This window comes from Triturus cristatus, chromosome 8 (assembly GCF_964204655.1).
Source record: "Triturus cristatus chromosome 8, aTriCri1.1, whole genome shotgun sequence".
NCBI lineage: Eukaryota > Metazoa > Chordata > Amphibia > Caudata > Salamandridae > Triturus > Triturus cristatus.
Window position 1 is genome coordinate 1,054,332,533 of NC_140591.1, and position 862,349 is coordinate 1,055,194,881.

Genomic DNA, 862,349 nt, shown 5'->3' on the forward strand with positions numbered 1-862,349 from the left:
GACACATGACATGTAGCTGGGTACACCTGAATAGATGGTCAGACTTGTTGACCGTCATTTTTGATGGGATAGTGGATTGTGATGATGGCATCAATGTGTGTAACACTGCCCTCGGACACATACGGTTTGCATTGGCTTGACATGGTGTGGGACTTCCACATCAGAGGATCAATGGTGTATGGCAGCCTCTCCGTGAGCAGCAGGGGGTGTTTAGCTGTTAGCCGACACTTGTGTGCCAGTTCCATGGCTATCATGCATTTGTGTTGCAGAAGGGGGGTTCCAGTGTTGGACCCACATGTTACTCCACATGACCTGTGTATGTGTACTCCGAGTTGCCTCTGCATTCCCGAATACATGAATAATAAAGGTGTCCCTATGCCTCCAAGGTGCCTATTCTCAGTCAATGCTGGTGTGTTGCCACGGTGCATACGGCATGTCTGGCATGGTTTTCCCTGATAGTGGCTATGTGTCTATGTGTCAAGTAGCAAGATGCAAGCTGCTTGTGTGGGATTAGACTGTGTATTGTGTATGATGTCCATGACTTGTGGGACACCCCCGCGCCGCACGGCCACCAGCTGCTGCGTGTGCCCCCTGCCTGCCCTCTGCCTCGCTGCTGCCTCGTTTGCCGGCTGCCGCCGCTGCGAGTGTTTTTTGCCTTGTTTTGGCGGTATATTGTGCTTGCTTAGTTTAACCTTCTTTTTCCCCTGTTGTAACGTTTATTTGTGCCTGTTTTATTGTATTCTCCGTGTTTGCTCTCCTTCCTTGTTGTCCGCCTACCTCGTCGCCCCCCGCCCTCCCTTCCCGCCACCGCCGCTTGTCCCCGCCCCTTTTTGACTTCTGTAACCCTCCCCGCTCCCGCCTCCCAGCTGCCCCGCCCACCCGCGCACTTGGCCTTAAATGGCGACCGTGCGACGCAGGTGAGTGTGACCCACTTGTGGGACACCCCCGCGCCGCACGGCCACCAGCTGCTGCGTGTGCCCCCTGCCTGCCCTCTGCCTCGCTGCTGCCTCGTTTGCCGGCTGCCGCCGCTGCGAGTGTTTTTTGCCTTGTTTTGACAGTATATTGTGCTTGCTTAGTTTAACCTTCTTTTTCCCCTGTTGTAACGTTTATTTGTGCCTGTTTTATTGTATTCTCCGTGTTTGCTCTCCTTCCTTGTTGTCCGCCTACCTCGTCGCCCCCCGCCCTCCCTTCCCGCCACCGCCGCTTGTCCCCGCCCCTTTTTGACTTCTGTAACCCTCCCCGCTCCCGCCTCCCAGCTGCCCCGCCCACCCGCGCACTTCGCCTTAAATGGCGACCGTGCGAACGCGCAGCGGTAACGCGCAGCGGGCGCGCCGATTGTGCGCCGAAGGCGCGCCAAAGGTAAGCCCGTCTGCGCCCGTCCGCGACCGAACCGCGCCCAGCGCCAGGACCCCTGGACCTCGACCTCGAAGACCCCGACCGACCCGCCTGACGTACTCTGCCGCCACCCTCTTCGCTCTCAACACCGGCTGACTCCCAGAATGCCACCAAGCCACCCCAAGACGCACCCACGGACCCTTCAGCTGCCACGCCTGCAAGTTCACCTGCATCCGGACCTGCCTCGCACCAGCACCCGCCAAGCCGAACACCAGCAGCACCCACCTCAAGTGCATCCTGATCAACACCCGCTCCGTCCACAGACATGCCATCGAACTCTGGAACCTCCTTGACACCACAGCTCCAGACGTTGCCTTCCTCACGGAGACGTGGATGAACGCCTCTTCAGCTCCCGACATCGCCATCGCCATCCCAGAGGGCTACAAGATCGTCCGGAGGGACCGAAACGCCAACCAGATGGGAGGAGGCATCGCCATCATCCACAGGAGCACCATCCGTCTCACGACCAGCACCGACAACACCCTGACCAGCGCCGAACACCTACATTTCCAGATCCACACCAACCCGAACACCACCCTCAGAGGCACCCTGATCTACCGACCCCCTGGACCACGCACGCAATTCAGCGAGGACATCGCCGACTTTATCAGCCCGCATGCCCTCCCCTCCGCCGACTACATCCTCCTGGGAGACCTCAACTTCCATCTGGAGAACAACAACGACCACAACACCAGCACCCTGCTCGACAACCTCGCCAACCTGGGACTCAAGCAACTGGTGTCCACCCCCACCCACCTCGCCGGACACACACTCGACGCCGTCTTCTCATCCAGCACAGACATCGACTTCAGCCACGCCACAGAGCTTCAATGGACGGACCACAGCTGCGTCCACTTCACCTTCAAGAGAACGACGTCCCACCATCACCAGCAACAGACCGCCCGCAGAAGCTGGAACAAGATCACAGCAGACCAGCTCGCCACCTCCCTGAGCCAGCACCCTCCTGCCAGCTCAGCGAACCCCAGCCAGGCCGCCGACAACCTCACGAAGTGGATCAGCAACTGCGCGGACGAACTCGCCCCGCTGAGGACCCCGCCTAGCAGACCCGGCAGCAAGAAGGCCCCATGGTTCACCGACGAACTCAAGAGCTCCAAGAAGAACTGCCGAGCCCTCGAGAAAGTCTGGAAAAGGGAACCGACACCGGACAACAGGACCTCCTACAAACTTGCCACCCGGAAACACCACCAGCTGATCTGCGCCGCCAAGAAAACAGCATTCAAGGACCGGTTGGACAACAACGCACACAACTGCAAGGAACTCTTCAACATCGTGAAAGAGCTTTCCAACCCCAGCGCAGGAAACAACGACATCACCCCATCGCAAGACCTCTGCAACTCCCTCGCCTCATACTTCCACAACAAGATCACGGACATACACAGCAGTTTCAACAACCAACCAACGCACACCATGACCGACCAACCACCCCCCCCCACCACCACCCTCCACGCCTGGACCCCGATCAGCACCGAAGACACCATCCGCACGATGAACTCCATCCACTCCGGATCACCGACCGACCCCTGCCCTCACCACGTCTTCAACAGGGCCGACGCTGTCATCGCACCCCACCTGCAAGACATCATCAACACCTCCTTCGACACCGCCATCTTCCCTGAGAGCTGGAAACACGCCGAACTCAGCGCTCTACTCAAGAAACCAACAGCGGACCCCACCGACCTCAAGAATTACCGCCCCATCTCGCTTCTCCCGTTTCCAGCCAAAGTCATCGAGAAGACCGTCAACAAGCAGATGGCCGCCTTCCTCGAGACGAACGGATCCCTCGACCCCTCACAGTCCGGCTTCCGAGCCAAACACAGCACCGAGACCGCCCTCATCGCCGCCACCGATGACATCCGAGCCCTGATGGACAATGGAGAAACAGCGGCCCTCATCCTCCTAGACCTCTCCGCGGCTTTCGACACGGTCTGCCACCGCACCCTAGTACGGCGCCTCAGCAACATCGGAATCCAGGACAAGGCGCTGGAATGGATCATCTCCTTCCTCGACGGAAGAACACAGAGAGTCCGCCTACCACCGTACAAGTCAGAGGCCTCCGAAGTCATCTGCGGCGTCCCCCAAGGATCATCCCTGAGCCCCACCCTCTTCAACGTCTACATGAGCCCCCTCGCGGCCATCGTATGCAAACACCACCTCAGCATAATCTCCTACGCCGACGACACCCAGCTGATCCTCTCCCTGACCAACGACCCCACCGCCGCCAGAGCCAACCTGCACGAAGGGATGAAAGAGGTAGCTGAGTGGATGATGACCAGCCGCCTGAAACTGAACTCGGACAAGACGGAGGTCCTCATCCTGGGCTCCTCACCCTCCGCCTGGGACGACTCCTGGTGGCCTCCCGCCCTGGGCACCGCACCCAAACCGACAGACCATGCACGAAACCTGGGCTTCATCCTGGACTCCTCCCTCTCCATGACCAGGCAAGTCAACACCGTCTCCTCGGCGTGCTTCAACATCCTACGCATGCTACGGAAGATCTTCTGGTGGATCCCCACAGAGACCAGGAAGACCGTCACCCAGGCCCTCGTCACCAGCCGACTGGACTACGGTAACGCCCTCTACGCCGGTACCACCGCCAAGCTCCAGAAGAGACTCCAGCGGATCCAAAACGCCTCAGCCAGACTCATCCTCGACATCCCACGATCCAGCCACATCTCCGGACATCTGAGAGACCTTCACTGGCTCCCCGTCAACAAGAGAATCACCTTCCGCCTCCTCACCCACGCACACAAAGCCCTGCACGACCAAGGCCCGAGCTACCTCAACAGCCGAGTCAACTTCTACGCTCCCAGACGCCACCTCCGATCAGCCAACCACGCCCTCGCCGCCGTCCCCCGCATCCGAAGAGCGACTACAGGAGGAAGGTCCTTCTCCTACCTGGCCGCCAAGACCTGGAACTCCCTCCCGTCCGACCTGCGCCTGACCCAAGACCACCTCTCCTTCAGAAAGAAGCTGAAGACCTGGCTGTTCGAGCAGTAGCGGCACCCCCCCCCCAGCGCCTTGAGACCCTACGGGTAGGTAGCACGCTTTATAAGTGTCACTGATTGATTGATTGACTGTGTGGGTATTGTGACATGTGCCATCCCCATGCATCCAACGTTGGCCAGGCCACCATTCTCTGCATCCACCTGACTCAAGCTTGCAGGACATGGTTCTGCCACCTGTCCACACATACCTGGGTGCCCCCCAGGACACTCCACATGATCCCTGACCTCTGCTCATGGCTGTCGCTGTACTCAATATGTCTGTCGGCACGGTTGTGCGGCCACCCCCTCAGCTGGTTGGGCCCATCACGGGTGTGTATGGTGCTCTATGTCTGTCTTGCCTAATACATTGTGACCCATGTGTGTCCTGTGCCAGACTCAGGCCCCAGGGTGTGGATGGTTGAAGTCAAATGAGTACTCAGGCATGGTTAGACTTTACAAGAACATGTAAGGTAATAATGCAAAATGTAGGCATCATCTCTTTATCGTGTAACTTTTTATTTTTGTTGGGGTACGTGGGGGGGGGGGGTATGACATGAGGGGCTTTCTGGGTGTGTGGAATCCAAAGTTCACTAGGGGAGTTGGTGTCCTTGCCATTGGAAATCCTCAGAGTCCATGCCACAGTCTTTGTCAACATTGGTCAGACAGTGACCAGCAAGTCCATGTGGCAGAGAATGTCTTTTGCTGCTGTGCTGCTGTTGGTCCAGTGGGCCAGGTGCCAGGCCATGTGTCCTGGGAGATGGTGCTGTTGCGCTGACCCTCATGGTCTTTTCCGTGGACGACCCGCCCTCCTGCGGGGACCCTCAGAAGCAGGCCGTGACGATGTTTGGGATGCTCCGTCGGATGTCTCCTCCTGATCCCTCCCTGTGGGTGGGGATGTTCTATGCCTGGTGGCACAGGGAGGGTTGCCCATGTTGTCGGCTATCCGACGGAGTGTACTGTGAATTCCCGTGAACACCGTCACGAGCTCAGCCTGTCTGTCCTCCATCCGCCCTTGGTGTCGCAGTAGACAGGCATTTTGCTCCGCATGTTGCTGGGCCTGCTGGGTCTTGATATCCTCGAGGATGGACACAACCTGGGCCATGCCCGTGGTGTCCTGCCGGTATGTCTCCAGGATGTTTCTGACATGGGAATATACCGGTTCCGCAGCCAACTGGTCAGGCTCGCGCCTCCGCCGTCCTCCACTCCCACCACCCCTGCCCACTTGCACCTGGGCTGCCCTTGTGGGCACATCGGGTCTCCGGGACCCCTGAGGGGTGGCATTGGCGTTGTCGCCTGCCTCCTCCTGGGTGCCCGGTACACCGTGTCCCTCCTGGCCAGCCTGGCTGCATTGTGGTGGTGGGGCAGGGATCCTGGGTGTCTCCTGGGATGTGGCAGGAGTGGGGGTGGTGGTTGGCCCAGTTGTACCTGACGCAGGTGCTGCAGGTGGTTAGATACCAGAGGGGCCAGGTTGGTCGGGGTCGGGTTTGTCCACAGAGTGGTGAGAGTCGTCGCTGCCGGTGGGTCCGTCATCCCGCCGAGCCGGGTCCTGTGAGTCTTCCCCCCCAGTGTTGGAGGGTGATCCACGACGTTGACCTGTGTGTGAGAGAGACAATGTTAATTTTGTTCCATGCAACATCCATGTTTCATTCGTTTCTAAGTTGGCACATTTCCTCTGGGAATTTGGATATGTCTTGCATTCCACTCACAGTGCACTTGTGCATGGGTATGTCCCTTGGCCACAGCTTTTGCGACTTTACCTATGTGTGGCACAGTCTTACTTGCTGCGTCAATTGTGACTGCAGTCAGCAGTGGAGTGAGCAGGTGTGGCGAGCCATGCATTGGCGCCTTCCGTGTTGCACTGTGCGTGGGCACATGGAGTTGTTCCACACACTTATGTAATGCAGGTAGCTGGCGTTGTGCTCGTGCACAGGTTGAGACATGGCCCAGTGTTTTGCCATGGAGAAGAGAGGGGGATTCAGGCACTGGCCACCCTTGTCTACATGCACGCAGTCCACCTGCTGACGAGCAGACATTCCCACACCCCCCAAGGCTGAATTGGTCTCCCTGTGTGTCCCTTTCTCCCTCCCTCTCTGTCCCCCTCTCCCTCCCTCTGTGTGTCACCCTCTGTCACCTCAGCCCAGCTTCCTAGACACACACTTTTTCCAGTCCTTTGAATGGCCCTTGGCTTGTTGATGTGAGTTTGTTTCTGATCTCCAGGCACCCATTGGGTGTAGTGTCTGTGTCTGCGCTGCTGCTGTGGTGGTGTGTGCTGCCACTCTTTCACAGTGTTGGCTGTTCATTAGCTGCTGTCATGTGCAAATACGTGCCGTCACCCCCATGTCTTAATGCAAGGCGTCTGCCATTTGCTGGCAAGTCTTTCCTGTGTGGGGACACACTGTTTGTCTGGCTGTGACCTAGGCCATATGGGCAGAGGGCATTGTTGTCTGCTTCTGAGTTGCACTATGTGATTTTTGGGGCCCACACTCCCGCCATCTGACTTACCGTGTCTTGTGTTGGTGTTTTCTCTGGCCTGTGACTTTGCATTGTCCAGCTGGGTGCATGGGGCATGGTGGCGCCAGTGGCATGTGCGTGTTCATGGAGTGTGGTTGAGTCATGCGATAGCTTGGGGTGGTTGCGTGCCTGATTGTGAGTTTGGTTGTGGATGACGTTCCCCCCATGTGAGGTGAGTTGTTTGTGTACTCACCCGGGTCTCGGAGTCCTTCTAATCCGTCCACTGACACCACCGGCAGTATGGCCATCACCCTCTCCTCCCAGGGATGGTAGTGTACGGGTCTGCGGGGCGGCCCTCCTCCAGTGACGTTGGCCTGGTTGTGGTCGTCGGTCATTTTGGCTCGGACCCTCCTCTGCAGATCGTACCACCTGGCTTGGCATTCATGCCTGGTCCTTCTGGTGGCCGCAACAGCATTCACAGCATCGACAATCCTCTACCACATGGCTGTTTTTTCGGACATGCAGGTCTGTCTGACCAATGTTCCAAAGAGGTGTGGCTCGCCTCTGAGGATTTCGTCGACAAGGACCTCCAACTCTCGGCTAGTGAACTTTGGATTCTTGTTAGTGGGCATGGTGAGGGGTGTGGATGGTTGTGGGGGGTGTGGGTGTGGATGGTTGTGGGTGTGTGGGTGTGGTTGTGCAGGTGTGTGTGTGAATGTGATGAGGGGGTGTTTGTGAAGGTGTGTGTGTGAAGGTGTGCAAGTGTAAGGTGTAGTAAAGGTTCAAGTATGGTGCTGTAGGTTGTCTGTGGGGTCTGGCAGCAGTGAGTCTGTTGCAAAGGCTCATGGTTTGTGTCTGTGGGCCCTTTTTATTGGGCCATTGGTGGGTGTGGCTGTGTTTGAACTTTGGGTGGGTGTGTTTTAAGGAGTGGTTGTGTTTTGGGCCTCTGTTTGGGATTTTGGCAGTTGCAGGTCAGTGAATGTGTTGTTTTTGTGCTTGTTGGACATGTTTTGTGGCTTTGTGCCATTCGAATGGTGTATTCTTGTGTTGTTTTGCTTTGTCCTGGTTGTGTACGTGCTTTTTTAGCGTGTGTACGGTGTGTACTTCGGGAATTTTGTTGTACAGTGCTGTCCTTGTGTCTGGCTTGGTACGACTCGTACATGCGCGATGTTGGGTGAAGGTGCTGGTGTTGGGGCCTGGGGTGCGCTCCGTACTTAGAATGTTGGGGTGGGGGTACGCTACATACATACGGGGGTGAGGGTACGGGTCGTTCATACACGGTTGGGGTGGGGGTACGGTCTGTACATACACGGTTGGGGTGGGGGTACGCTCCATACGTACGCGGGTGAGGGTACGGTCCGTACATACACTGTTGGGGTGGGGGTACGCTCCATACATACGCGGGTGAGGGTACGGGTCGTACATACACTGTTGGGGTGGGGGTACACTCCATACGTACGCGGGTGAGGGTACGGGTCGTATATACACTGTTGGGGTGGGGTACGCTCCATACATACGCAGGTGAGGATACGGGTCGTACATACAGGGTTGGGGTGGGGGTACGGGTCGTACATACACGGTTGGGGTGGGGGTACGCTCCATACGTATGCGGGTGAGGGTACGGGTCGTACATACACTGTTGGGGTGGGGGTACGCTCCATACGTACGCAGGTGAGGGTACGGGTCATACATACACGGTTGGGTTGGGGGTACGGTCCGTACATACACGGTTGGGGTGGGGGTACGCTCCATACGTACGCGGGTGAGGGTACAGGTCGTACATACACGGTTTGGGTGGGGGTACGCTCCATGCATACGCGGGTGAGGGTACGTGTCGTACATACACGGTTGGGGTGGGGGTACGGTCCGTACATACACGGTTGGGGTGGGGGTACGCTCCATACGTACGCGGGTGGGGGTACGGTCCGTATATACACGGTTGGGGTGGGGGTACGCTCCATGCATATGCGGGTGAGGGTACGTGTCGTACATACACGGTTGGGGTGGGGGTATGGTCCGTACATACACGGTTGGGGTGGGGGTACACTCCATACGTACGCGGGTGAGAGTACGTGTCGTACATACACGGTTGGGGTGGGGGTACGCTCCATACGTACGCGGGTGAGGGTACGGGTCGTACATACACGGTTGGGGTGGGGGTACGCTCCATGCATATGCGGGTGAGGGTACGGTCCGTACATACACGGTTGGGGTGGGGGTACGCTCCATACATACGCGGGTGAGGGTACGGTCCGTACATACACGGTTGGGGTGGGGGTACGCTCCATACATTCACGGGTGGGGGTACGTCTCGTACATACACGGGTGTACATACACGGGTGGGGATTCGACTCGTACATAGGAGGGCTGGGGGGAGTGTTGGGCGCGTATGCGGGCACATGTCTCCATGGTTGCTATGGGAGTTCGGTGCGGACGGTGTTTTGTCCATATGGTTGTAACATTGGACGCACGGGATGGATCGTACTTGCGCGGTCGGACTTCACTTTTCACATTTGTACGGTAAATCGTCCGGGGACGTGTCGGACAAATTTTCCGACCCGAGGACGTGTGGGGAATTATTCCCTATGCGATTCGTATGGACTTTTTCCCATGCAAATCGTACTTGGCAGTTTGTACGGCACTTGTACGATTCGTACGGTAAAAAGACCGGATACGAGTCGTACGGGGAAATTTTTTACAGGATCGTAATCGGCACCTATGTGTCTTTTTGCTGGCCTTACAAATGGTTCTGCCGCACACATATCTTCACTGGTAAATGACCAAAATATAGCATCTAAAATATAGACAGGAAAGAATATTGACTCTAAAATATAGATAGCACAGAATATCGAATTACCAAAATATAGATAAGACAGAATATCGAAATTGGGGTATGAAATATCGATTTTCATAATATCGAATTTAAAAATATAGATTATCAAAACATCAATTTTTTTTAGTGTTATATATGGTAGTATATGTGTTATTATTTTTGTAATGTATGTTTAATTTTTTTTAAGTAATGAATGTTATGTAATTACATTTTTGTGTAATTTAATTCCGTAGCGGGTTGTGGGTTTATAGGGGAAAAGGGTGGGAAGTAATGTAGTTATAGTAAATTAAATATGAATTTTTATTTATATGTATTGATAATAAATTGATTGATAATTAATTATTAATTGGTAAGTAATTTTTATTAATTGGTAATTCATTTTTATTAATTGGTAATTAATTTGTATTAATTGATTATTTGCTAATTATGTTAATTTTAGTTTTTTATTATTAGGAGCGGGTTGTGGGGTTATAGGGGAATTGGGTGGGAAGTAATTTAATTGTAATAAAGTAAATATTAATTTGTATTTATGTGTATTGATAATGAATTGATAATTAATTATTAATTGGTAATTAATTTTTATTAATTGCTCATTAATTTTTATTAATTGCTAATTAATTTTTATTAATTGATTAATTGATAATAATGTTAATTGTATTTTTTATTATTGGGAGTGGGTTGTGGGTTTATAGGGGAATTGGGTGGGAAGTAAGTTAAATGTTTTATTTATATGTATTGATAATTAATTGGTACTACATTTTTATTAATTGGTAATTAATTTTTTTTCAATGGTAATTCATTTTTATTAATTCGTAATTATTTTTAATTAACTTATTTATTGGTATTGACAGTTAATATATTCTTATTTTAATATTAAATCATTACTTTCCTTACTGTTGCACTCTCAGGAGTGGGAATAGTAATTTTTACCCTCCTGCTATCCAACGCTTTCCCTACTGTTGCACTCACTGGAGTGGGAATAGTAATTTTTACCTTCCCGTTATCCAACGCTTTCCCTACTGTTGCACTCACTGGAGTGGGAATAGTCATTTTTACCCCTACGCTATCCAACGTTTTCCCTACTGTTGCACTCACTGGAGTGGGAATAGTCATTTTTACCCCTACGCTATCCAATGCTTTTCCTACTGTTGCACTCACTGGAGTGGGAATAGTAATTTTACCTTCCCGCTATCCAACGCTTTCCCTACTGTTGCACTCTCTGGAGTGGGAATAGTAATTTTTACCCTCCCGCTATCCAACGCTTTCCCTACTGTTGAACTCACTGGAGTGGGAATAGTAAAATTTTTACCCTCCTGCTATCCAACACTTTCCCTACTGATGCACTCTTTGGAGTGGGAATAGTAATTTTTACCCCTGCGCTATCCAAAGTTTTCCCTACTGTTGCACTCGCTGGAGTGGGAATAGTAATTTTTACCCCTACGCTATCCAACGCTTTCCCTAGTGTTGCAATCACTGGAGTGGAAATAGTAATTTTTCCCTTCCCGCTATCCAACTCTTTCCCTACTGTTGCACTCTCTGGAGTGGGAATAGTAATTTTTACCCTCCCGCTATCCAACGCTTTCTCTACTGTTGCACTCTTTGGAGTGGGAATAGTAATTTGGGTGGGAAGTAAATTAATTTTTTTATTTATATGTATTGATAATTAATTGGTAATTAATTTTTATTAATTGGCAATTAATTTTTTTTCAATAGTAATTCATTTTTATTAATTCATAATTATTTTTAATTAACTTTTTTATTGGTATTGATAATTAATATAATCTTATTTTAATATTAAATCATTACTTTCCCTACTGTTGCACTCTCAGGAGTGGGAATAGTAATTTTTACCCTCCTGCTATCCAACGCTTTCCCTACTGTTGCACTCACTGGAGTGGGAATAGTAATTTTTACCTTCCCATTATCCAACGCTTTCCCTACTGTTGCACTCACTGGAGTGGGTATAGTATTTTTTACCCCTACGCTATCCAACGTTTTCCCTACTGTTGCACTCACAGGAGTGGGAATAGTAATTTTTACCCCTACGCTATCCAATGCTTTGCCTACTGTTGCACTCACTGGAGTGGGAATAGTAATTTTACCTTCCCGCTATCCAACGCTTTCCCTACTGTTGCACTCTCTGGAGTGGGAATAGTAATTTTTACCCTCCTGCTATCCAACGCTTTCCCTACTGTTGCACTCACTGGAGTGGGAATAGTAATTTTTACCCTCCCGCTATCCAACTCTTTCCCTACTGTTGCACTCTCTGGAGTGGGAATAGTAATTTTTACCCTCCCGCTATCCAACGCTCTCTCTACTGTTGCACTCTTTGGAGTGAGAATAGTAATTTTTAACCCTACGCTATCCAACACTTTCCCTACTGTTGCACTCACTGGAGTGGGAATAGTAATTCTACCTTCCCGCTATCCAACGTTTTCCCTACTGTTGCACTCACTGGAGTGGGAATAGTAATTTTTACGCTCTCAGTATCCAACAAAATCTCAACTTTTTTTTACATTACATTTCAAAAAAGGCATTGTTCGTTTACACTGGTTTGATATTTTTGCTGCTGAACTTGTTGTTTCACCAGTCAGTTAAAAAAGTTTGCACCTTCAAAAAGGGAATTGTTTTCTTGAACTGATTTTTTTTGCTGCTCAACTTGCTGCTGTTTCATTAGTCACTTTGAAATATGTGTGCCTTCAAAAAGGGAATTTATTTGCTTAAAGTGGTTTGATTTTTATGCTGCTGATCTTGCTATTGTTTCAACAGTTACTTTGAAATATTTGTCCCTTCAACAAGGGAATCGTTTATGCAAGGGTTTGATTTTTATTCTGCTGAACATATCACTGTGTTGCTAGTCACTGTGAAGTATTTGCACCTTCATGCACAAATTAAAGGGGCATAGGTTGACTAAACTGGATTGATGTTTGTATGCTGCTGCCTGCTGTACTTGTTATTGTTTTAACAGTCACTTTGAAATATTTGCACTTTTATGTACAAACCAAAGGGCCATAGTTTGATTAAACTGGCTTGATTTTTGTAAGCTCTTGCATCTGTTTTTGTTTGATAAGTCACATTGAAATGTTTGCACCTTCATCACAAACAAAAGGGGCAATTGTTTGACTAACCTTGCTTCATTTTTGCATACTGCTGGACTTGTTTTTATCATGCACTATGAAAGTATTTTTACCTTGATGCAAGAAGTAAAAAGGGGATTGTTTTACAAAACACACTTGATATTTGTATATTGCTGGACTGGTAATTGTTTTATATGCACTTCGAAACTATCAGCTATAATTGCTTCCTCGGTTCATTTTAAATACTATAGAGTAGTTATTATCATGCACAACCCCTGACAGACGCAAGTGTGTAGCATGCAGATAATTCACACCAGTTTATTTCTCTTAGAGCTGACAGGATACTGAGTTATATCTTATGTACTCATTGTGTATGTTGTTATTCGAGTCTGTGAAATTGCAGGTTTGGGTTTGTCTTTCAAATTTTCAAGTTATTTCCATCAATGTCAAGTCTAATTCAGACCCTATGTAGTTGTTCTTTCTTCTTCATTGATAGGCAGTTCCTGAGACAATAGGACCGCTCCTTGGCATTGTTTTGATTGCTGTCTCAATTAAATAATTTGCTCTTGACAATACTGTTACAAGTGGCATAGCTTATATATTAAGAGTGTTTCTCACTTTCTTATTAGAACTTTTGGCAAGACAAAATAGTGGCATTTCATTAAATGTTAAAGGTTTCAATTAAAAATATACCAGATTTTTGGGTGGTATGACAAAGTGACAGGTGGTGGGCCGGGGGGGGGGGGGCTCTTGTACTTCGCAGAGGGACCCCCTCAAGTTTTGTTATGCCACTGTAATAGTCCACTATCTGAAGCACACTGTATTTACAACAGAATATTTTTCAAGGTGCAGCAGAGGCACTTTCACAATATCCAGGGTACCTTTAAAAAAACAACGCTACTCTCACAAGTGAATGGATTTATAATAATCTGTGCCACTGCATCTGCTGCACAACCAATAACTATGGTGGAGGGAGGATTATAGAGTGTTAACACCAGCCTTTTAACAAAAGGAGGTATCTGAATGCATTTCAAATTTGTCCACTTCAATATCCTTCAGGACAGTAATCTTCATTGTTTCTCATCCGCATGTCCTCACACTTCAAAAAGAAAACCTAAAGGGAGATGTTCACTCCTAGACCTTAATTTTAAAAAACATTGGATGGGAGCATAATGCTAGGGTCAGTCCTGGGGATGCAGCATTGTTTGCTGCTCTTATCTGCTGCAGAGCAGCCTCTGTGCTGGGTGGTTGGGTTCAGCTTCTAATTACACAACACACAAAAACAACTCTCCTACAGTGATAAATTAAAGTGCAGGCAGTGTTTGCGTAATCTGCCTGCTTCTGCTCTGAAATGCTTTCTCCCACACTACTCGGTGATCTTTCACAGTTCAATTAGTACTGGTGTGCATCAGGAGAAATTTTCATGTGCTCATTTTAAATGAGCACTTTGAGAAGTCTCTCTTTCTGCATGTTTGGCATTCACGCTTTAAAAAATAAACTGGGTGCTTTTAAAAGGAATGGTGCACATCCACACCTTAGAGGGAATATAGCTCCTAAGTGAATAAAACATTTATGTACCATGGTTTAAAACAATTTTCATTAACCTTATCAGACAGCGAAATCCTCATAGACTGTAGAGCAAAATATCTGTGTGCCATAACCGGTAGCTCCTAAAATAGAAGTTTGATTACTACATTTCTTATTTGAAATTTGAAATAATATAAATATTTTTATTCAAAATTGATTTTACAGTTTATTCATGTATATGCAGCTTGTCTTAATTCATGTACTCATCTTTGTGCATACTATTGTACATGTGCATGTGCACTTACTTTCAATTGCTTTGCACAAGCTGCATCCCCATTACAAGATGGCCATCACCGTACTATTGCCCTGAGTGCCTTTTTTTGTACATGGCCAGCTAAATAAAGACCTCCATTATGCTGTTCTTCTTGCGTCTGTTCAAATACTACTTCATGCAGGTGGTGCAGAATGCAGCAGCCAGACTGCTCTGCCAGGTTCCAAGAGCTGCCTCTATCTCAGGCTTTCTGCGTGATCTTCATTGGCTCAAGGTAGAGAATCGTATTAAATTCAAAGCCTTGAGCTACATGTTCAAGATTAAAACCAGCACAGCCCCTCAATACCTCCAATCCTTAGTTCATCCTTACATATCTGCACGCTCTCTTCGTTCTATGACTCAAGTAACATGTTCTGTTCCTAGAATCAGACTGTCGTGCATGGGTGGTCGATCTTTCGTTTACCTGGGTCCCTCCCTGTGGAACTCCCTTCCCTTGTCATTACGAAACAAAACAGTTTATGGGAACTTTCGCAGATGTCTAAAAATGTAGTTGTTTAATCACTAATCCACTGATTTGTTTCTTTTCCATTCAGGATGGCGCCGGGAAACCCTTTGGGGTAGCTGCGCGCCATATAAATTCAATTAACATTGCACAACATAACATTTTGCTGGCCACTGGGTAAATAGATAGCTTATTTACTATTTGAATAGTGGTCAGGCAAACAGTCACTTCCTTTCTGTTATTGTCTAATCACTTACATCATGAAGAACCAATGCAATTAAGTTTTATTTTTATTATCATCAGCTCCATTATTTTTCACTACATTTTTAAAGTCTTCCATTCTTCACTCAACAAAGCTTATAGCATCTCTTTAATGGCTTGCGTTATTAGTTTGAGGGGTGGAAGCCATGCTCAGGCAACAACCACAATACCTGTCAGGGTGAACCACAGACTCATTAAATTACCTGGGCTTAACTCTTTGGTAGCTTGGCACAAAGCAGTCAGGTTTAACTTGGAGGTACAGTGTGAAGTATTTATGCAACACACTAAACAGTAATAAAGTTAAAATCCAACACATTAGAAATACCAAACCAATTTAGGAAAATAGAGCAAAAATGTAATACATAAAATGAGAATAAAACAACAAAAATCCAATCCGTAGAACTGGAGATATGCAATTTTAAGGTTTTAGGTAAGTATGCTTGCTAAAAGCACAAAGCAACTATTTCAGTTAACTGGTCATGCTAAACTGGGGAAAGTCACAAGTTCGTGAGTGCTGGCCGAATACGGGGACCATATTTGTCCAGTTAAAAAACGTACCTTCTAAAAGTCCAGTGCAAACATTTCCATTTACGGTGAAGGAGGCAACAAAGAGCTGGGAGACCAATGCCTATGGTCCTCTCTGTAGCGCATGGAGCAGGATTGGGATTAAGGATATTCATCTTTGTAGCACAAAGATCCGGACGGGTGTCATGGATGGTCATTGCTGGAGCTTCGCATTGGTGGACGTCACTGGAGACTGAGTCTCTGCCATAACCTACCCGTTTGCATTTGCAAAAAGCCCAAACCTTCAGAATTTCATCTTTTCTTGTAGAGGAGCGCTCTCTGATGTCAGCCAAGGGTCAAGGATCTGAGTAGGTACATCTTGGGAATCAGACTCAGTCTAGCAGGTCCACTTGCAGATCCAACCAGGTCAGATTGCAGCGGGTCAGCTGGGCAGTTACAGAGTGGCCTCTGGAGAGTGTTATTTCTATGTAACTCAGAACGGGAGGACAGCCAACTGACCTTGGAATCACTCTGGTTAGCCTGGGATAATGGCAGCAGGTCCAGTCTTCATTCTCAGGGAGCAAGGCAGGCCCCATAAAGCAGAGGAGTCAGAGACAGCAATACGTCGAGGGAGCAGTGCTCATGTATTCTCTAGAAAAATGCTGGATTTGGAACAATTGGGTCCATGAGGACTGTTCCAGGAGGGTCAGAAATAACTGAAATAATCTGCATGGACCTCCTTGAAGCAGAGGTAGCTATTTAGTAGCCTTCTTTCCGATGTCGAACAGATAATTTTTAATAGATTTAACTACAATTTGAAATCGCTCATGTAATTTTTTAAGGGTCATTCAACATTCAAATCTACCGCCCTGAAGATGGTCTAACAGATGTCTTCACTGTATAGACCAAAACATTGACAACTACATCTATTTTCTTTGTGAATTACTTTCTTAAGAATTTGTTTTCTGTTTGATCAGTTAAATCTTCCTGCTATACATATTCTTTGGAATAGGTGTCCACATTAGTGACAATGAGGTGTGTGTAACAACAAATCATTTGTAAACCTCAGTTGCTGTGTGTTGTTTTATATTGACATATGTATCAGTTTTTTTGTACCCTCTGAAAAGTTTTTTCATTATAAATTTACATTTTGAAATATTTACACCTGTGTAAAATCATTTGTAGCAGATTTGTACAAATTGAAATAATTTATTCAATCTTTAAATAATTCAATGTGAGCTACTAGATAGAGCTTGCAACCATTATTTGCATATTGAATGTCAAAATGTGTGTAAGTAAGGAAATCCCTTGTATGCACATTTACCTGATAATACATTGATTACCCTAGCCTCCAAGGGTGTATTGGGTCTTCCACTTTTTCTTGTACTCTTAGGAACAAGGCAGATCTCAAGCAGCAGGACAGTCCTCTGGTTGCAGCAGGGCAGTCCTCTGAGGACAAGGCAACCCTTAAGCAGCAAGACAGCCCTCAGGGGAACAAGGCAGGCCTTCTTCTGTAATATCCACAGTTTCAAGAGGGTCCAATATTATTACCTGGTGCCAGCTTTTGAAGTGGGAGGATTCCCTATACTTTCCCCACATCTGGTTCTAAAAAGTTCTTCTTTCCTGTGTAAATGCTCCAAGAAGTCTGAGGTGACAAATGGCTGCTGTCAGGGTCCCTTGTGTGTGCTGTATGCATCCCTTTGAAGTGTAATTGAGGCAGGACACAGCTTTGCCTCCGGCCATTCTGGCAGGATGCCACATTCTGCCTACACCCAGTCCCCTTTGTCTCACTGTCTAGAAGGAATAGCCGAACTCTAATAGCAAAGCGATTTACAGTCATGTGACCCAGGACACTGGCAGAAGGCACAGATGGTTAGGACAAGAAATGCCAACTTTCTAACAGTTATATAGGGGGTAAGAACGGTTCCTGTGGACTCATAAAAAATGATTCAAGCAATATAATTTGCACAATCGCAATAAAAAGGGTAGAATAATGTCAGAAGGCAAGGAACCACCAACACATTTATACAATTATGACTTGTTTTATAAACACAACAGACTTATTATATACATTGTTTAAATTTACAATAGAACAGATATTTATGCACTGTGTCCCAAAGTGAAAAATGGAACCTAATCGTAAGTGACAGGGTGTATATTTAAATCCAAGGTTTCCATAAATCTTAAAAGTCGACCATTCTTGTATAATTTCTTTGTAAACAGCAACTGTATATAATAATACGCGCTTATACTCCTACATATGATCCCGGCAAATTCTTCTCCTTCCCCTATCAAGGCTTCAATTTGTGTATAGGTGACAAAAGGCAGACAGGTCAGGTGTCAGATTTGTTTACATATGCAGGAGACAAAGCAGAAAAGCCCTTTGAAGTGTAAGTGGGGCTTGGTATAGATCCTCTCCACGCCATCCTGTCAGAGTGGCCCATCCTGTCCATACCTAAGCCCCATTTGTGTCACTGTTTGGAAGCAATACACAATCCCTAACAGCAGGGCCATGGCAACAGCACAGATTGTTGGGGCAAGAAAATGTCAACTAAAAGTGGAATTTTCAGAAATGTGACTTAAAATCCAACATTATCATTAAAGAGGATTTTAGATTACAATTCATTTGAGCGTAAACAGCATAGCCCCATCTGCTTTCAATTCAAGGTTAGCACTTATTAAATGTAGTAAGGTAAACCTGTGTTTGTCAATGGGAGAGAAAGGCATTTCAACAGTGAAAAATGACTGTAAGAGTTTTTCACTGTCAGGATATGTAAAACTTAAATACACATGTCTAAACTTTTAAATAAAATGCACCCTGCCCTATGAGCCTTTAGGGTCTACCTTATGGGTAACTTATGAGGATTGAAAAGAAAGGTTTAGGCCTGGTGAAAGGTTTACTTTGCCAGGTCAAAATGGCATTGTAAATCTGCACTGCATGCTGCATAATGAGTGCTGCAGGCCCACTAGTAGCATCTAATTGAGGGCCATTAGTACAGGTAGTACCACTATATTAGGGCCCTAGAAGTAAATTTAGTGTGCCAATTAGATGTAGTTCATTTTTACTAATGTTGAAGGAGACGACGCAAGCACTTTAGCACTGGTTAGCAGTGGTAAAGTGCACATAGTTCTAATACCAATAAAAACGAATTTGGCAAAAAAGGAAGGGTGATGGGAAAATGTTTGGAGGAATACCACTCAACAGATGTCAGATCTAACTGGTGGCATGCTTCATCACTGGGCCCCTCCTCGCACCGGTCAAGTTGATTTAGGTGCAAGCTACTACCTCTAATAGGGAGCTCCAGGGTTATGTTTTAGGCTGTCAGGATAGAATCAGGTGCCTTCCTAGAAGAGCCATTGGTGGTGTGGGGCTTGGGATGCAGAGGGGTAGGGGATAATATTAAAATTACCTTAACTAGATGTTTAAATACTTTATAATTTAAAAAAAATCTGTACTATTTTTGTATATTTTTTTTAATTAATTAATTAATTATTTTTATTTTTAGTTGTTGTAAATAATTTAAATAAACATTATTTCCTAATGGTTTTCTTTTTATCCCCCTACCTCTTTTATTTACGATGGAAGGGTGTTGCAGTATCAGTGATTGCCTTGTGTAGTGCTGGACTTACAACAAAAGTGTAGTTACTACAAAATTGCAGTTTGTGAATACTGAATAGAAGTAAACGTACTCAAAAGTGTAAACATACTCAAAAGTGCAGTTTGTGAAGCAGACCCTACGTGTTTTACATCTATGTTACTTTCTAAATAATTCTTGCAGAAAAGTGAAAGCTTGCTCATCCATCTCCTTCCTGTAATATCCAAACATGCCCTTGTAGTTGAAGCTGCTGCTCACCCGTCGCCTGCATGATACTTGTAATTTGTCTGTGTCCATCCAGACCATCACTAACTCATGCAAACACTCTTTATTGCACCATTCACCCATCTGTCCCTGGCCTGCCTCACCCGTTAATGAGCCTTGCATTCAGTTACTTACTGATGCATCCACCATTGACTCCTTTCTCACATTCACCCATTTCACCAATAGCGCACCTAAACTCATCACTCACTCCCAAGCCACTTTTACTTCAAAATAAATAACCAGAACAATTGGCTGTGCCAGTGCTCACATTTTTTTTGTTCCTGCTACTCAAGTCTTAAGCAAGACTTTTCCAGAACTGAACACTCAGCAAAAGATTATCTTTCTTTAGAAGTTGAAAGGAAATGCGTAGGTGTTTCTGACTTTGATTAGAAGCCAACGATTTTTTACAATCATGTGTCAAACACCAAAGTAATCTTTAAAAAAACAAGAAGACCCATATGTCCATGCAAACTAGGTATTCAATTACAGCTTATAGCAAGTCTTTGCCTGGAACTTATTTTAGAATTTCTTTTATATTTTCACACAATATTATTCTGTGTCAGTTTAAAAAGGAAATTAAAAATAAAAGACAAATGTTCATCAAAAACATAACTTAAATTCAGTAGCCCAGTTGTTATCTTTTGTTAAATTCAGTTCAATCAAACTGAGTATTATTTTAATTTATTTAATGTGACAAGGTGAAAAATGTGCAAACATTTTTTTAGACTTTATACAAGTGGTTTTATCGCCCAAATAAGATATATTTATATATATATATATATTTTTAGAAAGAATAAAGAGCCGCAAGAAGGGTAACCATAACTAGAAATATAGAGAAAATGTGACAATGAAGTGACATACAAATTAAACAGTTTATCAGTAGATATAAGAATGTTGTAGTGTTAATTTTCTTAATCCACAAAAGTGCAGCCAGCACTTTTTCTGGCACTTTTGCTGTTAGACTATCCTTTTAAGCCAAAGCAAAGCAAGAAGGACATAGGCATGATTATGCAGAGGTATTTCGTGTGAGCAATGTTAACATCTGTAGCATTTTGGGAATTAAGCAGATGCGTTTACTTTCTCAAGAGCACCTCTGCCGTATATTTTCAGAGGAGTCCGGCTTGTAGTATATCATAACTGTTAACTATGATGATTTATAGACAGTGACTTCTACATTGGAAGCAGATAAAACTATCCATAACAACCTTTTAGCCATCCCATACAAACATGACCTAAGCATGCACACCACCTCTTAGGGTCTCACTCTCATCGACCCATTAGTACTGATTTGGATGTCAGCTTGTGTTTGGGCCTAAACTGAGATTACAAATTGTGCGGTAATCCTGCACTTTTTTAGGGCAGCAAAAAGGCTGGCAGCTTACACCTGGTGGATGTTGTTTGGAAAAAGTACTGTATATTTCATGTTTTGCTGCTTGGTATGGGGAAATCATGCCTTATGACCACATTTAGTCCCCATTTCGAGGTGCAGTACTCTAAGGCCTCGCATAAGTGTTTGGTGGTAAATACCACTAATATTGCTCATAGGGTAAATACTGATACTACAGGGTTTGGTAAATAACATTTTTAATTAACATTGATTATGAGATTTTACTGTGCACCATAGAATTGTTATTTAGCGCATGTGTTAAAAACCAAATGTGTGCTATTTAGCGCATGTTGTAAATACTGAATGTGTTATTTAGTGCATGTGCTAAATACCTCACCCGATGAATAGTACAACCATGAAACATCAGGAAGTGGCCATTTTCAAACATTGGAAGTTGCTGGAGTGTGGAAATGAATCCCTAAAGAACAAGAACATTCAGAGCAACAATTAAAAGAACGTTAGGACACTCCAAAAGTCCACTAACAGCTCCGGCCTGTGTGGGAGTGTTAAGCCATTCATTTTGTATGGACAAAGCACCTTGAAACAAGACAAACAGAATCCACTGCCATCCTCTGATATCACTCAGTTATCACAAGTAAAAACCTGCCAAATGTATCCATCATGGATTAAGGCAGAGAAAAGAAGTACAAGTTTATGGATCCTGAGTAGGAAGTCCTGGCAAAAGAGGTGGAAACACACCATGCCTGTCTAATGTGTCTCCTCATGTTGAAGATGCAACCAAAAGCAAATAAAAGCATCCTTGTTGAAGGAGATAATGGACAGAAACAATACTAAATCAACATATCCATATGATGTTGAGAACATTTAAAATAGGTTCTAAACCTTGGAATTCTAGGTACTTGAGAGTGTTGCCAACCACAAGTAGTAAAGCATGGCAACTGGTAGAAGTTCTCCACTGCAGCTCCACCTCAAGCTGTGGAAAGAACCAATTATGACCATCCTCAATACGTCTGGAAGAAGTTCTTGAGGTCGGAGGAATCCAAGTCAACTGTCATGAGTTAAATTGGAAGTATATGTAGTTGTTAAAAAATTTACATGGCAGAGAATCATCATTTTTGTGAAGAGTGGCTGATGTGTAATTTGTTACACATATTCACGTTGATCCATGTACATGTTATAGGGACTAACAACTGTCTAATGGTACTGCTGACATGTATAGAGATTGGGCTACAGCAATTATAATGCACTGAAATCATGATGATGAAGGGTTGATATGTCTGCCCAGTACCATAAGGGTGATGTGTTACCACAGTTTGATTAATGATGCTTCTCATCAGCATCATAACATTGTGGTTCTGTACAGAGCACCTAACACACCAGTTCAGTATTCACAGATTGACATCACACACAGCATTTGCACATTAATAGTGTGTTCCATTTTACATTTTCAGCACACTTGTTCCTATTAACTTGAGGTCACCACATATAAGATATATATGAGTCCAGCCAATCGACCCTAAGATATCACAAAATCCTACTGTAGCAGAGATGTTTGCTGAGCTGGCATTGGTTGTGTGGGTTTCCAGGGGATAAATGTATATGCTGCTCACTCAATCTCTGTAAAGTATTTATCACTTATCATACTAGTTTGCTTAAGGTTGACTGAGAAATGCCACACACCTATCCTACTGTCTGCTTTGTGGTGCCTGTTGCAAAGAATTCTGGTGCTTCTAGCATTTTCTGGAAGAGGGGGTGGCCGTGGAACTCTATGTTGGGCTCCAGGGTATCAGAAATGGTGAAAATAGGCTTTGTATGGTGTCCATTTTGAGCTTGTTTATCTTCTGAATCTCAAGCTGACTATTGTTAATGGATTCCAGCCTTACTCTGTCAATACAGGCTCTTATCCTTTGTTGCTGCTCCATTTGAGGTAATTGGGCCCAATTCAGAAAGGTAAACTGAGATGAAAGTCTAACTTTATGACTATTGGAATTCACAAAGAACATTTTGGAGTAGCAAAGTTAGACTTTTGACTGAGTTAAATTTAAGTCCTTGTCTTAAGTTTCACTCAGACCAAAACTAAGACAAAATTCTAACTTTAATTCTTATAAATGCCCTTTGTGAATACCGAAAGTCGTAAAGTTATACTTTCATCCCAATTTACCTTTGTGAATCGGGTCCCTAGATTGATGGCCTGATTTCCATGCTCATGCTGCATGGTTTGTTGCAGCAGAACATGTATCTGGCATAGCATGACATAGTGGCTTAACAGTGCTGCACCCTTTTTTGTGGACTGAAGAATGGAAGTGTGTGCTGCTGTAATCAACACGTGAGGTTCACCTGTCCCTGGCTGTTAATGTAAGTCTGGCCTTGTGTGCATATGTGTGTGATATTTTATTATTTAAACTCAAACAGTGCAAGTACTGAGTTTTTGCATTATTGTGTTGGTCTTTGACTTTTTCTATTGTTTTACAGCTTTTCTTTTCTTCCCTATACTTTCATAAATTTTTACCACCTGCTTTTGACTGGTGGTATTTTTTTTTGTTTAAAAGGTTTTTATTAGGTTTTGACTGGTGGTATTTTAAGGTGTTATTTTTCACTGGTTTTCAATGGCCGCTCATACTTGTATTTGGGTGCTATTTATCACTTGTGTTGCTTTTCACTTGTGGTAAATAGCACATACGTTATGTTATCAAATTTATATAGCGCCTTAATCACCCCCAAAGTGGTATCTCTGCGCTCGTGGACAGACGTGGGAGTACTGGCACTGTGTTAAGCATCTAAAACAAAAATGTTTTCAGGAACTTTCTCAACTGAAGATGGTCCGGACACTGCTTCAGTGTAATGGGAAGCAAATTCCATTGCCGGGGAGCGAGATACGAGAAAGCTTTCCCCCCTGTCCTAGACTTGTTAATCCGGGGAACTTTGAGGTGGGATTTAGAGCTAGATCAAAGGTCTCTAAGGGGAGTATATTGGTAGACTTTCTCACCGAGATATGCTGGACCATTACCAAACACTTATGAACGATGCAACAAACCTTGAATTTTATTTGTTTGCGCACCGGAAGCCAATGAAGCTGCGGCAGCATCGGACTCGAAGATGATCTATAAGGGGCGTTCAGCAGCAGCCGTGCCGCTGTGTTTTGGATTACCTGTAAGCGATCTAAAGAGGCCTCGTTAGCCGAGACCAATAGAGCATTACAGTAGTCGAGTTGACTCAGAACTAGCGTCTGTATAAGAGTCTTCCGTGTATAGTCTGGTGATGGAGCGCGGGCTACCAGCTCTGGTCACACATACATCTAATACTCACCTAGGCCCAAACACATTCACACAATACGCTAGTTAAACCCCGCTGACATCAATTTTGTGTATTACCTGTTTTCCAATATTCACCTTTACTAAGTTTTACCAACTTGATAACAGTAATTTCCTTTCCTCAATGAATCAGGTTGCTGAGTTAGTTTAAGGTAGAATGACATTAACCTTTACTTTGAATAACCACAGACTCAAGAAGTTTTGAAAACCTTTATCTAAATTAATAATTTGTGAGTTAAGAATCAATTACAGTAACCACCTTCACCTCAAGAGGCAAAGTAAAGTCAATTATAGCAAAGTTACAAATGATCAATGAAAACTGTACCTGAAAAAGGTAGGAAAAAAGAGAGCAGGCATAAAGACAGATTTGCAGGTTTATATTTACCTATGGTCAAAGATGAACCCAACTCCTTAAAGATGGGGCCAGATAGAATCTCCAGGACAGGACACAGATAGAAGAACAGGCAGATTCAAATCTGGGAAGGTGACCTCTTCTAATGTGCAATGCCAGCGTCGCACCCCTCTCTGGTACTACTCTCCTTGGATGTCCCTCTTCTGCAATCCCTTCTAGATGGTCAGATTATCAATCAGTATCTAAAACTCTCGAGCAGAGTTTCCGGCAGCAGCAGGCTCTGAGACAGAATCTGGAGCATCATACGTGTTGGGTCAGTGACGAGTCGGAATAACAGATCTGACAAGTCGGACAAGTTCTCTAACTAACTTACCTCTTTTATATTATTCTTTATTCATGTACCACCCCCAAACTATCAAAGTTTGTGTTTTCCCTTATTCTAATTGGTCAGGGCGAGGAGGTGAGTTCATCACACCACACTAAAGTAATGTTTTTCTCTTAGGGCAATTGTTCTATGCACCCGCCCCTTAATTTCCTTTCCCATAGCTTTATTCCCACCCGCATTTCACATTATGCTCAATAAGAATTTGCAACAATTATTTTGTTTACAGCTATAGGTCCACAAGTTCAGTTTCCCAGGTGACTTCAGCTTGAGGTGGCCTTGGATGTGATTCAAGTGGTGCTGTCACAGGGTTTTCAGCAGGTTCTTGTGCACCTGTGTGAACATCAGTGGGTAGGGATTTTCAGTCACCCTCCGAGGCCCAAATAAGAACTAATAATATATTCAGAAAAAGACACGTTAGAACACGGAAACAAATAATTTCACGGTATACCACTTATTTCTACTCTATCCCCATTTACTTATTTAAATCTTTGGCAATAGTGTTTAATTGAACTTACGAGGTTTAGTTTAGCAGTAGCATATGCGTTAATGTGTGAGTCTAAAGCGGTCATTTTTAATGCCATTGCACAGCTGCAAAATTTTCCCACCAAATGTGATAGTGTCATACTATGTAGATGCAGTAGACGCATGTGCAATAGAAATCCTGCGTTTTATCGGCCATTTTAAGCCACTCGGATTACTTGTTAGCAATACACATAGAAAAGCTTCCCCTGGATACAATATAATATGTGTTTTTCAATATTAGAAGTCACAAAACTGGTTGATTAAGTAGTTACGTGTTATTTTAGGGAATTGCATCCGAGCAAGTCTCTTTTACGAATCCTTGCTCCATCACTGGGAGGAAAGGAAATACTTGTCTCAACAGACTCAGCACATGAAAACATGAGCTCACCGTATGGGCCACCTGCTCCATCATGTTCAGGCTTTGCTCAATGTGAACCCCTAGATTTTTTACTGATGTCTTTGGTGCTGGAGAGATACCCAGCTCTCCTGGCCACCACTCGGGTGTCCACAGCAATACGGCCTCTCCGAAAGAGCATAATCTCTGTCTTCCCGGCATTTAATTGTAGAAAGTTGTTACACATCCACTGAGATATTGCCAACATGCCGAAAGAGAAGGTGGTCTGGGCCGTCATGGAGGATTTGTCAAAAGAAAAGATAAGCTGGGTATCATCCGCATATGATATTGGCATGAATCCATATGTCCTCAGGAGATCGGCCAATGGAGCAACATAGATATTAAATAGGGTAGGGCTTAGACAAGAGCCCTGAGGTACTCTTTTGGTTAGCTTCTTGGTCTTGGACCTATAAGTTCCCAGATTAACTGTCTGGGAGCGATCAGAAAAAAAGCTAGTCATCCACCGCAAGACATCTCCTTTTATCTCAGATTTCTTTAGTCTCTTGAGCAAAACCTGGTGATCGACCGTGTCGAATGCCGCAGAGAGATCTAACAACACCAGTAGAGAAGATTCCCTCTATCTAGTGCTAGCCTGATGTTGTCTGTGACAGCCACCTGGGCCGTCTCCATGCTATGTTTAGGCCTAAAGTCTGATTGCAAAACATCCAGGCAACCTGATGCTTTGACATGCGCTGACAGATGTTTATTAATGTGCTTTTCCAAGATTTTGCTCAGGAGCGGTAGGAGGGATACGGATCTTTCATAGAGGCCTTGGTGTTTTTGCGGAATGGGATGACCTGTGCTACCTTCCATTCTGGTGGTAAGTGACATTCCTTTAATGATGCATTCAACAGGGAGCAAATGGTACCAGAGTGTTGTTTAGCAAAACCCGCAGAGATTTTTGCTGGTATAACATCAAGTGGGGAACCTGATTTTACAGTATGTAATAAGGTTTCTACTTCTTCACAAGTCAAGGGGGGAAAGCTCATCAAGGACTTCCCCCTCTTGCAGGGAAGGTGGTCAGGAGTAATGACCAACTTTGTGTTACCAGCTATAATGATCCTATTATAAATAAGATCAAATTTTTTTCTCAAAATATTCTGCTAAGTGTTGCATAGAGCTTGAGATGGAGGTTCTTCCAGCTCACACGCTTTGGGGTTCGTGAAAGATTTAAGGATCTGGAATAAGGCTTTTGGGGCATTCCCTGCCTGGGTTAGCTGCTGAGCAATATAAGCTTTCCTGGCTATTTTTATGTTTTTATCATACTGGGCAAGTGATGTCCTGTATTTTTCTTTGTCCCTTGTATTATGGGTCCATCTCCACCGCCTTTCAAGATTTTTGCAATGGCCTTTCCCAATACGTAGTTCAGTGGTAAACCAAACTGCTTGGGCCTGCCTTGGCTTTCCAGTGGAGGTTTTGAAAGGCGCAAGATGGTCAATTGTACCTTTAGTCAAGGCATTGAAGTGGGCTAACCCTAGGGGTGAGCGGAATTTGGAAAGCGAGTTTCGTAAATTATCGCGAAAATGTTTAAAATCTCCGCAAACACGCAGAAATATCGCGAAGATGCGGAAGTTTTTTTCCCGCCCGTTCGCGGTATTTTCTGCGTGTTCGCGCCTCGCCAACTTACCCATGCGGTTGCTTGCGGGCGCGGCCATCTTGTTTTCACTCTTCTCGCGGTGCATGATCGCGAGAAGAAAGACGTGATCGCGCGACGCATGACGTTACTGCGGGCGCAAACTGTCGCGAGACAGCTCAAATGGCTACCAACAATCCAACATCTTGTGGAGAACGCGACCGGATCGGGAAAACTTGTCGGCGAACGCGGGGATTCAGGTAAGGTGATCGCGCGTGCGCGAGAATGTATTATTTTACAGCGCGAGCAAGAACCAAATTATCGCTAAACTGCGGAATGCGGAAATTTTGACATTTTCGCGCTCTCCGCGGAACTCGAAAAATGTCAAATTATCGCAATTTCCGCGAGCGGAACGGAAATTTAGCCCAGGCCTAGCTAACCCCTCCTCTACAATTTCATGTTCTCCATCCCATGACACTGGAAAGGTGGATGCAAAAGCCTCAGGAGTGATTTTATGCCACTGTCTAAACAAATGTTTGGAATCAAGGCCAGTCTTTTCCTGACCTCTGGGTCCCTGAATCTGAAAGTGAACGAATGCATGGTCTGACCAACTAACAGGTTGTGGAATTTTACAAATGATATAGGGCGAGTTAGTGAAAATAATATCTAAAGTGTGGCCAGCTATATGAGTTGGACATTCATTGAGCTTAATTATGTCTAATGCTGCGCGGTCGGCCAGGAGAGCCGTTGCCTCCGCATTCTCCACTTGCTATGCACATTAAAATCTCTAAGTAGGAGAACATTTTTGGTAGAAATTACATGTGGTGCTATCAATTCCACCAGCTGCATCGAAAAATCAGCCATGGGGCCCGGGGGATGGTAAACTAAAGCTCCTTTCCAGCTATGCTGTGGAGATAGATTTATCCGGAAAAATAGAATTTTGATTTTTTTCGTTACACCGTTGTTCTAAAATGGTAACTGTGGCCTGGTCTCTGTAGACTTTAGCTGTCTCTCCCCCCACTTTGTGCTGTCTATCCAGTCTTTGAATCTTGTTAAAAAGTGCACGCTTTAACCCCTTCAGTGCCCATGACGAGATAGTCTATGCCTACTTTATAATCAGGGCCTAGGGGCGTGGTCTGGCTGCGGCTGAAGATGGATGCCTAACTTATGAGCTACGCTGCGAGCTGGAGCCTCTAAAGGATTCGGCGCCCATTAAATGCGAGACCTTCGACATAATTTCAGCATTACGGAGATCATAAAGTCCATGAGGAGCAGATGTGCTGGTTTTCTTCAGCGTGAGTGACTCGGATCCTGAGGAATGGAAACTGCGCATTCTTGATACCAGAGCTCTGTGCTGAGAGGGGCCCCGGACGACACTCGGCAGCCTTTCTATTCATATACTGAAGCTTATTTCTGCCAACCACACAGATTAGATAACTGCGCTCACTGAGGTGAGACCTACAGGACACTACATGAATCCTTTCAGAGGATATGTGGCTGTTTTTACTTTCGGCGCCAACACTTCAGCCTCTGACAGGAGCCAGCTGTCCCTGCTCGCGCCCTGTGGAATGTGAAATGCGATTCTGAAAGAAGATAAGCTGACTGGATTTGTGCCTCTTGAAATACAGAGTCTGAGAGAGAAGCACCAGAGCCTTTCATTATGACTCTCGACTCTAGCTGACTTCATTTAAGGTGTGTAAAGTTAATTTGGAGTTCATCTGCTTGCTCTCTAAAATAATTGCCTCAAGAAGCGTGGGAGGGGCTCCAGCTGTAGTCACTCATGTGAAGTCTGCATTCTTCTGAGGAATTACAGGTGGCTGTTTTGTGGTTACGTAATTAAACTGAACAAAGGCTTTACCCTCTTGTGAGGAAAAGTTGAGTAATATGCGCACAGTCTGCAACATTGTATACCAGGGCCTGCCCTTTTGTGCTGTGAAGAGCCTGGTATGTCGACAGGAATTCCTCGCTGAGAGAGATGGTGGCGTCTTTCATCAAAATGAACAATCCCAGCTGAAATATAATTGACATTGGAGAAGTTTATGCACTGTTTTGGAAAAGTTCCCTCTTAAGCCTTATCTAAATTCCAAGAAGGATTTGTGAAGTTTATCTGTCACTGGGAAGTCTGCCGTATGAAATTGAGCTGTAGAGTTGTTCAGCACACAGTTTAACTGAATAAATACCCCGATTGTCTTTAAGATAATTTTGTGGATATATGTGCAGTACGCAACTTCATATAATAAGCCTTGCTTTTTAACTTATGTGCTGAGAGACTCTGGTCCAATCAGCCTGCCTACAAACTTGAGCCTGGAGTTCCACAACTTCCCGCTTGCAACGTTCCACTGGTCACACCTCATGCGCCTTGGTCTGCCAACTACACACACGCTTATTCGCTGACAGCTGTGGGGTGCTTTGAGGACACAATTTAATCCGAAATTTTGAAAAACAACAGCTTTACAGCGGGTGATTGCTTTGTTTGATATTAACTTTAGCACCCTGCTATTTCGCTCTGGCTAATGCGAAGCACTGTTTCAGAGGCAATCTTTTTTTTGACGCATTTGGGCCTGCACGTTACACAATTTTGCTCATTGGCACATGAGATTTGTTTTCTTGACCCAGTGTGGTCTGAATTTAAAAGCACGGCAGCTTTGAAGCAGATGAGGTCTTTGTTTGCTGCTAGCTCTGATATCCTGCTTAGGTTTTTTTTAACTACTGTGAAGCGATACTTCTGAGAGACTCTGAGTGACTTTAGGCTTGTGAGCCTACCTGCAATGCCGAGTTCGGAGTTTCAAGGTCTTCTACTTGCAGTGCTCAATTTTTCACAATTCAGCTTCCCGACCTCTCCGTAATATACCTGGGCTACGCGCCACATAATTTTGTTCATTGGCAATTGTGTCGTGCTTTGTTGACCCAGTATAGTCTGAGTCTTGCAAACTAGCAACTTAAAAGCGGAGCTTGTTTTTACCGGATGGAGAGGAACCAATCCTTGATCGTCTACTTCATTTTATGAGTCTGAGAGAAATTGAAGATCTTCTCTAGTATCTTTACATTATATTGAAACAGCTTGCAACTTTAATTCGAACTCTCTCCAATGTGTTATAAAGAAGATACTTTAGTAAACCCTGGACATTGAGAAACTGATAATTCAAGGAAATAAGACACATATAATCCTTTTCTGCTTAGTGTTTCTACACTGTTATACTGACTCAACACATTACTTTGCCATCTTTCTATAAAGCAGAAATCAAAATGTCTACTGCCAAACATGGAAATAAATCCGCGAAACAGCCTCTTTTCGTGGATGTACTTAAGCAGTCACAAAATACAGATGCCAACAGCTCTTTCTCTACAATAGACAATTCTATGCAAACTAACCTCACCATGCAAGGGCAAACCTTGGACCACATCCTACAAGAAATATCAGCGGTCAGTCGCAGACTTAAAGGCATGGATTCAAATATTTCCTTATAAACAGCAGAAACTAAAACAATACGAGCAGACATTGCAGGATCTCACGCCAAGACAGAGGAGCTTGATCACAGGCCAATAAATGTAGAAACTCGTCTAGACTCAATACAAAACCGAGATCAAGAGCTTTTATTTCTATGAAGTAAGATGATAGATTTGGAAGATCGAAGCAGGAGGGATGAAGTACACTTTTTCGGTTTTTCGGAAAGGATCGAAGGTTCAAACGCTAGAACATTTCTACAAAATATCCTTCCAAAAATTATGGACATTGCTTTTGACCCTCCACTGGAGATACAGCGCGCACATCGCATTTGTCCATTATGCAAGGAATCTGCAAAAAACTCAAGTCCCCTCATCGCTTGTTTTTTAAGGCACGAGCAGACAAGGCAAATATTAATATCAGCACGTACTCATGGTCCATTCTCATACAATGGGTATGAAATTCGTATTGTAGCTGATTTTTCCAGAGACCTTAACGAGAGACTCAAGGCCTTCCTTTAATTTAGACCTCAATTACGTCAACCAGACATTAAATAAGGTCTATTTGATCCTGTTTGTCTCCGGATTTCTAAGGATGGAATATCTAAAGACTTCTATGACCCTTAGGACCTCCATCTAGTTTTAAACAATTGGAAATGGCAACAAATGGATATAAATGCAATCCACTCCAGAACTATCACATCACAGTTCTTTTCCTCAAGCATCAAGCAATCCACAACTTAATGTCAGCAGTCCTCGACAGAGAGGCAGGGCTTTTGAAAGGACTATTCGTAGTCATGAGGACAAAAATGCTGCTCTTCAAACTGTCTCTACCTTCACTAAGGAACAGCACAGGGATAAATCACGATCACCATTAAAATCTACTTTGGATGCAGTATGTGGATGATTCAGTACCTCTCTATAATTTTGATCAAAATTAACCTATGCTCACACTTGTATCATTTTAAATGACTAACCATCCTTAATGAACTCATAACATACAAGAAATGAAGAAGATATCTCGCCTGCGGACAGATGAGTATTAAAATCTACTTCAGATGTGGAATGTGGATGATATAATGTTAAAATATACTTTTGTTCAGATTTAGCTCTTTCTTCACACCCATTTTCTTTTAGGTGTTAGATCAAATGTAATGAACTCATGATATAAATGGGGAAAAGAAGTTATATCATCATCAGTTTGTTTGGTAATACAGTTATTGTACTGTTCTTTATTGTTCTTCCTTTCTTTTCTCTGTTTCATCACATTTATTATACTAATTATATTGCCTTGAAACACTGGATCTATCCCTCTCACTGTTTTACGCATATCTGATTGATATTCTTGGTACTTATTTATTCACTTTAGTATTGTGGTTATTACAGCTCTTCATGCTCATAATCCCAGTCTTTTAATTCTTCACATGTTACCTAATTATCTACAGGGTTACAACTCCCTCTCTCCATATTTTATCTTTACTTAATTTTTATTTTCAATTCAATACTCTAATGGTGTAATAATATGTTTCGCAATTATACTATAATGTCATGTTCTTTAAAATTTCTATGATACGTCTTCATATGAATTATAATCATTCTCCTGCTTCTACATTTATCATTTGAATCATGAGCCTTATGATTAATTATAGGTCTATACTGTTTTGCTCTTTTCTTTTATTGATTGCGTAATGTTAGTAATACTGTTTTTTAATACCAAATTGACTGTTTTACCTTTTCCCATACATATGGTAAATATTCTCGGTACCTATTAATGTATTTTAAGATTGTTAATACTCCACTTTTGTATCAAATAGTTACTCTTATTGTTAATGTTGTTACCTTTTTTTCCTATTAACCTCTATGTACTATTTATTTATTTATAAGCATATTAATCCTCTTTAATTCAAGAGATCATTCTTAGGTTTTAATGTTACAATATTACAATATATTGTTATATTTCTTATTAATAATAAGAATACCTGTTATTATATACATTGTAAAGACATCTTTGGATTCATATTTGTCAACCGTTGTTTCACTCTCCTGGAGGAGCCCCTCCTCGTGGCGGGGGTCCATTAGTGTTTAAACCCGTGGTTAAAAGTCCTGAGATCCATTGTGCCATTTTATATTTGGCACTCTTTCCTCCCTACTTTTCCCTTTGTCATTTACACTACATACTATTCCTTCTGTTGAACACTCCTCTAGTTATCTCTATACATATATTCTTCCATCATCAAATAGCATTACCCATTTGGTTAATTCATTATTTACCTGATCTATGTTACGGTCCAAGGTCCTTTTTTATCCTCTTACTTCTCTTTTCCTTTTCTTTTTTCTTTTCCTCTCTTTTCCTTTTCTCTCTCTTCTTTGTCGTATCCTATTTCTCTCCTGTCAGATATACAGCAACATTATATCAATCTTTTAATTTACTACATCACCTTTTGGCATCCTTATTAAATTTGTATCGCTAGTCCTTCTTTTTTCTTTTCTTTTCTTTCCTATTCTTTTCTGACATGGCCACTTCACACGATCTTCAATCAATCAATCAATCAATCAGTGACACTTGTAAAGCGCGCTACATACCCGTAGGGTCTCAAGGCGCTGGGGGGGGGGGAGGGGGGGGTGCCGCTACTGCTCGAACAGCCAGGTCTTCAGCTTCTTCCTGAAGGAGAGGTGGTCTTGGGTCAGGCGCAGGTCGGTAGGGAGGGAGTTCCAGGTCTTGGCGGCCAGGTAGGAGAAGGACCTTCCTCCTGTAGTCGCTCTTCGGATGCGGGGGACGGCGGCGAGGGCGTGGTTGGCTGATCGGAGGTGGCGTTTGGGAGCGTGGAAGTTGACTCGGCTGTTGAGGTAGCTCGGGCCTTGGTCGTGTAGGGCTTTGTGTGCGTGGGTGAGGAGGCGGAAGGTGATTCTTTTGTTGACGGGGAGCCAGTGAAGGTCTCTCAGATGTCCGGAGATGTGGCTGGTTCGTGGGATGTCGAGGATGAGTCTGGCTGAGGCGTTCTGGATCCGCTGGAGTCTCTTCTGGAGCTTGGCGGTGGTACCGGCGTAGAGGGCGTTGCCGTAGTCCAGTCGGCTGGTGACGAGGGCCTGGGTGACGGTCTTCCTGGTCTCGGTGGGGATCCACCAGAAGATCTTCCGTAGCATGCGTAGGATGTTGAAGCACGCCGAGGAGACGTTGTTGACTTGCCTGGTCATGGAGAGGGAGGAGTCCAGGAGGAAGCCCAGGTTGCGTGCATGGTCTGTCGGTTTGGGTGCGGTGCCCAGGGCGGGAGGCCACCAGGAGTCGTCCGAGGCGGAGGGTGAGGAGCCCAGGATGAGGACCTCCGTCTTGTCCGAGTTCAGTTTCAGGCGGCTGGTCGTCATCCACTCGGCTACCTCTTTCATCCCTTCGTGCAGGTTGGATCTGGCGGCGGCGGGGTCGTTGGTCAGGGAGAGGATCAGTTGGGTGTCGTCGGCGTAGGAGATTATGCTGAGGTTGTGTTTGCGTACGATGGCCGCGAGGGGGCTCATGTAGACGTTGAAGAGGGTGGGGCTCAGAGATGATCCTTGAGGGACGCCGCAGGTGACTTCGGAGGCCTCTGACTTGTACAGTGGTAGGCGGACTCTCTGTGTTCTTCCGTCGAGGAAGGAGATGATCCAGTCCAGCGCCTTGTCCTGGATTCCGATGTTGCTGAGGCGCCGTACTAGGGTGCGGTGGCAGACCGTGTCGAATGCCGCAGAGAGGTCTAGGAGGATGAGGGCCGCTGTTTCTCCATTGTCCATCAGGGCTCGGATGTCATCGGTGGCGGCGATGAGGGCGGTCTCGGTGCTGTGATTGGCTCGGAAGCCGGACTGTGAGGGGTCGAGGGATCCGTTTGTCTCGAGGAAGGCGGCCATCTGCTTGTTGACGGTCTTCTCGATGACTTTGGCTGGAAACGGGAGGAGCGAGATGGGGCGGTAATTCTTGAGGTCGGTGGGGTCCGCTGTAGGTTTCTTTAGTAGGGCGCTGAGTTTGGTGTGCTTCCAGCTCTCAGGGAAGATGGTGGTGTCGAAGGAAGTGTTGATGATGTCTCGCAGGTGGGGTGCGATGACAGCGTCGGCCTTGTTGAAGACGTGGTGAGGGCAGGGGTCGGTCGGTGATCCGGAGTGGATGGAGTTCATCGTGCGGATGGTGTCTTCGGTGCTGATCGGGGTCCAGGCGTGGAGGGTGGTGGTGGGGGGTGGTTGTTCGGTCATGGTGTGCGTTGGTTGGTTGTTGAAGCTGTTATGTATGTCCGCGATCTTGTTGTGGAAGTATGAAGCGAGGGAGTTGCAGAGGTCTTGCGATGGGGTGATGTCGTTGTTTCCTGCGCTGGGGTTGGAAAGCTCTTTCACGATGTTGAAGAGTTCCTTGCAGTTGTGTGCGTTGTTGTCCAACCGGTCTTTGAATGCTGTTTTCTTGGCGGCGCGGATCAGCTGGTGGTGTTTCCGGGTGGCAAGTTTGAAGGAGGTCCTGTTGTCTGGTGTCGGTTCCCTTCTCCAGACTTTCTCGAGGGCTCGGCAGTTCTTCTTGGAGCTCTTGAGTTCGTCGGTGAACCATGGGGCCTTCTTGCTGCCGGGTCTGCTAGGCGGGGTCCTCAGTGGGGCGAGTTCGTCCGCGCAGTTGCTGATCCACTTCGTGAGGTTGTCGGCGGCTTGGCTGGGGTTCGCTGAGCTGGCAGGAGGGTGCTGGTTCAGGGAGGTGGCGAGCTGGTCTGCTGTGATCTTGTTCCAGCTTCTGCGGGCTGCCTGTTGCTGGTGTTGGTGGGTCGTCGTTCTCTTGAAGGTGAAGTGGACGCAGCTGTGGTCCGTCCATTGAAGCTCTGTGGCGTGGCTGAAGTCTATGTCTGTGCTGGATGAGAAGACTGCGTCGAGTGTGTGTCCGGCGAGGTGGGTGGGGGTGGACACCAGTTGCTTGAGTCCCAGGTTGGCGAGGTTGTCGAGCAGGGTGCTGGTGTTGCGGTCGTTGTTGTTCTCCAGATGGAAGTTGAGGTCTCCCAGGAGGATGTAGTCGGCGGAGGGGAGGGCATGCGGGCTGACGAAGTCGGCGATGTCCTCGCTGAATTGTGTGCGTGGTCCAGGGGGTCGGTAGATCAGGGTGCCTCTGAGGGTGGTGTTCGGGTTGGTGTGGATCTGGAAATGCAGGTGTTCGGCGCTGGTCAGGGTGTTGTCGGTGCTGGTCGTGAGACGGATGGTGTTCCTGTGGATGATGGCGATGCCTCCTCCCATCTGGTTGGCGTTTCGGTCCCTCCGGACGACCTTGTAGCCCTCTGGGATAGCGATGGCGATGTCGGGAGCTGAAGAGGCGTTCATCCAGGTCTCCGTGAGGAAGGCGACGTCAGGGGCTGTGGCGTCTAGAAGGTTCCAGAGTTCGATGGCGTGTCTGTGGACGGAGCGGGTGTTGAGCAGGATGCACTTGAGGTGGGTGCTGCTGGTGTTCGACTTGGTGGGTGCTGGTGCGAGGCTGGTCCGGATGCAGGTGAACTTGCAGGCGTGGCAGCTGAAAGGTCCGTGGGTACGTCGTGGAGTGGCTTGATGGCATTCTGGGAGTCGGCCGGTGTTGAGTGCGGTGAGGGTGGCGGCGGAGTACGTCAGGCGGGTCGGTCGGGATCTTCGTTGGCCAGGGGTCCTGGCGCTGGGCGCGGTCTGGTCGCGGACGGGCGCAGACGGGCTTACCTTTGGCGCACCTTCGGCGCACAATCGGCGCGCCCGCTGCGCGTGACCGCTGCGCGTTCGCACGGTCGCCATATAAGGCGAAGTGCGCGGGTGGGCGGGGCAGCTGGGAGGCGGGAGCGGGGAGGGAACAGAAAGGAAAAAGGGGCGTGGTCAGCGGTGGTGGCGGGAAGCGGGGAGCGGGGAGGGAAGGCGGAGGGCGGCGAGGTAGGCGGGCAGACAGGCAGGAGAACGCAAAGGGCTGAAACTGACTAGAAAAAAATACAGGCACAAAAGTCAGACAAAAGCTGCTAACACGGGAGGAAAATGCAGTTCAAACAAGCACAAATGCTAGACAAAACAAGCACAAAAGTCAGACAAAAGCTGCTAACACGGGAGGAGAATGCAGAAACTGACTAGAAAAAATACAGGCACAAAAGTCAGACAAAAGCTGCTAACACGGGAGGAAAATGCAGTTCAAACAAGCACAAATGCTAGACAAAACAAGCAAAAACAGACGCCAGCGGCGTCAGCCGGCAGCGAGGCAGGCAGCGAGGCAGAGGGCAAGGCGAGGGGGCACACACAGCAGCTGGTGGCCGTGCGGCGAGGGGGTGTCCCACAAGTGGGTCACACTCACCTGCGTCGCACTGTCGCCATATAAGGCCAAGTGCGCGGGTGGGCGGGGCAGCTGGGAGGCGGGAGCGGGGAGGGAACAGAAAGGAAAAAGGGGCGTGGTCAGCGGTGGTGGCGGGAAGCGGGGAGCGGGGAGGGAAGGCGGAGGGCGGCGAGGTAGGCGGGCAGACAGGCAGGAGAACGCAAAGGGCTGAAACTGACTAGAAAAAAATACAGGCACAAAAGTCAGACAAAAGCTGCTAACACGGGAGGAAAATGCAGTTCAAACAAGCACAAATGCTAGACAAAACAAGCACAAAAGTCAGACAAAAGCTGCTACCACGGGAGGAGAATGCAGAAACTGACTAGAAAAAATACAGGCACAAAAGTCAGACAAAAGCTGCTAACACGGGAGGAAAATGCAGTTCAAACAAGCACAAATGCTAGACAAAACAAGCAAAAACAGACGCCAGCGGCGTCAGCCGGCAGCGAGGCAGGCAGCGAGGCAGAGGGCAAGGCGAGGGGGCACACACAGCAGCTGGTGGCCGTGCGGCGCGGGGGTGTCTTCGAGTGATAACATGGAATGTTCATGGATTGACGCATTATATTAAAAGAAAAAAGACACTCTCTTATTTACAGTCCAAGCATGTGGATATAGCTCTCCTTCAAGAAACCCACCTTGATGCTAAAGGGTCTGAAAAAGTATGTAGAGACTGGGTGGGACGGGTTATACACAGCAGTATACAGAAGAGAACAGATCCAGATGCGACACCTACCCGCAAATGTGGAGTTGCGATTCTTATCCGTAAATCCTTACCAGTGACTGTCCTGGATAGATCCGAATGGACAATATGTCTTTGCCAAACTTTGCATTGGTGAAACACACATATGCGTTGGCTCAATTTACGCTCCCACGGGGCAAAATGATAATTTCTCCGTCAACTAAACTACCTTTTAACTGAAATAGGTACTTCCCAGTTTCTTATTGATGGAGATTGGAACCTAGTGCGTGATCCAGTCCTAGACAAAACAGGCCCTCTAGATAAGGCAAATGCAGCAGATAGAGCTCTAAGGGAGGATGTGGTGGCAGATAATGGTTTGGTAGACCATTGGCGACTTTCTCACCCGATGGATAAGGACTATACCTTCACTTCCCCTATGCATGGCATGCTCTCTCATTTGGACTACTTCTTAATTTCCCAAAATTTAGTTCAAATAACACAGGACTCTCAGATACTGGAGACAGGGATCTCTGACCATTCTCCAGTTCTACTTTCCTTACAAACTTGTTTATCTAAGCCAGGTCGCAAGCTCTGGCATCTAAACATTCAACGTCATAGGATACCCAAAAACAAAATGTTATTACAATCCCATTTTCAAGACTTTATGTCAGTCAATCAAGGGTCCCTTGACTCCAACAGAACTCTTTGAGCGGCGGGAAAAGCCACTATCCGCGGGCAGTGTATGAGAGATGCAGCACAGTTTAATAAACAAAATACTAAGAGGCAAAAAGAACTGGAGCAAGATATTGTGTCTTACACTCGATTATATACACTTAATCCAATGATACCACATCGTAAGTTATTGGAAAAAGCTTGTATGGCTTTAAATTACCTTTTTACCTCTAAGGAAGAATACACCCTGCATAGAATTAAAGGGAGACATTATGAGCAGGGGAAAAAAGCGGGACGAATGTTAGCAGCCCAGCCACGTCAGCAGCAAGCAGCTATGGCTATACCAGCCATTAAGTCAATGAACGGAGTTACGCTAACTAAACCCCAAGATATTGTTAACAAATTTGCCCAGTATTATCAGTCTCTTTACATTGCTGAAACTCAACTTGATACTGACAAATTGGATTCTTTCCTTACAAATGTAAACTTACCCTGTTTGTCAGATGAAGGTAGAATCTTATTGGAAGGTGAAATTACCAGGGAAGAAATATCGCGTGCAATTGCTGGCTTGCCATATCATAAGGCCCCAGGAGAAGATGGCTTTCCTGCAGAGTTTTATCGTTGGGCAGGAGTGGATGTGCTTGACTCTCTTTTACTTGCATTCCAAGAAGCAGAGCGTGAGGCCTCCTTGGGCCTTATATCTAATAAAGCTATTATTGCTGTGTTACATAAACCTGGTAAAAACCCTTTATTATGTAGCAGCTATTGTCCCATATCTTTATTGAATTGCGTCATCAAAATTTTAGCTAGGATTCTGGCCTCTCGCTTGCGTAAGGTTATCCCATCTCTCATACACTGTACCCAAGTAGGATTTGTTCTGGAGCGTTCCTCTAGGAACCATCTTCGCACTCTTGGACACACACTATGGTATGCCAAGAATCTTCCAGAGGACACTTTGGCCTTGTTGCGGAAAAGGCGTTTGATTGGATTGAATGGGATTATCTTTTTAGGGTGTTACAAAAATTCGGCCTGGTGGATCAATTCATAAACTAAATACGCTTGTTGTACAAAAATCCTTCGACACAGGTAAATTGTGGGGGCTTTATCTCAGATCCATTCTCTATCAATCGAGGTACTCATCAGGGTTGCCCCCTCGCCCCATTACTCTTTCTTCTAGCAATGGAACGGTTAGCTGCCTCCTTAAGACAATCTACTTATATTAAGGGCATTTCTCTTCTGACAGGAGAATCCAAAATGTATCTCTACGCAGATGATATTCTTCTTACACTCACAGATCTCTCCACCTCTTTACCATCTGTGTTAAAAATAATAGATGACTTCTCCTCCCTTTCTGGGTACAAAATTAATTGGAACAAATGCGAAGCACTGCCCATCTCGAACGGGACCACAATAGCGACCATTCAAGGTTTTCCCTTTCAATGGAAATCTTCTCATCTGAAATATTTGGGCATACTAGTGAACAAAGGTCTAGAGGGTATGGTTACGGATATTCTCAATCCCCTCATTGCTCAAATGGAACGTGATTTTGAAAAATGGAAGGCATTGGGTCTCTCAATGTGGGACAGGGTTCAAGCCGTGAAAATGGTTACTCTCTCTCGTTTTCTTTATGTCCTCGGCATGCTCCCTATTCAGGTCCCTTTAACAACGTTACATTCATTTGATTCTAAGATAAAATCTTTTATATGGAATTCTGCCAAACCCTGCCTCTCAGCTTCAAAACTAAAGGCTCATCACTCCTATGGAGGAATAGGTCTACCCTCAGTGGAACATTATGCTTTGGCATTACAGCTTTCTCAAATGTCATATATGTTTTCACATTCATCGGATGCGCCACAGTGGGTACATCTTGAACACTACCTTTCACTAACAAAAGCTGGTCTTTCTGTTTTATACAGCTCTGAATTTCGTCCCCGAGACTCCACTAATCCTATTTAGTCGGCTATGCGTGCTGCCTGGCAAAGGGCACACTACTTTCTGGGCTCACATTCTCGTCTCCTTAGGAAAGGACCGTTATGGAATAATTCTGCATTTCATATTAATAAAAAATCAATATTTTGGCCTATTTGGGAAAAAGTAGGTGTTTGGACACTAGATCAACGTTTTTCAAACAGTGATATTAAATCATTTGTCCAACTGCAGGAAGAATTTCATTTGCCTGATTTACAACTTTCAAAACACAACCAGTTTCAACAATCCTTACAGAGAAGTCTATGACCTCTACCATGGCTCTAGCCCCACTCACGAATTGTAACATATCTCCACACTTGGGTTAAGATGAGAGGAGCTACATCTGGCTTCTACCAAACTCTCACTTTGCATCTTTTTTTCTCAACCCTTATCGCAAACTTTACGTACTAAATGGCAAACCTTATTATCAGTCTCTTATACCGATGATGAATGGACTGACATACTTAGCAATCTCAATAAGGGTGCACGTGAAGCACGATTTAAATTTTGCTTATTCAAGATTATACATCATTGGCACTGGTCACCAACAAAACTGACTAAAGCTGGCTTGCTTCCCCATTCTAACTGCTGGAGATGTGATAGTACGTCTTGTAACATTTCTCATATCATCTGTGGATGTCCAGTGACCCAACCCTTTTGGAATTATATAGGTAAAACCTTACATTCCACAATCCCACTTTTGCATGCTACCGTTCTTCTGCATGAGGCACATCAATCACAATCCCTTTCTAAACCACAAGCCCGACTCTTACACACAGCTTTAGCTACAGCCAAAATGTGTATATTACGGCAATGGAAATCGCCTCAGCCGCCATCACAAAAAACATGGATGGTGGCCATGATCCGAACAGTTTCCTACGAACGTATTATATACAACATACAGGATCACTTTCTTTGAATATGGTCACCTTTTCTAGCTTCAAATACCGATGCTAACATTAATGACCTATCTACGCAGTAATTTAATTTCTATCTCCTCTTATTCTCACTAATTTTTCATTATTGGTGGTTAATAAATCTTAATAAATATTGTATTTATCTACTACTTGTTGCTCACCAGAGCATTTGCATGTAATTCTATATCTTTTAATATATATATTTATACATGTGTGTTTCTCTGTCTACACTTTCATCCTGCACAATATACCTATTGTTTTCATTTATTGTTTACACATTTTTCTATATTATACATTTCATTATCTTTTTCTATTCTTATCTTGTAATTCCTTTTCCTATTTCATCTCCCTTAGCTCAGTAACAATATATTCATATACCTGTAGTATAATGTAATTTATTTAATTTTATTTATATCAAAGAATATTACTTTTTCTCTTTCTTTGAATCAGCATAATTACTTTATGTTATAGTAAGTATTTATCGTATCTTATCTTACCTTATCTTATCTATCACTTAGAATGTCCTCTCTTACATTTATATTTATGTACATCAAGTGAAATTACTTAACCCTCATATTCATCTTTGATCTATTTGCATTGTTTCTCTAGAGTGTATTCTTTTCCTTGGAACATATTCATATTGCATTATGCTTCATATTTGTACATGTTTCACTTATCTCTTTCTTGTGTGATCCCTTCTTTCCTTCCCTTTCTCCTTCCCCCTTCCCTTAATTCCATATTTTATGGCCTTAATATAAAGCCAAATATTTGACTTTGCATTTATATGTTTATGTATTTATTAAATTATATAATACGATTAGTTATTCAGAAAAGTTTTACTATATGGTTATATATAAGAATTTTCTTATATATTTATTGTATGACAACGCATACAGTTATTATAATATATGTATTCTTTTTTTATAAATTTCAATAAAAATTGAAACACAAAAAATAATCTGGGCCTAAATGGGGAGATAATACAACAGTGGGTAAATACCCCATTTAGGAGTATGTGGTATTACATCCCAAAAGAATCAACTTTAAATGAGGCTCTCTGTCCACATTCCTCATACTTCGACATCATTACTCAATTTTTCTAATCAAAGCAACATTATTAGGCAAGGTTTAACACCATTAAATCAGCCTTCCATATAGTTTGCTTATGTTCCTCTCTTTTCTTTACTTTCTTATTCTGACACCATGTTTTTCATCAGCAATTCTAGCAGCCCAAATCTATAATTCATTGTCTCTCGACTGGTTCTGTGTATGAGGTCAATTTCTCCATCACCATCAGCTCTACTTTTAACCTCCTTTAGGGTCCCATGGTATTCGGATTACCTCAGATTTGTCCTGTTCCTATAATTGAGATTAATAAGGCATGATTGCATTGCTGAAAGGATTCCAGATGCCCTTAATCAAAGAATAACCGTGACGGGTACTATAAGCATATGACTGATGGCAACTAGGCAGCATATAAATCCTGAAACTAGTCTTAAATGTATTACCACTAGTTATACCTACTTATGGATTAAAAAGATTACATGAGGGATGAAACTGTGCCTATGAAAGCAGTAAGGTATTTTTTATATTGGTGAGTTATCTCTGATTTTGCAATGATCCACCAATAAATGGGCATCTGGTTGGATTTCAAATAATTCTGGAGTTTCGAAGCACACATTGCTTGGCCGCCAAGATCCCACTTTATATTCCTTTTGAGATACCCCAATAATTTTAAAAGTAGCTCAGACCACATAATCTAATGCCCAGTGGAATAGAACTTATCTTCGATACTATCTATTAATGTATTGCAATGGTTAGTGTCGCCTGCGACCACTCCAGTGCGCATATTTTGTCACTGCCTACATTGTCCTTTCTCAGGATCATAAATCATAATCTTGCATGGTGTCAAAGAGTGCCAACACTCTTCTTACATTGTATACATTTCAGACCTGAGTTTCTCAGCCTTTCATTAGGAAATAACATAATTCATATTCCATATCATATGAGCACTGCTGGAAATCACTGCTGATGGGAATTTCCAGGAGCACCCTGGGGATTCTTTGTGAATCACTTGAAAGTCAACAATGTGCTTTGCTCATAGGAGTAGTGCTATGAGAGTATGTTTTATACTTCTCATTTTAAAACCAGCCCCATAAATCTGATCGGAAATTGTAATTCATTAAACACTTTTTGTCTGATCTGCAATTGTAATTCATGAAACACATTTTATCTGATCGGCAATTGGAATTCACGAAACACTTTTTATTAACTACATAACTTTGTGCCTTTTCTCTTGTTCGCTGTGCCTTTTTTCCTGACTGTGATTTTTCGTGCCTTTTCACTCGTTCTTTGTGCCTTTTCTCTAACTCCTTCTGTGACATTTTCATGCATTTCTCGCTCGTAGTACCATTTATCTTGCTCCTTTTCTGACCTTTGTCATCTCTCCATCTTCTCTGCATGCCCCCTTCCTATGTCCCTTTCCCTCCCGCTCTGCTACCTCAATTCTCATCTCCTCACTCCTTACCTTTTCCTAGCTCCTCTTTGTGCCTCTTCTCTCACTCTCTCTGGTATTCTTTTGGTGCTGTTTCTCTTGCTATTCTTGTCTTTACTCTCACTCCTTCTGCTTCTTTTTTGTGCCCTTTCTCTCACTCTTTCTACAACATTTTGTGCCTTTTTTCTTGCTCTTTGTGCCTTTTCTTTCACTCATTCTGTCACTTTTCTGTGCCGTTTCTCTTTTTGTGCCTTTTTCACTCGCTCTTTCTGTGACATTTCTGTGACATTTATTTTGCTCTTCTTGCCTTTTTTCTCTACTCTTCTCTGACCTTCACCTCGGCTGGACTGATCTCATGTGGAGCAGGGTCAAGCCTGATTTGCATATAGCTGGGTCAAACCTGGAATGGCATGGTGAACAAAAAAACTATGGATTTAGGCCCATATCTTTGTACGGGGGTGAATGTTTGACATGGTTCACATTCCATTAATCAATTGTTCTTTTTGCATATGTCATCGCAGTGGGATGGGTATGCCCAGACATGGGTCCCGTGCTCATCATGCCATTAGAGTCAGGGTAGCCTGACTGATGAGGGGTGATACCCCGAAGCTAGTCCTAGGACGCTTGTTCCAGTCCGGGGAGGCAGTTCGAGCTGGAGTGTTCCCATGGGGAGTGGGGTCAAGACTGATTTGCATATGGCTGGGTCGAAACTGGAATGGCATGGTGAGCAAAACAATGTATTTAGGGCCAAATCTCTGTACTGGGGGTGAATGTTTGACATTGTTCAGCATTCTGTCCATCAATTGTTCTTCGAGTGGGACGGGTATGCCCAGACGTGGATCCCATATTCTCCATGCCACTGGTGTTAGGTGATACCTCAAAAACTGTCCCAGAATGCTTGCTTTCGGTCCAAGAAGGACTGACCTGGTAGTTTGGGGTGGACTGTTCCCATGGGGATCAGGTTCAGGACTAATTTGATGAAGGCTGGGTCCAAATTGGAATGGCATGGTGAGCGAAAAAAACAATGGATTTATGCCCAGATCTCTGTACTGGGGCATTCCCTTCATCAATTGTTCTTTTTGCTTTTTTCTGACCTTGGAAATTTCTCCATCTTCTCAGCGTGTCCTTTTCCCACTGCCTTTTCCAACCCTCTGTTCCCCCTCTCTCCTCTCCCCGCTGCATACCTATTCCTAGAGCCTCTCCCCTTCCCCACCATCTCTCTCCTCCTCAGCCCTCAATCACTGCTCCTGAGTTCCTCCCACTCCCAGGACTTAATTATTGATGGATTCAGCATTCCCGTCTGTGCTCATATGCTCCTGAAATCGCCCATTGCCAGAAATCCTGGTCCTCACCCACCACTTTCCATTGCACCACTCTCTGCTGGTGTGCCATACCACACAACATGGAAGGAACTCTCACCTGCTCCCTCTGCCGCTTCACCTGCACCACCGCTCCCGCTACTCCAACCCACAACATATACCAAAGACCCATCTTAATACACACTTGAATGCCTATCAACAAACACACACCTCTAACAACAATATCATGCATGCTTCTCAACAACCACTCACTCAGAAAGGCCACCACGGAGATCTGGGACCTGCTGTACGGCGACCCCGAGGACCTCTTGTTCCTCACCGAAACATGGCTGACCACAGATTTAACACTAGACATTGCTACTGCCAGCTCCATGGGATGCAAGATCACCAGGCAAGACCACCTAAACAGGCTTGGAGGAGGAATCCCCATCATCTACAAAGGCACCTTCATCAGCACCGCCTCCGCTGAATTCGGAACAAACTGCATGGAACCCCTCAACTTTAAATTTGAATTCACAGAAAACTTCACCCTGGGTGGAACCCTAGTCTACCGCCCCCAGACCCCTGAGAGAGCTTTGCAAGCAACATTACTCTCCCCCCAGTTCCGCAACTTCAGGTTTTCATCCTTCTAGGAGATCTCAATTTTCATCTTAATGACTGGACCAACTCCAACTCAGCCACCCTTCTTGACTACCTTGGAAACCTGTGACTAATCCAATGAATCATGAAGCCCATCCAGTCCACTGGACACATCCTAGACCCCTTCTTCACATCCTTCTAAAACATAGCGATAAACCCACCAAGGCCCATCACCTGGACAGACCATGTCATAGTCAGTTTCACAATCAACATCCATTAGCACAGAAGAATGCCCACAGAGGGCCCAGCATGCTGAAACTGGTTGAACCTAACAAAGGCAGATTGGACGACTGCCCTCCACGAGAACAAACGAGGCCCACAGGTCTCCAGGCATGTGACATTTCAAACCTCAACAAGGGGATCACCATCTATGTTGATCTGCTGGCCTCTATGAGATAAAGTAACACAGCAAAAACTAGAACACATGCCAGCAGGTACACATAAGACCTAAGACCCAGCAAACAACTGGAATGGAAATGAAGAACCAGCAAAGGGGAAGTGGAAAAAGACGCTTTCAAACCTACTCAGAGAAGGTATCACCAGCTAATTTGAGAAACTAAGAGGTAGACCCTAGTTGAACAAATAAATACCAACTCCAACAGCAACATAAAAAGATTTGCAATTGTCAAATATTTCACCACACCCCCAGCTGCCACCAACAACATTTGCCCATCATAAGACCGCTTTAACGGTTTCAAACTTCTTTTTCAGCAAGATCACAACCAGGCACAGCAATTTTGCCTTGAAACAGGACCCCCGACCCCTTCCAGAAGCTTTGCAGTGATAAATGAAGACAACAAAATCACAACATGGTTCACCATTAGCACAGAGGAAACCACAACAATCCTGAAGACCGTTCACTCTGGGGTCCCGATGGACCCCGACCACACCTTTGGTGAATAAGTGATTCCTATCAGTAAATCAGCATTCTGTCCATCATTTGTTGTTGCAGCATTTTTCACCCTAAGCGGGATGGGTATGCCCAGACATGGGTCCCTTGTTTGCTGTGCCACTGGATTCAAGCTAGCCTCGCTTAGAAGAAGTGATACCCCAAAACCGGTCCCAGGATGCTTGTTTGCGATCAAGGGAGGACTTGGCCTGGCAGGTCCAACTGGACTGTTCCCATGAGGAGCAGGATCAAGGCTGATTTACATATGGCCGGGTCCAAACTGGGGTGTCATAGTATGCGAAAGAGCAATATATTTAATCCAGATCGTTTGACTTGATGTAAATGTTTGATTTATTTGACATTCCATCCATCATTTTTTGCCACAGCATTTTTTGCCTTAAGAGGGATGGGTATGCTCAGACATGGGTCCCTAACTTGCTCTGCAACTGGATTCAAGCTAGCCTGGCTGATGAGTCGGATTATTCACGGAAACCGGTCCAGGGAGAACCCACTTTGGCAGTTTCGACTGGACTGTGCCCATGAGGAGCAGGGTCAAGACTGATTTGCATATGGTTGGGTCCAAAAGTGGATGGCGTAGTGCGCAAAAAAACAATGGATTTAACCCAGATCTCTTGATTGGGGTGAATGTTTGATTTATTCAGCATTCCGTCCATCATTTGTTGCCGCACCATTTTCTTTCCTTAAGTGGGATGAGTATTCCCAGACGTGGGTCTCTTGCTCGCTGTACCTCTGGGTTCAAGTTTGCCTGGCTGATGAGGGTTGACACACTGAAACTGGTCCCAGAATGCTTGCTTCCGGTCCAGGGAGGACCTGCCTTGGCAGTTCAGGCTGAACTGTTCCCATGAGGAGTAGGGTCAACACTGATTTGCATATGGCAAGGTCCAAACTGGGGTGGCGTAGTGAGCAAAAGAACAATGGATTTAACCCAGATCTCTTGACTGGGGTGAATGTTAGATTTATTCAGCATTTCTTCCATTATCTGTTGCAACAGCATTTTTTCACCTAAGTGGGATGGGCAGTTCATGCTGGACTAAGTGGGATGGTAGTTCAGGCTATTCTGTTCCCGTGAGGAGTAGGGTCAAAACTGATTTACATATGGCTGGGTCCAAACTGGGATGAAGTAGTGAGTAAAAGAGCAATGGATTTAACCCAGATCACTTGACTGGGGGTGAATGTTTGATTTATTCAGCATTCCATCCAACATTTGTTGCCACAGCATTTTCTGTCCTAAGTGGGATGGGTATGGCCGGATGTGGGTCCCTTGCTCACTCTGCCACTGGATTCAAGCTAGCCTGACTGATGAGTGTTGATACCCCAAAACCAGTCCAGGGAGGACCCTGCTTGGCAGTTCCGTCTGGACTTTTCCCATGAGGAGCTGGGTCAATACTGATTTACATATGGCTGGGTGGTATAGTGAGAAAAAGAATGATGGATTTAAAACAGATCTCTCAACTAGGGGTAAATGTTTGATTTATTCAGCATTCTTTCCGTCATTCGTTGCTGCAACATTTTTCGCCCTAAGAGGGATGGATATGCACAGACGTGGGTCTCTTGCTCGCTGTACCACTGGATTCAAGCTAGCCTAGTTAGACTAGTCTCAAAATGGTTCCCGTGCCGATCACAGCACCAAGTCCGCCCTTATTGCTGCCACTGATCACTTCCGCATGCAGGTAGATCAGGGTTGATCGGCGGTGCCGATTATGTTTGATCTGTCAGCTGCTTTCGATACCGTTTCTGCTATACGAATGGTTCAACGATTGCAGGAGGTGGGAGTTTTGGGAAAGGCCTTGTAGCTTCTCCACTCCTTTTTCACAGGGAGAATGAGCATCGTCAGCTGCATAGGTTTTAGAGCTACGGCTTTTAGCCTACCTTGTGGGGGTCCCCAGGGCTCATTGCTGAGCCCCACTCTCTTTAATGTGTACATCACCCCTCTGACTGAGTAGGTGAGATCTTTTGGGTTCCAGGTGATTTCCTATGTGGATGACATGCAAATCATTGTTTTCATCTCTAATATTTTGCAACTGGTTACAGAAAAATGTAACCACTGCATGGCAAGCACTATCAACTGGATGAAGAACAATTCTCTCAAGATTAATGCTGATAAAACTGAGATTCTAGTTTTGAGTCTGCAGAATTTAAATGGTCGAACGCTTGGTGGCCGTCAGACCATTGTCCTCTCCCCATCCCGGCTAGGACACTTAAAAACCTGGGGGTCACTTTGACGAGGGCCTGACCTTTGATGCTCAGGTCAGCCGCACTGTTAGCACCTGTTTCTATATCTTGAAAACCCTCAGAAAGGTGCTTCCGTACACTCCATCTGAACTGCACCGGCTCACCATCATTGCACTAGTCACTTTCCGGCTTGACCCCTGCAATGCTTTGTACCTCAACATAAGTATGGCCTCCCTGAACAGGCTTCAGGGTGTCCAGAACGCGGCAGCCAGGCTGATCTTTAATATTCCTAAGCATCAATCTGAGAGGGAGGGGATCCGCGCTCTGTATTGGCTCCCCATTAGGAAGCGCATCTCCTTCAAAGTCCTTAGTACGGTCTATAAGGCCTTGCCTAGCAAAGGCTCACAGCAGCTGAAAACCATGTTCCGATGGTACACCTCCCCGGGAGGACCCTGAGATCCTCTTCCCAGAGAAAACTGATCTCTCCTAACTTCCGCAGGATCGGATGGGGTGGACGCTCCTCTGTGACAGCCGCAAAACTCTGGAATATCCTGCCCCCCTCTAGCTCTCATGCCAAAACATTTTGCATAGAGCATAACAACGTACCTTTACGTACAGCATTGAGTAAACTGTTGTTGTTAGATTGCTAATGAAGCTTCCTGTTTTGAACAAGTTTTATAATGATGTATCCTTGTATTTATAGATGCCCCTGATGAAGGGAAATGATTTTCCGAAATGCATTGGGCTATTTTATTAAAATCATGGCAAGTGGAACCCTACATGGAACTCTGTGCTTTTTTGGAACAACTACACTCACAAGATTGAGTAAAATGTATTGATAATGAACGAAGAGTAAAAGGGTTAAAAAGTATGATGAAACAAGGAGTAAATATGTTAATTCAAGAAATTGATACATTGGACTCAAACCACGTGCGTGGCAGTGCAGCCTGGTGGAATCAGAAAAGGGGTTCCTTGTGGTAATATAGTTCAAGTCACAGCGCATAGAGACGAAGCGCGAAGCAGGTTTTTGCACGCCGATAAAACATTACGGTTGAAGAACATCGATTAAACTAAGGATAAAGAGGAGTGCATCTCTTTTCTCATGAACTTATCAGTTTGATTCTTTCGTCTTGCCATGAGATTGCACCCAGAATTAAATAATGAAGACACATGGATTACCACGGATGAACTAGTTCGAAGTTCTAACAGCGTTAAGGCACAGATCTTGGGCTCCCTTCCATGGTGGAGTATGAGGGAGTGAGAAGCACCTAATCAAGGGACAGTTCTTTTTATAAAGACAGAAGCGGATTAATATACATATGTTAAAAAAGATACAATAGATAGAAATGGTTTTATTTACAGCAATGAAACAGCAACCCATATACATAGTGATTACGGCACAAAAGAAAAACAATGGGTATGATTGCAAAGCATTGTGGGAATTGTAGGAATACATCTGTGGGAATAACTACATTTCCTGAATAGTCCTTCATTAATGTCAGTGATAGAATTTGTCAGGTACACACCGGTTGCGAATTAGAGGTTGAAGTATGGGCGTGAACATAAAAGTGAAGGTTTGTTCAATACAACAAGGTTCTATAACGTGTTAACATTGCTCCGGTAGACGGAGAATGAAGGAAGGAAGTTTTTAATAAACGCGGGACCCACACGCCATGGTAAGACTACAATGATTCACGTTTGTCGTTACGTCTTTGTTACAAATTGTCACATTGAGCAGTATAAATAGGGGTAAACGGATTGAGAAATCTGTGAGCTTAGTGTTAAGGATGTAATGAAATAGAGCATAACAACGTACCCTTACGTACAGCATTGAGTAAACTGTTGTTGTTAGATTGCTAATGAAGCTTCCTGTTTTGAACAAGTTTTATAATGATGTATCCTTGTATTTATAGATGCCCCTGATGAAGGGAAATGATTTTCCGAAATGCATTGGGCTATTTTATTAAAATCATGGCAAGTGGAACCCTACATGGAACTCTGTGCTTTTTTGGAACAACTACACTCACAAGATTGAGTAAAATTTATTGATAATGAACGAAGAGTAAAAGGGTTAAAAAGTATGATGAAACAAGGAGTAAATATGTAAATTCAAGAAATTGATACATTGGACTCAAACCACGTGCGTGGCAGTGCAGCCTGGTGGAATCAGAAAAGGGGTTCCTTGTGGTAATATAGTTCAAGTCACAGCGCATAGAGACGAAGCGCAAAGCAGGTTTTTGCACGCCGATAAAACATTACGGTTGAAGAACATCGATTAAACTAAGGATAAAGAGGAGTGCATCTCTTTTCTCGTGAACTTATCAGTTTGATTCTTTCGTCTCGCCATGAGATTGCACCCAGAATTAAATAATGAAGACACATGGATTACCACGGATGAACTAGTTCGAAGTTCTAACAGCGTTAAGGCACAGATCTTGGGCTCCCTTCCATGGTGGAGTATGAGGGAGTGAGAAGCACCTAATCAAGGGACAGTTCTTTTTATAAAGACAGAAGCGGATTTATATACATATGTTAAAAAAGATAAAATAGGTAGAAATGGTTTTATTTACAGCAATGAAACAGCAACCCATATACATAGTGACTACGGCACAAAAGAAAAACAATGGGTATGATTGCAAAGCATTGTGGGAATTGTAGGAATGCATCTGTGGGAATAACTACATTTCCTGAATAGTCCTTCGTTAATGTCAGTGATAGAATTTGTCAGGTACACACCGTTGCGAATTAGAGGTTGAAGTATGGGCGTGAACATAAAAGTGAAGGTTTGTTCAATACAACAAGGTTCTATAACGTGTTAACATTGCTCCGGTAGACGGAGAATGAAGGAAGGAAGTTTTTAATAAACGCGGGACCCACACGCCATGGTAAGCCTACAATGATTCACGTTTGTCGTTACGTCTTTGTTACAAATTGTCACATTGAGCAGTATAAATAGGGGTAAACGGATTGAGAAATCTGTGAGCTTAGTGTTAAGGATGTAATGAAATAGAGCATAACAACGTACCTTTACGTACATCATTGAGTAAACTGTTGTTGTTAGATTGCTAATGAAGCTTCCTGTTTTGAACAAGTTTTATAATGATGTATCCTTGTATTTATAGATGCCCCTGATGAAGGGAAATGATTTTCCGAAATGCATTGGGCTATTTTATTAAAATCATGGCAAGTGGAACCCTACATGGAACTCTGTGCTTTTTTGGAACAACTACACTCACAAGATTGAGTAAAATTTATTGATAATGAACGAAGAGTAAAAGGGTTAAAAAGTATGATGAAACAAGGAGTAAATATGTAAATTCAAGAAATTGATACATTGGACTCAAACCACGTGCGTGGCAGTGCAGCCTGGTGGAATCAGAAAAGGGGTTCCTTGTGGTAATATAAAACATTTTGCCTCCCCAGAGCAGGCACAACAAGGAGAAATGTTTTCATTTTTCCTTGTTTTTTCCTCTTTCCATATGTGCTGTATTCTGCATCACATATAGAATGAGGAAAACACCTCCATGGCTTGTTCCTGCACAAAATCAATCCTGCCAACAACACAGCCACCCCTCCGTTGGCGCTACACCCAATTGTGCACCGGCATGGGCAGAAAGGACAGGAATGCACTGTATCTCCTAAATATGCTGCATTCCTGCCCTTTGAAATTGGGTGAAGGGCAGCGCAGCAAAAAGACTTGCAGCTCTGCCACACACCAATTTTTTGTAAATGAGGCCCTTTGTATGTAGGGTATAAAAAGCTCCCTCACAATAATACTGCAGACTGCCCAAAATGAAGCAGATAAACTACTACGCAACCTGGCACACCAAGGTTACAGCACACCATACCTTAGGGACCTCCAATGCCGCCCGATACACAAGTATGAACACTTCAAACGCCTCACTATCACCTGCAAAGCACTCGACAGCAAAGGCCACACTCACTTTCATCAACCTTCCACACATCTCTGCTCTGCTGGTCTCTCTTACACCCAATGCATGCACAAAAGCAGAGCAGGGGCCGCTCCTTTTCGTACCTGACCCCCACAGACCTGGAATGATCTCAACAACACATGAGAGTCTCCTCCTCTCTTCCTGAATTTCACAACAAGCTGAATACCTGGCTTTTCGAGTTAGCCCTCTAGGGCTAGCCTTACACACCTCCTACAGAGTGCCTGGATTCCCTCATGGATGATTAACGTGCAAAAAAACACCGATAACATAACATATTACATTTACTTGAGTGTACATGTTGTGTTTGTTGTGTACAGTGATGCCTAGATATTTAGTATTGGTTATGGTTTGCCATGCAATGCCTGATTTTGATTTTAACAGCGTTTCCTGCCATTTGATAGTTATACTACTTCTAGGAAGACATTTCTAGATGGACTCCAACTCTTAAAACCACTGAAGCCTCAGCTGATGACCTGAAGGCTGAAATCACGGAGTAGGAAATTTCAAAAGTGATTAAGTCCTGCCAACGAACAAGGCTCTGGGAAAGAAAACAGACTGCTGATTCAGCTCTGTAAGATAAATTCACCGGCTGTGGTTCCCCTCCTCAGTAAAGCCTTTGCTGTAGCAACAGTGTCCAATGGACTATGACCTACATTTAATAAAGTGCTTATCTCCTTAACCCCTTTGCTGGTCGCCCTTTTCCTCCCTTTTTTTTGGCTATTTGGGGTAGCTTGTGCGTAGGCCCCTGTACCTTTTTATTCACATAAGGTATGCACACCAAATTTGTGTCCTTACCTTCCAACATCCTGAGGATTCTAAAGGTACCCTAGGTTTGTATATTCCCTTGGAGTAGACTGAGAAATTAGCTAAAATATAGCAGAATGTTTTTTTTTTAAATGGGAAAAAGTGCTGCAGAAGAAAGTGCCTGCAAATGGTATCAACATAGGGTTTGTGGTGCTGAAATCACCATCTTTACAGCTTTCAGGAATAGGCAGACTTTTGTCAGAAACTAAGATTCTCTACACAGTTTAGTCATTTTACTTGGACATATCCTATTTCATGTGCTTTCAACGTCTTTCCAGTTATTGTTAGAAATAGGTGTGAAAGCAATATTGGATCCCAGAAAGATATACATTTCTGAAAAGTAGACACAAATTTGAATACAGCAAGGGGTGTAGCTCCGTCAAGGGTTTCCTATAGAAACTAACAGTTGAAATTAAAAAATATTGAAATTGAGTTGACAAGACAGCCATTTGTGCCAACATTTTCACCTGTAACTTCTTCTAAGTATGGCAGACTTTTAAAATCAATACACCGTTACATCCAGTGGACCCCTCTGGTTGCAGTGATATATAGGACTTGTAGGTTCAAGAAGACCCCAAGATATCCAGAGCCAATAACTAAGCTGCGCCTTGCAATGGTTTTTCATTGTGTACAGGGTATCTAGCAATTCATGTGGTAAAATGTAGAGTGAAAAATAGGTATCCAGGAAACCTACGCATTTCTGAAAGGGGAACAAAATATAGAATTTAGGAGCAGAGGTTATTTGCACATCTCTGAAATTGTGGTTACCCATACATGCATGTGAATTAGAGGCCATTTTTCAAAATGACTTCTTTTGTACACATTGTCTTATATTTGGAAGGCAGAAATGCATAGAAAGTCAATTAGTAATAACACTTGTTCTATGATTCTGTTTTCCCCTAAGTCTCCCAATAAAAATGCAACCTCCAATGTGTGGGTAGGCCTAGTGCCTGCGACAGGAAATGGCCCAAAATGCAATATGGACACATCCCATTTTTCCAGTGAAAACTGACCCTTTTTTCACAATGTGCCTAGCTGTGCATTTTGGACCCCAGCTCAGTCGGCACCTAGGGAAAATTAGCAAACCTTTATATTTCTAAAAACTAGACATCCTGGGGAATCCAGGATGGGGTGACTCGTGTGGCTCCAGCAGGTTCTGTTACCCAGAATCCCTTGCAAACCTCAAACTTTGTTAAAAAACACATATTTCTCACATTTCTGTGCTGGAAAGTTCATGAATTTGGAGGGAGACACAAACCTCCATCCACCCAGCATTTCCCCAAGTCTAACAATGGTATCTCATTTGTGTGGGTAGGCCTAGTGCCCATGACAGGAAACGGACTAAAGCGCAACATGGACACACCACATTTTTCCAGTGAAAATTGACCCTTTTTTTTTGCAATGTGCCTTGCTGTGGAATTTGGACCCTAGGTCTACCGGCACCTTTGGAAACCTAGCCTAGCAAATCTGCACATTTTTTAAAACTAGACACCAAGTGAAATCCAGGATGGGGTTACTTGTATGACTTTCACCAGGTTCTGTTACCCAGAATCCCTTGCATACCTCAAACATTGTAAAAACAAAAACACATTTTCCTCACATTTTTGCGATGGAAAGTTCTGGAATCTGTAGGGACTGTTTGGAATGTCATTTTTGGTGAGGGCATGGTCTTGCCCATTGTGGGTAGCCCCCACCCATCTTTTATGAAAAAACAAATACCTGTTGTCTAGTTGTCTTTCTGGTGGAGATCAGGGGTAATAACCCCCACTTGCCCCCCAGGGGGGCAGTAAGACTGTCCAGTTTTTTGGGGGGGGGATTGGCATACACATTTTGGGAAGCCCTACCCCTAACTTACATTGAAAAAATCCCTTGTACCTAGTGTGCTTTTTGCTCCCCCCTCCCCCCCAAGGGAAGGCAGATCAGGGCTATTGCCCCCAGGTGAGGCAGAAAGACTGAATATGGCCAAAAACTTTGGGGGAGCCTATGCCCCTGCCCAAGGGGACACTCCCCCCTCCCTGGTGTCTAGTGGTGGATCCCTGCTTGTGGATCGCCCTCCTGCAGCGATCCCCAAGCAGGATCTACTAGGTAAAATCTCTCCTTTCCAATGAGACTTCTCCCATCTTGCCTACGTGTTTGGGGGGCTGAGATAGCTCCACAAGCGCGTATGCAGTGAAAGTAAAAACAAGCCCATCGACTCATTTCACTTTCATTTTCAGTGAAATTACATTGGCGCACCGTGCAAGCTAATCAGCATTTCATTGAAAACCCAGAACTGCCTCAGGAGCTATTCCCCAGCTCCCAAGGCTGTTTAGGAATAAAGGAAATCCCTATTGTGCCCACACCAAAGGGATTTCTAGGGCCATGTGCGCAGACGAGCGGGAGCCATCCGACGCACACAAGCACTGTTGCGTCGGACAGCTGTCCCACATGGAAGGGGTTATTACTAAAACCTGAAAAAAACTCTCAGCTTTGCGTTAATTACCAACTATTCTTCTTGCTTATAAACACTGACCTGAAGATTCTGCCAAAAGTGTTCACCACAAGGCTGCACAGTACATAATGCTGTTTAACCATAGGAACCAAGTGGGTTTTGTATCAAGGAGCTCTTTGACAAACCATCCTCACACACTCATGCATTGCTATGGCAGACAAAATACAAGCAACAAGATGCCTTGGTGGTCTCACTTGATGCTGAGAATGCCTTAGACCATGTAAAATGGGCGTAAATGTTTAGTATATTGCCAAAAAGCTGAACTGAGCCATAAAGTTATCCAAAAGATAGACTGGCTACCTCAAATCCGAGCAGCAGTGTTTAACGGTGATCGATTTATGTCAGACACCTTTCAAATACAAAAAATGACCAGGCATTACTACTCCCTGCCCCCCTTCCTTTTTTTCTGGTTTTAAGAATCTTTTACAGCCACAAACCGAAAACTCTACAGATTAAACTCTACTCAAGGCATTGGGTGAAATAAAAACGTTCCTGTATGCAGAAGATGCATTTCTGGTACTCACTGAACCAGAGATATTTCTAGAACACTAGATATCATTTCACTGTTCTCAACGTTTTCTAGACATTAAATAAATTGTGATAAAAGTACAATTTTGCCACAAACACTTCTTCAACAAAAACAGCAATCCAGTTTATCTCTTCAAATGGGTGCCACACAAGCTGAAAATCTTGGGAACATGTGTTAGCCGAAACACCTCCATGATGATAACAGGTAATGTGCTCTCCCTTCTGGAAATATCAAAACTAAACTTTGCAAAGTGGAAACAACTTCAATTATGATTGTGATAGTGCCCTCACTTCAACTTCATATTTAGCATGTTAAATTTTCAAATACTTCAAAAATAATTACAAAACATAGAAAAGGTCATTAAACAATGCATATTAGACTACCAAAACCAGAGATTGAAAATGGATACATTGTGCATGCCTTCAACCTCTGGAGACCTGAGACTTCTGAACATAGGAATATACTATGCAGCCTATCACTTTGCCCATCTGGTATGTATCTTCCCTTCAACTACAGAGACTCAGTACCGAGGCCACATTGATGCTCAAATTGACTACAGACTTGCGTTATCCTTACATGACTTGTCGTCACAAGAAAGTGCAAGTCCTTATCTGGGATTAATAGAGCCATACTTCCTTTTTCTATGCATTCCATGTCACACATAGAGGCAGCAAAATGAATTTAAGGATTGTTTTTGTGCAGGTATGTGTCCCAGTATTATAAGAACATGAACTGCCAGGATTGGCTCACACAAACTGCCTCATAAAGATGCAAATAGAGTGATACAGGTAGAATCAAATCAGAGATCTGATATGCGATCTGGAAAATAGTACTAGGGTACAGTGTCCTTAGTGGACAAAGTGTTATTTGGCTTCCATTCTGTAAAAAACTTCCATAATCCTCAGACACATACATACTGCAACTCCCACATTCATGCAAGGCAGATTACCCTAATATACCACTTAGATCAGACTCCGCTATTACAGGTAGGTTACTGTCAAGCCACAAGTCCGCCTAATTTCACATGTTACTATGCTGAAGATGGGGTTGATGGAAACCTTGATTATGAGCTGCAGGCCCTGCAGAGTATTGTTCTGACAGAGAAAAAAACTTAGAAGAAGGGATAGATGCAGGTCAACACATATGCTTGACCTTTCCAGATCCTTGTCTCCTCTCCTTATTAGCTATATGTGATAATTTCCTGAGTCATCCCTTATTGAGATGATTTTGAAGTACCCAGCTCAGCCAAGTTAATTACTCTGCTTATCAGCAGCTATCACACTGGATCCACATTTTGAGGGGATTAGCCTTCTTCTGGTAAAGCATGAGGATGGGGAAGAAACCTACAAAGGCAGAACAAATCTCATCTCTCTGACAATCGTAGGCATGCCCTGCTCCCACAGACAAAGGACAGCAGCACTCTGTCAGCACTTACACAAGAGGATCCCTTTTAAGGTTTTGGTGGGAAGGAAACAATTTGCAGTTGCAAATAGGGATGGTGTTACAGGCCTAGTGCAAACCAAAAGTTGATTCTCTCAGTTTTGAAAATCCGATGATGATATTTGAGGTAGTGGATCAGCCAGTAAAAAGCTCCTGGAAAGTGTCTGTCAGGGTGGAGGGAAATGTGGCGTCTCTGGATTGTGCATTGACGCAAACCTTCCAGAACTCTCCACTTCCACTTTTGATCCCTGCATAAGGTGGAAACTCTTAAAAGGAGATGGGACTACAGAAGAAGAAGAAGGCTTGATCTCATGTGGACTAACCCCTGTCTGGAGTGGAGGGATACTCTGGCTTTTTGTACTCTCATTGATGTCTATCTCCAAGGCCTGTGGGCCTGGCCTCACCAATTCCTGTTAGGGACATCAGAGGTCGGGCATGCTGGTAATCTGGAGGAGGGTATCTTCTTGAACTTCTGTTGACAAGTTCAAGCTGGAGGTGCCCTGGGAAGGGGTGCCCTAGGTTCCTGTCTGACACAGGTGCCTGCCAGTGGACAGGAGGTCATGGTATTAGTGGAGTGAAGCCGGGTACTGTAGTTTGTCCTAAAGTCCAGGGTGCTGTTGTTGAGAGACCAGACTTTCAGTATCTGGGGAAGGAATGGTATGTCCCTGTGCTCTATCTGATTGGACGGGGAGCCACCTAAATAAAACAATTTAACATTTTAGTGGCCAAAAGGGGTTACAAATGTAGACTTGCGGTAGGTAGTTTTCACACAGCCATGCAACAGTTTTCATAAATGAGGCCCTAAGTTTTTACAATTGCACAATCTGTTACGAATTTTGAAACTCTCATAAATCAGTATTCACTTCGGTGTCAGGCTACTTGAAGAAAAAGTAGTTCTACCTTAATGTTATAACTTTGACATCATATTGTTGATAAGGCACAAATAAGCTAAAAAAATAATTTTAGCAATGCTTGCTTTATTGTATAGCTTTTAACGGAACAACTAAAGCAAAGAAAGTGTAATATATAAACAGGTTTTTTTCGATAATCAACTGCTCATTTTCATTACAATTACTAATTTCTTAGCAATGCATTGATTAACAGATGTAATAAAAATGCAGAGAGTTTGAGACTCGGGTAGCGCTGTTTCAGTTATTTGCATTCGAGTTCTGGCTTAACATAAGTTCCATCAATGTTCACAACATTGTGACATGTTCTTATCTCCCTTCCACTTTTTAGCTGACACAATTTACTGCATCTGTCGCTGACACGTTTTACCTCGGAAATAACCCAGTAGTGAGTTAAGATAGGGCTAAACGCTTGCTTATCTAGATCTGACAATTTCACCGAATGGCCTTTATTACTGAACTCTGTTGACAAGCGCATCTCCAGGAAATTTCAAACCCATGAATACTTTTCATCGGTATGTATATATTTTCCATCTTGCAAACTGTTCAGAAATGAAACTTGTCTGAGTAGTGTATTATTATTATTTTTCATTTATATATAAATGTTACTACTTTTAAAACATCTATTCAAACATACATTAGGATCTGTCAATATTTGCCATTTGCCTCCACAGATTACAACTGAGCTCTGTTAGGTGTGCTCAAAATTACCAGTTGCTGAGATGAACTCAAATATTCTGAAAATCACGCACTTGTTCTCAGAATATGTTTCATAGTTCGTTATTTTGCATATTTACTTTTAGAATATTTTGACTTTTTTGCACTGTAAAATTCACTATTACATCCTAGTTTGCTTGCAAAATATATATGTTTCAGTTGGAAGGGAAAACTGATATTGCTCTGTGGTGAGCTTGATAGCGTTTCAATTGAATAGACTTTCTTTCATTTATAGCCTGAGACGCAATTTTTCTCGGATACTCCCCTTTTCTGCGCCGTCTGCCCCCAGGCGTATCTCCTTCCATGTCTTATGTTCTCCGTTTACTTTTCTATGATCTTGCTTTCTTTTTTTGTCCTCATTCACCTCACGCCCATACCCCGAAATTGCACCCTTGTCTTTCAGGGTAGCCATACCTGAGGGTAGTTTGCGTTCTCTTTTAGCGTACATCGGCATGTTACCAAGTACAGAGACAAAGATGGGTGGAATCATAGGACAAATTTTGCATTCCAAGAAAGAGAAAGAAAAACAAAAAACAAACGTCGTGCTAAGCACCCACTAACATCACTTGGCTCCAGTCAAATAATTAGTGGTAGCCAAATCTTATATTTTTTAGCTGGCAAATCTATGGCATCCATTTTCAGTATATACTTTAGCGAGATTAGCCATTCAGTATACTTTGGTGAAATCCCCATTATCCATTTCTTACAGATTCCTCTATATGCCAAAAGTATTAAATAAAATAACAGCTTTTTCCATTCAATTTTTACTCAATTTTACTGGGCCCTCTGATATCCAAAATAGAACGAGGGAGAGGTGCACCTTAATATTTATTTCAAGAATGCTCTTCAAAGCCTTTCCCACATTTCCCCAGAAGCTGAAAATCCCAGGACATTCCACAAACGACATCATTGGTTTTATCTAGTCCACATTACATGCATTTAACTACTGTCCCTTTTCCCATCTTCCTTATCCTGTAGGGCATCCGGTATGCTCTGTGAAGGGAAAAAAATGGTTCCTCCTTAAACTAGCAGGATTAACATTACAGTATAAAGTGCTCATTGATACTTGCCATAATTCTTTTAACTGCATCTTCTGCAGGTATCTTCTCCACAGTTTATCTTGTGGTGTAAACTCTCCATCAGTCATACCCTTCAGTATCCAGCACCAACCTGCAACTTCCTTCTTCCTTAGTGTTCCTTACATTAGTCTTTTCTCCTACTCATTTGTTTCCCCAAACACCCAGAATCAAGCTCTAAGACCAGAACTTTAATTGTAAATATTTAAATTGTGGTATGTTCCCTTCCGCCATCACATAAAGTTCATCTCATAGTAAAAAATTGCCATTTTATGTGAGTTGGACCCATTTCTGCCTGGCACTGACTTCAAGCTAGCCTGGCTTATGAGCGGTGTTATGTATCTGGTCTAGGGAACCCCTGGCTTGGCAGTTCGGGCTGTACTGTTCCCATAAGAAACAGGGTCAAGATTGATTTGCATATGGCTGGGTCTGAACTTGGGCGGCGAAGTGAGCTAAAGAACGATGATTGATTAATCCCAGATCTGTGACTGGGGGTGAGTGTCTGAAAAGTTTCAGTGCTCCGTCCATCATCTCCTTGTGTTTGCCTCCCATCTCTGGATACCGACCGGTAAGTCCCAAATGGGTGCAAATTTACTATATTATGTAAGTTTAGTTGCTTTCCTGATTTGGTACCACATTTCCACCATTGCTTGTAATACCTTAAATCTCACCTTCTCGTTTTCTTACTTAGCCTATAATCTAGCTGCTGTTTTCAACCCTTTTCTCTCTTTCTCTGAGCAGATTTCTTGTTGCTCATGTTTGCTGTTTTCAATGATGAGGGTTCCGATTTATATAGCCATTTACAGCAGCAAAGCTTACTTTTACTGTTACATTTTTGCTGCACTTGTGCCTGTCAAGAATTCGTAAAATAATATTGATTTGTCGTTTGAGTGCTACCACTGCATAATTGTATGCCACGACCGTAGTTGTGCAGTAGTAAATATCAAGGAAGGGGTGTTTAGTGGGCAGATCAAGGGATAGTAGCTTTAACCGTTTTTTAATGTCCACATTTGTGAGTTTGTTAGTTTTTATAAACTACTCTCTGGTCGTTTGCCAACTTAGAAATGGCCATAAACGTACTGCCTCGGATGTCAACAGCAACTGCAGTTCAAGGGTGGAATGAGAACATATCACTCAAAATTTCACTGGAAAGCAGGAGAAAGGGTTTCTCCAAAACGAAACATTTTTAATGTTTTCCTCGTGGAGCACAAAAAAAGGAAAAAGAAAATAAATATGCATTTGCTCAGCGGACTGCCGTTCCTCAATGTAGAAGCGGAATCCTTGCACTGAAATCCATCAAGAGAAGCAGGTGAGACAGAATCTTTTCAGTAAGAATCTGGCGTGAAGGAGGGTTTTTCCCCCAGGAAAGATTTCGACTAATCATGGTATTAAAAGTGCATTTTAAAGCACAGTTTTCACCAAAACATGCTTAAAGTGTAGGTTGTGGAAGGGCAGTCACTATATATTCAAGTATGTTCAAGGTGTGGCATGCTAATGAAGCTTGATGCACACGTGAGTCGATTTCGTTTTTTGCAAATAGTGCCTTAAGTGCCCCCTTAACTCAATCATCACTTCCTTTGTGCCAGGACCATCCTTTTGTCATGGGCGCCCCATATGCCATGGATGCCCCCAATGGCAAGAATTATCTAAAATATAGCAGTGCCCAATCTTGATAATGATGTCATTTACCTATCATGGGTGACTGTTATGTCAACAATTACTTCCTGTATGCGAAGATCAACATTCTGTCATGGCTGACTCACCGTACACCATGGTTGTCCTTCCTTATGCCAATATTTATGTCCAATATGCCAGCACCAGCATTTTGCCAAAGGTGCCCCATATGCCAAGAATGATCTCAATGTGACAATACTGCCATTGTGTCATGGGTACCACATATGCCAAGTATTGCCTCCAGTATTCTAGGACAAATAACAAACTTGCAAGCATAACACACATACACATTCTTTCTCTCTCATGCTCAGTTCCATTCACCCACTCTCAGTGATTGCGACTCATTTATTCTCACTGACTCACTCCCTCACTGACTCACTCTAACGCCTTATTTATACTCACTCTTACTCATGCATTCTAATTCACTCAGGCACACTTACACTCACTCTTACTTTCACTCACTTATTATTATCACTGTCACTCACTCTCAGTTGCATTCATTCTGATGTTCACTCACTTAAACTCAATCAGACTCCCTTTTTCTCACTCACTCACATATGCTCACTCACAAATAAACTCACAGTCACTCACACTCATTCTCAATTACTCACATTCCCTCTTTCTCACACCCTCACACTAATATTCATTCACTGTCTCTGTGTCACACACTAAATTGCACTCAGTCTTACTCTCATTCACTCTCACTCAGTTATTCTTACTCAGTCTCCCTCTAGCTCACTCAAACTGACTTACTGTCACACAATATCACAAATGATCACCTACTCCCTCTTACTCCATCACTCATGTTCACAGAAATACACACTCAAAGCTTTTTCTTGTATTCCTCAGCTGCTTTTTTCAGCATCTAGTGTTATACTTACTATTAGGACAAAGACACAGATCTCTCCTGCCTTCACCTCACCCTTTCTTAACTCTGAGATGAGTTTGGAGAGGGTCTGAGGACAGGTTGATCTGGGCTTTAGCCCTGGGAATTGTAGTGTTTAAGTCCATCGTTATTAGAACTGCATTAAGACATGCCACTGTATCAACACTGTAGTGTGTTACAAATGGAGAGGCCTTAAGATGTGGCATGTCCCACAGGCCAGCACTGGGACTTCTCCAGCCCTGGACAATCTGTCTGATGGTTGATGCACGTAAAAGAAGATAGACACTTTTTACTCTACTAATAACAAATAACAGCCTATTAGTAACAATTTGTACAATAAAAAAGGGGCCAACATCAAGGAGTTCGGGGTCCCAATGCCCATAAGCATGAGTCGACGCTGGTAATATTCTTCCAGCTCCACATAGCAGAAGTAGCGAATGTCACACAACACTGTTAGTAACACGCCTGGAAAGTCTTACATTTTCACTTATTGTCTAGGAGTATGTATATGGATGTGATTATGCAACCTTTAATGTGAATCATATTCATACTGTTCCAGTTCACAGTAACAAAACTGTAACCATTTCCCAAACCCACTGGGCCTCATTCACAAAGACTGTTGCTATGAGCATGTGTGTTTTACTGCAATAGACTTACTCGCTTGCTCATGGAATTCATAAATATGCAAAGAGTTCTACAAGAGTCAGTTTAAATACACTCTTTCTAAACCAGGCCTTCGCTCCCCCAGACTACAGTGCTTTCTTGTTTAATAGCCTCCTTGACCACTTCCTCCCATTCCACCTTTAACTCTGCAACTCTGCGTTTTAATTTCCTTGACAGCTCACATATCTCCTGTGCATATATCCATGGATCCAGGTTTAACAGAAACGGCATGCCTTCCTTTAGCTTTTGTTATAACATGGCAAGGTATTTTTTTTTTAACTCCAATTCACCTAAAACCACTTAAGCTAAGTTACATTACAAATTAAAACCGAAAAAACAATGACAATTTCTAGTTATGCTTCGCAGCACCGAACCATCAATAACACCTAACATTCATCTAAACAATTAATTTCAGACCAAATGTGATGCACATAGGTGGATTTCTCCGTTTTTTGACACCTAATTTCAGGTGATATAACGAAATCTAACCATAACTTAATTTCAATATTTGTTTTCTTAAGCGCAATTTTTGTGACTTTTTGATCACATACCACATTTAAGAGTTCCCTGCACCCAAACCTATGAGGGCAGCCAAACCCAGTTGCATATGCCCTTCAGCCATTGGCAAGGGAGGGTTGGCCTCAAGGCTGAGGAACTCTGTGTAGTTCCTTAAGTTAGGTGGAGAGCTGCTCCTTCTAATGTAGCACATCTAAAAATAAGCCAAACTCTAAATTTGCCCTAGCACAGTGCATGAGCATGTGATTAGCACAGTACTTTCCATTCAATTTATATAAAAGCCACGGCATATCAAACAGCACATCCAAGTCGGTCACAAATAGTAAGCAGGTGTATTCTCTGACCAGTATCCAGCTGCTAACGATGATGCTACTGAAACAGCATTAAGTCAGGAGGCACTCAAATTCGAATCATTTTTAACAATTTCAAATTGGCTACCATAGTGTGTTCATTCTCTTAAATCTTCTTTATTCAACATTTCCTTAAAATCAATACAGCCCCAGCCAACAGATTTCACTCAGAAACGTCTTCAGGGCAAGTTCCCTCTTATTGGCATCGTAGGGCCATTGTAGTAATTGACATCTTGGTAGAGAATTTAGAGAATTTCGAGGAGAGGTTTCTCTGAAAATTCCAAGCAGTGTCAAAGTCAAAACATTAAATGAGCATTTTTTTTAAAAAACATAAGAGAGAAAAAAAGGCCATAGAGTCGTGACCACAGTTAAAAAGCTGGCAAGTAGAACGATGCATTTAAAAAAAAAAAAAAAAATGTCAGCCAGCAGGTTATTTGTTAGCTGCTTGGCTTGAATCAATTTTTTCCAGTTCCTTTGCTGCTATTTTCCAGAATTTTATGGCGCTACAGGAGAGAGGAATCGAAAGCCCTCCAAGACACCTGATGACCGCAGCTCTTCATGTTCTAATCTGTTCATTCCTTAAAATCTCCCGAAGAATGGATTTGTGTATTTTCAGTAAAAAAGGGCATTTATATAATAAATGTAGTAGTGACTCCCCCCCTAGACAACAGAGGCCTATCAGAGGCTAAAGCCACAACAGTATTTGATTGAACACCTTTCCTACCACAAAAAGCATTACCTGATGTTGCTACGATTGGGATCATTCCCCTCAAAGGATTTGACCCCTAAATGGAAATTCACATGGCCATCGAAGGAATGCAGCCCAGGTGCGATGTTTTTTGCAAAAATCATTTTATCAGTTAACAATGAGATCCGCTTGACTGCGGTGTTCACCACGCTTATGAGTCCAGAACACGTTACTGGTATTGAACAGACCTCCTCTAGCTATAATGGTGACAAAAATTCCTGTAGGATTGTCGTGGTCGAGTTAGCTTGTCTTGCTTGACTTTCAAGCTCAACCCAACAATGGTGGGCTAGAGTGTTATCTTCTGCCTCCCTCATCCTCCAGTAATACTTTACAAAGGCACCTTGTCTGGCCATGATCTGATTTTTTAGTCCGAATTCTAAACGGATTTGTTTTTGTAATATGTGTAACGGTATTGAGAACAGTCTTTTGAAGAATGTATATTGTGCTGTATTTAATGTTGTGGTACAAAAGGGGGTGGTGATGGACGGAGCATCAGAACCAATCAAACACTCACACCCAGTCAACAGATCTGGGTTTGATCCATCACCGTTCTTTAGCCCACTCTGCCACCCCAGTTCAGACATGGCCATATGCAAATCAGTCTGACCCTGTGCCTCATGGGAACAGTCCAGCCCGAACTGCCAAGCCATGCCTTCCCTGGACCGGAAACAAGCTTCCTAGGACCGGTTTCTGGCATTTCAGCCGTCTTCAGCCAGGCTTGCTTGAATCCAGTGGCAAAGTGAGCAAGGGACTCACGTCTGAGCATACCCTGCCAACTTATGGCGAACAAAGCGGTACAAAAGGGGGTGGTGATGGACGGAGCATCAGAACCAATCAAACACTCACACCCAGTCAACAGATCTGGGTTTGATCCATCACCGTTCTTTAGCCCACTCTGCCACCCCAGTTCAGACATGGCCATATGCAAATCAGTCTGACCCTGTGCCTCATGGGAACAGTCCAGCCCGAACTGCCAAGCCATGCCTTCCCTGGACCGGAAACAAGCTTCCTGGGACCGGTTTCTGGCATTTCAGCCGTCTTCAGCCAGGCTTGCTTGAATCCAGTGGCAAAGTGAGCAAGGGACTCACGTCTGAGCATACCCTACCAACTTATGGCGAACAAAGCGGTACAAAAGGGGGTGGTGATGGACGGAGCATCAGAACCAATCAAACACTCACACCCAGTCAACAGATCTGGGTTTGATCCATCACCGTTCTTTAGCCCACTCTGCCACCCCAGTTCAGACATGGCCATATGCAAATCAGTCTGACCCTGTGCCTCATGGGAACAGTCCAGCCCAAACTGCCAAGCCATGCCTTCCCTGGACCGGAAACAAGCTTCCTAGGACCGGTTTCTGGCATTTCAGCCGTCTTCAGCCAGGCTTGCTTGAATCCAGTGGCAAAGTGAGCAAGGGACTCACGTCTGAGCATACCCTGCCAACTTATGGCGAACAAAGCGGTACAAAAGGGGGTGGTGATGGACGGAGCATAAGAACCAATCAAACACTCACACCCAGTCAACAGATCTGGGTTTGATCCATCACCGTTCTTTAGCCCACTCTGCCACCCCAGTTCAGACATGGCCATATGCAAATCAGTCTGACCCTGAGCCTCATGGGAACAGTCCAGCCCGAACTGCCAAGCCATGCCTTCCCTGGACCGGAAACAAGCTTCCTAGGACCGGTTTCTGGCATTTCAGCCGTCTTCAGCCAGGCTTGCTTGAATCCAGTGGCAAAGTGAGCAAGGGACTCACGTCTGAGCATACCCTGCCAACTTATGGCGAACAAAGCGGTACAAAAGGGGGTGGTGATGGACAGAGCATCAGAAACAATCAAACACTCACACCCAGTCAACAGATCTGGGTTTGATCCATCACCGTTCTTTAGCCCACTCTGCCACCCCAGTTCAGACATGGCCATATGCAAATCAGTCTGACCCTGTGCCTCATGGGAACAGTCCAGCCCGAACTGCCAAGCCATGCCTTCCCTGGACCGGAAACAAGCTTCCTAGGACCGGTTTCTGGCATTTCAGCCGTCTTCAGCCAGGCTTGCTTGAATCCAGTGGCAAAGTGAGCAAGGGACTCACGTCTGAGCATACCCTGCCAACTTATGGCGAACAAAGCGGTACAAAAGGGGGTGGTGATGGACGGAGCATCAGAACCAATCAAACACTCACACCCAGTCAACAGATCTGGGTTTGATCCATCACCGTTCTTTAGCCCACTCTGCCACCCCAGTTCAGACATGGCCATATGCAAATCAGTCTGACCCTGTGCCTCATGGGAACAGTCCAGCCCGAACTGCCAAGCCATGCCTTCCCTGGACCGGAAACAAGCTTCCTAGGACCGGTTTGTGGCATTTCAGCCGTCTTCAGCCAGGCTTGCTTGAATCCAGTGGCAAAGTGAGCAAGGGACTCACGTCTGAGCATACCCTGCCGGTGATGGATCAAACCCAGATCTGTTGACTGGGTGTGAGTGTTTGATTGGTTCTGATGCTCCGTCCATCACCACCCCCTTTTGTACCGCTTTGATCGCCATAAGTTGGCAGGGTATGCTCAGACGTGAGTCCCTTGCTCACTTTGCCACTGGATTCAAGCACGCCTGGCTGAAGACGGCTGAAATGCCAGAAACCGGTCCTAGGAAGCTTGTTTCCGGTCCAGGGAAGGCATGGCTTGGCAGTTCGGGCTGGACTGTTCCCATGAGGCACAGGGTCAGACTGATTTGCATATGGCCATGTCTGAACTGGGGTGGCAGAGTGGGCTAAAGAACGGTGATGGATCAAACCCAGATCTGTTGACTGGGTGTGAGTGTTTGATTGGTTCTGATGCTCCGTCCATCACCACCCCCTTTTGTACCGCTTTGATCGCCATAAGTTGGCAGGGTATGCTCAGACGTGAGTCCCTTGCTCACTTTGCCACTGGATTCAAGCACGCCTGGCTGAAGACGGCTGAAATGCCAGAAACCGGTCCTAGGAAGCTTGTTTCCGGTCCAGGGAAGGCATGGCTTGGCAGTTCGGGCTGGACTGTTCCCATGAGGCACAGGGTCAGACTGATTTGCATATGGCCATGTCTGAACTGGGGTGGCAGAGTGGGCAAAAGAACGGTGATGGATCAAACCCAGATCTGTTGACTGGGTGTGAGTGTTTGATTGGTTCTGATGCTCCGTCCATCACCACCCCCTTTTGTACCGCTTTGATCGCCATAAGTTGGCAGGGTATGCTCAGACGTGAGTCCCTTGCTCACTTTGCCACTGGATTCAAGCACGCCTGGCTGAAGACAGCTGAAATGCCAGAAACCGGTCCTAGGAAGCTTGTTTCCGGTCCAGGGAAGGCATGGCTTGGCAGTTCGGGCTGGACTGTTCCCATGAGGCACAGGGTCAGACTGATTTGCATATGGCCATGTCTGAACTGGGGTGGCAGAGTGGGCTAAAGAACGGTGATGGATCAAACCCAGATCTGTTGACTGGGTGTGAGTGTTTGATTGGTTCTGATGCTCCGTCCATCACCACCCCCTTTTGTACCGCTTTGATCGCCATAAGTTGGCAGGGTATGCTCAGACGTGAGTCCCTTGCTCACTTTGCCACTGGATTCAAGCACGCCTGGCTGAAGACGGCTGAAATGCCAGAAACCGGTCCTAGGAAGCTTGTTTCCGGTCCAGGGATGGCATGGCTTGGCAGTTCGGGCTGGACTGTTCCCATGAGGCACAGGGTCAGACTGATTTGCATATGGCCATGTCTGAACTGGGGTGGCAGAGTGGGCTAAAGAACGGTGATGGATCAAACCCAGATCTGTTGACTGGGTGTGAGTGTTTGATTGGTTCTGATGCTCCGTCCATCACCACCCCCTTTTGTACCGCTTTGATCGCCATAAGTTGGCAGGGTATGCTCAGACGTGAGTCCCTTGCTCACTTTGCCACTGGATTCAAGCACGCCTGGCTGAAGACGGCTGAAATGCCAGAAACCGGTCCTAGGAAGCTTGTTTCCGGTCCAGGGAAGGCATGGCTTGGCAGTTCGGGCTGGACTGTTCCCATAAGGCACAGGGTCAGACTGATTTGCATATGGCCATGTCTGAACTGGGGTGGCAGAGTGGGTTAAAGAACGGTGATGGATCAAACCCAGATCTGTTGACTGGGTGTGAGTGTTTGATTGGTTCTGATGCTCCGTCCATCACCACCCCCTTTTGTACCGCTTTGATCGCCATAAGTTGGCAGGGTATGCTCAGACGTGAGTCCCTTGCTCACTTTGCCACTGGATTGAAGCACGCCTGGCTGAAGACGGCTGAAATGCCAGAAACCGGTCCTAGGAAGCTTGTTTCCGGTCCAGGGAAGGCATGGCTTGGCAGTTCGGGCTGGACTGTTCCCATGAGGCACAGGGTCAGACTGATTTGCATATGGCCATGTCTGAACTGGGGTGGCAGAGTGGGCTAAAGAACGGTGATGGATCAAACCCAGATCTGTTGACTGGGTGTGAGTGTTTGATTGGTTCTGATGCTCCGTCCATCACCACCCCCTTTTGTACCGCTTTGATCGCCATAAGTTGGCAGGGTATGCTCAGACGTGAGTCCCTTGCTCACTTTGCCACTGGATTCAAGCACGCCTGGCTGAAGACGGCTGAAATGCCAGAAACCGGTCCTAGGAAGCTTGTTTCCGGTCCAGGGAAGGCATGGCTTGGCAGTTCGGGCTGGACTGTTCCCATGAGGCACAGGGTCAGACTGATTTGCATATGGCCATGTCTGAACTGGGGTGGCAGAGTGGGCTAAAGAACGGTGATGGATCAAACCCAGATCTGTTGACTGGGTGTGAGTGTTTGATTGGTTCTGATGCTCCGTCCATCACCACCCCCTTTTGTACCGCTTTGATCGCCATAAGTTGGCAGGGTATGCCCAGACGTGAGTCCCTTGCTCACTTTGCCACTGGATTCAAGCACGCCTGGCTGAAGACGGCTGAAATGCCAGAAACCGGTCCTAGGAAGCTTGTTTCCGGTCCAGGGAAGGCATGGCTTGGCAGTTCGGGCTGGACTGTTCCCAAGAGGCACAGGGTCAGACTGATTTGCATATGGCCATGTCTGAACTGGGGTGGCAGAGTGGGCTAAAGAACGGTGATGGATCAAACCCAGATCTGTTGACTGGGTGTGAGTGTTTGATTGGTTCTGATGCTCCGTCCATCACCACCCCCTTTTGTACCGTATTTAATGTTGTAGCATCTTTAGTATTCAGGATTTCTGAGACATACGAGATGGAGGGTAGGAATTTTGCAGTGATCACTTGTAGCAGAAGACTGGTGGAGCAACCTATGAGCTTTTTCTTCAGGATTTTGAAGGCGAATAACAATTGTTTTGCTTTTGTGCATCCTTGTTCCACGTGTTGCTTATAGTTGAGCTTGCAGTCTAGCAAGAAGCCTAGATATTTGTAGGAGGCAACACGGGCCAATGGTTGTTCACCCAATTTCCAGGAGAAGGTGTGCCTGTACAATGTTTTATTATGTTTAGAAAAACGCATGACTTTTGTCTTTTGATGGTTAATCGTGAGTTGGTTTAAGGTGGTATAGGCTCCTAGTCCTGTGATCAGTTTCTGCAGGCCAGCTGGTGTTTGTGCTAGCAACACAATGTCATCTGCATATTGAAGGCATGGTGTCGGTGTTTTGCCCAGTTTTGGGGGGTCAGCTGGAATTGAATGAAGGCACTTGTCAAGATCTGACGTGTAAATGTTAAACAGACAAGGTGCTAATACGCAGCCTTGTTTTAGCCCATTTGATGTTGGAATCTTACCGATTACGCTGGACCCGTCTCCTTTCTTGATTTGCACCCTCGTATGAGAATACAGATTGATATTGGCATCCAGGAGTCTGGGCGGGACCCCCCAGGCTTTCATTTTAACCCATAGAGAAGCTTTTGAAACTTTGTTGAAAGCCGCTTTGAGGTCTACGAAGCAGGCATACAGGGGCCTTGATTTCGCAAAGGCTTGATTGGCTAAAATAGTGACCGCAGAGATGTTCGTTAGGGTGCCCACCCCCCCCCCCCGAAATCCAGTTTGCGTAGGAGGTATTATGTTTATTTGACTGACCCAAGCCTCTAACGCTACCAGGAGATTAGATGCGTACATTTTCGCCTCTACGTCTATCAGCGCAATCAATCTGTAGTTGGAGGGATCCGAACGTGAACCCGACTTATAGATTGGATTAAGGATGCTTCCTCTCCAGGACTCAGGGATCAAACTGTCAGCTGTAACTTTGGAAGAGGGGTCAGAACTTGGGACCAGAATGCGGGGTCATGCCGAAACAGGGCATTTGGTAGTCCGTTCGGAACTGGGTCTCCCTCGTATTTAATTTTTTTTAGAGTTTTTAGCACTTGAGTTTCTGAAAACAACACTAGCTCCTCAAGGGGTTTGTGGTTCTTGGTGTCATTGACTTTATCTCGACCTCCAGCCTCCTTCCCAGTTGATGATTCATAGTTTGGGGCCGATAGCGGTGTAGTTTCATTATATTGGAGTTCGATGTGAGCTCTCCATGTGGCCTCCAGTATATCCGAATAATGATGTCGATTCTAGCCATTGGTTAGTTGGTTGATTTGTTCCCAAAAGAGCCTGGAGTCCCCCAATTTGCAAACATAATGGAGTTTTGCCCAAATGTGTTCTTGATACTCTTTTTTGGTGAGTTTTATGTCCTTTTTTAACTATTTTCTTGTTTTAGAAATTAGAAGCAGAAGTCTCTGGTGGCATTCTTGTCCCCGAGATCTTAGTTGTCTGAGGTATTTATTTAGTTGTTGTTTTTGTTTCCTCAGGTTATTGTTGAACCAGGCGGCCCCTTTTACATTTTCCGCTTTGCGGACATGGGCGTTTTTTGAGAATTTCTTATTAATTTCATAAATAAAGGACTCCCAAGCTTTTATGGTCAATGTTTCAGAGTTGGATCTTTCCAAAAGACTTGTATAGGTACTTGTGATGTCCTCAATGTTATCCTTATTCCAGCGGAGGCGTTTTAGGTTATAGCATTGTGTCAAAGATGATAGCGCCTTTGCTTTCTCTGAGGTTGTGAAAGATTTTAATAAAGTAAAAGATTGCAGCTGGTGGTCACTTTCCGCCCTGTCTTTTATCTGGAAGTGCGCAATGTATGGGAGAAGGTCGTGATCCATGAAGGTGTAATCAATAGTAGAGCCTGTTTTTTGTGTAACCCTGGTGTATGCTGTGGCCCGATCGGTCGAGCCTTGACCATTAAGTATGCACATTGAGAGGTCTTTCAAGCGGGCTGCACATTTCTTACCAGAAGTGCCCTGTCGGTTAAGGGCTAGTGTGGGCTTCGTTTTACCCTTACACCTGGCGTGTTGTAGATTCATGTTAAAATCGCCCGACAGGATGGTTTTGAGATCTGGATAGCTGAGTTTTAATTTTTTTAATGAGGTGATTAATTGTTCAATTCTTGACTTCTTTAGTTTGGATGCGGGGTGAATGTCGATGTTGAGTTTGAGCAGGGTGTAGGACTCTGGGACATCTATTTTGACCCACAACATCCACGAGCAATCTAAGTCTATGGTGGAAGCGGGCCATGGAATTTCTGTTGAAATAAAGATAGAGAGACCCCTTTTGCTCTTCCATATTTTGTGGCTCTCTTGGCTGGGTTCAGGAATTCTTTTAAACCGATTATTGGGGATGAGGTTGTCTGCCGGGATTCTTGAAAAAGGAGAATGTTGTTTTGTGTGATAAAGTCCATGAAATCGGGGTCTTCTAATTTTGAGTGGAGGCCTTGCACGTTCCATGAACAGATGTTACATCCTTGGAGTAAGTGTGGAACTATTGGTGAGGTTATTCATGCCATTCCCAAGTATGTGCCTTCTGTGTTTAAGTCCCAAGGGGTCAAAAACTTACCAGCTTCAGGGTAGTCAAAAGTGATAGTAATTTTCCTGTCCGGGTACTCTTTATGCCTTTTTTGACTGAGGTGATCCGGGCCTTTTGCCCCTTTTAGAAGACTTGTGGTGTAAGAAGGTGGTTGTAGTGGGCTGGGGTAATGAGGGGGGATTATCTTTTTTAACTCGATTTCCCATTGGGCAAACGTGTCCTTCTGCTGCCAAATCTGGTCGATGTGCATTTTATTGGTAAATGTGGCTATTGTAGCTTCTTGACCGGTGAGACTCAGATTTTGATTAAATTCATTACTTTCAATATCATTGGTGTTTATGTGGCTTAGAGATGGAAGAGCTTGAAATAATATAAGCAAGGCATTTCTATTTAGTATGTCATGCGTTCCCCTTGAAACATATTGTGGATTAAAAACCACTTTGTTGTTAACTGGGGGATCGTACTCCAATTCATTATCTAAGGTCCTTTCCGTGTTTTTCACCACCATTGGCTCTCAGAGGGTCCGGGATGAATCTCGGGGTTCCGGAGTGTTTTTTTGTGGGTGGTTTATGCCTCCCCTATTTATTTCCACAGGTCGCCTTACGTCTGTACCGATTTCTTTAGCCGAGGTAGACGCACCCTGGTTTGTTTTCCTTGCTGCCGACTTGGAGCATCTCGCTGATAATTGTGTAGCCTGAGTTTTTGAATTATGTTTTTCCTTCCCAGCTCCGGGTTTGAATAAGCTGTATATTTTTTCTGGCGGAGGCAACTCCATTGTATTGTGGTTTGAAGTGTTGGACATGACGGGCGGATTAGGGGTATGAATTGATTGCTCCTGGAGGGTTACTACTTCCATGCTGCTGTGGATTACGTTGTCTTCTTGAAGTGTTTTGTTTTGAGTTGATGTTGCCAGGGATGTGTCTTGTACCTGGCTTGTTTGTTTGAGCTTTCTGGACTTTCTCAGTCGTTTACGCTCCCGCTTTGATAAAATCTTGGGAACTTTTAGCTGTCTTTCAAACAACTTGTTGCATAGATTTTGGAATGGGGGATCCTGGGTGCCTAGGTTGTCGGGAACACTTGATGGCATGAGTGTAGGTGATATTGGCTTGTTAAGTTTAATCGATGTGGGTGCTGACTCTGTTTCGCTACTTTTTTGTCCCACAGAGGCATTGGAACATTCCAAATCGATATCCTTTGAGGCTGCGTTTTCTTTCTCTAATATTATTGCTTTTTCTTTCTTGGTTAATGTTGCGGGCTTGATTGCGACTTCCCTTGTTGTACTCAGTAGTTCGGTAAGTATAGTAGGAACAGAGGCTAGTTTATCGATTGTTCGGGTACAATGACAGTGGCAAATTTGAAAAGCAGTTTCCCGGTCTCACTGTACCTTCAGGATCATCTCATTGAAGCTATGCAGCTTTTGTTCGACCCCCTGAACATGAATTGCAAGGATATTTAGGTGGTCTACTTGAGTGTCCAGTTTATCTGCGTGAAGGATCATTGCTTTGCCGATTGTATCCATTGCACTTAGCAGGTGAGGCCAAACGGTAGGTGTTAATGAAACTGAGTTGGCACAGTGGTCCGAGTGGGGCAGTTGACCTGGGAGTGGTTTGCTCAAACTACCTGAGGACCTGATGGGTGATGCCATGTTTTGATTAAATAATGTCTTGGAGACTGATCCTGGATGTTTAGATGGCGGATCAGTGCATCGTTTTGTTTATCCTGCCAAAGGTGTTCTACTATTTCCAGCATGTGGAAAGGTGAATAGGAGTGAGCTTGGGTTTTGAAACTTGAGTTGGCTATTCCCTTGACTGGTGGGTTGGTGGCCCTCCTTCAGTGGATCGAGCGTGCCCACCAGTGGTCGAAGTGGGGGAGAAAAAGTAGGGGAACTGTGGGCGGAGAATCGGAGGGCGGGAATAACCCAAGGATTGGATCAGTGGGTGGAGCCACAGGTGTGGCCAGAATGCGCACACATCCCAATTTTTTGTATTTGTTTGGCATTTCACTGCCCAATTTAATCAACCAATGGATACACATGATTATTTAAGGTTATAATGAGTTATTGACATTAAAACACATTCACAAAGTGGGATATGCTTCTAATCACAGAATGTCCCAAATACGATGAAATGTGGAAGCACAAGCCATTTGTCGCCGAGCCATGGAGTTTGTCATCAGCACTTTTCCACAACAGCAATTCAAACATGAATAGCAAAATATCCTAGTTTGCAAATGTTTTCTATATAATTATGCTTCTGCCATATTTGCCTCATAATGCAAGATCTGCTGCATGATCTGACCATTTAAACTAATAAATCATTTATAGCTCAAATGTATCAAAAGTTAATAAAAATGTGACTTGTTTTGCTGCGGAGTGGATGGCTTATTGCAAAGGTTGACTGGTCACCTTTCTCACTGATGCATTTGTATGTTACATTCGTACTAATAAGGCAAAATATTTCAATAGACTCTTAGCATGTGTACACATGTCAAAATATTAAGATATCAGAAAATATACTGCATTATGCTGCAGCCATTGTTTTTGGGGATAACCAATTTTTATTGATTTTCGGTCACAGCACCATTTAGGAATACATCTTAAAAGGCAAGACCAAGACACAAACATATCACATTGGCATAAGAGATAGACGTCCTGCAGCCATTTTTTAATGCATAATTTAGTCAACACTGCGGCATAATTAATTCCAGTGGCCCCACAGCAAGCAATACATGGTAAAAGTGCTTGTGAATGAAGCAGAGAGATTGTGAAGTTTGTGAACTTAGTTTGGTGTGCGTGCAAATTCTGCATTGCCAATCCCTGGTGAGTTGCAGCTACTGCTTATGAAACAAGGCCAATGGAGGTACCTATGGGCGAGGCAGACTGGCCTCAAGGGCAGGGCCGGCCTTAGCACTGGTGGTGCCCTGTGCAATAATGTTTGTTATTGCCCCCAATGACCACCTCTGCCATGGATTCCCTCACAACCACCCTTTAACAGTGCCCCTCAAGTCTCCATAACCACACTCAGATGCATTTAATTTGATTTATAGCACCACTCATACCAGTGTAGGGTGTCAGAGCACTTTACATCACACACATTACTCAAAGACAATATGTGTGTAAATCACTGTATAGAAAATGTTACATAAGACTAAGTACTACAAGGTGTAGGAGTCACATGACAATCATACTAGTAGGCTGTATAGTTTAATAGTGATTGGTCTGGAGAAACACTAATTCAGAATTTAAAACGTAATACCATGGTTGGGGGTTCTCTTTAATAATCAGAATTGATTTCTGTCCAAAAGAACACTTTTTGTAACATTAGTATAATCAAAGACTGGGGGAAAAAACATAACGCTCTAATTTATACCTTGCAGTTTGTATGCAGCTCTTTGATGAAAGTTAATAGCTCACTGTTCTATGTCAGGATTTTAACTTATAAACTGCAAGTAACAAAAGGATCTCCCTGACAAAAGCAGTATCCAACTGACCTATTTGCATTATGTGCACTTTGTGAACTGCATGGTACATGTTCTTTGCAGCAGGCACATTAACCCTCTGAACTACCTTTCCATGAATCAAAACACCCACTAGACAAAATTATTTCTCTCTGGGAAGAACATTAAACACCGGAGTCATCATGACATTTTTAATGTTGCTGAAAATTGCTGGAGGCCAGGAAGGAGGCAGCAAGCGCTTTTAAAACCTTAATATACTTGCAAACATAATGCCTCCACCCAAAGTCAGCACCCGGTGCAGTTACACCGGTTGCACTGCCCTAGAGCTGGCTCTTCTCAAGCGTACTGAGACCGCAGTGACAGTGACCACAGAGTCACTGTTGTTCTAGGCTGTGCTCCTTCATAGGCCTGCCCGCAAGACCGGAGGTGAACTTCAGTATGGATTGTGGTGGACAAACCTTGAAGGTTAACCCACACTTCCCACTGCTAGGGTACACCTGCTGGTGTTAAGACACTAGGCCTTCTAAGTTCTTGCGAAGCCTTCTAGCATGGGATTGTGCTTTCTCATGAGAGTGGTCTGATGGACTGGTTATTAAGGCTGAACCTGGTTCCCCAGTTCCAAATTCAGCAGCTCTGGCCAAAGTGCCACATCCTCTCCCCCACTGAGAAAAACTCACACTGCCTTCATCTACAAACCAATTGCTGCCGGCTATAAACACCTGGATGTGGCTCAATTTAAATGACACACTAGACAAGAGCAATATGCGGCCTACAAAAAAACAGGAACAACATCCTGGAAAAAGCAAACACTCATAGGGAATGAAACATTTAGCAAACCATTTGAAATGTAAGCAGGAACAACATGGTTACCTTAATGCTTTTATACTCACTATTCAGAAATCAGTGAGTGCTTTTGCCTGAAAAGTTAAGGACATGACTACAGGGCCCTGAATGGTCCCATTTCAATGTACGTTGCTTATATCCTTACAAAACGTAAGCAGTATGGTAAAAAGACCACATCCCTGGACGCAGAGCCCCAGTACACATTTTGTTTTCCAATCCACTTTTTGCAGTACCTCCAGGATTAGTGCACTAGTTGCAAGCCCAAGGAAAACAAAGACAAGAAAACAAAATAGCGCTTCATTGGCAAACTCTGTAAAAGTGGCGCTAATGTGTTTGGGTGTGAATAAAATCAATCTAGCCAGTTTGCTACCACCCTGTCTTACTTTATTTAGTTGTTTTTCATAGTTTTAACCTTTTATTCCAGATGCTGCTCTTTGGAATTAAAATATGACATTTCCAGCAAAAATGGTTTTCTTTTTTGGGACCATTTCACAGGGGAGCAAATAAAAGAAAGGAGAGGAAACAGAGTGAGAACCTCGTCTTGAAGTCACGGTTTTCAGTAAGAGAAGAACTGCTAGACAGAAAGAGAGGGAAGAAGGAAAGAGTGGGGGGTTGAGGTGGGCAGCTGAAGCGGCAGAGCAGAAGTGGACACTGTATTTTTCTTCTCTGGGCAAGAAGGAAAGGCTTTATTTATAGGCAATGGTGATTGCTAGCGTCCTGGGACGCATTTTCAAAATAAAAGAGTAGGGGAACGGAATCCTTGGAATTAAAGAAGTAGGGGCCTGCCGTGCCCTGCCGATCCCGCCCACTTTGACCACTGGTGCCCACGGAACTAGAAGTGATTTTATTATACTGATATGCTCGGTTACTTACAGTGTGATAAACTTGAGCACTATGGCCATTATGACCAGTGTGTCTGGGTGGAGATTGGTTTTCTTGAGACTGGTAAGGCAAATCCAGGTGAGACTGATCGTGATGGATTAGAACCTCAGTTACCTGGCGATTTTTCCTTGGATCTCCAGGGGGTAGAATGTTTTTTGGAGATATCAGTTGGAGGCTCTGATTTTCTTGATTTTCGTCGGCTGAGATACCCAATCCCACGTACCGGAGGTCTTTCTTTTGTTTCAATTCTATCTCACTGTTCGTTGTGTTTCTGTCCCCTGGTGGGGTGGGGTTTAAATCTTTTTGTATTTTGGAAGGCTTTGTCATTGTTGATTAAATTAGTAGGGTTGGTTGCTTTCGTGACATGGCGACTCCGGATTTCCTCCGTTGTTTTAGTAGCAACCTTTAAGAAATCCGTTATAAATGCCCATTTGCTGCTATTCGGGAAGGAATTATTCCTATTAAGGGTCATGTGGTTTACCTTCTTACTATCGACACACTTAGCTTGTGGGACTGCCTCTGTGGATGTTGTTTCTGGTGTTTCTGTTGTTTCCATGACTTTTGCCATGGAATATGGTACATCTATTATTGGTCCGCACTCATGCCTTGTTTCTCTTGCTCCTCCTGCTTCTATTGCTTCTGTTACTTCTATGCCCTCTATGTTTCGCGTGCCAAGATTTACCGAGGACATATCAGAAGGGTTACGCTTTTGGGCTGTGATATCAGTCAGGGCTCCTTCCTTGTCCTCATCTTTTCCATTTTTGTCTGGGGCTAGGGCTTGCAAGTGTTCATCTTTCTTGTCCCCTCCTCTTATTTTCCCTGACCGCATTTCTGGTTTTACCGAGTTTATTGGGGCCAACGCTCTAAACGGACTGTAGCATCTAACCAGCAACGTTAAACAGTTAAGCAGGTCGATGAGTCTGGGCCGGGACTCTGAGCACTAGACACTGAACAATTGTGTATCTGCGCGACGAGCTGAGCTGATTTTGCTTAACGATGATTGAAAAATGGGGTCCCTAATGTAGTTGAATTTACTGGGATGAGGCCTTCAGAGGAAGGCACGGTTGTTGGTCACTCCCTGGGGTGTGAGGTTAGTTTATTTTCTTTTTCTCTCTTCCCTCCTTTCTTCCACAGCCATGTGACGTAGCAAGAGAGCAGCTGAGGGGCAACTGAAGGGCGAGTTTTGGGCAGGCAAGCAGGGTGGGCAAGCAAGGAAAGCGGGCGGAGCCGGCCGCACCTGTTCTTAATCTGGTATTAGCCGAGTCTTTCCCACGCGCTGCAGCTTTCCACTTGCTGCCTGCCACTTTTATTGCTGTCACAACGATGCCTGCCTGCTGCAGGGGTCTCGCTCCTGGCTCCTGGCTGTATTCTCCCACTGCCCCCAGAGCAGTTCTGGGCAGTTCTGGCTCCACACGGACTTCACACACTTTGCACGGACTCCGCACCGCCGCAGGGAGGGGCGGCCACTCTGCCCCTCACCTGCTTCTGTGGACCTGAAGCGAGCCTCCCCGTTGTGTGTAAAATACGGGGAGGGGGCCACAAACCGGGAGCACAGTGTGGGAAGTTTGAGTCAAGTATTGTCGACCGACGCGAAAACACGGACCGGATGCAGCAATCTCCACAACAGCTGATACAGTAAGGGCTCAGCAGTGTTTTCTTAATATTTGTAGTATAGCACATGTTGACAACGTAATCTGTGATCTCCAACACATTTGGCGAGTAGGTATTTCGCCATACTAAAAGACATTGCTGTGCCTTTTTAGAAACAAACATAAAGACATTTGTTCTTTGCACAAACAATAATTGCACGACAATTCATCAACCCATTATAGACACATTTTCTTCAATTGCATACTCATTGCATAAAACTCAATTTTCTGAGCTGCATTTCCCCGTGTCTGATATTTCGATATTTCCAGACCAACCTAATTTCTGTTGACCCCTGTACATAAGGAAAGAGTAAAGAGTCTCCTAGTGATGTAAATAATCTTCATACTGCATCATTGATATAAGAAATTCCATTGTTTTTGTTGCGCCCCTCTTTTTCTCTCTGGTTTTGCAGTCTTTAGGACTGTGCATTAAGGCACTGCTCGACATTGTCATAGTGCGAGTGCATTGGTTTCACCTAACTGGTTTATTTTGCTTTCCAGAAATGCTAAAGTTCATGGCACAAAAAAACACCACTGTTGGAAGATAAATATTATATGTAGGCTACAGGGTGGATTTTCACCACCCACACAAATGACAGCAATAAAGTACCACTGCGTTCTGACTGGCTTGCAGTTTAGGAGTACTGCAGTGAATCTTCAATATTATCTAATTCACACCTAGACTGTGCTTTGTTAGCCCCCACGGGTGGGCGTATAATATATAAATGTGTGACATGCTAGAAAATGGGAAAAGTATGCCAGTGACCAGGTACAAAAAGTTTATGACCTTGTAGGTAAACTGGTCTACATCACAATCATACTCCAGTGTCTGAGTGAATACACATCCCTGATTATGACTCTCTTCTAGGAGGACAATGGTTTGGCCTCCGGCAGCAGCCAGACAGTCTGTTGTTAATTGTGGCCTCTTAGCATTGATTGGCTACCCGGAAGGATATGAGGACTGGTCGCACACATAGAGCAGCTTTCGTAGGTCTTCCTTTGAACTAGAGATCTCAAATGGGGCTGTCAGGAACGTCTCACGGAGTCCCCCAGAGCCACCCTACACCTTCTTCCTGTGTCCACAGCAGGAAGGCTCCGTAGGGTAGTTGGTAAGAGGAGGGACAAGTCTGTTGTGTTTACTTAGATTCTGCACTCTTAAGTGATGGAAAGGTGTGGCATTTGTCGCCTCTGTCATTGTGCCGGGGAGATGGTACCTTTCCCCCACAGTACTCTGATCCAGGGTGGAGGAGTGTCGGCACCTCTTCTAGATATGATTGGATTCTTGACGACGACATCCACCAGGGATATTCCCATGTTGGTAGTGAGGTTCCTCCCTTAAACGATCCTGAGGAGGGCACCAGTGGTGGTCCTGTCTTGAAGGAGAATTCCACCAGTCTCAGTAACTCTAGTGCCATTTCCAAAGATCAACCTTTTCCTGAGAGTTCCGCTGGGGACACCATTGTTCGCACGTCATATGACTCCACTACTCGCAGTGCAGACGATACTCCCCAAGTTGGAATTTCTGACATGTCTCAAGATGGTTCCCCCCCTCATGAGCTCGACCTTGGTGCTTCCAATGTCAAAGAGTCCACCATTAATAGACATGGGAGAGAAAGAATTCCTCCAAAAAAGTTACAAGATTTTGTATGTGATTAATTATATTTTGTTTTGTATCCTTTGCACTTATGGCATTCCTGTATTCATATTGTCTTTACAGTTGCTCACTCTACTTTGTGTTTACTGCTCCTCTTGTTTTTATTTTTCTGTAAATGAGGAGATGTGTTGTGTTTACTTAGATCTGTCCTCGCAACTCGCCTCGCGCCACCTTCTGCCACAAGCCCTCACCCAGGGTTCAATGACGTCTCCCCGTTCTATTCTGGAACCTTGGGCGAGGGTGACGGTTGAGAGGGACAGTTGACTACTTCATGGTAGATTGCCAGACGCCTCTTGGTGTCAGGGCTTATCTGGATTAAACTTAATTTATTCAACTATTACCTGCTTCCGGAATATCATCTCTACAAAGTCTCCTGCAACCGGTAGAAGCTGTGGACCTCTTGATTGAAGGATTTTGGGAAGGTTTGCAGTAAACGGAGAAAGATAGGGTCAGATGTGCTATCATACTAATCACCAAAAGTGGTTGCAAAGTACACAGTGACTCTTGTGACCAGTATTTGATTTTGTGAAATGAACTACATACTATTAAAATTCTTGACTAATGAATATTAATAAGACAGATTGCATTTTGTAACCCCCTGTGGTAGGCTACAAACACAGGGATGGGGGTGTACAAGAGGCAGCAGACCATCATCTCCGTGTGTACATCCTAAAAAAACAAACTTTTAAAAAATAGCCTGTGTTTCTTAAAATAACCAGTGATGCTTGAACCAAAAAAGCTTTCTATTTGATAAAACATAAAGGGAGCAGGCAGTGATCATGTGATCCGCTGCCTACCCCCCCTATGGCCGCCAACATGATTCCCATAGGGTAAGTGGGGACCATTGGGACCCCTTCTCCTTTGTGAATCAGTTACTACCTCCTTTGAGGTGTCAGAAACTGTTCAATGGTTTGTGACTAGAATTACAGGAGCAAACCATTGAAACATTAGGGCATATTTACAAGGGGCCTGTGACGCCGTTCATCAATATTTTTGACGCACCGTTGGTGCAGTAACTACTCCATATTTACAATGCGACACATTTAGGCCAATGTTTCATTTTTGTATGCATGTACCCGAAAATACTTGTGCCTCAACTGGCTGTGCCAGGTACATTTGAAAATTTTCAAGGTAGGCATTCCCACGTAAATACTAATGTAAAACAGACACAGTGATATTTACACGTTTTTGGAAAAATGACGCATCATTGGCAAGCGGTGCGTAGACCATGAAATGCATCAAAATGTTTGCCCATTGGCAACCCAGGCATTAGAAATGACACATTGGCTCTGGTACATAAACAGAACATACAAAGCACATTGTCAAGCTCAGCTGTGCCATTGAGGTGCTAATTTTTCAGCTTGGAGTAGGGAGGAGACCACCACCACCATCCCCCAATACCCCCAACACCCCCACCACCACGTTGGCAGTGCAAATGAATTGAGCTTGTCAGCCGCCAGAGGATTACTCTCATTGACCTCAAGGAGGATGAGATTATCACCTATTATCAACTTAGGTGGGAGTCCATTATATACCTGCTGAACCAGATTGCACCAAGGCTGCAGCCAATATCCCTCTGCAGGTCAAGCTGATAACAGTTCTCCACATACTGGCATCTTGTTCATTCCAGACAACAACCACCCGAGTGGCTAGAATACCACAGCCATATTTCTCTGCATTCTTACCCACTGTCCTGGATGCGATCTCACACCCCAGTACCTCCTGTTCCCCAAGACACAGCAACTACAGCTGGACACTAAGCAAGGCTTTTATGCCATTCCTGGGTTTCCACATGTCTTGGTGGCTATGGACTGGACACTTGTTCAACTGGTCCGCCCTGCTGAAACTTCACATCAACCTTCAAATCTGTGCAGGATCCAAAAGCACACATACTCAATCAATGTGCAGGCCATCGGAGCCCATCGGGGGATCTTCACAAATGTGCTGGCAAGATATCCATGGAGTTCAAAAGATGCTTGCATCTTCAGGCACTCCATCATAAATGACCAGTTCCAGATTGGGCAATATGTGAATGGCCTACTTATTGGTAAGCAAAACTGAAGTTCATTACAGAGCAGATAACAGGAACACATGTGTGACATAATAGTCATCTCTGTGTTCACAAACATAGGGACATATGTCTGAGGGTGCGCCTCATACATACACCATGCAGGATGGTACATATGTAATACAAACCCAAAAGGCACACAGGTTAAGAAATGCAAAGCTACTTTTTGTGCCTTTGAATGGCATCAAGGTACATAGCGTACATGCTTACATGGCTGTTCTGTGGAAAACTCCCATGGTTCATGAGGCATGTCTTGTATCCCAACACCAGGTTAACTTTGGAATGTGACGAATCAATTGGGTCCCTCAGTTGATGTGGAACAAGGAAACTGAACTGAAGTCTACCAAGTCATTAACACTTCCTATGCGTGCTGTAGCCAGCAGCAAACATAGATAGATGATCATGGCTCCGATGGTACGTCACATGCAGGAAGGTGCCCCCTTCAAACAGACAAATTTACATGCAATGCAGGCACGCAAGTACTGTGGTGCAAGTGTGTCTGTGTCAGTGATAGGTAGCACATTGTTCCATATGTATGGGGTATTGGCGTAGGGCAGTGAAGCAAGTCAGATGTTGTTCTTGCCTCTGTCTCATGACACCAGCGATGTCAGCCAGGGACTGTTCCAATCTCTGGAGCAGAGGATAGGTGCCTCTTATTGCCTCAGAGTCACCCTTATTGGGACTGAGTCACCTATGGACGCTCTCTGGGGGCCCGTGATGGTCCCCATCCCTGCCTGCACCTCATCTACCAGCTGATGCTGGATTCTTACCGCCTGCTGTTGAAAGAGAACTTGGGGGTCCTCAGAGTCCAGAGCTGGGTTTAGGCTCACATATGGGGTAGTTTCTTTTGTAGGCGTTTCCTCTGAAGACCCATCAATGCTGTCAGACCCTCCTGCAACCCCAGAAGGTGATATGATATAGTCCAGGATTTGCTGAAATGTGTCCTCGTCGATGGAGGGCAGGATGTAATTGCCAGCAGGTTGGGCAACCAGGACAGGCAGCTGGTCAGGAGGAGTAGCTTATCCCTCTGCAATACAATGGAGATATGTCAATGGTGAGCTTTGCTAGATGTTGACATGATTAATCTGGCTAAATACAGTATTTATCCTCATTCAATTTCATTTCAACATTGGTGTGTAGTACCTCCGTGACTTGCATGTATTCAGGCTCTGTGGCACTGTAGTTGCCTTTCAGATGGCCGTATCTGTGCATTGTTCACACACCACTGTGTGACAAGGGCGATTGTTTATGTCATACCACACATTGCTGTTCCAGTACTGATGGACTTTTTTACTCCACTTTCTTATGTGGGAACATTTTGAAGGAAAACAAAATGAACGGGGGACCTTTTGTTTAGTCGATTTAATCAATCTGTTTATGCGTTTTGTTTTCAATTTAACAAAAACTTTTTTTGTGTATTTCCACAATTAACATTAAACTGATAACACAAAATGTTTACTGTACATAAATAGACACATTCAACCGCAGTCATATCAACATTCACTCCCATACCACACTGGACAGTCCAGAACCAAACATACTGTAAAAAAGCAATCTAAATTCCCTTTAAAGACACAAATTACAACTTGGCCAAAGAAAAGTGGTATACTCTGTAGGGAACAATGTTGAGAGTTCCAAGTAATTCTTTAAGTTCATTAGGCCAAAAGATAAAGGTCGACGCGTTTCAAGCCCCTTCTAGTACTGGGGCTCTCATCAGGACCTGGGAGCTGAAAGGAGAACACAAGAGGAGTCTTACTAAACTGTCACCTCCTTTTACATGCAACAGCGTATTTCTTAATGCAAGTTGTACCTGTGATTGATGTGTCCACCAGACCTCTTGCCGTGTAAAATCTAAGTGATAAATTAGACCAAAATTCAATCCAACTGTACCGTATTCAAAACTACAAAGATTAGAAGACCACCAAACATCCAAGTGACATTTATGCTGTTCAACTTACGTGTAGAGGTGTTAGGACAGAATTAGTCTAAAAGGAGAAAAGAGGAAACGATGTCAGGTCGTTGTCTTATCAAGAACGGGTTGCTAGATTCAAGTATCTGCAGTGTGTCAAATGCGCCTTGCGCGCTGCTCAGGGGCAGTTAGCCTACCTTGAATCTCCGGGCTGTAGACGAACAAAATCTCTTCCGTTGCGTTTGTCATTAATTGTTTTTCGTCGTGATCGAATCACTGAAAGAACCAATAAAAGGGAGTTTGTCAACGGGGTTGGAGACCGCCAAAGGAACGGATGCGCTTTGACGAATTTGAATCGTCTTCATACCTGTGTTCGTTGCTTCTCACTCTTCAAACTCGGAGGGAATGAGCTTCCGTGTTTGTTCTCCAAGTCTCGTGTGAATATAATCTTGTCAAACGCACTAAGTGTGTTCTGGGTAATGTAGTTTATACCATGGTTGTCGTTCAATCTATGACGTGACATGTAGATACACTTTTCTTCACTCAGCGGATGTCCATTCATGTGAGGGACAGTTTAAAAAGTGCAGCTGGTAAACTGGCTTATTCAGAAAAAGTAAACTTTAATCGAAGATGAGCATTTGAGTGCGCTGTTTTGTTTACTCAAATGGGTCAGTATGGACAGACTAGTGAGCTGACTTGTGATTGCTTGTCAGGATGAAAGTCTTGAGCAATGAGTGGCAGACTCTTAAAAGGATACTGCGAAGGGAAAACAGGGGGGTTCCACTATCCTCCACTATGTTTTATGAAAATTCAATCCTGGTGGTATTTGGTCAAAGATTATAGATTTCGGATAATTCATTAAGACCGTTAATGGCTGAGTTGAACTTCACAATGAGCATTGCTTCGCGCCGCGAGAGTTGTCGTTCAAGGTCACCACCTCTTGAATCAGGATCCACCTTGGAAATGACAGTCCATTTTAAATCGGTTATTAGATGGTTGTACGTTTTCCAATGTTGGACAAGCGGGGCATTTTGGACATTTTTATTGATCCGTGATTTGTGTTGTGATATTCTCACTCTGATTTCCTGGCTCGTTTTACCTATATACAGTAGTCCACACGGGCAACGGATCGCATAGATCACATTTTTACTTTTGCAATTCGTAAAACAGTCATGTTTCCAGTATATTGAATTGTGTGCAAATAAATCCCCTTCTTCTGTTGACGGACAACAGGCACATGTACCGCATTTATGATGGCCAGTTATTGGAGGGAGGCCTACATATTCTCTTAGGGATTTTTTGGTTGTTGTTGGCATAGACGCTCGCACTATTTGATTGGAAATGCTGCGATCTTTTTTGAATGCAAAAAGAGGATAGTCACTTAAAGAGGGGTCAAGATTCTTGACTAAGTGCCAATTTTGTCGAATGATCCTTTTTAATGGGTTAGAGTTTGGACAGAATGTTGAGACACATACGATCTTCTGGAGAGGAGATTTTTCTTTCTGTGTTAAGAGCTCTTCACGTGGTGTCCACCACGCTCTTTTCATGGCTCTTTTCAATAATCTCTTCGGATAACCTCGCATTTTTAAGTTATCAAGCAGATTACTTGCATGAAGAAAATATTCATCCTTAAAGGAACAATTTCTTCTGATCCTGAGAAACTGCCCGTAGGGCAAGTTCTCTCTTAAATTCCTCGGATGACTGCTGGTGAAGTGTAGTGCTTTATTCCGATCTGTTGGTTTTTTATACAGAGTTGTCACTAGTCCATTGTTTGCTGGATATACCTCTACATCCAAAAAAGGTATCTTGGTCTTAGAATGGTTCAGACTGAATTTGATGTCCTCCGTGCGATTGTTGAGCCAGTCGTGGAAAAGGACCAGGTCCTGTTCATTACTTGTCCAGATCATAAAAACATCATCTATATAGCGTACCCATTTTTCGATGTAGTGGGAGAATGGGTTGCCATTATAGATGAATTTCTCTTCGTACTTGGCCATGAAGAGGACTGCCAGTTCAGGAGCAAATGGACAACCCATTGCTACTCCTCTTATTTGATAATAAAAGTCTCCTTTGAACTTGAAATAGTTCTTCTTCAGGGCGAAGCTAGCTAGGTCCATAATGAATTCTGTGGGAACTCTCGTTGGTTTTGGTCTACTCTCCAAGTACAATTTAATCACTGCCAAGCCTTCATCTTGGGGTATTTGGGTATACAGTGAAACGACATCTAGTGTGACTAGATGGTGTTCGTTTTGGTCGAAGACTGATTCTTCCAGATGATTAATGAAATCGGTCGTGTCACGTATGTATGATGGTACTTCTTGAATAAATGGTTTGAGGAAAAAGTCAACAAATTTGGATATCGGTTCTAAAAGAGATTCGCAGCCGGAGACTATCGGTCTTCCAGGTGGTTTTGAGGCATTTTTATGTACTTTAGGAAGTACATAAAAGAGAGGAATCCTTGGATTCTTATTCTTTAAGAACTCGAATTCTTTTTTGTTAAGGAATCCTTGTTGGAAGCCTTCTTCAATTATCGGAAAAAGTAGATTTTGGAGCTCAGTTGTCGGATCGTTCTTAATTTTCCTATAACAATTAATATCTTGAAGTTGTCTAAGCACTTCGTCTGTGTAGTCTAAGATGTCCCAAACTACAATTGACCCGCCTTTGTCAGCCTGCTTTATTATAATGGACGAATCTTTCTGAAGATTTAAAAGTGCTTGTGTCTGAGGTTTCGAAGTGTTGAATTTCACCCATCTTTGACCAAAGAAGAGCAAAGCATTTTGGAAAAAGGGCTAACATTCGTACCCGCCAAGAACACAAATTTTGTACGACTAAAAATGGAAGTCATTGAATTTTGTCGCAAAATCAGGTTGAAAACCTTCTTTGCCCTGAACCCATGTATCGAACTGACGGAGAACACGGGTCTAAAAAGAAAATCCTCCTTTTGTCCTCCCACAAGTAAGATTCCAAAAGAAGTGGTGACGTTCGAGAAAACAATTTTATCAGCAATCACTGAAATGGAAAAGAAAAAAAGATGGGTGAAATTCAACACTTCGAAACCTCAGACACAAGCACTTTTAAATCTTCAGAAAGATTCGTCCATTATAATAAAGCAGGCTGACAAAGGCGGGTCAATTGTAGTTTGGGACATCTTAGACTACACAGACGAAGTGCTTAGACAACTTCAAGATATTAATTGTTATAGGAAAATTAAGAACGATCCGACAACTGAGCTCCAAAATCTACTTTTTCCGATAATTGAAGAAGGCTTCCAACAAGGATTCCTTAACAAAAAATAATTCGAGTTCTTAAAGAATAAGAATCCAAGGATTCCTCTCTTTTATGTACTTCCTAAAGTACATAAAAATGCCTCAAAACCACCTGGAAGACCGATAGTCTCCGGCTGCGAATCTCTTTTAGAACCGATATCCAAATTTGTTGACTTTTTCCTCAAACCATTTATTCAAGAAGTACCATCATACATACGTGACACGACCGATTTCATTAATCATCTGGAAGAATCAGTCTTCGACCAAAACGAACACCATCTAGTCACACTAGATGTCGTTTCACTGTATACCCAAATACCCCAAGATGAAGGCTTGGCAGTGATTAAATTGTACTTGGAGAGTAGACCAAAACCAACGAGAGTTCCCACAGAATTCATTATGGACCTAGCTAGCTTCGCCCTGAAGAAGAACTATTTCAAGTTCAAAGGAGACTTTTATTATCAAATAAGAGGAGTAGCAATGGGTTGTCCATTTGCTCCTGAACTGGCAGTCCTCTTCATGGCCAAGTACGAAGAGAAATTCATCTATAATGGCAACCCATTCTCCCACTACATCGGAAAATGGGTACGCTATATAGATGATGTTTTTATGATCTGGACAAGTAATGAACAGGACCTGGTCCTTTTCCACGACTGGCTCAACAATCGCACGGAGGACATCAAATTCAGTCTGAACCATTCTAAGACCAAGATACCTTTTTTGGATGTAGAGGTATATCCAGCAAACAATGGACTAGTGACAACTCTGTATAAAAAACCAACAGATCGGAATAAAGCACTACACTTCACCAGCAGTCATCCGAGGAATTTAAGAGAGAACTTGCCCTACGGGCAGTTTCTCAGGATCAGAAGAAATTGTTCCTTTAAGGATGAATATTTTCTTCAGGCAAGTAATCTGCTTGATAACTTAAAAATGCGAGGTTATCCGAAGAGATTATTGAAAAGAGCCATGAAAAGAGCGTGGTGGACACCACGTGAAGAGCTCTTAACACAGAAAGAAAAATCTCCTCTCCAGAAGATCGTATGTGTCTCAACATTCTGTCCAAACTCTAACCCATTAAAAAGGATCATTCGACAAAATTGGCACTTAGTCAAGAATCTTGACCCCTCTTTAAGTGACTATCCTCTTTTTGCATTCAAAAAAGATCGCAGCATTTCCAATCAAATAGTGCGAGCGTCTATGCCAACAACAACCAAAAAATCCCTAAGAGAATATGTAGGCCTCCCTCCAATAACTGGCCATCATAAATGCGGTACATGTGCCTGTTATCCGTCAACAGAAGAAGGGGATTTATTTGCACACAATTCAATATACTGGAAACATGACTGTTTTACGAATTGCAAAAGTAAAAATGTGATCTATGTGATCCGTTGCCCGTGTGGACTACTGTATATAGGTAAAACGAGCCAGGAAATCAGAGTGAGAATATCACAACACAAATCACGGATCAATAAAAATGTCCAAAATGCCCCACTTGTCCAACATTGGAAAACGTACAACCATCTAATAACCGATTTAAAATGGACTGTCATTTCCAAGGTGGATCCTGATTCAAGAGGTGGTGACCTTGAACGACAACTCTCGCGGCGCGAAGCAATGCTCATTGTGAAGTTCAACTCAGCCATTAACGGTCTTAATGAATTATCCGAAATCTATAATCTTTGACCAAATACCACCAGGATTGAATTTTCATAAAACATAGTGGAGGATAGTGGAACCCCCCTGTTTTCCCTTCGCAGTATCCTTTTAAGAGTCTGCCACTCATTGCTCAAGACTTTCATCCTGACAAGCAATCACAAGTCAGCTCACTAGTCTGTCCATACTGACCCATTTGAGTAAACAAAACAGCGCACTCAAATGCTCATCTTCGATTAAAGTTTACTTTTTCTGAATAAGCCAGTTTACCAGCTGCACTTTTTAAACTGTCCCTCACATGAATGGACATCCGCTGAGTGAAGAAAAGTGTATCTACATGTCACGTCATAGATTGAACGACAACCATGGTATAAACTACATTACCCAGAACACACTTAGTGCGTTTGACAAGATTATATTCACACGAGACTTGGAGAACAAACACGGAAGCTCATTCCCTCCGAGTTTGAAGAGTGAGAAGCAACGAACACAGGTATGAAGACGATTCAAATTCGTCAAAGCGCATCCGTTCCTTTGGCGGTCTCCAACCCCGTTGACAAACTCCCTTTTATTGGTTCTTTCAGTGATTCGATCACGACGAAAAACAATTAATGACAAACGCAACGGAAGAGATTTTGTTCGTCTACAGCCCGGAGATTCAAGGTAGGCTAACTGCCCCTGAGCAGCGCGCAAGGCGCATTTGACACACTGCAGATACTTGAATCTAGCAACCCGTTCTTGATAAGACAACGACCTGACATCGTTTCCTCTTTTTTCCTTTTAGACTAATTCTGTCCTAACACCTCTACACGTAAGTTGAACAGCATAAATGTCACTTGGATGTTTGGTGGTCTTCTAATCTTTGTAGTTTTGAATACGGTACAGTTGGATTGAATTTTGGTCTAATTTATCACTTAGATTTTACACGGCAAGAGGTCTGGTGGACACATCAATCACAGGTACAACTTGCATTAAGAAATACGCTGTTGCATGTAAAAGGAGGTGACAGTTTAGTAAGACTCCTCTTGTGTTCTCCTTTCAGCTCCCAGGTCCTGATGAGAGCCCCAGTACTAGAAGGGGCTTGAAACGCGTCGACCTTTATCTTTTGGCCTAATGAACTTAAAGAATTACTTGGAACTCTCAACATTGTTCCCTACAGAGTATACCACTTTTCTATGGCCAAGTTGTAATTTGTGTCTTTAAAGGGAATTTAGATTGCTTTTTTACAGTATGTTTGGTTCTGGACTGTCCAGTGTGGTATGGGAGTGAATGTTGATATGACTGCGGTTGAATGTGTCTATTTATGTACAGTAAACATTTTGTGTTATCAGTTTAATGTTAATTGTGGAAATACACAAAAAAAGTTTTTGTTAAATTGAAAACAAAACGCATAAACAGATTGATTAAATCGACTAAACAAAAGGTCCCCCGTTCATTTTGTTTTCCTTCAAAATGTTCCCACATAAGAAAGTGGAGTAAAAAAGTCCATCAGTACTGGAACTGTTATTGTTACTTATGATATGAGGCACGGCCTTACTGATTATGGCCTAAACCCTGTTTCTGTTCAACATACCACACATTGCAACACAGTTGCACAGCTGCTTGCCTGCCAGTACGGATAAATTGAGGTAAGGTTCACAACTGCCTTGGATATTAGCTTTCTTTATCATAATGGATATAATGAACGTGTTTTCTGGTATAGACAGCACTACTGTGCACATTGAACAAAGCCACAAAGATGCCATGCATTCCCTCTGGCCACTACTCAGGTCACTGCTCATGTAAAAGTGATGTGTGTTTGGCAATGTATTTAATTGTATCCTGCAGTCTCCCTTACACACAGTATACTATGGCAGTCTGGCTTGTTGTGCTGTCTTACATGCACATTGTGCATTCATGTGGGCAGGGGCTCATATTGGTCACCCATCCACACTATTCCATACAGTTGGCAACCTTGCTACAAGGGCATGTACTTAGCATGGTTGTGCTATTTGGTTATACTCTTGGGATTTCATTACACACAGTTGGATCCATAAGTGAAAACAGTGGTCAGTGTGAGCTAACTCGTAGGGGATAGGCCCAGTGCAACAAAATAGATTGCTGGCACTGACTCTCACCCCATTTCATCATTGCCAGAGCTGGTTATAGGCACAGTATTGTCCATTGTTTGACTCAGCCCCACTCACTTCTACATGTACATGGCTCCTCTGGCAATTCTCATTTTGGCCCGGGGACTCCACTTACTGTCACACACTGACCCTACCCAGATCATACATTGACTGTCATGTGACGGCAAGCCCAACAATATGAGCCACAATGTCCAAGTGCCCAACATGGCTGCCTGTATTTGAGGCCTATATATCAAGCTGTACCCCCACATGCCAGTAGTTGTGATAATCATTGACATGTACCTACCCTGGTTTGGCATACAACAAGACCCATTCTCAGCATCCAACCTTCACTGAATCATGCACATATTTGTGGAAACCTAGCTCAACCTGTCACTGCAAAATTTACAGATTGACATCCTCCTTTTTTGACATATGTGGCCTGGTAATAGATTTCTTCTCTGTTTCCCTCCTGACATGTGCTACATCTTGACCCAGGGCCACATCACATGTAGGATGTAGTACAACTATGCCCTCTTCCCAGCAACAGAAGTGTGACACTATCGGACACAACAGTGCATGTGTCTTGATAAGGTTACCTTGCCCTACAGACGTCACTTCTCACCTCCTTGCTATGCAATGTAGCCCCATTTAGACACAGTGCCTGTTCGATGCACTCAGCCATACCTACTTTGCACCGCACTACCAGTGGGCCACCAGGCTCCCACACCATCTACTGTTTTAATAAACACACATTTCCCTCTGGTGTGCATCACTTGCATCACCCCTAAGAATTTGTACATAACAGAATTTAAGGTGGTGTCTACCATGGCAGGCTACACCTGTGTGCTCTCACCACTCACTTCGGGACATCGGTGTGTAATGTCATTTCATGCTAGTGACTATAGACATGGCTCTTCACATATTCCTATGTGATGATACTTCACATGTCCAACACCTCACCCACCTCTCAGTTGAGGAGTTTATCTACTGAGAATCCCATTCCGTTCCATAGCTTTGCAGTCCAGATTTGGCTGCATGGCCCAAAGACAAACACAATACCCTCATGGTGCAAGGGGGTATGCATTGTCCAAGTGAGGGTGGGCAGGCTTCAAGTGTCCTGGCATGTTGTGGTATTCCATCCAGATGTTTATGCTTGGTATTGTGTGACTTGTAGTCCTGATCACTAATGTTATACATTCACAGCAAGTGACAGTATACAATGTTAACTTGGGGTGGTGTTGCACATTACACCTGGACTGGGCAATCTTGACAGAGCTGTACTGGACTGTGCAACATGTGACTGGTCATTTTGACTTACATTTCTATGATGTGTGACAGGACATATGACTATTTCCATCCCTTTCCCTTACATACAGCACAGTTCAGTGCAGGAATATAGCACGCTGCACTTCAGAGCATGACATATTTGTTGATATTGTCCCTTGTTGCCACTTATCCTTTAGGTCTTGTTGGTCCTCATAGGCTGCACTGTCAGTTCCTTCCACTCCTGCCACCGACTCTGATGGGATGACTACTGCCTCCTGCTCCTCCAAGGACGTCAGCTCCCTGTAACCAAAGTTCCTCTTTTTCCTGTCCGCATGGCTGACCTCAGGTTGCTGGCCAGTTTCTCCTCGATCCTGTGCATGTAATTTTGTCAGTGCTTCTTGCACTCTGGCACTGCCCTTTTAACATGCCCTACACTGGTGATCTTGCCCACTCTGGACTGCGAAATGACGTCTTTCTTCCCGAATGGCAATTTTGATGTGACAAAAAGTTGATGTTAATACTTTGACACCTCTGTTATGAGTATTTGATTCTCCTCCTCACTAAAATTACTCTGCCTCTTCTCCGGGGGGGGGTCTGTCTGGACATCCTGGCTGGCACTGGGGTTGTTGGGGTTGTTGAGATGGCTGCTGCTGCCTCCTCCATCTCTCCCTTTAGATGTATGGGGAAATGTTTTTTTTCCTTTCAAATGTCTCACTTTTTGAAGGATTATTGATGCATTATGCATTCAAATGTGAAGCAAGACTGATTTGCGTTGCTTTATGTGCCGCAAAGAAGCCTAGCGTCACTTTTGCTGCACAAGCGTCAGTTTTTGCTACCACATCCCTCCCACAGATGCGTAATTTTTTGGGTGCGCTCTGGGACATTAGACCATGGTACGCCGTATCATAAATATGATGTATCCAAGCCATCTAGAACTGTTTTACCGCAACACAAGTATTTTGAATGCATCTCTGCCTTACCGAGGCGATGCGTCAGTTCTTGTGAACACGCCCCATTGTACACGGAATCACAATTTGGAATGAACCCACTTTTATCCCCCTCCCAAATTATGATTCAGTTGGATCGCAAAACCAATGTTTGTGTGGGAAAAATGTTTCTGGTTATAAAATGAGTTTTATATATAAGAAACATCAACTTTGCATTTCAAACACTGTGATGTTGTGAATTGCAGGGTTTGCAATGGTAAAATTGCTTTTTACATTGCTTTTTTAATCAAACAATTCTACATGGTCAAGTCTTACTGACCTGGAAAGGCTCCTACATTCAACTAATATATAAAACTGGACCAAAATCAGAACCCAATTGCTGTTTGCTTATTGCCTTGTTAGATGCTGACTGCAAGATATTTGCTAAATATCTTCAGTCATTTCTATTAGCCTGGACCGAGGGAGGGAAACATATCCCAGAGAATCAAACTGGCTTTAGGCCTGACTGTTCTACCACAGATCAAATACTTGTTTTAACTACTTTAGTCTACTGTACAATTAAATTAAAAATAACTAATAATTGTATCTGTTTTTAGGAATTTCCTACAGCTTTTAATAGGTTTTTATGATACAAGCCCTAGCAAAAGTTATCTCAATGAGGCATCAACCGTGCACTTTTACATTTACTAATAGAACTTCGTACAGACACTTTGATACAAGTCAAGTTAAATAAGGCTTAAGCATTAACATAAAAAATCAACACCTATAATGTCCACAAACAGGGCTGTATTTTGACACCTCTACTTTTTGCACTTTACATTGCTGGTTTAACCCCCATACTTAATCAGGATGGTGGGGATGCATCAAAATTTGGTAATAAGAATATTTTGCATTTAATATATGCTAATGATCTTGTCTTAATCTTGACAACCCAGATTGGCCTTCAAAGACAGTTAAAACACCTGGGAGAATGCATCATCAAGAATGGTCTAGTTTATCAATTACAATAAAACAAAAATAACCTAATTTGGTAAATCAAAGTCTAGATTCTCTTGGCAACTGGATAAGCAAATGGAGCAAGTCACAGAATATACTTATTACAAGTTACTTTTGACTTAAAACTAATGTGGTTGTCATATTTGGAACGGATTAGGAACAGACTGACATCAACAGCTTGTGCTATTGCACGCTTTGCACATCTATAGGGGGAGTAGCTATGGTCCCCACATTAATAATGTCTAACAATGCAAATGTATCCAATTCTTTAATCTGGGACAAATAATATTTAGCAGACAAATGATGGAGGCTTTAAACACCATTTCAAAAAAAGTTGTACAACAAATCAGGGGTGTTGCTTGGAGTGTAATGGCAACTCCTCTCTGAGATCTGTCTAACCTGCAGCTTCTTATCACATTAGGAGCCTCATTCTAGAATCTTACATTGGGTCACATACTGGCAAAAGGGATAACGGGGTTTTAATCCAACGATAGGCCAGTTACCGTCCCTTTCAGAGTAGGGAGCACACTAGGTGGATGAGCATGACAGCCTTTCTGACTCCATCACGGTGGCACTGCTCCCTAGTTTCCATCAGTCCACTCTAATGTAAGCCAGTGCTTCACATCAGATGCAGCACCCACCACATCCATGATGGTGATGAGGTAACCTGACAATATCAGCTGAGGCATGGGATCACACGCAGCAACAGGATGCAACGCCCTGCCTGACTTTGACACGGTGGTGCCGCTTTCCTAGGATTCACCACTGTGCCCAAACATGAGGCCAGTGTTTCCATCCACCAATCTCCAAAATGGTCACAGCACCCTTATGGAGGTTCACTCCCTTAGCACCCTGCTTGACATTGCAGGAGAGTGCAGGCATGTTTGAACTCTTAACCAGATCACTTCATGTATGGTAGCCCCACTTTATTAGACACTCGAGACATAGGACTTACAGTCTACCACACCCACCTAAGCGCTGACCCTACAAGAAGCTGACTTTAAAACAATAATTCCCTAACCACCTCTTAGGGCGCTACTTGAAGTGATATATTGCTTTGTACCCAGAACCATATTAAATTTGAATCTCTCTGCTAAGTATTTGGGCTGCTGTGGTAGTAGCCATCTTAATACTGCTGCAATACTGCTGCATTTGGTAAGAATGAGATGCAAATGAGGCAACCCATGGGAAGACTGTATGATTACACATTGGTCTCTACTCCAAGACGATATTGAGGCTCTCTACCCACACACACACTGTTTATTGTTTTTTGCTGAACACATGCAGTGAGGTACATTAGCACACACTTACTAATCACTGGTGTGATAAAGAGTGAACGGTCCTCTTTGAATCGCTTGGCAGCATATGCTTATGTAAACCTTCCCTAATCAGTGATATAGTCACAAGCTTTGTGCTCTATCTGGGATCCACATCCACTGCACCATTATTTTCACCATATCTAACTTGTCTTTGACCACCCTCAATTTTAAGATCCTCTACTCTATTCATAGAGTGATGACTGTGGCCTTACAGAGGAATAATGGCAGAAGTTAGATAGTACAAAGATTTGTAGGACCAGAAATAAAACAAAGAGAAGACAATGAAAGTCAATCTCAAGAGACCAAAATAAATCCCTCCTATTCCGGACTCTCAGTTGAAGAAAAAGTCTGATAACTCATCTACTTTAGACACCATTCTGAAGAAATTGAACTCGATTCATAACATTGCCCAAAGTACAAAAATCAACACAGACTAGCTTCAAGTCGTGGTCTTCGCAATAAGGAAAGATTTGAAGGACCTCACAGTATGGATCTCTATTGCTGAGAGAAGAATCATTTCCTTAAAAGACTATGATAATTTGCAATCAAAATGCCTACACAAATTCAACTCCTTGCTGGCTAGTCTAAAGAGGGACATAACTGACTTAGAGGACAGACATAGAAGGAGATATCTCAGGATCTTTGGTTTCCCAGAGGATGTTGAAAATTAGTCACCTTCCACAATTGACTTTCTTTCCACATGGATTCCCTCAATTTTGGGCATCTCCTTCACTAAAGATTTTAAAATAGAGAATGCACACAGGGTTCCACCCTTTACACCAAAAAACGCTACCTCACCAAGATCCTTAATATTCAAACCTCAGAGACATCAACATTCTGAACAGATCTTAGCTCACATGCATAAGATCAAATCTGTGTCATGGAGGGGAGCCAAGTTAACCATTGCTCAAGACTATGCAAGAGATACTGTAATTTGAAGGAAAGGTTTTCTAGTGTTGTGGAAGAGGTTTCTTGATAATTTGATCCACAACTTCTTTATTGATCTATCCAAATTTAAAATCACATTTAAAGGAAAAACAATGATCTTTTTGGATCTCTCTGCTTTGGAAACCTTCCTTGATAACAAAGCTAAGATGCCGATGGACGAAGATCTATCCTCCTTATACTACACCATTGCACTTTACATCTTGAACTCCGAAGGGGTTTGTTAGAAATGGGGTTTCTGGTTGGCTAGGGTGTGCACCTAAGCTAGGCTTAACCCACATACTCTACACAGGGCAAGCCAGTTACACACCAAAGAAAAACTGTGCTCACCCTCTGGTAGCTTGGCGCAAAGCAGGCAGCCTTATTATCAGAGGCAATATGTAAAGCATTTGCGCAGCACACTCACACCAGTAACACAAAAATACACCACAAAAGAGACTCTACACGTGATTATATAAAAATATAGAATATATATTGCACATAAGACATAGAACAAAACAACATGAATCATAAATACTGTGCACTATGCCAATCCTGAATAGTAAATGTTTCTCCTGACAATGCCAGAATCATACATTTGAACATCAGTAGTTAGGTCAGAGGCATACTACATAAATCACCAATATGTTATGTTATGTTATGTTAGGGTTACTTCTAAAGCGCACGACTCACCCTGGGGCATCTCGGCCCTGAACCTGGTAGCAGACTGAGGGAAATAAGAAAAACAACAAGGCAACGGAAAATGATCACAAGTGATCAGAACAAAAAGGTTTTCAGTTGTTTTCTGAAAGTGGTGAGGGAGGGGCATGAGAGTATGGTAATGGGAAGCATATTCCAATAGCGCGGAGCAAGATATGAGAAGGCCCTTCCCCCAGAGCGGGCGAGGCGGATTCGAGTGGTCTTCAGGAACCCAAGCGAATTAGACCTAAGTTTGCGAACTGAAATCTGTTTAGTGAGTCTGCTTGACAGATATTGAGGACCTTTACCGTTTAAGGCCTTGTAAGTAAGACAGCAGGTCTTGAAGTATGCTCGTTTTGCGATCGGAGGCCAATGAAGGTCTAGCAGTAGAGGAGCTGAAGGTGAGCCCGCCGGGCGGTTTAAAATCATTCGCGCGGCGGTATTTTGGATGACCTGCAGTTTCCTAAGCAGCGTCGGGCCTAATTCTGCCAGTAGAGCGTTGCCGTAATCGAGGTGACAGACCACCAAGTCCTGGACTAGGGTTCTGCGATGCTTGGTAGGCAAATAGGGAAGGATCTTCCGTAGAAGCTGCAGGCTGAAATAGCAAGAGCTGGAAATTGCTGCTATATGTTCCTTCATGGAGAGTGCCTGATCAAGTTTAAATCCCAAGTTTTTCACCACTTGTTTAGTGGAGGGGGCGGCACCCAGCTCTTTAGGCCACCAGACATGGGACCAGAACAGAGAAGCTTTCCCAATTAACATAATTTCAGTTTTGCTTGGATTCAATTGGAGATAATTCTCAGTCATCCAATCGGAGATGGCGAGCATTCCAGCTGCGAAGCGTAGATGTTCTGATTTTGCTTGCGTGTTAATTTTAAAAATAAGCTGGGTGTCGTCCGCGTATGAAATTATCTCAAATCCACATGATTCTGCTATTTTTGCTAAAGGGGACATGTACAAATTAAACAAAGTGGGACTGAGGCAGGAGCCCTGGGGAACACCTTTGTCCAAATAGTACTTATCTGAATGATAAGATCCCAGCATGATTGTCTGGTTTCTGTCAGACAGAAAATTCTGTAGCCATTTTAGGGCTTGGTCTTGGATACCACAGGACAGCAGTCTCACCGACAGCTTGGTGTGTTCAATAGTGTCGAATGCTGCGGAGAGATCGAGGAGGACCAGAATAGCTGATCCTCCGGCATCCATTTCTTGCCTCAGTGAATCTGTCACTGCTAGGATTGCAGTTTTGGTGCTGAATCCTGGACGGAACCCTGATTGTGAAGGATCCAAAAGATTGTTAGATTCTAGATAGTGACTCAGCTGTCTGTTTATGGCCGATTCAAGTAGTTTGCCCAGCAAGGGTAACACAGATATGGGGCGGTACTTACCAAGTATGTGAGGGTCCGCAGCCGGTTTCTTCAGGATAGGTCAGACAAAAGCTTCCTTCCAGGTGGGGGGAATTATACCCGAACTGATGGAACAGTTGAAAATTTCTTGAATTTCCGGAGCTCAACATGGGGCTAGAAGGGCCATAATTCTGAGGGGGGCACATGTCACTGGGTGAGCCAGATTTAGCCGAAGATAGCAGCTTGTTGACTTCCGTTATAGAAAGTGGTTCAAATTGTTTGAGATTACCTGAAGTCTGCTGATTGATTTCTGCGGGGCTCCTGGAAGGGGTTGCGTTCTGGGCTAGTGGGGAAGGGAAGTTAGCATAAATCAAGGTGATTTTTTCCTGGAAGTGAGTCACAAGGGAGTTGCAGAGATCCTGTGACTCCATTTGAGGTAATCTGCAGGCTTGGGGTGAGACAAAGTCTTTAACTATGTTAAATAGTGTTTTTGAAGAGTTGGTAGCCTGGTCAATTTGTTTTAAGATAAACGATTTTCTTGCTATTTTTATATTTTGATGGTATTTTGATAGGGACAATTTGTAAGTATATCTGTCCGAGAGCATTTTGCTGGTTCTCCAGCGTCTCTCCAGGGCTTTACACCTAGTTTTCTCAGCGCTAAGCTCCACTGTAAACCAGGGGGCTGATAGTCGCTGTTTGGAGGGAGAGAAATTTTTCTCAGGGATTAGAAAATCAAAAGCCGATGTTAATCTGGAGTTAAAGTTCTTCAGCAGCCTCGAGACATTTAGGTCTGCCGATGTATCTGCCTGTGGCTGTACATGATAGGCAGCCTTGAATGCCTCTAGGGATAGGTTGTTCCAAGGTCTGCGGCGTTGATTTGGACGTGCTCCGGATCCTGGTTGCACATTTGTATGCTGCTGTTGAGTGGAGAAAGGGACCATGAAGTGGTCAGACCATGTTAAGGGAAGGGGAGGAAGACAGAATAGATTCCCAATATTGGTAAAAATTAGGTCTAAAGCGTGGCTTGCCTTGTGCGTGGGGGCCGTTGCAAGTAAGGAGAGCCCGATTTGATTTAGACTGTTTAAGAGGTAATTCCCATCTGGGTTCAATAGATCTTCGCCGTGAAAATTAAAGTCTCCAAGCAACATAAAGTTGCTGGATGCTAGAGCCTGCAGGGCGATCAGCTCGACTAATTCATTTGAGAAGTGGGTCCTGGGCCCTGGTGGCCGATAAATCAGGGCCTCATTCCAGCTGTCCGAGGGAGATCTAGTAATTTTAAAGCAGCCTAGTTCCAGACTGTCCGTGCTATGTGTGGCAGTCCATTGGACATTTAGATATTTTTCAAAAGCAATTGCGATCCCACCCCCCTGTTTTCCCTGTCTATCCAAATGGATAAATTTGTACCCATCAGGTATTGCGAGATTAATCTGAGGGTGGTTAGTGGGGTTTAACCAGGTTTCAGTAAAAAAACATAGTTACTGATCATGTCCCAGATTTCAATAGGGTGTTTCGCTAGGGATCTAACATTGCAAAGAATAAATTTAGGGCTGGGATGGCCTGGCTCGGCCTGGTCTACCCCTGACTGCAAGTTCAGGATGTTTAGCTTGCAGCAGAAGGGACAGGTTTTGCATGCTACTGGCCCTTCAAGATTAAAAGGGAGAACATTGGGGCTGCTATGCATAGGGATAAGCTGGGAGACTTTCCTATTTCTAATATCTAATAAGGCTTTGGAAGAGTAAGTTATCCGAGTCAGAAGGCGGGTGGTAGTCCTGATTTGGGCAGCCGTTCCTGGCTTAGGGCTTGTAAGAGAGCGGACGGGCGCAAACGGGCTTGCCTTGGGCGCGGCCTCGGTGCGCCCGCAGTGCACCCGCTGCGCACGTCCGCAGGCATGTGCGCTTAGGCTCGGGCATTTATGAGGATGTGGACTTGACAGCTAGCCCGCAACCTGCTTTTACCACCAAGATGGCGGCCGTCCCATGCAGGGAGATGGGTTTTCAGCCCCCGATTACCGAGCGTGGTCCTTGAGAAGGCAAGATCACAGGATTTAAAAGTAAGTGCAAATTCAGCAAGTTAAAAGGATTTTAGCAGTGACAAACAGTTAAAAAAGCATAAATGCCACCACTGGCGCGCGTTTCCCGGCTTCCGCCTCAGGAAACTACTAGGTGCTTGCGCGTGCGCTCAGGCTCGGGCATTTATGAGGATGTGAACTTGACAGCTAGCCCGCGACCTGCTTGTACCACCAAGATGGTGGCCGTCACCAAGCAGGGAGACGGGTTTTCAGCCCCCGATTACCGAGCGTGGTCCTCGAGAAGGCAAGATCACAGGATTTAAAAGTAAGTGCAAATTCAGCAAGTTAAAAGGATTTTAGCAGCGACAAACAGTTAAAAGAGCATAAATACCACCACTGGCGCGCGTTTCCCGGCTTCCGCCTCAGGAAACTACTACTATCACCATAAGCATAACATATTGAGAGTAATGCGGTCTTGTATAGAGGCCACCACATTAGATCCCCCTATAACCACAAAGACGGAGGCCCAGCACACCTGCGCTCCTATTAGTAAGGTTACAGTAGATTTATATGGGCTCAATTGGACCAAGTGCATTAGAGTAACATTTAGTGCACAGGAGTACCTGCGCCCCTGCTAGAAGGGATTTCTGTAGTTTCCCTGAGTGCATCCGGTTTCTGATGGGGGAGCTCGATCTAGGACTCTCCCATAAGGCCACTATTCAGGACAAAGTGCCCCACAATATGTAAAAAAAAAAAGGGGAGGCACACCTTGTAGGTTTTTCATTTGGAGACCTCACTGGGTCCCCTGCTTGTAGAGCGGTAAAGGTAGCTGTTGCAAACAAAAAGTGTAGTCCCTACAACCTAGGGAGGCTCAGATCCTAGTGAGGCAATAACATAGGCCAATTAAATGCCCCAAGCTCCCACAACAATGGAGCTGCTTGTTTACCACTCCTCATGAAACGGGACCGCCTGTGAAGGAGCACGGGATGGCCTCACACCTCCTCTAGGCCCCACAAACCTCACAATACCTTTGCCCCTGGGGACTGTGGGGTAAAGACCCAGGCTCTTCAAGGGGTCCGCAGTGGAGCAAGCAGTGCGGTGACGGTCTTGTATGGAGAGCTCTACTTGAGAGTGAGCTCCTCAGGGCAGTCTCTTCTATGTTGCGGCTCTCCCGCCAGGAGGGGGGCCTCACAGGGGAGGGGGTTCTTGTGGTCCAACAATGTTGGGGTAAACAGGATGTGCCTCTGAACAATTGCATGTCGTGGTCTCCTTTCTCAGGGAGGGGATCGCACTGAGAGGTTGCAAACCATGAAGTGGAAAAGCAGGAATCGCTCACCACACACTGGCTAAGCTGAAAAAGGAAATACTGAAGCGCTCATCCAGCGCAAGTCTTTGGCCAACAATCAAATGAAAAGGGAAGCACTCACCACGCGCTAAGTAAACAGATTTCCATGGTGGATTTCAGGGTGCCATCAATGGAGTCCAGCAGCAGGAAGGTTCCCCAACACCCGCTGGGTATAAACGTATGGCAGAAACAGGAAGGGAGCCACCCCGTCTCTGTAGAACAACCGAGGAGCACTCAGGAAGCAGTAGTCAGGCAGACCGAGATGCTGAGTTACTTGGCAGATTGGCATTCCCTTCAGCAACCTAGCCGGTCGCACAGCAAAGCAAATAGTCCAAATGGTGGTTTCTTCCTGGCAGCACATCAGTCCTTTCTGGTGCAGTGTGTAAAGCAAGCAGGGTCTGGTTACAATTCCCACGCAGTGTCGAAAATCATGGCATCAGAGCCCCTGTACTTATACACCAAATGTATTTGATGCACAACACCCCCTTTCAACCCCTGCCCTGGCTCCAGACATCAGTAGGGGTTAAATCAGCCCATGGTGTCCGGGAAGGACACAGCTTATACAAATGTAAGTGTGCCCCACCTCCCTCTCACCCAGCCCAGGAGACTATCAGTATGTTGATGGATGCAGATGCCTCTCCTGTAATACCCAGCCCTTCCTGTGTGGTGGATGTCTGAAAAGTGTGCACAAAGTGTAGCTGTCACTTTGTCCTAGATGTGTATTTGAGTCAGGCTGCAAAACATTAAACGTTAAAGCACATAGAATTGCCCACTTCCTAAAAGTGGCATTTCTAAAATAGTAATGGACCTTAGGAGTGACCTATATGTAGTAAAAAGGGAGGTTAAGGCTTGGCAAGTAATTTTAAATGGCAAGTCAATGTTGCAGTAAACTTTTCACGCAGGCTCTGCAGTAGCGGGCCTAAGACAGGTTTGAAAGGCTACTTCTGTAGGTGGTGAATGCAGCGTTGCATGCCCACTAAGAGCATTTAATTTACAGGACCTGGATATATGGGATGCCACTGTACAAGGGACACACAAGTAAATTAAATATGCCTAAGAGGTGTAAAACAATCATACCATATTTAACGGAGAGAGCACCTGCAAATTAGCAGAGGTAAAGTGCCCAGAGTCCTAAAGCCAACAAAACGAGGGTCGGAAACATAGGAGGAAGAAGGCAAACAGTTTTGGGATAACTCTTTAAAAAGGGCCTGGTTCAACAGTGTTCCATCACTATACACCATTGTGAGGATTAAGGGCCTCATGTACAAATTGTACAAAAAAATGACTCGGAGCCACAAGAAAATTTTCTGCGCTGAGCCGTGTCATTTTGAAAGGGTAGGGATGCGTCGTATTAACAACAATATGATGCATCTTTGTGCTTTCACCTGTGCTGGTGCCCAATTGGCTGCCATGCTCCAGAGCAGGCACCCTTCTGTCATGTTGCAAGGGTGCCTGCATTGAGGTGATGATGGTGATTGATGTGCAGAAAGGGATACCTTCCTGCACAAAAACAATCTTTGATAATAAAAGTATTTCTCCTCATTGCACCACTCCTACACTTCCCTTGGGAAAGCGTAGGATTCTGACGCATTATCAGCTTTACAAAACTTTGTAAATCTGGGAATGTGCCAGGTTCCATGGATGTCACATGGGAACAACCATGGAATGCCCCTTTCATGCAGAGTAATGCGTGAAAGGGGCCCATATTTACAAGACCATGAAAAGTCATGCACGGTGACTTTACTTGGCCGTGCAAATATGGGAAGGCTGACTGCGCCGCAAGTGCATCAAAAAAAGTGATGCACCGGTAGCCCAATGGCCTTGTAAATGAGGCCCTAAGTTTTAAGGCTATGCCATTCAGTGTTAATAACAATCTTCTGTTGCATGTTACTATCCTGTTCTTCCATGTACAATCACCGCATTTATGGAGGTGTCTTCCTGGTGACAAATGCTACATCAATTCTTGATAATTTCAAATGCGGTTTTCGCTCTATGTTAAACTATTACAAATTAGATTGAATCTTACTCTAACCTTTTGTTTTGTAGGCTGTTATCCATCAACGGTCTTGTTCGTATCAACATTTGAACACTCCATTACAACTGCTGACTGTTTTCTAACTAGTATTTGTAACAGCCGTGGCTCATGCAGGTAAGAGCAGTGAGCCGAGTTGGGGGGGGGGGGGGGGGTTCAACAGACGACGATGAGGGAATATTTTTAATTTATTTAATCTCCCATCGTCGTCGTCTGTAAAAATCCTTCCCACCCGGCCCCACTGCCCCACCGCTCTTACCTGCACTGGCCACGGCTGATTTGTAATACTGTTTAGCCCTCTCTCTGATGTCATCTTATGACTCCTGTTGAGTGACCATTTAAAAACCTTGAGGGTTTAACATGTTCTCTCGATTACTTCATCCAGGTTATTTAGAGTTCTCATAATAGTAGGTATGATGTAATACCGCAGAGGGTTCCTAAGGTCTTCCTATAGCCAATGTACCCTAACTTTCAGAGGATGTCAATCTTTGACGCTTATTGTAATTTTGGATTTTGACTTTTTTATTTTTTCTCCTAATCAGTTTAAATACTCTACTTGTTACATGCTTCTTATTCGCAAAATGCTGAATGTACGCTCTCTGCACATATTCTAACCTGTGGCCTCATGGCTCCTGCTTCAACGGTAATATATTTCTCCCTGCGGGTTCCTTCTGCCTGATGTCTGCTCACAGCCCTGCATCTCTTTGTCTCCCTGGGACATCTACTCTTTTTCTTAAAAATGTACTCCCTTGGTTGTGTTTCTTTTCTTTGCCCATTTCTTTGCATGTCACCTTAGACATATATAGTTTCTTTAGTGTGACTCCTTCAATATTCATGCTCTTCTCACAGAATCCCCCTTGTTGACTCCAGATAATTTATGCTAATATCTCTAGCAGTCTCAGCAGCTGCTTTGGGCCCTTTGAATTTTGGAACTAATGCTCTCTCATTCTTACATTCACTATGTCTATATAATTTACCGGCTCATCCCTCCCATGTGCTCCCTATTTATGAATGGTCTCCATTAAATGTATCTCCTTAAACACCAAAGACCTCAACAACCCAGTGAAACATCATAAAATCTCTGAATATTGTCATGAGCTATTCGGTGACAAAGTATTTCTCCAAGAAACTAAAATAGGGTATAAACATGCTGTCTCAATGATCTGGGTGGGTGGGTCAATGACTTGGCGTACACAGAAGCCATCTCCAAGAAAAATGGTGTTATTACACTCTTCTTGAGAAATAAGTGTCTGACTATAATATCTGCTGAACAGGATAACAAGGGTAGGTGGCTAATTACTAGACTCTAATGTGGAAATTCTGAGAGTCATGCAGTCAATATAGATGTTTCTTATGGTGACATATCTTGTTATTCTGATTATCACTTACTTCTAAATTAGCAGCCCTCCCATCTTCAGCTCATATCATCTACGGTGGCGATTTCGATTTGCCAATGAATCCACTAATCAACAGCAATTCTATGTTTAAGTTCTGACCCTCAAAAGCGCATAAAGCCATGCCCGAGTCCTGCTCTGCCATATGTCTGAAGGCTTCACAAAAATTCATGTAGAGGCTACACTTTTTTTGAACATCCGTACCAGAGCATTCCACAAATTGATTACCTCTTAAGTGACTCCTCTTTCTTTCAGCACCTATAATCTTCATCATTTGAACCTATTTGTACTTCGACTATGCTGCCATTACTCTCTCTCTTTTGCTTCACTTCGGCTCAAAAATAAATCCTGATGATTGAAAAATGACATAATTAATGACCGGATTGTGTGCCAGAAATTAGCTCAGGTAAAAGACCTGATCTTTTGAGAAAATGATGGCTCGGTCTCCTCCCCAGTCATTCTATGGGATGCTCCCACTCTGTTGGGTCCCTCTCTAAAGAAATCAAAAATCTTTTTAGGAACTCCGAAAACCCATTGAGACTTGACCACCCTAGGAAATTTAAATATGGATACAACTGAATTTTGAGCAAAAGAGAGCATCTCTTTATTGCATTATATTAAATTTCTAATGTAAATTATGCGATAAACAATAACCTAACTATCCTTCATTGTACTTCTGGACCCAAATCCTAAAAAAGTATGTGAAAATTTTGCAAGAATGTAGCCTGGACTGGGTGGATAGAATTCTAAAATATCTGGCTGGTGTGCAGGCTTAGACAGGCATTTCGCAATGACCTCCTCAGAACATTCCTGGGCCTGGGAAGAAATAGCTGAAGAAACATTTGAAAAAAAAAAGGCATAAGAACTTCCTACTCCTGTTCACACTGAGTGATTCAAAGAACTCTCCAAGGGCTGTGTGCTTGGCCTCTTTTTACCTTCTACAAAGACATAAAATGCAGAGAAACTCCTGACTCCAAATTAGACAAGCTGATCAATGGGAACTGGACCCAGCAGGAACCCTTGCTGGAAAAAGGCCTGGTTCCTCAAATCCTTCCCTGAGGAACATGGCTAGGAAATCCTGATTTGTCCTACTTGGCGATTTTGGTACAGAAGTGAGGACTTCAGCCGGAGCTTGACAATGGCTCATCTGAGTTGGAAGGATCCCCGTCAGTTTCTTGTTCTTGCCTTGCTCCATTGGAAGACAAGGAGCTCCAGAAAATATTCAAAGTGAAAAGGTAAACATTTTATTCAATCTTAACCATGTAGCCTTCTCAACCTGTCTTCCATTGCGATCGTTCTGAAATCACACAAAGATCCCAGTCAACCATGAACAGTGCCTTCTGTGTCAAATGTTTAAAGATTCATGCCTCTGTTTCTCTTCAGGTGTCTAATTGCAAATTCAATTTTTCTTGGGTATTCTAAATTGTTTTGGGAACTGTTTTTTTCTTTTAAATTATTTGAAACTGATTGTACGTAACATGCATTTATCTTCGTAACTGCCTGCCGTTAGTGCCATTGCTAGTAGGGTTTGAGGTAAGAATCTCTTAAAACTAAAATGTGGCTGAAGCAAGTTGTGTTTTTTAAATTGGTAGAGGCTGTTTAGTAGTGGAATATAACACTTTGCCCAGTAGATATCATTCAGATTTTCAGCTGAGAATCAAAAATCCCATTCCAGTTTAGAGTTGATACTTGTTTTTTATTTTTAATTGTCAAGAATAATTTATTTTTACTAGAAATCTTTTTATTCACGATTTCCACAAATCAAAGTAACATACAGCACAGGACACTGATAGCATATAAAGGCATCCACCACTTTGCCATATAGTGCAGTATCACAGTTGTAAGTACAACTGTATGTAGTAATTATATGGCACTCAGACCTGCACAAGCATGGAGTGCTCAGAGAGGGAGCATGTCAGGTTTGATAACTGTGCATGTGCCTTCAGTTAAGTAAAGAGTTAATTCAAGTGAACAAATGAACGTTAAAGGTCGGAAGACTACATCTCAAAACCTCAGGAGGCCTTGAGGCCTTGTGGGGATGAAAAAGAACATAAGGAGTGAGAAAGGGGTAAATGGGTAGGTTGTAGGGAGCAAGCAGGCCAGCACCACTATGGCTGCTTCGCTATATCTGGAAAATGCCAAATCAAAGAGTTGGATTGCTCCGAGCCTGGGAGGTGTAATGCAGGAGTATTCCAGGTGAGTGAAGTGGTCATTTTAGGTTTGCAGATGTGGGAACATGTAGAGTCTAATGCGGCAGGAGTTCCATGACCATGACACTACAGAGGCACGTTAGCCATTGGGCAATAGGAGGAGCAGAATATTTCTTCCAATGGAGGCCAGTGAGTTGTTTGGCAGCACCCAGCATGTGACTTATAAGGTGCCAATCAGTGTGAGTCATGGCTTCCAGTTCTATAGGGCAGATGCCCAGGAAAACCCTCTTATAGGAATTGAGAAGGGGGAAACCCACCGTGCCTCTGAAATGGTCAAGGACTTCCTTCCAGTAAGTAGTGATAAGAGAGCATGACTACCATATATGATCCAGCATATAGTACCACCAGGACATCCGTTTTTATGCTGCCTCACACTGTGACATGCTTCTTTATGTCTTGGGAATGTCCAGCCCGATTGTTTCCAATTGCTCAGGGAGATGCCTTCAGTAGTATCATCATGCCATTGCGATTGGTATGTGTGAGCCCACGCTTGCACAGTGTTGGAGTTCCTGATAGTTGTGCAATATCAAGCCCCTTGTGCCATCGTATGCCCTGACCAGCATCTCAAGGAGGTGTAGTGGCGCGTTGCTCCCTGGACGTTAGAAGGATGAAGCACCCAATGGCGTAGCTGACAATATTGCAGTCGGGCTGTTGCGGGTACCTGGAATTTTGTTTTGCATTGCTCAAATGTTTTAATGGTTGCGACCCCAAATACGTTGCGTAAAGTACAGCAGTTCCCACCCCCCAGCTGGGAAATGAGTGAGCCTCTGTTAGAACCGGCGGTCTCTAGTTGGCAGAGGTATACACTTCTGACAAATAGGGACCAACCAACTCTAGTCAGGGCAAGGGGATTACACACTCAGATAACCCCTGCTACCCCCTTGGTAGCTTGGCAGAGCAGACAGGCTTATCTCAGAGGCAGTGTGTTAAGCATTTATGACCACATACAGTAATAAAGTGAATACACTACAGATGGACACGACACCGAAGTTATTATAAAAATAGGATCTTTATATAAGGTTTAGCACAAGACCAAATAACGACAAAAATATACCACAGTCTTAATAAATACTCTTTGGAAGGAAAAATAATAGTTCAAATAAGGTTTCTTCTTGGCAAATAGTTCTTTAGCAAAGTATTCTTCTGAGCACAGTTCTTTGGCAACAATGTAACCCCCACAGGAGTCACACGACGTCGAGTCTACAAGATTCCCAAGGTTCAGCGTCGACCGCGAGGAGCGCTACGTCGAGCCTGGAGTTGCAACAGACCCCACAAGTACAGTACCTTGAGAAACGAAGAAAACGATGATCCACGGCGTCGAGATGTCGGCGTCGGGGTTGGCGTCGATCGTGCCTCGGAGTCGGGTCAATCCGCAGCGGCGTCGAGGGATGTCGGGCCGGAGCAGCGCTCACGGCGTCGAGAAGGGTGTCGAGTCGATGCGATCAGCAGCGGCGTCGGGACGGGGTCGCTTGGAGGTAGAGCCGATACTCACTCCTCACTGACGTCGATACCGGCGTCGAGACGGGGTCACTTGGAGCCGGGGCTGATACCCACTGCTCACTGGCGTTGCTGCTGGCGTCGAGACTGCAGATTTTCCCCTTGTGTACTGGAAACAACACTTTCCAGCAATTCAGCAGATGGTGAAGTCCTTTGGCCCTGTGACTTCAACAGGAGACTGGCACTCTTCCAGCCCTTGGAGATTTCCTAGCAAGTGTTCAGAGAGTACACACCAAGTTCCTCTCTCCTTGTTCCTTGGCAAAAATAAAGAAGCAGCTTTCAAGTTCCTCCACAGCAAAACAGCACTCTGGCAGAAAGGGGAGGCACGTCCTTAGATCAGCAGGCTTCTTGTCCTTGGTACAGGTTTCCTTGTCAGAAGTGATCTGAGTTCTTGGGGCAGGGGTCCTTCTCTTATACCCCTTTTTCCCTTTGTTCCCTTTGTCCAAGCAGGGCGATTCCCACCATCTCAGGTTTGTTGTGGGTGTTGCCAGGCAGAGGCACCTGGCCTATTCACTGAGCAGGGCAGAGTCCTCAGCCGCCCAGCAGGAGGCGGAGCCAGTATTGTCACTGGCAGGAGCAGGGCTATCAGTCGCCCAGCAGGAGGCGGAGCCAGTATTGTGTCAGGCAGGGCAGGCTACTCTTCCCTCACTCTATGTGTAAACGCCCCATTCACCCCACACTGACTCACTCAGACCTCTGGAGCCCCCCAGCCCCTGACACACACACCAAACCAGCAGAGACCGGTAGATAGTTGGACAAGAAAATAGCCACTTTCTAAAAGTGCTATTTTCAAACATAGAATTTAAAAACCATCCATCCTAATGGGTGTGTTATTAAATTCTGAGTTCAGGGATACTAAACTCGACTTGCTACCATGCTCCCTGAGTCAGATAGATTATAATGGAGTTAATAATCAGTCTGCCCAGTCTGGCCTATTGGAGGCAGGTAGCCCTTCAATAGTGAAAAACGAAAATGGCTGTAATTCACTATTAGGTCATGCCACACACATCAGGGCATGACCTACCTTTTACCAACAATGCACCCTGCCCTAGGGCCTACCATAGAGGTGTCTGAAATGTGGCAAAGTGAAGGTTCAGAGACTGGTAAGTAGGTTTCCTTACCAAGTCGACATGGCAGTCAGGGACTGCACGCAGGCGCCGCGGTGGCAGGCCTGAGACACATTTTGTACGCTGCTTCCGTGGGTGGCACAACCAGTGCTGCAAGCCCACCAGCAGCAGTTAACTTACACGCCCTTGGCACACGCAGTGCGCTAGACTAGGGTCTGAACAGTAAGTCAACCAAGCCAATCATGGTAACACCAATCAATGTAACAATTTAACATAGGGAGCACTTGCACTGTGGCACTGATCAGCAGTGGCACAGTGCCCAAAGCAATAAACCAGCAAAAACATCGTAAACAGAGGAGGCAAACAGAAAAAAATGGAGGAAAGACTCATGCCAATGATGCCAGGTCTAACACGTGTCCCCTCCAGCTGAAATGTGGGGAGAACTACCCTTCACCCAGGGAGTCCTCATCACTAAGGCGGAAAAATCTGGACAGACCATCAGCATTGGCGTGATCTGTACCAGGGCGGTGTTCCACCGTAAAGTCCATCCCCTGTAGGGAAATGGACCACCTCAACAGCTTTGGGTTCTCACCCCTCATCTGCATTAACCATCTGAGGGGCCTGTGGTCTGTCTGAACCCGGAAGTGAGTCCCAAACAGGTAGGGTCTTAGCTTCTTCAGCGCCCAGACCACAGCAAATGCCTCATGCTCTATCGCACTCCACCTTTGTTCCCTGGGAAGTAACCTCCGGCTGATGAAGGCTACAGGTAAGTCTCGGCCCTCCTCATTCATCTGTGCTAGAACAGCCCCCACACCATGCTCTGAAGCGTCTGTCTGGACAATGAACTCTTTTGAAAAATCGGGTGCCTGGAGGACCGGTGCTGTACACATTGCAGTTTTCAGGGTGTCAAAGGCGTTCTGACAGGCGTCAGTCCAGATCACAAGTCTCGGCTGCTTCCTGGAAGTCAGCGAGGTCAAGGGGTGCACAATGTTGCCATACCCCTTGACAAACCTCCTGTAGTAACCCGTGAGACCCAAGAAGGCTCTCACCTGAGTCTGGGTTTTGGGCGGTTCCCAAGCCAGGATGGTATCTATCTTGGGTTGCAGGGGGGCCACCTTGCCACTCCCTACTTGGTGCCCCAAGTACACCACTGAACCCTGCCCAATCTGGCACTTACTAGCCTTGATTGTGAGGCCTGCTCTGCGCAGGGCCAACAACACTTCCTGGAGGTGGCGCAAGTGTTCCTCCCAGCTGGCGCTGAACACTGCTATATCGTCCAGGTAGGCGGCGCTGAAATCTTCCAGCCCGGCCAATACCTGGTTAACCAACCTCTGGAATGTGGCAGGGGCATTCTTCATCCCAAAGGGCATCACACGGAACTGGTAGTGCCCATCTGGGGTGGAGAATGCAGACCTCTCTTTTGCCCCATCAGTCAAGGCGATCTGCCAGTACCCAGACGTTAGATCAAACGTACTAAGGTACCGGGCAGCCCCCAACCGATCGAGGAGCTCATCAGCTCTGGGGATGGGGTGCGCGTCAGTCTTGGTGACCGAATTGAGTCCTCGGTAATCCACACAGAACCGAAGTTCTGGTGAAGCACCAGGCGCTGCAGCCTTTGGGACCAAGACCACTGGGCTGGCCCAAGGACTGCTAGAGGACTCAACCACCCCTAAGGCAAACATCTTGGAGACCTCCTCCTTGATATATGCTCTGACCTTTTCAGTCACCCTGTAGGCCTTGTGCCTCACAGGAGTGCTGTCCCCAGTGTCCACATCATGGACACACCACTGAGTGACACCAGGGATTAAGGAGAACAGATCAGGGAATTGTACCAACAGATGGCGACAATCTTGCTGCTGCTCAGGGGTCAGTGTGTCAGAGAGGACAACACCATCCACTGACCCATCTTTTTCTTTTGCACACAGGAGGTTAGGAAGAGGCTCACTCTCCTCCTCCATCCCAGCATCTGTGGCAAGGAGCATGCCCACTTCGGACCTTTCTAAGTGGGGCTTTAACCGGTTGACATGCAGGACCCTTAAGGGGTTCCTGGGAGACTTCAAGTCCACCAAGTAGGTGACATCGCTCTTTTTCTCCACAACCTCAAATGGTCCAGTCCACCTGTCCTTGAGCGCACAAGGTTCCGCAGGGGCCATGACCCAAACTTTCTGACCAGGTTGAAGCTCAACCAGAGTGGCATTCTGATCGTACCACCGCTTCATCTCTTCCTGGCTGGCCTCCAGATTTGCCTGAGCAAGATCTCTGAAGCGCCGAGTCTGGTTCCTAAAGGCCAGCATGTAACTATATACATCCTGGGGAGGTTTCCTGGGAGATTGCTCCCAGCCTTCTTTGACCAGACTCAAAGGTCCTCTTACCGGGTGACCATACAAAAGCTCAAAGGGGCTGAACCCTAGAGACTTCTGTGGCACCTCACGGTAAGCAAACAGCAGGCATGGCAAGAGGACGTCCCATTTACGCCTCATTGGTTCTTCAAGACCCATGATCATGCCTTTTAGGGTCCGGTTGAATCTCTCAACCAGCCCATTACCTTGAGGGTGGTAAGGAGTGGTAAACTTATAGGTTACCCCACACTCCTTCCACAGAGACTTCATATAATTCGAAATGAAGTTGGTGCCCCGGTCTGACACCACCTCTCTGGGGAACCCCATGCGGGAGAAAACACCCATCAGTGCCCGTCCCACCACGGGGGCCGTCACTGTTCGGAGAGGGATGGCTTCCGGGTACCGGGTGGCATGGTCCACCAAGACCAGGATAAACCTGTTGCCCATGGCTGTCTTGGGGTCCAGTGGCCCCACAATGTCAATTCCCACTCGCTCAAAGGGGGTACTGACGACGGGAAAAGGTTGGAGGGGAGCCTTCTGCTTCCGCCCACTTTTCCCACTTGCCTGGCAAGTTTGACATGTCCTACAATGGATATCTGAATCCCTTCTCATCTGGGGCCAATAAAAATGGGTGACAAGCCTGTCATAGGTCTTGTCCTGCCCCAGATGTCCAGCTAACGGAACGTCATGAGCCAACCCCAGTAGGAAGGCTCTGAAGCGCTGGGGTACCACCAGCACACGGGCTGACCCAGGTTCAGCAGCCTTAGGCTCGCTATACAGGAGGTCGTTCTCCCAGTAGACCCAATGTGATCCTGACTGATCACCTGTCGTTTGGGCTGAGGCCTGCTGCCTCATACCCACAAGAGAAGGGCACACTTTCTGTTCAGCACAAAATTCCTCCCTGGAGGGACCACCATCCTGCTGCCAATGGGTCAGCTCGGGCAGGTCTCCCAGTTCGGCCACTTGTTCTCCTGTCGGTTCCAGGGCATCCCCCTCAGGGTCTGCTCCCTCCTGGACCACGGGAATGATGGGGGACGGTTTCCCGCGCCCCCTGCCTCTTCTCTTCACGGTTGGGACCTGGGCCATACTTTCAGGCTCCAGGGCCCCATCAACACCCTTACTGACTGACATGGACCGGGTGGTCGCACACACCCACTCAGGCAGACCCAACATTTCCAGATGCGATTTTCTCTCCACCTTAGCCCAAGGGGAGTCCTCCAAATCATTGCCCAAGAGACAATCAACAGGCATGGTGGGCCTCACAGCAACCTGAAGAGTACCTGAGACCCCCCCCCCACTCAAAAGGAACTTGAGCTACCTCACACTGACTCTGTGAGTTGTCAGCAGCTACAACGGGGTAGAATGCATGCGGGACCACCTGCTCTCTGGACACCAAGTGACACTTGACAGCTGTCACACTCGCTCCGGTGTCTCTGAGAGCTTCCACCCTATGGCCATTAATGGTCACCCACTGCCTATATTTCTTAGTGTTACTAGGCAGAGGGGTTGGAGGGACCATTTCCACGTCTCCTAAAGAGACCAGGGACATTTCTGCGGGACCCCACCTACCGGGGGCACCCATATCCTCCCCTCCCAGGGCTACACTCGCTACCTGACGAGGGGGTGCACGCGGCGGTGCATTCGAATCCTTCATGGGACACTGGGGATCATAATAACGGTGTCCCACCTGCTTACAGGCATAGCAGGTCATGGGGCCCCTGTGAACAGGTTTACCTGTCGGGGCCTCTGGCTTCTTTACAGGGGGAGGCTGGGAACCCTTCCCTTGGTTCCCTTGGGGACTACTTTGGGGCCCTTTCTGAAACTCCCTCTGTTTACCCCTGTCCCCCCCATTCTTCTGCTGGGGACCCTGCCCACCTTTGGCTGAGTCTCCCACTGGACCCTTGTGGACCCTGGTACTGACCCAGCGGTCCGCCTCCTCAGCAAGTTTTCTAGGGTTAGATAGCTTGCTATCAACAAGGTGCTGGCGTAGCTCTGGAAAACAGTTATTAGACAAGTGCTCCCAAGCAAACAAATCATAAAGAGCATCATAACTATCAACCTTGCTACCCTTTATCCAACCATCCATGGTTCTGCAGAAAAAAGACACATATTCAACCCACGTAGTACCAGGCAACTTCTTACATTCTCTAAAGGTTTGTCTGTACTTTTCTGGAGTTAAGCCATATCTCAGCATTAAAGCATCTTTCATATGAGTATAAGACATCCTATCCTCAGCAGGAAGGCTCAACAAGGTATCTCTCCCCTCGTTTGTAAAGCGGCTCCACAACCCCGTTCCCCAATCCTTCTCAGGGACCCGGTGGGCCAACAATGCTAACTCATACGCTTTAAACCATTGGCTAATATCTTCATTCTTACTGTAATCCTTGATCACATCTTTAGGAAAATAAAACCTACTTTCTGCAGGCATAGATGGAGTGCTGCCACCAGAGGGATTCAACTCTAAACTCTTAGTTTTAAGCTCCATCTCCCTCACCATCTTCTCACGTTCAAACGCTAATTTCTCTCTCTCAAAATCTAATCTTTTGCTCTCCATTTCAGCTTCTCTCTTGCTTCTTGCATTCTCTAATTCCAACTGCCCTCCTAATTTAAGTTTTGCCATTTCTAACTTGTACCCCCTCTCCTTCTCCCTGTCTTCTAATTCTTCGGGGGAAAGGCTCCTAGAGGACGCACTACTGCCTGGAGATGACACTGGCCCACCTGTGGGCTCTTCCTCTTCCTCTTCTTCTTCCTCTTCCGGTACCACCACCGGATCAGAGGGATTTCTGGCCTCTAACCAGGCCTTCAGCGCTTTGAGGAAGCCCTCTTTCTTTGAGACACCTGTGGTAGGAACTTTAAACTGCTTGCAAAATCCTTTTAGATCTTTTAGCGTGTAGGAATCTATCTTCTCCTTATCGAATTCCCCCACAACATTCTCCACAGGTGTAGCAGCTCCGGCATTCTCCATGGTCAAAACTGGCAGTGTTTAGAAAAATCAGATCCAGGAAAGCGGAGAACAAAAATAGAATATCCTACCAAAACAGATTGTGGCTGCGTTATGGTCTGCTTTCACTATGTAGCGTACACTAATCACTGCACATGAGTCATAAATGCAAAGTTCAAATCCCACCGCTGACCACCAATGTTAGAACCGGCGGTCTCTAGTTGGCAGAGGTATACACTTCTGACAAATAGGGACCAACCAACTCTAGTCAGGGCAAGGGGATTACACACTCAGATAACCCCTGCTACCCCCTTGGTAGCTTGGCAGAGCAGACAGGCTTATCTCAGAGGCAGTGTGTTAAGCATTTATGACCACATACAGTAATAAAGTGAATACACTACAGATGGACACGACACCGAAGTTATTATAAAAATAGGATCTTTATATAAGGTTTAGCACAAGACCAAATAACGACAAAAATATACCACAGTCTTAATAAATACTCTTTGGAAGGAAAAATAATAGTTCAAATAAGGTTTCTTCTTGGCAAATAGTTCTTTAGCAAAGTATTCTTCTGAGCACAGTTCTTTGGCAACAATGTAACCCCCACAGGAGTCACACGACGTCGAGTCTACAAGACTCCCAAGGTTCGGCGTCGACCGCGAGGAGCGCTATGTCGAGCCTGGAGTTGCAACAGACCCCACAAGTACAGTACCTTGAGAAACGAAGAAAACGATGATCCACGGCGTCGAGATGTCGGCGTCGGGGTCGGCGTCGATCGTGCCTCGGAGTCGGGTCAATCCGCAGCGGCGTCGAGGGATGTCGGGCCGGAGCAGCGCTCACGGCGTCGAGAAGGGCGTCGAGTCGATGCGATCAGCAGCGGCGTCGGGACGGGGTCGCTTGGAGGTAGAGCCGATACTCACTCCTCACTGACGTCGATACCGGCGTCGAGACGGGGTCACTTGGAGCCGGGGCCGATACCCACTGCTCACTGGCGTTGCTGCTGGCGTCGAGACTGCAGATTTTCCCCTTGTGTACTGGAAACAACACTTTCCAGCAATTCAGCAGATGGTGAAGTCCTTTGGCCCTGTGACTTCAACAGGAGACTGGCACTCTTCCAGCCCTTGGAGATTTCCTAGCAAGTGTTCAGAGAGTACACACCAAGTTCCTCTCTCCTTGTTCCTTGGCAAAAATAAAGAAGCAGCTTTCAGGTTCCTCCACAGCAAAACAGCACTCTGGCAGAAAGGGGAGGCACGTCCTTAGATCAGCAGGCTTCTTGTCCTTGGTACAGGTTTCCTTGTCAGAAGTGATCTGAGTTCTTGGGGCAGGGGTCCTTCTCTTATACCCCTTTTTCCCTTTGTTCCCTTTGTCCAAGCAGGGCGATTCCCACCATCTCAGGTTTGTTGTGGGTGTTGCCAGGCAGAGGCACCTGGCCTATTCACTGAGCAGGGCAGAGTCCTCAGCCGCCCAGCAGGAGGCGGAGCCAGTATTGTCACTGGCAGGAGCAGGGCTATCAGTCGCCCAGCAGGAGGCGGAGCCAGTATTGTGTCAGGCAGGGCAGGCTACTCTTCCCTCACTCTATGTGTAAACGCCCCATTCACCCCACACTGACTCACTCAGACCTCTGGAGCCCCCCAGCCCCTGACACACACACCAAACCAGCAGAGACCGGTAGATAGTTGGACAAGAAAATAGCCACTTTCTAAAAGTGCTATTTTCAAACATAGAATTTAAAAACCATCCATCCTAAAGGGTGTGTTATTAAATTCTGAGTTCAGGGATACTAAACTCGACTTGCTACCATGCTCCCTGAGTCAGATAGATTATAATGGAGTTAATAATCAGTCTGCCCAGTCTGGCCTATTGGAGGCAGGTAGCCCTTCAATAGTGAAAAACGAAAATGGCTGTAATTCACTATTAGGTCATGCCACACACATCAGGGCATGACCTACCTTTTACCAACAATGCACCCTGCCCTAGGGCCTACCATAGAGGTGTCTGAAATGTGGCAAAGTGAAGGTTCAGAGACTGGTAAGTAGGTTTCCTTACCAAGTCGACATGGCAGTCAGGGACTGCACGCAGGCGCCGCGGTGGCAGGCCTGAGACACATTTTGTACGCTGCTTCCGTGGGTGGCACAACCAGTGCTGCAAGCCCACCAGCAGCAGTTAACTTACACGCCCTTGGCACACGCAGTGCGCTAGACTAGGGTCTGAACAGTAAGTCAACCAAGCCAATCATGGTAACACCAATCAATGTAACAATTTAACATAGGGAGCACTTGCACTGTGGCACTGATCAGCAGTGGCACAGTGCCCAAAGCAATAAACCAGCAAAAACATCGTAAACAGAGGAGGCAAACAGAAAAAAATGGAGGAAAGACTCATGCCAATGATGCCAGGTCTAACAGCCTCGAAGGCAGTTGTAAAGTCCAGGTTGCAAGCAAGTGCAGTATTTGGAGGGGGAAATGTGGTGAGGCTCCCTTCAAGTGCAATCCTATTGCAGATCTTAAAGACAGTCTTGGTAGGGGTTGCTATGTAGGCGCTTTGTGATGTTGCATATTTAGGGAGCCAAGCAATATCCCAGATCCATGGGGAACCAATGCTTTTTGCTTGCACAGGCTAACCATTTGGAGATGTAGTGGAGGTGTGCTGCCCAGTAGTATTCAAGGAGGAGCAGGCTAATCCCTCCTGGTCCATTGGGGGCATCAGCCCAGCGTTAGAGAACCTGAACATTTCTCCACACAGATGAAGGTGTGTATATCTCGCTGGTGAAATACTATGTCATGGAGTGGGCAAGGTCTGGAATAGATAAAGGACATTTGGGAGGATAGGCATTTTTACGTCTTTAAGCCAACCCTGCCATGACACATGCAGTGGTCTCCACCGATGGAAGTTCTCCACGATGGATGTTTGGTATCCCAGCAAGTTAGCTTGTGTCCATGTCATCAAGTTGGGAGTCAGGTTAAGACCTAGGTTTCATATGACTCGTTGGGCCCATTGGAAAGGGGCAAGCGATTGCAGGGCAGGATGTCTGGCTTGGGTATCAGGAGGTTCAGGGCATGGGATGTGGACATGATAACCCTAAAACTGGAGATATGCTTGAAATCTGTAAGGGCGTGCATCACCGCAGGGAGGAAGATGGCAGGTGGAGTGAGAGTTAGCAAGGGGTCATTCACAAAAAGACTGAGTTTGTGGAGGCATCCACTGAAAGGAATGCCCATGATGGACTCCATCTGTTGGACGGTGATGGCCAGAGGTTCTACTTCCAAGGCAAACAGCAGGGGTGAAAGTGGACACCCCTTCCCGATTGCTGGTCCTGGAGGAGGGGAAGTTTTGCTCGGTAAAAAGTGACCAGAAGCCCATCCAGGCCTGGTGTCTTGCCTATAGGAGGCTCCCTCAAAGCACTTTTCTACTCAGCAAGGATAATAGGGACTTTCAAGAGTTCAGAATGTTGTTGGTTGAGAGGTACCCAGGGACAGGTGCTGTTAGGAGTCTATGAGAGTTATATAGAGCTTGGTGGGATCCAGTGAAATGCCTGTTGTATTGCCTGTTGCTGGTGGCCCAAGTCAAGTCCCCTGTCCTGATATTGGCTATGTGAGCTCAAGCATGTAGTTTGCGAGAAAGGACTGCACCCACCTTATAGCCCACCTGTAAAGCAATTCCTTCAGGGCGATTAGCGATCGTTTGACCTTATCAGCCCTGTGAGCCCTCAGCTGGCCCTGTTGCATGGCCAGCTGTCTCTTGTTGCGTCTGGAGGGGGCGGACTGATCAAGGCGCTCAAGAGTATAGATCTCGGCAGTCAGACCTGTCTGCACTAACTAGGATTCCTGTGCCCGGGCAATGGCAATAAAGGATCTAACTCCCCTAATGGTGACTTTGAAAAGTACCAGAGTGTATGCTCCAAAATGCCTGGTACATTGTTTAGGTTGAAGTAGTCGAGTGTGATCTCAGCAACATTGTCTGGGTCTCTAAGCAAGTGTGGGGGATATCGTCAGCGCAGCGGGGACTGTCCCGGGCACCCACCCCAGGTCCATACAAGTTCTACATGGCCATGGTCTCAGATGGAAATGTCTGAGATGGTGATGGTTTCAAGATCCTGAAGCAGAGAGTGAATGAGAAATAGATAGTTTATTCAGGAGAATGAAGTGTGGACATGTGAGTAAAAGGAGTATTCTAGTATATCAGGTTGTCTACAATACCATGTGTCCACTCATCCTTGATCAGTAGGTCATGCTTAAGTGCGGTAGACATCTCCCCAGGGCACTGAAAGGAGGCAGCACTACGATCAAGCTCAGGGTCACACATCAAATTTAGATCGGCAGCCACCACAAGGTCACCAATCTCATCTACCAACTGCTCTCGCAAAAGGTCTCTAAGGTAGATACCATTAAGGAGAGTGAAGGGTTAGTTTCAATCAATAGCCATGTACGCCTCTTACCATTTTCAGTACCTTGATGCAAAAACCCGCCTTGCATAGTGTATACTAGCCACCCTGCCACCTTGGTAGAGGCAGGAGCCCAGAAGCAGGTTGGGTATTTTGGATGCAGCATGCGGTGGGATTCAACCCAATGGAGGTGAGTCACTTGAAAGAAAATAACATCGGGGTCCTGCAAGAGGAGATAGCATCAACCGCGCCATAATTTATTGGGCAAGTTCAGGCGTAGTTTAGTGGGTTGTATAGTGGTCCTGGTGCGATGGAGTACGCGTAATAGCTGTGTTGCTGGATGGGCACGTGGATATGTTCCTGGCAGCAGTACACAGGTAACATAGCAGGGTGGTACCCCTATCACAAGTGAGGGTTGTTGGCCAGGATGGGAACGTGGGTGGGGCAGAGCTAAAAGCTTGAACAAATGGAGAGGCCTGAGTGGTGGCATCTAAGCTGTAAGTGACTGGTAGTGTGCCACATATGCCAGGGGTCAGCGAAAAAGGTCCCCCCGGAGGCGCATCTGACCTAGAAAAATTAAAAAGCAGAAAAAAACACAAACATCAGGAGGCCAACAGGGTCTAATAGCTCCATTCAAGTCCTGAGATGTCCAGCGTCCTGTTGCGCCGGTCCCAACAGAGGAGCCACTCTCCTGAGGTATGAATCGAGAGGGATTGTCTGTAGAGAGTGTTGATCTCTGTCTAGTGCGTGGGGGGAAGCATCGTCATCACCGCAAATCGTCTGCAGAAGCTCAGCGGTGAAGGCCATGATGTCACTGCCCTCCACACCCCTGAGTGCATGCCTGATAGGAATATTGGTCAGACTGCTTCTGTTCTCTAAGTCAACCTTCTTTATTTGTAGTTTGATCTGCTGTCCTTCCAGTGTTGTCACTTTTTGCCAGAGTATTTCTTGATCCTCTGATCGGGCATCCACTGTGCATTCCAAGTCGCCAACATGCTCCCCCATTTCATTAAATTCCGTTGAATGTCTTTGATGCAGGACCTAACATTTGTTATGAGGTAGATTATTTAAGAGCAGATTTCCTGCAGGAATTGGTCCATGTAGGCTTGAAATATGGTTACTAGCGCTATAGCCCCAGCTACATTGGCGAACGGGGGTCTGACAATTCCATATCCACGGTGGGTGATTTATTCCAAAGTGAGGTGTCTGTATTGTCCTCAGTTTATCCAATTGGCGTGTCTTTTGTAGATTTGTAATGAGGCATGATAGTTACCTATAGAAGTTGTGGGAGAGTAGTGTTTTAGTCAGCTTAAGGTAGCGCCCGCGGTCTTTAGGTTAGATGCTGTCACAGTGTTGGTGGAGTGTTTTATCGGTGTCGTACAAACCACCCAAGAGGGCCGTGGGTGGAAGTGGGCCAAGAACTCCCAAGGGAGGCAGAGGGGGCCACCTCAGTCAGTCCAGATGAAGGTCATGTTGGGGCCACAGGCCCACAGGTTGAGCCCGGAATCATCTAGAGGAGCAGAGCAACAGATTAGTGACTTCTCTGGATACAGCCCTGAGCAGGAAATCATGCCTTGGAGGTGTTTTGGAGAGTATGTATATACAGTATGCCACCCAGCCGTCTCCTAAGGAATGCAGTAGCACCGAGAGCTCACTCTGTGAGGCATGTCTGGACCATATGGACACCCCGGCCGAGTCCAAGAGAGTTTTCACTTGGAGCACCCTGGTGCCCAGTGGGTCAGAAGCAGCGCATGCGTTTGTTATGAGGGCAGTGACAGCTCTTGGGCCATGGACAGGCCCTTGGGGCTACAACACTTCCCCCACTGGCTTGTTTTATGCAGGGGCTCCTACTCCACTGATGGCCTGATGCAAGCCCTCTCTCTGGTGGTGCGGCAGGAGAGAGGTGAGGAAGGTCTCAGAGCAATCATATGGGGCACCGCTGCCACAAAGGGAGCAGATCAAGGGGGTTGAGAAGGTCACCACTCCCCCTGCATCATGCTCCTCCCTTCAGTCGCAGGGTAGGGCTGGAGGCCCTACAGCTTCTAGATCAGAGTCAAGTCCAGGCCATTGGGCCCCTCGGCGCAGCCACAGTTTCCCCCAATGTAGGGTCATGGGGTAGGTCACAGAGGGCCCATAGCACTTTCTCTCAGAGTGTAAATGTAGTCTCAGTAGAGCCCTTGATGGATCCGAAAAGGAACAGGAGGGTCACTGGGACCGCCTAGAGCGACCTACTCCAATTGCTGGTCATGGTCAGGAGATGAAGGGAGCACAAAGCAGAGGTGTGTGCAGGCACCCTCGTATGAGTTCCTGGCCCCGGGCACAGGCAAGATGCAGGGTCCCAGCCCCATGTAACGCCACCCTCCGTCAGTCGGGTGGGTAGTGTAAGCAATTAGTCTAGGCCTGTGGATCTGGCCACCCCCAGCACCCAGCTAGAATGCAGGATGCTGTGGGCACTGGTGGGGCTTCTGCCGCCCCAGGGATGAAGCAGAAAGGGAGGTTGAGACCCACGCCGAATCACAGCCTGCTCTGCTCTCAAGCGCTCGGCACAGTTACTACACGTGCTTGTTAGCAGTCCACAAAAGGCAGGAAGAGAGTGCGTGCAGATGCCTCCGCCCAGCTGTTCTCCTCCAAAACAGGCCACATTCATTGAAAAATCGAAGCCTCTGGGCTGTGGGATGCTCGGGCCGCAGCTGCGACGAATGCACCTGGCAGGGTTGACGAGTCCCTCTCCCTCTCATAGTTGATGCAGGAGGGTAGGCAGAGGTCCGCTGCTGATCTGCTGCCCTTTCTCCCTCCCGCCACTGGCAACTAACCATGCTGCACACCCACCAGAAAGTCTGCAGTGGCCCAGCAGGGTGGGGGCACTCCAGCCCAGCCATCGCTAACCTCCAGGTTTTCCCACTAGACAGTTTCCAGATGTGGGCCACAATGTCACAGAGTTAGGGTCCTGAAGTCGCAAGGCCTCCCTCACCTCAATGGCCACTCATTTGGCAGCACTGTCTCCCTACAGGAGCTTGCCAGCAGCCTTCAATGGGACAGATCAGGGAGAATGGGGCTGGCTTCTGATGTGATGCCCCTACGCCCTCTGCACCATCAGATGGTTCATCATCACAGAGGGGGGCACTGTAAGGCATGCACTGACGTGTCACTGCGGTTACCCTAAGATGACGGCTCCTCAGTGATTGCCCATATCTCGGGCTCAGGAGCTCACAGACAGGGCTCCCATTGCAGGAAGGGGGCCGGTATACCAAGGCAGGCCTGTTGCAGCTGGTCAGACCACCGCTCTTTGGTGCATGCAGGTCCCTGACTGGCCTACTTAACTTCCCCACTGACAGTTCGGCCGGTCGCAGTCCCTCCAGATAAGATGTCGGGTCATACAGGTCAGAGCAGGCTGTGGGCAGGAGCCTGGATTCCTGTTGCTGGGACCGTTTCTATGGGGCACAATAGCCACCCCCATGTGCAGGGAGAGCAGAACAAGCACCGCCACTGGATTTGTGCTGCTTGAGCACAGTCCCAGTGCCTCGGATGGTGCTGGAAGGTGGAGGTCCAAAGCTAAGACGAGATGCTCCTTACTATATGCTCTGCTCGGCCACGCCCCATCTCAAGAAGTATTTTTGATATAGTGGTGATGAAATCATATTTGAATTGTGTTTATTCTTATGACATTTTTGCATTGTGATTTTTGGGAAACCTGGAGAAGGATATGTCTAACCTGTCTGGTCTTATTGGGGTGGATACCAGGGCTATGTGCATGAGAGGAGACTGATGTGGAGTGAAAGACACAAGAAGTAGGATCAAGAAGGGTTTTAGGGACTAGGAATAGGGCTGCCATATCAGATTACTTCTGAGGAAAATTTGCATCAGGATGTTCAGGACAGAAGATATCAGTTCAAAAAGAAGGAATGGATGGCCCGACTAAAGCAACATACTCACTTGTCTTGTCCAGGTGTGGGAGCAATATTTCTACTTGCAGTTCATCCTTGTCTGAGCTGGTCGCCAACAAGCTGAAGCTGGAGGACAAGAAGTCTGAGAGGGTCTTGAATGAGAAGATTGCTACCCAGGTCTTATTTGAGAAGAAGGCAGTCTGTGCCCTTCATTAAAAAAAGACTAGGAAATGGGCCTTTTTGCAGGGTTATCTCCAAACTTTTGCTTCGTCCTCCTATTTTTTCCTGACCTGTGTTTGTTGGCTATAGGACTCTGGGCCCATTACCACTGCTGATCAGTACATATGCTCTCTGTGTAAATTGATATTATAATTGGATATCCATGATTGGCGTATTTGATTTACCAGTAGGTCCCTAGTAAAGTGCACTGAGTGTGCCAGGGCTGGTAAATCAAATGCTACTAGTGGGCCTGCAGCACTGATTGTGCTACCCACATGAGTAGCCCTGAAAAGATGTCTCAGGCCTGCCACCGCGGTGCCTGTGCGCAGTTTGTTAAGTGCCATGTCGACTTAGCAAGTGCACCCACATGCCAGGCCCTATTCTTCCCTTTTCTTTCATATTGGACACCCCTATGGTAGTCCCAAGGTACCCCCCTAGGCAGGGTGCAGTGTATGTGTAAGGTAGGACATGTGCTGGTGTGTGTAACATGTTCTGATAGTGAAATACTGCCAATTTCGTTTTTCACTAGGCTATCTTGCCCCATAGGACAGAATGGGGAAAGCTTTGTAACGTTTTACAAGCATATTTTCCCATAGGGATAAGATGGAAAAATGGAGTTTTGTATCCCTGAACTCAGGATTTAATAAAACATCTTTTCGTAAAGATTGATTTTAAATTGTGTGTTTGAAAATACCACTTTTAAGAAAGTGGCTATTTTCTTGTTCAACCTTCCTGTATGCCTCTGCCTGTTTGTGGATTTACTGTTTGGCTTTGGAGTGACAGGGGCTGGGGAGGTACAGTGGCTCCAGGCGTCTGGATGAGTCAGCACTAGGCTGAATAGGCCTGATTTGCATTTGGAGTAGTGGGAGTGTGTCCAGAGTCAGGGCTCACACTGACAATGGATGTTGTTGTGCACTTGCGGAGTGCCCCCCAGAACTGGTTTAAACTGGGCTCAGAGCCCCTTGTACAAAGAGAACAAAGACATTTTGGGGTATCAGACCAAAAACCCCAGACTTTAGATCATTCCTAAAATTCAAGAGGAACCTTTGCCAAGGAGAAGAGCTGGAGAGACTGAGGAGAAGTACTGCCATTGCTGTGTGTCTAGAGTTGGCCTGCAGCTGCTGTTTCTGCCAAGGAAAGGAGAAGGACTTTGCTGTGTGCTATGTCCCCTGCTTGAAGGAGATCTCCAAGGGCCTGAAGTGAGCTGGCCTCCTGTTCTGTAGTCTCAGGGACACAAAGACGTCACCCCAAGATCCCCTGAACTCTGCTGCTATGAGTTCTAGCTCACCAAGAGTGTCTGTGGCAGTATTGGGCCTCTGGAGGTTGTTGCTGTCGTTTGGGAGCTGGAAGAGAGAAGAAAACTGAAAGAGCTAAAGAAATCGATGCATTGCTCTTCTAGCGGCTATTTTCACGACGCATCTTCACGGTGCGGAAAGAATTTCTCTGCGTCGCTGTGCGGCTGTGGAAACCACTGCAGGGCCTGTCACTGCTGCAAGAATCGCCGTATCGAGGGATCGCGGCTGAAGAGGACCGACGCAGCGCCGCTAGACGTCGCCACATCGATGGCCAACGCATCCTGGATTTCCACGCATCGTACCTGTGCAGCAAGTTTCTGCCAATGCATCACCCGCTGACCGGAACCGTCATGAAGAATCGACGCATCACTCCCCATACAGACCGGATTCGATGCATCCCTTCCTCTGCATGCACCGGGACTGTCGCATCGCCTCCCCAAGGTCTCAGGAGTGTCGCATCTCTTTGTTTTCCGACACTGTGGCTGTTTGGCTTTTGGAACTTTGAGGCATCTAAAGGTACTTTGGTGAATAGTCACGCATCCATAGTTTTCTATTGTACAAGTTCTTAAAACCTTTTTAAAGTCATATTTTTAACGGTGTATTTTGGATTTTTGCAGTTTTGGTCTTGTTAGGTTTAGATAAAGATACTCTATTTTTCTAAACTGGTGTGGTGTCCTTTTGTGGTGTTTTCACTGTGTCACTGTGAGTGTTGGTACAAATATTTTCCACATTGCCTTTGGGATAAGCCTGTCTGCTTGTGACAAGCTACTAAAGGGGTGAGCAGGGGTTATTTAAAGTGTGTATCCCCCTTACCCTGACTAGAAGTAAGGGTCCCTATTTGGACAAAGGTACCTACCTCTGCCAACTAGAGAAACCCATTTCTGACAAAGACATATAGGTCTTGCTGACTGCTAGGGAAGAAAGACAGCCCATGCATGTATGGAAAAAGGCTACAGCTCAAGGTTAGTTGGTGATCTTTGACACTGGTGCAGCATAATACTTGCCAGGAACACCAGCGAATAAGCCCATTTTTTTCTAGCAGGCTTCAGGGCAGGGGGATTCTCCCACCAAGGAAATGTTTTTAAAAAAGGGGTCAAAGCACAGTTGTTGCACACATTTGCTCAAAATATATAAGCTCTGAAAGGACTCAATAAATATTAAAGCACTTTCATGCTGTGCCAAGCCAGCAAAGCCGGACACTCCCCATGAGTTGACCTCATTTCTTTTTCTCTCCAAAGTGTGTTGTGGGTACCACATTATGTCAATAATTACCTCCAAAGCTCCATTATGCAAGGGCCAGCATTTTGTATCTGTTGCCCCCATATTGTGCAGTTGCCTCCTAATGCCAAGTATCACATACAATATGTCAGTGCAAGAATTTCCCCACTGACAGGATCCATATATCATGGGTGAACTATGTGTCAAAAATACCTCAGGTATATCAGGACCAGCAGTATTTTAAGGCTGCCAACTTGATGCCATGGTTGTCCCATATGCTAAGAATTTTCACCAGTGTACCACCTCCAGCATTTGGCTATGGGGGGCACTTATGCGATACATTATATCAGGTATGCAAACATTTTGCCATGAGTGCCTCTGTGCATCAAGAATGACCTCCAGTGTAGCAAGACCAGCAGCAGACTCCCAAGCAAAAAAACACTCATATGCACACTCTCAGTCAATTATGCTCACTTACACTTACACTCACTCATTCTTTTTCTTCTTCACTCACTCATACACTCACACTCATTCATCCTCACTCACTCCCTTACTCTCACTTCTTTATACTGCCGTACACTCGTTCTCAGTCACTCACACTCACTGTTACTCACTCTCACAATCTCATTCAATCAGTCTCACTTATTCTCACTGACAGTTACTTCCCTGTCACTCACTCCACTTATGCACTCTCACACACTCTCCTCACATATAAATACAGGATTTTATTTTATTTGCATCTGTCATCTGCTGTGTATACCTCTTTCACACTTTCACATAAAAGGGCAACTTAAATTGGTACATGTGTGACCATTGGCCTGTGTACTCGGCAGAGAGTTCAGGGGTTGGATGAGCATATGGTGTACACACCACACCTTTAAAACCAAGTGACTGGGACTGTGAGAAGATCACATTGAATTCCTCCTCAATTTCAGAACTACCTAATGGAAACTCAGTTGATATTATGCACTATGCAAGAGTTGTATGTTGTATGAAAAAGACTACAGTCAGTCAAAGATCTTTATTCGGTTCAATCTCAACCATAAAAAAATAGTTCAAATGAGTAAAATATACACATCTTATACTAATTCCATGACAATAGCAAAATATTTTTCCAGGGTATCATCATCAATAAATCTTTATTCGATTCACAGAATCATAAAAGCATTACACAGACAAAGAAGAGATTATGTCAAGCTATTTACATTGCTAAAAGCTATTCCTCTAGAAGTGCTCCTACCAGCATTTAAAACCCCAAGATAATACAAGGAGCAACAAGTTTGGTCCCCTTAAAAACACCTAAAAAATGCTTGTTGCTTGTTACATGTAAATAAAATTAATTTTCATAGGGGAGGTAGTGCAATATAAGCAAGATAGGCGGTACAAGGTGCAAAGTGCAGGGTGCCTTATCATAAAGTACTATTGGTTAAGATAGTGTGAACATATCTTCGCTAAAAATGATTACATTCAGTCATAAAATTTGGATACACTCTAAGTACAAGATTAAAAAGTTATAAAATTTTCCCATATTTCTCAATAAAATGATTTTAGAATCTAAGTCCTTTTTTAATCCTAATAAAGTAAACTGACAATAAGAATCTACTGGTACCGAATACAATGAGTCTTGTTGAATCCGTTTTTAGGATGCGTAGCATTTCGAGGTATTTTCTAACACATAACTTCCTGGCCAAAGGTTTTATCCATTTAATTCTCGGTACTCTGTACACAGGACAAAAAAATAAAACATGTGCATCGTCCTCTTTGGTTCCTGTAGTGCACTGGGAGCACCTATCATCGGCTTCTCCTCTCTCTCTCTGGGCAGGCCCCCATTTAGATGTAAAGGACTTGGTTTGAAGAATGCCATACCGGAATTTAAGATATAAAACCTTAGCAAGCTGAGGCTCAATTTCGTCCAAGAATTGTTCGTAGCAAGGTAATGTTTTAAACATTGTAAATTGAGAGGTGAGGGCGCCAGCTTCACAATTCAGGACGACATTATGCGTTATAAAATTCCAGTAAATACTTTTTATTTCTTGTTTTGAGTCGGCATTGAGCAGGTTCGGGTTGACCCAGAATCTGCTCAAACCCAAGTCCAGGAACCACTTACGAATATGTGCCAACCAAGGGAATCTAAGGTTGGTGTCTAAGGCCAGAAGTTCGATTAAAGCTTGTCTGTACACGTGGAGTTCCTCTGTCGTCCAGATTCTTATCCAGTAAGACAGAGAGAACCACACGGCTCTATGGCCCAATCGTTTTATGCCTAGGTCCATCATGAGGGGGGTTAATGGCGTGTTTTGTGGAAGTGTAACAAAACTCCTTAGTATCTTGTTCTCCCTCTTGGTTAAAACACCAAGTGAGCCCCCCCCCATAACTCTGAACCGTATAGGGCAGCAGATTGGGCCCTTGCCTTGTAGACCTCAAGTGCTGGAGTGATTGCCCTAGACGTGGTTGCATGCAGTTTTTTTAGGATTGGGACTGAGTTTTGCATTAAAATTGTACTTGATTTAATAATCTGTGGATTCCAAGAAAGTTTGGAATCAATGTTCACACCAAGGTAAATAAAATTAGGGACACACTCTAGGCTTGTTCCATTCAATTTGAGATTATGCTTGAAACATTTGTGGGGTCTAATTGACATATATTTAGTCTTTGAGGGGTTAATTTCCAGCCCCTTTAAAGTGCAATAGTCATTTAGTGCGTTCAGAAGGTTTTGCAGGCCCTTGGGTGTTTGCGATAGTAGTATTGTATCATCTGCAAATGTGAGAGCACAAACATGGTTCCCCCCCAACTTCGGGGAATCATGGTTGGATCTTAGGAGGAACTCGACCATATCATTAACATAGAGGAGAAAGAGTGTTGGCGCCAGGACACATCCCTGGCGCACGCCTCTGTTAACTGGTATTTCTTCGGTGAGTTCACCCGCCTGGCCCCAGCGTACTCTAGCGTAATTATTCTCGTGGAGCCTGATCAGCTGGCATAAGATATTTTTAGGCACTCCCTGTTGGAGCAAGTTTGGCCACAAGAGCTCTCTTGGGATTGAGTCAAAAGCGGCCTTTAGATCTATGAAGGCCACATATAAATGGCCATCTCTTAGCCTGGTGTATTTCCAGGCTATTACTATCAGGCGGAACACCTGGTCTATAGTGCTGGTCCTTTCCCTAAAGCCTGCTTGGTATGGGGAAATGATGTTATTTGTGAATGTCCAAGCTTTTAACTTTCCCAGGATTTGTTTTGCATAAAGTTTTTGCAGTGTGTCCAACAAGCTAATAGGCCTGTAATTAGCCGGATAAATTGGAACGATCTCTGCCCCCTTCCAGGAATCGGGGATTGGCTGGCCTCCTGCAATTGCATTGCTTAACAAGTTGATGTATGGAACCCAAACCTCTGGTAAGTGTTTAAAAAGGTCACCTGGAATTTTGTCGGGACCCGGGGCTTTTGAAGGTTTTATTGAATCCAAAGCCAATCTAGTTTCTTCAATAGTGAAACACAATGGAGCAATTATGGTTGGTGTTGTTGGGCTAGCAGTATCGCTGCTATAACTGCCCATCTTGGGCGCTTGAGAGGCGTATAACTGGGCAAAGTGTTTGTGCCAAGTGACTGGGTCCAGGTTAAGGTCAAGGGCCGGAATACCTGGATTCTTACCTTTAGCGATAACTCGCCAAAATGAAAATTGGTCGCCCAGTTTTGCTGCTTTTAGTAGTTCTCCCCAGCTCGAGTCTTCCCAACTCCTGCGTGCTACATTGAGGATTTTATGATAGGTTGACCTTGCTTCTCTGATAAGCAAAGGGTCCTTTTTATGGAGTGCCTTCATTAAGAGTTTTTTTTTTTCTGCACAGTCATTATTAAACCAGGGGTTAAGTTTCACCACCTTGACAGGATTTTTTATCTTAGCAGACCCTGGTTTTGTCAGGTCGGGTTCGATACTCTTTACCAGTTTTAGGTGGATCTGAGTTATCAAGGTAGACCCTAAAGGTTCGTTTAAGTACATCGACATGTGGTCGCTAAAGCTATTATAGATGTGGGTGAGTGATTCTATATTCCCAATTATAGACGGCCATTTCACCGCCCTTCTATTATTACTCACAATGGGCTGGATTACTTTTTGGCCAGAACCCAGTTGGGATGTTGGGTGTTTTTGAAACGATTCTTTTTCAAGGTCTAAACAAAGAGGAAAGTGGTCACTTTCTCTTCTGGCATCTATTTTAAAGTATTTGACATAGGCCCAATAAGTTGCACTTAACATAATATAATCGATCCTAGATGTTGCGGACCCCCTTGAGAAGGTGTTTGATCCAAGGGGGTCCGAGGGTGTCCTACCATTACATGATCTCAGGGCGTTTGCTATGGTAAGATTCAATATCTGTAAAGCAGATTGGGAGGTTCTAGGGAATTTAGATATTCCCAGGATAGGTATGCCCAAAGCAGTATCTTCTTCTTCAAAAATTTCTGTGAGGCCTGACAGGGGTTCGTAGCAACAGTTGACATCGCCACCGATTATGATAGGACCTGAGGCGAGTAGGGGGGCTAAAAGATCTTCCAGTAACTGTACTATCGGTGATTCTTTTGAGTTATCTCTGGGCCTGATGTATACATTAAATAAGAATAGCCTCGTATTGTTTTTAAATTTAAAGCTTAATGCCAAAATGTCCTCTATATCTGAGCGTATAATCTCTATTGAGGCATTGATACTGTTTGCGACCCAAATGAGGAGGCCTCCTGATGGTCTGCCCCTAGCTGATTTCCGCGCCTCTATACTAAATGTTCTGTATCCCACCTTATACAAAGGCTCCCTGGCCCATGTTTCTTGAAATAAACAGAGGTCAAAGGAATCTATGTATTCATTCCAGTCGGGTTCCTGCAATTTCCTTGTGAGGCCGGCTATGTTCCAACAGACCATCCTCACAGAATTTGGGGTGGTATGGGGGGTAGGATTACAGTCTACTACAGGTTGATTTAACTGGGTATGATCTAAAAATAACTTAGAGGTATTGGCCAAATTGGCCGCATCCTCTACAAAAGAGCCTGATCCTCCCTCTGGGTAAGATTGTTCACTGAGTGGGTCATTCTCAGGTATGGAGTGCAATGCGGTTAGAATTTGTTGTGCCGGGGCTATAGGAGGTTTTTCCCTTGTTTGCAAGACACCGATCCACTGCTTAATCAGTCAGTCCGGGTCTTCTAGGTTCGAGAGTCCCCCTATGTTATGGGGTACTATGGCCCTACCAGCTAGACAGGTTCTTTTCTGTCTGATACCAATGCTGGAATTGAAAAAAGAATGGGATCTCAGGTTCATTGTTATTAAGTTGTCTGCGATGTTTTTAGAATAAAAAGTTAACTTAATATCATCCAGGTCACCCTTGTCTTGCTGGATCCTTTCGACATTTTTTAGATCAGATCTTATTATAGATAGGCACTGCCTTTCCTTTCTGATCCAGTGAATTGCTTTATTTAATAGGGAATCCTTGTCTTCCCTATTACCCGCCTTCAGTCTTGGGACATTAGTGAGGAATACGCAACATAGCTCTGGATCCTCCCTTACTGCAGAATAGTTGACCTGGTCTGAATATCGATTATGTTCTAGCACGCTATCCATTGTCCCCCTCTCATCAGTAAGACGTGGAGGTCTGTCTATGGGGTGGATACTCAGATTTGCCTGAATATGTCTGGGGTATTCGTTGTTGTTAGACTGTGTTCTACCCTCGTTGATCTGGGGAAATGTTTGTGTGCATAGGTTTTTTCGCTGTGTAAGTTTCTGGTGCTCTAGGTGGCTATTGGGAGCTCGAAGCAGGGATTTTGGCGTTTGACTACCCATGGTCATAGCTGTTGGTTTGGGTTCGGGTTCAGGTGCAACTGTTGCTCCTGTATTAGAAGGTGGGACCCCTTTAAAATACGGTAAGTGGGCTGTTAAAGTATTCAACATTTTTTTAATTATCCTAACCTCCTCTTGTAGAACATCAAGTTTAGTGTTTAGAGTAGCCACTAAGCTGTTAGTATCCAGTATTACTGGATTGGTTGGTGGCTGTACCTGAGGATGAACCCCCGTCCCATCTAGATGTTTAGAAATAGTTTCAGCGCTATTGCTGGTGGAGGTTCCAGTGACGAGCGCTAGGTTATCACATAAGGGTGCAAACCTGTTGGAGCACACGATAGTGGGGACCACTCTATGTGTGGGACTATCTGACTGCCTAGTTGCTACCTCCGTGTTATCAGTAACTTCTATGTCAGCAGGGGGTTTTGTATTAGGCCCCCTTCTTTGTGTTAGGGAGGGGTGAGTTAAGGGTTGAGGTTGTAGCTGTGAGGGGGAGTGGGGTTAGTGTACTATGACAATGGCCCCTAGGGACTTTGCCCTTGTCGCCTTCTCTTTTTTGCCGTAGTAGGAAGAAATTTTGTTACCCTTGTTGTTAGCCCCCTTATCACTGGATAGCATAGACTCTACTTCTTCGATCAAATTGTCGATCTCCGCCAATGTACAATTGTTTACAACATTTTTGGCTTGTTTTGCGTTTTGGCTACTTTCCTCTTCCCAGTCATGGGTTCGGTGGCTTTCCGCTTTCCCATCACAACCCCCGTTGCTCGAGCAACACTGTTAGCCCCAGAATCAAACTGTACTTTTTACCAATTATCAACGAGTAAGTGAAGCCAAAGAATGTAAAGGAAAGTCAGGTTATCAATATAACTTATGTAGCAGTCTAAGGTAAGAGGGTCCCAAAAATATGTTATGTTGGGAGCCCCGTCAGAGTATCTACGCTCGAGGTTGCGTGGGCCCACTTATCCAAGGGTAACAACCTTGGTTGCGCAGACAAATTACTACTACTGGAAAGATCGCATGCAGGGTTATGGCTAGACCCGTAACAATTACATTCTTCTCTATAGATTCTTACTTGCAATGTAAAGGGGGGTGGCCCAGTCCAGTCTTTTCCGGACTTTGACGGGCAAGGACGGGCCCGCCCTTGGCCCGGGCTTCGCCCGGGCGCTGCCCGCGCGTGTCCCGTGCTGCGGGAGGCGCTCGGGGTTGAAGTAGGCAGGTGACGCCTGCCACTGACGTCACCTGCATGCGCCTCTCGGGTGAGCCTGGGAGATGTAGTTCTCGTTCTCGTTGGCGAGGCCGTTTCCCTTGCGGCGAGTCTGGAAGTTGTCCTGTGTGCTCGGTGAGTGCTCCCACTGTAGAGGCCCCCTCAAGAAGAGTGTGCCGATCTCACGTTGGTCCCGTTCCACAAGGAGGGCGATTTGGATCTATTCCCCTGTCAAGCGCGTCCCCAGGGTATCAATATCATGAATAAGTGTATCTACAAAGGATCCTCTTTCAAAACTCAACACAGGATACAAATAATTTAAAAAGAGAAATCATTTTCCGACAATATCCCACAGCCGCACAGCTGTAGAAATAAATCAGTAAATCATTAAACAGGTAAATTCATCATTTAAAAGCTGGAGATGATATAATGCAAGCCAACATTTTCTTATGTTTAAAAATTTAAAAAGCGGCATTAAAAAGGCACGCCTGGGTTCAATGTAAAGTTTACAAAAGAACATGACGTATGAAGTACTCGAACCGACTCTGAGTCACAAGGACATGGGTCCAATTTATCATCACAGTAAACTTTACGTAGATATGAAACAAGAAAGTGCGAAATACCAAACCTAAATCTTATGAGATAAAACAGTTTAGGATGGCTAAAATAGAAAGAAAGATAAGGTTCAATGTCTGGCGTGCAGACTAGCATTGAGTGTTCAACTACCCTTTTTTTACCTATCACTTGGGATCTTCTGGTGACATAAATGTGTGATGAAAAGTCCTTTTTCAACTTTGCTTTTTAAACCTTGACAATGATTTCTGGCTTACGTAAAGAATCTACGAGGCCCACAGTCTCTAATTGATTCTTTATTTAATTGACCCAAGGTATTTTCGTAGAGCACTCTAGTTTTAAACAATCCAAAATAATGGCACAATTTCAGTCTGTTTCTTCCTTAGCCCAGATTGAATGCCACAGGAGTATCGGTGATAATTGTAGTCGAAAGATCAGAGGGATCAAACCCAGTTCACTGTGACAGATGGTGGCAGGGGTACTTTTGGGAACTGTCAGCAAACGCCTCAAAAACATATTCTCTGCTCTTTGAAGACCCTCTGCCTTGCAAGATCCCCAAACTACAGCACCGTACAAAGAAACAGCACATTTGCAGGCTTTATAAATGTTAATAATCACATTCATAGGTTTAGAGCCCAACTTTTTGGTGAATCTAAAAATTGCCTCTAAATGTTTATTAAAACCACACATCCTAGATTCTATTAAATGATTCCAGTTACTTTTTTTGGTCAAATAAAATACCCAGGTAAGAAAAAGTAGACACATAAGAAATTTTTCATTATTAATAAAACAAGTTTTTTAAATCGGGGGGCATTTTCCCACTATCATTGTGTAAGATTTCCCAATGTTGGTTTTCAAACCGAGGTCAGTCATAAAAGTGTTGAACCTGGTTAAAAGCCGCTGCAGCCCAACACCCGTTCTTTACATTAAGACACAATCAGCTGTGCATAGCAAGGCAGGTAACAACCTGCTACCTATCTTTGGGACATCTAAGTTCCCATGTTTAATATGTTTTTCTAAGTAAATTATGTATAGGCAGAACAAAAAAGGTGCCAGAAGGCAGCCCTGGTGCACCCCACGCAAGCAAAAAGACTACAGAAAAACAGCATTTTGGAACAGCAAATACTCATAACAAATGTAAGATGAAGTACAGCATGTAAAATGCATTAAAATGTAAACAGTGACTGCATCACTGGCTTGTGGCTTTTTATGATCATTGTACAGAAATCATTCTGTTTTCACTGAAGAATTGAGAAGACAAAACTGAGCCTGAAAGGGACCTATTTCAAAGTCAGTTTTTAAATGTGGTCCATTCAATTCCAGCCCTGGAGGCAGTTTATTAGGTCTGAAATAGTACTGAACTGGACAACCTGGGGACTGAGGAAGATGGGCCGCAGGAGCTGCTGGAGAGCATATAAGAGCAGGAGCCCTGGTATTCCCAATTTGCCTATGATGCCAAACACTGGAAGTATTCTACACCACAAGTACTCCAATACAGTGATCTGTTTTCCCAAAACAACAATAAATATTGGGGAAAGTGCAGCCAATGAGGAGGTCAGAGTTACTATTCTAACTTCTGTCTAAAAACCTGAGTGGAAAGAAAAGTGCGTAGATTCTCTGGGTGGGCCATCCGATTTAATTTTTTAGCTCCAGCCTAAATACATTAGGAAAAGTGAGTACATTGTAATAAGGAGTGGATCAGATTCACAATTCCAACTTCAGTCCCACAAAAATTGCTGCAAGAGTATATTTAAGGAGGGAAATGTATTAATCCTACTTAAGGCCAATGAAAAATATGGAAAGCGTGTACATTAGGGGAGGGAGGTTGCATTTAATATTCTATCTCTAGCCTTAGAAACATTTGGGAATTTGTATGCATGGGGAGGAAGACTTAGGGCCAGCTGTACTAACATTGAGAATACTGATTTTCTAATTGCGTTTTTCTCCGAATCACAATACGGAAATCGGTAATCCTACCATATGGAACTCTTTTGAGTTTCATTAGCGATTCCTAGTGAGTCGCAAATAGAATATTAGGAATTACAGCCATCACAATGATGGTGCGCCGCAGAAGTCAGGAGATCACCATGTCTGTGACTGCTTTTTAATAAAGCAATATGTTTTTTTTTAAATGCAGCCAAAAACAAAAACAAAAATTAGCAATTTGCATTTTTTAAGAGTAGGAAGTGGTCCGTGGGACCACGGCTTGCTCTTAAAAAAACATTTTTTTTCCATTCTGAAAGGGGAAAGGGTCCCCTGGGTCCCCTTCCTATTTGCAATTGGGTTACCACCTTCTTCAAGGAGGCAGTAAAAGCTGAATGTTTTGCAACCGTAATTCAGTCGCAAAACATTCATACATCCCATTTAGATTCAGTATTTGGAAGGGACGTCCTAAGCACACCCCTTTCAAATACCGAATTTCAAACACAAATTGCAATTTGGTAACGAGCTACCCAATTGCAATTTGTGTTTTGTACATATGTAAAAGCATTTTTGAAGTTGGAAACAGCCTGATCAGGCTTTTATGACTAAAAAATGCTCCGCACATGTTGCCCCTAGTATGCTTGTTCCAGCAAATGAACATTCAGGAAAGAGCATATATTTGGGAGGCCAGATTTGCTACACCTTTACACCCACAACCAAATAAGCCCAAAAAATTATTTCATTATTCAAAAAACATTTTTTAAAACTGAATTACAATTAAATGTCTTAAAAATTGAAAAAAAGACGCCAAAATAACTTTAAAATGAACAATGTATGAAATTACAAAAAAACTATTCATATTGTTCATTAACCCCTTAACTGTTGGGTCTTTCCCACGCCAGTGCTGAGCCCTTTTTGGGATATTTGGGACACTTCGCAATTAGGCCTCTAAAACTTTTTGGCTCATAAGGTATCCAAGCCAAATTTGCGTCCTTTTCTTCCAACATCATGGGGATTCTAAAAGTACCCAGGGTTTGTGGATTCCCCTGAAGGGGACCCAGAAATTAGCCAAAATACAGGTAAATTTCTTTTGGGGGGAGGAATGGGAAAAAGGGCTACAGATGAAAGCATCTGGTTTTTTACCTGCAAATGGTATCAAAAAAAGGGTTGTGGTGCTGATATCACCATCTTCCCAGCTTTCAGGGACAAGCAGAACTTTAGTCAGAAAACCAACATTTTTTACACGGTTTTGGCAGTTTTCTGGGACGTAGCCCATTTTTGCTATTTTTTGTGCTTTTAAACTCTTTCCAGTTAATGGTAGAAATGGGTGTACAAGCAATAATGGATCCTATCCTGGAAAGCTATACATTTTAGAAAAGTAGACAGAATTCTGAATTCATCAAGGGGTCATTTATGTAGATCCTTGAAGGTTTCTTTATAAAAACTAACCATTGAATATAGGAAAAATTGAACATTAGTTGAAAAAAACAGACATTTGTGTCAATGTTTTTACCTGTAACTTCTTCTAATTATGACAGCTGTTTAAAAGCAATATACCGTTACATCCACTGGACCTTTCTGGTTGTGGGGAAATATAGGACTTATAGGTTCAACAAGAACCCGACGAATCCAGAGCCAATAACTGAGCAATGTCTTGCAATGGTTTTTTATTATGTACCGGGTATATAACAATTAATTTGGGTAAATATATACATGGAAAAACCTGTATGAAAGACACCTATGTATTTCTGAAATTGGAACAAAATATAGAGTTTAGAAACAGTAGATATTTGCACATTTCCAAAATTCTGAGTACCCATACTAGCGTGAGAATTATAGGTCCTTTTTTAAAATGACTTCTTTTTTTTTACATTGTCTTTCATTTGCAAGGCAAAAATGCATCGAACGTCAATAGGTAATAACAGTTGCTCTACTATTCTGTGTTACCCTAAGTCTTCCGATAACAATGGTACCTAACTTGTGTGGGTAGACCTAGTGCCCGCGAAAGGAAATGGCACAAAACGCAACGTGGACACACTTTATTTTTACAGTGAAAACTGATCCATTTTTTGTAAAGTGCCTAGCTTAAGATTTTGAACCCTTGCTCTGCCGGCACACATTTTCCTCACATTTCTGTGGTGGAAAGTCTGGAATCTGCATGGATCCACACATTTCCACCCACCCTGCGTTCCCCAAAGTCTTCAGAAAAAAATTGTACCTCACTTGTGTGGGAGGCCCAAGTACCCGCGACAGGAAACAGTCCAAAACGCAACGTGGACACACCACATCTACGCAGTGAAAACGGACCCTTTTTTTGCTAAGTGCCTAGCTATAGATTTTGAAACCTAGCAAACCTATACATTTTTGAAAACTAGACACCCAGGGGAATCCAGGATGGGGTGACTTGGCTGGTGCTCTCACCAGGGACTGTTACCCAGAATCCCTTGCATACATAAATAATTGTCAAAAAATTGTCCAAAAAAACACATTTTCATCACTTTTTGTGTGGGAAAGTTGTGGTATCACCGGACTGACACAAACCTTTTGTGATAGCCTCCTCAATACTTTTTGGGCCCTTGTCCATCGCGGGTACTTGGGCCTCCCAATAAAAGTGAGGCACCATTTTTATCAGGAGACCAGGGGGAACACTGGGTGGTAGGAAATTTGTGTCAGCCTGGTGATGCCACAACTTTCCCACAAAAAAGTGTGTGGAAAAAGTGATTTTTTCAGCTCAATTTGTGGTTTGCAAGGGATTCTGGGTAAGAAAACGTTGGGGAACCACGCATTCCATACCTCCCAGGAACCCCACGGGTGTCTAGTTTTCAGAAATGTGTGGGTTTGGTAGGTTTCCCTAGCTGGCCGCAGAGCACGGGGCCAAAAACCAGGTGACTCCACTTGCAAAACCAGGTTGTTTTGTGATAGGAAATTTTGATGTCTCCTCAATAAGTTTAGAGCCCTTGCCTGTTGCGGGTAATTTGGCCTCCCACACGAGTGAGGCACCATTTTTATCGGGAGACCTGCAGGAACGCTGGGTGGTAGGAAATTCATGTCAGCCCGGTGATGTCACAATTTTCCCACACAAAAATTTGTGGAAAAAGTGATTTTTTCAGCGAAATATGAGGTTTACAGGAGATTCTGGGTAATAAAACGTTGGGTGATCCACGCAAGCCATACCTCCTTGGAACGCCACGGTTGTCTAGTTTTCAGAAATGTGTGAGTTTGGTAGGATTCCCTAGCTGGCCGCCGAGCACGGGGCCAAAAACCCAGGTGACCCCCCTCGCAAAACCTGGTTGTTTTGTGACAGGAAATTTTGATTTCTCAATATGTTTTTGGCCCTTGGCTGTTGCGGGCACTTGGGCATCCCACACGAGTGAGGCACCATTTTTTTTGGGAGACCTGGGGGAATGCTGGGTGGTAGGAAATTCGTGTCAGCCCGGTGATGCCACAACTTTCCCACTCAAAAATGTGTGGAAAAAGTGATTTTTTCAGCTAAATTTGAGGTTTGCAGGGGATTCTGGGTAAGAAAACATTGGGGGATCCACACAAGCCATACCTCCTTGGAACCCCACGGTTTTCTAATTTTCAGAAATGTGTGAGTTTGGTAGGTGTCCCTAGCTGGCCGCGGAGCACGGGGCCAAAAACCCAGGCGACCCCCTCGCAAAACCAGGTTGTTTTGCGATAGGCAATTTTGATGTCTCCTCAATACGTTTTGGGCCCTTGCCTGTCACGGGTACTTGGGCCTCCCACAGGAGTGAGGCACCATTTTTATCGAGAGAACTGGGGGAACGCTGGGTGATAGGAAATTTGTGTCAGCTGGTGATCCCACAACTTTCCCACACAAAAATGTATGGAAAAAGTGATTTTTTCAGGTAAATATGAAGTTTTAAGGGGATTCTGGGTACAAAAACCACCATTTTGTCTCTCGCACTGAGAGGGGGGTGAAACACATAGGAGAAAAACATGTAAAGGGTGCACGCTGGACAGTTCCTGACCCCCTATCAGGGGTCAAGGGGTCCCAAGAGGTCCCCCAAGGGCAATTAAAAAAATGTATTTTTTTTCGGTAATTCGCCGAGTGCGCGAAGCGTGCGCGCACTATAGAAATGAAAAAATTCCCGCGAGGTTCGCGCAGCGTGTGCGCACGGTGTAAATGCTTAAAAATAAACTTCCAATGTCAGTCCCCCCGTGTGCGCACGCTGGGCGCAGCGCAGTGTGCGTGCATGGCTTATGTAGAAACAAGCATTTTATGCCAAAACCTTTAACAACAAAGCGTATCATGTGTCCTCCTTGTGCGGACGGTGCGCGTAGCGCACCGTGCGTACATGGCCCATTAAGCATAACGTGGGCGTGCGGTGCGCGTGGCGTGCGGTGCGCGTAGCGCACTGCGTGCCCACCGTGCGTGCACGGTGCGCAAAGTGCACCGTGCGTGCACGGCACTAACTGCGTAAAGTGGGCGTGCGGTGCCCACCGTGCGCGCACGCCACGAACGGCGTAAAGTAACTTAGCATTTAAAAAACCGTACAAATTCACTGAAAAAACCATAGGTTTCACACACGTTATAGTTAGGAATTAGCATTTAAAAAACCTTGCAAATTCACTTAAAAAACCATAGGTTTCACACATGTTATAGTTAGCTGGGCATTTTCCTCGTGAAAAACCAATGAAATTCCCCCGTTATAGTTAGTGCAGGCAACTATAACTCACGCGACCGTAATCCGCTGCTGATGACGTCAGATATTACATCACTGATGACATATGTGTCTTTCTGAAAAAAAATAAATAAATATATGTATAGCTAAAAAAAAAAGGAAGAAGACATGGGTATATAAATGTGTAAATACAGTGATGTAATATCTGACGTCATCAGCAGCGGATTACGGTCGCGTGAGTTATAGTTGCCTGCACTAACTATAACGGGGGAATTTCATTGGTTTTTCACGAGGAAAATGCCCAGCTAACTATAACATGTGTGAAACCTATGGTTTTTTAAGTGAAATTGCAAGGTTTTTTAAATGCTAATTCCTAACTATAACGTGTGTGAAACCTATGGTTTTTTCAGTGAATATATATATATATATATATATATATATATATATATATATATATATATATATATATATATATATATATATATATATATCCAATAACAACCTCCAGCGAACAGAAGGAAGGGGCCACGCAGGGAATACAGGAACAGGCCTTTAATTGGACAGCAGTATAGGCATAATATATTTTGGCATAATTGCCTTCCTCAGACGCCGCTGCTAACACTGTGAACATCACCAGGCCTCTGCTTTTATATAGTTCTGCAGTCCTCCTGTGATTGAAAAGGACACACCTCCCCAGTCATGTGATTGCTCACCTGCTGTAGGTCAGTTAATCCTACAGCTCCCAGAATACATCATCCCTGGTCAGGTGGTGCGCGGGGAAACTTCTGTATAGCATTGGTGTGCTGCAGAGCATGGCGCGCTGTGTCCAGTGTCTTTGTAAGTCCTCAAACCTCCCTGGGTCCCCGCATACACTCTAACCTCCAGGCTGCAAGTCTGCCGGGTCGTGGGCTGATTTAAGTAAACCAGCAACCCTCGTGAAGTCACGAGCTGCCAGCTGGCAGCGTCCCTTGCCTGACCCGCACTTAGGAGGTGGGCTGGAGTAATCCGATCCCCCGAGCACAAACTGCAAAGTAGAGCGCCAGTGATGTCTCCAGCCAACTTAACAGAGTGGGGCCCCTTAACGCATCTCTGGCTGACGCGATAATATCCAATAACAAGCTCCAGCGAACAGAAGGAAGGGGCCATGCAGGAAATACAGGAACAGGCCTTTAATTGGACAGCAGTATAGGCATAATATATTTCGGCATCATTGCCTTCCTCAGACGCCGCAGCTAACACTGTGAACAGCACCACGCCTCCGCTTTTATATAGTTCTGCAGTCCTCCTGTGATTGAAAAGGACACACCCCCCCAGTCATGTGATCGCTCACCTGCTGTAGGTCAGTTAATCCTACAGCTCCCAGAATCCATCATCCCTGGTCAGGTGGTGCGTGGGGAAACTTCTGTATGGCATTGGTGTGCTGCAGAGCATGGCGCACTGTGTCCAGTGTCTTTGTAAGTCCTCAAACCTCCCTGGGTCCCCGCATACACTCTAACCTCCAGGCTGCAAGTCTGCCGGGCCGTGGGCTGATTTAAGTAAACCAGCAACCCTCATGAAGTCACGAGCTGCCAGCTGGCAGCATCCATTGCCTGACCCGCACTTAGGAGGTGGGATGGAGTAATCCGATCCCTCGGGCACAAAATGCGAAGCAGAGCGCCAGTGATGTCTCCAGCCAACTTAACAGAGTGGGGCCCCTTAACGCGTCTCTGGCTGACGCGATAATATCCAATAACAACCTCCAGCGAACAGAAGGAAGGGGCCACGCAGGGAATACAGGAACAGGCCTTTAATTGGACAGCAGTATAGGCATAATATATTTCGGCATAATTGCCTTCCTCAGACGCCGCTGCTAACACTGTGAACAGCACCACGCCTCTGCTTTTATATAGTTCTGCAGTCGTCCTGTGATTGAAAAGGACACACCTCCCCAGTCATGTGATCGCTCACCTGCTGTAGGTCAGTTAATCCTACAGCTCCCAGAATCCATCATCCCTGGTCAGGTGGTGTGTGGGGAAACTTCTGTATGGCATTGGTGTGCTGCAGAGCATGGCGCGCTGTGTCCAGTGTCTTTGTAAGTCCTCAAACCTCCCTAGGTCCCCGCATACACTCTAACCTCCAGGCTGCAAGTCCACCGGGTCGTGGGCTGATTTAAGTAAACATATATATATATATTTTTAAAATGTGAATACATTTTAGTAAGGAAAACTATATTCATTCTTTTTTATTTTTATATTATACAGAAGTCGCGCACTCTTCGTGCACCCAACACGATGGCTGCGTGCATTCTGGTAGCCATTTTGAAAAGTTGCGCTGGGGTCGCGACTTTGGCGTAATTTGTAAAGTATGAAATATCTTTAAATTAATTATAAATAAAAGTTTTCCTTTAAGTGTTTATCTAAATTTATTAATACAAGTATTTTTAAAGTGTAATTTTCAATATAATTTCAACTAAAAATGATTCGATTATTATTGGATTCGGAGGGTTAGGAGGGATGGCCATTTTTCTCGATCTGTTTTGCAAGATTTTTTAGTCTAGTCAGGTGGACACCCTCCTCCTAGTGAGGTACGGCTAGAGGATTCTATTCGAAAGGTGAGGAATCAACAGGCAGACGTATCCATCGGAAGAGCAAGTTACTTAACTTCGGGAACACTTTTTCTGGTGGATACATTATCTGCCTGTGGATTCCTCACTGTCCCACCTGCCTCCCCGTTGTCCACCTGTTTCTACCAAAAAGTTGCTTTTACTGTTTGGCATGAATGTTTTTAATATGTCTTAGTCATGCTTATGTTTTAATAGTGAAAAAGGCTTGATCTGTTACAATTTTTTTATGCCTTTATTGGCTATGCATTTGTATATATATACATATATGACCGACTGGTGGTCGCCAGTAGGTAGTTATAGTTAGGACCTATTATCCATAGGAAAATCGTAACATTCTTTTCCCAATAACTTTGGCATCGGTTGACGAATCTTCGCGAAATTTTCAAAACTCATAGGGCTCTCTGGTCTGCTCCGATATTAAAAGTTTCGAGGTGAATTGGCAAGCGGGGGCCGAGAAAAAAGGGAGGTCCCTAAACATGTTTTTGCCATGTTAATTCCCATTGGAAATTTTAGACACGGCTACAGCCCGAACTGCTGAACGGAATTACACCAAATTTGATGAAAAGGTAGCCCTTGGTTCAGAAAGATCACTTTTTGTTAAATGGTGTAAATCCATTCAGTAGTTCATGAGATGATGATACCATACTAGTTTCAGGAATTGTGGTGTGTTCTAAGGTGATTTTACCTTGTGAAAAACCTTCTGCTGGGATTTCATGTTTGAGAGAAAACTGAAGCTAAAATGAGAGCATATTTTCCGTAAATTCACATTATCTTGCTCAGTCATGTGAGAAAGAAGTAAATCGTGTACATCCAACAAGGGCAGAGACTGTCAGTTGATTCCTTTGTGTTCTACTGCAGCTTCCCAGAGTGTTCTAAAGAACAACTAGAGCGCTAACAGCCTTACTTATGACAAAAGTATGGCACTCCTGAAGCTATCTTGATTGGAATAAACTGGTTCAACAAAACATTTAATTTAAAAAGGAACGAAATGATGGGGTTCATTTTGTCATAGAAATTATGGCTAGTGCTGTAAAAAGAAAAATTAGGACATGTTTCAAGTGTGATCTCAAATAGCTTCCTGTTATATTTCAACAGGAGCAGCCTGTCAGTTGATGCCTTTGTGTTCTACTGCAGCTTCCCAGAGTGTTCTAAAGAACAACTGGAGCGCTAACAGTCTTACTTATGACAAAATTATGGCGCACCTGAAGCCATCTTGATTGGAATAAACTGGTAACTATTAAAAAATTTAATTTAAAAAGGAACACAATGGGGGGTTCATTTTGTCATAGAAATTATGGTTAGTGCTGTAGAAAGAAAAATTAGGACATATTTCAAGTGTGATCTCAAATATCTTCCTGTTATATTTCAACAGGAACAGCCTGTCAGTTGATGTCTTTGTGTTCTACTGAAGCTTCCCAGAGTGTTCTAAAGAACAACTAGAGCTCTAACAGTCTTGCTTATGACAAAATTATGGCACACCTTAAGCCATCTTGATTGGAATAAACTGGTAACTCTTAAAACATTTAATTTAAAAAGGAACAAAATGAGGGGGTTCATTTTGTCATAGAAATTATGGTTAGTGCGGTAGAAAGAAAAATTAGGACATGTTTCAAGTGTGATCTCAAATATCTTCATGTTATATTTGACCAGGAGGAGCCTGTCAGTTGATGCCTTTGTGTTCTACTGCAGCTTCCCAGAGTGTTCTAAAGAACAACTAGAGCGCTAACAGTCTTACTTATGACAAAATCATGGCACACCTGAAGCCATCTTGATTGGAATAAACTGGTAACTCTTAAAACATTTAATTTAAAAAGGAGCAAAATGAGGGGGTTCATTTTGTCATAGAAATTATGGTTAGTGCTTTAGAAAGAAAAAATAAGACATGTTTTAAGTGAGATCTCAAATATCTTCCTGTTATATTTCAACAGGAGCAGCCTGTCAGTTGATGCCTTTGTGTTCTACTGCAGCTACCCAGAGTGTTCTAAAGAACAACTAGAGCGCTAACAGTCTTACTTATGACAAAATTATGGCACACCTGAAGCCATCTTGATTGGAATAAACTGGTAACTCTTAAAACATTTAATTTAAAAAGGAACAAAATGAGGGGGTTCATTTTGTCATAGACATTTTGGTTAGTGCGGTAGAAAGAAAAATTAGGACATGTTTCAAGTGTGATCTCAAATATCTTCCTGTTATATTTCAACAGGAGCAGCCTGTCTGCTGATGCCTTTGTGTTCTACTGCTGCTTCCCAGAGTGTTCTAAAGAACAACTAGAGTGCTAACAGCCTTACTTATGACAAAAGTATGGCAGACCTGATGCCATCTTGATTGAAATAAACTGGTAACACTTAAAACATTTAATTTAAAAAGGAACAAAATGACGGGGTTCATTTTGTCATAGAAATTATGGTTGCTGCTGTAGAAAGAAAAATTAGGACATGTTTCAAGTGTGATCTCAAATATCTTCCTGTGATATTTCAACAGGAGCAGCCTGTCAGTTGATGCCTTTGTGTCCTACTGCAGCTTCCCAGAGTGTTCTAAAGAACAACTAGGTCGCTAACAGTCTTATTTATGACAAAATTATGGCACACCTGAAGCCATCTTAATTGGAATAAACTGGTAACTCTTAAAACATTTAATTTAAAAAGGAACAAAATGAGGGGGTTCATTTTGTCATAGAAATTATGGTTAGTGCGGTAGAAAGAAAAATTAGGACATGTTTCAAGTGTGATCTCAAATATCTTCATGTTATATTTCAACAGGAGGAGCCTGTCAGTTGATGCCTTTGTGTTCTACTGCAGCTTCCCAGAGTGTTCTAAAGAACAACTAGAGCGCTAACAGTCTTACTTATGACAAAATCATGGCATACCTGAAGCCATCTTGATTGGAATAAACTGGTAACTCTTAAAACATTTAATTTAAAAAGGAGCAAAATGAGGGGGTTCATTTTGTCATAGAAATTATGGTTAGTGCTGTAGAAAGAAAAAATAGGACATGTTTTAAGTGATATCTCAAATATCTTCCTGTTATATTTCAACAGGAGCAGCCTGTCAGTTAATGACTTTGTGTTCTACTGCAGCTTCACAGAGTGTTCTAAAGCACAACTAGAGAGCTAGCAGTCTTACATATGACAACATTATGGCACACCACAAGCCATCTTGATTGCAATAAACTGGCAACACTTAAAACATTTAATATAAAAAGGAACAAAATGAGGGGGTTCATTTTGTCATAGAAATTATGGTTAGTGCGGTAGAAAGAAAAATTAGGACATGTTTCAAGTGTGATCTCAAATATCTTACTGTTATATTTCAACAGGAGCAGCCTGTCAGCTGATGCCTTTGTGTTCTACTGCTGCTTCCCAGAGTGTTCTAAAGAACAACTAGAGTGCTAACAGCCTTACTTATGACAAAAGTATGGCAGACCTGATGCCATCTTGATTGAAATAAACTGGTAACACTTAAAACATTTAATTTAAAAAGGAACAAAATGACGGGGTTTATTTTGTCATAGAAATTATGGTTGCTGCTGTAGAAAGAAAAATTAGGACATGTTTCAAGTGTGATCTCAAATATCCTCCTGTGATATTTCAACAGGAGCAGCCTGTCAGTTGATGCCTTTGTGTTCTACTGCAGCTTCCCAGAGTGTTCTAAAGAACAACTAGAGCGCTAACAGTCTTATTTATGACAAAATTATGGCACACCTGAAGCCATCTTAATTGGAATAAACTGGTAACTCTTAAAACATTTAATTTAAAATGGAACAAAATGAGGGGGTTCATTGTGTCATAGAAATTATGGTTAGTGCGGTAGAAAGAAAAATTAGGACATGTTTCAAGTGTGATCTCAAATATCTTCATGTTATATTTCAACAGGAGGAGCCTGTCAGTTGATGCCTTTGTGTTCTACTGCAGCTACCCAGAGTGTTCTAAAGAACAACTAGAGCGCTAACAGTCTTACTTATGACAAAATCATGGCATACCTGAAGCCATCTTGAAAGGAATAAACTGGTAACTCTTAAAACATTTAATTTAAAAAGGAGCAAAATGAGGGGGTTCATTTTGTCATAGAAATTATGGTTAGTGCTGTAGAAAGAAAAAATAGGACATGTTTTAAGTGATATCTCAAATATCTTCCTGTTATATTTCAACAGGAGCAGCCTGTCAGTTAATGACTTTGTGTTCTACTGCAGCTTCACAGAGTGTTCTAAAGCACAACTAGATTGCTAGCAGTCTTACATATGACAACATTATGGCACACCACAAGCCATCTTGATTGCAATAAACTGGCAACACTTAAAACATTTAATATAAAAAGGAACAAAATGAGGGGGTTCATTTTGCCATAGAAATTATGGTTAGTGCTGTAGAAAGAAAAATTAGAACATGTTTTAAGCGAGATCTCAAATATCTTCCTGTTATATTTCAACAGGAGCAGCCTGTCAGTTGATGCCTTTGTGTTCTACTGCAGCATCCCAGAGTGTTCTAAATAACAACTAGAGAGCTAACAGTCTTCCTTATGACAAAATTATGGCACACCTGAAGCCATCTTGATTGGAATAGACTGGTAACACTTAAAACATTTAATTTAAAAAGTAACAAAATAAGGGGGCTCATTTTGCCATATAACTTATGGTTTGTGCTGGAGAAAGAAAATTTAGGGCATGTTTTAAGTAAGTTCTCAAATCCTCTTCTACTTCATTAGAAAATTCTGACATGCAGATGGAAACAATCACTTTCAATACCGGCAGTAGACTTCCAGTGATCTAATGAACAACTAAAGTGCTAACATTCTGAATTTATGGCAAATGTGTGACACATCTGAATGCCTTCTTGAAGGAATTAAAGTAAAAAACTTAAAGCATTCACTACTGAGGAGACTGCAGTCAATTAGGAAATTAGGAAACTTCATAACAAATAAGTCTCCCAAGATGGCCACCAGAGAAAAAAGAGCCCAAATGTAGCACAAATATCACCCAGATGAAGCCCACATATAGCCCAATGACAGAAGTGTGCAAAACACTTTTTATTTTTAGTTTTTCTGCAGTTTTATATAGTGCAGACTGGTCAGGTATTGGAGCGTTACATCTTACTTGGACTCCTTATTGCGTATTTTGCCAGAAGTACATGAGATTGATCTTGCGAAACATTGAACTTTATGATTCAGTTAACCTAAAGTTGCTCTGAACCGGGCTTTGTAACACCCCTTTTTACCTACTGGTTTTAATTAATTCTCACTGTATTGTATTAGGAAAGAGGATTTATTGTTTTTAAGTACACTTTTATGATCTATGTTTCTAAATCAGATCGAATAAAGTTTAATGAATTCTATGTCAGGACAGAGGCGAGGATTATGCATATCTTTTCTCACTTCATTGACATAGCAGTTCAAAGAAAACGTAACACAACAATCATTAAACAAAAGACTACACAACCCATGAACCATTAGGGGGGTAGTCTCCAAGGCATCTCTAGTCCAATCATATCACAGTCCATCGTATATAATATTGTGACGTCCCTTCCACTTCCTCTTTCTTCACTGCTCGTCAGTTAAGGGCATTCCTTAGATTCTTGGCTTAATCTGACGTTGTTGCTCTTTGTATAGCGGTTTCTTCTGCATGTTATTTGCATTATTGCCTTGGTATTGTATCTTATTCCCTGCGCAGCAGGCTCTTGCCCGAGAGCATTCTCCCCCTCGCAGTTTCTCCCGCTATGCGCTCTGCGTGCGGTGATTTCCTGTCAGGCGCGTCGAGTCTGAGTGAGGCAGATCCATTGAGCGCTCCCGCTGGTCTTTACGCGTGTTTGGGAATCCGGTCACTCCTTTAGTGTCCACTTGATTCCTGACCAACCCTCGCCTAATTTTGACACCGCTACATGGTAATTTCCCCACACGGCCACGTTAGTGACCAGTGCCACCTGGTGGTGGTAATTGGTATTGCGCCTCAGTCTATTCTTATAACAGCTTCGGGGAAAGCCCAGCTGTTGGAGCACCGGCGAGGGGAGTGCTAACATTCTGAATTCATGGCAAATGTGTGACACATCTGAATGCCTTCTTGACGGAATCAAAGTAAAAAACTGAAAGCATTTCCTACTGAGGAGACTGCAGTAAATGAGAAAATTAGGAAACTTCATAACAAATAAGTTTCCCAAGATTGCCACCAGAGAATAAAGAGCCCAAATGTAGCACAAACATCACCCAGATGTATCCCACATATAGCCCAAATGACAGAAGTGTGCAAAACTCTTTTCATTTTTTAGTTTTTCTGCAGTTTTATATAGTGCAGACTGGACAGGTATTGGAGCGTTACATCTTACTTGGACCCCTTACTGCGTATTTTGCACGAAGTACATGAGATTGATCTTGTGAAACATTGAACTTTACGATTCTGTTAACCTGAAGTTGCTCTGAACCGGGCTTTGTAACACCCATTTTTACCTACTGGTTTTAATTCATTCTCACTGTATTGTATTAGGAAATAGGATTTACTATTTTTATGTACACTTTTATGATCTATGTTTCTAAATCAGATCGAATAAAGTTTAATGAATTCTATGGCAGGCTGGAGACGAGGATTATACATATCATTCCTCACTTTATTTGCATAGCAGTTCAAAGAAAAAGTAACACAACAATCATTAAACAAAAGACTACACAACCCATGAACCATTAGGGGGTTAATCTCCAAGGCAACTATAGTCCAATCATATCACAGTCCATCGTATATAATATTGTGACGTTCCTTCCGCTTCCTCTTTCTTCAATGCTCATCAGTTAAGTGCATTCCTTACAATCTTGGCTTAATCTGACGTTGTTTCTGTATGTATAGCGGTTTCTTGAGAACGTTATTTGCATTATTGCCTTTTTTATTGTTTTATATTCCCTGCACAGCAGGCTCTTGCCTGAGAGCATTCTCCCCCTCGCCGTTTCTCCCGCTGTGCGCTCTGCAAGCGGTCGGATCCTGTGAGGCGCGTCTGGTCCGAGCGAGGCAGCTCCGTCGAGCGCTCCTGCTGGTCTTTACGCGAGTTTGGGAATCCGGTCACTCCTTTAGTGTCCGCTTGATTCCCGGGCAACCCTCATCTAATTTTGACACTGCTATGCGGTGATTTCCCCACACGGCCACGTTAGTGACCAGCACCACCTGGTGGTGGTAATTGGTATTGCACCTTAGTCTATTCTTATAACAGCTTCGGGGAAAACCCAGCTGTTGGAGCACTGGCGAGGGGGCTGCCTTAAGGGTTTTAAGGGCATTTGTTCTGTGCTCACACCCTCTGCTACCATGTCTTCTCCAGAAGACCATTTTTACTCATCCTACGCGGAAGTGGAGGAGGAATGGCCCCCCAAATTCTCTCCCCAGCAGTGGACCAAGCCCTCTCTCTGGCTATTTCTAGGGCGCTGGCTCCTCTTAGGGATCAGGTTGATAAGCTGGCAAAAAGCATCCCAGGGATGTTCAGTGACCTAGATCTGGTGGTGACGGGTCCCAGTTGCTCCCAGATGGGTAATAAAAGGGCCGTTAAGCATAACACGGGACACTTGGAAAGATTTGATAAACTTACGGAGACCTTCCTCAAGAATGTGCAAATGCTAAAACATGCACCCTGCCGGGAGGAGTAGGAGTCCGGAGAAAATTGCTATGCTGTCACCACTATTGTAGACCCCGATGGTGGGTTTCCCTTAGAGGGAGAGGGTGTATCGGAGGACGATTTCTCCTCAGATGTGGATAAGGACTCAGGGCATCGCTAGCATCCAGAGTCCCACTCCTTTCAGTCCCGGGTTGGGGATGGGGTCCACTTGGACATGTTCGAGCCTACCCAAATTTACCATCCTAGGTCGGTGGAGTGGACCCCTGACACCAAAGTGGCAGAGTATGTGGTGGGGAAAATCCATCAACCCCTTGAAAGGGAGGTCAGGAATAGGATGAGGGGAGAATGCCCCAGGCCCTCACTGAAGGGGAAGGTGGCACACACGCCTGAAATTGATGAGAAACTCTGTACCTTTTTCTCCAAGTATTTGAGGGATCCCAAGAAAGGAACTGATCAGTCTTGGACGTGGTAGGGCCCTTGACCCAAATTATTAAATTAGCGGACCGTTCAAAGAGTCAGGATTCCCTTTTTCCACGGATATTGTGGCTGGTTGGGCACGCTACCCTAAACCCTTAAACACTACCCCCTCCACTACCCAAACACCACTTCACTGCCCTAAACCCTAAAACACTACCCCAACATGACACCCTACACTATTCAAACATAACTGCTTTACCCTAAACCCTAAAACACTACCACCAGCACGACTCCCTACACTACCCAAACACCACTGCACTACCCTAAACCCTAAACCTACCCCCAGCACTACCCCCTACACTACCCAAACACCACTGCCCTACAATAAACCCTAAAACACTACCCCCAGCACAACCCCCTACACTACATAAACACCACTGCACTGCCCTACACCCTAAAACACTACCCCCAGCATGACCCCCTACACTAACCAAACACCACTGCACTACCCTAAACCCTAAATCTACCCCCAGCAAGACCCCCTACACTACCCAAACACCACCTCACTACCCTAAACTATAAAACACTACCCCCAGCACAACCCCCTACACTACCCATACACCACTGCACTACCCTAAACCCTAAAACACAACCCCCAGCACGAACCCCTACACTGCTGCACTAACTTAAACTATCAAACACTATCCCCAGCACAACCCCCTACATTACACAAACACCACTGCCTACCCTAAACCCTAAAACACTACCACCAGCATGACCCCCTACACTACTCAAACACCACTGCACTACCCTAAACCCTAAAACACTACCCCAGCATGACCCCCTACACTACCCATACACCACTGTACTACCCTAAACCCTAAACACTACCCCCAGCATGACCCCCTACACTACTGCACTACCCTAAACCCTAAAACACTACCCCAGCACAATCCCCTGCACTACCCAAACACCACTGTCCTACCCTAAACCATTAAACACTACCCCCAGCACAACCCCCTACACTACCCAAACACCACTGCACTAGTCTAAACGTTAGTCATTTACCATACATACCTCTACAACAAAATTTGTTGTAAAGGCATGCGTGGGAAATGACCATGCGTTCTAAAAAAATGTGTAGTAATAACTTTGCGATGTACAATGCATGCGTGATAATGCATGTGTTGTAATGGTATCGCAAAGTAAAAAAGTCATTGTAACGGCTGTTTATCGATTGAAGCTGGCCCCTGTTCTTCAGTGAGATGTTTATTTGATTAATTAGGAATAAGGAATGTGGTTTTTTACCGAAAACTGCATTCCCAGTTGTTGCATAGGGAAAGTGTCCGCGTGGCCTGGTTTCCCTTCCGGTGAGAAAGTGGAAGAGTCTGTTTGGCTCTAAAGGAGTTCTGTTGTTGGACGGGGCCGACTCGACATGTCATCAGAAAACATAGCTAATGGAAAGCGTCCTCCCTGAAGTGGTAGCAGTGCCATGAGAGGTCAACGTATGTGCGTCCCACCGCAGTTTGACCGTACCGTGTGACCCATGTGCCACCTCCAGGGTACGGGAGGCAAAAGCAGAACCGCAGGTCCTCTTGAAGACCTTTGTAGCACTAATGCTACATTTTGGTACTAGGGCATTTTAACTTTGTTGTTCCTGCCAGATACAAAGAGAAGATCCTGTGTTATTCAGTGCCCTCATTACCTTTTTTTTGAGTTGTGGTGATTGTCACGTCGCTGCCCCGCCGGTGCACACGACTGGGCACCCCACCTTGTGTGCCATCTGCAAGGCCTATGCCCTCGGATCACTGGATTCGGATTCTGGAGTGGCAACATAAACAGTTGTTCTCAAAGGACTAGCCGGAACACTTACGTGAATATCCCCTGCACCAGCATTCCATGGAAATTCATTCCTAGCTCTACCACGTCGACAAGGACGTCATAATAGCACAGCTCCGCTCGCGACACAATATGACGTCATCGTAGCAATAAGAGGACCTCGTTGGCGTGCTGACATCAGTTCCACCAATTTTTCTGTGCCACCGAGGCAAGCAGGTGGACTGAGACATTTTCACATGTATACATAGTATAATAAATAAATATATTATCTACTGGCGGTCGCCAGTAGATAGTTATAGTTAGGACCGAGTTCCCATAGGAAATCTGAAAATTCTATTTTGAATAACTTTGGCGCCGGTTGACTTATCTTCGTAAAATTTTCAAAACTAATGGGTCGCTCCGCTCAGCTCCTACCCTGAAAGTCTCGCGGTGATTTGTCAAGCGGGGGCCGAGAAAAAAGGGGGGTCCCAAAACACGTTTTCCCCATGCATTTTCCCATAGGACCTTTAGTCGAAGGTACAGCCCGAACGGCTGAACAGAATTACTTGAAATTTGGCAAAGAGTTAGTCCTCAGGTCAGGCATGTGCCTTTTGCATATATGGTGTAAATCTGTTCAGTAGTTCCTGAGAAAATCAAAAGTAAAATCACATATATATCTGGGCGGAGCCTAACCACACATCTCATCGTGAGATCTGATTGGCTGTCAGCACTTCATCCAAGAAGTGTTGGCAGCCATCTTGGGACCAATATACATGATAGCACCTCATTAAAAAGCATTGCAGTTAATAGAAGGTTTTAAGACTTTAGTTACATTATAAATCATTTGTTGATTGTACCATACTCATTTTAGGAATTGTGGTGTGTTCTAAGGTGATTTTACCATGTGAAAAAGCCTTCTGCTGTGATATCATGAATCATGTTTGAGAGAAAACTATTTTCACATGCTTTTCCCACAGAGGTTTGGAAGGTGATCTATAAGCTAAACTGAGAGCATATTTTCTGTAAATTCACATTATCTTTCTCAGTGATGTGAGAATGAAGTCTGACATTCTCAGTAAAACATGTACATCCAACAAGGGCAGAGACTGTCAGTTGATTCCTTTGTGTTCTACTGCAGCTTCCCAGAGTGTTCTAAAGAACAACTAGAGCGCTAACAGTCCTACTTATGACAAACGTATAGCACACCTGAAGCCAGCTTGGTTGGCATAAAGTGGTAACTCTTAAAACATTTAATTTAAAAAGGAACAAAATGAGGGGGTTCATTTTGCCATAGAAATTATGATTAGTGCTGCAGAAAGAAAAATTAGGGCACATTTTGAGTGACTGCTCAAATCCTCTTCTATTTCATTAAAAAGTTCTGACATGCAGACTGAAACATGCACTTTGAATACCAGCAGCAGACTTCCCTGGTGAGCAGTAGCTTTACTACAGTGATCTAATAAGAAACTAGAGTGCTAACATTCTGAATTCATGGCAAATGTGTGACACATCTGAATGCCTTCTTGATGGAATCAAAGTAAAAAACTGAAAGTATTTCCTCCTGAGGAGACTGCAGGATATGAGGAAATTAGGAAACTTCATAACAAATAAATCTCCCAAGATGGCCACCAGAGACAAAAGAGCCCAAATATAGCCCAAATATCACCCAGATGTAGCCCACGTATAGCCCAATGACAGACTGTCCCAGAGAGTTCTGACGAACAACTAGAGCGCTAACAGTCTTACTTATGACAAAAGTATGGCACACCTGAAGCCATCATGATTGGAATAAAGTGGTAACACTTAAAACATTTAATTTACAAAGGAACAACATGAGGGGGTTCATTTTGCCATAGAAATCATGATTAGTTCTGCAGAAAGAAAAATTAGGGCACATTTTGAGTGACTTCTCAAATCCTCTTCTATTTCATAAAAAAATTCTGACATGCAGACTGAAACATGCACTTTGAATACCAGCAGCAGACTTCCCTGGTGAGCAGTAGTTTTACTACAGTGATCTAATGAGCAACTAGAGTGCTAACATTCAGAATTTATAGCAAATGTGTGACACATCTGAATGCCTTCTTGATTGAACCTAAATAAAAAACTGAAAGTATTCCCACTGAGGAGACTGCAGTAAATGAGGAAATTAGGAAACTTCATAACAAAGAAATCTCCCAAGATGGCCACCAGAGACAAAAGAGCCCAAATGTAGCCCAAATATCACCCAGATGTAGCCCAAGTATAGCCCAATGACAGAATGTCCCAGAGTGTTCTTAAGAACAACTAGAGCGTTTACTGTATTGCTTATGACAAAAGTATGGCACACCTGAAGCCATCTTGATTGGAAAAAACTGGTAACACTTAAAACATTTAATTTAAAAAGGAACACAATGAGGTGGTTCATTTTGCCATAGAAAGTATGATTAGTGCTGAAGTAAGAAAAATTAGGGCACATTTTGAGTGACTTCTCAAATCCTCTTCTATTTCATTAAAAACTTCTGATATGGAGACTGAAACATGCACTTTTAATACCAGCAGCAGACTTCCGTGGTGAGCAGTAGCTTTACTACAGTGATCTAATGAGCAACTAGAGTGCTAACATTCAGAATTTATGGCAAATGTGTGACATATCTGAATACCTTCTTTATGGAATCAAAGTAAAAAACTGAAAGCATTTCCTACTGAGGAGACTGCAGTAAATGAGGAAATTAGGAAACTTCATAACAAATAAATCTCCTAAGATCGCCACCAGAGACAAAAGAGCCCAAATGCAGCACAAATATCACCCAGATGTAGCCCACGTGTAGCCCAATGACAGAAGTGTGCAAAACACTTATTTTTTTGAGTATTTGCAGTTTTAAATAGTGCAGACTTGTCAGGTATTGGAGTGCTTTACATGAGCATTGGTTACATCACACAAGACCAAATTCATTTTGGTTGTAGACATGGGGAGATTAAGTGATCAGACCAGAATCACAGAATGTTGAGCTGAAGCAGAAACTCCAACCTGGTTCCACAGTTGCAAAGTCTGCAGCTCTGGAAGTAACACCACATCCTCTACCCTAGGTGCAACATTAACAAATAATGTAAAAGTTCTTTGTCGCTATTTGAAAACTCAGAAAATATGTCCTCATTTTAGTTTTTTAGAGCACTAACCATAATTTTGATGCAAATAAGACCCTCTCATATATGTAATTTCTAATGGAAATACTCTAGGTATTACAGTTTTGATTACATCAAGATGACGTCAGCCGTTCCACACTTTTGTAATAAATATAGAATGTTAGCAATCTAGTTGTTCATTGGGATACTGTTGAGAGGCAGAGGCCAGGGGTGCCGACTCTGAAAATTGAAGGCAGGTAGGAGAGTGCAGATGCAACACATTGACCACACTGGGCAGGCAGGAAGGGCAGTGGCAGCACAACAGACTATGGAGGGCAGTGGAAAGGGGGGCAGGGGCAACAAACCAACAATACAGCACTGGCAAGAGAGGCTGTGGCAATATAATACACCATTATGGGCAGAAGGAAGAGGCAGTGATAGTACAACCATACATGCCAACAGACCCGTTTCAGCCAGGAAACGTCCAATGTTTTTAAGCTCAAATGGGCTTTATTTGATCTCTCTCCTGTCTACAATCTCCTCTTTTTCAATGTAACTCAAAGGGGAAATTCAATACCCCAGTTTTTTTCAAAATCTCTCTCTTACCAAGTTCAAAATGTTCGCAAGTATGGTACATTGGATGATGGTAGGCAGGAGGAAATGGGGTAGGGACATGAACTCGGATAACAGAGGACCGGAGGGACATGGAGAGGTGCACCAAAATGACCCTACAGGGCAGTTATCAGGGTTTGCAGCAGCACAATACACCACACAGCGCATGCGGGACAGGAGTGCAGCACAACAATCCATAGAAAGCAATAGTGAGGGGACAGGACCATGCACATGGACAACAGAGAACAGAGGGGAAAGAGGCAATGGTAGCTAGCTGACCATAATGGGCAGACAGGAAAGAAAGCTGCAGCATAACAGACCATAAAGGGCAGGAGGGACAGATCAGGGGCATTACAATGGAACAGACAAGCCAGGAGGGAGGGAATAGGGGTCTGCACATGGAAACAGAGGGCTGGGGTCAAGGGGGCAAGGCCGGAGCAGCAAGATGACCATGGAGGTCAGGCAGGTTGGGCACTAGAAACAAAACACACCATGGAGAGCAACAATGAGACTATGATGGCATACACACAGACCATGGAGGGAAGGTGGGAGGGGGTCAGGGGCAGCTAGCTGACCACACAGGGAAGGTGGGAGGGGCCATGGCAGCACAGAAGAGCATGCATGGCAAGTGGGAGGGTTAGTGGCAGCACAATGGCTATGATGGGCAAGAAGGAGGGTGCAGGGGCATGCACAAAGGACCATGGAGGATAGAAGGGAGGGTCAGGACCTGGGCACAGACAAGAGAGTTCAGGGGAAGGGGCCTCACAACAGACTGAGTGGGCAGGCAGGAGGAGCAGTTGCAGTACAACAGACCAGGGTGGGCAGAAGGGTGTGGCAGTAAAATGGACCATGGAGGACAGGAGGAAGGGAATAGGGGCATGGCATGTGGACAGGCAGGGTGGAGGTGGCAGGGACAGGTTACAGTCATCTGACAATGCTAGGCAGGTGGGAGGGGAGTGGCAGCTCAACAGAACACTCAGAGTAGATAGGAGTGGCAGGTCCATGGAACATGGTGGGCAAAAAGGATGGAGCAGGGGCATGCACAAAGACATCGGAGGGCAGGGGGAAGGAGAATAGGGGCAGCAAGCTAAACACAGAGGCTAATCAGGAGGTCAATGATGGGCCATAGAATTGGGCAATGGAGGGCAGGAGGAGTGGACTGGTACATCATGCTAAATGGAGGGCAGTGGCAGTGCTCCAGCGCGGAGTGCAAAATCCCTCCCTACCATTGCGGACCAAAAGATCTCACACACGCACACTATCCATACATTCGCTGGTGGGCCCCATAACACCAACACACACTCACCATCAGTCAGTACGAGAGGCGATTATCCTTCCAAGTGCTGGATAATGAGGGAGGAAGATACCAATTTACCCTAATGAGCAACAAACCCTTCTTATACTCATTAGGCCCTAGATTCTACATTTGGTATTCCCCTCATGACCGGGATGGATCTGTTAGTTGTAGATTTAAGTGAATTTCTAATACTCTAATTAACCTTTTCATTTACACATTTCAATGAATAAACAACCCAACTCATTTCTGTAGATGTTCAAATCCAAATTTATATTAATATTGCAGATTAAATCATTCATTTGATCAAGTTGCCATTCATATTTACCTATTCTGGCTAAGGTCGTCCTCTATGTCAAATCTGGCAATCTCGCAAATCTATGCCCATCAATTTAGCAGGTTAAGTTCATCAGGATTTTGGGCATTAATTCAGTCCGTCAAAGATTCAGGCTAACAGCTGTCCTGCAGTGTCACCGTCCTCTTCATCAGCATATCATCAGGAAATCGAAGGAGCGACCCTCCAACCTCTCTATTCTATGGGTTTTATAATAATTTCAATAGCAAAATGTAACAATATTGAGTTTTAAACTGTTCTGATGGGCGGATCAGGGGTCAACCTCTCCGTTCCCATAAGGTTTAGTCCATGTTGTCAGAATACTTGCTGGTTCTGGTTGTTTAATAAAGCCTTTTGTCTGTAGCGCTGGCACCTTTCCCAGTGGCCTCGAGAAGTACAGCTTGCCTGGGGTCAAGACAGGGCCATTGCTGCTCATCTTTTAGCGCAGGCGCACTTCACCCAAGCCTGGTTCAGCGTCGGCAGTTGGGTTAGGCACCAAAAGCAGCCATCATTTGATAGGCCAGAATAGTCAACTTAAGCAAAGAAACACAAAAACGTAAATAATACATGGAAATGACTAATTAAATGTTATTCCCTCGCTAATACCCATATGTGTGTGTATTTATCTAGCCAAAAGCAACACTCAATGCGGTTTATACTTACTAAATAAAGCACGAATCACAATTTCATCACCAAAGCGACATATATCACGCAATATTCTAATTCTCAATCATTAATATGCGTACGAAATTTAGTTCACGTCATTAATTAGGCCATGCAGATGCAAATCCCACGTGTATTTTGGTCATTAATAAGGTTGATTAGTTATTTCCACATCACTCCAAACCATTAGTACGATTATGATTAATTAATTAATCTAATTAATAAAACGACATGCAAAATGGGATGGGTATACCAAAATTTTGCATAACCCGCTCCAGCAGCAGCACATCAGACCATGCATGGCAGGAGGGAGGAGGCTAGTCCATGGATTCAGACAACAGAGGATAGGGAGGAGGTGGATGGGGCAGCACGCTAACTGTTCAGAGAAGGTGGGTATTAGGAACTTTATTGTTTTTAAAATGTGTGTCTGTGCAAACTACTTAAAATATGAACAAGTATGCAGCATAATCTCACTTTTATTCAGGAAGAAGAAGACGTTAGTGACTGTGACTCCGGGCTCACTTGGCAGAAACACCCGCTGACCCTCCACCCCCCATCGCAAAATGTAATGCCCGTGAAAAGGGTAGGTGGACGCAGTGTTATATAGAACATAGTCCTGAGAGCACGATTGAAAATGAAAACTAGATATAGTATATGTAGGCTGTCCGGTTTTAGGTTTAAACCTATAATAACTGATTAAACCCCACCAGAAGGGAAATAGCCCTCACCAGTGTAAACATATAAACACTGAAAAAAACCCTGCACAACCACAAACTAAATGCCATTCAAAGAAAGAAAAAGGAGAGTGAAAGAGTCATTTTGATTTCTTCCTGAATGGGCCAATACAATGTAACCTTGTTATATAAGGTAGCAGTAAGAAAGACTGGACTAACATTATTCTGCTTGAGTTTTGTTGTTTAGGGATGTCACTAAAATATCTTCATCCTTTTTTCAGTTTTGTGGTCTTTGGTCTAAAGATACAGGCGTTAGAAGCATGTTTTTGGTGTTTATTTAATTTATAAACTGTAGAGAATCAAGGAAGATCTAAATCATATTTGATTTTTTGACTACGTTTGAGTCTTTCACTGATAGGAAAAATGTAAGTTTCATAAGAATCTTTCCCAATATGTACCATCACGTTTACTCACCGAGAATGAGTAAAAACCCTTGATACATCAGGCCCCTTTTCTAGTCAGTCAGTATTGCTAGTAGGTGAATTGCCAAACAGCCCAGGCTTTAAACATTCAAGGCAAGGTATAGTGAAAGGTATATGTGAAAAGAGTGCAGTCACAAAGCATCTGGGATACTGGTGAAAACATGACACCAGACTTTTGGAAAACATGGAATGCAGTGTCACTTGGAATGCTGCTGCAAAAAGTTCTTACCAAGTTCAAGAAAGATTGGAGTGGTGTTGATTGTATTTATAGTGATTCAGCTACGTATATGAAAAAGTTGTGTGATGACCTGCCAAATATGGTATATGGTATAAACTATGCACCAAAAAGTGTGATATAAGATGAACCGGGGCGTGAAATATAATATGCAAAACATTGTGCGCAATGACAGATTCATTGGAGAGCGCGAGATAGCACAGGCACTAGCGCGTGCTATGCGATATGCGCCTTGGAGTGTAATATGCACAGGGCAGTGTTGTGTAACCTAACTAGTCTCTAAAGTTGTAATATAAAATATGTGCTGGGGAGTGTAACGTTGCATATGCACTGTGACAAAGATATGGATCCCAGATTGTAATATGTATGGCATAGCGCTGTGCGTTATAACATAGGCATCGAGGAAGGCACGTTAGATGGGGCAATATAACCCGTGCGAAGGCAAGGGTGGCATACCATATTCACGGGGTGGTGTTACAGTGCACATGGGCTAGAGAGTGTCATAGCATACGCACTAGCTGGTGGAATACAACACAGAGGTGTGAGGCACTCGGCGGGCACTGGTGGGTGTAACATAGCATTGGGCTCAGCCAGGAGCACGCTGTGACTCTCAAGTGAGGTTCATCTCCTTTCCAGAGAGTAAAATAAAAAGTATTACACATCCGGTGGTGGATGTGTGTTTTATTAACCGTGAGGGGGATTTCTTGCATAGTTTGGTCGAATTTTTGTCGATTCCCCTTTGAATGGCTTGGTGTGCGTGTATATTAAATGTGCCTGTCAATAGCTACCCATGTTTGTATAAATAAACGACAAGGGTGTCTACTTGGAGAGTACCCACCGGTGGGGGTGCCGAGATTAGGCACGGTAGGGCGTCAGACACGTCAGAGCTTCACTAGCGGTGTAAATACATTCCATGTGGATTCATTCTATGCATAGTCGCCTTTTAATGAATATCACGCAAATCGTCATGGTGATAGGTACATACGGTTTGTCCAGCATGTCCTAGGTGTTTCTATAAATATATATTTTTTTAAAATAATAAAAAACAAAGGCCGGCCCTGGGGGATGGGGTCGCCGGGGCCATAAGTGGCCTGAGGAGGGGGGCAACGCAGCCCCCTCCTAAAGCATTTTTTTAAAAAAAGGTCATGACCCGGGCGTTGGGGTCCCCGGGGCTGATTAAGGCCTTGAGAGGGCCAAATTTATTTTTTTCAACAAAATAAATTAGGGTGCAGGCCCTGGGGGATGGGGTCCCCAGGGCCAGTAAATTAGAAAAAGAAGGGGGGCCACACAGCCCTCCTTCTTAAAAAAATAAAATAAATAAAAGACCGGCATCGCGCCGGAGGCCACGCCCCCTCCTTGCAGCACTCTGCAAACGTGCCCCCTGGCCAGTTGTAAGTTGGGGAATTAATTCCCCTTCAATACTGGGGGTCCCTGAGGGCCAAATAGCCCAACAGGTGTCTCGAGTATGTGCCAGGGAGCTGCGTTGCAGACAGGTGTTCTGAGGCCATGCCCCTTTTTACACCTCTATGCAACGCAGCTCTGTGGCGCTTACTGGAGGTACCTAGTGGGCTAGTTTGACCCTAGGGACCCTTAGGATTCAAGGGGACTTAATCTCTCAACTTAGAACGGCCACAGGGCACATTTACACTAGGCCTGGGCGGCAAATTCCGTTACGCTCGCGGAATTTGTGGAATTTTTTACCGTTTCGCGGAGATTTGCGTAACGCGATTCAGCAAATTCCACCCACCCCTAATTTACACAATGGTAAAGGGAGGGGATGGGGCCTGAGGTGACGTGTGCAAACACGCCCTGTGGCGCGTTTTAAGTTGGGGAAATAATTCCCTTTCAATCCTGAGGGACACTGGGGGCCAACTAGCCCACCAGGTGCTTCCAGTAAGCGCCACTGCTCTGCGTTGCAGAGAGGTGTTGCAGGCCGTGCCCCTTTTTACACCTCTCTGCAATGGAGCTTACTGGACGTACCTAGTGGGCTATTTTGCCCCTAGGGATCCTCAGGATTCAAGGGGACTTAATCTCCCAACTTAAAAAACGGCCACAGGGCGTGTTTACACAGTGGGGAAGGGAGGGGACGGGGCCTGAGGTGACGTGTGCAAACACGCCCTATGGCGCGTTTTAAGTTGGAGAAATAATTCCCCTTCAATCCTGAGGGCCCCTGGGGGCTAACTAGCCCACCAGGTGCTTCCAGTAAGCGCCACTGAGCTGCGTTGCAGAGAGGTGGTCCAGGCCGTGCCACTTTTTACACCTCTCTGCAACGCAGCTCTGTGGCGCTTACTGGAGGTACCTAGTGGGCTAGTTGGACCCTAGGGACCCTCAGGATTCAACTGAACTTAATCTCCCAACTAAAAACTGCCACAGGGCGTGTTTACACAGTGGTGAAGGGAGGGGACGGGGCCTGAGTTAACATGTGCAAACAAGCCCTATGGCGCGTTTTAAGTTGGGGAAATAATTCCCCTTCAATCCTGAGGGCCCCTGGGGGCTAACTAGCCCACCAGGTGCTTCCAGTAAGCGCCACTGAGCTGCGTTGCAGAGAGGTGGTCTAGGCCGTGCCCCTTTTTACATCTCTCTGCAATGCAGCTCTGTGGCGCTTACTGGAGGAACCTAGTGGTCTAGTTGGACCCTAGGGACCCTCAGGATTCAAGGGAACCTAATCTCCCAACTTAAAACGGCCACAGGGCGTGTTTACACAGTGGGGAAGTGAGGGGACGGGGCCTGAGGTGACGTGTGCAAACACGTTCTGTGGCGCGTTTTAAGAGGTTGTTTTAATCCACTGCCCTATTATATACTAGGGGCTTACAGAGGAGGTCATGCTGATCACAGGGGTACCCCAACGCATAATGTTCCCTAGTGCATGTAGGTGTTTTCACTGTATTCTGAGTGTCTTTTAACATAGCACTGGCTGTAGGACTGGTTAGTCAGACTCAGTTACCACCAGTATCCATCTGAAAAAGTTGAGGGTACAGGATGATTTTGCAACAAGGCTTCTTTCTGTTCTTCTGTTTGTTCTTTCTGCACGTTATCCTTCTTCCTGCACTTTTCTTCGTCTTTGAGGACTTCTGTTGCTTCTTTCTGAATTTCTTTTTTTTCTTTCTGTGCGTTTTTTCTTCTTTCTTCACATGTCCTATCTCTGTAGGCATAGTTAGGAATTCGCATTTAAAAAACCTTAGAAATTCACTGAAAAAAACATAGGTTTCAGGGGCGTTATAGTTAGCTGGACTTTTCACTCGTACAAAACCATCGAAATTCCCCCGTTATAGTTAGTTCAGCTAACTATAACTCGCGCGCCTGCAATGCACTGCTGATGACGTCACATATTACATCACTCATGACATGATCAGTGACATCACTCATGACATCACTAATGACATCTCAAATGACATCACTGATGACATCATCTTTGTGATAGAGTGGCAGACCTCCTCTCCCCCCAATATAACCTTTGATACACACATTCAAAAATAGAAACTAAAATTTTCAAAACAATGGACGTACCAATATCAGTTACAATAACCTATTCAGTAATTCTAAGATCCACATACACATCCACTCATTCACCAACAGTCCTATACAGTCACTCATACATGTACTCACTTATCATATGTACTCATACACCTATAAATCCTGTTACACAACACCACTCATCCATAGAGTTACTCACACACATAGTCACCCATGCTAATAAAGAATCAAACATCCATTTACTTGCATATACAGTTATACACACACCACCACACTTACTTCTACAGAAACTTACACATACTTAGTCTTTTAAACAATCACTTATAGAAACACATACTTATTCGTACAGGAACTCTTTCAATCTCTCACTCTCACATATACTCACTTATATGCACCAATAGTCACATATACTAGTTTAACAAGGCATTTGCAATGCCGAAACGTGTAGGAATGTTTACCGTCTGGCAACAAGCAACTATAATGAAAGAATAAACTGAGATTAACGGATACAACCTGTGAGGAGTGTGGCCCGTTTTTTCCTGGGACACTGGGAGATGTGCACAATTGATAGCGGTATTGGTTTCTACCGCAGGAGCAACGCACCGCAGTTGAGCGCCACGAAACTGATGTCGGGAAACCGTTGTTGGGGAATATATATATATATATATATATATATATATATATATATATATATATATATATATATATATATATATATATTATCTACTGGCGGTCGCCAGTAGATAGTTATAGTTAGGACCCTGTTTCCATAGGAAATCCGCAACATTCTATTTGGAATAACTTTGGCGCCGGTCGATGAATCCTCGCGAAATTTTCAAAATAGGTGGGGCACTACGCTCCGCTCCTACCCTGAAAGTCTCGGGGGGATTCGTCAAGCGGGGGCTGAGAAAAAAGGGGGGTCCCAAAACGCGTTTTTCCCATGCATTTTTCCATAGGACCTTTAGACACAGCTACAGCCCGAACGGCTGAACAGAGTTACTTGAAATTTGGCAGAGAGGTAGTCCTCAGGTCAAGGAAGTGCCTTTTGTAGGTCTGGTGTAAATCTGTTCAGTAGTTCCTGAGAAAATAGCATTTAAATCAATATATATATGTGGGCGGAGCCTAACCACACATCTCATCCTGAGATCTGATTGGCTGTAAGCACTTCATCCAAGAAGTGTTGGCAGCCATCTTGGGACCAATATACATGATAGCACCTCATTAAAAAGCATTGCAGTTAATAGAAGGTTTTAAGACTTTAGTTACATTATAAATCATTTGTTGATGGTACCATACTCATTTTAGGAATTGTGGTATGTTCTAAGGTGATTTCACCATGTGAAAAAGCCTTCTGCTGGGATATCATGATTGAGAGAAAAATATTTTCTCATGCTTTTACCACAGAGGTTTGGAAGGTGATCTATAAGCTAAACTGAGAGCTTATTTTCTGTAAATTCACATTATCTTTCTCAGTCATGTGAGAATGAAGTCTGACATTCTCAGTAAAACATGTACATCCAACAAGGGCAGAGACTGTCAGTTGATTCCTTTGTGTTCTACTGCAGCTTTCCAGAGTGTTCCAAAGAACTACTAGAGCGCTAACCGTCCTACTTATGATAAATGTATGGCACACCTGAAGCCATCTTGCTTGGATTAAAGTGGTAACTCTTAAAACATTTAATTTAAAAAGGAACAAAATGAGGGGGTTCATTTTTCCATAAAAAGTATGATTAGTGCTGCAGAAAGAAAAATTAGGGCACATTTTGAGTGACTTCTCAAATCCTCTTCTATTTCATTAAAAAATTCTGACATGCAGACTGAAACATGCACTTTCAATACCAGCAGCAGTTTTCCCTGGTGAGCAGTAGCTTTACTACAGTGATCTAATGAGCAAAAAGAGTGCTAACATTCTGATTTTATGGCAAATGTGTGACACATTTGAATGCCTTCTTGATGGAATCAAAGTAAAAAACTGAAAGTATTTCCTACTGAGGAGACTGCAGTAAATGAGGAAATTAGGAAACTTCATAACAAATAAGTCTCCCAAGATGGCCACCAGAGACAAAAGAGCCCAAATGTAGCCCAAATATCACCCAGATGTAGCCCAAGTATAGCCCAATGACAGAATGTCCAAGAATATTCTTAAAAACAACTAGAGCACTTACTGTCTTCATTATGACAAAAGTATGGCACACCTGAAACCATCTTGATTGGAATAAACTGGTAACACTTAAAACATTTAATTTAAAAAGGAACACAATGAGGGGGTTCATTTTGACATAGAAATTATGATTAATGCTGAAGAAAGAAAATGAGGGCACATTTTGAGTGACTTCTCAAATCCTCTTCTATTTCATTAAAAAATTCTGACATGCAGACTGAAACATGCACTTTTAATACCAGGAGCAGACTTCCATGGTGAACAGTAGTTTTACTACAGTGATCTAATGAGCAACTAGAGTGCTAACATTCAGAATTTATGGCAAATGTGTGACATATCTGAATACCTTCATGATGGAATCAAAGTAAAAAACTGAAAGCATTTCCGACTGAGGAGACTGCAGTACATGAGGAAATTAGGAAACTTCATAACAAATAAATCTCCCAAGATGGCCACCGGAGACAAAAGAGCCCAAATGTAGCCCAAAATCACCCAGATATAGCCCAAATATAGCCCAATGACAGAAGTGTGCAAAACACTTATTATTTTGTGTTTTTGCAGTGTTATATAGTGCAGACTTGTCAGGTATTGGAGTGCTTTACATGAGCATTGGTTACATCACACAAGAACAAATTCATTTTGGTTGTAGACATGGGGAGACTAAGTGATTTGACCAGAATCACAGAATGTCGAGCTGAAGCAGAAACTTCAACCTGGTTCCCCAGTTGCAAAGTCTGCAGTTCTGGAAGTAACACCACATCCTCTCCCCTAAGTGCAACATTTAATCAAGTTGTCAACTAGATAAAAAAACATAAAGATAACAAATAATTTAAAAGTGCTTTGTCGCTATTTGAAAACTCAGAAAATATGTCCTTATTTTAGTCTTTTAGAGCACTAACCATAATTTTGATGCCAATAAGACCCTCTCATATATGTAATTTCTAAAGGAATGCTCTAGGTATTACAGTTTTGATTACATCAAGATGATGTCAGGCGTTCCACACTTTTGTAATAAATATAGAATGTTAGCAATCTAGTTGTTCATTAGGATACTGTTGAGAGGCAGAGGCCAGGGGCACGGACTCTGAAAATTGAAGCCAGGTAGGAGGGTGCAAAGGCAACAATTTAACCACACTGAGCAGGCAGGAAGGGCCGTGGAAGCACAACAGACTATGGAGGGCAGTGGAAAGGGGGGCAGGGGCAACAAACCAACAATACAGGACTTGCAAGAGAGGCTGTTGGAGGGAAGATCTATTACGGGTCAAGGAAGCTAGGGGCGGTCCCCAGAGCCCCGGGAGCCACCACAGAACTGAGCAGGAGAGTGAGTCAGGGACAAAAGGGGCACCTTAATTTGAGCCGGGGTGCCTAGGAACGCTTGCTCCAAAAATGAAGAAAACAGACATATGAGACATGGAATTGGAGGCAGAATACAATGGCAGTTTAATGAGAAGATGCAACTTCAAAGAAACCGCAGAATAGAGACATAAAGTACAAAATACAGAATCCAGATAATCATACAGCTGTCATGATATTCTCTGTATCTCAATTAACGGACTGACAGAGAGAGAGAGAAAACACATCTATAAATGCATCATGAGAAACAAGTTACACCAAGGAAAATGTTACCTAGGAACACTCACATTTACTCTTAGAGCAAGCATTCCTGCAATTACAATACAACATCTTTTAAATGCAAAAGTAAAGAGAACAATGGTTAAACATAACATGACATTTCATATAGGTAAAATAGAATAAGATACTTCAAGCAAAGCAGAGCAAGACATTTTAAGCAAAGGAAGACAAGAGCTCCCAGTTCTTGGGGAAAACCTGCACAGCCTGTTAACCTACAGACAGACGGCGAGGTTGTCCGTTGATATCTGTGGGTGATCCCTTTTTATATCATTTTGTGGGCTCCTTTGCACGCTACATCTACCTACGTATGCTACCCAAAAGCTTCGTCTGCAGATTTTACCAGACATTTCGTCATTTACCCACTTAATGCTGACAATGGACTGGGTGAAAAGGTCAGTCTCTCAGGCCAATCGCTTATCGTAAGTTCCATAGAGCAAGCAGAAAATAATGGGTATTGTACAGGAATTCAATATATTCATGTATAAAATCTCCTCAGTTCTCCTAACTTGATGCTCTGCGGTTGCCACTTCCTTAAAAGCGGGAAACCTGCCCAGGAAGCAAGTACCAGTCCAGGATGCAGCCTACTGTATGTCGACAGCTTCAGGGGGATGTTGAACTTTGATACCGAGCACGGAGCACTCAGGTAGGGTGGGGGCTACTAGTTTGGAGCAGAAGGCCTCGCAGACCTGCCTTCAGACTGCTATACACTAAAATTGCAGAGCTATGGTCAATTTAACAAAGAGGCCTACATATTGAACAGAAGGGCCTACACAGGGGTTTTATGCTGGCTGAGTGGTAAGGATGTCTCAGGATAATTATATAGCAACACAGGACCCGCTGGTCAATTTAATACGGCCTACAAATGCGGCTGGCAGGGCAAGGACAAGGGTCTCATACTTCAGGTGTGGACAGAACGGGCCAGGGGCCCCCTGTGATACAAAATCTACCCTCCTTCAAGGCTGTGGCAATGTAATAGACCATTGTGGGCAGAAGGAAGAGGCAATGGTAGTACAACCATACATGCCAACAGACCCGATTCAGCCAGGAAACGTCCAATGTTTTTAAGCTCAAATGGGCTTTATTTGATCTGTCTCCTGTCTACAATATCCTCTTTTTCAATGTAACTCAAAGGGGAAAATCAATACCCCAGTTTTTTTTCAAAATCTCCCGCTTACCAAGTTCAAAATGTTCGCAAGTATGGTACATTGGATCATGGAAGGAAATGGGATAGGGACATGGACTTGGATAACAGAGGACAGGAGAGACATGGAGAGGTGCACCAAACTGACCCTGCAGGGCAGGCATCAGGGTTTGCAGCAGCACAATACACCACACAGGGCATGCAGGTCGGGAGTGCAGCACAACAATCCATAGAAAGCAAGAGGGAGGGGACAGGACCATGCACATGGACAACAGAGAACAGAGGGGCAAGAGGCAATGGTAGCTAGCTGACCATAATGGACAGACAGGAGAGAAGGCTGCAGCATAACAGACCATAAAGGGCAGGAGGGACGGATCAGGGGCATTACAATGGAACAGACAAGCCAGGAGGGAGGGAGTAGGGGTCTGCACATGTAAACAGAGGGCTGGGGGCAAGGGGGCAGGGCAGGAGCAGCAAGATAGCCATGGAGGTCAGGCAGGATGGGCACTAGAAGCAAGACACAACATGAAGAGCAACAGTGAGACTGTGATGGCATACACACAGACCATGGAGGGAAGGTGGGAGGGGGTCAGGGGCAGCTAACTGACCACACAGGGAAGGTGGGAGGGGCCATGGCAGCACAGAAGACCATGCATGGCAAGTGGGAGGGTTAGTGGCAGCACAATGGCTATGATGGGCAAGGAGGAGGGTGCAGGGGCATGCACAAAGGACGATGGAGGATAGAAGGGAGGGTTAGGACCTGTGCACAGACAAGAAAGTTCAGGGGAAGGGGCCTCACAACAGACCACACGGGGCAGGCAGGAGGAGCAGTTGCAGCACAACAGACCAGGGAGGGCAGAAGGGTGTGGCAGTACAATGGACCATGTAGGACAGGAGGAAGAGGATAGAGGCATGGCATGTGGACAGGCAGGGTGGAGGTGGCAGGGACAGGTTACAGTCATCTGACAATGCTAGGCAGGTGGGAGGGGAGTGGCAGCTCAACAGAACACTGAGTAGATAGGAGTGGCAGGTCCATGGGACATGGTGGGCAAAAAGGATGGAGCAGGGGCATGCACAAAGACATCGGAGGGCAGGGGGAAGGAGAATAGGGGCAGCAAGCTAAGCACAGAGTTTAAGCAGGAGGTCAATGATGGGGCATAGAATTGGGCAATGGAGGGCAGGAGGAGTGGACTGGTACATCATACTAAATTGAGGGCAGTGGCAGCACATCAGACCATGCATGGCAGGAGGGAGGAGGCTAGTCCATGGATTCACACAACAGAGGATAGGGAGGAGGGGGATGGGGCAGCAAGCTAACTGTTCAGAGAAGGCGGGTATTAGAAACGTTATTGTTTTTAAAACATTTTGTCTGTGCAAACTACTTAAAATATGAACAAGTATGCAGCATAATCTCACTTTTATTCAGGAAGAAGAAGACGTTAGTGACTGTGACTCCGGGCTCACTTGGCAAAAACACCCCCTGACCCTCCACCCCCTATCGCAAAATGTAATGCCCGTGAAAAGGGTAGGTGAACACAGTGTTATATAGAACATAGTCCTGAGAGCACGGTTGAAAATGAAAACTAGATATAGTGTATGGTATAAACTACGCACCAAAAAGTGTGATATAAGATGAACCAGGCGTGAAATATAATATGCAATACATTGTGCGCAATGACAGATTCATTGGAGAGCGCGAGATAGCACAGGCACTAGCGCGTGCTATGCGATATGCGCCTTGGAGTGTAATATGCACAGGGCAGTGTTGTGTAACCTAACTAGTCTCTAAAGTTGTAATATAAAATATGTGCTGGGGAGTGTAACGTTGCATATGCACTGTGACAAAGATATGGATCCCAAATTGTAATATGTATGGCATAGCACTGTGCGTTATAACATAGGTATCGAGGAAGGCACGTTTGATGGGGCAATATAACCCGTGCGAAGACAAGTGTGGCATGACATATTCACGGGGTGGTGTTACAGTGCACATGGGCTAGAGAGTGTCATAGCATATGCACTAGCTAGTGGAATACAACACAGAGGTGTGTGGCACTCGGCAGGCAATGGTGGGTGTAACACAGCATTGGGCTCTGTCAGGAGCGCGCTGTGACTCGCAAGTGATGTTCGTCCCCTTTCCAGAGAGTAAAATAAAAAGTATTACACATCCGGCAGTGGATGTGTGTTTTATTAACCGTGAGAGGGGTTTCTTGCATAGTTTTGGTCGAATTTTTGTCGAATCCCCTTTGAATGGCTTGGTGTGCATGTGTATTAAATGTGCCCGTCAATAGCTACCCATGTTTGTATAAATAAACGACAAGGGTGTCTACCGGGATTAGGCACGGTAGAGCATCAGACATGTCAGAGCTTCACTAGTGGTGTAAATACATTCCACGTGGATTAATTGCATGCATAGTCGCCTTTTAATGAATATCACGCAAATCGTCATGGTGATAGGTACGTACGGTTTGTCCAGCATGTCCTAGGTGTGTCTATAAATATATATTTTTTAAAAATAATAAAAAACAGTGGCCGGCCCTGGGGATTGGGGTCAAAAAAATATAATTAGGAGACAGGCCCTGGGGGATGGGGTCATCAGGGCCAATAAATTAGAATAAGAAGGGGAACCACACAGCCCCCCTTCTTAAAAAAATAAAATAAATAAAAGACTGGCATCGTGCCGGAGGCCATGCCCCCTCCGTGCAGCACTCTGCAAACGCGCCCCCAACAGGCATCTCCAGTATGCGCCAGGGAGCTGCGCTGCAGACAGGTGTTCTGAGGCCAAGCCCCTTTTTACACCTCTCTGCAACGCAGCTCTGTGGCACTTACTGGAGGTACCTAGTGGTCTAGTGTGACCCTAGGGACCCTTAGGATTCAAGGGGACTTAATCTCTCAACTTAGAACAGCCACAGGGCGCGTTTACACAGTGGTGAAGGGAGGGGACGGGGCCTGAGGTGACGTGTGCAAACACGCACCATGGCACGTTTTAAATTGGGGATATAATTTCCCTTCAATACTGAGGGCCCCTGGGGGCTAACTAGCCCACCAAGTGCTTCCAGTAAGCGCCACTGAGCTGCATTGCAGAGAGGTGGTCCAGGCTGTGCCACTTTTTACACCTCTCTGCAACGCAGCTCTGTGGCACTTACTGGAGGTACCTAGTGGGCTAGTTGGACCCTAGGGACCCTCAGGATTCAAATGAACTTAATCTCCCAACTAAAAACGGACACAGGGCGTGTTTACACAATGGTGAAAGGAGGGGACGGGGCCTGAGTTAACGTGTGCAAAAACGCCCCGTGGCCTGTTTTAAGAGGTAGTTTTAATCCCCATGCCCTATTATATACTAGGGGCTTATAGAGGAGGTAAGGCTAATCACAGGGGGACCCCAACGCATAATGTTCCCTAGTGTATGTAGGTGTTTTCGCTGTATTCTAAGTGTCTTTTAACATAGCACTGGCTCTAGGACTGGTTAGTCAGACTCAGTTACCACCAGTATCCGTCTGAAAAAGTTGAGGGTACAGGATGATTTTGCAACAAGGCTTCTTTCTGCTCTTCTTTTTGTTCTTTCTGCACGTTATCCTTCTTCCTGCACTTATCTTCGTATTTGAGGACTTCTGTTGCTTCTTTCTGCACTTCTTTTGTTTCTTTCTGTGCATTTTTTCTTCTTTCTTCACATGTCCTATCTCTGTAGGCATAGTTAGAAATTAGCATTTAAAAAACCTTTGAAATTAACAGAAAAAAACATAGGTTTCAGGCACGTTATAGTTAGGAATTAGCATTTAAAAAACCTCAGAAATTCACTGAAAAAACCATAGGTTTCAGGGGTGTTATAGTTAGCTGGACTTTTCACTTGTACAAAACCATTGAAATTCCCCCGTTATAGTTAGTTCAGCTAACTATAACTCGCGCGCCCGCAATGCACTGCTGATGACGTCACATATTACATCACTCATGACATGGTCAGTGACATCACTCATGACATCACTGATGACATCTCAAATGACATCACTGATGACATCACTGATGACATCATCCTTGTGATAGAGTGGCAGACCTCCTCTCACCCTAATATAACCTTTGATACACACATTCAAAAATAGAGACTAAAATTTTCAAAACAATGGACATACCAATACCAGTTACAACAACCTCTTCAGTAATTCTAAGATCCACATACACATCCACTCATTCACCAACAGTCCAATACAGTCACTCATACATGTACTCACTCATCATATGTACTCATACACCTATACATCCTGTTACACAATGCCACTCATCCATAGAGTTACTCACACACATAGTCACTCATGCTAATAAAGAATCAAACATACATTTACTTGCATATACAGTTATACACACACCACCACACTTACTTCTACGGAAACTTACACATACTTAGTCTTTTAAACAATCACTTATAGAAACACATACTTATTCATACAGGAACTCTTTCAATCTCTCACTCTCACATATACTCACATATATACACCAATAGTCACATATACTAGTTTAAAACATATGTAGTTACTCATAAAGACACTATTGAGACAGTCATTCACTCACTAACACACCCATACACACACTCATCCACCCATACAGTCCTGCACACATACTGTGTTCAACACATACAAACAGTGAGTCACTCATTCAGGCACCTATGCACTACGTAATACCCCCCACCGAACCATGCAGACACTCAGACTGATACTCAAAAAACCAACTAATAACCTATATAGACACCCATGTAGCTACTCACCAACCCATGCAGCCACTTATACACAAAGTGAGAGACTGATACAGATATTTACATATTTAAACATTACTCACTAAGCCATGTATTCACTATGATACACTTAATCAGTCAGTTACACAATCAATTTTTCAAAAACAAATCATCCATTTAGACACTTATATACCCATTTATTCTTCCATCGACCTTGAGATATACATATATAAAACATATTTAATTTTCAGAATAACACACATTCACTGGATGATGTCATCAGTGATGTCATTTGAGATGTCATCAGTGATGTCATGAGTGATGTCACTGACCATGTCATGAGTGATGTAATATGTGACGTCATCAGCAGTGCATTGCGGGCGCGCGAGTTATAGTTAGCTGAACTAACTATAACGGGGGAATTTCAATGGTTTTGTACAAGTGAAAAGTCCAGCTAACTATAACACCCCTGAAACCTATGGTTTTTTCAGTGAATATATATATATATATATATATATATTATCTACTGGCGGTCGCCAGTAGATAGTTATAGTTAGGACTGTGTTTCCATAGGAAATCTGAAAATTCTATTTTGAATAACTTTGGCGCCGGTTGACGGATCCTCGCGAAATTTTCAAAACTAATGGGGCGCTCCGCGCAGCTCCTTCCCTGGAAGTCTCGGGGTGATTCGTCAAGCGGGGGCTGAGAAAAAAGGGGGGTCCCAAAACACATTTTCCCCATGCATTTTCCCATAGGACCTTTAGTCGAAGGTACAGCCCGAACGGCTGAACAGAATTACTTGAAATTTGGCAAAGAGGTAGTCCTCAGGTCAAGGATGTGCATTTTGCATATATGGTGTCAATCTGTTCAGTAGTTCCTGAGAAAATTGCAGTTAAAAGTACATAAATATCTATAAGCGCGCACCGTGTGCGCACCGTGCGCGCACCTTAATGTGCGCGAGCGTAATTGTGATTGGTGGTTACATGTCAGTCAACATTCGAATCGGTCGAAATCAGGAAGTGTTGTCTGCCATTTTGTGTGTGACAGTGAAAAAGAAAGGTGGAGAACGTGAAAAGGGGGCAGGGTACAGAGTTCCTGACCCCCTAGCTTTTGTCAGGGGGTCCCTGAAGGACCCCGAAGGGTAAAAAAAACATTTTTTTAAAAATCACGAGGTGCGCGCACCATGCACGCACCGTCGCGAGGTGCGCATGGTGCGTGCACGGTGGAAAAAAATCATTACAAAAATTGAATTAAAAATCAAATTTAAGTGTTTAGATGTTAGGTAGCTCTAAAAAGAGCCGTTGTGTTAATTAAGGAACAGAGGAACAAAAAAATGAAAAAAATTATGGGGTGCCGCATGTGTGCTGCTGTATCTTGCTCTCTATTAGGGGAATGCTGGTGTCACCATAAGAGAGAATAGCATTGCACGCATTGCACCGTATATGCACCCTCTTGAACAGAGGGTGTATATTCAGAGGAACAGAAGCAGGTGAAGCTGCCGCCGCAGATGAAGTGCTCGGCTGAGCTGCTGCGGATGTGCTCGGCTGAGCTGCTGGAGGGTTGTCTCTAGCAGCTCGAGCAAAAGCCACAGGATGTACTCATTTAACGTGCCTGATCATAGTGAAAATACTAAAAGAGTATTTCTTTTTAGGATCTCCTCTTGATAAGACAACACCACAAATAGTGCAGGTGACTTTTGGAGCATTCACCTTCTTCTGCCCCTCTGGAAATGTAAAAAATTGCCATATAAAAGAGTCTTTCTGTTTCCTCTGTCTCACAAGGGTCTCCTGCTCACTCCCAGAAGATGACTGCTGCTTTGCCATTCTCAAGTACTGGAGTACTGGAAAAGCTGCTCAGCTCCTTCTCCCAGGGAATCAGAAGAAATAATGAGGGGAGTGGGTGTGGTGTTGGAAGTTTCTGGAACTGAAACTACTATAAACCAATAAAAAGTGTTGTTTCTTAATCACATGACCTGAAACCACTATAAACCAATGAAAAGTGTTGTTTCTAAATCACATGACTTGCCGTGCGCGCACGGTGCGCGCACGGAGCACGTACGCATGTGCGCACAGAGCACGCACGCATGCGAGTATGGAGCACGCGCGCATGCGCGTACGGAGCACGCACGACATACGCATGCGCACGTGGAGCACGTACGCATGCGCACACGGAGCATGTACGCATGCGTGCACCGTGCGCGCACGGTCAAAAACCTGTTGATACGTTTATAGAAGATATTAACTATGCTGTTCAACATTATCCAAATTTTAAAAAATAAAAAGAGCTGAGTCATTCCATATTACAGGATAGTCAATCTATAACTATATACATAGGTAGCTTATTGTAAAATAAATATTTAAAAAATATAATAATACATTCATAAATTAGCATTTAAAAAACCTTGCAAATTCACTTAAAAACCATAGGTTTCACACACGTTATAGTTAGGAATTAGCATTTAAAAAACCTTGCAAATTCACTGAAAAAACCATAGGTTTCACACACATTATAGTTAGGAATTAGCATTTAAAAAACCTTGCAAATTCACTGAAAAAACCATAGGTTTCACACACGTTATAGATAGGAATTAGCATTTAAAAAACCTTGCAAATTCACTGAAAAAACCATAGGTTTCACACATGTTATAGTTAGCTGGACATTTCACTCGCACAAAACCATTGAAATTCCCCCGTTATAGTTAGTTCAGCTAACTATAACTCGCGCGCCCGCAATCCACTGCTGATAACGTCACATATTACATCACTCATGACATGGTCAGTGACATCACTCATGACATCACTGATGACATCTCAAATGACATCACTGATGACATCACGGATGACGTCATCCATGTGATAAATTACCACATCTTCTCACACCCTAATATAACCTTTGATACACCGACTCAACATTTCAGAGTTCCATTCTCAAAACAATACATACTCCAATACCAATAACTACATACCCACTTATTAACTCTTAGGTCTACATACACCTTCACTCATTCACCTGTACAGTCACTCATACTTACAGTTACTCCATACAAGACTATCATATGCATTTATACACCTATATAGACACTCACACACCACGAATCATCCATAGAGGTACTCTCACACCTAGTCAGTCATGCAAATAATCAAACTCCCATTTACTCACCTATGCGGTTATACACACTCAAGTTCACTTACTCATAAAAATAGTACCACATTCTTACGCTCTTATAGAATCATTGATACAAGCACACACTCATCCATACAGTCACTCTCACAATCACACACTCTCACATCTACCCACTTATATACTCTTACATGCATTTATACTGCCTTTCACATATGTAGTTAGTCACAAATGTACCACTGAGATATACATTCAATCCCTAACACAGCCATACATACACTCACTCAACCATACAGTCCATCACAGATGCACTCTTAAAACCATGCACCCATAGAATCACCCACTCACACATTTATGCATAGAGTCACACACACCCTACCCACACAAACACTCAGGAACCCATACAGATACTGAGACAAGCAATCAATAACTCATATAGACACTCATATAGCTATTCACAAAACCATGCAGCCACTTATACACCAACATACAGACACATACAGACATTTACACAGTTTAGTCACTAGTCTGCAGTAAGATACATTTAATGACTCACTTATCGAGTCAGTTATGCACCACAGAAAATCATCCATTTACACACTTGTACACCCACTTATTCTTCAACAGGCCTTTCCCTATATATATTAAACATATTAAAATTGTTCAGAAACACATACTCAATGGATGATGTCATCAGTCATGTCATCAGTGATGTCATTTGAGATGTCATCAGTGATGTCATGAGTGATGTCACTGACCATGTCATGAGTGATGTAATATGTGACGTCATCAGCAGTGGACTGCGGGCGCGCGAGTTATAGTTAGCTGAACTAACTATAACGGGGGAATTTCAATGGTTTTGTACGAGTGAAATGTCCAATATTGAACACTCACGCAGTGTCGGCATTAAGCAAATCACTGACTTATTTTTAGCAATTTCCACGTACACTTTTGCAGCAACTGCATTTTCATTTGGAAAGACATTGCAAAGTAATCGACTCTCCAAAGCTTCTTTCCCTTTTTTTTAAAGAATTCCAATTCTTATATCTTGAAAAATACTTTCATATTCAGCATCATTTGCCTGTCGCCTATTTGTTGTCAGTTCTTTGTATTCAAAATTACTCCAAATGTTCACATTACCAACACTGCCAAGAGACTTTCTGGTATCTTCATGGGCAAGTGTTTTAAATACCGGTTGTCCTTGTACTGGTGTCAGTTGCAGTAGATCTCCAAAAACTATGACGTGTTTTCCTCCAAATAACACGTCATACTCTGTTTTAAGAATTTGCTGCATTCTTAAATGCACAAAGGCAAGCATCAAGTTTGAAACCATGCTCACCTCATCAATAATGAGAAGTTTCATTTTCTTCAGCACTCTTGAAACTTCACAACAAGCTTCTCCAGATAGCTTGTGGAATTCCAATTTGTTCTCATGCTCTACTGGCAGCATTAATAAACAATGTAAAGTAATTCCTTTAATGTTATGTGCTGCCAACCCAGTTGGAGCAGTGACAACACAAGACAAATGCGACTCAGTTGTTTTTTGCAGATAACTTGTAATTACTTTAATTAAGAAACTCTTTCCTGTTCCAGCTTGACCACTCACATACATTCGGATAGGTAGAAATGATGTACATGAGCACACTCTCTTTTCATGAAGTAATCCATGGTCAATCTGCTCTTTCACTTGCTGATATATTGGTTTCTGTTCAACATTTAGTTGCTCTTTCAAGTTTCCTAGCTGTATTGCATCTTCTTGTGCTTGATACATTGCTGTTTCCACCTCATTCATTGCAATCGCTGCTTCATTTTCAACAATTGGTTGTCCTAGTGGATTTTGACTCAGTGCAGCAGAACTTTGACTGTCTTGAGAACTGTCTCTAGCAATCTCAGCTGCAATTGTAGCTTCTTGATCAATTTCATCATTCAACATTTTCACATAATTTGCGAAAGCACTGCATTGTATCCTATCTTTACAAGCATTAAATGAATCTTCATAGCTGGGAAAATCTCCAAGTAATTCCAGTTCAGAACGCCATGGTTTGAACATTTGCAAAAGGGCTAAATAGTAAAATTCTCTTTTATCAGCAGTGTCGCAACTCAGTTTTCTGTGATTAATTACATTTCCTTTCCTTTGTTTCACCAGACATCCTTCAGAACCAATCACTCCATATTTTCCATCATCGTTGTTCTCTGTAATATTCCGTTTAAAAGTGTAGTTTTGCAGCACTTCATAGAGACACATGTTCTCAAGATGATGACTTCTCTTTGGATAGTATGTGTTCAATATATTGGTTTTCAAAATATCTGTACTTTCAGGGTCATTTTCTGCTAAATATTCAATTTCTTGAACAGGTTTCAGTACCCGATTTCGCATTCCTGCAAGACCTAGATTCACCCAAATGATTCTTCTACTTTTGGAATATAGACTTGCAGATGATAACGGATCTGAACATTCATATGCTCCAATTTCACAATGCAATAACATCTTCAAACTGAAACTGAATAATTTCTTGCTTAGAGTCTTCTCATGAGAAATCTCTTCCCACATTTCTTTCAATTCAGTCTTTTCTGATTTAGTAATGTAAGACGTTACATATCGAGCAACAGAAATGGAATTGTCCGCAACATACTGAATATCCATGTTAGCGTTCCACATGGATAAAATAACTGAATTGTAGTCATTTATGTATTTTGATTCTTCGCTTCTTCTTAAGTTGTAGGTGTTTTTCGGACACTTTCTTGTGATGGTATGTCGTACAGCTGACATAAAACTGTTCACTCTTCCTTTGGCTAATACAGGACGTGGAAATCCAAAACGACATTTGGTATAGAACTTATCCTTTGACTTGTACTTTCGTCGACAGTATTTTCCACACCTATGGCTTTGAAATCGTAAGACTTGTTGTTTTAAGTTTTTCTCTTCTCTGCTATTTGGAAGAGCACATGTAGCATAATCTTCAATGAAAGACAAAACAGTTTTATCTGAATCTGTTCCAAATTTGGAGGCGTCCTTGACCCATAACAACATATGTATGTGAGGAGCACCTCTTGCTTGATACTCCTTTCTCCAAAAGAAATCCACAACTTCTCCAAGAGGAGGATTCTTTTTATTGCAGATGAAAGACATCATAGCTTCAAATCTATGATTGAAATATCGGCATACATTGACAGGATCCAAAGAGCACAATTCTCCAGGTGTCTTGTATTCAATATTTTTTATATTGGAATTTGCCTCTCGAAGAAATTCAAGTAAATCATCCCAAGCATACTCAGCACAGCTTAGTGTAACAAACCATGTAGGAGTTCCCAAGTTCCGTAGCATGCATTTCAGTTCTCCATGTCGACGGTACCAATATTCATTAGTCCCACGCTGACATGCCATCAGATTAATCAACTGAGATTCTAAATGATCATCTCTCTGATGCACTTTATCCATAAAATCCTTTGCAGTTACATTTTGAAGATGCATTCCAGTTTTTAAAATGTGATTTACTGCATATGAAAGTCCAGAGAAGTCACTTTCAAACAGAAGATGAAACATATAAGGGATACATTGTCGAAATCTTGGATCTTCTGCATATAATCTTGTTGTCCGATATTCAGATGCAGGAATCTGCACAGGACGTTCATCATATCGTCCACCTTTTCCTGTTGGAAACAACTGCGGGAAACGACGAGCTTCCAAGCTCTCTTCCCATACACTCATGGGACTTCCTGTTGCTTTATTCATTTGAAACAACTCAATTGTATTCCCCATCACCTCTTTGGAATGAAGTGGATGTATACTGTAATGTTCATAGATCTCTTCACATCTGGACATGTCCACTTTTTCAATTTGTCCATTTAATGTTTCACTATCCTCTGCTAAATCTATTTCTTCTTCTCCAACAAACACATTTCTATAGTACTCATTATTTTTTAACAGATACAATGATGCCTTTTGCACTTTTCTAACATCCACTAACTCTTGCCAGATTTTCTTATTCTTAGTAGGAACACCATTAACTAGAATGACTAGTGGCTCATTTTCTGCATGATCTACACCAATAGTTTCAAAATTGTTCCTTAAATCTAATGGCAAATACACAACTCTTCCTTTCAATCCTCTTTGCAACTCTGATGGAGGTAATTTACTTGTTTTGGGCTCCACACGAACAATTGCCTGAAACGGGTGAACACATTGTATCAGAATAGACTCATACGTATTTAAATCAATCAGCTCTGGAGGATAGCAACCAACTCTAGATTATTATGAACAGCTCTAGCAGGCATTTTATTCTCATCTAATTTATTATAACAATATTTGCAAATACGCTGCTCACATCGCAAATTAAAACAATCCTCTACCAACAAATAAGTTGCAAATTCCATCCACTTATCATTATCTTCTATTTCACTTTTTAAATACAGATTGACACCCCTAGTCTGATTTTTATAGTGACTTCGCCGACAACAAATACAAGAAACATTTGGTCTTTCGCCTGAAATTACCTTAAACTTTGTGATTTAATCCTCAAATTTTTCTGTAATTACAGGTTCTACATTGTCTTCAACATTTTGTTCTACTAATGTGTCAGTTTCTTCACTCTCTTGCTGAGGCCCAAAGTAACAAAACTCAATATCCTCACAGACCTGCTTCACATCTGAAACTGACCCACGTAAAAGAGCACTGTTCAACTCACTTAACTTTAGTGCTGGACTTTTTGCATAATACAACCTTCTCACTAACTTCCGGATTTGAGTATGATGTACTGCCAGCATTCTGAAATGGTGAAAAACACTTTCACAAACTTTCCTAGAAAGACAAGCCAGAGAATGACCTTGCAAACCAGTATGTTTTCTCACTCTGCAAGGGTCTAGTCCTTGCAACAGCTTAATCTTTTGTTTTACACTTTTTTTAGTATAGACTCGTAAAAAACTACATATTTTTTCAATAGATTCCTGTCGTACACTACAAACACTACTGCAATCCCAAGTGTTCACAGGGTTTTTAGCACGTCTCCCTAAAACTTAATCAGCTATCACTTCTTCTGCATTTCTTTCAACTATTTTCTCTTTCTCCATTAGACAACCATCACTAACCTCATAACCTCTACCACTGGTGTCAACTGCATACAATAACTTTTCACTTAGTGAACAGCTCTCTTCATTAAAAAAAGGCTCTGAACTAGAACTGTGTTTCCATTCTCCCAAAAAAACATCACAATTTTTTTTTTATTAATAACTCTTTTCCTCCTACTTTTGGCCTTCATTACATATATTGGTTTATCTAGTGATCAAATTCTGTTTAACAGTAAAATAAACAGTTTCCTTTTTTACTTCAAAAGCCTTTTCCACAATGCTTTCAATACGCTTCTTCTTTTTATAAAATAAAGCTCTCTTTTTATATTTCTTCACATCTTTCAGCAAATTATGCACTACTCTCTTGTAAAATATTTTTTTGCGTAATTCCTTATACTGATTTTGTCTTCTTTTACCATACTTTATCTCCTTTGACTGAACATTTGCTTTTTTACTTTTCCTCTTATTTTGATTTTTTTTCTTACTTAAAATTTGTTCTGAAGTTGCAGTATTCTCTACATTCTGTTTGCTCTTACAAACATTTTTAATAAATTGCTTCGTGTTATTACCAGAATTTGTTTTCCTTTTAGCCACATTATCTTGTTCATTCAATACTTGCGGTTGATGATGAGTACAGGCCCCAGCTAGGCCCGCAGAATACAAGGGTTTGCTCTCCTGTAACAAAAGCTAGAAGGAAGTTGGCACGGAAACTGCAAATACAAAGACAGAGTTTATTAACCCTTAAGGGTGGTCCTACAACCTACACAACACTCTTCAGTATTGCATAGAGTAGCACAAAGAACTTGCGTACGTGGTCCCCTTTTATACACAACAGAGGGGCTCATGAGTGGGTGGATACAACATAGAGCAAAATTCATTACCATTTATGGACATTCTCGATACAGGATCAATATGTGGGCGGAGTTAACAATTTCCTGAGCCCGCGAAAACATGGTCAAACAAGGACTAACTGATAACAGATGTGGTCAAGTCTGGGCATGCGCCAGACGGACAAAGGAGCTATTTATAGACTGTTACTAGGCAGATTACAAGAGCAACTAGCAAAAAGGTAGGACTCTTCTCGTGCAAAGCACGTGGAGACATGACAATACAAAATGGAGTCCGGACATTAGTCAACATAAGACAAGAAACATGTTTTAACTAGAGAGAATGCATGTCTTTAGTGAATGCTTAATCATATCGCTGTTTTAGTTTTCAACAGACGACCCTTTCAGCATTTACTGAAGACATTCGACTTGTTAGGATAATCATCATATATGTCAATTTTCATCATCTCTTCCACCTCTCTGTTTAAATGTTTCTGATAGGTGACATTGGCAATAGTTTTCTTATCAGGAATACAGAATGACACACATAAAGAACAGAGTAAAGGACCACACTGAACACAGATGCAACAGGAAAACAGAACTGCTACAATAATACAGAGACCAGTTAAAACTTTCCATCCCCATGTAGTGATCAATGCCCAAAACCATCCAGAAAAGGTCCAAGTGCCATTTTCTGTATGAATCTCAGCCGCGATTTTATGCAATTTATTAATGGCGTTATAGACTGATGGCGTGTGGTCAGGAATGAATACACAACAGCTACTTCCAATAATCCTACATGCTCCACCTCTGTCTGCTAACATAACATCTAATACCATACGATTCTGTAACGCAACAATTCTAGTGATTTGCAATTCTTCCGTAAGATTCCCAAGAGCAGCAGCGGCTTGATTCGTTACAGCCTCTACTACTCTTGTTAATCGTCGAACCTTCCTACTATTTAGGGCAGCTCCAACAAAGAAAAACAATCCTAAGTTAAAATCAACATACTGCTGTAAGCTAGTGTCAGTTTGGTCAACATCATCAATAGATAGAGTACGTTTATACCTATTTACAGTTACATTGTTCAATAACTTCAAATCTTTATGATAGGATGCAGGCGCTAAGAATACAGGGGGCAATAAAAACGCTACATAACATACTCCGGACCAGCCGGCTGGTAAGCGATAATAACCCTTGTTTCCACATACAAAATACGTATTATGGGAAGCTAAGAAAGTACTATTATTTAATCCATCTATATTCAAAACAATAATACAGTCACTAACACCAACAGGAATATGACCCACACTCTGAACACACAGGTCCGCTTGAGCTTGTGCCACTTGAATCACAAATTGTTCATTCCCAGCAGTGTATCTGGTGTTCGTGAAGATGTAGGGGATCGATTCATTATCTGGTCGATATTCTTCCCACTCCCATATTGTCCCATTCGCTTGTGGATAGCCGTCTTTATCTTGATGACATTCTCTGTTAAGTCTAAAAAGCAGTCGTCCCACTGTAGGTTTCCGTGTGGCAAAAAGCAAGGTGTACCATGCTCTACAAGAGCCATTATAAGAGAAAGGAAGAGGTATGAACGGCGTTCCTCCTTTCTTCTGATGAGCTGGCATCATACCACATATCCAACAGTTCGTGGCATTTGTAGCAACATGGGTATGATGCAACATCTGGATAAAAGTATTATTCAAATAAGACTGACGATGCTTCAATTCTTGATACGGAAGGGTGTAAAAGTAGTGCTCCTCAGGCACTGGAGTAGTCAAAACAAGCAACTCACAGGCAGGAGTCACATCCTCAACAAACCACGTGGTTATACCAACAATAGCTACAATGATAATAAAGCTTGTCGCACAAAAAATCTTCTTCTTCTCCATTTTATAGTAAAAGTCACTATCTTCCTGAAACTAAAAGGTTGTCAGAACTCTTCCCCTTAGGCAGCCGTTGATTTCTTCACCAGCGGGCTAAGACAGGTGTCACTACACTAATGCAGGGCTGATCCCCCCCCCCTTGCCTCATTGGCTCTCCGTTTCACTAACCTAAGGGCCGTTCTGACAACGTGTCCTGCTACAGAAAGAAATCACTTCCTTGGTCTGAGATGATATCTTCTTACTCCAGGGGTTGCTTGGTCCGGGAAGAGCTCCTCAGTGTCGTCCGGTTCCACAGCACGGCCTTTCTCTGCAGTCAGGATTTCTCGATGGTCGGTCAATACAGCAGGCTCCACTAATCCAGGCGGCACTTTGTGACAGTGCAAGGAGTGGATCCAGTTCTTCCGATTGGAGACTCGCACAGCTGTCCTCGTTGCGAGCAAGACTTGCTCAGGACCAACCCATCTCGGCTCCAAACTGTTTGTCCTTTCAAACACCTTGATCCTAACATGGTCTCCAGGCCGGAGATTATGTCCTTCACCTGTGGACCGATCAGGGAGCGCTTCTCGAACCTGTTGATGAATAGAAACCAAATTATCCGTTAACTGTGCCAGATAATCATTCATCATTACACAAGGTACATCATACACTGACTTCGGTTTCGGTGGACCCCAAATATTCATTTGGCGTCCAAACACGATCTCGTAGGGTGTGAGACCGGTCCGAGAATGCGGCATCGATCTAATTGACAATAATGCCAGCGGTAAAGCGTCTGGCCAAGTCAAAGAAGTCGAAGCTTGGATCTTAGCGATCTTAAGCTTCAAAGTACCGTTATATTTCTCAACTAATCCCGCAGACTGAGGGTGAAACACTGCATGAAATTTTTGGGTAATTCCCAGTCCTTTCAGGACATACTTGATAACGTCTGCTATAAAATGAGGTCCGTTATCACTCCACAACAATCTACAAACACCATATCGAGGGAAGAACTCCTTCAATAGCATCTTGGCTGTAGTCATTGCAGTATTGTCTTTCGTAGGGTACGCCTCAACCCATTTGCTGAAGGCACAAACCACTACTAGAACATACTTCAAATTATTACAGCGCTCAAGCTGAATGTAATCCATTTGCAAAACCTCAAAGGGTGCAGTAGGTGTTGCAAATCCTCCTGCTGGAGCTTGTGTACCCTTTCCGGGGTTGTACCTCAGGCAAATCATGCAGGTCTGCCTTACCCTCTTTGCCGTACTAGCGATCTCCGGATGCTCCCAAACTTGTGTGAGTAATTTTACAATTGCGGAAGCTCCGACATGCGCTAGTCCATGTACCATCTGAGCCATAGGTTGTACAAAAGCTGTGGGTAACTTCCATTTATCCATCTGCTTACTTCTCCAACACCCTTCATCATCTAATTCTCCATCATTGGACCATTGCTCCCGTTCCTTATCGGAAGCGGTCCTCTGTATCTCCAGCACTTCTCTCCTAGCATCGTGCCATCTTTCTGCCTGTGACTTCACAACATACATTGCAGCAGAGTCAGGCTGCATCGCCGTCTCTCGTGCCACCCGGTCTGCCAAAGCATTCCCTTCTCCAACTTTATCAACCACCTTTTTATGGGCACTACATTTAACTATAGCAATCTTCTTTGGATAGGTTAATGCAGTCAAAAGGTTGTGAACTAACTCCCCATACATTATCTGTGCTCCATGTGACGTTAGAAACCCTCTCTCCTTCCAGAGTAGGCCGAAATCGTGCGCTACTCCGAAGGCATAGCGGCTATCTGTATAAACATTCACACACAATCCTGTACTGAGCTCACATGCTCATGTTAATGCTATCAGTTCCGCTGCCTGAGCTGATTTCTGCGGTATGCGTGCTGTCTCCACTATTGTTTGTAATGTGGTAATTGCATACGCTGCTGAAGTCATACCATCTGGTAGCTTCAGGCATGATCCGTCCACCCACAGTTCTCCATCTACATCTGTAAAGGGCGTATCCTGGAGATCAATACGACCCTTTGTCTGTTCCTCAGACACAAGAATACAGTCATGTGCTTTTCGTGCTTCAGACTGAGTTTCCGGGAACGGCAACAATGTGGCTGGATTTAACGTTGCAGACCTCTTTAACGTAATATGAGGAGCCAAAAGCGTCAACTCATATCCCGTTAAACGAGCACTGGTCAAATGCTGCGTCTTTGTCTGATTAAGCAGGGCATCAACAGCATGGGGGACTAATACCAACAACTTATGAGATAACACAATTCCTTCACTTTGGCGTATTGACACAGCTGTCGCCGCAACCGAGCGAAAACAACCAGGCAATGCTCGGGCAACAGGATCAAGTACAGCCGAAAAATATGCACAAGGGCGCTGCTTGTCGCCGTGCATCTGCACTAAAACTGATAATGCACATCCATCTTTCTCATGCACATACAGTGTAAAAGGCCTCGTATAATCAGGGGTACCTAACACTGGTGCTGAACAAAGGGCTTGTCGCAATTGCTGAAAGGCAATGTCACACTCATTTGACCAGGGAAGAGGAATTGGGGTATCTTTTGTCAAAAGTGCTAACAATGGCTTAGCTATGTGTGAGAACCCCAATATCCATTGCCTACAGAAAGAAGCAAGACCCAAAAATGCACGCACGTCCTTCTGTGTGGAAGGTACTGGCGTGTCCAAAATTGCTTGAATGCGATCTGGTGTGAGTGCATGCCCCTCCTTAGACAAAAGGTGACCCAAATAAGTCACCTTTGGTCTACAGACTTGCAATTTCTTCTTCGACACTTTGTGATTGTGGGACGCCAAAAAGGAAAGCAAGGATAACGTACACTTCTCACACAGCTCAGGAGTGTCGGCCGCCAACAAGATATCGTCGACATATTGTATAAGGGCGACACCATCAGGCAGAACAAAGGAATCCAATTGTCTTTTCAATGTTTGACTGTAAATACTAGGACTCTCTGTATAACCCTGAGGGACTCTTCAAAATCTATAAGACCTATTATTCAAAGTAAAGCCGAAGAGGTACCGGCTATCAGGATGAATACGAATCGAGAAGAAAGCATTTTTCAAATCGATAACTGAAAATGTGGTCGCCGTTGGTGGGACCAGAGTAAGTAACGTCGTGATATCAGAAACCACTGGATACTGAGGTATCACTATCTTATTCACCTCCCTTAAGTCAATAATAAAACGATAAACCCTAGTATCGGTAACTTTCTTCAAAATGGGTAAAATAGGACTGTTGCAGACGTTGTAGGGAACTTCCTCCACTACTCCCACCTTAATCAAATCCTGCACAATCTGTATGAGTGCCTCCTCCCCCTCCTGGGAAATATGATACTGAGGGAGGCGCGGTAACACCGCACCCTCCTGGACACTAATGTGGACAGGCGGGATCACCATCTGTCCCACATCCGTATCCGAAGTGGCCCACAAAGTACGAGGGAGAGAAGCTAATACAGCATCCTCTGCAACCACACACATCCGTTCTGTCATAGGGTGATTATCGTTTAATATCACACGTACTCCAGTAGGGGAGCAGCGGATCGTAGCTCGGAAGTGCTTAAGCATATCAAGACCCATAATGTTGTCAGGCGTGTTCGGGGCAAGCAAAAACGGGCAAGGTGCAGAAAGGTGTTCAACACGAAATGCAAGGGGCTGGGATAGACGGCTTCGAGAGAGTGTACCATCAAACCCTACCAATGTAACCATTAAGCCAGATGGGGGAGCCCTCTGAACCAATTGTTTGGACAGCGCACTGCGAGTAGCTCCTGTATCAACTAGGAACTGATCAGTAGAACCCAGAACATTTGCTGAAACATAAGGACCCTTCTGATCAACTGGCACTTCAACTGATTCAAACCCCCATCCAACGCAATCCTACGCATGCTGCGAATCATGGTACCCAGAACGGTCATTCCCAGACATTTGATACTGATTTTGCCGATCAAACACATTAGGTCTATCTCGTTGCTGCACGTTAGGCTCAAAGCGAGCACGATCATTGGAATTCCCTCTGAAATTCGAAAAACCTCCTCCACCTCTCGACGGTCCCTGACCACGTCCCTGACGGGGTGCATATAGCACCGGACAATCCCTGGCCCAATGACCCAGCTGTTTACAATATGCACATTGATTTCTATTAACATCTGACTGACCCGAAGGGGGACCATAGAATCCTCCTCTACCTCTTTCGACACCCCAACGAGGCGGACCATACACTTGTGCTAGCATCACCTTAGTTTTCAAATCTTTCGATTTCTTCTCCTCATTCCCCTTCGCTTCTTGTTCCTGACGCTCATAATACTGAGACATAGTCAGGAGGGATGCCAGAGACGAGGTGGACCAAGAACTTTCACTCGCCTTCAATCGAGCTGCTATTCCCGGTAATAAATTCGCCACATATTTATCAACAAAAAGCTGTCGACCCGTATCATCCGTAAGCGACTGACCACTGAAATCATGAAATGTTTCCTCAAAGCGCGAAAAGAAGTCTGAAACTGATTCATCAACCTTCTGTTTACACGAGGCTAACATATTCCAGTCAATCTTTTTAGGGGGAATAATCGTTTTCAACTTAGTCAAGATAGCAGCAGGAAGATCTAAAATAAGCGGGGGCGGTTTTTGCGCGGGTTTTCTCTCCCTATCCTCATCCTCAATCTCAGACCACTTAGCCTTAAAAGCGGCTTGATCATCCACCTTCCGCACAGATCGCCACATATCCGGTGGTAAAATGAGCCCAAAGAACAAATCTATATCTGCTAAAGTCATAGTACAAGAATTCAAGGCCCCTTCGACCTCTTCGTAAAAGGCCGCTGGATTCTTGCGGGGGTCAGGTAATGCATTCTTTAATGCCATAACATCAGTCCTATGCCAGGGAGTATAAACCTAATTATACACAAAATATCCCCTAGCATCGGGGGAAGACATGTCTAGACTAGTTCCTGCTCCTTTAGGAGGAACATACAAAGGTGCCGCCTCTCGCATCGGTTTAGCATGCACTAGTTCACTCTTATCTGAATGGGAGGTAGACGATTGTTTCCCGCCGGCGTGTGAATCCGATTGCTCCTTCTCCCCTGTCTTTTGGCGCGCTTTCTCTTTAAGTTCAAGCATCGCGTCCCGCAATGTAAACAGCCGTCGAACCGCATCGGGTACCTTGGAGGGAGAAAAAACACCGTTACGTAATGCTTTAGAATCTGATAATACATCATCAGGCTCAAAAACATCAGAATATTTCTGAAAGGCAGTAATCACTTCCTCAGAAAAAGTTCCAACAAAATACAACTTCTCTCTATCCTGCCAACTTTCCAAAAATTCCAATAATTCAGTAAGAGATAGCTTGCCTTTAAGCGCACGAAAATAAATTTTCCGAAGCTCACCCATACGATCAGTTGATAACATGGACCGCGTGTCTACCTTATCCGAAACCGATCCAGAATCCTGTGACCTCGGGGCAGACGCACCAACATAAGGGGGCGGAGAGCGATCTAATAAATGAAAATCATCTTCGAGATTAGTAAGGACAGGATAAAGTGGCTGGCGGACAGCATATTGACCCGAGACTTGCAACCTACGCTCTTTCTCTTGTCTCTCCGCCAGTTCTCTTTCCTCCCGACGCTTCGCTTCCTGTGCTCTCACATGATCATTTTTCCGTTGCTCTTTATCAATCAGCGCTTTCTCACGTTTCTCTCGCTCACGCACTTCCTTCACCCATAACCGTACACATTCAAACATGTCTTGCCGAGCACGCCGTTTACACATACACTGTTCCACATACTCAACCTTACGCATATCAAATGATCCATACAAAGGCCATCGTAACTCAGGATCCTTTTTGGTGTATTTCCTCCACACTGTGCTGTACATTATAGAGGAAAGACCATGCTTCACATACATATCCCTATTAGGAGTCCCCTCTGGGGGGGATGGAGCAGATTCCTCAAGATTTAACCGGTTTCCAAAGCAGCAGCACCACTTACGGAGTGCGCTAAAAGCAGGCATGCTCAAAAATAATGCAAAATATGCAGTATTATCAAAAATGGCACTTAAACGTTGCGCCGTTCAAATTTAAACAACTCCGGAGAAATATCTCCACATTGCCTGCCTATATGTGTTGCAACGCATATATTCTCACAGTAATCAATACAAAATATGACCGGTCATCACAAATCAAACTCAAATAGCCAACCCAGGCTTCAAAACTCGGAGCAAGTACCGTACAACGGTTCTTACCAATCAAGAGTGTCCAGATTCCAACTGCCAAGTTCCAAAATTCGCCCAAACGGCTATCACACGGCAAACCGACAGAAGAGGTCTCAGTCGAGGACCGGCGCCACCCAGATGGTCAGCTCGGAAGGGAAGGAAGAAACCTCGGGATGCCAGGACTAAAAGACGCCACTGGCAGTGATCACATCCCCGGCCAAATTCCTCACCTTCGTCACGACCAGTCCTTCGAGCATCCGAGTCGCCGATGAGCCCCACGTGACGGGCGCCAATTGATGAGTACAGGCCCCAGCTAGGCCCGCAGAATACAAGGGTTCGCTCTCCTGTAACAAAAGCTAGAAGGAAGTTGGCACGGAAACTGCAAATACAAAGACAGAGTTTATTAACCCTTAAGGGTGGTCCTACAACCTACACAACACTCTTCAGTATTGCATAGAGTAGCACAAAGAACTTGTGTACGTGGTCCCCTTTTATACACAACAGAGGGGCTCATGAGTGGGTGGATAAAACACAGAGCAAAATTCATTACCATTTATGGACATTCTTGATACAGGATCAATATGTGGGCGGAGTTAACAATTTCCTGAGCCCGCGAAAACATGGTCAAACAAGGACTAACTGATAACAGATGTGGTCAAGTCTGGGCATGCGCCAGACGGACAAAGGAGCTATTTATAGACTGTTACTAGGCAGATTACAAGAGCAACTAGCAAAAAGGTAGGACTCTTCTCGTGCAAAGCACGTGGAGACATGACAATACAAAATGGAGTCCGGACATTAGTCAACATAAGACAAGAAACATGTTTTAACTAGAGAGAATTCATGTCTTTAGTGAATGCTTAATCATATCGCTGTTTTAGTTTTCAACATTGATGTTTCTTCAAATAATCCTCCTGTCTCTGTTCTTTTCTTTTTCTTTTTTTTTCTGGCATAATTTCTCGATTTTAACGTTGAAAAACAGTATCTGCAAAAAAGAATCACAAATATATGTATATTAATAACTTTCAAATTTGCAGTATTCCATTACTGTACAAACACATTTTATATAAAAACAGACTAAGAAACTATAGCCCTGAACGACAAGTGTGACGATGATTAAAACACTACATACATAGTGCATAATACTTTGAAGCAGTTCATGCCCTAAAGCCTACCTCACTAAAAGACTACATGCTAAGTGACTGAATGATTACACTACTAAAAGGAGACACACTGGGTGAGTACCAGGGTATTTGCTAGAAGTATATGAATACTAACTGGGGAATTGAAGGTGCAAAAGACAACTGTGTAGCTGATTAGAGAACTGAATGCATACTGGATAGGCATTTAAAGCAGTCCATGTGTTAAGGCCCGGCTCACTGCATTAGTACTTGGGTACTGACTGAATGATTAGACTACAGCAAGGAGACTGACTGGATGAATTTATAAGTGGTAGGCTTTTCGCACAGGGAATGGATTAGTACTGAATGGGTCACTAGAAGAGTGCAAAGGGAGTGACAGGATGTTTGCTGGACTATATGGATACTGACTAGGGAATTGAAAGTGTAAAAGACAAGTCTGTAGGTGGTTAGAAGACTGCATGCATAGTGCATAGGGGTTTGAAGCAGTCCATGTGCTAAGGCCTGGCTCATTGCATGAATACTTATACAGTGACTGAATCATTAGAATACTGTAAAGAGAGTGTCTTAGTGAATTTATAAGTGTTTGGGTTTTGGCACAGTGAATGGATTACTACATGGTGCTGAATGGTTCACTAGAAAACTGCAAAGGAACTGACAGGATGTTTCCTAGAAGTGTATGGATACTGACTAGGGAATTGAAGGTGTGAAAACAAATGTGTAGGTGGTTAGAGAACTACATGCATACTGCATAGACATTTGAAGCAGTTTATTTGGTAATGAATGGTTCACAATATAAGTACTTAGAAACTGACTAAATCATCAGACTACTTCTAGGAAAGTGCCTGGGTAAAAATTTTAAATTTTCAGCTCTGGTGCAGTGAAGACAATACTACATGGTACTGCACTTTAGTGTCAAATCATGACTCATTTTACCAATGCATAAGCAAACACTGGCTTCTAATGCTACTAAAACTTGACAACATGACAGGTTTTATAACAGTTATCTGTCAGCAAGTACACAATGTTACCAAACGCTTCTCTCACAGTGGTTCCCAAATGCACACAGACTCACAGTGTGATTCTAGACAAGCAGCACTAGCCCTAGGAGTTTACCAAAACTCATTCACTACACTGGAAGTGGTAAGGGAAATGCACACAATCTACATATTTCACGACTACACTTTACTGTCAATACCTAACTCATTTAATGGAAGCATAAGTCATAACTGTCTTCTAATGCTACTAAAACTTCACAACATGACATGTTTTAAAACAGTTATCTGTCAGCAAATACACAATGTTACCAAACACTTCTCTCACAGTGGTTCCCAAATGCACACAGACTCACAGTGTGATTCTAGACAAACAACACTATCCCTAGGAGTTTACCAAAACTCATTCACTACTGTGGAAAGCGGCAAGGGGACTGCACACAATCTACATATTTAAGTACAGCACATCAGTGTCAAAGCATGACTCATTTAATCGACATATAAGCAAAGACTGGATTCTAATGCTACTAAAACTTCACAAAATGACAGGTTTTAAAAAAGTTATCTGTGAGCAAATACATGATATCACCAAATGCTTCTCTCACACTGATCCCAAATACACATTAACTCACAGTGTGATTCTAGACATGCACCACTATCCCTAGGAATTTTCCCAAACTCATTCACTACAGTGCAACTGGTAAGGGAACTGCACACAATCTACATATTTCAGGACTGCACTTTTGTATCAAAGCCTAACTCATTTAACCAACGCATAAGCAAAGACTGGCTTCTAATGCTACTAAAACTTGACAACATCACAGGTTTTAAAAGAGTTATCTATCAGCAAATACAAGATATTACTAAATGCTTCTCTCACAGTGGTTCCCAAATGCAGACAGACTCACTGTGTGATTCTAGACAAACAACACTATCCCTTGCACTATACCAAAACACATTTCTTCATCTAGAAGTAGTACTACATTTTAGTATAGAAACGTAACATAACTCATTTCACAAATTCATAAACAATGACTGGTTTCTAATTCTACCAAAATATAAAAACAGCACAGTTATCTATTTACAAACACATGAAAAACACAAATGCTTATCACAGAATGGTTTCTACATGCACACACATTGTAGAGAAAAAAAGTACTCCCTACACTTTAGCAGGAAAAATACATTAGTCTGATTAAAATCTAAATAGTCTACATACATCCCCTCACAATTAAATAACTAATCTTTCAAGTTCTTTTGTAGATTAAGAAGTATATCAATCACTCACCATATTTTCTTTTACAGAATCTCTGCACTGTGCACCTCTCAGCAAAAGCAAAGAATGGAATAGTTTCCCTTTCATTTTCCACACATATACATGCAAACATCAAATCACAATCCTTCACACATAAACTCAAAAGCAATCACACATTTCTATTGGTTAAACATTTCAACCCTTTCCAACTGAAATACATTTTAACCCTTCCCCCAATCTGCCTTCTGCCTGTTACCATAGAAACAGGTCATGGAACACTGCTCTGAGCTCACAGGTCACAAGTTCAGCACACAATGTTCCTACACAAGACTTGACTTTTCAACATATCAGCTTATCATATATAATGTTCCTTACAATCTGTTTTTGTTAACCAATAACAATCATATCTTTAAAAAACAGAAATATACACCCTACCTTTCAGTGTAGAAAGTTGTCATACAACCAATGTCTTGTCGTTTTTCAAAAAATGTTGCCGTGGATCTGCGGACCCACCGCGAGAGAATCCGTGCATCCAACGCACACCGTGCGCGCATTTCGCAGTTTTTTTTAAAAAAAAGAAAGGGGGCCCCAGGGGGTCCTTCTGGGACCCCCTAAGCACCTCTAGAGGGTCAGAGTATTTCCACTCTACCCCCTTTATATGTTTTACACACTTATTCCCCTTGCATCTTCAGCCTCGCTTCTACCGAGGCAGAAAATGGCCGCCAACAGTTCCTGGTTTCGAATGTAGAGAGACACTCGACAGCCAATTAGCATTCAGCGCGTGATCTGGAGGGTGCGCACTCGGTTCGGGGAGGGTGCGCTTACGGTGCGGGTACGGTCTGCGGATCTTCCGCGGCCATAGATATCACTAACTATTTTACCCTCATTTTCTCAGGAACTACTGAACAGATTCACACCATAAGGGCAAAAGGCACGAGTCCGAACCGAGGACTACCTCTTTGCCAAATTTGGTGCCATTCCGTTCAGCGGTTCGGGCTGTAGCTGCGACAACAGATCCTATGGGAAATTGCATGGGGAAAACGCGTTTTGGGACCCCCTTTTTTCTCGGCCCCCGCTTGACGGATCACCGCAAAACTTTCAGGGTAGGAGCAGAGTGGAGCTGGCCAAAAGTTTGGAAAATTTCGCGAGGATTCGTCAACCGACGCCAGACTTATTGGGAATAGAATGTTGCGGATTTCCTATGGAAAATAGGTCCTAACTATAACTACCCACTGGCGACCGCCAGTAGGTAATATATATATATATATATATATATATCCAACACATTCAAAGTTGCCCTCGGTGGGAAAGCCCTCACGATCACGTATCCCCATACAGCCTGGCCACGCAGCAGTCAACAGCTTTCCAAACAAACACTGTAGCAAGCTCAACGCGTTTCGGAGGTGAATCCTTCTTCTTGGAGCCGTTCACAAAGAAAGCAGAGACAGCGTGATTTGGAACACCTGCTATTTATTGAAACAGAGTCCCGCCTTTCATTGCAGATTCTCTGTGCCGCTAGGCTCTCTGGTTAATGCAGTCCAAACCAATAGATGAAACCCCAGTGGGTGCTGCCAATGACAAAATGTGAAAAAATAAAATCCCAAGTGGGTCAGTGTCTATGGGAGCGCCGTGCCTGCTGCTATCAGACAATGGGCCAACTGTTGAGCGTTCTCGTCCCTTGTGCGAGCCGGGTCCTCCCAACATCGCAGGTCCGCACTGATGCGGCGGGGCAATCCCGCGACTTGGGCCAAGCCGCAAAAAATCCAACACATTCAAAGTTGCCCTCGGTGGGAAAGCCCTCACGATCACGTATCCCCATACAGCCTGGCCACGCAGCAGTCAACAGCTTTCCAAACAAACACTGTAGCAAGCTCAACGCGTTTCGGAGGTGAATCCTTCTTCTTGGAGCCGTTCACAAAGAAAGCAGAGACAGCGTGATTTGGAACACCTGCTATTTATTGAAACAGAGTCCCGCCTTTCATTGCAGATTCTCTGTGCCGCTAGGCTCTCTGGTTAATGCAGTCCAAACCAATAGATGAAACCCCAGTTGTTTGGAAAGCTGTTGACTGCTGCGTGGCCAGGCTGTATGGGGATACGTGATCGTGAGGGCTTTCCCACCGAGGGCAACTTTGAATGTGTTGGATTTTTTGCGGCTTGGCCCAAGTCGCGGGATTGCCCCGCCGCATCAGTGCGGACCTGCGATGTTGGGAGGACCCGGCTCGCACAAGGGACGAGAACGCTCAACAGTTGGCCCATTGTCTGATAGCAGCAGGCACGGCGCTCCCATAGACACTGACCCACTTGGGATTTTATTTTTTCACATTTTGTCATTGGCAGCACCCACTGGGGTTTCATCTATTGGTTTGGACTGCATTAACCAGAGAGCCTAGCGGCACAGAGAATCTGCAATGAAAGGCGGGACTCTGTTTCAATAAATAGCAGGTGTTCCAAATCACGCTGTCTCTGCTTTCTTTGTGAACGGCTCCAAGAAGAAGGATTCACCTCCGAAACGCGTTGAGCTTGCTACAGTGTTTGTTTGGAAAGCTGTTGACTGCTGCGTGGCCAGGCTGTATGGGGATACGTGATCGTGAGGGCTTTCCCACCGAGGGCAACTTTGAATGTGTTGGATTTTTTGCGGCTTGGCCCAAGTCGCGGGATTGCCCCGCCGCATCAGTGCGGACCTGCGATGTTGGGAGGACCCGGCTCGCACAAGGGACGAGAACGCTCAACAGTTGGCCCATTGTCTGATAGCAGCAGGCACGGCGCTCCCATAGACACTGACCCACTTGGGATTTTATTTTTTCACATTTTGTCATTGGCAGCACCCACTGGGGTTTCATCTATTGGTTTGGACTGCATTAACCAGAGAGCCTAGCGGCACAGAGAATCTGCAATGAAAGGCGGGACTCTGTTTCAATAAATAGCAGGTGTTCCAAATCACGCTGTCTCTGCTTTCTTTGTGAACGGCTCCAAGAAGAAGGATTCACCTCCGAAACGCGTTGAGCTTGCTACAGTGTTTGTTTGGAAAGCTGTTGACTGCTGCGTGGCCAGGCTGTATGGGGATACGTGATCGTGAGGGCTTTCCCACCGAGGGCAACTTTGAATGTGTTGGATTTTTTGTGGCTTGGCCCAAGTCGCGGGATTGCCCCGCCGCATCAGTGCGGACCTGCGATGTTGGGAGGACCCGGCTCGCACAAGGGACGAGAACGCTCAACAGTTGGCCCATTGTCTGATAGCAGCAGGCACGGCGCTCCCATAGACACTGACCCACTTGGGATTTTATTTTTTCACATTTTGTCATTGGCAGCACCCACTGGGGTTTCATCTATTGGTTTGGACTGCATTAACCAGAGAGCCTAGCGGCACAGAGAATCTGCAATGAAAGGCGGGACTCTGTTTCAATAAATAGCAGGTGTTCCAAATCACGCTGTCTCTGCTTTCTTTGTGAACGGCTCCAAGAAGAAGGATTCACCTCCGAAACGCGTTGAGCTTGCTACAGTGTTTGTTTGGAAAGCTGTTGACTGCTGCGTGGCCAGGCTGTATGGGGATACGTGATCGTGAGGGCTTTCCCACCGAGGGCAACTTTGAATGTGTTGGATTTTTTGCGGCTTGGCCCAAGTCGCGGGATTGCCCCGCCGCATCAGTGCGGACCTGCGATGTTGGGAGGACCCGGCTCGCACAAGGGACGAGAACGCTCAACAGTTGGCCCATTGTCTGATAGCAGCAGGCACGGCGCTCCCATAGACACTGACCCACTTGGGATTTTATTTTTTCACATTTTGTCATTGGCAGCACCCACTGGGGTTTCATCTATTGGTTTGGACTGCATTAACCAGAGAGCCTAGCGGCACAGAGAATCTGCAATGAAAGGCGGGACTCTGTTTCAATAAATAGCAGGTGTTCCAAATCACGCTGTCTCTGCTTTCTTTGTGAACGGCTCCAAGAAGAAGGATTCACCTCCGAAACGCGTTGAGCTTGCTACAGTGTTTGTTTGGAAAGCTGTTGACTGCTGCGTGGCCAGGCTGTATGGGGATACGTGATCGTGAGGGCTTTCCCACCGAGGGCAACTTTGAATGTGTTGGATTTTTTGCGGCTTGGCCCAAGTCGCGGGATTGCCCCGCCGCATCAGTGCGGACCTGCGATGTTGGGAGGACCCGGCTCGCACAAGGGACGAGAACGCTCAACAGTTGGCCCATTGTCTGATAGCAGCAGGCACGGCGCTCCCATAGACACTGACCCACTTGGGATTTTATTTTTTCACATTTTGTCATTGGCAGCACCCACTGGGGTTTCATCTATTGGTTTGGACTGCATTAACCAGAGAGCCTAGCGGCACAGAGAATCTGCAATGAAAGGCGGGACTCTGTTTCAATAAATAGCAGGTGTTCCAAATCACGCTGTCTCTGCTTTCTTTGTGAACGGCTCCAAGAAGAAGGATTCACCTCCGAAACGCGTTGAGCTTGCTACAGTGTTTGTTTGGAAAGCTGTTGACTGCTGCGTGGCCAGGCTGTATGGGGATACGTGATCGTGAGGGCTTTCCCACCGAGGGCAACTTTGAATGTGTTGGATATATATATATATATATATATATATATATATATATATATATATATATATATATTTATATATATACTCACTGAAAAAACCATAGGTTTCTGGCACGTTATAGTTAGGAATTAGCGTTATGACTCATGACATCACTGATGACATCTCAAATGACATCACTGATGACATCATCCAGTGAATGTGTGTTTTTCTGAAAATTAAATATGTTTTATATATGTATATCTCAAGGTCGATGGAAGAATAAATGGGTATATAAGTGTCTAAATGGATGATTTTTGGGGGAAAGTTGATTGTGTAACTGACTGATTAAGTGTATCTTCGTGAATACATGGCTTAGTGAGTAATGTTTAAATATGTAAATATCTGTATCAGTCTCTCACTTTGTGTATAAGTGGCTGCATGGGTTGGTGAGTAGCTACATCAGTGTCTATATGGGTTATTAGTTGGTTTTTTGAGTATCAGTATGAGTGTCTGTATGGTTCGGTGGGGGTATTACATAGTGCATAGATGCTTGAATGAGTGACTCACTGTTTGTATGTGTTGAAGACAGCATGTGTGCAGGACTGTATAGGTGGATGAGTGTGTGTATGGGTGTGTTAGTGAGTGAATGACTGTCTCAATAGTGTATTTATGAGTAACTATATATGTTTTTAACTAGTATATGTGAGTATTGGTGTATATAAGTGAGTATATGTGAGAGTGAGAGATTGGAAGTTCCTGTACAAATAAGTAGGTGTTTCTATAAGTGATTGTTTAAGAGAGTAAGTGTGTGTAAGTTTCTGTAGAAGTAAGTGTGTGTATAACTGTATATGCAAGTAAATGGATGTCTGATACTTTGTTTGCATGTGTGACTATGTGTGTGAGTAAATCTATGGATGACTGGCATTGTGTAACAGGATGTATAGGTGTATGAGTACATATGATGAGTGTGTACATGTATGAGTGACTGTATAGGGACTGTTGGTGAATCAGTGGATGTGTGTGTAGATCTTGGAATTACTGAATAGGTGTCTTGTAACTGGTATTGGTATGTCCATCGTTTTCAAAATATTAGTCTGTATTTTTGAGTGTGTGTATCAAAGGTTATATTAGGGTGAGAGGAGGTCTGGCACTCTATCAGTAGGATGATGTAATCAGTGATGTCATGAGTGATGTCACTGACCATGTCATGAGTGATGTAATATGTGACGTCACCAGCAGTGCATTGCGGGCACTCGAGTTATAGTGAGCTGAACTAACTATAATGGGGAATTTCAATGGTTTTGTACGAGTGAAATTCCAACTAACTATAACGTCCCTGAAACATATGGTTTTTTCAGTGGAAAAAACTCCCAAATATATATATATATATATATATATATATATATATATATATATATATATATATATATATATATATATATATTACCTACTGGCGGTCGCCAGTAGGTAGTTATAGTTAGGACCCTGTTTCCATAGGAAAACCGCAACATTCTATTTTGAATAACTTTGGCGCCGGTCGACGAATCCTCGCGAAATTTTCAAAACTAATGGGGCGCTACGCTCCGCTCCTACCCTGAAAGTCTCGGGGGGATTCGTCAAGCGGGGGCTGAGAAAAAAGGGGGGTCCCAAAACGCATTTTCCCCATGCATTTTTCCATAGGACCTTTAGACACAGCTACAGCTCGAACGGCTGAACAGAGTTACTTGAAATTTGGCAGAGAGGTAGTCTACAGGTCAAGGAAGTGCCTTTTGTAGGTCTGGTGTAAATCTGTTCAGTAGTTCCTGAGAAAATAGCATTTAAATCAATATATATATCTGTGGCAGCTTACCGTGCGCTTACCGTGCGCTTACGGTAAGCTTACCGTACGCGTACGGTGCCGTGCGCGATCTCAAATCTGATTGGTTGTCACATGACTGTAAACATTCGAATCGGACGAAATCAGGAAGTGTCGGCCGCCATTTCGTGTGTTTCACACAGAAAAAAAAGGGAGATAACTTGAAAAGGGGGCAAGGAAGAGAGTTACAGACCTCCTAACATTTGAAAGTGGGTCAAAGAAGGACAGAAAAGTACAAAAAAAACATTTATTAATTTTAAAAAGAAATCGCGGGTACGCGTACGGTAAGCTTACCGTACGCGTACGGTAGAAAAAAAATAAAAAAAGAAATAAAATTCAGATTTAAGTGTTTAGATATTAGGGGGCTCTAAAAAGAGCCGTTGTGTTTATGAAGTGATTTTTTAGTGGTACCTACAAGTAAGTGCCGATGCAGAGTCTAAGGTTCAAGAGGAAGACTCTGTTCCCTTCATCAGTGAAGTGTACACCATCTCCTCTATAAATGTCTTGCATGTCGTAACGCAAGTTGTTGTGGTAAATGGAACCCATACCATAGTCTCGGAGGAAAGCAAAAACAGATTTGTTGACGTGCTTTCTTGCTTTGTCAATCTGCTGACAAAAATGATTGTACCAGTTCCATTTTTGCCTTTGGCATATGTTAGAATACGCAAAGGCAGTTTTAGGGAAAAGTGAAAACAGTTGTGCAAAGGTCTCCTTCATAAGCATTTCCAGACCTACCCCAGTCAAAGTGCCTAGGTCATTGCCACCACAGTGCACTATTATGAGGTCAGGGTGTTGGATTTGCATGAAGGATTTCACCAATGGCATCAATTGGTGCCACTTTAACCCTCTCTGACCAATCCATTTAATGTCTACATTTGGCAAAGCAAGGTCTCTCACCATACCTGTTTTCTCTGCATACTTTTCACTCCAGAAGACATAGCTGTGCCCTACAATCCACACTGTGAACATCTTCAAAGGAGATCTGGATGCACTCAGGAGGTGTATTTCAGTAGAATGGGAAAAAGAAATGAAACACAGTTTGGAAATGGAGGCATACATATTTTTTTAAAATAAAAAGAACTCATTGGCTGTTTCATACCATTCTACACTAAAAACTAGGCTGTATGTGTCAATTTATAGAAGCATGTTTTGTGTTGGTACAGAAAAATGTGTTACCAAAGAACAGTACTATGGATTTGCTGTTAGGTTTGAAAAGTCAAGCACTCTTGCTCTTTGGAAATGAAACATTGTGTGGTGAACTTCTGACCTAACTCCACACAGCAGTGTTCCATGAGCTGTTGCTATGGTAGCAGGCAGAAGTCAAGTTGGGGGAAGGGTACTAGGCAGAAGTCAAGTTGGGGGAAGGGTACTTTTGGAAAAGGGTTGGTTTTCAACCAATAGAAATGTGTGATTACATTTGAAAAAAAGGGGGAAGCACTGAGATTTGAAATTAACATGTATATGTGTGGAAAAAGAGAGTGAAACATTGCCATAATCTAGTTCTGCTGAGAGGAGAGAGGTGTACAGAACAGAGATCCTGGCTCTGATAATCTGCTGTTTGAGTGCCACATTTCTTTCACAACTAACTAATTTTAAAGGTGAGTTATGAGTTTGAGAGGGGATGTATATGGTAAATTAAGAAATGAATAAAAGAATTGGAATTCCTTTTGTTGAAGTTGTGTTTATCATTTTGTGTTTTGGGAGAAATTTAAATGTAAGGAACATGTAAAATAATATGGACTATGTTTTCACCATAAATTAAGGTGTACTGGTATAAATGAGGAATACTTTTAGGGTTTGAGGTTGCAGTCAGTAATGCAAATACATTCAGCATCACTAAGGCTGGTTGCCCTTGCTGGAGTGTAGTCAGTCACACAGGTTACACATGTTGCTGGTCTCAAAAAGCTGTTTGGACATGTGCTGTTTTCAGAATCTGAAAAGTGGATTCAAAATGTGTCAGACTGTAAAAGTACTTATCACTTGCCAAAAAAAGAGTAGTAAGTGTGCTTTGAAATTGGCAAAGAAATTTCATTTTCTGACTAATATCAAACCATGACTCTGTGTGCAAAGAGGAATTATAGACAGAGATTTATTGTGTATTACTCTGGTAATTTTACATTTGCATTAGTAGGAAAGGGGGAGCTATTTTTCTGCAGAAGCAGACTTTTAGCACACACCCAGCTGCGTATCCTGTAGAATCATGCATAGTATTCACAACCGAGTGGGGTTTGAGGTTGCAGTCAGTAATGCAAATACATTCAGCATCACTAAGGCTGGTTGCCCTTGCTGGAGTGTAGTCAGTCACCCAGGTTACACATGTTGCTGGTCTCAAAAAGCTGTTTGGACATGTGCTGTTTTCAGAATCTGAAAAGTGGATTCAAAATGTGTCAGACTGTAAAAGTACTTATCACTTGCCAAAAAAAGAGTAGTAAGTGTGCTTTCCAATTGGCAAAGAAATTTCGTTTTCTGCCTAATTTCAAACCATGACTCTGTGTGCAAAGAGGAATTATAGACAGAGATTTATTGCGTATTACTCTGGTAATTTTACATTTGCATTAGTAGGAAAGGGGGAGCTATTTTTTCTGCAGAAGCAGACTCTTAGCACACACCCAGCTGCTTATCCTGTAGAATCATGCATAGTATTCACAACCGAGTGGGGTTTGAGGTTGCAATCAGTAATGCAAATACATTCAGCATCACTAAGGCTGGTTGCCCTTGCTGGAGTGTAGTCAGTCACCCAGGTTACACATGTTGCTGGTCTCAAAAAGCTGTTTGGACATGGGCTGTTTTCAGAATCTAAAAAGTGGATTCAAAATGTGTCAGACTGTAAAAGTACTTATCACTTGCCAAAAAAAGAGTAGTAAGTGTGCTTTCCAATTGGTAAAGACATTTTGTTTTCTGACTAATATCAAACCATGACTCTGTGTGCAAAGAGGAATTATAGACAGAGATTTATTGCGTATTACTCTGGTAATTTTACATTTGCATTAGTAGGAAAGGGGGAGCTATTTTTTCTGCGGAAGCAGACTCTTAGCACACACCCAGCTGCTTATCCTGTAGAATCATGCATAGTATTCACAACCGAGTGGGGTTTGAGGTTGCAGTCAGTAATGCAAATACATTCAGCATCACTAAGGCTGGTTGCCCTTGCTGGAGTGTAGTCAGTCACCCAGGTTACACATGTTGCTGGTCTAAAAAAGCTGTTTGGACATGTGCTGTTTTCAGAATCTAAAAAGTGGATTCAAAATGTGTCAGACTGTAAAAGTACTTATCACTTGCCAAAAAAAGAGTAGTAAGTGTGCTTTCAAATTGGTAAAGAAATTTTGTTTTCTGACTAATATCAAACCATGACTCTGTGTGCACACAGGAATTGTTTTTAGATATTTAATTTGTGATGGTGTTATTGTGATTTTCACTTGTAGGAAAGGGGTACATAGTATTTTAAGATTTGAAAAGATCATAAAAAATGTAGTAATATATTTAAATAAAATAAAGGAATTTTTTTTTAGTTTTTTTCAGATATTGCTGAAGAGCAGTGAACAAAATTTAAGATGCCTACAAAATCCAGACTAAGGAAAAACCACAAAAAAAATCTATATTTGAAGCCAACTGGAGGACCTAAGTTAGTTGGAGATGCTCATGTTGGGAAAAAGAGAAAGTCTTCTGGTAAGCAGACAAAAGATTTTTTAAACAATATCTTCAAAAAAAGGAAAAATGTACAAAATGTCTGTACTGGAAAGAATGTTTTAAATAGAAAACAACAGGAAAAAATTGAGCATTTAGTTAATGCAAATATACCTTTAGAAACAATAAAGATTAACTTAAAACGAAAAACAGCGGTTAAAGAGATTCGTAGAAAAATGTTTCAGAGAAGAGTTATGTCCAATTTGATAAAGGATGTGAAGAAATATAAGAAAAAAGCAAAATTTTATAAGAGAAAAAAAGAAATTGAAGCCATTGCAGCAAAGGCTTTAGAATTAAAAAGGAAACTATTCATTTTAATTTTGAACAGGATGCGTACATTAGATAAAATGGTCAATGTACTGAAATCACAAAGCAAAAGGAAAAGACTAGTGAAAAAAACAAACTTTTGTAAAGTGTTTTTAGGAGAATGGATGCATAGTTCAAGTAGTGAACCTTTTTTTAATGAAGAGAGTTAAAGTAATAGTTTGCTGCATGCAGTTGACACCAGAGGTCGTGCTTATGAAGTGAAAAATGGTTGTATAATGGAGAAGGAGAAAATGGTTCCAAGAGATGAGGAACAAGTGATGGCGGATGAGGCTATGGGGAGACGTCCTAAAGCCCCAGTGTACACTTGGAATTGTAGTAGTATTTGCACTGTGCGTCAGGAATCTATTGATAAATTTCGTGAGTTTCTAAGAGAATATAGTAAAAAAAGTGTTAAACAGAAGATTAAGGTGCTTCAAAGTCTAGATCCATGCAGAGTGAGAGAGAATACTGGTTTGCAGGGACATTCTCTGGCTTGCCTATCTAGAAAAGTGTGTAAAAGTGTTTTTCATCATTTTAGGATGCTGGCTGTTCATCATACTGAAATGAGAAAGTTTGTGAGACGATTGTATTTTGCTAAAAGTCCCGCAATAAAGTTAGATGAATTGAATAGGGCTCTGTTCCGTGGATCGGTATCAGATGTAGAGAAGGTTACTGATGAAATTCAGTTTTGTTACTTTGGTCCGGAACAAGAAAGTGCAGAAAAGGACACAGTAAATGAGGAAGAAGTGGAAGAGAATGTAGAACCCTCTGTAATTAAGAAATTTAATGATCACATAACAAAATTTGCAATAATCTCTAATGAAAGACCAAATATTACTTGTATTTGTTGCCGCAGAACTCATTATAGAAAACAAACCAGGAATGTTGATCTCTACAGAAAAAGTGAAAATGAAGATAATTATAAGTGGAAGGATTTTGCCACATATATATTTCTTGAAAATTGTTGAAAATTGTTTTGAATTGGGTGAAGATCAGCGTATTTGTAAATACTGTTACAACAAGTTAGAAGAAAATAGAATGCCGACCAGAGCTGTACATAATAATTTAGAATTGGATGCTATTCCTGCTGAACTTTCTGAATTAAATACATATTAAATACATATGAGTCTATACTTATTCAATGTGTTCATCCGTTCCAGACCATAGTACGTATGGAACCCAAAACTGGTAAATTACCTCCTTCAGATTTACTGAGAGGTTTAAAAGGTAGAGTGGTGTATTTGCCCTTGGATTTGAAAAAAAATATGGAAACTATTGATGCAGACACTTTGGAAACTGAACCATTAGTTATTCTGGTTAATGGTGTACCTACAAAGAATAAGAAGATTTGGCAGGAGCTGGTAGATGTACGGAAAGTACAAAGAGCAAATTTGTATTTGAAAAGGAATAACAAATGGTATGAATCAATTTATATAGAAGAAGAAGAAGAAGATTTACAAGAAGACACAGAAACACCAACTGGACAAATTGAAAAAGTGGACAAGTCAAAGGAAGAAGAAATTTATGAACATTTTAGCATACATCCTCTTCATTCAAAAGAAGTTATGGGAGACAATATTGATCTGTTTCAGATGAAGAAAGCAAAAGGAACTCCTGTGAGTGTATGGGAGGAGAGCTTGGAAGCTCGATGTTTTCCCCAGCTGTTTCCTACAGGAAAAGGAGGACGATACGATGAACGTCCAGAACAGATTCCAGCTTCTGAGTATCGTACTACAAGACTATATGCAGAAGATCCAAGATTTCGACAAAGTATTCCTTATTTGTTCCATCTTTTATTTGAAAGCGACTTGTCTGCATTATCATATGCAGTAAATCACATTTTAAAAAGTGGAGTACATTTACAAAATGTGTCTGCTAAGGATTTTATGGAGAAAGTGCAGCACCGAGATGATCATTTGGAAACACAACTGATCAATCTGATGGCTTGTCAGCGTGGGACAAATGAATATTGGTACCGACGCCATGGTGAATTAAAATGCATGTTACGGAATTTAGGAACACCAACATGGTTCCTTACCCTAAGCTGTGCTGAGTACGCTTGGGATGATTTACTGGATTTTCTACGAGAGGCAAATTCAAACATTAAAAACATCGAATACAAGACAGCAGGAGAACTGTGCTCATTGGATCCGGTTAATGTTTGCAGATATTTCAATCATAGATTTGAGGCTATGATGTCCTTCATCTGCAATAAAATAAATCCACCTCTTGGAGAAGTAGTGGATTTCTTTTGGAGAAAAGAGTACCAGGCAAGAGGTGCTCCTCATATTCATATGCTGTTGTGGATCAAGGATGCCCCAAAGTTTGGAACAGATACTGATGAAGCAGTGTTATCTTTCATTGAAGAATATGCAACATGTGCTATACCAAAAAGCACAGAAGAGAAAAAGTTAAAGGAGCAAGTTTTACGTTTCCAAAGTCATCGGTGTGGAAAATACTGTCGACGGAAATACAAGAGCAAAGATAAATACTACACTAAATGTCGATTTGGATTTCCTAGACCTGTTCTTTCAAATGGAAGAGTAAACAGTTTTATGTCATCTGTGAGACATACTATTACAAGAAAATCACCTAAGAATACCTACAACCTTAAAAGAAAAGAAGAATCAAAAAATATAAATGACTACAACCCAGTCATTTTATCCATGTGGAATGCTAACATGGATATACAGTATGTAGCTGACAATTCCATTGCTGTTGCTCGATATGTAACGTCTTACATTACTAAATCAGAAAAAACTGAATTGAAAGAAATGTGGGAAGAGATTTCTCACGAGAAGACTGTCAGTAAGAAGCTGTACAGTTTCAGTTTAAAGATGTTATCGCATCGAGAAATTGGATCCTACGAATGTTCAGATAGGTTATCTTCTGCAAGTCTCTACTCGAAATCAAGAAGAATAATTTGGGCAAGTTTAGGCCTTGCAGCAATGAGAAATCGGGTACTGAAATCTGTTGGAGAAATTGAATATTTGGCCGAGAATGACCCAGAAAGTACAGATATTTTGAAATCAAACATGTTGGACACATATTATCCCAAGAGAAGTCTTCATCTAGAGAACATGTGTCTCTATGAAGTGCTGCAGAACTACATTTATTCACGGAAAGCCACAGAAGACATCAACAATGGAAAATATAAAGTCATTGGTGAGGAAGGATGTTTGGTGAAGCAAACAAAAGGAAGTTTGATAAATCACAGGAAGCTGAGTTGCGACACTACTGACAAAAAGGAATTTTACTACTTGGCTCTTTTACAGCTGTTTAAACCATGGCGTACAGAGGACGAACTACTGGGAGAATTTCAAAGCTATGAAGATTCCTTTAATGCTTGCAAAGACAGCATAGAATGCAGTACTTTCACAAATTATGTGCAAATGTTAAATGAAGAAATTGAACAGGAAACTACAATTGGAGCTGAAGTAGCTAGAGACAGTTCTCAAGACAGCCAAAGTTCAGGAACACTCAGTCAAGATCCCCTAGGACAACCAATCGTTGAAAATGAAGCTGCAATAGCTATGACTGAAGTGGAAACGGCTATGAATCAAGCTCAAGAAGAATTTATAGACTTACCAAATTTGGAAAGACAACTGAATGAAGAGCAGCAACAAATTTATGAAGAGATCAGAAACAAAATTGATCACGGATTACTACATGAAAAAAAAGAGTGCTCATGCACACCATTTCAACCAATCAGGATGTATGTAAGCGGACAAGCTGGAACTGGAAAAAGTTTCTTAATAAAAGTCATCAGAAGCTACCTACAGCAAAAAACGGATTCAACTTTGTCTTGTGTGGTTACTGCTCCAACTGGGTTAGCAGCATATAACATAAAAGGAATCACCTTACATCGTTTGCTAATGTTACCAGTGGAGCATGAGAACAAAATACAATACCACAAGCTAACTGGAGAAGCATGCTTGGAAGTTTCAAGAGTATTGAAGAAGATGCAAGTTCTCATTATTGATGAGGTGAGCATGGTATCAAACTTAATGCTTGCCTTTGTGCATTTAAGAATGCAGCAAATTCTAAGGACAGACTATGACGTGTTATTTGGTGGAAAACATGTCATAGTTTTTGGGGATCTTCTACAGCTTACTCCAGTTAAAGGACAACCAGTGTTTAATACTGTGACACATGAAGACACAAAGAAGTCATTGGGAAGCATTGGTAATGCAAATATTTGGTCCATCTTTGAGTACAAGGAACTTACTACTAATATGAGGCAAGCAAATGATGAAGAATATGGAAGTATTCTGAAAGATATCAGAATTGGACTACTCACTGAAGCTGGCACAAAAGCATTACAGAGTCGGTTGCTACATAATTTATTTCCAAAGGAATAAATAGTTGCAGAGAAGATATACAAGAACATTGCAGAAAAGAAAAGTGTCATCTGCTTAATGCCAACTCTACGTGAATGCTCAATATTCAATGAGGAGCTTTTGAAATTGGAAAAGGAAGAGATTAGGAAATTGGAAGCAGTGGACAAAATTCAGCATGAAAGAATTACTATTACATTAACAGGCAAACTGAAAAATAAATTGGATTCACTAGAGAAGAACATTTCAAAAACTGCTGGATTAGAAAAAAATCTATATGTTTGCATGAACTGTAGAGTATTTTTAAGGAGAAATTTGGATGTTGAAAAAGGTTTAGTAAATGGAGCTATGGGAAGAGTTGTGGGTTTTATTAATTATCAGAAAAAAGATGGAATTGAATGTTTAAAAATAAAATTTGATCAGATAGAAGAAGTTATAGACATTTGTCGTTGTACAGTTCGTTTCATGCTTGTGAAAGACTTATATGTACGTAGGAAACAGTTTCCGTTTTCTCTAGCATATGCTGTAACTATTCACAAGTCTCAAGGGTTGACTGTAGATTGTGCATTTGTAAACATTGGTTCAACTGTGTTCAAAGAAGGTATGGCTTATGTAGCTTTGTCACGAGTGAAAACATTATCTGGTTTATTCATGATAGACTTTGATGATTCAAAAGTTAGTGCTGATACAAACTGTGTAAAGGAGTATAATAGATTAAGAAGAACCTATGCTCCTCATTTAGGTCAGTATCCTGTGTTGGAGAAACGTGTAGTTTCTCGAAAAAGGAGAATTGAGAATATCTGTAATGAGGATGTAGAGGGGAGAAAAAAAAGAGGAGTGATGTAATTGCAAGCAAAAAGAAAAAGGAAAATGTTGAAGAGGTTGTAGGTTGTCATTTTGAAAATAGCTCTGGTGTCAACTGCTACGCTAATGTAGTGCTGAATGTTGCATTTTATCTGGAAAGTTTGCAAGAGCAGATAATAGTAAATCAGAGAAAAAGATTCTGTTCTGAGTTGAGTCTCCTTTTTCAAAAGCTGAGTAATGATAAAACTCAAATAGAAAGTGCTACTGAAATTAGAAAACTTTTAGATGTATGTTCAGGGCGAACACAGTTTTCTCAAAATGTACAGCAAGACGCACAGGAATTCTTGATGTATTCTCTTCAGGTACTGGAAGAAGAAGGGGTACAAATTGAAAATATGTTTGGTGTCTCTTATAAATGGGAACATAGTTGTGAAAACTGTTTCAATACATGTGGCTCTAATGTTGATTCTGAAAGGTTTATTTATTTAACATTGCCAGACAGTAAAACAGTCACTTTTGCTAAATTAGTTAAAGATGCTAATCATAGCATGGAATGCGGTGAGTGTAAATCTGACATGTTTTCAACGTTAATTTTAAAGGAATACGGACAGTATGTAATTTTAATGAGGCAACGATGTAGAGCTGATGGTTCAAAATTGGATACTTTAATAAAGAAGTTTATAGGACAGCAATTATCAATTTCAGGAAAAACTTTTGTAACAGTTGCAATAATTTTCCATGAAGGACCTACTGTTACTTCTGGACATTACACAGTTTATCTTAAATGTGAAAAAGGCTGGACACTGTGTAATGATTCCCAATTGATTTTCAAGCAACGTTTGCCTTTTGATTTAGCAAATTCCTATCTAATCTTCCTGAAACCTAAATTTTAGAGAGAATTGGCAAGATCTGTACAAAACAATTTTACCATTTTATTGGATTACCATTGGAATTTTCAAATAAAAAGATTTTTCAAATTACCATTTGGCCTAAAGGAAAGGTAACCAATTGTATTGTGGACTTATTTAATTCCTAATGAATCTTTCAGAAACCAAAAATTTGGAGAGCATCGGTAACATCTGTACAATTTAAATTTTGGAATTTTATTGGATTACCATTGGAAATTTAATCAAAAAAGATTTTTAAAATTACCATTTGGCCATAAGGAAAGGTAACCAATTGTATTGTGGACTTATTTAATTACTAATTATTCTTTCGGAAACCAAAATTTTAGAGAGAATCGGTAACATCTGTACAATTTAAATTTTGGAATTTTATTAGATTACCATTGGAAATTTAATCAAAAAAGAATTTTAAAATTACCATTTGGCCTAAAGGAAATGTAACCAGATGTATTGTGGAGTTATTTGAGATATATTATTTTTGTGATTATGCTTCTGTAACAAAATTGTCAGACGGTATTTTAAAGAAATAGTTATTGTTATTAGATGATATTTGTTTTGAATATTTTGCATTTCTATAATGTTATGTTTAAGTGAAAGGAGATTCTGGGCTTTTTTAAAACAATCTTTGAGATTGTAATTTTTTTTTTGCCCGCTGTTAAGTGATGAATGCAATTGCTTTCACGATTTATAGTGAGATGCAATATGTTCTGAAAACAGCAAAAAAATGGCAAAAAATTGTTTTTGGAAAATATGTAAATACGTGTTCTGTATTATATAATGATTTATTAAATATTAATACTTTTTTCTTTTTTTTCAGATTGTGAAAGAAAATTTTCGGAAAAAAAACACATTTTTACAAGTAATTTCAATTAAATTTTAATTAAAAATTAAATTGTTGGGTGGGTCAGGTAAGTCAGAAATTAGATGGTCCCTTTCTTCCACTTCTCCTCAAACAGATTTTCAGTATTTAGTTATTAATCCCTCAAGGACCTTGTAATGTGGTAATTGTTTTTTAGTGGGTTTTAAAAAAAAAAAAAAAATACGCTTACCGTACGCGTACGGTAAAAAAAAAAAAAGTTTTTAAGAAAAAATTAAAAAAAGTTGAGAGGTAAGGTTGCCTCTTAAAAGAGCCGTTGTGTTCATGCAGGGACAGAGGAAAGGAAGAATGGGAACATTAGCTGGTAGGATAAATGTGCTGGTCTATTTTGTTGTTAATGAGGGGAAGACTGGTCTCCCTATGAACAATTAGACCATGGCAAAATGAGCACCGCATTGTAACCCTCGCAAACCGATGGTTAGTTTCCACAGGACCAGAAAAAGGTGAATCTGCCCCCACAGATGAAGGGCTCAGCTGAGCTTCCGAAGATGGACTCGGCTGAGCTGCTGTGGATGTGCTTGCTCGACTTACTGAAGGGTTTCCTCTAGTATGTCGTGCATGTGTCCTAGGGTGTACATCCTCAAGGTGTCGTAACATAGTGTGATTCCCGAAGGAATACTTCTTGTTAGGATTACCTCTAGAAAGTACACGCTGGCACAGCTTACAAGTCACCAAAGCAGCATTGACTTTTTTCTCGCCCTCAGGAAAAGTAAAATTCTCCCATATAAAAGAGCTCTTCTGTTTCCTCTTTCTCTGCCTGATGGTGGTGCTGCTAGCCTCACTCTCAGCAGAGGAGTACTGGTCTGCCATCGTATCCCAAAGATAACTCAGCTCCTTCTCCTAAGGGATCACAAGCAGAAATGAGGGGAATGGGTGTGGTGTAGGAGAGTTCTAGAACTGAAACTACTTTGAACCAATCAAAAGTTTTGTTTCTTGATCACATGACCCACCGTGCGCGTACGTTACGCTTACGGTGCGCTTACGGAGCGCTTACGGTAAAAGTACGCATGCGAGTAAAAAAGACACGCGCTCGCGCGCATGCGCATAACAGGCACGCCCCAACACTTCCGCGTAACGTGCGCGTGTAGCGTACACGCTTACGCGCCGCGTACGCAGTACGCACGGCTACGTAAATTGCGTAACCATACGCAAAAAGAGTAGAAATATTACGAACATTACGCAAACTGTACGCTTCCCGTAAGCTTACCGTACGCGCACGTAAAAAAAAAAAAAAAAAAAAAAAGGAAAAAAAAAATTACTATGTTATACTAATATATCTTACCTGTTTGGTAAAAAAAAAATGATAACAAATAATATATTGCAGAATTTTTAAAAATTAAGCATAGTGTTTTAAGAGAATATAAAGTAAAAAAAAAAAAAAAGTAAAAAAGCTTGCAAATAAAAAAAAAAAACACGTTTAATATAAGAATTTGTATTAAAAAAACCATACAAAATCAATGAAAAAACCATGGGAATCACACATGTTATAGGTAAGAATTAGCATTTAAAAAACCATACAAATTCACTGAAAAAACCATGGGTTTCACACACGTTATAGTTAGGAATTAGCATTTAAAAAACCTTGCAAATTCAGTGAAAAAACCATGGGTTTCACACACGTTATAGTTAGGAATTAGCATTTAAAAAACCTTGCAAATTCAGTGAAAAAACCATAGGTTTCACACACGTTATAGTTAGCGGACATTTCACTCATAAAAAACCAATGAAATTCCCCCCTTATAGTTAATTAAGCTAACTATAACTCGCGCACCCGCAATCCACTGCTGATGACGTAACATATTACATCACTCATGACATGGTCAGTGACATCACTCATGATATCACTGATGACATCTCAAATGACATCACTGATGACATCATCCTTGTGACAGAGTGGTAGACCTCCTCTCACCCTAATATAACCTTTGATACAAACATTCAAAAATAGAGACTGAAATTTTCAAAAAAATGGACATACCAATACCAGTTACAACAACCTCTTCAGTAATTCTAAGATCCACATACACATCCACTCATTCACCAACAGTCCTGTACAGTCACTCATACATGTACTCACTCATCATATGTACTCATACACCTATGCATCCTGTTACACAATGCCACTCATCCATAGAGTTACTCACACACATAGTCACTCATGCTAATAAAGAATCAAACATACATTTACTTGCATATACAGTTATACACAAACCACCACACTTACTTCTACGGAAACTTACACATACTTACTCTTTTAAATAATCACTTATAAAAACACATACTTATTCATACAGGAACTGTTTCAATCTGTCACTCTCACATATACTCACTTATATACACCAATAGTCAAATATACTTCTTTAAAACATATGTAGTTAATCATAAAGACACTATTGAGACAGTCATTCACTCACTAACACACCCATACACAAACTCATCCAACCATACAGTCATGCACACATGCTGTCTTCAACACATACAACCAGAGAGTCAATCATTCATGCACCTATGCACTACGTAATACCCCCCACCGAACCATGCAGACACTCAGACTGATACTCAAAAAACAACCTATTATCCTATATAAACACCCATGTAGCTACTCACCAACCCATGCAGACACTTAAACACAAAGTGAGAGACTGATACAGATAATTACATATTTAAACATTACTCACTAAGCCATGTATTCACTAAGATACACTTAATCAGTCAGTTACACAATCAATTTTTCAAAAACAAATCATCCTTTTAGACACTTATATACCCATTTATTCTTCCATCGACCTTGAGATATACATATATAAAACATATTTAATTTTCAGAAAAACACACATTCACGGGATGATGTCATCAGTGATGTCATTTGAGATGTCATCAGTGATGTCATGAGTGATGTCACTGACCATGTCATGAGTGATGTAATATGTTACGTCATCAGCAGTGGATTGCGGGTGCACGAGTTATAGTTAGCTTAACTAACTATAACGGGGGAATTTCATTGGTTTTTTATGAGTGAAATGTCCGCTAACTATAACGTGTGTGAAACCTATGGTTTTTTCACTGAATATATATATATATATATATATATATATATATATATATATTACCTACTGGTGGTTGCCAGTAGGTAGTTACAGATAGGACCTAGTTACCATAGGAAAATCGTAACATTCTTTTCCCAATAACTTTGGCACCGGATGACAATTCTTCGTGAAATTTTAAAAACTGGTGGGAAGCTCCAGTCAGCTCCTATCCTGAAAGTTTTGGGGTGATTCATCAAGCGGGGGCCCGGAAAAAGGGGGGTCCCATAACGCGTTTTCTGCATGGTATTTCCCTTAGGAAATTTTGGAACAGGCTACAGCCCAAACTGCTGAACAGAATTACACCAAATTCTGCAAAACGGTAGCCCTTTTTTTAAATGTTGTTAATCCGGTCAGTAGTTCCTGAGAAATTAAAAAAATAGAGATCAAAAAAGCTATTTCCCATAGGAAACTTTAGACACGGTTATAGCAAAAACTGCTAAACGGAATTGCACTAAATTAGGCAAAAAGGTACTGCTTGGCTCAGAAAGTGATCTCTTAAAAAATTGTGTAAATCCGTTCAGTTGTTTTTGAGAAATAAAGATAGTGATATCTATGGCCACAGAGGATCCGCGCACCCTCCTGATTACGAGCTTCATGCTAATTGGCTGTCAACACTCCAAACCAGGAAATGTTGGCAGCCATCTTGTGCCTCGGTAGAACCGAGGCACAAGAAAACAGAAAAAGAAACACAAAAAAACAAGAAAAGGAGGCAGGGTAGAAACATCCTGACCCCCTAGGCCTGCTCAGGGGGTCCCAAAAGGACCCACAGGGCCAAAAAAAGTGCACCCTCACTTTGTTAATATTTAGCCCCCGGGTGGGCCAGGTCCCGGGGCAGTGAAAAAAAAGTGTGGGGTGCCCCAATCCCCCCTCACTACCCCGGGGACCGCCACCTCCCCGGGGCTTGGTTAATGATTTGTGGGGGCATGCGGCCCCCCCGCAGCCCAGGGTACTGCCACCCCTCTGGTCAAATTTTTAAATGTGTGGGGGGCCTCTAAGGCCCCCCCCGCAGCCCTGGGGACTGCCAACCCCGGGGCTTTAAAAAAAAAAACCTGTGTGGGGGCTTGAGCCCCCCCACATGCCCAAGGGACCGCCACCTCCCCGGGGCACTAATTAATCAAATTAGAGGGTCCGTTATGGACCCCCGAGCCCTGGGGACCACCACCCCCAGGACTTTGCATTAAGTGGGAGGGAGGCCGCGCAGCCCCCCTCCGGGAGCCAGTGATGGCCCTGGGGACCGTCACCCTCCAGGGCCAGCTCCTGCAGTGTCCCGGGGTGCCCACCCCGGGACACTGCTGTTTGCAATGACAGGCAGGAGCCTTGCAGTTCCCGCACTGTCATTGCAAGCTGCTTTGCTTCATTTAAGCGAGAGCAGGGACACCTTCTCTAGCTTCAGTGAAGTAAAGTAGATTGCTTTTCCACACGGGGACCTGCATGTTAGCAGCTCTCCATGTGGAAAAACAATGCTGGCTCCTGCAGGATGCGGGGAGCCAGCAGGGACCGTGGGGGCATTGGGGCTCTCTCTATGGTCCCCAACGAGGTGGACAGGCCCCAAGAGATTGGGTCCCCGGGGCAGAAGTGTCCAGGGAGGGGGGCCACGCAGCTCCCCTCCCCAATAATAATTTTGAAAAAAACAAAACGCACAAAGGTCAGCCCCTTGGGATGGTGTCCCCGGGGCTATAAATGGCCTGAGGAGGGGGTCAAGCAACCCCCCTCCATAAAAATATAAAAAAAATGGCCATGCCCCGGGCGAGGGGGTCCCGGTGCCCAGAATTGGCCATTGGAGGGGGGCCCACGCGGCCCCTTCCCATTAATAAATTATTATTTTTTAATTTAGGGGTCAGGGAATGGGGTCCCCAGGGCCCCAAAAAAGTAAAAGGAAAGGGGCCACACAGCCCCCCTTTCAAATAAAAAAAAAAAAAGACACGCGATCGTGCCTAGGCCCCCTCACAAAACGCCCTGTGACGCATTGTAAATTGGGGAATTAATTCCCCTTCAATTCCGGGGGTCCTGGGGGCCAACTAGTCCACCAGGCACCTCCAGTAAGCGCCACAGTGCTGCGTTGCAGAGAGGTGGTCCAGGCATCGCCCCTTTTTACACCTCTCTGGAAAGCAGCCCTGTGGCACTTACTAGAGGTACCTCGTGGGCTAGTTGGACCTCAGGGACCCTCAGGATTGAAGAAGAATTAATTCCCCAACTTAAAACACACCACAAGGCGTGTTTGCACACATGTCATCTCAGGCCCCGCCCCCTTCCTTCGCCACTGTGCATATGCGCCCCCTGGTGAGTTGTAAGTTGGAGAACAAATTCCCCTTGAATACTGAGGGTCCCTGGGGCCAACTAGGCCACTAGGTACCTCCAGTATGTGCCAGGGAGCTGCGTTTCAGAGAGGTGTTCAGAGGCCACGCCCCTTTTTACACATCTCTGCAATGCAGCTCTGTGGCGCTTACTGGAGGTACCTGGTGAGCTAGTTGGACCCCAGGGACCCTCAGGATTCAAGGGGGCTTTATCCCCTAACTTAAAACGCAGCACGGGGTGCGTTTGCACAGTGGTGAAGGGAGGGGGTGGGGCCAAAGGTGACATGTGTGCAAACATGCCCTGTAGCACGTTTTAAGTTATGGAATTAATTCCTATTCAATTCTGAGGGTTCCTGGGGGCCAACTAGCCCACCACTTAGCTCCAGTAAGCGCCACTGCACTGCTTTGGAGAGAGGTGGCCCAGGCCATGCCCCTTTTTACACCATTCTGCAACGCAGCTCTGTGGTGCTTACTGGAGGTAAGTGGTGGGCTAGTTGGCCCCCAAGGACCCTCAAGACTCAAGGGGACTTAATCCCCCAATTTACAATGCACCAGGGGGTGTGTTTGCGCAGTGGTGCAGGGAGGGGGCGTGGCCTGATGTCACAAGTGTGCAAACGTGCCCTGTGGCGCATTTTAAGTTGGGGAATTAAGTCCTGTTGAGTCTTGAGGGTTCCTGGGGGCCAACTAGTCCACCACTTAGCTCCAGTAAGCGCCACTGCACTGCGTTGCAGAGAGGTGGCCCAGGCCATGCCCCTTTTTACACCACTCTGGAACGCAGCTCTGTGGTGCTTACTGGAGGTACATGGTGGGCTATTTGGACCCAGGGACTCTCAGGATTCAAGGGGACTTAATTTCCCAACTTAAAACAGCATAGGGCGTGTTTGCACACGTAACCTCAGGACCCTCCTCCCCTAATCACTGTGCAAAAGCACCCCGTGGCGCGAGGTAGTTTTAATCCCCCTGCCCTATTATCTACTAGGGACTTACAGAGGAGGTCATGCTAATCACAGGGGTACCCCAACGCATAGTGTTCCCTAGTGTATGTAGGTGTTTTCACTGTATTCTAAGTGGCTTTTAGCATAGCATTGGCTCTAGGCCTGGTTAGTCACAGTCAGTTACCACCAGTACCTGTCTGTGAGAAGTTGGCCTGGCATATGCTGGTCACTAGTTATAGTGGCCACCTTGCACCAGTCCAAGTCGACTCTTATGGTAGATAGGTTTAAGACAACCTTTTAAAGAAAGCTATCCTAGTGGTAGCTGTGGAGAGCAGCCTTCAGGCTAAGTCTCTGAGGAATGTAAAGCAGCTTGATTTACCTTATAATCTCTTGAATTACCAAATGAAAGGACACCACACAGATATATATATCAAATATATATGTATTTATTTCTAGACACACTCTACTAATCCCTTTATGAGATTAGAAGTCAGGAACACATTCAAATATCAACGTTTCACAATAAGTTAAGCACAAATATGTCTGGGGCCCTATGGGCGTACCAGACCATATACTAAAAAAGAGGTTTAGGAAAGTCGACTTACAAGGGGACAAGGCCTAGGGCCTGTAGAATCGCTGGGGCTTCACTAATGCAGCAGAAGCAGGTAAGTAAAGGACCCACGGGAGACGCGTGCAGTTCCCTATTGATTTCAATGGAGCAAGTCGTGGTTGGATTTTTAAAGTTTAAGGGTACTTCGAGGAAGTCTACAAGCAAGCCACTTACAAGGTAAGTAATTCAAGGGCCAACAAACACTATGGCACCGGAGTGCACGAGTTACCTCACCCAGGGAAGCGGGGTGCATAGGTGTCTTTTGGTGTCTAGTAGCGTCGCTGTTTTCTATGGAAGCCAAAGAAGATTTGCAGCTTGCGAAGACTGAAGAAGCGCCCGGTGGAATTCAAGGCTGGATTCAAGATGAAGAAGACCTGAAAGCAGGAGGGACAGTGTTCACAGTCACATGCCAGTGACCCGGGGCCCGGAAGAAGGATGCCCATGGAAGTCGGGTGATTTCAGGTGATCAAGGGTGTTTTGACTCTTTGCTCACAAGGACCAGGAGGCATTGACGATGACCAGCAGCAGGATTCGGAGTGTCCCACAATGTCTGCAGCTTACTGACGTGTCAGCAACCAGATTGGAGCCAACAAGCCTTGGCAACAGCAAGTCTCGTGGAAAGTGAATAAAGTCAGCGGTACAGACCAGCAAGACCTGAGGGACTCACCCAGCAAGGGTGAGTGAGGGCAGACCTGGAGCAACCAGAAGAGCCCTTTGGTTTGATAAGAAAGTCTTCGGGGGACCCACAAGCAAACGGGCAAGGGATTGCGAAGATGCCTCGTGAGGAAATGCTTCACCGGAGCCCACAGTAACTCTGGATTGGGTAGGCCTCTGATTTTTGCTGCAAAACCTGCTGGAGGCTTAGGTCACAAAAGGTCCAATGCACAAGTTCATAGAACATCGTGAAGGGGTTGCACTTGACAATAGTGCACAGTACACGGGTATTGCTGTTCCGCGTCACTCGTGGCGTCCACTCGTCACAGCCTTGCTGGGGACTCACAATGGCTGTCGAGAAGTCAGGAAATCCACTTCTGGGGCTGCAGGGACTTTGAACTCCAGTGTGAGCGGGAACGTTTTCGACTGTTGATTAGAGTTTTTGGTGCCTGCCTAGCAGGGGAGTCACTCCTTGACTCCAAGGGAGATTCTTCTGTCTTCCAAAGGTAGTGGAGCATGAAAGCGCCAGGATTCTTCTTGTAAAGCGTTGTCCAGGGTTATATAGTTTGCAATGGCAAGGGTTCCCTATCTTATACTTAAAGAAAGGGAGGGACTAACTTTATGACCACTCCACTGGGTTGGTCAGGGTAGGGGGTGGTTGCACTCACTTCCCTTTGTCCAGTTTCATGCCAGAGCAGGGACATTTAGCCCCTGAACCGGTTTGAGCTGGCATTTGCACAGAGGAGCCTACTGCTCCCACGGTGCAGGACTTCAAAGCACTCTAGGAGTGCACCCACTCAGCCACAATACAATAAATCCTTTCTGGAAGGTGGTGACACCTCCCTGTGACAGGATGCCTATTGTTGGGCCTCCTCCACTGCGAGTTTCAGTCAGAAGCAGGAGGGCAGCCCAGTGTCTGTGCTGGTGGCATCCATTTTGTGATGCCAAGGCTCTTTCAGATTTCTACCGTGTTTCCACAGTGGGTACATGTCGTCCCTTCTAGAAGGGTGGGATCATACTCCCACACCAGTTACTGGTGTGGGGGTATGATTCCAAGTTGTTTGACACTAAACACAACATGTTTCGATGCAGTCGTTCCAAAGTTAGCATTTACCGTTGGGTTATAATGCACTTAAGAGTATATGGTTTAACCGTATCCACAAACAGCCACAGAGAATCGACTCTGCCAGCTGCAGAGGGGTCCTACATAAAGAACAATCTGCGGACAAGGAGCTAGCTTGCTGCTAAATTTGGTGTAATTCAGTTCAGCAGTTTTTGCTGTAGCCCTGTGTAAAGAATTCTATGGAAAATGCATGCCGATTTTGTGTTTTGTCCTCCCTTTTTTCTCGGCCCCCGCTTGATGGATCACCACAAAATAATGCACACACAAACTAGGCAAAAAAGAGCACTTTTTTGGAGAGTTTCGTGAAGATATTTCAAATGGTGCTATTGTTTTTGGCAACACAAAAAAGGCATTTCCAATCAAATGTAGATATATAAATTAAAAACACTACCCATCAATTCTTAGAGTGTACCCTGCAACTCCTAATATCTATATGTTTTTAATTTAAACAATAATTACATATTTCAATACATTTGGAAAAAACAACCCTATTCAATTAACATTTCAGTTACACATTATTATAATTATTAAAGTAATCAATTCAAACAAATTAATATATGTATTTCAATTAAATGGCTGGCCACCCAACCACCCAATAAACCTCCAGATGCCAACAATACAACTAAATAATTGTAAAACATATAACAATGTTAAATTTTACGAAATTAAAATATTAAACAATTGTCAATGCTTAAAGTACACTTTAAAAATAGCACTAACCACTCAAAACACATTACATCACTCAACTCATAAAAACTTGAGTAAATAATTAAAAGCTACACACATATACATTTGTAATTTCAATTTAAATATGAAAAAGAATATTCAGTTACAAAAATTGCATAATTGATACATTAATTAATTAATAGCAATGTATATGTATTTAACTTAAAACACCACATATTCAATCCACCAATGAACTCCATAACCTGAAATTTTAATTTCCTGCATTAAAAACATATTAACCTTTTAAGTGCGGCTGTCGGCCAGTAGCCGACGGCAGCACTACCTCTTCATTGCAGGCGTTGGTCATTGGCCAACACTGGGAGGCACATAAAAACATTTCTTTATTATATTTTCAACTTGTGATGCTAGGGCAGACACTCCCGAGCAGCCTGAGACTTTTATTATTTTTTTTAGTTTAATGACAATCAGTGTGTAGGTCATGCTGACTTCATTACACTATAATGAAAGTAAATTGAACTGATGGGCTTGTTTTACTTTCAATGCATCAGTGCTTGGGGACATATCTCAGCCCCCCTCTGAGCACTGATTGGGATGAGAGAGGTATAGCTGGAAAGGGTAGACTCTTCCCCTTTACAATGATATCCCTCCAGTGCATCCCTGCTTGAGGATCGCCATAGGAGAGCGATAAGAGCAGGGATCCACTCCCTCGAAACCAAGGATTTTGGGGAGTACCCCCTTGGGCAATGGCTTATGCTACCCCGACTCCATACCTGATCAGTATTTATTTACTGATAGTTACCCCCAATCTATCCTCTGGGGAGGCAGAAAGCCCACTAGACACCATTGTCAATTTTTTAAATAATTATAGGGATGGAGGCTACCCATGCCTCCACCCCCAAAAAAACAATAGGTGGGGTGATTACCCGCAGTCTGCCCACCTGGTGGGGCAGAAATCCCACTATACACCATGGAATTATTTACTTTTTTTTTAAATATAGGGGTGTGGGCTGTCTACCATGGGCATAGCCATGTCACCACCCCAACAAAAGAGCCAGATAGGGTACACTCATCCACTGGAATCCCGCATGGATTTTTATTTAAACATAAGGGTAGGGCCTGCCCACTATAGGCATGGCCATGCCCCCACCCCAGCTAAGGGCCTAATTACGAAGTCGGTCAGAAAGGCTCCAAATGGCATTTGGTTTGACCAAACCTGTACTGGAAGGCAAGTTTCCGATCGACTCGGAAACATTTCTGACCGACTGACTATGATACAGGGTAGTCAGTCGGTCATTCCAAATTGGTTCTGCCCGGCATTCAGAGAGTCTGAGTCAGTCCAAGCCAAATCGGAGAGCTCTACGGGCCGCATTTACGACCAACCGATTACGATGTCGGAATCCGACAGCCGATCCGACTTGGTCAGCCCAGAAGCTGAATTTGAAGGCCGGTAGGAGGCCCCCCTTCATCTGGAGGCCTCCGGTTGAGGTCTGTGGGGGTACCCATGCATCCCCTCTTTCCACTGATGTACAGTGTGGCAGACACCATGGGGTGCCCGCATCCGGGTGCAAGGTTTTCCGCACCCACTACTTTGTCAATGGGAGCCTGTGTTGTCGGTCGGAACACAGGCTCCCATTGAAGTCAACGGTGTTCGGAAACATTGTAATGGGTAAGTCGGACTCCCCGAACCCGAGTAGGTCAGAAACCATTCTGACAAGGAGTTGGTTGGAATGCTTTCTGACCGACATCATAATAAGGCCTTAAATGGGGAAACAGTCTTATTGCCTTTGGGGGCAGTTTGGGGTAATTACCCTGCTCTGCCCCCTGTAGGGGCAGAACGCCTACTAGAAGCCAGGGAATGTTTTTTTTATTTAAATATAGGTATGGGGACTGCCAGAATGGGTTGTTATGTCCCCATCCTAAGTAACAGGGGCCACAGCCGTTCTGCCTTCAGGGGCTGATAGGGGCAATTACCCCTAATCTGCCCCTTAGACTCCAGAGAATGTTTTTTGTTTTGAATATAAGGGTGGGGGCTGCTCACCATGGGCATGATTATGCTCCCACACCAACGTAAGGGGCAAACAGTCTTTCTGCCTCACCTGGGGACAGATTGGCATAATTACTCCAGACCTGTCCCTCTGGGAGGCAGAAAGCCCACTAGATGCTAGGGATTTTAAATATAGGGGTGAGGTCTGTCTAGCATGAGCATGGCCATGCCCCAACCCCAGTAAATAGGACGAGTCTTCCTCCCCCCCTAGGGGGCAGATGGGGGTAATTACTCCCATCTGCCTCCCACAGAGCAGAAAGACCACTAGACACCAGGGAAAGTTTTTGTGAAAACATTATAGGTGCGGGGGCCTGGCCACCATGAGCATGGCTATGCCCCCACCCCAACTAAATCAGGCGACAGTCTGTCTGCCCCTGCTAGGAGAGTAGCTTGGGGTAATTACCCCCAATCTGCCACCCAGGGTGCAGAGAGCCCACTAGAGGTCGAGTTTTTTTTTTTTTTAATATAGGGTTTGTGGCTGCCCAGCATGGCCATGGTCATGCCCCTCAAGTAAATGGTGTTACAGTAAACAAATGATGGACAGAATGCTGACAATGCAAACATTCTCCCCAGTCAAAAGATCTGGGTTAAATCCATCGTTCTTTTGCCTACTACACCACCCCAGTTTGGACGCAGCCATATGCAAATCAGTCTTGACCCTGTGCCCCATGGGAACAGTCCAGACCGAACTGCCAGGCCAGGCCCTCCCTGGACCGGAAACAAGCATCCAGGGACCGGTTTCAGTGAGCAAGGGACCCACATCTGGGCATACCCATTCCACTTAGGCGAAAAGTGTTACAGCAAACAAATAATGGACAGAATGCTGACAATGCAAACATTCTCCCCCAGTCAAAAGATCTGGGTTAAATCCATCGTTCTTTTGCCCAATACGGCACAGGGTCAAGACAGATTTGCATATAGCTGGGTTCAAACTGGAACAGCATGGTAAGCAAAACAATGATGGATTTAGGCCTAGAGGCCTAGATCTCTGTACTGGGGTGAATGTATGACATTGTTCTGCTTTCTGTCCATCAACTGTTGTTTTTGCATTTGTCTCCCCGATTGGGAAGGGTGCCCAGACGTGGGTCCCGTGCTCTCCATGCCACTGGAATCAAGGTATCCTAGGATGCTTGTTTCCAGTCCAGGGAAGACCTGGCTTGGCAGTTCAGGCTGGACTGTTCCCATGAGGCACAGGGTCAAGACTTATTTGCATATAGCTGGGTTCAAACTGGAACAGCATGGTGAACAAACAAACAATGGATTTAGGCCCAGATCTCTGTACTGGGGTGAATGTATGACATTGTTCTGCATTCTGTCCATCAACTGTTGTTTTTGCATTCCCCAAGTAAATGGGGCAACAGTCTCTCTGCCATTGGGGTAATTACCCCCGATCTGCCCCACTGAGGGGGCAGAAATCCCATCGTATAGCTGCATATATAATCTTAATAAAATAATGGGGTGGGTCCTTCCCAAGCTAACATCAGGCCCCACAATCACCCCATAAAACCTCAACAGTCTCCCTGTTCCCTGACGGACTAAAGTATCCCATCACAATGGCAAGCGCAAGGACATTTGATTCTTTTGGGTCTTGTTTTTAGATTTGGGCAAGGAGAGTGTGGCTAGCTCCCAATAACATCCCACTTGCAATTGTGAACGGTTCTCTTTTTAGACTTGGGTAGGCTGGCACCTGGAAAAACCTACCAGACTCAGACAGTTGTGAATAATAGACATCTAGGGGAGTCCAGGCTGGCATGCTTTGAATGTATACCACATAATTATCTCATCCAATATGCCCTGCAAACCTCTAATATCGACTAAAAGCACACATTTCCCTCACATTTCCGTGCGGAAAACTTCTGTAATATGTGAGGAGCCACAATTCCTATCTCACAGCATTCTCCCAAATCTCCTGATAAAAAAGGTACCTCACTTGTGAGGGTGGGCCAAGAGACATTGACTCAAAAGGCCCTGGAGAAATCAGCGATAGGGGTATCTGTAGGATTTGGACCCGTGCTTGGCTGCCACCCATGGAAACCTACTAACCACAAACATTTTTTGAAAAGTAGACAAAAAGGGGATTCCAGGGTGGTGTGCCTTGTGTGAATCCCACAAAACTTCTGGAGGTTTCCATTCAAGAAATGTAAGGAAAATGTGTGATTTCAGGCAAAGTTTGATATTTGAATGGCATTTTGGGTTAAAAAAAACTCATGGGATCCACACAAGACACACCACTCTGGTCTCCGCTTCTTGTCTAGATTAACAAAAATGTGCAGGTTTGCTAGGTTTGCCTAGGAGCCGCCTGAGTTAGGGCCCAAAATCCACCAGCTATTCACTTTGCAAAAAGCAAGTTAACTTTTGGTGGAAAAATGTTCTGTATCCATGTTGCGTTTTCGTCTGTTTCCTTTTTGTGAGCACCTGGTCTACCCGCACAAGTTAATATAAGCACAAAGATGAGGGTAGAGGCTAATTGAATCCGCACCCAGCAAACAACAGTGGTTCTTGTAATCAAGTGAGTAGTGGTGCACGAAACCAGAGAGTACTCCCCTCTTTACTCCCAAAAATATAGGATGAAATCCTACATAAACATATATACACACAAGTGGTTCAGCACTAAACACTATACACTTCTCATATAATCAGAGCATGTGACACCAATTGTAGAGTTTTTCTTCTTTATTTATCTTGATCGCAGATATCTTGTCATTCGTATATTCACATAACCGTAGCCAACGCGTTTCGTCTCACACGAGACTTCTTCAGGGCTACCAAAAAAACATATATAAAAAATATATATATAAAAACAATCTCCGACCTATAATAATCTTTCCAAGCATATTATAAAAATATATAGACTACTTCATTAAAAATGCCAAATGCAAAACACCACTAAAGATCCAATTCATTCACTGACAAAACGACAAGAAGGCCTGAATATAGTACAATAGAAACATTTTTCTCAATGCATCATATATATCCTGCATCATATATTCGTCATGCTATTCACTCCACAATTGTATGTATGGCTTTCCACGTATATCTGCACATTGCATCATTCAATTAAAGTTCAGCACAAGCGTTTTGTTATCCTCAATGAGCCATCAAAGGATATAAACATATGAGGCATACATTTAGTTTCAATTGTGACAGGACTGTTCTAATTTGTCTCATAATATCAAGATAGCTTACAGAGAGAAACCCATTGTGTACTGACACTGTCAGTTAAACATTTCCTATTATAGCCAGGTCTTATTATTACACTTTACAAACCACACGAGTCATCATTATATTTTAGTTCATGTGAGTAACATGTATGTGACTTGCATACCTTATGTATATACTGAGTAATCTCCTTTTGTGATGGCGAATTCCTATGATATGGAGTTCTGCAATGAACACTTCTCAAGGTCACATGATATTCTAGAAAAGGAAAGTTTTTTTACATGTATGGGCATCCAGACATGATATGTGCCATGATATTTTCACTAACTAAACACCATAACTGAACTAAAGTATAAACGAGCAATTACTGCTGTTCATTCAATTATTCGAGATTATGTTGTCATTTTCACTTTATATTTCATATATTGTATTACGCATTATTATTTACGTTATTACCGCTCTATACATTTCTTGCGAATTCTAACGTCCTAACATAAACGGATACGTTATGAGTTGTAGTCTGAATCAGTTGCTTAGTGCAAATTCATTATATTTGTCTTTACGAGAATTATTTGATACTAACTAAGTCCATAAGTATTAAATGTGCGTGGATCTGACTATGATAATTGGAAATAGCGGTATATTAGGCTCATAAACCCGCCCTCTATCCATTTACGGACCGTTAATGTATATACATGGGTTGCCGTTCGCAATTTGGTTATGTTACAAGCCCATGAAGTATCGTCAATGTTTTTAAATTGCTGGACTTGACATCAACATTATCTTCCTACTCTGTAACCGTCCCGAGCCCATCGTGAGCATGGTTCTGCATGTCAGCGTCTTCCGAACGCTCGCACCATGAGACATTCGTGATATATAGATTCCTACAGCTAGTCTTCTGAATCACTTACTTGTAGTACTCTTAACCAGCGTGATCACTTCATGGTAACGGCGAAACCGTAAGAACGTATTTCGCGGTTTCTTATAGTGACGCCCCCGGAAGTGTCAAGACCAAGCGTCCAATTAGCTATGCTGGTATAGTTAGTCGACGGTCTGGCGGGATAACGTGGCGGCCATCTTAAAGTGGCCAAGTATTCTTACATTTCACTATCTATCCATGTCATATTTTATGCGTGACGAAATACGATGACATTGTATCAGATGTTTATCACAATATTTGGCCAATAGTTATTGTGTACAGATATATGTCTGTATCATATTTTAAAAGATAACGATAAGGTGATAACGTAGTGATGTCATAATGATGCCAAATGCATAACAAGTTCATTCGTAATCGGGTTGTTGGCAAACATGGTTATTCATGTATTATCCCATGATTTGTTATTTACGTGCCCTATAAGTGTGTAATACACAGGCTCGTCATGTTTTACAGTTCGAGGTAGCTGCACACCTCGAAAAAGCAAATATATTTTTCGTTATTCTATTTCATCAATGTTGTGCAGAGTTGTGTCCATCAATTAAGACACATTGAATATTATCACAGCATTATATCAGTTATACGGCCATCTTAGAGTGGCCAAAAAAGGAGAAAAAAAGAAAAATAAGTGTATAGTTCGCAAATATCTATTAATAGTGATTCACGGTGTGAAAATGACAACAGTGCAATATTTGTCCGAAATTACCATCTGCAGTTCATAATGTATTTCACATGATGACATCCATAAAATGCACTCGTGTATTTACCAAGCATTGTGCATGTGCCAAACCAAAATTAAACAAATATGTCGACCACAATTGAGTGGCCCATCAACTTTTTATAACATTGTCAATACTGTAATGATTGCACAAAAGTTACAATTACGTAACAACTGACCTAACCAATCAGGTGGTTAAAGGAAATAATGCATTTCATCATTGACATTGAGACCAAACTGTACGGTCCTGAGACGGCATATCCATGATGCCTCTCGCTGTCTCAATATCAGCTCTCTATTGCCCCCCCGTTCTGGCATTCTGACATGATCGATGCCATAGAATTTGAAATTCTTTTCATCAGGATGTTCACTTTGAATGTGCACAGAGACCGGGTAGTTATCGTTCCCATTTTTTATGGCTCTGGCATGTTCTTGTATGCGCAGTTTTAAACTGCGTATGCTGCTACCAATGTATTTCTTTTGACATGCACACACAATCATGTATATCGTGAATTCCGTGTTACAATTAATAAAGCAATTTGTGGTATATTCCCTCGGACCATTGCTGAATATTTTATTCTTATTGATACCGAATTGGCATATACAGCAGTTACCACAGGTATAAAATCCTGGTGGTTTGTCAGGTAGCCATGTGGGCCTCAAAACAGGAGAGTCCCTGATGTAGCTCGGGCTAAGTACCTCCTTAAATGTCTTGCTTCTACGGTATATTACTTCGGGTTTATTTGATGTTAACATACTTATTGAACCATCCTTTGAGAGATGATGCCAATTCTTCTTTAAGATGTTATATACATGATTATTTAGGGCATTGTACTCTGTAATGAAGTACAACCCAAAATCCCCGCTTTCTTTGTCTGGTTTTTTCTTTCTTTTGGTAGTTAGTAGCTCCTTTCTCTTGAGGGACATTGCTCTTTTCTCGGCCTTGTTCAGACATGCTTGATTGTAGCCTCTCTGTGTGAATCTACTTTTGATTTTCTCGATGTTAGTTTTGAAGTCAGATTCTAGACTGCAGTTTCGTCTGGCGCGAACCATTTCTCCAAATGGAATCGCTTCTATGGTAGAACGTGGGTGTGCACTCGTGGCATGCAAATAACTGTTGCAGGCAGTTTTTTTCCTAAACATATCACTATGTATGTTACCATTTAGGGCAAACAATCTCAGGTCTAGGAACTCTATGGTGGTTTTACCCGCACAAGTTAGGTACCATTTTTATTGGTACACTTAGTGGAAATCTCGGTGGAAGAAAGTTTGGGGCTCTCTCAGATTCCAGAACTTACAATCACAGGAATGTGATAAAATGCACTTTTTTGTCATAGTTTGAGGTTTGAAAGGGATGCTGGGTTAAACTACCTGGGGAGAGCCATGCAAGTCACCCTCTCCTGAATTACCCTAGGTGTCTTGTGTTAAACAACGTACAGGTTTGCTGTGTTTTCTGTTGGAAATGGCCCTGTCTGCAGGGTCATCCCAAACCTTTTACCTTCCTCCTCTCCTTTTTACTGAATTAGCTTTTGTTGGCTTTAGGACTCTGGGCACTTTACCACTGCTAATCAGTGCTAAAGTGCACGTGCTCTCTGCTTAAAACATGGTTTGATTGGACTATGCACAATTGGCATATTTAATTTACCTATAATCCCCTAGTACAGTGCACTACATGTGCACAGGGACTGTAAATTAAATGCTACTAGAGGGCCTGTAGCACTGATTATGCCACTCACGTAAGTAGCCCTTTAAACTTCTCTTAGGCCTGCCACTGCCGATCCTGTGTGTGCAGTTATACGGCCATGTTGACTTGCCATTTAAAACCGCTTGCCAATCCTTAAACTCCCCTTTTATGGTTGCTACCACTCATGTTCAGAAACTTTTGTTGAGGAACCTGCTGCTTGAGTGGAACATCAACTCAAGGGGCAGAAAGAAGCAGCACCCTCTTGTGTTGTACAAGGGGCAGGCAGTGGTTCCAGGGACCACTACCTATCCTTAAAAAATTAAACAAAAACGTTTCATTTTTTTGTTTTAAGTGCATCCTATTTTCTTTTAAGGAAAACGGGCTGCATTTTTTAAAAAAACTGCTTCATTTAAAAGCAGTCCCAGACATGGAGGTCTGCTGAACCCAGCAGGCCACCATTCCTGGGAGGGCCAGCCATTCCCAATGGGGGTCGCAAATTGTGAGTAGCTCATTAATATTCATACTCAGTGGGTCAGACTCCCCCTTTTCCTCTTGGACCCTACACTTACCACCTGCAGAGTCCCCCAGGGGTCCTCCCTCAGCCCTACACTCTTCAACATCTACATGGCTCCACTCGCCCCTATCGGCAGAACCTAGGTACTCAACATTGTGTCATGCGTAGACAACACCCAACTCACCCTCTCCCTATCCAACGAACCCTACACCGCCAGACACAACTTTCAAGAAGGCATGGAAGCCATCGCCAAATGGATGAAAAACAGCTGCCTACAACTAAACACCAACAAAACAGAAGTACTCATCATGTGCCCAAACCCAGATGCCTGGAATGACACCTGGTGCCCCCCCTGCTCTCGGAAGCCCACCCACCCACACCGACCACGCTCGCAACCTGGGAATCATCCTGGACTCAGAGCTCAAAATGGACTTTCAGATCAACTCTGTCTCGTCCTCTTGCTTCCACACCCTCCGCCTCCTACGTAAGACCTTCAAATGGATCCCCCTCAATCACAGAAAGACCATCACTCACGCCCTGGTCACCAGCAGGCTCGACTACGGCAATACACTCTATGCCAGAATAAACAAAAACCTCACCCGCAAGCTATAGAACATCCAAAACGCTGCTGCAAGACTGGCCCTCAACCTGTCAAGACACTGCCACATCTCCCAGGACCTGCGCACACTCCACTGGCTCCCCATAGAAGCTAGAGTCACCTTTAAGATGCTAACCCATGCTCACAAGGCCCTCCACGACACTGGACCAGCATACCTGAATAGCCGTCTCAAATTCCACACACTCCAAAGGACCCTACGATCAGCCCAGCTCCCCTACGCCATGGTCCCCCGCTCCAGAAAGACCAGATTGGGAGGCCGCTCCTTCTCCTTCCGTGCGGCCAGAGCCTGGAAAGACCTTCCGCTCCACCTCAGACATCTTTGCAAGAAACCTCAAAACCTGGCTCTTCGCCAGACCTCCTCCTTGATGGACTGTAACCTGTGAACCCCCCCTCACACCACCCAGCGCCTTGAGACCCTTGCGGGTGAGTAGTCGCACTTAACAAACACCTGATTTTATTTGATTCATAAGCATCGCATTTTGCGATCCCATTGGAAATCGCTAACAGTGTCTCTGACACGATTCTACATTGTCTTTTGCGAATCGCAATTTGCGAGTCGCAAAAGCCAATGGTCATACATCTGGCCCATGTTCTTCTACATTAGCTCTACCTGCAAGGGAACATCACAACAACCTTATTTGAAATGAAAAAAATATTTGGAATGGATCATGAGGTGTGACCAGTATTTTCTTAACAAGACTGAATCTGCTCCCCCTAAGAGGTATAAGTGTTGCATTGAAGAATGAAAAAAATAGGAACATTACTTATGTGAGTTGCGCAGAGGGGTTATTCAAGATCTAAACCAAGTCCTCTTTATATGCCCAGCCTTGCTAGACTTTTTAAAAAAATTAAAAGCTTTTTAGATATATGTTAAGATTTGTATTTCAAGTGTAAATCTCCCAAGATCTGCCCAACAGTGCTAATTATACAAAGTTATTGTTTGTATTTCCTCCTTCATGAATTTGATAAAGTTACGCCTGATGATGAACGATTATCTCCTACTCCCCGTCAAAGTGGAATGATATGTTTGACATGTTTTTTTTTACATTTTTAGAGGTTTTTTAGATGTATATTTAGATTTATATTTTAAGGTTATGATCATGGAAATCTCTTATGAAATCTGTACCTTCTTATTGTGACTTATATATGGTCCTGTCTGACGCTGTGTATTTTTTAAATAGTTTTTTAAAATAAAATTCACCTATGAACTGTGTTAGGCTCATATCTTGTATAATAAAACAAATACTAAACTATTGTTTTTCTACAAGATGTTCCACTTATTGGGGTTTGCTTTATCCTCTTCAATCTATTGTTTAGCTTTTTTTCAGAAATTTGATTAAGCACTTGGTATGGGCTACCCCAACTAAATTATTAAACACAATCTGGTTACACTAAAACATAGCTTTCCGCTCAATTTCTGGTAGCTGTGTCACAAGCTGCAGGCAATTCCCCAGAGAAATTTGTGTTAAATTCAAACAGTACCAACAATTTTAAATTCAAGGCAATACACAATAACATTCGCAACCCAATTTAGATAGACAGAGGAACATCTAAAGAGCAAAATTACATCAAAACTATTAAAATTGGCTAAAATAAACTGTCAAAGTCATAGTAGACGCACTGTATGACAAATTATAAGTGCATAAAAGTCTCTCAAACTCTAAAAATGCTGTAGAGGACATGTGCCATCATGGCATTTCTGCAAACTCCAAAATAAGGGTATAAATGTTTTTTTTGTTGCTTTTTTTATTGCACAAACTTGGACTGAATGCATCCTACTGCTTTATAAGAGCCCCTGATATTTCAGATTTTTAGGCACAAGGAGATTAGGAGATTTGCCCAGAATCACAGGATGTTGAGCTGATGCCAGAGCTCAAACATGGTTCTGCAGTTACAAGGTTGGCAGATCCAGCTACTTAGCCACATCTCTTCATCAGTAGGGAAAAACATTCACCAGGGTGTCCCTCTTGTCCTTTCCGATCTCTGTTCCACCACAGTCGGCCTAAAATCAATCCTAGATACCAGTCAACCACAAACCGTAGCTTTCCTTTGGTGCTAAATTTCCCACTTTTATAACTTAATTTTGCACATTACTCATGAACCTTACTGATTTAAGTAATGAGGGATTCATTTTGAGTTTATCTGACAAGGTACTTCATCACAAATTTGACAGAGTGCCCATTCTGCTAAAACCTTGGTCGGCTGGCTCACTTATGAGTCAGGAGGATTGTCAGTTTTCTGGTGGGAATCTCCACGCAGGTGCTACTATTGGAAACTTACTCAGATAGCCTGATGGAGGCCATTGGGGTAAGGGGCATCAGACTGCCTAGTCTATTTAGAGTGAATGGTTTGTTGTCATTTATTCAGCTCATCGCTGTTAGGTTTAACAAAAAATTATATAATGACCTCATACACTGGAATAAAACTCCCAAGGCACCGAGCCATTAGTTTTGTGTTTCTCAGAAACATACTCCCACTTCGGTGTGCCGCAGTCAGAATGAAGAGCAGGTGGTGACCTCTAAATATGGCGGTCGTAGTCTTGCCAGATTGACTGTCATACCTTAAGTCAGGACCGCTTTTTGTTATTGGCAATACAGTTGTCAGTCCCAGATAATACAAACAAAAACACCAAGTCCAATCAACCCATCTGATCATGTTTTACTTTGGTGAACTAGCTGGTCCCTTTTAGGATATCATACCAGTATTATCTGCATTCATCTTCAGGGAAATATAAATCTTAAAAGGCAACTATGGGCCATCACCAACTATCAAACAAGCCCTAGCTAAATCTGTACAGATTGAAGAATGTAATTCAATTTACCAGAATATATTGTAAACGCTTCAGACATTTTCAATGTACAGGTCAAGTAACTAAACCTGAATAAAGGGCTATTAACATTACTATACAGAGATAGGCTTTCAATGTAGGGAACAGTGACACATCCCCATACTGAGTATCAGACTTAACTATGTCACTTGATATGAACAATGCTCAGACTTTTATCCTACTGAAGAGGTGTGTTAAGTTCAATGGTCTCTTAGACAAAACCTCAAAATAGTTATGTAGTTTACATTTTCAATTTTAGAGTCCAATATCCTCCTGCTCAAATTTGCCAAGTTAAATATTTAGAGGCATATTATCAAGACAGGCAATAAAATTATCGCCGCTTTAGCGGCAGAAAATTGCAGCTAAAACGGCGATAATGGGCTTGATAATATGCTCTATGGAATTCCAATTGAAGCCCATGTTAGACGTCCTTCACATTTAACATCGCTTCAATTGGAATTCCATAGAGCATATTATCAAGCCCATTATCGCCGTTTAGCGGCAGTATTTTTCCGCTAAAGCGGTGAAACTTTTATCGCCTGGCTTGATAATATGCCCCTTAGTTTTTCTCCTTTTTAACAGCTTCCTATTTGGAATACTGTAAGCGCAGAGGCTCTCCCACCTGCAATAGAGTAATCAGTTATTCTTAAGGCACCTGCCAGCAGCAAACAATCTGACTAACTTTAGGAAAAAAAGAGTGATTATTCTGCTGGAAATTTTAACACTTTCTAAACAGAACTTGCAAAAGCACTGAGCTCAGTTTTAAGCCATTCTTTGAGGCATGCCTAATCATCTCTATGCAAACACTTAAGAATTGATAAAAAAAAAACCTGATGGTATTTTCATTGTAACAAATTTACTCAGAAGAATCATACCTTCCCCCAGATAAAAAGCTACCTGAAACTTAATCAACCAGCAACAAAGGTGTCATTGTAATTCCATTGATATTTAAACGCTGGCTCAAAGGATAAAAGAGTGATCCAATGTTGAATGGCCCTGACAAAACCCTCTCTTTTCATGAGCCACTAAATTATTAATCTCTATCCATTAACTTGGCTGAACCAGGAACATTTGCAAAATTTCAGAACAGGAATAAATTAACAAAGTAAACAATATTTTGCTGGTTCCCTTGATTTGCCCCACTTATAGAAAAATTAGAGAGCCTATTTGTTTGTTCATACCATTAAATAAAATGGTGTACTTTGAGCTATCCATTTAAGGGCATCATGACAGTCCACTGTCTCTTGCAGATGATCAGATTCTGCTGTTCTACTCAGCTTCATGGATATAATTTCTCTCTTTATATTTGAAGGGGTATAACAAGCAAGCGATTCTACATCTACTGTATAACTTGAATCTAATGAAGGAGACATGACATTAATACAATTTATATAAAAAGTAAATCCTGGGGCTCTCGGGAACAACATAATCCAGGCGTTCTGGGACCTGTGTGGAATATTAGTTTATCATTCACCTAAATAGTGTTTGAATCCCCAGTCAGGATTTCCTCATTCGTCTTTTGCCAATTTTTACTCATATATCATGTTTTGTTTGTCATTGACAACTCAATTATTTAAACTTTGATTTTTGTGCTCTTTTAAAGAGCATTCATAACTCTTTTCCATGAAGACAAGGAACTTAGCATGCACTTTCTTTTTTAACAGGAAGCAATCCTTATCAAACTATTCCTTATAAGTTAAGCGTTAGTGCTTCTTAAAAAAATTTTGTTTAATCTTTTGGTATGCTAAATCAAGCGACCTCTCTGATCCTCAAAGCATACATATTGAAGCCATCCTCCTCTTCATCATAATTGATTTGAAATGAAGTAGTAACTGGAAAGTCCACCAGTTTACTCAATCAATCTGGATTGAAACAAGTACCCCTTCTCCGCGGGTATGATGTTGAAATAGAAAGAACTCTTTCATGCATGGTGGAGTTCAAACCTAACATGCTCTACAATAAGACCTTCTTTTCACTGCCTTTAAAATCTTTAGTACTGAAAATTCTCTGCCAAAATGAACACTTGAGCCCTCATCAAAAACGGCCCACTTATTTTAATGAACCCAGTAATGAGACTTACTGGGCTATCAGAATATTGAATTTAGCAGGCTCACCGCTGGTCATCTTTGTTGTATCTGCACACTTCTCCTGTTGGCAGCAGATTAAGTCTCTGCATGGAATAACAGCGAATAACATGCAGAAACAGGCATGGTAAATCCAATTTCAGCATTGTATTCCACAAATACTCGGAATCCCCATTATTCCCAACACCCCAAACCTATTCCCCCGGGAAATTACTAGTACTCCAGTAACAGTGAACCTTGGGATGCAAATAAGTGGCGTCTTTTACGGGCCTCTCATCATGAGGGCATTATTCAATTAGATGACTACCAGTGTCAAATTTAAAAATGTCCTAAAATTGATAGACCAAAGAGGTAAGGCAACTCAAACACACTAGTTTCATTGATCATTCATTTGGGCTGGAAAGTAGGCTACTTTTTAGGTTTCTTTTAAGATTCTTCTTTGGGATTTCAGGGAGAATATTGACAGGTGGATAGGGGATTTCATCAATATGTGCTCTGAAATGTGCAGAGACTTTCTCTTAAGGTACATACAAGGTCACCTGAAGCGCACTATTAATATAGGTGACAATTTTCCAATTTCAGCAAAGAAGCTGCTGTACGCTTTGAAAGAGCGTGAACATTTCCTACAGAATTAAGCGCTGCAAATGACAGATCTGCCTTGGGCTTCCAAAATAAAAATGCTTTTTAGAATGTGACACGCAGACGTTTTGCGCTGGCAAATGAAAACATGAAGCCTTTGAACCTAATAAATCATGTAAAACATACACAATTAATACCTTGTTTGATTGAAATGTGACTAGTTTAGATACTTTCCTCACTGTAGAACGTGGTGTTAACTTCATATAGTTGCACTAAATCAACACAACATTTTAAAATGTAGAAACAGCTCATGATTTAGCTTGCTTTCGGAGCTCCAGCTTGACCTTCGTGGTAATGATAGGAATGTTTCCTCTCATGTGAAAGAAGGACACCTCACATAATATATAGCATGTTATCATATTTAATTGCTGGAAATGTTTCAAAGTCTAATTTGTTTGTTTGCTTTAGAGAGAATAGAAAATCACACGCTATTTGAATATATTACCATGTTATGCTTTAACGATTCTTGCTTAAATAATAAATTCTTTTTGCAGCTAATGTTATGTGTTTATTTAAAATAAAATGTTTCTTTAAAAGAAGGTTAGGAGATGAACCGATATTAAATAGGATTCTGAATGTGTCGTGGGAAGAATTTCACCTGCCTGATGGATGACTTGTGCAGACAGCAGAGAGGTGGAGATGTACTTTTGGAGCATGCTGTATTTCAATTGGTTGAAGAACAAGGATCATGCCACATGCTTTGCAGCATTTTTAGTTTTATAAACACGTTCCTAGTTTAGGAGTTGCAGACTCAGACAGATTTCGGGACGGAGACCTTTGCAGACTTTTCAGACACAGCATTAGAGACCTGCAGAGGAGGAGATGGCAGACTTTGATGGTGAGCAGAACAGATGCCGATGAAGGCAGATTAGATCCATGTTTTATTCCATTCTGACTTTTATTAAACACCCAAAGCTTTTTTCTTTGACTAACTGGCTTTGCCAAGGCTTATTTGCTATATGCTTCATCTCTCTTTATGGGACATTCTGCAATTTTTAATTATTGATTTAGCTTCATGATAATCTCACTCTTGCTTTATTTTGAATTCCTCATGAGTTTTGACTGACATCATTTACTACACATTTTCTTAGAATAGGGATTCTTTTCTTCATGGAACGGGCTGAATGCAAATTATAATAAGCTCTGCACTAACTTTATTTTTCTATTATTAATTCTGTAACCTTATTGATACCCTACTAATGAATGAAGAGTCAGAGAATCTTAAACTTTAGTTAGAAAATAAATCCCTTTGAAACAGATGTCTGACATTACCATGCATTACTCTACCATTTATGTTTTTACAACGCAGATTTTCAGATGTATACCACTACCACATATTTAAATTCACTCATATCTGACATACCTTTACCATGCAATCCACTAACACGCACACTTTTACCACACTTACAGTTACATAAAACTCCTGACACAGTCTAACACTACCACGAACGGTTAAAAAACTATATACATCTTAAAACAATACTGTAAATGAAATTACCTACTGTCGGTGGCCAGTAGATAGCTATAGTTAGGATCTATTTTCCATAGGAAATCCGCAACATTCTATTTGGAATAACTTTGGCGCCCCTGGACAAATCTTCGTGAAATTTTTAAAACTTAAAGCCAACTCCGGTCCGCTCCTATCCTGAAAGTCTCGGAATGATTAGTGTAGCGGGAGCTGAGAAAAAAGGGGGGTCCCAAAACATGTTTTCCTCATGCAATTTTCCATAGGACCTTTAGCCGCAGCTACAGCCCGAACTGCTGAATGGAATTACACCAAATGTGGCAGAAAGGTAGACCTTGGTTCACAGTTGTGCCTTTTGCTTAAATCAAAAGTAAAATCACATATATATCTGGGCGGAGCCTAATCACACATCTCATCGTGAGATCTGATTGGCTGTCAGCACTTCATCCAAGAAGCGTTGGCAGCCATCTTGGGACCAATATACATGATAGCACCTCATTAAAAAGCATTGCAGTTAATAGAAGGTTTTAAGACTTTAGTTACATTATAAATCATTTGTTGATGGTACCATACTCATGTTAGGAATTATGGTATGTTCTAAGGTGATTTTACCATGTGAAAAAGCCTTCTGCTGGGATATCATGAATCATGATTGAGAAAAAAATATTTTCTCATGCTTTTCCCACAGAGGGTTGGAAGGTGATCTATAAGCTAAACTGAGAGCATATTTTCTGTAAACTCACATTATCTTTCTCAGTCATGTGAGAATGAAGTCTGACATTCTCAGTAAAACATGTAAATCCAACAAGGGCAGACACTGTCAGTTGATTCCTTTGTGTTCTACTGCAGCTTCACTGAGTGTTCCAAGTAGCAACTAGAGCACTAACAGTCCTACTTATGATAAACGTATGGCACACCTGAAGCCATCTTGATTGGAATAAAGTGGTAACTCTTAAAACATTTAATTTAAAAAGGAACAAAATGAGGGGGTTCATTTTGCCATAGAATGTATGAATAATGCTGCAGAAAGAAAAATTAGGGCACATTTTGAGTGACTTCTCAAATCCTCTTCTATTTCATTAAAAGATTCTGACATGCAGACTGAAACATGCACTTTCAATACCAGCAGCAAACTTCCCTGGTGAGCAGTAGCTTTACTACAGTGATCTAACGAGCAACTAGAGTGCTAACATTCTGAATTTATGGCAAATGTGTGACACTTCTGAATGCCTTCTTGATGGAATCAAAGTAAAAAACTGAAAGTATGCCTGCTGAGGAGACTGTAGTAAATGAGGAAATTAGGAAACTTCATAACAAAAAAGTCTCCCAAGATGGCCACCAGAGACAAAAGAGCCCAAATGTAGCCCAGATATCACCCAGATGTAGCACAAGCATAGCCCAATGACAGAATGTCCCAGAGTGTTTTAAAGAACAACTAGAGCGCAAACAGTCTTACTTATGACAAAAGTATGGCACACCTGAAGCCATCTTGATTGGAATAAAGTGGTAAGACTTAAAACATTTAATTTGCAAAAGAACAAAATGAGGGGGTTCATTTTGCCATAGAAATTATGATTAGTGCTGCAGAAAGAAAAATTAGGGCACATTTTGACTTCTCAAATCCTCTTCTATTTCAGTAAAAGATTCTGACATGCAGACTGAAACATGCACTTTGAATACCAGCAGCAGACTTCCCTGGTGACCAGTAGCTTTACTACAGTGATCTAATGAGGAACTAGAGTGCTACCATTCAGAATGAATGGCAAATGTGTGACACATCTGAATGCCTTCTTGATGGAACCAAAGTAAAAAACTATTTCCTACTGAGGAGACTGCAGTAAATAAGGAAATTAGGAAACTTCATAACAAATAAGTCTCCCAAGATGGCCACCAGAGACAAAAGAGCCCAAATGTAGCCCAAATATCACCCAGATGCAGCCCAAGTGTAACCCATTTACAGAATGTCCCAGAGTGTTCTTAAGAACAACTAGAGTGCTTACTGTCTTACTTATGACAAAAGTATGGCACACCTGAAGCCATCTTGATTGGAATAAACCAGTAACACTTAAAACATTTAATTTAAAAAGGAACACAATGAGGGGATTCATTTTGCCATAGAAATTATGATTAGTGCGGAAGAAAGAAAAATTAGGGCACATTTTGAGTGACTTCTCAAATCCTCTTCTATTTCATTAAAAAATTCTAACATGCAGACTGAAACATGCACTTTTAATACCAGCAGCAGACTTCCGTGGTGAGCAGTAGCTTTACTACAGTGATCTAATGAGCAACTAGAGTGCTACCATTCAGAATTTAAGGCAAATGTGTGACACATCTGAATGCCTTCTTGATGGAACCAAAGTAAAAAACTGAAAGTATTTCCTACTGAGGAGACTGCAGTAAATAAGGAAATTAGGAAACTTCATAACAAAAAAGTCTCCTAAGACGGCCACCAGAGACAAAAGAGCCCAAATGTACCTAAATATCACCCAGATGTAGCCCAAGTACAGTCCACTGACAGAATGTCCCAGAGTGTTTTACAAAAACAACTAGAGTGCTAACAGTCTTACTTATGACAAAAGAATGGCACACCTGAAGCCATCTTGATTGGAATAAAGTGATAACACTTAAAACATTTAATTTGGAAAGGAACAAAATGATGGGATTCATTTTGCCATGGAAATTATGATTAGTGCTGCAGAAAGAAAAATTAGGGCACATTTTGACTTCTCAAATCCTCTTCTATTTCATTAAAAAATTCTGACATACAGACTGAAACATGCACTTTGAATACCAGCAGCAGACTTCCCTGGTGACCAGTAGCTTTACTACAGTGATCTAATGAGGAACTAGAGTCCTACCATTCAGAATTTATGGCAACTGTGTGACACATCTGAATGCCTTCTTGATGGAAGCAAAGTAAAAAACTGAAAGTATTTCCTACTGAGGAGGCTGCGGTAAATAAGGAAATTAGGAAACTTCATAACAAATAAGTCTCCCAAGATGGCCACCAGAGACATAAGAGCCCAAATGTAGCCCAAATATCACCCAGATGTAGCCCAAGCATAGCCCAATGACAGAATGTCCAAGAGTGTTCTTAAGAACAACTAGAGCGCTTACTGTCTTACTTATTACAAAAGTATGGCACACCTGAAGCCATCTTGATTGGAATAAACTGGTAACACTTAAAACATTTAATTTAAAAAGGAACACAATGAGGGGGTTCATTTTGCCATAGAAACTATGATTAGTGCTGAAGAAAGAAAAATTAGGTCACATTTTGAGTGACTTCTCAAATCCTCTTCTATTTCATTAAAACATTCTGACATGCAGACTGAAACATGCACTTTTAAGACCTGCAGCAGACTTCCGTGGTAAACAATAGCTTTACTACAGTGATCTAATGAGCAACTAGAGTGCTAACATTCAGAATTTATGGCAAATGTGTGGCATATCTGAATACCTTCTTGATGGAATCAAAGTAAAAAACTGAAAGCATTTCCTACTGAGGAGACTGCAGTAAATGAGGAAATTAGGAAACTTCATAACAAATAAATCTCCCAAAATGGCCACCAGAGACAAAAGAGCCCAAATATCACCCAGATGTAGCCCAAGTATAGCACAATGACAGAAGTGTGCAAAGCACTTATTTTTTGTGTGTTTGCAGTTTTATATAGTGCAGACTTGTCAGGTATTGGAGTGCTTTACATGAGCATTGGTTACATCACACAAGAATAAATTCATTTTGGTTGTAGACATTGGGAGATTAAGTGAGTTGACCAGAATCACAGAATGTCGAGCTGAAGCAGAAACTCCAACCTGGTTTCCCAGTTGCAAAGTCTGCAGCTCTGGAAGTAACACCACATCCTCTCCCCTAAGTGCAACATTTAATCAAGTGGTCAACTGGATAAGAAAACATAAAGATAACAAATAATTTAAAAGTGCTTTGTCGCTATTTGAAATCTCAGAAAATATGTCCTCATTTTAGTTTTTTAGACCACTAACCATAATTTTGATGCAAATAAGACCCTCTCATATATGTAATTTCTAAAGGAAATGCTCTAGGTATTACAGTTTTGATTACATCAAGATGACGTCAGGCGTTCCACACATTTGTAATAAATATAGAATGTTAGCAATCTAGTTGTTCATTAGGATACTGTTGAGAGGCAGAGGCCAGGGGCATGGAGTCTGAAAATTTAAGGCAGGTAGGAGGGTGCAGAGGCAACAATTTGACCACGCTCGGCAGGCAGGAAGGGCCGTGGCAGCACAACAGACTATGGAGGGCAGTGGAAAGGGGGGCAGGGGCAACAAACCAACAATACAGGACTGGCAAGAGAGGCTGAGGCAATATAATAGACCATTGTGGGCAGAAGGAAGAGGCAGTGGTAGTACAACCATACATGCCAACAGACCCGTTTCAGCCAGGAATCGTCCAATGTTTTTAAGCTCAAATGGGCTTTATTTGATCTGTCTCCTGTCTACAATCTCCTCTTTTTCAATGTAACTCAAAGGGGAAAATCAATACCCCAGTTTCTTTTCAAAATCTCCCTTTTACCAAGTTGAAAATGTTCGCAAGTATGGTACATTGGATCATGAAAGGCAGGAGGAATTGGGGTAGGGACATGGACTTGGATTACAGAGGACAGGAGGGACATGGAGAGGTGCACCAAACTGACCCTGCAAGGCAGGCATCAGGGTTTGCAGCAGCACAATACACCACACAGGGCCTGCGGGACGGGAGTGCAGCACAACAATCCATAGAAAGCAATAGGGAGGGGACAGGACCATGCACATGGACAACAGAGAACAGAGGGGAAAGAGGCAAAAGTAGCTAGCTGACCATAATGGACAGACAGGAGAGAAAGCTGCAGCATAACAGACCATAAAGGGCAGGAGGGACGGATCAGGGGCATTACAATGGAACAGACAAGCCAGGAGGGAGGGAATAGTGGCCTGCACATGGAAACAGAGGGCTGGGGGCAAGGGGGCAGGGCAGGAGCAACAAGATGACCATGGAGGTCAGGCAGGATGGGAACTAGAAGCAAGACACACCTTGGAGAGCAACAGTGAGACTATGATGGCATACAAACAGACCATGGAGGGAAGGTGGGAGGGGGTATGGGGAAGCTAGCTGACCACACAGGGAAGGTGGGAGGGGCCATGGCAGCACAAAAGTCCATGCATGGCAAGCGGGAGGGTTAGTGGCAGCACAATGGCTATGATGGGCAAGAAGGAGGGTGCAGGGGCATGCACAAAGGACCATGGAGGATAGAAGGGAGGGTCAGGACCTGGGCACAGACAAGAGAGTTCAGGGGCAGGGGCCTCACAACAGACCGCGCGGGGCAGGCAGGAGGAGCAGTTGCAGCACAACAGACCAGGGAGGGCAGAATGGTGTGGCAGTAAAATGGACCATGGAGGACAGGAGGAAGGCGATAGGGGCATGGCATGTGGACAGGCAAGGTGGAGGTTGCAGGGACAGGTTACAGTCATCTGACAATGCTAGGCAGGTGGGAGGGGAGTGGCAGTTCAACAGAACACTCAGAGTAGATAGGAGTGGCAGGTCCATGGAACATGGTGGGCAAAAAGGATGGAGCAGGGGCATGCACAAAGACATCGGAGGGCAGGGGGAAGGAGAATAGGGGCAGCAAGCTAAGCACAGAGGCTAAACAGGAGGTCAATGATGGGGCATAGAATTGGGCAATGGAGGGCAGGAGGAGTGGACTGGTATATCATGCTAAATGGAGGGCAGTGGCAGCACATCAGACCATGCATGGCAGGAGGGAGGAGGCTAGTCCATGGATTCAGACAACAAAGGATAGGGAGGAGGGGGATGGGGCAGCAAGCTAACTGTTCAGAGAAGGTGGGTATTAGGAACTTTATTGTTTTTAAAATGTGTGTCTGTGTGAACTACTTAAAGTATGCAGCATAATCTCACTTTTATTCAAGAAGAAGAGGACGTTTGTGACTGTGACTCCGGGCTCACGTGGCAGAAACACCCCCTCACAAAATGTAATGCCCGCGAAAAGGGTAGGTGAATGCAGTGTTATATAGAATATAGTCCTGAGAGCACGATTGAAAATGAAAACTAGATATAGTGTATGGTATAAACTATGCACCAAAAAGTGTGATATAAGATCAACCGGGTGTGCAATATAATATGCAATACATTTTGCACAATGACAGCTTCATTGGAATGCGTGAGATAGCACAGGCGCTAGCGCGTGCTATGCGATATGCGCATTGGAGTGTAATATACACAGGGCAGTGTTGTGTAACCTAACTAGTCTCTAAAGTTGTAATTTAAAATATGTGCTGGGGAGTGTAACGTTGCATATGCACTGTGACAAAGATATGGATCCCAGATTGTAATATGTATGGCATAGCGCTGTGCGTTATAACATAGGCATGAAGGAAGGCACGTTAGATGAGGCAATATAACCCGTGCAAAGGAAAGTGTGGCATGACATATTCAGGGGGTGGTGTTACAGTGCAAATGGGCTAGAGAGTGTCATAGCATATGCACTAGCTGGTGGTATACAACACAGAGGTGTGTGGCACTCGGCGGACACTGGTGGGTGTAACACAGCATTCGGCTCAGCCAGGAGCGCACTGTGACTCTCAAGTGAGGTTCGTCCCCTTTCCAGAGAGTAAAAGAAAAGTATTACACCGCCAGCGGTGGATGTGTGTTTTATGAACCGTGAGGGGGGTTTCTTGTATAGTTTTGATCGAATTGTTGTTGAATCCCCTTTGAATGGCTTGGAGTGCGTGTGTATTAAATGTGCCCGTCAATAGCTACCCATGTTTGTATAAATAAAAAACAAGGGTGTCTACTTGGAGAGTACCCACCGGCGGGGGCGCCGGGATTAGGCATGGTAGGGCATCAGACACATCAAAGCTTCACTAGCGGTGTAAATACATTCCACGTGGATTCATTGTATCCATAGTCGCCTTTTAATTAATATCACACAAATCGTCATGGTGATAGGTACGTACGGTTTGTCCAGCATGTCCTAGGTGTTTCTATAAATATATATTTTTTAAAATAATAAAAAACAATGGCCGGCCCGGGGGATGGGGTCCCCGGGGCCATAAGTGGCCTGAGGAGGGGGGCAATGCAGCCCCCCTTCTAAAGATTTTTTTTTTTTTAAAAGGCCATGCCCTGGGGGTTGGGGTCCTTGGGGCCGATTAAGGCCTTGGGAGGAGGGCCACGGGCCCCCTTCCAAATTTTTTTTTTCAATGGGGGGATGGGGTCCCCAGGGCCAATACATTAGAATAAAAAGGGAAGCCACACAGCCCCCCTTCTTAAAAAAATAAAATAAATAAAAGACCAGCATCATGCCAGAGGCCACGTCCCCTCATTGCAGCACTCTGCAAACGCGCCCCCTGGCAAGTTGTAAGTTGGGGAATTAATTCCCATTCAATACTGAGGGTCCCTGAGGGCCTACTAGGCCAACAGGTATCTCCAGTATGCACCAGGGAGCTGCGTTGCAGACAGGTGTTCTGAGGCCACGCCCCTTTTTACACCTCTCTGCAACGCAGCTCTGTGGCGCTTACTGGAGGTACCTAGTGGGCTAGTTTGACCCTAGGGACCCTTAGGATTCAAGGGGACTTAATCTCTCAACTTAGAATGGCCACAGGGCACGTTTACACTGTGGTGAAGGGAGGGGACAGGGCCTGAGGTGACGTGTGCAAACACGCCCTTTGGTGCATTTTAAGTTGGGGAAATAATTCCCTTTCAATCCTGAGGGACCCTGGGGGCCAACTAGCCAACCAGGTGCTTCCAGTAAGCGCCACTGCTCTGCATTGCAGAGAGGTGGTGCAGGCCGTGCCCCTTTTTACACCTCTCTGCAATAGCGTTTACTGGACTTACCTAGTGGGCTATTTTGCCCCTAGGGACCCTCAAGATTCAAGGGGACTTAATGTCCCAACTTAAAAAACTACCACAGGGCGTGTTTACACAGTGGGGAAGGAGGGGGACGGGGCCTGAGGTGACATGTGCAAACACGCCCTATGGCGCGTTTTAAGTTGGGGAAATAATTCCCCTTCAAACCTGAGGGCCCCTGGGGGCAAACTAACCCACCAGGTGCTTCCAGTAAGCGCCACTGAGCTGCGTTGCAGAGAGGTGGTCCAGGCCGTGCCACATTTTACACCTCTCTGCAACACAGCTCTGTGGCACTTACTGGAGGTACCTAGTGGGCTAGTTGGACCCTAGGGACCCTCAGGATTCAAATGAACTTAATCTCCCAACTAAAAATGGCCACAAGGTGTGTTTACACAGTGGTGAAGGGAGGGGACGGGGCCTGAGTTAACGTGTGCAAACACGCCCTGTGGTGCGTTTTAAGTTGGGAAAATAATTCCCCTTCAATCCTGTCACTATTGACGGGCACATTTAATACACACGCACACCAAGCCATTCAAAGGGGATTCGACAAAAATTTGACCAAACGATGCAAGAAACCCCCCTCACGGTTAATAAAACACACATCCACCGCTGGATGTGTAATTCTTTTTATTTTACTCTCGGGAAAGGAGACGAACCTCACTTGAGAGTCACAGCGTGCTCCGGGCTGAGCCCAATGCTATGTTACACCCACCATTGCCCGCTGAGTGCCACACACCTCTATGTTGTATTCCACAAGCTAGTGCGTATGCTTTGACACTCTCTAGCCCATGTGCACTGTAACACCACCCCGTGAATATGTCATGCCACACTTGCCTTCGCACGGGCTATATTGCCTCATCTAACGTGCCTTCCTCGATGCCTATGTTATAACGCACAGCGCTATGCCATGCATATTACAATCTGGGATCCATATCTTTGTCACAGTGCATATGCAACGTTACACTCCCCAGCAGATATTTTATATTACAACTTTAGAGACTAGTTAGGTTACAAAACACTGCCCTGTGCATATTACACTCCAAGGCGCATATCGCATAGCACGCGCTAGTGCCTGTGCTATCTCGCGCTCTCCAATGAATCTGTCATTGCGCACAATGTATTGCATATTATATTTCACGCCCCGGTTCATCTTATATCACACTTTTTGGTGCATAGTTTATACCATATACTATATCTAGTTTTCATTTTCAATCGTGTTCTCAGGACTATATTCTATATAACACTGCATCCACCTACCCTTTTCACGGGCATTACATTTTGCGATGGGGGTTGAGGGTCAGGGGGTGTTTCTGCCAAGTGAGCCCGGAGTCACAGTCACAAGCGTCTTCTTCTTCCTGAATAAAAGTGAGATTATGCTGCATACTTGTTCATATTTTAAGTAGTTCGCACAGACACACATTTTAAAAACAATAACGTTCCTAATTCCCACTTTCTCTGAACAGTTAGCTTGCTGCCCCATCCACCTCCTCCCTATCCTCTGTTGTCTGAATCCATGGACTAGCTTCCTCCCTGCTGTCATGCATGGGCTGATGTTCTGGCATTACATTTTGCGATGGGGGTTGAGGGTCAGGGGGTGTTTCTGCCAAGTGAGCCCGGAGTCACAGTCACAAGCGTCTTCTTCTTCCTGAATAAAAGTGAGATTATGCTGCATACTTGTTCATATTTTAAGTAGTTCGCACAGACACACATTTTAAAAACAATAACGTTCCTAATTCCCACTTTCTCTGAACAGTTAGCTTGCTGCCCCATCCACCTCCTCCCTATCCTCTGTTGTCTGAATCCATGGACTAGCTTCCTCCCTGCTGTCATGCATGGGCTGATGTTCTGCCACTACCCTCCATTTAGCATGATGTACCAGTCCACTCCTCCTGCCCTCCATTGCCCAATTCTATGGCCCATCATTGACCTCCTGCTTAGCCTCTGTGCTTAGCTTGCTGCCCCTATTCTCCTTCCCCCTGCCCTCCGATGTCTTTGTGCATGCCCCTGCTCCATCCTTTTTGCCAACTATGTTCCATGGACCTGCCACTCCTATCTACTCTGAGTGTTCTGTTGAGCTGCCACTCCCCTCCCACCTGCCTAGCATTGTCAGATGACTGTAACCTGTCCCTGCTACCTCCACCCTGCCTGTCCACATGCCATGCCCCTATCCCTTTCCTCCTGTCCTCCTTGGTCCATTTTACTGCCACACCCTTCTGCCCTCCCTGGTCTGTTGTGCTGCAACTGCTCCTCCTGCCTGCCCCGCGCGGTCTGTTGTGAGGCCCCTTCCCCTGAACTCTCTTGTCTGTGCCCAGGTCGTGAAACTCCCTTCTATCCTCCATGGTCCTTTGTGCATGCCCCTGCACCTTCCTTCTTGCCCATCATAGCCATTGTGCTGCCACTAACCCTCCCTCTTGCCATGCATGGTCTTCTGTGCTGCCATGGCCCCTCCCACCTTCCCTGTGTGGTCAGCTAGCTGCCCCTGACCCCCTCCCACCTTCCCTCCATGGTCTGTGTGTATGCCATCATAGTCTCACTGTTGCTCTCCATGGTGTGTCTTATTTCTAGTGCCAATCCTGCCTGACCTCCATGGTCATCTTGCTGCTCCTGCCCTGCCCCCTTGCCCCCAGCCCTCTGTTTCCATGTGCAGACCCCTATTCCCTCCCTCCTGGCTTGTCTGTTCCATTGTAATGCCCCTGATCCGCCCCTCCTGCCCTTTATGGTCTGTTATGCTGCAGCTTTCTCTCCTGTCTGTCCATTATGGTCAGCTAGCTACTATTGCCTCTTTCCCCTCTGTTCCCTGTTGTCCATGTGCATGGTCCTGTTCCCTCCCTATTGCTTTCTATGGATTATTGTGCTGCACTCCCATCCCACATGCACTGTATGGTGTATTGTGCTGCTGCAAACCCTGATGCCTGCCCTGTAGGGTCAGTTTGCTGCACCTCTCCATGTCCCTCCTGTCCTCTGTTATCCGAGTCCATGTCCCTACCCCAATTCCTCCTGCCTACCATGATCCAATGTACCATACTTGCGAACATTTTGAACTTGGTAAGAGGGAGATTTTGAAAAAAAACTGGGGTATTGATTTTCCCCTTTGAGTTACATTGAAAAAGAGGAGGTGGTAGACAGGAGACAGATCAAATAAAGCCCATTTGAGTTTAAAAACATTGGATGTTTCCTGGCTGAAATGGGTCTGTTGGCATGTGTGGTTGTACTACCACTGCCTCTTCCTTCTGCCCACAATGGTATATTATATTGCCACAGCCTCTCTTGCCAGTCCTGTGTTGTTGGTTTGTTGCCCCTGCCCCCCTTTCCACTGCCCTCCATAGTCTGCTGTGCTGCCCCTGCCCTTCCTGCCAGCCCATTGTAGTCAAATTGTTGCCTCTGCACTCTCCTACCTGCCTTCAATTTCCAGATTCCATGCCCCTGGCCTCTGCTTCTCAACAGTATCCCAATGAACAACTAGATTGCTAACATTCTATATCTATTACAAAAGTGTGGAACGCCTGACTTCATCTTGATGTAATCAAAACTGTAATACCTTGAGCATTTCATTTAGAAATTACATATATGATAGGGTCTTATTTGCATCGAAATTATGGTTAGTGCTCTAAAAAACTAAAATGAGGACATATTTTCTGAGTTTTCAAATAGCGACAAAGAACTTTTAAATTATTTGTAATCTTTATGTTTTTTTATCCAGTTGACCACTTGATTACATGTTGCACCTAGGGGAGAAGATGTGGTGTTACTTCCAGAGCTGCAGACTTTGCAACTGGGGAACCAGGTTGGAGTTTCTGCTTCAGCTCAACATTCTGTGATTCTGGTCAAATCACTTAATCTCCCCATGTCTACAACCAAAATGAATTTGATCTTGTGTGATGTAACCAATGATCGAGTGAAGCACTCCAATACCTGACAAGTCTGCACTATATAAAACTGCAAATACACAAAAATAAGTGTTTTGCACACTTCTGTCATTGGGCTACATGTGGGCTACATCTGGGTGATATTTGTGCTGCATTTGGGCTCTTTTGTCTCTGGTTGCCATCTTGGGAGATTTATTTGTTATGAAGTTTCCTAATTTCCTCATTTACTGCAGCCTCCTCAGTAGGAAATACTTTCAGTTTTTTACTTTGGTTCCATCAAGAAGGCATTCAGATGTGTCACACATTTGCCATAAATTCTGAATGTTAACACTCTAGTTGCTCATTAGATCACTGTAGTAAAGCTACTGCTCACCAGGGAAGTCTGCTGCTGGTATTCAAAGTGCATGTTTCAGTCTGCATGTCAGAATTTGTTTATGAAATAGAAGAGAATCTGAGAAGTCAAAATGTGCCCTCATTTTATCTTTCTGCAGCACTAATCATAATTTCTATGGCAAAATGAACCCCCTCATTTTGTTCCTTTGTAAATTAAATGTTTTAAGTGTTACCACTTTATTCCAATCAAGATGGCTTCAGGTGTGCCATACTTTTGTCATAAGTAAGACTGTTAGCGCTCTAGTTGTTCGTTAGAACATTCTTGGACATTCTGTCATTGGGCTATACTTGGGCTACATCTGGGTGGTATTTGTGCTACATGTGGGCTCTTTTGTCTCTGGTGGCCATTTTGGGAGACTTATTTGTTTTGACGTTTCCTAATTTCCTCATTTACTACAGTCTCCTCAGTAGGAAATACTTATGTTTTTTACTTTGATTCCATCAAGAAGGCATTCAGATGTGTCACACATTTGCCATAAATTCAGAATGTTAGCATTCTAGTGGCTTATTAGATCACTGTAGTAAAGCTACTGCTCACCAGGGAAGTCTGCTGCTGGTATTGAAAGTGCATGTTTCAGTCTGCATGTCACAATTTTTTATGAAATAGAAGAGGATTTGAAAAGTCACTCAAACTGTGCCCTCATTTTTCTTACTGCAGCACTAATCATACTTTCTATGGCAAAATGAACCCCCTCATTTTGTTCCTTTTTAAAATAAATGTTTGAAGAGTTACCACTTTATTCCAATCAAGATGGCTTCAGGTGTGCCATACGTTTGTCATAAGTAGGACTGTTAGCGCTCTAGTTGTTCTTTACAACACTCTGGGAAGCTTCAGTAGAACACAAAGGAATCAACTGACAGTCTCTGCCCTTGTTGGATGTATATGTTTTACTGAGAATGTCAGACTTCATTCTCACATGACTGAGAAAGATAACGTGAATTTACAGAAAATATGCTCTCAGTTTAGCTTATAAATCACCTACCAAACCTCTGTGGGAAAAGCATGAGAAAATAGTTTTCTCTCAAACATGATTCATGATATCACAGCAGAAGGCTTTTTCACATGGTAAAATCACTTTAGAACACACCACAATTCCAAAAATGAGTATGGTACCATCAACAAATGATTTATAATGTAACTAAATTCTTAAAACCTTCTATTAACTGCAATTCTTTTTAATGAGGTGCTATCATGTATATTGGTCCCAAGATGGCTGCCAACACTTCTTGGATGAAGTACTGACAGCCAATCAGATCTCACGATGAGATGTGTGGTTAGGCTCCGCCCAGATATATCTATCTTTTTAACTGTAATTTTTTCCCGAACTACTGAACGGATTTACACCATTTAAGCAAAAGGCACAAGTCTGAACTGAGGACTACCTCTTTGCCAAATTTGGTGTAATTCCGTTCAGCAGTTCGGGCTGTAGCTGCGTCAACAGGTCCTATGGGAAAATGCATGGGGAAAACGTGTTTTGGGACCCCTCTTTTTTCCTGGCTCCCGCTTGACGAATCACCGTGAAATTTTTAGGATAGGAGCAGACCGGAGCTGGCCAAAAGTTTGGAAAATGTCGCGAAGATTCGTCAATCGGTGCCAACGTTATTCCAAATAGAATGTTGCGGATTTCCTATTGAAAATAGGTCCTAACTATAACTACCTACTGGCGACTGCCAGTAGGTAATAAATAAATAAATATATATATATATATATATATATATATATATATAAACTGTCCACATCCTCAGTCCTCCGGGACACAAATGCGGCGGTGCACAAACAGGGTCCGAGGAAATCCTGAATTTATAAACGTCTCACCATGTGTAAATCATACACGAAGGCACTCCTTCCCAAAAACAACACAGCATATCCAAAGTTCCTTCACGAAAGTTTTAATGTGCTTTAAGCCAAAAGGTTTACCCAACGCGTTTCGACGAACATATCGTCTTGGTCACGGATAAGTATCTGTTTCCTTTCAACAGTTAAATACATTCACCACAAAAGAAAAGAGGCATCGGCACTACGCGCCAGTCTGGCGTGCAATAACATAAAAAGAGGACTACAGTTTGTATGTGTGCCTGGTTGATAGTATGGCGGCCATCTTAGAACGGTAACACACTTTTTGTAATGTTTACCTTAAAAATTCAATCTCAATAAAGTTATATAGTTAACAGTGAACAGAGGCGAGAACAAAAAAATTGTTAATACACATTTCTGCAAACATAGCAGTGAAAGCGGTGTGCCAGTGACAAACGAGTTTACTTAATCCTCTATAATACACGCATTATTCTCAAAATGCCTCAACATCGTATTGTAGTTCTCAAGCCTAAAAGTTCGCATAATCTCCACATCCTCCCCAAGTGGGTGAAAATTATAAAAAAAAAAAAAAAATGAAAAATGAAAAAATGATGATGTAATGATGAAAAGGTATCCTATCCAAGTGGATGGCAAGACCAGATACCTGAAAGGGAAATATCCATGTAATAATAAATTTTCTACATTGCATAATGTGGTTATATTTCCAATTTACACAGTCAATTTGCATACTCGCTCTTGATTTCATTGACAAGAGTCTGAGAACTATCCTGAAATAAATCAACTTCAATATAGCAACATCTGTAAAAGCATTCAAGCCCAAGTGGGCCAGCAATTGATTCTATGCTTCTTGTTCTGACTCTTGTAATTATGCTTCTTATTGTCACTTTCAATCTTGATCGTTGCCTCTTTCATCCTTTATTCTACATCTGGGATCACCTAAATATAGCAAGTGGAGATAGCAAACAAAACAACCGTCAATCATACTAGTCCTCTTATATCAAAATTGTAGCGTCGATGCTCTACATCTAGAAAGGATAATACAGATTAAATGGAAGAAAACATCAGAGCTAGATTACTGGTACAAAATTATGTGTTAAAATTTCGGCAGCCTAACTGGAGATAGTACAATGAGGTTCAGAACATACGCTTAGAAATCAGAAAATAGAGACCTGATTATTTAGAATATAAAGCAGCAAAGTCTCACTTACACCCATAAGGTTTCACAGGGGAATAATGGTGATCAAGACATTCATCCCAGTTCTGAAATATAAGCTTACAAATGTATTGCCAAATTATGTTCAAGCTTAGTTACCCAAATGCCAAGATAATTCTTCTTCCGAATTTAAACCTGCTGGAATCTTAGTATCGAGTTCCATAATGTACCTAGACTCAAGTTGACGTAATTTGCGAATTCAATGGTTTCAAATATGATACTCTGTATTTTACAGTGAGTGATGAAAGGTTATACTAGTCTATGATGATGTGTATCAGATTGTCACATGGATGATGTCATCAGTGATGTCATCAGTGATGTCATTTGAGATGTCATCAGTGATGTCAATGACCATGTCACTGACCATGACATGAATGCTGTACAATGTGACATTATCAGCAGTGCATTGCGGGCGTGCGTGTTATAGTTAGCAGAACTAACTATAACGGAGGAATTTCTATGGTTTTGAACGAGTGAAATGTCCAGCTAACTATAACACCCCTGAAACCTATGGTTTTTTCTGTGAAATTCTAAGGTTTTTTAAATGCTAATTTCTAACTATAACATCTCTGAAACCTATGTTTTTTTCAGTGAATTTCAAAGCTTTTTAAATGCTAATTTCTAACTATAACGTCTCTGAAACCTATGTTTTTTCAGTGAATTTCAAAGGTTTTTTAAATGCTAATTTTTAAGTGTAATAGTAGTTATACCTATTTTTTGTACTGATTTTCTACAGTTTTTAACTGTTTAATTATAAATATTTTATTCATTAAATAGCATTATATATTTTTCTGAAAATTGCAAAACAAAATTAAAAAAATTAAAACTGAAACATTGTTTAATTTTTTGTTTTATTTTTTTATTTTAACATATTTATATTATTTTCTTTTTCCAATTTTTTTTCGGAGTCGCGCACCCAAAGCGTACAAATCACGGTGGGTGCGTGGATTCTAGCCGCCATTTTAGAAATGCCGTGAAGGATCCACGTATGGTGTGCGACGGCTGCGTGTTTTTCAGTTACATCATATACATTTAATATTACGTGATGTGCGCAATTGGTATGCGACCAGTCTGCGTCTCCTTCCCCCGCACATTCTCGACACATGCGCATTATGGTACGCAGCACTTGCATGGTGGCATGACGTCATATACGTGCTGGGGCAAGCTGGTTGCACGACTCCTGCGATAAAAATGTATGTTCTAAAATTATATGTATGTGTGTTTAATATACATATTAGGGCAAGAGACTATCTAAGATATTCATAAAAAAATATATTCGTACTTATAATAAACTTATATTATTTTCAAAAATATTTACGCGAAGTCGCGTCGGGTGCGTGCTTTGTGAGCGCAGAGTGCGCGGATCCCATGTGACCTCCAAAAAAAAAGATATAATTGGTTCATAACATTTCCCACTGTAACTATTGAAGGACCCCACCCAATGTAATCATTCTTGTTGAAACATCTTTAGAGAGACATCTCTTTTCCTGCAAGAACCCTTTTTGCTTGTTTTTTTGGTGTTTTTCTGAAGAAGAATTCTTGCAGGAGGCACCACGTCCACAGAGGCTGGAATCTGTTGTGTGGAAATTCTTCACTTTTCCACCTGGAGAGATGAAAGTAAATGCGAGAAAGGTGACATGCAAAATTTGTGACAGAGTCCTGTCAAGAGGCAGTGAAAAAAAATACTCTCGTGGCACTGCTTCTATGTACAAGCATCTCCGGACCACACATCCTCTCAATCTAGCTCTTGAGGAAATGAGGCGAGCTGCTTTGAACCCCTCACCTGCTGTGGTGAGTACATCTGGAGCGTCTTCAGGAACACCTGCAATGGACATTAGGCCAGAATTCGCCTTTCTTGAGCAACACTGCATGAAGTGTAAGAAACTTATATGCTTCGGTGAGCAGTCGATGGATGAAGTTTGTGCTGTACGCAACCATCGTTGTAAATTTTTTTTGTTTTTTTGTTTTTGGAATGATAAGTAATTCCAAATGTTTCCTGTTTTATTCATTCTTTTTTTTGTTCATTTTTTGAAAAAAAACAAAAAAAATACAAAATTGTTAAAAAAAAAAAAATACAAAAGAAAAAAGAAGAAAAAAAAAAAGAAAGAAAAAAATCAGAACTACTATAATTGCAATGTAATGTGTGAAAGTTTGGTTGAATATATGTATACTGCATGATTGACTGAAAGAATGCATTAGTAGTGTAGGGTGAATTTATAGGTGAAGATTTATGAGGAAGTACTGCACCGTGACACTGCAAGCTCTTTAGCTGCACTGCACTGTGGCACTTCCAAAGCACAGGGATGTGACATATGTACATGAATATGTTGTAACTCTGTGCTTCCCTCTGCACTGCTGCACAAACTGCAGCCATGCGGCCAAACAGGCACCCTTGCACCATGGTGCAAGGATGTCTGGGTCGTGTGGAGATTGTTTTGTTGCAGGAAGGGCCACCTTCATACACAAAAACAATCAGTAAAGGAATTTTCCTATTTCAATGTATGCTGTGGAATGCAGCATGCATTGAAAGAGGAAAAAATGAGGAGAAATGAAAACAATTCTCCTCGTTGCGCCTTGCTACACCAACTCTAGGATGGCGCAGCATTCACACATCTCCAGATATACGATTTCTCATAAATCTGGAGCTGTGTATTGTTCTATGGGTGTTGCGTGGGAACACCCACAGCAAAACCTATGGGATGCCCCTTCAACGCAAAGTTCTGTGTATGAAGGGGTCGTATTTACAAGGAGAGGAAGAACCACGCTGGGTGGCTTTTCCTCTCCTTGTAAATATGAAGGAGTGCCTGGCGCCATCACAAAGTGACGTACTGGTGGCACGGGGTGCTTGTAAATCTGCCTCATAAGTGCTTAGGTATTGGCAGACTGATACAATAAGAACAGAGTGCTGGATGGGCGATTGTCGAATTGCATGAGACTGACAGGAGGCATCCTATGCTGCATGGGTACTACTTCAGTATTTAATGGAGTGGACCAATAGTATGTATCTGCTTAGAGATTTGTAGGGATTATGCACAGAATATTTTATGAGTACTTGTGATGGTGCCTAGGTCATTTTATAAGAATACCACTAGTAACTAGAATGATGACAGTGCTGCAAACCGAGAGAACACTTAATTAATAAGTGCTTACGTATTGGTGGAGTGATAGGATAAGTAGATAGTGGTAGATAAGGGATTAAAGAAGTGCATGGGACAGACTGGACAATTCCTACACTGCATGAGTACTAACTGGGTATTTAGAAGAGTGTATCAGTAGTATGTAGCTAGTTAGAGGTCTGCTTGGATAGTGCACAAAATATTATAGATATACTTGTGTTAGTAGCTAGGCCATTCCATAAGTTCATGACTAGTAACTAGAATAATTACAGTATTACAAACAGAGTGTATAGTGAATTTATACGTGCTTAGGTATTGGTGGAGTAATAGGATAAGTAGATAGTGCAGGATGGGTGATTGGAGAAATGCATGGGACAGACAGGAGGATTCCTACACTGCATAGGTACTAACTGGGTATTTAGAAGAGCGTATCAATAGTTTGTAGCTGGTTAGAGGTGTGCATGCATAGTGTACAAAATATTGTACCTGCACTTGTGTGTTTGACTACGTCATTCCTTAAGTATATGACTAATAACTGGAGTAATTTCAGTAGTGCAAAGAAAGTGCGTGCTGAATTTATAATTGCTTTGGTATTGGTGGAGTGATAGGATACATATATAGTGCTGGCTGGGTGAATGGAGAAGTGCATGGGACAGACAGATTGATTCCTAGACTGCATAGGTACTAACTGGGTATTTAGAAGAGCATATCAATAGTATGTAGCAGGTTAGAGGTCTGCATGCATAGTGTACAAAATATTGTACCTGCACTTGTGTTAGTGGCTAGGCCATTCCTTAAGTATATGACTAATAACTGGAGTAATTTCAGTGCTGGAAAGAGAGTGCATGCTACATTTATTATTGCTTAGGTATTGGCAGATTGATAGGATACGTAGATAGTGCTGGATGGTTGAATGGAGAATTGCATGGGACAGACAGAAGGATTCCTAGACTGCATAGGCACTAACTGAGTATTTAAAAGACTGTATCAAAGCTATGTAGCTGATTTGAGGTCTGCATGCATAGTGCATAGAATATTGTAGCTGTACTAATATTGGTGTGTCTATGGTTTTGAGAATGGTAGTCTGTATTTTAGGGTGTGAGGAGGTGCATCAGATGATCACGTGGATGAAATCATCAGTGATGTCATTTGAGATGTCATCAGTCATGTCATCAGTAATGTCACTAACCATGTCATGAGTGATGTAATAAGTGATGTCATCAGCAGTGTATTACTTTAATCCAAAAAGCTGGCGGCCATATTGGCCTGGTCACGATGTGAAATTCCAGGAATTGATGCAATAAAGAAAAGAAAATAAGTGTTGATATGCACACAATGTCATTTCAGCATATCTTCCCCCGTGACCGCCATACCTGTGTGTTCGTCAATGTGACTTATTCATAATAAACATATTTAGAATTGCAAACATCAACATAAACAATGGACTACACATTACTTTAAAGTGAACGGCTATCGGCCATATTAATCTGGGCACGTTGCGTATTATAATGCTTTTACACAAAAGAAAAGGAAAAAAGGGATGTTAATATGCACACACTATCCCTACAGTTCTAGCGATTATAGTTCCATTCCATTCACAGCTCATTAGAGATGTCATGAGTGATGTCATGAGTGATGTAACTGACCATGTCATGAATGATGTAATGTCTGAGGTCATCAGCAGTACATTGCGGGGGAATAAGTAATAGTTAGCTCAGTTAACTATAACTGCTGAATTTCACTGGTTGTGTATAAGTGAAATCTGAGTCTAACTATACCGTCCCAGTAATCATTGTTTTTTCAGCTCATTTTTTTAACGTTAAGTAAGATGCATATCACAATGGATGGTGGGAGGTTGGAAGCAGGGCCTGGCATTGTGCTGCCCCCACTCAAGCTTGCTGCTCCTGGCTTCCCTACTCCTAGCCATCCATTGTCCAAGTCCATGTCCCTGATCCCTTATTACAGCCCTGTGTGGCCGTTGTTCTGCCACTGGCCTTCCCGCCTTCTCATAACAGTTAGCTTTCTGCCCCATCCACCTCCTCCCTATCCTCTGTTGTCTCATCCCTCCTGCCATGCATGGTCTGATGTGCTGCCACTGCCCTCCATTTAGCATGATGTACCAGTCCACTCCTCCTACCCTCTATTGCCCAATTCTATGCCCCATCATTGACCTCCTGCTTAGCCTCTGTGGTTAGCTTGCTATCCCTATTCTCCTTCCCCTGCCCTCCGATGTCTTTGTGCATGCCCCTGCTCCATCCGTTTTTCCCACCATGTTCCATGAACCTGCCACTCCTATCTACTCTGAGTGTTCTGTTGAGCTGCCACTCCCCTCCCACCTGCCTAGCATTGTCAGATGACTGTAACCTGTCCCTGCCACCTCCACCCTGCCTGTCCACATCCCATGCCCATATCCCCTTCCTCCTGTCCTCCATGGTCCATTTTACTGCCACACCCTTCTGCCCTCCCTGGTCTGCTGTGCTGCAACTGCTTCTCCTGCTTGTCCCGCATGGTCTCTTGTGAGGCCCTTTTAGATCTGGGGGTCTCTAGTTGGCAGGGTAGGTACCACTGTCCAAGTAGGGACCCTTGCTTCTAGTCAGGGAAAGGGGGATACACTGTTAAGATAACCCCTGCTCACCCTCTAGGTAGCTTGGACTGAGCAGTCTAGGCTATCAAAGGCAATGTGTAAAGTATTTCTACCCACACTCACAGTAACACAGTGAAACCACCACAGATTTACTCCACACCAGTTTTAGAAAAATAAGTTATCTTTACTAAAAACTTCACCAGACCAAATACTACAGAAAAACCAACATACAATTAAAAAGGTTACTTTAAAGATAGTTCAAGAGTTTGCAGGAAGTACTCCAGGATGTAAAAATCAGTGTCCTGCACAATGCGACTTTCAATGCACAAAATGCGACACTCTCGTGGCCACCAGTACCTGTAGTTGCGCTAAGATTCCCAAAAGCTATAACAATGAAGATGGCAAAGGCGATGCTATACTCCTGAGACCTTGGGGAGGCTTTGCAGCAGCCCTGCTTCACGCAGCAGAGGTGGATGCGCCGGCTCCGATCTGTAGGGGGAGGATGCAATGACTTTGGCTTTCGTTGCGTAGGTTTCTTAGGGGGAAGCTTCACGCACAGGTACGATGCGACGATCTTCGATGCGGCACGATGTGCGGCGCAGCGCTGACTTCTGGTGCCGCAACCCTCGATGCGTCATGGGATGGGACTCTGCGTCGACACACACAGCGACTGGATACTTTCACGCACCGGCAGTGGTGCGGCCCGCAAACTGGTTCTGCGACGACCCTCGCAGCGTCAGGAATCTTCACGCACCGGGACGATGCTCGACGCACTCGGCGATGCGGGGACTCAAAGCAAAAGCAAAACAGCAAGCAGGCAGTCTTTTCCTCTTCAGTTCCTTCCAGCTTTCTCCTTGGCAGAGGTTCCTTCTTAGTTCCACAGTGATCTAAAGTTTAGGTGTTTGGGGTCCTCTTCTTATACCCCTCCAAGTCTTTGTCTCTCTTTGTTTCAGTGGGGGGATTCCCCTGCTCAAACTGGTTCCTGGGTGTGCTCTGACCTGGAGCACCTGGTTCCTTACAGAGTGAGGGGCAGGTTCGTTAGACGCTCAGCAGGAGGTGGAGCCTTCTTTGTGCTGGCAGAGGCAGAGTCCTCAGCCTGGCCAGCAGGGGGTGGAGACGGCATTGTGCTGGCAGAGGCAGCCCTACTCAAACCCAGGGGCTACTCCTCCCACCCATTTAGAGAAGATCTCCCTATTCACCCTGCTGCTGACTCATCCAGACTCCTGGAGCCACCTAGCCCATCACATGTCACCAGTCAGCCAATCTGCACACAGGCACACAGGAAGGTTAAACAGGAGAATAGCTACTTTATAAAAAGTGCTATTCTCACACAGTGAATTTAAAAACCATCTTGCTAAAAAGATGTATAATTAAATTCTGAACACAAAGATACCAAACTTGGATTTTCTATCTTGCCTTTAGGGGAAGATAGGCATGTAAACAGCCTCCCCCATTCTGTCCTATGGGCAAGTTAGCCTCTCAGCAGTGAAAAACGAAAATGGCTGTAATTCACTACCAGGGCATGTTACACACCTCAGTACATGCCCTACCTTTCAGATACACTGCACCCAGCCCAGGGGGGTACCTAGGGCCACCATAGGGATGCCTGACATGTACAGAAAGGGAAGGATAAGGCCTGGTCAGTGGTTGCACTGGCCAGGTCGACATGGCAGTCCTGGACTGCACATAGGCACTGCAAGCAGGCCTAAGACATAATTTTAGCGCTACTCCTGTGGGTGGCACAATCCGTGCTGCAGCCCACTAGTAGCATTTGTACTACCAGCCCTGGCACTCTCAGTGCACTTTACTAGGGCCTTGCAGGTAGAACAAATATGTCAAACATGTATAGCCAATTACATCACAATTTTCCTAGGGAGCACTTGCACCTTGACACTGATCAGCAGTAGCAAAGTGCCCAAAGCATCTATACCAGTAAAAACGACATCCAGCATTGCATCAAAAATACAGGAGGTAGAGGCCAAAAGTCAGGGGTCACCACGCCAAAAGATGCCAGGTCTAACAGGCCCCTTCCCCTGAACTCTCATGTTTGTGCCCAGGTCCTGACCCTCCCTTCTATCGTCTATGGTCCTTTGTGCATGCCCTTGCACCCTCCTTCTTGCCCATCATAGCCATTGTGCTGCCACTAACCCTCCCGCTTGCCATGCATGGTCTTCTGTGCTGCCACAGCCCCTCCCACCTTCCCTGTGTGGTCATCTAGCTGCCCCTGACCCCCTCCCACCTTCCCTCCATGGTCTGTGTGTATGCCATCATAGTCTCACTGTTGCTCTCCATGGTGTGTCTTGCTTCTAGTACCCATCCTGCCTGACCTCCATGGTCATATTGCTGCTCCTACCCTGTCCCCTTGCCCCAGCCCTCTGTTTCCATGTGCAGACACCTATTCCATCCCTACTGGCTTGTCTGTTCCATTGTAATGCCCCTGATTCATCCCTCCTGCCCTTTATGGTCTGTTATGCTGCAGCTTTCTCTCCAGTCTGCCACTATGGTCAGCTAGCTACCATTGCCTCTTTGCCCTCTGTTCTCTGTTGTCCATGTGCATGGTCTTGTCCCCTCCCTATTGCTTAATATGGATTGTTGTGCTGCACTCCCGTCCTGCATGCCCTGTGTGGTGTATTGTGCTGCTGCAAACCCTGATGCCTGCCATGTAAGGTCAGTTTGGTGCACCTCTCCATGTCCCTCCTGTCCTCTGTTATCCGAGTCCATGTCCCTACCCCATTTCCTCCTGCCTTCCATGATCCAATGTACCATACTTGCGAACATTTTGAACTTGGTAAGAGGGAGATTTTGAAAAAAACTGTGCTATTGAATTTTCCCTTTGAGTTACATTGAGAAAGAGGAGATTGTAGACAGGAGACAGATCAAATAAAGCCTATTTGAGCTTAAAAACATTGGACGTTTCCTGGCTGAAACGGGTCTGTTGGCATGTATGGTTGTACTACCACTGCCTCTTCCTTCTGAACACAATGATCTATTATATTTTTCTAATTTCCTGGCACTGGAGACCCTATCCCCCAGGGCCTGCACCCTAATCTTTTTTGTTGAAAAAAATTAATTTGGCCCTCCCAAGGCCTTAATCGGCCCCGGGGACCCCAACCCCCGGGTCCTGGCCTTTTTTTTTTATTATTCTTTAGGAGGGGAGCTGTGTTGCCCCCCTCCTCAGGCCACTTATGGCCTCGGGGACCCTATCCCCCGGGCCGGCCTTTGTTTTTTATTATTTAAAAAATATGTATATTGATAGAAACACCTAGGACATGCTGGACAAACCGTATTTACCTATCACCATGACGATTTGCGTGATATTCATTAAAAGGCGACTATGCATAGTATGAATCCACATGGAATGTATTTACACCGCTAGTGAAGCTCTGACGTGTCTGACGCCCTACTGTGCCTACTCCCGGCACCCCCGCCGGTGGGTACTCTCCAAGTAGACACCCTTGTTGTTTATTTATACAAACATGGGTAGCTATTGACGGGCACATTTAATATACACGCACACCAAGCCATTCAAAGGGGATTCGACAAAAATTTGACCAAACTATGCAAGAAACCCGCTCACGGTTAAAAAAACACACATCCACCGCCGGATGTGTAATACTTTTTATTTTACTCTCTGGAAAGGAGACGAACCTCACTTGAGACTCACAGCGTGCTCCTGGCTGAGCCCAATGCTGTGTTACACCCACCAGTGCCCGCCGAGTGCCTCACACCTCTGTGTTGTATTCCACCAGCTAGTGCGTATGCTATGACACTCTCTAGCCCATGTGCACTGTAACACCACCCCGTGAATATGTCATGCCACACTTGCCTTCGCACGGATTATATTGCCCCATCTCACGTGCCTTCCTCGATGCCTATGATATAACGCACAGTGCTGTGCCATACATAATACAATCTGGGATCCCTATCTTTGTCACAGTGCATATGCAACGTTACACTCCCCAGCACATATTTTATATTACAACTTTAGAGACTAGATAGGTTACACAACACTGCCCTGTGCATATTACACTCCAAGGCGCATATCGCATAGTACGCGCTGGTGCCTGTGCTATCTCGCGCTCTCCAATGAATCTGTCATTGCGCACAATGTATTGCATATTATATTTCACGCCCCGGTTCATCTTATATTACACTTTTTGCTGCATAGTTTATACCATATACTATATCTAGTTTTCATTTTCAATCGTGCTCTCAGGACTATGTTCTATATAACACTGCGTCCACCTACCCTTTTCACAGGCATTACATTTTGCGATGGGGGTGGAGGGTCAGGGGGTGTTTCTGCCAAGTGAGCCCGGAGTCACAGTCACAAACGTCCTCTTCTTCCTGAATAAAAGTGAGATTATGCTGCATACTTGTTTATATTTTAAGTAGTTTGCATAGACACACATTTTAAAAACAATAAAGTTCCTAATACCCACCTTCTCTTAACAGTTAGCTTGCTGCCCCATCCACCTCCTCCCTATCCTCTGTTGTCTGAATCCATGGACTAGCCTCCTCCCTCCTGCAATGCATGGTCTGATGTGCTGCCACTGCCCTCCATTTAGCATAATGTACCAGTCCACTCCTCCTGCCCTCCATTGCCCAATTCTATGGCCCATCATTGACCTCCTGCTTAGCCTCTGTGCTTAGCTTGCTGCCCCTATTCTCCTTCCCCCTGCCCTCCGATGTCTTTGTGCATGCCCCTGCTCCATCCTTTTTGCTCACCATGTTCCATGGACCTGCCACTCTTATCTACTCTGAGTGTTCTGTTGAGCTGCCACTCCCCTCCCACCTTCCTAGCATTGTCAGATGACTGTAACCTGTCCCTGCCACCTCCACCCTGCCTGTCCACATGCCATGCCCCTATCCCCTTCCTCCTGTCCTCCATGGTCTATTTTACTGCCACACCCTTCTGCCCTCCCTGGTCTGTTGTGCTGCAACTGCTCCTCTTGCCTGCCCCGCGCGGTCTGTTGTGAGGCCTCTTCCCCTGAACTCTCTTGTCTGTGCCCAGGTCCTGACCCTCCCTTCCATCCTCCATGGTCCTTTGTGCATGCCCCTGCACCTTCCTTCTTCCCCATCATAGCAATGGTCTATTATATTGCCACAGCCTCTCTTGCCAGTCCTGTATTGTTGGTTTGTTGCCCCTGCCCCCCTTTCCACTGCCCTCCATAGTTTGTTGTGCTGCCACTGCCCTTCCTGCCTGCCCAGTATGGTCAAATTGTTGCATCTGCACTCTCCTACCTGCCTTCAATTTTCATAGTCCGTGCCCCTGGCCTCTGCCTCTCAACAGTATCCCAATGAACCACTAGATTGCTAACATTCTATATTTATTACAAAAGTGTGGAACGCCTGACGTCATCTTGATGTAATCAAAACTGTAATACCTAGAGTATTTCCTTTAGAAATTACATCTATGAGAGGGTCTTATTTGCATCAAATTTATGGTTAGTGCTCTAAAAAACTAAAATGAGGATATATTTCCTGAGTTTTCAAATAGCGACAAAGAACTTTTAAATTATTTTTAATCTTCACGTTTTTTTTCCCAGTTGACCACTTGATTAAATGTTGTATCTAGGGGAGAGGATGTGGTGTTACTTCCAGAGCTGCAGACTTTGCAACTGGGGAACCAGGTTGGAGTTTCTGCTTCAGATCAACATTCTGTGATTCTGGTCAAATCACTTAATCTCCCCATGTCTACAACCAAAATGAATTTGATCTTGTGTGATGTAACCAATGCTCATTTAAAGCACTCCAATACCTGACAAGTCTGCACTATATACAACTGCAAATACACAAAAAATAAGTGTTTTGCACACTTCTGTCAGTGGGCTACATGTGGGCTACATCTGGGTGATATTTGTGCTGCATTTGGGCTCTTTTGTCTTTGGTGACCATCTTGGGAAATTTATTTGTTATGAAGTTTCCTAATTTCCTCATTTACTGCAGTCTCCTCAGTAGGAAATGCTTTCAGTTTTTTACTTTGATTCCATCAAGAAGGTATTCAGATAAGTCACACATTTGCCATAAATTCTGAATGTTAGCACTCTAGTTGCTCATTAGATCACTGTAGTAAAGCTACTGCTCACCACGGAAGTCTGCTGCTGGTATGGTGTTTCAGTCTGCATGTCAGAACTGTTTAATGAAATGGAAGAGGATTTGAGAAGTCACTCAAAATGTGCCCTAATTTTTCTTTCTGCAGCACTAATCATACTTTCTATGGCAAAATGAACCCCCTCATATTGTTCCTTTTTAAATTAAATGTTTTAAGAGTTACCACTTTATTCCAAACAAGATGGCTTCAGGTGTGCCGTACGTTTGTCATAAGTAGGACTGTTAGCGCTCTAGTTGTTCTTTAGAACACTCTGGGACGCTGCAGTAGTACACAAAGGAATCAACTGACAGTCTCTGCCCTTGTTGGATGTACATGTTTTACTGAGAATGTCAGACTTCATTCTCACAAGACTGAGAAAGACAATGTGAATTTACAGAAAATATGCTCTCAGTTTAGCTTATAGATCACCTTCCAAACCTCTGTGGGAAAAGCATGAGAAAATAGTTTTCTCTCAAGCATGATTCATGATATCACAGCAGAAGGCTTTTTCACATGGTAAAATCACCTTAGAACACACCACAATTCCTAAAATGAGTATGGTACCATCAACAAATGATTTATAATGTAACTAAAGTCTTAAAACCTTCTATTAACTGCAATGCTTTTTAATGAGGTGCTATCATGTAAATTGGTCCAAAGATGGCTGCCAACACTTCTTGGATGAAGTGCTGACAGACAATCAGATCCCACGATAAGATGTGTGGTTAGGCTCCGCCCAGATATATATGTGATTTTACTTTTGATTTTCTCAGGAACTACTGAACAGATTGACACCATTTAAGCAAAAGGCACATGCCTGACCTGAGGACTACGTCTTTTCCAAATTTCAAGTAATTCTGTTCAGCCGTTCGGGCTCTACCTTCGACTAAAGGTCCTATGGGAAAATGCATGGGGAAAACGTGTTTTGGGACCTCCCTTATTTCTCAGCCCCCGCTTGACGAATCACCCCGAGACTTTCAGGGTAGGAGCTGAGCGGAGCGCCCCATTAGTTATGAAAATTTCACGAAGATAAGTCAACCGGCGCCAAAGTTATTCAAAATAGAATTTTCTGATTTCCTATGGCTAGATAATATATATATATATATTCACAGAAAAAACCATAGGTTTCAGGGGTGTTATAGTTAGCTGCCCATTTCACTCGTACAAAACCATAGAAATTCCTCCATTATAGTTAGTTCTGCAAACTATGACTCACGCGCCCGCAATGCACTGCTGATGATGTCACATATTGCATCATTCATGACATGGTCAGTGACATCACTGATGACATCTCAAATGACATCACTGATGACATCATCCACTGAATGTGGTTTAGTTTGAAATTTAAATATGTATTATATATATACCAATCTGTATTGAAGATTGAGTGGATATATAACTGTCTGGATGGAGGATTTAGTAGCTGTCTGACTGTCTTTTTAAGTGAGCAATTAAAAGTGTCTCACTTAATACATGGATTAGTAACAAAACTATGTGAATGTGTGCAGCACTGTCTCTGTTGTTGTATAACATGCTGCCTCAGTTGGTCACTAACTACATGAGTGTGTATATTAGTTATTGATTAGTTGGGTGAGTATTTGTATGGGACACTGAGTTTGTGTGTGGTTGGATGGGGTGTGTGTAACTCTATGCATAGATGTGTGAATGGTTGATTGACTAGGTGTATGGGTTTAAGAGTGCATGTGGAAACAGTTGTTTTGGTGACTGAGTGTATTTATTTGTGTGTTGGTGAGCAAATATATGTTTAGTTGTACATCTTCAGCAAAGTAAAAAAATAAAAGGCATTGTATGTGAGAGTTGGTGTATATAAATAAGTTTGTGTAAGAGTCAGTGATTGTGAGAGTAAATATATGAATGAGTGTATAATTGTAATGGTGCTTTTTTAACATATTAACAATGAGTTACTATGTGTTTGAATAAATGAGGTGTCGTTGGATAATTGAGTAAGTGAGTAAATTTAAGTGCGATACATTTTTTTCATGAGTGAGTAGGATGACTGCATAACCGACTAAGATGACTGCTGATGTGTCAATGTCTATATATGTGTATCAGTGCATTTGATAGTGTTCTATTAATTAATGACTGCATGTATAGATGATTCTGTTGTTGAATGAGTAGTTGTGTGTGTAGACTTAGGAATCAGTGAGTGGGTATGTAGTAACTGGTATTGGTGTGTCAATGGTTTCAAATATGGTACTCTGTATTTTACAGTGAGTGATGAAAGGTTATTATAGTGTATGATGTGGTGTATCGGATTTTCAAGTGGATGATGTCATCAGTGATGTCATTTAAGATGTCATCAGTGATGTCATCAGTGATGTCACTGACCATGTCATGAATGATGCAATATGTGACATCATCAGCAGTGCATTGCGGGCGCGTGAGTTATAGTTAGCAGAACTAACTATAACGGAGGAATTTCTATGGTTTTGTACGAGTGAAATGGGCAGCTAACTATAACACCGCTGAAACCTATGTTTTTTTCTGTGAATTTCTAAGGTTTTTTAAATGCTAATTTCTAACTATAACGTCTCTGAAACCTATGTTTTTTTTCAGTGAATTTCAAAGGTTTTTTAAATGCTAACTTTTAAGTGTGATAGTAGTTATATCTATTTTTTGTACTGATTTTCTACAGTTTTTTAACTGTTTATTTATAAATATTTTATTCATTAAATAACATATTTTTCAGAAAATTGCAAAAAAACCATTTTTTAATTAAAACTGAAATATTGATCAATTTTTTTTCACAGTCGCGCACTCAAAGTGTACACATCACGGTGGGTGCGTGCATTCTAGCCGCCATTTTAGTAAAGTCATGAAGGATCCGCGTATGGTGTGCGACGGCTGCGTGTTTTTCAGTTACATCATATACATTTATTATCACGTGATATTCGCGATTGGTATGCGACCAGTCTGCGACTCCTGCTCCCGCGCATTCGCGACACATTCGCATTACGGTACAAGATGTTTGCGCACTTGCGGGTCCCGCGTGACATCATATACGTGCTGGGGCGCGCTGGGTGCGCGACTCCCGCAAAAAAAATGTATGTTCCAAAATGATATGTATGTGTCTTTAATATACATATTAAGGCAAGAGATTATGTAAGATATTCATCAAAATAATATATTTGTACTTATAAGAAACTTATATTATTTTTAAAAATATTTTCGCAAAGTCGGGTGCGTGTGTCGTGAGTGCAGAAAACCAGGTCAGCAGAGCTGCTGTAGAGCCAGAGGACCAGGTCAGCAGAGCTGCTCTAGAGCCTAAGAACTTGGTCAGCAGAGCTGCTCTAGAGTCAGAGAACCAGGTCAGCAGTGCTGCTGTAGAGCCAGAGAAACCAGGTCAGCAGAGCTGCTTTAGAGCCAGAGAACCAGGCCAGCAGAGCTGCTTTAGAGTCAGAGAACCAGGTTAGCAGAGCTGCTTTAGAGCCAGAGAACCAGGTCAGCAGAGCTGCTTTAGAGCCAGAGAACCAGGTCAGTAGAGCTGCTCTAGAGCCTAAGAACCAGGTCAACAGAGCTGCTCTAGAGCCAGAGAACCAGGTCAGCAGAGCTGCTTTAGAGGGAGAGAACCAGGTCAGCAGAGCTTCTATAGAGCCAGAGAACCATGTCAGTAGAACTGCTTCAGAGCCATAGAACTGGGTCAACGGAGCTGCTTTAGAGCCAGAGAACCAGGTCTGCAGAGCTGTTGTAGAGCCAGAGAACTAGATCAGCAGAGCAAATGTAAATTGATACTTGTATAGCGCACTACTCACCCGCAAGGGTCTCAAGGCGCTTGTACGAATACCGCTGTGGAACCCATCCTGGCTTTCCCTGTGAGGCGTCCACTCCTGGGCACCCCCAAGGTGGAGGCCAGGCATCCTTAGCGTTGTGGGGGCCGTTGTGGAGATTAAGCAAGCTATTGCCCAGAGTTGCAGAGTGGGACTCCATGATTGGAATAGGCACCGAGGCAAGAATTATCAGGTCCGTGGAATTTTTGAGCCCAAGACCCACCGAGGCGGGGAATTGAACCCTGGTCCCGGGCTAGACCTCTGCCTCAGGGTCTGCCGCTCTAATCATTGAGCCACACTTCTCCACAAGCTGCTCTGTAGCATAAGAACTAGGTCAGCAGAGCTGCTCTAGAGCCAGAGAACCAGGTCAGCAGACCTGCTGTAGAGCCAGAGAAACCAGGTCAGCAGAGCTGCTTTAGAGAGAGAGAACCAGGTCAGCAGAGCTGCTTTAGAACCAGAGAACCAGGTCAGCAGAGCTGCTCTAGCTGACACTGACTGACTGACACTGACTGACTGACACTGACTGACACTGGTTGACACTGACTGACACTGATTGACTGACACTGACTGACTGACACTGATTGACTGACACTGACTGACTGACACTGAATGACTGACACTGACTGACACTGATTGACTGACACTGACATACTGACTGACACTGACTGACTGACATTGACTGACATTGACTGACACTGACACTGACTGACTACTCTCTACTACTCTACTACTGACTCTCTACTACTCTCTACTACTCTCTCTCTACTACTCACTCTCTACTACTCACTCTCTACTACTCTCTACTACTCACTCTCTACTACTCACTCTCAACTACTCACTCTCTACTACTCTACTACTCACTCTCTACTACTCACTCGCTACTACTCTCTACTACTCACTCTCTACTACTCACTCTCTACTACTCACGCTCTACTACTCTCTACTACTCACTCTCTACTACTCTCTACTATTCACTCTCTACTACTCACTCTCTACTACTCACTCTACTACTTTCTACAACTCTCTACCACTCACTCTCTACTACTCTACTACTCACTCTCTACCACTCTCTACTACTCACTCGCTACTACTCTCTACTACTCACTCTCTACTACACTCTCTACTACACTCTCTACTACTCTCTCTCTCTACTACTCTCTACTACTACTCTCTACTATTCACTCTCTACTACTCACTCTCAACTACTCTATACTAGTCACTCTACTACTCTCTGCTGCTCTCTAGCACTCACTCTCTACTACTCTACTACTCTCTCTCTACTAGGGATGGGCGAAATTTGCGTTATCGCGTTAAGCAAATCTCCGCGAAACGGTAAAAAATCTCCGCGAACATGCAGAAATTCCACGAACACGCGGAATTGCTTGTTCGCGATGCTTTTTTCCTGTTCACAGTTGCTGTTTGCGTGCTCGGGGAGAAATATCTCGCGAACACGCATTTTGAGAACGCGAACAAGAAAAAATTTCGCGAAGTCGCGGAAAGCAGAATTTTGGGCATTTTCGCGCTCTCCGCGGAACGCGAAATTACCGAAATTCCGCGAGCTGAACGGAATTTGCCACCCAGGCCTACTCTCTACTACTCACTCTCTACTACTCTCTCTCTACTACTCTCTACTACTCACTCTCTACTACTCACTCTACTACTCTCTACTACTCACTCTCTACTACTCTCTCTCTACTACTCACTCTCTACTATTCACTCTCTACTACTCACTCTCTACTACTCACTCTCCACTACTCACTCTCTACTACTCGCTCTCTACTACTCTCTACTACTCACTCTCTACTACTCACTCTCTACTACTCTCTCTGCTACTCACTCTCTACTACTCACTCTCTACTACTCTACTACTCTCTACTACTCGCTCTACTACTCACTCTCTACTATTCTCTACTACTCACTCTACTACTCTCTCCTACTCTCTACCACTCACTCTCTACTACTCTACTACTCACTCTCTACTACTCTCTCTCTACTACTCACTCTCTACTACTCACTCTCTACTACTCTATACTACTCACTCTGTACTACTCTCTACTACTCACTCTCTACCACTCACTCTCTACTACTCACTCTCTACTACTCTCTACTGCTCACTCTCCACTACTGATTGTCTACTACTCACTCTCAACTACTCTCTACTACTCACTCTACTACTCACTCTCTACTACTCTACCACTCTCTCTACTTCTTACTCTCTACTACTCTCTCTACTACTCACTCTCTACTACTCACTCTCTACTACACACTCTCTACTACTTGCTCTCTGCTACTCGCTCTCTACTACTCTCTAGTACTCACTCTAATACTCACTCTCTACTACTCACTCTCTACTACTCTACTACTCTCTACTACTCGCTCTACTACTCACTCTCTACTATTCTCTACTACTCACTCTACTACTCTCTCCTACTCTCTACCACTCACTCTCTACTACTCTACTACTCACTCTCTACTACTCTCTCTCTACTACTCACTCTCTACTACTCACTCTCTACTACTCTATACTACTCACTCTGTACTACTCTCTACTACTCACTCTCTACCACTCACTCTCTACTACTCACTCTCTACTACTCTCTACTGCTTACTCTCCACTACTGATTGTCTACTACTCACTCTCAACTACTCTCTACTACTCACTCTACTACTCACTCTCTACTACTCTACCACTCTCTCTACTTCTTACTCTCTACTACTCTCTCTACTACTCACTCTCTACTACTCACTCTCTACTACACACTCTCTACTACTTGCTCTCTGCTACTCGCTCTCTACTACTCTCTAGTACTCACTCTAATACTCACTCTCTACTACTCTCTACTACTCATTCTCTACTACTCCACTACTCTCTACTACTCACTCTCTACTACTCACGCTCTACTACTCTACTGCTCTCTACTACTGTCTCTCTACTACTCACTCTCTACTACTCACTCTCTACTACTCTCTACTACTCACTCTCTACTACTCTCTACTACTCACTCTCTACTACTCTCTACTACTCACTCTCTACTACTCTCTCTACCACTCACTACTACTCACTCTCTACTACTCTCTACTACTCACTCTCTACTACTCTCTCTCTACTACTCTCTACTACTCACTCTGCTACTCACTCTCTACTACTCTCTACTACTCACTCTCTACTACTCTCTACTACTCACTCTCTACTACACTCTACTACTTTCTACTACTCACTCTAATACTCACTCTCTACTACTCTCTACTACTCACTCTCTAATACTCACTCTCTACTACTCACTCTCTACTACTCACTCTACTACTCTCTACTACTCACTCTCTGATACTTTCTCTACTACTCTCTACTACTCTCTACTACTCACTCTCTACTCTCTATTACTCGCTCTCTACTCTCTACCTCTCTACCTCTCTCTCTACTACTCTCTACCTCTCTACCTCTACCTCTCTACCTCTACACCTCTACCTTTACACCTCTACCTCTCTACCTCTCTGTACATGCACACATATGCACATATATATGCATATAAATGCATATGCATTTATATATGTATGTGTATATATATATATACATATAAAAACATATAATCTGCATATCTATATAAATATAAATTCATGCAAACATATACATATACATATGTATATGAAATTTTGAAAAACACTTATAAAAGCAAAGCTAAAAAGCCACCTAATTATAAACAGAATTGCTTTAACTTAAACTAGGGCGAGACCTATTGCATTTTCAATGCTTGTTTACTTTGGTTCCATCAAGAAGGCATTCAGATGTGACACATTTGCCATAAATTCTGAATGGTAGCACTCTAGTTCCTCATTAGATCACTGCAGCAAAGCTACTGCTCACCATGGAAGTCTGCTGCTGGTATTCAAAGTGCATGTTTCAGTCTGCATGTCAGAACTTTTTAATGAAATAGAAGAGGATTTGAGAAGTCAAAATGTGCCCTAAGTTTTCTTTCTGCATCACTAATCATAATCTCTATGGCAAAATGAACCCCCTCATTTTGTTCCTTTGCAAATTAAATGTTTTAAATGTTACCACTTTATTCCAATCAAGATGGCTTCAGGTGTGCCATACCTTTGTCATAAGTAAGACTGTTAGCGCTCTAGTTGTTCTTTAATACACTCTGGGATTTCTGTCATTGGGCTATACTTGGGCTACATCTCGGTGATATTTGTGCTACATTTGGGCTCTTTTGTCTCTGGTGGCCATCTTGGGAACCTTGTTATGAAGATTCCTAATTTCCTCATTTACTGCAGTCTCCTCAGTAGGCATACTGTCAGTTTTTTACTTTGATTCAATGAAGAAGGCATTCAGATGTGTCACACATTTGCCATAAATTCAGAATGTTAGCACTCTAGTCGCTCATTAGATCACTGTAGTAAAGCTACTGCTCACCAGGGAAGTCTGCTGCTGGTATTGAAAGTGCATGTTTCAGTCTGCATGTCAGAATTCTTTAATGAAATAGAAGAGGATTTGAGAAGTCACTCAAAATGTGCCCTAATTTTTCTTTCTGCAGCACTAATCATACATTCTATGGCAAAATGAACCCTCTCATTTTGTTCCTTTGTAAATTAAATGTTTCAAATGTTACCAATCAAGATGGCTTCAGGTGTGCCATACCTTTGTCATAAGTAAGACTGTTAGCACTCTAGTTGTTCTTTGGAACACTCTGGGAAGCTGCAGTAGAACACAAAGGAATCAACTGACAGTCTCTGCCCTTGTTGGATGTACATGTTTTACTGAGAATGTCAGACTTCATTCTCACATGACTGAGAAAGATAATGTGAATTTACAGAAAATATGCTCTCAGTTTAGCTTATAGATCACCTTCCAAACCTCTGTGGGAAAAGCATGTGAAAATAGTTTTCTCTCAAACATGTTTCATGATATTCCAGCAGAAGGCTTTTTCACATGGTAAAATCACCTTAGAACATAGCACAATTCCTAAAATGAGTATGGTACCATCAACAAATGATTTATAATGTAACTAAAGTCTTAAAACCTTCTATTAACTGCAATGCTTTTTAATGAGGTGTTATCATGTATATTGGTCCCAAGATGGCTGCCAACACTTCTTGGATGAAGTGCTGACAGCCAATCAGATCTCACAATGAGATGTGTGGTTAGGCTCCGCCCAGATATGTATATGATTTTACTTTTGATTTTCACAGGAACTACTGAGCGGATTTACACCATATATGCAAAAGGCACATGCCTGACCTGAGGACTACCTCTTTGCCAAATTTCACGTAATTCTGTTCAGCCGTTCGGGCTGTACCTTCGACTAAAGGTCCTATGGGAAAATGCATGGGGAAAATGCGTTTTGGGCCCCCCCCTTTTTCTCGGCCCCCGCTTGACGAATCACCCCGAGACTTTCAGGGTAGGAGCTGAACGGAGCGCCCCATTTGTTTTAAAAATTTCGCGAGGATTCGTCAACCGGCGCCAAAGTTATTCAAAATAGAGTTTTGAGATTTCCTATGGAAACTAGGTTGTAACTATAACTATCTACTGGCGACCGCCAGTAGATAATATATATATATATATATATATATATATATATATATATATATATATATATATATATATATATATTACCTACTGGCGGTCGCCAGTAGGTAGTTATAGTTAGGACCACGTTTCCATAGGAAAACCTCAACATTCTATTTTGAATAACTTTGGCGCCGGTCGACGAATCCTCGTGAATTTTTCAAAATCGGTGGGGCGCTACGCTCCGCTCCTACCCTGAAAGTCTCGGGGGGATTCGTCAAGCGGGGGCTGAGAAAAAAGGGGGGCCCCAAAACGCGTTTTCCCCATGCATTTTTCCATAGGACCTTTAGACAGGGCTACAGCCCGAACGGCTGAACAGAATTACTAGAAATTTGGCAGAGAGGTAGTCCCCAGGTCAAGGAAGTGCCTTTTGTAGGTTTGGTGTAAATCTGTTCAGTAGATTATGAGAAAATAGCCTTTAAATCAATATATATATATCTAAGCGCGCTCCGTGCGCGCTGGGTGCGCGCACCTCGCCGTGCGCGAGCGCAATTCTGATTGGTTGTTAGATCTTAGTAAACATTCGAATCGGTGGAAATCAGGAAGCGGCGGCCGCCATTTTGTCTATCGCATAAAGAGGGGGTGATAAACAAAGGGGGAGAACTTGAAAAGGGGGCAGAGTGGGTAGAATCAAAGTAGGACCTTGTAGGGCAAAAAAAAAGATTAATATTTTGTTAAAAAATATCGCCGAGTGCGCGCACCCAGCGCGCACCCGAAAAAAAACTTAATAAAACAAATAAAAAAAAAATCGCATTTAAGTGTTTAGATATAAGGTGGCTCTAAAAAGAGCCTTGTGTTTATTGTTTGTTTTTTGGTACCTACAAGTAAGTACATGGCCCATCTAGCGTATCGTGGGCACGCGGTGCGCGTAGCGCACCGCGTGCCCACCGTGCGTGCACGCCACTAACTGCGTAAAGTGAGCGCGCGGTGCGCGAAGCGCACCGCGTGCTCACTGTGCGCGCACGGTGCGCGAAGCGCACCGTGCGCGCACGGAACAAACTGCGTTAAGTGGGCGCGCACGCCACGAATGGCGTAAAGTAACTTAGCATTTAAAAAACCGCACAAATTCACTGAAAAAACCATAGGTTTCACACACGTTATAGTTAGGAATTAGCATTTAAAAAACCTTGCAAATTCACTGAAAAAACCATAGGTTTCACACATGTTATAGTTAGCGGAAATTTTACTGATAAAAAACCAATGAAATTCCCCCGTTATAGTTAGTGCAGGCAACTATAACTCACGCGACCGCAATCTTCTGATGATGACATATGTGTCTTTATGAAAAAAAAATATTTGTAATATATGTATAGCTAAAAATGTATGGAAGAAGACATGGGCAAATAAGTGTCTAAATACAGTATTAGCATCAGCAGAGGATTGCGGTCGCGTGAGTTATAGTTGCCTGCACTAACTATAACGGGGGAATTTCATTGGTTTTTTATCAGTAAAATTTCCGCTAACTATAACATGTGTGAAACCTATGGTTTTTTCAGTGAATATATATATATGTATATATATGTATATATATGTATATATATATTCAGTGAAAAAACCATAGGTTTCACACACGTTATAGTTAGGAATTAGCATTTAAAAAACCATAGAAATTCAGTGAAAAAACCATAGGTTTCACACATGTTATAGTTAGCTGGACATTTTACTCGTAAAAAACCAATGAAATTCCCCCGTTATAGTTAGTTCAGCTAACTATAACTCGCGCGCCCGCAATGCACTGCTGATGACGTCACATATTACATCACTCATGACATGGTCAGTGACATCACTCATGACATCACTGATGACATCTCAAATGACATCACTGATGACATCATCCAGTGAATGTGTGTTTTTCTGAAAATTAAATATGTTTTATATATGTATATCTCAAGGTCGATGGAAGAATAAATGGGTATATTACTGTCTAAATGGATGATTTCTTTTTGAAAAATTGATTGTGTAACTGACTGATTAAGTGTATCATAGTGAATACATGGCTTAGTGAGTAATGTTTAAATATATAAATATCTGTATCAGTCTCTCACTTTGTGTATAAGTGGCTGCATGGGTTGGAGAGTAGCTACATGGGTGTCTATATAGGTTATTAGTTGGTTTTTTGAGTATCAGTATGAGTGTCTGCATGGTTCGGTGGGGGGTATGACGTAGTGCATAGGTGCATGAATGAGTGACTCACTGTTTGTATGTGTTGAACAGAGCATGTGTGCAGGACTGCATGGGTGGATGAGTGTGTCTATGGGTGTGTTAGTGAGTGAATGACTGTCTCAATAGTGTCTTTATGAGTAACTACATATGTTTAAAACTAGTATATGTGACTATTGGTTTATATATGTGAGTATATGTGAGAGTGAGAGATTGAAAGAGTTCCTGTATGAATAAGTATGTATTTCTATAAGTAATTGTTTAAAAGACTAAGTATGTGTAAGTTTCCGTAGAAGTAAGTGTGGTGGTGTGTGTATAACTGTATATGCAAGTAAATGTATGTTTGATTCTTTATTAGCATGAGTGACTATGTGTGTGAGTAGCTCTATGGATGAGTGGCATTGTGTAACAGGATGTATAGGTGTATGAGTACATATGATAAGTGAGTACATGTATGAGTGACTGTATTGGACTGTTGGTGAATGAGTGGATGTGTATGTGGATCTTAGAATTACTGAAGAGGTTGTTGTAACTGTTATTGGTATGTCCATTGTTTTGTAAATTTTAGCCTCTATTTTTGAATGTGTGTATCAAAGGTTTTATTAGGGTAAGAGGAGGTCTGCCACTCTATCACAAGGATGATGTCATCAGTGAGGTCATCAGTGATGTCATTTGAGATGTCATCAGTGATGTCATGAGTGATGTCACTGACCATGTCATGAGTGATGTAATATGTGACGTCATCAGCAGTGCATTGCGGGCGCGCGAGTTATAGTTAGCTGAACTAACTATAACGGGGGAATTTCATTGGTTTTTTACGAGTAAAATGTCCAGCTAACTATAACATGTGTGAAACCTATGGTTTTTTCACTGAATTTCTATGGTTTTTTAAATGCTAATTCCTAACTATAACGTGTGTGAAACCTATGGTTTTTTCACTGAATTTCTAAGGTTTTTTAAATGCTAATTCCTAACTATAACGTGTGTGAAACCCATGTTTTTTTCAGTGAATTTGCAAGGTTTTTTAAATGCTAATTCCTAACTATAACGTGTGTGAAACCCATGGTTTTTTCAGTGAATTTGCAAGGTTTTTTAAATGCTAATTTTTTTTTTTCTTCTATTTTTTCTAACATATTTTTATTTTAATTTTCTTACCTTTTATAAAGACTATGATTACATTTTTAAAATTCTTTAATATGTTTTTTTATATATATTTTTTAAAATAAACATGTAAAATTTATTTGCAGTACTTTTTTTCTATTTTTTTTTGTATTTTTTTAGTACGCGTACCGTAAGCTCACGGTAAGCGTACGCTTTACGCAACGTCCGTAATTTTCCTACGCTGCTTGCGTATAGTTACGCAATTTGCGTAGCCGCGCGTACTCCGCGTGGGATGCGTACGCGTGTACGCTACACGCGCACGTTACGCGGAAGTGCCGGGAGTGACTGTTATGCGCATGCGCGCAAGCGCGTGTCTTTTTTACGCGCATGCGCACTTTTGCCGTAAGCGTACCGTAAGCGTACGGTAGGTCATGTGATCATGAAACACAACTTTTGATTGGTTGAAACTACTTTCAGTTCTAGAACTCTCCTACACCACACCCATTCCCCTCATTTCTGCTTGTGATCCCTTGGGAGAAGGAGCTGGTTTGTCTTTGGGATACGATGGCAGAACAGCAGAGCTCTTCTGAGAGTGAGGCTAGCACTAGCAGCACTGTCTTGAGGCAGAGATCGAGGAAACAAAAGCCCTCTTATGTATGGGATTATTTTACTTTTCCTGAAGGCCAGCAAAAGGTAAATGCACCCTTAGTGACTTGTAAGCTGTGTAAGCGTGTACTTTCTAGAGGTAATCCTAACAGGAAGTATTCCTTTGGGAATCACACCATGAAGAGACACCTCCAGGATGTACACAGAAGGACACATGGTCATCTTTTTGGAGGTAACTCTTCAGAAAGACAAGCCAGTACATCCACAGCAGCTCAGCCTGGACCATCATCTGCAGGGCTGACTCCTTCTTCTGCAGGTCAGGTGAGCCCTTCATCTGTGGGGGGCGAATCTCCTTTTGCTGGCCCTCTGGAAATCAACCCTCGATTTCGGAAGGTTGATATTCGATGCACATTTTGTCAAGATCTAATTTGCTATAGGGAGACCAGTGTTTCCCTAGTGAACAACAAAATAGATCAGCACATTTGTCGCTTTGAATAATTTTCCCATGCTTCCTTTCCTCTGTCCCTGCATGAACACAACGGTTCTTTTAAGAGCCAACCTTATCTTTCATCTTTTTTTTACATATGTTTTTAAAAACTTTTTTTTATTTTTTTTTACCGTAAAACACTAAAAATCAATAAACACATTACAAGGTCCTTGAGAGACTACAATTATTATTATTGACTTACCATACTCACTCAAAAAAATATTTATTCATTTGTTTTTAAAAAAAATAGTTTTAAAAATGGTTCTAGTTTTCGAAAATTTTCTATATCAATCTGAAAAAAAAGAAAAAAGTATTAATATTTTAAAAACAATTTATAATACAGTACACATATTTACATTTTTTTCCAAAAAATATTTTTGCCTTATTTTTGCTGTTTTCAGAATATATTGCATTTCACTATAAATTGTGAAAGCAATTGCATTTGAAAGCACACTTACTGCTCTTTTTTTTTCGGGGCAAGTGAAAATCACTTTTACAGACTGACACATTATGAAACCACTTTTTTTGATGTATTTAAATGCACATGTCCAAACTGTTTTTTCAGACCACCACCATGTGTATTCTCGGTGACTGCCTACACTCCAGCAAGGGCAACCAGCCTTAGTGATGCTGAATGTATTTGCATTACAGACTGAAACCTGAAAACCCCACTCGCTTGTAAATACTGTGCATGATTATACATGGCAAGCACATGGGTGTGTGCTAAGAGTCTGCTTCCCCCAAAAATTCGCTCCCCCTTTCCATCTAATGCAACTGTGAAATCACCAGAGCAATACGCAATAAATCTCTGCCTATAATTCCTCTCTGCACACAGAGTCATGTTTTCACATTAGTCCCAAAACGAAATTTCTTTGCCAATTTGAAAGCACACTTACTGCTCTTTTTTTTTCGGGGCAAGAGAAAATCACTTTTACAGACTGACACATTATGAAACCACTTTTTTTGATTTATTTAAATGCACATGTCCAAACTGTTTTTTCAGACCACCACCATGTGTATTCTCGGTGACTGCCTACACTCCAGCAAGGGCAACCAGCCTTAGTGATGCTGAATGTATTTGCATTACTGAGTCCAACCTCAAACCCTTAAACTATTCTTTTTTTTTCCAGTACACCTTAATTTATTGTGAAAACATACTCCATATTATTTTACATGTTCCTCACATTTAAATTTCTCCCAAAACAGAAAATGATAAACGCAACTACAACAAAAACAATTTCCATTTCTATTATTCATTTCTTAAGTTACCACATACATCCCCTCTCAAACTGTAAACTCACCTTTAAAATTAGTTAGTTGTGAAAGAAATGTGACACTCAAACAGCAGATTATCAGAGCCAGGATCTCTGTTGTGTTCACCTCTCTCCTCTCAGCAGTACCAGATAATGGCAAACTTTCCCTCTATTTTTCCACACATATACATGTAAGTTTCAAATCTCAGTGCTTCCCCCTTTTTTTCAAATGTAATCACACATTTCTATTGGTTGAAAACCAACCCTTTTCCAAAAGTACCCTTCCCCCAACTTGACTTCTGCCTAGTACCCTTCCCCCAACTTGACTTCTGCCTGCTACCATAGCAACAGCTCATGGAACACTGCTGTGTGGAGTTAGGTCAGAAGTTCGCCACACAATGTTTCAATTCCACAGAGCAAGAGTGCTTGACTTTTCAAACCTAACAGCAAATCCATAGTACTGTTCTTTGGTAACACATTTTTTTGTACCAATACAAAACATGCTTCTATTAATTTACACATACAGCCTAGTTTTTATTCTAGAATGGTATGAAACAGCCAATCAGTTCTTTTTGTTTTGAAAAAAATATGTATGCCTCCATTTCCAAACTGTCTTTCTTTTCATATTGCCATTCTACTGAAAGACACCTCCTGAGTGCATCCAGATTTCCTTTGAAGATGTTCACAGTGTGGATTGTAGGGCACAGCTATGTCTTCTGGAGTGAAAAGTTTGCAGAGAAAACAGATATGGTGAGAGACCTTGCTTTGCCAAATGTAGACATTAAATGGATTGGTCAGAGAGGGTTAAAGTGGCACCAATTGATGCCATTGGTGAAATCCTTCATGCAAATCCAACACCCTGACCTCATAATAGTGCACTGTGGTGGCAATGACCTAGGCACTTTGACTGGGGTAGGTCTGGAAATGCTTATGAAGGACACCTTTGCACAACTGTTTTCACTTTTCCCTAAAACTGCCTTTGTGTTTTCCAACATATGCCAAAGGCAAAAATGGAACTGGTCCAATCATTTCTGTCCACAGATTGACAAAGCAAGAAAGCACGTCCACAAATCTGTTTCTGCTTTCCTCCGTGACTATGGTATGGGTGCCATTTACCACAACAACTTGCGTTATGACATGCAAGACATTTATAGAGGAGATGGTGTGCACTTCAATGATGAAGGGAACAGAGTCTTCCTTTTGAACCTTAGACTCTGCATCGGTACTTACTTGTAGGTACCACTAAAAAAATGACTTCATAAACACAACAGCTCTTTTGAGAGCTCCCTAATATCTAAACTCTTAAATCTGCTTTTCATTTATTTATTTTTATTTTTTTTACCGTACGCTTACCGTAAGCTTACCGTACGCGTACCCCGCGATTTTTTTTAAAATCAATAAATGTTTTTTTTGTACTTTTCTGTCCTTCTTTGACCCCCTTACAAATGTTAGGGTGTCTGTAACTCTCCTCATTGCCCCCTTTTCTTGTTTTCACTCTTTTTTTTCAGAGTGAAATACACAAAATGGCGGCCGCCGCTTCCTGGTTTCGGCCGATTCGAATGTTTACTAAGATCTAAGAGCCAATCAGAATCGCGCTCGCGCACGCCACCGTACGCTTACGGTAAGCGTACGGTAAGCGTACCGTAAGCGGGCTCAGATATATATATTGATTTAAAGGCTATTTTCTCAGAATCTACTGAACAGATTTACACCAAACCTACAAAAGGCACTTCCTTGACCTAGGGACTACCTCTCTGCCAAATTTCGAGTAATTCTGTTCAGCCGTTCAGGCTGTAGCTCGTTCTAAAGGTCCTATGGAAAAATGCATGGGAAAAACGCGTTTTGGGACCCCCCTTTTATCTCAGCCCCCGCTTGACGGATCCCCCCGAGACTTTCAGGGTAGGAGCGGAGCGTAGCGCCCCACCTATTTTGAGAAATTCGCGAGGATTCATCGACCGGCGCCAAAGTTATTCAAAATAGAATGTTGAGGTTTTCCTATGGAAAAGGGGTCCTAACTATAACTACCTACTGGCGACCGCCAGTAGGTAATATATGTATATATATATATATATACGATTCTCTTTTCCTCGGTACAGCCGCCGCTCACCAAATCAACGGGTGCGTCGTCGCAAAGGACCACCCAGGAAAGGTCCGTAATATTTTCTCTTTCTTTCGCTCAACGACAAAGATTGACAACGCTCTGTTCTGGCCAAATATTTTATTGGGACAGCTTGGAAGGACGCGTTTCGCCTGCCCAGCAGGCTTGTTCACCAGGCGAAACGCGTCCTTCCAAGCTGTCCCAATAAATTATTTGGCCAGAACAGAGCGTCGTCAATCTTTGTCGTTGGGCGAAAGAAAGAGAAAATATATATATATATATATATATGAAGGTCCACAAGTGTCCAAGAACAGAGCACACTCCTCATCGGGTAACCAGAGTTAGGTAAGTCTGGTGCAAACTGTCATAATCTCAAATGTAATGCCCAACGCGTTTCAAGCTGTAATAGCCCTTGGTCACGGGCAAGCAGCAGCAGAAATAAAGAGTGCAGGTTTGCTCGTCAGCCTTATATTCACATTTTAATTCCCCACAGGTGAGTTGAAAGTTCAAAAAATTGCACCATGGGACTGGTAGTCCAATCGTAACACTCATGATATCATGCCACTTCAAATAACTGCAGTCTTGCCTAAAACTGTGATGTCATCAGTGATGTCATTTCAGATGTCATCAGTGATGTCATCATTGATGTCACTGACCACGTCATGAGTGATGTAATATGTGACGTCATCAGCAGTGCATTGCGGGGGCGCGAGTTGTACGAGGGAAATGTCCAGCTAACTATAACGCCCCTGAAACCTATGGTTTTTTCAGTGAATTTCTAAGGTTTTTTAAATGCCAATTCCTAACTATAACGCCCCTGAAACCTATGGTTTTTTCAGTGAATTTCAAAGGTTTTTTGAATGCTAATTCCTAACTATCTCAGGCCTGAAACCTATGTTTTTTTCAGTGAATTTCAAAGGTTTTCTAAATGACAATTTTGAATGTATTAATTGTTATACTGATTTTTTTGATATTGATTTACTACATTTTTTTAACTATTTATTTTTAGATATATCTTTTTTTAATTACATTATAATTACAAATTATTTTAATTACAATACAAAATATACATTCTCAGAATGAATTACTTTAGTTTAAATACTTGGCAAATAGGCAACAGACTTTTAAGTACAGTAGTTACAGTTGTTGCAATGGGCAACACAATTTCAAACACAAAGCAACATTGAGCTCAATGTGAATTTCTAGTTAAATGCAATTATTTACTTTATGGATTACTTTTCTAACCAAAAGACTGGATCCTAGATTCAGTCCTTGGACATCTCCTGTAAACATTTGAGTAAAAGCACTTTGGTTACAGTAGTGATTTTTAAGGAATACTATTGTATTTTAAAAGTTGACACTTAGAAACTTTTTCCCATTGAATCACCAATGTTATCTTATGACAGAAAATTCTAGCCCACCAGGTACCTCCAGTATGCGCCAGGGAGATGCCTTGCTGAGAGGTGTTCAGAGGCCACACCCCTTTTTACAACAATCTGTAACGCAGCTTCGTGGCGCTTAGTGGAGGTACCTGATAGGCTAATTGTCCCCTAGGGGACCTCTGGATTGAAGAGGAATGAATAGCCCAACTTAAAACGCGCCACAGGGTATATTTGCACAGTATCACCACAGGCCCCGCCCCCTACCTTCACCACTGTGCAAATGCGCCCCGTGGCGCGTTTTAAGTTGGGAGATTAAGTCCCCTTGAATCCTGAGGTACCCTGGCGGCCAACTAGCCCACCAGGTACCTCCAGTAAGCGCCAGGGAGCTGCGTTGCAGAGAGGTGTAAAAAGGGGCGTGGCCTCATTACACCTCTCTGCAACGCAGCCCCCTGGCACATACTGGAGGTTCCTGGTGGGCTAGTTGGCCCCCAGGGATCCCCAGTATTGAAGGGGAATTCGTTCCCCCTCTGCAAATGCGCCAAGGGGCGCGTTTGCAGAGTGATGAAAGGAGGGGGCGTGGCCTCCTCCCGATCCCGTTTTTTAAATATTTCTCCTTTTTAAGAAGGATGGCTGTGTAGCCCCCCTTCTTTTTTCTTATTTTTTGGCTCTGGGGACCCCATCCCCCAGGGCCTGCCCCCAATTTGTTTTTTTATTTAAAAAAAAAAAAAAAAAATCGGGAAGGGGGCCGCGTGGCACCCCTGCTGAGGCCATAATTTTCCCCGGGGACCCCATCCCCCGGGGCATGGCCCTTTTTATTTATTTTTTATTTATGGAGGGGGGCTGCGTAGACCCCCCCCCACGGCCCCGCCGGCTCCCTGCGTCCTGCGGGAGCCGGCATTGCTTTTCCACATGGGGAGCAGCTAACATGCTGCTCCCCTTGTGGAAAAGCAATTGTCTTTGGTATTTGGAAGAGAGAGCAGGTTTCCTACTCTCTCTTCCAAATACCAAAGCAGTTTGCTATGGCAGGGCGGGAGCAGCGAGGCTCCCACCCTGCCATAGCAAACAGTAGTGTCCCGGGGGTGGGCACCCCGGGACACTCCAGGAGCCGGCCCTGTGGGGTGGCGGTCCCCAGGGCCATCTTTGGCTCCAGGAGGGGGCCCCCTCCCACTGAATTTTAAGCCCCGGGGGGTGGTGGTCCCCGGGGCTTGGGGGTCCATAACGTAACCCCCTATTTAAATATTTAGTGCCCCGGGGAGGTGGCGGTCCCTGGGGCATGTGGGGGGGGCTCGAGCCCCCCCACACTGGTATTTTTTTTTTAAAACAAGCCCCGGGGTGTGGTGGTCCCCGGGGCTGGGGGGGGGCCAAGAGCCCCCCTGCATACATTCAGTTAAGCCCAGGGGGTGGCAGTCCCCAGGGCTGGGGGGCCCCTCTGGGCCCCCCATTATGATAAAAACATTGCCCCCGGGACTTGGCCCCCCCGGGGGCTAAATAAAAACAAAGCGCGGGAGCCCACGCTTCGTTTTTTTTTTCATTCGCGGGATGCGCGGAACCTACGCGCATCCCACGATTTAAAAAAAATAATATATATTTTTTAGGGCCTTGGGGGTCCTTGTGGGACCCCCTGAGCAGGCCTAGGGGGTCAGGGTGTTTCTACCCTGCCCCCTTGTCGCGTTTTACATCTTTGTTTTTGTGCTTTCTTGTGCCACAAGATGGCTACCAACACTTCCTGATTCAGAGTGTTGGCAGCCAATTATCATTCAGCTCGTGCTCGGGAGGTTTCGAAGGAGGGTGCGGGAAGGATCCGCGGATCCCCCCCGGCCATAGATATCACTAACTTTTAACTCTAATTTTCTCAGGAACTACTGAACGGATTTACACCATTTAAGCAAAAGGCACGAGTCCGAACTGAGGACTACCTCTTTGCCAAATTTGGTATCTAGAAAAAACTCTAGAAAAGGTGAGAAAGATCCCAAGAAATACACTGCTTAGGGATAAAACTGTACAGGATGATATTCAAGAAAAGGGTAAATTCCGGATGGTTACCCCTTATTCTTCAGAAGCCAATTATTTAAAACGGATGTTAAGAAAGAATTGGCACATCCTTAAAACAGATAGTGTCATCAGTAAGGATATTCCGCCCTTCCCTCTAGTGACCTTTAAAAAGGCTAGGTCACTACGAGACATGTTGGTAAAAAGCCATCTTGAAAAAATCCCTGAACGGAGAGGCACTTTAAAAGATATGAAAGGATTTTTTCCTTGCAATAGGTGTAAAGCCTGTTCGAACAGTAGAAGAGTCCTATCATACAATATACCTGATACCAAAAGAACAAGAACGATAACTAAATTCTTAACCTGCAGCACTCCCTTTGCAGTTTACTGCCTAGTGTGTCCTTGCGGATTACACTATATAGGCAGTACAATACATCAGTTAAAAATCAGGATTTTGGAACACTTAAGGGCCATAGACAAAGTGGATATGGCCTATCCTGTGGCACGCCACTTTGCAGATTGTCACCAAAGCAACAGAAATCTATTGCAGTATTTTGGACTTGACTATGTTCCTGTAAATATTAGGGGTGGCAATAGAACACGCAGTTTAAGAAGACTTGAGTCAAGATACATTATTGACTTACAGACTAAGTATCCTAGAGGACTTAACAGTGGAGAGGAGCTTGTAGTTCACTTAGGCTCATAGATGAAGGTAGTCTTGTAGATACATTTAGTTCATGAATTTTCTTGCTGTTTCCGTATAAATTCAGATAATATTTGTGTTAATGTAATGGTTTTGATTTAATTATGTTGATTCCAGCGTGATATGATTAGTGACAAGAAGGGACGCAAGCCGATACACGGCGAAATTAATAATTAAATGCCGATACACAGCGATCTTTTGGAGATTTGGTGGTAAGTCCAACTAACGGTGCGGATATAAATGTGAACATATATGTTCAAGAGACATGGCACCATTTCATAATGGCCCCCATGTTTGATAAGTGGAAATTGGTCCCTCCTTGACTTTGGAGCTGCATGATGAACTCAGGGTGTCAAACACGCCGATACACGGCGATATTTCAGTGTTTACTTTATTCCAAGTTAATTAATCATGTGGATAGGATTCGCAATGTTATGCATAAATGAATTGAATGTATCACTTCAAAATGGCCCATATGTTAGACAAATGTATATTGTCCTTTCTTGATTTTGCAGCTCCATGACCACGCTTTTTAAACATGCCCTCTTTTGATGTGTAATGAACACCGAAGAAGGCTTTCGCCGAAACGCGTTTGTTTTGTTTGCTGTCTGCTGTTTGGTCATTGAATAAAGAAGCAACGTTCAATGCCCCCCTGAGTGCGGTAATTCTTCGTTGAGGAAGGAGAATTTGAGCTTTAATTTAAAGCGGCGTCCACTACCGCTAACAGCACCCACCCGTGAGTGCTTCGGATGTAGTAAAGTGGAGACCGAGCTGGGATATATATATATATATATATATATATATATATATATATATATATATATATATTCAGTGAAAAAACCATAGGTTTCACACACGTTATAGTTAGGAATTAGCATTTAAAAAACCTTAGAAATTCAGTGAAAAAACCATAGGTTTCACACATGTTATAGTTAGCTGGACATTTTACTCGTAAAAAACCAATGAAATTCCCCCGTTATAGTTAGTTCAGCTAACTATAACTCGCGCGCCCGCAATGCACTGCTGATGACGTCACATATTACATCACTCATGACATGGTCAGTGACATCACTCATGACATCACTGATGACATCTCAAATGACATCACTGATGACCTCACTGATGACATCATCCAGTGAATGTGTGTTTTTCTGAAAATTAAATATGTTTTATATATGTATATCTCAAGGTCGATGGAAGAATAAATGGGTATATTACTGTCTAAATGGATGATTTCTTTTTGAAAAATTGATTGTGTAACTGACTGATTAAGTGTATCATAGTGAATACATGGCTTAGTGAGTAATGTTTAAATATATAAATATCTGTATCAGTCTCTCACTTTGTGTATAAGTGGCTGCATGGGTTGGAGAGTAGCTACATGGGTGTCTATATAGGTTATTAGTTGGTTTTTTGAGTATCAGTATGAGTGTCTGCATGGTTCGGTGGGGGGTATGACGTAGTGCATAGGTGCATGAATGAGTGACTCACTGTTTGTATGTGTTGAACAGAGCATGTGTGCAGGACTGCATGGGTGGATGAGTGTGTGTATGGGTGTGTTAGTGAGTGAATGACTGTCTCAATAGTGTCTTTATGAGTAACTACATATGTTTAAAACTAGTATATGTGACTATTGGTTTATATATGTGAGTATATGTGAGAGTGAGAGATTGAAAGAGTTCCTGTATGAATAAGTATGTATTTCTATAAGTAATTGTTTAAAAGACTAAGTATGTGTAAGTTTCCGTAGAAGTAAGTGTGGTGGTGTGTGTATAACTGTATATGCAAGTAAATGTATGTTTGATTCTTTATTAGCATGAGTGACTATGTGTGCGAGTAGCTATATGGATGAGTGGCATTGTGTAACAGGATGTATAGGTGTATGAGTACATATGATAAGTGAGTACATGTATGAGTGACTGTATTGGACTGTTGGTGAATGAGTGGATGTGTATGTGGATCTTAGAATTACTGAAGAGGTTGTTGTAACTGTTATTGGTATGTCCATTGTTTTGTAAATTTTAGTCTCTATTTTTGAATGTGTGTATCAAAGGTTTTATTAGGGGAAGAGGAGGTCTGCCACTCTATCACAAGGATGATGTCATCAGTGAGGTCATCAGTGATGTCATTTGAGATGTCATCAGTGATGTCATGAGTGATGTCACTGACCATGTCATGAGTGATGTAATATGTGACGTCATCAGCAGTGCATTGTGGGCGCGCGAGTTATAGTTAGCTGAACTAACTATAACGGGGGAATTTCATTGGTTTTTTACGAGTAAAATGTCCAGCTAACTATAACATGTGTGAAACCTATGGTTTTTTCACTGAATTTCTAAGGTTTTTTAAATGCTAATTCCTAACTATAACGTGTGTGAAACCTATGGTTTTTTCACTGAATTTCTAAGGTTTTTTAAATGCTAATTCCTAACTATAACGTGTGTGAAACCCATGGTTTTTTCAGTGAATTTGCAAGGTTTTTTAAATGCTAATTCCTAACTATAACGTGTGTGAAACCCATGGTTTTTTCAGTGAATTTGCAAGGTTTTTTAAATGCTAATTTTTTTTTTTTCTTCTATTTTTTTATATGTTTTTTTTTATATATTTTTTAAAATAAACATGTAAAATTTATTTGCAGTACTTTTTTTCTATTTTTTTTTTTATTTTTTTAGTACGCGTACCGTAAGCTCACGGTAAGCGTACGCTTTACGCAACGTCCGTAATTTTCCTACGCTGCTTGCGTATAGTTACGCAATTTGCGTAGCCGCGCGTACTCCGCGTGGGACGCGTACGCGTGTACGCTACACGCGCACGTTACGCGGAAGTGCCGGGAGTGACTGTTATGCGCATGCGCGCAAGCGCGTGTCTTTTTTACGCGCATGCGCACTTTTGCCGTAAGCGTACCGTAAGCGTACCGTAAGCGCACGGTAGGTCATGTGATCATGAAACACAACTTTTGATTGGTTGAAACTACTTTCAGTTCTAGAACTCTCCTACACCACACCCATTCCCCTCATTTCTGCTTGTGATCCCTTGGGAGAAGGAGCTGGTTTGTCTTTGGGATACGATGGCAGAACAGCAGAGCTCTTCTGAGAGTGAGGCTAGCACTAGCAGCACTGTCTTGAGGCAGAGATCGAGGAAACAAAAGCCCTCTTATGTATGGGATTATTTTACTTTTCCTGAAGGCCAGCAAAAGGTAAATGCACCCTTAGTGACTTGTAAGCTGTGTAAGCGTGTACTTTCTAGAGGTAATCCTAACAGGAAGTATTCCTTTGGGAATCACACCATGAAGAGACACCTCCAGGATGTACACAGAAGGACACATGGTCATCTTTTTGGAGGTAACTCTTCAGAAAGACAAGCCAGTACATCCACAGCAGCTCAGCCTGGACCATCATCTGCAGGGCTGACTCCTTCTTCTGCAGGTCAGGTGAGCCCTTCATCTGTGGGGGGAGAATCTCCTTTTGCTGGCCCTCTGGAAATTAACCCTCGGTTTGCGAGGGTTGAAGTACGGTGCGCCACTTGTCACGATCTAATTACTTATAGGGAGACCAGTGTTTCCCTAGTGAACAGTAAAATAGATCAGCACACTTGTCATACCGTCTAATATTCCCAATCTTTCTTTCCTCTGTCCCTGCATGAACACAACGGCTCTTTTAAGAGCCAACCTTACCTTTCATCTATTTTTTATATATGTTTTTAAAAACTTTTTTTTTTTTTTTACCGTACGCGTACGGTACGCGTAATTTTTTTTTTTTTTTTTTAAAAACACTAAAAATCAATTATCACATTACAAGGTCCTTGAGAGACTACAATTATTATTATTGACTTACCATACTCACTCAAAAAAATATTTATTCATTTGTTTTTTTTAAAAATAGCTTTAAAAATGGTTCTAGTTTTCGAAAATTTTCTATATGAATCTGAAAAAAAAGAAAAAAGTATTAATATTTTTAAAACATTTTATAATACAGTACACATATTTACATTTTTTTCCCAAAAATATTTTTGCCTTATTTTTGCTGTTTTCAGAATATCTTGCATTTCACTATAAATTGTGAAAGCAATTGCATTCATCATTTTACAGCGGGCAAAAAAAAAGAACAATCACAAAGATTGTAATAAAAAAGCCCAGAATCTCTTTTTACTTAAACTTAACATTATAGAAATGCATAATATTCTAAAAAAATATCATCTAATACCAATACTTATTTCTTTAAAATACTGTCTGATATGTTTGTTTCAGAAGTATAATCACAATATTATATCTCAAATAACTCCAAAATACATCTGATTTCATTTCCTTTAGACCAAATAGTAATTTTAAATTTTTTTTTGGAATAAATTTCCAACGGTAATCCAATAAAATTCGAAAGTTTAATTTGTCCAGATCTCACCGATTCTCTGTAACATTTTGGTTCACGAAAATTTTTTGAATAATTTATTAAGTCCACAATAGAATTGGTTACTTTTCCGCATGGCCAAATAGTAATTTTTTAAATCATTTTTGAAAAAATTTCCAATGGCAGTCCAATAACATTCCAAAATTTAAAATGTGCAGAAGTTACCGATAATCTCTAAATTATTGGTTTTTCAAAGTTTCATTAAAAATTTAAAAAGTCCACATTACAATTGGTTATCTTTCCATTAGGCCAAATGATAATTTAAAAAATCTTTTTTCTACAAAATTGTAATGGTAATCCAGTAAAATGGTAAAATTATTTTGTCGAGATCTTGCCAAATCTGTCTAAAATTTAGGTTTCAGGAAGATTAGATAGGAATTTGCTAAATCAAAAGGCAAACGTTGTTTGAAAATCAATTGGGAATCATTACACAGTGTCCAGCCTTTTTCACATTTAAGATAAACTGTGTAATGTCCAGAAGTAACAGTAGGTCCATCATGGAAAATTATTGCAACAGTTACAAAAGTTTTTCCTGAAATTGATAATTGCTGTCCTGTAAACTTCTTTATTAAAGTATCCAATTTTGAACCATCAGCTCTACATCGTTGCATCATTAAAATTACATACTGTCCGTATTCCTTTAAAATTAATGTTGAAAACATGTCAGAATTACACTCACTACATTTCATGCTATGATTAGCATCTTTAACTAATTTTGCAAAAGTGACTGTTTTACTCTCTGGCAATGTCAAATAAATAAATCTTTCATTATCAACAATAGAGCCACATATATTATAACAATTATCACAACTATGTTCCCATTTATAAGAGAGACCAAAAAAAATGTCAATGGGAACTCCTTCTTCTTCCACTACCTGAAGAAAATACATCAAAAATTCATGTGCATCTTGCTGTTCATTTTGAGAAAACTGTGTTCGTCCTGAACATACATCTAAAAGTTTTCTAATTTCAGTAGCACTTTCTATTTGAGTTTTATCTTTACTCAGCTTTTGAAAAAGGAGACTCAGCTCTGAACAGAATCTTTTTCCCTGATTTACTATTATCTGCTCTTGCAAACTTTTCAGATAAAATGCAACATTCAGCACTACATTTGCGTAGCAGTTGACACCAGAGCTATTTTCAAAATGACATCCTACAACCTGTTCTTCATTTTCCTTTTTCTTTTTGCTTGCAATTACATCACTCCTCTTTTTTTTCCTCTTCTCTACATCTTCATTACAGATATTCTCATTTTTTCTTTTACGAGAAACTACACGTTTCTCCAACACAGGATACTGACCTAAATGAGGAGCATAGCTTCTTCTTAATCTATTATACTCCTTTACACAGTTTGTATCAGCACTAACTTTTGAGTCATCAAAGTCTATCATGAATAAACCTGATAATGTTTTCACTCGTGACAAAGCTACATATGCCATACCTTCTTTGAACACAGTTGAACCAATGTTCACAAATGCACAATCTACAGTCAATCCTTGAGACTTGTGAATAGTTACAGCATATGCTAGAGAAAACGGAAACTGCTTCCTACGTACATATAAGTCTTTCACAAGCATAAAACGTACTGTACAACGACAAATATCTTTAACTTCTTCTATCTGATCAAATTTAATTTTTAAACATTCAACTCCTTCTTTTTTCTGGTGATTAATAAAACCCACAACTCTTCCCATCGCTCCATTAACTAAACCTTTTTCAACATCCAAATTTCTCCTTAAAAATACTCTACAGTTCATGCAAACATATAGATTTTTTTCTAATCCAGCTGTTTTGGAGATGTTCTTCTCTAGTGAGTCCAATTTATTTTTCAGTTTGCCTGTTACTGTGACACTAATTCTTCCATCCTCAATTTTGTCCACTGCTTCCAATTTCCTGATCTCTTCCTTTTCCAATTTCAAAAGCTCCTCATTGAATATTGAGCATTCACGTAGAGTTGGCATTAAGCAGATGACACTTTTGTTTTCTGCAATGTTCTTGTATATCTTCTCTGCAACTATTTCTTCCTTTGGAAATAAATTATGTAGCAGCCGACTCTGTAATGTTTTTTTGCCAACTTCTGTGAGTAGTCCAATCCTGATATCTTTCAGAATACTTCCATATTCTTCATCGTTTGCTTGCCTCATATTAGTAGTAAGTTCCTTGTACTCAAAGAAGGACCAAATATTTGTATTTCCGATGCTTCCCAATGACTTCTTCGTGTCTTCATGTGTGACAGTATTAAACACTGGTTGTCCTTTAACTGGAGTAAGTTGCAAAAGATCTCCAAAAACTATGACGTGTTTTCCACCAAATAACATGTCATAGTCTGTCTTCAAAATTTGCTGCATTCTTAAATGCACAAAGGCAAGCATTAAGTTTGATACCATGCTCACCTCATCAATAATGAGAACTTGCATCTTCTTCAATACTCTTGAAACTTCCAAGGATGCTTCTCCAGTTAGCTTGTTGAATTGTATTTTGTTCTCATGCTCCACTGGTAACATTAGCAAACGATGTAAAGTGATTCCTTTTATGTTATATGCTGCTAACCCAGTTGGAGCAGTAACCACACAAGACAAAGTAGAATCCGTTTTTTGCTTTAGGTAGCTTCTGATGACTTTTATTAGGAAACTTTTTCCAGTTCCAGCTTGTCCGCTTACATACATCCTGATTGGATGAAATGATGTGCATGAGCACTCTTTTTTTTCATGTAGAAATCCGTGATCAATTTTGTTTTTGATCTCTTCATAAATTTGTTGCTGCTCTTGATTCAGTTGTCTTTCCAAATTTTCTAAGTCTATAAATTCTTCTTGAGCTTGATTCATAGCCGTTTCCACTTCATTCATGGCTATTGATGCTTCATGATTGGTTGTCCTAGGGGATCTTGACTGAGTGTTCCTGAACTTTGGCTGTCCTGAGAACTATCTCTAGCGATTTCTGCTGCAATTGTAGTTTCCTGATCAATTTCTTCATTTAACATTTGCAGATAAGTTGAGAATGTACTGCATTGTATGCTGTCTTTGCAAGCATTAAAAGAATCTTCATAGCTCTGGAATTCTCCCAGTAGTTCATCCTCTGTACGCCATGGTTTAAACAACTGTAAGAGAGCCAAGTAGTAAAATTCCTTCTTGTCAGTAGTGTCGCAACTCAGCTTCCGGTGATTTATCAAACTTCCTTTTGTTTGCTTCACCAAACATCCTTCTTCACCAACGACTTTATATTTTCCATTATTGATGTCTTCTGTGGCTTTCCGTGAATAAATGTAGTTCTGCAGCACTTCATAGAGACACATGTTCTCCAGATGTTGACTTCTCTTGGGATAATATGTGTCCAACATGTTTGTTTTCAAAATATCTGTACTTTCTGGGTCATTCTCGGCCAAATATTCAATTTCTCCTACAGATTTCAGTACCCGATTTCTCATTGCTGCAAGGCCTAAACTTGCCCAAATTATTCTTCTTGACTTCGAGTAGAGACTTGCAGAAGATAACCTATCTGAACATTCGTAGGATCCAATTTCTCGATGCGATAACATCTTCAAACTGAAACTGTACAGCTTCTTACTGACAGTCTTCTCGTGAGAAATCTCTTCCCACATTTCCTTCAATTCTGTTTTTTCTGATTTCGTAATGTAAGACGTTACATATCGAGCAACAGCAATGGAATTGTCAGCTACATACTGTATATCCATGTTAGCGTTCCACATGGATAAAATGACTGGGTTGTAGTCATTTATATTTTTTGATTCTTCTTTTCTTTTTAGGTTGTAGGTATTCTTAGGTGATTTTCTTGTGATAGTATGTCTCACAGCTGACATAAAACTGTTGACTCTTCCATTTGAAAGAACAGGTCTAGGAAATCCAAATCGACATTTAGTGTAGTATTTTTCTTTGCTCTTGTATTTCCGTCGACAGTATTTTCCACACCGATGACTTTGGAAACGTAAAACTTGCTCCTTTAACTTGTTCTCTTCTGTGCTTTTTGGTATAGCACATGTTGCATATTCTTCAATGTAAGATAACACTGCTTCATCAGCATCTGTTCCAAACTTTGGGGCATCCTTGATCCACAACAGCATATGAATATGAGGAGCACCTCTTGCCTGGTACTCTTTTCTCCAAAAGAAATCCACTACTTCTCCAAGGGGTGGATTTTTTTTATTGCAGATGAAGGACATCATAGCCTCAAATCTATGATTGAAATATCTGCAAACATTAACCGGATCCAATGAGCACAGTTCTCCTGCTGTCTTGTATTCGATGTTTTTAATGTTTGAATTGGCCTCTCGTAGAAAATCCAGTAAATCATCCCAAGCGTACTCGGCACAGCTTAGGGTAAGGAACCATGTTGGTGTTCCTAAATTCCGTAACATGCATTTTAGTTCACCATGGCGTCGGTACCAATATTCATTTGTCCCACGCTGACAAGCCATCAGATTGATCAGTTGTGTTTCCAAATGATCATCTCGGTGCTGCACTTTCTCCATAAAATCCTTAGCAGACACATTTTGTAAATGTACTCCACTTTTTAAAATGTGATTTACTGCATAAGACAGTGCAGACAAGTCGCTTTCAAATAAAAGATGGAACAAATAAGGAATACTTTGTCGAAATCTGGGATCTTCAGCATATAGTCTTGTAGTCCGATACTCAGAAGCTGGAATCTGTTCTGGACGTTCATCGTATCGTCCTCCTTTTCCTTTAGGAAACAGCTGGGGAAAACATCGAGCTTCCAAGCTCTCCTCCCATACACTCACGGGAGTTCCTTTTGCTTTCTTCATCTGAAAGAGATCAATATTGTCTCCCATAACTTCTTTCGAATGAAGAGGATGTATGCTAAAATGTTCATAAATTTCTTCTTCCTTTGACTTGTCCACTTTTTCAATTTGTCCAGTTGGTATTTCTGTGTCTTCTTGTAAATCTTCTTCTTCTTCTTCTTCTTCTATATAAATTGATTCATACCATTTGTTATTTTTTTTCAAATACAAATTTGCTCTTTGTACTTTCCGCACATCTACCAGCTCCTGCCAAATCTTCTTATTCTTTGTAGGTACACCATTAACCAGAATAATTAATGGTTCAGTTTCCAAAGTATCCGCATCAATAGTTTCCATATTTTTTTTCAAATCCAAGGGCAAATACACCACTCTACCTTTTAAACCTCTCAGTAAATCTGAAGGAGGTAATTTACCAGTTTTGGGCTCCATACGTACTATGGTCTGGAACGGATGAACACATTGAATGAGTATAGACTCATATGTATTTAATTCAGAAAGTTCAGCAGGAATAGCATCCAATTCTAAATTATTATGTACAGCTCTGGTCGGCATTCTATTTTCCTCTAACTTGTTGTAACAGTATTTACAAATACGCTGATCTTCACCCAATTCAAAACAATTTTCTAGAAATATATATGTGACAAAATCCTTCCACTTATAATTATCTTCATTTTCACTCTTTCTGTAGAGATCAACATTCCTAGTTTGTTTTCTATAATGAGTTCTGCGGCAACAAATACAAGTAAAATTTGGTCTTTCATTAGAGACTATTGCAAATTTTGTTATGTGATCATTAAATGTGTTACTTACAGAGGGTTCTACATTCTCTTCCACTTCTTCCTCATTTACTGTGTCCTTCTCTGCACTGTTTTGTTCAGGACCAAAGTAACAAAACTGAATTTCATCAACAACCTTCTCTACATCTGATACTGTTCCTCGGAACAGAGCCCTATTCAATTCATTTAACTTTATTGCTGGACTTTTGGCAAAATACAACCGTCTCACAAACTTTCTCATTTCAGTATGATGAACAGCCAGCATCCTAAAATGATGGAAAACACTATTGCACACTTTTCTAGATAGACAAGCCAGAGAATGACCCTGCAAACCAGTATTCTCTCTCACTCTGCATGGATCCAGACTTTGAAGCACCTTAATCTTCTGTTTTACACTTTTTTTACTATATTCTCTTAGAAACTCTCGAAATTTGTCAATAGATTCCTGACGCACAGTGCAAATACTACTACAATTCCAAGTGTACACTGGGGCTTTAGGACGTCTCCCCATTGCCTCATCTGCCATCACTTGTACCTCATCTCTTGGAACCATTATCTCCTTCTCCATTATGCAACCATTTGTTACTTCGTATGAACGACCTCTGGTGTCAACTGCATGCAGCAAACTATTACTTTGAAAATAGCTCTCTTCATTAAAAAAAGGTTCACTACTTGAACTATGCATCCACTTTCCTAAAAACACTTTACAAAAGTTTGGTCTGTTCACTACTCTTTTCCTTTTGCTATGTGATTTCAGTACATTAACCATTTTGTCTAATGTACGCATCCTATTCAAAATTAATATGAATAGTTTCCTTTTTAATTCTAATGCCTTTGCTGCAATGGCTTCAATTTCTTTTTTTCTCTTGTAATATTTTGCCTTTTGCTTATATTTCTTCACATCCTTTATCAAATTGGACATAACTCTTCTCTGAAACATTTTTCTACGTATCTCTTTAAACGCTGTTTTTCTGTTTATGTAAATCTTTTCAGTTGCAGAAGGTATATTTGCATTAACTAAATTCTCAATTTTTTCCTGTTCTGTTCGTTTCGTAACATTCTTTCCAGTACAGACATTTTGTACATTTTTCCTTGTTTTGAATATATTTTTAAGAAATTGTTTTTTCTGCTTACCAGAAGATTTTTTCTTTTTCCCAACATGAGCATCTTCTACTAACTTTGGTCCTCCAGTTGTCTTCAAATATAGTTTTTTTTTTAGCGTTTTTTGAACTCTGGATTTTGTAGGCATCTTAAATTTTGTTCACTGCTCTTCAGCAATACCTGAAAAAAACTAAAAAAAAATTCCTTTATTGTATTTAAATATATTACTACATTTCTTTTCACAATAGTCACAAAACGAAATTTCTATGCCAATTTGAATGCACACTAACTGCTCTTTTTTTTGGGCAAGTGAAAATCACTTTTACAAACTGTCACATTATGAAACCACTTTTCAGATTTTTTAAAAAGCCCATGTCCAGACTGCTACACTACAGCAAGGGCAACCAGCCTTAGTGATACTGAATGTATTTGCATTACAGACTGAAACCTGAAAACCCCACTCGCTTGTAAATACTGTGCATGATTATACATGGCAAGCACATGGGTGTGTGCTAAGAGTCTGCTTCTTCCCCCAAAAATTCGCTCCCCCTTTCCATCTAATGCAACTGTGAAATCACCAGAGCAATACGCAATAAATCTCTGCCTATAATTCCTCTCTGCACACAGAGTCATGTTTTCACATTAGTCCCAAAACGAAATTTCTTTGCCAATTTGAAAGCACACTTACTGCTCTTTTTTTTTTCGGGGCAAGTGAAAATCACTTTTACAGACTGACACATTATGAAACCACTTTTTTTGATTTATTTAAATGCACATGTCCAAACTGTTTTTTCAGACCACCACCATGTGTATTCTCAGTGACTGCCTACACTCCAGCAAGGGCAACCAGCCTTAGTGATGCTGAATGTATTTGCATTACAGACTGAAACCTGAAAACCCCACTTGCTTGTAAATACTGTGCATGATTATACATGGCAAGCACATGGGTGTGTGCTAAGAGTCTGCTTCTTCCCCCAAAAATTCGCTCCCCCTTTCCATCTAATGCAACTGTGAAATCACCAGAGCAATACGCAATAAATCTCTGCCTATAATTCCTCTCTGCACACAGAGTCATGTTTTCACATTAGTCCCAAAACGAAATTTCTTTGCCAATTTGAAAGCACACTTACTGCTCTTTTTTTTTTCGGGGCAAGTGAAAATCACTTTTACAGACTGACACATTATGAAACCACTTTTTTTGATTTATTTAAATGCACATGTCCAAACTGTTTTTTCAGACCACCACCATGTGTATTCTCGGTGACTGCCTACACTCCAGCAAGGGCAACCAGCCTTAGTGATGCTGAATGTATTTGCATTACAGACTGAAACCTGAAAACCCCACTCACTTGTAAATACTGTGCATGATTATACATGGCAAGCACATGGGTGTGTGCTAAGAGTCTGCCTCTTCCCCCAAAAATTCGCTCCCCCTTTCCATCTAATGCAACTGTGAAATCACCAGAGCAATACGCAATAAATCTCTGCGCACATGGGTGTGTGCTAAGAGTCTGCTTCTTCCCCCAAAAATTCGCTCCCCCTTTCCATCTAATGCAACTGTGAAATCACCAGAGCAATACGCAATAAATCTCTGTTTTTTCAGACCACCACCATGTGTATTCTCGGTGACTGCCTACACTCCAGCAAGGGCAACCAGCCTTAGTGATGCTGAATGTATTTGCATTACAGACTGAAACCTGAAAACCCCACTCGCTTGTAAATACTGTGCATGATTATACATCTCAAGCACATGGGTGTGTGCTAAGAGTCTGCTTCTTCCCCCAAAAATTCGCTCCCCCTTTCCATCTAATGCAACTGTGAAATCACCAGAGCAATACGCAATAAATCTCTGCCTATAATTCCTCTCTGCACACAGAGTCATGTTTTCACATTAGTCCCAAAACGAAATTTCTTTGCCAATTTGAAAGCACACTTACTGCTCTTTTTTTTTTCGGGGCAAGTGAAAATCACTTTTACAGACTGACACATTATGAAACCACTTTTTTTGATTTATTTAAATGCACATGTCCAAACTGTTTTTTCAGACCACCACCATGTGTATTCTCGGTGACTGCCTACACTCCAGCAAGGGCAACCAGCCTTAGTGATGCTGAATGTATTTGCATTACAGACTGAAACCTGAAAACCCCACTCGCTTGTAAATACTGTGCATGATTATACATGGCAAGCACATGGGTGTGTGCTAAGAGTCTGCTTCTTCCCCCAAAAATTCGCTCCCCCTTTCCATCTAATGCAACTGTGAAATCACCAGAGCAATACGCAATAAATCTCTGCCTATAATTCCTCTCTGCACACAGAGTCATGTTTTCACATTAGTCCCAAAACGAAATTTCTTTGCCAATTTGAAAGCACACTTACTGCTCTTTTTTTTTTCGGGGCAAGTGAAAATCACTTTTACAGACTGACACATTATGAAACCACTTTTTTTGATTTATTTAAATGCACATGTCCAAACTGTTTTTTCAGACCACCACCATGTGTATTATCGGTGACTGCCTACACTCCAGCAAGGGCAACCAGCCTTAGTGATGCTGAATGTATTTGCATTACAGACTGAAACCTGAAAACCCCACTCGCTTGTAAATACTGTGCATGATTATACATGGCAAGCACATGGGTGTGTGCTAAGAGTCTGCTTCTTCCCCCAAAAATTCGCTCCCCCTTTCCATCTAATGCAACTGTGAAATCACCAGAGCAATCCGCAATAAATCTCTGCCTATAATTCCTCTCTGCACACAGAGTCATGTTTTCACATTAGTCCCAAAACGAAATTTCTTTGCCAATTTGAAAGCACACTTACTGCTCTTTTTTTTTCGGGGCAAGTGAAAATCACTTTTACAGACTGACACATTATGAAACCACTTTTTTTGATTTATTTAAATGCACATGTCCAAACTGTTTTTTCAGACCACCACCATGTGTATTCTCGGTGACTGCCTACACTCCAGCAAGGGCAACCAGCCTTAGTGATGCTGAATGTATTTGCATTACTGAGTCCAACCTCAAACCCTTAAACTATTCTTTTTTTTTCCAGTACACCTTAATTTATTGTGAAAACATACTCCATATTATTTTACATGTTCCTCACATTTAAATTTCTCCCAAAACAGAAAATGATAAACGCAACTACAACAAAAACAATTTGCATTTCTATTATTCATTTCTTAAGTTACCACATACATCCCCTCTCAAACTGTAAACTCACCTTTAAAATTAGTTAGTTGTGAAAGAAATGTGACACTCAAACAGCAGATTATCAGAGCCAGGATCTCTGTTGTGTTCACCTCTCTCCTCTCAGCAGAACCAGATAATGGCAAACTTTCCCTCTATTTTTCCACACATATACATGTAAGTTTCAAATCTCAGTGCTTCCCCCTTTTTTTCAAATGTAATCACACATTTCTATTGGTTGAAAACCAACCCTTTTCCAAAAGTACCCTTCCCCCAACTTGACTTCTGCCTAGTACCCTTCCCCCAACTTGACTTCTGCCTGCTACCATAGCAACAGCTCATGGAACACTGCTGTGTTGAGTTAGGTCAGAAGTTCGCCAAACAATGTTTCAATTCCACAGAGCAAGAGTGCTTGACTTTTCAAACCTAACAGCAAATCCATAGTACTGTTCTTTGGTTACACATTTTTTTGTACCAATACAAATCATGCTTCTATTAATTTACACATACAGCCTAGTTTTTATTCTAGAATGGTATGAAACAGCCAATCAGTTCTTTTTGTTTTGAAAAAAATATGTATGCCTCCATTTCCAAACTGTCTTTCTTTTCATATTGCCATTCTACTGAAAGACACCTCCTGAGTGCATCCAGATCTCCTTTGAAGATGTTCACAGTGTGGATTGTAGGGCACAGCTATGTCTTCTGGAGTGAAAAGTTTGCAGAGAAAACAGATATGGTGAGAGACCTTGCTTTGCCAAATGTAGACATTAAATGGATTGGTCAGAGAGGGTTAAAGTGGCACCAATTGATGCCATTGGTGAAATCCTTCATGCAAATCCAACACCCTGACCTCATAATAGTGCACTGTGGTGGCAATGACCTAGGCACTTTGACTGGGGTAGGTCTGGAAATGCTTATGAAGGACACCTTTGCACAACTGTTTTCACTTTTCCCTAAAACTGCCTTTGTGTTTTCCAACATATGCCAAAGGCAAAAATGGAACTGGTCCAATCATTTCTGTCCACAGATTGACAAAGCAAGAAAGCACGTCAACAAATCTGTTTCTGCTTTCCTCCGTGACTATGGTATGGGTGCCATTTACCACAACAACTTGCGTTATGACATGCAAGACATTTATAGAGGAGATGGTGTGCACTTCAATGATGAAGGGAACAGAGTCTTCCTTTTGAACCTTAGACTCTGCATCGGTACTTACTTGTAGGTACCACTAAAAAAATGACTTCATAAACACAACAGCTCTTTTTAGAGCTCCCTAATATCTAAACTCTTAAATCTGCTTTTCATTTATTTATTTTTATTTTTTTTACCGTACGCTTACCGTAAGCTTACCGTACGCGTACCCCGTGATTTTTTAAAAAATCAATAAATGTTTTTTTTGTACTTTTCTGTCCTTCTTTGACCCCCTTACAAATGTTAGGGGGTCTGTAACTCTCCTCATTGCCCCCTTTTCTTGTTTTCACTCTTTTTTTTCAGAGTGAAATACACAAAATGGCGGCCGCCGCTTCCTGGTTTCGGCCGATTCGAATGTTTACTAAGATCTAAGAGCCAATCAGAATCGCGCTCGCGCACGCCACCGTACGCTTACGGTAAGCGTACGGTAAGCGTACCGTAAGCGGGCTCAGATATATATATTGATTTAAAGGCTATTTTCTCAGAATCTACTGAACAGATTTACACCAAACCTACAAAAGGCACTTCCTTGACCTAGGGACTACCTCTCTGCCAAATTTCGAGTAATTCTGTTCAGCCGTTCGGGCTGTAGCTCGTTCTAAAGGTCCTATGGAAAAATGCATGGGAAAAACGCGTTTTGGGAGCCCCCTTTTATCTCAGCCCCCGCTTGACGGATCCCCCCGAGACTTTCAGGGTAGGAGCGGAGCGTAGCGCCCCATCTATTTTGAGAAATTCGCGAGGATTCATCGACCGGCGCCAAAGTTATTCAAAATAGAATGTTGCGGATTTCCTATGGAAAAGGGGTGCTAACTATAACTACCTACTGGCGACCGCCAGTAGGTAATATATATATATATATATATATATATATATACACCTTTTTAGCATGAGATTTTAGCTATTTATGAAGTCCGGCAGTTTTTATTGTTGCACTGATATTGTGGAAATTTCTTGGTTTAGATTTTACCTTGACACCAATTGCTTTATTTATCGTCTTTTTTACTTTTTTGATGATTTTTAATTGGTGACATTATTAGCTTTTTAGTCTATTGTATATATACATTTTAGTCGGGTCCTAAAATAACTTTGGGATCTGTTGTGTCTTATGTTTAGTTATATCTAGCTACCTCTCATTGGTATTTTGCCCCTTAGTTGATTTCTGGTCTCATTCTTTTAGTGTCCGTAAATAGATATATAAATTGATATGATTTGTCAGATGTATGTTATGAATTTGTGGTGGGCATTTTTCAATGGACACTTGTCCTTGTTTCATCAAATTCTTGTACATTCAGGTACTCTTTGAAGCGGTCCAAATGCACTATGTATTAATTTTGATTACCGCCTTCTTGTAACCTGTTTGAATTTTCTGATATTATTATTATACACATCACCACTACGTTTTTACTCATTCAACTCGTTTAACATCTGGCAAATTCACTATTCTGTGTTTTCTTCGGATGCTTTTGAGACCCTATTTACTGATATTTATAGTCTGTTTTCCATTTTCACTTAATTTTGGTGTTGCTCCTCTATTTATTTCGTCAACATACTGCATTGCATCATGTGATCAAGCTCCCTGCGTGGAGTGAAACGCGTAGTGGAGGACACTGGTCCTATGATTTATTGACATTGAATTCTTTGGGAGAAATAAATACCTGCTTCATCCAATTGTTGCTGATTTTTTACGGAGGAAAGAGGCCCGTACCTTCACGTTTCTGCTAGAGCAAAGAGCAGAGAAGGACTGTTTCTATCTATCTATCTATATATATATATATATATATATATATATATATATATATATATATATATATATATATATATATATATATATATATATATATATATATATATATATATATATATATATATATATACATTTTGAACTCAAACTCCTTCCTCTTCAGAAAAGACCAGAGCCCACGCGGCATCACAGGTAAACTCCCTTTATTTCAGCATATTGGTTGACATGATGCGTTTTGGATTGAATTCCTTTTTCAAATGCCTCGACCATTACTGTACTTCACATCACTGTACACTGAAACTACTCACAACGCTCATTATTGATAAAAATATTTATTTGCATTTGATTACTTGCCAGTGATAATGAAGGAGCTCTTTTGGTCAAAATACAGTGGCAAAGATTCATCCCCTTTAGAATAGATAATGGCATGGAAAAAGGTTAATGGTAATTAAAGGTTAATTGTGCCACATTTACAAACTTTTCCAACAAGAGAATACTGTGAGATTTCCGTGCTATCAACTTCATAGATCATCTAAGTAACTGTGAAAGTGCTGCATAATCTTAGGGAGACGAGGGTGCAGGGCTGGCTTTAGCACTGGTGGCGCCTAGTACAACATCTATTTTTTGGCACCCCCCAATATGACCTCCTCTTTGGATTCCTTCACTACCATCCAGCAAAAGTCCTCCTCATCTCTCCATAGCCCTTCTCCCAAATATATTTCATTTCTTTAAAAGTGCTGGTAAAGGCTGGCTTTACTAATCCATTTAACCGTCAACAAAAAATACAGATCTATTCTTTGCAGCAGGCATAGAAACCCTCTGCGCTGCATTATGGCAGGTTAAAACTGCCACTAGACAAAACTCGAATCCCTCTCTTTAGCAGGATCATTTATCATGACATTTTAATTGCTGCCTGAAAGCTGGTCACTCAAGGAACCCTAAAGCAGGTGTTTTTAAATTGTATGTTATTGCTATACTCAGTGCCCCAGAGGTCAATGCTCCTCCACCAGGTTAGCGCTCAGAATCGCCGCACTGGTTGCACCACCCCGGAGCCAGCCATGGGAGGGTGGACCTACTGTTTCATCACTCTGTGCTGCAGGCCTCACCTATCCTTGAAAATAGCACCTGAGTATGAGGTTCTGCATAGCACCCGCACATGGGAAGTCATACCCTTGGTTAAAAGAACTGGGAGTGCAGGGTTCATGTGCATGTATTGTTATCATTTCAAACTGCACAGATGATACAGACACATCTGCAACACCGGAGAGCTTTCAGATGGGGGCAAAACTTTCTGATCAATATGGGCTATGGTGTGTGCCTGCACTTAATAGGTGGTAGATGCCTTACATGATCCCAAGACCCCTCCCTGTCTCTGCTAACGCTCACCCTTCCTGCTGTGTATTAACTGATTGCCACCTTATTAGTGGTCACGTATTGAATATTACACAAGAGATGCTGTGGGCACTTCAATACGAAATTACAGTTGTAGTGTTATTTACAAAGGGACCATAATTTTGTTAATATGGCTTCAGGACTAAATGTCGATAGCTTTAGCTTAATTGGTAATATATACGTACGTTTATTTTATATTGTTGGAGATTCTAATGCACTCATCCTTTCCTACCAGATTCACCTATAAAATGACCCTATTGATATGGCTCCTTTCATCTACTTTTGCAGAACTTGCAACAGCACAGCTGCCATCATGTAAGTGTCCTTATATTTGAGTTAATATAATATGCTTCTGTAAAGTATACATTGTGTTCTTGTGCTTTTTAGGCCTCGGCTACAGACAGCTTTAGGCAGACCTTTTGTTTCCAAAACATAATATATGTTTAGAGTGGGCTATGGGTCAACCCCATGTTCATGAATAGATAGTTGTTTTGGCTGCCTCCGCTTCCTGATCCTAATTCAATTACTTTCCTCCGTACTCTTTTGTTGGTCCTGCCTAGGAGCATTTCGGTCTCACATAATTTTCATTGAACTGCATGCCCTTCCACTACTAATGACCGTGCGAGAAGTGCATTGGATGTACTACTACTCTTCCTCCCTCCTTGCACCTCCTTCATCCTGCTAGCCCTTTCTACCTCCCCCATTCTAACCATCACACAGCATCCTCATACCCCATCCTTCTGTTTTAATTTATTTAATCCGCAGTTACATCATCAGCAATAGACCATGTTAAAACGATTTTTCACCATTTCAAGATGGTCTCCTGCATGCGCACTTGTGCACAAATGTGCTATGGACATCTAGAATTTTTTTTTTCTTAACAAATACCATTTGAAGATGTCTGCCACAGAGGCATGAGCATTAGGGTGACCATCTTTGAATGGCATTTGTTAAAACATCACAAAGTGCATTCAAAGATGGCTGCTGTGAATGCACATGCATCTACGGCTGTCATCTTTAAATGTATTGTGTCATGTTTAAACTCTTTAAAAGATAACCATTGCAGGTGTACCGACATTCATGTTGGCTCTCTAAGACAAAAAAGGATTGGCAAAGACAATCGGTTTCATGGTGGAGACCTATTGGCTTTGCCAATCCTTGTTGCAATTATGGGTCTATTCAAAGAAACCTAAAAGGCCACATTGCCTCATCTAAAAACACAACACAATAAATCTATTTCTACATTTATGTTTGTATGTATAGATGTAGGTATAATTTCCATAGCCTAACTGCAGTGGAACGCTTTAGATGTTCAGCGACAAGCATAAAAAAACGAGATAGAGAAGATGGTCCTGGATTAAAGGTGGTTAATGCATTGCGATGTCATTTTCTTTAAAGAGGTGAGACTTCAACTCTTTCCTAGATTGGAGCAGTAATGTGGTGGTTTGGTGATATGGATATATTATTACATGTCCTGGGTTTATAGATGGAAAGGCCTGCTGTCTTTTTTTTCTTTTTTGGACCACTTAGTCTGCAGTCTGATGGTGTCCTATCTGTGGGTGTGCAGAGGTCAACCAAATATGGTGAATTTGTGTTCAAGATAAGCAGGTGTACTTTGTTAATGATGTAGCTCATTTGAAGACAGTGTGGGCTGATAAGGACAGACAATGAAGTTCCAACAGGATAAGAGTGATGTGATCATAATTCTTCAGGCTCTGAATGAGACATGCAGCAGCATGTAGGATGCCCCTAAAAGGCACCAGTGTGGCATCTGTGAGGCCATGGAGAAGGGCATTACCACCATCCATATGCAAGAGTACAAGAGCTTTTACATCTGTTGAGAAATTTGTTTCTGGAAAAATGGTTTGACTTTCTTTAGAAAAGTGAGCTGGAACCAGGCTATCTCAGTATTTTTGCCAATTTGTGTTCTTTTACTGTGAGGTTGGTGACAAGGGTGAATCCAAGTGGCTTGGCATTTGGTTAAAGTTGAGATTCAAAGATGTCAAGGTTCATGTCATTGAGTCAGGCTGTCTGTATTTTGTTTATTGTTCTTGGCAAATGGCAAGACTTCTGTCTTGGTTGGATTGAACTTCAGGTAGATGATGGACATTCAGGTCTGGATGATGTGCAAGCAGTGTTTGAAACATTGTATGTCTGAAGCAGAGAACAATTTTAAGTATAGTTGTGCATATTGGTGAATGTTAACACTGTTATCCATGAGTAGAGCACCATGGCTCTTCATGTATAGTTTGAAGATGACAGGAGACAGTATGGTGCCCTGGTGGACTTCAGAGGTGATAGGGGCCTTTTGTGACTTGAATGTGCAAATTGTTGTCCTTGGAAAGAAGTAGAAGCAGTGAAGGAAATTACTGGTGAATTTGAGACTCCGGGGGGCACATGAGGCTGGGATGGCTGACTGTGTCTGAGACAGCTGAAATGTCCAGCAATATCAACAGGCAGGTGTCTTTTTTATCTGGTGTCAAAAGGGCATTGTCTATAATGTGTATGGTAGTGGTTTCCGTGCTGCGGTGGGATCTAAAGCCAGATTAGTAGTCATGCAGGAGATGGCTAGCATTGATGTGGTCTTAGAGCTAAACATAAACTGCTTTTCAGTGATCTTTCCAATGATTGGTAGATGAGTGATTGGCCAGTAGATGGCTGGATCATCAAGGTCTACAGTAGTTTCTTTAGGAGTGGAGGGAACTGGCCTGTCTTGAGAGCTTCTGGGAAGATGTCTTGAGTGAGTGAGTTAGGCATTTAAAATGGTATATAGTGGTAAGAGAGCATTGCCAGAGAAAGCTTTAATGAAGAACAATCGTAAGGTATTGTCTTCCTAAAAAGTGGCTTTTAGGGAGTTGCTTATGTCAGAAGGATCTGGGAGGGATAGGGCTTTGAAGGCTGACCATTGCAGAATTCTATGGGAAGGGGTGGGTTTAAGAATTAAAGCATATTTGGTGTTGTTGATGTGCTATTGGATCTTCTGTATTTTTTCCCTAAAGAAGAGGCTGATGGCAATTCACTTTTCTGTGCAATGAGGAAGGAAGGGTCCGGCAGGGGTTTGATGCAGTGCTTCATTGTCTTGAACAGCATTCTGCGTCTGTCAGTGACTTTACTGATGGTGTTAGTCTATTGCTCTAGTTTGGCTGATGTTCATGAGTGTGTTTGTGGAGGTACTTCAGCTTCTACAGGTCATCAGGAGTACTTTTTTTCTCACATTTTGTTTTCTGTCTGTTGATGGATTGTTTATTGTTAGCAAGTCTTTGGAGGACCATGGTGCTAAAGACTTTGGCTTGTACTTGCATGTTGTAACTGAGGTTTGGATGTTCATATAGCTTTCCAAAAATGTTTAAAGTTATTTATGAGGGTTATGCATTGTATGTGAGTTTGATAGGGTGCAATATTAGTTCAAGCATTAAGGTGTTTATGGAAAAGTAATTAAAGGATCTGAAGATGTGACCTTTTCTATTGTGTTGACCATGGTTTGTTGGCAGGATGCTAAGCATGGATATAGAGATGGCAAAGTGGTTGGTCCTGTCCAGGGGTATGAGTTGTGTGCATTGGATTGTTGGTGGTGGTGAGAAGACAAGCTTAGGGATGTGGCCTTTGGGGTGTGTTAGTTGTGTGACGTTCTGTACCAGAATCAGTGTATCACTGAGGTTGAAGAGGGTGTTTCTTGTTTTTTTTTTTTACGTTGCATTGTTGCGTTGTTTGACAGGTGGAAGTCAGCCAAGAGGCATATCAAATAGATGAGGCTCTGAGGAGATTAAACCGATCTCTCAATTATCATCAGTATATGTCCGCTTCAAATTTGCAGCACTACTCATTAATCAGAAATACATGTACCGATTTGCAGCATCACTTAGTAATCCCTAGAGCATGTTCTTATGTGATCTTATGTGCTGCACCACTTAGTAATACTGAGTACATGATCAGATTTACAACATCATCTAGTGATTTACAGTGCATCTTCAAATTTGCATCACAAAGGTTATTGCATGCCTATGTTATATCATCATTCAATAATTCTTAGTGCATGTCAGATTTGCCACTTCACTCAGGAATCTCTATTGCACACTCAGATGTTTCCTATAATTCAGTACTGCTTAGTGCCTAGTCAGATTTGCACCATCCTACATTAATCCTTGGTGCATATACAGGTTGCTCAATCACTCTGTTATCCTTTGTGCATTTCTTTATATTTGCACCATCACTCTGGCCTCCATATTGCATCTTCATATATTTCTCATCACTCAGAAATAGTTGTCACTTGTTCAGATTAGCAACATCATTGACTAGTATTCAGTGGATACCAGGATTTGAACCAGTACTCAGTGATAATAAGGGCCTGATTACTTGTTCGGCGGTCTAAAGCCCGAACGCAGTGGCCTCCAGAAGACCGCAGCTCCAATGGTCTTCCGATCACCATAGTTGACCGATATGGCTGCGGTGTGCCTGTTGTAAACTTATGGCAGTGGTTGATAGTTTTCCAAATTTATCAATGCCTGTGTATACATTTCGAATGCACATGTGTCGAATATACACATATGCATGATACATGTAGAAAAAAGCCACTTATCCATTGCTGGAGTCTGGCCCATATGTGGCCAGTCCAGTCAATGGGTATATGGTATAAAATGGACTTTCCTGTATTTCACCGCAAACAGGGTCATATTCGTTGGTATGAAGATGCTGCTGTGAAGGTGGGACCTAGAGAAAGGAATCTAGAACTCTAATGGGAAGAACAGGAGAGAGGTAAATATGCATCCCAAATCCTCCGATTCTGCCAACCAAAAGCTGACTGTCCTACCATCACGGTCGGCTCGTCGGACAGCCAGCTCGTAATAAGGATAGCAGTGAAACTTCTCAGCGCCCCCCTATGGCAGTCTTTCCAACAGCAATATGACAATCTCAAAATACGGCAGCTGGACTTCAACCGTGGGTGTGGCGGGTTATGGATACCTGAAATCATAATAAGGCCCTAATTACCAAATTGACAGCCATCAATCAAAAACTATGTGTGTCTGTCAACATTTGTACCAAACTTCCTTTCTGCTTTTCCTCACTATCACATATCACTAATTAAGCCCTTCATGCATATTCAAATTTGCACCATCACTCAGTAGCCCCAAGTGCATGTTAACATTTGTCATCTCTCACCAGGGGCAGACAGACATTTGCTGTCCCAAGAACTCGCTGAATATCAGGAACAGCATCGGCTCTTTCTAGAATTCTCCTCACCCCCACATTCTGTGTGATACTTACAGCTCCCTGTTGGATAAAAAATTAATTATATTGTTCATTCACATTTGGCTACATTTCAATCATTATAGTAAAACACCTGACCCAGTGGAGAGAAATGCATTGTGCTTCCCACAATATGTCTGCAGTGCTCCAATGCTCCATTGAATAGGAGAATCCAGGGTTCTGGTCTATCTTGTTGTGTAAATAGCTAGTGATGCAAATAACATCAATTTGTTAGAAGCATGTTTCTGACATGTAACCTCTCTTTTGCACTAATTAAAGCTGTGTGTGCCAAAACACCATGAACCCGGTAACCATTGTTGGGGTTCCTATTTCCTCAACTTCAACATCTCAATGGTTTACTTGGCTATGCCACTTCAAGAACATCATAGAAATGATGTATAACTTAAGAGGACAGATACACAGAATTTCAAAGCAAATGCTGGAATACCTCACATGGCACAATGTGATTTTATCTAGTGTAAAGTTGGATGAACACTTTTTTGCTTTGCCTATTGCTGTCAGTAACCAGAAAAGGATGCATGATGTGGATGCCAGGAATGAATCCCATATCTTTCAACAATGAATACCCTGTCAGTGGGCAAACACTGACATGGCATTCCATAAAGGAGATATAGGGGAAGCTAATGGTAGATAGGAGAAAGAGATACAGGCAAACCTTTGATTGGTCTGGAAATGCTGACTAGATTGTCATTTTCACTAGAGTTTCACAATCAAGGTAATACTGTACGGAGAAAGTACCATATGCAAGTGATGATCAGAAAACCAGTATTCACATACATATTAAATGACCGCCAAAGCCACCATGGTCTTGCCAAACTTTCCAAAGAGAAACGCACTGACCAGTTTCAGGATAATCAGGAATCTATCTATTTACCTAGGAAAAAAGCAAAAGCTGTGATGTTAAGCAATAAAACAATACAACATTGGTAGAGAGTAAACACCTGTGACAAATAGTTCATAAAATATATCTAGAATCACCTCACCTTTCCTAGAACCCATGAGAAACACAATAAAAATGCAGAGAACACAGTAAATAAGTGAATGTGGTGACCAGTCAGCCACACAACAAGTCTAACTGTGCCAGGCACATTTGTCTCCTTTCGTTCTCTCTTAAATTTCCCAACATGTTTAGAGGTTTCCAGAGCATCTTGCACCTTCAGGGCCCCAGCCACTAAGGGCTGGGTATACCTGACATGTCTTTGATCTCATTTTGCCATAAATGCTTAGGTGGGTCATAAAGGTTTGCCTTTCTAAAAATTGGGTTCTGGTTCTTAAAAGTTTGGGAATCACTGCCCTAGATGCTAAGAGGGCTAATCTTCTAATTGTGCCCCTCCTGCTGTAGAGCAGAAAATCTTTTCATTGTGCCTCAGACACTAAGGATTGGTAACTGCCATGACCTTATGCACCATTGTATCCTCTCAAGCTCCCTTAAATATCCCAAAAGGTTGAGACGTGTCCAGAATGTTCTTGCACTTTCAGTACCCGAGTCAAGAAGAGCTGGAAAATACCTAGCATGAGTTTGATCTCATTATGTACTAGATCAGTATTTCCCAAACTGTGGGTTGCGAATGGTGGATATTGAGTCGATTTTGTTGGGTTGAAGCAATAAATAAAGATGCCTTTAAATTCTTTATTTATCTTGTTTACTGCGCTTCAAATACGGAAGTCAAACGTCAGGCTATATCTTCTTACAAATTGCTGCCTATGTTTTTTTATTATGGGCATTGGTGTTTGTGGACTACTATCACTTTTCAATTAGGGAGGTTTTCACTACCAGGTTATATAAAGCTTAAAAGTACATGTCCTGCCTTTTAATTACATAGCACCCTGCCATACAGACTACCTAGGGCCTACCCTAGGGGTGACTTATATGTAATAGAAGGGAGTTTGAGGCTTGACAAGGGGTTTTAACTGCCAAGTCAACATTGCAGTGCTGCAGGGCCACTAGTAGCATTTAATTGACAGGCCCAGGGCACACAAAGTGCATGTTACTTGGGACTTTTAAGTAAATTAAATATGCCAATTGTGGATACGCCAATGTTACCATGTTTTAAGGGAGTGAGCACATGCACTTTAGTACTGATCAGCAGTGGTAAAGTGCCCAGAGTCCTAAGGCCAACAAAACAGATCAGCAAAAGTGAGACAAGTAGGTAAAAGTTTTGGGGAAGACCACCCTAAGGATGTCACGTCTAACAGTTCACTTCAGGCTTCTCTACAAGGGCATGTACCTTCGATCAAGGATATGGGTTGTAATGTAAAGGGAACTTTCCAGTCCCAAAAAATACATTCACACTTTTCAAACTTTGTGTGAGTGCTGGACAGTGCTGTAAGCGATTATAACCGAAACTGAAGGAATACCCCTGATGAAGGGCACCACCTGAAATGCATTGGGCTTGTTACCCAGAATATATGTTTAGGAGAATCAAAATGACGACCTTGTAATGTAAAGTGATGCCAACATTACCTAAATGTGAAAAAGATCCTACTAACATTCATTAAACAAAGATACAAATGATCGATGGATTAAAGTTTAAACTTTTTTTTTTTAAATTCCTATTATGAGAGTACAGATTGGGGACGTTTCTTCCACAGAGAGAAAAACTTCAGAAAAGTAAATTGTTCCATGTCTCAAGCCCAGGAGACTATACCCATCTGCATCCAATACAAGATAAATTGATTGAGAAGTTCACGTATACAACTCGGAGTGCGATTGCCTATCATTTCTCTTACATAGTGCTGTACAGTGCACCACACATAAATAGATGGAAAAAAGTGGGGAGCTTTAAAAGTTGCTCCACAGTTACAACTGATTCAAGGACATAAATGTTTGATGCGCAGATTACTGTCTACTACTATTAGTAAATAGGGACTAGCATCAAAACCCTTGTGTGATTACATAGAAATGCCTACATACCACCCATGGAATGCCCTTTAATACAAAGTAGTACAAGGCTGCGGATACAGCTACTTTAAATTACGTTGACCAAATTCTTAGTACGACCACAATGTTTTGCACCAGGTTTGTGTTACAAAAACTAACATAAAGCCTGAGCAAAGTATTAGTAAATATGGGCCCGTGTTTGTATTCTACACAACACTGTGCGAAAGAACATTAAATTTACCCTTCAAAATATGCTTACACAATTTAACCTTAAGAAACAGACAGGATAAAGAGCATGCTTTTTCGATTTTTTAAACCAAGAAAGATTGTTCTGATAAGAATCTTTCTTTGTTTTTTTTAAGTTCTTCAAAATTTATCAGTATTTATTCATTTTTGGAGGGGTCAACTAAACATTAAAAAAATGGGTCATAGAACTTGGATTCCCCCAAAAAATTGCTACTTTGTATTTTGAAACAGCACCATTTAACCCCAAATGTCACAACTTTGAAATGACCTAATGAAGCTGACATGGTGAAGATACCTAAAACAGATGAAACCAAAAAGATTAGTAATGAAACATAATAAAATAGACAAATTACAAAGCCATCTGTTTGAGGACACATTTTCAAAAACGCAATCATAGCTAAACAATGAAAATTAGCACAAACGTAAATGTGTCAAAACTTTGATCAACAAAAACCTGTGGCCTGGAATTCCTTGAACTTGCCCTTTCTAAAATATGTCCAGCACATGTTTATTTTCTCATTATATCATTAGTTGGTTTAACAGATAATGTGTTACAATGTAGAGAGATACTTACACCCATGTGAAGAAGTTGGCAATGACATCCTGAAGTAAGTGCCCTCCCTCCTCCATACCACTATCATCTTTATTTGGCATTTCAGGATCCTCACCCAGTGACTCTTCATGGGCTCCATCCTCTGCAATGTAAGGAATGTTTCATTGCAGGTCTATGTTGTGCAGCATGCATCAGGCCATGGTGATTTATCTTAATCTTTCTTGTTCAGACAGCAAGATCTTCCACGGGCCTCACTGAGTTGAACTTCCTACGATGTTGTTGGATTCCTCAGCGGTGCCAACAATCATGGTTGGTTAGGATAAGCTGAGTCTCTTAAATGAACAAAAACAGAAGAGCCAAGATATGTAACAGGGGAGCAGCTAGATTTGAAAACTTACCTGCTGAGCCACGCCACGCCATTGCCGCCATTGCCGCCACCGCCAAGGGTCCAAGGGTCAACAGCATCTTCCGCGTCGCCGCCCCGGGACTGCAACTCCCGGCAGCCTCAGCGGCGGCGCGACGAGGTGACGCGAAGCAAGCGCCAGGAGGCGCATAAATTGCAGAGGGACCGGCGGAGCGGGGGGGAGCAGCTAGATTTGAAAACTTACCTGCTGAGCCACGCCACGCCATTGCCGCTATTGCCGCCACCGCCAAGGGTCCAAGGGTCAACAGCATCTTCCGCGTCGCCGCCCCGGGACTGCAACTCCCGGCAGCCTCAGCGGCGGCGCGACGAGGTGACGCGAAGCAAGCGCCAGGAGGCGCATAAATTGCAGAGGGACCCGCTTCGCGGGACGCGTGCGGGACGCGCCGGGCTAAGCCCGGGCAAAGGGCGGGCCGTCTGTGGCCGTCAGGGGCCAAAGGAGGCCGGGCCGGGCCATACCCCTTTTCTCCTAAACACAATCAGCCCAGGGGGATGCCCTCTCCAGGACTCTGCAAATCGACTGCCAGGGAAGGGGGCTGCAATGCAGGGACATTGGACAAGTACTTCAAACCTACCAAAGAAGACGTAGGTAAGGAAAACTCTTTGGAGATACGTAGGGCCGAGCGGCGGCGCTCCATTGATTCCATGAAGAACAGGCCCCTGCCAGAGATTATCCCGTATCCCATTACCCAAGAGGATGGCACGCCCCCACTCAGTTTAAAACCTCTGACCCCTGAGGACCTCCCTCTCTTATTACGGGACATCCCCACTTCCCCTGAGTTGGCTCCTGGAAAACTTCTAGATATAACCCCTCCTAGGACATCTACTACCCCTGTTAATTTGGTTACTCAAACCTCCCCTCCGCATGTAGCTAAGAAAAGCAAGCCTAAACAAAGTGTTGTGGTAGAGTTGCACAGGCCCCCACCGAGTAAACGCAGTAAAAAGTCAATGGGGGGCAGGGGGAAAGCCAAATCGTCCCATCTAGATTTTGGCAAAAAACACACACTTGTACCTCAACCTGGGAGGGATAATGAGATTGTCCCTATTGCTCTTCTCTCAAAGGCCCTTAGTCCCAATAGAGCTACTATCACAAACGTCCCAGTGGCTGACATATTTAACCCTTTTACATTTATAGGGAGCTTAGAATCGCTACTGCGTTCCCTTCTGCAGCCCATTACTGATAGTCTGATAAAAGTGGAGAGCAGGCTCACCCTATTGGAAACATCCCTTACTACCCTGAACACCTTAGTTAGTAAGCAACCCAATAACACGGGACCTCATCTCTCCGCAGGAAACCCTATTAAAAAAGGAATTACAAAGGGCAATAACAAAGTTTCCCCCCAGAGTGCGACTACTGCCCCTCCCTTGCAACCATTAATGGCTATCTTAGACCAGGTACCGCGCTGCAATTCATTTAATAGGCCCTTACAGACAATAGACTCTGCCCCTCAAAGTTCCCAGTCGGGGATTAATGACGGCCATCTAGAAGTTGGTGGTACCCCTCTACCCTCCCCGGGTCGGCCGGCTCCAAGTCTACGGAGACCAGACTTGCCGCCAGAGGCTAATAGTCTAACGGTGGTCCTAGCAGGCGTCCCCCGCTTAAGACTGGGGGAGAACGAAGATTATCAATCATTAAAGAACAAGGTCATTAAATGGCTAAATTGGAATCGACCCTTACCGTCTCATTTTAACAATGAGATTATTATGGTAAGAAGGGTCCCCTGGTTAGGTAAAACTAGGAAATCAATAATAGGGGACTGTATCCTGACAAGTTTTAAGGACCCGGGCACTGTACGGCACATTTGTAAAGGAACAAATAGATCACTGGATTCTACTATCCAGACCCTGCCAGTATCATTTTTTTTCCCCCCTATCCAAATGCATTACATTCCGATACAAGATGAGTGGGTGAGGGTGGAGCAGAGACACAGACAAAAGGACCATGTACAACGTCCAAGTCTTCAAGTGCAGGAGAGGCCCTATTTCCATTTTAATCGCTTTAACTGCCTGAATAGTTTGGATGGGGTTGATTGACTTTTTAGTCATATGCCAATGGCTTTGGATTGTGGTGTCTGTAGTTATCCCAAGCTACCTACCTCGACTGCTGTTAAATCGCATGGGCCACTGAACAACCTGGCGGTCTTGGACAATTTACTGGCCCATAATGTTCCCAATGCCTTTGGAACTCTGATCGACCCATCACTGGTGGAGAATGGCTACAGTAGACCTCTTGATTTACCGGCCCCTACTGCTGGTAGCGCGTTAGAACCCCCGATTGCAGTGGAGTCCGGAATCACACTTCCCAATTCTCCTGGACCGGCATCTAACACCCTTGGATTTCTGAGGCTAATTTGTTGGAATGTTGCTGGCCTCGCTAACAAACTGGAGGACTCGGACTGGGCAAATTACATTGAGACTGGCGACATATGTATGTTCCAGGAGACCTGGGCCAGAGAGGAATATGGCCACCAAGGCTACATGTCATTCTTCATTCCAGCGAGATGGGAAGGCAAAGGCCGGCCGTCAGGAGGACTCACGACTTGGGTTGCATCTCATCTGGGTTGTGTGGCAACTCGGATGCCGACCAACTCTGAGGACATTCTTGCAATTTCTTTATTATGGCCCAACCAAGTTAAACTGGCGTTTATTAATATTTATTCCAGGCCAATGGGGAATGTAAAGGAATCGCCGACCATAGATGAACTCTCCAATTTTCTAACTGACCTACCGAGTGATTCATACTATGTTGTGGGAGGGGATTTTAATTCTCACTTTGAGCCACTCCCTGGTCTTTTGGATGGGTTATCATCTGATGAAGAAGTTAGATGGGCAGTCCCTATGGTGGAAGCCCCACCCCCAAAGGCGTGGACCCCTTTAGCGGTGCAAATCACAGCCCTCACCCTGAAGTTTGGACTCAGAGCTTGTAATGGACGAACAAAATCTGACATACCCAGCAAAACCACCTATAACAGGCTGGGAAGAGAGTCCCGCCTGGATTATGTCCTGGCTCAAATAGTGAAGTGGCCGACAATCCAGGACTTCAGGGTGATGGAAAGGTCCGATAGTGACCATAACGCACTTGAGCTCGACCTTGTCCATCCCGGCCCCCAAGCTCTTCTGAATAATGTGGTAGAAAATACCCCTGTACTTCTCCTTGACAACAACCGGAGAAGGATCAGGTGGGAGCACTTGGCCACGAGCAAGAATAAACTCCCTAGGCTCTATGATGGGATAATTCCCATTTTGGAAACTGTGGGTTGCTTGGACGCCGAGCCATACAACAAAGACTCCCAGGGTAAATTGTTCAAAGCCCATGAGGAACTTATAAAAGCTGCGGCACCCCATTTCACTTGTAGCCTACGAAAAGCAAAAGGGGGGCGTTCAGGCAAAACATTATGGTACAACCTTGCCTGCAGAAGGGCAAAAACAGAGCTCCTTAAACTAATCAAGGAGGGTCTTGGTGGGGATAGTCTAAAACCATGCAGACGAGTTTATAAGAAACTCACTGCCCAGGCTAAGGCAGAATGGGAGGAAGAACAGTGGGAAGAACTCACTAAGGCACTAGCGACCCAAGACCATCGGTTGTTTTGGAGGATTGTGAATGGGGGGTCGGGGAACTTAAAATCCGCATTCGAGCCCAATATTGCTCCTGGGGTATGGCAGGCTCACTTCCAGACTCTATACAGTCCTGACTCGGGAGAATCTCTTGCTGTTGATGGGGTAGGCCGCCCGGACTACGAAAGGGAGCTGATAACGCTCGGAGAAGTGATTGCTGCCATCTCAGGACTTGCCCCTGGAAAGGCGCCGGGACTGGACGGATTACCAGGGGATATGTTTAAGCAGGAACCTGTTGTATGGGCCCCTTATCTTACCGCCCTCTTCAACGGAGTTATCGGTGGTATGGAAATCCCTAGTACTTGGCTGGGGGCTGAGGTGGTCCCCATCTTTAAAAAGGGCTCACCTCTCCTCCCAGCCAACTATAGACCAATCAGTTTGATAGACGTGACACAGAAGCTGTTTGGTAGGGTGATGTTGAATAGGCTACAGGACTGGATGGAGGAGGCGGGAGCCCTTAGCCCTTACCAGGCGGGATTCAGGAAGGGGGTATCCACAGTGGACCAGGTTTTTAGATTGAATCTGGTCTACTGGCGGGTAGCGAAAATCGAGGGCGGTAGTTTGTACACAATTTTTGTGGACTTACGGGCCGCTTTTGATTTGGTGCCCAGGGGGAAACTTTGGAGCATCTTGGCAGAGATGGGCGTCCCCCCGGACATCCTCTTGATCTTACAGAGATTGCATCACAATAACTATGCCCGAGTGAGGTGTGGGAGGGCGGGGGAACTGACCGACAGATTCCCCGTTGACCGGGGGGTAAGGCAGGGCTGTGTATTGGCACCGACCCTGTTTTGCCTCTTTGTCAACGGGGTAATCGCCCATTTGAATGCCACTGAATACACTGACGCCCCGAAATTGAATGGCAGCAGGGTGCCCGCAATTATGTTTGCGGACGACACCCTGCTGCTATCCAAAACCCCCATGTGTATTCAGAGGATTCTTGACTCCTTCGTGGCCTTCTGTAATGATAGGGGGCTGGAAATTAATGCGGCAAAAACCAAATATATGGTTCTGAACCCGAGGCAAAAACTTCGCCCAAATCCGCAATTGGGAGCTGGACGGCTGGAGAGAGTGACTACCTTTGAATATCTTGGTGTGACTATCAACGAAACCATGACCTGGGGATCCCATCAGAGCAGGGCAAGCCTTAAACTCACGCAGATCACCGGGGGTATTGCCCGTATGATGAATGGTTCATCATATCGTCCATTGGGGGCATTGATCCAGATATATAAGGCCCAGGCTAGGGGAGCGATAATGTATGGGGCGGAAATATGGGGCCACACGTCTTGCAAGAGTCTGTCATTAGTGGAAAACAAGTTTATTAGACAGATAGCCGCACTCCCGCCCAGTACTCCGCTCCTCCCCCTGAGGCTAGATCTGGGCCTACGACCATTAGCTGACGAAATAAGCCTGAGACCTCTAGCACTCTGGCGTAGGCTGTGGAGCAGCATCGATCTCGTAGAATATAGGGCGGAATTGGTTGAACTTTTGAAAGACCCAATGGCGCTCAGTATCCCCTGGGTTAAAAATATCCAAGCCATTTGCGTGGGAATAGGGCTCCCCGACTTATGGAATGACCCAGCGAAAGCCGCACCGAATATATCCAAAAGGTCCCTGGCCAAGGTTTACCACGAATATAAACTAGACAGGGCTCAAGCTACCCAGGCAGGAGGGTCTCTAGCTTCTGTGTTCATGCAGAGCAAGGATTTCTATAGACTGGAGAGGGTGTTGGATCCTATCTCCCCCGCACTGACCAGGAAGCTGTTCCTCCAATGGAGATACGGCACATTGCCGTTCCGGTCTTTCATAAGCACCTGGTCATCGGGTCCCACCCTAAAGCAGTGTCCGGCCTGTGACGCCATGGAGGAAACTGATTTGCACGTGGTTTTCTTCTGCCCAGCTTATAAAATACCACGAAAATATTGGCTTCTCCCGTTGATAAGGAATATGGGTTGCAGGGAATACGCACCAATGTATAGAATCTTAAAAACTGATCTCTCTGGCCCAATTGTTTTTGCATTAGCGAAATTTCTGACCAATGTTTGGCACACGCGTAACCGGATTTTAAAGGCGTTGGGACCCTCATAAATGTTTTTACTTTTATATTAGAGATTGAATATGTATATTGTATTCTTGATTGTTTTCACTTTGATAACTGCTGTTTAATAATTTTTTTATCTTAAATTCTGAATTATTTATGTATTTTATGCTTGTACATATTTTACCTGTGCTTTTATGGTCATCTGACCGAAATAAAGCTATCAAAGTAAAAAGTATATGTAACACAATTCCAGATGATTCCCCTTGAGATCACCAAAACATTTTTATGCCAGACTGTACATACCAACAAGCCAAGCCCTCTCAGGTCCAAGTTTTGACATATACAGAGGTATGCTGCTGTTCCGTAGTACAAAGGAATCATAGGCTGATCCTGGTAAACACGCATAGACACTTGTGATGTACAAATCAGGAAAGCAGACAACTTTCACATTGATTGAATGGAAATACTTGCGATTCTGGTAGACTTGTTCCCTGGCATGGGGTGGCACTAAGGCAATATGTATGCCATCAATTGCACCAACCACATGTGGTAGGTGACCCAAACCATAGAAATCACCCTTCACATTTGCCAAATCCTCATGTAAACTGGATGAAGCTGGTGATGTTTCTCATAATTTACGAAATAACTTCTTGCAGCACACCACTGAAAGTTAGTTGTGACATTCCACCAGATACTGCCACAGTGTATTGGAATGATCCTGTGGCCACAAAATGAAGTACTGCCATGAGTTTGATAATTCGTGTAATAGATGTGGGATTTCTGTTGCGAGGCAGAAGACCTGACTCCAGCTGAAAATATAAATCTTGTATAGTTTGCCTTTTGAATCTGAATTTTTTGATAATATTGCATTCTTTTATTGTGGCAAGATCTGGAACTGGACATTACACTTTAGGCTGCCATCTCCTCACTCTCCCAGGGTTCAAATGTTTGCATTGGAACAATTGTGAACATTTTAAAACATTTTCCACATATTTATTTTTGATTATTAACACAAATGTCAAGTTGTGCCAAAAATATGTATGGTTTCACAACATATTTTAATCTAACATTTGTTTTAGTCATTTTTACTTCTCACACGCCATTTTTTAGCTGTCAACATTTTAATTATCAAAGAATGTATAAATAATACATGTTTATTGAATTATTTACTCATTCTTTTCTAAAAAATGTTTTTTATACAAAATACACAACTATCACGTTTAACCACAGTAAAATGCTACATATAAATAGTTTTTTTAAATTCATGAGTGCCCTTCAAAGTTTGAATATGTAAACAAACTAGCCACCATTTTAAGTGGTGGTGACACACTTAACAGTCACAAACACACTATTTGACCATCTAAAATGGCGGGCACCTGAGCTTGCCGTCTGGACATTTGTAATCAGAAGTCTGCAGCGAAGTTGACCATATAGTTTGTGTTAAACTCCACTACAAACACAGCTATATGCTAATGTGTGTAAAAGCAATACACAAAGGACAATGGTTGTGTCCATCAGCCATTGACAATTGCGCACTTCGTGTTCATGTCTGCAGTGGTTCCAAAAAGCTCACTTGCCTCCTAACACTGCAGCTATCAAGACCTTCTGCACTTTTGCTGCTGTTTATGACCTCTGGGAGCTATGATGCCAGGGCGATTAAGTGACAGTGCCCCTGCCTTCTCACAAGAGGAGCTGGAGTTGCTGGTAAAGGAGGTGTCCCTGTATAGCCAGCTCTATGGCTCACCAGAGAAACAGGTACATGTTTGAAATGTATATGTGAATTTGTCTAACTGTTTGTATCCATTAACACAGGCTAAAATGGCCCTTTGAGTTCCTGAGTGAAGTGTAGTGATTGATGTTAAGTGTCATATATTTTTTTCCCTACATAGGGCAATGATGTTGGGGATTTGTAAGCACATTAGAATATTAAGAAACAACAGCGTTAGTATGGTTTGTGTGTTTAAAGCCCTAGATACTATTTGGTGTGTATATAGAGATATATCTATGTATATGTTTGAATTACATGTGAAATGAAGAAATCTCACTTCATGTGAATTAGAAACCAAATTATATAGTCTTTACAACTGTACAAATATATGTCTTCCATACAAACGAAATGAAAATTATGGTTTCTATGTGTATCGTCCTACAAATCACTCAGCCTAGATCAGGGGTCTCCAAACAGCTGCCTGGGAGCTACCGGTGGCTCCTGGACCCCTTTAGAGTAGTACACAGCCTTGATGTCGGTTATTAGATGGGCAAAAAGTCATTTTTTCATATCACAGATAAGGTAGGTCTGTGTTCATTTGACATCATGATCATCACGCTGCAGATAGCAGGGCCTGACAATGAGCACTGCTCAGTCAGAATCATGGGCCATGTTAGGGCTGAGTCACAAGGGCAAACAACTGACGCACGAGATATATTGGTCATAAAAATATTTCCTTATCAATTCAAATTTAGAGGTGTGCTAAAAAATATGCCCCTGAATGCTTTTAACTGGACAACAATTGAAATGGAGAATTACCTAACTGCTTGAGCTAACACTTCATTTAATTTTACTCCCATTCAACTGCGGGCTCCTTACTCCCAGTGGCCAGTAGTCACTGTGTCATAAGTATTTATGCAATATGCAGCCCTTTTTTACATATGAGAATTTTAAAGGTCAGGAAAATGTTCCATGCTATTAAGGGCCCCATTACGATGGCAGGCGGACTTTGTCCGCCTGCCACCATAGCGGTAAACGGGACCAACCGCCATAGGTGCAGCGGTCCCGCCAGGCCCATTAGGATGCGACTGCCACCCTGGCGGTCACATCCCGCATATTTAACATTGTGGTGGGTGATGCTATAAGCAGCACCCGCCACAATGTAAAATATGCATGTTGTGCTTTGGCATGCACAACATGACAGGCACTGCGCGGTGCCTGCACCTTGTGCATGCCAATGATGGTGGGTACCCCCAGAGGGCAGCCATCCACCGACCACCCCCTCGGGGCCCGCAACATGCCCCCAAAGTAATTCTCTGCATGCCTTTTCACAGTGGAGTCTCCACCATGAAAAGGCATGCCCCACGCACCCATCATAATATGGATGGCGGTGCCTGCAAGGCACCGCAACCATATTGTGTGCCTTTTCCGCCCGTCCGGCAATCCGCCAGGTGGAAAAGTGGCGGACGGACTTTCCAGCCGCCGTGGTGCTCCTCGCCATACTAATATGGCGGGGGTGAAATAGGCCCATTTGGCAGGCAGACATAGTATTGTATGTTTGTGTTATATATGTAATGGTGCCACATTTGATGAAAGGCGTGTCCTGTGCTACAAGTACATATCACATAGACTCTGTCCCCTGTGCAGTTACACCACTTTCATACACACACGTGTTCATACATCCCCAAAGCGCGCTCTCACTGACACCCATGGCAGCCCTTTCACAGCGCCCTTATTCATAGTGCAGTTCAAACCATAGTATCAGACTCTATAGACTTTAGGCATCAAGTCAATGAAGCTGGCCATGAGCCTTTCTGGTAACAATGCACAGGTTGTTTAACCTTCAGTAGGTCACAATGTTTTGCACTGATCTGATGTAGCTCACATCACAGAAAATGTTGAAGCCCCCTGGGCTAGATGAAATCATTGGCATGGATTAGTGAGTTTAGAGGTGTGGGTAGTCAACAGGTCACTACAAAAGTGTGCATTAATATATTTTTTTTAGAGACATATTGTATGGTAACTTATGAGTCATTCTTGTGATAGATGTAGTAAAAGTGTGCTACATCAATACAGACAAACAAAGAGTCACAAAACCATTTTTCTCTTTCAATTCTGGTATTGATGCAGGTCAACGCCCATCAGAAGATCGATATCTGGAATGCCATCACCAAGAAGGTGCAGACCCTCGAGGTCTTGCAAGAGGTGGACCAGAAAGTCAGCTAAAGTCCAGCTCAGGCAGTCCTTTCAACATAGGAAGCGAGTGTGCAGCACCATTATCCCCTTATTTGTACAATGTGTATGATGATGTCCTTTGTCTATTAATTTGTTGGAACTGATCCCCCCTGATTCCTATTCACTATCTCAACGTCTACATGAGCCCCCTCGCGGCCATCGCACGCCAACACAACCTCAACATAATCTCCTACGCCGACGACACCCAGCTGATCCTCTCCCTGACCAACGACCCCGCCGCCGCCAGAGCCGATCTGCACGAAGGAATGAAAGATGTAGCCGAGTGGATGACGACCAGCCGCCTGAAACTGAACTCAGACAAGACGGAGGTCCTCATCCTGGGCCCCTTCTGGTGGATCCCCACCGAGACCAGGAAGACCGTCACCCAGGCCCTCGTCACCAGCCGACTAGACTACGGCAACGCCCTCTACGCCGGTACCACCGCCAAGCTCCAGAAGAGACTCCAACGGATCCAGAACGCCTCAGCCAGACTCATCCTCGACATCCCACGTAACTGCCACATCTCCGGACACCTGAGAGACCTGCATTGGCTCCCCGTCAACAAAAGAATCACCTTCCGTCTCCTCACCCACGCACACAAAGCCCTCCACGACAAAGGCCCAATCTACCTCAACAACCGAATCAACTTCTACGCTCCCAAACGCCACCTCCGATCAGCCAGCCACGCCCTCGCCGCCGTCCCGCGCATCCGAAGAGCTACAACAGGAGGGAGGTCCTTCTCCTACCTGGCCGCCAAGACCTGGAACTCCCTCCCGACCGACCTGCGCTTGACCAATGACCACCTCTCCTTCAGGAAGAAGCTGAAGACCTGGTTGTTCGAGCAGTAACGGCACCCCCCCCCCAAGCGCCTTGAGAACCTACGGGTGAGTAGTGCGCTCTACAAATGCTTTGATTGATTGATTGATTGACTATCAAAGGACTGTTCTGAGCAGACACATGGCTGCCTAAACTACACATATACATCAGGGTGTTTGATGTCGTGAGGGATAGTTGTACCAAATAGACCACTAGTCTTTATTGAGTCAGGTGTAATGCTCCTTCACTGTTGTAGATGATGTAATGGTAGACCAATTACTTGTGACAATACATACTATGCACTTATGATACAGTAGATCTTTCAAATGATAAGTTGGGAATTTTACACAAACAAGAGTGAACATATTAGCCACATTTACTAGTCACATCAGAATTAATGGCTACATTTTGGAGTCTAAACATATCCCTGTTGTGTTTTGCATCATATATTCAGTTTCATACATGTTTTGTACACAGATTTGCATGATGTCTTACTCCTTCAAAATGTGCATTTAAGTGTTTTTTTGCACAAATACTTGTGATAGGCATACCATTTTTGGAGAAGCACAGTCAGGAATGTGTACACAATGGTGATAGAGTAAAACATACCCCAAACAGTTTTTCAATTCAATGTCCTTTGTTATGTCGACATGCAAACTCAATGATGGAGAAAATTGGATAGTTGGAGGGATTTTGGCAGATTGCATGTTCCATCACACATATGTTGGAGTATCCCACCTGGATAATTCAAAATCAGGCCCAACTCATCACTCATTTGGAAAATGGTGAAATCCATCAAGGTGTGATATGTTTCATAATGTGAATTGCATTTGATTATCTGGTGTGAATCAGTATATTTCCTGTGATGTGGTAACACTTTTTGCCTAAGATAGAAGCCACCATATCTTGTTCAACAATTTCACAATGGTGAGACAACTGTGAAATAATTTGAAATAGTTTGGAGCCAAATGTGAAGAAGTAGTTGCTCTGTCCTAAACTGGATTAGAAATGTATCAAGCCTTATGCATTAAACTATGCTATTGGAGTCATTTGGCAATCCACAATACCATTATGTCTAAATTTCTTCAACAGCATAGGTAAAAACATAGTGTATGATACACTGATAAGCTACTTCAGTACTGAAACCATATAATTTGTTGTACATTTGTAATATACTTGAGTTACTTGAGGTACGTGCTACCATTGTGAAATGGCCAATCAAAGGACACAGGGTTTCAATTTTTACACATATTGGTACAACATTGCAATATTGTTGACACACATTGATTCATATTTTACTTTTAGAGTATGTCATAAATGCAGCTTTTTTGGACCTGTACACACAGTGTCCAAATGTAATGTTGATGCATTTCCTTATTGGTGACATACATTCACTATTCCACAGAACAAAGGCCAAACATTCAGAGGTGTTCAACTGTTCTTTTAGAGAAATGAATATGGTTAAGAGACAAGTTCATATATGATGCAGGAGCTATCATGGGGAATTACAAAACTGAGACCATACGGTGTCAGAATATGTTCCCTAAATGCATGAGATGATGATGTAAAGAACCAAAGTTTGTAAGCCTTGTAGCAGGTGCAATATGCAAACTATGAAAATGTTTTGTGCTCATAATTATTTATCAGTTCTATTTACACAGCTACAATAAAACTATTGCATATTTCTTTTCAGCATCATCCGGAGCAGGCAGTGGAGACATTATCCATGCAGGTGGGGAAGCAGCTGGCCATTGTGCCTCAGCTGGTAAGACCACTGCCACCGAGAGACACAGTGCCATGGAGGTTGAGGGGACTGGCATGGAGGCCACCAGCTCTGCATCTTCTTTGGAAGCCTTCCCAAGTGACCAGTTCCTAGTGGTGGTGACCCCTACTGCTCCAGTTACACCTGCATCCTTGTCCAACACCCAGATATCCATCGCTACTCTCCCTATTGGTCACTCCTCAGGTGGCCAACTCTCCCCCAAAAAAAGGCTGGGGTCTCGATAGCAGCAGGCACCTCAACCCCTGCCCCTGTCCCCCCAGCTACCCTGTGTAAGGAAGCTATTGACCTCCTCTACAGCATCGCTGTAGGCCAGACTGCACTCCCAAATGCCACCAGAGGCTCAGCTGCCATATGCAACAAATGGCAGCTTACCTGGAAGGCATTCTTAGTGGTGTGTCTGGACTGCAGTGGTCTTTTCAAAGTCTGGCCTCCGCACTGACCACAGCCTTCCAACCATCCCAACCTTATGGGCCACCTCCCACCCCTTCCCTATCCAATTCCCTATTCTAAGCCATGTCTCAAGCCCACTCACACCTTTGCATGCTCCCACAACAACACACAAACGAGGCACACACACACATAAACCCAAAGACAGCAAATAACACAGGCACACACCCCAAAATACAAATATCTCACCCACCAGCCCCCCACATGCACTACCACCAGCACACCCACAGACACTGCAACTACCAGCACACCCACATGCATCACCACCCACACATCCAGAGACTCCCCACCCACTACCACATACATGCACCACCCATACCACCAGCACACCCACAGATATAGCACCCACAAACACACACATGCACCACCACTACCACCAGCACACCCACAGATACCACACTCACCCCCACACCCCCATGCACCACCACAGCATACCCATGGGAATTCACCCACTACCACACCCATATTCACCACCACATCCACATGCACTACAACCATACCCATCACCTCCACAGCATACCCATCCACGGACACACATATTAGAATCCACACCCACAAAACACAAACACACAAACTCACCCAAACAACAGACATCTAGGAGGTCACACATGCCCAAAAGTACACAACATACACCAGACCCACAGGTACCTGCACCCTCAACAGACACATGCTCATCAGACATTGCTACTTCCTCTAACTCCCAAACCCAACTCCATGTTGAACATCCTACCTGTTTTCTCATAGAAGATGTCCTTTTTACCCGCCCTTACCCTGAACCCTTCCAAACCCCAGCCCACCCCTACCATATGTAAAGCTACCCCTTCCACACCCCAACCCACTCCTTCCACATCCTAACCCACCCCTCCCTAAACAGAAACCACCCCTACTAAAACCAAAACCACGTCTCCCAAACTCATACCCCCAAACTCTAGACCATCCCTCCCAAACCCAACCCCTCCTGCCAAGTTAGATTTTTGAGGTGCCTGCACTGCCCACTAGATGCCCCTTCCACAGGAGGTTTTCCTTGCAGTGAATTAGGAGGCCAGCATTGTGCCACCAAACAACAGAGCACAGGAAATGTTATGGAGTGCAATTTGGATTTTAAATTATATTGGCTGTTGAGCCATCGACACAGGTGAACATACCTCAGTCAGTGGTACTCCAGTGGTCTTTCGTGTGTAAAACTGCCAGCATCTAAATAGAGCCAGCAGACTGCCTAGTAGCAGATAGGCAAACCATTGAAAAAGCAGTGGCAGGACCAGATCCACCAAGATCTAAAGCCGGCCCTAAGTCACAATACTGAAAATGCCACTTTAAGAAAGTTGGAATTTTCTTGTCTTAACCATTTGCTGCCTGCAGCCTGCTCCTGGGTCACATGACTTGGTGTAGCTAGCAGTTGGTCTTTGTGTCTTGTTCCCATACAGTGAGACAAAAAAGAATAGGCGTTGGCAGAATGGGCCATCTCCGACTTGATGAGGGAGAGTATCTGTCACTTTCAACACTTGCACATCACATCTGCCTGAGCACCCTCACAAAGAGTTTGACACTAGTCCTTTGTGCCCCCAGACAAGTTGGCGCCAGGGCAGGGAGGCAGTAAATTCCAGGCACCTCTGGGGTGGAAACCTCCAGAATCTTCTTCTTTAAATGTGCACCAGGTATAAATAATGGACCCTCAGAACCAACTCTTCAGTACACCTCTGGACCTGGGGAAGAATGAGTAGGACTGTTGTGCTGTTCTGTTAGAAGAAGGACTGCTACTTTGCTGCCCTGCTACTCCACTGCCCTGCTGCTCTGCTGTGTGAGTGGGAAGGCCTGGACCTGCATCTTGAACCCAGGACAACCAGAGTGACTCCAAGGGCTCATTGGCTGGCCTCCTATTCAGTGCCTTAGAGACAGAAAAGGCACTAACCACCTTGAAGCCTGCACCTGGACTCTGCCTTCTATAGGTCCTGCCACTCAAGTGTTCCCACCCAGTCCTGGCCCTATGGAAGTGGGTCTGAAGGCGCTCTGCCCGCCCAGCTGTGTTCCTCATCAGAACCGATGTGAAGCATCACAAAGTTTCGGAAGGCCTTGCCGTACAGCTGCCAGCCTTGTCGGAATTGACATGAGTGAAGCAAAAACCCCTAAAACCTCACCCCAATGCTGCCAGCTTCATCAGAACTGATGCAGAGCGATGGAACATCCTTCTAAGCTTCGCTGCACAAGTCACTGGAACAGATGCAGAGCAACTTAAATCCTCACCACACAGATTCATTGGAACCGATGGTGAATTACCCGAAGACTCGCAAAGCGATGCTGTGCAGTGCGTACACCAAGGACATAAGTTACGTTGCTCAGTGGGCCTAACTGGGTCCCTGTAGCCTGCCAGTACTACACCGTGGTCAGCCTGAACTTGTGACTTTAACTCAGTCTGGCACGAGCAGATTACCACTGTAATGTTTTATGCTTTTATGTACTATTTTCACAGAAATCTTTCAAATTGCATATCTCCGGTTTGTCATTTTGGTCTCAAATATTTATTAAATGTTACTCTATCTTTTTAAATTGGTGTGCGGTTTTTCTTACGTTTTTCTTCACTTTATCACTGCTTGAAGTGCTGCATAAGTACTTTACACATCCAGTGGCGGCTGGTGATCTGTGAAAGTGGTGAACGTAAATGTTCTGGATGAGTGCCCTCTTGCAAGCAAGGGTAGTGATTGAGCTCAACCATCATAAGAGGGGTTTGGAGGGGTTCTCCCCCAGGGAACATTTTGAAAAAAGAGTAGGCAAATGGTGCATTTTCAAGCCAATTTGATAAAGCAAGAAGGTGAATAATGCAATAACGCATTTGCAGTTATGACATCATTTAAGCGATTTCATATGATAATGACATCGGTAGCAATTTATTCAGTATAAATGTGTAACGTACCCTGGAGACTGGATAAAACTTTTAACAGGTTGAACCCACAGCTTCCCTTTAACTACGCAGTAGCCTAACTCGACTAAATCTAGTAGAAAGTTGCCACAAAAAAGCATTAGTAATTAGCATTATGCTTAAATCAGTGGGGTTATCAAGTATGGCAAAATGCATCATAGCCATTCTGTCACATTAAAGGAGTAAATATCACACAGTGTTGTCTGCTATAGAATGGAATCGAAAGCGATACACAAATGCTAACAATAGTATGTACAAATAATAACACAGTCCTCTGGCCAGGAGCAACCACGCGCTTTAACAGCTGTCTAGGGTTAGTATAAGGTATATCACATTACAATATGTAAGTATTTCTTTCTATTTCACTAATAATTGGGGGCTTGCAGTGCATCCAAGCCTGCTAAAGTCAAATACGTACAATTAACAGTAGGTAAGATGCAGAGAGATACATTCATTTACAGGTCCAAATGCACATGGAGGGCTGTTGTCCATGACCAAGCTTACATGAGACATATTAGTGTCAATAAAACGTACACATATGCACACACATTTCTATATTATCTAAGTGTTTACACATCTGAGATATGCGTCTAAGGAGCACCATTAAAACCGCTCCCCTCTCCCGCTCGAAGATCTTACTGACAAAAATAATTTGTATATTGTTAATTCAGTTTTTGGCTTCTGGCTAATTAAGTGGATAGGGTGAAAACATTTATTTCCCCCTTGTCACGCTGACTCAATCCCCCCTCCCAGAGGTCCACAGGGGAGTTAATCACACTTGAGTCATTTTACTGAGAAAAGAAGCATGTCGCCGCCCAGTATAAATTAAGTAGTATGTGCCAACCAGGGCTTCTCTTTAAGTGGTGCCATCGTGTGAAGTGAATTATTTAATCAGACGTTCTGCAGCCTGAGCATTGTAAATCCCGGGACTTGGAAGGTCCCTATAGCTTTCTCACATTCCAGAGCAGTAAGACATGCCTCCTTTAGTCAGTGTGTTTAAGCATGGAGGAGGCAAAAGGCCGATACTGCTATGGAAAAACATGGGTCCGGGGGCGAGGAAACACAGACTGAGGCACCAAGAAAACACTTTTTTGAACAAAAATGAGAAGCAGCAGGCACACTCAACTTCCATCTCATTTACATTGGAGGGGAGTCTTTTGTCTCAAAGGGAGGGCATTACACATGCCCCTTTGCCTTGATAGAGGATCAAATGAGCCCCAGACTAGAATGTGTTTTCATTGTCTGGATTTTCAAGTTATAAATCTGGGTCCTGTATCCCTGCACTTAGCACATCCGGGGGGCTGAACACCGGCCGCAGATCAGAGTTCATCCTGGGAGCCAGCTCTAAACAAAATGTAAACGGGGCCTTTTTAGTATATTCCACATTTCGGAGTAGGATTGTATTTTCTAACAATACAACCGACTAGGAAGAGGATGTACATTTATTAAAGCAGATGAGATAGCGTGAAGAAAAAAACGGCTGTGAACTAAAGTCTGTCTCTCCCTTCGGCTTCAGGCGCAGCCGGCATGACTTGGGGGGGTACGTGCGGGGAGGCGGGAGGGGGTTAATTTAATGAATAAAACTCCTCCGGTCCCATGTCGCATCATGTCTCCTCTCCTCTGCAACGTGGTGGTGGAATTAACTTCTCCCCGCTCTTTTCTTTTGCCGCAACAGGAAATACTAACAGCCAATTAGGAGACTGGATGCGACGGGGGGGCGGGCGGCTGACCCTTGTATACTCTGTCCTGGCATTTGATAGGTCATAGGGCAACTTTGCGCAAAACACATCACCGCCTGAGCAGGAGCCTATCTTCAGACGCCTGCTCTACAATGGGCATGCGCAGCATACCTAATGGTTTGTGAATGTGAGTGAGGAGCAACGCACCTCTTTCACATGCGCAGACCATCTTCTGGACTCCTGCTCGCCTCTCGCCTGCGTGCGCTGTGCGTTGACATAAACACTTTCACCCATGAAGCACAGGCCGGCCCGGAAATGTAAACAGATGAATTGTAAGCTGTCAATTCGTCTGCTTACATTCCTGTTCACCTGTTGCCCGATTCTTTTGCGGGGAGCTGCCCACGCACCCCTATTGACCAGCCGCCACTGTACACATCTAAGCTTCTAAGATAAGAACGCTTTGTGCCAAGCTATGAGATGGTTAAACACTGTAATTCAGGGTTGCTTGTGTTTCACTCTGACAAAGATTGTGGTTGCTGCTTGAGTAGGGTTTCACCCCCTCAACCAGTGACCCAATTGCCAACACATCTGAAATTAGTCTTTTTTTCCAGTATCCCTGGAAAACGGTTTCATGGCATCGGGTGCTGGTAATATAGTTGCTGAGACTTTCTTTTCACCTTCAGGGATGGGAAAGAACTCCCAAACAATGGACTTTGGAGAAGTCATTGCTTCTGCCTGTTTTTCCTGGGACTCTTTATTTCCTCTTCAGTCTTCCCCAGATCTCATTTTAGGATGCTTGTATAATCTATGATGTCATTTAGGATGTCATCAGTGACTTAATCAGTGATGTCCCTAAACATGTCAAGAGTGAGATAATTTTTAAGGTCATAAGCAGTGCATGATGGGGCACAAGTTAAAGTAAGCTCACTTAAGTATAACTGGTGAATTTCAATATGTTTTTGTCTTTAAACATTACTTAATGTGTAACTTCATCACTTAACTATATTGTCAATTTAACTTTAGTTTTTTTCAGTGAATTTATATCTGTACATATAGATTTATTAATATATAGGACAATATCCCACTTGTTGTGAGCAACAAATCAGGTGATCCAATCTCTTTTGGAAACCTCTATGTATAGAGGCTGTGGTCATTGCTGTGAAACGTCAAATTAGCCTACACAATCCTGAACTTAGAGCAAATGCTCAGTAGATTATAGGGGGTTCAGTGTTCACCTACCTTAATGAAGACTATAGAATGCTGACGTGTTTAAAGTGATAAGAGCGCTGGTCTGCTCAAGGACTATGTGCACAGCTGAAGTATTCTGAGATCAGTCAATGAAAAAGGTGACGGCAGTTGCTCAAACGGTATAAGAGGATATCGGCCAGGAAATGTAACACAGTAAAGGGGTTCCAGGTGTAGGGTTGAAATATGTAGTGGAGTTTAGGTGGAGGGTGCTACTGTTGAAGATAAACTGCTGGGTATATCCACCTTATTCTCTTATCTACATTGTACCTTTAATAGAAAAGATAATTGAGCCTGAAAAATAGAATGAAAATTAAAAGAATATTGATTAAAAGATAATTACAACACAACAACTATTTTTATATCATTATAAAAGGAAATTTAAATGTTAAATATCCTGGTAGCTAAACATATCTCATTGTTTTTAAGTTACATCACTTCAGTTTGAAATATGGCATTTCAAGCAAGAAACCTACAAAACCATGCATTAGTGGGGACCACAATCATCCACTTTCAATAGTTGAAACTGAAATTTGTCTCTACAGACACTAAAATTAAAGACTAAGCCCACAATTCCCTTCCCAGCCAGCTATATTCCTATTTTGTCACATACCAACTGCACAAAACCTGAGAAACCATTCAAATGAACAAGAAGAGTAGAGCAGGCCACATCAGAACACACACATTTCAAGAAATCTATATTCACTTCTACACCTCTGTATTTTACATACTATGGAGGACTACCTTCTCTATACCCAATATTAATAGTAATGGCAAAAGAATAATCATTTTCAGTATAGCCAATTGCATACAAACACTAGCATTCACTGAAGTAGATAAGTTAAGCGGTACATTCGGTTTTATGCAAATTTACACAATATTGGACAATTTCTCAACAACTATATTTACTAATCTATGCCCTTTTACATGGTAAGCAAACTTCTGCCGGCCAAAATGTATAGCAATTAGTTACATAAAAATAATTTTACACGAGTTAAAATCACCATGGACTTTAAATATTCAATGACAAACACCATGTGCAAAATTTGCCATGAAAAACAAATACAAGGCTAATATTTTCATTTTAATCAAGCCACTTTTTGCGATGTGCAAAACAATCTAAACCATTTCCAAAATACTGTACTAGCAGTACATGTGGTTTTGAGTTAAAAACATAGCTCTATCATTTGTTTTCTACACCTGAATCAGTAAAAACCTCTGACATATTAAAATAATTATTCTCCTGCAAGGCCAATGAAGGAAGGGTGACGCTTGGCTGAGATGTTTACCTCATTCGTGCAGAAACGTACATCCAGGTTCCATGTTCCTTTCGAATGTGTATGGAAGCTCAAGAGAAAAACAGTCAAAAACAAATAGTACAAGGGTGACACAGGTCTTTCCAGAGAACTAAAGGAAGACACCAACCAATCCTTTACCCACTCATTACGATCTTGAAGAAAGAACATAGCTACCAAGAACTAAGGCAAAATCAATCCCTAGCCTCACTGTTCAAGCAGAATAAACATGAGGATATCATGCTAGCTAATAAATCCCTGCTGTTTAAAAACGGATATGGTCTGGATTACATGGAATCATTAGCATACACCCTACTAGAGCCTAAACAGCAAAAGCAAATTGACACTAACTAACATTTAGCTTATCAAGCCATAGGAAATGTAAAAAAACACAAACACTAATTCAAAAACCTGAGCTGTGATTATTTTTAAAACCTTGCTTAAGTATCTAATCCAGTACACGCTTTTCTTTCTATTGTGGCACTCACACACTGTTACTTTTATCATTCATATAACTAAATTTCCAGGGCATGCAAAGGAAAATCATATACTAACTAAACCTTTTACCAATCCACAAATACAGGTGCGTAACACAGGCCCCCGCAGCCCCCGCGGTGCGGGGGGCCCCAAGCTCCAGGGGGCCCCCTCAGCACTGCACTCTGGCCGGAGAGCTGCTGAGTCCAGAGGGGGCCCCTCCATGTACCTTGCAGGGAGGCCCCATCAATTTTCGTTACGCCAGTGCACAAACAAAAGTTCAAAATTGTATAACATGTTAACAGCATTATGTACAACATAAACATCGACATCTGAAATGTGTTTAAACATGACAAAAATAAATTAACAGAACTACAAACCATTTAAAAAATACAATCTAAGAAATACTACTTATTTTCTATAAAGTATACAAAACAATATACAAAACATACTTCATTTTTTTATGTATATTTAACATCCAGAAGCATCCAAATGTATGCATATTATAATTTACGCTTTATGTAAAAAGCATTGCCAAAGCCAATAGATCTGTGCTTGTTCCAAGCACGCTGTCTCTCATTCTCCAACTCAGAATCAGTTACCCCAAACCATTGTCTCAATGAAGGCCATTCATTCAATTGGATTTTGAATTGGTTTACAAAAAGAAAGCTCAAAATGCCCTGTTTACACCTGTGTGCAGTGTGGCAGGGATGTAGACTCCTCAAAGCGATCATTGAAATAGAAATGATCCTTGAATTATTTCTCTGAAAACCTTTTTTGTAGTTTGTTGTAGCACAAACGTTTTCCAGGAGCAATAGAGCACTTTAAAACAGAAACACACTAAGGGCCTGATTAGGATGTCGGGCGGCTGGATCACAGACAGGCCATCAGTGGCGATTCGATCGTCGACATCCCTTTGGTCCAACCACCACATTATGATGCTGACTGTTGGACCCACAGCTCTCTGTCAAAGGACCGTCGCCTCAGCCAGGATCAGATATCCCGACGGGGTGGTGGTCAGAGCAGCATCCAATCATGCCGGCAGGCACGAGGCAGGCACCGCAGTTAGGATTACAATATCCCTTTCTGCATGCCTTTTCATGGCGGGGATCCTGCCATGAAAAGTTTGTTAGAAAGGGATATCGGGGCCCCAGAGAGGGCCCTCATCCATCGAGGGCCACTGTCAAGTGGTCCTGGGGGCACATGTAGTGCCCCCACTCACCTCCGTGCACTGTGTGCCATACAGTCAGGATATGGTGCATGGCCCACAGTGCACAGACATGCAGGAGGTGCATGCACAGCATCAGCATGTTCTGCGGCCCTTTCCCAAGGCCGCAGCATGCTCCCGCTGTGGTTCAGATGCATTTCTGACCATCACCCGGGAACTTGTATCAGGATACAGCAGTCAGACTGCCCGCATGCTTGTTGGCGGTCTCCTGACTGCCGCAATAGTGGGTGGCTATTCGACTGACCCGCATCGAAATGATGCACTAATTTATAACATTTTCCAAAGGGAAGATCTTCCATTCCATACAGTACATATTCCTCTGCCTCTAAAACAATAAAAAAAACAACTAACATGTGTACAATTATACTATCTCTACAAACTCTGAGTTCATTACAAAACACAAAATACACAACAATTACCATATGGTCACCTACAATATGTCCAATACTAATATACCAAACATGCAATAATCTACTACTAAAACACTACTGATTAATGTACAAATTCAAAAAAGACCCTTAAAATATGAAAAATGAAACTTAGCCATCCTAGTTAGTTCTAATGCATATTATACATATCTTACACAATACAATGAAATTGCAACCTACAGCCTCATCCCTTGACAATGACATGAAGGAAAGAGTATACAAAACACTGATTAATTAAAGAGTGTATGTGAAAAAACAGTTACTATTTTTTGCGCAGTATTCTAAAGTAGAAAACAAAAACAGCATTGGAAAAATATGCCTGCAATACCCTGTAAATGTATGAACATATATATTTATCACTCAATATGTTAAACAATGACAGCTGCTTGAAGTAGAAATATTTTTGGTAAACACTTTACTGACAAGAATTTAGTCAGAAAGCATTAAATATTCATTTAATGCTAGTCAATATATTTTTCTTTTCAAAATAATATTATTACTATGATACATTATATGTAAATATTTACCTTTTTAAAATGTTTTCAATAAACCATAAATAAAATAACATAACCTGGTTTTTAAGTGAATAAACTTGCTTTTAAAGTGTTCCAATTAATACTCTTTTTAATTTGTATTTATATTAATTTTCTACATCACTAATTTAACTCTAATAGAGAAGTAATTTAAAAAAGTATAATCCCACAAACAGTAAGGGTGGTTTACATTTATTATTAAATAATAACAAAGTAAATCCACACCAAAATATATGATACAAATAACCCAATCAATTATTACATACAAAAAACATATATAATCAATAAACACATCAAATGTACTTTATGACCAAAGATAATGAATCATTATTAAAAAAATCTAACATTAAAACTACTGTTACAGCGTTTTGCACAATGCAAATTTCTGGGGCAAATTCATGTACAGACTGCACACTCAAGCAGATGGACCTTTAGTCACAGGCAGAGGCTTTACACAACAAATCATACATTTACATAACGTGAGGCATATTTGGCCCGACAAAAATGACAAAGAGTGATAGATTTGCAAACTATGAAAGTTTTTTCGGAGATTAGTAAAGTTATAAAATTAAATAATTCAAATTAGTCATAAATCAGTGATCAATACATTAATGCATAAAGCAGCATGATTCAATCAGATCAAAATCACAATTACAAATATAGACTGTTATAAATGTGCCATAAAGTTAATTAAAGCAGGGTCACTTTCCAATGAAGAAAAGATCCCTATTTATGTAAAGTAGGAAGGTAGGGAAGGTTAGGGACACATTAGCCAGAAAATGTCAGCATGAAAAGCCTCTAAAGGCACAAACCAAGTGAATCTAATAAAGAAACAGTCAAGTAGGTAGGAAGGGGATTTTTCCAGTAAGTCTAACTGTTTCGGGCAAGAGGAAAGGACAGAGAGCAAAGGAAAGCATCTCCTAATTAACTCCACAGTCCATTAGTTTAAATATACTCCTTGTGGAAACTGTTACATCTCCACACCATTACCAAGAAGGATACCAATCAGGAAGGAGGATATTATGATAAAGAAACTCCATTCCTTTTCCAGGGCTAACACACAATGGAGCCTCTGCTGCATGACTTTCAGCTTGATATCTGTACCACGATTATACAAATCAGTCAGGTTGTTCTCATTCCCAGGTGCTCGCTCATTATTTTAATCTCTGAGGAGCATACAAAGAAAAACATTCACATGAAGATTAAAGCATGAAATACATTCAATTAACGTTGATGTTACAGCTTGGCTCCTGTAATGAGAAAAAGGAAAAATACACAGCAAGCAGAAAACAAGGCAACTGAACATAAGCGCTACCTTACCCATGGTCAATTTTAACGTGACTATAACACAGTACATATATTAGTGTGTTGCAGACTACTGTATATATGTGCAAAGCATTGAATAAATGTACAAGAAAAAAAATTCATTTCATAAAACACATTTTCATAGCACAAAAAAAATAAAACAAATACATTATGATGTTAATGTAAGCTGTATTAAATGCTGCAATTTTTGGTTATGCTGTTTTTTTAACAACAGAATTATTGAGAAATAGCAAAACCAATATATTTCCGGATGCTATGATGCCCAACGATGTTATTGCAGTCATAATATTTTACAATATTCTTGTAAAACCTTGCATAGGACTCCATGTTCAGGTACCATACCAAGTAGATTTGGTTGCCATATGCCATCTGTGTTTCCATGGTTTCAATACGATTTCCATATCACTTCCTCTTTTGTGAACACCGTGATTTCAATTCTTGGTTCACTTGTGAAAAAGAATTGGTATGCACAACATTAGTGTAGAAGCTTCCATCAAAGCTGAAAAAAAATGTAAGGGCAGGAAAGGAAGAATTCTGACCTTTAATGCTCAATCATGACCAATACAAAACCTGTACATCAAGGCTTTTCTACTTCTGAGCATTTGCAGATTTGTTCAAATGATGATATCATTACAGAAAGCAAAAATGGATTAATCATGGGAGCTAGCAGAAATCACAAATCTTATTAAATGCAATAATTATATTTGCTTTTAAGAAATTAAGTAATCTGCAGCAAATTGGCAAAGAAATCAATCAAAACTAATTAGAGTTTTCTCTTGCACAAATACCACATTTTACAATGTTCTGTGAAATGAAGGTGCATAATTCAGAGCATGATTTAACACAAATAAACAGCACTAACATTTTACTTTAACAACAAGCCAATCATCTGTTTATTTTAAAATACCAGGTACTTGCACATTGGCTGCCAAGGGCATACTTTAGTTGCAAAGAAGAATTCATACACAACGTTGCAAAGTTGCCAGCACACCTCCTTTCAGCATGGAAGCTTGAGATAAGTTACATCGGTACAAAGACAAAGAGACCATGTCTTGCAGCAGAATTTCGATGATTTATTAAAAAATAAAGTGAAACACATGAACATACGCAGAAATAAACATAGTTTTTTTTGCAATGTGACAAGTACTCTTGTTAATGTGACCTAGCAATGCTAACTGAACCACACCACACGTTAGGCATTATTTTTCAAATGATATAATTCACTTCTACACCTGTGCCCCTGGAAATCTACTTGTTGTGAGTTACATCTTTTTCTTCAAGTAGCATGTTTGCCATGTTGCCACACCTACTTCTCTGTCCTTAAATACATTTGCACCTATGTTGATGGTATACCTCCTTCTCTTTTTGTTAAATTAATTTACCACAGTCTTTTGTCTTGTTTGTTGCATTAAATGTTTAATTTGTGGAAGACATTTATTTCAGGGCTGGTGTAGGAATAAAAATGCTTTATCCTTATTAGTATTTTATTGTTTTTCCGTGTTTGCGACGGCCTGTTAATTCATGTGATTAATATTCAGCTTCCTAGCAATTTCCAACTTTAGAAATTGGAAAGTTCAATAAGGAAATGTGTCATTATTTACTAGGAATAGTCTGATATTCATTTGGCAAATACTGTCTAACTGGCTTATCCTTGCTCATATATTTTATGTACTCCCATTTTCTCTTGCAGGGGCGGCTCCTCCATTAGAGCGGAGGAGTGTCACCCCACTGCATTCCCACAGTGCGGGACGCTGAAACATAAAATGGTATTTTAAATACCATTTTATGTTTATGCTTCTCGCACTGCGAGAAAGCTGAATGGTATGCCTGGTTGGGGGCGGGTAGGTGGGCGGGCCAGGGAGGAGTGGCTTGCCCAATGCTGTGGGCCCTGACTGGGCCGACCAAACCAGTCTTGCATACACACCATTTTCTCTATGTAGGCTGCATGCAGCCTACATAGAAAAAATGTCCTCCCTACATGCGCCTACCTGGGCGTCATCCGCACCAATCACAACGCTGCCATTGCAGCGTTGTAGTTGGCTTAAGGGAGGGGAGGGAAGATGCCTGCTTCCTGTTCCTGGAAAAGCAGGAAAACGAGGGTGCGGGACCTGGCCAGGAGTGGAGGCGGCACGGGACCCGGTAAGGTAAGTTTTGAAATTTATTTTTTAAATCCCCCATGTGAACCCCCGTGCGATCCCCCACCCGCGTTCTCTTGTCGGGCCTTTGCTAAATCAGATCCTACTTTATTAACAATAAAAGCATATCTACACTGGTGCGTTCAATAAGGAACCCTTGTAAATTATCCATTGTCCCTTCCCTTCCCACTTTTTATTTCATCCTAAAATCTATTTCTGATTGATTTCATAATTTGTTTTACAATAAGGTCTTTTTTCATATCGGAACACCCAGCTTGAAAATACAGAGTACAAAAACAATTTATATTGTCCAGCAAAGCATATGTGTCTGCGTTGTAACCTAAGCTGGCTATGGATAAGGAGGTGAAGGAAAACAAACATCAATCTTTTTTAGAATCACAGCGCTAGATGTACTAAGCATTATTCTCAAAATACTGGTCTCAATATGTGACCAGTATTTTTGGCGACCAGTGAACTATTTTGCAAGCTGATCTATTTACTAAGAGGTAGGTTTGCAAAATACAGAATCATAGTGGGTTGTAATAGGATCTACCTCATGAATACTAATGAAGTAGGTCGTAAATTGCTACCCACTACGATTCAAATATGTTTTAAGAGTAGACAATGGTCTTTTGGACCACTGCCTACTCTAAAATAATTACCTTGTTAACATTTGCAAAGGGTAAATGGTCTTCAAGGGCCTCTTCCCCTTTATGGTTATTGACAATGGACTTCTGTTCTCTTTTGCGAATAGGTTGCCACTACTTTGGTGTAGTCTGTAAATTATTAATGTTTTGCAACCGTATGTTGGTCACAAAACATGAATACATCCCATTGCAAATTGGTATTTGTAAGGGATGCCCTAAGCACGACTGTTTGAAAAACCGGTTCAGTATGTAGTCACAAACCCAAATTGTGATTCGTTAACATATTACTGATTCACAATTTGTCTTTGTTTTATACCAAGAGGCCATTTTGCGATTGCAGACACTTCTGACTTTCCAATCGGACCCTTTGTGACTTCAAAAACTCTTACTAGACCTGGACCACAGTCCTCATTCTTCATACTGACCAGAACCCAGGCTGAAGATCATTGAGGGATAATTTTTCTCAAATAATTTCTTGATCTACGCTGCGCTGCATCTGGTGTATTTTTAGAGAGTGGCAGATATGGCAGGATAGCTCAGTGAGTTGAGCGTTAGCAACTGAAAAATACAGTTACTTGCATGTGAGGAGTTCGAATACATGAAAGGCAGACTCATCCTTCCTAAATCAGTGAATTGAGAACCATTGCACTGAATAATAGTAACACCTGCCGTTTACAGCACTTAGAAACAACAGAAGTGCTGTAAGGATATCTACATAAAACAAGTTACTAATATACCTAAAAGGTGTCATTATTTGAGTTACATGTATTTACAAGTTTTCTCCGCTGTACAAGTAATGGCGTGAGGGAAAAAGAGGGGTAAATAGTCTAATTTCTGAATATCCTACCATTTCTGGATCTCTGCATATGATTGCCTCTACCACATTTGAACAAAGCATCCATCAACTCAACACAATGTGGAGACAAAATGAATAAAATACTTGCTTAGGGTTTTTTGCACGGAAAGCTATATAATATAAAACATATATTATTTATTTACAGTTAATTCAACCACATCGGAAAAATTTGAAACAATTCACGCCATGGAAAATGAGGCTTTAGTAATAATAACGGAGGAGTTCGATGTGGAAGATGATGGTGACAATGTCAGCTGGTACAGTGAACATACGAAGCAGAAAATTACAACCGAAAAGGGAGAGAGAGTGCACTCGTCTGTTGAAAAGCTTTGGTTTCTACCGACTACAATAAATGACACCGGAAGATACATCTTTATTGTCAGGTATGTAAGATACATGTATACCATAGTTGCATGTGCTAAAAATTGCACAATTTTCGAGTAGTAACAATTACAAAAATTAAAAGAGGGTTTATTAATGAAGTATGTTTATATACTTCGCACCCCATATATTTATTTATAAACAGTGAAAGTGACATGTTCTCTTCTTGGCGCTGTCGGTATAAACAATCATAGCCTGACAGTGACATCATCTGGAGCACAGGGTAAAATCTTAGCTACAGAATGCGGTTTTGGTTACTTACGTAAACAATAACGTCTTCAAATGGTTGCGCAAGGCCAGACTACTTGATAAATGCAAAAGAATTCCGTTTTGTGCAAAGATACTAAGGGCCTCATTTATGAGTTTTAGCCGTAGGGCACCTCCGCAGGCATTCCTGCTACGCTGCCCTACCGCAAAAGAAAATGGCTGGATTGCAGTGGCGTAGCTAGAGCTTTTGCCGCCTGTGGCGGCCCCTGCTTTTGCCACCCGGGGGCCATGGGTTTCTGTGTTCGTTTAACGGGACTGCAGCAGGTAAGAGTGGGAGAGCATATGGAGGCCGCCATGCCCAAAACTTCTGTCGCCCAGGGCAGACCGCCCCCGAATCTTTCAGATACAGTGCATTGCTGTCCTTTTCCCCTGCGCTGGCGCACAATGGGCTGCTGTACGCCAATGCAGGCACCTTTGCACAATGGTGTAAGGGTGCCTGAGTAGCAGGGATGATTATTTTTGTGCAGGAAGGCCAACCTTCCAGCACAAAAACAATTAAAAGAGGCCTTTCCTCTCTCTATGTGTTTCAGAATGCAGCACACATTGAAAAAGGAGAAATGAGGAGAAATAAAGATATTTCTCCTCTTTGTGACTCCCTTATGCTGCCCCTGGGGAGGCATGAGTTTTTGGCGCTGCCTCAGAGTTACGATTTCTTGTAAATCTGGGGCAGTGTCAAAAAGTCATGGGTGTTGCTGGGAATACCCCCAGCAACAACCATTGCACACCCCTTTAATGCAGTAAAATGCGTTAAAGGGAACAATATGCACAAGGAAGCATTAAGCTGAAAAAAGTGGCTTAGTACTGCCTGGTAAATATGTCTCCTGTGCGACCTTAGCGTCACAAAAAGTGATACACCAGTGGTACAAGGGGCTTATAAATAAGCCCCTAAACATTCACAATTCACCGTTAGTCAAACAGTGGGATGCCTGAGGGCATACTACACTAAGTGATTTTCAAGAAAAATAAGGGCAGTGACTCTTAAATCCTCCTGTATAATGCAAGACATATTGGCCCATATTTATGAAGCCTTTGTGTTTTCCTTGCATCCTGCAAGGTGACGTAAGGAAAACACAAAGGCTTCAGTGATATTTACAAACCCAAGCAAGGCCTGATCATGTGGCCTTGCATGGCTTAATCAAGACATGTAACTCACGACAGCTGCTTGGGCTGCATTATGTTACATTTCAACTTGGGAATTGTTCCATGGGTGGAGCAAGGGCTTCTCCAAACTGACTCAAATGTCCCAACTCACTCATGAGGACATTGTCTTGACTTCAAGACTGGGGTGACACCTCTCTGCACTTACCCTTGTCAGATCATAGTTGAAGTAACCTATCTAATGAAAGTCAGTTCAGTAAAACATCTAATTTTTTCTACCTCATAACACTGTATTACACTGAAACTTATATTCTAGCCTTCTGATTTTGAAAAAATGCTTCTGGACTTACAGGCTCCATTTGAAAACACCTGAGGAAAATCTAATACATGTAAAAAAAATGTTTTTATTATATACTCTCGAATCCCATGAAGTTCAACCCACTTTCACAGGTAACCTTAACCAATTGTAATGTCAAGGCAGAGCACTGAAAATACAATGAAATAAAGCAAAAGAATTATCTGATTGTACCACTTGCAGAGAACACTTTGTGCTACAAATAAGCTTGCATCAGTGCTAAAAAAGAATTCTTTTATGTGCAGATTACTCCGGCTGATAAATACATAAAATGGTATTTTTAAACCTATAAATAAGAAGATGGTAACACACAGGGCTTGATTACGAGTCTGACTGTCCATGGACCGACAGACTCGAGGGGCGCATTAGTGGTAGTCTTCAGACCGCCCTATTCAATTAGGGCGGTCAGACCGCCTTTGCCCTGCAGCAGCTGCCAGAAAACCACTGTTCCCTGGCGATGTTGTGGTTGTCTTGAGGCTGCAATATCCTTAACGGGACTGCCACGAACCTGCCAAGCATGTTACGAGTTTCCTCTTTGCCATGGTTTTCATTGCGGTTCCACCACCATGAAAACCGTGGTGGAGAAGAAACAAAGGGGGACCTACAGGGCCCCATGGTGCTTCAGGGCAATGAGTTGTATGCAAGGGGGGCACAACACGTGCCCCCCTATGTGCATGCACCCCAGTTCCTGCGCAGCATGGAATTTACAGTCCATGCCATTCAGGAACTGGTTGTAGATTTCCCATTGAGGTGACCATTTTCTGAGGCTCCGCCAAGGGAACATTAAAGAAAAAAACCAGGCATACCCGGAGCCGCACTGCCAAACTTGTATTCAGGCCCATAGTGTGATTGCAGGCTTCCTGGTGCTATCACAATATGTGTGACAGCCTCCTTGCCTTCTCCACCAACACATTTGCTGCTCTTAAATTGACTGCTTTTGTCCCCAGTCTTTGGCCTGATGACCCGCACCCAATAGTACTTGCCTGCTTTCCCCTCTTCATGAATACTTACCTGTTACTGATGGTGATTTTAGAAAAATCTTTATGTTTTTTAGGAACGTTTCCTGTCATGGGGTGTTTACAATGCAATAGTGGTTGGACTGTGGTTCATTGCACTGTTACCTGCCACCACCAGACTAATCAGTACTTTCATCTCTATGGAATTAGTACCACAAACATGCCATCATCACCCCTATTGTAAAGAAACCTTCAGCATACCTAGATAATTTTTCACAGCTGTGGCGGTGCACACCGGCTGTCAAACCGCTGTATTACAACTTTGGCAGTCGGACCGCCATGGGACCGCTGCAGTCGCTAGGGACCCACGATCCCTGGTGCGGCAGTCTTGAGGCCGCAATATGCTTGGCGGTGCTGCTGAAGCACAAGCAAGCATATTACAAGTTTCTTTACTACGACCCTAGCTACAGTGGTGAGCCCTCATTGGAAAGGATGGTGGTGAGGAAAGAAAGGGGGCCCTACAGGGCCTGCCCTTTCCTCAGGCCCATGGGATGCATACAGGAGGGCACATGGTGTGCCCCCTGTTTGCATGCACCCCCTTTCCTGCACCGCATGGACTTCACAGTCCATGCCATGCAGCAATGGGCTTTGACGTTCCCATTGCAGTGCCTATTTGAAAGGCATCACCATGGGAATGGCAAAGGACCACCAGCCAGACTACGAGGAAACTCATAATCTGGCAGGCGGCTGGTGGCCCTGTTTAGGGGGATGGGAGCGGGACGGTGGTGTGGCAGCCTGCTCCCACACAGCCAAACACGTAATCAGCCCTTATTCTATGTGTAAAAGGTACTAGTAAAACTAGAGTGGTTGGACAAAAAGTCTGAAAAAATATATTGTGATACAAAAATATTTTGTCAAGAATATTGAAACGTCAAAAATATCGTCAACAGGAACATCAGAGGTAAAAATATTGTTTTAAGTGTTGTTTTTAACATAGTGAAAGATATCAATGTAAAAAATATTCTATGCTATATCATTTGTAAGTGTTAATTACCATGTAATTTATAGTCGTGTGTTTGATTCTATGTTTATTATTTTTTATTTGTGCTTTTAGTAAGTCAATTTATAAGTTATGAAATTGTTTAAATTTGTACTTTTAGTTGAATTAATGTATATAAATAATTATTTTATTTTTTCTTTAGTAGCAGCATATTGGGTTTTAGGGGATAAATGTGGGGAGATGTTTTAAAAGGTGTATACTTATTTTAATGATATGCAAATTAATGTTTGACCATTTTTAAATTCATTTGTTACATTAATATTTTAAGAGATTTAAAACAAATAATAAAATATATATTAAGGGTATTAGATAAAAACAATGAAATGTAAAAAAAAATATTTAAAAGTGACAAATATATAGCAAAATATTTTAATGAAGTAAAATATTTAGATTGTTTTATAAGTAAGATTTAAATGTGGTAGTGTTTGTGAAAAATACATTTAAATATTATAAAAATGTTAATTTTACTTTTTTAAATTATCGTATTAAAATGTCATTTTAAATGTTTTAAGATAAAGAATAGTTTTTCTGTAATGTTTTTTATGATTGCTAATTTTGGATTATGATTTTATTTTAAGGTTTAAAGATTAGGAATGGTATTAAATAATATTAGTGATAAAAATATATTTTTTAAAGGTAATGTTTAAGTATGAATATATATGGTTGTAGTTTTTGTTAATGGGTTTTTAGATTACAATTTTGTTTATTTTATAGTTAAAAAATTGCTTAGATAGGAGTGGGAATAGTAAATGTCACCCATTTAGTGCCCACCACCTTCCCCCAATATGGTTAGGTTGAGGTGGGAATAACAAAAGTAACCCCTTTAATGTCCAACACCTTCCAATATTATGGTTACATTGGAGTGGAACTAGTAAATGTAACCCCTTAAGTGTTTAAGACCTTCCCCAAATATGGTTAGATTAAAGTGGGAATAGTAAATGTCACCCTTTTAGTCTCCAACACCTTCTACAAATTGGTACAGATTGGAGTGGAAATGTTACCCTTTCAGTGTCCAACGCCTTCCCAAAATAGGTTTACATTCGAGTGGGCATAGTATTTTTCACCTCGTTGGTGCCCAACACCTTCTTCAAATTGGTATTGATTGGAGCGGGAATATTAAATGCTATCATTTTAGATCCCGATTACGAGTTTGACGGAGCGGTGGTGGGACCGCTCCGCCGCCGGACTGTCAAACCTGCGTGAGAACCACCCGCCTTATTATAACTTTTTTAGTCATTGGCGGGTGATTCTTTGGCGTTACCATGGCTGTGCCTATAAAATAGGCACTGCAATGGGGACGTCAAAGGAAGTCCCGCTTGGCATGGACTGTGAAGTCCATGCCGTGCTGGAACCGGGGGTACATGCACAAAGGGGGGCATATGTTGTGCCCTCCTGTGTGAATCCACATAGAGTGTCTTTCCTCACCGCCACTGTTTTCATGGAGGAAAGACCTCCATGAAATTAGTGGTGGTGAGGAAAGTCATAATATACTTGGCCGGACTGTGGCGGTCCCGTCAAGCATATTGATGCCTCTTGATCACTGCACCACCGCTAGGTAACAACGGTTCCCTGTGGCAGTCAGCAGTCACAGGACTGCACGACTGCAAATTTGCAATGTGGCAGTGCTGCCCCACCATTAGCCTGGTGGTCCGAGGACCGCCAAACTCATAATTAGGCCCTTAGTATCCAACACCTTCCCCATAATGGCATTGTTTGGAGTGGGAAAAGCAAAGGACACCCTTTTAATGTCCAAGGCTTTCTCCAAATTGGTTTTGGTTGGAGTGGGAATAGTAAATTACACCGTTTTCGTGTGCAACATGTCCACCAAATTGTTTAGATTGGCGTGGGAATACTGTATGTCAACCCGTCAAGTGTCAAACACTATCCCCAAAGTGGTTTAGATTGGAATGTGAATAGCATTTTTCACCCCTTTAGAGTTTTTCAAATTGGTACGGACTGGAGTCGGAAAAGTAAATGTTACCCTGTTTGTGTCCAACAGCTTCCCCAAATTGGTATAGGAGTATGATTATTTCACTTTCTAATTTTATTCTTGCACCTTTTATTTTAATTTTATTTGTAAGTAGAAGAAATAGGTTGTGTTTTTTCATTAGTTTTGTTATAGATAAAAGACAGGTACATATTCTTCACATTTTATTTATGTTTTCAAAGTTTATTAAATGTATAATTTTACACAATTAAAGATTTATTTTTCAACTTAAAAATAAACATTTATATATAGCAAGGATATAAAAACCTTTTAATGATTTTTAATATTATGTAATAAATGACGGTTAGATTGAAATAATATTGTATGTTGTACACTTCCTACTTTTATTTATTATTTATACATCATTTTAACATAAGTTTTCAAGTATATGTTAAATAATTGTACATATTTTATTCTATTATTTAATTCATACTTTTCAGACTTCTAAAAAATTTTACAACATTTTTTGATGTATTACTTGTTTAATAATGTTTACATTTTTTAATATATTTATTCAACATTTTTACAAGCTCCCATTGTAAAATGGAAGTTTTTGCACATCCCTGCACTTTGTGGCAGGCACCTTGCATGGTGCAGGGTCCAGGGCCTCAACCGGAGGGCCAGGGGAGAAGGGAGCCCTACTAAGGACCCTCATAGTTGCTCTACGATAAACTTTCCATGTCGGAAAGGCCGACATGGAAAAGCTGTCGGAAACCGACATTAAAATCCCGACGGCGGAAACGCCATCTTTAAGGGATTTTGAGCAGCTTCCGACTGGCCGACAGGCTCCTTCAGCCCGTTGGAACCCAGTCGGCTTCCACAGCCGCTTTGCACTCCAACCGCTGACATTATAATTCGGCATTCAGAATGTGAACCTTTCATGTCAGTCAAAAAGCCTCCAACCAGTGGTCGGAGCCTTTCCGACCGACATCAAAATAAGGCCCTAAGTGTGATGTAAATGAATATTTGGGAACGTAAAGTGTTTTGCCACTGGGTTTTGGTATTTAATTTATAGGTAGGTTTCTGTCTACGAACGTCTCCTATGGGTATTAGAAGTTTCTATTTTTCTTTCAAAGGAAATCACTTCTGGTTTATAATAAAGCAATGGTTTTTACTTTGATTTCCTTTTTTTCTATGTTTCCTTGGGCATTTCCGGCTGGATTGTTCCCATGAGGCATAGGGTCAAGACTGATTTGCATATGGCTGGGTTTAAACTGGAATGGCATGGTGAGCCAAAAAATGATGGATTTAGGCCCAGATCTCTGTACTGGGATTAATGTATGACATTGTTCTGCATTCTGTCCATCAACTGTTGTTTTTGCATTTGTCCCCCCCAAGTGGGACGGGTGTGCCCAGACATGGGTCCCATGCTCTCCATGCCTCTGGAATCAATCTATCCTGGCTGAAGAGGGGTGAAACCACAAAACCTGTCCTAGGATGCTTGTTTCCAGTCCAGGGAGGACCTGGCTTGGCAGTTCGGGCTGGACTGTTCCCATGAGGAACAGGGTCAAGACTGATTTGAATATGGCCAGGTCTAAACTGGGGTGGCATTGTGAGAAAAAGAATGATGTGTTTAACCCAGATCTCTAGATTGGGGTGAATGATTTGATTTGTTCTGCATTCCGTCGATCAATTGTGTGTCTTTTGCTTTCTCGCCCTAAGTGCGCCGGGTATGCCCAGATGTGGGTCCCGGGCTCACTGTGCCACTGGAATCAAGCTATCCTGGCTGAAGAGGGGTGAAACCCCGAAACCGGTCCAAGGATGCTTGTTTACGGTCCTGGGAGGACCTGGCTTGGCAGTTCGGGCTGGACTCTTCCCATGAGGCACAGGGTCAAGACTGATTTGCATATGGCCAGGTCTAAACTGGGATGGAATTGTGAGCAAAAGAATGATGCATTTAACCCAGATCTCTTGACTGGGGGTGAATGTTTTGATTTGTTCTGCATTCCGACCATCAATTGTGTGTCTTTTGCTTTCTCGCCCTAAGTGCGCCGGGTATGCCCAGACGTGGGTCCCGGGCTCACTGTGCCACTGGAATCAAGCTATCCTGGCTGAAGTGGGGTGAAAGCCCGAAACCGGTCCTAGGATGCTTGTTTCTGGTCCAGGAAAGCCCTGGCTTGGCAGTTCGGGCTGGACTGTTCTCATGAGGCACAGGGTCAAGACTGATTTGCATATGGCCATGTCTAAACTGGGGTGGCATTGTGAGAAAAAGAATGATGCATTTAACCCAGATCTCTTGACTGGGGGTGAATGTTTTGATTTGTTCTGCATTCCGTCCATCAATTGTGTGTCTTTTGCTTTCTCGCCCTAAGTGCGCCGGGTATGCCCAGACGTGGGTCCCGGGCTCACTGTGCCACTGGAATCAAGCTATCCTGGCTGAAGTGGGGTGAAAGCCTGAAACCGGTCCTAGGATGCTTGTTTCTGGTCCAGGGAGGCCCTGGCTTGGCAGTTCGGGCTGGACTGTTCTCATGAGGCACAGGGTCAAGACTGATTTGCATATGGCCAGGTCTAAACTGGGGTGGCATTGTGAGCAAAAGAATGATGGATTTAACCCACATTTCTTGACTGGGGATGAATGTTTTGATTTGTTCTGCATTCCATCCATCAATTGTGTGTCTTTTGCTTTCTTGACCTAAGTGCGCCGGGTATGGCCAGACGTGGGTCTCGGGCTCACTGTGCCACTGGAATCAAGCTATCCTGGCTGAAGAGGGGTGAAACTCCTAAACCGGTCCAAGGATGCTTGTTTCTGGTCCAGGGAGGACCTGGCTTGCCAGTTCAGGCTGGACTGTTCCCATGAGGCACAGGGTGAAGACGGATTTGCATATGGCCAGGTCAAAACTGGGGTGGCATTGTGAGCAAAAGAAGGATGGATTTAACCCAGATCTCTTGACTGGGGATGAATGTTTTGATTTGTTCTGTATTCCGTCCATCAATTGTGTGTCTTTTGCGTTCTCGCCCTAAGTGCGCCAGGTATGCCCAGACATGGGTCTCGGGCTCACTGTGCAACTGGAATCAAGCTATCCTGGCTGAAGAGGGGTGAAACCATGAAACTGGTCCTAGAATGCTTGTTTCCGGTCCAGGGAGGACCTGGCTTGGCAGTTCGGGCTGGACTGTTCCCATGAGGCACAGGGTCAATACTGATTTGCATATGGCCAGGTCTAAACTGGGGTGGCATTGTGAGCAAAAGAATGATGGATTTAACCCAGATCTCTTGACTGGTGGTGAATGTTTTGTTTTGTTCTGCATTCCGTCCATCAATTGTGTGTCTTTTGCTTTCTCACCCTAAGTGCGCCGGGTATGCCCAGACGTGGGTCCCGGGCTCACTGTGCCACTGGAATCAAGCTATCCTGCCTGAAGAGGGGTGAAACCCCGAAACCGGTCCAAGGATGCTTGTTTCCGGTCCAGGGAGGACCTGGCTTGGCTGTTCGGGCTGGACTGTTCCCATGAGACACAGGGTCAAGACTGATTTGCATATGGCCAGGTCTAAATTGGGGTGGCATTGTAAGCAAAAGAATGATGTATTTAACCCAGATCTCTTGACTGGGGGTGAATTTTTGATTTGTTCTGCATTCCATCCATCAATTGTGTGTCTTTTGCTTTCTCGCCCTAAGTGTGCCGGGTATGCGCAGACGCGGGTCCCAGGCTCACTGTGCCACTGGAATTAAGCTATCCTTGCTAAAGAGGGGAGAAACCCCCGAAACAGGTCCTTGGATGCTTGTTTCCGGTCCAGGGAGAATCTGGCTTGGCAGTTCGGGCTGGACTTTTCCCATGAGGCACAGGGTCAAGACTGGGATGGCATTGTGAGCCAAAGAATGATGGATTTAACCCAGATCTCTTGACTGGGGGTGACTGTTTTGATTTGTTCTGCATTCCGTCCATCAATTGTGTGTCTTACTTTAAAGCTTGAGCCATGCCAGACATTTATGAGGGGCTTTGATTGCGCTCTCAGGCGCTAAGGTTAAAGCCAAACAAAGTACCTGTCATGTCAGTGGGTTGGCCTCTCTGCATAGCACACAGAACAACCTTTGTGTATTCCATTTGGAACAAAAAGTCTGTGGATATGTGTGTGAAGGGATACACTGATGTAAAAATATTTGCAAGGCAAAAGTAAGAGAAATTAAAGTGCTTAAATTTGAGGGAGTTCAGTGCATGTTGGGGTGAAATGACAGGCATGCAAGGAAGGGCTTTCAGGGAAGAGTGAAAAGAGGATGCGGAAGAGGAAAGAGAGAGGGTTGAAGATGTGCAGATGGACAAGATATACAGAGAAAAAGATTATGCATATCTAACATAAAGCATACATAATTGAGGCCAAAACTCCTTCCACCGGCCTCAAAATGCTATTTAATTCATAGACTCACTATTTCAGAATTTAAACATTTCCAATGTTAATTATTTATAAGAAATCATTGTTGTTACTCATGTATCTTAAACAGCTAACACCCAGTTATAAGGCCCATCATACTGACAGGCTTTAGACGTATGTTAGTTGCTGTACAATTTATCTGGATAAAATTACATCTCAGAGAGAAACAAAATTCCGGTCTGATGGCACACTGTGGGAATCACATAAATGTATTTGGCATGTTCCTTTATAGAGAGCAACCACTTTTTCATCTCACTTGATGACCTGTCTGCACATATTTCTATATGACTGGTTACAGCTAGCAACTGTGGGTGCTTCTCAAAGGCTGGTTAGAGCATATTTTTACAAATTTAATGCTGCATGCAGTGCAAAACGCTGGGCAAGCATACATTTTAAAGGGCTAAAGTTGTCATGCAGAACAATTTACACATTACAGTAACTGTTGAACAAATGAATGCAAGAAGATATGGAGCAGTTTTTAATTTTTAATATATTCAAGACTATACATTCCCACTGCTTAATGAGCCTTGCTTTATCGCTACATTCATTAGCTTAAAAATGAACCATTTGCCAATCTTTTTTTCACTTCTCAGGAGAGGGACTTCCCCTGGACCCCAGGTTTGTCAGTAGAACTTGTTAACATCGCTTGGTATATAAAAATCATGCACAACGTTTACGCCTCACCAATTTCAAATTTCACCATCAGCCACTGAATTTATATTTTCTGTTGATAAACTTTTTTGCCTGTAGGTGTAGCCCATGTGATTTAGTAACTGCTTCCCTTTCTGAAATGTTATGTATTTTGCTGCCTCTGTCATTGTATACAAAGGTAGTGAAACAGTATAAATATGCACAATTTGTTTTAAATGTTAATTTGTTGTTAGTTTGTGAAGGTTGAGGTCATTAGGTTGTTTTTACTCACAAGTTGGGTGAGTTTATAGTTTTTTATTAATTTATGTATACTTACTTTCTTATATATTTTTGCTGTTTTGTGATATTTGTTTTTTTCTTGCAGTTTATGATTTTTACAAGTAGTTGTTTTCTCTTTTAGGACGTTTATGTAAAGAGATAGGAGTTGGAGAGTGTTTTATTAATTATTTTCTAATTCACATTTTACACGTTTCATTTTAATGTAAGTTTTACTCACTTGAGGGCTCATTACGATGGCGGAGGGCTCGCCAACTCCAGCCGTGCGCTGGTGGGCCCTCTGTCATCGGACAGCAATTTTCCCCCTGCCAAATTAGGATGGCGGGGGGATCTGGCACCGACCGTGGCGGGTGCAAAGACTGCCTGCCATGGATCTGCCACAGAGCGGTCAGTATCTGTAAAATGGTGGCGGCGACTAGCAGGCACCATCTGCCATATTACGATGCTGCATTCCCGCCAGCCGGTGTATGGTGGTGAAACCGACATTTACAGGCCAGCGGGGATTGCATTTGGGGGCCCGTTGTGGGCCCCTCTTGTGTGGGGAGATGGGGGGTGCTCTGGTGCGGTACCCATGGTAACCCCCTACATTTCCCTTCACTAAGTGGCAAGTACCATGTGGTGCCTGCCACGTAGTGCAGGAAAATGCAAGACATAGCTGCAGCCAGCAGCACCTGCCGCAATGTTAAACAGCCGGGACGTGACCGCCATGGTGGTGGTCGCATCATAATCTGTGGTGCAGGATCGCTGCCTTACAGACAGGTGGTCACAATCACTGCAACAATGGCGGGTGGACTCGAGTCCACCAACAATCATAATGACCTCCTTGGTTAGGTAGTTTGTCTGGTCAGAGAATCAAGCAAAGTTTCCTTGTCTTGCAACTTTTGTCACTTTTTAAGTATTTAGGGCCATATGTAGGAGGGCTAATACCGGTCGGTAATGGCCGAAAATCGGTAAATTTTCCGTTACCGACCGGTATTTAGCCCTTTGCGATGTAGGAGGCTGGATTTAAGGATTCGGTAATTTACCGATTCGTTATTCTAAGGAATCGGTAAAATACCGATTCCTTAATTTAAGGAATCGGTAAATTACCGAATCCTTAAATCCTATGTAGGGAGCAATCAAGTGAGTGCATTTTTGGTTTAAGGATTCGTTATTTACCACCAACTACAAATTGGTGGTAAATACCGAATACCTTTTAAAAAGGAATTTTGTGCTTTTTTAAAAGTGCCATATGGCAGATATACATGCCCTTAGGGCATGTATGTGTGCCACATGTGCACACATGCATGATTCGGGGGTGCAACAGGGTGCCAAGGTGACACCCTGCCACCCTTGAACATGCTCCCCCTATTACCGATTCGGTATTTACCGAATAGGTAATAGTGAATGGCTTCCGATTCATTCCTCTGGGCCTCCAGGCCCATAGGAATGAATTGGAAGGTATTCCTTATTACCGATTTAGTAAATACCGAATCAGTAATAGCGAATATTACCGAATCAGTAAAATGTATTGATTGTTTACCTACATTCTATTTACCAATTCTTAAATACCAAATCGGTAAAATTTGGTATTTAGGAATTGGTAAATAGAAATAACCTTCATATGGCCCTTAGTTGTTTATATTAATATGCCTTATTCTTAATTTCATTGTTTGGCTGATTTTATTGGTTAAAGTTGTTTATACTTTTACTTTATTGGTTGGTTTAGTTTTAGTTAGAGGTGGACATAATGTGCAAAGTTTCACAGAAAAACTCTGCTAAATTCTGCAGAATTCTGCCAAAGGGCAGAAAATATGCAAATCATGCTGCAATTCAGTGCAAGTAGCGTGAGCAGCACTAAAAATCAGCGTGAACTGCACCATGCATTGCACAAGAGCGCAAGGACATTCGAGTTGATTTTGCTGCTGCTTGAGTACAAAATCTACTCAAGCAGCAGCAAATTTGCTGGAATGGCAGACATCTGACTGCGACCGCTCACTGATGCTGGCGACTGCCTACCTTAGAAAATCACTCTAGGTTATGCCAAGTCTCACTTGTGCTCACCAGCTCACATATGCTTGAGCCTTATGGGAGAAACATTCCACCATTTGGCCAGAACTCCGCATTAAAGAATAACGTGGAGTGGCAAAAATTCTGTCAATTCCACGCGCAGAATGAACCATTCTGCACACCCCTAGTTTTAGTTTTAAATTTTTTCTCAATTATGTCCTTCTATGGTAAGCACTAGGTTTTATTTATAATGTATGATATATTGGGGCATATGTACAAAGAAGTGGCGGAGTGAGGCATTAGCCATCATGGATTAACGCCTCACTCCGCCACTTCAGAAATACAAATCTCCACCATATTTACAAGAATATGGTGCAGCCAAGCGTTTACCCCTCGCTGGCACTACACTTAGCTGCCTAGTACCAACAAAGGCCCCCTTGCCCATAGTGCAAGTGTGTCTGCATGCAGGGGTAGATTGTTTATGTGTAGGAAGGTGTCCCTTCCTGCACATAAACAAACTTTAAATACCGTTTTGTCACTTTCATGTGTGCTGCTTAATGCGGCACAGATGTAAGTTACAAAATTTCATTTTTTTAAAACTTGTTTATGTGCAGAAAGGGACACCTTCCTACACATAAACAATCCAAGGCATTTCGCTTTTTCCATGTGCAGCACACATAGAAAAAGCAAAAACGAGGAGAAATAGAGCAGTTCTCCCCGTTTCGCCAAGTTAAGACCAGGTTTTCCCTGGTCTTAATTTTTGTGCTGCCTCCTATTTACGCCACCCTTGTAATAGGGAGCAGCGTCAAAATCAATTGGTGTTGCAGTGGAACACCAACCGCAACACCCACTCCACTGCCCACCCCTTTCACGCTAAGCATAGCATGAAAGGGAGCCTTATTTACAAGGAAGCGTTAAGCCAGGTTAAGTGGCTTAACACTGCCTTGTAAATAAGGTGAAGCCCCTATCGCCACAGGAACGTCGGAAAAAGTGACATTCCTGTGGCGATAGGGGCTTGTGCATATGCCCCATAGATTCATATTTTCAATATAAATGTTTTTATATATACATATAATGGTTAATATTTAGGTTGTTATCTAAATGTTTGTAGTTAATGGCAATATTTTCGTGCTTTTTCATTATTATTTTGTTTATATAATTTATTAGGGGAATGGTGCATATTTTAGTGATGTGATATATTTAATTTAAACATGTGTATAAAATAGGTTTCCTTCAAATAATTGCTTTACTTTAATTTTAAAACTGATTTTTTAAATTTATTGATAATAATTTAAATATTTGGTGATTTTGTAATCAATATTACGTGAATCAATATTTTTGACATACTATATTATTATTTAAAGGTAACAATATTTTTGTTTACGATACTTGTGTTTTCGATATAAGTAAAAATGTATATTTCTAACAGCTATATTTATGTTCTCGATAATTATGCTTTTTACTAGTTAAGTTCAGGAAGTCAATGGGGCCCAAATCACACAGGTAAACTGAGACGAAAGTCTAACTTTATGACTTTCGGTATTCACAAAGGACATTTACGAGTAGTAAAGTTAGACTTTTGTCTCAGTTTAAATTAAGTTTTGTTCTTAAGTCCTTACTGAGTGCCAACTTAAGTTAAACTGAGACAAAAGACTAAGTTTACTACTCGTAAATGTCCTTTGTGAATACAGAAAGTCGTCAAGTTAGCATTTCGTCTCAGTTTACATTTGTGTGTCGTGACCAATATTTTTAATATCAATATTTAATTTCTAATATTTTGTGCTTCAATATTTTATGCACCGATATTATGTCAGTGATCTGAAACTAGTGATCCATCAACTTTTATTACACCTGGAACTAAAATAGTCTTCTCAGTGACATTCAGAATGGGCACAGTTAACCTTGCTAACATTTGGGGAAGAACTATTAAAAAGCCTGGAACACAGAATACTCTGCTTCTTGCCTTTATTAAAACTCTCAAATACATTGTTCTCCTTGACAGCCTGGGCCTTATTAACAAAGGGTCTCCTAAACTCGTGGTGGAGGAGCCCCGCATTTGTGGGGAAGTTTTCGCACTCTGGCAGAATCTTTGCAATGAGGTATCTCACTGTGGAAATTCCACCCCCAGTGTGGAGGCTCCTCCATGACTGCAAGGCCTCAGCCACGAGTGTGGAGGCCTTTTTTGAATCAGGCCCCCTCGCTCATTTGGTTGGTATCAGTGTCATAGTTCTATATAGTTATATTTTAGTTTACCCCTTCTATTTATTTTAGTTTGTTTTTGAAGCACTGCAGAAAACCTTGCAGTAGCCACAGAATATCATGAATCCATGATAGAGAAAATTGCAAATGGATAAAGTTCTGGTTAATAACTGAAATCTCTCAGAGTGGTGCTATCAACTGAAGGATCTCATCAACTATGCTGACACAAATGTGATAAAGTATTGGTATAGAGGGTGGCGCAAAAAAATGATTTTAGGTAGCTGAACAACAGGTCAGAGGAAAGGAGTACAGAAGCAGGTAGAAGGAGGACTAGGCAGAAATTGCGCTTGAAGAAATTAGTTTTCAACAGTTTCCTGAATGTCAGTGCCGCAGTATGCATGGGTACAGACAAAGAAAGGGACTTCCACATGGGTAAGCCTTAATATGAAAGATTGCACATCCAAATTTCTTGTAATATGTTTGAGGGAATGGCAGCATGTGAAGATTGGAAGACATTAAACATCTGATGGGAAAAAGAGGGATGACTTTGGCATATAATCCAGAGCTTTTCCACAGTCTTTCAGTGCAGGTGTGATATGGGCATGTTGTTTAAGGCCGAACAAGATGAGCAGGATGGCTCCGGAGTTCTTTGGAGTTTTGATAAAAATTTGCGAGATAATCTAGTGTAGAGGCTATTTCAATAGTGAATATGAGAAAATGGTTGATACAGAGCTGGGGAATATTTTCTTTCCAGTAAACATAAGCATGTTTTCCAAGACATTTAAACACTTTGACTATGGAAGGAAGAAAATGCATACTGTACAATAACTTGTTTATAAGTTGGGTTCAGTAACTCCTCCACCATGATGTCACGCTCCCCCAAACAGTACTGAAATGACAGAACCCATTCACACCTAGCCACTTACATGCTGCTGGAGCTTTATGGGGGGTTTCACAGTCAACAACCACACAACTAAGGGAACTTGGTAAAGCTATGTGTACAGCAGTCATGATGGACTTGATGCCAGTTGATTTATTTTCATTTTACAACTCCACCACAGCACATTACATGTGACATGATGCAGCTGCTTTCAAACTAAGTGAAACACCCACCCTATACTGTTTTGTGTACCCACAGAACACTATCATTGCCTGCACCGTGCTGCCTGCTAGGGCCTCCTAGTTAATATATAAGGGTGTTCACAACTCCAGCCCACATACAGCATTAAAATGGCACCATTGTACACTACAAAACAGGTCCAACACTGGTGCTTCACAAGAAACATCATAGACACACAATGAGAAAATGAAGAAATCAAATCCTTCTCAGGGGGTTCACTTTTAAACCAATAAAGAAGAGATTGGCACAGAAGCTGTAATATAAAAACAATGCATTTATTAAACCTCAGATGAGGGAGATTGCGTCACACAGTAATCTCAAGTCACTGTAGGAGGCATTCTAAGGAGTGCAGAGAACAGGGGCCTTATATACCCACACAGGGGCTCAAAAGAGGGTGGTACAAGTACACATGAGAAGAGTTACACACATAGATGGTCATACAGAAAATGCACAGTCAACAAGTAGGAGGAGTAATGAGTTGCTGACATCAGTTAGAACAGCCTGACAGTTCTATACTAGGAGCAGGTGCATTCTACTAGCTAGGCCCCTCTGAGCATGTGCAAGGCTCTGGAAGAGGGAGAAAGCAAATGGCTAGCACATAGCTAACCTAAATGGCTGCCACGTACAAAATGGCTTTCAGCTCATGCTAACAGATCCCTGTAATCTTTAACAATACAGCAGGTCTAAGTAAGCGGGAGTTGTGCCACTTCCTAAATGATCTATTGTTTAGTTTAGAAGAGGTGAGATACTTTCAGAACGTGTTGAGAGAGATTTGTTTCCTTAAATTTGTAGGTAGGGGGGCCAAGGTATGGTTGCGGGAAGGATTGCTGTAGCTGAGCGATGTTTCTAAATTTGGTGACATTAAGAAATAGGTTGTCCTGGTTTCTGAAACCTTGCAAGCCATCTGTGATGACGAGGAGACCCGCCATCTATCAGTGAGCTGTTGTTATGAATAGCTTTATAATCTAGACAGCAGAGTTTGAACTGAATTGTTTACTGTTTGGGAGCCACTGAAGGTTGCCATCTATGGGAGCTGAGCAGTGTGTATATAAAGAATCTATATATAGAGTTAACATATTAGAAATTGAGTTTCTCGTTGGCAGAGGTATGCACCCTGTCCAAGCAGGAAACACAATCCTTATCAAGGTAAGTCAGATACACACCATAAGGTAACCTGTGCTCACTCACAGGTAGCTTGGCACAGAACAAGCAGGTTTAACTTACAAAGCAATGTGTAAAGTATTCGTGCAATGCAATGATTACACCACAAAAAGACTCCACTGCAGGTTCGTAAAATAGATATTGATTGTTCTAAATAAAAGAAAACCAACATGACAAAAATCCAATAAGTAGAAGTCGAGATATGAATTTCTAAAGATTAAATGTAAAGATAGCACTTAGAAGCAACAATTGCCTATGGGGGTGATCTGAGCGGGGCAAAGTCAAGAATTCAGGCTGACCGTGATGGAGTGCAGTCCAGATACAGAAGCCACACCAGGCCCGCTGAACAAAGTACCTTGATCCTGGCCGCAACAGTGAGATGTGGGGTGGAGTTGAGTGATACGTCAGTGTCGATCCCGCAGTTGAGGTGATGTTTCAATTTTTTTCACACAGTGATGGTGCTGCACCAGTTCCGAAGATAATATGCTAAGCCAAGAGGCGTTGATTCCATAGACAATGTACCAGGTTTCTCCACATAGTTGAGGTGATGTGTCGATCTTTCCACACTACCGTGCCGACAATGCAGCAGTACTGATGTGTCGGTTCTTTAACCCCTTCGCTGCTAGGCCTTTCCCCCCCCCTGTGCTAAGCCCTTTTTTGGCTATTTGGGGTAGTTCATGCTTATGCCCCTGTAACTTTTTGACCACATAAGATATCCATGCCAAATTTGCATCCTTTTCTTTCAACATCATGAGGATTCTAAAGGTAGCCAGGGTTTGTGGATTACCCTGGAGGGGACTCAGAAATTAGCCAAAATACTGCAAATATTAGTTTTTTGGGGGAAAAATTGGAAAAAAGGTCTACAGATGAAAGCATATGTTTTTTCCCCTGCAAATAGAATCAAAAAAGAGGTTATGGTGCTGAAATCACCATCTTCCCAGCTTTCAGGACAAGCAGGCTTTTGTCAAAAAACCAACATTTTTTACACAGTTCTGGCATTTTTCTGGGACATAGCCTATTTGTGCTATTTTTTGGGCTTTCAACCTTCTTCCAGTTAATTGTAGAAATGGAAATGAAAGCACAATGGATCCTGGAAAGCTATACATTTGTGATAAGTAGACAAATGTCTGAATTCAGCAAGGGGTCATGTGTGTAGATCCTTCAAGGTTTCTTAATAGAAACTAACAGTTGAATATAGGAAAAAATGAAAATTGGTTGAAAAAGCAGCCATTTGTGCCAACGTTTTCATCTGTAACTTCTTCAAATTATGGGAGCTATTTGAAAGCAATATACCGCTACCTCTGCTGGATCTTTATGGTTGTGGGGATATATAGGACTTGTAGGTTCACCAAGACCCAGACGAACCCTGAGCCAATAACTGAGCAGCGTCTTGCAAAGGTTTTTTATTATGTATCGGGTATAGAACAAGTTATTTGGGAAAATATAAACATGGAAAAATTGGTATGAAAGACACCTATGTATTTATGAAATAGGAACAAAATATAGAGTTTAGAAACAGTAGAGATTTGCACATTTCCGAAATTGTGAGTACCCATACTAGCATGAGAATTATAGGTCATTTTTTAAAATGACTTCTTTTTTACACATTGTCTTTCATTTGGAAGGCAGAAATGCATCGAAAGTCAAAATGTAATAGCAGTTGCTCTACAGTTCTATATTACCCTAAGTCTCCCGATAAAAATGGCACCTCACTTGTGTGGGTAGGCCTTCTGCCCGCGACAGGAAATGGCTCAAAAAGCAACGTAGACACATATTTAGTTTTACAGTGAAAACTGACCCTTTTTTTGCCAAGTGCCTAGCTGTAGATTTTGAACCCTAGCTCTGCCTGCACCTAGGGAAACCTAGCAATCCTATACATTTTTTAACACTAGACACCCTGGGGAATCCAGGATGGGGTGACTTGACTGGCTCTCACCAGGTTCTGTTACCCAGAATTCCTTGCAAACCTAAATATTTGTCAAAAAAACAAATTTTCCTCACATTTCTGTGGTAGAAAGTTCAGCAATCGCATGGATCCACAAATTATCACACACCCCGCTTTCCCCAAAGACCTCCGAGAAAAATGGTACCTCACTTGTGTTGGTAGGTCTAGTGCCCACCACAGGAAATGGCCCAAAACGCAACGTGGACACATCACATTTTCAGAGTGAAAACTGACCCTTTTTTTCCAAAGTGCCTAGCTGTAGATTTTGAACCCTAGCTCTGCCGGTACCTAGGGAAACCTAGCAAATCTATACATTTTTGAAAACTAGACACACAGGGGAATCCGGTATGGGGTGACTTGACTGGCTCTCACCAGGTTCTGTTACCCAGAATCCCTTGCAAACCTAAAAATGTGTCCAAAAAAACACATTTTCCTCACATTTCTGTGGTGAAAGGTTCTGGAATCTGTGTGAATCCACACATTTCCACTCACCTCGCATTCCACAAAGTCTTCCGAGAAAAATGGTACCTCACTTGTGGGGGTAGGCCTAGTGCCCGCAACAGGAAACGGCCCAATACGCAATGTGGACACACCACATTTTCAGAGTGAAAACTGACCCTTTTTTTGCAAAGATCTAGGTTAAATCCATCCTTCTTTTGCCCACTACGTCACCCCAGTTTGGACCCAGCCATATGCAAATCAGTCTTGACCCTGTGCCCCATAGGAACAGTCCAGACCGAGCGGCCAGGTCCTCCCTGGACCGGAAACAAGCATCCTGGGACCGGTTTCAGGGTATGCCACCCTTTTTCAGCCATGCTAGCTTGAATCCAGTGGCACAGTGAGCAACGGACCCACGTCTGGGCATACCCATCCCACTGAGGGTGAAAAGTGTTACAGCAAACAAATGATGGACGGAATGCTGACAATGCAAACATTCTCCCCCAGTCCAAAGATCTGGGTTAAATCCATCCTTGTTTTGCCCACTACGCCACCCCAGTTTGGACCCAGCCATATGCAAATCAGTCGACCCTGTGCCCCATGGGAACAGTCCAGACCGAACTGCCAGGCCAGGTCCTCCCTGGACCGGAAACAAGCATCCTGGGACCGTTTTCAGGGTATGTCACCCTTCTTCAGCCAGGCTAGCTTGAATTCAGTGGTACAGTGAGCAAGGGACCCTCGTCTGGGCATACCCATCCCACTGAGGGCGAAAAGTGTTACAGCAAACAAATGATGGACGGAATGCTGACAATGCAAACATTCTCCCCCCAGGTAAAAGATCTGGGTTAAATCCATCCTTCTTTTGCCCACTACGCCACCCCAGTTTGGGCCCAGCCATATGTAAATCAGTCTTGACCCTGTGCCCCATGGAAACAGTCCAGACCGAACTGCCAGGCCAGGTCCTCCCTGGACCGGAAACAAGCATCCTGGGACCAGTTTCAGGGTATGTCACCCTTCTTCAGCCAGGCTAGCTTGAATCCAGTGGCACAGTGAGCAAGGGACCCACGTCTTGGCATACCCATCCCACTGAGGGCGAAAAGTGTTCCAGCAAACAAATGATGAACGGAATGCTGACAATGTAAACATTCTCCCCTAGTCCAAAGATCTGGGTTAAATCCATCCTTGTTTTGCCCACTATGCCACCCCAGTTTGGACCCAGCCATATGCAAATCAGTCTTGACCCTGTACCCCATGGGGCTGGACTGTTCCCATGAGGCACAGGGTCAAGACTGATTTGCATATAGCTGGGTTCAAACTGGAACGGCATGGTGAGCAAAAAAAAGAGGGATTTAGGCCCAGATCTCTGCACTGGGGTGAATTTATGACATTGTTCTGCATTCTGTCCATCAACTGTTGTTTTTGTATTTATCATGCATACGCATCGTGCAGGCATGGACCGAGACCTGGGTAAGCCTTGGCCATTGACTCGTTTGGAGATGGGTGCATGTGTATTTTCAAACTACCCGTTGTACAGTCAGTTGACCGGGCCGTGCGCACCCATTGGCTCTGAACTGTCATGGAGACAGATGTGGATTCAAAACTTGTACGATTCGTGCGCTTGAAATTCAGTTGGATGTCTACAACAATGTTGTAATTACTAGGGTTTTATGAAGGTGAAGATTTGAACGATGCGAAAGACGTGTATGAGTCGTACAATTCCATGGATTGTCCAGATTCATAGAATGCAACCGTGTTGGATCTATCAGTTGGGACACATGGCACAGATTCTGCCTCTGCAGCACAGATTTAAGGCTGGATGGCCCCCAGAGAGCTCACTTGCCTGCACTACATGCTACTGGACCGCATCTCTGCTACCACTGCTGCTGTCTCTGCATCCTCTGGCTACTGCTCTGGCACGTACTCTGGAGAGGGCCCCAGCCTTCAACGAAGAAAAGAACCAGGCCCTGCTGGATGGGCTCCTTCTACAGTACAGCAAGCTGTATGGGAAACCAGTGGAGCAGGTGAGTGTGCAGTCCACTGTCTTCCTAATTGTGCATGTTGTCTGACTAGCAGTACTAGCAGTGTGTACACCAGTGGCAAGCGTACTCACTGAGTACTTTCATCCCCCAAAGTGTGTAGGTACATGTAATGAACAGGTGTTCTGCAGCTAAACTGCATTTGTGCAAGCTTAAACTTCCCAGGCATTGTTAACATGCCAGACATGCAGGGCATTTGTCCGTTTCCATGGGTGCACTACCTGTGTAACTCATTTTCCTTTGTGATGATGACATGTATATCCAACTGTGTGCAGCACAAATATGGACCATGTTTGTTAATGGACTTTTAACTTTGTCATCCTCACAGGTTGATGCCCACCAGATGCAGGGGATATGGCTGACCATCATCCGGGCATTTCGATCGCTGAGGGTCTACAAGAGCTGGATCCGCAACTGCCAGAAGAGGTGGCAGGACCTTCGGGGCTGGACCCAGAGGATTGCAAGGGTCCAGCTGAAGCTGTCGCCTCCTCGCAGGAGGGGCGGACACCGGACCCTGACCCCCCACATGCTCAGGATCCTGGCGGTGGCCTTCCCAGACCTGGATGGGCAGCTGATGGCCAGACAGCAGCAAGGAGGGGGTAAGTCCATGCCTAATCTGTGTACTATGTCTGACATGCTATTTGCAGACTTTTGGCCTGGTCACACTTCCACATTACGTAGGTCTTGTAGTCCAGTACTCATGTTCCTCAATTGTGTGATGCACCCTCCTCATCTGATAAACAAGTGTGGACCTTTCACTCTGTGGCTTGTGTCACTAGGGCACTGTGTTACTGCAGTCAGCTATGCTTCAGGTTCCGGACAGCATCTGTTACCGTGACTCTGTTGTGGGTTTCATGGGTGGGTCAATTGTTTACACAATGCCTGAGATCTGACATGTGAACTGTGTGTGCCCTTGATATGGTTTCCAATTGCTGGTCTGACTTGCCACATGTGCCTGGGGTATTTCAAACACACCCGTGCACCAGGGGACTCCAATTTGTGGGCCTCAGGAGTATGAATATGAAGTGTGTCACACTTGCTTAGCCACCTGACTACTGTCCAGGGCTATACACTGTTTCACGTAGACCTGGGCAGTCATACCTACTCAAGGGCATTTAGAAACACTCTGTAATCCCACTCCTGTGTATCAACTTACAGGTTGTGCTTAGTGACATGTGCCTTCAGGTGTCTGCCTCTGTGTCATTGTGGTGTGGCTTCCTTTTCCGGACAAATGGGGTGTTCATGAGTTTGAGGGTCAGCAGGACATCTGAGATGTGACTATGAGAGCCAAGACCTGTGTGACATATAGGTGTGTGATCACTTGACAGTGCCCAATGGTGTATGCAACTTTGAACTTCAGGCAGCTGTGTTTCATGCACAGCAGACTGTGATGTGCTGATGTACACGGAATTGTGTTCGCAGAGACTCATATGTCTGTTTTGTATGATGTAGGGTCTTCTGGGTCCGGGATATGTTGTTTGCAGGGGATGAACAAGTGCACTTGTCAGCTGCAGAGTTTGCTTTACCCATGAGCTATGATTGTGACACAGTGCATACTGTTGTTTTCTGGATGCCCTGCCCCTGTGACAGGAGACAGTGTTGACTGACTTTCCAGGCATGCCAGTGCCATGGCATTTAACTTGCTCTGAGTGATCCTGCATTGTGGTCAAATGTGCTCCATGCACCCCATTGTGGCATTGACTATCAAGACATGAGAACATCATAGTTTGTGTTGCTGGTATGCATCACAAGCATGTGAAATGTGACTCTGGCCATCCCTTCATCCTGACACCTATACTGAATCAGTGGCAAGAGATGTGATGTGTGTATAGTGACATACTCCTATATGTTCACTTGCATGTCCAACAAATGTGTAAGTGGTACATGTCGGCACATTGGGGTATTAGCATCCAACATGCAACAGACATATGGGTGCAAATCCAGGAGGGGTATGAGTGCCATGGTTGATGGTGAGACTGACAAGTGGCTTATTATAAACAGTGTGAGCACTTTGAGCAGTGTTCAGCTGATGATGCCAGGGCTTGCCCTGTGATGTGCTGTACTCACTGTGGTGTTTGCAGTCAGTGCAGGTGACTAATGTTTTTTTTTTTCCCTAATTCTATCCACATACATCCACGACTACAGGAGGTGACAGCTCCACAGACCAGGAGGAGCCACAGAGCCTGACTGGGACAGAAGGCGAGGAGTTGGAGGGACCCAGTGGCACGGAAGGCGAGTGGAGCCACACCGAGGAGTCCTCAGCACCATCCACCCCAGCTGAGGGCCACAGCAGCTCGGAGGATGACTCCCTTGTGGAGGTGGGTGTCAGCAGCCACCAAACCCCAGCTAGTGAGGCTGTCCCCGCCACCGCCCCCACTACCACCATCACCACCCTCCAATCGGCTCCCATCCCAGAGGTCTGTAGAGGCTCCCATCTTCGGGAGCATGTCTCCTTTGTGCCAGGCACCGCACCCCCTGCCGCCGTGTCCCTTGCTGCCCTGAGTAAGGAGTCTGTGGACTTGCTTCGACAGATCCATGTAGGGCAGACATCAATGCTGAGTGTCCTCCATGCACACACCAGTCTGTTGACACAACTGGTGTCGTTCATGGAGGGCATTTCATCGGCCATGTCTGCCCTACAGAGGATCAATTTGTCTGCGGCCTCCTCTCTGACGGCAGCAGTGTCCCTCCTCCAACAGTCCCGCACCCCTCCTACCCCTGCACCACCCATGATTCCTAGCACCCTACCTGTCCCAAGCACACACACACCAACACATTCACACAAACCCACAGACACAGGCAGCACACCTACACCCAAACCAAGGGCTAGACATGCACACAAGCAACCTCAGGGGACTGATACCACACTCACAGGGGATGGTTTGCAGACACACACACAGTCATCCACAACCAATCCGCAGTCCTCTGATACCTCTCCCTCCCAGCCCCCTTCCATTGCCTCACCTGCAACCCCATCTCCCCAGAAGCTCTTCCTCTGTGACCTTGGCCTCTTCCCCACTGACCCAGCAGATCCAGCTTACAAGGGGAAGAGGAAGTCTCCACACACAGAGGAGAGTGCCCCTCACACCCGGACACCCTCCACAGGCGCAATCAGACTGAGGCACCCACCCGCAAGCCCCCCTGGAGCTGGAAAAGCAAGACCCCACCACTGCTCCACAGCTCCACGACAAAGTCTCCGTCCTCCATCCCCAAGGCCACCACTCCACAGGTTCCCCCGCCACACCCTGCGTCAGGTTCCCCACCCACAGATACATATCCCCAAAATTCTCAGGCCCTCCCCCCTATCACATGCTCTTCCACCCCCACCATCCCAGGTCAGACAGTTGTTGCCACTGGTGTTGGGGACCTTTCCCCCCCTCTGTCCTGCCGACCTCACCTGAACCCCATTCCACTCCCATTGAGTTAGGCACTGCAGTGGAGTCCACGACCACCCCGTCTGACTTGGGCACTGCAGTGGGGAACCAGTCCACTCCATCTGATCTGCCCACTGCAGTTGTGCTGGCACCCACCCCATCTGACTTGTGCCCCACTGTTGTGACTTCACCCACTACTTCAGACAGCTCCATTGCAGTTGCCAGTGACTCTCCTGCATCCACCACCCCTTCACTGCCTCCTTCTGATGAGCCCTGATCCTGTCCGTGCAGTGCCTGGCCTGCCCCCATGTATGCCCCTCCAAGGGGATGTCCCCTGTCCTTACCAGTGGAGGCAAGCAACATGTGACAGTTGTCACTCAAATCACATTGTTGACATTTGGATATGGACTGGCCATTGGCCATTGTTTCGAAAGGACTTTGCACTTAAAAATTGCTGAATAAAGGTTTTTTCTCTATCTTTGTGAATTTGATTTAGCTGTACGTTATGTTGATGATGTTTGGCATGACCTTGCAGTTGTAATGCTGGATTTCCAATGTTGAATACTGAGGTGTTGATGTGAGTTACTCCATGTGGTCCATGAGATATGTATCCTGTTCTGCTCGGTATCCATGTCATCCTTTGCAGCTAACTGGGTGTGTCATGATTAACAATTTGTGAACATCTCTGTAAACATTTCATTTGCATGGTCACATCTGTGGCTTGCACACATGCACTTATGATGTGCTTCCCATTGTCCAATTTGTCTATTTTCCTGACTGTGGGCGCATCTCCACTAGACATGTAGGTGTGGACATCATTGGTGTAGGAGCAACTGGGTCCTCTGTGCAACTTGCTGGACATATATATTGAGTATGTTGCGATGACTTAAGGGGCACTCCTGTACCCAGGCTGTTGTGACCAGAGCCTTCATTGTGTGGTAACTGATGGCTGATTGAACAAGTGTTCTGCTGACATGACTGAGACCTGCTGGGACTATGTTTGGCACAGCTGAGCTTCCACAGGAGTTGAGTCCCCTCAAGTAAGTGTGTTGTTCTGTGACATTGCCTGGGCCCATTGTGTGTGTTGTTTGAGCATGTGTGTGTGTGTCCATATCCCTTTTCATACACAGGAAGTGTTCCCTTGATATGTTCCTGTTGTTGATGCTTGCTGAGTTGTACTGTGTTCATCCCACATCTTTGCCATGGGCTACCAGATGTGTGGGTGCATGACACACTACTGTTAATTGGTGTTTCATCATTGGGATTTGTCAGTTCTGAGTGGTGATGATGTGTTCAGATGCAGATGGGACACAGTCTGGGGTCCCCAAGGCATTGTTTGTTCGCAATATCATGTAGTTGTCCCTAGGTGGTACCTTTCAGTGATTGAGACATGTGTATGTGTGTGTGACTGCTCCCACTCGTCCGGTTCAGGGCTGCGATGTTGGCAGGTGTCAGCATGTGTGCCTTGTGGTTCTCCTTGGCTTCTGCATTGTCCTGGGACTGTGGCAGGTATTCCAAAGGTTACGGGAGCTTTGACGTCATGGCCATGTACCGCATACTGTGCAGTATGTCTGTCAATAACCAGGGTAGTAGACTGTCCTTGTGTGATGAGTCTGTGCAACTTAGTTCCTCCCAACATTACTGTGTTTGTCATGGGTGCATGTGCAATGTCACCTGTCCATGTGGGCTTCACAGGTGTACATTGGTGCGGTTCAGGGTGTGTGGTGTTGAGGGTGGACTGATGTAAATGTTTGCATGGATGGGCCCATAGCTCCAGTTTGTCCATGGATGACGGGCCATGCTGAGTGATTTGTGTTTGTGTAGGTGTGATGTACGTTTGTGGCACAGGACACATGTCTGGGTTTCACAGTTTGTACGACATCTACCTTTGTCATCACAGTGGATGTGTCATGCATGTGTTTGTCACCCCAATGTATGGTCCCTGGGGGTAGTGCTGTTGTTTGTCAGTCTCTTGCTGTGTTAGTTGCTGTTCATTCCAGCTTGTGTCACATGAGTCTGTTGTGCGCCCTCTCATCTCACAATTCCTGATTGCCCACTAAGGGGGGCCCAATGATGGGTTGCTTTTGTATGGCACTGTGTCCATATCTGTGTCACTGTGGTTCAGCCCCCCTCATGTGTTGTGTAGTTGCCGGGGATACTGACACACACACACAAATGTTGTGTCAGATGTGCAGTGTGAGGTTGCCTGTTTGTGTTTGTGCATCTGCACCAGTGCATTGGTATTCCTGTTGTGGGCCATTGTCTGGATGTTGTTTTTGTGATTTGCCCTGCTGTCCCTTCGAGTCATATCACAACATTCTGCACATTCATCCTGGTTGTTAGGTCCCATTGCTGCCATGGAATGGGAGTTTGTGACCTGACACCTACAGTCTACATAGGATGTTTTTATTTGTGTGTCTATTTTCGAGATGTATTTATGCATTGTGATGGTCACTTCTGCTTTTGTGTCATTGTACACTGTATGCAATGTCAGCCCCCATGGATGGTGCTTGTCTGCACATGGTCGAGAGTATCTTAGGGTTTCACAGCACTGTTAGCCTCACCACATCTCTGTGGGTATGGGACACAACCACTACTTTTCCACAAAAGTGTTTCAGGAATCATACATGCTGTTTGGCATTTGCAGCTTTGACAATGATGACACTTACCTTTTGGTCACTGTGATGAGGGGGGTTTTAGACCCCATCACCACAATGCTCAACATTTGCTGCAGTTTGGAACCACACACTTAACATTTGTTCTACTCAGTGAGGGGGTGTTGGTTTTACATTGACACAGTGCTATAGTGATGCTTGCCTTGTGTAGGCCACATGTGATGGTAGTTACATTGTATGTTCAAAGTCATAATCACTGTTGTGGGCATTTGTCACATACTACACACTGTTGTCATGATGTCAGGGGGATGCATTTTGCTGACATACCTAATGTTGGTGTATGATGGATGTGTGGCGCATCACCTATCCTATGGGTGGGGGTGGCAGGGGTGATGAGCATCATAAGCCCTATGAGTGGGGGTGGCAGTAGTGATGGGCAACAGGTCCCCTTTGGGTGGGGGTGGCAGTAGTGCTGGGCAATAGGTCCCCTATGAGTGGGGGTGGCAGTAGTGCTGGGCAACATAAGCCCTATGGGTGGGGGTGGCAGTAGTGATGGGCAACATAAGCTCTATGGGTGGGGTGGCAGGAGTGATGGGCAACAGGTCCCCTATGAGTGGGGGTGGTAGTGGTGCTGGCCATGCAACACCTATGGTGGCCTGTTGCTATTAGCCAGAATATGGATCCCCTGGGTGTGTGTGACATTTTGCGGGTACGTGTCGTTTGTTTGTGTGGTGGGTGTCTGACTTACCGTCTGCGCCGTCCGCATCTGTTCCTGATCTGGTCATAGATGTATAGTACTGGTATGACCTGCGTGATGGGATTCATGATGTGTTGCTCCATCTCATACCCGTTGCTAGCTGGTCCGTCTCATAGCCGTGGATTGTGTTCTGGCGCGAATCGTACCTGATATGCTTCTTTTCCGGATGCTGTGACGTACTGTACGTGGTGCGTATGATTTACGCATCATACTTGTCCGGCCGGAAACTGCTGTGGATACTGCTTTCTGGCGACTCGGTTCGGCGTTCAGAGGTACGGCTCGGATGGAAAATGAAGCTTGAATCACAGCCTACGTGTCGGTCGGATTTGTGTCAGTTATGCGCATCGTACTTCCTCGCCCGGACGGACCGGCTCCGGGTACGAGTCGGTCGCAAGGTAAGGCTACGAACAGCTCTCGGAGAGCTGTCCGACCTGAATTGGAATCGACCCCTAAACAAGCAGCTGTAAATCTCATGGCCTCTGAGAACAAGTCTTCTTTTTCCAAATAAAGGCAGACAATGGTACTAACATGACCTTAGGTCTTGCTGATTTGGTTGACAAATTGCAGCACTTTCTAAGGAAATTTCTGCCTGTGGAGATAATGATTTAGAACATCTAACTATTTTGTCCTTGATTTTGGCATGTGTACCTTCCAAATGGAAGATCTAAACTGGTTAAACAATATGATGCCCCTTCCATTTATTGTCTCCAAGACACATGATACCTAGACACAATAGTTTTCATATAGTATGCCACATTCCAAACTGACGTAACAAAAATTCCCCATGGGCGGCCTAAGAAATTTGTACACTAGAGGTCAAAATGTTAAGTCAAAAAGTGTCAATCCTTGAAAGCAAAAAATCTGGACATCCATCTTGCGGGGATGATTTTACTCTCCATAATTTTTTATTGTAGTTAATGTATATGGTCAGCAAGTAGGAAAGGTCTGGAGCCATCAAGCCAAATTTTTGGATCTTTTAATGGAAGATGAATGAGGAAGCTTGATCTAATTTTTTCCTGGTTTGGGGCTTTACCATCACCCGCATAATCTGAACTATCATTATGAGGAAACTGATAAAGAAGACGAACTTTGGGATGTTCCAGAAGGTGTTACAGTATATTCTTACAAAAAACTCTTGGGTATCAGCTGCAAGTTATTTAAAATGATGGTTAAAGGTGGTCTTTAGGAGAGTAATGGAAGGTTTAGGTTTGACCATCCAGCCAAGCCAACCTACAGAACATTGAAAAGAGCCAGCATAATTGATTTTGCTATATTAATATTCCGAAATGGTGCAAAAATACAAACTCTTACATGAGCCATCACCTTAAAAGGCAGCAAAATCTGTTTAAGTTGGAGGACCTTCCCTGCCAAATAATATTTTTAATGCACTCACCATAGAAGGCATTTCTTATCCAGTAATAAAGTAAACAACATTCCATTTTAGAAAATGATAACCAGTACTAATGTATCCCTCTTAAATCTTAGAAAGGACTTAAGAAGTCAATGCCTAACTTTTCCCAAGGCTGATCCCACGCTCACAATAGATTGCTTTGTGCAAGTTAATCCTTTTCCATCTTCAGTGTGAAGGACTGGGCAATTCTAAGACCCAGCGGTGCCAGGGGACAACACCTGAAACCTTCGTGGGTTACCTGTTCCGGCGTACAAAACACAGAGACACGGGACACTTCCGGCAGCGTCAAAGATCAGCGTTTATTTACTGCAGGGAGACAGAAATCACAAGAAGTACACAACGTGTAGGTTCTGGGAGACTGCTTCAAATTGCAAAAGTGGATCGCTCCTTTTATACACATTTTCGCCATTGAACAACATGGCGAACAAAAGGTTACAACTCAGTTCCCACAGTAAACTTCAAAGGGTCGCATTCATTATTTTCAGAAACCCGGAACATAATTACAGTTACATTGCCGGTTCCCAACTGTAAAAACACATTATCCCCACATTAAGCACATTCAATTCTGACTGTAAACGAATTAGGAGAAGGGACAGAAACAGATGCAAAGGAAGAACAAAGATGAACAACAGCTTGAAAAAGAGTGTAGGGATCAATATCGGAAGCACGATTGCAGGATCAAAGGATCCATGCCTAATGCATGCACGACTGAAACAATAGACTAGCACGGCAAGATGAGCCTCGAGCGGAGCCATTTGCCCTTGCAGTGTCAGCCCCCTCATCATAAAGACAACCTCAAAGGAACACGTGTTCTCCGCGAAGGTTTGGGAATCCCAGGGTCACAAAGCGGACAGTGTCCGTTCACTGGCTACTTGAGGGCAAGAGACAAAATGGATGCCGTATCTAAAATGGAACCCGAGGGCTCAGATAGATATACCCACGAATGAGACGAACCATACATAGTAGCGTAGCGAAAACGCGTACACCCACTAAACTCGTCATTTGCGGTTCGTAGATACCAAACTCGTCCATATTCGAACACACCCAAAATGTCATTACGGTTCTCACGGAACCTCAGAGGCTCCTTTTGCCCTCATGTAGGCAAGCACTAGTCGAGATCAGAATCGATTTCGATATTCATCAGATCATTCAGTTGTTGCTGGAACATCATTTTATCCATCAATGTCTCTTTGGTAACAGATGGCCGTCTTATACACGTTGTAGCACAGAGGCCACATAAGGCAGGACCACACTGCACACAAAGACAACACGTGAACAGAAACGTTACAACAACCCCTATGATCATCAGAATCTTCCAACCCCAGGTTGATATCAGACCCCAAAACCATCCTAGAAGCGTCCAACCACCTTCGTCCACGTGTATGGACTCGGAGATCTTATGTAACTTCGAGATGGCTTGGTAAACAGTTGGAGCGTTGTCAGGAATGAAAATGCAACAGCTCGAATGGATCACCTTGCACACACCACCTCTATCTGCAAGAACAACGTCTAGAACCATACGGTTCTGCAACGTCATAAGTCTATCCGCCTGAAGTTCTGCTGTTAAATTACCAAGAGCACTTGCAGTTATGTTAGCAGTCGATTCTACCACACGGGTCAACTGTCTCAGGTTCCTACTATTGACCATAGGTCCCCAAAACGGCAGGAAACCCTTAAAGAAATCTCCTGTTTCTTGACCGGCAGTATCCTCTTCGCTAATAACGCCTCTCACAACTCTAGTCTTGTGATAGTCTGAAGCAACCGTAAAAGTCGGTGGCAAAAGATTCGCAATATAACAGGTGCCCGAGAAGTCTCGGGGCAACCATGTATAGGCACGTTCATAACATATGAAATAGGTACCCTTGGCAGTCAGGAAAACAGGGGAAGAGAGCATCGGCAGAACATACGTATCAGTACAAGCACTCTTCCCAAGCTGGGCTCTCGGATTTCGACCAAGACCTTTCAAGCAAAAATTACCGAGGTGGGGTACGATCCATATTGGAGACGAGCTCTTAAGCTGTCTATCATCCACTGACATACGATACTCAGCCTCACTCAGATCTTTATAGGCTTGCACCTCTTCATCTGGAATAAGCGATGCATCAAAAATATCTCTATCTAAATCAGCAATCGCTATCGCCAAAGGCTTGTGGTACGGACCAGGACCAAAGTCTGCAGAACGTGGCTCTCGACTAGGGTAGGAATCTAGTGCACTACGGAACATAGTTTGGAATGCTCGAGCTGACCCCTGGGAGCTGTAAGGAAGAACCAAATATGGAATACCCATATCCATGGTATGTGGCATTAACCCACACACCCAACAGTTGGTAGTGTTCATCACCAACTGATGCTGATGTAGGAGTTGAACGAAGGAGTTATTCATGAATTCCGCACGTCTAACCTGTTCATGTTGGGGCAGAGGATGAAAGGAATGTGGAGAAACGGTGGTAATAGAACTTAGTTTAGGGGAAAAAGTAGGTGAAATGGAAGGCAATAACGACTGTATTCCAAAATACACTCCACCTACCAATAGCATAGAAACAGTCAAAAACAGCAAAAATACCTGAAACAAAAAACATTTTGTTCGTACAATCTTATGCAATTTTGATCTTTGCGCCAACATCCTTTCTACTTCCAACAGCTCAGAGAACGCCATCCTCTAAAAACCGTCCGTAATGTTCTTGACGCACTCCGTTCTGAGTAGCGATTATCAATTCCCAGGAGTTCCCAGGAATCGACAAAAAGTAACCGACCTAGTATCAGGAACCTGCTAAACAGAAGGAAGTACTCGTACGGCCCTACGGTCAACCCGGATGATAGGTTTTCCTGAACAAACATAAAAATCTCTTAGCTGTAAAAAGTACACATGGAAGGAAAAAAAATCAGTAAAGGATGCAATTGTTCTCAATGTTTGTGGCAACAGTGAAGGACAATATTAGTTCCAAAAAATGTTATTAGTCTTTGTCACGTGAACGAAGAAAATATCGACTTCTTCCAGGTCGAGTCTGCTCTTCAAATAATTGTTCGGATTGTGAAACAGTGTTCAATCGATCAGATGACAATTCAGACCTTGAGTTCTCCGAAACTGACGACTCAACAGATGTGTCCGGCTGCAATGTATTGTTTCCTACAGATTGAGCATCACTAAACGGCACAAAACATAGAGGGGCCTCGGTTTCCGTTGCCGCAATACCAGTTCTCACCCACTTATCTGCTGGTGGAGGGATCGGAATCTTTTTGGTATGGGTGGCATGTACCCAGTTCTTTCTGCCTTCCAACCGAACTGCAGTCCTTGTAGCCAGCAATACTTGGAAGGGACCCACAAATCTCGGCTCCAAGTTGCGCTTTCTGCCGAAATTGCGTGTGACAACCCAGTCACCCGGTTGGAGCCGATGTCCAGGACCCTCTGTCTGTGCCGGTAAAGCTTCAAAGACCTGTTGATGAATTAACCTCAGTTTAGCAGTCAAATCATGAAGGTAATCATTTACCATTGGATACTCAAGACTATCAAAGGCCTTAGGCCTCGGGACTCCCCAAATGTTTGCCGGGCGGCCGAACACAATCTCATATGGGCTAAGCCCTACTCGAGAGTGCACAATCGCCCTGGTCGATAAGAGAGCCAGAGGCAAGGCATCAGGCCATGACAGACCAGTCGTAGCTTGTATCTTCGCAAGTTTCAGTTTCAGAGTACCATTGTACCCTTCAACCAAACCCGCTGCCTGGGGATGATTGGCGCTGTGGAATTTTTGTCGAATTCCAAGGCCCTTACACACACTCTGCATCACACTTCCCACGAACTCACTTCCGTTATCTGACCACACAATCCGTGGCATTCCATACCGAGGAAAGTATTTCTTCAGTAAGACTTTCGCTGTGGACAGGGCGGTATTATCCTTAAGAGGATAAGCCTTGATCCATCTGGAGAACGCACAAACCACGACTAAAACGTACTTCAAATTATTGCATCTCTCCATATGGATGAAGTCCAGTTGGATAACTTCAAAGGGACACGTAGGAGGAGCAAAATGGCCGGGTGGAGTGGGGGTGCCCTTGCCAGGATTATACATCAAACATATCATGCAATTCTTAACCACTTTCTCAGCACATTTAGCAATACCATCATTCTTCCATACAGGGGACAACAACTTACATATACCTTTCGCGCTAATATGTGACAAGCCGTGAGCCATAGTCACAACGGCTAGCACATATGCATCCGGTAACATCCACCTCTGACATTCCGACAAGTCAACCCAACATCCATGCGTGTCTAACTTTCCCGTGCTTTCTTTCCACTTGGTCTTTTCAGTTTCAGTGGCCTCATTCTGAATTGCTTTCACGCTCTCAACAGTGTCTTCACACATACCAGTCTCCGTCGGCCACCTCACTGAACTCGTAACAGACATTTGGGTCGCAAGATTCTTAGCCGTTTCCTTAGCAATCTCATCCGCAAATGCATTACCACGACCTACATCCTCCGTAACCTTTCGATGCACACTACATTTAATGATTGCCACCTGTTTAGGCAATGTAAGTGCATCCAAAAGATCGTTCACGAGCTGTCCGTGTTGGATCTTCGTACCGTGTGATGTCATAAATCCTCTTTCTCTCCATAATCGACCAAAGCTATGTGCAACGCCAAATGCGTATTGACTATCGGTAAACACATTCACTCGCTTTCCCTTAGACAGAACACATGCTCTTGTCAACGCAATCAACTCTGCCGCTTGCGCTGAATTCTGACTCAATCTCGCAGTTTCCACAACCGTACTCAACGTCACTACAGCATACGCAGTCGTCACATCACCATTCGGCAACTTAAAACATGAACCATAAACATACAAAGTGCCATCGGGGTCTATCAATGGAGTGTTTTTCAGATCAACACGACCCTTCGTTTCTTCCTCAGTTCGTAAATAGCAATCATGTGGTGGTACATCATTTAATTCCATATTAGTCGGCAACAATGTCGCCGGATTCAGCACATTACAACGCTTGATCTGTATATGACTTGCCAAAAGTGTCAACTCATAGCCGGACAACCTTGCACTCGTCAGATGTTGAGTTTTTGTACGATTCAGGAGAGTGTCAACTGCATGCGGAACCATCACTGTGAGCACATTATCCATGACCAGAACTCGGCAACGCTCTAGCTACCGGGTCTAAGGTCGAGGAAAAATATGCACATGGACGCTGCTTACCACCAAATTGTTGCGTCAAAACACTCAACGCACAACCTTCTCTCTCGTGAACGTATAGTGTAAACGGTTTACTGTAATCAGGAGTACCTAACACAGTTGGCGAACACAACACATCACGCAGTTCAGAAAAACTTTTCTGACATTCTTCCGTCCATGGCAAAGGCGTCGAAACATCCTTGCACGTGAGAGCTATCAATGGCTTCGCTAACAGTGAAAAGTTCGGAATCCACTGTCTGCAGTATGACGTGATACCTAGAAAGGCACGCACATCTCTCTGAGTTGTTGGCACAGTCATTCGAGCGATCGCTGCAATTCTTTCTGGGGTCAACCTTCTTCCCTCCCTTGACAATAAGTGACCTAGATAGGTTACTTCTTGACAACAATATTGTAGTTTAGAAGGTGACACTTTGTGATGTAAGTCGCATAAATGCTGTAACAGTGATACCGTAGCAGTTTTGCAAATCTGTTCAGTGTCAGCAGCTACCAACAGATCATCAACGTACTGAATCAAGGCCGCACCAGCCGGTAACACAAACGCATCAAGTTGACTCTTAAGAGCTTGGCTGTAGATCTATGGACTCTCACAGTAACCCTGAGGTGCGCGTTTGAACCTGAAGCTGCGACCACCTAATGAGAAACCGAATAGATCTCTGCTTTCCTCAGCAATCGGAATGCTAAAGAAAGCATTCTTCAGATCAATTACCGAGAACCATGATGCAGAATCTGGAATCAGAGTCAGCAAAGCTGTAATGTCAGGCACCACGGGAAACTGTGGAATTACAATTTTATTTACCTCTCTTAAATCAATAACAAAAGGATACACAGGAGACTTAGATGGATCAGTTTGTTTCAAAATAGGCAACACAAGACTATTACACACGTTACCCCGAGTTTCCTCGATAACATCTTTATCGATCAAATCGTAAATGATCGCTAATAGTGCTCGTTCTCCATCAAGAGAGATACGATACTGGGGAATGCGTGGCAATTTCACATTTGATTTCAATTGAACAACATAAGGTGGTATCTCCAGCAGGCCCACATCATTGGGACCTGTTGCCCACAAAGACTCAGGAAGAGAACTCAATTCCGGTGGGAGCTTATCAGTTGACAAATACATAGGAGAGATCACTCTCTGACCCAACGTAAGCTCCACTCCCGCAGGAGAACAGTACAAAGTCGCATATAATCGTTTCAACAAATCCAGGCCCAAAAGATTCTCCCCACAACCAGTAGTCAAAATCAAAGGAGCTTCCAACTCATGAGATCCAATTGTAAGGGGCAAAGGGCTAGAAACTGGATTGCTAACAGGGGTGCCAGAGAATCCAACGGAAACATTCGTTAAGCCAGACAAAGGCGCGCCAGGGAGTTTCGAATGCATGATGGAACTTTTCGCTGCACCAGTGTCCAACAGAAAAGGCTCAACTACGCCCAATGTGGCAACTGCAACGTAAGGCCCTCTCTGATCAACCGGAACCGATACTACTCCCTCTCTTCGTCTATAGCTGTCCTAGTAATGACCGTCAACATCAACATCATGCTCGACATAATAGTCGTCCACATGATACTGTGCAGATCTACCAGACGATGAATTGCGCCGATCAAAACAATTTGGCGAGTCTGATGAAGTGGCAAAACGCTCATTTTGATTCGGAGTAACACCGCGACCTCTACCACGTGATGCTCGTTGAGGACCACTACGACCTCCTCGAGCCGAAACACCATTGTTTCGGTCACGCAAAACTGGACAATTAAACTTCAGATGGCCCTCACCCCTACAATATGCGCATTGATTATACCCCAGCATAGATCGTGGTGTAGAGGAGTCAGTACGCGACTGCGACCTAGAAGACTGTGATTGCAATCGATTTTGCTGTTGCGAATCATTTTGATTCAAACGCGGAGGATACGCTTGCTGCAATAAGACCTTAGTTTTGAGATCCTTCGTTTTCTTATCTGCTCGTTCGCTCTCTTCTTTCTCTCTATTTTCGTAGTATTGGGCCGTGGCTAATATTTGAGCAGTGGTAGAAACGGCCCACGAACTTTCAGAATTCTTCAATTTGTTGCTTAGTTCAGGCAACAAACTCGATACAAATTTATCAACAAACAGTCGCTGACCTCCCTCAGTACTCATATCCTGACCACTATGATCGATGAATGCCTCCTCAAATTTCGTAAAGAAATCGGAGACACTCTCGCCCTTCTTTGTCTGCACGCGGACAGTTTATCCCAGTTAACTCTTACTGCTGGCATAAGCGTCTTCATAAGTGTAATTATCCTCTGGGGTAGATCTTCAATGATCTGTTCAGGTTTAGACCCACCAACTTGTCGTCCGTCAGCCGCCGCAAGAGCAACCCAATCACCGCCTAACTCAGCTACGTGATTCTGTTGACGGATTTTCGCCCAAATCGGTTGAGGTACTACATTACCGAACAACATGTCGATATCGGCGAGGTTCATAACAGTAGCATCCACTAATTGGGATAACTCCTTATAATAACCTGCCGGATTCTTGCGGGGGTCAGGCAAAGTTTGCTTCACCTGCAAAACTTCTGATCGCTTCCATGGGAGGTGTATCCAGACTCTCTGAAAGTGTGGTAGAACAGCAGGATTAGCAGCAGGATCACCTGGCATCCACACTGGGGGAACTTCTCGCATAGGATACTGACCAGGTTGTGCCAACCCCTCCTCAGTTTCGTCCTTAAACAATGCTCGAGGTTGTACTGTAGATCGAAAAGATAACAGACGCTCTAAAGCGCGTCGGACATTACCACCCACAATCATACCATTCGAAAACTGATTCTGAAGTTCAGTCATCTCGGGCGGTACATTGTCTACCTCATCATTACCCCACTTGTCTCTCAAGGATTTACACATTTCCTCGAACACGAATCTTTGTGTGGGCTCATTAAACTGAGAAAACGTATCGAAAACTATACGCGAAGTGTACTTAGCAGGTTGCCTAATCCATCTACGCGTCATGTTCACTAACATCTCACATTCTCTACCACCAGGAATTTGACTGCGCCTCTGAGAGACATCGGAAAGATCGGACCCACATATTGGTCCAGAAAGTGGAGAATAGAGATTAGCAACAGCATTAGGTATATGACTACGAACAGAAGGGGAAGAAGAAAGGAGTACAGGAGCAACAACGTTAGGAGTAAACGTAGAAACAGTAGCCGTAGTCGAGATAGCAGGAGTAGTAGTAACAATAGGCTGATGAGATACAGGCAAAGGAGCAGTAGGAAGAAGAGCAGGCAAAGGAGTAGGGACAATTTGGGGCACAAGGGGATTCGGAAGAACAGGAGAAACGACAGGCTGACCAGCAGCCGCCAGAACAACAGGTTGAGGAGCTGGAAGAATCACAGGAACCACAGTATCCTGTGCATAGGGAGGAGGTGATTTCAGTAGATAAGACAATAATGGATCCTCTACCACTTCTTCTCCCTTCTTATCAGAACTAGACGGTAGAACCGGATAACATTTATCCACCGCCATATGATGCAGTCTAGCAAAAACTTCCTGTTCCTTCTCGTCTTTGTCTCGCTGATACTGTTCTGCATTTTGCATTACCGTAACAATACCTTCTCTCTTATTTTTCTTAATCTGTTTGATTTCTTTCTGCTTGGCCTCTTTACGCCATAACCGAAAGGAATCAAACATGGCCGGCCTAGCCTTCTTTTTAAACAATTTAGCTTCAAGATTATCTAATATTGCAGTTTCGAAACTACCATGTGGTGGCCAACTAAGAACACCATCATTTTTAGTGTAACGAATCCAATATTCATTATATACAATAGGACCTACTCCGTGGCGTCTATAGAGCTCATAAATTGGAGTTCCAACTGGAGGTATCGGACATGAATCCTCCAGCCGGGAATCCGTGCTGCAACATTTAAGGAAACCAAACAAAGTACTACGGCCAGGCATCGTGCACACTAACCGAGTTTACAAACTTCAAGGGCTATCAAATTATGATGTCCTCGCAAAAAAATGCAAGACCCTCGGTTTTTTGGCAATTGCAATTGTCAAATAAAACCCAACAACTAAGAACCAACAACTAAGAACCACAAATGCAATGGAACCATGCAAACAACCAAGGTTAACCAGGTTACAAAAAATACAAAGTAACCATCCCAAAAGGGAACTACAAAACCATGGACTCTGGGAGCGACCCACAAATACCTAACTGAAAGAGCAATGGCGTCACCAGGAAGGCCCGTCTATCGTCTCGCCGTACAAAGGACTACGCCAGGCGCCAAAAACAGGTCGACAGACAGGGCATCAGTCCGTCGCAGCCGTCAGGAGGCGGGAATCTTCGCGGGAAAAGTCTTCGGACCACTTATTTCGACAACTGGATCGATGAAGCTGGGTGCACCTTCCCTCGGAGATTTCACACGAAGTTCCTCACGATCGTCGGGCTTTGGACCGGTACCGCTGATGTTGCCCCACGTTGGGCGCCAACTGAAGGACTGGGCAATTCTAAGACCCAGCGGTGCCAGGGGACAACACCTGAAACCTTCGTGGGTTACCTGTTCCGGCGTACAAAACACAGAGACACGGGACACTTCCGGCGGCGTCAAAGATCAGCGTTTATTTACTGCAGGGAGACAGAAATCACAAGAATTACACAACGTGTAGGTTCTGGGAGACTGCTTCAAATTGCAAAAGTGGATCGCTCCTTTTATACACATTTTCGCCATTGAACAACATGGCGAACAAAAGGTTACAACTCAGTTCCCACAGTAAACTTCAAAGGGTCGCATTCATTATTTTCAGAAACCCGGAACATAATTACAGTTACATTGCCGGTTCCCAACTGTAAAAACACATTATCCCCACATTAAGCACATTCCATTCTGACTGTAAACGAATTAGGAGAAGGGACAGAAACAGATGCAAAGGAAGAACAAAGATGAACAACAGCTTGAAAAAGAGTGTAGGGATCAATATCGGAAGCACGATTGCAGGATCAAAGGATCCATGCCTAATGCATGCACAACTGAAACAATAGACTAGCACGGCAAGATGAGCCTCGAGCGGAGCCATTTGCCCTTGCAGTGTCAGCCCCCTCATCATAAAGACAACCTCAAAGGAACACGTGTTCTCCGCGAAGGTTTGGGAATCCCAGGGTCACGAAGCGGACAGTGTCCGTTCGCTGGCTACTTGAGGGCAAGAGACAAAATGGATACCGTATCTAAAATGGAACCCGAGGGTTCAGATAGATATACCCACGAATGAGACGAACCATACATAGTAGCGTAGCGAAAACGCGTACACCCACTAAACTCGTCATTTGCGGTTCGTAGATACCAAACTCGTCCATATTCGAACACACCCAAAATGTCATTACGGTTCTCACGGAACCTCAAGTGCATTCTGAATAATCTCAGACTTTCCACTGAAACTTTCTGTCCATCTCAGGCCAGCAAAATGATTCCCTTAATCAGTGTTTACAGCATTTCATGCCTAAATGACCCCTATGGCCTAGATTAAACAACTTTCCTCTGATGCTACAAGGACGTACCAATTTATCCACCCTCAAAAGAAGGCTCCTTCCCGTTTTATTTCTGGACTTTTCTTAACAAACACTTGCAAGTCAACAGTTAATGTCCTTCCACCTCACAAACCACACCATGTAAGGGAAGGAAGAAATTATCCAATTTTAAGAGATGTTTAGTGCTTAAGCAGTTTCAATGCAAGATTTTCAGAGAGAGAGATCATTCTCTACAACATAACTCTAGTGCTTGACCTAGAGTAGAAAATTCAATAGACATAAACACATGGGTGTATATTAAAGGGATGATCAGTAATGCGCCCAGGATTAGGGTAACCCTGCTACCTAAATATTGGAATGTTATTTGATTATATACCCATTTACATGAGTGTATAGGTACTCATGCATTAATTTATTTTTAAAAATCTTAATCAGAGTGTGATTTAGTGATGAGTTGCCATTTTTCCAGCATAAAATTAAATAGAGTTGGGGAAATTTAAAGTTCTCCGGAGTACCCTGCAGAGATGTCTCCTATCGCTGATTCTTTTTGCTTTCTTTATTGAGCCATTAGTAATTGCAATTAAGAAAAACGCCGACTTCCGTTCTCCTCTGGCACAGATGGGGAAAATAAAAACTGGAGAAAGCATTTGAGATTTTTGCACAGTACGGGAAATTGGGAGGCTATAAAATCAACAGGAAGAAAACATAAATCATATTATGCAGGTGTAATCCTGATATATTACATCCAGGCATGTCTCCTGCGTCAATGTGCAGCCAAAAGAATATTTGGGCATTAGGTGCTCTTCACAGATTGAGGATTTATACGATCTTCCCCCTCTGCTTTTAAAAATACAAGATGTATTTGCAAGATGGAACTCGCTTCTTTTAACAATCTTAGGGAGGATCGCCTTGATTAAATGCAGCTGATCTTTATGATATACATAATGTGTTAAAATTATCAAAGTCACCCAAAAACGTCAGCTACAAAAGTCTTAAGTGGTTCCTCTGGAAGCGCATGGATCTCTAAAGAAGATATGCCATTCCATATATTAATGCAGTTACATCTTTGTTAGAACTAGTTATGAACTCAGGTGCTAATTTTGCACCCGATATAGTACAGAAGTGGGGTTTAAAATATTAGCAGACTTTTTATCTAGTGTGAGGTTTTTATGCATGTTTGAACTTTGTCCGCAGATTAGTTTAAGGTGACTTTCTGCTCCTCGGCTCTTTCAGAATGTTGACTAAAGTATTTATAAATGTAGATGCAAGAAAATTAGCAGTGATCTAAAAGTTATAACCATGTTAGTTGAAGCTTTTGACCATTAGCGCCCCAGGGATTGGAAAAGATTGTTTGCCTCCATGAAGGGCACCGATCTTGGTCAAAAAGCAAAACAAAATAGGAATAATACGCAGAGTTAAAGCTAAAAAAAAGATATGGGATGTCAATCTACTAAATTTTAGAGAGGAGCCAATTGGTGCTGAATGGTATTTTATAGTAAATGGTTGTTATTTAGAACTTCGCAATTTCTTTTACACTTCAACCCTAGTTGGTCGGGTCATTGCTTTCGATGTGCCTTGAGGGCTGCTGCAAATTGGTCACATGTAATAGGTTTGTGCCCCCCATTCAGAAATTTTGGAATGGAATATTTCAGCATTTGGAGGACGATTGGCGGGTTAAACTAACTTCCACTACCTGGTGGAAAGTTCTTGGTATGATCCCACTTCTGGTTTAACCATTACATTTGTGAAATTATTATATATGATAATGGCAGTGGCCAGATCCTTATTACTTCAAAAATGGCAGACACAGCTGATCCCCACAACAGGGGAATGGATGCAAAAAATGAAACATGTTAGAAATAAGAAACGGCTGCATGCAATGTGTAACAGGGGGATTAAGAAATGCAACAAACTTTGGGAGCGGGTCATGGCGTAGGTTTAAAAGCATGGATAGTACCATATTGCTTCATTGCACATTCAGCACTTTATGTACTTTTGGCAGCCTAAAGCAGAGAGGAACCTGACTGGAATCGCGCTTTATATTTATGTAATGTGGAGTGTTTCATTATTGTTTCTTTTTTTGCTTTTTTTTTGGCTCCAGGATTAACTTTGTGATGAAATGTGTTTTATACGTGTATTTCGGTGTATGAATCTCATGAATTTATGTATTTTTTCACAATTTCTGGATCTCAATTAAATATACATAAAAAAATGAGTGTATAGGTACTCATGCATTAATTTATTTAAAAAATCTTGATCAGTGTGTGATTTAGCCCTGGGAAGCGATTTTTCCAAGAAAAAAAGAAATTAGATATTAAAATTGGGGGTGGGCTTCAATTAGGAGTGGGCGTTACTCTTGTTCTATCATGTACCATAATCACCTAAGAATTGAGCAACATTAAGCTTGAATTACATGAGAAGAGTAATTATGCATTTAGCACTGTTTCTTAGTTCATAATGCCCCCTAGCATCCAAATTGGACACAAGGACTCATTTTGCACTAAGAAAAATAACTAAATGAAACAGAACACGAATAGTGAGTGCAAACAGCCACTCGTGCTCCCCAAATATTCTCTTGTAGTAGGATTTTTCCCCCAATTTACTCTTTATTACTCTCGCATAATCAAAATTCTGTCCAGGCCTTGCTTTTAAACCTGCAGTAAAAGCAAAGTCTGCCCATATCGTTTTAGCAAATGTAAGGAGCAATTATAAATCTAAATAGCAAATCCCCTTTTCTACATGGTCACCTCTGATTTTGCTAATTTGTTGCCTTTTTCTATAACTAATTTTTGCTGGCATAGAATTCTGTGCACTTTATCCCTACTAAATAGGGATAATGTGCCTGGGCTCCCCCTTAAAACATGGTTAAATTGGCTTCTCCCTGATCACCATATTTAACTTGCCAACAAGTATCTAGTTATTGGTGTAGAAAATGCCCCTCAGGCATGGAAGTTAAATGCCACCTGTGGATTATATCACCTATTGTACCATCCACAGAGTGGGCCTATCATGTGTAGCCTGCCTGCAGCAGCCAAAAAATCTAAATAAAATATCTGCTGTCAAACTTGTCAAAATAACCTTTTTTGAAAAATGAGAAACCCTGTTTCTAAACAAGAAAAAGTCACGCCTAAATAAACCTTGCTGCCGACAAAGTAGGTAGCATGATATTTAAGAGTGAAACTTGAGCAAAAATGAATTTGGCCTATTTTTCCAGAGACTGGGCCTCTAAAGCTATTTTCAGTGGCAGGGCTGTAGCTGGATAAATGTAATCAATACCTTTTAACAGGAAATGACTAGACGAGCCATCCAAGGTCTATTTTGTATATTTATTAAAAATTTAATTGATTGGTGGATCTGGATTTTTAAGAAATATTTAGGAAACAGAGCTTTTAGAAATTTGCCTTTTCCCTGCTTGAGGCTCCTGAAAGCTAATTTGCATTAGCCTGCCAACAGCTGCTCAGCCAGAGCTTGACCATAATGAGGTGTGAAATCTGCTCGCAGAGCAGCACAATGGTTTAGGCCTGGTGACAGAATGGGATGTGTGTGGGCTACGTGATCCCTTTCAGCTCAGGAAGGATCTCTCAGGTAATCTCCATTGCAAGTATTTAAAATTTAAATCTTTGGGATAATCCTTGAAACTAGCAAGGTTACATTGTGTTGTAGACTACTGTAATGGGCTGCATCCAAGCCTCCACAACTATGTCATCAATCACATCCATGTTAGTCACACCTATTCATCCACTATCAAACTCAACTGGCCCATGCCTGACCACACCTAGCCTGACACTAAATCTATTAACTCCTAATAAAATAAATATTGGCAATCTAATGTGCAAACTTATCTGTGGCTCTGGACAGGCACACATGAAGCCGAAATGGCATATTAACCTAAAACTGCATTCTAAAATCATTATGCCAAATCTTCCCCAGACATTTGAGTTTACACTGTATTCACCTGGGCACCAATGACACTTGGACCCTGCAACTTCCCTCTGCATTTCACTAACAGAAAACAGTGATCAATCATGAAACTCCTCACGTTTTGCAGATATCTGAAGATTTATATGTTTAACCTCACCTACTACTTAACTCCCTTTGCTTCTGTCCTCGTGACTTTATGTTTCCTGTGTCTGCAACTGCAATACAGGTCACCCAGTGAATATATAAATGGTCATATAAGTATGAAATACTTTATTTCGGCCAAAGGCCATAAAAAGTTTCACAATAAAACAAGATATTCAATTGTACTGTATACATATATTAACACCTGCTTAATATGATCTAAAATTCATCAAGCAATATGTATGGTAGTCACAGTAAAATATCATCTCAGTGCATTATTTAGAGTAAAGCAATATAAGCTGGTCGATACGTATTCCAATACATCCCCCTATTGTTTGTGTATTTAAAATCAGCTAAAACTTTATATGATGCAATTAAAAAATCTAATGATTTTATCCAATTCAAAGTGCTTTTTCGGATAGAGGAGCGCACTATTCATTACAGCATCACAGCTTTAGCTATAATCTCTACTAAGAACAGATATCGAGATAAGGCAAATATTACATACAGTACAGTGCTAACTGTCAGCACCCTCAGTGCGTCTTGGTGCATCCTTAATCCCAGTGTATTGCACAACAAATGTATCCATTTCCTCCTTGCCCGAGCATATGCTGTGCGCTGTGTTTTCAATGGACCTTAAAGTGCATAGAGTACATAAAGTGCAGGTGCGGTCTCCCTTAGTTCCCCTATTTACAGTATAACTCCTGGTCTGCAAAGTATTATACCTTAATTTTAAATATAGGATTCTTTCTAAGTGTGGTTGTACATCGTGAAAAAAGTCGTCGAAGCCTGGGTTAGGTTTTACAGTAAGCAATTGGGTTGTTAGCCTTCCCATACTTGGGTCACAATGGAGTACGTCCAAAATGTGTAACCAATATGCTCTTTTCAGTACATTTTTGCAACTTGTTATTAAGTTATGTGGCTCAATCCAATATGAACTGAGACCTAGGTCTAAGAGACATTTATTAACAAATCTGAGCCAAGGGAAAGTGAGACATCTGTCAGTGGCTAGGAGTTCTCTTACACATTCTCTATATGCCGCTAATTCTGGTGTTATCCACAGTTGTATCCAGTAAAGCAGCGGTGGCAGTGTTGCAATTTGTCCTATGCGCTTCATGTTTAGATCGTAAAACATTGGGATGAGTGGTGTTAATGATAATAGTCCCATTAGTCTCCTCGCAAACTTGTTTTCCCCATTTGACAGTTGTTTAGTATCGCTTATATCACAGAGTTCTGATCCACACAATGCTGCTGCCTGCGGCTTGCATTTATATAACTCTAGGGCTGGTGTCAAGGGTTTACTTGAAGATAAACTATACTTTTTTAGGACAGCCCCTGCCCCATGGGCAAGCTGTAGTGCTGAATGGTTTACCTATGGTTTCCATGATAGCTTTGAATCGAGTAATATACCCAAGTAAGTAAAGTTTGGGACATGTTCTAATTTTTTGTTGTTCATCTTAAAATTATTTCTAAAACCCTTATGGGGATTTATGGCCATATACTTAGTTTTACCAGTATTTATTTCTAGGTCTTTTACATTCCAGTATCTATTAAAATAGTCCAATAAGTTTTGCGGACCCCTGGGAGTCTGCAAAATCAGGATGGTGTCAACTGCAAATAGTAGCGCTGGTGCCAAATTTCAGCTCAACTTAGGAGGGTCATTTTCAGTTTTTTGTAAGTGATCAACCACATCATTGATGTAGAGCAAGAACAGGGTGGGAGCAAGTACACATCCCTATCTCACTCCTCTATCTATTGGGATCGGTTCCGTGAGCTCCCCGTTTGTGCTCTAGTGAACTCCTGCATAATTATTACTGTGTAGCTTTACTATCTGTGCTAACAGGTTTGTGGGATCTTTCTGTTTTTTTAGTGAGTCCCACAGTAAGCATCTGGGTGCAAAGTTGAAGGCCACCCTTAGGTCTACGTATGGTAAGTAGAGATGGCCCTTGACATATTTCCAGATTATACATAAAAGTCTGAAGACTTGATCTACCGTACTTTTGCGAGCTCTAAATCCTGCCTGGTACGGGGACATTATGCTATTGGTCTCCATCCATTCGTTAAGCCTATTTTAATGTTGTCTAGCATAAATTATTTGGAGCACATCTATTAGGCTAATTGGCCTATAGTTCTCAGGTTTCTGTTTGCTGCCTTTTATGTAGCTTGGGACAAGTTCGGCCCCTTTCCATGTTGCCAGTAATGGTGCACCTGCTGCTATGGTGTTGCTGATTAGATTGACATACGGGACCCAAACCTTTTTATCATGCTTGAGCAGATCTCCAGGGAATCTATCTAGTCCCATGGCTTTTCCCTGCTTGATGGTATCTATTGCAGGTTCAGTTTCTTTTATGAAAAAATATTCACTTCTCTGTCTCTCCTGTCATCAGCAGGTCCACAAGATTCAATAGTGGTGGACTGAAAACTCGAATATAAGTGCTTCGTTCAGGCTGCCGAATCCAAGTGATGCTCTGTTTGTCCCACTTGGTCCTTGCCCCCAAACGCAATTATTTTTCAAGACATTACAATATTATTGGTTTTTGCCGCCTGAAGGAGGTCCAACCAACTATTCTCCTCCCAATTCTTCCTTGCGGTAGCCAATGTTTTCCTGTGACTTTTCCTGGCCCTCCTTATTAAGTCTGCGCATCCCTTTTGTAAGATTTCGAGTAAGCATTTCTTAGCTTTCCTGCAGTCCGATGTGTACCAAGGATTTGTTTTTGCGTTCTTCTTGCTGTTAGGCTTCAGTTTCTTTATAAGCTCTCTAGTGAGAAGCATCTCTAAGTTTGTGACTAAAAATATTGAGTGTTGATATTACTGACGTGCCACTTGTCTCTACATGAGCAACCGCTGCCTCTACAAATGTCTTTTAATTACTAGTCATTGACTCTATATTTTCTGTGTTCCGATGCCATTTAATGATTTTTCGGTTATTCCCTATTAGAAGCTGTATTTTTAGTAGACAAGTATCGGGTGGATCATCCCTTACTATGTTACCTGTTATTTCTAGGTTAAAGGGGAGATGGTCACTGTTCTCTCTCACATCTAGTCAAAAACTCACAATCCTACTCCAGCTGTGTGTGCTATGCATAACGTAATCTATTCTTGACTGCGAGCTGCCTCCCTTGAATGTTTTTAGGGAGGAATTGTTATTCCCATTGTTGGTCACCCTGCCATTACATGCCCTTAGATGGTGTTCAACGGTAAGCTGCATTATCTGTATTGCAGCGCTGGTGCACGGTTTTGGCAGTCCAGCCTCTAGCTGGGACAGCCCCTGGCCATGTCTTCTGTCGCTGTTAAACTTTCTAGGCTGTTTAATGGTTCGTAGGTGCATTTAAAATCCCCACATACATTCACAATATCACAGGGGTTTACGTGATCCAGATAACTGCCTAGTAAATCAATGATCTTAGAGTTGATGTTTTGCCTGATTGGTCTGTATAGACATTAAAAAGGTACAATTTTTCATTATTGTGAGTGTTTGTGTCCAGGTATACTGCCAGGAGATCGGGTGAATCTATAATGTGGGCATTAGTGCGCATTCCCAAGGTTATTTTAATCCATATTACAAGCCCCCCTGAGGGTCTTTCTCTCTGCGATGGGACAGCATTCTTATAGTATGTTTTGTATCCCAACTTAAATGGGGGGGTGGGTCAATAGCCATGTCTCCTGGAAGAAGCAAAGATCAAATGTGATCATATAGACTTTCGGATATGTTTGCAATTAGCACAGTTAGGCTGTGTAGCGATGCACTGAGGGCCAGATCTCATGAAATTAGTGTGGGAAGTGCGAGTTTAAGGCATTGTCTTTGTCATGGTTTGGACTGATTGGTTTCCTGAAAGGTTAAGAAGCTGGTGTAGTGGTACGTAGCTACATTACGTTTGACTAGAGGTGTAACTGCAAATATTGAAATCTACAATGAAACTACACAAACTCATATAACGCAATAACAGCACATTAACACAGTACTGCTGTGCTTAATGTGTAAAATAATAAGTGCCAGGGACCTGACCAAGATGCCACTGCAGCTTGCGCTTCCCATCGCCCCAGTCATTCCTGTCAAAACAACTACTAACCATCTCTCTTGCCTGCAAGTGCAACAGATTAGATTATTACAGGTCCCCAGAGCTAAAGGAATGACTGGGGAGGCAGGTATTAGTCATTTTAAATGTGCATTGAATTCATAAACGCCCTTTGTCATGCTCATCTCTAGCAGCACCAACCTTTTGGCAGACTGTCATAAATGCAGTGTTGATAATTAGGTGCTGGTACAGAGCACCGGAAACCAATTAAGTGGCTGTGCGGAGCACCGGAAACTACCGGCTCAAATTAAGCACTGCAGTACTGTAATAAAAACCAACACAACACAATCATAATAGAACACAGCAGAGCTGAGACAACAAACAATAAGCGTACAAATGCAATACAACAGCATACCAATTATAACACGATCATACTATAATAAAAAAACAACATACACAATAATGCAACAAAAAACAAACAAATAGTGCAAAAACAACACAGCAAACCAACACTAAATGCAGCAGAGCTACAGCACAAAAATGCAAACCAACAATACATAGCAATAAAATATAAACACACAACAAAAATTCCAAAATCCAACACAAAATCAACATCACAGCACAATATAAAATGACACAAGACAATACTAGCACAACATAAACACAACAGAGGGGAAATTTTGCCATACCAGGTGACAAAATGAAAGACGGCTTGACTTATTGCATCAGAGGACTTGCAACTGATGTGAGCTTTCATCCTTCACAGGCAAAATGAAAATAAATAGAGGAATCCCCGCAGTGATCTTTCAAATTAGAATACAGGAGACAGTACAAATCATGTCTTATACAACCTTGTATTGTGTCTTCTTTCTGTAATGCACAATATCCAACAGAGAATTCGTTTTGTTTTACTTTTCTGTAGTGGTTTCTAAAACATCCCTGCCTAACGTACACAACCGAGAAAGCCAACCGCGTTTCTCACCTTGTTTGTTGCAATGGTGTAAGAAAAAGCTTTGGGCACATAAGTTGCAAGCCCCCCTGAGGCAATAAGTCAAGCCTTCTGTTGCATTCTATATTTCTGTCACTTTAATTAATTCTGTTCATGCTTCCTGTATTTGTCATGAGCTGTGTTGTGTTTCATTTTACATTCCATATTCTATATAGAACCTTTGTAAAATGTTCCAGTCCGACCACAGTTGCGCCTGTGACTTGCACCTGGAGAGATGTATTCCCGTGCTGCTCAAGAATAAACTTATTTGTTTAAAATTTAATCTGAGGATTTTTTTTTACATTGGCGACGAGGGAGAAACTGCTCCTGTTTTAAGCAGCACGGTAAAGGAGAGTTTTGTGGACCCGAAATTTATGGAAGAAAATTAGGAAATTTTGGTGAGTTTATCGTGAGTTGCACGATATTTTGTTTATGGACTCAAGAATGAAAAAATTCTCTTATTTGTTGGTTGGTGGAAAGATATATATATTTTTTTTTTGGCAGAGTTGCTTCGGAGTTTAAGATCTGTGGAAGTTGAGGAGTTTGTTTAAAAGAAAACCTACCGGAACCTTGGTGCGGCAACCGCGGTATCCTAGCAGCATCATAGAACTCGCTGCAAAAGATAACAGCGGTATCCAAGTGGTCTGACAAAAATTCCCCAACTACTCACCTTTATATATATTCTTTATGGGTGGACCTGATGAAGGTGGTTGCAGATTGAAAATCGCCACCGAAACATGCGTTGACCTGGATGTTTGGTTGCTCAACCCTACAACATTCCCACAGATGATTTTTTGGGGAGTTATTTAAAGTGTATGGTATTAAGGCGTATTAAGGCGTGGTGGTGGATGCATGTGAAGAGAGAGTGATGATGTGTGGTGGTATGATAGGTTAGAATGTTTGTGTGGTACACAAAGAAATATGGGGGACATATCACTTGTTTTGACATATGATTTATTCCCTGAAGTAATGAAATATAGCCATGTTATGATCATTGATATCTAGTGAAAATATTGTTGAATAATTTAATCAATAGTAATTTTAAAAGTTTTTTTTATACTTTTTGTACAATTGAAAAAAGGAGAAAAAAAGCAAATAATATTGTAATAACATAATAAAAAGATAACTACCTTAATGAACAAAGGTTTTGGAATGTTGAATGGATATAAAGGATATAAAGGATAGCCCCACTGGGCTCTAGTTAGCCTTTGTAAAGCAGTATAGGTCGTTAGGGAGTGTTTGGTACTTTTGATGTGCTTTGGTTTTGCCCCTTTCTCCAAGAACTAGAAGTAATATTTGAGGGGGTACCTATACATATGAACAGTATTGTTAGTCCAATGCAATTCGCAACAATGTGAAGAAAATATGAGTACCTATTTTCTTTTGGGTTTTTTTTAACAGAGACTATTTTATAACAGAGTTCCAGTAAATGTCTGGGGCACTGTATGTAGAGACAATGTTTAAGACCATTTCTGACAAGCAACCTTTACCAGGCAAAATGTTGTGAGGTGTTGTAGCTCTTTGCTTCATACAAGTTCACAGCTATTATCCGTTCATCATGTTTATTGTCTTTCTCCTTCTTGGGCCTTTTGCCTTTGTTTGCCTTTAGTGTCTCCTTTCCAATACCCTACTTGGTTGTGCTCAATGCCTTTGGGTAGCCATTACCTTCTAACTCCTGACCAATCTAATTCAGCCGCGGTACGTGCAGGTAACAGCGGTGGGGTCGCATTGGGGGGTATTTCGAGGGAGGATGCCAAGGGAAAATGTCACAATATAGGTAACAAGGGGGACCCGATAAAGGTAGCTTAGGACCACGGGTAATCATGTATTTTAAGAACAATGGTCCCTAGCATAATCTTGATTAAGGTGACTATTTCAACATAGACTTCAATGAGACCTATGTGTATTCCTCCTGTGTACAGCCGGACAAAGGAACATTTATTCTTGAATTTCACAAAGTTAGAAAATAGGATAATGAAGAATGATGAAACAAGGGCACAATCCTGTACCAAGTTTTCAACAAAGGGAAAGAAAGTAAGATGAAAGTAGAAAGAAATGGCAGGCAAAAGGCTTTGGGAGCAAGCAAGGGGGCTTACAATACAATAATGGACTTAAGTAAGCTCAGACCAACAGAAACCACAATATATTTTCACAGTGGATACAATGTGGTACTGTTATAGAAAGTCGACGTTTCGATCCCTAGCTCCTAGTACAGTGGGATCATCATCAGGACTCAAAATTACACAAAATTGCCTGGTATGAATACAATGCCTAAGAATCGGCGAGTGAAACTACTCGTGGTAGCGTCAGGGCGGTTGTGCGCAGAGTGGTCGGTGGCTCCTGGGAAGCACTTAGGAACACCTGAGATTGTGTTCCAATTGGGGAGTCAGACAGGTTCTTCCGCGTTGAATGCGGGAAGTGGGTGGCAGCAACGGTGGCTTGTTCAGGTTAAAACTGAGCTTAGGAATTTGACAATTGGTGCTCAAATGGAAAATATTCAATCCGCGTCTGAAGCGGAGCACGAGCGGCAGCAGCAGTGGCTGTCCGTGTGTTGTTACGAGCTCAATGGAGTCTCGGCAGAACGGTGAAAAACATCCGTGGTGGCCTGTATTATTGATTTAATTTTCATTGGGGCATATTTACAAGGCGGTGATAGAAAATTATTGCCGCTTTTGCGGCCGTTTTCGGCCGAAGAGCGGCGATAATTTTATCGCCTAATTAGCAAGGTCATGCTAACGCATGAAACCTTGCATTAGCGCATCAATTCTTAACGCCCAGCTCTGCATCTCTAATGAGATGCAAAGTGGGCGTTGCTGACCTGACAATACAGGAAAAATGTCGCTAAGCGACATTTCTCCTATCATCAAGACCCACGCTATGAAGCACAGCGGCAGGAAAAGTAGCGATAACCCCTGTTATCGCTACTTTCCCTACGCCTGCTTCAGGACCGACTTAGCCATGATATCCTATGGAAGGTGGATATCATGGCTAAGTTTGTGAGTCGCTATCAACAAGCTAACGCCACATTTTGTGAGATTATCGCTGGGTTTCCAGCGATAATCTCACGTTAGGCAGTTAGCGCTAGGATTTTTATCGCTTTTGAGATAAGCGTTGCTAATAGCACGCTATCTCAGAGATAACAATCCACGCTAGCCGGCGATAATTATCCTAGCGCTAAGTGCGCTTAGCGATAATTATCGCCGGTTGTTGCTGATATGCCCCCTCGTTTGGTATTCCGGTCTGCTCGAGTGCTCAACACAGTAACATCCCCTTTTGAAACCGGGAAGTCTCCTACCAATTCTCTATCGTATCATTTCTTTCCAGCTAGTATCCTGATACTTACCGGTGGTCAGGCTACCGGGCGTTTTGGTGTGGTGTTAAGCTGGGGGCTGATTTCGTTGACGGGGACCTGCGTGCATGCTTAAAACCATCAACGATATCGGCCCCCGCCGCAGTGAAATCAGCCCCCAGCTCTGCAGCACAGCAAAACGCCCGGTAGCCAGTCCGGCCATGCCGGTGGTCGTCTGTCTCCACTACATCCAGTTCAGTGACCTCGCAGTCCTCATCTCTCTCGCCAGTAATGAACCCATTCCGAAGAGAGAGATCCAGTCTTGTATCTCCTCCTCCCCTCATCTGTCTTCCCCTAATTTCTTCCCCTTTTGTGTAATGCCTCTTTGGTAACTGTATAGGGGCGGCAGGGGCTTTCAGTGGGTCTGCACATCACGAACCTGTAATCCATCTGAAGCCATTGTTTACAGGCACTATCTTTACCACTTCTTGTAAAATCTCATTAGTTTCACAGTCCCTACCAAATTTTTAAGACACATTTCTGGGAGAATGCTGTGTTTTGCTTGTGATCCTTGTCAAATGAAAAAAAAACAATTGGGGACACACCCAAGAGCTATCACGTAATCGATGGGCGAATTAGCAATCATTATCTGGCACCTCATGCACTTTGACAGCCACGGCCATATGTATCCGTTTCCCTTCTCGCAGAACTTTCCTACCTTTGGCAGCAGTGCAAGAAGGCAAGTTGTTTGCCTTTCGAGCAATGCACTAACAACGTGGTTGTGGTCTAATAAGTACATGCAGTCGCTTCATAAATACTAATGTAGTAGGAATTATCAGTGCCCATGAGAGCACCCAGTAGTGACTGAATGGATGGAGGCCCGCCAGGACAAAAGACCTCCGTCTCATCATTCGATTTCACGTGACTTGGTATTAATTGGGATATCTGTCCAGTCACAGTAGCAACAAAGACACACACTGTAAGCAGGGAGTTGGGGTTGTAAATTGCAATCTTTGGGACCTTTCTCTACTCCCCATAGAGCTCGTAAACTGAGCACTCTCAGTGGATGGAATACGCGTTTCGAAAATTAGCCAATCAGAAGGATTTGCAGTGTGTCTATTGTGACTCTCATTAACAATTGTGAAACACAATGTACTTTTATGCAGTAAAGATTGTGCCTTTACATTCACTAAGATTGGCTTATTGCTCAATGGTGCCTTTGTGAATGCAGGGTAAATTGATATGGGAGACCATATGTGTCTTCGTCATGTTATTCAGAGTGCATCTCATCCAATTCTGAATTTACATCTTTGAAAGAATCAGCAATGCTGCTGAGGGCACAGGGATCCCTGTGATATTCAGTTTCCCTACCTGACTTCCAATTCAACAACTGTTCTCTTGCTAATCCCTTGTTGTGTGTCCAGCACCAATCATTCCAGGGCAGAGCCTCTTTTTCAGGCCTCAAAACATTAGTTAAAGCAACTTGGAAGGAATTTAGAGCCTGCTATGACACACTGATTTATTCACTTTTATTATTTTTTATACCATCTCACCCGCCAAGAAACATTGTAGCGCCAAACTTGCATTCCTGCTTTTAGTTTTTTGCTTTTGTTTGCTCTCAGTATGGAAAACATATATCTCACTCTGGCGGGGAGGGGGTGGGGTGATCAACCTGAAGGAACTTTGTCAAGGCTCACGTCAACTACACTGGCCAGTCAGTAATAATTGTCTTCACTTAATTGCATTGGATTATTGTGCTCCTAATGTGTGGGTCATTTCGTTGTGGTAGTTTGGTGTCACTGTTCTCACAAAAAAGGACAGTAATGTAGGAGTCTTCTATATACAGTAGCAAACCAAGAATGGAGCCTTCTTCCCCATGGTTAGGTGGTAAAAGACAGCCATAATTGAGGTGCAGTTGATCACTCAGTTCCCGGGGCTGGGTATCGCTGCACCTTTTGGACTAAAAATAGCAAGGCCACTGTCTATATTCTAGAGTTGCCATTTTTGTCTAGTCGCTTGTGCTGCCTTTTTCGCATAGCTCCTGTTTCACAAATCTGTATAACAATATCCATTAGCTCTAATGTAACTGACTTGTATTTTTCATATTCTTTATTAGGAACAGCACTTCTGAGCTATGGCGGCAGGGATATCAGTTGTATATACATGACTTCTCTATGGGACGTTGTTACAACGAAGAGATGCTATACCGTGCTAGAGTAGAGAGCAAAGCTACTGCTGAAATTACCTGCATCATCGCCGGAAACTACAGAGTTAAAGGACCTATCAAGTGGTACAAAGTAAGCAAAAAAAGAAACGCTATATTTATTTGCTTGTACCTTTAGCATTACAGCCATAATTGTTTACCTTTTGCACAGCCAACAAATACAGACAAATAAATTTGATAAGCCACTGAAATTAAATATTTCAATTAATGATCAAGTAAAGATCCAAACAAGGGATGGTCTCTGGGATGAAGCCCTTCTCAAGCAGCAACCACAATTCTTCTCAATGTGAATTCACAAGTAAACTCAAAAGTAACTTGTGCTCAACCCTCGGGTAGGTTGGCACAGAGCAGTCAGGCTTAACTCAGAGGCAATGGTTAAAGTATTTGTGCAACACATTGAAAACACACCACAAAAGGGGCCCACTGCAGAGTTAGAACAATAGAATAGGTCTTAATAAATAAAACAATACCAAAATGACAGAAGTCAAATTAGAAGAACCAGAGATATTACATTTTAAAGTTTTTAGAGAAAATATCACTCAGAGGCGAAAGCAGCAACTATGGATATATCTTTGCGTCATACTGGGACAAAGTCATATGTTCAGGCCAACCACGATGGAGTGCGGGTCAGCTACAGGGATTCAGTGAGACCCGCTGAACAAAAATACATTCAATCCAAGTTTGTGGAGCATTGAGTGAATCTGCATCGAAGATGTGTTTTCGTAGCCCAAGCGATGTGTGTTTCAAGATGCGGTGAGGCTGCAGTGTTGTTGAGCATGCTGTCGATGAGGTTTGCAATGTGAATTCAGACATTGAGGATGCAGCGTGCAATCGGGGCGATGCATCAGATCTGATGAGCTGCGAGGCTGTGATGCACAGTCTGGCATCATCATCGAGGCTGCTGTTGATGAGAGATTCGAGGGCCTGTACCAAAGATGCATCGCACAGTGGTGGTTTCTGAAGGCAAGTTGCAGTTGTGATGCAGTCTTTTCAACAGGTCCAATCCACCCAGCTGCTGGGATGTGTTGGTTCTGCTCAAGGTTGCGTTGCTCAGAAAAGGAGATGCATCAGTTCCACTGGATCAACATAGGCTTGTGAAACCCACTTCCAAAGGTCCTGGACTGGGGTGAATTACTTGGCAGGGTAGACACTCAGAAGTCAAAGGCTAGGTGCAGATGCAAATTTGTTGGAAGCTTGTTATGTCCCTGAGGATTCAGATTGGGAGGCCAGCCAGCTAGCCCGTGGAGTCACTCTGGGTTCTGGATTCCAGAGATGCAGGCCCCATCTTTCTCATGCGTGCAAGAGGCAGCAGGCCAGCACAGCTCAGCAAAGCAGGAATACAGCAGAGTGGCAGTCCTTCAGCATCACATCAGTCCTTCTTCTTGGCAGAGTATTCACAGGTCCAGATGTGTACTGAAGTGGTGGTCTCTGAGGTCAAGTATTTATACCCAGTTGTGCCTTTGAAGTGGGGCAGAAGCTTTTAGAGATTTCACTTTAAAGATCCCAGGCATCCTGCCTCCACTGCCCTGTTTCCTGACTGACTACATGAGAGTATGCACCCCATTGTGTAGAGGCAGTACACAGACTATTCAGGTGTAAGTGGGGCTGTGCTCAGCTCTTCACTCGCATCTTGCCAGTTATGGCCCATCCAGGCACACCTAAGCTCCCTATTGTGTGGGTCTGTCTAGGAGGAATACACAAAGCTCAACTGTCAGCTATACCCAGTCATGTGACCAGAGACAGTCTACGTGCCCTAAATGGCCAAGGTAGGAACATTTCAACTTTCTAAAAGTGCCATTTTCATAATAGCAATTTATAACCCAACATCATTATAAGTAAGGATTTTGAATTCATTTCAGACATATCGAACATGAAGGGGTCACCTGTTCCCATTTGGTAATTACACTTATGAAATACAATTAGGTAACTCCAATGCTATCCTATGGGAGAGTTAGGCCTTGCAGTAGTGAAAAAAGAATTAAAGAGTTTCTCACTACCTTGAGTTTTGTAAAACGTAAAGATACCTTTTAAATACACTGTACACTGCACGCTGGGCTGTCCAGAGCCTACCCTAGGGTTGACTTATATGTATAAAAAGGGAATTTTCGGACCTGGCAAAAGGTTTGTTTTGTCAGGCTGACATGGCAGTTAAAAACTGTGCACACAGACTGCATTTGCAGGTCTGAAATATGTTTAAAATAACTATTTAAGAGGGCGGTGCCATCAGTGCTGCAGACCCACTTGTAGCATTTAATTTCCAGGCCCTGGGCACTTGCAGTGCCATTTTAGTAGGGACTTACAAGTTTATTAAATAAGCCAGTTGTGTATAAGCTAATGTTACCATGTTTAGAGGAGAGAGCACAAGCACTTTAGCACTGGTTAGGAGTGATAAAGTGCACAGAGTGCTAAGGTCAGCAAAAATGAATTCAGCAAAAATAGGAGGAGGAAGGCAAAACGTTTGGGGGAGACCTTGCAGAGAAGGCCAGGTACAACAGAGGGTGAACGTTTGCATATTTTCCAAGAGGATTGGTTTAAGATAGGGAGGGCACTAAATGAGTATCTGTTGAATGGGAGCAACTTCATCTATAAATAAGTGTTAGACACAGAGATCACAGTAATGTCAAATACTTACCATATTAACAAAAACAACCACTCATACATGGATGAACATAAATTATAAGATAGTATAGAACTTTAAGATGCAAACATTTTTTATTGACTGCTATAAAATAAAATAGATCTGTTACAACAATAGTAAATTCCTGCCTTGTCTCTTTCTCATTATAGAGCTTACCTCTGAAGTCTGTTAAACCTAAAATACATTCTATTCCAGCTTCTTTCTTCCAATCCAGTCCTACTACTCCAGGCCTCCACTGTCACGAAGGTTGGATGTCAGAATACTGAGGGCACAAATATTCATGTACAAAACTATAAACTGCAGAATATTGGCTACCTCTATCCATTGATATACCTTCTTTATCTTTTTTATACCATGATGATATATATGGTAGCTTAGAATAATATATCTATTGTTATCTACATATACTTACATTGACAAATTACTGTTCTTTCCTCCACATCTACATACCTTAACAAGACTTATACACACACACAACCACACACACACACACTCACATATTTAGGGATGCTAAATTTAGGCTCACATTTAACTCGTACAAAACCAGTGAAATTAAAGCAGTTAAAGATACCTGAGATAACTATACCGTACGCACCCACAATACACTGCTTATATGACCTCACATGCTACATCATTCATGACATGGTCAGTGACATCACTGACGACATCCCTAATGACATCATCCAGTGAGTGTAAGTGTTCCGTAAACGTTTCCTAGAGTTAAATATATATAATAAGCTACTACATAAGCTAAATTGCTATTCCTTCTGTACTGCTAATGAGTGATACTATTTCTAACATAAATGATGTGAGTGGTTGTGTGAATCTGCATGTCTGTGTGTTCGTGGCTGTCTGATCTGAGTGGCTGTAAAGGGTCTGTGAGTGGGTGTGTGAGTGGTTCTTTGGGTGAATAAGTGGGCTTGTGAGTAGCTGTATGGGTGAGTAAGTGGCTCTATGAATAGTTGTATGGGTGAGTGGCTGTTTGAGTGGGTGTTTGGTTAACTGAGTGGGTTTGTGAGTGGCTGTATTGGAGAGTGACCTTCTGTAGGCACCCCAAGACATAGGGGGCCTGCCCTGAGGGTGGCAGTTCCCAGGGCCATTAATGAATCCAAGAGTGGGGCTGAGTGCCCTACTCATTTGTTATATTAGGGCCAGCCCTGGGGAGGTGGTGGTCCCTGGGGGTGAAAACGGCCCAGGGGGTGCATGGCCTCCTTCCCTTTAAATTGTATTTGTGGCTACAGAGAGGTGATGGTCCTCTGGGCCTACAAGGGCAATTGAGGGGGGTCTGCGCAGCCAACCTCCAGTTTCTTAATGAAGCCCCGAGGAGTTGTTGGTCCCTGGGGCTCTTCAGAGCCTTCAGATGGGAGCTACACAGCCCCCGCCACTAAACATAACAATCAGCCTGCCCTGGGGATATGGCAGTCCCTGGGGCCAAGATTGGCCATGGGAAGGAGGGCCACGTGTTCCAGCTCCCCATATTATATATTAATAAGCCCCTGGGACCTGGCTCTTTCTGGACTAAGAGCTTGTTTGCGGCCAAATTTGGTGTAATTCCGTCCAGCAGTTCGGGCAGTAGCCCTATTCAAAATACCTATGAGAAATTGCATCGGGAAAAATATTTTTTGGACCCCCCCTTTTTGCTTGGCCCTCTCTTGATTATTTCAAAACAGCCGCTTCACTGAGAATTGTAGTAATTTTGTAGAGTTTGTGAAGATTTGTCACAGTGTGTCAAAGTTATTTGCAAAACAAAAAAACATTTTCCTAGGGAAACTAGGCCATAACCATAAGTACCTACAGGCAACTGCATCACAAGTGATGAGGGAGCACACTGTATCTAGTCCCAGCACGGTTCACCCCATTGCATTCTAGTACATGAAGTTCTCTTACTTCAAAGTTGCTGTAGTTTTTCACCAAAGTTGGTACAGGTAGTGCTGTTACCTCTAGATGTGTGTTTCTGGGTTTAGCCCTTCACCAGTAGAGAGCAGAAGTAGTAGAGAGCAGAGAAAGTAACCGGGGGTTGCTGAAATGCTTCCCAAGTCTTCACAGGTCACAGCACCACTCCACAGTCACACAGGTGCATCCCAGGTGAGCTCGTCAGCTCCTTTGCTCAAGGGAGCTTTTTAAACACAAGGGGGGATGGAGCACACTGCCTCTCATCGCATGCACAGTTCACCCCATTGCATTCTGGTACATGAAGTTCGCTTACTTCAAAATTGCTGCAGTTTTTCACTAAAGGTAATGCAGATAGTGCTGTTATCTCGAGACATGTGTTTCTGGGTTTAGTACTTCATCAGCAGAGAGCAGAAGTAGTAGATATTAATACCCCATGCATAAATACATACAACCAAAGGAACCAACTTTTTTGTGTTAAGAATGACAGACCTCAATGTTAAGCTCTAGAATGAGAAAGAGAAGGCTTAGGACCATATTTGCTTTATGAAGGGAACTGAAACCGTCCAGCTTCAAGAGGGAGGAAAACGTGGCGAATAATCCACTAGCTGAATTTTCTTCACCACAGTTGCAGTATTGTGAGAAGAAAAATGACTGGTGTGTTTGGAGTTTGCTTAAACAAATTGAGGATTATCGGTTCCTTTCAAAAACTAAATGAGGCTCTTTGCATGGTAAGAAATGCCACACCCTACAGCCCTTCTATTCCCACTTCTCCTCCACAAAATATACAGGAAACCCACAGAGACCTAAACATCTGATATTCTCGAATTCACAGGTCATCCCACCCTTGTTTTCCTAAGTTATGACTTTCTGTTGCAAAACTTGTATTCCCAGTAGAGGGCTATCACTATCTCCCATTAGCATAAACCTTAGGCTTTTCACAGCAATACCTGCTTCACCCACAATCTGCTGCCATCTTATCATACCCAGACATACAATGACAGTAGGTCTGTTGAAGGTTGTATCACAACTGAAAACTTGGTATTGTTCACAAATATAATCAGACAAAAACAGACAAAACGGAGGCAGTGGAATGATTAAGAAAACTAACCTACACTCTTTAAACAACTACCAGAAAAATGTGTATCACTATCCTGGCAGAACAATAGATTGAAACGTGTTTCACGTGCTTTAGATGTCCGATCTTCATCTAGGATGCACAGCTAAGCAAATTAAATTTTCATGAATGAGTTGTCTCCGGTGTGAATATAATTGAAATTGCATTCTCCGAATGCCAGATGACAAACTATATAAAGTCGAGTGAATGATTTGTGGCACTCTGTTGGTAGCAGTGTGGTATTTCTGTTGTATACCAATTTAACTGATGTAGGGTGTCAGTGGGTGCAGGCCTCCAATCAGGGGTGTAAGAAACACAGTATATGATTTGTGTTACCTCAAACAAGATAAAAGTCCCCACTTAGCACTCCTAAATGAATTCAATACAATGATTAATGTTCCATTGTGTTGTTTTTAACTTCAAATGACCATTTATTGATTTTTAAAATCTTTTAGTGATGCAACGTAAATAATGTGCCATGTTGCACCATATTTATGAAGTGAAGCATCTAGGCAGATGTGTCACTTCATAAACCCCTGTGCTACATTATACCTGTGTCAGGTATAATGTATGTAAGAAAGGATTGTAGGAGTGGCCCAGTGAAATCTATGAGATTTTGCTGCGCGACTTCTAAGATGCCAATGCATCAAAACCATAGTCCTGCCTCATGGCAGACATAAGGGTGACACAGGCCCTTTCACATGAGGCAAGCCCCCTGTGAAAGGAACATTTCTGGAGCTGCATCATGGTTCTGACACAACTCCAGCAATGCGCCACTTTTACGCCAACAGATTCTTCTGTCATTCCTTGCGACATGATGCTTCATACAGTAAATATGTCGCAAGGAGGGCACACTGAGAAGTGTCACATTGCTGCTTTCACGCAGCGATGCAACACTTCTCATAAATGAGGCCCTTATAATAGTTGGTCCTATTTATCTAGCCAACGACCCTCTAATAGTTATACCTGATCCAAACATAATAGGCTGTTCCACTTGACCAACAATGTAAAAACATTCTGAAAATTGGAGGCTGTGCAATGATGAATTGTTCCGAAGCGTGGTTTACTTGCTTATTTTAACTTATTTACTTTTTCACTAAATGAATCAACAATTTTAAGTTTTTAAGCATGCTGCTTTTATTATCTTATTTGTGTTTTAATATATAATAAATCAATAATTGTCAATATTTTAAAATAAATGTTATCTATCTACTACGGGTACTGTAGAAAGATGTACGCTTTTCTAAAGGTTAATTTGAGAATGGGAAACAGCAAGCACCGGGAATCAATGACTGCCAAAGTAGCAATAGCATGCTGCTACCGGATCATTTTATTATTGCCTGACTTAAAAGAAAATGACATCATAGTCAATGTCGTCCAGCGCTGTATCATCTTCATCTTTTGTCACACCCTTTTGTCTGCTACTGTGTAGACTCTTTTTTTCTGTCTGCCTTAAGAAGGAAATTAATTTTATATGGAGGAACGCATGCCCACAGAGAGAGGAGTAATGTAAATGAATCTTATTGGAGAGATTCATTTTATCTTTTGTACAATTTTAATATCTTTGTATGTGTCATGGTATTTTTTTAATGATTTAAAAATGTAATTGATTGATTGTTCCAGAATACTTTTTATGCCATATGTAGTGGTGAAATGAAGTTATTATGACTGACTGACTGACATCATAATGTGCAATATTAAGTTTACTTACTGGACACCAGGAATCTTGAACAAAAGTATGAACGACGAAATGACCTGCTGTCGTGGCAACAACACAGTAGGTCTCTCCACTGGATAGCACAGGTAGTGCCATCTTTTTAAGCAGGTGCCTTACTCAGTCCCTCTCTCTGTGTGCAGCCAGCATACGTGCAAGTATATATATCCGTTTTGGGCCTTTGAATGTACTTGTTTTATTCATACTGTGATCTTTCTGCCAAATCCCTCCTTAAACCAATGGAGATTGTAATATGTGATGCAATATTCAATATGCAGCACTATTTGAGATATGATAAACACTTACTTTACTACAAGTGTAAAACACCTGTCTATTTTGCTATATAAATGACCAAGGCATCAGAAACTGTTTCTTCACCACAGTTAGGCAGTTAGAGCAACTTGGATAATAGCTTCACTACAGTAAATAGGGCCTCATTATGACTTCTACATATTTAGGTACGGATGTTCTGCAGTGCCAGAATCTCTAATTCTGGATGACATCATTACACCATCCTCAGCCTCCATGCAAGGCTGCAGGCCTGATGTCTCTGATCTTGGAGTTATCAGGGCTGGAGTTTGCAGACCCCATTATTTTGGTCCAAGAGTGGTGGTATCCCTTCATAAACACTTCTCCAGGTCATATGAGGGCTATAGAGAGCTGATATGTATGTGAGAGCTGATGTAGATCATCTACAAAGAATGTAAGATGTGCTGTGCTCAATGTGAACCCATGGTTGGAGGTTGTGAGTGCCAGTATTCATCGAATAAGATCAGGACAAATTTGTCATCATTGCTCTTTTACCACATAGAGCAAGAGTGAGAAAGACAGAAAAGAATGAAAGAGAAAGGCAGGAAAATAGTGACAAATGGAGAAAAGCGGGGATGAAAAACAACCTTCATAATTGAGATAAAGAGACAGGAAATGTAGGGTGGAAGAAAGAGGCATAAATTGAAAGACAAGTTTGGTATAAGGCATCCCTGGGATTTGGCCGTACCACCTGGAGATGCCGAAGAAAAACTTTAGACTCTTGCCTTTATTTATTTATTTACAATTTAAGCATTGATGAAATCCAAAGGAAGCAACACAAAATCCTGAAAGCAGAAAACAATGACTCTTTTGTCTTCCAGGACTGCCATCCTATACACGGGCACAAATATTTCATGGAAGGGAAAGCACTTTTTGTGAAAGAACTCACCAAGGAGGACGAGGACATCTATACTTGTCAATTTACACATGACAATGACGGAAGAGAATTCAATGTAACACAGTCCAGACATCTGCAGGTTGAAGGTAAATATTGTAGATCAAAAGCTGCCCAGATATTTACTTTTATGTTTCCTTCTCACTCAACCATTCCTTTTCCATGCAACATTATGTACAAACCTCTGAGTAGTTGCTCATGAGTGTGAGAGATCATGCAATTAAAAAAAACTCTTGTTAGACCAGTCAGCCTTAGGGTGGTCTTCCCCCGAAAGTTTTGCCTTACTCCTCCTTATTTTTCTGTTCTTATTTTTGTTGGCCTTAGGACTCTCTGTACTTTAACATTGCTAAAGTTTGGGGGCTCACTCCTGAAAATATGGTAACATTGGCTTATCCCTAATTGGCGTGCTTAATGTACTTATATATCCCTAGTAAAATGGTACTATATGTACCCAGGGACTGTAAATGAAACATTACTAGTGGGCCTGCAGCACTTGTTGTGTCACACACTTAATAAGTCGTGCAAAACCTCTCTCAGGTCTGCCATTACAGCCTGTATATGCAGTTTTAAACCTGCCAATTCGACATGACAAAATAACTTTTTGCCAGGCCTACACCTTCAGTTTTAATACATATAAATCACACCTAGGGTAGGCCCTAAACAGCCCATACAGTAGGTTGTAATGTATCAAAAAAGTAGGATGTCTACTATTAAGTTTTACATGTCCTACTAGTGAAAAATATTTAAAAGGGCTATCTTCCAAATGGGAATAGGCACCAATTTATGTTTGGTGTCTTTGGAATTGTAAAGAAAAGTCCTGTTTTCTGATAAAGTCAGATTTTGAATTACAATTTTGAAAATGGCACTTTCCTGCATTAGCCATTTAGGGCCATATTTATGAAAAAGTGGCACAACCACACTCCTAACAAAATCTGTTCTCATTTCCAAAAGACATAGACCTTCATTAATGAGTCAGGTTGGGTCTTTGGTAATTTGAAAGGGAGAGTGAATCCTGTGGTTTCCAGGAGCAGCTCAGAGATGTTAATAATCTGCAGGATTCCTTTAAAGAGTGATAACAGGCATTCCACCGGGATCTTTGTTGGGCATACTGGGGTTAATAACTAGGAAGCATTTGTATTTTCCCCTTGATCTATTTTCATTGACAATGAGATTATCAACAATGTATTTTAAGTGCTTTTCAAGAGCTTTAACACTCTTAGCTACTTCTTGCGACAGTGTGTGTCCCCTGTTGCTGAATCATTGAGTTTTTGATACCCTTTATTTGATCCCTGGCAAAAGATGATAAAGACCTTATATAAATGATTTGCCACTACTATTGTACTATTGTTTAAAACACTCATAACAAGATCCCGCTACACACAGTGCGGAGCATTGCTAAAGTGCATATATTAAATACAAGGTAGATTAAGGTTAATCAAGAGACAATGAAAAATACTTTGAAGTCCTCCAAATGGCTAAAGGCATATTGAGCCCTTGAGAAATACAAAAGCAAGTTTAAGGCTATCCTAACTAAACAGCCAGAAAGAGGGGTGCAACGTGACAAACATATATACTATGAGCTTGGTGACACAGCAAGCATGTTTGTGGCCTTGAAAACCAAAGCTAGACAACGTGAAATATGTCAAACTATTATGGAGCAGCAAGGACAATTTTTAAACATTAATGTATGGATTATGACACAATTTCCAAATAAATACCAGGCCGACATTACTTTTGTGGAGGTGGAAGAAGTGACTAATCTAACACTAGAGATTCACCAATCATGGTCTGGGGAATAATTCAACCTACAAAAGTGTTACCAATTTAACAAAGCAGCCAGACCAGTTGTACAAAACCCTTTTGAAAAAGCATATGGTTTGCAACCTCAGATGGGCTTTGAACAATGTACAACCACACCTTTTAAGACTTAGAAAAGTCTTCCAGGCCGAAAAAGGGCTGGTGCAACCCATGCTGGTGTGTAAATAGGAGTTGGTGTAAAAGAGGCATCCGTTTTCTATTTAAAAGTCTGAGAGGTATGTATCAATGGATCGTGACCTAATTGTGATCTCAAAGAATTGGCCCTCATTTACGAAGGATGAGCTGATCCCATGGGACATCTTCCCCTTTGGGAGTGGTGTTGGTGTCCTAGTTGGGGTGAGGCGTCAGTGTGCAAACTGGGCATCCCTGGTCTGCAAGCGGGAATGCCACATATGGAAATATATGTGTGTGTAAGTTGGGAGATTATGTCCCCTTGAATCCCCCAGGGACCCACAGTATTGAAGGGGAATTAATTCCCCAACTTACAACTTGTCAGGGGGCGTGTTTGCACAGTGGTGAAGGAAGTGTGCAGGGCCTGAGGTGACATGTGTGCAAACACACCCTGTGGCGAGTTATAAGTTGGTGAATTAATTCCTCTTCAATCCTGAGGGTCCCTGAGGGCAAACTGGCAAACTAGCCCCCGGGTACCTCCAGTATGTGCCAGGGAGCTGCGTTGCAGAGAGGTGTGCATAGACCATGCCCCTTTTTACAACACTCTGCAACGCAGTTCTGTGGCGCTTATTGGAGGTACCTGGTGGGCTATCATAACATTCTTTTCCCAATAACTTTGGCGTCGGTTGACAAATCTTCGCCAAATTTTCAAAACTCGTGGGGCGCTCCGGTCAGCTCCTATCTTAAAAGTTTCAGGGTGATTCGGCAAGTGGTGGCTGAGAAAAAAGGGGGGTCCCAAAACGTGTTTTCTCCATGTTAACTCCCATAGGAAACTTTAGACACGGCTACAGCACGAACTGCTGAACGGAATTACACCAAATTTGGCGAAAAGGTAGCCCTTGGTTCAGGAAAATCCCTTTTTGTTAAATGGTGTAAATCCGTTCAGTAGTTCATGAGAAATTAGAAAAAGAAAAATGTTCAATATCTGGGCAGAGTTTAACAACACATCTCATCATGAGATCTGATTGGCTGTCAGCACTTCATCCTGGAATTGCTGGCAGCCATCTTGGGACCAATATACATGATAGTGATGCAGGGTGGAATACAAAATCCCTCCCTCCGTCACAGACCAAAGATCTCACAAACACACTCAATCAATACATTCGCTGGTGTGGCCCATAACACCAACATTTACTCACCATCGATCTGTATTTTCCGGGAGGTGATTGTTCCATACGCTGACTTGAAAGGAAATACCTCTGACCCTAATGAGCAATAAATCCACCTAACCTTCTTCAACTCATTTGTCCCTAAATTCCACCTTTGGTATTCCTCTCATAGGTTGGCAATGGATCTGCTAGTCGCTGGTTTGGATTATCTCTCAAATTCTCCTTTACTACGCATTAATACATTTTACATAAATAAACAACCCAACTCATCAGGAAATTGGGCATCATTCAGTTCGTCAAAGATTCAGGGAAACAGCAGTCCTGCAGTGTCACCATCCTCTCCATCAGCATAACGTCAGGTAAATCAGAAGCTCTCTCTACCCTCACTATTCTATCGATTTTGATAGGAAAATCAACATAATATTGTAACAAATATTGTTTTTCGCCACTCCTGATTGGACAACCAAAGATCGTCTGACAGGGTTCTCATGGAATAATGTCTCTTAGATCAGTCTTGCTTGTTCCGGTTTTAAGAGGCATCTTATTGTTCTTTTGGAAAACTGGCTTGCTTCCCACTTGACCTTGGTGGGTACAGTCTGGTTAGGGTAATGACGAGGCCACTGTTGTTGGCGTTAGCGCAGGCGCACCTCACCCAGAACCTCATGGAGCATTGTCAGTCAAGTCAGGTACACGAGTCGGCCATTTTGCGATAGGCCAGAATGGACAACTTAAGCAAAAGAAACACAAAACGTAATTAATACATAAAAATGGCTAATAAAATGTTATTCCCTCGCTAATACCCATATGTGTATGTATTTATCTAGCCGAAAGCAACACTCATGCGATTTACACTTACTTAATAAAGCACAAATCACAAATACATCACAAAAGCAACATATACCATGCAATATTCTAATTGTCTATTATTAGTATGCGTACATGTTTCAGTTTCCGTATTAAATAGGCCATGCAAATGCAAATCCCACATATAATTCATATATAGTAAGGTTGATAAATATTCACTGCAAACCAATTAATCAGTTAATTGAATTAATATAAACATGCAAAAAAATGTTGTTTTCTCTTTTACGGAAATGTTTCAAAATGTGTTCTTGCTCTTGTTCATAATTCAGTTTCCCCTAATTATTCTCTTTTTGCTGTTTTATACATACTCTCCTTCCTTTCTTCCAATTCTATCTCTTCAAATTCCCTCTCCTGTTCCTTGTCTTGTCTCCTCAGATTTTCTCTTTTTGATATTGTCTTAGTTTTCTTATTTTTACAACACATACATCCTAATCTTAACACTAATATTATGAAAATCACACATGTTAATGGAAACAATATTTTACCAATAAAAGGTACTAACTAACTTAACTAAGAGATTTTTAATAGCTGATATCTTCTTTCCAACCCTTTCCCAAACTCCTTCAACCTCCAGTGGTGCAATTTCATCATGCAGTTCTGTAATATTTTTAATATAAATTTTCAGATCTTTACTTTCATCAGGAATGTAAGTACAACAATGTTGAACTTTCAGCATTCCACAGACTCCACCCTCTTTTGCCAATAATATATCAAGGGCAAGTCGATTTTGCATCACCATAGCACGCATGGCAACCATTTCAGTGTTTACCAATAAGAATCCTCCAGCGGTGCTTGTTGACAAGCGATCCACTACTGTTGATAACTTTCTAATTTTGTTTGCATTCAGAGATATTCCCACTGCTGGTATCAATGCTCCAAAAATGCCACCCACTATTTCTGCCCAAGTTTCTCTCTTACTACGTACTAATTGATTACCTAAGCTATGTACACCATCTTCTCCTCTATCCATGTGAAAGATTTTTGGAAAAACCAGGCCTACGTAACATGTACCATACCAATGGTCTGGCAAACGATAATATGCCCTGTTCCCACAGATAAAATATAGTCCAGGGAAAACTGGATGTCTTCCACCTTTAAATCCCCATCCACCCATGATTCGGTATGTATCATGGCACTCACTGTTACATAAAAAGTAATTATCATATGCAGTTTGATTTCTTCTAATACACAATTTCCCTTTCTGGGGCCAATCTAAAGCTAGAGTTGGATTAGTTTCACCCTTGAAATGTTTTTCCATCTCTACATCCCAGACTGTTTTCTCCACTTTTCCTTCAGATGCCTTTCTTTGCATTTTCAGTCTCCTTTTCTCGACCATGTCTAAGAATGTCTTTTCCTCTTTCTTCAAACTGCAAGTCAAATTGTTTTTAAATATAGATTCTAATGTTAATTCTTTAGTTTCTAAGAAAAAATCACCTAATACCTTAGCAGGTTTTACCTTGTTTAGTTTGATATTAGCAGGTACTTGCGCAAAAATGTTATCTACATCTGAAAAATAATATTCTAATTTTCCCATCTGATAAAATAAACTAGCTATTACACTACATGTTATTAGATGTGTTGCTGGAAGGTGATGATAAGTCACTCCTTCTGAAACAGAGGCAGGTAACTGCATACATACATAGCAGTCCCTTACATCCATTGTCTTTAAATATTCGTACAATTATTTTGAAAACACATTATTAGAAAAATCAGTTATAGACCTATCTTTATGTAAATAATTATTATCTATTCTAGTCGGAACTACCTTTTGAATCTTCCCTATATTAGTTATGTTTTCACCATGTCCTTCTAGTGTGTCTATAGCATCCTTAAAAGAAATCAAAAGAGCAAGTATGCTCCATAGAAGCATTAGTAATCCTGTACAACAACAACACATTTTACACCATCTTTTCATGAATGTACATCTACCTTTGCTACTATCTATGTTAGCCATCTTTGCTACAACGGACTGTGTCTTTTGACTTGGCCTCTTCTACTTCACAACTAGCTTATAACCCAAGGCTTCTAAGGACCTACGTGGTTCTACCAGTTTCTACGTTTACTTAGTTTATTATTTCTGCATCAACCGCTTCCTGGATCTATTCAGTTTGGCATTTCGTCATCTTTTGTCTTCTTCTCGTAATCCGGATACAGAATTTCCTGAACTTCCGCTTCTTCTTCTCCAATGTCGGACAAGAGAACTCTCAGGATTTCTAATTCTTCCTCTTCTTCAACCAATTTCAGTACAGTCTCCTCTGGATTTCCTTGACTATCTGCCTCTTCTCCTTTTTCAGGCAGAGCTACATACGTCCATTCTGGTGACTTATACTTCTGGTTAGGTTTCCTTGTTCTCCTACTTTCTTTATTCGAAATCGTTTCTTCTTCTTTCGATTTTTCCTGAATGGTCACTTCATTCACCTGTTCAGCCCTTGGTGAATTCACTCGTGTCAGCCGATATCTCAATTTCTTTATTTTATTTAGCCATACATCATCCTTTGCAGCTCTTTTCAGTTTTCTTCCTTTGTCCTTCTTTTCATTTCTCCAAGCTCTCTTTCTTAGAACTCGACCTTCAGATATTTCATTTTCACTTTCTTCAGACTCTGTCTCAACTTGCTTTTTCTTTTCAACGATTTCCTTTTCCACCACTTGTTTTGTTTTCCCTACTTCTGTCCCTCCTCGGGTCTCCGACACGCAATCTTCCTGCTGACTACTTGTCCCTTCACCTAACTGGATGTTGCAGTTCCCTACACCTCCTCGGGGTTCTTCCGCAGAAATCTGTCCCTCTCTCTCTGTACCTGTCCCTTGTTCACTTAAATCGGTTATTTCAGGTGGAATTTCTCTCAGTCTTTCATCTGGTACTTCCCTTTCCCGAATTTCTTTTATTGTGTCTTCATTATCTTTTCCCTTCTTCTTTCTATGTTCTTTTCTAGGGCCTTGTGTCCCTTGTTCGTTTTCAGAAACTGAACTGGTATCAGAAATCTGCAATCTTCTTCTCAGAGAGCTACTTCTGGGGACCAATGCTAGACTTGGTTCTGTTTCCCCCCTTTCAGAGTTTTCTCTTGTTTTTGACTCTTTGTCATCTGACTCAGTACTTGATTGTGATTCATCCAAATATTCCTTTTCTGTGCTGTCCACTGGGTTTGGAATTCTCAAAGTATGACTGGCATGGACCCAGTTTTTCAGTCCAGCACACTTCACAGCTGTTGTTGTGGTCAGAATGACTTGTCTTAGTTTTCCCCACCTTGGAACCAAACAGTTTCTTCTTCTGTGGGCTTTTATCCTCACCCAGTCTCCTGGGCTTAGATCATGGGCTGGCTACTTTTCAAGGGTAGTGGCATCCGCTCCAACCTGATGAAACACAGAATGAACTGCGTCAGCCAGGCTTTTACAGTATTCCAACACCATGTCATCAGTTATAGTCATCAATTTGTTGACTGGTATAAACACGTGTCTCATGGCGGGTCCCATGATGATTTCATGAGGACTTAACACTGTAGTTCTGTCTGGAATTAATCTAATAGTCATGAGTACTAGATGCAAGACATCAGGCCATTTCATACCTGTGGCTAAACACATTTTCCCAATTCTATTTTTGATAGTACCATTCATCTGTTCAGCCACACCAGAAGCCTCTGGTCGGTAGGCACAATGTAGTTTTTGTTGTACATTCAATGCTTCAAAAATTAATTTTCCAATCTCGTTATGGAAATGTCCTCCTCTGTCTGATTCAATTGTCACTGGAAACCCAAACCTGGGGATGAATTCTCTCAAAAGTAGCTTTGCCACTGTCATCCCATCATTTCTTCTTGTTGGAAATGCTTCCACCCACCTAGAGAACAGGCAGACCATCACCAAAACATACCTCAATCTGTTACAGGGAGGCATCTTAATGAAATCCACTTGCATTCTGGTAAAAGGCCCTCCTTCACGGCCTATTGTTCCTAGACTCACTACTGTCTTTCTGCCAGGATTGTATTGCTGACATATTAGGCATCTCTGACAAAGACTTTCTGCTACAAGTCTGAACTTTGCATTGTACCAGGTCTGCTTAAATGACCTGATCATGGCATCTCTCCCTATGTGTCCCTGGCCATGATACATCCGTGCCATGGTAGACATCATGCTATCAGGCATAACTGGCCTTCCATCTCGATAGACCCATACATGATCCTTTTCTCTGTGTGCACATCCTGCTTTTACCCACTGTTTCATTTCCTCATCTCCTGCCTTTTCCTGCAATTGTCTTACTTCTTCCCAAGTTCCCACAATGTTAGTAAACATCAAGGAGCAAGAAAACATTTCCCTTTCCTTAGCCCGATTGACAGAATTATGATTGCGTGCGCAATATTGTGCCATATCATTGGCGTACCTGTTTCTTGTGGTGATGTAATCACCACCTTGACTTTGAGCAGCACATTTTACAACAGCCAATTGTCTAGGCAGCTGTATCGCCTCAAGCAACTTTCCAACCACTTCAGCATTCTTAATAGGAGTTCCACTTGAGTTCAGGAAACCTCTTTGTAGCCATAGTTGGTCGAAATCATGGACAACCCCGAAGCCATTCTGGCTGTCAGTTATCACAGTCACTCTCACACTTTTCCCGATCTTACATGCTCTAGTTAGGGCCACTAGTTCCGCTACTTGGGCTGATTTTACTCCTTTCAGATAGGATGCTTCCAACACTGCTGCGACTGTGCATACCGCATATGCAGCACTTAGCACTCCTTCATCTGTTCTCAAACATGACCCATCAACAAACATCACAAAATCACTTTCTGGCAAAGGTACATCTTTTATATCTGGTCGTGGTTTTGTGCAGAAATCAAGCACATCCAAACAATCATGATCTGCTTCATCCCTGACCTCCACATTCTCAGCATCAGGTAATAATGTTGCAGGATTCACATTCAAACACCTCGCAAGGGTTACATTAGTTGCACCTAATATGACCTTTTCATACTTAGTCAGCCAACTGTGTGTCATATACTGAGTATGACTCCTTGTTAAGAGGATCGCCACATCATGAGCTACAAACACTTTCAATGGATATCTCATCACAATTCCTTCACTCTGCTCCAAACTTCGGCATGTTGCAGTTACTGCTTTCAAACACCCAGGTAAGAATACAGCTACTGGGTCAAGCATTGATGAACAATATGCAATTGGTCTCCTCATTTTTCCATGCTTCTGTATCAACACAGAGAGTGCACATCGATTTCTCTCATTGCAATACAACTCAAACTCTTTCTCATAATCAGGCATACCTAATGCAGGTGCTTCACACAAACCATCTCTCAATTTTTTAAATGCTGCCAATTCTTCCTTGTTCAACTCAATGGGATCTTTCACATCACTTCTCGTCAGTCGTACCAAAGGTTTTGCAATCAGGGAGAAGTTGCTGATCCACTGACGACATTACCCTACCATTCCCAGAAACATTCTCACCTCTCTTTGGGTCATGGGGGCTCTCATTCCTTTTATGATTCTGATTCTGTTTATTGTTATTTTTCTCAGTCCTTTCTCAATGTTATGTCCTAAATACTGTACTTCCTTTTTACAAAACTGCAATTTTGCTGGTGACACCTTCAGTCCTCCATCTGCCAAATGATTCAACAATGCTATTGTGTCTACCTCACAGGCTTCACGTGTTTTCGACGCCACCAGAAGGTCGTCGATGTACTGAACTAACACTGAGTTTTCGGGCATTTCTAGACTTTCCAAAGACTTCTTCAATAGCTGATTGAATATCGAGGGGCTTTCTGTATACCCCTGTGGGATTCGGCACCAAGCCAAAATACGCTCGCCAAAACAAAATGCAAACATTTGCTGACGGTCATGGTGCAATGGAATAGAAAAGAAAGCATGGCATAAATCAATCACTGTATACCATTCCGCATCATGGGGAATCTGATATAAAATCACTGATGGATTTGGTACAATGGGACAACATGACACAACAATTTTATTCACTTTTCTCAGGTCTTGCACTATTCTGAATTTCCCATTAGGCTTTTTCAGTCCCATTATTGGCGAATTACATGAACTACTCATTATTTCTCTCAAAATTCCTTGCTTGATCATTTTCTTTTTTATTGGAGTTACTCCTTCAATTATCTCAGGTGTCAATTTATATTGAGGGACATTTGGATAGGTTACTCCTTCCTTTACAGTTATTTTTATTGGATCTACATTTCTCATCAGTCCTACATATTCTCCAGTGAAATCCCAAACTTCTGCTTTTACTGACTGCTTCAATTCTTTAGGTAGTTTATCAGGGTTGAATACAGCTTATGTTTCAGTAACCTCCTTTTCCCTGTTTGCTATGGTCATTTTATATAATACATCATCATCTGGTGTTTCAAATGCTATTCCATCCATGGTACAAAATATAGTGCAATTCATTTTGCACAACAGGTCCCTACCTAATAAATTCACAGGACTGGTGTCGCACACACTGGTTCTGTAAGGTACGTTTTAATCTGTCTGTTGGATACACCAACTACTTGGATTGTTTCATCCGAGAGAGGAAGATTCTTAACATCAGCTGATCTAACAGTTGATCGAGTAGCGCCAGTGTCCACTAGGAAAGTGATATTTTCATCATTAACCTTCCCATCTACAAATGGTCCTGTCTGGTCTATTTCTAGAGTTGCGCCAAGTACGCACTCTTCCTTCTCCCTTCGGCACCGTCAATAGCTTTCTTCTGAGTCACTTTCATCGCGTTGCAGATAATACTGCGAGACAGCGCGAGCGCGTGACAGCTTATTGACCTGTTCTTCATTGTAGAATCCCGATTCACTACTATACTTCTGAGAGTTTCTGCTCTGCGGAAAAGACGGTTTTGGCACCTGATTCTGTGGGGTAACAACCTGCTGCTGTTGCTGCAGTTGACCACTCACCTCATTCTGCACCTGTGGATTCAATGATGGATTTTCATTGTTAGTACTTGGAGGAAATTTACACTCGGATTTCCAATGCCCTATCCTACCGCAATTATGGCATGGGAACTTCTTTTTAGCTTCTTCTATATTACCTTTCCCTTTTCCAGGACCGAATCTCGGTTTAGTTCCTGTGTTATTTGCTTGTTCTACTAATTGAGCTTCTTGCCTTTCCGCTACTTTTACCTGTGCCCAAATAGCCTTTTCTTTCAATTTTCGCTGATTTGCCTCAGTCTCATTACTGAAATATTTAGCATGTCTCAATACTTCATCTATTTTCTTATTTTGCCAATCAACAGTATGTTGTTTTATCATTTCACCAATTTTTGGACGTAAACCATATACAAATCTGTATACGAAATGACTCAAATCCTTCTCACTCAGGTTCTCGTCTCCGCTAAACTGTTTAAAAGCTAATATCAGCCTTTTATAGTATGCATGTACTGATTCTTTACTTTCTTGATGTGTTCGGTCAATGTTTACCCAGTCTGTCTCTTTAGGAGGTACCTTGTTTTTCAGGAACGCCATAACCTGCTCATATTTCTTCATTACCTGAGGGTCTGGAGCTCCTGTTTTAGGATCCCTAGGGTATTCTTGAGTTGGCCAATTGATCATGAGTTTGCACTCTGTCCATAAATCTGCTGGTACTATTATGTCAAATAGACTATTCAAATCAATCCATAGTACTTTAGACACTTTTACAAACCTGTCTACCTGCCTGTACCACTCGACGGGCTTCTCACGTAGTCGAGGGAAATCATTCGTAAAAGACAAAATATCCTGTCTTGTCCATGGGACGTGCACATATCCTCCTCCTGGAATCTTTTTCTCTTACAGGGAATGCTGAAAATGTCTTATCTGAGGTATCATCACAATTTCTATACCACCTGCTTCTCCATTTATCCCCGTCTCCGCATTTTCTCAATAAAATGATTATGTCCTTAATCTGACCTATCCGTCCTGTGGTGTTCAAATTTTCAATATCCTTTTCAGTGAAATCAATTCGATAGAGCTTTTGCAAAGATTTTACCTTCTCCATATCTATTCCCATTTCATTTGCTACTTCTAACCTTTCATGTAGGTTTTTCGCTCTCCATGTTACACTTTTACACAAGAATAGTAATTCCTCATCCTGGTAAGTTTTCATTTTCTCAGTAGGGATAGTTCCTACTATTAACTCTTCTAATGCCAATCGTTATTCGGCCACATCAATTGATTGGGATTCTTTATCTTTTCTCTGCAAACTTCTTAGCCATTTACTTAGTTCTTCTGTAGATGGTCCTACTGGTTTCTCTATGCTACCTTGTTCTGAATTCCTTTGCGGTTCTAATAATGATTCTACTGTCATTCTGCCCTTTTCAGTATAATTCTGACTTTTGAATGGATTATTTGAAATGCTTGGTTCGATCATACTTATTGTCTGTCTCCATGGATTCTCGTTTTGACCCAGTTGTGGCTGTTCAACCTGTTTATGGCTCGTATAAGGAACTGTTAAGCAATGTTCGCTATCTTTTTGTCAATTGAAAATGGGCATCACTGGACCTATGGTCACTGGAACTGTTACAGCTTCTAGATTTTTGGTCAACTCTCTTATTTTCTCTGTTAATTCTAGAGTAGTTTTTGCCAACTCTGCTGAATTTTCACCATTTACTCTACTCTCTGACTTCTTTTCTACCTCTCTAATGGAGTTACTCTTTTCTAAATCTGGTGACATAGTCTCGGGCTTGATAATTCGTAACGTTTCTTTCATTGGGGCGCTTGGTGTTAACATTTCTGGTTCTGGTCGATACGGAGGTGGATTTTTATAAAACACATCATCAAGAACATCATCTTCCGAATCATTCACTCGATACCCTCTTGATTCCACATTATGCCTCTTTTCTACACACTTTCTTCCTTCATTCTCTCCTGCAGTTCTTACGGGAAACAAACCCTCAGTCATACTCGCATTCCGCCACCTTCTCATTCGATCATCATGCGTCTCATGTCCGTATGATCTGCCAAACAGGTACCTATATCCTCTAACATTTCTTTGTCTCTCTCGTTCATGCATTTCGTCTTCCCACTCCGTCAATGCTTCAAATTGTGTTGGTCTAGGTCTTGGTTCTAAATTCATCATTTTCTCTCTCAGATTTCTCAAAACAGCCAAATTAAATGAACCATGTTCTGGAAAAGCTAATACTCCATCCTCCTTTGTATATCTCACCCAATTATCTAACCAAATACAAATATGATATCCATATTTCGCAACCATAAAGGATGCAGGGGTTTTCGGTGGAGGAAGTAACTGTCCTTCCCTAGTTTTGACCGGTTTGTCCTTCTTAAACCACTTCTTAATTTTTCCGAACCATGACTTTTTCTCTTTTTCTGGTGGATCGTAATACATTTTCCTGTTTTCCGTGTATCACTAGTTTTTCTTTACAACTGTACCGCTATTCTGTCCAATCACAGCGCGACTCACACTAACGCACCAATCAGGGGCGTCTACATCACTGTCACAATCCTCAAATCCCAGCGCGACTCACACTAACGCACCAACAAGGAGCGTCTACGTCACCCTGTATTTCTCCACTCCTAGCGCGGCGTACACTAACGCACCAATCCGGAGTGTTTTACGTTTCTGACCGACTGTCCAATCCCAGCGCGGTCGTTCTGATGTCAGCAGCCGCTGCGGCAGCTCCTGCTCCTGCTGACCCCTCCTTTACAAAATCTGCTCAGTAAGTTTTGTTTCAATTTCTACAGTTCTGTTAGTAACAACATACAAACATCTCCATTGTCCGCTTCGCTAACCAAAGAACAGCAATAGACCTTTCTCACGAGAATTCCGTCTTTCCCGAGAGCAGCGCTTACCTCTGCCCTACTACGGAATCGTTACTTCAGTTGATAAAGTAGCACATCCCTCTACCTAACCCTTCTAACAAGCATAAACCAACCGCTTCTCTAGAATTAAGACACCTAGTTGGAGACCTAATGCTCCTGAGAAATAAAACCAGAGTTTCGCAATTAATCAGAATGCCTTTTCATACACACACTGTCATACAGAAAAATATAGTACATTCACACAGAATTCTGTCTTTCTCGAGAGCAGCGCTTACCTCTGCCCTACTACAGAATTATAACACTCGTTAACAAAGCAGCGCTTCCCTCTACTTTATCCTTCTAGCAAGCTCAGAGAACACCTGCTACCTTCTCAGTGATAAGCGTTATCGGAATGCCATTTGGATTCCTGGTACCTAAGACCAAAATTTCACAGGTAACCTTTCGCTGTCATACACACGTCTTTCATACAGAAATGTCTCCAATGGCAACACACGACGATGCTACCGAATCGAACCCAGACAATGCGTCGTGCAACTTCAATCGTTACACGTTTCTCCCGTGTACCTACGGGCAACAAAAATTCCGTCTTTCCCGAGAGCAACGCTTACCTCTGCTCTACTACGGAACCGTTACAAACTTCCGACTTCCTACATCCCAGAAGCCGTGCTAACGACACAAAACTCAACGCAACTCAACATAGAGTGTTAGTACATAAACCAATACCAATCAATAAGCAATGTACAAGCAATAATCATCAAACCAAAACAATAACTAACCATCATACTGCTACCAGAAAAACTGATGCAGCGTGGAATACAAAATCCCTCCCTCCGTCACAGACCAAAGATCTCACAAACACACTCAATCAATACATTCGCGGGTGGGGCCCATAACACCAACATTCACTCACCATGGATCTGTATTTTCCGGGAGGTGATTGTTCCATACGCTGACATGAAAGGAAATATCTCTTGACCCTAATGAGCAATAAATCCACCTAACCTTCTTCAACTCATTTGGCCCTAAATTCCACCTTTGGTATTCCTCTCATAGGTTGGCAATGGATCTGCTAGTTGCTAGTTTGGATTATCTCTCTAATTCTCCTTTACTACGCATTAATACATTTTCCATAAATAAACAACCCAACTCATTTCTGTAATGAATCAAATCAATCTTTATCTAATTAATGCAAGTTAAATCATTGATTATTCAAGCAGTCGATAATCATATTTACCTATTCTGGCTAATTGTCGTTCTCTAAGTCAAATTCAGTCGTTCTGTCACTCTATGCCCATTTAATTCAAGAATTCAGTTCATAGGAAATTGGGCATCTTTCAGTTCGTCAAAGATTCAGGGAAACAGCTGTCCTGCAGTGTCACCGTCCTCTCCGTCAGCATAACGTCAGGAAAATCAGAAGCTCTCTCTACCCTCACTATTCTATCGATTTTTATAGGAAAATCAACATAATATTGTAACAAATATTGGTTTTCGCCACTCCTGATTGGACTACCAAAGATCGTCTGACAGGGATCTCATGGAATAATGTCTATTAGGTCATCAGTCTTGCTTGTTCCAGTTTTAAGAGGCGTCTTATTGTTTTTTTTGGAAAACTGGCTTGCTTCCCAGGGCGACCTTGGTGGGTACAGTCTGGTTTGGGTCATGATGAGGCCACTGTTGCAGGCGTTAGCGCAGGCGCACTTCACCCAGAACCTCATGGAGCGTTGTCAGTCAAGTCAGGTACACGAGTCGGCCATTTTGCAATAGGCCAGAATGGACAACTTAAGCAAAAGAAACACAAAACGTAATTAATACATAAAAATGGCTAATAAAATGTTATTCCCTCGCTAATACCCATATGTGTGTGTATTTATCTAGCCGAAAGCAACACTCATGCGATTTACACTTACTTAATAAAGCACAAATCACAAATACATCACAAAAGCAACATATACCATGCAATATTCTAATTGTCTATTATTAGTATGCGTACATGTTTCAGTTTACGTATTAAATAGGCCATGCAAATGCAAATCCCACGTATAATTCATATATTAGTAAGGTTGATAAATATTCACTGCAAACCAATTAGTAAGATTACTATTAATCAGTTAATTGAATTATTATAAATATGCAAAATGGGGAGGGTATACCAAAATTTTTTTTTTGAATTACCCGCTCCAGCAATAGTACCACATTGAAATGCATTGTAGTGAATCGAAGATTTTGAGGGTTACCAAAAGGAGAACTATAAAGAGTGATAACAGACTATAGTTACATTAGAATTCATTTGTTGATGGTACCATACTAATTTCAGGAATTGTGGTGTGTTCTAAGGTGATTTTACCCTGTGAAAAACCTTCTGCTGGGATATCATGAATCATGTTTGAGAGAAAACTGAAGCTAAAAGGAGATCATGTTTTCTGTAAATTCACATTATCTTTCTCAGTCATGTGAGAATGAAGTCTGTCATTCTCAGTAAATCATGTACATCCAACAAGGGCAGAGACTGTCATAGAAATTATGGTTAGTGCTGTAGAAAGAAAAATTAGGACATGTTTCAAGTGACATCTCAAATATCTTCCTGTTATATTTCAACAGGAGCAGTCTGTCAGTTGATGCCTTTGTGTTCTACTGCAGCTTCCCAGAGTGTTCTAAAGAGCAATTAGAGTGCTAACAGCCTTACTTATGACAAAGTATGGCACACCTGAAGCCATGTTGATTATAATAAACTGGTAAAACTTAAAACATTTAATTTAAAAAGGAACAAAATGATGGGGTTCATTTTGTTATAGGAATTATGATTAGTGCTGTAGAAAGAAAAATTAGGTCATTTTTCAAGTGTGATCTCAAATATCTTCCTGTTATATTTCAACAGGAGCAGTCTGTCAGTTGATGCCTTTGTGTTCTACTGCAGCTTCCCAGAATGTTCTAAAGAACAACTAGAGCGCTAACAACCTTACTTATGACAAAAGTATGGCACACCTGAAGCCATCTTGATTGTAATGAACTGGTAACTCTTAAAACATTTAATTTAAAAAGGAACAAAATGAGGGGGTTCATTTTGTCATAGAAATTATGGTTAGTGCTGTAGAAAGAAAAATTAGGACATGTTTTAAGTGAGATCTCAAATAGCTTCCTGCTATATTTCAACAGGAGCATCCTGTCAGTTGATGCCGTTGTGTTCTACTGCAGCTTCCCAGAGTGTTCTAAAGAACAACTAGAGCGCTAACAGTCTTACTTATGACAAATTCATGGCACACCTGAAGCCATCTTGATTGGAATAAACCGGTAACTCTTAAAACATTTAATTAAAAAGGAACAAAATGAGGTGGTTCATTTTGCCATAGAAATTATGGTTAGTGCTGCAGAAAGAAAATTTAGGGCATATTTTAAGTGAAATCTCAAATCCTCTTCTATTTTATTAGAAAATTCTGACATGCAGACTGAAGCAATCACTTTCAATACCAGCAGTAGACTTCCAGTTAACTCCCTGGTGAGCAGTAGCTTTACTTCAGTGATCTAATGAACAACTAGAGTGCTAACATTCTGAATTTATGGCAAATGTGTGACATATCTGAATGCCTTCTTGATGGAATCAAAGTAAAAAACTGAAAGCATTTCTTACTGAGGAGACTACAGTAAATGAGGAAATTAGGAAACTTTATAACAAATAAGTCTCCAAAGATGGCCACCAGAGAAAAAAGAGCCCAAATGTAGCACAAATATCACCCAGATGTAGCCCACATATAGCCCAATGACAGAAGTGTGCAAAACACTTTTTATTTTTAGTTTTTCTGCAGTTTTATATAGTGCAGACTGGTCTGGTATTGGAGCGTTACATCTTACTTGGACCCCTTATTGCGTATTTTGCACAAAGTACATGAGACTGATCTTACGAAACATTGAGCTTTACTATTCTGTTAACCTGAAGTTGCTCTGAACCGGGCTTTGTAACACCCGTTTTTACCTACTGGTTTTAATTAATTCTCACTGTATTGTATTAGGAAAGAGGATTTACTGTTTTTATGTACACTTTTACGATCTATGTTTCTAAATCAGATCGAATAAAGTTTAATGAATTCTATGGCAGGACGGAGGCGAGGTTTCTGCATATCTTTCCTCATTTATTTGCATAGCAGTTCAAAGAAAACGTAACACAACAATCATTGAACAAAAGACTACACAACCCATGAACCATTAAGGGGGTAGTCTCCACGGCAACTATAGTCCAATCATATCATAGTCCATCGTATATAATATCGTGACGCCCCTTCCGCTTCCTCTTTCTTCACTGCTCGTCAGTTAAGTGCATTCTTTACATTCTTGTCTTAATCTGACGTGGTTGCTGTTTGTATAGCGGTTTCTTGTGCACGTTATTAGCATTATTGCCTTTGTGTTGTTTCATATTCCCTGCGCAGCAGGCTCTTGCCCGAGGGCTTTCTCCCCCTCGCAGTTTCTCCTGCCGTGCGCTCTGCGTGCGGTGACATCCTGTCAGGCGCGTCTGGTCCGAGCGAGGCAGCTCCGTTGAGCGCTCCCGCTGGTCTTTACGCGCGTTTGGGAATCCGGTCACTCCTTTAGTGTCCGCTCGATTCCCGACTAACCTTCGCCTAATTTTGACACGCTACGTGATGATTTCCCCACATGGCCACGTTAGTGACCAGTGCCACCTGGTGGTTGTAATTGGTATTGCACCTCATTCTATTCTTATAACAGCTTCGGGGAAAGCCCAGCTGCTGGAGCACCGGCGAGGGGGCTGCCTTAATGATTTTAAGGGCATTTGTTCTGTGCTCACACCCTCTGCTATCATGTCTTCTCCAGATGACCATTTTTACTCCTCCTACCAGGAAGTGGAGGAGGAATGGCCCCCAACTTCTCCCTCCAGCAGTGGACCAAGCCCTCTCACTGGCTATTTCTAGGGTGCTGGCTCCTCTTAGGGATCAGGTTTATTAGCTGGCGAAAAGCATCCCTGGGGTGTTCAGTGCCCCAATCTGGTGGTGGCGGGTCCCAGTAGCTCCCAGATGGGGAATAAAAGGGTCGTTAAGCATAACGTGGGGTACTTGGAAGGATTTGATAAACTTACGGAGACCTTCCTCAAGAATGCGCGAACGCTAAAACATGCGCCTGCCGGGAGGAGGAGATGTCCGGAAAAAATTGCGACGCTGTCACCACTATTGTAGAATACGACGGCTAGTTTCCCTTAGAGGGAGAGGGTGTATCGGAGGACGATTTCTCCTCCGATGAGGATAAGGACTTGGGGTGTCCCTGGCATCCAGAGTCCCACTCCTCTCAGTCCCAGGTTGGGGATGGTGTCCACTCGGACATGTTCAATCCTACCGAAATTTACCATCCTAGGTCGGCGGAGTGGACCCCTGACACCAAAGTGGCAGAGTATGTGGTTGGGAAAATCCATCAACCCCTTTGAAAGGGAGGTCAGGAATAGGATGAGGGGAGAATACCCTAGGCCCTCACTGAAGGGGAAGGTGGCACACACGCCTGAAATTGATGAGAAACTATGTACCTTTTTCTCCAAGTATATGAGGGATCCCAAGAAAGGAATTAATAGGTCTTGGACGTGGTAGGGCCCTTGACCCAAATTATTCAATTGGCGGAGCGTTTAAAAGAGTCAGGTACCCCTTTCTCCACGGATATTGTGGCTGGTTGGGCGCACTACCCTAAACGCTAAAACACTACCCCTCCACTACCCAAACACCACTGTACTACCTGAAACCCTAAAACACTACCCCAGCAGGACACCCTACGCTACCCAAACGTAACTGCACCACCCTAAACCCTAAAACTCTACCACCAGCATGACTCCCTACACTACCCAAACACCACTGCACTACCATAAACCCTAAATCTACCCCCAGCACAACCCCCTACACAACACAAACACCACTGCATGACCCTAAACCCTAAAACACTACTCCCAGCACGACCCCCTTCACTACACAAACACCACTGCACTGCCTTAAACCCTAAAACACTACCCCAGCACGACCCCCTACACTACACAAACACCACTGCACTACCCTAAACACTAAATCTACCCCCGTATGACCCCCCTACACTACACAAACACCACTACACTACCCTAAATATTAAAACACTACAACCAGCACGACCCCCTTCACTACCTAAACACAACTGCACTCTAAACCCTAAAACACTACCCCAAGCACAACCCCCTTCACTACCCAAACACCACTGCACGACCCTAAACCCTAAAACACGTCCCCTACACTACACAAACAACCACTGCACTACCCTAAACCCTAAAACCCTAGAACCCTGCACGACCCCCTACAGCACACAAACGCCACTGCACTACTCTAAACCCTAAAACACTACCCCCTTCACTACACAAAAACCACTGCACTACCCTAAACCCTAAAACACTAGCCCAAGCACTACCCCTACACTACACAAACACCACTGCACTACCCTAAATCCTAAAACACTACCCCAGCACTACCCAAACACCACTGCACTACCCTAAACCCTAAAACACTACCCCCAGCATGACTCCCTACACTACCCAAAAGCCACTGCACTACCCTAAACCCTAAATCTACCCCCAGCACGAGCCCCTACACTACCCAAACACCACTGCACTACCCTAAACCATAAAACACTACCCCAGCACGACCCCCTACCCTACACAAACACCACTGCACTACCCTAAACCCAAAAACACTACCACCAGCATGAACCCCTACACTACTCAAACACCACTGCACTACCCTAAACCCTAAAACACTACCCCCAGCACGACCCCCTACACTACCCAAACACCACTACACTTCCCTAAACCCTAGAAAAAAAAACCACCCATGCCCAATACCCCTTACCTCTCACTCCTCGTGTTACCTCTCTCCTTGTGGTTCCTGTTTCACGTCGTCTCTGAGGTCTGGTGCACGTCTTTGTGAGGAAACGGAACAGCCTCTGTTTCCTTACAACAAAGTGGATCGTCTACATGTTTTTTAGAACGCATCGTCATTTACCATACATACCTTTACAACAAAATTTGTTGAAAAGGCATGCGTGGTAACTGACCATGCGTTCTAAAAAAATGTGTAGTAATGACTTTGCGATGAACAACGCATGCGTGGTACTGCATGCGTTGTAATGGGATCACGAAGTAAAAAGGTCATTGTAACGGCTGTTTACCGATCAAAATTGGCCCCTGTTCTTCAGTGAGACGTTTATTTGAATAATTAGGAGGGAGGAATGTGTTGTTTTTTACCGAAAAGTGCATTCCCAGCTGTTGAGTCTGTTTGGATCTAAAGGAGTTCTGTTGTTGGACGGGGCTGGCGCGACACGTCATCAGAAAACATTGCTAATGGAAAGCGTCCACCATGAAGTGTGGAGCAGTGCCATGAGAGGTCAGCGAGTGTGCATCCCACCGCAGTATGACCGTACTGCGTGACCCATGTGCCGCCTCCAGGGTACAGGAGGCAGAAGCGGCATCGCAGGTCCTCTTGAAGACCGTTGTAGCACTAATTCTACATTTTGGTACTAGGGCATTTTATCATTTTTTTGTTCCTGACAGATGCAAAGAGAAGATCTTGTGTTATTTAGTGCCCTCGTTACCTTTTTTGTGGATTGTGGTGCTTGTCACTTCGCTGCCCCGCCGGTGCACACGACTGGGCACCCCACCTCGTGTGCCATCTGCAGGGCCTCTGCTCTCAGATCACTGGTTTTGGTTTCTGGAGTGTCAACATAAACAGTTGCTCCCAAGGGACTAGCCTGAACACTTAGGTGAATATCCCCTTCACCAGCATTCCACGGAAATTCTTTCCTAGTTCTCCCACGTCGACGAGGACGTCATAATAGCACGGCTCCGCTCGCGACACCTTATGACATCATCGGAGTCAAAGAGGACCTCGTCGGCGTGCTGACATAATTTCCACCCATTTTTTCTGTGCCGCCGAGGCAAACAGGCAGACCGAGACATTTTCACATGTATACATAGTATAATAATATTATGTATATTCACTGAAAAAAACATAGATTTCAGGCATGTCATAGTTAGAAATTAGCATTTAAAAAACCTTAGAAATTCACTGAAAAAACCAGAGGTTTCAGGGGCGTTATAGTTAGTTGGACATTTCACTCGTACAAAACCATAGAAATTCCCCCGTTATAGTTAATTCAGCTAACTATAACTCACGCGCCCGCAATGCCCTGCTGATGACGTCACATATTACATCACTCATGACATGGTCAGTGACATCACTCATGACATCACTCATGACATCGGGCGCGCAAGTTATAGTTAGCTGAACTAACTATAACGGGGGAATTTCTATGGTTTTGTATGAGTGAAATGTCCAACTAACTATAAAGCCCCTGATACCTATGTTTTTTTTAAGTGAATATGTATATATATATATATATATATATATATATATATATATTATCTACTGGCGGTCGCCAGTAGATAGTTATAGTTAGGACCGTGTTTCCATAGGAAATCTGAAAATTCTATTTTGAATAACTTTGGCGCCGGTTGACGAATCCTCGCGAAATTTTCAAAACTAATGGGGCGCTCTGCTCCGCTCCTTCCCTGAAAGTCTCGGGGGGATTCGTCAAGCGGGGGCCGAGAAAAAGGGGGGTCCCAAAACGCGTTTTCCCCATGGATTTTTCCATAGGGACTTTAGTCGCAGCTACAGCCCGAACGGCTGAACAGAATTACGTGAAATTTGGCAGAGAGGTAGCCATAAGGTCAAAGAAGTGCCTTTTGCAGGTCTGGTTTAAATCTGTTCAGTATTTCCTGAGAAAATAGAATTTAAAAGCATATATATATCTATACGCGCGCACAGTGTGCGCTGGGTGCGCGCACCCTGCCGTGCGCGAGCGCATTTCTGATTGGTTGTTAGATCTTAGTAAACATTCGAATCGGTCGAAACCAGGTAGTGTCGGCCGCCATTTTGTCTCTCGCACTCTGAGGGGGTGAAAAACAAAGGTTGAGAACGTGAAAAGGGGGCAGGCTGGACAGTTCCTGACCCCCTAGCATTTGTCAGGGGGTCCCAGAAGGACCCCCAAGGGCCAAAAAAAGTTTTAATTTTTTTTGCGAAAAATCGCGGAGTGCGCGCAACGTGCGCGCACGGTGGAAACGGAAAAAATTCTGCGAACGTTGCGCACGGTGCGCGCACGGTCCGAACTGCGTAAAGTGGGCGCGCGGTGCGCGAAGCACACCGTGTGCCCACCGTGTGCACACGATGCGCGCACGGTAAAATTAAAAAAAATATATATATATATTAATAACTTAGCATTTAAAAAACCGTACAAATTCACTGAAAAAACCACAGGTTTCACACACGTTATAGTTAGGAATTATCATTTTAAAAACCTTGCAAATTCACTTAAAAAACCATAGGTTTCACACATGTTACAGTTAGCTGGACATTTCACTTGTGAAAAACCAATGAAATTCCCCCGTTATAGTTAGTGCAGGCAACTATAACTCACGCGACCGCAATCCTCTGCTGATGACATATGTGTCTTTCTGAAAAATAAATATTTGTAATATATGTATAGCTAAAGATTAATGGAAGAAGACATGGGTGAATAAGTGACTAAATACAGTGATGTAATATCATCAGCAGAGGATTGCGGTCGCGTGAGTTATAGTTGCCTGCACTAACTATAACGGGGGAATTTCATTGGTTTTTCACGAGTGAAATGTCCAGCTAACTATAACATGTGTGAAACCTATGGTTTTTTAAGTGAATTTGCAAGGTTTTTAAAATGCTAATTCCTAACTATAACGTGTGTGAAACCTGTGGTTTTTTCAGTGAATATATATATATATATATATATATCATGCTCCAAGTTGCCCAAAGGTCGGGGAAGCACTCAGGCGACAATTAACATCCTGCCCTCCATTGCACTTGGACTGCCTTGCCGACGCGTTTCGGAAATGTGTTCCTTCTTCATAGGCTTTCGGCACAAAGTTTGCTGCTGTACATCACGGCTTTATTTAAATCAAGCCTTCTGATAGGCTGTCGTGATCTGTCTCTTGCCTTCTGATAGGCTCTGCCTCCTGATAGGCTCGTTATCTGTCTCTTGCCTCCTGATAGGCACTTTCAAAAGAGTCATAGGCATATTGCCTGCTGGGAAATGTATTTTCCTTTTTGCAGCCATCTCTAAAACTTTATTTGTCCTCCAATGGACTCCAAGGCAAGGAGAGTAACAATCCTCGGTGTTGTGGCCTCACGGCGTCCGTGCTCGCTGTGATTGCGATGGTGCACTCCCCACGGCGTAGGCTGCCGTTAAATATCATGCTCCAAGTTGCCCAAAGGTCGGGGAAGCACTCAGGCGACAATTAACATCCTGCCCTCCATTGCACTTGGACTGCCTTGCCGACGCGTTTCGGAAATGTGTTCCTTCTTCATAGGCTTTCGGCACAAAGTTTGCTGCTGTACATCACGGCTTTATTTAAATCAAGCCTTCTGATAGGCTGTCGTGATCTGTCTCTTGCCTTCTGATAGGCTCTGCCTCCTGATAGGCTCGTTATCTGTCTCTTGCCTCCTGATAGGCACTTTCAAAAGAGTCATAGGCATATTGCCTGCTGGGAAATGTATTTTCCTTTTTGCAGCCATCTCTAAAACTTTATTTGTCCTCCAATGGACTCCAAGGCAAGGAGAGTAACAATCCTCGGTGTTGTGGCCTCACGGCGTCCGTGATCGCTGTGATTGCGATGGTGCACTCCCCACGGCGTAGGCTGCCGTTAAATATCATGCTCCAAGTTGCCCAAAGGTCGGGGAAGCACTCAGGCGACAATTAACATCCTGCCCTCCATTGCACTTGGACTGCCTTGCCGACGCGTTTCGGAAATGTGTTCCTTCTTCATAGGCTTTCGGCACAAAGTTTGCTGCTGTACATCACGGCTTTATTTAAATCAAGCCTTCTGATAGGCTGTCGTGATCTGTCTCTTGCCTTCTGATAGGCTCTGCCTCCTGATAGGCTCGTTATCTGTCTCTTGCCTCCTGATAGGCACTTTCAAAAGAGTCATAGGCATATTGCCTGCTGGGAAATGTATTTTCCTTTTTGCAGCCATCTCTAAAACTTTATTTGTCCTCCAATGGACTCCAAGGCAAGGAGAGTAACAATCCTCGGTGTTGTGGCCTCACGGCGTCCGTGCTCGCTGTGATTGCGATGGTGCACTCCCCACGGCGTAGGCTGCCGTTAAATATCATGCTCCAAGTTGCCCAAAGGTCGGGGAAGCACTCAGGCGACAATTAACATCCTGCCCTCCATTGCACTTGGACTGCCTTGCCGACGCGTTTCGGAAATGTGTTCCTTCTTCATAGGCTTTCGGCACAAAGTTTGCTGCTGTACATCACGGCTTTATTTAAATCAAGCCTTCTGATAGGCTGTCGTGATCTGTCTCTTGCCTTCTGATAGGCTCTGCCTCCTGATAGGCTCGTTATCTGTCTCTTGCCTCCTGATAGGCACTTTCAAAAGAGTCATAGGCATATTGCCTGCTGGGAAATGTATTTTCCTTTTTGCAGCCATCTCTAAAACTTTATTTGTCCTCCAATGGACTCCAAGGCAAGGAGAGTAACAATCCTCGGTGTTGTGGCCTCACGGCGTCCGTGCTCGCTGTGATTGCGATGGTGCACTCCCCACGGCGTAGGCTGCCGTTAAATATCATGCTCCAAGTTGCCCAAAGGTCGGGGAAGCACTCAGGCGACAATTAACATCCTGCCCTCCATTGCACTTGGACTGCCTTGCCGACGCGTTTCGGAAATGTGTTCCTTCTTCATAGGCTTTCGGCACAAAGTTTGCTGCTGTACATCACGGCTTTATTTAAATCAAGCCTTCTGATAGGCTGTCGTGATCTGTCTCTTGCCTTCTGATAGGCTCTGCCTCCTGATAGGCTCGTTATCTGTCTCTTGCCTCCTGATAGGCACTTTCAAAAGAGTCATAGGCATATTGCCTGCTGGGAAATGTATTTTCCTTTTTGCAGCCATCTCTAAAACTTTATTTGTCCTCCAATGGACTCCAAGGCAAGGAGAGTAACAATCCTCGGTGTTGTGGCCTCACGGCGTCCGTGCTCGCTGTGATTGCGATGGTGCACTCCCCACGGCGTAGGCTGCCGTTAAATATCATGCTCCAAGTTGCCCAAAGGTCGGGGAAGCACTCAGGCGACAATTAACATCCTGCCCTCCATTGCACTTGGACTGCCTTGCCGACGCGTTTCGGAAATGTGTTCCTTCTTCATAGGCTTTCGGCACAAAGTTTGCTGCTGTACATCACGGCTTTATTTAAATCAAGCCTTCTGATAGGCTGTCGTGATCTGTCTCTTGCCTTCTGATAGGCTCTGCCTCCTGATAGGCTCGTTATCTGTCTCTTGCCTCCTGATAGGCACTTTCAAAAGAGTCATAGGCATATTGCCTGCTGGGAAATGTATTTTCCTTTTTGCAGCCATCTCTAAAACTTTATTTGTCCTCCAATGGACTCCAAGGCAAGGAGAGTAACAATCCTCGGTGTTGTGGCCTCACGGCGTCCGTGCTCGCTGTGATTGCGATGGTGCACTCCCCACGGCGTAGGCTGCCGTTAAATATCATGCTCCAAGTTGCCCAAAGGTCGGGGAAGCACTCAGGCGACAATTAACATCCTGCCCTCCATTGCACTTGGACTGCCTTGCCGACGCGTTTCGGAAATGTGTTCCTTCTTCATAGGCTTTCGGCACAAAGTTTGCTGCTGTACATCACGGCTTTATTTAAATCAAGCCTTCTGATAGGCTGTCGTGATCTGTCTCTTGCCTTCTGATAGGCTCTGCCTCCTGATAGGCTCGTTATCTGTCTCTTGCCTCCTGATAGGCACTTTCAAAAGAGTCATAGGCATATTGCCTGCTGGGAAATGTATTTTCCTTTTTGCAGCCATCTCTAAAACTTTATTTGTCCTCCAATGGACTCCAAGGCAAGGAGAGTAACAATCCTCGGTGTTGTGGCCTCACGGCGTCCGTGCTCGCTGTGATTGCGATGGTGCACTCCCCACGGCGTAGGCTGCCGTTAAATATCATGCTCCAAGTTGCCCAAAGGTCGGGGAAGCACTCAGGCGACAATTAACATCCTGCCCTCCATTGCACTTGGACTGCCTTGCCGACGCGTTTCGGAAATGTGTTCCTTCTTCATAGGCTTTCGGCACAAAGTTTGCTGCTGTACATCACGGCTTTATTTAAATCAAGCCTTCTGATAGGCTGTCGTGATCTGTCTCTTGCCTTCTGATAGGCTCTGCCTCCTGATAGGCTCGTTATCTGTCTCTTGCCTCCTGATAGGCACTTTCAAAAGAGTCATAGGCATAGTGCCTGCTGGGAAATGTATTTTCCTTTTTGCAGCCATCTCTAAAACTTTATTTGTCCTCCAATGGACTCCAAGGCAAGGAGAGTAACAATCCTCGGTGTTGTGGCCTCACGGCGTCCGTGCTCGCTGTGATTGCGATGGTGCACTCCCCACGGCGTAGGCTGCCGTTAAATATCATGCTCCAAGTTGCCCAAAGGTCGGGGAAGCACTCAGGCGACAATTAACATCCTGCCCTCCATTGCACTTGGACTGCCTTGCCGACGCGTTTCGGAAATGTGTTCCTTCTTCATAGGCTTTCGGCACAAAGTTTGCTGCTGTACATCACGGCTTTATTTAAATCAAGCCTTCTGATAGGCTGTCGTGATCTGTCTCTTGCCTTCTGATAGGCTCTGCAATCACAGCGAGCACGGACGCCGTGAGGCCACAACACCGAGGATTGTTACTCTCCTTGCCTTGGAGTCCATTGGAGGACAAATAAAGTTTTAGAGATGGCTGCAAAAAGGAAAATACATTTCCCAGCAGGCAATATGCCTATGACTCTTTTGAAAGTGCCTATCAGGAGGCAAGAGACAGATCACGAGCCTATCAGGAGGCAGAGCCTATCAAAAGGCAAGAGACAGATCACGACAGCCTATCAGAATGCTTGATTTAAATAAAGCCGTGATGTACAGCAGCAAACTTTGTGCCGAAAGCCTATGAAGAAGGAACACATTTCCGAAACGCGTCGGCAAGGCAGTCCAAGTGCAATGGAGGGCAGGATGTTAATTGTCGCCTGAGTGCTTCCCCGACCTTTGGGCAACTTGGAGCATGATATTTAACGGCAGCCTACGCCGTGGGGAGTGCACCATCGCAATCACAGCGAGCACGGACGCCGTGAGGCCACAACACCGAGGATTGTTACTCTCCTTGCCTTGGAGTCCATTGGAGGACAAATAAAGTTTTAGAGATGGCTGCAAAAAGGAAAATACATTTCCCAGCAGGCAATATGCCTATGACTCTTTTGAAAGTGCCTATCAGGAGGCAAGAGACAGATCACGAGCCTATCAGGAGGCAGAGCCTATCAGAAGGCAAGAGACAGATCACGACAGCCTATCAGAAGGCTTGATTTAAATAAAGCCGTGATGTACAGCAGCAAACTTTGTGCCGAAAGCCTATGAAGAAGGAACACATTTCCGAAACGCGTCGGCAAGGCAGTCCAAGTGCAATGGAGGGCAGGATGTTAATTGTCGCCTGAGTGCTTCCCCGACCTTTGGGCAACTTGGAGCATGATATTTAACGGCAGCCTACGCCGTGGGGAGTGCACCATCGCAATCACAGCGAGCACGGACGCCGTGAGGCCACAACACCGAGGATTGTTACTCTCCTTGCCTTGGAGTCCATTGGAGGACAAATAAAGTTTTAGAGATGGCTGCAAAAAGGAAAATACATTTCCCAGCAGGCAATATGCCTATGACTCTTTTGAAAGTGCCTATCAGGAGGCAAGAGACAGATCACGAGCCTATCAGGAGGCAGAGCCTATCAGAAGGCAAGAGACAGATCACGACAGCCTATCAGAAGGCTTGATTTAAATAAAGCCGTGATGTACAGCAGCAAACTTTGTGCCGAAAGCCTATGAAGAAGGAACACATTTCCGAAACGCGTCGGCAAGGCAGTCCAAGTGCAATGGAGGGCAGGATGTTAATTGTCGCCTGAGTGCTTCCCCGACCTTTGGGCAACTTGGAGCATGATATTTAACGGCAGCCTACGCCGTGGGGAGTGCACCATCGCAATCACAGCGAGCACGGACGCCGTGAGGCCACAACACCGAGGATTGTTACTCTCCTTGCCTTGGAGTCCATTGGAGGACAAATAAAGTTTTAGAGATGGCTGCAAAAAGGAAAATACATTTCCCAGCAGGCAATATGCCTATGACTCTTTTGAAAGTGCCTATCAGGAGGCAAGAGACAGATCACGAGCCTATCAGGAGGCAGAGCCTATCAGAAGGCAAGAGACAGATCACGACAGCCTATCAGAAGGCTTGATTTAAATAAAGCCGTGATGTACAGCAGCAAACTTTGTGCCGAAAGCCTATGAAGAAGGAACACATTTCCGAAACGCGTCGGCAAGGCAGTCCAAGTGCAATGGAGGGCAGGATGTTAATTGTCGCCTGAGTGCTTCCCCGACCTTTGGGCAACTTGGAGCATGATATTTAACGGCAGCCTACGCCGTGGGGAGTGCACCATCGCAATCACAGCGAGCACGGACGCCGTGAGGCCACAACACCGAGGATTGTTACTCTCCTTGCCTTGGAGTCCATTGGAGGACAAATAAAGTTTTAGAGATGGCTGCAAAAAGGAAAATACATTTCCCAGCAGGCAATATGCCTATGACTCTTTTGAAAGTGCCTATCAGGAGGCAAGAGACAGATCACGAGCCTATCAGGAGGCAGAGCCTATCAGAAGGCAAGAGACAGATCACGACAGCCTATCAGAAGGCTTGATTTAAATAAAGCCGTGATGTACAGCAGCAAACTTTGTGCCGAAAGCCTATGAAGAAGGAACACATTTCCGAAACGCGTCGGCAAGGCAGTCCAAGTGCAATGGAGGGCAGGATGTTAATTGTCGCCTGAGTGCTTCCCCGACCTTTGGGCAACTTGGAGCATGATATTTAACGGCAGCCTACGCCGTGGGGAGTGCACCATCGCAATCACAGCGAGCACGGACGCCGTGAGGCCACAACACCGAGGATTGTTACTCTCCTTGCCTTGGAGTCCATTGGAGGACAAATAAAGTTTTAGAGATGGCTGCAAAAAGGAAAATACATTTCCCAGCAGGCAATATGCCTATGACTCTTTTGAAAGTGCCTATCAGGAGGCAAGAGACAGATCACGAGCCTATCAGGAGGCAGAGCCTATCAGAAGGCAAGAGACAGATCACGACAGCCTATCAGAAGGCTTGATTTAAATAAAGCCGTGATGTACAGCAGCAAACTTTGTGCCGAAAGCCTATGAAGAAGGAACACATTTCCGAAACGCGTCGGCAAGGCAGTCCAAGTGCAATGGAGGGCAGGATGTTAATTGTCGCCTGAGTGCTTCCCCGACCTTTGGGCAACTTGGAGCATGATATTTAACGGCAGCCTACGCCGTGGGGAGTGCACCATCGCAATCACAGCGAGCACGGACGCCGTGAGGCCACAACACCGAGGATTGTTACTCTCCTTGCCTTGGAGTCCATTGGAGGACAAATAAAGTTTTAGAGATGGCTGCAAAAAGGAAAATACATTTCCCAGCAGGCAATATGCCTATGACTCTTTTGAAAGTGCCTATCAGGAGGCAAGAGACAGATCACGAGCCTATCAGGAGGCAGAGCCTATCAGAAGGCAAGAGACAGATCACGACAGCCTATCAGAAGGCTTGATTTAAATAAAGCCGTGATGTACAGCAGCAAACTTTGTGCCGAAAGCCTATGAAGAAGGAACACATTTCCGAAACGCGTCGGCAAGGCAGTCCAAGTGCAATGGAGGGCAGGATGTTAATTGTCGCCTGAGTGCTTCCCCGACCTTTGGGCAACTTGGAGCATGATATTTAACGGCAGCCTACGCCGTGGGGAGTGCACCATCGCAATCACAGCGAGCACGGACGCCGTGAGGCCACAACACCGAGGATTGTTACTCTCCTTGCCTTGGAGTCCATTGGAGGACAAATAAAGTTTTAGAGATGGCTGCAAAAAGGAAAATACATTTCCCAGCAGGCAATATGCCTATGACTCTTTTGAAAGTGCCTATCAGGAGGCAAGAGACAGATCACGAGCCTATCAGGAGGCAGAGCCTATCAGAAGGCAAGAGACAGATCACGACAGCCTATCAGAAGGCTTGATTTAAATAAAGCCGTGATGTACAGCAGCAAACTTTGTGCCGAAAGCCTATGAAGAAGGAACACATTTCCGAAACGCGTCGGCAAGGCAGTCCAAGTGCAATGGAGGGCAGGATGTTAATTGTCGCCTGAGTGCTTCCCCGACCTTTGGGCAACTTGGAGCATGATATTTAACGGCAGCCTACGCCGTGGGGAGTGCACCATCGCAATCACAGCGAGCACGGACGCCGTGAGGCCACAACACCGAGGATTGTTACTCTCCTTGCCTTGGAGTCCATTGGAGGACAAATAAAGTTTTAGAGATGGCTGCAAAAAGGAAAATACATTTCCCAGCAGGCAATATGCCTATGACTCTTTTGAAAGTGCCTATCAGGAGGCAAGAGACAGATCACGAGCCTATCAGGAGGCAGAGCCTATCAGAAGGCAAGAGACAGATCACGACAGCCTATCAGAAGGCTTGATTTAAATAAAGCCGTGATGTACAGCAGCAAACTTTGTGCCGAAAGCCTATGAAGAAGGAACACATTTCCGAAACGCGTCGGCAAGGCAGTCCAAGTGCAATGGAGGGCAGGATGTTAATTGTCGCCTGAGTGCTTCCCCGACCTTTGGGCAACTTGGAGCATGATATTTAACGGCAGCCTACGCCGTGGGGAGTGCACCATCGCAATCACAGCGAGCACGGACGCCGTGAGGCCACAACACCGAGGATTGTTACTCTCCTTGCCTTGGAGTCCATTGGAGGACAAATAAAGTTTTAGAGATGGCTGCAAAAAGGAAAATACATTTCCCAGCAGGCAATATGCCTATGACTCTTTTGAAAGTGCCTATCAGGAGGCAAGAGACAGATCACGAGCCTATCAGGAGGCAGAGCCTATCAGAAGGCAAGAGACAGATCACGACAGCCTATCAGAAGGCTTGATTTAAATAAAGCCGTGATGTACAGCAGCAAACTTTGTGCCGAAAGCCTATGAAGAAGGAACACATTTCCGAAACGCGTCGGCAAGGCAGTCCAAGTGCAATGGAGGGCAGGATGTTAATTGTCGCCTGAGTGCTTCCCCGACCTTTGGGCAACTTGGAGCATGATATTTAACGGCAGCCTACGCCGTGGGGAGTGCACCATCGCAATCACAGCGAGCACGGACGCCGTGAGGCCACAACACCGAGGATTGTTACTCTCCTTGCCTTGGAGTCCATTGGAGGACAAATAAAGTTTTAGAGATGGCTGCAAAAAGGAAAATACATTTCCCAGCAGGCAATATGCCTATGACTCTTTTGAAAGTGCCTATCAGGAGGCAAGAGACAGATCACGAGCCTATCAGGAGGCAGAGCCTATCAGAAGGCAAGAGACAGATCACGACAGCCTATCAGAAGGCTTGATTTAAATAAAGCCGTGATGTACAGCAGCAAACTTTGTGCCGAAAGCCTATGAAGAAGGAACACATTTCCGAAACGCGTCGGCAAGGCAGTCCAAGTGCAATGGAGGGCAGGATGTTAATTGTCGCCTGAGTGCTTCCCCGACCTTTGGGCAACTTGGAGCATGATATATATATATATATATATATATTATCTACTGGCGGTCGCCAGTAGATAGTTATAGTTCGGACCTATTTTCCATAGGAAATCCGCAAAATTCTATTGGGAATATGTTTGGCGCTGATTGACGAATCTTCGTGAAAGTTTTGCGGTGATCCGTGAAGCAGGGGCCGAGAAAAAAGGGGGGGCCCAAAACGTGTTTTCCCCATGCAATTTCCCATAGGATCTGTTGTCGCAGCTACAGCCCAAACCGCTGAACGGAATGACACCAAATTTGGCAAAGAGGTAGTCCTCAGTTCAGACTCGTGCCTTTTGCATATTTGGTGTGAATCTGTTCAGTAGTTCCTGAGAAAATTAGGGTAAAAAAGTTAGTGATATCTATGGCCGCGGAGGATCCGCGGACCTTACCCGCACCATAAGCGCACCCTCCCCGAATGGAGCGCGCACCCTCCCAATCGCGTGCTGAATGCTAATTGGCTGTCGAGCGTCTCTCTACATTCGAAACCAGGAACTGTTGGCGGCCATTTTCTGCCTCGGTAGAAGCGAGGCTGAAGATGGAAGGGGAATAAGTGTGTAAAAGATATAAAGGGGGCAGAGTGGAAATACTCCGACCCTCTAGATCTGCTTAGGGGGTCCCAGAAGGACCCCCTGTGGCCCCCCTTTAAAAAAAAAAAACGGTGAAATGCGCGCACGGTGCGCGCATTCTATTGCGTTGGATGCACGGATTCTCTCGCGGTGGGTGCACCGATCCACGGCAACGTTTTTTGAAAAACGACAAGAAATCATTGGTTGTATAACAACTTTCTACACTGAAAGGTAGGGTGTATATTTTTGTTTTTTAAAGGTATGATTGTTATTGGTTAACAAAAACAGATTGTAAGGAACATTATATATGATAAGCTGATGTGTTAAAAAGTCAAGCACACTTCCTGTCTTGTGTAGGAACATTGTGTGCTGAACTTGTGACCTGTGAGCGCAGTGCAGTGCTCCATGACCTGTTTCTATGGTAACAGGCAGAAGGCAGATTGGGGGAAGGGTTGAAATGTATTTCAGATGGAAAGGGTTGAAATGTTTAACCAATAGAAATGTGTGTTTGCTTTTGAGTTTATGTGCGAAGGATTGTGATTTGATGTTTACATGTATATGTGTGGAAAATGAAAGGGAAACTTTTTCATTCTTTGCTTTTGCTGAGAGGTGCACAGTGCAGAGATTCTGTAAAAGAAAATATGGTGAGTGATTGATATACTCCTTAATCTACAAAAGAGCTTGAAATATGAGTTATTTAATTGTGAGGGGATGTATGTAGACTATTTTGATTTTAATCAGACTAATGTATTTTTCCTGCTAAAGTGTAGGGAGTACTTTTTTTCTCTACAATGTGTGTGCATGTAGAAACCATTCTCTGATTGGCATTTGTGTTTTTCATGTGTTTATAGACAGATAACTGTGCAGTTTTTATATTTTGGTAGAATTAGAAACCAGTGATTGTTTATGAATTTGTGAAATGAGTTATGTTATGTTTCTATACTAACATGTAGTACTACTTCTAGATGAAGAAATGTGTTTTGATATAGTGCAAGGGATAGTGTTGTTTGTCTAGAATCACACAGTGAGTCTGTGTGCATTTGGGAACCACTGTGAGAGAAGCATTTGGTAACATCGTGTATTTGCTGACAGATAACTGTTTTAAAACCAGTCAAGTTTTAGTAGCATTAGAAGCCAGTCTTTGCTTATGCGTTGATTATATTAGTCAGGCATTGACATTAAAGTGTAGTCGTGAAATATGTAGATTGTGTGCAGTTCCTTTACCACTTCCACTGTAGTGAATGAGTTTTGGTAAACTCCTAGGGATAGTGTTGTTTGTCTAGAATCACACTGTGAGTCTGTGTGCATTTGGGAACCACTGTGAGAGAAGTGTTTGGTAACATCGTGTATTTACTGACAGATAAGTGTTGTAAAACATGTCATGTTGTCAAGTTTTAGTAGCATTAGAAGACAGTTATGGCTTATGCTTTCATTATATGAGTCAGGCGTTGACAGTAAATTGCAGTTGTGAAATATGTAGATTGTGTGCAGTTCCCTTACCACTTGCACTGTAGTGAATGAGTTTTGGTAAACTCATAGGGATAGTGGTGCTTGTCAGAATCACACTGTGAGTTAGTGTTTATTTGGGATCACTGTGAGAGAAGCATTTGGTAACATCATGTATTTTCTGACAGATAACTGTTTTAAAACCTGTCATGTTGTGAACTTTTAGTAGGATTAGGATCCAGTCTTTGCTTATGCGTTGATTAAATGAGTCATGCTTTGACACTGATGTGGTGTACTTAAATATGTAGATTGTGTGCAGTACGATTAACTCTTCCAGAGTAGTGAATGAGTTTTGGTAAACTCCTAGGATAGTGCTGCTTGTCTAAAATCACACTGTGAGTCTGTGTGCATTTGGGAAAGGATTGTGAGAGAAGCATTTGGTAACATTTGCTGATATATGCCTGTTTTAAAACCGGTCATGTTGTGAAGTTTTAGTAGCATTAGAAGCCAGTCTTTGCTTATGCTTTGATTAAATGAGTCAGGCTTTGACACAAAAGTGCAGTCCTGAAATATGAAGATTGTGTGCAGTTCGCTTACCACTTCCACAGTAGTGAATGATTTTTGGTAAACTCCTAGGTATAGTGGTTGTTGTCTAGAATTACACTGTGAGTCTGTGTGCATTTGAGAACCACTGTGAGAGAAGCATTTGGTAACATTGTGTATTTGCTGACAAATAACTAATTTAAAACCTCTCATGTTGTCAAGTTTTAGTAGCATTAGAAGCTAGTCTTTGCTTATGCATTGATAAAATGAGTCAGGGTTTGACACTAAGGTGCAGTACCAACTATTCTGTTCACTGTGGCAGAAATGAAAATTTAAAAGTTTTACCTAAGCACTGTCCTAGAAGTAGTCTGATTATTTAGTCAGTTTAGTCAGTTTCTAAGTACCAAATAGACTGCTTTAAATGTCTATGCAGTATGCATGTAGTTTTCTAACATACTATAGACTTGTCTTTTACACCTCCAATTCCCTAGTCAGTATCCATACACTTCCAGGAAACATCCTGTCACTTCCTTTGCAGTCCTCTAGAGACCCATTCAACAGTATGTACTAATCCATTCACTGTGCCAAAACCCAAACACTTATAAATTCACCAAGACACTCTCTTTCCAGTACTCTTATGATTCAGTCACTGCCTAAGTATTCATGCACTGAGCCAGGTCTTAGCACATGGACTTCTTCAAACCCCTATCCACTATGCATGCAGTCCTCTAAGCACCTACACACTTGTCTTTCACACCTTCAATTCCCCAGTCAGTATCCGTTCACTTACAGCAAACACCCTGTCACTCCATTTGCACTCCTCTAGTGACCCATTCAGCATCATGTACTAATCCATTCACTGCGCCAAACCCTAATAAATTTACCCAGGCACTCTCCTTGCAGTACTCTAATAATTTAGTCAGTACCCAAGTACTCATCCAGTGACCAAGGCCTTAGTATATGGACTGCTTCAAACCCTTATCCACTATGCATGCAGTCCTCTAACCACCTACACAATTGTCTTTCTCACCTTCAATTCCCTAGTCAGTATCCATACACTTCCAGGAAATACCCTGTCACTCCCTTTGCAGTCCTCTAGTGACCCATTCAGCACCATGTACTAATCCATTCACTGTGCTAAAACCCAAACACTTATACATTCACCAAGATACTATCTTTGCAGTACTCTAATCATTCAGTCACTGCCTAAGTATTCATACACTGAGCCAGGCCTTAGCACATGGACTGTTTCAAACCCCTATGCACTATGTATGCAGTCTTCTAACCACCTAGACACTTGTCTTTCACACTTTAAATTTCCTAGTCAGTATCCATACAGTCCAGCACTTGTGACTGCTTTTGGACTCCTCTAGTGACCCATTCAGTGCCAAGTACTAATACATTCCCTGTGCGAAAAGCCTAGCACTTACAAATTCACCTAGGCACTCTCCTTGCTGTACTCTAATCATTCAGTGAGTACCCAAGTAGTCATGCAGTGAGCCAGGCCTTAGCACATGGACTGCTTTAAATGCCTATGCAGTATGGATGCAGTCCTCTAATCACCTACACAGTTGTGTTTCACACCTTCAATTCCCTAGTATTCATACTCTTCTAGCAAACACCCTGTCACTCACCCAGTGTGTCTCCTTATAGTACTGTAATCATTTAGTCAGTTAGCATGTAGTCTTTTAGTGAGGTAGGCTTTAGGGCATGAACTGCTTCAAAGTAGTATGCACTATGCATGTAGTGTTTTAACGATCGTCACACTTGTGGTTCAGGGCTATAGTTTCTTAGTCAGTTTTTATATGAAATGTGTTTGTACAGTAATGGAATAGTATAAATTTGAAAGTTATTAATATACATTTATTTGTGATTCTTTTTTACAGATACAGAACAGGAGTGTTTCTCATCTGTTTGCACTCTTCTCGTGCAAGATTGTTTGGATGAAGGGTCCTTAGGTGTTTCATCATACTTGCTGTGCCGCACGAGTATTTTTTGTTAGGATCCCCTCGTAACAGAACTCTTTGGCAAATCTTGCGAATGAAGAAGGTGGCATTGGTCTTTGTTTGCCCCTTGGAAAAAGTTAAAAATTTCTTCACCACTGAAGAAAAACGTTGTGGGCGTGGTGCCTTCTGCAAAAAAAATTCCACAGATTTGGTAAATATCTTAAAGCGGCAACATTTGCAGTTTTTGTAAATTAAACTTATAAAATTTTGTTAGCTGTATACATTTTATATATCTGTTATTTTTTTTCCTGTGGTATTTTGTTGAGAATACCATGTTGGTTTTTTTTTAACAATCTTTCTGATTTTCCAGGTCTGTCGTCGACATCCGTGGTTCCTACAGGAGTGTTCCGCTTTGTTGTTTTGTATTATTGTTGTTACATTTTGTTCATTAGTTTATTGTTTATATTTATGTTAATAAAAAATAAAGTTTGAAAATAGTTTATCGTTTACATATTTAAATGTCATGAGTGATGTAATATGTGACGTCATCAGCAGTGCATTGCGGGGGCGCGAGTTATAGTTAGCTGAACTAACTATAACAGGGGAATTTCTCGGGTTTTGTACGAGGGAAATGTCCAGCTAACTATAATGCCCCTGAAACCTATGGTTTTTTCAGTGAATTTCTAAGGTTTTTTAAATGCCAATTCCTAACTATAACGCCCCTGAAACCTTTGTTTTTTTCAGTGAATATATATATATATATATATGTATATATATATATACCCATACACAAATGAGGCAATAGATATTTTTCACTTCACGTTATAGCTGAATCCTACAAACACTTCTGTGCTCATCCATAAACCACATAAAAAAAAAAATGTTGCTCCTATGGATAAATTGCTCTCTTGAGCTTTAATGCCAAGATCTATATGAAGGTGCTATTAAAGTGCATGGAAAAGGTTCAACCATATTTAACCTATCCTAATAATCAAGTTTAATTGCACATAGATAAGCTGGGATCAATAAACAACTTACGCTGAATTCCATATAGAGGATATCCTGTGACAAACCACAGATGTCTCACTAGACCAGATCTTAACAGTGTGGAATGGACCCTTTGCTGTGTGGGGGATAGTGGATGTCAAGGGGGCATGAGGCTGTGGCAAAGAGAAGCACACATCCTGTCCTTGAAGAATGCTAAAAAACATCAAACTTAAAAACAGTGATGTGATATAGTGAGGGTCAACAGAGAGGCCATGAACAACTGTGCAATGGGAAATCAGTAAAGTATTTTATCACCAATGTCCTGACTCGGTTTAAATGTCAAACAAGGATCTCTAAGTTACTTCTAATCCCACGCCTAGTCGTTTATGATAAAGGATCATGCAGTGGACATTTTTAGAGTTAAAGATCTGTCAATAGCATGCTGGCAATCAAGTGTTTGAATGTGCCTTAAAAAGGATAACTACATTACCTCAATTATTGAAATGTTAAATATGTTATTGGTTGTCAAGTGGTCTAATTTCTCATGCAACACTTTCAACCAATATGAGGATTTGGGTGTACTATATGATATGGCTGTGAGGCCTTATCGTGGAGCACACTTGCAAATACCATCTTGGGTCCAGTCAGTCTTATTTACTTAACCATAAGTTCAATCCTGAGTAGCTATGATGGTGAGCAGTAAGGCTTGATAAAGAACATGGCACATGCAACAAAGCTTTTTGCGATCGCAAACATTGCAATCGCAAAAATTGGGCGTTCGCGATTGCAAAATTAGCATTTGCGATGCATCAAGGGTCAAGGCCCTCGCAATTTGAGAGTTCGCAATTAATTGCAAGTTCTCAAATTGTGATTGCATTTAAGGAATCACATTTTGAGATTCCTTAAATTCAATGCCAGAACCACTTTGAAGTAGCGATTTCGCTATTAGAGGGCGCAAATTACCATAAAGTTGAACTTCATGGTAATTTGCAAAAACTTTGAAAAATGCACTAAAGTGCATTTTTCAAAGTTGTAGGTTACACACACACATGTCCTTGGGACATGTGTGTGCGCAACATTTGTGCACAGATCAATTTCAGGGGTGCAACAGGGTGTCCTTATGACACCCTTTCACCCTTGTAGGCCCATAGGAATGAATAAGAAGCTATTCCTTATTTGCGACTCGCTATTTGCCAGTCACAAGTAAGGAATGTGTAGGAATCGCTATTATTATAGCAATTCATACATGCATAGAATTTTGCGAGTCCTTAATTGCGAATCCTTAGTATTCGAAATTAAGGACTCACAAAATCTTAGCTTGATGCATGTGCCTGCTAGTGTAAAGCATTTAACAGCACCAAACAATAAAATAATAAAGTCTCACACCAAGAAAAAGACACAACAACATTTTATAAAAATAGAGCCTATTTTTATGATTTTAAGAGACCTTGAGCATTGAATCCACCGGAGTGTTCCGGACATGTAGATTTTAGAAGCTTTCATAAGTTTCAAATGCAACCACAAACAAACATTGGCCGCTACAAAGTTTGGGAACTTTTAAAAGAGTTAGTGCGAGTACTCCTGCCAGGGAAGGGAGGCCAAATATGGCAGGGAAATGGTCTGGGCTGCCAGAGAGGATACGTAGGACAGTTACCTGCCAACCAGAGTGTTTTTAAGGCAAGTTCCAAACTTTACAGGATTACTGGCATAGACATCAACGGAGTGGTCCTGATGCCGAGGATACAGGCAAACAATGCTCCAGTTGAGGTGGGGTCAATTGGGTGTCTCTGTGGCTGACCCTCTGTGACTAGGTAATGAGGGGTGACTTTGGCCGCAGGGATTGGGGGTCCCTCAAAGTCCTTTACGTTGCAGTAGCGGGGCCAGCTGATGCTGAACTACTGGTCTCCGTACAACGCGGTTGGGCAAAATCCTTAGGTGGGGACCAGTGTCCCTTGAGTACAATGAATCCAGTCTCTGAATGCATTACCAGGTCCAGCAAACACAGGTGCAACTATTGCCTGTCTCGGATGTCTCCTTTTGTGTGCCTGGTCACTGGTATCAGCAAAACATCTGCAGTGGCTACCAACTTGTTGATTTGGGATTCTTCAGCTCTTGTGTCCCCCGAACTGGTTTCAGGGGATAAGTAAATTGATCCTTGGTCTCACTGCTGTGGGGGAAGTCTGGGAACCAACTTTTCTCCGAGCCAGGATTTGCAGTCACAGTCCAAACTTTATTCCCCAAAAGTGCAGCAGGTGCCGTCTCTCGATTGTGCAGCCATTCATCATGTAGGTTAAGGGCAGCAGGTCAGCAGGGCAGTCCTTTTTCAGTACTTTCTTCGATTGCAGCAAGATCTGAGGGACAGGGTGCCAGGGGACCCATTTGTATCCCAAGAAAGAGTCCTGCGGGGACCAATCGGTCACTAGCGAATACGCTACTTTATCCACTCCTAACTAGTGACATGTTTCCTGTGATGTGTGGCTTCTGGATATCCCAGAGCACTCAATTCTTGACCCTTTAAAGATGGCACAACCGTTCCTTGGTCGTCAGGAGCAGGGTAGCCCACCCTTGGGGTGTGGCTACTAGTGGGATACATGCCAGTGGGAAAACATGTATGGGGACGGGCTATCTCTCTCTGGCTCCTAATTGTCTGCAGGAACAAAAGGCATCCTGCTCTGGGGTGTTGTCGCAGTCGACCCTTTAAAGTTAACTTCCTCTTGAGGCTCACTTTTTGGGCTAATACCGTGAGAGGTCATCCTGGAGAGGAGGTGACACCTTACTCAGTGGCAATTGCCTTTGAGCCTGGGCCTGAGAGCCGTACACCAATCTCACCAGCTGTCCGTGTGTAATGGCATTTGCAAGGCCACTGCATGTTGCTGGATTGAAGAGTGGCAACTTTATAAAGTTGCTTAGCTTTAATAGTGACATTAAATTCGACCTGGGCATCAAGCTGGGTTTAATGGTACATTAAATTTGATACCATGCACAACCCTGTTAGATAGTTCCATTCAGAGGTAGCCAGGCTGGGGTGCCAGCCGGTAACCTTTGTTAGCCAATGGGGCTTCTAACCTTTCCACAGCAAAATGACAATTTGAAAGTGTTGCTGCTACGACATATGAAAAATATATGTCTTACCTAAAAATATATGGCTCCCTTCCATGGGGCTCTATGGTCCTTCCTCAGGGGGGAATTACATATATCACTAAGGTGGCTTTGACATTAGTTGTAATGGGAAAGTCGAATTAGCAGTGTAAACCTTGCCCTTTTAAAGCCTCTTTTACAATATTTTGTCACACAGCACCACATCAAGCCTTCCAGCTGCACTGCCGTGCATCAACATAAAGGGGCATGAATGTGCCATATCTACAAGATACGGCTCATTCTTGACCTTCACCCCTGTGCCGGAGCACAAACAGCAGCCATGCGCAAGCCCAGACTACCCATACCTCATTTTGCAAGGGTGCCGTCGCTGAGGGGATGATTGTTTTTGTATATGATGGGACACCGTCCTGCACAAAAACAATAATTAAAGGAATTTTCCTCTTTCAATTTATGCTGCAGAATGCATCACACATAGAACGAGGCAAAAAACAAGGAGAAATAAATTTATTTCTCCTTGTTTCGTCTCCTTGAGAGGCATAGGATTCTGATGCATTCCCAGGTTTACAAAATGAGGTAAATCTGGGAATGGGTAAAGTTCAATGGATGATGTGTGGGATCACCCACAGGAACACCCATGGAATGCCCCTTTCACACAGAGTTATGCGTGAAAGGCAAACATATTTACAAGGTCATGAAAAGTCACATAGGTTGACTTTACGTGGCCTTGTAAATATGGGGAAGCCCAATGCACTGCCGGTGCGCCAATAAAAGTGATGCACCAGCGGCACAATGGGCTTGTAAATAAGCCCCTCAGTCTGCAGTACACCCTGCTAGGTAATCTCATTCAGAGTTCAGCCAGGCTGGGGTGCCAGCTGGTAATCCTGTGTTAGCCAATGGGGCTTCTAACCTTTCCACAGCAAAACAACACTTTGGAAGAGCTATTGCTAAGACATATGGAAAAATATATGCCTTATCTAATAATACATGACTCTCTGCCATTGGGCTCTATAGCCCTTCCATAGGGGAGACTCACATATATCACTAAGGGAAGTGGTAGCTTTGCCATTAGTTGTAAGATAAACTAGCAGTATAAACACTGCTCTTTCAGTCTGCAGTGGCAGGCTGAGATCCATTCTATCCTTTGTCACATTTAAGGTGTCACAAACAGTGCTGCAGCCCTGCTTGCACACTCTGTCTTACATGCCCTTGGTACCCTGGGTACCATCTACTAGGGACTAATAAGTAAGTCAGTACTTACCAAGTGGGTGTATCTAATTAAACATAACTTTGGTATAGGGTTAGAATGCTGGCACTGTGGTCTGGTTAGCAGGCCTCATTGTACTCTCAGAGTCAAAAGACCAGCAGCATCAGTCCAAAAATGTGTGGTGAACATACACCAAGAGGCATTTCCTTACATGCCCCCTCTCCAGTTGAACGGTGATGAGCAACTTAACCTTTATCCTGGTGATTCTCATCATCTAAGTGGAAGAACCTGGAAAGGTCCTCTGCATTGGCATGGTCAGTCCCAGATCTGTGTTCCGCCATCAAGTCCATACTGTGTAGGGAAATGGACCACCTCAACAGTTTGGTCTGTCACAGAAAAGGCTTCACGCTCAATGGCACTCCAGCACTGCTCTCTGGGGAGGAGTCGCTTGCTGAAAATGGCAACTGCTTGATCGTGACAATGGAAATCTAGCTGTGACAGTACTGTCCCAGTCCCATGTTCTGAAGCATCAGTTTAGAAAACAAACTCCCTACTGAAGTCAAGTACCTTTAGGACATATCTTTCTTTAGGGTGTTAAAGGCCTTTTGATATGAGTCAGCCCATATGAATTTCCTTGGCTGCTTCTTGGAGATTAACTCAGTTAAAGATGGCGCTATTGTACCATACCCGTTTACAAACCTCCTTTAGTACCCAGTCAGTCTTAAAAAGGCTCTGACTAGGGTCTGAATCGTTGGAGCGTCCCAGGCCAGAACGTTTTGTATTTCTGGCTGGAGAGGTTGTGCATGGACTCTACCTAAGTGGTGACCCAAGAACACTACGGATTCTACGGACTCTTGCACTATCTAGCACTTACTTACCTTAATAGACAGCCCTGCCTGCTGAACGATGGATTTAACCCAGATCTCTTGACTGGGGGAGAATGTATGAATTGTCAGCATTCCGTCCATCATTTGTTTGTTGTAACTGCTGAAGGGCTTGAAGCACTTCCTTGAGGTGGACCAGGTGATCCTCCCAGGTTGAACTAAAGACAGCTATATCATCCAGATATGCTGCACTAAATCTTTCCAAGCCTCAAAGTACTCTATACATCAACCTCTGGAAGGGGGCAGGGGTATTATTCAACCCTAAGGGAATCACTCTGAATTGAGAGGGGCCTTCTAGGGTTGAAAAAGCAGACCTCTCCTTTGCTCCTTTTGCAATCTCTGTCTGCCAATATCCTGAATTCAGGTCAAAGGTAGTCATATATTTTGCAGCCTCCAACTTGTCAATGTGTTCATTAGCTCTGGGTATGGGATGAGTATCAATCTTGGTGACTGTATTTAGGCCTCTGTAGTACACACAGAATCTTAACTCTGGTTTTCCTCCTTTTGGATTTGGTTTGGGCACCAGTACTACTGGTCTGGTGCAAGGATTACTTGAGGGCTCAGTCACCCCCAACTGTAGCATCTTTGTAACCTCTGGTTTGATGCTAGCATTGACCTGGTCTGGCTATCTGTAAATTTTACTTTTGACAGGTAAACTGTCATCTGTGTCCATATCAATAATACACCATGATGTCGAACCTGGGGTCAAGGAAAACAGCTTAGAAAACTGTACAAGCAGGTTGTAGCAGTCTTTCTGTTGCTGACTGGTCAAAGTTGTAGATAGAACTACTCTTTCCACTGAACCATCCTTGGCATTGGTTGACATCAGGTCTGGGAGAGGTTCACTTTCTTCCTCTTCACCATCCATTACCATGAGCATTGTAACGTCTGCTCTGTTGTGATGTAACTTGAACCTGTTTACTTGGAATATCCAATAAGGATTCTTTGGAATACCTCACTCCACCAAGTATGTGACTTCCAAGATTTTGTAAGGCCAAGTCCCTTAGTCTTGGAGGGATCTGGGAGCTACAGGCTCTAATACCCAAACCAATTGTCTAGCCTGGTATTATACCAGATAAACCTTTTCATCATACCAGTGTTTGACAAATTCCTGGATAGCCTCCAAGTTCCTATTTGCCTTTTTTGTATATTCCGCTATCCTGGAGCGAAGGCCTAGTACATAACCAAGGCTGTCCTGTTTGAGAGGTCTCTCCCAACGTTCTCTCACCACAGTTAAAGGGCCCCTTACAGGGTGTTCAAAAAGTAGTTCAAATGGACTAAACCCTATTCCATTCTGAGGAATCTCCCTGCAGTCAAACAGAAGGCATGGGATAAGAATTCCCCATCTTCTTCTGAGTTTCTCTAGTAAACCCATGGTCATGCCTTTCATGATCTTGTTAAATCTTTCAACAAGGCCATTTCCTTGGGAATGGTAAGGTGTGGTGAATTTCTAAGTCACTCTACACTCATCCCGCATTGCGTTCTGATAAGCAGGCATAAGGTTTGTTCCTGAAATGACCTCCTTAAGGAAACCCACTCTGGTAAAAAATACCAAGGAAGGCCCCAGTATACTGCATGGGCAGTGACTGTGTTAGGGGTTTGACTTTCGGATAGCTAGTGGCATGGCCCACTTCCACCAGGCTAAATCTATGCCCAGAGGCAGTAGGTGGGTGTAGGGGACCAACTATTACAATCCCCATCCTCTCAAAGGGAGTTCCCACCACAGGAGGTAGCATAATGGAAACCTTTGGCTTGCTACCTGACTTGTCACTGGCTTGGCACGTAACACAGGAGCAACAGAACTCTTTTACCTTTTCTTGCATGACATCTGGGGCCAAAAAAATGATTGAAACCAAACAACAAAAGAGTGTGCCTACTTAGAAGAAGAGCAGAGCGAGCAAGAAGAATCAGATTTGATTCTTTAGAAAGCCCTCACTCACCAACCTAGTTGGTGACATGCTTTATCATCGGGCCCCACCAGGAAGGTCGAGTACCTTCCTGGTGTGCTTCGACGCCAGAATTACTGTGGAGCTGGTTCGTTTTGTATAGTGTGCAAGTGAGAGAGGAGTAAGTTAAAAGTGTCTAGGTTGTGTCCAGAATCTTTTTTCTTCGAAGGCCAACCCGGCACGTTTAGAAAATGGAGTGAGCGATGGATGCTGGATAGATAGTTCAGCTATGTCTCACTATGGGTGGTCAACATGTTTCTGCCTATATGTTGCAACTAGCTAGGCATTCGTCAGGACCAGTGTGTCGACCTCGGCGGTATGAGCACTCTAAGGCTCACCCTAACCAGGAGGTCAAGTGTGTGAAAAGAAACATGAAAAAATATTCAGACCTGTTATTCATGTGGGTACCTGATTCTTTCTAGGAACCCAGCAGTTTTCTGAAAGGGAAAAACAAACACAGACAAACAAATATAGAAAAAACGGATTGTAGTTGCAAGATGTTTGTAGTTCCTAAAATGATTAAGTACTAGTGCTCTTCTCAATGTGCACTGCAACTCTATCTCATAATGCTGTGATGCGAAATGGTGAGAAATGGGGGCGGTGCACCTAGTTTTCACATTATCATTAGTGGTGGTAGAAAACTGCACTATTAATGTGATGGTACCAGTTTCTTAGCGCTATATCACCTGCACGCCTAATAGGGCGTTACGTGGTATGGGTGCATTAAAATTACACACACTATATGTGACGAGCTTTCCAGGACCTCGCCCCGTGCAGTTTAGCGTGTAGCTGAAAGCACAATAAAGAGAACGGAAGGGCAAGAAACCTTAGATGCGGAGTGATCACTAATCACCCCATGGGTCTCGGGAGGGGGGTGTTGGCTGGGAGGCATACCCTGTATGGAGAAACGAGAGAGGCACAAAACATCAATGTAAAGGTACCCCACTCCAAACTGAATACTTATCTGTGTGGTTTGCGGGAATCAACTCACGCCAGAAAAGCCAGGCACCCGCTCGGTACCTGTTCAGACCCTCTGAAACCGGACCACGTCGATAGGTTGTCCATGTCCCAAAGTTCTTATGAAGGCTGCATTGCCTGCCCGGGGCCCCTCTGGATTTGCGCTAGTGGGGCTTGGCCGGTCCCGTAGTGGTGTGTATGTCATTCCATATCTGCTGCCACCAATGGCCAATCAGGGTCAAGGAATAGGGTCATGTGACCGTAACTGCCAGCGTAACGCTAGAATGGTGACTTCTATGGCCCCATTTATCCTTTCTAATAAAGTATTGTTGACAATATCAATGAAGTGCGTTTATGGTAGTGGGAAGATTTTTTATTTTACAGTGATTACAGTGAATGGGAAGAGTTACGTTGCAGAACAGGTGCACGTTCAAGTGTGTAAATGTGCATAATTCCTTATAAGTGCCACGAAAGGTCCAGGATGTCAAAACGACTATTCCATTCCTCGGCGGGCGCTAGATATGAAACTGCATGTCAGTTTGTTTTATCACATAGAAATTACTGGAACCAGTTGGTGGTGGTATGCAACCAGTTAGTGTACAGCAGTTATATTGTGATGGTCTACAACCAGTCATTTTGTCTATAATGGAGCGCAATGGAGTTGGTCACATATCAGTTAGTATAGTCACATATGATTCAGTCACATATGATTTCCTGGAACCAGTAGGTGGTAGGGTACACCGGGTTGGTGTATAGGAATCATAGAGTGATGGTCTACAATCAGTCGGTGTGTCTTATTGTGGAGCACAATGGAGCTGATCAAAGGGGCATGTTGTTGGTAAGCTACGTCAAATTTCCAGTGCTGCAGAAAGTCTGGTAATGCAGGTGTGTATACTGGTGCAAAAACCCCAACATCACTCCGTCCATCATCCCCTTTGTTTTTGCTTTGTTCGCCCTTAGTTGGCAGGATATGCCCAGACATGGGTCCCTTGCTCACTTTTCCACCGGATTCAAGATAGCCTGGCTGATGAGGGTTATGAACCCAAAAACAGTCCCAGGATGCGTGTTTCCGGTCCAGGAAAGACATGGCTTGGCAGTTTGGGCTGGACTGTTCCCATTAGGTACAGGGTCAGACTGATTTCCACATGGCCATGTCTGAACTGGGGTGGCGGAGTGAGCTAAAGAATGATGATGGATTAAACCCACATCAGTTGACTGGGGGTGAGTGCTTGCAATGTTCAACACTCCGTCCATCATCCCCTTTGGTTTTAAAAAATCCCCAGGGGACAGTAGGGGAGTCAAGTCATTGTCTACTTAGTACAGTGCTCCATGGGATGTTATCGTTAGGCTCCTCCTTGTCAGGGCCCAGGTGGTAGACCCACCTTTGTTCCTTCTCAAATAGGACCTGCTGGATGTTCCTGCCTTTAGTCATGTGTTCAATAAAAGTCCAATTTAAGTCATTTGTGTAATGTTTCTGTTGGATGTAGTGTTCACTTAGTTTCGTCTTGACCCTGCTATGTCTAATTTTGCTTCTATGTTCACACACGCGTTGTTTCACTTTCCGTGTGGTCATCCCAACATAACGCAACCCACACAGACAAGTGATCAGATATACCACGTTAGTGGAAATACAGTTGGTATGAGAGCGTTTTGTCCAGGTTTTACCTAGTTCAAGTTCAAGGGTTTTTGTGTGTGTTGTCAGATGGCATACGCTGCAGTTAGCCCAGGGATAGTGACCCACTACTCCATGTAGTCCCCAATCCACTGTAACGGATGGTACACACAGGGATTCTTGAATTCTAGGTCGTGTATGGACCAGGGAGTCTCTGAGACTGTGGCCCTTTCTGAACGAAAACAGGGGTTTTTCCAAAGCCCTGTTACTGCTTTTGAGGATCCTCCAGTGTTTATTTATCACTTTCTTGACTGCAGCGTATGCCATGCTGTATGTCATCACACAGGTGGGGTGAATTTCTTTCTTTTCCTTGGGATTGTCCTCCAAAAGAGCTTCCCTTGGTTGATTCTGTGCCCTCTTGTAGCTCCTATTCAGGATTCTCTCGGGTTACCCTCGGTTCTTTAGTCTGACGGTGAGGTCAGTTGATTGATTGTGGCAATCAGTCAATTTGCTGCAATTTTGCCTGAGACGTAAGCATTGTCCGTAAGGTAGATTTTCCAAGAGGTGCCTTGGATGGAAGCTGTAAAATTCCAGTAAGTGATTCTTGGCAGTTGGTTTGTAGTGGTCCAGAGTATTGAGCCAAAGGAGGAAATTCATTAAGACGTCTCCAGGTCCTTTCCATATCATTAGGATGTCATCAATATACCTCTTCCACAGGACAATGGAGGAGGTGTATGGGTTGTCCGCAGAAAGGATGAATTTACGCTCGAAATCGTGGATGTACAGGCCTGCCACACTAGGGGCAAAAGTGCTGTCCATCGAAGTTCCAGTCGTTTGGAGGAAGAGGGTGCCTTAATATTCAAAGTAATTCCGTTTAAGTGCCATGGTGCACACTTCAAGATGAAGTCGTTTGGGGTCTGGTATACCCAAACAATCTCGTCCAGTGCTTAGGGTGAGCCTTAGCTCACTCATACCGCCGAGGTCGACACACTGGTCCTGACAAATGCCTAGCTAGTTGCAACATATAGGCAGAAACATGTTGACCACCCATAGTGAGACATAGCTGAACTATCTATCCAGCATCCATCACTCACTCCTTTTTTTAACCGTGCCGGGTTGGCCAGCAAATAACATTTTTCTGGACACAACCTAGACACTATTAACTCACACCTTTCTCACTTGAACACTATACAAAACGAACCAGCTCCACAGTAATTCTGGCATCAAAGCACATCGGGAAGGTACTCGGCCTTCCAGGTGGGGCCCGATGATGCAACATATAGGCAGAAACATGTTGACCACCAATAGTGATACATAGCTGAACTATCTATCCAGCATCCATCGCTCTCTCCATTTTTTAACTGTGCCGGGTTGGCCATCGAATAAAAAAAATTCTGGACACAACCGAGACACTTTTAACTCACAGAACTCTCACTTGCACACTATACAAAATGAACCAGCTCCACAGTAATTCTGGCATCGAAGCACACCAGGAAGCTACTCGACCTTCCTGGTGGGGCCCGATGATGAAGCATGTCACCAACTAGGTTGGTGAGTAAGTGCTTTCTAAAGAATCAAATATGCTCTTCTTCTAAGTAGGCACACTCTTTTGTTGTTTGTATTATTTTGCCTGGGGGGCTAAGAGTGTTCCTTAAAAATCCCTCTCTCTCTTGTTGGTTAGTGGCAAAAGAATGATTGATCAACCTGTATCAGGTTTTGGTCTGCCCCAGATGTCCAGCTAAGAGGATGTAATGGGCCAAGTTAAGGTGGCATTTTCTGTACTGTTGAGGGACCATCACTCTCCTGGTTGCCCCTAGTTTGGGGTCCCTTGCCTCATTGTGCAGGATTCCCTCCTCCCAGTATACCTTATGGGTACAACTGACATCTCCTTCCAACTGTCCGACAGCCAACTGTCTCAGGCTCTCAAGAGTGGGGCAAGTCTTTTGTCCCTGGCTTAAGTCCTCTCTGGAGGGATTACCTGTCCTTGAAGTCCTGGCAGGTCAGGCCAGTCTTTTAAGGCAGCACCCCCTGCTTCACAGACCAGCCCTTTCACCTGAGGGTTATGCTCCTTCTAGCTCTGTGGACGTTTCGAAGGGGCCTTCCCAAGCTTCCTTCCCCTTCTCTTGGTACTTGGTACTTGGTCCACTCTTTTAGAATTCACAGTCCCTTGACTATCCCTTAAGGCTTGTTCTGCTCTGGTGGAGAAACAAACCCACTCAGGGATACCCAGCATTGCTACATGAGTCCTTCTCTCCATCTCTGCCCAGGCAGAAATGTCAAGGGTGTTGCCAAATAGACACTCCACAGGGATGGTAGGGGGTGAAGCTACTTTCTTGGGGCCAGTAACCCCTCCCACAAAATGTCTACCACAGCTATGGGATATGACTTTGTAACATTGTCAAAGTTAATAAATCCATGCTCTTCATCAGGTAGGCTCTAGCTTGGGAAAACCAGCTTGTCCATAACCATGGGTATGCTGGCAATTATATTTATCAAGGCCTGGACTTTTACTCCATTGATTCATGGCCACTTCCTTACTTTAACATACTGGCAGGCCAATGGGACAAGGGTTCAATTTCCTCACCACCCAGGGAAACTAATGTGGCTTCATTGTAAACCCTCCAATCCACAGGCACAACCCCACCCTAATCCCTACTCTGGTGATTCCCTTGGAACTATCACCAGTAGGTGATTTCTTTGTGCATGAATGATCTCCCACCTTGTTACAAGGCTGCCTACATTCATAGCACACCCTAGCCTTTAATGGGTCAAAGTTCTTTAACTGTTACTTCCTCCCCATGAATTGGGATGGGGCTCTGGACTCCCCAACTTGGCCATCTTTTGGGGTCTCTTTGGGCTTCTCTGTCTTTTTTAAATGTGGCCCCATCTTTCCCCTGGAGGGGGGTCTGCCCCACTTTTTTGGGTTTACCACCATGGCACCTTTTGAGCTCCCTAGAGTGTACCCACTTGTCAGCTATCTTCTCTAGCACTCAAGGGCTAGATAACTTTGAGTCTACCAGATGCTGGTGTAACTTCTCTAAGGTACACTTTGTAAGAAAGTGTTTTTACCAATAAATTCTATAGGCCCTTATAGGTATCAACCTTGATACCCTTAATCCAGCCATCCAGTGACTTTACAGAGGCATCTAAAAAATCCTCGAGTGTCTGTGTTGACCCCTTGTGTATGCTCCTAAACTTGTGTCGCTACTACTCTGGAATAATAACAAATAGCTCAATGAGTGCCTCTCTCATGTGGGTGTAAGACTCTGCCACCTCATACTCAAGTGTAAGCAGTCTATCTCATCCTACTGTTGGTATCAGTTCCAAAGTGAGGACCCCCAATGTCATGCACTCACCCTCCTCTTCCTATATGCTGTCTCATAGGATGCTAGCCACTTGTCTATGTCATCCCCCTTTGTGTATTTTGGAAGAATACCCTTGGGTAACCTGGGATCATAAGCACCCACTGTGATTACCCTTGCTTCTCTGTTGCTGCCACCATTATCTTGTGGTTTCATCCCTAGCTTGACCTGCCTTTCTTCTCTTCCAGGGCCAGCTTCCCCTCCCAGATCTCAAGTTGGTTGAGCTGGGCTGTTAGATTCTGTGGTCTCCTCACCAAGGAAGAGTGCCTTTCACTCCCAGACAGGGAGTTAACCCTTGAACGAATTGTGGGGACTCCAATCTCAGTGTCCCCACATAGCTCCTTGAAGTCTGCATTATCCCCGTCTTCTTCACTGTCAGTGGGGGTGAGCGCCTCATCCAGATGGATCTGGGTTTCCTGGATTCCTCCCAAGCTTTGAGAGCTTTCTCAAGATCCTCTTTGGATACAATATTACGTGGGAATGTTTTTATCTCCCTGCACAGTCACCTCAGGGTATTAATTTTGAGTGTGGGCAGGGCAGCCAAGTCGATTCCCTTGCTCTCCATCCTTGAAGACTTGCAGAAAAAAAGTTTTTTGCTACTTTTTGACTGGAGAACAGGAGCCTTTGGATTTTCAGAGATTAGCAACTTCATAAACTTTTCTTGATGTCAACTTGGCAGTTTCCTTTCAATGGTTACCAATTTATTAGCTGTTAGGTACAGCTCAACAAAAGCTCTGAATCCCACCAATAGGGACCAATGTGAGGATTTGTGTGTACTATATGATATGGCTTTGGGGCCTTATCGTGGAGTAAACTAGCATATACCATCTTGGGTCTAGTCAGGCTTGTTTAGCTAACCTTAAGCTCATTTCTGGTTAGCTGTGTCTGCTGGCAGTAAGGCTTGGCAAAGGAACTTATGGCCTCATTACAATGTCGGTGGGAAAGGCTCTGAAGGGCATTCGGATTTTCCTAAGCCGAGTCAGAGCCTATGTTTCTGATCAACTCTGAAACATTTCTAACTGACCGATTACGATGGAAGGTAACCATCCGGTCTGTCCAACTCGGTTCCGACCGGCATTCAGATTTTCCTAACCCGATTTGGAACCCATGTTTACGACCGACTCGTAAGCATTTCTGACCAACCGATTACAATGGAAGGTAACCATTCAGTCTGTCCGACTCGGTTCTGACCGGAATTCAGAGACTCCAAGTCAGTCGGAGCTGAATCGTGCAGCTCTATGGACCGCGTTTGCAACTGACGTATTACAATGTCAGATTCGGATAGCCTTTACGAATTGGTTTGCCGAACACGGAACGGTTGTCAGAAACTGACTTTGGGGGTCCGGAGGCCTCCGGTTGGGGCCCGTGTGGGTACCCATGGGACCCCTCTTTGAAACCATGCACAGTGTGGCAGGCACAATGGGGTGCCCCCCACAGGGTGCAAGGCTTTCCACAACCACCCCTTTCTTCAATGGGAGCGTGGGTTATAGATCGGAACACAGGCTCCCATTGAAGTCAATGGGAGTCCGACCGAACAATGTTCAGAACCATCGTAATCGGTCAGTCGGACTCCATAAATGCTTTCTTTTCGTTGAGAGTCAAGACGACAACTCTGAGTCAGGTTTATCATGACCTGAATAAGGCGATCACAGTAACGAAAGGCACATGATCCAGGAAGCTATGATACCAATACAAACCAAGGAGTTTACACCACCCGGTTGGCCTTTGCTGTCTCTATATGTCTGATTAACTATGGATCTAATTATTGGACTCATCAATACTCATTAGCCTTGAAAAAGTCCTTTTGGACGAAACAAGTGTCGGCTGCTTTGTACACATATTTGGTCTTTAAAAGAAGATATAATAAAGAAACATGGAAAGAAAATCTTGAAGCGATTTGTGGACTCCAATTTGATCCATATAAACAAATTGCGGAAACCAGCTTTTCTGGTTTAGTACAGTTTATGTGTGCCTCGGCAAGTGCATGAAAAGTTTGTGGACTCCCTGAACCTGAGTTGGTCAGAAACAAATCCATAAAGGAGTTGGTCAGAATGCTTTCCAACCAACATCGTAATGAGGCCCATAGTGTACAGCATTTAACAGCAATAATCAACATAATAACAAATTCACACACCAAGAAAGAGAAACGATAACAATGTATAAAGAAAGAGTGTATTTGTATGCATCTTTGAAGACTTTGATCATCAAAATGTATGGAAAGTTCAAGAGATACAGAGTTGTATCACTTTTAAATGCAACCACAAACAAGCATTGCTCACTACAAAAGTTTGTAAACTTTTGAAAAGTTTTGAAAGAGTTAGTACGAGTACCTCGGCCCGGGTTTGGTGACCAAATCTGGCAGGGAAAAGTTCAAGGGGGCAACAGAAGATACTTCAGTTAGTTACCTGGCCATCACAGTGTTTTTAAGGCAAGTTCTAAACTTTACAGGACGACAGGTATAGACATCAATGGAGTGGTCCTGATGCTGAGGCTACAGGTAAAGGATGCTCAAAAAGATGCTAAAGTTGAGGTGCAGTCACTGTGGGCATCTCTGTGGTTGTCCCTCAGTCCATGAGTGCATGTGGGATGAGGGGATACTTTGGCCGCAGGGATCGGGGTCACTCGAAGTCCTCTACGTTGCAGTAGCTGGCCAGTCAATGCTAGGCTCCTGGTCTCTATGCACCACGGTAGGTGCAAACTACTTAGGGGGGTATGGCCCCTTAAGTACAATGAATCTGGTAGTTTATCCCACTCCTGTGTCTGGCAAACATGGGTGCAACTTTTGGCTATCTTAGATGTGTCCTTTTGTGTGCCAGACGACTAGCAGTGGCAAAACCTTTGAGGTGGCTACCACCTTGTCAGTTTGAGCTTCTTCAGCTCTTGTGTCCCTGGAGCTGGTTGCAAGGGAGCAGCCGAATGATCCTTGGCATTACTGCTGAGGGTGAAGGCTGGCAACCAACTTTTCCCAGAGTCACAGTCACAGTACAAACTTTACTTGCCCTAGAGGTGTGGCTCCCAGTGGGCTATACGCCCACAGGAAAACCAGTTTGGGGGGCGGTTTTCGCTCTCTGGCTCAGTCTACTAATTGTCTGCAGGATCATAAAGCATACTACAGAGGAGTGTTGTTGCAGTCAGCCCTTCAAAGGCACCTTACCCTTTGAAGCTCTTCTTTGGGGTTAACACCCTGAGTGGCCATCCTGGGAGAGGAGGTGACACCTCACTCTGCAGCAACTGCATATATTTCTGGGCATGGGAGTCATTCACAGGTCTCCCCAGGCAGGCAGAAACCTATCTGTGTGCCAGGGTGTTTGCAAGCCCATTGGACAAGCTGGAATGCAGAGTGGTAACTTTCTAAAGTTGCTTAGCTTTCATAGCGACAATAAATTCAACCTCAGTATCAGGTAGTGTTTAATACCATGACTAATTTGATACCATTGATCGCCCCTGCTAGGTAGTCTCATTCAGAGGTTAGCCAGGCTGGGATACCAACCAGGAATGCTATGTTAGCCCATGGGGGTACTAACCTTTCCACAGCAAAACAACAATTTGGAAGTGCTGTTGCCAAGACATATGAAAAAATATATGCCTTACCAAATAATACATGACTCTCTGCCATAGGGCTCTATAGGCCTTCCGAAGAGAAAACCTGCATATATCACTGAGGGAAGTGGTAGTTTTGCCATTAGTTGTAAGGGCAAAGTAAAACTAGCAGTATAAACACTGCCGTTTCAGTCTGCAGTGGCAAGAATGAGATACATTTTATCCTTTGTCACATTTAAGGTGGCACAAACAGAGCTGCAGCCCTGGTTAGAGGCTTTGTCTTTCTTGCCCTTGGTGCCCTGGGTACCATATACTGGGGGCTTATAAGAAAGTAAATACTTACCAATTGGGTGTATCCAATTAAACATACCTTTGGCATAGGGTTAGACCACTGGCACTGAGGTCTGGTTAGCAGGCCTCAGTGCACTCTCAGAGTTGAAATACCAGCACCATCAGTCTAAAAATCTGGAGATGAACATTCAAGAAGAGGCATTTCCTTACAACCTGTCTCTGTATTTTAGCTAAGAATGCATTGAATTTTGGTGCTTGTATTTTTTTGGTTCACAGTGTAAGACGTAAAGATGTCCTACTATTGTATTAAAAAAATTGGAGACCGTTGCTCCGTACCTTCAATGCAGAAAATGTCAAATCATATTTACCTCTTCCACATTATCACATCCACTAGGAGAGCACAACATGCAGTCCCCAAAGCTTGAAAAAATAAAGTGAAATTCTATTAAAAAATATAAATATTAATGTTATTTATTACAAATATAGAACAAACTACGATGTTAATTATCTTTTTAAACATCCACAATACTTATTAAAAAACATAAACTACTCCTCCTACATAGAAATACATTTTAACAAAGGTATTTGACACTATAATGGTTAAATTAAATATTCTCACTCAAACGGAAACCATTTTGAGGAAAGTGTTGGACCACTAAAGAGTTAATATTTGATATTCGCACTTCAATCTAAAACATTTTGAGGAAGGTGTTGGACACTAAAGGGGTGACATTTACTATTCCCACTCCAGCCTAAACCATTTTGGAAAAGATGTTGGACATTAAAGGGGCATCATAATCTATTCCAACTCCAATTCAAACCATTTTGGGGATGGTATTGGATACTAAAGAGGCAACATCTACTATTCTTTAGTCAATTCTAAACCAAGGAAGGTGTTTGCCCCAAAAGGGGCAAACTATACTTTTCCAACCCCAAACTAAACCTTTTTGGGGAAGGTATTGGACACTAAATGGGTGACAATTGCTATTCCCACTCAATGTAACCCATTTTGTAGAAGGTGTTGGACACTAAAGCAGTTACATTTAATATTCCTACTGCAATCTAAGCCAATTTGGAGTAGGTGTTGGACACTAAGAGGGTGACATTTACTATTCCCACTGCAATCTAAACCATTTTGGGGAAGGTGTTGGACACTAAAGGAGTTTGATTTGGTATTTCCACTCCGATATAACCCATTTGGGGAAATGTGTTGGATACTGAAGGTGTGACATTTACTATTCCCACTCCAAGTTTAAAAATTTTGGAAATGTGTTGGACACTTACTTTTCCCAATCCAATGTAAACCATTTTAGGGAAGGTGTTGGACACTGAAAGGTTTATATATGCAGTCAATACTCCATAAACACGCATACATATTTATATATAAAATGAAATAAAAAGTACTTGGAAGTCGCAATAACACAGACTGAACATGTATATGTTTAAAATAAAGCATTAAATCATACAATAATGTTAATCACTATTGATAAATAATATATGTTTTTTATTATTTATTAATATTCCTACATTTTGAAACATAACATAAAAACATCATTCAAAATTGAAAATCATTGAATATAAAAAAAATGTAAAACTAATGTTATAAATATATAAAATATATACATTTTATTTAAATTAAAAAAATAGAATATACCCAACAACAGAACGTTTTCTAATGATAGAAATATCAAAAATGCCAATATACTACTTATCACATTTTAATAAATAGACCTATAGCTTATAAATGTACAAACAACATCTTAAATAATATATCCTAAGGAATACATATATATTCTATCTTCATAATTTAATTATACATAATTATGAATATTTTCAAAAATCGATTTAAAAATGGAAAAAATATTAATCTCTCCACCCTTATCCGCTACAAATCGAACATCCTTCTTCCTTAAAATATAAATACGTAGTGTTTATAAATGAATACAACAAAAAACAAAAACTTCAAACATTTCATAAATAATAAATTATCTTACTAAAGCCACAAACTAAAAAAATTGATAAACACATAGGCCCTGATTACGATGTCAGGTGGACAGATTGGGAACTGACCGACCTCAGGTCGGCGGTTCCAATGCATCATTTGGATGCGACCACACACAGTGCAGTCGAAAACATAAATTTTCCTATAGGTGCTTGTGTGGCAGGCGGAACATGCCCGCAGCATAACCTCCCATAGAAAAATGGAGGCTTCCAAACATCCTCATGGTGCCTGCCAATTGGTGCAGGGATGTTTAGGGCCCAAATGAGGGGACCGCATAGGGATGGGGGCCCTTCTAGGGGCCCCAAATGTCACTTTCCGACAGCCTTTCCATGTCGGAAAGGCCAACATGGAATGGCTGTCAGGAACTGACATCATAATCCCCACGGCGTAAACGCCTTCTTTAAGGGATTATGGTGAGCTTCCAAACACCCGTTGGAAAGCTTTTGTTGTTCCCTCTGACTGCTGCCTCCGACCAAACGCATCGGAGTGCGTCGGTCGGATAGCAGCAGGAGATGGTGGTCGGACCACAACCAACGAGACGTCTTTTGCGGTCAGACCGCTATTGTAATTAGGCCGGGAAAATCAAACAAACTACAAAAAAAAAATCACATGAAATTACTCTTACAAACAATATTATATACAATTATATTTTAATAAACAATATTTTTTACAATATTCAAAACAATTCTTAAAACAATATTCTTCACTTCAATATTCCTGTCCATGATATTTTTGGCATTCTGATATTCTTTATTCAATATTTTGTCCAAACACCCCAAAATATTGGCTGTATATAACAGTTTTTGCATTGTAAACAATGTAAAGAAAGAATAGGAAGCAGCTTTTGTTAGCACTTAAAAAAGGAAGAATAAATTCAATGTGCACTGGAAAAGAGAGCAAAATGTGAAATATTGGTTAAAATATATATTAGTCAATAAGCACAATCAAAAATCTCCAAGTGGGGAAAAGAAAGACGGTAGATAATCTGATAATTCTTATAGAATCCCAAAGGTCCTTGCTGTGCCAAGTACATCAGTCACAAAGATGATGCCCTCTGCTAAAACAAAGATCCTGCTAAATCCATATGTGGACAAAGAGATAAAGCCTTAATGTTTTAAAAATACTTTTTATATTAATTGTAAAGGCAAAACACATGAATAAACGTTGAAGACTACATATCTATCTGTTTAAAAAAAAAACTGAATTAGTGGTTAGGTCTGAAAGCTGTAGACTGTTTGATGACAGAAGAAGGAAGGAAGCAAGTAAAAGTGGATAATTCTTCACCCTCCATGGTCAACACAATCTGTAAGGTCGAGGAGGGACTGAATGTCCTCAGGACTGCTATAACACCAGTAGAAGCAGAAATTCAACTGAGAGCTAGCAAAAATGTCCATGTGCTAATTCAACATACAAGGCTATTTGTAAATCGTGTATATTTGTATCCTCAAAACGCATCAAAGAAGCTTAGTCCAGTTTCCAAACAATTTAGCTGTTCTAGGGACCAGGCATATATAAATCTGGACAATCATCGTAACTGACGATTTGGTCTCAAAAGAAAGATGTTTACAACCTTCTTCTTTTCTGTCTCCTTAAAATCCAGAGTTACCTTGCAGCTTAAAATTCAGTAGTTGGAATGTTCGTGGCTTTTATCATTGTGTGGAGTTGGGCAGTTTGACCCTCTACTTTTGGACCAACACATCATATTCTTGCAATTGACTTGGTTGCAAGAGAAACCAAATATTGATGGCTTTGTGTCCTTATGCAAGCAAGGGCAGACTAAAGGAGGAGACTATCTGGAGGTTTGCAGACTCTGATATTGAGTGAATTCAAGTAACTGCTAAGATTAAATTTGCAGATAGAGAGTGAACTGTAACGTAAATATTAGTGGATGCCTATTTAAATAAGAAGGTGAAATTCAACTTCATTGACCCTTTGGACAATTTTGAAGTTATAATTACTAATCTATGATTAGGATGTCCTGACTCTTCCTTGATTACAACTGAAGAGTTCAATATAGAAATTATTCCTACAAAATCCAATGACCTATTAAATGATCTCCGTGAATTGCACAATATTCCCATTGCAACGTTTCCGGCTGTGCACTCTTCTATGAAATCAGGCTATATGTGCAACTGGCTGACAAGGAATGGTCTTGTTAACTTAAATGGTCATTTTCCATTGAATTTCCCAGTGCTACAAACATTTTGTTTTAGCTCCCATCACTGCACAATTGATTATGGGTTTGTTCCTTTTGGTGATTTTAGTTATAGTTGTGATTTCAACGTTTTGAGATATAAGGAAAGTAATCATTTGGTATTATTGAAGGGAGCATTATGAAAAGATAAGGTATTACTGTTCAATATGGATTATCCCAGAAGACATATAATGAGCCTGGGTCCTAGGCAATCACAGTTACTTGCTGAGTTTCATGAAACAACCGACTGACACCCAGACTTAGCTGTATTTTGAGATAAATTATTATGCTTAGCCTCCTTAACTAATACATGGTTACACATTACAATAAATGCGACCAATGTGCCAAGCATAATCAATGGAGTGCCATGTCCCAGCACTGGTTTGATTATGAATGTAGAGAACAAAAAAAAAAGTACATTTTTAAAGTGCAATACTTATATAGGAGAGGTCCTAGAGATGTTAAATTAGAAAAGTACAAATATGCTAAAGGAAGTATAATAGTGTCGTTAGGATTAAAAAGATACTTTTTTGCAATAAATGCTGTAATGAAATGGTTTAAGCAATTCAGTTGGAAAATCAAGAAATTGTGGGTTTTGGTGAATACAATTTTTCATACAAATGCTTTAACTCTACCATATATCATTGATGAAGAAGAATGGGTCCCTCATGTAAAACAATTTATTTATCCCACCTCCATTTCTGAAAAGTGATCGAAAAGCAGCACAGTAAAAAAATAGATTAATTTTTAACAAAAGTTATAAAGGATACCATAAGATCATTTAAATCTAGTAGCATTGTCGACCCAGATAATATTCAAGAAATCAAATATTGATTGGTGGGCAGAACATTTCTAGCTACTGTTTCAATGGAGAACCAAGACTGGCATTATCTCCAAATCATGGAGGGACTCAATAATATAACCAATCCTGGCAGCATCCCTGCACTTTACAGGTTTAGTCTTCTACATGTTACTTCAATTTTGTTAATTTCCCTAGAGGAATGGATTGTTTAGAATAAGTTATTACCATTAAAGCAGGAGGGCTTTCAGGCTGGCCATTGTGGAACTGCCCAGTGTTTTGCTCGTGGGGAATCATAAAAAGTCCTTAGATATAAATCAGACGCTGTGCTGTTGTAAGGTTGACTTTTGCACACCCTTTGATCATGTTAATACAGGGCTGCTATGGAATAAGTGGTCAATAGACTCAATATGGAATGCACTGTGGGTCTTAATTCAAGCTTTACATACAACCTATTCAGTTTCAGTGAATTACATTTCTCTGGCTGTCTTTTTAAATAAAATACTAATGTACGTAATGGTTTACATCAAAGGTGTGCTTTGGCACCTCCCCTGTTTGGTTAAAATGTGTAGGATATGCAGGCCATATTGAACAATTGAAACTCTTTTTTCCTAATATTGGATCAAAACATATTCTGCGTCTCCTTTATGCAGACAACATTGTAATGTTACAACATACTCCAAGTAGGGTTCAGGAGAAGCTTAATGCAGGGTCTAGCTATTGAAAGGAGAGTTATTTTTGTTCTTTGATCAGGATGAAACATGTTAAATCTTATAAATATCTGGGGTTACATTCTTCGTCAAATTTGAATTGGCGTATCATGTATACACCATAAAATCTAGAGCACTCTTGCCAACAAGTGCCTTGATAAAATTTTATCACATTTATGGGTCTTGTCGACTGCCCTATTTCTAAAGGACATTTTCTGTAAGATTCTAGTGATGACACATTACGAGTTGAAAATATTTTGTCAGGGATATTTTACACTAGGTGTTTAAAGTGAACACTTAACCTTTTAAGATGGTCAATGACACAAAGGGCATAATTACAATGTTGGGCCGACATAAACGTTGGAGTCTTGTGACCAACTGACCTCCGGGTGGCTGTCCAGACACCACGGTCACATACTCTCATTTATCTATAGGAGCTTGTGCTCTGGCAATAAACCGGCCATAAGACAAGTTCATATAGACAAATGGGAGAATTTGTGCATCCCTGCACCGCGTGGCAGGCATCACAGGTATTAACAGGAGGCACCATAGGTGCCCCATCGGCCCCCAACCAGAGGCTGCAGGGTGAAGGGGGACCTGCGAGGGGCTCCCAATGTCGTTTTCTGAAAGGCTTTCCATGTCAGAAAGCCCGACATGGAAAGCATGTCAGAAACTGATTATTGACCCAGCGGATACATAGGGAGCCTTCATTAAGGTATACTGGAGGGGCCTGATGTGACTCAAAAATAGCACTACTACCACAAAGGGGGCAGCCCCAAAGGGCTACTGCCAAAAGTGCCTTCCTGTGGAATTACTAATGACTTGTTCAGAACACTGAGCCCAGTCACTGCGTTGGGACTTTTGTTGCGAGAGTCTTTTTGCACAATGGGGGGGCTGCAGCTTGAGGATGCGATTGAAGAACACAGGACCTACTAAGAGTGGCCCAGCACTGACAAGGAGGAGGAGCTGGTGTGGCGACCGGATTTCCGCACATTCCCATAGAGATACATGACCCACTCCGAGACTAAATTATAACAAAAGGAGCCAGGACCTGGCTCCCCGGATTAGAACCTCCCTGCGACAATAGAATCAATAACTGATACAAATTCGAGAAAGACTGCGATCGCCTGGAACCAAACTAAAAGGATGAGGAAGCAGCCCAACTGACTTAGAAACCCTGACTGAGAGTGGTGAGGGACGGGAAATGGCCAGAGGTAGCAACACTAAAGCCTCCATGCAGGCTAAACTGGATAAATATTCCTGGAATGTGGGAGGACATCAAAGACAAGGAACAGGTCGCCCCGCCAGAGAAACAACTTGAGACTGGGTGAGCTCAGGAACTAACCCTTCAGGATATCATGTCCGCCATTACAACAGTTAGAACGTTGCTGGAGTCGCGAATCGCCTCAGTCTCTTCAGAGGTCTCCCTGATGAGAGCAGATATGTGCTCCATGAACGTGAAGCTAAAAGATGTGGAATCGACTGCTGGCTCCCTAGTTACAGACACAACTGCCCTTGGATAAAAAGTGGACGAGCTTCAGACCAGGGGTGAGCGGATGGAGGCCCAACGTGATGAGTATGAAGGGCGCTCCAGATGCAACAACGTCCGCATACTGGGGGTTCCAGAACTGGCAGAAGGTCAGGCAACTGACTTGTTCTTGGAGGAGCTGGTCACTACCCATTTGAAACCTACAAGACTCCCACAATTTTTCACGGCTGTGAGGGCGCACAGAGTTCCTGGGGGCAGACTGAAGCCTGGTGCCCCCCCCTCCCCGAGACCCATAGTGGCTAGAATTTTCAGTTTCAGAGATAGAGACGCCATACTCCAAGCATCCCTGATATCACCCCCATTAAATGGGACAATAGTAAGGTGACCTTCTTTCCGGATTTCCGTGTACAACGTCAATGGCGCAACTTCCTCAACATCAAACGTGCACTGCGAGAAAAAGAAGTGAAATATGCTGTGCTTTTTCAAACTAAGTTGAGAGTGGAGGCAGAAGGAAAGGCCTGGTTTTTCAATACTCCTGAAGAAGCATGGGTCTATTTGGAGGGCTGGCGAGTGGCAAGGAAGGGGAATCGCCAAGCTAGACAAGACAAACCAGGTAGATCCCGTGCGGAGCTGAAAGTAGGAACTCTAATGAGGGATACTACGCAGACTGAAGGTGGTGAATGAGAGTTGGATTGTATGCCTTATGGGCCTGTGTGAGTCTTGTGGCCTTATCTGCCTGGGACTTGCTTATGCCTGATTTTCCGGATGGAGATGCGGGGGGGAACAACACATGGACACTCATTTCAGGCACAAGACTGACTCTATAGATTGTGCAGGTGGTTCTGTAATGCTGCAATTTGCACGTAGCAAGTTTGCAAGATAATGACTGAACGGGGAGGACGGTGGCATACGCAGCACAAGTTAGAGGTGTGGGCGATAGGCACTCTACAAGTTGGGGGAGGCGGGAGGTTTTAAAATCACCATGCAGGGAGGGGGGTACAGTCTAATAAAATAAGGGAGAAGGTTCCAGTCTCCCAGACTCTTTGAAAGACTTTATGATATTTTGAAAGGCTACAAGGGGGGTGGGAAAGTTTATTGTTAGATGGCATACTGGAGAGATTACACAGGGCACTGTAGATGCGGTTACAAATATGAGAAGCAGGGCTGGAGGGCCTCTTCCGATGATGAGATACGTAAATATATCCGGAGACTTCCCTTGGAGGGAATGGTTTCATATTCGGGATGTAGATGGCAGCTTCATTTGTACATTAGCTTAGCATACTGTTGTGGAATGTGAATGGGCTGGGGGACAAAATAAAAAGAAGAATTGTTCTACAATTTATCAAAAGACATGCCCCAGATGTGATTTTACTGCAGGAAACTCACTTGTTGGGTAATACATGCCACGCACTGTCAAGGTGGAGATTTAAACTAGTGGCGCACTCCGCATTTGGGACTGGCTCATGGGGTGTGGGTGTCATGACTAGGAAAAATCTGTTGATGTCTGTTGAACGTATGTGGACAGATAACCTGGGTAGATTTGTAGATATTTCCGGAAGGTGGGAGGGGAGTATGCTGAATCTGGTCTCCGCCTATTTGGTGCCCGGGCTTTAGGTCCCAGAATTCAGGTATCTTGGTGCCCTTATTCTGGGTCTTCCGGTGAGTAGATTGTTTATTGGGGTGATTTTAATTCTATTGTCTCTGATTCTTTGGATCGGTGGCTCCCCTAAGGTCCTGCCATCGGCCTGGACGCAAATTCATAACTTTCTGGGGGCAATGGGGTTGGTAGATACGTGGAGGATGCTCCACCCAGTTGAGCTGCAATACACATTCTACTCGGGTGCCCACCGAAGTATGTCAAGAATTGATTACATAATAACACTGGTGGATCAAATGATAAATGTTAAAGAGGTAAAACACCTAGCCCGTGGGATTTCGGATCACTCTCCCATATAGTATTAATTAGAAGTAGGAGAGTCAAACATGGAGAGGACGATCCCTATCAACCCATGGTACCTTAAGAACCCCCAAATCAAGGACAAAATCATAAGAGACACGGAGCTCTATTTTCAGGAGAACGAGAGTTCGGTGGATTTGGCCTTAACTCTGTGGGAGGCATATAAGGTGGTTATCAGGGGGTCAGCTATAGCTCAGATATCGCAGCTTAAAAAGGAGAAGCAGGCAGCGCTAACCCGCTTCGAAACAGATATATTGCAGATGGAGGGTAGCCTCTGGAACGACGACACAGACGAGGCAAGACATGCTTTGCAAATCAAAAAAGAAGGAGTATGTAGCCTTAGCCACCAATGCGGCAAAGGAAGAACATAGGGCAACACTTAGTCAAAATCTATGAAGTAGGCGATAAGGCAGGGAAGCTACTCGCCTGGTTAGATCGTAGGGATCACACTAGTAGAGTTGTGGCAGAGCTATAAGGGACCACTCACCAATCCACAGGCTGTTGCAGATGCCTTCAGCCAATACTACCAAAACATTTACGCATCTCATACAGCGCAAACGGAGGAGGAGGCGTATTCCTTTTTGAGGGATATATCACTGCCAATGCTCACTGAGGATGAAAGACTGGATTTGGAACAAGACTTAACAGAGGCGGAGATAGAAAAGGCGATACAAGAATTGAACGCAGGTAAAGCAATGGGTCCAAATGGCTTACCTATTGAGCTGTACAAACTTGTCCCGAGTAAAATAGCGCCCCATTTGGAGAAGGGCCTACTTCCCACAGATCAAAGGTTGGCGACGATAGTGCTCATTCATAAGGAAGGGAAACCCAAAAACAAATGTCCATCATATAGACCTATATCGTTGCTGAATGCGGAAGGAAGCAAAGATTTTGGCTAAATTGCTTGCTAATTGCCTGCTGGGTGTGATTACACGATTAGTGCATTTTGCTCAATCAGGCTTTATGCCAGCCCGAAATACCTCTTTTAATTTGTGAAGACTTCATGGAGTGATGCCCCGGGCAGAGACGATTCAAGAAGATGCTGTGGTGGTGTCCTTGGACGCAACCATGGCGTTTGACACTAATTAATTGCCCTGTCTGTTCTCGGTGTTAAGAAAGCTTGGATTTGGCCCCGAGTTCATGGGATGGGTTTGTCTTTTATACACAAATCCTCTAGCTAGGATAGTATTTAATAATAGGAAATCCCCTACTTTCAAACTCACCAGAGGTACCAGGCATGGCTGTCCCCTCTCCCCGTTGCTTTTTGTACTAACACTCAAACCATTGGCAATGTGGATAAGAAAGGTCCCTGTTGTCAGAGGGCTGCGTTGGTTGGAGGGAGGGATGGGAGGACCGGACCTTGCTCTATACTGATGATATCCTTTTATACTTGGCTTTCCCTGCAACTTCCTTGAATAGAATATGGCATATCATTATACTGTTCGGCAACTTTGCTGGATATAGAATTAATTGGTCCAAATCTGTCATTTATGTGCTACATGGGAATAGGCCGGCATTACCAAGGGGATTTACTATTAAATATTTAGGAATTCGAATCTATAAAGACCTGACTCTTTTCTATGAGCCTAACCTACAGCCTCCGCTGCAAAAACGTAAGAGTGACGTCTTCCACTGGAAGTCACTCCCTTTGTCTTTTCTGGGGTGGGCTGCCCTTTTTAAAATGATGTCCCTGCCTCAGTTACTCTACGTCTTGCAGAACACATCGCATCCAGTTGAATCAACCCACTTTAAGACCATTTACAGTGCTCTGCGGGACCTTCTATGGGAGGGGAAACCACGCCACACAAAAGTTAACACTGGGTTGGTATGATGGAGGGATAGCCTTGCCAGACATCAAAAATGTTACTGGGTGACACAACTTGCCGCAATAAATCAGGGTATATATTGACCGCAGGAAGATTCTGGTGTCTTAATGGATAGATGGCTGCTCCTTGTGGGAGGTTTTACAGGGGCATTGTACACCAACCCAGCTAAATTAAAGCTATAAGGGCCTACTAAGCATGGGATCCAGGTGTGGCGAATGGCCACAAAGAGTCTGGGATGGAAGGGAAAGATTACACTGGCCACCCCATTCTGTGACACAGATCTACTTGGAAACTTGTGCCGAACCCTTGGATTTGACCATTGGGACCTGATAGGCATTTCCAGGGTGGGCGACCTATGGAAAGGAGGGGGAGTGATTCCCTTTTCCCATTTGCAGCAGGAATATGACTTGAACAACTCAGAGTATTATAGATATTTATAGATCAGGCATGCTTTGAGTGCGGTGATACAAAAGGGCGAGACACCGCCAGACTCTTCCCCATTGGAAGACAGAGTCTTAAATGGGAACCTCCCAGAAAAAGCTATATCACTGCTCTATAAGAAATTATTCAATAATATGGCTAACTCCTTAATGTGGATCCAAGCAAAATGGGAGTACGGTGTAGCTGGGTTAGGGGATGACGAGGAGTGACTTGAGGCTGTGGCCTCTCCTAGGGCAATCTCCACCAAGCTCAGGCTAGTGCAATTGAAAATACTACACAGAATATATCTAGCGGGATCGGTGCTGGTTAAGATGGGTCTCAGTACTGAATCTGATTGTTTTAGGAGCTGTGGGCAAGAAGGTACTTTTATCCATGTACTTTGGGAGTGCACAATTATCCAGAGATACTGGGCAGCAGTTTAAAAGCGTATGGAATGGGTAATGGGATATACCATTGACTGCAATATCAAATTGAGTCTCTTAAGCATTTGGGGCCCCACAGACCTGAACAATAAAAAAAGACTATGGGTAACATTAGACCTAATGATAGCGAAAAGAAATATAGCAAGAAATTGGAGGGGACAGTCACCACCAACATTACAGGACTGGGGGAAAGACATGGACTGGTGTATGGTGTCAGAAAGAACAGTATATGAACCCAGGGGGTGCCCCGCAAAATGAACACAGATTTGGGGGAAGTGGAGTGACTACAGATGTGGCCTCTGTGATCCCCCGCAGCCTACAAGACTCGAGGTATCAATAACTTAACAATAGGGCTCTTTAACCCTAAGGTGTGTAACCTATATGAAGCCCTGTAATTGTTAATTGTCTAAAACTGAATGTGATATTCAAGTGTACCAGACTGTATGTGATTTGTTGTATGAACCTTTATCTTAATAAAAAGATATAATAATAAAAAAAAACTACCATCAGATTAACCTGACAAACCTTGGGAAACCCAGATTTTTCCCATAAAGCCACGATTTACTGGACCCATCTGTTCGTCAAGTCATTTTAAAAGGACAGTTATGTTGTAACCCGATTATAGGGGTCCCAGGCATATTTCTAAGATTTAAAGACAGAGGGGGGATTTGTATATATCCTTTTAATGGCTATTTCTAATGTTTTAATTGACTGCCCATGTACAAGAGGCAGTGGTGCAGAGCTTTTGTCTAATATGCGTTTCTTTGATATTACTATCGGTCTGGACTTATTTTTAAGAGCTCTGAAAAAACGTAGAAAGTTATTCATGTGTATGTAATACATTGAGGTGAAACTCATTTTAGTAGTGTGTTTTGGAAAAATTTCTTAATAAAAGTGTGTTTTTATTTCTTTACATTGTTCCCTTTAGCAATTGTTGGGAATTACCATCTTTTGTGTGGTATTCCCCCATATTTTTGCCTGAGCTGTTTTTATTGGCTGTAGGACTAAAGTAAAGTAAAGTGCCTTACTCTGCGTTAAAATGTGCTGAAACTGTCATACCCCTGAGCAGCACATTTCATTTACTTTATAAATTCCTACTATGTGCTTCTATATGTAGTGAGGGCTGTAAATTAAATACTACTAGTGGGCTGCTGTACCCATTTTGCCACCCACTATAGTAGCACTGTAGAGCTCCTCTCCTGGCCTGACAGTGGAGCCTGATTGTACAGTTTTTATACTGCAAATTAGGTCTGGCAAAATCACCCTAATCCTTCCTTTTTGAAATATTTATGTCACCCCACGGTAGGTTCTATTGCCCAATAATGAATAGTGCAAAGCATTTAAAAGCAGGACATGTAAAAATTAATGTTGCAAATGCCCTGGCAGTAAAAAGGCCACTACATTCCTTGTCACTGTGGCAAGGTTAGCTGCCCCCTAATAAAACACTGGATTACATTCTTACACCCTATAATGCGACATTGGTGTTGGTAGTAGCTAGAGAAATAATTCAAGGACACTTTTTTATAGTCACTGAAATCCAATTTAATGGTAAAGTCAGATTTTGACTACCTATTGGTCAGAAAGCACTTTTAGAAAGTGCCCGCTTTGCTGCCTATAGCTCAAAAGGCATTTTGGTAAGCCCAACTGTCACATGACAGATGATGGTTCCCTTGTGGTGAGTTGTGAAATGCGCACAGGACAGTGAAAAGGGTCCTTGGGTGTGGGGGGAGTGTTCTCCTTCCCTTCAAAGGATGGCCTAGGAGTTGGGCCCAGTAACTTGATTAACTTCAAAGAGGCATACCCTGTCAGAGGCAGATGTAGGTAACAGATAGGCTAATCCCCTTTCTTTGTCTCCCGGCGCAGTGGAAGAGGAGCTGCCCAGAATTGGTTTTGAATGACCACAGAGGAGGATTTGCTCATTTCCCTGACCACAGCTCTAGGGAGAGACCAGGTTCTCTGAACAGGGAAAAAAGGTTCATATAGTTTGTTGGCACTGTGGGATTGTTTGCAATAAAACTACAGTAAGTATTCAAAAGTGGGTAGGGTAACCCCTGCACACTTTTCTCAACATGGTTTATAAGTGCCCAGAGGTTTCCCCAACACAAATGCTGCCACCGGGCATAAATATGGCATTCCAGTACCCTCCTCAGAACACTGCAGGACCAGAGGAAGATTCATAAGAGGTCTGTCCTTCTGCCTGTAGATCTCAGAAGTATGGACCTACTTCTTTTGTTCCCATGACCCCAGAAATGAATCATAGAGTCAGAAGGTAGCCCTATGGTTTAAGCTACAGGGTCACAACAAGTGCCACAGGTCTTTTCCTGCTTCCCAGCTGACATGACCCAACTGGACCTGGCATAGTCTCTTCTGCTGGCCTCTGAAGGAGTGAGTCCTGTCTCCCAAGTACTGTCCCCAAGGTTCTGGATATTTGGTTGTGGTTAGAGTGGACTCCTCTCTACCTAACTGGACATGTCTCCTCCGAATGACCCTACTCACCATATTGCATCTCAGTTTTTCTCTTTCACTTGGTGGAAAGTGAGTCTCCTTTAGAAGGGTTATATCTGCCCGTTTACTGTAAAATATTGTCGCATTTTGTTATGTTTCCCAAAGGTGCCCAGTCCATTGACATGCAGTGATAAATTACACAGAAGTTTGGTTACTTTAACCTGATATGATCAGACGTGGCCCAGATTAATAGGTGTGTTCCAAATAAAAAGACATATTAGAGGGTTGACAAATGAGTATTCAAAATGGATTAGACACCACAAATGGAAAAGGGTAGACTTAAGATGGAGAAATAAATAGGGGGCAACATAAGGTGTCATCAAGATTCCCCTTTGCATCCAGTATCATCCCCACTCCGAATTTATAATCTTCAGACACTTCATGCAACTCTTTATGGTGGGAAACTCTGGGGGAATTTGGATGATAGAAGCCTAGAAAATGTCAACAACCAGTTCCCCACCAATCTTCCAGTTAGCACCGCCCTAACTCCCCTGCGGCTTGATATGGGTCTTAGACCTATTTCTTCCAAAGTGGGCCAAAGACCAATATTGTATTGGCGCAGGATTTGGTTGACCTCTGCATTATTGCCTTATCTGCAGTGCTTAAAGGACGTCTCGAGGCTGCCTGGGGCCTCTAGAACCCCCTGGCTTAGGCACATCCATGCCAGTTGAGTGAGATGGGGTGTAGGAACCTGTGGTCTACCCCTAAGGAAACTACAGGGATTTTGTAAGAGACATTTAAGGACTTATATTGGCAATATATTGACAATTTGACATTGGGCTCTGTTAGAGTGGGCTTCCTCACCACTGCTTTTCTTGAACACTAAGATTGCTACATTGCAGAGAGATATTTAAATGATAGAGAATCCACCGGCCAAAACCTTATACATACAATTTTGGTTAGGGAATTTGCCTCTGTGGTCAGCCACGGTTAAGTGGCGGCATACATCTAATAGTTCAGATGGGAATTGTCCCCTTTGTCCTGAGGTCCTTGAGACCATTCACCATGTTGTGATCTTTTGCCTATCCAATGCCGGGTATAGAAGGAAGTGGTGTATACCACTTTCCTACAACTTGGTGTTTGAAGACTGTGGAACAGCAATCCAGGTTCTTAGAAGTGATGTAAGACAATTTATAGTATTTGCTGTCTCTCTATTTTTATTGAGCATGTGAAGGCACACAAACAAAACATTAGCTTTCTGATGGCTGTGTTTTTGATTTGGGTTGTGCTACAGGGCTAACAGTACTGCTGGTAGCAACCATTTTGAGGGCCCCTACATTGTCTATGTTTTCTATGGCTTATGGATGGACTGTGTTTTGACTTCTATTAATTATGTTATTTTATGCATTTCATTGTCATCCTATTCATGGCTCTTATTCTTTCATACTGATGCTGTTGATGAAACATTTATGTGATTGTACACTGTATGGCTGAGCCTCAATAATTCGAAGGCAATGATTTCAAGCACTTTAATTGTCAAAAACATTTTGCACACTTGTTTTAAGGACTACATTCTACTATGCTTGATGGATAATCAAATGGTTTTAACATGGTATGTTTTTATTTCATACATTTTAGTTATTTATTGTGCTCTTCTTTTATGGATTATTTAATCTAAATAAAGTATTTTTTGATTGAATGAAAAAATGGCTTTGAAGGGGAATTTGATTTACTAGGCTACTAAAACACACCCAGTGACCTATGGATTTAGGTATTTACACTGAATAGGACACGTTACAATGCAAACTTTTACAACGCATGCCTTTACAACACAGTTTTTACATCGTAACATCCATTACAATGCATGATTTTACAAACCACACCATCAGAACACATTTTTGGGAACTACACTTACAATGCATTCCATTACAATGCATACCATTACAACACATACCATTACAACGCATAATACTTTTAGGGCAACAGTAGTGTAAGTGTTGGATAGTGTAGGGGTAAGAATTACTATTCCCACTCCAGTGAGTGCAACAGTAGGGTAAGTGCTGGATAGTGTAGGGGTAAAAATGACTATTCCCACTCCAGTGAGTGCAACAGTAGGGTTTGTGTTGGATAGTGTAGGGGTGAAAATTACTATTTCCCATTACTTACCTTATAATGCTATGTAATGGCATGCGTTGTAGTGGCATGTGTTGTAATGGCATGCATTGTAGGGACATGCGTTGTAATGGCTGCATTGTAATAAAATGCGATGTAAAGGATGTTGCGTTGTAATGACTGCACTGTAAAGGTAGTGCGTTGTAATGACTGCGTTGTAATGGTTGTTTCCCATTTATACCAGGTGATTCAATTCACTCAGACAGTAGTGTTTAGAGGTGCATGTATTGAGAGGAATCTGGGCCTCAAGAAAAGGCATTGATGTCCAAGTATCTACAATATTCGTTAACATTGAATCGCAGGCCTTCTTCTCCAACTCTTCTCAAAGCAAAGAGAGGCACAGTCCAGGGCGTTGAAAAAAGAGGTTGAGTTGAAGGGGTGGTGTTAGAGTTGTCAGTCTTAGGGTGATCTTCACCCAAACCTTTTGCCTTCCTTCTCTATTTTTACCGACTTTGTTTTTGCTGGCCTTAGGACTCTCGGCACTTTACCACTACTAACCAGTGTTCCAGCGCTGGTGCTCTCTCCTTTATACTTGGTAATATTGGCTTATACCCACTTGGCATATTTAGTTTACTTATAAGTCCTCATTAAATTGGCATTACATGTGCCCAGTGGCACTACATGTGCCCAGAGCCTGTAAATTAAGTGCTACTAGTGGGCCAGCAGCACTAATTGGGACACCCACACAAGTTGCCCTTTAAATGCATGTCTCAGGCCTGCGTTTGCAGAGCCTGTGTGCGCAGTTTTAAACATTGCTTAGTTTAATTAAAAATGGTCTGCACTCTATCATATCCACAGGTTATAATACATGACTGTCCCTCCCGATAGTGGGCACCCAACTGAAGGTTTGTGAAAGATACAATTCCATATCGGAGGCTACTTTGAAACATTGAGTGTCAGAAAGGGCATCAGTGAGACCCTTCTGCTGGTCATCTTAATAATTAAACAATGTTTTATGGAGTTCTGTTTTCATGCACGAATGATGTTGACATTTTATTTTCATCGGCTGATTGTATCATTATTCAGTTTTTATATCTATGATTATGTAGCACAGGGTTTTTCATTTTCTCCCAGGGTTTCAATTTTAGTTTCAATGTCTATTTCACACAGAAGTTTAATTGTTGAGCAATACTATTCAGGAGTTTAGGCACATAATGGGTATGTTAGAGAGTGTTTATCTATTTCTTTTATTATTGGCTGCTTTCGTACCGCTCATGGTCACGTTGTTCGGCTTGAATTATACAAATTGTGTGAAATTAAGGCTTTACATCTGTGTTGTTTCACAGAGCATGTTGTTATTCAGTTGCTTGATGCACAATCTTGATGGTTTTTTGCATGTCGGTAAGGGCGGCCATGCAGTGGCCACAGTGATATTATACTGGTTATATCTGCAGAAGATTGAGACTTCCTTTCTGGTCAGATTGTGAGTTTATTCATTTCTGATATAGTGATACAAATTGTAAGTATGGTTTGGCACGTTTGTTTTTTGTGAAGCAATAGTCCATGTGTTTATTTTATTATTTTTATTTTAGCAGCACGTTTTGATAATGACTGCATAAAATGCATGTTTTGTTTTACACATTTTTATTTGTCGATTTATGTTTATGACTATGGGATTTTTGATGGCTACTGATGGGTCTTTCCTTATATTATAGTTATCTCTGATGAAGGGCTTCTTTGCCAAAAATGCATTGGGTGAACATCATGTACTAGGATGCAAAGTGAATTCCGTCATGTTTTAGAAATAAGCCTGGATGGACATTTCTTCTGCCATGGGAGATTGGAACCATGTTGCCTCTGTTTCAACTCCGAAATTACTGAAGTAATAGGAATAAAGTTGATTATAATGGACTACATGGGTTACATTGAATTCTTGTTTTTGATTATTTGGCTGCAACCTGCATGGATGTGCTCCTTTGGTTTGGTGCGCATGGCGCACTATTTTTATTTGAAATAAACCTTTTGCCAGTCGCAAACCTTTCTTTTTTAATCTACATAAGTCATTCCTAGGCTAGGCTCTTAACATACCAGAGGGCAGAATGCAATGTATGCAAAAAGCAGGACATGTACTGTTAGGTTTTACATGCCCATCTCTCCCATAGGAAAACATGGGAGTTGCCTTTTTACATTTTATAAGTGCAACCAGTTCATGTTTAGTGTCACTGGAATAACATTTTTAAATTCTAACTTATAGTGAAGTCAGATTTTAAATTGCAATACTGAAATGCCTCTTTCAGAAAATTCCCAAGAACAAAAAGGGGTGTGGCTCTAATCAGTAAGGCTGAGCCCATTAGCATAAAGAACAAACTGTCTGCCAATACTGATGATCAATTTTAATCAATACTGAGAAAAACAGAGCGGGACAACCCAATCAAACCACGCCAGTGCTAATTGATAGTATTTATTAGAAAAACATCTTTTTTATTCATTTGAATTTTTATCCATAATTATTTTGGACACCAATACACAATAAATACCGCAAAAGATTTTTTACAAAAAACACTGCACAAGAATTAAAGACAATGACTAGCCACCAATTTGGCATATCGCATCATTAACATACATACTAGATCATTCATACACATATCCACTCCTTGGTTCCCTGTGTTTTAAATTTAATGGACCAAGGACTTTTTTGCTTCTGATATACCAATCAATGGTTTAAATTTGGCTTTTGTCGTGCATTTCAAAACAATTTTTGTTGAATTATTAAATTGATTACCATCAGGAGGATTTATGCACATGTAAATAAGTTGGTCAACCATTTCCTTGTTTGGTTTAGGTCCTTGGTCCATTAAATTTAAAACACAGGGATCCAAGGAGTGGATATGTGAGTGTGTGTTTTATGAATGAGGAGTGGTGTATGAATGATCTAGTATGTATGTTAATGATGCGATATGCCAAATTGGTGGCTAGTCATTGTATTTAATTCTTGTGCAGTGTTTTTGTAAAAAATCTTTTGTGGTATTTTTTGTGTATTGGTGTCCACAATATTCATGGATAAAAATTCAAATGAACAAAAAATATGTTTTTCTAATAAATACTATTTATTAGTGCTGGCGTGGTTTGATTGAGTTCTCCCGCTCTGTTTTTCTCAGTATTGATTAAAATTGATTATCAGTATTGGCAGACAGTTTGTTCTTTATTTTTCAGAAAGTTGACATTTTTTTTTGCCTTAGGCATTTAGGGCCAGATGTACCACTGTTTTTTTGTAGTTGCTAATGTGAAATCGGCCCATTTCCAACCACAAAAAAGGGTCTTGGTGTGTACAAGCTCTATTTTGCGAGTCAGTGACTCGTAAAATTGTGTTTGCAAGTCGCTATTAGGAAGGGGTGTGCCAAGGCGTCCCTTCCTAATAGCGAGTTGGAATGGTATGTAGCATTGTGTTGCAACCGCATTTGCTGTTGCAAAACACTCGCAATTTGCCACCCACTTCAAGTAGGTGGTAGGCCACTCGCAAACGAGAAGGGGTCCCCAGGGGACCCCTTCCTCGTCTTGAATGGATGCAAAAATATTTTTTACGAGCAGGCAGTGGTCCCCACTGCCCACTCTCAGAAAGTGAAACAGAAACTTTTCATTTTTCTTTTTTAAATGCATCCCATTTTCCTTTAAGGAAAACAGGCTGCATTTAAAAAAAAAAAAACTGCTTTATTGAAAAAGCAGTCACAGACATGGTGGTCTGCTGACCCCAGCAGGCCACCATCCCAGTACTGGCCATGCCCAAAGAGTCACAAATTGTGACGTGCCTCATGAATATTGATGAGGCAGGTCATTTGGGACCCCATTAGGAATCACAAACAGTTTCTGAGACAATGTTGTACATTTAATTTTGCGAGTCGCGGATTGCGAGTTGCAAAACGTTGCAATTTGCAACTTGCAAAATGAATGGTCATACACCTGGCCCTCAGTGCCTGATGCCCGTCTCTGGTCACATGACTGGGTGTAGCTGACAGTTGAGCTTTGTGTATTCCTCCCAGACAGCCACACTCAATAGGGAGCTTAGATGTACCTGGATGGGCCATCACTGACAGGATGGGAGGGAGGAGCTGCACACAGCCCCAATTAGATCTGAATAGGCTGTCCCTTGCCTCCACATAAAGGGCTGCATGCCCCCTGTAGTTAGTTTGGAGCCAGAGAAGGGAAGGCACGTATCCTGGGGACTTCAAAGAGAAGCCTATGGAAGCTTTTGCCAGGAAGAATGACTGATGTACTTTTGATGGACTGCCACTCTACTGGACTGCACTGTGCTGGATTCCTGGTTTGCTATGCTGACCTGCTGCCCTCTTGACTGGGTGAGGAGTAGGCCTGGGCCAAAATTCTGTTCCGTTCGCGGAAATTGCGATAATTTGGCATTTTTGCGTTCCGCGGGAAGCGCGAAAATGTCAAAATTTCCGCATTCCGCAGCTTAGCGATAATTTGTTTCTTGCTAGCGCTGTAAAATAATACATTCTCGTGTGCGCGCGATCGCCTTACCAGAATCCCCGCGTTCGCCGACAAGTTTTCTCGATCCGGTCGCGTTCTCCACGAGATGTTGGATTGTTGGTAGCCATTTGGGCTGTCTCGCGAAAATTTGCGCCCGCATTAACGTCATGCGTCGCGCGATCACGTCTTTCTTCTCGCGATCATGCACCGCGAGACAAGTGAAAACAAGATGGCCGCTCCCACGAGCAAAAGCATGGGTAAGTTGGCGAGCCGCGACCACGCAGAAAATACCACGAACGGGCGGGAAAAAAACTTCCGCATCTTCGTGACATTTCCGCGTGTTTGCGGAGATTTTTAACATTTTCGCGATAATTTGCGAAAGTGAATTTCGCAAATTCCGCCCACCCCTAGTGAGGAGGACTGGACCTGCACCTCTTGAACCCAGAACCCAGAGTGAATCCAAGGGCTAGTCATCTGGCCTCCTGATCTATAGCCTGAGGGACATAACAAGCCCACAACAACCTAGCATCTGCACCTGAATTCTGTCATAAGTGAGCCTACCCTGTCAAGTGGTGCCCCCTCCAGTCTTAGACCCTTGGAAGTGGGCTTAACATGCTTGGCAAGCTTCTGTGCATCCAGTGGAACCGTCACATCTCCACTGCTGAGCTGTCCAACTCTGAGCAGAACCAACACATCTCTGCTGCTGCATGGATTGGACCCGTTGCAAAGACTTACATCACCTCTGCAGCCTGCATCACCTTCAGAACTGCTGCAGTGCGACGCATCCTTGGCACAGGCCCCCGCATCTCTCATCAACGGCAGCCTTGACATAATGGTGGACTCCACATCACAGCCTCGCTACTCCTCAGAACCAACACATCGGCCCCCCCTCCGTGACACATCACAAGCTCTCGTTGATGGAAACCTCTACGCAACAGGACATCGCACAGCAGTCTTGCCGCATGTCAGAACTGACCCCTCGCTACGGCTGCACAATGCATTTTCAGACGCTGATCCACACAACGCTCCGCAAACCAGGATTTAAGGTACTATGTTCAACGGGCCTAACAAGGTTGCTATAATTGGACTACACTCCATCATGGTCGGCCTGAACTGTTAACTTTATTCCAGTCCGGTGCAACTAGAAATCTACAATTGACACTTTAACCCTTTTGGCCCTATTTTCCCCCAAAAACTTTAAAATTAATTATCTCCAGTTCTACTAACTGGAATTTTGTTGTTTTGACATTCTATTATATATTATAAATCACTCTATGTTTCTAACTCTGTCGTGGGCTGTGTTTGTGGTGTGTTGTCACTGTTTAACTGTTTAAAGTGTTGTACAAATACTTTACACATAACCTCTGAGTTGAGCCTGACTGCTCTGTGTCAAGTTACCCGAGATAGAGGTTAATTTAGGGTTTACTTGTAACTTCACCCTAGGAAGAATTGTGGTTGCTGCTTGAGATGAATATACCCCCCTCCATAAGTAACCCAATTTCTTACAGGTGGGTATTTGCAGAATCCATCACTTAGCTGAGAGTAGCGTGTTGCCTATTTTTAGAATGGCTTTTGCCGAAAACTGGGGTATAATTACCAAGAAGATTAAATCATTAGTAACAGATCCCACGTTGAATTTAGATGACAGTCTGATGAGGATAGGGAAAATGAGATTGCAGATTAAATATCAGCCATTTGTTTCTGTAGCATGTGTCCAGTTGGTTGGTTCATTGCTGAACCCCTACCTGCAATTGGCTTGTCTAATATGGGTTGAACAAGATTTTCTCTGCTTTTGTACCGTTGATTATGATTTTGTAACAAGCAAATGGCTGGCCAAGGTGGACGGGGCATCAATTGTTCCCAGTATTTATAGCGTTCATAATCCCTTCTGCCTATACCTTTGTTTACCAAAGGAGGGGAGTCAAGAGCGTGGCCTCAGAACCATAAACAGTTAAGTACCAGGGTCTGTGCCTGGCCTGGTGAATTACCGTTATGAATATCCTTTTGGCTAACTTATGTTCATTGCATCTGCCACAGATATTTAACTGCCTTATTCCAGCAGACGCTTATAGCTAGAGGACTAGTTATTTTGTCCAGTTGAGCTTGCAGGTCAACAGGCTGTTACTGAAGTTCAGCAAACTATGGTCTCTGGTAACTAAGTGGTTTGACCTGTCCTGTAGGAAGGCCTCAAAATTACTTCACAATGCCTTAAAAGTAGACCTGTGCATGAAATTCTGCCTTGCTCGTGGATCTTACCAAGTTTTTCCCTGTGTATGTGTAGCATGCGGAGTTCTAACAAACTCTGTGAAGATTTTTACACGCTGGCCAACATTAAGCTGGCAACCGCGAGTGGGGAAAATCTTACTCCGAACCAACTCCCGGTGAGATTTCTCAACGCGGGCAATCACAGATGGTCACTACCGCTCGCAAAGAGAAACCTTTCATTCACATTGAGGAAGCTGCTGCTCGAGTAGAACATCTACTCGAGTGGCAGAAAGAAGCAGCACCCTCTTGCGCTGTACATGGTGCAGTTCGCACTGATTTAACAGCGTGGGACAAACACCCAGAGCTAAAAATCAGAGGGAACGGCGCGATGTAACACACTCCGCCACTTGTGGAACTCCGCATAACTCAGGAGTTTTTTAGTCACTTGTCTGCAACCTCCGCCCAGGCCTGCTGAAAAGAGCCAACCAGTGCTAAAGTGTTTTTGCTCACTTCCCTAAAACATGGGTAAATTGACGTATACACAGTTGGCATATTTAATTTACTATTCCCTTGTAAAGTGGTAAACCATATACCCAGGGCCTGGAAATTAAATGCCACCAGTGGGGCTGCCGAACTTTTTTTGCCACTTTCTTAAGTAGCATCTTAAAACATGACCTAGGCATGCCTCTGCAGCCTGAATGCACTTCTAAACAGCCCTGATGACTTGACATTGAAAGCCCCTTGCCAAGCCTTAAACTCCCCTTTTATTACAAATTAGTCACCCCCTAATGTAGGCCCTAGGTAGCTGATGACACAAGTTGCCTTGTACTTTCAAGGATGGACATGTACTTTATAGTTTTACTTGTCCTGGTAGTGAAAAACACCTGCATTTGTTTTTCACTATTGTGATGCCTACCCCTCCCATAGGATTCATTATTACATTTAATAGGCCATAATTCTCACTTGGGAACAGGTAGCGATGTCCTTTTGAGCCTGCAGCCTGTCAATGACTGGGTATAACTGACAGTTAAAGTTTGTGAATTCCTACCAGACAGTGAGGTGCAAGGGGGATTAGGTGTGCCTCAATAGGCCATTTGCTAGTTGGATGTGGGATGGAGTTGAGCACAGCCCCACTTGCAACTGACTAGGGTGTTTTCTGCCTTCACACAAAGGATGTAGCACCTCCACATTGTCACTGTATCCCGCTTGGAGTCAGAGCAGGGGAGTCAGGAAATTCCATGCACTTCAAGCCACTGCTTACAAAATGCTCCCTACTTCAGGAAGCAGGGCACCAGGGTATCAAAATAGGACCTCAGATACCAACTCTTCAGTGCACTTCTGGACCTGTGGATACTCTGCCAGGAAGAAGTACTGCTGTGCTACTGAAAGGACTGCCACTCTGCTGGACTGCTGACCTGCTGCTGCCTTACTGAATTGCTACCTTTCTGACCTGCTGCACTCTTGCCAGGGAAAGAAGGACTGGACTTGGAACTTGAACCCAGGACCACCAGAGTGCCTCCAAAGGGGTAGTTTTCTGGGCTCCTGACCTGAGCCTCAGGGACACAAAATGTGCCCTTCACCTTGGACCCACACCTGGACCCAGCCTGAGTTATTCCTGTCCCTCCTAGCAGTGCCCCACCAGTCCTGGACCCTTGGAAGTGGTGCTGAAGGTGACCAGATAGGCAAAATCCCAAATCTAAAAGTCGACACTTCAAACATTTTTGGCTAAACACTGCTCTAAGAACCAGGAGACTGGGACCAACCTGCTTGCCTTCTTGGCCGAGGTGCATCATGGTCAGATCTACTTTACAGCTTCTCCTGTTACGCTCTTCTTCTCAGCAGCAAATCCTTTTAATCTGTTCTTCGTCAAAGGGTTATCTGGCTGCAGGAATTATCTTTGGCTACAGCCCTATGGCTCGTCCTGCTGGTGATTTTTTACTTACATTTCAAAGACTAAGTCTGATGACAACGCTCCATCCTCAAACACCTACTTCCTAGCTGAATCTGACGGTATCAGAAAAAAAAATTGCAAAATGTCTTCAAAGTCCAAACGTAACTGCTAACCGGGCCTAATAAACTTCTTGTACCCTAACCGCACTCCATTGCGTTCAGCCACATTTTTCAACTTTGACCCGGTCTGTGTGACTAGATGCCCAAGGTTGGCACTTTGATCTTTTAGGCACTTGTTTTTACTAAAAACTGTATACATTCCTAACTTTGGTTCTACTGATTGGTTCTTTTTGTTTTGGTGTCAAATAATTTCCTAAAATGTACTCTATTTGTTTTAATTTGCATGGGATTTTTCTTATGTCGTGTTTTTACTTTATTACTGTTTTTGTGCTGCATAACTACTTTACACATTGTCTCCACACAAAAGCCTGACTGCTTTTTGTGCCAAGGTACCCAGGGTAAAGCACAAGTTAATTTAGTGACTTCTTGTGGTTCACCCTGCAAGGGATTGTGCTGTTGCGTGACCTTGGTTCACACCCCAGTCAACTTACAACCCAATTTCTTACAACTGCCAATAACATATGCCTATCATCCTAAACCTGTGCACTGCTCAGTAGTAAGCATTCCAAGTCCTGCTCATAGTGCAGGCTCCCTCGTTACTCTTGCTGTGCCTCATGCTCTGTACTGCAAAAGTGATGTGTGTTCCTTCTCTCATAGTGTATTCAGTGTCCTGTTGCATGTGTTCGTCCTTCAGAGTGCCATCAGTGAGAGTGGATTCTCAAATTGCATGCTTCATTTTTGCATTTTTTACACTTCTGCATGTACCTCATCTCATCTTCCTGGTCTCATGAAGTGTATATTCTGCAGTGCCTTGTAGCATACATTGCTTATCCTGCTTATGTAAACATTCTCTAGTTTCACACATTCCTTTTGATGTGTCTGCCTAGCAGGGTACTTGAACCCCACCTTCCTGTAATGCAAGTTCTCTAATTTATGCAGTTTTTCTCAGTTTTATTCTCAACCTGTAGAGTGCATTCTTCTGTTTTGCTTGTACATCGCTCTCCTGTAGAGTACGTCTTTCAGTGTTTGTTCTCAATTGTGAGAATCCACCTTTGCCTGTAATTCAGTCACAAGTAGAATCCTAACTCTTGTAAAAGTCATGCAATATAAATGTTAACATGCCCATTTCTTGTTCTCTGTAGTGCATGTCTGAAAACAGTACACGCAAAGCAAATGCATGTTTTTCTCACACTTGCTTAGGGCAACTATCACACTGGGAAATGAAATCTCACATCCCCTTCCTTCCAAAGCCTCCCCCATACTTCCCACCTTTCACCCACTGCAACCCCCAGCCATTGCCCCCACACACTCTTCTTTCCAATAATGTTGTTCTCTTGTTAGTCACATTCCTCAACCTTAGTAACATGATTATTTACAGTGGCTTGTGTTTCTTGCCTCACTGTCTCCCTTGTTCAATAAAGTAGCCTTGCTCAGGGGCGGCTCATTCATAGGAGCATGAGAGCATTGGCCTACTGCAAGCCACTACAACCCAGACAGACTCTTTATACCCATTCCTTCAGTTCCTTTATGGTAGGGCGCAGCTGAGGAGCTCTTTCTCCTGGTGACGATTGAAAAGTAGGCTGTGTTAAGTGAACTGCGCATGTCAGATTGGCAGGTGTTTTCGCTGTGACAAGCCTGACATAATGAACACTACCTGGGAGCTGGAAGAGCAGAGACACAGCCCCATTGGTCACCGATGGAGCATTGAGCTTTCCTGACACAGCAAATCCTGGTACTGCTTTTATGCTGTTTGGTATTAAAAGCAGCATGACAGCAATGCTTGGATTTGCTGGGATGCTATGGCCCAGCATGCAACTCTTTGCCAGGCTGCATGAGACAGGAGGACCAGATATTATCAGGGAAAGGATTTTACTGTTATGTTTATTTATGTTATACCAGTACTCCCAATATGCTGCATTAATAAATTATTATGCTTGCAGAAGTGATCTGGGCACATTATATTTGAATAGACTGTCCCTATAAAAAGAATGTGCCCTGATCTGCTCCACAATACAAATATAATAATATCTGTCATGCATAGAGCAGTTTTACATGCCTGCACCTTTGGAAAGTTGCCAGCAGCCACTGGCGTTGCTTCATGCTTTTTTTCATTTATGAGAAAATTCTTAGCATTTGGATGAATGATAATAACTTCAGTGAGTATAAGCTTGTTTCTTAACACTTGCATTTAAAACAAGGATGTCAGCAATGACAGCATTGATCAACTGATCCACTCAACATTAAGAACAAATCTGTGACCTAGACGCTATATGCTACTTTTTATAGGAGGTATATTAAACCTCTGAACTATTTTAAATGATTCAAGTCAGTGGCCGCAGATTGCTCAAATATTTCTCCATAAGTACATTAACCACTAGAGGTAACTTACCAGAAAAGTCTTACCTATGCATTAGATCTCTGCTGCGGATGGCTTGACCACTAAACTGTTGTAAAATTCAATGAATGCTCATGCAACCTGGGATACATGTCTGCACACAGAGTCTAGCCCACTGATCCTTCTTCACAATTAAACAAAAACGGCCCAATCAACACAGTAGGACTTTCACGTTTAGGGCAGACCTATTAGCTTCGGTAATGTTTGTTTTATTGTCCTCTGCTTGGCTTCCTTCCATCAGGCAATGTGCGTGAAGATACAGACTGAAGAGGTTTGTGCTGAAGCTGAGCTGTTGCACGAAGCCGACTCTCTATATAGCATCCTAAAATGAAGTACACTGTGCGGAGTGTCCAGTGAGACCCAAATTGGTATACAGAGGCAAAAGCAGATAATACTAACGTTGTATCTGAGGTAGTGTTGGCGAGCAGTTAGGCTTATCAGAGAGTACTGTTAAGTATTTGTTGCACTCACAGAGGCAATAAATGAGACACACACTCAAGAAAAAAAATCTGAGACCAATTTGCAAAAATAACAAGTATCTTTATATATGTTTCAGACACCAAATCAATATGATTAGGCAAGTGCATTTCGACAATGCAGTAGAAAACAGTTGCAGTAGAAAAAGCTTAAACACCGCCAAGTATATACCGTGATGGTCAATGTAGAATACACAGCAGTAACCTTTGTCACAGTCAAACAATTTTGTATTGTAGGCATTGGGGAAATTGGGTGACGGGCAGGACCTTCAATCAAAGACAGTTGCAGTTGAGGGTAAAAGTGAAACGGACTATTGCACGTTTTGTGCATTTTCTTACTTATTCTGGCACTTATACTGCAAGATAGTTAAAATAAACATTTTAAACTTTTCTCATGTCTCTGTCAGATCTTATTGTGGACTGGTACGAGTATGAGAGTGAAAGGGTGTGTTGTGCAACCGCGATTCCTGAGAGGGTTGGGAGTGTTGTTTTCTGTGGTGCCTAATCACTTGTTCCTCTGTGAGTGAATAGGAGAGCAAGAAAAACCCTATAGCTAGTCGGTTCCGGGCTCATGAGTAATCAGGTGATAGGATGACTCAGCCCCTGCCTACTAAGGTTCTATGATCCCAAGCATAGTTCTGTGACTCCACAGAATGCCTGCAACAAGGTCTTTGGGGTCCCAGGACCTGAGTGCAACAGGCAGTTCTTGAATACCTTTGCCCAAGGATGCAGAATGAAGGGACACTTGGAAATGCATGTCACCTCAGGCGGGTGTGTTAAAGATGCGCCTCGGTCAGTCCGTCAACGAACGGCAGTGGTGCCAAGACGGTTTCTGCCACACAGTAAATGCAACCAAACAGGAGATGCAAAATCACAGGAGCTGGGTAGTTTCCGATATTGTTCACAGGTGCTGTGGAGTGCTCTTTTGTTGGAGTAAAGACAGAAGGGGTCGGTGGCCAGACTTGCTACCAACAATCTTTGGTTGCAGTAAATGAAATTGAAAGGGACCTCACAGGCTGGATGTCATTGGGAGTGAGATTGGGGCTCAGATCATCGGTGAGAGCCCCCTACCATTCTTGGAGTGTTCTTGCTACTTCGCTATGGGTCACCACCTCAACGCACTCAGCGGCGAGCACTTTATTGCTGCTTCGGACTTGGCCTTCGACATGCAGGGAACTGGTTAAAAGGAGTACCAGGTGGTAGTCAATGGGCTACCTTCCTTTAGGGTGACTATTCCCTCATATAACCATTTCCTTTGGGAAGAAGGCATAACCCTGACCATAATTTTCCCACCTGTCCTCCCACCAAAAGTAGAGCAGAACAGGGGGCTGGAATCCTTCACTAACTGGAGAGCCCTGAGTTTCATTTCAAAGGCGGCATCGCCTTTGAAGATTCCCACCTTGGAATGCCATTCCAGCCTGGAGGAGGTGTGAAACACCTCAGCCCAGAGCAGGCATTGTTCCTGGCCTCTGAGAGTGAAGGCACTTAACCCATGAGGTCAGAAACATATCTGGTGGTGACAGGCTGGCTAAGGCTAGTCAGGGACCACACCAGTGTTTGGTAGGTTTTCAGGGGTCACCTTTAAGGTGCCCTCTGTGTGCATTTATTAATAAATCCAACACTGGCATCAGTGTGGATTTATTAAGACGAGATGTTTGCTACCAAACATCCATGAGTGCAGTGAAGCCATCATGTTGCTGGGAAACCCATAATGATGGGTATCCAGCCCATGTACTCTATATGGCTTCCCTGCACACTTACAATTTCCAAGAATAGACTTAGATATTGGTGGGTCATATCTGTTAGGCAGATATGACCACACATGTGATATAGTGCACTTTGCCGTAGGGCAGTAAGGCCTGCGGTCAGGCTGACTTACCTATACCTCATGCAGTGGCTGTGGGCATGGAACACAGGGATTTTTGCCATGTTGACTCTTCAGATTTCTCTGCACCAAGACGCACATCCAGCAATTGCAGTTAGCATGGTCTTGGTGAAGGGTCCCTAGAGTGGCACAATGTGTGCTGCAGCCCTAGTTGGCCCTCTTCAGTCCCATTGCCCCAGGTACCAGGGGTAACATTTACTAGGGGCATACAAGGGTTGCTGAAGTTGTGTAAATCGTGGTACAATTATAGGGAAAGAACACCAGTACTGGGAACCTGGTTAGCAGGGACCCAGTATCCCGCAGTCAAAGTTGCATCAGAAACCAGGAAAAAAGTGGGGGGTGCTGTTCCAATTCCAATTGAAGCTCAGGTTAGGTGTCCTTCACATCTAACATGGGCTTCAATTGGAATTCCATAGAGCATATTATCAAGCCCATTATCGCTGTTTTAGCTGCAGTTTTCTGCCGCTAAAGCGGCGATAATTTTATCGCCTGTCTTGATAATATGCCCCTTAGTGCCATAAATAAAACTTTTCTCATAAATAGGCACTGGGTGTGTTATTATGTCAGACAGAAACCGCTGATGTGAGATTGGTACACGGTGGGCAATTAATATTAATAAGACATGAGCTGAGTCGTACTGCCCTAATTTCATTTAAAAAAACACGTGTGAAACAGGCATCTCATGAAACACATTTTAAATCAAGAACATGTTCATATTGTTTAACTAGTTGCTTCCTAGACAATGAATGTATCAAAGCCCAATCAGGTTTAGAATTGGGCATGTTATGGATTAAGAGAACCAACCGAAGCAATAATAACGAGTAACACCATCATCACATGTTTGGCTGACATAAATTTAGGATTTCTTAATTTATTTGAGAGGCCTCTTCATTTCAATCGGGGGTCGTGTGCATCTTGAATCATAAACACGCAGCGATATTTTTCGATTACAGATGGCATTAATCCAGGTGTTCACGATTTGAAATGCACTGTTTTTTATAAGTACAGTAGCTTTTGGGATACAACAGATGGTACAAACTGCTCCCACGAGGCTTGCAGAGCGATTGCTTCATGATAGCGCACCCACAATCTTTTCATTCGAAAGTCCGTGCCACTCGTCACTATTGCCGGGGAACCAAACCACAGTCCAATATCATGCTTAAAGCCCTTATTTTATATTCAAAAATACATATTTTAAAACAATAATGTAGTGTTGTAGCCAAATAGTAAAATGAAAAGAAACAACACAATATTGCCTTGCTATTGGCGTATAAAGCCCCACTGCATACATTTGCCTGTTTGATTAATGCCAAGACCAAGCACTTGCCTAGAAGCGATGCACTAGTTAGTTTTCTGTTGATAAATCATAGGCCTTTTGCGACAGCGGTCAGGAGGCACCTGCAGGCTTCTGAATCCACACCTGACAGAAGCTTGTACTGTCTCTAGAAATTCGCAGCACATGGCTCCTCCGCTAAGGCAGAGCAGCGTTGCACCAAAGGGAAAATAAAATGTGAATAACTCCAGGATATTATCATTTTATTATTCAGAAGTCTCTGAAGGTGCGGGCTGGGCTGCCCACAGAGCAGGAAGATTAGTGGGCCAGCCAAACATGCATGCACATTTAGCATGTTCCATGTTCCCCACGGGCTGTAATGCACAGCCTGGGTGGAAAACATGCACAGGCTCCCACTGCCTTTCTGAGCACCGAACCAGGACTCAGACCAATCACGACGCTGCTGTCATGGTGACAGTGATTGACTAGGGGAGTCTGCTTCCTGCTGGATCGAAGAGGACAAACAGGAAGCTGCGTCTGGCAGTGCAGGCAAGTGAATTTTCACTTTTTTACTAACACCCCTCTCCGCGCGTATCCGCCGCACCCCACCACTACTGCCCCGTAGCATCCACTGCTGAATATTTTCAGCAGCCAGTCCTGTTATGCAATTAATGTGCAAGTGAAAAATCAGTACTCTATGCATGTAGTAACTGGGTAAATTATGACAAAGGGCTCAATGTTATTCATCAATTACTTAAGTTATTTAATATAGTGATTGCAATTTGTTTTACTACTCCTTCTGAGGAAAATTTTGGGATTACGCTGATGAAAAGCCCGTCCGCATACATTTGCCTGCCTAGTGAATGTAGAGACAAGTCGTTGAGGCTGAAACCCCCTTGGGTCTATGGGTGTTGCTGGCTTTTCTCACTCAGTGACAGTTGAAGATGGATTTTATGCACCGCCTCACCACTTTTGAATGTCACCGGCCACCTATGAAAAAATATGTTTTTTTAGTAGAAAACCTGTTGCTTTTATTGCAGCATATGTATGACATACCTATTTTATGCACAGAAGGAAACTGCAAATGTACACCTCTCTCCATTGACAGTGTGTGTGCAATAGATTTCTGGTAGACAGTTCTTAGAAGAGTTTCCCTCAGTTTAACATGCATCTATCTATTCTACTAAATCAACTCTCACTGTGACTGCATGCTCACTGCCTCTTTCTCTCACAGTCTCTCTCACACATCTGTAAAGCCTATTGCTGCAGCATGGAATGCAAAATCCCTCCCGCGGTCACAGACCATAGATCTCACAAACACACACAATCAATACATTCGCTGGTGGGGCCCATAACATCAACATTCACTCACCATCGATCTGTGTTTTCCGGGAGGTGATTATTTTCCAAACGCTGACATGAAAGGAAATACCTCTTTACCCTAATGAGCAACAAATCCACGTAACCTTCTGGAACTCATTATGCCCTGAATTCCACCTTTGGTATTCCTGTCATAAATTGGGGATGAATCTGCTAGTTGCTGGTTTAGGTTAATTTCTAATTCTCTATTTACTTTTGAATCAATACATTTTCTATGAATAAACAACCCAACTCATTTGGTAATTAATCAATTCAATCTTTATCTAAATAATGCAAATGAAACCATTCTTTTATTCAAGCCGCCAATCATCATATTTGCCTATTCTGGCTAATTGTCGTCCTCTAAGTCAAATCCAGTAGTCTCGCCTATCTATGCACATCAAATTTAGTAAATTCAGTTCATTAGGAAATTGGGCATTAATTCAGTCCGTCTAAGATTCAGGGAAAGCAGCTGTCCTGCAGCGTCACCGTCCTCTCCGTCAGCATAACGTCAGGAAAAATGAAAGTGAACCGTACAACCTCACTATTCTAACATAATTTATAGTAAAATCACTGTAAAAAAATAACAAATATTGGGGGGCGTGGCTTGCGCGCGGCTGCGAGATGGCGTGTTGCGCTTGAGCTCTGTGCCGAGCGAGGGCCATCGGAGGTTTATCTACCGCTTCGAATTGCCCCATACCTGTCAAAAATTGGCCTCATGTTTCTGACGCTGCCGAGTGCTGCCTGAGCGAGTTTCCTGCTCTCTGAAGATGCCGGTGACTGCATTTCTGCCGTTTTAAGGTGCCGCTCGGTGTTTTTACGAGCCGCCGCCATTTTGTTTCATCACTGACGGAGATGTTTTTTCTCCACAACACGACCGCGTTATTTCTACGAACTTGCCAGGAATGATGACAAACAGGTGCTGGTGAGTATTTCCATACTTATAAAGGTCTATATTGGATTTCTTTCATTCCTCATGTTACATTGCTGCCTATTGTGAGAGTATTTTGGATTTTATTCTACTATACCTCTCTTCAGAGCGCCTCCAATGCCTTTGTATGGTGCTTCTATGCTCTATGATACCCTGCTTCTTGGTTTTTTTTTTTGGTTTCGAAAGGCGTCCTTTTGATACCTGCAGGGCATGGTATTTTGGTGATGAGATTCCTCTCCTTTGTCATGTAAGCCCGCCATTATTATTATCCTGTATTGGTTGCTGAAATTGCGCTCTCCACTTTTTGCTCATTTCTTTTTTGCATATTGAGTATACTAGTATCCTCTGGCTTTTTCCTTCCCTTCATTTATCGAAGTGGTGTATTTTGCTCCCGCTGTGGCTGTGTGCTCTATGGCTGCGAATATGGGCTTGTCACCAAACGCTAAAGACGCAAAGGACTCTAAAGCTTCTCTTAAGAGGTCCAAACAAGTGTCTCCTATACCTGAGACTGCTCAAAAAGACACCAACTCCACTCTTGAGACTATTCTGACGCGCCTTAATGAGGTTCATGACATTGCGCAGTCTACCAAGACTAACACAGATTTGCTGCAAGTGGAGGTGTCAGCCATCAGGAATGATCTGAAGGCTCTTTCCCTTCGTGTTTCAGCCACAGAAACACGTATTAGTGGTGCTGAAGATACTATGCAAAAGCAATCTAGGTCTCTTTGCCAGTTAGAGCGCTCAATGGCAGCATTGCGGAGAGATCTCACTGAACAAGAAGATCGTAACCGCAGATCCAATCTGCGCATTTTTGGTCTTCCGGAGGAAGTTGAGAAAGATGCACCTTCTATGATTGATTTCTTATATCAATGGTTTCCTTCTACACTGCAAATTTCTTTCCAAAGAGACTTTGAGTTGGAACGGGCACACCGTGTTCCCACCTTTCGCTCTAAATCTGCCACGCAACCAAGAGCGATAATTTTTAAGCCACTGCGCCATCAACATACGGAACAAATTCTGGCTCATATGTGGAAGGTTAAAACTGTCTCATGGAATGGCCATCGCATTTCAATTTCTCAGGACTTTGCCAGAGACACAGTAATAAGGTGGAAAGGCTTTCTTAATCTCCGGAAGCGTCTCTCTGAGATGAATATCCCCTTCTCTTTTTCTGGCCCTTTAAAATTCCGCATTGCCTTCAAAGGTCGTTCCAGAATCTTCGATGAACCTGCTGATTTGGCCTCGTTTTTGGACAATCAGATGGAGCTGCAGATGGAACTTCAAATGGAAGCTTCGCTTGATCCTGGTCCCTCTGGCACCTGATGTGGTTACATATAACTGCAATGAGTTTTCTCTTTTCCAGATCTATCAAGTTTGTCTTTTTTAGATCTGCGTGGTGGTCTTATTGTCCACTGTTGTTGGGGTGCTTGTGCTGGTTTTTTTTTGTGCGTGGCTTTGTAAGCTAAGTGGTGGGTTGTGATTTTTCTCCTTTTCCTTATCTGTTCTCCCTTCACATCTTTATGATGTAGTGGACCACTATATCCGGTATATCTACTTTATGTATCTTCTAATCTTTCGTGGTATTGTTTCTTTATAGGTTGGCCTCACTCCTGCTCGCTTTTTTCGTGCTTATCAATCTTTTTCCTCCTTGCTTGCTTTTTGTCCATGTCAGGTCCCGGTTCTTTTCTTATCTCACTTTATGGCTTCTTTTATTTCCTTAGAATTTTTGTGTGAGACTTGGTCTTATCTCTCTTTTTTTGTTCTTCCTTTCTCCCTGACCCCAATTAATGTTACTTCCATTGTCGTATTTTTATTTGGTCCTTTCGCGTGATGTTTTTCTCTTGTTGTTTTGTCTCTATGGAGTACGCCATTGATTATTAACTGTATTGTTTTATAGATTGGTTACATAAATTGCTTCATAGATACTTATTAATTGCTATATATAGAGTTAATTTTCATTTCTGTATAGTTAATTTTTATATCTATTTCATTGCTATATCATTGATTGGTTTGTTTACTTATTATTATTAACTGCCTCTCTCTACTAGGTCTAAATTACTATATTTATATTGCGCTTTATAGTCTCATGTTTTTTACTTCTATGGTTATATATTTAAAGATATTCTTGCCTCTTTAAATTAAATTAAGTATAACAAGTTTTATATATTTGTGGACAGTTAACTAGATGCCTATCTTTAGATTTTACATATTTAAATATAAACTTGTTTCTTCTATTTATCTTCCATAGGGCTTCATTGATTGCTATACTGATCAGCTATTTCATGCCTTTCTCTATTCATACTGTACCTTATAGTCTTCTTTGGAAATATTTTTCTTTCTCTTTATTCTTTCCTGCTCTTCATGATGTCTGCTTCGGTTTCGTTCTACCTAAAATTAGGGATAGTTATTAGCTTATTTTTCATCATTTCCTCATTTGTCGCATTAGATATCTTTCTCTCTTCTGCTTTCTCCATTCTTTTATGATATACTTTATATGTTACCTATTTATCAATTTGGTATATACATGTCGCCTTTATAAACTTACATGATGAATTGTTTTTGGAATACTCTAATTAATTCTAGTTCATATTTCAGATATTTCTTCTTCTTAATGAAGTATAATCAGTTATGTACTGTATTGGGGCTGTTTATGCTGATTGTATTTATTCCTCGTGATGGTCCCCTTGCTCATCTTCCCATGTTCCCCCTAGTATGAATTTGGTCTTTTTCAGACCTTCCTTGTTGGTTCTTCTCTCTCTTCTTCTTTTTACTTTCCTTCTTTCTTTTTCCTCTTCTTTATCTTTTTCTCTTCGGATTTCCTCCTTGGATTCTCCCTGTTTCGTGTTGTTGCCTAGTGTCTGGAGGCGAATTTCTATGGTTGTTGTATATCCTCTATCATATATGGAGTATCATTTTTCCCTATTATGGGCTGTATGTCTGGATTGAATATACTTTCCCTTAATGTTAAAGGGTTAAATCACCCAGTAAAAAGGTCAAAGATATTAGACTACTGCAAATCTCTTTCTTCGGATCTAGTCCTTTTTCAAGAGACAAAGGTCTCTGCCAGAGAGGCGCTATTTTTGAAGAAAGAATGGGTTTCTGGTGTTGCTTGTTCAGATGCTTGTGGCAAAAGAAATGGGGTAATTACTTTAGTTTCTAAACATTCTGGTTTGTCTATTGTTTCCTCTGAACAGGATACAGAGGGACGGTGGTTATTATCTAAGTTGTCTGATGGTAATGCTGATCTCTTTGTCATGAATATTTATGCCCCTAACAAGGATGATCCGTTTTTTTGGAAAGTATACACCAAAAAGCTAAATGACACACCTCATTCTGGTAATCTTATTGTAGGTGGAGACTTTAATTTACCAATGGATCCCATCCTAGATAGGAATTCTGCCTTTAATTTTCGTCCCCCTAAATCACATAAACAAATGATTAATATGTGCTCTCTTATCCATCTTCAGGATGTCTGGCGTCTTCATAATCCCACTGGCAGTGATTTTTCCTTTTTTTCTTCCCCCCATTCGTCTTTTTCACGCATTGATTATCTTTTGGTTCACTCATCTCTTGTTCAATCTTCCTCATCTCCGCTTATTCATCCTATTTTGATTTCAGACCATGCCGCGGTGACTTTCACACTTTTGTCTTTTGCCCCTAGAGCGAGATCTCGATCTTGGAGACTAAACACAGAAATCTTGCATGATGATTCCCAGGTTCGAGAGTTTTCCAATGATATTGAGACGTTTTTCCTTGAGAATGTTGGTTCAGTCGATTCCCCTGTTGTTTTCTGGGACTCTTTTAAATGCACTTTCCGTGGTCAGGTCATCAAATGTATGTCAAGGAGAAACGCTCCCATTAAAAAGGAACTCACGGACTTAGCAGCTGAGATTAAAAGTCAGGAATCTCTTTTTCGACAATCTAAAGATAAATCTTGCCTACAATCTATTACGAATTTAAAATATACATACAATACTATCGTCACTAAGAGAGCTCATATAGGTCTTCAGGCTCAGAAATCTAAGAAGTTGTTGTTAAAAAACTGTGCTGGCAAGATTCTTGTGGCTACATTAAAGTTCCAGGAATCTTCGTATAAATCTTCCCAAATCTCTTCTATTAATGACCATCTTGGTAAGAAAAAATTTCAGACTGAAGAAATTCTTGAGGTCTTTCGAGATTTCTATAATAATTTATATACCCCCTCTAATCAATCTTCTTTTGAACAATGCCAAGAGTTCTTAAAGACAGTTCCTGTGAAAACTGTATCGGAGGAAGATAATAACTCTTTGAATGGCCCGATTACCTCTGACGAAATTATTTCTGCAATTAAAGCTACTCGCTCCGGTAAAGCTCCAGGTCCTGATGGATATCCTATTTTGTTTTATAAAACCTTTATATCTGTGATTGTGCCGAAACTTCAATCCGTTTTTGATGCTTTTATTAAGGATGGTTCTGTGTCTGGTTCTGCTGCTGATGCTACTATCTTGCCTAATCATATTGATTTGGTGTCTGAAACATATATAAATCATAGGCCTTTTGCGACAGCGGTCAGGAGGCACCTGCAGGCTTCTGAATCCACACCTGACAGAAGCTTGTACTGTCTCTAGAAATTCGCAGCACATGGCTCCTCCGCTAAGGCAGAGCAGCGTTGCACCAAAGGGAAAATAAAATGTGAATAACTCCAGGATATTATCATTTTATTATTCAGAAGTCTCTGAAGGTGCGGGCTGGGCTGCCCACAGAGCAGGAAGATTAGTGGGCCAGCCAAACATGCATGCACATTTAGCATGTTCCATGTTCCCCACGGGCTGTAATGCACAGCCTGGGTGGAAAACATGCACAGGCTCCCACTGCCTTTCTGAGCACCGAACCAGGACTCAGACCAATCACGACGCTGCTGTCATGGTGACAGTGATTGACTAGGGGAGTCTGCTTCCTGCTGGATCGAAGAGGACAAACAGGAAGCTGCGTCTGGCAGTGCAGGCAAGTGAATTTTCACTTTTTTACTAACACCCCTCTCCGCGCATATCCGCCGCACCCCACCACTACTGCCCCGTAGCATCCACTGCTGAATATTTTCAGCAGCCAGTCCTGTTATGCAATTAATGTGCAAGTGAAAAATCAGTACTCTATGCATGTAGTAACTGGGTAAATTATGACAAAGGGCTCAATGTTATTCATCAATTACTTAAGTTATTTAATATAGTGATTGCAATTTGTTTTACTACTCCTTCTGAGGAAAATTTTGGGATTACGCTGATGAAAAGCCCGTCCGCATACATTTGCCTGCCTAGTGAATGTAGAGACAAGTCGTTGAGGCTGAAACCCCCTTGGGTCTATGGGTGTTGCTGGCTTTTCTCACTCAGTGACAGTTGAAGATGGATTTTATGCACCGCCTCACCACTTTTGAATGTCACCGGCCACCTATGAAAAAATATGTTTTTTTAGTAGAAAACCTGTTGCTTTTATTGCAGCATATGTATGACATACCTATTTTATGCACAGAAGGAAACTGCAAATGTACACCTCTCTCCATTGACAGTGTGTGTGCAATAGATTTCTGGTAGACAGTTCTTAGAAGAGTTTCCCTCAGTTTAACATGCATCTATCTATTCTACTAAATCAACTCTCACTGTGACTGCATGCTCACTGCCTCTTTCTCTCACAGTCTCTCTCACACATCTGTAAAGCCTATTGCTGCAGCATGGAATGCAAAATCCCTCCCGCGGTCACAGACCATAGATCTCACAAACACACACAATCAATACATTCGCTGGTGGGGCCCATAACATCAACATTCACTCACCATCGATCTGTGTTTTCCGGGAGGTGATTATTTTCCAAACGCTGACATGAAAGGAAATACCTCTTTACCCTAATGAGCAACAAATCCACGTAACCTTCTGGAACTCATTATGCCCTGAATTCCACCTTTGGTATTCCTGTCATAAATTGGGGATGAATCTGCTAGTTGCTGGTTTAGGTTAATTTCTAATTCTCTATTTACTTTTGAATCAATACATTTTCTATGAATAAACAACCCAACTCATTTGGTAATTAATCAATTCAATCTTTATCTAAATAATGCAAATGAAACCATTCTTTTATTCAAGCCGCCAATCATCATATTTGCCTATTCTGGCTAATTGTCGTCCTCTAAGTCAAATCCAGTAGTCTCGCCTATCTATGCACATCAAATTTAGTAAATTCAGTTCATTAGGAAATTGGGCATTAATTCAGTCCGTCTAAGATTCAGGGAAAGCAGCTGTCCTGCAGCGTCACCGTCCTCTCTGTCAGCATAACGTCAGGAAAAATGAAAGTGAACCGTACAACCTCACTATTCTAACATAATTTATAGTAAAATCACTGTAAAAAAATAACAAATATTGGGGGGCGTGGCTTGCGCGCGGCTGCGAGATGGCGTGTTGCGCTTGAGCTCTGTGCCGAGCGAGGGCCATCGGAGGTTTATCTACCGCTTCGAATTGCCCCATACCTGTCAAAAATTGGCCTCATGTTTCTGACGCTGCCGAGTGCTGCCTGAGCGAGTTTCCTGCTCTCTGAAGATGCCGGTGACTGCATTTCTGCCGTTTTAAGGTGCCGCTCGGTGTTTTTACGAGCCGCCGCCATTTTGTTTCATCACTGACGGAGATGTTTTTTCTCCACAACACGACCGCGTTATTTCTACGAACTTGCCAGGAATGATGACAAACAGGTGCTGGTGAGTATTTCCATACTTATAAAGGTCTATATTGGATTTCTTTCATTCCTCATGTTACATTGCTGCCTATTGTGAGAGTATTTTGGATTTTATTCTACTATACCTCTCTTCAGAGCGCCTCCAATGCCTTTGTATGGTGCTTCTATGCTCTATGATACCCTGCTTCTTGGTTTTTTTTTTTGGTTTCGAAAGGCGTCCTTTTGATACCTGCAGGGCATGGTATTTTGGTGATGAGATTCCTCTCCTTTGTCATGTAAGCCCGCCATTATTATTATCCTGTATTGGTTGCTGAAATTGCGCTCTCCACTTTTTGCTCATTTCTTTTTTGCATATTGAGTATACTAGTATCCTCTGGCTTTTTCCTTCCCTTCATTTATCGAAGTGGTGTATTTTGCTCCCGCTGTGGCTGTGTGCTCTATGGCTGCGAATATGGGCTTGTCACCAAACGCTAAAGACGCAAAGGACTCTAAAGCTTCTCTTAAGAGGTCCAAACAAGTGTCTCCTATACCTGAGACTGCTCAAAAAGACACCAACTCCACTCTTGAGACTATTCTGACGCGCCTTAATGAGGTTCATGACATTGCGCAGTCTACCAAGACTAACACAGATTTGCTGCAAGTGGAGGTGTCAGCCATCAGGAATGATCTGAAGGCTCTTTCCCTTCGTGTTTCAGCCACAGAAACACGTATTAGTGGTGCTGAAGATACTATGCAAAAGCAATCTAGGTCTCTTTGCCAGTTAGAGCGCTCAATGGCAGCATTGCGGAGAGATCTCACTGAACAAGAAGATCGTAACCGCAGATCCAATCTGCGCATTTTTGGTCTTCCGGAGGAAGTTGAGAAAGATGCACCTTCTATGATTGATTTCTTATATCAATGGTTTCCTTCTACACTGCAAATTTCTTTCCAAAGAGACTTTGAGTTGGAACGGGCACACCGTGTTCCCACCTTTCGCTCTAAATCTGCCACGCAACCAAGAGCGATAATTTTTAAGCCACTGCGCCATCAACATACGGAACAAATTCTGGCTCATATGTGGAAGGTTAAAACTGTCTCATGGAATGGCCATCGCATTTCAATTTCTCAGGACTTTGCCAGAGACACAGTAATAAGGTGGAAAGGCTTTCTTAATCTCCGGAAGCGTCTCTCTGAGATGAATATCCCCTTCTCTTTTTCTGGCCCTTTAAAATTCCGCATTGCCTTCAAAGGTCGTTCCAGAATCTTCGATGAACCTGCTGATTTGGCCTCGTTTTTGGACAATCAGATGGAGCTGCAGATGGAACTTCAAATGGAAGCTTCGCTTGATCCTGGTCCCTCTGGCACCTGATGTGGTTACATATAACTGCAATGAGTTTTCTCTTTTCCAGATCTATCAAGTTTGTCTTTTTTAGATCTGCGTGGTGGTCTTATTGTCCACTGTTGTTGGGGTGCTTGTGCTGGTTTTTTTTTGTGCGTGGCTTTGTAAGCTAAGTGGTGGGTTGTGATTTTTCTCCTTTTCCTTATCTGTTCTCCCTTCACATCTTTATGATGTAGTGGACCACTATATCCGGTATATCTACTTTATGTATCTTCTAATCTTTCGTGGTATTGTTTCTTTATAGGTTGGCCTCACTCCTGCTCGCTTTTTTCGTGCTTATCAATCTTTTTCCTCCTTGCTTGCTTTTTGTCCATGTCAGGTCCCGGTTCTTTTCTTATCTCACTTTATGGCTTCTTTTATTTCCTTAGAATTTTTGTGTGAGACTTGGTCTTATCTCTCTTTTTTTGTTCTTCCTTTCTCCCTGACCCCAATTAATGTTACTTCCATTGTCGTATTTTTATTTGGTCCTTTCGCGTGATGTTTTTCTCTTGTTGTTTTGTCTCTATGGAGTACGCCATTGATTATTAACTGTATTGTTTTATAGATTGGTTACATAAATTGCTTCATAGATACTTATTAATTGCTATATATAGAGTTAATTTTCATTTCTGTATAGTTAATTTTTATATCTATTTCATTGCTATATCATTGATTGGTTTGTTTACTTATTATTATTAACTGCCTCTCTCTACTAGGTCTAAATTACTATATTTATATTGCGCTTTATAGTCTCATGTTTTTTACTTCTATGGTTATATATTTAAAGATATTCTTGCCTCTTTAAATTAAATTAAGTATAACAAGTTTTATATATTTGTGGACAGTTAACTAGATGCCTATCTTTAGATTTTACATATTTAAATATAAACTTGTTTCTTCTATTTATCTTCCATAGGGCTTCATTGATTGCTATACTGATCAGCTATTTCATGCCTTTCTCTATTCATACTGTACCTTATAGTCTTCTTTGGAAATATTTTTCTTTCTCTTTATTCTTTCCTGCTCTTCATGATGTCTGCTTCGGTTTCGTTCTACCTAAAATTAGGGATAGTTATTAGCTTATTTTTCATCATTTCCTCATTTGTCGCATTAGATATCTTTCTCTCTTCTGCTTTCTCCATTCTTTTATGATATACTTTATATGTTACCTATTTATCAATTTGGTATATACATGTCGCCTTTATAAACTTACATGATGAATTGTTTTTGGAATACTCTAATTAATTCTAGTTCATATTTCAGATATTTCTTCTTCTTAATGAAGTATAATCAGTTATGTACTGTATTGGGGCTGTTTATGCTGATTGTATTTATTCCTCGTGATGGTCCCCTTGCTCATCTTCCCATGTTCCCCCTAGTATGAATTTGGTCTTTTTCAGACCTTCCTTGTTGGTTCTTCTCTCTCTTCTTCTTTTTACTTTCCTTCTTTCTTTTTCCTCTTCTTTATCTTTTTCTCTTCGGATTTCCTCCTTGGATTCTCCCTGTTTCGTGTTGTTGCCTAGTGTCTGGAGGCGAATTTCTATGGTTGTTGTATATCCTCTATCATATATGGAGTATCATTTTTCCCTATTATGGGCTGTATGTCTGGATTGAATATACTTTCCCTTAATGTTAAAGGGTTAAATCACCCAGTAAAAAGGTCAAAGATATTAGACTACTGCAAATCTCTTTCTTCGGATCTAGTCCTTTTTCAAGAGACAAAGGTCTCTGCCAGAGAGGCGCTATTTTTGAAGAAAGAATGGGTTTCTGGTGTTGCTTGTTCAGATGCTTGTGGCAAAAGAAATGGGGTAATTACTTTAGTTTCTAAACATTCTGGTTTGTCTATTGTTTCCTCTGAACAGGATACAGAGGGACGGTGGTTATTATCTAAGTTGTCTGATGGTAATGCTGATCTCTTTGTCATGAATATTTATGCCCCTAACAAGGATGATCCGTTTTTTTGGAAAGTATACACCAAAAAGCTAAATGACACACCTCATTCTGGTAATCTTATTGTAGGTGGAGACTTTAATTTACCAATGGATCCCATCCTAGATAGGAATTCTGCCTTTAATTTTCGTCCCCCTAAATCACATAAACAAATGATTAATATGTGCTCTCTTATCCATCTTCAGGATGTCTGGCGTCTTCATAATCCCACTGGCAGTGATTTTTCCTTTTTTTCTTCCCCCCATTCGTCTTTTTCACGCATTGATTATCTTTTGGTTCACTCATCTCTTGTTCAATCTTCCTCATCTCCGCTTATTCATCCTATTTTGATTTCAGACCATGCCGCGGTGACTTTCACACTTTTGTCTTTTGCCCCTAGAGCGAGATCTCGATCTTGGAGACTAAACACAGAAATCTTGCATGATGATTCCCAGGTTCGAGAGTTTTCCAATGATATTGAGACGTTTTTCCTTGAGAATGTTGGTTCAGTCGATTCCCCTGTTGTTTTCTGGGACTCTTTTAAATGCACTTTCCGTGGTCAGGTCATCAAATGTATGTCAAGGAGAAACGCTGCCATTAAAAAGGAACTCACGGACTTAGCAGCTGAGATTAAAAGTCAGGAATCTCTTTTTCGACAATCTAAAGATAAATCTTGCCTACAATCTATTACGAATTTAAAATATACATACAATACTATCGTCACTAAGAGAGCTCATATAGGTCTTCAGGCTCAGAAATCTAAGAAGTTGTTGTTAAAAAACTGTGCTGGCAAGATTCTTGTGGCTACATTAAAGTTCCAGGAATCTTCGTATAAATCTTCCCAAATCTCTTCTATTAATGACCATCTTGGTAAGAAAAAATTTCAGACTGAAGAAATTCTTGAGGTCTTTCGAGATTTCTATAATAATTTATATACCCCCTCTAATCAATCTTCTTTTGAACAATGCCAAGAGTTCTTAAAGACAGTTCCTGTGAAAACTGTATCGGAGGAAGATAATAACTCTTTGAATGGCCCGATTACCTCTGACGAAATTATTTCTGCAATTAAAGCTACTCGCTCCGGTAAAGCTCCAGGTCCTGATGGATATCCTATTTTGTTTTATAAAACCTTTATATCTGTGATTGTGCCGAAACTTCAATCCGTTTTTGATGCTTTTATTAAGGATGGTTCTGTGTCTGGTTCTGCTGCTGATGCTACTATTGTAGTAATCCCCAAAGAAGGAAAAGATCATTCGGACCCCAAAAATTTTCGTCCTATTTCCCTTCTTAACATGGAAGCTAAGATTTTTGCTAGAATCCTTTATTCCTCAATTGGTTCATCCTTCCCAAACAGGTTTTGTAAAGGGTCGTCTTGCACGTGATAATATCCGTACTTTTTGTCACATTCTCGGTTCAGCCAAGCGATCCAATCTTCCGGCGGCGGCCTTGGCCCTTGATGCTGAAAAGGCCTTTGATAAGGTCTCTTGGCCTTTTCTACGAGCTGTTTTATGTGCACACAATCTTGGTGATTCCTTTATCCGTATGGTTATGTCTCTTTATTCCCGACCTAGAGCTAACATAAGAGTAAATGGAGCTACGTCGTCCTTTTTTAACCTTCGCCAGGTTACTAGGCAAGGATGTCCCTTGTCTCCTCTTTTATTTTTGTTATCCATTGATCCTCTTCTCAGAATGATTGACTTACATCCAGACATTAAGGGGTTCTCTTTTGGGTCTCATCAGATAAAAACAGCTGCTTATGCGGATGATGTTCTTATTTTCTCTGATGATATTGCACTGGCCATCCCTGCTATCTCTGATACGATTTCTCTTTTCTCAGAGGTTTCAGGATATACCCTGAACAAAGATAAGACAGAGATGTTCCCCTTAAATGCTTACTCCTTCTCTTCTCATATGGGTTCGGCGGGTTTTAAGTGGCAATCTAAACAACTAAAATATCTGGGTATTTATTTTTGTTCCACCCTTTATGCTACGGTTACTTATAATGAATCTCAAACTATTCTTAAGGTGCGACGTCTTTTAGAAACTTGGTCTCCGAAGCATATTTCCTGGTAGGGTCGACTGCAGACTCTTAAAATGATGATAACACCTATTATTAATTTTGTTTCCTCTATGCTTCCGGTAAAGCTCTCTGATTCCTTCTTTCACGAACTTGATTTACTTACTTCCAAATTTTTATGGAATGACAAAAGGGCTAGAATTGCTTATAAATTTTTACAGAAATCTTACGATATGGGAGGCTGTAATCTTCCTGATTGGGGGAAATATCAAACTGCTTTTCTGACGTCTCAGGGTGCTCTCTGGTTTTCTTCTCCCTCTATTCATGTTCCATCTTGGTTGCTAATAGAACAAAAATTGGCCTCCCCTCTGCCGACTGCCTCTATTTTAACCACGAATACCCTTTATATTCCATTCTCTCGATCTATTATTTTAGACACTATTGCTGCGGTTCGCAAGGTTGATAAGAAAGTGGCAATTCCACTGCATAAAACTAGATGGTCGTCTATTTGGCGGAATTCTAAAATCAAAATTAATATTGTTCCAGAGTTGATGTCTTATTGGGCTGGGAAAGGTATCTCACTTGTTAAACATCTCTATGTCTCCAATAATGATCCTTTCCCTTTCTCCTCCCTAGCTCAACAATTTTCTTTATCTAACTTAGACTTTTATACCTTTCTTAAGATAAAGGTAGCACTTGCTAAAGTGCACCTTCATCCTTCTTCCCCTACGATTACGCTTTTTCAATTATGGATCAGGACTGGTCATGTAGCGTCTAGGATTTACAAATTCTTATCGTCCTCTACACTTCCTTCCCAAACTGTCGCTTGGGTTTCCTTTTTACGAAGTGCTCATACGTCAGTTGTTCACGCTCATCTCTCTCCTTCTATATCTACTGGTGTTTGGAAAGCCTTAGATAAGTACATGGACTTGGCCTCAGAGGGGTTGGTGGATCAATATCCTTTTGATTTGTCTGGTTAATGTTGTCTTGTGTGTCGGGTGAATCCTTTGGAAATCTTCTCCTCTTCCTTCACTCCTTCCTGTCTTTCCTTCTCTTTCTTCATCTCTTTCCTACTTTTTCCGTCTTTTCTTCCTTCCTTTCTTTTTTCCTCTCATCCCTAATTTGCTATCTGATGGTGATAATTTTGATAATTACTTCTGCCGGTTATCAATTTTTTCTTCCCTAATTAATTTATTTATCTGATATCTGCAGATTAATGAATGTTAATGATGTGTTTCTTATTATTTAATTTCAATCTAACATATTGTTTGTCTTTATCTGATATCAATTGTATCACTTTTGCTTGTATCCTATGTCCTTATTTGCTCCTTTAAAATAATAAAATTCTTTTGAAATAAAAAAAAATAACAAATATTGGTTTTCGGCTTTGCTGATTGGATAATCAGAGATCGTCTGACAGAGTTCACATAAAAAATTGACTCTTAGGTCATCACTCTTGCTTGTTCCGGTTTTAAGAGACATCTTATTGTTCTTCAGAGAAGCTGGCTTGCTTCCCGGGGCGACCTAGGTGGGTACAGTCTGGTTAGGGTCACAACGAGGCCACTGCAGCTTGTATTAGCGCAGGCACACTTCACCCAAAACCTTATGTAACGGCGTCAGTCACGTCAGGTATAGGAGGCAGCCACTTTGTGGCAGGCCAAAATGGTCAACTTAAGCAAAAGAAACACAAAACGCAATTAATACATAGAAATGGCTAATAAAATGTTATTCCCTCGCTAATAACCTTAAGTGTGTGTATTTATCTAGCAGAAAGCAACACTCAAGCGGTTTATACTTACTGAATGAAGCACACATCACACATACATCACAAAAGCAACATTTATCATGCAATATTCTAATTGTCTGTCATTAGTATGCGTACAGAACTTAGTTTACGTATTGATTAAGCCATGCAAATGCAATCCCACGTGTATTTCAGTTATTAATAAGATTGGTTAATAGTTTTCACTTCAATCGATTAGTTAAATTATAATTAATCAATTAATCTAATTAGTATAATTATGCAAATTGGGGTGGGTATACAACATTTTGCATTCCCCGCTCCAGCAATCCCCCCCTTTGGTGATTTTATCACCATATCAACCAAAAATGTTGTTCTTTGTTTTACGGAATTTAAAATATTTTCTTGCTCTTAATCATAATTCAGTTTCCCCTATGTCTCCTCTTTTTGCTGATTCATACATGCTCTCCTTCCACTCTTCCAATTCTCTCTCCTCAAATTCTCTTTCTTGTTTCTTGTCTTTTCTTTTCAACTTTTCTCTTTTTAATCTTTTCTTGTTCTTATTATTTTTACAGCAGATACAACCTAATCTTATCACTAATATTATGAAAATCACACGTTAGTGGAAACAATATTTTACCTATAAATGTACTACCTATTTTGACTAAGAAATTTTGAATAGCAGCTATTTTCTTTCCAATCTTTTCCCAAACACCTTCGACCTCCAGTGGTGCAATTTCATCATGCAATTCTGTAATATTCTTAATATAAATTTTCAGAGCTTTACTTTCGTCAGGAATGTAAGTACAACAATGTTGAACTTTCAGCATTCCACAGACTCCACCCTCTTTTGCCAATAATATATCAAGGGCAAGTTGCTTTTGCATTACCATAGCACGCATGGCAACCATTTCAGTGTCTACCAATAAAAATCCTCCAGAGGTGCTTGTTGACAAGCGATCCACTACTGTTGATAATTTTCTAATTTTGTTTGCATTCAAAGGTATTCCCACTGCTGGTATCAATGCTCCAAAAATATCACCCACAATTTCTGTCCAAGATTCTCTCTTACTACGTACTAAATGATTACCTAAACTATGTACACCATCTTCTCCTCTATCCATATGAAAAATTTTCGGAAAAACCAGGCCTACGTAACATGTGCCATACCAATGGTCTGGCAAACGATAATATGCCCTGTTCCCACAAATAAAATATAATCCAGGAAAGACTGGATCTTTTCCGCCTTTAAATCCCCATCCACCCATGATTCAGGATGTATCATGGCACTCACTATTACCTACAAAATAATTGTCATACACAGTTTGATTCCTTCTAATGCATAATTTCCCTTTTGAGGCCAATCTAAAGCTATAGTTGGACTAGCTTCTCCTTTCAAATGTGTTTCCCTTTCAACATCCCAGACTGTTTTCTCCACTTTTCCTTCTGCTACCTTTCTTTGCATTTTCAGTCTCCTTTCTTCAACCATGTCTAAGAATGTCTTTACCTCTTTCTTCAAACTGCAAGTCAAATTGTTTCTAAAAATATATTCTAATGTTAGTTCCTTAGTTTCTAAGAAAAATTCACCTAATACCTTAGCAGGTTTTACTTTGTTTAGTTTGTTAATGGCAGGCACTTGCGCAAAAATGTTCTCTACATCTGAAAAATAATATTCAAATTTTCCTGTCTGATAAAATAAACTAGCTATTACACTACATGTTATTCCATACGTTGCGCGAAGGTGATGATAAGTCACTCCCTCGAAAACAGAGGCAGGTAACTGCATGCATACGTAGCAGTCCCTTACATCCATTGTTTTTACATATTCGTACAATAATTTTGAAAACACATTATTAGAAAATCAGTTATAGACCTGTCTTTATGTAAATAATTATTATCTATTCTAGTCGGAACTACCTTTGGAACCTTCCCTATATTCGTTATGTTTTCAATATGTCCTTCTAGTGTGTCTATGGTAACCTTAAAAGAAATCAAAAGAGCAAGTATGCTCCACAGAAGCATTAATAATCCCGTACAACAACAACACATTTTACACCATCTTTTCATGAAAGTACATCTACCTTTGTGACTATCTATGTTAGCCATCTTCGTTAAAATAGACCGTGTCTTTTGACTTAGCCTCTTCTACTTCACAACTAGTTTTCTAACCGAGGGCTCTAAGCTCCTACTTGGTTCTACCAGTATCTATCTTTGGATTTAATTTATTATTTCTCCATCAACAGCTTTCTGGATCTATTCAGTTTGGCATCTCATCGTTTTTCACTTCCCTCTCGTTATCCAAATACAGAATTTCCTGAACTTCCATTTCTTCTTCCCCAATGTCGGACAAGAGAACTCTCAGGATTTCCGATTCTTCTTCTTCTTCAACCACTTTCAGTACAGCCTCCTCTGGATTTCCTTGACTATCTGCCTCTTCTCCTTTTTCAGGCAGAGCCACGTACGTCCATTCCGGTGAATTATACTTCTGGTTAGGTTTCCTTGTTCTTTTACTTTCTTTATTCTCAATTGTTTCTTCTTCTTTTGATCTTTCTTGACTTGTCACTTCATTCACCTATTCAGCTCTTGGCGAATTCACTCGTGTCAGCCGATATCTCAGTTTCTTTATTTTATTTGGCCAAACGTCATCCCTTGCAACTCTTTTTATCTTACTTCCTTTGTCATTCTTTTCATTCTTCCAAGCTCTCTTTCTTAGAACTCGACCTTCAGGTATTTCATTTTCGCTTTCTTCAGACTCTATCTCAACTTGCTCTTTCTTTTCAATAATTCCTTTTTCACCACTGGTTTTATTTTCCCTACTTCTGTCCCTCCTCGAGTCTCCGACACGCCATCTTTCTGCTGACTACTTGTCCCTTCACCTAACTGGATGTTGCAGTTCCCTACACCTCCTCGGGGGTCTTCCGCAGAAATCTGTCCCTCTCTCTCTGTACCTGTCCCTTGTTCACTTAAATCTGTTATTTCAGGTGGAATTTCTCTCAGTCTTTCATCTGGTACTTCTTTTTCACAAATTTCTTTTATTGTCCCTTCACTGTCCTTTTCTCATTTCCTTCTGTGTTCTTTTCTGGAACCTTGCGTTTCTTGTTCGTTTCCAGAATCTGAACTGGTTTCAGAAATCTGCAATCTTCTTCTCAGAGAGCTGCTTCTGGGGACAAAAGTTAGACTTGGTTCTGTTTCCCCCCTTTCAGAATTTTCTTTTGTTTTTGTCTCTTCGTCTTCTGACTCAGTACTTGATTCTGATTCATCAAAATATTCTTTTTCTGTGCTGTCCACTGGGTTTGGAATTCTCAATGTATGACTTGCATGGATCCAGTTTTTCAATCCAGCACACTTCACAGCTGTTGTCGTGGTCAGAATGACTTGTCCTGGTTTTCCCCACCTTGGAACCAAACAACTTCTTCTTCTGTGGGCCTTTATCCTTACCCAGTCTCCTGGGCTCAAATCATGGGCTGGCTTCTTTTCAAGGGTGGTGGCATCCGTTCCAACCTGATGAAACACAGAATGAACTGCGTCAGCCAGGCTTTTACAGTATTCCAACACCATCTCATCAGTTATAGTCATCAGCTTGTTAACTGGTATAAATACGTGTCTCATGGCGCGTCCCATGATTATTTCGTGAGGACTTATCCTGTAGTTCTGTCTGGAATTGATCTAATAGTCATGAGTACTAGAGGCAAGACATCAGGCCATTTCATACCTGTGGCCAAACACATTTTCCCTATTCTATTTTTGATGGTACCATTCATTTGTTCAACCACACCAGAAGCTTCTGGTCTGTAGGCACAATGTAGTTTTTGTTGTACATTCAATGCTTCACAAATTAATTTTACAATTTCATTATGGAAATGTCCTCCTAGGTCTGATTCAATTGTCACTGGGTACCTAAACCTAGGGATGAACTCTCTCAGCAGTAGCTTGGCTACTGTCATCCCATCATTCCTCCTTGTTGGAAATGCTTCCACCACCTAGAGAATAGGCAGACCATAACCAAAACATACCTCAGTCTGTTACAGGGAGGCATCTCAATGAAATCTACTTGCATTCTGGTAAAAGGCCCTCCTTCTCGGCCTATTGTTCCTAGACTCACTACTGTCTTTCTCCCAGGATTGTATTGCTGACATATTAGGCATAATTGACAAAGACTTTTTGCTATGAGTCTGAATTTAGCATTGTACCAGGTCTGCTTAAATGACCTGAACATGGCGTCTCTCCCTATGTGTCCCTGGCCATGATACATCCGTGCCATGGTAGACATCATGCTATCAGGCATAACTGGTCTTCCATCTCGATAGACCCACACATGATCCTTCTCTCTTGGTGCACATCCTGCTTTTACCCACTGTTTCATTTCTTCTTCTCCTTCTTCCTCTTGCAACTGTCTTACTTCTTCCCAAGTTCCCACAATGTTAGTGAACATCAATGAGCAAGAAGACGTTTCTCTTTCCTTTGCCCGATTGACCGAATTTTGATTTCGTGCACAATACTGTGCCATGTCATTGGAATATCTGTTTCCTGTGGCAATGTAATCACCACCTTGACTATGAGCAGCACATTTCACAACAGCCAATTGTCTAGGCAGCTGTATCGCCTCAAGCAACTTTCCAACCACTTCAACATTCTTAATTGGAGTTCCACTCAAGGTTAGGAAACCTCTTTGTAGACATAGTTGGCCGAAATCATGGACAACTCCAAAGCCATACTGGCTGTCAGTTATCACAGTCACTCTCACACTTTTCCCAATTTTACATGCTCTAGTCAGAGCCACAAGCTCTGCTACTTGGGCTGATTTTACCCCTTTCAAATAGGATGCTTCCATTACTGCTGCGACCGTGCACACTGCGTATGCTGCACTCAGCACTCCTTCATCTGTTCTCAAACAAGACCCATCAACGAACATCACAAAATCACTTTCTGGCAAAGGTACATCTTTTATATCTGGTTGTGGTTTTGTACAAAAATCAAGCGCATCCAAACAATCATGATCTGCTTCATCTCTTACTTCCACATTTTCAGCATCAGGCAACAATGTTGCAGGATTCACATTCAAACATCTCGCAAGACTTACATTAGTTGCACCTAATATGGCCTTTTCATACTTAGTCAGCCAACTGTGTGTCATATATTGCGTACGACTCCTTGTTAACAGGATCGCCACATCATGAGGAACAAACACTTTCAATGGATATCCCATCACAATTCCTTCACTCTGCTCCAAACTTCGGCATGTTGCAGCTACCGTTTTCAAACATCCAGGTAAAGCTACAGCTACTGGATCAAGCATTGATGAAAAATATGCGATTGGTCTCCTCAGTTTTCCATGCTTCTGTATCAACACAGAGAGTGCACATCCATTTCTCTCTCTGCAATACAACTCAAACTCATTCTCATATTCAGGCATACCTAACGCAGGTGCTTCACACAACCCATCTCTCAATCGTTTAAATGCTGCCAATTCTTCCTTGCTTAAATCAATGGGTTCTTTCACATCACTTCTCGTTAGTCGCACCAAAGGTTTTGCAATCAAGGAGGAGTTGCTAATTAGGCCTGGGCGGTAAATTCCGTTCTGCTCGCGGAATTTGCAGAATTTGGGTAATTTCGCGTTCTGCGGAGACCGCGAAATTGCCCAAAATTCTGCTTTCCGCGATTTCGCAAATTTTTTTGCTTGTTCGCGTTCTTAAAATGCGTGTTCGCGAGATATTTCTCCCCGAGCACGCAAACAGCAATTGTGAACAGGAAAAAGCATCGCGAACAAGCAATTCCGCGTGTTCGCGGAATTTCTGCGTGTTCGCGGAGATTTTTTACCGTTTCGCGGAGATTTGCGTAACGCGATTACGCAAGTTCCGCCCACCCCTATTGCTAATCCACTGACGACAATATCCAACCATTCCCAAGAACATTCTCACCTCTCTTTGAGTCATGGGAGCTCTGATTCCTTTTATAATTCTGATTCTGTCTATTGTTATTTTTCTTAGTCCTTTCTCAATGTTATGTCCTAAATACTGTGCTTCCTTTTTGCAAAACTGTAATTTTGATGGTGACACTTTAAGTCCTCCATTTGCCAAATGATTCAGCAAGGCTATTGTGTCTACCTCACAGGCTTCACAAGTTTTCGACGCCACCAAAAGGTCATCAATGTACTGAACTAACACTGAATTCTCGGTCATTTCTAGACTCTCTAAAGACTTCTTCAATAGCTGATTAAATATCGAAGGGCTTTCTGTATACCCCTGTGAAATTCGGCACCATGCTAAAATACGCTCGCCAAAATGAAACGCAAAAATTTGCTGACTGTCGTGGTGCAATGGGATAGAAAAGAAAGCATGGCACAGATCAATCACTGTATACCATTAGGGGTGGGCGGAATTTGCGGAATTAACCTTCGCAAATTATCGCGAGAATGTTTAAAATTATCGCAAACAAGCAGAAATATCGCGAAGATGCGGAAGTTTTTTTCCGGCATGTTCGCGCGATTTTCTGCATGGTTGCGGGTCGCCAACTTACCCATGTGGCTGCTTGCGGGCGCGGCCATCTTGTTTTGAGTTGTTCTCGCGGTGCATGATCGCGAGAAGAAAGACGTGATCGCGCGACGCATGACGTCACTGCGGGCGCGAACTGTCGCGAGACAGCGCAAATGGCTAAAAACAATACAACATCTCATGGAGAACGCGACCGGATCAAGAAAACTTGTCGGCGAACGCAGGGATTCAGGTAAGGCGATCGCGCGCGCGCGAGAATGTATCATTTTACAGCGCGAGCAAGAAACAAATTATCGCCAAGCTGCGGAAACCGGAATTTTTGACATTTTCGCGCTCTCCGCGGAACGCAAAAATGTCAAAATATCGCAATTTCCGCGAACGGAACGAAATTTTTGCCCAGGCCTATATACCATTCTGCATCATGGGGAATCTGATTTAAAATCACTGATGGATTTGGTACAATGGGACAACATGATACAACAATTTTATTCACCTTTCTCAAATCTTGCACTATTCTGAATTTCCCATTAGGCTTTTTCAGTCCCATTATTGGTGAATTACATGGACTACTCATTATTTCTCTCAAGATTCCTTGCATGATCATTTTCTCTATCACAGGAGTTACTCCTTCAATTATTTCTGGTGTCAATTTATATTGCGGGACATTTGGGTATGTTACTCCTTCCTTTAATGTTATTTTTATTGGATCTACATTTCTCATTAATCCTACATCTTCTCCAGTGAAATCCCAAACTTCTGCTATTACAGACTGTTTCAATTCTTTAGGTAATTCATCAGGGTTGAATACAATACAGCATATGTTTCAGTAACCTCATTTTTTCTGTTAGCTATGGTCATCTTATACAGTAAATCATCATCTGGTGTTTCAAAAGCTATTCCATCTGGAGTACAGAATATAGTGCAATTCATTTTGCACAACAGGTCCCTACCTAATAAATTCACAGGTCTGGTGTCACACACGACAAAGCAGTGCATTTCTGAAAATTTCCCTATGCTAACTTTCACTGGTTCTGTAAGGTAAGTTTTAATCTGTCTGTTGGCTACACCAACTATTTGAATTGTTTCATCAGAGAGAGGAAAATTCTTAACATCAGCTGATCTAACAGTTGATCGAGTAGCACCAGTATCGACTAGGAAAGTAATATTTTCATCATTAACTTTTCCATCTACAAATGGTCCTGTCTGGTCTACTTCTAGAGTTGCGCCAAGTACGCACTCTCCTTCCTCCCTTCGGCACCGTCAATAGCTTTCTTCTGAGTCGCTTTCATCGCGTTGCAGCCAATACTGTGAAACAGCGCGAGCGCGTGGCAGCTTATTTACCTGCTCTTCATTGTAGAATCCCGATTAACTACTATACTTCTGTGAGTTTCTGCTCTGTGGAAAAGGCGGTATTGGCACCTGATTCTGTGGGGTAACAACCTGCTGCTGTTGCTGCAGATGACCACTCACCTCATGCTGCACCTGTGGGTTCAATGATGGATTTTCATTATTAGTACTTGGAGGAAATTTACACTCGGATTTCCAATGCCCTATCCTACCGCAATTATGGCACGGGAACTTCTTTTTAGCTTCTTCTATATTGCTCTTTCCTTTTTCAGGAGCAAATTTCGGTCTTGTTCCTGTGTTACTTACTTGTTCCACTAATTGAGCTTCCTGTCTTTCCGCTACCTTTACCTGTGCCCACATAGCCTTTTCTTTCAGTTTTCGCTGTTTTGCCTCAATCTCATCACTAAAGTATTTAGCATGTCTCAGTACTTCATCTATTTTCTTATTTTGCCAATCAACAGTATGCTGTTTAATCATTTCACCAATTTCTGGACGTAAACCATATATAAATCTGTATACAAAATGACTCAAATCCTTCTCACTCAAATTCTCAACTCCACTAAACTGCTTAAAAGCTAGTATGAGCCTCTCATAATATGCATGTACTGACTCTTTACTTTCTTGATTTGTTCAATCAATTTTTACCCAATCTGTCTCTTTAGGGGGTACTTTGTTTTTCAAAAATACCATAACCTGTTCATATTTCTTCATTACATCGGGGTCTGGTGCTCCTGTTTTAGGATCCGTAGGGTATTCTTGAGTTGGCCAATTTATCATGAGTTTGCACTCTGTCCATAAGTCTGCTGGTACTATTATGTCAAATAGACTATTCAAATCAATCCATAGTACTTTAGATAATTTTACAAATCTGTCTACTTGCCTATATCACTCGACGGGCTTCTCGTGCAGTCGAGGGAAATCATTTGTAAAGGACAAAATATCCTGTCTTGTCCATGGGACATGTACGTATCCTCCTCCTGGAATCTCTCTCATAGGGTATTCTGTCACTACCTTTTCCTTTTCTCTTACAGGAAATGCTGTAAATGTCTTATCTAGGGCATCATCTCGTTTTCGATACTACCTACTTCTCTATTTATCTACATCTCCCCATTTTCTCAATAAAATTGTTATGTCCTTAATCTGACATATCCATTCTGTAGTGTTCAAATTTTCAATATCATTTTCAGTGAAATCAATTCGATATGGTTTTTGCAATGCTTTTACCTTTTCAATGTCTATTCCCATTTCATTTGCTACTTCTTCTAACTTCTCATGTAGGTTTTTCGCTCTCCATGTCGCACTTTTGCACAAAAATAGTAATTCCTCATCCTGGTAGTTTTTCAATTTCTCTGTGGGGATAGTCCCTACTATTAATTCTTCCAATACCATTCGTAATTTGGCCACATCAATTGATTGGGATTCTTTGTCTTTTCTGTGCAAGATTCTTAACCACTCACTTAGTTCTTCTGTAGATGGTCCTACTGGTTTTTCTATACTACCTTGTTCTGAAACCTTTTGTGGTTCTAATACTGATCCCACTGTCATTCTACTCCTTTCAGGAAAATTCTGACTTATGAATGGATTGTTTGAAACACTTGGTTCAATCATACTTATCGTCTGTCTCCATGGATTATCATTTTGGCTCGGTTGTGGCTGTTCAACCTGTCTATGGCTCGTATAAGGAACTGTTAAGCAATGTTCACTATCTTTTTGTTTTTCGAAAATGGGCATTACTTCACCTATTGTCACTGGAACTGTTACAGCTTCTAGATTTTTATTCAATTCCCTTATTTTCTCTGTCAACTCTAATATGGTTTTTGCCAGATCTGCTGAATTTTCACCATTTGTTCTATTTTCTGATTTTCTTTCTGTTTCTCTAATGTAGTTACTTTTCCCTAAATCTGGTGACATTGGTTCTGTCTTAATAATTCGTAATGTTTCTTTCATTGGGGCACTTGGTGTTAATGTTTCTGGTTCTGGTCGATACGGTGGTGGATTTTTATAAAACATGTCATCAAGAACATCATCTTCCGATTCATTCACTCCCTACCCTCTCGACTCCACATTATGGTGCCGATTCCGATCCTGTAAAAATATTCCCCGTACGAATCGTATCCGGATTTTTTTCCGTACGAATCGTACAAGTACCGTACAAACTGCCAAGTACGATTCGCATGGGAAAAAGTCCATACGAATCGCATTGGGCACATTTTCCCACACGTCCTCGGGTCGGAAAATGTGTCCGACACGTCCCCGGACGATTTTACGTACGAATCGCAAAAATGAAGTCCGACCGCGCAAGTACGATCCGTCCCGTCCGTCCGAATGCACAACCGTATGGAAAAAACACCGTACGGACCGAACACCCATAGCAACCATGGAGACATGTGCCCGCATATGTGCCGAACACCCCCCAGCCCTTGTATGGACGCCCCGAACATCCCCCCCAGCCCCTGTATGTACGCTCCGGACACCCCCCCAGCCCCCATATATACGCGCCGAACACCCCCCTAGCCCCCGGATGTACGCACCGAACACCCCCCAGCCCCCGTATGTACGCGCCGAACACCCCCTAGCCCCCGTATGTACGCGCCAAACACCCCACCACCCCCCTTTGTGTGGAGCGTACCCCCACCCGTGTATGTACAGAGCGTACCCCCACCCGTGTATTTATGGAGCGTACCCACACCCCACCCGTGTATGTATGGAGCAGACCCACACCCCACCCATGTATGTACGGAGCATACCCCCACCTGTGTAAGTACGGAGCTTACCCACACCTCACCTGTGTATGTACGGAGCGTACCCCCACCCGTGTAAGTACGGAGCGTACCCCCACCCGTGTAAGTATGGAGCGTACCCCGGAGCGTACCCCCACCCGTGTATGTACGGAGCGTACCCCCACCCGTGTATGTACGGAGCGTACCCCCACCCGTGTATGTACAGAGCATACCCCCACCCATGTATGTATGGAGCGTACCCCCACCCGTGTATGTACGGAGCGTACCCCCACCCATGTATGTACGGAGCATACCCCCACCCGTGTATGTACGGAGCATACCATCATCCCCCCCTGTATGTACGGTGCGAAACACCACCACCTATGGACGGTGCGGACCAACACCCTGGTAGTGTCTGTACGCACCCTACCACAGGCCCCTACACCAGCACCCTCACCCAACATCGTGCATGTACGAGTCGTACAAAGCCATAGCAAAGGTCAGCACTGTACAACAACATGGCCGTGTCTACGCACCGTACAGACGCTAAAAACACTCGTAGTCAACCAGGACAAAGCAAAACAACACAAGGAGAGTCAATTTGATTTGCACAACACCACAAAACATGTTCCCTTGTTCCCTGTTCTGTCTCTACTCACCTGGCAAGCCGGAATCTGGCCCTGAAGATTAATCACGGCTCCCGCTGTCCGCCACTGCCCTCCTGCTGCCTGTTGCTGTTCCGGTCTCCCGCCGCCGCACTTCCATCCTGCGCGGCCGCAGTGGGGAGACCGGACTACAAGAATACAAGACCCAAGTGCCCTAGCGGTCGGTCACGAACCACGTGACCGTGCGTTGCGCGCCAGGAGGCGCTTTAAATCACGGTGCTGCTGCGGCAGAGCGGGTTCCTTGTTCCCTGTTCTGTCTCTACTCACCTGGCAAGCCGGAATCTGGCCCTGAAGATTAATCGCGGCTCCCGCTGTCCGCCACTGCCCTCCTGCTGCCTGTTGCTGTTCCGGTCTCCCGCCGCCGCACTTCCATCCTGCGCGGCCGCAGTGGGGAGACCGGACTACAAGACTACAAGACCCAGGTGCCCTAGCGGTCGGTCACGAACCACGTGACCGTGCGTTGCGCGCCAGGAGGCGCTTTAAATCACGGTGCTGCTCCCGCGTCGCGGGACCGCGCGCGGGCAGCGCCGGGAGAAGCCCGGGACAAGGGCGGGACCGTCTGTGGCCGTCCGGGGCCGACGGAGGCCGGGCTGGGCCACCCCCTTTGGTCTTCCAATTACATGGACTTGCTGTGTAGGTAAGATTGGGTGGAAAACATCTACTCGCGTTTGCGCCTGAGAGTTCTGGTTTGCTTATGAGGATGGGGAAAACGGTGCCCACTAGTGGACCCATCCGGCCTAATACCAGACAGAATACATCTATTAATACCCCTCTCCCAAGTCTAACAGCCATAGACCGCATGTTACAGAAAACCATCGGGGTTGTTGTATCAGCAATAGAGACCACTGAAAGACGCCTCTCACTCCCTATTGGATGTGCCCCTCCTGTATTGCAGGTTGATTCATCTACTACCGTGGCTAACTCCTGCGATTCTATGTTGCTGACCTCCTATATTGGATTACCAGGCCCTCGTAAAAGTACTGAATCTTCTACAGTGACTCATATTGTACAACCTGATTTGTCACCCAGGGTAAGCAGACTTTCGACTACCCCGGATCTTCAGGGACAGGACTTAAGTACAGATTTTCAACCACCTAATGTCATTATTGATCTAGATGGTAGTATTACTCATTTGTCACCTAATGTTTCAGACTCAGCAACAACTAATGTTGCTACTTCACCGGTTAGAACCAGAGGGCAAAAGGCCAAAAGCAAGTTAAAGCACATAGAGAAAACTCAGCCCGCATATAAACAAAGGGGTAAAACCTGCAGGAATTATTCTAAAAAGGCAGGTAACCTATTTGGCCGTAAGGGGCCATTACCAGTAACTCAGCCAAATGCTCCTGCTGTCCAGTGTGATGATATTGTACATATGGTTGGCAAGGAGGGTTTTTGGGAGAAGATGGAATCTCTATTTTCGACACGCATAGGGCCCATTTTAGACAAAATATGTGATTTAGAAGTACGGATGGATTCCATCGAACAACATTTAACACAAATCCCCCACTTATTCAAGTCTACACAACCGTTACTGGTTACCCCGCAAATGGAACCTACTATAAACAAACCTGCATCTGAAGCTGTTCCACGTATGACTGTGGGTGTTAAGGACAAACCAAGAGGCCCAGTTATCCATCATTCAGCCCCTAGTACTTTACCCCATAGCACCAACAACATCAGCTGTAATTTGACTGCTCAGGAGAATCATGAAGAGAATGGTATAGCTCCGCAGGAAAAAGCTGTCACCTTTACGGAAGGCACCGAGAAACTTGGAGGCTTAGCAACAGATTAGTTAAGGGGCACTCGTCAATTTGATGATTTTAAAAGTAATAATGTCCCTTCTGTTATGAACCTGCCACCTGAGTGCGGAGCATATGTCGCAGTTTTGTGTAACATCCCCAGATTACGGAAAGGGCAATTGGAAACAAATGCTTCTCTCAAAAACAAAACCCTTTATTGGTTAAGCAAAAATTGTGGGTTCTCAATCCTAGATGCTGATCAGATCTTGCTTACTCAAAGAGTGGGTTGGATAGGCCCTACATCTAAAGGTTTTGAAGGGGACTGCGTTATTATTAATTTTGGATCACCTTTTTGGGTCCATAAAGTTTTATCTAGAGCCCCTCCGCCTTCTAGTTGGGAATATAATACTACCCTCTTGCCACTTGCCTATTTTTATAAACTCCCTGTCTTTAACAATTCAGTTTTTGGCCATAGGGCACCTTACGTTAGGAACAAGTGGCCGCCTATGGGACTTGTGGGTAGTTCTGTGTTTTCCCCTTTACCACTCTATAATAGGTTCCAATGTCTGTCACAATTGGAGGATAACGATTGACACGGAACTTCACCAGATAACATAGTGGGAAATTCAGATAAGGGGACTATGGCGAACCCAAACATATTTATGAGGCAAAGTGAAGTCATTATCAACTGTCAGGAACCTACTATAACGAATGGGTCGCTGGTTATAAATGACTCTAGTGTGCCTGATATTTTAACAGCTAGCATACTCAGTGAGCCCATCGTGAATTTAGAAGTACCAACAAACAGGTATAATGATAAGATCGCCAAGATCCCAGAAGGGTATTCATTAACAACCTGGAACATCGCAGGTCTTGGAAGCAAATTGGGTACTCCCTTTTGGCTGGATTTTATTAACCGTGGAAGTGACATAATTTGTTTCCAAGAAACATGGTGTACAGATTGTGTTACTGTGGAGGGTTACACCTCATACTGTGTTGATGCGACACCTTCTCCAATGGGAAGAGCTAAGGGTGGACTATTGTTGCTTATCTCAACCAAACTGATTGGATGTAAAGTTATCTCTTACTCTATAATCGACAGTTTTAGTCAAGTTTTGCGCCTAACATTCCCTGTTGGAAAGGATTTGGTTCTAATTAATTTTTATAATAATAACTTTCGCAGGGATAGGGGAGCTTGCTTAGTTTCACTAGAAAAAGAATTGGATAGTGTATTAAATATCTCACCTAAGTTGACTGTTGTTGTGTGGGTGGGTGATTTTAATATCCAAGCTTGTCCCACCACATTTATTAACTCATGTGGTTATATGAACTCTTATTCAACCACTGTAGGGACTAAGGATGATATGATACATTTCCCTCATTGTGACTATGGCATGACCCTTAATGCTCTAATGGCCAAACTTGACCTTGAGCTACTGGATTGCACCGAGAGAAAGGGCCATATTAAATGTCCATCATTCACTGGCCGAGATGCAAGCAGTAATATTGATTACATCTTATTAACTAGGAATAGCCCCTATGTGGACCTTTGGATAACTGAACAGGTGGTTAGTGACCACAATAGTATTTCCATTGTCCTGTTGGCATGGGGTAACAAATTGACTAATACTGATTCCACAATTACTGATATTCTACCCATCAGACCGAATGGAATGAGAATCAAATGGGATGGTGTAGACCCACATAAGATCAAATCGGTTGTGGTAAATAGCTGTAGGGACAGCATCAATTACTGTTTAAGGGATGAGATTACCTATGGTAAACTTTGTATGGAATTCACTAATATTAATAAGGTGATAAGCGATGTTTTAACTCGGAAATCCAAAGGCCCAAAACATGTTGGTAAGAAGTGGTTCAATTCTGAATGCACGGAGATATTAACTAACTTAAAGTTAGCTTTAAAGTCCTAACCCCGTGACAAAACTTTAGTCCGTAAATTACGATATGCTTATAAACAAGCTGTCCTTGCCCACAAAAAGGCGATGAGATCAGATGCCTGGGATAAGTTAGGCTTCGCTAGTGAAACCGGAAATATAAAATTATTCTGGGAAATTATAAATAGTCCCTTTTTAAAGGATGATCATATCCCTGAGCTGACGTCCCATGTTAATTGCACAGAATGAATAGAACATTTTTCTAATATTTTTAACCCAGATAAGGTTTTTTTAGACCAGTTTTTATTAAATAATTCAATTTGGCCATTTGCGCCACTGATGATTGGCGTCGATGAGGTGCGGGAAGGGATGGCAAATAGTAAAGGGGGCAAGGCACCAGGCCCGGACGGTGTCCCGATCGACTTATATAAAGCAGAAATAGATCTATGGGCACCTATCCTGACAAGAATTTTTAATGCTGCATCTGAGGGGGATTTTCCAAAATCTTGGGCAGAATCATTGATTGTCCCTCTATACAAGAAGGGTTCTCGATCCGAAGCATGTAATTACCGTCCTATTTCATTGTTAGATTCTTCAATTAAAGTACTAAGTAGGGTACTATTAAAAAGATTGGAAGACTGGGCCGCAGATTCAGACATTCTAACCCCAGTCCAATATGGGTTCAGGAAAGGCATTGGGACTATCGAGCAATGTCTTAATCTGGATTTGCTTATTAACAAATATACCACAGTGAAAGGAGGTAACTTGTTTTTATGTTTCGCTGATTTGAGCAGTGCATTTGATTTGGTGGACCACTCGCTCCTTTGGCCAGTATTGCTTGACCTTGGTGCACCGGAGGAGATAGTATTCTTTCTAGCAAGACTTTATGAAAAACTCTCTTGTAGTGTACGCTATGGGCCCACTGGCGAGCGAACTCCCTTCTTTACCGTGCGTAGAGGTATAAGGCAAGGATGTGTTATGGCACCTTTTTTATTCTCTCTCTTTATTAATCAAATTGCATCAACTTTAAACAAAATTTCAGCTGATGCTCCCAAAATTGACAATATGGTCGTCTCAGTATTGTTATACGCGGACGACGCGGTCCTAATTTCCCGCACCCCTATGGGCTTACAACGTCTTATTGACGCTTTTACTCATTTTATAAATGGCAGGAAATTGTTGATTAATAAATCCAAGACTTTTACAATGACTTGTGGTAAAAAATCAAAGTCACCATGCTCCTTTTTCCTAGAAGGCTCAAAGATCCAAGCTGTTAAAACATTCTGTTATTTAGGTATTAATTTTGATGGCAACGGTAAATGGACTAATGAGCAAGTAAATATTGGACATAAAGTAAATAGGAATTCTAATGGTATCTTTCGTTTTGCAACGAAAATAGGGGACTATAGAATAAAGGACATGGTCACCATATATAATGCGAGATGCGTTTCTTCAGCTCTATATGGAGCTGGATTATGGGGTTACTTATCCACTGCCCAACTCCAGATAAATGAAAACAGCTTCCTCAAAGGCCTGTTATGTGTCCCGGCTGCAGCTTCCACAGACTTGATTCACCAGGAAACTGGCCTCAATTATATTTCTGACCTGGCTGCAGTACGCCCACTACTATTATGGCGTGCAATATGGCACAAGAAGGAAACTGCATTCACACAGTCTGTAATTAAAGACTGTCTTAAGCTAGATTTATGTCATCGTATTCCGTGGCTAAATTACATTACTTCTTGGTTTAATACTCTGTTTGGAATTAACATTCATTCAGAGTATATAATACCCCTCTCGAAGAAGGAAATTAAAGACACGTTCATACTGTATAAGACGGATGAAAGAAGTCAGCTATTTCGGTCTCAAAAAACCTCTGTCTTTTATAGGCAGCTTAGCCTTAAGAGTGGCCTACAGTCGTATTTGGTTGATGTGACTATTAAATCGCACCGTTTTGTTTTAGTACGTTTAAGACTAGGCATTGTACACCATCTTGTATCCTTCCCTGTTATAGGGGCAGGTTCTAATTCAAACTGCCCATGTGACAACGTTTCTAAACAAAGTTGCTGCCATTTCCTGCTATTTTGTAAATTTTATGTCTTTTTAAGGAAGTTTTATTTGAAACCTATCCTTTTAAAATACAATATTCGTTCTACAGCTGACGCAATGAACTTGTTATGTTCCCTCCAAAGCCCTGACGTCTGCTTTTATGTTGCATCTTTTATTCTGAAGTGTAGAGCTGCCAGGAAATCCATAATTTTATGAATTGTGCAACGTGTTCTACAATGGCTATCATGTATACGTGTATAAGTTATTATGACTATTTTGTGGTGCCATAGATAGACTCATGTCCACCCATGATAATTTACTTATATTTGTAATAAACTGGTGCAAGGTTATCCTGATACACTTGAACTTGTGCATTAGTTTTATTATGGCATGGGGGTGCCTTTTATCATGTCATGGATTTCACACCTAGGCACATGTCACTTTATTCTTGGTATGGAATGTTTCTTAGATTAGTGAATTTTTGTTTTGTGAATAACAATTTTCCATACCTAAATTTTGTACAATGCACATATCACATTATCTGTAAGTGGAGTTTATAATTTGTTCGATTCCTAGTCCACTGTGCAATATGTAACAATTTTTAAATTGACATTTGTCGGATTTTTATTGATGTGTATTTATGTATGGTTCTTTTTCAGTCCGTGCAAGATACTGGTCCCGGCTCAGTGATTTATCATTAGTTGTAATTAAGTCAAATATATGTCATAAATTTTTAATATGTATCATTATGTGTGTTCAGCTTATGTGGTTGTATTCATACTAACCGAATAAAAGCTTTTTGACTTGACTTGAATGGATTGTTTGAAACACTTGGTTCAATCATACTTATCGTCTGTCTCCATGGATTATCATTTTGGCTCGGTTGTGGCTGTTCAACCTGTCTATGGCTCGTATAAGGAACTGTTAAGCAATGTTCACTATCTTTTTGTTTTTCGAAAATGGGCATTACTTCACCTATTGTCACTGGAACTGTTACAGCTTCTAGATTTTTATTCAATTCCCTTATTTTCTCTGTCAACTCTAATATGGTTTTTGCCAGATCTGCTGAATTTTCACCATTTGTTCTATTTTCTGATTTTCTTTCTGTTTCTCTAATGTAGTTACTTTTCCCTAAATCTGGTGACATTGGTTCTGTCTTAATAATTCGTAATGTTTCTTTCATTGGGGCACTTGGTGTTAATGTTTCTGGTTCTGGTCGATACGGTGGTGGATTTTTATAAAACATGTCATCAAGAACATCATCTTCCGATTCATTCACTCCCTACCCTCTCGACTCCACATTATGGTGCCGATTCCGATCCTGTAAAAATATTCCCCGTACGAATCGTATCCGGATTTTTTTCCGTACGAATCGTACAAGTACCGTACAAACTACCAAGTACGATTCGCATGGGAAAAAGTCCATACGAATCGCATTGGGCACATTTTCCCACACGTCCTCGGGTCGGAAAATGTGTCCGACACGTCCCCGGACGATTTTACGTACGAATCGGAAAAATGAAGTCCGACCACGCAAGTACGATCCGTCCCGTCCGTCCGAATGCACAACCGTATGGAAAAAACAACGTACGGACCGAACACCCATAGCAACCATGGAGACATGTGCCCGCATATGTGCCGAACACCCCCCAGCCCTTGTATGGACGCCCGAACATCCCCCCAGCCCCCGTATGTACGCTCCGGACACCCCCCCAGCCCCCGTATATACGCGCCGAACACCCCCCTAGCCCCCGGATGTACGCGCCGAACACCCCCCAGCCCCCGTATGTACGCGCCGAACACCCCCCTAGCCCCATATGTACGTGCCGAACACCCCACCACCCCCTTTTGTGTGGAGCGTACCCCCACCCGTGTATGTACAGAGCGTACCCCCACCCGTGTATTTATGGAGCGTACCCACACCCCACCCGTGTATGTATGGAGCAGACCCACACCCCACCCATGTATGTACGGAGCATACCCCCACCTGTGTAAGTACGGAGCTTACCCACACCTCACCTGTGTATGTACGGAGCGTACCCCCACCCGTGTAAGTACGGAGCGTACCCCCACCCGTGTAAGTATGGAGCATACCCCGGAGCGTACCCCCACCCGTGATTGTACGGAGCGTACCCCCACCCGTGTATGTACGGAGCGTACCCCCACCCGTGTATGTACAGAGCATACCCCCACCCATGTATGTACGGAGCGTACCCCCACCCGTGTATGTATGGAGCGTACCCCCACCCATGTATGTACGGAGCATACCCCCACCCGTGTATGTACGGAGCATACCATCATCTCCCCCTGTATGTACGGTGCGAAACACCACCACCTATGGACGGTGCGGACCAACACCCTGGTAGTGTCTGTACGCACCCTACCACAGGCCCCTACACCAGCACCCTCACCCAACATCGTGCATGTACGAGTCGTACAAAGCCATAGCAAAGGTCAGCACTGTACAACAATATGGCCGTGTCTACGCACCGTACAGACGCTAAAAACACTCGTAGTCAACCAGGACAAAGCAAAACAACACAAGGAGAGTCAATTTGATTTGCACAACACCACAAAACATGTCCAACAAGCCCAAATACATCCTATACACTGACCTGCAACTGCCAAACACCTAAACAGAGGCCAAAAACACAACCACTCCTTATAACACACCCACCCAAAGTTCAAACACAGCCACACCCACTAATGGACCCATAAAAAGGCCCAACACACACAAACCATGATCCTTTGCAACAGATCCACTGCTGCCAGACCACTGAGACAACGCACTGCACCACACTATATCCATCAATACACCTTACACTTGCACTCCTTCACAAAACCACCATCACAAACACCCCCTCATCACATTCACACACACACCTTCACAACCACACTCACACACCCACAACCATCCACACCCACACCCCCACAACCATCCACACCCACACCCCACACCATGCCCACTAACAAGAATCCAAAGTTCACAAAGGATGAGCTGGAGATCGTTGTCGTCGAAATCATCAGAGTCAAGCCACGGCTCTTTGGAACATTGGTCAGACAGACCAGCATCTCTGAAAAATCAGCCATGTGGCAGAGGATTGTTAATGCTGTGAATGCTGTTGGGGCCACCAGAAGGACCAGGCAGGAGTGCCAAGCCAAGTGGTACGATCTGCGGAGGATGGTCCGCCGCAAAATGACGGACGAGCACAACCACGGGAACATCACTGGAGGAGGGCCACCCCACAGACCGGTACAGTACCAACCCTGGGAGGAGAAGGTGATGGCCACGCTGCCGCCGGTGGGAGTACACGGAGTAGAAGGAGTCGCCGAGCCTTGTGAGTACACAAACAACTCACCTCACATGGGGGAACGCCATCCACAACCACAATCCCAATCATGCACGCAACCACCCAAAAGCCATCACCGGACACAACCACACTCCAAAAACACACACATGCCACTAGCGCCTCCATGCCCCTTGCACCAAGCAAGGCCACGCCAAGTCACAGGCCACACAAAACACCAACATAAGACAGGATATCCCTGATGCGGTGAGGGTGTGCCTCTAAATTAACATTGAGCTACTCTGAAGCAGACAACAATGCCCTCAGCCCATATGGCCTAGGGCACAGCCATACAAACTGTGTGTCCCCACACAGTACTGTGTTGCCTGCAAATGGTGGCCGCGTTGCAGGATGACATGGGTATGAAGGCACAATTTGCACACAACAGCAGCTAATGAAGAGGCATCACTCTGAAAGAGTGTTGGCACACACCGCCACAGCAGCAGTGCAGACTCAGACACTCCGCCCAATGGGTGCCTGGAGATTAGAAACAAAGCCACATGAACAAGCCAATGGCCTTTGAAAGACCTGCAAACTGTGTGTGCCCAGGAGGCTGGGCTGAGGTGACAGAGGGTGACAGACAGAGGGAGGGAGAGGGGGAGAGAGAGGGAGGGAGACAGAGGGGGACAGAGGGAGACAGAAAGAGGGAGGAGGCTGACAGAGGGAGGGAGAAAGGGAGACACAGGGAGACGGAGAGAGGGAGGAGGCTGACAGAGGGAGGGAGAAAGGGAGACACAGGGAGACGGACAGAGGGAGGAGGCTGACAGAGGGAGGGAGAAAGGGAGACACAGGGAGACGGACAGAGGGAGGAGGCCGACAGAGGGAGGGAGAAAGGGAGACACAGGGAGACGGACAGAGGGAGGAGGCTGACAGAGGGAGGGAGAAAGGGAGACACAGGGAGAAGGACAGAGGGAGGAGGCTGACAGAGGGAGGGAGAAAGGGAGACACAGGGAGACCAAATCACCCTTGGGTGGTGTGGGCATGTCCGCTCGTCAGCAGGTGGACTGTGTGCATGTAGACAAGGTTTGGCACTTCCTTTGCTAAACACTGGGCCATGTGTCAATCTGTGCACGAGTACATCCGTGCAGCAGGCACAAACCTAACCTTACACCCAGTATACCCACTCACTGTGTTTGTCAGAACACAGTCACAAATGCTGAAGTTACCTACCTGCATTCTCAAATCGCATGGGAAAAACACCATTTGCCCACGTACACTGCAACACGTAATATGCATCTGCATGGCTTGCTACGCCCGCTCACTACACTGCTGACTGCGTTACAAAAACATGCATCAACTAAGAGTGTGTCACACATAGGTAAAGTGTCGAAAGATGTGGCCAAGGGACATACCCATGCACAAGTACACTGTGAGAGGAATGCTAGGCATATCCAACTACCCAGAGGAACTGTGCCAACTTAAATATGAATGAAACATGGATGTTGCATGTAACACAATTAACATTGTCTCTCTCACACACAGGTCAATGTCGTCGATCTCCCCCCAACACTGGGGGGGAAGACTCACAGGACCAGGCTCTACGTGAAGAGGACCCCACCGGCAGCGACGACTCTCACCAATCTGTGGATGACCCTGACCAACCTGGCCCCTCTGGTGTCCAACCACCTGCAGCACCTGTGTCAGGTACAACTGTGCCAACCACCACCCTCATTCCTGCCACATCCCAGGAGACACCCAGGAGCCCTGCCCGCAAATAACAACACAACCAGTCTGACCAGGAGGGACAAGGTTCTGCGGGCACCCAGGAGGAGGCAGGCGACACCGCAAATGCCATCCCTCAGGGGTCCCGGAGAACCGATGTGCCCACAACGGCAGGCCAGGTGCAAGTGGGCAGGGGTGGCGGGAGTGGAGGATGGTGGAGGCGCGAGCCTGACCAGTTGGCTCAGGAACCGGTAATGTCACACGTCAGCAACATCCTCGACACATACCGGCGTGACACCAAGGGCATCAGCCAGGTAGTGGAGGCCCTCAACGAGCTTAAGAACATGCAGGCCGAGCAATATGCCAGTCAACAGCGACACCAAGGACGGATGGAGGCAAGAGTGGCTGAGCTCCTGACGGTGCACACGGAAATGAACCGTTCACTCCGTCGGATTGCCAACAACATGGGCAACCCTCCCTGTGCCACCAGGCGAAGAACATCACCAGCCACAGGGAGGGATCAGGAGGATTCAACCGACGGAGCATCACAAGCATCGTCACGGCCTGCTTCTGAGGGTCCCCACAGGAAGGTGGGTCGTCCACGCAAAAGACCGTGAGAGTCAGCGGAACATCACCATCTCCCAGGTCACCTGGCCTGGCACCTGGCCCTCTGGCCCAACAGCAGCACATCAGCAAATGACATTCTCTGCCACATGGACTTGCTGGTCACTGTCTGACCAATGTTGACAAAGACTGTGGCATGGACTCTGATGATTTCCAATGGCAAGGATACCAACTCCACCAGTGAACTTTGGATTCTACACACCCGGAAAGCACCTCTTGTCATCCCCCCCCCAACACGTACCCCACCACAAATAAAATTCTGCACAATCAAGAGATGATGCCGTAATTTTGCATTATTCCATTACATGTGTGTGTCGTTAAGTCAAACCATGCCTGAGTTCATTAATAACTACAACAATCCATACCCTGGGGTCTGAGTCTGGCACAGGACACACATGGGTCACAATGTATCATCCAATACAGACATGGAGCACCATACTCACCCGTGATGGGCCCAAACAGCTGAGGGGGTGGTGGCACAACTGTGCCTACAGACCTATGTAGAAGAGCAACAGTCATGCGCAGAGGTCAGGGATCATGTGGAGTGTCCTGGGGTGCTACTCCCAGCTATGTGTAGACAGATGGCAGAACCATGTCCTGCATGCTTGAGTCAGGTGGATGTGGAGAATGGTGGGCCGGCCATGGTTGGATGCATGGAGATGGCACAATGGGGTCGTGGATCACAGTGCCACAAGGTTGTGTTGAGGTTGTGGCCTGCATCCTGAGTGTGGGCGTGTATTGAGAAGGTCATCCTGCAGCTGGCAGTGATCCATTCCCCTCATCTCTGTTGGACGTTGATGTGGCTTGGTCGCTGGATGTATTAACAGAGCTGTGCAGATGCACCCTGGATGTGGACAAGTATCATGGGAGTTGTAACGCACATGTCCGTAGAGTGCAGGATAGGATTAGACACGGATGTTGTAGTTGACCTGGGGGATGGTCTGTCTTGCCTTGAGGTGGAATGAACTGGGGATCTTGTGCATAATGCAGAGTGTGCTGCAGCATGAGGCACAGATGCTGCTGATCAGCATAGCACATGTGAGCAAGCAATCCATGATGAACACCAGCTCGTGTGCCTGGACACCGGGTGCCCTTGCTGCAGGGCCTGCAGCAGCATGCGCCATGTCAATAAAAAAATGCCACAAGTTGTACACAAAGACAAGGATCTCAGGAAGGAACTATGCAAAAGGTGTATGTCAAGGAAGGAATGTCTGGTTCAACATGGCACACACACACACAATGGATGCACATGCAGCACAGTGGCCGTCATGGAGACTGACATGCCACAATACCTACACAGCCATGGACATCATGCACAATGCAGATTCTAATCCCTGACAAACAGCTTGCATCTTGCTACTCTACACATAGACTCATTGGCACTATCTATGATAACTATGCCAGACATGCCGCATGCACAGTGGCAACAGACCACCATTGACAGAGATGAGGCACCTTGGAGGCAGAGGGACACCTTTATTAGTCATGTGTGTCGGAATGCTAATGCATCTCTGTTAACACATACACAGGTCATGTGGATGAACATGTGGAACCGACACTGGCACCCCCCTTTGCACCACAGATGCTGGAAATCCATAGAACTGGCACACAAGTGACGGGTTACAGCTAAACACACCCTGCTGCTCACGGAGAGGCTGCCATACACCATTGAGCCCCTAATGGGGAAGTCCCACACCATGTTAACCCGGTGCAAGCCGTATGTTTCTGAGGGCAGTGTCACACACATTGATGGCTACATCACAATCCACAATCCCATTACAGATGACTGTCACCAAGTCTGGCCATCAATTCAGGTGAATCCAGCTCCATGTCATGTGCCCCATGGTGATTCTACAGCTATGCAAAGTAACCAAACATGCACAGGAGCAGTGCACACACATTCAAAACAAATACCACACCCAAAAACCTGTGCTGCATCCCTTACCCTAAGGAGTTTTTCAAACTTGTCCGTGCATGTAACACTGATTCAGCACATGTTGCTGTGTTCATGAGGAATAGCAGGACCACAACAATGCCACCAGCAGACAGCATGCGCAAGTACCTGGGGATGAGAGACACACAAGAAGTCAGCCAAAAGAAACACATCCGCATGCATGTGCAAGTACTCAACACGTATAAGGTTGTCAACATGCTATGTGACAATGATGACTCTGGAAAAACATTCTTCTATTGCACCATCACTCGAGTGAAACATCCAAACACACCTCTGACTCACTTGGCATACATGCAGATGGACACACACATTGCAACACATGCCACACATGGCCCAATGCGTGCACACTCAGACACTGGAACTCACCACTAAGCAAAGAAGTCGCGTATGAGCCGACTCTGGATGTCCTCTTCCGCCTCCTCCTCCTCCACATCACTTGCCTCATCACCAAGCCCTTCATCCTCCACGGGTGGATGGTCCTGCTCATCCGGATCCCGGATGAGTGGCACTGCTTTCTCCACTGCCATGTTGTGCAGCATGCAGCACACAAGGAAGATTTTGCAGACCTTCACCGGTGAATATGGGAGTGCGCCGCCGGTCTTGTGGAGGCAACGGAATCAGCTCTTCAGGAGGCCAAACGTCCTCTCTATCACTCGCCTGGTCCGCCCATGGGCGTTGTTGTACCGGTGATCGGCAGCCATGCTGGGGTTGCGGAGAGGCGTGATCAGCCGTGGCATGTTGGGATAGCCAGCGTCCCCTACATGGAAACATCATGGACAAGAGTGGGTCAGGAGAAGCAGTAAGACAGGAAGATGAAGCTAATTACAGGACTGACAGAGTATACCCACCAACAATACATGCTTGTTCGTTGCGCAGCTGCAGCATCATTTCAGGCACCCTGCTACGCCTCATGATGTAGGCATCGTGTGCTGATCCTGGAAAATGAGCACAGACATGTGAAATCACCATGTTGGCAAGACACACCACAAGGGCTTTAATGGAGTGGTAATGCTTGTGGTTCCTATACGCTACCTCCTGTGCGTGTGGTGGTACCAAAGCCACATGTGTTCCATCTATGGACCCAATGACATGGGGCATCCCTCCCAGTGCATAGAACTCACGCTTGACACCTGTCAACTGCTCAGGAGTTGGGAATTTAATGAACTCATCCAGGTGATCCAACATGGCCTCCAAAAAATCATGCAGAACACGGCTGAACATCGTTTGGGACATGCCACCAACATGAGCTATGGTATATTGAAAGGTACCCATGGCAAAGAAATGTAGGGCTGCCATCACCTTCATCTTGGGTGTCAGTGCAGTAGGATACCTGTGTAGCGGTTGGAGGTGTGGTGCCAGCCTTGCGGTCAAGTTCTCAATCAACCTTCGGGTGAAGCGGTAGCGGCGTATACAGTCACGTTCCCTCAGGTCAGCCAAGTCTTGCATTGGTCGGGGGAGAGGCGGAGCCCTGCAGTAATTTGGAAGGGACAACAAAGAGTAAGTAAAGTACACCAACAATGTCAATGTACTGAGCACATGTTCAACAGGCAATAAACATATGCTACATACAGAGTCTGGTCTGTGCAATATATCCTGGACACGTATGCCAGCAAGGTGATACTCCTACCAAGAGCCAGCTACAAACGTGGATTCTCAAGCTCAACATGCCATGGCATGAAACTAGCTGTGGGCCAGTGTAAGTGAACAGGCTAACACATTACAGGAGTTACAGACATCCACATATGTGCAGAAGAAGGATGTTTATCGTATAGACAGGTTGCGGAACACTAGAGGCACAGGTCACATGTCATAGAAAAAGGACAGACAACACACCTTGCCATGAAGGAGTACATGTCAAGACTGATCACACATACATTGAGAGTACGCAGATATGTCCTCGTTTAGAAACTCCGTGTTCGATGCATACATACACACCTTACGTCGGATTACACATGTGGGCTGGTGTTTGTAACAGTGTGCCATACCCATCCACACACAGACACATGTTGGTTGCATCAACTGTAGATGCATTTGACCAAACACCTACAGCAAACTTATGGGAACACATGACACACACATGACATAGTTACAGCGTGCAACGCGGGTATTCACATGTCAGGTGTAATATTCTGTGTACCTGGCATCAGGGGACAGTTGCGGGTGTCGGTGACTGTGCCATGACAGTGACGCATGGCTCAACAAGTCTGTACTACATGCACACATGTCGAAGGAGTGAAGGGGATGTGTGGCACATAGTGCACCATCACACATGACATGTGTGCACAGCTCATCATACATTTATTAGCTTCACACCTCAGGAGTGATGTGCCACATCACAGCCTGACACACCTGTGCCCAACACATGTAGTACTGCACAGACAATGCCTTGATGTCCAGCCTTGGCCAAGTATGACAGCTCTATTCCTGTCTGTGTGCCACCTGTCACCACTGTCAGGTGTGAAAGGCACTGTACATATGCTCTGAGGGCGTGTGTACGGTCCCTATCACTATGGGAGTGCTGGCGTATGCGTACGCCATAGTAATACGCACCGTACAGGCGTGTGTACGGTCCCTATCACTATGGGTGTGCTGGCGTATGCGTACGCCATAGTAATACGGACCGTACAGGCGTGTGTACGGTCCCTATCACTATGGGAGTGCTGGTGTATGCGTACGCCATAGTAATACGGACCGTACAGGCGTGTGTACGGTCCCTATCACTATGGGAGTGCTGGCGTATGCGTACGCCATAGTAATACGGACCGTACAGGCGTGTTTACGGTCCCTATCACTATGGGAGTGCTGGCGTATGCGTACGCCATTATAATACGCACCGTACAGGCGTGTGTACGGTCCCTATCACTATGGGAGTGCTGGCGTATGCGTACGCCATAGTAATACGGACCGTACAGGCATGGGTACGGTCCGTATTACTATGGCGTACGCATACGCCAGCACTCCCATGGTGATAGGGACCGTACACACGCCTGTACGGTCCGTATTACTATGGCGTACGCGTCCGTTTCACTGCATTTGGGGTGCCCTAGGGCTGTGGAACGCACCGTACCTGTGTTTAAATATTGAAATTACATAGGGGACACATGAGGGACAAGTATAAGGGCCTAAATGCATGCTGGTTTGAATTTTTGCATCAGGTGGCCAGCAAAAGTCGGTTGGAGACAATATACTTTGTTGCAAAGTGGTTGTTGACTTGACATCATGCTCAATTTTTAAACCATGCAAAGCCACTCACTGGGGTAGGTTTAAAGGGATTGGAGGAAACGTAGGATGCTAATGTGACTGACCAATCACTCTGTACTCCTGTAAATGAAACAGGCCAGCAAGGCAGATATAAGGCAGCCAGGTCCCATGAGAGAGCACTTGCCTGCACATCCTTTCATTCTACTACACTGCTGCTGCTCGTGATTCCTCTGGCACCATATCCAGGTCTGTGGAGAGGGCCCAGCCATTCACCATGGAGGAGAATATGGCGTTGGTGGATGTGATCCTCCCACAGTACACCAGGCTGTATGGTCGACCAGGGGAGCAGGTGAGTGCTGACTCCACTAGCTTAGACTGTGCCCCTTTTTTGTGACTGTGACCTCTGGCATTGTGTCCATGTGTGACAGACATGCAATGTTGTTTAGAGTGGGTCCCAGGGTGGGGAAGGCCTCATGTCTCCCATGCAGAGCATGCTGTAGTTCCTGTGTGCACTCCTCACTTGCATAGTGCTTACTGTGACAATCGATGCATGGTGCATGCCACATTCAGCCTGGCTACTCCTCCTGGGAATCTTGTTTCTACAGTCCTGATGTGATTCTGTGGTCCCCCCAGTGTGACAGGTGACAGTACCCATAGATGTATGTTTGTTTAGTGTACCTGTGCTGAGAGTGTCCAAATGATGTGTCCGTCCCCTGGACATTGGTGTGTGTGTGTAAGTCCCCTGTCATGGGGGTGAGTGCATATGTGGAGTGTTGCACACCAGCTGCATGAGGGATGGATATACCCTGCCCATCTGATGTGAGCAGGGAGCAGTGCAGTGTGACTGCCGTGCTGAGCCAGCCCCACACCTGTGACACCCCCCAGTCTAGTGGCACATGGCCAGAGTGAGGTTTGTACCCGTGGTTGCAACTGGCAGGTGATTGTCCTGTGCCTGTGTGTGTCTGTGTACTATGCTGAGGATGCGTCAGTGGGCTGGGGCATGTGACTGCTTTGAGGTGCTGTACATAATCGTGGTGTAGCTTGTGATGCACAGTGTGAGCCTGGATCATTGATTGTGTTGCATCCCTCATGCCACATGTGTACTTTCAATGCCACCTGGTGCATTACCCTTCCCCAGAGGATAATGTCCCTATGACAAAGGTGCAAGGAGTTTGCTGCATACCATGCCCTGTTCATACAAGACAAATTGGTAATATGTGTGTCTCTGTGTCATCTTCACTGACCACCGACGTCCTTCAGCCACCGCTAATCTGGACTCAATCCCCCCCCTATCGACCGACTCATTTCTCTCAATTCTTCCGTTGGTCAAGTCCGGCTCCCCGCTGGACCCTTGCCCTGCTTACATCTTAAAGCAGATCTACACCTTCTGCCCCTCACCTCCTTTAGCGCTCCTCAATAGCTCACTGGCTCAGGGCGTCGTTACCCCAGCACTTAAATCGGCAGTGATCGTACCGAGCCTCAAAAAACCTGGAGCAGACCCTTCCGACCCTGCTAACTTTCGTCCAATCTCCCTCTTGCCTTTCCTGGCAAAGGTATTGGAACGACACGTGGTCAAAACACTGAGTGACTTCGTGGAAAGTCATGGGGCCTTGGCCCCAAGACAGGCTGGCTTTCGCCCAGCCCACTCAACTGAGTCCGTCATAACATCAGTCCTGGATAACCTCCGACAAGGAATGGACACCGATCAACATCAGGCCCTGATCCTCTTAGACCTTTCCGCCGCATTCGACACCGTGGACCATACCATCTTACTTTCACGGGTCGAGGCGGCGGGAATCCGAGGAACAGCCCTACTATGGCTGTCCTCCTTCTTGAGCGGTCGGACTCAGGCGGTTCGTCTGGGAGAGTTCTCTGCGGAATCGTTACCCATCCAGTGTGGTGTACCCCAGGGTTCCTCACTATCCCCCCTTTTATTTAATCTCTACATCGCCCCTCTTATTTTTGCTTTACAGCAGCTGGAGGTCTCTGTGTACAACTATGCAGATGATCTCCAGCTCATCTTTTACCTTTCCTCTGCCCCAGAGTCCATATCCAAGGTTCAGTCCATCATGACCTTTATCCAGGACTGGATGAATTTCAACCACCTGAAACTCAACCCCGATAAGACGGAGTTGGTGTTGACAGGTGGTTGCTCCAGTCCCTGGTCCCCCTCCTTTTGGCCCCCATCACTAGGTCCCCCACCCACTCCTGTATCCTCTGTCAAAACCCTTGGTTTCAAAATCAATAACCAACTTTCCTTACACTCCCAAGTCTCTGTTGTGGTGTCATCAGCCTTTCTCTCACTCAGAACTATCCGCAGAGTCTCACGATTTTTTGCCCCAGACGCGCTCAAACTAATTCTACTGGCCATGGTGACATCTCGCCTAGATTATGGCAATGTCCTCTATCATGGCATGCCTGACTACCTCATGAGGCGCCTCCAGCTGGTTCAAAACCAGGCAGCTCGGCTGGTTTTTAACCTTTCCAAATCACACCATGTTACCCCTCTTCTTATTTCCCTCCATTGGCTCCCTGTCCGGCAGCGCGTCTTATTCAAGCTCGGCTGCACTATCTTTAAAGCCAGGACAGGATCCGCCCCCTCCTTCATCAACTCAGCTATTCAACCCTATACTCCATCACGAGACCTCCGATCCTCCTCCCACCACCTTCTCGTGGTTCCCCGTTTCAAACGGAAGAAATGGGGTGGTTCCAAATTCGCTACCACGGGCCCAGCTTTTTGGAACTCTCTCCCACTGTCCCTCAGATCCTGCACTCAATACCCCCTTTTCCGCAGAGATCTCAAGACTTTTCTCTTTACCCAAGCCTTCCCATCCTGATCCTTTTACCGTCCCCCCCCTCTTCCGACCGATTGAGTAGCTGTTACCAGTGAGCGCCAAGAAACCGCCAGGTGTACGAGCGCTATACAAAACCCTTCAAATTCAAATTCAATTGCTCAGGTGGATCAAAGTATTCTCACTTTTGCATCCTCACAGGTAGGCGTCCATGCCAAGGGGGAGATCTGGAAGCAAGCCGTCAGTGCCGTGAGGGAGACGGAGGGTCGGAAGCGGCGCCTAGCCCAGGTAGGGAAACGCTGGCAGGATATCCGGTGCTGGACGAGGAGGATTGCACGGGTCCTGCTGGGGTACTCACCTGAGAGCCACAAGAACCGTGGGCGCCGGCGTCTGACCCACATCCAGAAGCATGTGCTGGCGGTGGTTTTCCCCGACTTGGATAGGCGCTTACAGGAGAAGCAGCAGCAGGAAGGGGGTATGTACATGTGTGTTTGTTGTGTGTCGCCAGCTTTTGGAAGTGCGCAGTTGCATGGATACACTGCCAGGGTTTAAATGTGCAGTGCATAACCTGTTCCCCAAAGTAAACCGGTGCTGTTCTTCCTCCCTTCCCCTCCTTGTCATGTGTTCCCTGGTCTGTGTGTAGTCACTCTTGCACAAGGTTATCTAGGCTGCCAGTGAATCCAAGTGCCCAATGCTTGCAGCATCATGTGTGGGGGTGGTGTGTAACAGGTTTTGGGGCCTTGCCTGTGCCCTGGGCAGTTCAGTCATTGTGGGGTCCATGTCAGTTGGCACTGATGCTGAGTCCAGACATAGGAGTGTGTCTTAAAAGTGTGCTGCCTTACAGCATGCATCTCCAATGTTGTGCCCTCTGACATGATGTGCATGAGTGGGAGTAATGCATAGTGCAGGGACGGTTGCTTCAGTTGCAGTCATATCCATCCCAGACCATGGAGTAGTGTTGGCGCTACCGTGCCCTGGGCCACCTTTTCCTAGGTTACATGTGTGTCTTCCGACAATGTGGACATTCTCTGTGTCTTCGGCATAGGTTGGGCTCTGTGGCATTGTACCCTGGCCTCATCTGTATTTACGTAAACTGTGCTACATGTGTCCACTGTACAGGGTGACCCAATTTTGCTTGTGCATACTCACAGTGGGCAGTGCCTGTGTGTCTTGGTAGGACAATCTGATGATGGTTGATTGTCAATGATATATGTGGACAGGCGCACCAGGGATAGTTTGTGTACAATCATGATTTATTGCAGGCTGTTAGAAAAGGTAGATGGACCGGGAGGGTCGGCCGGGGTCAGGAGGAGAGGTCTCCGGGGAGAGCCGTCTCCAGCGATCGTACAGACAAGTAACTTCCCCCCCACAGACAGATATCACACACGGATAAGGTTCAGTGATCTTTATAGGCACTTATTTAAGGTACGGTAAAATGGTACAAGGAGGTCTGGACTCAGGGGTCCCCTCGATTAGAGTCTCGTAAGGTAGGGAAGGGGGTAGCGGGACAGTCTATTTACCAATCAGGTAATTCGGATGAGATGGTGATGAGCTCACAATCCTCGAGCGTGGTGGTTAGGTGGTATGGGCCGCGGCAGCGCCAGCAGGTCCCGGTGCGGAAGGTCGATACAACGGGCCGCGGCAGCGCCAGCAGGTCCCTGGAAGATGAACGGTCCGCGGCAGCGCCAGCAGGTCCCGGTGAGGATGGTCGTTACAACGGGCCGCGGCAGCGCCAGCAGGTCCCAGGAAGATGAAGGTTGCAGAGGGCCGCGGCAGCGCCAGCAGGTCCCGGTGAGGATGGTCGGTACAACGGGCCGCGGCAGCGCCAGCAGGTCCCAGGAAGATGAAGGTTGCAGAAGGCCGCGGCAGCGCCAGCAGGCAGGACGATGGTTCACAAGAGCGGGCTACGGCAGCGCCAGTAGACCGTCAGGGTTGAGTTCACTCGGTGTCTCTCGACTCCAGGATACAACTGCCTTCCTGCTCCGGAGCTGCCTCAGTTATAGGGCTGGTGCCCTTTGATGTCCGGACCCTCGCACTTGGAGGTCGGAGGGTCCGGGATGAAGGTGTCCAGACACCCAGCAGGGGGTGGAGCCAGTGCCCGGGGGAGCTGGGAGCGATCGGCACCTGGCGGGGGAGAGCCCTTGACACTTCGGTCTCCCATTGACCTGCCAAGTGGTCCGCTCACCTCCTGGGTGGATAGTGGTGCCGGGATGTCGGGGCCGGCCAGGCCCGGGGTTAGGGTCGAGGGGAGGCCAGGCGGCCGCGTGGTACAGGGTCCAAGATGGCGGCTTGACCCGGCCGGGAAAGCCGGTGGGGCTGGACCCCGTGATGAGTAGGGGTCCGAGGGCAGAGGGTCCGTCGGGGGACAGGGTACAGGTGCTGGTCGCGGGGTTATGCCAGGTGGCCCGGAGTCCTGGCCTTGTCGAGCGGGGAGGGCGCGAGCCGTCTGTGAGGCCTGTCCAACATGCGTCCCCCCCAGCTGAAGGCGGGGAGAGTCACCCATCCCCTTGGGGACTCTCTTCGTCGAGGCGGAAAAAGCGGGACAGGCCATCCGCGTTGGCGTGGTCTCGGCCCGGTCGGTGCTCCACAGTGAAGTCCATTCCCTGCAGGGAAACGGACCAGCGCAAGAGTTTTGGGTTCTCCCCCCGCATCTGCATCAGCCATTGCAGGGGTCGATGGTCGGTCTGTACCCGGAAGTGGGTACCGAAGAGATAGGGCCGGAGCTTTTTGAGGGCCCACACCACTGCGAAGGCTTCCCTCTCGATGGTGCTCCAACGCTGTTCTCGGGCCAGGAGACGTCGACTGATGAAGGCCACCGGCTGGTCCTGACCTTCGGGGTTCAACTGAGAGAGGACGGCTCCGATGCCGTGGTCGGAGGCGTCGGTCTGCACCACAAACTCCCGACTGTAATCGGGGGCCTGGAGCACCGGGGCGGTGCACAGGGCGGCCTTCAGCTCCTCGAAGGCCGCTTGACAGTCCGGAGTCCAATTGACCCGCTTTGGCTGGTTCTTGGATGTGAGACCCGTGAGGGGCCCCACGATGCTGCCGTATTCCTTCACGAACCGCCGGTAGTAGCCGGTGAGCCCCAAGAAGGCTCGGACCTCGGTCTGGGTGACGGGGGGCTGCCAGGCCTGGATGGCAGCAATCTTAAGTTGTAGGGGGGCCACCAGCCCGCTCCCCACTTGGTGCCCAAGGTAGGTCACAGACCCTTGGCCAATCTGGCACTTGCCGGCCTTAATGGTGAGGCCGGCCCGCTGGAGGGCTTGTAGGACCTCTTGGAGGTGACGGAGGTGGTCGGACCAGTGGCGGCTGTACACAGCGATATCGTCCAGGTAGGCAGCGCTGAATTCTTCAAGCCCCGTCAAGACCTGGATCACAAGGCGTTGGAACGTGGCGGGGGCATTCTTCATGCCAAAGGGCATGACCTTAAATTGATAGTGGCCATCGGGGGTGGAGAAGGCCGACCGTTCCTGAGCCCTGGGTGTGAGGCCGATTTGCCAGTAGCCCGCCGTTAGGTCGAAGATACTAAGGTAGCGGGCGGCCCCCAGCCGGTCGATCAGCTCGTCTGCTCGGGGGATGGGATGAGCGTCGGTCCGGGTGACAGCGTTCAAGCCCCGGTAGTCGACGCAGAATCTCAGTTCAGGTGCGGTGCCGGGGGCAGCGGCTTTGGGGACTAGTACGACCGGGCTGGCCCAGGGACTGTCCGAGGGCTCGATGACCCCGATCGTGAGCATCTTGGCCACTTCCTCCTGTAGGCAGGCCCGTACCCGATCTGGTACGCGGTAGGCCCGGTGCCGGACAGGGGGACTGTCCCCGGTGTCTACGTCGTGCAAACACCAGGGGGTGACCCCGGGGGTGAGGGAGAACAGGGCAGCGTACTGCAGCAGGAGGTCCCGGCAGTCCTGTCGTTGCTCCGTAGTGAGGGCGTCAGAGAGCCGGACCCCATCTACGGACCCGTCCTTCTCTTGAGTCTTCAGGAGATCCGGGAGGGGCTCGGAGTCTTCTTCTGTGCCACTGTCCGTAGCCATCAAGAGGCTTAGTTCGGAGCGCACAAAGTGCGGTTTGAGCCGGTTGGTGTGGAGGACCCGAAGGGGGTTCCGGGAGGTCCCCAGGTCGATGAGATAAGTGACGGGGCTTTTGCGCTCGACCACTTTGAAGGGCCCCGTCCACTTATCTTGCAGGGCACACGGTTCGGTGGGGGACATTACCCATACTTGCTGCCCCGGCTCGAATTCCACGGAGGAGGCATTGTGGTCATACCACCTCTTCATGTCTTCCTGGCTGGCCTCGAGGTTCGCCTTGGCAATCTCCCTGAAGCGCCGGGTCTGGTTTCGTAAGGCCAGGAGGTATTTGAAGACGTCTGGAGGGGTCGTTAGGGGGGCCAACTCCCAGCCCTCCTTCACGAGGCTGAGGGGCCCTCGCACAGGGTGTCCGTATAGGAGTTCAAAGGGGCTAAAGCCGAGGGACTTCTGGGGTACTTCTCGGTAGGCGAAGAGGAGGCACGGGAGCAGTACATCCCACTGGCGACGGAGAGGCTCTTCCAATCCCCCAATCATCCCTTTGAGAGTGCGGTTGAACCGCTCCACTAGTCCGTTTCCTTGGGGGTGATAGGGGGTCGTGAATCTGTATGTGACCCCGCATTGTTGCCAGAGGGACTTCATGTACTTCGATATGAAGTTCGTACCTCGGTCGCTGACGACTTCTCGGGGGAAGCCTACCCAGGAGAAGATCCCCATCAGGGCCCGGCCAACCACTGGAGCGGTCACGGTCCGTAGGGGCACCGCCTCGGGATAGCGGGTGGCATGGTCCACTAGTACCAAGATGAACCTGTGTCCTTGTGCCGTGCGAGGGTCCAGCGGCCCCACAATGTCTATCCCCACCCTCTCGAACGGGGTGGTGACCACCGGGAAGGGTTGTAGAGGGGCCTTAAGCTTCCGGCCACTCTTCCCGCTTGCTTGGCATGTGGGGCACGATCGGCAGTGGTTCAGGACGTCATTCCTCATTTTTGGCCAGAAAAAGTGGGTCACCAGTCGACTGTACGTTTTATCTTGGCCCAGGTGCCCAGCCAGGGGGACATCGTGGGCTAGGTTGAGTAGAAAGTCTCGGAAGCGGAGCGGTACCACCAGAACTCGACTGGCCCCCAGCTCGGCGATTCTTTGCTCGCTGTAGAGCAGGTCGTTATCCCAGTAGACCCAGTGGGTTCCGGTGGTGTCCCCGGCGGCTTGGGTGCTGGCTTGTTGGCGAAGTCCCTCGAGGGAGGGACAGGTCTTTTGCTCCTGGCGGAACTGTTCTTGGGTGGGCCCCCCTTCTTGCCGCCACTGAGCCAGATCCGGAAGGTCCTGGGGTTGCGCGTTTTCTTCGGGGGCCGGGTCTGGGAGGTCGGCCTCGCCGTTGTCCTCTACGGGGGCAACCGGGGGCGGAGGTGCCGGCCATTCGGTTTCTTCTGATCGGGGGGCGGCCCGGCCGGCCATGGATCGGGTGGTTATGCAGGCCCAGTCCGGGAGGCCCAGCATCCCCAAGTGCTCTCTTCTCTCGACGGTGGCCCACGGGGAACTCTCGAGGTCATTCCCCAGGAGGCAGTCCACGGGGGCATCGTCCCGGACCGTCACTTTCAGTAGGCCGGAGACCCCTCCCCATTCAAACGGGACGCAGGCCATCTTGCACATGCTTTCAGAGTTATCTGCCGAGCGGACGGGGCAGAGAATGTTCGGCAAGATCTGCTCGGGCTTCACCAGGTGACAGCGGACGGCCGTCACGCTGGCGCCGGTGTCGCGCAAGGCCTCAGCTCTCTGTCCATTAATGGTCACCCACTGACCGTATTTCCTGGTGTTGGCGGGTAGGGGAGCCCGCGGAACCATGTCTCTTCCCCCTAAGCATGCCAGGACCATGGCGGCCGGTTCCCACCCTTGCTGGTCCGGCTCACACTCCTCGGGACCCTCCAACGACTGCTCCTCCCCCAGGGCAGCGGCAGCTACCTGGCGGGGTTTGGGCGTTTGGTTCAGCGGGCAGTTCGGATCGTTGGCGTAGTGGCCTAGTCGCTGGCATCTGTGGCACGTGACGTTGGCTCGGTACCCAGGCCGCAACGGGGGGTTGCCCCGGCCGGCCGGCGGCAGGGTGCTGGCCACGGTTGTTGCTGGCAAGGCGTCTCTCCCCCGCCCCTGGCCTCCTCCTCCTCGAGGACGGTGCTGGCCTTGGTTGCTTCTGTTCTGGTCGTGTGGCCCTTTCCGGCCCACTCGGGTGCTCTCCCACCGGTCAGCTTCGGCGGCGAGCTGCCGGGGGTCAGTCAGCTTACTGTCGAGTAGGTGCTGCCGGAGCTCGACGAAGCAGTTGTTTGACAGGTGTTCCCATACCATGAGGTTGAAGAGCTGTTCGTAGGTGGTGACCTGACTTCCCTTGATCCAACCCTCGAAGGCCCGGCTGAAATAGTTCACGTATTCCACCCAAGTGGTACCTGGGATCCGGGTGCAATCCCTGAACCTCTGGCGGTACATCTCGGGCGTGAGGCCGTAGCGGGTGAGGAGGGCAGCCTTCATGTGGTCGTAGGACGACATTTGGTGATCGGGGAGCTGCAGCAGGGCATCGCGACCCTCGTTGATAAATCTCCCCCAAAGTCCGGCTCCCCAATCACTCCGGTCGATCCGGTGGGAGGTCATTGCGATCTCATAGGCCTTAAACCATTGTTGTATGTCGTCTTCTCGGACATACTCGCGGACCACATCCTTGGGGATGTGAACTTTTTTCTCAGTTGGTCCCGGGGTGTGTGGTCTTTCAGGCACCCCCAAGTCCTTATGCTGTTTGCGCAGTTCTATCTCTGCCAATTGGCGCTCGTGCTCGAGCGTTATCTTTTTCTCTTCCGGCTCTCTCTGTCTCTGTTTTTCTTCTCGCTCCTCTCGAATCCGCATATGCTCGAGGTTGAGTTTCTGTTCAGCCAACTTGAGCTCCCCATCCATCTTGAGTCGTGCCATCTCTAATTCGTGCAGTCTGACTCTGTCTCTTTCTCGTATTTCCTCCGGTGAGAGGCCCGTTCCCCGTTCCTCGGGAGTCGTGGCGTTCCCCTCTGGTGTAACGCTGTTTTGGTCTGGTGTGACGCTGCCTTGGTCGGAGGGTCTTGCGACCCCCGTTTCTGTCCACGACTCAAGGGCGTGCTTTAGGTCATCCTTGGTACTCAGGCCAGTGGTAGCAATGCCAAGTTCTATGCAAAATTGTCTCAGTTCGCGGTGGTTGTACTCCTCTAGTTTCTCCATTTGGAACTTCTCGGTGGAGCTGCTATCTTTGGTCGACATCGTGCTTTGTCGTGGGGTGAGCTACTCTCTGTACGATTACGCGTTGATTCGGATCGCGCCGCTGGCCACCAATGTTAGAAAAGGTAGATGGACCGGGAGGGTCGGCCGGGGTCAGGAGGAGAGGTCTCCGGGGAGAGCCGTCTCCAGCGATCGTACAGACAAGTAACTTCCCCCCCACAGACAGATATCACACACGGATAAGGTTCAGTGATCTTTATAGGCACTTATTTAAGGTACGGTAAAATGGTACAAGGAGGTCTGGACTCAGGGGTCCCCTCGATTAGAGTCTCGTAAGGTAGGGAAGGGGGTAGCGGGACAGTCTATTTACCAATCAGGTAATTCGGATGAGATGGTGATGAGCTCACAATCCTCGAGCGTGGTGGTTAGGTGGTATGGGCCGCGGCAGCGCCAGCAGGTCCCGGTGCGGAAGGTCGATACAACGGGCCGCGGCAGCGCCAGCAGGTCCCTGGAAGATGAACGGTCCGCGGCAGTGCCAGCAGGTCCCGGTGAGGATGGTCGTTACAACGGGCCGCGGCAGCGCCAGCAGGTCCCAGGAAGATGAAGGTTGCAGAGGGCCGCGGCAGCGCCAGCAGGTCCCGGTGAGGATGGTCGGTACAACGGGCCGCGGCAGCGCCAGCAGGTCCCAGGAAGATGAAGGTTGCAGAAGGCCGCGGCAGCGCCAGCAGGCAGGACGATGGTTCACAAGAGCGGGCTACGGCAGCGCCAGTAGACCGTCAGGGTTGAGTTCACTCGGTGTCTCTCGACTCCAGGATACAACTGCCTTCCTGCTCCGGAGCTGCCTCAGTTATAGGGCTGGTGCCCTTTGATGTCCGGACCCTCGCACTTGGAGGTCGGAGGGTCCGGGATGAAGGTGTCCAGACACCCAGCAGGGGGTGGAGCCAGTGCCCGGGGGAGCTGGGAGCGATCGGCACCTGGCGGGGGAGAGCCCTTGACACTTCGGTCTCCCATTGACCTGCCAAGTGGTCCGCTCACCTCCTGGGTGGATAGTGGTGCCGGGATGTCGGGGCCGGCCAGGCCCGGGGTTAGGGTCGAGGGGAGGCCAGGCGGCCGCGTGGTACAGGGTCCAAGATGGCGGCTTGACCCGGCCGGGAAAGCCGCTGGGGCTGGACCCCGTGATGAGTAGGGGTCCGAGGGCAGAGGGTCCGTCGGGGGACAGGGTACAGGTGCTGGTCGCGGGGTTATGCCAGGTGGCCCGGAGTCCTGGCCTTGTCGAGCGGGGAGGGCGCGAGCCGTCTGTGAGGCCTGTCCAACACAGGCCATGTGTTTTTATCCCAGAGTAAGAGGTGTAAGTACTTCCTCTGTCTCATTCACATTGTCTCAGGTAGGGGATGGTTTGTGGAAGCAAGGCTTACATGTCTAAATCAGAAGTCTCATTGCTAGGTCTGGCCTGTGTGTGCTGTTTGTCTGGACATACACTCAAGGTGCAGTGACCCAGTCATGTTGGGCATGGTTTAATGTATTAGCTTTGCAGCATGTGCCAAAAGTTAATAGACATGGTGCCTGCTCATCCATTTTTGGCAATGCTGTGTGGTGCAGATGCTGTGCACGATCGTCCCCAGAGCCTGGCTCCTCTGTCCAATTTGATGTCAAGTAATTTGCTGCTGTGTCATGCTCTCCATTGTTTCTCAGTGGCATGGTGGGTCAACCACCTGTGTGTTGCTGGGCCTACATATGTACCTTGTATTGTAGATGTTACTCATGTTGCTTTTCAGGCTATGCACTGTGACCTATGTAGATTTGACTCATGTGACATGTGTATACAGGTGTCTGATTATTTCCTGTCTCTTCACCTTGCCCACAGCATCGTCGGGGGACTCCGAGGGAGACACTAGCATGGTCCGTGAGGAGGGATTGAGCACCAGTGCCAGCAGTGATGTGTTGTCTGGCGCATCGAGTGGCACGGAGGCCGAGGGGAGTGAGGCGGAGGACCTGTCCAGTCCCAGCACCGACTATGACGCTGACGGGTCCGAGGCTGAGCTCCCAGAGGGGGCGGAGGCTGCTCCCACAGCTGAAAGCAGCACTCCATCTCTACCCGCCCCCTCTATTCCCATCACCGGCCTCCGACTTGCTCGTGTCCCTTCCCGCCGTGCTAGGTCACCACGTGTCTCCTTCTTGCCAGGCACTGCACCCCCTGCCCCTGTCTCCACTGCTGCCGTGAACGCCGACTCTGTGGACATCCTGTGCCAGTTGCAGGTTGGTCAGACTGCAATGCTTAATGTCCTCCATGGCCACACCCGAGTGCTCACCCAGATGGAGGCATACATGGAGGGCATCTCAGCTGCGCAGTCTGACCAACGCCAGTTGCTGAGGTCCATAGACTCGACACTGACTGCAGCAGTGGGTCTCCTGCAGTGCTGCGTCCCCCCCTACCCCTGCACCATCCACACTTCCCACTCCCATGCCTGTCCCAAGCACACCCAGACGTACCAATGCACGCACCCCACCAGACACAGGCACCACACCACCAGGGAAGGCCAAGCGCACACCTCCTCTCACGCACACACAGGGTGAAGTAGGCACACCCACTGGGTCGGGGGGCAAACGTAAGACACGCAGCCACAGTGGGAGTCCACATTCCTCACGACCCACTTCCTCCAAATCCACTCCCCTGAGCTCTCCTGTCCAAGAGTCAGACACAGGGTCAGTTCTGCCCAGTCTGTCCATCAGCCCCAGTGTGGCACCACCCCGCAAGCGGTGGAGGCAGGACACCGGCAGGGGAGTTGAGTCCCACCCCCTGTCCACACCCTCCCCCAGTAGCGCTGCGACCCATCCCTCCGACCCCCCACCCCTCCTTGGGGCCTTTGGTTCCTTCGGGTGCAGGGGAGACGCTGGGGGACCTTGCAACCGTGTGCAGCGCCATTCTCACCACCAACTTTGGTGCTGCCCCACCCCCTGTGGTGGAGTCCTCCGTCCCTGCACCCACAACACCTACCCTTGCCCCTCCTGTCCCTGCGGTGCCTGGTCCTTCCCCCCCACATGATGCCCCCCCATGGAAGCAAAGGAGTTATGAACTGTGCAGGCAAGCTAGGGGACACACGTCCCTATGTGTCCCCCACCACGAATTGGACTATGGACTTCCCTATGGGCCTTGTACATATTGAACTTTTCTTACCAACATATTTTTTCATGCTGAATAAAGCAATGTTTCTTTTCCTTTGAACACTACTGCTTTTCTGGTATTGCTGTTGGTGGTGCTGCTCCATGATTTGGGGTGGTGATATTGTGTTAGGTGTCTGGGAAATGAAGTAGTGTGCTGCTCATGGGGTGGACCCTGGTATCTCTGTGTCATCACAAGGTATTTGCCATATATCTTTGTTCATGTAAGCTCTTACTGCATGGTGCCATTGTCCCAAGGTGTGTTCCTTCCTCTGTGGACCCTGACATCTTCCCTGCAGGGTGTTTCCAAAATGTTGTGCTGAGCTGTGTCTACATTTCCTTTGTGTGTGACAGATCCATTCAACTTTGCACATGCATGCTGGGCAATGTCTCCACCTGCATCATTAGTGGCATCCTTGGTGGTCACTGTACTTGTGTATGGAGTGTATTGACATGACTTCATGTGGACATGTTCCCTTTTACACACAATGCATGTGTGTACTCCCAGCCTTGCACACATGTGTTACATGTTCTGCAGGGTCTTTGAGCACCTGACTGACAATTGTGGGCATTGTATCTGTGGGTACTCCACCCTTTTCTTTCCATGGGAACTGCTGGGAGTGATAGGCACCCACCCCTCCTGTGTCTGGGCACTGCTGGGAGGACTCTGCACCCACCCCTCCTATGTCTGGGCACTGCTGGGAGTGATAGGCACCCACCCCTCCTATGTCTGGGCACTTCTGGGAGGACTCTGCACCCACCCCTCCTATGTCTGGGCACTGCTGGGAGTGATAGGCACCCACCCCTCCTATGTCTGGGCACTGCTGGGAGTGATAGGCACCCACCCCTCATATGTCTGGGCACTGCTGGGAGTGATAGGCACCCACCCCTCCTATGTCTGGGCACTGCTGGGAGGACTCTGCACCCACCCCTCCTGTGTCTGGGCACTGCTGGGAGGACTCTGCACCCACCCCTCCTATGTCTGGGCACTGCTGGGAGTGATAGCCACCCACTCCTCCTATGTCTGGGCACTGCTGGGAGGACTCTTCACCCACCCCTCCTATGTCTGGGCACTGCTGGGAGTGATAGGCACGCACCCCTCCTATGTCTGGGCACTGCTGGGAGTGATAGGCACCTACCCCTCCTATGTCTGGGCACTGCTGGGAGGACTCTGCACCCACCCCTCCTATGTCTGGGCACTGCTGGGAGTGATAGGCACCCACCCCTCCTATGTCTGGGCACTGCTGGGAGGACTCTGCACCCACCCCTCCTATGTCTGGGCACTGCTGGGAGTGATAGGCACGTACCCCTCCTATGTCTGGGCACTGCTGGGAGTGATAGGCACCCACCCCTCCTATGTCTGGGCACTGCTGGGAGGACTCTGCACCCACCCCTCCTATGTCTGGGCACTGCTGGGAGTGATAGGCACCCACCCCTCCTATGTCTGGGCACTGCTGGGAGGACTCTGCACCCACCCCTCCTATGTCTGGGCACTGCTGGGAGTGATAGGCACCCACCCCTCCTATGTCTGGGCACTGCTGGGAGTGATAGGCACCCACCCCTCCTATGTCTGGGCACTGCTGGGAGGACTCTGCACCCACCCCTCCTATGTCTGGGCACTGCTGGGAGTGATAGGCACGCACCCCTCCTATGTCTGGGCACTGCTGGGAGTGATAGGCACCCACCCCTCCTATGTCTGGGCACTGCTGGGAGGACTCTGCACCCACCCCTCCTATGTCTGGGCACTGCTGGGAGTGATAGGCACCCACCCCTCCTATGTCTGGGCACTGCTGGGAGGACTCTGCACCCACCCCTCCTATGTCTGGGCACTGCTGGGAGTGATAGGCACCCACCCCTCCTATGTCTGGGCACTGCTGGGAGGACTCTGCACCCACCCCTGCTATGTCTGGGCACTGCTGGGAGGACTCTGCACCCACCCCTCCAATGTCTGTGCACTGCTGGGAGTGATAGGCACCCACCCCTCCTATGTCCGGGCATGTACGCTCGGGACATGCACGGGTGGGGGTACGCTCCGAACATACACTGGTGGGGTGTGGGTACGCTCCATACATACACGGGTGGGGGTACGGTCCATACATACCCGTACCCACGCTCTGCAGGCCTGGGTACGGCCCGTACCCATGCCTTTGGAACGTGGGTGCTGTGCGTACCCCCATTGTTGGGGTGCCGTAGGGGTCCGCACCGTACCCAGGCCTTCAGAGCGTGGGTACGGGTCATACCACGCGTACCCCTACGTCACCCCAACAATGGCGGTACGGCACGTACCCACGTTCCAAAGGCCTGGGTACGGCCCGTACCAGCATTGTTGGGGTGATGTAGGGGTACGCGTGGTGCGACCCGTACCCACGCTCTGAAGGCCTGGGTACAGTGCGGACCCCCAATGGGGTGCCGTAGGGGTACGCACCGTAGCCAGGCATTCAGAGCGTGGGTAAGGGTCGTACCACGCGTACCCCTACATCACCCCAACAATGCTGGTACGGGCCGTACCCAGGCCTTTGGAACGTGGGTACGGGCCGTACCGCCATTGTTGGGGTGATGTAGGGGTGGGCGTAGTACGACCCGTACCCACGCTCTTAAGGCCTGGGTACGGTATGTACCAGAATTGTTGTGTTGCCGGTTCGCGTCAACATCCACTTCCGTTGTGGCGGACGCAGGCATTGCTGGACATGCCCCCACCCCCTCGAGGTGACCAGGCCCTGAAGGTCAGGTATGTCCAGGGCATGTGGGATTTGTGACTTGGGTGGGGGTTGGTTTCCTGCCCCTGCCCCCCTTTGCCCCTGGGTGTTGTTCTGACCTTCTGCGGCATCTGCATCGGTTCCTGTAGAGCAGGTGGACTGCTATGAGGGCTGGGATGACACGTAGGTTGGGGTCCATGGCTGTCCGTCGCGTACAGGTGCTCCTTGTTGAGGAAATATGAATTTTTATGGTCAATTGTGTCCCCTATCTTAGACCCCAACAACTCCATGTACATGCTACAAGTACATGTATGTTCCCTCCAGTTCCAGCTATGAAGACGCAAATACATGTGCGTCCAATGTCAACATGCCCTCTTTCAGATCCGCCATGAATGGGTCGAATATTCCATTCCTAAGTATGAAAGGCCACCGACTTTATGTGGTTCACTTTTCTAGTTTTACAGTTCAGGCGAGTAGGCCCTGAATTCTGTCATCGAGCCTTTTCCTGCTTCTGCCTCTGAAATGCTCCAGCTTGGACCTGCATTCGTGTCCATGAACTTTGTCTTACTCCCTGCGCGGCTAGCGGTGCCTGACGCGGCCTGTTGCCTGCCAAAAACTGTATTCAGCCTTCAAAGTTATCTGCTCCGCTCCTCATCCAATACATTCCTGTCTAGTACTTTAGGTAAACATCCTTCTAGCTACCGAGCAAAGGGCCCGGCCTCGCTGTCTTTATGCAAGTAATTCATAGGCCCATGGAAGATTCCTGCCCCCTCGCATCGCATGTAGACACATAGACGCTTGTACACGCACTAACAGTCAGTGTAGAATAGGATCTGTCCGAGAAGACCTTTCCTTCCAGATAATATAGTTCCTTAAACACAAGATATTAGATATGATTTAGGACTAGGTTGTCCTGACACCCCAGACTTCTGTCTCCATATGTAGAGCTAAATGTCAATTCCCCTTCACCCTCTAGTTGCACGTCAATCACACGTCATGCGGCTGCGCGCGCATCTCTGCCAAATATTTCTGCTGACACTGCAGGATTCTCTTATGGATCCACCCACTTGTGACATCATTTTAAATGACGTTTCTAGTATACGCCTGTATTACGCCTATTTTTCATTACGTATGTGTATTCTTATCTGTATTATCAGCTGTTACGCCTCCTGCATCTGTCCTAATGCAATGCTTTTCATATAAATATTGTTACTTGTCAATAATGTATTGCTGATCCCTTCCTGAACCTTCGTGGTGATGGAATATGATTGCCTGGTTCGAACTATAATTCCTTTGTAAGGAATAAAGCCCTTTTCAGAACCTCTAATACCACGGATTCTGCCTCTTATTTTGACTGAGTTATTCTTACTAGACTTTACCGCATAAAAAATAGTACAGGTAATTTAAATATTTACCACTTTCCCGGCAGTTTTTGGCAGCCGGAAAATATAATCCGTGCGGGGTGACGTCGGTACGGATCGTACTTCCTGGTTCGTGAAACGCAGCCTGAATGCGTCCCGACGTCACGTCGGCGCTTTCCCGGATCACATTTGTATGTATATTTTCGTCAGTTGGTGTTTTGTAAGATTCGTACGGAAATACTGTTTCCATACGAATCGTACTTGCATATGTGTAATGTTTTTTAACTGGGTACGAGTCGGACGGAGAAACTGCTCCGTCCGACGGTTTGTACCCGGTTTCTCCTGGATCGGAATCGGCCCCTATGTCTTTTTTCTACACACTTTCTTCCTTCATTTTCTCCTGCAGTTCTTATGGGGAACAGACCCTCAGTCATACTCGCTTCCCGCCATCTTCTCATTCGATCATTATGATTTTCATGTTCGTACTGTCATCCAAACATGTACCTATACCTTCTGCCACTTCTCTGTCTCTCTCGTTCATGCATCTCATCTTCCCATTCTGTCAATGCCTCAAATTGCGTTGGTCTAGGGCTTGGTTCTAAATTCATCATTTTCTCTCTCAAGTTTCTCAAAATTGCCAAATTAAATGAACCATGTTCTGGAAAAGCGAGGACTCCGTCATCCCTTGTATATTTTACCCAATTGTCTAACCAAATACAGGTATGATATCCATATTTCGCAATATGGACCCCAATGATGAAGCATGTCACCGTGGGGAAACCCTGGTGAGTGAGGGGACTCAAGAAAAGGACAATTTTCCCCTTTTCTATAATTAGTGTGTTTCAGAATCAATTGGTTTTCTGACACCTCCCATCCCCCTAGGTTAGGTTCTTTTACTTGACTAGTTCAGGTTGTTGTTTGATACATATACTGCTGGAGGGTGAACCTAACCATCAACCTCTATTTCCCCCCTTTTTTTGATAACCATTATTTACAGTGTGCAGCTGTGGGAAACCCCCCCCCTACGTTTTATCCAACCACTGTCTGACTTTCCCTTCACACATACTTTTCTAAAAGAAGTCCACATGACAGAAAGAACAGGCCTTACCTACTCACAAGATGAGGTCGATAGAATCATAGCATCCATGCTTCCCCTGGCTGGGACCAGTACCAGGGACACCAACGAAGCCAGTCAATGCTGGGATGAATTGACAGAATTAAAACGAGAACAAATCAAAACATTGATTCATGGAATTATGATGACGGAATATGTAAGAGCCAACATTGCCCCACGTGGCTTGATAGTCAGGAATGAACCCTTTATTTTCCAAAATGACAAACTCTTCAAGAAGGATTGGTCACTAATATCCTGGCACTGTACCAGAGACTGGCTTGTGCTAATTATAAAAACTGCGGCACGCCTCTCTGAGGAAATGAAAATTGGCATCCATGATTTGGAGGTCCGTTTAAAAACATTTCAAAGCACAGCCCAACTAAAAAAACGGCTTGAGGAACTTAACAAAACCATGACAGAGTTTGAAATAAGTCTCAAAGACACCAAATACATCAAATTACAAAAAGATCAGAAGAATTTCTCTCTAGAAAAAGTGTATCCTTACACTAGAGATGATTACATCCCCACCAATCGCAATCCAGGCTACAACACGGACAGCGATGGCTCTGATACAGGTTCTGATATTTCAGACTCTGGTAGGAACTATAACTTCACCAACAGAAACAGACGATCAAGAGGAGGACGTCAAAGAAATAGAGGCGGACCAAGATTTGGTTGGCCCTCATACCAAAACATGCCACCATACGCCCCCCCACCACCACATTTCTTCTATGGACCTCCCCCATTTCACCAATCTTACCCACAACAACCCTACCCATACTGGGATGGACCACAGAACCAAGACCAGAGTCAGTCTTTTTTAGGGAGAGGCAAGACTCCTTTAAGAGGAAAAAACAGACGAGGCCAACAAGTACAATGGGCCCAGCCTTTGGAGACAGAGAGGAGCCACACACGGAGCATAGGACCACCGAACATGCCCTCGACGAGCAACAACCCAGTCTAGTAGTGAACTTGTCAAAAATAACTCTTACTACTATTCAGAAAAATGTTTTGGAAAAAGGATTAGGTTTTGTACCTACAGCCTCACTGGATAAATTCAGACTTGTCTGCGAATTAAAAGAGTTTATTCGCAAGATTAAACTGGAAATCTACTTTAGAGACAAGGAACCTAATACCAGTATCCCCACGGATACAGGACTACATAAAAAATCCAATTTCACTCCCCCAGCACACAATCTTCCAATTGAATTACTAGCATTCGAAAAAGCGGTGTTGAAGGAGGTAACGGAATTAGACCCGAAAACAATCAAAGTGTTTCATAATACTAGCAAAGCAGAGCAAGAGGCTATAAATCAACTTTCAAACAACAAAGACCTAACTATAAAACCAGCGGACAAGGGTGGGGCAATAGTTCTACAAAACACCCCCGACTATCAAAAAGAATCCTTACGGCTGTTGGCAGATGAACGTAATTATCTGGTAATACACCAAGATCCCACAGAACGTCTACGTATTGAGATTGCCAGCCTTGTGGAGGAATCCTTGGCAAATGAGTGGATTAGCAAAAAAGAAGCGGATTTTCTGGAAAACAGAAAACCCATAAGCCCTTATTTTTACACAATTCCCAAAATACACAAGTCAATGGAGGCGCCACCTGGTAGACCAATAGTATCAGGCATAGGTTCTCTTTTGGAACCTTTATCTAAGTTTGCAGACGCATTCTTAAGACCCTTGGTCCAAGCCACAGAAACATACCTACAGGACACCAAGGCAGTCCTTAGTTTAATCAAGGGCCTTGAGTTCAATCCTACAACCAGTATACTGATCAGTTTAGATGTGGAGAGCCTCTACACCAGTCTCCCACACCAAGACACCCTGGACATCATGGAGGAAGTACTTTTTCTAAGCAACTGGGACTACCATACACCCAGACATTTGGTTCTTGAATGTTGTCGCCTGGCTTTAACTGAAAACTTTTTCCAATTCAATGATACTTTGTACAAACAAACCCACGGTACCAGCATGGGAAGTACATTTGCGCCAAGCTTAGCTGGACTCTACGTATACCATCTTGAGAAACAAAAGATTCGCCACCAGCACAACCCACACATCAACCATATTAAATTATGGGAAAGGTATATAGATGATGTGCTTTTGATTTGGGAGGGGAACGAAGAAGAAGCAGAGTTCTTCCTGATCTGGCTAAACCAACAAGATCCTTTTTTGAAATTTACCTTCACTATGAGTAAATCCAATCTGGTCTTTCTTGATTTAAACATAATAACACATGAAGGACGTGTAATCACTACTACACATTTCAAACCCACAGCAAGGAATTGCTTACTAGTCTATGACAGTTTTCATCCCAGAAGTCTGAAAGACAACCTTCCTTTCGGACAATTTTTGCGCCTGCGACGCAACTGTACTACACGCCAGGACTATAAGATTCAAGCCAATGACTTGTCTCAAAAACTGTTACGAAGGCAATATCCACAACATCTTGTATCCAGAGCACAAAAAAGAGCTCTAAACAACAACAGAGAGGCACTACTGGAAGACAAACCAGAGAACAGACAACCCGATTGTAAACGACAAATTTGTATTACCACCTTCAGTATTGCATCCAATCAAGTAACTAAAATAATAAAAAAACATTGGCGGACCCTGAACAGTGGAGGTTTAGACTTACAAAAACCCATGTTCAGCCATCGGAAAGCTAAGAACCCGAGGGACTTTTTAGTCCACACTCGCCCCAACCCCACAAGTACCATGGGCCCTTTACGTTTGTTACATCCACTACCTCAGGGCCATTACCCATGCAGCAACTGCAGTGTATGTCATTTAACCAAAGTGACAAAAACAGTAACCTACAACAACGGAATGAAATGGGACCTCCGATCCTTTACCAACTGCAACACGACAGGGGTGGTATACCTGATCACCTGTGTCTGCAACCTCCACTATGTGGGGATGACCACAAGGAAGGTAAATACCAGGATAATTGAACACCGGAGCAATTTCAGGTGTAAACGCAATAACACCAAAATGACCACCCATTTTTTGGAAAAACAGCACACACCTAATGACCTTAATTGGGTCATTTTGGAACACGTAAGCAATCAGCAAAACATTGAGAAAAAACTACACGAGAAAGAACAGCGATGGGTTTTTAAACTACGTTCTGATAGCCATGGTTTGAATGATGACATACCCTGGGGACAATTCACATGAAACGGACACCTTCTGCGATAGTCTTAAACTGTATCATTGGGACCGGCATGGTCTTTTTTCCACTACTTGTGGTATTTTTTCCACTACTTGTGATCCGAATAATTCTGATTGTTTGAAACATCATACCCCTACAGATCTCGTTTTGATAAGATACTCCTGTTTGTAATTGTCTAACATTTTTATTTTTATTTTTGAGCAGCCTAATACTGGATGTGAGTATTCTTACACCCTTCTCACTATGGCGTCTCTTTTTCTAGCATACTATGCTGACTTGTCATTGTTTTTTATCCATTTGTGATTTTTTATCCATTAGATTTTTCGTTTTTTGTCCATTATATTTCTCTATATATCCTTATTCACGAGATTTCTTTTTGTAAATCAACATTTATTTTTAACCTTACCATCTCTTATGTTGTTTGCAAATAACCGTCATGTTAATCATCTAAACATCCTGAGGTAACGGTCCCAATCCAAGATGGCCGCCCCCGGATGTTTTCTCCGAGTACGAGTCCCTTCTTCCCTTTCCACTTCAATTGATCTACATAAACAACCCTTTCCGGACACACGCCAGAATGCGGTCCGGTTGGTGTTAGCCCAAGTAGGTGTTTAGAAGCGTGGCTGTCCGTGTACAAGTAAGTGAACGCTCTGGGATAGTTTTTCCTTTTTCATCCCACCCGCTTTACGGAGAACATCGATCTTTTTCGGTTTCCAAAAAGGGCGCGCTTTGACCACGAAGCACACCACAGCTTTAACGGCAACCTTTACATTATTTCTTTAGATGTACAAGATCGCCATTGCCCCTCCGTTGACCATGAGGCATATTAGTGTCTTGTAAAAAGTATGTAAAACACCTATTTATGTCACCTATATGTTTGTGTATGTGTGTTTCGTGTTGTGTCAGACATGTTATTTTTATTGGATATTGTGTTAAATCACAATCACTTTTCAGCACAAAAACGCCGGCATGGAGAGAGCGAATTAACATTCATCTGTTTTCTTCTTTTTATAAAGAACCCACAACGAGGCACATCATAGACTGAACCGATTGAACACTTGGGTGTAGTGTGCTCACAATTGTTAAAGATAACAGTACTTATGAACTACTTTTTTCCAAATAATATGTGTCTTATTATCCTACAGATTTCGCCTGACGTACATTACGTATGTATCATAAATTATGCATGCCTTACAGTTGCAGCGTCTCACATATTGCACCTTATCAAGGTTAACTAGGAGTGGCACTGTCTCACTGGGCTGGTCCCGGTGTTGTCTTGACGAAGAGCTGGGGAAGCTCGAAACTAGTTGACCAGACCATATGCTAGGTACACCTATTCATTATAACTAGGGACTTTAGCATATCACCCCATTTTTAATTTTTTCAGCTTAGAGCATTAATAAAGTTTATTTGGCCCACTAGCTGATTAATTTTAAATTCCACTCCACTCTTTCACTTGCACTACACATAGTCTGATTGATTTTTTAGTGCTCCTACGTAATTCGCAAGTCGCAGCACGCCTCAGTCCGTAGAGGACTGGGAGGACCCCAATGATGAAGCATGTCACCGTGGGGAAACCCTGGTGAGTGAGGGGACTCAAGAAAAGGACAATTTTCCCCTTTTCTTTAATTAGTGTGTTTCAGAATCAATTGGTTTTCTGACACCTCCCATCCCCCTAGGTTAGGTTCTTTTACTTGACTAGTTCAGGTTGTTGTTTGATACATATACTGCTGGAGGGTGAACCTAACCATCAACCTCTATTTCCCCCCTTTTTTTGATATCCATATTTCGCAACCATAAAGGATGCGGGGGTTTTCGGTGGAGGAAGTAACTGTCCTTCTCTTGTCACAATCGGTTTATCCTTCTTAAACCACCTTTTAATTTTCCCGAACCATGACTTTTTCTCCTTTTCTGGTGGATCGTAATACATTCTCCTGTCTTCCGTGTATTGCTAGTTTCTCCTTACAACTGTACCGTTATTCTGTCCAATCGCAGCGTGACTCACACTAACGCACCAATCCAGAGCGTCTACGTCACTGTCACAATCCTCAAAACCCAGCACGACTCACACTAACGCACCAATAAGGAGCATCTACGTCACCCTTTATTTCTCCACTCCTAGCGCGGCATACACTAACGCACCAATCCAGAGCGTTTTACAGTTCTGACCGACTGTCCAATCCCAGCGCGGTCATTCTGACGTCAGCAGCCGCTGCAGCAGCTCCTGCTCCTGTCTACCCCTCCTTCACAAAACCGCTCAGTAGGTTTTTGTTTCAATTTCTACACTTCTGTTAGTAACAACATAAAAACGTCTCCATTGTCCGCTCTGCTAACCAAAGAATAGCAAAAGACCTTTCTCACGAGAATTCCGTCTTACCCAAGAGCAGTGCTTACCTCTGCCCTAATACGGAATCGTTACTTCCGTTGATAAAGTAGCACATCCCTCTACCTTACCCTTCTAGCAAGCATCAACCAACCACTTCTCTAGAATTAGGACACCTAGTTGGAGATCCGATGCTCCTGAGAAATAAAACTAGAGTTTCGCAACTAATCGGAATGCCTTTTCATACACACACTGTCATACGGAAAATGTAGTACATTCACACAGAATTCTGTCTTTCCCGAGAACAGCAAACAGTCTGTTCTGCTACAGAATTATAACACTTGTTAACAAAGCAGTGCTTACCTCTCCTTTGTCCTTCTAACAAGCTCAGAGAATACCTATTACCTTTCCAGTGATAAGCGCTATCGGAATGCCAGTTGGATCCCTGGTACCTAAGACCAGAATTTCACAGGTAACCTTCGCTATTATACACTCTTCTCTCACACAGAAAATGTCTCTAATGGCAACACACGACGATGCTACCGAATCGAACCCAGACAATGCTTCATGCAACTTCAATCGTTACACGTTTTTCTTGTGTACCTACAGAGCAACAACAATTCCATCTTTCCCGAGAACAGCGCTTACATCTGCTCTACTACGAAACAGTTACAAACTTCCGACTTCCTACATCCCAAAAGCCATGCTAACGACATAGAACTCGACGCAACTCAACATAGAGTGTTAGTACATAAATCAATACTAATCAATAACCAATAATCAATAAGCAATGTACAAGCAATAATCACGTAACCAAAACAATAACAACCATCATACTGCTACCAGAAAAACTGCTGCAGCGTGGAATGCAAAATCCCTCCCTCCGTCACAGACCATAGATCTCACAAACACACACAATCAATACATTCGCTGGTGGGGCCGATAACACCAACATTCACTCACCATCGATCTGTGTTTTCCGGGAGGTGATTATCTTCCAAACGCTGACATGAAAGGAAATACTTCTTTGCCCTAATGAGCAGCAAATCCACGTAACCTTCTGCAACTCATTAGGCCCTGAATTCCACCTTTGGTATTCCTCTCATAAATTGGGGATGAATCTGCTAGTTGCTGGTTTAGGTTAAGTTCTAATTCTCTATTTACTTTTGAATCAATACATTTTCTATGAATAAACAACGCAACTCATTTGGTAATTAATCAATTCAATCTTTATCTAAATAATGAAAATTAAACCATTCTTTTATTCAAGCCGCCAATCATCATATTTACCTATTCTGGCTAATTGTCGTCCTCTAAGTCAAATCCAGTAGTCTCGCCAATCTATGCCCATCAAATTTAGTAAATTCAGTTCATCAGGAAATTGGGCATTAATTTAGTTAATCAAAGATTCAGGGAAAACAGCTGTCCTGCAGCGTCACCGTCTTCTCCGTCAGCACAACGTCAGGAAAAATGAAAGTGAACCGTACAACCTCACTATTCTACCATAACTTATAGTAAAATCACTGTCAAAAAATAACAAATATTGGTTTTCGGCTGATTGGATAATCAGAGATCGTCCGACAGAGTTCACATAAAATAATGTCTTTTAAGTCATCACTCTTGCTTGTTCCGGTTTTAAGAGACATCTTATTGTTCTTCAGAGAAGCTGGCTTGCTTCCCGGGGCGGCCTTGGTGGGTACAGTCTGGTTAGGGTCACGACGAGGCCACTGTAGCTTGTGTTAGCGCAGGCGCACTTCACCCAAAACCTCGTGTAACGGCGTCAGTCACTTCAGGTACAGGAGGCAGCCATTTTGTGGCAGGCCAAAATGGTCAACTTAAGCAAAAGAAACACAAAACGCAATTAATACATAGAAATGGCTAATAACATGTTATTCCCTCGCTAATACCCTTATGTGTGTGTATTTATCTAGCAGAAAGCAACACTCAAGCGGTTTATACTTACTGAATAAAGCACAAATCTCAAATAAATCACAAAAGCAACATTTATCATGCAATATTCTAATTGTCTTTCATTAGTATGCGTACAGAATTTAGTTTACGTATTGATTAAGCCATGCAAATGCAATCCCACGTGTATTTCAGTTATTAATAAGATTGGTTAATAGTTTTCACTTCAATCGATTAGTTCAATTATAATTAATCAATTAATCTAATTAGTATAATCATGCAAATTGGGGTGGGTATACAAAATTTTGCATTACCCGCTCCAGCACTATCACGGGGCATATTACCAACAACGGGCGCTAAATATCGCTATGCGCGAGAAGCGCGATTTTACTTATCGCCGGCTATCGCTGGATTATATCACTCAGGTAGCGCGTTTTCATCAACGCTTATCACCCAGGTGATAAAAATCAAGCGATAGCCGGCAAAATGCGGGAATATCGCTGGAAATCCAGCGATATTCCTGCAGCGTTAGGGAATTACTTGTAAATAGCCCATGGTGGTTGTAGCCTGAGATTCCACCTCCCATTACACATACAGCTAAGTCTGAATTTCTGCAGACGTTAGCTATCAGCGATAACCGCAGTTAGCGCTGGTTTTGACATGGCTATGGGTGTCAAGGCAAGCCTTGTAAATATCGCGATGTGCGGTTAGCGACTTATTCCCTGTGGTTTTGCTCGGGAATGCCTACTTTGCATCTCATTAGAGATGCGATGCAAGGCGTAAGCAAAACCGGTGCTACGACAAGGAAACAGGCGCTAGCGTGTCCTTGCTGATACTGCGATGCCATTATCGCCGCTTTTCGGCCAAAAACGGCCGCTAAAGCGGCGATAATGGGCTTGTCAATATGCCTCTCACATTCTGTAATGTCCACCGCCACCTCAACAGAGTACATTCTGACAAAACCTAAATCAAGCCCTCTCTTTGCTTATGATACCCTGGCTATTACGGTAAAACATAGGTACTGTTTTATTGAGCAGTGCTGCTATTATATTTCTGTTTAGTTAATATTTTCTTTTGGTTGAGCTGCTATTAAATGGGGTTGAAGTGAGAACAGTTCTATTAATGCCTTAACAGCGCATTGCGATTTGAAATAGTTTACACAGGTGCTTGAATGAATGTTTACACACATGCCTGAATAAATGAAGGCATTTAAAAGCACCACCCAGGAGTGATACTGTGACACTGCTGCTGGTCGAAAATGTATTGAGAACAGCATGCTAACACCTGAACAGCAAGTACGCAAAACTACTTCTGTACCTTTGGAAAAGGGCATTCAGACTACAGGTGATACTTCCTGAATTTGGGGCAAGTTACATCCACTCACAGGTGATGGTCTCGTTGATACAGTGGTCATCTTAGATGCAGGTTGGTCGCAAAAGGATTGACTCCTTTTTTACCAATCACCACAGCAAACTCACCATTTCAAACGGTATATTAGACCTTTGAAATGATACAACATGCGTAAGGCATTTAAAATGGCAAAGCACACATATGCCTGACTCAAGATCCTACTCTAAGGGGTTTATTTACAAGCCCCTTGCGCCGCCGCTGCGGCACTTTTAAAATTGGAAAAAGTGACGCAACGGCGGCGCAAGGGGCTTGTAAATAAGCCCCTAAGCATTTTTGTGTACTGACAAAATTAATGACAGACAGCCAGACTTAAACAGCCCTTAAACACCACTTTTTCTATATGGACAACTGCATTATCACCTTAGTAACCAAAATTGCGGCCAGATATACAAAGCCCTTTCTTGGTCACAGGCCTGCCATTCACAAATTCCCATTGTTTGCTTCTGTAAAAGTATTTTTTTATATAAATTAAACCCGCTTTGCATCATTTCCATTGAGTCAGAAAATACTTTTCAGCTCGCAAAATGGGTTTTGCTATCCATTCCGAATTGCAATTGGGAGGGGACATAAAAGGGACATGTTCTAATTGCGAGTCGCAATGTTATTTATGAATTGTTTAGGAATGCAATAGTGGTTGCAACGTGAGGGTGTCCCATTGGAAGACGTTCCCCTTTGTGCGTTATGTTGGCAGCCTCTGAGGAGTAGACAGTGATTGAGGGGACCACTGTCTGCTCCACCCGATATTTTCCCGAAAGGGAAATCTTTTTTTAAAGCAGCACTGGTTCCTTTAAAGAACACAGGTTACATCAAAACAGGGATCTCAAATGTTTTCTGTAGTGAGAGTTACTTCTGTCAAGTGAAAGTCATTGTGAGCTACTTAAAGCTGAGCAACTCGTGCATTGTTACTAGATGCCCCCTCGCTCAGCTTCATTGATTTTAAGCCGAATGTCCTTAGAGCCACATACTATAGGTTGAACAAAATACTTTGACCGAGGACACTATGACCTGTATCAGTGAGAGCTAGGTCTTTGGGGATGTATAAACACGTGTTGCTTGGGAATGAGATATATGTGCAAGGGTAACTGAGAGCCTTTGCCATATTTACTTGAGGCACAGGACATACTATTCCCTGCGTGGCTTTTCCTGTCCTTGCAAATACGGCCCCTTTAAACGCAGCACTGTGTGTGAAAGGGGCGTTCCATGGGTGTTGCTGTGGGTGTTCCCACACCACACCCATGGAACCAGACACATTTACAGATTTACGAGGATTCGTAAACCTGAAAATGCGTCCGTAGGTTACGTGGCGTAGTGAGGCGCATCGAGGAGAAATGTTTTAATTTCTCCTTGTTTTTCACTCTTTCAATGCGTGCTGCATTCTACAGCACTCATTAAAAGAGGAAAATGCCTGTAGTAATTGTTTTTGTGCAGGGAGGTGCCCCTTCCTGCACAAAAACAGTCTCCCCATGACGCTGGCATCCTTGCACCATGGTGTAAGGGTGCCTGCGCCGGCGTGTGACAGCAGTTTGTGCAGCGCAGGGAAGAGCGCAGGAATGCGACATACCATTGTAAATATGTTGCATTCCTGTGCTCTGAAAGTGCTGCAGCACGGCGCAGCCAAAGGGCTAACGGTGCCACACTGTGGCACCATCTTGTAAATCTGCCCCTAAATGTTTGGCGCTTCTTCTTGCACTTAGTAACTTGAATCACTTTCAACACATAGTTTACTAATTGAATTGGTGAGACGATACGATCTCAGTGACCACATCATACTTGTGCCCCAGTTCTGGGAGGCCCATAGTCAGTTTCTACATTGCTAGCAACACCCACAATTTCCCCGCCCATTCTTGCATTGTAGGGATAGAAGGGGACTTCCACTTGAGCTCTATGTTTGTTTCACTGCCAAAATCATGTTTGAAATTCAATTCAATTCACAGAGTTTTTATATGGCACATGGCTATCCAAAGTGCCTCCCAGCGCTGATAAGACCGTCCTCTAAATAGCAGTAATTGAATGTCCCTAGAATAGATGAGTTTTCAAGCGTTTTCTAAAGGACATTTGTGATTCCTCGCATCTAATGATGGAAGGGAGATAATTCCAGAAATTAGGAGCCAGAAAACTGACAGAGCTTCCACCTCTCCTTGTCTTTTTGATCCTGGGGACCAGAAGAATGCCTTGACCCTCAGAACGTAGGGATTGTATAGGGGCATAGGAGGAGATAAGGTGTTGGATTGGTAGGGGTCGTTTTCTATGTAGTGCTCGATGGGCCCGACAGAGGGACTTAAATTGCATTCTTTTTTGAACTGGCAGCCAATGAAGGGATGCCAGAGCAGGAGCAGCTGAGTTGTACTTTGGGATTTTCTGAAGCGTGCTTGCAGCTGCATTCTTAGTTATCTGCGGACGATTGAGGACTGCCAAGATAAAGAGAATCCGATAGCCCAAGTGCGAGTTCATGAATCCCTGGACTACTATTCTGCGCATATTCACCGGGAGCCAACTAAAACATTTTCGTAAGGCGTGAGGAAGACCAAAGTAGCATGCTGCCAACTTTTTAGCCTGGATTTCCAGAGTGAGCTTTCATCAGTCCAGAAGCCCAGGCTTTTCACTGATGGAGCAGGTGCCGGGAGTGACCCGAGCTCATTCGGCCAGCTAAGTTCATTCCTGTGGGATGCATTGTTTCCCAGCACCTCAGTCTTGTCTCCATTCAGCTTTAGATGACAGTCCGACATCCAACTAGTAACATGCATTCAACTGCTGCGAGGTGTTCTTAGTATCTGTAGAAATTGATAACATCTGAGTGGCGTCTGCATATGAAACAAATGCAAACCCATATGTTTGAACAATTTATGCCAAAGGACAGACATAAAGATTGAAGAGAGTGTAATCAATGCGGATCCCTGCTTAGTGCAAGGTTGCAGACAGGAAATTATTTACCTGGACTTGGAAGCTTCTAAACTTTAGGTGTATATGGGGAGGGGAAGGAAGTCAGTACCACATTTCTCGTGAGTGAGTCCCACATTGCCAATGCCGGTTTTAGGGGATCTGAGTACTAACACACTGGGGGCCCTGCGTTTTTTTGGGCAGCCATAGAGTAGCCCATTGAGTGTGATTGATCACTGCAGCATCCATATGGATCCAATGGCATTCAGTTTCATATAGAGACCACTCAAATAAGATATGGAGCTGGGCTGCCTGATAGTATTTCTTGATCTTCAGCAGCCCCAGTCCATGAACGTGTGTATGCTTTCAATGTTATCCTCAAGATCCTTCCTTTTCTTCCCACCCATATGAAGGCATCAATCACTTTTTGCAAATTTATAACATCCGATTCAGAGAGAAACAACAAAAGTGCTTGAAAAAGACAGAGCAGTCTAGGCAATATATTCTATTTGATTACTATCATCCTTCCCAGCATTGAGAGGAACAGATTGCTCCACTTGTGAACGTTAGTGGTGATAGCATTAAACAGGCGGGGTAGTTAGATTAAGGAATCTTTTACAATAAGCAATGTTTTACAATAAGCACACTTTTATAGTGATAATTTTTCTGATGATCAACTTCCAGGACCTTGTTCAGAACTCTAACTTTGACAAGAAGCGGTACCCTACACTCAAGATCTATGATTTATTGAAGTTCACCTTGAAGCCTGAGAGTTTCCCATATTCTCCTTGCACTTTTCTAGCTCTAGGTATCAAGTTTTCTGGCTCTGCCAACGTCAGTAGGATGTTGTCAGTCACTAGATGTATTTTACAATAGTCATCCCCACAGGGCATACCTAGAATGTACGTATTTTGTTTCACAAGGGTTGCCAGAGGCTCAATTGCCAAAACAAATAAAACGAGTGAGAGGGGGCATCGCTGTTTTGGCCCTTTTGTCAGGGGGATGGTCTCTGAGGATGCCACATTGACAAGAACCCTTGCCATGGGTTGTTTATAATTAGCTGCTGTCAAGCTAACAAAGGGGCATATTTACAAGCAGGCGTTAAAAAATTATTGACGCTTTTGCGGCCGTTTTCGATAATTTTAACCTTGCTTTAGCGTGGGGATTCTTTACGCCCAGCCTTGCATCTCTAATGAGATGCAAAGTGGGGAGGAAAAGTAGCGATAACCCCTGTTATCGCTACTTTCCTTACGCCTGCTTCAGGACTGACTTAGCCATGATATCCTATGGAAGGTGGATATCATGGCTAAGTTTGTGAGTCCCTATCAGCAAGCTAATTTGAGATTATCGCTGCGATAATCTCACGTTAGGCAGTTAGCGTGAGGATTTTTATCGCTGAGGAGATAAGCGTTGCTAATAGCACGCTATCTCAGCGATAAAAATCCACGTTACCCGGTGATAATTATCTTCACGCTAAAAGCGCTGAGCGATAATTATCGCCGGTTGTTGCTGACATGCCCCAATATTAGGCCCCAGGAGAACTACCCAGTTGACCCAATCAAATAATTTTTCAGATCCTATGAGAGTATTCCTATGGGGATCCTTCAGATGTTTGCCTTTCTGATTAAGTTAAGCACTCACTGTAAATTATCAGCTGCTTGCCTTTGAGGATCAAAATTGGATTGATCCGGGTCAAGAAGATATGGAAAGTGGGACATTAGTCTATTGGATAACACCTTTGTAAATATCTTAGCATAAAGTTGGAATTTTTAACAGTGTCAAATGCTACTTAAAGGTCTAGGGGGATTTGTAGGATTGAGTTGCCATAATCTTGTATGTGAAGACCATCATCAACTATTTGTTATGTGATTAGCTCCCTGCTTCATGCTAGCATGAAAGCTGATTGACCAAGAAGGTTGTTGTCACTAATCTGTTGCTACACAGATTCTAATAGTTTCAAGTTTAGTTTGATTGATGTTACGGAACTCCGAGGAGGTCCACATAAAAGCTTATAATGCATATGTGTACAAAAATACAAATAAAAGAATATACCGAAAATGCCACTTTAGTTTCAAAGAAACATAAATGGTAGTTCGGTAGAGGATGCTGCAAATACATTAGCTGCTCAATAATTTAAAATTGCGCGTTAAACTATTTCCCGATATACTACAGGGTATTGCACTTAATAATCAAGTCAAGTCAAATAAACTTTATTTCGGAAAATATCTCCATAAAAGATGCATAGAATTATACTATTATAAAAATATTTAAAAACATGCATAGAATTATTTAAAAAGTGGTTTAAAATATTTAAAACATTTAGACCAGGACATCTATATGGCCGCTCGTTACAACAGTCATATACAGTTTAAACCAGTACAAATTGAATCAGGTGAGCGTTTTCAGGTACCGTCTCCTTGTATGCCAGAAAGCCCCCAGAAATTTGGCCACAGCAAACACAATATGGGCAGCCATTTCACTCTTGAGGATTCTAAAGGCTTCATGACACCTAGAAAAACCCAAGTTCCTGCAAATGGGGATGATCCATTTTCTCCGCGCCTCACTATAGCCCGGACAAAAGAATATTATATGCAGTTCAGTTTCATCACTTACTCTGCATGCCGGGCAAGTGCTAGGTGCGGACTCAATCCAGTGACTAGTGAGTGCACGGATTGGCAGGTACCCATGCCTCCATTGCAGATACAGCTTCCTTATTAGTACTGGGTGTATATTGTCCAGGGCTGGTTCCAGGCTATAAGCATTTTTAATACAAATAAATTGCTCCGTGAGGGTCCCAGGGGTTGTGCAGGGGTGCAATGTGGGAGCCTTGGAGTCATAGTACATTTTAGTGAGGGCCTTTTTTGGAAGCCTGGGGCAAGCATCTAGAGGATCATTCCATAGGGTGTCAAGGCCTAGACCCACCAGACTACTCCTTACAAATTTGAGCCAACCAATGTTCCCCGAATTCGGAAGGCTAAGGACTTCCTGCAAGCCCTGCCTAAAATGGGTCAATTCGGGCACCGCCCACAATCTATGCCAGTAGATCAGAGGGCGGAGCGCCAGATCTTCTTCCAGGGGTCTAATACCTAAGTCAAGTCTTAGTGGCACTAAAGGTGTACTTGGAGGGAGGGCTACTAAGCACCTGAGAAACCTGTTCTCCTCCTTTGCCAAGCAAGACGAGACTTTGTGGCCCCATAATTCACTGCCATAAATAACGGCTCCTCTGGCTTGCGCCCTATAAATGTGGAGCGGAGGGCCTATGGGTTTAAGAGTTGACCTATTCTTCCCCAACAGCCTTAATATCCCACCCACATGTTGTACTAGTTTTAGCTTTGCTTTCTCCTGATGCGGACCCCACCCCTTTTTCTCATTGAGGGTTACAACAAGATATTCAAAGGTGTTAACCCGTTCTAGCGTATTGTTCCCTATACGGGGAATGCAGTGAAACCTAGGCGGGGGATTGAAGGCCATAAATTTGGTCTTCGTGGTATTAATCTCCAGTCCGTGCTCTCTACAGAAGTCCACAAAGCCATCCAGAACACGCTGGATTCCCATCGGCGACTTGGAGAGGAGGAGGGTATCATCCGCAAACATAATTGCCGGAACCCTCCTTCCTGCCAGCTTTGGGACGTCAGAATTAGGGACCCCGTTGAGGTGGTCAATGACCCCATTGACAAAGAGGCAGAACAGGGTCCGTGCAAGTACGCACCCCTGTCTTACCCCTCTGCCAACGGGAAACTTGTTGGATAGGGCGCCCTGCAATAATCCATACAATTGCTTTCGTGCCGACAGTGCAAATCATGCAAACATTATGAAATAAATACATTATATGAAAGTACAATAGCAGCAACGAAACCAAATATGTAAATGGACAATGACAAAATTGTTGCACTTAAAAGTACGTAAAATAGTTATTGGGTCTTGAGTGCAAAATAAGCAAACACTATATAATACAAACATTATATAAAATACATTAGCAGCAACAAGAGCAAAAAAGACTAAAAAGGCAGGATTCCAGCTGTAGAATCATTAAGAACTGCAACCTCATTCAGACGGGAACATCATTAATACAGTGTTAAAAAGCACTTAAAAAAGCTGAATATTCTACAACAAAACATTTCCATTGGAGGTGCATAAAGTGACTGTAAGACTGTTTGGGCTGAATGAATGGACAGCTACAGAGATATGGGCCTCATGTAATTAAGAGAGTAGGGCAGATGAATAAGACATGGTTATGATCTTGGGGAACATTTTGACACAAATGACAAATCACCAAAGAGCCATACCATTTAGCCAAAAAGTGATTCGGTGGAAGCAGCCCTGCTTCAAGAGAATCCAAAAAACATCTCAACCCATGTGATAAATTCCAAAGAATAAAGGGTTGCACTTTATTTATCAGGCACAAGTCTGTAACAGGGTGGAACACCCTTTGTTTTATATAGGCATCCCTATCCAGGCGAAAACTCAGGGAATATGTAATTGTTTTAGGCTATCTTTTAGTTGTTGCTTTTTCAAAGTAAAAATCACAGATGGATCTAACTGGAGCAAATCTGTCACTGCTGCAAAATATTTATAGATTAGAGATTTCCCTTTTAGGCCATCCAAAATGTATTTCCTAATATAGGACCTTAATGAGCCTTGGTCACTCTTTACAAGGCACATGGCCCAACGTACCATCCCTGCAAGACCCTGGACAAAGGCACTTCTCAGCCCAAATTCCAACCTTAGAGCCGCGGAGGAAGATGCAGAATTAACTGAAGCAGTGTTTCTAAGCACTCAGCATTCCATCTTGTTTTAAAAACCCCATTTAAAAACATCAATTAATTCTGTTTCATTCAACAGAGAGGTTGGGATCTTAGCCTGGAAAACCTCTAATAAAAGGGCAAAATGCCTTCTCCCGGTTGCCTTGTAAATAGCGCCCAAGCACATAGCAAGAGAATTAGCCTTATTCATATTATTTTATATGTGAGCTTTTTCACTCAAGTTTCTGCACACTATCTCCCAAAGACCATATAAAATTGCCATATTTCGCCTTTTTCCTCCAGGAAAAACTCATAACTGGGCATCAGCAAATTGTTTTAGTACCTGCAGAAGCCTATTGAGCCCTTGCGGGCTGAGATACAAATTTATTATATCATCTGCATACAATAAACACACAATAGACTTTCCCCCAATTAATCGGGCGATACCCTCACTATGGCCAAATAATCAGGAAGGTCTGCGCAATATAGGGAGAAAAGAAGAGGGTCAAGCAGACACCATTGTTCTAACCCATTTAGGGTAGGAATGGCTTGTGACAGACCCCTACCCCACCCAATAGGAGTCTACACCAGGTATCAGAATGGAGGGAACAAACTAAATTTAAAAGGGTACCCAGCATACCCAATCTTAAAAGCACAGCAAAGGACAAACAACTCTGTCAAATGCTGTGGAGAAGTCTATAAAAAGGGCGTATACAACTCCCCCTCTTGCTAAAACATATTTTTCATTTATTACCTTCAGGGCGGACATATTATCAATCATTCCATGCTTACTTCTAAACCCTTTTTGCTCAACAGGAATGCTTTTATACTATTTCACCCAATCAGTAATCTGGGTAGCTAAGCATTAGCAAAAACTTTATCCACTGCATCGAGGAGGGCAATCAAACAATAATTTTCTGGAAAGTTACGGCCCTCTTTTTAAAAAAGTGATACTATAACACTCTCTGTCCATGAAGGGGGGTGGGGGTGTTTCATAGCTCCTTTTAAACTGGGCAAAGGATCTTTCTCCAAAGGGAGTCTGTTAGACCTGACATCCTTGGCGTGGGTTTTTCCCCTATCTTTTGCCTCTGCTACCTGGATTTTTGATGCTGTGACGGATTTCGTTTTTGCTGGTTTAGATGCTTTGGACACTCTGCCACTGCTAGCCAGAGTGTAAGTGCTCCCTGTGTAAAATATCATATTGATTGGATATACCTGATTGGCATATCTGTATCACCGTGAAGTCCCTAGTAAAGTGCACTGTTTGTGCCAGGGCTGGTGATGACAGATGCTACTAGTGGGTCTGCAGCGCTGATTGCGCCACCCACCGGTGTAGCCCTAAAACGGTGTCTCAGGCCTGCCACCGCAGGCCTGCCTGCAGTCCCCGGACTGCCATGTCCTCCTGGTTAGTGTCCACACTGACCGGGCCTAACCCTTCCCTTTTTATACACGTCAGTCATCCCTATGGAAGGCCCAAGGTACCCCCCCGGGCAGGGTGCAGTGTATGCAAAAGGTAGAGCATGTACTAGTGCAGGTAACATGTTCTGGTAGTGAACAACGGCCATTTTGTGTGTTCACTGCTGCAAGGTTATCTTGCCCCGTAGGCTAACATGGGGGAGGCTGGTGCCAATGGCTATCCGCCTATCTTCTCATAGGAACAAGATAAGACATGAGTGTTTGATATCCCTGAGCTCAGCATTTAATAACACATCTTTTAGGAGAGGTTGTTTTTAAATCCTGAGTTGGAGAATAGTACTTTTTAGAGAGTAGCTGTTCTCTTGTCTGACCCTTCTATGGGCCTGGGCATGCTTGTGGATTGACTGTCTGGCTTGAGAGTGACAGGGGCTGGGGATCCCCCGGGAGGTTGGCTGAGTCAGCCCTCTGCTGAATGGTGACATTTGCAAGGAGAGTGGAGGGAGGAGATAGCACCTGGGAGTGAATAGGGCTGTGCCTGCCTGCCACGGTGCTGGCTCCACCTCCTGCTGGGCGGCTGACGACTCTGCCCCTCACTCTGAAAAGAAAGTAGAAGCCAGGAAAACAAAGTGCTCCAGCAACACCCAGAACTGGATCAGACCGGGCTCAGGACCCACTTGCACAAAGACTTCAAAGACCTTTAGGGGTATAAGTAAAGGACCCCTGACCACAGATTTTTAGATTCTACCATCAAGAGGAACCTCTGCTGAAAGACGGACCGCTGAAGAACTAAAAGGAAGACTGCCTTGCTGTGTGCTCTAAGGGCTGACCTGTTCTGCTGTACAACTGAAGCTGAGGAGGAGAAGGGGTCTTGCTGTGTGCTGACTCTACCCACTTGACCAAACAAGACTTTGCTGTGTGCTGTGTCTTAAACCGAATCTCCAAGGGCCTGAGAAGAGCTGGCCTCCTGTTTCGCAACCCAGGGATAGAAAGGTTGCCCCGAACCCAAGACTCTGCTGTGTCCCCCCTGCGCTGCTGTGTGCTGCAGGGACCGTGGACTGTTCTACCAAGCTTCTCAACATCTGCCGGTAAAGTGGGCTGGCTGCTCTCTGCCTTGCTGGAGAGTACCGCGCTGATCCGGGCCTGACACCGGTTGCCGCCTCAAGAAGACCGACGTGCTCATTGGCACGTGCCTTGCCGGGACCCGGAGGCCTGAAGCAGACCGAGAGTCGTACTTCCCTGCTCTACGAAGCCGCGCTGTGAGTGGCTGACTCCGGTGACGTCAACATCGTCACTGGGGGCTCGTCGAGGGAGCTGTGGAAACCTTGCACCGAACAGCCAGAGGAGCGCTTTGTACAATGAGCGCAGTGACACCGTCGGAGCAACGTAGCTGCCTAAACAACAAGAGCCTACAAACTGATTCATTCTCAGTGAGTATCGAATCACGCAAGAGACTAGAGACTATCATCTTGAGATCCCGACCAACCAAGAAAGCGAATATAGTGTAAACCTTTGATGCTTGATTTCAACTGCGGAAACTAGATAAAGATATATTATTTTTGATATAACTCACCGGTGTGGTCTAAGTTTGTGGTGTGCGGAGGGGGGATTATTGCGGTGTCTACGTGCAAATACCTTACACATTGCCTTGGGAATAAGCCTGTCTGCTCGAGCCAAGCTACCTAGAGGGTGAGCAGGGGTTATCTACCGTGTGTGTCCTTGTACCCTGACTAGAAGCAAGGGTCCCTATTTGGTCTAAGGTGTATACCTCTGCCAACTAGAGACCCCCAGATCTAACATTGGTGGTCAGCGGTGCGGATTAGAACCAGTATTTGCACTTGACCTGCAGTGATTCTTCGTACATCATTAATCTAGTAAGCAGTTGCATTGCACGAAGTTTTTGCGAAGACTATTCTTGGAGGATCGACGAAGCATCATGTCTCTGAATGGAGTAGGTGAGGAGTCGGAATTGCAATTCGAAGTGAAAAAGTTGCTCGAATATAAGAAGGAGCAACTAAAGCAATTCTGCAAGCAGCTTGGATGCCCAGCGAAGGGCAGCGCCAACAAGACGGAGCTACAGAAAGCTCTAAGGGCCTGGTGGGAGGCCAAGAATGGCGCAACCAAGGAAACTACTGGAGGGGATGGCACACCGGAGCAGGGATTTGGATCCGATGATCTGCCAGTGAACAGGCCAGCGTCTAGGGCTAGCAGCACCCATTCCAGTAGGAGCCTTTCTCCAGAGGAGCTGGAGGAAAATCAGAGGATTAGGGCCCATGAGATTGAACTTTTTAAGCTCAAAGCTCAAGCGGAAGAAAGGAAACTGCGCCTTGACAGTGAGAAAGAGGCGGAGGAGAGGAGGAATGCTCTTGCTTTGGAAGAGAGAAAACTCCAGTTGGCTCATGAGTTGAGCATGAGGGAGCTGGACATTAAAGCCAAACAAGTGGAGTCCAGCCCGAATGGTGGCAGCGCACAGCCAGTACAGGCGGGTAAAGTATACATACCGAAAGATTTGGTGCAGAATTATCAGAGGGGTGAGGATATCTATGCATGGTTTAGATCCTATGAGCTTGCCTTGAAGATGAATGAAGTGCCTGAGAAGAGTTGGGGAGCAGGGTTGTGGAAGCATTTTGAGGCCTCTGGGAGGGATGTCTTAGCACCCTTAGAAGCAGCAGGGACCTTAACCTACCCCACGATGAATGGGCTTACACCAGAACAGAACCGCCAGAAGTTCAGGAACTTCAAGAAACTTGATGCGAGTACTTGGGTGGAGTGTGTGAGTATGTACACGCGTGCACTGGAAGGTTGGATAAAGGGCAGCAAAGTAACTGATTATGTGGGGTTGTGTCACTTGATTAGTTGGGAGCACTTGAGTAGTCTATGTGTTCCAGAGCTGCGCCAGCATCTTTTAGACAGCAAGTTAACTGATCCCAGTGAGCTTGCTAAAGAGGCAGACCGCTGGACTAGCACCAGGGTCAACAAAGGGGTGGTAAGTATGCCAGCCAAGGGTGGACAGGGTCCCCAGCAGAAAGGTGGGGAGGACAAGGGTAACAGTAAGGAGTTCTCTAAAGGGCCCCAAAACAGTTCCCAGGAGAAGGAGTCCCAAGCCCCCAAGCCTAAGAGGTCTTGGCCCCCTAAGGGCAACAGACCACCGCCTACTTGCTATGCTTGTAGGGAAGTGGGGCACATCGCCCCTAAATGTCCCAAGAAACCCCCAGCACCAGCTGATGCTCCAGTCCCAGGGTTAGCTAGTGTAGCTTTGGGAGGGGATTTGATTTCCAGTGGGGAAGAGAGATTAGCTATGATGACCCTTGTCTCTTTAGGAGACCAAGAGATGGTCCAGGATACCTTGATACCCGCTAACACTAAGAAATACGGGCAAAAGGTGACCATCAATGGGAGGGAGATAGAGGCTCTGAGAGACACCGGGGCTAGTGTGACATCTGTCAGGTGTCAGTGGGTGTCTGAAGAGCAAGTCATTCCCAATTTGCTCCGCCCAGTAGTGGCAGCTGACACTTCAGTGCGCCTCTGCAAGATGGCGCGTGTTCCCTTTACATGGGGGGGAGTCTCTGGTACCTTGGAAGTCTGTGTCAGTGATGCCTTGCCAGTAGATTGTCTGTTGGGTAACGACCTGGAGAGTTCTCCATGGAAGGACGTAGAGCATAGAACTCACTTGGAGATGTTAGGACTGCCAGCGTGGATCTGTGTATCCACACGTGCCATGACAGCCAGTAAGGGTGGATTAGTAGAACCGGAGCCTGGAACAATGGCCCAGGAACCTGTCAGGAGAGGAAGGGGCGGAGGGCGCGGGAAACCGGCCCCCACTGTTCCCACGGTCCAGGAGGAAGCAGAACCTGAGGGGGATGCCCTGGAACCTACAGGGGAACAGGTGGCCGAACTGGGGGAATTGCCTGAGCTGACCCATTGGCAGCAAGAGGGTGGTCCCTCCAGGGAGGAATTCTGCCAGGCTCAGAAGGAGTGCCCTTCCCTCATTGGTGTGCGGCAGCAGGCTGCAGACCAGGCAGCGGGCCTAGGGTCCAAGGAACATTTGATTTACTGGGAGGATGACTTACTTTATAGTGAGCCTAAGTTTGCTGAGCCCGGTGCAGCCCGTGTGCTGGTGGTACCCGAGCGCTTCAGGAACTTCTTACTGGGTCTGGCTCATGACGTGCCTCTCGCAGGACATCTGGGGCAAGACAAGACCTATCACAGGCTTGTCACCCACTTCTACTGACCCCAGATGAAGAAGCACGTCGGTACCTTTTGTAAGTCTTGCCAAACCTGTCAAGCCAGTGGTAAGAGCGGAGGGAAGTGTGTGGCGCCCCTCCAGCCGTTTCCTGTAGTGAGCACCCCTTTCGAGCGGGTGGGCATTGATATCGTAGGGCCCCTGGATCCCAAGACCGCCTTAGGCAACAGGTTTATCCTCGTCTTGGTGGATCACGCCACTCGGTACCTGGATCAGTCCCTCTCAGGACAATCACAGCACCCGTGGTGGGCCGTGCATTGATGGGGATCTTTTCCCGTGTGGTGTTCCCCAGAGAGGTGGTCTCCGACCGGGGTACCAACTTCATCTCTAGGTACATGAAGTCTCTGTGGGAGGAGTGTGGGGTAACTTATAAGTTCACCACTCCTTACCACCCTCAAGGAAATGGGTTGGTTGAAAGGTTCAACCGCACCCTGAAAGGTATGATTATGGGCCTAGCAGAGCCCATGAGACGGAAGTGGGACATCTTGTTACCATGCCTGTTGTTTGCCTACAGGGAGGTGCCTCAGAAGTCCTTAGGGTTCAGCCCCTTTGAACTGCTGTATGGCCACCCTGTTAGAGGACCTCTCACACTGGTGAAGGAGGGGTGGGAAAAGTCCCGTGGGAAAACCCCCCAGGATGTGTTCAGCTATGTGCTGGCCATCCGCAGCCAGACGCAGCGCTTCAGGAAGCTCGCTCAGGAGAACCTAGAAGCCAGCCAGGAGGAGATGAAAAGATGGTACGACCAGAATACCACTCTGGTTGAATTTCATCCTGGGCAGAAAGTGTGGGTAATGGCGCCGGTGGAGCCTTGTGCGCTCCGTGACAAGTGGACCGGGCCATACGAGGTGGTAGAGCGCAAGAGTGAGGTGACCTACCTGATCAACATGAAGACTCCTAGGCAGCCCCTTAGAGTCTTGCATGTGAACCGCCTCAAACCCCACTTCGAGTGGTCTGAAGTGACGATGCTCATGGCTACCGACGACGGTGGGGAGGAGGATAGTGATCCTCTCCCTGACCTCCTGGCAACCAAGGAGCAAGACGGGTCAGTGGATGGTGTGGTCCTCTCGCCCACCCTGACCCCAGAACAGCAGAGGGACTGTCGCCAGGTGTTGGGTCAGTTTGCCTCCCTGTTCTCCCTGACCCCAGGTGTCACCAATTGGTGCGTCCATGATGTGGACACTGGAGATAGTCTACCTGTGAAACAGAAGTTTTACAGAGTAGCTGACAAGGTCAGGGCCAGCATCAAGGAAGAAGTTTCCAAGATGTTGGCGTTAGGGGTAATTGAGCCCTCTAGCAGTCCCTGGGCTAGCCCAGTGGTCCTCGTTCCCAAGAAATCTGCTACACCCGGTGGCCCGTCAGAACTTCGGTTTTGCGTGGACTACCGTGGGCTCAATGCGGTCACCAAGACTGACGCGCACCCCATCCCCAGAGCTGATGAGCTCGTGGATCGGTTGGGAGCTGCCGGGTACCTCAGCACCTTCGATTTGACTTCGGGGTACTGGCAGATTGCCTTAACTGAAGGAGCAAAGGAGAGGTCGGCATTTTCCACACCGGAGGGGCACTTCCAGTTTCGCGTCATGCCCTTTGGATTGAAAAATGCCCCTGCCACCTTCCAGAGACTGGTCAACCGGGTACTGACCGGGCTGGAGCAATTCAGAGCCGCATACTTGGATGACATTGCTGTGTTCAGCTCCACTTGGGAGGAACACTTGCAACACCTCTGTGAAGTGTTGCGGGCTCTGCAAAAGGCAGGCCTCACTATCAAGGCCAGTAAGTGCCAGATAGGGCAGGGATCAGTGGTGTATTTGGGACACCAGGTAGGGAGCGGCCAGGTGGCGCCCCTACAGGCGAAGATTGATACCATTCTGGCTTGGGAACCCCCCAAGACGCAGACAGAGGTGAGAGCCTTTCTAGGACTCACCGGGTATTACAGACGGTTCATCAAGGGATACGGCACCATTGTTGCCCCCTTGACAGAACTAACCTCTAGAAATCAGCCCAGGAAAGTGAATTGGACCGAGGCCTGTCAAACTGCTTTTGATGCCCTGAAAACTGCAATGTGCACAGCACCGGTGCTTAAGGTGCCTGACTTTTCGAGTGAGTTCGTACTGCAAACAGACGCTTCAGAGCAAGGTGTGGGAGCAGTACTCTCACAGATGGATGACGAGGGCGGGGACCAACCTGTAGCTTTCATTAGTAGGAGGCTACTTCCCAGGGAACAGAGGTGGAGCGCTATTGAAAGGGAAGCATTTGCTGTGGTCTGGGCCCTGAAGAAGCTGAGGCCCTACCTGTTTGGGACTCACTTCCGTGTTCAGACCGACCACAGGCCCCTCAGATGGTTAATGCAGATGAGGGGTGAGAATCCAAAACTGTTGAGGTGGTCCATCTCCCTACAGGGAATGGACTTCACGGTGGAGCGCCAGATCTTCTTCCAGGGGTCTAATACCTAAGTCAAGTCTTAGTGGCACTAAAGGTGTACTTGGAGGGAGGGCTACTAAGCACCTGAGAAACCTGTTCTCCTCCTTTGCCAAGCAAGACGAGACTTTGTGGCCCCATAATTCACTGCCATAAATAACGGCTCCTCTGGCTTGCGCCCTATAAATGTGGAGCGGAGGGCCTATGGGTTTAAGAGTTGACCTATTCTTCCCCAACAGCCTTAATATCCCACCCACATGTTGTACTAGTTTTAGCTTTGCTTTCTCCTGATGCGGACCCCACCCCTTTTTCTCATTGAGGGTTACAACAAGATATTCAAAGGTGTTAACCCGTTCTAGCGTATTGTTCCCTATACGGGGAATGCAGTGAAACCTAGGCGGGGGATTGAAGGCCATAAATTTGGTCTTCGTGGTATTAATCTCCAGTCCGTGCTCTCTACAGAAGTCCACAAAGCCATCCAGAACACGCTGGATTCCCATCGGCGACTTGGAGAGGAGGAGGGTATCATCCGCAAACATAATTGCCGGAACCCTCCTTCCTGCCAGCTTTGGGACGTCAGAATTAGGGACCCCGTTGAGGTGGTCAATGACCCCATTGACAAAGAGGCAGAACAGGGTCCGTGCAAGTACGCACCCCTGTCTTACCCCTCTGCCAACGGGAAACTTGTTGGATAGGGCGCCCTGCAATAATCCATACAATTGCTTTCGTGCCGACAGTGCAAATCATGCAAACATTATGAAATAAATACATTATATGAAAGTACAATAGCAGCAACGAAACCAAATATGTAAATGGACAATGACAAAATTGTTGCACTTAAAAGTACGTAAAATAGTTATTGGGTCTTGAGTGCAAAATAAGCAAACACTATATAATACAAACATTATATAAAATACATTAGCAGCAACAAGAGCAAAAAAGACTAAAAAGGCAGGATTCCAGCTGTAGAATCATTAAGAACTGCAACCTCATTCAGACGGGAACATCATTAATACAGTGTTAAAAAGCACTTAAAAAAGCTGAATATTCTACAACAAAACATTTCCATTGGAGGTGCATAAAGTGACTGTAAGACTGTTTGGGCTGAATGAATGGACAGCTACAGAGATATGGGCCTCATGTAATTAAGAGAGTAGGGCAGATGAATAAGACATGGTTATGATCTTGGGGAACATTTTGACACAAATGACAAATCACCAAAGAGCCATACCATTTAGCCAAAAAGTGATTCGGTGGAAGCAGCCCTGCTTCAAGAGAATCCAAAAAACATCTCAACCCATGTGATAAATTCCAAAGAATAAAGGGTTGCACTTTATTTATCAGGCACAAGTCTGTAACAGGGTGGAACACCCTTTGTTTTATATAGGCATCCCTATCCAGGCGAAAACTCAGGGAGTATGTAATTGTTTTAGGCTATCTTTTAGTTGTTGCTTTTTCAAAGTAAAAATCACAGATGGATCTAACTGGAGCAAATCTGTCACTGCTGCAAAATATTTATAGATTAGAGATTTCCCTTTTAGGCCATCCAAAATGTATTTCCTAATATAGGACCTTAATGAGCCTTGGTCACTCTTTACAAGGCACATGGCCCAACGTACCATCCCTGCAAGACCCTGGACAAAGGCACTTCTCAGCCCAAATTCCAACCTTAGAGCCGCGGAGGAAGATGCAGAATTAACTGAAGCAGTGTTTCTAAGCACTCAGCATTCCATCTTGTTTTAAAAACCCCATTTAAAAACATCAATTAATTCTGTTTCATTCAACAGAGAGGTTGGGATCTTAGCCTGGAAAACCTCTAATAAAAGGGCAAAATGCCTTCTCCCGGTTGCCTTGTAAATAGCGCCCAAGCACATAGCAAGAGAATTAGCCTTATTCATATTATTTTATATGTGAGCTTTTTCACTCAAGTTTCTGCACACTATCTCCCAAAGACCATATAAAATTGCCATATTTCGCCTTTTTCCTCCAGGAAAAACTCATAACTGGGCATCAGCAAATTGTTTTAGTACCTGCAGAAGCCTATTGAGCCCTTGCGGGCTGAGATACAAATTTATTATATCATCTGCATACAATAAACACACAATAGACTTTCCCCCAATTAATCGGGCGATACCCTCACTATGGCCAAATAATCAGGAAGGTCTGCGCTATATAGGGAGAAAAGAAGAGGGTCAAGCAGACACCATTGTTCTAACCCATTTAGGGTAGGAATGGCTTGTGACAGACCCCTACCCCACCCAATAGGAGTCTACACCAGGTATCAGAATGGAGGGAACAAACTAAATTTAAAAGGGTACCCAGCATACCCAATCTTAAAAGCACAGCAAAGGACAAACAACTCTGTCAAATGCTGTGGAGAAGTCTATAAAAAGGGCGTATACAACACCCCCTCTTGCTAAAACATATTTTTCATTTATTACCTTCAGGGCGGACATATTATCAATCATTCCATGCTTACTTCTAAACCCTTTTTGCTCAACAGGAATGCTTTTATACTATTTCACCCAATCAGTAATCTGGGTAGCTAAGCATTAGCAAAAACTTTATCCACTGCATCGAGGAGGGCAATCAAACAATAATTTTCTGGAAAGTTACGGCCCTCTTTTTAAAAAAGTGATACTATAACACTCTCTGTCCATGAAGGGGGGTGGGGGTGTTTCATAGCTCCTTTTAAACTGGGCAAAGGATCTTTCTCCAAAGGGAGTCTGTTAGACCTGACATCCTTGGCGTGGGTTTTTCCCCTATCTTTTGCCTCTGCTACCTGGATTTTTGATGCTGTGACGGATTTCGTTTTTGCTGGTTTAGATGCTTTGGACACTCTGCCACTGCTAGCCAGAGTGTAAGTGCTCCCTGTGTAAAATATCATATTGATTGGATATACCTGATTGGCATATCTGTATCACCATGAAGTCCCTAGTAAAGTGCACTGTTTGTGCCAGGGCTGGTGATGACAGATGCTACTAGTGGGTCTGCAGCGCTGATTGCGCCACCCACCGGTGTAGCCCTAAAACGGTGTCTCAGGCCTGCCACCGCAGGCCTGCCTGCAGTCCCCGGACTGCCATGTCCTCCTGGTTAGTGTCCACACTGACCGGGCCTAACCCTTCCCTTTTTATACACGTCAGTCATCCCTATGGAAGGCCCAAGGTACCCCCCCGGGCAGGGTGCAGTGTATGCAAAAGGTAGAGCATGTACTAGTGCAGGTAACATGTTCTGGTAGTGAACAACGGCCATTTTGTGTGTTCACTGCTGCAAGGTTATCTTGCCCCGTAGGCTAACATGGGGGAGGCTGGTGCCAATGGCTATCCGCCTATCTTCTCATAGGAACAAGATAAGACATGAGTGTTTGATATCCCTGAGCTCAGCATTTAATAACACATCTTTTAGGAGAGGTTGTTTTTAAATCCTGAGTTGGAGAATAGTACTTTTTAGAGAGTAGCTGTTCTCTTGTCTGACCCTTCTATGGGCCTGGGCATGCTTGTGGATTGACTGTCTGGCTTGAGAGTGACAGGGGCTGGGGATCCCCCGGGAGGTTGGCTGAGTCAGCCCTCTGCTGAATGGTGACATTTGCAAGGAGAGTGGAGGGAGGAGATAGCACCTGGGAGTGAATAGGGCTGTGCCTGCCTGCCACGGTGCTGGCTCCACCTCCTGCTGGGCGGCTGACGACTCTGCCCCTCACTCTGAAAAGAAAGTAGAAGCCAGGAAAACAAAGTGCTCCAGCAACACCCAGAACTGGATCAGACCGGGCTCAGGACCCACTTGCACAAAGACTTCAAAGACCTTTAGGGGTATAAGTAAAGGACCCCTGACCACAGATTTTTAGATTCTACCATCAAGAGGAACCTCTGCTGAAAGACGGACCGCTGAAGAACTAAAAGGAAGACTGCCTTGCTGTGTGCTCTAAGGGCTGACCTGTTCTGCTGTACAACTGAAGCTGAGGAGGAGAAGGGGTCTTGCTGTGTGCTGACTCTACCCACTTGACCAAACAAGACTTTGCTGTGTGCTGTGTCTTAAACCGAATCTCCAAGGGCCTGAGAAGAGCTGGCCTCCTGTTTCGCAACCCAGGGATAGAAAGGTTGCCCCGAACCCAAGACTCTGCTGTGTCCCCCCTGCGCTGCTGTGTGCTGCAGGGACCGTGGACTGTTCTACCAAGCTTCTCAACATCTGCCGGTAAAGTGGGCTGGCTGCTCTCTGCCTTGCTGGAGAGTACCGCGCTGATCCGGGCCTGACACCGGTTGCCGCCTCAAGAAGACCGACGTGCTCATTGGCACGTGCCTTGCCGGGACCCGGAGGCCTGAAGCAGACCGAGAGTCGTACTTCCCTGCTCTACGAAGCCGCGCTGTGAGTGGCTGACTCCGGTGACGTCAACATCGTCACTGGGGGCTCGTCGAGGGAGCTGTGGAAACCTTGCACCGAACAGCCAGAGGAGCGCTTTGTACAATGAGCGCAGTGACACCGTCGGAGCAACGTAGCTGCCTAAACAACAAGAGCCTACAAACTGATTCATTCTCAGTGAGTATCGAATCACGCAAGAGACTAGAGACTATCATCTTGAGATCCCGACCAACCAAGAAAGCGAATATAGTGTAAACCTTTGATGCTTGATTTCAACTGCGGAAACTAGATAAAGATATATTATTTTTGATATAACTCACCGGTGTGGTCTAAGTTTGTGGTGTGCGGAGGGGGGATTATTGCGGTGTCTACGTGCAAATACCTTACACATTGCCTTGGGAATAAGCCTGTCTGCTCGAGCCAAGCTACCTAGAGGGTGAGCAGGGGTTATCTACCGTGTGTGTCCTTGTACCCTGACTAGAAGCAAGGGTCCCTATTTGGTCTAAGGTGTATACCTCTGCCAACTAGAGACCCCCAGATCTAACATTGGTGGTCAGCGGTGCGGATTAGAACCAGTATTTGCACTTGACCTGCAGTGATTCTTCGTACATCATTAATCTAGTAAGCAGTTGCATTGCACGAAGTTTTTGCGAAGACTATTCTTGGAGGATCGACGAAGCATCATGTCTCTGAATGGAGTAGGTGAGGAGTCGGAATTGCAATTCGAAGTGAAAAAGTTGCTCGAATATAAGAAGGAGCAACTAAAGCAATTCTGCAAGCAGCTTGGATGCCCAGCGAAGGGCAGCGCCAACAAGACGGAGCTACAGAAAGCTCTAAGGGCCTGGTGGGAGGCCAAGAATGGCGCAACCAAGGAAACTACTGGAGGGGATGGCACACCGGAGCAGGGATTTGGATCCGATGATCTGCCAGTGAACAGGCCAGCGTCTAGGGCTAGCAGCACCCATTCCAGTAGGAGCCTTTCTCCAGAGGAGCTGGAGGAAAATCAGAGGATTAGGGCCCATGAGATTGAACTTTTTAAGCTCAAAGCTCAAGCGGAAGAAAGGAAACTGCGCCTTGACAGTGAGAAAGAGGCGGAGGAGAGGAGGAATGCTCTTGCTTTGGAAGAGAGAAAACTCCAGTTGGCTCATGAGTTGAGCATGAGGGAGCTGGACATTAAAGCCAAACAAGTGGAGTCCAGCCCGAATGGTGGCAGCGCACAGCCAGTACAGGCGGGTAAAGTATACATACCGAAAGATTTGGTGCAGAATTATCAGAGGGGTGAGGATATCTATGCATGGTTTAGATCCTATGAGCTTGCCTTGAAGATGAATGAAGTGCCTGAGAAGAGTTGGGGAGCAGGGTTGTGGAAGCATTTTGAGGCCTCTGGGAGGGATGTCTTAGCACCCTTAGAAGCAGCAGGGACCTTAACCTACCCCACGATGAATGGGCTTACAACCAGAACAGAACCGCCAGAAGTTCAGGAACTTCAAGAAACTTGATGCGAGTACTTGGGTGGAGTGTGTGAGTATGTACACGCGTGCACTGGAAGGTTGGATAAAGGGCAGCAAAGTAACTGATTATGTGGGGTTGTGTCACTTGATTAGTTGGGAGCACTTGAGTAGTCTATGTGTTCCAGAGCTGCGCCAGCATCTTTTAGACAGCAAGTTAACTGATCCCAGTGAGCTTGCTAAAGAGGCAGACCGCTGGACTAGCACCAGGGTCAACAAAGGGGTGGTAAGTATGCCAGCCAAGGGTGGACAGGGTCCCCAGCAGAAAGGTGGGGAGGACAAGGGTAACAGTAAGGAGTTCTCTAAAGGGCCCCAAAACAGTTCCCAGGAGAAGGAGTCCCAAGCCCCCAAGCCTAAGAGGTCTTGGCCCCCTAAGGGCAACAGACCACCGCCTACTTGCTATGCTTGTAGGGAAGTGGGGCACATCGCCCCTAAATGTCCCAAGAAACCCCCAGCACCAGCTGCTGCTCCAGTCCCAGGGTTAGCTAGTGTAGCTTTGGGAGGGGATTTGATTTCCAGTGGGGAAGAGAGATTAGCTATGATGACCCTTGTCTCTTTAGGAGACCAAGAGATGGTCCAGGATACCTTGATACCCGCTAACACTAAGAAATACGGGCAAAAGGTGACCATCAATGGGAGGGAGATAGAGGCTCTGAGAGACACCGGGGCTAGTGTGACATCTGTCAGGTGTCAGTGGGTGTCTGAAGAGCAAGTCATTCCCAATTTGCTCCGCCCAGTAGTGGCAGCTGACACTTCAGTGCGCCTCTGCAAGATGGCGCGTGTTCCCTTTACATGGGGGGGAGTCTCTGGTACCTTGGAAGTCTGTGTCAGTGATGCCTTGCCAGTAGATTGTCTGTTGGGTAACGACCTGGAGAGTTCTCCATGGAAGGACGTAGAGCATAGAACTCACTTGGAGATGTTAGGACTGCCAGCGTGGATCTGTGTATCCACACGTGCCATGACAGCCAGTAAGGGTGGATTAGTAGAACCGGAGCCTGGAACAATGGCCCAGGAACCTGTCAGGAGAGGAAGGGGCGGAGGGCGCGGGAAACCGGCCCCCACTGTTCCCACGGTCCAGGAGGAAGCAGAACCTGAGGGGGATGCCCTGGAACCTACAGGGGAACAGGTGGCCGAACTGGGGGAATTGCCTGAGCTGACCCATTGGCAGCAAGAGGGTGGTCCCTCCAGGGAGGAATTCTGCCAGGCTCAGAAGGAGTGCCCTTCCCTCATTGGTGTGCGGCAGCAGGCTGCAGACCAGGCAGCGGGCCTAGGGTCCAAGGAACATTTGATTTACTGGGAGGATGACTTACTTTATAGTGAGCCTAAGTTTGCTGAGCCCGGTGCAGCCCGTGTGCTGGTGGTACCCGAGCGCTTCAGGAACTTCTTACTGGGTCTGGCTCATGACGTGCCTCTCGCAGGACATCTGGGGCAAGACAAGACCTATCACAGGCTTGTCACCCACTTCTACTGACCCCAGATGAAGAAGCACGTCGGTACCTTTTGTAAGTCTTGCCAAACCTGTCAAGCCAGTGGTAAGAGCGGAGGGAAGTGTGTGGCGCCCCTCCAGCCGTTTCCTGTAGTGAGCACCCCTTTCGAGCGGGTGGGCATTGATATCGTAGGGCCCCTGGATCCCAAGACCGCCTTAGGCAACAGGTTTATCCTCGTCTTGGTGGATCACGCCACTCGGTACCTGGATCAGTCCCTCTCAGGACAATCACAGCACCCGTGGTGGGCCGTGCATTGATGGGGATCTTTTCCCGTGTGGTGTTCCCCAGAGAGGTGGTCTCCGACCGGGGTACCAACTTCATCTCTAGGTACATGAAGTCTCTGTGGGAGGAGTGTGGGGTAACTTATAAGTTCACCACTCCTTACCACCCTCAAGGAAATGGGTTGGTTGAAAGGTTCAACCGCACCCTGAAAGGTATGATTATGGGCCTAGCAGAGCCCATGAGACGGAAGTGGGACATCTTGTTACCATGCCTGTTGTTTGCCTACAGGGAGGTGCCTCAGAAGTCCTTAGGGTTCAGCCCCTTTGAACTGCTGTATGGCCACCCTGTTAGAGGACCTCTCACACTGGTGAAGGAGGGGTGGGAAAAGTCCCGTGGGAAAACCCCCCAGGATGTGTTCAGCTATGTGCTGGCCATCCGCAGCCAGACGCAGCGCTTCAGGAAGCTCGCTCAGGAGAACCTAGAAGCCAGCCAGGAGGAGATGAAAAGATGGTACGACCAGAATACCACTCTGGTTGAATTTCATCCTGGGCAGAAAGTGTGGGTAATGGCGCCGGTGGAGCCTTGTGCGCTCCGTGACAAGTGGACCGGGCCATACGAGGTGGTAGAGCGCAAGAGTGAGGTGACCTACCTGATCAACATGAAGACTCCTAGGCAGCCCCTTAGAGTCTTGCATGTGAACCGCCTCAAACCCCACTTCGAGTGGTCTGAAGTGACGATGCTCATGGCTACCGACGACGGTGGGGAGGAGGATAGTGATCCTCTCCCTGACCTCCTGGCAACCAAGGAGCAAGACGGGTCAGTGGATGGTGTGGTCCTCTCGCCCACCCTGACCCCAGAACAGCAGAGGGACTGTCGCCAGGTGTTGGGTCAGTTTGCCTCCCTGTTCTCCCTGACCCCAGGTGTCACCAATTGGTGCGTCCATGATGTGGACACTGGAGATAGTCTACCTGTGAAACAGAAGTTTTACAGAGTAGCTGACAAGGTCAGGGCCAGCATCAAGGAAGAAGTTTCCAAGATGTTGGCGTTAGGGGTAATTGAGCCCTCTAGCAGTCCCTGGGCTAGCCCAGTGGTCCTCGTTCCCAAGAAATCTGCTACACCCGGTGGCCCGTCAGAACTTCGGTTTTGCGTGGACTACCGTGGGCTCAATGCGGTCACCAAGACTGACGCGCACCCCATCCCCAGAGCTGATGAGCTCGTGGATCGGTTGGGAGCTGCCGGGTACCTCAGCACCTTCGATTTGACTTCGGGGTACTGGCAGATTGCCTTAACTGAAGGAGCAAAGGAGAGGTCGGCATTTTCCACACCGGAGGGGCACTTCCAGTTTCGCGTCATGCCCTTTGGATTGAAAAATGCCCCTGCCACCTTCCAGAGACTGGTCAACCGGGTACTGACCGGGCTGGAGCAATTCAGAGCCGCATACTTGGATGACATTGCTGTGTTCAGCTCCACTTGGGAGGAACACTTGCAACACCTCTGTGAAGTGTTGCGGGCTCTGCAAAAGGCAGGCCTCACTATCAAGGCCAGTAAGTGCCAGATAGGGCAGGGATCAGTGGTGTATTTGGGACACCAGGTAGGGAGCGGCCAGGTGGCGCCCCTACAGGCGAAGATTGATACCATTCTGGCTTGGGAACCCCCCAAGACGCAGACAGAGGTGAGAGCCTTTCTAGGACTCACCGGGTATTACAGACGGTTCATCAAGGGATACGGCACCATTGTTGCCCCCTTGACAGAACTAACCTCTAGAAATCAGCCCAGGAAAGTGAATTGGACCGAGGCCTGTCAAACTGCTTTTGATGCCCTGAAAACTGCAATGTGCACAGCACCGGTGCTTAAGGTGCCTGACTTTTCGAGTGAGTTCGTACTGCAAACAGACGCTTCAGAGCAAGGTGTGGGAGCAGTACTCTCACAGATGGATGACGAGGGCGGGGACCAACCTGTAGCTTTCATTAGTAGGAGGCTACTTCCCAGGGAACAGAGGTGGAGCGCTATTGAAAGGGAAGCATTTGCTGTGGTCTGGGCCCTGAAGAAGCTGAGGCCCTACCTGTTTGGGACTCACTTCCGTGTTCAGACCGACCACAGGCCCCTCAGATGGTTAATGCAGATGAGGGGTGAGAATCCAAAACTGTTGAGGTGGTCCATCTCCCTACAGGGAATGGACTTCACGGTGGAACACCGTCCCGGTACAGAACACGATCCCCCGGGAGGTTGGCTGAGTCAGCCCTCTGCTGAATGGTGACATTTGCAAGGAGAGTGGAGGGAGGAGATAGCACCTGGGAGTGAATAGGGCTGTGCCTGCCTGCCACGGTGCTGGCTCCACCTCCTGCTGGGCGGCTGACGACTCTGCCCCTCACTCTGAAAAGAAAGTAGAAGCCAGGAAAACAAAGTGCTCCAACAACACCCAGAACTGGATCAGACCGGGCTCAGGACCCACTTGCACAAAGACTTCAAAGACCTTTAGGGGTATAAGTAAAGGACCCCTGACAACAGATTTTTAGATTCTACCATCAAGAGGAACCTCTGCTGAAAGACGGACCGCTGAAGAACTAAAAGGAAGACTGCCTTGCTGTGTGCTCTAAGGGCTGACCTGTTCTGCTGTACAACTGAAGCTGAGGAGGAGAAGGGGTCTTGCTGTGTGCTGACTCTACCCACTTGACCAAACAAGACTTTGCTGTGTGCTGTGTCTTAAACCGAATCTCCAAGGACCTGAGAAGAGCTGGCCTCCTGTTTCGCAACCCAGGGATAGAAAGGTTGCCCCGAACCCAAGACTCTGCTGTGTCCCCCCTGCGCTGCTGTGTGCTGCAGGGACCGTGGACTGTTCTACCAAGCTTCTCAACATCTGCCGGTAAAGTGGGCTGGCTGCTCTCTGCCTTGCTGGAGAGTACCGCGCTGATCCGGGCCTGACACCGGTTGCCGCCTCAAGAAGACCGACGTGCTCATCGGCACGTGCCTTGCCGCGACCCGGAGGCCTGAAGCAGACCGAGAGTCGTACTTCCCTGCTCTACGAAGCCGCGCTGTGAGTGGCTGACTCCGGTGACGTCAACATCGTCACTGGGGGCTCGTCGAGGGAGCTGTGGAAACCTTGCACCGAACAGCCAGAGGAGCGCTTTGTACAACGAGCGCAGTGACACCGTCGGAGCAACGTAGCTGCCTAAACAACAAGAGCCTACGAACTGATTCATTCTCAGTGAGTATCGAATCACGCAAGAGACTAGAGACTATCATCTTGAGATCCCGACCAACCAAGAAAGCGAATATAGTGTAAACCTGTGATGCTTGATTTCAACTGCGGAAACTAGATAAAGATATATTATTTTTGATATAACTCACCGGTGTGGTCTAAGTTTGTGGTGTGCGGAGGGGGGATCATTGTGGTGTCTACGTGCAAATACCTTACACATTGCCTTGGGGATAAGCCTGTCTGCTCGAGCCAAGCTACCTAGAGGGTGAGCAGGGGTTATCTACCGTGTGTGTCCTTGTACCCTGACTAGAAGCAAGGGTCCCTATTTGATTTAAGGTGTATACTTCTGCCAACTAGAGACCCCCAGATCTAACAGAGTCGTTTTGGTTTATTACAGAAATGGGAACTTCATCAGATCCCATTGGGATGGAAGAACACATTTCTCTGATTGCAATCTCTATCTGGATAGTTTTCTAATACTGAAGCAAGCAAGTGAAAGTTAAAGACCTCCATATCTTCTGTATTAGTATGTGTTTTTATCTCCATATCTTCATATCTCAATATCTTCTGTATTAGCACGTGTTTTTAGCAGTTTCTCAGTGAAGTAATTTGGCCCTTAAAGTTGGAGTGTTAGTCCAGTAAGGTGCTACAGAAGGGCTGATATCCTTGAGGACAGACGTACTGAAGGGTTTGGAGAAATATGATGAAGTTCCATCTTTGCAAACATATTCAGTTTTCAGGTAGAGTGATTTTTTCTGAAGGATGACCAAGTAGTATTTGTTTTCTGGACCTGCCTATAGCTAGTTCTACACAACTCACACTATGTATAGGGTAGCAAGGACTGATAAGTGGAAGACAAGAAAAGTTTGGGCACAACAAAGTTGTGGACGAAAACCCTCACTCACCCGAGGGTGACATGCTTCATCACTGGGTTCCTCCAACACATGTGGACCGCAAAGTACCCCATGTGGGCTTCGACTTAACCCCATGGGGAAGGAGCAGGACTGCAAAGCACATGTTGGATGCAATTGCCTATCGAACAGAATGTTTACGCCAATTAGAGAATACCAAATACTACAAACCACTCAAATGTGATCCGACTCCTAGATTGCAGAATATCATTACCAATCTAGTTAGAAAGGGACTAGAGGCCAGGTGGATTACTAAAAAGGAGGCAGAATTTTTGACACCTAAATATACTCCAATTGTTGACACCTAAATATACTCCAAATTTCTTCATAGAACAGCCAGGGTCTTTCACAGTAAAAAAAAAAGCTTTGGGGGATTTTCACTAAAGGGACATGGTAACATTACATTTCTACATTTCCCACGTTTAAATACCAGGCATCCTACCTTGTGAGCTACAACATCTACATAGGGGGACTTATTAATATTTAAAATTAAGTTTATTCACTGTCAAAAGAGTTATTTTGACAGGCCAGCCTGCAGGTTTAAATCCAGCAGTCGGGCTACAATGGGGTATGCCTGAAGCCTTGATTTACTTTGTCACGCTACTGAGTGGCACAATAAGTGTTGTGGTCCACAGGTGACACTTAAGTTTCCTTGTCATCGGTGTAGTTTCTACACCACACACCATGGCCTTATAGGAAAATTAAATATGCCAAGGAGAGACTAGTCAATTTTGACTGTACTGACTCACCTCAGATTGATCCTGCTTTCTGCTTCCACATTTTCATGCCGACCTCCGTGAGCGAGCGAGCGAGGGGGGATGCAGAGGAGGACACCGAGTCTCTGCCTCTCTGCCTAGCGTCTGCCAGCTCGCGACTCCTGCTGATTCTGTGGACCTGCTGATTCCCGCTATTTCCATGGACCTGCTGATTAGTGATCGGTAAACCGGTGGAGTGGGCTAACGGGTTAACAGGCGGGCTTGGGGTCTTGCGGACTGGTGTTCCAGTGATCAAATTGGTCACTTTGCTCGGGGGCAGAGTGAAAACCAATGGAAAAGCAGAAAAGGGAGCTGTAACAGAGAGAAAGGTGAGTGGGGGAGGAGAACGGACTACGGAGCTTGGAGCTCAGAGCTCGGAGCTCTAAGCTGTGCCAAACCCAAGTCATTCCCCCAAAAAAACTCTGTTTGTGCTACTGCGATATTACGAATTCATGAGGAGCTCTTGAGATTACCAATGCACTACAAAGTTTTTCTCCCCCGACTCTTCTGACGGAGTGGGATTTTGGGCAAACAGACTCTTTAGCGTATTCAGAGGGAAATTTCCCACACCATTGACTCCTTCAGCTGCCCATCGCTACATTACATGCATTTGGACGTCTGACCCTGAGTGCCTGTACAGGTTTAGAGGGAGGAGGAAGAGCGTTCAAGGCAGTAGGGCTATAAGGCATTGGGACTGCAGTGTTTGTTGTAAATGAACAGCTGGCTTGTGTGGTGGGTACGGAACAAATGTCAGGGTGGTGAATAAAAGATTTTATTTCATCAACTTTTAAACGATTTAATTTAATTAAGCATTACACCTGAAAACGGGAACAATGAGATCTGGAAGGATTAGGAATCAAACAATGCGGAAAACACTTCAAATCAAAGGAAACAACAAATAATATGAAAACCCTTCCAAAAAATCTCATAAAATCCAGTCAACAAACAGGTTCAGCGTTAATGTCTCTCAAATACCCAATATTTGGGGCAATGAATCCTACTGGCAAGTTTACCTTTCTTAAGGACCAAGCAATGGTTGTATATTCAACAACAGAGAGAGCGATGGAGAATTCAAATCCGTTGATGCCACAAAAGCTGGGTTCTTCTATAGAAGAGGTTCTAACTATAAATACAGAGCGAAGTCCAACCACAAGACATATAGTACCAATCCTCAACAACAGTCAAAACACAAAAGGAGCAGTTAACAAGAGTGGAGATTTAAAAGTAACAAACTCTGCAATAATTGCTGCAAAAAACAGTCATGTGATACATGCTCAAGTGCATTCCATAAACATAACTCACTCTACCCCACGATGGGAGCTCTCGAGAAGTAGTGTACAATAGAAAAGTTGTATTTGATGTCGAGTTTGGATAAAGCAAATGAAACAAATCATTTCTGGCTTGAATCTATTTCTCTGACAAACAATGTAGATATAATACAAGTATCAGAAACTTCCATAAAAATTCCGGACACAAAATACCTCTGTAAGCCACTCAAAGATCAAACGCAAAAGGAAAAACAAGGAATAATTGAAATTTCCAACCTATTAGAAGAAGCATTCAGTGATGATAACAATCTGTTACACAAGCATCAAATATTAAACGATCACTTAATAAACTTGGCCGACATTTGGGATAGCGAGTGCCTCCTGGATAGTAGAACACCATCAAAAGTGAGTAGAAGGAAAAATGAAGTAACTACCCCAACAACGACAAAAGTAAAAAACAATAAAGCGGATATTTCAAAAATAAAAATGGAAGATTTTCTAAAAACACACACAATACTGTTAAATTCTTTGCAAACCACTATCAATGCACTCATCATGCAGTCGGACAAATTAGATATCCAGATTAATTTAATGCACATAATTGCAGTCCATACTGCGGACATATTGTCAAAGATTGAAATGCTGACGGACTTTATAATGCAGAAAGACAAACCTGCTGTGAATATTACAGAGGGTCATTGTGCATGTGGGCCAATAGTGGACAAACTAAGTACTGTACCAGCAATCCTAATGAGTATATTGAATGAAAACAAACTGACCAATAGGTTGACTGCGGCATCTGGAGTTCCGCTGCAGGAGATAACAAGAGTCAGTAGAACGAAGCCACAGGAAACACATGTATTAACAAACAAGCAGGTACCAAAGAGATTTGCTCCTCTAAATGATCCTAGTGAAATTGATCAGAAATCATTAACATTACCAAATCACCCATCAACATCAAGTATCTTAGCCATCAGTGACATAGATTCAGCAGAGAAAACGATAAAGCAACAAGATGACTCAGGAAAGCTCCTAAATTTTCATCAGACTAAAAGGTAAAAAAACACACTAGGAAGGCCAGGAAAAATCTGCAATATAAAGGAAGTGTGATACAAGTGGCAAATAGATTCTATCCAATATTTGCCCCAAAACATAAGGTGCAAAACTTAACCAATCAGGAGCCCACGGAAGAACAAAATTGCACCATGGTAAATGCTCCGCAATTGGAACAACCAGTTAGTGAAATCAGGACTGAGGAAAAGGCTTCCGAATTGCCAGATAATTCTACAAGATTCACAACAAAGAATTATTCAGTAGGAAGAAAGACCGGTCCTGGTCAAAGGAAGCAGATCCCTACAATGACAGGGAATACTGAATATAGTAACTGATTTAGAACGCATGCAGGCTTATCTGAAATTGGTCAAAACATAGTGCCCACAGTAGCTGAAGAAATGAAAGGAAAAATAATTTGGACATAGTCCAAATCCATAAACAAAACAATAAATTCTATGCAAAACAATGAGAAGTGGTATTACAGAATGTACCCCAACTGAGTCGGGATCTAAAGGAATGGTTACTAATCAAAATAAATCCATTTGATAGCACCACAGTATTGACCACACAACCGTTAACTCAGTTATAAAATCAGGAGCAAACACAGAATGTAAACAATCAGATTATATTAACCCCACAATATATATCACAAGGTCCTCAGAATTGTTTGAACAGATGCAACATCTTAAGTTTAATGGCAGCTATCCCATCATTAAGCCACCTTAATACGACTGATCTTCTTTCTTTTGAGTTTATTAGCCATGGAACTATAAAACACAAAGAGCAAACTCTATCTACTTGGAAGTCATCCGAATTAGTCTTATTGATCTTAAAAGCAGATCAGCAGTTCAAGGACTGGGGCACAACACTTTCTAAACCTGAAAAGCGATGTTATCTATTTCCTCTGCTATGTCCACTTAATAATCAAAGACATAGGCAAAGCATAAAATCAGTTTATTCTGTACTAAAAAATGCAAAAGGTGACTCGCGATGCATTGAGTTAAAAACACAAAAAAAAGTTGATGTGGTAAATGGCGGATCAAGAACAGCTAAACTAAGAGACTGACATGATAATGACAGCAATCACGAATTTCAGCCGTTGTTAAAACTTCTATTATGGAATATTGCAGGTGCAATACAAGAACTACAGCATAACATGGCACCGGATGATTGGGAAAAGTTTGATCTAATTGCCCTTCAAGAAACCTGGCTGATCATGCCAGTACAGATAGCTGGCTACATCTTACATAATGTAGAGGCAACAAGAACTCCACAATACGGCAGGCCAAAGGGTGGCCTTGCTGTTTATATCTCTACAGCATTAAACATTACATCTGTGCAGTTGCCAGCAACAACATCTGACATGCAGTTGATCAGTATTAGGTTGGGGCACGGCAATGTAACAAATACCATCATCCTTATAAACCTGTACGCACATCCAAGCAGCAAGAGGAAGAAGACACTATTTAAAAAATTAGTTTATGTAATAACTCAAAAAAGGTTCGAGAACCCCTCATGGGAAATAATCATAACAGGAGACTTCAATTCTAACTTGATATTCACACCAGAGGAAGATGGTCACTTAAATGCGGAAAATGCAATCTGGGCAGTGAAAACACAAGCTGCATCATACCTTAAACGAAGCGGCCGGCAAGGGCAGAATTTAGTGACAAACTTAGAACATCTCGGTATGAGAGTAATTAATGGAAGGACCCAGAGTGATACCCCTCCAAACTTTACATACTATGGGATGAAGGCACGGTCCACAATAGATCACACAATACTCACCCTGCCACTGCTCGCACTAGTAAAGGACTTTTCCATGAAATATACCATCAAAAGTGATCACTCGCATCAGCGCCTCAAACTACTAATCGCCCCACCAAGGCATATGGAAGCCCTGCCGTCAGTAGAAATATCAACAATTAATCTAAAGCGTATAAGATGGATGACCGACACCCTCCCTGAGATAGCTGCTAAAGCAAAGGGGCTGGTAACAGTGCGCTAGCCCAGGGAGGGATCCTTGATAGGCCACTGGGAAATTTTCCAAAGAAATCTGCTAAATGATGTTCCTTCAAGAAATTGTGCCATAAAAATGAGGCAGATGCCTCTTAATTGTATGGGGTATAAAGCTTGGAATACAAGGAAAGAACTGAGAGCACTGGTAAAATCTACAAATGCAAAATCTGTCTCCAATAGTACATGGGAAAAAATAAAATCTCTTAAAAAACAGTATAAAAAGGATATTTGGGAGGAAAGAAAGATGCAAACAGACAACTTCTGGTCCAAGCTGCTTTTCAACGCGAACCAATCAAATGGCAAAGCTTTCTGGGAACAGGTCAACTGCCTAACAAGACCAAAAAAGATGATCAATGATCCCTGTCTCTCAGAGCAAGTTTGGGTAAATCATTTTGTTGGAAAGTGGGTTAATGGTAGGGGCAGATGTAGGTCTGCCACTGGCAATAAGGCCACTAACACAAGATAGGACTCAGCATAGGTCTTTGAAAATTATTCATATGCTCACCCCTTGGTAACGTGGCTGCGAGCAGACAGGCTTAATTTCAAAGACAAGGTATGTTAAACATTCAAAATAGAATTTCAGTAAATAATTAAGACACAACACATAATAAAAATCCAACACCAATTTATAATTTAAAATGACACCAAAACGACAAAAATCCAATGTAGGGAACCGGAGATATGAATTTTCAAAGATTTAACAAAATATACCACTTAGAAGATTATAGCACCATATCGTGATACCTGCTCGCGATAGACTGGGGCAAAGTCAAAGTTTCAGGCCAACCGCGATGGAGCACTGAGCGTCTACAGTTTGTGGCATGTTCCCTTCTCAGTTTCTCCCTTCACACTTAGAAACTTTTCTGGAGCTTTTTCTCACAAGGCCCCTCGAAGCTCCCAGCCAGTCCGGATCCAGTGAGGGTTCGCCGGCTAGACTTGGGATGAGGTCCCTGTCAACTTTCCTGGAGCGGACTTAGAAAATATTTCAAGTTTGCTTCAGTGGGACAACCCAGGAATCCAGGCTGACACGCGATGGAAGGCAGGCTGCTTGGCTCTCGCGGTTGCTCCCAGTCACCTTTTCTACGAGCGGACTTAGAAACTTTTCTGGAACTTTTTCTTGCGGGGTCTCTCGATGCTCCTCATGTAGCCGGATCCGGTGAGGGTTCGCCAGCTTTAGATTTTCTCAAGTCCGGTTAATCTTTGGAAGTTGATGCAATGGAGCTTTTAGCGGGATGAACCTGAATGGCTTGGCCGGCTCGCGGTTGAAGGCAGGCGGCCTGGCTTGCCAGGTTGACTCAGTCCCTCTATGGAGCTTTTTTTCAAAGTTTCTCCAAAGTTCTCCAAACTTCTTGAACTTCTTCCTGAAGTTCCTCAAAGGGTCCCAAAGTGACTCAAACTCACTCCAAGGGTCTGGAAGCTCCAAGAGGGTCCTTGAAAGTTGAGGACTTCAGTTCCCACAATCCACTGGTACAAAACCATTACAAATCTACTGGTGGTTCTCCAGGTTGCGGAATTAGTTGGTAATGTTCTAGTTGAGCTCTTTTCACCTGTAGCTTTCAGGGAGTCCACTCTTTACTTCTTTTCCAGCAAGGTAATCCACAGGGCGGCAGTTTCAGATGGTGCAGTCTTTAGCAAAATCTTCTCACAAGGCACTTATTGCTTCAGTAAGTTTCAAGCAGCAGATCTGGAGGGCTCTGCCCCTCTCAGATACTTATTCAAAATTATCTGGGTCAAGCAGAAGGTCACTCCTGAACAATGGGAGCAGGGTAACTCCTCAAGGCGATGACCACATTCTGTACAGTGTGACATTATTTTGTCCCAGAATGCATCAAATCTTCCAAATCCATAATGGCTGATTTTCCAGCAGAGAGTCAAGACCTGGCTAAACACACTCCCAGGGATGGCTTATTTCCCTAGACTCTCCCACTACCATCTGCACATACCTTCGTTAAGCCTAGCCCTGACTGTGGCTCAAAAGTGTAAAATTGTAACTGACACCCAGGCCTCCCGTCTGCCTTAGAAGAGCATGGTTTATGACTCCACCCCCTGGCCTGGCATTCCTATGGAACAGCACACTGCCCTCCCAGCAGAGCTGGTAACCCCAGGGGCTCTTTATCACCTCTTCAAAGCAGCCTGGCTAATCCACTTAACTCTGACCAATCAGGGCAGACCACTGGAAGGCTGAATTTGGACTTACAAACAAGAAAGTCTTATAACTTCTATATGTACACTTTAGGAGAAATTCAACAATATGATATTGTTGGATTTAGCAATACTATTTTGAGAAGTTTTTGAACGGTAGCTCTATCCCCTTCCTATCAGGAGTTATTATTTAATAACGTCCTGCAATGTTAAGCTATAGGGCCTGGGATTTGCAATGGGGAAAATGACTTGGGCCAGTTTTCTAGCACCAGGACTTAGAAAAACATGTTTTATAAGTATTCCCCTAATTTCTACAGGACCCCCACCCCCTGTGCAACTGGGGAAGACTTTAGGGGTTCTGAATCTGCAGAAATATTGCAGATCCTCTTTCCACAGTGCTTCCAGCATCAAAGTTGAATTTGAGCACATGGGGAGTGAAATGTGAAGTTTCACTTTACCCAGGCATATAAAAACAAGTTTTATAAGGGTGTACCTTATACATATCTGCCCCCCCCCCCACCCCTGGGATACCTAGGGGAGACCCTGGGGGTCCCTAATATGCCAAAACATTGTAGGTTATCTATTTCTAAATGCCCCTACCACCAAAGTCGAGTTTGGGCACAATTTATTTTTTAAAAGCAGTCCTGGCACCCAGGGCTGTTTTTAAACTGAGCTCAGGCTTCAGCAGTGCACACATGCAAGTGCTGAAAAATCTGATGGCCTCTAAACTGCAATGCCCCAGGGTACTGGGGACTTCTAGGTAGTTTCAATCCCCTGCCCTATTATATACTAGGGGCTTATGGGGTAGGTCATGCCAATGACATGGGTACCCCACCATACCATAGTGTACCCTAGTCTATGTTAGGTATTTTAACTGTATTCTAATGTGTTCCTTTCAGCTTGGCACTGGCCCTGGGCCTGGTTAGGCAGAGCCCAGGGTCAGTCAGAGTCAGTTACCACCAGTACCAGTCAGCAAAATGTTAGGGGGTGCCCAGGGCACATAATGACTTTGCAACATAACCCCCCAAACAAAAGGTGATGGGTTACTAACCTACACCCAGGTAGTCCTCATCAGCTAAGTGGAAAACCTGGAAAGTCCATCTGGATTTGCACGGGCAACCCCAGGTCTGTGTTCCACTGTAAAGTCCAATCCCTGTAGGGAAATGGACCACCTTAACAGCTTGGGATTCTCCCCTCTCATCTGCATGAGCCACCTGTGAGGCCTGTGGTCAGTTTGAACATGAAAGTGAGTCCCAAACAAATATGGTCTCAACTTTTTCAGGGACCACACCACAGCAAAAGCCTCTCTCTCAGTGGCACTCCACCTCTGCTCTCTGGGAAGAAGCCTCCTACTAATAAAGGCAACTGGCTGATCAAGGCCCCATCATTTAGCTGTGACAACACTGCCCCAATTCCTTGCTCTGAGGATCTGTCTAAACTGCACATTCTTTTGTGTCGTTAGGGGCCAGTAACACTGGTGCTGAACACATAGCAGCTTTCAGAGTGTCAAAAGCCTTCTGACACTCTAGGGTCCAAATCACCTTTTTGGGCCTCTTTTTAGAAGTCAGTTCTGTTAGGGGCCCCTCAATGGTCCCATAATTTTGAACAAACCTTCTAAGTACCTTGTCAGTCCAAGTAATGCCCTGACCTGAGTCTGGGTAACAGGAGCGATTCAATCCAAAGTAGTTTGGATTTTAGCTTGGAGAGGTTGTACATGGCCCCCACCTACCAGGTGGCCCAGGTACACCACAGAACTCTGCCCTATTTGGCTCTTGCTTGCCTTAATAGTCAGGCATGCCTGCTGCATGGCCTGAAGCACTTCCCTTAGGTGCCTTAAGTGGTCCCCCAAGGTAGAATTGTATACAGCTATATCATCCAGGTAAGCTTCACTGAACTGTTTCAACCCAGACAAGACCCTGTTCACCAATCTTTGGAAGGTGGCAGGTGCATTCTTTAATCCAAAGGGCATTACCTTGAACTGAAAATGTCCCTCTGGTGTGGAGAATGCTGACCTCTCCTTTGCTTCATCAGTGAGGGCAATCTGCCAGTAACCTGAAGTCAAATCAAAAGTACTCAGGTACTTAGCAGACCCTAACCTATCAATGAACTCAGGAATAGGGTGAGCTTCAGTCTTTGTGACTGCATTCAATCCTCTGTAGTCCACTCAGAACCTTAACGCCTTGGATCCCCCCTGAGGATTAGGTTTGGGTACCAGCACCCCTGGACTGGACCATGGATTCTCAGATGGTTCAAGTTCCCCCAGTTCCAGCATCTTAGCAACCTCAGCTTTAATGCTGGCTCTGACATGGTCAGACCACCTGTACAGTTTATTTTTGACAGGTAGGCTGTCATCAGTGTCAATGTGGTGCACACACCACTCAGTGATGCCTGGGGTCAAAGAGAACAGACCAGCAAACTGCTCCAGCACTTGCTTACAGTCTCTGTGCTGCTGGTCTGTCAATTTGGGAGAGAGTACAACTCCCTCCACTGACTCATCTTGCACATTAGTGGAGAGGAGGTCGGACACAGATTCAGTTTCCTCCTTCGCACCCTCCTCAGTGACCAGTAACATGGTTATGTCTGCCCTGTTATGGTGGGGTTTCAATCTATTTACATGCTGGACCCTATGAGGGTTCCTGGGGTGCCAAGGTCAACCAAATAGGTAACCTCACCCTTCTTTTCTAAGTTTGGATAGGGGCCACTCCACTTGTCATGGAGGGCCCTGAGAGCCACAGGCTCCAACACCCACACCAATTGTCTTGGAGTTATTGGTAGGGGCAAATATAGGTCTGCCACTGGCAATAAGGCCACTAACACATGATAGGACTCAGCATAGGTCTTAGAAAATTATTCTTATGCTCAACCCTTGGTTACGTGGCTGCGAGCAGACAGGCTTAACTTCAAACACAGATATGTAAAGCATTTAAAAACACCATTTCAGTTAATAATTAAGATACAACACATAATAAAAATCCAACACCAATTTATAAAAATAGGAAATATGTTTATCTTTACAATGACACCAAAACGACAAACATCCAATGTAGGGAACTGGGGATATGAATTTTCAAAGATTTAATAAAATATAGCACTTAGAAGATTATAGCACCATATAGTGATACCTGCTCGTGATAGACCAGGGCAAAGTCAAAGTTTCAGGCCGACCACGATGGAGCCCTGAGTGGCTACAGCTTGCAGCAGGTCCCGGTCTCAGTTTCTACGTTCACACTTAGAAACTTTTCCCGAGCTTTTTCTCGCAAGGCCTCTCGAAGCTCCCGGCCAGTCCGGATCCGGTGAGGGTTCGCCGGCTTGACTTGTGATGAGGTCCTGGTCAACTTCCCTGGAGCGGACTTAGAAAATATTTAAAGTTTGCATCAGCTGGACATCCCAGGAATTCAGGCCGACACGCGATGGAAGGCAGGCGGCTTGGCTCTCGTGGTTGCTCCCGGTCACCTTTTCTACGAGCGGACTTAGAAACTTTTCTGGAACTTTGTCGCGGGGTCTCTCGATGCTCCTCATTTAGCCGGATCCGGTGAGGATTCGCCGGCCTCAGATTTTCTCTAGTCCCGGTCAATCTCTGGAAGTTGATGCAATGGAGCATTTAGCGGGACGAACCTGGACGGCTTGTCCGGCTCGCGGTTGAAGGCAGGCGACCTGGCTGGCCAGGTTGAGTCGGTCCCTCTATGGAGCTGTTTTCAAAGTTTCTCCAAAGTTCTCCAAACTTCTTGAACTTCTTCCTGAAGTTCCTCAAAGGGTACCAAAGTGTCTCAAACTCACTCCAAGGGTCTGGGAGATCCAAGAGAGTCCTTAAAAGTTGAGTACTTCAGTTCCCACAATCCACTGGTACAAAAGCCTTAAAAATCCACTGGTGGTTCTCCAGGTTGCGGAATTCGTTGGTAATGTTCTAGTTGAGCTCTTTTCACATGTAGCTTTCAGGGAGTCGACTCTTTACTTATTGTCCAGCAAGGTAATCCACAGGGTGGCAGTTTCAGATGGTGCAGTCTTCAGAGGTCAGGCCTTAGAATTATTTGCACAGCAAAGTCTTCTCAGCAGGGCACTTCTTGCTTCAGTAAGTTTCAAGCAGCAGATCTGGAGGGCTCTGCCCCTCATAGATACTTATTCAAAATTCTCTGGGTCAAGCAGCAGGTCACTCCTGACCAATGCCAATGAAGGATGACAATGAAATTCAGCACTAATAATAAGGGACACTATCTATCCGATTTCATATAGTCACACCGGACAGAACAATCTACTTTATAACACGGGTAAGACATTGGTAAAATGACAGGATGTAAAAGCAATAGCAAACAGAACAACTGAAGAGCTACTAATACAATGTACACAAGATGATGTTTACAAAATAATAAGATCATGTAGAATGGATGTTGCTCCAGGACCAAATGAGATCCCACAGGCAATTTTTAAATTGGACAAGGATTTTTGGGCCACTCCTTTGTCACATTTGTACAACAAAATGTGTGCAGCTCTGGTATTTTACCTGAAAGCTGAAGAGGAACCATAATCAATCCTGTGTATAAAGGTGGCAATTTGGAGGAACCAGCAAATTACAGACTGATCTCGCTAATGGACTCAGAAGCGAAATATTATGCCTCCCCGGTTCTTAGAGACTTGGTACATTGGTCGGAAATTAATAACATAATTCCCATCAATGAGTCTGGTAGGGGTTCGGGCACAATTACGAATATCCTCGCATTAGGCTTAATGGTAGACAAGATCATACAACAGAGGAAAAGCCTATATGTATGCTTTGTAGATTTCAAAGCGGCATTTGACCGTGGAGGTATACTATGGAACAAATTAAGGCAATGGGGGCTTCCAGCACATATCCTCCAAGCCATAATGCAGCTATACACAAATACCTAGATACAGGTCAAAGTGGCAGATGGTTCTAGACTTACGAGGAAAATACAAACAGAACATGGCCTGAAAAAAGGTTGCGTTCTAGCACCTCATCTGTTTAACTTGTTTATGGCTGATCTTTCCCCTAAGTTGGACCAGGCGAATTTACATCCGCCACACCTAGGCCCCTTACAACTAACACACTTATCCTCTGCAGACGATATAGTTTTGTTGAGCTAAACAAAAGTAGGGCTTCAAAGAGGGATTAACATATTGAGTGATTTTGCGAGGGGCAACTCATTAGAAATAAATGTAGCAAAAACAAAGGTCATGACAATACGCCACCGCTTGCAGGGACGACAAAAATTTAAACTAGGCAGTGTGAATTTGGAGAGAGTCACAAATGATAAATATCTTGGTTGAAACGCCAACAGCTGATTTAACTTTAGAACACATAATGATGGTTTAATCTAGAAAAGAAATGGACTGATACATTCATTCTGTGTAATAGCGAAGACTTTAAGCCACTATTGGCTGTTGATATAATGAAGCTCTTGTGGATGCTAGCTTATGCTACTGAAGTTCAATCTGGCAAGAAAACAGCAGTCCTTGTAAGAATCCAAATTAAGACACACAAACAGTTTTTGGGTTACCGAGAAACTCCTCCCCAGCGCAGATTCGCCTAGAATTTGGTGTACTGCAGCAACGTCTAGCAAGAATGTATGTGACAATAAAACTATGGTACGAAATCCGATTAAACTGCCAGAACCCGTTAAACAGTGCCATCTGGGAAGCATAGAAGAACGATCCACAATCTGCTTACCATAAGTATTTGCAGCTATCAATAAAGTTAACGAAAGTGTCGGATTTATGGAATCTGAACCTACCATTTACAACCTTCCGACAAATAATAAATAAAACAGCAAAAAGACACTCTTTAACGGAGGACAAAATAAAATTCAGCAAGCACTCTCATGCCTGGATGGTACTACAATCTTATACGATCTTACGACCAGCGGCTTACTTGAACATAACATACTTTATACATTTAAAAAGGAAACTGCTAGCAATACGTCTTGGAGCACTACCGACTAATGCTGATCAGCCAGTCTGGAAATTTCGTGGCCCGACGTTATGCACTTTATGTGGTGCTCCAAAGCAGGACTTTGTTCATCTGATCTGTATATGTCCCGTTTTAAAATTAAATTGTCTTTTACTGTTACCAGGGGCATACGCACTTGTAGATCTGCCATAATAAGGTGTCTTGATCCAAATGACCCGCAACTTAACCATATATTGGTAAAATGTTTACTTTTATATGAGAAATTAACTTGAATTGAATTTAAATGGTATTTTATCAAAGAGAGGAATATTCTTGATGCATTGTTTAATACCGTTTTATTTACTGGTAATTGGTTTTTCTGGCGGATCATCAGCAAATCTAACATGTATATAAGATTACTGACAATACCTTCCTGATATGATTTTATCAAAAGCTATAAACCCTATTAATGGCAATTAATGATTTTAAAATGTATATTATATTTTCCTCTATGGATTGTTGAATTTTATCGAAATTGTTATGGTTTTAATTAACTTAAACAATAAAGAATTTCACTAGTCAATTTTGACATGTTTTAGGGGTCAGATCGGATACACTGGACGGCCATGCCCAGTCTCAAAACCAGCAATACCTTTCAGCAAAAAAATTTGATGGCCAGGCCAAAAGGGGCATTTTCTCACACACGGAGAAAGAGGGCCATCTTTGTCACCTTTTCGTCAAATTGTGGGAAAGTTTCTTACAACTTTCATTGGAACTGTTGATAATAATCATTGTAGATTAGTAAAGTGTTTCACTGTTATTAATCAGTATTTTAATGATGTTTACAGTTGACTAATTTCCAATTTGACATATGCTCATTTGACCTCGATGATATGTTTTATTCTGTAGCGGGCGTGTTTTTGTCTATTGGTCATCTGTGAAGTTACAAAGCTTCTCTTTTGCAAATTTCCCAAAATTCACGTGAAAGCTATGATTACTTCTAAGTTCATGAGATATTCTGCCTATGGATTTCACAGTGAATTCCAAACGTTTGCATTTCTTTTTAGTTGCTTAAGAGAAAAAATATTGCCAACATCCATCCAGATATTGTAAGTTAAATGGCTTTAAAGGATACGAGCAAGGAAAGAGAGCATTTGCTTTCAGCTCCTTCTTGCACACAGGGGATAATATTGATAGTTTTCATGAAAAAAAACTATGTGAGAACAAGCACGTGGGGAAAATAGCAAACTCTATTAGCAAAGAGTATGCTAATAAATGGGATCGATTTGAGATTTTTCTTGCATAATAACAACTTTGTATGCCTCTAATTCTGACCCAATATGTGTTTCATTGTTCTGAGGGATCATCTTTCCTCTTTAAGTTCTATTGAGTTACCTTGGGCCAATCTTTTAAGCACATCATATTACCTTTTGGAACAGTGGTTTTCTAGCGATAAACAAGGCCACTGCCACCAACGTGCTCCTCTCGCAGCTGCAATCTTTCATTGAAAATCCCACATTGTCAGATCCTTTCTTTATTGATGTATTATAAAACAACGTTCAATTAGGAAGAAACAAAATCCAACTAATAATTTCCATTCATATATCAATTTTCCCCTGAGCGGCCCTTTTATTGTGTGTTTAAGACAATTCTTCTTGGCAGGATAGTTTTGGATTAGTCTTGAAAAGATGAACTTAGAGAAGCATGAATTGCTGTACTGTTTGATTAGAGTAATTTTCATCATTCTCTCCCTTAATTTGATTCAAATGTGTTTGGGGCATTCCATCTTCAGACTTCATTTTGAAATTAATTGAGTGGACCTATGTCATAAGCTCCTGTGAGTCGCACATATTTTTTACACATTAACGTTATTATTTTGTTTATAGAAACGTTTTTTTATTATGACAGAAAGAGAGAATCATAAGGCAGCAAAATGACAGTATAGCAGTCCACAGCATAGGTATATCTTTTTCCAATACATTTGACACCAGGAAGACACAGTAGAAACCCCTCCATTCCATCAGATCAAGTTGTTCCGGCATATACAATATGTAGACCATACAGTGTATAATAGATTCACCCAGATAAGATGAACACTCCCTGATACCCAACATGCCGGTGATTACCTCATTCAGTACAAGAAGGGGGCATGTCATCCACCCCAGAGACCTCAAACATTCTGTCCCTTTCCCGTTGTAGTTCTATAGTAGCATTAGCGTTATTTTTAAGGCTCGTTTTTAACGTACCAAAGAAACCATCTTCACACTCTAATTTACTTTTTAGCCCTTTAGAGTTTGATCCAAAACATTTACACTTTCTTGTCATATTTTCCTTTTTTCATTCTTTATTTCTCAGCACCTTCTGCAACAACGTTTCCAGCCTTTGCAACCCCTAGAAATCGTACTATTGAAGTGGAGCTTGGTGAGTACATATATTCACAGAATCATATAAAACATATTTGATTTTATACTAAGCCTTCAGCAAAGCATGTATTCCATAATGGGTAATCTTCTTTTGTATTGATTTTTTATCATAGTTGAAATTAAAATATACTTTATTTGGTCTTTGTATGCATTTAAATGAACACTGCTATTTAATTTAGATTTTAAACACCTACTTGTTACAGGCATGTTGTGATAGGGGATGAAAGTAGCTAGCATTTTTGGTTTTCTCTTTGGTGTCCTGTACATACTGTCCATAGTCTAATTATGGATGCTCTGTTAAATCCCATGTTAAGTCCACGCCTCCTGGAGTTACCGATATCAGTGGCATCTGTAACTTCCAAGGTTAACACAGGAGTACGAGTGGAACACCTAGGTTTCTCTAAGAAATGAAGAATATCCAGGGTAACTGGTACTTCTACATCTGATTCTCAGGGCAAATAATCTTTTTTTCTCTTTTTGCCTGCTTGAAACAGGTGAAATCTATGGCAGAAAAACAAAAGGGGTAGGATTCTCAAAGGTAGTTTATACTTTTGTGTAAGTTTACAATTTTGAGTATGTCTTCTAGTTTTCAGTATTCACAAACTGCACTTTTGGAGTAACTTACACTTTTTAGTAACTTACACATTTAAACTAAATAATAAATAGGTACTACATATATATATTTCAACATTAACGCATATGTATTTACATTTCCTTTGGGGTTTTAGGTCTCTACCTTATTATGTTCCATGGGAGGGTGTTGCTTTACCAGTTGTTGGCCATGCGTAGTGTTGGACTTACCACAAAAGTGTAAGTTACTACAAAATTGCAATTTGTGAATACTGAAAAGTAGTCAAAAGTGTAAACTTACTCAAAAGTGCAGTGAATCAAGCCCAACATTTGCATTCAAGTTTTGGACTGTGTAAATCCACTCATGTTGGTAATATGAGTTTCCAACCCCAATGGAATTGAAGAAGCATTCCTAATGAGGCCCTGTATTGCCACAAATTTGCTCTAGATCATTTTCAATATATGTCTCCCACTTTCCTGTTTAACCTTTCACCTAATACTTTTATAAAGTGGAAGGTATTCACTGCATGAAAAAGAACACAATCATGGCTGGTATGAAAATCATATTTTTGGACTCTAAAAGAAAGGATTAGCCGCCTTCATCACATTAACTATTTTCTTTTTCTGAGAGGTATTTCCTGAATGTGAAATTAGCGCACCTGCTTCTTCTTCCCATCAACTATGGGTGTTGCCATCATGGGCTTCCAGCAGAAGACAGAAATTGATTCAATAAATACTAATGCTAAGTTATGGTTGTGCCAAATGCTTCTAATCGTTGTCCTTAAAGAAGTCAAGAGCAGGTATAATTTCCCTATGTGAAGAACACTCTCATAATCTAGAAAGAATTTGAAACCACCAAACTTATTGCTAGCTGCTGAAACCTTTAATCCACCCAACCTCATCCTGTTCCTGTCTGCGCTTCCTGCTACCCCAAGATAGATTCAAGCACTTGATATGATATGATAGATAGATTTATAGAGCACAACTGTCACTCCAGGGAGCATCATGGCGCTATAGCAGAAAACAGAGAGAGGAGCAGAGCGGAGGAGATTCTGCAAGGTCAGATGAGTGAAAGGACTAGAGTGTCTGAAGCTCCGAAGATCCAAGTTTTCCTGAAGATGAATCCTGTCTGAGAGAACCAGAGATGGATAGGTAAGTAATTCCAAGCTTTGGTCCCTAGGACTGCCACTGATTTGCCCCCTTTGGAAATGAGATTAAAGCTAGGTGGTGTGAGGAGGTTTGCAGATGAGAATCGTAGGAGGTGCTGCTCCACATACATGACTCTGGCCCTAAGGTACTTAGGTCCTGATTACCTAAATGCTCTGTAGATGACAACTCGAATCTTAAAGAGGATTCCTTTATGTATGGGTAGCCAGTGTAAATATTTTAATGCTGCTGAGGAGCTTTGAGGTAATTTTAAGACAAGTCGAGCTGCTGCATGTTGAGCTATCTGTAGTTTCTTCAGGACAGACTTTTTGGACTCTGCATATAAGCTGTTACAGTAGTCTAGTCTAGATGTGATCAGTGCCACTTCAACTACCTTTCTCGCCACGCTAGGTAGTAGATCCAAAAACTTTTTTAGAGATTTTATCAGATGGAAGCATGTGCCGGCCAGCGAGAGAGTTTGTTGATGTAAGGATAGTGAGGTATCGAATTTTACTACAAGATTCCTCAGCACTTCCACTGTATTTAGTGGAGGGGGAATGTCATTAGGTCCCCATCTGTGGGGCAAAAAGGTGTTAGATTTACCAAGCAGCATGAACTCAGTGTTTTCGGTGTTGCATTTCATATGGCTGAATTGCATCCAACGAAAGACGGCAGTGAGGCAGAGTTTGAAATTTTCTTCTGCATGGGTGGAGTCTTTGTCTAGTACCAGGATTAAATGAATTCTGGAGAAATATGAAGAAAGTGGTAGAAGACCTAAACAGGGAGCTAGGTAAAATTAAGAAAATCAAAAATAAGTGTCCACCCCCTATTATCTGTATCGGGGACTTTAACAAACACCTTTGCAAATAGAAAGAGTCTACGGTGTGTGGCCTAGCAGACCCTCAGGGTAAACCTCTAACACACTTCTCACATAATGAGTATGGTGATATCCTAAATATTCTCCTATTTGTGAGCAAACTGGGAATAATTAATAATTTAATTGCAGGCCAGACAGGGAAAACATTCAGGCGGGGCAGTCAGGAGTCAACAATTGACTTCATTTTAGTCTCCTCTTTGTTAAGCGGAAAAGTGGCCCATTTACATAACCTGTTTACATGCTACAGCGATCATGCCATCTTATTTATGTCTCTAAACCTTCCCTGTAAGACGAAAAAACATCAACAGATAGTAGACAATATATCGCTAACTAGGAAAAACGGCTAACAGTTAAAATGGGCAAAGGCGAAGCTGAACTTGGGCAATGAAATAATAGCCAATGCAAAGGAAGATATTATAAAGTGCCTGATTGAGGGGATGTTCACCTTTACACATATTTACCCAGACTACATTTTGAAATTTGTACTTAATTAATTAAAACTTACTCACCCCAAGCCTGTCAATTTTAATCAAACCAGAATGTTCCACAGCAAGGAAGGACCTCATTACAGCCATAAAAGCTCCCCACAGAGATCCAGCAGTGATAAAATCTCTATGAAGCAAATATAAGCAGGCAAGGAAACGAAGAGAGAAGGACATTAGGGAGAAGACCTGGAACGACTTTGAGCAAGTTGCTGCCTCGGGCAGCAGCATGGAATCCTGGAGGGTTATAAATGACCGTTATTTCAAAGATGTCAAGGACCCCTGTTTGGACTCACACGTTGATGAGGACACATGGGTTAGCCACTTTGAAAGTATTTTTGGTTCCAACACCCCCCTGGTCCCACCATCTACGGACCATCCCCGATTGCCACATGGTATCCTGATATTTTCGCCATCAGAATTGAGAGAGGACTGGAGACTTGTGCAGCCGGGAAGGCCCTGGGCCCTGATGGGATCCTCGATTGATCTTTTCCAGCATAGCTATGATATGTGGGTCCCCCTACTAACGAATGTTCTAAATAGTATAGCGATAGAGGATCCGCCCCATCCTGGTATCAGAGCGTAATTGTCCCTATCTATAAGAAAGGGGATAGGAGCATTCCTAAGAACTATCGCCCTATTTCCCTTCTGGATACCACTGCAAAGCTGATGGGCCGGCTCTTATTATCTAGATTGGAGTATGGGGCTGAAGAGACCAGTATATTGATGCAGGCCCATATGGGTTCCAGAAGGGAAAGGGGATGGTGGATCAATGCCTTAATTTATCACGCTGCATTGACAAATACACCAAAGTGAAAGGGGGGAGGATCTACATGGCCTTTATGGACCTCTCGTGGCCTTCGACTGTGTGTCCCACCAGAAGTTTTGGCCTTTGCTGGAGGGGATGGGGGTTGATCCCTTGATAACCTGCTTTATTCGCCAGCTGTATGCCAATGCCACCGCCTGTGTTCGGAATGGCGCAAATGGGGAATGTACACGTTCATTTAAGATCGAGAGGGGAGTCAGGCAGGAATGCGTCTGTGCCCCGTTTCTTTTTTCCATCTATGCAAAGGGGGTGGAGGCTGCCCTGACTGGCTCACCTCTGGACGTGCCTACATTTAGATAACATCCCCCTTCTGATACTGATGTACGCTGACAATACGGTTTTAATTGCCAGAACAGGGGTTGCCTTACAATCTTTTATAACTTCATATGCTGCATCCATGGCCTAATGGTAAATGAAACAAAATCATGTGTTATCATAGCGGTAGCCAAAAGAGGAGCACATTGCCCCCATTTCCAGTAAGCCTCAAAGAAAATCAAAGTGGTGGACTCCTTCCCATACCTGGGGGTCTTATTCCATAACAACTACTACTGGAAAAATCTGGTGGCAGCAAGAGCTCAAGGTATGTAGAGGAGTCAACAAGCTATCAAGGGCTTTACAAGGAAGCTGGGACCCAGTCCTCTGGACATGATTAAAAACATCCATCGTGCTAAAACTAAGGCAATGGTAACATACGGAGCGGGAGTTTGGAGGATGGCATCCTCAGACCATCTACAGAGTATGGAAGATACCTTTTTTAAAAATCGGGTGTCATTACCCCATTCACACTCGAACTATATTTTACATCTTGAATTGGGGTTACCCTACTTGTTGGATTCCATCAGATTGGCTCCAATCTAGTTGTGGCTTTCGATTTGGCGCAGGTCCACTGTCAATTTAACTCAACGTATAATTGGCAGTTGTCTGAAGCTGGACCACTACAATAGGATTGGGTGGCTTAGATATGTGGAGGCTGAGTTGACCGCACTTGGGCAGGGAAAGGTATTCAGGGACCCATTTCTGTGCAGGAAGGTCTCTAAACAGCAAATCACTGACCTGTTTCTTCAGCGGGCCAACGTCCTTTGGAGGGAAAAGAATCAACAACAAAAGGCGTTATGTGCATATGACCTTATTCCATCCAGATTAGGGGAAGGATTTTCATACCTCTCATGTATTAGCTATGCACATCATAGATTTATACTATTGCGCTTTCATCTGAATTACATCCCACTGATGTTGGCCTTACCAGTGAGGAAGTTTAAACATTCGGATTTGAACCCTGCTCCTGGAACAACCACTCACCCCAAACAGACTTCAATGTAGTTTATTTTGTACGTTTTATCAAACTGAGAGGGAAGCTTTTATCCTTCCGATACTAAAGCGTCATCATTTTCGGCAATGCAGGGTGGCACTGTACTTTTTAAAGGCACTCCCTGATCCTTTTTGTCTGCTTCTCTGTAGCATGTTTTCATTGGGCATGTGTGAGAAGGAGGACGAACCGGGGCATGCTGATTTGAATCGTTGCAATAACGGGATTCTCATTAGTAATGTGAACTTAAGAAGTCAAAACATTTTATAAAGACTGTATCTGTTTTTTAATATGGTTTTAAATATTACCCCTTCTGTGCAACCTCCATTGGTTGAAACTCATAATAACTTCACAAAGATTTTAAATGTTTTAACTGTTTTGTATATGTTTTTATAAGATTATGTATGGTGTACCTGATGAAATAATGCTTTTATGATCTGTTTTAAAAAGAGATCGAATAAAGATTATCATTTGATGTGATTTGAAGTGAATATCATATGCGTAGGAGATGGTTTCAATATTAAATGATGATATCAGATTAATCAGGGGGGGGCATGTATATGTTAAACAATGTTGGACTCAAGACCGAGCCCTGTGGGACTCCAGAGAGCAAGGGTTTCTCCGCTGATTGAGAGTGCCTGAGGGTGACTATTTGTTTTCCTTTCGGATAGAAATGATTTCAGCCAAGCAAGGACCATGTGGGAAATGCCATGATTTTAGTCGGTCTCCCAAGATGTTATGGGAGCCATGTCAAATTTGGCTGATAGATCTTCTATTAGAGGCTACTGATTAGTGGCCACACAGCAGAGAGGAGCAATAGGCAGCTTCATTATAAAGGAGTTGTCATTGGTCAGCAGCGCTACATAGTCCTGATCTTCTTTGATGTGGAATGACAAAGATGCTAGAGTAATGTCAACTGTATGCACAGTCTCTCTGGGAGGGGTCAACGTCTTGCCATCAAGATACATGCTACCAGTATGTTTAAGTGTATTGCTATTCTCTTGTTCTATTAACACCCTGATTTAGGATTGCATTGCAGCAAAATATGTTACAGCTAAAACTGCAAATTGCACGTGAGCCTAGCCATTGAGTTAAAATCACACATAATTTGTCATTTACCCTTCTGCGACATAAGTGTAAATGTTTGTGCCAATGCACAAATCTGCCATTGAGATTCCTATCGATATAGGAAAATAATGAGAAAACTTCTCTAATGACAGAAATAAGAGATAGGTGTCATGCTTGTGCAAGGAGCTGCTGGGGCTGCAGGCAGCGGCTGTACATGCCCACTGTGTAACCCCTGTACTTCAGATGGGGGGTCAGAAACCCCCCCCAGCTGAAGGGAAAGGATGCTTCCCTGTTACTCCCTACTCACAGAATACCACCTAAGACTGGGAATGGCTGTGGAGGGGTACAACCTTATATGAAAATTCAGACCACTTTGGAAACTCCTGTTTCTCATTTGACACACTTTATTGCACCCTGTAATTAACAGCTGAGATGAAGACTGCACCATGTTAAATTGTTGCTGGTCAAACCTGATGGAATTTATCAGGATAAAGTGTGGTAAGCACTAACTTCCACAAGGAATTCTGCATTACCGGAGAACAACTATTAAACAGTCCTCTTAATCGCACCTGTAAAATTCTGACCCCGGGGTATCAAATTTTGCCAAAAACCGATATAGGGTAATTGTAATCAGGCCATCCAAGTCCATTTTACTCTTTATCCAGCCACTGGCTTGATGATCAATTAGATCCGCAGTTGCATAGGCAGCTCCATAAGTATCAAAGGATAAGTCAGGAATAGCATCTGCTGCCAAACCTAATCATAACTGATGTACATGGTTGATAATCCTTACTGTTGAGGCATCATGTAATTACAGTGCACAGCTGACGATGCTGTGAGCAGCCTCCCTTAGCCTCGGACTAGAAGGCACAGCCTTCCTTGATATTCCTTCACTATATCGCATGTTATTGCATGACAAAATATCACATTACAATTTAAGTATAGTATCAGTAGATGTGGAATTGACAATGAAGTAGTAGGTGATGTAGAAACTGTAATATTTTAATTGTTCAATTTAAGCAACCCTGATGTATTGTTATACAGCCGCCACCCAAACTTTAAGAAGCAGGGAGACACTATCCAAATATTTACATAGTCCATTGGTTTCCTTTTGTAAATAACAATATTTTAAACTTTAACTTCTATTCTCTTTTAGGTTCTACTATAAAAATCACATGTACAGCATTTCATGGGTATTTCAAGCAAATTGCAGACTTTGTCTGGTGGGAGGTGAATGGAACCAAAGTGGAGCAGCTAAATTCAGCACGATTTTTTGTCCACACTGAAAGGTACAGTTCTCAACTGTGATTGCCTCTGTCATCATATAACCCTTCGATGATTTCAATAGCAGTTAACAGGTCTAGTTTATTTGTACACAGGTCTCTCAATAATGAGAGCTACACAACTGCGATTTTAACTATTACGGAAATACGGAAAGAAGATTTAATTTCAAATTTTACCTGCTCGGCAATGAACTCCAAAGGATCGACCAAATCTAGTGTTACTTTAAGTATAAAAGGTAAATATAGCTCCCACATTGTTTTCAGTTCAGCATGTTGTAATGCTCCATTTGTAATGCAGTACTTCAATAATACTACTTATTTACTACAAAATTCAGTTCACTAGCCTTCAGGTGGTGATTTCCATTTCTGCCTCCATAGAAAACTATGGAGGCAGGGAATTAAACTAACCCCTCATTGGAATTATTACTTATTCAATTCCATTAATTTACATTAAAACATTATATAGTTATAACTTTTAGAGATAAAAAAATAAGAATAATGTATTGAATTTAAAAGAATTAATAACAAAAATAAATTACTCTTTCAAATATTTTTTGGGGCTATAACTTTGGTCCTGTTTTTTTTATTCCCACAAACGTTATTGGGTTTTCATAGTTCATTCAATACTTGATGATATCTCAGCAATGCGCTTCAAATATGACCAAATATTTAACTGTTTACACATGTCTCGCATAATGTCAAGTTGTCAATAACAAACATTTTGTCAATACAAAGTTCTGTATTCATGCCTTGCAGTGAATTGTATACGTTACATTACTAGCCGTAAATATTGTAAACTTCTAACTCCCTCCCACCTCCCCCCTACTGTCATCTACCAACATTCGGTGTTGGGACTCGAGTGGGATTTGCTGTATTGCTGTATTCCCAATAGAGTCAAAAATAGGCCTTGATATTAACACAGTAAGGTATGTGAAAATATCCAGGGCATACATCCATTTCTTATTTGCGGGTCTTAAGTCATCAGACAGTACCCCACAGATGTCTGCACAATTCCAACCAGGATGGGGTCATTGTATGCAGTGTTGAGGTACTCGGTGGGTCTAGAGTTTTAAAGGATCCCCTGTATTTCTCCCTGCAGAGTGCACCACATTCCGCCATCCTTTATTGCTTCCCTCCAAGTTAAAATGCCAGGAGGTAATGACCACCTCCAACTTTTGGTTATGAGACGCTTCGACAGGAGAAGTGCCAGGTCTGCGAATTTCGTCTGCACCCTATAGTTTTTTGGGCGGGGTATAGCCCTATCAAACAAATTTCGGCTATTCGCCATTTAGTACCTCCCTTATTTCCTCTAATGTATTGATTTGTGCCCAATAGGATGATAGAGTAGGACAGGCACATAACATGTGTAACAAGTCTGCATCTTGATCCTGGCATCTGGGGCATGCAGCAGAGATTCTTGGAAAAATGGCATGCAGTCTGTGGGGTGTGAGGTAGTCCCTGTGCAGCGCCATAAATTGCATGAATTTAAACCTGGAGTTATGTGAGACTTTCTTAGGGAATTCAAAAGAGTATTTCATTCCCTGTCCTGCAATCTCCTGCCCAAATCGAGCCCCCAATGTTCCCACAGCTGTGCCAAAGTTACTGATAAATGTGTTTGTAGGCCTAGATATAGCCACCGTATTAAATGTCTGCCATTGCCCATTAAATATAAGGAATGTACAGATTTGTGTGTTGTGGGTTCAGTGCCGTCCTAATCCCAGTGTAGCTATATGTACCATGTGATATTGGTATGTGTAAGGAACATCGAGTCCAATAGACCCTGTTCAACAACATGCCATCTCCAAACAGCGCCCCCACCATTGACACTCCTGCCTGCTCCCATGAGTGCAGTCGGTGGTGTGTCAGTGTGCCCGGTGGGGTAAGGAGCCCCAAGAGTGGCATTTTGGGATGTAAGGAACAGTCTGTGCAGTATGTTGCAGGGCCAGTTTCCAGTAAGTAAGGGTGAATTTCAGTAGCAATGAAGCTTTAATTCGGGTCCGTTCCCGGGAACATTGCAGTTTGTATAGTGTGCCTGGGCGAGCATACGAGGTGTGTAGGCTATCTCATGTAGGTTATGGCCAGCTAACCGGTACGAGAGCCATTGCAATTAACCTCCCAGGCAATACAACTTGAAATCTGGTACTCCTATACCGCTACTATCAGATGGCAACTGTAGTTCTGCTAATCTCACATGCCTAGGGCCGCTTCCCCAAATCAAGTCCAACGTTGGTCCTATTTAACAACTCTTCATCAAACTTTCCCAAAAATGTCTCATTCACCACAACTCATTCATGGAACATTTTGGAGTGATCCATCAAATAGGGCTGAGAAAAAGGGAGGGTCCAAACATGTTTTCCCTATTCACTCCATAGGAAAATTGAACAGTGATACCTCAAAAACTGCTGAACAGAATTACACAAAATTTGGCAGAAAGCTAGATCTTGGTCCAGAAAGCATGCATTTTGAAATTTGGCATAAATCCATTGAGTAGTTTTGAAGTAAATTACATTACACCAATTGGATATAAGCCAATTACTCATAGACCTTTAAGGGTCAAAGCACTGGCATTGACATCTGGTTAGCAGGCCTCAGTGTGCTCTCAGATTTGAAAAAACAGCATTCATCCAAAAAGTTAAGGTGATCATACAAAAAAAGCCATTTGTTTATAGTGATGTATTCCCCACTCTCTCATTTTGCCAAAACATACTTTTACATATCATAGACTTGAAATGGTGCCTGATGTGCCAAATGGGCAGTTTTTGTTTTCTTTCTTTTTCTCTCAGTGAAGAAATTGCTCACCCCACATCTACTTTAATTTCTGGAGGTGACCCATTCCTCTTCCCAATCTAAAAGGGTAGTTACTCCAGTCCTGTGTTGGTCGTTAACAAATCTTAGACTATTTACTGCAGGTTAAGGGCCATGTTGTAGTTTGTAATTGCCAAATAACATACAGTTTTTTGGATGGTCATAAATTTAAAAGGTTAATCATGCATAGTTCTGCCAACTTCCCAGTCCTTGCAAGGGAGTTGCTACTGTGCATTTGTTTGCATCGTGGTAGATCAATACCCAGTATTAAACTCATTTATACCTATTAGGACTCCTGGCAGGTGTAAATGGAGGCATTTTTTGCCCAGTTTGTGACCAAAAATGCCATTAGGAATTTCCTTGCAAGTGCTACAATCACCGGGCATAGTGGTACTCTCAACTTAGAAGAATGGAAGGCTGTGTTAGCCTCACCATTATTAAAACCTTTGACATTTAGATTTAGGGGATGCTAGTATGAAGCATTTAAATCATTTAGCCCTTTTGCCTTATTGAATAAGACCTTCCATAACTATACCTGTATCACTGTTGAGAAATAATCAAGTCTGGATTGGCAGCACAGGTATCAAACAACTCTTTCGCTTACAATCTAATTAGAGTGGCTTTTGGGTCTGCTCTATTAACTGTATTTCACAAGCCTCTTTCAGCCTTTAATATGTTTGAGACTTTGTCAATTTTAGCTTGCCACAGGCCAAAGGAGCATTTCTTCCTCTCTCATGAGGCTGAATGTCGGAATATCATATACAAATATATCTGAAAACAATATTTTATCTTACATAACTTTTACAAAAAACATTGTCCCTTTGGAATTAGATTTTCTAATATTAATTTTAAAAAAAACTATCTTTTTGTAAATGAGATGTAGGGCACAATATATATATTAGATGGTATGCGGACCCTGATATTCTTGTACCATACGCTCACCTGATACTGTTAACTGTTAGGGTATATCTTTCTGCCTCTAATTCAGTGGTTGCCCTTAACTGTTGCTCCTTCTGGCCCCCTCCTGCTTGTCTCATGCTTTTTCTCATCTCTCCAGCCCTTTCTGTTACCCTTATGCCTTCTATCTTCCTGCCACTGACTATCCTAATGCATCTCTTGCCTGCCCTTCCCTCCTTCCCCTGAAATGTTCATGTTCCCTTAGCAGCCACCTTCTCATAACTCTCTCCTGCCCCTCCAGCTTTCCTATGTGCGTATTTTCTTCTACCGCATGCCTCCATATTTACTTCCCCCACCCAGCCTTCCCTTCCAACAGCTTCTTATAAGTGCTGTCAGGGCAAATATTGAAATTAAAATTGGGTTACCCTAATGATTCCCTTGACTTCCATATATTCCCTTTTTTGTTTCTATGTCATAAAAATGAGCGAGTGGCAAGGAAGCCTTAATTCGATTTCTCATAGAGACCAAAGAAGTACTGCAATGAAGTTTTTCTGGTCATCCAAGCTCTGGCATAGAAACATAAAGAGGACTGTATGAAAAGCAAGGTAGCGTTTATTACAGTTTGCCTTTGATTTTTGATGTCTATCTTTAATTTGCTTTCCATGTATGTAATACCACGTGAAACAAAGACCAACTGGTTTTGCTAGTGCTTGTGAGAGTGTGCAAGTGTGTGCTTTAAAATCTCTCCTCTGATGGATCTTTTGAAGTTGACTGAGATACAAAGGAAGTTAGCAATAATAAAACAATTAAATTTTTTTAAGCATATTTGGCCACACAATAAGGACCAGGAATGGGTGAATGAAGTTAAGGAATTTTATTTCCAATAGTTAATCCAATTTTTTTACATGCCAACAAAATATTAAAAAGATACATGATTACAGCTGGCAAGCTGAAATATCTCAATAGGTTCAGTCTCTGTAGGATAAGATACAACTTAATCACAGCCACAGCAATACAAATTCTAAGAATTGGAAACTGGTGTTTCTTAAACTAACTCTGATTCTCCTGAACATGAATAAGTTCTAGAATCATCTAATCAAGGTTCTAAGTTTAAAATGAGGATGGTTTCTAGAGTGGGGTCTGAAGGAAATTTGGAAATGCAAGAAGATGTCAGAATATTGAATACTCCAATAGATGTTGTCCAGAATTGGAATAAGTGTTTAGCATGTAGCTTCACACTTGCAAGAATAGAAGAAGCATAGAGGTCTGTACCACTCAAAGTCTATGCCTTGAATCCTAACAGTGCGAACATTAATTAAGCATACAGACTTCAGCAACAATCATATCTCTTCCCACCCCTCCAGGAACTAAGCATTTCAATCCTCACATTGTGCATTTGCAACATTACCGCACTTTTCCAGCCCACGCCACTTGGACAATTACTGCAACCTTGAACATAGCTCCGTTCCTGATACGTGATGAATAGGAGGCTTTATCTGCTCATTAGGACTTCACGTTACTTGCCAAGATTTCTCTTCTCAGACCCTTCTATTGAGAATCTAATACAGACAAAAATACTTCTTTCTATAGCAAATTAAATCTTGAGAACGCACCTGCAAAGAAAGAAAACGCTGACCAAGCAAAATACATTTCAAAACAAAGCCTTTAGTCAGGCTAACTTTAATTAAGAATTTAGCATGCACTTTGAATCCTTGGTTATACATGCACACGTATACCTTCAAATATACTGCAAAAAATGAGCAAAATAATATGTTTATTTAAGCAATATAACTTGATGTGTAAATGTAAAACGTGAATAAAGAGTGCAAGATTCATGTTTAATTTGAACATTAGTGCACACGTTTAGAAATCTCTAAGTTCTACAGTGAATACATTTTAGTAATGTATTTAAATGTGTCACACACATTAATATTATTAAGTCACACAGTAAATATAATGTCAGATGCACATATATAGTTGCACTTTCTGTGACATGTGAGGTTGGAGCCTAAATTATGCTGCTCCCCTGGTTTCCAATTATTACCTCTTCTTGAAAAAATAAAGAATATCTCTGTTCAGTTTTCTATAATCTGAATTGTATTATATAATAAAATTACAAAGTGAGGCCATACTTGCTGGCAAGATGGAAGTCAAAGAGAAGGTAAACATTTAGGTCCATATTTACAAGTGTAGTGGTACAGGGCAGTGCAGCAAGTCACCTAGTTGTGCTGGCCTGCGTCACAGAGAAAGGGCAAGAATGCGCCCTTTTTATCCAATATGATGCATTCCTATCCTTTCCCCTTTGTGCCGTTTTGGCAGCCCAGAGCTGACACAGGCACCCTTGTGGGGGGGTTGTAGGCAGGATTGTTTCTATGCAGGAAGGGGCAGCTTCCTGCACAAAAACATTCCTGAGAGGTTTTTTCCTTTTACTATGTGTGCTGCAGAATGCAGCACTCATAGAAAGATGACAAAATGAGGAGAAATAAGCATATTTCTTCTCTGTATGCCTCCCGTGGGAAGGTTTATGATCTTGGCACATTCCCAGGTTTGCAAGATCTGGTAAATCTGGGAATGCATCAGGGGTGTTGCATGGGAACACCCACTGGAATGCCAATGGAATGCCTCCCTTGCTCAGAGTAAGGCAATGCAGTGATTTGCGGTGCATTGTCTAACACCAGATTTTTTAAGCCATTCAAAGCCTTGCAAAGCGGCTTTGCATGGCTTCATAAATCTGACTTAGAAGTTTAAGTCACAAACGTACGAAGTTGCATGGTGCAATCATGATGCAAAGCTCTCATAAATGTGCCTCCAATTGTGCTGTACCACAACCCCCACTATAACATCACTTTAACCTTTTTTTCCCCAATGAAATTGTAGTTTTTTTTAACATAAAGTGAAAACAAATTTCAAATTTAACTTTAATGTCACTATTGCATTAGATTTTGTAGTGAATATACAATAGTATGCTATAATGATAAAATGAATGTGTATTATAAATTGTATTGATTACTTTTTGTTCTTTACATGGTCTGGTGGTAGTCCCATGGTACTCCCTAACGACCCCTACAATCAATGTACAGTCACTACGGGAGTCCATGTTGATTTTACTTCAAGTTCCACGTTCTGTGTGGGTTCCTCACGACCTACCAAACATTTTTTTAAAGTTCTGTTTGATATGAAAGATTGATTTTTATGTTAGTTTGAGCCTAGATCTTTGCTAATTGGTCAATTAATAAGGATCCCGTCAGTCTTCTTGCAAAATTGATTCACTTTTAGAGGTTACAGTCCTGCGAGAGTACCATGGTAACACACACTCATAGAAATCAGATTGGTTGAAATCATTGTCTTGCTCCATGCTGTGAGAATGTCAAAAAGCAGCCAGCCAGACAGGAGAAAACTCCTAATCTGGCGGGCGGTCAAACATGGGTTTGGCGTGCAGGCGGTCCCACTCGGCATTGCCAAACTCGTAATAAGGCTGTAAGCCTAATGTTGTCATGGAAGTGAAAAACAAACTTTTTTAACAATAGATTTTCAATAGATTTATCTGCGTTTTGTTTTCTAATGCAGATCCGACACAAAATTCAGGCTGTTATTTAAAAACTAACACAAATCATTATTTCTGTTGGTTCATTACAAAAATGCCCACACAATGCAGTGCAATACCCTGATTTGTGTTACTTACATCAAGGGGGAGTTCCATCAGCTGTGTATGAGTCTTCCTGAGCATCCACCAATGGAATTTGATGCAAATCCTTATCTACAAACACTTGTAGTCATTGATTTGCAACAACATCTACTGCCTCCCTGAGGCTGGTGTAATGAAGAGACATATTTTTATTACCCCTGGTTTTTCCTCTTTGTATGTGGACTGCATTCTGTAGCATGCATACAAAGAGGAAATTGCCTTCTAATATCTAACTGTGCCACTTCTTTCTACATATTGCAGAGAACACAACACAGCACTTTCCTTGCTACCTCATGTCTTCTCAGAGACCTTCGTCGTTACAGAAATTATTTGAAATAAACTCTTTCATTTACTTATTTGTTTAGAACTGCAGTATTCCCACAGTACTGTACCTGGTAAATAACCTATTTTTATGTTTTTTTAAGCAGTACTGGGGACCAACCTATATAAAAAAGCCCAATCTCACCCTCAAAAGCAGATGCCCACAAGAGGTCACATACCCACAAATGGTCCAGTACAGTATGAAGGCTATGATTAGAGGGTGCTCTGCCACTTAATGGTGCTTTGGTGTATGCAGGGAGTGGGCCATCTGTGAAGACTTCTGTTCAAGGCAAAGTATATTCATTATAAGGGTTTGGACACTGTATCTCATTGATTGCATGCAAGAGGTTGCCTACCTACAAGGGATCTGGTACAGGGTGAAGGGTATAGGTAGCAGGGGATTGGTCACTTAATGGAGCTTGGGAGTCTGGAGAGACTGGACTGGACTTTTCGTGAACACTTCTGTACAAGGTTATAGTGTACATTGTAGGGGCTTGGTCACATAATGGGGATTAGTTGTCTGGGAAAGTGAGCCCTCCATGAGGCTCCTGTACATGGCAAAAGGTGAAATTAGTAGGGACTTAGCCACCTAATGTGGCATGGGTGACAGGAGGGAGTGAGCTGTCCGTGAAGCCTTCTGTACAAGGCAAAGAGTCTGGTACAGGGTGAAGGATGTGCGTAGTAGGTGCTCAACCACCTAATGTTGCTTGGGTGTCTAGAGGGAGTTGGCTCTCCATTGTACAAGTTGAAGTGTGTACCCAGTAGTGGCTTGGCCAAATAATGGGACTTGGTTGTCTTCAGGAAGTGGGCTCTCAGTAAAGACTTTGAATAAGATGAAGGGTGTGTATAGTAGGGGCTTTTCTACCTAATGGGGCTTGAGTGTCTGGAAGAGGGTGCTCTCTGTCAAGATTTCTGTAGAATGCGAAAGGTGTGTGTATTATGGCCATTGCCACCCATGTCTCCATCACATATGCATTAGAGGTCAGCATCCCTCAAAAATTCTGGTACAGGGCAAAAGGGTATCTTGTGGGAATGGGCGCTCCTTGAAGACATCTGCACAAGGTGAAGGGTATGAATAGTAGAAGCTTGGCTATGTAATGGGGCTCGGGTGTCTAGAAGGCGTGTACTCTCAATAAAGACTTAAGTTCAAGGAGAAGAGTGTGTGTAGTTGGGGCTTGGCCCTCTAACGGGGCTTGGATGTCTGAAGGGAGTGGGCACTGACTGAAGATGTATATAGAAGGTGAAGGGAGTGCATACTAGGGGCTTTACCAATATATGGGGCTTGTGTATTTTTTCACCGGTCCTGTGGTACTCCCGTGATATCAAGGGTGGCTCTTTTGTGATCTTGCAACAGTCCCACGGTACTACATGTGGCCCTTGCCGGACCCTCAGCAGTACCCCAGGACCTGTGAAAAAAGAAAAAATAACAGTATGCCTACATTTAAAAAAATAGTTTGAACCCCTGGAGGGGTCCATATTGTAACTACCATAGCTGTAATTGGGTCAGGGTACCACTAGTCAATCAATCAATCAGGGTCCTTGTAAAGTGTGACTACTCACCTCTGAGGGTCTCAAGGTACTGCGTGGGGCGGGGAAGGGGTGGACCTGCAGTTCAGTCAAAGCCCCAGGTCTTGAGGTCCTTCCTTATTTGTAGCAGCGATGGTGATTGCCTGAGGTGCAAAGGCACGGAGTTCTAGGTCTTTGCAACGAAGTAGGAGAAGAATCTTCCTCCAGCCGTGGTCGTGCGGATCTGAGCGATGGTGGTCAGGGCCAGGTGGTCAGAGTGGAGCTATCTAGAGGGAGTGTAGAAGGAGAGGCGTGATTGAGGTGTGCAGGTCTGGTGTTGTGGAGGGCTTTGTAAGCATGCGTGAGGAGCTTAAAGGAAATTCTTTTGTTGATAAGTAGCCAGTGAAGGTCTCTCAGTTGGCCGGCGATGTGGCTGTGGCATGGGATGTGCAGGATGAGTCTGGCGGAGGCGTTCAGGATGTTCTGCAGTTTCTTTTGGAGTTTCTGTATGGTGCTGTGTAGAGTGTGTTGCTGTAATCAAGGCTGCTGCAGATGAGCTCATGGACGACTGTATTCCTGAACGTGGTGGGGATCCACTTGAAGATCCTACGAGGTAGGTGGAGCATGTGGAAGCAGGAGCAGTCTAGGGTGATGCCGAGGTTTCCTCTGTGGTCCGTGGGTGTGGGGGGATTCTGAGCACTGTGGGTCACCAGGAGTTGTCCCAGGTGGAGGGGCTGGATCTCAAGATGAGGACTTCAGTCTTGTCTGAGTTGAGCTTGAGGCAGCTGTCCTTCATCCAGGTGGTATATTGCAACATAACAGGGGTACCCCTAATTTAGTTTCCTATCTCAGGGTTTTCAAGCAAAAATCTTTTTGAACAAAGTTATATAGGAAACAAATATATAAACTGAGCCAAATAATGTGCAGACCATATAAAGTTTCTTATGTGCGCCCCCATCCAACAATTATGACTAATCAAAAACCTTTCTTTTCAATACATCTCTTTATTTGTTTTTTTAGATATATATATTTTCTTTCTAGCAGTACAAAATTATTTCATTTTCCTTATTTTCTTATAACCTTTCTTTTTAGATGCTTACTATTGTCAATCTAATATTATTTCATGCCTATTCAAAAAGATATACATTTATATTCCACATTTCAGGTACAAAAGAAAGGAAAGGAAAACACAGAAAAAGAAAAAAACAAAAGAGAAAAACAAAGGGTCATCATTAACAAAGGATTATGGCTAATAATTTGGTCAACAATGAATTATGGCTAATAATTAGATCTACGCGCGTTTCGGCGTTCAGCCTTCCTCAGGCGGCCATATTTTTGATAACTCCTATAATAAGAGAAACACAAACTGTAATTGCCTGTACATGTAGGCTCATAAGTGTACTTTTATAAATGTAAAAACAATATCTTTATATACATTAATTTACAAACATATATACATCCTAATCTCATATATATACATATTACTCACAAAAAATCAAATGATCTATCTTGTCCATTTCCAATTATTACTGACAGATTTTCAGCACATGTTTGTATGGCCTGGGACTGGGCAATTCGCAGCAATATAAATGACCATGGCACATCCAGTACCAACCTATAACCACTATGCTTAGTATCCTAGTACACTTGTATCTCTACAATTTAGAATATATAGATTTTGTCAAAAACACTCTTACCGCATGTTCACAATGGTTTAGAATCATCTTATTTCAAGAACCTATCGGCTACGTTACTAATTACAATTCTCAAATCTATAGGAGGGAAAAACTATAGGGAGAAAAAACTACTCATATGCTTCGATAGTGACATTTTCTATATATTACTAGCCTATTAAGAATATTCGAATAAATGTAATATACGTTAACTTACTTCCTAATGATTACGTGGGCCTAATGTTTGTTGGTTAATCGTATCCACGAAACCACAGGCGTATCAGGCAATGTTCACTTTCATCCAGGTGGTGACTGCCTTCATCCCATTGTGGAAGTTGCTCTTGGTGGTTATGGGCTCATCTGTGAGGGAGAGGATCAGCTGGGTGTCATCGGTGTCAGAGACAAAGTTTAGTCCACGTCTTTTGATGATGGTTGCAAGCGGGGCCATGTAGATGCTGAAGAGGTTGAGGTTCAGGGAGGATCCCTGAAGCACTCCGAAGCTGATCTCCTTGGGTTCAGAGTTGAGCTGTGGAGTCTAACTCTCTGTGTTCGGCTGGTAAAGAGGGTAGAGATCCATTCTAGAGCCATGTCAATGATGCCGGCGTCATGGTGGGAGATGGTGTTGAAGGCAGCCAAGAGGTCCAGGAGAATATGGGCATCCTGCTCCTTTATATCAAATATTGTTTTCAGTTTCAGGTCATGGGGACCGAGTCTCACTGTCCTGCAGTGGCAACTCAAATCTCCATTTTGTGTTGCAGCCAGCCAATCAGATCTATTGTTCTAGAAGAACCATCAAAGTTGCAGATGGGGAAAAGTGTCCTATCCAATCAGATTGTTCTATTTTTTTAAATTTGTGGTACCTCATGAGGTCGCAGGAGTACCACGAGACCAGCCATCCAGATATCATTAACTTTTAAAGCCTAATTACTCAAAAACCGCTGAACGAATATACAGGAGATCTTTAAAATCAAGTAAAGATCTAGCCTTCTGTCAAATTTGGTGTAGTTCTAGTCAGCAGTTTCTTTCTAAAATGCTGTCTAAAATTCCTATTTAAATTGCATGGGGAAAAATGTTTTAGGACCCCCCTTTTTCTTAGCTCCCTCTTGACAGATCACCCTGAAACTTTCCAGGAAAACCACTGAGGTGGATGAAGTTTTTTGGGAAAGTGTTGTGAAGATTGGTCAAATGGCATCAAAGTTGTTGGTGAAATAAAAAACATCCTTCCTATGTAAACCATGACATAACTATAACTACACAATGGCAACCACTACTGTGATGTTATATAGTTAGGAACAAATTTAAGTCAAAACATACCATTTTAAACCTAGAAAACCACTGTAATTCACCAGTTGTAGTTAAATGAAGTAACTATAACTCATAAACACGCCATGCACAGTGATGTTCTTATTTAAGAAAATTCAGATGTCATTAGTGATCTTATCAATGATATCACTGAGCATGTAATAAGTAATGTACTATATGAGGTCATGACCAGTGCATGCCAAGTGTACAAATTATATATATTCACTGAAAGTAACGTGGAGACATAAGGCGTGACTCCACTTTAAATAGGCCACAATTCAATTTTCTGTATTTTTGCAGAATCATCAACATGTCTGCTTTTGACACAGATGTTGTCTGTCCTTACCTTTCAAAGAACTGTGAAAGTGTCAAGTCATTTAGATATAAACATCAACAAGAGATCTGATGCAATAACAGTCTAGAATAGGTGCTTTGCTATCTCAATTTCAAGGTCGAATAAGAACAATAGCAAAAAGAGGGTAGGCTGAATTGTCATATTTTTGCCTTATATGTTTAAAGGAATGCGTCTTAGAATAGCATCTTGATGCTCATTGGCTAGTTTAAAAATTCCTAATGTGATATTGGAAATTCTGTCTTAGATAAGATATAGTATAAAGATGTTAATGATTCTGCAGAAATAGAGAAAATTGAGCCATAGACTATTTAAAATGTAGTCGGGCCTTAAGTCTGTACATCAAAAAAGCAAGAGATAAAGTGACACTATAGTTGGGTATTGAAATGAGAGAAGAATTAACTTTAGAAACCAAAAAATTGCTTTAGTTGGCAGTTATAGTTTAGAGAAATAACTATAACAAGCACCCAGTCATGCATGACCTAATATATTACATCACTCATGATATGTAAAATGTCACCAGTAATTAAATCATTGATGATCGCTCCAATTACATCATCCATGATACAGTCATTAGCATTACATTACAATACATTACTTTGCACTTAACCTCCTGGGAAACCAATCGCTGCAGGGTTAGGTGGAGAACCTGGCTTGTAGCCAGGCATAGAGTACGACCTCCCAGGATGCTTTTTGCCCCTGCTGCGCACAACCTTCTGCCATGTCTAATGAAGGTTGGCCACAGAGCCTAGATAGCGGAGAGGCACAGCGCCCACCACCCTGGGAATGGCTAATCCCCATTGTACATAGCTCATCACCATTGCCAACTACCAGGGTATTGGGCTGCAGGTCAGGCTTTGAGACCAACTATGGCTAAAGGCTGTGTGTAGCAGGTGCTTTTAGGTCCCTGATGAGTTTAACACATGGCTTGGCCACAGGCTAGGTACTGCAGCCAATCCTTGCTGCGCATGGTCAAAGTTCTTGTGCAGTGGACTTGGCCACTCAACACCCTGGAGTGGCCAACACCTGCTACTCACGGCATTCTGCTGTGGACAGTGGTGGTTGCCAGTAGGGCCTGGCCACAAGGCAGACTCTGTACCCATCCATAGGGGCAGCTAAATCCACTCTGGTTATCAGCTGATCCCCCAAGAACACAATCTTCAGCCATGCAGACCGGATGTGGCTGTGGGGTTACCAATAGGGCACCCACTACACCCAACCAACCCATTGAGGGGCAGCCACACACCAGGTCCTGCATCCAAATCAGGCGGGAAACCAACCCCCAATGTGCATGGCCAAGGGCTGTGTGCAGCACAAGGTTAGCTGCCAATGCATAGAGGGCAGCCAACCTTTGGGGAACTATGCCACAGACTACACCCTGCAGACAAACCTAATGTGTACTGCTTATGTTCAGGTGCAGTGGGAATTTGCAGCCCACCAGAGGTTTGGGGATAGAGGCCTGGCCACTGACCAGGCCCTGTTACACACCCTTCTGAGCATGGCCACCTGAGTGGCAAAATGTTGCTGCACATGGCAGTCGAACATTTGCAGTGGTGGTTCACTTTAGGTCCCCCATCAGGTTAGGCTTAATGATAAAACCACCAGAACACAGACAAATCCTGCTCTGCCCAGTCGAAGGCCAAGCACAGCAGGTGTTGGCCACAGCCAATGGTCTGTGCCCATCACCCCCAGAGGAAGCCAAATCGCAGCTGGCTGTTAACTCCCCTGTTCATGGACTTTGGCATTATTCAATAGGCAATGGCTGACGGGCTTTGAGTTTGGCCAGTCCCTGCGCATGATTCACCAGGGCAGCCAATCTACACATGCACCACCTTTTAAAAAATATTTTTCAGGACTCAAGGACTGATTCCTCAAATCCTGTACTGGTTGTCGCATCATTGACTTTAATGTTGTGACCAACCAATCATATAATTCAGCGCCACAGTACTGGTGCTGCAATACCAAATTGGTCAATGGGAGTAAATACTTTCAAAACAGGTTTGAGTATTTATGTTAATTTTGGTACCACAGGAGTATTGCAGCACCAGTCCATGAAAGTACCACTGCATTATTCGGTGCAGATATCTCTAACTTTTTCAGAGGTTTAACCCCTTCAAGCCCAAACAGAGCCCCTCTTAAAATGCTAAATTTTCAAAAACAGCTAAATGGATTTACATTACATCACAAAAAGCATGCTTCCTGAGTAAAGTTTCAAACTTCTCCAGATTTGGTATTTTTCCGTTCTGTTGTGCTTGTTTCTGTGTCAACAGTAATCCTTCCCAATTCGAAATTTCTCTTTTGGGAACCCACTTTGTCTTGGACCCCACACAATGGACCAGAGCAATGGTTTTCCTGAAGAAGATAAAGTGGGTGATCTTTGTCAAACAGAGACAAAAATTTTAAAGAAACAAAATATATCTTTCCAATGGAACGTCTGTCCTAACTATAAATATATAGATATATTAACCGGGAAAAAAAGATTAATTTGATATTATAGTAAGGTGTTGAAATAAGGTAAAAACTAATGTTTAAAAACTAAATAACCTCTGAAATGCAAAAGTAAATTCACCAGTTACAGAACCAACTATAACTTGTGCCTAAGCCATGCACTACTTATGACCCCGCATATTACATCACTCATATAAAATTACATCATTGATGACATTACTGATGTTATCTCAAATGACATTATTGATGAGATCACTGATGGATGGCATCATACAATCATTGTGACACCATCCTATCAGGTTTGTGGACATGTAGTAGTTAGGCCAGGGTGGTATACTGCACTCAGTTTGCTGAGTTTGCAGAGTGTTTTGCACTCCAAATAGCTACGAAAAACTCGTGAAGCAGAGTTTTTTCCCCACAATCCAATGCTAGCCTACTTCCCAGCGAGATTTGTCAATGCGGGCAGTCGCAGATGGTCGCTACCGCTCGTGTTGAGAAAATTTCTTTTCGCGTTTAAGAAGCTGTTGCGCGAGTAGACCTTCTACTCAAGCAGCAGAAAGAAGCAGCATCCTCTTGCACTGTGTGTGATGCTGTTTGCGCTGTAAAATTCTACAGTGTGGGATGAACACCCGCACTAAAAATCAGCGTGAATGGCTTAAGGTAATGCACTCCACCACTTGTGGAACTCCATGTAGCGTGACAGAGTTTTTTTGTCACTTTGCGGACTTGCGCGTAGTGCATCTCTGCGAACTCCACCCAGGCCTAGTAGTAGTTCAACAGGCTACACCTGTGTGCAAACTTCTGTTCTCCTTAATGGGGTTACCCTCCTAAAGATTTTACTTGACTCACAATTTTAAGTCAAGAGGGTGACAGATACTTATATGTGTATAAGCAAAGGTTAATGTGCTGTTCTAGTTAGGTGTTAAAATGGGTTAAGCGCTGACGGTTAGTTATTAACCAAAATAACACCAAACTTTCCAAGTGCGGAATTACAGCTCATTGTAGACTTATATGTTTTCACCCCTTCAGTTCAGAGGGTGGAGACATCTAAGATTGAATGTACTATGGTAAGTTGATAAGTTACTAGTACACCATTTTCATATGAAGTTGGAGTTCTCTGCCACCATGGCAGAGACCTCTTTAGGGAACCGTATGAGGTAAATGATTAAAGTTTATTTTTCTTTAAAAAAATATAAAAAATATTTTAATATAAAATATTAATGTAAAATAATTTTGAATATTTATTATCAACAGAAAAAAAAGAAAATTGAGTGCTCCTGACCCCTCATCCGCTGAGCCATCCCTATGCATCGCTGCAATTAAATGCAATCTGAAACTTGCCATTACGCTCCTAAGCTAGTAGCAGAAGTCCTGGTGAGCTGTGGTACCACAGGAAGATTGGAGGGGCTGCCTACCGGGAGTCAGACTCGCGGCCTACCTATGATGGCGGTGAGGCCTCCCGAGTGAATCACAAAGATCAGCCCGATTGTGGAGTATTTGGACAGCTGCACAGCTGCGAATGCCGCACATCCCGGGGTGAATCACTGCGATGTTATTCCTGGCCGAGACGTCCTGCCTGGAGACTTACTGGAGGCAGGAATAGAGCTGCGGCCGCTGCCTGGAGGAACTGGGCCCATCGCGGCCTCCCTGTGACGTGACGCCGATTGCTGCTTGGAGCCGAGGTAGGCCCTAACTACATCTGCGCTGCAAGATACAAATTGCCTGGGGGCAAGCCTTTCCCACAGCCTACCTGTCAGCGCTCCGGGCCCTGGGACATGGATTGCTAAGGGGCCTGTGCCGGATCCTCTGAGCTGTGCACGCTGCATAGGAACGGGCTGTGCTGGGCTTTGGGGGTCGCCCCGCTGCCTTGGAGACGCCCCATGATTGGTGCCACTCCCGGGGATGTTCTGTCGCTGCTGCGGGCTGGGTGCACCCAGGGGCTGGTTCACGAGCCCGCATCCTGGCAATGAGTGTCCGCTGAAGATCGGTGGCATCCGCCTGACCCTGCGAGTGTCCCGAAGATCAGGCAGTGAAGACAAGTGCAGAAGCTCTGACTGCGGTGTGCGCCGGGGCTGGCCGGGGGAACTGATCTGCCACCCACCTCAGGACTGGGAAGAAGCTCAAACAAACCAAGGCCTGCAGCTGCCTCCACTTGCCCCCTGGTGATCTGGCTGGCTTTCGGGTTTGGGCTGGCTTCAATGCTCCGTGGCTCCCCCCTCCCCCTCGCCACCACAATTCCTGCCGGTCAACCCAACTGCCTGTGATCCCTCCTGGAGGAACACCCCCCGGCCTTTCAGGCCCTATGCAGTTGTGGACTCCCTCCTGGGGCCTCCTTTGCCTGCTGTGCGCCCATTGCTGAGGATCGGGCACCGGGGGAGAGCGGCAGAAGACTGGCACAACGGCCTACGACCATTCATAAACCAGTCTCTGTGCAGGGGAAGCCATGTGCTGGCTCCCTTCTGAGCCCGCCCTGGCGACTAACTGAGCAACTGGGACCGAGGGGTAATCACACAGAACTGCACCCTGGGCTGACTTGAGACCAGGCACACGGACCAATTCACAGGTTCCTCCGTAGGGCGCATAACGGATTTAGTGGACATTAGGCTGCAAAGGCCTGCCACCTTGCGGGCTGTCCTATCTGTGCACCACTAACAGCTGGACATACCGTGGGATTCCTACACAACCATACTCAGTGCACTCTTCTATCACCCAAAGCCGAAATCACAGAGATACACTTCCTTTCCCCTTAGAGAGGTACTGGACTGCACCCTGAGATACTAGACGCATGTAAGATACATCCCAGGTTACCAGCATGGGGAGGGACTCCCCAATGCAGACCAAGATGGATCAATTCATGACCACTGAGCCCGGACTGGAGAGTGGATCCACAGAGAAACCCCTGCAGCTGCTGACCTCAACACCATCCTATAACCAATTAACGCTTCACAAACTTCAATTGAAAATAAAATTGGCGAGGTCGAAGTTGAGATGGGCCTCATTCGACAAGACCTCTGCAACGTGACTGCCCGGATCATGGAGACTGAATCTCGTATCTCCACAGTCGAAGATGATGTCCATCAGCTGAAGGAGCAGGTCGCACATCTTCAAACCCACACCAAGGAATTACACAAAAGAGCAGAGGATGCTGAAAACTGATTGAGGCATAATAATCTCCGCCCAAGAAGGCACCCATGACCCCACAACTTGCACACAATGTGGAGATTCCACATTCAGTTCACATCACACTGGCATCCGCCTATGCCTTAACCCACAATGGCAAACACGCATGCTATCTGAGAATCCCTCCGCATACTGTCCTGGAATGTCAATGGGCTGCTAGACAAGTTTAAGCAGACTACAGTCCTCCGACACGCCCAACGCCAGGCAGCGAACATACTATTACTTCAAGAAACGCACCTTATGGGCACCAACTGCCCCTTTCTAGCACGCTATGGCTACAATAGAGCCTGGCACTCAGGCTTCACTCGAGGCTCACAAGGTGCAGCACTCCTCATATGCCACGATCTTCCCTTCACACTGACAATGGCCACTACCGATCCCCAGGGATGCTTCATAGCTCTTGGAGGATCTATGGGAGGAGCTGCCCTTAATCTGCCCTCCATATATTCCCCTCCTTCACTGCTTTCGTCGACCCTGCAATGCACCACAAATCTTGTCGCCTTGTTACCTCCCGGGCTAACAGTCATTGGCGGGGATTTTAATGCAGTCATGCACACTAACCTCAACATGAGGGACGCTCATGCATGACTCCTCACTAACTGGGCAGACACACTTGCTATGTGTGATACTTGGAGAATTTGGCATCCCTAGGCCAGACAATACACTCACACCTCTGCTGCACATCACACACAAGCGCGCATTGACCACATCTTCATGCCGGCACTGGACTGCCAAAAAGTCAGACACATCGCTATCCTTCCCAGGGGCATTTCTGACCACTCACTGATACTCTTGCGGGTGGGAGACCCCTCCAACAAACTCCGTCCGATCTAGAGATTCAACGCATGGTTCCTCCAGGACAAAAACCTTAAAAAGGCTGCGGACACAGAACTCAAGCACTATTTTCTTACTAACCAGGATTCGGTCCCCTCCCCGAATATCTTATGGGAAGCAGGTAAAGCCACTATCCACGGCTTTGCCAAGGGCCAACTCAAGCACTTATCCCAGGATGCTCAAATTACTCTCTTGGAGGCCCAGGCGACTCTCCTCAAAATTATTTGCAAACAATAGGATCCACCCATGAATGATTGCGTTTGAGGATTTGACACACACAGGAGGTCTTGTACATTAACACAACACACCACCGCCTCACACTTTTTTAACAATACCGGCACCATGGAATATTAAAGTTTTCCACTCCACAGGAGCTAGGTTTTTTTTAACATTCACTTATCACTCACTCCTGACCCTGCCACTCACTTTCCCACCACACATAGTGAACAACATCGGTGCTCCTGCGTATTCGCAGGTAGTAGCATGCCACGTCCCGTAGAGGGACGCGATGACCCCTATGATGACACCAAGGGCCCTTTTTTTTTGTTTTAACAAACCTTTATTGACACCATGCAGATCTGACACAGCCAGGTGCCTACGGGAAACAACCTTTACAACGCAACTTTTACAACGCAATGCTATTACAACGCATTTTTTACAACGCAAAAGCTTTTACAACGCATGGATTTACAACGCATGCTTTTATATGGTAAGTACTTTTACAACGCATATACCATTACAACGCATATTTTTATTTTTGATTATTTTTTGGAAAAATGTTGTTTGAAAAATAATTAATTAATATTTCATTATTTATATAAAATACTATATTTGATAAATATGAAAGAGTAATTATTGAGTCAAAATTATTTAAAAAAAAAAAAAATATGAGTAGTATAATAAACGATTAATACTTGAGTATTAATCAAATATCAAAGAGTATTTTTTAAGTTAAATTAAATAAATAAACATTTTATAATAAAAGAGTTGTATTATGAGAAATTAATACATGAGTATTTTTTCCTTTCTAATAAATATTGAAATAAATAATATAAAAGATTTCCAAAAAGAAAGTACTGTTGGGAGTATAAAAAAAAAATTAAATATTATTTTATTATTTATATTAAATACTATATTTTTTAAAATATGAAAGTTTAAATATTGTGTATTAATTATTTAATAAATATGTAAAAATAAAAAATATGAGTAGTATTAAAAAAGATTAGGGTATTTTTTATATATGAAAGAGTATTTTTTATAAAAGGAAAACAAATTAAATAAAAGAGTAGTATTATGAAAGATTAATACTTGAGTATTTTTAACCTTCCTATTTAAAATGTAATAAATGAAATAAAATAGTTAAATAAAGAAAGAGTACTTTTGGAGTATTTTAAAATAAAATATGAAAAATGTAAAAAAAAAAATTAAAAAATAAATATGATATTTAAAATATTAATAGAGTTATTAAAAATGTATTTAACATGAAATTATACAAAAAGAAAATAGAACAAAGACAATAGAACTTACTTTAAAAAAAATTCCCACGCTTTTGCATTGAAGTCTATGAGCTTATTTGTCCTTCATTTATTTTGGCAGCTTCAGAATATACAACCCGCGGAACAAGAAAAGAAGGAGCAGAAAGAGAAGAAAGAGCAAGTTTGGAAGGAAAAAGAAAATAGAGTCGAGGTAAGGAACACATTTAGTAAATTTACGAAAAAAAAATAACATTTTACATGTTTAAAATACAATTTAAAAAAATAATAACAGTAAACAAATAAGGTATATTAAATATTTATTTATTAGAACAAACTTAGTAAAAACTATTAAGTTTTATAGAATTTTTTTACATAATGTACATTTTTTACAAAACATATACATAATTTATTTACATTTATAAACATTTATTTACAGAATAAGTAAATAAAATAGTCCTTTTTTAACATTGATGCGCGCGATGACGTCATGACGTCAACGTAGACGTAAGGCGCCATTTTGAAGAGCATCGGAGGAGGAAGCAGCAGGAAGCTGATCTGCGTCCAGGTAGGAAACATTTTCACTTTTATTTATAGATTAAACCTTTAATAAAGATACATATATAGTAAGTAAAGAATAAGGAGAGGTTGCGGAATAACTAATTGATGTTGAAAATGTTTTAAATCATGTCCACATTTATGTCATTAATATATGCCTATGTCGGGTCGCGAAAATGTATTGGTTCATTACAAAAATGTAAGTAACTGTAAAATTAATTTAAGTTACTGCTCAGAAAGTTTATTTCATAACTTCGGAACCAATAATAATGATTTATATCTTCATTTTTAAGAGAAAAAAAATGGCGTATTCGTAATTTTTTAAAAAAATGATTGTTATTAATTTGGTGTTTATGCAGCAATGTGCATTTTGGATAATGGCTTGAGTTCTGAAATTTTGAGTAGTTGGATTTGTTGTGCATTTTTAGGGTGGTAGTTAATAATGAAGTTTTCTGATATTAATCTACTGGCGTTTGGTTTTAGAAAAATTGGTTGAATATTATGGAACAGTAGATTTGGTCACATTGGTAGTTTAGCAAAAAATGAAGATTTGAAAAAAAAAAAATTAATTAGGAGACCCGACTTTTAATTTTGAAAAAATTTTAGGAAAAACATTGTATGCCAATTGTAATTAAATGATAATAAAATTTGAAGCAAAGCAAGAAAGTAAGTACAAAACTAATTTTAGAAAGAAAGAATGTTAGAAAGATTTTCCAGGTAGTCTATAGCCACACACAACGAAAATTGTTGTAATATAGCCAATAGTCTCTCAGACATTTCTCTAGTTTTGACAGTTACTCGTGGGTTTAGACTACCTGCAAGTGTTTGGGCTAGTCTCATTTCTTGAAAACTTTGCTCCTTCTTCAAAGTTTCCAAAAAAGAGTAGAAGTTTGGATGAGGTTTGCCAATTGTGTGGTTGAAGGAGTTATGCCATCCCTCAATGGCATTGTTTGTTTTTGCTTCTCCCTCTAAACAGCTCGTGTAGCAGTTCCACCACTCCACATGGAATCGTGGCTTCCTCCTGCGACCCGATCTGCTTAGATGCCCAATCCATGTGTCCTCGAAATAATTTAGGATGGGTGCCAATTTCTCTTCATTACTTGTATAATAAGCAGATTCTATAATTGCAGTGTAGTACTCGTCCACACTATCGGGAGGAACAAAACAAAGTGCTGTTAATTTTTTTAGTTCAAATTGTAGTTTGCTATCACGACAATATTCTGCAACTAGGGATGATTTTTGTAATTTACGCCAAAAAGCCTGGGAAAAATGGAAAAAACATCCCTGAATTTGGGTATACGTGTACGTTTTATTGATAACATTGATCATGCTCAATTCAAAATCAATTATTATTTTCCTAGGACTTTGAGATGTTTTACTTTTAATAACTGATAAAAGTTCAGAGTATGTTGCAGAAGTCTTATCAGGTAGCAAACTATATACTAAGGGAATTACATTATTGTTAATTTTTGCATGTATAGTGTAAATTTCAGTGAAAGGATGGGGTGTACTTTTAAACGTCCCATCCATCATCCAAATTTCACTATTTTCTAACTTTGCAAGGTTACGTGGGGTACTAAAAATGAAAATTCGTTTTTGAGGGTTTTGGTTGTCATGCAAAAGGAAAGGTTCATCAGAAAAAGAAATAGAAAGATCATGTGGAATTCTAATGTCAGAGAAAGTATGTGGTGTAGATAATTGAATGTTACTTGCCTGCTTTTGTCTTTGAATAATTCTTCTCAAATTAGGAATTATAGGCATGTTACTAGCAACATGACTGGGGACATGCTGTGCAACCTCTCTTAAAATGGATCCTGTAGAATCATTGGAGGTGCTTGCAATAGCTTTCATTTCGTTAACAGTTTCTCTTATTTCTACCTCCATTGCAGAGGCAGAGTGGTTATGTTCTGTTGTTTTCACAACTAAATTATCAAGTGTAACCGCTCTGCCACTGCAATGGGTAGTGTAGTATTGCACACACCTCCAATGATTTCTAGGAAAACTTATTCTTTCCTTACTATATATGTATCCTCCATGATTTAATACATTTTTTCCTTTCCTGGATTTAATGTATTTCGCTGCTTCAAGACTAGACATTATCTGAAAAGAGAAGAAAAGAAAAACAAATTAGGATGTAAAAGTAAATACTATGCCTCAAATGTTACCACTACAACATCCAACATTTTCCCTACTGTTGCACCTTCCTGGAGTTAGCATAGTAAATTATACCTCTACACCATCCAACACTTTCCCTACTGCTGCACCTACCTGGAGTTAGAATAGTAAATTGTACCCCTACAACATCCAACACTTTCCCTACTGCTGCACCTTCCTGGAGTTTGAATAGTAAATTATACCTCTACACCATCCAACACTTTCTCTACTGCTGCACCTTCCTGGAGTTAGAATAGTAATTTATACCCCTACACCATCCAACACTTTCCCTACTGCTGCACCTTCCTGGAGTTAGAATAGTAAATTGCACCCCTACACCATCCAACACTTTCCCTACTGCTGCACCTACTGGGAGTTTGAATAGTAAATTGTACCCCTACACCATCCAACACTTTCCCTACTGCTGCACCTTCCTGGAGTTAGAATAGTAAATTATACCTCTACACCATCCAACACTTTCCCTACTGCTGCACCTACCTGGAGTTAGAATATTAAATTTTACCCCTACACCATCCAACCCTTTCCCTACTGCTGCACCTTCATGGAGTTAGAATAGTAAATTAAACCCAAACACCATCCAACACTTTCCCTACTGCTGCACCTTCCTGGAGTTAGAATATTAAATTATACCCCTACACCATCCAACACTTTCCCTACTGCTGCACCTACCTGGAGTTAGAATAGTAAATTGCACCCCTACACCATCCAACAATTTCCCTACTGCTGCACCTTCCTGGAGTTTGAATAGTAAATTGCACCCCTACACCATCCAACCCTTTCCTTACTGCTGCACCTTCCTGGAGTTAGAATAGTAAATTGTACCCCTACACCATCCAACACTTTCCCTACTGCTGCACCTTCCTGGAGTTTGAATAGTAAATTGTACCCCTACACTATCCAACACTTTCCCTACTGCTGCACCTTCCTGGAGTTAGAAAAATAAGTTCTTCCAACTGCAACCCTTATTTTATATATTTTGGGATTTTATTAACATTAATAAGTAAATGGTTTTCCTAACATATTGATGGTTTTAAAACAATGTTGTTTAAAAATACCTTGTATTTTTGGGATTCCTTTCCTTGGAGAAGGTTCTGATGTGGTGTTGGCCTGCTGGCTGGAGTTTTCACTTATGTGTTGGACTGAATTTTACAGCAAAGTTGAAAACAATTGTCTTGAAAAATGGAAAAAACAAATTGAAAAAACTGAACGTTGGTGACAAATGCAAATTTTGATTAAATTTTTGAAATTATGACATTGTATTTAACTATTAGTACATAACACTTTCCCTACTGCTGCACCTTCCTGGAGTTAGAATAGTAAATTGCACCCCTACACCATCCAACCCTTTCCCTACTGCTGCACCTTCCTGGAGTTAGAATAGTAAATTGTACCCCTACACCATCCAACACTTTCCCTACTGCTGCACCTTCCTGGAGTTAGATTAGTAAATTGTACCCCTACACTATCCAACACTTACCCTACTGCTGCACCTTCCTGGAGTTTGAATAGTAAATTGTACCCCTACACCATCCAACACTTTCCCTACTGCTGCACCTTCCTGGAGATATAATAGTAAATTATACCTCTACACCATCCAACACTTTCCCTACTGCTGCACCTTCCTGGAGTTTGAATAGTAAATTGTACCCCTACACTATCCAACACTTTCCCTACTGCTGCACCTTCCTGGAGTTAGAAAAATAAGTTCTTCCAACTGCAACCCTTATTTTATATATTTTGGGATTTTATTAACATTAATAAGTAAATGGTTTGCCTAACATATTGATGGTTTTAAAACAATGTTGTTTAAAAATACCTTGTATTTTTGGGATTCCTTTCCTTGGAGAAGGTTCTGATGTGGTGTTGGCCTGCTGGCTGGAGTTTTCACTTATGTGTTGGACTGAATTTTACAGCAAAGTTGAAAACAATTGTCTGGAAAAATTGAAAAAACAAATTGAAAAAACTGAACGTTGGTGACAAATGTAAATTTTGAATACATTTTTGAAATTATGACATTGTATGTAACTATTAGTACATAACACTTTCCCTACTGCTGCACCTTCCTGGAGTTAGAATAGTAAATTGTACCCCTACACCATCCAACCCTTTCCATACTGCTGCACCTTCCTGGAGTTAGAATAGTAAATTGTACCCCTACACCATCCAACACTTTCCCTACTGCTGCACCTTCCTGGAGATATAATAGTAAATTGTACCCCTACACTATCCAACACTTACCCTACTTCTGCACTTTCCTGGAGTAACAATAGTAAAAGGTATGACTATTACATTGTGGAATTTATAACAGTGTAAATTTAAAATACCTTTTTCTTTAGCTGATTGTTTTCTTGGTTTCTTGGTAGTGCTGGCTGCAGGTTTAAGTTATTTCTTTTAGTGATTTAATCCACAAAGTTGCAACCGATTGACTGTGAAAATGAAAAAAATGTTTAATAGTTAATGCAACTTTGACAACGTTGGTTTAAAAAAAAAAAAATTACCCTACTGCTGAACATTCTGGGACTTAGAATAGTAATAGTTACCCCAGTACCATGAAACGCTTTCTCAAATGCAGTACCTAACTGCAGTCATATTAGTAATTGTAACCCCTGCACCATCGCATAATTTCGTTTATGATGCAGAGTGAATGTTAAAAAAATTAATATTATCCCCTTTACCATACAACACTTTTGCTAATGCTAAAAATATATTTTTAAATTAAAAGAATTACAAAAAAAAAACATTTACCTTCACAATAGTAAAGGAGAGTCGATTACGTTGAGGTGAAGGAAAATTAGGGACACGATTTCTTGATGTTAAAAGAATAACAAGTTTCTGTTTTAGGAAAAACAAGTAGATGTTTTAAGTTGGTATATATTAAAGTTTTTTAGTGATAAAAAATTAGAAACAGTACATTTTATAAATTAATATAAATTTTTTTGAAATATATTTTGTATGGAAATAAAACATGATTCAGGACAAAACAAGGTGTTAAAATATATTAGTGACTTACTAGTACTTGCAAAGTAACAATGCTTTTCCAAACGAATGGAGTGCTCTCTCAGTGGAGGTCGCAGTCTAGGTGTCAGAGGGTCAGGTTTTTACGTCTGGTCTCTCTGGTAGTTGATAATCAACTGATTGCAAAATGGTGTCTTCCTGGTATTTATAAGTTTTAGTCAGTGTCACTATTAATTTTTTTTAAAACAGCGTTCGTTGTGTTTTTTAGTATACTTTATTTTTCTGTGGAAAATGATAATTTTAAAAAGCATTAAAGAAGTATTGTTTTCATTTATTTGCTCCGTTTTGGCATCCATTTTGGAACATGTCTTTTACTATTGTTTTCATAGAAAGTGTTGTAGGACAAGTTTTAGAAGTGAGATGGATAAAATGGCGACTATGTGTATGTGTCTTCTGTTTTACTCTGTTTACTTTTTTTCCGAGATATTCATGATTAAAATGTGTATGAACTGTTGTTAAATTTTTCGTTATTTGTGTTAAACTTTGAAATGTGTGAAAACGTATTTTTTGGGGAAATGGGAGTATTAATTTTATTACCCGAGTATTAATTTTAATACTCGAGTATTAATTTTGTAATGCATTTCAGTCAATTAACGTACAGTTTTGCTCCACATTTTAATACACTTCCCCACCCTAAAACCCCTAATTTCCCTGCATCCCGTGCCAGATTTTATTGTACTTTTTATTAAAAAAATATTTTTTTCGCGTTGTAATGGTATGCGTTGTAATGGTTTTCGTTGTAACAGCACTTTTAACCCCTTCGCTGCTAGGCCTTTTCCCCTCCTGTGCTAAGCCCTTTTTGGGCTATTTGAGGTAGTGCGCGCTTAGGCCCCTGTAACTTTTTGACCACATTAGGTATCCACGCCAAATTTGCGTCCTTTTCTTCCAACATCTTGGGGATTCTAAAGGTACCCAGGGTTTGTGGATTCTCCTAGAGGGTTCCCAGAAATTAGTCAAAATACAGCAATTTTTTTTTCTTTTGTGAAAAATGTGAAAAAGGGGCTGCAAATGAAAGCTTCTGGGTTTTTCTCTGCAAATGGTATCAAAAAAGGGTTTGTGGGGCTGAAATCACAATTTCTCCAGCTTTTAGGGAATGACAGACTTTTGTTAGAACACCAACATTTTTTACACAGTTTTGGCATTTTTCTGGGACATACCCTATTTTTGCTATTTTTTGTGCTTTCAACCTCCTTCCAGTTAACGGTAGAAAAGGGTAACAAAACAATAATGGATCCTGGAAAGCTATACATTTTTGAAAAGTAGACAAAATTCTGAATTCAGCAAGGGGTCATTTGCGTAGATCCATCAAGGTTTCTTTATAGAAATTTACAGGCAAATATAGGAAAAATTAAAAATTTGTTGAAAAAAGCAGCCTCTTGAGTCAACGTTTTTACCTGTAACTTCTTCGAATTATGACATCTCTTTGAAAGCAATGTACCGTTACATCCGGTAGACCTTCCTGGTTGTGGGGACATATAGGACTTGTAGGTTCATCAAGAGCCCAATGAACCCAGAGTAGAAAAATGAGCAGCATTTTGTAATGTTTTTTTTTTTTTGGTCCGGGTATATAGCAATTATTGTGGGAAAATGTGTACTTGGAAAAATCGGTATGAAAGTCACCTATGTATTTCTGAAATGGGAACAAATTACAGAGTTCAGAAACAGTGCATATTTGCACATTTTCGAAATTGGGAATACTCATATTTGCATGACAATTATTGGTCATTTTTCAAAATGACTTTTTTTTTACACAATGTCTTTCATTTGGAAGGGAGAAATGCATCAAAAATCAATAGGTAATAACAGTTGCTTTACAAATTTGAACTACCCTAAGTCCTACGAGAAAAATGGTACCTCACTTGTGTGGGTAGGCATAGTGCCCACGACAGGAAGTGGCTCAAAACCTAAGGTGAACACACCACATTTTCACACTGAAAATTTACACTTTTTTTGCAAAGAGTCTAGCTGTAGTTTTTGAACCCTAGCCCTGCCGGCACCTAGGGAAACCTAGCAAACCTATACATTTTTGAAAACTAGACACCCAGGGGAATCCAGGATGGGGTGACTTGACTGCCTCCCACCATGGTCTGTTACCCAGAATCCCTTGCAAACGTAAAAAATTGACAAAAAAAACACATTTTCCCCACATTTCTGTGATGGAAAGTTCTGGAATCTGCGTGGATCCACAAATTTCCACCCACCCCGCGTTCCCCAAAGTCCTACGAGAAAAATGGTACCTCACTTGTGCGGGTCGGCCTAGTGCCCGCGGCAGGAAACGGCGCAAAACGCAACGTGGTTTTGCAGTGAAAAATGACCCTTTTTTTGGCAAAGTGACAAGCTGTAGATTTTGTACCCTAGCCCTGCCGGCACCTAGGGAAACCTAGCAAACCTATACATTTCTGAAAACTAGACACCCAGGGGAATCCAGGATGGGGTGACTTGACTGCCTCCCACCATGGTCTGTTACCCAGAATCCCTTGCAAACGTAAAAAATTGACAAAAAAAACACATTTTCCCCACATTTCTGTGATGGAAAGTTCTGGAATCTGCGTGGATCCACAAATTTCCACCCACCCCGCGTTCCCCAAAGTCCTACGAGAAAAATGGTACCTCACTTGTGCGGGTCGGCCTAGTGCCCGCGACAGGAAACGGCGCAAAACGCAACGTGGTTTTGGAGTGAAAAATGACCCTTTTTTTGGCAAAGTGACTAGCTGTAGATTTTGTACCCTAGCCCTGCCGGCACCTAGGGAAACCTAGCAAACCTATACATTTCTGAAAACTAGACACCCGGCGGTTTCCAGGGAGGTATGGCTTGCGTGGATCCCCCAACGTTTCCTTACCCAGAATCCCCTGCAAACCTCAATTTTTGCTCAAAAAATCACTTTTTTCACACATTTTGGGGTGGGAAAGTAGTGGCATCACCGGGCTCACACAAATTTACCACCACCCAGCGTTCCCCCAGGTCTCCCGGTAAAAATGGTGCCTCACTTGTGTGGGAGGCCCAAGTACCCGCGGCAGGCAAGGGCCCCAAACGTAGTGAGGCGACCTCAAGATGGCCTATCGCCAAACCACCTGGTTTTGCAAGGGGGGTCACTTTGGTTTTTGGCCCGGTGCGCGGCGGCCATCTAGGGAAACCTACCAAACCCAGGCATTTTTGAAAACTAGACACCCGGCGGCTTCCAGGGAGGTATGGCTTGCGTGGATCCCCCAACGTTTCCTTACCCAGAATCCCCTGCAAACCTCAATTTTTGCTCAAAAAATCACTTTTTTCACACATTTTGGGGTGGGAAAGTAGTGGCATCACCGGGCTCACACAAATTTACCACCACCCAGCGTTCCCCCAGGTCTCCCGGTAAAAATGGTGCCTCACTTGTGTGGGAGGCCCAAGTACCCGCGGCAGGCAAGGGCCCCAAACGTAGTGAGGCGACCTCAAGATGGCCTATCGCCAAACCACCTGGTTTTGCAAGGGGGGTCACTTTGGTTTTTGGCCCGGTGAGCGGCGGCCATCTAGGGAAACCTACCAAACCCAGGCATTTTTGAAAACTAGACACCCGGCGGCTTCCAGGGAGGTATGGCTTGCGTGGATCCCCCAACGTTTCCATACCCAGAATCCCCTGCAAACCTCAATTTTTGCTCAAAAAATCACTTTTTTCACACATTTTGGGGTGGGAAAGTAGTGGCATCACCGGGCTCACACAAATTTACCACCACCCAGCGTTCCCCCAGGTCTCCCGGTGAAAATGGTGCCTCACTTGTGTGGGAGGCCCAAGTACCCGCGGCAGGCAAGGGCCCCAAACGTAGTGAGGCGACCACAAGATGGCCTATCGCCAAACCACCTGGTTTTGCAATGGGGGTCACTTTGGTTTTTGGCCCGGTGCGCGGCGGCCATCTAGGGAAACCTACCAAACCCAGGCATTTTTGAAAACTAGACACCCGGCGGCTTCCAGGGAGGTATGGCTTGTGTGGATCCCCCAACGTTTCCTTACCCAGAATCCCCTGCAAACCTCAAGTTTTGTCCAAAAAAATCACTTTTTTCACACATTTTGGGGTGGGAAAGTAGTGGCATCACCGGGCTCACACAAATTTACCACCACCCAGCGTTCCCCCAGGTCTCCCGGTAAAAATGGTGCCTCACTTGTGTGGGAGGCCCAAGTACCCGCGGCAGGCAAGGGCCCCAAACGTAGTGAGGCGACATCAAGATGGCCTATCGCCAAACCACCTGGTTTTGCAAGGGGGGTCACTTTGGTTTTTGGCCCGGTGCACGGCGGCCATCTAGGGAAACCTACCAAACCCAGGCATTTTTGAAAACTAGACACTCGGCGGCTTCCAGGGAGGTATGGCTTGCGTGGATCCCCCAACGTTTCCTTACCCAGAATCCCCTGCAAACCTCAATTTTTGCTCAAAAAATCACTTTTTTCACACATTTTGGGGTGGGAAAGTAGTGGCATCACCGGGCTCACACAAATTTACCACCACCCAGCGTTCCCCCAGGTCTCCCGGTAAAAATGGTGCCTCACTTGTGTGGGAGGCCCAAGTACCCGCGGCAGGCAAGGGCCCCAAACGTAGTGAGGCGACCTCAAGATGGCCTATCGCCAAACCACCTGGTTTTGCAAGGGGGGTCACTTTGGTTTTTGGCCCGGTGCACGGCGGCCATCTAGGGAAACCTACCAAACCCAGGCATTTTTGAAAACTAGACACCCGGCGGCTTCCAGGGAGGTATGGCTTGCGTGGATCCCCCAACGTTTCCTTACCCAGAATCCCCTGCAAACCTCAATTTTTGCTCAAAAAATCACTTTTTTCACACATTTTGGGGTGGGAAAGTAGTGGCATCACCGGGCTCACACAAATTTACCACCACCCAGCGTTCCCCCAGGTCTCCCGGTAAAAATGGTGCCTCACTTGTGTGGGAGGCCCAAGTACCCGCGGCAGGCAAGGGCCCCAAACGTAGTGAGGCGACATCAAGATGGCCTATCGCCAAACCACCTGGTTTTGCAAGGGGGGTCACTTTGGTTTTTGGCCCGGTGCACGGCGGCCATCTAGGGAAACCTACCAAACCCAGGCATTTTTGAAAACTAGACACCCGGCGGCTTCCAGGGAGGTATGGCTTGCGTGGATCCCCCAACGTTTCCTTACCCAGAATCCCCTGCAAACCTCAATTTTTGCTCAAAAAATCACTTTTTTCACACATTTTGGGGTGGGAAAGTAGTGGCATCACCGGGCTCACACAAATTTACCACCACCCAGCATTCCCCCAGGTCTCCCGGTAAAAATGGTGCCTCACTTGTGTGGGAGGCCCAAGTACCCGCGGCAGGCAAGGGCCCCAAACGTAGTGAGGCGACATCAAGATGGCCTATCGCCAAACCACCTGGTTTTGCAAGGGGGGTCACTTTGGTTTTTGGCCCGGTGCACGGCGGCCATCTCGGGAAACCTACCAAACCCAGGCATTTTTGAAAACTAGACACCCGGCGGCTTCCAGGGAGGTATGGCTTGCGTGGATCCCCCAACGTTTCCTTACCCAGAATCCCCTGCAAACCTCAATTTTTGCTCAAAAAATCACTTTTTTTACACATTTTGGGGTGGGAAAGTAGTGGCATCACCGGGCTCACACAAATTTACCACCACCCAGCGTTCCCCCAGGTCTCCCGGTAAAAATGGTGCCTCACTTGTGTGGGAGGCCCAAGTACCCGCGGCAGGCAAGGGCCCCAAACGTAGTGAGGCGACCTCAAGATGGCCTATCGCCAAACCACCTGGTTTTGCAAGGGGGGTCACTTTGGTTTTTGGCCCGGTGCACGGCGGCCATCTAGGGAAACCTACCAAACCCAGGCATTTTTGAAAACTAGACACCCGGCGGCTTCCAGGGAGGTATGGCTTGCGTGGATCCCCCAACGTTTCCTTACCCAGAATCCCCTGCAAACCTCAATTTTTGCTCAAAAAATCACTTTTTTCACACATTTTGGGGTGGGAAAGTAGTGGCATCACCGGGCTCACACAAATTTACCACCACCCAGCGTTCCCCCAGGTCTCCCGGTAAAAATGGTGCCTCACTTGTGTGGGAGGCCCAAGTACCCGCGGCAGGCAAGGACAACAAACGTAGTGAGGCGACATTTGGGATAGGCAATGTTGATGTTGCCTCACTACGTTTGTTGTCCTTGCCTGCCGCGGGTACTTGGGCATCCCACACAAGTGAGGCACCATTTTTACCGGGAGACCTGGGGGAACGCTGGGTGGTGGTAAATTTGTGTGAGCCCGGTGATGCCACTACTTTCCCACCCCAAAATGTGTGAAAAAAGTGATTTTTTGAGCAAAAATTGAGGTTTGCAGGGGATTCTGGGTAAGGAAACGTTGGGGGATCCATGCAAGCCATACCTCCCTGGAAGCCGCCGGGTGTCTAGTTTTCAAAAATGCCTGGGTTTGGTAGGTTTCCCTAGATGGCCGCCGTGCACCGGGCCAAAAACCAAAGTGACCCCCCTTGCAAAACCAGGTGGTTTGGCGATAGGCCATCTTGATGTCGCCTCACTACGTTTGGGGCCCTTGCCTGCCGCGGGTACTTGGGCCTCCCACACAAGTGAGGCACCATTTTTACCGGGAGACCTGGGGGAACGCTGGGTGGTGGTAAATTTGTGTGAGCCCGGTGATGCCACTACTTTCCCACCCCAAAATGTGTGAAAAAAGTGATTTTTTGGGCAAAATTTGAGGTTTGCAGGGGATTCTGGGTAAGGAAACTTTGGGGGATCCACGCAAGCCATACCTCCCTGGAAGCCGACGGGTGTCTAGTTTTCAAAAATGCCTGGGTTTGGTAGGTTTCCCTAGATGGCCGCCGCGCACCGGGCCAAAAACCAAAGTGACCCCCCTTGCAAAACCAGGTGGTTTGGCGATAGGCCATCTTGAGGTCGCCTCACTACGTTTGGGGCCCTTGCCTGCCGCGGGTACTTGGGCCTCCCACACAAGTGAGGCACCATTTTTACCGGGAGACCTGGGGGAACGCTGGGTGGTGGTAAATTTGTGTGAGCCCGGTGATGCCACTACTTTCCCACCCCAAAATGTGTGAAAAAAGTGATTTTTTGGGCAAAATTTGAGGTTTGCAGGGGATTCTGGGTAAGGAAACGTTGGGGGATCCACGCAAGCCATACCTCCCTGGAAGCCGCCGGGTGTCTAGTTTTCAAAAATGCCTGGGTTTGGAAAGTTTCCCTAGATGGCCGCCGCGCACCGGGCCAAAAACCAAAGTGACCCCCCTTGCAAAACCAGGTGGTTTGGCGATAGGCCATCTTGAGGTCGCCTCACTACGTTTGGGGCCCTTGCCTGCCGCGGGTACTTGGGCCTCCCACACAAGTGAGGCACCATTTTTACCGGGAGACCTGGGGGAACGCTGGGTGGTGGTAAATTTGTGTGAGCCCGGTGATGCCACTACTTTCCCACCCCAAAATGTGTGAAAAAAGTGATTTTTTGGGCAAAATTTGAGGTTTGCAGGGGATTCTGGGTAAGGAAACGTTGGGGGATCCACGCAAGCCATACCTCCCTGGAAGCCGCCGGGTGTCTAGTTTTCAAAAATGCCTGGGTTTGGTAGGTTTCCCTAGATGGCCGCCGCGCACCGGGCCAAAAACCAAAGTGACCCCCCTTGCAAAACCAGGTGGTTTGGCGATAGGCCATCTTGAGGTCGCCTCACTACGTTTGGGGCCCTTGCCTGCCGCGGGTACTTGGGCCTCCCACACAAGTGAGGCACCATTTTTACCGGGAGACCTGGGGGAACGCTGGGTGGTGGTAAATTTGTGTGAGCCCGGTGATGCCACTACTTTCCCACCCCAAAATGTGTGAAAAAAGTGATTCTTTGGGCAAAATTTGAGGTTTGCAGGGGATTCTGGGTAAGGAAACGTTGGGGGATCCACGCAAGCCATACCTCCCTGGAAGCCGCCGGGTGTCTAGTTTTCAAAAATGCCTGGGTTTGGTAGGTTTCCCTAGATGGCCGCCGCGTACCGGGCCAAAAACCAAAGTGACCCCCCTTGCAAAACCAGGAGGTTTGGCGATAGGCCATCTTGAGGTCGCCTCACTACGTTTGGGGCCCTTGCCTGCCGCGGGTACTTGGGCCTCCCACACAAGTGAGGCACCATTTTTACCGGGAGACCTGGGGGAACGCTGGGTGGTGGTAAATTTGTGTGAGCCCGGTGATGCCACTACTTTCCCACCCCAAAATGTGTGAAAAAAGTGATTTTTTGAGCAAAAATTGAGGTTTGCAGGGGATTCTGGGTAAGGAAACGTTGGGGGATCCACGCAAGCCATACCTCCCTGGAAGCCGCCGGGTGTCTAGTTTTCAAAAATGCCTGGGTTTGGTAGGTTTCCCTAGATGGCCGCCGCGCACCGGGCCAAAAACCAAAGTGACCCCCCTTGCAAAACCAGGTGGTTTGGCGATAGGCCATCTTGATGTCGCCTCACTACGTTTGGGGCCCTTGCCTGCCGCGGGTACTTGGGCCTCCCACACAAGTGAGGCACCATTTTTACCGGGAGACCTGGGGGAACGCTGGGTGGTGGTAAATTTGTGTGAGCCCGGTGATGCCACTACTTTCCCACCCCAAAATGTGTGAAAAAAGTGATTTTTTGGGCAAAATTTGAGGTTTGCAGGGGATTCTGGGTAAGGAAACGTTGGGGGATCCACGCAAGCCATACCTCCCTGGAAGCCGCCAGGTGTCTAGTTTTCAAAAATGCCTGGGTTTGGAAAGTTTCCCTAGATGGCCGCCGCGCACCGGGCCAAAAACCAAAGTGACCCCCCTTGCAAAACCAGGTGGTTTGGCGATAGGCCATCTTGAGGTCACCTCACTACGTTTGGGGCCCTTGCCTGCCGCGGGTACTTGGGCCTCCCACACAAGTGAGGCACCATTTTTACCGGGAGACCTGGGGGAACGCTGGGTGGTGGTAAATTTGTGTGAGCCCGGTGATGCCACTACTTTCCCACCCCAAAATGTGTGAAAAAAGTGATTTTTTGAGCAAAAATTGAGGTTTGCAGGGGATTCTGGGTAAGGAAACGTTGGGGGATCCACGCAAGCCATACCTCCCTGGAAGCCGCCGGGTGTCTAGTTTTCAAAAATGCCTGGGTTTGGTAGGTTTCCCTAGATGGCCGTCGTGCACCGGGCCAAAAACCAAAGTGACCCCCCTTGCAAAACCAGGTGGTTTGGCGATAGGCCATCTTGATGTCGCCTCACTACGTTTGGGGCCCTTGCCTGCCGCGGGTACTTGGGCCTCCCACACAAGTGAGGCACCATTTTTACCGGGAGACCTGGGGGAACGCTGGGTGGTGGTAAATTTGTGTGAGCCCGGTGATGCCACTACTTTCCCACCCCAAAATGTGTGAAAAAAGTGATTTTTTGGGCAAAATTTGAGGTTTGCAGGGGATTCTGGGTAAGGAAACGTTGGGGGATCCACGCAAACCATACCTCCCTGGAAGCCGCCGGGTGTCTAGTTTTCAAAAATGCCTGGGTTTGGTAGGTTTCCCTAGATGGCCGCCGCGCACCGGGCCAAAAACCAAAGTGACCCCCCTTGCAAAACCAGGTGGTTTGGCGATAGGCCATCTTGAGGTCGCCTCACTACGTTTGGGGCCCTTGCCTGCCGCGGGTACTTGGGCCTCCCACACAAGTGAGGCACCATTTTTACCGGGAGACCTGGGGGAACGCTGGGTGGTGGTAAATTTGTGTGAGCCCGGTGATGCCACTACTTTCCCACCCCAAAATGTGTGAAAAAAGTGATTTTTTGGGCAAAATTTGAGGTTTGCAGGGGATTCTGGGTAAGGAAACGTTGGGGGATCCACGCAAGCCATACCTCCCTGGAAGCCGCCGGGTGTCTAGTTTTCAAAAATGCCTGGGTTTGGTAGGTTTCCCTAGATGGCCGCCGCGTACCGGGCCAAAAACCAAAGTGACCCCCCTTGCAAAACCAGGTGGTTTGGCGATAGGCCATCTTGAGGTCGCCTCACTACGTTTGGGGCCCTTGCCTGCCGCGGGTACTTGGGCCTCCCACACAAGTGAGGCACCATTTTTACCGGGAGACCTGGGGGAACGCTGGGTGGTGGTAAATTTGTGTGAGCCCGGTGATGCCACTACTTTCCCACCCCAAAATGTGTGAAAAAAGTGATTTTTTGAGCAAAAATTGAGGTTTGCAGGGGATTCTGGGTAAGGAAACGTTGGGGGATCCACGCAAGCCATACCTCCCTGGAAGCCGCCGGGTGTCTAGTTTTCAAAAATGCCTGGGTTTGGTAGGTTTCCCTAGATGGCCGCCGTGCACCGGGCCAAAAACCAAAGTGACCCCCCTTGCAAAACCAGGTGGTTTGGCGATAGGCCATCTTGATGTCGCCTCACTACGTTTGGGGCCCTTGCCTGCCGCGGGTACTTGGGCCTCCCACACAAGTGAGGCACCATTTTTACCGGGAGACCTGGGGGAACGCTGGGTGGTGGTAAATTTGTGTGAGCCCGGTGATGCCACTACTTTCCCACCCCAAAATGTGTGAAAAAAGTGATTTTTTGGGCAAAATTTGAGGTTTGCAGGGGATTCTGGGTAAGGAAACGTTGGGGGATCCACGCAAACCATACCTCCCTGGAAGCCGCCGGGTGTCTAGTTTTCAAAAATGCCTGGGTTTGGTAGGTTTCCCTAGATGGCCGCCGCGCACCGGGCCAAAAACCAAAGTGACCCCCCTTGCAAAACCAGGTGGTTTGGCGATAGGCCATCTTGAGGTCGCCTCACTACGTTTGGGGCCCTTGCCTGCCGCGGGTACTTGGGCCTCCCACACAAGTGAGGCACCATTTTTACCGGGAGACCTGGGGGAACGCTGGGTGGTGGTAAATTTGTGTGAGCCCGGTGATGCCACTACTTTCCCACCCCAAAATGTGTGAAAAAAGTGATTTTTGGGGCAAAATTTGAGGTTTGCAGGGGATTCTGGGTAAGGAAACGTTGGGGGATCCACGCAAGCCATACCTCCCTGGAAGCCGCCGGGTGTCTAGTTTTCAAAAATGCCTGGGTTTGGTAGGTTTCCCTAGATGGCCGCCGCGTACCGGGCCAAAAACCAAAGTGACCCCCCTTGCAAAACCAGGTGGTTTGGCGATAGGCCATCTTGAGGTCGCCTCACTACGTTTGGGGCCCTTGCCTGCCACGGGTACTTGGGCCTCCCACACAAGTGAGGCACCATTTTTACCGGGAGACCTGGGGGAACGCTGGGTGGTGGTAAATTTGTGTGAGCCCGGTGATGCCACTACTTTCCCACCCCAAAATGTGTGAAAAAGTGATTTTTTGAGCAAAAATTGAGGTTTGCAGGGGATTCTGGGTAAGGAAACGTTGGGGGATCCACGCAAGCCATACCTCCCTGGAAGCCGCCGGGTGTCTAGTTTTCAAAAATGCCTGGGTTTGGTAGGTTTCCCTAGATGGCCGCCGCGCACCGGGCCAAAAACCAAAGTGACCCCCCTTGCAAAACCAGGTGGTTTGGCGATAGGCCATCTTGATGTCGCCTCACTACGTTTGGGGCCCTTGCCTGCCGCGGGTACTTGGGCCTCCCACACAAGTGAGGCACCATTTTTACCGGGAGACCTGGGGGAACGCTGGGTGGTGGTAAATTTGTGTGAGCCCGGTGATGCCACTACTTTCCCACCCCAAAATGTGTGAAAAAAGTGATTTTTTGGGCAAAATTTGAGGTTTGCAGGGGATTCTGGGTAAGGAAACGTTGGGGGATCCACGCAAGCCATACCTCCCTGGAAGCCGCCAGGTGTCTAGTTTTCAAAAATGCCTGGGTTTGGAAAGTTTCCCTAGATGGCCGCCGCGCACCGGGCCAAAAACCAAAGTGACCCCCCTTGCAAAACCAGGTGGTTTGGCGATAGGCCATCTTGAGGTCGCCTCACTACGTTTGGGACCCTTGCCTGCCGCGGGTACTTGGGCCTCCCACACAAGTGAGGCACCATTTTTACCGGGAGACCTGGGGGAACGCTGGGTGGTGGTAAATTTGTGTGAGCCCGGTGATGCCACTACTTTCCCACCCCAAAATGTGTGAAAAAAGTGATTTTTTGAGCAAAAATTGAGGTTTGCAGGGGATTCTGGGTAAGGAAACGTTGGGGGATCCACGCAAGCCATACCTCCCTGGAAGCCGCCAGGTGTCTAGTTTTCAAAAATGCCTGGGTTTGGTAGGTTTCCCTAGATGGCCGCCGTGCACCGGGCCAAAAACCAAAGTGACCCCCCTTGCAAAACCAGGTGGTTTGGCGATAGGCCATCTTGATGTCGCCTCACTACGTTTGGGGCCCTTGCCTGCCGCGGGTACTTGGGCCTCCCACACAAGTGAGGCACCATTTTTACCGGGAGACCTGGGGGAACGCTGGGTGGTGGTAAATTTGTGTGAGCCCGGTGATGCCACTACTTTCCCACCCCAAAATGTGTGAAAAAAGTGATTTTTTGGGCAAAATTTGAGGTTTGCAGGGGATTCTGGGTAAGGAAACGTTGGGGGATCCACGCAAACCATACCTCCCTGGAAGCCGCCGGGTGTCTAGTTTTCAAAAATGCCTGGGTTTGGTAGGTTTCCCTAGATGGCCGCCGCACACCGGGCCAAAAACCAAAGTGACCCCCCTTGCAAAACCAGGTGGTTTGGCGATAGGCCATCTTGAGGTCGCCTCACTACGTTTGGGGCCCTTGCCTGCCGCGGGTACTTGGGCCTCCCACACAAGTGAGGCACCATTTTTACCGGGAGACCTGGGGGAACGCTGGGTGGTGGTAAATTTGTGTGAGCCCGGTGATGCCACTACTTTCCCACCCCAAAATGTGTGAAAAAAGTGATTTTTTGAGCAAAAATTGAGGTTTGCAGGGGATTCTGGGTAAGGAAACGTTGGGGGATCCACGCAAGCCATACCTCCCTGGAAGCCGCCGGGTGTCTAGTTTTCAAAAATGCCTGGGTTTGGTAGGTTTCCCTAGATGGCCGCCGCGCACCGGGCCAAAAACCAAAGTGACCCCCCTTGCAAAACCAGGTGGTTTGGCGATAGGCCATCTTGAGGTCGCCTCACTACGTTTGGGGCCCTTGCCTGCCGCGGGTACTTGGGCCTCCCACACAAGTGAGGCACCATTTTTACCGGGAGACCTGGGGGAACGCTGGGTGGTGGTAAATTTGTGTGAGCCCGGTGATGCCACTACTTTCCCACCCCAAAATGTGTGAAAAAAGTGATTTTTTGAGCAAAAATTGAGGTTTGCAGGGGATTCTGGGTAAGGAAACGTTGGGGGATCCACGCAAGCCATACCTCCCTGGAAGCCGCCGGGTGTCTAGTTTTCAAAAATGCCTGGGTTTGGTAGGTTTCCCTAGATGGCCGCCGCGCACCGGGCCAAAAACCAAAGTGACCCCCCTTGCAAAACCAGGTGGTTTGGCGATAGGCCATCTTGAGGTCACCTCACTACGTTTGGGGCCCTTGCCTGCCGTGGGTACTTGGGCCTCCCACACAAGTGAGGCACCATTTTTACCGGGAGACCTGGGGGAACGCTGGGTGGTGGTAAATTTGTGTGAGCCCGGTGATGCCACTACTTTCCCACCCCAAAATGTGTGAAAAAAGTGATTTTTTGGGCAAAAATTGAGGTTTGCAGGGGATTCTAGGTAAGGAAACGTTGGGGGATCCACGCAAGCCATACCTCCCTGGAAGCCGCCGGGTGTCTAGTTTTCAGAAATGCGTGGGTTGGAAAGGTTTCCCTAGATGGCCGCCGAGCCCTGGGCAAAAAACCAAAGTAACCCCCCTTGCAAAACCAGATTACCTATTGTTACTACAGCGTGAGAATTTAGGAATAATACTGCAAAGAAAATGTGGCAGACAATTTGAGGTTTACAGGACAATGGGGATAAAAAATATTTTTCAAATCACTAGAGAGACATCACCATGAACTCCCAAAGGTTTTCGACAATATCTACAGTTGGTGGGTTATTCTTACATGGAAAGTGTACCTTGGCAGAGAAACAAAAAACAAAGATTCCTGCACAACCATCTATTCCTCAAACACACACACATACTGGTTGGATTTGGCACGAGGGCAAGTCATGGTTCAGTGTATTAAATTTTATTAACAAGAGATTTCACAAAAATGAAATGCACTGTCAATAATTAAATTCACAAAAAACCAAACCAATGACTTGCAGCTCGTGAGCTGTAAAGCCACGTCAAGGCACCAACCGCTTTACAGGCCATTCACACACCTTTCATACTTGATACAAACAAGACCATTCGCACCACCAGGTACAAAAGCAACACAGTACAAAAATCACCAAAAAGGGACAAGGTACACCCTGCTTCAGAAAGACAAATATTACTGCACAGTCATCTAACCCGCAAGCACACACACATACTGGTTGGATTTGGCACGAGGGTGAGTGATGGTTCAGTAGATAAAATTGTATTACCAAGTGATTTCACAAAACATGAAATGCACTGGTAATAATTGAAAGGGCAAGAAACTGAACCATTGACTCACAGCTCGTGAGCTGTAAAGCCACGACAAGGCACCAACCTCTTTACAGGCCATTCATACACCTTTCATACGTGTGAGACATACAAAACCATTCACACCGCCAGCCGCGGGCCCATCACATAACAAAACTCACACCAGCACACAGCGCCATTCAAGGGCCCATCACTTTCACACGCCCACAATCCAGACACAGCAACTACACAGGCTGAAGGATTGCGTGGAGTGGCACTCAGCTAGCAGTGTGTGTAGTGACCAGCAGAAAGTCACTACTCACACACAGCCAGCCAAGCACCAGTCGACACACACCGCTAGCCAAACGCCAGTCCACGCACACCGCTAGCCAAGTGCCAGTCCAGGCACACCGCCATCCAATCGCCAGTCCAGGCACACCGGCAGCCAATCGCCAATCCACCTACACCGCCAGCCAAGCTCCAGTCCACGGATACCACCAGACAAGCACCATTCCACGCACACCGCCAGCCAAGCTCCAGTCCACACACACCACCAGACAAGCTCCAGTCCACGGACACCACCAGCCAAGCTCCAGTCCACGGACACCACCAGCCAAACACCAGTCCGCACACACCACCAGTCCACACACACTGCCAGCCAAGTACCAGTCCACGCACAGCGCCAGCCAAGCACCATTCCACGCACACCACCAGCCAAGCACCATTCCACGCACACCGCCAGCCAAGCACCATTCCACGCACACCACCAGCCACGCACCAGTCCACGCACACCGCCAGCCAAGCACCATTCCACGCACACCACCAGCCACGCACCAGTCCACGCACACCGCCAGTCCATGCACACCGCCAGTCCACGCACACCGTCAGCCAAGCACCATTCCACGCACACCACCAACCAAGTGCCAGTCCACACACACCAACAGCCAAGCGCAAGCCTACACACACCGCCATCACATTTTGGATTTTTTTAGAAAAAAATAAAAACACAAACAAATTGCAAATAGATACAAATCTTCTAACAGAAAATCAGCAACTAAATACATTGCACTAACACCAACATTGAAACAGAATCAAATTATCCAAAGAATACAGACCAGGCAGTTCACTTTACCACTCAAGAATCCTCCCAAAAATTCTTTCGCATGTTGTACGCTCTAAAACAAGCAGAGAGACACAGTGCAGGATGAGAGGGACAATCGGGACAGTACATACGACTCTCCTTCCGCAAACCTCTTCGCCAACAGACTCTACATCTCTTACTGGGAAAATCTTTTGCGGGTGTGGGAGGAATGTGATCTGGAAAGTGGCGTTCTTTCAATCTAGCAACATCCTCCACCAGTCCAACTCTAGGAACACTTGCCTGTTCCACTACAACAAGGCTGCCTATTACAGACTCCTGAAACTTAGCAAAAGTCATCTTTGACTCAGGGCAAGAATCCTGGAACACAACAAAAGCATTAAACATTGCCAAGTGGAAAAGATGGATAGCCAACTTCTTGTACCAAATGTAAGCCTTACGAAGAGCAGTGTAAGGTTCCAACCTCTGATCTACTCTGTCAACACCACCCATGTACCTATTATAGTCTAAAACACATACAGGTTTGCGCGCTTCAGCGACCTGACCCCAAACAGTCACAGGTGCAGTGCTTTCATCATGGATGGAAGTCAGCATGTAGACATCTCTCCTGTCTGTAAACTTCACAGCAAGAAGCTCCTGGCAACGCAACGCACTGCACTGTCCCCGCACAAGCTTTTGACAAACAAGTTCTTTCGGAAAACCTTTACGGTTACAGCGGACTGTGCCACAAGCAAAAGTGTCCACTTTGGCCAATTCCCTGAACAACCGTACACCAGTGTAGAAGTTATCTACATATAAATGGTGGCCTTTGTTAAAAAATCCTCTTCCAAGTTCCCAAACAATTTTCTCAGTCACTCCAAAAGTGGACGGACAACCAGGGAGGTTAAACCTAGATTCCTTACCGGTGTACACCCTGAAATTAGAGACATATCCAGTCCTACTGTCACACATCATATACAGCTTTATTCCATAGCGTGCCCTCTTACTAGGAATGTATTGCCTAAAAACCAAGCGGCCCTTGAACAACACCAAAGACTCATCCACTGCAATTTCTCTACCAGGGGCATAAATCTCAGAAAATCGATCAACAAAGTGATCAAGGACAGGCCTAATCTTAAAAAGACGGTCACAATCAGGGTGATCTCGTGGCAACGCTAAACCATTATCTACAAAGTGCATCATCCGAAGCAGAAGCAAATACCTGTCACGACTCATGACTGCCGGAAAAATAGACGTTGCCATCAAGGGACTGCTAGACCAATATGAAGCCAATGATGGCTTCCTTAGCAAGCCCATCAAAAAAGTTAAACCCAAGAACTTCTTCATCTCTTCAACATTTGTGGGAGTCCACCGGGTAGCTCTAGAGTGTGGCTTAAGACTGGCACTGTTGTCCCTCAAAAACTGTTCGGCATACAAATTAGTCTGCTCAACAATCTCTGCCAAAAACACATCGTCCATAAACAACTGAAAAAAATTTACAGGCAAAAAGTTCTCGGTATTCACTCTAGACCCTGGAACACCAGTAAACTCAGGAAATTCCGGCTGCACCATGCCAGGGGCAACCCAGAGGTCATCACTTTCAACGGGAAGACTTGCAGCCCCAGCCTGCAGCCCAGATGTCTCTTGCCGCACTACACCAACGGAAAGGCTTGCAGCCCCAGCCTGCAGCCCAGATGCCTCTTGCCGCACTACACCAACGGGAAGCCTTGCAGTCCCAGCCTGCAGCCCAGATGTCTCTTGCCGCACTACACCAACGGGAAGCCTTGCAGCCGCAGGCTGCAGCCCAGATGCCTCTTGCCGCACTATCGGCACATCAGTCTCCTCCTCTAACACAGGCACTTCATCCGCACTAAGAGTATCTTCATCATCCGATGACCCCATACGGAGAGAAAACTCACTGCCAGAATCGTCCCCTGCCCCCTCTCCCTCAGAAGCAGAGTCAGTCTCTGACCCAATATCAGAGGAAGACTCAAACAGCAAACCAACAACCTGCTGAGCAGTCATCCTGCGGCTAGCCATTATACCTACTAAGATGGAAGACTGCACAAACAAGTCAACAACAACCAACAATGTGCAAACCAAGTAAGTAAAGAAATGTGTACCTTATATCAATAAGATCAATGTACTCAAAAACTATACAATCCAAAATCAAAAGAGACAGCTACACTCACCAGAAACAAACTCTGCAGTGACACAGCAAAGACCAACGATATCAAACTAGAAAGAAGAAAATAAAACAAATTACTCACAAGACAACAAAATACACATCGTGCACCAATGCAAAAAGTTTTTGAAACTCAAAAACCAAACATACTGCTATTATTACACCATTTGCAAAAAAAAACAGGCAGAGAAATCAAACACATTTGCATTGTACAAAAAAACAGTCTCTTACCAAACTACACAAACAGCAAAACCACCAGAACCAAAACGTCACCGTGAACAGAAGAAAAGCCTTCACCTAGAACAAAAAAGTAAACAAAAAAAACATTACAATTGGAAATCACAAATAATATAACAATAAACATTATAACATGCCATGTCACTACCCAAATGGTCAATCGGTTTGTGTGCCAGGTCAGGCAGAAAACAGCAGGAAAAAAAAGGCTATTCAGTCCCGGGGCAGGTGAGCCAAATACATATAACAAATTGCACCCTGGAAGCGAGGGGTCACTTCTATTTCTAATTGAACTAATTCCCTGGTGTCTAGTGGGCTTTTCTGCCTCCAATGGGAGCAGAAACGGCAAAAAAATAAAACCGATCTGCCCACAGAGGGGCAAGAAAAGTCTTCAAAACATTTAGGGGCCCAAGGAAGCGACCCTTGCCCAAGGGGTCGCTTCCTACAATAATATTTATATCCCTGGTGTCTAGTGGGCTTTTCTGCCCCCCCCCAAGGAGCAGAAATGGACAGAAAGACGACCAATCTGCCCCCAGGGGGGGCAGAAAAGTATTCTACATAATTAGGCCGCAAAGGAAGCGACCCTTGCCCAAGGGGTCGCTTCCTACATAAAGAAAAAGACATCCCTGGTGTCTAGTGGGCTTTTCTGCCCCCCCTGGGGGCAGAAACGGGCAGAAAGACGACCGATCTGCCCCCAGGGGGGGCAGAAAAGTCTTCAAATTATTTGACCCCCCAAGGAAGCGACCCTTGCCTAAGGGGTCGCTTCCTACATAGCATAAACGACATCCCTGGTGTCTAGTGGGCTTCTCTGCCCCCCCTGGGGGCAGAAACGCGCAGAAAGCGGACCGATCTGCCCCCAGGGGGGGCAGAAAAGACTTCCACAAATTTTGCCCCCAAGGAAGCGACCCTTGCCGAAGGGGTCGCTTCCTACATAGTAAAAACGACATCCCTGGTGTCTAGTGGGCTTTTCTGCCCCCCCTGGGGGCAGAAACGCGCAGAAAGCGGACCGATCTGCCCCCAGGGGGGGCAGAAAAGACTTCCACAAATTTTGCCCCCAAGGAAGCGACCCTTGCCCAAGGGGTCGCTTCCTACATAGTAAAAACGACATCCCTGGTGTCTAGTGGGCTTTTCTGCCCCCCCTGGGGGCAGAAACGCGCAGAAAGCGGGCCGATCTGCCCCCAGGGGGGGCAGAAAAGACTTTGCCAAATTTTCATCCCCAAGGAAGCGACCCTTGCCCAAGGGGTCGCTTCCCAAACTAAAAATACAAAATCCCTGGTGTCTAGTGGGGCATCCCTACTCCACGATCGCGACGCTGTGCGCGATCGTGGAGCAGGAATGCCCTGTATTGAGACATCGGGGTAGAGGAAATACTCTTTCCTCTCCCCCGATGCCTCAATACTACAGATTTCACCGCCGCGGCCCCCACCAGACGACAAACACCTACCTCTGCTCCCCTTGGACGCGCTGGAAGAAATGGATTCCAGCGCGTCCAACGCTTCCTGATGACGCCGGCGCGCGCTGTGCGCGCTGACGTCATCAGAAAGCGTGGGGGGGCTCGGGGGGGGTCGGGGGTGGCAGCGGAAGCTCTTCCGCTGCCACCCCCGTAAAGGGGGTCAAGATCGAGGCACAAGGGGGGGAGCGCCAGCGCTTCCCCCGGGGGCTGTCCTCATGACGGAACGGTTCCGTCATGAGCACAGCCCAACCGATGCTCATGACGGAACCGTTCCGTCATGAGCATCGAAGGGGTTAAGTATTTTAATAAGTTTAGCGTTGTAAAAGTATTCGTTGTAAAGTATAGCGTTGTAGTAGTGTTTGCGTTGTAAAAAATGCGTTGTAACGGTAGGCGTTGTAATAGCATGCGTTGTAACGTCATACATCCGGTGCCTACATCCCATCGGGCCGGCACAGCAGTGCATGAAATTCTGTGTAAAGGACATTGGGGAAGCAACACAGCAATCCGCCTACAACCCCTATGGGCCGGCCGCATCACGTGGGCAATCAAAAACGGGTGACATTCAACACTGGTCCCAACAACAAATATCCCCCAAACGTCAAGTTCAGTAGATCACAGTAGCGCCGCCATCATGTGCCTGTTATGTCAAAGCATTGTCCAAGTAGTCTCCAACCATCGTGCCCTCCCCCAGCTCCTCCATCCCACCCTTACCGCCCCAACCGCCCTGCCGCAAGAATATAATCAGTGTTTCTCCAGTTCCGGGAGATCCTCTGCTTCATCGCGTCACTCACCCTCATGTCCGTCGCCCCCCCTTCGGCCAGGAGCAGGGTCAGGGACCCCAGTATCAGTTTGAACCAAAAGATACGTTTGAAGAGGGGCCCACATATCTCTAGGGCGCGAGGAGGGTGGCATAAGTTCAACATATATGTGTAACTGGTCCTGGCAGTGTATGAGATCGTTTATCCAGTCCTTGAATTTGGGGGCCTGACCGCGCCGCCATCGACAGGCTATTCGTCTCTTTGCCAGCAGAAGGGCCAAGGAGACATATCTCCGCACCCTGACAGCGACTTGTTCCGTGTACCCTAACAGAGCTATGAGGGGGTCATCGGGCACATGTGTCCCAAACATCTCGTCTAGCGAGCCCAGTACGTCCCTCCAGTATTCCCGCGCCGGCGGTAAGTCCCAGGCCAAGTGCCCAAAGTCAGCTCCTCCCGCCCCACATCTATCACAACCATCAGTGTCTCGTAAGTGCAAACGATGTTGCCTAGCTGGTGTGTAGTATAGTCGATGAATATATTTATAATGTATGAGGCGTAATCTACTATTGGCAGATATGGCTCCCGTCTGGCGGCAGCAAAAGGACCATTGTTCCGTCTTGATGGAGATTTCCAATTCCGCCTCCCGCTTGCCCTTGGCTGCGGCCGGATCCCCCTCCCCCTCCCCTTGAGTTGAGTGGTATAATCGCGACACTACATGCTCAGGGGGAGCGTGCTGCAAAAGGGTATGTAGAGGGAGCATAATGGGGGGTTCTAACGGGAAGCACTGAGTCAGTGAACGCATGTCTTGCCTAAGCCGCACATAATAGAATCTCTCCAAAGGAGTGGGGGTCATGGTACCGATGAAGTCATCACTATTTCTAAACTTTCCGTTTGCGTACAATTGGCCCCACGTGAGGCAGGACAGTCTCCGCAGCATGCGGCGGCATCCACCCTCCATTGTGACTGGTAGATCATGTCATCCCTGTAAAGGCACCAACGGCGAGTATAGTATAGGGCTTTTGAGTTTGTGTGCCAGATCACGCCAGGCGCTGGTAGTGCATTGTACTGTTGTAGAAGCTAAGTGTCTAGGGACCGCGGTAGTGCTTAGATATGCTGTACTAGGTGTAGGGGCCATATATCCATCTTCAACTGCTAAGTGAGACATATATGGAGGGGGATGCATCCAGTACGCCGCAAAGTGTGCCTGAGCGCCGATGAAATATAATTCTATATCTGGGACTTCGAATCCTCCAGACTCAAACGGCCGAGTAAGAACATCCCACGCCAGTCTGGGTTGTCTTCCACCCCACACTAAGCGGATCAACTGTGCTTTGATGCGTTTAAAGAAATGCCGGCTAGGAGCATGAGGAATGTTGGTAAAAAGGTAGAGGAGCTTAGGTAGTATTACCATCTTGATCAATGAGACTCTAGCTGCCATGGAGAGGGGCATCGCTATCCATCTGGAGATCTTATCCGTGATAAGATCAAGTGCGCGTCCGTAGTTTGAGCGCATCAGTTCTTCCCGGCAGCGAGAAATCCGGATGCCAAGATAAGTGACCGTATCTGCACACCAGGTCAGAGGAAAGTCAGGAACAAATTCCACTGTGGCATCTGTTAGTGGGAAAATTGGGGATTTCCCCCAGTTCACGTTTATCCCTGATAGACGGCCAAAAAGGATGAGCAAGCGGAGAATGGGATTGAGGCCGATTGCAGGATCCCTCAGGTATAACGTGAGGTCATCGGCATACAGGGAAATTAGAATCTGTCTCTCTGGGTATATCAATGCACATTCCCAAAAGTGTTGTCGGATTTTGGCCGCCAAAGGCTCAATGGCTATAGCGAAAAGGAGGGGTGATAGGAGACATCCCTGCCGGGTGCCCCGTGTAATTGCAAAGGGGGCCGACTGAACTCCATTAACCATCACTCTAGCTCGTACCCCTGAGTATAATAAATTGATCCATGCCAGGAAGGGGGGGGGGGAACCCCATTCGTTGGAGCACAAAAGCGAGGTAGTCCCACTCCAGGGAATCGAACGCCTTGGTGGCGTCAAGAAAAATGGCCGCAGCTTGAAGATGAAGTACTGGGTATTTTAAGCCCAGCGGTGCAGGGGAACACACCCCATGACTTCGGGGTTCTTCCTGTTTCAGACCTACAGAAACACAGAGTCTTCTGGGTGAAGTCAAAGATCAGTTTATTGGCTGCAGACCAATTACAGGTATCCAAGAAGTACAACAGCGTGTATGTTCTTAGGAGACTGCTGAAAATCACAGAAACGGGCTTCTTCTTAAATACAGAATATCCTGCTTCAGGCATACATTCCTTAGTTTACGATATGGCCATTACATGTATACATTACAAACGAAAAGGCAGAGTCATGATGACCATCCCACATTCCAGTTAAGCCAGCCCGCAATTATTTACCCAGCAAGGCTCAGATCCCACATCAGATATCGATAGGCCCCAATAAACATGAGCATCTCCTGTTTGGGAAACAAGCCATAAAGCAGGAACAGTCAGGTGCGAAAGAGATTAGCTGGAGGCTTGTGTAGGATGAAAAGACTTTATGGTGTGTCAAGCCCTGATGCTAATCACAGGTGGCCAGAGGACGGGGAACTCGTGAGACCAGTTTGACCTGGGGCAGCGGAGCCAAGCTGCCCAGGTCACAGAAAAGTCAAAGAAAGGCACGTGTGCTCTAAAAGGCCCGTATTGGCTTCATGCTATGTAGCCTATGTGAGGGCAACCATAAGATGGCCACCGCTCCAAAATGGAACCCACGTAGTGATGTATAATAGCGTATACATAGTGCATTCATAGCTAAAACGTTACACAAAGCACTTGTACATACCGCATTAACCATTCGCGGTTCACTAATACCGGGATAGACAGGGGTAGGGCCCTGCCTCCTACGCGGTCCCAAATTCTAAAGTACGACAGACCCTCCTTTTGCCCTTACATAGGCAATAACTATACTCATTTCAATCCGAGTCTAGGTCAATATTCACGAAGTCATGGAGATGTTGCTGTAGCATCATCCTATTACTTAGCTCATCCCTCGATACAGGTTTCCTTACACATAATGTAGCACAGAGGCCACATATCGCAGGAGCACACTGTATGCACAGACAGAACAGGAAAAGGATGGCTAAGATCATTCCAATGACCATCAGAACTTTCCAACCCCAGGCAGATATCAGTTCCCAGAACCACCCACCAGTGACCAATCTCCTTTATCCACGTGTATGGACTCAGATATTTTATGTAGTTTGGAGATGGCTTGATAAACTGTTGGAGCGTTGTCTGGTATGAAAATGCAACAACTAGATTGGATAACCTTACATACCCCACCGCGGTCTGCAAGTCTGACGTCTAGAACCATGTGGTTCTGCAAAGTCATGAGGCGATCCGCTTGGAGCTCAGCTGTCAAATTACCTAGGGCACCAGCCGTAACATTAACAGTGGATTCAACCACACGAGTCAGTTGCCTCAGGTTCCTACTATTAACCATAGGTCCCCAAAACGACAGGAAACCCAAAAAGAAATCTCCCGCTTCCTGACCGGCAGTATCCTCCTTACTAATCACGCCTCTCACAACTCTGGTCTTGTGATAGTCAGAGGCGGCAGTAAATGTTGGCGGTAGCAGATTTGCAATATAACATGTGCCCGAGAAGTCAGGGGGCAACCATGTATATGCTCGGTCATTGCAGATAACATATGTACCCTTGGCAGCCAAAAACGCAGGGGAAAACTGTGACGGAAAAGTGTACATTTCAGTACAGTCACTTCTCCCCAGTTGAGCTCTAGGATTCTGACCATTACCTTGCAAACAGAACCGACCTATGTGGGGTACGACCCAGATTGGGGATGAGATTTTTCGCTGTCTTTCACCCAGACTAATACTATACCCCGTCGCGTTCCACCCTCCATAAGCTCTCAACTCTTCTTTGGGAATAGATGAGTATGCGTCGATATCTCTGCTCATATCGGCAACTCCTTTCATTAAAGCTTTATTATTGGTGCTAGGTCTGATGGAACGCGGTTGTCGCGGGGAGTACGCATCTAGTGCATAGAGAAACATGGTCTTGAATGCCCATGACGATCCATTGTAACTATACGGCAGCACTAGATAGGGAATACCCTTATTAATGGTATGTGGCATTAAACCACACACCCAACAATTGGTTGTATTCATGACTAGTTGGTGCTGGTGCAGGAGCTGAATAAACGAGTTATTCACAAACTCTGATCGTCTAGCTTGTTCATGTTCAGGCAGAGGGTGAAAAGAGTGTGAGGAGATAGTAGGGGGAGGTATAGGCTGTACAGTGGGTGCAATGGGCTCTTGAGAGGAGAAGAATACAAATCCTACAGTAAACACTATCATACTACATAATACAAACAGGCATAAAAATACAAAACGTTTGCTCTTCATTATTTTACACATTCTTGTTTTAAAGTTCATTTCCTCAGCGGGTCTCTCCATCTTGAAAAACTCCATCCTCTAATCGTGCCGCTCGCGGCGGGTGAGTATCTTCTGCTAAGGAGTACGCCTGTCAGTCCAGGGAACGCCCTAGACCAACCAGAACCGTCGACCTAACGTCTTCGGCCTGTACCCCAAAGTCTTGGCACCGCGACCCTGCGGCTGAACCCGGATGGTGGTTCGAAAAACAAAAATCAAGAAAGTCCTTCAGATGGGAGAGCTCTGGTTATCAAAAAATAAAAAGGTAAAAGAAAAAGAATATTTATTTGTCCATAGGCCTTGGTCTTAGATTGTAATGGAGACGGCCAGGTACTGTTTGATCTTGGAACAAGAGTTCAGGCTCTGTGGTGTCCAATCGAATTGACGGTGGCACAGCTTCTTGCAAAATATCGTCACTTTCCTGTGCTGAAGCTGTGCCTTTTATGCGTGCATCACTGAACGGCACAAAACGAGGTACAGTGTCTGTTTCAGAGTCTGCGATACCCTCCTGGACCCACTGTCATACGGCAGAGGCAAAGGTATCCTCTTCACGTGGGCGCCGTGGATCCAGTTCTTTTTCCCCTTTACTCGAACAGCTGATCTTGTGGATAGGAGTACGAGATGAGGGCCAATCCAGCGGGGCTCATCGTGGCTTTTCCGCTGGAAGTTTTTCACGAGGACCCACGTGCCAGGTTCGATAGGGTGTCCAGGAGCTTCAGAAGCCGGGGGGAGAGTATCATGCACCTGTTGGTGTAAAACACGCAGTTTAACCGTCAAATCATACAAGTAATCAAGCAGTACTGGGTGTTCGATTTCACTGAATTTCGTCGGTCTTGGCACACCCCATACATTGGCCGGGCGGCCAAAAACGACCTCGTAGGGACTAAGTCCCACTCGTGAATGCACAGTCATTCTGGTGGACAGGAGTGCTAGAGGCAGAGCGTCAGGCCATTTAAGACCTGAGCTCGCTTGGATTTTGGCCAGTTTGAGTTTTAGAGCGCCATTGTAGCGCTCTACTAATCCAGCTGATTGGGGGTGATTTGCAGCGTGAAATTTCTGCTTTATACCTAGTCCCTCACACACATTCTTCATCACTTGGCCCACAAACTCACTCCCATTATCACTCCACACCATTCTTGGCATTCCAAACCTAGGGAAAAATTCCTTCACAAGGGCTTTGGCTGTGGATAGAGCAGTGTTATCTTTTAGAGGATAGGCCTCTATCCATTTTGAGAAAGCGCAAACAACCACCAATACATATTTCAGGTTGTTGCATCTTTCCATGTGGATAAAATCCAACTGCAAAACTTCAAATGGATATGATGGAGGCGCAAAATGACCAGCTGGAGTTGGGGTTCCCCTACCAGGGTTGTATTTCAAGCATACCATACAATTCTTGACCACATTCTCTGCACACTTAGGAATTCCAGCATTCTGCCATACTGGAGCCAACAACTTACAGATTCCTTTCGTACTGATATGTGCCATTCCATGTGCCATAGTAACCACTGGAAGCACATATGCATCAGGTAACAACCATCGCCTATGTTCTGACAAATCAATCCAACAACCATTCTCATCCAACTTACCCATACTTTCTCTCCACTTGCTCAACTCTTTCTCTGTGGCTTCAGCTTGAATGGACTTTACACTCTCTATTGTGTTTTCACACATTCCAACATCACCAACCCATCTTGCAGGGCCTGCAACATACATTCGAGTCTTTACATCTTTTGCTGTTTCTTTCGCGACTTCATCAGCAAACGCATCAGTGATTTTCTTGTGCGCACTGCATTTCATAATCGCAACTTGTAACGGTAGGGTCAGCGACTCAAGGAGATCATTCACCAACCTGCCATTCTGAATCTTAGCTCCATGTGAAGTCAGGAACCCACATTCTTTCCACAATCGCCCAAAACTATGAGCCACGCCAAAGGCGTACTGGCTATCCATATATATGTTCACTTTCATTCCTTCAGACAACACGCATGCTCTCGTAAGGGCAATCAATTCTGCTGCTTGAGCCGAATTTTGTGGCACACGTGCAGTTTCCACAATCGTGTGCAAAGTCGTGATAGCATATGCAGCAGTCGTATCACCATTTGGAAGCTTGAAACACGAACCATCCACCCATAAAGTACCATCACACTCAGTCAAGGGAGTATCTTTAAGATCTACTCTTCCTTTCGTCTCTTCTTCTGTTCTGAACAGACAATCATGTTGCTCAATCTCATCTAGGTCTGCTGGAATTGGTAATAGTGTAGCTGGATTTAATGTGTTGCATCTCTTTATGTGTATATGATTTGCTAACAGTGTCAGCTCATAACCAGATAATCGCGCACTAGTTAAGTGCTGTGTCTTGGTCCTGTTTAACAATGTGTCCACAGCATGTGGAACCATAACAATCAATGTATGATCCATTACTAGGCCAGCAGAATGTCGAATAGACATAGCTGCGGCGGCTGTGGCTCTCAGACAACTTGGCAATGCCCTCGCTACCGGGTCCAAGGTTGACGAAAAATACGCGCATGGACGCGGTCTATCGCCAAAAGGCTGTGTTAACACTGATAATGCGCAACCATCTTTCTCATGAACATACAATGTAAAAGGCTTACTGTAGTCAGGGGTACCCAACACAGGAGCTGAACATAATGCATTACGCAATTCCACAAAACTTTTCTGACACTCTTCAGACCATGGAATAGGATTCGGTGTGTCTTTGCATGTTAATGCTAACAACGGTTTTGCCAACAAGGAAAAATTAGGAATCCAATGCCTACAGTATGAAGTAATGCCCAAGAAAGCACGCACTTCTCTCTGTGTTCTTGGCACACTCAACTGTGCAATGGCTTGAATTCCTTCCCTCCTTCGATAAGAGATGACCTAAGTAGGTCACTTCTTCTCGACAATATTGCAGCTTTGAGAGAGACACTTTGTGATGGAAGGCAGACAAATTACGCAACAATGACAAGGTAGCGTTTTTGCAAATCTTTTCAGTATCCGCGGCGATTAGTAAATCGTCGACGTACTGAATGAGGATAGCACCACTAGGTAAAGTCAGTGCATCAAGCTGCGCTTTTAAAGCCTGACTGTATATTGATGGACTCTCACAGTAGCCCTGGGGAGCGCGTTTAAAGCGGAAGCTGCGGCCTCCTAAACTAAAGCCAAAAATGTCTCTGCTCTCCTCTGCAATTGGGATGCTAAAGAAAGCATTCTTTAGATCGATCACTGAGAACCATGCAGCGGAGGCTGGAATCATGGTTAATAAGGCAGTTATATCAGGGACAACTGGAAACTGTGGCACAACAATCTTATTAACCTCTCTAAGATCAATCACAAATCTGTAAACAGGTGGCTGTGAAGGATCCGTTCGTTTTAAGACAGATAAAACAGGACTATTGCAAACGTTGCCTCTTGTCTCTTCAATTACACCCTTTTTAATCAAATCACTGACAATTGCTAACAGTGCTTTCTGACCTTCATTGGAGATCTTGTACTGGGGAATACGTGGCAATCGGACATTGGCTTTTAAAGTGACCACGTATGGCGGTATCTCCAAGAGACCCACATCATTGGGACCAGTAGCCCAAAGGACATCCGGAAGGGATGACAATTCAGGTGGCATTGCATTTTTAGACAAATACATCGGGGAAATCACTTTCTTGCCTAATGTAAGTTGTACTCCTGAGGGAGAACAATACAGCGTTGCATGCAATCTTTTGAGCAAATCTAATCCTAGCAAATTTTCACCACAACCTGTTGTTAGGATGAGGGGTGCTTTTAGCTCACAAGGTCCAACAGAAAGTGACATAGGACTAGAAATCGGGTTCCTAACTGGGGCGCCAGAAAAACCTACTGAGACATTTATTTTGCCAGACAAAGGCGCGCCAGGGAGTTTTGAATGCATAATTGAACTCTTTGCAGCACCAGTATCCAGCAGAAAGGGCTCCGTTACATTTGCTGTAGTTACTTTAACATAAGGTCCGCTCTGATCCACTGGCACTGAAACAACTCCCTCTCTCTGTCTACGGCGGTCCTAGTAATCATCATCTTCTACATTGTCGTCTTCTGCATAATAATCATTATTGTAGTACTGAGCTGTATTACCAGTCGCGTTGGCTTGCTGATCAAAGCTATTTATGGTATTTTGAGGCGGAAGAGGACGCGCGTTCTGGGGAATATTTCCACGCCCTCTACCCCTAGGGGCTTGCTGACCACCTCTACCTCTTGCGCCATACGCATTACTGTTATGCTGCATTAATTTAGGGCAACTATATTTAAAATGACCTTCCTCTTTGCAATATGAACATTGGTTGGGACCTACAGGGATTCGCGGTTGATAATACCCATTCATTTGCTGACTATTCTGAAATTGTTGGGGTTGCTGATAGATACCTTGTGTTTGCCTATAATTACTCTGTCCTCCACGTGGCGGATAGGCCTGCTGCAAAAGGACCTTTGTTTTAAGTTCTTTCGTTTTTTTATCTGTTCTATCCTTCTCATCTTTGTCTCTATTCTCATAATACTGTGCAGTAGCCAGTATTTGCGCTGAAGAGGAAACAGCCCAGGAACTTTCTGAGTCTTTTAATTTTTTACACAACTCGGGAAGTAGATTCTGCACAAATTTATCAACAAATAACCGTTGGCCACCTTCAGTGCTCATGTCTTGACCACTGTGGTCGATAAACGTTTCTTCAAACCTGGTAAAGAAATCGGACACTGTCTCATCTTTCTTCTGCTTACATGCGGATAGTTTATCCCAATTTACGCGCATCGCAGGCATTATAGTTTTCATGTACGTAATAATTCTACCAGGGAGTTCTGTTACCAAAGGGTCAGGCTTCGCGCCACCAACTTGTCTAGCGTCTGCAGCAACGATATTAGCCCATGTACCCCTTAGCTCTGCAGCATGATCCGTATTACGGATGGATCCCCATAAAGGCTGTGGAACAACATTCCCGAATAACATATCTATGTCAGCCAAATTCATGACACACGATTCTGCAGTTTGGGATAACTCCTTATAATATCCTGTAGGGTTCTTACGGGGGTCAGGCAATGTCTGTTTAAGCGCTAACACCTCAGAACGCTGCCATGGAACATGTACCCAAACACGCTGAAAATGTGCCAAGACAGGTGGATTAGCATTTGGATCAGCAGGTCTCCAAACTGGGGGAACCTCACGCATCGGATATTGGCGCGCTTTTACCTTTTTCCCCACATTGAGTTCCTGTTCGAACAATGATTGCTGACAATCCCCATTTCTGAGGGACAGTAAAATCGCAACTGCTTTATCTACATTGGGACCCACAATTATACCTTTTTCAAAATCAAAACGCACTCGACACAATTCCTGTGGGTTTGGGTTTGCACCATTATCCTCCATTTCCTCACAGAGGAATTCACACATTTTATCAAAGAAATACCTCTGTTTTGGGGCATCCCATTGGTGAAAAGCGTTAACAACAGATTCCACATCATAGGATGAAGGGAAAGCAATCCACCTACGCGCCAGATGATCTAACACCTCTTTCTCATCGGGACCAGGCAGCTGACTGCGCAATTGCTTACGCTGTAAGGCAGGAGTCGCACTAGATGACCCAAAGAGAGGCGACATTAGACTAGTAACTACATTAGCTAGTCGTTGTCGTGCTGAAGGAGAAGTTGAGGCGAAAACGGGGGGATAGACAGAAGGAAGAAAAACAGATTCAGATACAGGTACCTGGGTAGTGTAAGAAGGAGCGCCAGGGGAAGCCGCTGGCGTGCTAGGCAAAGACGCAGGAAGCGCGGGGGTAACAGGTAGCAAAACTGGCGGCCCTTGAGAGGGCTGCACTGCAGGGATAGGAGCCAGCTGAAGAGGAGCTGGCAGCTGCGGGAAGGCTTGCGGCATATTTACTGGAGGCTGCGCATTTACAAGCTGTGGAGGTGCTGTGGCATTTTGCGCATACGGGGATGGTGAACTTAACAAATGGGACATTAGGGAATCTTTTTCTTTCTCTTTTGTCTCATCTTGCACAAGGGGTGACAAAACAGGGTAACATTTATCAATCCCTAGTTTGCGCTGTCTGTGCAATTGCTCATTCATTTGTTCCTCCTCATTATCTTTAAATTGCACAGCTGCTTGCATCACTGACATACCTCTTTCTTTCTTATTCCTCTTTGCTAGCTTAATTTCCTTCTGTTTGGCTTCTTTTCGCCATAGGCGGAAAGAATCAAACATCGCCGGCCGGGCTTTCTTTTTAAACAATTTAACTTCCAAATTATCTAAGATATCTGTATCGAAACTACCATTTTGAGGCCATTTTAAAACACCGTCCTTTCTGGTGTATTGGATCCATACTTCATTATATGCAATGGGGCCCACGCCATGTTTTACATAAAGCTCATAAGTTGGAGTTCCAATTGGAGGAACCGGACATGAATCCTCCAACTGGAAATCCCTTCTACAACTCAAACAAAACCAATTATCAAATACACTAGCACCAGGCATCTTCGCTCACTAGTCTAGTTCCAAACTTCAAAGGATTATCGATTACGATAGTCTCGTGAATACACGAGTCCTCTGGCTTTGGGGTTTGCAAACTCCAAATAAACCAAAATTATCCCGAAGGATACCAAACAAATTGGGAGACGCTCCACTTATACTTAACTGAATATCGATGATCAATGACGTCACCAGAAGACTCTCTCGATTGTTTCGCTCTACCAAAATCGTCAAGGGTCCAAAACAGGGCGATTAATCAGGGCAGCAGTCCTTCGTAGCCGTCGGGACGTGGAGAACCTCGCAGAAAAGACTTTCGGACCACGTCGACATGCAGGGGTCGATGAAGTGGCGGCCTTCCTCCAGAATTTCCACACGAAGCTCCTCACGAACCTCTGGCTTGGACCGGTACCGCTGAAATCGTCCCGAGTTGGGCGCCAACTGAAGTACTGGGTATTTTAAGCCCAGCGGTGCAGGGGAACACACCCTATGACTTCGGGGTTCTTCCTGTTTCAGACCTACAGAAACACAGAGTCTTCTGGGTGAAGTCAAAGATCAGTTTATTGGCTGCAGACCAATTACAGGTATCCAAGAAGTACAACAGCGTGTATGTTCTTAGGAGACTGCTGAAGATCACAGAAACGGGCTTCTTCTTAAATACAGAATATACTGCTTCAGGCATACATTCCTTAGTTTACGATATGGCCATTACATGTATACATTACAAACGAAAAGGCAGAGTCATGATGACCATCCCACATTCCAGTTAAGCCAGCCTGCAATTATTTACCCAGCAAGGCTCAGATCCCACATCAGATATCGATAGGCCCCAATAAACATGAGCATCTCCTGTTTGGGAAACAAGCCATAAAGCAGGAACAGTCAGGTGCGAAAGAGATTAGCTGGAGGCTTGTGTAGGATGAAAAGACTTTATGGTGTGTCAAGCTCTGATGCTAATCACAGGTGGCCAGAGGACGGGGAACTCGTGAGACCAGTTTGACCTGGGGCAGCGGAGCCAAGCTGCCCAGGTCACTGAAAAGTCAAAGAAAGGCACGTGTGCTCTAAAAGGCCCGTATTGGCTTCATGCTATGTAGCCTATGTGAGGGCAACCATAAGATGGCCACCGCTCCAAAATGGAACCCACGTAGTGATGTGAAATAGCGTATACATAGTGCATTCATAGCTAAAACGTTACACAAAGCACTTGTACATACCGCATTAACCATTCGCGGTTCACTAATACCGGGATAGACAGGGGTAGGGCCCTGCCTCCTACGCGGTCCCAAATTCTAAAGTACGACAAAGATCCGGGTCTATATCGTGTAGGAGCGCGAATAAGGTGCGCAGGTTATGGGACGTGCCTCTGGTGGGCACAAAGCCCGACTGATCAGGGAGCACCAACACTGTCATAAGGGGGCTAATCCGATTAGCAATCAATTTGGCCAAAATCTTTGCGTCTACATTAATTAAGGATAGGGGCCTGTACGAATCACAGTAGGTCGGGGATTTCCCCGATTTAGGTAGTGATATGATACGCGCCTCTCGCAGTGAAGGGGGAAGTATACCAGTCTCCCGAGCTTCCTCGTATACATGTCGCAGTACTGGGATGAGCAGGTGGTGGAAATTTTTATAAAACTCGCCCATCCGGGCCTGGCGCTTTACCTGATTGCAATTGCATTATTGCCGATACAATTTCCTCATCCTCGTGATGTCTCAAGAGAAATTCCCTCTGCCCATCCCCCAACCAGGCGATCGCCGTATCCTCAAAGAAGGCGGCGAAGTCTACCGGTCGAGCCCTATGGGTCTTGTAAAGCCCACTGTAGAATCCTCGAAATGTCTCCACTATCGCAGTCTTGTCACTATGACGCTGGCCGGCCTGGTCTTCCACCTCAAGAACAACGTTTGAAAATTGAGGCGGTCGGATTAAGGACGCCAGCGTTTGTCCAGGCCTATCCCCCTCTCCATATTGTCGAGCCCTAAAGTATTTCCCTCTGTATCTACATTCCCATTCCGCCGTCTCTTGGTATTCAGTAAGCACGCTGCGCAGCTTGGCTTGTACTTCCGGTGAGGCGGAGTTCTGTCTCCAATCTGCGCGAAGTAGACCGTATGTCTCTCAAGATCCCCCCACTTTTTGCAATACACAGGCCACGTATGGTCACTTTAAAAGCTTCAAACAAGTCAAAATGGGTTTGGGTCTCAGGGATTAATTTTAATGACCACTCAGCACTACACTCCCCGAAAGTAACTAAACACAATACAAAACGTAATGGAGGGTCAAAGGTATGAAATTCACAAGATACGACTATGTAGTGGAGCTAGTGATATTGGTTCGCTAGACAGGGTACATCATTCATAGTTTTTGAAAAATACCCATCAGTAGCTCTTCCTGGGCGCCCTTTTCATCATGTGGGTTCCTTCTAACCATGAAGGATAGGAAAAGAGTTTAGTCATGAATGACAACATAGGAACCAGTGATGGTATAGCTGGGTCACAGGGGGCTACTGAAAAGCAGTGCGAGTAAAAAAGTGAAATAGTGCAAAAGTGCAAAGTAGTGATATTAAAATTAGATGGCTCTGAGGAAAGTACTTATTTATTTGAGACCTCAAAGTCTCTAAAGCTTAAAAAGAGCGAAATTGGTAGTTTTAACTAATAGCTACCAACAGGTTGGTCGACATGTTTCAGCAGGAATTACGGATCACACTGGTATCCACTGCATTCTTCAGGACCTGTGTCGCTACTGCTAGTGTTGTGTAAAGAAAATATGAAAAAGGAAAAGGTATCACCTGGGTATTAGTGAAGGATCATTCTCCCAGCTGTGAAGTCCGAAGGAGAACAAACATAGTCGAAAACAAGGGAAAAACATATAATTAGTATATCTACGGTATCCAAAACAATGACATGGTATACCATATCTATAAAGAGAATTTATGAAGCAATCCTCTTGGTAGTGCTTTAATTACTACATGGAACTACAATACCTACATATGATATGTAGTAGGGCTCCCACTTACCATATTGTGCAGGAGAGTACTGCCTCACCTCACCTGGCAAACAGCTCAGGTAATTGAAGCACCGCTCTAGTGGAAAGAGAGAGACACATACAGAGACACGTCAGCGAGCAGCTGACTTCACACATAATCACAAATTGTACTGGTGTTAATAGTAGGTCAGAAAAGCCAAAAAACCTGGCTAAGGCAATGGCCGCAGTTGAACAAATGGCAAAGATCAGACCCTCGATGGCCTGAAAATGTGTTTAATGACAATTAAGCCAGTGCAAAGAACAAGCATATCTGTTTAAAAGCTTCCCACACCGTGGAGTATTGCGTCACCGACCTTCGTTGCGAGGGAAAAAGTCTGTGATCTCGTGCTCGAGTTCTTGCTTGAATACTGGGTCCAACAAGGAGAGTGGATTAAACCGCCAAAGTACACCAAGGGCCCTTTTGGTGTATGAGGGGTGTTTAAGAAACAAGATGTGCTTCCAACCAATGTAGGAAATGCACATGACCCTTGATTCAAATCCTCTAACGCAATCTGTTATGCCTTGCATAGTACTTTCATATCTTGCAGTTTACCAGTCCACATGCTGCTCAGCCACAGTGTGTGTTTGGAGTAGAATGTTGAGAATGCTGTGATGCGTGGAATGTTGGGAGTCTGACTGAGTGAGGTATGACAGTTACAGATGGGCTGAGCAGCAGGCAGGCTGCTCCTGGTGGGGTTTACTGTGGCATAGGACCAAGGGCTGACTACTGGACTAATCTACATTATTACTACCTGTTTACCTGGACCACCTTCCTGATTTACCTGTGTACCATTTTCATATACTTGGACCAGCTACTGAATAAAGGTACTTAAGGATTTACATGGCTACCAGTGTCTACTTTCTACTACAGAGTACAACATTTTTTGGCGACGAGCGAGAGTTGGAGACTTACTCACTGCCCTACATGCCCTTGAAGTTGGTCTAGGAACAAGAAGAAGAAATCTCAAACAGCGCAACAAAAGAAGTAACTCAAGATGTCACAAGCAACAGAAGAAATTGGCACAGCAGTCTTCGCAGTCCCACCAGTGTCCTGTACATCGGACAGCCCCAACAACAGAGTGCTGTACCGTGTGGTTGTGCGTACACCCACAAGTCCTGCACCTGCATGGAAAGTCTACTACTTGGATATGGCTTTCTACATGTCTTCAAGCTACATGGGCGCTGCACACGTCAAGATTCACATGGACAGCTGCTAGCGCCAATTTTGGCTACTGCCAGGTGTTGGCGCAAATTTGGAGGTGCCTGAAGAGTGATGTTACGTGCTTCACATGCTTCTACAACGTGTGCAGAGATCGCTACACACGGTCGTGCACAACAACCTCAAGTCTCTTTTTAGCTTGTCATCTGTGGACGTTTTAAACGCTGAAACTCCACATGAAAGTGAGCATGGCACAGAGACTCCGATTTGTCTGTTCATTTCGGGATGTGGGCGCTACTCGAGAGGTGCCTGCATATTGCTTTATCACATTCACAAGAGGATACTCATATTCTACATGAGCATAGACTCCACAATTGGTCCTGCGTATAAAAATGGTATGTCAGCTGTGGACATATTCTACCTTGAAAACCTCACACAAAGCAGAGTTTTGAACATTTACTACGAAGACTCTTAATTTGAAGCAGGTCAGGTGTGATGGCTGTTTGTTTAAGTGTTGTTTCCCGGCCCACGTTACTTGCACTGTTATGGTCTTATGGGGTAAGTTAATTTCATTTTAATTTTGGGCCCCAGGCCCCACTATGGCAGTTAACCGCTTCTGCCACACTTTTAAATAGTAGCGCGAGCTCACACAGAGCCAGCTCGCGCTCTTACTGTCATTCCTGCTGCCTCCTGCCTTCATGTCTCTGTGACGATTTTGCTAAGCATCATTGCAGCTGCTCGGGAATTCTTGGTGCACCTTTCTGCCCTGAGCCATCCTTCCTTACGTCAATTTACGTGCCGCCATTTTGTGCTTCTACTGGAACTCTGCACTGTTTCAACTCTGTCTCATCTTACAGCATTTTTCTGCCAACCATGCCAACCACGTGTTTGGTCAGTTGAAACGTTTTCAATTCAGTAAATTGAAGCTCTAGCCTGCCTGAGTGCCGTCATGGGAGCAAGTTTTACACGTTTTTTGTCTGTTTTCCAGCAGCATCTCACCCGTTGAGTCACAAGGTACTTTTCTTCTTTAGATGGTCTGCAGCATTTAATCTACATTCTCCAGTACAATTTCTTGTTTGGATGAGTAAATCTTTGGAGGTTGCTCATATGCTCATAACATGGGCAGTGACTCGTTTTTCGAGGTGACATTCTTTTCACGAGTGCAGCTTAGGTTTGTTCTAATTTGTGAAATCTTCTTTTCAGGCATTTCTGTATTCACTGCCATGTGTTGTGCTGCCATCTACTGCCAAGATGAAATATGATGTTTTTGTATTTGAAATGAATTTTGTTTAATCCACGTTCTCTTTCCTACTTCAAGCATGTTTCGGATCAGAGATTTCTACAGTAGTGTCTTTGCATTGCTAGTATTATGTATGTAATGTTTAGTATCCATGTTTGATAGATTTGCGCTTAAAATGTATGTGCTAGTTTCCACAATTTAGGTTGTGTTTCTCTATGGACGTCTTTGTCTAGTTTATTATAGTGGGTAGCTGTTCTATATTATCTCTTACATTAGGGATGGCATGGGTTTGGGTACGAGTCTCTTTCCCATAAAGCGTTAACGCAACCCCTACACAAGGGTGGGTTTGTGGTTATGGTTCTTATAAAGCGTTACACGCGGCCTCTTCATTGAGGCGGGTTTGTGAGTGTGATTTCCACTTACAGTTCCCTTACATGAGGGATGGTCATGGTTTGGGTACTAGCCCCTTTCCATAGTGCGCTACACGCAGCCTTTACTGAGGTGAGTTCATGGGTATTATTCCCACTAATGGTTCTTTGATTGGTAACCCTTACATGGGGTATGTTTAGGGGGTTTCCTCCAGTTAACATAACATTTTACCCTCTCATAGGGTTGGTTTAGATTTATGGGCACGGTTCCCCTACACAGGGTGTATCTTCTAGTTATGTGGTCCCATATTCATCGTTTTAGTCATAGACCCACACATTAGGGTGGACTTTAGGGTCTTAATCCCAGGTTTTTGTACCTCAGATGAGGAGTGAAGTTTTGGCTTTTATAGCCATCTTCACAACGTAGGTAAGTTTCCTTATGCTAGGAATCTAGATTTTCATTTGTTCCCTTTCAGTAGGGATTGAATTTTCGTGGTTTGTTTATTGGGTTTTCACCAATTTACATTACTTTAGGTCATGGGTCTTTTCCCAATATGTCGCGCATAACTCCTACATAGGATTGGTGTGCATTGGTTGGGTCCCATCTATGCTATACAAGGTCATTCCTACACAGGAAGTGCATACATGGGAGTTAGACCCAAATACAGTGGCGGGGTTTTTACCTTTTGCCTTACGCAACGACATTTTCTCATACTGTACTCAATTTTTCAGTTGTTGTATATTATCCGTTCTCTCTACTTTGAATGGTTCTTTATCTCTTGTGATGTTCTCTTAATTGCACATCCCTGGTTTTGACCCATTCCTTACATTTGTAATTTTGCTATTTTTTAAATTTAGCAATCTGTGCATTATGCAACAGTATGTTTTATAGTTTGGGTCTAGTGTTGCGGGGTTTGTTTCCCCTTTGCTATACTCTACTTATTGTCTCAATCTATTATTTTCTTTTTATTGCTTCTGATTCTTTCGTGATGTTTAAACACTTTTATGCATCCCTGAGTTTTGAATCATTTTATTGCAATGTACTTTCTCTTGTGTATAGTTTACTCTTTTTGCATTGTTGCTTTTCCGTGGTACCAATGTCACTTTCGTTTTTCATTTTAAAAGGAGGGGGATGTGTTATGCCTTGCATAGTACTTTCATATCTTGCAGTTTACCAGTCCACATGCTGCTCAGCCACAGTGTGTGTTTGGAGTAGAATGTTGAGAATGCTGTGATGCGTGGAATGTTGGGAGTCTGACTGAGTGAGGTATGACAGTTACGGATGTATGACGTTACAACGCACACTTTTACAACGCATGCACTTACAACGCATTTTTTACAACGCATAATCCATTACAACGCATGACATTACAACGCATGACACTACAACGCATTTTTAAAAACTACCTTTACAACGCATTTCCATTACAACGCATACTACCTTTACAACGCATACCATTACAACGCATAATATTAAATTGCATTTAAGGTAAGTATTAGATAGTATAGGGGTAAAAGTTACTTTTCTAACTCCAGGGGGTGCAACAGTAGGGTAAGTGTTGGATAGTATAGGGGTTAAAATTACTATTCTAACTCCAGGGGGTGCAACAGTAGGGTAAGTGTTGGATAGTATAGGGGTAAAAATTACTATTCTAACTCCAGGGGGTGCAACAGTACGGTAAGTGTTGGATAGTATAGGGGTAACAATTACTATTCTAACTCCAGGGGGTGCAACAGTAGGGTAAGTGTTGGATAGTATAGGGGTAAAAATTACTATTCTAACTCCAGGGGGTGCAACAGTAGGGTAAGTGTTGGATAGTATAGGGGTAAAAATTACTATTCTAACTCCAGGGGGTGCAACAGTAGGGTAAGTGTTGGATAGTATAGGGGTAAAAATTACTATTCTAACTCCAGGGGGTGCAACAGTAGGGTAAGTGTTGGATAGTATAGGGGTAAAAATTACTATTCTAACTCCAGGGGGTGCAACAGTAGGGTAAGTGTTGGATAGTATAGGGGTAAAAATTACTATTCTAACTCCAGGAGGTGCAACAGTAGGGTAAGTGTTGGATAGAATAGGGGTAAAAATTACTATTCTAACTCCAGGGGGTGCAACAGTAGGGTAAGTGTTGGATAGTATAGGGGTAAAAATTACTATTCTAACTCCAGGGGGTGCAACAGTAGGGTAAGTGTTGGATAGTGTAGTGTAATATTATGCGTTGTAATGGTATGCGTTGTAATGGTAGTATGCGTTGTAATGGAATGCGTTGTAAAGGTAGTTTTAAAAAATGCGTTGTAGTGTCATGCGTTGTAATGTCATGCGTTGTAATGGATTATGCGTTGTAAAAAATGCGTTGTAAAGGTAGTGCGTTGTAAAAGTTGCGTTGTAAAGGTTGTTCCCCGACAGTTACAGATGGGCTGAGCAGCAGGCAGGCTGCTCCTGGAGGGGTTTGCTGTGGCATAGGACCAAGGGCTGACTACTGGGCTAATCTACATTATTACTACCTGTTTACCTGGACTACCTTCCTGATTTACCTGTGTACCATTTTCATGTACTTGGACCAGCTACTGAATAAAGGTACTTAAGGATTTAAATGGCTACCAGTGTCTACTTTCTACTACAGAGTACAACACAATCCTTCATGGGTAGATCCTATTGTTTACAAATAATTGCAAGGGTAGGCCAAATCCACCCCGGTGTTCGGGTAGGTCACCCCCTCTTTTGTTATTTATAGACTCTCCTCGAAAACCAGACAGCTGCCCAGCAAGATAATCGGCCCTTAGGACTCCTAAATGCCTTCTGTGAATACCGAAATTCTTAAAGTTAGGATTTTATCTTAGTTTATGAGTAGTAAAGTTAGGACTCCTAACTTTAGGACTCCTAAATACCTTCTGTAAATACCGAAATTCTTAAAATTAGGATTTTTCTCAATTTAGGAGTAGTAAAGTTAGGACTCCTAACTTTAGGACTCCTAAATGCCTTCTGTGAATACCGAAAGTCTTAAAATTAGGATGATTTTTCTCTATTTCGGAGTAGTAAAGTTAGGACTCCTAACTTTAGGACTCCTAAATGCCTTCTGTGAATATTGAAAGTCTTAAAGTTAGTATTTTTCTCAGTTTAGGAGTAGGAAAGTTAGGATTCCTAACTTTACTACTCCTAAACTGAGAAAAATCCTAACTTTAAGACTTTCGGTATTCACAGAAGGCATTTAGGAGTCCTAAAGTTAGGACTCCTAACTTCTGTGAATACCGAAATGAGTAAGTGCCTTCTGAGAATATCAAAATGAGTAAGTGCCTTCTGTGAATACCAAAATGGTAGTAAGTTTAGGATTTTGTCTTAAGTTAGTTCTGTGAATCGGGCCCGATGTGCATGAGAGGCAACTCATGCATTTGCGCAATGAAATCAAGCAAATCTCCATGGAGGCTGCTAAGCTACTATGGAGATCCTCTGTAGCCAGGGTGTATGGATGGAGGTATAAGAACGGGAAACTCCTACACCGTTTGGCCACATACCCCATGGCCAATTGTATTATCCCAGAGATTATAGACGTAGAGGGTACCACTCACTGCACCCCTTCGGTGATAGCCCAGACCTTTGCTGACTATTACTCCATGCTCTATTCGAGGCAAGACTCTGAGCTCTCTCTTTCAAGTTTTATTGCTCAAACACATATCCAGCTTCCTTGCTTAAGCCAAGCTGACGCGGGAGGGGAACAATGATGCTATATCACGTTCTGCTCCGGGCAAAACCCCAGGTCCCGACAGTCTCCCTCAGGAGTATTACGCCACCTATTGAGAAATACTTGTCCCGCATTTGTTGGACTTTTATGTTGAAGCGACTGACAACGGCTCGTTTCTACCTGAAACTGATGCCACCACTATTGTGGTAATCCCTAAAACGCTTCCTCCTTCAACACACCAAGCCGAATATCGCCCCATCTCCCTCATAAACATGGAGGAAGAGCAAAGGGTGGTCTTATGCTACTCTTATCTCTGAACCTACAGGGATCCACAAACAGGATTGACATAGACTCGATTAATTGCCTGGCAGTAGAAATATGTTTTACTACCTATCCCAAGATACTTCTTGTGAATTTTTATAATTCTGGGGAAATTGATCATAGGAACCAACATTTGAACAATTTGAAATCTTTTTTAGAAAATTATAGGGCTATGCAAACTACTTTGTTTTACGTCGTGCTTATGGGTGATTTTAACATACATCCTTGTCGCTTAAATTGCCGTATTGAAGATGGTTTTGGTTATAATTTTGCTTCAATCCTCCATTTTGAACACTCAGAGGAGGGGGAGGGCTTAGAGTCTCTCTTGTTTTGAAGCTGACCCCTTGGAACCTGGATTTGTTAACATTCTTGATCGGTGCCCTACATTCAAATCTAAAATTAGAGACACCATTATTGATTATATTTTTTTGTCTCCCATGCTATTATGCAAAGTAGTCTTTTATAATGCCAGGGAATCGCCCTTTAGTGACCATAACCCTGTCATTTTGGAACTAGATAAAAGCTGCAGCCTATTAACTTGTGGTAGTAAGCAAACCGCACCTTGTACTGTAACCACCTGTGATCAAGGGAGAAGGCTCAGATGGCCCAAAGTGATGCCGGACATCTTTTTTAAAGAACTTTGCGAGAAATGCGAGGGGAACATTCTAATATGTGTCAACCCCTTGAGTACAAAAGACGCTATTTTTAGAGCCTTCGAGGGTATTTGCAATCAAATAGCTAGTGATCTAACAGTCAAGTCCAAACCGAGAGTGGCACGTTAGCTTATTACCTACTCAAACCCGAGTCCCACTTGTGTTCCTTGAAGAGGAAGTGGAGAAAGCTATAAGGGAGACTATCAGTGACAAGGCCCCCGGCCCTGACTCTGTTCCGGCAGATCTCTATAAAAGTGAACCTAAATTCTGGGCAAAGATCCTGACTAATGTTTTTAATGTCTCTGGCACCTCAGGGTTCCCTGCATCGTGGTCTCGATCAACTATCATCCCGATTTTCAAGAAGGGCCAGAGAAGGACCCACGGTGCTACAGACCAATATCCTTGATTGACTCTTCTGTGAAGATTTTAGGAAAAATAATTTTAATGAAAATTTCAGATTGGGCTACCGAGAAGAATATTATTTCTGTTCTACAATATGGGTTCAGAAAACGTAGAAGTACCACCGACCAGTGCCTTAATTTGTCCTTACTAATTAGTAAATACACTGTGGCAAAGGAAGGCTGTTTAAGGATGGCATTTATGGATCTATCCTCAGCGTTTAACCTGGTTAAAATGTCAAAGCTGTGGAACATTCTGCTGGACAAAGGTCTTGACCCGTCCTTAGTGTATTTCCTGGCTGATCTTCATCAAGATCTTACTGCCTCGGTCAGGATTTCACAGGATGGCAAATGCTCAAGGTCATTCAGATCAGCCCGTGGGGTCCGACAAGGGTGTATTCTGGCGCCTGTACTTTTTACCTTGTACATTAATGACATAGATAGATCCCTTTTGACAGCGACTTTGGATATCCCACGTGTAGGAGATTGCTCAATCCCGGTTCTCCTATACGCGGATGACGCTGTCCTTATAGCACGCACGGCGGTAGGTCTCCAGCGGCTTTTAGATGCCTTTGGGGCCAACATGCAGTCGCTGGATCTAGCTGTAAATAATAGCAAGTCCCATATTCTGTCAATTGGTCGTAAAACAAGAAAACCCTATTCTTTTTACTGTAATGGCCAGGAAGTGACCCCGGTCTCCTCCTTTACCTACCTAGGGGTTGTTTTTGATGAGAAGTTCTCTTGGATACCGCAGCAGAAAATTAAAAAGAATTCTATTTTTCGATCCGCCCTAGGATTAATGGGGTTTGCTAAGCGTTTGGGGGCTAGACCAATCGAGAGTATATTGAAAATATATAGCGCAAAGTGCGTAGCGATTGCGATCTATGGTTCCTCTATATGGTGCTTTAAAGAACAGCCAGGGATTCAAATAGCCGAAAATAAATTTTTACGTAGTCTCCTATCAGTCCCACTATCTACGCCAGTTTTTTCTATACACCAGGAACTTGGGATTGGTTATATCGCAGACATTTTGAGCTTAGCTCCGTTGCTCTGCTGGCTCAAAACGTGGATAAATCCAGAACTGATTTTGAACCATAAGATCTTACGAGACTGTGTTCAGCTAGACAACTCTAATAAGATCAAGTGGCTGTCTTATGTTAAAAGTAGGTTAACCAAATTGGGGCGGCCTGAGCTATTTGAAGCTCCTGAAAAGATACGGAAGGAGGATGTCCTGTGGGTGAAATCTAATTTTAAGAATCTGTTGTCTGCAGAACGGGAGGAATTAGAGCTGCAGAAACCCTCCGTTAGGGCTCATTTTTTAACTAAAACAAATATCTGTATTGAACCCTATTTGGTAACAGTAAATAAACCCTTCCATCGTTGGCTTTTAACCAGGTTTCGCTTTAACTTAGCTCCTTTTTTATTAGGTGATTTCCAGGAGTGGTGTAATCCTGAGAATGCGCTTCCCTGTAAGTGTGACAATTTTTCTCCCCAGAATACCCTTCATTTTATGATGTTTTGTCCTTTTTATACTAACATTCGTAATAAGTATATAATTCCAATCCTGAGAGGAAAGGGCTTTTTGCAGGTTAGACCAGCATTACTCTATCTCCAGTCATTGAGTACACCATGGGATATTTTTAATATTGCATGTTTTCTGGTTGCTGCTATGAGGTTTAAGAAAAACAGACATTTGTTATCTGATTATTGTCTAGATTCTTAAATGACATAATGTAAATTATAGATTTTATGTTTTTAATATCAATGTAAACTTACTTGAAGGACCGTTTCTAGGAGGACAATAATGTGTCAAGATACTAGTAGATCACCCTAAACCTATGAGTCTGCCTTATTTGCACATAGCACTTTTAATAACGTTTTTATTGTATGTAGAGTAACCCATGGTACTCCTCACGGTTGTCTTGAATGAAATGTTTGCATTTTATCTCGTACGCACTTTGCACTTTACAAAAAATGTTTTACTCTGGGATGTATCATGGGGAGAGAAATTCGAAATTTTGTATCCCAATATGTTTGCCCTTTTGGTTTTTAAATTTTTCCGGAGGACCAATGTGTCATTTTAATCCATGAGCTTTTTATTCGCATTTTGCACTTTATCTAAAACTTGTATTAGATGCCCAGAAAAGCTCTAGCCCCGTAAGATGAAATACAGGAAAAGACATTTGTAGTTTTGCACCCCAATACTGTTTGTATGTTTTTATCTTTCGAATCTTGTATTTTAAGCCTTTCTAGTGACTTGCTATGAGTTGTTAGTTGATATTTGTACATTCTATTTTTAATTGTAATGTATGATTGATTAAATTGTTTACTTTTTTGACATTAAGGTGTCGAATAAAGCATTTGATTGATTGATTGAACATGGAGGTCAGAAAGTTTGCTTCGATTCTCGCCCATCGGCAGAAACCGTATCCTTTCATATTGGTCCACCCCGACCAGGGCTGCCCCCTCTCACCGCTACTATTCACCCTAGTGATGGAGCCCTTGGCGTGCCTGGTGCAATCTGACAATCGTATTCAAGGCTGGAGATGGCCAAATGCTGTGGGGGACAAAATCGCATTATGTGCTGACAATGTCTTGCTTTTCTTAGCTGAACCGGCCAAATCTGGCCCTCGCTGTCTCCGGACCTTGTATCTCTTTGGACAATTCTCCGGGCTGAAGCTAAATTCCAGCAAGTCCGTCCTGGTCCCCCTTCACCTCTCAAGAGACTGCTTTGATTGGCAATCCACGATCCCAATCAGAAGACAGTCTTTCAAACACCTGGGAATCAGAGTGGCCGTGCTCCCTGACCTCGCCTGGTCGCTTAACGTCACCCCACTGGTGAAGAAAGCTTGTGCTGATCTGCATAAATGGCAAACGCTCCCGCTTAACCCTCGGGGAAGGGTCACCCTCTTTAAAATGATGATACTCCCCCGATTCCTCTAAGTGATCCAAAACACCCCTTTTAAATTCCCTCGAACCTGGTTTAAGGAGCTTGACAGCCTGACTATTAAATTCCTCTGGGGTGGGCAGAGACCTTGCTTAGCTCTATCCCAGTGCCGGATCCCGTCCTTTGATGGTGGCATGGGCATGACTAATCTCTACCTATACTATTTGGGGACCCGCTTGCTCACATTGCATGACTGGTTCAATGGTGGCTGGTCAGACCCGGCTTTCAGATTCAAACTGGGCGATCTGGACTTACCCAGGGTTCAGGCAACAATGTACGGTGCCACTATCCCCGGGACGATGCCAACAGCGACGCAGGTGGTTCTCCTAGCCTGGCACGCCTCCTTGCGCCACACACAATGGATGAACAAACTGACGCAATACACTCCACTTTGGCAGGGGACCCACTTCAAGAGGTCAGTGCCCTGGAGGGATTCCAACCATAGGACCGTATTGGTATCTCGCAACTTGGGGACGTGTGGACGGGTGACCATATGCGCACCTTCCAAGATCTGCAAACCCACTATTCCCTGCACTCCTCGCATTTTTACAGGTATTTGCAGCTACACCACACCCTTAACACTCACGTACCTCAAGGCAAATCCCTTCTGGGATATAGTCTCACCGAGGCACAGACTATGATGGGCAACCTGGGAAAGGGGGGTGTATCTACCGCGCTCTCACCAACAACACTCCAAACTCGCTAGACCAACTCTGACACCTATGGGATCAATGGGTGGGGCCTCTCAAGGAGGAAGACTGGAGAGATGCTCTAAAGGCACCCAAGACAGTCACCACCTCTGCCAAGCTCCGTCGGGTCCAACTACACTATCTACATGCCACCTACTTAACGCCCAAACGCCTCCTTAGAGCAGGTATGAAGTCATCTTCATCTTGTATGCGGTGCGATCATGACCAAGCAGACTTCTTCCATATGGTATAGGCCTGCCCTATCATCACATGCTATTGGGATTCAATAGAGAAAGTACTTACAGAGGTCCTGGGCTGGGAGGTCCCGCACAACCCCTTACATATGCTCCTGGGTATTACGGATGGCCTAGATGGCCCTGAGCTGATAAGCAATTTCTGACCACTGCAATAGTGGTGGCCAAGCGAGACATTGCGGCTAGTTGGATAGATCTGGACCCCCCGGCATATTGAAATGGCACAGAGGCATGGACTGGTGTGCGGCACAGGAGAAACCATTGTTCGAGGCTCAGGGGTGTCCAACTAAATACCGTGGGGTTTGGGCTAAATGGCTGGGACAGATAGATTGAATGTATCTCCTTCAAATGTGTGCACTATGTGGGATCTGGGAGACTGGGTAACGTAAATTCAATTTCCCATGTATGTAAATGGTAATACCAACTGATTATTGTGATATACTGTATTTGACTGATGCTGGTGGTTCGTGTTTAAAACCAAGAAAATTGTTTATCAAAAAAATATATATTACAGCACATTAACACAATAAATTGAAACTGTATTGAACAATTAATGAATTTTAATATATTTATTTAAATAATACATGATAAATCTTAAAGAATAATGAAAGAATCCCACCTACAGTAGCATTTTCATTTTTAATTTATATGTATTAAGTTTAGATGAAATTTGTGTTGAACTAATTTAAGTTAATTTAATTTTTATATAGTTTATCTTTAATTTATTTTTAATTAAGTATTTTATCACTTTTTATGGTAAAATAAGTATTTAAAATGTATATTTTTTTAACATGAAATGAAATGCAAACAAATATTTGAAAAAGCAAAATAATTTCATTTAATAATATTTCCTATGGGATGCTATTTTAGTTTCCTGTTTTTTTTTAAGTACATTACCATACCTGTAAGTGGCCATGTGTGGTGATTGACTTACTTCAAGGCTGTGCTGGGGCACATTTACTGCAGTTTTGTCACCTTTTGGTGTGCAGTAACTTTAAAAGTGTAGTTTGTGAACAGCAAAGGGCTTACTGTTCTGTGGCTAGGTGATTGTGGTTGCCTGACCCTCCCTAAACCTCTCCTTAGTTTTTTCTTAACTCCTCGCATTTTGCAGTACATATTCACCATTTTCCCACCAGTACCCGGTCTTTCAACGTTTTTTACTAAGTAGTAAAATTACATTTGTGGACATCTCCCCATAAAAAATATAGGAGAGGTGGAGGAGGAGATGCAGGTGGAGATCTCCACCCTTAGCTTAGTGAATTGGATCTTGAAGTAAGTAATAGTATTACTTTTTACTTTATTATACAAGGCAGTTTGTGAATCTGAGCCCTTAATAGGTTTTTCTAGCATTGCTAGTAGAAGAAAAATTCTAATTGATATGCTGGTGGAAAGAATTCCTCAGTATAGGTCACACCTAGTAAATCTACAGCGGAAAGCATAATAGTGCAGTAGAAAATGCGGGATTATTGTGACATTTATGTCACTCTACTTATTGATGCAGTATTGCCATGCAGTTATTTGGTCTTTTTCTTAATTTAAGTAGTCATAATCTTGGTGGATGGTAGAAGCACAAAATAAGGAGGCTGTGATCTTAACACCAAAATAAGAACAACATATTTTAAACATGTTTTTGCAATGGGTATATTTTGATCTTGTCTCATTAGCTCTTCTATTACTACCTTTCTTCCTACAGTTAAAGATGTCAAGAAATATATATGGATGGGCTTTGTCATTTTCAAAATAATATTATTCCTGATGATTTTACTGTGGAAGTTTTACAGAGTAGATGCGGTCCTGATGTATCGGGATATGTTTCAACCACTGAGATCTAAGGATGGTGAGTAAACATTTACTTTAAAAAAATTAAAATTCTTTATCTGTGATTAAGTGTGTTATTTGCATGTAGTCATTACCACCTTTACAAAAACAGCACTTCATGGCAAACTACTGCAATATTTGTTCTCGCCTTTTTCTATACATTACACTGATTATGATTGCATAGTTACAGTTTTCCGAACATGGCCACTCTGGTGCTGGAAACCAATCACTCTAAATACATAGAAGGAGACGTTTTAGTTAACAGTCTCCCACCCGCAGCTGATTGACCATTAGCACCAACATCTCTATTAACAAGTCCAAGTGAAGAGTCTTGGGGGCATATTTACAAAGGCTAATCGCCACCAGAATGTCACTTTTTTTAGGCGTTCTGATCGCGATAAGCCCTTAATCTTATTTACAAGACGGCATTAAGCCACTTAATGTGGCTTAACGCCTCCTTGTAAATAAGGTCCCATTTTGCACAGCACTTGGCATGGAAGGGGTGTGCAATGGGTGTTGCTGTTGTTGTTCCGCAGCAACACCCATTGATTTTGAGGCTGCCCCCTATTTACAAGGGTGGTGTAAATATGGGGCAGAGCCAAAAATAAGACCAGGGAAAACCTGGTCTTAACCTGGTGAAACGAGGAGAAATGATTACTTTCTCCTCTTTTTTGCTGTTTCTATGTGTGCTGCATGATGCAGCACACCTAGAAAGAGTAAATCCCCACTAGTGACTTTTCATGTGCAGGAAGGATTTCCTTTACTGCAAATAAGCAATCATTAAAAAATGACGAGTTACAACTTCCAGCACACATAGAAGTTACAAATCGCCATTAGTGATTGTTTATGAGCAGGAAGAGACACCTTCCTGCACATGAACAATCATTCCCTGCAATGCAGACACCCTTGCACTATGGTGTACGGGTGCCTGCGTTGGTGCTAGGCAGCTAGATTTAGCACCAGCGCTAGGGGAAGCACAGGGGTGCACCGCATTCTGGTGAATGCTGTGCATCTTTGTGTTTTTAAACTGACGGATCACGGCGTTAGAAATTTTGGAGCTACACTGCGCTCCGCCAGTTTATTGCAAATATGCCTTTTGGTTTGCCAACGGAGTCCGCTAGAAATTGGTGGAACGCTGCACAAGAGAAGTCCTGTCTTGTGCTCTGCATAAAAAATGTTTACTATTGACTTATTCTCTTGAAGTAGAGCTTGGCCATGTCAGACCTCTGTGATGCACATTCGCTGTTGTATATGATAAGGAGGACCATTAAAGTTACCAATCATATAGTAACAGACTTGTTGCCTAGTGGCAAGCAGTTGGCCATGTTATGAACCTTGAAGATATCTTTGCATCTTTGAATGAAAATATCTTCTTGAAGTATCATGGTATCTAAAGCCTGAAACACAGCCTTTGTTACATATGCTCCTTTTCCCTACTACTTCTCAACCTATTTACATACACATTAATACATTTCAGCACACTCATTTTGAGTGCATCAATAGAGCTCCTGACGTTTATAATTTCTTTTGACCCTCATACCACATTTTTCACTTTTCTTTCACCCCTATCATGTAGCGATTTCTAAAATGTTCAAATACCAGTTAAAACACAGTGAGTGGCAGATTGGAGTAAATACGACCACAATTGCTGCCTCCATACAGTAATAGGGTTTTTCAGGATTTCTCCCTTGCCAATTGGCCATCATCTCTGATCATCCCAAACTGTTCCCTAGTCACCTGCAACCATTTTTTGGTACTATTGCTACTCATTTAACAGAATATCAGTTATGTTCACTGGCAAGGCTGTCTGAAGTACCAGTTTGTGACTCACATAATTATGTCTCCTGTCATAAGTGAGAATCCCAACATATATATTCCAGGTATAGGTCGTCACAATTTTCAGTCAGAGGTGATGCATTTTGAAGCAGTGTGTGTACATGTTGGGTGTAGTACACATAGTTCTCAGCTGATGGTTGGAGGCAGTGTTTAAAATGGAATGGACACAACTGATCATACATGGTGTGGGCCACTTATATGGTCTTTACAATGCTCAACACATCAGCAGCAGTTCTAATCTAGTTCAACTGTGAGTTGAAACCAGTGCAGGGATGTTGGGCAGGAACTGTGTGTAACCTATTCAATTAGTAAAAACAGCTGCTGCCATCACCTTCAACTCAGGTCTGGTTAAGGTGACTGGCATACACAGGATGCAGACTATATGTACCAGGTGAAAGCATTACGTATGGACCACTGTCACGTGAAAGCATCAGAGAATAACTCATTTTGCACACTCATAGTGTTGCATAGGGTTGCACAGGTCAACATCAAATGCTGTGTTGCATGTGTAGTAGCTCTGAGGGATACATGTAATTCATGGCCTGCATCTGTATCTCATTAGTCCATACACATGTTGTGCATTTGAGGTGTACGCAAATGGCAAAACATGTGGCACCACACATATGTCCAAACTACGTGATGCAGTTTTTTTTGGCCTCATAATTTTCATATTTGGGTAAGTTGAACACCATATAATAACGATGATTGAAGAAGTTTTTAGGTAACATTCTCTAACTTTCCTTTCCAATAGTTGAATAATCAATGGACCAAGTGAAATCGAGTTTATATCGGTGTCCTTGGGCATTTTAGTTATTGTATATGTTTGAAAAAGAACATACTGCACTATTTCGGTCAAGACTTTTGTGGACCAATTCCATACATATTGACTATATAATAAATATGGCGATCCAATGGTCTACTATTGGTATACAAGAGTATCCAGTTCTTGCAAAGCACCATACCATTTATGTGCAGAATGTTGGAAACGTTAATGAAGCACTCACATCAAATTGACACCCATTTCACAGACCAGGTCATTATTCACATATTGATAGCATGGCACTTCATGAACATGTTGGTGATTTAGGTTGAGGTGGTGGCATCTCTGGATCGTCTTGGATTCTTGTGGTGGAAAAATAGTTTGTCGTTAAAAGAATTAATTTCAAACATGAATACATAAGGGTTTAAGATAGCTACCATAGGTTTTGTAATTTCATCACTGGCAAGCCTCTATAGCTTGTCTTCCATGTTGTTTCACTTATTGTGTCTTGTGAAGAGCTTGGTACCTATTAGTCATAGTTGTAATGCTTCCTTCAACCAATCCAGCTTGTAGAGTTAGCACTTCATTTGAAATGTTCATGTTTGGACTAGTGATTTGCCACCAGCTTGTTGACTGTTTAAAGTTGAACAGTTCCTAATGTTAGCATATGACGGTGTAACAGGCTAAGAGACCTTCTGCCCTTGTTCTAATATTCATTATAAATCTTAAATGGCTACTCATTAATGGTTCATATATATGAGTCTTTCAAGCAGGAGGTCTGCAAAGGGGATTCCTTAAGTGATTGCAAAATGGAAAAAGAATGTGTATCCAGCCTGAACTGTATATCCTACCAATGTTTCACATACAACTGCATTAGCATTGATTAGATTTGTTTTAATTTACAGCTCGTAACTTTAAAAATAAATCACAACAAATCCTTTGTACGTGCAGTGACCAATACCATTTCATCATTAAAGTTATATCTCATACTTATATCACATATTTTAAGTTAGGTGTCACATAATTAAGCTAGAAAACCAGCAATGCTACCCACTCCCCTTCTTGATGAACTCATGCTTTTGTTCCATTAAAGCCTTAGTGATTTTAAATCTAAGCACATGGAATTCATATTTGATTAGATTCTAGATGTATAGATGTGTTGCTTCAAAGGAGAATATAATCTTGGACATTTTAATAATTTTAACTCCAACAATTCTAGTCAAGTCCATTAAAGTGTTTCCGACCTTTCACAACATTATCGATCACATCTCATATTCACCTCTGATGACATTATCAGTAACTTGATGTCTATGTGTCATGAGTGGAGTTGTGTTTCAGTGGGAAGCTTTGCTTTATATTGTGCATTATGAGTTATTTGTAGAGTTACGCCTTGTATAATGTGATTTTGTTTCTGAAAGGTTGTGTCATATCGTTCAATGGTTTATTCTGTTACACCCTGCTATTTGCTTTCACGCAAATAATTATGAAATTGGTCCAAACATCTACTACAAAAATGTGTGTATTTTTGCATCAAAGTTATAGAGGGATAAAAATGTTGTTCGTATGGAAAGGGTCACCAAATGGGCACAGTAATAAACACCCACCCACACACAATCTTTCTCTCTCTCTCTCTCTCTCTCTCTCTCACTCACACTTTACCACTGCTAACCAGTGCTAACATGCTCGTGCTCACTCCCTAAAATGTGGTATCATTGGCCTATACCTGTCAGTTGTAAGTTGGACTGACAGCCTCACAATAGAGGGTTTGACTGTGCCTGGATGAGCCATCAACTAGCAGGATTGGGTCCGAAGTTAAGCACATCCCCACTTACAACTGAGTAAGCTGTGCTCTGCCTTCACAAAAAGGACGTGTTACCACTGCATTGTTCATACATTGTTCAGCTTGAAGCTAGGGCAGGGGAGTCAGGAAACTTCAAGCACTTCAAAGGGAATTCTCTAGAAACTTCTACTTCAAAGGAAACATCAGGTATACAAATTAAGCCCTCATACCCACTCTTCAGCTCACTTTCTGGACCTGTGGAAGCACTCTCAGAGGACTGATCACTGCAGCCTGCGGTGTACTTTAGAAGACTGCCTTGCTGTACCTGGAGGGACTGCCTTTCTGCCTGAAGTCTGCCTTGAACCCATATAAGCCTACCCTGCTGTTTGAGACCTGTTCTACTGCTGAACCCAGGACTACAATAGTGGCTCCGAGGGTTAGATGTCTGGCTTACCAATCAGAGCCCAGGGACAGAAAGGTTTACAGCCATCTTGCACTGAACCTTGCCCCAGCCTGAGTAAGTCCTAATCCCCCAAGTCTTGCCTCTCCAGTCCTGGACCCTTGGTGGTGATGCTAATGATGCCCAGTTAGCCAAAATCCAAAATGTGGAGCTTAAAAGAGTTTTAAATAAAAACTGCTCTAAAAACTGAGAGAAGACCAGGACCAACCTCGTTGTCCATCCACCCAAGGTGCATCTCCGCTTGGCCTAACTTCCATTACGATATTCTGGGCAGCAGAAAATCCTGTTAATCGGTCTTTTGCCAAAGGTGTATTGGCCTCATAGAACTCTCATCGGCTACAGACTTCCCCTCCTACCACTGGAGATTTTTGACTTCCAAAAAATGGACTAAGTCAGGACGAAGAAATCTTCATGACTACTTTATCCAGTGGCCCACTGATGATAGTACTCCTTCCTCAGACAACGCATGCAGCCTTGTCCCACTGAAGTTGACCTTCTCAGAACATTTTTCTTTGAAATTTCTTCTAAGTCCAAAGGTAAGGGCCGGTCGGTAAGCCCTGCTTCCCATTCTGTTTTTCATTCTTTTCCCTTATGGGTGGCCATTCTGAGCCCCCATAGGATATGTAGATTGGTGGTATACATCCCAACCCATCCCTAAGGACGGTTTAAAGCTCACCAGGCTACTTAAAAAAGAAATGACAAAAGAAATGAGGTAGGGAGCTGCCCTTGTTTGGCATTGCACTACCCCTGGCATAAGTCAATAAATCAGCCCCCAAGAGGTGGTGGAATGGGGGGATTTGTTCCATCTTTGCAAGCTCAATTTCAAAATATGCCCAAAGAAATTCCACATCCTCTTATTTTCCATGGGGAATGGCTACAGTATTCTGACTCTGAATTAGTAAGAGCACCTAGGCCTCTTCCAACCCTGGCTATATCCAAAAACTAGAGACCAGAGGAATCCAGACTCCATGGTGTTGGGGCTTGCCTGAATCACTGATCCCTGAATTTATTTCTCAGAATATCCAGAAAATTTAAGAAATATGTCTAATCTACTCAATTGCTCCTCTCTTTCTATGGGAGAATGCTGTCAAATATTGGCCCGGGCTCAGGTGGCAGCCCAGAGAATCATTGAAACCCTGATCATTTGTGAAATTTGCAGACCCTGGGGGATCCAGGGCATTGTGGCCTGCATGGATCCCAGCATGGTTTTGTACCATGAACTCCATGCAAATATTAACAATTTGTTTTAAACACTGAATGTCCTCTCTCTTTTCACGGGGAATAGCTGCAGCATTTCGGCCTGGGGTAGGCTAGCACTCAGAAAATCCTACCAACTGTAAGCATTTCTGAAACCTGGACACCAAGGAGAATTTAGGATGATGTGGTTTGTGTGAGTCCCAGCAAGTGTTTTTACCCAACAAGCCCTGCAAACACTATTTCCCAACTTTTAAATGTCTTTAATCTGTAGTACTTCCAGTCAAAAACTTGAAGTTTTATCACTCTGTATTCTCAAACTTCTCCTCTGAAAATGCCCTTTATGTGTGGATGGATCTATCACATATAATACAAATTGACCAGAACTGTAACCATGTGAACACCACATTGACATTATGTTTACTTCACACTGTCCAAGGTTTGACCAATTCATGCTGCAGGTAATAGGTTCACCCTAGAAGTGGGGCACTGTGTTTATTGCAAGACGTTTGGAAACTCTGGGTAGTGGGACTTTTGTCAATTTCCAGATTCAAGAACTTTTTCTCACAGAAACGTGAGAACATTCTGTGATTTTAGCCAAAGTTTGATGCTTCTGGGTAAGAGAAAATAGTCAGATCTATACAATCCATATCACCCAGGACTGTCCCAAAGATCTAATTTTTATAAATGTATGGGATCGTTATGTTTCCTTGTATTTTAAACGATCCTGGGCCCAAACACCCTAGCTACCCACATCTTTAGAAAAATGGAAATTCAGTGGAACAATTCTGATGTTTCCATGTTGAACTTTAGGGCCTTTCCTGTTGTGGATGCCACACAATTGGGTACTGCTTTTATAAGGAGACGTGTGAGCATTCAGGGTGGTAGGACTTTTGTCATTCCCCAAAGATTCCAGAACTTTAATTTACAGAAATGTAAAACAATACTGTGGTTTTAGATTTGTTTGACATTCAGGTTAGAAAACAGTAGTGGAACACATGCAAGCCACATCACCCTTGACCCTCCCAGGTGTCTGGTTTTCATAAATGTATGGGGTTGGTAGGTCACCCTGAGTGCTGGGCGAGCCTTGGTCCAAATGCCAACGCTACATTTGAAGGAAAATCGTGATTGCTCTAAGTTATATTTTGGTACCTTTTTTGGCATGCTCACCCACAAACATGGGCATTGTTTTCATTGAGAGAAGTGTGGGAACACGGAACAGTACAACCTTTGGTAATACCTATACAGTAGAATTTCTCTCCAGTGGATTTTCAAATGTATGTCTGTGTGCAAGAAAGAGCACATTTTGAAAAACACACTCTCAATCACATGAATCAGAGTCAAATAAATATCTATGATTCCTAAATTCAGACTCTTGGGCACTTTTAGAATTTGCATAGCTTTCTTTCATACCCATTTTTCATTCATAAGATGTTTTCTTATGAATTAAGGCATCGTGGGTACCCAGTGAAAAACGATTTTAAGCAGCAACTCGGTTGACCTCTCTGTGTATCCCAGTTTTTGAAAATCCAATCAACTCTATATATCCATGAGACTGGAAGAGTCAGATCGATATAACAGTTTAATTCTTTTGTTGGTTAGCCAATCGTTGCAAAACAAGTAGGTAGCCTCAGTACTTAAGAGGTTAATCCAGTGGATTGTCACCTTTGCTAATAGTAGCAGTATAGCTCCAATCGCCTTCCTTGCCTGGGGATAGTCGCTGCATAACCTATCATGCCATACATTCTGCAATATTGGTGTTTCCACAACCACTCATTCCTATGTAAGTGGTAAAGCAGGGCTATCTAAAAATGGGTTTTAAGAAGAGTAAAGCAGGGTACATCCTGATTGTTTACCCATAGTATATACATCTCTGTTAGTAGCTAAACTGTGTTAAAGCTGTCTTTGGGATACGTTAAGCAGCTAGATAGTAAAGTTGTGAGTAAACCTCTTTCTGGCACATCTATTTCTGCTAGTATGTGGGGCATAAGGAGCAGATAGTAATGGCGGCTTACTGCAAAATGAGCTTGGGGTGCAAGGAAATTACTTTAGGATTCCACCACTGTGCACTCTTTCTTGTTAATGGGTAGTGTCCTGATTTTCCATTTCAGGTGTACATGCTTGCCAGCCCATATAAACTGAATCAAGTTCTTGTGGGCATTAACAGTCTGGTTGCAATCAAGAGGGGAAGGTGACTCACCTGTGAGTCTGAGTTAAGAGTTTTGGCATTCTAACTTTATTTGGCAACTGGTTAAGTCTGGTGATTGTGGGTGGTGGGGTGGGGTAAGTTTCCCATAGTACTGAAACGATGGTGAAAGTGCACCAGGGCATGCTGAGTTGGTCTTAAGTGCATGGAGGACTTTAGGTGGGACATTGGAGTTATAAAGATTCCCAAAGTTATTGATAGTTTTATTTTTTTTCAGAAGTGCTGGGATGAGTGGAGGGGTCTTTACAGGGTCATTGCATAGCTGGTAGTATCACTGATGAGTTAAGTGATGCCCATGGCCGAATGCATGGTGCCATGGCATCGCATTTCTGGAATTCCTTTCCTGTGACCTTGCCCTGTTAGTGAGTTTTCCAGGTGAGGAGCTGTGTGACCCGAAGGCACCTTTACGTGAATGAGGTAGTAGGTGCAAGTGATCAACATGACCAACTAGATGCTGCAGTTATTGTTTTGGCATTCTTGCCAGGAACAGTGTGCTCTGGGTAAGGAATACACCAGGCTTGGTGGGCAAGGCGACTGATATACTGTCTGGTTCACAGAGCCTGAGTTTGCATGGGTTTCTCTAAAAATACAGATTGGTGGGGAAAGTGTACTTTAGGATCCGTTTTGGGTTGTATTGGATTAAATTTGACATGTGCGGCATATAGAATTATAGATGGGTAGCAGTGAATTACAGGGATGTTCTTCACTGAGGGCTTCTGAGTGACATGAAATAGACATCGAGATCAAAGCTCGAATTGTCTATGTTAGCACTCAGAAATCTGAGGTGAAAAAAATCCCAGTATTTTACTTTTTGCCTATCTAAAATCTTATTTTATGTATGCCCCCCAAATCATTGGCACTTATTTTCAACTGTTACACAGGAGCAGAGGAGTAACATTGGAGGCCATAGATAACATGGCCACTCTTCCCTGTCCCAAATTGTTTTTAAAGTAACTAACTTCCTGTTACCCGCCCTCACCTCTCTCTCTGCATTCCCTTCCCCCGCCTTCAGAAGCTGTGATCCCTGCATTCCAACTCTGCAATGAGAAGTTCTCACAAAGCCTGGCAATGGGAGCCTGGAATTCCTTTATCACATAGCAACTGTGATTTACAAGATCTATAACCTATCATTGGCAAGTCACAGTAGTGACAAGATCTGACATTCATGCAAATGGCTCTCACTGAGAGTCACACATAATGATACGAAGAAATAACCACCTATTATACAGACACTATATGGGAGGAAATGGATTGAAAAGGCGTCAAGTTAGAAAACTGGTATTGGATGCAGGGTGAGACACTGGGTGGCATGCGCATATTGCAAGGAATGTCATTATGGTATTATGAAGGAGATTGTGTGAATGGCTGCATTTGTGTGTGCATCAACCCGTTTCTACACAGTCTTGAAGGTAGTGTTTTTTTTACGTCTTTAAGGTAATTAGGCGCATGCATGTTCTGTGGCATAAAGCATATGGATGTTTATAGCGGAGGTTTATGCAGGCTAATACTGGCAGCCTCTTGCACATTTGAGTAGGAGAAAATGGGTCAGATCAGAGGAGGTAGGAAACTAGTATAGGAAAGTGGAGCAGGTTGGAGGTTAATTACTGCCAGCAATATAAGGGATAGAGGACATAGGGCTTAAACCAAGTGTAAAGATGGTTCACGGGGGCATTAGCAAATTGGCTTAATTGGCTTATTCCACTGGACTGGTGACGATTAGAATGGTGTCTTAGGATATGACGGAGATTCAGGAGAAAATAGGATTGGGAACGTCCCAGTGACAGTTTATGACTTTGATAGTGTGGAAAGACAGCAGTAAGATGATTATCCTTAAGGGCCTGGAATTTATTGAACGTAACGTTAAGGGTTCATTACTCTGGGAGGTATCAAACTGGTTTGTTGAGTGGATATGATATTTAAATGGCTAGTGTGTTGAGGCATGATTGAGTATGCTTGGGGCTAGAAATAGACTGGGGGCCTGACTCGAAAACTGTACTTGATAGTATGTTTTGTCGTACTACCTACAACATGTACTATAAAGTGTAAGATTTTGCCTATACTTTAAAAAAATATATTTTTTTTTTATTCTACAGAGTTTTATATAGCGCAAACTTTACCTGAATCGGGAATCAGAGCACTTTACATAGCACCAGTTGCATTACATGAGGACACATTCATTTTTTTTGTTAGGCACGGAGAGATTAAGTTGGATGTTCAGCGTCATTGCCGAGACTCGAATGCAGTTCCCCAGATTCAAGGCCGACCGCCCTAGCCGTTAGGCCAACTCCTCTCCCCAATTACATGTGTAGAGTTCTTTGCACATGTAAGTATAGATTTTAGTACTAAATGTGCAATAGAAACAGAGGAGTACATGGTAAAAGGGGCAGACCTACTACTTAAGGGGATGAGTTATGTCAGAGCTTTGGAAATTTCCCAACGAGAAGCCATATGAGAGTGTCACGTCAACGACAGACAATATTATGTGATGTGTCTGGTTAGGGAGAGAGTCCATTTTGGGTTTCCTTAGGGAGCAGACCTATGCTACTGCTTGAGTGGCTTTAAGCTACTTGACCCATTGTCGGGGTTTTTCTATTGAAGACTCTGATTGTTGACACCTGTCTTATTTCCTTATTTGATTAGTTTAGGGTTGTCCTTCTTAGGTGCCGATTCCGATCCGGGTCAGAAAGCACTCCGACCGAGCCGGATCTGGAGTGTTTATTAGTTCTGCAGTCCCACCTAGCGAGTACGATGCGGCCGTATGCTGCCGGACTCGGTTCGGTCGGACTCCCATAGAAGTCAATGGGAGCCGGTCGTACGACGCTTACATGGGCTCCCATTGACTGAATGGGTATGTCGCGGATAAGTGCGTACCCTAGAGTGGGTACGCGTCGGTGCCATCCGCACCATAAATGCCTGTGTTGGAGAGACACATGGGTCTCCCCCTGTGTCCGAGTCGTAGGGCTGCGGATGACAGGGGGTCCGACGCGGACCCCCCAAGGCAACCACCCGGACGATTTGCGAGCCGGACACTCCGGCTCGCACAGGCTGTTGACGCGTGCATCGTACTGGCTTGGTTGTGAATCACATTCATTGCACGCCACGGTTAGCTTACGACCGCAACGTACGGAACGGTTCGGACCCGGAAACGACTCGGTCGGTGAATTTCATGTAGCTCGCATCGTACTTGCTCGCTCGTACAGCTGTACGAGTCAGCCGGAAAACATGCGTACGGCTCGTAGTTTTTCCGGCCTGATCACGTTCGGTGCCCTTCCGACCCGGATCAGTACCGGCCCCTTAATGTAGTGTAGGAAAGGTTAGGCTACTCATGCTCGTTAAAGAGAATCATCTGATGCAATTTAACCTTCATTTCTATTTTCTGATTATCTGTGTCACTATTTTAGTTAGCTATTTGCATGGTATTGTATAGGGTACATCTCTTAAGGTGATTTGGACTTACTTTGGTCTTTTTGTAATTTTATATTATTATACTGAGATTAATCTATATCGATTTGTTTCTGAATATATAGTTAAACCTACTAAACTGGTATTAAGTCAGTATAGCGAGATGGAACTGTTGACTTACACAGTCATTGAGTTTCAAATATCGTGACACAGAAATATCAACTGCAAGAATATCGTGGTCAAGAATATCGAATTTAAGGTAAGAAATATTGTTTTTATAAATATAGAACTCATTAATATCGTTTGCAAAAATATAGATGCTTAAAATATCAATTTTTTAATTAGTGTTATGTATTTTAGTTTATATTTTAAATCTATGTGATGTATGTTTTTTTGTATAAGTATTGTTTATGTTTTTAAAATAGGTGTTACATTTTTAGTAGAAATCAATTTTATTTTAAATAAAGTTTGCTTTTTTTAGTTCCGTAGCGGGTTGTGGGTTTATAGGGGAATAGCGTGGGAAGGAATTTAATTATAATAAATTATTGATTATTTGTTTATTTCTTAATATTTATTTAATTGAGATTTTATAGTGTTAACTGTGGGAAGTAATTTGTTAGTAATTAATTATTAATTGGTTGTTAATTAATATGAATTAATTAATGGATAATTAAGGGGTCTGTTAGTATGGCATGCTGAGGCAGCACAGCGGTGCTGGCTGTGGAAAATGCTTTTTTCCTCACTCCAGCAGCGGTCCTCACGCCCACCTTATTAGTATGGCCAAACATAGCCCATTTTCCAATCGTCCACGGTGCGGCGCAAACCGCCATCAAAGTGCGACCGCCGTGGGTGAGCCAATGGAGACTCACCGCATGCGGAATGACGTATCGTCCCCTGTAAAAATCAGGATGCCCCAAACATCCAGTAGCAACGCAGCGGAGAAACCGCCCAACCAGAGACGACAGAAGCACGACAGAAACCAGAGTCCTGGTCCCTTTCACCCGGTCCAGACCGCAATGGATCCAGCTCTACATGTCTTCCCGGCGCTGTACCTTATACATTACCAGCAACTCATGGACCGTCGCGGACAACGTCTCAGGTACGCAAACACACAATCCCGCACACAATCACAACACACAACTCATGGGCTGATATAGGGTTCCTGTCCACACCAGACATCCTGGTGAGGACAGGAACACATCCACAAGTGTACCCACACATGTCTTACCTGTCACAAAATCACCCCTCCACATCCAGGTCACCCATCTACAATGATCATTAAGTAATGTCCCGGCCACGTCACCGCAGTGGTGAAGACACTTGAAAACATGCGCACAATGCAGAAGGCAGGGCCAGAGCCAGGCATGGGCAGTGCACAAAGACCACAGGACCACACCTCCACCCTCCACACATTAGCCCCCCCAACATGAAGGGACATGCCATGTGCCCCTCTTGTGCTCCCCCATGCACAATAACCAGCTAGGTGAGCCCACACCCTGCACCACACACAAAACAACCAGGGAGACAACCACAACAGGTGTGGCTGCAGAGAAACACACAGCACAGGGCCAGAACAACCCACACACCACAACAACACCACACTCATGGCAAGAAAACTGAGTCTAAGCACAAAATGAACACACACACAGATAATGAACAATCACTCTACTGGACACACAGCCTGCCAAGTCAGACAGACATACCCCACACTGACACACAGCCACATACACAGACCACATGCCAGCAACAATGGAGCACAACATATAGGAAAGCTAACGTGAGGTCCACACAAATGAAAGGCCAAGGAGCTAACCACCAAGCATGTGTGCATCACATGCAAGAGAAGAAACATATAACAACACCCTCGGCCCATCAAATCACACATGGCTGGCCCAGTGAGTGAAGTCAAACCACAGTCACCTCAGTGCAACAGCTCAGGGAGACAGCAAGGCAACCCATGTGTAGGCAGAGGGATGAAATGAATGGTATGAAGTCAAACAGTGAACAGACACATATCTGTATCCAACTACTTGACAGGAGTATGTCAGCAGCACAACACACAGGACCCATTGCAACACTCCATGACTCAAACACAAGTAGAAATCTTCACACATACCCCCATCACACCTGCAGCACACAATACAAGTGTCAAACACACAGAAGAGTGCCAATAATGTCCAGTCAATACACTGATAAACAATCACACTCCCTGGGGATATCCACAAACATCACACACACACACAGGGATGCCTGAACCAATAATTACACAACAACAACAGCTAAACACATAACTCAACATAAACACACACAGAACCACAACAAGACCAGACATGACCTGTGCAGCAAAACTGTTGAAAGGCAATGGGAGCACTGACAGAACAGGAGTGCACAACCTCATTAGTCAGGAACAATGCACAGACAACATACCACAACACAGACGAGAAGTGCACAATCACAAAACAATCATGGACACAAACTGGGAGAAATGGGCCTACAATGACACACAGACAGCCATACCACACCACCCATCAAGTCAACATGGTGTCACAGTGTACCACATGCCTGCACATGCACAAGAATGACAGGAGACAGCTCAAATATGAGAGGAGAAAACACCAAGGACGCACCTAACACAAGCACAGGAACTAGAATAGACCTAAGTTCATGTGACAGACACACAAGTAACACTATAAATAACAAGGGGACCCGATACAGGTAGCTTTGGACCTCGGGTAATTACTTATTTTTAAAGAACAAAGGTCCTTAGCTTAATGATGAAAAATGAAAACATTTCAACATAGACTTCGATAAGAACTATGGACATTCTTCCAATGTCCAGCCGGACAAGGGAACATTTATTTTGGACAATACAAAAAGATTTGGACAAGATAAAGAGCACGGAAAAAATGAAACAAGGGCACAATCCTGTACCGAGTTTTAACAGAAGAAAAATGAGAAGAAAGCAAAAATAGCAGGCAAAAACTTTGGGAGCAAGTAGTGGCTTACAGTACAGTAAAATCTTGAGTAAGCTCTAACCAACAGAAACCACAATGCATTTTTCACAATGGATAAATTGCGGTACTGTTTTGAAAAGTCGACGTTTCGATCCCTAGCTCCTAATACAATGGGATCATCCTCAGGACTACACAATAAACAATTGCCTGATTTGATTTTTACGCCTTAAAAATTTGGCTCGTGATGTGCCAAAAACAGCAAAGGTAGCCCGTAGTATTGCGTTGAATCACCTTGAATAAGGCTTGCGGCTTGTGGTGTTCAAGGTATCATGCCCTAAGGAACGGAAGACCAGACGATCCCCGTCCCGGCTCAGAGAGACTCCATTGAGCTCCGAACTAACCAGCAGCCACCGCTTGCTGCTAGGCATCCTGGATCACTCCTGCATACGCCTTCCCCAGCTGGAAGTCAGGATTTAGATCTCTATCTCCCAGACACGGCCACAAGCCTTATTCAAGGTGATTCAACGCAATACTACGGGCTACCTTTGCTGTTTTTGGCACATCACGAGCCAAATTTTTAAGGCGTAAAAATCAAATCAGGCAATTGTTTATTGTGTAGTCCTGAGGATGATCCCATTGTATTAGGAGCTAGGGATCGAAACGTCAACTTTTCAAAACAGTACCGCAATTTATCCATTGTGAAAAATGCATTGTGGTTTCTGTTGGTTAGAGCTTACTCAAGATTTTACTGTACTGTAAGCCACTACTTGCTCCCAAAGTTTTTGCCTGCTATTTTTGCTTTCTTCTCATTTCTCTTCTGTTAAAACTCGGTACAGGATTGTGCCCTTGTTTCATTTTTTCCGTGCTCTTTATCTTGTACAAATCTTTTTGTATTGTCCAAAATAAATGTTCCCTTGTCCGGCTGGACATTGGAAGAATAACCATAGTTCTTATCGAAGTCTATGTTGAAATGTTTTCATTTTTTATCATTAAGCTAAGGACCTTTGTTCTTTAAAAATAAGACACACAAGTAAGGCACACCACACTGGCAACACACATCTGAATGAAACACACTACACCTACAAAACACACACACTGACATGTAAATAGAACACCACACACAGAGCATCTGTCAGCTGCAAGAGACAACACAGCCCAAACACTGCACACAGCCACATCAAACACACAACAGATGCACATGCCAATAAATCACATTGCAAACACAGCAGGACATCAGGGGATGCACACCAGGCAAGGACAAGGCAACATACACTCACAGCACTGCATGCACAACAGGCAGTGTGTGCACCCCAAACATGCCAGCTCCATACAGATATGAGTGACATACTATGAACACCCACTACAACAATCAAAACAGTACACAGACAACATCACACTCAGGAAGTGAAGCAGTACCTCAGCAAACACACAAACAGCTAACCCAACACCCACAGATGCACAGATCTGGGACCCTAAAGTGATCAAAACATGACCAGAGGACTGTGCAGCACAAACAGTTGAACTGCATATGAGCAACCATGACTGCTAAACAGTGAAAGAAAAACACATTTAACCCATTGGGGAAATGTCCTGAGTGGCACATTGCTCCTGTGCACAGATCTGCACAACAAAGCACAGTGTTACAAATAAACTGATGGGGAGGCACACACACAGGCAACCCAAGGGGACAGCTGACATGAAAGTGAAGTGTTGTGTACGTCAGTTGTGGACATGGCAGAAGTGTACCATACACAAATAGATGGTGTGCAGACTTAAAATGGCTAGGCATCTGAAGCACAGATGGTATGGCACCACACACCACATGCCATACTGGAGGCAATAAAGCCCCATGTGACAGCAATGCATCAGAAAACACACCCACAATGTCAGTGTGGCTGAGAAGGTCTGCACAGTGACCACAAACAGTATCAAGACACATGGCTGATCAACAAAACACAACACTGACTTGATAGTCACACACTCTGCATACTCACAATTGCCAAAAACAACAAGTAGGAGTCTGCCAGAACTGCAAGGACATACCAACACCCTGCACAGTGCACAACATACAACACACACATGTGCACACAATCACAATCACAGGGCTGAACAATCACACAAACAGGCACTCTACTCCTGTGTGACACGTGTGTAGTTGACTTTGCAGAGGCACACACACATCAACACTCCCGACAAAGTCACCCCCTTCACACTGCACACTTCTTGACCACCCAAGTGCACACATTGAATGTAACCCATGTGACTAGGATGACTGCCCATCACAAGATGACTATACACCTACACTGCTAGGCACACATAAAGTAAGATCACACATACATGATTTTCCTGGCCAGCCTGCCTACAATCCTGTGGATAGAATCCCACTCTGAACAAAGGACGAACAAAGAATGATAATGATAACGGTATGTCATCGAAAACCACCATCATTGCACCCACAAGCATCAGAGTCAGGAAGAAATGAAGTCCCTGTCACCCCTGTAAAAACTAGAAAAAGTGAGACACACCATTGGCAATATTGAAATGGAATACAGAGCATGTGTCACAGTAAAACATACCCACATAGAAAACACTTTAATCGGTAAGGACACCGATCAACCAGACAACAGGAGAAACTGTCTTTATTCACATATTGCACAGATAGGCACCAATATCAGACAACAGCAAGGCCAGTGGCCAGCACAAAGTGCAGAGTAGTTACATGAGAAGCTGCACAGGCAAGTGGCAAACAGCAGTGAACAACAAGGCCAGTGGCCAGTCCAATGTGCAGAGTAAGTCCATGAGAAGATGCACAGGCAAGGGGCAAAAAGCAGTGACCAACAAGGCCAGTGGCTGGTCCAATGTGCAGAGTAAGTCCATGAGAAGCTGCACAGGCAAGAGGCAAACAGCAGTGAACAACAAGGCCAGTGGCCAGCACAAAGTGCAAAGTCCATGAGAAGTTGCACAGGCAAGGGGCAAACAGCAGTGAACAACAAGGCCAGTGGCCAGTCCAATGTGCAGAATAAGTCCATGAGAAACTGCACAGGCAAGGGACAAACAGCAGTGAACAACAAGGCCAGTGGCCAGTCCAATGTGCTGAATAAGTCCATGGGAAGCTGCAGAGGCAAGGGGCAAACAGCATTGAACAACAAGGCTAGTGGCCAGCACAAAGTGCAGAGTAAGTCCATGAGAAGCTGCACAGGGAATGTGTGCGACTGTACCCTGCCATGGTCAGCAACACAGTCAGGGGGGTAACAATGGACAGCACAGGCACCGCTGTGGGTGAGACAGGTGTGTAAGGGTTACTGCCACTCAGACTTGGCTGTTAGTCGGACTGGGAACTGGCTGTGTGTCAGGGACAGTTGGATGACTTGACTGGGGAGAGAGAGGCCCAGCTGAGGTAGAGGCATCAGTGGCTTGGGAAGCCAGAGGGCTGCTTGGACCAGGTGGTGTAGTGGCACATGGAGGTGGAGTCATGCTGCCGTGAGACACAGTGTGGGTGGGAGATTGTGGAGGGGTGCCTTTCCATTTCTTGGGGAGTCAAAATGGCTTCCCTGTCTTGGATTAATGGCAAGTGGCGTTGACTCAACAGGCATACTCACCACCAAAGCTGCATCAGGCACAGACATTGGCCCTCCCTCTGGGGACATGCTGGATCCAGCTGTTCGCTTGGCCTTGCCTTGTCTTTGCCCCACCACCCCCTGTTTACCAGGTTTTACCCCTACAGTGCTCTCCTTTCCCTGCTTCACAGGGCTTTGGATGGAAGTGGAGGTTGTGAGTGCATCTGCCTTGGAGCTCTTCTTATGTGTACTCTTAGCAGGTACCACCTTCTTAGCGGGCACGGAAACTGTCTGCTTATCTTTGCGAGACGCTTTAGGGACAGGAGAGTCCTTGGCTGGGGATGCCTCTGAGGCATGTGACCCTGAGGTCTGCTTCTTGGCTTTGTGACCCTTGGTGTCGCCAAATGGCCTTTTGTCTTTGCGCTCTGGCGTGTCTTTAGTTTTCTGTGGGGATGGTGTCTGTGTCCTGGACTGCTTGGGCTGCTGCTGCTGTGTGTGCTGTATCTTGCTCTTGATGTCTGTGGTGCGTGGTCACTATCATCAGATGTGGCCACTGGCAGGGGGGTGGACAAAGGGACTGGAGCTGGACTCCGAGATTGTGCCAGTTGAAGGGCTGCCGTCATTGCGGAGGACAAAGACTGGACAGTCCAGTGTAGCCCACCCACGTCTGAATGTATGTCCGCCATGAAAGCAACCACCTGTGCAAACGTTTTGTCATGGTCTATGAAGGCATTGAGGAGAGCTGTCTGGCCCACACACAGCTGGTGCAAAAGGTCCACAGACTCAGCACTGATGGCAGCAGGGGGGACAGGGGCAGTGGTGCCTGGGGTGAAGGACACTCTTCCCTTCTTACTGTTGCCAACATGGGCAGCACTAATGGAAGTAGCTGGGAGGGTGGGCACTGTATGCTGTGTGGTGGAAGAGGAGACCTGGGTCCCTGTGTCTGCCAACATGGATGCGCCACCACTGGCATCAGATGACACGGAGGTTTGCGTCTCTGGCTGTGATTCCTCAAGCAGACACCTGTCCCCCTCCGAGGCGCTGGTCACATCTGTGTCACTCTGCTCGTGTCCAGCTGTTGTGCTTGATGCCTCACCACTGGTGTCCATCCCCTGTCCTTCCATGCCCACAGGAGATGCTGCATGAGAGAGAAAGTTGTAGGGTCAGTTCATTGGCATCAACAGCACATTCATATTCAAGCAAAGCATCACTGAAGATGATGAAATCTACATGTTGCACACCACCCTGTGCAATAACGTTGAGCAACCTCAATTTTTAACTCAAACATTGCGTGTCAACAAGCAAACCAGGCATAAGTGAGCCATGTGATGACCATACAGCACAATATCCTGCAGGTGGCTCCGTTCAACCAGACACAAAAATAGCTCTGAGCACAACTAGGGCCCTGATGGGGGCAAGGATGAATCCCACGACATGTTGCCACCGTCATATCTGGATGGAGCAGACGGGGACAACACAGATACAGACTACAATATAACCGTACACAATGCAGATGATACCTGAAGCCCACGACTCAGAATGCAATGTCAATGCCCAGTACTCAAATTACATTAGGAAGTACAGTTAGGGCAAATGCATGACAGCTGCACCCAGCACAGAGGCCACTTACAAGCCACTGCATCACACTACCAACATCACATAGCCCAGCGCTGGGCCAGGCTGTGTACACATGCAGCCACTCACAGCCAAAGTCACCCTTCCAAGAATACTCACCACTAGCTTGCTGCTGATGCTCCTTCAGACGTGCATCCAGCTAAGGCTGTGTCATGGCCAAGATGCGGGCCATTAGTGGTGTCATGCTCTGCCGCGCCAACCTGCCAGTCTGAGGGAGCAGCCCCAGCGTCATCTCCGCCACGTTCTTGCTCAGCCAGCAGATGTCATCCCACCTCTTGTGACAGTGGGTGCGCCGTCGGTTTGAGACACCCAGAGCCCGCACCTTGCATGCAATGGCCCTCCACACTGCCTTATGCTGGTGTACTTTGAGCTGCAGGCATGGGAGACAAGAGGGGGAAAACATCAGTGACACAGTGTTATGTACCAATATCCCTCAGTACAGTAGCATGATACTAACTCATCCCAAATCCACAGATATGTCTAACAGAGACAAGAATACATCTCACATGGTACATCAGCATGGGAGAACCACACGTAAATGCATGCAAGTGTGAGGGTGGACACAGTACATGCCCATCTCATACACATGCAGGATGCCAGCACAGAAAGCCATGTGTAGTCTGCCTACATCTACTGTGCATTTTTAGGTAGAGCAAGACATACATTACATATCAATAAATGTTTGGGGGTACACTCACTGTGTCCAACACTGCGCAGCCCTCAATGTCCTTGCCCTGTGAATGGCTCTTTGTGTCATGGATGTCACATTGAGGGACATGATCTCACAAACCCACACCATTCTCACAAGGCCTGTCGTGTTCAATCTACAGGGCTGAGATGGCTCATTGATGGAGAGTAAGGAAAAAAAGACACATGTAACACTCTCTACATTCAGTGAAGTGTCCTTGTCAGATTGGGCGGTGACTGTGCAGGCCAGGTGGGCTCACACTGAGAAGGACACCAGGGACCCACACAGCCATTCACACAAGCAATCACTGTCCTGACTTCTGCATTACCAACTTGCTGCGTCACTGTATTGCTGACAAGACAATGCATTACCCTCAAATCTTGATGTGCAGGCAGGGAAACGTGTGAAATAGGCAACACACCCCTTCCCCCAGGAGAAAGCATGCTAGGCAGTGCATTACAAAACCCCACACCCTCAGGCACATACTACAGCAGCTCAACTTCATGTGTGCCCCCCCTGCACTCTCACTCACACTGTTGAAGACTTACCATGAAATTTGGGGCACCATATAGCCTTGGATACTGTGTGAGCACCTCGTCCATCAGGACCTCCAGCTCCTCACTGGTGAAGGGACTCACCCGGATCTTCTCAGTCCACGCCATCACTGTGGCCAGGAGCAGCAGCAGCAGTTGGTGTTGAGGGGTGGCAGGCAGCAGTCCCTGGAGACAGCAGCAGCAGCAGTTGGTGTTGAGGGGTGGCAGGCAACAGTCCCTGGAGACAGCAGCAGCAGCAGTTGGTGGTGAGGAGTGGCAGGCAGCAGTCCCTGGAAACAGCAGCAGCAGCAGTTGGTGTTGAGGGGTGGCAGGCAGCAGTCCCTGGAGACAGCAGCAGCAGCAGTTGGTGTTGAGGGGTGGCAGGCAGCAGTCCCTGGAGACAGCAGCAGCAGCAGTTGGTGGTGATGGGTGGCAGGCAGCAGTCCCTGGAGACAGTAGCAGCAGCAGTTGGTGGTGAGGGGTGGCAGGCAGCAGGCTCTGTGATCTGTGGAAATGTGAAGCTCTTCCCCACACACATATATACCCCTCAGTGGTCTAAGCTGCTGCAATTGGTGTTCCAGATCAGCCTTTTTCAAATGCATCTAATGACTGGCTCCGCGGTGGTGGAGCATGCCTACCGTGACTTTCAAAATTGCATTAGGCTACCGTGATTGCTGTAAGGGCATGGTCCATGGCGTTGACACTCCCCAGGGGCCAAGCGTGCGCTACCGTGGTGGTGCATCTTTCAATTGCATCCAATGACTGGCCCCGCAGTGGTGGAGCACGCCTAGGCTTTTTTCAATATTGCATTAGGCTACCGTGATTTTGGTTCCCATTGGCTGTAAGGGCATGGGCCATGGTGGTGACACACCGCAGGCGCCAGGCATGCGCTACCGCGGTGGTGCATCTTTGAATTGCTTCCAATGACCGGCCTTGCGGTGCCGGAGCATGCCTACCGCGATTTTCAAAATTGCCTTTGGCTACCCCGATTGCGATTCCCATTGGCTGTAAGGGCATGGTCCATGGCAGTGACACACCACTGGTGCCAGGCGGTAGCTACCGCGATATGTGTGCTATACATTAACACGAATGACTGTGATTTGGGTGGCGGAGCATGCCAACCGCAATTTGGCCATGTGTATATGCCTATCACTACCGCACTTGCGTTTTGGGGATTGGTGGTGACACAACGCTTGTGCCAGGTGGTAGCTACCGCGATATGTGTGCTATACATTAACATGAATGACTGTGATTTGGGTGGCGGAGCATGCCAACCGCCATTTGGAAATGCTCAAATACCTATCACTACTGCGATTGTGTCATGGGGATTGATGGTGACACACCACTGGTGCCAGGGGGTAGCTACCGCAATTTGGGTGCCATACATTAACATGAATGACTGTGATTTGGGTGGCGGAGCATGCCAACCTTCATTTGGCAATGCTCAAATTCCTATCACTACCGCACTTGCGTTTTGGGGATTAGTGGTGACACACCGCTAGTGCCAGGCGGTAGCTACCACGATTTGGGTGCCATACATTACTATGAATGACCGTGAATTGGTTGGCGGAGCACTTTGACAGCACCAATGGACACATCATGCTGTGTCAATGGCCAATGGGCAGTTATCAACAGTGCACAGTGGCCACATGATTAATGGCACATCATTGTGCACACAATGCCAATGTAACATTGAGCCCACTGCTGACTACACATGCCATGTTTGTGTATGTGATTTTGAACATTGGCATGTACTCCATCACATGTCACTTGTGATATTGAATGACATGTACACAGAACAGTGTTGTGATGGACTCTCCAATGGGTACACATGTCAATGTGTGAAAGGGCTGAGAAAATCACGGTGATGTATGTCTCAATGAACAATGTACATATTTGACTGTCTACTTTTCTTGGCTCAGGCACACACTTGTTGTTTACGCACAGACTGTGCTCATTGTGTTGTTGATGTGTGTTCTGTTCAAATTACGCCTGAAGGTGTGGCAAGTACAGCAGCTAGGTATGAGACAGTAGTGTTGCAGTTTCACACATATGCAGTATGAAATACTCTCAGGGCTGCTCGTGCTAGATGTGGCCATATCCCTTTGTGCATTCTCATAGTCAGATATTGTTTTGGAGGTACTTTCTGTGTGAAAGGGGACAAGTGTATGAGTGGTGTAGCTGAAGGTGTCCCTGCATGTAAGGTGGTCTGTAATTCGATTGTGATGACAGTCATTGTTGGCATTGTGTCGCCAAAATGTAAGATGTACAAATCTCATGGTGTATTGCTTTGACATGTGTACCCTTTCATGTCAACTAGGAAGAGACCAAATCTGCATTGTCCCTTCACAGTTCTGGCAGACATGGAGAATGAGGAGATCATCAGGAAATTCCGTCTGGATAGAGCCACCCTGCGAACCCTATTTGCTATGTTGGAGCCTCACCTGCAGCCTGGCAGAACATATCCAACTGCTTTCACCCCAACATGGTAGGTGATGGCGGCCCTGCATTTTTTTGCAACTGGATCATTTCAGCACACGGTGTCCAGCACAGGTGGGATATCGCAACCTATATTTAGCATGGTGCTATGGGATGTCCTGTCCGCTCTGATGATCTACAAGGACACATATATCCATTTCCCCAAGAAGCATGAGTTGGCAGGTGTTAAGGGTAATTTTTATTCCCTTGGGCACATCCCCCAGGTTGTTGGTGCCATTGATTGCACACATGTTGGGCTGGTTACACCACAGGCACGTGAACACGTCTACAGGATTCGGAAACATTTCCATTCCATCAACGTGCAACTGGTGTGTCAGACGGATATGATCATTTCGCACGTGTGTGTCAAATTTCCAGGCTCGGCCCATGACTCATACATCATGCATAACAGCATTGAGCCCCAGCTGATCTGCTTCCTGAGTGGGCATGGATTGTGGGTGAGTATGCAAAGTCAATTAGCATGCTGTCCTCTGCCACAGTTATATCACAAAGTAGGTCCATTCATCTCACACCTTGGTGACTGCATATCCCAACCGTCCTTGGTTGCTGAGCCCACTGCGCAATCCCTAGACACCGGCTGAAGTCCGCTACAATGATGCCCATGGGAGGACCCGTCGTGTGTCAGATCGTTGTTGCATGCTGCATGCTCCACAACCTGGCCTTGCACAAGGATATCCCCCGGATCCTAGACGGTGATGAGCAGCCGAGGCCCCAGCCTGCAAACCAACTCATGTCCAGTGACGAGGTTAGTGGAGAGAAGGAAGGTGTTGACCTGCATCAACAGCTCATCAACCGCTATTTCACTTGAAGGCGAATGACAAGGTACAACGGGGCCATTGTCTGCTGATGTCGTTGTTGGTGAAAAGGTCTATGTGAGCTTTGTGACTGCAGCCTGTTGTTGACTCAGTGCTGGCTGCCAATGTTTAGGTAACAGGGTAGTTATGCACAGCTACAGGATGTCTATGTTGGTACTGTTGCTCATTGTAATGTGTGCAGATTGGAGTACCTTGATGACAAGTGTTGTGTGTTGGCTGTGATGCCACTGCCTGACTAGTGACTATTGTTCTGTTGTGTTTTCCTAGGTCCCTTCAGCCTCTCCTTGCCTACGGACATACCGTGCTCCTGTGACATTGTAATCATGGGTAACATTGCACATAATGTGATAAACATGGAGCAGACACAACGACATTGGTGTGTAAGGAGTGTTTATTTACAATGGGTATATGTGACAGGGGAGTGAATATTTACAGAAATGTGAAGGGTGAAGCAATGACTTGTCAGTGATGGTAGATGAGACAATTAATCAGAGAGTCCATGTTCCGGGGGACAAGACTGGCTCTGCAGGTTGATATTGTCGTCTTCTGCAGTCAGTTCTTGGTCACCTGTGGGACAAAGGAGAGATGGTAAAGCTTGATGTTCAGTGTCTCTTATTTACAGGTAATGCAACACACATTTAACTATTTCACACATTATATGTCTGCACAGTGATCTACATCATGACATGATGTGGGGGGTACATACATTATTTTTACATGGTGTGACATGTCAATGGATACCATGCCCCAAGTGAAGATTTTAGTATTACGATGAAAGGTTGTCATCTGACAACTGGCGGATATACAACTGGATGTGAAGCATCTTTGCTGATTACTCTGCCTGGCAGCTGTTACTACTGCGCATGAACTAGCCATTGTCATCTCATGCATACATTTGTCCTGTCCTGTTCTTTGATTTCTTTGTTCAACAGACCATGCTTGTTTACTTTCCCTATGGTCCTTCATGATCAGCCCCCATAGAAGTTAAAGAGAGCATTCATTGCTGTGCATGTTGGTGCCCTGATTTGCTTCAACCTTGGATTTTGTGAGTCACACTTCTGTTTCTGTGACAGTTACATACGCTTAGCTGTCTGCACACTGTAAATTGAGATTGAATCTGTGTCAATTTTTGTGTGATGTCAGGCCTTGTGTTTTCATATGTCTCCATGCTTCTCTTGAGGTATGCTGGGGTGCATGCTCTGCCGGCTTACCTGTCCTGTTGTCGCATTGTGGTAGACTTTCTGGCACATGCTTCTGGGTGAGGTGGAGTGCTCCATCCTGCTCAGGGGTGGGACAGGGGTGCATGGTAGGAATTGTGGTACAGGCCTCCCACCCCCAAACAGCCCTCCCTGGGAAGATGGCTATCTACCTGTTAGTTTGTTTGTAGTGATCTAATGGCTTCCACATGCTTCTGGGTGGGAGGGAGTGCTCCATCCTGCTCAAGTGTGGGACAGGGGTGCATGGTGGGAGTTGTGGTGCAGGCCTCCCACCCCCAAACAGCCCTCCCTGAGAAGATGGCTACCTACCTGTTAGTTTGTTTGTAATGATCTAATGGCTTCCACATGCTTCTGGGTGGGAGGGAGTGTTCCATCCTCCTCAGCGGTGGGACAGGGGTGCATGGTAGGAGTTGTGGTGCAGGCCTTCCACCCCCAAACAGCCCTACCTGGGAAGACGGCTACCTACCTGTTAGTTTGTTTGTAGTGATCTAATGGCTGCCACATTCTTCTGGGTTGGAGGGAGTGCTTCATCCTGCTCAGGGGTGGGCCATGGGTGCATGGTGGTAGTTGTGGTGCAAGCCTCCCACCCCCAGACAGCCCTCCCTGGGAAGATGGCTACCTACCTGTTGGTTTGTTTGTAGTGATCTAATGGCTGCCACATGCTTCTGGGTGAGAGGGAGGGCTCAATCCAGCTCAGGGGTGGGACAGGGGTGCCTGGTGAGAGTTGTGGTACAGGCCTCCTACCCCCAAACAGATCAACCTTGGTAAATGGCTGCTTACCTGTTAGTTTTGAGTGTGCAATGCAATGGCTGCCACATGCATCTGGGTGGGAGAGAGTGCTCCATCTTGCTGAGCTTGGGGATGAGGAGGCATGGTGGGAGTAGTAGTGCAGGCCTCCCACCCCCAAACAGAATGAGCTTGGTAAATGGCTGCCTACCTGTTGGTTTGTTTGTAGTGATCTAATGGCTGCCACATGCTTCTGGGTGGGAGGGAGTGCTCCATCCTGCTCAGAGGTGGGACAGAGGTGCCTGGTGGAGTTGTGGTGCAGGCCTCCCATCCCCAAACAGCCCTCCCTGGGAAAATGGCTACCTACCTGTGAGTTTAGTTGATGAGATACAATGGCTGCCACATGCTTCTGGGTGGGGGAGTGCTCCATCCTGCTCCGGGGTGGGACAGGGGTGCCTGGTGGGAGTTGTGGTGAAGGCCTCCGACCCCCAAACAGCTCTCCCTGGGAAGATGGCTACCTACCTGTGAGTTTGGTTGATGAGATAGAATGGCTGTCACATGTTTCTGGGTGGGGGGACTGTTCCATCCTGCTCAGGGGTGGGATAGAGGTGCCTGGTGGGAGTTGTGGTGCTGGTTGCCTGGACACATGCCACCCTGTAAATGTTGTGTAGCTTTGGGATGATTCAGGTGGAGTCAATGTTACATCTCTGAGACCTGTGTTGGGGTTTGTGGTGCAGATGGATGGACTTGGGCCTAAGGGGTGTAGCTTTGTAGTTGTGCAAGACAGTACATAGCAGTGTGATAGTATACATTTGTTTGTACTTACCGGCCTGCACTCCCCCGGCTATTCCTGTGAGACTCTCTGGATGCAGTATGGAAAGCACCTTATCCTCCCATGAAGTGAATGTTTCTAGTGGAATGGGAGGGCTACCGCCAGTCCTCTGAACCAACTCACAGTTCTTGCTCCTCTTCTTCTTCACGATTATCTTCAGATCATGCCACCGCTTCATGATTTCATTTCTGTTGCGCAGGGTGGTCCCTACTGCATTGACCTTGTCAAATATCCTTACCCACATTTGTGTTCTGGTGGCTAATGGTGTCTGTTGGACCAGGTTACTAAACAATTGTGGTTCAACTCTGATTATCTCATCCACCATAACCTTCAACTCACACTCTGTGAATTTTGGCATTTTCTGTGGTGCCATGGTGTGTGATGTGCCAAGGGGTTAGAGGTGCAGGTGTGGAAGTGGTGGTTGTGGTGGTGATGTGTATGGTGTGTGATGTGCAAAGTGTTTAGAGGTACAGGTGTGGAAGTGGTGGTAGTGGTGGTGGTGATGTGTGTGTGGTATGATGAATTGCCTCTCCTTGCAGCTGTGGTTTTTGTCCCTTCGCTTCTGGAGTATTGCAAAGGATTCTGGTCAGGAAAGGGGCTGGTTTTCTCCTCAGCTATGTGGGTGTGTCAAAATGGGGTATTGCTGTCAGGTGTGTTATGTGGGTTGTCCTGGGATTTGTACTTTTTGAATTTGCCATGGCGGTGTGTCTTTGGGTTGTGTTAGGTGTTTTTGGGGCAGGACAAGTTTTCTATGTGCACTTGGTGGCCTTGTTCTGTATTTTCATTTCGACCACCATTTTTTCACTGAGCGTCCGCAGCTGTGGCTATGCTACAGCCCTTCCGCCGTCTCTCCCATTCATCACTGTTTGCGACCGCGGCGGTCGGAAACAGCGGAAAGTACCGTTGGGGATATCCTAATTTTCCAGCCGGTGTCTCCGCTGTCCTGGCGGCAGGTTGGTGTGTTTCCGCCACAACTCCGAATGCTGCGGATGGGATTTCACCTTCTCTGCCCGCCACGGGCGTTTTTTCGATGGCTCTTACCATCGCGTTGTTTTTTTTGGGGCGGTCGATTCTAATCGGACCGCCGGTTTTGCCACGGTACCGGTGGGCAGTTATTTTCCGCTACCATGGCGGTCGGGTGGTTTTCCGGCCGCCTCCTAATGGGCCCCTAAGTATGGTAATTGTGCAATTGTTTTTAGGTGCAGGTTGTGGGGTTCAGAGGGGTAAAGGTTGGGAATTATTTTGTGTTTAATTAATTAATAATTAGTTGTTAATGTAAATTGATTAATTAATTAATTGAAAATTATTGTGTAATTAATTTTATGTGTGGGTTGTAGGGTTTATCGGGGTAAAGGGTGGGAAGTAATTTATGTTTAAATAATTAATAATTAGTTGATCATTAATATTAATTAATTAATTGATATTGAATTAGGGTAATTGTTTATATTTATTTGTGAGTGGGTTTTTCTTTTATAGGGGTACAGGGTAGGGAGTAAATTAATTTTACTTACTTTATAATTAGTTGTAAATACTATTAGTTTTTTAATTTAAAATACATTTTAATTTTGTCTTTTTTTTTTACAGTTTAATTTTAGGTGAGGGTTGTGGGGATTATTGGGGTAAAGTGAGGGAAGTTTATGAATTTTTATGAGTTTTAATTTGTTTTTTAAATAATAATATTTCTTTAATTGGTAATTAATTATGTTAATTATGGAAGTATTTTTTCAATTTCGATGGGGGTTGTGAATTGTGTGGTGTTATAGGGTAGAAAATAAAAAAAAAGTAAATGTATGTAATAATTAATGTTTTTGTTTCTACATAATTTCTAATTAAAAATATTTATGTGTTTGACATTTTTTATGTATTAAATATAATATTTGTAGGTATTTGTCATATGTATTTAACATTATAATATGTTTAAAAAAAATAATATTACATATATATGTGTATTTTAATTCTTAGCATTTTCTATATGTTTTATTTATTTTGTTTTTTCGATATTTTGTTGTCGGTAATATTTTGTTTGTTTTTAATTTTGAACTGACTGGAGTGAGAATATTAATTGTTACCCCACCGCAATCCAACAGTTTTCGTACTGTTGCACTGATTGGAGTGGGAATAGTAAATGTTATACCTCCAGTAACCAACACTTTCCCTACTGTTGCACTCACTGAAGTGGGAATAGTAATTTTTACTCCTCCGCTATCCAACACTTTCCCTACTGTTGCACTCACTGAAGTGGGAATAGTAATTTTTACCCCTCCGCTATCCAACACTTTCTCTACTGTTGCAGTCACTGGAGTGGGAATAGTAATTTTTACCCCTCCACTATCAAACACTTCCCCTACTGTTGCACTGACTGGAGTGGAAATAGTGGTTTTTACCCCTTCGCTGTCTAACACTTTCCCTATTGTTGCACTCACTGGAGTAGGAATAGTAATTTTTACCCCTTTGCTATCCAACACTCTCCCTACTGTTGCACTGACTGGAGTGGTAAATGTAAGTTTAAAGATTTTTAAATAGTTTAATGTTTTAATTTATAAGGGAATGTTTTTTCATACATTTTATGTTATTGCTATGTATATATATATATATATATATATATATATATATTCACTTAAAAAACCATAGGTTTCACACATGTTATAGTTAGCTGGACATTTCCCTCGTAAAAAACCAATGAAATTCCCCCGTTATAGTAAGTTCAGATAACTATAACTCGCGCGCCCGCAATCCACTGCTCATGACGTCACATATTACATCACTCATGACATGGTCAGTGGCATCACTCATGACATCACTCTTGACATCATCCTTGTGATAGAGTGGCGGTCGCGCGAGTTATAGTTATCTGAACTAACTATAACGGGGGAATTTCATTGGTTTTTTACCAGGGAAATGTCCAGCTAACTATAACATGTGTGAAACCTATGGTTTTTTAAGTGAATTTGCAAGGTTTTTTAAATGCTAATTCCTAACTATAACGTGTGTGAAACCTATGGTTTTTTAAGTGAATTTGTTCGGTTTTTTAAATGCTAAGTTATGTATTTATTAATATTTTTTATTTTCAGGTTCGTCACCGTGCGCGCGCGCGCACCGAGCACCCGTGATGCGTTGTGCGTGCCGTGCGCGCACAGTGCGCGCACCCCGCGTTTTTTCGAAAAAAATAAATGTTTTTTTCATCCTTGGGGGTCCTTCAGTGACCCCCCGACAAAGGCTAGGGGGTCAGGAACTGTCCACCCTGCCCCCTTTTCACATTCTCCAGCTTTGTTTTTCACTGCCTCAGACTGCGAGAGACAAAATGGCGGCCGACACTTCCTCATTTCGACCGACTGGAATGTTTACTGTCATGTAACCACCAATCAGAATTACGCTTGCGCACGTCAGCGTGCGCGTACGGTATGCTTACCGTACGCGCACGGTGCGCGCCTATAGATATATATGTACTTTTAACTGAAATTTTCTCAGGAACTACTGAACAGATTGACTCCAGATATTCAAAAGGCACATCCCTGACCTGAGGACTTTCTCTTTGCCAAATTTCAAATAATTCTGTTCAGCCGTTCGGGCTGTACCTTGGACTAAAGGTCCCTATGGAAAAATGCATGGGGAAAACGCGTTTTGGGACCCCCCCTTTTTCTCGGCTCCCGCTTGACTAATCACCCCAAGACTTTCAGAGTAGGAGCATAGCGGAGCGCCCCACCTATTTTGAAAAATTCGCGAGGATTCGTCAACCGGCGCCAAAGTTATTCAAAATAGAATTTTCAGATTTCCTATGGAAACACGGTCCTAACTATAACTATCTACTGGCGACCGCCAGTAGATAATATATATATATATATATATATATTCACAGTATAGGCGCCCTTACTGGGAGCTCCGCCCGTAGATCGGTGGCACGTACAGCTAGTAGAGCAAAAACTGGCATGTAATTGCAGTCCAATGTAAATAAATACGTGCACTCAGAAGTCCAAGTCAGGATATTTATTCCAATTCTGAACTGGAATAAATATCCTGACTTGGACTTCTGAGTGCACGTATTGTTTTACATTGGACTGCATATATATATATATATGTTGTAATATTTTTTATAATTTTAAAATGATTAAATAAATTACAATTAATAGTTTATTAATTGTTTTAAAGTAAATATATATGATATTTTTTAATTATTATGTATGTGCGTTTAACTTCATTACTTATATTTGTTAAAATTTATATTAAATCTACTTTCTTTAAAAAAATTACTTTTATTATTTAATATATTTAATATTTATTATTTTATTTGATATATTTATAAAAATCGATGTTTTTTACAACTATATTTGTAACATCGAAATGTTTTCCTGATATTTTGTACTTGCCTGTATAGGTAGTCAATATTTTCGCATTCTATATTTTTTTATCGATATTTATTACAGCTATATATTTTTTGCATCGATATTTTGTCAGTGAACCTACTAAACTCAAATCAAGGATTAGAGCGGATTAATGTGCAGCCACATTGGTTGCACTGTTTTGAAATAATAACCCATGATTTCATTCCTTTCATGCTCCCTCCACTAGAAAGGCCTCTCCCCTCTGGAGAAAATTGTGTAAATGGGCCTAGACTTTATGATATGCATTGCTGGTTGAAGAAAAACTATTATTTTCAGCTACATAGGCCTGTCTGAAGACTCTCCTGCTCCTTGTAGATGCAGTGGGAGGTAGGGTGGGTAGGTGCTGTCATGTGCAGCTGGCTCACACTAGATTCTGATCACAGAGTTAGCTGGCCACACACACTGTTGCCTGACTGCTCTGTCTCCCATTTTCTCTCACACTCGTAGAAGAAACTGTTGGCATGCTGATAGAGTTTAAACGGCATTTGTCTATGCCACATGCTGTCTCATCATAGCCCTGCCAAGAAGCACACACCAGGTGTTAGTCTAAAACATTTTAGTACTGGTGTCCGCATTACCGCACTTAAATGCATTAGTTACGTCTTAGAGCACCCCAGGAGTCATCCTAGAAGCTGCATAGCTCGAAGTGCTGCAATGCATTTAAGCAGCGTGTATGCTCTGCTGTGAAGCTGCATGCTCTGCTGTCACAACACTGCATGCATCTTTGACTTCTTTTATGTATTCACATGAACAGAACTGAACTCTCTGTTAGGTGATGTGCGGTGGGCCAGGGAATTCATTATCACAAGACATTCCTGTCAATGAAGCTGAGCCACTCTGCCTGGCTCTGAGTGAGAGTGAGTGTGCCACGTGGTTATGATTGAATACAACCAATCTGGACCCGAAGACCGGCAGTTCCTTCATGCGGATCCAGGGGCGCTGCCTTGCCTGTTGTTATTTTCCAGCAAGGTGCTTGCCCCACTGTGACCATGCAGTATCTAATTGAATGACAGGGCAATCACTAAGGCAATGAGCGGTAGTTTTGTTTCATTTGCTGCACCGGCTGCCCAAGCTTCAAGATTTGTACCTCATCAACACAAGACCATTGGGGAGGTGGAGCTCACTACACTGAGGCAGAATGTTTTCAGAAGTCCTGCTGTACACCACCTGCCTCAGCAGCCCCAGGCAGTCATTCTCCCTCCCCTGGTATGGGCCCTGTACCCTCCTGGATGATAATATAGTCACCTGCTCTCCATTCAGTTTGGGAAGTGGGAGGCTCAAAGGGACTTGTGTCCAAGGAGAGTGCTACACTGTTTTGTAAAAGGCAGACACTCGACATACTGACCAGCCAGAGCTCAACGGACAATGCGGACTGAGCTCTGCAGCAGTGCACAGAACCCTGAGAGAGCTTTTGAGCTACCTACTACAACAGAATACTACCTGCATGATGGAGCACCAGCCTTGAGACCACAATTAGAGGGTTCAGCAAAGCAGTTGTGTAATGTGTGCAGCCACATTGTCTTACAGCCGTCAGCACTGTGCTCCTGAAGACAAAGCCTCTGCTTGCCTACTACCCGAGTGACGTTGGCACCGAGCAGCAGCATTGAGGCTATTTAACTAGCAGAGAAAGCACAGCAGTCCCAGTTGATGAGTAAGTTGCACTACTAGAGACCACTCTGGCAGCTCCAGCATTTCCGCTTGTAAGTGGTTAGTGGTCAGTACATGAACTAGCTGTGGTGCACAAGGCTATAATCCAAAGTGGACAGTCCAGCCCTGGCTTTGTTCCTTGGTTTAACTCTCAAGAAAGTGTCCCTCCAAGGAGCTGATTCCGATGCGGTTAGGAATGGCTCCAATCCTAACTGCATTGGACCTTCCCATTCGGATTCCTTTCCAACCGAGCCATTCTGATGGGCTTGGTCAGAAAGGAATCCAACTCAGTTTTCTGGATGGCTTCCAAAAGGCTCAGAGAGCCCGTCTGCCATCCAGAAACCCTTCAGTACTCCCCCGGCCGTCTCTTTCCGGCCGAGGGAGTATGATGGCAGTCTCCCACTGCCTGTTTGTGCTGGCCTTTCCGACACAGAAAGGCATTGGAAAACTGTCTTTGGGGGGCCCCAAAAGGGCCCCCATGGGTGCGTGGCTGCTGAATGGAGGCCTAGGGGGCATTGAAGGTGCCCCCTGTTGATCCCTGCACCCGGTGGCTGGCACCCCACAGGGTGCAGGGATGAACTGCACCTCTTCACTTAACGATGCAAGCATGCATTCCGTTCGGAATGCATGCTCCCATTGTTAAGTTTAGCATTGCGACTGAAAAGGGCATCCTACTTGCAGGTCTGGAACCTACAAAAGGAGCTCTTTTAGTTCCAGTTCCTGACCGATGTGGGACGGACTCCGGTCCATCTGACATCGGAACTGGCCCCTAAGTGTCACACATTTGGTCATTGAATGTCACTCATAGGTAAACTGAAACCATGAAAATGTCACACATTGGCAATCTGAAAATGTGGCTGTTATGTCATCATAGGTGACTAACTGGTACACATAAACCAGCCAAACCAACAGCATCAAGGCCAGCATGCAAGTCAAACATGATATTGCTCCACAGTAACACTGGAAAAGATAGGGATCATAAGCAAACTTGATTTGGCCATTTACCGCTACATGGCCATGGAACTACTCCTAGGCTCTAATATCCCTGTAATATTGGAGGTGCCTTAAGCCCTTAAGTCTGCTAATTTCCCCATTTTTTTAAATATCTTTATTGGTATATTCAAGATACAAACATAGTAGAGAAACTGGACAGTAAAACGTACATCCCCAGGTGTGATATCAGAGCAATACAAGAAATAACAGTTATAACTGTATTGTTGGCAATCGATATGGAGAAGTGCGATAGAAGGCTCAGCATAGAGGACAACTTAATCCAGCTAAAAAGTCAGTTAACATTGTCTCATAGTGTTTGTGTACAGTTTGTCCAAAGAACAAATATCAATGTGTTAATAAAACAAAAACCATGTGAACATTTGTAGAAATTTCTGGCTGGAGGCCACCTCCTGATGAAGTGTGGAGGGGGGTATTGAAAGGGAACATATGATGCAATATCTATGACCCACATGGAGTGAAGGGGAGGGGAAGGGAGTCCTAAGAATAAATTGCAAAGGGGAAGGCCCTGATAGCTAGCAGAGAAGGAGCAGGCGGGGGAGAATATAGATCTTCAAAATATCGGACAAACACATCATTGATGTCTGCCTAGGTAGTGACCATCTGTCCCATAGAGTTGCAGACAACTCCTATAATTGTCCTGGGGATTTCTGATCCTAATAACCTTGCCAATGTATGCCCTGGTTTATCGCCATCTGCATGGTGGTGCACCAGGTCAGACTTATAATCAAGATCACTTAGGGCCATATGTAGGTAGCTAAATACCGGTCGGTAACTGCCGAAAATCGGTAATTTTCTCGTTACCGACCGGTATTTAGCCCTTTCTAATGTAGGAGGCAGGTTTTAAGGATTCAGTAATTTACCGATTCCTAATTTTAAGGAATCTGTAAAATACAGAATCCTAAAAGGCTATGTAGGAGACACTCAAGTGAGTGCATTTTTGCATTCAGGATTCGTTATTTACCACCAACTACAAGTTGGTGGTAAATACCGAATACCTTTAAAATAGCAACAATTTGCTTTTTTCAAGGTGCCATATGGCAGACATACATGCCCTTAGGGCATGTATGTTCTCCACATGTGCACACATGCACGATTCAGGAGTGCAACAGGGTGTCAATGTGACACCCTGCCACCCTTGAATATGCTCCCCCTATTACCGATTCGGTATTTACCGAATCGGTAATAGTGAATGGCTTCCCATTCATTCCTATGGGCCTACAGGCCCATAGGAATGAATGGGAAGGTGATTCCTTATTACCGAATCGGTATTACCGATTCGGTAATAACAAATATTACCGATTCGGTATTTTTTACCGAATTTTTTGCTACATATGAAATACCGATTCCTAAATACCGAATCGGTAAAATTCGGTATTTAGGAATCGGTATTTCATATTTACCTACATCGTTTAGCCTCATCGCAATAGTGACAGCGAAGCTTCGCCAATAGTGGCTAGGGATCCGCTACTGTCTCAATTTCTGCAGCACTTATTTGCATCTCCAGGTCTGAGAGAGTGCGAAGGAGTGCAGCCCTCATACTCCAGGACCAATCCCTAGCAATAAGTGACCTTGACGGGCTGTCCTACATAGATATTCCGAGGTCTGCACCAGAGGCCAGAAATATGAGGCGCAAAAAATATAATCAAGTCTGGTGTGAATCTGATGATCACGGTCATAGCAGGAATATTCAGTCTATTTGGAGTAGCCTAAGCTTCAAATACCATGCAAGTGTAGCATCTTGGTCCAGTGCTGGAAGTGTTTAGTCTCCTGAACTCCCTGCGTGCCTGGGAGCAGGAGTACTGAGCGGTCCAACAGTGTCATACATGCAGTTAAAATCCCCACACCACAACCCAGGGGCCTGGGAATTCAGAAGGAGGGATGGAGACAGAGTGTGGAGAAACTCGCCTTTGTGTATATTAGGTGCATAGATAGAGAGTTGGGAGAGGGGACGTCTATCTAAGGAGCCCTCGATTAGAACGTATCTTCCTTCTGAATCATTTAATACTCTCTATATCACAAAGGACACCCCAGGGGATATCCACTTCAGTACACCAGGGGGAAAGCTGGGTAGACGTTCCCATAGACTTGTCCACTCCAGCGTCAACCAATCTTTTCAAGTTCCCCCATCGTAAGGTGTATTTCTTGAAGACATGCTATGTGAATATGCCTTTGTCTAAGAAAAATTCGATATAATCTCATAGGTTTTGCCATGATGTTCCAGGTTAATATACTAAAGGAAGGGACCATAGTAGCTGGTGCTTATTCCTAAACAAAAGCATCCAAGACACTCCCTCTCCATGACCATTCCCCCCACGGATCCTTCAAACTCTATTTCCCAGTCAGAGAAAAAGAAACACACAAAACTGAAACATAACACAATGGCCTGATCTGAGGCTTGGACACCAACAAGCATCTTGCCACCATGTCCCAAAGAACACAAACGATCTGCAGTGTGTACTGACAACAGTAGAAATTCCTTGTGGAAATGTGCTGGGGGGGGCGAGCCCTGTGAAGAAATAGGTTATTGTGGTTCAAGGGATTACATCTGGGCCAAATTTAAAGAAACAGAGTAGTGAGCCCCATTTTAGTAATGAACAAATCAAATGTACCAAACCGCCAAACATATTGTTAGTTCCAGCACTTGCGGTACTACTCAAGGGTAGCCATCCTGGAGAAATCATCAGGAGACTGGCATTTCTCTGCGTGGAGAGCCCTGTGGGGTGATCAGAGAAGCCTCTTCTGAGACGACAGAGCCAGGAACCCGAACCTTTGAGTCCAAGTGGACTCCTGCGCCACATGTTCATCCTTCAGATGGGTACATGGTTTGCGTGGGTGGCAGAGGCACTTTGTTCTCCCATCGTACCATCCCTGTAAGCTATCACCTGCAACGTCGGGCTGCTCATTTATGCCCTTAGAGATCAGCCATCCCTAGGCCTCCTCTGAGGTGGAAAAGAAATGGGTGGAGCCGGAGTCGACCATTCGCAGGCGGAACGGAAACTGCAGAATATAGGAGAGGCCAAGGGTGTGGAGTTGTGCCTTTACCGCCCAAAATGAGTTGCGCTTCCTCTGGACCTCAGTAGTGTAGTCTGGGTAAGCTGTGATCGTTGCACCATTATGCATCCTGGGCCCATTGCACTTTGTCCTTAACATCTGCAGTAGGAGGTCTTTGTCCCAAAAGTTAAGTGGGAGTGCTCCAGGGTGCAGGGGGGGACCTGGAATCCTATGCACCCTTTCAATAGAAAAGAATGTCGGGACCCTGGCAGCCAGCACTGTCTTCATCAGCCATTCCTCGAAGAACAGCACCATGTACAGGCTTTCAGAGGCATCTGGGAACCCCCAAGAAGCTAATATTTTTGCTCCTGGAGCGCTCTTCTGCCCTTGCTGTATGGCCCCTTACCTCCCTCTGGAGTGTTTGCAACTGGTCTTGTAAAGTTATCACAGTTGTCCCTATTGATTTTAGTTTTGATTCTGTCGCATCAATATGCTCCGCCAGCTTGGTGTGGTCTGCACGCAAGATGCCACTCTCAATTTGTATGACTCCTAGTTGAGCCTTCAGGGCAGTTTTGGAGTCCTGTATGGCCTGCAGGACCCTTTTGATCATGCCTGTGTGTGTTTTTAAGTGTACTTTCCAGCTGGCAGATCGGATCCACCAGAGGCAGGGTAGCAGATAGCATGGCCATAATTGACCTCTGGGGCAGGGGTTTAGAGGCCTTAGAATGCACCATTCCACCAAGTGTCTCCAGCACTCCGGTCAGAAGGTCCCCCCCATCATCCACCACAGAGACATCACGGATACAGCTTGCAAGCAGTCAATCTCACACTGCAAAGCAAGTGGTGAGACTTACACCATCCCCTGGCCCCCATGTATCATGGCCTTAGCCCCTAGGCTGTCACATTCATCATACTCCCCTTCACGGATATAGCACAGGTCAGAGAAGTCGGAGCAGGGAGGCCAGCCAGGCCACTTCACTCCCCACTGGCTGCAGTAGCTTTCCTGGAGGTTGGTGAACCAGTGTCCTCTAGGCTGTATCTTATGGGTCAGGTGGAGTGCACTGGGGAGCATAGGGGGCCCCTGGGCACAAAGGTTGTTTGGTGGTCATATGGGCATTAATGCCTAAACCACAACTACAGAGAGAGCCACAGGGCATAAGGTGCATATTGAGGGAGGTCAAGCGTCAGTCAACTTGTAGGTCTAAAGATCGAGAGACCTCTTGAGGGAGCTATGTAGCTCCAGAACACCCATCACCACCTAGACTATCCTGAATGGGACACACAGTGTGGTTCCGCAACTGCAGGGCCCCCTGAGAGTGAGGTGAAACATATTCCGTGCAGCCCTTCAGGTCCAATGCAAGTGTAGAGGCAAGCAGAGCAGCTTTTTTATTTAAACAGGCACGGGGGCTCCCTCATTAAACAGTATCCACAGCCTCCCTGAGGCAGTTTAGCATAGTTTTTAATGTGGGCAATGGCTGCAGGCCCAGTATTGAAGTGAAAGGGGGCGGGGTGCTCAGTCTACAAGTCCCTCGTTATAAGTTCCTGAAGCAGGTGGAGTCTCCTACTCGGGCAGATGAGTCCCACAGTGCCTTCACAATTCCCCTGGCAGCAGGGGAGTGCCTGTCGCTGAGCGCGATCGCTGAACCATTAATGCCAGTCTGACTATGAAGGCAGGGCACCGTCGCGTCTCTCAGAAAGTCTTCTCCACAGTAGGAGGATCGACCCACGGCCTGGTACTGCCCACTCTGGTCACCCCCTGCAATGGAGGCTGGGACACAGCTGACGTGGCCAAGAGCAAGGAGGCCACAGAAGCCGCGTCTGGGCTCCTCTTCAATGGGGTAGCATAGCCTCTGCACGTATCACACCACCAAGGTCTTCAACACACTTAGAGGATCCAGAGGTGTAAAAAGCAGTTTGGGGCTCTAAATCACTGTGAGGCATTCGAAGACGGCGTCATATTGGCCATGCACCCTCCTGCTATTTTCTCCATAATTAATTTTACATTGCAGGTGCCTTCAGCATACAGTTGGTTTACAATGTGCTTTGTATTTCACCATGACTGCTATTTATCTTCTGACTCTGTTTTTTTGTGTCTAGTAAAACATGATTGTGGCTCAAGGGATATTATTGAGAGCTATACCATTTTGAGCTCATTTTGAATCATAGTGAAAATCGTCCATACTTCAAATATGTACATGCTATTACCTAAAATTAAACTATGGACTTTATTCACAAATGTAAACTTAGACCTGAAGCTTAAGTTTAGACCTGAAGTCAAAGTTTAGACCTGAAGTCCAAGTTCAGACCTGAAGTCCAAGTTTAGACCTGAAGTTTAAGTTTAGACTTCAGGTCTAAACTTAGACTTCAGGTCTAAATTTAACTGTGTCAATTGGGCCTACAGTGTTTATTTACGTTTTGTAATAACATGACAATCTGTAAATAAAAGCAGCTTCCAGCATTTTCAGAATAAACTCTAGATTTGATTTGTTTATGCATAGTTTGTGTACAAAAGCTTCTTAAAAAGGATAATATCTTAAGATAGTGTTTAGGTAGGTGGTTTTGTAAGCTGACTGTAATAAAGACTCTTTATGTTTTCTTTAAGATGGGAAGATTTACGATGCATATGTGATTTATGCAAGAAAAAGCCAAACTGGTGAAAATGAAACAGATCCAGTTGAATATTTTGTGTATAACATATTGCTAGATGTCCTTGAAAATAAATGTGGATATACAATATATGTTCACGGGAGAAACCCGCAGCCTGGGGAAGGTACAGTATTGATGATTTCCATTTATTGATTGTTTTGAGTCCTATCTCAAAGGGTCAGAGAGTTTTGAGTATTTTTTCCATAATCCTTAAACACCATATGTCAGAGAGATAGAAAATTCAAGGTTACCCTCAATATCTCATACCGTACCAAAAGCAGAAAACAGGACAGCACCTTTTACAAATGATGTAACCTAAAATGGCCATCCACCCATACTTATTTGGTGGAAACAACACATTTGAAAAGAAAATCACAACAGATGCCTCTAAAAGTGTGTGAAACAGTTGCAAGATTATATTTTATGCAGGACTCTCCTTGGTTGTTTTTTCCCTACCTTTCCCTCAGTCAGGGTTAGTGGTTGAGGTGGCATTCCACATTTCTGTCTTAGTGTCCTGGATGACGTGTACAACGTGCTATGTGTGGCTGCTAGATCTGTCAGCCTTAGGTTGGTCTTTCCCCAAACTTTTTCAATTACTCCATTCTTGCTGATCTTGTTTTTGATGGCCTAGAGTGCGTGTGCGCTCTCCTCAAACCATGGTGTAATTGACTTACCCCCAATTGTCACATTAAATTTACTGCTCAGTTTCTAGTAAAATGATACTACATGTACTCGGGACCTGTAAACTAAGTGCCACTAGCGGACCTGCAGCACCTAATCTGTCACCCACTTAAGTAGCCCTTTAACATGTTTAAGGCCTGCTCTGCAGCTGTGTGCAGTTTTAAACTGCCATTTTGACTTGGAAATATAAATCTTCTGCTAGGCCTAAACCGTCCTTTTAAAAACATATAAGTCAGCCCTAGGGTAGACTCTACATAGCCCATAAGGAAGGGTGCAGTGTATTTAAAAAGTTGGAAATTTACTTTTACCTTTTAACATGTCTTAGTAGTAAAAACCTCTTACATTTGTTTTTCACTATTGCAAGGCCCTCCTCTACCATAGGATAACATTGGGTTAACTTATTACTTTAAAAAAGTCCAACTATATTTGTATGCTTCTTCCGACAAAGGATCTTCTGACAAAGGCTCTACTGAAGTGATGAACCAGGGAGAGGGGCAGACTTGAGAGTCCCCTTTGACAAAGGTTCCTCAGATCTGATCACCTGGGAAGAGGGGCTCTGCAGGTCACAAGGTATAATAAATACTGACATGGTTACCACAACCTTCAAGAAAATGAGGACCGATGGAGCACCAGGGCCAAATGGTTTACCAGCACACGTGTTCAAAATAGCACTGGATTTATGGGCAGCAATCCTAACCCCGCTTTTTAATAACATCTTTTCTCCAGCAAGGACGCCAGATTCCTGGAGGGGCTCCATACTTGTCCCCATCTTCAAAAAAGGCAACAGCTTGAAGTCATCAAATTACAGACTTATAGCCCTTCTCGATCTTGAAGCAAAGGCTTACGCTCAACTTCTCCTGAAGCACCTGGAGTCTTGGGCACAAGAAAAAGGCATCATTCCTTTCCATCAGTTAGGCTTCGGGTCACAGTCGTCGACTTTGGACAACATCATAGCGTTAGCTCATCTATCAGCACAGGCCGTAAAGAAAAAGAACCTCCCATCGTCTGCTGCTTCATCAATTACAGCACAGCCTTCGACAAAGTCGATCATGGAAGGTTATGGTGGAGTGAGACAACTGGGGAATTCCATCCAAATGACTGAATGCAATAAGATCGCTGTATGAGGATACCTGGGTGTGGGTCAAAACAAGCACTAACACAGTGACTTCTAAAATTGCTACAAACAACAAGGCTGTGTGTTGGCACCTCGCCGCTTCAATTTGTACACTGCAGACCTGGGGGCTGCCCTGCAAGGTGCCAACGTAGCATCTCCTAAGGCTGGGAAGTATGAGGCTGCTGGTACTACAATACGCAGACGATACAGTTATAATGGATCACACCAAAGTAGGCCTCCAAAGAGCCCTGCATGCCTGTATTGATTTAACAAGGCCAACTATTTGATGGTCTACCAGGGGAAGACTAAGTTAATCGTCTTCAGGAGACAACATCTCAAAAGGCAAGCATAATGGCTCTTGGGTGATCTGCAAATTGGTACAGTGGCATCTTATAACTACCTTGGGGTCTGGCTCTCAGAACGGGCCAACTTAAACGTCCATCAGAAACCTCTGACCTCTAAGGCCAATGAGGTCATCCACCTGCTTAGACAACTGAGCCAACATCTGCTAAGCCCCTCAGCTACGCCGATACTGACCATTCTAAAAGCAAAACTGCTACCAGCTATCAGCTACAAATATCTGACTACAGTCCAAGCTAAAGCATATAAATCAGTGCTGATCATCCCGTGGTCATCCAGGAAATCAAGGCTGAGATTGGAGCTCGGCTTCGGGAGGCAGGACTTGACGTGCCAGCGGGATATAATAAAGCTTTACCTAAGGATTTTGAGGGCTCCAATTGACACACTAAGATATCAACTGAGATTAGCCTTAGAGGAGGTAGGGACAGCCTGGTATGCCAGTCTTGGCCATGCTATAAACACACTGAGGATTGAGGCAGTGAGCTCACAACTTTCAGAAATTCCACTCTCCGCCTGTAGGAAAGCAGTAAACAAACAAGTCCGGGAAACATCCTTCACTCAATACATCAAAGTCCTCCGCTCAAGTCCTATCCTAGAGCCTTTGAACAAATCATACATGCCGGGAAAAGCTCAACCCTATCTAAGCGAGGCCCTGACACTGCAAGTCTGCAGGAAAATACTTTTGATGAGACTCACAACTCTACATATCACTGATTTTAATTCAGCATGGACATGCAAGGGGGAAAATACAGAGTGCAGGCCATGTTCCTTCAGGAAGGAATCCTGGCTGCACATCCTGTGCTGTTGCCCTAAACTGAATATTGAATGTCGGCGCCTTTTCCGCCTGATATGCATCGCTAATAATAATAATAATAATAATACTGAAGCTTAAAAAGCGCGACAGCTACCCCAAACAGGGGTGTCCCGGCGCTGAAGCAGCAGGTAATTGCGTCCAGAGGGAGCTCTGGTGTTAACAGCCCATATTAATCTGCCCTAAAGAGCCACATCTTCAAGGCCTTTCTAAAACAGGTTTCTGAATTGGCCTGCCGCAGGAACCCTGGCAGAGCATTCCACAAAGAAGCCTTTCTGACTGTGAGAGCTCTGCCACCCAGTCGGGATTTCGCAAAGCGTGGATTGCGCAGCAAGTTAAGAGAATTGGATCTCCACGCACGATTTTGTTTGTAGGGACACAGTCTTTCCTTCAGATAGCCCGGGCAGTTTTCATTAAGGGCCCGGTAGGCCAGCGTCATGGTCTTAAATGTGATTCTTTTCTCCACTGGAAGCCAGTGGAGCTCCTGTAGATGCGGAGAGACATGGTGTTGAAACGGTATACGAAGAACCAGTCTTGCAGCCGCATTCTGAATCATCTGAAGGCGACAGATGGCGTATTTGGGGAGCCCAAGAAATAAGCCATTAGCGTAGTCAAGCCTAGATGTAACTGTGGCATGAACTACTGATTTACGGCAATCTTCCGGTAAGAAATGTAGAACTTTCCGGGGATTTTTTAATTTACTAAAACAAGTTGCAGAAACCTGCTGTATTTGGGCTGAAAAAGAGAGGTCCGCCTCCCATCTCACCCCTAAATTACGAATACGCGTAGCAGGGGATGGTGGTAGACCCCTTTCTGGTGGCCACCATAGATCTGAATCTGGCACTGAGCCCTTGCCGAAGAACAGAACTTCTGTCTTCCCAGCATTAAGTTTTAATTTGTTTGAGTTCATCCATAGTGCAATGTCTCGCAGACAGCCTTTGAAGTTCTTGAAGGCGTCTACCGTCCGCTCCTTAAAGGAAAAAAACAACTGGGTGTCATCAGCGTAAGAAATCGCTTTCACTCCCCAGTTGGTAATCAAGGAGAACAGTGGAGCTAGGTAGAGGTTAAAAAGTAGAGTGCTCAGAGCTGAGCCCTGGAGGACACCGCACCGAAGCCGTTTTGGTTTAGATTCAAATGGCTGAAGGGCAACTCTCTGAGTATGCCCGCTCAGATAAGATGTCAACCAAGTCAGCACTTTCCCTCCAAAGCCCACCCCTTGTAGTCTCTGGACCAATATGGTGTGGTCGACAGTGCCAAATGCCGCAGACAGATCCAGGAGCACCAGCAATGCTGATGCCCCTGAATCTAGCGACCATCTCACCGACTCTGCCACCACAAGGAGAGCGGTCTCCGTGCTAAACCCCGCCCGGAAACCCGATTGTGTATCGTGCAGGGCACCATTCTGCTCAATAAACTTGGTAAGTTGATGCTGAACCAGCTTTTCCAACATTTTTCCTAGGGCGGGGAGCAGAGAGATGGGTCTAAGGTTGCTAAGGTCTCCTGGGTCACCGTTTGGTTTCTTTCTCAGAGGGAGAAGTGTCGCATGTTTCCACTTGTCTGGAAAGATGCCTGTGTCCAAAGAAGTGTTCCATATATGAAGTAGCTCACTTGCCAGGGAATGGGATAGCATTTTCCTCAATTTGGGAGGGCAAGGATCATCTGGGGCGTCTGAGCGGCTAATGGGGCAAAGTCCTGTAGAAAGGTCTCAGCCCTGTGCTTCTCCAAATCAAAGACAATGAACTTAGCAATACTGGGGAAATGTATGCATCTGTACTGGGGAAATGTATGCATCTGATCAGGATCGTCTCAAATAAGGTGCTAGAATGTAATCCCGCTCCTGTAACAGATATGCCATATCATGTTGAAGGACGTAGGGTGGCCCCGACAGGCACTAAGGAATTCTGCTTCTTTAACCAGAACTCTCGAAGTCCCAGTATTTTAAAACCTTAGTATTTATTTGTTTTCAATCAAAAAGGCACTACATGTTAGACTGAGGACTGCACAATGTGCTAAAAGATCAACGGCCATACATAAAGTCAGGACATTAAAGGGAATGGGAGGGTGTAAGTGGTGGGAACTGTCTATTTTAATTATTTTTTTAGCCATGCTCTTGCTTTAAACTGTAATGATTTAAGTTAATGGAACAGTTAATAAATTCATACTCATACTCATAGTCACTGGTCTTTTGTGACCCCAGCCAAGCTGGGGCCAAGGCAGGGAGGTCGGAAGTTCCAAACATTCTGGAGGTGGAAACCTTCGGACCCTTCTTCTAATTCAAAGTGGCCACCAGGTATAAATAATGAACCCTCAAACTCAACTTTTCAGTACACCTATGGTCCTGTGGAAGACTCACAAGGACTGCTGTGTTGCTCTGCAAGAAGGGCTGCCACTCTGCTGCCCTTCTGTCCACTGCACTGCTGCCTGAGGAAAAGAACTGGACCTGCAACTTGATACCAGGAATGCCAGAGTGACTCCAAGGGCCAGGTGGCTGTCCTCCTGATCAGAAGCCTCAGGGACACAACCGGCTCTATGCACCTTGAACCCAGCACCTAGACTCTGTCTGCTGTGAGACTTGCCCCCAAGTGGTACCATCCCAGTCCTTGACGCTCAGAAGTGGACTTTAAGGTGCTCTGCCAGCCCAGCTGTGGTCCTGTGTGCAGAAGTGGTGCAGCGCAACGCAGCTCCCCGCAGCCGCTTCAGAACTGCAGCAGAACTAAACATCCCTGAAGCCAGACTTCACATTGTAGGACAAAGTATCCTCAGATTCACTGCTGTGTGATACATCCTTGACACAGGGCTCCATATCACAAGCCTTAATCATTGGCAACCTCGATGATGACGCAGGACTCTTAGTCAACCTGGAACCTCTGGAGCGCTATGCATCTTCACTGAAAGACTTCGCATCTCAAGCTCCTCATTGACGACATCCTAGATGACAATGCAGGGTTCCCCATCGCCACACAGCAACTTTTTTGAAACTGCTGCTGTACAACACATCCTCAAAGTGGGATCTAACAACGCTATGCAACCAGATTCTAAGGTACTCTTGTTCAGTGGGCTAAACTTGGTCCCTGAATCTGGCCTGTGATCCTTCACCCTCGACCTTAACTTGTGATTTTTTCCTGATCTGGCACGACCAGATAACCACAGTTGGCACTTGGTGCTTCTAATCAATATTTTCACATAAATAATTCAAATTGCATATCTCTGGTTCTACCAATTTAATTTTTGTCGTTTTGGAGTCAAATGATTTATTACATTTTACTCTATTTTACTAAATTGGTGTGGGATTTTTCTGGTGTTGTGTTTCCACTTCTGATGGATACATCTGCCAGTGGATTCCTCACCTTGTGAATATCCCCTGCGCCAGCATTCCACGGAACTTTTCTTTCCCAGCACTCCACGTCGACGTGGGCGACGTCATAATGCATCGGCTCCGCTCGCGACTCCATTCGACGTCACCGGAGCCACAAGAAGCCCACGTCGGCGTGATGACGGCAGTTCCCTTTTTTCCGCGCCATCGACGCGCAATGGTTTTTTTCCAGTGCTCTCTAGCTACTTTGTAGTTTAGCGGTGTTACTGTGTTAAATTCAGTATGTCTTCGACGAGGAAGTCGGGCTTTAAGCCCTGTAGGGAATGCGGAGGCCTGATGTCCATGACGGATCCGCATCAGGACTGCTTATGGTGTCTTTCTTCTGATCATGACATGGAGGAATGCGGGTGCTGTAGGAGCATGAATCCTAAAGCGCTGAAGGAGAGGAAGACCAAGCTCTTCATGAAGAAAATCGGTGAGGAGAAGAGAGGGAGAAAAAAGGAGAAGTCCAGGCGGGAGTCGTCGACTTCGAGGTCTTCGAAGTCGAAGAAACACCACAAGAAGAGGAAGCATTCTTCTCGGCGTCGCTCCTCGAAGTCCAGGAGGTCGAGGTCGGCTTCGCCCCGTCGACGTCGGTGCAAGGACTTGTCACCTTCTCCTTCTCCTGCTAAGTCTCCGAAGTCTCCGTCGCCGAAGCGGGCTCCAGCTCGTTCCCCGACGCCGTCACCGGCTCCGTCCAAGGCTTCGACTCTGGGTCAAGTGGAGTCGATGTTCCTTTGGATGAGCAAGATCAGGAGGAGGCTGTTCCGGTGCCGGATGACTCTGCGGCTCCGGTGGATGATTCTGCGGAGCCGACGCCGGTGACTCCACAAGGGGATACAGGGACGGTCCCTTATCCACAATTCCCGGCTCCAGGTACGGATCCCACAGGATTTCTGAATGCCATGTATGGTATTTTTATTAGGGCGTCCTTCCCATCCGGAGCACCAACTGGTCCCGTGGGTCCGATGGCTTTTACGCTAGGGGTGCCGCAGCATTACGCTCAGGCCCCCTTTATGCCCTTTATGCCGATGGCGCCTTCTTGGCAGTTTCCGGCGCCGGCTGGAGATCCAACTCGACCTCGGATGGACCGTCAGTCTTCGGAGCCTTCTTCGACGCCGAGGCCAACTCCATCGGCGCCGCGTCCGGCGCCGCCGACTCCACTTATGGCGCCTCTGACTCCGGTGCCTTTGGCTCCACCGACGCCGCGTACGACGTCGACGACGCCGGCTACCCGGATCCGGTCGAGGCGGGAGGCCCAAAGGGTGTTGGAGGAAGGAAGATATCGGGCAGAGATGGAAGAAGGTGAGGTCGACTCTTCTTCGGATGAGTTTGAAGGAATAGAGGAAGCAAGTGGTTTGGATACCACCCCAGAGTGGGAGCATGCTTCTACAAGGTCTCCTCCTCCACAGGAATTGGCACCCTACCATGTGGTGATTAAGAAGGCCGCAGAGTTGTTGGATCTGCAGCTGCCCTCTGTGGAGTACAAGTCAAATCTGCTTACAGAGGTGTTACACTCTCCGACGTCGGCTTCGGAGCCTTTGTTGCCTTTCAATGAGGCCATCTTGGAACCAGTGTTGGAGGTGTGGAGGAAACCTCTTTCAGCTCCGGCGGTTTGCAGACAGGTGGCAAGGAGGTACAGAGTTGCACCAGGAGACCCGGATTTTTTGTCCACACATCCTTCTCCGGAGAGCCTAGTGGTGCAGGCTTCATGTTCTAAGCATGCTTCGGGTGCTTTCCCTCAGTCTCCGGCTGATAGGGAGTCAAAGAAGGTTGATCAGGCGGCCAAGAAGACCTTCTCCTCAGGAAGTATGGCGTTGAAGTCATCTAATGCCACATGCTTGCTGGGGCGATATGTTCATGCCTTGATGGACTCTTTAAAATCTTTGGCCCCTAAGTTGCCTGAGGGGGATAAGTCGTCCTTCTTGGAGGTTGTTGCGGACACTTAGGCGGCTGCCAGGCAGGTGATCCAGTCTGGGCTGGATACGGCGGACTCGGTGGCGAGAATTATGGGGTTGTCCATAGCTGCAAGGAGGCAGGCTTGGCTCCGTTCCTCTGGTTTCTCAGCGGATGTTCAGGCCACGTTGGTTGATCTGCCTTTTGACGGACAGAAGCTGTTTGGGGAGAAAGCAGATTCTGCCCTTCAACGATTTAAGGACAGTAGATTGACGGCGAAGTCCTTGGGTCTGCAGGCTCCTGCTAGGGGTTCAACTTTTCGAAAGTCTAGGGGATTCGGAAGATCATCCTTTCGCTCCTTCCAACAACCCCAGCAGCAGCAGCAGCAACAACAGCAGCAGAATCCCCTCTATAGGTCCTATAGAGGGAAGCAAAGGGGTTGGAGAGGTTCTGGTCGCAACCCCTCTTCTTCCTCCTCCTCCTCTGCTCCAAATGAGGCTTCAGGGAAGCAGCCCTAGATCCCCCATCCCGGATCATGTAAGACCTGTGGGGGGTCAGGTGTCCTACTTTCTACGGGGTTGGAAATCTGTTACAACAGACCTTTGGGTTTTGAACCTCGTAGAGACTGGGTACGCCCTTCCCTTTTGGTAGTTTCCTCCCCCTTACCCTCCTTGCCAAGGTTATTGCTCGGAAGACCATCTGCTTCTCCTGCAGAAAGAAGTTCTGGCCTTGCTTCAGAAGGGTGCGATAGAGGTGGTTCCGGAGCAGGAAAGGGGTCAGGGATGCTACTCCCGGTATTTCCTGATTCCCAAAAACGGTGTCAGATTGCGTCCAATCCTGGACCTCAGAATCTTGAATTTTTACCTGAGCCAGGAGAAATTCAAGATGCTGACCCTTGCGCAGGTTCTTTAAGCGTTGCAGCAAGGAGACTGGATGGTGTCGCTCGACTTACAGGACGCGTACTTCCATGTCCCAATCCTGATGTCGCACAGGAAGTATCTCCGTTTTACGGTTGGGTCGCAACACTACCAATTTGCGGTTCTTCCGTTTGGTCTTACTACCGCACCTCGAGTCTTCACAAAGGTGATGGCAGTGGTGGCTGCTCATCTCAGGAGGTCATGGATCCCGGTTTTCCCTTACCTGGACGACTGGCTTCTGAAGGCAGAGTCCCCAGAGATAGTGCACCGTCATCTGCAGGTGACATCTCAGCTGTTATTCGACTTGGGTTTTTCGATCAATGTGCCCAAATCTCACCTGGTGCCCTCTCAACGCAGCTTGTTCATAGGGGCAGTACTGGACACTAATGTGTGTCGAGCATTCCCTCCTCCTCAAAGGATTCTCGACATTCAGGAAATGGTCCCTTTATTCCACAATGGAGCGGTTGTTCCAGTTCTGAAGGTCCTTCGCCTGCTCTGTCTGTTTGCCTCCTACATTCTGTTGGTCAACCACGCACGCTGGCACATGAGGGCGCTCCAGTGGTGTCTCCGCAAGCAGTGGTATCAGCACAACGGGGATCTCGGGGAGTCGATCAAGATCTCCGGAGAAGCTGCAGCGGATCTGTCTTGGTGGAGCGTGAAGGGCAATCTGTCTCAAGGAAAGCCCTTCCATCTACCTCCATCGGTGGCCACGGTGATAACGGATGCATCCACTTTAGGGTGGGGTGCGCATCTGGGGGATCTGGAGATCAAAGGTCTTTGGTCTCCGGAGGAAAGGTTGCTTCACATCAACATTCTGGAATTGCGGGCGATTCGTTTGGCGCTCAAGGCCTTCCTCTCTTCCCTTTGCGGTCAGTCGATTCAAGTCCTGACAGACAACACGACCGCGATGTGGTATGTCAACAAGCAGGGGGGTGTGGGGTCTCTTTGTCTATGCAGAGAGGCCTTACGACTATGGTCCTGGGTTCAGGACCATCAGATTTGTCTGATGGCAAATCATCTGGTCCGGGGTGTTGAACGTGCGTGTGGACAGTCTCAGTCGGCAGTTCTCCGCCGACCACGAGTGGAGGCTCCATCCGGAGGTGGTTCGTCACGTCTTTCGGACGTGGGGGACACCTCGGGTGGACCTGTTTGCCACTTTCGAGAACGCGCACTGCCCGTCATTCTGCAGTCTCCAGTATCCGATGCAGGGGGCGTTGGGGGACGCGTTTCAGTTGAATTGGGGATCTCAACTCCTTTACGCGTTTCCTCCCATACCCTTGATTCCTCGGGTTCTGAGGAAGATTCGCCAAGACCGGGCCCAAGTTATATTGGTCGCCCCGGATTGGCCAAGAAGGGTGTGGTATACAGATCTTCTCCACCTCTCCTCGTGCCCTCCGCTCCGTCTCCCTCTGAGGGCAGACCTCCTCTCGCAGTCAGAGGGGCAGGTTCTACACCCCCACCTCCAGAGCTTACACCTTCATGCCTGGAGATTGAACGGGGCAACCTGAGTTCGTTCTCTCTCCCGCCAGATGTGGTGGATGTTATTTTATCGGCCAGGCGACACTCCACCAAGTCCATTTATTCATACCGGTGGTCCAAGTTTGTAAAATGGTGTGGAGAGAGATCCATTGACCCTTTAAAGGCCCATCTTTCTGATGTGCTCCAGTTTGCTCTTTCCCTGGCTCAGCAGGGCTGTGCTGTGTCCACGGTCAAGGGCTATCTTTCGGCCTTATCAGCTTTTCTATGCCTTCCAGATCAACATTCTCTTTTTAAATCTCCGGTTGTTCTGAGGTTTATCAAGGGCCTTACAAACATGTTTCCTCCCACTCCATTTGTAATGCCTCAGTGGGACCTTAATCTTGTTTTAACCTTTCTGATGGGGTCCCCATTTGAGCCTCTACATAGCTGTCCTTTGAGGCTGTTGTCTTTTAAGGTGGTTTTTCTTGTAGCCGTAACCTCGGCAAGGAGGGTGAGTGAGCTTCAAGCTCTTAGTTCTAAACCCCCGTTTTTAACCTTGCATGCCGAAAGGATGGTTCTCAGGACCAGGGCTGCTTTCCTGCCAAAAGTTGTCACTCTGTTTCATTTGGGACAGTCCATTACTCTCCCTGTTTTCTATCCTCCTCCTCATCCTTCCAAAGAGGAGGAAAGGCTTCATCGCCTGGACCCAAAGAGAGCTGTAAGCTTTTACTTGGACAGAACGAAGGACTTTCGTCTGGACGATCAGCTCTTCGTGGGTTATGTTGGACATTCCAAGGGGAGAGCGGTGCACAAGCGCACTTTATCGAGGTGGATTATCATTGCCATCAAGATCTGCTACGCCCTGGCTGGTAAGACCCCTCCTGAGGGCATTAGAGCTCATTCAACTAGAGCTAAGTCGTCTACATCTGCTTTGGCCCGGGGTGTTCCTGTGGCAGACATTTGTAAAGCCGCGACTTGGGCCTCCCTCCATACTTTCGCAAAGCATTATTGCTTGGACTCAGAGATGAGGAGGGAGGGCCACTTCGCGCGCTCTGTCTTGCAAGACTTTCTGGTATAGGAAGGTGGACACCCTCCTCCGGGAGTGGGGACTGCTGGGGGAATCTATTCACAAAGTGAGGAATCCACTGGCAGATGTATCCATCAGAAGAACAAGTTACTTACCTTCGGTAACGCTTTTTGTGGTGGATACAGTATCTGCCTGTGGATTCCTCACTGACCCACCCGCCTCCCCGTTGTCCACCTTTGTATACCATGAAAAAGGTCTTGTAGATATGTTTTTATGCTGTATGGTACAGTTGTAGGAAATGCTTGGTTTACTTTGCATTCCTTTCCTTTGCATATTATGTATATGTGTTAGTATATTGTATACTGTGTATTCTTTGAGTCTGTCGTTAGTCCACCTGTTCGCCTCGAAGGCACGGAAAAAATGGGTGGAACTGACATCATCACGCCGACGTGGGCTTCTTGTGGCTCCGGTGACGTCGAATGGAGTCGCGAGCGGAGCTAAAGCATTATGACGTCGCCCACGTCGACGTGGTGTGCTGGGAAAGAAAAGTTCTGTGGAATGCTGGTGCAGGGGATATTCACAAGGTGAGGAATCCACAGGCAGATACTGTATCCACCAGAAAAAGCGTTACCGAAGGTAAGTAACTTGTTCTTTACTACTGTTAGATGAGCTGCATACATTCTTACACACTGCCTATAAGTTAAACCTGACTGCTCAGAGGGTTAAGCACAGATTAGTTTGGGGCTTGCTTGCTCACCATGACAGAGATTGTGGTTTCTGTTTCAGTACAGATTCACCCACATTAACCAGTAACCCAATTTCCAACAATGGATAGTTTCTTCCTCCTCCCTCACCTCCTGAACACCTTTTTCTGTGAAAACACTCCTGATGATAAGTCAAGGGGGTGTTCTATAAAGGATCTTGGACCCCACCCTAGGTTGTTTCCGTATGAACTCCTCCTCCCCCCCCCCCCCCCCAGAGAGTGGTTTGGTCATTCTTTCTTGACTCAAATATAATCTTGCAATTATTTTGACACATTTGTAGTGGTTTCAATTGGGATTTTTGTCCATGGTGATATTTTCATTCAGAAATTATGGAAGAATGTCCACTTTTGGTTTTATTACTTGTAAAAGGTGTTACCAATTTTATAAAACAAAATGGAAAGCAGAAATTGAGGAACGATGTATGTTTGTTTTCCCTAGACCACGTTAACACTGTTTTTTTCAATTATACTACGGTATAACATCAGTCACTTACGGATTTCCATAATTAGATTTTTCAGTTATATGCCCTCAAATCGATTTCTACTCCTGGTGACAGTATAGTCTGTGACAGATTTAACTTTCTTCTATTTAGGTCTTCAGAATTTTAAATAGCAGGATCATTACTTTCATGGTTAAATCCACCTCTCTTGCTACCAGTTATCCTCTTCCTCTTTTTCCTTTGACCAGCAAATTTGGTCGTCTCCTTATGTTACCAAATTATAGCCCTTCAAACTGGGGATCTGTGCTTTCAACATGAGTTCGAGCTTGATTTGGTCAATTGTTTTTTTTTATTGTTCCTGGTATTCTTATAAGTCTCCTCTGGCACCACAGTTCAAAGGCATAAAAGGTTTCTTAGTCCTGCTACTTCACTGTACAGCTTTCACATCCATTCCGTTTCATGGGGAATACTATGACTTGTACAATTCAAGCTTTTGTTCCTATGGATACATCAGTGCATTTTCCAAGTTTTATGCTGCTGCTCCTTTTAGTGCAAATCTTTCATGTTTGACTAGATTTATAAACCCTTTTAATTAATTGTTGATCCTAGATGACAGAAGCTATGCATTTCTATTAAGGGGCCGATTACGATGTCGGTCGGAAAGGCACAGAATGACATTCATTTAGTCCAAAATGGTTTTAGAAGCCTTGTTTCCGACCGACTCAGAGACATTTATGACTGACCAGTTACGATGGTCGCAAACCGTTCGGACTGTTCGACTTGGTTCCAACATGCATCCGAACGGCATTCAGAGATATACGAGTCAGTCAGAGCCGACTCGTATGTCTCTACGGGCCATGTTTCCGACCAAGGGATTATGATTTTGGACTCGGACAGCCCTTCCGAATCAGGATGTCTGACATGGATCGACTGTTGGGGAATCTGACTTTAGAGGCCTGTAGCAGGCCCCCTTCACCCGGAGGCCTCCGGTTGGGCCTGTGGGGGTGCACAAGGGACCCCTCTTTCCAACCATTCACAGTGTGGCAGGCACCATGAGGTGCCCACCACAGGGTGCAAGGTTTTCTGTGCCCACCCTGTTTTTCAATGGGAACCTGTGTAGTCGGTCGGAACACAGTCTTCCATTGAAGTCAATGGGAGTCTGACCGAACGGTGTTCGGAACCATCGCAATCAAAACCGATTCAGTCGGAATGCTTTCCGACTGACATCGTAATCGGCCCCTAAGTGTTTACTATCAACTTTAAAATATGTTGCTGCACCTTTTGTCATCATTTTGGTGTATTTTAAATTTAATCATCCTATTCTATCATTATGCTACTTAACTTTATCATATGGGTTCCTAAGTTTTCTTGATTTTTGTTGTGTCTTCAAAATACTAAGCGTTGTTGATTTTTAGTCAGCCAATTTTGAATTGATGCACTTCTTCAAGATCAGCTTCTATCATTATGCATTCTACAGACAAGATGAATAGATGCTTATTGTGTGCTGCGGCCCGTTAGGGACCACAACTCCAGTGCAGACTTGCCACCAGGAGCATGAGAAGATCGATTGCTAAAAGTGTGGCAATATTCCCTGCTTTTTTCTCCGCTATTTGTGCCCTACTGCCCAGTGGGGTCCAGAACTTCCATTCTGCTTTGCCAGCAGAAGGAGGATAACATGGAGTACTTAAAGCGTGGCAATATCCCCCACAGCATTGGCAAAGATCATGCCAAGACCACGCCCATCTGAGCCAGGAAGTGGAAGTTCAGGGTGTGGAAGTGAGCCTTTTTAGGGGCCCACCGGTGCAGGGGTTCACCTTTAATCGTCCACGGGTTCTTAGTAGAAAGTAGAGATTGGCACAGAAGCTGGAATATCAAATAACAAGCTTATTAATCTCTCATAAGTGTGACAACATCAATACAGCACCCTCAAGCACCGTAGGAGGTAGTCCATAGAATACAGAAACCAAGGGTCTTATATACCCTGTTTACAGCTGAGTAAGCATGGAGACTCAAATTGAAGGTACAGGCATACACGAGATTAGCTATCGACTAACATGGGCAAACAGAAATCACTTGGTCAGCATGGTGGGAGGGGAGATAGAACTGCTTACATAAGTTGAAATAGCCTAACAGTTACATTCTAAAACAGGTGCATTCTAGCAGCTACAGGCCTTTCTGAGCATATCCATAACTGTGGCCCAGTACTGAAGGAGTTAGCTATAGTTGATGACTCAACCAAAATAGAAAGGCAAGCAACAGTGAAGACGGAAGAAGCACATGGCTAACACATGGCTAACTAAATGGATGCTACAACCAAAATGGCTTCAGCTTATGCTAACGATATTTTTGCTATTTCCACATACGGCCCTTTTAGCATTAGCTGAAGACATTGCTATGCAGTAGAAGAAACATGGAAGTTATCACCAATATTTATTAACATAAGCTGACTAATTTCTTGGTCCGTTACTAGTCGGGCATTTACATTTTTGGTATTTTGTTTGACTCGGATACATGAGGTATCAGCACAAAGGGAACAAAGCATCAGGTCACATTGTATACAAAGGCAGCAGCAAAAAAAGATCACAACAATTATATATAGGGTTGATAACTTCCAGCCCCAGACGGAACAGAGTGTCCAGAGCCAACCAGTCCTAGTCCATGTCCCTGAGTTCTAGTGGATTTCAGTGGCTGTTTTATTCAGTTTGGAAATAGCCAACAGCACATGTCTGATGCAATGTCTAAATGAAAACATATTCTTGATAGACCTTCCGGTGTTCTTCTTTATGAGGGCTAGAGTACCAATTACATGTTCAGGAGGAGAGCAGAGTAGTACTTATCAAAGTGTGCAAAAGATGTTTCTCTTGCAGAAAAAACAGTATTCCAAATACGAATTTTAAAGCAAACACAATAATTGTCACAAAAACAATCTTTGTTTTGGGGGACCAGGAGGACCAAACGGGGCCATGGGAAATAGAACAAGGAGCCGCAAAGGGCTGCACCTCCTCAAAAATGGATGACAAAAGGGGTACATTGCTGACAAAAAAGTACTTGGGGAATTGAAGGCACTGTACAACCAGCCAGAGGGGAGTCTTCTCCCTGTGTCCGTCTGAGGCTCACAGGCAGGCTCCTATCAATCATCAAGTGTTCACATCTCCCACGGTGGAACTGCACAACTTGCAACCCAGAAAAACAATCACGGCCCAAGCTAAGGAAAAAGTCTTTCTTGCAGGATAGGGCAATCACCCACCAGGGCAAATACCCTAAACGATCCTGTCAAGTGTCTCAAACAGTGCACCAGTATTTTTCACTCTAATCTAACAGGCACCAGAGGCACAGTACCTGTACCCTGAACTCAAGTCCTTCCCTAACTCCTGTGTTGCTCTGCTGGCGCACTGTCCTTTTGTCGGGGCCCCAGATTGTACCTAGTGTGCCCAGGCACCTCTTGATCAACAAACAGAGGTGCAGATTTGTATTCACTTGGAGAGCGGGATTCAGAGGCCTGATGCTGAAGTATCTGAAGCAACCCTTGTTTCAGAGGGGGTCACCTCAAGCAAAGCCTCTTTGCCATCCTTGTCGATCTGTGTCTCTCTCAGCTAGACATCAGGAAAAAAGGAACAAAGCAAAGAATCAGTTCTCCGTCCTGATTTGTGACCCCCGTCCTTTGCCCAAGAATTTTCCGACAGTGGTAGGGGTACAGGTTTCACGTCACTTTCATGTGCTTCCGGCTTTCTACCTTCACTGCGCTCCTAGTTGCCAGCACCACCTGTGCTGGTTTCCTTCACCTTGGCTCCAAGATGCATTTGCGCTGAATCCCCAGGCTGGATCTGATGTCCGGGACCCTCTGGCAATGGTTGTATGGCAGCAGATATCTGTTAGTGAACAGAACAGAAATCTTTAGACACAACATACAAATAATCAATCAAAAGAGGATATTCAATTTCAGAAATACCCCTATATTATTCTTCTGAAGAACCTCAAAGAAAAAGGAATTTCAAAACAACTATTCTTTTAACAAACTTGGACCTATAAGTCATCACGATACAGCTTCTACTTTGTGAACCTTCACTATTGTGCAAAACTGCAGACTCCTCTAAAATTGTTTCCTTGCATATGAACAACTATATTTTGCACTTATAACTGTGCTCTCATATTATAGGTGTAGCAGAATATTCAGGGGAGAAACCTATTCACCAGCTCTAGCAAGGGCCGTTAGCTCGATTACATAGACTAACTAATGAGGGACTTGTGATGCCTCTGCGACTTATGTAGTGCTGTAATAACATCAAGAATAATGGTGTTGTTGCCACATGGGAATTTTGGAACAAAAACTACCAACATACGGTTCCCCTTAAAGGTCAAATAAGGGAACATCTGTCTATTCTACCCATCCTTTCATCCTTATCCAATTCCATATTACATAAGTTTACAGACAGGAGGGGCAGTAACATGGCGTATTTATTTATTCATTTTGTTAATTCTAACAATTTGTTCAAACAGTATTACTAAATTGCCAATTAGATGTGCACTGGTGAGGTGCTTTGTCTCTATTTATTCAAGAATATATTCACAGCCTCCTGTGAAATAAATGACTAAAGCGAGCCTAATCGATTGTCTCATGGCCGTTCCTAGACAGCTTAGACAGGCGAGAGACAGAGAGAGAGAGAGAGAGAAAACACAACAACAAGCTGCCCTGCGTACTTTCCACGCAGAATAGCTCACAATAATATACCAAGCACAAAAACTAAAAAAAACATTGTGTTACTTAATTTTGCTTACCTTCAATTTGCCTAGGAGCCAGTCTCCTACGCTAGTCTCCTACCCCCCTTCGACAGTAGGTAACCTAAGTAGGTGACTCCCTGTCGACAATATGTACGCCTTTTGGCAGCTAAGCACGGACAGACTTGTAGGAGATAAATAACTAGGAGAAACCACACCAAAGAGGCCATGTCCAATACTATTGGACTGTACCACTTTGTAAATTGTGGTGTACAAGTACATTGAGCTAACTAGAAAACATTAATCCAATAACCAACTACCAATTCCTTTACCTTATTGTGCTGTTTACCAGGATGGCGTATTAATGCAAACTTTATTTCATGTCCTCCTCATCTGGCCCTAGCACAGCAATTTTAATTTGAAAACTATTATTCTGTATACATGGCAGAGCTGCTTTCTGTGTCAGGAGCAGGTCAAGGCCCACAGACGCTGCTGCCCCTCCTTCTCTCTTATGACTTCATAGAACCTGCCTGGTCTTTTGCCAAAAATAATAGGCAGAGCCTCCCCCTTCTCTCTACACTCTAGCCCCCTCCTTCGGAATGTCTACCAAGGTCTAAGTGCCAGAGCAAGCCTTGCTTTCAGTCGTGCTAGTTTTCTAAATACTGAACTCAACCTCTGACCCTTAAACCTGTTGTTCCTTGTCTGGGCAAAGCTATCCCCATGTGGCCATCACAATTCAAAGTATCTCTTCGCATGACTGAGGGGCATCCCTGCTCCGTGCCTGTGTGCTGATATTAGAAAGGTAGGATGTTACGTTTACTCTTCATTATTTTTATTCTTGTGTACTGTGCTTTCTAGCACCTAAAGACACTGGTTTAAAATTTTTGTTTTCAGAATGCCATAATGCGCCCAGAATTATTGTGCATTAAGGCGTGCAATGCAATTCACATGTATCTAGAGCTACTCTTTTTGTATAACTTTTAATTGTATTTGAGACTGCAGCCATTAGGCCATACTAGAAATCATATTTGAAGTGTGTCACTAAGATACAGTAATATTGTCATTGCTAGAGAAATTAATATTCACATTTTTAATTTTGATGCACAATATATTTAACCATTTAGATATTGAAATCTTAATGCACGCTTTGCACAGGGTAATTTTCTACATTGCTAAATATTACTGAATTTTCACAATTGTGTTATTAGACATTATAAAGATCACAATAATGCAAAAACTATTTTAGTGCAATGAATTTTAATATTTTTCTTCATGTATCACTTTTTGAATAATGATCACTAACCCTTTTTGTTGTTTCTACATATGAAAAGCAAGCCTCATTCCTTTCCTTTTTGTCTTTAAATGCATCTATTTATAACACTTACAAAACCTCTTTTGAAACTAAGCACATAAGCTTTACTGAAACATAGAAAGTTTGTTTCACCTTCAGAAAGTAGTAATTTTTTACCATCAGAGCCACAGATATGCTTCTTAGGAAAGCAACAGCAAAGAAAGTCCTTACTTTTATCCTTTCTCTTTTATCCAAAATAATGAAGCTGTATTTCTAACTCTCAAAATTAGTAGTCTTAAATGCACATGCCTTTATGCCATTTTGTACTAACTTAAAACCTAGTTGCCAGAGTGTTTATTTGTAGATTGTGCCCCAGTAAGGCCTGTCTTATTTAGTTAGCTGTGATTTATGACTGGCAGGTGTTAGCTTCTACATTTTTTTTTTTCAGGAGAGAAGGCACTGTTTTCTAGGACTGATAAATACTGTCTGACAATTAATGGCACAGGGCCCCTTATGATGCTATCCGTTTCCAATATGACAGCAATGTACTGTATTCTAATGTCCTCACAGAAACCCAAAAAAGTTGATAAACCACTCATTACCTCCCTCTGCTCTGACAGACAGCTTCCTTCGGACAGACAGCTTGAGCAGCTGTTAAAAGCTCTCTTGCTGGTGCTGGGAATGAGGCTCTGTTCATTCTATTAAAAACCAGGCATTCCAAGCAAGTCAAAATCTATTATTTGCAGTGTGGTAAAAGGAGGACGCTTTTATTTTAGCAGCAACCAATTACTCATAAAATGTGAATGCCTTTTAATATTTAATATGATGTATCTAAGGATAGTGCTGTAACATTTTGCACAGCTGATAGGCAGTACTAACAAAATGTTGGGCGACTATTTTTAATTTTGTTAAGTCCTAGTTGTGTAAAACACACAAATTCACTTTTCTCTTTGAGGACTACATTTTCCTATTGAGTTTCAATTCTAATTTTTTACCATTGTGGCAATATAATAATTGAATGTTCACACATCTATCCTTTGTTACTGCTTTACTTTTTATAGTAGCATGCAGCTACTTAACATATTTTATATAATTAATTCTTTAAAATTTAAAGTATAATTCTTCCAATAGCATCTGCAGAACACAATGACGACAAGAAACCAAATTTAACTCACTCCAAACATTTTCAAGAAGGGGCCACATACTCATAACACATAACACAGCTTGCTGAGACAAGCCATTCTTACACAAAGAGCACAGTCACTACTCACTCAAACAAGTACGTCACAAGCATTACCACCGGTGGCAGTCAACAATCCTCATAAACACTCAACCACACAATCAAACCATAAATCAACACCAGAACAAAAACAAGAGGTAGCCCACAGACTATACTCAAACAAAACCAATTGTAAATCATATTTACAAACAAAAAGAGCTCTCAAAAAGCAGTCCACAGACTGCACCAAGACAAGTTAAACAGCCCAGAGACTGTTCCATATTCAAGAAGATAGGCTCCAGCCCCGGACCTTTCTCAAAATACGGCGAATTACCAGTTGGTCTGGCAGAGTGTTCGCAAACACTCTATGTCTTTACCAAATCATACTTATTCCAGAAGGCAATGACTCATATAAATGTGAAAGTCAATCTATAGGAAATGTACTTAAGATAATGGGGGTTACAAGATTTAATCGTTCTTTAATCCATCATTCAGTCTTTCACCATTCATTCTGTCCTTCCATCTATGTACCCATCCATATCAATATTCAACCATTTGCAAACCTATCCATCATCTATCCTTCCATCCATCCATCATTCCACTCATCCATCCCTCCATACACCCTTTCACTCATCCATCCCTCTATTCATCCTTTCACTTTATCCATCTGTACACTCATCCATCCACGCTTCCACTCATCCATCCATTCACTCATCCATCCAGCCATCTACCCTTTCACCCATCCAGCCATCCTTTTACTTACTCATTCATCCACCCAGTCACCCATCCTTCTACCCATTCACCCTTTCAGTCATCCATCCATCTATCCTCCCTCTTTCATTTAGAAATCCATACTTCCATCCACCCATCCATCTACTCATCCATTCATGAATCCATCCTTTGGCCCTATCACTCATCCATCCATCCTTTCTCTCATCCAACCACCCTTTCACTCCTTCACTCATCCATCCATCCTTTCTCCAATCCATCCACCCTTTCACTCATCCATCCATCCATCCAGCTGTTCTCTCATCCATCCACCATTTCACTCATTTACTCATCTATCCACCCTTCTGTCCATCCACCCTCCCTTTCATTGACTCATCTAGCCTTACATCTACCCTTTCACACATCCATCCATTCACCCTTTCACTTATCAATTCATTAATCCATCCAACAGTTCACTCATCCATCCACCCATTTGCTTGCCTGTCATCCACCCTTTCACTCATCCATCCATCCTTCCACTCATCCATCCATCCTTTTACCTGTCCATCTACCCTTCCACCCATACATCCATCTATTTACCTTTCCTCTCATTCATCCTTCCACTCACTCATCCGCCCATACTTTCTCTCATTATCCATCCATTTACCCTTTCATTCATCAATTCACCCTTTCACTAATCCATCCAGCCATCCACCCATCCCTTCACTTACACACCTCTTCATATTAATTATGAGCTGAGATTTTGTCAGCTGAGTTGCAGACAGAAGAGGCCCGTCAATGACTTCACCCTTGCTGTAGTTCCTAAATCAAGGGGTGGGGCGGGCTCCCTATGCCCCTGTACATAGGCAATCCAAAAAAGTGGAAGGCATGAGTCATGCATGATGCACAGTGCAACTGTGACATGGTGTTGTTTCCTGGGCTTTAAGTGGGATGAAAAACTGGGGGGTCTCTCCAAAGGGGGTGTAAATAAGAGCATGGCTTAAAACACCTTAGCTAAAAATCTGTGCTTAACATAGTGTGCCGCCCGACTGGTTATTTGCTGCTTCTGTCATTGCATCCAAATATATAACCCAACAAGTAGTGTTACACCTACAAGCCAGACCTATTGGCTTTGTCAATGGTTGCTCGTTGCATAAATTAAAAAAAGCAGCAACCATGACTTTGTTTAATATAACATTGATAATGCGTCAGTTTTAAATCGATGAGACAGTGAAAGACCTATAACCCTTTTTTTAACTTGTTTCACTGCCTTTTCATGAACTGGTTTCTCACCTAGTAGCATGGGCGTTTTTGTTCATTTCTTCCACCTGGCTGAATGTCCTTCCCTAGACCGAGGCAGGAGGAGGCCCACCACATGCAGTAAGAGCACAGACTTCCCCATTGTCATTGTGTATGTGGCAATCAGTGCCAGACAGAATGACAATGGGCGGGATGGGGCTGCTCTTGTGCTCAGAGGAGTGCGAGGTGGCCCCATCAGGGAGCTGAGGATTCTGGCAGGGGAACAGTGATAATCCCCTATGCCCAAAACTACTGACAAAAGGCCTCCGTAAAAGGGATCGTCACGTGCAACGGACATGCGATCCAAATTGCGGAAGGTCCGTGAAATTTACGGATGGTTGGTCACCCAAATGCACTCTATGTGTGGGTGTCTCTGCAGACTTAAATGCGAGAGAGCTGAATTTTACAAGAAGGCGGCCAAACTTTAACAGAAGCGTGGGGTGTCGGGCCGCTTGGAAAATTAAAGTGAAAGCACACATGGGGCAGCTTCCACCTCTCTCTATGGTCTTGCAGAGTTTGTCGAGCGGCAGCCAAGAAAAGAAAAGCGCGGCTCACCAAACTCTATTTTTTCAATATTTTATGCTTTTAGTAAGTTGTGCAGCATGTCACCTGCGCCACGCTGCTTACTAAAAGCATAAAATATTCATAAAAATAGATTTTGGTGAGCCACTCCTTTTTATGGAGTGGGGCGAGGTGCACTCTTTGAAAATAAAGACGCGCGGTAGCCATTGCCTACGTATGGAGATGAAAAGAAAGGCGCATGGTCGCTATTATTAAAGCATGCTGCGCTGCCCAAAAAAATAAAAAATACAAAGGTGCAAAAGAGTTGGGCAAGCCATGCACAACAAAGCAAAAGTTGCGACACCACCATTACTAAGCCCAAGCATGGTTCGTTCCCCCCCAAAAAAAATTGCCTTGCGGCAGAGGTGCGGAAGTCATGTAAGAAAATAGTGCTGATAGACTGTAAATAAAGCATACCAAGTAACAATACATGTAAAAGGTCCAGTCCTCATGAGAGGTAATAATAGAAGAGTGGCAGCTACTAAGGAGGGACTAATATGCCTATTAACAAATGAAAAGCCAACATTTACAAAGGACAGTGATAGTGGCCAATTAATAAAATGGGGGAAAGTGAGCAGAGCTTCAAGTCCATACATGAATACAGTATGTTTTATAGAGACAGCGCAAGCGCTGCCTAGGCGAGACCTAAAAAGGACACAAAGACAACCCAGCCAATTATAGACTAGTTAGTTTGATAGACAATTTACAGAACATATTCAACAGGCAGCTACCTTCAAAGATTCAAACTTGGTTGGAAGCGAATAAAGTGCTGTTACATCTTCAGCCAGGCTTCGGGTCAATTACAAGTACCATAAATAAGGTGTTTCGTTTTTTCTTAATCATTTGGAAAAATATTATATTAAACAAGGGTCATCTGTATGTAGTGTTCGTTTACCTCTGAGCAGCCTTAGACCTGATTCTCTGAGAGAAATGATGGGGTGTACTTAAAGACATGGGGATGCCAACCAACTTGTTGCATATTATAATACATTTGTATAGCAGCATTTATGAGAGAGTGAGATGGGACAGAGGGTGAATTGACGGAACGCATAATCTTTAAAAGGAGAGTTTGCCAGGGCTGTGTCATAGCGCCAACTTAATTTGCACTTTATAATAATTGGATAATTGGGACATTATATGACTGCAAAGGTCACCCCCATAAATTGGGAGATCATCCCTGCCTTACCTTTGCAGATGATACACTAATAATCTGAAAATCCCCTATGGGCCTGCCGAATATATTGAATCAGTTCTCAACTTCCTGTTAGAAGTATGGCCTGAAAATCAATGTCTCTAAAACCAAGTTTAGGACATTTTGGAATTATAGGACATTTAAAGGGAAAATGAAGCAGAGTTTTACTAGCTTGGAGTAAGTCAAAGATTTTGAATACCTAGGAGAATGGATTGCAAGCACAAGACCATGCCCCCCCCCCCCCAAATGCTGAAGTATGCTGGTTTAGCGGTCGTGAAGAAATTAAACAAATCTAGTTTCTGACTGACACCTGAAATTTACCGTACAAAAGGGCTCAGTGCATCCATCTATGGTGCAGAGATCTAGGGTATGAACCAAATTAAGGACTTGGAGAAATAGGGAACAAATCTTGACTTTGATTTTACAATTGAGCAATTCATGATGTGATCCTCAGTCTATTACAGGCCATGTCTTCACCACTAGCGGTGAGGTTTCCATTTTTTGGCACTGAAAATGAGATTTGATTCAGGTATGCTCCATTTGGCAAGTGGGTCTTGGTAATGTTCATGTAATTGGACTGACAGAGTTTGACACATCCCTCTTCAAGGCTATGTGCTCTAATTATGTTATTTTCTTTTCTACTGCCCAGTAAGGCATTCTGTAAGTAATCGGGTTATTGGTTGATGGGAGTGGAAGCCCCACTCAGGCAACAACCACAGTCCTTGTCAGGGAGAAACACAAAAGTCACTAAATAACCTGGGCTTAACCCTGATGTAGCTTGGCATAAAAGGAGTCAGAGTTAACCTAAAGGCAATGTGTAAAGTATTTATGCAACACACAAACAGTAATAAAGTGAAAATACAATACAAGTAAAGTCCTAAACCAATTTAGAAAATATAGTACATTTTAGTGATTAAAACTACACCAGTAGACCAAGAGTTTCAAATGTGTAGTTTTTAGTGCAAAATAGCACCTAAACGATCAAAGCACGAACTACAGGTATCTGGTCGCACACAAGTAGGGCAAAGTCAAAAGTTAAGGCTGATCGTGATTGAAAGTTGGTTGGCTACATGGATACATTCGACCTGGTCTCAGCTTATCTTCAGACATAGAAGAAATTTTGAAGAAACGTTTCTGAGAAGGTAAAGTTCAGCGGGGCAAGGCAAGCAGGCGGTGTCTGAGGAGGAGACGTCATCATCGCGGAGCCACTGGACGAGATCACAGTAAAGATTTTTACCTTCGGACTTTGTCACTTTTTGAAAAGTTGAAATTCTCCAGTGTGACGAAGCTGCAGACGGTAGCTGACAAGGGTTCCACGAGGCTGGATACCTTCGCCAAGAGGTCACGGTTTTGGACTTCTGTCGTTTCTCAGGGCACTTTTGAGTAAAAATGTGTCTAAGTTTTTGGGTTAGGCAGGAGCAGCCCCTCTAACACCACTTCCAAGGGTTTACGACCTGGGGTGGGGCACCACTTGTGGGGTTAGGACTCATTACATCAGAAGTCAGGTGCAGGGTTCAAGGTCTCTGGAGCTTTTTATGTCCCTGTAGCTCACTCAGGAGGCAAGCCAACTAGTCCTTGGAGTTACTTCTAGTGGCCCTAGGTTCAAGGAGATGGTCTAGTTCTCCTTCAAACAGCACAAATCAGGCCTTCTAGCAGCAGGGTTGTTCTTTGATAGCTGCAGGGCAGTCCTCTGGGGGCAAGGCAGTTGCTCCACAGGCACAGGTGTGTACTGAAGGGGTGTTCTGAGGGTCCAATATTAATACCTTGTGCCAGACTTTGAAGTGGGAAACCATTCTGGGCTACCCCTGTATCTTGATCTGGAAAGTTCTTCCCTTCCCCTGCCAAGAATCCAAGAAGTCTGGAGTAACAAAATACTAGTGTCAGATTTCTTTGTGTGTGCTGGATAAGCTCTTTGAGCTGTAAGTGGAACAGAAAACAGACCACCCACGGCCAATTAGGAAGGATGGCACCATCTTGCTTACACCTAGTCCTATTTGTCTCACTGTCTGGCAGGAATACACAAGCCACAACAGTAACCAAGAACATTGTCAGAGGCACAAAATAGTTAGGGCAGGAAAATACCAATTTCTAAAAGTGGCATTTTCAGACTAGTCACTTAAAATCAACTTTAACATTAAAGAGGATTTTAAATTACAATTCATTTGAGTCTAAACATTACACATTTACCTGCTCATAATTAAAGGTTAGCACTCCAAGAGGAGAGGTAGGCCTTATAGTACAGAACAACAAATTTGGGAGTTTTTCACTACCAAGACATGTAAAACATAAACCCACATGCCCTGTTTTTTTAAATACAATGCACCCTGTCCCCTTCAAGGCATACTTCAGGGGTGACTTATATGTAATAAAAGGAAGGATTAGGCCTGGTAAAAGGTTAATTTTGCTAGTTTGAAATGACAGTTTAAAGCTGCACTACATGCTGCAGAGGCAGACCTGAGACATGCTTCAAAGTGCTACTTTAGTGGGGAGCACAATGAGTGCTGAAGCCCGCTAGTAGCATTAACTTTACAGGCCCTCGGTACATGCAGTACCAATTTACTAGGGACTTTCAAGTAAATTTAATGTGGCAATAAGTTGTAGGCCTTTTTTACCATGTTTACGGGAGTGAGCACAGGCACTTCAGCGCTGGTTAGCAATCATAAAGTAAAATGAGTGCTAATGCCAACAAACACTAATTCAGAAAACATGAATGTTGAAGGCAAACATTTTGGGGGAAGGCCACACCAAGGATGTCAGGGCTAACACATTCTAGCCTCCATGCCGTAGTAGCACATCCTGTTTGCATGTTAAGTCAATTTCAATGTGTTCTAGATCATAAAATTGATTCAGTTAATTATCATATGTAACAGTTGTTGGGGCATAAGCTTGGATGATTGTCATGTTCAAGGGTTGTCTACGGAATCTGCTTGATACCAGTATATCATTCATGGACCTATATTCAATTTCCGCCTTTGCAATATCCTTCTTGACTGTGAATTTAACACCATTCCTCTTCTGTTTATTGTCCTGTGTAGTAAACTGTGGTATCTTCTGACTAAAAATGTCCAATTCAGCACTGCCCAAGATGACAATTTACAAATAATCTGTTTCATCTTTTATTGAGTCTGGTTTCCCTTGGTTCACGCTTCCTACTTCTTAGGTTCTAACTGTAATACTGTCCCTAAAAACTTTGGATTTTCTTTCCCTGCATAGCAAAACAGAGACAGAGAAAATGTCTGCTCATTGGTTTCCTAATTGTTCTGATTAACATGATGAAGACCGATTTATAGAGTGCACAGATGCTTCTAGGAGTGTCCCGGCACTATTCTAGCAGCAAGTAGAATATTACAGGGTGAATAGCCAGGTTTTTAGCTTTTTTTGAAAGGCATGTTCCGAACTTTCGTGCCTGAAATGCCAGGGGAGTGTATTCCATACAGAGGGGCCTACAAAGGACACAGAGCACTCACCGGTCCTGGCCCTCCTCACTCTAGGCACACTTTCTGTTTGCATCTGTTTTATTATTTTTTTAAAAGCATAAACACGGTTAAGGGGTTGAAATTTCAGGACCAGTTACTGTGTCAAGAATACATCAACATGACATGGAAAACATATGGAGGCAGCACAAGAGCACAGAGTTTGTCTTACACAAAAGAGTCACATGCAGCAATAAACAGGAATAGAGTTGCATTTAAAGGCTGAAGGCTCAATGCATGGGGGTCATTACTGAGCGCTTGTGGGTTTCCTGCTGTATGGCCTACGACATGTGGTATTGGCATAGGCGTAAATCCGTTACAAGATCCTCACCAAATGGAGACATCAAGGAAAAGAAAAATAGGGGGTGATACAAAACCAAAAGACAATTCAGCCCTTCTTGGGTCTTTCCAGCCCTCCCCATCACCCGTTCCCTCAAATAAAGCAACAGTGTACACATTTTCCAGCAACAAACTCATCAGATCCTAGTTTGTATGAGGGGCGAGAATGGTGCTATTATCTCGCTTGGCATTTGTGAAGTGTTAGGTTGGGACTCCATATCTGCTTCTCCTACTCTCACTATAGTGACTGAGACGACTCAGTATGGGTTCTGCTTGCTTTGGAAGTCACATATTATAGTGTTCCAGTTAGCGGCTAAAGGGATTTCACATACCCCCAAAAGTTTCTTCTTTGTGTAATGTATTACTCTCAGCATGGGCCCACACCAGATGCGATTATCTTCAGGCTACCTGAGGAGGAGGCTCAGGTGATTTCCAGCACCTTGTGATTAAACACTTAGCCACCAATAATCCCAAATCAAAAAAGCGGTAAGTGACCTTTTGTCTCTTACTTCTGTGAAAGAGACCTAAGATGCACGTCTCCAACATGTATGGCACTGTTCGTCCTCTGCAGGAGGTCAATTGGGTTTTAACGTGTCGCCAGTAAGCAGTGAGAAGTGGACAAGCGCGTAACATATGAAGGACGTCGGCATCTAGTAGGTGACATCTGGGCCAATGGGATTCAACATGATGAAAGTATCTGTTTACCTTAGCATGGGTGAGGTAAGCCCTTTGGATTATTTAGTATTGGCTGTGGTGAAGGCGAGCATTTCAAGGGCACAGACTGGGCTCTCTAATATGGCATACCATTCTTTATCCGTACACGGACGCGCCAAATGTTCCTCTCAGTGTTGCTTCAGTTATGAGTAGTGCTGCTGTGTGCTGGTGCAAACCATCTTGTGAGATGCCTACCTGTCACGACAATGTGCAGATACTGGACAGCAAGGTGTGTTGGAGGTTCCCTCAACATTTTGAAGTGTGTAGAAGGAATTGGCCCGGAGGTAGTCCCTCCTCTTCCACTAATGTGTCAGAAGGTGCTAGTGCACCATCTTGATAGAATCCCCTAGGGTGTACAGGCCAGCCTCCAGCTAGGCAGAGAGCTCAGCTCAACCAATCAGTGGCAGAATTGATAAACTAGAAGTAGGCCACTGTGGCAGTGCCTAGAGTTGTGCAGAAGGGCAGGTCCTCTAGTTTTGTAGGCGCCAAGCGGATATTACAGGTATGCTATCTTCCCATGTGAATGGTATGAATTGAGGGTTTTGGTCCGAGTGTGTGCGCCCTTAGTAATTCATTTGCTGTATAGTTGCATCCCACTCCAACAGGACATTTTGCTAGACAATGTATTTAGGAACAAGGTGTGGTCAGTGTTGGGGGCAGATACTGCCCCCAACAAAAGGTGATGGTCATCTAGGTGACCATGTATTAACATACCGACCATCACCATCTACCACAACCTCATATGCTATGAAAGGGATCACTGGCTTCACCGTGAGCAGTACTCCTCTGTCGTAAGAGGAAAAGTCAGTAGCAAATACTTGGCCTTGCCACCGCCGCTGAAGTTTGTGGGCTTCAAAAAGTGTCAAGTTTGTCTCCTGAAATAGCGCAATGTGAGTGGATCTACGTTTAAGGTAGGAATATGCAGCATAACAGCACAAGGGCAGATGCATTCCCCTCACATTCCAGTTGATAATGCCAGTGTGGGCCATGCAGGAAATTTGTTAAAGCCCCACATGCAACTAGCATCCATGGAGCAGGAGTCTCTGCAGTGTTCAGTGGTACTGATGGACGAGGGCGACCAGGGTGGGTGGGTACACCCAGGCAATCAATCATAACTGGTGACAGAAGGGAAAGCATAACATGTAACATCGTCAGAGTGGAGGAACAACAGTTATCCACCCAAATTGCCTAACTATTAGTGGCAAGTACCAGCCTTACAGGCTGGATATAGGAAGCACAGGGGGACAGTGTGAAAACCAAAGTTTCAGAGCACCGTTTTGCAGGATGAATAGATGCCAACTATAGTGATCAGTGTACATATAACAGCAGTGATTCCTAATATATGGACTACCTGCATGCTAAAATTGGCAGGACACCTCTGAGGACTGGGCCACTGCCGGCTTCAATATAAGGGAAGTTAGCACATGCATAATCATAATCAATACAATACAAGAATAAAAAAAGCTAACAAGAAAGCAGATTGGACTACATGGGAGAATAGTCATCTATGAATCATATAATGTCATCAACAGTCTGGTGCGGCCAACAAGTCAGTTCTAGAAGGCCACTATCCATGAGCGATTTCATAGAGCTCACGTCTGGATCCAGACTTTGAGTGTGGTCAACCATCATGGATACCATCTGTAAGGCTTGATGCCTCTCTAAGATTACTTGCTCCAGTTTCGGGGTGCCGAGTCAGGTTGTGAAGGAAGGCATTCCCCGGCAGTGACCTCCTGCCCCCAAAGGGGTGCAACTTCAGTGGGCAGAGGGTGCAGAATTACTGGCACTTGGCTCTGAGCAGAGTCATTATGATACACCCCTGGATTACTTACTGGTAGTCTTCTGCGCTGCTAGTCGTATTCTCTTATAGGAGATTCTCAGAATGCTGAGCGTTAGTTCGACACACCGACTGCGTGTCATTAAAAGTCTGAACACTCTCTGCATATTTATGAAATACTGAGGCTGTCCAAAGCTACTTGAAGGCTGGGCCATCTAGGGAGGGTGGGCAGAGAGTATGACTTGGCGAGGAACAAAAGGACTAGCAGTAATAAAGATTATGTGTAAGTAATCCGGGTATTAGCTCCATGTCCCTCTTCCTCTTCATAAGAAAAGGAAGAAATCCAAAGCAAATTAGCCCAGCAGTTGTAATTCCACAATAACATAGTACACCATTAGATCTGCTTCTTCTGCAGTACCCAGAACTTCCTCGTGAACATAAAATAGAGTCCTACAAATCACAAGAGAATGCCCTGCAAGACTGCAGCTCCAAAATTGAGTTTATCTCACCATCAACTCTGTAATCCATTACGAGAGACAAGGAGTTGATGAGAAGGCCAAGTAGAAGTCCAACAAATTTCAGAAAGAGAAACACATTGAACCTCAACCCAATACATCGTAGGTGCAGAGGCAATGTGCTACACTCATTTGTAAAAGGACACACCACCATACAAATTAGAGAACTCTTCCTTAGGATCTCAGTGGCTCTATATGTGCACCAGCATGATCTGTATTACAGAAAGGGGCTACACAAGCGTCTATGGCCCCTTCTGTAAAAAGTGCCATGATGATGCTGAAAGTGGTGAACACACCCATTTTGCCCTCAGATCACTTTATGTAGTACAGTCTCAGATTGCAAAACCCCAATTGACCTAATGCCAAAGTAATCCAGAATGACACCGAAAGGGGTACTATGTATTGGTGGGGAATCAATTGCAAGTGATAGATATGCATTTATCCAGGTGGGTAGCAATCCAGACTCAATACCATAAGCAGCCTCTTCCTCAGCCTGGGTACCCGCCAATGACTACCCCACACACAGCACTTAGTATTACATGTATTTATTCTTCTGCATGTAACTGCGAACCCAATATTCTAAACCAGCCTTCATTGCATTCAGCTCTAATACCTACATCACAGCTGTATGGAGTCCATGAGGAGCCAAAAGGCTTCCGTTATTGCTAACCCTCAAGACACTACTAAGTAGTCAAAGGGGGAGATTTTCAAACCTCTTTTGCTGGTTTAGTGTCGCAAAAGTGAAGCTGACCAGCTCAAATTTTTTTTGCTATTTTCTTTCCGGCGCAAAACTTGTTTTGCACTGGAAAGCACCCTCTAAGAAGCGCAAAGCATTACTTTGCGCCAAGGGGGGCGTTACATGGGTGGGACATAGGCGTTCCTATGCAACCACCTATGCTTTTTAACGCAAAACCATATTTACAAAGATTTGTACATATAGTTTTGCACCAAAAGTTAACGTCCCTTCAAATGAAGAGCAAACAGGAGAAATGCTTTAATTTCTCCCTGCTTTTCTGACTTTCCATGTGTGCTGCTCTGTGCAGCACGTATGCAAAGTGGGAACAGCTTTGCATCATGTCTAACATAGTATTTTGTACAGGAAGGATAATGCTAAAAATATTCTTGACTTCTTTCCTTTGTCCTATATTTTTACATGCTTAACACCGTCTTCAGGAGTAGAACGCCATTAGGTTGGTGAAGCATAAGCAATACGTACATCCCGTTGCTTTTGATGTTTGTGTTTTTATGTTGTATCCTGTTCAAGCCAAATTGAGAATCGGGAGTTTGACGTATATATCTCCTAAACTCTCCGGAAATGCTCTATTCTGCAGCCTACTCACCACTGGGAGCCCGACTCATATGGTCCTGTTCTTGTGCTGATGCATTTCTGGATAATTTGTATCACCTACTCTCTTTCTTTACCTCTAGGGCCTTTTGTAATCTTCTGTGTGAGAGGCTAGCCTGGTATATGCTGTCCACTGTTTAAAGTGGGCACCCTGCGCCAGTCCAGACAACACTTATGGTAATTTAGGTGGTCTAAGACAACCTTAGAAAGCGATCTAAGTGGTAGCTGTGGAGAGCAGCCTTAAGGTTAAGTCTTGAAGGAGTGTAAAGCAGTATGTTTTACCAGGATGCAATCTTATAGTATAGACTAAATGAAAGCGAACCACACAGGGTATTTATAAAAATATGCATTTATCATATAATACTCTCTAGAACGTTTCAGTATCTCCTACACAGAGATGGACACAAAGCACACAATACTTCAGCAAAGAAATGACAGTAAATAGCACTAATACACAGTGGGCCCCGGGGGGAACCAAACCATATACCAAGAAAGCGGTATAAGAACCACTACTCGAGTGAGGATGATGTCAAGAGGACGTAGAATCACTGGGACCCCAAGGAACCATCCAAGGTGAGTAGATAGGGAGCCCACGGAGGACGGGTGCAGTGTGGGAACATGACCGCGTGCTCCGTACAACTCTATGGGAAAGTTGCGGTTGGAGTTTTAGAGATTAAGGAACTTTCCCAGTGGACTACGAAGAAACCCCGTGGAAGACAGAAAGTTGGAGAGCCACCTAACCCGTGGATACCCAAGTTTCCTAACCCAGGGAAGCAGGGTGCATAGGTGTGAAGTGGCATCGGAAACTGCCATCAAACCCAATGGAGGACTTCGAAGAAGAGCCGCTGCTGGAAGGGAGAAGAATGAACGTTGGAATCCAAATGGGGATTCTTGTCGATTAGTACCTGAAAGCAGAGGGGACAGAGTCTGAGTCACTTGGGAGTGACCAGGGGCTCGGTAGACGAATGCCCACCGATGTTGGGTGCTTCAGGATATTGACAGGGACCTTGACTCTGCAGCTGCTGGGACCAGGTAACGTAGAGGACAACCAGGAGCCAGATACGAGCTGTCCCACGAAGTATGTTGAGTGCTGAGGGGTCAGTGTCCAGTGGGAGAACAAGCAAGCCTTGGCAACAGCAACCCATGCAGAAGTTCAAGGGAGTGTACGGTTTGACCAGCAAGGTCCAGGAGACTCACCACACACAAGGTAGTCAGGGCAAGCCTGGATCAACCAGGAGAGCCCAAGAAAAGCAAAGTTGACCCTCCAATGGACCCACAGGCCGGAGGCACAGGAGTGGCGAGAGGACCTTGAGCAGCTTCACAAACCAACAGGCCACGGAGCACACAGTGCGAGGTGGTGGAAGATCTTTGTAGGAAGTGGTGCCAGAGGTTGTGGCTACTCGGCGCCTAATGCACTTTTTAAAGAATTACTAACAAGCACATGCACTTGCAAAAGTAAGCGGTGCACAGGGGTTCGGGTATTGCAGCCCCCAAGAGGGATTCTGACCTCAAATTTGATGAGAGGGCAGCTTGGACCTCGAGGGATGTAGAAACCCACCTCCTGTGTTGCTGAGCCTTTCGGAGTCTGTAGTAGCTTCTGATCGGAAGACCGGTCAGCAGTGTTACGGTGCCTGTGAATGCAGGGGAGTGACTCCTTCACTCCAAGGGAGATTATCTTTGGTTGACTTTGATGCTCCACAGGTCCTGCACGGATCCTGTATGGTGCGCAGGCACAGACGATGCAGCATACTGAGAGGGAGGTGAAGTCAGGCCCAAACGAAGACCAGCAAAGTCCAGAGTGCCCAGATGGTCGAAGTGCAGTGGTTTCAGGTTAGAATCTTGTCCACGATGAATCAAAGGTCCTACAGCCAAGTAAAAAGTGCCCACAAGAGAGGGTTGGAAAGATTCAGGGGACCCTCCCAGGGGAGAGTCTGGACAGGGGGGAGGTTACTCCATTGTCCTTTGTCCAGTTTTGCGCCAGAGCGGGAGCCAACAGCTCCTAGGACTGGATTGAACTGGACTATGCACATGGACACTAAATGTGCGCCTCATGCAGACTTTCAGTTACTGGCAAAGGCACCCACCCACCTCTAATACACTAAATCCTGTCTGGGAGGGATCTCAGCAGCAGGAGGGCTGAAAAGTGTCTCTGGTCGGCAGCAACCATTCTGTGCGGTCCGGAGTTAGAAGACTGTTACTGGGAACACCAGGGACCCCACGAAGCTTGCTTATGAGGGGTGGAATCATACCTCACACCGGTTACATGTGTGGGGGTATGATTCCACCATCTTTGACACAAAACACTATAAGGTTTGTTTTAGCCGTTTTAGAGTTGGTCATCACGCGGTTGCGTAATTCCCCTCTATATGTCGTATATGGCTGCTTCACTGACAACCCGTGAGAATGGACTCCGTAGGCTGTAGGGGTGTCCTGCTTATGCAGTGGCACACTCTCACTTAGAATCAAGCACCCTGTCTTCAGGATTGGAAAGGCCTGCTATAGGGGTGACTAATAGCTTTTAAGTGCAGTGACGCTTAGAAATAGTAAACCTATATCTTAAGTAAGTGGTGCATGCATCAACTTACACAGGCTGCAATGGCAGGCCTGTAGTTCCATTTTGCATGACCTCTCATGGGTGGCATAATACATGCTTCAGCCCATGGGAGGCCTCTGGGGCACTTATGCTCTGGGTGCATGTGTACCATATAATAGGGACTGACAAGGGTACCCAGTATCCAACCTGGAGTGTACCTAAATACATAACATAACAGTTTAGGGAGAAAGCAGATAGACTGGGGTCCTGATTAGCAAGATCCTAGTCAGACTAGTCAAAAACAGTGTTACTGTTGTAAGGAAACAGCAGACACAGATGAAGGAGAAGCTGTTTATTCGACCTGGATCCTCGAGCACCAGCTGGCATCTGAGGCACTCTACAGTGCATTCTACGGTGAGCTTCTCTCCAAAATTCTAAGGCGAGGTACATACCAACAGGGGAGAAGGAGAGGGTAGGAACGGGCGAGGGGAAGTGGAGAGAAAGAGTGAGGAAGCAGGGGAGGGAGCAAGTGAATTACATGGTAAATTACAACACACCTCCCTTTGAATAGGGAAGGAAAAAACAGCCGATATTAGAGGAAGTTGCAACCACTAGAAAGAGAATGCATCACAATACAATATACCTGCAGAGAATAGGATTACTTATCGTAGTCTGCTTGCCAAAGTGGTGGACTATGGATTCTGACTCCTTTAGGTTCTTGTGCGTTTGAGATTGACTCGTCCAGACTTTCCTCATTGGCAGACATCGGGAAACACACTTTGGGACAGCGAGCTACATTGTCCATGCTCCAGGTACTTTCTTCTTCCAACACTACGGAATTACTATTGACACTTTGATTCTTATACGTTTAGAAAACGGGGAAACTTTGGAACGACATACATTATGTCTCTTGATAACCAACCATTGACCTTCACTCCATTCTTTACTGACATTTCCCCATTTCTGGTCATACTTGGATTTGTAATCTTGTTGATGACGTCCAACCTTTTCCATGACTGACTTCCTGTCTACCCAAACAGGACATCCCCCATTTAGCCAATTGAGAGGGAGTTTGGAACCAGGATTTCTCCCCTTAAGAGACAAAAATGGAGAAACCCCAGAAATTGCATTGGGCGAGATGTGATAGGACCATAGCATCTGTTTTTTGGCTTCCTCTACAGGTTCGTGGGAGGCAAGGGTCAATTGAATTGTGTTTTTTATCATCCATTTTGCTCTTTCTACCAGTCCATTTGCCTTTGGACAATATAGAGGAGATTTGGGATGGGAGATAAATAACTTGGTTAAGAATTGTGTCATTTCGTCTGAAGTAAATTGAACCCCATTGTCTGTGATAAGTCTGCTGGGTATGCCTTCTTTAGAGAATATTTCTTTGAGAAATTCAATAAGGGAAGATGTAGTGATAGTGGTGACCATTTTAGTGGAAATCCAGTGGGAATGATAATCGATCAGTACAAACATGAATCTTTGATAGTAGTTGAGCAGGTTTAAGGGACCAATAATGTCAAGGCCCAGTTTGTCCAAAGGTATGGAAAGGACTGATACAGGAATAAGAGGGGCTTTATAAGTTACCTTGGATTTGTCACATGATCCACATGCTAGGCAATCTTTCACAATTCTCTCCTCCATGGAATCCATATTGGGGAACCAATAGTCTTGCCTGATTTTACTTTTTGTCATGCTCCTACCTGGATGGCCCTCGTGTGCTATTTCAATGATGCGTTCGTGCATATTTGTAGGTGGAACAATTCTATTACCTCTGTAAATCTGATCATCAATTATCTACAATTCATCTCTCACAACCCAAAAAGACTTGAGATTCTCTGGCAAATCTTTAAGATTCTTGGGCCACCCTTTGCAAATAGTGTTTTTTAGATAAGTAAGGATAGTGTAATCTTTTAACCCTTTCTCCCATTCTTCTTTACTAATAGCAGGAATGTCAATAGCAAGAATGGTCTCTTTGGGGGGTTAAATGGGAATTTTCATTGGCAATAGGGAGTCTAGAAAGACAGTCTGCAATTTGTTTCTTGTTGCCTGGTACGTAACATATTGTGTAGTTAAAACCCTGTAAGCCCAAAACCCATTTGGAGATGTGGGAAGTGGCTCTTCCAATGCTTTTAGTGGAGAACATGGGAAGCAAGGGTTTATGATCTGTTTTTAGAGAAAATGGAATCTCCCACAAAAAAACCTTAAAGTGGTTTATCGCTCAATAGCAAGCGAGAGCCTCTATTTCAATGGTGGAGAAGTTACATTCAGATTCTTTCAAGGACCTTGACGCAAAGGCTATCACTCTTTCTTGTCCGTCAACGATTTGTGCGAGTGAGGCTCCCAATCCTTTCATGCTGGCGTCAGTAGTCGAAGTTGTTCTGGCATTTGGATCAAACATTCCTAAAAGGGGTGCTTCCACTATTGCTTGTTTAATATGAGTGAAATCATTTTGGCAGTGGGAGTTCCTCTTTGTTGGTAGGTGCTGGAGCTAGCTTGACTGAATCAACTAAGCTAGTTTTTGGTCTGATTCCTTCAACAGAGATGGTGTGGCCAAGATAGACTATGGACTCCACACCTATTTTGCATTTGTCTCTCTGTGTAGTGAAGCCAGCTTTGCTTAATTTTCAAAGGACTTCCTTCAACACCTTATTATGTTCCATGTCTGACTCAATATATTAGGATGTCATCCTCGAAACACAACACTTTGCGGATCCTTGCAGAATGTCTTGCATAATACGTTAAAACACTGCCATGGCCGATGCTAAGCCAAACGGCATCCTACGAAATTGGTAAGCTCCAAAAGGGGTTATGAAGGAGTTGAGGTCTTTGGAGTCAGGGTGGAGAGCTACCTGGTGGTACGCTGAGGAAAGGTCAAGAACGCTGAAATATTTTGCTCCCTGTATGACACTGAGCATCTAATTGATATTGGGGAGGGGATGTCTATCTACCCAAATGTTGGAGTTTAGATCTCTACGATCAACTCAAAGGCGGATACCCCACCCTCCCTCCTTAGATGCCATCACTATGAGAGCTAGCCACTCAGAGCTTTCAATTCTCTCAATCACACCACTGGCTTTCAACCTGTCTAACTCTTTTCTGAGTGGATCCCTTATCAGCAAGGGAACAGATCTAGCTTTGTGTACAACTGGTTTGTGTTGTTTCTTTAACTTTATCTTGTGTAGGAAAACCTTTAACAGACCTAGGTTGTCAGAAAATACTTCGGGAAACTGCTCACAAACATCTTTATCTATACCAGACCTCTCAATTAAATACACAGGTTCTGGTGCATTGGGATCCAACTTGATCACCAAGTCTTTTTGGTATTTCCTCACTAATAAATTTGATAAATTTTTTGTAATGTAGACTTTTACAACAGTGGATCTATCCTTGAAATTGATTTGCATTAAGAGCATTCCTGCTAGAGGTATAGGATCATGGTTGTAGCCACCTGGATTGACGTCAGGAGGTAACAACTCAAAGTCTTTGCTTCCTGAATTTTCCTTAAAAGTAGATTCATTGATGAGAGTATAAGGGGAACATGAGTCGGCAAACAGAGCATAGGGAACATCATCTAGGAGAATCTTACATTTAGGTAGTTGTTATTAGGAAATTCCTTAGTGTCTGCTACTTGAAAGATGATATCTTCATTTCGAACTGGTTCATTGTTAACCATATGAGTGGCATTATTTCTTATTTCTCTGCAAACGTTTGTGAAATGTCCAAGTTTGTTGCAATTCCAACATATAACAGTCCTAGCTGGACATCTGACATTGTTCGCTAAGTGATTGGGATTACCACACCGGAAGCATTTTAGTTTAGTACCTTCTATTTTTTGTTTAGTGAGCTCAGCAGAGAATGATCTGTTCTTTTCATCTTTAGCGGACACCTTATATACGCCTTTGTCTATGACTTGCTTAACCTCTACAGCATCCTTCATTTCATTCATACAAAATGCAGTGTGTTCTATGCTTTTCGCAATATCTACAGCTTGTTTTAAATCTGGGGCATCAGCTAATAGTTTTTCTTGGATTTTCACAGGTACATCTCACTAGTTGGTCTCTGATAAGAGATTCTGTTAAAGTACCAAAGTCACAAGTAGATTCTAGCCACCTTAGTACAGCAATGTAATTACAAACCTTTTCCTTTTTTTCTTGTGACCTAGAAAATAATTAATGGCATTCTAAGACCACATTAATTTTTTCTCTAAATTGGATTTCCCACTTTCTTTAGAGTATTTTGATATACATTATGTTGTGGGTCACCATGTGTATCTTCATTAATACCTTCGCCTTCAATTATGGGATCAGGGAGATCATCAAAGATTTATCTTGCATGTTTACCCAGATTAAGTAACAAAATATACTGTTTGCGTATAGATGAAAATCTGTCTCCCCAATTGCAATTAGATAAGATTCGAAGAGATTCACCCATCTTTTCCATGGAATAAGAGGCTCTCTCCTGCTTCATTAAAAAATGAAGGAGGTTGAGACATTGTAAACGATGCCATGATGGGTGAAGGGGAAGAGAGAGAAGAAAAAATTGAGAAAGAGAGTATAGATGAGATAAGAGAATGAGTGTGGAAAAGTAGAGAAAAAAACACAAATAAGCGGATATAATTAACTGTAAACAGTATCCTAGGATGATAATTGTTTATCTTATAGCTAAAAGGCTTCTTATTGTCTGATTATTATATCCTATAGGCATGGAGACTAAAATAAAACAGGATCCCGACAGTTTCTTAAGTGGCAATATAGGTGGCAGTTCCGTCGTAAAATTGAATAAATAGCTGTCCTGACACAAAAACGTGTAAGTCTGTGTGCACCCTTCCCTTGGTGAACCAACACTGGACTCTGAAAATTCTGAGGAGACAGAGCGAATTGCGTGTAGGAGCGACTGGTGACCTACTGAAGGAAAATGGTGAGCAACGTCACTGTTCCACAGCTGAGGAACGAAGGGATGAGTGAAGCAAGGAATGCTCTCGTGCACTTACTATAAGCTGTGCCTGTCAGCGGTGAATAAAGCTTTCAGGCAGGTCAGAATGGTGAACACCACCACCTGAAGTGACGCAGGAAACGCTCTCATGCACTGGCTATAAGCTGTGCCTGTCAGCGGTGAATAAAGCTGGCAGGCAGGTCAGAATGGTGAACACCACCGCCTGAAGTGACACAGGAAGCGCTCTTGTGCACTGGCTATAATCTGTGCCTGTCAGCAGTGATTAAAGCTGGCAGGCAGGTCTGAATAGGTGAAGTCACTCAATGCCTCAAAATAACTGAGGTAATTGATCAGCACTACATTGTCAGATGACTTCCTTCCCAGGAAAACCGATATGGGGTAGGGTTGATTGGTGAACACGAGTGGTAGCCCCTTCCACGGTGAAGCGAAATGACTGCTCAATGCGGAAATGAAAATAAATCCTGGCAACCAGCTGAGAGGGCCGAGGTGGCAGAGCACTCAGTGTAAACAATTAACAGCCACCAACTGAGGAGAGGAGAGGAGGAGCAAGGCAGAGGAAGTTCTTTCTGAACAGCGGCAAACAGCTTGTAAATCCACACGCAGCTGAGAGGACTGACGCGGCGAAAGCTGGGTGTCAACAATAGTCAGTTGTCAGCTGAGGTAGATAAAAGAGGATCAGCAAAGAGGGGATGCCTCTGATCAGCGGCAAAGAGCTGTGCCTGTCAGCGCAGAACACAGCTGGCAGTCTACAAAAGAAAACAAACCACGCTGCAGAGATCGAGGAGATACTAAAGTGGCTCAAGGAAGATTTATAAATAAAATCCCAAATGCAGAGGACAACAATGAGAAGCCGAATCACGGAGACACTCACCAATAAGTAGAGTAAAACTCTTGAAACTGCTAACTCTCTGTAGAATTCCAGACGAGAGTGGAACGTAACAGCAGTGCGTTTACAGCTGGTGATGGAGAAACTGGGGAGAGGATCAGGAGCTGCCCCCAGCGCAGCACGAATCGTCGGCAAATTGTTTTTCAATGAAACAGCAGACACAGATGAAGGAGAAGCTGTTTATTCGACCTGGATCCTCAAGCACCAGCTGGGGTCTGAGGCACCTTAACATTCCACAGTGAGCTTCTCTCCAACAATCTAAGGAGAGGTACGTACCAACAGAGGAGAAGGAGAGAGTGGAACAGGCAAGGGGAAGAGGAGAGAAAGAGCGAGGGCACAGGGGAGGAAACAGGTGAATTATATGGTAAATTACAACAGTTACATCAAGAAAAAAGTTGGGGAAACCATAAGAAGCAGATCCTACTTTCCTACATTCTGCCAATGAGAAAGATTTATGAATAAAGATCTATGCTGATTTGAAAATGATAATGACACCATTTGCCGTTTCCTGAGTAAAGAGTGTTTTGTTGTTGAAAATGCAATGACCATATATCTCTAATCCTAACCCAAAAAACAGGAGTGCCCAGGAATGCCAAGCTCAGACCTGTGATTTTCTGGGCAGTATCTGTATACCAGTTGTGAAGAAGGAGATTGTGATATGCAGCAATGGAGATGAATTCAGACAAAGTTGCTGCTCTCATATCATCAAAAGGTCCACCTTCCAGGAATATAACTAGCCTTTACAAGTCCCGTAGAAGAGTTGAACCCTCCGAATGGTCCCTCACACCCTTAAACAAGTCCTTGAAATCTAATAAGACATATTTGATAGTGATGAAGCAGAAGGTTACGAGCTAAACGATACACACAATCCACATACTCACCTGGGCCCATAAACATCCATACCTAAGCTAGTAAGCATTGCTCGGATCAATTTTGTGTGCTAATGCCGGCGAGATGAATTTACCTCACCAATTCTTACCATTCCTTCTGTCCGAATATAATTTTCTCTGATCAATGGACCTAGTTGTTAGCAGTTTAGGTGTAAATGCCATCAAGTAAATACCTTTAAATGACCACAGACTTGAGAAGGTTTAAAAGTTTATATGATAAATTTCATGTGAAACCAGAAGCATAAAGTACAGTTCGTACACCGTTTTCTTTCAAGGAAAGAAAATCAGATTATTCAGAAACCTTGACTAAGTTATAAAATGACAGTACCTGGAAAGGAAGGAAATCAGAGAGAGCAGTACAATGACATACTCCACAGAGTTACATTTACCTAGGATGGTGTGGAAACCAACCCCTTGGCCTAGGAGCTGGAAAGGGTCCCCTGGGACAGGTTAGGAGACCAAAGGCTTCAGGACAGGATTCAGGATAGGATTCAGGACAGGAAAGGTGACCTTTTCTAGATACGACGCCTGCATCACATCCCTCTCTGACACTATCTTCCTCCTTGATTTTTCTGCGATGTTCTCTATTATGTGCCTTCTCGATTCTGCCGCGATGTTCTCTATTTAGTTTGGTTCTAAGTTCTGTAGTTCAAATCTTCTTTAGGATTTGCTCAATTCTTGGACAGCATCTCAGTCTCTCAGCATCTCTGCAGCATGAGCGCTCTAGCTAACTAGCTAACCTACCTCAATTATACTCTTCTAAGGGAAACACCACCCCCAAATGTTTCAATGTTCATGAAACACCTAATTCTGATTGGACAAGCAAGGGGAGATGATCATCATACCATGCTAAGTTTAATAATTTTCTTTTAAGCTTATTGTTCAATGTTTCCACCCCTTAATTTACTTTGCTATGCTTTATTTCCCACCCGTATTCACAAGTTAATCAATACAATGTATACAATTTAATATTCACCTTCCTCCAGTTCCGTGTAAGACAGTCAAGTTCCCAGGACAATGGAACATTCGCGGCCTTGGCTGTGGTGCAAGAGCTTCATCATGGTCCCGGGCGGGTTGCAACTGCGCAAGTGCAGTTGTCACGTGGGGTATGGATTTCAGTCACCCTCAGAGGACCAAATACGAACTAATAGTAAAGTCAGAAAGAGACATGTTAGAAATCAAAATAATATATTTTCACTGTATACCACCTATCTCTACTCGAATGCCATTTATTTATAAAATCTTTTTCATTAGCATTTTAGTAAAACCTGCATAGTTTAGTTTCAGCAAAGCATGCGCATTGGGTTTCAAAGGGCCATATTGGAAGCAACTGCACAGCTGCAAAGATTTTCCCTCCAAGCGATAGAACGTGATTCTACGTAGATGCAGTAGACACATGTGCAATACAGAATCCCGCGTTTAGCAGCCATCTTTAGTGTCTCTCGGGTTACTTGTTAGTAAAACACATACGCAAGCTTCCCCAAGATTTGTGTGTATGAACATGTAGTGCAAATTGGTATTTACAAACACAATTATTACAGGGTTACGAGTTATTTGAGAGTATTGCGTCCGAGCAAGTCTCTTTTTATACGAGTCCTTGCTCCATCAATCCCCTCTCTGATGGCATTTAATGCCATCACTAATTTCCCAATACCAAATCAGATGCCAACTTTAGAACATCTCAATTCCCTCTTTAATCTTTTCAACCCTTTCTTTTCTGTCTTTTTTATTGTTAATTTGTAAATTCATCATCTTTTTGTATAAATCTCCTTTCATTTCCTCCAACTGTATTTCACTGTATTTTCTCTTCTTTCCCCTTTCATTTACTGTATATCTCTTTCGATTCTTGCAACACTTGAAACATGTAATTACTGCTAGAACTAATAGTGTTATTCCTAGTATTGGTAATATTATTTGACCTAAAAGGCTTTTACCTAAGTTGGAAAACCAACCACCTATGGTTGTAATACTATTTGTTAATTTCTTCCATACACTGTCAACTTCCAGTGGTTTTAAATCTTCTTCCAATTTTGTAATATTCTTAATATATCTGCCAATTTTGACACTTTTGTCAGGAATGTAAGTGCAACAATGTTGCGCTTTCAGCATTTTACAGACTCCGCCCTCTTTTGCCAATAATATATCAAAAACAAGTCGATTTTGCAAAACCATACATCTAATCGCAACCATCTCTGTGTTAATCATCAAGAACGCTCCAGCAGTATCAGTCAATAGACGATCAACCACTGTAGATAATTGACAAATCCTACGTTAGTTTAGAATTACTCCCACTGAAGTTGTCAATGCACTGAATATGTCACCTACAATTTCTGAAAAACTAGCCCTCTTCATATGTGGTAGTTCCTGTCTGTTTTCATTGCTTCCAGTGATTCTTTTCACATGGTACACCTTTGGGAATACTATTCCAAAATAGCAACTCCCGTACCAATTATCAGGCATCCTAAAATATGCTTTGTCTCCACATACATAATAAATCCCCGGAAATACTGGATCTGTTCCACCTTTTAGTCCCCATCCCCCAATTACTAGAAAATTATGTTCACACTCACTGGAACCAATAAGTACATTATTATAGTTAGTCTTCAATCTATGGAGGCAGATCTTCCCTTTATTTTCAAAGTTCAGGGACATAGCAGCATGAGTCTTGCCGGTTGTGTACATATTTTCTTTCTCGGCCCATTGAGATATCTGAGGTTTCGGTTCAGAAGCCCTTCTTTGGGAAGTCCTGTCTCCTTTGCTCAACTAAATTCCAAAATATCTTTTCTTCTTCACGTAATTTACATGTTAAATTGTGCTTGTGTGCTTCAGCTATATCTTTTGTTTTCATAGTTAGAAAATAGTTTCCCATAAACTGTGCACCCTTAGTACTAACAACTGGGTTCATGCTTTTTCGCATAGGTACCTCAGGAAAAATCACATCTACATTAGAATAATAATACTGTAACATTCCTGTTCTCTAAAAAAAAACTTGCTAAAATGCTGCAAGAAATACCATATGTTAAAGGAATATGGTGGTATGTTACGCCTTCTGCTACTGATGCTGGTAATTTCATACACACATAGCATTCACTCACTTCCACAGTGTCTACATATTGTACTAATACATTTGTGAAAACATTTACAGCAGTGTCATTATTTGTCACAGTGTGGTGTACATCTAACTCATCTGGTGCATCTAAATGTACTCTATCTCTTTCAGTTTTAGATTCATTTGATGAATTTAATTCTACTCTATCTCCTTTAATGTTATCTACCATTTATGCGTACTTGTGTTATTCTTTTCTTTTGTAACCATCAAATAAGGAATGGCTACTGTCAGTACTAACCAAATTATGAGCACTAATAATATACTACATATACATATTTTACAACAATTTTGTACACAATTTTGTTTCGGATTTCCAGCAGCCCTATCATCAGCCATTTTGGACTAAGAAGATTTCTCTTCTTTCTTTATATTAAAATTTGAAATATGCATTTCTTGGAGAAATTTTCAAGTTGGCATCACTTCTTCGGCAGTCTATTCTGCATTTATTTCCTCATCATTTTCTTCATTTAAATCTAAATTCTCGAAATCTTCGAGAATTACATAGGTCCATTCAGGACCTTTGAGCTCATTGTTCAATACTTTTAATCTTTGACTTCGTCATCTGGGTCTTTCAGCAAATGTCTCAGACTGGCTTGAAATTTCATTTACTTGGTCAGGTTCTTGATTAATTGTTTTGAAATGATGCTTCAATCTTTTCACAACACTTGGCCAATTATCACCTCTTCTGACCCTTTTTGCTTGCACTGCACTGTCACTGTCTTCGAGTGTTCTTCTATTCTCATTAAGTTGTGGCACGATTTGATCCTTTTCGTCTTCGTAAACCCTCTCTGTTTGGTCCTGTCCAGGGCTTGTTTTTGCAAGGTCTTTTTCTGCCTGAATGTGCTCTTCTTCTCTAACTAAACCCTGTTCAGTACTTATTTCGATTTTCTCCTCTTCTACCTGAACTTGTTTTCCTTTTCGTGTCTGGTTCTGATCAGGTCTTACTGCACTTTGGCTTTCTGCCACCTGAACGCGTTCTTCTAAGCCTATCTGTCCCTTCTCAGACTCGTGATTTATTTTGTCCTCTTCTGTCTGAGTAGATTGTTCTTTCCTTATCTGTTGCCGCTCAGATTTTCTAATAATTGTATTTTCGCTTTCCTGAGCCTGTTCTTCTATACCTGTCTGGTCCTCACTATTCTCCTGTCTTTCTAGCCTAGTTTGGCTTCTTATTCTCACAATTACTTCAGGTATGTCAACTACTGGTATCCAGTCATCCTGACTTGTACTCGGTTGTTCTTGATCAGCTACTTCAGTATCTGATATTCTAGATCCTTCAGCTGTACAACCTTCTGCAGTTTCAACTGCTTGAGTCAGTTGGGGACCTTGTGTGTCAGGTGTTGGTACTCGCTTAGTACGGCTTGCATGAATCCAATAAAGCAAGCCTGCACATTTCACTGCTGTGGTTATTACCAATATAACCTGATGTGGTTTTCCCCACCTGGGTGCTGGGCACGATTCTCGTGTACGTTCCTTCAGCACCGACCAATCACCAGGATTCAGATCATGTGCTTGGTTCGGCTGCCTGGCAACTGCGTCTTCTCCAACCTGGTGAGAGATAGAACGCACTAGGTCAGCCAGTTCTTTGCAATATTCCAATACTAAGTCATCAGATATATTTAACAGTTTATGTCATGGCATGCATGCCTGCCTCATTGCTCTTCCCATGAGTATTTCATGGGGACTCAATCCTGTATTCCTGTCAGAGATGCTTCTGAGCCCCATCAGAACAAGAGGCAATGCATCAGGCCATTCCAGTGGGGTAGATGCACATACTTTTCCCAGTCTTTCTTTTATAGTGCCATTCAATTGTTCTACCACTCCAGAAGCCTCTGGGTGGTATGCACAGTGCAGTTTTTGTTCAATTTTAAATGCTTCACAAATCAATCGAATGATCTCATTATTAAAATGAGACCCTCTATCCGATTCCAAGGTCACTGGAAAACCGAACTGTGGAATCAGTTCTCTTAGTAATAGTTTGGCAACTGTCATACTGTCATTTCTTCTAGTAGGATATGCCTCCACCCACCGTGAGAAGAAGCAAACTATGACAAGTATGTACTTCAAATCTCTGCATGGTGGTAATTTGATGAAATCTAATTGCAGCTTTATAAAAGGACCTTGTGTTTTTCCAATTTTTCCTGTGCTGACTATTGTCTTATGACTTGGATTCATTTGTTGACAAATTAAGCATAGACTTTCTGCTACATTCCTAAACCTTGGGTTATACCAATCCTGTTTAAAAAGTCTGATCATGGCATACCTGCCCACATTGGTGTCTCCATGGTACATCCTAGCAAATTGAGAAGGCAAACAATTTGGCATCACTGGCCTGCCATCTTGGTTAAACCCACACATCGTCTTGGGACCTTTTTCCGCATCCTTCTTTCCCGATTCTTCTTTTTTTTTCAAGTCTACCTCTTGGAAATGCTTTACTTTTTCCCATGTTTCTAATCCTGAGAGTAGCATAAGTTGGCAGCTGATTCCGCATGTCTCAATCTTTTTGTTCACTGCTATTTTATATTTTGCACAGTGTTGGGCAACCTGGTCAGCATACCTATTCCCAGCTGTCACATAGTCATTTCCTGACTGATGTGCGGCACACTTGACCACTACCACTTCTTTTGGCAATTGTATTGCTTCAAGCAATTCTTTTACGAAATTTCCATTTTTAATCAGGGATCCTGAAGAAGTCAAGAAATCCTTCTGCACCCAGATCTGGCCAAAATCATGCACAACCCTGTAACTATACTGGCTAACAGTAAATATGGTTTCTTTCCAATTTTTCCCAATCTGGCATGCTTTAATTAAAGCCACTAATTCAGCTACTTGTTCAGATTTGACTGCTGGTAAATAGGATGCTTCGACTATCCCAGCCAATGTACCCACAGCGTAAGCAGCACTTAGTCCTCCCTCCTCATGGTGCATACACTAGCCATCTACATAGAGCTCATGTTCAGCATTTTTCAAGGGTTCTTCCTGTATATCTGGTCGGGGTTTGGTGCAAAGTTCGGTCACGTTCAAACAGTCGTGCTCGACTTCATCTTTCACTTCCTCTCCGTATACATCTGGCAACAAAGTGGCTGGATTTAAAACGGTACATCTGACTATTGTCACATTCTCAGCACCCCATATTATTATTTCATATTTGGTCATCCGACTAGGGGTAAGATACTGAGTTTGAGTCCTTGTCAGCAGAATTTCAACTGAATGTGGAACATATACCTGTACTGGATGTCCCATCACAATTGACTCACTTTTTTCTAAACTCATGCAATCGGCAGCTACCGCTTTTAAACAACCAGGTAAAGCGGAGGCCACAGGGTCCAAAGTGGCAGAAAAATATGCCACTGGACGTCTCATCAAGCCATGTCAAACTGAAAGTGCACAACTATTTCTCTCTCAACAAAACAGTGCAAATTATTTCGAGTAATCTGGCATACCTAAAGCAGGTGCTTCACATAGAGATTTTCAAAGACTTCCATACTTTCATTGTCCCATTCTATTGGATCTTTTGCTTGTTTCTTGGTCATTTGTATTAGGGGTTTGGCTAATAAGGAAAACCCTACAATCCACTGCCTACAATATCCCATGACTCCAAGGAACATTCTTATTTCTCTTTGGGTTTCAGGCAATTTCATCTGTCTTATTATTTCTATTCTTTCAGGAGTCACTCTCCTCACTCCATGTTCTATTTGGTGTCCAAGATATTTGACTCCGGTTCTGGAAAACTGCAATTTTTCAGGGGACACTTTATGTCCACCATCAGCCAAATGCTTCAACAAGGCAATTGAATCAGTAACACAGTCATCTCTTGTTGTTGATGCAACCAATAGGTCATCAATATACTGCACCAGGACTGACTTCCTAGGCAGCACTAAGGTTTCAAGACACTTTTTCAAAATGTGGTTAAAAATTGAAGGACTTTCAGTATATCCTTGAGGAACACGATCCCAAATGTAAACACCCTCCTCAAATTTGAAAGGAAACAAATATTGGCTATCAGGATGCAGCGGGATGGAAAAGAAAGCATTACATAAATCAATTACAGTAAACCATCCAGCTTTCCACGGTATCTGGTACAAGATTACTGCTGGGTTACGCACCACAGGGCAACATGGTACAACAATCTTGTTAATCTTTCGTAAATCTTGCACCACCCTATATTTTCTATTAGGTTTCTTAATGCCAATTATAGGTGAATTGCATGGACTGCTCATTGTTTCTTTTAAAATGCCTTGTTCAACCATCAGATTAATTTCTGCTGAAACACCAGCTTTAACTTCGGGACTCATTTTATATTGTCGAGAGTTTGGATAAACTGCACCTTCCTTTACGGTTACTTTTGCTGGATCTACATTTGCCATTAATACTACTTCATTTCCTGTGAAATCCCACACCTCTGGATTCACTATTGATTTGACCTCATCTGGTAAATCATCTGTTGTCATCATAGAATACAGTTCATCTACCTCTGTGCCTTGTTTAGCTAACATAATTTGATATATTCCGTCTTCATCTGGGGTTTGAATTGCATCACAATCCGGTTAGCAAAATATTCTGCAGTTCATTTTGCGCAGTAGGTCTCTGCCTAATAGATTTACAGCACTGGAGTCACACACCACAAATTTGTGCATTTCCCTGAAATTGCCAATTCGTACCTCCATTGGTTCTGTAATAGGAGTTCTAATCTGTTTGTTTGAGATGCCAACTACCTGGATAGAATCTCCAAAGAGGGGTAGATTTGAAATGTCTGCTGTTCTCACAGTAGAATGGGTAGCACCAGTGTCCAATAAAAAGGTAATATCCTTTTGTTCCACTTTACTATCAATATATGGACCTGACTGATCTACTGGTAAGGATGCACCAAGTATGCACTCCTTTTCCTCCCCTCTCAGGCACCGTCATTGATCACTATCCTGAAAATAAATATCCTGCGAAAGAAATTGTGATGTTACAGAATTGTTCTTAACCATTTCCTCCTTGAAATCCGGTATCCGCACTGTACTTGTCCTGGTTCACAAAATTTGGCAAAGTGGCAGGTGGCAATTGAGTCTGTGGACTTACAACCTGCTGCGGTTGGCTCATTATCCCCTCATTCTGCATCTGTGGATAACATTTTTTATTTGGGCCATTATTAGTCTGAATACTTTTACAATCGTTTTTCCAATGTCCCAATTTTCCGCACCCATGACAGGGAAACTTTTTCTTCGCTTCTTCTCTACTCATTCTTGCCCTTTGTTTTCCCCCATTATTTTCACCTTGACCTTGCCCCTTCCCTTGACTTCCTGTCTGACTATTTAGTTGGAGTTTCTGCTGTTCTGCTAGTTTCACTTGAGCCCACATCATTTTTTCTTCTAACTTTTCTCGTCTATTGTCAATTTCATCTCCACAATACTTTGTATACTTGAGGATATCATCTGTTGGCCTTGCCTGCTAACACAACATGTGTTGACGAATCATGTCTCCTATTTCTGGGTTTAATCCTGTCACAGATCGATACAAAAAATGTCCCATATCTTTATCTCCAATATTTTCAAATCCGCTGTACTGCTTAAATACTTGTAACAGTTGTTCATAGTAAGTATGTACTGACTCATTTCTGTCCTGGGTTGTTCTGTCTATTTTTACCCAATCTGTTTCTTTCAGAGGAATTTTCCCTTTCAGGAAAGTGATCACCTGGTGATATTTCTTCATTACCTCTTCTGAAGGAGCTCCTGTTTTCTCATATCTTGGGTACTCATCACTTGGCCAATCAACAGTAATTTTACATTCTGTCCACAAATCCGCAGGTACCACTATGTCAAACAAACCATCCAAATCTTTTAGCAGAACCTTTGAAACGTTCACAAATCTTTCAACTTGCCTGTACCATTCAACTGGTTCTTCTCGTAATTTCGGGAAATCATTAGTAAAAGACACAATATCCTGTCTAGTCCATGGAACATGTACATATACTCCTCCTGGTACTTCTCTCATGGGACATAATATCTCTACCTTTCCTGTTTCTTTCAACAGATATTCAGAAGCTGTTCTATTTGCCTGTGCTTCCTCCTTTTTCCTCATCCATATAGCTTTCCATTTGTCTAGATCACCCCATTTTTGCAGAATGGTCATTAATTCTTTAACATGTAACTTCCTTCCGGACACATTCATATTTTCTAAGTCTTTATCACTATATTCTGCTCTCTATGATTTTTGTAATACCTTGGATATCCCTATTTCAATCCCCATTTCAAGGGCTAAATCTGTCAATCTCTCATGTAATACCTTTGTATTTCTGGTTATACTCCTACAAATGAACAGTAACTCTTCTTCACTGTAAGTATTTAGCCTGTCTAATCCCACATTTCCAGCTATCAATTCTTCTAATTCTACTTTTAATTTGTAAATATCTAGAGCTTTCAGTGGCTGTTTTGGCTTCTCTCTTTCTTGTGCCCACCATTCTATTTCTTCTGGTGATTCTATTGTGGCACTCTTGACTCCTCTTGAAGTCTCTATTTGTACTTCCCTTGAACTGCTAGATATAAATCTTCTCGGGGTTTCATTTATCTGTCCTCTTATTGGTAAATCCATTAATGATATCACTGACTCATATTCACTGCCTTGGTAATCAATTCTTATTTTTCTTTTCTGGGTTCTAGTACAGGTGTGGATATTACTGGAGGTTTAGGGACGATCACCTTATCCCCATACTGTGGAACAACCGGACCTATAGTTACGGGTATGGTTAATGCTTCAGGATGGATATTCAATTGGGTTTTTTTCTGTATTGATTCTTCTCTGTTCTTATTCATTGCCTCTCTTTCCTTTTCCTGCAGTGCCCTCCCATTCGTTGGATCATGTATGAATTGTGGAATCAATGGTATTCCCAAACCTGGGGCAGTAGAAATAGTTCAACTAACTTCAGCATGATATGGTGGAGGGTTTTTCATTAATATGTCCTCCCAAAAATCATTTGCTGATTCTCCACTTCCTGTAATTGCTAAATGTTTTGTCTTCTCTGTGCACTTGCCTCCGGACTGTTCCTCTGTCATCAATGCAGGATACAATCCTTCAGCCACTATTGCTTGTCTCCATCATTTTATCTGATTATCTTGAGTTTCACGCTTTAGTCTGGGATAAAATCCACTAAGGTTTCTGCTACTTCTAGATCTGTCTGCTCAAATGCTTCACTTTCCCACTCTTCTAATGTCTCGTATTGAGTTAATCTTAGTCTGGGTTCTAATTCATTCATTTTCAATCTCAGATTGTGTAAAACTTTACCATTAAATGTACCATTTTCTGGGAAAGCTAGCACTCCATCACTTTTTGTATATTCTATCCAGTTTTCTAACCATACACAAGTATGATAGTCTCTTTCCATCATCATGTATGATGTGGGCGTTTTCAAGGGGGGGATAAGAATTCCCTCTTTAGTCTTAAGGGGTTTATCCTTCTTAAAATAATTTTTAATTTTCTGCATAAATGTAGTTTTCTCTTTTCTCCGTACATTTTTGTTGTCGATCCTTTTATATACTGTTCTCTTGCAAATCCTAAGTATCTTCTGTCTGGGCGATTCCCTATCAAAGTAGGATTGTGTTTCCACATGCAATACCACTATCAATTATTATTATGTCTTCAATTTTCCTAACCAGTCAAATGCTCGCTTTTACTTTAATAATTGACCAAAACCAGCGCGGCTTCTATTCTTCTAACCAATCAGATTCTGTTTTACACTATGCGTTTAGAGAATACTAGCACCACTCTCAGTGACGTCAGTTTCACTCCTTACTACTGATCCCTCCTTCACAAATTTCACATCAGTCGCACGCCCGCTGTGTCAACCAATCCCAGTGCGGCCCTCTGTGTGACGTCAGTGCAGTACTCGCAACTGATCCCTCCTTTACAAGATAACACGAATGACTTCTTTTCTTACAATTTTCATGCAAAATTAATTAAATGACAACATAAAAACATTCGCTACTCTGTTTGCTTCTGCTAAAAATCTGAAAATCGATTTACATTTGCTGTGAGTAAAACTATTCTGCTTACTCTTCACACACTACGAGTAAAACCTTCCGCTTACTCTTCACTCAAGCATTGATGAACCTGCTATTCCTTCGGAGTTACCCTTTCTAGGTGATATAAGACTAAAGTTTCACCAGTGAACACTTTGCTATTAATCACTCTTACTTTTATACAAATGAATCCCTAACTCAGCACTGTCAGCCCTGCTTAACTTCTCAGCGCTACCTTCTGCAAACTAGTAACCTCGCTGCAGTGTGGCGTCCATTTACCACCCGCTATACAATATTCCAGGGAATTTCTAGACAGCATAGAACAAGATACAAAATGGGTGTGTTAATACATAAATTCAAATCTCAATATTTACACCTACCTAACTTAAACTAACCATAGCTCTGCTACCAGAAAAAATGATGGAGCGGAGGGTTACCAGCTAAATGATACACACAATCCACATACTCACTTGGGCCCATAAACATCCATACATAAGCTAGTATGTGCCGCTCGGATCAATTTTGTGTGCTAATGCCTGCGAGATGAATTTACCTCACCAATTCTTACCATTCCTTCCGAATATAATTTTCTCTGATCAATGGACCTAGTTGTTAGCAGTTTAGGTGTAAATACCATCAAGTAAATACCTTTAAATGACCACACACTCGAGAAGGTTTAAAGGTTTATATGATTAATTTCATGTGGAACCAGAAGCATAAAGTACAGTTCGTGCACCTTCTTTTAAGGAAGGAAAATCAGATTATTCAGAAACCTTGACTAAGTTCTAAAATGACAGTACCTGGAAAGGAAGGAAATCAGAGAGAACAGTACAATGACATACTACACAGAATTATATTTACCTAGGATGGTGTGGAAACTAACCCCTTGGCCTAGTAGCTGGAAAGGGTCCCCTGGGACAGGTTAGGAGACCGAAGGCTTCAGGACAGGATTCAGGACAGGAAAGGTGACCTCTTCTAGATTCGACGCCTGTGCCTCACCCCTCTCTGACACCATCTTCCTCCTCGATTCTTCTGCGATGTTCTCTATTATGTGCCTCCTCGATTCTTCTGCGATGTTCTCTATTTAGTTTGGTTCTAAGTTCTGTACTTCGAATCTTCTTTAGGATTTGCTCAATTCTCGGACAGCATCTCAGTCTCTCAGCATCTCTGCAGCATGAGCTCTCTAGCTAACTAGCTAACCTACCTCAATTATACTCTTCTAAGGGAAACACCACCCCCAAATGTTTCAATGTTCATGAAACGCCTAATTCTGATTGGACAAGCAAGGGGAGATGATCATCATACCATGCTAAGTTTAATAATTTTCTTTAAGCTTATTGTTCAATGTTTCCACCCCTTAATTTACTTTGCTATGCTTTATTTCCCACCCGTATTCACAAGTTAATCAATACAATGTATACAATTTAATATTCACCTTCCTCCAGTTTTGTGTAAGACAGTCAAGTTCCCAGGACAATGCAACATTCGTGGCCTTGGCTGTGGTTCAAGAGCTTCATCATGGTTCCGGGCGGGTTACAACTGCGCAAGTGCAGTCGTCACGTGGGATATGGATTTCAGTCACCCTCAGAGGCCCAAATATGAACTAATAGTAAACTCAGAACGAGACATGTTAGAAATCAAAATAAAATATTTTCACTGTATACCACCTATCTCTACTCTAATCCCATTTACTTATAAAACCTTTTGCATTAGCATTTTAGTAAAACTTGCATAGTTTAGTTTCAGCAAAGCATGCGCATTATCATGTGGGTTTCAAGTGGCCATATTGGAAGCAACTGCGCAGCTGCAAAGATTTTCCCTCCAAAAGATAGAACGTCATACTACGTAGATGCAGTAGACGCATGCGCAATACAGAATCCCGCGTTTAGCAGCCATCTTTAGTGTCACTCGGGTTACTTGTTATTAGGAGACATAGGCAAGCTTCCCCTAGATTTGTGTGTATGAACATGTAGTGCAAATTAGTATTTGCAAACACAATTATTACGGGGTTACGAGTTATTTGAGAGGATTGCGCCCGAGCAAGTCTCTTTTTATATGAGTCCTTGCTCCATCATTAGTACAGGCACCATAAACTGCTGCTCTGAAGGCAAGACTAAGTCCTGAGCACCAGAGACGTTTTAAGGCATGGGCAAAGTGGACTCTGGCCCAGGGCCCCAGTCACTCAGGAGGTCCCCAGATAGAGCCAGCTCTGTTCTGCAGAGTCTTGCCCTGTTGACCTCATATAATTATTAAACAGATTTTTTAAATACTGTTTTCCTTTAATTTCCCTTTATTGTGGATGATGAGCGAGAGTCTATTATAGACATTTTACAGAGAAATGTTATGTGTATATTTGATGTTTATATTTTATGCAACATCCATAAAAAGTTTCTTTTGGATCAATACAGGACCTCACATATGAGAAATGGAAGGGTGTCACATAGATTATTTGTAGTAATATTAGTGAGCTGCTGTGTTACAATATTGAAAACACGTCAGAACTTGGAGGAGTGTGCCTGAGCACTATCAGTGACCTGGATAAAGAGGGCATGAAGGAGCTGAAACTGGATTATAAAATCAAAGCTGTTCTGAACAGGGGCCCCAAAAATACGTTTGGCCCAGGGTCCCCAAAGACCTTAAGATGATCCTGCTGAGCTCACCTTGCATAAGGCCAAATCCACTTTCTATCAGATGGATCTTTTACCTCAACATCCTCCCCCAATGGAGATCTACCCATCAAACTACTGGCTACCGTATCCAGAAAGACCAAGTTACTTTCCACCAGCGGTTACAAATGTGCATAATTTAGGAAGATCGGTCTTATAAGGATCACAAAACTACATTCCTAATACATATTGATGTGTTGGGAGAAAAAGCTGTTTCTTCCTTTGAAAGTGGCATATTAAGGAGAAATATGATGTAAAAAGAAAATCATATTTTGCCTGACTCTCTTTTTTGGTTATATAACTTTATTGGCCCCAATTCAGACTGCTCAAATGGAGCTAAAATAATAATCATCTCTCAACTAAGAGAAAAACAGCAGCCCCCGTATCACCGATCATAACATATCACCTGTCAGTGCAGCACAGTGTTATTTCACAAAGTAACTTCCTTACTGGTACAGAACTGAAAAACAACAATATTGTATATGCTGGTACTATACAGGTACCATCTTTCCCCTTTTAGTTAAAGTCTGGAATATTGCAGAAAGAAAATCGAGAAGGGAATTGAACAGAGTGGGTATTTATTTTAACTCCACTTCTAATTTCCTCAAACGTACATAAATATACAGTACACCTATATATGAAGTATTAAAAATGTGTACACGTTTAGCTGCCAACATTTTTGTCATCGATATTCGGGCCACAATATTATGACCACTTGATCTTTCTTCCACATTATTCCAGACTCGCATCTCCCCTTTAATATCAAAGGCTGTAACCCTACATACCACTAATGTGGCTCTCAGTTGTGTCCAGCTTATCACTATCCAACTTTTGATTAAGGCAAGCCTGAGTGCAATAAGTGCTTTGCTTCCCCTTTTCTTTATTAGAATATCTTCAAGTAGACAGACTTTTCAAAACCTAGTAAAGGTCCGCCTTGGTATTTACCACAGTATAATCACACTGTTTATCCAATAATCTTAAATAGTTACTAAGAGGGTCATTAGCATGGCGGGCGGACATACCCCCGGGAAATGGGACCGCCCGCAATGGATGCGGCGGTCCCGCACATCCCATTAGAATGCGCGCACCACACTGGCGGGCGCATCCTGCATTTCTAACATTGTGGCGGGAGGTGCTGAAGCACCGCCCGCCGCATTTCCAGAAATGCAAGTTGTGCATTTGACAGAACAACGTGACAGGCACCATGCGGTGCCTGCCACGTTGTACTGTCAAATGCTGGGGGGTACCATAGGTACCCCCCATGTGCACCCCCACCCCCCGGAATCCCTGGGGGCCCGCTACGGGCCCCCAATGTTGAGAACCGCATGCCTTTCCATGGCAACAGGCATGTCCCCGCATGTATTCTAATATGGATGGCTGTGTCTACCAGACACCGCCACCATATTACCAGCTTTTCCGCCCGGTCGACTCATCGACCGGGCGGAAAACTGGCAGACGGTCTTTCCGTCCGCCGGGGTCCCCCCGCCATGGTAATGTGGCAGGGGGAAATTTGCATGCTGGCGGGGGAATATGCCGGGCGGATCGCCACCACCATGCGGGCGGTGGTGATCTGCCCGACATACTAATGGACCCCTAAGTTACTCAGCTTACAAATGTAATAGCCTAGTTCTCTGCCATAGCTGTGGCACAAGTCATTTCAATCTGCATTAAATGTATGCATCTGCTGTACAAAGATATAGTGCATCCATTTTAGAGGATCAGTTTTAACTCAGCAGTCCATGTGACAGATCTGCAAGAATGAAAGATCGCATTTATAGAGCGCACGGCTACTAAACATGAGTGTCCCGACGCTAATGGTCTCCATCTATCTTTCCAAGAACCCTTTAGTTGCAGAATAGCCAGGTTTTATGCTGTTTTTTAAAAACATGAAGAATGCTTATAGATCTGAGAGTCATTGGGAGCAGGTTCCAGGCCTGGGCTCTCAGAAAGCTAAAGGATCTTCCACCGGAACTGGTTCAGCGAATCCTGAAAACCGAGGCCAGGCCGTTCGAGGAAGGCCACAGCGTTCTGCATGACATGTAGTGGAACACCCTCTTTCTGAGGTAGCCTGTACCTATACCTTGTAAGGCCTTGAACTTAATCCTCTTTCTCACTGGAATCCAGTGTAGAGTCTTAAGGTGTAAATTCTTTATTGAACGTACGCTTACTTGAAATCCTTACAGATAAACACAAAAAATAGCTAAAATACAATAAAATACACCATGGCAGCATGGGCGCAGTTTTTGGCAATATGTCTTGAAGGAAACTGCGTTACCATCAGTATAAAATTATATATATGCTCCAATTCACCACAGCTTTTGCTTCGACCTGTAAAACGAGAAAAAACCCTATTTTCATGAACTTCAAAAATCATTATTTCCAGGTCTGGTTAAACTCCCTTCGAGGACCAACTCTCTCTAGTGGTCGGTTTGGCCATTCTGCGGGTCCTTAAGCTAGACATCATCCACCAAAGATTGAGCGCCAGCTATTTTAATTACTGGGTTTGTGCAGCTCTCAGGTCAGCAGCCTGTTGCTGGGAGTCGAGTGATATTCTTATTTGGTGAAGGAACATGCCGACTCTGGGCAGTAGGCATGTAGTTGTTTCCAGAAAACACCAGTCCAAAGCATCCCTTCACGTTCTGAGGCCCTTGGCCTTTAGGGCTGGGCGCAACAGCTGATAGGTGTAGGGACAAATGTGTCCTGGGATTTGGCCATAAGCACAAGTCTCGCCACTGCATTTTGAACTACATGCAAGCGGTTGAGAAGATACTCAGGAGCACCCAGGTACACGACATTCACATAGTCCAGTTTGGAGGTGACTAGAGCCTGGACCACCGTTTGCCTCATATTTAGTGATAGCAGGGGTATTCGCAGTAGACCATAACTGGTACCTACTACTGACTGGACTTGCAATCTTATTGAGAGAGAACTCTCAATAGAGAAGCCCGGATATTTGACCGTGAATTGAGCAGAGGGTGGAGGAGACATATCTCCCGGGCACCAGAGTCTCCACTCAAGTAGGGTTGGTGAACCAAAAAAGATCATCTCTGATTTCTCGGGATCACACTTCAATTGGTTCTTTAACAGCCAATTGAACACCCTGAAGAAGCTTAATCTGATCTTCTCGCCCAAAAAATCTGCCCCTTTTTCACAGGTATAAAGCAGTTGGGTATCATCAGCGTATGAAATTATTTTAGCCCTGCATGCTTCAGCCAATGAAGCTAGTAGGGACATATACAATTTGAAAAGTGTGGGGCTCAGAACAGAGCACTGCAGGACCCCCACTTTCAAATTGGGAATGATGGCCATAAAGGCTGGAGTCCAAACTTCCTGACTTCTGTCCTCGAGAAAAGAGGCCAGCGACTTTAACGCAGAGCCACAGATACCAAGCTTCTTAATCCTTTCCTGGCACCTGGATTGCAGGACTATATCAAAGGCCGCCGACAAGTCTAATAATACTAGAATAGCTCTACCCCTTTGATCTAACCTCTCTTTAATATGCTCTGTGACCTCCAGCAATGCCATTTCTGTGCTATAGTTAGCCCTGAAACCTGACTGACTAATATGCAGAAGGCTATATTATTCCACATAGCCCGAAATGACTGTGTTCACTTATTTTTCCAATACCTTAGAGAAGACCGGAAGTAGAGATATGGGCTTGTAGTTGGCTAAAACTTTAAGATCCGCCGAAGGCTTCCTTAATAGCGGAAGTATTTTAGTGTGTTTCCAAATGGAAGGTACATAGCCAGCTAACAACGAGGTATTAAAAATCTGATTAACCACAGGATTAATGGTCGGGCCACCATGGCGAACGGTTGAGCTGGACAGGGATCAGCCGGAGTACCCTACTTAGGACACTTAATAATGCCCAGGGATACTTTAAGCAGTAGCAACGGTATTTGCAGGAGAGCGGGGGTTTCACCAGCGGGCAACCCTGCGGTTGGACTAAAATGTCTGAGTGGTCATCTGGTGGCACCCCCTTTAAGGAGTTCTGTGTGGTCATGATTTTTTCATGAAAGAATTCTGCAAAATGGTTGGTCCGTTCTATTGATGGAGGGAGGTCTTTGATAATGGACATCAGATTAGAGAAGGCCTATACAATTTTAAAGATCTCCTTTTCTTTATTGTTGGATGTCTCAATTTTATCTTCCAAAGAAATTGTTTTTTGTAGACTTGTCTATAGTATGAGAGGCCTTCAAGACCAGTTTAAACTCAAGTTTGTTCTCCAAACTATATTGTTTCCACCACTTCCTTTCCAGAACGTTGCAGGCTCTTTTGCTAGATTTTAAGCGTTCATTAAACCAGGGGGCAGAGAGCCTAGCTTTAGTGGAGGCGTGTATCATCATAACGCACTGCCTCACCCATGCATCTAACTGAAGAGCATCCTCACCCGTGTTTCCTGATTGATAAGGGATGGAAGTTTCAAGGGCGTCCCCCAACTCCGTCAGTGAAATTCTGTGAAAAGCTGTATGCCTACCTTCCACCCTGTTGACATATTTATGACCCATTTTCAGAGAGAATGGACACCTAACGCTGATTAGACAGTGGTCCGTCCAAACTAGAGGTAGAGGCGGGTCAACCTCCAGTTTTATATTTGAAAACATCTGGTATTGAATATGTTCCGCACTCTGCGTAGAATGAAACACAGAGGGAGCCAGGTTAAGAGCTAAAAGACTCTTAGTCAGCGAGATGATCTCCAACTCCATAGGCTTATCCATATGTAGATTTAGATCACTCAGAACGAGGTAGTGACTATATATAAATAGCCTTGAGTGCAATTGTCTGCAGGTCCAAGTGGTCTATATATTATGGCACCAGCCCGAGATTGATGAGAAGATAACAGGCAGTAGAATCCCAGACATTCAGCACCATCAAAGGCTCCCAAAGTGATGGCTGTGCAGTCAAATTCTTGATTAAGAATAATGTCCCCCCCCCCCTTCTTTTCCCAACAGGGCCATCCTTTCTAAGTATCTTATACCCAGGGGAAATGGCCGTTGCAAGTGTGGGATTGGAGAATTCAGTTACCAAGGTTTCTGTTAAAAACATTAGGTCAGTTTGGATGTCCAGAAGAAGGTCGAAACCTATATTTCATGCTTCTGCAGGGAGCGTGTGGTGAGCAAGAGAGCAATAAAGTTACCCCCTTGCCTGACCTTACAGAGACTGGCCTCATTACTAGCTCATTACTAGCTGACGCAGTGGGCGATCCCTTAGCTCTGTGTGGTGCAGCAGCCTGGGCAGCTGAATACGGAGCACAGGGTTCACAGTTCGATCCCCGGCTCCGGCGGCAGCTCAGCTCAGTACGATGTGACTCTGGGCAATAGCTCACTTAATTTCCACGAAGGCCCCAGCGCCTTGAGACCCGTAAGGGTTAGTAGTTTGCGCTTTCCAAATACCGATTTACATTTTTTACAATTACAACGTGCACATTGGAATTCCTTCCCCTTACCATGTCCCATTAACATCTTCCTTACAGTACAAATCCATACCTAATTGGCGAAGCGTTGCCCCATCGTACTGCAGTCTCTGCTCCTTGTTCCTACATGAACAGGCAGCGTGGCCAGTGCAGGCTGCTGCCGGATGCAGATGGGCTTGCCTTAGGCACGTCTTTGGTGCTCCCGCTGCGCACATCCGCACAGTGCCTCTGAAATTAAACATAAGGACTAGAGCACGCACTGATACAAAATGGTGCTGTTCCGTGTCCAGGCAGAGAAAAAGTGGCCGAACTTATTTAAGACTCCCGATAGTAACTGCCCCCTCCTCCCTGTCAACCAACAAATTCAAATAACAGTATTCCCCAGGTGCTTTCTTGCACTCAGTAAAACTTTTACCAACTACGTTAAAAGCAGATAAAACAGGAACCCAGCAGGGTCATGCAGGTTAAAAATAGAGAGAGACCAACTGCGTTAATGCAGCGCCTCTGAATTTAAGTATAAGCACTAGAGCACCCTCTGACACAAAATGGCGCTGCTCCGTGTCCAGGCAGAGAAAAAATGGCAAAACGTATTCAAGACTCCCGATAGGGACTGCCCCACCCTCCCGGTCAACCAAAACATTCAAATAACAGTATTCCACAGATGCTTGCTTGGGCTCAGTAAAACTTTCATCAACTACGTTAAAAACAGTAGCCTAGCAGGGTCATGCAGGTTAAAAATAGAGAGAGACATTTCCTAGAAGTGTCTGCCTCTGGTGCTTCATCAGGGTCTGATTTCCATCTATTTTCCAGGCTCTCCTATTGTTTTGATCAGCTGGCATCCCCTGTACAGTTCCATGATAAAAATGCCATTCTCCCCAAGGGACATTGCATTTGGCCTAAAGCACGAGTTACTCGATTCATGCCTTTGTATATAAACCAACAACTTTGCTATTCTCAGAGACCCCTACTCACAAAACACCAGAGACGTCTGGAGTGGGTGGGCACAAACTCCGCCACAGCTGAGTAAGCTAAAACCCTATTTATTGGCTGTTGGTTATTTCAAACTTGAAGGACACAGTGTTTCTAAAAGTGTGCAAATAAAAACCGTATCTTTATTTCCTTGAAAAGTTATTTTGTGTTCTTAACACAATAATGACTACCCTGGTCTTAGACCAACTACAGCAAGCACTCCCCCTCACAGACGAGGAGGATGCAAACGCAATACAAATTGCACCTAAATTCGGACATACTATCACCCTGAAACTATTAGAAAATGGTTTAACACCTTGGGGTGGCTTAGTAGCTTTCGTGATTGAGGCACATAAATCAAACAAAACAGAGGTATTCTATTCATGGGTTACATTCCCAGAAGCAGATGCAAGAACACACACATTTCACTCTTACACAGAGGGAGATGCACCAGTGGAATATGGTCCGTTCGATGACAGAGATTCCACTCAAGTACCAGGAACATTTTTACTGGTTTAAAGGTGCCCTACCCCACATAAGAAACAGAGTAAGATTAGGGCCGCTCGGAGGAGATGGGGCAACATGGCCAATATTAGCTGCTTACACACTGCATCCCGACATTGATACAATGCCACAGCCAGACTTACTCATGCAACACAAAGATTTAATTAAAATCTACAGAAACCTGATGCAATTCCTCATGAAGACTTTCACAATCCAACCGACAACAATTGCAGCAAATGGTAATCAATCTCAGGGTATAGCAACTAAAATTACTCCACAAACATTACAGGCGGTAATGGACAAAATGCCCACAAAACGTGAACAAATGCCATTCTGGGTAGCTCAGAAAATAACTCAGCTCGAGGCAGTATTCCCGAATACTCCCCCGTTTGAAAAACACAGAATGCTAACAATCTGCTTGCCCATGGGGATAACACCACAAGTAGAGGATTGTACCAATTGGGGTACAGTCTTTGCTGGCATCCATACCAGTACTCATAGTATTCCTTCATTAGCAGTAATACCAGATGTATTAAGACAAATACAAAATGAGTACAGAGCAGAACCTGCCCTGAAATTAGGGATGAAGATACTAAATAAATATGACCAGGTATCAGCCATAATACTAGCTAATATTAAAGGGGAAGCAGCTTCAGTGGCAATCACCTAACGCCTGAGGGAGTTCAGTTCGTTAGACCAACAACACAAACCACCCAAAATAATGGAAACTGCATAGGCAGAGACAGTTTGGGTGGGAAAGCATTAAAGCCCTAACTAATGGACAGTCCTGAGAAGGACACTTCTAAGCAGACACCTGCTTCTTCTAAAAAGAAGTGGGATAATAAAAAACAACAAAACTTTAAAGAAAATAGATCTCAATCCTGAGGCAGATCTTCTCCACAGGAGACACTTTTTGAACTTTCTTAGGAAGACTTACCTGGTATCTCCTTGGGTAGAACTATAGGTAATTACAGGGATACTGTTCTTCCTTTTCTGGCTAGGTTTAGTTATAACTTTTAGTATGCTTATTAATGGACAATACCTTCAACAAAGCTCTACAGCCCAAACAGTTAATTTGATTCTGAAACCACATCAGTCATCACATCGTGAACAAAGAGACTTGTCATCAGTGAACATTACAGCACTTCCTATACCGGACAGTATAGAATGGGACAAGGGTGATTTCAACATATTCGGTCCGACCAAACTTTTAAAACTTTCACATGTTTTTTTTAAAAGAAGGTGGAAGGTGCACTCGTAGCCAAGTTAAACATGTGAGCAATAATTCCAAAAGTGCTTCTTTTATTAAGTCAGTCCTTAAAAACCGGCACACAGCAAACGTGTTTCGTTCCCAGTAGTGCCAAGAAGGGAACTTTGTCAGGGCTCTTATGTATATAACCAATCGGTGAAGGAAAAATAAAATGCTTGAGCAAAGCACGTTCGAAAGGGCACAATATGCCTTTTGAAAATGCAAACAAGCGGCAACGAAGAATAATATCCCTGAACAAAGGGCACAATAGACCAGGATTGAAGTGGATAAGTATCTCACTTCATTGGACAATGCCTCTAAGACAATCTTAAAAATAGTACGTGCAAAGCGCCACCGATATATCAGTAAAACCTAACTGGTACTCTCCAAGGAAGGATGTCGAAAAGCGGCATAATAACCAGCAGAACTTTTAAAACTTTCACATGTGTTTAAAATGTCATCAAGTGATATCATTACCTCAAGTACATTTTCTGATCATTGGGACTCTGAATCTGTTAATACCATGTTGTCTGATTTAGAAAAAACTGCTGCATTTGCGAACACTGAAATGTTAGAAGGTAATTCAGACTATGACACACTGTACTGTTACTAACATTATGGTTATCATTTATGCACAAATCTATTTCGCCTAGAAATATTTTTGAGTACCACTAGTGGGAACATTGCCCTACACCACTCAAAAGTAGTTCGCAAACATTTGCACAGACATTTTCATATTTTTCAGGGTTTAACACTTCTGATCTGACGTCATTTTATTATATAGTTACACCGACATCGGCACTGAAAATTATGCTGACTAACACCAAACAGATTTACTCTGCTTCCTTTATTGCCCAATTGTCTGAACAGGGTTTTGACCTATGGAAGGACGCAATAGAATTAAAATCAGTCTGGGGTTCTAGGGACTGGCAAGTCCAGGGAACCGAAGCACTATTTAGAGCATGCCTCATTCCACAGCAGATGATATTTCTAAATGACACTGTGCAACAGACAGTCTTGGATTAGCCAAGAACAAGGACCTGAACACATCGAGATTTTCAACTCCATCACAGATTGAGGGATGGCAAAATTCAGCTACACAGGAAGGGGCTAAAGTAGATGCCATTTTACAGTACCAAAGATCAGATCCTGATTGGATTGGATGGTTGGTTTGGCCCATAGACACCAACAGATGTGAACAAAGATTCTGGAGTACCACCGAAGGGTTCCGTATCCACAGGCCAGACCCACTCTATGTACAGAGAGAACATCTGGGGGTGGTGACATCCTACAGTGTTGGGAACTTGTGCCTTGATTGGCTAGAGACATCAACACTCACAGAAGTGAAACAGCACTTATCCTTACTCACACATGACGTGGATCTTAGGGATTTTTTAAAATGCCCCAGGAAACCACGTCAGAAACGTTTCATATATGCCGGCATTTATGCTGCCTACAATGAAATTTGGGAAATATCCCAGCAAGAGGCCACTGAGAGAATACGGGAAATAGACCGTATTAACTTAGAAAAGGCATTCGCGGTAATAGATCATGGGTTAACAACTTTGTCCTCCGGGATATATTCCTTAGGCGACATTGTATCTTCTGCGATATACATACTGGAACAAGATTTGGCCTTATTACAACACGGGCAATCTCAGTTACGTGCTATTACCTTTTTAAGTTGGACGCTGTAATCTTTGTGTGCAGGCTATGTGCCTTGGCATTTTATCAACAGTACGTCTCTGTTTACAGAATACAATCTAACAGATAAACAGATAGAAATGGCAGAAAGTGGAGCAAAATATTCAATGCTGCGTATTGAAAAACTGGATAGGTTACCATATACGGTAGCAGAATGACCATGCCACATAACTCTACCGGTCACTACCTTTCAGTTTAAATATTGCCTGTAGCAAAGGCAGGCAGGCAAATATAAAAAAATGGGTAAGGAATACATTAAGGAATCTTGGGAGTTACCATATGGATTTCGATGCTGGAGTGGGGATCAAGAGGTGTTTCTAAGCTGTACAAACTGCAAGAGTGCTTTACGAGGTTCTCTCATGTGCCAGGAGATTTCACTGCACAGATCTTGTAATGGTTCAATGGCGAACTTGTCCAGCCACATGAAAGGGACTCCAGCAGCCGTGATTACACCGGTGTTCGAGCTGCTCTCGAATGGGAGTTACTTGATGCTGAACGATCAAGGTTGCTTTGGGATGCTTCCGGGCGTTGCCTTTCTGGTCACTGTGAACTCCAGGGTTACTTGCTGTATGCAAGTATTGTTTCCCCCAACAAGTTCAGTCAGGGAGGCGCCGTTATAGCCTTGGATGAATGCTTCCTTTATACAATTTGATACTTTGAGCAGACTGAATGCCATGCTTTTACAGCGAACCATACCCTTAACCTCCGCCGTTGAGACCTTTGATCTTCAAATCGCAAGGACCTCGACTGAGATACAGGCACTTATACATACAAACTGCCCCTCTCATTCCGCAGAAATGGTGGGTCATATCTTTAACATGTCTGATAAGAGTGGTATTGTACACCTATTTAAGACCATAGTGTCAGGATTTCTAAGCACCTTTCAGACAATCCTCGGAGTTATTCCAAATTTTATACACTCTGTATTGGGAAGAATTTTTGGAGGTCTCCCGCTGATCCTGTTTGCCGTAGCAGGAATCCTGATTGTCATTCTTCTGCTACGCAATGGACGGCCCAATTACCAATGAGATGGAACTGAGTGCCTCTTGGTTCTTGTCATTTAGACCAGTCTGGATGGACTGCATCTCACCTGTTCTGCGATGCCAGTTTTGCGGGAATGAAAGCGTGTTGGATCTCTGTCTGACATATTCATCAGCTACGCCTTCGGACATGGATGCTATGCTGGACCCTGTAAAGGCCCATGCTCTGCGTTGTCCCCAGAGTATTCCTATACTGATGGCTGCATTCCTTAAGAATCCACAAGTGCCATTTGCTCCTGCTGGGTTAGGTGTTGGCTCCTACACAGGCACTCAGGTATCAACTACTGCACAAACTGCCCCAGCACCGGCTGTTGGCAGTACTGAATATCATCTATGTGCGATTGACATACTCTGCGAAGTATTAGACTCACCATCTGCGGTAGCAGGCACCGTTACTGTTGCATCTCCCAGCCAGAACTCGTAATTTTGAATTGGCTCATCGTGTGCTGTGAAAGGATTCGGCTTCTTCATTCTTCTTGTAAATAAACGTACGAAATTTGGAACATTTCCTAAATTTACACTTTTCACTGAAAAAGACATGGCCTTATTCTGCTTGTAATAATACAACTTCTATAAATGGACAAATTGGACCCTTTTGCCCGAGTTTTAATCCAAAACCTCCCAAAATTTTTTTTTTACAAAACCTATTTTTAAATGCTTTTAAATTGACACATTTTACTGTGCGCTACTTTACTGAATAATAGTTGTTTGCTAGCATTTATTATTGTTGTTCGGTTCAGAAGAGGAGTGGGTGTTATGTTTCGTATAGATGCCCTAATATAGGCATGATCCTTCACCTACATTAGTTTCCTACACTACACAATAATGGGCTCGAAGGAGTGAACGTTTATCTAGTTTCAGTTCCTGCCCCCGGAAGTGATCGTTTGGCCAGCAGCCACAACTCTGTGGTTTTGGTGCACGTACCAGATGGCTAATACGCCTGGGCAGACGTAGTGAATTGCGCAACCCAATGTGGTTGTATGCAGTACATACAGAACAGTCAAACATTACTGGTCCAGTATTATACTTTTTGCTTTACTCACGTGCTTTTCAGTTTTTTCAGTTTTTTCACGTATTTGCACTTTATTTTTGCAGTAGCTGAATACACTGACCCTGAAGAAGGCCGCAACACTATTTAGCTACACACCTGCCTCTAATGTCGGCACTTGTGCTACCAGCTCCTCACTGCTTTTAATCCTGACACCGGGTAGCTGAATAAAGTTATGTTATAGCTAACCCTGTAGCCAATTTAAAATTTTCACATTCCAGCACTGCACCCTTTTTTACACAAACGCCAAGCCCACATAGGGGTTTAGTACACCCCGCCTGAATGAATATAACATCCCCGAACTCCTCCCTCATAGAGAGGGGGTTGTAGCCCACATGAAGACTAGGTCGTTCGTGTGAGAAGGCCCCCCTATGATGAAGCATGACACCTCTGGTGTGTGAGGGGAACCGTCCTAATAAGGGAATCCCCCTGTCTTGCATGACATCTCACTGATAAAAGTTAACTAACCTCCTCATAACGTCGGACCCATGGCTCTTTTCTGGTGTTACATTAATTGGTGGGGTGTGAGTTCACGCAGGTCCTTAAAACTCCTCAAGCCCTCAAGTGTATTGATCATGATTCTAGATGCCCTAATATAGGCATGATCCTTCACCTACATTAGTTTCCTACAATACACAATAACGGGCTGTAAGGATTGAACCTTTATCTAGTTTCAGTTCTGGGCACAGAAGGAGGGAAACGAAGCAGAAACTACATCACCTGCATAATATCAATGTACAAGGTTCATCCCTTACGTCTTCCTCAGTCCAACAATGGCCCATACAAACCATACAAGGGACAAAGAAGCCCTAGATACTTTTGGGTATAAATACACCACATCTTGTCAGGATAAGGTAGAGGGAACAGAGACGTCCAGGCCGACACACTGACCAGAGATGCTGAGGCTCCTGCATGCCGATGCTCCAGATGACAGTGGGCTAACACATCCCTTGCGGGGTGTCCAACTCAAGACCAGGAAGGAGTTCCATGCTCTCACACTTCAGGTAATGGGGTTCGACCAAATCCTAGAGGGATTCTTGGCTTCACACCTACTCACATGCTAGGTACACTTAGGTACATCTAGCCAGGCATCGTAGGAGTACGCACACTTTTTATCCTGAATTTTAAATTCATATATTTATACATGCTTATTGCAAGATGGTAGAACTGTACTATCTTTTTATATTCACTGTACTGCTAATCATATATCTCTGCTACTGTATAATGGTTATTGCAGCTCATATATTCCACACAAGAATAACAACTGTTCAATAAATCCTTATTGAAACTCCCAAACTGTTTATTCTGTGTATCTCTGAGACGAACTAAGTGAGCAAGAGTGACTGAGAAAAGCGTAGTATATTGTTTCCACGATTCTGAGGGATCAGGGTTGTCATGATCTAAGGTTGCCAGAAACTATTCTCTCCCCAACAAGGGGAGACTCTAGTGGCACTTTGAGCTAGCTAATAAAAAACAGGCTAACATTCTCAGTGGGGGTGTTCAGAATCAGTCTGCCACCATTCCTACAGTTTATCTTATCCAAATGCGCAGATCCTGTATAGGGCATATAGGGAGTACACGACAGACCGACACCAATTCTGCAGCCAATGAATTCCACAGATGGATCACCGACTGTGCTAACATGCTCACCCCATTCCTGAACTCCGACAGACAACACACAACAAAAGCGACCTGGATCACCACGGACCTCTGAGAATCCAAGTGCATATGCCGATGACTCGAGAAAGCATGGAAGAACAGCAAAACCTTATAAGCAGGCACCGCCTACAGGCCCGCCATGACTGAACACCACCAACTCATCAGATCCATGAAGAGGAACTTCATCCAGGATAGAATCCTCTGCAACTCCAAGGAACTCTTCAGCATCATACAAGAATTCACCAAACCCCCCAGCGAAACATCCGACATCCCTCCATACCAGAACCTCTGCAACCAGCTCAGTTCCTTCTTCCATCACAAGATCAAGCCTCTCTACAACAACTTCGATTAACAGAACCAAGGCACTGACACAACACCAGTGACGCAACCCAGGCGACCATCACCGCCTGTACCCCTGTCACCACAGAAGACACCTGCAAAGGCAATGAGGAGCATACACTCCGGAGCTCCTACTGACCCCTGCCCACACCACGTCTTCCACAGGGCCACCTACGCCATTGCACCTAAACTACATTGTACAATCAACTGCACTATCGAAACAGGCAAATTCCCCAGCAACTGGAAACATGCAGAAGTCAAACCCCTCCTCAAGAAGACCTCTGCAGACCTGACAGACCTCAAGAACTACAGACCCATCTCTCTCCTCCCCTTCGCTGCCAAAGTCACGAGAAGATCATCCACATCCAGCTCACAAACTTCATAGAATCTGACTCGATCCTCGATACTTCTCATCCAGATTCCGCCGCAACCACAGCACCGAGACCGCCCTCCTAGCTGCCACAGACAACATCCCCACTCTCCACGTCTAAGGGCACATGGTAGCCCTCATTCTATTAGACCTCTCAGCAGCATTTGGCATCGTCTCCCACTGCACACTAGCTGCCAGACTCCACAACGAATGCATACAGGGAACTGCCCAAGACTGGATCTGCTCCTTCCTTACCGGTCAAACTCAAAGAATCAGACTCCCACTTTCCTCTCCAAAGCCACAGAGATCAGATGCGGAGTACCCCCTCCCTCAGCCCCATGATCTTCAACATCTACATGGCCCCACTCGCAACCATCATCAGAAAACACAGATTCAGCATAGTATCCTATGTCGATGACACTCAGCTCATCCTCTCCCTCACCCAGGAACCTGACATCACCAGAAACAGTTTCCAGGAATTAATGACGGACGTCACACTCTAAATGAGCAGCTGCTGCCTGAAGCTCAACTCAGAGAAATAGGAAGTCCTCAAATCCAACCCCTCCACGTGGGACAACACCTGGTGTCCCTCTGCCCTCAGCAACCCTCCCAGACCCACGGACCACACCCACAACCTCGGAATCAAATTTGACTCCTCCCTCACCATGAACCAACAGATCAATGCCATATTGTCCACGGCTTCAACACCCTCCGCATACTTCGCTGGACCTTAACATGGATCCCCCTGAGTCCAGAAAGATCATCACCCACACACTCATAACCAGCAGACTTGACTATGGGAATGCCCTCTACCCCGGAATCAACAAATCTGTACTCCACAAACTCCAGACCATCCAGAACGCTGCAGCCAGATTCGTACTCAGCATCCCATGACAAGACCACATCACCCAGCACCTACAAGACCTCCACTGGCTCCCTGTCGAAAAGAGAGTAACTTTCAAGCTCCTAACACACGCCTACAAAGCCCCTCCGCAATACCGGACCCCAATGCCTCAACAAAAGAATCTCCTTCTATGCCCCCAGAGGAACCTTCACTCCGCTGACCTTGCCCTGGCCTTAATTCCACACATCTGCAGAGCCAGAATGGGAGGAAGATCCTTCTCCTATATCGTGGCCAAAACCTGGAACAAACTCCCTCTCAGCATCAGACAAACCCCCACACTGCAAGCATTCAGGAAGAGCCTCAAGACCTGTCTCTTCGGATGAGCCAAGGCTGTCTAAATTCCCCCCCAGCACATTGAGACCCTCACGTGTGAGTAGTTACACTTTACAATTCCCTGATTGATTGATTGATCGGGACCACTGCATGACCAGTCCCTTGAACAGGACTTTGCATCATCACCCGCAGCCCTAGAGGAACCACCGCTGTGCGATCCTCAGCGTAGGGCCCTGCATTGCAAGCCCCTGGTCAACAGCATCCTTGTCGACAACATGCAATCCACATTGCATCTTTGCAGTCCTTAGGAATCGCAATTGTGCAACGCATTCTCGACATGGGACTTTGCATCACTCCGCAACCAGGATTTAAGGTACTTTTGTTCAGGGGGTCTAACTGAGTCCTTCGAGCTGTCCCGCACTCCATCGTGGTTGACCTGAACTTGTGATTTTGTCCCGGTCTACCACGACCAGACAACTACAGTTGGCGCCTTGGGCTTTTTGGCGCTATTTTCACTTAAATCTTTAAAATTGCATATCTCTGGTTCCACTGATTGGATTTTGCCTTAACATATTTATTACATTTTACTCTGTTTTACTAAATTGGTGTGGGATTTTTCTTATGTTATGTTTCACTTTATTACTGTTTAAGTACTGCTTAAATACTCTACACATTGCCTCTAAGTTAAGCCTGACTTATTTTATGCAAAGCTATCGGAGGGTTAAGCACAGGTTAATTTAGGGTTTGCTTGTCACCCTAATTGGGAATTGTTGTTACTGCTTGAGAAGGGTTTCACCCCGTCAAACTTTTACAGAATTTCGTACATATCTATATCTATCTACTTATATTTATATCTGTCTGTCTGTCTGTCTGTCTGTCTGTCTGTCTGTCTATCTATCTATCTTTCTATTTATCTATCTATCTATCTATCTATCTATCTATCTATCTATCTATCTATCTATCTATCTATCTATCTATCTATCTATCTATCTATCTATCTATCTATCTATCTATCTATCTATCTATCTATCTATTCACAAAACAACAATGGTTAGAAGTGAGTTATAATTATGGATTATTATAATATTTCTCCACTAAAGTACACATTAAAAACTACACAAACATTAGAAATTCAATAGTTCTAGTTATTAATTTATGTTTTTAATTCCAACATTAATTCTTGCAGTTTTACTACAGCCACCAGTGTACCATCAATTCTCAACATCACTCATACAGTCAAACAACTACAACTCGCCCATGGTATCTCTATTATTTAATCTGTCTAATTACCTGTTTTTGGCACAATGTAAACATATGGGATTTATATCTACAAAATTCTATAGTATTTAAAATATATTTTTTTACATATCTAATATAAATGTTGTGAGTTATAGTTGCTTGACTGTATGAGTGAGGTTGAGATTTAATGTTATGCTGTGGGCTTTAGCATAACTGTGAGAATTAATGCTAAAAGTAAAAATAGAAGTCAATAACTAAAACTATTGTATTTCAAATGTTTGTGTATTTTAAATGTGTGTTATAATAGAGGAATATTATAATAACCCTTAACTATAATTCATTTCTTACCTTTGGCTGTTTTGTTTGTCAATTTTATGGGTTTTTAGAACAAGTAAATTAAAATATATGCTATTATTTTGGCAAAGATTTAATACAAGTAGAAAATGTTTGTGTATGTAGTTTTTGTATTACAAAAGTACTACATATTTAAAATATCACCTAGTAATAATGTACTGAAATATATGTATTGTATATACATTTAATTATTATTAATATAGGATTATTTCTTATAAAATATATAAATATTTAGTATTATAATAAGTGTGCACTTTTTTGTCAGTAACACTGGACTATAGTTTTGTAGCCTACTTTATTGTAAGCATATATATAAAATTTAACACCTGTAAGTGTTAAACTGTTTGCACGTTTTTTTTAATATATGTATTTTTAAGGGGTTTGTGTTTTGTCAGATTGTATTGTTGCAAGAGGTTTTTTTCAGTTTTCAGAGGTACCGCAGTACTATTTCAATAGTTCCACAGTACTTCACGATTGTAAGACAGCTTCTAATTGGCTAAAAACATTTCTCCTCGAACCAATAGAAAGCAGCATTTTATTTTGGGTTCTGTTTGTTGTGCTTTTGACTGGTCCACAAGCATAATACTTTTAGAGCTGCTTTAAGTCTTTTCAGGTGTTTCAAAGAACACTGATTTATTGGTTGAAAGCAATGTCATCTGTATCCCCAGAGCTGTGTTGCTTCCCATGGCAGTGTACGGTGTCACCCATTCCCTGTGCAGGTTCTCATGCACACATGTCCCTCCTTTGAACTATGTACTGGCCACTGGCCTTGCTGTTTGTAACTTTGGATTTCCATTCCCTGTGCAAGTAAGTAAGCAATTATTTATTGCTCAGTTAATTAAAACCAGATTCAAGGTAGTACTGAGAACTCCGTAATTCTTTTTTTAAAACCATATAGTGATTTTTAAATATTTTTCTCAATCACCACTATACTAAAGTGTTAATAATTAAAAGAAAAACCCTAAACTTTTTTATGATCTTATTCTTAAGGTGTAACACAAAACACAGTCAAACTGGTGTAAAAAAACAACACAGCTGCATTAATGTTTTGGAAAAGAACACATTACCCAAACTCATCATCCCTCGGCATTGCCATGTACCACAGTAGGATTGCAGTACTGCTGTAGCAACAGATATCTCTAAGTAAAAGTAAATTATAATTTAACATTTACTTACTGTATTTACCTGCACTACCCCCACAGAATCATCTGGGCAAACTAATATGTAATGCTGCCAAATTTCATAGAAATACAGCTGACGGTTTTCACGCTACATGAAACACAAAAGTCTATAAAAAATTCGACCCTGTTTTGGATCCCCCATTTTCTTTGCAGCTTCTTGATCAAAAGTCACAAAAATGTCAGTCCTCTGAGAATGATCCGGGTACACTAGGTATGCAAAGTTTCACCAGTATTCGGCAAGCTGGTGAAAAATTGTTAAGGGAAAAAGATGAGTATCTCTGGTCACCCTAACTATAAATGCGGTCATGCCCAGCTAATTACCCCACATATTACATCATTGATCTTCTATAGCATCATTGATATTACCACCGCAAACATTTACAATAAAATTATTGAAGGAAAAACTGTGCATGATGGGGGCTCAAGTTATAGTTACCTTAGAGCGCGAGTTATAGCTACTTAAAATATTTCTAATTGTAACAGCTGAATTTTTATTGGTTTGTGCATGTAAATTCAGAAGCTAGCTATAACATCCCTGTAACCTTTGTGATTTTTTATGAATTTCTACTTTTTAGAAAGATGCTAATTCATAACTATAACATCCCCATAACCTTTGGCTTTTTCAGTGAATACATATATATGTTCACTGAAAAAATCAAAGGTTAGAAATTAGAATTTTTTTTTTTTATAAATGCACTGAAAAAAACAAAAGTTACAGGGACGTTTTAGTTAGGCTAAGGTTTCTCTTGTACAAAACCAGAGCAATACAGCAGTAATAGTTAGCTGAGCTAGCTATAAGGCGTGCCCCCCACAATGCACTGCTTATGGCCTCACCTTTTACATCACTCATGAAATGGTCAGTGACATCCCTCATGACATCACTGATGATATCTCAACGCAAAGTCTTCTGCTGAGATTTACAAACCACCGCAAATCAGGATTTGCATTGGTTTGTAACCCAGAGTAAAGGAAGGTGCCGCAATGCACTGCCTTGCATTACTTTATGTCAAGGGGGTGTTACAATGAGCAGTCCCATGCAACCACCGATCAGTTTTGTTACAAATACCTACCTAAAATGAACTGTAGACAGGGGTTTGCACTAAAATCCAGTGCCTACCTGAGGCATGAAAATGTTTTCCATTTCTCCTCATTTTTCTTCTTTGCATGTATGCTGCATTCTGTAGCACACATACAAAAAGGAAATATCTTAAGGCATAGTTTTGTGCAGGAAAATAACCCTTCCTGCACAAAAACTATGCTGACTACAACTCAGACACTCACCAATTCAGGGGTCTAGTAGACCACGGTCCCCATATAGCCTCAAAGTCTGTGAGTTGGTCCTGTAACCTATAATACTTTTCTCAAAAGTGGCCAATTTAAACAGTTCTGATCTCCAATCGAATATGTGGGCACCCGAGATGATAGATAATGGTAAGAAAATGCAGATCTTCACTACAGTTAGAGCAGTGGGCATCCACCTCTTCCAGGAGCGTGCTGCCCTTTCCGCAATAGACATATCAAGCATGAGGGCTAGCTCTCTGAGCCTATGAAGGGGATGAGACTGGTATTGTGGAACATGTACCAGATGTCCACATAGTAAGTGGCAAGATGTGGACAAAGCCATGGGATATGATAGAGATCTCCATCGTGTTGCGCACACCCCCAACATCTGTTGTCTGCAGTGATTCTAGTGTTCTTTTGTTTGTGTGAGGTCTAGCAGCAGCTAGGGAAAATTTTAAATTAAGTACATTTCAGTCTGGCTTACCTCAGAGAATAGTTGTGGGAGTCCATGAGCTCTTTTCTGTCTTGAATTTTAAGCCTAACCTATCCTGCCAGCAGTTTTTATCTCAGTCCAGGTAGTGGGTGGAGTACAAGTGGTAAAAAAGTATTTGGTGTAGGTTAGTGACAGACCCTCTGGCTTTACCCCAAGTCTGTATATTTTTACGATTTGGAGATTCCAGCAGCTTGATCTGGTCCACTCCCAATGTGCTCCTTAAACAGTGTTGGATCCTCCTAGATTTCCAGATTTCCAGGGAGGTCAAATTCTGCACAAAAGACTTCAAAGGTCTTGAACACACTGATATAGGTCATCAATTATTGTCACTCACCCCTGCATCCAGAACTGCCATCTGATTGGCTGGCGCCCTACCTCTATGCTGCCACTAGACCATAAGGACGCTCCTGAGTGAAGAGATGCCTGGGCCTCCAGTAATTTATGCACATCTTTCCATACCATCCACATTGCCCACATCTGGGGCAGGCAAGTGGAAACCTCCATTGTTTCAGAGCCACATAAAATACCTAAGCCCTAAGTTGGGCTCCTGTAAGTGACCTCTCTATGGTCACCCACTTGAGGTGATCCTCTCCCTCCCCAAAAATGTATGGTAGTTGTGATAAGCATTGCACCAAGTAGTACATATACATGTCGGGCAAACGGAGGCCTCCTGCTCTTGTGTCCACAGAGAGTTTAGCATGTTTCAAGAGCAGTTTCTGCCCCACCCAGATGAAAGTTTTAATGCACTTATTAAGTGTTCACAATATGCCTTTTGGGACCAGAAGTGGCAGCATGCTCAGAACATAATTGAAGCAAGAGGAGTGAACATTGTCACAATATGCACCCTCCCCCAAAATGAGAGATGGGGGATGGTTCACTTGCTAAAATCAATGTCCATCTTGGACTGCTGGTGCTGTATATTGTCCATGACAATATTCACCAGTGCTTTATTTCCCAGTAACCCTAAATATTTCAACCTATCAGTCTTCCACGTGAACTCAAAGGCTCCTTCAGGTCATTTAGGTAGGTGGTCCATGATGGAAAGAGCCTCTACTCCCAGTTGACCCGATATCCCGAAAAAACGGAGAAGGAATCAATCAAGAATATCAGTATAGGGACTGAAGTAATTGGATTAGAACGCGTGAGGATGATATCATCTGCTTACAACTGGATCTTTGTTTCCCCGGCCGTTGTCATTATGTCCTGTACTCTCTCACACTTCCTGATAGTCACAGCCAGGGGTTTGAAGGTTAGAAAGAAAGAGGAGTTGCCAGCCCTACTGTGTCGCCATGTGAATCTCGAATGTTGAGGACATAAATCCCCCACAGTTTATTTTAGCAGAGTGATTCGAGTACATCCAGCAAATTACAGCCAGGAAACCCAGACCAAGTCCCACCATCTCTAATGTACAGAACAGGTATCCCCATTCTATGTACACAAATGCCTGTTTCGCGTCGAGTATGAGCAGTACCTTTTCATCCATATCACTGCACATCTGCCACATACATGTGCTAATGTGTGCATATGGTTCCTAGAAAACTGGCCCACCTGCGAGTTGTGTATCAGGCTAGGCAGTACTTTCTTAAGGCAGGTTGCAAGCACTTTAGTCATAACCTTCATATCCATGTTGAAGAGCGAGATTGGACTGTAACTAGAGCAATCAGGGGGCCCTTCTTTGCATTAAGTTTGAGGCAGTCTATGGCTCTTTTGTATTCCACGGGGAAACCACTGCTTTCCTCAGCCTCCATAAAGACTCGACATGGGAGTGGGGCCACTCTCAGATGGAAATTGACTCACTTTATCTTATGAGGGTCTTTTTGGAATTCCCTCTTGGCTTATGTTTGGTGTTGATAAATGTATATGCCAGGTCTGTATCTCCAAGTAATATTGCAGCTACTGTGGTTCTGTTAGATAAAATAATTGAGACGTACCAACACAAGGCCAACATTATTGTAAATTTTGTGCCCTCTCCTTTCATTAACAATCTGTTAGAGGCTGAGGATGAGCAATGGGGTATTGCTTGCCGTACTGGTAAACCTCGACAGAACTCCTTTTCCAATCTTGCTCTTCAGCTGGCATCTCCAGTCGGTGGGTAGGGAGTCAGGGCTTACTCGTTCTGACTGCCAGAGATCTCCTATTTTAAAAAAAAGTAACCTACACCAATGTTATTGACTATGTCCTTTTGAACATTAGGCTTTGGTTGTTATTAGTTGTAATGGCAGCAATGACCCGATCAGATATTGACCATAACCCTCTCACTACCTTTTTTAAAGGGGATGTCATTAGAAGGTCTATGACTGCTCGCGACATGGCTGCTGCAAATCCAATCATTGATAACAATCGTAGAAGGGTTTCTTACCCCCGGGCTGTAGCCAACCCTAAATAGTAAACTAACATAAATGGTTGATTTGCCTACTTTGTGTCTGAATTTGATGTAAGCCTTATGTTACCAAAAGCCATTTTAGATGTTCATCAACGCTTTTTCAGTACCTTATTAAATATGTTTCCAGGGAAACTGGTGGTAAAAAACAGATGTTCTTACATGATCCAAAATGGTTTAATTCTGCTTGCAAATCTGCCAAAGTGACCGTCAGAGTTACTTTTAAACCAGGGGTATGGGCAGATATCAGTGAGGCTCGGTACAAGTATAAGAAAGCCCAGGAGAAATTCAAGCATGCTTGAGATGAACACATTTGGGTGATCTTCTGTGCGCTAACAAATCAAATGATTGTCGAACATTCTGGTGCTTCGTTTCTCATGGGAGCACAGTTGCTAGCAATATTTTATAATATAATATTCAACCAGAACAATGGGAAGAGCACTTTGAAGAGCTGTATGCCTCAAGCACTCCAGGTCCCTCCTCTGATGCCAATAGTTGCTTTTCCTCCATGCAGACTCTCTGTTGGCACCCTACTCAGGGGAGTAGCGAGTCCCTGTTTCGTTTAAAAGATACCCATGCTGTAATTTGTCAGTTAAAAATGGCTAAGGCCACCGGACCTGTCCAGATTCATGGTGATTTGCACAAGATGAACCTTCTATGTGGGCCCCCTACATAAATATTTTATGTAATGCAGTTGTGACTGGTGCGGTAATTCCTGACACTTGAAAGGGGGTTGAAATCTTTCCAATATTTAGGAAGGGTAATGCAGGTAGTCCCTTGAACTATAGGCCTATAAACTTAATAGACAATTTACAAAAAAAATTGCATGGCAGATACTTGACAAGTTGCTCAGTTGGACTGAACAGAATGACATTTTATCTCCCCTGCAGGTTGGCGTTCAAGCCAAACCAAGCACTTCTGACCAGGTTTTAAGCTTTGCATTCCTATATTGGAAGTATGCTCTGATAGGTAAGCAAAGGTTATATGTTGCATGCGTTGATCTAGTACCACGCGAGAGGCTCTGGGAGGTGCTAGTTAATATGGGGGCACCTGTCACTCTTAATAATCATTTAGTTAGGCTGCAAGAGGGGACATACGCCCAGGCCTGCTTGGGCAAAAGAGGAGAGTTAACCAATCAACTTCCTATTACCCGCTGCGTTTGACAAGGATGCTTCCTTGATCCTACGTTATTCAAGTTATTCATAAATGTAGTAGTTGAGGAGCTTCAGGCCTGTAAAAATGATTATCCATCATTGAATGGCAAGAAGGTGCTTATTTTATTATTAGCAGAGGATTCCCTGCTTTTTTCAAAAGACCCCTATGGGATTACAGTTGCTCCTGAATAAATATGTGGGCTTTTGTAAACAGCGAGGCCATGAGTTAAATGCCAAGAAAACTAAATGTATGATTTTTGGACCTGGGAAAACCCATAAACGTGTTTTAAAGGTAGATGACATGCCTCTTGAGTGAGTCTGTAGCTTTTATTACCTGGAGTCAGAGTGAATGACAACTTAATTTGGATCTCTCAAGTTGTCAAAAGCTCTTTGCGATCGACCCATAGATCCAGTGCTGTTTACCGCTTCCATAGGCGCTCCTATTCGCAACCTATTTCCCCTTTTTTTTAGGCCTACCGAGCGAAGGCGCAGAGTGGAGCAGTTTTTCTCGCCAAATTATAGGGGTATGCTGACACTCAGGGTCATATTTACAACAGAATGGAGAAGTGTGGCATTAAGCAGACATTGCTAACGCCACGCTTCTCCATTCTGAAAAAGCAGGGATGGGCCATATTCACAAGAATGCAGTGCACCCCTGCGTTTACCATAGCGCTGGTGCTGAGTTTAGCTGCCTAATGCCAACGCAGGCACCCTTGCACCATAGTGCAAGGATGTCTGCATTGGGGAAAATTATTGTTTGTATGCAGGAAGGTCTCCCTTCCCAAACCCTGATTGACTGATTGATTAATTGCCGCGCCAGAACTTTTCTGTGTTGTCACCTGCCCTGCTGAATGCAGTCTGTCTGTGTCTGCCCAGAGCTCTTGTAAATCTCCATGGATCAGTTGGCTGGCCACCTGTTCAAAGCCACAAGGACATAACAGGCTTCTTCGATATTGACAAATCTCCACGCAACTCGACGCAGCGTGACACAGCACACCATCTACTCTCACCTAGCACAACGCAGCTTGTCCTTGACACTGATGCATCTCATCAAAAGTCCCCCACAAGAACCGGTGGCTAATTTGACGCTGACAAAGCCCAACACCGACACAGACCCAGCACGATGCATCTTGTCTCCTGCACTGATGCACCACAGTGCAAGTCTCCACAAGCCCCACCGGCTTCCTCGACTACAACAACGCAGGGCCTCGCATCGAAGCTCCTCATCAGTGGTCATCGACTTGCCCATTGTGAAATGCATCTCGATGCTGGACCTCACGTAGCAAATCCTCCTCAACACCGGCATATGCATCTCTATGCTGGAACTTCGCATCTCAATGTCCAGAACCCACAAGGTACTTTCTCAGAGGACTGAACTCAGTACTGTATCCAGCCCACGCTCCATTACATTCAGACTGAACTTGTGACTTGGAGCTGGCCTACTCTGACCAGATATCTGTGGTTGGCACTTTCTGCTTCTGAGTGCTTGATTTTTACAAAACCTTTAAAGCTGCATAACTCCTGTTCTACTAATTGGATTTTTGTTGTTTTGGTCTCAAATCATTCATAAAATATTACTCTATTTTTCTAAATGAGTGTGGGATTTTTATTGTGTTGGGTTTTCAATTTATTACTGTTTGAAGTGCTGCATAAATACTTTACACATTATCTCTAAGGTAAGCGTGACTTCTTTAATTCCAAGCTACTAGAGGGTTAAGCACAGGTTAATTTGGGTTTGCTTGTGACTTCACCCTGACAGGAATTCTTGTTGCTGCTTGAGTAAGTTTGCATACACCTCAAACTGTAACCCAATTTCCTACTGGTCAAAGTACAACAATTGACTTGTTATGAGGCCCCTAAACTAGTGTATACTTTTGTTTTATTTTAGATGCCTTTATATAGTGCTTACTCTATGCTTCATGCACATACAAAATGCAATAGGGACATTTAGGACAATAAGTAATAAGAGTGCTAATAAAGATAGGGAAATCTCTGTCTTTCTTATGAAAGCATGTCTTTTTGCATCCCGTGAAAACAGGTTTGGCATGACAAATAGGCATTTAAAACAGTACAGTAATTCAAAATGATAAATTGTCCTTTTTTGCCCTTGATGATTTTGACATTTTTAGCACATGGCATGTTTGTTACCTGGATACCATTTAATGCTAATCCATTGTTATTAGAGTAGCAACTGGACGGATGGCTGCTGGCTATTCTGCAACTCAAGAGGGCACATGCCTACTTTGTTGGCAGAACTAAGTACCCATAGAGGACCTAAGACTAGGAGAATTTCAATCATTGCACTTGTCTCCAAGAAGGAAATGACAACATTATTGGTACAGATTTTGGGCAGGTTGTCAATGATTTGGATGGCTCTTCAAAATATTCTGATGCCAAAATTGCCCAATAAATACGTGTGTGCCACAACAAACATGAGAGAATATTCACATTTAAAAAAATGAAAGTTCACTTTAGGCTACTTGTCACCTCTGAAACTGTCTCTTATATGCTGGTGGCACGTGTGTTTGTCCTGTCACTTTGCACACTCTGATTGTTCCAATAATTTGTGTGCCAAATATATTTCCCCTAAGTTCCCAATTTTGCCACCTTAAATATCACTCATTTCTTCTCAGATTTATTTTATGAGGACCATACACATTGCCTATGTTTGGAAACTGGTGACATAGCACAGATTCCACAACCAATTGCTCAACCACTAGATCATTTCTCTGTTCCATGAAGAGCAACTAGAACCAATGCCAGTATAACCAAGTATGCGTAAATTATGGGACATCCAAGTGCATGGCTTTAAGAGTCCTAACACATGTCTCTGAGTTTTCCTACGCTGGGCTCTGGTTGCTTCTAAATGTAATAGGCATTCCATCAAGCTACATCTAACCAATGCTATAGATTGCAGGCAAAATAAGCCTAAGACTGAGCCACCAATTAGAAGCTGGTTCAGTGCAAAATGTCCCAGCACCTACACCATCCCAGACTATAACCATTTTATTGTCAGATGGTTACGCTGATTGTGCTGTACAGAACCTAAATTTGAACGCTGTGATGTTCGTGCTACACTATACCACAAAACATAGTGCAGCTGAAGCCAACCATCAGGTTAAGGTCTGCTGGCAAAAAGCAGTAACCTACCAAGTACAGAAATAGTAAAGTGTACTCATTCAGCAGAAGTAGCAAACCGTCTTCTTCCCTGTGAGCATTTCCAGGCATATTATGAGAGTCTCTAATTCCTCCACACAAGGATTCTCCTAAAAGTGGGGAATAAGGCAAAGCTAGGTGACATTTCAAGAAAGAAAGGTGCATCCAAAGTGGCAAGGCTTATTTCAACAAGGTGCAACCTCTTTGAATAATGTTGGGCCATGAAGAAGTGATTTATTTCTATGCATGGACGGAAACAGACCTCATTCCACTAACACCTGCTTGTGTCTGTGTCATTTTGCATCGCAAAAGCCTTTGTCCATGTTGGTATTTAGACAGAATATTAGAAACAGAAATATCGGAGGACAAAATATCATGTCAAGAATATCGAGGACAAAAATATCATAAAGGAAAGTTTCTATAGGTAAGCAACGTTTTACTATATATACCTATATGTACTTTGACAATATATATATCTTAATGGTATATAGATGTGAAGTTAAGTATAGTAATTTTACACCTACCAATATGCACTTACCTTCTAGATATTTTGCTCCTCCATATTTTTGACATAATATTATGTCCACACAATATTTCTGTTTCTGATACTCTCTCAGTGATCAGTCCATGTTCACTTTAAGTGCCTCTTGCACTAATAATTTAGATTAGCCATTTTGGATGAAATCTTAGGGCCTGATTACAACTGCAGCGTTGGCGGTTGGACAGCCACTAGACCACTTCTACTGCCAGGGATACGCAATCTGGCACCAGTATGAGGAAGTAATATGCTGGCGGTGCTGCTGTTACACTGCCTAGCATAGTACAAGTGTCCCCAACGCCCTCCTTTTCATGGCCATTCGTGAGCCCGTCTTGAAAAGGGTGGTGGTGAGGAAACTATGGGGGCACTAGCGGGGCCCCCTGTCCCCGCTGTGCCTGGGGGTGCCTGCAGGGGGGGCACATGATGTGCCCCCCTGTATCAGGTGTGCACATCATGTGCCCCCCCCCTATATTTGTGCACCCCCATGTTCCTGCACAGGAAGAAATGACAACATGGTGCATTTCATCCTGTGCTGGAACGTGCTGCGGCGCTCCCACAGCGATGTATTTCTAAGGCACTCCTTAGAGCCTTAGAAAGGCACCACTGTGGGACCATGCACCACCCGCCACGCTTCACTCGTAATTTGGCAGGCGGTCTGACTACAAGTTTGGCAGTCTCCCTGGGCTCACTAGCATTGCGGCCCTCAGTAAGATCGCCAAACTCACAATCAGGCCCTTAATGTTTTAAAACACTGATAATGTACAAGAAAAAATTTCTGATCGGCTGGACGATCAATTCCCCAATGTTACAAGTGAACTCCTTTCGTTTAAAAATGGAGGGAATTAGAAAGGACCATCTATCTTAAAGACTGTAATAACCGAGCTACAATGACTATTTTTCAAGTAGATACAAAGTGCTCTCAAGCAAATGAATTGGATAATGAACAATGAGCAGATGGCAGCCCCAGAACAATGAGTAACTTGTCATATATTGTCTAATCTTTGAATCGTCAGCTAGAGCATGGCCCGCAAACAGGCTGAAGAAAGAACCTAGCTCTTTCCAATAAAATGGATAGCTATTAAACTTCACACTGCAAATAAATAAGTTCTGTGATGTGTTACATAAGCCAAGGAAAGTGTAAGCTGGCTTCAACTAATTTTCCACCCATTCCCTCTTTTCCCCTTTTTTTCTCCTTTACACTCTCTTTACTTGCATTTTCATTTTTTTTTTGTAAAGTAGTCCATCATCAGTCAGCATCAGGGTACTTTGGCTAGTGGAGCTTTAGGCGGAAGAAGTCAATATCTTGAAGAGAGTGACAGACAACCGGCATCAAGACGATTTCTCACCAAATGGCAAAGTGCTGTGTTAAGTTTAATAGGAATCAGATGCCAATATCTTTAAGCATTTAAGGCAATTGTAGATGTTAGGCATCTGGCCGTCAAGACAACTTGGACAAAGGGTGGACATAAGAATAATCACAGGGAACAAGTCAACCATATACCACGTCAAATGTATGGTTTTAAGCAATTTTTATCCATGGGAATTTCAAAATCAAATCTCAGATGGAGCAGTTAAGGTTGTCTACATTCATTACACCTGGAAGAAATGTATTTCCCTTTTAGTGAACTGAGATTCTATTGTAATGCCTGAAGTTCACTTTTTAAAACAGTTGAACTTTGAAAAATAGAGTTTGACAAAATAGTCCATTTTAATTGTTGACATTTCCATAATTTTTTGTATAATTAGTGCTTCTAATGTACACAATGTTTTTGTCAAATGTTTCACAATTTTTTTAGGAACTGGCACATATTCTGCGTATATTCTGACTTCAAAAGGTCACATACATAATGGACCCTAGCAAGAAGTGAACAAATTGTAAATCTGTGAATATGTAAATGAAATGCAGTTCATAATAAATGTTTTCCACTCATTGTTTTTTTTAGAAATATCAACAGCAGCTGACTGGAGCATACGCAAGAGCAGGAGGATCATCCTTATTTTGAATCCCGAGCTCGTTGAGAGTGAAGAATTTGCTATTGAACAGCAGATTGGTTTCTACAGCGCATTAGTTAGCAATAATCTAAGAGTAATTATTATTGAAATGGAGAAAATTGAGGATGATAGTAAGTTGCAAGAATCCCTTAAACACATTATAAAAAAGAGAGGCACCATCAAATGGGAGTCAGGTAACTCAGCCAATGTGAATTCTACAAAATCAACATTCTGGAAGCACGTGAGATACCAGATGCCAGGAAGAAAAAGCCCTACACGTGGCACCGTTGTTTAAAAACAGAGAATAGTCGGGCAAGATTCGCAAAGTTGGTCCAAGAATAAGGGGCACATGTATCAAGCCCTTTTCCCATTCGCAAACGAGCCGATTCTCAGAATCGGCCCGTTTGCGAACGGGAAAAGGCCTTTTCGGATGTATCATCCCAAAAGGGCATCGCAAATTAGAGAATCGCAAAATTTGCGATTCTCCATTTTGCGATTACATTTAAGGAATCGCAAATTGCGATTCCTTAAATGCAATGTATGAAGCACAGAAAAAGTGCCTTAAGGAATCGCGAATTACCACCAACATCAAGTTGGTGGTAATTTGCAATTTATTTGAAAAATGCACTTTTTTGCATATTTCAAAGTGCAATGTGCACACATACATATTTCAGGGGTGCCACAGGGTGTCCTTTTGACACCCTGGCACCCTTGAAATTGCATTCTCAATTTGCGATTCTCTAATTGCGAATCGCAAATTGGGAATGTCTTCCATTCATTCCTATGGGCCTCCTCGCAATTTGCTAATCGCAATTAAGGAATGCCAAGGAATCGCAAAATATTTGTGAATTTTTTATTACATCCCATTTTGCGATTCTATAATAGCGATTCTCTAAAAATCGCTATTTGAGAATCACAATAATGGTATTTGATACATATCCTCCTAAGTCATACTGTCACACAGAAAAAGTTTCAAACTCTACAAGCAAAATTTGTCTGTATGGATTTGCGTGGGCATAAGTCAAACTATTAGTCGAGAGTTTCCCAATCGCCAAATTGAGGTAACGTTTTACATTGAAAAGTGACAATGGGGCTGTCAGGGTGGTTAAGAGGGAAATAAAATGCAAATGAAGTGAGCATCCACAAAATGGTAGCACTCCTGATGGTTAAACACGTTTACAGAAGGTTTGGTGGTACTCATGTTATCGAACAGGATGAAATGTTGATTGAGTTGAACAGGATTTTACCTGTACGATGGAGTCAGATCCTTCCAGGGAACAAATTCTAAAGTGAGATGGTGAAGTGAAAGGAAAACAAATACTCAAACTGTCTTTTTGTCTTTACTATACAGGCACTCAGAAGTCAGAGACTGGAACTTATTTTTTTGTTATATCACAAATTGCTCTGATCTAGTCATATTGTGGGCCATAACTGAAGGTCACTTTCATGACTGTGTCGCATCTGTACTAATTCACTTGCATTGACAACAGGGCTGAAACACAATTACATATCCATTCCAGGCTAGTAACTTGCAAAGCTTCACAGTAACATTCAACATTCCAAGTCAGACCTACTAAACATCATCTTGATAAGATAAAATAAAGCTTTTACAGTATCAATATAAATATAAATTACACAAATATAACTTTGACATCAGTACAATATTTGGAGCAGTCCCTCAGATAGAAATATATGTTTAAATGTGATAATATTTTACTTAATATAGCGTACTTGTTGCACCCAACATAAAAAGTGCTTCTGTTTATGACTTTATGACTTTCCATTTCAAATAACGGTTTTCCTCCCTGGTACAAACATATAAAAATATCGGTCTGATTACGATCTTGGGCAGAAAGCCATCCAACAGCTAATCAGGGACTTTCTGCCCGACATCTATAGTTTCTGTCTGATCGCCGAATTATAATACTGGTAGTCGGAGAGAAACCCGAGGGGGGATTTTGCTCTGCTTCCGAAGGGGTCACAGAGCCCATCGGAGCGGCGGGCAGAATGATAATCCCAAAAGCTCAGCAGAGCCAGCTTCTACTCCGCCATTGGGATTATGATGTCCCTTTCAACCTGCCCTTTCATGGTGGTCCGCCCACCATTAAAAGGCAGGCAGAAAGAGTCTTTGTGGGTACCTAACAGGGACCCCTTTCCCCTGTCCCTCCACTATGTGGCCTGGAGGGCACCTAGGCCCCCCCCCTAAACATCTCTGCACCATGTGGCAGGCATAGCATGGTGGTCGCATTCAAATACAGCGGGTGGAACCACCGACCTATGGTCGGGTTGTTCCATTCTGCTATGATGTCAGTCGTACGCTTGTCCGACCGACATGATAATTAGGCCCAAAGTTTTATTTTATCTTGCCGATTACAAAGTGTACAATCACTTCCTAGACCTATCAAGTGCTGCTATAAGGATAATAACAACAACTGAAAATAAATTCTCCTATTTTCAAAGTCTAGATACTGCAATCAACAGGAAAGGAGGTGTGGGCAGAAAATATCAGAAGCTAAATTACGTTTGCTGAGCTGCATTTGTACCTACGGTTTGAACTGTGCTCGTTATTGATTATATTAATTACAATAATTCTGCTGTATGATTCCAGTGGCCTACATTATACATTAAGTAAACTGATGATTGAAGCAATCGGAAAGCAATGATCATTGTTTCAGAAATTAAAAGTAAAACTGGTTTAAGTAAGGTAAACTGGTGGGTGAATGGGCAGTGAATGGGAGACGGGCATGTTAACTACTATGCTATTATTTGAGAAGCAATGGTAGAATGTCTTAAAGCAGCCTTGATTGTAAAAACAATTCTGGAGCATAATGTAATTGTATCTCATGCTGCTCTTCTCTTCACTCTCCTTCCTTCTGCTCATGCTGCTCTTCTCCTCCTCAATCTCCATCCTCATGATGTTCTTCCCACTTTCCCTCATTATGCCTTAGTCTGCTCTTTTCCTCCTCACTCTCCTTTCTTGTGCATCATGCTGCTCTTCTCCTCACTCTCCTTCCGTGTGCATCATGCTGCTCTTCTCTTCACTCACCTTCCTTGGGCATCACGCTGATCTTCTCCTACTCACTGTTCTTCCTTGTGCTTCATGCTGCTCTTGTCCTCCTCACTCTCTGTCCTTGTGCCTCATGCTGCTCTTCTCCTCAAGCTCTGTCCTTGTAACTCATGCTGCTCACTCTCCTTCCTTGTGCATTATGCTGCTTTCCTCCTCACTCTCCTTTCCTGTGCCTCATGCTGCTCTTCTCCTCACTCTCCTTCCTTGTGCATTATGCTGCTTTCCTCCTCACTCTCCTTTCCTGTGCCTCATGCTGCTCTTCTCCTCACTCTCCATCCTTGCACCTCTCACTGCTCTTCTCCTCCTCATTCTCCTTCCTTGTGCATCATGCTGCTCTTCTCCTCACACTCCTTGTCCACCACGCTGCTCTTCTCTTTACTCAACTTCCTTGTGCAGCATGCTGCTCTTCTCCTCACTCTCCTTCTTGTGGCTTATGCTGCTCTTCTCATCACTCTACATCCTTGTGCCTCACACTGCTCCTCTCCTACTCATTCTCTTTCCTTGTGCCTCACACTGCTCCTCTCCTCTCCTCCTCACTCTCCTTCCTTGTGCCTCATGCTGCTCTTCTCCTCCTCACTCTTCTTCTGTGTGCCTAACACTGCTCTTCTCCTCACTCTCCTTCCTTGTACCCAGCCACGGTCCGTATAGGGCGTGCTACCGGGGTGGTGACGTAGGGCGGGGGAGGGGCAGGGTAGGGGGTTGTAAAATGCAGCATACGGCCGATTTCAGGTAAGTAACAGAAAAAAAAAGAAAAAAATTTAGTTGCGCGTGCTGCATCGCATTTGGCGATGCAGCGCGCGAAACGATTTTTTTTTTTCCATTACTTACCTGAAATCGGCCGCATGCCGCATTTTACAACCCCCCACCCTGCCCCTCCCCCACATCACCGCCCCGGTAGCACGCCCTATAAAGGCAGTGGCTGCTTGTACCTCCTGCTGCTCTTCTCCTCGCTCTCCTTACGTGTTCGTTATGCAGCTCTTCTCCTCCTCACTTTCCTTCCTTATGCTTCATGCTGCTTCACAACTAAGAATTCCAATCCAACCCACATAATTCCACAACATACCACATCCATACATCCATAAAACAGGGGTAAACGACATTGCGATTTACAACCGCAAAAGCACGAAATCAAACAAACGCGAGACATATTGCATTTCCAATGCCTGTCTGTACTGTAATGACAATCTGCATGCAGTGCGAGCTGACGACACTGAATCAAAATGAAAGTAAAATGAGACAATGAGTTAATTTTACATTCACTGAATCAGTGCTCGGGCCTTTCTCAGTCCGCAAGCACTAATTATTTTGTGAGAGCTATCTTTGTAAAGGAAAAATCTCCTCTTTCCATTGCTACCTCGTTCTAGTGGATCACTGCTTGGGGATCACCACAGGAGTTTATTCCCGGAGCAGGGATCCACGCACTATGCACCTGGGATGGGTGGGCCGGCCCCTTAGGCATGGCCTTGTGCTACCCCAGGGATACTTAAACATTTCAGTCTTTCTGCCCCTCCGGGGGTGGGATAGGGATAATTATCCCCAATCTTCTCCCCGATAGGGCAGAAAAACCCAGTAGATTCCAGGAAAGGATTTTATTTAAATATAGGGATGGGCACATCCCACAATGGGCATGACCATGCCCCACCCAATTGATATAATAATAATAATACTGACATTTGTAAAGCACAAACAGCTACCTCTAACGGAGGTGTCCCGGTTCTAAATGGGGCTGAAATGGGGCAGAAAGCTACTAGATGCCAGGTCAAGTATTTTTTTTAAATATAGGGGTGGGGACAGAAAACCCACTAGACATTAGGTACTCCATTCATTCTATATATGTTTGAACTGGCCTGTGCTCTGCCCCACCCTGGAGCCCAAAAGAACTCGCTGCCCCTCCTGGGGGGTTGGTAGGGTATTCACTCTACAAGACCCAGATAGTTCTGAAAACTAGGCATCCGAAAAGGTCCAAGGTGGTGTGCTTCGCCTAGATGCCACACCATTTTCTAGCCCACAATGGCCTACAAACCTCAACCTTTGACTAAAACCACATATTTTCCTAAACTTTCTGTGAAGAAAACTTCTGGAATCTACAGTTAGCCACAGATTTCCTACTACACAGTGTTCCCCAAGTCTCCCAATTAAAAAAAATACTTCAGTTGTTTTGGTAGGCCAAGAGAATTTGATACAAAAGTCCCTAAAGCACTACATGGATTGATCAGCAATATGGGTAGCTGTGGGATTTGGGGCCGTGCTTGGCTGTCACTCATCCAAGACCCCTGGTACAAGGGTCAAAATAATTCTGCAGAAGAAACAACCCCAGTTGAGTTGCAGAATGTGTTGCCTTGAACATACAATAGAGTCTGTGTTGAAAATTTGAAAGAGGCAATGGCCGCTGTCACATTCCGCGGTCCCGTATGCTTTCCACTCAGAGTTGGAAGCTGGGAAGGTGAATTTTGCCAGATCAAAATGACAGTTTAAACTCCACACATAGGTTGCAATGGCAGGCCTGAGACAGGTTTGAAAGTGTTACTTAAGTGGGTGGGACAATCAGTGCTGCAGGCCCACAATTAGCCTTTAATTTACAGGCACTTGATACACATAGTACCACTTTACTATGGATTTATGAGCAAATTAAATATACCAATTGGGGCTAACCCAATGATACCATGTTTTAAGAAGTGAACACATGTACTTTAGCATTGGTTAGCAATGATAAAGTGCACGGAGTCCTAAGGCCAACAATATGGAGGACTAAGGCAAAATAAGATCTTACTTTATGTAAAAAGAACTTAATTATCTGAAAACCCAAAGAATAAAAAGTTCAGTTTTATTTAGAAATGGTATTAATATAGAACTCTACATAAAAAAAAAACCTAGAAATTCATTGGAAACAATGAAGGTTAAAGTGACATTATATATAGGTGGAAATGTCAGTCATAACATCACGTTTCTTACGCCAACAAACACTGCAATTTACCACTTATAGTTAGGCACATGCTCTATTCATAATAGTACAGGATTTCAGATATGAAATTAGTAAGGGGCATATTTACAAGCTAATAGAGAAGCGTGGCATTAAGCAAAAATTGCTAACGCCATTCTGAAAATGCTGGAATGCACCGCATTTACAACAAAACAGCACTTCTCTGAGTTTTCCTTAGCGCTGGTGCTAAACTCAGCTGCCTAGCGCCAATTCAGGCATCCTTGCATCATAGTGCAAGGGTGCCTGCATTGAGGGAATGATTGCTTATGTGCAGGAAGGTGTCCCTTCCTGCACTAATGGTGATTTGTAACTCCCATGTGTTCTGCACTGTGCAGCACACATGGATGTTTCTAATCGTCATTTTTTTCATGATTGTCTATGTGCAGAAAGGAACAACTTCCTGCACATAAACAATCATTCATGGTGATTTGCTGTTTCTATGTGTGCTGCACAACGCAGCACACATAGAAACAGCAAAAATGGTGAGAAATCAATGATTTCCCCTCGGTTCGCCAGGATAAGACCTGGTCTTAATTTTGGCACTGCCTTCTATTTACGCACCCTTGTAAATAGGGTGCAGCGTCAAAATCAATGGGTTTTGAGGCGGAACGCCCACCGCAACACCCATTGCTCACCCCTTTCATTCTAACTGTAGCTTGAAAGGGGGCCTTATTTGTAAATAAGGCGAAGGAATTAACGCCAAAGGAAGGTCACAAAAAGTGACGTTCCTTTGGAGTTAAGACCTTGTAAATATGCTCCACAATGTTGCAGAATCATGTAAACCATACATTACTAATCACACACACAGGCTCCCTTCAGTAAATCTAGGCCCTCCTAAGAACAGCCTTTGCCCTGTGACCAGCACTTTGTTGATAGAGGAACTCATGTGGCAATTAATGAGACACAGGTGGTCAAACACCTGCCGCAGACTGTCTTTGCCCTGTGATGGAAGAGGTCATAAGCAGGACATAGCGATGGTGCAAGTTATAGTTAGCTCAGCAAAGTATAGCTGCAATGAGTAATGATTAAAAACAAAAATAAATCAATCAAAACATAAATAAACCAACCAGAGCATTACCAGCACTGTAGAGATGCACACAGGAGAAGGTGTGAGATAGCTGCATTTTCATCTTCTGTTCTGCAGTTCAAAAGTCAATAAGAAACCACCATACTTTGAGTGAACCTGTTAACTCTGATACCACACCAACCACAACCACATAATCCATCCACAGTGCCTTCATCATGTCAGGCAACAACACGAAAGCATAGGTTAGCAACCTTACTTTTTATAAAAAGTAGACACAATGACAGAAAGAGCGGAATTGCTATACTCATTGTGTGGTCTCAAATGCGTTCCTGTTAGCAAAGTTTGCAGAGAGATTAAGTTAGCTTTCCAGTACATACATGTACAATCTGTTACTTTGCTGATATAATAACCTAAATCAATTTTCATTTTAAATGTAAAATTTAGAAAGTCAGTTGACGTTCACAGAGTGGTTGTGAACAGGCCAAAATCAGAGATAGAGGCAAACGGGGATGTGATATACGAAATTCGGAAAAACAAATTGTAGAGAGAGAATAATTTACAGACAAAGGCAGAAGAGAGAAGAAGTCAACCTAAAAGTGAAAAAGAGAGGAGGCAGGGAGAACTGACGACAGACACATTGGCAGACAGAGGCAGTTTGGAGCAAAATTAAGTCAGGGGTGGGGGAGAGCAAAAGGCAGTACATTAATTTGAAGGAGAAAGACTATGAGAATCAACACAGAGGAAGGAGAATGCAAAAGGCAGACTTACGTGGGGAAAAGCAAAATGCACCTGTAAGTATGGAGGCAGTTGTGCATATAGAGGATGAAAAGAGCAAATGTAACAATAGGCATTGGGGTCATGAAAGCGGTGGTGATTGAAGCAAACAGAAGACAAGTGGTCTAGGGAAAGCAAACTAACAATGAAGAGGGGAAAGAAAAACACATAAGACTGAGTATATATCGACAAGAAAGACGAAGCAGCTGGAGCAGTGTAATGTTGGCTCCTCCCTTTCACGTTTGACTAGGCAACTGTTATACCTGCTGCGCAGCCAGTTTGACTGTGATTGTGGAATGTTGGTGTGTGGGGATGCTGTGGAATGTTGGTGAGTGAGAGAGTCAGCTGGAGGATAGGCTGAGCAGCATGAAGGCTGCTCCGGGTGGGGCTGACATGTTGTGTGTGAAATGTTTTCCACCTATCATTGTTCATGCATTCACACTAGTTCTCATTGCCACATGGTAAGCATTCATGCAAGAGTTCTGATGTTACTTTGTGTAAAGAAATGGTATACCTGTTGCTCAGCCAGTGTGACTGTGGTGTGTGGGGATGCTGTGAAATGTTCGTGAATGAGAGAGTCAGTTGGAAAATGGGCCGAGCATCAGGAACACAGTTCCAGGTGGAGCTCTAGATGATAACATCCATCTTAATAAACCAACCTATTTAATATACATGGACTACGAGGCGTCTTCCTTATTACAACAGCAACTTATATGTTTACTTATGGCTTTATGTATTCGTGCGACTTAACATTATTAATGTAATGTAGTGCACTTGAACAGTTACAGAAAGTGCATTTACTGTGTAATTTCAACATTTATATGAGTGTGCATTTTAACATTTTCTTTCTAACAACTTGCAGTTTTCACATGTATCTGCATTTGTGTGGTTTGAATAATACTGTTAATTCTTATATATTCACATACTAATTTAAATAACCCTTGGTGTTTATTTTATAACTGAAATTGTATTAATTCGACTAGTACTCTAGATTGATATTATAACTGTATATGTATCTGTATTTATGCATTTAAATGTGTACTAAGATGCTTGCTACACTAACTTGACCAAATGCCTTAAGTATTTGGATTTCACAATGTCTAACTTTCAACGTTTGCTTTGAATACAATGTTTTTCTCTCCTCTGACGGTAAAGTTTTGTGATCTAATGAATAGAGAAAGGCACTTTGTGTGAAAGAGATAGTGAGGTTCCAAAAGAGTAGTTTTGGCAAGAATGATAAGCCTTAACGAACGAAGAGAGGACTACTGTCCATGCGGAATGTGGAGATGGAAGGAATCCAAGGGCGTTCTGATGTTTTGACCAAAGGAAAGACGTCCTGAGTGTAGTTGCCAAGATTTATTTTTTGAAGAAGGAATATAATGAAACATGTGAGATGGGATTCTCGAAGGTTCTTTTCATAGGTATAGGTTCATAGGTATAATTAATTATTAATTTTCCTTTTGAGAACTCTACAGAGGTTCTGCTATGCTGACACCTCTCTTTCTTCCCCGAGTTTAGAAGGGGTTTTCTGACTCTAGTTTAGAAAGTTACTCAATAGATTTTCTTAGACAATCGTATAGGCAGGTGGAGCAAAACTTTCAATATAATCATCAAACTTTGTTTCTCATTCTTTGTATTGCAGCTATTACATTTCTCATTTACTTTCTGTTAATGAGGATACATTTTGTCAGATGTTTTGGTTATCCATTAGGGATTCTGTATTTTTATACTATGTTTCTGAGACTGATTTTAATGAGCTTGGCTCTGAATTTGTAATAAATACATACTTAATCCCATCTTTTGACTCTGAGCTTCACTGTGTGACCAATTGGGTTACACTGCAATTGTTAAGTTGTAGTTGATCTTAACTCTTTTTATTTCTCTGGCACCTGCAAACCTTTATTGCTGGACCGCGTCGATACACTTTCCTCAAAGTGTCTCACCCTCTGTTGTACCTGTACATCCACGTGAGTCGAAGATGCGGGACTCATGAGGAGGTACAGGTACAACGGAGAGTGAGACACCTTGAGGAAAGTGCTTAACTACAAGGTCAACCCCCTTGGAGCAACCCATGGAGCAAAAAACTACCAAACCAAGAGATAGATCGCAAAATGGGATTTTCTCCACAAGTACTCGAGTTTGTAAGTACAAATAACAATCCCACATGCCATAGTGCACATGCATATTTTGTTTTTTTGGTCCTGAATAAAGCTACACTGACCCATAGAGGCATGAAAACAGATGGCTGAAACATGTTGACCACACCAAGGATAAGTGGGATCAACTAATATCTCACAGTTATCCACCACTGCTTTTAACATTGTCCGACACTGACACTATTAAAAATTCACGTTTGAGGATAGGAGATCCCGAGCCAATTTTAACATCGCACTTCACCAACGCAAGCATAGTCACAGATTTTAAAAAAACAGTTCCGCTATAATCTGAAGTCATAGCACTCCCTGAAAGTATTTGGCGATTAGAGTGGGAACCCAATGATGAAGCATGTCACCAACTAGGTTGGCGAGTGAGTGAAACTGGTCTTTAGAACAGTAGGAATATAGGTAGCAAACTCAATCTTCTTTGGTTGTCATAGTTATGGATTGAGAAGGCAAACACGTTTCTACTTACTCATCGCTCTCTCACTTTTGTTTATACGTATTTAGGAATATAGTCACCAGTGGTCACCAGGCTCAGTATCCCTGAAGGTGAGGTGCCTTCTTGAAGGGCAGATGTAGTACAGTGAAGTTAGTGAGTGATGTCTATTTTAAATCGCTTCGACTTAAGGAAAGTTGTCTAAATACATTCTCCTTATTTGTATCTGTTGTGCTTAATTTTGGTGCATTGCATAGAAAAGCACAATCGCTGCTGTATGATATGCAGAACACTAGGGCCCTTGTTATGGCCTTGGAACAATATTGCTATTTCTAAATCAGACTTACTCCCCGAATAAAGATCCAAATCTATGTCTTTCCAAAGTTCAGTGCAAGTTTAATTTTTTTATGTGAGGATGTGTGGCCTAGAAAGTATGTTGTATCCCAAAGACTTCACTCTGCTCTCCTTTCACAAAGATACAAATGTAAATATGAGGCAATTGTGCTTACATTAAGCTTTATTCATTCGACTCACTCATTCACTAACTCATTTACCAAAATCCTCAACCCCTTTCACTTATCCCATGCACAGAAACACTTTAATTCACTCACTCCTTCACCTCTTCACTCGACTTTACTACCTCACCTACTCCACTTGCTAAACCCTTACATTTATTCAACAACTTTTACCTTACTTATTCACTTATACAGTCCATTTTTATCAGTGTTCAATCGTTCACTTTACTCACCCACTCACTTAATACTCACTTACCTCCTAACACTAGTCACCACACTCACTCCACTATCACATACAGTGACATACCTGCAACCACATTATCCACTCAGCCCCTCATTCTACCCTGTTTGCTTAGCCATCTCACTTACTCATCACCACACTTACCCAAAACAACTCTGTCTCCCTCACCAACTCACTGACTGAATCATAGCCATACACCCTGTTCACTAAATCTGCCTGCCCACTCATATCTACCTCCCTCACAAACCTCAATCCACATCCATCCATATCACTCACATCTGTTTCCCGCACCAAGTAGATACAGTAGGACTATTGCTGCTACAGTAAAGTAAGGCTAAAATGAGACCAAACTTGCAGTCCAGGGAAGAGCTATAATGATGAAGATATGGCTCTGCTGGTGTCATTCCTGAGCTGGTGCAATTTCTTGCTGCATAGCATCACATACACACCTTTGCACCATGGTAGAATGATGTCTGCCGGAGTGTACCATAATGTTTGTACTGAAAGTGTATTAATCCAGTACAAAACAATATTATGCTCAGACATAATTTAAATTCAAAATAAGAAAAACCTAAAGAAAAAAATATTTCTTTTAATCTTTATTCCTACCTTGACACAAAGACTTGTGTGCAAATGTTAGTAGATATGACTTTGCTTTAAAAAATCAGGGGTAATTGCTTGGAAACTTCCATTTATGGCCAATGGATGCTAAGCACTCCCTTGCACAACTTAAGGGGGAAACATCCATTACAACGCAGTCATTACATCGACCTACCTTTACAACGCAACTGGTACAACATAACTGCCTTTTCATCGCATGCCATTACAATTCATGCCATTACAATGCATGTCACTACAACGCATGCCATTACAATGCATACCATTACAACGCATGCCATTACAACACATTATAAGGTAAGTAATGGAGATTTTTTTTTAGGATTAGAGTGGGTATGGGTTTTGGGGTAAATGGGAAAAGTAATTTTTACCCCAACACTATCCAACACTTACCCTACTGTTGCACTCACTGGAATGGGAATAGTACTTTTTACCCCTACACTATCCAATACTTACTCTACTGTTGCCCTAAAAGTATTATGTGTTGTATTGGTATGCGTTGTAATGGTATGCGTTGTAAAATCATGCAATGTAATGGTAGTTGCGATGTAAAGACTGCGTTGTAAAAGGATGTGTTGCAATTGCATGCGTTGGAACGTCATATATTCATTTAAGGTCTACTTTTCAGTTGAAAACAAGTTTTGCACTGGAAATTAAATCCCAAATTAAGTGTTATATTGCACTCATGCAAAGTAGTGATACATTTGCCCCTTGACTCACTAAGATTATGACACCACATGAGGAACAGAGAAAAATTGTAAGACCACAAAGCACCATCTCCTATAAATATCACATGCACTAAGGGTGCTAGTGGTCAATGGTCACAAAAGGGTGCCAGGGACTAGGACAGAAGTTATCTGTGTGCCTAAAGACTGTCTAATAAGATTAAAGGATGAAAACCCTTACCCACTCTAAGGTGGCATTCTTAATCACAGGGGTCCTCCTCACACCACTATGTGGAGATAAAGTAGTGTGTGCTACAATCCTATGTTAAATGGAGAACTTTAGGGGTTGATAAGTCAGGAGGAGACCATATGTGTTATGACCCACGCCATCCGTGCGATTTATGGCACATGGGCATCAGGTATGTTGGACCCTGAGCACGCATGTTAAATTCCCATGCACCTTGCCTTGACCACCTGTGATTCTGTGGCTCTAGGATACGTCAAATTAGCCCTAGGCCAATCCGCTACAACCCATGGTTCAGTATTTGTGTACTCATTGGTCACCCATTGGTCAGAGTCATTGAAGTCTTAAGAATTTTCAGGAGTCTTTTGTAGCCTAAAAAAGCTTCCGCCATCTGTCCGGAAAATTCAGCAGCACATTTGCATTAGACCCCAGAGCCTCATTCACCTTCTGTGTGCCACACATTCAATGCTGAAATCTCGTGAGAATTCAAGTTCATGTGAGACTCGGCAGCCATAATGGCACAGTATTATAAATACCATGCGCACTTGCAAAGCCAAGTTTGGTTTCGTGTTTCTTTTCCTGAGAGGAAGCCTTTGTACCCTGCATACTTACCCAGCGGTGAGGTGTTGGTTTCCTGCTGCTCCCGTTTCCCGTTTTTCCTCTTCCTTCCTGTCCTGGCGCCCTGCGGAGCAGCTCCTTGATGAGTCCACAAAAGAAACATAAAGACAAAAAGGAGGAAAGAAAGATTACATATCAACTCAGTCCAGGCCAGAGCACTTAACCTGCAGATTCCTGTTCTTTTTTTAGTAACCTAAGATTAAGATTGTAGGAAAAGTTTGAAAAGAACATTACAAATAACAATGAGTTCAATCAACAGAAAAGACTTTGCCAGAGAGTTCATTTATAAGAAATTTTATAAAACAAGAGTGATTCTTCTAAAAGATTGTGACAGAAAACCTGTTTTGTCATTTTGGCTCGAGTCTATTAGCCTCTGTGAATCTTGTCTCCTCTGAGTGCCTTCTAACTCTAACGGGATTTGAACTGACCTTGATTTAGAAACATTGAAGTGAGCAATCTAAGGTGATTAGCATACCAATATGTTGGGGTCATAAGTACAGTAATTCTGTTGTGTAAATCTAATTGTGCATGATTTGACGAGTCGTATGTTTGTATTCTCATAGTGTCTTCAGTGAATATAATCCCAAGAAAACCAGGTCCATGGCAAATCAGTTGGATCCCAGAGAATCTTTGCCTACCTTTCCCATCCGCGGTGCAGATTTTCAAGCCCCTTGTGCCACATTTACGTCACTTTTAACATGGGAAAAGTGACGCAAAAGTGGCGCAAGGGGCTTGTAAATCTACCCCCTCATCCTCAACCCCCTTGTAGGCAATTGACAACACCTGTACCATTTGTGTAGGGTGGGGGGGGGGCTGTCTTCGCTCCTGCAGATACCTGAATTTCAGGTGAGTGGAGTCTGACATTATGTTGTCATAGGTTGGGTGTTGTTAAAGGAAAGTAAGGGGGAAAACTGTTAAAACTATCTGGCAGTGGATATAAAAATGGGGAAAAGTGTAATAAGTAAATGATACCAAAATGACAAAAATCCAATACAGGGAATCAGAAATATGAATTTTTAAAGATTTTGAAAAAGGCTCCAATAGTAATGAATGGATGTAATGCTTGAATAAATTTCAGTCATTGGTTGGAGCTCCATCCCAGTCCATCAATATTTTGCACACCATGGCACCTCAGTCTGAACTCAGCCATATGCAAATCATTGTTGACCCTACTCTATTAGAACAGTCCAGCCCGAACTGCAAGGCCCTCCCTGAATGGTAGTGAATGACTGCAGAAGAACCGAGTTGCAATTTGAGGCTGACCCATATGGCACGCCAGTCAGATGCACCAAGTATATTGGCCCCATAGGGTCTGGAAGAAGGGATGTTTTAAAATGTTTCTAAGCCCCAACCTGAAAATGAGCTTTGTAGTTTTTCTAGAAAAAACTCTTCTCTACGTGGGACAAACCTGAAATTCATTCTGTGGACCAGCAGGTCGGATGCTTTTTGCGGGTGGTATCTGAATCTCTTTGAAAAAGGTCCCAATTTACTGTGGTTACTCAAACAGGCAAAGGAGTACATTTCCAAGGCCCATAGGACCTCTAGGGGAGCACTTATAGACTCCCATGGTGTCAGGTAGAGGGCAACAGCAAAGTCAAGAGCAATTCCACTTGCCACTGGTCAGCTGGGATTCTTCACATGAATGTCCTCTTCAGCTTTTTTATGCTCCTGGACTTACTCAGAGAATATGCCATAGGATCCTTGAAGATATTCCTTCGAATCGTTGATGTCAAGTGTAAGAGAGCCCAACATCCTCAGGTCCTTCTCATCCATAACAGATGCTAAGTGCAGCAGGTGCAATCCCCCAGGTATGATTTTGAAAGTAAAGCAGTATCCTAAGAAGGGCTGGTTAAGGGTCTAGCTTTGTAGGGTTCACCCACCTGTGGATGGGGGACATCCTAAGACACTTCTAGTTTCTATGCCATAGACATATTTTATCTGCTCCATATACTATAGCCTTATAATAAAATCAAATAAGTCAAGCAGAGATTAGCAAATATGTACATGTTTTAGAGCACGTGCACTGGGCACTGGATAGCAGAGCCTCAGTGTGAAGAGTTGTAAGAAATTGCATTATTGGTTAAGGGTGGTGAAAACCCTACTCAAGCAACATCCACAATCCTTGCCAGAGTGAACCTCAAAATCCACTAAATTAACTTTTACTTAAACTTCAGGTAGCTTGACACAAAATCAATCAGGCTTAACATCGAGCCAATGTGAAAGCACAAGCCAAGAAAAATCACAAACCAATTTAGAACACTAAGATACATTTTAATAAATAGAATTGCACCAAAACCATTTAAATCCAGTTAGTAAAACGAGAGTTAGGAATTTTGTAAGTTTTATAGAAATCTAGTTCCTACTAGATCAAAGTGCCATCTGCGAGTATCTGTTTGCATGCGACTGGGGCTAGTCAAAGGTTAAAGTCGATCACGATAGAGCATGGGTCAGATACAAGGGGTGTAAATGAGCCCGTCTTGGCTTAACTTCAGGCTTAGAACGTTTCTTGAAGAAAAGTCCAGGAGAAGTTAGAGTACAGGGAGGCATGACAGCAGGCTGTGTTCATGGAGGAGACTTAGTCATTGGAGAGCAGCTGGATAAAGTCTTGTGAAGTCATCATTAATTGCGGGAAAAAGCTTCAAGCGGAGGAGGTCATCGTTAATGGAATGCATGATTTTTATTTTCGACGTTTTGGAAGTCAAAAGTTCTTTCTATCACTTTGGCAGTTTGCTGTTTGCCGCCACCGCCGTTGGAGTCATTTGCAGCCATTCCCGGTCTCGTGAGGCGGGCCAACTACAATTCCCATCTGCCCTAGAGGCGCGCACGCTGCCAGCGCCCCCAGGAAGTGCCAGGAAGCACTCAAATAAACGCCAGGACTCCCGCAGTGCGGGAGTTCTTTCTATCACTTTGGCAGTGTGCTGTTTGCTGCCACCGCCGTTGGAGTCGTTTGTGGCCATTCCTGGTCCCGCGAGGGGGGCCAACTGAAATTCCCATCTGCCCTAGTGGCGCACGCCGCCAAGACCCCCGGGAAGTGCCAGGAGGTGCTCAAAAAGACACCAGGACTCCCGCAGCACGGGAGTTCTTTCTATTACTTTGGCAGTTTACTGTTTGCCACCACCACCGTTGGAGTCATTTGCGGCCATTCCCGGTCACGCGAGGGGGGCCAACAACAATTTCCATCTGCCCTAGCGGCGCACACGCTGCCAACGCCCCCGGGAAGCACCAGGAGGCACTCAAAAAGACTCGGGAAGCGCGCATGCGTGCCCGGGCAAAGCCCGGGCCAAGGGCGGCACGTCTGCACTCGTCAGCGACCGGATGAGACTGGCTGGGCCACCCCTCCTTCACCTGCTAATTGAATATCCCCATCAAGGTGAGTGCGCACATATCAGCCTTTTATTCTTGTGCACTCAACATGGGGAAGCGCGGGGGTTACCCCCACAGCAACTTGCTACTTCTAGTATTGACAGTATGTTGGAAAGGGCCGTTAGCATTGTGACCAACGAGATAGAACTAACCGAGAGGCGCCTTTCCCTTGGTATTGGGGCTCCCCTGACTGGCTCAACGATAGGGGCAGATTATGTTGTTCCTTCTCCTCCATGCAACTTGATGGGCATTAATTCGAATATTCCCTTGCCAAATAGTCCTAGCACTAATATTGAGGTCTCCCTCGTTGAGTCAAGTGATGGTGTAAATACAGTAGCACCTCTATTAAACCCAGTCCCCTCTACAACCTCTGTAGGTTCTGAGGCAGCTCTTGGGGAGAAACGTAAGAGAAAGCCAACAAAACCTATCAGCGCCAAGAGGAAACAACCTACTCACCCAAGCTCATCTCGTACTATATTGAGCTCATGGATACATGATTCCCCCTCCTCCAAGACTCCTGAAGTTCCTGCGCACACTACAAATAAGGAACGTAGTCTCTCCATTGGCACCCAGACCGATATTGGTTCTCTCTTTTCAGAGTGCTGTAATCAAGGGGAATCTTTTATCAATCTCGTTGCTGACACTGTGTATGGACGTATTAGAGACTTATTGGACAACAATTTTGCTATTCTGAGGAAACGACTGGATCATTTAGACATGCTTGGTGTTAATTTAAGTTCTCAGATCAATTCCATCGAGCCTGTTAAGCTTGGAAGGGCAGACCCGAATGTGCCAATGAATAATGCCCATACCTCTAACATTGATATTCTGACTAGCGCACCAATATCCACCCTATCAACCGGTTCTTGTGTGACTTGCAACAAAGTTAAGGAATGTTTTGTACCAGAGTCCTGTAGGGCGCAAAATGATACTTCTGGTATTGGAGTTGTTCATAGTCTGTCAGCTAAAAATTTGCATTTGCCCCTCAATCTTCCTAGTGCCTCTGTTAGCGCTCTGGCCCGCGTTATTTCTGGGGGTGGCAAACCATGTGGTGGTTCAGACTTCTTGTGCACCCTAAACCCTAAGTGTAGTAGAGAGTCACAGAATTTACCACCAGCAGCCTGTCCTTACGTTGTGGTCTTGGTAGGTGTACCTCCCCTTAAAGCAAACCAAGTTGAAACCTGGGACCAATTACGCAATAAAAGTGTTGACTGGCTGTATAAACACAAGGGGTTTAGGGCATCATTTATTAATAACATCATTATGACACGTAGAGTTGGTTGGGTGGCGCAGTCTCCAAAGAACGTGCAAAGCCATCGTTAAAAAACCCTCATATACGTACACAGGCGATGGGCATTATATGTTGGTTCTCCGCCTCCGTGTACCATACCAGCATGATCATTGGGTCTTTTCCTTTGTGAGTATGCTGACCTCCACATGGAGGAAGACCAACTGGTTCTACAGTAGCGGTCAGAAATAAGAGAGGGCGTGTTTGTGCTCAAAAATATGTGAAATGATAAAATTCCCTGTATCAGATCTTGTATCCTTTATTCTTGATATTAATGATATGGTTCAATGCACTGGACCTCTATTATAGTGAGAATTCGATCCTTCAGGGTACCTGCGAGCTGCGAGGAACCTATTGCGGTTACTCCTACTGCATTGCTTGTTCTGACTCTGACAGTCATCCCAGAACAAGCGATGGATCGATGGATCGAATTCTCACTATAATAGAGGTCCAGATACTACATATCTGACCCCTAAAACAAGGGCGGTGAGTACAAACACCTACCCCACAATAATTTTGATGAGCCATAAGGTGCTCCCAACACTCTTCGGTCCTGACGAAAGCCTCCAGAGTTCCAATGAGGCTGAAACATGTAGACCATCACCAGACCACTAGCAGTGCATTGAACCGGTAACTAGGTTTTTATATGCACGACAACTTTTTAGTTTCCCATATCATTAATATCAAGAATAAAGGATACAAGACCTGGTACAGGGAATTTTATCATTTCACATATTTTTGAGCACAAACACGCCCTCTCTTATTTCTGACCGCTACTGTAGAACCAGTTGGTCTTCCTCCATGTGGAGGTCAGCATACTCACAAAGGAAAAGACCCAATGATAATGCTGGTACGGTACACGGAGGCGGAGAACCAACATATACCGCCCATCGCCTGTGTACGTATATGAGGGTTTTTTAATGATGGCTTCCCACGTTAATTGAGACCTTGGTTACACAGGACAAGTGGTCCATTTTCCCCCTTTTTGATATTTGTACTAATCATTGGAAGCTGAATGGATCACCGCTTCTTTTTCCCTCCCCATTGATTTTTTGCAGTCTCCAAAGAACATCGAGGGAGACTGTATAGTCCTTAATTTCCGTAACCCGTCTTTGGTTAAATCTATAGTAATGGCTCAGGAGACCAACACCAACATCCCAACACAAATTTGGGCTTTGCCCCTAGGCTATTTTTAAAAGCCATTCTTGGGGGCTCAGAATACTGATGCTCCTCCCCTTCCTATTCATAATAGGTTCTTACCATTTTCTGATCTGGATAATCAGGGTTGACTACCTCCCTTAGCAGTATTACCTGAGCCCATTTCTCTACCAACTGAGTCTCTATCTTGTGGACCTTGTATCCCAATTGTGTCCACTGCTGATCCCAACTTAAAAATACTAAGCTGGAATGTCGCTGGTCTGGCATCCAAATTAAATTTACCAGACTGGTTGGAACTAGTCCAAAAACAGGACATCCTAATGTTTCAGGAGACATGGGCTCCACAGGATTTATTTTTAGTAGGGTTTGAGTGTTTTAATATTGTTGTTCCTATCCCAAACTCAGGCCGCCCATCAGGTGGCCTCTCAATCTGGGTAAATATCTCTGCAGGTGGCAGTGTACGGGTCCTTGACACTAATAATGATACATTTCAGGCTATTATCCATTAAATAGGGGTTTCTATTTGTTTCATTAATTTTTATAAAAATGATTTTCAGAATATACCAAATATGAATTTTATAAATTTGTTTAAATGTATTCCTACCATACCGAATCCAAAGAGTTTTGCTAGTTTTGCAGGGATCTGTCTAGGGGGAGATTTTAATGCAAAGATTTCCAGCGGAAGTTATACAGCTATTCATTCTACTAGGAAGGCACCACTATGTAACAGGGGGGTTGAATTAACAGACTATTTATGCACCAACAACCTCTTAGATGTAATGGAGATCGCCACAGTATCTAAAAGGGATAATCATATTATACCAACATATAGAGGCTGGGGCAGTGCCTCCACGATCGATTATGTCTTTATATCCCCCTCATTAGAAGATCGTCTGCTAAAAGCTGAGGTTATCCCCGCTGTTTATGGGGATCATAACCCCATTAACTTAACTCTGAGACTTGCCCCCAGGCCAATATACGGCAAAGAGTATGGTGCAAGGGATCTGTCTCCCTCTACCGATAATCTTAGATTGGTCTGGCGTGGCGTTGATAATACAGTCTAATTTGGCAAGATGGTAAGAGACTATTCGGTTCTAATTGACACTTGTTTGTCTTTTAGAGAACATAATTCCGCAGTAGTCGATGCCTTCACGTAATTATGTGAGGGTATCAAACACATGTTATCTAGGCCCATTAAGGAAACATATTCTAGCACTAGATGGTTCAAAAGCGACTGCTCCGCAGCTAACAGAGATCTTCATAGGGCACTTGCAAAACACCCAAGAGATCAGGCTGCTATTAAATCATTTAGACAATGCTACAAGGCAGTCATCATGCTAAGAAAGGAGGAAATAGTTAAAGAGTGCTGGGACAATCTTGTATGTGCCGTTACGCTAAACAACGGGGACGACTTTTGATCGGCTATTAAAGACATGAGGTCCTTAGGACATCCCCTGTCCTCGATTAGTTGTAATATCACCAGTGAGACATGGAAGGCCCACTTTTCTAAGATTTATTCAGCTCCAGTTCAAAATAGGGCCTCCAATGAGCATCTAGTTGTTACCAGGGTTCAGATAACTCTTTGTGAAGTGGAAGATGCAATTCAACAGAACCTGGGTAATAAAAGCCCCAGGCCCTGATGGCTTGCCTATTTATCTTATTAAAAATCAGCCTGAATTCTTGGCGCCTCTTTTATTGAATGTTTTTAATAATTTAACAGTTTCATCAATACCAAATACATGGTCAACTAGCATTATCGTGCCAATTTTTAAAAAGAGTGACCACTCCAATCCAGGTTTTTACAGGCCGATCTCCCTGATTGAAAATACATTGAAAATTTTTGGGAGGATCCTGTTCAACAAGATTAGGATATGGGCTGAGGAGGGCCATACTTTACATCCTTGTCAGTTGGGGTTTAGAAGCAGAATCAGCACTGTTGAGCAGTGTCTAAACCTCAACTTAATTATTGGTAAATATACAATAGCTAAAAAATCCCCTATTTACCTGGCTTTTATGGACCTTACCTCGGCCTTTGATTTTGACAACAGGTCCCGGCTTTTGTCCATCCTTTCAAAATACAGTTTGGGCGAGGTTCTAGTAAATTTTTAAGCTTATTTACATAAGGACCTGCATGCGGATTAGTAAGGGTGGAGAGATATCAAAAGACATCAAAGTCGGTAGAGGGGTCAGGCAGGGTAGTGTCCTTGCCCCTCTTCTTTTTATCCTTTACATTAATGACTTGAATAAGTCATTGGTATCACTTACTTCTGATGTCCCTAGTATCAACGGTAACACACTCCCAGCCCTACTGTATGCCGACGGTGCGGTCCTAATGGCCCGCACACCAAATGCTTTACGGGTTTTGGTGTGGGGCTTTGTTGATTTTAGGGCTAGTTTGGAACTATGAACCAATTTCAAGAAATCGTTTTTAATGGCTTGTGGGTCGAAAAAGTATTCCAATAATACTATTCTTGTAGACTTAGAAAGTTTACAGAGCACTTGCACTTTTTCCTATTTGGGGTTGATTTTTGCAGCGAATGGTTTGTGTGCTGAGCATGTGGCGCATAGTAGAAAAAAGTTTTCTAAAGCCATTAACAACATAATTGGCCTGCCTCAACCTAGAAAGACAGAGGTAGTTTCGGCCATTATCAACATTTTTAAACTAGAATCCACCCCTACTGCTACTCATGGTGCAGAAGTTTGGGGTTTTAGACAGTGTGATAGCATCCAGAGGGAAGAAAATAGATTTTGTCATAAACTGCTGGGTGCTCCTATTTCTTCATCAGAGTATGCCTGTCATAGTGAACTGAAACTGCCCTATATTTAAGATTACATTAAGGCTCGCCCGCCATATTTTTCCTCGCAGTCTGGAAGAATCCCGCAGCGCATTTTACTAGGGAAATAATAACAGACTGCCTTAATTGTGATAAGGGAAGGGAAATACCCTGGCTTGCAGCTGTTAGGAGGAGCTTGATTAGCGTGAATCTTGAGCGTATATTTTTAGATCCTATCGCCTCGGAAGGTATAAGTAAAAAAAACCCTACAGAAGGCCCTATATGCTGCTTTCCGTAAAGCCAGATATGAAACAGAGGTACAGAAATCTTCTGTCTCTAGATATATGATGATCGAGAATACCTCCCACTTACCATCTAGCTATCTTTTAAAACCTATTGGCCATTGGGAGAGGTGTTTGCTCTTTCGGTTAAGGGCCAACACAATGACATTTCTGCTCTGTTTCCCTCCTGGGATACAATTCTAATCTTGATCATCTACCATGACCTTGTAATGAACAATGAAATCAAGCAATGTTGCATTTTTTATTTTTCTGCAACTTTTATCTAAAATACACTAAATGGTTTTGATGCCATTTTTTAAGACTATACCTTTGATTGATTACAAGGCAGCCTATAGGAAAATCATTACTTTGAAAGATGAAGAGCTAACCTTCCGTGTAGGTTCCTTCTTGAAAGTTGCAGTACGTGCTCGTAATTCAACGTGTACCCTTTGAAGCCTGTTTTTGTTAACTTTATACTTTATATTGTATTCTTAATCTTTTATAGATACATCTTGTTGAACTTTGTTTTTATATTGTATTCTTAATCTGTATCGAAATCTGTGACGGATTTGTCTGATGCTTGGTTGGAAATTATTTCTTTTATGACATGTTTCATTTTTAATTGCCCTTCCTTTTACCTGACCTAGGTATCATTGTTATATGCTGCTATTTTGATCTGTGCATTTATGGATATATATTTGTATCTGAATAAAGATTTGATTGATTGTTTGATTTGGAAGTCAAAAACATCCAGTGGAATCACGCTTCAAGCTGTAGCCCAAAAGGACTCCACGTGTTGGGACACTGTCGCTGAGTGGTCCCAATGAACAGGTAGCTGCTGTGGAGAAAAACTTAGCGGAAGTTACAGCAAAGTCAGGCCAACCAGCGATGCTCCTTAAGTGGATCAGGAAGCTGGTAAGGCTCGGCCTTCCACCACTGTTTGCTGGAAAGTTTTCAAATTCCTACGTTTTAGGGATAGGCAGTAGCAACACCATCACTTTCAATGGTACAGGGGTCAGGACCTGGGGAGGACCACTTCCTAGGACAGGAATCACTTCAGCAGAGTTCAGGTGCAGGGTTCAAGGTCTCTGGAGCTTTTATGTCCTGGATTTAAGGAGATGCTCCTGTTCTCCTTTAAGCAGCAAGGCAGGCCTTCAAGCTGCAGGGCTGTCCTCTGGGGAATAAGGCAGGTCTCAAGCAGGAGAGCATCCTCTGTTAGCAGCAGGGCAGTGCTCTATGGACAAGGCAGGCCCTAAGCAGCAGTATAGTCCTTTGGGAATGGGACAGTCCTTTTGAAGTCTTCCACAGGTCCAGGAGTGTACTGAAGTGGTGTTCTGTGGGTCCTATATTTACCCTGTGTCAGCCTTTGAAGTGGGAGAATTTCCTATGCTACCCCTACATCTGGAAAGTTCTTTCCTTCCCCGGCCAAGGCTCCACATAGTCTAGGGTGGCAAAAGTCTAGTGTCAGGTTCCTTTGTGTTTTCTAGAGGCAAACCCATTCAAGTGTAAGTGAGGCAGAGAACAGCTCTACCCCAGCCATCCCAGCAGGATGGCCATTCCTGCCAAGACTTAGTCCCCTTTAGTCTCACTGTCTGGGAGGAATACACAAAGCATAACAGCAGAGCCATTCACAGTCATATGACTGAGGACACTGAGAGCAGATGGAATGCTGTACAATGCAAATATTCACCCCAGTCACAAAGATCTGAGCTTAATCTATAGATTTTTTGCTCACCATGCCACCCCAGTTTGGATCCAGCCATATGCAATTCAGTCTTGGCCCTTTTCCTATGGGAACAGTCCAGCCCGAACTGCCAAGCCATGTCCTCCCTGGACCAGAAACAATCATCCTGAGACCGGTTTTGGGGTATCACCCCTCATTAGCCAGGCTAGCTTGAATCCAGTGGTGCAGTGAGCACGGGACCCACGTCTGGCCATACCCTTCCCACTTAGGGTGACAAAAGCAAAAGGAACAAATGATGGGCGGAATGCTGCACAATGGAAACATTCACCCCAGTCACACAGATCTGGGTTTAATCTTTAGTTTGTTTACTCATCATTCCACCCCAGGTTGGACCCAGCCATATGCAAATAAGTCTTGACCCTTTTCCCATGGGAACAGTCAAGACCGAACTGCCAAGACTGGTCCTCCCTGGACCAGAAACAAGCACTCTGGGACCGGTTTCGGGGCTACACCCCTCATCAGCCAGGCTAGCTTGAATCCAGTGGCACAGTGAGCAAGGGCCCCACGTCTGGGTATACCCATTCCATTTAGGGAGAAAAGTGCTACGCAAATAAATCATGGATGGAATGCTGACCAAATCAGACATTCACCCCAAGTCAAGAGATCTCGGTTCAATCCATTGTTCTTTTGCTCACCATGCCACCCCAGTTTAGTTTCAGTCAAATACAAATCAGTCTTGACCCAACTCCTCTTGGGAACAGCCCTTCCTGAACTGCCAAGCCAGGTCCTCTGTGGACCAGAATCAAGCATCCCCAATCCGGTTTCGGGCATCACCCCTAATCAGCCAGGCTAGCTTGAATCCAGTGGTGCAGTGAGCACATGACCCACATCTGGGCACACCCTTCTCACTTAGGGCAGCACAATCACAAGGAACAATTGATAATCGGAAGCTGAACAATGCAAATATTCACTCCTTGCCACAAAGACATTTTAAAAGTGGCATTTTCGGAATAGTGACTACAAATCTGACTTTACCATTAAAGAAGATTTTAAATCACAATTCATTTGAGTCAAAAATTGGCATCCCTATCTGCTCCCAATCAAAATTAGGTCTTATTAAATGTAATAAGGTAACCCAATTTCATTCATTAGGAGAGATAGGTTTTACAATAGTGAAAAAAGAATTTAGGAGTTTTTCACTACCAAGGCATGTAAAACTAAAGCACACATGTCCTATTTTTAAATAGAATGCAGCCTCCACTATGGGCCCTTAGAGCCTATCTGAGGGGTGACATATGTATTAAAAAGGAAGGTTTAAGCCTGGCAAATGGTTTCTTTTGCCAGGTCAAATCAGCAATTTCAAAATGCACTACAGGCTGCAATGGCAGGCTTGAGGCATTTTTTTAAAGTACTACAGTAGTGGGTGTCACAATTGATGCTGCACGTCCACAACAGGCCGTTTGTACATGTAGCACCATATACTAGGGACTTATCAGTAAATTAAAAGTCTGATCTGACATAGGCCACTTTTCTCATGTTTTAGGGGGAGAGAACAAGCATTTTAGCATGGTTTCCTGGTGATAAAGTTCACAGAGTCCTAATGCCAGCAGAAACAATTTCAGGAAACAGGAGGAGTGAGGGCAAACAGTTTGGGGGAAGCTCACACCACGGATACCAGGTGTAACATGAGTCCCCCCCAGCTTAAAGTAAGAAAAACTATCCACCCTCATGGGAGTTCTCATCACTGAGGCAGATAAACCTGGAAAAACCATTGGCACTCCTGTGGTCGGTCCCAGGGAGTCTATGCTCTATTGAGTGAAAGAGAGAAATGGGGAGGTCTCCTACCTAATTGACCTCAATACCCCCAGGAAGTCCTAGAAGGTCCTGCATTTCAATCACTTCAAGCCCCACTATGAGAGGTCTGATGTTACAAGGCTCCTGGTAATAGTTGATGGAGAGGGCTAGGAGAGTGAGTGCAGTAAAGCAGAGGGACTGTCGTCACTTGCTATGCTGGATGCTAGCAAGCTGGAAAACTATTGCCCGGTTTCTCTCCTGCCACTCTTTTCCAAAATCACAGAGAAAGCCATCAATATACAGATTTCAGCATTTATAGAATGCATCAACGTGCTTCATAAAATCCAATCTGAGTTCAGTCCCACATACAGTACAGAGTCAGCCCTATTGTGGGCAACAGATTCTGGGCGCCAAATGTTGGATGCTAGCAAGTCGGCAGCTCTACTGATGCTAGATCCTAGCGTCACATTCAATACTGTGTGTAACAACATTCTGCTAGGGGGACTCTGGAAGTGAGGAATTCGTCACCTAGTTCTGCGATGGGTTGAGTCCTTTTTTCATGTCTGTACCTTTCAGGTGGCACAGTAATCTCATCAGTCAAAGGTACTCCAGCTGAAACAAGGGGTGCCACAGGGTTCCTTGCTGAGCCCAACCCTGTTTAACTGCTATGTGTGCCCAGTAGCAGAGGTAATTGAGAGCTTCAGTTGTGAGAATGTGTAATAAGCTGATGACACTCAGCTTATTATTTCCCTGTTACAAATATGCCACTCAGATGGCCGCTTCTCTCAGCCTCTGCCTGAGAGAGGTTGCAAAGTGGATGGACCTAAATTGTTTGAAGCTCAATGCAAGAAAAACAGAGGTATTGACCTTGGGCAACCATGCAAACATTTGGTCAACAGCATGGTGGCCTTAGGATCTGGGCTCATTTCTGGAAGGCAAAGCTAAGGTTAAGAAACTCGGTATCTGGGTGGATGATAAACTATCTTTTGACAACCAAATCTCGGCGGTGGTGAGAAAATGTTTTGGACTCCTGAAAATGCGGAAAAAAATAATGTGCGGCTTACCATCAGAATCCACGAAGACAGTGGTACAGGTCAAGGTACCTTAGTGTCAAGTCTGGACTAGTGCAATGTGTTATTCCTTGGAGGGACACAAATCAGACTCAGCAGACTGCAAAGAGTGAAAAATGTGGCAGTGAGGCTTGTTTTGAATCTGCCGAGATGGGTGCCCATGAAAGACGTGCACAGGCAGCTTCAGAGGCTGACGGTGAGACAAAGAGCATCCTTTAAAGCCTTATGTTTCTTTTATAAAGCCTTGAAAAATATAGGGCCACGGTACCTGCAACCGCTGGTGAGACCTTACGTACCCCAGAGGCATCTGAGATCAGCAAGGGAGCTGCTGGCTATAGTGCCCAGAGTAGGGAAATCACGAGTGGGCGAAAAGCCGTTAAGCTTCCTAGCACCAAACTATGGAATTCACTGCCTTTAGCAGTTCGGCAGACCCAGTTAGAGAAAGTATTCAGGCAAAAAGTTAAAACATGGTTCTTCAGATCAGGATGTAGGGAGGTTTGAGAACTGTACTGAGATGGGTGGGCTCGGTACCAGCGCTGGGACACCTCTCAGAAGGCAGATATGCACTGTTGAAATCTCATTATTATTATTATTATCATTATTATTATAGTGGAGCTTGAAGTGATTGACATGTAGGACCATTATGGGCTTCCTGGGGGTGTTGAGGTCTATTAGGTAAGAGACCTCCCCCTTTCTTTTGCCTCATAGAGCATAGACTACCGGTTCTTTAGGACTCTGGGCTCCACTGGCTCCATCACCCACACTTTGTGGCCAGGTTGAAACTCAACCAGAGTGGCCTTCCGGTCATGCCACAGCTTCATAACCTCCTGGCTGGCTTCCATGTTCTCAGTAGACTTCTCCCATAAATCTTTCATCTGAGTAGTCCTGAGGACCAACATGTAGCTGACTACATCCTAGAGGGGTTTCTTGGAAGCTTGCTCCCACCCTCCTTCATAAAGCTAAGGAACCTCTAACATGGTGGCCACACAGGAGTCCAAGGAGTCTGGAGCAAACTCCTTTTTGTGGCACTTCTCTGTAGGCAACAAAAAAGCATGGCAAAAGGACATCCCACGTTTGCCTCAAGGGCTCTCACAGGCCCATAATAACGCCTTTAAAGGTATTATTGAACTTCTCAACAAGCCCATTGGTCTGGGGGTGATAGTATATGGAAAATGTTTAACTAAAACAATACTCATCCCACATAGACTTCATGAAGGACGACATGAAGTTGATGCCACTGTCAGAAATCACTTCTTTGGGGAACTCAACCCAGATAAAAATTCTTATCCGGGTCCAGGTCACTACAGGTGCAGTCACAGCCCTCAGAGTACTTAGTGGAATGGGTACCAAGACCTGGATACATTTGTTTCCCAGGGCATTCCTGGGGTTCAGTGCCAAATATTTCAATGCCCATGCTTTCAAAAGGGCAGCCAATGACAGGAAGGACAACCAGGGAAGCCTTTCACTTCGACCTGACTTACTACTGGCCTGGAAGGTAGGACAGACCCTATAGAATGCATCTTAAGTCACTCTCATCTGGGGACAGAAAAAGTGGGTGGCAAGCCTTGCAAATGTCTTGTCTTGCCCTACATGTCCTGGCAGGAATACATTATGAGCCAGATCCAGTAGGGAGGCCCTGTTGTCTTGGGGGCCACCAACACAGGGATTGCTCAGGGGCTCAAGAACCTTAGGGTCACTATATAACAGGTCAAACTCTCAGTAGATCAGGTGATCTCCATATGTGTCACCAGCTGCCTTTGCCTCAGCCTGTCTTCCTGAAGCCCTCAAGAGGAGGGCACTCCTTCTGAACCTTACAGAATTCCTCCTTGGTGGGCCCACCCTCAGTGTGCCAGCCATCCAGCTCAAGGAGGTCTCCCAGTGCAGCTATGTCCTCCTCTGTAAGCTCTGAGTCATTGCCCTCAGGCTCAGTCTAATCCCAAATCATGGGAATTTCAGGGGTTGTTTTCCTACACCCTTGTCCTTCCTCTTTTTGACAGATATCTGGGCCTTTTTTCAGGTTCCATGCCCTCTTGATTTCCTTCTCAGCCTGCCATGGAAAGTGTGGTTATGTACACCTATTCAGGCAACTCTAACATCTCCAATATGGGATCAGAGCTCCACATCCTTCAAGATAGTGTGTTCCAGCACGTTACCAAGTGGACAATCCACATACATGGCAGGACTCACAACTGCCGTCAAGGAACAAGAGCCCCTCCCCTCACTCAAAGGTAACCAGAGCGACAGGATAGTGACTCTCATTGTTGTCTGCTACAACAACTTAGTGGAATACATTAAGGATTACCTGCTCCGAGGACACCAGATGAAACGTAACAGTATCCATACTGGCTCTTGTGTCTCTCAGAGCCTCCATCCGCTACCCATTTATGGTGATCCTCTGCCTATACTTTAAACTGTTCTTAGGTAACACGGGCTTTTAGCACCATCTCCTTGTTACCCAGGGACACTAGTGTAACCTCTGCACTAACCCCTATGCTAACTGGGAGAACCTCCTGCCCAAGCACTAACCTAGCCATCTCCATTGTCTGCCCACCAGTGGGGAGCTGCATCCTCTTAGGGCATTTGGCATCTCCTTGATGTGCTTGTACCTGTAGCACTCATAGCATTTGCGGTTGAACCTCTATGAGGACTTTTTGCCAGGGAACCCATTCTTCTCTGGGTTGGGTTGGGACTAGGAATCCCTTCTCTGAAAACTGATTGGGGGCCTTTAGACAACTCTTTGCTTTTATTTTTTGTCTCCTTCCCCTCTTTCTTCTGCTGTGGACCCTGTCCACCTATTTGGTGATCCTTCCCAGTTACCTTCTCATGGACCCTTGTGCTAAGCAAGCTCCCTGGGATCAGTAAGCTCACTATCCACTTGGTGTTGCTGCAGCTATGCATAAGAATTACTGAGCATGTGCTGTCTGGCAATCAGGTTGTACAGCTATTTGCAATCACTCTCACCACTGCTGTTCACCAAACTATCCAGAGCCTTGCAAAAGTAATCCACATATTCTACCCATGACTGGTGTGGCAGCTTCTGGCTGTCCCTGAATGTCTGCCTATACTTCTCAGGAGTGAGGCCATGCTTTCAGAAAAGGGCTACCTTTATGAGGGGATACTTCATCCTGTCTCACTAGAGCCAATACTGCATCCCTCCCTTCATTGGGAAGGGGCCTCCAAACACTTGCTCTCCAGTCCTCCTCAGAGACCCTGTGAATTCCTGTCCTGCAGTTCCTCAGGGAACAGGTTGTGGGAGGGCACTTCACTCTTGCAGGCAAGTTGTCCATCTGCTCCTCAGGGTGTTGCACCTCAGGGCCTGTGAAGAGGCCCTTTCCTTCCTCCTCTTCCATCCTTATGTCCACCTCCACCAGACTATCCTCTCCATGCTCCCCTGGGGTAGCCTGCATTCTTCTGACTACCTCAAAGGCTCAGAGGGCTATCTGGACATCCACCTTATACGCTTTTCTCCCCCGCTCAGCCCTCTGCAGCTCTACCTTGCCCAGGTAGTTAATGTTGATCAGATTCATCTCCATTGTAGAAAAAGGATGTAAGGCAAGCCTTAAACTTAGAAAAAGGAAAAAAATAGCCAAATTAAAATTAAGGAGATTTTAGAAAAAAATCACATTTTATGTCAGAATATTTGTAGGGATTTGGGGCTTTACAGAAATCACTGAGTGACACTGCACAAACACAACCACCGAATCCCACAGCTGCCACCAATGTAAGAAATTGGGTTATTGGTTGAGGGGGGTGAAAACCCTACTCAAGCTAGAACCACAATTCTTGTCTGGGTGTACCACAAACGTTACTAAATTAACTTGTGCTTAACCCCTGGGGTAGCTTGGCAAAAAAGCAGTCAGGCTTAAATAGGAGGCTATGTGTAAAGTATATATGCCTTACCCAAACACTAATAAAGTGAAAACACAACACAGGAAAAATCATAAGGCAACTTGGAACAATAGGATACATTTAAATAAAGAAAATGACACCAAAAGTAAATAAATTCAGTCAGTTGAAGCAGAGTCATGAATTTTAAAATGTTTAGTGAATTCTAATGCCTAAAAGATCAAAGCTCCAACCACAGGTATCTGGTCATATGAGACTGGGGCAAAGTCAAAAGTTAAGCTCAACCATGGTGGAGTGTGGGTTCGATACAAGGAGTAAATTGGGCCCAGTCGTGTCTTACTTTCAGACATACACCATTTTTTGAAGAAAAGTCCAGGAGAAGGTAGAGACAATGAAGCAAGGCAGAAGGCTGTATCTGAGGAGGAGTCGTCATTGTTGGGGTGTTGCTAGATGAAGTCTAGGTGAAGCTGTCGATGATGGCGGGAAAAGCTGCAGGCCAAGGAAGTTATCATCAATGGGGAGCCTGTCGCTATTGAGCCCAGTAAAGGTTTTTACCTCATGACTTGAACAACTTTTTGGAAGTCAAAAACATCCAGCAAGATGAAAATGTAGCTGAAGAGGGCCCAATGAACTGGATTTACTGCTGCAGAGAAGAACGTAGTGGGAGTTAACACAAAGTCAGGCAGACCGGCAACCTTTGGTGAATCGGCTGTCAGGTAGGTCACAGTATTTTATTGGTTCTTTTAGCACTTTTTGGGGAAAAATGTTCAAAGTCACAAGTTTTTGGGTTAAGCATGAGAAGTGACTCTAACGCCACCTCCAAGTGTCCAGGACCTGTGAAGCACCACTTAGGGAGCAAGGATTCAATGCAACAGAGGCCAGGTGCAGGGTTCAAGGTTCCTGAAACTTGTTATGTCCCCGTAGCTCACACAAGGGGGTAGTCAACTAGTTCTTAGAGTCAATGAGATGGTCCAGTTCTCCTACAAGCAGCAAGACAGACTTTAAAGCGGCAGGGCAGTCCTCTGGTAGCAGAAGAGCAGCTCTCTGGAGTATAAAGCAGGCTTCAAGCAGCAGGCAAGTCATCTGGGAACCAGGCAGTCCTTCTGAATTCTTCCACAGGTCCAAGTGTGTACTGAAGAATTGTTCTGGGCATCCATCCAATACTAGTAACTGTTGCCAGCCTTTGAAGTGGGAGTATTTCCTATACTACCTCCACAGCTGGTTCTGGAAAGCTCTTCCCTTCTCCTGCCAAGGCTCCAGGAAGACTGAGGTGACAGCAAACAAGTGTCAGGTTGATTTGTGTGTGCTGGAGGCAAGCCTTTTGAAGTGAAAGTGGGACGGGGAACAGCTCGCCCTCACCCATTCTGACTACATCACCTAGTCCACTACCTTCTCACTGCCTGGGAGGGATACATGAAGCCCAACAGCAGAGCCATTCACAGTCATGGGATGTTGGACACTGGCAGCAGGCACAAAATGGTTAAGACAAGAAAATGCCAACTCTCAATGGTTCTGCTTGATTCTGAATGCTGATCAATGACCGCTTAATGAACAGCTGACACTGCAAGTGTAGACTTGTTAACTATTTAATGGTGATTACCTCACAAAGTATGTCATCAGTAATCCTCCATTGGCAATAATACTGTTAGATGATTCATTTATCTTGTCCAGATTGCACTTAGCCTTCATTTGGACCATTCATTCAAAGGACCATATTCATTCTTACTTGATAGGTCTTCAGTCTACATATGAATTTTTGGTCCTGAAGATGGTCTTCCAGATGTTATACAAGATAAAACCGAAACGTCGACAATTATAAGCCATTTTGCCAACATTATTATATACGGATTAATCATTGTATGCCCAATGCTAATTTCCATCTATAAAAATATATGAAATGGGTTTCCACAAAAATGATAACGAGAGAAGATTATTGTAAAAACTATTAATATCAGTAATTTTTGTTTATGTGAATTGTGTTATGTACCCTTCAGCTATACTATTTATTTGCATAAATTTGTGTAAAAAAACTATACACCCGCCTGTTTGTTCCTTTTTATTTACTTCTCTTTATTTTTGCAATTAATTTCAATAATTCATTTAGTTGAAGTCACTGATGTGGGCTCTCAAAAATGGTTTGTTAAAAATCAAACTAGTTTGTGTTTAAAAGAAATCCCTTGCAGGCACTGTCACCTGACACTTATTTTTCATTAGGCCTGGGCCAAAAGTCCGTTCCGTTCGCGGAAATTGCGATAATTTGGCATTTTCGCGTTCCGCGGAAAGCGCGAAAATGTCAAAATTTCAGCATTCCGCAGCTTAGCGATAATTTGTTTCTTGCTCGCGCTGTAAAATAATACATTCTCGCGTGCGCGCGATCGCCTTACCTGAATCCCGGCGTTCGCCGACAAGTTTTCCCGATCCAGTCGCGTTCTCCACGAGATGTTGGATTGTTGGTAGCCATTTGCGCTGTCTCGCGACAGTTCGCTCCAGCAGTAACGTCATGCGTCGCGCGATCACGTCTTTCTTCTCACGATCATGCACCGCGAGACAAGTGAAAACAAGATGGCCGCGCCGGTGAGCAACCGCATGGGTAAGTTGGTGAGCCGCGACCACGCAGAAAATACCGCGAACGGGCGGGAAAAAACTTCCGCATCTTCGCGATATTTCCGCGTGTTTGCGGAGATTTTTAACTATTTCGCGATAATTTGCGAAAGTGAATTTCGCAAATTCCGCCCACCCCTATTTTTCATCCAAGCCTCCAAGGGTAAATTGAGCTGCCCAATTTTTTTAGTAGCTTTCTAAAAATGAAATTTTCTCAATTGTGACTAACGATCTGACTATACCATTCAGGAGAATTTCAAAACTTTCAATTCATTTGATTCCAACCTTGACATCCTTATCTTCTTCCAATCAAAAGTTATGTCAGTAACAAAGGTCCCTAAGCATAAAGACATTTTTCAGTTGTGTGGCTCCCAGATCAAAGTATGCAAGCACTGCTTGCCTCTAGTGCAAGTTCCTAACTTCTTGAAGGGGGTCTTTAGCAGCTGTATCCTCTCTTGCTGCAGCACCATACATGTACAAATTAGATTCAAAATGTCTCCTGGGCCTGTATCACACAGGCTACAAGTGCTCAGGGACAGTGTCCTGTGCCATGGTGGAAGATTTTATGCAAACGGGAGAATGCCCAAACGGTGCTTTTGAATTTTTATTTTTAGTGCTTTAGGGTAACCCTGATTGAAATATTGTTGGGGTGCAGGGGTTTTATAAGAATTCAGGGTCATCCAGGCATGGAATCTGACCGAGAACAGAGACTTGTTCTCCAACAGTGAAATCTGTCTTTCAGCCTTCCAGACCAATTTTTGAAGGTAGTTTGTGGGAGCTGTGTGTTCCAAAGTTCGGTGAGCTTGGCGATTGTGCTGGTGTTCTTGCCATAGGAGCTGGTTTAGAGTGTTTGAGGCAGAGGATCTGATCTTATTCCAGCAGATGATATAAGTTCCATGCCTAGCCAAAGATTGTTTCAATAAGCCAAACTCCAGCCTTATTTCAGCTTGTGAAGTGTAGCTCAGGAGGCTGAACATGGTTCTATATGCCTTAACCAGGGTGCTAGTAGTTTAGCATCTCTCCCCTGCAATGCTTCAGTGCCATAGGTTATCGTGGGGAGTAGCTTACCCTGTGCTACCTTTAGGAGAGGGCATTACGGAAGCCCTATCAATTTTGATGTCAGGTTTATCAGCGTGATTGCTACGACCAAGCCTCTCCTTTTGATTTCTTCTTTCTGGGGAGCAAAGGACCCTTCTTTGTCAATGATTACACCTAGATATTTGTAATCAGTTGTGGGTTCAATTTGAGTATCTCCCAGATGCCAACTATTAATTAATTTTTAGGTTATTCTCCATGACATATCTCTACATTTCATCGAGTTGATTTTGAAGATCAACATATGTGTGGCTGAGCAGCACCACATCATCAGCGTACAGAAGATTGTTCAGTGTTTTGCCTCCTAGCCTGGGTGCATGTGCGTTACTGATGTTGAGAACTCGAGGGATGTCATCCTTATAAAGGTTGAACAGGATAGGTGTCAGCACGCAACCCTGCTTCGGGCCTTTGGTTGTGGGGACTTTTCTAGAGAGGTGGGTCTCCCCTCCCAGTTTCACCTGGACCAAGTTATCGGTGTCCAGGAGTGACAAGATGTTCTGAGGGATTTCCCAGCATGCCAGTTTTCCCCAGAGTTTCCTCCTCTCGACGTTATCGAAGGCAGCACTAAAGTCAATGAAGCATTGATGTAATTGAAGGTTTTGAAGGTCTTGGTCTTGGTCGCTTCAAGATGTAGAGAGAGTGCAAGGATGTTTGTTGCTGTGACAGACATTTTGCAGAAACCAGTCCAGTTTAGCGGTATTATCTTGTTGGTGTCTGCCCAGGCTGTGAGATCCTCTAAGATGGTGCCCACAAAATACTTTGCCTCATTGTCGATCAGGACCACCAGGCTATAGTTACTTGGCCGAGCCATGTCGTCACTCTTATTAATCGGCACAATCGTCAAGCCTTTCCATGATTCAGGTATTCTGCTTAGTGACCTGATTCCAAGAATAGGGGTTGCAGAATATTTGCCCAATTGGCTGCATTGTGTTTGAATAATGCCAGAGGAATTCCATTCGGACCCGGAGCCCCCTCTCTTCTCACTTTTGCAATCTGCTTCTTGATTGAGGGTGGTGGTGGGTTGCTCACCTCATGCACAGATGTGTTAACTGGGTCAGGCATGTTTGGCACTAGCGTCACCTTGGAGCCTGCTCCTCTGTGATCGCATGGTGGCCGTCTGTTTGAGTCCATTGTACAAGCATCCCTGCTTCGTTGTTAACGTGCTCAAAAAGAAACGTGAGTCATATTTCCTCTGAAATATGTGACAAAATTCCCTCGTGGTGTGGGCGGATTATAGCGTTCACCTTTTTCCAGAATCGGGCACCATTGTTGTGATTTGCGTCATAAGGAAGCGTTGCCCAGGTTTCATCTTCTTGCTCTTTATTAATTTCCTATTTCAGTTTTTTCATTAAGTTCTGTTGATTTGGCAAGAGTGTACGGGCACTTAGGTCCCCTGGATGGCTTCTCAGAGAGCTTAGAGTGCTATTTATTGATTTCTTGAGCAGTTTTAGTTGGTCCCTTTGTGCTTTTGGGATCCTGTCACTCTGGCTGAGTGCCCGGCCAGAATCTGCTTTTGATGATGGTGTGCCCCAGAGGCTTAATAGCTTGGCGGTAAAGTTTTCCCAGTGTGTTTTTCGGTCAGTTGTGCCTCTTACTTGTGACTGAAAAAGTTTGATTGCTGTTTTTGACAGAGAGTCTGTAGTTGACGTTTCGCAATTGATCCTCCTTAGGTTTGAGGTGTAAGTCGGCACTAAGGCTGATTCTTGACTGCAGGAGGACGAGAAGGCTAGCAGTAGAATTACTTGTGGTCGGTGGTCACTGTCCCCCTTGTCTCCCATTCTGAACCCATGAATGAAGGGAAACTGTGAAAGACTTACAAACCTGTAGTCTAATATTGAGCATGTTGAAATAGAGTAGTATGATGGGACGGTGGGGATACTCATGGAATCTGCCATTGAGAGCCCGGAAGTTTAGATGTTCTAGGTCCTCCAAGAGACAGTTTTGCTTGCAGCTCCTGCTTGCGTTTAGCGAACGACATTGTGGCGGGAGATTTAAGTAAGGTTAAGATGCAGATCTCTTCACCCCCGATGTGCCAAAGAGGTGTTGGTTTAAGTCCCCAGTCATGATGAAATATGAGGTTTCCATCTCTGTTATGTAGTTTGATACTTTAGCTATTACCTTTTCTGAATCTTTGATTTTCCACTTTGGGGGGACGTAAGTATTGACTAAAAGCACCTCATTCTGCCCTCCCTGGAAAGAGACATTAATCCTCACTGCAGAGGTGGCTAGTGCAGGGGGACCAACAAGGACTGCTGATGTAACTCTTGTTGTAGAAACATAGGTTGCCAACCCTCCTGAGTGGTGTCCACATTTCCCGCTCTATGTGGCCGGTGTGGAAAAACACATGTAACCTTGTATGTGCTGTGGTAAAGTGGGAGCCATGTTTCCTGCAGCATAATTATGTCAAAAAGTTTGAAGTATTGCAGGAAATCCGGATGCATAATTTTTGTTGACAGGCCATTGATATTCCACGAACATAGGCGGAGTGGGTTGATGTCTGCTCGATATCTAGATTTGTTTGGTGTTGGTCATCATTGCATTCCTGCGGAGGTGCTTACTGTCCAAATGATTGACCTAGAGTCTGGAGATCTCCATGGGGCAGATTCTGGCCAAGATCTGTTTTGGCTATCCGTCATCAAATTGGCCCCCATTGGGGTGATTATCCAAGAGCCCCTCTGAGCACTGAATTTGTACATTCATATAGTTTTGTAAGTCTGGCCTCAAAATGGGGGCCAGTAAAGGTGATGGGTACGCTGGGTTAGAACTTTCTGGGCAACTGTTATTGATTTCCATGTGGCCTTCATATCCTCTAGCAAAAAGGGGTTTGCAGGACGGATGAATTTTTATTGAGAGTAGGTCAGTTGAGCTCAGGTCAGCGACAGTTGGAATTGCTTGCAGCAGCCTTAGAATATTACCTCTGTTCAGGATGTCCTGGTGACCTTTTGATGTCAAAAATGGGATGAAGCAGAGTGGCGTGCATGACCTCCTGCGTAGTTCTCTGCAGATGTGTTTTCTGTTGGGGGTCATTGGCGGATGCTAAAGTTCTAATTTGGCAAGTGGGGTGGGTTTCCTCTTTTGGCTGGGTTTCCATATATGTGGGCATGACTACCCGCAAGGTATGATTACGCATGCTGGAACATAAGAGCTCTTTCCGCTGTAAGAAATCAATGACGCGGCTGACTAAACACTTTCTAGAGAATAAACATGGTGAAGCTGATTTCCAATGGACAGTTTTGGAAAAGCCGTTCATACCTTCTCATGTTAGCAACGTTTCCAAACACCTCTTTATGAAGGAACAAAAATGGATTCACAAGCTTTCAGCGGACACACAAGGATTAAATGATGCCATACCCTGGCAGTCCCTTTAAGCGCAGTCAGATTTGGTCCTGATAAATCCCTAGAGGATTGTATTCAATATCACAGGTTAGAAGATTTGTGGTCAGTACATAAGAACAGTGGCCGTAAGGTGTTTAAATTATTTACACTATGTACACTATACGAAGTTCACCCTTCTGGGTATATTATATAACATGAATGATCTGTATGGTGACACACTTGGGTCCATCTACCTGGTGATTTGGTGAAGGCAGACTGCAATTATACGTGCCTGTGCGTCTCTTTTTGTGATTAGATTTACACAATAATATCATATCTAGTATTTACAAACTGTGGGAGGTACACATTTCGTTAATGACGACCGGTATGAGACCCTTTTAACTTTTAACATTATAAACTACTAAGATATCCGCTATGACGTCATCTTGTAGTTTGTTTGCATTGCTGAATAAACTACTGGGATGTTAGCTGTGGCGTCATTGTGTAGTTTGAAGCATTCATGGGAGTGTGGAAGGTTACAGCGTTCTGTTTGTTCTTCAGGAACTTGTTTTAACAAGTAATAGAGGCTGTTTTGACATCGAGGACATGCCATACATTATTCAGCCGCTGGTGATCGAGATTAAGCAGGGCGTCTCGATTTTTGAGGCACTAATCAAACAGGACAAGAAAATAGTCCCCTTTGACCATTTTGTAAATAAAAACGGCAGGCTCACTCGCGCCGGTGCCTCCCCCAAGCCTCAGGAGAGTTTGGTGGCACCGACGGATTGGTGAGTTGGACATGTTAGGAGTTGTTGTTCTATAGATTAAGATGTGGACACCTAGAGAGTGTTTTCCTTTAGGGGGTCTTTTGAATGATTTAACACACATTTTGTAGGTTAATTCCTATACATAGAGATAAGAACATTGTGTCTAAAACAAGATAACACACATTTTTTATTTAATACTGAGACATAAGATCACTGTGTCTAAAACAAGAGAAAATAAGAGAAAACAAGATGAGGTGTGAGGGTTGGCACTTTGGGGTGCTGGGTTGAGAACTGATGGTCGCTCTATCATTTAACTATTGTGGACAGGAGTGACAGGTATAACAGGGTTATTTGTTGGGCTTCATGATTAATCTACATACAGGTAGATATTTGACGCCAGCCTTGTTTGCACTCTTTTATCCACAGTGCGGGGCCTCGGATACCTGAGCACGGTCCAGGTGAGGTGAGGTCCAGTCCCCTGTCAGTTTGGGTGAGAAATAAGGAAATCTTTTCTTTATAAAGTTTGATTCAGAGAACGCACGTATTGACGAGATTGTAGAAAGTTTTTCTAAAATAAATGATTTATGGTTTTTCAGATGTCCTCCAGAACCAAACGAGACAAGAAGGATTAATATACAACTGTGGCTACAGGTTGTATTGTTTCTAATAAATTCACTTTATTTTTGATTATCACATGAACTGCGTTCAGGGATAATATATTTAATTTTCACAACATTTTCGTAACAGTAGCAGCAATATAAGAGCAGTGGCCCTGATGAATGCCGAGGGACTGTTAGCCCGATAGGCAGAAACATGTTGGCCCGATTTACGACAGTTATTTGTTTCACACTGTCGCTTGCGCTGTTCTAATATTTTAATTAGGGGATGTGTCTTGTTCTTTATTAAAATTAGTTGGTATAGACACCTTATCTTAACATCACTACACTTTTTGTTTATGTTACTCTGTTTTCTTATTACCATGAACCATCCATAAGAAATTGGTGGCTAATAGACCAGCTGTGGATTTGATCCAGTGTCAAAAGTTTCACTGCCAGGCGTACGGTCCTGATGATCAAAGGGCCTGCCTACGTGCAGTCTGGACGACCACATGATAGGATTGATCACTTGGTCGGTTTGATGGTTATCCTATAACTTGGATCATGTTGACCAGTTGTTCTTTTGAACCAGCAATTACTTCTACTTTCTTGCATACACGCGTTTTCTTTTTCCTTTTTATAGTTATCAGTGACTAATGCACTCGGTGACATACTTTATAGACTTGTTACTGTGGTCAGGCAAACTGACTTATAGACCTCTCTGGTTTTCTGATTTTGCAGCAAGTATTTCCTCCCATTTCTGTGTGTTTAAGTAGGCGAGGATTGCCCTCCCCCTCTTGGTGAATCGGGTCAGCAGACCCTCCTGTCCCTTCGGATAGTCTGGGCGGGTGAGGTGGTGACCAGGGTTGTGCAAGTGGTGATGCTGCGGTTGATGCAATTGTGTCTGCAGGCTGCAGCGGTGATGCAGGGATAATGTTCCTGCAGATCAGTGGAGGGCTGGGACTGCTTTCGGGATCTGGTTCTACCTGCAAGCCCCTCTCAATACATATTGGACCTATGGTGCTGTTCTCCTTTTGTAACTGGATGGGGCTGTCCTCTGGGGCACATTCTGAAGCACATTATAGTTGTTTAGACTGCATGTTCCATTTATGGCAAAATAACTCCTGTGTGCACCCCAGTGGGCTGGCTGCCTTTGGGGCTGAGCCCGCATGAAGTGCTAGCCCCCCCCTCTATGGGCAGAGATGAAGCCTGTTCCAGTATTGATTCCGGTCCTGGGTAATTGAATGCTCGGGACTTATTTTGGCCTTGTTGTGCTGATCCAGCGGATTACCAGCTCGGGTTTACACACACACCATATACTCACCTGGACCCATAAACATTCATACAATAAGCTAGCAGTACTGCCGGAGTCAAAATTGTTTTACCTGCAAGATTTTGTTATATTTACCCAAATCTTAACATCCCAATCTCCTTGTCAATAAATATTCTCTGGTAAATTAATCTAGTTGCTAGTATTATAGGCAAAAATTAACATTTAAGGTTTTCTCCAATAATCACAGACTCAAAGAGTTTACATTTTTTTATCTAATCAATAATTTTGTGAGTCGAAGATCAATTACAATGTTAACATCAAGTTTCATTCAGGAAAGAAATCAAATTTAGTTTAATAATAAATCTCAATAAAAATATTGTGATGACAGTACCTGAAAAGGGAGGAAAAGAGAGAACAGGTACAAAGACAGATTTCACAGAATTATATTTACCTAAGGTGATAGATGAACCCAACTCCTTTAAGATTGGCCAGATGGGGTCCACCGGGACAGGTGGAAGACAGGGGTTCAGGACAGGTTCAGGACCGGGAAGGTGACCTCTTCTAAGTGCAACGCCAGCGTCGCACCCCTCTCTTGCACTGCTCTCCTCGATCTTTCTTCCGCAAATCCCCTTGTAGATGATTGGATTATTGATCAGTATTTCGGTCTCTCGAGCAGGGTCTCCAGCATCTGCAGGGTCTGAGACAGGGTCTCGGATAGCGTCTGTGGCAGCAAACGGGTTGGGTTTGTCACTGGTCAGAATGACGGGTCTGACCTGCAGGTCTCGGGCTCTGGTCTGACAGATCTCTAACTAATTTACCTCAATTATACTATTCTGTGTTCGTGTACCACCCCCAAATGTTTCAAAATCGTGTATTCCCCTACTTCTGATTGGGCAGGGCAAGGAGGTGAGTTCATCACACCATATTAAATGTCACATTTTTCTTCAGGCTCTTTGTTCTATGTTTCTGCCCCTTAATTTACTTTCCCAAAGCTTTATTCCTACCCGCATTTCACATTATGCTTAATACAATTTATCCAATTTTGCAATATGTTGCTATTGTCCAGGTCGATGGGTTAAGTTCCCATGTGCTTCTTGCCATCTTGACCTTGGCTGGGTTTTAATGGTGTCATCATAGTTCCGGGCAGAGTTTAGCTCGCATGCGCACAGATCAGGTGGGGTAGGGATTTCAGTAACCCTCCGAGGCCCAAATATGAACTAATAATAAAGTCAGAGAAAAACATGTTAGAATACGAAAATAAATGAATTTGCTGTATACCACTTATCACTACTCTATCCCCATTTACTTATATAAATCTTTCACATTAGTATTTAGTAGAACTTGCAAGGTTTAGTTTAAGCAGTAGCATGTGCATTAACATGTGCGTTTCAAGCGGCTATTTTAAACGCTATTGCGCAGCTGCAAAAGATTCCCTCCAAGCATAGAAAAAGTCATACTACGTAGATGTAGTAGACGCATGCGAAGTGAAATTCCTGCATTTTGTCAGCCATTTTAAGACACTCAGGTTACTGGTTAGTAATATACATAGGAGAGCTTCCCCTAGATATGATATATTGTGTGTAATGCAATTTTAGTATTTACAAACAAGTTGATTAAAGTGTTACGCGTTATTTGAGAGGATTGCATCCGAGCACGTTTCTTCTTTACGAAACCTTGCTCCATCAGTTCTAGTACTTGTTGTAATTCAGTCGGGCTCCGGGTTCCTGAGTGCCTTGCGAGCCTGGTAGAGAACAGATTTTTATTTGCTGTGCTAGGTATAGCGTTTGGGGTCCCCATATGACTGGGGCAGGCAGAACAAGGAGAGCTATACTTGCTGCGAGTCTCTGGTGCCATTGAGCACGATGAAGAAATGAGCATATTTGCCATTGAGTTATTAACTGGTAGTAGGCTTGCCAGCTTCTCAGCACTTGAGCAAGCTTTCTCTTGTGACTGTGCAGGAGATGCGGTCGACTGGGATTGCAAGGGAAGCAGAGGAGACTGCAGGCCTTTAAGGGTGGCCTTGCTTGAGTAGATTGCAGACACTATGTCGGTGAGAAAGCACAATTTTGTGTAAATTTTCAGTTGGGTTGACTCAATTGGACCATTTGGTGGGCCATGTCTTTTGGTACAGGATCTGTTGCAATTAGTGAAGGATCGGCGTTGAGCTGAGCGAGAGTGCATGTTTTTTGACTTTCTCCCTTTTTTCGCCCCTGGCCTCGGGGGAATGGCCGCTCTGGTTTTCCCTGACCTCATCTGAGCCCCAGAGGATAGGCTACTTGTAGGGCTGGGATTGATGGCCACAGACTCAGGACCTAATGTTTGTTAATTGGTTAGTAATTAATGTGGTTTGAAAAAGAAAGCAGGACTTTAACAGGATGCAGGTTGCAACGCTGGCAATGGTTTGGAGTCTGGATTGGTGTGTGGAGAGAGGGCCTGGGCGGGAGCCTCAATGATGTTTCTGCAGTTTGCCTTGAGCTGCAGAAGCTATGGGGCCTTAGCTCCCTGGTGCCTTCGTTCGTGGTGTACAGAGAATAAAGTAATGAAATGCGGCCTGATGCCGACCACTTCCATGTGCAGCAGTCTGTCCAACTAGGAGCTAGTCTCACCACACCCAGCACCTTCCTTGTTCCAGCCCTGTGTCCTGGCTTGGTAGATGTCGCTCGGTGTCAGGGTTATAGGACCTCTGCCCCCTCTGCGCTTGCTGCCCGTTCAGGGAAGGGGCAGGTGGTGGGTGGCAGCTGGTGGCTTAGACGGAGAGTCTGTGAGTCTGTGGGGCCCAGAGCCATAGCAGAGCTAGAGAGAGTTCCGGGGGGGGTGCTGCCTCTGCTGAGCCCCCCTGCCACTCCGCTACCGCTGCTCTTCCTACGATACCCCAGGACTCAGTGGTCTTTGATATGTTAATTAATTAGGCCGGAGGAGGGGAGGCTTCTCAGGAGGTGAGGGAGGTGGGGAAGATAAGGGGGGACCCGAGCAGGAGCACTCAGGATCGGCACAAGCCACACCCAGCCTAGCCAGGCCGCTTCAGTGGGAGATCCGTGCTCATGCTCTAGACGCCTTCCGCCTCGCCCTCCTCATGGCTGTTCCGCATCGCTCTGGGTTCAACTTCCGCTCGGCTTCCGGCTTCTGGCTTCCGCAATGAGAAATCCGGATTTCTGTGGAAAGTTCCAATGACTGAGATGTTTTTTTATTTATTTCAAAAATAGAATTCAAGAGAAAATATATATAGAAAATACCCTGCCAGAATAAATTCCAAACAGGTGTTAAAACGAGACAAAACAAGACATTTGCAAGGAAAAAAGTGTGACCAATTTCAATGCGCAGCAAAAGGGTCACTAGTTAGAGGAAACAGTACACTTCTGCACCCAAACAAAAGATTTTTGCATAATCTAGCAGGCCAGAGTGTGTGTCGATGGCATTTTGATCCTGTGTAAATATGGGATTATCATCAGCACTGTCCATCTTATGCCTGAAACAAGTCTAGGGGCCTGATTATGATGCGGTTAGGAATGGCTCTGACCCTCGGTCGTAGCCATCCTAACCGCAGCATAATCACCTGTTTGTAATAATTTCCAACCGACCCATTTCGATGGAGTCGGTCATAAATGATTACAAAGAGAAGTTCCGAATGGCTGACTACGGGCTCGGACGGAGAGCCCATCCGACATTCGGAAAGCCTGCAGTAATCCCTCGGCCAGCTCTTTCCGGCCAAGGGATTACGATGCCAGTTTCCCACTGCCTTTCTGTGCCGGCCTTTCTGACACAGAAAAGTATTGGGAAACTGTCTTCGGGAGGCCCCAGCAGGGCTCCCATGGGTGCAAGGCCACCAAATTGCAGCCTAGGGGGCACCAATGATGCACCCCTGTTGATCCCTGCACCTGGTGGCAGGCACCTTGAGGTGCTTGCCACAGGGTGCAAGGATGAACTGCAACTCTTCTCTATTCAATGAGAGCATGCATTGTAGTCATCTGCTTGAGACAATTCTAATAGTACATACATATATAAACCACCTAAAAAGTAAAGGAAAAATACAAAAAAAGAAAATTATTAATCTGATGAATTCCAGTTGAAGAATTAATAGTAAAGCCCGTATACAGAGTGTGCATGGTCGTAAAGAAGGGTGTAGGACTGCTAAGCAGCTTTTTAGAATCCAATTATCTGTGAGCCGCATGCACTGAACATAATGTGTTTCTGGCTCATGTGGCATCATGGAGTACGAGGTGCCATGCAGATAATGTGAAACGGACACATAAAGCTATTGTGAAAAAGGCCCATGCAATTAATATGGATCTATCTCATGTAGGATGATCTTTATGGCACATGGCCTGTATACTGACCTGATCTATGTGGAGTCATATAAGGGGAGACTGCAATGGGATTGGTAAGTCAGTGCTGTAAAGTAAACAAATAATATGATTGTTATCGATTATTATAGAACATTTCGATTGTTGGAGTAATGATTACAAAAGGTAAAAACCGATGTAAAAATGACCTACTCCAATAAGGAATAGTGAAATCTTGCCATCTAATCTATTATTATTTGTTTAACTACTTCAGCCTGGTTACGTCATATCTCAAGATTAAGGGATCACAGTGTTGAGCCTCCAACATAGGATATAATAAGGAACATTGATCCAGCGGAAGCTGTGTAAACTTGTGGGCTCAGACATGTGTTTTCCGACCACACCGTAAACTCAATACATCGCTAACACATTTCACAATATCACAGAGTTTGGCCCATGAAACTCCACTTCAATCACAAACCATAAGGTCCTCCGAGAGATCTTTGATCAAGCTAATAGTGACTCAGATAATTAGAGATGGAAGAGCACTCCTTCATGTGGACCTTTAACCCCTTCGATGCTCATGACGGAATGGTTCCTTCATGAGCATCGGTGCCACTGTGCTCATGGAGGAACCATTCCGTTATGAGGCCATGGGCACGAACTCCCTGTGCTGCAGACAGCAGAGGGATTTCTATTACTCCCCTGTGACCTCTGGAGCTGGGGAAGAGCTTCCCCAGCTCCCGAGGCCCCCTCCCTGGTTTTTGTGCAATGACGATCAGCGGGCACATCGCACTGTCGTCATTGCACAAAAACCAAAACTGAAATGAGCCTTTAGGCTCATTTCAGTTTCACTTTCTACGTGCTCAGGGGGCTATCTCAGCCCCCTGAGCACGTAGAAAGACAGGAGAGGTATCATTGGAAAGGGGAGAATCTTCCCTTTCTAATGGTACCCCTCCCCAGTGTATCCCTGCTTGGGATCACCCCAGAAGGGAAATCCCCAAGCAGGGATCCACTGCCTAGACACAAGGGAGGGGGGAGTGACCACTTGGTCAAGGGCCTTCACTCCCTCCATAATTTACTGGGCACAATTAAGTCTTTCTGCCCCCCCCCCGGGGGCATATGGGGCAGTAGCCCCCAACCTGCCCCCGGGGGGGCAGAAAGCCCACTAAACGCCAGGGATTTCTTTTGGTGCATTTTCTTTAGGGTGGGGGCTGCCCGAAAGGGGTACGCCAATGCCCCCACCCCTGGCCCCATTACAGCTTTTCTGCCCCCCCTGGGGGGTAGATGGGGACAGTAGCCCCCATCTGCCCCCCTAGGGGGGGCAGAAAGCCCACTAAACGGCAGGGATTTTTTTTGCACCATTTTTTTAGGTTGGGGGCTGCCTGAAATGGACATGCCAATGCCCCCACCCCCGCCATCCATTACAACCTTTCTGCCCCACCGGGTGCAGATGGGGCATTGGCCCCTAATCTGCCCCTTTGGGGGGACTAAAAGCCCACTTGACGCCAGGGATCTTTTTGGGGCAAATCTTTTTGGGGCAAATTTGAATTAGGGTGGGGGTTGCCCAAAGCGGGCATGCCCATGCCCCAACCCCCTCCCATGCAAAAATTACAGTTTTCTTGCCCCCCATGGGGGCAGATGGGGCCGTGGCCCCATCTGCCCCCCCCCGGGGAAAAAGTCCATTAGACACCAGGGATATTTTGAGTAAATTTTAATTAGGGTGAGGGCTGCCCAAAACAGGCAAGCCAATGCCCCCACCCGCAAAATGTACAGCCTTTCTGCCCCCCTGGGGGAAGATGGGGGCAGTAGCCCCCAATCTGCCCCCCTGGGGGGGCAAAAAACCCACAAGGATTACGCTGGCTCTTTGTATGTGAGGTGGTGGGGGCTGCCCAGAATGGGTATACCAATGACCCCACCCCCCAAAAAAATAGCCACAGTGTTTCCGCCCCCCTTGGGGGATATCAGGGCAACCCAACCCCCCGATATCCCCCCCAGGGCGGCAGAAATCCGACTAGGCATAGATTTGTTTTCAGCAATATGCCTCCCTGTGGATTTGGGGCCCTAGCGCAGCCGGCACATAGGGAAACCTAGCAAACCTGTACATTTTGAAAAATAGACACCCAGGGAATCCAGGATGGGGTGAGAGCCAGTCAAGTCACCCCATCCTAGATTCCCCTGTGTGTCTAGTTTTCAAAAATGTATAGGTGTGCTAGGTTTCTCTAGGTGCCGGCAGAGCTAGGGTTAAAAAACTACAGCTAGGCATTTTGCAAAAAATTGTGGTGTGTTCACCTTGCGTTTTGAGCCGTTTCCTGTGGTTGTTACTATGCCTACCCACACAAGTGAGGTACCATTTTTATTGAGAGACTTAGGGTAATTCAGATTTGTTATTACCTATTGACTTTCTATGCATTTCTGCCTTCCAAATGAAAGACAATGTGTAAAAAAGAAGTAATTTTGAAAAGTGCTTGATAATTCTCATGCTGGTATGAGTATTCCAAATTTCGGAAATGTGCAAATATCTACTGTTTCTAAACTCTATATTTTGTTCCCATTTCAGAAATACATAGGTGTCTTTCATACCAGTTTTTCCATGTATACATTTTCCCAGAATAATTGCTATATACCCAGTACATAATAAAAAACCATTGCAAGTCTCTGCTCAGTTTTTGGCTCAGGGTTCGTCGGGTTCTTGGTGAACCTACAAGACCTATATATCCCCACAACCAATAAGGTCCAGCGGATGTAATGGTATATAATTAGAAGAAGTTACAGGTGAAAACGTTGACACAAAAGGCTGTTTTTTTAAACTAATTTTCAATTTTGAAAGCACAAAAAATAGCAAAAATAGGCTATCGCCCCAGAAAAATGCCAAAACTGTGTACACATTTTTGGTTATCTGACAAAACTCTCTCATTCCCTAAAAGCTGGGAAAATAGTAACCCCAGCCCAACAACCCCTTTTTTGATACCAGTAGTAGGGAAAAACCTAGACGATTTCATTTGCAGCACTTTTTTCCCATTTTTCCCCAAAAAACAGAATTTAGCTGTATTTTGGCTAATTTCTGGGTCTCCTCCAGGGAAATCCACAAACCCTGGGTACCTTTAGAATTACCAGGATGTTGGAAGAAAAGGACGCAAATTTGCCATGGATACTTTATGTGATCAAAAAGTTACAGGGGCCTAAGCACGAACTCCCCCAAATAGCCAAAAAAATGCTTAGCACAGGGAGGGAAAAGGCCTAGCAGCGAAGGGGTTAATAAAGAAGTGCATATCTAACAACAATATTCACACAAGTCAATAGGTTCATCAATAAGTAATGACATACACATGGATTTATTATATCAAGAAAACCTTGATCTAAACTTCAAGATGAATGGTCAAAGCCCAAAAATACATTGGAATCATTTAATATTGAATATTCATTTCAATTCAGGTAAATCACAATACATCACAGTTCAGAGCAAAATACATCACAAATAATACCTGGTGAGAGAGTGAGAGATAGAGAGAAAGGAAATACATTGCAAAGTTACAGTGTGCAGTTCGAGAATAATACAAACTAAAGGTTCGGTTATAGACTTATCAGGATCAGGACACGAGAAGAGCCTGGTAAGACACTAGAGCACAATGTGCTATAGCCGGAGTCATTAACCATTCAGCCAAAAGGTTTTAGTTTGCTCTACTTCATGAGCCGGGCAAGTGAAGGGTAAACCAGGAGAGGTCAGTTCAGGGGACTCAGAGTTCAAACTGACAACATGTCAGGCCCAAAGAATAGCAAAAAAATAGCTGCACACGTCTTTTTCCCAATGGGCAATATTACCTCCTAACGTTCACAGTTCCTGCCCTCCAAGTAACTTTTGCATAGTTTGCATGATTTCTATTGGTCAAAATCTATAGTCCAATCATGGTGTTATTGTTCTCTAATCCAAATCTTCTGCAACTCATACGTAATACCATTGTCCAGTGCTCATTGTTTTACTAACATTTTCAATATTATTTCTCCTCGCAAATAGGAACAATATTTGCAACTTATCATGTCCGCTCCATACGCTCTCTTTTGAGCTTGCAACAAGGTTGACACAGCTTTGTACGAGCAGAGAGGATGTCTATTATTCAAACTGTAGAAAAGAAACTTCAGCGATAATACTTGTAGATAACAGTGCAGTCAGGTCAGCATTTCAAGTCTATTTGAAGAAAATAATGAAGGACGAAAATACATTTTTGATGCCTATATGAAAACCTGCTAAAACACTAACTTCTATTGAAAATGTGCTGACTTTCAAACATTATTAAAGAAATAAAGATGCATAGAAAATAATGTATGAACGTCATTCTACATACTTAAGCATCAACTTATTACAAATTCACTAATAAATGAGTAAGCATATTACTCTCAGATTTACACGACAGTGAAAACTTTACCAGGAATCATTTTACTCAAGCATTTCCTTAATCCTATTTGCTAAAGACTACAGACTACATTATTACGCTTCACATTATTGTCATAGCACATTTTAGTAGTTTTCTCTCTCATGAATGATTTTATCTCAAACCATTCCACAGCTTGTTTGCATGCTTTTACAATGCAGTTTTAAACTCTTACGTGTTTCACGAGACACACTGTTAGTCATGTTTCTTAAGTATGCATTAGGATCACACCCAATGAGTAGGAATTGATCGAGCCAAAACCTCCTAAAATATTCACTTTCCATCAATCCCCCCTCTGATGGTGAATTAAGCCATCATACAATCTCTAATAATCTGATTACAATCTGATTATTTTAGAATGCACTTAATCTGAATGCACTTGTTTTCATCAGTTTCAGCCTAACACCTTCTACATCTATTGTCACTTCATAATAAGCACCCTTTCAGTCTTTTAACTCTATGTCAGACCTTTTTCCTTTTCTACATCTACTTTGTTTTGCTTCTAATTTGCGTTTAACACATCTGTATATCAGTACTATAATCATTATGCCAACTGCAACTGTTATTAATGGTGTTAGTGTTTGCCCCACTAAGCTATTCCCATCAGCCTTCCCATCGATCCACTTCACCACAACACCTTAGAGTGTTAATCAACTCCTTGATCTGCAAACGTTTCCCTGAAACATTCAAACTCTCTAAATCTTTGTCACTAAAATCCAATGAATATGTCTTTTGTACAGCCTTGGACTTCTCTGTATCAACTCCATACCTTTGTGCAATCTCAGCATGTTTTTCGCTTTCTGGGTAATATCCTTACACATAAAAAACAATTCTTCATCCGATATTTAGCTAACCTCTGTTGGACCCGGCCCTTCTGGCAGGTTCACCCCCGAAACTTTTTGCTTTTTATGGGTGACTTGGTGTAATGATTTTTGGTTTCTGCACACTTTACCGCTGTGTCCCAGGGTAAAGTGCGTGCGTGTGTTGAGGTTGGCCTGCCCTCCCATAGGAATGCATGGGGGAATGTATGTGTCCTGG

At 43.8% G+C, this 862,349-nt stretch overlaps 1 protein-coding gene across 1 annotated transcript; it reads left to right on the plus strand.

The window, feature by feature from the left end:
• The first annotated feature begins 306,362 nt into the window (after positions 1-306,362).
• IL1RL1 (interleukin 1 receptor like 1) lies at positions 306,363-812,647 on the plus strand. The gene is made up of 10 exons (XM_085620499.1): positions 306,363-306,436; positions 343,041-343,278; positions 398,507-398,687; positions 407,104-407,266; positions 606,898-606,963; positions 614,397-614,529; positions 614,620-614,759; positions 688,209-688,352; positions 728,061-728,228; positions 812,304-812,647. Exons 1-10 carry the CDS (start codon positions 306,370-306,372, stop codon positions 812,645-812,647), a joined length of 1,644 nt encoding a protein of 547 aa, XP_085476625.1. The 5' UTR covers positions 306,363-306,369.
• The last annotated feature ends 49,702 nt before the right edge of the window (positions 812,648-862,349 follow it).

Excerpts from the sequence above, each read along its gene's own strand:
- IL1RL1 (XM_085620499.1), top strand. The coding sequence starts at position 306,370 with ATGACCCTATTGATATGGCTCCTTTCATCTACTTTTGCAGAACTTGCA. Across the intron at positions 606,964-614,396 it reads TACTATTGAAGTGGAGCTTG|GTTCTACTATAAAAATCACA; the intron begins GTGAGTACATAT and ends ATTCTCTTTTAG. Across the intron at positions 614,530-614,619 it reads TTTTTTGTCCACACTGAAAG|GTCTCTCAATAATGAGAGCT; the intron begins GTACAGTTCTCA and ends ATTTGTACACAG.